The 1,025,897-nt window shown below is 40.8% G+C and overlaps 7 protein-coding genes and 3 pseudogenes across 23 annotated transcripts; 6 read left to right on the forward strand and 4 right to left on the reverse strand.

The window, feature by feature from the left end:
- Window positions 1-23,867: 23,867 nt before the first annotated feature.
- On the forward strand, window positions 23,868-74,463 carry SLC5A12 (solute carrier family 5 member 12). Its single transcript, XM_005890661.2, has 15 exons — window positions 23,868-24,206; window positions 35,857-35,922; window positions 37,308-37,359; window positions 38,973-39,040; window positions 43,949-44,103; window positions 44,224-44,364; window positions 49,694-49,823; window positions 50,696-50,784; window positions 56,699-56,811; window positions 62,497-62,564; window positions 67,924-68,010; window positions 69,905-70,071; window positions 71,389-71,492; window positions 71,689-71,816; window positions 73,977-74,463. The coding sequence occupies exons 1-15, from the start codon at window positions 23,868-23,870 to the stop codon at window positions 74,121-74,123; spliced, it is 1,854 nt and encodes a 617-aa protein (XP_005890723.1). The 3' UTR covers window positions 74,124-74,463.
- Window positions 74,464-85,599: 11,136 nt separating this feature from the next.
- On the reverse strand, window positions 85,600-580,922 carry ANO3 (anoctamin 3). 7 transcript variants are annotated; one of them, XM_070383646.1, is made up of 30 exons: window positions 580,772-580,922; window positions 571,238-571,344; window positions 449,311-449,358; window positions 404,210-404,267; window positions 301,986-302,180; window positions 300,831-300,902; window positions 280,051-280,169; window positions 222,950-223,108; window positions 217,103-217,203; window positions 207,481-207,525; window positions 195,778-195,909; window positions 195,110-195,216; window positions 192,626-192,681; window positions 188,716-188,837; window positions 184,692-184,826; window positions 176,501-176,597; window positions 167,808-167,868; window positions 140,537-140,619; window positions 139,975-140,115; window positions 139,274-139,438; window positions 125,801-125,837; window positions 119,803-119,914; window positions 118,908-118,965; window positions 106,755-106,852; window positions 103,480-103,613; window positions 102,469-102,621; window positions 101,202-101,349; window positions 95,811-95,891; window positions 95,555-95,660; window positions 85,600-88,845 (listed from the first exon to the last, which is right to left on the reverse strand). In XM_070383646.1, the coding sequence occupies exons 5-30, from the start codon at window positions 302,176-302,178 to the stop codon at window positions 88,663-88,665; spliced, it is 2,898 nt and encodes a 965-aa protein (XP_070239747.1). In that variant the 5' UTR covers window positions 302,179-302,180; window positions 404,210-404,267; window positions 449,311-449,358; window positions 571,238-571,344; window positions 580,772-580,922; the 3' UTR covers window positions 85,600-88,662. The 7 variants fall into 7 exon arrangements, with proteins under 7 accessions (XP_070239747.1, XP_070239750.1, XP_070239746.1 ...); XM_070383649.1 differs by lacking the exon at window positions 449,311-449,358; XM_070383645.1 differs by lacking the exon at window positions 404,210-404,267.
- On the forward strand, window positions 154,911-168,538 carry MUC15 (mucin 15, cell surface associated). Of its 3 annotated transcripts, XM_005890657.3 has the most exons (4): window positions 154,924-155,389; window positions 161,088-161,806; window positions 164,001-164,150; window positions 166,407-168,526. In XM_005890657.3, exons 2-4 carry the CDS (start codon window positions 161,125-161,127, stop codon window positions 166,565-166,567), a joined length of 993 nt encoding a protein of 330 aa, XP_005890719.2. In that variant the 5' UTR covers window positions 154,924-155,389; window positions 161,088-161,124; the 3' UTR covers window positions 166,568-168,526. The 3 variants fall into 3 exon arrangements, with proteins under 3 accessions (XP_070239752.1, XP_005890719.2, XP_070239753.1); XM_070383651.1 differs by lacking the exon at window positions 164,001-164,150 and having other exon boundaries at window positions 154,911-155,389; window positions 166,407-168,536; XM_070383652.1 differs by lacking the exons at window positions 154,924-155,389; window positions 164,001-164,150 and having other exon boundaries at window positions 161,091-161,806; window positions 166,407-168,538.
- Window positions 580,923-695,830: 114,908 nt separating the features above from the next.
- On the forward strand, window positions 695,831-790,475 carry LOC102282145 (glycerophosphodiester phosphodiesterase domain-containing protein 4). The gene is made up of 14 exons (XM_070383084.1): window positions 695,831-696,013; window positions 698,515-698,618; window positions 706,826-706,919; window positions 709,758-709,817; window positions 714,252-714,350; window positions 714,421-714,514; window positions 715,276-715,350; window positions 716,176-716,321; window positions 716,719-716,801; window positions 737,157-737,313; window positions 764,722-764,943; window positions 767,355-767,509; window positions 785,585-785,732; window positions 790,389-790,475. The coding sequence occupies exons 1-14, from the start codon at window positions 695,831-695,833 to the stop codon at window positions 790,473-790,475; spliced, it is 1,707 nt and encodes a 568-aa protein (XP_070239185.1).
- Window positions 738,895-745,347, forward strand: LOC102281315 (large ribosomal subunit protein uL15-like; annotated as a pseudogene).
- Window positions 790,476-798,941: 8,466 nt separating the features above from the next.
- Window positions 798,942-911,182, reverse strand: MYO7A (myosin VIIA). 5 transcript variants are annotated; one of them, XM_070383655.1, is made up of 49 exons: window positions 910,749-911,177; window positions 908,790-908,853; window positions 894,556-894,669; window positions 890,261-890,413; window positions 879,932-880,116; window positions 879,131-879,252; window positions 878,903-879,045; window positions 878,535-878,648; window positions 877,002-877,155; window positions 876,207-876,283; window positions 875,534-875,653; window positions 874,662-874,804; window positions 873,487-873,697; window positions 872,958-873,093; window positions 868,900-869,006; window positions 862,862-862,999; window positions 860,381-860,539; window positions 859,851-859,943; window positions 857,720-857,814; window positions 856,064-856,148; window positions 855,297-855,515; window positions 854,741-854,848; window positions 849,141-849,350; window positions 848,547-848,750; window positions 848,107-848,283; window positions 847,566-847,655; window positions 846,080-846,207; window positions 843,338-843,464; window positions 842,022-842,141; window positions 841,303-841,476; window positions 839,937-840,164; window positions 828,806-828,976; window positions 826,290-826,407; window positions 825,427-825,553; window positions 824,105-824,367; window positions 823,099-823,172; window positions 822,171-822,295; window positions 821,328-821,485; window positions 820,219-820,372; window positions 818,692-818,847; window positions 818,077-818,182; window positions 815,884-815,997; window positions 814,721-814,808; window positions 814,434-814,540; window positions 813,578-813,763; window positions 813,103-813,219; window positions 811,990-812,073; window positions 810,985-811,104; window positions 798,942-806,276 (listed from the first exon to the last, which is right to left on the reverse strand). In XM_070383655.1, exons 2-49 carry the CDS (start codon window positions 908,805-908,807, stop codon window positions 806,187-806,189), a joined length of 6,510 nt encoding a protein of 2,169 aa, XP_070239756.1. In that variant the 5' UTR covers window positions 908,808-908,853; window positions 910,749-911,177; the 3' UTR covers window positions 798,942-806,186. The 5 variants fall into 5 exon arrangements, 3 of the variants coding, with proteins under 3 accessions (XP_070239756.1, XP_070239754.1, XP_070239755.1); XM_070383653.1 differs by having other exon boundaries at window positions 822,982-823,172; window positions 910,749-911,176; XM_070383654.1 differs by having other exon boundaries at window positions 822,982-823,172; window positions 824,105-824,274; window positions 910,749-911,175.
- A 1,763-nt stretch (window positions 911,183-912,945) lies between these two features.
- Window positions 912,946-970,170, reverse strand: CAPN5 (calpain 5). Of its 5 annotated transcripts, XM_070383657.1 has the most exons (14): window positions 969,983-970,168; window positions 967,871-967,944; window positions 953,564-953,789; window positions 945,717-945,848; window positions 927,376-927,584; window positions 924,081-924,273; window positions 923,076-923,269; window positions 922,325-922,402; window positions 920,712-920,907; window positions 919,931-920,053; window positions 918,580-918,776; window positions 917,356-917,471; window positions 916,747-916,883; window positions 912,947-915,509 (listed from the first exon to the last, which is right to left on the reverse strand). In XM_070383657.1, the coding sequence occupies exons 3-14, from the start codon at window positions 953,726-953,728 to the stop codon at window positions 915,327-915,329; spliced, it is 1,923 nt and encodes a 640-aa protein (XP_070239758.1). In that variant the 5' UTR covers window positions 953,729-953,789; window positions 967,871-967,944; window positions 969,983-970,168; the 3' UTR covers window positions 912,947-915,326. The 5 variants fall into 5 exon arrangements, with proteins under 5 accessions (XP_070239760.1, XP_070239758.1, XP_005890717.2 ...); XM_005890655.2 differs by lacking the exon at window positions 967,871-967,944; XM_070383658.1 differs by lacking the exons at window positions 967,871-967,944; window positions 969,983-970,168 and adding an exon at window positions 969,824-969,960.
- A 4,405-nt stretch (window positions 970,171-974,575) lies between these two features.
- On the forward strand, window positions 974,576-974,939 carry LOC138990943 (histone H2B type 1-C/E/F/G/I-like; annotated as a pseudogene).
- Window positions 974,940-985,966: 11,027 nt separating this feature from the next.
- B3GNT6 (UDP-GlcNAc:betaGal beta-1,3-N-acetylglucosaminyltransferase 6) lies at window positions 985,967-991,578 on the reverse strand. Its single transcript, XM_070383159.1, has 2 exons — window positions 991,440-991,578; window positions 985,967-990,573 (listed from the first exon to the last, which is right to left on the reverse strand). The coding sequence occupies exon 2, from the start codon at window positions 990,571-990,573 to the stop codon at window positions 989,434-989,436; it is 1,140 nt and encodes a 379-aa protein (XP_070239260.1). The 5' UTR covers window positions 991,440-991,578; the 3' UTR covers window positions 985,967-989,433.
- An 11,910-nt stretch (window positions 991,579-1,003,488) lies between these two features.
- On the forward strand, window positions 1,003,489-1,011,217 carry LOC138990990 (bcl-2-like protein 1; annotated as a pseudogene).
- Window positions 1,011,218-1,025,897: the final 14,680 nt, after the last annotated feature.

Genomic DNA, 1,025,897 nt, shown 5'->3' on the forward strand with positions numbered 1-1,025,897 from the left:
GTCGCACAGAGTTGGACAAGACTGAAGCGACTTAGTAGCAGCAGCAGCAGCAGTAATGAGTGATGTTGAGCATCTTTTCATGTGTTTGTTAGCCATCTGTATGCCTTCTTTGGAGAAATGTCTGTTTAAGTCTTTTTCCCACTTTTTGATTGGGTCGCTTGTTTTGCTGGCATTGAGTTGTATGAGCTGCTTGTATGTTTTGGAAATTAATCCTTTGTCAGTTGTTTCATTTGCTATTATTTTCGCCCATTCTGAGGATTGTCTTTTCACCTTGCTTATAGTTTCCTTTGCTGTGAAAAACTTTTAAGTTTAATCAGGTCCCTGAATCTACTTCTAAATGGTGTGAAAAGGTGAGTTTTTCCACTCATGGATCTGTTGGGGTCTATTGGATCTTCGCATATATATGCCTATATGTTTTATATAGTATATATTATGCAATATATCAAATATATATAGATCTTGTCTTAATATATATAACATAGTATATATTCTTTGATCTTCTTTTAGTGTCTGTATTTAAATATACTTTAAGATGTGCATGATATATTAGTATATATAAATAATCTTTAAGCAGATACAATATACCTATATTAGAAGTGTGATGGAAATCTTTTAATAATGAGCTCTAAAATTAAAAAAAAAAGAATTTAAAAGACAATTTACAACATTCTTGGCACAATAGTATTTAATATGATACACAGTACCAATTTGCCAGGCTCTAGGCAAACTTTTACACTCATCTCATATGCTAGTAAAGTAATGCTTAAAATTCTCCAAGTCAGGTTTCAGCAGTACGTGAACCGTGAACTTCCAGATGTTCAAGTTGGTTTTAGAAAAGGCAGAAGAACCAGAGATCAAATCACCAACATCCACTGGATCATCAAAAAAGCAAGAGAGTTCCATAAAAACATCTATTTCTGCTTTCTTGATTATGCCAAAGCCTCCCTTGCTTTTTTGATGATCCAGTGGATGTTGGTGATTGGAGAAGACTCTTGAGAGTCCCTTGGACTGCAAGGAGATCCAACCAGTCCATCCTAAAGGAGATCAGTCCTGGGTGTTCATTGGTAGGACTGATGTTGAAGCTGAAACTCCAATACTTTGGCCACCTGATGCAAAGAGCTGACTCATTTGAAAAGACCCTGATGCTGGGAAAGTTTGAGGGCAGGAAGAGAAGGAGACGACAGAGGATAAGATGGTTGGAAAGCATCACTGACTCAATGGACATGGGTTTGGGTGGACTCTGGGAGTTGGTGATGGACAGGGAGGCCTGGTGTGCTTTGGTTCATGGGGTCGCAAAGAGTCGGACACGACTGAGCAACTGAATTGAACTGAACTGAACTGAGGCAAACTCTTAGGAACCATAAGCTACTGCTTAAGAATAATAGACATCTAAGATAGAGGATATGTATAATACAATAATATAATAATGGCTTATATAATACAACAACATAATAATAGTTGTATTTATTAAGTGCTAGCAATTACGTTTTATACTTATTCATCAGACATCAGGTTATGCACTTTGCATATCTTTCCTCATTTAAACTGTCTAAACATCTGTGGTTATCAATAAAATGTGTATTTTACAGATGAGGAGACAAAGTCTCAAAGAAGCTAAGTAACTTGCATAAAGTTATAGAACAGGTAAGTAGTAAAGTCTGAGTTTATACTCATGCAGTCTGACCGTGTCATACATCAGAGCACATGACAGTCTGGCTCAAGTAATTTTGTATCACACCTGACTATCCCAGTTTTAAAATCTATTCCTGAGTCCAATCTTATTTGAGCAGCAGAGCAAATCTTTGAGTCATAATTAGTCCTTGAATTTGATATGCAGAGAGCAAGAGTCCATTTCATTACTAGTCTGCAGACTCTTTTTGTCCTTGTTAAACCTTTGCTCTTAGGGAAAAACAGAGTTGAAAGCTATCAGAACTGAGATTTGATATATTTATCTGATGTTTCTTCTTTAATTCCCAATGTCAATGTGAATGTGTCTGTCATACCTTTTGCTTCTGACTTCATCTAATGAAGTCAATAATCAATGAATTGTTGTTGTTTAGTCACTAAGTCATGTCTGATTCTTTCACGACTCCATGGACTATAGCCCACCAGACTCCTCCGTCCATGGGATTTCCCAGGCAAGAATACTGGAGTGGGTTGCCATTTCCTTCTCCAGAGGATCTTCTTGATCCAGGGATGGAACCCGTGTCTCCTGCATTGGCACTCGTATCTATACCACTGAGCCACCAAGGAAAGTCAACCAATGAATTACACAACTTCAAATTACTTGTGAAGTGTAAAGTTTCTTTCTTCTATAATGCCACTGAAGTCCTTTCAAGTTATAACCTATTCAATAAAGAAACAACTAGAACTAACTGCTTTTGGTAAAGCATTAACAGGGGATGAATTTACTATACTTCTTTGCTGACTAATGCCCTCATTCATTTTTGAGCTCTAGCAAAAACACAAGCTTGTTCTTACACCTCCATTAATAGACACATTCACTGCAAAAAGAGGCAGTCATAAATGTGTGATGGTGGGATAGACATACATATTTATCTTGCATGATTTCATAGCAAATATTTGCTGTTAAGTAGAAACCAGAAATGGGAAGAATGATTCCTTGTACTTTCTGTAATTTCTGAGAGATCTGGAGAGAGACTTATAAAAATATTTTAAAGTTACCTATTCCAATGAATTATGAGCAACAGAAGTAAATCGGAGAGATGAGCAATTGTCTGGCACATTCAGGACTTGAAACTCTTTCATCCAAAATGATGACATGATGAAAAGAACTTGTTTTTGGCTTGAGCGATTGGGAAGATGGCCTGAGTACTCCACTTCACAGTGCAGATTAGATCACAGCATGTATTTTTTTTTTTCTAGTACCTAGAGCAGGGGTGGGCAAATTTTTTCTGTGAATGAGCAAGCAGTAAATATTTTAGATTTGTGGCCCGTAAAGTCTCTGTTGCACAAATGAACTCTGTCATTGTAGCAGGAAAGCAATCACAGACAACAGTACATGAGTGGGCAGGACTGCATTTGAGTAACGTTTTACTTACAAGGACAAGCAAGTGAAACAAGAGTTGAATTTGGGCTGAGGGACATAGTTCGCCAATCTGTTGTCTACAACTTCTGGCTCCAAAACACCATTACTATCGACAATTAAAACAATTTTTTCCATTTCTTATTTTAATTTTTGACTGTACCATGCAAATAATGCATAAAATTCCCCAAGCCAGGCTTCAATAGTACATGAACCGTGAACTTCCAGATGTTCAAGTCAGATTTAGAAAAGGCAGAGGAACCAGAGATCAAATTGCCAACATCTGTTGGATCATCAAAAAAGCAAGAGAGATTCAGAAAAACATCTACTTCTGCTTTATTGACTATACCAAAGCCTTTGACTATGCGGATCACAACAAACTGGAAAATTCTTCAAGAGATGGGAATACAAGACCACCTGACCTGCCTCCTGAGAAATATGAATGCATGTCAAGAAGCAGCAATTAGAACTGGACATGGAACAACATACTGGTTCCAAATCGGGAAAGGAGTATGACAAGGATGTATATTGTCACACTGCTTCTATAACTTATATGCAGAAAATATCATGAGAAATGTTGGATGAAGCACAAGCTGGAATCAAGATTGCCGGGAGAAATATCAATAACCTCAGATATGCAGATGACATCACGCTTATGGCAGAAAGCAAAGAACTAAAGAGCCTCTTGATGAAAGTGAAAGGGGAGAGTGAAAAATTTGGCTTAAAACCCAACATTCAGGAAACTAAGATCATGGCATCCAGTCCCATCACTTCATGGCACATAGATGGTGAAACAATGAGAGACTTTATTTTTCTGGACTCCAAAATCATTGCAGATGGTAACTGCAGCCATGAAATTAAATTTCCTTGGAAGGAAAGCTATGACCAACCCAGAGAGCATATTAAAAATACTAAATACATATTAAAAATTACTTTACCAACAAAGGTCTGTCTAGTCAAAGCAATGGTTTTTCCAGTAGTCAGGTATGGGTGTGAGAGTTGGGCTATAAAGAAAGCTGAGCACTGAAGAATTGATGCTTTTGAACTGTGGTGTTGGAGAAGACTTTTGGGAGTCTCTTGAACTGCAAGATATAACCAGTCCATCCTAAAGGAAATCAACCATAGCTATTCATTGGAAGGAATTATCCTAAAGCTAAAACTCCAATATTTGGTCACCTGATGTGAAGAACTGATTAATTGGAAAAGAACCTGATGCTGGGAAAGACTGAAGGCAGGAGGAGAAGGGGAAAACAGAGGATGAGATGGTTGGATGGCATCACTGACTCGATAGACATGAGTCTGAATAAGCTCCAAGAGTTGGTGATGGACAGGGTGGCCTCGCGTGCAGCAGTCCATAGGGTCGCAAAGAGTTGGACACAACTGAGTGACTGAACTGACAGATTGACTGACGCAAGTAGGATCCTAGTCCTGTCTGGGGATCAAACCTGTGCCCTCTGCAGTGGAAGCATGAAGTCTCAACTATTGAACTGCCAGTGAAGTCCCCAATAATTTTGAATATATTGTTGTTCAGTTGCTAAATCATGCCTGATTTTTTGTGACCCTATGAATTGCAGCACACCAGGCATTCCTGTCCTTCACTATCCCATGGAGTTTGTTCAGACTCATGTCCTTTGAGTTGATGATGCCATCCAGCCGTCTCATCCTCTATCGTCCCCTTCACCTCCTGCCTTCAATCTCTCCCAGCATCAGGGTCTCTACCAATGAGTCAGCTCTTCACATTAAGTGGGCAAAGTATTGGATAGAGTCTACACATATACACTAGATATTCATATGCATGTGTGTATGTATAAATAATGTCTCTAATGATGAAAGTCTTTTCAAATCTAATTTTAAATTCAAATCATCCTATACTGTTTCTCATTTTCAAATTACTTTTCTCACCTAGGTGTCAGACCTTTGTCTTGAGGCAGAAAAGGCAGGCACTATTACATGTGCTTTCATTTTATAGAACATGAAACTATGAGCTAAATGGTGGAACTTGAACCAAGTCTTCCAAAACCCAACCATAGGTTATCTTCTCTGAATGATTTAAAACATGTCAATTTTAGCAGCTTTTGTCTTCTCTAAAATTCATTCATGCCCAAATTTTACAATGTTATCTTTTAGGAAAATAGATACCACCTGTACCTAAATCTGGACTGAGAGTGGCATATAACTAAATTTTATATTAGCTTATATTTCCTAAGATAGAGTTCAAAGGTTTTGTTTACAGTATCATCAATATGAACTTTATTGTAGCTCTGTCTGGAAGATCAAACATTCTGTTCCACACCAGACAAGGATTGGGCTCTGATAGTATTGATTCAAAGATTTCTTTACATTTTTTATTGGTCAAAGGGAGGCTCAGAACTGACTTAGCAAATGGGAACTATACAGAGTTGAATGACTCTGAAGATGAAAATGGCAGAATTTTTATTTGATTAGTTTTGATTAATTTTGTTCCTCAAGGAAAAAAGAGAGAGGAGGAAAGAAAAGATGAGAGAGAGGGTGACTAGCAAAATGTAAAGTGGCAAAAAGCAAAAACAAAAATGCTTTTATATATATATATATATATTTAAATATATATATATATTATTGAAGGACAATTGCTTTACAGAATTTTGCTGTTTTCTGAGAATGGATCACTGGGCTTTTCAAGTTGGAAGGGGCCCCAAATAATCAACTTGCCACCAAATGGCTAAAAGATCTACTTGAGCAACAGTGGTATCTCCGAGGCCAACCTTTTTGTCTCTACTAGGGTCCAGAACCCAGGAGTCTACTCAGTGATTGTCCCACTGGGATCTGACACAAATTCTTTAGTACAGCTTTTTCCACCAAAGACATCTCCAGAATCATAGATTTTGCTAGATCATGTGACCCAATTGGCAGGCCCACATGCACTGCAGTTTAAGTCTGCTGCAGAACCCTTTCTTTCTGGTTCCCAATCAATGTTGACATTCTTTCATGGTATGCGATGTATGATCCAGAGCAATTTTTATAGTTGTGAAATTGGTTGTGTGTGTGTGCATGTGTGTGTTATCATTCAGTCGTGTCCAAATCTTTGTGACCCCATGGATGTAGCTTGACAGGCTCCTCTGTCCATGGGATTTCCCAGGCAAGAATATTGGAATGGGTTGTCATTCCCTTCTCTGGGGGATCTTCCCAACCCAGGGATCAGATCCAGATCTCCTGCATTGCAGGCAGATTCTTTACCGTTGAGCCACCAGGGAAGCCCATGAAATGGGTTACCTCCAGATAAAAGGAGACTCTCAGGAATTAGATTTCTTTGTGGAAGAGGATACAAGAGTCACAATCTTTAAGGGAATGTCCTGACACATCTCTGATCTATGGTTCCCTGAAATATTTCATTACAGTAGCACATCTCTAAATAGTCATAAGGTTGATCTGAGTGCCTCTGTAGCACTTATATCTCAAAGGCTTTTGTATATAAGTCACTTCCTGCTTATTCTAACCTATCAATATGATACCAGTGATACATTAGATCAATGTCATGGTCTGCAGGATGTCACAACAGCTCAGATCTCTTTACTATATTATGACAAAGGAAAGGAGAGTTGATATTACTCTGGGGTAAAATTGCAAATATATTACCGTCTATGTATTGTACATGTCAACTGTTTCTAATCCTCAATTGTGATGGGACTGAAAGGAATACACCCACCAAATTAATGGTCACATGCCATGCATACAGAGTCATGTTACATCAATCTCCTGCTGCAAAAATATCTTGTTTTCCATGATAACTCTGGCTGTAGCTACTCCTTGGTTAAGCTTGCAATAGTCTATGACATTCTCCAGGATCCATTTGGTTTTTATATGAGCTCAGACTTGCAAATGAAATAGAACTATGAGAATGACCCTCACCTTTGCTTTCCTTAAACTTGTACTGTTTTAATCTGTCATCTCCTCTGAGATGTGATATTGCTGTAAATTTACTATTCTGGCTGGTCTTGGGATGCAGTTTCAGGGGGGTTCCATTTGGTTTCCTTACTCTGCTGGTACTTACCCCAGATGCCAAGGTCTTAGTATGGCAGATCCTGTCAAGGATGTCATTCACAAGTACACTTTCATGGACCAAGTAAGTGACCAACCAGTTGGGTTAATGAATGAGGGGACCTACAGTCATTCAGACTTTGGGGAACATATCGATTCCTTGTACCTCCAGGTATCATTACCCATAGAGACACTATGCTCTATTTACATGTCTATAAAGCGAAGTTGCTCAGTCGTGTCCAACTCTTTGTGACCCCATGGATTGTACCAGGCTCCTCAGTCCATGGAATTTTCCAGGCAAGAGTACTGGAGTGGCTTGCCATTTCCTTCTCCAGGGGATCTTCCTGATCCAGGGATCGAACCTGGGTCTCCCACATTGCAGCCAGAGCCACCATAATTCTCACTGGTTTAAGTTCCCTGGACTGCCACTCTGGCCTTGCCATTTGTTGTAACAATTGCAACATCTTAGTTTCTAGCCATCAAGGCTGCCATCTAGCTTTTTGCTTCAGGGCTCCATCATTCCCATGGCTATCAGTAAGCCACATTCTCTGACAGCCTCTCCAACCACCTGATCTCAGAGATGTTGGCATTTCTGTCCCATCCCATTCCCACCAGCTTTTATGAATAGTATGTCTGCTAGGCCTTTGGGGGAAGCCTAATCCTCTGCTGGTTCTTCTGGCCTCCTACACCTGTCCAGCTTGCTCACTCACTTAAGTCTATTTTTATTCTTAATAATCTTTTAATTTTAGAATAGTTTTAGGTATACAGAAAAGGTACACAGGTAGTACAGAGTTCTCATATATCCCTCAGTTTCCCTCATTATTAACTTTTCACATTACCATGCTATAATTTTAGAACTAATAAACCAACATCAATACACTATTATTAGCTAAAGTCCATACTTATTTGGATTTCCTTGATTTTTACCTAATGCCCTTTTTCTGTTGTAGGATTTCATCCAGAATATCACATGACGTTATGCCATCTTTGTATTTAGCCTCCTCTGGAGGGCTTCCCTGGTGGCTCAGATGGTAAAGAGTTGGTCTGCACTGTGGGTGAGCTGAGTTCAATCCCTGGGTGGGGAAGATCACCTGGAGGAGAGCATGACAACCCACTCCAGTATTCTTGCCTGGAGAACCCCCATGGACAGAGGAGCATAGTGGGTTACAGCCCATGGGGTCACAAAGAATTGGACACAACTGAGCGACTAAGCACACACACTTAGATGGCAGCAGTTTCTCAGACTTTCCTTGTTTCTGATAGCCTTGACATATTTGAGTAGTACTTGTTTTTTAGAGTATTTCTCAATTTACGTGTGACTGATATATTTTTTTAAATTTTATCTTATCTTTGAACTTTACAATATTGTATTGGTTTTGCCAAATATCGAAATGAATCCGCCACAGGTATACATGTGTTCCCCATCCTGAAACCTCCTCCCTCCTCCCTCCCCATACCATCCCTCTGGGTCGTCCCAGTGCACCAGCCCCAAGCATCCAGTATCGTGCATCAAACCTGGACTGGTGACTCATTCCATGTATGATATTTTACGTATTTCAATGCCATTCTCCCAAATCATCCCACTCTCTCCCTCTCCCACAGAGTCCAAAAGACTGTTCTATACATCAATGTCTCTTTTGCTGTCTCATATACAGGGTTATTGTTACCATCTTTCTAAATTCCATATATATGTGTTAGTATACTGTATTGGTGTTTTTCTTTCTGGCTTACTTCACTCTGTATAATAGGCTCCAGTTTCATCCACCTCATTAGAACCGATTCAAATGTATTCTTTTTAATGGCTGAGTAATACTCCATTGTGTATATGTACCACAGCTTTCTTATCCATTCATCTGTTGATGGACATCTAGATTGCTTCCATGTCCTGGCTATTATAAACAGTGCTGCGATGAACATTGGGGTACATGTGTCTCTTTCAATTCTGGTTTCCTCCATGTGTATGCCCAAGAGTGGGATTGCTGGATCATAAGGCAGTTCTATTTCCAGTTTTTTAAGGAATCTCCACACTGTTCTCCATAGTGGCTGTACTAGTTTGCATTCCCACCAACAGTGTAAGAGGGTTCCCTTTTCTCCACACCATCTCCAGCATTTATTGCTTGTAGACTTTTGGATTGCATGAAATGGTACCTCATAGTGGTTTTGATTTGCCTTTCTCTGATAATGAGTGATGTTGAGCATCTTTTCATGTGTTTGTTAGCCTTCTGTATGATATTTTTATTACAATTATATTGGTGTCCTACATCATGCTATCCTTTCTCTATCATCTGCCATGGTGATGCAGGCTTAAATTTCATTCATCATGGACCATTACCTTTTCACTCTTCTAGGAGCCACCTGAGTGGTAAGTTTATACCATTTCTGGGGGTCCTTGCCAAGGTGTTAAAAATAGTATCCTATGAGAGCTTCCCTAGGTGAGGAAGCTCTTCTTTATCTAGGCTTATGTTTTTCACTGGAGGTACAGATGGCCATAGAAAAGATAGTTTCCTAAAACTTAACAAAATTGTAGAGATGTCTCCTGATATATGGTTAGATAGGATCTCCGATTGAATGGACATGAATTTAAGCAAGCAAAGCACAGGGAAGCCTAGTGTGCTGCAGTCCACGGGGTCGCAAAGAGTTGGACATGACTTAGCAACCAAAAACAACTCCTGATACTTAGAGGTAGTTTAATTAGTGGGGCTCTGAGAAAATTAAGATTCCATTTCAAGAAACAAGGGAAACTCAGATGATTTTTGGGTCTGTCATGCAGTGTGAAGCTTTCCGATCCACACACATTAAAGAAGTGGTCTTACAAAGGCATTTTATTTTTTTTCTTTTTTTCTCTCCTGTAGGCTCTTTCCCATAGGCTGGACTTGGGAACAAAATTGTATTGTATGCCCACTCAATGGGCCTTGGATTCCCTGGAAAGATGGGATGTGAAATCAACTCATGAAAAAATTTCATCTGAGATGATTCAGATTCTAAACATTGTCGAGAATGTCTTTTCTATTCTAACAAGTAATACAATCTTTTCCTTCATACTCAGTGACTATTCCCTGCAATGAAACTTTAGCGTTAATGAAGTCCTAGAACTTCAGCTAAATTTATGTGACCTGTGACCTTTGGTACAGTTAAACAGCAACATCTTATTACCAGGTAAAACAATTATTAACAAAAGCCAAAGTTCAAAAACAAATCTCTAACTGAAGGAAAATATCCTTGGGAGAGTGCAAAGTGCTTAGTAAGTTTCAAAACTTTTAATGCAGTAAGATTTTCTTATAAGTTGTATATTTATAAACTTTATATCCTCAGCAGCAAGACCATTTATTGAGTTATCCCATCTATAGTGTATCGGACTAATCATCTGAATTACTTGGTAATAGTTAAGACCTGATACTGTATTAATCATCTTAACCACTTTATAAGTATTATTTTATTTAATCCAAATGATCATCTTTCATATAATAATTCCCATTTCACAGCCAAGGACACTAAATCTCACAGTTTTCAGAACTTTCCTCCAACCTGTAGTGTGGAGCAGAGCTTGGGAAAGAATCTAGATCATGGTCATGATCTGTCCACCATGATACCCTGTCTTCTCAAAAATATTTACTTCTGCCTGACAAGGTCACTCACTGGTGGTTTTTAAAAACCTCCCCCCTCCCTTTTCTGTATTTAATTTTAGATTTGGAAGAGCAGGTGGTTACTCAAAACCAGAACCCTTTAATCAAGTATAAGGGCTCTCTTAGGGAAAGAGCATGTTAGAGCCACCCTCCTTAAAATTACCATTGTTCCTCTTGAGTAGGAACAGTGTCAGTGGCTTCTTTTTTTCTTTGGTGTTTTTTTTGTTTGTTTTCAGTTGATTCTTATAAGTAAACTATATAGAAGCTCCTTGATTCGACACAAAGACAAAATCAAACACAAAAGTACTGCTTTTTATTAGCAGTTCTATGAGTTCTACTCGCTTTCTGCTTTTCCCCTTTGACAGCAAGGTTAACTTTAATCCCAAAGTCATAAGGGGTATTTTCATTCTTTGGTGCCTAAAAATAGACACATTAAGAAGTGGCTTAGTGACAGAAACCAGGGCATCAAAGATCTCAGCTGCAGTGTGTAGGTTTTCCTCCACTGGGATGGGCATCCTGTTTCGGAGGGTGTTTTTTTTTTCATAAGATACTGGGGGATGGAGCTGTTTTTGATCTCAAGCATTTACCCAGTGGAGATGTTGCCAGAGTGTGGGTGCTGGAAACCAGAATGTTCTGGATCCTCCTGTGATCAGAAACAAAGTACCAACCACGGACTTAAAAGTTGGCCTGAGGCAATTGGAGAAAGTCAGCAGATATATGCCCTGCAGAAGGGGTGACCATATGCTCTAGTTTGCTTGAAACCACAATCTCTTTCTCATTATCATAACACCCTTTTCACTGTCAGCACTCCCAATTCAGTTGATGTATCATAAATTACGTCATGTCTTTAGTTATAGATCTTATCTTTCCATCTTCACACTCATACTAGATGATAGCTAACTTGAGAGTACGAACCAGACCTCATTTGCCCTTGCATAGTTCCTCAGCATTAAGCTTGGACCCTTTTACACAGTTTGCACATAATACATGCTTATATTACTAAATTGATTCCTGTATTCATACTCTCCCCACCCATTGTTAAAAAAAAAAAAATGAAAGCAACTAATGTGTACAGAAAAACTACTGTGTGGTAGGCACTGATTTGGGCTTCCCTGGTGGCTCAGCGGTAAGGAATCTGCCTGCAATGCAGGAGACCCAGGTTCAATACCTGGGTCAGGAAGATCCCCTGGAGGAGGGCATGGCAACCCACTCTAGTACTCTTGCCTAGAGAATCCCATGGACAGAGGAGCCTGGAGAGCTGCAGTCCATAGGGTTGCACAGAGTCTGACAAGACTGAAGCGACTAAGCAGCAGCAGCAGGCACTGATTTAGATGATATCTTCTATTGCTCATAAACACCTTGCAAGGTATTCTTATTTTACCAAAGAAGAAAGTCAGAGAGGTTCAGTAATCAGAGTAAGTTACATAGTTAGTAAACAATATAGCAAAAATGCCCTTCAGTTTTGTGTCTAAGCTCAAGACTGTTATTTTCCCTGTCTCCCCCAACCGCCTATGCCAGCATCCTCATATAATGCTTTTACAGTTTATAATGCACAAAAGCATGGAAATCTCAAAGCAGTTATTTGAGGTAAGTAGTATCATTTTCTGGAAAAGGCAATGGCACTCCACTCCAGTACTCTTGCCTGGAAAATCCCATGGACGGAGGAGCCTGGTAGGCTGCAGTCCATGGGGTCGCTAAGAGTCGGACACGACTGAGCGACTTCACTTTCACTTTTCCCTTTCATGCATTGGAGAAGGAAATGGCAACCCACTCCAGTGTTCTTGCCTGGAGAATCCCAGGGACGGGGGAGCCTGGTGGGCTGCCGTCTATGGGGTCGCACAGAGTCGGACACGACTGAAGCAACTTAGCAGTAGCAGCAGTAGCATTTTCATTTTAATAAAGATGTCTTTTAAAATTTGTTTGTTTTGCTCAAGATCACACTGCTGATTAGCAGAAAACTGGGCTCAAACTCAGTTCCTTTCACTTCAAATCACAAATTGCTTTGGTTTATACTTTTAAATATGCTGTCTCAGTGGTAAAGAAACTGCCTGCCAATGCAAGAGACATGGGTTCGATCCCTGGGTCAGGAAGTTCCCCAGGAAGAGGAAATGGCAACCCATTTCAGTATTTTTGCTGGGATAATCCCAGGGACAGAGGAACCTGGAGGGCTGTAGCCCATGGGGTCACAGAGTTGGACACAACGGAGTGACTGAGCTCACATGCACGATATTTTTAAAAATACTGAAAATGGTGAAATAGCTCACCTACTGATATCTTCAGTGTTCTAGGATGAATTAATTGTGCCCTCCCCACTCCACCCCAGCCTTCCTTCCTCAGGGATACGATACACAGCCTTTTAATTTATGCTGGTGATGAATTCTTAAAAATTTTGTAGTTATTTGGCTTGCAATATGTTTTCCTAAAATTGTTACCAAATGTACTTATGATTTAAAATGTAGCAGTATGTCTTTCCCAGTTGATAATTTTTGTTACTAACCCATGCTTTCCCATCAGAAAAACCTCAGCAATTTCAGACAGACCTCAAAGACCTCAAACAGAGTTTAATAATTTTCCTTGGCAGGGATAAAAAGTGAGATTTTGAACTTGAAATGTATCAGGTAAATACATATTAAAACCTCATCCATATAGGCATTCCCATACATAGATATGCTTTAAAAGAAATGGAAATTAGCTTCTTCAACCCTGTTTGTCCCACGAAGGCACTGATATTGTAAGTGTTTCCCTAAGTTTTTCTTTCTAATCCTATACAATTTTAAACTATAACACACAGACAGATCATGTGCAAATGTGCTTTCTTACATAGTCTTCCCTAAGTTCTAGTTCAATAGTCAAGTTTTCACTCTTCAGTTCAGTTCAGTCAGTTCAGTCGCTCAGTCGTGTCCAACTCTTTGCGACCCCATGAATTGCAGCACACCAGGCCTCGTTGGTATGATATTCCATAACATGTTTGCTTCATAGGGGGACTGAAATAATATTGATTTGGAAAAGCTTGAAATATTTGCAAAAGGGGCCATACAATTGCTTTTCTAGAGTATAGAACTGACAAGAAATTACACAGAAGCATCAGATCAGATCAGTCGCTCAGTCGTGTCTGACTCTTTGCAACCCCATGAATCGCAGCACGCCAGGCCTTCCTGTCCATCACCAACTCCCAGAGTTCACTGAGACTCACGTCCATCAAGTCAGTGATGCCATCCAGCCATCTCATCCTCTGTCGTCCCCTTCTCCTCTTGCCCCCAATCCCTCCCAGAATCAGAGTCTTTTCCAATGAGTCAACTCTTCGAATGAGGTGGACAAAGTACTGGAGTTTCAGCTTTAGCATCATTCCTTCCAAAGAAATCCCAGGGCTGATCTCCTTCAGAATGGACTGGTTGGATCTCCTTGCAGTCCAAGGGACTCTCAAGAGTCTTCTCCAACACCACAGTTCAAAAGCATCAATTCTTCTGCAAATACCTATAACATCACAAAGTCAGCTTCAGGCTTGCTGAAGAGATATTAGCTAAACCAGAACTTTTAGCACATTCATAAGAAGATTCTCATCCAAAGATGCAAAGAGCTAATTTGAAAAAAAAAAAAAAATTATAACAGTCACAAAATGATGAATATCATCAGTTCAATGAAATTGAGAAGGTTTCCATAATCTATACATTAAAAGCAAAGAGTAGAGCAAAAACCAAGGGAAACCCAATCAGAAATATAAATTCTATCCCTCTGGTTTGTGAAATAAATATTTATGAATGATAGTATGGTAGCTCCTGTGTTATTTTCCTAGGCTTTGATCTTCCCAGCATAGTACTAAAAGTTCCTAGTGCAAATGCTGAAATACGACAGCTGCCAATCATATTGATAATTTGTTGTTCAGTAGCTCAGTCATGTCTGACTTTGGAACCCCACGGTTTGCAGCATGCCAGGCTTCCCTGTCCTTCACTATCTCTTTGAAAATTTGGTCAATGGAAAATTTGGTCAAATTCATGTTTGTTGAGGCATTGAAATGGATAAGCATTATTACTGAAGTTCCTATGATGTGCCCAACTCTGCATAAGGTAGCTGACAGACACCTTCAAAATTAACAACAATCCAGTGAAAAGGGTCTCATTTCTATGTTAAAGATGAGCAATTGAGTGTCAAAGAAATGAAATAACTTTTTAAGATGATCAATTAAATACCTGAGCAAAAATCTGAGCCTAGTTATGACTCAAATTCTCCAGTCTTCATTATTAATAAGAGCTTTCACTTAAAAACTTACACTTGATACACTTACTGCTGCTAAGTCGCTTCAGTTGTGTTTGACTCTATGCGACCCCATAGACGGCAGCCCACCAGGCTCCCCCATCCCTGGGACTCTCCAGGCAAGAACACTGGAGTGGGCTGCCATTTCCTTCTCCAACGCAAAAAAGTGAAAAGTGAAAGTGAAGTTGCTCAGTCGTGTCCGACTCTTAGCGACCCCATGGACTGCAACCCACCAGGCTCCTCCATCCATGGGATTCTCCAGGCAAGAGAACTGGAGTGGGGTGCCACTGCCTTCTCCACTTAAGTATGAGTCAATTACCTGAGTGTTAAACTAATCCCCAAATCATAAGTAGCGCCACGAAGAGCAAGCTTCTAGAAAACAAAAAGAGAGAGAGAGATACAAATAAAATAACTTCAAGGTCTCCAGCAAAGGAGGAGAGATACAAATCTTTACCTGGTCTTTGTATGGATATGTTCATTGACTTCCTACAGAAAACTCTGCTCACAAATTACTCCAAATTTTTCCCCTCTGTGTGCTTTAGCATTCACCTGAGTTTCATGATGAAGAATAAAAGACATACAGCAGCTTTCTGAAGGTCGTAAGGTTGGTTGACTGAGATGAGATTTGAATTCAGTTCTTTCTGCTTTAATGTAAGAAGAAGCTTTTCTAATTAAACAATTTCTAAAAATGGAACATTTCAGAAAGCTGAAAACTAAATTTTAAGGGGAATTTTTTAATGACATATTTTCCGTTTATCATGAACCCAAAATAAAATATCATCAAGACCTGGCAACCTACCAAGCAAGGAAATCAAGTCTTAGAATAAATTGGAAGGTATAGAATTAGAATAAAATTTCTGAAAATTCTTTCTTAGAAATAAAATTCCAAAAGACACACATGATCACTGAGAAATTCAACACTTAAAGAAGCTTGAATGACTGTGACCAGTGTGGATGAACCTCTGCTATTACCATTTTTTATTAAAGAGGACAACAGCATCTTATATGTGTCTCCAAACACTTGCGAACACAATCCCCTCAATCAGGGTTTTAAACAAGTCCTCTTGGAATAACTATATGTTGTGGTTACATTGCACCATACAGTTTGTGAAATCTTTCTTTGACATCACCTTTGAGGCTGGGAGATATTCATTTGTATATTCTTAGTGATGAAAAATATCCAGTTAATTTCGGTTTAGGAAATATATAAAAGTCATTTACTCATAGCGGTGCCTGGTGATGTCAGAGATAGCATGAGGAATGCTGGAATTGACAGGAAATGAGAAACTAAAAAGAGTTTCCGTGGTAACTGATAAACACTGCATCTGAGCTTGCCAGATATACTGTATGTTCGAATACATTTCTACAGGATCTGAAAAATAAAAATCACTCAACATTAAATTTTGCCTGAATTTAATGGAAATGTCATTTGCTTATTTATAAGATATTTGCTGCTGCTAAGTCACTTCAGTCGTGTCTGACTGTGTGCGACCCCATAGACGGCAGCCCACCAGGCTCCCCCGTCCCTGGGATTCTCCAGGGAAGAACACTGGAGTGGGTTGCCATTTCCTTCTCCAATGCATGAAAATGAAAAGTGAAAGTGAAGTTGCTCAGTCGTGTCCGACTCTTAGTGACCCCATGGACTGCAGCCCACCAGGCTCCTCCATCCATGAAATTTTTAGATATTTGAAGATGTGACAATATCACAAGATCAACACAAGGAGCCTTGAGTATCACTGTTCTGTTTTACTTCACATGTGTTGATTATCATTGTTGAGGTTGACAGGAAAGACAAACCCAGATTTTTCTCTCTTACTTTTAAGAAGTGCCCCCATCAAAGCTTGAAAAGTAAGTCAGAACTGTGTTTGTAAGAAATATTCAGTACAAAGAACATGGATTTTCGAGTCACCCAGGATTAGACTTGTGTTAAAAAACACCACTTAGTGACTGTGTGCACTGGATCTTCATGTTGCACAAAGCATTTCCTTGTTTATATTTTTCACTTGGAAGATGGGATTATTGACACTAATTTAACAGATTTTTTATAACTATGAATGACATGACATATGAAAGTGTCACACACATGGTAGATTCTGTCCCCTTTGAAACTTATTCAAAAGTTCTATTTTAATGCCTAGAAACCTGAAACAAACAAGATCCCTTCTGTTTTTGCTTATTTAACAAAAGGAAGCTCATAATAGATCTTGCTGGTGGTTCTCCCATTTGTCATTCTACGATGAGAAGTTATTTGGTATCTAAGGATATTCAGCTAAGGAACTTGATCCTCACGCTCAATTTCCCTTCTAACTACATATTCACTTTAAAAGTTCTACTTGTTTACTGCAAGTGTGTGATGCCATTAGTCTGTTTTAATATTAAATGATGATCTCTGCTGGACTCTGAAATTTGCCTCTTAAAGTTGCAAGTCACCATTTTTCAAAATTGTTAAGTGTAAATAGGATGAATGAATACAATTTTAACTACTGTCAAATTTAGCTGTAAAGAATTTTGAGGATCTGATAGAATGAAATATAAATTTCAGTTTTTATTTAGATGGGAAAATGCATTTTGGAGGTAGATAAATATTTCAACTTTTTAAAAAATAGTCTTGGAAATTTTTCTTTTAGTTTCCCTTTTTAATCAGTAAAACAAGATTTAAACATAGATTATAACAATGAAAGAAACCCCTAGAATTCACATAATTTAATTTGTTGAGTGTATACTATGGGACAGAAACTTATAGGTATTAAGAGTAACGTAGAGAACAAAATAGATAAAGTTCTTTATGGAGCTTATATTCTAGTAGGGGGATATTGACACTTAAAATACTATATGATATATTAGTAGGAGATACATTTTATGGAGAATAAAGAAAGTAGAGATTGAACATGTATCTGTTTACAGTGTAAGAAGGTTGTCTGGTCCAGGAAGGTAACATTTGAGCAGGCTTGAAAAGGTAATTTAGTTGCTTAAATTAGTCTGATTATCTAATTATTATTAAATATGATATAGCATTTTCAAATAGGTAGCCAAGAACAGAGACAATAGTAATGTGTCCAATATTACAAGATGGCTGAGTGAGAGGGTGGAGAAAGAGACTTGGTCCTTGTTGCAGATTAAGGATGGAATGCAAAAGTAGGAAGTCAAGAAACACCTGGAGTAACAGGCAAATTTGGCCTTGGAATACACAATGAAGCAGGGCAAAGACTAATAGAGTTTTGCCAAGAAAATGCACTGGTCATAACAAACACCCTCTTCCAACAACACAAGACAAGACTCTATACATGGATATCACAAGATGGTCAACACCGAAATCAGATTGATTATATTCTTTGCAGCCAAAGATAGAGAAGCTCTATACAGTCAGCAAAAACAAGACCAGGAGCTGACTGTGGCTCAGACCATGAACTCCTTATTGCCAAATGCAGACTTAAATTGAAGAAAGTAGGGAAAACCACTAGGCCATTCAGGTATGACCTAAATCAAATCCCTTATGATTATACAGTGAAAGTGAGAAATAGATTTAAGGGCCTAGATCTAATAGATAGAGTGCCTGATGAACCATGGACTGAGGTTTGTGACATTGTACAGGAGACAGGGATCAAGACTATTCCCATGGAAAAGAAATGCAAAAAAGCAAGATGGCTGTCTGGGGAGGCCTTACAAATAGCTGTGAAAAGAAGAGAAGCGAAAAGCAAAGGAGAAAAGGAAAGATATAAACATCTGAATGCAGAGTTTCAAAGAATAGCAAGAAGAGATAAAAAAAGCCTTCTTCAGCACTCAATGCAAAGAAATAGAGGAAAACAACAGAATGGGAAAGACTAGAGATCTCTTCAAGAAAATCAGAGATACCAAAGGAACATTTCATGCAAAGATGGGCTCGATAAAGGACAGAAATGGTATGGACCTAACAGAAGCAGAAGATATTAAGAAGAGGTGGCAAGAATACACAGAAGAACTATACAAAAAAGATCTTCACAACCCAGATAATCATGATGGTGTGATCACTGACCTAGAGCCAGACATCCTGAAATGTGAAGTCAAGTGGGCCTTAGAAAGCATCACTACAAACAAAGCTAGTGGAGGTGATGGAATTCCAATTGAGCTATTCCAAATCCTGAAAGATGATGCTGTGAAAGTGCTGTACTCAATATGCCAGCAAATTTGGAAAACTCGGCAGTGGCCACAGGATGGGAAAAGGTCAGTTTTCATTCCAATCCCAAAGAAAGGCAATGCCAAAGAATGCTCAAACTACCACACAATTGCACTCATCTCACACGCTAGTAAAGTAATGCTCAAAATTCTCCAAGCCAGGCTTTAGCAATATGTGAACCGTGAACTTCCTGATGTTCAAGCTGGTTTTAGAAAAGGCAGAGGAACCAGAGATCAAACTGCCAACATCTGCTAGATCATGGAAAAAGCAAGAGAGTTCCAGAAAAACATCTATTTCTGCTTTATTGACTATGCCAAAGCCTTTGACTGTGTGGATCACAAGAAACTGTGGGAAATTATGAAAGAGATGGGAATACCAGAACACCTGACTTGCCTCTTGAGAAATTTGTATGCAGGTCAGGAAGCAACAGTTAGAACTGGCCATGGAACAACAGACTGGTTCCAAATAGGAAAAGGAGTACGTCAAGGCTGTATATTGTCACCCTGTTTATTTAACTTATATGCAGAGTACATCATGAGAAATGCTGGACTGGAAGAAACACAAGCTGGAATCAAGATTGCTGGGAGAAATATCAATAACCTCAGATATGCAGATGACACCACCCTTATGGCAGAAAGTGAAGAGGAACTGAAAAGCCTCTTGATGAAAGTGAAAGTGAAAGTGGAGAGTGAAAAAGTTGGCATAAAGCTCAACATTCAGAAAACGAAGATCATGGCATCCGGTCCCATCACTTCATGGGAAATAGATGGGGAAACAGTGGAAACAGTGTCAGACTATTTTTCTGGGCTCCAAAATCACTGCAGATGGTGACTGCAGCCATGAAATTAAAAGATGCTTACTCTTTGGAAGGAAAGTTATGACCAACCTAGATAGCATATTCAAAAGCAGAGACATTACTTTGCCAACAAAGGTCCGTCTAGTCAAGACTATGGTTTTTCCTGTGGTCATGTATGGATGTGAGAGTTGGACTGTGAAGAAGGCTGAGCACTGAAGAATTGATGCTTTTGAACTGTGGTGTTGGAGAAGACTCTTGAGAGTCCCTTGGACTGCAAGGAGATCCAACCAGTCCATTCTGAAGGAGATCAGCCCTGGGATTTCTTTGGAAGGAATGATGCTAAAGCTGAAACTCCAGTACTTCGGCCACCTCATGCAAAGAGTTGACTCATTGGAAAGACTCTGATGCTGGGAGGGATTGGGGGCAGGAGGAGAAGGGACAACAGAGGATGAGATGGCTGGATGGCATCACTGACTCGATGGACGTGAGTCTGAGTGAACTCTGGGAGTTGGTGATGGACAGGGAGGCCTGGCGTGCTGCCATTCATGGGGTTGCAAAGAGTCGGACACGACTGAGCAACTATCTGATCTGATCTGATCCACTATAGTACAATATCAAAATGGCCAAGTCTTGTTCATGTCTGTTTTCCTCCTTTCTCTCCTAGGCTAACATAAACCTAGTGTGCATAGCCTGCTATTAAGAATATTGCAACAGTGGTGTCTTTTCCTTGGATGTCCTGTCCTTCCAGTTCTTTACTCTTTTCCCCATTCCCCACCTTTGTTAACATTCAACGTCCTCCAACTCTTTTCCATTATAAGTGCTCTATGCCAGGTGCAGAACAATTTCATAGCACAGAACTATTAATGATCACAACTTCAAATATAACCTACTAGGCAAGGGGATAATTGAATAACTGGGCCTTGTTAAGGGAGTGTGTGTGTGTGTGTGTCTGTGTGTGTGCATGTGGGTGAAGGGTGGCAGTGTTTAGTATTTACATTCTAATAAAGGTCTCAGTTTTACACTAAAGAAATAAAATAGAGATGGTGCCCCTGGAGGCCTCTGTAAGAGGATACAGGAAATACCGTGGTTTCTTTCGGTCAAAGCAGCACATTTTCCTTTGTTCTCCCCCCATGTTAATATTTTTGACATAGGGATGTACTTTCTAACTGATATAATCACTGAATGTGTTGGCTTTTTGTTTTCCCCCCAAAGTTATGAATAAACAAGTGTTCTATATTATAATCAATATGAGCTTTGCATAAAGTGAGTTTTAATGGGATAGAGGGAGAGGGTTTAAAGACACTGAAGGCTATCAAAGGAAGAAAGTGTAAAGAAATAGAAAATAACTAAGAATTAAATCAATATATTAATGTTGTGCCTTATAATCAGCGAAAGTTGAAAGTGAGGACTGCCAATACCGTTTCTTGACAAAGGTTAACTGAAATCACTCATCAATTCTTTATCTACAAGCTTCTGGTATTTAACCTTGGGAATGTATTGATATAATAGTGCTTTGAATTAATATTCACAAGACTTGTACAAATTGTCCTCATGTCTTATGGATTGAACATTAACACTTAGATGTTAATATTAAAGCATAGAATAGCCAAAACTCTGAAAGCTGGAGCTCTGATTTTCTGCTGAGATAGATACCAACCAAAACCTGTTATATAATTAGAATATCTCATGATAAAAATTAGTAAAACTCAATGTTAAAGCAAAAAAATTAGAGAACTATTTTTTTCATTAATCCTGATATCAACTCTGTAAATTTAGAGGAGGGAATAAAGAAACAGGACATGGACAAACCTGGCAGAGCTTTTTCAGATTTATTCTCAACTAAAAGCATATTTCAGTCATCAAACCTTTGTGTGATTGACTTCAAATCCATGGATCAAGGTAGGGAGTAAAAACAGTATCCAAACTAAGCAACTAATCAAGGAGTCAGTCAGCTACTCAGATGTCAAAAGCAAAATTAGAGTTTCCTCTGTTTAATAGGAAGTATTTCTGGCCTTGGACATAATTTTTGTTTTTTTTTCTTTTGCTTTTTGGATGAGTTCTTTACTTTCTACAATTGTTGTTATTCGGTCACTAAGCTGTGTCTAGCACTTTGAGACCCCATGGACTGCAATACACCAAGCTTCCCTGTCTTTCACTTTTTCATGAGTTTGCTCAAATTCATGTCCACTGAGTAGTTATGCTATCCAACCAACTCATCCTCTGTCACCACCTTTTTCTCCTGCCCTCAATCTTTCCCAGCATGAGGGTATTCTCCAATGAGTCGGCTCTTCACATCAGGTAGCCAGAGTATTGGAGCTTCAGCTTCAGCATCAGTTCTTTCTACATATGGATTGGGCACCCTGGACCAGATCTTGTGCCTCTGCCTTCAAGGAGTTGGTCATCTACAACCACTGAGTGGCTCCTACAGATACATACATAGAGTCTTTAAAACAGGTGAGGATATTTGCAGAGTAAAGAGTACCAAGGGACCCTGCTTCCTACAGGAGTTGGGGGAGAGGGCAGTAGGAAGTATGAGTCAGAGAAGGCTCCACAGAGCAAGGTAAATATGAACTAGATCTTGTGGAACCGACTGGTTTTGTAGGGGTGGAGTGGGGGAAAACCATTGAGAAGGCAGGAGAAGCATGAATAATGTGGAGAAATTGCCCCACAGAGGCTTGCTGGGGGCACTTTGGATCAATCAACAGAGTCTAAGAGCAGAATCAAGAATCTCTAACTGTTTCATAGATAAGTTCATTTGTAATATTTTTCCACATGAAAGTGTTATCATATGATATTTGTCTTTCTCTGTCTGATTTACTTCATTTAGTATGATAATATCCAGATCTATCCCAGTTGCTGCAAATGGCATTATTTCACTCTTTTTAATGAGTCAGTAATATTCCATTGTATATATTAATATATACCACATCTTTATCCATTCATCCATGGATGGATATTTAGATTGCTTCCATGTCCTGGCTATTACAAATAGTGCTGCAATGAACACTGGGGTGCATCTATCTTTTGGAATTATGGTTTTCTCCAGATATATGCCCAGAATAAGTATTACAGGGTCACATGGTAACTCTACTTTAATCTTTTAAGGAAAGTCTATACTGTTCTCCATAGTGGTTATACCAATTTACATTTCCACTAAAGTGAAGGAGGGTTCCCTTTTCTCCACACCCTTTCCAGCATTTATTGTTTGTAGACTTTTTGATGATGGCCATTCTGACTGGCGTGAGGTAACATCTCATTATAGTTTTGATTTGCATTTCTCTAATAGTTAGCACTGTTGAGCACCTTTTCATGTGCTTTTTGGTTGTATGTCTCCTTTGGAGAAATGTCTAGTTAATATCACAGCTCACTTAAGTTTGCACCAACTTGAGCAAAGGTCTCCTGACTCCTTGTTCTTTGCTCCTTTTCCTCCACACCCACTGCCTCAGGAAGTCACAGATACACACCTTCACTCTCCCTTACTCGGAAGAAAGACACCAGTGATGATTATGTTGGCATTTTACAGATTCTGTTTAACTCATTAAAAATGCTGAGGTGGTGAACTTGAATCACTCCTATGTTTCCCAGTAATATTTAACCTTAAGTTAAAAGAAAACCTAGAAGATTAAAGAACATGTTATCTGGCAAGTGCATTTCACCCTCGGTGGTTATTAATTTCAGAATACATCTGAGTTCCTTCTCTGCAGCATACGCTTTAGCAAAGGAACAGAGAGCTCCAGGCCAGGGTCAGATTTCAAGTTCTTATCTGTTGATACCCATACCACTACCAGAATCCTCTTTGCTGTCAACTTCTGAGATCCTTCCCAGGTGCAACTTGGTATCTGAAGTGCTACCCCAGTGCCTCTGGTCATCATTCTCTTCACACAACCTCAGCCTCCTCTCACAGAAAAGCATATACTGTACTGAGCTTCGCTTTTGGAAAGACATCAGGTTGAGAGCAACTCTCTGGTGCCTATACTTCTCAGCATGGAGGTGAAGAACTTTGCAGTTTGGGATTATGTTGTCTTTGCAGCCCTCTTCATCATTTCCTCTGGAATTGGGGTGTTCTATGCCATTAAGGAGAGAAAAAAAGCAACTTCGAGGGAGTTTCTGGTCGGTGGCCGGCAAATGAGCTTTGGCCCAGTGGCATTATCCCTGACAGCCAGCTTCATGTCCGCCGTCACTGTCCTGGGGACCCCTGCCGACGTCTACCGCTTTGGAGCATCCTTCGTCCTCTTCTTCATCACGTACGGGTTAGTCATTATCCTCACGTCAGAGCTCTTTCTTCCTGTGTTCTACAGATCTGGCATCACCAGCACGTACGAGGTAAAACAACTACTTGCTTCTATTTCACTTTGGGAAGAGTTGCTGTTTCCTCTCCACTTGAACAGGTCTTTTTATGATTGCTTTTTCCCTCTAATACACATCTTATGTGTATTATGTCTTAATGATAACACATGGTGGTTGAAAACACTTATTTGCAGGATAATTATGAATCATGGTGAGAATTTATTACAGTGTTATTGGGGAAAGCTTAAGCTTTGGACACGGACATACCTGTATGCAGAGACAGCCACAGACATCTACACCTTCCATCTGTAGAGTGAAAGTAACAAAGTTAAGCTTTGAGGCTATTTCAATGATTAAATGAGAATTTGTTGGTAAACATCTAAAGCACTGCCTAACTCATAGGAGATTCTCAATGAAAGAGAACTGAGCTTGTCACTTGTTTTATTTTATTCTGAAAAGCACAAAGAACATTGTGTACTGTCACTTTTTGGCTGAGAAAACTGAGATACAGATAGATGACTTAAGATTGTACAGTAGATTGTGCCCTTTTAGTAAAGTGGTTCAGTTACTTAAACCAGTTGCAAATATGTAACTGAGGAGATTTGAGACCATACAGATAGAGGACACACAGGGATTTAGTTGAATTTAATTAACCCTTCACATTTGCCCATTACAAATTTTTTAAATTGTTGTACGCTGATACAAAGAAACTCAGATTGTGTAAAGTATATATTTTGGAACAGCCTCTTTCTTTGTAAGAATTGGCAGTGTCAGGGGTGGGGAACAGGGCAGAAAGGATAATTAGAGTGTTTGGGATCAACATGTACACACTGCTATATTTAAAATGGTTAACCATCTGTACAGCAGAGGGAACCCTGCTCTATGTTATGTGGCAGCCTGGAGGGGAGGGGAGTTTGGGGGAGAATGGATACATGTATATGTATGGCTGAAGCCCTTTGCTGTCCACCTGAAACTGTCACAACATTGCTAGTTGGCTATACTCCAATATAAAATAAAAAATTTAAAAGAGAGAGAGGAAAGCATTGGCAGTGTGGCATATGAGTTAAAGGCATGAGCTCTAGACTCAAAAGAGTCTAGAGTTACTTGGTTTTGATTACTAGCTCTGCCACTTAACTAGCTGCATAGCTTTGGGGAAATGCCTCACTTCTGTATCTGATTTTAACACACGTAAAATAAGAATAATAAAAGGGTCTATCTTAAAGAATATCTGTGAGGAGTAAATGAGGCAATTTATTGTAGGCAAATACTCTTAACAGAGCCTGGCAAATGGTAAATACAGAGGAAGAGTTTGTATTATTATAATTATTATTCTTGTTGTTGCTACTGTCTCCAAATTTATAGTCTCGCTATAGAGACTTTAATTTATGTTTATTTTTCATCCTCCATTTCTTGCTACCTATCTATGGATCTTCTTACCAGGTTTTTTAAAGTAGAAAGGACTGAAAAGGGAGAGTTTATTTCCCCATCTCAAATCCGGGATGGCCTTGTGACTTGCTTTGGCCAATAGAATGTGGCAGAAGTGATGTGTAAATTTGGAGCCGAAGTCTCTTGGACTTTTAACTGCTGCCTTTGCTTTCTTGGAATGCTGTCCTGATACAGCTATCTTAGGAAGTGGATCTAGCTGGTCTCACTTCTGGAAGATGAATGGACACATAGAGGAGAACAGAGGCAGCCTGGCTAGCAGCCAACACCAATCACCAGACTTGTGAGTGAGGCCATCTTGGACTTTCTCCCCCAGCTTATCTTCCCATTGATTGCAGCCCCGTGAGAACCTTGGACAAACAAGTACAGCAATCGCCCACCCAGTCCTAAAAACTGAGAAATATTAAGTCCTTAGTTTTTAAGCCAATGACTTTTGGGGCTGGCAATAACCAACTGATTTAAATGCTTTAATATGCAGAGAGATTTCAAGACTAATCTATGAATCTGGGCTACTTTGTCACTATTCTCTCCCATGTCAAAGCATAAGGAATTGTTCTCACCCTCAAGCTGTAACTCAGGCTCAGCTCATTTGCAATAGCGTGCATTTTCATTATCTCCACTCAGACAGTTTATAATTAGTCTCACCATGTTGTCTCCACTCCAGTTAGAGTTATTTTCTTCTTTCTGTTATCACATTAATAGATCCAGTTTGTTATAATTTACCCTTAACACTAGCTTATGGGCTACCTACTTTCTCATTTTTCTTAGTCTTCTTCTTCTTCTTTTAATTTAAAGTATAAATTTGTTATACTTATTTTATTTTATTTTTTTGCTCCATTAGGTCTTCGTTGTGATACACGGGCTGGCAAATAGGTTTAGTTGCCCCACAGCATGTGGGATTAAACTCGTGTTCCCTGCATTAGAAAGTGGATTCCCAACCATTGGACCACCTGGGAAGTCCTTTCTTGTACTTCTTAACTAAACAGTTTCTGAACTACTTACTTCTCTCTAATCCAGATTTTTCATTATAATGCCAAGGCCACTACTTCTCTATGTCTTCTTCCATAGTGTTGTCTAAGCATTATAGATTATATATACTCTTTATTTATAAATTGCTTTCCTTTTACTTCTCCTTTAAATTACATTTGTGGCATTTTAGTAATTATAGTTAAAAGTTGAGAAATTAGATGTGTATGATATCATTCAGTTCAGTTCAGTCACTCAGTTGTGTCCAACTCTTTGCGACCCCATGAATGGCAGCATGCCAGGCCTCTCTGTCCATCACCAACTCCCGGAGTTCACTCAAACTCCTGTCCATCGAGTCAGTGATGCCATCCAGCCATCTCATCCTCTGTCATCCCCTTCTTCTCCCACTTTCAATCTTTCCCAATATCAGGTTCTTTTCAAATGAGTCAGCTCTTCGCATCAGGTGGCCAAAGTATTGGAGTTTCAGCTTCAGTATCAGTCCTTCCAATGAACACCAGGACTGATCTCCTTCAGAATGGACTGGTTGGATCTCCTTGCAGTCCAAGGGACTCTCAAGAGTCTTCTCCAACATCACAGTTCAAAAGCACCAATTCTTCGGTGCTCAGCCTTCTTCACAGTCCAACTCTCACATCCATACATGACCACAGGAAGAACCACAGCTTTGACTAGACGGACCTTTGTTTATTGATATCATTATTGAGTATTATTTCAGTAAAGTAAATATTGTGACCAAATATTTGTTGTAAAATGGATGTTTAGTGTGTGATAGTGTCTGAACCACTGTTATGAGACCTTTTAGACCATTTTAAGGATTGGTTTTTACTCTCAGTGAGATAGATCATTACAATGTTTGAGCAGAACAGTGACTTGTATTTCAAGAATATTCCTCTAGCAGGATATTATTGCTGAAGCAGGGGGTCTAGTTAGGAGGCTACTGCCATAATCTAGGCAAGAGATGACAGTATTAGTGTGGAGACAGAGGGGATGACACAAGTGGAATTCTGAAAGTAGGGGGAGAAGGTGCCAGGACTCTTTTATGAATTGCGTGTGGGGAGTGAGACAAAAAAGAGGAGTCAAGGATGGCTTCCTGTTACCTGGGCTTGAACCCGCATGAAAAGTGGATTTGTTATTTCCTGAGATGAAAAGGAGTGTGGCTAGATCAGATTTGGGGTTTGAAAATAATCCATCATGATGGTAAATGTTACCTGTGCTATTTTTAGAAGCAAGCATGATGTGTGCAACTTTTCTGCTGAACTTCCATCTTTACTTTTGACCATACCCAGTATTCTTGCCTGGAAAATTCCATGGACAAAGGAGCCTGGTGAGCCTCAGTCCATGGGGTTGCAAAGAGTCAGACAAAACTGAGCAACTGAACATGTCGGGAGCCGCGTTAAGCATTACTGACAAAATGGAGGCGTGGTCCCCAGATCCCTCTCCTCATTCCGCAGGCACGGATCCTGGGATGAAGGAGTTAGGCCTTGTAATTCTGACTTCTCTTTTCCTCTCCTCGGCTGAGTTGACTGCAAAGGAATATTAAGGTGCTTATTGTTCTTAAGAGGAGCATGAGAAGGCACAAAGCCTTCTGCAGTTGTGTTCAGAAAATAATTCATAAAGTTAATCATTGACATTTGTTCAAGGACTTTCACAAAGGAGTGTTCCAGGATGAGCACATAGGCCGTAGCTTGAGGCCATGGGAGGGATTGATATCTGAAGCCTATTTGTGAGGAGAATGTTTATGGCAAAGGAGTTTACTGAATTTAGGGCTTAGAAATAATTAAAATAGTTAGAAGTTAAAGATTTAAGGAATGTTGTAAAGTTAGCATATTTTACTATAGCTTATAGAAGTTATGAATTTTTAGAGACACTATAGCTAGAAGCCTTGTTAAGAGATAGTGAGCTCAGTATGTTAGGGGCAAACAGGACTTAGGAAGATAAGTAGTAAACTGAGGAATGTAGCATGAGCTACAATGTAATCACAAGTTAACTATAAGACACATTAGAAGAGGTAGATAATAGATGATAAGTCTGATACCAAGAGAATCACTGAAGCAGGAACTCTGTTTGAAGAGCAACAATGATTTATGGAGATAATAAACCTGGGCGAGGGGGCACTGAAAATGTCAAACCTCTGGCCTAATGTTTTTGTAAAAGTATAAAAGAGAATCTTAAACTTGAAATAAACAGGCAGTCCTTAGGAAAATGAGAGGCTGTCTCGTCGCCAACACTGTTCACCTCTTCAGTTTGAATCCCTGGTTGCTGGAGTTGGACTCCGGCAGAACATGCTTGCTTGCAAAGCTATACATCTGCAAAGATGACCACTGGATGAGTAAGTGAGTGAATACAATCTTTCAGATGGAAAATTATGCAGTTTGAATAGTCTCTTATTATGGAGTGAGATAGTGGTAAAGCTCAAATTAGAATTCAAGGAGTCTTACTTCATATATATATATATTTTTTTTCTTTTTTCTTAATACTTTCTAGTTTGACCAAATTGACTGAATTTAGAGGAACTAAACTGAGTTGCATGTTAAAACCAGTGACTTTTTCTAGATTCCTATAGCAGTTTCCTTACCCTGTCTCCATTTTTCAGTAACAATTTTCTGTTTGCTTTCCTAGACTTCATATGCTATCCAGCCAATACCATATATTTTGGGTTTTGTTACATTTCTCAACATCTGACATCACTTTTTATGTCAATTATCTATTGATGTGTGATCTATCACCCCAAAATAAATTTCTTAAAACAACAATTATATCTGTTCACAATTCAGTGGATCAGTAATCTGATCTGAGCTCAAGAAGTTCTAATAAGACAGTCAAGTTCTTCTTCTGGTTTTCCTTGGGGCCATCTATCCAGATGTTCAAGTTGGTTTTAGAAAAGGCAGAAGAACCAGAGATCAAAGTGCCAACATCCTCTGGATCATCGAAAAAGCAAGAAAGTTCCAGAAATACATCTATTTCTGCTTTATTGACTATGCCAAAGCCTTTGACTGTGTGGATCACAATAAACTGTGGAAAATTATGAAAGAGATGGGAATACCAGAACACCTGACCTGTCTCTTAAGAAATAAGTATGCAGGTCAGGAAGCAACAGTTAGAACTGGACATGGAACAACAGACTGGTTCCAAATAGGAAAAGGAGTACGTCAAGGCTGTATATTGTCACCCTGCTTATTTAACTTATATGCAGAGCACATCATTAGAAACGCTGGGCGGGAAGAAACACAAGCTGGAATCAAGATTGCTGGGAGAAATATCAATAACCTCAGATATGCAGATGACACCACCCTTATGGCAGAAAGTGAAGAGGAACTAAATAGCCTCTTGATGAAAGTGAAAGAGGAGAGTGAAAAAATTGGCTTAAAACTCAACATTCAGAAAACTAAGATCATGGCATCCGGTCCCATCACTTCATGGCTAATAGATGGGGAAACAGTGGAAACAGTGTCAGACTTTATTTTTCTGGGCTCCAAAATCACTGCAGATGGTGACTGCAGGCATGAAATTAAAAGATGCTTACAACAAAGGTCCATCTAGTCAAGGCTATGGTTTTTCCTGTGGTCATATATGGATGTGAGAGTTGGACTGTGAAGAAGGCTAAGCGCCAAAGAATTGATGCTTTTGAACTGTGGTGTTGGAGAAGGCTCTTGAGAGTCCCATGAAGTGCAAGGAGATCCAACCAGTCCATTCTAAAGGAGATTAGTCCTGGGTGTTATTTGGAAGGAATGATGCTAAAGCTGAAACTCCAGTACTTTGGCCACCTCATGTGAAGAGTTGACTCATTGGAAAAGACTCTGATGCTGGGAGGGATTTGGGGCAGGAGGAGAAGGGGATGACAAAGGATGAGATGGCTGGATGGCATCCCCCACTCAATAGATGTGAGTTTGAGTGAACTCCGGGAGATGGTGTTGGACAGGGAGGCCTGGCGTGCTGCAATTCATGGGATCTCAAAGAGTCGGACACGACTGAGCAACTGAACTGAACTGAACTGAAGTCCTTGGAAGGAAAGTTATGACCAACCTAGATGGCATATTAAAAAGCAGAGACATTACTTTGCCAACAAAGGTCCATCTAGTCAAGGCTATGGTTTTTCCAGTGGTCATGTATGGATGTGAGAGTTGGACTGTGAAGAAAGCTGAGCACCAAAGAACTGATGCTTTTGAACTGTGGTGTTGGAGAAGACTCTTGAGAGTCCCTTGGACTGCAAGGAGGTCCAACCAGTCCATCCTAAAGGAGATCAGTCCTGGGTGTTCATTGGAAGGACTGATGCTGAAGCTGAAACTCCAATACTTTGGCCACCTCATGTGAAAAGTTGACTCATTGGAAAATACCCTGATACTGGAAAGATTGAGAGCAGGAGGTGAAGGGGATGACAGAAGATGAGATGGTTGGATGGCATCACCGACTCAATGCACATGGGTTTGGGTGAATTCCGGGAGTTGGTGATGGACAGGGAGGCCTGGCGTGCTGCGATTTATGGGGTCGCAAAGAGTCGGACACAACTGAATGACTGAACTGCACTGACTGATGTGACTGTCATCAGCTAGTGCTTTGGCTCATTGGTCTAGGCAAACTCAGATGGGACAACTTGTATAATAGCATATCAGACTTAGTCTCATCTTACAGTAGGCTATCCTTGACTCTTAATGTTATGGGAGAAGAATCTCTTCTCAACAAGAAGGTACAGCTTATCACACAAGCAATTCTGCAGTCTTCACTTGAATCATATTTGTTATTAATAAAAATATCACTGTCCTAAGTTGCATTCTCCCAGAAGGAAATCCTGAGACAAGGAGTTGTATGCAAGTCATTTTTTGGGGAAATGATTTAATTAAACTCTCAGTAGGCCAGTGGCAAGTAAGACATGGGAAAAAAAGCCAATGTTTTTGGGCAGGTCGTTAACCATGAGCAACTGAGGTTCCATCTCAGTGGGAATCTCAGGGAGACAGTATAAGTCACATATCAGGGCTGGCCTCACTGAAATGGAAATTACCAGGATTTTGGGGGTCCAACTTCCTTTTATCATTGGTTTTCAGCAGTTCCAGTCTGTCCTGGGGAAGGGCTGAGATAAAGCCCTCAAGCAGATAATCACAGAACACTTAGATGCCATCAGGGTGTACTGGCACAGAGAATGGCAATAAACTACAGGGGTCACACCCATGACAGCTACTACGGTCACTGAGATCCCATATATTCCTGTCCCTGCACTTGCTATTATTGTCCAGTGTGTCGATAGGTCATACAAGTGTCAATTTTAGAAAGAGGGAGCCATGGTTTAGTGCAATAATCTGATCTTTCCAAGGACATGTAATCTAAACCCAAGTTGTCCTCAACATAAAAGTTTTGTTCTGTTTTTTTATCCTGTGATAGCTGAGACTTTCGGATCCTTCCTCAGTGACTTCTTCACTTCTTTAAAAATATTTTCCTTGGTGCCCTCATTCACACATCCACCTGACTCATAGTGTACTGAATGCATCTTCTGTAGAAAGATGGGCTTAAAATAAGGCAGTTCTTTCTTAGGGGGAAGGGTTGAGCAGGTAAGTTGGGAGATGTGGATTAGTGTGAAATCGAGTGACAGTTCTGACAAGAGGAGTCTTTTCTAGGGTTTTAAAGAAGGTCCCATCTTAAGGCATCAAACAACTCTTTCAGTTCAGTTCAGTTCAGTTCAGTCGCTCAGTCCTGTCCGACTCTTTGTGACCCCATGAATTGTAGCACACCAGGCCTCCCTATCCATCACCAACTCCCAGAATTCACTCAGACTCACGTCCATTGAGTCAGTGATGCCATCCAGCCATCTCATCCTCTGTCGTCCCCTTCTCCTCCTGCCCCCAATCCCTCCCAGCATCAGAATCTTTTCCAATGAGTCAACTCTTCACATGAGGTGGCCAACGTACTGGAGTTTCAGCTTTAGCGTCATTTCTTCCAAAGAAATCCCAGGGCTGATCTCCTTCAGAATGGACTGATTGGATCTCACTGCAGTCCAAGGAACTCTCAAGTCTTCAACACCGCAGTTCAAAAGCATCAATTCTTTGGCGCTTAGCCTTCTTCACAGTCCAACTCTCACATCCATACATGACCACAGGAAAAACCATAGCCTTGGCTAGATGGACCTTTGTTGGCAAAGTAATGTCTCTGCTTTAATATGCTATCTAGGTTGGACATAACTTTTCTTCCAAGGAGTAAGTGTCTTTTAATTTCATGGCTGCAGTCACAATCTGCAGTGATTTTTGAGCCCCCCAAAAATAAAGTCTGACAGTGTTTCCACTGTTTCCCCATCTATTTCCCATGAAGTGATGGGACCGGATGCCATGATCTTCATTTTCTGAATGTTGAGCTTTAAACAACTCTTACTTATGTATTATTTCTAGGAAAAAGAAGTGGTTAATTCCTGGCTTAATCAAAATTATTTTTCTTAAATTAGATAACAACTATTACCAATTAAAAATTACTACCAAGAATTACTACTAAGATATTAAATCCTTAAGTATTTGCTACTTTTAACATTTATTTTTTTCATTCAATGCATGTTTATTATGCACTGGAATTCAAATACTAGTGCCTTCTAGAGTAGGAATTCTAGGGATTCAGGGGTACTTTTGTTGACCCCCAACAGTAAATCAGATACATCTATTTAGTATGTTCACAGCTCCCTGTAGCTTTTCTTCTAGTACACACCATCACTGTAACCTTACTGTTATAAATTTAGTAGTCTCCTCCTCTCATTGGTAAAGTCCTTTGGATCATGAACTATATAATATTTGCTATCATTGTAGGTCAGAATGCAATATGGAAGACAAAGGATAAATATTTGTTAAATGAATAAATGAAAGATGAAGATAAAATGATAAAATTGGACACTGTTTACATGCCCCAGGGAAAATAAGTGGTAGACTGGAAGATGCATACACCTCCCTCCAAAAATGGTCTTCCCAGTGCTCAGTGGTAAAGAAGCCACCTGCCAAGCAGAAGGTACCAATTCTATCGTTGGGTCTGGAATATTCCCGGGAGGAGCAAATAGCAACCCACTCCAGTATTCTTGCCTGGGAAATCCCATGAACCAAGGAACCTGGCAGGCTACAGTCTATGCTGTCACAAAGAATCAGACACAATTTAGTGACTAAACTACCACTACCACTCTTCAAAAGGGATAATAAATGTCCTAATGCCAGGAATCTGAAACTATTACCTTATATGGTTTTAAAAAAGAGATCCTTGCAAAATTGATTAAATTAAGAATCTTGAGATAGAGGGATTATCCTGATTTAACCAGGCAGGCCTTAAGTACAATCATATTTATAAGAGGGAGGCAGAGGAACACTTGTCAGACAAAGAGAAAGCAATGTGACCACAGAGACAGAAACTGGAGTGATGACGTTAGAAATTAAGGAATGCCTGCAGCCACCAAAAACTCCTAAGATGCAAGTAGATTCTTCCCTAAGACCTCCAGAGGGAGCAGAGCCCAGCCAACACCTTGATTTTGGTCCAGTGAAATTGATTTTGAATTTCTGACTTCCAGAACTGTAAGAAAACACATTTCTGTTGTTTAAAGTCACCAAATTTGTGATAGTTTGTTACAGTGGCTATAGGAAATGAATACTGTAAAATATGTGATGTGTGCACACATGTGTGCTCAGTCAAGTCCAACTCTTTGCAACCCATGGACTGTAGTCACTCAGGCTCCTCTATCCATGGGATTTTCCAGGCAAGGATACTGAAGTGGGTTGCCATTTCCTATTCTAGAGGTCTTCCCAACCCAGGGATCGAACCCACATCTCTTGCATCTCCTGTATTGGCAGGTGGATTCTTTCCCACTGTGCCACCTGGGAAGCCTATAAAATATGTGAATCCAACACTAAAATATAAGGTAGCTGGTTATCACGTGCTAAAGAAGTTTAGTATACTTGCCTTAAGAGTTTGGAGGGGAAAGTATGAGTAGGAACAGGAATGGCAATCAGGCTCTCATTTTTGAAAGATGACTAATAATTGGTGAATTTTGAGGGCTGGGGGTGAGGGGATGCTCTCTTGCCCTGAAAAATCTTGCTACACAGAAGAGAAATCTACAGAGTACATACATTCTGGCTGAACAATACATAGTGATTTTATGTACACAGTAAACCAGGTGAGGGCTAGTGATATTGAGAGGGGAAGGGTGTGGATCAGATAGTAGAGGGTTTAGAATGGAAAGCCTGGATGTGCGTTTTGTTTTGTCCGTGATAGAGAATCACTGAAACCTTTGAGGAAAAGTATGATGTGACCAGTGTTCTGCTTTAGGAGAATCAATGTGGCAGGTGTGTGGTTGGTGGAATGGGTGGACACAGTTTGGAGAGAGTTTAGAGAGCTCAGATAGAGGGTTACTGCGTTGATCTGGGCAAGAGGTAAGGAAGGCCTGAGCTGAATCTGGGGGTAGTGTGGCTAGAAAAGGAAATAATGGCTTTAGTATATCTAGTAGGAAGAGCCCTGGGGAGAGAGCCAGAAGACCTTCTAATTGAAGCAATAATAATTTAAAAATTTTAAAAAGTATTTATCTTCTCTGACCATCATGTGAAGTTTGAGCAAAAACTGAGCTTTAATACATCTTTGACTTTAAACAATCCAAATTTCTTTCCCTTTCTTTCAAGATCAAATAGGGTAAAATCATGTTATAAAGCTAAGCATTAAACTCAGAGAAATACCAAGAAAAAGGAAACCCTCTTCAGTACAGTTCAGTTCAGTCGCTCAGTCGTGTCCGACTCTTTGTGACCCTATGAATCGCAGCACGCCAGGCCTCCCTGTCCATCACCAACTCCCAGAGTTCACTCAGACTCACGTCCATCGAGTCAGTGATGCCATTCAGCCATCTCATCCTCTGCCGTCCCCTTCTCCTCCTGCTCCCAATCCCTCCCAGCATCAGGGTCTTTTCCAATGAGTCAGCTGTTCGCATGAGGTGGCCAAAGTACTGGAGTTTCAGCCTTAGCATCATTCCTTCCAAAGAAATCCCAAATCCCAGGGCTGATCTCCTTCAGAATGGACTGGTTGGATCTCCTTGCAGTCCAAGGAGACTCTCAAGAGTCTTCACAGTTCAAAAGCATCAATTCCTCGGCGCTCAGCTTTCTTCACAGTCCAACTCTCACATCCATACATGACCACTGGAAAAACCATAACCTTGACTAGACGGACCTTTGTGGCAAAGTAATGTCTCTACTTTTCAATATGCTATTAGCAGCCTTTAAATAAAACTTGCTTATTTTTTGCATGTCCTTCTCTCTGTTCTTTCTAGTACTTACAACTACGATTCAACAAACCAGTTCGCTATGCAGCCACAGTCATCTACATCGTGCAAACGGTAAGGAGAAAGGGCTGCTGCAGAGGTGGGTTGTGGGGTGGCAAGGAACGAGTTTGTTTATTTCAAGAAGCAATTAACACAGTTAAAGGAAAGATTCAACACTAAGAAGAAACTACTGTCTTCCAAGGATAACACTTTCAAATATGTGATTTTATAGAAGGATTTCCACATTTCATAGACTTCATATATCTGTATGCTGCTGCTGCTGCTAAGTCGCTTCAGTCGTATCCGACTCTGACCCCATAGACGGCAGCCCACCAGGCTCCCCTGTCCCTTGGATTCTCCAGGCAAGAACACTGGAGTGGGTTGCCATTTCCTTCTCCAATCATATATCTGTATAAATAATACCAAATACATATCATAAACCACCAAGGGGGCAAAAAAGCATTTTCTTAAATTTATTGTGAACTCTTATTTAACTGGTACAAGTTGCTTTTGATATGAAATGGTCTGGTAACTGTTTTTTTTGTTTTTTTTTTTTTGTTTTTTGCTAGTTTAGCTGTGTTGAACCAGAAATGCTCATTTCCAATTCAACAGAGAAATGAGTTAGTTTCTGAAAAATAGTTTAAAATTATAGTCTCAAACCAATACTCCCACATCCCCTTTTGGACTCTTCTGCTCCCTCCTTGGTTCAAGGGTATCCTCTTGCTGCCCACAGCTGCCTGTGGGATAGCTTCGATGCATTTCAATGACTCACCAAGAACTTTCTACTATAAGATAACCTTCTTCCATTTCTAAATTAAAACTTCCATCAGTGACTGAAGGATTTAAGAGCAAGAAAATGGGGAAAACAATGCTCCTTAACCTGTCCATGGTTACTTGCCTTTTAAAACTCTCACATGGATCTCTAAATGGTGAAATTTCATTTAAAACTATATGGGACCGGACCCACTTCTGTCCGTGTAGTGGCCTCCAGTTCTGGGAGTTTGAAGATATGCCCATAAAGGGGGTCGCCTGTGTAGCTAGTTTTCCCTGCAAGGTGCTCTCTTCATAGATTATTCCATCTCCACTTTAAAGTCTATGTTTCAGCAAACTGCTAAAATGTGTTTGTGTCATGGTGATATGTGTATGACGGGGTAGTGGAAGGGTGAGTCAAAAACTGAACCCTATTTTCATATCCTTCAGAAATACACCAGCTGTAGCCATAAAATCTCAAAATGTATAGCCATTTTAAAAGTCCAACAGCCTTCATCTATCTCATGCTTATTATCCTTTTTGTGAATTAGTTACAGTGGCCAAGGACTTCAAAATGAGAGTGTGAAGGAATGAAATGTTTGGAACAAGTTGAAGGAAATGTAGTGCTAAGGCTGTAAGGAAATTTTTAGGAAGGTTTCCTTTCCATGTCGCTCTTCTCACTGTTCACCTGATTCCTGTCTCTCCCCCAGATTCTCTACACGGGAGTGGTGGTGTACGCTCCTGCTCTGGCCCTCAATCAAGGTGAGTTAACCACATTCCCTTGTGCTTTCCACCATTTTTATACCTGCGTTGTCACCTTGAGAAATGTATGCACGAAATCTTGTTGGGAAGACATTCCTGTGGTTAGAATACTATGAATTACTGTAGTTGTCACAACATAAAGCTCTAAAAATTGATCATTGAAAATAATGCAAATAACTAGTTACTTGACTGTATCCACGTGGTTTCAAACATCCAATTTGATTGTCATTCATTTTCTAATCACTGAAGTAATGACAAATTTTTTTGAGGTTTGGTTGATTTACAATATTGTATTAGATTCAGGTGTACATCAAAGTGATTCAGTTTTATGTATATTTTTCAAGTTATTTTCCATTATAGGTTATTATAGGATATAGAATATGGTTCCCTGTGCTAAATCTTTGTTGTTTATCTTTTTCATGTATAACAGTTCAGAAATAGTATTAGAAATCCTGTGTGTGTGTGTGTTATTCGCTCAGTCATGCCCCACTCTTTGTGACCCCATGGACTGTAGCTCACCATGCTCCTCTATCCATGGGATTCTCCAGTCAAGAATACTGGAATGGATTGCCATTCCCTTCTCCAGGGAATCTTCCCAACCCAAGCATCAAACCTGGGTCTCCTGCATTGCAGGCAGATTCTTTCCCATCTGAGCTACCATTTATCCCTACTTCTTCTCTTTCCCCTTTGGTAACCATAAGTTGATAGTTTTGTGTTGTATACACACAACCTAAATAAGGTCATCCATAACATATGGTCCTTTCTGAGTAATCTCATGAAGAGGATATTCTGAATACATGAGTAAAAGGTGTTTGTAGTAATTATTTTAAGATTTACACTTGACCTTGTTGAAAGAATAGAATCCCAGGGGGAAAAAAGGAAAGAAAAACCAAAAGCAAAAGAAATTTCATAATGATATGTATAATATTAGAAGTCCTCAATATTCAATTTAATTGTGCTATGTGCTTATACTGAAAAATATTTATTCACAGTCATTGTTGAGGTGGTTTCAAAGTATGCAGACTTTGTTAAGAAAAGCAAACAAATAATGAAATGTTTGGTGCAGAAATTGGACTAATTGACTTTTTTAAGGAAAACAAACAAATAAGCAAACAATTGGTACAGAGATTGGGAACTCCAGAATCTTAAAAGAAAACATTTGGCTTATACCATTACATGAAAACTATGGACTGGGTTGCTGCTGCTCAGTCATTTCAGTTGTGTCTGACTCGGCAACCCTATGGACTGTAGCCCACCAGGCTCCTCTGTCCTTGGGATTCTCCAGGCAAGAAAACTAGAGTGGGTTGCCATGCCCGCCTCCAGGGAGTCTCCCCAACCCAGGAATGGAACCCGTGTCTCCTGTGTCTCCTACACTGCAGGTGGATTCTTTACTGCTGGGGAAGTCCCATGGACTGGGTTGAGTTATAATAATATAATAAAATAATCTCTATCAGATGTGATAAAATTTAATTTAATTTAATTTTGACCTCTAATTTGATTTTCATTTGCCCACAAAGAATACAGACAAGAATATTGTGACTTTTTCCTCATGAAGTTTGTTCTTTTACTGTTCTTAAAGGAACTTCTTTCAATATTTTTGTCTCCTTTCATAGTGACTGGGTTTGATCTCTGGGGCTCTGTGTTTGCAACGGGAATCGTTTGCACATTCTACTGTACCCTGGTATGTATCTAGCTGTGAAAAAGTATTTAGCACTACCTCCTAATATGGGATAAGGGCAAATTTTCAACAACAAAGCATCTAAGTATAGCAGAAATTGCTATTTCTCAATTAAATAAAAATATGCTGCCTTATCTGTAACAGTTTTCTGAGGAAGGTGCTGTTGTTTTATTTAAAATCCTTTTTCATATCAACCATTAGTACAAGTTGAGCTCTGGGTTCATTTGAGAGAGCCATGAGTAAAAGAAGATTTAATGACAGAAATATCTCCCCGCTTGAAGGTGAGGTGGCCATATGCAACTACTGAGAAAAAAAAAAAATGTGCTCATTAACAGTGATTATAAGCCTTAGGTAACATTTATATTGGGTTGGCCAAAAAGGTCATTTGGGTTTTTCTGTAACATCTTATGGAAAAGCTAAACAAACTTTTTGACCAACCAGTACTTCATTGACTACTGGTTGCTGCTGCTAAGTCACTTCAATCGTGTCCAACTCTGTGCGACCCCATAGACGGTAGCCCACCAGGCTCCCTGTCCCTGGGATTCTCCAGACAAGAACACTGGAGTGGGTTGCCATTTCCTTTTCAAATGCATGAAAGTGAAAAGTGAAAGTGAAGTCGCTCAGTCGTGTCTGACCCTCAGCGACTCCATGGACTGCAGACTTCCAGGCTCCTCCATCCATGGGATTTTCCAGGCAAGAGTACTGGAGTGGGGTGCCATTGCCTTCTCCATGACTACTGGCTAAAGAATACAAAATGTACCAATGAACAACCAGTGATGGCTGATATTTTGGAAACTTGAGGATTCCACACCTTGATTTTGTCTCTTATTGATGGATAAGCTTGGATTACTTTTAACATTTGGCTTTACATATGCTTAGTTTTAACCAAGGAACTTGGGTTGTATTGGAAATTATATTTATGAAATTATTACAATTAGTTTAGTTCAACAAATATTCATTGAGCACCTATCATTTGTCATGCCCTATAATAGGAGTCTTTATTCTTCTGAGCCATTGATATCATGCTTGCTAAGTCACTACAGTTGTGTCCGACTCTTTGTGACCCCATGAACTGTAGCCTGCCAGGCTCCACTGTCCATGGGATTCTCTAGGCAAGAATACTAGAATGGGTTGCCATACCCTCCTCCAGGGGATCGTCCCAACCCAGGGATGGAACCCGAGTCTGCATTGCAGGCAGATTCTTTATCATCTGAGCCACCAGGGAAGCCCTATTGGTACTATCAGTTCAGTTCAGTTCAGTTGCTCAGTTGTGACCAACTCTTGGCGACCCCAACTGCAGCACACCAGGCCTCCCTATCCATCACCGACTCCCGGAGTTTACTCAAACTCATGTTCATTGAGTCAATGATGCCATCCAACCATCTCATCCTCTGTCGTCCCCTTCTCCTCCTGCCCTCAATCTTTCCCAGCATCAGGGTCTTTTCCGATGAGTCAGTTCTTCACATCAGGTGGCCAAAGTATTGGAGTTTCAGCTTCAACATCAGTCCTTCCAATGAATATTCAGGACTGATTTCCTTTAGTATGGAAATCATACTAAATATGGACTGGTTGGATCTCCTTGTATTGGTCCTATATATGGAGCCTATAAGTAACTAGTTAAGAATATGGTAATGGTTCCCAGATAGTCAGATTGTCTTTCCCCTTTTATAGAGAAAAATAAAGTAATTGCTAAATTATCACATAGTATTTTGATATAGCATACTGTCCATGCATTTTGGCCTTGTGTGCATATCACCTACTTTTTTTAACATATGTTATGATAATATACAATTTTAAAATGTTCTTATCTCTTTTTTCATACTTATAAATCCCATCTTTTCTTTACACGGCAAAGCTTCATCTTATTTTTTTTTTCTATTCCATTCTCACTACCATGCTTCTGTTCCAGACACACACCTCCTTTTGTTGTTGTTCAGTCCCTAAGTCATGGCTCCCTCTGTGAATCCGTAGAGTACAGCACAGCAGGCTCCCTTTTCATGTCCATTGAGACGGTGATGCTATCTAACTATCTCAGCCTGGACTTCCCAGGTGGTACAGTGGTGAAGTGTCCACCTACCAAGCAGGAGACAGGTTCCATCCCTGGGTTGAGAAGATCCCCTGGAGAAGGAAATGGCAACCCATTCCAATCTTCTTGCCCAGAAAATCCCAGGACAGAGGAGCCTGGAGGGCTACACTCCATGAGGCTGCAAAAAGTTAGACACGACTGAGCATACATACATCTCCTACCTAAATTAAAAATGGGCTTCTACTTCATACATGTCTGGCCATACGTAACAGATTAGTGGCTTCAAAGTATTTGCCTGTAGGAAGATAACTAGATGCATTGCCAGGGACATGAAAGGCAGACTTCTTAGCAACAGTAATGGAAGCCAGAGCAGTGAAACAATATCTTCAAAGCATTGAAAGAAACAATTGTCAATTATAATTGTGTACTCAGCAAAACTATCTTTCAGCAAAACTATCAACTGTCAAAAACTAAGAGAAATTACCATTAACATATCTTCCCCAGAGGATAACCTGAAGGAAATATTGTGGGAAGAAATAAAATTCTCTAGATTTTGATGGAAAAAATGACAAAAATATAATTATAAACAGTAGGTCTAGTCAAACAATTTTTGGTGCTTAATCACAATAATTTTATAGTGTGGTATAATTTATATAATATTAAATAATATAATTTATAATATTAAAATGTAATAACAATAATTATATGTGATTTAGGGATTAAAAAGAATAATTTCATTTAGACCTCAATAGCATGTAAATCAAGGAGAGAGTACTTAGATTTAAAGATGTTTTAATCCTTGAATTGTTGGAGATTAAGACATTTTAAAAATTTAGACTTTAAATGAAAAATTCATGGCACAATTTCAAGGGGACCCATTTAAATAAAACAGTCAAAGTAGAAAAAGGGAATTAAAACAAAGTGAAAAAAAAATCACCCTCAACTTATTTAAGCAAAAGGAAAAAAATATATATATAGAAAAAGTAGAACAAATAGCAAAAAGATGTCAGAAACAAGTCTGGATATTTTAAAAATCACAATAAACAAAAATGAGCTAAATGTACTACCTCTTAATTGATTTCAGTGCTTCCCTCCAGCCTGCGTACCTCTGTCAGCCTAATCTTCAAACATGCATCTCTTCATGCACTTGACTGATCTAATTCTCTCTCTGCTTGCATTGTTCACAGGATAAACTGTAAGCTTCTTAGACTAGCGTTGAAAATCTTTCTGTCTGTGAGTCAGTCCGCCCAATTTGATCTCTCCTCACCACACCTCTATTCCATCCTCTCTGGCCAGGCTGCAGGCTTCAATGTCTCACCAGAACAATGGCTCATCTAGCTAACACTTGCTCATCTTGCAGTCTCTTACTCTGATAATCCCATGGATGTATAGCATAGCTAAGATAATCAGTGGACAGTGGAAGAGATTTTAAAAATAAGAAGAAATAATTCCTGCCATGCAGGAGTTTGCAACCTAGTGAGATAAACAGTCAGCAACACAAAACAACACAGACTGATTAAATACCTAAGTGACACTCAAGATACAATCAGGATTATATATGAGTGGAGTGTGGGTAGGTGTGGTTCTTGCTATATGAAGGAGTCATAAAAATCAGAGAAGTTTTCATGCCTTTTGATGCACGTTTGATAAAGTGGTTTGTTCTCTTGCCCCAGGTCTAGCTTAAGTTCAGGTTTATACATACTTTTGTATAACCCATGCCAAATAGCCTCTGAAAGGACGTCTTTGGCATTGGTCTTTGTATCACCAAAATCTGATATTTTGATTTGGATTTGGAAGGGTTTTATCGCCTTTAAAGAAAATCAAAATACCACTACTTAGGAGGGGTAAGTAAGAGATTGAATATCCTTCCAATCAGAAATTGAACAGAATATGCAAATACAATGCATCTGGAAGGGACCTTTATGCCTATTTTTTAAACTCATTTTAATTTTAATTACACAAGAAATGATGAGACAAATCCAATGTCTTCTTTCTTCTCAAGATAAAGATGAAGCCTGTCATCTTTTCATAGAAGTTCTTGACACTCTGGAGGAGTAACTGAGGATAATAATTCTATTTTTCAGCGTTAAAAATATCACATCCTTTCATTCCCATAGTGCTTATTCATTTTCAAAATACTTTTAAAATATATCACTTCATTTAATCTTTCCTAGTTTGCGCATTCCATCTTCGCCATGGTCCTAAGATTCTCCAGCAGCCTCTTTCTTTCCTTTCTTCTTGCCCACATCGTTCCAACTAGAATTGTACATTGGAGTCACCTGGAGGGCTTTCAGAAACACTTAGAACTGCCCCAACCCAGACCTCAGTTTATTCTGAATTCCTGGGAATGGGGCTCAAACATTGTTTTTTGTTTGTGCGCTTTTAAATTCCCCAAGTGACTGTAAAGAGGATCCAGATTTGATAACAACTTCTCTAACCACTTGTTTAATCACCCTCTCCTGAAATCTACTGTTAGATTCACTCTCCTGACACTCTGGTTTGCTCATCTCACTATTCGATCTTCCTCCAGCTCTTAAAACGCTTTTCTCCATGAACGTATGGAATCTATCATTCCTTCCCAGTTCTTTTCTTTTTTTTTCAGTAGCCTACCATTTCCGTTTCCCCACATTTATTCACTAAATTTACAAAAATAAATCTCAAGTTGTACAAGCCAGACCCAGGTGATTATCCCCAATAAACTTGGCAGATAAAAGGTGTTCAGTGACTGTGAAAGGAAGGGAGAAGGAAAGAATGAAAGGAAGGAAGGGAGAAAGGGAAGAAAAAGACAGAAAGGGTGGTATCTAGCAGATAGCAAAGAGGCTGTGCTGAAGTGGAAGGGTTTGAGTCTTCACTTTAAGAACTCACATCCATTCTCTTCATTTCAGGGAGGATTAAAAGCAGTAGTGTGGACAGATGCATTTCAGATGGTTGTCATGATCGTGGGCTTCTTAACGGTTCTCATTCAAGGATCAACCTATGCTGGTGGATTACACAATGTATTAGAACAAGCAGAAAATGGATCTCGATTAAATATATTTGAGTATGTCCAACGCTACTTTTTCTTGTTTTATAAACATTTAGCTGTATGACCTCATCACCTAAAATAATATTTAGGTATCAAAGGAATGTGTTTGCTCACTCATTTCTCTCTGCTTCATAGCTTTGATGTAGATCCTCTCAGGAGGCACACTTTTTGGACAATCTCAGTGGGAGGAACCTTTACATGGCTTGGAATCTATGGAGTTAATCAGTCAACCATCCAGCGATGCATCTCTTGCAAAACAGAAAAGCATGCGAAGCTGTAAGTTATTAATAAACATTTTTATGTTTTCTTCTCTGCCGTTCTTGGGTATTTATATGCTTTGAGTGTGTATATGTATGTGTAAAAGAGAGAAAGAAGTGAAGATTCTTTTAACCCTTTCAATAATTTTTTGAGGCAGGCATGGCTATTACTCCCTTCTCCATGAGGAAGTGGCAGGGCTGGGATTTGAACTTGTTTTTGTCTGCCTTTTCTCACTATCACTTGCTGCTTTCATTTTTTGAGAAATTACTAGGTTGAATTAGGTGCTGTGGGAGACAATGCAAAGATAAGGAGCACCTGTCTCTTACCTACAGTTTCGGTGACGAGTTGGTTCTCATCACTATTTCCATTCACCATGTGGTCTCTTCAACTAGCATCTTTATTTTGATGGATTTACCATAAAAGTTTCCAAGGAGGTTAAGAGAATAAAACACAAGGTAATGAGGCAGTTATAACACAGGTAATGAGTCAGTCATAACAGGACTTTAGTGTCTCTAACTCCTGCCAGGATAATCAGTAACCAGTCTTACCAGGCCGCTTACTCTGAAGAACACCACAGAGTCACAACTTGTTAAGCCTTTTTTAAACCATGCAAGTCATCCCACTCTCGAGAGTGGAGACCAAATAAAGTTATACACTGTTTTTTTTTTTTTTTTTGCAAAGCTGGAATAAATAAGCTAGAATTGCATTGAAAATAGGCATTTCATCCTCATTGCTGCTATCCAAAGTTCCAGCCTCTGCAGACCTGTCAGGATGCCCTTAACTTCTTTTGGAATGAGAAACAGTCTCTATAAATATTTCCACAGCTGATCATAAAGACTTTAATTGCATAGTTTCTTATTTAGATGGAATAAAAGATACAAGTAAATGGACATAGTTCAACATTTTGTGACTTGAATTACAAAAGGGAATATATTACTTATATAGTTCACATACCCTCAGAAGGAAGAAGTGAATATGTTGTTTACTATTCTATCATTTCATATCTTATTACAATAAATAATATTAAACTCTCTACGCATGTGATCATCACTTTATCAAATAGTTGAATTGCTTAAAATGTGTTCAAGATCAAATGTAATTTTGATCTTAAAATAATATGAAATTAGAATTTATTTAAAGTTCTGCATTAAAATAAACTAGAGGATATCTGATAGGGGAAGAATCCTTAGGTGAAATAAATAATAATTCTCTGTTAGAGCAAGGGTTTTTTTGGTCTTATGTGATTGTGTTATACCATTTATTCTTGTGAACATGACCAATTTCTTCCTATTACTATAATAGTACCTAAAAGTTAGGAAATGTACTTTTTTCATCATATTCCCTACATGTCCAAGAATGATACTTTGTGCTCATTAAATATTTATTACTTATTTTACAAAGCAATGCTTCAAGGTGGTGCTTATATATGTGAGTGTATAAGCATATAAATTGATACATATATACATAGGAATTTGTATGTGTGTGTGTGTGTAGGAGTGTGTGTGTGTAGGAGTGTTTGTGTATACTCCTGCAAGTGTACTTGTGTTTGTGTATCTTTCAGTCTCATTTAGTGGACTGGTTTAAATTAAGCAACCCATTCATAATAGTTTCTTGGAATTTGTTATATTAGTATTTGATGCATATGAAAACTGTCAGAAAAGGAGAGATACTCATTAAGGAAGAAATATGTATAATTTCCTAAGCATTTAAGATCGCCATTCTTTTTTTTTTATTTTTATTTTATTTTTAAACTTTACATAATTGTATTAGTTTTGCCAAATATCAAAATGAATCCGCCACAGGTATACATGTGTTCCCCATCCTGAACCCTCCTCACTCCTCCCTCCCCATACCATCCCTCTGGGTCGTCCCAGTGCACTAGCCCCAAGCATCCAGTATCGTGCATCGAACCTGGACTGGCAACTCGTTTCATACATGATATTTTACATGTTTCAATGCCATTCTCCCAAATCTTCCCACCCTCTCCCTCTCCCACAGAGTCCATAAGACTGTTCTATACATCAGTGTCTCTTTTGCTGTCTCGTACACAGGGTTATTGTTACCATCTTTCTAAATTCCATATATATGCGTTAGTATACTGTATTGGTGTTTTTCCTTCTGGCTTACTTCACTCGCCATTCTTGATTTGACCCATCCCCACTCCCATGGAGAGACCAGAACTATGGTAGGAATTTTGTTAGAATAAGGAAAGATGAAAAAATAAAAACTGTCTTTAGAAAATATTTACCTGTAAGAATCTAAGTTGATTTCATTGATACCATCCAGGAGTGAGAAATTAGCCCAAGTGGTCAGTACAGTTAAAGTGCCCATAGCTGGAGGGGAGATTGCTAGAGTAGAGATCTACTGGGACCATCATTTGTCACAGAACTTGAGCATCAAGGCCAGCACTGGGGCACCTGAATGCCACTCAGAGCCAGCTGCCAGCAGACTCTGACCTAGAAGGCTCTATAGAATGTTGATCACAAGTACCACTTCCATTCAGTTATCTGATGTGATTAAAACAGTCCATCAGGGCTAAACCTATGAATCATTGGTAGGCGAAAATACATCCAGAAAGTTCATACTGAATGTGGCCATAAGTGAAAACCAAAAGTGACGCATTATAAATGAATTGAATTGCATGGTTAGAATTCTGATTACTTACAAAAGACACCTTCATCTCAAGCTAGATCTTCTTCACACCCAGGAACAGTACCACTTACCGTCATCTTAGATGTGCTCCCTGGAAACTTCCTTGGACTCTTGTTTCTAGAATTCCATTTACATTTCAGGAGTGCTGGTGGGAGATAGTGCTGTGAGGGCAGGAGAAGCTGGTGCAGGTTATCAGGTCCCTTCCCACCACCACTCATCTCCCAGCTAAGATGAGCACGTCCACATGCAGTCCCTTTTGTTCCATTCTCATTGCCTTTATTTATTTTCTTTGTATCTCTTATCATATATAAAAACACCTTGTTTATTTTGCTTTGGTGATTATTACCTGCCTCCAGTGGGTTCGGGGTTGCCCACTGCTATGTCCTCAGTACCTAAAAGAACCTGGTACATAATGATGCCTAATAAGTATTTTCTGAATGAATCACCAAAATGGCTTAGGTTTCAAATAGGAGAATCAGCCTTGCAGGGAGTTAAAGTATATCTCTAATGAAAAAATGGGTTTCCCAGGTGGTGCAGAGGTAAGGAATCCACCTGCCCATTGCTGAAGACGCAAGAGACACAGGTTCAGTGCCTGGGTTCAGGATCAGGCAAGATCCCCTGGAGAAGGGCATGACAATCCACTCCAGTATTCTTGCCTGGAGAATCCCATGGACAGAAGAGCCTGGCTACAGTCCATGGGATCACAAAGAGTCGGACATGACTGAGCACGCACACACATCTAGATCCAGTGTGAGGCCAACCAAATTTCAAATCTTCCCTGATGTCATGGTCTTGTGCAAGTTGGAAAAGAATTTCCAGACATGAAGCAGAATGAGAGGAGAATAGTTTATTAGAGCAGAAAACACTGTTAGAGCAGTGGGCCGGCTCAAGGGAGAGTTGAGGCTTTTGTGGCTTTTTTAGAGCTTCAAGACAAAGAAAACTCCTGCTGGAAGGGTGGCATTAGATTATTTGTTAGGGTGCTATAGGTTGGGTAATAGAGTGGGTATTTTTACCTAATATGGGATCAGGGGGTTGGCAGATTTAGATTAGGACTGCTCATGGCAATGGCTGCTCTGGCACCTAGTCAGTTCCAGAGTTGACCTTAGCGCAGGTCCCACGTCTGTGGCCTTGGTACAAGGCCTTACACCTATGTCCTGGGCATATGGCTCCACACCTGAGATTTAGAAAATGTGTGATATTTTGACTTTCAAAGGACAGTATGAATACAAAATAGCCATAAGATACTACAAATGCACTCAAATTGAAGTTAAGAAGAATTTTGTAGAATTTAAAAGAATAAAAAAGAATTGCTTCAAAGAAATAGGGAAAATGACTTTAGGTTTGTCATACTTTATATTGCCTTTTAAAAAACTGAACTTTAAATTTCATCTGACTTAATCCCTAAAGTGAATATTGCCAAAATATGTCTACTTCTACATTTATCTCATCATCCCTCTGGGGGGGAAAAAGATGTTAAAACATAAGTTGGCTTTTTGACAGTTTCATGAATTGGGAGAGGGGAAATTATTTGAAGTTATATAATATGAGTGATTGATACATGAAATTTCACCCAAGGAATTAGACCTGACCCCATATTTAAGGCTTTGCAGAAAATCTCTCAATTTCAAAAGCTTTACAGAAAAACTCTTGAATTAAAAAACTCATAAAAAAATCTATCTTGTTTAAATTTCATAATCAGTCTAAAAATGTAACATTCCCAAATAAAAATGAAAAAATACAAAATGTAATGATTTTTTTAAATTGCAATATAATCGACATAATACTATGGGGCTTCCCCGGTGGATCAGTGGTAATAAATCTGCCTTCAATGCAAGAGCCACAGGAGATGCAGGTTCAATCCCTGGGTTGGGAAGATCATCTGGAAGAGGACATGGCAACCCACTCCAGTGTTCTTGCCTGGAGAACCCGTGGACAGAAGAGCCTGGTGGGCTACAGTCCATAGCATTTCAAAGAGTCAGACATGACTGAAGTGACTTAGGACGCACATAATATTTTTTTTTTTCGCACATAATATTATATTCGTTTCAGGTGTATGACATAGTGACTTGATATCAGAAAATAAAGATTTCTGAAGGCTAGAGAATTTTATTTTATAGCAAAAAGGCCATCCAAATTTTGTCTGGATTCTTTGGTAATGACCTTGTTGACTTAGAAAAATGCACTATGTAACAGATGCAAGTTAAATTTTATTTGGGGCAAAAAATGAGAACTGAAGCCCAGAAGATAGCACCTCAGATAGCTCTGAGAAACTGCTCCAAAGAGGCAGGGGGGAAAGGTCAGTACATTTGTGATTTTGGTGAAGAAAGAATACATGCAGTCAAGCACATGTTTTTCCAGAAGGTTTCTAACTAGTCTTGTGAAGCTTTTGCTAGTCACTAGGAACAGCCATCACCATGAAGAATTTTAATGCTTTTCTAGATATAAGGAGATATAAAAATTGAGTTCATAAAATTAGCTGCTTAAAATATCTAACTATCTGAAGACCTGTCCTGCCAGTTTTTCCTGAACACAGAGTGCCTCATTTCTGCTCTCCAACCTAAACTCCTTTCAGGATGTGTTGAAAATCAGCAGCTGCAGCAGCTCATGATTTAATGCCATGGCAAGTGCCAAATTGTAGTTGACAACCTCATCACATTATAGTTTGACATAGAGTCTACCGTGTGTTCTTTTCTAGAGCCTTGTACTTCAACTTGCTAGGTCTCTGGATCATTCTGCTATGTGCAGTCTTTTCTGGTTTAACCATGTACGCGCACTTCAAAGACTGTGATCCTTGGACTTCGGGCATCATCTCAGCCCCAGACCAGGTATGTGCTCCCTTGGGGCCAGCTGAAATGAGTGTGTTTCGGGCCATCACTAGATAATGTTGAGCCTTTCTCTTTTTCCACCTGGACTTCTAGCTATTTCCCAAACCCCACGATTTGATTTTTTCCTCTCCTCTTGGATGATATTGTCACAGACCAGGATCTATAGTCTTCACTCTCTCCTCCTACTTGTTAAACTGCCACTGTGTCTTGTGGGAGCTCCTCTCCCACGAATCTAGCTCCAGAGTAGAACCATAATACCTAGATTCCCTGAAGACCTGTTTTAAGTACTTGTTTTTATGGCTTGGTTTCTATCATTAAAGTAAACAGGCAAGAAAATGGCACACATTGAAAACATTAAAAAAAATTAAAGGTTTCTGAACATTCTAAAGTTCATACAGTGGGTTTTCCTAATATGACTGTCTGCTTCCTACCGCTTCTCCTACCCTACAGCTGGACCTCAGGTCCATGGAAATTGGATGGATCATAACTTCATTTGCTGGCATTTAAAAACCATAGTCAATGAAAACTTCTTTATAATTACTTTCTTTTTTTCCCCACCTTCTTTTGCTAAAAAGCTACAATACGTGCTCAGATGCTTAGTCTTGCCCAACTATTTATGACCCCATGGACTGTCAGCCAGCAGTCTCCCCTGTCCATGGGATTCTCGCAGCAAGAATACTGGAGTGATGTACTATTTCCCCCTCCAGAGGATCTTCCCACCCCAGGGATGGCATTCGTGTCTCTTACATCTCCTGCATTGGCAGGCAGATTCTTTACCACTAGTGCCGCACAGGAAGCCCCCAAAATCCCACATTTCAGACATTGCTGATGAGACCTCTCACCTGTCCCATCTTATCTTGCCTCCTCTTCAGCTGATGCCATACTTCGTCATGGAGTTATTTTCCACGATGCCTGGACTTCCAGGACTTTTCGTGGCTTGTGCCTTCAGTGGAACTTTGAGGTTAGTGTATTGATAACACTTGTCAATAGTGTTCTGACAATGAGGATGGTAATAACAAAGCAACAAGGATGAAAAGAGTATTAGTGGTACTCACCACCAGTATTACTGAGTTCTCACTGTGTATTAGCTGCCTTCTGAATGCTTTATATGTATCTGTTCATCAGTTGTCATACAGTATATGAGACCGAAACTACTCATTATCTTCTGCTGACAGATAAGGAAACTGAGATTTAGCAAGGTAGATAACTTACCCACGGTAAGAGAGTAAACTGCAGAAGTCGTATGTAAACCTAGGCCTGCTCTTGCACTAGATCTCTCTGTTTATTTTCTCAACCTCTTCTGGAGCTCACTGCCCCCATGGTTTCACATCACTTGCCCACAAGGCAGCTCTGTTTGCTGGCATTTCTCATTCAGCTGCAGTAGATTCTTCCAGATCTCTTCTTTGCAATCCATTCTCTACATCTTTAATAACACACTCAGGCAGCTAAGAACATCCATTTCCAAAATGTAGGCATTATTATAAATTCAAAATTATTCACATGTTTACTCTGACATATGTTAAAAGGCTTATACTATGCCAGGCACAGCTGGTGACGTGGGGATGCTGCAGACAAGATTGGCATAAATGTTGCCCTTAAATAGAGTTTGCATTCTAGTGAACATGGGAGATGGATAATATATAACTAAACAGTAACAAAAAAACAAGATATTATTTGATGATGACAAATAGCATAAAGGAAATGACAGAGTGATAGCATAGAGAGAGGCTGGGTTGGGAGCTCTGTTTTTGAAAGGGTCTTTAGTGCACTTCTATTTAAGTGTATGACATTTGCGTTGAGATCTAAAGAGTGTGAAGATCACAAACAGGAATTTTTGCAGGCAGTGAGGAGGGCAAATACCAAACCCCCCAAGGACATAATCTGTATGAAACAGTTCAGGATCAATGAAAGCGGTTGAAGCTTAAGAAATCAAGAGGAGAGCAAATGAGGAGAAATTAGAAGAGGCAAGCAAGCATCAGATCAGGAAAGTTTTTATGAAAGACTGAAGAGCTTTCATTGCATATTAATTAGGAAGTCATTGGAAAATTTGAAGCAGGGAAGTTTGAGTGAGTGATGTCATACAGCTGAAGACTTGGTCTTGTTTGTGAAGGGAAGGGGCTATCGCAAAAGAAGGAGTGGTGAGAGCAAATGACTATAAAGGAGACTTTTGCCTTAACCCAGGTGAGACATGACAGTCATGGGGAGAATGGTGGGGGCAAGAGTATTGAGAAAAATGGACTAAAACAGTAAGACAGTATCACTTTTTTAGATTCCACATATAAGTGATACCATATGGTATTTGTCTTTGTCTGACTTAATTCATTTAGTATAATACAAATTGCCTTGAGCAGAAGTGGGGTTGGCTATCTTTCCATACCTTCACTGGCCATTTGAATTTCTTTCTCTGTGAAATGCCAGTTCATGTTCCCTGTTACTTTTTTGTTTGCTTTTGAGTTTTCTTCCATATATATATATATGGGAAAGGATTATTGATATATATCTCATTTTTTCTCATTTGTCCTATGTATATTTGCTTTATTAATATTTTTGAATATATGGAACAGCTATATCATATTAATTAATTTTTTACATAATGATTTCTAGGTTTATATCATTCTTCTCTGCTCCATGCTTACAAATAATCATCCAGATATCATTCTAGTATATTTATTGTCTTATTAAATGTTAAAATTATTAAATCATCTAGACTATACATGGGGTATAGTATATACATGGGGTATAGTATAGAAAAGAAGTGGAGTTCCTGACTTATTTTTCTGCTAAGATAGTAGCAAGTTACCTCATTATTTTTAATGAAAATCACCTTTTCATCACTGACTTGAAATGCTACTTTTATTACATCCTACCTTCTTTAATATTTTTGGAACTTTTCCTGGATTTTCTGTTATATTCCTTTGATCTATTTGTGTACAGCTATAATGATACTAATAATTTTAATGACTAAGCTTTAAAGTACATCATGAGAAACGCTGGTCTGGAAGAAGCACAAACTGGAATCAAGATTGCTGGGAGAAATATCAATAACATCAGATATGCAGATGACACCACCCTTATGGCAGAAAGTGAAGAGGAACTGAAAAGCCTCTTGATGAAAGTGAAAGAGGAGAGTGAAAAAGTTGGCTTAAAGCTCAACATTCAGAAAATGAAGATCATGGCATCTGGTCCCATCATTTCATGGGAAATTGATGGGGAAACAGTGGAAACAGTGACTGACTTTATTTTGGGGGGCTCCAAAATCATTGCAGATGGTGACTGCAGCCATGAAATTAAAAGACGCTTACTCCTTGGAAGGAAAGTTATGATCAACCTAGATAGCATATTCAAAAGCAGAGACATTCCTTTGCCAACAAAGGTCCTTCTAGTCAAGGCTATGGTTTTTCCAGTGTCATGTATGGATGTGAGAGTTGGACTGTGAAGAAAGCTGAGCGCCGAAGAATTGATGCTTTTGAATTGTGGTGTTGGAGAAGACTCATGAGAGTCCCTTGGACTGCAAGGAGATCCAACCAGTCCATCCTAAAGGAGATCATTCCTGGGTGTTCATTGGAAGGACTGATGTTGAAGCTGAAACTCCAGTACTTTGGCCACCTCATGGGAAGAGTTGACTCATTGGAAAAGACTCTGATGCTGGGAGGGATTGAGGGCAGGAGGAGAAGGGGATGACAGAGGATGAGATGGCTGGATGGTATCACTGACTTGATGGACATGAGTTTGAATGAACTCCAGGAGTTGGTGATAGACAGAGAGGCCTAGTGTGCTGCAATTCATGGGGTCACAAAGAGTCAGACACAACTGAGCGACTGAACTGAACTGAACTGAAGCTTTAAAGAATGATTTTAAATATGTTAACTTAGTATATGGTATTTATTCATTACTTTTACAGAATTTCCCTTGATATCATTTTTTTCTAATTGTTTTCAGTCCATTCTATAAAACTTGAATGTACTCAAGTCATAATATTTGCAAATACTTTTGAGTTCTTCTTTCCTAATAGCTACACTTCTATGTTCACTCTCATATAATTATGCTTTGAGAACAATGATAAGAAAATTGAGGGATTACAGAAATCTTTGTTTTGTTATATGCTTTAAAGGGAATGGTTCCTGGATATTACCAGTAAATATGATACCAGGTTTTGGTTTGAATGATATTATTTATTTACATTTAATATACTTATATATAAAACTAACAAAATCATAAATAAGAACAATAATGCCTATATTTATTCTACTTTTAGGAAATATTTTTATCAGGGAGATATATGGAATTGTGATTACTATTGGCATTTTTGAAATGACTATTGTTTTCTTTTCTAGCTTTTGACATATCAATATTAGTATGCTTATGTATTTCCAAAATAGCAATATCTATGAATTCACATAATGATTTTAGCTTGCTTATGGTATAATTTTAATTTAGTGTTCTGCTGAATTATTTTTGCTACTTTACTTCATAGGATTTTGCATCAGTAGTACAAATGATGTTGTTCTGTGGTGTTAGTATCGGCATCTCAGGGAAACTAAGGAAGAAATAAAGAACAGTAGAGGATCAAATGCAAATAGGGATGACACATTAGCTTTCATTTGGTCCCTCCCTACAGAGCTTGTTTTATTTATTCAATTTTCCTAAAGCTGACTCCTCCATAATGGATAAATATAGCTGTCAACAGATTGATTCTCTCGTAAAAGAATAGTTGATTCTTTTGATCTCAAATCCAAAAATTCCAAGAAAGAGATATACTGGACAGTACATACTATAGAGAGATTTCTTTTGCTGTAAGGTTAAGCAGGATGTTGGGTTAGAGAATGGGGAAGACAAGGAAAGGGGTAGAATAAAGAGATAGTGGTTTAAAGCTAGGAAAGAAAAAAAGATTTTCACCATCTTGTACCAGTTTTAGAATCTGAGAAATTGACATATGGATAATATATCTGACTGCAAAAGCAGTCCAGCAGAGGTTCTGCAAATCTGATCCTTCTGGGGAAAAACGGCTTTCTGTCGCCTCCCTCCCAGTGGATTCAAAGGTAGAAAATAAACCCTAAAACTTAAAGCTTTCAAATGATGGATTTTGAGCCATATATGTAGGGAGCATAGAAGCTTATTTTATTTGATCCTCTCCTTTCTTTATTTGACTTGCATGGAGCTGCAGATAGAAGAGAAGTCTTCTAGGGGACATACACTGTGCCTTGATTCTCAGGAAAAGGAGAAAGCTAAGCTGAAGTATTTGGAATTTCAATTTCTAGAAATGGGTCACAGAAAGTTTCTACTAACTGTATCTGTCATTAGGGAAAGAACTTTTAAATTTTGCACTAGATGGACCTGGAACCATCCCAACTGAAGTAAACTACAGCTAATGAATTAATAATAATACTATTATCTTGCGTTACAGAAAAAAAGGCAAAGTTTGCATTTTCTTCCATGCTGTTGCCATAGCTACAGCTTGTCTTCAAATGAGCATTGGAGGATAACAAAACAATTAGCTAATGGATAGCAGTGGAAAAGGAAAGCATTGGAGAAGGAAATGGCAACCCACTCCAGTGTTCTTGCCTGGAGAATCCCAGGGACAGGGGAGCTTGGTGGGCTGCCGTCTATGGGGTCGCACAGAGTCGGACACGACTGAAGCGACTTAGTAGCAGCAGCAGCAATGGAGAATTTACCAACAGCTGACCAGGCTTTGTTCATTTGTTTCTTTCTTTTCCAGAACTTTTGTTTGTGCTTGTGATTTTGCATAACATGAATTTAATAAATACATCTATCCTACTAACTAAAATATTCCTGGTCTGTATGAGAAATTTAATAAGTTTTCATGTTGTTCTACAAAGGAAACTCCAATTTTTTGATTTTTCTGTCCATTAAGCAAATTTTGGGCTGTAAGACTGAACTCTGTTTGGAAAGTTAGAGAGAGAATACCAGAGCTTTTATGTGCTTTTGATCTTTGCCTACTTCCTAGTATTTTCTTTGTCTCTTTCTCCCTTATTAATTACATGCTAGTCACACTGGTGCTTCCTGTTGTTGGATGAAACAAGTTTTCCATCTGCAGGCATTTACTTAAAATTTTCTCTTTGTTCTAAAACATCTTATTCTGAATTTGCAAGGATCCTTTCAGTACCTATCTTAACTACCACTGTCCATGGAATTCTCCAGGCAAGAGTTCTAGGGTGGGTTGCCATTCCCTTCTTCAGAGGATCTTCTCAAACTAGGGATCAAACCTGGGTCTCCCACATTGCAGGCAGGCACTTCACTATCTGAGCCACCAGGGAAGCCCTTCCTTAGAGAAGAATCCTAACTTCATTTCAGTTTAGGTCTCTGCAAGATATGCTTTCTTAACTCTTTGTTATTTTTCTTCATAACAGTGTAGTCAGTTGAATAATTAGTTGTTAAATATCTATGTCACAACTAAAGTATAAGCTCTATGTCTTTCTGGTTCACTATTGTATGCCTAGTATTCAGAATGAACAGATGTATAAATGGTATGAATGAAAGAATGAATGAATGACATATTGTAGTGATTCCTGAAGTAGAATATCACTACTTCCTGCATCAAGTTTAACCTACACACACACACACACACACAAAACCTCTCTGCTACTGCATGTTAGCTTATTTAAGGTCTAGGGAAATCAGTGGGAGTTAGAGAATGAAAGGTTAGCTTCTTCACTGGAATTAGAGGAAGAAAGTGAAAAGCTTTAAACACAGAAACAGCTTTGGAGAGTGAGGCCCTGTAGTTCCCCAGAGATCCAGAATAAGGACATACGTCTATTTTGTCTAGAGCCTTGCCTTGTCTATTTACCCTGGATGCCAGGGCAGGCCGGTCAGCTTTATTTAGTTTGGGCTGTGTTCTCGCTTTTGTCTCCATATAGCACCGTGGCTGCCAGCATCAATGCCTTAGCAACAGTGACCTTTGAGGATTTTGTCAAGAGCTGTTTTCCTCGTCTCTCTGACAAGCTGAGCACCTGGATCAGTAAAGGCTTATGTAGGTACAGCCGGTGGATCTTCTATTCCGTATCATGAAATGTATATGTGGTACATGTCAAAATCCTGCACACTCTATTCAGTGCATACTGACAGGCACAAGTGCACATGGAGATACATGAGTAATCTCACATATAAATTCTTTTTTAAATTGGGGTATAGTTGCTTCACAATATTGTGTTAGTTCCTGTTGCACAACAAAGTGAATCACTATATGTATACATATATCCCGTCCCTGTTGGACTTCCCATCCACCCCCTGCCCATCATCCCACCCATTTAGGTCACCGTAGAGCACTGAGCTGAGCTTCCTGTGCTATACAGGAGGTTCCCATTAGCTAGCTATTTTGCACATGGTACTGTATATACGGGCTTCCCAGGTGGCACAGTGGTGAAGTATCTGCCTGCCAATGCATGGAAAAAAGAGACGCAGTTTGATCCCTGGGGCAAGAAGATCCCCTAGAATAGGAAATGACAACCCATTCCAGTGTTCTTGCCTGGAACATTCCATGGACAGAGGATCCTGATGGGCTACACAGTCCATGGAGTTGCAAAGAGTCAGACAAGACTAAGTGACCAAACAACATATATATGTCAATCCCAATCTCCCAATTCATCCCACCCTTCCATTTCCACTCTCCCCGCTATGCAACCTTCTAAGACTGAAGCAGGAAGAAATAGAAAATATAAACAGATCAATCACAAGCAATAAAATTGAAACTGTGATTAAAAATATTACAATGTGCAAAAGTCCAGGACCGGATGACTTCACAGGTGAGTTCTATCATTCATTTAGAGAAAAGATACCACCCATCCTTCTCAAACTGTTCCAAACAATCGTAGAGAAAGGAGCACTCCCAAGTTCTTTTTATGAGGCCAAGATCACCCTAATACCAAAATCAGACAATGATATCACAACAAAAGAAAGTTGCAGACCAATAGAACTGATGAACATAGATGCAAAAATTCTCAAGAAATGCTAGCAAACAGAATCACATATAAATTCTTACACTTCCAAAGGTCCCAGGAAACCAGGAGGGTATCAAGAAAGAATGATTGGCTAGCTTAGCTTTCGCCAGTCTTATATTTGACATTCTCCTGTGTTCATCCTACACTCTAGATTCATCACATCAACACCTCTTGATTATGCCATATATTGATCCTATTTGTTCCTCCAAAGACAAAGACATTTAGCTCACTGTGGCCAGTCCGCTTGTCTAATAAAGTCAAATTGTTTTCTAAAGAATCCTTTATTACCAAACTCCCAGTAACCTTAACTCAAAAGGTAATTGCTCTTTGCTTAATCATATAATCACATTTTATATTTATAATCACTGTAGCACTTATATTGAATTATAGTTTTACAAAATTTACTTCTTTTTAAATATAAACAAATTATACACCTACTTACTATAGGAAATGTAGGTAATTTGGGAAAGTATATGTGCTTTTAAAATAAAATTATGTATAATTTTGTTCCTGGTTATTTTTTTTTTTTCTAGTATGCTATACTGAGCACCTTCCTGTGCCATTTAATGTATTCTTTGAGAGCATGATTTTGAGTGATTGCTTAGTGTTTTACAAAATGATTCATTTTTATGCTGTTAGTTTGAAGTTTTTTTTTTTTTTTTTTTGGTAACACTGTGATGAAATCCATATGCATAATTTTTTATCGTATCTTTATTTTTTTTCCTTAGTCAGAAACTCCAAAAGAAAATTACCAGGTTGAATAAAATGCTATAGTTTTTGTTTTCATTTGTTTTGTAAAGCACATATATGGCCATTGGCACAACTCTTGTTTATCCCCAAAATTTTAATTGATTTTCTAGTAAGTATGGTTATTACCTTCAAATATTGATGATTTTATGGTATCCTCATTCTTAAATGTTTCTCTAATCTGTGGTTTGTGTTGTCCATATTCTTCACGTTCTCTTACTTTCATAATTTTTTCCTCTCCCTCTGTGTACTTGAAAGGCTTAGATTTTTTCTGTGTTATTGTAATAAGTATTCCACAAAATAAATTTCTTAATAATAGTGATTTGAATTCTGCTATAGTATTTTGTTCCTCACATTTTACTATTAAAACTACAATCACACAGCAAAGTTTAAAGACATTTATCATGATCTCCTGTATATATACCACCAAGATTCTCCATTAATGTTTTATTGAACTTGATTTTTCACACATCCATCTAACTCTCTATCCATCTATTAATCCATCATATATTTGATATATTTAAAAGTAAATCCAGACATCAGTACACTTCCCTCTAATTATTTTAGCATATTATTAACTAGAATTCAATAATTGTTTAAAGTTTCTTAAGTGTAAAATTTATCCACAATGACGTGGAGAAATGTTAAGTAAGCATTTGCTGAGTTTTGAAAAATGCATACACCTGTGTGACTCAGCCACTAAAGATATAAATTATTACCATCACCCTCGAAAGTTCTCTTTTGGTTATTCTGGTCAATTCCTACTCCCACTTCGTTCCAGAGGCAGTAATTAATGATTTTTTCATCACAGATTAGTTTTAACTCTTCTAGAATTTTAGGTTGGAGAAGGCAATGGCACCCCACTCCAGTACTCTTGCCTGGAAAATCCCATGGATTGAGGAGCCTGGTAGGCTACAGTCCATGGGGTCGCGAAGAGTCGGACACGACTGAGCAACTTCACTTTCACTTTTCACTTTCATGCATTGAAGAAGGAAATGGCAACCCACTCCAGTGTTCTTGCCTGGAGAATCCCAGGGATGGCTAAGCCTGGTGGGCTGCCGTCTATGGGGTCGCACAGAGTCGGACACGACTGAAGCGATTTAGCAGCAGCAGCAGCAGCAGAATTTTAGGTAAATAGAATCACACAGTACACATTTGTTTTTGTAAGACTCCTTTCACTCAGCACAATATGTTTGAGTACATTCATAGTGTTTTGTGTATCAGTATTTCATCCCTTTTTATGGCTGAGTAGTATGACATTGTATAGATACACTGTTTTTTTTTTTTTTTTTTTTAACTTCTATTGATGTACCTGGATTATTTAAGTCTGAAGTTCTTTTGATACAGCTGCTATGGATATTCTTGTACCAGTCTTTTGTGAACATGTTTTCATTTCTCTTTAGTAAATACCAAGGAGTAGAAGTGCTTGGTCAACACCATAGTTTTCAATTTCCTTGTAGTCCTTTCTGCTCACACCTGGATTCACCCTCACCTAAACTATAGGTGTTTACCCTATCCTGCTGGTTTTTTCTTGCCATTTGTTTTCTGTTGACCTGCACTTTTCACTTCATTGAGTCCACATGTTTTTGCATAGTATTGAAATTACCAGATAGTTTCTAAATACTTTTTATGGTACTTAAGGTAAATTATTTCCAGAAAACATACTCTGTATTTGAGCTTTTAAGTTAATATATTCATTTCCTTCTTTGGAAACATTTTGGCATGGATCCTATCTTTCTTTTTTCTTTTCACTTATGCTCAAACAAGAGATTGGTGCTGACAAATGTTTGTTAACTGGGTAATTGAATTGCCTTGAATTTTTTTTTTTTACTATCTTGCATAATGAGTTACATACAGCTAATAGCAGGTGGATGAGCATCATTTCTTATGCAATTCCCAATTTCTAGCAGATATTCAAGAACATGCTGGGTAGACGTTTCTGCTATGCTCACAGTTTATTGTCTGATCCTCCAAGCTGTTATAACACTGGGAAAATCCATAGGATTTTCTGAAACTGTGGTGCTTTCTCTCTCTCGCACATTTACTGCTTTGTCTGTGGATCCATACACTCTAGGTCTCCATGGAACACCACCAATTTTCCCTAAGCCCCTTGCCTTGAAAGTTGCTATTGATTGTTATTTGGTGGGTGTATAAAGATTTGGGGGAGAGAGGGACTGAATCAATTCTCTAGTCAGCACAGAAAAGTAGAACCCTTGGATTGAGGGGTGGTTTCCTAGAATCCCATTTGAAACAGATAACTGTTGGCTCAGCAAGAAGATAATTAACAGTTGAGAAAATATGTCTTTTAAATTTTCTTCAAGCAGGTGAAATTCTCCTTAATCATGAAGTGACACAGAATTAGGGCAAACATTTATTTCTGATGTCTAATCTATCATCTTTAAAAATAAAGGGAGCAATTTTATAATTCTGAAAGTTTATTGGTCAAGTTTATTGGTTTACTGGTCAAACTTGGTTTTATTGTTATTGTGTAGGTTTCCTTGTTTTTCTATGTTTTATTGAGAGATTGGAAAATACAGCTTCAAAGTTGCTACTCTGATTTCATCTTAAAAGTGAATTCCTGATAATAAATATTATGGATATCACATACCAAATCTGATATAATAATAATAATAATAATAATAACAAGCATATAGTACTTGCTATATAACAGGTACTCTTGGATAAATTAATTTAGATGTCATCCCTTCCTAGAATATGAGATCTTTGGGGAAAGTGGTATTTATAGCATTGGCATTTAGAAAGTGTTTGACATACTCAGTGAAATTAATGGTGACATTGGGAACTGAGCCAAATATTTACCTGAGAGAGAATTTCAAACAAAATGAGAAAAATAATTTTCTCTATTTTTGTCACTGTGTCTCTATCTATCTCCAACTCCTTGTCTCTCGCCCTTTCTCATTTAGTCTATGGGTTTTAATGGGAATTGAATAGTTTTAAGGTAGTTTTTAAACAAAGATGTATGAAAACAATTGTTTTTTAAAATATGGCTTAGAAAAAGATATCACCTTTAAAAGATAACCAAGATATGCTGATTCATCCAGCAAGATCCTATGATGCTAGAGGCACACTGCGTAAGATGCTTCAGAGCGTGGTACCCTGATGACCCTCATGGTGCTCCAACATAGCCATGTAAACAAAGAAATCCTTATGCAATATACTGAGGCCCATGAGGAGGTTATGAATAAAGCATGAAAAGACCAGAAAAAATTTCCAGATTTTCAAAATCTATGAGGTAAAGTGAATAGATATTTAGCTATTTTAAAGACGAAAAACTACATATATCCCAGAGAAGTTAGTAATTTCTTCAGCTGATTATAGGTAAGTGGTTGAAATGGACTTGCTGCTGCTAAGTCACTTCAGTTGTGTCCGACTCTGTGCGACCCCATAGACGGCAGCCCACCAGGCTCCCCCGTCCCTGGGATTCTCCAGGCAAGAACACTGGAGTGGGTTGCCATTTCCTTCTCCAATGCAGGAAAGTGAAAAGTGAAAGTGAAGTCGCTCAGTCGTGTCCAACTCTTTGTGACCCCATGGACTGCAGCCCACCAGGCTCCTCCGTCCATGGGATTTTCCAGGCAAGAGTACTGGACTGGGATGCTATTGCCTTCTCTGTGAAATGGACTTAATTCTCACTAATTTAGTCTGGATTAGTCTGTAGACCAGTGATCTTTCTGCATCTTCATGTTGCTTCAACATGACAGTTTTCTTCTTAAATCCTGGAGAGAAGCCTCCTCAAGGCTGGATTCCAGCTCATTCTGCCTGACTGAGGAAAGCATGTATTGTGGGAGAAATTCTCATCAGTGCCCTTCTTGGGGTTTGTGATAGCTACATGGGGTAGACAATCCTTCCCGAGACCCCTTCCAATATGGCTTGCATGAGAGAAGACCCTGAGTAGGAGCTCAAGAAATCCCTCAAAGCAGGTCGGATGACAGTCATGCATTTTCTTTCTTCAGGTCTTTTATTTGGCGTGATATGTACCTCCACAGCTGTGGCTGCATCCCTCATGGGTGGTGTCATACAGGTAATGACAGATCTGAGAATTTATTATCCTTAAATAAAACTAGGATAATCATACTAGTAAAATCAATAATTAAAATGAACATTTATAGAATGCTTATTATGGTCTAGCTGCAGTCTCGAATGTATTACCTCATTTGATCCTCATCACTTCCCTAAGATGTAGTTTGAGTAATGTACTAATGTCACAGGTGATGAAACTAAGAAGTAGAGAGGTGAAGAACTGTCCCAAATTCATTAACCAAAGCATGATAGACCTTGAAAATGAGCCCACCTCTACCTATTAACAATGCTGAAAGTGAAGGAAAGTGAAGTCACTCAGTCATTTCCGAGTCTTTGCGACCCCATGGACTGCAGCCTACCAGGCTTCTCCATCCATGGGATTCTCCAGGCAAGAATACTGGAGTGGGTTGCCATTTCCTTCTCCAGGAGATCTTCTCAACCCAGGGATTGAACCCAGGTCTCCTGCATTGTAGGCAGATGCTTTACTGTCTGAGCCATCAGGGAAGTCAGTGCTGAAGTACCTTCCAGTGCTTATGTCAGCACTAGAAAGTGCTGATAATCTGTTTCAACATTTATTTTGTAAATGATACAGAAAAAATGAAAACATCCTGCTCAAGTTCTCCCAGCTAGTTAGTAGTTAAACCATGTTTATGACCCAAGTCTTCTGAGCTCCCCCTTTTCCTTCCTCAAATTGCCCAACTCACAAAACATCATCAGATAAGCAATCTTCATAGTCTACATCAACCATCTTAATCCTATCACATCTTTGTATAATTTGAACATCCTTTATATTTTCTTGGCATGGTTTAGGTTTTTAATACATGCTGTTTAAATGTATAAATGAGTGAGAATGAGGGAATAGTCATCACTGACTTTTATAGGATGTGTTTTAGTTTCCAGAGCAGTGGATCTTGCTTGATCCTTCCAATGACTCTCTACATAGGTTCCATTATTTCCTTTTTGAAGTACAGGAAACTGAGTTGGGTAGTTTAGTACTGTAACAACCATTTCATCCTCTGTCTTTATAAGAGAAGTTGTGGGACTGGAAACGTCCTGTCCTCTGTGCTAAGTATGAGCTTTATTTAATGACAGTTACTTGCTGATCTCTTTACAACTTTTGAGGACTTTGCTATCTCCCCCTCCACACAGCAGAACTGACTGTCTGTAGTGACCTCAACAGCATTTTTTAAGGTTTGCATGCTTATCACTAAGTCATGTCTGACTCATTGCGACCCTATGGACTATAGCCCTGCAGGCTCCCCTGTCCATGGGGATTCTTCAGGCAAGAATACTGGAGTGGGCTGCCATTTCCTTCTCCAGAGGATCTTCTTGACCCAGGGATCAAACCCAATGTTTCCTTTGTCTCCTGCGATGCAGGTAGATTCTTTACCCAGTGAACCATTGGGGAAGCCCCCTTTTACGGTTTATTTTCCAAGTTACCTCTGATGCTTTGTGCCCCTTTTTTTTCTCCCCTTTATACAATCATTATTTACTCTTTTTTCTGTCTATTTTTTTATTGGCGTATAGTTGATTAACAATGTTGTTTTAAGGATGCATCACCATGTCCAATTTGGTGAAAATTTGAAACAATAAATTGTTTTCTTCCAGAGATAGTTCCATGTTAAGCTTATTTGCCATTGAGGCATGAAAGGCTCCAGAATAGATAAGGTCTCCTGCAACACTGGTGTAACACATCAAGCTTACCATGAAGAGGGAGCTGTGAGGGATGCTTGTCCTTATTCAAATAAGTATGCTAGGCTTGCTTCCTTTCCTGATTGGTTAAAATGTGTGTCACAAAGTTCACACAGTTTAGGGGATGCCAGTGGGCAAGAAATGAACACATTGATGTGTTGTTTCCTAGGAGAGAGATTTGTGTCTAAAATGCTCTCCTTGCTTCTCTGAAGACATCTGATTTGACAGGTGCAGAAAGACAACTATAATATACCATTTAATTTTCCAATGCATTACCCTTTCAGAAAGCTACAGCACACAGTACCATAGCAAAGGCTCTGGGAAAACCTAGTAAGCTGTTTCATTTTAAATATGTGACCATAGAATCATCTACAGGGAGAGAAGATGATAGGAGGGGCAGGTAGCATCAGTCAGTTCAGTTGCTCAGTCATGTCCAACTCTTTGCAATCCCATGGACTGCAGCACACCAGGCCTCCCTGTCCATCACCAACTCCTGGAGCTTACTCAAGCTCATGTCCTTTGAGTCAGTGATGCCATCCAATCATTTCATCCTCTGTCATCCCCTTCTACTCCTGCTTTAAATCTTTCCCAGCATCAGGGTCTTTTCAAATGAGTCAGTTCTTCACAATAGGTGGCCAAAGAATTGGAGTTTCAGCTTCAGTGTCAGTCCTTCCAATGAATATTCAGGACTGATTTCCTTTAGGATGGACTGGGTTGGATCTCCTTGCAGTCCAAGGGACTCTCAAGAGTCTTCTCCAACACCACAGTTCAAAAGCATCAGTCCTTCAGCTCTCAGCTTTCTTTATAGTCCAACTCTCACATCCATACATGACTACTGGAAAAACCATAGCTTTGACTAGACAGACCTTCGTCAGCCACATCAGTAGAGTAACCAATGGAGATCTGGTAACTAATGATTTGTGGAGTTCTCTCTGGGAAAAGTAATTCTATCTATTATGCTGCTTTCTTAATGGCCATCAGCTACTGGGTTGGTCAAAAAGTTCATTCAGGATCTTCCAGAAAACTGGAATGTACTTTTTGGCCAACTCAATAGTTCTGCTGAGGGCTGCAATGGCCTCTGTTATTGTTGTTCAGTTGCTAAGTCACGTCTGACTGTTTGCAACCCCATGGACTGCAGCACTCCAGGCTTCCCATGCATACCACGATCTCTACACTTATATTTTTCCCCGATTTAAGAAAGTGCCTGTTTGTTTTCTGTGAGAGTGGGTGGTGATCTTTCTTTCTTTCGAAGTATTATAAAAAGAAGTACATTCTAGATTTCAAAACAGTCCAACTATCAAATGACACACCTCAGGGATCAGAGAGCTCACCAACAGGGGAGGTAAGAAGATAATAGTAAGATGATAATAATGGTGGATAATATTTCAGGGGTGATTATCATGTGCTCCAGAGTGCAGGTTCTATTTAGATTCTATTGGATTCCACATTGAATACTCTCAAACAGGCACACACACAAAAATCCTAGGAAGCAGGTATTAGAAGCAGTTATTTTGATCTCCATTTGTCATCTGAGAAGGCTAGGACACCTCGTACTGAAACACATTTCTTTAGCTGCAATCCTCTCCTTGCAGCAGGGGCTTAAATGAGATTTGGCCATTGGGGTAGGGGCTATTAAATGAGCTCTGTCTTCCTTCAATAAAACATACTTAATGACAAAAAGAAAGACAAGAAATTGAAGTTGGTTTTGTATATTACAGAAATATGTATTTTTAAAATCCAGAAACTCTTTGATTTATTTCTCTTTTATCACATGAAGACTTCCCCCTTACCCAGAGCATATTGGCCAAGGACTTTGTAAAAGATTGATCATTATTTTTCTCCTACAAGGGAAATAAACATTTATCCTAATTTATTGATTCTCCCATATAATAGCTAGTAAGTTAGCTTCCAAATTCAGCAACCATAGCAACTAGAAATTAATACTATCAATCAGCAGAGAAAATGTGAAGACTATTAAGTATTGACTTTGGGGAAGAGTATCTACTGTAATTTTATCTATCTCCATCTTGTCAAAGATCTATCTGTGGCATTGATTTCTCTAAAAATTATCCTGGAAAAGCAATCATCACAGTGCATTGTAGCTCATTTTTCTGGACAAAAGAATTTATATTATAGCTGGATTGGACTTGAAGTCCCTTTGGGCCTACTTCTATTTTATTTTATTAGAGAAAGAAGACTCTCTGAAGTAAAATAAATCTGAATTAATAACTGAAGTTTCACCAGATCATATTTACATGTGGCAGAGTCAAAATGAGAATCTAAATATTCTCTTAGTGATGAGCTCTTTCAAAGAACTTTTTTCCCTTAAACAGAAAAAAGGAGACCATGATGGTTGTCCATGCTTTTGTCTTTTTTTAGGTGGGACTTGCTTTTAGAAGAGAAAATATGGGTTTTAGAGCCAAACAAAACTGACTTCAGACTTTTAAATCTCACCTCTGCAACATTCTGAGAGTATACCTTGAATATGCTTTCTTTCAGTCCAAATTTCTCATCTGTAAAATCCAGTTAGTGCTATCAACTAAGCAGGGTAATTGTGGGAATGAAATGAGATCATTTGTTTAGAGTGCCAAGTTAGTTCATCTCTATTATCTGACACATAAGACATGGAGCTGGTGCCTGACAAACAGAAAAGATGTATAAAATGTTTAGAGCATTCTTATCACAGCCCCTTGATCTAACAGCCCTGTAGTTGTATGGATAGAACTAGGGTTGCATTGCAGAGTAGCTTTGTGTGTGTGTTTGTGTGTGCGTTTGTGTGTGCACGCATGCATATACTTAAGTAACATGTTCCCTTCCAGGCTTATCAGTGACTGTGTATGTTAAAGACTTTCGAAAAGCTATGGTACAAAACTATATAAGTTGATAGAAAACTAGTTTAATTAAAACCCATTGCCAATTCACTGGGTTCAACAACTTAATGGCTAAGAGAGATGGAAATGCATTTGCCAAACTCCCTCTATATACAAAGGAGACGGAGCCATAACAATGGGATATAGGATATGGAGTATCCAATGGCCTCCCCACCATGTTCCAAATTAATGCTGCAACATCCTTGAGGTATTCTGGTGAAATAGCAAGAGTGGGTTAATAATTATTGTCAAAATAATAGAGTTGTTCAAACTAAATGAAAACAACTGGATCAACTGCATAAGATAGGCAACCAAGTTATAGATATATTTATTAAATAAATTATTAAAAAAGCTTTCTTTTTAAAAACTGTGTTACAATCCCCTTAGTTAGTTTCTGCTGTACAATGAAGCAAGTCAGTCATATGTATACATATATCCCCTCCCACTTGGACCTCTCTCCCACCCCCCTACAAAAGCTTTTTGACAAGATAGAAAATATAAACAAATCAGTAATTTCCAGCTTGCGGGAAAACTTATTCTACTCAATCCAAATTGTCTGTGTTCACACACACACACACACACGTATGTTTATAGATATTTTTGTTTTTTTATGTAATGCTTATCAATGAGCCCAGAAGCGAGAAATGATTTTGAGAAAGCACATAATTAATTTTGAGAAAGCACACAGTCAGGACTAGGACCGTATTTCACCACATGTCCAAGAAAGGGAGCTGGTCCTGGGTGGGCCACAGATTCAGGGGAATATAGTTTGTTGATCTGATCTGCTTTGCTCCACAGGCTGCCCTCAGCATCCACGGCATGTGTGGGGGGCCGATGCTGGGCTTGTTCTCTCTGGGAATTCTGTTCCCTTTTGTGAACTGGAAGGTAAGTCTCCCACACCCTTCTGCACACTTCCAGCTGAGATCGGGCCCAGCCACTCTTGTCTCAGTCCTCCTTGGAAAGGCCATTTGTCTTTGCCAGAAAAAAATGAGGTCTTCTTTCCATAGTAGATCTAAATAGAGCACTAGCCCTCCAATCTCTTAATCTGTGAGTCTGTATTAAGAGCAGAAAACAAAGTAAAAGCCAGTCATGAAATATCATATTTTATGGCATCAATGCTAACTCTTTAGGGTTTAAGTTGTCTTCTCTAAATTAAGAGCCCACAAAATGAAATATAAAACAGATACTAAGATCAGAAATAGTTTATTTAAAACCCAACTTTGAAAACTTTAAAAGTATAAATTTTCTTTTCTATATTTAGTTACCCCAAATTATAAGTAACTTAATTAAGCTAATTAACTAATTGAAGAAGGAGAGAGGAGACCAGCCTACATATTTTAATAGCTGGGTATTCTTGGTTTTGACAAAGGTACAGATACTAGATACCATACAAGCTAATGTGTGTGCATGAGTGCTAAGTCACTTCAGTCGTGTCCAACTCTTTGTGACATTATGGACTATAGCCCGCCAGGCTCCTATGTCCATGGGATTCTCCAGGAAAGAATACTGGAGTGGGTTTCCATGCCCTCCTCCAGGGAATCTTCCCAACCCAGGGATCAAACGCACATCTCTTATGTCTCCTGCATTGGCAGGCAGTTTCTTCTTTACCACGTAGCATCACTGGGGAAGCCCCAGTACAAGCTAATGGTATGTCCTTAAGTAAATATTGGTTGGATGACTGTGTAGTAAAAATAACTAAAAAGGAACACTTATTTGGAAATATAATACAATGCTCAGTTATTGCAAATACTTTTCTGATCATTAATTTATAGCATCTGGTGGCACTAGTGATAAAGAATCCACCTGCCAACGCAGGAGATGCAAGAGATGTGGGTTCGATCTATGGGTCTAGAAGATCACTGGAGGAGGAAATGGCAACCCACTCCAGTATTCTTGGCAGGAAGATACTATGGACAGAGGAGCCTGTTAGGCTACAGTCCACAGCGCTGCAGAGTCAGACGTGACAGCAAACGTGCGGTGCAGTCCAAGGGCTCTAGTAGTCAAGTCTCATTCATTGCTTTAGCTTCCCTAAACAATAACAAACAGAACATTCTGGTACTGTAACTGAAGAGACGTTTTTATGAGTAAATAGAGAAACCAACAAGTTGTTTTCTATCACAGAGAAAGCTCAGCTATCTGGCAGAGACCAGCAAGATTCAGTTTTAGTTTTCGGTGGTCCTCATCCCTGCTGGGTTATTCTGTTTCCTTGGAAGGAGAAGTGAGTGACTCACTGACTTTTAACTTTTTATCAAGAAGTATGACCCTTAACTGACATGACTAACATTTAGACTCAAACCAAAAACTCTAAACTTGGGAGTCCAAGGACATGACCAGCATCACCTGAGAAGAGATACAGGAATAAAAATTTCTATATCACAAGCTACAATGGATGTCAAGGGAAAATGACCCCAGTGTCTCCATTATCTGAGGTTTTCCTGAATTTCTGAAACTCTTCTTCTGGGAACTGAGATTCAACAAGTATTTTTTAGTGATAGGATGGAGAAGCCAAAAAGAGGAAAATAAATCCTGCTAAAATTTACATAAAATGACCACAATAAAATCCTCCAATGTCTTCATTTAAGGAACAATGTATTCCTAAATAAAGCTCACTGTGGGAGTTTGAAGGCAGGCAGTGTGCTGTTTTGAGCACAAGTGGCCAGGATTGGGGGTAGAAAGCCAGAATGTCTGAGACAGAAGGCTTTTCATCTCATTATTCTTTCAATGGCTTTGATCTTTCAATGGTCAGATCTCTCATTAACTTTTGCTTTTCTTTTTCAAGGGTGCCCTAGCAGGCCTTCTGACCGGAATCCTCTTGTCATTTTGGGTGGCCATCGGGGCCTTCATTTACCCTGCACCAGCCTCTAAGACATGGCCTTTGCCTTTGTCGACTGACCAGTGTGGCCTATCAAACGTGACGGAATCGGTGCCTCCGGTGCTGTCCAGCAGGTATTCTCACCTTAAAGATGGCGTCAGGTCCCAGAGAGACGGTCACCAAGTTAGAGAAAGGTGCATACTTCATGCTAAGTCTGAGGAGACCATCTTGCTCTCCTAAGAGAGAGTTGTTCTGGACGGTACCCAACAATAAAGAGTGCCCCAGCGTTCCAGCTTTACATAAATATGCATTCCTCTGCATCCTGGTGCCCAAGGATGAACTTGGCAAGAGCGTTAATTGGAAGTCTCAGTTCTCAGGTCCACTACGCTATTTCTTCCTTCCTCCTGTGCTTATTCTATATTTTTTCTTGGAAAGCTGAATCCTGGCTCTAACAAACCTTTTTTTTTTTTTTTTTTTTTTGCTTGAATAACAGCTAAGTATTTTTTAAAATGGAGAAGGCAATGGCAACCCACTCCAGTACTCTTGCCTGGAAACTCCCATGGACGGAGGAGCCTGGTAGGCTGCAGTCCATGGGGTCGCTAAGAGTCAGACATGACTGAGCTACTTCACTTTCACTTTTCACTTTCATGCATTGGAGAAGGAAACGGCAACCCACTCCAGCGTTCTTGCCTGGAGAATCCCAAGTATGGAGGAGCCTGGTAGGCTACCGTCTATGGGGTCGCACAGAGTCAGACACGACTGAAGAGACTTAGCAGCAGCAGCAGCATTTTTTTAAAACAAGCTGAGGCATCATCTCACATATCAGCCTGGGTTTAACACTCTTTCTGAATATTTTCCAAATCCTTTGTTGTTCTTCTACGAAGGGGTGCTGGTCTATTTTATGATTGTTAACTCTTATATGTAGACTTTGTGGCTTACTTATCTTTAATCTCCAGTGTCTGTCACAATTTCTGACACTAAATCTGGGCTTAGTAAATGTCTGAAATGGAAAGCATGGTCTTTATTGCAATTGTGGTGTAGTAGTAGGACTTGTAATGCAGGAATGGATTGAGTTGAGTGAAATATAAAACACTCTACAGTCAGTTATTTAAAAAAAAACTATCAAATGGCAAAAAGATAAGCTTTGGGGTTTTGAGAGATTGTTGTTTAGTTGCTCAGTCATGTCCGACTGTTTGTGACCCCATAGACTGTAGCCTGCCAGATTCCTCTGTCCTCGGGATTCCCTAGGCAAGAATACTGGAGTGGGTTGCCATTTTCTCCTCCAGGGGATCTTCCCAATCAGGGATCATACCTGGTTGATCATTGGCTCATCACCACTGAGCCGCCAGGGAAGACCATTTTAAGAAATGCCGAGCCCTCAGCCATCCTCTTAGTCACTGTGAATCATGACTTCACACTCAGAACTGAGTATATGCTGCTGTTCTTCACAGACCCGCCATCGCTGAGACCTGGTATGCCCTCTCCTACCTGCACTACAGCACCGTGGGCTGCCTGGGATGCATAGCTGCTGGAGTAATCATCAGCTTCCTAACAGGTCAGTTACATACTTTCCTCTTCTTGGGGCCAAGGAAGACATAGGCTAGTCTTATGCATTGCCAAACGAGGTACCCATCTTACAGGCATGATTTGGGGTTCACCACAAAAAGACTGACCTAGTTCTCAAATGGACAATCCTTAAAGGAACTCTTGGAAGCGTGCAACACCTAATCCATTTTTCCTTTTATTATTAGGTCTCCAAAAGGGCAAGGATATTCCACCACTGCTAATTAGACCAGTCTGCAATTTATTTTGCTTTTGGTCTAAGAAATACAAAACACTGTGCTGGTGTGGAGTTCAGCATGACAGTGGAACAGAGCAGGTAAGCTGATGTTTGAGCTTCTGAACAATGTGAATTGGCTCAAAAGGATTCCGTTTCTGCCCATTTAAACCATGTGCAAGGCTGGGAGTTGGGAAGGTAGCTGGTGGATAGGACAATCTGAAAGAATCTGCTTTTCCACTTCAGTTACCTCAGCTAAATTCTCTGGTAGCTCAGCTGGTAAAGAATCCACCTGCAATGCAGGAGAGGAGACCCAGGACTGATTCCTGGGTTGTGAAGACCCTGGGGGAATCCTTGGAGAAGGGATAGGCTACCCACTCCAGTATTCTTAGGTTTCCCTGAATCTGCCTGCAAGGTGAGAGACGTGGGTTCAATTCCTGGATTGGGGAGATCCCCTGGAGAAGGGAACAGCTACCCACTCCAGTATTCTGGCCTGGAGAATTCCATGGACTGTATAGTCCATGGGGTTGCAAAGAGTAGGACATGATTGAGCAACTTTAACACTTTTGGAACTTCAGCTTTTATCTGAGAACAAAGGGGAGACCATGCAGTGTGACCTGGACATGAACATGTCTGGTATGTCACGCAGTGTAAATATAAAGTAAGATTTATTGGTGGAACTTCTCAGACAGAGAAGCAGCAGGTTACATACTATCTCCCAGCTCTCCTCTTATCCTTCCAAGAATCATGGTTAGACCACACAGGGTGAGGGAAATTGTCCCATTGCTATTAAGGTCTAGAGATGCTGTCCAAGTATGATTAAGGTCACATCAGCCCATGACCATAACAGCCTGAAGTCAAACCAGATTGGACTTACTGACTTGATATAGGAAGCAGGGCCGGGACATCCCAGGGGAGCCAGGGATTGCCACCCTCAACAAAAGGGTAAGGTTGGTGTTTCTGCTGGAGGATTCTAAGAGCGGTCTAAGTTAGGGAAGAGGGACTGGAGACAAAACCATCTGCGGCAGCTTTGGTGGAAGAGCAGTAATCACTCAGAGTTACTATGGCATCTGATAATGCCAGGACCTTGACAGAAGCAATGATTCCTGTTGGGTTTGCAGCTGCTTTTATCCATGTCTGTCCTCTCAGTCAGATTACAGGCAGGAATTTTTTTCCCTTAAAGTGAGGGCTTATTATCTTTCTTTCAAGCCCAGATATTTCACTCTTTCAGTACTCTAGGAGAGGGACTCTTTGCCCTTATCACACCTCTTAAGTTGTCATCTGCTTCCCCCCTACCCAAAGCCCATAATAACATGTATGTGAAGTAAAGCTGAGTTTCATAGTTTTTGCTAAGGAGAGCACCTTCTTGACAGGGGCTTGGAATGGGAAGGCAGCCTATTTGCTGACAAGGCAGCTGGCTAAGCAGTGTATTGTTTGGATAAATGGAGCTTGAGGAAGTTCTAGAAAAAAAAGAATAATGTTATTTACTGCTTTACAGACATCATCCTGGGCACAAATTTCCTGAGATAAACGGGAAATCTTGCTGATGCAGGCAGCTTCTGTTTTCAAGGCTGAGTCTAGAGTGGGAGGGGACACTTACTTGTCACTACTGGGCTCCTTTGCCAAGAAATAACACTGAGCAGCCTTCTGCAGAGTTCGCATACAGGGCCCCTGTTGTGACCAGAAGACTTGCTGTTCATGGAAAGGAAGAGGGTGACCACCTTCTGAGACTCAAATTTGTCTCTCCTAAGCAAGTAATACTACTGCCTCACAGGACTATTGTACTAGAGACATAAATGTCTTCACTCCATGCATTGATACATTGTGCGATGCAATTACTGGCTCAGTTGTGTCTGACTCTTTGTGACCCCATGGACTGTAGCATGTCAGGATCCTCTGTCCATGGGATTTTCTATGCAAGAATACTGGAGTGGGTAGCCATTCCCTTCTCCAAGGGATCTTCCCAACCTAGGGATCGAACCTGGGTCTCCTGCATTGCAGGCAGATTCTTTACTGTCTGGGCCACCAGCTCACCAAACTGCTCTGTTATTATTATTATTATCATCATTAGAAATGGCACCTACATGGATTGAGGCACCAAAGCTACCAATTGGGAAGTGCCCTGGGTCAGAGTTATTTGTGCTGCTTTCATATTTATCTTTTTTTCTTTTTCAAAAGGGAAGGTGTGAGCAAGATTCCCTCAGTTTGATTTGGGATACATTAAGACTGTTCCACTAATATGTGTCTCTCTATTTTCCTCAGGAAAACCTTGAGAATGGCAGTACCTGGAAACAAGGAGCTGAATCTGTCTTACAAAATGGCCTCAAGCAAGAAAGCCTGGTTCCAGGCTACGATCCCAAGGACAAAAGCTATGACAACATGGCTTTAGAGAAGATTACCCATTTCTAAGGCAACACACACACATGATACACAGATACACACAGTCCACATACTCCTTTCCTAATGTTTAGTGGGCTTCCCTGGTGGCTCAGACAGTAAAGAATCCGCCTGCAATGCGGGAGACCTGGGTTCAATCCTGGGTTGGGAAGATTCCCTGGAGGAGGGCATGGAAACCCACTCCAGTATTCTTGCCTAGAGAATCCTCATGGACAGAGGAGCCTGGTGGGCTATAGTCCATGGGGTCAGACACGACTGAGCGACTAAGCACATTGGTTAGTAGACTTTGTAGTTGCCAGTACTAGAAGAGGGGTTGTCTGAAGGAGATCAGCCCTGGGATTTCTTTGGAAGGAATGATGGTAAAGCTGAAACTCCAGTACTTTGGCCACCTCATGCGAAGAGTTGACTCATTGGAAAAGATCCTGATGCTGGGAGGGATTGGGGGCATGAGGAGAAGGGGACGACAAAGTATGAAATGGCTGGATGGCATCACTGACTCAATGGGCGTGAGTCTGAGTGAACTCTGGGAGTTGGTCATGGACAGGGAGGCCTGGCGTGCTGCGATTCATGGGGTCGCAAAGAGTCGGACACAACTCAGCGACTGAAATGAACTGAACTGATGACCACAAATAAAATGAATGTTCCCCAGAATATTCTGAAGATTATTCTTTGGAAGATCCCACTTTCAGGTGAGAAAAAATAAACAAGACTTAAGTGCCCCAGCAACTTTCTTTTGTAATAAATTTGGGCTTGACTTCATCAGAGTGCAAGAATCAGTCTCTTTGCTTTGTGTTATATAAAGTTCCAGGGACTGTGTGTGTTTGTTTGTTGGCTGGGTATTTTTTTTTTTGTAGTTTTTTTTTTTTTTTTAGCCATCAAATATCTTGAAGTTTGAGCCTGCCTGGTAGCTCAGCTGGTAAAGAACCTGCCTGCAATGCAGGAGACCCCAGTTCGATTCCTGGGTCAGGAAGATGCCCTGGAGAAGGGATAGGCTACCCACTCCAGTACTCTTGGGCTTCCCTGGTGGCTCAGCTGGTAAAGAATCTGCCTGCAATGTGGGAGACCTGGATTCAATCCCTGGGTTGGGAAGATCTCCTGGAGAAGGAAACAGCTACCCACTCCAGTCTTCTTGCCTGAGAATCCCCATGGACAGAGGAGCCTGGGGGTGCTGCAGTCCATGGGGTCTCAAAGAGTTGGACAGGACTGAGCGACTAAGCACACACAGCACATACATGTTGGAGTTTGCAGGAGGAGAGATGCATATTAAATGCTTCCCTGACGCTGCACATAAAACAAGGGAATGACGTCCACCCCAACCCCCATACCTTACACATATGCAGACATGTTGCATCCCTTCATCCTTCAGGTGCAGTGGGAACACAATTGCTCTTAGTCCCTCCCCCCAACCCACCCACACACCTTTAAGTCCTCTTCCAGTCATTCTTGCTATTACAGCTGTCCTGATCAAGCCTTCAAATTAATTTTGCTCAACACAAGAGGACAGACTGGTATGTCTGGTAAATGGGAACAATTATAACTAAATACTCTGCTCCCTTTATGTTCTTAGTGTAGTATTTCTTCTTCTCATCTGTCACCTTACAGTGAAAAATTCACACTGTGCTAAATAAGAAGTCTGGAGTCTTTTTCTGTGCATGCATGAGTGCTCAGTTGCTCAGTCATGTCTGACTCTTTGTGACACTATGGACCGTAGCCTTTCAGGCTTCTCTTTCCATGGAAGTTTTCAGGCAAGAATACTGGAATGGGTTGCCATTTCCTACTGCAGGGGATCTTTCTGACCCAGGGATCGAACCTATGTCTCTGTTGTCTCCTGCACTCCAGCATCTCCTGCACTGGCAGGAGGATTCTTTACTACTGAGCTGGGTAAAGAGCAAAGGCCCCCAATAGGAAGTGAATTAGGACAGTACTGTGCAAAAGAAACTTACAGATAGCTTACCAACCCACAGGGGATTTCAGTAGCCCTAGAGTCTTCTTTGGTGCTAAGTGCCTCATCCATAGGATTCCTACTTTGTTCCTTCAGTTCATATCTGCAAACTCACTGTGATCCATCAGGTTAAGGAGATGGAAGTAAAGACCCTAGTTGTTGAATTCTAGAAAATAATCGTTAAAGTTCTGGAGTGAGAGGAGACTATAGATCAAAAAGTGAATTAACAAATGGAGAGTCAGTCAAAGCTTTTTGGAAGAAGAAAAGAAATCAAATCCTTAAAGGGTTAAAAAGAGCCAGTGCCAAAGATGCTAGATCAGAGGAAAGATAGCAGAAAACAAACTGATGTCTGTTAAGTACATTAGGTCAGGGGCCAGGTATTTATTTTGGTGGCCAGGTAAGATGAAGAGGCCTAGAACAAGTATGTCAGCCAAGTAAGGAGAAATGGTCCAAATAAATAGGGATAAGGAGTCCCAAAGCTGTGTTTTGTCAATGTTACCCAAGAGGAGAAAACTTTAAAAGAAGCAGGAGATGGGGGGAAGTTATGTAAATAGTGTTTATTAACAGGGAGATAAACTAGAAAGAAGGGAAAACAATCAATAGAGGAATTTAAAATATAGCCGGAGTTTATAAGTCATAGTCCATTGCTTGCCTTCTCTTCTCCAATTTCAAACAAGAGGGGAAATAATGGGAGAAGAAGAGAAAATTTGGCTATGGTATACAATAGAGATGAGAAAAATACATTTTGAAAAGAGGAGGAAAGAAGGGAAAGGGAGTACATTGGAGAAAATAATATGAAAATGAGAATGAAAAGAATTACTAAAAATATTTTTGAGGTACAGCATGTTAATGAAGGTATTGTTCTAAGGATTTGTAAATTGAGAATTGCAACTATTTCCAAATGATTTAGTGGTTAAGGCATTCTTATCAATTAGAACTTGAAAAATACATTGGGTGGATGTTGAAATCTGGGCCAAACCTCATTGGCTCAGTTAATGGGATAGAGAAGGAAAAAAAAATCTGAGGATAAGAATTAGATTAACAGTAGCTCTATCTATAAAGAGATATCCCTGTTGCTCAGTGGTAAAGAATCCACCTGCCAATGCAGGAGCCATAGGAGATGTGAGTTCTATTCCTGGGTGGGGAAGATCCTCTGGAGGAGGAAATGGCAACTCATTCCAGTATTCTTGCCTGGAAAATTCCATGGACAAAGGAGTTTGGCAGGCTACAGTCATGGGGTCCCAAAAAGTTAGACACAACTGAGCATCACACTATAAATATATAGATGTATGTGTATATATACATACATATATATATAGTAGCTATATATATGAAATTCAGAACTTCACTTGGAATTCTGCAAAACTAAAAGGTACCCTATATTTTTCCATTTTACTCACAAATTCTCTTACAAAGTTTACTCCAAATTCTCCTACAGATATTTCACTAGCTTACTACTTTCCCAGAAAGTTTTTGGATTCTTTTTCTTTTTCAGTCACTAATTCTTTCACCTGGAGTGTTACCAAAATATAAAATGACTTATTTGCACATTGAAATAATATTTATTATAAAAATATCTCTGTCTTCTCTCATGTGATTGAACCTATGGCATTCTGAAGTCACATTTCAAGAAATTTTAGAGGTCAATATAGGGATCACACCTAATTCTCCCCAAAAGAACAGGTGAAAAATCCAAGAGCAGATGGGGATCCACAGGAAAGCCACCTTCCACAGTGCGCAGAAGCCACACGTGCTGTGCAGTGAAGCAGACGGGCCCTACAAGGGCAAGGTCAACAGATTTGCCTAGTTAGTCATAGCACACCTCTGCTGCCTCACTCCTCCCTAAGGAATGCCAGCTCAGAGTTGTGTCAAGGCCGCTGCGGAGGTATAAAGTCTGCCCAGGGCTAAGTTCAAAGCCATAAAAATGGGTTACACTTGTGGTTGGTTTTGCCACAGAATGAACAGGGTTATTTTCAATAAGGGGGCAATGAATGATGAGCTCTTAGGATGGCCTAAAATGTGCTAAATTTGACTCCAGTCTCTTAATCTGTTAAACATACCCACAGATATTGGTAGAAATGGAATAGAATGTCCTCAATGCCTCTTTCACTCATATGGAATGAATTCGTTTTGATGACTGACATTTTCTTTGTCACCATTTGGAGCAAGGAGTATAGCTCCTTGATTGAGGTGAGGGATTGGAGTCAAAGGGCTTCAGGTATAAATGTAAGTTCCAGCAAAAATTATCTTGGTAATCTTGGGCAAGACTTTCTAAACTTTATTCACAAATTAAAAGGAGCAAAACTGTCCCTACTTAATAGAATTGCTGCAAGGATTTACAGAGGTAAATAATCTAAGGTAGTTGGCACAGGGACTGACCTGTGTATAACATTCAGTGGCTGTTAGTCTGCAGTGCCTGAAGAAAATGGTATCCATTCCAGGATTCCTTTTAAATTAAACTGGTTTACTGTTTCCCTTTAGGATTTTCAAGACACATAATGCTGAGTGCAATTAAAATATGATCTTCCAGAGAGTAACTTTCCTAAAGGTCCTAAATTCTTAAAAACAGGAAAAAAAAATACTGTTCTAAAGACAGACAAGTTTTGTTATTGAAATGTATAATATTCATATCTATAATTTAAGTAATACATTTATAAGTATAAACTTTGATAAGTAAACAGCATTTCAACCCAAGTTTGCCATTCAATGCACAGTTAATAGCATATGTAGTTCTCTAATCAAAGGAACAGTTAAAACTGGACATGAAACAACAGAGTGGTTCCAAATAGGAAAAGGAGTATGTCAAGGCTGTATATTGTCACCCTGTTTATTTAACTTATATGCAGAGTACCTCATGAGAAATGCTGGCCTGGAGGAAACACAAGCTGGAATCAAGATTGCCGGGAGAAATATCAATAACCTCAGATATGCAGATGACACCAGCCTTATGGCAGAAAGTGAAGAGGAACTAAAGAGCCTCTTGATGAAAGTGAAAGAGGAAAGTGAAAAAGTTGGCTTAAAGCTCAACATTCAGAAAACTAAGATCATGGCATCCAGTCCCATCACTTCATGGCAAATAGATGGGGAAACAGTGGCTGACTTTATTTTCTGGGCTCCAAAATCACTGCAGATGGTGATTGCAGCCATGAAATTAAAAGACGCTTACTCCTTGGAAGGAAAGTTATGACCAACCTAGACAGCATATTAAAAAGCAGAGACATCACTTTGCCAACAAATGTCCGTCTAGTCAAGGCTATGATTTTTCCAGTGGTCATGTATGGATGTGAGAGTTGGACTATAAAGAAAGCTGAGCACTAAAGAATTGATGCTTTTGAATTGTGGTGTTGGAGAAGACTCTTGCGAGTCCCTTGGACTGCAAGGAGATCCAACCAGTCCATCCTAAAGGAAATTAGTCCTGGGTGTTCATTGGAAGGACTGATGTTGAAGCTGAAACTCCAATACTTTGGCCACCTGATGTGAAGAACTGACTCATTTGAAAAGACCCTGATGCTGGGAAAGATTGCAGGCAGGAGGAGAAGGGAACAACAGAGGATGAGATGGTTGGATGGCATCACCGACTCAATGGACATGGGTTTGGATGGACTCCAGGAGTTGGTGATGGATAGGGAGGCCTGGCGTGCTGTGGTTCATAGGGTTGCAAAGAGTCGGACACGACTAAGCGACTGAACTGAGGTGAAGTGAAACAACAGTGGAAAGCGGGAGGACTTTTCCTTTTGTTTAATTCAAATAAATTTTTGTTTAGTATAAATTTCATTATCTTGTGATTTTATGGTGTTATACCATTTCTTTCTAAAATAAAAAGAAATAAACCACAGACCAGGGAGCTTGCAACCAGTATTTCAAAGATAGTATTATTGAAATCTATTTATGGTAATTTCAATCTTAATCAAGCATTATTACAAAGATCAGATCAACAAATAAAAAACATAGGGGAGTCTCCCTTTAGTTGTTCTTTTAGAAATAAATTGCTTTAAAATTAGTAATAGACATTTTAGCTCTTTCTATGTACATTTGAATATTAAAAAATCTAATGTGCTCAGTCTCAGTTTTGTAGCAACTAGGTTTCCTATAGAGTTAACCTCTTTTATCCAGTATTTATAACCTTGAAGTAAAATCTATTTTCAAACAAAATTTAATTGATATTACAAATGATGTATATTAAAATGATGTAAAACTTTTAATTAAGCAAGAGTAACTAGTAATCAATTGTAATCACCTAATGGTTATTTTTATTTGCAATTCTTGGAAAGAGTTAATGCCATTATTTTCTCCTCCATTCCAATCTTTTGACCCACATAATCTAGATTTGCAAACACTTATATGAGTAACAAACACTCATAAGCCCACTTTTCTTTTACTGTACCTTTGGTATTTGAAATATAAAGTTATCTTCACAAGACAGACATAAGGTTATAAATATTTGGCTACTTAATACAAAATGGCCCTCACATGGGATTTCAGGATAACAGTGGCCTTTCTTATTGGACTCTAATGACAAATTAGAAAAATAATCCTACTCTATAATGGAAACTGTTGGTTAATAATAATGCTTCTGTACATCAACAGGAAATTTAAGATGATATTTTTATATTTCCAAAAGTGTATGTAGCTTTTTGATAGAGCCTTGGAATACCACTCAATTTAATGCCATTTGTATAACTAATTTTAGGGGGAAAATGCCTATAGAATAAGAATAGATATACATAATGAAAATATATAATTATTTTAATTATATCTTCTAAATATAAGTGCAGACTGAAGTTCATTCAAACTTCCAGATGTTCAGGCTGGTTTTAGAAAAGGCAGAGGAACCCGAGATCGAATTGCCAACATCCACTGGATCATCGAAAAGCAAGAGTTCCAGAAAAACATCTATTTCTGCTTTATTGACGATGCCAAAGTCTTTCACTGTGTTGATCATAATAAACTGTGGAAAATTCTGAAAGAGATAGGCATACCAGACCACCTGACCTGCCTCTTGAGAAATCTGTATACAGGTTAGGAAGCAACAATTAGAACTGGACATGGAACAACAGACTGGTTCCAAATAGGAAAAGGAGTACGTCAAAGCCGTATATTGTCACCCTGCTTATTTAACTTCTATGCAGAGTACATCATGAGAAACGCTGGGCTGGAAGAAGCACAAGCTGGAATCAAGATTGCCAGGAGAAATATCAATAACCTCAGATATGCAGATGACACCACCCTTATGGCAGAAAGTGAAGAGGAACTAAAGGGCCTCTTGATGAAAGTGAAAGAGGAAAGTGAAAAAGTTGGCTTAAAGCTCAACATTCAGAAAACTAAGATCATGCCATCCAGTCCCATCACTTCTTGGCAAATAGATGGGGAAACAGTGGAAACAGTGGCTGACTTTATTTTTCTGGGCTCCAAAATCACTGCAGATGGTGATTGCAGCCATGAAATTAAAAGATGCTTGCTTCCTGGAAGGAAAGTTATGACCAACCTAGACAGCATATTAAAAAGAAGAGACATCACTTTGCCAACAAAGGTCCATCTAGTGAAGGCTATGGTTTTTCCAGTGGTCATGTATGGATGTGAAAGTTGGAGTATAAAGAAAGCTGAGTGTTGAAGAGTTGATGCTTTTGAACCGTGGTGTTGGAGAAGACTCTTGAGAGTCCCTTGGACCGCAGGGAGATCCAACCAGTCCATCCTAAAGGAAATCAGTCCTGAATATTCATTGGAAGGACTGATGCTGAAGCTGAAACCCCAGTACTTTGGCCACCTGACGCGAAGAACTGACTCATTTGAAAAGACCCTGATGCTGGGAAAGATTGAGTGCAGGAGGAGAAGGGGAAGACAGAGGATGAAATTGTTTGGCATCACCAACTTAATGGACATGGGTCTGGGTGGACTCCGGGAGTTGGTGATGGACAGGGAGGCCTGGCTTGCTGCAGTTCATGGGGTCACAAAGAGTCGGACATGACTGAGCAACTGATCTGACTGACTGACTGACTGACTAGGGTCAGGAGTGGGATGAAAATAGTTATCTTCTCTAAAATCTTCTATTTAAACAACATGGTATGGGAGGTCAACCAAGTGAGCAAGCAAACATATGTCAAAATAAGATCTGACATATCGTTATAAAACATGACTTCTTTTTCAGTGTTTTGGATAGTGCTTGTAACAGCTGGGCTACCCAGGGCTACATATACACATACACACACACATACAGACAGAGAAATAAACATTAAGGGGATTTTATGACAATAAAATTGGTTACTGTAAATAAAAGAAAAGCAAATATAATGATGGTAGCATTTCTGGACATGGCTTATTTGTCCTCAGGAATTTCTATAAGCAACAATTCATCTCTTTTTAAAAATCTTAAAGCAAGTGTATACTCAGGTATTCACAACACACGGTTCCCAATTATAGAGTCTGCTTCAACACATTTGAAAAGCTAAGAATAAATTTCATGTAGTGTATTGCTTTCATGCCAATGTAACTGCCGTGTAAGAAAATAAACAAGCAATCCCCAAATTGCTTATTTGTAGCAGTATAATATAGTCAGGCAGAATTTGTAGAGAACTGAGCAATCAGACAATGTTGTTGACCGATTCAGAATCTACATTATAAAAACTTATGAATCTTTATTGTTCACTTTCTTCAATAATGTCGACCTTCTTTCAGTAACGGTATCTTTGGGAAGATACCATCTAAAAAACTTATTCTATCTCAACAGAACAAAGAATTCCTTAATTGGCTTTAAAATTTCTTATGAAAGTTTGGAATGTTTAAAGATTAATAATCACCATTGTTAAGATTCATACTTTAAGATTTTTTCGCATTTTCAGAGCAAAAGTTGAAAGTAAAAAGAAAAAAATTGATATTTATAATCATCAGGTTAAATATATGGCTGCAGTGCAACTCTCATATTGAGAACAAAAATGTGTGGAGAAATCCAGTCTTTCTCTTCTGGCCATCCCCAAATCCCCCCAATTACAGGACACTAATAATTCTTTCCTACTTGAAAATTACACTATAGAGGCCAACCACCATTCCAGGAAGATAAGATTTTGCACTTAAGTGCATTTTCATCTTCAACATTGAAAACTGAGACGATTATTCTTTAACTAGAGTTGTCACTGAAATCTAAGCTTACTAGATTTAGCTTCATGTCTTAAAATAGAAAAGAAAAAAAAAGGAAAACAAGACCATAAACCTTCCATTTCTTCTTCATATTAAAAGATGAACTAAACTGAAATTGTTTTTCAGTCAGAAAGAAGGCAGGGTGTACTGACAGCAGATACTGAATCAGGATCTGCAAAATAGCCATTTTTGCTTTTGTAGGAAAGTCCCATTGTGCCCGTGCTCACCATTCTCAGAACACTGCTTCCATAATTATCTTTGCTATCAAAGTTTACTGATCATTCAATTCTCCCTTCTCTCACTTACAGAACAGCATCCAAAAAAAGTATAATATGTCAAAATCAGTGAGGCAATCTGCTCATATTTTTGTTAGAAAAGATATTAAATTTGGTCTGAAGTGTTTACCTGGCAGCATTGAGGGGTATTGACAAAATAATTATAAAAATTTGCAGGCAGCTTAAATACCACAGGGGGGTTAGCTATCCACATGACAATCATTTTCGTGGGGAATCATCGAAATGGATCTCATTAAGTTTTGTTTTCAGCTAATAACTTTAGGAAATGTTTGTTTTCTGAAAAACAGAGCAAAGATAATGCTTTTACCACAGAGAGAGAACTGAGAGCGAACAAATACCCTGAATAAGTCAATGATAGCATATGTATGAAAGTATCATCACCTTCCTTCTCAGGGAAAGATGTGAAGCTGAACCCACCTAGCTGACTGTCCTGTCTACTGTACAAGGCTCCCACTCTGGGGATAGTTATACATGGAACTGATGCTAAAGCTGAAACTTCAATACTTTGGCCACCTCATGCGAAGAGTTGACTCATTGGAAAAGACCCTGATGCTGGGAGGGATTAGGGGCAGGAGGAGAAGGGGACGACAGAGGATGAGATGGCTGGATGGCATCACCGACTCGATGGACATAAGTCTGAGTGAACTCCAGGAATTGGTGATGGACAGGGAGGCCTGGTGTGCTGCTATTCATGGGGTCTCAAAGAGTTGGACACGACTCAGCGACTGAACTGAACTGATAAATGGAACAGTTGCTTTTTTTTCCCTCAAGAAGAATGTGCTCCTCAAGGAGCACACGTTGATACCATCATAAAGTATAAGGCAGGAGGTATAGATGTCTTTTCCTTAATGTGATGGTCTAAGAAATTGGATCTGGTCTCAGATATGAGTCTCTTCTCCCAATCTGCCTGCTGTCATCTTACTTTCCTGAAAACATGTCTTGTGGATGTGGCTAGGATGCAGTGACTCTAATATCTGTGTTCTCTAGAAAGAAAGCCATTTAATGTGGTCATGGGTGTCGTTTCCGAGATGAACACAGCTTACAAGCACTTTGAAGGTACCTTAACACCACTACAAGTATGTGAATCCTAGCTAGCGAGAACCTACACTGATTAGTGATTCAAGCGCAAGTCAAATCAGTCTTCAGACTATGTTTTGTTGACACATTTCATTTTGAATAGAAATGTCTATATGGGAATGCCCTCCTTTCCACTAGAAGCTGGGTTTTCTAAGTCACTCCTAAAATGTTTTTTTTTCAGCTACTGAGGATAACAGGAAGGATATGAGAGGTTCACTGATGCTCTGGATAAAACTTACAATTGTTTTCAGAGCTTGTTATAATACTGAGATTTGGGGGAAAATAAAAATATCGGATGAATGTAACAGGATTGAGTTAGGCATATCTCACAGAGAGTAAGTGCTCACTGTTTTTTACAGAATAAAATGAATTCCTAGTCCTGTGTGTGGATGCACCCACTCTCTCTCTCACACACACACACACACACACATATACACAAACACATCATACTCTCGGCTTATGTCTCCCTGTTACCAACTGATAGACTAATCAATTCAGCCTTATCAGTTACGCAACTCTTTGCACAACCTGGATTTTCAATTTGCCCCATCAAATTGAGAAAAAAATGGGCCATTTGGTGGCTTCTTGTTGACAGCAGGTTCAATTTGTCCTCCTTCATTGGCATGAATTATAATCTCTGCTAAACTTCCTGTTCTAAGGAGATTTTAATGGCAACTGATAGAGCCAGTGCAAGTGTCAAAAAAAGAAAGAAAATGCTTCTACGTGACAAGATCAAGCTCCTCTCCCATCTTTGCTAACACAAAGCACTATTAGGATCAATGTGGTACTCCATCTGCACTACCATATGAGGAAATGCCTTGATGATGATAGTTTATTGGAAGACAAAGAGTCAAAACTTTTCAAGCGTGGGGAAGGGCCCAAAGAAAAGGAAACTCTTGCCTTGGAGAACTAAAGAACGTGTAATCCCCTCTTCCCATACACACTCAACAAATCCCAGCGTCAAACTTAGAAAACAAACAGGATTAAATTAACATGCATATTATAGAAAAAATACCATCTCACATGAAAATTTATTGAGTGAAAAAGATTCCTTTTCATCGCATTCTACAACAGATTGTGCTAAGAGTCATTTTGGAAGAATATGCAGCATTCAGAAGTTGTATCTCCTCATGCAGTCACTCAGGCACATTTTATCTCAAAGTGCGTGCACGGACTCAGACAACTGCAAACAATTTCAGCTATAACCTAGAGCGATTTTCCACACACTGTACAATGAAAATGCTACAGCCTGGCGCACCTTGTCAAGGCTGAGAGCATGCACATACATGTATATACTAGTTATCTGCTTGAAAAGACAACAATTTAGAATAAGAAAATATATAAGCAGCATTCATGTAATACAGAATTCCTGAGAATAGTGTGTTATATAAATCTTTGAGAAATAATTCGTATTCATACGAAAACCATGGTATAAAATATTTCTCTCAACTAAAGCTGAGTTGTCTAAAACTGATATACTGTGAGGGGCTGTCAATATTTTGCTGTCAACGATGATGAAGATATAACTAGATTCTACTGCATTGCTTCACAAAAGGAGAATTTCAGATAATGTTTTTCATTGTTTCTCTGTTTTTCCATCGATTTCAAAAATATCAGAGAAGGCATTTCCTAAATCAATGTATCATAATTTTTATTAAAAATACCTTTTTCTTTTCATTTATTCCTGCTAGGTAATCAATATGATTTTATATGGTTATATAAAAATAACTCAGAAAGAGACAAATTCTCAAGGGCTATCTGTATTCTTTACTATAAGGCAAATGGTTTTGCCTTGTGTCCCTAATTGTAAAAGGACATAAATGTCAGGTTCTTTTATGTCTTCAATAGGCATAGAGAGTATTTATCCTCAGGCATGAGTATATATTTAACAAACAAAGAAAAGGAAATGCAGATGCTACAAAATGGAAGTATTTAAAGTTTCTTTGTGAAATTAGTACAATTAGTTACTGTGAATAGGCAGGTGGCAGAAACAAAACCTCTCTGGAATCTGAGGAAGATTCTGGAATCTGAATGGAAGAATTCCTTGAGACAAGGGAATGGGAGGGACATTTAGAGTCTGAAGTTCTTCCTCTTGCTCAGAATAAGAGGGCAGGTAGGGAAGTAAGTATTTTTGACAAAAATCAACCAACCACTGTGATTTATTTGTCTCTGGAGAGAAAGAAGGAAAACTAAAATAAAACAAAACAAAAAACACTTCATTGTTAAAATTTTTTAAATAGTGAAGAGAAACTTTATGATTTTTCTTGCTAGAGAAACCCTTGCATATATACAAAGTAGTTTTATTTCCACAGGTCTTTATAAATTTTGGAAATAACTGTACCTTTAAACGGCACACAAAACAACCACATATGTGTATGAATGCATGATTACATATGGGCTTCTCTAGTGGCTCAGTGGTAAAGAGTCTGCTTGTCAATGTACGAGATTTGGGTTCGATCCCTGGGTCAGGAAGATCCCATGGAGAAGGAAATGGCAAACCCTCCAATATTCTTGTCTGGAGAATCCCATGGACAGAGGAGCCTGGCAGGCTACAGTCCATGGGGTCTCAAAAAAATGGGCATGACTTAGCAACTGAACCACCACCACCACGACTATGCATGCCTAACCCCACTCCCAGAAGAAAATTGAGATTAGTTTTGTTTTGCAAGAAAAAGTGTCTTGATTTCTACTATATATTTTCTTAATTCAACTCTTCTCTTTCTTCCCATCCTGCCCCCATAGTTTATGCCTCCACCAGACTTTGTTTGAATGCCTCCTCAACATCAGTCTGTGAACATTCATGCTCACAGAGTTCAGAGAAACAGCAACTCCACAACAAGCAAAAACGATGTCTTTCACAATTAATTTGACTTTGTTTCTAGTGAGTTTTCAAAAATAAACCAAATCAATCTACCAAAGAAATAACAGAAAACTCCCTTCAGTGATGAAGAGAAAGTAAAACTCAAAAAAATGTGTTCTTTTACAAATAATATAAATTTATATTCATGCATTGTTTTCATCAGCTCACGAGCAAGAGTGCACATTGTTGGAAAAGCTTACATGTTGCAAAGCATCTGGCTTCTGTTTTCCTGAATAAACAAGCTACAGTGGAATATTGTGTAACTGGTCTCAGAGCTGCATGAATTGTATTAATAACTTGTGTTCCATATTGCAAGGTGCAAAGGTACAAGGAAAATCAATATATTTACAGCATTTCAAGTTATTCTGTGAGAACTGTAATAAATCAGGGAGGTGGAAATTAAGTATACTAGAAAACAGCCTTCCACAGTAAAATATGGATTCATTATCTTCTAAATGATATGAGAATGAGCATCCATATTTTATAACAATATGACTCCATTGGCCTTTAGTAAAGGAGAAAAAAAGGCAGTGAAAGTGAATCTGCTAGTGATAAAACAGATTGGAATGCAGCCAATGCAATAGAGTATTATTTCAATGAATGGTATTCTTTTTGGAGTCTTAGATTTTTGGTTTGACTACTGAAGTTGTGCAACTCTTCAACTGCATAGTCAGTGAAAAACAACATGAATTTCCTGTGACAGAGATCCAAAAATCCCAGCAGGAAACAAAGGAAATTCTTATAAAACAGTAACTTGAAGGGACGCAGAGTTCTGGCAGCAAAGGCAATAACTAATTTGTCATTTCTTGGTAAGTAGCTCAACTCAACCTAAGGTTCCAAAGTCAGATTAGTGTGCACATGAGGACCACATGATACTTTAAGTCATGCCTGACTTGTGTACATTTACATGGAAATCTGTCATTAGAAACCTCATCATCACCCTCCCTCGTATACTGTGTTGATGGAAGGTGGAGGTTTCCAAACACACAACTCCCTGAGGCTGGTTCTGAGAATTAGACCCTGGCTTCCTGCACTCTCAATCTAACCATTTTTTAAGGTCATGAGCCATTTTTCTTCTTCCCTAGACGACTGGATATTTCAAATCCAGAGATGGCTATGATGTATTTCCAAGTATCATATTATACATGTGGTTTGCCAGGTATGCCTTCCTCTTAGATCCCACCTAGAATTATAATTTGCCATCATGTCCACTAATGGTATTGCCCTCACTGGGCAACAGATCCACTAAGGCCATTCATGGTGAACAGGGTGACCACTTTTTCTCCGCTGCTGTTGCAAGTGTTCTAGTTCAGCCTCGTACATCATTTCTTGGACTAAGTACTTCTCCCGCCTTATTCGGTCATATAGGTTCTTTGGTACATCCGGAATCAGGTATGCGATGAAAGACTTGATCCCAAAAACAAGGTGCTGAAAGTTGAAGAGGAGAAAGTACATTTTCAACGATTCTGAAATGCTAATTATAAAACAAAATAGTCATGAACAATGCTGTGTTTGCCTTACATTCAAGCATCAGAACTCGGTATGTACCATCTAGAATATTTTGGGAATATTTTGGAGATATCCCAAAACTATATTGGGGATACATTTATTGCCTTCCATCTAATAAGTATTACAACAAAAACGTGTTGATGTCACCTTACAAACACTGAATGAATCTGACATGCACACCCATAAAACCCTTATATACTATGCAATACTGCTATGATATGCATTGTCATACATGGATAAGAAAGACCATACGCAGGGAAAATTCCTGCTTCATAAGATGTTATAAGACACAGTGTATGAACCACACAGAATACAGTGAAGCTGTGAAGCTGAATTTGGACTCAACCCCCAGCATACACATTTTTCAGAATTTCTACTCTATTAAAATCATATATTATTATAACTGCTCTAAAATATCTTATCTTTATCAACATTTATTCTATGATAAAATATATTATACTAAAATAAACTGATAAAAGTATTGCATTAAAAAAAGCAGGAACAAAAATTATAGGGTAATATGCCTGTGATTAAAAGTACAGATGCTGAATGAAATTGCGTGTGTTTGAATCTCACTCCAACACTCTTAGCTGTGTAACCTTATACAAATCACTTATGTTCTCTATGTCTCAGCTCTAAAATGATGCTAATATTGGTATCTTTTAAAGGTTGGTATAAGAATTAAAAGAGCAAATATATGCGAAAAGTTCAAAGGGGTGCCTGGTACAGTATAAGCACTGCTTAAATAGTAACTTCAACTATTATAAATGGATCTTTTTTCTTTTCCCATGAATAATAGGTCTTTTAATTTCTCATTTAAAAAAATCTGATTGATGGAGTTAGGATGATCTGTAGAAAAGAACCCATTCACTAATTTAAATTGTAACAAATGTTTCTAATTTTTACTTCTGTGCTCTTGAGTCACATTGATTAAAAAAAAAAATCTGATTGATAGAGTTAGGATGATCTGTAGAAAAGAACCCATTCACTTGAAGGACTTAGGACTTAATCTCTATGTGGAAAGGAAAAAGGTACTTTTACCTGGGCTTGCTGTACATGTCCAGGGAAACAGCACTGCATAGTAAATCATAGAAATGCAAGTCATACTTTCCCATAGATAAGCAGATCAAGAGTTTCTTTCCCGACCAAATACTTGATATTCACAGAACAGCCAGCAATGTGACTCAAGAGCACAGAAGTAAAAATTAGAAACATTTGTTACAATTTAAATTAGTAAGTAGGAATATGCTCCAAGTCCTATGTGGTTCAGTCACTCTGTCATGTCTGACTCTTTGTGACTCAGGACTGCAGCATGCTAGGCTTTCCTGTCCTTCACCATTTCCTGGAGCTTGCTCAAACTCATGTCCATTGAGTTGGTGATGCCATCCAACCATCTCATCCTCTGTCGCCCCCTTCTTCTGTTGCCCTCAGTCTTTCCCATCATCAGGATCTTTTCCAGTGAGTCAGCTCTTCACTTCTCAAAAAGCCAAAATATTGGAGCTTCAGCTTCAGCATCAGTCCTTCCAATGAATATTCAGGGTTAATTCCCTTTAGGATTGACTGGTTTGATCTCCTTGCAGTCCAAGGGACTCTCAAGAGTCTTATCCAGCACCACAGTTCTAAAGCATCAATTCTTTGGCACTCAGGCTACTTTATGGTCCAAATCTCGTATCTGTAAATGACTACTGGCAAAACCATAGTTTTGACTATATGGACCTTTGCCTGCAAAGTGATGTCTCTGCTTTTTAATATGCTGTCTAGGTTTGTCATAGCTTTTCTTCCAAAGAGGAAGTGTCTTTTAATTTCATGGCTGCAGTCATGATCTCCAGTGATTCTGGAGCCCCCCAAAATACAATCTGTCACTGTTTCCACATGAAGTGATGGGATCGGATGCCATGATCTCCAAGTCGTATACAATGGTAATAAATGAACCTACAAACTGATTCTCAGAAATTGATATGCAAGGATGGCTTAATACTAAAAAGGAAATCTTTTTTAAGTTAGATTTTAATATCCATTTATCAAGGCACTCTCACAACCAGTAACAGATGACAATTCTTAAAGTGATAGAGTTTATCTTAAAAAACCTACAGCAGATAATATACTTTAAAAAACCAGAAGTGTTTCCACTGAAGATGGAAACAAGACATGGTTGTTCACACTGCTGCTATTCAACATCCTATTGGTTTCCAGCTATACAGTAAGGCAAACAAAAGCAATGAAACTTTGGAATTCAAGACAAAAACTGTTGTTATTTGCAACCGGTATTATCACTTGAAAAGACAATTCACCAGATTTACCAGACAGAATACTAGAACTTAAACAAGGAGGTATGATCATCTTAAAAACATTATTAGTATTCCAGCAAAAATCAAGCAAATCATGTAAGGGAGGTTTAGATAGTATTCATAACAGCAATAAAAATATCTATAAATTTTCTAGAAATTAAAAGGGAAAAATAAGCAAAAGAATATTTAAAAATCTATTAAAGGAATAGAACGATTTGAATAAATTCCACATTCATTAATGAAACAACAGAGATTTTGTAAATAAGTCAGAATTTGATTTCTACAAATGTAATTCTAACTAAAGTCTTTGCTCAATATTTGAAGGAACCTGAAAAACAGTTTATATGAACGACTAATAATTCCAAATAGCTATGATAATTTTTTAAATTAAGAGAAAATGTGGCAGGAATGGAAGGTCACTTGCTTTGTTGGATATGAAATATTTAAATATTGCATTTATATAATGCAATAGTGATCCAGTTACAGACAGAGTGATAACTCAAAATACTAAGGTCAGAGATATACCTGTGACAATATAGGAACTTGAAATATAACAGAGATGGTTTTACAAGTCAGTGGATAGATAATAGATTATTCAGTAAATAGCAGTGCAAAAATTATTTTACTATATGGAGAATAAAAAATAACTTTTTCTTTCAGACTCTATAAGAACTCCAGGTATCTTAAAGACATGTGATAGGTAAAACTATAGAGTTAATAGTAAAAATGTAGTAGAATACCTCTTTGAATTGGAGATAAGGAAAATGTCCTAACTAAGCTATGCAGAATAAGCACACACCATGAAAGGTAAACAATTATGGGCTTTACTACATCAAAATTGAACATTATCTGTTTACAGGTAAGACTAATAGGTTGTGGACAAAAAATGACATCTGCTATGTATATAACTGGTGAAGATTAATACATAAAATAGATAAGGAAATCATAAAATTTGGTTAACAAATACACTGGAAACACAATCCAAAATGGATCAAAGTTATAAGACACACACAAAAAAAGGAAGCCTAAATGGCTTTCTAGTACTAAAAGTGATGGTCAGTGCCATTATAACAGGTTAAATACAAAAAAGTTAAAGCAAAATATTACCTTACTCTTTTACAACTGCAAAATATTAGAAATCAGATACTATGAAAATCTGGTGGAAATCCAGGAGAATTTTGAAGAGCAGTCTGTCAGTATTATTATACATGAAACCAAGTACCCATATAAACTAACAATTCCACACCTGAGTAAAATACTCCTTAAAAACCCTAAATGTGTTTACAAGATAACATGTCCTATAGTCTTAATAACAGACACAATGAGGTAGAGAATTATTGTAGGTCTAGAAGGCAATGGCACCCCACTCCAGTACTTTTGCCTAGAAAATCCCATGGATGGAGGAGCCTGGTAGGCTGCAGTCCATGGGGTTGCTAGAGTCTGACACGACTGAGCGACTTCACTTTCACTTTTCACTTTCATGCATTGGAGAAGGAAATGGCAACCCACTCCAGTGTTCTTGCCTGGAGAATCCTGGGTATGGGGGAGCCTGGTGGGCTGCCACCTCTGGGATCGCACAGAGTCAGACACAACTGAAGTGACTTAGCAGCAGCAGCAGCAAGTACCTATCTTATGGTACGTATGGTATTTAATTTTGATGAAATATCATAAGTACACAAAATAAATTACAGATCTCATGGATAGATGTCTCTCTAGATCTGAAAAAGTACAATGGCAAGGGATAAAATGAATTATTACATAATACCATTGAAGTAATTCTGAAAAATAGTACTTAAAGTAATACTATACACACACACACACACACATATATATATTTATAAACAAACATATATTCAAATCAAGATGTGGAGCATCTTCCACAGAAGAAGACAGAGTGGGTGCTTATGGAGGGAGCGGGTAGCAGGGAATGAAAAGAGAAAAAAAAAAAGGAGGGAATCACTGGTGTCATGGATCCATGATGGAAGGTTGCTGATAACTGAGGCATTTAATTAAGTTCTTCACTGTATCAGGCTGGCTATATTTTAAGCAAGGCAATGATATTGTAGCTTCTCTAAATTTCTTAACAGGACTACAATCTAGTATTACTGTATCACTCTGATCATCAAAATCTGTGCAATTTTTATAAAAGTGTTCTCAGGCATAAATTACTGAATTATTTGTATGCTTATACAAATACACATGGAGAAGGAAATGGCAACCCACTCCAGTATTCTTGCCTGGAGAATCCCATGGATGGAGGAGCCTGATGGGCCACAGGCCACGGGGTTGCAAAGAGTCAGACACGACGGAGAGACTTCACTTTCACTTTCACAAATACATATGATTAACTATAATTAGAGTTGATTGTTCAGAAGATAATCTCTCCATCTGATGAACAAATATGGGTTCTTTTGTTAGATTATGAAAATCATTCTTTCCTTTTCAAATTTGGTTACTATGGTGCTCATAACTAAGTTGAAGTACAGTTGATTTATAATGCTGTGTTAGCTTCAGGTATAAAGCAAAGTGACTGACTTATATATATATATATATATATATATATACACATATACTCTATTTTTTCAGATTCTTTTACCTTATAGGTTATTATAAAATATTGAATATAGTTTTCTAAGCTATATAGTAGGTCATTTTTTGTCATCTATTTGATATATAGTAATCAGTTCAGTCGCTCAGTCGTGTCTGATTCTTTGCAACCCCATGATATGCAGCATGCCAGGCCTCCCTCCATCACCATCTCCCGGAGTTCACTCAAACTCATGTCCATCAAGTTGGTGATGCCATTCAGCCATCTCATCCTCTGTCATCCCCTTCTCCTCCTGCCCCCAATCCCTCCCAGCATCAGGGTCTTTTCCAATGAGTCAGCTCTTCACATGAGGTGGCCAAAGTACTGGAGTTTCAGCTTTAGCATCATTCCTTCCAAAGAACACCCAGGACTGATCTCCTTTAGAATGGACTGGTTGGATCTCCTTGCAGTCCAAGGGATTCTCAAAAGTCTTCTCCAACACCACAGTTCAAAAGCGTCAATTCTTTGGCACTCAGCTTTCTTCACAGTCCAACTCTCACATCCATACATGACCACAGGAAAAACCAGAGCCTTGACTAGACGGACCTTTGTTGGCAAAGTAATGTCTCTGCTTTTCAATATGCTAAGTTGGTCATAACTTCTTCCAAGGAGTAAGCATCTTTTAATTTCATGGCTGCAATCACCATCTGCAGTGATTTTGGAGCCCAAAAAGATAAAGTCTGACATGGTTTCCACTGTTTCCCCATCTATTTGCCATGAAGTGATGGGACCAGATGCCATGATCTTCATTTTCTGAATGTTGAGCTTTAAGCCAACTTTTCACTCTCCTCTTTCACTTTCATCAAGAGGCTCTTTAGTTCCTTTTCACTTTCTGCCATAAGGGTGGTATCATCTGCCTATCTAAGGTTATTGATATTTCTCCTGGCAATCTTGATTCCAGCTTGTGCTTCTTCCAGCCCAGCATTTTTCATGATGTACTCTGCATATAAGTTAAATAAGCAGGGTGACAATATACAGCCTTGACGTACTCCTTTTCCTATTTGGAACCAGTCTGTTTTTCCATGTCCAGTTCTAACTGTTGCTTCCTGACCTGCATATAGGTTTCTCAAAAGGCAGGTCAGAAAAAAAAAAAAAAGGCAGGTCAGGTAGTCTGGTATTCCCTATTCTTTCAGAATTTTCCAGTTTATTGTGATCCACACAGTCAAAGGCTTTGGCATAGTCAATAAAGCAGAACTAGATGTTTTTCTGGAACTCTCTTGCTTTTTCAATGATCCAGTGGATGTTGGCAATTTGATCTCTGGTTCCTCTGCCTTTTCTAAAACAAGCTTGAACATCTGGAAGTTCACAGTTCACGTATATACGTATATGTTAATCCCAAACTCCTAATTTATCCCCCTCTTTCGCCTTTAGTAACCATACATTTGTCTTCTGTCTGTGAGTTTGTTTCTGTTTTATAAATAAATTTATTTGTGTCACTTTTTTACATTCCACAAATAAGTGGAATATATTTGTCATTCTCTGTCTGGCTTACTTCACTAAGTGTGATAATATGTAGGTCCACCGTGGACCTAGAGATTATCCTAGTTTTCTGATATAAATACTCTTTAACTTACATTATTCAGCCCTTGCCTTTTTTGTACTTGTCACCATGGTTTCATTGTATTTAAATCTTTTACAGGTACATAGTCAGCTCCAGTTTTGGAAGTCAGTGAGAAACTGAGTTCAAAAAGACAATTAATGTATCAGTTGGAAAAGTGTTTATCTACAGTAATTTTATCAGCCTGTGACTAACCTCAAACACAATAATGAAGGCCAATCTAGCAGCGAGGATATGCCAGTACTGGAGGGTGAATTCATAGGGTTTGGAACTCCAAGGAGGACCTCTGTAGTCTCGGTACCTAAAATCCACAAAAACAGAGTGAAGATCCCAAATATTCTTTATTTGCCAAAACTTCAAAATGACAATTTCAGTGTTCCCATTAACATGTTGAATGGAGGAGATGGAATGGTGAAAGCAAAAAGAAAAGACAGCTATAATTTTTAAGTACCTGCAATACCCAGATTTTCCTATGCCAAGTTCACTCAGGTCAAAGAAGGATAGGCTATTGTTGACATATCCTGTTAAACAACTGAAAAGAAAAGAAAGCATCATGTGACTCAGATTCATAAATTTCTAATCCAACTCCTTCATTACAAATGATGGGATTTAGTAAGTGCTGTTATGCCATTCATTCTATTTATAAACTCTGAGCAACTCAGCTCTCTGATTCTATTCCCTGACTCACTATACCTGTGATTATACCTTAATGAGACTGACTCTTGCCTGCAATTCCCTGCAATAGTTTCTGTCTTGCCCTATCACTTGACTTATATTTTGTTAAATGTTCACTATGCAGTGGGTGGATTTCCCTGGTGGCTCAGACAGTAAAGCGTCTGTCTGCAAAGCAGGAGACCCGGGTTCGATCCCTGGGTTGGGAAGATCTCCTGGAGAAGGAAATGGCAGCCCACTCCAGTATTCTTGCCTGGAAAATCCCATGGACGGCAGAGCCTGGTAGGCTACCGTTCATGGAGTTGCAAAGAGTCGGACACGACTGAGCGACTTCACTTTCACTTTCTTTCATGCAGTGAGCATTGTGGTTATTTCATATGCATTGAAATTGCATAAATATACTTTTATAAATATACATATATATACATGTTACAGTATTTGGATAATTATAATCAAGCAGCCAGTTGATAAAAATGCTTATTTGTGATTTATTAACTTATTCAATTTATATATTGAGGACCTAAAGTTTGTTAGAAAATTCTAGATACTTGGTATTCAACAGTAAACAATATAGGCAAAATTCCCTACCCTGATGGTTCAGTATTAAATTGTAATCAGGGTCAAATTTTACAATAACTTTAGAAGCTTATTATTTCCATCATGTGGATTAAAAAAACTAATATTTACAGAAACTAAATGACTTTCTTTAGTACTATAATTCTCAAAATTTCTGGTTTCAGATACCCTCTACATTTAAAATAAGCATTGAGGATCTCAAGGAGCTATTTGCATAAGGGCAACCAGGTAGAATTAGTGGTAAAGAACCCATCTGCCAATGCAGAAAATGATAAGAGACACTGTTTCCCTGGGATGGGAAGATCCCCTAGAGGAGGGCATAGCAACCAACTCCAGTATTCTTCCCTGGAGAATCCCACAGACAGCAGAGCCCGGCAGGCTACAGTCCATGGGGTTGCAGAGCTGGACACGACTGAAGTGACTTAGCATGCAAGCATGCGTATCAATTGATATTTACCACATTAGAAATTGAAAGAGAAATTTAGAAAATATTATGTTAACTCGTTATAAATAACTATCAAATCCATTCAAATAATATAAAAACACATTTGAAAAATATATATTCCAAAAGAAAAAATGGAGTGAGAGATGACACAGATTTACATGTTTGCAAAATACCTTAATATCTGCCTTAATAGAAGACAGCTAAGATTGAAAGCAAGAAGAGAAGGGGACAACAGAAGATAAGATGGTTGGATGCCATCACTGATTCAATGGACATGAGTTTGAGCAAGCTCCAGGAGATGGTAAAGGACAGGGAACCTTGGCGTGCTGCAGTCCACAGGGTTGCAAAGAGTCAGACACGACTGAGCGACTGAGCAACAACAACAAGATACTCATGTGTGCTCCATCGTATCCAACTCTTTCGACCCCATGGACTGTAGTCCACCAGGCTCCTCTGTCCGCGGGATTTCCCAGGCAAGAATTCTGGAGTGGGTTGCCATTTTCTCCTCCAGTGGATCTTCCTGACTCAGGGACTGAACCCAAGTGTCTTGGGTCTCCTGCATTGGCAGGTGGATTCTTTACCACTTGAGTCATCTTGGGATACCTGCATTAAATCTGTTGCAATGTGTTATTTTTGTTGAAGGTTAAGTAGAAAATCTGGCCTCATACAGATTAACTAGTTGGAAAAAGGAAGACTATTTTAATATTTCAGATAAATGTTAGTATTTTTCTTTGGTATTCCACCAAAGCCCCACCTATGGTAATGTCTCAAGTTTTTGTTGCAACGTGGAATCTTAAAGTTTCAATGAACTTTCACATAAATTGTTTCATAGCAGGTCTATCTTGTACTCTGAATTCATCATTTATCCAAGCATGATTCCGTGATATCAAATAGGGGCCATTTGGAGAATATCTTTTCCAAATGAAAAGATAAATCAGGGGTCCCCAACCTCTGGGCCACAGACTGGTACCTGTCAGATCGGCAGCAGCACTAGATTGGAAATAAAGTGCACAATAAATGTGATGCACTTGAATCACCCCAAACCATCCCTCCTCTCCCAGGTCTTGAAAAACTGTCTTCCACAAAACTGGCCCCTGGTGCCAAAAAGTTTGGGGACCGCTGCTTATGCAGATATCCCATATATTGATTTATTTTTTACTAAAGACCATGAAAAAGCACAATTGTTAATATCACCACTGATTTTTATCAGAAAAAATAAATACTGGGAAACTCTCAAGCCCCACACTCTTGATTATTTTCCTTAAAATGACAAGCTAGTTTTGTGCATTTTATAAAAGAGTGTTTGCTAAATACCCAAGTCTGAATACTCATAGTTTGTTTCGTAATTGTTCTTTGTCTGGCAATTGTTGGAAAAAATGTTGGTTTGGTATGCAGCTCCAACAATCACACAGGTGCTCTTCTGTGACACTCCCATCACACTTCAGGATATAGCACACGTGCTTCATGCACACTTCGTGTTTTGTCAGATAGAATATTGAGAAGACATTTATTCAAGGGTAGAGACTTGATACAATTAATAATTATTACGCTTCATCCAAGATATTTTGAAATGTCTTTGTTGTTCAGTTGCTAAGTCGCGTCCAGCTCTTTGCGACCCCATGGACTGCAGCACGCCAGGCATCCCTGTCGTTCACTGCCTCCTGGAGTTTGCTCAAACTCACGTCCATTGCGTCGGTAATGGTATTCAACCATCTGAAATTTCGTACTGGCATCTTAAAAATGGTGACTGTAGTGAGAAATACAGTCATTACTAGTTTGTTTTTGGTGCCACTGATTTGAGTGATGCAAAGCCACGCAAAAATTTTATCCACCAGTGCTTTTGTACCATCTGTGCAGACTTCAATGTGGTAAAAAAAGCAAATAGTATCTTAGTATTATTATGAAAATAGTATTGACACAGATTGAGAAACTGTCAGGAACATAGCGTTGTTAGAGCTTGGATTTGAGTGCCCATTTATCTTATTCTAAACCTCCAAATATTAATTATAGGGTCCCACTGACTTCTCTCCCCTCCCTGTCCATCCTAGACCTCATAATCTATCATTTCAGCTGCTCTCTTGCCAATATTCTCCTCTCCACTGCCACCTTGTCCTTTTGCCCTCTTGCTCTGGAAATTTCCAATCTGAATGACGGTACTCCAATTTAGCTGCTAAGCATAGCCAGAGAAAATTAAATACAGGTAGCCCTTGAGAATGTGTGGTTTCAACCTCACATAAGTCCACCACATGTCTCCTCGAAATGATTCTGCATCCCTAGTCACTGCTTATGGAGAAGGGCTCATATGCTGACTAAGTGAAAAGTCAGGACTGGAATGTAAAGCAGCTGGTGCCCAGCCAGTCTCATTCTCGCCTGCCACTAGGTGGCGGTAAAGACACTAACGAATAATGCCTGTGAGGAAGAGGGCTGCGAATTGTGCTCCGTATTTCAAATCTTTAAAGTCTGCTTCTAGACCATTTTGAATTAAGAAAAAGGGGACTTTGTGATTTTTCACTACTAATATTAAAACCTTTTTTTTTTTTAGTGTTTTGTGTTTTACAGTTCATAAAATGTTACCTCAGACATCATTTCTGAAACAAAGGTCCAGACTGATGAGGTGCCTTTTAGTAAGAAGCAAAGTTAATACTTAAGTCTAGGGAGTTTGACTTCAAGTCAAAAATCTCTTGGGAAAAAAAAAAAAAAATCTCTTGACAAGACTCTAAAATATAAAATAAAATCTCATGTCTTTATTACCTCTCTTTGAAAAATTGAGATGTTTGTTTGTGTTCAGAAAGGCACTGCAATGTTCTGAGACAAATTAGTTAGCTCATCAGCAGAACTAAGAGCTGATGTCTTCCTAACCAGGACTCGGCCTGTTGGGGCACAAGTCCTGTATCCAGATAAGATGCAAGCCCAGAGCTGCTCCTGAAGGGAGGAGAGGCAGCTTCTCCTAGCACTACTAGCCACTTATCACTACTTTCAGGCCTAAAGCTACCCTCTAGCTAAAAACTCCAGTTTCTCTCTGTCGCCAAGTGCAGCACTGCCTTTCATTCTTCCCTAACACACATTTTCAAGAAGGAAAGATCTGGAAAGTCCATGTCCCCTAAGGCAATGGTCCCATTAATAAAAGGAGAAATTTTGTTCCCCAGTGACCATTTTGTGATGACTGGAGACATCTGTGGTTGTCACAACTCGGGGAGCAGCGAGGTTGCTTTTGGTATCCACTGGGTAGAGGTCATGGGTGCTGCTAAACATCGTAAGATGCACAGGATGTCCCCTCCTCCTCAAAAACAGAATTATCTGCTCTGCAGTGTCAGTAGTGCAGAGGTCGAGAAACCCTGGAAGTGTTGATTTAAATTTTAACGAAAAAGAAAAAGGAGGCAGATCTAGGGTATCCTTTTCTGCATCCTTAAAACCTCTAGCAGTAAATTCCTTTAGAAAAGTCTTTTATATAGCTGACAGTTTCTTCATATTCTGCATCTCCTCACAAACTAGTTTAATTCCCTTCAGTAATCCGATTAACTATTATGGGCCTCAATTTCCTGATAGGTCAGTTGGTAAAGAATCCACCTGCAATGCAGGAGACCCCTATTCAATTCCTCGGTTGGGCAGATCCGCTGGAGAAGGGATAGGCTACCCACACCAGTATTCTTGGGCTTCCCTTGTGGTTCAGAGGGTAAAGAATCTGCCTGCAATGTGGGATACCTGGGTTTGATCCCTGGGTTGGGAAGATCCCTTGGAGAAGGAAACAGCTACCCACTCCAGTATTCTGGCCTGGAGAATTCCATGGACTGTATAGTCCATGGGGTTGCAAAGAGTTGGACAGACTGAACAACTTTCATATCACTTCACTTCATAGACAGAAAATTACTGGATGATTTTTAAGGTCTCTCCTGGTTTTAAATCTGACTTCTAAATACATTATAACGTTTTTACCATTTTAATGCCAGTGATGAATTTACACAGAAAGTCATAGAGAGACTCTAAAATTATTTTCTGTAAAACCCTGTTGTGCTTTTTATCCCAGTTGATTTCATCTAATAAACATAGAAACACAATGATCAGAAACATTACCCTTAATGGTCACAGAACAAAACTGCCCAGTAAGTTCTGTTTAATGACAAACACAAAATGTGTAAAGTTCAACCTTACCTTTCACTATATTCAAAATGAGTTGCACAGGGGCCATATTTGTATTCATAGACAAAACGTGGGATGTAATCAGATGTTATAGCAATTACAAATGCATTAGTGATCACAGCCAATATACCAATTCCTTCAAGAATTCCATACCAGATACCTAGTAGGAGAAACATAAAAGACAGTGAATAAAAATAAAAAAAAATAAATAAAAAGAAAATCCTTTAGTTTTCCAACCTTTAACTTGGAACAGATGTTTTAGTTATGCTGGAACCAAGTATTGTGAAAGGTTAGTTGCTCAGTTGTCTCTGACTCTTTGGGACCCCGTAGACTATAACCCACCAGGTTTCTCTGTCCATGGAATTCTCCAGGCAAGAATACTGGAGTGGGTAGCCATCTCTTCTCCAGAGGATCTTCCTGACCCAGGGATCGAACCCAGGTCTCCCACACTGCAGACAGATCTTTACTGTCTGAGTCACCAGAGAAGCCAATGTTGGAACCAAGCTCTGTCCATTATTTACTTTCTAACGATGGTATATATCTCACTACAGATATTACAGCTACTGAATACTTTCTATAGAGAGGAGGAAGATCCCATCTACAGAGATTTGAAAATTAGAAAATTGTTGGAATTGGTTTTTATTTTTAACAATGAGATATGGCATAGCTGCTTAAGATTCTTCAAAGCCTATATATAGAACTTGATTAGTACTAAAACCAATAAAAATATAGTAGTACTTCATTGTGTGAACCCCAAAATATCTGCATTCACTATGAGTTTTGCCTTTATCTTTGTCAAAAACATTTTTGATGTAAAAATATTAAAAAGTAAAGCTAGTTTAGTGTCAAGATCTGGAAATCACTGGTTTCTTAAGAAGTAGAAAATGTCAACCAATCTGGCATTACATAGATACACCAAACAGGCTTTGAAATTGTATATCGTATCAACAGACTATTGATTTTGGTCAAAATTGATGTTTCAAATAGGATTAAAATTAACTTTAAAAAATGATGATATGAAAAAATAAGTCCTAGAAAGGTATATATGACATCCTTTACAGTTACAAACAAGTTTATGAAATAGCAATGCTCAGTAAGAACTTACACGCAGCCAAGAGTTATAAATAAAATCACTCTCATTTCATTCTTTTGTTAATGAAAACAGTTTTGTTATGGTTGGAAGGGAGCCCCAGCAATAGAAACACATATGGTGCTAAGTAAGATCAAGCCACCACTTGGCCTTAGCAATGCAAAAACCCATGTAGTTCCTGAATCTTACCTATGTCGGTTGCTCGGGCTGGCAAAGGCCTCCGCCACTGGGTGACAAATTTGTATGCATCCAGCCTGATTTCGATGATATTGTTTAACAAAGCCAAAAGAGGGGCCAGAGGAAAAGCTGCAACGAAGATGGTAGTAAAACCAAACTGCAAAACTGTAAAGGCAGAGAGTTAGAAAATTAGTAATATAAACAGTCTCATTTATTGAGTGTCTTCTTTGTGTCATATTAGGCATCTTTACATAGATTGCCTTTAATCCATTCAACACCCTATAAAGTAAGTATGCTTATCCTATTTTACAGTTGAGAAAACTTGAAGCTCATAGGTGTTAGTTAATCTGGCTAAAGGGTAGATAGCTAAAAAAAGGTTAAAATCTGAATTCAAACTCAGGTCTCAATAGACTGTAAAAGGCTCTATGAGCCTTTCATCTCTATGTGATACATCATGAAGGAAGAAAAATGTCAGAGGACTTGAAGAAAAATGCTCAGTCCTAGAAGAGAAGCAAGAGACCTAATCTTGTCCTCTGTTTTTCTGGATGAGAAAACTGAGGGCCAGAGAACAAAAACAAACATTAAAACAACACACCAACATGCAGCAATCTTAACAGTCAATCCTTATTTTCATAATATAAATAAGTTTATTGAAGAAGCCCAGACTCAGACTGATCTGTGCAAAGATTTACTGTGAGAAAGAATTACTGCTTTATTTGGATGGGATGATACATTTCTTAACATAGGAATGAGTTTTGCTTTATTTTGTTCCTTTAAAATATTTGTTCAAAAGGTAGATACTTTCATTTTGCTCAAATGTTATGGTTGACAGGGCAATACGCATAAGCTTTCCAAGGACACTGCCTTAATATCTTCTCCAGCTCTGCTGAGATAAAGGTGTAGATGTATTTTAGAAAGCTTGGAGTTGGAAAGGAGAAAGATGGTTTTCTCTCTGGAATCAGAGTCTGCATGAAGTACAAAAAGTATCAAGAAGGTCAAATAGCTTTGCAGAAGGTTACATACCCATTTCTAAGTACTCATCCATCAGTCCGTGAATATTCATGGGCTGCAGATTCCAATCATTTTCCCACTGAGGGATGGAAGCATCTTGAATTCCCCGCTTGATTTTATGTCGTGACCACCAGTTCTGGATCAACCTACATTATGAGCAGACAAAGGGCTTTTGAGCTCTTATTTAAGCAACTAGTAAACAATTTACAATGTATTAAGAAAAGTGAAATATTCACTACCTTGAAACTGTACTGGGAATTGGGGGTCTTTGTATGGTCTCAACTTTGTTTTTACAAAGTTATTTATTCATTTATTTTTGGTTGTGCTGCATCTTCGTTGCTGCGTGTGGGCTTTCTCTAGTTGTGGCAGGCGGGGCTATTCTCTTGTTGCAGTGGGTGGGCTTTTCATTGCTGTAACTTCTCTTTCAGCAGAGCACAGGCTCTAGAGCATGCGAGCTTCAGTAGTTGTGACACACAGGCTCAGTAGCTGTGGTGCTTGGGCTTAGTTGCCTCACAGCATGAGGAATCTCCCCGGAGCAGGGATCAAACCCATGTCCCCTGCTTGGCAGCAGGATTCTTAACCACTGGACCAAGGGGGCCCTAGACTTCCTAGCCCCTATAAACATCTACATATTTGTCAGAGTTGAACCTCCCATGCACTGGTGCTTCCTGACGTTGTTTAGACAGAGTCTCATTTCTATGATTCTATGATCCCATCTATATAAATATTTAAACTCCTATGCTGCATGCTGTAATTGTATCTGAGCCCTTCCTGCCATATCGTATGGACTGTGTTCTCTGAACACGAGTAAAATCATTTAATTGAGCCCTACCTAGAGTTTCAAGAGATGTAATTTCTAGTCTCCACCCTACAATGCATTAGCTGTGTGGCTTTTATTAAGTCACTTCACTTCTCTGAGTCTATAAACATGAAGCATTCAAGCGATTACACTCTGCTCCTATAGACAACAATAACTTACAGGCAATGAGTCCAAGTTTCAGTCCATTTATCAGACTTGGGAAGGAAGTAACAATACTTTACCCAGTCCAGGGGCAGTCTTGAAATTACATGACTCAGAAATATCCTGGTATGCAAATATTATAGACTTCTGGGTAATTATTTTAAGAGTTAGATGAAAATTATCTCTAGGACAAAGTGAATTTCACAGGACTCAGTGAACACTACCCAACTCTCAGTTGTAATTAATCATAGACTTGGAGCTTTAGTGGGGCTTGGAAGAGCCACCATAGCCAGATAAAAACGTCGGGCAGAGTGCTTCAGTGTGTGCTCCATGTAGGTTGCCTCTGGAGCCTCATGAAGATGAAAAAGAGGGTTGGAGTTGGAAAGCCAGCTTGTTTATATGCTATTTACTTCAATCTGCTTAAGATTCTACTTGAAGAAAGAGAATTGTGGTTTAAAGTTTAAAAATTATTGCTTTAGGGACTGGGTCACTCCTGTTAGATTTTCTGCAGCGAGGTCTTAATCCAATTGTTGGAAAAACCCCACCAGGATATCCTTTGCCATGGTACCCTTGGGATTTGAAATACAAAATCCAGGCTGACCTCTTGGGCAAGGACATGGTGGAAGATGCTGTCCAAAGTGCACAGTATGTATAGAAGTACATGGATAATGATAACAGTAAGATTCAATGTTAATACCACAATGGCTACCACACCATTGTGACTGTGCTTGTGAAGTACCCACACTATGTCAGAGGCTGCGGTAGGCACTTGATACCTAATTTATTCTGATATTTTCAAATTATATTCTTCAAAATCTATGTTCAAAGAGATGAGCCAAGGATAGAAAGGGATATGAAAAATGGACTGGGCTTCCCAAACCTCTGTTGCTATTCTCTCTTCATTCAGAGGAAATTCGCTTTAATCCGTTTCGACTATTGAGGATTTGTATAAATATCTCTTCACAAAAACCTTCTGTCATTTATTGATGAAGATTTAAAGACCATTGTGTCATATAATCTAATCTTCATAAATCCTTTATTTTACAAATTAAAAAATAAAGTCTCAGAGAGGTTAAGTAAATTATAGGTATCTTTAGCAAGAGGCAGAGAACGAATCTGAACCAGGCCTCAGTAATTTCACAGTCCAGTGCTCTTAGACTGCCTGTAGTTTAACACAATACTTTATTACCAATTTCAGGGTTAATATCACCTCTCCAAGCCCTCTGCTCAGGCATGTCCTGATATAGTTATGGGTCAATGAGGAGAAAAAAATATGGTATAATTTGATGACTGAGCCTAAACTATTTTTTTTATAGCATCAATTAACTAACCAGTTCTTCCCCCATAGCAAGGAAATTTCTCAATACTATATTATTTTTAGCTTGGTTAGACCTCAAAGCTTCCATATCACATTGTTTTAAATACACCCTATTTCACTATATTCTAAAGGTTAATATATTTTAATAGATGTAAAAGTGAGCATTCAAGGCCCTTTTATGCCAGCATTTCATAGAATTTATCTTTATGGACAAAAATAGAATGCTGTTGGTTTGATATTGTCACAACCAATACTGGTGTAATGATTTTCGTTATTATTGTTGTTGTAACAAAGAGCCCAAAATAGTCCCATCTACAATTTTAACTTTATTTTATTTTGCTTTTTTTGGGCAGGTGGGTAGAATGGAGGTTCTCTGTATTAAACAAAAACAACAACAACCTTAGTCTTCTGGTAACCAAAAGAGACCAGAAAGTTATTTTAGTCCTCAAGAACCCACACTATCAATAATGCTTTAAGAATACCAACAAGTGTGTTAGGATACTGAACAGAATACAAGTATTCTACATCCATTATCTCCATTAATCCTTTAAACTGTTCTTGAGAAGATACAGCTTTTGAGCCCTTCCAGGAGATGTGAAAACTAAGGCACAGAACGACTGACTTAACACACGGTCACACATTTTAGAGAGGAGCAGAATGGAAACTGAACTGTTATGACTCTGATTACCAAGCCCACTTCTTAACAGCCAGCCATACTGCCTGTATCTTTCTTCTTTGTCACTCTATATGTATATGTGTGCACACTTGGTTGTGTCTGACTTTTTGAGGTCCCACAACTATAAGCCACCAGGCTCCTCTGTCCATTGAATTCTCCAGGAAAGAACACTGGAGTGGGTTGCCATTTCCTACTCCAGGGGATCTTCCCAACCCAGTGACTGAATGTGAGTCTCTTCTGTCTCCTGCATTGGCAGGAAGGTTCTTACCACTAGTGCCACCTGGGAAGACCTGTCAGGCTATACATGGCCAGTTTAAAAATTAAGTACTCACGGGTATCCCAGTTCCATGAAGTTGTTCCATATTTGCTTCAAAAACATGATGACTCCCATCTGGAGGCAAAGGTCTATCAAACAGCCACTGGGATGACACTGAAACAAACAACAGGGCAATAAGGATCTTGCTCCTCTCAGAGAGCTTAAACACCCCTATCTTCCAACTGCACAGCAAATTCTAAAGCCATGTCTCCTCATGTCAATGCATAGAGAGAATAAAAACAAGGAAGGAATAGCAGGTATGAGGATACTTGATAGGGAAGTTTTCAGTAAATATACTGGAATATTGACCAAAATTATAATAGCAATAACAACAAATCTTCTTTTTTTTTTTTTTCATGGCCACCCCATGAGGTGTGTTCTCTGCATTGGAAGCACAAAATCTTAACCACTGGACCACCAGGGAAGTCTAACAAATCTACCTTTTAATGAAAACTTACTACTGCCAGGCTCCATGTTAGGCATGATCACATTTAATGAATGTTCTGGAATACTTTATGAAAACAGTGTAAGTATTAGTCAGTCATGTCTGATTCTGCGATCCCATGGACTGTAGTCCACCAAGCTCCTCTATCCATGGGATTCCCAGGGCAAGAACATTGGAATGGGTAGCCACTTCCTTCTTCAAGGGATCTTCCTGACACACGGATCAAACCTGGGTCTCCTGCATTGCAGGCAGATTCTTTACCATCTGAACCATCAAGGAATCAATTTAATAACCAAGTGATATTAAAATGTTTAACAAAATGTTTATATTTTTAAAAATAAGCTTCCCATCTCAGGCTAATTTTAAATTTGTAGAAAATTTGCAAAGCTAAAATAGTACAGAGAGTACCAATACACTCCTCTCCCAATTTCCTTCACTGCCCCTTACAGAACCAAGGTATATTGTCAAAGCTAAGAAATTCACAGTAATACATTTCTATTAGGTAGTGTGTTAAAAAACAGAGGCATTGCTTTGCTGACAAAAGTCTGTAGAGTCAAAGCTATAGTTTTTCTAGTAGTTATGTACGGATGTGAGATTTGGACCATAAAGAAGGCTGAATGCCAAAGAATTGATACTTTTGAACTGTGGTGTTGAAGAAGAACTCTTGAGAATCCCTTGGATAGCAAGGAGATCAAACCAGTCAATCCTAAAGAATCATCCCTGAATATTCATTGGAAGGACTGATGCTGAAGCTGAAGCTCTAATACTTTGGCCACCTGATGAGAAGAGCCTACTCATTGGAAAAGACCCTGATATTGGGAAAGACTGAGGGCAGGAGAAGAAGGGGATGACAGAGAATGAGATAGTGGATGGCATCACCAATTCAACAGACATGAGTTTGAGCAAGCTCTGGGAGATAGTGAAGGACAGGGAGGCCTGGAGAGCTACAGTCCTTGGGGTCACAAAGAGTCAGACATGACTTAAGAGACTGAACAGCAATGAACTAAACTCCAGACTTTACTAGATTTCACCTGCTCAAGAATCTAATCTGGGATACCTCAGAATTTGTCATGTCTCTCCCAGTCTCCTCTGGTCTAGGCAGTTTCTCAGATTTTCATATTCTTAGCAATTTTGAGCACCACTGACAAGCATCCTGTGGACAATCCCCCAAGCTGGGTTAATCTCATGTTTTCACCTTTAGACTGGGGTTATATGTTTTGGAATGGAGGTTGGGTACAGTGGTGAAGTGCCATTTTCACCATCAGGGTTACATGATATCCACATGTCATTACTAGTGATATTAACCTTCAACATTTGGTTAGTATAGTATCTACCAGGTGTTTCCATGGAAAAGTTACTCATTTTTCCTTTCTCTCAGAAGTGAGTCACTAAGTCTAGCCCACTCTCAAGATGGGGGAAAGGTCTATTGCCCAGGGAGGAATTATCTATGCATATTATAATGCATTTAAGTGATAAAAGTGAGCCACAAAACTGTTTGCCAGTATGATCCCAGTGATGCCCTGTCTGTGTTCCACTGCTTTTTTTTAGATCTTCAGTAATAGCATTAGAGGGCTTCTCAGGTGACCCAGTGGTAAAGAGTCCACTTGCCAATGCAGGAGAAGTGGGTTCGATCTCTGGGTCTGGAAGATCCTTTGAAGGAGGAAATGGCAACCTGCTCCAGTATTCTTGCCTGGGAAATCCCATGGACAGAGGAGCCTGGTGGGCTACAGTCCACAGGGCTGCAAAGTCAGACATGGCTGAGTGACTGAGCATGCACGAATGCAACAACATTAGAAACCCATACACACAAAAATGTGATTACAATGAAAATTGTAATCAATGTGTTTTGCTTGAAAACTGCACACTATTTGAGTAGGAAAGCATAGGTCTTTTTCTTTGGAAATGGGTTCATGTCCTGCTCATAAGGCTGATGGTCTCTGTAGCTTTGATCTACAGTTTCTATTTCTATCAAGTCAGTACCAGTGGGACTTCAAAGGGAACAAATACTTAGGACACAAAGAGCCTGCTTTTCTGTTTCCAGCCCAGTAACTTAAAACTCTCCAATCTGAGCCAGAGAGGGTTTGCCAGTGGTAGTTTTTATTGTGTGGGAAAGTTTCAGTTCTCCTATACAAGCATATTCCTTTTCAGGATGAATTTAGGACCCCCTGAACTCTGCCACATATATACCATAAACAGGTTCAGTAGAATGTCTGAGACAGAATAATTACTAAGCTACAGAGGCAGATCAAAGATCACAGTAGCAAGCTGAAACTGTTCATTTTTTGCAGAGAGATTCAAAGAGGCAAATTAACTTGTCCAAGATTATGCAATGCTAACTGGAGATGTAGAAATGAAAGCTGTGGTCTCCTCTACCCTAATGCACTGCTCCCTCACATAATGCTAAGGATGACTTCTATTTATCAAATGTATTTGCTGCCTTGTAGGGCTGCTTTCGGAGAAGGCGATGGCACCCCACTCCAGTACTCTTGCCTGGAAAATCCCATGGATGGAGGAGCCTGGTAGGCTGCAGTCCATGGGGTCATAAAGAGTCTGACACGACTGAGTGACTTCACTTTTCACTTTCATGCATTGGAAAAGGAAATGGCAACCCACTCCAGTGTTCTTGCCTGGAGAATGCCAGGGACAGGGGAGCCTGGTGGGCTGCAGTCTATGGGGTTGCACAGAGTCGGACACAACTGAAGTGACTTAGCAGCAGCAGCAGCAGCAGGGCTGCTTTAGCAAACCCTATTATTTTGTGGAAAGGGAAAAGGAAGACCATCATAGAACCATGTGACTGGATCACTCTCCAGAATGGTAGGGCAAAGTGGGGAGGCCAGAAGACATGCCATTTATAATTTTGTTGGAATTGAGCATAAGGACTTTTTGGTTCACAGGATAGAGTATGTTAGTTGCTCAGTCACGTCCAACTCTTTGCGACCCCATGAGCAATAGCCCGCAAGGGTCCTCTGCCCATGGAATTCTCCAGGCAAGAATACTGGAGTGGATTGCAATTTCCTTCTCTAATATGGTAGAGAAAGCGGTTTAACAGTTTCAGTGAAGCTACCTCCTCACATAATGATTCCTTTGAGCTAAATCCAGTCCTTCAATACTCTAAAATTCATTTAGTAAAAAGTCTATACGTAGAAAGAGTAAAGTGAAAGTCACTCGTTTGTGACTCCATGGACTATACAGTCCATGGAATTCTCCAGGCCAGAATACTGGAGTCAGTAGCTGTTCCCTTCTCCAGGGGATCTTCCCAACCCAGGGATCAAAACCAGGACTCCCACATTGCAGGCAGATTCTTTACCAGATGAGCCACCAGGGAAGCTCAGAATGAGTAAAGGGCATGGACAAATGTGCAGGAGACCCAGACTTTCATTCCCATTGCACCACTCACAATCATATGACCATCAGCAGTCCAGTCGCTCAGTCATGTCCGACTCTTTTTGACCCCATGGACTGCAGCATGCCAGGCTTCCCTGTCCATCACCAACCCCCGGAGTTTACTCAAACTCATGCCCATCATGTCAGTGATGCCATCCAACCATCTCATCCTCTGTTGTCCCCATCCCCTCCCACCTTCAATCTTTTCCAGCATCAGGTTTTTTTCCAATGTGTCCGTTCTTTGCATCAGATTGCCAAAGTATTGGAGTTTCAGCGATAGCATCAGTCCTTCCAATGAATATTTAGGACTGATTGTCTTTAGGATGGACTGGTTGAATCTCCCTACAGTCCAAGGGACTCAAGAGTCTTCTCCAACACCACAGTTCAAAAGCATCAATTCTTCAGCTTTCTTTACAGTCCAATTCTCACATCCATACATGACTACTGGAAAAACAATAGCTTTGACTAGACAGACCCTTGTTGGCAAAGTAATCTTTCTGCTTTTTAATATGCCGTCTGGGTTGCTCAATAGCTTTTCTTCCAAGGAGCAAGAATATTTTAATTTCATGGCTGCAGTCACCATCTGCAGTGATTTTGGAGCCCCAAAATAAAGTCTTTTACTGTTTCCATTGTTTCCCCATCTATTTGCCATGAAGTGATAGGACCAGATGCCATGATCTTTGTTTTCTGAATGTTGAGCTTTAAGCCAACTTTTTCACTTTCCTCTTTCACTTTCATCAAGAGGCTCTTTAGTTCTTCTTCACTTTCTGCCATAAGGCTGGTGTCATATGCATATCTGAGGTTATTGATATTTCTCCCGGCAATCTTGATTCCAGCTTGTGCTTCCTCCAGCCCAGCGTTTCTCATGATGTACTTTGCATATAAGTTAAATAAGCAGGGTGACAATACACAGACTTGACGAACTCCTTTTCCTATTTAGATCCAGTCTGTTGTTCCATGTGCAGTTCTAACTGTTGCTTCCTGACCTGCATACAGGTTTCTCAAGAGGCAGGTCAGGTGGTCTGGTATTCCCATCTCTTTCAGAATTTTCCACAGTTTATTGTGATCCACACAGTCAAAGGCTTTGGTGTAGTCAATAAAGCAGAAATAGATGTTTTTCTGGAACTCTCTTGAATGTGCTGGTATATCGTAAACACTCATTCCATATTAACTACTATTAACATTTTATATAGATACACAAATAAGGTGCTCAGTTGCTCATTTGTGTCTGACTTTTTGTGACCCCATGGACTGTAGCCCACCAGGCTCCTCTGTCCACGGGATTTCCCAGGCAAGGATACTGGAGTGGGTTGCCATTCCCTTCTCCAGGGCTTCTTCCCGACCCAGGGAGACTGAACCCAGTGTCTCTTGTGTTTCCTGTATTGGTAGGTGGATTCCTTACCACTAGCACAATCTGAGAAGCCATGAGATATTGTATAGCATAGTATGAGAGAAGTCCATAATAGCCAGTTTATAAATTTTCTAAATAATTTGCAGTACTATTTTTCTTTCTTTATAAATAGCTGTCATTATTCATGCCAGGCATTTTACATGCAAGACCCAACTTAATCCACCTATGGCCAGTATTATTGAGAATGACTATTCTTATCACAATTTGCAAAAAAAAAAAATTGAGACATAGAAATATTAAGATCATCTATCCAGCGGGGCAAAATTAGAATGTAGATTGTCAGATTCCAAAGACAAAATACTTGTTACATATCATGGTTATGTTATTTTCTTCAAGATTGTTAACATTATTAAAGGAAGGAAAGAGATATCTTCACTTGTACACCACATATTACCCAGCAGAGGTCTAAGATACAGTATGTATTGGGAGAATGACATTGAAATACGTATAATATCATATATGAAATGAGTCACCAGTCCAGGTTCGATGCACGATACTGGACGCTTGGGGCTGGTGCACTGGGACGACCCAGAGGGATGGTATGGGGAGGGAGGAGGGAGGAGGGTTCAGGATGGGGAACACATGTATATCTGTGGTGGATTCATTTTGATATTTGGCAAAACCATTACAATATTGTAAAGTTTAAAAATAAAATAAAATTTAAAAAAATAAATGCTTGTTGTATGACTAAATTCAGAGATCTAATTCTTATTTTCCATCATATATACCTTTTCTATCTACACTTCCAGGATTTCCAGGCTCTATTCCAAACCCATATTTTTAATTCACTGATTTATTTTCAAAATAAATCTTTTATTGGAAAATATGGCTACTATCTATGTCATAGGCATTGTGGAAAATAGGATGGCTATGAAATATTTTTCCTGACACTAGTATTACAGTTATTTCCCTGGGACTTTCAAAGAGGAATCACAAATTCTAATAATTTCACGATTAACAGTGAAAGTGTGAAAGTAGCTCAGTTGTGTCTGACTCTGCGACCCCGTGGACTTTACAGTCTGTGGAATTCTCCAGGCCAGAATACTGGAGTGGGTAGCCGATCCCTTCTCCAGGGGATCTTCCCAACCCAGGGATTGAACCCAGGTCTCCAGCATTGCAGGCGGATTCTTTACCAGCTGAGTCACCAGGGAAGCCCAAGAATACTGGAGTGGGTAGTTTCCCCCTTCTCCAGAGGATCTTTCTGACCCAGGAATCAAACTGGGGTCTCCTGAATTGCAGGAAGATTCTTTACCAACTGAGCTATCAAGGAAGCCCCAGTTAACAGTAACAGTACCCAATTAAACAAAATTATTGGAGAAGGAAATGGCAACCCAGTCCAGTACTCTTGTCTGGAGAATCCCATGGATGGAGGAGCCTGGTAGACTACAGTCCACGGGGTCGCAAAGAGTCGGACACGACTTAGTGACTTCACTTTCACTTTATTGGTGCTAGCAGGCACGAAAATGGCATCATATGCAGACTACCTGCCTGTGACCACTTTGTTCCCCGAACTACCCTTGCTAACTCCACTGAACACTCTTGGAAAAAAGTAAGCCTTTTTTTCTCCCCACCCCTTCACCACAACACACACACACACACACACACACACACACACACAACAAAGGGGAGCTGAAAGGCTCTTAGTGGATATGGTCATACTTTTGGGCTATGAAAGAAAACTGCAAGTTTGATTTGGGGACTTCCAGGAAGCCTGGGATTATGAAAGGCCCTAGTTTATCTCTTTCCAATAGAATAATACCCAGGTAGCTATAGAGACATAGCATTGATAAATATCAGCTACAATTTACAGAGTTCCTACCATAGTACAGGGATTGGGCTACTTGTGTGATGCAAATTATCTTTTATCTAGTACAGCTTTGCAACCTAAGTATTACTATTGCCAGTGTACAGATGAGAAGACAAATATTCAGAGAGGTTAAATGAAGGACAAAGAATAATCAGAAAGATTAACATTTGAGCCCAGTTTTCTTTGATAAAAAGCATACATTCTTTGGGCTTTCTCAAAGTATTCCAATCAACTTTTAGAGCACCCAAAGGAGACAACATTAATGAGAGAGCCCCTGTGTTTGGGGGGACTGTTTAGATAGAGATCAGAATTGCCTCTACCCTCCAAGTTCTCAGGTGATCTTTTTCTTAACCTTTCACTAAATTATGACCTCCTAATAATGCTGTCTCCCCTTCATGGATCACAGCCTTGTCTTGGCAAAGGGGTTTGTATAACTCAATGAAGGTATGATCCATGCCATGCAGGGCCACCCAAGGCAGGTTGATCATAGCAGAGATTCCTGACAAAAATGTAGTACATTGGAGAAGGGAATGGCAAACCACTCCAGTATTCTTGCCACAAAAACCCCATGAACAGTATGAAAAGGCAAAAATATATGAAACCAGAAGATGAGCCCACCAGGTCGGAAGGTGTCCAACATGCTGCTGGGGAAGATCAGAGAGCTAATAGCTCCAGAAAGAATGAAGAGCCTAGGACAAAGCGGAAATGTTACTCAGTTGTGGATGTGTCTGGTGGTGAAAGTAATGTCTGAAGCTATAAAGAACAATATTGCATAAGAACCTGGAATATTAGATCCATGAAACAAGGTAAATTGGATGTGGTCTAGCAGGAGATGGCAAGAATGAACAACGACATTTTAGGAATTCAGATGACCATTACACTGACTACTGTGGGCAAGAATCCTTTAGAAGAAATGGAGTACCCTCACAGCCAACAAAAGAGTTTGAAATGCAGTTGTTGTAGGTCAGTCGCTAAGTCGTGTCTGACTCTTTGTAATCCCATGGGCTGCAGCATTCCAGGCTTCCCTGTCCTTCACTATCACCTGGAGTTTGCTCAAACTCATGTCCAAAATACAGCACTTGGGTGCAATCTTAAAAATGACAGAATGACTTCATTTTTTTCCAATGCAAACTAATCAACATCACAGTAACCCAAGTCTATGCCCCAACCACTAATGCCAAAGAAGTTGAAGATGAATAGCTCTATGAAGGCCTACCTATAACACCTTCTAGAACACCAAGAAAAATATGTACTTTTCATTAGAGGGGATTGAAATGCAAAAGTAGGAAGTCAAGAGATACTTGGAGTAACAGGCAAGTTTGGCCTTGGAGTACAAAATGAAGCAGGGCAAAGGCTAACAGAGTTTTGTCCAGAACACACTGGTCATAGCAAACACCCTTTTCCAACATAAGTGATGATTCTGGACATGGACATCAGGAGATGGTCAATACTGAAATTTGATTTATTATTCTCTTTGCAACTGAAGATAGAAAAGCTTTATACAGTCAGCAAAAACAAGACTTGGAGCTGACTGTGGCTCAGATCATGAACTCCTTATTGTAAACTTCAGGCTTAAATTGAAGACAGTAGGGAAAATATTCATACAATTTAGATAGGACCTAAATCAAACCCTTATGATTATACAGTGGAGGTGATGAATAGATTCAAGGGATTAGATCTAGTAGACAGAGTACCTGAAGAACTATGGATGGAGGTTCATAACAGTGTACAGGAGGTGTGAACCAAAACCATCCCAAAGAAAAGGAAATACAAGAAGGCAAACTGGTCATCTGAAGAGGCTTTAAAAATGGCTGAGAAAAGGAGAAGAAAAAGGCAAGGGAGAAAGGGAAAGATATACCTTACTGAATGCAGAGTTCCAGAGAATAGCAAGGAGAGATAAGAAAACCTTAAGTGAACAATGCAAAGAAATAGAGGAAAACAATAGAATGGGAAAGACTAGAAATCTCTTCAAGAAAATTGGAGGTATTAAGGGAATGTTTCATGCAAGAATGGGCATGATAAAGAACAGAAATGGTAAGGACCTAACAAAAAGCAGATGAGATTAAGAAAAGGTGGCAAGAATACATAGAAGAACTATATTTTAAAACATCTTAATGAACTGGATAACCATGATGGTGTGGTCACTCACCTAGAACCAGACATCCTGGAGTGTGAAGTCAAGTGGGCCTTAGGAAGAATTACTAACAGCAAAGCTAATGGAGGTGACAGAATTCTAGACAAGCTATTCAAAATTCTAAAAGATGATGTTAAAGTGCTGCACTCAATATGTCAGCAAATTTGGAAAACTCAGCAGTGGCCATAGGACTGGAAAATGTCAGTTTTCATTCCAATCCCAAAGATGTGCAAGGACAAAGAATGCTCAAACTACTGTACAATTGCATTCATTTCTCATGCTAGCAAGGTAATGCTCAAAATCCTTCAAGCTAGGCTTCAGTAGTACATGAACTGAGAACTTCCAGATGTACAAGCTGGATCTAGAAAATGCATAGGAAGATTACCTGGAGAAGGAAATGGGAACCCACTCTGGTACTCTTGCCTGGAGAATTCCATGGACAGAGGAGCCTGGCAGGCTATACAGTCCATGGGATTGCAAAGAGTCAGACACAACTGTGCAATTAACTTTCACTTTTCACTTTTTTCATAGGAACCAGAGTTTAAATTGCCAAGATTTCATTGCATCACAGAGAAAGGAACTGAATTCCATAAAAGCATCTACTTCTGCTTCATTGACTACACTAATGCCTATTATCCACCTATTATCACAAAAAACTGGAAAATTCTGCAAGAGCTGGGAATACCAGACCACCTTATCTGTCTCCTGAGAAATCTGTGTGCAGGTCAAGAAGAACAGTTAGAACCAGACATGGAACAATGGACTGGTTCAAAATTGGGAAAAGAATATGACAAAGCTGTATACTGTCAGCCTGTTTATTTCACTTCTATGAAAAGCCATCATTAGAAATTCTGGGCCGCATGACTCAAAAGCTGGAATCAAGATTCTCGAGAGAAATACCAACAATCTCAGATATGCAGATGGTAACATTCTTATGGCAGAAATTGAAGAGGAACTAAATAGCCTTTTGATAAAGCTCAAAGAGGAGAGTGAAAAAAGTTGGCTGAAAGCTCAGATTCAAAAACAAAGATCATGGCATCTGGTCCCATCACTTCATGGCAAACATTATAGAAGGGGGAAAAGTGGAAACAGTGACAGATTTTATTTTCTTGGGCTCCAAAATCACCATGGATGATGATTACAGCCATGAAATGAAAAGACACTTGCTCCTTGGAAGGAATGACAAACCTAGACCGTGTACTAAAAAGCAGAGACTCACTTTGCTGACAGATGTCCAGAGAGTCAAAGCTATGGTTTTCCCAGTAGTACTGGACCATAAAGAAGGCTGAGGACTGAAGAACTGATGCTTTTGAACTGTGATGCTAGAGAAGACTCTTGAGAGTCCTTGGACTGTGAGGAGATCCAACCAGTTAATCCTAAAGGAAATCAACCATGACTATTCATTGGAAGGATTCATCCTAAAGCTAAAATTCCAATACTCTGGCCACCTGATGCAAAGAGCTGACTCACTGAAAAAGACCCAGATGCTGGGAAGACCCTGATGCAAAGAGCTGACTCACTGAAAAAGACCCAGATGCTGGGAAGATTGAAGGCAAAAGGAGAAGGGGAAAACAGAAGATGAGAATGTTAGATGGCATCACCAACTTAATGGACATGAACTTGAGCAAACTGTGGGAGATAGTGGAGGAAAGGGAAGCCTGGTATGTTGCAGTTCATATCATTGCAAAGAGTCAGACACCACTTAGTGACTGAACAAAAACAACTAATGCTGCCATATGTTAAATTGAATTTTATATTAGAATAATTTTTAAAATTTTGAACTAGATAAGTAAAAAATTTGACAATTACTCTAAATAGATCCAGAAATTTTAAGATGTAGAATACTGATATAATAAACCTTACAATCTCATTTCTCTGAGTGAAAAGTAATTTTATTAAATTTGTGGCTGCTAATTTTGGGGGATCTTAATTATACTTTACATGAAAATAAACTTCCAATGGGTCAAAGATAATATTTTTAAAAATAACAGTAGTTAAAAATATGCATGAATTTTTAAAATTTCCCAAATTGACAACACATTTTGTGATGAAACAAATTCCCCAAAACATTAATGACAATAATATTTTGATTAGAAAATGCTATATAGTTTTATAAAAAATATATCAAAATAAAATTAAAAGATATACAAGAAAATGGGAAACATATCCCTAACAAATTTGGAAGAACCTAATTGTATTTGTTTAGAAATTATTAAAACAGAAAAAACAGTTTAATGAAAATGAACAGGAATAACATACCTGCAGAAATACAAAATATCAATAAACATGAAAAACATTCTCTGTGTCACTTGTAATGAAAGGAACTGAAATCAAGAGATATTCTAATATCTTTTGGATTATTGGTAAAAACGAAACTGTTTCACTTGGCAAATTGTGAAGAAGTAAATTCATATACCATAGGTAGGAGCTGGCATTTGGGAGGACAGTTTGTCAGTCTTAGTGAAAATACACAACACTCTCTCCCTGGAATATAGAAATATTATTCCTAGACATTTTGTTTCCATATATACATATTATAAATCAATAAAGAAATATAAGACTTTGAAGATATACCTATACATATATAAATTGGTATTTCATGTAAGATTTCTTTTAGACTAAATTTTCCTTGCTTAGAAGGAAACACAATACATTTAAAAGTTTGGAGATCAGTGCATAGATAATAATAATCCTCCAAAAGAAAAAAATCTACTGGAGCTAAATTTCTGGGCTTTGTGAATGGAAGAAATGGTTCTGATAGTATATTAAAGAGCTCTGAGGTCAGGATCTTGGGTTTTAATGTACACCTTCTTTTTGGAAGACTTGGTTTCTTAGGAACCCATAGATTTCCTGCTTTATCAAAAACATGTCTTCAGTACAGATGAAATTGCCTGTTTCACCTCCCCTTTCTCTCTCTTCCCACCCCCTTTTCCCCCACAGTCATTGGCCCATATCCATGCCCACCCCCACCCTTACAAGGTTACTTACTTCCTCTAGTCTCCACCGGTTGAAAAGTTTATTGTACTTTCCTGGATGGCCAACAAATCTGTAAAAAGCCATTTTAATTCATTAGTGTTTAGGCGGGGTTGACTGAAGAACACTTACTAATGCATTACAACCAGTGCAAGTGTGGGTAGACGTAAGTGTTCTCTGGAGCAATTTGTACCCAAACAGTGACTTAGGCCATGCTTACACATCAAAGGACCTGACTTAAAAAGGAAGAGTGGTGTGTGAAGTCATTATCAACGGGTTGAGAAAGTACAGACAAACCAACCAAATGACATTTTCCATACTGACTTGTAGAGTTTTAATGTCTTTTTGACCTAGTTAGTGACTATTAATAAAATGTGCTGAATTGTTTAGTTTAAAATTTTCTAGCTTCAGTATGTTTCCATGGCACTGGCTGGAGTGTTGAGCATATGGCAAACCAGAACAGGTAGCTTAATATGCTTCTTTTTTATATTTTGCAGCAAATTCAGAAAAAAATGTTACCATGATAGGTATGTTTCCACACTAAGGAAGTGTACTCTGGGCATTTAACAAAATCATCACTAATGATTGGAGAATCATAATTCAACCCCAGCATGGCATATAGGTCTTATTTATTTTATTGAAGTATAGCTGATTTACAATGGTGTGTTAGTTTCAGTTGTACAGAAAAGTGATTCAAGTATATGGCTTTACCTTTTTATTTCAACTTTAATTGGGAGTGGCAGCCAGAAGCACTATACTAAGTCTTGATTTGAAAAAGCATGTGAAGATTCATTGGGACAGTTTTTCAAGGCAGAGGACAAGAATTTGCTACCTCTGTTAACAAACTGTCAATAAAACTGTTGACAGTCTCCGTCACTGAGCAAAGACAATGTGTATGAAGTTGACTTACCTCCCCAAAAAGAAAGCAATATAGAAGATAGAACTGTTCAAATTGACAAATTGGAAGAGGAACATCTTCAAAGCAAAGCTGTTTTCCCATTCAGATTCTGTTCGAGGATATTCTAAAAGGAACATAGAGTGTGCTTACACAGATGAAGTAAATGACAAAAAATATGAATACAGAATCAGAAGTCCTATGTTCAAAGTCTGGTCCAGTCATTTACTGAGTCTATAAGCCATTCAATGCCTCTGAGTTCTAGTGTCTGCATTTGTAAAAATAGGAATGATAATATCTATTCCACAGAATTGCTGAAAAGATCCAATGAGATAATCTTTAGACATTTTCCACAACTATAAAAGTATGATATCTGTTGTTAAGACATAAGGATTTTCATGATTCTCTCTGCTCCTGTCATTTAGAGGTAACCATAAATATTAGATCAGTCTTTCATTCCAAATGTCTATACTTAATTCAGAGAACTTAACTGTCTACAGAGTTCTTTAAAAAAGGAATATTTTATATGCAGACTAAAGTGGATTAGTAAAGAAAAAAGAGGGCTACATTAGTCAGAAAAGCTCAGTTCTTATCTCAACCTTATACCTAATTTGCTGGTAACCTCAGGCAGGTGTCTGCATGTATTTTGCAATCAGTTTTATAATCTGTGAAATTAGGAATTTAGATAAAATGATTTTAAGAACTCTGTCAACTTACACCTTAGGGTTCTGACTTCTCAAAATATAGCAAACAATAGATAACAACATAAAGCAACATCTTCATAAAACTGGATGAAGATGGCAGAATGTACCTCAGCCTCAGCTCCCACTGGATATCCAAATAAGGGACAGAAAATATATATGCACATCTAATGTATATATTGTAACGTAACTGAAAATTCAAGAAAGATAGAAAGTAGATGTGCTCTGACTTAAAGGAAAAGATAGGCCAAACTGTATGCATGAGCAAAGCACAGAATAAAGAGGAAACTTTATCCTGGGGAACTCCAGAATAGGTCTTGGGGAGCACCAAGCCCAAAGCAGACAACTGTCAGAAACAGGAAGGATCTGTGGGGCATCCACAAGAGTGACTGTTTGATGGGCAGAAGGGAGAGCTGTCAGGAGAACCGACATTTCTGCATGGTTATGTTTTCACTGTTGTTTCCTTCTAAATAGTTTGTAAATTAAACAGAAAACTTATTTAGAAATAAGACTGTGGGTTTTTAAAAAATCCGCTGTGTAAGATTGTTTTGGGTCTCCATTTCTAATTTTGGAGAAAACTTTGGAGAAGGAAATGGCAACCCACTCCAGTATTCTTGCCTGGAAAATCCCATAGGAGCCCTGTAGGCTACAGTCCATGGGGTCACAAAGAGTCGGACACGACTGAGCGACTTCACTTCACTTCACTTCACTTCCAATTTCATTACCTCATGATCCACACATGTGTCCTGTGTGATTTCTGCCTTGGGACAAAAAAAGTTGCAATTTCACTGTAGCCAAATTACATGGATAAGTTATGTCAGTTATCAAGTGTCTCAAAAGAATATTCACTTCTCTCTTGAGCATACAGCTTATATATGTTTAAAGGAAGCCTGCTAGTTACGATATTTAAATACTCTATCAGTTCAGTTCAGTCACTCAGTCATGTCCAACTCCTTGTGACGCCATGAACCACAGCATGCCAGGCCTCCATGTCCATCACCAACTCCCGGAGTCCTCCCAAACCCATGTCCATCAAGTCGGTGATGCCATCCAACCATCTCATCCTCTGTTGTCCCCTTTTTCTCCTGCCCTCAATCTTTTCCAGCATCAGAGTCTTTTCCAATGAGTCATCTCTTCGCATCGGGTGGCCAAAGTATTGGAGTTTCAGCTTCAACATCAGTCCTTCCAATGAATACCCAGGACTGATCTCCTTTAGGATGGACTGGCTGGATCTCCTTGCTGTCCAAGGGACTCTCAAGAGTCTTCTCCAACACCACAGTTCAAAAGCAACAATTCTTTGGCGCTCAGCTTTCTTTATATATAGTCCAACTCTCACATCCCTACATGACCACTGGAAAAACCATAGCCTTGACCAGACGGACCTTTGTTGGCAAAGTAATGTGTCTGCTTTTTAATATGCTGTCTAGGTTGGTCATAACTTTCCTTCCAAGGAGTAAGCGTCTTTTAATTTCATGGCTGCAATCACCATCTGCAGTGATTTTGGAGCCCAGAAAAATAAAGTCAGCCACTGTTTCCACTGTTTCCCCATCTATTTGCCATGAAGTGATGGGACCAGATACCATGATCTTAGTTTTCTGAATGTTGAGCTTTAAGCCAACTTTTTCACTCTCCTCTTTCACTTTCATCAAGAGGCTCTTTAGCTCTTCTTCACTTTCTGCCATAAGGGTGATGTCATCTGCATATCTGAGGTTATTGATATTACTCCCGGCAATCTTGATTCCAGCTTGTGCTTCATTCAGGCCAGCATTTCTCATGATGTATTCTGCATATAAGTTAAATAGGCAGGGTGACAATATACAGTCTTGACATATTCCTTTTCCTATTTGGAACCAGTCTGTTGTTCCATGTCCAGCTCTAACTATTGCTTCCTGACCTGCATACAAATTTCTCAAGAGGCAGGTCAGGTGGTCTGGTATTCCCATCTCTTTCAGAATTTTCCACAGTTTATTGTGATCCACACAGTCAAAGGCTTTGGCATAGTCAGTAAAGCAGAAATAGATGTTTTTCTGGAACTCTCTTGCTTTTTCGATGATCCAGCAGATGTTGGCAATTTGATCTCTGGTTCCTCTGCCTTTTCTAAAACCAGCTTGAACATCTGGAAGTTCATGGTTCACGTATTGCTAAAGCCTGGCTTGGAGAATTTTGAGCATTACTTTACTAGCGTGTGAGATGAGTGCAATTTTGCGGTAGTTTGAGCATTCTTTGGCATTGCCTTTCTTTGGGATTGGAATGACAACTGACCTTTTCCAGTCCTGTATATCTTGGCTTGTATTTTGAGTGTTTATTTGTCAATTTATTTGTGTATTTCTATTACATTTTGCTTTCTATGCTTTGAAAGTTGGTGGAAAGGTATATAGAAATTGACTATTATACTGACCTGGTAGGTTGTTTATCAGTATAAAGTCTCTCTCTTTCCCTCTCAACTATATATTAAATTCTAGTTTGCCTAATATGAGTATGATGACATCTGATTTTATTGTTACTCTTCCCTTGACATAGATAGTTTTATTCCTGAATTGAGCTCTGACAAAATAAAAATTCAACAGTTGACCTAATTTGCTTCTTGGAATCTAAGTTTATCTTTATAGATAATCAATACTACAGATAAATCATTGTTCATTATTACAGATACTTCATTATTTGAAACAACTGACAACCATTCTGATCTAATTCTTAACAACCGAAAAGCTAGGCTGAAAAAAGTATCACTTTGGATCAAATATTATATATTCTCTTTAAAAAACCTTAATGTGACAGAATTGAAGGTTTGATTTTTGTGTATGTATGATATTTGAAAATAAAATATTTGGGCAAAAAATAAATCAAGAAACAAAGTCTTAAAAGTATTTTGTATAATTAGAAAGTAAAATCTAATTTCTAATTTGAAGCACAAATTTGCAAGCCTAAATTTATATAGAATTTAATATCATATATATTGCATACATATTATTTTTATAGATACATGCAATAACATTACATTTCTTTAAACAAAATATCAATATTTTATTAATTTAAATTTATAAAGCTCATTATTAATTGACAGCTATGAGTCCACAGGCATTATGGTATGAGTTATAGAAGGAAAAATCAAATATCAAGTGAAAACTGACATTCCTGGCAATTAGCATATTCTGCTTCTATAATTAATACTATGGTTCCCCCAAATTACTTGCTTAGGTTTGCTTTCATCTTGGGCATAAAATACTTTACAAGCAAATAAATGTAAGGAATCAGAGCTAGAAGAAAGCCTTGAGATATCTAGTTCAAGTGTTTTATTACCCAACTGAAGAAACTATAGCTCAGAGGGTTTAAAGAACAATGAAAAAGATCATTCCCATTTATGGGGCACTTGTCATGTGTCAGGCAGCTAATCTACAGTGACAGTGAAACAGCAACTATTCTCATTCTCATTTTACCAATGAAGACACTGAGACTCAAAAAAAGAAAAGGAGATGGAGCAGAGAGAAGAGGAGATGAAAGAATGGAAAGAATAAAAAACTTGCTCACAGTCATGTAATTTCCAAGTGACCCTACCAGCCAGACTATGAACTAGGGGCTAGTTCTTCCCCCTATACATTGTCTCTTCTCATGTTACTCGCATCTGTAAACACACTGTAAGGCAAGCAACACATCCTAATGGAGTGATACAGTTACTCCACCAGTCAGTGGAGTCTGTCACATCTGAGTTTAAATTCTACCCATTAACTTAATTGGGCTTCCCTGGAGGCTCAGCAGTAAAGAATCCACCTGTAAGGCAGGAGACACAGGAGACGCGGGTTTGATCCCTGGGTTGGGAAGATCGACGAGGGATTTAACCAAGATCCTAGGGCAGGGAATGGCAACCCACTCCAGAATTCTTGTCTGGAGAATCCCATGGACAGAGGAGCCTGGCCGGCTACAGTCCATAGGGTTGCAGCGTGGGACACGAACGACTGAAGCAACTTTGCACGCATGCAACTTAATTACCTTGATTGTCTTATCGATAAACTTGGGATACTACTGTCACAGAATTGTGATGTAAAACAAAATAGTAAAGGAGGAGAGTCTAGCCGAGCTCAATGCCTTGGCTCTGTTGAGTTCTCAAATAATAAAAGATCGCTGCTCAAACAACTCTGTAATAAAAATTTTGTACCCAAATTAGGGGACCAAAATTTAAGTTTGAGGATAGAAATAAAGGTATTTTCTGACATTCAAGGTTTTGAGATGTTTACTTTCCAGGTAGCAAAATAAGAAAATAAGACAGAAGAAACAAAGGATCCAAAAAGTATTGTCCAACTGAAAAAATAAAAAGTGAAGGAATTGCCACAGTGCTGGTCAAAGCAGTGTATGCAATTGAGCACAAGCCCAGAGGGTAACCTATTGAGACTGGAGTAGACAGTGGTTCAGGGAGGATACCTCTCAGAAGAAAGTGAGTACAATATTTGATGTTTTTAATGCATTTAGAGAGAATTTAGAGTTACGGCAGGAAGTTGGGGATAAATCAAGGCAAGTATATGTAGACAATTAAGCAAAAAAAAAAAAAAAGTTATTATTAGCTTCACGAAAATATAAAGGTTGTATAAGAAAGAAAGCCACCACAGTATACATCATGCCTTAGATATGAGCATAGTTCTGTAGATAAACGATGTGAACACCAATTATTCATAGGCTAATGCTGCCAGTACAAGTGCTTTGGAAGGAGGAGAAATAACAGTCTGCTTTTACCTCGAGATGGTTGGGGAAGTGTGAGGGTGCAGGACACTGCAGGAATAAAGTACGGAGTTCCTGTCTTTTAGTATGGGAAGGCAATCACTTCCCAAAGCTGGAAAACTCAAGAATGGCAGCAATAGCATGCAATTTAGAAATAGGGTAGAACAGAAAACAATGATTAAACTGCTAAAAAGCACTACCTCAGGGATATGGAAAGCAAGAATGGGCAATGTGCAAAGAGCTGGTATTTATCATAAATCTCTTGATTCTCTTGTGCCTTTTAAGTTGTGTACATGTAATATGACACTGTGATAAAATAAATGTTGCAGGGAAAATCCCAAAGAACTGAAAAGGTAGGGGGGAAAGCAATCCCAAGTAGGCAGAACTAGGTTTGTTAATTTCTACTAGGATTTTGTAACTATATACTTTGCTTCTCTATAGTTATACAATGAATTCCAACTTCCTAGGTCCCTTCTTTCATTTTATTGACAATTATCCAACCAAAGTTGATATAAAAAATGCTAAAGTATGTAAAGAAACTGCAGACTGATATGCCCGTGTTATTTTCTTACTAAGGAGTGAAGTAAGAAAAGTGGACTTACCTAAATTAGTGAGAAGGTAAGCAATTTTTTCATAAGCCTGTAATAAGAGAAAGCAGTTAATGTTATTTTCTTTTAGAAAAAACTGTTATTTAGACTATTCAATGAAACATCTAAAGTTATTCTACAAAGTGGAATGACTTCTTTCAATTAAGAAGAAGCACGTTTTAAATCTTACTATGTGGTGCATTATATACATGAACACACAAAATGTAATAAAACACATTGTAAATGTGGCTATATACAGACATGATTTCTGCAATAACCTTTCTGCTAGCTGTCTTTATTTTCACTTTATAAGTCAAACAAAAGAGACTTGTATATACCCCAAAGAGTTTCAGCTAGTTAATGTCTGACCTGGGATTTGATAACCAAATTATATTTGCTTTTTTCCTACACTGGAAGGTTTAGTGGAACTATGTCTTCTTTACTATTGATAAACAATTTTCCTAATTATGACAAAGACAGCGAACAAAGTTGCATTCCCAAAAACAAAGCTGTTTGGTGGTTATTTAAAACAAGATTCACTTTGTTTCCCAAAACAAAGTTGGTTTGGTGCTTATTTAAAATAAGATTCACTAATCAAATCTGTTGAATCTGTAGTTACGTGAATATTTTTATAACATTTTTTTATAATCTGTCAGAATATTTTTTTATATTTTTTATATTCTCCTTGTCCCACCTTACTCTGTTCACAACTCATACAGACTCAAGGAAAAAAAAACATGTTTCACAATATTACAAGTAAATACAGCTGGAAGCATATATTTACTACAGATAGAAGGGTGATATATATGTGCATGTAAATATAATTACATAACTTCAAAATTAAACAAATTATTTTTTAGACTATAAATTCAAGTAACCCTGCCTATCAGCATGCAAAATAAAAAAGGTATATGGACACATTAAAACTTGTTCACCTTCCCTGACTGTTCATTCAATAGAACTAATGTGATTATTCATCTTAACCATGATTCAAACTATCTCTTCCTAAGATCTGAAGCAGTGTCTTCAAACAGAAAGATTATATTGAGTACAAAAGTTTCATTCTATTCCTGGTGCAGTTTTTTTAAAAACTATACACACAAGTTATCATTTTCAAATTTTAGAATTAGATAAGTTTGAATCTGTGAGCACCAAAATTTTCCTGACTTTACTCTTTTCCATGCCCCGTTTATCAACTAAGATGATTAGAGAAGGGTCTCCAAAGAGTATGATAAGAAAGCCTTATCAATCAGCAAATAGTCCATGAGTAGCTACTGGGCTTCAAGCACTGAATGAGTGCCCTCATGGAGACTGAGAAAATTTTACTTAAGTAACTGCCATTTAGAGTATCTGGCTGGTGCCAAACAGTGTTTTCCATTGGGCTGTACAGAAAGTTCGTTCATGTTTTTCTGTAAGATGTTACAGATACTGGAACGAACTTTTTGGCCAACCCAGTGTATATTATTTATGTTTGTCCTTACAAAAATATTATCAAATAGATGTTATGATTTTATGGAACAGGAAACTGAGGTTTAGAATGTTAAGTACCTAGCCTGAGATAATACTTCTAAGCAAGAAGCAAAGTCAGTATTTGGTTTAAAGACTCTCTTGTAGCATCTACACTATGCCTTGTCTCATAAACAATTTCAGATTTTATCTTAGGACTTAGCACATAGACCTGCCCATAAGCCCAGGATGGCAATATCTAGAGCTGATGCCCCAAGGGACTATAATAATCTAATAATCTTTGAAGGAATTTTACCAGTCAGAAAAGCCACTGTGCCACCCCTGGAAATACCACTTTTGGAAGGGTATCTAGAGTAGTGGAGAGCCTATACCATCCGAGGCCCAAATGCTACTGCCTACTGGCACTGTCATGATGATAAACTACAAAACAGTCCTTGCAGTGTGACTCATTAACTCACCCACAAAGTGTACGAGGAAACCATAATTTAAATATAACCAACTAGATGGTATATGACAGCAACCTTGACAGGGGAAGTGTGTGTGTGTGTGTGTGTGTGTGTGTGTGTGTGTGTTGGAATGGAGATATAATTGAGGGAGGAGAAAATAAAGGGATTCAGGGTCAGTTGTTCTGCTTACTACATTATATACAGGTAGTGACTGTATGGGGGCTTCCCAGGTATTGTGGTGGTAAAGAATCCACCTGCTAATACAGGAGAAGCAAAAGACACCTCCAAGGTTCAATCTCTAGGTCGGGAAGATACCCTAGAGTAGGAAATAGCAACCCACTCCAGTATTCTTGCCAGGGAAATCCCATGGACAGAGGAGCCTGGTGAGATGCAATCCATGGGGTCACAGAGTTGGATAGGAAGAAGAATTTATGAAAGAGTGTATGTATACATTATATGAATCTGCATCATTATACATATATATATATGCAATATATGTGTGTCTTTAAAATACATATATAAATAAAATAAATTTTAAAAATACATAAAATACCACATAGTGAACCCAAGCTTTAAAAATCATTCATGAGTCCATTTCAATAAGCCAATATTCTCTTAGTCATGTACATTGGGTTAAAAGTATTTATTAGAAATTTCTAATGAGTCAGGTACTATCCAGGGAAACAAATGACAGTGAATCAAATATAGTCTCTATCATTATGGAATTTAAATTCTGGTTCTCAGAGACATATGACAAAGAAATATGTACTTGGCAGGAGATGCCAAGTACTAAGAGGAGAGATGAAGCAGGCTGATGGGTAGAGAGCAGTAGAGTGCTATGTAGAAGCTGGTCAGGGAAACCTCTAAGAGAGGGAGACATCTGAGCAGAGAGCTACTTGGAGTAAGGGAGCCAAACAGAGATGGGGCTAAGTATCTGGGAGACATGGAAACAATGAGTGCAAATGCCTGAGCCGGCCATGCACTTGGTGTGTCTCCTGAAGGTGGAGGAATAAGAGCGATGGGGTGGAGGTGCAAAGGAAGTAACAGGCGAATCAGAGAGATCTCAGAGGGAAATACTTTTTTGGTGTCTCATAGGCTGTGGTGAGGACTTCAGAATGCATTCTGAGCTGAAAAAGTCATCATCTCCCCAAATAATGCTTTGAGTTGTCATGGGAAATCCATTGGGAAAAAGTGGCAAAGGCATTTGCTGTCAAGGGGCAAAATCCAGGAGTCCTACATTTGCTTTAATGCTCTTCATCTCCAAGTCAGATGCTCACAATCTAACTTTCATTGTAAAAAGGAGCTCCAAATGGCAAATGCAGAAACAAAAAGAGTCTTCACTTTTCCAGGAATTCTCCTTTTTGAATTTCTAGAAATCGTTGCCATACACATGAACAAACTAAACAAATATATTTTAAAAAGCCAATCTTCTTATTAAGAGTCTTTTGTTATTGTTTCCTTTTGAGGTCAAGGCCTTTTTGCATTGTAATTATCAGTTAAGGAAACTTGGGTACATTTTGAGGTCTTTGGGGATCAGGCCCATGGAAGAAACATAGAAATGCATGCTCTGGACTCTAGAGACAGAAGGGGATTAATATGTGGAAGAGTCCAATACTACAAAGCTACAGTCATCAAGACAATATGGTACTGTCACAAAAACAGAAATATAGACCAATGGAACAAGATAGAGAGCCCAGAGATAAAACCCACACCCTATGGGTACCTGATTTTTGACAAAGGAGGCAAAAATATACAATGGGGCAAAGATAAGCCTCTTCAATAAGTGGTGCTGGGAAAAACAGAGAGCTATGTGCAAAAGAATGAAATTAGAACACTTGCTAATGCCATACACAAGGATAAAGTCAAAATGAATTAAAAACCTACTTTCAAGACCAGAAACTATAAAACTCTTAGAAGAAAACATAGGCAGAATACTCAATGACATAAATCAAAGCAAGATCTATGACCCACCTCCTAGAGTAATGGAAATAAAAACAAAAATAGATAAGTGGAACCTAATTAAACTTAAAGCTTTTGCACAGCAAAGGAAACTACAAACAAGGTGAAAAGATAACCCTCAGAATAAGAGAAAATAATAGCAAAGGAAACAGCTGACAGATAATTAATTTCCAAAATATACAAGCAGCTCATACAAATTAATATCAGAAAAAACAACCCAATCAAAAAGTGGGAAAAAGACCTACACAGACATTTCTCCAAAGACATACAGATGGCTAACAAACACATGAAAAGATGCTCAACATCTCTCATTATCAGAGAACTGCAAATCAAAACCACAATAAGATATTACCTCACACCAGTCAGAATGGCCCTCATCAAAAAATCTACAAACAACAAATGATGCAGAGGGTGTGGAGAAAAAAGAACCCTCTTGCACTGCTGGTGGGAAAGTAAATTGATACAGCCACTATGGAAGACAGTATGGAGAATCCTTAAAAAACTAAAAATAAAACCACCATATGACCCAGCAATCCGACTCCTGGGCATATACCCTGAGGAAACCAAAATTGAAAAAGATACATGTACCCCAATGTTCAATGCAGCACTATTTACAATAGCTAGAACATGGAAGCAACCTAGATGTCCACTGCAGATGACTGGATAAAGAAGCAGTGGTACATACACACAATGGAATGTTACTCAGCCATAAAAACGAATGGATTTTAGTCAGTTCTAATGAGATGGATGAACTTAGAGCCTATTAGATAGAGTGAAGTCAGAAAGAGAAATATCATATACTGACGTATATATATGGAATCTAGAAAGATGCTACTGATGAATTTATTTTCAGGGCAGCAATGGAGAAACAGACAGAGAACAGACCTAAAGACATGGGGGGAGATGGAAGGGATGTTTGGGAGGGAGTGGACATGGGTGTACTTGTGGCTGATTCTTGATGTATGACAGAAAACCACAAAATTCTGTAAAGCAAATATCCTTCAATCAAAAAAAATAAAGTGGCAAAATATAAATAAATAATGTGGATGAGTTCAGAACCAGCATGGAGTACTTAGAACAGCCCAGTATATTCAAGGGTTTTCTTTCTTTTTTTTTTTGGTTAAAGCATGCTCTATGCATGGCACATGGATTTTAAAACGAGAGGAGGAAAATCAAAAGGAATTCATCCTTTTATTGGCAATGCTGAAATAGTTTAATTGGCTTAATTCCAGCTATTTCAAACTGTAAGAGTACTTCTGCTGTGATGTTTCTATTTTTTTCTTCAAAATTATGCATTAATCATGAGACCAGACAGCTGTCATGCTATTGCAATCTATTCTTAAACTAATTAAGAATTAATTAATTAAGAATTAAGATAAATTAAAATTAAGAATCTTGTTGTCAAGCAACAAGAACATACATTTAAAAAATAATGGCATTTTAAATTTTTATTAAAAACTTTTTGGAAATATTTCCTGATGATGGCTAAGCATGCTATTTACGGTATCTTCAATAGCATATTTTCAGGGTCAGTAAAATAAAAAAGAAAAAGGATGATGGGATTTATAAAAATAAAGTCCTGGTTTTAAATTCTGGCTTTGAAGTTTTTTTAGCTGTCCTCCTGGTAAAAGATGTTAAAGATAATAACTTGAAATTTTAGCTACTGTTAAATTATTTGTATTCTGTATTTGGAATATGTGATTTATGATTTTGGCTGTGTATCAAAATTAGCTTATATCCCTTAAATCACTGATTTTGTAATGCTATTTTGGGGAATGACTGGATCAGAATCACTTGGAGAGCATTACGGGTTATTTTTTGTTTTAAATACAGACTTCATAGTCCTACAAAGAAGATTCTGAATGAGACTCAGGGATCTATAGTTTTTCAAAAGTGTTTCAGGTGATTTGATGAATAAAAAACAGGAAACAATCCTTTAAGTTACTTTTATGATCTGTAAAACTGGCCTGTCATCAAATTTTTATTATCTTGACCCATATCTCTCTCCCAAATTGAACATTTCTTTAGGAATGGCTTGATCCACCTATTTTAAAAGCTTAGAGAATGTGTATACTTTGATCATTAATTTGAATTAAAATAACAAGGGCAGAAAACCTGAAAGGCACTGAAAATATAATTCTAATAACAAAAATAATTTTGAGCAAATGTAATATTCAAAATGCTAGGATATTTGAAGAATAAAATATTTTAAACCTCTTCGAAAATATATTCTAAATGTCTTTTAGTCATTCGGCAAGACCTGGAGATACAAACACGAGGAAGCTACAGTCCCAGTTCTTGAGGAGTTGATACCCTGATAGGGGGAGAAAAGGCATGTCCCAAAAAGTAACAGAAGAATAGTCACAAAAGACTGTTCGATTCTACCAGGAGAATCTGATAAAAATGGAGAACAGACCTGCCAAAGTACCTATGAGAAGAGACACAAAAGATTATTTCATTTCATATGTGGAACTGAGAAAAATTTTAAGAAGGAAGTGATCCTTAACTGGAATTGTCAAAGATGAAGAGATATTCTCCAAGGAGATAAAAGGAAATAAAGGCCAACAGAGGAAGCACTGCGAACCCGGAAATGGGTGCGAAACAGCAGAATGCCAGGGAGCAAGCACAAGTGAGTCTGTAGGCTGCAATGCAGGGTGTGATAGACAGGGAGGGGACGGGACACACCACTAATGAGGAGAGAAGGGAAAACCGATTTTAATAATGGAAACCCTCCTTGCCATTGATATCAGAGGCAGTGGGAACCTGTTAGACAGATTCGAGTACAAAATTACAATGATCAAATTTGCAATTTAGAAAGGCGATTGCAACAGTGGAGTGAAAGGGAGATGGGAAGAGGTGAAAACACAGACAGGAAGACTAATCAGGCTGAAGCAACAGTCCAAGTTAAAAATGCTAAGTAGCTGGCTGAACTAAGGAAGCAGAAGCGAGCCTGAGGAGCAGGGAATGAATAGGAGATATGTTATCGAAGCACAATTCTCGTTAGTCACCGACATGATGAAAGAGACAAAAGTAATGCATGAATAATGACTTAAGGTTTCAGTCTGTGTCCATTAAATATGAAAAGTTCCAATTAAACATATTTGGCTGATTTAAACTATTTTCCATGCACTTATTTTGTAATTTCATGTATATGACATATAGCCAAAAAACATATTAGATTAATAGAGTATTTTGACCGAGTCCAAATCCCTAATTTGGGGAATATAGTTTCACGAAGTCAAGTTATTAAGGAACAAAAAGTACATTTCCATGAGCTGTATATTTAGTGTTGGTCTGAAAATAGCAAAAGGTAGCATTTGGTATTCCAGGTGAATCCTTTTGGCAGTATGTTTTTTAAAGGGTCTGATATTTTGATATCAATTGATATTCATCTATCCTTATTTGATTAAGCTTTTAAATTAATCCCGTGTGTTCATGTGTTTGGTAGGACTGTTTGATAATCTGTGAAGTGTCTTAACATCCTGAGAAGGAAGGAAATGCATAAATTCGGAAGGAATTTTTTATATGGATTGAATCTGAGAAATGTAACATTCCCTTCACATTTGTTGAGTAGACTGCATAGTTCTTCAGTTCGGTCACTCAGTTGTCTCTGACTCTTTGCAACCCCTGGACTGCAGCATGCCAGGCTTCCCTGTCCATCACCAACTCCTGGAGCTTGCTCAGACTCATGTCCATTGAGTCGGTAATGCCATCCAATTATCTCATCCTCTGTCACATAGTTCTTGCTTGATGCTAAATCCAATTTAAAATTTTCTCCTGAGTTAGTTGCAACGGCAAAGTACAAGTTCTATGGCCTATTTCACTTCCAAGAATCCCTGTCTTTATGCCAAATGTTCAACAAGTAGCAATAAACATTTAAAAAAGAAAAGTCAGCTGTTTTCTCCTGGGAACTATGGACGCTTGTACTTAGCTCTAGGTATTTACACAGGCTTTTGTATTTAAAGAAGTAGAGCTAGTGGGAGCCTGATGGGTTACTGTCCATTGAACACAACTGAGCACAGGCATGCACGCACACACACACACACACAGTGGGATTTTAAGAATCTCAAAGGATAGTTTCTATAATAAGAATAGTACTGTCTTCACCTGTCTCTAGAGGTCTTCTTATCTGTAAAATGCAAGTACTTTGGAAGGGAGAATACGTTAAACCTCATCAAAAATATAAACTTAGTGAGAAGAAGCTGTGTCTGAACCTGTGAGAGGAGTGTATGTTGGAGAGTTAATTGTGATTCTCAGGAAGGAGTGGTCACTGAGGAGAGAGACTAGAGGGGGTATAGAATCAGAGGTCAAGGGACTGGGGATTGAGAAGCACCTGGAATAATACAAAACTAGGGTATGGTACATCAGTGGAAACTTTCGTCAAATTTCAATTTTTTGCAACATCACTGATAATAGGAAGAATGCCAAAGAATGCTCAATCTATCGCACAATTGCACTCATCTCTCACGCTAGTAATGCTTAAAATTCTCCAAGCCAGGCTTCAGCAATATGTGAACCATGAACTTCCAAATGTTCAAGCTTGTTTTAGAAAAGGCAGAGGAACCAGAGATCAAATTGCCAACATCCGCTGGATCATCAAAAAAGCAAGAGAGTTCCAGAAAAACATCTATTTCCGCTTTATTGACTATGCCAAAGCCTTGACTGTGTGGATCACAATAAGCTGTGGAAAATTCTGAAAGAGATGGGAATACCAGACCACCTGACCTGCCTCTTGATAAACCTGTATGCAGGTCAGGAAGCAACAGTTAGAACTAGACATGGAACAACAGACTGGTTCCAAATAGGAAAAGAGTACTTCAAGGGTATATATTGTCATCGTGCTTATTTAACTTCTATCCAGAGTACATCATGAGAAATGCTGGGCTGAATGAAGCACAAGCTGGAATCAAGATTGGCAGGAGAAATATCAATAACCTCAGATATGCAGATGACACCACCCTTAAAGCAGAAAGTGAAGAAGAGCTAAAGAGCCTCTTGATGAAAGTGAAAGAGGAGAGTGAAAAAGTTGGCTTAAAGCTCAACATTCAGAAAACTAAGATCATGCCATCCAGTCCCATCACTTCATGGGAAATAGATGGGGAAACAGTGGAAACAGTGGCTGACTTTATTTTTCTGGGCTCCAAAATCACTGCAGATGGTGATTGCAGCCATGAAATTAAAGGTCACTTACGCCTTGGAAGGAAAGTTATGACCAACCTAGACAGCATATTAAAAAGCAGAGACATTACTTTGCCAACAAAGATCCGTCTAGTTAAGGCTATGGTTTTTCCAGTGGTCATGTATGGATGTGAGAGTTGGACTATAAAGAAAGCTGAGCACCGAAGAATTGATGCTTTTGAACTGTGGTGTTGGAGAAGACTCTTGAGAGTCCCTTGGCCTGCAAGGAGATCCAGCCAGTCCATCCTAAAAATCAGTCCCGGATGTCTGTTGGAAGGACTGATGTTGAAGCTGAAGCTCCAATACTTTGGCCACCTGATGTGGAGAGCTGACTCATTTGAAAAAACCCTGATGCTGGGAAAGATTGAGGGTAGGAGGAGAAGGGGACAACAGAGGGTGAGATGGTTGGATGGCTTCATTGACTCTATGGACATGTGTTTGGGTGGACCCTGGGAGTTGGTGATGGACAGGGAGGCCTGGTGTGCTGTGGTTCATAGGGTCACAAAGAGTCAGACATGACTGAGTGACTGAACTGAACTGAACTTGTAGGGAAAATGTTTGAGGATAAAAGTTCCTAATTAATTCAAATGCAGTTCTGATTGTAACATGTCTTTTAGTTTAACTGAAATGATCAGTAATTTTCTGGGTAGGGATTACGGAATGAACACTGAATGTGGAAGCTCTGTTACCAGAGCTGTCATGCTTGCCTTCCCAAGCAAAAATTAATTAATCATATTTGTCTTCTTCATTGTCTTTGTCTGTGAAATATTGTCCATCTTCAAAAATATGAGTCCATTTCAGTACTTAAGATGTATTTGAAGATCGGTAGGTCTCTGGAACAAATTGCCAAATAAACCCAGGAACACAGGGTACGTTTTTGAAGGCAATAATAATTGATGGGGGGAGTGGAGATTTACAGACATGAAACCATTAACATTGATTATCTCCAATGGGTACAATTAGTTTATGGTAGGAAGGGAGGAGACTGGCATTTTGGATTGAGAAAAGTAACTTTCATCTAATATTTTAAATATCCTTATACTGTCTTTAGTTTTATAAGAACAATGTAGCTATTTTATAGTTCAATGCTAATAAACAATGGATTTAAAAAAGGATAAAATAAAATTAAGACATAAGAAGAACAAGACTACTGAAATTACCATAGTGTAATGGTATGATTTCTGTATGAAATAAGTAAACATTTCAATTTTCTTATATTTAGATGTATATTTGATGAAAACATATAATACAACAACCTATATGTGATTTATTTTCTCTCTACCAGCACTATGAGTATTTACATATTTATAGGTAGCAGATAATAAAGAACAGAGAGTAAAAAATTATTAACAAATGCAGATGCGGCCTGAAGAATTTAGAAGGATCAAAGAAAAGATCATCAGCATTCCTGTATCTTGAACTAAAGGGCAATAATCAAACTCTATTATTTAAAGATGAGGAAAACGGAAAAAAAAAATAAAGAAAATTTTGTATTTTGCAGGAAAAGAAATGAGAGTATAAATAGACTTATAAAGAGAAATAAAAATTCAAAGCACTGAACAAATAGGAAGAAAATGAGCATTTATTGAACACTTCTATTCACTAGAAGCAGATTTCATTCCATCTTTCAATCCCCCTAGGCATTTGTCTTATTACCCTCATTTGAAAGATCAAGAAATTAAAGTTCAAAGATGTTATGCAGGGTAGTCAGGATCACACAGGTCAAGGAGCAAATCTCTGTTTTGCCTGTTTTTAAAGTCCATTACTTTTTATCTGGACAGTATGTTGAGGAACTGACAATACAAACTGATGAAAGCCTGGACAGTGTTCAGAGGGGCAGGAGGGAGGGGGAGAGCATAAATGAGAACAGAAGGAACAGAGAGAGAGAGAAAGAGACAGAGACAGAGAGAGCGTGTGCGTGTGTGCACGTCTGCGTGTGAGTGTCCTGGGATGCTATGCAGCCATCAGTAAACCTTTGCTCTACTTGGTGAAAGACAAAATTTTAAAAATGACTTGAAATTGCTACCTAAAGCTACCCAAGTGGCTGTGGTTTTATGAGTGACTCATATACAAAGTAAAAGTACATTCCGATTCTGATTTGTTCCAGATTTTTTATCATGGTATTATGTATTAAAAGTAAAGACTATTTTTTTCTGATTATAAATCAAAACCTACATATAGAGATAAACATTTGAATGAACAGAAAAAAATATGAAATCAAATATTATCCCACTCCTGAAATATAACCACTATTAACATTTTATTGTCATTCTTCAAAATGCAGATGTATTCCCATCGAAATCAAGTGAAATTATATATCCTTCTTATGTAACTGTATGTCATGTACTTAAATACTATTAAAATTTAATATTCAACCAACCTACCAAGAATAGGAAAATGAATCAATTTAAAATCATACTAGCTTATCGCTAGTGTTACCTAGAAATAAATATATTAACCACTAAAGCCTGCTTTTCCTTAAACAATTTCTTTCCCTATCTGCTTGAACAGTTAACATAAGAATTAAAGATATAAAAATCTGTTGTATAAAACCCATGTTGTGAATGGCTCCTCCTTCACTGTGGTGATTTTGTGCAACATACAACCTATACTGCCTTTCATAGATTATCACACAGCCCTCTTCATCCTAGCTCTGTAGTTTTTCAATGTTTATTGTTCATTTCAATCCATGAGTCAAAAGCATAAATTAAAATACTGTATGGCTTACTTGGAGATACAGTAAAAAAATATTCTCCTTCTGCAAATAAACTGAACCTGAAGAAAGCAAACTCCAGTAGAAAATACTAACTATTGTCCTTGCATTGAAATTTACCCATTTCTTCAAGTGACTATTCACTTTTCACTTAAGAACTTCCCTGATTATTTTAAAGTTAAATAGAAAATGGTTCCAGTCCCTTCCCAACTAATCATATAACACCAGTGTCAATCTAGTTTGGACCCAGATACATATTACCTGTTTATGGTATCAACATCATTATGTGTGTATTGGTCAGCTCTCTACATGAATTATCATGTAAATAAATATGCAAGCACTAATACTTATTAAATGCACAATCTGGGACAAGTTATTTAAGCTCTCTGAATTGTAGTTTCCTTATTTACATAATGGAGAGAATATTGATCGTGTGGTGGTGTTGGAAGAATTAAAGGAAATAAATTGTTCTAAATGAGCCAGTCAATGCCTCCTGTCTTCAGAGAAAATAGGACCCCAACCACAGACCTTGCTAAAGGGGCAGACCTAAGCATAATGTCCTCTCAGCCACAGACATTTGGTTCACAAGTTAATTGGTATATGTGATGTTGAACCAATCACATGCACTCTCTGAGAAATTAGCACATTAAAACACTGGATGATCTAAGTTAAATAAACTACAGAAACTGACCAACAGGATCATGAAGTTAGAGTCAATGAAGATAAGAAAAGCATATCAATGCACCAGCACACCAGACACTGAAACAGCGGCCATTGTTAGGCAATATAGTCTTTTGCTGATAAAAACAGTCTCTTCCCCATGAAAACAAATGCAAATAGAATCATTGTTTAAAAAAAAAAAAAGATGAGAATGGAAGAAAGGAAGAGAGAGAGAGAAAGGAGAAACAGGGAGAGAAAGACAGAAAGATGAAGAGAAAGGAAGGAAGGAAAAAATACTTAGTCTCAGAGAAATGCAAATGGAGAAACTGTTTTCCATTTCACGTGAGGTCTTGGAGGTAACGAGGCTACACTTTCAAACAGAATTTTCTATATCTTTCCAATAAATTCTCGGAGTTTGAATTTGTTGGACTGGTTTTCTAAACCTAACAATTCCTTATCTGAATGAAAAGAGCATAGCATCTTAAATAAAGAGCATAGCACCATTTCCAGCACACACTAGATACTTGATGAGTGGAAGCTATCACTAAATCAAGTTATAAACCCAAGACTTCGCTGCTGGAGCAGTGGATAGGAATCCACTGCCAATGCAGACGACACTGGTTCGATCCCCAGTTTGGGAAGATTCCACACGCACCTGTGTGTCAAAGCTACTGAAGTCCACGTGCCTAGAGCCTGTGCTCCGCAAGAGAAGCCACTGCAATGAGAAGCCAGGGCACTACAAAGAAGATTAGCCCTCGCTTGTTGCAACTAGATAAAGCCTGTGCAAAGCAACAAAGACCCAGCACAACCAAAAATAAAAATAAATAAATAAACTATAAATTCAAAGACCAAGGAAGACAATACAACTGTCATGGATTTTAATTTTTTTAAAAAATCATGTAAACCACACAAATGAAATACTTCCTGTTAAGCCAAACTGTCTTTGCCAGAAATGATACTTGGCCTTATTTTGGCTTCTTATAAATCCAATCCAAATATAAAGGAAACACAGACCTCTCCTCTACTCACCCACTTTACACCTACTGAAAAATTGTAAACACTTACAACATTCAGTGCCATAATGATTACAAAATTGATACAGACTGCAGCAGCGGAAGTTGCAAACTGCCAGTGTTGTTTGATGAAATTCCACTTGAATGATGCAAACTGTTCCATGACAACCAGGCGATACACCACAACAGCGAACACTGCAGTGATCACCAGGGAAATCTACAAAATGGGAGACCGGAAGAGACATCCACATTTTGCATTATTAAAAAAATAAAAGCAGCAACATAGATCCAAAACATTGACCCCAAAAGCTAAAGAAATTTACTTTTCCAAGAAAGCATACATAAATTTAACATTTCCTTTAAAGAACTGAGTTACATTAGAGTCAAAATAAACAGTGTAAGCCTCAGTTGTTTTAGCATGATATGTTGTTCAAATCTCAACTGTCACATGAATGCTTGGTTTTAAAACAGAGGATCTAATTTTAGGATGACTTACATAATTTCCATTTTTTCTTAGATGATCTTTGTTTCTCCCAGACAGTATTTTATTTAAAAACATATGCAAACTCCCTCTGCAATTACTGCATGACCTGCTGTGATTTTTATTTTGCTTAATAGTATGTATGTACCACCAACATACTGAACAGGATACAGTTGCTTACCCCCTCAGGGTCACAATATGAGTTGGTATTTTAGAACTTCTTTCTAACCCTGGAATCCCACAATATTCTGAGACTGATGGTTCTACTTTACCATGAAGAATATTCCTGAGATAGAAACAAGAAGACGAGTGACTTTGTCTGAGGAAGGCTGATGTGGTTCAGGTTTTCCACTGATAGGATTCACTCGCTCCATCTTGTAATACTTTGCTTCGAACTGGGGACGAAGGGTTTCCTATGAGAAAAACTAAAGTTAATTAAATATCTAAGGCATAAAAAAAAAAAAAAAATCATCCAATATTGACTAAATTCTTGGAATTTGGCCTACTTCTATGTTGAGTCTTGGCAAAGAAGCAACTTGCAAAAAATTAGATGCAAGATAATTTCCAGGTTAAACCCTAAGCTATATTTTAATTGGCATGATTTCCCACTAATGGAATTTAAGGAAACATTAAAGAAGTGCTCTTAAAAAGTACATATTTTATCACTGGTGTCTATTATATTCATAAAATAACAATGTTGTTAGTAAAACAAAAAAAAATCAAGGGAAGACTGAGCTGGGTTTAGCTGCTTTCTGCTTAGACGTTAAGGCAGTGAGTGTTTTCCTACATCATATGTTATTCCAGTTTTTATCTCCTGGTCTCTTAACATCTTACCTCCTCTTCTTCCCATTCAATAAGGTCCCAAGTATAGGTTAGTGTACTTCTTCTCCTTTTCCAAAACTCCAGGAAGACTGTGGCTTATATAAATAAGAATAATAATATTACTATTATAATTCTTACCTGATGACATCACATTCTGTCATCATTGCCTTTCTTCTTTGAATTGATGCATTTATATCATATTATTAAATAATTAAAATTAACTACATTTAATTTGTATTAAATTCATACAGCTGCAATTTTTCTTCCCTTACCTTCTTCTATATAAATTATCAACATGCACTCTCAATGGAGAGTGATTCTTTTTATTGGAATAAATAAGCAGAGACTTTTGGTAGCATGACCCTGATCTTGTGAAACTGGATTGGAGATGAAGCTGGAGGATAAGAGGCCTTCAGTGGAAAAGGGAGCTTAGTTATCAGGGAAAAGCTGGGTTTCCTGTGCATCGTGGAGGTAGAAGAGCATTTCAAAATAGCTGAAGATGATGCCCAGTAATTCTGCTCCTTAGCAACTATGCATTTATTTTTTCACTCTTATCTCACTGACTATCATGTATACTTTTCTCAACATTACAAAAATTTCACAGATGCACGTGCTGCATCCAGTCCTTGTACCTTCATGTCTCACGTCCATTTCCAGCGGCTTTCCTCTGTGATCCAAATTCAATGGCACAGAGTAACGGAATCACAGGGTCAAGCATGTGAGAGTAGTAAGGTCCTATGTGTTTTCACTTCAGTCACTCAGTCGTGTCCGACTCTTTGCGACTCCATGAACCACAGTACGCAAGGCCTCCCTGTCCATCACCAGCTCCCGGAGTCCACCCAGACCCATGTCCATTGTGTCCGTGATGCCATCCAACCATCTCATCCTCTGTTGTCCCCTTCTCCTCTTGCCTTCAATCTTTTCAAGCATCAGGGTCTTTTCAAATAAGTCAGCTCTCCGCATCAGGTGGCCAAAGTATTGGAGTTTCAGCTTCAACATCAGTCCCTCCAATGAACACCCAGGACTGATCTCCTTTAGGATGGACTGGTTGGATCTCCTTGCAGTCCAAGGGACTCTCAAGAGTCTTCTCCAACACCACAGTTCAAAAGCACAGTTCTATGTGTAGTCTGAAGTTATTTATTTTAATATACCAAAACACAAGGTCCAGAGTGATTAATATATATCACTGACCTTGCAAAGCATCTAGAACTTTTTCCTGTACCTGTTTTTTTCCCACACTTGAAGGTTAAGTCTCTTGAGGGCCTTTTTCCCCTTAGCATTTTAGTGCTTTGCATACTGAAAATGTTTAATAAATGAACTGAATTACTGAACAACTCAGGGATTGCAACTCTAATTCCTGTGCAAGTATTCTTTGCATTATTCCAGAGGTTTTCATGGAATGCTCCATGGAATTTCACTGACGACATTGGAAGAAAGAGTCCCTTGACAGAGAATCCCTTTCTTTATATAAATATATATTGAGCAGTCATGTTCAAATTTTATTTGGAAAAATAATTATTGTTGAAAAAGTTTTAAAAACTACTTCACTATACTTTGAAGAAGGGGAGTAGCTAATGAGAGGGGGATCAGGGGTAAGAGGTCAGTTCCAAACACAAATGAATTTAAGTATGTCTGAATATATTGAGCCCCCAAAAGAATTCCAAGTATTATTTTCACCAGAAGAGATAAGGATTTGAAGCCTTATTAAAAGGAGACCCAGCTGAAATAAGATTGTGTCAGAGCAAATGCTTGGCCTCATCAATGGAGACAACACCCGAGAACAACTGGAGTCCTCCATTCCCCAGATATTTTTTCCGCAACATTTGCAAGCATAATGTGCTTTCCCCACACAGCACTGCAACATCACTATACATGAGGTAGAAACAGAAACCTCACTAAACAGGTTCTACAATCAACAGAAGGGCCATGAATATGAGACATTTTAAATTTCTCTGCTTAGGACAAGTTATTGATTTTCTGGTTAATGCTTTACAGAAATGCAATTAGTAGAGCTTTTTATGCATGAATATCTAGTAGGTTAATCAATGGAAAGAGCCTATGTGTGAAATAGTAGATTTTGAATATTTGGGCTGGATTGTACTTGAGTCAGTCACCACGGATTAGTTGTAGAACTGGCTAGTCAAGACCTTCTTGTCTGGTTAAATTTTCTCTTTGTCCAAAGACACAGAATCTTTTTCTAACTTTACTTCCAATTTTCCTCTCCTTTTGTCTCTCTAAAAATACTAAGAAATAAAACAATACATATCTATGTTCTAAAAACATGAGAAGGCCAGTATTTGATATAAGCACTGAAAATCCTTACCAATTTCTAAAATCAGACATTCTTCCCCATAGGAAACTTCATTAAGAAATAGAAATATACACATAAATAGCATTGTGCTATATTAAAATACGAGAACTCTCCCCACAGTCTTGACCATCTTAAATTTGATGGAATGTGTCTAAGTTAACTCTTCCTGTCACTCAATATGGTATTGACATTTGTACATTAAATAGGCATTCAGTAGCACCTGTTCACATTAAAATGGATACTAAATGAATTGCCAAAAAATTAGGTGTCTATACAAATAACTTGTTAACTTTTTTTGCCATGCATTTTTAATAAATACAATTTAATCTTTTTAAAGTTCTGGATTTATTCTTCTCAGGACATTTCTTCTTACCATTCATATATTTGATATAACTTCTTTAATTAACTCTATGGAATAGTCTCTGATTATAAATATAACACCAATGAAAGTAACAGAAACAGCCCGTCTTACTTCTGAAATCTAGGAATGCCTGCTATTTACAAGGCTTTCAGTAAATGTATGCTGAATGAATAAATTAAACTGTAAAGAATAGAAGTCACCTACAATTCCACATTCATAAACAGTCACTACTTCAATTTTGGCAATCCCATCCAAAGTATTTTACTAAAGAAGTGTATTTAGGGCTGATATGTTGTTGACACTCAGAGACACAACCATTTGTTTTTGTTAAGTTGCTAAGTCATGTTCACCTCTTTGCAACCCCATGGACAGCAGCATGTCAGGCTCCCCTGTCCTTCACTATCTTCCAGAGTTTGCTCAGATTTATGTTCATTGAGTTGGTGATGTTATCTAACCATCTCATCCTCTGCAGCCCCCTTTTCATTTTGCCTTCAATCTTTCCCATCATCAGGGTCTTTTCAACTGAGTTGGCTCTTTGCATTAGGTGGCCAAAGAACTGGAATTTCAGCTTCAGCATCAGTCCTTCCAATGAATATTTAGGATTGATTTCCTTTAGGATTGACTGGTTTGATCTTGCTGTTCAAGGGAATCTCAAGAGTCTTCTCCAGAGTCTTCTCCACAACTCAAAAGCATCCATTCTTTGTTTTTGTTTTTCTTTTCTCTTTTTCTGTCATAAATGAGCCTGGTTGTTCATTTATGACAGGGAAAAAGAAAAAAAAAATTCATAATTGAACCCTCTAAAGGCATCATGTCCTTCACAGGTTGGCCCTTCCTCTCCAGGGAACCTTCACCAGGATGAGGTACATGTAGCATTAACCCCTGGAACAGCTCTGGCCTCCAGGAAAGTGCTCCAGAACTAAAGTCAATATCCATTCTGATTGTCCAGTAAGGAGTCCTAGTTCCAAGCATGGTTAAATACTTGCCTTTTCACCTTATAAACATCCCCCTGGAATTGAATCCTTAGAAATGTACTTGGCATCATAGGCGAATGCCAACAACTATCAAAGAAATTACTAACTTCATTTTTACAATAAATACAATTTATCTTCTTGATCAAGTTATAAAGACCCCCAACAGACCATCTAGGAATGACAATGTGGTGCTGGAGAAAGAGCATGGCTTGGGATACAGATGTTCTGGTTTTGAGAGCTTCCTATATTCTTTTCTAATTATGTGACCTTAGACTGATGAAAAATGATAAGCCTTTGTTTTCACAATTTAAAAACAAGAATAGCAACATCATCTTCTTAGAGGTGTTGTACAAATTAACCTTAAATTAAGGTATAATTTATAAGTGATCTAACATCTAACTATTATTCATTCATTTGAAGAATATAATAGACCATATTGTTGTTGCTTAGTCGTTAAGTCATGTTCAACTCTTTACGACCCCGTGGACTGTAGCCCACCAGACTCCTCTAGCCATGGGATTCTCCAGGGAAGAATACTGTGTGCCATTTCCTTCTCCAGGGACTCTCCTAACCCTGGGATCAAACCCACATCTCCTACACTAGCAGGCAAATTCTTTTCCATTGAGCCAGCAGGGAAATCCCATAATAAATTATAATAATCTTTTTTTCAACATTCTGTTAGTTATTATACATAGGGAACTTGGTAGAGAAAGTTCTTGGTTTCATTGAATAAAGCTACTATATATTTTTCTGTAGGAAACATGCTTTTTCAATTATTTATATTTTGACTGTTTTATAAAAATTCAGTCATATGCGTCATAACACTGCCCATCTTTTTCTGGTGACCCAGCAAACCTTTTATATTGTTCTTTTTCTTCTTTTGTATTTAAGACAGTAAAGCTGCCTCTAGAGCAGAGGTCCCCAACCTTTGGGCCACGGACCAGTACCTCCTGTCAGATCAGTGGTGGCATCAGACTAGAAATCAAATGCATGATAAATGCAATGTGCTTGAATCATCCTGACTCCATTCCCCTGCCTCTGGTCCAATGAAAAACTGTCTTCCATAAAACTGGTGAAGTACAGTGAAGTCAAAGCTGCTCAGTCATGTCCGACTCTTTGCAACCCCCTGGACTATACAGTCTGTGGAATTCTCCAGGCCAGAATACTGAAGTGGGTAGCTGTTTCCTTCTCCAGGGGATCTTCCCAACCCAAGAATCAAACCTACGTCTCCCACATTTCAGGCACATTCTTTACCAGCTGAGCCACCAGGGAAGCCAAGAATACTGGAGTGGGTAGCCTATCCCTTCTCCAGTGGATCCTCCTGATCCAGGAATCAAACCAGGGTCTCCTGGATTGCAGGCAGATTCTTTACCAACTTAGACATCAGGGAAGCCCATGAAACTGGTCCCTGTGCCAAAAAGGTTGGGGACCACTGCTAGAATAAATAATTCAATTCAAAATTATTTTTGAGAGCACAATGTCTATTATTAGAGTGCACAAAAAAAAGGAAATGAGCTGCATCATAGTCTCAAAGAGGAAGAAGAAAACTACCATTATAGAGCACTTTCAAATTTCAAGACTTTGTGTTAGACATATTTTTAATTAGCTCCTATCATTTCCACAACAACCCAGGTGAAGTAAAGATTATTATCTCCTTCAGTAGAGAAGCAAATCGAAGCTCTTGGAGATTAAGTTACCTGAGGAAGTCACTTGGCTGAAATTCAAATCTAATCCAAACACTGACCTTTTTCTATGCTAAAGGAAAAACTATTGCTAAACATGGTCTGATACAGAACTTTTTGAGCTACATAATCTGCAACATTCTTCTGGGAGGAAATTAGCATCACAGACAAACTGTTTGAGCAGATTTCTAAGAGACCTAAATGAGGTTGAGAGTGACCTATTAATCAGAAGTCACCCTTTTTTGTTTGCTTTGGAGTCTAAAAATGATTACTAACAATTTTCTTTTCTTATAAATGTCTCTACCAAGATAGAAATCTTTGCATTGGTCTTTTAGAAGACTTTTCCTTTGCAATCAAACTCAAATAAAAATTTGACACGTTATAACTTAATTGTCTGAAAAGACTATTATTTTTCCTTTATTAGACGACTGTATCTGAATTTGTGAAGGTGGACATGCAGAAGTAAGCATAATGCTTCTGGGTTTACAATTCAAGCAAACACTCAGTTAGTCCCAGAATAATTAAACTGCTTCTATTTACAATTTTGATGTGTCTAAAGTTCCCTGTAGACATAGCCAGAATCTCTGATTTTTCCAAATATGGCTGAGGTAGTGGCCAAGTGTTTTTGATAGCTAAGTATTGCAAGGTTTCCATAATTAGGGATACATGCATTTAGTAAGATATGTTTATGTGATTTGCAGGCACTTCCAAGTGTTGTTCCATTATTGCCAGTTATCCTAATGTAGCACTGGCTTCTGAGGTGACTCCTCCAGTTCACATGCTGACTCTTTCAGGTGCCAGGCTAGGGGATGTATGAAGAGATGCACATGTTCTGTGGTATCCAGTACTGATTATGGAAGAGAAATAAGATCTAAGATATATGGGGCCAGAAACTACTCCATGGGAATTATTTCACAAACTTTAAGTCATATATGAAACACACCAGAGATTTTCTCAGAGTTCCAACAATATTAAAATGTGCATGGCATTATCAATTATGAAGTTGAAATAAGCCTTTCAAAACTGCCAATAATGGGGACTTGCCTGGTAGCCCAGCAGTTGAGAATCTGCCTGGCAATGTAGGGAACAAAGGTTTAACCCCTGATCAGAGAACTAAGATCCCAAATGCTGTGGAGCAACAAAGCCTCTGCACCTTAACTGGAGAGTCTGGGAGCCATCCTCAACTGGAGAATCTGTGCACCATCCTCAAAGATCCCACATGACGCAATGAAGATCCCATGTGCCGGAGCCAAGACTTGAGGCAGCAAAACAAATTAATAAATCTTTTTTTAAAAACTGTCCAAAATAATAAAATAACTTTCAATTAATTGTGCTAGAGGAAGAGGAAAAACTGAATGACTTCTCCATTCCTTCCATGAAATATCTTTTTAAACATCATACAGAGATTGGGATTCCCTAGTGGCTCAGACGGTAAAGAATCTGCCTGCAATGCAGGAGACACAGGTTCGATCCCTGGGTCGGGAAGATGCCCTGGAGAAGGAGATCACAACACACTCCAGTATTCTTGGCCTGGAGAACTCCATGGACAGAGGGGCCTGGCAGGCTACAGTACATGGTGTCGCAAAGGGTTGGACACGACTGAGTGACTAAAACATGCATAGATAATAAAAAAAATGCAGATAAAAAAGTAAGACAAAAAGCATTTATGGAGATGTGTTAGGCAACTAATTAATTAAAATATTATTACTTCTATGGATTTTGATTTTATGTAGCATTTGAAGTTTTTAAAATTTGTAAACTTTTGATATTTTTATTTTGCATTCTTTTCCTAAAGAGAGCGTCCAAAATTGTGTATCTCCTTCCAATGAATAGCTATTGTGCATTAGACACAAATGTTCCAGATAGCCTGTTCAAATGTTTTACACACACTTACTCACAAAATCCTCAACAGCTCCATGTTCAAGAAATTAAGTTACTGTTATTGTACTGGTAATGCTGCAAAAGTTCAGAAAGCATAGTAGACTTGTCCTCAAATGAACTGGACCCTAGAAGACCAGCTCACTGTGACACCTATGGCAGAGTTATTGGTTTAAAGCATTCATTCAGAGAAGAGGATTTATGACAACGCTACATGTTTTTAATAAGGATTCTCTCCTGATGCAACACAAAACTACCTTCCTTTTACTGTAGCTAAGAGCTTATAGAACTGTCAGCTTAGTTAAACCTAACATGTTTTCATTGTTCTCTGCAAAATGTTTATATTGCTCCTAGTCCTCCAAAGAGATGAGAAAAACACTTGTCATTGTTATTTTTTGCCCATGAACTTAATATCAAAATCCCCTTTAGGTCATGAATAACTTCTTTTTCTTCTGTCCCTGCTTTTGAGCCAAGGAACAAATCTGGATTCTTAAAGTACATAGACCTAGCCTAGGTATCTCACTCTCTCCTCACTCTGCTCCTCTCCAGGTCATGGCTCAGTGCTGAGAACACTCAGCAAATAAAATCTTAAAAACTCTTTTGTTATGAGGTTCAGTTCAGTTCAGTTGCTCAGTTGTGTCTGACTCTTTATGACCCCATGGACCACAGCTCGCCAGGCCTCCCCTGTCCATCACCAATTCCTGGAGTTTACCCAAACCCATGTCCTTTGAGTCGGTGATGCCATCCAACCATCTCATCCTCTGCCATCCCCTTCTCTTCCTGCCTTCAATCTTTCCCAGCATTGGGGTCTTTTCAAATGAGTCAGCTCTTCACATCAGGTGGCCAAAGTGTTGGAGTTTCAGCTTCAACATCAGTCCTTCCAATGAACACTCAGGACTGATCTCCTTTAAGATGGACTGGTTGGATGTCCTTGCAGTCCAAGGGACTCTCAAGTCTTCTCCAACACCACAGTTCAAAAATATCAATTCTTCAGTGCTCAGCTTTCTTTATTGTCCAACTCTCACATCTATACATGACTACTGGAAAAACCATAGCCTTAACTAGATGGACCTTTGTTGGCAAAGTTGTGAGGTTATTACTTGTTACTCTAACTTTTCAAACCAGAAAGAAACAAATTAGAAATGACAGGATTTTTTAATTATCCATCCTAATTTTTTTAAAGGCAGGATTAATAAATCACTTGGATCTCTTCTTAAAGGTAGAAAAATAAACTACAAGATTACTAATCTGCCAGTTTTGCCACTGTATTGTATTTAAAACCGGTTGTAACTTGATTTAATTATATTCATATCAAAATACATCATATAGTTGATAAATTAGGCAATGGCTATCTAAAGATTCTATAACAAAATTAGGATTCTAAAAGATGTGAACTTGTATAATAGAATACTCCCTCATACGGGAATGAATCAGTTGTGCAGTACTTCCACACAGTGGAATATCATGCAGTTGTTAAAGAGAGCAATATCATTTCCCAGCAGGCTGCTACTGCCCGCTTGGAAAGAAAAGTTGCTTTAGGTGCTAGCAGTAAGAGGCTTCCCTTCAGAACTCTTTCATCAGCAGGAGTCCAGAGGGAGCTCAGAATTCTCCATCCTGGCAAGATGTTCCTTCACCTCCTTGCTCAACTGAGACAAGTAAGGGACACTTAGGGGACACTCCTGAAACTTCACTTTCTATGTGACATTTTCAGGTGATGGCTACGTGTCTCCCACACCAACAGGTGCCAAAGATGAGGCATTGAATTTCTTGCTCCTCGTTGCTGCTTCAAGACTAGTTTTTCTCTCCCTCCTCCTTAAAGATTCACAGACTTGAGTCTCATATTATCAGTTCATACTTTCTACCCTCTTTCTCTGTGGAAGTCATTTACTACTCCCTTGGGATACTTCCCCAAGTTTTCTAAAAAAAACTTTTTAAGTCAGCTGAGTGTAACTCTTATCAACGTGACTCCCAAAATAAATTTTTGAAAGTACAACATCCACCGATAATATTTCTAGTATCTTGGCTTCTCAGTTCTTTGCTTTCTCCTACTCTATCTTATGCCTGCCCTCCCAAGGTGTACTTTTGATTAGTCACTCCAAACGCTCCATCATCTCCCAATTATCACCTCCATCCTTGTAGCTTACTTCCTATAAACTTCACTTCCAACAACAACTTCACCCAGACTTTTTTGATCCGTTAACTTTTCACCCAGATTTTCATCCATTCTCCCCATCACATTTTCTCTGTCCTTTCCTCCCCTGCGCCCTCAATTTCTTCTCTCTGCATCCTCTTGATCAATCACTATATTCACTCGCAAATGCCATCAACTTTTTAGCTCCTCTTTCAGTCTGTCACATAAACCCATAGTTAAAACATAACCCTAATTAAAAACAACATTCCCTCTGCTGTCTACCTGTTCCCAAGCACATTACCATTGCTTGAGGAAAAATACAGTTTTACTGGATGACTTGTTTTATTTTAAATCAATGATTTGAGTAGACCCTCAGGGCTGCCATACTATCATACTTTCTCTTCTCTATTTTAACATCCAACAGCTATACCTCTAACGTCACTCAACAGTTTACTGTCTCTCATCTTTCAAAATTAAATATTCAGAATAAGTTATTCATCAAAACCATATATATCTATGGTTCTACACTTGTGCCATAACCTCCATATTCTCACCTGTTACAATACAAATTTTATGCATCCCTAGCTAAAATCAACTCTTCTTGTGAACTACCTCCCGTCTCTTATCATCTGCTAAAGGGAACTGCTCAAGGATCTATGTGTATAAATATACAAAGATGTCTAAAGAATATCTTTAAGTGAAGAAAAGATTATTTCAGATCTGTTGAGCTTATAATTGGAAGACTATTCTAGGTAGAAGAAAAATGAACTTGCAGTTATTTTATGCTTAGTGTACTTTTTTATTTATTGTTAAATATATTTATTTATTTGTTCACTCTCAATCATTTGCTCATTCCTTTATACATTAATTGAGCATTTAGCCTTTGCCAGGAATTATTCTAGCTATGTAGATAAAACCATGAAGAAAATATAAAAATGCTTGCTTTCATGAGATTTCTAGTATGGGAACAGACAAAAAACAACAACTAAAATAAGATATAGGGTATGTTAGATGGCAGTTAAGTGCTGAGGGAGAAAATAGTGCAGGGAATGGAGATGAAACAGATCAAGAAAGAAGAGTTATAGTTTTTAAAAGGGTGACCAGGGAAAGATTTTATTTAAAAAAAATCAATTAAAATTGGGTCATTTCATGATCATGAAAAATCATTTTTCATTCAATTAATATTTATCAAACAACTACTATGAACTAAAGTATAGACCTAAGCTCAAAATAATCCAATATAAGTTTTTCTACATTTTGTTGGATTCATCTCAACTTTTATTCAGAATGTTGAAGCTTCAATTTTTACCATCTTTAAAATTATTATAGTTATCATTGATAAGCCCTTATTTAGTGTCAAGAAACACATAATACGTTACCTACTTTATCTTTTGGTTCCCCATTGTCTAGGATATCTACCTAGGAGGTAGATATCCCATTCTGTATTTTATACATGAGAAAGTAGTCTTCGGATATGATAGTTCAGGTTACAGAACCAGTAAGTAGCAGGACCAGGATTCAACAGAGAACACAGCCAGAGAAGGAGCCCCAGAGTTCTCACACTGAATAAAGATTCAGTAGGGCCACCTCATGCTAACAAATCTATTGTAGTAACATACAGAGTAGATTATGAGCACACTGGCAATGGTAACATACTGAAGAAAGTAATATCTACTTTTGAAATGTTTCCATCACATTTTGGCAAAAGCTCTGAAACCCTCTCCGGCATTTTTTTTTTTTTTTTTCCTTTAATGGAACTAGAAGAGAGTAAAATGGTTACTGGGTCAGGCCCTAATTATTATAGAAAAATGCCCAGTAAAATATTCTGAATCCTTAGAAATTAGTGAAAAAGTAACGCATTAAATCAGTGGTCTTCAAAATTTTTGTAACCTCAAATAAGTTTATAGAACTATGTATCGTATTATATATACTTATGACACCCAAAATTTATTTTCATCATATATGTTAATTGTGGCAAACAATGCAATTTCCAGTGCATTATAAAAACTGACATTTTAAAATATAACTTTTATGTTGGTCTTTTATACCTAATTCATATCCCTTTAAGATATATACTTTCAGAAAGCTCTTCTTATCTACTGAAACATTTTAATGGTTCCATTTCATCTTTAAATCCAATTCTATTCTATTTCTACCTCAGAATATTATCCTTTATATTTATGCCTGAAAACATTTATTGATAACCTTATCATACTTCTTTGAAACAAAAAAATACAGACAGAAATTAAAATGATTAAAACAATTTTGAACATCAGAATGGATATGTCTCTTTAAAACACCTGGATTATCACTTCAATTAATAAAAAAATAGAATTCATTCCAAAATTTAATAAATATTAAGCTTAAAATATAAGATTTTATTATAAATGTTTCTCTTAAGTTGTTACGTCAATGGTCTTTTTGTTTTTTGATCGGTCCAGATATCCATGGACACCCACTACTTCTTATTACAATCAGATAGGTTTCATCATCAACTGCATTTTAATTTCCTGTTTCTATAAGGATGTTTACTGAGAAAACATGTTCCTTTAAATGTGTAGATAGGAATGCAACAGGTTTTGCTATGGTTATGTAATTCACTTCTTTGAACTATGCCTGAATTAAAGTTTGTATCTGACATGCCCAATTTATAACTTTCATAGGATCCCCATTTATGCGTGTATGTATGCCATGTATATGCTATTTCAAAAGTTCTGCTTAACAACAGGCATTGTCCTTAGCACCAAAATAGAGTGTTTAACCTTTCCAAGAAGTTACAGTTAAATGAAGATCATACTATAATACCATATGACTTAGGAAAAAAAAAAAACACCTTGTATGCTAAACAAGTGTTAGCACTTATGAGAATGATCCCTCTACTTATCTTCTAAGAGAATACTAAAACAGCTGTTAACATCCCAAAGAAATTTTCCAGTCGCCAATTTCCATTGTGCTTGTAAAGAATATCATTGACATATCCTCAGATAATATAACCATGATATTACCTTATTTTTACTCAAAAATTTTTTTATTGCTTAAAAAATCTATGTTCCTCTGGAGAGACAAAACATAAATTAAACATAGAATCTGTTTTAAGCTCATCACCTGCTAATAATGAATTTAACCTATGAAAACAAATTCCATATGTGTCATGTCAGTATCACACATGTGACGCAATAGGGTTTGTAAAATAAGATACCACTTTGGACCTAGAACAATATTTTGGTTTTATCTGAGACATGGTCCCAAGCTACAATCTGGTTCTGTTTTCAGATCCATCAGTGACAATAATGTGACTTCATGTTCTGGAAACTCCACTGGTGAGTGGAGACATTTAAGACAAAGAGGCAGTAGTTCTTCTTCCATCATGTATTGTGAGCTCTAATTAATGGTGTCAAGCAATCGGAGAGTGCTAGATGAAAGCCTCCATAGGAGGTAAGGAAGCACAACACAAATTATGTAAGCATCGCACAGTATGTCATCTCAGCTGGTTTGCCGGATGAAATTGTTCGGTAATTGTCCCTTATTGTTGAGTTCTTCAGGTCCAAAATGGGATAGGTCTTACCTAGACTGTGGTATCATGCACAGGTACACCTGGAAATGCATCTCAGCAAGACTTGTTTGTTTGGCAAGAAATTACTTTTTAACTCCAACTCAGGTGCTTCCATAAAGGTGTCTGATCACAACTACGTGAGCTAAGTAATAACTGAGGCATTAAATTTATGCATAGTTTTCATTTTATAACTTTGCTTCCAGATGTGCTCATGACAGGGAAGGTAAACAAGGTTTATCTCTAGGGTCAGGTCTACTCAATTGGTTAAGGCTGTCAGGACGGCAGTAGTGAGAAGGATTCTGAGGCCACAGCTAGGGTCTTCAGAAAAAAAGGGTCACTGGAGATTAACTTTGACTCTTGTGGCAGTGAAAGCAGAGTTGTAGCAGAAGTACCTTGTAATTTCCTTGCCTGGTATAGGCCATGATTACTATGCTAAGTAGAATGTGATAATGTATTCATGCACATATCTAGGAAAATCCCTAAGGGTATGTACGGTACACCCGGTCCTGCCAAGTCATGTTCAGTTCTCTAAGCACAGATATAAAAATATTTATTCAGTTGAATTTTTTTTTCCCAGTAACTAGCTAATCTGAAAATAACCAATTGAATTTTATTAAGCCATTTCTCAGTAACTAGTTATTTGATTAAACTGAACTTGCTTTTCTTCCTACTAGTACAGATATAGCTTAAATATCTTTTTAGTGAATATGTTTTAGGCTTAATTGGCTTAATTTCTAATCAAACTCTGAAGGACTTTGGGCTTCAGAAAATTTGAAACTATAGAATTACCTTGTTCTTTCTTAAAGCCAATTAACTGGGCAGATTCTTTGCATTCAATTTAAAGCCCCTGAACCTTAGCTAAAGTTTCATTTTCTCTCTCAGCAGTTGGAAACCTATCTCCTTGCACAACAGAATCTAAGCATGAACCTCAGGCTTACTGAACTGAACAGACCCTGGCGACGGTCCCCAAATATTGATGGGCGGAATCTCCCAGAAAGTGCAGTTTCATTCTTCTCCCTTTTATAAGCCGTGAAAGGAAGTATGCCAGGTTGTTATTCAACTCTAGTATTTAACCAAGCATTACTTAGGCTCTTCTGAAACTCTCTGGCTTCTAAGTTGAGAGGAAAAGCAAAGAGAACACAGGATGGAAACTAATTGAGCAGGCTGCCAGATTACTCGGGATCACATGGCATTCTCAGTCAGGCCCCAGTTACCACCTCCCCCAAACTTCTGAGAGTCAGCAAGAAACCCCACCTCAGTCCTGGTGCTGATTTCTAACTTAATATTTTACAGCTTTCTCAAGGATCTGATGCACAGTAATCCACTGTCTGAAGTGTGACTTTCTATAAATCTAGTTTCAGCGCACAGCAGACAACACTTTCTGCATTCAGGTTGTGAGTACACAAATCGGGCATCCTCACAATGGGAAAAAAAGATTTGTTTATGTGTTTGGAGAACAGCATGCGGCCGGCACAGGTCACTCGAGCAACAGGTGCAGGCCTGACTCACTGTGGTTTCCTCATCTGCAAAGGGGGAACCCAGCATGTGTCAGAAATCCTTGATACAGCAGTGACCAGGACCAAACTCTCTGTCCCGCTTTTTTTCACCGAGGGCAAGAAATGTATGCCCTTTGTTTTCCAACACCCGAAAGAGAACTAGCCTGTCCCGAAGTCAAAGCAACCAACCTATGAAAGCCGGAGGGTTGGGCTTTCTTTTTCTCTTTTTTTTTTAAAGGCCTGAATGAGGTGATAGCTTCATGCTGACAGCTGAGAAGCAGGTCAGTCGGGTTCTTGGGTGCTCTATTACACAAGCAAGATACAGCTAGCCTCACCTAACTTCATTTCTCTGGCACCCTCCTGCTTAGTGGGACATCTGTACACTTAACCCATTTGCTTTCTTTAATGCATGGCAGACTCATTGTGGCCAGGACGGCTGTGATACTTGAGTTCCTGTTTGTAAACATCTCCTAGACCTGAAGGTAAGTGCATGCTGGATTATATCAGATCCTTGGTCTCATTCTCTCTCTCTTTCTCTTATTTACCAAAGAGAATCAAAGTCAGTTGAACTTTTGGCAGAACAGTCTGGCAAGTACCTACAGAGACCCTTTGTGAAGACAGGTAGCTGTTTCATCAAGTAATTACCTTCCAAATCAGCACTCGTGCTAAGTGAGTTAACTTTAAGAATTATTGCCAAATTCTGTAGATGATGAAACCAGCTGAAGAGTTAAAGAAAAAACTTGCTTCAAATGTGCATGATTGCAAGGGCGAATTTCCTTAAGTCAGATCTTAGTAAAAAGCTTCAAAATGTTTAAAGCAGAAGTGGCTGTGAGAATATAAACTGAGTATTTAGATTTAAATTATGCATTTGGCTCAATGGTTCTTGCTGAAGTGTTAGAACACAGCAGCTTTTCGAAAACAATCTACTAATGCAAGGAATTATTAACTTTATATCTTCACCAAAGATCTTCTTAATCAAAAATTGACAAAATGATGTGTATATATGTTACTTAACATGGTATGTGTACCTGTAGAGCACTCAATGGAAATCTAAAAGGCTAAGCCGGTTGCTGCAAAAGACCTCCCATGGATCAAAGACAGACATTAAGTTTCTTATAATTATTTTCAGTTTGTGGCTGTGTAAGGATTCTTTTAGTAAAGAGAGGTCGATATACTGCTTACCACTGTCTTCTAACCAACCCATAGAGACTGTTTCTACAAACAGTGAAACAATAGAAGGCTGAAAACCCGGGAATTTGGGTCCAGAATATTTCTTTTGGAGACACAATCTTTCTAAACTTAACACTCTTCAACCTAATTATTTCACTATTGAAGTTTATGACTGAAAATGCTCAAGTTAGCAGGGAGTATGACATTCTATCTATTCTTCTGGGCTTATACATTCCTCTGTCTTATATTAGAATGATGTTCTCAAACTCTTGAAATGTATTAGTTCCTGAAGGAAAGTCATGTTTTCCTTTTTGTTTGTTTCTTCCTTTTAAAATCAAATAAAGTGAATGATATGGGTTCTCAATAGAATCCTACCTTCTGGCTAGTTAAGTCTTCTCTCCCTTAAAACCCTCTCATAAAAGAGGCATCTCTAGAAGCATAATTCCTTATGTCTTCATTTACTGTGGCTTTTTCAGTGAGGGAAAAGCAAAATACAATGCAAGACTGGAAAGTCCACTCTGAGTAAAATGTGAGTTCTGCCTGGGATACCAGCTATATGTCAGGCTGTTTCTTATGACTAAGACAAGCACAACTCATCTGTCTTAATTGGTAGCCTGAGATCTACAATAAGAATGATCACAAACAACTGAGAGAGAAGCAGCACAGAATATATTCTTTAGTTGTTTCACTACATGTAGAAACATGCTTTTATACATCTTCTCAGTGCAGCTTAAAGCAATGGTTTTCTTTAACATTTCTGATTTTGGTTTAGGTTAGAATAACTAGCATGGTTATTCCTCTTCCCTTGCATGGCTTGATTACTTGACACAAACCAGGGTACGTCCTTATTTTTAAAGCTCAGTGCAAAATAGGTATGACTCAGTTACAACAGGAGGGCTGGGCAGAATAATAACTTTACAAAATTAAGGGGCAACAATTTTATGAACAGTGAATGTGGATTTGCTTCCCTTAACAGCCACAAGTTTTCTTTTTTTCTTCCTTTATCACCATCTCCTGAAACCCTCTATAGAAAAGCAGTAATGTGAAACCACTTTTTAGTGCTAACACCAAAGACAAGAGAAAATAGCGTTCATTTTCTTTGGATAGAGGAATTATTAAAAAAAAAAAGAAACTCACACTATCTGAAAGTATATTTTAAAAGTTATTAAGCCTTAGAAGCAATACAAACATTTCAATATATTCAGAAGGACTTAGAATCTTTGTTTAACGTATCACAAATTGGATGGATCCTTCTCTCTCTCTGTCTCTATTCCCTTTATAATAATTCTAATCTTGGAAGGTTTTCAGGTTCATAATGAGCTTATCTCTGTTCCTAGGCTACAATCCCAGGGGTGGGGGAGCCTGGTGGGCTGCCATCTATGGGGTTGCACAGTGTCGGACACGACTGAAGTGACTTAGCAGCAGCAGCAGGCTACATCCTGAAAATTCCTCTTAGGAATTTCTACCTCAGGGCAAGATGGGGCAAAGAACAGAAGAAATGATGCTATCTGGTTTTCCTGGTTTTTTTTCTCTCTCTCTCCAAATTCACTTTCTTTCATCCCCACATTCTCTCTGCCTTCACTATGCAACTGGTTGACTGATGAACTTGGAAGACAGGAGCACGCAATCCATTATCCAGTGTAACTTTACACAGCAAATAGACAACAGAGTTTAAATATATTAACTAGAGAAGGAAGGAGGCTGAAAGAAAATTACAAAGAATATAGATTTCTTTTATTGTCCTCTGGAGTTTCTGTACCACTAACATTAATCTCCCCTGTTTGTAATATGCCTTGTTCCATTCAGAATGGGGTCTGTGCTCAGTCATGTCAGACTCTTTGCGACCTTGTGGATTGTAGACCACCAGGCTTCTCTTTCCATGGAATTTTTCAGGAAAGAATATTGGAGTAGTTGCCGTCTCCTACTCCAGGGGAAAATGGGGTCACAACTTAACCAAAATTGCTTAGTCCATGCCCCAGCAAAAATCCAGTGCCAGTGTTCTGAAAAGCTGATGGCTTCAGTTCCTGGCTGCTTCTGTCCCTTTAAGATGAGCGGACCTGAGTAGGAGGTGCAACCTGGTTCTCTCAGAAGCCAGAGGGCAGAAGCAAAGTTGTCCCCAGTTACCATTCTGGGACAACAGAACAAATCAATGCTCACAAAAGCCTTACCCATGAGTATATTAATTTTTGAATAAATTACAAATAGCATTCACAATGTACTGTCTTATCCCACTCTTTACTTTCTCCTGTTTCCCTGGAAATAAATTATAGGCATAACAGACTGCTTGGCCCATTAGGGGTGTTGATACCTGAGGTTTTCAAGTTATAATCAAAAGCTGGGTAAAAGGTAGAGTGATCCCCTCGGTGGTTCCATGTTACAGGCAAAGTGAAACAGGAACAACAAAAGTCACTTTGTTGACTCTTGAGTGGATTCTCATAACGGGAAGGGAGTAAAAGCACTTTGCAACAATCCTTATGTGACATTATGAGAAAATTAGATGAACGGCCAAGGTTTGTTTTTTGGTCCCCTCTGGTGACTGCTTCTTTGGGAAGACAAAATAATCAGAAAGCCTAGGTTTAGGGAAGGCAAATCAAACTGCCTAACCAGACAGGTGACCAAATACAATGCAAAATGAATCAGATCCATGGCAGGAGACAGTGAAAGAGGCTATAAAGTTTACTATGAACTTGACAGTTAACAGGAAAGAGATGTTTCTGAAAAGGTTCATTTGAGTATTTTTAAACTAAATTGATTGCATTTTAAATGTGCTAGGTGAAGCAATATTTTAATTAAATGTTGGTGAACTTCAGGTCCTAGGGATAATCATTCCTATTTTGTTCATGTTAATCTGTAAATTACAAGGTAAAAGTGTTTATTTAGAAACCATGGCGACAACTGCTGGGAATTTCTAAATTAGGATAAAGGTGTACTTTAGTATGTTTAAGAGGTACTAAACAAAGAAGGTGGCTCAGACGGTAAAGAATCTACCTGCAATGCGGAGACCTGGGTTCAACCCCTGGGTTGGGAAGACCCTTGGAGGAGGGCAGGGCAGCCCACTCCAGTATTCTTGCCTGGAGAATTCCATGGACAGAGGAGCCTGGCGGGCTACAGTCCATGGGGTTTTAAAGTGTTGGACATGACTGAGTGACTAAGCACAGCACAGTTAGGTAGAAGTCACTACTTTACCAGTGATTAAAAAGATGAGGTTATCAACAGCTCTGGTTAAAATAAAATTTGGATTATTTTATTATTATTTTAATCTGTGCTAAGTAAACACTTGTGGGAAAAGTTCTAAAAACCAGTTGATACCAAATCTATATTCCTTTGTAGCTTCTATTATATAGATGAGTGATTATGAGATTTTGATGCCAAGGTCTGAATCTTAACCCTATCTTTCAACTACTAGCTATGTGTTTTGAATACATTATTTACATTTTTTTATTCCCATTTAACTATCTGTAAAGTAGGATTAATACCCTCTTCCTTATTGTTTGATTGTTTTTGTTAAGAATTAAATGAGAAAACATGCAAACCATCTCATGTAATACGTGCATACTAATAATATGTTTTCCAATTATGTTAAAAATTTTTAGGATCTAAATGAATTTTCATGATTATCACAGAAAGTGACTGAAATATAAATAAACAAAATAATCACAAATACAAATATAGTCTAACTTTTTTAAAGAATTATTTTTAAATAAAAAATACTTAAAATTTTAACACCTAATTAGGTTGGAGTCAGCAAACTTGGCTTTCACTGCTGCTTTTTTCATTTACTAGCTTTCATTACCGGACACTCTGACCCTCAGTTTCTTCATCTGCAAAATGAGGATAATGTGAGCTACTCTTTTTGTCTCAAGGGATCATTGTGAGGATCTAATGAGTTGATATTACAAACTGTAAGACACTTATGGAAATAATGTTATATTTTAATAATAAGAAATGGAAATTAACTAACCACTTACTTTGGACCAAATATGGTTTAAAGTACTTCTACTTAAATTATTTCATTTAGTCTGCAGAACACTATGAATTTAGTATGATTATTATGATTTGATAAAACAACTGCTTCACATGATGATTCTTTTTCATATGTTTTTCATATAGAAGCCAGATTTGCAATATAAATGTAAATTCAAAACCTCTCCCCATATCCTCCTACCTATGAATTGTGGAGCTTCCACATTTAAGAGGCAATGTGATGTGCCCGGATTGGAGGTCAGAGCCATGGTTTCCAACTCCAACTCTGCCATGATCTGGTTAGGTACCTTTTTCCACACATACTCCCAGATTCTTCACTTATACAATAGGAGGATACAATGAAACAATCTCCAATTCTAAGAGTTTTTCTGACTTTCTGTAACTTGGGATTAATAGGAAAAGGGGCTACATGAAGTAAAGATAATGTTTAAAAAAAGGGATGTTAACCTCAAATTCAAGTAACTCAAATTAAGAACTAATAAAATGCTTTCAAGTGGAGTTCCTGACTGACTCACTTTAAAGTGGTATGTTTAGTGTATAATTGATAACATAATTTTTATAATAAACACTCCAAATTACATCTTTATAAGAAACATGTTTCCTTAAATAGGTTAAAGAAATCAGCAAGCTCTACATGCCCTATATTTATAGTATTAAAAAAAAATTACTTAGCCATCCATATACACTGTGTGTGTGTGTGTGTGTATACTTCAACTTGTCCCAAGCTAAATGATCTTGGAAATAATAAAATGGCAATGCCTAGCTTGAAAAAGTTTCTATATGGCATTTCCCTAGAGGAAGAAAGAAAGAAATATTATATAGAAAATAGAACTCAGTCAAACAGAACTTAGTGACTCTTGTTTTAATAAAATCCAAAGAAAACAAACTTTTGGAATAAAGGTTATGATACTATCATCTGAGTACTATGTCTCTATATTTTTTAAAGTCACTTTAGAAATGTAGATCCATTAAAGAAAAACCTCAATACTTCATTTAATAAATCAAATGGTTATTATTTTCTTTCAGATTCTCCATATTAACACTAATACCAAAGAAGATTACAATGTTGACTTCAGCCAAAATTCTGTTGATTTCAATTTTGTCTAGTTTACTACTGTTTGGAAGCCATGGGGAAGAAGGTCAAAAAACAAACACAACAGAAAGCACTGCAGAAGACTTAAAAACAAGGGAAAATCAATCTGTCCCTTTAGAAAGTAAAGCAAATTTAACCTCAGATAAAGAAAATAGAGAAACCTCCAACCCCAAGGCAAGTAATTTCTCTTTTGAGGATCCATCAAATAAAACACATGAAACAGGTTTCTACAGTAATCTGTCAACAGACAACTCTTCCAGGAGTCCCAGCCTCATGCCTACACTTTCCCCAAGATCTCCCTCAACCCACAGCTTTGTTTCTAAACTGCCTTGGAACTCATCCATAGCAGATAACAGTCTTCTGCCAGCTTCAGCCCCTCCCAATACCACAGTTCCTGTATCTTCAGAAAACTTTACCCTGTCTTCCATCAATGATACCATGAAAGCTCCTGACAACAGTTCCATTACAGTTAGCAACCTCCCTTCAGGACCAAACACCACGTCTGTGACCCCCATGGTAACAGAGGGATGGCCTACCACAACCAGAGAGAGCGTGGAGGGGTTTACCGTCTATCAAGAAACAACTTTACATCCCACCCTGAAATTCACCAATAATTCAAAAATCTTTCCAAATACGTCAGACCCCCAAGAAGGTAAATATAAATGGATTTAATTTTCCTTTTGTGTGAAATTGAATATCCAAATAAGTTATTACACCTGAGGAATGCACCAGTCTAGAAGAAAAAGGAGGGTGCAATAGTGCACGTGGTTCTCATTTTGCAACAGCAGCCATGATATTCATAGTGAACAGTGAAGGGATTTGGGGCTTATAGACACTAGTCATTACTGAATGGGAATGTGATGAAACAGTGGGCCAAAATAAGAAATAGGTTAAGCTGAAAAGAAACTGAAACTGATGTAATGATACAGTTTTAAGACACTGTAACAATTTTACTGCATCTCAGAAAGACTATATGAAATTTCCCAGGCTTTTAGGAATACAACGCAACGGAAGTTTAAAAATATATGTATGTGGGTTTTGAAAAGAGAATGAAATGAATAAATTTGGAAATTATCTGAAACCATACAGCAGTCACAGGAGACTAGAACACTGATATTTTAAAAAAGTAAATTCAACAGGATACCCTTCTTGATTTTTGGTTTGGTACCTACTGAACACCATAAAAATAAAATTTAGCTGTGAGTATCACAAGAAAATTGTGTTATGGGGACATTTCTGTTTTCATTTGGGGATTAGTCAAGTTTTAAAACATAAAACAGAAAATATTTCCAATATATAATGAAAATTGTTTATATAACCATGGTTTTGTTTCCTGAATTTAAAAAAAAATACTCTTTTTTCCCTCCATGAACTAATTGATTTCCATACAACCTATCTACAGATGTTAGTGATATAAACAACAAATTATATATACAAATTCCTATTTGAAAGCTGTTGTTAGTGTACAAGAAAAGTTTTAAAATTTGAAATTCAAGATTACTACAGCATTGCAACCAATATATTACATGTACACATATTTTCATAATTTTAAGACATCCTTCCATTCATACATAAAAAAATATGCTCTGTTTTGCCTTTCTAACACTATATAGATGGAGAAGGCAATGGCAACCCACTCTAGTACTCTTGCCTGGAAAATCCCATGGACGGAGGGGCCTGGTAGGCTGCAGTCCATGGGGTCGCTAAGAGTCGGACACGACTGAGCGACTTCACTTTCACTTTTCACTTTCATGCATTGGAGAAGGAAATGGCAACCCACTCCAGTGTTCTTGCCTGGAGAATCCCAGGGATGGAGAGCCTGGTGGGCTGCCATCTATGGGGTCGCACAGAGTCAGATACGACTGAAGCAACTTAGCAGCATATATATATATATATAGAGAGAGAGAATATTGAGTACTTAATCCTACCATTGTTTTTTAATCAAAAGAAAATTTAGTTAACTTTGTCTCACTTTCAGCTTAGTAAAAAAATGTGCTGCTGTTGTCAATAAATTTCAACATGTTTCTTGGTGTATAAATGGAGTCTGATATAGAATTAGGGACCCTATAAGAACCCTTGCCTACCTAATTAATAAGCTTCTTGAGAAATTATTTTTTAAAGCTGAAAATAAATTGTACTAAGCATGAATTCAGGGAATATTATGTGATTTATTGATGACAGCCTTCAAATAAGGTGCTTGTTGAAGGGGATGATAGAATGAAATTCTGGATTCCTTGAAACAGACCTACACATTTGTTTGAAATGTACAAAGTACAGCAAACATCCTGTTTTGTTTGGTATATTTCCTGTATTTGAAAATATTCTATATCAGGATGTATTTATTTTTCTCATAATGCCTTTTCATTGGGGTGAATTCATTTCTATCACCTACTTACTCCCATTTGCTTTTTACTTTTGAATAGAAACAAACTCAAAGCCTATCTCATCATTAAAGTTCATCAGTGATTCAGAGATGATTAAAAACAATATAGAATTCAACAGAGAAGTTAGATCTTAATGGAGAATGCACATGGCATTTCAGTACTATTGGTGTTAATACGTAATGAGACAGTTACAAAACTAAGGCTTAGGAATGTTTCAGCATAATTCAAATTCTGAAGTACAGTTTTATCAGGAAGTATATATTTTGGATACATCCCCAAAACTCAGTACTTTATAACACACACACACACACACACACACACACACACACACTGTATATACATACCCATTATCTTAAAAGAAATGTGTTAAACTTTGCTTACATAAAATCCACATGTATTTCTATTCTTTGAATAACTGTTTTCTACTTCCTATGTGTAAATTATTTTTCCTTTGTCCTCTAGAGAACAGAAATACAGGAGTGGTATTTGGGGCCATTTTAGGTGCTATTCTGGGTGCTTCATTGCTTAGTCTTGTTGGCTACCTTTTATGTGGAAAAAGGAAAACAGATTCATTTTCCCATCGGCGACTTTATGACGACAGAAATGAACCAGGTAAAAACAACTTTCAGAACTTCACCTGTACACACTGGTTTTAAGTAAGTGAAGATGCTAATGTTCACTGCACTATCTAGATGGGATTTAGAGAGTCACATGACAGAAACGAACTAAAGATTTATTCTGATCTACTCTCTTTCTCAAAGAACATAGCCAAAATAACTATGGGCCTGTTGGTGAAGTTTTAAAACCATTTGGAACTGTTACTTATTACATCACAATTGGTTTTAAGTAATCTCAGAACCTAAAACATAGCATTATAAATAGTGTTAGTCACTCAGTCGTGTCTGACTCTTTGCAGTCTTATAGACTGTATGTAGCCCACCACTCACTCCTCTGTCGAGGAAGAGTGTGGCAAGAATACTGGAATAGGCTGCCATTTCCTCCTCCATGGTATCTTCCCAACCCCCTGGAAAGATTGAACCCAGGTCTCCTGCATGGCAGACAGTTTCTTTACCATCTGAACCATCAGAGAAGCCAATGAAAAGACTATGGTATGATATTAAGAACAAAATTGCCAGTTTGTAAGCAAAAAATTGGAGCCATTCTCCATCGTTGTTGGATCTCTTAGTAGCAGGATTTTGAACAATGATTTATTCTAATTGGATGCTCTTCCAAAGTTTACACATATACAACAAAGTTTACACATATACAATAGCTCTCTATTAATTATCTTGATGAGGTTCTAAAAAAGAATTTCTGAAGAGTTGTATATTTGGGTACATAAAGTCACATATACCTTAATTCAGAAATTTCCCAATCACGTGATGGAAAAAAAAAAGCACCCACATCTATGGATGAGAAATGTGTCTGCTAAGAATAAACTACTGAGTGTGATCAGTATTAACTAGAACAGAAATGAAATCACTTCAAAAGCTTGACTCATCTTTTTAAAAAAAATATTTCAGGACAAAAAAAAATTGGGTTTTTGGCTTACACAATAGACTCTTGCTACCATCAAAATATAGTTAAATGCCCCTGTTGAGTCCTATTGATAAAATCTTGTTGATTTTTTATAAGTTTGGATCATTACTGATATATTGTTGATTTTCAAAAGCAAACCCATTAGTTGTAAATTTAACTGAACTCTGTTCATCTACATCCTAGCCTTTTCAAATCTGTTTATGGATTTCTAGCAATCCATAGAAAATAAAAAGTAGCACTTTTCCAAATTGAAGGATAGGATTTCAAACTTTTGGGGCTTCCAAACTTTTTTTTTAACTTCATAATATTTTCTTTAAATGTTATCACATGTAAAAGGTCAGTCTGTCAACTTTACACAATCTAAGATGTTGTGATTGAGGCAAAATGTAATAATTCAATCACAACAGTTTTACTTTTTCAAGGTAACTTTGTGTCACCCCTTTCAAATCCATAAGGCTCCTGGGAGCCCAGTTTGTAAACAGAAGCCTTAAGGACTAGGTAGGATCTGAGACTACCTAGCTGAATAATTAGATGACTAATATAGCTAGTAAAGAGTCACTGTTTTAATATTCAGAAGCCTAGAACATTCCAAGTTTTCTATAAAAATAAATTCAAGATCATTTAGGAAATAATAATTACTTGTTTGTGGAAAGAAAAAAAAAACTAACCATGTTATTAGTTAGAAAACCTTAAGTGTACAATAACCTGGATCTATCAGAAGCAAACAGAAGATTTTATAATTTTTTTCCTCTCCATTGCTCACCCATAAAGATATTAAGACACTTAATAAAATAATGACACTGATTTTAAAAGTAAAGCTCTCACTTTTTAAAATCTTAACACCAGAAGTAAAAATTCTGAACATGTTGGGAATTCCCTGGTGGTTAGGACTGTATGCTTTCATCACTGTGGGCCCAAGTTCTAGCCCTGGTCAGGAACTAGGATCCCACAAATGCACAACATGACCAAATTAAAAAAAAAATTCTGAACTTGTTGACATGGTTCTGAATTCACAAGATTCAAAAGTCAATGAGACATGTCAATACTTCCTTATACCAAATATTGCTAGACTTCTGTGTGATCTCTCCCGTAGTTCCTTTATGTTTGGACCACCAGCAGGGAAATTTTGGAAGTTAAACTGTTCTTAGTTTTAGAAACAACAATGTGGCTTGATAAATAACTACTTATTTAAATTCAAACCCAGTATCTGAAAATATCACATAAAAATGTAACTATTTGCTCATCCAGAACAATTCCTATGGTCTAGCAGATGCGGGAGTATGCATTCCAGACTGTCACTATAAAACAATTTTTTTGTTGCTTTTTTAGTTCTGCGATTAGATAATGCACCGGAACCTTATGACATGAGTTTTGGGAACTCTAGTTATTACAACCCAACTGCAAATGATTCATCTACTTCAGCAGGTGGAGAAAATGCACACGACGGCATTCCTATGGATGACATACCTCCGCTTCGTACCTCAGTGTAAAACTTAGGGGGGAAAGGCTGCAGATGGCAAGTGTTCATCTACATCCTGGCTTTTTCAAATCCATCTTCCAAACACTGAAGCAAGACCACTGTCACGTGGCCTGTGTCAAGGAGAACTGTAAAAGCGTAAGGCTACTAGCAAAAACATAAACAGAGGATAAATCATCCAAGAGGTTTCCTTTCTTACCAGTTTTGGCTATGCTGATTCATCCATTGAGAAACCTTCATTAGTATTTTGGCCTATTTTTTTCTTAGTAGGAAATATCTATGGAATCAGGTAAAACTAAAAGACTTCACCATGATTGCCCTGCCTGATTAATTAAAAAATCCTTCAATGAAAATAGGAACCCCAAATTACGTTTTTACCTTTTGGGTGAGGGGGTAGACAAAAGTCAGTGGATTAACTCTTCATTGTTCCCTTTGTAGTCTTAATGCATTTTCCTGAAGGAAAATTGGAAGGGTGATTTTTTTTTTTTTTTTTTTTTTTGACTTAAAACTAGAAAGAGTATGGCACAGAGTTTGTGTTCCTGGGAAATTAAGGCAATGGGAGTGAAAGATTTGTATTCTAGTACATTTTATTTTTCTGTATCAGCAGGTCCATAGTAAAGTTCTCAAGTTGCCAAATTGATGATAATTTTGCATTCAACAGACCATCATTGGAAAGTTGACCCTACCCAGGAAAGTAATCACTTCTTTTCAAATCATGGGAAATTCCAATCTGTTGGGTTCTTTAAAAATTCAATGAGAAACTTCATGAAAAAGTCAGCCAATACATATACCTAAACATAATTTTTACAGTTTTAAGATGCTAGATAGGAACAGGATTTATTTAGTATTAGACATTATTGCTCAATCATATACAGAATAGATTCTGTATCTCTAAGTGCATAAAATGTAAGGTTAAAAAAAATAGATTACTGGAAGCCTTAAGCAAACAAAACATTTTCTGATCATCACTTTCACAAGTATGCTTCAGTTTGTTTTTAATTACTGGCTGCTTTTGGTGGGAAAAATATGCTCTACAGTATAGGAAGGTTGAGGCTTTAGGGATTAGAAGATTAGATCAAGAGTTAAATTCCCGAAGAAGCTGTGAATGTATCAAGAAGGCATAGGAAAAAAAGAGATTTTATTGTTGAATTGACACGTGGTATGTGTGTTTGTGGGTGTGTGGGTGTGCAGAAACATACAACAGCTTCAGAAAACAAGGGTTAGGAAGTTAAGTAATGGAGGAACATACTTACCCCATATTGCCATAAAAATAGCAAAGAAGACTGTCCCTCCATTATCAAACAGGTATGTCACCTTAATGCAAAACAAACGAAAATATTAGCCACATTTTTGGCTATAATAATCCAGTGATTACTTTTTTTACATTGAGGCACTATTGATTTTTTTTTTCTCACTGGAATCACATTATCATTTGTAAATATAAGATAGACAATCCTTTCATGGGTCCCGCAACTGTTTCACGTGATTTACTCATGGGGAAAGTTGGGGAATCAGCATTTCCCCCCTTACTTTCTCTTTTCCTTTTGGGCTCTACCTTTATTTCTGCTTTGAAGTGGTTCTAGCACTCTGAGGAAGTATTTGTGGGTCACAAATGGGAGCTATGCAGTGAGCTTTAAGAAGTTAGCTTTCCAGGGAAAGCACACACAGCTGCATTTCCTGTTAGCCAAACTGCCAGGGCTGGGGCAGTTGCAGAATGCAGAATTCCATTAGTGATCCAGCATTTCCAAGGGAGAGGTATCAGAGTGCTGGCCCTGCTCTCTGATGTCTTTCAGAACGTGCCATGGGTCATTAAGAAATTTCATCAACCACTGGATATATTTAGGATACAGTCCAAGTGTTTTTTAATCAGACATGACCTGAAGTTTTATAAAGAACAATGTACAGTTACACAATGTTATTGAATATACATTTCAGAGTTGTAAGAATTATTTGATTTTAATAAAGTATAAATTCAATTTGCCTTTTTCTCTTTTCATTTGCATAATATCTTTTTAGTCATAATTTAGTGAGGGAGATTAAACCAATACAGTCAAGGCATCATATTTTTCTCAGTCACTTAAATACCATAGAAATCATACAGAAAATAGGTGCATTATTCTCACAGGAGTAGAGGGCAATTAGGTATTTTCCTATAATATTGCATTATTGAAAATTTCATTATACAAATGATAATGAAAACTACTACTTTTGAAAGTTGGTAGATAGGTGCAAGATATTCTAGATGGTTCTAAACTTCTAAGACTGTTGATGTTAAGACTTGGGCTTTTGAAAAATGCAATAAGAATAGTTTTTCACAACAATCATCAGCATATATTATGTACAGTAGAGAAAAGGACCACAAAGAAATTCTCCCACAGAGCTCATAAAATTCCACCCAGTAGGGGAATTTAGCTTTTTTTTAATATCCAAAGATATCCCACAGAGACACTAGTGGCTGCCAAGCAGCTGAACAGCTGTCTGCTGTCCTTTATAAACAAGTTTAGTGCAGGAAACAGCCTCTTAAAAGTGTTAGAACAGAGGCTTCACACATGGAAACATAAAGGTGACCAAGAAATAATGGCTCCCCCTGCTCCAGAAATGGCCCTGTTTTTAGAAAAGTGACATGTAAAAAGCCATATTTAATAACAATTGATTTTGATATTTGGCAAAACTAATACAATTATGTAAGGTTTAAAAATAAAATAAAATTAATTAAAAAACAAAAAACAAACAAAAAAATAATAATAACAATTGTGTTGCATAGAAATTATTTTTTGAGCAATATTTTTCCTTAAAAAAGCTTTTCATTTTTTTCTTGTTACTTTTGTTTATAAATCTTTCAGGCATTTTTTAACTAAGTAAATTTAAATATCAACTTTTAGAAACACATCCGCTCGACATAGTAAGGTATACATGTCATACTGATGTAATGTGAGATTATAAACTTGTAGTGAGAAATAAAGCTAGAATGGAAGTTAGGGAAGTCTTCAGAACTTGCCCTGAGGAGGCGGGTAAAAGTGTAAGGTCGTCATGTTACCTCCACTAAACTGTTACCTGTGGTGTGTATTATGAGAGGGGAGACTTCGGAGATAAGAAGAACACTCAGAAGCCTGTGCTTATATAATAGCTTCCCATGACAAGGCTTTTTTAGGGTGCTAATATGGGCTTCCTTTGTGGTTTAGTAGTAAAGAACCCACCTGACAATGCAGGAGACTCGAGTTTGATCCCTGAGTTGGGATGATCCTCTGGAGAAGGAAATGGCAACCCACCCCAGTATTCTTGCCTGGAAAATCCATGGACAGAGGAGCCTGGAGGGCTAGAGTCCATGGGGTCCCAAAGAGTCAGACATGACTTACCAACTGAACAACACCACCAACAAGGGGCCTAATATAGAGCTGCTAAATGAAAATGGAGGGGACAAAAAATGAAGAGTCAAGCACAGTGTGAATGGCTCGAGCTTAGAAAGTGAGCAACTGGCAGGAGAATAAAGGTGGGAGAGACCTTCTGCCTAATAGGAAAAGAACAGTTGCTCTATAAAAGAAAACTCCAGTTGAAATCTCAAGAAAAATCCCAAAGCAGCATAACAGAGCCAAAAAAAAAAAAACCCACCAAAAACGCGAAAAGTAAAAAATCTTGTCCAATCTACAAATGTATATTTGCAGTGAATTACTTTATTTTAATAGCATGCCTTTATGCATAGAGAACCTCTGGACAAGCATTTTATTTAACATTATGCATGTGAGTAGGGATAATTTAAGAAGACAGAAGCAAACTTCTTTAAGAAAACAAAGCTGTGTTTTAGCACAAATTCTCCATTTTCTTTGACATGTGATTTCTCTTGGAGAGCTGAGTGTGGCTGAAAATCAATAAATGTGAGGACTGCTTATGGAAATAAATTTCTTATTAGGTTGGAAGCTTAAAGTCTGTTTCTTCTCCTCTACTGTAGTTGATAGATAGCTCTCTCTAAAATTGTTTCTTGGTGAGAAATGGTCTATTTTCTGCCATATCAGTACATAAGGATGTCACAGTCATCAAGGATTCCAGCCCTCCAGGGCACGCAGAAAGAATACCTGCACCATCTGGCAGCCATTAGACTGCAGCCACTCCCTACAATGAGAACTGAAAATGTCAGGATGTGAAATATTGCAGAATACTGGCTCCAGACAGCTGAGATGCATAGGAAAGGAATGATTTCAGTGAGCCCAGACTCTAGCATCTTTCCGTATATAGAAAAGTGCTAAATTTCTTAACTTGAGATATCTGGTTTTCTTTAATTCACAAAAATACTTTTGATGTTCAGACCACCTGCCCTTTGTTGAAAACTTCTATATAACCTGACTCCTCTCTACCTACTTGGAGCAGTTCTCTTAGGGTTACTTGAGATGTCTCCTGGGCTTAAAGTCCTAAAAGCTCCCACCAAAAAAACATAACTCTCAACTTTTAGGTTGTGACTTTTTTAAGTCAACAATAGGTTCAGAATAACTTAAGGCTTTGGAAACTGCTATATATATTTCATTCAAGATTCTGTGGGCTAAGGAGAATAAGACTCTTCTTGAACAGATCCAACCCTGCAGGCCAGGTGATTACAAGGAAGAGAGGCAGAGAGTTGGAATTTAGACCAAAGTTTAGCCTTCTCTCAGTTCCTCAGTTCCTAATTCTTCAATAGCGCAAAATCTGTACACCTATCCATGCCCACTGGACCTGGGCACAGGCTACAACAAACATGGAAGCTTCATGTATTCACCCTCAGTTTAGTTCAGTTCAATTGCTCAGTCGTGTCCGACTCTGCAAACCCATGAAATGCAACACGCCAGGCCTCCCTGTCCATCACCAACTCCCGGAGTTCACTCAAACTCATGTCCATCGAGTCGGTAACGCCATCCAGCCATCTCATCCTCTGTCATCCCCTTCTCCTGCCCCCAATCCCTCCTAGCATCAGAGTCTTTTCCAATGAGTTAACTCTTTGCATGAGGTGGCCAAAGTACTGGAGTTTCAGCTTTAGCATCATTCCTTCCAAACAACACCCAGGACTGATCTTTCGAATGGACTGGTTGGATCTCCTTGCAGTCCAAGGGACTCTCAAGAGTCTTCTCCAACACCACACCTCAAAAGCATCAATTCTTCAGCACTCAGCTTTCTTCACAGTCCAACTCTCACATTCATACATGACTACTGGAAAAACTATAGCCTTGGCTAGACGGACCTTTGTTGGCAAAGTAATATCTCTGCTTTTGAATATGCTATCTAGGTTGGTCACAACTTTCCTTCCAAGGAGTAAGCGTCTTTTAATTTCATGGCTATAGTCACCATCTGCAGTGATTTTGGAGCCCCAAAAAATAAAGTCTGACACTGTTTCCACTGCTGCTGCTGCTGCTGATAAGTCACTTCAGTTGTGTCCGACTCTGTGAGACCCCATAGATGGCAGCCCACCAGGCTCCCCCGTCCCTGGGATTCTCCAGGCAAGAACACTGGAGTGGGTTGCCATTTCCTTCTCCAATGCAGGAAAGTGAAAAGTGAAAGTGAAGTCGCTCAGTCGTGTCCAACTCTTCGCGACCCCATGGACTGCAGCCTACCAGCCTCCTCCACCCATGGTATTTTCCAGGCAAGACTACTGGAGTGGGGTGCCATTGCCTTCTCCACTGTTTCCACTGTTTCCCCATCTATTTCCCAGGAAGTAATGGGACCAGATGCCATGATCTTAGTTTTCTGAATGTTGAGCTTTAAGCCAACTTTTTCACTCTCCTCTTTCACTTTCATCAAGAGGCTTTTGAGTTCCTCTTCACTTTCTGCCATAAGGATGGTGTCATCTGCATATCTGAGGTTATTGATATTTCTCCCGGCAATCTTGATTCCAGCTTGTGCTTCTTCCAGCCCAGCGTTTCTCATGATATACTCTGCATATAAGTTAAATAAACAGGGTGACAATATACAGCCTTGATGTACTCCTTTTCCTATTTGGAACCAGTCTGTTGTTCCATGTCCAGTTCTAACTGTTGCTTCCTGACTTGCATATAGGTCTCTCAAGAGGCAGGTATTCACCCTCACCCCAACTCAATACTTGTTTAGTGCAATAACTTTATAAATGTGGGCCTACAAATAAGAATCACCTGAGGAATCTGTTAACATGTAGGTTTCTAAGCCTTGCCCTTGACCAGCTGATTCTGAATCTAACATGGGCCCAGGAATCTGTTTTTAATGACAGTTCTAGATGATTCTGATGTAGTCTTCTGAGGATTCTTCCATGAAATTTCTTAAAGAAGAAAACATGTTCATGCATGTGTGTTAAGTCACTTTAGTCATGCCTGACTCCTTGCAATCCTATGGACTATAGCCTGCCAGGCCCCTCTGTCCATGGGATTCTTCAGGCAAGAATACTGGAGTGGGTTGCCATTTCCTCCTTCAGAAGAAACATGATCTGTCCTGATTCTGTTGTAATCTCAATATTAGTATACAATCTGAGGCTCAGTACCTTAGGGATTGAATAAATGTTTGCTGAACCAGTAAAAAAAAATCACCGAATATTAATAACTATTATAAATAAGCATAACTTCAAATAAGAATTGAGTCATTTTTAGAACTATATGAAAAAACAATGCAGGACTCTTGTACCTAATGATTTTACCTTTAATGAAAAATCCTAACATAATGGAAATTGACACCTGTGGTCACCTGTGCTTTGAAGAATATGCAGATATCACTGCAATGACTTAATTGCAAATATTTCTCAACCCCATACTTTTAAGTATCGAAACTTAAAATAATCACCAAAGAAAATGTTAATGTACTTAGATATAATTTTTATTATATAACGGGACCACATTTTTCCTGAAACACACCCTTGACACTATTAAGGGAATGATTAAATGTGCACATTATTTATTTATTTATGCACAATAATTACATGTAAAATATGGCAGATTTAATGTCCTGCTACTTTTCACAAGTAGCAGTGATTCCATAAGGAATTTACCAGTTTCTAAATGAGGTGGCTGGGTCGCACAGAGTCGGACACGACTGAAGCAACTTAGCAGCAGCAGCAGTAGATGAGGTGGCTAGGTGATCAGGTGACTAGATGATTTTAGATTGGTGGGCTTGTTTCTTTGCTAAAAATTTCTTCTCTTATTTATGACACTGCCCATCTAGTAACCTCTAGGTGTTTAAATATAACAGATTTTAAAAGAAAATGTTTATTTCCATTCAATGAAGGAAGAGTAGTTCTGATTTTTAAAATGTAAATCAAGTAACTACATTTTACCTTAACCAGAGGATCAAATACAAGACATAATGAAGATTTCACCCTGGTGGGTTTTATTTCTTGCATTGTTCCTTAAGGCAATATTCTCCTCTGCAAGCTAACATTTCTACCTACCTGATAATAGTTACTAAGTGAGATCTTCCTGAGTCATACCTACCCCTACATATACTCTTTTCTCCAGGGTAACAGAGGAATGTAGATACCACATAATTACAATAGCTCCCTAGATTTAGCATTTCCTTGGACAGCTTCTTCACTTTATCACTCTGCCACATATGATTCTTATCTTTAGTGTTTGGATTTGTTGGTGTCCCTAAGGCTGTCATGTATCTTTGAAATGCATGGGCAAAGGGAGGGACATGTGTCTATACATCAAATGACTCTAATATACTTGGCTTTTATAAAAAGTGTCGAGAAAATGCTTCCCAAAACAAGATATCTTTGGGGAACATTTGAGAGAATTCAATACTAAGCACACTTCAGAAATTAAATTATAAACAAAACAGATTTTCCCCATAACGTGCATTTAAGAAAAATAATTCCGAAGCTAATTTTAGTAAGTTTTGGTCTCCTAGGAGGATCCTAAGTGGCTTTTGTTTTTATGTTCACCCTTGTCAAAAGTGATTATACACAAGCTTCTACTTCTGAACTGGGCTTCCTAGGTGGCCCTAGCGGTAAAGAACATGCCTGCCAATGCAGGAGACATAAGAGACGTGGTTTTGATCCCTGGGTCAGAAAGATCCCCTGGGGGATGGTGTGGCAATCCACTGCAGTATTCTTGCCTATTAAATTCCATGGACAGAGGAGCCTGGTAGGCTACAGTCCACAAAGTTGGACACAAATGAAGTGACCTAGCACAGCATTTCTGAACAAGATGAAGTAACAGAGACTGACTTTACCCACATTCTGGAAATAACCGAATAATTCCCAAAATACATAATGCAACAGATTTCAAGACTGGATGTGAGACAATGAAGGGCAGTGATTCCTAAGAGGTGGGAAACAATGGAGATGAGCATTATGGTTGCCTGAAAGAGTCACAAGAGTGCACAGAAGGACAAGCCAGACAGAGAGCACTCGTGAGGAAACTGGCTGCAGACATAGTCCCTGAAAGCATTAGAGGAAACGGGTTCAGGAGCTCAGATTCAGGCAGGGGTAGGGCCTGTTAGCCTGACTGCAAATCCTCAGTATTCACACTTCACTGGGGAGAGTGCACAGAAAGATTTGTGGGGAGAATTAGTGCTAGAAAGAGCACTGATGTGAGGCTAACTCACAAATCCTAAAAGCAAGACCCGAAAGAATCAAATAATTTTCAAGTAACTAAATCACAATGCGCTCTCTCTAAAGATCTATTAGAACAGTTACAATGAAAAAGACTATCATGAGAACTAGTGGGTATATGGAAAACTAGAACTCTCATACATCACTGGTAGAAATGTAAAATGTGTAGAAATTCTGGAAAAAAGTTCTGCAATGTCTTAGAAGGATAAAAATCTACCTATCATCAAATCTAGTAATTTTTATTCTAGGCATTTACCCAAGAGAAATAACAATACTTGTCCAAACAAACATTTGTAGATGAATGTTTATAGCACCTTTATTTAAAATTATAACAACTTAACCTCCCCCCAGATTATTAATATGAATGAATAATTATTAAGATTCATCTTACTTATGAAGATCATGGGATAACTGAATTCTGCTATAGCCATATCATGCAATACTATTAATACTCAGCAATAAAGAGAGAGGATTTGCTGATAAATGTTATGACATTTATTTTGAGGATTAACCTCAAAATAATTATGTTGGGTGAAAGAAACTAGAAAAAAATCACACACTGTATGACTCTATTTACATAACAGTCTGGAATATACAAATTTATCTATAACGGCAGAAAATGTTTGCCTGAGCCCAGGGGTGGGGTTTGGGAGGCAGGGATTACAAGAAATCACGAGGAAACCTTTGGATATGTTACTTTATCTTGACTGTGGCTGTGGTTTCACAAAAGCATATATATGTATTTAAACACATTCATTTATATACTTCAAATATGTACATTTTATTACATATTAACTATACTTTAATAAAACCATTTTACAAATGAGTACTCATAATTATATAATTGAAGTACACTTTTCTCAAACTTGTATGCACTCTGAAATCACCTGGGAGTTTTTAAATTATGCTGATGCCTAGGTTCCAAAAACTAGATTCTAATTTAATTGTTCTTGGATGTGGCTTGGGTTTCAGGAATTTAAAAAACTCTTCAGGTGATTCTAATAGGAAAAAATTTGAGAACTTCAGGTATGTTAAGAAAACTTCATTTTCTCTGTCAAATTAGAAGTATTTAGACTTCATGAGTCTTCATGGGAAGATACAAACTTTACCACTGAAGAAGAAATAATCTTCTCCAAAAAAATAATCTAGATATCATTCCAAGTGGATGTTTTATGTCTGTGATGGCAATAACCACTTATATAAACAGAGGAAGACAGATATTCTAATAAAATACATCCTTTTTATAACTGCCACAGAGTGATGTTTTATTCAGTTGTCAATGACACTGTTTGTTGAAACTCTTGGGAACATTTAACTTTGGTAGAAAGCAGTTTGCTAGAGGACTTTTTACTGCCTACGTTCCTAGGAAAAGTAGAGGGCAGGGAGGGGAATGTGAGGGTCCACACTGACCTTGGCGTAGATACAGCTTTCGTTGAGTCTCTGCAGTGAGCAGTTCTTATCACAGAGAGGGCACATGAAGACTTCAGTGGCCTTGCAAATTTCTTGGCTTAAGAAATCAAAGAAAAAGAAAGCATGAACCTCCACACTCAGGAAGCTGCTTAGCCCCTACGGACAATCCTATGGGAAGTAGTAGGGTGGGAAGGAAAAGAAGAAATGGAAATACTGGTGGACAGGGGAGGAAGAACTTGAATGACTCCCACCCAAATTTGTAGAATTTTTGTGATACTGAGTTTGCTTCTTTGTTTTAATAAATCTCTGATCCAAGATATTTTCATGATAATAGGCCAATTTTATACTCAGGAGGCACTTGTGGGGCCTTGTTACAAGGATACTTTTCCACCTGATTTCATGGCATGTAGGACAATCTTGGGAGGAACACCTAAGAATATTTTAACCCAGCTCACAGGCTTGGATGTGGCTGAGCTGGAATCACATCTAACTATGCTGATTTTTCAGAGAAGGCAATGGCAACCCTCTCCAGTACTCTTGCCTGGAAAATCCCATGGATGGAGGAGCCTGGTAGGCTGCAGTCCATGGGGTCTCGAAGAGTCGGACACGGCTGAGCGACTTCACTTTCACTTTTCTCTTTCATGCACTGGAGAAGGAAATGGCACCCCACTCCAGAGTTCTTGCCTGGAGAATCCCAGGGACGGGGGAGCCTGGTGGGCTGCCGTCTATGGGGTGGCACAGAGTCGACACGGCTGAAGCGACTTAGCAGCAGCAGCAGCATGCTGATTTTTCAAGTCTGTAGACCTTTCCCCTGGTTCTCACTGCTTTACAGTCACCAAAATGAGTAGCACCCATAATTCACATAATTCCACAACCCCTACTGCAGTCAGTCAGTGCATTACGGATTACTGAAATATACGATATCCTCCAATAGAATGTAACCTTGTAACATTTGCTTCTTGAGTTTATTGCTATCTTTCAAAAATCTCAGCATACTTTATAGATGACATCATGACAGGAGCAGGGCATCAATAACAATTTCTCAAAAGACTCACAATCTGAAAGTTCACAGAAAATGTTATTAGATGTTTTGTGCCTTTATCTGTCGTACCTGGCCCTTTCCCATTTGGTATCCCCTTAATAAATTGTCTTTAAGTAAATCTGCTCTAGAAATGTTGAAGGTAATATAAAGGCTTTTAAAACTATGCCTGGAAATACAACTGTTAATAAAACTTTTGCTGTTTTCAAAATATATAAACTCAAAGTGAAAAAAAATAATGCATATCTATTTCAAATGCTGGATGTGTACAAACTCAAGACAAAGTGGAAATGACTAGTAAATAATAGTACTATACTGTAATGCAACGCCTTACAGTAACCAAAAATGGATTCACGTCCGTTAAGTTTAGTCCTCAATGCAATCTCCTGCAGTGGTAATGTTCTCCACAGCTGAGAGGAAGCTGATGTTTAAGAGCTTTGTTCAAGGTCATAAGCTTACAAGAGATACTTGAAGGAACTGAGTTTAGGTTTTCCTGATTCTAGGTCCAGTTCTCCATCAACTACAACTCATCTGAAAGAGGGATACGTTTATTTCATATTACAGGGGACTTTCCTACCAAAAACTAATTTACTAATGATGATGATGGTATGACGAGTCTTATATAAACTATAATTCTCCCACTTTCACATACATCTTATTGCTAGTAATCATGATATCTATGTAAAGTAGGGGGAAGCAGGTAAAATATACATTTTTAAAGCTCAGAAAAAAAGAGAGATGATTATACTTCCTCTTACTAATACTACTAATTTGTAGTAATAAAAAAAAGAATTAACCCACCTCTTGGAGAAAATTCCTATGAAAATAGGCTTGCTATCATAATTCGTTGTTTAAAAAATGTATAATGTGCCCCGTATTGAACTCTCACACTAGAATGGTATTAAATTTGGTTTATATTACATCATCTTTCCCACCTTCCAAATAATCAGACAAAAGCACAGATGTATCAAAGCATCCAGTCTAGGATCCTAGTCATCAGACTGAGCCTTATTTTTATGTCTAGAATTATCAAACTCATTTTCCATAAGCTGCTCAAAGTTCCACTGGACAGATAACACACACACACAAAAAACCCCACTAAACAAGTTTTGCAACATTTTTTAGCCTAAAATATGGAATTTGAGATGATTACAGCGTTCTTTGACTTAACCACTAGATGGAGAGAGAGTGCCCAAAGTGTTTCTTAATTTCTTCCTAATATACACCTGGCTTCTCTGGTAGCTCAGCAGGTAAAGAATCCACCTGCAATGCAGGAGACCCCAGGTAGATTCCTGGGTTGGAAGATCCCCTGGAGAAGAGATAGGCTACCCACTCCAGTATTCTTGGGCTTCCCTGGGGACTCAGATGTTAAAGAATCCACCTGCAATGCGGGAGACATGGGTTTGATTCTTGGATTGGGAAGATCCCCTGGAGGAGGGCATGGCAACCCACTCCAGTATTCTCGTTTGGAGAATCCCATAGACAGTCAGACACAACTGAGCAACTAGCAACTATGCACAACATGATACAAAGCATTGCTTAAAATGTGGCTTTCTTTTGTCTTCTATCTGTTAGAAATACACATCAAAAGCTAATTCAAAGGAAATAATAATTATCACCAATTTATCATAATTACCACCTCTATCCATAAGGGAGGCGGGAGCAATTTGTCCATTTGGGGGTGAATGCCTGGACCTGCTCCAGGCTCTTGATGCTTCCTGTGATTCTGTTAACATGCAAAGTACAGAATAAGATGTGTGGTGATGCCCATTTTGGGGAAATCTGATAATATGAAAGTAGGTTTAAAGGAAGGAAGTTTGGAAACATGACTAAAACATGGATTTTAGAATAATATATAATTGTCAAGGAATAAGTAAATGATAAGATGCTAAGCCACACCTGTTAGGATTGTTATTATCGAACAAAACAAACAAAATAAAGTAAAAACAACACATGTTGGCAAGGATGTAGAAAATTTAGAACACTTGAATATTGTTGGTGGGACTGTAAATTGGTGCTGCCACTATGAAAAACAATACGAAGGTTCCTCAAAAAATTAAAAATAGAACTTCCATTTAATCCATTAATCCCACTCCTGGGTATATATCTAAAAGAACTGAAACCAAGGTCTCAAAGAGATACCTGCACCTCATGGTTCACTTCAATATTATTCACATTAGCCAAGGTATGGAAATAACCCAAATATCCATTCATGGATGAATGGATAAAAAGGTGGAATAGACATACAACAGAATATTAGCCTTAAAAAAAAGAAGGATAGTTTACCATATGCAACAACATGAATGAACTTGAAGAACATTATGTTAAGTGAAATAAACTAGTCACAGAATAATGAATACTGTGTAATTTCACTTATATTAGGTATCTTAAAAAACACACTCATAGATACAGAGTAGAACTGTGGTTGCCAGGGAGTAATGGAGCGGAAATGGAAAGCTGCTGTTCAATAGTATAAAGTACCAGTTATGTGGGATGGGTAAACTCTAGAGATATGCTGTCCAACATTGTGCCTACAGTTAACAATACTGCAGTGTGCACTTGTGTGTGTGTTAGTCGCTCAGTTGTGTCCAACTCTTTGCGACCCCATGGATTGGAGCCCACCAGGATCCTCTGTCCACGGGATTCTCCAGGCAAGAATACTGGAATGGGTTGCCATTTCCTTCTCCAGGGGATCTTCCCAATCCAGAAATCAAACCCACATCTCCTGCATTGCAAGCAGACTCTTCACTGTCTGAGCCACCAGGGAAACCTGTGCACTTAAGCGTTCTTTTAAAAAATATATTTATTTATTTATTTATTTTTGGATGTGCTGGGTCTTCTTTGCTGCATGGGCTTTTCTCTAGTTGTAATGAGCAGGGGCTGCTCTTTAGTTACAGCGCACAGGCTTCTCATTGCAGAGCGTGGGCTCTAGGACGTGTGGGCTTCAGTGGTTGTGGCACATGGGATCAGCAGTTGTGGCTTCTGGGATCTGAGCACAGGTTCAATAGTTGCGATGCATGGGCTGAGTTGTTCCACTGCATGTGACATCCTCCTGGACCAGAGATTGAACCCCTGTCTCCTGCACTGGCAGGCAGATTCTTCACCAGAGCCACCAGGGAAGCCCCACTTAAGTGTTCTTATTGCAATTTTAAAAAATTAGATATAGGTTTAACTTGCTAGATATTTCCCCCAAGTCATCTACCACTCTGAGGATCAATTCTTCATCTCTAGTTGGAGATAATAGCCAAGTGGGATACTACTTCAGGAATACTGATAATGTGCCTGGCACATCATAGGCACTTGATAAGCCGATGAAGCCCTTATTGCTAAGGAGGTTGTCAGGAGAGGGTTTGAAAGGTCCTTTAAGACAGGGGTTCAATCCTGGTCCAACAGCTTTTGAAAACCTGGCCAGTACTGATATTTCTTGGTGAGTTCTAATGCCAAAGAGGCAAGAAAGCTGTTTCTGCTCTTTGCCTTGGACCTGAAACCCAAAGCCTGAGAAGAAGGGACCATGTGTTCCTGCTTGTTCATTTTCATACTCCTATAATATGTGCTCTACCTGACACAAATCTGACCACCTTTGATTGTGTAAGACCAATATACATGTAAATATATGCTTGTACATGCACATACAAGAAATAATCTGAACATGATTTTCACATAAACAATTAACTGCAGAGCAGTTAAGAAATATGACCTTAATTTACATAAACACAACTGGTAGAAACATAATACAACCTAATCTTTAGCTTTTTAACATTTTGTTACCTTGCAATAAACAAGAAAGAGATTACTAAAATAAAACTGAAACAAAGCAACTCAAAAGTCCTATGTCCTCCACCCACATGCCATGATAACACCTACAACTTAACCACGTCTGACACCTTGAATGGAAAAATTCAGTCCCGTGAAATTTTGAAAGTCAAGATATTCAGTGATGCTTACCTTGATTTAGAACAGTAAGTCTGACAGGGTCTTAATTATAGTGTGACAGAAGTAGCAGTAATATAATACCATAAAGCACAGAAGAAAAGAGTTTGCGAGTCTTTTAAAACACTCCTTGTGCTAAAGGTTAAAGAATACTTATCTCATACAAAAGGAGTCTAATTTTCTTCATTGGTACATAAATCAATAGGAACAGAAAATCTATTTCTTTCATTGCCTTTTGTTCATTTTCAGCTTCAAAAGTGTGGAGGAGGAAGTCTACATCACTTGGGAAAACTTTGTGAATATGTTCTCCATGGGATCAATTTGAACAGTAGCGAACTGCCTAAAAATCATTTTCTGCTCTTGTCAATTCATTTTAAAAGACCATGTCTCCAAAACCCTAAGTGAAGGAAAGTGATAGTCCCTCAGTCATGTCTGACTCTTTGCAACTCCATAGACTTTACAGTCCATGGAATTCTCCAGGCCAGAATACTGGAATAGGTTGCCATTTCCTTCTCCAGGGGATCTTCCCAACCCAGGGATCAAACGCAGGTCTCCCACATTGCAGGCGGATTCTTTACCAGCTGAGCCATCAGAGAAGCCCATTCTATCAAAAAACTATAACTAAAACATGAATTCAATAAATTTGCAGGATATAAAATCAGTACACAAATATCAGTTGTGTTTATATATACTAACAAAAAACTATCAATAAGAGAAATTTTTTTTTAAATCCCACTTAAAATTACATAGAAAATAAGAAAACATTTAGGAATAAACTTAACCAAGGAGGCGAAAGCTCTATACACTGAAAATTATGAGACATTGCAAAGGAAATTAAAGAAGATACAAATAAATGGAAAGATATTCTGTACTCTTGAATTAGAAAATTTCACACTGTTTAATGTCCATACTACCTGAAGAGATCTACAGATTAAATGCAATCTCTATCAGAAATTCAATGGTAATTTTGCAGAAACAGAAAAACCTACCCTAACATTTTTATGAAACCACAAAAATCCCGAACAGTCAAAGCAATCTTGAGAAAGAACAAAGCTGGAGGCATCACACCTTTGATAACAATATTATAAAGGTATGATAATCATAACAGTACATTACTGGCATAAAGACAGATACATAGATCAATGGAACACAATAGAGAAACCATAAATAAACCCATGTATATGTGGCCAATTTTTGACAAAAAGCCAAGCATACTCAATGAGGAAAGGACAGTATCTTCAACAAATGGTGTTAGAAGAGAAGGATCCACATGCAAAAGAATGAAACTACAGCTCTATCTTCCACCATATACAGAAATTAACCCAAAATAGATTAAAGATTTAACTTAAGAGCTGAAGCTGTGAAACTACTAATAGAAAACTGAGGGGGTAAATTCCTTGAAATCAGTTTTGGCAGTGATTTATAGGGTTTGACACTGAAAGTAAAGGCAATAAATGCAAAAACAGCATATAAAGAAATACCCAAAGCGGGGACGAATGTCTTCAGTGGGCGCATGTTTATCCAGGAGGATGCTGCCCTCTAGACTGGTGCTGAGTTTGCAAAACTCTGAAGAAAGACTGTTACTAGAAGAAATGCTTTTGAACATTAGGTGTTTGTTTTCATGCTAATTACCATTTGGCCTTCCTGAAGAACAAGGGGATTCTGAGATACCAAATCAAGGAATTTGGTTATGGAATAGGCTTCAACTCTGGAACAATGAAAATATTTTGTTTTTAGGCAAAATTGTTATGCAAATATATCTGCATTATTTATAATGCAGTGTGTACGTGTGTGTATGTGTGCATGTACACAAATATACAAAGAAAATTCAAGGAAATGCATTTAATGGTCCCATTAACTGTCATGATTACCACCCAGTAGCATGGCCATGGTTAAAAGATGAACCAAAAGAGAAAAAAGTACTGAGCTTTTAAGGGGAGCAAAAATGCTTTATCATATTTTGAATTGTATCATACAAGGTTGAACTTGATGAAGTCCCTTTGGCACAGTAAATAGAACACGCTATTAAGAGATTTTTTAATGCCAAGGTGACTCTTACTTCTGCTGAATAGTATCATTGTATGTGTTGAGTACTCAGTTGTGTCTGACTCTTTGTGACCCTCTGGACTGTAGCCTGCCAGTCTCCTCTGTCCATGGAATTTTCCAGGCAAGAATACTGGAATGGGTTGCCATTTCCTATTCCTTGGGATCTTCCTGATCCAAGAATTGAACCCACATCTCTTGCATCTCCTGCATTGGCAGGGAGACTCTTCACCACTGCACCACCTGGGAAGCTTGAATAATTTTATATTGTTTCTATATCCAAAAGTTGAGTCATTTAAACTTTAACAGAAAAACCATCCTTCTGATAAACATTTGTTATTTCTCAAAATCTTATTTACTACCATTTTGATACTTTAAGTTGATGCGAAAATCTTTTATAAATTCTATTCCCTTAGAGAATAAAAAGAAAGTAGAAAGTAACTTTATGTTGTCATGACAGGAGACCACTTAGGATAGGATTTACATGGTACAAATTCACCTGCAATACAGGAGACTGGGAGACTCAGGTTCGATCCCTGGGTAAGGAAGAGCCCCTGAAGGAGGAAATGGCAACCCACTCCAATATTCTTGCCTGAGAAGTCCCATGGAGAAAGGAGCCTGGTGGGCTACAGTCCATGGGATCACAAAAGAGTCGGACATGACTAAGCAATAAACAACAACATTTTGTTCAGATACCTTGAGCTATGTAAGATTCGCTCAGGTGCTGAAAGGAAAACTCATCTCCAAGGCTGGTAGTGAAAGTTGTATAAAATGAAACAGTGTGCTTGGAAGGTCTTTGTATATCTTAAGTGTTTAAAGAATTGTATCTGTTATAATTATTTGAATTACTATATTGAGAGAGTATTTCAGACTACCAAAGACTATATGCAAATTTAAATTACATAGAATGGTCTATTGCATTGTTGAATTATTATTAGTTATGTACTAGAAAGAGAAATTTGGCATAAAGAGAAACAGTCTTAGAACTTATCCAAGATAATCTGCATATAAAAAATAGGAATGGCCTTTATATGGTGCCTCCTCCCTGCAAAAATAAAAACAAATTGTAGTACAAATTTTATTGTAAATAAAAAATCATTTATTTTTCAATCAGCATTATTATAAAGTTTTGATCCAATCAGAAGGCCAAGCTGTTTAGTAAGTCTGTTAATAGCTTACCTTACTTGACTTGCATTCATTGTTAATATTCCATAGAAGAACACACACAAGCCAACAATGGCTGCAGGAATCAGCATTCCAGTATACCACCCCAGCCAAGCAAAGTATAATCCAATCTTCTCACCAAAGTACAGCCTGTGCGAGAAAGCAAACTCTTAGCTTATGGCAACCTAAGGAATACTACAGATATTAATGCCACACCTAATATGACTTTCAGATAAACATTTGAGGTTCCAGCTCAGTTCCTCCTCAGCTCCATCTGGGATATCATAATAGTCTTGCTTAATAAATCCAGTGATGGTAATAGTTTGTTTTGAATGTTGCCTTTATAGGAGCAATTTTGCAAAATCTATTTATTTCTGTGTCAAACTTCTTAACATGGCTCATAAAGCTTTTCATAAGCCAGTTCTTGCTTTTCTTCATCCTCTTAGTAGAATCCTTTTTGTTTCCCCCACACAGAGCTGTGCTAAACCATACTGCTTTGGCATAAATTAGAAAAGTGTCTCCCTCTGGGTAGTTACTGAAAGCAGACTTGAATTCAGTCTCCATCTGCACTCTTGGCCAGATTCCCTCATGCCAGACACAATCTGCACAATTTTGTCACACATCTTCCTCAACAAAATTCAACTCTGCCGTTCCTGGAGCACATGACTCTTTTCTTGGTTAAGGCTGTTTCCTCACTTTGGAAGATTACATTTCACCCTCTTCTCCTATCTGGCTTATACTTATCCTGTCCTTTATATCACTTCTTCCAGGAAGCCTGCCCTGACTTCACTTCAAACCTGGGTTAGATGTCCCTGGTCTTGCTCCCACACTCCCTTGACCCACGTTTCAGTATCCTAAACTCATAAAACTTCATGACCATTACCTGTCACTCCCCCATTCCTTACCCTCCCCCTATGACTACAAGCTACTTGAAAATGGACCTGTATCTTGTTTCACTGGCACCCACCCCAGGAAGTATTTTGTTGAATGAAACAAAGGGAATGAATGTATTTTATTTCCCTTCACTTGGTTAACATTTCATATGGACACAGCAGATGAACAAGATGGTTCCAACAACTTCTCAGTTGCTCTTCACCATGTCACTGCCAATATTAACCCTCACAATTTACAAGGCACCAGTAAGAAATGACAATTTCTTGAATTCTGCACTGGTGTTTGGTCTCCATCTTCTAAAAATGATTACTTAACACAGTTCTGTCCCAGTACTAGTTTTAGAGATTAGTTCATTCGGGAATACCTCTCTGGGCAAAAATTCTTACTGGAAAGAAAATTCTCTTGTTATTTTTTTTTCTTCTTCAGTAAGACTTCCCTCTCAAAAATCATCCTCTTTCTACTCCATTCTCTGTACTGTGCCAACTAAAATGTGTGTATTCTATCTAGTGTAGACATGAAATCATCCTCTACTGAGCATCATTTATCTAATTTTTTGCTTTTTTCATTGATTTCTCGTAGGAGACATAGATCAAAAGCCTATTTATTTCTTTTATAATGGAAGTGTTCTACTCTGAAATGAAGCTTATAATATTAGCAGGTATTCTAACAAAGCTACTTGTTCCTTCAAACAAGTGTTCTGTGGGGTGGAGTACAGTTCTGGCACATATTACTAACATTTTTATGATGATGATTATAGAGGACTGCACAGACAGAAACCCTTACATACACAGAGTATTATACCAAGATTTTTAATTATACATTATCGAAGGTTAAGAGGAGCAACGACGTTATTTGACAAGAGTGCAATTACCTAAGTTATAGCAAATTTCAGATCTGTTTCAAGAGAAGAAACTAGTTCCAAGCAAAGAAGGCTAATGAAAATATCCTTAATCTAGAACATGGGTAGTCACAATCTCTTAGGAGCTCTATTCAATTTCTTTAAAACCACAACAGGGCAAGGAGGAACAGGGGGTTGCTATTGGTGTCATGCCATCACACTTCAACTGGAGTCACTCTCTTTTTATGTTGTATATACTGGTATCCTGTGTTATGGGGCTTCCCCTGTGGCGTTAGCCCACTGCCCATGCAGGAGACCTAAGAGATGCAGGTTTGATCCCTGGGTTGGGAAGATCCCCTGGAGAAGGGAATAGAAACCCCTTCCAGTGTTTTTGCCTGGGGAATCCCATGGACAGAGGAACCTGGCAGGCTACAGTCCATAGCGTCACAAAGAGTCGGACAGGACTGAAGCAATTTAGCACAGCACAGTCTGTGCTACGTTTCATTTGACGATAGGATTCCGCTGCTGAAATAACTTTTATCATAAAAATGAATGTTAAGTTGAACTCTTTTTAGAGTGAATTGTTCCATTTAGTTTTTACACTTAAATCCTTCCAGTGTCTATTGAAAGATATTAGGAAAAAAAGTCACACAGCTATCTTAAGCAGGTTTTGTAGCAGACCATTTTTTTAAATGTATTTTTTTCCAGATTTCAATATTTTCTTTGGAAAAATAGGCTGAAAAGGCTTTAGCTACTAAAATGATAGAGTTCATTCTTAAAATGAAAACAAACACAAACACGTGCTTAGAAATGGTTGTTTATAAAAAAAGAAAATGAACTGATACTCCCTCACTTTCCACCTGGGCTTCTCTGGCGGCTCAGTGGTAAAGAATATGCCTGTCAATGCAAGAAGACACAGGAAACACAGGTTCAGTCCCCGGGTCAGGAAGATCCCCTTGGAGAAGGAAATCACAACCCACTCCAGTATTCTTGCCAGGATAATTCCATAGACAGAGGAACCTGGTGGACTGCATTCCATGGAGTCAAAAAGAGTCGGGCACGACTGAGCCCCTGAGCACACATGCACACCAGTACGCAGACGCTTCATCATCACCTCGTGGCTCTCTTGACCCTATTACACGTCTGTATGTTAAATGCTTTTATTAAATTATCTTCAAACTCTCCCTTTATTCTGTCCATTCTATCCATTTCCTATTAGGACAATGATATGGTTTTGAGTTATTCTTGATATTTATAATTCATGAACATCTCATCAACACATATAATCTTATAATATGAATGCTATTTAAAAATTTTATCCTATAAATATTTCTAGTTAGCTGGGGATGTAAGTCTCTTTAATATATATTTCCTGATTTTTAAAAATAAGAACAAATCATCTTCCATCAAAATAAAATAAATTGTGAATATAATACTATTTCAAGACCAATTCAAGTTGTGAGCAGTTACTCACTAGGCTATACCTCCTGGAATAAAATAGACACTCATTAAATCTTCGTTGAAAGATAAATATATGCAGAGATGCTATGCTGGCCACCTTTCTATTTGTTCTCAGATCTATTTTCTGCCTGTCCTTCTTTCACTGGGAAGTAGATCATACAGATTCCCTTGTAAATTGCTGCTAAGTCACACTAGGAGGTACTGAAAGTCTCAGAGGTGGAAGGATGGGAGGAGCTTGTATCTTATCTCCTCTCCTGGCCGTTCTCAGGGCTCTCCCCAGAGCAGCCATAATTTGTTGTGAATTGTGTGTATGCTCAGTCATGTCTGACTGTTTATGAGTTGGTGGACTACAGCCCATCGGGTTCCTCTGCTCATAGGATTTTCCTGCAAGAATACTGGAGTGGGTTGTCATGCCCTCCTCCCTGGGATCTTCCCAATCTAGGGATCGTATTGTGTCTCCAGTGTCTCCTGCATTGGCAGGCAGATTCTTTACCACTGAGCCACCTATAATTCTCTGTGGCTTGACTCTCAACACTTCACATCTCTGCAGACAGTCCTCATCATCAATAGCAACGCTCCTACCAAAGAGTTCAGGTATTAAGCTCTGAAACACACTTCATCCCATTTTTCCTCCAGCATTAAGTGTCGTTAGCATTTGTCTGCTGTTTTTAATTTCCCTAAATTGTTTCTTTTATTGAAAAGATGCATAGTGGCCTTTTTTTTCCCTTGTTCAACCCTGACTGATACAGATGATTTGGTGGGTAAAGAAAATAATTCTAAATCTAAGACAATGCTGAGAAAACAGCATTATATGTATTCCATTATTGATCTATCCCCAAGACCTACCTGATTAAATCCAGGGGCTGATGCTTGTACCACATTCCCCAGCGTGCCCAGCGTTCATATAATAGATGTCTGTTATTCTGAGGTCCGTGGGTTTTGATGGGTTGGTTACTTTTATAGGCTCCCTGAAACAAATAAGATAAAATGAGTTGATACACATTCTTTTAGTGAAATGTGAATTACTAGGAATTGCTTTTGCTTTTTTTTTTTCTTACAGAATAATTTAAAAACTTATTGGAAGCTTCAGGATTATAAACATAAACCCATCACTGGAGTGATGCAGTAAATGCATTTATATATCTATCTTTTATTGAAAATATTCTGATAGTTCTTTAAAACTTTTCTTAAATTCCTTTTTTAACCCAATGAAATACCTTTTACTTAAATTAGACTTTAGGTTTGTTTGAAACCTAAGGTCTTTTAATAAACATAATGTCTTCATCATCGAGAGAAATTGCTTTAATCTTTAGTTCAGAAATTGAGTCTTATTCTGCTTTGATAAGCTATCCACTCCCAGAAAATATTTACTTCATTAATAGAAGCTAATGAAAAGAGTAAATGTTCATTAAATAAGTGCTCCCCATCTAAAAGAATCACTACACTGTACACATGAAATTAATATAATATTATAAATCAGCTGTATTTTAATTAAAAGTGTTTAAAGTAAAAGAGATATAAGTCACCAGTTTTAGCCATGTTTTTGAATTCTAGAATTTGTAAAACTTACTTTATATAAGATATTCCAAAAATGGGATTGTGTTTTAAAATTCTTTATATCGCCTCTCAAAAATCTGTCATATGCAGTTTCAGAAACATAGAATATATCTGTCTTTTAGAAGAAAGTGTTCCCTGAAGCCTGAACTGCTCTGCTTCTATAATAAAAAAGGACAATAGATATCATAATTTTATTTTCTGAATCAAAACTTAAACACAGAACTTAATGAAGTTCCTCTGTTCACTTCGATGTGTGATTCTACTTTTATGACATGTTTGATGAAAATTTAAAGCAAGTCATGTTTCAGTTACCTCACTTAGATTATGAGGATAATAAATATTGATGATATATCAATATAGAAGAGGTTTTGTGAGGACCCACTTCGCGTATAGCTATAAAATGTCAGGCACATAAGAAGTACAAAATCACTGTTAATTAATTTTATAGAAGTTTGCTATACTCTGGCAGTTGAACAGTGCCAAACTAACATCTCCTTCTAGACAATCAGGGCTGTGAGATCCTATGAAGAAAAAATGGCACCTGATTCATGGTCTGCAGGTGCCTCAAGGCTGAAATGAGAAGTTCATATGGATTTTGCTTCTGTTTTTCTCACTTCCGGGTTTTCCTGATAGCTCAATTAGTAAAGAATCTGCCTGCAATGCTGGAGACCTGGGTTCAATCCCTGGGATAGGAAGATCCCCTGGAGAAGGAAACAGCTACTCACTCCAGTGTTCAGGCCTGGAGAATTCCCTGGACTGTATAGTCCATGGGGTCGCAAAGAGTCAGACACGACTGAGCTACTTTCACTTTTCACTATCACTTCTAACAAAATAAATTAATCAGGTAAAAGCAGACGTACAGTTAGTGTGCAGTCTCAAAAGTTTCTTCCCTAAGGGAACCCAAGGTGCTTAAAGATTGGAAGCTAAGTAGATGGGAGGAAAGATCAAGATGCTTAAGACATCCACTTCCATTAAGATAGCTTGCCCTGAGATGGGAAGGTAACTCAAAATCTCAGGTTTCTTTAAATCATTCCTGATAATCCTTCTAAAATACATGACTTTCCTTGCCAGCCTCAATGGTCAGATGTAGGCATTTCCTGGATTTAAGATGCTAACCTTCAGAATCTTTAGTACATCATTGTCTGACTTCTACTCATTAATCTCAATGAACCACAAGTTCTGGGATGACAGTGACATGAGAAGCACTGCAAGAGAAAACGGATCAAAGTGCAGACTCCTGCTCAACCATGTATTTTCATCCCTTTTCACAGGACTATGTACACTCCTTGATCCATACCTTTTCCATGATCAGCCCCCTCATTCAGCCAACACACTTTTCTTGTCTCCACTACTCGTAATTGGTGGGATTATCAATTCTACCTATATTTTAGGCAGTCTTTCTCATATATATACTCCTCTCCTTCCCTTTCTTCATTATTGTGCCAAATTTCCCTGGAAATGTCTCTTTCTCCCCTCTTGCTATTGTCTTTTTTGTAAGCAAAAAATAAATCTCAACTGCGGAGGTCTAAAACTGTGAGTGCCCTTATTCAAATTAAAGAGTCCATTGACTCCATTTTCCTCTAAACAAGCTTTGCTTTTCTTTCTTCAAGTAATAGCCTTCAAAATCAATAGGAAATTCCTGAGTCCATTTTATTGACTTGCCGCTTTATTTTCATTGCCTGTATTTCAACAATATTGTTTTCTGTCATTTTGTATATGTGTACCCATAATTTTGTATATGTGTACCATATATTAGTTTTTCTACAAAATTACAAGAATAAATGGGAAAATGACCATTATTTACAACCTATTCCTGCTGCTGCTGCTGCTGCTGATAAGTCACTTCAGTCATGTCCGACTCTGTGTGACCCCATAGACAGCAGCCCACCAGGCTCCTCTGTCCACGGGATTCTCTAGGCAAGAATACTGGAGTGGGTTGCCATTTCCTTCTCCAACCTATTCCTAATAGGTTCCAAATTTCACATAAGAAACTGTCAAAAAATAAAAACTGTCAGAACACAGACTACTTAGGTAGACAAAGTATTTAAAATAAGAAAACAAACGATGTGCTATAGAAGCTCCTGTGGGGACTCACACTCCAAACACTTTACCACTTACTGACTAGGTCATATTGGACATGGTGTTTAATTTCTGAGCCATGTTTCTGTCTCTCTGCAAGGGCAAAATAATATCTCCTCTCCAGGGTTACTGTCAGATGAATGGGAATATTCACGCACAGGACCTGTTGTATGAAACACTCTAACACATTATCTGCTATCATTATTTCTATTCCTAATATCAGTAGGTATACTATAATGAATAGAAGCATTGAAGTCTGGATGCCTAGGTTCAAAACTGCCATTAATACTTAACTTTTCTCAGGCTCAATGGTCTATCTATAAAATAGGGTCAATATTATTGCCCATCTCAAAGGGTTGTTTGCAAGGATTAGATGAGATAGTCCATATAAATAACAGCTCAGTACCAAATAGGAAGTGCTCAATACATTTTACCTTTTATGAGTTATACTAGACTGTAAATTCAGCCTTTAAAACTAGAAGACTGCTGGGCTTTGAAAACACACACATTAAACTCCTAAATACTTTGTTCTTATTTTAAAATGCAAAACTGCCTTAAAAAAGAATATTATGTGTGTGTGTGTGTGTGCACGCATGTGTGTGTGTTGGGGGAGGGAGTTTAAAACTGATTCAGGTGTTGTTTATGTCTCAACAGGCAGAGTCTACCACAACATGACCTACTGAAAACTGGAAGAGGCAATAATCTGGCAGAAAATCAAGTAAATAATGGGGTGTAGGGTTGCGGTTGGAGTTTTCCTTGGGCTTTCAGGTATCCCAAGGCAGTAGGCACAGACCAGAATCTGCCCCGTTTCACAGCTGTGTGAATTCCAAGCTGTGTCAAGCCTGGAGCTCTATGCTGGAACAGTCTGGTCAGAGTGGCTGAGCCACGTCCATGCGTTCCCTCAGAGGCTGGGATTCCTGGTACAGGGCAAACTGCAGAAGGAATATAGAACCAGTGCACAGGCACAGATTATAATGGGGGTCTCAGAAAGGTCCAGGGCCACTCATTTAATTGAACCCTCCTGGAATAAGGCAGGTAGACTTAACTGAAAGAAAATGAGACCAAGCATTGAACAGGAGGAAAAAAAATTTTTTTAATGGAAATTGTTCTTTAAAATTACCTCATGTGGGGGAAAAGCTGCTATATATGAGCCATTGTTTATAAGTTTACAGATACCTGGAAAGAGAAGAATAGAACATTAACTGAGTTAGTTTAATTGAAGAATTCCCTCTGAAGCAACATATATAATACTTGGATCAATAAATTAATTTTAAAACAAAATATCCCAAATGACTTCCACAGCTGTACCACCTACAAGCACAGTGACACTGTGAAAGAGACTGAATCTAAGAGTCTAATTGTGTCCTTATAACAATAATAAATGGAGCTTTGCAAGGTGCTAACAGATGGCACTTTGCCATATCATGAAATGTGGGCATTTTTTTACCAACTTATTTGGAGGCAGATGAACCTGGAACAACTTGTTTTTCCTCAAGAAAAAATGTCTCAAAAGGAGACTGCGTATCAAGAAATGTTTAATTCTTTAATGCTGATCCAAAGAGAATAAATAGCAATATGTGACTCTTTTTAAAATTTCTTCTGACCCAATGAGAGTGTAGTGAAATGGACTCTCTCATATCGTTTTGGGAAGACTAGATATTGATAAAACTTTTCTGAGGAGAAATTTTTATTGCAATATCATTTATATTAGTAAAGAATCTGAAGGAGATCAGCCCTGGGATTTCTTTGGAAGGAATGATGCTAAAGCTGAAACTCCAGTACTTTGGCCTCCTCATGCAAAGAGTTGACTCATTGGAAAAGACTCTGATGCTGGGAGGGATTGGGGGCAGGAGGAGAAGGGGATGAGAGAGGATGAGATGGCTGGATGGCATCACTGACCCAATGGACGTGAGTCTGAGTGAACTCCGGGAGTTGGTGATGGACAGGGAGGCCTGGCGTGCTGCGATTCATGGGGTCGCAAAGAGTCAGACACGACTGAGCGACTGATCTGATCTGATCTGATACATCAAAATTAGGGAATTGCTTCATTATTAGCGTTCAAACAATTATATTAGGGCTTGGTAAATGACTGCAGTTTGATGAATGCTTATAACAGAGTATTTATAGCTATTTACAATAATGTTTTCAGGCATACTAAGGGCTTGAGAAAATATACATAATGGTAATTTTGAAAAGGACAGAAAATTGTAAACATTGGATGATTCTAATTATGAGGTATATATGTATGTACGTAAATTTAGCACTATTTTGTAACAATGCCAATTTTTAAATTTTATTTTTATACCCTTCTCTGTTTATTGCATGTTTGACAAAGTGCATGAATCATTTAAATGTCAATTTTATCTTTAAAGACTACATAAGCACATAGTGCTATCATTTAGACACATTTGTAGTTTACAGTCTGGATTTCTCTATATTTCTTATTTAGAAAACATCTGATTAACTGTAAAATTTTTAATAAAGATTTAGTGCTTAAATTAATTATTTTGACTGCTAGATAATAAATTAATTATTAATCAGAAGAGAACCAAAATCTGAACATTCCTCTTTGGATGACTTGAAACATAGTTCATTTTACTAATGTGGCATTCTATTTGAATGCAAATTAGTAGATATTAATACAAGTTTCCATTGGCTATCAACTCTTTATTTTTAAAAGTTTTTAGAATGTGACTAACACTATTTCTTCAGCCATCTTTTTCACCCTAACCAATGGCCAGCTCATCTGATACCTGCTGTTTTCTGCTTTGCTCTGTGTAAACTTTGCAATTTTACTTAATTTTCCCTGGTGATACTTTCTCAGTTTTCTGTTGCATCAGACATACTATAGCACAGTGCTAAACATTCAAACAACACAGATGTTTAGAAAGCTAAAGTTAGGTATAATCTCACCTTTCAGAGATAATCTCTAAAATATTTCATATAGAGTCTAGATTTTTTTCATCTGTGTTTAGGAAATGGAATTATATTAGACTTATAGTTTTGTAATAATTTTTTCAACTTAATAATTGCTTTCAGCTATCTTTCAAAGTCAACAAATAGAGAACTGATACTAATTCTCAATCTCCATCAGTAAAGGGTCTATGTAATATACTTTTTATAATATGTAGAGTATAATAGATGCTGAATACATTTGAGTTGAGTGAATCAAATCACATCATTTTTAATGGATACATTATGTGGATATAACCTAGTGGACAAAGTATCTCCAGTATTACTCTACTGGAGTAGAGTACTCTATTCTATTTTCTGTTTATAAAGCCACAGTGGACAAATATCTACATATATCATTATTCAAGAGTCAGATTTTTTTCTTTGGAAAAAATTTTAAGAAATAAAGTCTATGTTCCAAAGTTTTTGAACATTTCACATTTTAATACATGTTGCCATATGCCCTTAAAAAAGCTTTGTTTCATTTTGTTTTCTTTCATTAAAGGCTGAAAAAAAGAGGGTTGAGAATTTGTTCACTGCATTATATCCTCATATCTAATGCAAGAAGGCAAAGCTTCAGTAGTCAAAAAATACTTCTGAGTGTAATTAGTAAAAGTAAATACCATATTGCATTTTGAATTAGTGTTCTTACCCACTTTTGATATTCCATTTTCATATTTGGTGTGCTGCAGCATGTGATAGACTATTCTGCTTCGAGTAGCATTGCTGAAGAAGGTGTCCTTATTGTTAATTATGAAGCTGGGAAGATTAAGGGGGTTGGTTTTAATATTCAGAGCAGACCACAGAATCTAGCAACAGTTATAAGGTCCTGGGTAGTCATCCATGCATTTTTCCCCTTAAAATGAATGCATGTAAAGTATAGTAAATCAGAAGAGAAACCCTCTTCTTAAAAGAAAATCATTTGGCTACAGTTATAAATAATACAGGGCATTATCAAATATTCATTTTAATATCTTTCAGTTTATAAGGAAGCATAGATATCCTCATATTTCTTGTTGAGCACGAAACAAAAACAGATTGTCTTTTGCCTCCCATAAATTTTGTACTACCTTAAGCAATGTGGTTCCAAATAGAACACATTAACAATTGATGTCATTCCCCCATACCTGCACTTTCCAAGCGAGGAGCTAGCTTATTTTGTTTTCAGTACTTTAGCGATAAGCAATGTTTCTCCCTTTCCCTTCATGTCCTACTCTCCCAATGCACAAAGAGTTGCATGAAATAAATGTGAGAGCCAATTATGTAAACAGCAAAAGGGTGATTTCAAGAGATGTTGGGAGAAAAGATATGGGAACTCACTGGTGAATCCGTGCACGGCTGAAGGGGCCAGTATAGCAGTCTGACTCCTCCAGGTCTGGGAAAGCTGACTTGTCGAGAACCATTGGGTTTTGGGACATCCATTTTTTGATTCTCCTAAAATATTTTTGCACCCTGGAACAAGGTCACATTTTTTAACTGAATTAAGTTGCATTCCAGAGTCATGAATGTCTACCTTTCACTACCATTCTGAAAAAGAGTTTCCCAAAGACATATATACATCCACACTCATACCCACACACCTGTATTATTTCTGTGCTCACACAAAGGAAATACATTCCAAAACAGACCAAATCTTGCATTTATTTAAATTCCTTCAGGACAACTAGGTTATCCTCATAAGAAAAGTCTTGTGGAAAAATATTAGAAACTCGTTATGTATAAAGATGGCATAGGAAAAAGCATAAAGAATAAAACCAGTGAGATTATTTATTAAAGGTGTTTGTATACATGTATATGTGTGTGTGTGTGCGTGTGTGTGTGTGTGGTTACAGATCACTTTAGAAAATCTACAGCAATGTGGCTCCACAAACATGGAAACTGAAAAGAAAGAAATGGCTCCAACATACTCAACACACTCAGTTTTAGGAGCCATAGGTCCTATGAGACCAGCAAGGATTTTGGAATCAAGAAAAATTGTGTTCAAAGGCAGCTCTGCATTATGGGTGCTGTAGGGACAAGTTATTTAACTTCTTGCCTTGGTTTCTTCACCCATGAAAGTAATCATACTGACATTGCTAGACAGTTGTGAGTTGGTGTTTTACTTTAAACTTGATTATTAACAACAAGTAAAGTTGAGTCAAGGAGCCTTTGTTGTACTTTCAGGACTTTAATGGACAGTTAAATCACCTGAATATCTTGTTAAAATGCAGATGCTAATTCAACAGGCTTGAGTTCTGAGACCCTGCATTTCTAACTAGCTTCTGTGGTGCTCATCCTGCTATCCATGAACTCAGCTATGTCATACTTATAAAAATGTGCTATATTTATACACTATGAGGTCTATCTTTGGCAATTTTTGGCTTCTTCTGTAATAGTAAGTCAAAGTGGCAGGAAAGAATATTTTCCTAGAGAAGTACAATGTCTCATAATATTTGGTCAACTCTGCTGCTGCTGCTGCTAAGTCGCTTCAATCGTGTCCGACTCTGTGTGATCCCATAGACGGCCTCCTACCAGGCTCCTCTATCCCTGGGATTCTCCAAGCAAGAACACTGGAGTGGGTTGCCATATCCTTCTTCAATGCATGAAAGTGAAAAGTGAAAGTGAAGTCGCTCACTCGTGTCCGACTCTCAGTGACCCCATGGACTGCAGCCTACCAGGCTCCTCCATCCATGGGATTTTCCAGGCAAGAGTACTGGAGTGGGGTGCCATTGCCTTCTCCATTAAAAAATTTAGTACAACAATCTGCAGGCAATGATCGTATCTTAGAAATTATTTCACTAAAGTCTATTATGGTAAAAATACCATGCATAATTTGAAACAAACGTCAAGTCTTGATGTTAAACTTTAGCACGTAAAGAGTTTGGACCTTTTCTTTACCAAATAAGGTTATCATTTAGATGTCAAATCTTTTTTTTTTGGTTTTTCAGGGACCAGAGTGTTTCTTTCTAGCCTAAAATAACACATTAAAATTATCTGAAGAGTCTTTTTTGTTTCTTCTTACTACAAAGAAAGTCTCTGAAATCACAAAACATCACCACATTCTAGCCACTTGTGCACAGACATGTGAAAACACTGAGTGTGTTTTAAAGCAACTATTCTAACTTCTCAAATTCAGCCTAGTGAAGAAAACAATGGTATAGAAGCGAGAGGATGAAATTGCCAGTATGGAAACTGAGCCAAACATTTCCAGTCTTTGAGCTTTAGGTCCCTCATCTGTAAAAACAGGAAGTAATTCCATCTGTCCTACTTCATTAGGTGGCTAGGAGGATCAAATAAAAGAGGCATCTGATGACAATTAGAAAACACTGATAAGCTACAGGACTCAAGGGCCTATTATCTCTGACAAAATTAGACAAACGAAATAAAGTGACTTTTAGATCATCATTGACCTTTTAAAGAAAAATAAATCATATTATCAGCTTAGGCTTTTCACACACTTACTGTGAAGGAAAAAATGATGCCTGCTAATGAAATGCAGTCAGTTCAGTTCAGATCAGTTGCTCAGTTGTGTCCGCCTCTTTGCAACCCCATGAATCGCAGTATGCCAGGCCTCCCTGTCTGTCACCAACTCTCAGAGTCTACCCAAACCCATGTCCATTGAGTTGGTGATGCTAACCAACCATCTCATCTCTGTTGTCCCCTTCTCCTGCCCTCAATCTCACCCAGCATCAGGGTCTTTTCCAATGAGGCAGCTCTTCACATCAGGTGGCCAAAGTATTGGAGTTTCAGCTTCAGCATCAGTCCTTCCAATGAACACACAGGACTGATCTCCTTTAGGATGGGCTGGTTGGATCTCCTTGAAGGCCAAGGGACTCTCAAGAGTCTTCTCCAACACCACAGTTCAAAAGCATCAATTCTTTGGTGCTCAGATTTATTTATAGTTCAACTCTCAGATCCATACAAGACTACTGGAAAAACCATAGCCTTAACTAGATGGAGTTTTGTTGCCAAAGTAATGTCTCTGCTTTTTAATATGCTATCTAGGTTGATCATAACTTTCCTTCCAAGGAGTAAGCATCTTTAATTTCATGGCTGCAATCATGATCTCCAACGATTTTGGAGCCCCCAAAAATAAAGTCAGCCACTATTTCCACTGTTTCCCCATCTATTTGCCATGAAGTGATGGGACTGGATGGCATGATCTTAGTTTTCTGAATGTTGAGCTTTAAGCCAACTTTTCACTCTCCTCTTTCACTTTCAAGAGGCTCTTTAGTTCTTCTTCACTTTCTGCCTTAAGGGTGGTGTCATCTGCATATCTGAGGTTATTGATATTTCTCCTGGCAATCTTGATTCGAGCTTGTGCTTCCTCCAGCCCAGCGTTTCTCATGATGTACTCTGCATAGAAGTTAAATAAGCAGGGTGATAATATACAGCCTTGACGTACTCCTTTTCCTATTTGGAACCAGTCTGTTGTTCCATGTGCAGTTCTAACTGTTGCTTCCTGACCTGCATACAGGTTTTTCAAGAAGTAGGTCAGGTGGTCTGGTATTCCCATCTCTTGAAGAATTTTCCACAGTTTATTGTGATCCACACAGTCAAAGGCTTTGGCATAGTCAATAAAGCAGAAATAGATGTTTTTCTGGAACTCTCTTGCTTTTTCCATAGTCTCTGGTTCCTCTGCCTTTTCTAAAACCAGCTTGAACATCAGGAATTCACAGTTCACGTATTGCTGAAGCCTGGCTTGGAGAATTTTGAGCATTACTTTACTAGTGTGTGAGATGAGTGTAATTGTGTGGTAGTTTGAGCATTCCTTGGCATTGCCTTTCTTTGGGATTGGAATGAAAACTGACCTTTTCCAGTCCTGTGGTCACTGCTGAGTTTTCCAAATTTGCTGACTTATTGACTGCAGCACTTTCACAGCATCATCCTTCAGGATTTGAAAGAGCTCAACCGGAATTCCATCACCTCCACTAGCTTTGTTCATAGTGATACTTCCTAAGGCCCACTTGACTTCACATTCCAGGATGTCTGGCTCTAGATGAGTGATCACACCATTGTGATTATCTGGGTAGTGAAGATCTTTTTTGTATAGTTCTTCTGTGTATTCTTGCCACCTCTTCTTAATATCTTCTGCTTTTGTTAGGTTAATACCACTTCTGTCCTTTATTGAGCCCATCTTTGCATCAAATGTTCCCTTGGCATCTCTAATTTTCTTGAAGAGATCTCTAGTGTTTCCGGTTCTATTGTTTTCCTCTATTTCTTTGCACTGATTGTCAAGGAAGGCTTTCTTATCTCTCTTTGCTGTCTTTGGAATTCTGCATTCAGATGCTTGTATCTTTCCTTTTGTATCTTTCCTTTTCTCCTTTGCTTTTTGCTTCTCTTCTTTTCACAGCTATTTGTAAGACCTCCCCAGACCACCATTTTGCATTTTTTTTCTTGGGGACGGTCTTGATTCCTGTCTCCTGTACAATGTCAAAAAATTCCGTCCATAGTTCTTCAGGCACTCTATCAGATCTAGTCCCTTAAATCTATTTCTCACTTCCACTGTATAATCATATTTGACTTTATTTACGTCATACCTGAATAGTCTAGTGGTTTGCCCAACTTTCTTCAATTTAAGTCTGAATTTGGCAATAAGGAGTTCATGATCTGAGCCACAGTCAGCTTCCGGTCTTGTTTTTGCTGACTCTATAGAGCTTCTCCATCTTTGGCTGCAAAGAATATAACCAATCCAATTTCAGTGTTGACCATCTGGCGATGTCTATGTGTCAGGACATGTCCAATGCAGTCATGGTTGGATCTGAATCACATGATGTGAAGATCTAGCTTATTACTTAATTTCTTTGATTCTCATTCAGTTTTCTCATCTCTTAATTGAAGGGATATCCTGATAACTAGATAGATAAAGCCTGACCCTACAGTGCAAAGTGAAGACTCAATAAAATTTATGACATTAATAAGGAAAAGGAATATCACTACTACTTCTACAACCAACACAACCACCCCCAGGCCATCATTGCAATCTAATGTATTATCGACACTCTACCAAACCAGATAATCACAATGGTGTGATCACTCACCTAGAGCCAGTCATCCTGGAATGTGAAGTCAAGTGGGCTTTTGGAAGTATCACTACAAACTAATCTAGGAAAGGTGAGGGACTTCCAGTTGAGCTATTTAAAATCCTAAAAGATGATGCTGTGAAACTGTTGCACTCAATATGCCAGCAAATTTGGAAAACTCAGCAGTGGCTACAGGACTGGAAAAGGTCAGTTTTCATTCCAATCCCAAAGAAAGGCAATGACAAGGAATGCTCAAACTACTGCACAATTGCACTCATCTCACACACACACTAGCAAATAATGCTCAAAATTATCCAAGCCAGGCTTCAATGATGCATGAACCATGAACTTCCAGATGTTCAAGCTGGATTTAGAAAAAGCAGAGGAACCAGAGGTCAAATAGCCAGAGTCTGTTGGATTATGGAAAAAGCAAGAGAGTTCCAAAAAAACTTCTACTTCTGCTTTATTGACTACACCAAAGCCTTTGACTGTGTGGATCACAACAAACTGTGGAAAGTTCTTAAAGAGATGGAAATACCAGACCACCTGACCTGCCTCCTGAGAAATCTGTATGCAGGTCAACAAGCAACAGTTAGGACTGGACAAGGAAAAACAGACTAGTTCCAAATCGGAAAAGGAGTACATCAAGGCTATATATTGTCACTTTGCTTATTTAACTTATATGTAGAGTACATCATGCAAAATGCCAGGCTCGATGAAGCACAAGCTGGTATCAAGACTACCACAAGAAATATCAGTAACTTCACATATGCTGATGAAACCACCATTATGGCAGAAAGTGAAGAATTAAAGAGCCTCTTGATGAAAGAGGAGTGGAAAAATTTGGCTTAAAACTCAACAGTCAGAAAACTAAGATCATGGCATCTCATCCCATCACTTCATGGCAAATAGATGGGGAAACAGTGGAAACAGTGAGAGACTTTATTTTCAGTTCAGTATAGTCGCTCAGTCATGTCCAACTCTGTGTGACCCCATGAATTGCAACACGCCAGGCCTCCCTGTCCATCACCAACTCTGAAGTTCACTCAGACTCATGTCCCTTGAGTCAGTGATGGCATCCAGCCATCTCATCCTCTGTTGTCCCCTTCTCCTCCAGCCCCCAATCCCTCCCAGAATCAGAGTCTTTTCCAATGAGTCAACTTTTCGCATGAGGTGGCCAAAGTACTGGAGTTTCAGCTTTAGCATCATTCCTCCAGAGAAATCCCAGAGCTGATCTCCTTCAGAATGGACCGGTTGGATCTCCTTGCAGTCCGAGGGACTCTGAAGAGTCTTCTCCAACACCACAGTTCAAAAGCATCAGTTCTTTGGCACTCAGCTTTCTTTATATATAGTCCAACTCTCACATCCATACATGACCACAGGAAAAACCATAGCCTTGACTAGACGGACCTTTGTTGGCAAAGTAATGTCTCTGCTTTTGAATATGCTATCTAGGTTGGTCATAACTTTCCTTCCAAGGAATAAGCATCTTTTCATTTCATGGCTGCAGTCACCATCTGCAGTGATTTTGGAGCCCCAAAAAATAAAGTCTGACACTGCTTCCCCATCTACTTCCCATGAAGTGATGGGACCGGATGCCATGATCTTTGTTTTCTGAATGTTGAGCTTTAAGCCAACTTTTTCACTCTCTACTTTCACTTTCATCAAGAGGCTTTTTGGTTCCTCTTCACTTTCTGCCTTAAGGGTGGTGTCATCTGCATATCTGAGGTTATTGATATTTCTCCCGACAATCTTGATTCCAGCTTGTGTTTCTTCCAGTCTAGCGTTTCTCATGATGTACTCTGCATATAAGTTAAATAAGCAGGGTGATAAAATACAGCCTTGACGTACTCCTTTTCCTATTTGGAACCAGTCTGTTGTTCCATGTCCAGTTCTAACTGTTGCTTCCTGACCTGCATACAAGTTTTTCAAGAAGCAGGTCAGGTGGTCTGGTATTCCCATCTCTTGAAGAATTTTCCACAGTTTATTGTGATCCACACAGTCAAAGGCTTTGGCATAGTCAATAAAGCAGAAATAGATGTTTTTCTGGAACTCTCTTGCTTTTTCCATGATCCAGCAGATGTTGGCAATTTGATCTCTGCTTCCTCTGCCTTTTCTGAAACAAGCTTGAACATCAGGAAGTTCATGGTTCACGTATTGCTGAAGCCTGGCTTGGAGAATTTTGAGCATTACTTTACTAGTGTGTGAGATGAGTGCAATTGTGTGGTAGTTTGAGCATTCCTTGGCATTGCTTTTCTTTGGGATTGGAATGAAAACACCTTTTCCAGTCCTGTGGCCACTGCCGAGTTTTCCAAATTTGCTGGCATATTGAGTGCAGCACTTTCACAGCATCATCTGCCAGGATTTGAAATAGCTCAACTGGAATGCTGTCACCTCCACTAGCTTTGTTTGTAGTGATGCTTTCTAAGGCCCACTTGACTTCACATTCCAGGATGTCTGGCCTAGATAAGTGATCACACCTATGTGATTATCTGGGTCATGAAGATCATTTTTGTATAGTTCTTCTGTGTATTCTTGCCACCTCTTCTTAATATCTTCTGCTTCTGTTAGGTCCATACCATTTCTGTCCTTTATCAAGCCCATCTTTGCATGAAATGTTCCCTTGGTATCTAATTTTCTTGACGAGATCTCTAGTCTTTCCCATTCTGTTCTTTTCCTCGATTTCTTTGCATTGATCACTGAGGAAGGCTTTCTTATCTCTTCTTGCTATTCTTTGGAACTCTGCATTCAGATGTTTATATCTTTCTTTTTCTCCTGTGCTTTTCACTTCTCTTCTTTTCACAGCTATTTGTAAGGCCTCCCTAGACAGCCATTTGCTTTTTTGCATTTCTTTTCCATGGGGATGTTCTTGATCCCTGTCTCCTGTACAATGTCACAAACCTCATTCCATAGTTCATCAGGCACTCTATCTATCAGATCTAGGCCCTTAAATCTGTTTCTCACTTCCACTGTATAATCATAAGGGATTTGATTTAGGTCATACCTGAATGGTCTAGTGGTTTTCCCTACATTCTTCAATTTAAGTCTGAATTTGGTAATAAGGAGTTCATGATCTGAGCCACAGTCAGCTCCTGGTCTTGTTTTTGTTGACTGTATAGAGCTTCTCCATCTTTGGCTGCAAAGAATATAATCAATCTGATTTCGGTGTTGACCATCTGGTGATGTCCACGTGTAGAGTCTTCTCTTGTGTTGCTGGAAGAGGGTGTTTGCTATGACCAGTGCATTTTCTTGGCAAAACTCTATTAGTCTTTGCCCTGCTTCATTCTGCATTCCAAGGCCAAATTTGCCTGTTACTCCAGGCGTTTCTTGACTTCCTACTTTTGCATCCCAGTCCCCTATAGTGAAAAGGACATCTTTTTTGGGTGTTAGTTCTAAAAGGTTTTGTAGGTCTTCAAAGAACCATTCAACTTCAGCTTTTTAGCATTACTGGTAGGGGCATAGACTTGGATTACTGTGATATTGAATGGTTTGCCTTGGAAACGAACAGAGATCATTCTGTCGTTTTTGAGATTCCATCCAAGTACTGCATTTCGGAATCTTTTGTTGCCCATGATGGATACTTCATTTCTTCTGAGGGATTCCTGCCCGCAATAGTAGATATAATGGTCATCTGAGTTAAATTCACCCATTCCAGTCCATTTTAGTTCGCTGATTCCTAGAATGTTGACATTCACTCTTGCCATCTCTTGTTTGACCACTTCCAATTTGCCTTGATTCATGGACCTGACATTCCAGGTTCCTATGCAATATTGCTCTTTACAACATCAGACCTTGCTTCTATCGGACTTTATTTTAGGGGGCTCCAAAATCACTGCAGATGGTGACTGCAGCCACCAAATTAAAAGATGCTTGATCCTTGGAAGAAAAGTTATGACCGACCTAGACAGCATATTACAAAGCAGAGATATTACTTTGCCAACAAAGGTCCATCTAGTCAAAGCTTTGCTTTTTCCAGTAGTCATGTATGGATATTTGAGTTGGAGTATAAAGAAAGCTGAGTGCTAAAGAATTGATGCTTTTGAACTGTGGCGTTGGAGAAGACTCTTGAGAGTCCCTTGGACTGCAAGGAAATCCAACCAGTCCATCCTAAAGAAGTTCAGTCCTGAGTGTTCATTGGAAGGACTGCTGCTGAAGCTGAAACTCTAATATTTTGGCCACCTGGTGTGAAGAACTGACTCATTTGAAAAGACCCTGATGGGTGGGAAAGATTGAAGGTGGGAGGTTAAGGGGACGAAGGAGGATGAGATGGTTGAATGGTATCAGTGACTCAGTGGAGATGAGTTTGAGTAAGCTCTGGGAGTTGGTGATGGACAAGGAAGCCTGGCATGCTGCAGTCCATGGGGTCGCAAAGAGTCACACACAACTGAGCAACTGAACTGAACTGAACTGAACTGAACCAAACCTTTATCACATTAGCCATTTTGCAAACTCAAGATTTTATGGCAAAATGTGAAGATGACTTCTAACAGAGCTTTAAGTTTATTTGCTAAAATCAGTGCAGAGCAGAGAATTCAAGGGAACTTGAAAATAAATCTGGATTAAAGGGTCAAAAGAACTTGTCAGAGCATACCAGCTATAAAAGTTAGGGCATGAGATGCAGGGTTGGTGAAAAGGAGTGATAATGAAATCATTCCTTTTCCCTGATCTGTAAAACTGGTTATGCTTTGTTATGCCTCCCTAAAGGGTTGTTTTGAAACTGCTTTGAAAATTGAATATTAAATTGCTTTGTAAACTAATTATAGATAGCAGCAATGCTTGAACTGTATTTTTATATACATATTCTGTCAATATGCCTGTAGAAACAATGATCTTCAAAGCCTGGATAATTGCCTGTACCTATTTATCCCCTAATGTTTATTGGCCAAATTACCCATGCACAAAACATTTCTCCCACATCAGAAAAGGGAAAGCACAGTGCCATCTAACTGCACACTCTGACTTTTGCTTCCCTCTTTCCAACTGTCTACAAATTGGGTTTTATAATTCTATAACAATGATGACGCCCACACACACATGCAAACATTTAAGTTTACTTTTCCAAAGGCCAAGTTTTAAGAAAAATCAAAATCAGTCATTTCCTTAATTGAAAATGTAAACGCAAGCAAATACCAAGACAATCATTTTTTTCAGTTTAATATCATGTATTTTATAAATTTGCCTTTCCTATTTATTTGTTACCCTCCTCATATGCATCCACTAACACAAGAACAAAGAAAACTATTTGTAATATGTAAATTGTAAGTCAGTAAGCTAGAGTACCACTTAAAATAAATTAACAATCATTTGGAATAACTGGTAATCTTATTTTAATTTCATAAAATGAAAGAAAAAATAATAAACACAAAAGAAAATAAAACATATTATGACACATAATATAGTGTTCATTTTTCTAGTTTACTTCTGTTTGACCAAAATAGAAAAGAAAAGCATTTTCTACTATTAAAAATGTTAAAGAAACAGAATTTAGAATACATATTTATCAGGAATTCTAAACACAAGTTTACTCTAAAACTAAATTACGACGGCATGACATAGACATTTGTCGCCAATTTAATATACAGGATTTTATCCTTCTGTAAGTCTCTGAAAGGAATACACCTGTATAGCAGAAAATCCACCACTTACATAGTGGCAAAAATCCCACTAATTCTATACAGCACCCAGAAGTAAACCCAAATATGTTTTCTCAACACAATCCAGTATTAAACAGGCATGTGTAGAGAAAAACCCACAGTTGTATAATTATGTAAAATCCCAATGAATTTGCCCTTGTTATGCGAAACTAACTTTGGAAATTTGCTATATAGACCAGGAACAAATGAACACAAGTGAAATGATGAATGCTCACAGTAACTCTGAGTGTGTCAACCTGACAAACAGAAAAATCTGACTGGCTAAGGAACATCATTAATTTTATTAAAAGCCATTTAAGTTCTAATTCCTTTTAACATCCATCCAAATTTCAAGTTTTCCCCCCATGATTTGCTTTTGTTGTCACCTATTCCAACCACACTCAAATTTAGTGTTTAAAGGAGTATACTCTTCTACTCTTGAATTCAAAATGTTCCTGTTTTAAAGTTCTAAATTATATTTAGATATTTCTTTGGTAAAAGAACTAGATTTATTAAATTCTTTCCTGAAACGGTCAGATATTTACACTGTATTTTTCTAGTTTCTGTGTCATTCTGATTTGCAACGTCCTGCAGTATCATTCACTAGAGCCTACTACATGACATTCACATTCTGCTTTGGTTAATTGATTTTTTTGCAAGGAGCAGAGCAGTCAAATATTATAAGCCTTTTGTTTGTAGAGTTCATTAAATGAAAGCTCATTTCCTCCAGTGAAAAGGGGCCAAGGCAATTCAGGTGGGAGGGTTTCTTGTGTCTCAGGGTTATGTTTTAATTATTTCCTTTGCCATAGCTACTGTTACCACAATACGTAAGGAGATGTTGTTTTGAGATAAAGCTTTTAAAAAGAAGTTTGCTTTCAATGCCAGAACTGAAAGAGAGTCAGCTTCAGCTCGTGGAATAAAAGTAGGTACGTGATACAAAAGATGCTGTACGGCCTTGGGAAACCACTTCATCATTCCGGATGCTAATCTTTCTTTTACCATCTCATCAATAAGAGGCTTGGATTAGATGATCCAAAAGGCCTCTACTGTGTCTATTACTTTAGTGGGTCATCATTTACCTATAATCCTGGCTTTATAACTATTTTTAAAATTAAAATCTCCTAAAACACTAACTAGCAATTAAAATCCTTGTTCTATAATATTATATAAAAGGAGGATTATAGGAATGGCAATGGCAAATAGAAAAAAATAGATCATGATTTTAAGCATTATTAAATTTGGCATAATCACTTTGGAAATCTCTTGCATAAATAATAAAGTTCCCCTTTGTAAAATTTACAACTGCTGTTACAGATAATCAAATGCATTTTTATTGTTTTTCCCAAATGACAAATTGGTTATAAACAAATTACATATCACCCACCAACCTGCCCATTGATTTGCTCCTCCGGTCAGTGTAATAAGATTTTTTCCTAAAAAAGAAAGAAAGAAAGAAATCAGCTGAGGAAAGTCACATGAAAATCGTGAAATCAGAGAGTGACAACATTCAATTATACTGAGCATTTCAATACTCTCATTTTCACATGCTAAAGAAAGACATGAAATAAACCAGTATAACAGGAAGAACATTTCCCAGGTGTCTCAGTGGGTAAAGAATCAGCCTGCAATGCAGGAGATGCAGAAGACATGTTGTTCGATCCCTTGGATTGGAAAGATCCCCTGGAGGAGGACATGGCAACTCACTCCATAATTCTTGCCTGGATAATCCCATGGACAGAGGAGCCTGGTGGGCTACAGACCATGGGGGTTGCAAAGAATCAGACACGACTAAAGCGACTGAGAACACACACAAATAGGAAGAACGGTGAATTTGCATTGTTTTAATTTCAGACCCTAAGTTACTAATAACAGAGACACTTCATAAATCAATAGATCATTTTTGAACATTTGATTTTTTTTTAAGTTTAAAAAAATATTTATTTATTTGGCTGTTCTAGGTCTTAGTTGCAGCATGTGGGATCTAGTTCCCCAACCAGGGATCAAATTCAGGTGCTCTGCAATGGGAGTTCAGAGTCTTAGCCCCTAGGCCACCAGGGAAGTCCCTTAATTATCTTTTGAAAGTCTGTCTTTTGCTGCTGCTGCTGCTGCTAAGTCGCTTCAGTCGTGTCCGACTCTGCGCGACCCCATAGAAGGCAGCCCACCAGGCTCCCCTGTCCCTGGGATTCTCCAGGCAAGAACACTGGAGTGGGTTGCCATTTCCTTCTCCAATGCAGGAAAGTGAAAAGTGAAAGTGAAGTCGCTCAGTCGGGTCCGACTTTTATCAATCCCACGGACTGCAGCCCACCAGGCTCCTCCGTCCATGGGATTTTCCAGGCAAAAGTACTGGAGTGGGGTGCCATTGCCTTCTCCGTCTTCATTGTGTAGTCTTCTACACAATGCATATTAATCAGAGCATAGGCTTGTATGTTCTACAAAGTCATCTATCCATCTAAACACATATGTACTGAATATTTCTGATATTGCAAAGAATTCTATTATAACCTTAATATTATAATTAGAATTATATTATAATTAAATTATAACCATTAAAAATTTAGAGAAAAAAGAGGGTCTTTACCCTCAAAAAGCTACTTTACAGTTGAGGAGAGAAGTGATAGTTATAATAAAGTGTGATAACACAGTAAAACAGAGAGGGCTATAGAAGTACCTAGGAAGGGATCTCATTTAGCCTTTGTAGATGTAGGAGAAAGGAGATAGGGAAGCCTTCATCACTATGTGTTATCTGTGCTGAGTCTTAAATTCAACCTTGTTGAATGACAGGAGTCTTCTAAACGGAGTACTTAGGACACAGCATTTTAGCCTGAGGTAGCTCGGAGAAGGCGATGGCACCCCACTCCAGTACTCTTGCCTGGAAAATCCCATGGACGGAGGATCCTGGTGGGCTGCAATCCGTGGGGTCGAGAAGAGTCGGACACGACTGAGCAACTTCACTTTCACTTTTCACTTTCATGCATTGGAGAAGGAAATGGCAACCCACTCCAGTGTTCTTGCCTGGAGAATCCCAGGGACGGGGGAGCCTGGTGGGCTGCCATCTATGGGGTTGCACAGAGTCGGACACGACTGAAGCGACTTAGCAGCAGCAGCAGCAGCAGCACATGAATGGTTATGGGAGCAAGTGAACCATTGTAAAATTCAGGGAATTTTTACTAATTTGATAATTGCCAGCATATAAATTGCAAGTTGAGGATCATAAAAAGGTGAGGGGATAATGAACAAGGCATATATAATGAAGGATCTTAACCACTGATGCTAAGGTTTTGGACTGAAAGATATTGAATGTATTAAGTAAATGTGTACCATTCTGATTAATTCACACTCTAGAAGATTCTCACTAAATCTACATCTTGGAGCTCAAGAATCTCATTTGGGACCTTCTAAAATGCCTCTTTACCCCCACCCACCAAAACCCATTCCAGAGAATCAGAAGACTCCTCTGCAGTGCATGTGGTTTCTAGAAAGCAGGGCTGAGAGTCAGTACAATTGACATTTAGTCCTGTATTATTAACTGCTTAGAAAACCTGAAAACATTCTGAGCTACTGTATTTCATAGCAATCACCAGTCACAATCCTAGAAAAGAATTTTAACTTGTCCCTGACACACTCTAACACTAATTATAAGTATGGAGTTTGAATGCTTGCTCTGCTTATCCTAAACTCACATTTAAATACCACTTCCTTTATTTTTTTCAAATATACACAGGTTTGTGTGCATATGTCATTTACTCCCTATTGGGCTATAAACCCATCTTCACTCTAAAACTCTCACATCATTTACCCCATTATTATATAACTGTTCACTGACTATCTTATATAGGAGATCGGGCTTCTTAAAGATGCCAGTTTCAGTTCATCTGACTTTGTGTATATGGTATATTCTTTGGTAAATAGTAATGAGGATTCCCATGACTGATGAATAAATGAATGAGCTTTTAACTCACAGCTGCATTTATTTCCTTCAGTGCCTGAGGGTACTTTCAATTTAATAACATTTACTAAATAAGGTATATCTTTAAAAAACTACAAATGTAGAAATTAGTTTAAAATAATTGTCAGTGTCAAAAAAATCTAGGAATGTGATTAACAGATGATAAGGATTATGATTACTATAATTATCAGTTGTGGATATGGTAAGGAATAACATAAAAAGACAAGGGAACATTGAGACTAAATGTTATCCTCTTTTTATTGTTACTATTTTGAAATATTTCTTTCAAGCATTTTTAAAAATTTTGAAATGCTTTCGGAGAAATAAAAAACAAGTGAAGGAAGAATATCATACAAGATGAATACATGTGGTTTTTAGACCATAAAAACAAATAAAATTAAGAGACTCACTTTTCCCAATTAACTAACATTCTAATTACCAGTCAAATCTAGGATGAACTATGTATGACAATTAATGCTGTAATGTCCTCTTACTTGAGGATTGGTTACTGTTTATCTTGAGGACATGCCCATAATGGCTTGTATCTGCGGCTGTATAAAAGGGGGAGCTTTCTTTCTGTCTTTGCAATCTCAGTGAATTTCCTGTGACGCAAGCCGCATTTGGTTTAATGCTTATTTATGATAAAAAGGGTGATCTTTCTCTCGTATCTTTGTGGAGAAGTTTCTTTACTTGGGGAAGATTTAGTTCTTAATTACATTCCCCTAACATATACGAGTGAACCTTTAACCCACTCAGTCAATAATAACTTGCAATTCTCCTTAGTCTTTCTGCATAAATGAACCTGCAGGACCAAATTATTTCCACACACAATCTTCATTACATAATTTATTAACTGCATATTGTTCATTGACAGAGCTTTCTTTATTTTCCCTTATTTTTTCATTTGAAAGATCCTTCTATTTTACACCTTATGTCAAGACAGCATTTTTTTTTGTTCCATCATAAGTTTATTTTTTTTCTTATATGATATTGTACATGTTTTAATGACATTCTCCCAAATCACCACCACCGCCCCCCGCACAGAGTCCAGGACTGTTCTGTACATCTGTGTCTCTTTTGCTGTCTCGCATACAGGGTTGTCATTACCATCTTTCTAAATTCCATATATATGCATTAGTATACTGTATTGGTGTTTTTCTTTCTGGCTTACTTCACTCTGTATAATAGGCTCCAGTTTCACCCACCTCATTAGAACTGATTACAGTCACTCAAAATGATTTATAAGTAAATCATTATCTCAATCACTGTTTCCAACCAGTGTTTCACATAGCCAGTGGCCACATGTGAAGATGTTTGCAGGTCCAAATGAGAAGGACTGTCATATGAGAGGGACCCTGGCCCCTGCTCCTTGTTAAGCGAAGCTCCTGTACTTTTATCTATTTTACACACTGGGGTCTCTGTATGTTATTACATCACTTTATTTTTGAGTGAGTTATCCTTTGCATACAAAGGCAACAATAATAAAAGGTTATTCTTAGTTGTTTTAAAAAATTCTCCCAAATTTGCTCTGATTAAAACATTTGTGGGAATAAAAGCTTGAGGAAAGACAGAAGGTTGACCCATATTGAACTCAGTCTGAGAAGCTACAGGATGACTGAATCATCTTAAATAGGCTTGCCCACTTTAATATAAGATGGGTAAGAATGAATATGAATCACCTTGAATAAAAAGAAAAGTGAGGAAAGTGGGAATTGATATTTATGTAATATAGAAGACACACAAAGTCATTCCTAATAGAATAAAAGATAGAAAATGTGGGATATTTTAATTCTCAGATTTTTTTGGTTAGTTATGAAACATCAAGTCCAGTATGCAGGCCATTTTAATCAAGAAAAGAAATAGCTAGACAATTTAGATATACAAAATTCTATATATGCAGAATATTCAAGCATAGGCTCTAGATAAAATGTTGAAGTTTTGTGTTCAAACAGTAAGTTAGCAGAAAACTTTTGTAGGAAGGGTTATAACTCTAATAATTTTTTCTGAATAAATTTGCAGGTTTTCTTTATGGAATGCAATATAGGTTTCACTACTGAATATGGAATAGTCAAGCATGCATATGTCCCTCTTACATAAATTTTTTTAAAAATCTTGTCTTGAAAAGAGATATGCATTTTTCCTATTTAAGTTCTTTGATGTCTATCCATTTCTTAATTTTAAGACAATATGTATGTCTATATATGTCCTTAAATATGATAACAATTGACATTTGGAAATTGAGCTGACAATCATGAAAATACTTTGCCACTTATTTTATACTTAAATAATATTCCCTCTTTATGAGCTGACTGCTATCCCAAATTTTAGGCATACCTTATAAATAAATCAGAAGTTGGTTACTAAGGAGTTGGTTAATGCTACATCTATTATTAAAGTAATAGGGAAAGATGTTGCAAAAGAACTCCTCATTCTAGAATTCCTCAGAATGTTTTCTCAAGAACATCATCATATTATGATTTAAAAAATCCATCATTAGATGAAAATTAAGGCAAGGTTGCTCTGTGTAACTGTCTGTTGAAATTTATAAACAATATAAGAATTATAAAAATACTAAAATCCTCAAGACAATATTTCTCTACCAACTATAATAAAATCACTTGGGATGCTTGTTAAAAACGTATATACCCAATCTTATCCTCTGGGTGTAGGTTCTAGGAAACTTTACTTTTGCTGAGTTTCCCAGGTAATTTTGATGTATTCTGAAGATTGAGAATCACTTCTCTAAAAATTCCTACAGTAAATAAACTTATTGTTTAACTTTGAATTTCAAGAACATATTTGGTCACAGGATATTTTTCTTTTACTTTCTCTTGAACCAGTGTTCTTTTGGCATACTTTGGAAAAGCTATATATTTTCTAATATTTATATTATTAAATCAGAAGAATCACAATTGCATTTTTCAAAGTTTCAGTAATGTGGAATTTGTAAACATTATCTTGAAAAACATAAAGAAGAAACTTCAGCCACAGCATCAATTAAAAGAGACAGTAACTATATATATTTCATATTTCTTTCTTTTGATGTATCATAACTCTTCTTTCAAATGCAATCTTATCAGAAAATAAAAATGAATATCATTTATAACAGCAGAACGGTTTTAAAGAACTTCTAAGGAAAAGACACGAAGAAATAATTTTGATACAGATTTTTTAAAAATTATGAGAATATTGATTATTATTTAAATTAGAGTTCCTCAATAGTTATCTGAAAAGTCAAGAGTAAGGGAAATGAGAGGAAAAAGGCCAATATGCTGTAACAGATTTTCAATTTTTAAAAATAATACAATCCAACCAAGATGGTGGAATGAGTTATATGAAACTTGTGACACTAGATTCTTTTGCCATTGTCTTTATAAGACTTTTTCCTGATACACTACAGCAGAGTGGACATACTTGAATAGTACTGTTAGGGGAAGCACCCTGATTGAAACCGCCTATCCTGGCCAGGCACCATCGTAACCATCTGCATGAGTTGTTTTATGACAGGAGGTCCTGGTAAGGAACATGGAACTAATAAGCCTCCACCAACCAGAAGAGTTCGGGAAAGGTCAAAAGGAGACACCACATGTCCGACCACCTCCCAGAATCCTTCTCTCTGGCATCCATCTTGGAAGGACTCTGAGTCAGTTGATTGGCTAAAGACAATCCGAAAACTAATCCCATCACCATAAAACCTGAGACTGCAGCCAGAGCTGTTCTCCTGGGTTCCCTTACCCTACTGCTCTCTACCCAGGCGCCCTTTCCCAATAAAATCTCTTGCTTTGTCAGCACATGTGTCTCCTCAGACAATTCATTTCCGAGTGTTAGACAAGAGCCCAGTTTCAGGCCCTGTAAGGGGTCCCCCTTCCTGCAACAGTACTGATAGAGAAAGAAAAAATATTTCTGAAATTATGAGTGTCAAATATTTGGTGCAAAGTGAACATGCTAACCAACATTTATTTTTCATTGAAGGAAAGTATAATTTCAAATTAATAATAAGTGTCTTGGCCAGGAACTAAGAATCAGATGATGCCAAATTCCCCCTTGGATAGCAAAAAAGGATTCAGTCTTTTGGACCTCTAGCAGACATGTGTTTTGTATAAAGTTCAGAGGAGGTAATGGAAGCTATGAACCTTTTTGGATGAGATATTTAAACATAATATTCAGTTAACCTGAACATAATCCGAATAATAAAATCTACTGAAATGGCATGCTTTGTGACAGTCTCTAAGAGTTTCTTCCTTTTGCATCTATGAGGCAATTAGTTTGTGCATAAACTCAACTATAACTCCTCTTAGAAACAATGGTGAAATCACAGGAATAGGGGCAGGATGAAGGCATATGGAAATTCATTTGGAATTTTTTTTAGCAATTTCACCCTGATATCAGAAAGTAGGTTATTGTCTTGGGTGTTACACTTCTTTTGCATCTTTGTTTATATCCTGCAAGCAAATTAGAACTTGCTAAAAATAATTTTGTAAGAAAGTAAAATAAATAAGGACCCACAAAATAATAAAGACTTCACTCCCACCCATCAGAAGCAATCACGTTTTAGCATATTATATTCTCCTCCAATTTTTTTCTATTCATTTTACATTGTTAAAATCTCATTGTATAAATAAATGCATATCCTATACATATTTTATTAAATTTTACTACTTATTATTTAACTACAGTCATTAAGAAGTCCTTGTACCCATTCACTTTATAAATGAACTATTTTGCATCACAAGGATATATCTAATTTATTTGAATCCTCTACCGTTGAACATATTTACTTTTTTCACAATTATAAAAAATATTGCAGGGAATGTTTTTACATATTTTTCAATTTTCTTCTTAAGATAAAATATGAAGCTTATGAAAAGTTTTAAGTCTCACAGAAAATAATTTTAAATTGTTTCAGAATATTTTATGAAGATTGAGTCTCACCACATATCAACAGATGTGATTATTCACCATATCTGTGGTAGGTTTGAAGAGTACTACCTGTGAAAGTGTTTGATAATTTTGTAAGTTAAAATGAATCTCATTGTTTTAATTCTGCATGATTCTGTGTAGCATGTACAGACCAAACAAGAAGAAACCAGATAGAGCAAAAGGCAAATATGCTCCATTGTCAGCCTGAAATAAGTCACAGGCATGTATATCAAAAGGCTTTTTTAAGAAGGAGACATAGTGTCAGGAGGAAAAAAATTCCTCAGAAGTCAAAAGACGTAGAGTAGCACGGTGTTTATTTACCTACTTGTGCTCTCAAGACTGGTTCAGTAGAATGACCTGAATTGAAAGAAGTCTTCTGGAGACTTCAAACTATCTAATCACAACACAAATAATATTTCATATGTCCTTACTTGCTTCTTTCAGGGATCAAGTTTCATAAAAATGTACAAACTTCAGGTTCTTATAGATATCATATTAATAATTTATATAAGGTGCTAAAGAATTCTAAGGAATGTTCTTTCCTGTGTTCATCTTCTTTTGTTCTTTTTTTTTATTTAAATTTATTTATTTTAATTGGAGGCTAATTACTTTACAATATTGTATTGGTTTTGCCATACATCAACATGAATCCGCCACGGGTGTACACGTGTTCCCCATCCTGAACCCCCCTCCCACCTCTCTCCCCATATTGTTACTATTATTATTTTTGCCAAGCTCTTCAAGATATTATTTATCTATCTTATAATTATCTGTATAGAGGATTTTGAAACTATTTCTCAAACAGGTTGTTCAGTTGCCCAGTCATGTCCGACTGTTAGCAACTCCATGGACTGCAGCGCCCCAGGCCTCTCTGTCCCTCACCATCTCCCAAAGTTTGCCCAAGTTCATGTCCATTGCATCAGTGATGCCATCTAGCCACCTCATCCTCTGACAGCCTCTTCTCCTTCTACCCTCAATCTTTCCCAGCACCAGTGACTTTTCCAATGAGTCGATTTTCCCATCAGATGACCAAAATACTGGAGCTTCAGCTTCAGCATCAGCCCTTTCAGTGAGTATTCAGGGTCGATTTCCCTTAAGACTGACTGGATTGATTTCCCTTGAGATTGATCCAAACAGGAATGGGAGTCAATTTAGGTATCTAATTCTAATATTGTCACTGTAAAATTCCTCAGTAGTTGCCAGTGCTTAATCAATTTCTGCTTTGTGGGCAATGACTTGTGGGTGCAACTTCCAAAGCCTGAGGAATTTCAGATGATTAAAAAGACAAGACTCTCGAGGCTTGTCATGCGACCCGAGGCTGGCAGCCCTCTCACAGATCTGGTCTCTTCCATGTTACCAGGTCTGATAAATTTCTTCACAGTTTTGAATTGCCCTCTTACTGTTCATGAAAATTCATTATCTAGAGGCTCTTTTCCTTGGCATCTTCTTACCCTGAACCTTTTAAAACCTTTTTTAGCAGTTGATGAAGCATACTGAGCTTCAATGCCAGTTCACGCATGGTATAAACACTTGAATTTCATTGTGAGACATCAGGAAGGAAAGTGATACATTCTGCATATAACACGAAACACACAATATGGGGAAATAGGTTTATTCAATTTTTGACTTTCCTGTAGTCTTGCCTATAGGAAAGGCTGAAACATCTTTGAACTGAGAAGGTCTTTCATTACCATTTATCCTTTGGCACTGAGGACAGAGCCAAGAAACTATCTGGTTGATCTGCACCTGAGGAAAGTTTCCTGATAACTGCTACATACAGAATGCCGAATCTGTATACGTAAGAATGCTACACACTTACTTCTGTCACAAAAACAAGAGTTCCATCTACCTATATTAAATAAGTGAGACTGATCTTGGGAATAGTAAGTAAAATTGGAAAACAACTATCTTTCCCTCCTTCCAGTCTAGTCCAGCTAGAAATGATATAAAGCATCCAGGGAACCTGGAAGCTTACACTAGGCAAGGAAATTAGAAGGTAAGATAAATGGCCAAAATTGACTAAACTTGGGGGAAAAAAGCATTTCTTCTGCAGAAAGAATTACATTTATTACTCTCTGGCTTTGCAAAAAAACAGGCTCACCTTAACATATTCTGAGATAGAACGAAACAAAACCTGAAAGTACCTGAAGGGCATCCTAATATTCAGTCTCTCTGCATACTTGCACAGTGTGTCCCACGGAATGTGAATTTTAATAAACATGATATCCGAGTTTGCAACAGCTGGCTGTAAAGGGCAACAGAACAGGTGCCAATTAGAATCAGAGCTGATTATCATGTCACAATTTGACCTTACAGGGAAGAACACTGTCCCCTTAATATACACAGGAATCATTATCGCTGATTTAAAAGGAATTTATATGAATAAAATTTCTTAACACAGAATTATCTTAATAAAAATGTAATAATGCCATTGTATGCAAGAAATAATCATCCATGTGAGTTAGCGTGCTTTCTTCCTTGACCATTATTAAGATCCAGAGCCACCAACCAGAATAATCATGAGCCAATTAGGACTCCGAAGTTATTCTGGTTGCAAACTTTCTCATGATCCTTTTTTTCCTGCTCAAGGTAGATAGACAATACTGACAGTTATACCAGTTATTCATTCATTTATTCTTCTAGCATATTTTATTGAGCAATTACTATTATACTTGTGAGAGCCTATGACAATTCTGGGGATAAACAGAGTATAAGACTTACAAGTCCATGACCTTGTGGAGCTGTCAAATTTGCATACTTACTTGAATCTTAAAAGGTTAGTATAATGTTTCCTGCAAGAGATCATAATAATTTGTGTCTTTGATCTAGACAAGAGGTTTTTAAGCAAAATAAAGTGGGCATTGGGATTATCTAAGGAGCTTTTAACAAACTTGAGTACTCTGGTCAATTTCTTTAATCCTAAATGCCTACTTGGAAGAAATGACACAGTATGGAAGAAAAAACACAGTGTTTAGAATCACAAAGAGGTAAGTACAAATTCCATTTCTATCATTTATTAACTCTAGGACCTTGGGGAAATTACCTAATTTCTCTGATCCTCAGTTTTCTCGCTTGGGAAATGGAGAGAATGGTCTTACCTCATAGAGTTGTCCTGAGTCTTATGAGAGACTAGACTATAAAGAGCTCAAGTACAAGGGGTTTACCAGAATGTTCATTCCCAGTGAGAGCATGCTTCTAGAATCAGACCATGGCCAAAGTAATGGCTATTTTCAAAGCTTCACTAGAATAGTTCTTTTTTTTTTTTTCTTTTTTTCAGTAAATAGCTACTTGATTCATCTTTGGTGGAGCACTGCCTTGGTTTTCAGGCCTTCTATAATAGGCTTTGAATTATACAAGTAAAAAGCCAGTAACAGCGTATGATTGGGGAAAACTCTGAAGTTGGGGACTTGAATCAAGTGATTGAAAAGTTAAATTTTCTTTAAAATAAAACTCAGTATAAATTGTAATAAAACTGTATTTCTACAGACTATAGTTTCTTTGGGAAATTTCTCTTTCCTCTTTATGTATTCAAAGTGCCTTATGCTTTTATGTCATTGCTCAGTTCCTGGGGAGGTGTGGGTTCCTTTCCAGCAGTTACTCAAAAACAGAGAAAATGGGACCCTCAGAATTAAAGAAAACATATTTAGTGCTCATTTCATCCCAGAATCTGGAAGTGAGACTTCTATGAAAATGAATCTAGACTCAGACAAAATCAGTCTCTCCCAGAATGACACATTGTACGGGTGGGATGATTTAAGATAACAACCAATCCCTTGAGAAGTGCACTGATGTTAGATCTTTACATTCTCTCCAATGGTTTCTCAGAAGTTTGAGAGTGGGGATCTCTTTTGAGGAATAAGCAGATGTTGGGACAAAAAAAAATCATTTCTCAGGAGCTAAGCCTTATTTTGGTATGAATGGAGATCACACTCTCCCACAGAGCATCATGGTTCTTAAAACCTAGGAATGTTGGCTGCCAGAATATATTAGCAGCATGAAGAAGGAATGACTATTACATGCATGGGTGTTGGGATAGATCTGGGAAGGCTTACCCTCCACCATAGGAGAGCTTGGGTTTCATACCATTAGTTGGTTCCTAGCTTGTTTTTCTTCACAGCATGTACAGCTAGAACAGGTCGCTCCCCACTTCTTCCACAGCTACTGCTCTGGTCTATCACCACCATCTCTGATCTAGAGTCTTACAGTGTTTTCTAATAGAGCCTTTGCTCATATTCTTGCCCCCAGTGGTCTATTCATAGCACAATGGCCAGAGTTATTCTTTCAAATATAACTCAGATCATATAATTTCTCAGAACCTCATTTGAATCAAAGTGAAAACCAAAGTTTTTCCAATGACCTACACAACCTTTTACAACCTCACCCTCCATATCTTGTTAAACCTTTCTCCTACTAATCTCCCTCTCATTCACTCTACTTCCATCATTTGGTCACTTGCTATTACTTGCCTGCTTCACCCCATCATCCTTACCTCACTCCATTTTTTTTTTCTATAGTGTTTATTATCTTCTAATGAATGAGTCTGTTTATGTAAGTGCTGTGAGAGGAGGGATATTTGCTTTGTTCATTTATGTCTACTGAGCACCTAGTTCTACACCAGGCACACAGTAGTCACTCACTAAGCATTCACTGAATGGATGAATGAATGAATGAGTTCACTTACTTTGAGTACACATTCTTTGTAACTTGTACCTAAGCGAGAGACAATGAAGATAAGAAAGCAAATAAGCCAGAATTATTTTGGAAGAGGTACTATGTCAGGTTCAAATTAGCATCATGAATAGCTGGCTTAGCACTGATAATTAATTCAGTCTGGTCAACTCTTAAGATGTGAAAAAAATCTAATACACCCAAATAAAGCAGATGCTTCAGAAGGACATTACTACATTAATTCTACCACCAGTGAAACATCAAGCTAAGGGCACATACAGCTAGAACATTTCTAATTTTGTATGTCTAAAATATATTAATATATACATACATACAGATGTATATATTTTTTCCAAGCAGCATGAATTGTCTTATAACTTCTTCAACTTAATTTCTCTTTTGTTATACCTCTACTTAAAAAAAAAACAAAAATAGTTTTATTTCCTTGCAGCAGGGGGTTGATGAAGGGATGGGGTTGGCAGAAAGCAAGATTACTTTCTCCCTTGGAATCAGAAGCTCCCAATCTGGCACTATTCTGTTTAGCTCTGATGCAGGCAGGCTTTTCCAGGGGAACAAAACACCCACAGCCTTCACACTTCACATTATTATTTAATTATTCCATCCAAGATTTTCAAGAGGTAGAAGATTCATTCTTGAGAAAAAAAGGAAATTTTAAAAATATGTTTTTATAATGTCACTCTGCAAGTTGGTGGCAGAGAGCTGAAAAAAAATATAGAATATGGTAGCTTGCTATACTAAGTATAAGATAAAGGTAAAATGCAGATATAGTCTGGAAATACACTTGGATAACAAAGAACATATCTTGACAGAGATCATCTACCTATTTATCTGCACAATCTTCAAACATGAATCATTATCTGTTGCTGATGTGATTATCTAGAAACTATCCACATCAACATGCAATTTAATGAGGATTTGAGATATACTCTGTGCCAGGCTCAGTGCTTAACTCTGTTGAATATAAATTTTAAAAATTGGAACTTGTTTCCTAGGGAATACTCCCATTTTTTCTGCTAAAAATCTGGTACTTGCTGATATTTTCACAATTTCATTTTCCTTTTCCACCTGTGACAAGACCTAAATATTTTCAATTTAATACTTATTAAAATTAAGTTGCAAATAAAGCACACATACTATAATACTAAAAATTTTAAGAAGAAATAAAAGTTCATGATAATGCAAAACACTGGATTTGATAGTTCAGATAGGTATAACTATTTAGATGCCATTTAGTCATCAGTTAACATAAGGTTTAAACCAAAAACATATCTATGTTCTATATTATAATCATAGCGTTGTTTATTTCTACGCCTACTTGCTTAAAAGGGCAATACATAGGATATTGAATTTTTTAATGTGGTTGGCAGAATTCTAAGAAATCCTCTTAGATCTTCATGCCTTGTCTTCATCTTGAACAATCTACAGGACCTGTGAATACGATGGCATATTCAGTCTCATGATTAAGTTCTTTATATGGCACATTCGCTTTTAAAACAGAGATTATTCTCCATGGCAGATGATTCCCTGAAAGGGACTCTTCTTGGCAAAAGAGATTCAAAACAGCAGAGGTACACAAAGGGGAGTCTCTGTTGCTGGTTTTGAACGTGGGTGGGGAGCATGCAGCAAGGAATCAGAATGGCCTCTAGGAACTGAGAGAGGTAGCTGGCTTACAGCTAGCAAGGAGATGTGGATTTCAGTCCTACAACCACAAGGAACTGAATTCTATCAAAACCACATAAGCTTGAAAGAATACCCTAAGTTCCGGGTGTGAATGCAAGCCTATTCAACACACTGATTTAAGTCTTGCAAGAAACAGAGCCAAGTGCTCACCATACCCAAACTTCTGATTTGCAAAACTGTGGGCTAACAAATGGGTTTTATTTTAAGCTGCTGAATATGTGGTGATGTGTTCAGCAGCAATAGAAAATTAATAAAAATAGTACTGAACAATTTCTTGATTAGAAAATTTAAGACTATTTTTTCATATATAAAAATAACATGCTTATTTCATATATAAAGTTAGCATGCTTATTACATGAATATGTTTTGTTCACTTAAACTGTTTTTTGTTGATTTTACACATTAACATTATGATAATTAATCTAGTCCTAATTAACTCAACCATTTAAAAAACCAATGTTAATACTCTTAGAATTAAGAATATAAGTAAACATAACATTGACAACCAAAATAAATGATTGCAGAAAATTAACTTTAGAATACCATTAAGGAATCTTAATTTTCCCTGATATTACACATGATATTCTAACTGTATACTGGATCTCACCCTTAATTTTCACCTAAAGGCCTTTCAATTTTTTTTACTCATCTGTCTTCTGTTTCCTCAATCTTTCTCTTCTATTTCTTTCTTTCCCTGCCTCTCTCCATTCACCCTTCCTTCCTTCTCATTATTTAAACATCACATACAAGAAAAAAAGAAAACAGAAAGAAAGAAGTAAAACCTCATGAGACCTTGTTTCCATCTTGGGCTATCATTCATCCTTCCCTTCACAGATGAGCAAAAAGATGATGTTTGCCACAGCCTCCATTTTTCCATTATCCAGTCACTCTTCAACTTGCCCTAGTCTCTCTCCTCAGAGAAAAGATTCTCACTGATTTTACCAAGATCTCCATATTCTCCAGTTAACTGGGCCTCTTTCTGGTCTCACTTGACTTCTGAGCAGCACTTAACCCTGGTAACCACTCTTCTCTGTGACTCCTCATCTCTTCTACTTCCACCTACATCCAACATCTTCAACCATTTATTTCCCCCTCCTACTTTTTATAGGCTCACTTTTAGGCTCTTTTTTTTTTTTTTTTTTTTATCATTCTCTCCAGTGATCTCATTACTAAAACACAGCTTATATTACCATCTATGTTCTAAAGATTAAAGCATTTACCTTCAGTTTAGAGTCCTCATTTGAGCTCTAGACACAAATTTCAAACATGCTTACTAAAATATTAAAATCTAGATATTAACGGTTTGGCAGACTCATTTCTTTCAACATTTTGTTTTTCTTTTCATAGAGTTTTGTACTTTATACAGGATCATTCCTTCTTTAATTTTAAAAAATGTAAAAACAGCTATGCCCTTTGCAAAATATTTAAATTTACAGAAATGTATAGAGTAAAAAAGGAAAATATTTTAAAATATGACTATACATATGCATTTCTTTTACATGTGGGAGAAAATTGCTATATGTTTTTAAAAGCCATATGTTACACCTTTTATACTGAAATGTAAAATATCATATTTCTTCCAGCACATTGTATCATATAGGTAATATTATTAAAGCACCTACCTCCTTTTCTAACATTAAGCCTTCCGCTCTGAGGTTCTTTTCAAATGTGTTTCTTTTGTCATATTGTATATTTGACTTTCTATAAACCAAGATGTAATCAATCCGCTTTTTGCCATCTTTGAATAGAAGTCCACTGGATGCTATGTAATTCATGTCATTCTGCAAATAAAGCAATGGTTGTTAATAGTGTGGGTTGGATAAGCACACACATTCAGCTTTCAGACACTTCTGTTCAAATATTGGCAATCCAATGTAAAAATGTATTTTTTACATTCCAATTATGAGACATGAAAAGATAAATTTTAAAGTTTTCACCTTACAGTAGGAAGAAAGCTACCAAGTGATGTTCTAGGATTTGAAATTAGTCTGACACCAGAACATGGATTCTCTGATGTTAGCATCTGAAGGTCTATGTTTTATTCAATAAAACCCTATAAAAATAATAACAGCCAATATACATTGAACATTTGCTCAAAATCAGGCCCAGATATAGATGTTTTACATGTTTTATCTTACTCAAAACTCAAACTTGCCTTTCAAAAATAAAGACAACAAAGCTTAAACAACATAAGTACTAAGAACTGAAATTAACATAATTTCTTCCATGAAATGATACTCAGATGAGGCATTATTTCCCTAAACCTATGGTCAACAACACCAAAAAAATAATTTCTGAACTGCTTGTTCCAAGAAATACTTCCCCCCAGAGTATAAGACTATGATCTGATGACAACCACCTACTTACTAAGACTAACCATGTGCTTATTAAGATCTTTAAGGTACTCATCTTGCTCTGTCAACCTATCCCAGCTGTTTTTCAAGGATGCTGCCCAATTTTCAACCAACTGCCTGCCTTGCAAGATTTACCTTAATACCTACCAGCCCAGGTCCTAGAACCCTCTGAAAACTCTTTCCCAACTTCATCTCTGTAAAACACTACTAAGACTACCCAGATGATATCTTTACTTGCTGTAACTTTAATAAAATTAATTTCAGCAATCACCTGATTTTTGTAATGGCCTTTTTTTGGGAGCTGGCACTTTGTCAGTAAACAGCTCAATATTACTTTAATTCAGTTTTTATTCCTGGTCCATGTTTTTAGCTATTAGATACATGATCCTTCTTTTCCCATGTTTCCTATCAAGCTATTTGATTATCTGTACCAAATCTCTGTCCCATTTTTCCCATACAGGCATTCTTGAGCTTAAGCAATGTCCTAACATTTTGAGAGTTAACTGATAATTTCAAAAAAAAGGCATCTCAGACTTTGGAGGAGCCTGCTTAGGACATATATGCAGCTTAAGGTTTAAAAAAGTGAGGACCAGAGTAACCTAGTGGCCAACAAGTCATCCAAGTGAAGCAACAAAAACTGATATCTGAGTGATTGTAATCCTACAGGAACAGGTCAGGTGGCTCAGGAGCTATCTTCTTGGAGAAAATAGGTTCAAGTGTGTGAATTCAGGGGTACTAGAGACTCTAGTATTCTTGCCTGGAAAATCCCAGGGACAGAGGAGCCTGGTGGGCTGCCATCTAGTGGGTCACACAGAGTCAGACACAACTGGAGTGACTTAGCAGCAGCAGAAACTTTCAGGCTCAAGGACAAGAAGACTTTAGACATTCTTTTCTCCAGTGAATACAAAGGTCTTGAGAGTCCCAGGATTACTTTATTGGATACTATAAAGTGACTAAGTAACAACTCAAGTAGAGTCACACACTGCCCTGTAGTTGCATAACATGTGCTGCGTTTAGTTGCTCAGTCGTGTCCGACTCATTGCAACCCCATGGATTGTAGCCCGCCAGGCTCCTCTGTCCTTGGAGATTCTCTATACAAGAATACTGGAGTGGGTTGCCATGTTCTCCTCCAGGGGATCTTCCCAACACAGGGATCAAATCCAGGTCTCCTGCATCGCAGGTGGATTCTTTACCATCTGAGCCACCAGGGAAGCCCATAATAATGATGATAATAACAGCTATCACTAACTGACAATTTACTATAGTACCATGCAATGTGCCAAGTGATTTATTCTCATAATTCTTTAAGGTAGATATTGACATGAGTACATAGAAGCCAAAAAGGTTAAGTTACATCCCAGATGTCATGGAAAAGGAAATAGTGAAACTAGAACTCTCACCTCTTTGATGGTGGTCTTGACAACTATATTGAAAAAGACAAGCATATGTAGGTGCACATTACTAGGTCTGGGGTTTGGCAGTAATAGAAGGCTAACCCCTCAAAAGGCCTATGATTTATAGTTCCTATAGGGTAGAGATACTGAGGATTAATAGCTGGAGAAGACATAATTAACTTCAGACTTTAGAATGCTTTTGCCTCCACCACTCCAGAGATTTCACTTGGATGTCTAATGGACATATCAAAGCTGACTGTCTAAAATGGAATTCCTTATCTTATCTAAGCAAATGTTCCCCCAAACCCTTGTTATTTTGATTGGCTGCAAACCTATTCTTTAAATTGCTCAGATCAAAAATCTAGAGTCATCTTTGTTCCCTCTATTTTCACCCATCTAACATGCAAATCATTAGAACATTCTTCAAAATATATTTAGAATCTGATCACTTTCTAACATCTTCATCACTACTCTGTTCTAAGATATGTCATCTATTGACGACATTATCACAATAGTCTGACTCATCTCTTAGCTTCTAACTTTCCTTCTCTAAAATCTATTCTCAGCATGACAGTTAAGACACTTGAGTGATCCTCCACATTATAAATTACATTATGTAACTCCTCTCTTCGAGACCCTTCAGCTGTTTTCCATTATACTCCACTCTTGATCCTACTTTCCTTAACCTATTTTTCTTAACGATTGTTAAATTTCAGCATGTTCAGTTCAGTTCAGTTGCTCAGTCATGTCCGACTCTTTGCAACCCCATGGACTGCAGCACGTCAGGCTTCCCTGTCCATCACCAACACACAGAGCTTGCTCAAACTCATGTCCATCGAGTCGGTGATACCATCCAACCATCTCAACCTCTGTCATCCCCTTTTCCTCCTGCCTTCAATCTTTCCCAGCATCAGGGTCTGAACTCCAATGAGTTAGTTCGCCGTATCAGGTGGCTAAAGTATGGGAGCTTCAGCTTCATCATCAGTCCTTTCAATGAACACCCAGGACTGATCTCCTTTAGGACTGACTGGTTTATCTCCTTGCATTCCAAGGGAATCTCAAGAGTCTTCTCCAACACCACAGTTGAAAAGCATCAATTCTTCAGCACCCAGCTTTCTTTATAGTCCAACTCTCACATCCAAATATAACTACTGGAAAAATTATAGCTTTGACTAGATGGACCTTTGTTGGCAAAGTATTATCTCTCAATGCTTTCTAATATGCTCTCTAGGTTGGTCATAGCTTTGCTTCCAACATGTTATATAACACTAAATTATTTATTTGTTATCTTTTTATTGTCTACCTTATTCTATTAGAATATAAATTTTACAAAGGTAAATAATTTCTTACTCTTTTGTTCACAGAATATTTCACACATCTAACTCAGAGCCAGACACATAGTAGGCATCAAAATATTTATGGGAAGAAGGAAGGAAGGATAGAAGAAAATAAGGGAATGGAAAGAATGGAATAATGCATAGTAATGTGTATCCACACAGGAATTACCTCAAAAATATAATGCCATTAAAAGATCATGTAATAATTTCTCAACCTCTTTCCTCCAACATTAACACAAATCAAATTAGAATAAGATGATTGATCACAAAATTATAGCAGAATTGCAAAAGCCCTGGCTTGCACTTTGTTTTATACATATGACCCACTGCTTCCAGGTATCCCCATGATAATATAAATAAGGAGTTAAAATAAGGTTATATAAAATTTTTCCTCTGCATTTTGTTTTGCCTAAAGTATACAATCCTCTTAATACTAGTCTAGTATAAAGTATCATTTCAGTTCACTTCAGTCGCTCAGTCGTGTCCGACACTTTGCGACCCCATGAATTGCAGCACACCAGGCCTCCTTGTCCATCACCAACTCCTGGAGTTCACTCAGACTCACGTGCATTGAGTCAGTGATGCCATCCAACCATCTCATCCTCTGTCATTCCCTTCTCCTCCTCCCCCCAATCCCTCCCAGCATCAGTCTCTTCCAATGAGTCAACTCTTCGCACGAGGTGGCCGAAGTACTGGAGTTTCAGCTTCAGCATCATTCCCTCCAAAGAAATCGCAGGGCTGATCTCCTTCAGAATGGACCGGTTGGATTTCCGTGCAGTCCAAGGGACTCTCAAGAGTCTTCTCCAACACCACAGTTCAAAAGCATCAATTCTTCGGTGCTCAGGCTTCTTCACAGTCCAACTCTCACATCCATATGCGACCACAGGAAAAACCATAGCCTTGACTAGACGGACCTTTGTTGGCAAAGTAATATCTCTGCTTTTCAATATGCTATCTAGGTTGGTCATAACTTTCCTTCCAAGGAGTAAGCGTCTTTTAATTTCATGGCTGCAGTCACCATCTGCAGTGATTTTGGAGCCAAAAATAAAGTCTGACACTGTTTCCACTGTTTCTCCATCTATTTCCCATGAAGTGATGGGACCGGATGGCTTGATCTTCGTTTTCTGAATGTTGAGCTTTAAGCCAACTTTTTCACTCTCCATTTTCACTTTCATCAAGAGGCTCTTTAGTTCTTCTTCACTTTCTGCCATAAGGGTGGTGTCATCTGCATATCTCAGGTTATTGATATTTCTCCCGGCAATCTTGATTCCAGCTTGTGTTTCTTCAAGTCCAACGTTTCTCATGATGTACTCTGCATATAAGTTAAATAAGCAGGGTGACAATATACAGCCTGACGTACTCCTTTTCCTATTCGGAACCAGTCTGTTGTTCCATGTCCAGTTCTAACTGTTGCTTCCTGACCTGCATACAGGTTTCTCAAGAGGCAGGTCAGGTGGTCTGGTATTCCCATCTCTTGAAGAATTTTCCACAGTTTATTGTGATCCACACAGTCAAAGGCTTTGGCATAGTCAATAAAGCAGAAATAGATGTTTTTCTGGAACTCTCCTGCTTTTTCCATGATCCAGGAGATGTTGGCAATTTGATCTCTGGTTCCTCTGCCTTTTCTAAAACCAGCTTGAACATCAGGAAGTTCATAGTTCACATATTGCTGAAGCCTGGCTTGGAGAATTTTGAGCATTACTTTACTAGCGTGTGAGATGAGTGCAATTGTGTGGTAGTTTGAGCATTCTTTGGCATTGCCTTTCTTTGGGATTGGAATGAAAACTGACCTTTTCCAGTCCTGTGGCCACTGCTGAATTTTCCAAATTTGCTGGCATATTGAATGCAACACTTTCACAGCATCATCTTTCAGGATTTGAAATAGCTCAACTGGAATTCCATCACCTCCACTAGCTTTGTTCGTAGTCATGCTTTCTAAGGCCCACTTGACTTCACATTCCAGGATGTCTGGCTCTAGGTCAGTGATCACACCATCATGATTATCTGGGTCGTGAAGATCTTTTTGTACAGTTCTTCTGTGTATTGCCACCTCTTCTTAATATCTTCTGCTTCTGTTAGGTCCATACCATTTCTGTCCTTTATCGAGCCCATCTTTGCATGAAATGTTCCCTTGGTATCTCTAATTTTCTTGAGATCTCTAGTCTTTCCCATTCTGTTGTTTCCTCTATTTCTTTACATTGATCACTGAGGAAGGCTTTCTTATCTCTTCTTGCTATTCTTTGGAACTCTGCATTCAGATGCTTATATCTTTCGTTTTCTCCTTTGCTTTTCGCTTCACTTCTTTTCACAGCTATTTGTAAGGCCTCCCCAGACAGCCATTTTGCTTTTTTTGCATTTCTTTTACATGGGGATGGTCTTGATCCCTGTCTCCTGTACAATGTCACAAACCTCATTCCATAGTTCATCAGGCACTCTATCTACCAGATATAGGCCCTTAAATCTATTTCTCACTTCCACTGTATAATCATAAGGGATTTGATTTAGGTCATACCTAAATGGTCTAGTGGTTTTCCCTACTTTCTTCAATTTCAGTCTGAATTTGGTAATAAGGAGTTCATGATCTGAGCCACAGTCAGCTCCTGGTCTTGTTTTTGTTGACTGTATAGAGCTTCTTCATCTTTGGCTGCAAAGAATATAATCAATCTGATTTCGGTGTTGACCATCTGGTGATGTCCATGTGTAGAGTCTTCTCTTGTGTTGTTGGAAGAGAGTGTTTGCTATTAAGTATCACCTGACCTTAAATTAATAATAACATATTTAGTCCAGGTGAAGGTAAAATCTTTCAATGAGATGATCTAGAAATCAAATGATTGTTTTGTAGGAAAATTATGAGACAGTAAGATAGCTTTTAAAATATTTTATGTGCTTTTCTAATTTTAAGAAAGTGGAACTCTGATAGTTATTATTCATTACTCTAAGATTAAGCAAAATAAATGTTAAACTCTTCCATAGAATCAACTTACAATTTGAAAATTTTAAAAAAACTACATATTTTATGTTTTTATAATTAGTGACCTTAGGTAATATTAACAGTTCTTGTATCTTTGTAAACATGTTCACAATCAAACTCTATTAACTAGAGTTACTAGGATTCTAGTTTAGTATCTAATTATTCTATGATTCTAAATCATGAATAAAGAGTTTGACCAATTGATCAGGCAAAAAAGAAAAGTAGTTTTCAAAGTGATGATAAAGAAATATGGCAAGCAAACTCATTCTATGAGGCCACCATCACCCTAATACCAAAACCATACAAAGATGCCACAAAAAAAAGAAAACTACAGGCCAATATTACTGATGAACATAGATGTAAAAATCCTTAACAAAATTCTAGCAAACAGAATCCAACAACATATTAAAAAGATCATACATCATGAACAGGTGGGCTTTATCCCAGGGATGCAAGAATTCTTCAGTATTTGCAAATCAGTCAATGTAATACACCACATTAACAAATTGAAAAATAAAAACCTTATGATCATCTCAATAGATGCAGAGAAAGCCTTTGACAAAAGTCAACATCCATTTATGATTAAACCCTCAAGAAATCAGGCATAGAAGATACATACCTGAACACAATAAAGGCCAATTATGATAAACCCACAGCAAACATTATCCTCAATGGTGAAAAATTGAAAGCATTTCCCCTAAAGTCAGGAATGAGACAAGGGTGTTCACTCTCACCACTACTATTCAACATAGTTTTGGAAGTTTTAGCCACAGCAATCAGAGAAGAAAAAGTAATAAAAGGAATCCAAATTGGAAAATAAGAATCAAAACTCTCACTGTTTGCAAATGACATGATCCTATATATAGAAAACCCTAAAAATACCACCAGATAATTACTAGAGCTAATCAATGAATATAATAAAGTTGCAGGATATAAAGTTAACACACAGAAATTCCTTGCATTTGTATACACTAACAATGAGAAAACAGAAAGAAATTAAGGAAACAATTCCATTCACCATTGCAATGAAAAGAATAAAATACTTAGGAATAAATCTACCTAAATAAACAAAAGACCTATATATAGAAAACTATAAAACACTGATGAAAGAAATCAAAGATGACACAAATAGATGGAGAAATATACCATGTTCATGGATCTGAAGAATCAATATAGTGAAAATGAGTATACTACCCAAATCAATCTATAAATTCATTGCAATCCCTATTAAGCCACCAACGGTATTTTTCACAGAGCTGGAACAAATAATTTCACAATTTGTATGGAAATACAAAAAACCTCAAATAGCCAAAGCAATCTTGAGAAAGAAGAATGGAACTGGAGGAATCAACCTGCCTGACTTCAGGCTATACTACAAAGCTACAGTCATCAAGACAGTATGGTATCGGCACAAAGACAGAAATATAGATCAATAGAACAAAATAGAAAGCCCAGAGATTAATCCACGCACATATGGACACCTTATCTTTGACAAAGGAGGCAAGAATATACAATGGAGAAAAGACAATCTCTTTAACAAGTGGTGCTGGGAAAACTGGTCAACCACTTGTAAAAGAATGAAACTACAACACTTTCTAACACCATACACAAAAATAAACTCAAAATGGATTAAAGATCTAAATGTAAGACCAGAAACTATAAAACTCCTAGAGGAAAACATAGGCAAAACACTCTCTGACATAAATCATAGCAGGATGCTCTATGACCCACTTCCCAGAGTAATGGAAATAAAAGCAAAATAAACAAATGGGGCCTAATTAAACTTAAAAGCTTTTGCACAATGAAGGAAACTCTAAGCAAGGTGAAAAGACAGCCTTCAGAATGGGAGAAAATAATAGCAAACAAAACAACTGACAAAGAATTAATCTCAAAAATATACAAGTAACTCCTGCAGCTCAATTCCAGAAAAATAAACGACCCAATCAAAAAACAAGCCAAAGAACTAAACAGACATTTCTCCAAAGAAGACATACAGATGGCTAACAAACACATGAAAAGATGCTCAACATCACTCATTATCAGAGAAATGCAAATCAAAACCACAATGAGGTACCATCTCACACTGGTCAGAATGGCTGCTATCAAAAAGTCTACAAACAATAAATGCTGGAGGGTGCGGAGAAAAGGGAACCCTCTTACATTGTTGGTGGGAATGCAAACAAGTACAGCCACTACGGAAAACAGTGTGGAGATTCCTTTAAAAACCGGAAATAGAACTGTCATATGACCCAGCAATCCCACTGCTGGGCATACATACAGAGGGAACCAGAACTGAGAGACACGTGTACCCCAGTGTTCATCTCAGTACTGTTTACAATAGCCGGGACATGGAAGCAACCTAGATGTCCATTGGCAGATGAATGTAAAAGAAAGTCTGGTACATATACACAATGGAATATTATGCAGCTATTAAAAAGAATGCATTTGAATCAATTCTAATGAGGTGGACAAAACTGGAGCCTATTATACAGAGTGAAGAAAGTCAGAAAGAAAAAACCAATATAGTATATTAATGCATTTATATGGAATTTAGAAAGATGGTAATGATGACCCTATATGTGAGACAGCAAAAGAGACACAGAGGTAAAAGCAGACTTTTGGACTCTGTGGGAGAAGGTGAGGGTGGGATGATTTGAGAGAATAGCATTAAAATATGTATATTATCATATATGAAATAGATCACCAGTCCAGGTTCAATGCATGAGACAAAGTGCTCAGGGCTGGTGCACTGGATTGACCCTGAGGGATGGGATGGGGAGGAAAGTGGGAGGGGGTTCAGGATGGGGAACACATGTACACCCACGGCTGATTCATGTCAATGTATGGCAAAAACCACTACAATATTGTAAAGTAATTAGCCTCCAATTATAATAAATAAATTAATTTTAAAAAAGAAAGAAAAAAAAGAAATATGGTAAGATTTGGAAACCTCTTCTGAATTATGTATAGAGAACACAACATAGGTTCTACATAATTTAAGCTTAGAGTATTATATTTTACACTTCCTGGTGGATCAGTGGTAAAGAATCCACTTGCCAGTGCAGAGATGGAAAAGACGCAAGTTTGATCCCTGGGTTGGGAAGATCTCCTGGAGAAGGAAATGGCAATCCACTCTAATATTTTTGCCTGAAAAATTCCATGAATAGAAGTGCATGGTAGACTACAGTCCACAGGGTCACAAAGAGTCAGACACAACTGAGTATGCACACATGTATTATATTTTAATACATACATGTCAACCATTAACCAAGATGTTTATTAACCCATGTTCAAATATGTTGCCTAAATGCAGAATTGACAGGAACTTTTTTAGATATATCATTGTATCTAGACGCCAAAAGAACTTCTTTGTTTGATATAATAACGGTTGTTCATACATAAAATCAAGACTCATTTAGAACAGTGAAATGCTTTCCAATTACAACGTGGAATGCATCCAATTTAACACCAAATTTTTCATGTTTATTTTGCCCAGAAGACAGAATAAAATCAGCTTCTCTCAGAGAAGCTGGATGCAGATCATCCATCAGGTACCTAATCTTTCAACAATTTTGAAAACCACTTAATTATTTAAGGCATTGCAAACTATGAAGCACAGGGACTTTCAAAAAAGCTCAACTTCCTAAAGAAGATCTTAAGAATGTGCAAGTTATGACTCAGGTTTGCAAACATTTTAGCCCATTTGCCAAATAGCAATAAAGCCTGCTTATTTGCATAAGAACGCATTTTAGGGTATTCTTCAAATAAAATTATGACAGCAACTGCTTGTGAAATGTATATTTTTCCTAACATTAATTCTTGTTGATCTAACAAGCATTTATTGAACACCTAATGTGTGCTGGTGCTGTGCTAAACTCCAGGGATGAAAATAAGGAGACACTGAATATTTTCTGATTTTAGCATACATATAATATCTGCCTGCAATGTAGAAGACGCAAGAGACGTGGGTTCGATCCCTGGGTTGGGAAGATACACTGGAGAAGGAAATGGCAATCCACTCCAGTATTCTTGACTAGGAAATCCCATGGACAGAAAAGCCTGGCAGGCTACAGTCCATGGGGTCACAAAGAGTCAGACACAACTGAGAGACTAAAACTTTCACATTTTCACATGGAGTGATAGGCAAGGAAATGTTTAGTTACAATGCTATCTAACATGTGCAGTAGGAGAGATGTGAGCTACAGAGTTAAAAAATGTCAAGGTGTAGCCAGAGGAAACCAGATTAATGGGTATCAGAAGCCATTAAGGGTCATATTATCTCAGTCAATTTACTGCAGTCCTTTCTCAGGCCATTGCAAAATTAGATCTTGTCACTAATCTGTAAGTGATAGCTGATTATCTGTTAACCATGCCTTTGAGTTAGTACAATGCAATATGACACATTGCTTAATGTATTGAGATCCAGATCAGACACAGATGGGTTTTGATTTACTGTGTTCTTAGACATGTAATTTAATTTCATTGCTTAGCCTCAATTCCTATAGGTTTGAAGTTAAGATAAAAATATCAACCTTGTAAGATCGTTGTTATGACTAAATTGAACATTGCATACAGAGTACTCTCAACATAATCTGACTCACTTTACAAAGTTTTTAAAAATGTTAGCAATTATCACAAGAAAACAAGATAAAAATGCAGGCAATATATTAATTTCTGTTAGAATTTTTCTTGTTTTCTAATGAGTCAAATGAACCCTTCCACATTTTGGAATGTTATCTTTCTCAGGACAAAGATAGACAGAAACAGATAAATATGCCAAAGGATATTATTGTGAATATGGAACTAGAGTAAAGGAAAGCAGATATCCTTCACAAGTACTTATGAAACATGATTTACTATGAAATAAAGAGTGCAATAAAAAAGCATAATAATTATTATAAGACAAACCTTTTTATAACTATTCCAAGAAACAATAATACACCGTTAACCTTCTCTCTCAATCATTATGCCCTCCACATCCTCCTCCTCTAAAATAATCATAATCCTGTTATTTATGGTATTATTATCTCACTTTCCCTTAGCTTTATCTTCAAAGGATACTTTCTTTAAGTTTTTTAAACTTTATGTAAATGTATAATGAGCAATCTATTGTGTCTGGCTTCTTTCATGTAATATTACGGGTGTGAAATTTATCCCTGATTTTCATATACATTAGTAGTTATTTTTTCACTGTCATATTACCATATGAACACAATAAAAATTATTTATGCTCTCTTCTAATGATGGATATTTGGGCTGTTTCCAGTATTGCCTATTACAAATAAAGCTATAATAGACATTCTCATGTATACGTTAAAATACACCTGGGCATGCATTTCTAGTATGTACCTAGGAGAAAAACTGGTGAGTCACAAAGAATGCTCATTTTCAACTTTAGCAGATAATGCCAAACTACCTTCTAAATCAGTTTAAATCTCTACCAATAGTAAAGTTACCCCTACTTTATAAGTGTTTTTTCCAATCTTTTAGAAATAATAATTACTACTATTGTTCTTTAAAGACATCCTGGTCTATGAAAAAATAAACTCTCCCCAGTATCCCAGAATCTCAGGTGCTACTAGTTTCTGTCCTCCCTGCCCCAACACTTCTTTTTATCAAAATTTTGGTATTTGGAATTCAACCAATTACTGCCATGCCCATTTCCTGGGTATTTGTTTTCTTTGAAGTTAGCGAGTGGGGCACAGACGGGGAAGAGCAAAGGAGGCAGAGCATGACTCTGGCCCACTCAGAAGACTGTGCCTGTTGAGATGGGGAGCCAGTGTTTAGTTTCTTAGACTCTGTGACCCCTGAAGCCCAAAACTAAGGCTACATCATGGACCAAGTTAGCTCAACTCCTTTCTGCAATTTTGGGGCCATTAGGCAGGTTAGTTAATAAGGCCAAGTGTCTGTTCCAGGCTTAATCATATCCTACAAATCTTCAAATAATGAAAACCTTTCCTATTAGGTTCCAGTGGTGGTGCTTGTTTTTGTGTTTCTGTATTTTTTTGGCTATCTTTAATACAAAACTAGAAGACAGCAGTCCAGATGCTATCTGATCCCATGTTTTCCTCAGAAGTTCTAGCTTTACACTCCTTAATTAGAGAAACAGCCAAGGAGCCTTGGTATGTAACTATAATTTATTTCAGAGTAAAACCATTTTTCATAAAAGCTCTTGTTATTGGCCATACTTGTTATAGAGGGAAAATGATTTTTAATATTTTTTTCCATTTCAGACAAATAAGTAGTCTTGTCAAAAAAACCACAAAATTTGAAATAATAGAAACAATCCCTATTAAGAAAAACAAATCAACAGAACACACATCATACACTATGATTCACAAGAAATTCCACACATAGATGGAATTTTAGTAAATGGTACTAGACTAAAATTCAGATTTTTCTATCACAGAAACTTTACTTTTTAAAATTGTACTTATAGAATAAAAATGTTTTAATTTTCTCTACATACGTATTTCAATCATTTCAGTCACTCAGTTGTATCTAACTCTTTGTGACCCCAAGGACTGCAGCACGTCAGGCTTCCCTGTCCATCACCAACTCCTGGAGCTTGCTCAAACTCATGTCCATCATTTCAGTGATACCATCCAACCATCTCATTCTCTGTCATTCCCTTCTCTTCTTGCCTTCAATCTTTCCCAGCATCAGGGCCTTTTCCAGTGAGTCAGTTCTTTGTACCAGGTGGCCAAAATATTGGATCTTTAGCTACAGCATCAGTCCTTCCAATGAATATTCAGGGTTGATTTCCTTTAGGATTGACTGAATTGATATCCTTGCTGTCCAAGAGACTCTCAAGGATCTTCTCCAACACCACAGTTCAACAGCATCAATTCTTCAGTGCTCAGCCTTCTTTATGGTTCAACTCTCACATCCATACACGACCACTGGAAAAACCATAGCTTTGACTCAATGGACTTTTGTCGGCAAAGTAATGTCTCTGTTTTTCAATACACTGTCTAGGTTGGCCATAGCTTTTCTTCCAAGGAGCAAGCGTCTTTTAATTTCATGGCTGCAGTCATCATCTTCAGTGGTTTTGGAGCCCAAGAAAAGAAAATCTCTCACTGTTTCCATTGTTTCCCCATTTACTTGCCATGAAATGATGGGACCGGATGCCATGATCTTAGCTTTCTGAATGTTGAGTTTTAAGCCAGCTTTTTCACTGTCCTCTTTCACTTTCCTCAAGAGGCTCTTTAGTTCCTCTTTGCTTTCTGCCATAAGGGTGGTATCATCTGCATATGAGATTATTGATATTTTTCCCAGCAATCTTGATTCTAGTTTGTGCTTCATCCAGCCCAGCATTTCACATGATGGACTCTGCGTATAAGTTAAATAAGCAAGATGACAATATACAGCCTTCATATATTCCTTTCCCAACTTGGAACCAGTCTGTTGTTCCATGTCCAGTTCTAACTGTTGCTTCTTGACCTGCATACAGATTTCTCAGGAGGCAAGTAAGGTGGTCTGGTATTCCCATCTCTTGAAGAATTTTCCACAGTTGGTTGTGATCCATACAAAGGCTTTAGCATAGTCAGTGGAACAGAAGTAGATGTTTTTTTCTGGAATTCTCTTGCTTTTTCTATAATCCAATGGATGTTGGCAATTTGATCTCTGGTTCCTCTGCCTTTTCTAAATCCAGCTTGAACAACTGGAAGTTCACAGTTCACATGCTGTTGAAGCCTGGCTTGGAAAATTTTGAGCATTACTTTGCTAGAGTGTGAGATGAGTGCAATTGTGTGGTAGTTTGAGCATTCTTTGGCATTGGCTTTCTTTGGGATTGGAATGAAAACTGACCTTTTCCAGTCCTGTGGCCACTGCTGGGTTTTCCAAATTTGCTGACATATTGAGTTCAGCACTTTCACAGCATCATCCTTCAGGATTTGAAATAGCTCCACTGGAATTCCATCACCTCCACTAGCTTTGTTCGTAGTGATGCTTCCTAAGGCCCACTTGACATCATATTCCAGGATGTCTGGCTCTAAGTGAGTGATCACACCATCGTGGTTATCTGGGTCATTAAGATCTTTTTAGTATAGTTCTGTGTATTCTTGTCACCTCTTCTTAATATCTTCTGCTTCTGTTAGGTCCATACCATTTCTGTCCTTTATTGTGCCCATCTTTGCATGAAATGTTCCCTTCGTATCTCTAATTTTCTTGAAGATATCTCTAGTCTTTTGTTTTCCTTTATTTCTTTGCATTGATCACTTAGGAAGGCTTTCTTATCTCTCCTTGCTATTCTTTGGAACTCTCCATTCAGATGGCTGTACCTTTTGTTTTCTCCTTTGCCTTTTGCTTTTCTTCTTTTTCAGTTATTTGTAAGACCTCCTAAGATAACCATTTTGCCTTTTTGCATTTCTTCTTCCTGGTGATGGTTTTGATCACTGTCTCCCATACAATGTTCTGAACCTCCCCCATAGCTCTTCAGGTACTCATCTATCAGATCTAATCCTTTGAATCTATTTGTCACTTCCACTGTATTAATGTAAGGGATTTGACTTAGGTCATAAATGAATGGTCTGACAGATTTTAATGCACCTACCTTAAAACATACAGGAGATGTTATTACTATTCAAATTTTTCTATGCAAATCATCTCTAAATATACTTCTGAGGAATCTCAAAAAAATCTGACACAGCCTGACTTCACTGCTGATCAAGGCTTGTCTTATCACTTCCTTACAGAAAGTCAACACCTCTAGCGTGTAGTCATCAGAAATAAAAATCTTCCCTAAGCTAGTAACTCTGAAGTACTGTTTATTAGATGGCAGAATCTCTAACTGATTGTATTCCAGCTCCTATTACAATCTAGCAGGAATAACTGCTATAATAAAATAATAACCAATATTTAAAAAATACTAACACTAATACAAGCTAGGCAGAAAACAAGTACTCCGCTACACAGTCTGCATATATTGACACATTTCATGGTCACAAAACTGAGAGGTAAGTGCTATTTTTCCCATATCACAGATGCTGATATTGAGGCAGACTTTAAAAAACAAACGGAAAGGTCTTTGTATTCTCTATATTCTCAACTATTGCTAAGCTAGGAAACCAAGGTCCCTGGAGAGCACAATATATTTTAATCACCGTTTTAATTACCCCTGATGGCAATGCATATGGAAATAGAGAATTTTTAATAATTTTAATTAGAGAAGTATAAGAATAAATCATGATCTGAACTAGCTTCTAACCTTGTACTACTGGGCATTGATATCTATATCTGATGATAGATTGATTCAATAGTCATAACTATAGCTAACATTTATTAAAGCTTTTCTATATGCCAAGCATTTAGTCAAGCACTTATATATATATATACACACACAGATATAGATAGAGATATAAATACAGATATACACTACTAATTTAACCTGTATAGGAACCCAATATAGCAGTTTTGTCATTAGCTCAGTTACATGTATCAGGCAACAGTATCAAAGGTCAGCCAGTCTGTCAGCCATAGAGTGAATTAGAATTCAGGCAGGCTGAGAGGAAGCACCAGCTCTTAAGCACTGCATTTTATAAACCCTCTCAGCTCAGTGAGGTGTTATTCCTATTTTCCTTTTGCTCTCTTCACCCAGACTTGTGCATGTGTATATCACATAATTATGGCTTCCTACGTATTAAAAATCACTACTAACTATGGGATTCAATCAATTTACAACTAATAAATACTGATTTCATTAATGCCCAGAGATAGCTTATGACATCTTGGCAGCAGGTGATGCCACATGGACTTTGAAAAAAATAAATGTTTTAAGATAAACAAAAAGTACATCAGTCACAGAATCCAGAGGTTGCCTTGTTACCCAACCACAGAATGCTACCTCTGAGGCCTGACAGATAATGATATACAGAGTTTAGGACATAGAAGAGAGGGACTTCACTGATTCACTCTGCTTTCAGCTAGGGCAACTAGGGAAGCTGAAAGCGGAATCCAGAAATCAGCCATAAGCTTCTTCCCCAGTGGCAGTCTAAGAGCTCCATGTCCCATCTGGGATTTCCAAGAAGAGATTCTCTTCACCTCCCTTTCACCCAAGGCTTAGTGGGTGCACACATGGTGTGGCTCTGGGTAAACCCCAGATTAAGGAACAAGGTTTGGGGGAAGGAGTTACTGCCTCTTCTTTCTCACTGCTTATGCTTCTTGGGAATGTACTGAAGCAAGCAAGCCACTGCATCTCCTATCCTGACCTAGAGGCAGGTACAGATGGATTCATCAGCCCTATCTGCCTACAGGCTATGCAATTGGTTGGACAATGAGGTTTGCTCCAAATGGTAGCTCTAACATATTATATGATACAACAAAAGCACCCTAGACATTCTGGATCTTACTCTAATCTTGACTGAGATCTAATTCTTGAGTTTCTTTCTCTCTGGGAGAGGACCTTTAGAGGAAGACAGTCACTTGAGAAAAGGGTAGGACTAAAAGATGCCTTTTCTTCCTGTTGCTTGGTATCTTCAGAAGGTTTGGAATTTCAGGATTTGTTTTTAAATCATACCAATTTTTTCAGCTTTAGAAATGACTGAGTTGTCAAGTGAAAGTAGCCAGTTAAAAAGGCTACATATTATTCCAATTATATGATATCCTGGAAAAGGGAAAACTATGGGGAAAATAAAAAGATTAGGGGTTTCCAGGAGCTAGGAGAATTTTAGGGCAGTGAAACTACCCTGAATGATACTATAATGATGGATATATTCCATCATAAACTTGTCTTAACCTAGAGATTGTACAACATCAAGAGTGAACACTAACATCAACCATAGACTTTGGGTGATATATCAATTGTAACAAAACACACACTCTGATGGGGGGGTGTTGATCTTGGGAGAGGCGTTGCATGTGTTGGGGCAGAGTGTACAGGAAATCTCTGACTTTTTGCTCAATTTTTCTGTGAACCCAAAAATGCTTTGAAAAAGAAAGTCCTTTTTTAAAGTTTCTTTAAAAGACTAAATGAAATGTCATACACCTTACAAGCTACTTTGTGTCTGTTATTGCCACTTTTCTAGCAATACTAAATTTACCTCTTGGGGGAGAAAAGGAGACATCTTCAAGTAAGAGTGAAAAACAAAGGACTTTTCATCTTGCTGTACAACCCCTTATCTCTAACAAGGCGATGTATATGTTCAAGAAATATTTATTTTATATAAAATTTTGTATATATATATATATATATTTATTTAACTACTATGTTTTTGGAATGTTTGTAGACTCTGAGAAATCAGCAATGAACAAAGCAAAACAAGGTATATCCTCCTGTAAGGCAGATATAGCAAAGAAATAATTACATAGTATAATCCAGATGGTGACAAGCACTGCACAAAAATAAGTCTGGTGCTTTGGACAATTGTCAGTAAAGACCATTTTAATGGATAATATCATATATGAAACGAGTCGCCAGTCCAGGTTCAATGCACAATACTGGATGCTTGGGGCTGGTGCACTGGGACAACCCAGAGGGATGCTATGGGGAGGGAGGAGGGAGGAGGGTTCAGGATGGGGAACACGTGTATGCCTGTGGCGGATTCATTTCGATATATGGCAGAACCAATACAATATTGTAAAGTTTAAAAATAAAATAAAATTAATTTAAAAAAAGACCCTTTTAATGGATAGAAATAAAGATGTGGGGTTTGCAGCTGGGACAATAAGATTCAAGTTACAGATAGCAATCACATTTCTTTTTTTTTTTTTTTTCTGTAAGAGGAATAGTTCAATAGTTCATATAATTATTGTGAAAGGAGAATTAAGGCAACACGTATAAGTAAGATGGTCTCTTATTTTAATATCTTATCCTTGCACATGTGTGTGCAAGCTCAGTCATGTCCAACTCTTTACAACCCCAAGGACTATAGCCCGTCAGGCTCTTCTGTCCATGGGATTTTCCGGCAAGAATACTGGAATGGGTTGCCGTTTCCTCCTCCAGGAGATCCTCCTGACCCTGGGATCAAACCCAAGTCCCTTGTGTCTCCCAAATTGGCAGGTGGATTCTTTACCACTGAGTCACCTGGGAAGCATCCTTATACATATATGCTAAATGAGATAACGCTTGAATGACAGGAGTAAAAACTAGATAAAATATTATAAATGTGCTTCTTATTATTACCATTACTATTACAACTGTGTGATGCTATTAAATAGAAATCTAGGGAATAGGGAGAACGTTCTGAAAATGGGGCATTTTGTGTAGCCAGGAAATAAATAAGTACAAAAGAAAAGTGTTTTTTTTTTTTTTAAATATTGCTTCTTAAAGTAAAGAAATTCACGAAATTAGGCCATTATATTTTTCTCAGATTGAATACTCAGATTGTGCTGATGGAGCATCTTGTTGACATAATTTTACTGAATGAATTCAATGAATGTTTGGAAGTTATACAAAATTAATTTACTCAAAATTTCAAATCTGTGTCAGTGAGTCAGACAAAGCATATTGTTGATTGTATTCCCTGGCCTGCTGACAAGCTGGTATATTTCAGTTGGATTAAGAATTTTCAGTTTGGTTCATTAATGGTATACCAAAAATCCATTGGTAAGATTCCATTTAATGTATCAGGATAGCATATTTTATGGTAAGTGTGTGAATTATCTATTCTTGGATTAAAAACTTAATACAAACTTAAGAACTAAAAATCATGTAGATATATTATCTTACATTTCTGTAGGTCAGGAGTTCAGGCATAGCTTAGTGGGTTGGGGTCACATAAGCTGCAATCAATTTGTCTGCAGGACTGTATTCTCATTTACAGACCTGACTAGGGAGAATCCACTTCTAAGATAATTCAGGTTCTTGGTAGAATTCATTTCCTTGTAGCTAAGGAATAAGTATTTGACTTCTTTTTGGCTGTTAGCTGGAGGTCATTCTCAGCTTCTAGAAGCATTTTACTGCTTCTTGACATGTGGACATTTCCAATATGGCAGTTTACTTCATCAAACCAACAAGAAGAGTCTCCAGAGTGAAACAGATAGCAAAGCAGACTCATGTAATGGAACAAAGTCACAGAAGGGACATCACATCTCTTTGGCCTTATTCTGGTGTTTAGAAGCAAATCTACAGGGGAAAGGATTATACAAGAATGTGAACACCCAGAGGCAAAGATGATTCAGGTCCTAGAGTCTGTCTGTCACTGTAAAGTTTATGAATTAGATAAAAGCTAAAGATCTGGTTTGAAAGATGAAAAAGTTGATTTTTAAGAGTGATCTTAGGAAATACTACACAAAGGAAGGAAATCTTGCCATCTCATCCACCAAATTCCTCCATGGATCAACTGGGGGATAATATATCATTTTAGGAAATGTCAGGGGAAAATTTTTAAAGGTAAAAATAAAGAAACAAAAGAATTCATATTTTACTCATGGTTCTATGACTGCTAATGCATTCAGACAACTCTGTTTTCCTATCTGTTGCTGAATTCCCCTTTGTTTCTTTTTAGTCACTAAATCATGTCTGACTCTTTGCAATCCCATGGACTGCAGCACGCCAGGCTTCCTGGTCCTTCACTGTCTCCTAGAGTTTGCTCAGATTCATGTCCATTGAATCAGTGATGCTATCTAACCATCTCACCCTCTACCACCCTTTCTCTTTTTGCCTTCAATCTTTCCTAGCATCAGTGTCTTATCCAATGAGTTAGCTCTGAGCATCAGGTAGGCAAGTACTGGAGCTTCAGCTTCAGCATCAGTCCTTCCAAGGAATATTTGGGGTTGATTTCGTTTAGGATTGACTGGTTTGACCTCCTTGCAATCCAGCTCCCCTACCATGAATCATAGAGTTGGTGCAAAACAAGGAAGGGCATGTACAGCTCTGACATTCACGATGCTCTTCTTTTTCCCAAACATTTCTCCAAGTGACTGTTTTTCAAAGGTCTTTCAGGTTTCTCAACTGACTTTGGCTATGGCTTTTATTTCTCTTCCAAATGATGCTCACATAAACAGCTGGCAGTTGAGTTCACTCCCTAGGTGAGCCAAAGGTCTTTTCAGGGAAAATCGTAAATGAAAATTGAGATCTGTTGTACTTCTGCCTCAGTGAGCACTTTAACATCATGAAGGAGAAAATAGGACAAAAAGGCAGTGCTCTTATTCCAAAATAAAACGTGTTACCTTATCAATGTTATCAAATTTCACAAATCAGCTGGAATACAAAGCACATACGTTGGAATGCAGCACCCTTCTCTGACCACTGAAATAAAGTCTGAAGGGGAAAATGCAGTGATGTAAAATTCTCCCAGGAAAAACCAGCACCAGTTTTCAGAAACAGGGATAAAAATAGAAAAGCATGGCTGGGATCCCAGCCACATGGCACAGAATATAATTTCAAAACCTCTCATGCAATAAAATCCTGGAAATGATAGATAAAATAAAACATACATCTTCTGAAATTCATAGAGGAATTATCAGGAAAGTATGAAAGTATCAGGAAAGTACTCTGGCTCTCAAGTAGAAAAAAAGTGGTAGGTTTTCTAAACACATGCTGGCAAATCTATAGTGTGGCTACTCTGGGTAGGATCTAAAGTTAATAACCATAGTGGAAACAAACATTTATAAATTAAAAATAAATCATCCAAATAATTAATAAGCAAAAGAAATAAAATACGATGAAAGCTAGAAGATACTGAAAATGTAAACATAGTCTATTTAATAAATGATGCTGATTCAGATGAATTGGATATTCACAAAAAAGATTAATTAGACCTCTACTTTATACTTAATAGGCTTTTAGAATTTTGAAACATCAATTCTAGTCCAGGGATAACCCATAAATTCGTGGTCAGTTGACTTTAAACAACAGAGCCAAGACAATTCAATGAGGAACAAAAGGTCTTTTCTAACAGTGGTGCTAGGGCAACTGTATATCCATGGGCAAAGAAGTTGCACACCTATCTTAAAACAAACACAAAAAATAACTCAAAATGGAGGGAGCTCGGACCTAAATGTAATAGAGAAAACTATGAAATTATGACACTAAAAACGTGTGAGTTTTTTTGGGACCTTGAGTTTATAGGTTATATACAATACCAATAGCGCAAGTGACAAAAGATAAATAGAAATATATCAAAATTAAATACTTTTGTGCTGCAAAAATTCCATCAAGAAAGTAGAAGGCAAACCACAGAATTAAAAAAAAAATTTGAAAAAAACTGTATATGTGATAAGTGGACTTGTTTTCACAAAATATAAATAACAATAATTCAAACCACAGATAATCTAATTAAAATGGGTAAAGGATTTGAATAGAGATTTCTTCAAGTATATATACAAATGACTGTATAAACACTGAGGGATTTTCAACATGAAAATTATGAAAGTTATTGAGAAATGCAAGTCAAAACCACAGTGAGATACCATTTTTCACCCATTATGATGGCTGTAATCAGAAAGACAAAATTAAACCAGCATTGGCAAGGATAAGGAGAAACCGAAACCCTTTTATGCTGCTGGTGGGGATGTAAAATAGTAGAGAAGCTTTGGAAAACAGTTTGACGATTACTCCTTGTGTGAAACATAGAGTTACCAAATCATCGATTTCATTCCTAGGTATGTGAAAGTCGTTCAGTTATGTCCAACTCTTTGCAACCATTGATCATATAGTCCATGGAATTTTCTAGGCCAGAATACTGGAGTGGGTAACCTTTCCCTTTTCCGGGGGATCTACCCAACCCAGGGATCCAACCTGGGTATCCCACATTGCAGGCGGATTCTTACCAGCTGAGCCACCAGAGAAGCCCAAGAATACTGGAGGGGATAGCCTATCCCTTCTCCAGCGGATCTTCCTGACCCAGGAATTGAACCTGGGTCTTCTGCATTGCAGGCAGATTCTTACCAACTAAGCTATGTTCCTAGGTATATACCCTGAGAAATGAAGCACACATCCACACAAGAACTTCTATAAAACATTCATAGCAGCATTATTTGTGATAGAAAAAAAAAGAAGAAATAATGCAGTGTCTACTGGATGAATACACAAATCAAAAGTGGTATTATCCATATAATTAAACATTGCGTGTGCATGCTGGGTTGCTTCAGTTGTATCTGACTCTTTGTGACCCCACAGTCTGTAGCCCACCAGGCTCCTCTGTCCATGGGATTCTCCAGGCAAGAATACTGGAGTGGGTTGCCATTTCCTTCTCCAGGGGATCTTCCCAACCCAGGGATCGAACATGCATCTCTTATGTCTCCTGCATTGGTAGGCAGATTCTTTACTATTAGCACCACCAACATTATTCAGCACTAAAATGGAATTGAAAATTGACACATGCTACAACATAGATGAACCTGGAAAATATTATACAAAGTGAAAGAAGTTAGTACAGAAGTCCATATATTATATGTTCCTATTTATGAAATTCAATAGTAGGCAATATACATAGTTAATCATTTTCTAGGATTGGAAGAGTGGGGGAATGGAGAATTACCACCAATGGATACAGGGTGTTTTGGGGGGGAGATAAAATATTTTAAAATTATATTGTGATGATTACACAATCCTATGAATATACTAAAAACATTAAAATGTACACTTTAAGTGGGCCGTGAATTATATAGTATATGAATTTTATCTCAATAAACTTCTAAAAATCAATTCCAGATGGATTACTGACTGTGAACAACATTAGAATATATAGTTTCTAGATGCTAACATAGGAACTTAGAGTAGGCGAATATTTCTAAAACAGGACAAAAATAGAAAAAGATGGATAAATTTGCCAACATTACATGTAAAAAGCATCTGTTCATCACAGGAAGATTCATTATTGTAAAAATACCCATTATCTCACACTCATCTATAAAGCTGATATCATTTAAATCAAGAGCTCAACAGAGTTTTGTGTGTATGTATATAACTTAGTGGGCTTCCTTGGTGGTTCTGCAGTAAAGAATCTGCCTGCAATGTTGGAGACCAGGTTTTGCTCCCTGGGTCAGGAAGATCCCCTAGAGGAGGGTATAGCAACCCACTCCAGTATTCTTGCCTAGAGAATCCCATCGACAGAGGAGCCTGGTGGGCTGCAGTCCATAGGGTCCCACAGAAACAGACACAACTGAAGTGACTAATCCAGCAGCAGCAGCATATAACTTAACAAGCTTATCCCCCTATTTACTTGAAAGATCAAAGTGTCTTTGATAGGAAAAGATAGGTTGCTAAGTTCAGGACACAGGAGAAATTAGAATTGGAGAGGTAAACTGCATACCTGAACATATACACTGCTTTTTTCCTCAAGGACTTTTGCAGATCTGACAAATATGGGCTTTCATATTAGCACTGTTCTGTGTGCTGGGTGCCAGGGTTACAATGGTGAATGAGCCAGACAGCCCAATCTGCCAAGATATTTTTAGAATACCTCAATATTTAAAATATTAAGATACTCCCTTGGCTCTGAATTCATAGCAGATGAAGGACAGGCAGATGCCTAAAAAGAATGGGAAGCTCAACACAAAGAGGTCAGATTACACAGGGGCAGACTGAATTCATTTGCAGTTTTGCAAGTGCAAAATAAAAATGTCAGGTCAAAATACATGAAAAGATTATCTCTGAAACAGAGGCATAATCCAGAACATTACCCTGGTCAAAGGCTACTGTTTCACTTGAATATTTAACTTGAAGTGGCAGACCTTCAGATCAGGGTATCATAGTTTCTGGCACTGAATAACTGCTCAGTATCATCGCCATTGTCCTTGACCATATGTGGAAATCAGGGCAATTCACATAATACTCCAGGCAAACTGTTTGAAACTACTAGGCGTTTGTTTATCATCAATCATATACTCTAAGAAGGCAGAGAATAAAATCCTCCATAACCTTCATGGCAAGATGGATTTGACCTGATGAGAAATATATTGACTCTTGCAGAAAAGAGGAGCCATAGGTTGTGTTCTTTATATTTGCAGAAAATTACTTTTCATGATCCAGCATTCCTAGGTTTCTCTTTATTTCTCCCTAAAAGCTCTACCTCAATAAGACAAGAGTCTCTGGAGACACAGCAAGAGGAAGAATTATCAAGCAAATATTTTTGCTAATGTCATAAAGCAGATGACCTTTCACAATATCTACAAATAATCTACTCAGAGCAAGTGAATCAGGTCATGTTGGAAACTTTAGAAAGTGAGCAATGAAAATACATGATAGAACATAAATGTTTATTTTGCCACGAGCTTAGTTCTTTCCAGTACCAGAGTTACTCTTGCTGTTAAAATGTACATATTTATAAAGCGATAAACCCCTTTATAGATCATAGCTTTGTTGTGGTAAAGGGGCTTGCACAACTTACTGAAGCTATGAGCCATTCCATGCAGAGCCACCCAAGACAGACAGATCATGGTAGAGAGTTTTGACAAAACACGGTCAGCTGGAGGAAGGAACGGCAAACCATTTCAGTCTTCTTGCCATGAGAACTCCATGAACAGTAGGAAAAGGAAAACAAAACGATATGACACCAGAAGATGAGTTCCCCAGGTCAGAAGGTGTCCAATATGCTACTGGGGAAGAGCAGAGGGCAATCACTAACAGCTCCAGAAAGAATGAAGAGACTTAGCCAAAGCAGAAACAACATCCAGTTGTAGATGTGTCTGGTAGTGAAAGTAAAGTCTAATGCTGTAAAGAACAATATTGCACAGGAATCTGGAATGTTAGGTCCATGAATCAAGGCAAATTGGACTGACCAGGCAAGAGATGGCAAGAGTGAACATCAACATTACAGGAATCAGTGAGCTAAAATGGATGGGAATGGGTTGGATGAATTTAATTCAGATGACCATTATATCTACTACTGTGGGCAAGAATCACACAGAAGAAATGGAGTGGCCCTTATAGTCAACAAAAGAGTCTGAAATGCAGGACTTGGGTGCAATCTCAAAAATGACAGAATGATCTCGGTTCATTTCCAAGGCAAACAATTCAACATCACAGTAATCCAAGTCTATGCCTCAACCACTGAGGCTGAAGACACTGAATTTGACCAGTTCTGTGAAGACCTATAAAACCTTCCAGAGCTAACACCAAAAAAAGATGTCCTTTTCATCATCAGGGGATTGGAATGCAAAGGTAGGAAGTCAAGATATCTAGAGTAACAGGCAAGTTTGGCCTTGGGAGTATAAAATGAAGCAGGGCAAAGGCTAACAGAGTTTCTTCAAGAGAACACATTGGTCATAGCAAACACCCTCTTCCAACAACACAAGGGACAACTCTACACATGGACATCACCAAATGGCCAATAATGAAATCTGATTGATTATATTCTTTGCAGCAGAAGATGGAAAAGCTCTATATAGTCAGCTAAAGCAAGATCTATAAAAACAAGAGATGTATACAAGTCAGCAAAACTATGGCTCAGATCATCAGCTCTTTATTGCATAATTCAGGATTAAATTGAAGAAAGTAGCAAAAAACCACTAGGCCACTCAGGTATGACCAAATCAAATCCCTTACCATTATACAGTGGAGGTGACAAATAGATTCAAAGGATTAGATCTGGTAGACAAAGTGCCTGAATAACTATTGACAGAGGTTCGTAACATTGTAGAGGAGGCAGTGACCAAAACAATCCAAAGAAAAAGAAATTCAAGAAGGTAAAGGGGTTGTCTGAGAGTACTTTACAAATAGCTGAGAAAAGAAGAGAAGCAAAAGCAAGAGAGAAACAGAAAGATATACCCAGCTGAATGCAGAGTTTCAGAAAATAGTAAGGAGAGACAGGAGGCCTTCTTCAACAAACAAAGCAAAGAAGTAGAGGAAAGTAATAGAATGGGAAAGACTAGATGTCTCTTCAAGAAAACTGGAGATATCAAAGGAACATTTTATGCAAGGATGGGCACCATAAAGGACAGAAAAGATAAGGACATAACAGAGGCAGAAGAGTTGAAGAAGAGGTGGCAAGAATACACAAAACTATATAAAAAAAGGTCTTAATGACTGGGATGACCATGATGGTGTGGTCACTCTCCTAGAGCCAGAAATCCTGGAGTGTGAAGTCAAGTGGGCTTTAGTCCAAGCATTGCTACAAAAAAGCTAGTTGAGATGATGGAATTCCAGCTGAGCTATTTCAAATCCTAAAAGATGATGCTATGAAAGCACTGCACTCAATGAGCCAGCAAATTTGGAAAACTTAGCAGTGGCCATGGGACTGGAAAAGGTTAGTTTTCATGCTAATCCCAAAGAATAGCAGTGCCAAAGAATGTTCACTACTATAAAATTGCACTCATTTTGCCTGCTAGTAAGGTTATGCTCAAAATACCTCACGCCAGGCCTCAATAGCATGTAAACCAAGAAATTCCAGATGTACAAGCTGGCTATAGGAAAGGCAGAGAAACCAGAGATCAAATTGTGAACATTTGCTGGATCACAGAGAAAGCAAGGGAATTCCAGAAAAACATCTACTTCTGTTTCATTGACTGTGAGAATCAAAAAAAAAAAAAAAAAATGTGGAAAATTCTTAAAGAGATGGGCATACCATATCAACTTACTTGTCTCCTGAGAAACCTGTATGTCAGTCAAGTAGCAACAGTTAGAACCTTACATGGAACAACAGACTGGTTCAAAATTGGGAAAGGAGTGTGACAAGACTGTATATTGTCACTCTGCTTATTTAATTTCTATGCAGAGTATATCATGCGAAATGCCAAGCTGGATGAATCACAAATTGGAATCAAGATTGACAGGAGAAATATCAACAATCTCAGATGTGCAGATGATACCACTCTTAATGGCAGAAAGTGAAGAGGAACTAAAGAGCCTCTAGATGAGGGTGAATGAGGAGAGTGAAAAAACTGGCTTAAAACTCAACATTCAAGAAACTAAGATCATGGCATCCGGTCCCATCCCTCATGGGAAATAGAAGGCAAAAAGTAGAAGCTGTGACAGATTTTATTTTCTTGGCCTCCAAAATCACTGAAGATGGTGACTGCAGCCATGAAACTGAAAGACACTTGCTCCTTGGAAGGAAAGCTATGACAAACCTAGATAGCATATTCAAAAGCTAAAACATCACTTTGCTGACAAAGGTCCATATAGTCAAAACTATGTTTTTTTCCAGTAGTCGTGTACGGTTGTGAGAGTTGGACCATAAAGAAGGCTGAGTGCTGAAGAATTGATGATTTGGGATTGTGATGCTGGAGAAGACTCTTGAGAGTCCCACGGACTGCAAGGAGATCCAACCAGTGAATCCTAAAAGAAATCAACCCTAAATGTTCATTGGAAGGACTGATGCTGAAACTGAAGCTCCAATACTTTGGCCAGCTGATGGGAAGAGCTGACTCACTGGGAAAGACCCTGATGCTGGGAAATATTGACAGCAAAAGAAGGGGGTGGCAGAGGATGAGATGGTTAGATAGCATCACCGACTCAATGGACATGAATTTGAGCAAATTCCAGGAGATGGTGAAGGACAGCGAAGCCTGGTGTGCTGCAATCCATGGGGTCACAAAGAGCTGGACACGACTTAGCAGCTGAACAACAGCAACAAAGAAATAAAAACATTAGCTCTTTGAGGCACCCATGGATGTCATTTAAGCTTAGAGGTTTGACTTTTTTTACTTGTATAGATTCCTCCATCATTGGTAGCTTAGTTCCCTAACCAGTAGAATGATAGGTCAAGATAAGACTAGTGGTTTTTAACTCTTCTTTGGTAATAGGCAATATCGAGAGGGGAAAAAATACACATACTTACATATTCATATAATTATACATGCAATGTCAGAGAGTTCGTGGGTCTCCTGGAACTCATGCAGAAGCCCCTGTAGAGCTCCTTGGACAGGCTGAAAATTTTTGGATCAGGCAGTCTCAGAATCCTCCCAGTTCTAGGAACACCTGCTTCTGTAAACTAAACTCCCCTTGGCAAGCCTTGACAGAAAGATGTTGCATCTTTTACAGCAAATCCTCCAAGCTCTTTGGAAGCCTCACAGCTAAACTAATAGTATAGTCATTTGAGTTTTTAAAAGAAATGTGGATTAGTGATGGTACCCAACATTTCTTTTCCTCCTCCTAATCTTTCCTTTTTGGAGACTATGAAAACCAACACACCACAATGCCTTCTGTTTGAAACCAAGATAAGTGGAAGAATTCATATTCCTTTAATTTTGTGACAACATAACTTGCAGTTGGGATAACAGAGATGAAGACCCATTTCCTACTTCTTATCTTGAGTTACTGTGCACAAGCCTTAATTAAATTTTCCACAGTCTTATTTATAAAATGGTAATAATAGGCCTGTTTATTTCTCTGAAAAATTGTGAAGATGGTGGCTGATGAGTATAAAACAACTATTGTGAGTGCCAGACTTCTTAGGTGCTAGATAAATGACAACTGTCATCTGGGAAGTAATTAGACAAGATACAATATGCCATTGCTTCTCAAAATTTACTCATATATCCATATATTTTTTGCTACAGCTAAAACCACCTATTTAATATATTTTTCTTTAGATTGCACTCTTTCTTAAAAAAATAGACTTTGCAAAAATAACAACATCTAAAAAAAACAAGTTTGGCCAGTTATGTTTTTTTCTTCTAACAAATATTAAAATAAAGTCATATTTATTAAATTTTTAAAAGTTGTTTCTGTGCAGCTTACAAGTTATTTTGAAAACTATGATTTGGAAAGTGTGCAGGTATAGCAAGCCACTAAACCTTAGCTTAGGTTAAACTTAATCTGGGTTTATTATTTCCCTTGGCAAAAACCAAGTCAGGAAACAAGGTGGTTGGAGTTTTGAGGGTGGGAAGGGAAGAAGGAAATGCCCCGAGGAGGCAGGTGGCAGTGCCATGGGCATCTGATGTTCAGCCAGTGAGTGACAGTCCCTGCGGGCTGCAAACAAGAAGAAGGAAAGGAGGTCAGAACAGAAAATATCTGAATTTTAAAGACTGGTGTTACTGATCTCAGGTCCAGAGATGGATAAGCTCCTATCATTTTTAATAGGGAAAAACTACATCTCTTTTTAATGGCAGCAGTATGCTAAAGTTAGCAAAAACTTACCGATAATTTATCACTTAAAAAAGTAAAAATTAAAACACAAGGCAGGAGTGGTCAGGACATTAATTAGCTCGGTAGGCAGGAAAAAATGGCTCTCAATTGCTGATTTACTGATGTGAATCTTTCCTAATGCACTCCCACTCCTTTTTAGAAGCTAGATACAAAGTTGTAATTCTGTAAAGCATTTGGAAAGCCATTAAAGCACTGCTTATCTTTTTTAAATTTAATTTAATTTTTAATTGGGGGATAATTACTTTACAGTATTGTGTCGGTTTCTGCCATAGATCAACATGAATCAGTCATATGTATACATATGTCCCCTCCCTCTCGAACTTGCCTCACACCTCCCTCCCCATCCCACTCCTGTACGTTGTCACAGAGTACTCTCTTTGGGTCCCCTGCACACAGCAAATTCCCACTGGGTATCTGTTTTACATATGGTAATGTACATGTTTCAAAGCTACTCTCTCAAATCATCCCACCCTCTCCTTTCCCCACTGTGTTCAAAACAGCACTGCTTATCTTTTAGCCAGTATTTTCTGGAACTGCCCATGGCAGTCCTTTTCAGCATGCTCCTATATGGACAATAAGAAATATGTCCTAAAAAAAAAAAAAAAAAGATGGAAACAAATCATATCTCATGAAAGTTGCATTATTAAAACTCAGAGGTACAGCTTTCACTAACCTAAAACACACACATGCACACACACACATATCTAACATACTCAGCAACTACTTTGAACTACATGCTGAAGAAACAAAAGAGCATGTATTATTCAACAAATCTTTTTTTAGTGTCTACTCAGATCCAAATGGGAGAAGGCAATGGCACCCCACTCCAGTACTCTTGCCTAGAAAATCCCATGGATGGAGGAGCCTGGTGCGCTGCAGTCCATGGAGTCGCTAGAGGTCGGACACGACTGAGCAACTTCACTTTCACTTTTCACTTTCATGCATTGGAGAAGGAAATGGCAACCCACTCCAGTGTTCTTGCCTGGAGAATCCCAGGGACAGGGGAGCCTGGTGGGCTGCCGTCTCTGGGGTCGCACAGAGTCGGACACGACTGACGTGACCTAGCAGCAGCAGCAGCAGATCCAAATACTTGCTTCAGTCATTGAGGATAGAGTAGTGAACAGCAGAAGGAGAATAAAATGAGTACAAAAGTGGTCTTTTATATTCCAGTTTGCATAAGAAAATGTTTAATAAGCACCCATTACATGCTGACAAGCGTGTCTTTTTCTTAACCTTAGCATTTTTCACCCTATAGGAGTTAGTGCAGCCTAGAATTAAAGGCTCATTCTTGGGCAGTAGACAGATCTGGATTTGAATTCTGGTTCTGCCTCTCAGCTAGCTATGCGGACTTGCACATGCCAATCTCTGCATTCACTGGTTTCCCCATTCACAAAGTAGGAGACAAACATCCCCTCCAATATAGAGTTAAGTTCTCACCAACGAGTATTGATTCAGTGTTCTTCTGTCGTGGTTACTATTATAGGCGTAAGTGGAAAACAGTGAACAAAACAGACATGGCCTTATAGTCCAGCCATCAGGATAAGCGGATAGCTTTATCTTAAAGTGATTAGTGGAAAGTTGATGCAGTAGACTTACTGGTATAATTATTAAATACTGGCATTTTGAATGGAGGACAGGATGACAAATACATGCCCATAAAAGAAAAGTATTTTAATAAAATAAGTGGCAGGTATTAAATGACAAATGACTATCTGGAAAATAATAAGCGTTTTAAATTATATGCTGCCCTAGAAGTTAAATATGGGAAGCTACCATGGCAGATGGTGCTGAGCAAAGGCAGCTTTACCAATAAGAAAGGTTTTCCTAACCAGACAATAAGTAAAAAAGATCAGATAATCACATAACCATTTAGGCAAAGGCACCTATGAATATTCTTGAAGTGTAACAGCAGCATTGAGATAGAGCAAAAGATATACACATCTCAGCTCCCTAATTCATTAATAAGACACTAATGGTTAATCTCACCCTAATGCCTTGAGAGAACCCCAATTTTATTAAACACAATTTTAATTCTAGATAACTAAGTTTTTCCTATGATATGGTGCAAGGTCCAGGGTACAGGGCCCACATTCAATACATTTCTCCTTATCTATGTCGGCACAGGAAACTCTAAACAACAGAGGAACTCTTGTCTTTGTAAAGAAAAGAAAGAAAGAACGTGTACTTGCCCCCCATGGACTGTAGCCCACCAGGCTCCTCTGTCCATGGAATTCTCTAGGCAAGAATACTGGAGTGAATTGCCAATTCCTTCTCCAGGGGATCTTTCCCACCCAGGGATCGAACCTGGGTCTCCAGCATTGCGGGCAGATTCCTTACCATTTGAGCCACAGGGAAGCAGACAATGTCTTTATAATGACTGATTCAAACATGACATTCTTTGATTTTGGCTTTAAACAATATTTAGAGGAGATATTAAATTGTACTTATGAACACATTAAATATCCTTAGTCCAAATTGTTGTTCTGTTGTTCAGTCACCCAGTTGTGTATGACTCTTTGTGACCCTGTGGATTGCAGCACACCAGGCTTCCCTGTCCTTCACCATCTCCTGAAATTTGCCCAAATTCATGTTCGTTACATCAGTGATGCCATCCAGCCACCTCCTCTTCTGATGCCCTCTTCTCCTTCTGCCCTCAATCTCGCCTAGCATCAGGGACTTTCCCAATGAGTCAGCTGTTTGTATCAGATGACAAAATACTGGAGTTCCAATTTCAGGATCAGTCCTTCCAACGAGTATTCAGGGTTGATTCCCCTTAACATTGACTGCTTTGATATCTTTGATGTCCAAGGGACTCTCCGTCTTCTCCAGCACCATAGTTCAAAGGCATCAATTGTTTGGGGTTCTGCCTTCTTTATGGTCCAGCTCTCACAACCAAACGTGACCACTGGGAAGACCACAGCCTTGACTACACAGACCTTTGTCAGCAAAGTAACGTCTCTACTTTTCAGCACTCTGTCTAAGTTTGTCATAGCTTTCCTGCCAAGAAGCAAACATCTGATTTCATGGAGGCAGTCACCATCTGCAGTGATTTTAGAGCCCAAGAAGAGGAAATCTGTCACTACTTTCACCTTTTCCCCTTCTATTTGCCATTAAGTAATGGGTCAGATGTCATGATCTTAGCTTTTTAGTATTTAGTTTTCAGTCGGCTCTTTCACTCTCCTTCTTCACAAGTGGTACAACTTACCACTTGATAAATAATGTACAGGTAATTAAATGTTTTGGTTTTGAGTTTTTTATAATTTGGGTTTTTTTTTAAACTTCAGAAAATTGTAAAATAATAGGGTTTCTCTAAAGCTAACGATGTTTGGTAGAAGACAGAAGTGACAGTGGAGGTGGGGGCTATGTGGGAAGAGTTGGTTAAAATTCATCTGTTTCCTCTCTGAGTGTGGAGAAGGTATAGATGAATTGTGTCAATGTTTTCTTATGGTTATCTTTTCATAGTCAAAAGGAAAAACAAACTGGGGAAGGAGAATAAAGAACAGTTGCTTCTGTTCTGGGGCATCTTATGGTCTCCTGGTAATGAAGTCCTTTGACACACTGCCTCCATTTTTTGTGTCTCTTTCCCTACACTGAGATCTTTCCCTCGCTTCTCACCCACTAGTATCGACTGAAGTGACTTAGCATGCATGCGTGCATTGGAGAAGGAAATGGCAACCTACTCCAGTATTCTTGCCTGGAGAATCCCAGGGACGGCAGAGCCTGGTGGGTGGCCATCTATGGGGTCGCACAGAGTCGGACGTGACTGAAGCGACTTAGCAGCAGCAACAGCAGCAGTACCTACTCACAAGAGCCAGCTTTTAAATTTGGGGAAATTTTATGAACTAGTTGACCTCACTGACGGTCTGAAATAGGCCGCTGGGAGCTTGCTTCTTTTTCACCATGGAAATCAGGAAAAATAATAATTTTGAGCCCTTTACCACCAATGCTTGTACATGTCGACTGCAGGAAGACAGAGACCACATCTTTGTTCTTTACGACATCTCTGTGGTGCTTAGTCTAGTGTCTGCTATATTGTGGGTATAAATGAACTAGACAGATCAGACAGGAGACTTAGCAAGTCCATTCATTAATTCATTCTCAAAACTTATATATGACCTTTAAAATCATAACAGTGTCACAAAAATCCCCAGCTGTGTATGAACTCTGTTCAACCATTTCCATAATTCCCTTACAATAGAGAGGAGATGCTCAGGAACAAGTTATATGTATGGAGGAAGACAACCATTGAGAGCCCCCTGGACAGCAAGGAGGTCAAACCAGTCAATCCTAAAGTAAATCAACTCAGAATATTCATTGGAAGGACTGATGCTGAAGCTGAAGCTCCAATACTCTGGCCACCTGATGCAAAGAGCCAACTTATTGGAAAAGACCCTGATGCTGGGAAAGATTAGGGCAGGAGGAAAAGGGAAGACAGAGGATGATATGGTTAGATGGTATCACCAACTCAGTGAACACGAGTTTGAGCAAATTCCAGGAGATGGTGAAAGACAGGGAAACCAGGCGTGCTGCAGTCCATAGGGTCACAAAGAGTACGACAGTACTTACCGACTGAACAACAGCAACAACAGGAAGGCAGGATAAATCATAAATTTTATAAAGTTTCTGTTACTTCAAGGCAGAATATCTCCTGACTGGGGGGAATGGAGCTACTCACAACAAATAAGTTTAAATAGCCTAAATAATCTGAGTTTCACACAGGCAGGGTTTTGAAGAGCTATAGTTTTGATGTTTTTTTAACCTTCTGCTCTTAAGAATCACCATGATTTAGGAATAAAGAATGCAATGGTGTGTGGGAAAACGGATTGTTGTGACTGACTTTTTGGAGACTTTAAAAGCCAAACAATTATGAGTCATGAAAGAGTCCCTGCAAATCAGGTCGGCGTCTGCAGGGCAGTGGCAACTGCATTAAGTAATGATAACAAAAAGCACACAGCATCAGAGATGATTCTTAATAACAGTATTTAACAAATGGCTAGATGATGCTATTTTTTCCACTAAAAGCCTCCCCTCTTGTCTGCCTGTTTTGACCCAGTACCACTTTAAGATCCTGTCAAACAAAGATGACAGGTCCCAAGTTCCAGGTTATATAAGAGTAGTAGTTTCTTTCCTCTTTGTCCCTGCCCCAGGCTCCCTTTCTTTTTACAGATGGCTGTTTTTTATTCACTAATGAAAAAACATTTTATTTCAGTGTCAAAAATGCCAGTAGCCTCTGCTAAACTCTATGATCTCATGTCAGGAAGAGAAATCCTTTGAAGGCAGGATCTTGAATGTCTCCTTGTTACCAAAGGAAGAATAGCTTATCTAAGAAGGACTAAAGAAAATCTGTATCTATAAACACATAAACATTTTGAGCACCCTGGAAAGTTTGTACAGGTTTTTAAACCACTGCTTTCCAAAGCAGTGATATCACTAAGAAAAGCAGGTATAGATAATGTCAGTCCAGAAACCTCTACCTAAGAACTCTAAAAACATTCTCTTTTAACCATTTAATCCTGCTCATGATTTTGTAACAAAATATGTTTCCTTAACTACATTTGCTTTATTGATGTACATGTTTTTTTTTTTTTAAGGCAGTTAAATGTTTGAGACAATAAATGAAATAAACACAAAATGGAATTCAATTATATGCATATGTGAATTTTACTTAAATATATATACAGTCCTGACTATTCATTGGAAGGACTGATGCTGAAGCTGAAACCTCAATAGTCTGGCCACCTGATGTAAAGAACTGACTCATTTGAAAAGACCCTGATACTGGGAAAGGTTGAAGGTGGGAGGAGAAGGGGATAACAGAGGATGAGCTAGTTGGATGGCATCACTGACTCAATGGACATGAATTTGAGAAAGCTCCAGGAGTTGGTAATGGACAGGGAAGCCTGGCATTTTGCAGTCCATGGGATTGCAAAGAGTCGGACATGACTGAGCGACTGAACTGAACATATATGAATATATCTGAAGTCAGATTATTTCTAAGTAGGAAAGTTTACATATATGTGTGTGTGTGTATGTATGTATATGTGTGTGTGTGTGTGTGTGTGTGTATATATATATATAGGCTACCCTGGTAGCTCAGTCAGTAAAAAATCTGCCTGGAGTGCAGGAGACCTGGGTTTGATCCCTGGGTTGGGAAGATCTCCTGGAGAAGGAAATGACAACCCACTCTAGTATTCTTGCCTGGAGAATTCTATGGACAGAGGAGCCTGGTGAGCTATAGTCCATGGGATAGCAAAGAGTTGGACACGACTGAGTGACTAATACGCACATAACCTCTCTCTTGTTAAGTGGGAAAATATAAGGTAAAAAACAGACTGGTAAGTATTCTATAAAATTGATCCCAAGTCACAAGCATAATCCCCATGAAGTTCCCATGATTCATTACCACTTGTTCAGTGGTGTAGGGAGAGACTAGTTTTCCAGATTCAACATTCAAGGTCTACTTTTTTCCTTAGGTTGTAAACATGTAACACAACATTTAAGAACTTCTCATCTTGTTCTTTACTTATCTCCCTCCCCCACAAAATCCCATTTGTGGAGACAATTAATAAACAAGGTAGAAATTTGTCACTTACTGTAGAAGAAAATGAAAGATTGCATATCACACTGTGCATTAGACAAAGCTCTTCTTCTGGAGCATTTTTTCTTAGTTTCTTTTATTTCTCCTACAGTCCTAAAACCTCTAAGTACCTGCTCCTCCTCTTGGATTTTTTTTCCCTTAATCTCAATCTACCTCCCTTTCTCAGCACAGAATTAGACCACAAAAGGGATAAAGTCAACCTTGCCACTTACTATGACTGTGAATCCTTGAAACAGTGATTTGATCTTGCAAATCTTCAATTTTCCCATCAATAATAATAGGAATAGTCCATATTATTGATAAATCACTATGCACCAGCATAATTGTAAATTTCATATGAATATCCATTCATTGATTCCTTATAAATATCCTATGAAGTAGGTATCATTAACTGTTACTGCTCTCCCACCTTATGTTACAGACAGGAAATCTGAGGCAAAGAAAATGTAAACAGCTTTTCCAACACAGCATGTAAAAGGCAGCACCAAATCCAAATTCACGTGTCTTAAATTCAGGAGCTATGTTCTTAACTATTATATTGTTAAGATGCATATCTATAAAGTGATAAGAATCATACCTATTTCACATATGCTTATTATGTAGAGTCCCATGTACTCTTTAGCACATATTATTTGTTACTTTTAAGGGCATTGATTCCTTATAAATACCTTCCCAGATATTTATAAGGAATCAATGAATGGATATTCATATGAAATTTAGAATTGTGCTGGTACATAGTGAATTACTGTTACTATTTTCAATTTTTATTTTTAGTACTACTATCAAGTATATAAAAGACCAACATCCCTACACAAGAGATCCTCCAATGCCATACCTGCCCTTCAGAATCAAACTGAGGAGCTTATTACATAAATTGAAATGTCTATACTGTCATTTATGTAAGGAGTTACATGTGTTGTCCAGTTAAGTGACAATATAGAGTCCATTTGTCTGAATGCTCAGTTGGTCAATTAATCCACTCCGTGCGTGGATGTGTTTTGTAAATGTGTGTATGACATCACAAACATTTGCATTTATGGGTATGAGGCAACAAAGGCTCATGAATAAGACTTGTTGTATAATCCATATTGCCTCCTTACCTGTAGTCTTTCCACAGGCCCTTTCTCCCACACTCTGTGCTCTAGCTATGTGTGTCTCTTATCTTGATCACTGCACATACATGACTAGTCTAGACCCTACTTTTGTTCATGCCCCAGCCTTCGTCTGCTCCAATGGCACTTTCCATTTTTTCCAAGTCTACTTTCACTTTCACAATAATCTGCATGCTTGCTACAAAACGAAGACAAAGTTAAGGGTTGCTCAGAGGTGACTGCTGTTTCAAATTCAGAGCTCTCTTTCACTCTCTCCTCTCTCAATCCACAGATATAGATGCAACTGTATGTGTGATGCGTATACACTTCTCTGATATATAATATGCAAGGTGGCTATGTCCTATTGCACTGTTTAATACCCAAACAGTATTCGGTTTTACAGTTCTTTCATTTATTTACCTTCCAGTGAAGAATAGGCCTATTCTTCTAGCCTATTCTAGTGAAGAATAGGCTTTCCTGATGACTCAGATGATAAAGAATCTGCCTGCAGTGCAGGAGACCTGAGTACAATCCCTGGGTTGGGAAGATCACCGGGAGAAGGGAATAGCAACCCACTACAATATTCTTGCCTGGAGAATTCCATAGACAGAGGAGCCAGTATACAACTGAGCAACTAACACTTATTGTAAATGGTAATGATTCATTGAAGAATATTTTGGCTATATTTGCTAAATTATTCTTTGGCATGATTCATCATGATTCAGTGAATATCCCTGAATATCATACATCCCTATTAACCTCTCTAATTGTTTTATTCATATAAATCCTAGAAGTAAAATTACTCAAAACTTTTATCCATTTTCAAAGATAAGCTTGATTTCCTACTTTTTCATAAACTTTATCTTAACTCTTAAGGCCACAATCATAACTCTATTCGACTGAAAGTTGTAATGTTTTCCTAATATTCTTCTTTATGTTCACTTATTTAACAAGTTTATTGTGTGTTCTTGTTATGAGGCAGGCTCTGTGCAAGGTGCTGATGTAATTACAAAGAAAAATAGACCATAATCCCCATCCTTGAGAGAGTAATTTAGTCAAGTAGACAGATAGCAAGACAAGTTAATTACAATTTGATGTGATTTGGACTATATGAGGGGTGAGCACAAGAGCTGAGAAGAAAGATAAAGTGACTGTCTGGAGAAGGAAGGAAAAGTCTTCTCTTTAACAAATAGTGCTAAAACAAGTAGACAGTCAAATGCAAAACAGGACAAAACAACTAATCTAGATGGACTACACTCTTCACGAAAATAATTCAAAATGGATCAAAGCCTTAAATGTAAAGTATGAAACTATAAAATTGCTGGAAGGAAACCTAGATGACCTCTGAAATAGTGATGATGTTTTAGATACAACACCAAAGTCATGATCCCTGAAAGAAATAATGTATAGCTAGACCTGATTAAAATTCTGCTTTGGAAAGAGACAATATCAAGAGAATTAGAAGACAAAGCATAAGAGAAAATATTTTCAAAAGACATATCTGATAAAGAACTGTTATCCTAAGTAAACAAAGAAATCCTAAAACTCAATATTAAAAAATCAGTTAAAAATGGCATGTGATCACTGAAAATACACCTCTTCAAAGAAGATGGTAAATAAGTATATGTGAAGATGCTCCACACTGCATGCTACCAGGGAAATGCAAATGAAAACAATAGTGAGGTACCATTACGAATATATTAGAATAGCCAAAACCCAGTACACTAATAACAATAAATGCTGGTGAGGATGTGGAGCATCATGAATTCTCACTCATTGCTGCTGAAAATGCAAAATGGTATAGCTACTTTAGAAGACAATTTGGGGGTTTGTTATAAAACTAAACATACTCTTACTATATGATTCAGAAATTGTGTTCCTGGGTATTTTCCCAAAAGAGTTGAAAATCTATGTCCACATAAAAACCTACATGTGCGTGTTCACAGCAGCTTTATGAATAATTGCTCAAACTGGGAAGCAATCAAGACGTCCTCCAGCAGGTCAGTGGATAAACTGTGGCGCAGCCAGACAATGGAACAATATTCAGCACCAAAAGTAAGTGGGTTATACAGCTATGAAAAGACATCAGTTCAGTTCAGTTGCTCAGTTGTGTCTGACTCTTTGTGACCCCATGGACTGCTAGAGGAATCTTTAATGGATATTGCTCAGTAAAACAAAACAATCTGGAAAGGCTATATGCTGCATGATTCCCAACTATATGACATTCTGGAGAAGACAAAACTATGGGAACAACAGAAGTACTAATAAAAAGAAAAGTGGTTGCTGGCAAGGGGCCAGAGTAAGGTAGAGAGAAACAGTCAGAGCACAGAGGATTTTTAGATCAGTGAAAATGATCTGTATGTTATTATATTGATGTATATACATCATCATACATTTATTCAACCCATAGAATGTACAATACTAAGAGTGAACCCTAAGGTAGACTGTGGACTTTGGATGATTATGAAGTATCAATGTAGGTTTATCGTTAGTGAAAAATGTACCATTCTGGTGAGTGATGCTGGTGATGCAGAAGACTATATGCATGTGTGAGGGTAGGGACATACGGAAAATCTCTGTCCCTCCCTTTTAATCCTGTTGTAAATCCAAAATTGCTCTAAATATAGTCTTTAAAAAGTGGTATGTGAAGAAGGGGAAGCAAACTCTGCAGGTAAAGGCACAGGTCATGCAAGTGGGGGAGTTACTCAAGACCCATTAGGGTGTTGGTTGTGATTGTGTTGGAAGAAACTGGTATCTAAACAGGCTGTCAAAGAACAGAAAGGACGATACTTATGCACTCTAACATTTTCATCAGAGTTGCCCTTATGTCCCTATTCTTATCTTTCCCAACTAACTACAAGCCTTTTGATGATTGGAACTATACCTTATTCATTTTGTAGCCACTATATTTTGTATAATGCTTGGAGTGTCTATGTATGTGCACCCATGACTCAGTCATTCAACCTATGGCTGTCTTCTCAAAGTCACAGTGTTTTCTTTTCACTGATACATGTGAATTTAGAAATTCTATAATAATATGCATTTCTAGTGTATACAAAATAAAGGGAATAAAAAATCACCTCTAATCCCAGTATGATACTTGAAGACTCTTTTTACACACATGCAAGTATAATTTTGCTTTCAAACAAAATTGTTTTGCTTTTTTCCCTCTTTGACATGTTCCCATGTCACTATAAGCAACATCACTGTGATTTTTTAGTAACTATCATCTCTATGGTTATACATATACATGTATTCTGATGTTGGAAACTGCCAGCACTCCTGGCTACACCACCATCATTTTCAACTGAACTGCTCTAACATCACCTTACTCTCATCACTGTTTGCCCATTCTCATGTAAAGTGATCTCAGGAAAACAGAAATCTGTTGAAAACTCTTTGAACTTAGAATGAAATCCAGACTCCCGGTGGAAGGGCCCCTGAATGGAGTGTTGCTTACCTCTCTCTCTCCTCTCATTTCAGCCGTCCTGGTGTTCAGTCTCTGTGTTCCTGCCACACAGGCTATGTATCAGTTTCTCAAACACACCAAGCTCTTTCCCATTCCAGGGCCCTCATAAGAGGCACCTCTCTGCCTGGAATACCTCTTTCTCCCACTCTTCCTTCGGCTGACTTCTCATCTTGCAGTTCTTGGCGTTGATACCTTCTGAGAGGTTAATACCTCCCTGATTGCCCTGTGTAGCCTCCCTCACTATTTAATGACCCACTTAATGACAACTTGTAAATAGTTATTTAACTTGTTAGTTTATTATCTATTTTCTGACTCCTCCATTAGACATCTACAAGCTTTGCAAGGGTAGGAATTCTGCCTGTTTTATTCATCAAGAAATATCCAGACTTAGTATAAGGTCTGGCATATGGCAGGCTCTCAAAAAAGAGAGTACACTGGAGATATTAAGGGAAGATGTCAGGGAATGGTTCTCAAATGTGGTACCAGTATCAGCAACATCAACATCATCTGAGAATTTCTTAGGAAAACAAATTCTCCAGCCTCAACTAGAATTATTGTTATCAGAAGCTCTGGTGTAGAGCTTTGTCACCTGTTTTTTTAACAAGCCCTACAGGTGATTTTGATGTTTCCAGCTTGACAACTACGGTTGCAAGGTATCTGTTTAGAAAAAGAAACATATTTTGTTTGAAAGTTGCCACAGCTAAAATTCCTTAGAATGTGAAATCTGAACCTCTGTGTGTGTCTATGTGCTCAATCATTTCTGACTCTTTTGCAACCTTGTGAACTATAGCATGCCAGGCTTCTCTGTCCATGGGATTTCCCAGGCAAGAATAGTGGAGTGGGTTGCCATTTCCTTCTGCAATTTGAAACTTTAGTATTACCAAATGTCGTCTTTCATTTATTGAAAAAAAAAATGCTGAAAGATAATTTTAAAAAAATATTTAACCTGACAATTAGTGAAGTTTTGCTTATAATTTTGCTTTTAAGGTTATAAAATACACATAATTCTTATAAAATCAAGTAAAATTATGCAGCACATACTCTTCTCTGCAAAAAGTCCTCAAATGTAAAGCTACTTTCCTACTGATGGCTGAGTACTAATTCAGTTAAAATCAGGTATAATTATGGAAGAACATATTTCCTACTTTTCTCAAGATGGTTCATACAATGAATTATTCTGAATAATGTATCAAGCACTTGGTCTTTGAGGTGAATTTTTTTTTTCTAATTTTATTTTATTTTTAAACTTTACATAATTGTATTAGTTTTGCCAAATATCAAAATGAATCCGCCACAGGTATACATGTGTTCCCCATCCCGAACCCTCCTCCCTCCTCCCTCCCCATACCATCCCTCTGGGCCGTCCCAGTGCACCAGCCCCAAGCATCCAGCATCGTGCATCGAACCTGGACTGGAGGTGAATTTTTGCATTAGTGACTTTAGTTATTTTATTTAAGGGGAATCAGTGTTTTAACATTCGGAGTATCCTATGAAATGGAGCTGGTTCACTGAGCAACACAGTATAAGTGGAATTGCAAAGAAGACAGAAAATTAATCACTGAAGGTGGAACCTCAGATTGGATTCAAAACACTTGAATTACCTGACCTGCTATCACTGGACTAAGTGTGACTCTAAATACCACAGAATAAGACAGATATCCATAGAAAGAATAAAAATTATGAAGCAATTATAAGTTTTCTTTGTAATAGTTAAAAAGGAACCAAAAGGAAGAGAGAAACAAAATACTGGTTGAATCTCTATGATGTAACAGGCACTATATTATACTAAGTGCTGGTTTTTAAGACTATCATATTATTCTCTTTCCACCCATTTTTATTTGCCAAAATCAAAGGTGTTCTGGGTGTTCTAATGAAAACCAAAAGCCAACCTTTCTAAGCAGATTATGATGGGGTAGACTATGGTTTTTCTACTGGGTTCTCAATGAAATAAACATTTATTTTTTTAACATATGAGCTTTAAATATAATCTTAGTGGGAATAATTGACAGAGAATACATTTGAGCATACTTTTCCTCCCCATTGATTTTTATATTTCATATACTATAAAATGAATCTTTTAAGTATTTATTTTTTTTAAAGAACACGTATTTACATATCAGTGATTATCTATTTTAGATGATCTAACCTTGAATGGAGATTTAGAAGTTGAATCTCTTATCTCCAAAGGGAAGGAGCTGACATTTTTAAACAAAGAAATGAAAGCCTTCAGAATGGGACAAAAATAATTTTATCACCTTTAAATGCATGAAAAAATACAGTAGGTTGAAAAACATTTTGTTCCCTAGTTTAAAACAAAATTAATTTGATAGTTGTGTCAGTTTTTTAACATTTAATGTTACAAGACATGCTTCTTTAAATTCAGATTTTTTTTCTCAGACATTCTACTTTGATATTATTTACTAAAATACCTTGTATAAAAAATAATTTAAGAACATCTTAAAAAGACATCCTTTTGTAAGTGATTATACTTTATAAATATTTTGAATGAAGAACAAATTTTAGAGTAGAACTTGTGAGTACCTATTTCATTGAAACCAAAATTCAAATGCATTTAAAAATAGCCAAAACTTCAGAGAGGCAGCATCTGTTATGTGAGATAAACACTGATGCTTAAAATATATCCATTTAGATGATATAGTTCTTATTTTTAAAAATACATTTCTAGTATTTGAAAGAACAGAGACACTCATCTACTTTCTAGTATTTGAAAGAACAGAGACACTCATCTACTATTCTGCAATCAATGCCTATAATTCTTTGTTGGCTTCTTACATATTTTTAAGGAAACAAAAAAGTAAAATAGAATTCCTAATGTTTAAATATACTTATTTAAACATACCACAGTCAGAGTTCTGGGTTCAGCGGCATTTGGAATCCTTCATTGCTGACAACAGAGTTTCAAATGACAATCTTCTTTGAAGCACTCTTCAGCTTGACAACAGAAAGTTCTCCCTTCCACCGCCTGCTTTTTCCATTAGCTAGAGTGTTACATATTGAACGCTGCACAAAGCATTTGACTGGAGGGTTTTTAGACAACTCTTTAAATGCCTGAATCTGAATAATGATTAAAAGGGGGAAAAAGATAACACATCATCTTTTTATAAGAACTTCTGTATTTTTTTAATTACTTTATTTTAAGGGGGAGTGGTTTATTTTAAGGGGGCTGCCTTCATGTGTCATTGTTTAATAGTGTCTGCGTATGATTCATCTAAATGGCATTTAGTTATATAATGTCAGTGACATTTTGATGATTTTACTGTCAATTTTTAATGATCTATTGCATATTCTTAGGTTATTTGAATTAGTTGGGCAGATTAACATAAAAGGTGGGAGGTATATTTCAGCCTGAATAATAGTGGTCTGACAAACAAAAACTTTTTTTATTGGTGAACTTTATTTTTATACGTAATGTTTTTTGATAGCTGAGTGGGGCTATATATTTTTTTCCAGTTCATGTAAATGGCCACATTTTCTTTTTCACTGGAGAAAGTTAAAACAGAACCATTAGTAGCTTTTGAAAAATCCTATATCTATTACTTGACATTGTATTATATTGGCTCTGGGATGAAAATGATGAAGTGATTGTAACCTGAAAGCAACAGAAGTAATTGTTACCTTAAAAAAAAATAAATAAATGAATAAATCGAATTGGAAAATTTAGCCCATCTGTGATGAACACTGACAGGATGAAATGCAACAGAAGGTTACATTTATTTCTGTCAAGGAAACCTCCACAGGATAGCTTGTAATTGAGACTGACAAGACAGTGAACTAAGAATCAGCCACTTAATGCATACTGCCCTGAATTAATCAGCATACTAAGAATGGATTTTCCAGTTAATCCCACATAACAGAACATTTTAACATCACACAAGAGTTTGAAACCTTTAAACAACAAATGGAAGGTTACTGTAATCCCGATGTCTACACTGTCTGTGTCATCAAGGGGTTAATAAAATCATGCAGGTCTCCATGGCTGGGATCCTCACCTGGAATCTTGAATTGCACCTTGCAAAGAAGTCAACGGTCACAAGACAATTTTTTTTTAATTCTACAAGTTTCAGAAGTTATTTAATAAATACAAGAGTACTTAATCTTGTTGATATTTTCTTCCCTTTTCAAATAGTGATAGTGGCTCAGAATGGTCATATTCTGACGGATGCATTTGGTGGCAAGAAGGAGTCTATAGGCCAATGTGAATGGAGGCAAAGGGCATGGAGCGGTGAAGGGCTCTGAGCAGCAGAAAAGGGGTGAGTATTTCACAGTTTATTAGGATTTGAGCATAGGAACCTCAATTTTATACTTTCCTCTTAAGCAGAAAACATTGACAAAAGCACAATATCCATGGTCCCTAGGGAACATGAGAATTCCTGAGTGAGGTGAACATGTTCTCTAACCACTTGATGGACTTGTCTCACACCTCCAGAACGCTGTTCAGTACAGCACAGCGCTTAGCAGTGAGGTGGCCTCTATAGACTTCCTGCCGACTGTTTACCTAGCTTTATGATAAAAGGATACTTAGCCATTCCCAACTTCCATTTCCTCACCTCTGAAAAGCAGGTAAAAATATACCCAACTTTTTAAGAGTTGCAAGTATAAATGGATGTAGGTCATCAACAAAATCTCTGAAGGATCCTTAATAGATGTTAGCTGTTGTAATTATTTAATGTTATTTTTATTAATGTTCCAACAACCTGGAGAGCCTCAAGTTAGGAGATTAATGAAGTAGACTTGACTTCAACTGTGTTCAAATAGCATTACTTTTGATGTGATTTCACTGGCTGCCCTCGCATCTCAGCAGGTAGAGAGAAAGTTTGATGTGAGCCTATCATTGACTGACTGTATAAATATCAAGCAGAAGAATTATCTGCACCATTTAACTGGTGTGCCCACACATTAATTTATTAAATTTGCTTTCATGTCCCATAAACGTATATACAATTCTGCAGACAAGTTATCGCAGCTTTCATTTTAGAGCTAAAGTCCTCCAGGGAGGCTTAGGAGATCTCCCAAGATAAGCTAAATACTCTTGGGGACAACCAGTAAGCTGGTGATTGAGGAAGCCTGTTCTGTGTCTAATTACCAAGACATTAGTTCCAGGAGAGAGCAAACATCTATGGCATTTTGTTTGTTTTCTTGTATCGCTTATGAAATAAGACGACTTCCTAAATAGGCACATTTTCCCCACATAGTCTTTAAGGAAACAAAAAGACAACAATCCCAACAAAGCCATCCTTCACCTAAATCTACTCTCATAATTAAATGTCTCTTGATCTCCTAGCCTCCAGCTCTAGACATAGCCGTAGGGGCTTTTGTGGAGGAGTGTGGCAACCCACTCCAGTGTTCTTGCCTGGAGAATCCCAGGGATAGGGGAGCCTGGTGGGCTGCCGTCTATGGGGTCGCACAGAGTCGGACACGACTGAAGTTACTTAGCAGCAGCAGCAGCAGAGTTTTGTGGAGTTTATTTTTTCCCTGGTTTACAAGGGTAGTTCCCATACTGTGTAGCAGATGCATTTGAAAACATTTAGATCACTGATTATTATGTAACACCAAGGAGTATACACATCCTCCTCTTTGGCTACTTTTGCTAGAAATAGTAAGTCTGTAACAAACTCCCTACAAATTTTTATTTTGTTGATACAAGAGTAAATTACAAACAGATTAGTCCACTCCTGGGATGTAGAGGGTTCAGTTCAGTTCAGTTCAGTCGCTCAGTCTTGTCCGACTCTTTGCGACCCCATGAATCGCAGCACACCAGGCCTCCCTGTCCATAACTACCTACTTCAGAGCAACATTTTAGGATTTTTGAAAGATATGATTAATATATGAGTATGTTATTATAGTTAACTATTAAGCTGAAGTCAGAAAAGCATAGAGTACTGAAGATAAAGAGACATGCTACAGTCCAACTCTGTTCCTGCCTAGTTCAGAGACTGGGCAAAAAACTTACCTCTTTAAATCTTATTTTCTGCATTAGTAAAATTAGACTACTACTACTACTTACTTTCATTATTATGAGAATTAGATTATATATATATGTGTATATATAGAGAGAGTGCACTTCTGTTTAATGACAGTTAACATATTGAAAAGCTGAAGTCCTGAATTGCTCTTATCTCACCAATATAGCAAAGTAGAAAAGCAGTTGTCAGAAACAGAACCATCTTATTTTAAATTCTGCATCTGCCCATTTACTAGCTGTGTGAGATTTTTTAAAATAGGAATTATAATAGTGTAATACTTAATAGCTTACATATAAGAATATGTGAAATAAACTTTAAGTCATGTGAATTTGACCAGTTTAATTTTTTGTACACAATGCTAATAATTTTATTTATGAAAAAGAGCTATATTACTTGTATATAGATGGTATCAAACTGCATATACTGTTTTTTAGAACCATTTTCTTATTATGTAATTATACACTGTGATTATTTCACATCATCCTTAAATAACTGGGGACTCATTTTTTATCACCTTATTTAAAGGCATTACTGCTTTTAATTTCATTTTTTACTCTTGAACATTTAAGCACTTTATATTCCCTCCCCCACAATTCCCTTACAAATTACAGTGTGAGAAACATCTTTAAACAATTATTTGGGCTAACATCTAATTACATTCTCTGAATAAGTTCCTAGAAGTGGGTCAAAGGAAAGATTATTTTAAGGTTTTTAATTGTTATTGTCAAATTACTTTCCAGAAAATTTGGATCAACATACATATCTACCAATAAAAAATTAAAGTGACAGTCTGTAGTATCAATTCTGAGTTTTATTTTTAAAATTATAATTTGGTTTAAAAAATTGCTTACTTTTGTATTTTTGCAATTACTAGTTCTGCTAATCACTGCTAATCACTTTACATGTTAAAACTGTATTGTTTTTTAATGATTTTTTTACTTGTGCATTTATCAATTATATTACTATGATGTCTTTGTAGACTAAGAATATGAACCAAACTTTGGTATATTCTAGTATATTCTATATGTAGAATCTTAAGTTTATCTCTTTCTTCTTTTTTTTTTTTTTTTTTTTTTTTTTTTTTTTTTAATTTTATTTTATTTTTAAACTTTACATAATTGCATTAGTTTTGCCAAATATCAAAATGAATCCGCCACAGGTATACATGTGTTCCTCTTTCTTCTTAATGCTATTGTAATTTTGATACTAGTAAGTATCTAGTCAACTCCATCAAGATTTCCATGATTAATTTTGTTGCTTGTGTAGAAAATCCCTTTACAGAAGACATTTTTCCAGTCTGTGATTAGGAAAAAAAAAAAAGCTTGTTTTATTTTTACACATACAGTTTTGAATTGGTTAACTATTTAGTTCTTCAACTCATTTTGGTGTAAGATGTGAGGTAGGCATCTGAAAACATTTTGCATGCGTACTAAGTCGTGTCTGATTCTATGCTACCCTACTGACTGTAGCCCACCAGGCTCCTCTATCTGTGGGATTCTCCAGGCAAGAATACTGGATTGGTTGCCATGCCCTTCTCCAGGGGATCTTCCCAACCCAGGGATCAAACCCACATCTCTTATGTCTCCTGTGATGGCAGAAGGGGTCTTTACCACTAGCACCACCTAGGAAGCCTGAAAACATTTTAACCTCTTCCAAATTACTGATCAGTTACTGTGAGAACATTTGCACATTTTTCAAAAGATTGATGTCTTTACAATTTGAAATGATATTTTTATCACAATACATACACGAAAACATGAACACATTAGGGTTTAAACAACTCATAGATAATGTGGAGGGGTTCTAGAAAATCTTATGCTAAATCTTAGGGAAAATAAACACTAGCAATTAGCAAGTATAGAACACACCCTCATCATTTTCTGATGAGGGCTTTAAGGGTCAAGGTAAGTGATTAAACAGCACAATAGAGGGACATGCCTTCTATGGCCACAGGGAAGATAATGCTCTCCTCAGTATCAAAGAGTCTGCAGACAAGATCAGTTATTTGTTAGACTGATTAAAAAGGAGTCTTTTTAAAACTAGGGAAGAATATAAATTTAAAATACCGGCAAAAACATTAAGAAACCAAAATGATTTCCTGCATGTCCCATGGTTTACATAAAAATTAAATATTTAGGGTACAGTTTCCCACGATGAAATTATTAAATATAAACAAGTATTATCTCAAGTCCTAAGTTAGGGAAATATTAGCATTTTCTTTAGAAACTATCTCAATAAATGCAAATAATTAGTATTTAATTTCATGTATACTCATTAGCTGAAACAGCCATACTAGGTCAAGTTTAGTCATTTACCTTGTATTTTAAAATAACATTATCTTACAATTACTGGGGCAAAGTGTGCAAATTCAGAATATTAACACCTATACATTATTTGGAGACAAAGAACCATTGAATTGAGTTAACAACTGCCAATGTCCATGGGAAAGGTACACTGTAGAAGACTATAGAGACCATCGGGCTCACCATCACCATTATATGATCTGTGCTTCTCCAGCGTTAACAGAAAACTATTTCTGTTACCAATTTAGTTAAAGATGAACATCATCTGCCAATGCCAGTAGACAGTCAAATTGAATGGCCTTGTGATTCAAATTTAATGAACTGCTAAAATATTCATATCAAGATTTTCCTGGTCTATAACCCCTTTTCTGTCTAATATGATACCCAAAGTCTCTTAAGAGGGGGAGTCACTATAATTTGAAATATAGATATATATTCTCAGATATTATTAGCAACTTCTATAGTTATTTTTGGCATCCTGAGGGACAGTAGCAGCAGTAAACTCTTCATTAATGCCTAGTACACAAGCCACTGATTCTGCTTCACAGCTTCGTTCCTTTTAACCTAGATTAATCACAGACATTTTCTGTAAACTGTCCACATCAAGAAGTCTCCACTGGTATGAAGTATATGATTCCTTGATGCAGAAAGGGATTTTGTTTCTCAGAACCATCCAGTTGGTTATAGGACCTTATCATCATGTGTTATTCATAATTCTCTCTATACTAATGAGACAGAGAGAGGAAATATTTACTGAAATAATCTTAAAAAGAATCCCTCTCTCCTCTAAAACTTTGCTTGCAGTCTGCCCAGGTGCTCCAGTCTATAAATCCATAGAATTGCTTCTTTTCTCGCATCACATTATTAATTTTCTCCCTCATTTTTCTTGTCTACATATATGTGACACAGTCTTTTTGTCAAAATGTTAGAAAGGAAATAAACTTGCCTTTAAAAAAGCTAGTTCCTCACCAATTTTAATGGGTGTTTGGAACATTACTAACAATATACATATGGTTTAATGGAAGGTAATCTTGGAATTCTTCACTGATTCAAAGGTACAAAAAAACTACTTTTGTAAATAGAGTTTTATTAAAAAAAGATAATTTAAGAAAATGTTAGAGCCCTAGATTTCTCATGATTTAGGTTATGACATTAAGATATTCTTGGCTCTATATTAAATGGATAACATGGGTATGTGTGGAAAACTCAGGGACAATTTTGCACATGTTCCCTTTCCAGTGAGAAAGAATTCACTTTACATTTACAATCATTGGTGCCAGCAAATACGCTACCCTCTAACATTTATGGCTCCAATATCTATTGTGGATAAATAAACCAGCCCCAAATACTTTTTATTTAGCTCAGGAATCTGTGAGCAGCCTGGGCCCAGTTGTGTAGTTCTCCCAGTCTCAGCTAGACCTTCTGTGGGTTCTAGCTGGATTCTTTCACGTCTCTGTGTCAGCGGGGACAACTGGACTCCCTAGGTTTCAGTCCACACGGCCTTATTATCCTCTTGCAGGATGGCTCTGACATTCCTATGATGGAGGCAGAGTCCCAAGAGGGAATAATGGGAATGCAAGATCTTTCAAGTTCAAGGTTCAGCACTGGGACATGGTCACTTCTGCAGGCAATCTATTGATCAAAGCAAAGCCCGAGGCCAGTCCAGTAAGAGTGTACCTCTTGGATGAGAGAACCTGCAAAGTTCCATTGAAAATATTGTAGGTATAGGGAAAAGGGAAGGGCTGTGGCCAATTTTGTAGCTACTGCAAAGCCCCAGAGATATTTAAATACAGCTTTTATTATACAGCTTGAGGCTAGATAAATCTAGACTTATCCCATATCTAGTATCATCTCTAATTTCTAAAGCCTCTTAGCTTTCTTCGTTTATATGCATGCCCATCTCCTGAACTGCATCCCACTACATGGATAGCAAGACCTGTCCATATTTGCCATCTTTCTTTGTCCTCTGTCCTGCGGGACAGAGTGGGTTAAAAATAAATTAAAAATATGTCCTATTAACTTATCAATATCATTTTATCATATTAGATATCAGTATCACATGAGTTTAATCTCTGAAATATTAAAGACTTTTAGTGTAAATGATACATGCCTAAAGTTAATAACTTAAAGAAAACATTCTAAAGAAATAATTCATCTTACTGAAGATAATTCTAGTGCAAACTATAGTATCTTACAGATATATTTGACTTACAAAATTATCAGAAGCAGTGGATATATCGTCAAAGCAAAATTCACCACACTGACTCAAGATCATTCAGGGAATGTTTGCGCAATGGCTCTCAAAACAAATTCTCAAGCAGATGTATAGTTTACCTATACAATAACCAGTAAACTAGTCAGATGGATTTCTATATTTATTTATTTGTTTTTACTATTGATAAACTCAACAGGGAGTCCTCATAAATTCAATGTTAGACACCACTTTGACACATTTGGAGTTATTTCCTAGAACCTAGTTTTATAGCTGATGGCAAATCTTGTTAGAAATTTTTATTTGTTTTCTGTAATCTAACACTTGTCATGATTTACAATGTAGTTTACATTAGGAATCATTTTCCTCTGTGAATCTTTGTTCCTTTTCTGCTGACTTTTTATAAACTTGTTTTTTCATCTCTAAAATGTAATTGAATAACTTTTGTGAAGAAATAAAATATCAGTTACACTGTATAATATCCATGCGACAGGTTGCAACCAGTACAGTTATCCCAAGCAAATAACATAATGCACAGATCTTCAGCCATACAACTAGATACACAGAGATCAATACATGCTAATTTGAACCATATGAAAGTTGCTATTTTGTAGGTCACAAGTGAATGAATGTTGTCAATTTCCTAAGAGCCAACTTAAAATATATGTACATACACATACACACATATATATGCATATTATTTAATGATGGGATGAAATATCAATAACCTCAGATATGCAGATGACACCACCCTTGTGGCAGAAAGTGAAGAGGAATTAAAGAGCCTCTTGCTGAAGGTTAAAGAGGAGGTTAAAAGACATTTGCTCCTTGGAATAAAAGCAATGACAAACCTAGACAGCATATTAAAAAGCAGAGACATTACTTTGCCTACAAAGGTCTGTATAGTCAAAGCTATTGTTTTTCCAGTAGTCATGTATGGATGTGAGAGCTGAAAAATAAAAAAGCTGAGCACTGAAGAATTGATGCCTTCAAACTGCAGTGTTGGAGTCTTGAGAGTCCAGACTGCAAAGAGATCCAACCAGTCAGTCCTAAAGGACATCAGTCCTGAATATTCATTGGAAGGACTGATGCTGAAGCTGAAGCTCCAATACTTTGGCCACGTGGTGCAAAGTGCTGACTCATTGGAAAAGACCCTGATGCTGGGAAAGATTGAGGGCAGGAGGAGAAGGGGACGACAGAGGATGAGATGGTTGGATGGCATCACCGATGGAATGGACATGGGTTGGACCAAACTCCTGGTAAACACTGAAGGTAAATACTGAAGGGAAGCCTGGCATGCTGCAGTCCTTGGGGCACAAGGAGTTGGACATAACTGAGAGACTGAACAGCAACAGCATTTATAAACTAAGGTTATTCAGATGCTTGTTCAAACAATAGATATATAGGTCATTGCTTTTTTGAGGTTCTCTCTGATAAATGTACACAAAGAATACACCTAAGAAGATTATTTTGCCTTTCATTTATAGATAAGCTTTGCAAGCAAGTAGCCTAGCTAAATGTATTTTAAACATCTTTTTTCTTCTTTTGGAATAAAACTATTTATTCAAGTTGGATTTGTGCTACACCTTAACCTATAAAATGGATGAAAGTGGGCATATTTTCATAGAAGCCAGAAGAGTGAATCCAAAAGCCTCCAGGTGATGCACTACATTTTCAAATTTGACTAGAAGTGTAATAGAACTAACAGGACTTTAGGTTAGGATGACTGGACTGGACGACTGTGGTATACTACCATCATCACACATCATTCTCTTATTTTGCTGTCAAAAAAACAAAATATGTATGCAGGTTTAATTATTTCTTCTTAACTTGAATATTCTAAAGTTCAAGTCTAGTTTAGAGATTTGGGAATTGGTGACTGTTGAGCAGAAATGGAGTGGAAGGTATCATTGGTGGCGGTGGTTTAGTTGCTAAGTCGAGTCCAACTCTTGTGATCCCATGGACTATAGCCCACCAGGCTCCTCTTTCCATGGGATTTTCCAGGCAAGAATACTGGAGTGATTTGCCTTTTCCTTCTCCAGTGGATCTTCCCGATCCAGGGATCGAACCTAGATCTCCTGCACTGTAGGCAGATTCTTTACTGATTGAGCTACCAGGGAAGCCCAAAGAGGAGGGAAGGAAAGCATTAGAATGAAGAGACTGAAATCATAAAGGGAAGAAAACATGGTGGCATGTGCTAATTTTTAAAGAAGCAGATAACACAAATTTTATTTAATCTTAATTCATTTTTTAATTATTTTAAGCATATCATGTTTGTGTCCCTACTCATTGGTGCTCAAAGTATCTTAAGGTAGAATATCTGCTTTTCCTCAGTTTTTCTTATGGCTTCTCTCAGGCTCAAGTCTCTTGGAACAATGCTTTAGAGATAGTTGTTGTTTGTTATTGTTCAGTTGTTGAATCATGTCCAACTCTTCGTGACCCCATGGGCTGTAGCCCACCAAGCTCCCCTGTCCAGGGGATTTCCCAGGCAAGAATACTAGAGTGGGTTGCCATTTCATTCTCCAGGGAATCCTCCCAACCCAGAGGTTGAACCTGTGTCTCCTGCATTGGCAAGTGGATTCTTGACCATTGAGCCACTCGACTCTCCAAACATCCACAGGACCAATCAGATAGTACATAGAGAGGCAGATGAAGTAAACATTGGGAGATAAACTACCGATTAGTGAAGACAAGAAATATCAGCACAAAATAGTATCCTTACTTAACAAAACCAAACCAAAGATGAATGAATAAACCAGGCACAAATATTTATTTCTGTGTCTACTTATTACAGCTCAGAATCAATATAACAGTAAGATTTAAATTGTGCCATATTTTGTCACTAACACACTGATGGTGACAAATGAAGGGATTTGTAAAATTAATCCAGGCCAAACCAAATCAAATATCACAGAAAAAGATATTTTCAAGGAAATGATTATCAGTTATTGTCCATGCAGTGACAACTAAAAGTTAAGTCATTCCTTATATTAACATCCAAATTTCTTTTACTAAGGTATTCCCACTTTAATCAATAAGCAATTTAAGAAAAAATGAAGTGAAGTTGGACTGAGTCAATATTTGTCTTGGAAAGCATCAAAAGGGGATGATGGTATTTGGTGCTGGATGACTTTATTCACATACTTTGAAGAACCCACAAAAGAATTTTGAGGGATGGTGGGATTTCTGGAACCAGAGATTTTTAAAACTGAACCCCAACCCAGTGATTTGTTGATGAATTATAGTTTCAACACAATATTCTCAACATCCAAGTTGTTATGGAAACCTTTCATAATGTTTCAAAATCTGCAAATCAGTGTGATACATCACATTAACAAACTGAAAAATAAGGATTATATAATCAGCTCCATAAATGCAGAAAAAGTTATTTGACAAAATTCAACATCCATTTATGATAAAAACTCCCATCAAAACAAGTATACAGGGAACATATTTCAACATATACGACAAACCCACAGTTAACATCATACTCAACAGTGGAAAGCTGAAAGCTTTTGTTCAGGGACAAGAGAAGGCTGATAATTCTCAGCACTTTTATTTAACACGGTATTGGAAGTTCTAGCCACAACAATCAGAGAATAAAAATAGGCACAAAGAATCCAAAATGGAAAGGAAGAAATAAAACTGTCACTATTTGCAGATGATATGAAATTTTGTAAAGCTGTAGGCTACAAATTAATGTACAGAAATATGTTGTATTTCTATATACTAACAACAAACAAACTACCAGAAACAGAAATTTTTAAGAAAAATCAAATTTGCAGTTGCATCAAAAAAAATTAAACATCTAGGAATAAGACTATCTAAGGAGGTAAAAGACATACTTGCAAAACTGACACTGATGAAAGCAACTAAAGACCAGATAAACAGATGGAAAGATACATTAGTACCATACTTATGGACTGAAAGAATTAATAATGGTAAAATGATCATACTACCCAAGGCCTTCCACAGATTCAACACAATCACTATCAAAATACCAATGGCATTTTTCAGACAACTAGAACAAATAACGGAGAAGGCAATGGCAACCCACTCCAGTACTCTTGCCTGGAGAATCCCATGGATGGAGGAGCCTGGTAGGCTGCAGTCCATGGGGTCGTGAAGAATCAGATATGACTGAGCGACTTCACTTTCACTTTTCACTTTCATGCATCAGAGAAGGAAATGGCAACCCACTCCAGTGTTCTTGCCTGGAGAATCCCAGGGACGGGGGAGCCTGGTGGGCTGCCGTCTATGGGGTCGCACAGAGTCGGACATGACTGAAGTGACTTAGCAGCAGTAGCAGAACAAATAATTCTAAAATTTGTATGGAAATACAAAAGACCCCCACATACCCAGAAACAATCTTGAGAAAGAAGAACAAACCTAGAGGAATCGTGCTTTATGATCTCAAACTATACTACAAGTTAAAGTAACCAAAACCACATGTTACTGGCACAAAAACAAACGCATGCATCAGTGGAACAGAACAATGAATCTGTGACAGAGGAGGCAACAACAGACAACGGGAAAAGACAGTCTCTGCAGTGAAGGACGTCGGTAAAACCAAACAGCTATATACAAAAAGGTCAAACTGGACTACTTTCTCACACCATTCACAAAAGTAAATTAGAAATGGATTAAAGATGTAAATGCAAACCCAAAACCATGAAACTTCTAGGAGATAATATGGGCAGCATGCTCTTTGACATTAATCTCAATGATATTTTCTACATATGTCTCCTTAGACAAGAGAAACAAAAGCAAAAAATAAACAAATGGGACTACATTACATTAAAAATCCTTTGCACAGTGAAAGAAACTATCAACAAACTAAAAAGGTTCTCCAGGGGATCTTCCCAGCTGAGGGCCTGAACCCACATCTCTTGCATTGGCAGGCAGATTCTTTACTTCTGAGCCACCAGGGAAGCCCATATGGAATATTACTCAGCCATAAAAACAATAAAATCTTGCCATTTGTGACAACACGGAAGGACCTAGAGACCCAGAGGGCATTATGCTTACTGAAGTAAGTCAGGCAGAGAAAGAAAGAAAAACACTGTATGATTTCACTTACATGTCGAATCTAAAAAAGGGAATAAGAGGATAAATATAAAACAGAATTATAGACAGAGAGGACAGACAAGTGAACAGGTGATGGCCAGAGAGGAGGGTGAGGAGGGGAGGAAAGAAGTAAGGGAGATGAAAAGCTACAGACTTCCAGTTGCAAAATAACTGAGTCGTGGGTATGAAATACACAGTGTGGGCAATGGAGTCAATAACTACATTATATCTTTATATGGTGAAAAATGAAAGTGAAAGTCACTCAATCGTATCCGACTCTTTGTGACCCCATGGATGATACACATAGTAAATATAATGAACATTGCTGTATGCTGTTTATGGAAGTTGTTAAGAGTAAATTCTAAGAGTTCTTATTATAAGAACTATATATATATATGTATTTCTGTTTCTTTGATTTTGTATCTATATGAGACGATGAATGTTCACTCAACTTATTCTGGTAATCATTTCATGATGTATGTAAGTCAAATAATTATACTGTATACCTTAAACTTATAAAGCACTGTGTCAATTATATCTCAACAAAACTTGAAGAAAAACAAAAAATTTGTCAAGCTGACAACATGATTATAATTTTACAAATGATGAAAACAAGGCTAAGTGAGTTTGATTGACTTGCTCAAGTTACCACAACTATAAGTATTGGAACTGCAATTCAAATATTGGCCCACTTGATAATAAAATTCATGTTCTCATTAAACCATGGTGTCCTTCAAAAAACAAGAAGATGGAATAAACCTCTAAAAAATTACTGAATAATTTTATGCTTCAGAATGTTTATAAAATTCTGTTTGACAATATAAATGGATATGATGTCTACACATAACTTTTCAGTTTTAGTCCTGTGCAGCCTTATTCTCTCCAGGAAATATCAACTGAAATTCAAAAGAACTGTATGGATTTAGATGTTAGAGTCCCCAGTGACTTATAGATCGTTTAGTTTGCATTACCTTAGGTAATCTGGGCTTCGGTTCAGAATTATTTTTAGGAACAAAGTCTTTAATGAGGCGAGATCGATCATAATTAGCATGCTCTGATTCATCCGTGTAATCCTTATCTTTTCCTAGGTCTAGAAAAGAAAAAGAGAAAATTACATCCATTTTTATCCTTCTTTCTTTTCTTTCTCCTTAAATATAATAACCTCTTTTTTTCCATGTTTTCTCAGGGTTTAACCAAGTATCATTTTCATATGACCCATATATCCAATAAATAAGCAAAAAAAGGTAATAATACAGAATCTTGCCAGTAACTTTCAGAAAAAATAAAATGCATCTCTGTCATTTAGTGTACTTAAACATTTTGAAAACAAAGTTAAAGTCATGCAAATGCAACTGGCTGTTATCTCTTTTGAACTTGAAAATAGAGATATTTGTAAGAATTCAGTACAATTTTGCTTTTTAAGGCAAATTTTACACATTTATTTGCTTAATTAAAAAGACTACAGATTTTTGGTCATTTTTTTAAATTTCTGTTTTATAAATATGAACTTGACTTAAAAGAATAAGAAGTCTAAGAAATCATATAAGAAATGCTAACAAATTTTACAAGAAAGATTAAAAAGTATTAGGAGATTGAAATGAAACCACAACAGCAAAAAAGGAGCAAAACATTGAAATATGGTAATTACCACTGGAAAAATCAAAAAGGGTAACACATATAAGAAACTATATGTGCATATTATATGAATAATGAGCAAGCTAGAATCAATGTAAACGAGTATAAAATAGAAAATACCCATGATGGTTGCAAGCATCACCAAGAACTGGTGACAATTCCACAGACTTTGTGTTCTAGGTGATACAAAGAGCTCTCCAAATTAAAAAACAGATTCCTAAATATTTAGTCTTTTCAAACAAATCCAATGAAATTATTGTAATTATTTTATTCAATCTGTCGCTAACCTATTAACAAATTTTAACACAGAAAACTATACATAGTTCTTTCAAGACTTCAGTCATGTGACTCAGTATTGTAACAAAAAATTTTATTTATACTAATGCATTAGTTTCTTTTATTAGTAATGCTTAAAATCTACTATAACATATGGCATGTGAGGCATAGCTAGCAGTATCAAGTTATTAGTCACAGTATAAACTAAGAACGAACAGATCATTATACACCTTAGGATATACTTAACTACCAATTACATTAACATGCTCTAGGCATTTGACCCGGAGAAGGCAATGGCAAGCCACTCCAGTACTCTTGCCTAGAAAATCCCATAGATGGAGGATCCTGGTAGGCTGCAGTCCATGGGGTCGATACGAGTCGGACACGACTGAGCTACTTCACTTTCACTTTTCACTTTCACACAATGGAGAAGGCAATGGCAACCCACTCCAGTGTTCTTGCCTGGAGAACTCCAGGGACGGCAGAGCCTGGTGAGCTGCCGTCTATGGGGTCGCACAGAGTCGGACACAACTGAAGCGACTTAGCAGCAGCAGCAGCAGCAGACATTTGACCTATACCTGTGTACCTATTAATAATAGCTATCACTCATGGATGGCTAATATTTGCTGAGCGTATACTAAGAGCCAGAAACTTTACACATATAATTTCCTTTAATCCTTGTAACAACTCTAGTAGTGTGTATGGTTTTTATCTACACAATGATAAATAAACTAAGGCATATGCAAATTAAGTAGCATGGCAAAGTTGCTGAACCATTAACACACACACACACACACAGAAGTTGCTCAGTCACGTCCGACTCTTTGCAACCCCATGGATTGTAGCCCACCAGGCTCCTCGGTCCATGGGATTTTCCAGGCATGAATACTGGAGTGGGTTGCCGTTTCCTTCTCCAAAGGGGTACATCAAACACATCCCGATTGATGCCAAAACTGATGTTTGTGAACATGCTATAATGTTTCCCAAGACTTAGGTAAGGGCTTCTCAGGTGATGCAGTGGTAAAGAATTTATGTGCCAGTGCAGGAGATGCAGGAGACATGGGTTCGATCTCAAGTACCAACATAATAAGTAAACTTTAGGAACAAAACGTGTCAATATGTTTTAACAGAAAGACTGGAGGGTATTCCTAAAGTCATAATCTGAAAGAAAGAAAATCTATTTTCACAAGCATGTTCAACAAGCCTATGGGCACTAAAGTATAGAAACCATTGCCACCTTAATAAACAGCAACTCAATTCTTCCATCAACACAGGCCAGAATTCTGACTCCTCATTTTCTCTTATCACCATGTCTGCTCCTTAAGCAAATTGTGTTGATTTAGCACAAAGCATAATTTTATAAACGTGGTATATGTTTATCCTATATATATGTATATATATATATATCATCTGCATATGCATATGTGTGTGTATATATATATATATATATATAATGAATATGTACATGCTCTGCTGCTGCTAAGTCACTTCAGTCGTGTCCGACTCTGCAACCCCATAGACGGCAGCCCACCAGGCTCCCCCATCCCTGGGATTCTCCAGGCAAGAACACTGGAGTGGGTTGCCATTGCCTTCTCTACATGCATATATTTGTGTTGGTGCTTATATAAAGGACAAAGAAAAAAGTATATATGTAGAGAGAGAGTACTGATAGATGATCATCTGTCTCTTCCCACTTTAAGTGCTATTGGTGAGCTGATTGTTTTGTTCACTGCTTCATACACATTATTTAGCTTACTGTTTAGCATCTCGTATGAAATTAAAAGACGCTTACTCCTTGGAAGGAAAGTTATGACCAACCTAGACAGCATATTGAAAAGCAGAGACATTACTTTGCCAACAAAAGGTTCGTCTAGTCAAGGCTATGGTTTTTCCTGTGGTCATGTATGGATGTGAGAGGTGGACTGTGAAGAAGGCTGAGCGCTGAAGAATTGATGCTTTTGAACTGTGGTGTTGGAGAAGACTCTTGAGAGTCCCTTGGACTGCAAGGAGATCCAACCAGTCCATTCTGAAGGAGATCAGCCCTGGGATTTCTTTGGAAGGAATGATGCTAAAGCTGAAACTCCAGTACTTTGGCCACCTCATGCAAAGAGTTGACTCATTGGAAAAGACTCTAATGCTGGGAGGGATTGGGGGCAAGAGGAGAAGGGGACGACAGAGGATGAGATGGCTGGATGGCATCACTGACTCGATGGACGTGAGTCTGAGTGAACTCTGGGAGTTGGTGTTGGACAGGGAGGCCTGGCGTGCTGCGATTCATGGGGTTGCAAAGAGTCAGACACGACTGAGCGACTGATCTGATCTGAAGCACTTAGTATCTGTTGAATAAATTGATGAGTAGATGGTACACTTATATGTGGCAATATTTTCCAACTGTTAAATGGCTAATTTTACAGGCTGAAAACTTATAGAAATGTTTAAAATATAATATTAAGTTAAAATTTGTTTTTCTTAATTTTGATATATTTCATTTCAAATATACTTTCCCTTATGATGAAACTTCTGTGATACTATGCAAACTTAAGGACAAAAAGTGACAACTACAATATGTTAAGAATGTGAAACATTTTCTTATTTTGACAGAACAATGGTAGTTTTCCCCTCACCCTAGACCTTTTTCTACTATTCTTGCCAGAAGTTTATGCGTATCATAAATAGCAGAATTAAAAAAAAAAAAACTGCCGTTGGTATTAATGCCAATAAACATCTGTGACAATGAAGAGGACCACATTGCATATGATTAATAAAGTGAATCCCTCTTCCATTAGAAGAATTATCTGAAATATAAACAAAACCTACTAATGTGTTTTGGTTCTTATCGAGGACACAGATCCTTGTGTTTGTGTGAAATATGCCCCACGTGGTAAAGATCATTTAAATTTCAAACAAACTGAATAATTTCAACAGCACCAAATTACAATACCATATATATTTCATTGTCTTAAGATGCTTTTCCCCCACATTTTAGCATTTCTGAAATCAGGATGGGGTCAACAGTCCATGTTGGACCGTAAAGAAGACTGAGCACCAAGGAATTGATGCTTTTGAATTGTGGTGCTGAAGAAGACCCTTGAGAGTCCCTTGGACAGCAAGGAGATCACACTAGTCAAGCCTAAAAAAAATCAACTCTGAATATTCATTGGGAGGACTGATGACGAAGCTGAAGCTCCAATACTCTGGCCACCTGATGCAAAGAGCCAAGTCACTGGAAAAGACCCTGATGCAGGGAAAAATTGAGTTCTGGAAGAGAAGGGGAAAACAGAGGATGAGATAGTTGGATGGCATCATCGGCTCAATGGACATGAGTTTGAGAAAACTCCAGAAGACAGTGAAGGACCGGGAACCATGGCATGCTGCAGTCTATGGGTCACAGAGTCAGACATAACTGAGCAACTGAACAAGAGCAACAGTCCATATTTCCTAAAATTGATTATTAATTTGATGATGCTTTTCACAATTGCTAGTGTCTTAAAATCCAGTAAATTTGATAACTAAGAAAAACAGACTTTCAAAAAACAAAAACATTTAACATCTGTCTGGTATAGTAGAAAACAGGTAATTTTGATTATGACAAATGAAACTACTGTTGCTTTCCAGTAGCTAACTGGTAGAAAGACATACACTCTTAAAAAGTAGACAATTGGATTTTATCAAAGTTAAAAAAATGTACTTTAAAGAATACCATCAAAAAAGAGAGACAACCTTCAGAATATGAGAAAATGTTTGCAATTTATATATCGAATAAGGGACTTGTATATATGTATGTACAACTCTTAGAACTGAATAATAGACAAACAACCCAGTTTGAAAATGGGCAAAAAATCTGAACAGACATTTCTTTGAAAAAACATACAAGAGGTTCAAAGGAAAAAAATAACATGAAAGGTGTTCAACATGATTAGTGCTCAGGGAAATGTAAATCTAACCCACAATGAGACCACTTCATATTCACTAGGATGTATATAATAAAAAAGAGTGCTGATGAGAATGTTGAGAAACTGAATCTTTATATACTGCTGATGAGAATGAAAAATGGTGAAGATGTTGTGGAAAACAGTCTGGCAGGTCTTAAAAATTTTTAACAGAGTCACCACATGATCTTGCATTCTACTTCTAGGTATAATACTCAAGAGAAATGAAAGCATAATTTCACCAAAAAAAATTGTACATGAATGTTCCTAGAAGCACTGTTCATAATAGCGAAAAAGTCAAAACAATACAAATGTCCATAATCTCATGAATGGATAAATAAAATATGGTTTAATCAATATTGTAGAATTTTGTTCAGCAATAAAAAGGGCTGAATTACTGAATTACGGTAAAACCTGACTGCTGATAGGTATGGAATTTCTTTTTGAGGTGACAGGAATGATCTAAAATTGAATGTGGTGATGGGTACATATCTTTGAGAATATGCTAAAAACCACTGAGTTTTCACCCACTACTTAAAGTAGGTGAATTGTATGGTCAAGGTGAATTGTAACTCAATAAATCCATTATATAAAATACAAACAAACAAAAACCAAGATTCTCCAAGCTTAAGAAAATCAATTAGTATGTTAATGCAGAGAGCTTGATGTAATGGAAGGATAACTAATATTAGCTCCATAAAAGCCAAGTTTAAATTCTGGTTATGCCATTTATTAGCTGAGTGGCAGTGAGTCAGTTCCTTAATATGAAAATTTGGGGTAATAAAATCTTTTCATTCCAAGGATTAAACAGAATAATCTAAAGTGAAGAGGTACAAAAGAGCCTCTTGATGAAGGTAAAAGAGGAGAGTGAAAAAGCTGGCTTAAAACTCAACATTAAAAAACTAAGATCATGGCATCCAGTCCTATCATTTCATGGCAAATAGATGGGGAAACAATGGAAACAGTGACAGACTTTATTTTCTTAGGCTCCAAAATCAATGCAGATGGTAACTGCCACTATAAAATGAAAAGATGCTTGCTCCTTGGAAGAAAATCTATGACAAAACTAGACAGTGTACTAAAAAGCAGAGACATCACTTTGCCAACAAAGGTCCATCTAGTCAAAGCTATGGTTTTTCCAGTAGTCATGTATGGATGTGAGAGTTGGACCATAAAAAGGGCAGAGCGCCGAAGAATTGATGCTTTCAAACCGTGGTGCTGGAAAAGACTCTTGAGAGTCTCTTGGACTGCAAGGAGATCAAACCAGTCAATCCTAAAGGAAATGAATCCTGAATATTCATTGTAAGGACTGATGCTGAAGCTGAAACTCCATCCTTTGGCTACCTGATGTGAATTGCTAAATCACTGGAAAAGACCCTGATGCTCGTAAAGATTAAGAGCAGGAAGAGAAGGGGGCAACAGAGGTTGAGATGGTTGGAAGGCATCATCCACTCAATGGACATGAGTTTGAGCAAACTCTGGGAGATAGTGAAGGACAGGGAAGCCTGGCGTGCTGCAGTCCATGGGGTTGCAAAGAAATGTACATGACTGAGCGACTGAAGGACAATAACAAAATGTGACTTGTACACATAAATATTGAAGAATTATATATTTCCTTCCTTTGGTTTTTCTTAAATTCACAACTCAAATATTTAGAATCAGCAAAACAAATTATGTAATTTGGAACAAACAAAAAAACCTTATCTTCCCTTTTAAAGCCTAAGTGGGGAAGAAACAATGTAATTACCTTAAGTATGCCAATGTACAATTTAAAATTTAATCTAAATATCTCTTTTCCAATCACCAATAATATGATTTATGATAAAAACTTTTGTTGAGTCAAGTGGGAATCCAGTAAGTCTTCTAAATGTTGCTAGTAAACCAGCACCAGCTCAAAACAAAAGAGACTGATCAATATAGGAGGCTACTAAGATTGCAACATAAACTTTAGAGCCATCTCTGGAAGTGTAATTTTAATAACCAAGTTATTCCATCTCAGCCATTTTTCTTTATTATAATACTATTTTATTTCATTATGTTGTTACATTGTATTATAACTGCCTAAGCATCTGGAAACGGATGGTGAAACTTTTGAACAATTTTCAGTATGTGTGAGTGATCATATTAGTGATCACTTACTTTCAACTATGTAACCTTCCCATTCATTACTAATGTCAGCATGTTTTAGGACTGCCAGAGTAGCTGAGGCTGAAGATTAAAACAACAGTTATTAGGTTCAAGATGGTGGCATAGGAAGATGCTGGACCCACCTCTTTCTGGGGTAGTTACATATGCATCAGTTTCTTCTGAGAAAGAGCTGTAAACCAGATGAACTGCTCCTCCATGACAAAAGATAAAAGGACCACATCAAGAAAGGTAGGAGAGACCATATTTGACAGTCCTTCCAAAACCCCACTCTCAGCGTAATGACACACAACAGGGAGGGATCTCCTCAGTTCAGTATTTTTCTCAGAGGAGCAAGGGATTTGTGCCTTACATGAGGCACCCCAGCCTTGGATCTGCACCAGAAGACAAGGCCCCAAAATACCTGGCAAGGAAATAAATGGGAAGACATTCAAAGGACCCAAGGGACATATGGAACTGAGATTCACCTTTTAAAGGGCTTGCATGTGGTCTCATTCATGCCAGCAGCAGTTTAAAAAGTGCCTAGACTATATGTGAAGGAGATTCACTTGCTAATTTTAAAGCATCTGCAGAAAGGGCAGGAGACAGTTGAAACTCTCTCCAGAGACAGAGGTGTTAGTGGACACCATTTTTGCACTCTCTACCCATCCTGATAGCACAAGTGCAAGTGTCAGTCACTCAGTTCTGTCTGACTCTGTGACCCCATGGACTGTCTATGGAATTCTCCAGGCAAGAATACTGGAGTGGCTTCCCAACCCAGAGATCGAACTCATGTCTCTTGTGTCTCCTGCATTGCAGGCAGATTCCTTACCATCTGAGCTACCAGAGAAGCTAGCACAAGCAGGCAAGCTAAACCCTCTTGCTGCCCTGCTAGGACAGGTGGGGAAAGCAGCCTCTGCACTGTCTCACTGCCTTGCTGAAAGTAAAAAGCTCATGCAGTGTGACACTCCCTCGCCTGCTGTCTGGGAGCAGGAAACAAGAGCATTCTCCCCTTGTAGTTCAATGATGGTCTTTAGTGTTATGCATTTTTGCTTTGTGGTTATCAAGAGGCTCAAATATAACATCCCAGGATAGCAACTTAAATGTGAACATGTTTCAAAGCTCTTCAAGGAACTCTCGTATGGCATCACTGAGACCTACAGGCAAACACAGTCAAGGCATTTTCCTGCAATACTGCCCAGCTTACAGCTGACTCAGGAAAGCCAACAGGAACACTGGTGGTATTTATTGATCAGGTAACCCTGGCAGCCAAAGAGGCTGGTTTCTGGTCTCCACCAGACTGTGACAATCAGAGACAATTCTTGGCAGGCTACTACCCTCAGAGCAATGCACAGATCACAGACTGAAACACATCCCCACTTTCCTGTGAAAAGCCTATTTATTTATGTTGGAGCTTCAGCCTGAGGGATAGGCTTAAGTTTTCCCACACATCTAGAGTCTATGGAGGTACTTCCAACCTAGTAGAGAGATAGCATCCTATGCAACCCCTTTGCCTCACTTCACCTTGATAATAGCTTACACACTGATCTGGAGCTCTGATTTTTGTTAACAGTCTCCCAAGGCCACCCTCACATTTCCTGTCTGAAGACTGTAGGGTTTGGGATTGCAGCCCCACAGAAACTGTACTTATTTGCATACTTTAACAGAGCTGTCTGAGGCCATGGTCTCCAGTCAACCTGAAACTAGGTGCTAAGTGAGATTTCTTCCCTTGGAGACAACAGGTAAGTAAGAATCTCACTGGCAAAAACAAATACAGAGAAAAGGTAGTGAATTAATCACTTATAAATCTAGTAAGGAAGTTAAAAGACAAAAGTAGTAAAATCAACTAAAATGACAAAAATCAGTTTAGAAATACATAAAATGAAAAGATACAAAATTTGACATAAAAAACACAAACTGGAGTAAAAATGTAGAGGTTTGGTGCTGGTAAAGATCCAGACCCAGTCTTTTTACAATTTTTTATTTTGTATTGGGGTATAGCTGATTAACTTCCCATGTGGCTCAGATGGTAAAGAATCTGCCTGCAATGCAGGAGACCCTGGTTCTATCCCTGGGTTGGGAAGTTCCCCTAGAGAAGGGCATGGCAATCCACTCCAGTATACTTGTTTGGAAAATTCCATGGACAGATGAGCCTGGCAGGCTACAGTCCATAGTGTCGCAAAGAATCAGACACGACTGAGTTACTAAAACAATACACATAGCCATTTTACAATGCTGTGATAGTTTCAGGGGAACAGTGAAGGGACATACATACACACGTAGAAGACCCAGATTTACTGGTTCTTTGCTGTTCTTTTGTTGTCTGCTTCTCCCTAACAGTATCAGTGTTCTAAAGTCCTGACACTAACCAGTCACAGCACAGGTACTGCTGGAGCTATACTGAGTCAACCCCCCAACTGAGGAAATTCTGTGGATAAACTACTTTCCATTGTGTCAATGTGTTGGCGTTTATTCTACCCACATCTATCTTTCCATATATTCACCCAGTCAATCATCATTTATCTATCTATCTGTCACTGAAAACACGGTGCATGCTGGGCAACACGAATGGGACAGATATAAATAGCAATTGTTATCTAGCAAAATGAGTATGCATGGAAAGTAGAAAGAAAGTGAAGTCGCTTGGTCGTGTCCAACTCTTTGCAACACCATGGACTGTAGCCTGCCAGGCTCCTCCATTCCTGGGATTTTCCAGGCAAGAATACTGGAGCAGGTTGCCATTTCCTTTTCCAGGGGATCTTCTCGACCCAGGGATCAAACCAAGGTCTCCCGCATTGTAGGCAGACTCTACCGTTTGAGCCACCGGAGAATCCAAAACTGAAAGTCGCTTAGTTGTGTCCAGCTCTTTGTGACCCCGTGGACTGTAGCCTGCCAGGCTCCTCTGTCCATGGACTTCTCCAGGCCAGAATACTGGAGTGGGTAGCCATTCCCTTCTCTAGGGGCTCTTCCCAGTGCAGGGACTGAACCCAGGTCTTCCACATTGCAGGCAGATTCTTTACCTTCTGAGCCACCAGGGAAGACCAAGTATACATAAAGCCATATTCAAAGTGCTATAAGAATAGAAAGAAAGCCTCATCTCAACTTCTGAATGTTAGGGAGGACTTCACAGAAGGGTAATGTTAGAAAGTCATACTCTTCCTACTTAAGGAGAATGATGACTATCAGTTCTTTAAATGCTCTCCCAGAAGGTTTGTCAACCCAAATGAAAAAGAGGAACATAATCAGATTAGGTCGTCAGTGAGAAAACTAACACAGTAATGATTTCTAACAAATGAGGAAAATCACACTGAGGGATCACATAACGGTGAGAAAAGTAATGGGCGAATCCTACAGCAAACTCTCCAAAGATATGCATGTCAATAGCCTCTGTGTCGTTTATCCGTTTTTTCGGATTCTAAATATATTATTGGAGCCCCTACTATGTGCCAAATAACGTTCTTGATTCTGGGCTACAGGAATCAAGAAAGTTAACAAAGCCTCTATGTTCTGGAAACAGAAAGAGAAAAAAAAACCCACAGAATTTCAGGTAATGCTGCTGCTAAGTCGCTTCAGTCGTGTCCGACTCTGTGTGACCTCATGGACGGCAGCCCACCAGGCTCCCCCGTCCCTGGGATTCTCCAGGCAAGAACACTGGAGTGGGTTGCCATTTCCTTCTCCAATGCATGAAAATGAAAAGTGAAAGTGAAGTCGCTCAGTTGTGTCCAACTCTTAGCGACCCCATGGACTGCAGCCCACCAGGCTCCTCCGTCCATGGGATTTTCCAGGCAAGAGTACTGGAGTGGGGTGCCATTGCCTTCTCCGATTTCAGGTAATACTTTCTATGTATTAAAAAGAAGAATAAATCAAGATTAGAGCACATAAAGTGAAGTTTGTGTGAATCTGGTTTCTTTCGATGGAAGGCCCTGGGATCAGAACAATAGGGAACAGAAGGTTGAATTGGCTACAGCATTGGCTTCCCAGGTGGCTCAGTGGTAAAGAATCTGCCTGTTACCATGCAAGAGATATAGGAGACATGGGTTCAATCCCTGGGTCCAGAAGATCCCCTGGAAAAAGAAATGGCAACTCACTGCAGTATTTTTGCTTGGGAAATCCCATGGACAGAGGAGCCTGGTGGCTACTCCATGGGGTCACAAAAGAGCCAGACATGACTGAGCAACTGAAAAACAAGGGGGAAGAGGCAATAGGAAATGGCCATGCCCAGATACCTCATACAGCCTCTGAAAGCCAAGTAGGAGGTTTACATTTTAAGTGTAATGAGAAAGCTGGAGGAATATGAGGAGAAAAACGATGAGATTTAATTTCTTTTATTAAAGCTTCCTATAATTGCTGTGTAGAAAATAGATTATAAGGAAGCATGAGGTGGAGCAGAGAGACCAATTAGGAGGTTATTACACTATCTCCCAAGAAATGGTGGCAGAGTGGATTACGTTGTAGAGCACTTGTAGCAGCAAATGGTGAGCAGTGTTACATTCTGAATGTAACTTGAAAAGTGAGACAAGATGACTTATGTAATGTGCTTAATAAAAAGCTGGAAAGATTTGCAGTGACTGTGAGGCTTTCAAAACTAGAGAACAATGTCTTTCCCTGTAATTCCATTTTTTTTTTCTGTAATTGTAAGTAAATTGATAACATCAGTGGAAAAGTTATTTTTATACCATTTTAACATGAAACTGTTGGAAAAAATGATGAAAATTAGTGGAGATTAATATTGCAGAAAGACAGCAAAATCATTACATACATACATCATTACATTTGAACATAACTGTTTGGAGAAATAAGATCAACAAACAAGCCATTAAGCTGAACTATGAAACTTGTAGAAAGCCAATGCCTTGATTATCTAACACAAACCCCTTCCTGAGGGAGTCATTTCATAACACTGGCAAAATGTTGATTGCACAAGATTAGGAAGATGAATATTTTGGTGGGTTGGACCCAAAGTATATTGGTCTTAATTAGCCCTGCTTATCTCACTTCAAAGTTACCTGATTTTACTGCAGCGTGGGCAAGGGTAGAATGAGGCATTAGTTACTTGTTGATTGGATTGCTCTGTCTTTGCCATTTTCTCGTACACTAACAAGAAAAGAAGGGTGAGCAATAGTAGCAGGACTTCCAGGATTGATGAGCAAGATTGCCGGCACACTATGATTTCACGTTCACTGTTACATGGATCAGTACTTCCCAGAACAATTGTGTGTGTGTCTATGTAGCTATGTGGCTGGGGGAGAATGGTTTATGCAATGAAATGGTGCCCTGGCTGCTCTATGAAAAGAAGAATTAAAAGTCCAGAGACAACAATTAGAAGAATAAATGAAGAAAACACAGCAACAAAATCCCAACCTCCCAACCTGATTAGTTTCCTTTAATCAATCATCTCCCAAATATATTTCACCATGCAATGTTACTCCTCCATCTTTTGCTGCTCCCAGCCTGATACTTATTAATATCTTGCAGAGCTGGTGTTCCCTGGGTTTCACTAACCACTTGTCATCTTAAATGCCTGTGTCGCTATTGTGTTGATTAAGAGAGGAGATAAGAGATGAAGGTTTCCTGGGTTGAAACCTCTGTTCTCTTTGGCTACTGCTGCTAAGTCACTTCAGTCGTGTCCGACTCTGTGTGATCCCATAGAGCCCACCAGGCTCCCCCGTCCCTGGGATTCTCCAGGCAAGAACACGAGTGGGTTGCCATTTCCTTCTCCAATGCATGAAAGCAAAAAGTGAAAGTGAAGTCGCTCAGTCATGTCCCACTCTTAGCAACCCCATGGACTGCAGCCTACCAGGCTCCTCCGTCCATGGGATTTTCCAGGCAAGAGTACTGGAGTGGGCTGCCATTGCCTTCTCCATTGGCTAGTTAGATGATTTTTGTAAGTTAACTTGCCTCTTGGTGAATCAGGTTCCTCATTTGTAAAAATAAGATGATAATAACACCAACCCAAAGGACTGTTAAGAAAAATAAGATAACAGAGGCAGGGAGGTGTGCATGTGAGTTCAGTAAATTATTGTTATTCCAGTATGCCATCAGGGTCACATTTTGGTGATAACATAAAGAGATGGTTCAGTTCAGTTCAGTCGCTCAGTCATGTCCAACTCTTTGTGACCCCATGAATCATAGCACACCAGGCCTCCCTGTCCATCACCAATTCCTGGAGTCCACCCAAACCCATGTCCATCAAGTTGGTGATGCCATCCAACCATCTCATCCTCAGTCGTCCCCTTCTCCTCTTGCCCTCAATCTTTCCCAGCATCAGGGTCTTTTCAAATGAGTCAGCTCTTCACATCAGGTAGCCAAAGCACTGGAGTTTCAGCTTCAACATCAGTCCTTCCAATGAACACCCAGGACTGATCTCCTTTAGGATGGACTGGTTGGATCTCCTTGCAGTCCAAGGGACTCTCAAGAGTCTTATCCAACACCACAATTCAAAAGCATCAATTCTTCAGTGCTCAGCCTTCTTTATAGTCCAACTCTCACATCCATACATGACCACTAGAAAAACCATAGCCTTGTCTAGATGGACCTTTGTTGGCAAAGTAATGTCTCTGCTTTTCAATATGCTGTCTAGGTTGGTCATAACTTTCCTTCCAAGGAGTAAGTGTCTTTTAATTTCACAGCTGCAATCACCATCTGCAGTGATTTTGGAGCCTAGAAAAATAAAATCAGCCACTGAAAGTGAAAGAGGAGAGTGAAAAAGTTGACTTAAAACTCGACATTCAGAAAACTAAGATCATGGTATCTGGTCCCATTACTTTATGGAAAATAGATGGGGAAATAATGGAAACAGTGATAGACTTTTTGGTGGGGGGACTCCAAAAGCACTGCAGATGGTGATTGCAGCCATGAAATTAAGATGCTTGCTCCTTGGAAGAAAAGCTATGACCAACCTAGACAGCATATTAAAAAGCAGAGGCAGTACTTTGCCAACAAAGGTCTGTCTAGTCAAAGCTTTGGTTTTTCCAGTAGTCATGTATGGATATGAGAGTTGGACTGTATAGAAAGCTGAGCTCCAAAGAATTGATGCTTTTGAACTGTGGTTTTGGAGAAGACTCTTGAGAGTCCCTTGGACTGCAAGGAGATCAAACCAGTCCATCCTAATAAAATTAGTCCTGAATATTCATTGGAAGGACTGATACTGAAGCTGAAACTCCAATACTTTGGCCACCTGATGGAAAGAATTGACTCATTGGAAAATACCCTGATGCTGGGAAAGATTGAAGGCAGAAAGAGAAGGGGATGACAGAGGATGAGATGATTGGATGGCATCACTGACTCAGTGGACATAAGTTTGAGTAAACTCCTGGAGTTGGTGATAGACAAGGAGGCCTGGCATGCCGCAGCCCATGGGATCGCAAGGAGTCAAACACGACTGAGTGACTGAACTGAACTGAACTGAATAGCTTTTTTGAACAGGGAGAAATATGTCTTCAGTGAAACACTGACCACATCCACGTAACTCTGCCATAGCCTCAACATTTTTATGGGGCAGTTCAAAGTAGTTTACTCTAAAAAAATGAAAAGCCATTAATTAGAAACATCAGTAGGGTTCCAAAAATTGTACTAGAGCCTATTAGTATGGAGTATGGAAACTCCAATGCATTAACCAACTCAACATTAGAAGCTAGTAATCTGCATGCTAGATGCAAAATTAGAGAATATAACTTAACTGAATTTAAAAGACAGCATGTATTATTAAATACTCATGATTCATGAAGTTACAGTTTTTCCATATTTGACATTGTTTTACTTGACCTCCTCTCAAACATGATAAAGACATACCAGCTACAGATATTCAGCCAACTTTGAAAGAGCATTTCACAGCCAAGTTTTATATCTAGCTAGGCCCCTGGAATGCCAGGTGATACTACAGTCAGCTGGAGCTTCATTCCTGGCTTCATGATAGAGGTGAACATGTACCTCCGGTGTGATGTCTTAACCCCTTCAGAAGCTCTGATGTTTCTCTAAACTGAATGAATGATAGGCTGATGCTGGGAGATGCAAAAATAATGGGTATGAGTTACAAATTCCTGGAGAGATATAAACACAAGTCAAATGTGTCAAATGACTGAGATACTTGAATGGTGAGAAGGGGAAAAAAAGGAGTCTGGGCATCTAATTACATTATGCAGTAGAGGAAATGTTAATATTTGGATTGGCAAACTGTCAAAAATAAGATTCCTGGAATTGAATAGAAAGGTTTACATGACTGGAGTCATTGTTAGGCTCCTAGTAGTACCTTGGGAGAATTATTAATGAAGGGTTCTATGCAAACTGTAACACCTGCATGGATATTTTGAACAAGATTTTTGTTCTGTTTTTGTTTTCTTATCAGAAAACAACTAACACAAGTAACCTCTTTCAGGACTAATTACTTTTTATGGGAAAGACCTTTGCACTCTGAGCATATCTGTTCTGATGAAATGCTCTTCTCGATATTGTATGTGAAATGAACCTGCTGGTGGCTGTCTTCCTTTAATTAGGAAACTTAATAAGCCAACCTTGTGTCTAAGCCACACACACACAAAGAGGTATTATTTAAAAAAACACGACTAATTCACATTCAGAGTGCTATTATAAATAACACAGCTCATCCTTTAAACAAATTATGAAAAAGTGTCTCAGCGAAGTCTTCAGAGAGAGATCAATATACATGTTGTAGGCTAGACATGCTTAATTCTGGCTATATTTAATATTTATCTGGGGAACAGTTAAACGTATGGATCCTGATTTCTATCCTTAGATCAATTAAAACTGACTCTCTGGAGGTGGGTCCCGGAAGTTTTGAAAGCTCTAGGTGACTTGAGAATGCCTGATGCAGGCAATGCAGCCAGGCCACCAGTGTGTGCACTACTGAAAATTCATGGCTCGGGTTCCACGGATTACAAATAAATTCAGTCTGAGGTTATAAAATACTTGTTGGGGCAGACCCACGTGTTGGGGTATCACTCTTTGATAAAACTCTGACTTCATTTTATTTCTATTCAGTTTATGAAGGAAAGGCCCTTGTTTTAAGGCATTGCTCGTAGGCAAGTCCAACGAGTATGAATCCGAATATGAATCTCATTCAAATGAAGCAAACTTGCATTGTAACTGCAAAAGGCAAAACAGTATATTGAGTATAATTGTCTCTGTTATAAAAAAAATAAATAAAAATTATACTGTCTACTAATGGAGGATCAGGACAGAATCTTTCAGTACCACCGTTATTCCAAATGTTATCAACCAGTTCCAAATATCAGTTTTGAAAACTATGCATAGAGTTGTGTGCTATTTTGACTGAAATATGAGCTTTTTTCTCAACTTATAAAAAGTTTTGATGTCAGTATTTTTCTGTACATATTCTTACTATATAATATTTGTATTTATCTTCCTTAGAGAAAAAAGAAAATATGGACAGCAAGAAGATACATAACAACCCCAAATAACCACATGTGGAGATGATATTCATTATCAGCTGGCATAATGGTATATTTCTTTCTAGTTTTTTTCCAATATATTTTTAACTAAAATAAGAGCATTCTGCATTTACATTTGAGGAAGGAAATGGCACCCCACTCCAGTACTCTTGCCTGGAAAATCCCATGGACGGAGGAGCCTGGTGGGCTGCAGTCCATGGGGTTGCGAAGAGTTGGACACAACTGAGCGACTTCACTTTCACTTTTCACTTTCATGCATTGGAGAAGGAAATAGCAGCCCACTCCAGTGTTCTTGCCTGGAAAATCCCAGGCACAGAGGAGCCTGGCGGGCTGCCGTCTATGGGATCGCACAGAGTCGGACACGACTGAAGTGACTTAGCAGCAGCAGTAGCATTTACATTAAGCTGTTTTCCCTTCTGAGCAACATATTTCTAAACGTTCCATAATATAGTGTATTAATGAGCCTGTGATATTCTAACATGTATATATTTCACAATTTATCTACTCTCCCATTACTAAAATATTCAATTTGCTTCCATTTTTATGAATTTTTTTGTTTTATTGCTTAATTTTTTAAATAAATTTTTAAGTTTGGGGGGCTTTTTTACTGAAGTATAGTTGATTTAAAATGTTGTATTAATTTCTGCTTTACAGCGAAGGACTCAGTTATACACACACATTCTTTTTATATGCTTTCCCATTATGGTTTATCCCGAGGTCTTGAATATGGTTCCCTGTGCTATACAGTGGGACCTTGTTGCTCATCTATCCTGTATGTCATAGTTTGCATCTACTAACCACAAACTCCCAGCCCGTTCCTACCCATTCCCCTCCCTTTTGGTAAACACAAGTCTGTTCTGTAGGTCTGTGAGTCTATTTCTGTTTCACAGATAGGTTCATCTGGGCCTTATGTTAGATTCCACAGATAAGTGATACCATATGGTATATCTTCTCTTTCTGACTTGACTTCACTTAATATCATAATTCTAATAGCATCTATGTTATTAGATATCATCTGCAAATGACACTAATTTGTTCTTTTTTATGGCTGAGTTGTGTTTCATTGTATCTATGTACCATATCTTTTCTTTTTTTTTAATTTATTTTTTTTAAATTTTATTTTATTTTTAAACTTTACAATATTGTATTGGTTTTGCCAAATATCGAAATGAATCTGCCACAGGTATACATGTGTTCCCCATCCTGAACCCTCCTCCCTCCTCCCTCCCCCCATACCTCCCTCTGGGTCGTCCCAGTGCACCAGCCCCAAGCACCCAGTATCATGCATTGAACCTGGACTGGCGACTCATTCCATATATGATATTATACGTACTTCAGTGCCATTCTCCCAAATCATCCCACCCTCTCCCTCTCCCACAGAGTCCAAAAGACTGTTCTATACCGTATCTTTTCTATCTGTTCATCTGTCAATGGGCATTTAGGTTGTCTCCATGTCTTGGCTATTGTGAATAGTGCTGCTGTGAACACAGAGAGGCATGTATCTTTTTGAATTATAGTTAATGGCTACCCACTCCAGTATTCTTGCCTGGAGAATTCCATGCACAGAGGAGCCTGGTGGGTTACAGTCCATGGGATCACAGAGTCAGACGTGACTGAGAGACTAACACCACTTTCTCTTTGTCCTGATACATGCCCAGGAGTGGGATTGCTGCATCAGATGGTAATTCTATTTTTAGTTTTCTGAGGAACCTCCATACTGTTTTCCATAGTGACTGTACCAACTTACATTCCTGCCAACAGTGTAGGAGGCTTCCCTTTTTTCCATACCGTCTCCAATATTTGTAGAGTTTTGCATTATGGCCATTCTGACTGGTGTGAGGTAGTATAATTTGCTTCTGTTCTTAAATTTGATAATGACTATAAATAAAGGCTGTAAGAAAAAATGTTTTTAATTTCTAATATTATTTTTCTTGGGATAACTTTTTAGATGTAAAATTGGGCACTGAGTCTCTAAAGTAAGTATTCCACAGATTTCCCCCTCTGTCCTATATGATAAAATATCTCATTAAATAAGTCATTTATCATTAACTTGTTGATAGTGTGAAGAAGCAGAGTTCAATGTGGCTGAATGAGTTTTCAGGCATGTTTGTTGCCCCTTCCTCTGGAGACTTCAGATAACTATTAAAAAGTAAAAATCTACCAGAGTGTTCTAGAAGGCAAAATTCTGATGGAAGTGTTAACTAATGGAGCAGCTTAGCCTAGAATACGTTCAGAGGTAAGAAGAGAGAGTGACTCTCCTTAGACAAATCCTGGAGATGTCTGGACTCAAAGATGGCAGATAAACAGAAGGAAAGAACGAAAATTGAGGGTGAAAACATGATGAGAACTGAAACAGGCAATAGAAAACAGAACAATAGAACAGGCAAACAGAAACCATTTCTCTACAGAAATTCACAGCATAAGAGAGTAATGTGGGCATTGGCACTTTAGAGTGCAGTCCTCAGCCTGACATGGGTGGCTCATCTAAGTAACAGTTCCTTAACCACTCACTGTAGCATAGATGCTTTCTGTTTCTAAGACTTGTCCTTGTATCCAGCTTTGAGTCAGTCTTTCCTAAATGTAAACAGAGGACCAAAAAATCACTAGAAATTTGAGAAAATTCTACAGCTAAAAATGATCCCTGGGAAAACAGACTAAAATTTACAACGCAAAGGAAAACTTAGGACAATAGCCAAGTGTTGTTAGAGAGATGCTGTATTTATGAACGGAGAAGGCAATGGCAACCCACTCCAGTGTTCTTGCCTGGAGAATCCCAGGGACGGGGGAGCCTGGTGGGCTGCTGTCTATGGGGTCGCACAGAGTCGGACACAACTGAAGAGACTTAGCAGCAGTAGCAGTATTTATGAAATATAATAGGATACTCTGAAAAAGTTATATTCTGAAAACAAAAAAACTAAGTATACATATACTGTTGCATCCCCTGCCCTGCTCCCCTCCCCAACAGAAGTGAAAAGAGATTTTGAGGAAAAATTCCAGGAATCTTCCTGAACTGAGGCAGAAATCAAAACTATGAGATGAGAGAAAATGTCAGGCTTTTAACTAGATTTCCCAAAAGAGAAAAAGAAGGAAAACCAAAGTGCATAAATTGTAGATAAAGTATCACAGAAGTGGAAAGGAGGCATAAGACAAATATATAAAGGACAAATGATCTCTAGAGTGGGATGAACTAAAACACATACACAAATATATAAATATAATGTTGTATAATTTTATAACATAACAAAAAAAGTAAATATAATAGAAATGTACACAGAGAAGAAAAATCAACTACAAAGGAATTTCTAACAGTAATAACAGATGTTAGATGACATTGAATTAATCACCGAATTTCATAGGAAATTATTTTTAATGCAGAATTTTATAAACAAAGAAATATCAATCAAATGTAAGAACCAACAGAAGTCATCTCAGATATAGAATAACTTAAAAAGATTGCATCTCACATCGATATTCACAGGTAGTTGTTTAAGGATATATTCTGAAAAAAAATGAGAATGAAAACTAAGAAAGAAGAATATGGGGGGAAATTAGAAAATGGAATTAATGCAGTAATTCAATGAGAGTCAATGGACACCACTTAAGAATTTCTTAAGGAAGAATGAGATAAAGGATATAAAAACAAGAAGCTGAAGTATAATGGAAGTATTTAGAAAAAGGAATATTTTTCTTTTCCTGAGAAAAAATTTAGATGATCTCGGAAAATAAAACTAACAAAAGTTTGTGACATTATATAAGCAACAAAATAAATGCAATATGATATGACTTTAAGTATGTGATAGAGGGTGGGAAAGGAGAGTTTATTTGACCTTGACTCTAAGAGGATTCAAGAGTAGCATAGAGGGCATAACTTGGAATTGTATAAAAAGAAGTGATACTGCATTTTTTTATTAAAAAATATACTATTTAAAGTTATAAGTTTAATCTGAAGTGATTAAAAATTTTAAATGGCAATGTAACTGAAAAGAATGAAAGGCTATACAAATGGACTAATAAGCCCTCATCTAGCACAAGAGATCAACAGATAATACTGAAATTTGATAAATCTATACATAGTATAAAATTTTTTATTCATAGAGAAATGAAGGAAATTTCCAAAAGACTAACAGCAGAATTTTTTCTTTTTTCTGTTATAGGATTGTTGTTCATTTAAAACTTTCTGTGTTTGATTTACCAACTGTACATGACATACCTTAACAATACTTTAATCTTTTATTCTCATCCATCAAATGTTAAAGACTAAACATGAAATTTTTTCTTAAAAAATAATGTTTTAAATTTGAAGACAGTTTGCTTTTGGAATGGGAGAAAGGAGGAAGAAAATATCAAAAATCAACTCACCCAAGCAAAAATCACTGAGGTCGGTGAAAGAACATTTGAGCACAGAATCTTTTCTCTCTTCCTCAGTGTTAACTAGAACAACAGCAAAAAGACTTTGTAGTTTGGGGGACTAAACACATAACAATGATTAGAAAAATAACCATGGTGACTAATATCCAAATGACTGCCAAACATGAAGAAATGTTTTTCAGTTAATGAGTTGAAATGAGAAAGACACCCATCTTACATTTTAGCACTTTGATTCTCTTGAACAATTAGCCACTTTTCTTACTGGCCATGGATGTAAGCTGACTATTTAAAATAGGCAGTACTTTCCCAATACTATTGAAAAGAGAAAATCAGAATTTTCAATTTATCTAGAGGAGGAAGCAAGCTTCAGGAATCATAAGGAAATGAGTTTTCATAACATAAAAGCTTTTAGAGATGGATGGGGAAAAAAAAAAAAACACCCATCCACTGAATGACAAAGGGCCTGGTTGTATTTTGACTCCTAACTCTTTTGAAAAGGAGTTATCCAAAGGTATAAGGAAGGAAGGAAATATGGAGAAGGAAATGGCAACCCACTCCAGGGTTCTTGCCTGGAGGATCCCAGGGACGGGGGAGCCTGGTGGGCTGCCGTCTATGGGGTCACACAGAGTCGGACACGACTGAAGTGACTTAGCAAAGGTATAACGGCATCTCAAACGGGCAGCTGTGTGTAGTTTTGGTTGCCAGCACTTGTCCAATCACATCTTCATGCAACCAAATCTTTATTGCTTTACAGTAAGTATTATTTAAAGTTTTTGGGTCTTTTGTTTTAAGGAAACCAAGTTTATTATTGCTGGCATATTTAATTACTGGTAATAAATTCTCACTAGGAATGCTAATAAGCCAGTGATTTGGGTGGCTGGTCTTTCTCCTCCCAACAGAAAGTAGGTCCATATCTGCATGGTATTGGCTACTTTTAGGGACATAAAGGGATGAACATCATCTAGCCAAGGAATGGCCTTTTGTCTGACTGGCAGGGGCAACTGTTCTCCTTCCTATGCCAGTCTCCTTTCTGAAGACTCCATAAACACTAAGTGGAAGAAAGGAAGAGAGGGCAAGAGGGAGGGAGAGAGAGACAGAGGGTTGGAACACTACTCTTTATAAGTTAAGCAAGAAAGTAGAGCTCACCTTGCTCTGCTTTGTCAGCGGAGATTGAGGTTACAGAAGTGGGATCCTGAGATTCACTCTCAATTGACTGGAAGAGTGAGGTAGACTGGCTCAGGCTCTTTGAGTAAGCATAGCTCTGGGCCAGGCAAGGCAAGGATCTCCGAGATGGTTTTAATGAAGTTTCTTTTGCTATCTCACTCTTGCTTATATTCATACCTGCAAATTCAAAATGGCATGTTTTAACAATAAGAAATTATCAGAAGAAATCAACAAATAATTTTAATTCTCATGATGGCTATTTCAGGAAAATACTATTGAAAAGTACCACCTGGGGATTAGAACTAAGTAAATTCTGTTTCTATATTTTCAAGGGAAGTGTTTTGAGATTTTTATCAAACAATTATGAGAAATAAACAGCTCCTCTTCCAGTTTTGAGCCTTCACTATTTGTTAAAGGGCCTGCAAAAAAGAAACTGAGGTTTAAGTTCATTTGGGGAGTTATAAGGACAACAATTTGGATTGTCTTTGGATAAATCTGTTTCAGTTTTAAAGTAGAGAAATAAATAAAACCTAATGAACTGACATTCAAATTACTCTTATTAACTGGAACCCTTCTTTTTATACCTTATCCTCCTTTCAACACATGCATAACACACTAATGGGTGAGCAAGAGGCGGAAAGAGGTAGCACATGTAGTTAGCACAAAAATCGGTCAATAGGCAGGGGTCAAGGGACAATATTCCTGTGCTCCATGTAACAGTCCCTCCCTTCACAGAGGACTGATCTGCCAGAAGAAAGAATGCCCCTAGATAGGACTCTGCCTCCATAACTGGATGTCCCTGTAACTGTATGCTCCCAGCAATGAATGACCCCATGCCCCTGCACATCCCTGTCCCCATTATTCCTCACTTCCTCACATTAATCCCAGGGCATTCCTCAGCCCTGGAATACTGCTGTGAGTATTCTGGCATATGCCTTCTTTTGCACATACTGAGTATTTCTCTAAGAGGAAACACTTAGATGTACAGTTGCTGGTTTGAAGAACATGAATATTTACGATTTGGATAAATAATGCCAAACTGGTCTCCCTGAAAGCTTTATCTTTTCACACTTCCACAAATAGTACAAGATGGAATCCATTTCCTTATGAAATTTCCTGGCCAACTCTAGACAGTATCCATTGTTTTAACTCTGAATAAAATAAAAAGCCAACAAATAGAAAACTAAAAAATTGTTTTATTCTTTGTGTAACAGATTGAACATGTTTTCATATATTTCATAGCCGATTATAACTCTTCAATGACTAAGCGATTTTATGGTTTTTCTAGTGTATTGTTAGGCTTTTTCTTGTTATTTTATACGTACTTGGTATATGTGTGTATACATATACAGATAGATGGATATATTGTTCAGTCACTAAGTTGTGTCTGACTCTTTGCGACCCCATGAAATGCAGCATGCCATCCTTCTCCGGCCTTCACTATCTCCCTGAGTTTGCTCAAACTCATGTCCATTGAGTCAGTGATGCCTTTCAACCATCTTATCCTCTGTTGCCCCCTTCGCCTCTTGCCCTCAATTTCCCCCAGCATCAGGGTCTTTTCCAATGAGTCAGCTCTTCACATCAGGTAGCCAAAATATTGGAGCTTCAGCCTCAGCATCAATCCTTCCAATGAATATTCAGGGTTGATTTCCTTTGGGATTGACTGGTTTGATCTTGCTGTCCAAGGGACTCTCAAGAGTCTTCTCCAGCATGACAGTAATTATCATATTTATTATAAGACAAACAAGTTAACTAAACTCCACCAACATTGTTCTGGTCAATACTTTTAAGCTATTTTATAATCAGCTCATGAATTAACTCCAGATTTCTAAGAATGTATCAAATGCATGAATTCAAATAAAGACAAGCAGAGGTACCAATGTGCACTGTCCTTTGAGAAAAATGAGAATCTTGGGGAAAAAATGACAATTTTTGAAAGTGGTTCTACAGAAATAAGACATGATTGAATAGATGAAATGCAAATAAACCTAGCAGTATGGATTTTATCTTCCTGTTTTATTAAAAAATGTATTTAATTAGTTTCAAATAATTATCAGGGTGCAAATAAAATGTGAACTAGAAAGGGATGCAAGAAAAAATTATAAATTGATGCAGTCTTTGGCAACTAACACTTTCACTTTCTTTCACTTAGCTTTCTGGGACTCCATAATAGTAAGAAAGGAAAATACTCTTTTGAAGAGGGATTCCCTAAGGCCTACAAAACTCATATTGAAATCCTACTCAAATATCATACAATCTCCCTTAGTTAAGGACTGACTAGAGTTTTCTATACTACATCCAAGGAACTGCACAGGAAAAATCTGTCCTAGTAAGGTTTTATACTTGTGAATCTTTTGTAATATGGTCTAATATTTTATTTCATTTAGAAGACACTGATGTTTAATATTAAATGATCTGTTTTTGTTACAGGGCTCTGGCTGAAAACTATCTTTTACCATAGAAGAACATATAAGTAAATGAATAAATATTCTTTGGAGGGGGTTAGTACACAGATGGAAGATGGTAATAGTTGCTGGTAAAGATACTAGAAACAGAGAGAAATGCCTTGGTCCTCTGAGAATGGCCTTAATAGGGACTCTACAATGATACTAGTTACCTTAATCTACTGAACCCAGAATGCATGTTCAAAAACTGCTGAGCTAAAGATGACAATCACACTGGTGCCTGAGTGCATGTGCATGCTAAGTCACTTCAGTCGTGTCCGACTCTTTGTAACCCAACGGACTGTAGCCTGCCAGGTGCCTCTGTCGATGGGGATTCTCCAGGCAAGAATACTGGAGTGAGTTGCCACTTCCTCCTCCAGGGAAATCGTCCAGAACCAGGGATCGAACCAGCATCTCTTAGGTCTCCTGCATTGGCAGCCAGGTTCTTTATCACTAGTGCCGACTGGGAAGGCCAGCACACATGTAGATATTGTTATTTTATAAACCAGTATAGGGTGAGACTAAGCTTTATGCTCATCAATGCTATCAGTATTTTCCATCATTTGATTCATCTCTGTATTCACCTAGTCACAGAAAAGACATTACTTGGGTTTTTGCTCTCTGCAGGCTCCATGTTGATATTAGATATACAGTGGTGAATACGGTTGACATATAATTTCTGCCCTCATGGGACTTTCACTCAAGCAGAGTGTCAGACATTGGTCAAACAATATGTATACGCATATATAAATTGTCTGAAATGCTATGAAAATACAGGCATAGTTATATAATGAAGAATTATAAAAAGGTCTTTTTTATGAAGTGATCAGGGACATTTTCTCTGAAGAACTGACAATGTTAGGCAAAAAAAAAAAAACAAACATGAAAAGGAACCTAACATATAGAAAGGTGTCTATGTATGTTTGTGTTGTTGTTTATATGTGTGTGTCTGTGGGGAGTGCTTTTAGGTAAAGATAATAACGTGTAAAAGCCGTGGGGAGAAAGATTGCAACATATTTATAGAACTGAAGAAAACAACAGCAGCAACTGCAGTACAGTAAGTGAAAGAGGCACAAATGGGCTACAGCTGCAGCCAGGTAGGGGGTAAAAATTCCCTATGGTTCTTTGGGGAGTTTTGCATACGCTTATGTTCCCATTATTTTTCACAGATTTATCTGCCTTATGTCCTTTTTTTTTGAATAACTGCATTTGCCAAAATTTATAAAATAGTTTTAAACATACTTCAAATGGGAAATGAAAATGTGAGAAGCAATGAAATTTACCTACTCTAGGTCATAAATCAAGCAATTGGCAGAAAACTGAATGTGAAAGTGATAAGTCATTGGATTCCAGAACCCATGATCTATACAGAATGCTCCCCACACGGCTCTTCACAAACCCCAGTCCTAGATGAGTCGTTACCATGGTTTCACTTAGTAAAAATATCACACAAATTTTCAGCAGAGGGCTCTGAATGTAGAAACCACAGAGCCAGAGCAAACTTCAGAACCTGTAATTCTATATCCACAATCTTAGCCAACTCTGAAATATGCTGATGAAAAACGAATGTGTGCTGTTTGGTACACAGTAACTGGGATGTCTACCCATCATCTGACAAGTTGCTGTTCTTGTGCTGATCTATAAAATAATTGTTTAGTCATGAAGTCGTGTCTGGTCTTTTGTGACCCTATGGCCTGTAGCCCACCAGGCTTCTCTGTCCACGGGATTTCCCAGGCAAGAATACTGGAGTGGGTTGCCATTTCTTTTTCCAGGGAATGTTCCTGACCCAGGGATCAAACCCACATCTCCTGCACTTCAGGTAGATTCTTTACCACTGGGCCCCCTGGGAAACCCTAAAATAATGGATAGGAATAATACACAATCTGCTATGAGTAGACACTGTGACTGGCACAAAATAAGTATCAGCTATTATTTGTAAACCTAATTGTTATTTTTCCATTTCCATCATTAAGTTAACAACGTGTGTAACTGAGTTATATAACATAAATATTATTATGCTTAAACCTAATTTTTATTCATTCAGTTTTCTAATGTTTAATAATTCCAACAATTATTGAGTTCTTTTTCTGGACCAGGACTTAACTCAGCGTTTGGTAAAAATGCTGCTCACCATCAAGAGATGTTCATATACATAAAAGTAGTTCTTTATATTAAAAACATATAAAAATATGGATAAGTCATCATAAAACCACCAAAGAGGAACTCCTAATCCAAGACGTAGTAACAGTGAAGTCCTGACTGTGTAGGTAATCTGAGCTGATGCTTTCTGAACCATTCCTTCTCCTACAATTTTATTTATAATTCTTGGATTTAGTAAGTTTTCTACAAAGGATAATGCATATAAGGTAAGAAATTCTGTGTAAGACCTTCCATAAACACATAACTGTGGAAAACATTTGTTAAAAGCAACATAAAAAGAAAATTGAGAAAACAATGTTGATGATACACATATCCTTCCTAAAGCTCTGCATTTTTCTTCCCCATTGACCTTAAAGCAGAACTTTCTCATTTCCTAAACAATTGAGTGTTTCCAAAACTATCATACAGGTTGGCTTTGCTAGAAACCAATAAAATTTAAGCTGAAAGTGTGATAACCTAATGTTCTAAAAAGTACAGTTTCTTTTCAAATTTCCACATCAAACACCATCACATTCTGCTTGGCATAACCAGCAATATCTGTTCTTTCCTTGGCATGATTAACACTAACTACTCCCACAGCACATTCAGGCCTATTTTCTTCTATTCTGAAGTTCCATTTCTTTTCTTGTATGACTTTACCTGGTACCCTTGAATATTTGACAGTTACCTATTTAAAGCTAATAACTAGAAAAGAGACCCCAGTAACATGTCAGTTTTGGTAAACATATGCAGCTCTTAAGTTCAAGGTTAAACCTGTAGAAGCATAGAAATATGTCATTTCCTATATTTATAACAGCTTTTTCTAAAGCAACAATTAGTACTACTTCCAACTGTTCTAAGAGGACTTAATAAATGCTCACATATTTAAAAGGATCTCATGAAAAGACTATTTCACTTGGGTATACACAAAGGTCCAATTACAAATAAGGTATTTTCTAGAAATACATTCACATAAGACATCTGACATCAAAGGAGGTAAAGTTCTGATTGAGATACTACTTAACTCAATGAGCTTCCAGATGATAAAAAGTTTTAATTGGAAAAATAGGTCCTTTGAAAACTTCAAAGAGAAAATTGAAGAGTAAAAAATTCTTTGTTGTTTTCGGTGCAAAATACACATTTTTCAAAAGACCCACCACTCTTTTATAAAATTTCAAAAAAACTAACTCATCCTAAAGGACTCATGTGAAAAAATGTATATATATATTTAATATATATATAAAATAAATGCATATTTATAAGTATATAAAATATATGCATATTTTATAGATCAAACTTTGACATTTCTGCCAAGTAAATTGTTAGAAGAATTTGGGGAAATTTGTAGCAAAAGAACACAATATTGTTATCTAATGAATTTCATATTATGTCCATAAGAGGAAATTTTTTTTTATTCACTTCTTCCATACATATCACCCTCTCCTCCCCTCTCACCATGTCTGTAATTCTATTCTCTGTCTGTTTCTCCATTGCTGCCCTGTAAATCAATTCTTCAAAACCATTTTTCTAGATTCCGTATATGTGCATTAGAATACAATATTTATCTTTCTCTTTCTGACTCACTTCACTCTGTATAATAGGTTCTAGGTTCATTTAGAGGTTCATTTTTCTAGAGAAAATTCTTAAAATAAATTTAAAAATAAATATATTTGTCTATTTTTATAGTCTCAAGAAGAATTACGCTATTTAGTAAGATTTTATACCTTTATCAGAAGTACTTTCGAACTGATGGCCAGAGGAGAGGTGGTGTCTTAGATGTTATTTAATTTTATAAACTCCAAACACATTTTGCTATATTAGTGGATACAATCAAAGCATATTTACCTAAATAATAAGCTTTATGGGAAAAAAAAGCAAAAATGGGCAGATAATTTTCTTATTTGTCTGCCTTGTGAAATCGTAATAGTTTTCTCTCCCTCAAAAGAACATGTGGCTTGAGTGTGTCCTTTTCGGCAGAAGTTATTTCTACGTGATAAAAGCTCTATATATTGAGTGCCTACAAAATGCTAGGTGCACCCTGTGTGTTATCAATACTTCTCACAGCAATCCTGTTAAGACTTGTCATCCCCACTTTACATGTGAGAATCCTGAGACACAAAAGACAGTAACTTGTCTCAGGTCCCACAGGCAGCAAGTGTTGGAGCCTGAAACAAACCAGGTCCACCTGATTTCAAGGTCTCTGTTCTTTGGAATATAACAAGCAACTTCTCTGTTTACTTAAAAATTCATTTTACAATAATTTGCTCTTCACTCACTTTTCAGTTTTCCTCTCACTTGAATAAGAATAGTCCATTCTAAAGGAGATCAGCCCTGGGATTTCTTTGGAAGGACTGATGCTAAAGCTGAAACTCCAGTACTTTGACCACCTCATGCGAAGAGTTGACTCACTGGAAAAGACTCTGATGCTGGGAGGGATTGGGGGCAGGAGGAAAAGGGGACAACAGAGGATGAGATGGCTGGATGGCATCACTGACTCGATGGACATGAGTCTGGGTGAACTCTGGGAGTTGGTGATGGATAGGGAGGCCTGGCGTGCTGCGATTCATGGGGTCGCAAAGAGTTGGACACGACTGAACGACTGAACTGAACTGAACTGAACAAGAAAAAGTATGTCTACTCATACTGTCCTAGTAGAGTAGAGATAGTTGTTGTTTAGCCACTAAGTCTTGTCCAACTCTTTTATGACCCTAAGGACTGTAGCCCACCAGGCTCCTCTGTCCATGGGATTTCCGAGGCAAGAATACTGGAATGGGTTGCCATGTCCTTTTCCAGGATATCTTCCCGACCCAGGGATCAAACCTGCATCTCCTGCACTAGCAGGGGGATTCTTTACCACTGAGCCACTAGGGAAACCAGAGATGGTTAACTCAGAGTAACTGATGAGTTTATTAAAAGTGAAGTGACAGTCGCTCAGTCATGTCTGACTCTTTGTAACCCCATGAACTATATAGTCCATGGAATTTTCCAGGCCAGAATACTGGAGTGGGTAGCCTTTCCCTTCTCCAGGGTATCTTCCCAACCCAGGGATTGAACCTGAGCCTCCAGCATTGCAAGCAGATTCTTTACCAGCTCAGCCACAAGAGAAGCCTACTTAAAGGCTGTGGGCAGGATTAAGATAAAAAGATAACAGTCAGGGAAGCTTGCTACAACTAAGTAGCAAGTACCCGGAAACCTTTATCACCCCTGGGCCGACAGAGCAAGGAGAGGAAGTAGATAAACGAACCTGGAGACAATTAAAGGTGGGGAAGAGGAAATCTGTCAGATTCCGTGTGCTTAGACACAGGAACATAGCCACTGCCAACCACAGACAGGCATGAAGGGAGCCAAGGAAATAATATACCCCAGCCTCTCTTTTGTCAGCTTCTAATCTGCTGCTGAAGCCTCCCACTGGTCAAATCTAAACGGTAGTTAGGGAGCATGAGAACCAGCAGTTGCTGTCAGTCATAGATATCTGCTTGCTGGGGCATGGTGCAGGGTAGAAAAAGGTACAGGATGAATGTGGGGATCTACAGACACAATCCACTACACATGTACAGATGTGTAACTTCAGAGGAGCACCGAGCATAAGCCTTTGGGAGGAGAAAACAACATATGTCTTTTTAACACTAGAGAATAAAATTTAAAGTTTTTTTCTTTTTTAAATAAGGGTAAGTACATTACTAAAATTACGTCCGGCATGAATACTCGAGTGAGTTGCCATTTCCTTCTGCAGGCAACCTTCCCGACAGAGGGATCGAATCTGCATCTTCTGCCTTAGCAGGTAGGTTCTCTACCACTGAGCTACCAGGAAAGCCCTTATCTTTCTGTACTGCTCTGATTTCCAAGTCAAACAGTCCACCAAAAATAGGTTCTTTTCCTTGCTATTCATTTCATTTTAGTCGCTCAGTCGTGTCCAACTATTTGAGACCCCATGAACTGCAGCACGCCAGGCCTCCCTGTCCATCACCAACTCCCGGAGTTTACCGAAACTCATGTCCATTGAGTTGGTGATGCCATCCAACCATCTTATCCTCTGTTGTCCCCTTCTCCTCTTGCCGTCAATCTTTCCCAGCATCAGGGGCTTTTCAAATGAGTCAGCTCTTTGCATCAGGTGGCCAAAATATTGGAGTTTCAGCTTCAACATCAGTCCTTCCAAGGAACACCCAGGACTGATTTCCTTTAAGATGGACTGGTTGGATCTCCTTGCAGTCTAAGGGACCCTCAAGAGTTTTCTCCAACACCTGAGTTCAAAAGCATCAATTCTTCGGCGCTTAGCTTGCTTTATAGTCCAATTCTCACAACCATACATGACTACTGGAAAAACCATAGCCTTGACTAGATGGACTTTTGTAGACAAAGTAATGACTCTGCTTTTTAATATACTGTCTAAGTTAGTCATAACTTTCCTTCCAAGGAGTAAGCATCTTTTAATTTCTTGGCTGCAATCACCATCTGCAGTGATTTTGGAGCCCCAAAAAATAAAGTCAGCCACTATTTCCACTGTTTCCCCATCTATTTGCCATGAAGTGATGGGACCGGATGCCATGGGGATATGGCAGTGAATAAATAAGTAAAATACCCTCCACGCATAAAGACTGAAATCACGAGGGAGGGGAATACATCAGTGGCAGATTGACGTTGATGTATGGCAGAAACCAACACAATATTGTAAAGCAATTTTCCCCCAATTAAAAATAAATAAATAAATAAATCTCAAGGGGACTTCAAAAGGGATTTACTCTTAGTTCATGATACAGTGTTCTGAAACTTGAAGGCTCAGGCAACCTATCAACTTAGTGTTGCTGTTGTTGTTGCTATTTTGAAGTACAAATGAGATTTTTCTTTAAATATTCATTTGGTAATGCCACAAATAAGATATGAATATTTATCATTACAAAACCAGTGACCCACACAGTGATTTGCAAATCCCCTCTCCCTCAAATACCATTCATGTCCTTGCTTCCTTTTTAAGACTCAAATTGATCTTGGCAGAAATGAAACCTAAGAGTCATAGAGATGCCTGCTATTTATGAAAGGTGCTATTTGCAAAGTGCTTTCTTTAGAATACACTGGAAAAAAAAAACAGAAATTAGTAAAAGATAAATCTGTAACAGCTCTTCCTATAATTTCCCACTGTAGTTAAGTTCATAATCTCACAGTCAACGTCTCCTTATTCCTTCAATAACCTGGTCATTCAGCCACATTTTCTTCATGTTATCTCTTTTGTCCTGAAAACTTCTACCTTTCAGAGTGAGGCTCAGATGCCATCACCATTGGAAAAGCTTTCGTAATGCCTTTATGCGGTATTTGCTACCATGTTCCCTAAGCATCTGTAGCACTCCCAAGGCACTTCTAGTATAGGTGCGTATTTTTCTGTGACATCATGAGCTACCTCAAGGTAGAAACCAAGTCTCATTCAGTTTTGAGATCTTAGCATTTTGCACACATTTGGTTTCTAAAGAAAGAAAAAGTAAGAGTGTGTGGATAAGAGGGATAGTTTTGCTCATGCACAAGAATGAGCATATATGAATTACTGGCAAAATATGAATTATTGATCTTCGATAAACTTTTCAATCTCTCTGCTTCTGTTTACTCAACTTCAAAATTAGAAAGTGTGTGTGGGTGTTAGTTGCTCAGTCGTGTCCAACTCTTTGCAAATCCACGTAATGTAGCCCACCAGGCTCCTCTGTCCATGGAAATTCTCCAGGCAAGAATACTAGAGTGGGTTACCACTTTCTTCTCCAGGGGATCTTCCCAACCCAGGGATCGATCCCGGGTCGCCTGCATAGCAGGAAGAATCTTTACCATCTGAGCCACCAATGGTAATTAATTTACAGATGAGTGTGAATATTAAATGATTAAAGTGTGAGAATAATGCCTGGTACTTACTTTATCCTATATGTATTTGCTATTATTATAAATGAGTAAATGATGCCGTGTATATATAAGATGTAATAAGATATAAAATCAGAACCATAAATATGTAGTATGCAGAATTTTTTTAAAAAAGAAACTTCTGGAGTTTTTATACCAATAAAATAATAAGTAGCTCATTTTCCAAAAAAATTAATATTTCATGCAGCATAGAGACACAGAGCACTAAAAAGGAACTAATCTTCTGCTTTAGCTTTTGGTAATTAGGGTCAAGGACTGCATCTGGGTGAAAGAAATTGCAGTATACTTGAGGGAACTCCTGCCTAAATCCTTGAAGGAAAGAGATCACTATGTTCAAAAGGCAACAGCTGTTAGAACAAGGATTCATGAATTAATGCCAAGAAAGAAACTGAAAGTTAGTAGATTCCCTACACACTCTCAAAGATTAAAATCCAATAGCAGAAGCAAACCTTCTACCAACATATTAAGAAATTAGGGAATTTCATGCAAACTAACAATGGTTCTAATGAAGATCCCCAAATGAGTCCAAAGCTTCCTCCTGAACTGCCTAATTACAATGTCTAACAAGGCTCATAAATGTTGTTTTTTTCCATTTTCTATCTAATCCTTTTGTGTTTGAAAATCTTGGAAGCACTATCAGGAGATAATTTGGGACAGGACATGTATCCAAAACCTTGAACGGTTGCAGATATCCTTTTGAAATAACCTCCAGGTAACCTTTGAAACCTTGAATTTTATTGTTCAATTAATGTACCACAAGTGTGTTTCATGCAGGTGAAGGCAGTGGACTTCTTAGGGAAAAGACTGGTAATGATCTTGGTGGAACCGCCAGGTAGGAATCATTGCAGGAACTGGAACAGTTGACAGGTCATCTCACCATGTGTGCCCAAAATCCATGCCCCTGCACACATCTATAACCATCTGTGACCCAAAACACCTGTTCAAACTCTTCACTGGAACGGGAAAAGGTATTTTCAGGATTTTGTCTTCTGAGCTGTCTCTTGACTGATTAGCTAAAAACAAGGAGATTTCAGTATCATTCATTCATCATCAAGTTCATATTCTAATGGACATGCAGCCCAGAGCTATCTGGTTTAACAAAAATGTTTATTCTTTTTTTTTTTTTTCAGTACTACCATGATGACTGATAGACTTCAAATGTCTAATCAAACTCACTGGATTCTCAATGCTGTGAGAAAGGGATGAAAATGAAACCTTTAAATACCTTGGAGTTATTATTATGAAAACCACAGGGGTGCTCCTTGCATTATACTTAATGTCGTTGTGTGTGTGCATATGTGTCTGTGCATATGTATGTAGAAGGGTAAAATGAAATTCCTGATCAACTCTTACCTGTCCCATGGAAGGTAACACCAAATGAAACTAAATCTTGGGTTTGGATAAGGGTAAAACACTTAAACACTTAGAGTACCTCTGACGAGCTGCAAAGTTATACTATTTATATGGCTGCCAAGACCAGCACAGGCTGTTTTACTCCAAAGAGCTCAAAAAAGTCATTTGGCCAAAGTATTTGGACATTCAAGGACACTTGGGTTACACTCTGTCCTGAAGTAGGGGGATTCTGAAGACTCCCACTGTATCACACAGGTCTATGACAACATTTTGAAAATCTAAAAATCTAACCTCTTCCAACCACACATTGTTACTGGTAAAGCCAAAAACTACAAGAAATTTGTTGATGTGTAGAATATGAACCCAAACACAGGCATGATTAGTCTAACTAGTACTGCACTGGGACACAAGCTGTTCTATATTTTTATCCTACCATGAACATTTGTAGCCACAGATCTTCCCACTTCTTGCCACCTGCTGCTGTTGTTCTTACTTATGGTTCTGTTCATACTGTGCCAAAGGCTGGCAATTTATACATCTGCTTTTGAATATAGTTTGATATTTTGTCATTGAAAGCTTATTTCAAAAGCTTAAATAAGAATGGGAAAAATAAGTTTACTAATGCTAGGAAAACAAAACAAAAAGTAGTATTTATTTCAATATTTTTTCAACCAGTTCAGGATGAGAAATTTTAGCTATTCCTATGGTATTTAAAAATAAAGTTTATTTTTAAAAACAAGTGACAAATAATAAGGATTTCACATATTATTGTTATTATTAATATTGCTGTTTAATTATGTTTATATTACTACTAATAATTACCACCTGTTATTTATCAACTACTCTTCTAAGGGATATTTATTTTATAGAAGGTCAGAATTTGAGTTTTAGTTTAGTTTAATAGCTTTTTAGCTTTGATTTTTGAAATTATATTTTTAAAATCATAGTTTACCTGCATGAAGAAGGTTATATTATTTTTTCAAAGATTTGAGTTCAATAAAACCTAAGATTATTTTTGCCAAGCACTGTTATTCTCATTATAAAAACCATATGTGTTTTGAGAGATAACACATATGCTTGGATTTTTCCCCTTTTTTAATTTTCATAGAAGAAAATTAACTTTTTCGTTGTACAGTTATTTGATTTTGACACAAACATATATTCTTATAACCACTCCAAAAGCACAGTTGGAAAAATTACAACACCTCAAAAAATTTCCAAGTCTTCCCATATGTGTTCAGGCTCTTCCTTCACCATTAATTCCTGACAATTAGTGATTTGTTTTTTTTACCTACTTTTTTGCCTTTTCCAGAGTGCCACATAAACAGAACTGTACATTGTACACTGTATAAATTTTAAGATTAGGTTTTTTCATTTGGCAAAATGCATTTGAGAACCATCTGTGTTTTTGTTAAGTATCAATAACATATTCATTTGAATTCATTTCTATTACCAAGTCATAACTCCATCGTATGGAGGTAACACATTTCTTTTGGCCATGTTCCATAACATGTAGGATCTTAGTTCCCTGAACAAGTATCAAATCCACACTCCCTGTATTGGAAGCCTGGACTCTTAACCACTGGACCACCAGGGGATTCCTTAATGTAACAGAATTAGATTATCCACTCACTCATTTAAGTACATTTGGGTTGTGTCTAATTTTTGTGCTTATGAATAATGCTACTATAAACATTCACATAGATGCTTTAAATTCTCATAAATGCATGGGAGTAGGTTTGCTGAGGAGAAGGCAATGGCAACCAACTCCAGTACTCTTGCCTGGAAAATCCCATGGACAGAGGAGCCTGGTAGGCTGCAGTCCATGGGGTCGCGAAGAGTCGGACACGACTGAGTGACTTCACTTTTACTTTTCACTTTCATGCATTGGAGAAGGAAATGGCAGCCCACTCCAGTGTTCTTGCCTGGAGAATCCCAGGGACGGGGGAGCCTGGTGGGCTGCCATCTATGGGGTCGCACAGAGTCAAACATGACTGAAATGACTTAGCAGCAGCAGCAGCAGGCTTGCTGAGTCATATGGTAAGTGCACATTTAACTTTTAGAGGAACTGTCAACTTTTTTCAAAAGTGGCTGTTCTACCACCAGTGTATGAGTTTCTGACGTACCATACACTTATCAACAGGATTGTTGCTGCTGCTGTTATATCTTCTAACAATAATGAGAGGCTACATTTCCTTAATGACTAGAGAGACTGAGCTTCCTTACATGTTTCTAGAGTTTCTAGAACTTCCAATCAAACACTGAGAAGCAGAAGTAAAAGGGGAAAATCTTGCCTAGTTCCTGATCTTAGGGGAAAAGTTATCTTAGGGGGAAATTTCATGATTAAGTATGGTGTTAGACGTGAATTTTTATAAATGAATTTATCGCATGGGGACACTTCTTTCTAATCCTAGGTCACTGATATTTTTATCATGATAGATATTGAATGTCTTTTCTGCATTTATTGATATATCATGTAGTTTTCCTCTCAAGTCTGTTAGTGTGGCAAATTATAATTGGTTTTTAGTGCTGGACCAACCTTGCATTCCTAGGTGATATTTGATATATTTAATTCTCATAATAATCCTAAAGTTTTGATTTGCATATTTGAGACTGAGAAAATTAAAGTTAACTAACTAAAGGACATTCATCTCTGTGCTGTGCTATGCTTAGTCACTCAGTTGTGTCCAACTCTTTGTGACCCCATAGACTGTAGCCTCCAGGCTCCTCTGTCCATGGGGATTCTCTAGGCAAGAATTCTGGAGTGTGTTGCCATGTCCTCCTCCAGGGGATCTTCCCTACCCAGGGATCAAACCCAGGTCTTTGGCATTGCAGGCGGATTCTTTACTGTCTGAGCCACCAGGAAAGCCCAGTAACTGCCAAACCTATGAACTGAACTCAAGTCCATAAGATCCCTGAGCTATGTTCCTCTTACCATAGCACCCTGCCTTTCAGATATGCAAGAAGAAATTACTGATGGCCTCTAGGGCAACAACAAAAACTCTCCCTCCCTATACTCCACTTCCAAGGTAAAGAGTCCCTGATAATGTTCTAGCAAATACACACATTTGTTCCAGGGTTCTTAAGAGTGAAGCCAACGGGTACATTGATAAGAGAGATCATAAACTCTGGCATGTACAGTGTCTGTTGGTCTTGCCTTTCCACTCAATTTGTCTTCCATGTGTCAGGATTTGTGAAGGGGAAGCAAAAACAGTACAGGGTTTATGCAGGTAACCTTTTGGAAGATAGTTTAAGACTTACACCTTAGGGACATATTTTCATTTCTTTCTGATTTCCTGGTGTTTATTAAGGTTTCGAGAGGATGTGATTTTAAGGTTCAAAATTAGATATAGGCCTAGAAGAAAGAAGCCTAAAAGGCCATTCGGTTTACTGTTATTTTATGTCTTAAAGCATAGATGAGCTCAGCAAAGCCAATAATTGCACCTAGAATTTTGAGGCCAAGGCCCTAGTTAGAAAAAATAAAATTAACAAAAAGCACTGCCTTGTGTCTTCTCTGCATAATTAGGTTCTCATGAACCTACTTTAAGATTTGAAAATACATTTCCTGGGTTTCAGCTAAATCTTTATCTTAATTCAAGAAATGCTTACAAAACCTTAGGATTCTATGCTCACATTCTCTAATTCCACAGCATTATCATAATTTACTTACTGAATAGAAATACCAACATTCAAATAATGTCTAAGAGACAACAAAAAAGTGCTTTAAAATAAATATACATATATTTTTTATTTATGGTGGAGAAAGAGTAGAATTTGGATGATCTTAGGAAGAATATGACGAACATTTATAGCAAGATCACTTGTTCTATAAAATGGAAGTTATTAACAACTGCCAACCTTTACAACATCAATGCTGAGCACTTTAATTATTATACCAAAGCTGAAAATAGTAAGAAATTTAGGAATAATTCATTTAATTCAGTATAAGTCTAATGTTAAAAACCTCAGAGGAGTTTCATTGCCTTCTAATTTTCTTTTAAAAGCTGTCTGAATATAAATGTTCTAATCTTGTCATTATAGAATGAAGAATGTATTTTAAATTGACAGACCGACATTATTAAAAAGAATGATTTCAAATCACTCATGATATGTACAAATGTCATGCCCACTTCAAAGAGAAAAAGGGAATATGTCCCTTGCTTTATTTCCCTGATTTTCAAACAATCACTGGTCCTCGATAGGTTTCTTCCAGAATGGCACACACAAAAACAAAGATGTGTTCTGGACTTTTCTTTTCTACTCCTTAAAAAGGAAAATGGACTGAGGGATGAATAGGTGCTGCTTTTTGCAAGGGGAGAAATGAACAGCAAAGAAATGCAAACAAATTCAAAATACAAGAGCCGACTGACTGCTTTGTCTCTTCCAGTGGAAACCATAGCCACATATATTTTTTAAAATTCAGACACACATTGTCAGTGAAGGTTACTTTATATAACTGACTAGATTGCAGGCCTTTTGCAGTTAGAGGTGGCAGTGGTCAAACAGGGGTCCCTGGAATTGCTATAGGTCACAAACACAGTTCAGGGTATGCCACTGAACCTCTGAATATACTATCTTTATGCTTGACAGGTCTTTCTGGGGACATACTGTTATGTGAATGGGCAGGTTCAGATGGGACTGTCATTACAAAAGGGAATGTCATCTTCTGAAAATCCTAGCAGGTCTAGTGTATGGTGTTTTCATACGCTAGTTAGTACAGGGGTCTTAGGGCAATTCTAAGAATATTCAGGAGCTCCTAAAGAGATTCTAGATAGACCTGGGTATTTAACGGCCTTAAAGTAGCTTGTGTGTACTTCTAAACAGACTTTCACATCCTCACACCTATCCCAAATAATATTTGGTCAGTCTGGCTCTACCTTATACCCATGGCTACTTCACAGCCACAAGTGTGCATTCCGGGGTTAAGAGTGTGGTTTCACTTCTCAAAACTATAAGAAATCTCCCCAAAATTAAAACAGAGAAATTGGACTGATCATAACGGTCACGGATAATTCTAAGAGTATGGTATACTATTTGTAAAAGATCCCAAAGCAGATGATAACTCCACCACTGGATTTGGATTAACTTCCAGACTCTGGACAATTTCAATTCCAAGATTGTAATATACTATGATTTTCACAGTTAAATTTGGTCATTCTGTTTCTAAGAGAAGTCTCAAAGGCCTTTAAGTTTTTCTAGTTTTTCTCAGCCTTACTTTATTTAACCTCCTTTAAGTTTCTGCCATTGTGAAGCTGCCAATAAATTCAAGGAGGCTGTAAACTCGGGCAGCATTATTTCCATAGACATGGGCAGGAGACATTGTGTATAAATTCTCTTCAGTAACCCAACCCCTTTGTTCTGTTTTTAAAAGAAATAACAAGGAAACTTAAATATTAAACTGATGAAAGGAGTACATAAGCATGATTTATGGTGTAAGTTCTTTGGGGGTAAGGTCTAAACTAACTCCTAAGGTAAGGAGTTAGTTTCCTATTAAATTCATTTTCAGCAAAACTTAAACTAGTTCTCCAGCATATTAAAATAGACTGAAATTTATGATAGTTCTATACACAGGTCAAAATAATAATATTTCTGTACAAAATAGAAAGAGTAATTATACTAAGATTTAAAAATCAGACAATTCCAAGGAAATGAATTTAAGTCACTTTCAGGTAACAGCTTTCCCCCAAATGCATGATATCTCAGCCTTCATATATTTTTATTTAAGGATTAGAAATACATTATGAAGACAGCCTACTATCTCCAGTTAAACAATATATAAAGTAATTTTTTCAGCGAAGTACCTATGGGAAAGGCATTCAGGGATGATAGAATGACAACTTGCAAATACATGTGCCTGAACCAGGCTTAATTCCCTTCACTTCCTCCTCCTGCTTTTAAGAACGCTATGGGCAACAGACTGTTAAGGCAGAACTCGGCACTGTTGAGTAAATACAGTTCGTGGCTGCCATGGAATTGTGTTTAAGCCATTCCCCAACTGTAAGGCACATATGTAAAACACTCTATGTCTTGTGAATCACTTTTAAAAAGGACTCTTGATTTCTGGAACAATGGTGACCCCATTTAACATTCATTTCCAGAAATACATAGAGATTTGTCTGACTCCATTTATGACTTTAGAGGTTAATGAGGAGCTTAACCTACCTAATAAGCCATTCAAAAGCATCCATACGCTCACACAATCTCCCTTTATTCTTCCCTTAAAAGTGTTATCTCTTTATTTCAAATTTTAATAGCACCTAGGCTCCTTAACTAAAAATGATAATTTTTATTTCAGTATAATTTTTGCAAGCAAGCTATATCTCTACCATTAAACTCAGCCCCTTGAGGTCAGGGACAAATAAGATGCCTCCTTATTTCTGCCATAGAAACTTGGTCAGTGCTTTACATTCACTGAATAACTTGAAGCACTGTGTTGATTTCAGTACACCAAAGGCCAGTCATGCTTCTTAAAATATACCAATATACAGTTACAGAGTAAAAATCCTAAAACAACTATCAGATTATTATATCATAGCAATATTGTTTCACTACCCACTACAGCTATTAGATTGTTTAAAGTATATTACCTATTAAAATGTATGCACCCAGAGATTATTGCTGCAGTGCTAGTGCTAAGTTTTTTGAGTTGTGTCCAACTCTTTGCAACCTTATGGACCATAGCACACCAAGCTCCTTGGTCATGGGACTTTCCAGGCAAGAATACTGGAGTGAGTTGCCATTTCCCTATCCAGGGAAATCTTCCTGACGCAGGGATTGACCCCAGGTTGCCTGCATTGCAAGCAGATTCTTTACCAACTGAGCTTTGAGGGAAGCCCTTCTACTCTAGGTAATTATTATAATTCAAGCCAAGAGATTTCTCCTAAAGCCAGACAAACCTGCCAGAGATTTAAGAATCTGAGGTCCCGGAACAGAAAGACAAAATTGCTTCTGACAGTCAGTGGCATGGTTAGTGCACAGGATGCCCATCCTACAAACAATGGAAATATCTACTAATATTGCTCTAACATTATACTCTGAAGCTCTGCTTACATTATGTCATTCCCTGCTTTAAAACTGTCGATGACTCCCCCAGGGCAGCCTGTTTCACATTCAGGCAGTTTCAGCTGTTAAGAACTTTTTGCAGAGCAAAAATGTGCCTTCCTATGGTTCCCAAGGTTGGTCTGGTTCTGCCTTTCAGAAAGTACAAAACTAAATGCAGTCTACCTTTCATATGACAGCTTTTCAATTATTTGAAGATAACTACCATTTCCCCTTCAAATCCTGTATTCTCTAAAGATTTTGTTTCTACAACTGTTTTGGGGGATGTTGCCAAACCACACCATTTCCCATCAATTCCTATAAAGGTGATGATTTGGGATTCAGTTCAGAATCAGCTCTTAACCAGTGCCCAAATTCATTGTGCTATATTTTGACAATTTCAGCAGCTCTTGATATTACAAATAAAGAAGACTATCTCCAGTTCAGTTCAGTTCAGTTCAGTCACTCAGTCGTGTCCAACTCTTTGCAACCCCATGAATTGCAGCAGGCCAGCCTCCCTGTCCATCACAAACTCCCGGAGTTCACCCAAACTCATGTCCATCGAGTCAGTGATGCCATCCAGCCATCTCATCCTCTGTTGTCCCCTTCTCCTCCTGCCCCCAATCCCTCCCAGCATCAGAGTCTTTTCCAATGAGTCAACTCTTCGCATGAGGTGGCCAAAGTACTGGAGTTTCAGCTTTAGCATTATTCCTTCCAAAGAAATCCCAGGGCTGATCTCCTTCAGAATGGACTGGTTGGATCTCCTTGCAGTCCAAGGGACTCTCAAGAGTCTTCTCCAACACCACAGTTCAAAAGCATCAATTCTTCCGCACTCAGCCTTCTTCACAGTCCAACTCTCACATCCATACATGACCACAGGAAAAACCATAGCCTTGACTAGATGAATCTTTGTTGGCAAAGTATTGTCTCTGCTTTTGAATATGCTATCTAGGTTGGTCATAACTTTCCTTCCAAGGAGTAAGCGTCTTTTAATTTCATAGCTGCAGTCACCATCTGTAGTGATTTGGAGCCCAGAAAAATAAAGTCTGACACTGTTTCCCCATCTATTTCCCATGAAGTGATGGGACCAGATGCCATGATCTTCATTTTCTGAATGTTGAGCTTTAAGCCAACTTTTTCACTCTCCTCTTTCACTTTCATCAAGAGGCTTTTTAGTTCCTCTTCACTTTCTGCCATAAGGGTGGTGTCATCTGCATATATGAGGTTATTGATATTTCTCCCAGAAATCTTGATTCCAGCTTGTGCTTCTTCCAGCCTAGCGTTTCTCATGATGTACTCTGCATATAAGTTAAATAAGCAGGGTGACAATATACAGCCTTGACGTACTCCTTTTCCTATTTGGAACCCGTCTGTTGTTCCATGTCTAGTTCTAACTGTTGCTTCCTGACCTGCATACAAATTTCTCAAGAGGCAGATCAGGTGGTCTGGTATTCCCATCTCTTTCAGAATTTCCCACAGTTTATTATGATCCACACAGTCAAAGGCTTTGGCATAGTCAATAAGAAATCCCTTGCATTCCTATACACTAATAATGAGAAAACAGAAAGAGAAATTAAGGAAACAATTCCATTCACCATTGCAACAAAAAGAATAAAATACTTAGGAATATATCTACCTAAAGAAACTAAAGACCTATATATAGAAACCTATATATAGAAAACTATAAAACACTGGTGAAAGAAATCAAAGAGGACACTAATAGATGGAGAAATATACCATGTTCATGGATTGGAAGAATCAATATAGTGAAAATGAGTATACTACCCAAAGCAATTTATAGATTCAATGCAATCCCTATCAAGCTACCAACAGTATTCTTCACAGAGCTAGAACAAATAATTTCACAATTTGTATGGAAATACAAAAAACCTCGAATAGCCAAAGCGATCTTGAGAAAGAAAAATGGAACTGGAGGAATCAACCTACCTGACTTCAGGCTCTACTACAAAGCCACAGTTATCAAGACAGTATGGTACTGGCACAAAGACAGAAATATAGATCAATGGAACAAAATAGAAAGCCCAGAGATAAATCCACGCACATATGGACACCTTATCTTTGACAAAGGAGGCAAGAATATACAATGGATTAAAGACAATCTCTTTAACAAGTGGTGCTGGGAAATCTGGTCAACCACTTGTAAAAAGAATGAAACTAGAACACTTTCTAACACCATATACAAAAATAAACTCAAAATGGATTAAAGATCTCAACGTAAGACCAGAAACTATAAAACTCCTAGAGGAGAACATAGGCAAAACACTCTCTGACATACATCACAGCAGGATCCTCTATGACCCACCTCCCAGAATATTGGAAATAAAAGCAAAAATAAACAAATGGGACCTAATTAAACTTAAAAGCTTCTGCACATCAAAGGAAACTATTAGCAAGGTGAAAAGACAGCCTTCAGAATGGGAGAAAATAATAGCAAATGAAGCAACCGACAAACAACTAATCTCAAAAATATACAAGCAACTCCTACAGCTCAACTCCAGAAAAATAAATGACCCAATCAAAAAATGGGCCAAAGATCTAAATAGACATTTCTCCGAAGAAGACATACAGATGGCTAACAAACACATGAAAAGATGCTCAACATCACTCATTATCAGAGAAATGCAAATCAAAACTACTATGAGATACCATTTCACACCAGTCAGAATGGCTGCAATCCAAAAGTCTACAAATAATAAATGCTGGAGAGGGTGTGGAAAGGGAACCCTCTTACACTGTTGGTGGGAATGCAAACTAGTACAGCCACTATGGAGAACAGTGTGGAGATTCCTTAAAAAACTGGAAATAGAACTGCCTTATGATCCAGCAATCCCACTGCTGGGCATACACACTGAGGAAACCAGAAGGGAAAGAGACACGTGTACCCCAATGTTCATCGAGCACTGTTTATAATAGCCAGGACATGGAAGCAACCTAGATGTCCATTAGCAGATGAATGGATAAGAAAGCTGTGGTACATATACACAATGGAGTATTACTCAGCCATTAAAAAGAATACATTTGAATCAGTTCTAATGAGGTGGATGAAACTGGAGCCTATTATACAGAGTGAAGTAAGCCAGAAGGACAAACACCAATACAGTATACTAACGCATATATATGGAATTTAGAAAGATGGTAATGATAACCCTGTATACGAGACAGCAAAAGAGACACTGATGTATAGAACAGGCTTATGGACTCTGTGGGAGAGGGAGAGGGTGGGAAGATTTGGGAGAATGGCATTGAAACATGTGAAATGTCATGTATGAAACGAGATGCCAGTCCAGGTTCAATGCACAATGCTGGATGCTTGGGGCTGGTGCACTGGGACGACCCAGAGGGATGGTATGGGGAGGGAGGAGGGAAGAGGGTCCAGGATGGGAAAAAAAAAAAAAAATCACCATCCTGAAGCCATCATAGATTGATCTGAGCAAGAAAGAATCAACAGTGGGTGCTAAATCAAAGGGAGTGGGAAGCTTAGTGAAGAACTGAGAAAGAAAAAAAAAAAATAAAGCAGAAATAGATGTTTTTCTGGAACTCTCTTGCTTTTTCCATGATCCAGCGGATGTTGGCAATTTGATCTCTGCTTCCTCTGCCTTTTCTAAAACCAGCTTGAACATCAGGAAGTTCATCAGGAAGTTCTCCTGGCTTGGAGAATTTTGAGCATTACTTTACTAGCATGTGAGATGAGTGCAATTGTGTGGTAGTTTGAGCATTCTTTGGCATTGCCTTTCTTTGGGACTGGAATGAAAACTGACCTTTTTCAGTCCTGTGGCCACTGCTGAGTTTTCCAAATTATGCTGGCATATTGAGTACAGCACTTTCACAGCACCACGTTTCAGGATTTGAAATAACTCAACTGGAATTCCATCACCTCCACTAGCTTTGTTTGTAGTGATGTTTCCTAAGGCCCACTTGACTTCACATTCCAGGATGTCTGGCTCTAGGTCAGTGATCACACCATCGTGATTATCTGGGTCATGAAGATCTGTTTTGTACAGTTCTTCTGTGTATTCTTGCCATCTCTTCTTAATATCTTCTGCTTCTGTTAGGTCCATACCATTTCTGTCCTTTATCGAGCCCATCTTTGCATGAAATTTTCCCTTGGTATCTCTAATTTTCTTGAAGAGGTCTCTAGTCTTTCCCATTCTGTTGTTTTCCTCTATTTCTTTGCATTGATCGCTGAAGAAGGCTTTCTTATCTCTTCTTGCTATTCTTTGGAACTCTGCATTCAGATGTTTATATCTTTCCTTTTCTCCTTTGCTTTTCACTTCTCTTCTTTTCACAGCTATTTGTAAGGCCTCCCCAGACAGCCATTTTGCTTTTTTGCATTTCTTTTCCATGGGGATGGTCTTGATCCCTGTCTCCAGTATAATGTCACGAACCTCATACCATAGTTCATTAGGCACTCTATCTATCAGATCTAGTCCCTTAAATCTATTTCTCACTTCCACTGTATAATCATAAGGGATTTGATTTAAGTCATACCTGAATGGTCTAGTGGTTTTCCCTACATTCTTCAATTTAAGTCTGAATTTGGCAATAAGGAGTTCATGGTCTGAGCCACAGTCAGCTCCTGGTCTTGTTTTTGCTGACTATATAGAGCTTCTCTATCTTTGGCTGCAAAGAATATAATCAGCCTGATTTCAGTGTTGACCATCTGGTGATGTCCATGTATAGAGTCTTCTCTTGTGTTGTTGGAAGAGGGTGTTTGTATGACCAGTGCATTTTCTTGGCAAAACTCTATTAGTCTTTGCCCTGCTTCATTCTGCATTCCAAGGCCAAATTTGCCTGTTACTCCAGGTGTTCCTCGACTTCCTACTTTTGCATTCCAGTCCCCTATAATGAAAAGGACATCTTTTTTGGGTGTTAGTTCTAAAAGATCTTGTAGGTCTTCATAGAACCGTTCAACTTCAGCTTCTTCAGCATTACTGGTTGGGGCATAGACTTGGATTACTGTGATATTGAATGGTTTGCCTTGGAAACAAACAGATCATTCTATCTCCAGTTACTTAGGACATATCTGATCCCACCTCAGTTAAAGGAGGTTTCCCTGTTTACACTTTCATCACATATAGGCATGTATCTCCATTGTCATTAAAGAATCCTCCCTGAAATCATCTGATTCTTGTCTGCATAACTGCTGTGCATGGTAAGGTCCTGGAAGGCAGGAAATACGGTGTGTTCACAGCTACAGTGTGAGACTGACACTGAGGCCACCACGGTGCATGGCACATAATAGGCACTCAATAAAGGTACTCAGCAACTACTAAATGCCAGTGTATTCAGTGAATATTGAGGGATACCTGGATCCTGAAGACCATCCCTTTACTTTTCATTTACATTTATGTGTCAAAAGACATATTTTCCTTATAATCTACCCTCAGAGTAAATATTGAATGTGGTGGAGTCTAGAAAAAGAACTCTGATCAAGAGGAAATCATGTAGAAAATGGCTGACACTGATCCCTACCTCTGAGATACAGTCATTTAATTACTCAACATTAACACTCAACCTTGTTTGTGCCTTGTCTGTAAGGGTATCATATCATCATTCCCATTACTACATCATTTTGCTAGAAGCAAAAGGAGGAAAACACAGCATTTAAACTGCCATCCTGCTCACTCACACTTTAAAATTCTGTCAAGGCACAAACAGAGATGATTAGATGAAAATAATCTGCTCTGGGAAAAAAAAAAAAAAATGACGTTCATTTTTTTTCATGGTAGTTTTTACCTTGATGAAAATAAGAGAGATTATGTTGTTTCATTACATATATTCCAGTACTCAATTCACAAAATATATACACAGCACATTTAATTGGCTGGCATGATTCATATAACTGTTGTTCCTCCAGTGTCAGGTTACTACAATTTATAGAGTAGATATGGAGGGAAAGTCCAGTGTTATACACTGGAGGTGGGTAAAAAATTTCATGTGCATTCTTCAAGGCTTCGTCAACTGACTCCTGCCCCAAAGTATCTCTTTTCTCTTGTTTCCCAAGAAAAACAAGTACCTGGTACATTCCCTTTCACTAATTCCATGTTTGTTGAACTATGTTCCATATATAATGTCAGCTCCAGGGATAAATGACAAGTTAGGGGAAAGTTAGCCCTTAAGTATGTAGCACTAACTAGAGTGTGAGAAGTGTTATGGGAGGAAAGTGCCCAACAGCCCCGAGGGCATATCGGAGGGGTTTCTTACCCATACTTGGAGAGGAAGTGGAGAGTAGGGAAGACCTTGCAGAGGAAGCGATTTCTAAGCTATATTTGCATAAGTAGGATTACCCAGAAATAATGTGAGAGTGAAGCTTTCCAGGGAGAAGCAACATCATGTATAAATATCTGGAGGGTAGAGAAAGTTTGTTATTACTGGAAAATAGAGCAGAGACTGATGGAGAGTGAGGGAGTAATTTTCCAAAGTGATTAGGAAAAACAGCACTACAGGGGCCTCATGAAGTATGTAAACCCAGAATTCCTGCTATAGAGTCCAAAACAGAAGCTCAGATTCATCACACAGTGTCACCTGGACAAGTTCTGATGAAGACTAGGAGTTATTCAATGTAGTTTCTTGTTCCAATTCATTCATTCATCCTGTTATTAAAATATTTACATGACTAGGCAGACGCTACCAGACAGACACTATTTTAGCCCTATCATATTAACAGGATGAACAACATGAAGCCCTCCCTTCATGTAATCCACATGCAAGTGGGGAAGACAGTCCATCAGAGCATGCAACATCAGGTATTCATAAGTCAGCTCAGAAATAAAACAAAAAGAAGGGTATGAGAACAAAGAAGAATGGACACTTCAATTTTAGGTGGGAAGGTCACATAATCTCATTCTGTGAAGGTGAAGGATGAGTAAAAATCTCAGTGAATTGGAAAATGAAGCATGCAAACATCTGAGATGAGAGCATTTGGTATAAATGCAAAATGAGCGCAGGCCCTGAGTTAGAAAGTGTTTGCAACGTTCAAAGAAGACCAAAGGGGCATCTGGCTACAGAACAGTGAGGAGAAGAGAGCAGAAAATAAATGCCAAAGCCAGGAGCCATTAATGCAGGAACCTGTAAATCTCAAGGAATTTGCCTTTTATTCTGTGTGAAATGGGATGTCACTAGAAGGTTAAAAGCAGTGACTTGGTCTGTTGTTTTGAAAGCTTGGCTCAGCTACTATGTGGAACACAGACTGGAGGAAGTAAGAATTGAAACTGGGTAATTAAGATGCTACAGAAGTAGTCTGGATAACAGAAAACATTGAACTGATGTGGTAAGGTAAGTGAGGGAACAGGTGTAAAAAGTCCTATTCAAGCTATATTTTGAAGCTAGAGCCAAAAGGAATTGCTAATGAGTTTTGCCATAGTTCCTCTGTGACTATGTAAAAGTAACTGAACCTAACTGAACCTCAGTTTCAACATCTTTAGGCTAAAACGATGTCCTAGTGAAATAATAAATCTCAATAATGATCACCAGTGACTGCTATTACTGCAGAGAGAAAACCACTCTTAGGTGTCTCCTGATGGAAATATGTAATACCAATTATGAGATATTCTTTGATGAGAATTGAATCTGAATCTGATCATGCTTTTAAATCTTTCAAGTTACAGGAAACATGGGATCGAGAGACACATTAAACAACACAAAGGGAACATAACCAGCAAAATCTAGATTCAGTTCAGTTCAGTCACTCAGTCGTGTCTGACTCTTTGCGACTCCATGAACTGCAGCATGTCAGGCCTCCCTGTCCACACCAATTACCAGAGTCCACCCAAACCCATGTCCATTCTGTTGGTGATGCCATCCAACCATCTCATCCTCTGTCGTCCCCTTCTCCTCCTGCCTTCAATCTTTCCCAGCATCAGGGTCTTTTCAAATGAGTCAGCTCTTCGCATCAGGTGGCCAAAGCATTGGAGTTTCAGCTTCAACATCAATCCTTCCAATGAACACCCAAGCCTGATCTCCTTTAGTATGGACTGGTTGGATCTCCTTGCAGTCCAAGGGACTCTCAAGGGTATTCTCAAACATCACATTTCAAAAGCATCAATTCTTTGGTGCTCAGCTTTCTTTATAGTCCAGTTCTCACATCCATACATGACCACTAGAAAAATCATAGCCTTGACTAGATGGACATTTGTTGGCAAAGTAATGTCTCTGCTTTTTAATATGCTCTCTAGGTTGGTCATAACTTTCCTTCCAAGTAGTAAGTGTCTTTTAATTTCATGGCTTCAATCACCATCTGCAGTGATCTTGGAGCCCAGAAAAATAAAGTCTGACACTGTTTCCCCATCTATTTCCCATGAAGTGATGGGACTGGATGCCATGATCTTAGTTTTCTAAATGTTGAGCTTTAAGCCAACTTTTTCACTCTCCTCTTTCACTTTCATCAAGAGGCTCTTTAGTTCTTCACTTTCTACCATAAGGGTGATGTCATCTGCCTATCTGAGGTTATTGATATTTCTCCTGGCAATCTTGATGTTGTAGAGAGCAATATTGCATAGGAACCTGGAATGTTAGGTCCATGAATCAAGGCAAATTGGAAGTGATCAAACAGGAGATGCCAAGAGTGAACATCGACATTCTAGGAATCAGTGAACTTAGATGGACTGGAATGGGTGAATTTAACTCAGATGACCATTATATCTACTACTGTGGGCAGGAATTCCTTAGAAGAAATGGAGTAGCCATCACAGTCAACAAAAGAGTCCAAAATGCAGTACTTGGATACAATCTCAAAAACGACAGAATGATCTCTGTTCGTTTCCAAGACAAACCATTCAATATCACAGTAATTCAAGTCTATGCCCCGACCAGTAACACCAAAGAAGCTGAAGTGGAACAGTTCTATGAAGACCTATAAGACCTTCTAGAACTAACACCCAAAAAAGATGTCCTTTTCATTATAGGGCACTGTAATGCAAAAGTAGGAAATCTAGATTGTGGGTAAATTTACAAGATTAAAATTAAAGTTTTCCATCAAACAAATTGCAAGAGACAAAATGATAGTAAGAGGACCCTGTGCACTAAATGAGAGCTGAGAAATATCAACCAGTTGCAGTGTATAGATCCTTTTAGGTTCTGATTTGAACAACTTCCAAACTCAATTTAAGAAACAACTTGTGAAACATAGGCAAGGACTGGCTTTTAGTATCATGATATCAAGGATAATACTTTTTTAAGTATGGAAATTATATTTTGGTTTTAATTTTTAAACATTATTTAAATTGTAGAGATATGCACCATAATATTTAATAAATAAAACATGACATAAGTAGTGTCTGATGAAATCTAATCCAGTGGATTACAGAAGTGAATAGGGGTATAAATAAAACATGTTGGGCCAGTAGTTGATAATGTTTAAGCTGATTGCATGTACATAGGCATTTATTATATGATTCCCTCTACTTTTTATCCATTTGGGATTTCCAATACTGAGTATAAAATAAGATTAATCTTCCCATATAAGATTTAAAAAAAGATTACTGAGTAGAACTATTAGAAGGATTGCTGTATAACTAATCTAGTCTTACTCTCCAAGTGCATTCTTTTAACCTTTTGGGAAAAAAAATGGAAGCATGAATGGTAAGAATATGCCTACTGTTTGATGAATTAATTACTCTTTCAAGATATTGCCCAAAGGAAATATCAACAGTTCACAAGAAACCTTAAGTATGTTTTTTACACTTACTGGGTTTCTAACCCAAACTCCATCCCCCACATTACTGTCATCGAGACCCAGATTTTATTCAGGCATTCACAATATAGGTTGACTCTATCCTCAATTCTGAGGCATAAATTCTGAGAAGTCCAAGCCAATGATGGTAATAGTATTTCTTGTAACTGTAATCTTCATACAGTTGAGCATGTGGCCTAGTTTATGTTGATGGAAAAGTGAAGGGAAATATGTTAATGGGGGCACATGGGCAAGTTTTCTGACTCTTTCTTTTTTACAGTGTGATATTGTGTTTCTACATAACTAGAGAATAAGACTCTAAAGATGGTAGGACACACAGATGTATAGCCTGGTCCTTGCAGACAGCCTTGAGCTAGTAAATTGGTGCATTAAACAATCCTGAAGGAGCCCTAATTTTGGAATTGCTGGTTATGTGAGAAAATGTGTTCCTTGTTGTTTAAACTGTTCTGAATTAGATTTTCTGTTATTGCCAAATCAGAATTTATTTAAGGACAGCACTTAAAGTTTGGAAGTAACAGACTTTAACACGTGAAACTGGATGAATGATCAAATTAGAGTACCATTCAGTAAACTAGGCTCTGCAGGTCAAAACTGACTTGCCAATTATTTTTGAAAGCAAACTTCATTGATACACAGCCTGTCTAGTTGTTTACATATTGACTACAGCTTGTTCATGCTATTATGTCAAAATTTAGAGGTTTCATCCGAGACCATGTGGCCTGCAAACCCTGAAGTATCTACTACCTGCTCTGTTACAGAAAAAATGTGTGCCAAATGCCATGGTGCAGCACAGGGAACCAATGACTCAATTATTTCAGGCCTATGTGATGACAGTTCCTATAATCAGCTTGTAAAACAGTAGATACTTTTCAACTGTTACTCAGTTACTCATCTTAGGGCATGCTTCCATAGAAGCATGCTTCCATAGAAAGGCTTATTCTCACTTCTTTTAAGTAAAGTTCCATAGGAAAAGATAAAACTTATATAAAGCTGGCTTATAAGAAAAAGCAGGGAAAGAGTAAAATACAGCTTTTCTAAGAACACATTTGGCAGTATACAGTAAAAAATAAATTATTTGCAATGCAAGCCATAATGGGAAAATGATTAACCTAACAACATAAGATAACTACATACAATTTTGGGGGTAAAGCAGAATGATGTGGTATACGTGCACATGTTATGGATGACAAGGAATTCATTTTTTCTGTATTTCAAGAAAATATATATATTAAGAAAAAAATGAATTCTTTGAAGTCTCATAAGGCTGGAAAACTTTGTTTTGCGTTTCACACCGGAGTTGGTAACAGAAAAGCTACAGAAGCAAAAATTTAGCAAGGAAGTTGGAAAAATATAGAAAAATGTGATTAAAAGCATGAAGTCTTGTTGCTCTTCAGTTCAGTTCAGTCACTCAGTCGTGTCTGACTCTGCGACCCCATGGCCTGCAGCACGCTAGGCCTCCCTGTCCATAACCAATTCCCAGAGTTTACTCAAACTCACGTCCATTGAGTCAGTGATGCCATCCAACCATCTCATCTCCTGTGGTCCCCTTCTCCCGCCTTCAGTCTTTCCCAGCATCAGGGTCTTTTCCAATGAGTCAGTTCTTCACATCAGGTGTCCAAAGTATTGGCATTTCAGCTTCAGCATCAGTCTTTCCAATGAATATTCAGGACTGATTTCATTTAGGATGGACTGGTTGGATCTCCTTGCAGTCCAAGGGACTCTCAAGAGTCTTCTTCAACACCACAGTTCAAAAGCATCAGTTATTTGGCTCTTCTCAAAAGTTACATGAAACATGCTGGCATTCTTTCCAGAATGTTTTCTTTTTGTATAAGAGAACTTCAGCTCTGTTTGTTTGTTTTTTTTAAGTTATTACAAATTTTTTTTTTTTAATTTTATTTTATTTTTAAACTTTACATAATTGTATTGGTTTTGCCAAATATCAAAATGAATCTGCCACAGGTATACATGTGTTCCCCAAGCTCTGTTTTTATGAAGTAAATACATTTTTAGAGTGACATTGAAATCCTTTGCTATTTTTGTATTTTGATTTTTTCTTTAATTCATGTCTTTTTTTTTTTTTTTTTTTGTACAAAAAGGCAAACAGGCTAAAAAATGGTCCATGGGGTCGCTAAGAGTCAGACACGACTGAGCGACTTCCCTTTCACTTTCACTTTCATGCATTGGAGAAGGAAATGGCAACCACTCCAGTGTTCTTGCCTGGAGAATCCCAGGAACAGGGGAGTCTGGTGGGCTGCCGTCTATGGGGACACACAGAGTCCGACACGACCGAAGTGACTTAGCAACATAGCAACAGCAATGCCAGGTACAAACTTCTAAAGCCTATGCTGTGATACTAAACTTTATTCATCATAACTCTTAGAAAAATAAATTATGACATCATTTTTATGAGGAAATTGTGGTTCAGAGTAAGTACACTGACTTTTCTAGTGTGCCATATATTCAAGATTGAGGCTGAGGTCTGTCTGACAAATGCCCATATCTCTCGAGCTTTGGTCTTCAATATTTTTATCTGGGCTAACTAACTGAACAAACTGAATGTTTTCTTATTGGAAACTTTCTTTGTCCTTGTGATGATCTTGAGGCTAATGTACATTTCTTCACTGTAACATGATGAAAATAGCTATATCTAAATACCCTACAAACTGAGGAGAACAGGTCAAACTATATACTACTTCTGGCCTCAAAACTGGTCCAGTCACTCTCCAAAATAATTAAACAAGGGTATGGTGATGTTTATTCTTGTGAATGATTTTAGTCCTAGGAATTAATCTAAGGAAATAACTGAATGGATAAAGTACTCAGTTGGCCAAAAAGTTTGTTTGGGTTCTTCTGTATGATGTTATAGAAAAATCCAAAGAAACACTTTAGTAAACCCAACAGTAAAGAAAACAAATTTTACATATTTTCTGTGTAGTTCTCAGGCAAATTTTCATGATTCATAAAAGATAGAAATGAATAACAGATTCCTTCATTTTACCTATTTAGTTTTAGAATTTACAAAGTATTTTTGCATACTTTTAAATTGCAAAGAGATTCATTTGACTGAGTTTCATTATTTCTATTTAAGAATGAAGAAGAGTCATTATCCAGGGTTATTTAGCTAATAGGTAATAGAGCTCAGGCTTGAGCCCAAGACAAAATGATCAAATCATTTTAAAGTTTAAATAATGATTCAGTTCAGTTCAGTCACTCAGTCATGTCTGACTCTTTGTGACCCCATGGACTGCAGCATTCCAGGCTTTCCTGTCCTTCACCAACTCCCAGAGCTTGCTCAAACTCATGTCCATCAAGCCAGTGATGCCATCCAATCATCTCATCCTCTACAAACCACATAACTTTTTTTCGATTAATTCAATTTCTCTCTCTCTCAACATGTCAGTTTCTACAAAATTCAAGATAAAGGTAGTTTTTCAGAAGAACTTGGGATGTCTCTTTTCTTATCAGCACCTTTATTACCTCACTGTAATAACTTCCTAGATGTGTCTCTCACCACTGTCTTTCTCTTCCACTTATAATTCACATTATAGAAGGGAAAAGGTGGAAGCAGTGACAGATTTTACCTTCCTGGATTCAAAATCACTGAAGACAGTAACTGCAGTCATGAAATTAAAAGATGCTTGTTCCTTGGAAGGACAGCTATGACATATCTAGACAGGGTATTAAAAAGCAGAGACAACAATGGATAAAGAAGTTGTGTTACATATATACAACGTAATATTAGTCATTACAAAGAATTAAATAATGTCATTTGCAGCAACATGGAGAACATCATATTGAGTGAAGTACGTGAGACAGAGAAAGAGAAATAGCATATGACATCCCTTATACGTGGAATCTGTAAATAAATGAACTCGCTTACAAAACAGAAAGAAACTCACAAACTTAGACGAGGAACTTATGGTTGCCAGGTAGAAGGGATAGGTAGGGACTTTGAAAAGGTCATGTACACACTGCTATCTTTAAAATGGATAACCAACAAGGACCTATTGTATAGCACATGGAACTCTGCTCAATGTTACGTGCCAGCCTGGATGGGAGTAAGGTTTCGGGGAGAATGGATACATGTATACGTATGGCTGAGTCCCTTCCCCGTTCACCTGAAATTATCACAACATTGTTAATAGGCTATATTCCCATACAAAATAAAAAGCTGAAAGTTAAAAAAAAAAGCAGAGACATCACTTTGATGACAAACATCCATATAGTCAAAGCTATGATTTTTCCAGTAGTTGTGAATGGATATGAAAGTTGGACCATAAAGAAAACTAAGCACCAAATAATCTATGCTTACAAATTTGCTGGAAAAGACTACTGAGAGTCCCTTGGATGGCAAGGAGATCAAATCAGTCAATCCTAAAGGAAATCAACCCTGAATATTCACTGGAAGTACTGATGCTAAAGCTGAAGCTCCAATACTTTGGCTACCTGATGCAAAGAGCTGGAAAAAGACCTTGATGTTGGGAAAGAATGAAGGCAAAAGGAGATGGAAACATCAAAGGATGAGAAGGTTAGCATCACCGACTCAGTGAACATGAATCTGAGCAAACTCTAGGAGATAGTGGAGGACAGGGGAGTCTGGTGTGCTACAGTCCATGGGGTTGCAAAGAGTAGGACACGACTTAGAGACTGAACAACAAATAATTTACACTGGATATAAATATGAAAAAATTCCCTTTGTAAGTACCAAGAGAGACTTTAACATCCATATTATACAAAAGAAATACTTGAGATCTAATTTGAGTGCGTATTTCTATAAAGCTTCTCTAACAGGAGCTTGAAAGACCCTCTTCTGGTGATATTCTGAATCTGGCATACTATTCTCTTTCCAATGACGAAATTACATCCTACAAATTCTTTCAGTTTCAAGAAACTTAATAAAAGACAAAACCATGTGAAGGCAAGACACTGAGTGGTTTACTGATTACTGATTACCTTCTTATTTATATCAGTTCAGTTCAGTTCAGTTCAGTCGCTCAGTCATGTCCGACTCTTTGCGACCCCATGAATCGCAGCAGGCCAGGCCTCCCTGTCCATCACCAACTCCCGGAGTTCACTCAGGCTCACATCCATCGAGTCAGTGATGCCATCCAGCCATCTCATCCTCTGTTGTCCCCTTTTCCTCCTGCCCCCAATCCCTCCCAGCATCAGAGTCTTTTCCAATGAGTCAACTCTTTGCATGAGGTGGCCAAAGTACTGGAGTTTCAGCTTTAGCATCATTCCCTCCAAAGAAATCCCAGGGCTGATCTCCTTCAGAATGGACTGGTTGGATCTCCTTGCAGTCCAAGGGACTCTCAAGAGTCTTCTCCAACACCATAGTTCAAAAGCATCAATTCTTCGTCACTCAGCTTTCTTCACAGTCCAACTCTCACATCCATACATGACCATAGGAAAAACCACAGCCTTGACCAGATGGACCTTTTGGCAAAGTAACGTCTCTGCTTTTCAATATGCTATCTAGGTCGGTCATAACTTTTCTTCCAAGGAGTAAGCGTCTTTTAATTATTTATATACATGCTCTTAATTCAGACCATTAGGCACACACTGAACTTCCTAAGACAGCGCAGTACATCATTCTTGAGTTAGGCAGCAGAGGTGAACTGAGACTTTTAATTATAATATTTCAAAAATACATCAAGTTTACCATAAACTTTTAAATTCTAAAATTTTGCAAAGTACATACAGAATTAGAATTTCAATATTCCTTAGTCTTTTATTCAAGATGAAAAATAATACCTTTTCAGTGTGCATAATGAAAAGATAAAGCACTATAAAATGTAACGAGATATTCAACTTTTAGACAAAATTAGCAAACATGTGGTACTTAATACATATTCATGATTATAAAGCAAGACTTGTCATAGGAATTAAAAATCTTTTCAAATGTTAATCAAAGTTCCTAAGATTATAAAGAATGCTATTATACCTATCCATTTGTAGAGTGCCTGTCTGCACATGGCTGGCCAGCTTGACTAAGATTGGAGAAATATAATTAAAAACACACACATTGTGCATTCTGTGACAGATCCTGGAATCATTCATTAATGGATTCAGTTAGCTTTATTCACTCATCAGTATCACAAAGTCTTTTTGAGATAGAAACTTTTAGTATCCACGTTATATTCAGGAGTTAATTGAGGCACTGAGTTATTAGCCCAAAATCACAGGATGAGTGGTAGAGGTGGGATCTGAACCCAGGCAGTCTCAGCACGTGTTATTCCTCACTGTACTATTTTGTTTCACAAAATAAAAAAGTACTATACTTTTTTTCCTAATAAAGAAGGAAAAAAATATTTGGAGTAGTTGTAGATACACTGGCTTGGTCTTATTACAGTGGAGTAGAAAAAATCAAAATATGTGTATTTATAAATTAATTTAATATATCAAGCAAAGTTGGCCTAAGGATTCATGGCTAGAAAGAAATTCTGCAGGTCTCACTTACAAGCACTGAATTTGTGTTCTGTACACATGAACACCTCTAGGCTTGCCTTGAACTTTAGTTTTTCTCAAGTACAAAATGCTCCCCAATATTTCTTTCAAGTACTAATATGGTACAGAATACCCAACATTACTCTATTTGGGTAAAGTTTGTTGACTCATTGATAGGATGATTGATATATGCTTAACTGCTCCCCCAACCTGGTAGATGCTGGCATTCTCTCAATGTGGGTCATTAGCAGTGACTTTAAGTGGTCCAATGACTAGTATTTATCAAAAATTGGTCTTAATGGGATGGTTTGTAAGGTGTAATTTTAAACAATTCATTTAGCTCTGTCTGCTTTCTAATCTGTAAAATGTGTGTTAGTCGCTTAGTTGTGTCAATTCTTTGAGACCCCATGAATTGTAGCCCTCCAGGTTCCTCTGTCCATGGAATTCTCCAGGCAAGAATATTGGAGTGGGTAGCCATTCTCTTCTCCTGGGGAACTTCTTGACACACAGATCGAATCTTTCTCCTCCATTGCAGGCAAATTCTTTATAGTCTGAACCACCAGGGAAGTCATTTGTACCTAGTCAGGTATGTATTACGGATGCTTAAGTGAGATATTATATGCAATGTACTTAGAACATAATTTGTCATATTTAAAATGCTTAGTAAATTTAGTTATTACATGTTAAAGACTATTGTCTTTAACCTAGATAGCATATTCAACCTAGATAGCATATTCAAAAGCAGAGACATTACTTTGCCAACAAAGGTTCGTCTAGTCAAGGCTATGGTTTTTCATATGGTCATGTATGGATGTGAGAGTTGGACTGTGAAGAAAGCTGAGTGCCGAAGAATTGATGCTTTTGAACTGTGGTGTTGGAGAAGACTCTTGAGAGTCCCTCGGATTGCAAGGAGATCCAACCAGTCCATTCTGAAGGAGATCAGCCCTGGGATTTCTTTGGAGAGAATGATGCTGAAGCTGACACTCCAGTACTTTGGCCACCTCATGCAAAGAGTTGACTCATTGGAAAAGACTCTGATGCTGGGAGGGATTGGGGGCAGGAGGAGAAGGGGACGACAGAGGATGAGATGGCTGGATGGCATCACTGACTCAATGGACGTGAGTCTGAGTGAACTCCGGGAGTTGGTGATGGACAGGGAGGCCTGGCGTGCTGCAATTCATGGGGTTGCAAAGAGTCGGACACGACTGAGCGACTGATCTGAACTGAAAGACTATCATTAAGAAAAGAGATTTCAAATAGACTTTTATTAATTCATTTGTTGTTCACTTTACAATCAACTTTTTTGCATGAAATTCTGTGCTAAAGCCAAGACAATAAGGATATGCAACACTAGGGTAATCCGTAAGAGATTTATAGTTACTTTGGGAAAAACAGTAAAATATTATATATAAAATATTCCTCTTTTCTCATAATGAAAGACTTGACATTTTAAGGATTCTTTTGTTAAAGTACTACCTGATTCTGGTTAAAATATATTTTGATGTATTTCCTGGACTGTAGGAAGTAACGAAACTCTCAAAAATGACAGCATAACAAAACAAACAAAAATTAAACAAAAAAAGAATCATGATCTGAAACCAGAACAGAGGCAGTTGGTGGCAAGCTTGTAAAAGCCTATGTTACCCAGGAGACTAGAGCTTTGGCCTCTCCAAAGTGAGGAGCTGAATTTGCAATTTTCACATTAAGATCAAGCAGTTAAATCAGAAAAAAATGATTCCAGACACACTGTCCCCTGGCTCCCAGCAAAAAAAAAAAAAAAAAAAAAAACACAAATTCTCTGTGAAGAAAAGCATCCTTGGTTTAAGCCCTAGTACTCCCACCAACTAAAATGATTTAAGAGTTGGCAAATGTAACATATTAAGATCACTCAAACAAACAAGAAAATGAACCTCTACTAATGAAAACCAGGAAAAATAAAGACATAGGTTTAGGTCCTTCAGGATTTCAGATATTTAAATATCAACATACAGAACATAAAGTAACTAAAGATAAAATGTTTAAAAATAAAATACAGAATTGAAAAGATGAACAAAGGGTTATTCATAAAACCTCTGATTTGAGAAATGCAAAAACCTTATGAAAATATATTTAATAAAATATAAAACAATGAAAGTATACAGTAGATTAAATACAGCCATAAGGAGAACTGGGGCACTGGATTTAACCAAATTACAGAGAGTGCAAAGGAAAAGAGAAAGAAAGATCTGGCATGTGTTAGGGATAGAGTTGAGGAATTAAGTGATAAAACTGGTTTCAGAAGAAAGGGAAAAGAAGGAAAACTGGAAGCTGTTCTTTGAGCACTTGGATGCATTTTAGGGTTCTCTCTACTTTTTAAAGGATTTTCAGTTAATTCTATCTAAGCTCTACTTCAGGTAGCCCCTTTGGAGGTTCTTGATACTTACAATATCTGAGCTGTTCTGGGGTCTGATAGGAATGGGTCTTGCTGTCTTCTCCATGTACCCTCAGCTTTTCACCTATCATGTCTAAAGTTAGCTACTCATTTGCTTATCTGCTTTTTTCCAAATTCCAAAACTGAGGGGAACTATTATCAATTGCTATTATGTATAAAGCACCGAGAACAATGCCTGACACCAAATATATGCTGTAAGAGGATTAGCTATTGTTGTTCTTATTACTTCTTCCACATTCTTGCCAGTTTTGATAGTATTAGACATAAGCAAATATTAGCTAATGTACATATTTAATAAGTAATTTGAATATTGTACTTTATCTCTCCTAGTTCAGGCTGAATCTCGGTACTTGTTTTCGGATGCTTCTGTTTCCAGTGTAGTTATTCTCTAAAGGCAGCCTGAAAATAATTGTGAAAACATATTGTTTGACATGCTAGATGTCACAATTTAATAGTCTAAACTCATTTAGGATGGGGCAACCCTTTACATAAATTGCTATCATTTCCTAAAACAGCAAATCCATTATCCTAACTTGAGTTTAATTATCAGGAGCACTCTAGGACGTGATTGTGAAATGTCCATAAGGCAACTATATCACCAAAGGTAGGAATAAGTCAAAATTCTCACAACTATTAATAAATTCTAAATTAAATATGACTAGAATATGTAGTTTTAATGACCTACTCTTTGGTTAGAAGTTCTCACAGTATGTCTTGTAGAATTTTTTATAGTGTGTTAGCATATACTGGTTGAAAACAAGTTTGTTTAAAACATATTTGGCCAAAGCTCGGTAAAACTAACTTGCATGTGTCTTCATCATAGTAATTTTCACTATTAATACCTGTCCTGGAGGTAACCAGGGGATAAGATAATAAATATTATTAAGAAACAAATTCCTATCTCATTTGATTTCTAATTCCTTTTTCTTTGGATATTTGATAGAATTTCTAGGACCACATTTTGGAAAATGTGGATATAGACTAAACCTCATGTAAAAGTGCTGCAATCTATCTGTTAGGGAATATTTCTTTTCTATTTAGTACTGAATATCACAGTAACGTGATATTTACAAATACCTCACATCAGGCATATGCTTACTCAGAGTCCAAGATTATCACATTAGGATAGATCTAACTTCTTTATGAGGATTCACCATTGTAGGCAAACTCCTGTGACTCAATAATAGGCTCAGGTGCTGCTGCAATTCTCTGACTTCTTTTCAAATAACGCCAATGTTTTCACACCTAAAGAGGGCAATCTCTCAGCTTGAGTAACACGTACTTTTAATTATATAAGCAGTGCAATTATTGCATTACCTTGGAGAATCATCAAGGAGGCAGAAACTGGGGTTTACAAGGCTAGGTTCATAAATGCTAGAACCTTGCTACCAGAGAGAAGTGGGCTTTGGGAGAATATTTATGTAATTTCTGAGACGTGATGACTAACTCCACAGCAGAGGAGCATTTGGGGAAAACCAGCTTGCTTCTATAACTGTTTCTTCTTTAAAAAATAACATCCATTTTTATTGAATTTTATGAGGTGGGAGTTCATACTTCTTTTTATCTGAGAGACTAGCAGAGTAGGTGGTTGAGGGAGGAGAAAAGAAGAGTAGAGGAGCCAAGTCTAGCGTGTTAGCTTGTTCTTGCCAATTACATTCTAATTTCAGGAAATCCCAGCAAACTGGATTTTGAGGATGTCAGTTTGGCTATGAATTATGAAGAGACCACTGCTTTGAAAACTATAAGGCCCTATATTCACTATATGGATACTATTATTATTATATCAGTAGTTTCCAAATTACTTTCTTGGAACTTCTAATTTTGAAAATATTTTATGACATATTTTGTGATTTTAACCTTCTTTGAGCAACTTACTTATGGACTTCTAATAAAACTGCTAAGCTCAGAACTCTCCAGTACAAATTGAATACACTATACAGATTGACTACCAGACCACCTGACCTGCCTCTTGAGAAATTTGTATGCAGGTCAGGAAGCAACAGTTAGAACTGGACATGGAACAACAGACTGGTTCCAAATAGGAAAAAGAGTACATCAAGGTTGTATATTGTCACCCTGCATATTTAAATTATATGCAGAGTACATCATGAGAAATGCTAGGCTGGAAGAAGCACAAGCTGGAATCAAGATTGCTGGGAAAAATATCAATAACCTCAGATATGCAGATGACACCACCCTTACAGCAGAAAGTGAAGAAGAACTGAAGAGCCTCTTGATGAAAGTGAAAGAGTAGAGTGAAAAAGTTGGCTTAAAGCTCAATATTCAGAAAACTAAGTTCATGGCATCCGGTCCCATCACTTCATGGCAAATAGATGGGGAAACAGTGGAAACAGTGGCTGACTTTATTTTGGGGGGCTCCAAAATCACTGCAGATGGTGACTGCAGCCATGAAATTAAAAGACGCTTACTCCTTGGAAGGAAAGTTATGACCAACCTAGACAGCATATTAAAAAGCAGAGACGTTACTTTGCCAAAGGTCCATCTAGTCAAAGCTATGGTTTTTCCAGTAGTCATGTATAGATGTGAGAATTGGACTATAAAGAAAGCTGAATGCCGAAGAATTGATGCTTTTGAACTGTGGTGCTGGAGAAGACTCTTGAGAGTCCCTTGGACTGCAAGAAGATCCAACCAGTCCATCCTAAAGGAAATCAGTCCTGGGTGTTCATTGGAAGGACTGATTCTGAAGCTGAAACTCCCATACTTGGGCCAGCTGATGCGAAGGGCTGACTCATTTGAAAAGACCCTGATGCCGGGAAAGATTGAAAAGAAAGATTGAAAGATTGAAGGCAGGAGGAGAAGGGGACGACAGAAAATGAGATGGTTGGATGGCATCACTGGCTCAATACATGAGTTTGGGTGCACTCTGGGAGTTGGTGATGAACAGGGACGCCTGGCATGCTGCAGCCCATGGGGTCACAAAGAGTCAGACACGACTGAGCGACTGAACTGAATTAAATACAGACTGAATATGTATGTATGTATATATGTGTATGTGGGCTAAATTATTACCCAAATTGTCTAGAATGTGAACATTATAATAATATAGAATGAATCTATCATTAGTAAAAAACCCAGTTTGAGAAACAAAGAATACAACATGATTTCTCCTGCTACCAAGAAGTTTTTAAAAAGTATTTTATACATAGATCCATTTTATGTTTATTTATAAAAATAAAATACCCATTCTCCATTCTACTGGAGATTAACATTAACTTCTAAATCATAGCTGACAATCACCTTCTTTGGGAAATAGACCTGCCTTATAAGTAAATAGACCTCCCTTATAAGTAAAGCTTCTGACAAGTTATTCTTTGGACACTGCTGGCAATATTCTGTATCAGACACAAGAATGGAGGGTTGAAGTGGAGGTGATTTAGAAATGAGGCTTTATCAGCTTTATATAGCAGCCAAATTATTCTTTTGGTCAAAAAGCATTCATTATGACCCTACTAAGTGTCAGGTCCTATTCTGTCTGCCAATGAATAAGACAGACATGGCTGCTTAGAATTGTAAAGGGGGATGAGACAGTTAATATAAAGTTAATACCGCATGAATAATTCCAAATGGTTAAGGATAACAAAACAGGGTGATGGGATGGATTGTATCATTAGTCCATTTACATTTTTTACATTTTACTAAATAGTCCATAATAAGCATGCACTGCTCTTATTTCCATAAAATGATACATATAAAAAACAGTATTTATTACATGAATATAAACATTCACAGTCAACTAGACAATCTATCTAAAATCTATCTAAAATCTCAACTATTACTCTGCCAATGTATGGCCCTTTTCCTGCTCTAATTTTATGTCTTTGGTACCAGTCACCATTTGTCTGATGCATGTATGCATGCTAAGTCGCTTCAGTCGTGTCTGACCCTTTGTGACCCCATGGACTGTAGTTCACCAGGCTCCTCTGTCCATGGGATTCTCCAGGCAAGAGTACTGGAATGGGTTGCCATGTCCTCCTCCAGGGGATCTTCCCAACCCAGCGATTGAACCTGCATCTCTTATGTCTCCTGCATTGGGTTCTTTACCACTTCATGCCAAGTGGGAAGCCCCGTTTGTCTGACACATTATGCAGATATATTACTTCTTATATTGTCTCTCTCTACCAACAGAATATTACCTCGCTAAAAATCAAAAATTTTATCTGTTTTGTTTATTGTAGGATTTAGATCAATGTCCAGCTCATTATATAAGGTCAATCAGTGTGTTTGTTTATAAAAAAGTAATTGAAATAGTATAAAAAGTACTGTTATTTAAAGATTTACCCTTGAATTAAAAGCAAAATACATCCACTGATGTTTTATAAATGTGCAGCAACTTCTTTTTTAAAAAGAATATTTATTTAATTTCATTTATCCAGGTCTGACTTTTCATCATAAGAGCATAAAAAGGCTAACAATCCATTTTTAAGGGGGTTAATCATTTCTAGTGCATATGCTGTTCTAAATAGGTCAATTTAATTTTCATCCAAGAACAGACTGAATCTTCACATCAAAGAGTAGTCTGAGTATACAGAGGGAGAGAAAAGATGAGAAGGCATTAACCTGCTCAATTTCATCCTCTCTTTAGGCAATCAGCAGGGTACAGGAAGTGGCACTGATGGTGTTCAAAACCTGAAATTGATTTGAATATCCAAGGATAAGTCCCACATGATGGTTCAATAATACACCAAACAGAGGGTTTTAATTTAGAAAATAACAGTAAACCAGAAAGTAGTCAATACTCTTTGAAGAAAAAACGGAAAAAGAACCTTTCCTTATACAGGGATAGATTAGAGAACATGAGGATGAAGATTAGAGAGACTGTGTTAGACACATCATTTGGAATCATTAAAATCAGGCCATGTTGAAAATAAGTGCTAAAATTGAAGGAGTATACTAAAAGTTTCCAAGAGTACTATAACAAAAGTAAAAAGAAAAGAGTTGGTCATTGGCAATGTGCTGTTGCTTCCCATTTTGAAAATCATAAAGTATTCAAAAATCAGCTTTAGGTTTACCTGATAGCCTCAGAGCTCTCCGATTGGAAAATAAAAAAGGAGGAGAGGGAAGTGGAAGAAGTGAAGGAAATTAAGAATTAAAAAATATCAAACATAAATGTTATAGTTTATGCAACATTCAAATGTTTCCAGATAGGACAGATTTGAAAGATTTCCTAGATTCCCTTCTAAAATCTAAGTATGTCAGAATTCAGCTTCTTCAGAATTCTTATTCAGAATTCAGCCACTCCTTTATTCTCACTCCATGTGCTGTGCTTAGTCGCTGAGTTGTGTCTGACTCTTTGCGACTTCATGGACTGTAGCCTTCCAGGCTCCTCTGTCCAAGGGGATTGTCCAGGCAAGAATACTAGAGTGGATTGTCATGCCCTCCTCCAGGGGATCTTCACAACCCAGGGATTGAACCCAGGTCTTCCACATTACAAAGAGATTCTTTACTGTCTGAGCCACCAGAAAAGCCCTCCACACTTGCAACACACATACACACATTCATGTCATTTGAAAAGATATATATTACTTACCCAATTTAGAATATAAAAATAAATGAGGCCTTATTTTATTCATAATGATAAGGCAGAGAGAGTACTCTCAGCACTTCTGTGAATGTGGACCCTGTAAATTGGTTGAGCTTTAAATTAGCTATGCCATAATTATAGACTTTGTGCTTTTTTGAACCCTAAGTTATCATATTAAAAAGTATGCTCCACTATTTCAAAACCAGGTAAGAATAAATAAAACGTAACTTTGCCAGTTGCATTTCCAGAATGTGTATAGTTTTAAATTAGATTCATTTATATTGAGATTCTTGATATAAACTGATGCAGAGATAATTCAGAACTGATATTAGATTTAACCTTTAATTATTTTAGAAAGGTCGAAGCACATAGATTCTCAAGGCTCACTCTTTAAAACACACAGAGCTATCTGTCACTAGTATTTGCATTCACAGCGATAAGGCAGAGGGAGTACTCTCAGCACTTCTGGGCAACAGTTCTTTGTCACCAACATTTGTTGTCCACTCAGGTGGACTTTAATATTTACAGAATTCAGGATCTCAACCAGAAAGATCATCAATATAATGACTATGCTCTCTCTAAATGATGGCCTTGCAGGCATGAACAAGAAATATTAAGAGAGACAGGCCTTTTTGAACCAAAGGCAATGATGTTTTAAAGTCACTTAGGAAACTGCTGGAAATATTAGCAATATTTTGTGTTGCTGAACCAGTAGGGTTATCAAACCTGAAGGGTAGATCCAACCTCTGTGCTTCTGGATGAACAGAGGTTGGATCTACAGAGGCCAGACATGCAGAGATAGGATTAATTTCTTAATAGGATTCATTTCTTCTTTGGGGAAGAAGAAATGAAATTAAAATTTCTTCTTTTAAGCTTGTAGGATCTGGAATAGTAGCCAGAACCCTGGAGCTATGTGAGTCTACATGAGACAGCAGCATCTACGATCAGTTGAAACAACACAAATGGATGTGATTAAAATGCACGCACTGCAAAGATTGACTTCCCAGGTGGCCCACTGGTAAAGAATCGGCTTGCCGATGCAGGAGACGCGGGTTTGATCTCTGGGTTGGGAAGATCCCCTGGAGTAGGAAATAGCAACTCAGTCCAGTATTCTCACCTGGAATATTCCATGGACAGAAGAGGCTGGTGGACTATAGCCCATGGGGTCACAAAGAGTTGGACACAACTGAGTACGTTCACACACGCTGCAGAGATTAATTACTGCAGTTTCCACGAGCATACTTCTTCTAAGTAACATTACAAACTAATATCATTTGTAAATTATATTAAATATAAATTTGTAATTGTAAATGCATATATTTAAAATTAAAGAAAAGAAATTAAAATTTCTTTTCAGCTTGTTGGATCTAGAATAGCACCCAGGACCTTGGAGCTATGTGAGCCACTCCTTTAAAAAGGACTGTCCTGATCAGGACAAACGTACCAAAAGTAGGCACTTGAATCTTGAAAAGACAATCTCCTTTCTTCTCAGATCTATGGTATCATCTTCTTTTGAGAGCTGGGTTAGGCCAATTGCCTTACTCTCCTTCTTTCTGTAATGTATATTAGAGAATGTGAAGCAAACATAGAAAATATAACTGTCAGTAAGAACTGAAGCCAACAGGAGAATTGAAGGAAATAAATGCGTAGTGTGTCTCAAGAATATGAAAACAACACAAAGACATAAATTCAGCAAGCACAGACTTGACTCTCACATGCACTGCACTGTATTGCCTAAGAGTCACCTAGGAAGCCCTAAACCTCAATATGACTATCTTTGGAAATAGGGCCTTTAAAGGGGCAATTAAAGTTAAATTAGATCATATGCATCAGAATCTAATTCAATAAATGTCCTTATAAGAGGAATCTTTGGAAATACGGCCTTTAAAGCGGCAGTCAAGTTAAATTAGATCATATGCATCAGAATCTAATTCAATAAATGTCCTTATAAGAGGAAGAGACCCTAAGGATGCCTAGACATGGAGAAAGAGACCATGTGACAATACAGCAAGAAGATGGCCACTCACAAGACAAAGAGGAGGGCTTCAGGAGGAACTGAACCAGGGACACGTTGATCTTGGACTTACAGCCTCCAAAAAATAATAATAATAATGATACATCAATTTTTGTTGTTAAAGGCACCCAGTCTGTGCTGTTATGGCAGCACTAAACAGAATGCTAACTAATATATATTCTAAAATGCCCTCAATTAATTAAGATTTGTACATGGATTACCCGATAAGTTTGTGTTTTCCTATAAACTAAGAGGATGATTTATGGGAAGGTTTTTAATCTCTATGCATCATGGCTTCCTCACCCAGATGATGGGAGAACACTAAGATATTGACAAATTTAAATTTAATGGGAATGATGACATTCCTAACTATGCCAGTCCATCAAGAAACTGCACTACTGACTGTTGAACAAATTCCAGTTATCACTTGTTCTTCAATGATACAAGCATATTTTAGTCCACCAACTGAGCTGTAAGAACTTAGAGGAAAGATTCTACACCATGTATTTTCTTTTTTTTATGTTTTTTTTAAAATTAATTTCTTTTCTTAAACATATCCTACATGTGAAACACCATTAATGCTAAGAATAAAATTATAAAGCTGATGTATATGACACTTTCTTTTATGGAAGAGACTGACAAACAAAATTATGCAAGTAATTCAGAAATGTAACCACTAACAATATATAAAATAATCTGTTAATATTTCCTTAATGAATACTTGGAAAAAAGTATAACATTATTCTGGAATTCAAAGGAAGGTAACTCCTTCCTCTAAAAATCAAATTAATTTAGGAGATGGACTGATAATCCACACACCAAAAGCACAATTTGCTCATGCATTTTAGGGTCAGCCTGAGCCAGCACAATTTCATAACTGCCACAAAGCCATCTGCTCAAAAATCTGTAGGCTCTGCTTGCCATCAGTCATTCCTTTAAGATAAACTGGTTTGCTTACTGGAGTGAGAGGGATTTCAGGGTCAGGTAGAGCTGCTCTATTAGACTTCATAAAAAATAATCTGAACTTGCTGCTTAAACATTCAGAACTTTAATTTCTTTTTTTTTTTAGAATTTTAATTTCTATAACCGAGTGATGGAAAATCATAATCCACCCTGTACAGTTGTGAGAATTAGAGATAATAAATAGACAACTCCAGAGAGGCTATTTAACATACATTAGAAACACAACATATTTATCATTATTTTGTTTCAAAACAAATATGGCAAGATGATTTTTAATGATTGATTGTGGCTACTTGATACACCATCATGAAAATAGTAAGACAGTGATTTGACTCAAGTTCCATGGCCCACAGTCAATGAAGAATTTCTGTCATAGGCTCAGTGAGAGAAGCTGCACATTTAAGTGTGATTCTCATATTAAAAACTCCTATTTGGTGGTGAAATGGTAATTGGAGACAGTAATGGATGGTTCCAATAATTTTCCTCAATCTGTGAATCAGTCACTAAAATAATTGACAATTGTTCAGCTAAATCCTAATGGAGATGTATGGAAGGAGGGGATAAAAGGGTATTTTTCAAAAACCTGGAACAGGGTTCACTACCCAGAAGCAGAGTCAGCAGGCAACTGCCTACCATGAAGAGATGAAAATCTTAAATAAGAAGCTATTGCAAAAAGAACCAGAGTGCCAAAGGACTAAACATGAATGCTTACTAGTGGTTTTGCAAGTACTGTGCATGTGCTATTTGGGACACGCACAAGGTAGAAAAGTAATTTCAGAAATATTACCTTCTAAATCAACAGGGTAGCAAGCGCCAAAATTGGCAGCTGACACCAGAAGTCTAATTACCATCCCTTTGGTTTTCTTTCAAAATAAATATGTTTATTGCAAATGTTCCGTATTATTTTTCCATGGCACTCATAAGGAAGTAGCATAAACAAGAGTTCAACTAAGTCATTACAATTACATTATCAGTTATATTACAAAAGGCAGTTAAGTCACATTTCCATGTTAAATGCAATTATGTTTTATTACAAATATTACAACAAAGAATAGATCTCTTTAAAGTGCAGTTTCTTTTTGTTCCGCTGTGATGTAGAGCAAAGCCTCAAACAATAAAATGTCATCAGATATTTGAAATGAAAAATAAATCTAATATTCCCCAAACTGCTGCAAATATAAAACACTTATAAAAGCACCCAGGGGCCTTTTTCCCAAGACGATGGAACTCTTAACAAAATACTTGTAAGAATCTGGATACCTCTCATTTCGAACAACAGCTTTTCATTACCTAGGCCATAAGCACTGACCTCTGATATGATTTAACAGCTCTTACATTATATTAAACTGGCCTATCCTGGCTTCTGGAAAACAAATATAAAAAGTAATCACATATTGTGTTTGAAGTTTAATAGGATAGTTTAATAGTTTAAAAGGGTCAAGTTGCATTTGCACACTTAAAGCAGAACTTTTTTTTTTCTAAACTGAGGAGTAATTGACATATCAGTTTAGATGTGCAACGTAATGATTAAGTATTTGTGTGTACTGTTAAATGATCACAAACTAATATACATCTGTAACTAGACATAGCTACAAAATATTTCTTGTGATGAGAACTTTTAAGAAGCACTCTCTTAGCAACTTTCAAATATATAATACATTATTGTTAACTAGTTACTGTGTCATGCATTCCATCCTCACGGCTTATTTATTAAGGTAGGTAAGTAGTGGGAGTTTCTACCTCTTAACCCCCTTCACCCATTCTGCTCACCCTCCCCACCCCTCTGCCTCTGGCAACGACCCATCTGTTCTCTGCATCTATGAACTTGGGTCATTTTTTTTAAGATCCCACATATAAGTGAGATCATTTGGTGTTTGTCTTTCTTTGTCTGACATTTCAATTAGCATAGTGTCCCTGAGGGATATCCATGTTGTCACAAATAGCAAGATTTCTTTTTTTTTTTTTTTTTTTTTACAGCTGAATTATTTTCTGTCTATCCACTGATGGACATTCAACTTGTTTCTGTATCTTGGCTACTGTAAGTAACGTTCCAATGAACACGGGAGTGTATATATGTTTCCCATTTCGTGTTTTTATTTTCTTCAGATAAATACCCAGAAGTGAAATGGCTGGATCATGTGATAGTTCTATTTTTAATGTGCTGAGGATCCTCCGTAGTGTTTTCCACAGTGTCTGCACCAATCTACATTCCTCCAGCAGTGCACAGGGTCCTTTTTCTCCGTATCCTTGCGAACACTTGTTATTTCTTATCTTTTCGATAGCCACTCTGACAAGTATGAGGTGATAAATTATTGTGGTTTTGATTAACAGTTCCCTGATGATTACTGATGTTGAATACCTATTAAGGACCTGTTAGCCATCTGTATTGCCTGGAAACTCCCATGGACAGAGGAGCCTGGTGGGCTGCAGTCCAGGGGGTCGCTAAGAGTCAGACACGACTGAGCGACTTCACTTTCACTTTTCACTTTCATGCATTGGAGAAGGAAATGGCAACCCACTCCTGTGTTCTTGCCTGGAGAATCCCAGGGACAGGGGAGCCTGGTGGGCTGCCGTCTGTGGGGTCGCACAGAGTTGGACATGACTTAAGTGACTTAGCAGCAGCAGCAGCAGTCATCTGTATGGTCTTCTTGGGAAAATGTCTGTTTAGATCTTCTGCTTATTTTTTGATTGGGTTTTTTTCCTGCTATTGAATTGTATGAGTTCTTTATGTACTTTGAATATTAACTCCTTATCAGATAAATGATTTGAAACATTTTCTTCCATGTGGTAGGTTGCCTTTTTGTTTTGATGGTTTCCTTTGCTGAACAGAACTCTTTAGTTTCATTAGTTTATTTTCATTTTTGTTGCCTTTGTTTTTGGTGTTATATCCAAAAAAAAAAAAATCACCACCAAAACCAATGTCAATGCAGGACCTTCTCTAGATATGCAACTGGTTCCATTCCAAAGAATTCGAGTTTACAATACGCAGTACTCATACGTTCCAGGGACAGTGCCTGTGCCCACGAGCTAGACTGTGTGCGCGCTAAGTTGCTTCAGTCATGTCTGACTCTTTCCATCCCATGGACTATAACCCACCAGGCTCCTCTGTCCATGGGATTCTCCAGGCAACAGGGCAGGTTGGGATCTTCCTGACCCAAGGATCAAACCCACATCTCTTGTCTCCTGCATTGGCAGGTGGGTTCATTACCGCTAGTGCCAACTACTAACTAGACCAGAAAATCTCAACATTCAAAAAGCCTTGCACTATAGTGAGAAATTCCTTGATTGAGCTCTGATCCCACTTCACAAAACTTAAAAGCAAGATATAAAAGAGTCAAAGTAGTTTCAAGTAACTTAACTGCCGTCTAGAAAAAAGCTCAATGATATTTATAGAAATATAAAAATGTCCAGCATTCAGCAAGGTAAAACTGACAGTGTTTGGTTTCTAATTAAAAATATATATACTAGGCATTCAAAAAAAAGTTAAAATTGAAACATAGTAACAAGAAAATTTATCAAAATTAACCCAGAACTGACACACATGACAGAGTTAGTAAATAAAGACATTAAATGGTTATTATAATTTTATTTCACATGATCAGAGTAGAAGCATGAAATTGAAAAAAAAAAAAAAACTCAACTTCTAGAAATAAAACCAAAATTGTATAAAACAAAAAAATATGCATTGAATAAGATTAATAATAATTACTGAAGAAATAAAGCAGTGAATTTGAACATGGCATAATGGAAAAAATTTGAAGAAACAATTAAATGAAGAGAGCAGAACTGAGTTTTGGGACAACTTCATGTAACCTAATTTATGTGTAAATGGAGACTACAAAAGAGAATGGGGTAAAACTACTGGCCAATTTTTTTTTTCCTAAATTTGTTGAAACTAAATGTGTGTGTGTATATATATATAAAACAAACCCCAAACACAATATTGAATAAAAAATATAAGATATACCATCTTGTAAGTCAAAAGAATATTATGATGCCATTTCTCTGCCAATTGGCCTATAGATTTAATCAAGATCCCAACAGTCTTATAAAGTGTAAATGAATAAACTTACTCTAAGTTTCATATGAAAATGCAAGTAACAGAGTATAGATAAAAGAACATTAAAAAACAACAAATGAGTAATGTTAACTGAATTTCAACATTTATCATAAAGCTACAGTAATCAAGGCAGTGTGAAACTGCTGTAAAGGCTGACTAGCAGAACAATGGAATGAAAATAGCTCAGTAATAGATCCACACACATATATGAACAACTGATTTTTGACAAATTGCAAAAGCAATTCAGAGAAAAAAGGACACTATTTTCAACAAATGATGTTGGAACAATTGGATATGCATATGAAAAAGACACTTTGATCCATATAGAACACCATATAAAATATTTATGCAAAACAGATCATTGAAACAAATGTTATGACTACTTAAAACTATAAAAACTTCTAAAAAGAAACATAAAAGGAAACATTTATGACACCCAGTTAGGCAAGCATATTTTAGATATGATACCTAAAGTGTGACCCATAAAAGAAAGAAACTGAAAAATTCTACTTCATAAAATTAAAAACATTTCCTCAACAAAAGATTCTATTAAGAGGATGAAAAGACAAGCCATAGTCTGGGAGTAAATTTTATATCTAATAAAGTGCTGTTGCTGCTGCTGCTGCTGCTAAGTCATGTCAGTCGTGTCCGACTCTGTGCGACCCCATAGACAGCAGCCTAACAGGCTCCTCTGTCCCTGGATTCTCCAGGCAAGAACACTGTAGTGGGTTGCCATTTCCTTCTCCAATCATGAAAGTGAAAAGTGAAAGTGAAGTCGCTCTGCTGCTGCTGTTAAGTCGCTTCAGTCATGTCCAACTCTGTGCGACCCCATAGACGGCAGCCTAACAGGCTCCTCTGTCCCTGGGATTCTCCAGGCAAGAATATTGGAGTGGGTTGCCATTTCCTCCTCTGATGCATGAAAGTGAAAAGTGAAAGTGAAGTCTCTCAGTCGTGTCCTACTCTTCGCAACCCCATGGACTGCAGCCCACCAGGCTCCTCCGTCCATGGGATTTTCCAAGCGAGAGTACTGGAGTGGGGTGCCATTGACTTCTTCGAACAAAGTATTAGTATGTATGTAATACATAATGAATATCCCAAGTGAAAAAACCCAAATAATCAAATTTTTTAAATGGGGAAAAGATATGGAAAGATGCATTACTAAAGAAGATACGTGGAGAAAAAATAAGCACGTGAAAAAATGCTCAACATAATAAATTACTGCTCCTGTTCGTGCTTGTGCTCAGTCGTATCCAAATCTTTGTGGCCCCATGGGATGGTAGCCTGCCAGGCTCATTTATCCATGGGATTTTTTTCAGGCATGAATACTGAAGTGGGTTACCATTTCCTCCTGCAGGGGATCTTCCTGACCCAGGGACTGAATCTGTGTCTCCTACATTGGCAAGCAAACACTTAACCACTGTGTCACCTGGAAAGCCCCTATAATGAATCACTGTTGTTCTTCAGTCGCTAAGTCATGTCCTACTCTTTGTGACTCCATGGACTGCAGCATGTCAGTCTTCCCTTCCCTGTCCTTCACCATGTCCTGGAGTTTGCTCAAACTCATGTCCATTGTGTTGATGACGCCGTTCAACGATCTCATCCTCTTTCACTCCCTTCTCCTGCCCTCAATCTTTCCCAGCATCAAGGTCTTTTAAAAATGACCATGGCATACCGCTACTAAGCACCTGTTAGAATGGCTAAAATTAAGAAGTGCTGGGGAATTAATAAAGGAATTAGAACTCTTACATAGTGCTAAAGTAGAAATATAAAATGACAGAACCATGTTGAGAAACAGTCTGTTTCTTAAAAAGTTAAAACTATATCTACAGGACGATCTAGCCATTTGACTCCTGGATACTTGAGAGAAGTGAAAAAATGTATCTACACACAAAAACATTCACTCAATGTTCATAGTCCCTTTATTGTAATAACCATCAAATCGAACTGGAAACAACTCAAATGACCATCACCAGGTGAGTGGATAAATTACTTTCAGTATATCTATATGTGATTGAATAATCCAAGTCCTCTTCCCATTAACCTGTGAATGTGACCTTATAGGGCAGAAAGGACTCTGCAGTTGTGATAAAGATTTTCAGGTAAGGAAATTCTCCTGGATTACTTGCGTGAGTTGTAAATATAATCCCAAATGTCCTTATAAACTGGGGGAGGACCAAAATTTGACTAAGAAGATAAGACCATGTGGTGACAGAAGCCAGGACTGTAACTTCATACCTTGAAAATGGGGGAAGGGGCAACAGGGGGGAGAAACAGGCAGTCTCTAGAAGCTCAAAAGGCAAGGAAAGGCATTCTCCCCTTAGAGTCTCCAAAACAAACTAGTTCTGCCAACAATTTGACTTTATCTTGGTGAAATTCATTTTGGACTGTGACCTCCAAAAATGAAAGTTGTAAGTTTAAGTCAATCAATTTGCAGTAATTCATTATAGCAGCAATAGGAAATAACACATTATAATCAATATAATCAAATGCTAATCAGCAATAAAAGAAATGAGCTACGGATATACATAATACAAATGAATATAAAATAATTAAAAAGCGGAGACATTATTTTGCCAACAAAGGTCCATCTAGTCAAAGCTATGGTTTTTCCAGTAGTCATGTATGGATGTGAGAGTTGGACTATAAAGAAAGCTGGGCGCTGAAGAAAATCGATGCTTTTGAACTGTGGTGTTGGAGAAGACTCTTGAGAGTCCTTTGGACTGCAACTAGTCCATCCTGAAGGAAATCAGTCCTAAATATTCATTGGAAGGACTGATGCTGAAGCTGAAACTCCAATACTTTGGCCACCTGATGCAAAGAATTGACTCATTGGAAAAGACCTTGATGCTAGGAAAGATTGAAGGCAAGAGGAGAAGGTGACAGCAGATGAGATGGTTGGATGGCATCACCGACTTGATGGACATGAATTTGAGCAACCTCTGGGAGCTGGTGATGGACAGGGAAGACTGCTGTGCTGCAATCCATGGGGTCGCAAAGAGTCGGACATGACTGAGCAACTGAACTGAACTGATAAAATAATTACATTGAGTAAACAAAAAGATAAAATATATACCATTTATATAAAATTATGGCACTTACATAAAATTCCAGAAAATGCAAAAGCAATCTAGTGTCAGAGAGTATGCTGGTTATAGTCTGGGGGCAAGGGGGACAGGTAGGTGAGGAAAGGAGTGCTACGTGGAAAATTTCAGAAATAAACAATATTATATTGAATATAGTTTGGTTTCATTGGTGTGTACATAGTCAAAAACTATAAAACTGTATACTTAATTACATGCAGTTTATAATATGCCAAATATACTTCAAGGCTTTTAAAATAAAAAAATAAATGCATGTAGCAGGTACTGCACTGTGCTCCTCACTTAGTCATGTCCAACACTTTGCGACTCCATGGACTGTAGCCCACCAGTCTCCTCCTCCACGGAATTTGCCAGGCAAGAATACTGGAGTGAGTTGCCATTTCCTACTTCATAGGCTCTTCCTGACCCAGGGATCAAACCTGTGCCTCCTGCATTGGCAGGCAGATTCCTTACCACTAAGCCACCTAGGAAGCTGTAGCTGTAGCATACATATATAAATGTACACACACACACACACATATATATATATATATATACACACACACATAATGTATTAATATAGACATGTGCATATGTGTGTATAAACATATAGAGTATATATAGAAGAATGGAACAAAAATAAAAAATACAAATAGATGAAAATAGGAGAAAATAAAAGATAATTTGAGAAGTCACAATTTTCAAAATCTATCTTATAGTAGCTTAAGAAAAAAATGGATAAAATTTAGAGAAGTGTTATAGAGATAATATAGGAAAGCCTCCCAGAATTAACAGGCATCAGTTTTATATATTAAAATAAGGACTTATAAGTACCAGCATAAAGAATAATTAGAACCAATGCTTGCCATTATGAGATTTCAGAATACCAAGTTAAAGAGAAGATCCTAACCCTTTAGAAGAGTTGGTATTGTGAGGAACAAGAGACTGGGAGAGAAAAAAATAAACAAGTAAATTTAAAAGTTGTAAAACATATTTGGATCCAGAATGATGTGAGGCTTTTTGAAAGCAAATGTCTGTTAAAATGAGCAGCAATATAATTCTGTAAAAGTTTTGTGAGGAAGTAATTTCTATCTTAGAATTCATTATCTAGCTAAACAGTTCATCAACTTTGTAGGTAGGGGGATAAAAAGACATTTTATGACATGCAAAGGCTCAAACAATTAACTCCTCAAACATCCTTTCTTAGGAAGTTACTAGAGAATATCTTAGTAAAATAAGACAGCAAATCAAAAAAGTGAAAGACATGGAATCAAAAAGAGATATAAAAACAAGAACACTGAAAAGAGAAGTTCCAGGACAACAGCTCTGCAACAATCTTGAAGTCTGGAGTAGAAGGAGACAGGTAAGATGGAGTAGCATCTTCAAGAGGGAAGAAAAAAAAAATTACAATCATCTATGTTTGAGTACAAGGAAAAATAATTGCTAAGCCTTTAATAAATTATTTTTGAACACTTAAGAAATTATGGAAGAGTTAATAAAAATAAAGCAAATGAAAAATGAGTTATTCAAGAAAAAAAAGAACTCATAAAAAGGGAATTAATCAGTATACTATTTGACTATCACTTGACAAAGCACTAAAATATTATAATATGATAATAATATATTTATTAACTAGTGATTTAATCAAAATTGATAAACTTTACTGGGAAAGTAAAGGAAGAGGGATTGTGGTGGTGATGCAGTGGTAGTATGAAAAGTTAAATTACAAGCAATTTGAGAGGAAATCAATAGACTGTATCTAAATTTAACAAATAATAAAGTGCATCATAAGTATATAATTTAGAAATACAGAGGAAAATGCCAGAATAAAGAATATTAAGAACTAAAAGAAAGGTTGTTCCTGGGAAAGGTCCTGGGGAGTACAAAGGGGTAAAATAAACCATTGCTCTCTTTTTAAGTCTTTTTTCACTATCCCTTCATTTTCACATTGTCCTTTTCATTTTACTTTAATCTAAAAACGTTTAACAAGGAATCAGCAACTGTTGTCTTAGCAATACCTCCCAATTAGTGCAGCTTTGAATAAATCTCTATTTGCATTCTGAATCAATTTTTTCAGCAAAATATGTTTTACAGTTAAAAGGAAAAATAAATAAAATATTTTAAATGAGGTTTACATTTCCTCATTTTTGCATGCCAATTTTTCAAAAACAAAATAAAAATGAATATCTACTGTTGTTAGGTGAGGATTTCAACTTTGGTGATAAAAATTAGTAAGAACATGTTCTTAACAGATTACAGTTTATTAGTGGGTGCTAGTGGCAGCAAATAAACAGAAAATTAGAATTCATTGTGATTATGCTCAAAACAGTGAGGAGGGTGGCTGTGTTTAATTATGAAGAAATTTCAACACTGGGATAGTTTCCAAATTTATAGAAAAACTTCTTGGATGGGCAAGTGTAATCAAGACAATGAAGGGGGGAAGGGTGTAAATGATGTAATACTTATTATATACCAGGCAGAGGCCACCAGACAATCAGAATTTAAAACAGAGTATGTGCTTTCTAAATCACTGAGAAAGTTGAAAACCAACAAATTAAGTTTAATATAACAAAGACAGAAAGCAAAAAATAAATAAATAAAGGTAAATAAACACAATATCCAGGGAACACTAAGATAAAATGAAAAAAGGCCAAGGCACATCCATTTTAATAATTATAATTCCTATTTTTGCAACGTTCTTCAATTATATTTCTGAGAGAATTCTGGGGAGGGTGCTTCTTAAAATCACTCATATAACTCCCTCTGTCTGAAATTCCAAATTAAATGACCTAGGAGGAAAAAGGAAGAGGATGAGGGGAGGAGAGGGGCAGGAGAGGAAGAAATAATATAAATGAATGAATCTTCATTACTACCACAATGCTGCTGCTGCTGCTAAGTCACTTCAGTGGTATCCGACTCTGTGCGACCCCATAGACGGCAGCCCACCAGGCTCCCCGTCCCTGGGATTCTCCAGGCAAGAACACACACACACAAAAAAGTAATGGGATAGACAAAGCCAGATTAAGTCAAGATGTCTAGTCAGATTTGGTGCTAAATTATTGGAAGAAAGTTTATGGAATTCTGATATGAGTTCATTAATATCTGTTGATTGTAAAAGCAAGGATAAGTGGACAGGGCAGAAAAATAGATGGGTCAGCATCCCTTCATCTTTATGTAATAACAGGGGAGAAGCAATAGCATAGGGCAAGTTGGTCCACATCAAACAGAAAAACACTTCAAAGTGGAGTTTTTCATTGATCCTACCGGGTTTACTTTGAAACAGAAGGAAATAGAAACAAGAAAGAATTACACAAAAACACACAATTTGCCTAAAGTAGAAACCAGGCCAAAAATAAAATTTCATTAGTAAATGTAGCAAGAGGCACAGCTGATTAAATAAACACTTTAACAAATGGCACAATGGAAACTGCCCAATGATCTTCTTACCCAAATCACGTCAAGATTCTAGGTCACTAAGCGGGCAAATGAAAGAGCAAACAGCCATCCCCTTTAAGATATGACTGGAGGATGGTAACAAGAGCAATGACTAGGAGAATCCTCTCTATTGCTTTGGGTCAAATATCTGGCTTTTATAGCCCTTTCTTTCATTGAAGATGAAAATTAGAAATTAATGTATAGAACTAATGAAAATGCTTATTCTTTTTTTCAGTATAAGAGGGAATAACATGTCTCAAAGTTTGCAAAATAGTAAAACTGAACAAGACAAGCTACAATAAACAAATATAGATAGCATCTGTGACTTCCCCTAAATTTAAAAAAAAAGAATTCTTAAACATTGTTATACCACATTAAAATGAAAACAGAGCTGGATAAATTGAAGAAATAATTTATAGAGTTGTTAATAATTTGTTGCTAGACACTTAAAATATGTTTTGAAAAATAAAGAACAAAATCTACCCATGAGAAAACTGAATCATTGATAAAGAAGACAATCTTAAGCAGTACTATCAGAACATAGGGGGGAAAAAAGTGGAAAATTTATGACAAAACAACAGAGAAGATAAAATTAATTTGAAAGCTGTATATCCCAGAGTTATGGTTGAACAATGAAGCAAGAATGAAAGAATGAGAAATTATAAAGTGAGTTTTAGATAATTATTGAAGTTATTAGGAGAAGGCAATGGCACCCTACTCCAGTACTCCTGCCTGGAAAATCCCATGGACGGAAGAGGCTGGTAGGCTGCAGTCCATGCGGTTGCTGAGGGTTGGACACGACTGAGCGACTTCACTTTCACTTTTCACTTTCATGCATTGGAGAAGGAAATGGCAACCCACTCCAGTGTTTTTGCCTGGAGAATCCCAGGGACGGGGGAGCCTGGTGGGCTGCCATCTATGGGGTCACACAGAGTCGAAGATGACTGAAGCGACTTAGTAGCAGGATGACATAGCCAGTAAGTGATAAAACAAGAATGTGAAGTTTTATATACAACTCTCATCTTATACTACCTCCTCATAAGAATTAGATACTATAATATTTTATTAAAAATACTTCCAAATATTAATATGGGCAGTACATTTTGAATTGCAATGCTGGATCAGCTCCCAGGAGTTTATTCCAATGACAAGGCTGACTATAGCTGTTCTTAAAGAAATTTTGCTTGCTTTCAAATTTTTAAGTGATACCATGACCACAAAGCACTTTTATGACTGAAGCTGGTGTCCAAATTGATGACAGCCAGTTATTTCTTCAAGAAAAATGATTGGTTAAGAGACAGCTCTATGTTGAAAAACCATAAGTATCGATGGAAAGGAACATAAATTTTGAAGAGCTTCTTCAGCAGATGTCAAATTTAATTAACTGTTGTGTTTCCAATATTTATCACAGTGCCTGGAACATAGTAGATATTCAATACATATTTGAAGAAACACATAATTACGGAGTTAGGGTAAGCCACATTATGATTCCTGTCCCCTTGTTATTTTCCATCCCAGTAAACAAAAGCTTAACGTTCAATATTCAAATTTAGGGGAAATAAAGTAACAAACAGCAAGTCCAGATTTAAAATGGCAGCATGAAGGATATGTGACTAAAGGGAATTGGGTGTTTGGGGAGAGGGTGGTTTAGAATAGCATGAGATTGGAACAGAGTCATTCTGAGATGGTAAAACAGTCTTCATAGATATTGACTATACTATAAAAAGAGATACCCTCTGTAACAGAAATTTTCAAATATTCTTTGTTGTTATCCCTCTTGTACCTTCTAACTGGCTGAATAACACAAGCACTCAATAATCCTTCCACTTTGCATGGCATACAAAGTTCATATCTTGGAGTATTCATCGTGATTATTGATTAATAAACTATTTTTTCTAATCCAGGTTTTTCAGGATGACATAGTAGAAACAACTCTTCTTAAATATAATGCATTTCATGATAGTAGAAGTGAGATTTTACTCCAGGCCTACCACATATTGGGCTTCCCTGGTGGCTCAGAGGTTACATATTAGCTATGTGAAATGAAGAAGTGAAAGTGTTACTTGCTCAGTCATGTCCGACTCTTTGTGACCCCATGGCCTACAGCCCACCAGGCTCCTCTGTCCATGGAGTTCTCCAGGCAAGAATACTGGAGTGGGTTGCCATTCCCTTCTCCAGAGGATCTTCTCCACCCAGGGATCGAACCCATGTCTCCTGCATGGCATTGCAGGGAGATTCTTCAACATCTGATGACAAGGAAAGTCTGTTAGGCTATGCGGCCACGTGCAACTTTAAATTCATCTGTTTCCCTATCTGTAAAATATATTTGTGCCTGAAATATACAAATTGTGTGATACTGCATGTATACAATGGCCAGCACACTGACAAACATTAGGCCCTGAATATTATCAGCTCCTCTTACCCACCTTACTAAAATGCAAATACTATTTTAGGGAACAAGTTATACAGCCAAATTGCTGGTTTAAAGTTCATATCCTAAATACTCACCTTATGTTACTGGGTAAGCTATTTCTCACACTGTGCCTCAATTTTCTAATCTATGAAATGAAGCTGAGGGTACCTTTTGTGATGGGTTTTCAAGAGAATTATTTGAATTCAATGCACATCAAGCACAGTAAGTTCAATTACAATCCCCCACATCTTTAAAACAGGAATTTTTAAAAAATGTTCAATGAACACTTGATAACATCTCTTCATCTGCTGAATAGCTGAAGAAGACATTTATATCTGGCCCAAAATTATTTTGGCATAAATAAAATTCAAATATGTTAAGTTTTATATCTGCTGGGTACTATACACATCAAGGATTATTATCTTGGTTAAATGAAGAATTATCAGATAATTTCAAAGAAAGTCTTGCTTGTGACATTTCCAATTGGCTATGGGAGGTTTTTTCAAGACTGGGTCTGAAGCAAGGAAAAGTTCAGAATTTCCCCATCCCTTTTTTACTTCTTACTCTCAAAACAAGCCATTCTTTTAAAAAAAATGATAATAATGTATTTTTAATTGGAAGATAATTGCTTTACAATATTGTGTTGGTTAGCGACATACATCAAAGTGAATTAGCCATAGGTATACACATGTCCCCTCCCTCCTAACCTCCCTCCCACCTCCCACCCTATCCCACCCCTGTAGGTTATCACAGAGCCTGGGTTTGAGGTCCCTGCATCATACAGCAAATTCCCACTGGCTATCTAGTTTACAAAGCATGCCATTCTTAAAGACAATGTGGTACTCAAGTATTATGCAGGTCTCAGATTATATAGGCAAATTACATTATGTCTTAAACATTATATTTAGACAGAATATTCTTATGTACACATTCATTGTTCAGTTATATCATTACATGGTGTTTTAAAATATATAAAATAAGTTCTGCAAAACGTGAATTTATATGAATTATATACTAGAGTGACTGTTATCCATGATTTATTTTTTCTTTTTTAAAAAATTTATTTATCTTAATTGAAGGCTATTACTTTACAATATTGTGATGGTTTTTGCCTTACATTCATGTGAATCAGCCATGGGTATACATGTGTTCCCCATGCTGAACCTCCCGCCCACCTTCCTCCATATCCGATCCCTCAGGATCATCCCAGTGTACCAGCCCTGAGCACCCTGTCTCATGCATTGAACCTGGACTGGCGATCTATTCCACATATGATAATATACATGTTTCAATACTATTCTCTCAAATCACCCCACCCTTGCCTTCTCCCACAGAGTCCAAAAGTCTGTTCTTTACATCTGTGTCCCTTTCGCTGTCTTGCATAGTCATCATTACCATCTTTCTAAATTCCGTATATATCCATATATTGGTGTTTTTCTTTCTGACTTACTTCACACTGTATAATAAGCTCCAGTTTCATCCACTTCATTAGAACTGATTCAAATGCATTCCTTTTAATAGTTGAGTAATATTCCATTGTGTATATGTACCACAGCGTTTTATCCATTCATCTGCCGATGGGACATCTAGGTTGCCTCCATGTTCTGGTTACTGTAAACAGTGCTGTGATGAACATTGGGGTACATGTGTCTCTTTAAATTCTGGTTTCCTCGGTGTGTATGCCCAGCAGTGGGATTGCTGGGTCATATGGCAGTTCTATTTCCAGTTTTTTAAGGCATTTCCACACTGTTCTCCATAGTGGCTGTCCTAGTTTGCATTCCCACCAACAGTGTAAGAGGGTTCCTTTTTCTCCGCACCCTCTCCAGCATTTACTGTTTGTAGACTTTTGGATCGCACCATTCTGACTGGCGTGAGATGGTACCTCATTGTGGTTTTGATTTGCATTTCTCTGATAATGCGTGATCTTAAGCATCTTTTCATGTGTTTGTTATTTAGTTCTCTGGCCCATTATTTGATTGCGTCACTTATTTTTCTGGAATTGAGAAATATCAAATTGCTTGTATATTTTTGAGATTAATTCTTTGTCAGTTGCTTCATTTGCTAATATTTTCTCCCATTCTGAAGGCTGTCTTTTCACCTTGCTTATAGTTTTCTTCACTGTGCAAAAGCTTTTAAGTTTAATTAGGTCCCATTTGTTTATTTTTGCTTTTATTTCCATTACTCTGGGAGGTGGGTCATAGAGTATCCTGCTATGATTTACGTCAGAGAGTGTTTTACCTATGTTTTCCTCTAGGAGTCGTATAGTTTCTGGTCTTACATGTAGATCTTTAACCCATTTTGAGTTTATTTTTGTGTATGGTGTTAGAACGTGTTCTAGTTTCATTATTTTACCAGTTGACCAGTTTTCCCAGCACCACTTGTTAAAGAGATTGTCTTTTCTCCATTGTATATACTTGCCTCCTTTGTCAAAGATAAGGTGTCCATAGGTGCGTGGATTTATCTCTGAGTTTTCTTATTTTGTTCCATTGATCTATGTTTCTGTCTTTGTGCCAGTACCATACTGTCTTGATGACGGTAGCTTTGTAGTATAGTCTGAAGTCAGGCACGTTGATTCCTCCAGTTCCATTCTTCTTTCTCAATATTGCTTTGGCTATTCGAGGTTTTTTGTATTTCCATACAAATTGTGAAATTATTTGTTCTAGTTCTCTGAAAAACACTGTTGATAGCTTGATAGGGATTGCATTGAATCTATACATTGCTTTGGGTAGTATACTCATTTTCACTATACTGATTCTTCGGATCCATGAACATGGTATATTTCTCCATCTATTTGTGTCATCTTTGATTTCTTTCATCAGTGTTTTATAGTTTTCTATATATAGGTCTTTATTTTTTCTTTAGGTAGATTTATTCCTAAGTATTTTATTCTTTTCGTTGCAATGGTGAATGGAGTTTTTCCCTTAATTTCTCTTTCTGTTTTCTCGTTGTTAGTGTATAGAAATGCACGGGATTTCTGTGTGCTAATTTTATATCCTGCAACTTTACTATATTCTTTGATTAGCTCTAGTAATTTTCTGGTGGAGTCTTTAGGGCTTTCTATGTAGAGGATCACGTCATCTGCAAACAGTGAGAGTTTTACTTCTTATTTTCCAATCTGGACTCCTTTTATTTCTTTTTCTTCTCTGATTGCTGTGGCTAAAACTTCCAAAACTATGTTGAATAGTAGTGGTGAGAGTCGACACCCTTGTCTTGTTCCTGACGTTAGGGGAAAGGGAAATGCTTTCAGTTTTTCACCATTGAGGAAAATGTTTGCCGTGGGTTTATCATATATGGCTTTTATTACATTGAGGTATGCAGATGGTGATTGCAGCCATGAAATTAAAAGACGCTTACTCCTTGGAAGGAAAGTTATGACCAACCTAGATAGCATATTCAAAAGCAGAGACATTACTTTGCCAACAATGGTCCATCTAGTCAAGGCTATGATTTTTCCAGTAGCCATGTATGGATGTGAGAGTTGGACTGTGAAGAAAGCTGAGAGCCAAAGAATTGATGCTTTGAACTGTGGTGTTAGAGAAGACTCTTGAGAGTCCCTTGGACTGCATGGAGATCCAGCCAGTCCATTCTAAAGGAGATCAGTCCTGGGTGTTCTTTGGAAGGAACAATGCTAAAGCTGAAACTCCAGTATTTTGGCCACCTCATGCGAAGAGTTGACTCATTGGGAAAGACTCTGATGCTGGGAGGGATTAGGGGCAGGAAGAGAAGGGGACGACAGAGGATGAGATGGCTGGATGGCATCACCGACTAGATGGACGTGAGTCTGAGTGAACTCCAGGAGTTGGTGATGGACAGGGAGGCCTGGCATGCTGCAATTCATGGGGTTGCAAAGAGTCGGACATGACTGAGCAACTGAACTGAACTGAACTGAATGTTCCTTCTATGCCTGCTTCCTGGAGGGTTTTTATCATAAATGGATGTTGAATTTTGTCAAAGGCTTTCTCATCTATTGAGATAATCATATGGTTTTATCTTTTAATTTGTTAGTGTGGTGTATCACATTGATTGATTTGTGAATATTGAAGAATTCTTGCATCCCTGGGATAAAGCCCACTTGGTCATGATGTATGATCTTTTCAATATGTTGCTGGATTCTGTTTGATAGAATTTTGTTAAGGATTTTTGCATCTATGTTCATCAGTGATATTGGCCTGTAGTTTTCTTTTTTTGTGGCATCTTTGTCTGGTTTTGGTATTAGGGTGATGGTGGCCTCATAGAATGAGTTTGGAAGTATCCATGATTTAAACTCTAGAGTAATGTTGTCTAAATTGGCATAAGTGCCTCTGAGTAGGTGGTTTGCTCACATCTGGTAAGAGTTATGACTAATTACAAGCTGTGCAAACACCAACTCATTCATCTGGGAGCAACATGTGAGAACTAGAGAAGCATCATTCAAAATATTAGTGCCCCAAAGTAGGCATTACACCAAAGACTATTTTCCTTAGTAAGAAACTTAGAATTTACTGTATACCCCCAACTTTTTTTGGCTACTCTCAATGATGGACATTTAAATATTATCATTGCATATGATAACAGGCACAAAATATGAAAATGAGAAACATAATTTGAACTCTAACTGAATAAAATTTGTTTCGGTTTCCATTTTCTATACACTCATCCCATGAATAATATTGCTTTCTAATTCTTATAAGCATAAAACATATCATAAATAATTATAAATTAAAAATGTTATATCAGAAATAAATGAAAATTCAGAGATGAACAATATATGGATTGTTTTTAGATAATTTTATTTCTAAACTGAAACCCTGGTATGTTGACATTCATATACAGGCTCATTTCTTTTGAATCATGGCATAAGTGTTGAGCTGTAAGGAAAGTGCATTAAATTTGATTTTTTCTGATCTATGTTATAGGGACATCTGTAGTACAAGCTTCCCTGGTGACTCAGATGGTAAAGGATCCACCTGCATTGCAGGAGACCCAAGTTCGATCCCTGGATCAGGAATATCTTCTGGAAAGGGGAACAGCTACCCACTCGAGTATTCTTGCCTGGAAAATTCTATGGCCAGAGGAGCCTGGCAGGCTACAGTCCATGGGGTCACAAAGAGGCAGACATGACTGGCTAACACTATCTCAGTATACACACTGTACTACAAGTGTAACTTGTACTGGGATATCTTAGAACTTTTTAAGATTAGGAAAAGTTAAAACAATAGCAAAAACAGGGAGAGCCAAATTGGTAAATGTATTAATTTTTAGAATCCACCTCAAAAAGCTACCCTCAAAACAATCCTATCAGTCCCAATTTATAAGAGAAATTTCTCTTATAATTTATAAGATAAAGTGGGAAATTTAGAGAAGTAAAATTATGGCTAAGATCATGCAATCACACATATCAAATTATACAGAAGTATCATTTGACCCAAGCTGCTTGACTCTTGCACTCAAGTTCTTGACCATTCACCTCTCTCTTATTGTAAGTCTGAGACTACGTTGTGTTGATATGTTCAATCTACATTCAAAGTAACTTTAGACAAATAGACTATAAGTGTACCACTAACTGCAAATATATAACACTGTGCCTGTGAGATTCACCAGTTCACAGATAAGAACAATTTTATGTCTTTTGAATATGTCTAAATTGAGCTAATGTTGGTAAATTAAGCTCACTTACAAGAAAAAAAGAAGCTGAGTATTTTCAATCAGCTCAACTTTGGGAGAATCATTTGAAAAAAAGAATTAGGAAATGCTGGTGAAATCAAGTGGGTAGAGGAAATAGCTAGGTAAAGAAGGAAATCCCTGTACTGAGTTATGAACAATTTTTAATCTTACTGATTTGGAGTCAGAGTAGAGAGTTAATGATGCTTTATGTAAACATTATTTACAAAGTACTGAGCCTACTATAGAGCGATTTCTGTAGAAGTAACTAATGGTACACTAATGCTAATCTTTGTAACATTTATACCTGCCAGGTAGGTAGCTTAGCTCCACTTCTACTAGTTTTGTGACCTTGAACACTTGCTTACCTTCTCTGCCCTTGTTTCCTCACTTATGAAATTCAGTTCGGTTCAGTTCAGTCACTCAGTGGTGTCCAACTCTTTGAGACTCCATGAACCACAACATGCCAGGCCTCCCTGTCCATCACCAACTCCCGGAGTTCACCCAAACTCATGTCCATCGAGTCGGTGATGCCATCCAACCATCTCATCCTCTGTTGTCCCCTTCTCTTCCTGCCCCCAATCCCTCCCCATCAGGGTCTTTTCTAATGAGTCAACTCTTCACATGAGGTGGCCAAAGTATTGGAGTTTCAGCTTCAGTATCAGTCCTTCCAATGAACACCCAGGATTGTCCCCTTTAGGATGGACTGGTTGGACCTCCTTGCAGTCCAGGGGACTCTCAAGAGTCTTCTCCAACACCACAGTTCAAAAGCATCAATTCTTCAGCGCTCAGCTTTCTTCACAGTCCAACTCTCACATCCATACACGACCACTGGAAAAACCATAGCCTTGACTAGACGAACCTTTGTTGGCAAAGTAATGTCTCTGCTTTTGAATATGCTATCTAGGTTGGTCATAACTTTCTTTCCAAGGAGTAAGCGTCTTTTAATTTCATGGCTGCAGTCACCACCTGCAGTGAGTTTGGAGCCCAAAACAATAAAGTCTGACACTGTTTCCACTGTTTCCCCATCTATTTCCCATGAAGTGATGGGACCAGATGCCATGAGCTTAGTTTTCTGAATGTTGAGCTTTAAGCCAACTTTTTCACTCTCCTCTTTCACTTTCATCAAGAGGCCTTTTAGTTCCTCTCCACTTTCTGCCATAAGGGTGGTGTCATCTGCATATCTGAGGTTATTGATATTTCTCCTGGCAATCTTGATTCCAGCTTATGCTTCCTCCAGCCAAGTGTTTCTCATGATGTACTCTGCATAGAAGTTAAATAAACAGGGTGACAATATACAGCCTTGACATACTCCTTTTCCTATTTGGAACCAGTCTGTTGTTCCATGTCCAGTTCTAACTGTTGCTTTCTGACCTGCATATAGGTTTTTCAAGAGGCAGGTCAAGTGGTCTGGTATTCCCATTTCTTTCAGAATTTTCCTCAGTTGATTGTGATCCACACAGTCAAAGGCTTTGGCTTTTGGCTTTTATAGTCAATAAAGCAGAAATAGATGTTTTTCTGGAACTCTCTTGTTTTTTCCATGATCCAGCAGATGTTGGCAATTTGATCTCTGGTTCCTCTGCCTTTTCTAAAACAAGCTTAAACATCTGGAACTTCACAGTTCACAAACTGCCGAAGCCTGGCTTGGAGAATTTTGAGCATTACTTTACTAGCGTGTGAGATGAGTGCAATTGTGGGGTAGTTTGAGCATTCTTTGGAATTGCCTTTCTTTGGGATTGGAATGAAAACTGACCTTTTCCTGTCCTGTGGCCACTGCTGAGTTTTCCAAATTTGCTGGCATATTGAGTGCAGCACTTTCACAGCATCATCTTTCAGGACTTGAAATAGCTCAAGTGGAATTCCATCACCTCCACTAGCTTTGTTCATAGTGATGCTTTCTAAGGCCCACTTGACTTCACATTCCAGGATGTCTGGCTCTAGGTCAGTGATCACACCATCGTGATTTTCTGGGTCATGAAGATCTTTTTTGTACAGTTCTTCTGTGTATTCTTGCCACCTCATTTTAATATCTTCTGCTTTTGTTAGGTCCATACCATTTAATAGAAATGTCTGCTTAGGAATATTAAGTGGCAATTACAAGCAAAATGCTTTAAACAGTGTCTGGCAAAGAAAAAATATTTAATAATAGCACTTATTATTATTCTGATTTTAGAAATGAGGAAACTAAAACTGACTGAAAGCAGTTTGCCCATGATTCCCCACTATGTAACAGCCTTTAAAATTAAACACAGTCTGTAGGTTTCCATACCCCCATTTTTGATTGCACACATTACCTTTCTCACAGTGACTTTAAATTATGACAGTAAATTATTTATAAAACTCAAACCTAACACATATCTTTCATATACATTAATCAAGGAGAACCTTAAACTTTTAGTGTGCATTTTATTTTTTAAAAAGCCATGTTGAGACATGTCATAATAGCAGAATACTCATGACAGTGTTTTCTTTTGCAAAAACTTGTACAGTAAAAAATAGGAATTAAAATACCTGGGGCATAAATGAATTGACAGCATTTGCTAAGGTCATGACAGGACAACTGGAGACAAAGTCTGAGAGCTCTTCCTTACAAGTATAAAAACTCCTTTACTGAAGTGTCCAATAAAGGATACCAGACAGTAACTCTCATTTAGGAAGTTCATCAAACCTTACAGAGGAGGAATTGGGGAATTATAATTATATTAGAAACACACTAAGCTACATTTTCATAGTACTAAATGCATGTATGAAGCTTAAGTGCTGGAATCTATACAGTTTTGCCTCTATTAATAAGAAAGATCATCTATTTACAATTTAATTTAGCCCACTCTCTTAAATCCATTATCTCTCTCAGTGTTTACGCAGTTACTATTTTTTTTTACAAAATTGTTTCTCAAATGCACCTTGTAAGAATTCCATAGTGCATAATTGCGCATAATTGTAAAGAACACAAATTCCCAGTGTCCCTGGAGATGAGATTCTCTAAGTCTGGAGGCACTAAGAACTTTAATTTTAACAAGAACTCCAGGTGATTTGTTAAATCTTGCAAATGTGGGAAATGAGCTATGGCAGATAAAATGAATTGCTTAGTATATCAGTGAGTGATGGAAACTGTTTAAGACAGAACTTGTGCCTGTATTTGCAATGTAGCCACAACTCCACCTCCAAATTGCTTCTAAAAGAGCTCCAAAGCCAAACATAAAATATGTACAGTTTAAGAGTTATTTTGGGGAGATGCCTTTTGGTCAACCTGTTAGGTTCTTAGAAACATAATGATGAGAGGTGTTCCATGACTAATACAGTGCAATTGAAAAATACTTTAAGCAATGTACTTTCACATCCACCCAATTTACCCACAAGAAAGTCCTCTCCTCTGTGGCCAACTGTTTCTCATCTTTATTTAGTGAGGATGTGAGTCTGGGCCTGATGTTTTGATAAACCTGAGTCCTGCAGCTAGAACAGGCTTCCTACATGCCTGCTGAGTTGCCAGGTAGGAAGTAACTGCTGCTTTCCTGTGCAATTTAGGAGGAAAGGCAATAAATGAAGGGAAGGTTGGGTTGGTTATACTAATGATCTGTCAGGTTTAGAATATGATTTTATACTTCTGTAACTTCTGATGAAGTCAGAAGGTGTAATGAACATTATTCTGTTTAAAGTTTTCACTTCACCAAGGCCGCAGAAGGGAGTGAGCTGACCACGATCAAGTTCAGAGATCTTTGAACTCTGCCTTGAACTCATTAAGAGTTAATTTGGCAATGCATATATCTAAACCTTAATTCCCTCACCTTGAAAAAAATAAAAAAAAAAAATATATATATATATATATATGTATCTAGCTGCTAAAGTTTTAGTCATTATAAAATAATGCAGTGTACTTTTGAGTTTTGGGGACAGTGGATAGTGATAGTATTCACACAACGTTAGCAGCTTTTTTTGGTTTTGTTTTTTTGCTATCCTTCACCACATTCCTGAGAGATGAAGATTATTATCCCAAAATTTTGGATAAGGAACCTAACAACCCAGTATTTGTTAGGTAAATACCCAGAGTTACAGAGGGAAAGAGGATTCAATCACAGAAAAAACTGAGTCAACACTTTTCATCAAGGTATGATTACATTAATTTGTAAATACTAATATTTTTAAACATCTGAGCAATGGTAAAATGCCAAAGTAATAAATAGAAGAAAGTCAAGCTTTGCTATGCTTAAAGATTTGGGTTTCCTTTAATAGGTTGATTTATATCCAGTTGACCCTTGAACAATGTGAGGGTTAGGGGTGCTGACTCCCCATGCAGTCAAAAACCCACATATAATTTACAGTTCGCCACTAAATATCTGGTTCCTCTGTATCTGTGGCTCTGCATCTGTGAATTCAACCAACTGTAGATCGTGTAGTACTGTAGTGTTTCCTGTTGAAAGAAAACCACATGTAACTGGACCCATACAATCCAAACTCATGTTGTTCAAGGGTCAGCTGTGATCACCAGTCCCAATATTTTTTTCCAGTAACATCATGTTCACAGTATAATGTTAAACTCTACATTGAGATGAAAATTTCAGCTCTCTAGAACTCTCAGGAAATATGATGCTTTGGATACTTGAATTTCTAAATAGCTTTCATAAACACTCACATATTTACATTATAATTAATTTGGAGGAATTTCTTTTAAACTTTACCACTTGTCTTCATTCCTACTATAAGATATATATTTATTGCATAATATATACTACTGTTGCTAATTCAAAATTATCATTTTAAACATCAGTGTTCTTACTTTGAAGTAACATGGCAGTTTCTCTAAGCCATTTGTGGTACACAGGATTTTCACAGAGATGATCCTAGATACATATGCTTGCTTTTTGGACTGAAATATCTCTTAATTGTATTCACAGTTTGATTCATCGTTACTAGGAGATGAATTATCTATAACTAGAGTCATAAATATGTAAGAAATAGCCTGTGGAAAGGGAAAGAAAGGGAAGGGTAAAAATGAGGAGAGCAGAAGACCTTAGGGGCTCTCAATTAGATTAGACACTCAATCCTTTCTGATGATCCAGGGTGATATTCAGCACCAGCCTGAGTACCAGTCTGTGCTTAAGGACCAGTCAGAATAATTTTCTGACTTTAAAATATCTTCCCCAACGTTTTGCCTATATAGCTGGGAAGTATTTTAACAAGAGACAATGCCTTCCCTTCTTCAGTCATAAATAAAAGAACAGACTGTCAAAATACCAGGGAGAGTTACTACGAATGTGTGAATGCATTTCAGTCATTGCACAAACGGCTTTAGATTTTTTTCTGGATTCACCAGGGTGAGAGTATAGGAAGATTCTAGATCCTAAAAATATCAGTGAAGGGAAAAGGAGGCTTAAACGGTGTATACCAGAAATTCTGAAACTAGATATTCTCTCCAACACCCTCCCTTACTAAGCACAAAGCAAGCTAGTTGCTGAGAGGCTCGACAGGTGGGCCCCCGCAGTAGTGAATAATTTATTTTAAGAAAAAGAGAATGAAAGTGCCTGTGGCCTGCCAATTCCCATGTAAGTGTAACGATTACTATTACCACATAACTTATTTGAGTAGGAAGTATTTGATTCTGTGGAAATATTATAAACACTCTTCATGTTTAACCAAATGTCCTTTGTGATAATGATGAATCACTTAACCACTTCTGATGATCCCATTAAATCCAAGCTTTTGGGGACAGGCTGTGTTTGATGTGACCTATGGCTTCTCTGAAACTCTTACTGGCTCTATTGGTAAATAAGAGCCACCAGAAGCCACAACTATCATTGTCTTTTTCCCGCCCACTCTTGGGTGACACACGAGTCCATTTTAAATCAAGTGAAACAAAGCAAACCAGGCTGAGGAGCAGTTGGATCTGCATCAGAAATCAGTGATGATTTCCCAGCTAGTAAGTTCCTCCAACATGTGCTAAGTCAAAGCAAACAGTTGTCTATAAGCATAATATACTCATTTACCTTTGGGACTTCAGAAATAAAGTTGCAAAAATCCCATCCCAATACTCCCCCCACTCTAGCTGAAGATTCTCACTTCTTTTGCTTCCTTATTATGCCTCTTAATAAAACAATCTATTAATAAAATTTAAATAAAAATCAAAAACATATGTGGGTCTTTTCTTCAGAAAACAAAACTTAACTGACATGGCCAAGAAACAGAATGTCAGTATCTTCCTAGAAAAATACAAAGTTCTCTATAATTCACATAAAGGTGGTGTTCAGCAAACCTCTCAGACTTCCTACTATACAAAGTTCTCTGAAGGAGATTTCTGCAATAACAGGTTTAGGAATGAAAGTGTCCTTAATATTGCTACCATTAAGTATAGTCCCTGGCACATAGCAAGAACCTGCTAAATATGGGGTGAATCGGTAGTGAATAAATGCAATTTATTTGCAAAGGAATTTTAAAATTAAGAAAAGAATTGAATTTCTAAATTTACTTTATGGGAATTTAGGTGAAGTTTTCCTGAGGCATGGTCATATGAGTTGAATAGTTCAGGACTGTAACTCAAGACCACTGGAAGGAATCCTTAGATGGTCTGGAATCCAGTTTTCCCTAAGAAATCCTAAAGTAATAACAATGAGTGAGACTAAGGGAAATAAAGGGCAATGAATTATAAGGAAATCACTAAAGGTCTGTGTTTTTTTTAACTCCTACAAAGTAAAAAAAAAAAAAATGAATGAGGCTGGGAAGAAAAACTATTACTATTATTGCTGCTGTTTTTGTTATTGTTTATTACATTTTGAACCCCAATCATGTGCCAGACAAACTCAGGTACTTTGCAACATATATATTATTATCTTTATTTCACAGTGGTGGTGATTGAGGTTTAGAGAGAGATTAACAAATGTAATTTGTTAGTAGGATATGTAGGATAAAAATCCAAGGCTGAAAATGAAGAACATAGATTAACCTAAGGATAACTATTTCAACATCCATATTGATTTATTGAAAACACTGAGTGATATCGGTGTTTGGATCAATGATTTATTACTACATATTTCTCACATATATTGGAACATCTCCAAGCTTGCTGAGAGTTTCATTACTGTGTGCTTGTTTATCAAGTTAGTGAACATTTTTAAAGTTTTATAATAACAGTTTTTTCTGAATATCTCAGGCTATTTCTAGGATTATAAAGTTGAAATCAAAACCACAAAGACACTGATACCACTTAAGATAAAAATAATCCTCATAAATTGCTTTATTTATCCAAATTATTTCCTAACAGTGAACTAAAAGCACTACTTTCCACTTTATCTGGCCCAGGGGAAAAAAACCCATCTCTTTTCATTGCACCTGCCCTTCCCATAGACCAGAGGAAGACCATGTTGATCAGGTGCTCACTTTTTTCATATTTATATATGAAGAAAAGTCCAAAGAAGTTAAAACATCACTCAAGGTTTCTAAGCTAATTATAATGGCAGGCTTAGGATTTAGGACACTAGAGTTACAGTAGACACTTTTCTCCTCTTTAATGGGCAGTTTTCAAATTAATGTTACAATGAAAAGTATCCCTAAAAGCTTTCTGTCTCACACTTCCTGGGTAAGAAAGCATCTAGAATAGTGTTTTACTCCTCCCTCTTTGTAGAATTAAAGTAGTTAATCCTATGTTTGGTATGTCTTTTTGAAAAGTCCACTCAGGGTTAAGAAACAATTAACTAAAACCACTTTAATGATACTTCTTTCCTATCCCTCCTGCTCCCTGCATTTATCCTTCTGCTAAAGTTGCTTTTTGTGCCAAAAAGTAAAGGAAGCTTGAAAATAGATGGCTCATAATGCATCATAATGGGAACAATGCTCATAATGCATCATAATGGGAACAATGACAGTTGGTCCTAGAGTTGGCAATTATTTGCTTTTAAAAACACAACATGTGTTCATACATAAGTTGTGTGAGGGCTATTCCAATAGTTCAGGTCCCAGAAATAAGTTACCCCTAGCACCCATGCATGAGGGGAGGATTATTAGCCATATGAAGCTGGTGCCAAGTTCCTATACTTTCTTCATTCTGAATGTTTGTATGTGTTTAAAATAATGATTAAAGGGAACACAACTTTTGGAACAACTAAATTTTCTTTGGAACATTTAGATTTGAAGTGGTATTGCATACAAGTTGAATTTTTTGTCTACCCAATCTCTCATCTCACTTCCAACTTCAACATATTTGCGAAATAACCCAGAGAACTTGGACTTAAAGAGAGTATAAAACTATGCCATTCAAAGCTCACTAAGTCCATAATTTCCCTAATACAGGGATTGCTCTTAAATTATCCGGTGGATTCAACAGTTTTTGCTTAGAAAAATGCAAATATCTACAAAGAAACAACTGTTGGCCAAAAAAACAAAAACAAACATGAATAACATCTAGGCATGGGGAAGTAGGAATATTTAATTAAATGTATATGTCACTTTTTTTTTTTTTTTTTTTGACCATGCTGCACAGCTTGTGAGACCTCAGTTTCCAGACCAGGGACTGAACCTTGGGCATGGCAGTGAAAGCCCAGGATCCTCACCACTGAGCCACCAGGGAACTCCCTATTTCCTTCACGTTGCATTAACAAACCTACTATTCTAGAATTCACATATCTTAGGTACCATATGATCAACTATGACATAATTATCATCATTAATTTTAAAAATGGTAATTATGCTATTTAATAATTTTAGGACAAATTCCAGAAAACTGGAAACATATCCAAAAATATGTGATCTATTAAAAAGCTTTTAAATAAAATAATGAACAAGGACCAAAGGGTGAGGATAACTTGAAAAAAAAATCTTGATTTGACTATGAACATATATAGACTCATCACTGTATCTAGGGAGAAATTTGAAGGAAAGGCAAAGAGAGATAAGACAGAGAACCTGCCAGAGGAACCTACTAACAATAATAAAATCCTGAAACCCAGAATCAAGCATAACAACAAGGGGAAAATTGAATTTTCTGAGAAAGTTTCAGAGCCCCTTCAATAGGCCAACTTCTGGAATTGTCCAAAAATTAATTTATCCTAGGATTGTGTAAAATCATCTTAAATAGGATATCTACTTATGTGGAGCTTATTAACCATCTGAATCACAGGCTGGGGCAAACCGGGGCCAATATCTCTGTTTTCAAATCTCAGAGCGCAACTGGGCCGGTATAACAACCCCTGCTAATCTGGTTTACTGCAATGCATTGACAGAATCTTAGAAAAGATAGACATTACAGTCTCTGAAATGACGAATTCTGCTTTTCCCAGGGACCGTGCGGAGGCTCAGAGATCAGACTCATTTCGGATGCAAAGTGAAGTGGCATTTAAAAAAAAAAAGAAGAAGAAGAACATTTTTTAAAACTTCACAGAGTTCTCCACCTCTGCGACGCATTAGTCTGGAAAGGATGCTCCTACACAACTGCAAGGGCATGCAGACGGGACGTGACGCCCACAGAGAGGGGGGGACCAAGATTCCGACTGACCTTTCTGCTGTTTAAAGGACTGAATCGAGCCTGAATGATGGACCATTTTCACTCAGTGCGTCCCCGCCGGTTTAGGAAGCTGTCCGAGGGAAAGGTGGAGTACCAGTATGCAGACTCCGTGAGAGCCTCCGAGGCTCAATGCAATCCCGGAACAACCGCGAACGCACTGCAATCAGACACCTGCTTTTGCCGGCACTTAGCTCCCTAGACAGCGCGCCCACTGTTGTCATGGAAACGGCGAGGCGGTCCAGCGTCCGGCTCCCCTTAGCGGCTACTCGAGGAATAGCCTCGCATACCCAGAGTGTCCAGTGCCACAATATGAGTGGGCGTCATGCGGGGTAGGCTGGGTGTGAGAAGGGAGAACTTCTAGAGTCTGTAAATGAATTGCAGCAAATCTCTAGAACCGCAAGTTCAGTTCGGTTCAGTTAAGTCACTCAGTCGTGTCCGACTCTGCGACCCCATGGACTGCAGCACACCAGGCTTCCCTGTCCATCACCAACTCCACCAGCTTGCTCAAACTCATGTCCATCGAGTTGGTGATGCCATCCAACCAGCTCATCCTCTGTCGTCCCCTTCACCTCCTGCCTTCAGTCTTGCCCAGCATCAGGGTATTTTCCAATGAGTCAGCTGTTCACATCAGGTAGCCAAAATATTGGAGCTTCAGCTTCAGCATCAGTCCTTCAAATGAATATTCAGGACTGACTTCCTTCAGGATTGACTGGTTGGATCTCCTTGCAGTCCAAGGGAGTCTCAAGAGGCTTCTCCAACAGCACAGTTCAAAAGAATCAGTTCTTTAGGGCTCAGCCTTCTTTATGGTCCAACTCACATCCATACGTGACTACTGGAAAAACCATAGCTTTGACTAGACGGACCTTTGTTGGCAAAGTAATGTCTCTGTTTTTTAATATGCTGTCTAGGTTTGCCATAGCTTTTCTTCCAAGGAGCAAGCGTCTTTTAATTTCATGGCTGCAGTCACCATCTGCAGTAATTTGGAGCCCAAGAATATAAAGTTTTCTTTATTGCTGTTTAACACTGTCTCCATTATTTCCCCAGTTATTTGCCATGAAGTGAAGGGACTGGATGCCTTGATCTTCATTTTTTGAATGATGAGTTTTAAGCCAGCTTTTTCACTCTTCTCTTTCACTTTCATCAAGAGGCTCTTTAATGCTTCTTCTCTTTCTGCAATGAGTGGTTTCATCTGCATATCTGAGGTTATTGATATTTCTCCCTGAAATCTTGATTACAGCTTGTGCTTCATCCAGCCCAGCACTTCACATGCTGTACTCTGCATATAAGTTAAATAATAGGGTGACAATATACAGCCTTGACGTACTCCTTTCCCAATTTGGTACTAGTCCATTGTTCGATATCCAGTTCTATTGCTTCTTAACCTGCATACAGATTTCTCAGGAGGCAGGTAAGGTGGTCTGGGATTCCCATCTCTTTAAAAATTTTCCACAGTTTGTTGTGATCCAAACAGCCAAAGTCTTTGGTATAATCAATAAAGCAGAAATAGATGTTTTCTGGAACTCCCTTGCTTTTTCTATTATACAACAGATATTGGCAATTTCATCTCGGGTTCCTCTACCTTTTCTAAATCCAGTTTGAACATCTGGAAGTTCTCGGTTCATGCACTATTGAAACCTCGCTTGGAGAATTTTGAGCATTACTTTGCTAGCATGTGAGATGAGTGCAGTTGTGCAGTAGTTTGAACATTCCTTGTTCACTGAACATTCTTTGAACATTGCCTTTCTTAGGGATTGGAATGAAAACTGACTTTTTCCAGTCCTGTGGCCACTGCTGAGTTTTCCAAATTTGCTGGCATACTGAGAGCAGCACTTTAATAGCATCATCTTTTAGGATTTGAAATAGCTCTTCTGGAACTCTTCTGGAATAGCTTTACTGGAATTCCGTCACCTCCACTAGATTTGTTCTTAGTGATGCTTCCTAAGACCCACTTGATTTTACACTCAGGATGTCTGGCTCTAGGTGAGTGATCACACCATCATGGTTATCTGGGGCATTAAGAACTGGGTCATCAACAGAAAATTGTATTAAAGACTTACTGAGTATGAACCCACCCATCAGAACAAGACCCAGTTTCCCCCACAGTCAGTCTCTCCCATCACGAAGCTTCCATAAGCCTCTTATCCTTATCCATCAAAGGGCAGACAGAATGAAAACCACAATCACAGAAAAGTAACCAAACTGATCACATGGACCACAGCCTCGTCTAACTCAATGAAACTATGAGCCATGCCTTATAGGACCACCCAAGACAGACGGGTCATAGTGGAGAGTTCTGACAAAATGTGGTCCACTGGAGAAGGGAATGGCAAACCACTTCAGTATTCTTGACTTGAGAACCCCATGAACAGTATGAAAAGACAGAAAGATATTACACTGAAAGATGAATTTCCCAGGTCAGTAGGTGCCCAAGATGCTACTGCAGAAGAGTGGGGAAGTAACTCCAGAAAGAATGGAGAGACAGAGCCAAAGCAAAAACAACACCCAGCTGTGGATGTGACTGGTAATGGAAGTAAAGTCTGAGGCTGTAAAAAGCAATATTGCATAGGAGCCTGGAATGTTAGGTCCAGCAATCAAGGTAAATTGGTCAAATAGGAGATGGCAAGAGCGAACATTGACATTTTAGGAATCAGTGAACTCAAATGGACTGGAATGGGTGAATTTAACTCAGATGACCATTTTATCTACTACTGTGGGCAAGAATCCCTTAGAAGAAATCGAGTAGCCATCATAGTCAACAAAAGAGTCCAAAATGCAGTACTTGGATGCAATCTCAAAAACAACAGAATGACCTTGGTTTGTTTCCAAGGCAAACCATTCAACATCACAGTAATCCAAGTCTATGCCCCAATCACTAATGCTGAAGAAGATGAAATTGAATGGTTCTATGAAGTTTACAAGACCTTATAGAACTAATAACAAAAAAAAAAAAAAAATCTCCTTTTCATCATAGGGGACTGAAATGCAAAAATAGGAAGTTAAGAGATACCTGGAGTGACAGGCAAGTTTGGCCTTGGAGTACAGAATGAAGCAGGGCAAAGACTAACAGAGTTTTGCCAAGAGAATACACTAGTCATAGCAAACACCCTCTTCCAACAACACAAGAGAAGAATCTACAAATGTATGTCACCAGATTGTCAATACTGAAATCAGATTGATTACATTCTTTGCAGCTGAAGATGGAGAACTCTATACAGTCAGCAAAAACAAGACCAGGAGCTGACTGTGGCTCAGGCCATGAACTCCTTATTGCCAAATTCAGAGCTAAATTGGAGAAAGTAGGGAAAACCACTGGACCATTCAGGTATGACCTAAATCAAATCCCTTACGATTATACAGTGGAGGTGACAAATAGACTCAACGGATTAGATTTGATAGACTGCCTGAAGAACTATGAATGGAGGTTCATGACATTGTACAGTAGGTAGTGATCAAGACCATCCTCAAGAAAAAGAAATGCAAAAATGCAAAATTGAGGCCTTACAAATAGCTGAGAAAAGAAGAGAAGCTAAAGGCAAAGGAGTAAACAAAGATATACCCATCTGAATGTAGAGTTCCAAAGAAAAGCAAGGGGAGATAAGAAAGCCTTCCTAAGTGATCAGTGCAAAGAAATAGAGGAAAACAATAGAATGGGAAAGACTAGAAAGCTCTTCAAGAAAATAAGAGATACCAAGGGAACATTTCATGCAAAGATGGGGATAATAAAGGACAGAAATGGTATGAACCTAACAGAAGCAGAAGATATTAAGAAGAGGTAGCAAAAATAAACAAAAAAACTATACAAAAATGATCTTAATGACTCATAACTACAAGCAATTCACTCTTTTTCAAGTTTTGAGGCTGCTTATGTCTAGGCACAGACTGATTTCCTAAAAGTTTGTCTGAAACACCAGCACTTATAGAAGGGCAAAGTTGGTTTCTGCTCTAAGAGGAATACAATGGCAGATGCAGGAACAGTTTTATTTTTCCTGCTAAACTTGAATATGGAAAATATGAATAACCTCCACTTATCCAGTAGAATGGGTTTTTAGATAAACAATGTTAAAGTCTAGCACATTACACTTGAGTTCTTCTCTTGTATTTCAGTTACTGAGACTGGATCATATATGATATGGGCTCTGGACCTTTTCAGTAGTCAGGTATGGATGTGGGAGTTGGACCATAAAGAAGGCTGAGCAGCAAAGAATTGATGCTTTCAAACTGTGGTGCTGGAGAAGACTCAAGAGTCCCTTGGATGCCAGGAGATCAAACCAGTCAATCCTAAAGGAAATCAACCCTGAATATTCATTGGAATGACTGATTCTGAAACTGAAGCTCCAATACTTGGGCCACCTGATGCCAAGAGCCAATTCATTAGAAAAGACCCTGATGCTGGGAAAGATTGAAGGCAGGAGGAGAAAGGGATGACAGAGGGTAAGCTGGTTGGATGGCATCATTGACACAATGGACGTGACTTTGAGCAAACTCCTGGAGGTAGTTTAGGACAGGGAAGCCTGGTCAGCTGCAGTCCATGGGTTCACAAAGAGTCAGGCACAACTAAACAACAACAACAGGTAACAGGTGCTGAAAAAATGCTATCCAAGATACTTAATTTAATCCTCATAAAAGAACTATAAAGTGGGTAAACTATCACTATCTGAATATTATAAAAGAAACTGAAGCCCAGCACAACAAATAATTATCACGTAAAGAAACACATAAAGCAACACTTTGAGAGAGAAAGGAAGGCATGTGATACCTAAAGACATGAAGTCACTTTCAGAAGGCCACGGTGGCCAGAACAGGAATCAGGGGCCTGCTCAACACACTTTTGGGTATAGTCTCTTTTCCTCTTACCAATGCTTCCTGAACTTCTCAAGTTCCTCCTGGAAGATGTAACATATTACAGAATAGGCACTCAAAAAAAGTCTAATATTTCCTGAGTTGTAAAGTTTTGTGAGATCAACTCAGAATCAGGTGAAAGATCCAAATAAAGGTAGATAAAAGAGAGAAGGATACATAGATATCAAAAATTTCAAAACCTCAGACAGGTCGAGCTACTAGCATATGCTCTTTGATTTCACCTATGGCTCATAAAATAAGGACAGTAAAGTGAATGCAGTTTTGCACAAGCAGATGTTCCAGTGATATATGCCAGCATAACAAACCACTCTGAAAGTAAAGGCTTAAAACTGAAATTTATTATTATCTCTCATAGTATTTTATAGGTTGCCTCGGGTAAGCCTGGTGATTCTGACTCAGAGTCTCTCCTGAGTTTTCAATGAGCGGGCCTGAAGCAAGGCATCTGAAGCAAGAAGAGTGAAATTGGATTTCACTCTCAGTGGGAGCCATAGCAAAGGATATGCAGCCTTCTTTAATGAAGGAGGGTCCTACAGAAGGAAAATGTTGAGTATTCAGTAAGAGCTCAGGAGGCAGACACCAAGAAAATATTAATTATTATTATTAATATTTGGTTAGAAGAATGAACTCAATGTGAGTTTATCCTCAACTTAAGGTTTGGAACAAATCTCAGAGTCAGTCTCCACAAAGGGTCCTTTTAGAGATGTTTCTATTGAAGAGGACACTGAAAACCAAAGCAATAAATCACTTACCTGAGAATGTTTTTGTTATGCTTTGCTCATTTCATTAAAATTCTAATACAACTGGTAGGTCATTTTGATACAACACAACTCACTAGAATTTAATACAACCCTATTCTCATAGGTGAATATTAGATAATGTATTTAAGGTCTAGTTTATGGCAGGAAACTAACATACCTCAAACATTAGATACTATTATTATAATTATGATCTCAATGGATTTGATCTTCCTTTTCAAATCCTTTTATATCACTGGGTTTGAATCATAAATATTTTTGAAATGTGAGCAGTAATCTAATTCATGATCAGGAGGAACAGTTGCAAGAATTAAAAGCCTCTGATTCTACTCGACCTATACTCCAGATATAGGTAACATTTTCAATTTTTTAGAACAACTTCGTTCTGCTGATGTCTGATTTTCTCCAACCACACATCAGCAGGAGGCAAGAATGCGTGCATGGGATCTAGCGATGACTAAGAATTTGAACCTCATTAGAAAGAATTTAGCTTCATTATTTTTTTCCCAAAAAAAGTAGTTTGGCATTATTCCTTGCACCCTTATACCCAAACCTCTGCAGTGCAACTAAGATTAAATTATCTTTTCATAAAATTGACTGCTTTTAATTAGAAACATTTTAGCCTGGACTGACAGATTGACTAGCAAGGGATTCAAAGAACATCTATGCTTGTTTTAAAATCAGTGTTTTAAGGAAGGTTGCTAGAGGAACAGCTTTGTGAGGGGCCTTGGAAATTTCTAGCACCATCTGCTTTACAGGAAAAGCAATGCAAAGAGAAGGAAAGGCTGTGTGTCTGTGTGTGTGTGTCTCTGTGTGTGTCTGTGTGTTTCTGTGGTATATAAAGAAAGAGAGGTTGTGTGTTTGGGGAGTGGGGAGTGCAGAAAGAGGTGTTTAAACAAAGACTTTTCTGAAAAACAAGTCTATGATTTGTTCAAAAGAAATAGTTTATACTGACATCTCTACTGCAGACAGTTTAGGAATGCATATTAAACAGCCTCATTAGGGAAAGGGAAACTAAATGGCTTGTTTTTTCATATTGTTTTTCATTTTGGACTTCTTCACATTTTTTAAAATTTCTTGCAATTTAATACAAGGTAGAAAAATGCTGAGTAAAATGATTCCAAAATTTTCTGAGAGAAAAATACATGTGTATGTTGAAATTATTTGTTTATATGTCTGCCTTCCCTTTAGATACAGCTGCTCTCTGTGAATGGCTAATGTGTCTTTAAGTTTGTATCCCCAGAACCAATCACAGTGCTTAACACAGAGCTTCACATGAGTGAATGAATGAACAAAAGAAGAAAGCAATAAAAAGAGGAAGGAAGAGAGATAATCCACTTCTAGGAATAATCATGAAAATGAGATTATTGGAATGATTGATACAAGTTCACTATATTCAAGCAGAATATAGAACACAGAGGTTCAGAGTCAGAGGTGACCTGCTTGGGTTTAAACCTTGACTTCCTTACTTGCTAGATGTCTGCTCTTGAGCAAGTTACTTTCCTCAAATTTTAATAATGAAAAAATATTTATTTTATGTAATTTTCAATAAAGGGTCATGATTAATATGTTCTTGACTATAATAATATATGTTCTTGACTATAATTTGTAAAACAGGGGGAAAAAAAGACTGGAAAGAAACATACCAAAAATGTCCAGAATAATTAATTTTGCAAGTTGGGATTAGACTAGATTTTTTAAATTCCTCCATATATGTTTGTCATGTTCATATTTTGTATAAATTATGCAACATTGATTTTAAATTGATTAAATACATGTATCTTTAAAAATCCTTCCATATCTATCTTTCTACAACTCTGAGTTTCTTTCTTTTTCCATCTTGGAACATGGCTTTTTTTTTTCCTTGTTGAGGTTTCTGTTGCATTTGCCCTCCCACAGGTCACCACCTGTCTCCTGTCCTCCTTAAGTAATTAATTTATAAGGCCCCATGCTAACTGTTGCCTCCCAGAGAGATAAAGGACTCTGATCTTTATGTAACTGAGAGGCTTTGTATTCCTTTGAATCCTGAAATATGACCGCTCAGCCAGTTGTGAGTTCCCCCATATTGCACTCTGTCACAGAAAAATAGAGTTTCCTTGTTACCTCTTTGGCTCTTGAATCACTGACTTAATTGAAATTGCCAATTCTGCTTCTCTGCCCAAGTGCAAACAGAAATAGAGACAGAAATTCTCTTTGAGGTTACTCCCTTTCTAGAACCCAGTTATTTGAAGTATCAGTGGGCAAAATAAAATAAACAAGTCACATCAGTATGGATTTATCTACAAAGAGTAACAGGCAGTGAAGTAACGCGATCTCCCTGGAAGACATTATGAGTGGGAGTGTACGGTCTCTTTGAGAGCCGACTGAGTATAGAATATTTGTTTCTTCTGAGACCGGTGTAGTTCCTGATACACATGCTTAATAAATGCTTACTAATGAATAAGTAAAGAACGCAATGAATTTTAAAATGTAAAATGACCTCAAGGAAAAAAATGTTGTTTGGTTCCCTCATTTTCATATATATAATATGTATGTATGTGTGTGTGTATGTATATATACACATATATATATAAATGCATTAATTACTTTTTTTGTTCTCGTGGCTCTCCCTACTCAAAGGCACCAAAAAAACTCTTTAAAAAAGTGATATGCTGTGATAAATGGAAGGGTGGAGTACAATTTAACAACTGCTTTCCCCAAAGTCAGTGGTTCCTGGTCACATGTTACTATCTAACAACAGAACTAGGCAGGTTAGACCTGCTAAAATCCAGACTATATGTTCAGAGAAGCATTTAGGAATAACATTCCTGATGGATTCATGTGACTAAAAGAAAGCAATGGAGGAAAATCAGCACCTCCATCTTCTCTGAATTCCACCTAAGTTTTTTATCACAAGTATTTTCAAGAGACAACACAAAATGATTTGCTGAAGAAGACAACATCAAGAGAAGGTAGATGTATGGGACAAAGTAGCTGGTGATGGGTTAAACCACAGTTTGTATGACCTTGCTGAAAAACAAGTTACTTCTTCAAGCTGCTTATAGAATACAGTCCAGGTTCACTGCTCTACCACTCACGCAGCTCCACCATCTGCTCTTGCCAATTCTCTGTCTTGTTTCCAAGGCTTTCCTTTATAAACTGCTTTGATCCTACAGTGGATTTCTTCCTCAAGCCTGGAAGATAGGCTTTGCTGCTGCTGTTTCCTCTGCATGGAATGCTCATTCTAAAATCCTATCTGACTCATAAGTATTTTCACTCCCTACCCATTCTTCAAGGCCCCAGAACAATACCATCTTCAGGATGATGGCTTCCTTTATCCATACCCATCCACTATAAAGCCAGTTAGATGTGAATTTAACCTTCTATAATTCCTAGAGGATATGACTAACATCTTTTCAAAGCATATGTTTCTACCATGCATTATATGTATAAGCTTTTTTTATTATATTTTTTGTGTGCGTATTTGCTCTTAGTCATGTCTGACTCTTTGCAACCCTTTGGACTGTGGTCCACCAGCCTCCTCTGTCCGTGAGCTTTTTCAGGCAAGAATACTGGAATGGGTTGCCATTTTTAATTAGAGGATAATTACTTTACAATATTGTGATGGGTTTTGCCATGCATCAACATGAATCAGCATTAAGCTGTTTAAAGTAGGCATATACTTTTCTTCTAGTTCAGAAGAAATAGTTTAGGGAAGACTTTGTACTTACCCATCTTTTTTTTAATTTCTTACATTGCCTAAAAGGTAGCCTGGCACGTAAAAGCAGATCAAATATACATCTGCTGAGTCAAATGCTCCTCTGATACCCAACTGTTTTCTAGTATTTGTCAGAAGAGTCTAGCAACAAGATATTCAAATCTAAGTCTTTAATTGCCTTTTAAGATTTGAACGCAAGACTATGGATTTGCCTTCCTTTGTAATTTTATTTATTCCAGGCAAATAATTTCAGACAGACTGTTTTTGTGATGAAAACCCAAGAATGCAATAATTATTGATTTATTTTCCATGCCTGCTCATCTTTGTAAGTTCTTAAACTGACGCTCTGGTTGTATCAACTACTCAACTACATTTTACTGAGTTCCTATGCTCTTGAGCATAGCTGATGCTCAGCTGGTGTCCTGGATGTGGTGGAACTGATTCTGGGTGTGACTAGAATCTCTTCTGACAGTTTGATGCCCCTACCTGACTTGGGTAGGCCTGTGCTGTTGTTGGTTGTTAGGTGCTTGCCAATAGGAAGGTAGAAATGGAGGAAGATTTTGTAGTTACCAAATTACTTTTCAAAGGTAATATATGCTTAACCTCTGAGAAGCTGGAGTGGCTAGGTGTGAACAAACTGTGGTCTCTATTTGAACATAACCAACTCTGTTGGGCAAGGAATATGTCTGCTGGCTTTTCATTTGTCCAAAGATATTAACAACATAATACTAAAAAATCCATTAAAAATATAGTGTGCATAAATGCTTATTTACTGGAAAAATGTTTCATATATGTTTTATTAATAAGAACAAACTGCAAAATTATATTGCAATATGAGATCTGCCTTTGCAAAATATCACATATACATATCTATGACAGAACTAAAATTAGAGCTAAGTCTGCATGGAGGAAATACCAGTGAACTAAATATTTTTATTTTACTTTCTAATATTTTAAACTTGAAAGTGAAAAGTGAAAGTGAAGTCGCTCAGTCGTATCTGACTCTTTGCGACCCGGCGGACTGTAGCCCACCAGGTTCCTCCGATTTTAAACTTACTCTCCATCTATTCCTAGAGCAATTTTACATTCTGGGTTGCTTTTTGTTGCAGTGTAATTATTATTTTTTTTTCTTTTTTCTTCTTTTTTTTGTGTTTTTTTTTCAATTTTAATTAAAAAAATTATACATGTGTTCCCCATCCTGAACCCCCTCCTCCTCCTCCCTCCCCATACCATCCCTCTGGGTCATCCCAGTGCACCAGCCCCAAGCATCCAGCATCGTGCATTGAACCTGGACTGGCATCTCGTTTCATACATGACATTTCACATGTTTCAATGCCATTCTCCCAAATCTTCCCACCCTCTCCCTCTCCCACAGAGTCCATAAGCCTGTTCTATACATCAGTGTCTCTTTTGCTGTCTCGTATACAGGGTTATTGTTACCATCTTTCTAAATTCCATATATATGCATTAGTATACTGTATTGGTGTTTGTCCTTCTGGCTTACTTCACTCTGTATAATAGGCTCCAGTTTCATCCACCTCATTAGAACTGATTCAAATGTATTCTTTTTAATGGCTGAGTAATACTCCATTGTGTATATGTACCACTGCTTTCTTATCCATTCATCTGCTAATGGACATCTAGGTTGTTTCCATGTCCTGGCTATTATAAACAGTGCTGTGATGAACATTGGGGTACACGTGTCTCTTTCCCTTCTGGTTTCCTCAGTGTGTATGCCCAGCAGTGGGATTGCTGGGTCATAAGGCAGTTCTATTTCCAGTTTTTTAAGGAATCACCACACTGTTCTCCATAGTGGCTGTACTAGTTTGCATTCCCACCAACAGTGTAAGAGGGTTCCCTTTTTTCCACACCCTCTCCAGCATTTATTATTTGTAGACTTTTGGATCGCAGCCATTCTGACTGGTGTGAAATGGTATCTCACAGTGGTTTTGATTTGCATTTCTCTGATAATGAGTGATGTTGAGCATCTTTTCATGTGTTTGTTAGCCATCTGTATGTCTTTTTTGGAGAAATGTCTATTTAGATCTTTGGCCCATTTTTTGATTGGGTCATTTATTTTTCTAGAGTTGAGCTGTAGGAGTTGCTTGTATATTTTTGAGATTAGTTGTTTGTCGGTTGCTTCATTTGCTATTATTTTTCTCCCATTCTGAAGGCTGTCTTTTCACCTTGCTAATAGTTTCCTTTGATGTGCAGAAGCTTTTAAGTTTAATTAGGTCCCATTTGTTTATTTTGCTTTTATTTCCAATATTCTGGGAGGTGGGTCATAGAGGATCCTGCTGTGATGTATGTCAGAGAGTGTTTTGCCTATGTTCTCCTCTAGGAGTTTTATAGTTTCTGGTCTTACGTTGAGATCTTTAATCCATTTTGAGTTTATTTTTGTATATGGTGTTAGAAAGTGTTCTAGTTTCATTCTTTTACAAGTGGTTGACCAGATTTCCTAGCACCACTTGTTAAAGAGATTGTCTTTAATCCATTGTATATTCTTGCCTCCTTTGTCAAAGATAAGGTGTCCATATGTGCGTGGATTTATCTCTGGGCTTTCTATTTTGTTCCATTGATCTATATTTCTGTCTTTGTGCCAGTACCATACTGTCTTGATAACTGTGGCTTTGTAGTAGAGCCTGAAGTCAGGTAGGTTGATTCCTCCAGTTCCATTTTTCTTTCTCAAGATCGCTTTGGCTATTCGAGGTTTTTGTATTTCCATACAAATTTATAAATTATTTGTTCTAGCTCTGTGAAGAATACTGTTGGTAGCTTGATAGGGATTGCATTGAATCTATAAATTGCTTTGGGTAGTATACTCATTTTTCACTATATTGATTCTTCCAATCCATGAACATGGTATATTTCTCCATCTATTAGTGTCCTCTTTGATTTCTTTCACCAGTGTTTTATAGTTTTCTATATATAGGTGTTTAGTTTCTTTAGGTAGATATATTCCTAAGTATTTTATTCTTTTCGTTTGCAATGGTGAATGGAATTGTTTCCTTAATTTCTCTTTCTGTTTTCTCATTATTAGTGTATAGGAGTGCAAGGGATTTCTGTGTGTTGATTTTATATCCTGCAACTTTACTATAATCATTGATTAGTTCTAGTAATTTTCTGGTGGAGTCTTTAGGGTTTTCTATGTAGAGGATCATGTCATCTGCAAATAGTGAGAGTTTTACTTCTTCTTTCCAATTTGGATTCCTTTTATTTCTTTTTCTGCTCTGATTGCTGTGGCCAAAACTTCCAAAACTATGTTGAATAGTAATGGTGAAAGTGGGCACCCTTGTCTTGTTCCTGACTTTAGAGGAAATGCTTTCAATTTTTCACCATTGAGGATAATGTTTGCTGTGGGTTTGTCATATATAGCTTTTATTATGTTGAGGTATGTTCCTTCTATTCCTGCTTTCTGGAGAGTTTTTAATCATAAATGGGTGTTGAATTTTGTCAAAGGCTTTCTCTGCATCTATTGAGATAATCATATGGTTTTTTGTTTTCAATTTGTTAATGTGGTGTATTACATTGATTGATTTGCAGATATTGAAGAATCCTTGCATCCCTGGGATAAAGCCCACTTGGTCATGGTGTATGATCTTTTTAATGTGTTGTTGGATTCTGATTGCTAGAATTTTGTTTAGGATTTTTGCATCTATGTTCATCAGTGATATTGGCCTGTAGTTTTCTTTTTGTGGGATCTTTGTCAGGTTTTGGTATTAGGGTGATGGTGGCCTCATAGAATGAGTTTGGAAGTTTACCTTCCTCTGCAATTTTCTGGAAGAGTTTGAGCAGGATAGGTGTTAGCTCTTCTCTAAATTTTTGGTAGAATTCAGCTGTGAAGCCGTCTGGACCTGGGCTTTTGTTTGCTGGAAGATTTTTGATTACAGTTTCAATTTCCGTGCTTGTGATGGGTCTGTTAAGGTTTTCTATTTCTTCCTGGTCGAGTTTTGGAAAGTTGTACTTTTCTAAGAATTTGTCCATTTCTTCCTCGTTGTCCATTTTATTGGCATATAATTGTTGATAATAGTCTCTTATGATCCTTTGTATTTCTGTGTTGTCTGTTGTGATCTCTCCATTTTCGTTTCTAATTTTATTGATTTGATTTTTCTCCCTTTGTTTCTTGATGAGTCTGGCTAATGGTTTATCAATTTTATTTATCCTTTCAAAGAACCAGCTTTTGGCTTTGTTGATTTTTGCTATGGTCTCTTTTGTTTCTTTTGCATTTATTTCTGCTCTAATTTTTAAGATTTCTTTCCTTCTACTAACCCTGGGGTTCTTCATTTCTTCCTTTTCTAGTTGCTTTAGGTGTAGAGTTAGGTTATTTATTTGACTTTTTCTTGTTTCTTGAGGTGTGCCTGTATTGCTATGAACTTTCCCCTTAGGACTGCTTTTACTGTGTCCCACAGGTTTTGGGTTGTTGTGTTTTCATTTTCATTCGTTTCACATAAATTTTGATTTCTTTTTGATTTCTTCTGTGATTTGTTGGTTATTCAGCAGGGTGTTGTTCATCCTCCATATGTTGGAATTTTTAATAGTTTTTCTCCTGTAATTGAGATCTAATCTTACTGCATTGTGGTCAGAAAAAGATGCTTGGAATGATTTCTATTTTTTGAATTTACCAAGGCTAGCTTTATGGCCCAGGATGTGATCTATCCTGGAGAAGGTTCCATGTGTGCTTGAGAAAAAGGTGAAGTTCATTGTTTTGGGATGAAATGTCCTATAGATATCAATTAGGTCTAACTGGTCTATTGTATCGTTTAAAGTTTGTGTTTCCTTGTTAATTTTCTGTTTAGTTGATCTATCCATAGGTGTGAGTGGGGTATTAAAGTCTCCCACTTTTATTGTGTTATTGTTAATTTCTCCTTTCATACTTGTTAGCATTTGTCTTACATACTGCGGTGCTCCTGTGTTGGGTGCATATATATTTATAATTGTTATATCTTCTTCTTGGATTGATCCTTTGATCATTATGTAGTGACCTTCTTTGTCTCACAGCCTTTGTTTTAAAGTCTATTTTATCTGATATGAGTATTGCTACTCCTGCTTTCTTTTGGTCCCTATTTGCATGGAAAATCTTTTTCCAGCCCTTCACTTTCAGTCTGTATGTGTCCCCTGTTTTGAGGTGGGTCTCCTGTAGACAACATATGTAGGGGTCTTGTTTTTGTATCCATTCAGCCAGTCTTTGTCTTTTGGTTGGGGCATTCAACCCATTTACGTTTAAGGTAATTACTGATAAGTATGATCCCGTTGCCATTTACTTTATTGTTTGGGGTTTGAATTTATACACCATTTTTGTGTTTCCTGTCTAGAGAATATCCTTTAGTATTTGTTGGAGAGCTGGTTTGGTGGTGCAGAATTCTCTCAGCTTTTGCTTGTCTGAGAAGCTTTTGATTTCTCCTTCATACTTGAATGAAATCCTTGCTGGGTACAATAATCTGGGCTGTAGGTTATTTTCTTTCATCATTTTAAGTATGTCTTGCCATTCCCTCCTGGCTTGAAGAGTTTCTATTGAAAGATCAGCTGTTATCCTTATGGGAATTCCCTTGTGTGTTATTTGTTGTTTTTCCCTTGCTGCTTTTAATATTTGTTCTTTGTGTTTGATCTTTGTTAATTTGAGTAATATGTGTCTTGGGGTGTTTTAGCCTTGGGTTTATCCTGTTTGGGATTCTCTGGGTTTCTTGGACTTGGGTGATTATTTCCTTCCCCATTTTAGGAAGTTTTCAACTATTATCTCCTCAAGTATTTTCTCATGGTCTTTCTTTTTGTCTTCTTCTTCTGGAACCCCTATGATTCAATGTTGTAGCGTTTAATATTGTCCTGGAGGTCTCTGAGATTGTCCTCATTTCTTTTAATTCGTTTTTCTTTTATTCTCTCTGATTCATTTATTTCTACCATTCTATCTTCTAATTCACTAATCCTATCTTCTGCCTCTGTTATTCTACTATTTGTTGCCTCCAGAGTGTTTTTAATTTAATTTATTGCATTATTCATTATATATTGACTCTCTTTTATTTCTTCTAGGTCCTTGTTAAACCTTTCTTGCATCTTCTCAATCCTTGTCTCCAAGCTATTTATCTGTGATTCCATTTTAATTTCAAGATTTTGGATCAATTTCACTATCATTATTTGAATTCTTTATCAGATAGATTCCCTATCTCTTCCTCTTTTGTTTGGTTTGGTGGGCATTTATCCTGTTCCTTTATCTGCTGGCTATTCCTCTGTCTCTTCATCTTGTTTAAATTGCTGAGTTTGGGGTGTCCTTTCTGTATTCTGGCAGTTTGTGGAGTTCTCTTTATTGTGCTTTTTTCCTCGCTGTGTGTGGGTTTGTACAGGTGGCTTGTCAAGGTTTCCTGGTTAGGGAAGCTTGTGTCGGTGTTCTGATGGGTGGAGCTGTATTTCTTCTCTTTGTTCAGTCGCGCTGTGGGGAGGGAGGGAGGGATGCTGCAAACAAATAACACTGGCGTGCTCTCGCAGTGCCTCAGCCACACTGGGTCTGCCCCCGCTCACGGCGCGTGTAGCCTCCCTGCCCACACTGCTCGGGCTCTAGGTTGTTCGGCCGGGAACAATCCGAGGCTGGCCCTGGGTTGCATGTACCTCCCAGGTCCAAGCCGCTCAGGTTCAGGCACTCGGGTAGTCCTCAGAGGCGCAGACTCAGTTGGGCCTGAGTTTTGTGCTCTTCCCAGGTCTGAGCAGCTCAAGTGATGAGGTGTTTGGCGAGCGCCAATGCTGCGACTTATGGCCTCCCTGCCACTCGGTTATCTGGGTGTAAAACCGGCGCACCTTCTCAGGCAGACGTTAACCGTCCAGACCCCCAAAAAGTTTTAGTTAGCAAAGAAGCCTGCTTACAGTTTTATAGATAATGTCTCTCTGGGGCTGCGATTGCCCCCTTCCGGCTCTGGCTGCCTGTCACCGGAGGGGGAAGGTCTGCAGCCGGCTATCTCTGTTCAATTCTTTGTTCTGTGCGCGGGCCTGGCGGTGTCTTAGGTTGGGGCTGGCTTTTCGCGTGGTAGATATCCCACAGTCTGGTTTGCTAGCCCAAATTATTTCGCTCAGATAGTGCTCAGGGTATTCAGGCCAGATTCTTACTCTAAGCGATGCAGCCCACGCTGCGCCTCCCTGCCCAGCCCCCACTTGCTAATGGCGGGTGCAGGCGTCTACGCTGCTTCTCCGCTGGGGGAGTTACCGTAGGACTCATAATCTTGAGTTTTAATTGTTTATTTATTTTTTCTTCCTGTTATGTTGCCCTCTGTGCTTCCAAAGCTCGGCACAGATTCGGCAGTGAGAAGGTTTCCTGGTGTTTGAAACCTCTCTCTTTTAAGACTCCCTTCCGGGACGGAACTCCGTCCCTCCCTCTTTGTCTCTTTTTTTGTCTTTTATATTTTTTCCTACCTCCTTTGAAGAGTTGGATTGCTTTTCTGGGTGCCTGATGTCCTCTGCCGGCATTCAGAAGTTGTTTTGTGGAATTTACTTGACGTTTAAATGCTCTTTTGATGAATTTGTGGGGAAAAAGTGTTCTCCCTGTCCTACTCCTCCGCCATCTTGGCTCCTCCCTCTGCAGTGTAATTATTAATAGCCTCAAACTTTAAAAAGTGCTCTGTCTTTGACAGCAAATTATATAGTCACTTTAGCCATCAAAAATGTATTGCTTATGTTAGAAAAATAAATGTAAATAAAATAAAATACAAAAAAAAAGAAAAATAAATGTAAAAAATAAATGCATAATGATAACAAATATTTTAAAATAATCTTGATATAAAATACCATTATGCCATTTTAATCCAGTAATAGTACAGATTTGAAACTGAAAAACAAACTCAGCAATTAGGCATGGAGACCCCTTTTTTAACCTAGCAGAAAAATGTGGAAGGCGGGCATTGCTTTGGGAATCTAGAGCCTACCTATTTACCCTGGCCTATAAATTGGCATGCTAACCTTGTGAAAATCATCTTGCCTTCTTGGCCCAAAATGTCTCATCTATAATAAGACTGACGGATTAGGTACTCCCTAAGGTCTGTTCTGTTCCTCATATTCCAGGCTTCTTATGTGCTGGAAGAGAATTTCACGTGCTCTGACTTCAGATATATAATGCATATGGCTGGTTTCACTAGGGTCCTTCCTCTTTTCCCTCTGAAGGAAAATAGTAGAAATAGCACAGAAAATCCTCACGGATATAAATCTACAAATAGAAGATTTGTGCAACCTGAACTTGAGTGGGATCTGAAATTAAACATTGTAATGTGATGAAGAGACATAGATTTTGCCAAAATAAAAGTTATAGGATGAAAAATTATTGAAATATTTAATGAGATACCATTAAATATGCTCTAAAAATGAATATTGCTACTTGAAACCGTTTACATTATCAGTAATAAATCTGCCAATTATAGCCTTTGTATTCATTAAATCTAAAGAATCTATTTAGCATCACAGAATAATTGATCACATTATATTACCTTGAAAATAATCAATAAATCACATTTTATATGAAAGAAAGGTCTTCTTCCCTTCCTATAATTTCTATAAGTAAGAGGAGAAAGCTACATATTACTTTTCCTTACATTAAACAAGTATATACTGGAATCTATGTGCCAAATTCTGTAGGGATGTATAATTTTAATTTTTGCAAGCTTTATAGGAGAAGAAACAGTACATCTTTGTAATTACTTTAAGAATTGTTAGCAAATGGTTATATAAGCCTTATACATTTGAAGTTTCAAGTCTTCCAAGTTTGTGGTGTTTTATCATAAAACGATGGTCGAACATTTGGAAAAAAAAAATATGTCGCATTTTACACAATAAAAAAAGAATGTGCGTGTTTCCTTTCAGGAAAGTTTGTTTGCCAATGCTAGTAACTATATTTTCCAGCCCCCAAATTAGGTTTTGTCACCTTGGAATCATTAAAATATTGAGAAACGAAAACAGGAAATAGACTGACATCAGACTTTCTAATCTGCAATGATGCAAGCTGGAGTAGTTTCTTCAGATTGATGAATAAATGACTTCAAACCAGAATCACATACCTAGACAGGATATAATGTATTCTCAAGTATAGGGAGACATTTAAGGATTTGCAGTAAATTGAGTGATATATTTAACTTACATACTTTGATTAAACCCTTAAGGAAAGAGAGAAAAAAAGAGAGATAAATCAGAAAAGAAACCTCTAGATAAAAGAAGAGTAGTAGTAGTATCATGCTTATATATTTATTGAATTACATTCAAGTTAATAATAATGCATTTTCTAGGGATACTTAATATAAGAGCTATTAAATGATATTTTAAAGAAGAGAAACACTATAAAACAAATTCCACTTAGTTATCAATTCTTTCAACAAACCCAGGTAGTTGAGAGTGGGAAAGTAAAAATGTTACAGAAGTCTAATGAGGGAAGGGAGAATGAATCAGGAAAAGTGAAAACAATCTTAATACCTTGTTTTATTGAGAAGAGGATAAAACAAAAAGCAAACAGAGGGGCTTTCCTGATGGTCCAGTGGTTAAGAATCTGTCTAGCAATGCAAGGGACACAAGTTCAATCCCTCGTCCGGGGAGATTCCCACATGGTACAGAGCAACTAAGTCCATGAGCCACAACTACAAAGTAAACACAGAATGATCTAAGTGACTTTTCACAATCAATGAACATTTAACAGAAGTTTATAAGAGCATATATTATCTTTGTATTTTGTGAACAAACTGTAACATCACCTTTTGTGTCAACCTCACTAAGCTGCAACTAAGTTTTCCAGACTTTTCTTCCTTCTGTGGTTCCAGGTTAAAGCTAATCAAGAGAGAAATTAGTGCATGACTAGGAAGCTGGGAGAGAAGGCAATGGCAACCCACTCCAGTACTGTTGCCCAGAAAATCCCAAGGATGGAGAAGCCTGGTAGGCTGCAGTCCATGGGGTCACTAAGAGTCGGACAAGACATCACTTTCACTTTCACTTTCCACTTTCATGCATTGGAGATCAGATCAGATCAGATCAGTCGCTCAGTCGTGTCCGACTCTTTGCAACCCCATGAATCGCAGCAAGCCAGACCTACCTGTCCATCACCAACTCCCGGAGTTCACTCAGACTCACGTCCATCGAGTCAGTGATGCCATCCAGCCATCTCATCCTCTGTCGTCCCCTTCCCCTTTTGCCCCCAATCCCTCCCAGCATCAGAGTCTTTTCCAATAAAGTCAACTCTTCACATGAGGTGGCCAAAGTACTGGAGTTTCAGCTTTAGCATCATTCCTTCCAAAGAAATCCCAGAGCTGATCTCCTTCAGAATGGACTGGTTGGATCTCCTTGCAGTCCAAGGGACTCTCAAGAGTATTCTCCAACACCACAGTTTAAAACCATCAATTCTTCGGCGCTCAGCCTTCTTCACAATCCAACTCTCACATCCATACATGACCACAGGAAAAACCATAGCCTTGACTAGACGAACCTTTGTTGGCAAAGTAATGTCTCTGCTTTTGAATATGCTATCTTGGTTGGTCATAACTTTTCTTCCAAGGAGTAAGCGTCTTTTAATTTCATGGCTGCAGTCACCATCTGCAGTGATTTTGGAGCCCAGAAAAATAAAGTCTTCCACTGTTTCCACTGTTTCCCCGTCTATTTCCCATGAAGTGATAGGACCAGATGCCATGATCTTCGTTTTCTGAATGTTGAGCTTTAAGCCAACTTTTTCACTCTCCACTTTCACTTTCTTCAAGAGGCTTTTTAGTTCCTCTTCACTTTCTGCCGTAAGGGTGGTGTCATCTGCATATCTGAGGTTATTGATATTTCTCCCAGCAATCTTGATTCCAGCTTGTATTTCTTCAAGTCCAGTGTTTCTCATGATGTACTCTGCATATAAGTTAAATAAATAGGGTGACAGTATACAGTCTTGACGAACTCCTTTTCCTATTTGGAACCAGTCTGCTGTTCCATGTCCAGTTCTAACTGTTGCTTCCTGACCTGCATACAAATTTCTCAAGAGGCAGGTCAGGTGGTCTGGTATTTCCATCTCTTTCAGAATTTTCCGCAGTTTACTGTGATCCACACAGTCAAAGGCTTTGGCATAGTCAATAGAGCAGAAATAGATGTTTTTCTGGAATTCTCTTGCTTTTTCCATGATCCAGCGGATGTTGGCAATTTGATCTCTGGTTCCTCTGCCTTTTCTAAAACCAGCTTGCACATCAGGAAGTTCACAGTTCACGTATTGCTGAAGCCTGGTTTGGAGAATTTTGAGCACTACTTTACTAGTCTGTGAGACGAGTGCAATTGTGCAGTAGTTTGAGCATTCTTTGGCATTGCCTTTCTTTGGAATTGGAATGAAAACTGACCTTTTCCAGTCCTGTGGCCACTGCTGAGTCTTCCAAATTTGTTGGCATATTGAGTGCAGCACTTTCACAGCATCATCTTTCAGGATTTGGAATAGCTCAACTGGAATTCCATCACCTCCACTAGCTTTGTTTGTAGTTCTTGTATTTCTTTACAAGATGCTTTCTAAGGCCCACTTGACTTCACATTCCAGGATGTCTGGCTCTAGGTCAGTGATCACACCATCGTGATTATCTGGGTCGTGAAGATCTTTTTTGTACAGTTCTGTGTATTCTTGCCATCTCTTCTTAATATCTTCTGCTTCTGTTAGGTCCATATCATTTCTGTCCTTTATCGAGCCCATCTTTGCATGAAATTTTCCCTTGGTATCTCTGATTTTCTTGAAGAGATCTCTAGTCTTTCCCATTCTGTCGTTTTCCTCTATTTCTTTGCATTGATCACTGAAGAAGGCTTTCTTATCTCTACTTGCTATTCTTTGGAACTCTGCATTCAGATGCTTATATCTTTCCTTTTCTCCTCTGCTTTTCACTTCTCTTCTTTTCACAGCTATTTGTAAGGCGTCCCCAGACAGCCATTTTGCTTTTTTGCATTTCTTTTCCATGGGGATGGTCTTGATCCCTGTCTCCTGTACAATGTCACGAACCTCATTCCATAGCTCATCAGGCACTCTATCAGATCTAGGCCCTTAAATCTATTTCTCGCTTCCACTGTATAATCATAAGGGATTTGATTTAGGTCATACCTGAATGGTCTAGTGGTTTCCCCTACTTTCTTCAATTTCAGTCTGAATTTGGCAATAAGGAGTTCATGATCTGAGCCACAGTCAGCTCCTGGTCTTGTTTTTGCTGACTGTATAGAGCTTCTCCATCTTTGGCTGCAAAGAATATAATCAATCTGATTTCGGTGTTGACCATCTGGTGATGTCCATGTATAGAGTCTTCTCTTGTGTTGTTGGAAGAGGGTGTTTGTTATGACCAGTGCATTTTCTTGGCAAAACTCTATTAGTCTTTGCCCTGCTTCATTCCATATTCCAAGACCAAATTTGCCTGTTACTCCAGTTGTTTCTTGACTTCCTACTTTTGCATTCCAGTCCCCTATAATGAAAAGGACATCTTTTTTGGGTGTTAGTTCTAAAAGGTCTTGTAGGTCTTCATAGAACCGTTCAACTTCAGCTTCTTCAGCATTACTGGCTGGGGCATAGACTTGGATTACTGTGGTATTGAATGGTTTGCCTTGGAAACGAACAGAGATCATTCTGTCATTTTTGAGATTGCATCCAAGTACTGCATTTCGGACTCTTTTGTTGACCATGATGGCCACACCATTTCTTCTGAGGGATTCCTGCCCGCAGTAGTAGATATAATGGTCATCTGAGTTAAATTCACCCATTCCAGTCCATTTCAGTTCGCTGATCCCTAGAATGTCGACATTCACTCTTGCCATCTCTTGTTTGACCACTTCCAATTTGCCTTGATTCATGGACCTGACATTCCATGTTCCTATGCAATATTGCTCTTTACAGCATCGGACCTTGCTTCTATCACCAGTCGCATCCACAGCTGGGTATTCTTTTTACTTTGGCTCCATCCCTTCATTCTTTCTGGAGTTATTTCTCCACTGATCTCCAGTAGCATATTGGGCACCTACTGACCTGGGGAGTTTCTCTTTCAGAATCCTATCATTTTGCCTTTTCATACTGTTCATGGGGTTAGCATTGGAGAAGGAAATGGCAACCCACTCCAGTGTTCTTGTCTGGAGAATCCCATGGACGGAGAAGCCTGGTAGGCTGCAGTCCATGGGGTCACACAGAGTCGGACACGACTGAAGCGACTTAGTAGTAGGAAAGCTGGAGGAAAGCAGCAGCCACTGCACTTGGAATGTCGTTATGTATACAAGCAATGAAAGAATGACACAGAAGTGCACTCAGCCCTTGTTGTTGTTGGCAGCGTGTCCAGCTCTTTTTTTACCTTCCTACAGAAAAGCAATGCCACAAGCAGGTACTGAAGCAACAGCTGTTCCATGGGCTGCTCCAGCAGTGCGCCACATCATCCCACTCCATGTTCCCTGATTGTCGGCCATACCAGTGCCACAGAAGAGCTGGTTAGTGGCTTTTATAGGGTCACCCAACATCCCCTTTTGGACCACTTTTTTCCTTAAAGTCTCCTATTGTTGGTTAAATTCAATTTTCTAAAATAAATCCCTATTCCATGATATTTAAAGTATTTCTCATTCTGCTTCCCTGATTAAACCTAGACTGACAAATTTAAAAGAGAGAGAGAGAGGAAAAGAGAGAAACAAAAAAGAAAAGAAAAGAAAAATGTAGAGTATTTACAGACTGAATTCTCATATCATAATCTAAAAAGTCATAAAAAATTTAAAATGGGAAATACATTTTCTACAGCAGTCAAGGAAATATAAGTTAAAATAACTAGGTATATTTTTAAGCTCTGCACATTAACAAAAATGGAAAGGAGCCATGATACCTATTTTTACAGGGGATGTTGAGAAAAGCTTTCTTTCATATATTGCTTTGGAATTGTGATGTATGAGAGCCTATTTTAACCAATAATCCACCTCCTCAAAGTATATCCCATACAAACACAGAAGCCATAAAGAATGACCTAAATGTCAGAATCTTTATTGCATCACTGATCTTGGTAAAAAAACAGTGGAAACAAAACTCAGACTTAGGAACATGTTAAATTATAATTTATCGTACCATGAAATCTGATCGTTAGAATATGTGTGTGTTATTAAAATACACACAAAACTACATACCAGGCTATTAATAAGGGTGTGGGCAGGTTAACATGGCTGTATAAGAGAAAGGAAGAGAAGGAATCCCAAAAGGGGGAAAAGAAAAAATGACCATACATCCAAAGGCAAGTATATAACCATATTTATGCATTTATGTAAAGTTATATATATGTACGGCTAAAACAAAATTAAGCATTAAAAAAATTCTCAAAAGCTGGCCCAACTTAGTTTTTCCACCAGATTTCTCTTGATTCCCCAGCACAGGCTCTCAGTTTGGGTCAGAATATATTCCTTGATCTGCCTCACAAAAACAACCAAAAATACTTCTGTTTCTCTCATGGAAATGTTCTCCACCTGCTATTCATCACTCAAGTTCTCCATGGCACAATTGATTTGCCACCTCTTCCTTGAATATACCAGCCCACATGGAGTCTCTTCTGAACTTCTTTATCCTTACAAAATAATCTGGCACTTAATTATATAGAATCATGAGTTGTTCTGATTCTTTTATGCCAGTTAGTCTTGTCTCCCCAGCTATTAGTCCTATTCTATGAGTCTATTTCCCTTAACATATGCATCATCAAATTGTACCGTTAAGTGTAGTAATTGTCATGTATAGTGTAATGCTTGATCTTGGGTTTCCAAATAGGGAGACAGCTAGGAAAGTACGTAGCCTTGACCTCAAAAGATCTTAGTTAAAATCTGTGCTCTGTTACTTCCAAAGGGATGTACCTGAGTACATTTTTCTCTTAGCCTTATTTCCATTATCTGTAAAATAGTTTCCTCAAGCTCAATATAAAATTTTAAACAGCCTGGGTTATGGAAAGAACTCTGATTTCAGAGTCAGCTAACCTGGTTTTGAGTCTAGACACTACAACTGTTTTATTTCATATAGTGCTAAGTAGCTTCAGTCGTGTCCAGCTCTTTGCAACCCCATGGACTGTAGCCCGCTAGGCTCCTCTGTGTATGGGATTCTCCAGTTAAGAATACAGAAGCAGGTTGCCATTCCCTCTTCCAGGGGATCTTTCTGACCCAGGGATCAAACCTGGATCTCCTACATTGCAGGTGGATTCTTTATCACTGAGCCACCTGAGAAGCCCCATCTCCTATAGTACCCAACAATTATTATTAACTTGTGTCTCTACATTCAAGTGATTTTGGTTTGTCAATAGCTATGATATGCATTAAATAGCACTTACGTCACCACATAATTTTACTAACTTGCATAATTTTAAGTATGAAAAAGGAACTATTAATTTGTTACACTGGGTGGGAAAGCAAGTATAAACAGGGACTGTCCCTGGGAAACTATTAGAATCTATGGTGACCCCCATCTAGAGCAAATAATCTAGTAATAGATACCTTATTCATAAGCAGCAGGAGATAATTTTATTCTCAATTCACCCTTCCTATTCTCAATCCTGGGCTTCCCTGGTGGCTTGGTACTGGTGGTGGTTTAGTTGCTAAGTCGTGTCTGACACTTGTGACCCCATGGACTGTAGCCTGCCAGGCCCCTTTGTCCATGGGATTCTCCAGGCAAAAATACTGAAGTAGGTTGCCATTTCCTTCTCCAGGGGACCTTCCCCAACCAGGAATCAACCCTGGGTCTCCTGCTTTGCAGGCAGATTCTTTACTAACTGAGTTATGAGGGAAGCCCCTCCTTGGTGGCTTAGTGGTAAAGAATCTGCCTACAGTGTAGGACACAAGATTTCGATCCCCAGTTTGGGAAGATGCCCTAGAGAAAGAAATGGCAACCCATTCCAGTATTCTTCCCTGGGGAAAATCCATGGACAGAGGAGCCTGTGGGGTGGGGGGGGAGGGGGGCTACAGTTCACAAGAGTTGGACACATCTTAGTGACTAAAACACCACCACCACTGCTGTCAATCCTGCCCCTAGTGGAAAGGAGAGGTCTTTAGTCAAACAGAATAAAGAGACAGACTATGCTGTCATAACTCATTAGCCACTTGATAAAAGGCAGTCAATATTAACAAGCCTTCATTTTCTTTATATTGTCCCTCAAAAACTTCTGAAGTATATAAAGCAGAAGTTTCGGGTTGATAGACAAAGGATAAATCTGAACTTGAAAGTGAAAGTGAAGTCCCTCAGTCGTGTCCGATTCTCTGCGACCCCATGGACTGTAGCCTATCAGGCTCCTCCGTCCATGGGATTTTCCAGGCAAGAGTGCTGGAGTGGAAATCTGAACTTAGGGTCATTTTATTAGGCTTACACAGTATTTTTTTTCAAGGATTAGAAAGTATTGCCAATATTCTAAATTGAAATATTTAGACAAATACCCTCATTAGCAACTTCTCTTGAAAAATTGGGGACATGCATTAAAACTGAAACTTCATGTCACTTGTCAGGGGTCAAGTGGAACTGAACTGTCGGTGCCTCCTCTCCCATCTCTCTTCAATTCATCACACTTCTCCTAAAGAGGTTTCGTTTCATTCATCATTCCCTTTGTCATATTATGACCTGCCTGCCTAACTCACTCACAGGTCCTGCAAAGACCCTGAAAGATTGTAGATGCTTTTTTGAGCTTCATGTAAACCTCCTTCAAGTAGCTTGCAGCAAAGGTTTTCAGACTGATGCTGAAAACAAGGAGAGCACAGTCTTACGAAAGCTAAGGAGATTTAAAAAGGGAAGAAGGGTACAGACTAGACAAAACAGTGGACTCTGCCCAACTAAAGTGGGTCTTTGTGACTGAGCTATGAAATAATATATAAAAATGTAGGAAATAATATACAGTTACTAAATATTTATGGACTGACAGATGACTAGATGGATTACTCACCATCTGAAGATCATCAGTAAGTGTGATTATCTACAGTTGTTTTTTTTTTAAATAACATACTTACAGACCTGCCTAGAATTTCTAAAAAAGGACAGAAAAATTACATGCAAAATAAAAACAACAATATTTATTTAACTTATTAAACTGTTGGGATCCAACTCAGTAATAAGTATATGTGACTTTAAAATATAATAACTATAAAATGTTATAAGGCTTGATGATGAGGAGGAGGAGTCATTTGTATTTATAGAGCATGCTTTTTGGTTTGGGAGGTTATCTGAATATCTAAATAAAGTTTATATTTCTTGCTTCTGTATTCATTTTATTCATTGATCACCTCTTGTTGAAAATGGACAAAAGTCATTACTAATATGACTTGGGTCAGTTTGTTACTTATTTTATTTATCCCCTGTACTCCCTGTTCCATGCATATTGCCATTCAAAAAAGGAAAGAACCAAGATTTCTGAGCACCAGATGGGTCTGACGCAAGGGCCCTGGACAATCCAAGCTTTGAAGAGTGGAACCATCAATATACAGAAGACAAAGAAAGAAAAAAAGGAAAAAGAAAGATGGCCAACTTTCCATTCTCCTTTATCATACCAAGAGACCACTCACATTTCTGCATGGCATTCCTGAAAATCCACTTGTGGCAAAAGGAATTTTGTGTGCTGCCCCACTTACAATATTAGCAACATTAGTAAGAAATGTAACAACTAATATTTAATGAGACCTTAGTATGCAAAATGGGAGAAGGCAATGGCAACCCACTCCAGTACTGTTGCCTGGCAAATCCCATGGATGGGGAGCCTGGTAGGCTGCAGTCCATGGGGTCGCTAGGAGTCGGACTTGACTGAGCGACTTCACTTTCACTTTTCACTTTCATGCATTGGAGAAGGAAATGGCAACCCACTCCAGTGTTCTTGCCTGGAGAATCCCAGGGACAGGAGAGCCTGGCGGGCTTCCTTCTATGGGGTCGCACAGAGTCGGACACGACTGAAGTGACTTAGCAGTAGCAGTAGTATGCAAAACACTTATCTCAATGTTCATACTAGCCATATAAGACCAAAATATTATCTCAAACTTATACATGAGGAAATTGAGGAGCAAAAGGATTAAGCAAACACTAAACATCATGCAGCTAGGAAAATGCATAATCAAAATCTGAACACAGATAATCTGATTCCACAGGCCATGCAGTCAGCTTCCATGCCATGTAGTTGCTTTTCGTGCTTAGTCACTCAGTTGTGTCCCACTCTTTGCAACCCTACGGATTGTAGCCTGTCAGGCTCCTCTGTCTATGGGATTTCACAGGCAAGAATACTGGAAAGAAAGAAAGTGAAGTCGCTCAGTCGTGTCCAATTCTTTGCAACCCCATAGACTGTAGCCTACCAGGCTCCTACATCCATGGGATTCTCCAGGCAAGAATACTGGAGTAGGTTGCCATTTCCTTCTCTAGGGGATCTTCCCCACCCAGGGATCAAATTGGTGTTTCTGCTGTCTTCTGCATTGCAGGTCATTCTTTACCCTCTGACCTATTAGGGAAGCCCAGCTGCTTTTTACTACAAACATTTATATATTTTTCTCCTGCTGACTTTTTTTGTGTTTAGAAAAGAACCTTGGCAGTCATTCTCCCTGTTTCTTTCTTATATATCCCCTTCTTATTATATAATGAAGTTTTTATAATAATATTTAATTTCATATGAAAATATAAAATGTTTTATTTTAATGTGGTAATAAAAGAACTTACCTTTATACAGCATTTTACAAATTATTTTATAATTCAGTAATTCTTCCAGTGCTCAGAAAATTCAAATTAGTAAAGTATATATTAACACCATCATTTTCTTAATAAAAAATAGGAAACTCAAAGAAAATTTGAGTTGCCAAAGTCACCTGTTTTTATACACCCCATTCTGACTCAATCTTGGTTTTTCTTACCTTGTATATAATGTTCTTTTCAGTCTCTCTTCCTGTACTTTCTCACCTAGCTCAATACCTGTTGCAAAAAGAACCATTACAATGCTATGATAAATGAATGAGTGAACACAAGTCCTAATAAAAGATCACTCCAATACATATATTCTTGTACAGACCTGCTAGCTTTCTTATTCACAGGATAGAAATTCTGGGTGCTAAGACTGGGTTTTTCTAGGCTGTTATTTAAGGAAAAATGGTAAGTAGGAACTACAATTTCTGGTTTGTTACAATGAAGATTAAATTACATTCTCCCTCAAAGAATTTGCAATTAATTTAAAACAGACTTTTTTTTTAAGAAAATGGAATAAGCTGTATTCCTTTGATATTTAAGCATCTACCACGTCCAGGAGAATAAGAATGGCATTAAAAGAAAAAGGAAATTTTGAACATACTAAGGGGAAAGCAGAGACATTACTTTGCCAACAAAGGTCCATCTAGTCAAGGCTATGGTTTTTCCTGTGGTCATGTATGGATGTGAGAGTTGGACTGTGAAGAAGGCTGAGCGCTGAAGAACTGATGCTTTTGAACTGTGGTGTTGGAGAAGACTCTTGAGAGTCCCTTGGACTGCAAGGAGATCCAACCAGTCCATTCTGAAGGAGATCAGCCCTGGGATTTCTTTGGAAGGAATGATGCTAAAGCTGAAACTCCAGTACTTTGGCCACCTCATGGGAAGAGTTGACTCATTGGAAAAGACTCTGATGCTGGGAGGAATTGGGGGCAGGAGGAGAAGGGGACGACAGGATGAGATGCCTGGATGGCATCACAGACTCGATGGATGTGAGTCTGACTGAACTCCGGGAGTTGGTGATGGACAGGGAGGCCTGGCGTGCTGCGATTCATGGAGTCACAAAGAGTCGAACACGACTGAGCGACTTAACTGAACTGAACTGAAGGGGAAAATCTAGACCAACATCCCGTAAGAATCATAAGAATCTCCACACAGTTAGTAATCTGGCTTTAATTAAGACAGGAAGACCTACAAGTCCTTAGTGTGGCAGGCAATTAGTGCCCTACCTCACATTAGGGATGTGTATACAGTATGCATGGGCTTGGCTAATTACTATTTTCAGAAAGACACATATAACAAAAGGAGAGACTGCTGTCTAAGGAGCTCAAATTGATGCTGCAGTTCACTCCAGGGAAATATAGTACTGCATAAACTTCCAGTTTTACATTTTAAAGATGGATTACTGTGTAGTTCATTTCATTTCATCAGCAAACTTTTTGATAAAAGTGCCTACCATTTATCAGGCACTGTTCTAGGCACTAAAGATAGTGATCAAAATAGAAAAACTAAACAAAGCAAAACTTCCTTCTCCCATGCCAGGTACAATATAATGGAAGAAAATAACTCATAATGTATATATAAAAAAAAACTATAGCATGTCAGATACACGCTGTGGAGAAAAATAAGTGCAATGGAGTCGGGGCAAGGCATGCACATGATGGCCAGGGAAGGATTACTCAGGGTCCCACTGAAAAAGTGATGTTTGATCAAAGCTCTGAAGGAGGTGAGGCAGGAAGCCATACACATATTTGGAGAAATGTAGTGTTCCAGACAGAAGCCACCACAAATACAACAATCCAGAGGTAAGGAGACCTACAAGGAGGCCCTGTGCTCTATGGGGTGAGAAATGGAATATTTCCTGCCATATCAGAGAACAAAGGATATCATAGTCATCACAATTGCAGCCATCAGCCAAGGGTAAGCTGGTAAGCCCTGAGAGAAGTTATCTTCCCATACATGGAAAAGTGCTATATTCCTTGACCTGAAATACCTGGTTTCTTTAACTGACAATCTTTTGACATTAGGATTATCTACCCTTTGTTGCAAAACTTCTATATATCCTAGCTCCTCCCATCGCCTCCTCAGAGCAGTTTCTCAGAGCCATCTGAAACTCTGTCTCCTGGGCTGCAGTCCTCATCTTGCCCCAAGTAAAACCTAATTTGCAACGCTCACATGGTGTAAATTTTTTTCAACCGGGGAATTAGTAGGAGATAAAATCATAGGGCTGGTAACTGGTGTTGCAGGTCATTTTAAGTAAGGTCTGTATGACATAGGAAGCCTTTAGGGGGTTTTCTGGAAGAGGAGTGACCTTATCTGACTAAAGTTGTAAAATCTGTTGTAGCTGTTCTGTCAAGAAGAGAGTGTGTGAGGGGTAGCAGAATAGAGTAAAGGCTATAGAGGCCACTGGTTGGGAAGGACAGTTATCCAGTGGGAAAGGTGGTGGTACTTTTGACCAGAGTGGAAACAGTGAAGATGATAAGCAGCAGTTGAATTAGGCATGCATTCTGAAGATAGAGTCACAGAGAAATTAACTAATCCTATGTGGAGGACTGTGAGAAAAGTATCATGGAGACTATAAGGAGTTTGGTCTGAGTAACCGGAAGGATGGAATTGTAACAATCTACTGATTAAACCAAACGAGAGCAACATAAAATCTATCTACCTTGCCAGAAAAATTTTAGTTATATAACACAATATTATTAACTATACCATTGATTGTCAGAACTTAATCATCTTGCATAACAGGTGACTAGCACCTTTGACCAGCACCTTTGCATGCTCCCTTTCCCCTAGCCCCTAGTAATCAACATTCCACTTATCATGAAAGAATTAATTAATTAATAGGTGAAGTGATAGTCACTCAGTCATGTCTGTCGCTTTACAATCCCATGGACTGTAGCCCACCAGACTTCTCTGTCCATGGAATTCTCTACTCAAGAATACTGGAGTGGGTAGCCATTCCCTGCTCCAGGGGATCATCCCGACCCAGGGATTGAACCTGGGTTCCCACATTGCAGGCAGATTTTTTACCATCTGAGCCACTGGGGACCCCTTAATTAATAGGGCCAGGGAATAATTTTGGAGGTGGTGGATATGTTAATGGCACTGACTGCAGTGATGATTTCAAAAGTGTATACTTATCTCCAAATTCATCATGTTGTTAACATTAAGCAGAACATTTTGTATGTCAATCATATGTCAATAAAGTGACTTAACACAAAACAAAACAGGGATTTCCTTGGTGGTCCACTGGCTAAAACTCCACTCTCCCAATGCAGGTGGCTGGGGTTCGATCCCTGGTGAGGGGAATAGATCCCACATGACACAGCCAAGAGTTCCCATGCCACAACTAAAGATTCCACGTGCCACAACTAAGAGCCGGTGCAGTCAAATAAATAACTTAAAAACAAAGCGTAAAATGTCAAATATGACAATACTTGCTTCTTATCCCCAAGAAAAAACAAGCTAGTAAATGCCCTGAATTTACACTAAGAAATATACAAAAATAGGTATAATGTACAGAGGATTGTTTCCGTTAGGCATCAGGGAGGAAGAAAGAGGTCTTCTTTCTCTGATAAGTCAGACTTGTGGCCGTGTGGTCCTAGAGCAGGAAAATGTTGAAAGCCTAAACCTTGCCAACAAGGAGACAGGTTTAGCATCTGGATGTCAATTTCTTCATTATAAATGGAAATTCTTTGATACAAAAACCCTACCTGAAATGTTCATAGAATAGGATAGAAAGAACATGCCATTTAATACCACAGGTGGATCTAAATGAGAAAAGTGTAATTATTCACTTTTTATAAAAATAAGAACATCTATAGAATTGTAGAATTAAAACAAAATAAACTTAGAGTTTCCTAGTAAGTTAATCTTATCCTCTCCCATAATTTATTTGTCTATACACAGGATTTTGATGATTTATCATGTAAGATATGTCTGAAGACTAACACTTCTTCCCAAAATGCATCTAATTTTGATTTCCACAGTTGATGGAAATTTTATTACTTATTTTTAGGATCACACCACTATCCGTGAATGTTCAAGAGCTCTGTCTCTTCAAAAGACAGACCTGGTTTCGTGTCCAAGTTCATGACTCTGCGAGGGCAAAAGGAGCTAGATCACAAAATGTGACTTCACATGTCTAATCCTCATTTACCTAATCTGTAATTGATAGTAGTACTCTTGGTCTCACAGAGTTGCTGGGAGCAATCAACAATCCCACACAAAGGATTTATACACAGTACTTGGCATACAGAATAACTCAAATACCAGTTCCTTCTTACATTCTTACTGCCATTAATGTTATATAAGAGCTTGTTTTTATTCATATGAGTTTTCATTGATTCACAATTTTTTCTTGTTAATTACTTCACCATTCACCCATCAGAGAATTATACATGGGCTGATCATGTACCCTGTGACTCTCTATGTTACTATGCCTTTAAAAATCCTTCGCTGAAATCCTTCAGGGAGTTGGAGTCTTTTGAACTTTAGCTGCCCATAGTCCTTGCCAAGCACCTGCAATAAATACTGCACTCTCCTTCAACAAACCCTGTTATCAGTAGATTGGCTTTACTGGATAAAACTCAATAAGATGCACAATAATTAGTCATATGAATGTGATCCTACAAATTCGTGTTAAATTTTCACACCCCACAGACTCTGGAGTTTCTCCTCCATATACCGAAGAAAAAAGGTGGGAGCACCTGCAACCAACTTCAAAACTTACCTTCATTGTATTTGCCTTTTGGCAACCCACACACTCTTTTCAAGCCCACGATGAGAAGAGCACAACTTTTGCAAGGAGGAACAAAGAACCAAAAATTGCTTAGAAACTCAATAGACCAGAAAAAGAGTAGAAAATTATCATGAAAAAAAGAGCTTTTCGTGTTGACTACAGTTGCTGTAAAACTACTATCTGGTATAGGTCAAATTAGTTATGAAAAAGTGCGTAGGAAGACACAACTTTCAGTAAATTGCATTAAAAACTAAGCAAGTAGGTAGCTTCTATTCGCTGTTATACAAGCTGATTGAGCTGTCATCTTTGAAGAACTTAGAATGGCTAGATTTCCCAATTACATTTGCCCCAGGTAAGTAACACATTCTTCTAATACCCTGTCCACCCAACCTCAAAAGCTGCATCTTTTCCTTTGCTCAGTCCCTACTCCTCTTGTTACCATGCCTAATCACCAGAATTCCCTGACACAACCTCTACTTCTTTGCTTCTGGGATTCTGCTCAATCTGTTCTCTGTGCTTAAAATGACTTGTCTACCCACCAAGTTAAAGAAAAGTCTATTCTTTTTACAAGACTCAATATTAAAGCTACTTTCAAAGGCAATTTTCTGACACCTCCATTTAGAAATAATTATTTCTTTTAAATAAGCACTTCTACAGAAATGTTTCCAAGCCTCAAAAGATACCTAATAAGATGTAACAAATAGTACATTCTCATCACACTAGCTATGTGACTTTGGAGAGATTAAGATTTCTGATCTCATTTTTTTTTTCTTCTGCTAAATAGAATAATAACCTTGGAATCTTGTAAAAAAAACAGTTTTGTTCATGTTAATTAGCATTCATATGTTAGTTCCTGGCATAAGTCCTAGTTCATATAAGTATTCAGTAAGTGGTAGCAATTAACAGTTTCTTATGCTTGTAAGTGGAGAAGCCAATGGCAACCCACTCCAGTACTGTTGCCTGGCAAATCCCATGGACGGAGGAGCCTGGTAGGCTGCAGTCCATGGGGTCGCTAGGAGTCGGACTTGACTGAGCGACTTCACTTTCACTTTTCACTTTCATGCATTGGAGAAGGAAATTGCAACCCACTCCACTGTTCTTGCCTGGAGAATCCCAGGGACAGTGGAGCCTGGTGGGCTGCCGTCTATGGGGTCGCACAGAGTCGGACACGACTGAAACAACTTAGCAGCAGCAGCATGCTTATAATTACAGTAATACCTTTATCTGTGTGCTCCCTCATTGGAAAATTTTCTCCTGGAAGGTAGATACCAAACCTTTTACTTCATTTCTCTATCCATATCCCCATCCCAATCTAACAATATTTGTCACAGTGCCTTGTACTAGCAAGCTTTTTTCCCCCAATAAAAGCTTCCTAGCTTATTCAATTAATATATTATATAGGTGTGATGTTGTGATTTATAATAAGAAATATATAGATGGTCTTCATCCCCATTTTTGGCATAGAGCTCCTAAAACCCTTTGGGTTTCCCAAGTGGGGTTGGGGGGCGGTGCTTAAAGGTGTCCTTTATTATGTTAATTAGGTGCTTTATGGAAAGCGCCTATGGACAGTCAAACACGTGATTAGAAGGCTGAAACTGCAGGCCTGATATCCTGACATCTGCTAGAGATGGAATTCAGTCACCAATGGCCCAGAGCTGTGTAATGAAGCCTCCACTGAAAACCCAAAAGGACAGGTTTCTGAGCGCTTCTGGGTTGGTGAACACATGGAAATTTGGTGAGAGTGGCACACCTGGAGAGGCACAGACGCTCTGTGTCCCTTCCCACACACCTTGCTCTATGCGTGTCTTCTATCTGGCTATTCCTGAGTTATAATCTTTTCTAATAAACCAGTGATCTAGTAAGGAAAATGTTTTCCAGACTTCTGTAAGCCTATCTAAAAAAACTGATCAAACCCTAGGAAGGAGAAGCTCATGGGAAACTCTGATTTATAGCCAGTTTGTCAAAAGTGTAGGTAACAACTTTGGCTTTTTTTTTAATTAATTTATTTATTTTAATTGGAGGCTAATTACAATATTATAGTGGTTCTTGCCATACATTGACATAAATCAGCCATGGGTTGTGTCCCCCATCTTGAACCTCCCTCCCACCTCCCTCCCCATCCCATCCCATCCCTCAGGGTCATCCCAGTGTACCCTGAGCGCCCTGTCTCATGCATCGAACCTGGACCACTTTGGCTTTTGACAAGCATGTGAACTGAGAGGGAGAGGGGAAGCAGTCTTGCAGGACTGAGTTTGTAACCATGAAATTTGATTATATTTCTGGATAAACTGTCAAAATTCAGTTAATTTTTGTAGGATATCTAGCTGGTGTCCCAGGAATTGCTTGCTGGAATGGGAAACCTCCCCCATCACTCACATTGGAATTAGTATCAGAACCTAGTGTGTGTGTGTGTGTGTGTGTGTGTGTTAGTAGCTCAGTCGTGTCCAACTCTTTGTGACCCAATGGACTGTAGCCTGCCAGACTTCTCTGTCCATAGAATTCTCCAGGCAAGAATACTGGAGTGGATTGCCATTCCCTTCTCCAGAAGAACTTCACAACCCAGGGGTCAAACCTTGGTCTCCTACATTACAGGCATATTCTTTACCATTTGAGCTACAGGGAAGTTCTACCTATTTAGTAGGTGACCCCATATTTTAATGGCTCATCTGAATAAAATTGGTCTTATACAGTTACCAAAATAGAATAACTATCCTGTAATTTATCTATTATTTTGATTCTGAAGTGTGAGTACTTTTATAAGCATCTGAGGTTGAGAAATTTAATGATCACCAGACAAACATGTAATAAAATAGAGTCTATTTTATAATAGTGGAGATTGATTTATAATAGTAAAGTATAGCTTACATATATTGTATTAAACATCTTTAAATATCAGTTTATCAATTATAAACTGAAAGAGACTTAGGGTCTATCTAATCCAACCCTACTTATTTCATAAATGAGCAAGTCAAGACACAGTGCATGTTTTGTAAAGGGTTTTTAGGAGACATGCAGATTGAAAGTCACAGAAGAGACTTAAACCTAGGTTTATTCATTATTCTTTCTTACCCAGCCCTTAATAGAAGAGTATTTAGATTTCCCGATTGTTTTATCAATATGATAAAACATTAAACATTATTTTAGGGAGACAAAGAGTTTTTTTGTTTAGGATGGTCATAATAAGTTTGAACTGAATATCTTCAGGTACTAATAGGATTTAAGCTGACCTTCACCCCACTCCAGTACTCTTGCTTGGAAAGTCCCATGAACGGAGGAGCCTGTTAGGCTGCAGTCCATGGGGTCGCTAAGAGTCGGACACAACTGAGCGACTTCACTTTCACTTTTCACTTTTATGCATTGGAGAAGGAAATAGCAGCCCACTCCAGTGTTCTTGCCTGGAGAATCCCAGGGACGGGGGAGCCTGGTGGGCTGCCGTCTATGGGGTCGCACAGAGTCGGACACGACTGAAGTGACTTAGCATAGCATCAAAAAAAAGACTTGGATAGACTAAGGAGATCATAAAGTTACTTCAAGCATGACAAATAACGAGAGAAGTGTGGAAGCAGGACAAAGGCTTACTGAGAGATAAGAAGAAGAATATGGGGTTGGAGAAGCACATTTACAGAACCCCAGCCCCCAAAATGCAGGAAATGACATAATTATAAGGGATCTGAGAAACATGTAGTCCAATTCAATCACGTGATAGTCAAAAAAACTGAAACGTCTTTTCCACATTGGTAACTACATCTGAAGGAACTGAGTCTGGCTCAATTTCAGGCACATTATCTTCGGGTTGAGCGTGAGACAGTTTAGTACCTGTGTTCACAAACTGAGAGGCGGGTAGGAGTAGGAGACACAGATTGAGATGCTACACACATAAAAGTGAGAGCTGAACTTATACAAGGAAAAAGTTCTTAGAAGAGAAGGGGAAAAAAAAAAACAGGAAGAAAAAACATAGAAGGCCAAGACAGAGTCCTAGCCAATACTAACATCTGGTTGGCAGAAAGAAAGGGAATCAGTGAGAAAGTGGAGGGCCTCAAGTGGAGTATTTAGAAAAAAAAATATCACAGTATTTTTAGTTCCATCTTGGGAGAACTCCATATCCTAAAAGTCACTGGGGAGGTCGTCCACTGTGTATATGCCCATCAATTTCAAAATGCTAGGTTCTGTTTTAGTATGTACGTCTGGCCAAATGTTTCAAATCTTGCATGAAAAACAATTCTAGGAAGTTCAGCAAAGGATTGAGAACAAAGAGAATTATATCAGACTAGTTCATCCTCAGAAATGCATTAGTGAATTGAAATATTTTATTAAAATTTTTATTTCTAAGTAAAAGTCTCTCCAGACTACTTGTTAAATATTAGTTATCAAACTTGCTTTAGCTCTGAAACCCCTCTTTTATCAGCATTTATAAGACACAAATGAGGCCTACTGTCTGACTCAGTGGAAAGGCTACACTAGTCTGGTAGAATTGCCTAAAATTAATTGACAGATCTGGACCGCAATATCATTGGAGGAGCTACATATAATCTTGAAAGAGATGGTAGAAGGAAGGACAATTGGTTAAAAAGTTTAAATTAAAAAGCTTGCAACCATTCACTTATTCATTGACTGATGCTGTCTACATCAGAATGAATCATATATTGATACCATCAATGCTGAAACACAACTTATGACTGTTTTTCATGATTACAAAGGTGTTTGTGTGAATTTTTATTCAATTTTCAAAGAACTAATGAATCAGTTCAGAATGAAAGTAAGTCATGACCAACTAAACAGATAACCTTAGGAAGTTCATTTTTCCTTAATTTCTGTCTCTGTAAAATGAGGGGATAAACTGGATAAACTGAAATCCCTTCTCTCTTTAAAAATAATTATGTAGTTTTTAATCAAAGCCCCTGAAACTTAACTTTTCATAAAGTTGTAATATAGATATGGATGTAGATATGATGCTTTTGAACTGTGATATTGGATAAGACTCCTGAGAGTCCCTTGGACTGCAAGGAGATCCAACCAGTCCATTCTGAAGGAGATCAGCCCTGGGTGTTCTTTGGAGGGAATGATGCTAAAGCTGAAGCTCCAGTACTTTGGCCACCTCATGCGAAGAGTTGACTCATTGGAAAAGATTCCGATGCTGGGAGGGATTGGGGCAGGAGGAAAAGGGATGAGATGGCTGGATGGCATCACCGACTAGATGGACATGAGTTTGAGTGAACTCCGGGAGTTGGTGATGGACAGGGAGGCCTGACGTGCTGCGATTCATGGAGTTGCAAAGAGTCGGACACGACTGAGCGGCTGAACTGAACTGATGGGGTACATAGTATGTTATAGGTAAAGCATTAAATTTCAACATTAGGTTGAAATGAAAAAGATTTTCTTTAAAAAAAAAAAAAGTACATTTGTGGGAGACAAATATAGATATGTGCCATGTGGAAAGTTAGTACAAAACTTTATGAAACATAGGGAGGTAAAAGTTCTACTCCTTAACCTCTTCTGTATGAAGGAGCCTTTATCCTCACTCCTCCAAGTATCAGGGTAAGATCCAGTTCACAGATAAAGAATCATGTGAGACAGATACCATATGATAACTGGCAGACTGGCTGGATCTTGGCAGGTGCCTTCACGGCCTCTGCCCAGTACCTAAGCTTAGCAGGGTTGAATCACCAGTTTCTCCCCCTCCTTGCAATTAGTGGCATTAATCACTCTCTACCACTTTTAACCATGAATATTCTTTTAACAAATATAGGTTTATCTATATTATGAAACTTAAAAATGAGATGAGAAGCCAAAGGTCTCCATCAATCTCACTCAGAGCTGATTTCTTTGCCTTTGAGACTACATCAATGAGGGGAAAAATAAAGCAGTCTCTGGTCTAAGGCATGGGTCTCCAACCTCCAGGATCTAACGGCCTGATAATCTGAAGTAGAGCTGATGTAATAATAGTAGAAATAAATTGCACAATAAATGTAATGTGCTTAAATCATCCCCAAACTATCCCCCTCCACATGGACCATGGATAAACTGCCTTCCATGAAACCGGTCCCTGGTGCCAAAAAGGTTGGGGACCGCTGGTCTAGGGTATATATAAGGGTCTTGGCAAACTAAAGGGCATCTCTTGCCTGAACCTTTCATCACACACACAAACACACATAGCCTAACATCGTATGTTTATAAAATTAGGGAACCATAAGAGACACTAGATCCTCTAACGGTTTTAAATCATGATTCTTGGAGAACTTGAGTTCTGTGCAGCTGTCTGAAAGAAACCTGAGAAGGGTTTCTTTCTGGGCCATCATATCTCTGATTCAAAATTTTTTTTTAAAGTCATTTTCATTTCTCACACAACCAGAATGCTGCTACTTTAAAAATACTTTAACCACTGATCAAGCTCACCTTATTCAATTAATATGTTAAAAAAATGAGTGACCCAAAGTTTGGTACTTAACCAATGTTACAAATCTATGGCAGAAATAGGACAAGAATTCAGGTACCTAGACTTTAACTCCAAATGGAAATGAGAAAGTTAATGAAAGTGGTAATCACCTGTGATTCTGGATTTCCCATGAGGTTGCTATAGCTTATGATACTTGCATTATGAAGAGACAATTAAGAACTTAAAGAGGTAACTAGGCAACAGTAATGCCATTTTCCTAAAAATAATATGAGGGATATTATGCAGGGATAGTTTACTTTTGCTTCAGCTGAGCTGTTGCATATGTAGGAGAAGAGAGGTTGAGCATCTGCTGGGAATTAGCATAGACCTTTTTTCTACACACCTGTTCTGTAGAAGAATATTGATAATGAAAGTGCCTACTAGCTTGTCCTATGTAACTAACAAAATCCAAGCCTGTAATATTCCCTGCCCATATCATTACAAAAGGCAGATTCTGGTCTGTGAGATGGCACTAAAGAAAACAAATAAGGTAAAGTTTGATGAAATTCTGTGGGTAGAGTTGTATGGAATCGTAAGCCCTCTGGGCCAATCCCTCTCACTGGGCTTTAGTTTCCCCATCTGTAATGAGGGGAATGGAACTGATCTCTAAATAAATTTCAATTCTTACGTGTCAGTTATGTTGACTGGGGTATAGTGTTCTTTGTATTTTATTTTTTGTTTTAAAATCATATTCAATGCCTAGAGGGAAAAAGACAAAAGAAAGAAAAATATTAGCAACTGTTTTAGAAACATGGTATCAAAGCCTTTGTATTGCTATGTTTAAAAATACTATCTCAGATAGAGCTGAGATGAATGTTATTAAAAATATTCTTTTGACTAGAATAGAGGAGACACAATTTATTTTTAAATACGATTTGTGTGTGTATGTGTGCATGTTCATATCACACCAACTCCAGGCATAGACTGGACAGTTTAAAACACAACTGGAGTTAAAAATGTGTCAACCTGTAGGCTGATCGCCCTAAAGTTTGTAACAGTAGCCTCAAACGGGTCCTTAGTGCTGACCAGCAGTCAAAATATATTTTCACTCTTCTAGAAGACTATTTCGTATTTTATTCCTTCACTTTAAATTCTGTCTTCCAACACCTTCTCCCCAGTGCTCACTCTCAGCTGATGGTTTTGCTTCCTGTTCCCTGAGAAGTCTGAAGAAAACTTCCACAGCTCCCATCCACCCCCTGGCAACTGTACCCATGTATTCTGAAGTGCTGCCTGATACTCAAGACAAACTAACTGCATTCCCACCAAAGCCTATCTCCTTTACTTATGCAATAGTTTCCATTACTGTCACCTACTTCAGACCAATAACTTTCCCATGCTCTCCTTACTGAGTCAAAGCCAGCCTCTCTCCACACCCCACCTCACCCCTAGTTGATAACTCCCATCGCCATACAAGCATACTCTTTTAATCCCTAAAAATTGGGGGGAGGGGAAGCAACCTCTTGATGCCTGTTTTCTTGGTGGTTTTTTCCATATTTAATTGTTTCCTTTCATTGCAAAATTCCACAAAAGTAGGGTTGGTAGTTATTGTTTCTAACTCTTCTTGAATCTTCCACAATAGGTTTTGTTGTTGTTGCTTGCTGTTCCATACCTCCACTAAGACTATCAGAGTCACCAATGGCTCTTCAGTGCCAAAGTCAGTAGTCAATTCCTAGTCTTCATCTTATTTGGTCTATCAAGGACTTTTGACACAATTGCTTGTAACTTCCTCCTCAATACACTTTCTTCACTCGGCCTCCAGTGCACAACACTTCCGTGGCTCTTCTCCAACTTCACTAGACGCTCCTTCTCAGTCCTCCCATCTCTTGACCTGTCTACTTTGGAAAGCCCCATGACTCAATCTTTGGATTCTTCTCTTTTTTATCTTTATCACCTTCCCTTGGTGACCTCATGGTTTTAAACCTTATCCACATCTGATACCACTAGATCAGATCTCCAGGCCAGATATTTCTCCCTAACTCCAGGCATTTATATTACATATCTGTCTTCTTTATATTTCCACTTGGTCTAAAAGAATCATGTTCAAACTGAACCAATATTCTCAAATGAACCTTCTGACATTTGCTAACAGATCAAATTCCCTCACCATTTTCCCATATCAGTTGATGGGGAAATCTTGGAGACCAAAATCTTGACCCCTTTTTCTCGTTACCCACATTCAGTCCACTTTCAAAATATATCCAGAATCTAACTATGACTTCTCAGATCTCCACAGCTGGGAAGGCTTCTAATTGGTCTCTTTACTATTGCAGTGACTGAGCATGGGGGTAGGTTTGGAATTGAGAGTGAGCAGATATGAGGAAGATGAGTTCTTTTCCTAAAACCCTTCATTCAATGAAATCCCATTTCACTCAGTAAAATATCAAATTTTTATAATTAAAAATGACAACAAGTCCTGAAATAATCTTGCTTGGTATTGCAGATACAAAAACACATCTGTTTTAGAAAACGCTCTTTCCATATTCCTCTGTAAATGCATCTTTAAGAATTCAAAGCACATCACTGCACACATGCTTACAGAGCTTACTCATGACTAATACAGCACTCAGTTATCTTTATAATGATAAGGACATTTATAATTTAATTATGCTGTTTATTATGTCTCTCTGCTTTCAGTACCCTACATTCTTTTAAAAATGCTGCTGTCATTTCAGCTTTTTTCAATCCTAATAATTCTTTTGATTTCCCGTTCTATTACTAGTTTCTCAATTCACTTTCCTTTCTAATTTCAATTTTTGCACATCAAATTATGTAAGTGTTTTATAAACCTATTACCTTACTCTTGGTAATAAAATACTAATAGTCTTTATTTTTATTGCTGTCAATTATAAATATGAACTTTTTAAAGAAAAATATTTTGAATTCATGACAAGAAGGAGCTAAGTACTCCTTTTCATTGTTTCCTGTGTTTGTTAATACTATATGAATTATAAAATTACATATACAGAAGTCCAATGTGGAGGGACTTCAACAAAATACGCTCCTAGTTTATCTGGGCTATACGATTTGCAAGTTTGGAAGAAAAGGAGCAAGGAATGCTTAGTTCAACAAATTTTTTATCTATTTTGGTTTGTTCCCCTATCTTCTGCCATGTAATATGGGGTCAGACACCACGGAAGTTGTCTGAGGTTTATACTTACGTCAGTTGCTTGATGGGAAGGTCTAAAATTCAGAAGAAGAGGAAACTGACCTAGCTCATTTGGCCACACATCAAAGTTCCATTCTCCCAGCTTTCATCAATTATACAGCTGACCTTTTGATAGCCATCTGTCAGTCTCTAGTGCTCTATTTATCAACTGGTTTAAAAACCCAGGTAGGGAGGAGAGAAGGGAATTTATGGAGTCCATCACAATTCCAACATATTCAAGGATCACGATACTAGTTTCTAAACTCCTCATTTTTGCATGTATAATCTGAGGGCAGGAGGCTATAGTGGAAAGGATGGGCTCTGAGGTCAGTCTTTGCTTCAAATGTCAGATATGTTACTTATTGACTATATCACCCTGAGTCGACTTATTTAAAGCCACTTGGCTTCTTTTCCCTGATCTATAAAAGGTATGAAAAATGACTCCCTCACTGCATCGTTGTGGAGTAATATATGGAATGACTAGCAGGAAACTTAGTATAAAAGTATGCTCAGAATTATTACTGTTCCCTTTATATTAATAATCCATGGAATAAATGACTGAAATCAAGTCAGAAATAAGATTCATAAGTACTTACTTATTTCATTCAGAAATAAGTAGTCATGAGAAAGTTGCTTACAGATCAAAAACAACTGAGTTGTATAGACCACATATTTTGCAAAATAACCGATCTTTTATATTGAAGGGAAAGTAAATAAATTATCTTCTTGAAAAACTGAAAGAGACTAATGAAGAAGAAAAAGATACCAGTAAATGTCCAAAATTTCCACAGTAGCTGATGTGGGTGGAATAAAAGGACCCTTGATTCATCCAGCCCACGGCTTGTGTTCTATATAATTACAAGTTTTTAATGGCTTCTGCAAGGGTGCTGTTGATCATTACATGACAACAAATCCATAAATATGTGTCTGTGTTAGAACACTAACACTCACTGGTTACTTCTGATACTGACAACAATACTCACTACTATTAATAAAATACATCCCCTTATAAAGCAAACTTAAATAATCCTTATAGATGTCAGCAAGGTAAAAAAGAGGATACCCAACTCCTAAAGTATACCTATAAATATCTTGACAAACATAACTGTAAAATTTACCCAAAATGGAATTAGATGCTTTGGTTTGTGGCTCCCTACACCTCAAGAGATGCCCAAATATATGTTAAAACAGTCATTAATTGGAGTAGGAGTAGCTCTAGCAAAGATTCATGAATAATAATTAGGAATTCTAGATGATCTTTGAAAGTGTTCCAACTTCCAGTACCTAGTACTCAAGAACTCAGAGCAAAGCCACACTTACCTGACTTGGAAGATTGTAACATTTTTTATAGTAAAATATGGTTCCTTTGCTCATATGTAAATTATATAAACCTTTTTTTTAATTATTAAATCTCTACTGGTTTTGGAAACAGGAGTGCTTGTCAAATCAGTGCCCTTGCTGGCCTTTTGTCAATGATAATTACTCACTGCAGTGAAAAATAATAAAAAGTATCTATAGCTTCTTATCTATGGGATGATTTTCTGTCACTTAACACAAAAGCAGCAAGAATGACTGACCTCTTCTCTTCTAATCCCCAACCTTAGTAAAAATCTTAAAGTCTCATAGTAAAACTAATATCAAGTTTCAGGAGAAATTTAACATGTGTCAGAGACTGCAAGGACTCTACCCTAACAGCTCATTATTTTTTTTTTTTCTCCTTTTTAGACTGGTAAAAGAGAAATGTTTTAAATTTCTGGCTTAAACATGTTGCTTATTAGTCATCCCTCAAAGCATTAAAGGGAGGGTCAATTAATCTAGGGCCAGAAGAAGCCTTAGCATCCCGTGCAGACATTTTCTCATTTCTTATTTTAGAAATGTTGACATTCAGGAACTTACGAAGAAACTGTTAACTCGCCCAAGGCAGTTCTGTTTTAACAAACCCATTCATATAATTACAGCTTGTTTCCCTTAGGTACCAAGAACATTCTTAAATATAAATCAGTGCAGGGCTTCCCTGGTGGCTCAGTGGTAAAGAATCCACCTGCCAAGGTAGGCACATGGGTTTGACCCCTGATAAAGGATGATCCCACATGCCGAGGAGCAAGTAAGCCTATGTGCCACAGCTATTGAGCCTGTGCTCTAGAGCCCAGGAGCTGCAACTACGGAAGGCTGCGTGTAAATCCACTGCAATGAGAAGCCAGCACACTGCAACTAGAGAGCAGTCCCCACTCACGCACTAGAGAAAGCCCACATACAGCAATGAAGACTCAGTGCAGCCAAAAATAAATAAAATCATTAAAAAATTAATCAGTGTACATACGATCATTTACCAGTACAAGAGAAAAGATAATCTTGTTACCTACCACCACTCTATTGGGCTTCCCTGGTTACTTAGATGGTAAGGAATCCACCTGCAATGAGGGAGACCAGGGTTCGATCCCTGGGTTAGGAAGATCCCTTGGAGGAGGGCATGGCAACCCATTCACAGTATTCTTGCCTGGAGAAGCCCCATGGACAGAGGAGTGCAGCTCTCAGTCCATGGGGTTAAAAAGAGTTGGACATGACTGAGCGACCGAGCATAAGCACTCTATTACAGAGAATAGTAGTCAAATTCATTTTATTTTCCTTATTAAAAATATATTTAGGTAATGAAGAACAGTGGGATCACTGGGTTTAAGCGTTTTTCTACCATCCCTCTTTCCAGTTATCATTGGAGTGTGCTGATCACAAGACAATATCCAGGCTAAATAAAACACATGAATATAGACATAATCAGCTCTCTAGTTTGAGAGCAGGAGGAGAAACAATTTCATGAAGAACATAGAAGAATAAAGCATGGGTGAGGGTAGAAAAAGAGGAATTTGACTCAAAGTGTCCATGTGGTTCTGCTTTCTCAGACTGAATTATTTCTAAACAATAGCATCTGTAAGAACAAAACCCAGAGATGTATTCAAAGGCATTTTCAACGAGGCGGGCTCAAGATGGCAGAGTAGGAAGACCTGAGCTCACCTCCTCCCACAGACACACCCAAACTACAGCTACATATAGATCAACTCTCCCTGAGAATGTCCTGAAGACTAGCAGAACAGCTCTTCTACGGTAAAGGATACAGAGAAAATCACACTGAGATCGTAGGAGGGGAAAAAAAGAACCCAACCTTCAGTGGGTAACCCAAAAGAGAAAGGATATTTCAAAACCTAGAAAACCTCCCTAAAAAGTGAGGAATTTGAATCCCACTTTGAGCACCCCAGCGCTGGAGATTGGCACTTGGAAAATGAACCATTTAACTGGTTTTGAAAACGCGTGAAGCCTATGACCAGGAAAATCAGAAGGCTGTAGTAAAACAAGACTCCTTTCTTAAATGATGCATGTATACTTGCGCTTCCCAGGTGGCGCTAGTGGTAAAGAAACGCGGGTTGGATCCCTGGGTCGGGAAGATCCTTGGAGGAGGGCATGGCAACCCACTCCAGTATTCTTGCCTGGAGAATCCCATGGACAAAGGAGCCTGGAAAGCTACACCATGGGGCTCCACAGTGTCAGACACGACCGGAAGGACTTAGCACTCATGCACCTACGAACTGACTTGCTTGAATGACAGCACAGAAGCAGCAGATAGAAAAGTGTCTGGAAAGTTGTCAGCCTGCCTGCCAAGGCTGACCCAGAACACCCACCAGCCCGCACCCAGCTCCAGCTCCAAGCCCTCTGCCAAGGCAGCAGCCTTAAGTATGCCCCAGGAGGGGTTCCAACATACACTAGATTCCAGCTCTAGCCCCTCTGGTTCCAGAATTCCCACCAAAATAAAGGTCTCAGCATGTCCCAGGAGAAACCCTGGCCCATGCTGTAGCTACAATTCTGGCTATAGCCAGTAGCTAAGGGATACACAAAAATATCTTAATGTGTCAAAAACATAAAACACGGGGGAGGAGTAAGGGTGTAGAGCATGATGACACTGTGATAATTATTTTTTTCAAACAGCTACAGGAAATATGTAACAACTCTTAACACACTGGCAAAAGAAAACATATCAAAGGCCATGATGTTACCAAGGTCCGAGAGAACACAGCACAGCCCAGGGCAGCAGGACAGCATCGTGCTACCTGGTTCCTATTATTGTGTTTGACACATACATACATATTATTCACTTCTGCAGATGTTTCCAAGTTGCATTAAACAAAACTTGTTCTCACAAAGCTCATCACCATCATAATCACTGTTATTTAGATTTACTGTATCAAGATACACTCACATGAATCTCACAAATGTTTACTATTTTAAAGAGGTAACTGAGGCATGCTGAACTGAACTGAGGCATGAGGTTGAAAACTCCTTTCATAGACATGCAATAAATTAGTAACAGAATGGAATAAAGCCATACCTCTCGTACTCTAAAACTCATGATTTAAAACAATCTATAGCTTGTCATTCTGTGTATTTATATGATTATAATGGAAGGAAAGAAGAAATAATAGCCACAAGGGAGGTGCAGATAAAGCATTGTGTTGGCATTTCAGAAAAATTACATTAGTTTTTAATAGAGGCAAGGTGAGCAAATATCTTATGAAGATGTTTTGATTTGAAACCCTTAGGTAGGAAGTTTTCAATTATGAAAACAGGTACAGTACCCTGCAAAGCAGAGAGAACTGCATGAGCAAATTCTGTGGGGAGGGAGGTTGGAAAAAGCACAGAAGCCATACAGTTTCACTTTGGCTGAAGTGCACGTCATATCAAAGAAAAGAGAAGGAAAATAATATTCCTGAGTGTGTTCTTTAGTGCTAGTCACCTTGCTGCGTATTTCACATGAAATACCTAATTGTTATTGAACTATTACAAGAACTCAGTGAAGTATTATTAGAGTTTTGACAAAAATAAGTAATTGACAAGATGCAGAGCAAATGTATTCTGGTGAGATGTTGAAATCAGAGAATAAAGCCCATATTCTCTCAAACATCATATTTTATAACATAATGAAAAATCCTAAAGACAGATATAGAAATGGAAACAGGGACCACATTGAGTAGAACCTTAAAGATCAAGATAAAAAAGATTAAACTTAGCTTTGACTATAATCATAATTCATTGCTGGCATATTTATGTCTATACTCTAAAAAGATTTCTCTATATGTCAAAAGTACCTTTTAGTCATTAACTGACTGATTTGTCCATCATGAAAAACCAAGGTCAGTAAATTCTAATGTGTTAATTTAAATTCGTTCTTTCAGCCAAACTTTAAGCCCCTGAGTCATAACTCCCATGCAACAATCAGACAAATAAGAAAATCAAAATACTTCAGTGAACATAAAATTCATGATAAAAATTATTAAATTACTCATATAATGAGTAAAATAAAAGGGATAGTAGGATGTGTTCATGAAATGGAGACTTTCTGTATTACTCATATAAGTAGGACTGGAACGTTTGCTTTGGTGAAGGAGGCTGCCACGTATTTGCCAAAAGACAAAATCTACCACTAAAATGTCACTCCGTATACATACCCTTTCCATGGATAATCATTTTTCTGAGAATTTATCCTGTGGAAGTAATTCAATACATGCAATATTTAGGCACACAAAGATATATTTCTAATCACAAAATTGTGCAGGAAAAGTACAATATGAAGGTATAGCCTAAAATATTAACACTGATTGTGGGGATGTCTAGCTTGTGGTTAATTTTGATTGTGTTTTCATGATATATTTTTGTATTTTAAAAAGTTTATATAATGAACACAAATTATGTTTATATTGGGGAAAACATACAATAATACAAAATAGAGGGAGTGAGAGAGGCACAGAACTGGGAATTAAGGGAGGACAGACTTCTTCATTTCTTACTTTCTGCTTCTGGCCGGCTCTGGGCACAGGAATTTGTGCATGCTGCACCTTAAGTATAGACTGGGACAGGAGATGTTTTCCAATCTTTTGGTGCAAAATGTCAAACCACAGGACCTAAGACTACTTTGAGTATTTAGAACACAATATAACCTACCAGGAGAAGGAAATGGCAACCCACTCCAGTATTCTCACCTGGAGAATCCCAGGGATAGAGGAGCCTGGTGGGCTGCCATCTATGGGGTCAGACAGAGTGAGACATGACTGAAGTGACTTAGCAGCAGCAGCATAACCTACCATGTCATAACTTATTCTCAAACTGCAATTAGCATGGTTCACTATGTAAGAAGTATTTGTTTCTGCCCAGAGAAATGCAAAATTCATTAGAGCTGTCGAGTGGTGACTGGAATGTGACCCTACGTACGTGATTTTTAGAGCTCATTTCTCATTCTCAAGGTCCAGGATCCATTACTTGGACTCATGTTTTATGTCAGTAAAATGATTTTGGTTTTCAGAGTGTCGATGATCATACTTCTTGAACTTTGAGACATTCTGTCTGATAATTTTTTATTTGTGTAGATGTGTGTGTAAATGTATACCTGTGGCGGATTCATTTTGATATTTGGCAAAACTAATACAATTATGTAAAGTTTAAAAATAAAATAAAATTTTAAAAAAAATCAGTTTTTGAGTTTCATATTAAAATTTAACTATATGTTTAATGTTCACTTTGATATTAAAAGTAAAATATATTGTTCTTGAGAAAATTAGGTTTCTTGTTATAGATATCTAAATGCTTATCACTTAAACACACCTGCCGACATTAATGCACAGATTGAATATTTCCATAAGTAGTACTTTGATGGTTAATATTTTCTCATCATGTGTTCTTAGCTATCTTATTCAGTTTCCCATTCTTGAAGCCATTTCTTCTGAAATTTTCAATTACATTATTACTAGAGTTTGTTATTCAAGTTGGCCAAGCACAAATATCTTTATCTTATTTCAATTTATATTTCTTTCGATGCTCTGCTTCATGGAACAAGCAAAAAGACCTAGGAATATCATTTAAATGATAAAATTAATTTGAGAGAATTGTTTATCATCAGTAAATAAACCAGTTGATTTGTACTAATGGTTATTCATATATTGGACAGAAGATGAAATCTCATTTAATAAGGATATGGAAAAGTTTTAACAAGTTGCATATAGGCCAGCTGAATGTCTGAGAAAAACATCTTTCAGAGAGTTTGCCAGTGAAGAAAGAGAGGAAATTTCTGATATAGGTGGAAATTGTCAGGTACAACTACTTTGGAAGGTAACATCATAAATATATATCATTCATACACATAAACTCATCCAAAATGCACACACAAAGTCAGTGCTTTCCACACTGACTATTTTTCTAGCCATATATAATTGTTCCTCTGGTATCTATGCTGCTTCATGGCATGTTGTTTTTCTTACTCTATTTCCAGTGACTAATAGCATGCCTTCATGCTAGCAACAGAGCTGATGTTAGTCTTGTTAGTAAGAAAATGTGTCTTTATCATGTCTTGAAAGACAGGTAATTTCACTTAAGTATTAAGCATGTTTGAAAAATAATGTTCTAATATTTGAATCTGACATTCTTAGAATACATAACCTCTAAAGACTGCTGTAGCAGAGCCCTGACTCAGCCATTTCAGTACATGCCTTTCTGAATGTTCCTGTAAGCATCTGTTTGTCTCTGTCTAAAGGGTTTTTCCTCACAATCTGTATCTATTCTGCTGATGTGAAAGGCAGGCTAGGAGTTCTAGGAAATTAACATCCCTGGCAACATCCCTCAAACAGTGATTAATGGGTCTTATAGAAAGGTCCTTCACCTCTTAGGTGGGATAAATCTGAAGCATGTGTGCCAGGCCATTTTCAAATAACCTGGAATTCCAGACAGGACTAAGCTACAGATACTCACATTGAGGACTTTATTACTTTATTAACTTCTCGCACACAATATGCCAGCAAATTTGGAAAACTCAGAAGTGGCCACAGGACTGGAAAAGGTCAGTTTTCATTCCAATCCCAAAGAAAGGCAATGCTAAAGAATGCTCAAACTACCGCACAATTGCACTCATCTCACATGCTACTAAAATAATGCTCAAAATTCTCCAAGCCAGGCTTCAGCAATACATGAACCATGAACTTCCAGATGTTCAAGCTGGTTTTAGAAAAGGCAGAAGAACCAGAGATCAAATTGGCAACATCCGCTGGATCATCGAAAAAGCAAGAGAGTTCCAGAAAAACATCTATTTCTGCTTTATTGACTATGCCAAAGCCTTTGACTGTGGATCACAATAAATTGTGGAAAATTCTGAAAGAGATGGGAATACCAGACCACCTGACCTGCCTCTTGAGAAACCTATATGCAGGTCAGGAAGCAACAGTTAGAACTGGACATGGAACAACAGACTGGTTCCAAATAGGAAAAGGAGTACGTCAAGGCTATATATTGTCACCCTGCTTATTTAACTTATATGCAGAGTCCATCATGAGAAACACTGGGATGGAAGAAGCACAAGCTGGAATCAAGATTGCCGGGAGAAATATCAATAACCTCAGATATACAGATGACACCACTCTTATAGCAGAAAGTGAAGAGGAACTAAAGAGCCTCTTGATGAAAGTGAAGGAGGAGAGTGAAAAAGTTGGCTTAAAGCTCAACATTCAGAAAATGAAGATCATGGCATCTGGTCCCATCACTTCATGGCAAATAAATGGGGAAACAGTGGAAACGGTGTCAGACTTTATTTTTCTGGGCTCCAAAATCACTGCAGATGGTGACTGCAGCCATGAAATTAAAAGACACTTACTCCTTGGAAGGAAAGTCATGATCAACCTAGATAGCATATTAAAAAGCAGAGACATTACTTTGCCAACTCATTTGTGACAACAAATCTCACGGTGATAAGTACAAGGAAATTACTGTGTACTAGCAAAGTCAGCAATAGTTAAGAGAACTAGCAAAACTTTGTGATGACTTTATGTTGCATCAACATCTTATAAATACCAGAGGTGGTTAATACTGTTGGAGGTATGGGCTCTTTTGAAAATAGGATGAAAGCTGTTGATACTCTCCTAAAAAAGAGCAGAGTCATGTGTGCACACTAAAAGCTCCACGCAATTTTAGGTAATTCATAAACTGATCAATTCAAATAAATGAATGACCATGCTGCCTTTTCCTGGAGTGTACAGACTGTAAAAGATCTTCCTCCAAATAATCTTAGATTAACAACAACGAGTTTAGTTTCCTCTTTGTTCATACCCTGGCCTCTGTTTTTTTTATATTTTGGCATCAAAATCTAGATTCAAAATATAGATTTGTTTTCAAGGCCAAACACAAATTAGTATCTATTTTATTATCACAGGATAAATTATATGGTATCTTATATCTGATGTTATTCTACTTTTCTTCATCATGGGTTGGTTTCTTTTACAGGTCTGTATTTGTCCTAAAGTCTTGGCAGGATTTATTTCTAAATGGGCAGGATAGAAATCAAATGTGTTTCCTTTAAAACCTAACCCAGTTTAATAGAATGGTTTAATAGAATAGTAAAGCAGATGAGCTACATACAATCAGAAATTTCCTTATATTATACTTCTAAAAAAACACAGTAGAAACCAGACACCTAAAATACAACCTATCTGATAATAAATCTGAGTTTAAAGACTTTTAATAGTGAGAATTGTTCAGACAGAGTCCATATTTCCTTCAACTAAATGAATACGGGGCAGAAGCTACACAGCATTCAGCTATTTGAAAAACTGAAAAGTATAAAATCTATTGAGAGGCTATTGTCTCCCCAGAAAATGAGTACAGACACATACATAAATGTGGTAAAATGCTCATTTCAGGTGCTATTGGGACATTAAGCAAAATAATAGCACATGGGTTACTTATTTAGTTATTCTCCTGCCAACAGCATAGAAGCATTGCTATTTTTACACTGTGAGAGATTGAGAAGGAGGAAAAGAGGTTCTGTCTACCTTCTCTGATTTCTAAAAATAACGTTGGAGCTTTGCCTCAGTCTGACAAGGTCAACAGACATACCATGTAACCTCTTTGAAGTTTTCAAGCACTTTTAAGAATACAGTTAGCCTCCATCTAGAAGCATATCGAATGTTCTGATATCAAGTGTGGACACATTTTTTAAAGTATTACAAATGATATTTTAAAAGATTAATTTTTCAAGCTATATATAAGTATTTAAGTAACTTGAAATACTTAAAGTGACAAATAATTTAGCTATAAGGCACATCCATGTGTGCTCAGTCACTTAGTCATGCCCACCTTCTTGCGACCCCGTGGACTGTAGCCTGCCAGACTCCTCTGTCCATGGGATTTTCCAGGCAAAAATACTGGAGTGAACTGCCATTTCCTCCTCCAAATGATATTCCCAACCCAGGGATCAAACCCATGTCTTCTGCATCTCCTTCTGCATGGAGGGGCTACCTGGGAAGCCCCATAATAAGGCACATACTCATATAATATCATCACATTATACAAACTGCATGAATAAAACCATGGGGCTTATAAAAAATACAGTTGGTGACAACATTCAAAAACTTCTTACATGACATAAAAATTGAAACTGAATAAAAGAGGAAGCATAGTTTTACAAATATTAAATGGTTAAGATGCACATAAATTCTACAATAAACATGCTATTTCCCTTGACAGAGGCCTACAGCTTGCTTGCAGAAGTGTTATAGATTATGAAGTAGTGGAAGGGGTGTTGTCTGAATCTAAGGGAACTCTGTCATGCATATGAGGACAGGAGGATTCATAACACACCACGTGGCTGAGGGGGTCGGTAATGTTTGAGGGGTATCCATGTGTGTGAGTTTTGTGTCTTCTATTGTGGATGAGTTCAGTTTGGTGCAGTTTCTGTGTTCACCTAGCAGTTTCTGTGCAGGGACTCATGCCCAAGTAAAGGCAAACTTTACATTTGTCCTCTAATATAGCAACTGAATTGAAACCAATCCTTGTTTTCAAAACAAGTTCTATAGTAGAACAGAATTCTGGTGAATATTAGAAATCCCATCCATTTCACTTCAACCAAAACAATATTCCTTATGCAGAGAAGAGAAATCTGACAGGACTATAAGTTGAGGAACATTCAAAAGCAAAAGTAATGCCAGTATGACATCTGACACTATAATGTTATTCTAATTATGTTTCTATTCCAATAAATCACAATATCTAGCCCATTAATTCATGGTCCTTGGCACATGATTAAGGATTTAGTGCACTTCAGGATTCAGTTCAGTTTAGTTTAGTCGTTCAGTCGTGTCCGACTCTTTGTGACCCCATGAATCGCAGCACACCAGGCCCCCCTGTCCATCACCAACTCCCGGAATTCACTCAGACTCATGTCCATCGAGTCAGTGATGCCATCCAGCCATCTCATCCTCTGTCGTCCCCTTCTCCTCCTGCCCCCAATCCCTCCCAGCATCAGAGTCTTTTCCAATGAGTCAACTCTTCACATCAGGTGGCAAAAGTATTGGAGTTTCAGCTTCAGCATCAGTCCTTCCAATGAACACCCAGGACTGATCTCCTTTAGGATGGACTGGCTGGATCTCCTTGCAGTCCAAGGGACTCTCAAGAGTCTCCTCCAACACCACAGTTCAAAAGCATCAATTCTTCGGCGCTCAGCTTTCTTCACAGTCCAACTCTCACATCCATACATGACCACTGGAAAAACCATAGCCTTGACTAGACGGACCTTTGTTAGCAAAGTAATATCTCTGCTTTTCAATATACTATCTATGTTGGTCATAACTTTCCTTCCAATGAGTAAGTGCCTTTTAATTTCATGGCTGCAGTCACCAACTGCAGTGATTTTGGAGCCCCCCAAAATAAAGTCTGACACTGTTTCCATTGTTTCCCCATCTATTTCCCATGAAGTGATGGGACCAGATGCCATGATCTTAGTTTTCTGAATGGTGAGCTTTAAGCCAACTAGTGCACTAATTGTTTAAGTGAGCCCGTGGTGAAGAAAGAAACCTGGTCCTAAGAGGGCCAAACTCTATAACAACAGTGATAAACAAATGGCATTCTGTTTGCCTTCATCTTACTCGTGTGTGTCTGTCTGTCTGTCTGTCTGTCCGTCTCGCTCTCTCTCTGTAGGAGTCTTGCCTTTAGACTGTACATTCATGAAGAGCAAGAACCATATTTCATTCATCCTGTATTTTCAAGAACTATCTGGAGCTTGAAAGGCGCACAGCAGCTGTTTGTGAAATGAATAAAGTACTGTTAATTGGTGGTTGCTCTATGCTGACTGTTTGTCGTGCTACTTCTGCTCCCTGCAGCAAATGTGTGAAAGAAGGATTTGTTCTCTGTCTTTCTAACTAAAGAAACTAAGGCTCAGGGAAGTTATGTAACATGGCTAAAAACACATGGGTACAGTGGAGGAACTAGGATTTTAACATATTCTCATGTTGAACCACTTACACTGGCAGTTCATTATTCTGTCTCTCAAAAATTTAAGACCTTTTTTGAAAGCACTTCAAATCAAGGTTACATTGTAGTGGTAATATACTTGTACACTACACTGCAACCTTGGTTTGAAGTGTATATAACACACATCTTTGGTAAGTTAACTGGTAATCACATCTTCAAATACTTGTTACTCACCCCTGCATCCAGGCATTGTCCTGGATGCAGAGATTTGGCCCTAATATCAGAGAATCTATGAACCAGTTTAGATGGCTTAAGAAAGCATATATTTAGAATATTCATCATAAAAGCTGACATTTTTTCATACACACCAAAAAAAAGAAAGAATATACCACTGACGTCTCATCCTGCACTACTTGTAGATACATTAATTTAACTATTTCTTTTCACACATAGCTTAGTTTCCACTGTGCTAGCCTAGTTCTCTACTACATTTTCTGGATTATTAAAATAGTCACCTGTCACCCTTACATCCAATATAAAATCTCTTCAATCCCTGCTACATGCAGCAAGTACCCGTGATGTTGTAATTTACATTTATATGTGACCATTTCACATCCCTGTTGTTTATAGATTGGAACCCAGACTTTTTGGCCTCCCACATCTGGTATAGAGCCTCTGATCTTTGAGTGGGGGCTGGATGGAATTCTAAATACCTCGCTTCTCTTGCCTAGAATAGTTTTTTCCAACACAAAGCTTAGGAGGAGGAAAAGTGTTGGCTCCTCTCCCTTCTGGGGAGATATAGCAGTTCTAGCCTGGAAGCCCTTTGGAGAGGCAGCCCTGTGTTCTTGGCCGCACCAGCCTAGAAAAAAGATTCCATCATGCTGGGATGTTTTGTTCTGAGAGAGAGGGGCAAAGAGACAATGGATCTTGGCTCAAAAGCCACATGTACTCTCATTTCCTAAATACCACTGCAATTTAATTTATTGATGATCTGGCTCCTAGAAATCTCATTAGCAGCTGCCTACTTTATGTATTATGTTACAAAAATCCAAGGCTGTTTGTAGTCCCCTGATTTCATTTCACTTTTACATACTGACAGTGTTTTCTAATGGAACAGATATGCAATATGAGAGAAGAGAGCTCCTGAGTATAATTGAAAGAGTTTTACTCTAATCACATAGGTAAATGGATTAACAGCTATAGGAAAGGGGAAAAGAAGAACAAGATACAAGGTGGGGGATAGGAGGTGAATTTGATGTATGTTATGTTTCAGATGCCAAGACACATATGAAAATCTAAATGTTAGTGTGAGGCATTCCACAGACCCACCCTCCCCTTTTTTCCCAGCAAAACACCCTTAAGTGATGATGTATGTATCTATCATCATTCACTTTAAATCTCCAGAAATTTCTGTAAGGATATACAGCAAACTAAGACAAGCAGAAGAAAAGAAATAACAAAGATTAGATAAAATGTGGTATATCTATACATAATGGAAAGTTATTTGGCAATGAAAATGATTGAATGACTAATACATGAAACAAAATGGAAAAATCTTGAAATTTTTGTTACATGAAAAAGCCAGTCACAAAATACTACATGCTATAGAATTCCCTGTACATGAAATGTCTAGAGTAGAAAAATCTTTAGAAGCTGAAAATAGATTAGAAGTTTTCTAGAGTTGGGGTCCAGCAGAGGCTGGGAGGGGGGTTGGGAACTATGGGTATGAGGTAATTTTAGGGGGCAGAAAATCTCCTAAAATCTATTGTTTTGATGGTTGCACATCTCTGTGAATACTAAATCCCATTGCGCATACTTTAAATTGGTGTATTATATGGCTATGAAATAGGATAAAGTAATGTCCCAGTGTGTGTGTTGCTCAGTCGTGTCTGACTCTTTGTGATCCCATGGACTGTAGCCCACCATAGACAGGTTCCTCTGTCCATGGAATTTTCCAGGCAAGAATACCAGAGTGGGTTGTCATTTCCTTCTCCAGGAGATCTTCCCAGCCCAGGAATCAAACCCAGGTCTCCTGCATTGCAGGCAGATTCTTCACTGTCTGAGCCTCTGGGGGAGTTAAAGTAATGCCCCAAGTTAGAATCTATTACCTAGAACTTCTTAATATTAAATTTTGACTAGATTGTACTCTACCAGAAAAGCAAAAATGGCACCAAGTTATAATACACTTGATGGTTGGGTATTGGGCTTAACTCCTCCACTGCAACTTCCCAGGAGGTCATTTGCATGCAAATAGATATTGCATATTATATCCATGGTACCAATTAATTTCTTCAATTTAGAAACACCCAAGATGACTAAGGGCTTCCCTCATAGCTCAGTTGGTAAAGAATCCGCCTGCAATGCAGGAGACCCGGGTTTGATTCCTGGGCTGGGAAGATACCCTAGAGAAGGAAATGGCAACCCACTCCAGTATTCCTGCCTGGAGAATCCCATGGACAAAGGAGCCTACCAGTCTATAGTGCATGGGTTCCCAAGAGTCAGACTAGACTTAGTGACTCATCCTCCACCATGATGACTAATTTAGTGTATCCAGTTGGCAAAGCAACATTCCTCTCTTCTCCTACCTTGCTAGTTTCTAAACATGGTACAGAAAATAGTCTGCTTTAAATGTTTTCTTCCTTTATTGCTCCAGGCACACAACAGTCAAAGAAATTGGCCTGAAATTGGAAGAAGGGGAGAGGCCAGGAGAGTCTACACATTTATCCACTGTAGTTTGGGTTTATTATTACTGAAGCTAGAATGACCAGCTTTATGGAATCTATTAGGAAATAATAATAATAAAGCTGAGAATCCCTTTATCCCTTTTCTACCAACTCATACGATGATAGTTTGAGCCAAGATTTATGTATTCTCTTGTAGGCACTTTCTTAGAACATTTTTTTTTTTAAGTAATAGAAAATTCCACATTTATTGTCTACTTAGACATGGGGTCTATTTGTTTCTTTCTGAACAACCATTTTCTCAAACATGGGCAATAATACATACCTTTGAAGTAAACTTCCACTTCTTGATCTTAAAAGTAAGCTAGGAAAAAGGCAGCTTGCAGTTTCCCCTTGAAATTACTCACCCTGTTGTGGGTACAGTGTTGCCAGTCTGTCTTCCTCAGGGATCTTCTGAGCCCATCCCTTTTCTTCTTGGTACTTAGCCTCCTGCTCAGCTATGTTCAGATTTTCATCATAAAGGTTTGGGGGGCAGTCTCTGCCTTCCATAATCATTTGGTTAACTTTATGATAGCATTAATCCATGCTGTCACGTGGATAGCCCATAACATACACGGAGAAGAAAATGGATGGCAAATTGAATCCATGTGTCAGTTTTCTATTCTTTGACAAGATCCTCTCTTAGTTTCAGTAGCCACATAGAGACCAACTTGGACTTTATCATTGAAAGGAAACAATCTGAGTTTTGACCTATATGTGGCCAATGACCACTTCTTTATAATTGAGTAAGTCATTTACTTTCCAGGGCTCTAATTTTCTCACCTATTAATTGGTTCCTATAACAGTTTTATTGCAAAGCTGTAAAAAGTGTCGGTTAGGAGCAAAGGCTTACATGCACCTACTGCCTGGGTTTAAAATCGCGATTTCACCATCATTTACTGTGTGACTTTACATAAGTTTCTTAACTGCTCTGTGTTTCTATTTCTGATGATGGAAAAGTATCTCAAATATTCACAGACCTAATTTTACCTACAATTAATATATTAGTGATACAGAAAATCAGGTGGGTACTGTAAAATCAAACTCATTGTGTTTCCACTAATTTATATATAATCTGTTGTTTAAAACTCCTTGCTGCTAAAAAATCTGAGTATCTGTTGGCCCAGGTTTCCTGAAAGAAAAAATAATCTAAGCAGAGAATCTTAGTGGGTTCTAGACTCAACCAAAAGATTCACAGAAGATGGGCTGAAGCTTGTGTCAACAATTCAGAGCTTCCAAACCATGGAGCAACAACGATTGAGTGAGTGAGTGACAGTCACTCAGTCGTGTCCAACTCTTTGCAACCAAGTGGAATGTAGCCTGCCAGGCTCCTCTGTCCATGCAATTCTCCAGGAAAGAATACTGGAGTGGGTTGCCATTTCCTTCTCCGGGAAATCTTCCCAACCCAGGGATTGAACACGGTCTCCTGCATTGCAGGCAAAGTCTTTACTATCTGAGCCACCACAGAAGCCTACTATTAAGAAACATTTCTGAGTATAAAGACAGGTCAACTTAAAAAGTATCAGCAGATACATGCTTGACTTTTATTTTATAATCTATAGATAATACACTTCCATATCATTGAGCAACAATAAAATCACCAAATAAGCTGAAGGAGTCCTGGCATTTTAGTAGCTCTGTGTTTATCCTCCAATGGCACCCCACTCCAGTACTCTTGCCTGGAAAATCCCATGGACGGAGGAGCCTGGTAGGCTGCAGTCCATGGGGTTGCTAAGAGTCGGACACGACTGAGCGACTTCACTTTCACTTTTCACTTTCATGCATTGGAGAAGGAAACGGCAGCCCACTCCAGTGTTCTTGCCTGGAGAATCCCAGGGACGGGGGAGCCTGGTGGGCTGCCATCTATGGGGTCGCACGGAGTCGGACACAACTGAAGCGACTTAGCAGCAGCAGCAGTTTATCCTGGAGAAGAAAGCAAACCCACATTGCCTGGTACAGTGGCTAAGCAGTGGTATGTTAACAGCAACATCGCCATCTTCTGGGAATTTCAGGCTTCACTCCAAACCTGCTGCTGCTGCTGCTGCTAAGTCACTTCAGTCATGTCTGACTCTGTGCGACCCCATAGACGGCAGCCCACCAGGCTCCCCCATCCCTGGGATTCTCCAGGCAAGAACACTGGAGTGGGTTGCCATTTCCTTCTCCAGTGCATGAAAGTAAAAAGTGAAAGTGAAGTCGCTCAGTCGTGTCTGACTCTTTGCGACCCCATGGACTGCAGCCTACCAGGCTCCTCCGTCCACAGGATTTTCCAGGCAAGAGTACAGGAGTGGGTCGCCATTGCCTTCTCTGTCACTCCAAACCTACTGAATCACAATTGGTATTTTAACAAGATCCCAAGGTGAGTCCTGTAACAGAAAGGTTTGGGAAACATTACACTGTACCAGTGATTCCTAGAACTGGATACACATTGGAATCACCTGGGAAAACTTAAATGACTAATGCCTGGATTTTAATCCCAGCAATTTTTATTTAATTGGTATGAAGTATGGCCTGAGCAGCTGAGATTTTATTAATATTTTCCCCAATGATCTCAGTGTGCAGTCAGAATTCAGAACCACTGAACTAAATATTAGCACATCCAGGTCTTTATATCATCAAAGTATAATGATTTCTTTCATGTACTCTGAATACAAATATATTAAGATATATCAAATCCATATCGTTTTTGGTTGAGAAAGTTTTCTTCCCCATTACTGTTACATGCTGCTTTCAAAGCCTCCTGGGCTATTACTCTCATTGTAAGTTCAGTTTGTAGAGATGTGACTGTCTTATTTTCAGAAAGACAATTAAAGGTTGATTCCCCAACAAGCTGTTCCATCTGTTAGGATGGAACAGTGCCAATTCAAAATGTGGTATTGACCACTTCGTCTGCTATCATGCTAAATCACTTCAGTCTTGTAAAATTCCATGCAACCCTATGGACTGTAGCCTGCCAGGCTCCTCTGTCCATGTGATTCTCCAGGCAAGAATACTAGAGTGGTCTGTCATTTCCTCTTCCAAGGGATCTTCCCTACCCAGGGATCAAACCCTCGTCTTTAAAGTTTCCTGCATTGGCAGGCGGGTTCTTTACCACTAGCGCCACCTGGTAGCAACAGATAACATGAAATTTGAGGCCCTTTCAGAACTCACACGGAGAAGGCAATGAATGGCAACCCACTCCAGTACTCTTGCCTGGAAAATCCCATGGACGGAGGAGCCTGGCAGGCTGCAGTCCGTGGGGTCGCCAACAGTTGGACACGACTGAGTGACTTCACTTTCACTTTTCACTTTCATGCATTGGAGAAGGAAATGGCAACCCACTCCAGTGTTCTTGCCTGGAGAATCCCAGGGACGGGGGAGCCGGGTGGGCTGTCATCTATGGGGTCACACAGCGTCGGACACGACTGAAGCGACTTAGTAGCAGCAGCAGCAGAACTCACAACATATTATATGTTAGATCACTGGCAGAAAGGTGATCCCAAATTAGAAACACATGCTTCACTGGAAGGGCACTTATCTACTAGCACCTAAGAAGCTCCATTCTGAGTGAGGCTTTTATCGCTCATACCCTTGCGTGGACTCCTACCACCTTGCTGCTACTGTCCTCAAGAAGCATTTCCTGACAGCACACGGCAAAGGGAAGGGACAGCCCAGGCTGGCCTGTCTTATTCTGCATCGGACACCAACATGCCTGACCTAAAGGAAATAATTAAAGAAGAATCTATGTATCCCAAATGGTTGCTATTATTATTATTGCTGTTGTTGTTCTTATGTTTGTACTTATTCTGTGTAATTTAACTGGAGGTATTTACATGATATGACTCATGTGCTCTAAAAACTTCCTTTGGTAGAAAAATTCTGTATTCAGTAATATATGACCTTAGAGGAAGAATGGATTTGTGGACTATGCAAAAGGTAGCTTTTAATTGTTCTTAAATATTCACTAGTCACTTATAACAAGTAGAGACAGCACAGTGAATATAATTTTATACATCTTAAAGTAAAAATGCTGATTTCTCTTAAATTTTATATAAGACTCTATGCCTTACAGACTAAAATATTTTCAGATTCTTCCTCAATCACAGTTTAAATTAGATGCTTCACTGCCAGTTATTTAAACTTTTCTCCCCCTTTATTTCCTACATTTTCTCCTTCAGAAAGGTTTATGCTTAAGACTCCAGGATCTCCTATGTGGAATATGCATACAATTTTATAAAAATAACAAAGTAACCTTTATTAAGATTAAATCTATGGGTAACCAAAAGACACTAACTTTGCCTTAGTTATCAAAAGCCAAGAATACAATGAACAAAAAAATAGAAAGCATTGTAGTAGCTCCCTCTAGTGGACATTCTGAAGGTAAGGCAGCTAAAACAGATCAGCCATTTTACATTGTCAGGCTTGAGTAGTGCCCTTACAGATCAACTAGCCAGTCAAAAAAGTGGGGAAAAGGAATATCAGTATTCAAAATGAGCATTTATGAGGGCAATAAATCCAGGGAAAATCTAATTTGTATTATTCCACTTTTTCACTGAATGATGGGGGCAGAGTTAAAGCTATCTCATTATCCATAAGTACAAAATACTTCACAGACTTGTTTCAAAAGGGTTAAACAAAATCTGTTTCTCCCTCAGTCTTTCTCTACATTAAAAACTCAGCATTCAAAAAACGAATATCATGGCATCCGGTCCCATCACTTCATGGCAAATAGATGGGGAAACAATGGAAACAGTGACAGACTTTCTTTTCTTGGGCTCCAAAATCACTGCAGATGGTGAATGCAGCCATGAAATTAAAAGACACTTGCTCCTTGGAAGAAAAGCGATGACCAACCTAGACAGCATATTAAAAAGCAGAGACATTACTTTGCTGACAAAGGTCCATCTAGTCAAAGCTATGGTTTTTCCAGTAGTCATGTGTGGATGTGAGAATTGGACTATAAAGAAAGCCAAGCACAGAAGAACTGATGCTTTTGAACTGTGGTGTTGGAGAAGAATCTTATGAACATCTTGGACAGCAAGGAGATAAAACCAGCCAATCCCACAAGAAATCAATTCTGAATATTCACTGGAGGGACTGATGCTGAAGTTCCATTACTTTGGCCACCTAATGCTAAGAACTGACTCATTGGAAAAGACGCTGATGCTGGGGAAGACTGAAGGCAGGAGGAGAAGGGGACGACAGAGGATGAGATGGTTGGATGGCCTCACCGACTCAATGGACATGAGTTTGGGTAAGCTTCAGGAGTTGGTGATGGACAAGGAAGCCTGGCGTGCTGCAGTCCATGGGGTCACAAAGAGTTGGACACGACTGAACCGAACTGAACTGAAAGATGTGCAGCACCAGTAATCAAGTTTGAATCCTCTTTCTTCATTTTACTTCACATTCTACATGCATGCTATTGCTTTACTCATGTCTGACTCTTTGCAACCCCATGGACTATAAACTGCCACACTCCTCTGTCCATGGGATTATCCTGGCAAGAATACTGGAGGAGGTTGCCATTCCCTTCTCTGGAGGATATTCCAGACCCAGGAATTGAATCCACATCTCCTGCATTGCAGGCATATTCTTTACCATCTGAGTTGTTTATATATGATGGGAAATTAAAAGAGGATCTCTCATAGTTGATACAAATTTGCATGACAATAAGTTGTGAAACAAAAAAATTACAAACTATATTAATAATTTAAAATGTTGGATCAACTATTTTGGAGGAAGGAATGAGTTATCCTTCAATTTTTTTTTACTGTAGAAAGTGTTATTAAAATGCACTAAAAAAAAAATGCACTAAAATATTCCAATAGCATGTAGCCAAAATGTAGAAAAGTAATTATAGAGTTGTGACAGGTAATTACTGAAAACATACTTTATGTTATTTTTCTGAGTTTTGTGATGTTTTGGTGCATGTGACCTTTCAGAATTTTATAATCATTTTGTCTTCTCATCTACTTTCTAGTTCTATGTATTTTTCTATTTTTTCAAAAGTCTTGGGTATTCTTGAAATCTGAATTTTCCGTTAATGCTTGGCTGAAATGACACATGATAATTATTGTTTCCACCTGAATAGATCAGATATGTATTCTTGTATTTTCACTTTTATTTAGTTCTCTTAATCAATTTCTATTTTAAAGCACAGTGACCTACATAGTGTTAGGAATAATAAATTCGTTTAATTGTTAAAAACTTGTCTTTTCAGAAAGGAGAAAATACATGAAAACACATTAAAGGTAAAGAAGAAATAGAACAAAAGGAAGCTACTATTGGGAAAAGTTGAATCCAAATGTGAAATTAATATACAGAATGCAGGCTATGGGGGTAATCTTAATATTATTAGAAGTTAGCAACAAATTTGTCCCTGAGTTTCCTAACAACCAACAAAAAGAGATAAACAGAGACACAGTAATCAGATAATCTACTAAAGGAAAAGAGGATAAAACCCCCAAACCGTCCCAACATTATAAAATGGTCCTATTATACAAATCCAAGAATACAGTACACATATCTCACAAAAGCACACAAATACACATGCACACACATACAGACTCTGAGTCTAAGTTTGGGTTCCCCCAGAAGAAGACCCTTGGCCAAAATTTTAAACGCAAGTAGCTTGCTTGGAGAGGTACAGAAAACACTAATTGGGAAGTGGGAAAGTGAATCAGGAAAGACAGATAATAGAGAGTATATTAACCAGAAAGTCATGACTGTGGGTAATGCGTTTCAGGCACCTGGGGAATCTGAGACACAGGTGCAAAACTCATTATCTCAGAATTGGCACACCTGAGGTACAAACCAACCACAGCATTTTTTATGACAGCTATTGAGACCATCCACAGTGTTTCTGGAATCTAAGAAAATAAAATCTGTCACTGCTGCTGCTGCTGCTAAGTCACTTCAGTCGTGTCCGACTCTGTGTGACCCCATAGACGGCAGCCCACCAGGCTCCCCCATCCCTGGGATTCTCCAGGAAAGAACACTGGAGTGAGTTGCCATTTCCTTCTCCAATGCATGAAAGTGAAAAGTGAAAGGGAAGTCGCTCAGTCATGTCCGACTCTTAGCGACCCCATGGACTTCAGCCTACCAGGCTCCTCCGTCCATGGGATTTTCCAGGAAAGAATACTGGAGTGGGGTGCCATTGCCTTCTGTCACTGCTTCCACTTTTTCCCTTCTGTTTTTCAGAAGGATTAGCAGTGTCTTAATGTTGGTCATCCTCGAGTCAGTCACCAAGGCCTGAAGAATGTGGTACTCTCAGTAGTCAGATCTAAACCACATGCTTACTAATGGAGGAATTAAATGGTGTCAGCATCACTGGATGCCCATGAGAATTCATGGAAGTACAGAAAGAGAATCTGGGAGTCATTACTACAACACATGATTGGAAGTCATTGCTAAAATGACTTCCAGTGGAAGCTGGGAATGGATTCTGGACTGCGGTAATGACAGATTCCACCAGCAATGGCTTAGAGGGAAAATCATAGGTAGATGTTCACAGTATATCTACTAGTTTATACTTGGAAACTCAATGAGGCTTATTTACATATTAAAGTGAAAAAAGTGAAAGAGTTAGTCACTCAGTGAAGTCCAACTCTTTGCGACTCCATGGACTGTAGCCTGCCAGGCTTCTTTGTCCATGGAATTCTCCAAGCAAGAATACTGGAGTGGGTTGCCATTCCCTTCTCCAGGGTATCTTCCTGACCCAGGGATGAAACCCAGGTCTCCTGCACTGCAGGCAGATTCTTTACCATCTGAGCCAATAGGGAATCAATCTTTTATTCATAGAAATGCATTACCTGAGTATGTTTTGATCACAGGCACACTACCAGGCTTTAAAAACATTCTTAAAACCTCAGTCTACTATATTAAGTGATGATCTAGTAGAATTTTCAAGGCAGGATTGGGAAAAGGAAAAATCAGAAGAGTTTTACAGAGAAGATAATATTTAAGTCAAGAAGAAGGAATTCTGTGTTTGGACAAGCCTCTGAAGAAGGATGAGGAAGAAAGGAAGAAAGACCTTTCGAGTAGAAGAACAGCATGTGGGAAAGCATAGAAATATGAATGGACATAGCTTGTCTGTGTGCTATGTCACTTCAATCATTTCCGACTCTTTGCGACCCTATAGACTATGGCCTGCCAGGCTCCTCTGTCCATAGGATTTTTCAGTCAAGAATACTGGAGTGGGTTGCCAGTTCCTCCTCCAGGGGATCTTCCTGACCCAGTGATTGAAATCAAGTCTCTTACGTCTCCTGCACTGGCAGGCAAGTTCTTTACCTCTAGCCCCACCTGAGCTTGTCTAGATACATGTAATTTGACTTGGCTAGAATCTTAGGATGCAAAATGAATGAGTAGCAAAAGATTTTTAAAAGTTGTTTTAGCCGAAATTATGAAAGCCTTATTTATGTTGTTCTAAGGATTCAGCAATACGAGAACCATGAACTTCCAGAGGTTCAAGCTGGTTTTAGAAAAGGCAGAGAAACCAGAGATCAAATTGCCAACATCCACTGGATCATTGAAAAAGCGAGAGAGTTCCAGAAAAACATCTATTTCTGCTTTATTGACTATGCCAAAGCCTTTGACTGTGTGGATCACAATAAACTGTGGAAAATTCTGAAAAAGATGGGAATACCAGACCACCTGACCTGCCTCATGAGAAACCTGTATGCAGGTCAGGAAGCAACAGTTAGAACTGGACATGGAACAACAGACTGGTTCCAAATAGGGAAAGGAGTATGTCAAGGCTGTATATTGTCACCCTGCTAATTTAACTTATATGCAGAGTACATCATGAGAAATGCTGGCCTGAAGGAAGGACAAGCTGGAATCAAGATTGCCAGGAGAAATATCAATAACCTCAGATATGCAGATGACACCACCCTTATGGCATAAAGTGAAGAGGAACTAAAAAGCCTCTTGATGAAAGTGAAAGAGGAGAGTGAAAAAGTTGGCTTAAAGCTCAACATTCAGAAAACGAAGATCATGGCATCTGGTCCCATCACTTCATGGCAAATAGATGGAGAAACAGTGGAAACAGTGTCAGACTTTATTTTTCTGGGCTCCAAAATCACTGCAGATGGTGACTGCAGCCATGAAATTAAAAGACACCTACTCCTTGGAAGGAAAGTTATGACCAACCTAGATAGCATATTCAAAAGCAGAGACATTACTTTGCCAACAAAGGTTCGTCTAGTCAAGGCTATGGTTTTTCCTGTGGTCATATATGGATATGAGAGTTGGACTGTGAAGAAGGCCGAGCGCTGAAGAATTAATGCTTTTGAACTGTGGTGTTGGAGAAGACTCTTGAGAGTCCCTTGGACTGCAAGGAGATCCAACCAATCCATTCTAAAGATCAGCCCTGGGATTTCTTTGGAAGGAATGATGCTAAAGCTGAACCTCCAGTACTTTGGCCACCTCATTCGAAGAGTTGACTCATTGGAAAAGACTCTGATGCTGGGAGGGATTGGGGGCAGGAGGAGAAGGGGACGACAGAGGATGAGATGGCTGGATGGCATCACTGACTCGATGGACGTGAGTCTGGGTGAACTCCGGGAGTTGGTGATGGACAGGGAGGCCTGGCGTGCTGCGATTGATGGGGTCGCAAAGAGTCGGACACGACTGAGCAACTGAACTGAACTGAACTCCTTGGAAAGAAAGTTATGACCAACCTAGACAGCATATTAAAAAGCAGAGACATTACTTTGCCAACAAAGGTCCATCTAGTCAAGGCTATGGTTTTTCCAGTGGTTATGTATGGATGTGAGAGTTGGACTATAAAGAAAGCTGAGTGCCAAAGAATTGATGCTTTTGAACTGTGGTGTTGGAGAAGACTCTTGAGAGTCCCTTGGACTACAAAGAGATCCAACCAGTCCATTCTAAAGGAGATCAGTCCTGGGTGTTCATTGGAAGGAAGGACTGATGTTGAAGCTGAAACTCCAATACTTTGGCCACCTGATGCGAAGAGCTGACCCATTTGAAAAGACCCTGATGCTGGGAAAGATTGAGGGCAGGAGGAGAAGGGGACGACAGAGGAAGAGATGGTTGGATGGTATCACCGACTCGATGGACATGGGTTTGGGTGGACTCTGGGAGTTGGTGATGGACAGGGAGGCCTGGCATGCTGCAATTCATGGGGTTGCAAAGAGTCGGACACGACTGAGAGACTGAACTGAACTGAACTTGCATGCAAGGAGATCCAACCAGGCCATCCTAGAGGAGATCAGTCCTGAATATTCATTGAAAGCACTGATGCTGAAGCTCAAACTCCAATACTTTGGCCACCTGATGTGAAGAACTGACTCTTTGGAAAAGACCCTGATGCTGAGAAAGATTGAAGGGGGGAGGAGAAGGGGATGACAGAGGATGAGATTGTTGAATGGCATCACCGACTCAATGGACATGAGTTTGATTAAATTGCAGGAGTTGGTGATGGACAGGGAGGCCTGATGTGCTGCAGTCCATTGGGTTGCAAAGAGTTGGACACGACTGAGCAACTGAACTGAGCTGAACATTTCTCATGAGTGAAGGCAGAACCAAAGCTCTTCAGGCGCGATTTGAGCAGCTGCCACTAGAGGGCAAGCTTACATCGTGATGTCATCAGTTAGCAGCAGCTGCTGCTGCTGCTGCTAGTTGCTTCAGTGGTGTCCGACCCTGTCCAACCCCATAGATGGCAGCCCACCAGGCTCCCCCGTCCCTGAGATTCTCCAGGCAAGAACACTGGAGTTGGTTGCCATTTCCTTCTCCAATGCATGAAAGTGAAAAGTGAAAGTGAAGTTGCTCAGTCGTGTCTGACTTTTAGCGACCCCATGGACTGCAGCCTACCAGGCTCCTCCGTCCATGGGATTTTCCAGGCAAGAGTACTGGAGTGGGGTGCCATGCTAGCTAGGTTAATTCAGAGCATGAAAGAACAGCAAAGGTGATCTCAGTAGAGGTTACGAAGAGTCAATTAGTGTAAAAGGAGAGGTCAGTCCAAGTAACAGGGACAAAGTATCACGTGAGTCACTGTGAAGCAAAGCTGACCGATTATACCCATCAAAGCCCAAAGGTAATGATACCAGAGAAGTGAACAGTATCATTTTGATGCAGAGATGACCTGTAAAGGGAGGAAGGAGGTTGCTGTCAGATTAACCAATTCTACCTTATCAGGAGTGAGGTGGAGGCATTTTTCAAACACATTAAAACAGGCTAATGAAAATGTGTTGTAACCAGGTGTAATTCCATAGAAACAGATCAGAGTGAGAAGTGCTTTTTTAAACCTAAAAACAATGGCTAAATAGAATCCCTGAGGGGATATCCTTCCTATAGGAATTTATTCTTTGAGAAACTGACCCCGATTTGAATATAAGCACAAGGATCCTAGACTAGCCTGTATGTAGACAACCTTATCTCAGATTAAAGTCTTGGTGTCGTTTTGAAAGAGTTAAAAGTTATAAAACCAAATTCACCTGTAAAAATGAAGTCAGAATTCTTTGAAGGGGGACTACCTGCCTCAAAGGAAATCAGTCCTGAATATTCATTGGAAGGACTGATGCTTAAGCTAAAACTCCAATACTGTGGCCACTTGATGCAAAGAACTGACTCCTTGGAAAAGACCCTGATGCTGGGAAAGATTGAAGGCGGGAGGAGAAGGGGATGACAGAGGATGAGATGGTTGCATGGTATCACCGACTCTATGGACATGAGTTTGAGCAAACTCCGGGAGTTGGTGATGGACAGGGAAGCCTAGCGTGCTGCAGTCCATGAGGTCTCAGAGAGTTGGACACAACTGAGCGACTAACCTGACCTGCCTCAGGATACCTTCCTCAGACAAGAGGATAGTTGCTAAAACTTTGATGACTAGATTCCATCCTCCTTTTTAATGACAGACGCTCCCTATCAGAATTGCTGAGGTGGGGTCTAGGCATCTGCATTGCTGGCAAGAGCCTTGGGTAAGTCTTTTTTTTGCAATATTTGGAGACACAAGTGTAGCACAACTCAAGTTACCCCCATGTTAGCTCTATTGGGTGCTTTTGATGGATCAAGCTCTTAAGCACAGCTAAGTGTCATCTGTTTGCCTACATACAAATACACATTTTTATAAAGCAGGCAAAGCATCCCCTGTGTGAGACACCAGTATTTAATCTTACTGTGCTAAGCACTGGATGTGCATTATTGTATTTTAATGTTTCCCGAGCCAGTGAAAATATATATTGTCATTCCCTTTTATAAATCAGAGAGAACACAGCTTCAGATAAAATTAACTGATTCATCCAAGGTCCTGCATCTAGAAAGCAACCAAACCAGAAGTAAACGCAAGATCTACTAAAATCTAAAGTTCTTTAGCTAAGAAGCAGAAGAAGAGGTAAATACTTAAAAGTTTATTAGACATTAATTTCCTGTTTGTTTCCTAATCCTAAATTTTTGAACTGGATATTGGAAAGCTCCCCCCATTTAAAATTAAAATCTGTTGTTCTGCAATTCATCTAATCTGAGATGTCCAGAGTTATACAGGGGAAAAGTTAATCTGTGTCCTACAATATAACTTTAGAAAAAAACATTAGCTCCTGACTCTGTTTCAAAAGAAGAGGTAAAAAAGATTTCTAATGTTATCTCCTTGAAGGAAATCCATTTAAAACCCATCTTAATGGATTTCTTTGATTTAGAGATGTGTTTGTAGCATTTTATAAACTATGATTATTAACATTTAAAGTCAAAAGAAGGTTAGGCATTTCATCTCTACCAAAAATAAAGTGAATAAAAATCCTAGAAAAATTACTGCAGATTTTTAGATGTCTCTAAATAAGCATATTTTACTTGTCAGAATGTAGTTATGAAATACTATAGCATAAAAATGAAATGTGGCTTATGGCTTATTTTCTTTTCCTTTTAGTATATTTGGCCATTCCCATTAAATAAAACTTTTTTTTTTTTTTTTTGGTAAACTCTACTTCATTTCAGTAGCATGCATTTAAATGTCAAGCAAGAGATAAAATCCAGATTTTCATGTATATTTTTATTATTTCTTTCATATATATATATATACACACACACACACACATATATATATATATAATTGGTTACCTTTACAAATTGTAAAAAACAACAAACATAGAAAATTAACCCTTAAAAAATCAAAAACTAAAAAAAATACTTTGAAATCCATGATGATATTTACAAGAGTAAAGATAAATTACAGCATTTTCAGTTAGCTTATTTTTATTTTTAATTATATATTATGTATGTATTATATATACATATTTGATATTTTACTTCCTTAGCTTTGTTATTATTTTAGACATATAAAAAGCTATAATAATGTATACTATTTGATGAGCTTGGAGATAAGCATCCATTTGTGAAATCATCACCATAATTTGTGGTACTATTTTTATAAAGAATAAGTTAATTTATATTTGTATGAAGTAAGAATTATTTTCCCTCCTTCTTCTGCCCCCTCACTTCTAACCATCACTCATGATTTTCTGTCTGTTGTTTCATATCTATCCATATAGGTAGATAAGTAGGTGAAGAAGGGCAGACAATTAGGAGAGTAGATAGATAAAATGTATTTTTTTTTTAATGAGAAATAGCACATCACTGGAGTGCCTCTATATACTGTATCTGAATTTAACACATTTTCAAACAGCAAAACGGTTCCCTGACTTAAACTGCAAGGATGTATGACAAAGTCACAAGCAGATGGATTTACATTGAGGATATAGAGTGTTAATAATATAAACTATATCAAGATGATGGATTTACTCTCCCAGTGTCACCTCAAAGTTATGCTGTTGACAATAACAAATGACTCAAAAACCTTAGTGACTTCCAACAGCAAGGTTTAATCTCATTATGCAACCAAGAGGAGTGAATAGCTATGTGGTTGCATGACTCCATCACTCCCCAGTGTGAGACCACAATGATGGGACATACTACCTGGGGCACCGCATGTATCATAGCTCAGGGAAGGAAAACCATGGAAAACAAATATTTGTGTAAAAACGTGACAGTCATCTCTTCTGCTGACATTTCATTGCCCTATATAAATCCTTCAGTCAAGCCTGATATCAGAGGGTCTAGGGTGTGGAAGGAGGGTGAGCAAATATTTTTAACAATATGTAAATTACAATAGGTATTTTAAATAGTAACTGCCATATCTAACCTTGCAGTATTTTATATTATTTCATCATATGAATGCATCACAGTTTATTTGTGGACATTTATGTTCTAATTTTTCAAAATACAAACAATGCCTGACTGAACATATTTAAATATAAACCCACGTACACACACTTCTTTTGGACTATGCTTAATAAATACAAATTAAAACTCTAGAATTATCTTTTATACCTGTATTTTTCCTCAATTTTTCCTTCTTTTACAAAATAATACAAATCATTCTTGCCTGATTAAACAGCTTATCCATTCACCAAAATACTGATAGAAGCTGGCTTAAAATATCTATTACTGTGACAACAAACTGAAATTTGTAAAAAAAAAAAAAAAAAAAAGAAAGAAATTACTTTTTTATCACTTATTAAAAAAGAAAAGGTAGTTCAAATTTGCTGTTCTCTGAGACTATTTTAATCAGATTTTTTCACCTTGCAGATCCAAGTTACATAAAGAATTACTTCTTTGTAAGTTTTCTGGCTACTTGGATATCATTAACTGAGTTTGGGTCAACTTTGGGGTAGCTTCCTTTCAGTTCAGTTCAGTTCAGTTCAGTCGGTCAGTCGTGTCCGACTCTTTGCGACCCCATGAATCGCAGCACACCAAGCCTCCCTGTCCATCACCAACTCCCGGAGTTCACTCAAACTCACGTCCATCGAGGCAGTGATGCCATCCAGCCATCTCATTCTCCCCTTCTCCTCCTGCCCCCAATCCCTCCCAGCATCAGAGTCTTTTCCAATGAGTCAACTCTTCGCATTGTATATTTCAAATTCTAACACACATCTGACATTCAGCCATCTGAAGAAATAACACCATTCTTTTCCTATGTCACTGAACAAACATAATCAAATAGCGGGTAATACTTTTTGAAATTAATGGACAGTTATACCTCACTTTAAATATCATTTAAACACATAGCCTTGCTTGTAATTTTGATAGATATTATGGTATTTTCTATTGTATAAATTTATTAATTATAATATTTCTAAAAAATTGAAAGATGACTACATCCATAATTTTGTAAGTTTATTCATCCAACAAACACTCTGAAAATTGAGGACCTACTCTGTGAAAGACACCATGATCAGGTGCTGGAGTCATGAAGAAACAACATGATCTTGCTACCACACTCTCCCAGTTAGTACACAGCAACACTGTGACCAAAACCAGGTCCATCACTAGACAAAGCCTACAATTTTAACTAGCATGTATTATGGCCTAGAGAAATATGTGCAGACTGCACTATCAGTGACTGTTTTACTAAATGGAAAACAGTCTTGCTTATTCTGCTTGGTTGACGAACTAAACACATAAAATGAATGAAAATGAGATTCCTTTCACTAACCACTAACATGAATAGGGGAGGACAAAGAAACAAGAAAGTTTTTGTTTTTTCCTTTATTCTTAATATATTCAACAAATGCTTATAGAAACTCCTTATGCAGGAGGCATTGTACCATGTGCTATAAATTCAGTTGTGACCCAAAAAATTCAGGAAAATACAATTAAACAACAGAAAAAGAGACATTAAAAGGAGAAAACTGAATGGAAGATCCAGGCAATGAACAAAATAAAATGGAAACAACAAAAAAAAATAATTCAGGGGAAATTATTCAACTAAAAGATAAAACCATTTCAACTTCCTCAAGTGGTATTCTTGATAGAAACTAGGAAAAATATATACAACAAAACTACTGGGAAAAAAAAAAAACTTCTGGGGAAAGGAAAATTTTTGAGGAGGGGAAGAGATAGAACAAAAACCTAAAATATGTATTTTGAAAGGACAATAATACAAACTTACAAGAAATGAAAATCATGAGATATATACATACCAATTAAATGGCTCCATTTTAAGGCTGATGAAAGACTCCTGTGAGTGACTGAAAAAAAAAAAAAACTGATAGTGTTGGGAGGCAGAGATATTGAATAATATCCTCTGAGCTGAGAAGGAACTTTAAGACTTGAAAAATGGAGTGCACTTACAAAGTTTATTGTGGGTAACTTATGGGGAATCAGGCAACAATGATTCAGAGGCATTCACAGCTGTACTCCGCAGAGCCAAAAGGGGTATCAGTTCAGATCAGTTCAGTCGCTCAGTCGTGTCCGACTCTGCAACCCCATGAACCGCAGCACACCAGGCCTCCCTGTCCATCACCAACTCCCGGAGTCCACCCAAACTCATGTCCATTGAGTCAGTGATGCCATCCAACATCTCATCCCCTGTCATCCCCTTCTCCTCTTGCCCCCAATCCCTCCCAGCATCAGGGTCTTTTCCAATTTTCCAGTAGCATATTGGGCACCTACCGACCTGAGGAGTTCATCTCTCAGTGTCCTATCTTTTTGCCCTTTCATACTGTTCATGGGGTTCTCAAGGCAAGAATACTGAAATGGTTTGCCATTCCCTTCTCCAGTAAGGGGATTTAAATGAGCAAAAGATAAAAATAGAATCTGACCACTAGGGGAAAGTAAATCCACACTTCTGGGAACCTGGGGTTTTTCTCCTCCCAGGGGTCTCGTGACTATTAACCATTTGCATCAACAAAAGGCACTCTTCCAATTTTCATATCAGACGAAGGCAAGAGGAAGAGTTGATGAGAACTTATCTGGCTTGGGCACAGTCCTGGGAGTAGGCTAAAATTCAATCACATAGAAAGGGGAGAGGATAGGACTGCTGGCCTGAGATAGAGCTGACAAGATGGAATCAGTGTGGTTCAGCCAAATAGATAACAAGACTTACAAACTTTGAAACAAACTGACCTTGGGCCTTTTCATAAAATATGAGTATAAAAGTACAGAGAAATTTTGTCACTAAAATTTTTATACTTAGATAGTATGTCATCATGGAGAAGGGACCATCAACCCACTCCAGTATTCTTGCCTAGAGAATCCGTGGACAGAGGAGCCTGGCGGGCTGCTGTCCATAGGGCGTTGCACAGAGTCAGACACGACTGAAGTGACTTAGCATGCATGCATGCATTGGACAAGGAAATGGCAACCCACTTTAGTATTCTTGCCTGGAGAATCCCAGGGACAGAGGAGCCTGGTGGGCTGCCATCTATGGGGTTGCACAGAGTCAGATACAGCTGAAGCAACTTAGCAGCAGCAGCAGCAGTATGTCATCAAGAATGAAAGAAAGATAAATATTCTCAAGATATATTTTACTAAAGGCTATTATGGGGAATGGAGAAGGCAATAGCAAACCACTTCAGTATTCTTGCCTTGAGAATGCCATAAACAGTATGAAAAGACAAAAAGATAGGACACTGAAAGATGCACTTCCCAGGTCCATAGGTGCCCAATATGCTACTGGAGAAGAATGGAGAAATAACACTAGAAAGAATGAAGAGGTGTCTGGAGCCAAAGCAAAATCAACACCCAACTGTGGATGTGACTGGTGACGAAAGTAAAGTCGGATGCTGTAAAGAGCAATATTTTACAGGAACCTGGAATGTTAGGTCCATGAATCAAGGTAAACTGGAAGTGGTCAAACACGAGATGGAAAGAGTGAACATTGACATTTTAGAAATCAATGAACTAAGATAGACTGGAATGGGACTGGAAGATCAAATTGCCAATATCTGTTGGATCATCAAAAAAGCAAGGGAGTTCTAGAAAAACATCTATTTCTGCTTTATTGACTATGCCAAAGCCTTTGACTGTGTGGATCACAACAAACTGTGGAAAATTCTTCAAGAGAAGGGAATATCAGACCACCTGACCTGCCTTCTGAGAAATCTGTATGCAGGTCAAGAAGCAACAGTTAGAATTGGACATGGAACAACAGACTGGTTCCAAATCAGGAAAGGAGTATGTCAAGGCTGTATATTGTCACCCTGCTTATTTAACTTATATGCAGAGTACATAATGCAAAATGCTGGGCTGGATGAATGACAAACTGGAATCAAGATTGCTGGGAGAAATATCAGTAACCTCAGATAATGCAGATGACACCACTCTTGTGGCAAAAAATGAAGAAGAATTAAAGAGCCTCTTGATGAAAGTGAAAGTGGAGAGTGAAAAAGTTGGCTTAAAGCTCAACATTCAGAAAACTAAGATCATGGCATCTGGTCCCATCACTTAATGGCAAATAGATGGGGAAACAATGGAAACAGTGACAGACTATTTTCTTGAGCTCCAAAATCACTGCAGATAGTGACTGCAGTCATGAAATTAAAAGACACTTGCTCCTTGAAAGAAAAGCTATGACCAATCTAGAGAGCATATTAAAAATCAGAGACATTACTTTGCCAACAATTACTAGTCCATCTAGTCGAAGCTATGGTTTTTCCAGTAGTCAAATATGGATGTGAGAATTGGACTATAAAGAAAGCTGAGCACCAAAGAATTGATGCTTTTGGACTGTGCTGTTGGTGAAGACTCTTCTGAGTCCCTTGAACTGCAAGGATATCTAACCAGGCCATCCTAAAGGAAATCAGTCCTGAATATTCATTGGAAGGACTGATGCTGAAGCTGAAACTCCAATACTTTGGCCACCTGATGCAAAGAATTGACTCACTGGAAAAGACCCTGATGCTGGGAAAGGTTGAAGGCAGGAGGAGAAGAGGACAACAGAGGATGAGATGGCTGGCTGACATCACCGACTCGATGGACCTGAGTTTGAGTAAGCTCCAGGAGTTGCTGATGGACAGGGAAGCCCAATGTGCTGCATTCCATGGGGTCACAAAGAGTCAGACATGACTGAGTGACTGAAGTGAACTGAACTGACTATGGGGGAAGCCTGACTGATACTTTTCTAGGACAATATCAGTTTCATCTTAGGTATATTTTCTGAAAATATTTTATCAAATATAAATTCTTCTTCATGTAAAGCAGATCCTTACTTAAAATTCAGGTGCCTACTTTCAGATATACTGGTCTGTGGAGCTCACTGTAAGCCTTTTATATTGTGGGTTATCTATTTTTAGAATTTGTTCAGAAGAATCAGAGCCAAACTGGGAAAACACATTAAAGCTTCTCCTGGTGGAACATGAGCCACAGATACTCGGTCAAAATCACATAAATGAGATTCTTTTTGTGATACTATAGCTGGCAAAGCATAGAGTTTTGGACAAAGAAGGAAGTTTGATATTATAAAACTGGATTTGGTTCCCACCAATACATTTAATAATTATCAGCCACCTGTGTTCACTAATTAACCTCTTGTGACTATGTTTTATCATCTGTAATATGAAGAATCTTAAAAATAGTACTATCACTATTATGAAGCTTATCATTATAAATTAGTAGATCCCACATAATGTATGACTTTTCTTTCCATAATGAATAATTTACACCCTTCTCACCTTAGTCCAGCAGCGTATCAAAAACAAGAAGAAACCAAACCCACAGAAAACCATACGCCATTATAAGGTTTATCATCCTTTGCTTCTCCTATACCACGTTTTAATTAGCCTTGCTGCTGCTGCTGCTAAGTTGCTTCAGTCGTGTCCGACTCTGTGAGACCCCATACACAGCAGCCCACCAGGCTCCACCATCCTTGGGGTTCTCCAGGCAAGAACACTGGAGTGGGTTGCCATTTCCTTCACCAGTGCATGAAAGTGAAAAGTGAAAGTGAAGTCGCTCAGTCGTGTCCCACTCTTAGCGACCCCATGGACTGCAGCCTACCAGGCTCCTCCGTCCATGGGATTTTCCAGACAAGAGTACTGGAGTGGGTCGCCATTGCCTTCTCCATTAATTAGCCTTAGTTTAATGGAAATAACATGGAATTTGTCAGCAGAAATGCCTGAGGTAACACTGAAATTTTATAATACAACAGTATGAAGCAAAGTCAATTACTTAATATTTCTAATGGTTAGTATCTTCACCCATAAAATGTACTTAATAATCCCTACTTTTCAGTTTTATGAGGCTTAAATGAGGTAAAATTATGAATATTCAGAACAGAGTAAATGCTTAGTATTTAATATTCTCATTTGACCTTTCTTGTATTTTCAGTTTTCAAAGAATATAAATATTTTCCAGAAATTTTCAGAATTATAAATTACTAGATAAGTAATATTTACCTTAAATAATTTTAGAAGGAAAACAACATAAAATTGTATAGCAAAGTCTTTAAATAGTATTTTAAAGTAGTCTTTTAAAGCAATCTCCTCTTCATTTAGATGATATTTTGAAGGGGAGGCTCGCGGGTTGCAAAGGGGAGTCGATGGGGTCTCAAGAGTCAGACACTATTTAGCAACTAAACAAAAACAACAAGAAGCTAATATTACATAAATATATCAAGGCTGACATCTTTGGCTCAGTACTCCAGTGGACACAATTTTGTAGGTGAAAGAGGGCTTTGGCATCCTCATATGCATCCTCTCTGCTTAAGAAGAACCTACTACAAAGAGGTCTCTGGGGGAGAAAATACGTGGTGATCATCTGAGTTACACACTTAGCACCATCCCTGGGGGGCTGGGCACCTTACTTCATGCAGTGTTCACAACAATTACATAAGTAGGTAATATTACTTCCAGGTTGCAGATTTTGAAACTGCCAGAGACTGGACATTGATGCTATCAATCCCATTAGAACAGAAACTAAAAAACAACCAACTCTCTATATTTTAGGTGGTGCTTATGGCAGTATCTGGCTCACAGTAAATATTCTGTAAATGATCATTTTATCATATTCCTTTCAAGACCATACATTTACCATACAATGTAGGACTGTTCTCTGCTCCACAATGATTTGTCTTTGGGCTATTCGTACTGTGTTTAATTTTGTTTAATTTTGCTCTCAGTTTTTTTTAGAGTTGTAAAATAGTTTCTTAACTAAATTTTCATTTTAGTATATTATCCAAGGTTTTATATGCCAAGAAATTAAAAGGAAAGGACTGCTGCTGCTGCTACTAAGTCACTTCAGTCATGTCCGACTCTGTGTGACCCCAGAGCAGCCCACCAGGCTCCCCCGTCCCTGGGATTCTCCAGGCAAGAACACTGGAGTGGGTTGCCATTTCCTCCTCCAATGCATGAGAGTGAAAAGTGAAAGTGAAGTTGTTCAGTCGTAGCGACCCCATGGACTGCAGCCCACCAGGCTCCTCTGTCCATGGGATTTTCCAGCCAAGAGTACTGGAGTGGGTTGCCATTGCCTTCTCCAAAAGGAAAGGACAAAGTGAGACAAAAGGAGTTATATAATTCTGTAGAGAGAGAGTAACCATAAGTTTTTTGTTTTTTGTATGTCTGATCATTTTCGCCAGTAGACCAAGCAGATGGAAACATGAGTAAGATGTGCAATAAGATTAATTGGAGACCCATAAAAAAGGGCAATAAAAGGGGAAAATTTAGCTGGCAATACCTGCGCAATAAATATAACTAATCTGCTACTGAATTTAAAAAGAGATTCCTGATCTTCACATTATTTGCTTATTTTTTAAACTTTTTTTTTTTTTAAACTGATACTCACTTTTAAAAGAAGAGGGAAACATTATGGAAATGATTATGACTTTATTCTCTCTTAGCTGATGATGTTTTTCAAGACATTTAAATTACCTGCTAAACCAAGGATGAAATAAACTGATAAAGCTGAAAAATAATATTTTGAGTTGTATTTCCTCAGTGTTCATGCAAAAATACAAAGATCTCTGAATATAAATTCTCTATGGAATGGAACAGTTGCCACATAATATAAATTATTAGTGACAAATTTCTGGCACAATATTTTATGTAACATCAAGCACTTGGGATTCAAGGCGGTGACCTCAGCTATTCTGATACATGGTCCTCAAAAGGAAAGCTTCTGGTGGCACTGAAGAGTGTTGGAAAATTCCAGGTAAATTTAGTTTGCACCACTGCAGATTTTTACATGTTTGTGGGAAGGTGGTTTTTATGCATGTTCAACTTGCACTTTATGCATGGAAACGTTTTGAAAATACTAAATACTGAAAACACTAAATACTGAAAACACTGAATACTCTGTACTTAGAAATATTTACATTTGTTGTTTGAATCATAATTAACTGCTTGGATTTAAGGTCCATAAGAACAGGAATTATATGAACTGTCTGCCATATATCAAGTGCCCCATAGTAGTGTTAAAATCAATCAGTGAATAATTCTAATTAATAAACCTTTAAAATCTGAACCATAGGGAAAGGGGAAATGATGTGTGAGAGCAGAGAAAGATTTCAGAGTAATTGGGGGATAGGTTTGAGGAGGTTGGAAGTATTTCTAACACTGAGCAACTTTGCAGAGATAGACTAAAATTTCCCCTAGGTGACTCATGGAGGGATTTGATGAATCCCAGTGTAAACATCTACTTATAAAATTCTATTGAATCCTGAATTTCATCCCAGAGATAAGAGACAGAGAATGCCTTTAAAATGCTTTCCTTATTCCCCAGAAGTGTTCCAGTCAAAATGGGTTGACACTGACAGGCTTTCTCCCTCCACTGTAGAGCTTATGAGGCAGGCTACTCGGCTGGAATTTCAGGTTTATTTGACATATATTCCATTTATCATTGCCATCCTTTGAATTGTAACCACTTTACCTCCAGGTTTTCATATGTATAATTTGCCATGCATCTTACTCAGGATAAAGGTTGTCATATGTGAATTTCTGCTTCCCACCTGAGCTTTGAGAAATGGTCCTACGTTTCACAATATTTGACTCACTACAAAATGAAACGAGTCGCCAGTCCAGGTTCGATGCATGATACTGGATGCTTGGGACTGGTGCACTGGGACAACCCAGAGGGATGGTACGGGGAGGGAGGAGGGAGGAGGGTTCAGGATGGGGAACACGTGTATACCTGTGGCAGATTCATGTTGATATATGGCAAAACCAATACAATATTGTAAAGTTAAAAAATAAAATAAAATAAAAAATAAAAAAAACATTCAAGTCCTGGACTGCTAATATTTGTCCTAGACAGGCTAACTAAGAATGGAAAGAAATCTCTGCTCAAAGAATGTAATATTCCTCATAAAAACCTACTTAACTAGAGAAGAAAGAATGAAGGATGCCTTTCCGTGATTATAGGTAGTGGTGGTGGTAGTGGTGGGGGTTCGTCCAAGATGCATTGCTTCTGAGATGCTTTCATTAAATTGTTCTAGTAGAGCAGAGACTGATTGTTTTTCTTTTTGTTGTATCTTCTCTGTCTGCCACAGAGAGAATGCTGAACAATATGTATCAGATCAAGAAATTAAGTTTATGTAAAACCAAGCCAGGCATTGATGATGTGGGAATAAAACAGCTAGTCCTAATCCTCAAGGAGCTCTCAGCTTAATGGAGGGAATAAATGTATATGATTACTGTACAAGATGATAAGCCTACCAATGCTGATAAGCATTCAGGTGCAGAAGTAGCATAGAGGAAAACTGCTGAATTCAGGTCAGTAAAAGTGGGAAAGAGTAAAGGCTTTCTATAGGAGATGGTGCTAAAATTAATTCTTCAAGCATCCCTAGGAATTAGCCATATAACTAATGGGGAAATAATTATTGATGACAAAAAATATGTACAAATGCAGGAAAGAAGGTCACATTGGTACATGTCTAGGTGTAGCATAGTGAGAAGCAATTCTTTTTTTTTAATCTTCTTGTTCTTGATGGTATATCTTTCCCCTTTATTTCATCCATAGTACTAACAGCACCAAGTCCAATAAATATTGTCTTCAAAAGAGAAATTTAATTACTGTATTGTTATAGACCGAACCATGTCCTCCAAAATTTATATGTTGAAGTATTTATCCCTTAGTAGTTCAGAATGTGACTGTATTTGGAGATAGGTCTTTAAAGAGGTAACTGTTAAAAGGGATAATTCGAGTGAGCTATAATCCAATATGACAGTTTTCCTTATGAGAAGGAAATTAGAGAGACACATAAAGAAGGAAGACCATGTGGAAACAGAGAAGACAACTATCAACAATGCAACAAGAGAAATGATCAAAAGAAAGCAAGACTGCCAACACATTAATCTCAGATGTGTAGCCTCCAGAACTGTGAGCAAATACATTCTGTTGTTCTAGCTACTTAGTCTGTGGTACTTTTTCATGGTAGCCCTAGCAGATGCAGTTCAGTTCAGTTCAGTCGCTCAGTCATGTCCAACTCTTTGTGACCCCATGAATCACAGCACGCCAGTCCATCACCAACTCCCGGAGTTCACTGAGACTCAAGTCCATCGAGTTGGTGATGCCATCCAGCCATCTCATCCTCTGTCGTCCCCTTCTCCTCCTGCCCCCAATCCCTGCCAGCATCAGAGTCTTTTCCAACGAGTCAACTCTTCGCATGAGGTGGCCAAAGTACTGGAGTTTCAGCTTTAGCATCATTCCTTTCAAAGAAATGCCAGGGCTGATCTTCAGAATGGACTAGTTGGATCTCCTTGCAGTCCAAGGGACTCTCAAGAGTCTTCTCCAACACCACAGTTCAAAAGCATCAATTCTTTGGTGCTCAGCTTTCTTCACAGTCCAACTCTCACATCCATACATGACCACTGGAAAAACCATAGCCTTGACTAGATGGACCTTTGTTGGCAAAGTAATGTCTCTGCTTTTGAATATGCTATCTAGGTTGGTCATAACTTTCCTTCCAAGGAGTAAGCGTCTTTTAATTTCATGGCTGCAGTCACCATCTGCAGTGATTTTGGAGCCCAGAAAAATAAAGTCTGACACTGTTTCCACTGTTTCCCCATCTATTTGCCATGAAGTGATGGGACCAGATGCCATGATCTTAGTTTTCTTAATGTTGACCTTTAAGCCAACTTTTTCACTCTCCACTTTCACTTTCATCAAGAGGCTTTTCAGTTCCTCTTCACTTTCTGCCATAAGGGTGGTGTCATCTGCGTATCTGAGGTTATTGATATTTCTCCTGGCAATCTTGATTCCAGCTTGTGCTTCTTCCAGCCCAGCGTTTCTCATGATCTGCATAGAAGTTAAATAAGCAGGGTGACAATATACAGCCTTGATGTACTCCTTTTCCTATTTGGAACCAGTCTGTTGTTCCCTGTCCAGTTCTAACTGTTGCTTCCTGACCTGCATACAGGTTTCTCAAGAGGCAGGTCAGGTGGTCTGGTATTCCCATCTCTTGAAGAATTTTCCACAGTTTATTAACACAATGATACCACGAGTGCTCTTCCAACACTGATAAAAGGGTAAAGACCCTTACACAAAAAAACATATCAAAATAAAGATCCTTCCTTCATTTTGTATTCAGTTCAGTCATCAGTCATTTCTGACTCTTTGTGACCCCATAGACTGCAGCATGCCAGGCTCCCTGTCCATCACCAACTCCCAGAGTTTACTCAAACTCAGGTCCATTGAGTCGGTGATGCCATCCAGCTATCTTTGTTGGACCTTTGTTGGCAAAGTAATGTCTCTGCTTTTCAACAGGCTGTCTAGGTTGGTCATAACTTTGTTTCCAAGGAGAAAGTGTCTTTTAATTTCATGGCTTCAGTCACCATCTGCAGTGATTTTGGAGCCCAAAAAGATAAAGTCTCTCACTGTTTCCATTGTTTCCCCATCTATTTGCCATGAAGTAATGGGACCGGATACATGATCTTAAGTTTTCTGAATGTTGAGTTTTTAGCTAACTTTTTCACTCTCCTCTTTCACTTTCATCAAGAGGCTCTTTAGTTCTTCTTCTCTTTCTGCCATAAGAGTGGTGTCATCTGAATATCTGAGGTTATTGATATTTCTCCCAGCGATCTTGATTCCAGTTTATGCTTCATCCAGTCCAGCATTTCACATAATGTACACTGCATATGAGTTAAATAAGCAGGGTGACAATATACAGCCTTGACACACTCCTTTCCCAATTTGGAACCAGTCTGTTGTTCCATGTCCAGTTCTGACTGTTGTTTCCTGACCTGCCCACAGATTTCTCAGAAGGCAGGTCAGGTGATCTAGTATTCTCATCTCTTTAATTTGTAGAATTAAAACCCAACAAATGGAAGATATCAGCTCCTTTATATTAGAGAAGACCACCTAAGGCCAGACTGAAGACTCCAGAGCAGCTCATCAAGATTATCTGAAACAAGTTCAGAGGAATGCAGGCCCAGTACCCACTCTAATCTTATCGACAACCCCACACTTGAACTGTTGCTATAAAGTGAAAGTGAAGTCACTCGGTCATGTCCAACTCTTTGCGACCCCATGGACTGTAGCCTACCAGGCTCCTCTGTCCTTGGGATTTTCCAGGCAAGAGTACTGTAGTGGGTTGCCATTTCCTTCTCCAGGAGATCTTCCCAACCCAGGGATTGAACCCAGGTCTTCCACACTGTAGGCAGATGCTTTACCATCTAAGCTACCAGGGCTATAAAACTCCTCATCAAATGTCCCAGGTTAGGACACACAATTTTGAGTGGCACAGGCGTGCTATGGCCCCTTTGCCTAGTGCAACAATAAAACTATCCTTTCCTACTTCACCCCAAACTCTGTCTCTGAGATTCTGTTCTTGGCACTGGTGCATAGAGGCCAAGATTTCAGCATCAAATCCACAGCATAGAACACAATCCAGGTGTTGGCAGTTCCTTCTAGAATAAGACTGCAGTATGCAGAGGAGCACTGCATCTTACTGTTGAGTATGCCTTCTTATTATTCCAAACTACCATTCCAGACACTAAATAATCTACTCAGTATCCAGTAGAGCAGACAGAACAAGCAAATGAACTATTTGTTTCAGAGGCCTTGTCTGTGAAACCCAGGTAACTCAGAGTGTGATGCAGACTCAAAGCTGGCAACACAAGGCAGACTGGCATAGTGCATTAAGCAGTTACATCACTCTTCCTCATAGCTCTCTTTACCATTGGCCAGCCATTAGGCCTTGCATAAGAGTGCCATTATCTCTTAATTTCAATTTCTTCATCAAAAGTGAAAACACATTTGACTCATTGGTTTCTTAAGATTATTTCAAAATAAAGCATTCTCTCATTGCAGATTTCAAAGATATGCCCAAATTTAAGTGTTCTCTTGTTTTTATATATTTTAGTATATTCTGTTGTATTTTTTAAAGCACTGGTGCAGATGTATGACCACAGTCAGTGTGCAGAGAGATGTCATGGGCTACAGCAGTGGCTTCCAGCAAAGACAGTGCAGTGAGAAAAAGGGTTTGTCTCCTCTGGACACGATCATCCATCGTTGTTGTAAAGTATTAAAGAATGTCTGCTTCCTGAATCTTCATGTCAGACGGATGACTGAGACCCCAGTATTGTTGTCCTTTGTGAATTCTGACTTTCAATTAACTAAAATCTAACAAAGGAAGTTCTCACTTTCATACTGTCCAAGTGTTTCTTTCAAAATCAATGATATAGAAGAATCTTGCAGGTGGATTACTTAAAAAAGGTTTACTTGGGACACTAGTACACTAATATTCTACCTTAAATATGAATTTTGTTCAGATTTTAGAAATAATATGAAAAGATTAAAAGAAGTTTTATCTTTAATGAAATGCAGTTCACTGGTGAGTGGTGAAGAAAGGAAAACAGGCATGAAGAAGTGTAAATGCATCTGTGTATCTGTCTAATATGTACAAGTGGGGGTTTGTGTAGGGAGGCATGTTCAAATTACTGCAGAGTTGGTATGTGAAAAGCCTGGAATAATATTAATGAGAATAAAGATTAAATAAGTAGGAACACCAAGTGCTCAAAACTATTCACTAAAGTGACTCACTTTTCTTAAGAAGGTGATAAAAGTAGTACTCCATGGAAGAGTTTAAAAACTACTCTATTTAAATACTAGAAAATTAATGAACAATTCACGTATTTGTCTTCAGGGTCCTCACTGGCCTCACTCTATAAGATTCTTTGAAATTTTAGTTCAGAAACCAGAGAAAAACTATCTGGAGAGCAAGACATCTCCTATTGAGATTCTAGTAATTCATGGTTTTGCTAAGATATCACTATCTTCAGAATATCACTTCTCATGATGCTTTTTAACTGTATTTTACACTCCAAAATAAGACTGACTCACCAACTATATCATTTTAAAATTTTGAAAATTAAGAAAATTTGAGTATCTCAATTTTTAAAAATTGAATTAAACAATGTGATTTTCTGAGTTTCTTTTGAAGCCAAGGCTAAAGTTGAATTTAGCTTTATGGAAACAGCACACCTAGAATGGAATAGCTGTGCCTCAGACTTTGACCCAAGATAGGAGGATAAGCCTCCTATTCCCTCCCCACACTTGCTCTCTATATCCCCCTTTTAGTTAGACCTTTTTTTTCATTTTCTTGTTTATATTTAGGAAAACTAAAACAAATTTCATTTAAAAAACAGGCTGTGTGTGTGTTTATGTGTGTAAAATCAGAAGGATATAATAGCACCTTCATTAAACAGATTAAGGATCTTATGACTAGAGAAGTTGCGTGAAATGCCCAAAGAAGAAAATAACTAGCCAGTGACAGAACTAACAAGATGATTTAGTCGTCTTGCTTATCAATTCATTGTCTCAACCCTATCGTTGAGGTGATAAACTGCTTCGACACTGAAGGATGGCAGTGAGGAATTCAATGGAAATTTTTGCATAAAATCAGCTCAGTGATAGTATGTAAGGTAGCAAAAAATTTGTAAAATAGTATCCTTTGAAAACTTATTTCACTGTAGTCTGTATCATGGAAATGAAAAGATTAAACAGGAATACAGAAGTGCTTTGACCTAGGGCTGATTAAACATGTTAGCTCCTCAGGGAGTGTTCTGGCATCTAGAGCTATGTGCATCATGGGACTCTTCAGTTACAATGTAATCAAACAGTGACCTGGTCCTCCAGAGAGAACAGAGTCTACTATTCTTTATTTTTGTATACATTCACCAACATGTGCATGCATGCTAAGTCACTTCAGTTCTGTCCAACTCTTTGAGACCCTATGAACCATAGTCCACCAGACTATTCTGTTCATGGGATCCTCCAGGCAAGAATACTGGACTTGGTTGCCACGCCCTCCTCCAGGGGATCTTCCCGACCCAGGAATCGAACCCTCCTCTCTTAAGTCTCCTGCATTGACAGGCAGGTTACCACTAGTGCCACCTGGAAAGCCCTCACCGATACCGATGAGTAGAACAAAGATGGCAGCCAACCAGAAAACATAAAGTGCTCAGAGCTGCAGGAGGAAGAAGATGTCAAGCACACACAAACACAAAAGGAATTTTTCCCAGTTTATGAGCAATGCTTTTGCAACACAAGTGGCAGAGAGTTATTGCTCACCAAATAGTCACCACAGGCCACCAAAAGAGGCAAAGAATTACACAGTTCAAGAAGTAATAGAAACCACAACACCATAAAATTCATTCCTTAACTAAAGCTGGCTAAGGCTTCTCATTTGTTCCTTTGTATAGTGATTGATAATATCAGAATAGTACTATTTATTACTTCTTATGTTAACTACATAGTGGAATGTGTTCACTTATCACTCCATTGAATAAATTCAGCTTTTGTCTTATAAGTAACCTTTTGTTGTCTTCACAAAGTACTATATAAACAAAGTCATACAAGTATACAGTGGGGCTAAAGGACGTCTGGATTAAGAGGGTCCTTTTCAAATATGGCCATCAGTATTCACATGCCAGAGTGGCAAAGCTAGATAATCAGGTTCCATTCAAGAATATTTCAAAGATCTAGGCAAATATACATTTTATCTTTGCTTAAGTTCTGATATAAAAGAAATACAGAAATGTAAAGGCAAATGAAAAATGGTGCATCCCACAGAATTAAAGAATATCACAAAAAAATTAAAACCTCAGAACTTCAACAAGTCATTTCAATAGAATGATTGTGTCTGGGTAAACAGTATCTGCATATAGAATCCAGTTACGCTCCATTAATTGATTTCAAGAGGATAGAATTGAAAAGATTCCTTGGAAGAAAGTCTCTGTCTCTTGTCGTACCATTTGCCATAGTTTTTCTTCAGATTCTCTATATTTCCTGTCATTCATTCAGGAATGACAAAAATCAAAGTCAAGATCACAGTCACATACAATAACCGTCTCATTTGGGAAAGAAGCCTAATTTGAAAAAGAACTTGGAAGATGTAAATATTAAACCTTCTTCTCAAAAGTGACTGGAGTTCCCAACTAAATAAACCTTCTGGATCTTTCAATAATATTCCCCTCTCTTCAAAACAGTCAGATGATGCAGACAGAAATGGAAACTGAAAAAGGCTCCATCACTAATTCAACTGAGCTGAAACAATGGTTTCTGTGAATACCGATTCTTTCAACTCCCAATGGCCTGTCTCTTGATTTTTAACTAACAAAACACATTTGTTTTTTGACTAACAAAAGACTAACAAAGAAAATAGACTAACAAAAGACTAACAAAAATAAAAGTGCTTATGAGTCTAATAATCACTGAGTACCTGATGATGGGAGAACACAGTGACTTTTTGTAGTTTTTTTTTCTGGGTCTTCCAATTTTCATTGCAGTTCTGAATATGATCTTTGCATTTAAGTCCTGACTTAATGGTCATGTTTGAAGTCTGAGGAATTTTACAGAGAATATTCAGTGTACTCAGATATCTTTTTTCACAAGGTGGTAGTTTAAGTTTGGGTTAGTGTCTGGGTCAAGGAAATTCTTAAGCTCCTATCACATACTAAGTTCAGATTAAATTTGAGTCAGTAATACTATTTACCTAGGCAGCCAAAATATTTCTCTTATGAAACTAGAAGTAAAGAAAAGAAAGTATTTTTAAAGAATGCATTTTAGCAAGGCTTGATTCTGATATTTCATGTCTCTGGAGACCAGTTTCAATGAAAAAGTTCCCACAAGACTAAAGAACATGGGAACGAAGTACAATGCTGGTGCTTTACATAATTTCCAGTGAATACAGCTTTCAGCACTCACATACAGAGTATCTTTGAAAGAGCCCATTGTTCTGTTTTTCTGTAACAGCATTGACTACAATGGGCCTTTGAAGACAGCTATACTATCAAGGGAAGCTCTGGTATGAATAAACATGGGAATAAATTTTTATGTACAGCTTTACTGGATATGAAGGGATTCCCTTGGTGCTCTTTTTGTCATATGCTGAGGGGCCACCACAAGAAAGATAATTATGGTCACAGAATAATGACGATGGTGACAGCAAATACTGTCAAATGTTTGTTACGTACTATGCACTATCATAAACATGCAAAGAAATAAGCTCATTCAGTCTTCACAGTGTCTGTATGAGTAACTATTATTATCTTGATTTATCAGATAAAGAAGCATAGAAGGGTTAAAGTAATTTGCATAAGTAAGCAGCTGAGTCAGAATTTCAACCCTAACCATCATGGACTTATCCACAGTCCATGACTTTAACCATTTAACCAACCATGCTAAATTTACTGGGAGAAGGCAATGGCAACCTGCTAAGTCGCTTCAGTCATGTCTGACTCTGTGCGACCCCATAGATGGAAGCCCACCAGTCTCCCCTGTCCCTGGGATTCTCCAGGCAAGAACACTGGAGTGGGTTGCCATTTCCTTCTCCAATGCATGAAAGTGAAAAGTGAAAGTGGAGTTGCTCAGTCGTGTCCAAATTTTAGCATCCCCATGGACTGCAGCCTACCAGGCTCCTGCGTCCATGCGGTTTTCCAGGCAAGAGTACTGGAGTGGGTTGCCATTGCCTTCTCCTTAGCAGCAGCAGCAGTAGCTAAATTTACTATGGTATACATACTATACTATACTATATACATTACACTATACTATATATCTTATTTTACTGTACTATATCATACCATACCAGACTATTCTACTCTATGGCAAATGCTTTTTTGCCCACCAAATGTATCAATTTAATTCCCACCTAATCTGGTATTAAAAAGTTAACTAGAGTGAAAACACTAAATTATGAAGAGAAAGTAATTTTCTAGAATAATTTAATCATGGAAAGTCTAGGACTTTTATCATTTTTCATTCTTCACTCAACAAATATTTCTTGAGCATTTGTCATGTCAGATACTTAGCTTAGACCAGAGTTACAGCAGAGACCAAGGCAAATAGGAGCTGTGCATTTAAGACATTAAGGTAAGACAATAAGATGATAATAAACAGGGAAACAAATCAACCTTAGTGCTACAAGGGAAATAAAATGGATAATATGAAAGAAAGTGACCTAGGGTTGCTTTAATAGAATCAGAAGAAAGTCTCCTTTATGGGATGACATCTGAATTGAAATCACAATCATGAGAAAGGGTCACCCTGGGCTGATCTGGGGCAACAATAGAAGCAAGTCAGTGAAGAGCTGTGTAGACAAGGAACTATTTGGCATTTACAGTAAAGAATAGAAAACTTTGAACCACAAGTCATGACTCATTTTCAGGAGGCTGAATATAAATGAAGATGTAAATTAGTCCTGCTTCTTGCTCCAAGGCCGTGAAATGGAACTCTAATTAGCATAAATGGGAGGTCTCCAGTTTGTTGTAACCACATGATTATGAAGGATCTATTTTAACAATGTATTTTCATATTATTTTTTTGTGTAAAGAAGCAATACATTACCATGTAAATAGTTTAATAATGTCTTAGTGCATCTATGAATATCACCAATTTTTAGCAGGTCTATTAAGTTACAAATTTTAAAAAAATCTGAACACAAAACCATAAATGTCTTTTAATCCAAATTAGGATTAATATAAGTCTTTTTAAAATGCTGGACAGAAATGGACACAGTTCCATGAAATGCTAAAAGAAGCTATCTCTAGTTAGAAGAAACTTGAATTTAGATTTTCCAAATTTGGGTTAATGATCTGAAATAACTGTCCAAAATAGATGTGCTTGGTCAGTCACTCAGTCATGTCTGACCCTTTGTGACCCCATGGACTGCAGCCCGACAGGCTCGCCTGCCACAGAATTCTCCAGGCAAGAATACTGGAGTGGGTTGCCATTCCCTTCTCCAGTCCAAAATAGATAAATAATTAAATACATTATAAAACTTGACTATAATGAATTACCAGACAACAAATAAAAAGGATGCTTGCGATAACAGGGACTTCAATACTCTTTCTTCTGGTTTTATATAACATGTAACATCCACCACCTACTAAAGCACTATATATAATTTTCACATTCATTATATATACATGGCTGTGAATTTTCTCCTATTCTGGGAGAAATTAATATAAAATATTATTATAAATATATATAATATATAAATGTATATTATTATAAATATAATAAATTATTATAGAAATATAATAATTTTCAATGCAAAATCCCTGCCTATACTGTTCAGCTGCATGAAGCCTAGAACATTTCTGACATTCAATAAATATTGAATGAATAAATAGATAATTAGGTAGATATAATTGTTTTAATGGTTGAAAGTTAAAATATCTTGAGGATCTAAATTTTAAAGAATATTAATGTTAAAACAGATTACTTTCTAATCTCTTTCATTTTTAATCTATGATTGTAAATTAAGACCACTAAAGTCAATAAATTTGGATGACATTGAAAAAAGTGGTATGCACACTAAGTAAATACTAGTTAACCCCATGAGTGAGTAAGTGAGTGAGTGAGTGAGTGAAGTCGCATCCAACTCTTTTGGAATGTAGCCCATCAGGCTCCTCCATCCATGGGATTCTCCAGGCAAGAATACTGGAGTGGGTTGCCATTTCCTTCTCCAGGGAATCTTCCCAACCCAGGGATTGAACCCAGGTCTCCCGCATTGCAGGAAGACTCTTTAACCTCTGAGCCACCAGGGAAGCCCTAGAGACTGTGCTGAAAAATCAATTAATGAGCAAGCTTCCTTTTCTTGATCGTGACAAGCTAAATTCTCAAACTAGTCTAATTGAGTTTACTATGATGTGAATCCTAGAAGTTTAATGCTATGTTCTATGCAAGCACATGTACACATGCACAACCATTCTACGTACAACACTCAAATGATGGTAGCAGGAAGGGCGGTAGACATTTTCATGAAGAGGTTTTCTAAATTGTTGACATTTGGGAAATTTTTGGTTTATAAAATAATTGCACCATTTATCTAACAGTCCATGTAAACAATCCAGTTTTTGTCTTTTATACTCACACACAAGAGAAAGTTGCTTATTTTTGAATCAGTGCAGCCCTTAAATTTCACACTAACTTATGACACTCATAAACACTTTCGTTCAAGTGCAGTAGAATGTTTAAGATTAAAGGCTGACACGCAATATACTAAGTTATAAATTACAGAATACTTGTTAAAATTACGGACTGGCATGTAAACTTTAATACATACATTTGGGCATGTATAACTTTTCCATTACTAATTATTTTCAGTTTGCAAAGAGAATAAATGTCTATTATAGAACCTTTCACCTACATGGAAAAACAAAACAAATAAAGCTCTCTATATAAAAGCAAAAGCAAAAATACATTTTTGTTGTTATCCTATGATTCATACTTTTTTTAGAAAGAAGAAAAATATTCAGATATTTTTAGAATCATTTTTAAAATTACTAACTCCTTAAGATTTATTACGATTTTTGTCAGCTTTGTTTTCTTTGTAAAATCTTGAAGCAAATTATGTAAAATGTGTTGCAACAGGAAACATATTTTGACAAAGGAAAGATACGATAATAATTAAAAGTATGATTTGCTGTTGATATTGCTGTTCAGTCGCTAAATCTTGTCCAACTCTTTGTGATCCCATGGACTTGTAGCACTCCAGGCTCCTCTGTCCTCCACTACCCTGGAGTTTGCTCAGATTCATGTCCATTGAATCGGTGATGCTATCTGACCATCTCATCCTCTGTTGCCTCCGTCTCTTTCCATCTTTCCCAGCATCAGGGTCTTTTCCAATGAGTCAGCTCTTCACATCAGGTGGCCAAAGTATTGGAGCTTTAGCATCAGTCCTTTCAGTGAGTATTCAGGGTTGATTTCCTTTAGGATTGACTAATCTGATCTCCTTGCTGTCCAAGGGACACCTGAGAATCTTCTCCAGCACACAGTACCAAAGCATCAATTCTTTGGCACTCAGTCTTCTTTATGGTCTAACTCTCACATCTGTACATGACTACTAGAAAAACCATGGCTTTGACTATATGGACCTCTGTTGGCAAAGTGATGTCTCTGCTCTTTAATATGCCATTTAGGTTTGTCATAGCTTTTCTTCCAAGGAGCAAGTGTCTTTTAATTTCATGGCTGCAGTCACCATCTACAGTGATTTTGGACCTCAAGAAAATAAAGTCTGTCAGTGTTTCCAATTTTCGCCCTTCTATAAGGGAAATAAATAAGATACTTACTGATAAAAAGTAAAACAGCAAACTTAAAAAAAAAACTTAATCACCTGCAATCAAACTGCAATCACCCAAAATGCTTTAGGGAAAGGGAAAATATAACAAAGCTATTCTATTTTGAATGATCTATGTAAAGTTTCACAAGTTATACTATTTAATCCTAGCAATGTACAGAAGAGGAAATAGAATTACAACCAATTTCATAGAATAAAAAAAACCTGGATTTAGAGATCATAAGCAAACCATTAATATCATATGAATGAAAACTGTAAAGTTCATAACCAGTTTTGGAAGACTTCAAACCCTTTGTGATTCAATCAATACTTTTCTATACAGGGAACTACGAGGGAGGAGGTACCAGTACAAGAGAAAGAATCCTTGATAATTCAAATTTATGAAAAACAGAATTTTGACCCAAAATATATGTTTTCCCTAAATTCAAAATATTTTGGAACTGTATATATCCTCATTTCTGATCCAATAAGAATTACAGACTAAATGAACCTAATATTTATTTGAAAACTGGGGATTCTGAAGACACTTGAATTACTATTTCATACCATCAAATCTCATATGTATGAGAAATGCACATATTTCTTTAAAAAATGTGTTATGCTTCAAATTATTTTGAGGCAAAACAAACAAACAAAAATTTTTAAAAGGCTGCTTGAAGTATAATACATTGCTGATGAGAAAAGAAACATGACTCATGAAAAGAAGCCTCAGAGGCTTAATTCTGATTCTAGCCCTCACTTGCCCTTTCTGTCAGTTCAGTTCAGTTCAGTCGCTCAGTCGTGTCCAACTCTTTGCGACCCCATGAATCGCAGCACGCCAGGCCTCCCTGTCCATCACCAACTCCTGGAGTTCACTCAGACTCACGTCCATCGAGTCAGTGATGCCATCCAGCCATCTCATCCTCTGTCGTCCCCTTCTCCTCCTGCCCCCAATCCCTCCCAGCATCAGAGTCTTTTCCAGTGAGTCAACTCTTCGCATGAGATGGCCAAAGTACTGGAGTTTCAGCTTTAGCATCATTCCTTCCAAAGAAATCCCAGGGCTGATCTCCTTCAGAATGGACTGCTTGGATCTCCTTGCAGTCCAAGGGATTCTCAGGAGTCTTCTCCAACACCACAGTTCAAAAGCGTCAATTCTTCGGTGCTCAGGCTTCTTCATAGTCCAACTCTCACATCTGTGCAGAAGCATTAAGACCACTAATTGAAGATGACTGGTTCACTACTATTGTTCAGTATGTCAGAGATAAAGTTGGACAAGTCACATCCCCAGAGATTACAGGGTATCAATTCTCCTAGTGAATCTCCATCAAAACACATCTGAATAACATGAATGGCTACTGTAATCAATGGTCACTCTTCTGCATTTTCTTCATTTAAGTATGATTCTCACAGATTTTGAACACTCTTGGCAAACCCGAAGTTTTGATCAAAGGCCAGGACTCCAGAGGTTTAACCCCAGATGATCATCTTTATGAAAATCATCTATTCAGAGAAATACAAAAAGGAAACACTGAAGAAGAAACAGAAAAACTCTTATGAAAAGACAAATATTTAATAAGAACCTGCACTGTGGGTGGGGTTGTAAATTGGTGCAGGCACGTGGAAAACAGTATGGAGGTTCCTCAAAAAATTGAAAATAGAAATACCATATGACTCAGAAAATTCCATTTTGGGTGTTTACACAAAGAAAATGAAAATGCCAATTCAAAAAGATATGTATACCTCTATCTCCACTGCAGCCTCATTTACAATAGCCAAGATATCAGTTCAGTTCAGTCCCTCAGTCACATCTGACCCCATGAACCACAGCACACCAGGCCTCCCTGTCCATCACCAACTCCCAGAGTCCACCCAAACCCATGTCCATCGAGTCAGTGATGCCATCCCACCATTTCATCCTCTGTCGTCCCCTTCTCCTCTTGCCCTCAATCTTTCCCAGCATCAGGGTCTTTTCAAATGGGTCAGCTCTTCGCATCAGGTGGCCAAAGTATTGGAGTTTCAGCTTCAACATCAGTCCTTCCTTCCAATGAACACCCAGGACTGATCTCCTTTAGGATAGACTGGTTGGATCTCCTTGCAGTCTAAGGGACTCTCAAGAGTCTTCTCCAACACCACAGTTCAAAGGTATCAATTCTTCTGCACTCAGCTTTCTTCATAGTCCAACTCTCATATCCATACATGACTACTGGAAAAACCATAGCCTTGATTAGATGGACCTTTGTTGGCAAAGTAATGTCTCTGCTTTTGAATATGCTATCTAGGTTGGTCATAACTTTCCTTCCAAGGAGTAAGCGTCTTTTAATTTCATGGCTGCAATCACCATCTGCAGTGATTTTGGAGCCCCCAAAATAAAGTCAGCCACTATTTCCTCATCTATTTGCCATGAAGTGATGGGACCAGATGCCATGATCTTCGTTTTCTGAATGTTGAGTTCTAAGCCAACTTTTTCACTCTCCTCTTTCACTTTCATCAAGAGGCTCTTTAGTTCTTTTTCACTTTCTGCCATAAGGGTGGTGTCACCTGCATATCTGAGGTTATTGATATTTCTCCTGGCAATCTTGATTCCAGCTTGTGCTTCCTCCAGCCCAGCGTTTCTCATGATGTACTCTGCATATAAGTTAAATAAGCAGGGTGACAATATACAGCCTTGATGTACTCCTTTTCCTATTTAGAACTAGTCTGTTGCTCCATGTCCAGTTTTAACTATTGCTTCCTGACCTGCATACAGGTTTCTTAAGAGGCAGATCAGGTGGTCTGGTATGCCCATGGAAGCAACCTAAGTTTCCATCAACAGACAAGTTAATAAAGATGTGGCATACACATACAAATACATACAATGGAATTCAGCCGTTAAAAAACAAAATCATGCAATCTGGGGCAACAGAGATGGATCTACAGGCTATCATGCATGCTAAGTCGCATTAAGTCAGACAAAGACCAATACCATGACAGTCTCCCTTATATGTGGAATCTAAAAAACAAAACAAATGAACAAACAAAACAAAACAAAAACAGACTCAGTCATAGATAAGAAAACAAAGAGGTGGTTGTCAGAGGGGAAGTGAGTGGGGGAGGGGTGAAATAGGTGAAGGAGATTAAGAGGTATAAACTTCCAGTTTAAAGTAAGTAAGTAGGCGGCCAAGAGGAGTTACCCCACGTGCAAGGTCAGGGGCAGCAGTCGACAGTGCCAAGCTGCGACGGTGCAGGAACGGCCGAGAAGAGCTACGCAAGTCCAAGGTCCAGGGCGGCAGCTGAGAGGAGCTACCCCGCGTCCGAGGCCAGGGGCGGCAGCCTGGAGGAGTTTCCCCACACCCCCATGCCTGAGGCCAGGGGCGGCAGCCGGGAAGACCAACCCCATGTCCAAGGAGCGGTGGCTGCACGGGCGCAGGAGGGCCTAGAGGAGCTATCCCACGCTGAAGGTCAGGAAGGGCCACAGTGAGGAGATACCCCTCATCCAAGACAAGGAGCAGCGGCCGCACTTTGCTGGAGCAGCCGTGAAGAGATACCCCATGCCCAAGGTAAGAGAAACCCAATAAAGATGGTAGGTGTTGCAAGAGGGACATCAGAGGGCAGACACACTGAAACCATACTCACAGGAAACTAGTCAATCTAATCACACTAGGACCACAGCCTTGTCTAACTCAATGAAACTAAGCCATGCCCGTGGGGCAACCTAAGACGGGCGGGTCATGGTGGAGAGATCTGATAGAATGTGGTCCACTGGAGAAGGGAATGGCAAACCACTTCAGTATTCTTGCCTTTAGAACTTCATGAACAGTATGAAAAGGCAAAATGATAGGATACTGAAAGAGGAACACCCCAGGTCAGTAGGTGCCCAATATGCTACTGGAGATCAGTGGAGAAATAACTCCAGAAAGAATGAAGGGATAGAGCCAAAGCAAAAACAATACCCAGCTGTGGATATGACTGGTGATAGAAACAAGGTCCGATGCTGTAAAGAGCAACATTGCATAGGAACCTGCAATGTCAGGTCCATGAATCAAGGCAAATTGGAAGTGGTCAAACAAGAGATGGCAAGAGTGAATGTTGACATTCTAGAAGTCAGCGAACTGAAATGGACTGGAATGGGTGAATTTAACTCAGATGACCATTATATCTACTACTGCGGACAGAAATCCCTCAGAAGAAATGGAGTAGCCATCATGGTCAACATAAGAGTCCAAAATGCAGTACTTGGATGCAATCTCAAAAATGACAGAATGATCTCTGTTCGTTTCCAAAGCAAGCCATTCAATATCACAGTAATCCAAGTCTATGCCCCAACCAGTAATGCTGAAGAAGCTGAAGTTGAACGGTTCTATGAAGACCTACAAGACCTTTTAGAACTAACACCCAAAAAAGATGTCCTTTTCATTTTAGGGGACTGGAATGCAAAAGTAGGAAGTCAAGAAACACCTGGAGTAACAGGCAAATTTGGCCTTGGAATATGGAATGAAGCAGGGCAAAGACTAATAGAGTTTTGCCAAGAAAATGCACTGGTCATAGCAAACACCCTCTTCCAACAACACAAGAGAAGACTCTACACATGGACATCACCAGGTGGTCAACACCTAAATCAGATTGATTATGTTCTTTGCAGCCAAAGATGGAGAAGCTCTATACAGTCAACAAAAACAAGACCGGGAGTTGACTGCGGCTCAGATCATGAACTCCTTATTACCAAATTCGGACTTAAATTGAAGAAAGTAGTGAAAACCACTAGACCATTCAGGTATGACCTAAATCAAATCCCTTATGATTATACAGTGGAAGTGAGAAATAGATTTAAGGGCCTAGATCTGATAGATAGAGTGCCTGATGAACTATGGAATGAGGTTCATGACATTGTACAAGACAGGGATCAAGACCATTCCCATGGAAAAGAAATGCAAAAAAGCAAAGTGGCTGTCTGGGGAGGCCTTACAAATAGCTGTGAAAAGAAGAGAAGCGAAAAGCAAAGGAGAAAAGGAAAGATATAAGCACCTGAATGCAGAGTTCCAAAGAATAGCAAGAAGAAAGCCTTCCTCAGTGATCAGTGCAAAGAAATAGAGGAAAACAACAGAGTGGGAAAGACTAGAGATCTCTTCAAGAAGATTAGAGATACCAAGGGAACATTTCATGCAAAGATGGGCTCGATAAAGGACAGATATGGTATGGACCTAACAGAAGCAGAAGATATTAAGAAGAGATGGCAAGAATACACAGAAGAACTGTACAAAAAAGATCTTCATGACCAAGATAATCACGATGATGTGATCACTGACCTAAAGCCAGACATCCTGGAATGTGAAGTCAAGTGGGCCTTAGAAAGCATCACTATGAACAAAGCTAGTGGAGGTGATGTAATTCCAGTTAAGATATTTCAAATCCTGAAAGATGATGCTGTGAAAGTGCTGCACTCAATATGCCAGCAAATTTGGAAAACTCAGCAGTGGCCACAGGAAAAGGTCAGTTTTCATTCCAATCCCAAATAAAGGCAATGCCAAAGAGTGCTCAAACTACCACACAATTGCACTCATCTCACATGCTAGTAGAGTAATGCTCAAAATTCTCCAAGCCAGGCTTCAGCAATATGTGAACCGTGAACTTCCCGATGTTCAAGCTGGTTTTAGAAAAGGCAGAGGAACCAGAGGTCAAATTGCCAACATCCACTGGATCATGGAAAAAGCAAGAGAGTTCCAGAAAAACATCTATTTCTGCTTTATTGACTATGCCAAAGCCTGTGACTGTGTGGATCACAATAAGCTGTGGAAAATTCTGAAAGAGATGGGAATACCAGACCACTTGACCTGCCTCTTGAGAAATCTGTATGCAGGTCAGGAAGCAATAGTTAAAACTGGACATGGAACAACAGACTGGTTCCAAATAGGAAAAGGAATACATCAAGGCTGCATATTGTCACCCTGCTTATTTAACTTATATGCAGAGTACATCATGAGAAACGCTGGGCTGGAAGAAACACTAGCTGGAATAAAGATTGTCAGGAGAAATATCAATAACCTCAGATATGCAGATGACACCACCCTTATGGCAGAAAGTGAAGAGGAACTAAAACACCTCTTGATAAAAGTGAAAGTGGAGAGTGAAAAAGTTGGCTTAAAGCTCAACATTCAGAAAACGAAGATCATGGCATCTAGTCCCATCACTTCATGGGAAATAGATGGGGAAACAGTGTCAGACTTTATTTTATGGCTCCAAAATCACTGCAGATGGTGACTGCAGCCATGAAATTAAAAGACGCTTACTCCTTGGAAGGAAAGTTATGACCAACCTAGATAGCATATTCAAAAGCAGAGACATTACTTTGCCAACAAAGGTCCGTCTAGTCAAGGCTATGGTTTTTCCAGTAATCATGTATGGATGTGAGAGGTGGACTATGAAGAAGGCTGAGCACCGAAGAATTGATGCTTTTGAACTGTGGTGTTGGAGAAGACTGTTGAGAGTCCCTTGGACTGCAAGGAGATCCAACCAGTCCTTTCTGAAGGAGATCAGCCTTGGGATTTCCTTGGAAGGAATGATGCTAAAGCTGAAACTCCAGTCCTTTGGCCACCTCATGTGAAGAGTTTACTCATTGGAAAAGACTTTGATGCTGGGAGGGATTAGGGGCAGGAGGAGAAGTGGACAGAGGATGAGATGGCTGGATGGCATCACTGACTCGATGGACGTGAGTCTGAGTGAACTCCGGGAGTTGGTGATGGACAGGGAGGCCTGGCGTGCTGCGATTCATGGGGTCGCAAAGAGTCGGACACGACTGAGCAACTGAACTGAACTGAAGTCATAGGGATTGTGGTTTTCATTCTGTCTGTCCTCTGATGGATGAGGATAAGAGGCTTGTGGAAGCTTCCTGATGGAAGGGAGTGGCTGTGTGGAAAACTGGGTCTTGCTCTGCTTGACAAGGCCATTCTAGTAAATCTTTAATCCAATTTTTTTCTGATGGGTGGAGCTATGTTCCCTCCCTGTAGTACAGGTAATGGCAGTAATGGCAATGTCCTTCAAAAGGGCTTATGCAAGCATGCCAGGCCTCTCAAGACTGTTTTAGTCAGTACCCCTAACCCCACGGCAGACCACTGTTGACCCATGCCTCCACCAGAGACTTCCACACACTCACAGGGAATTCTGGCTCAGTCTCTTGAGGAGGTCTCACTGTTCCCTTCTCCTGGGTCCTGGTGCACATAAGATTTTGTTTGTGTCCTCCAAGAGTCTCTGTTTCCCCAGTCCTGTGGAATTTCTGTAATCAAATCCCACTGGCCTTCAAAGTCAAATTCCATGTGGGTTCTCAAGCCCTTTGCCAGGTCCCCAGGTTGGGAAATCTGTTGTGGGCCCTAGAACTTTTGCCACAGTGCAAGAACTCCTTTGGTATAATTATACTCCAGTTTGTGGGTCGTCTGCTCCGTGGCTCTGTAGTGGAGCTAATGTCAACCTTCTCTATGAAGACTTATGCCACACGCTGTGCCTCCCAGGATTGCTGCAGCCAGAGCCCCTGCCCCCGTGGCAAGCCACTGCTGACCCATATTTCCACAGGAGACACTCAAATACTCAAAACCAAGTCAACTCAGTCAGTCTCTGGTGGAGGTCACTGCCCTGGGTCAAAAAAATGTGAAAGTGCTGGCACTCAATATGCCAGCAAATTTGGAAGACTCAGCAGTGAACACAGAAGTGGAAAAGGTCAGTTTTTCATTCCAAACCCAAAGAAGGGCAATGCCATAGAATATTCAAACTACCACACAACTGCACTCATCTCACAAGCTAGCAAAGTAATGCACAAAATCCTCCAATTTGAAATCAGTCTGTTGTTCCATGTCCGATTCTAACTGTTGCTTCCTGACCTGCATACAGGTTTCACAGGAGGCAGGCAAGGTGGTCTGATATTCCCATTTCTTGAAGAATTTTCTGCAGTTTGCTGTGATCCACATAGTCAAAGGTTTTAGCATAGTCAATGAAGCAGATGTTTTTCTAGAATTCTCTAGCTTTTTCTATGATCCAACCAATGTTGGCAATTTGACCTCTGGTTCCTCTGCCTTTTCTAAATCCAGCTAGTACATCTGGAAGTCCTCGGCTCACATACTGTTGAAGCCTAGCTTGGAGGATTTTTCTTGGACTCCAAAATCACTGTGACAGTGACTGCAGCCATGAAATTAAAAAACACCTGCTCCCTGGATGAAAATCTATGGCAAACCTAAACAGCGTAATAAAAAAGAGACGTTACTTTAGCAGCAAAGGTCTGTATAAGTCAAAGCTATGGTTTTTCCAGTAGTCCTGTAAAGATGTGAGAGTTGGATTGTAAAGAAGGCTGAGCACCAAAGAATGGATGCTTTCAAACTGTGGTGTTGGAGAAGACTCTTGAGAGTCCCTTGGACCACAAGGAGATCAAATTAGTCAATCCTACGGGAAATCAACTCTGAATATTTGTTAGAAGGACTGATGCTGAAGTTGAAACTCCAATTTCTTTGGCCTCCTGATGCTAAGAGCCAATTCATTGGAAAAGACCCTGATTGTGGGGAAGATTGAAGGCAGGAAGAGAAGGGGACAACAGTGGATGAAAGGGTTGGATGACATAACCAACTCAATGGACATGAGTTTGAGCAAGCTCCAAGAGATGGTGAAGGACAGGGAAGCCTGAATGCTGCAGTACATGGTGTCACAAAGAGTTGGACACAACTGAGCGAATGAACAACAACAACGAAAGTCATGGGTATGTAAAATACAGCACAAGAAATATGGTCAATGTTATAACTTTCTATGGGGACAGATGGTTATTAGATTTATAGTGGTGACCATTTCATAATGTATTTAAATGTTGAATCACTACCTTATACATGTGGAAGTAACATAATGTTGTACCCCAACTATATTTCAATTTTTTACAAAATCAACAAAGAATGACACTAAAGAATCATCTTATTTCAAAATTAAGCTGATGAATTAAGAAATCAAATGAATCTCAGTCTAGATAAGGGACATAAATTGTCTTTAGATTCCTCTACTCCTTTCTTCTTCCTTTTTGTAGTCAAAGTATTTTATGAACCTTTTTGTAGATATATTGACTTTTCCTCACTGGCAAGTGCTCTATATTGAAGACCTTTCTTCCCCCAGTTCTCCATACTGTCCCTTCTTATAACATTGTCACATCTCACTTTTTAAAATGGCAACATTGTTCTTGCCTGATCACTTTTTAAAATCGGACACAACTGAGCGACTCCAGTGTTCAGTTTGCACTTTGAGATTGAGAAGGAACTGGCAACCCACTCCAGTGTTCTTGCCTGGAGAACCCAGGGACGGGGGAGCCTGGTGGGCTGCCGTCTATGGGGTCGCACAGAGTCGGACACGACTGAAGTGACTTAGCAGCAGCAGCAGCAGCAGCACCTGTGTCCATTTCCTCACCTCTGCTCTCTGCTCAAAGACAATGGGTTGCAAAATAAAAAAAAAAAAAGTAACCTCTTTTGTTCAACTATCCAATTCTATGATTTTATTAATTTAAACTATATGTGTCTAGAAAGAATCACAGTTTCAGGAGGCAGAAGTCTTTACCCAACTAGCTCACCTGTGCCAGTCTGTTTTCATCTCTGGGCAGTGTCCCTGTCTTTACATGGCACCAATCTCAGAAGAAAGCAAAGAGGCTCTGATCCTGAAACAGAATGAGGCAAACTAAGAAGAAAGGATCAGAGAGGAGAAATGATTTTAAGACAGCAAAGTAAATAGGCAAAAAAGAACAGGAAATCTCTGCCAACCGTTCTTTTATTCATGTTTTATTTCCAGCTTTATTTGTTTATTAATACTTCATATGCATAACAACTTGAATACGGAGTAGTTCTGTGTATAGGTGATTTTTTAAATTAACATCTTGTAGATGTAGTGGATCCTGAACTTAAATAATAATAAAAACACACACCATGAGCTCAGCAAATGTTCATAAAGAAGCAATGGATCCTAGATTAGCACCTAGTGTAGATGGGTGAAGAAGAAAGGCTCTGTGACAGTTCAGGGTCGCCCATCATTAAGAGGTAGGTTATAGAAACTTTTAGGATTCAGAGAAGTAAGAATAACAACAAAAAAGAGAGGATAGTTTAGCATTTAAAACAAAACAAAAACCGAATGCATTCTTTAAAAAAATAAATAAAAGGAACCTATGGTGTGCACATTGAAATATGAGGGGCATGCATGCCCAGAACTCAGAAGGCACTCATGGCATTTATGTCCCACTTTATCGTCAACAATGTTGACTTACCAATAAAGTGACTATCACTTCACTTGTGTAAGCAATACGTTAAGAAATCAAAATTCTGTTTAAAAAGCTCATTGCTGTATACACCAATAGCAAAATATCTTCATCTCACTGGTCACACACAACTGGCAGTCTGGATTGCTATTCTGAGGAGGAGTATAAAGTATGAGAGGAAGAGAATGGTATGACTGAAGGGAGATGTTTCCCCAAAGCACGTGGGGAGCACAAGTGAAATCACGCAAATGAAGAATCTTCCTTCATCAAAAACTCAGGATGAATAAAGGCAGGTTGAGAGATTCTTATAATAAAAAAGGGAAAGAAACTTCGCAATATTGCCTATGGATGAATCACTGATTGCTTCACCCCTGTTTTCTACAAATGGATTTAATTTCACAGCATTCAACACAATCATTTCCCAAAGACCAGTGAAGATGTAAATATGCGTTCTCAACTACAACCAGTAGATGGCAGGAGGACACAGATGCTCCAGTTCATGACTTTCACGTAAAGCTCAAAGGAATGTTTATTAATGGAGGCAGGTGTCAATGAAATTCATTAAACTCATAAAATGAAATATAGCAAACTCATGAGTCAACAGCAAAAGTTTCACTAACATAAATTTTCATGTTTTTTTTCAGAGTTTACTGTGAACTTTTATATCTCAAGATTTAAGGATAATATATTTAAGTTAGATATTGCAAAATTCATTTAACTAAAATAAGATATGCCATACTATTTGTCTTGTTTTAAATGTAATCTTCCAGCTTTGCCTATGTGATAAAACCAAATTTTAATCTGGCCAAAACATGTTTAATATCAAAACAGGAAAGTGTAGCAAGATAACAATTTTGAATCATTTTATTAATAGACTGAATATGCATGTAAGAGGTTAATAGAGTCTGTGAAGACAGGACTTACTAGGATGATTCAAGCAAAAACTGCTCCTTGGGTACCTAAGCCAAGAGTTGAGAAACAGTTACAGCAGATAAGAAGTTGGATTTGTCGTTCCTCTGCTTAAAACCAGCCAGTGACTTCTATTAACTTATAAGTAACTTGGTATTCAAACTTAAATTGAAGAAAATGGGGAAAACCACTAGACTATTCAGGTATGACCTAAATCAAATGTCTTATGATTATACATTGGAAGTGAGAAATAGATTTAAGGGACTAGATCTGATAGACAGAGTGCCTGATGAACTATGGACAGAGTTTTGTGACATTGTACAGGAGACAGGGATCAAGACCATCTCAAGAAAAAGAAATGCAAAAAGGCAAAATGGCTGTCTGAGGAGGCCTTACAAATAGCTGTGAAAAGAAGAGAAGCAAAGCAAAGGAGAAAAAGAAAGATATATCCATTTGAATGCAGAGTTCCAAAGAATAGCAAGGAGAGATAAAAAAAAGCCTTCCTCAGCAATCAATGCAAAGAAATAGAGGAAATCAATAGAATGGGAGAGACTTGAGATCTCTTCAAGAAAACTAGAGATACCAAGGAAATATTTCATGCAAGGATGGGCTCAATAAAGGACAGAAATGGTATGGACCTAACAGAAGCAGAAGATATTAAGAAGAGGTGGCAAGAATACACGGAAGAACTATACAAAAAAGATCTTCCTGACCCAGATAACTATGATGGTATGATCACTGAGCTAGAGCCAGACATCCTGGAATGTGAAGTCAAGTGGGCCTTAGAAAGCATTGGTAAGAACAAAGCTAGGGGAGGTGATGGAATTTCAGTGGAGCTATTTCAAATCCTGAAAGATGATGCTGTGAAAGTGCTGTACTCGATATGCCAGCAAATTTGGATAACTCAGCAGTGGCCACAGGACTGGAAAAGGTCAGTTTTCATTCCAATCCCAAAGAAAGGCAATGCCAAAGAATGCTCAAACTACCACACAATTGCACTCATCTCACACGCTAGTAAAGTAATGCTCAAAATTCTCCAAGCCAGGCTTTAACAACACGTGAACCGTGAACTTCCAGATGTTCAAGCTGGTTTTAGAAAAGGCAGAGGAACCAGAGATCAAGTTGCCAACATCCACTGGATCATCAAAAAAGCTAGAGAGTTCCAGAAAAACATCTATTTCTGCTTTATTGACTATGCCAAAGCCTTTGACTGTGTGGATCACAATAAACTGTGGAAAATTCTTCAAGAGATGGGAATACCAGACCACCTGACCTGCCTCTTGAGAAACCTGTATGCATGTCAGGAAGCAACAGCTAGAACTGGACATGGAACAACAGACTGGTTCCAAATAGGAAAAGGTATATGTCAAGGCTGCATATTGTCACCCTGTTTATTTAACTTATGTGCAGAGTACATCATGAGAAACCCTGGGCTGGAAGAAGCAGAAGCTGGAATCAAGACTGTCGGGAGAAAATATCAATAACCTCAGATATGCAGATGACACCACCCTTATGGCAGAAAGTGAAGAGGAACTAAAGAGGCTCTTGATGAAAGTGAAAGAGGAGAGTGAAAAAGTTGGCTTAGAACTCAACATTCAGAAAACGAAGATCATGGCATCTGGTCCCATCACTTCATGGCAAACAGATGGGGAAACAGTGGAAACGGTGGCTGACTTTATTTTCTGGGGACTCCAAAATCACTGCAGATGGTGACTGCAGCCATGAAATTAAAAGATGCTTACTCCTTGGAAGGAAAGTTATGACCAATCTAGACAGCATATTCAAAAGCAGAGACATTACTTTGCCAACAAAGGTCCATCTAGTCAAGGCTATGGTTTTTCCAGTGGTCATGTATGGATGTGAGAGCTGGACTATAAAGAAAACTGAGCCCAGAAGAATTGATGCTTTTGAACTGTGGTGTTTGAGAAGACTCTTGAGAGTCCCTTGGACTGCAAGGAGATCCAACCAGTCCATCCTAAAGGAGACCAGTCCTGGGTGTTCATTGGAAGGACTGATGCTGAAGCTGAAACTCCAATAGTTTGGCCATCTGATGTGAAGAGCTGACTCATTTGAAAAGACCCTGATGCTGGAAAAGATTGAGGGCAGAAGGAGAAGGGGACAACAGAGGATGAGATGGTTGGATGGCAACACCAACTCAATGGACATGAGTTTGGGTAGACTCTGGGAGTTGGTGATGGACGGGGAGGCCTGGCATGCTGTGGTTCACGGGGTTGCAAAGAGTCAGACACGACTGAGCAACTGAACTGAACCGAACTGAACTTGGTATTATCAAGGTCCTTTGAGATCTGGTTCCTGCCTACCTCTTCATTCCATTGCCTGCTATCGTCCCCCGTGCATCTCACACTATAGATCTAGAACACTGTTTTCTTTTCTGTATCTCTCTATTCATTTATCATATAGTGTGCCTTCCACTGGGAATGCCTGACTCTTTGTATGCTCATCCCTATTATTGCTTCAGGAGGTGGTGGTTTAGTCACTAAGTCATGTCGGACTCTCACGGCCCCATGGACCGTAGCCCTCCAGGCTCCTCTGTCCATGGGATTCTCCAGGCAAGAATACTGGAGTGGGTTGCCATTTCCTTCTCCAGGGGATCTTCTCCACCCAGGAATCGAACCCAGGTCTTGCATTGCAGGCAGATGATTTACCAACTGAGCTATGAGGGAAGCTGCCATGCTTCAGAGGTTCCCATTAATATCTCCCCCCTTTTGAAAGTTTTTCCTGATTGTTCAACTGACCCTCTACTGTGCTTTGGGCTGTTTTAGATATGTTCCTCTTGAGTTCTTAATCACAACCAGTTCTCAATGGTTATTCACTTCTCTGATCACTTCATTAAACTATAATAGTAGTTATTCATTCACTATCATTCAACAAACATTTGTGCCAACTGCATGCAATCTGTGAGGTATCAGAGGTGCATTTGTGCTCAAACTATAGAGTGTATCCTTAGACAACTTTGTGTAGTGAGAAAGACCAAGTAACCCAGGAGACAGTCCAAGATGAAGGACTAAAACAGAAGGAAATGACATTTCCAATGTCACACAGATGGTAAATGGACAGCCAGGATTTAAAGCCTTTCAAACCCACAACCAGTATCTCTAATCCTCATAATAGTTTTTACCAGGAAGAAAAAAGAAAAAATCCAGGCATAGACACAAGGCCTAGCCTATCTCTTACAATCATGGCAAGCTCGTGCTTGTGCCACATGGTATAGACCATTAAGAAAAAATCAAAATGCAAAATAGTACAGGCAATGTCATCGTTCACAGGTCATGATAGAAACTAACAGTGCTTCTTTTCCATTGAACATACTCCTCATGGAGAAACAGAAAAATGCAGTCAATGGAGCCCATAATTGAAGGTGTCTCTCATTTAATATGTTCCCATGATCACTCACACATTTTTATAAGTTTGCAAAAGTTATAATGCATTGGGACCATGGTCTCTATCTACTCTAATTTTCCTCTGTCACATCTCACCTTTATCAAGTGGGGCTTTGGATTGGTCATGAGTACTTTGTGACTTGACAGGGGAAGCTGAGTGCGAACACATTTATTTAGGTTTTAGTGAGAAAATTATGGGCTTAGCACCTATAGCTATGTAGAATTAACATATTTATGGCAGTACTGGTGTACAGATGGCTTCTAGGAATACTCCTACCATCTTCTTGCTATGTGAACTCACCCATGATATGACACAAACATATAAGGATAGTAATTGTGATTGTGAATGGATGTGTCCTATGTTGCTTTACTCCAGAAATTTGTAATTAGAGCTGAAATAACATTTGGAATGTACCAAACCTGAAACATCTGAAAAATTATACCAAACCCTATAGATGACAAATGAGAAACTAGAGAGAGGTATTTCCAAATTGGACAATAATTCTAAAAATGTGCGTGATATTATCAAACATAATTGTGTAGCTGAAAATAACTTTTTTAATGAAAATAAGCTTCTTCAACCAAGGATGAGAGAGAAAACAATGTATCATTAAAAAGTTCTCACTACAGAAACAATTATTACAAAATCAATGTCATGTGAAGAGGTTATCAATGTTTCCCTGGTGACTCAGTAGTAGTTTGCCTGCCAGTGCAGGAGACATGGGTTCAATCCAGAATAATCCCACATGCCACAGGGCAACTGAGCCCATGCACTGCAGTTACTGAGCTCTAGAGCCTGAGAGCTGCAGCTACTGAGCCCATGTGCCAGAACTACAGAAGCTCAAATGCCCTGGAGTCCATGCTCCAAATGCAACAAGAAAAGACACTGCAATGAGAAACCTGCACACCGCAACTAGAGAGTATCCCCCAATCACCTCAGCTAGAGAAAAGCCCATGCAGCAACGAAGACCCAGCACAGTCAAAAATAAACAAAACTATTTTTTTTAATTTTTATTTTTAAACTTTACAATATTGTATTAGTTTTGCCAAATATTGAAATAAATCCGCCACAGGTATACCCGCGTTCCCCATCCTGAGCCCTCCTCCCTCCTCCCTCCCCTACCCTCCCTCTGGGTCGTCCCAGTGCACCAGCCCCAAGATTAAAAAGAGGCTATCAACAAAAAAATAAAAAATAAAAAGAGGCTATCAAAGACTATGAATCTGAAAATTAACAGGGAAAAAACATGGCAGAGGGTGTCCGACAGTTCATCAATAAAAATAACATGTCTTTTTTTTTCCATGCAGTTTGTGCTTTTGTGCAATTGTCAGCATTGAAACAAAGTCTAACTGTAGTAATTTACTTTTCCAAATTCTAAATGTGCCCTTTTCCACCAGCTACTATATATTAAAAATTCTCATTATTTTTTGAATGTGAGTAAGTGAAAGTCGCTCAGTCATGTCCAACTCTTTGGGACCCCAAGGATTATATAGTCCATGGAATTCTCCAGGCCGGAATACTGGAGTGGGTAGCCTTTCCCTTCTCCAGGGGATCTTCACAGCCCAGGGATCCAACCCAGGTCTCCCGCATTGAGGGCGGATTCTTTACCAGCTGAGCCACAAGGGAAGCCCAAGAATACTGGAGTGGGTAGCCTATCCCTTTTCCAGCTGATCTTCCCAATCCAGGAATCAAACCGGGGTCTCCTGCATTGCAGGTGCATTCTTTACCAACTGAGCTATCAGGGAAGTTCTTTTTCTTTCTTTCTTTCTTTTTTTTTTTTTTTTTATTACATAAGCTTCAAACTTCACAAATTCTGGATCATTTCTTACTCTCAAGCCAGAAATAATTTCTCATTTGAATTTTCTGTAGGAAGTTTATGGTCTCTATCTTTTTCTTCCACTTACTTGATCTTGAATAAAGTTGAATTATTCTAGTTCAGTGCCTATGACATGCAAAATGTTATGCAGAATTAAAAAGACTTTCTAAATTGAGAATCTTTCCTTAATATGACCTCACTGGTGAGAGTTTAATAGATATTTTTAAATTTTGCTATAAAGATAACATGACTTTTTATGTATAGTGAATTCACAACCCCCAAAAGAGCAGTGAGTAGCTTTAAGCTATAAGAAGAGAACGTGGACTCTTGTACTCCATGTTTCCTCTTGGACTGCATAACTGCTTAGGTATCTTAGGTGAGATGATATATTTTCTGTCTTTTACTTTCCTCAGCCACATAAATTGGTATAATATTTAATGTTGTTGTGCTTAGTCGCTAAGTCGCATCTGACTTTTGTGAGTGTGGAGTCTGGACTATAGACCACCATGGACTGTAGCCTGCCAGGTTCCTTTGTTCATGGGATTTCCCAGGCAAGAATACTGGAGTGGGTAGCCATTTGCTTCTCCAGGGGTCTTCCCAAGCCAAGGGTTCCAACCCACGTCTCCTGCATTGGCAGAAGGATTCTTTACCACACAGCCACTTGGAAAGCCAATATTTAACCTTATCTTGTTTCAAAGACAGAGTTCATGAAAAAAACTAAAAGATCCCAAGGAAAAGAGCTTTGTTTATTTTACCATAACAAAAATAAGATATGATTTCTTTTTACACTGCTGGTTATTAAAAATTTCTACTCAAATAAAACAAACATCAAGTACAAAATGATTAAGCAGGCTCAGATAACACAGAAACTTTAATATAGCTCTTTGAAGTTCTGCCTAAGTTTCTAACTTGTACTTACTTTCAAGTTCCCCATTTTACCATATCTCTTTCCCATGGGCTTAAACATCTCCTGGAAAAGCATATTTTAAATGTTTTTTGTTGTAGTTCTCAACTGGGGGAAATTCTGCTCCCCTGGGACTTTTGGCAATGCCTAGAGATATTTTTGTTTGTCACAGCTGGTTGGAGGGGTGTTGCTAGCATCTAGTGTTGTTGAGACAAGGGATGCTGCTAAATATCCTATAATGAGTAGGAAAGCCCCTCAAAACAAAGAACTTTATGGCAAAAAATGTTAGTAGTGCCAAGACTGAGAAACTTCAATCTGAGATGACAAACGCACAAGAGTTGAGATTTAACATGAGAACTTCAAATCAAATGTTCAAATGATGACTGAAACCATCAATCTGCAGGATACCAGCTCTCTGCCACTTCATTGCATTTTATTTTCACATTAAAAACCACATGTGTGCCAAGTTCTGGTGTATTTTTTTAAAACATATCTCTTTTTTTGCCTTTTTGGGGAAAAAAAAACTAACAGTTTGGAGCTCTACTTACTGCCATTTCTGTCAAGAAAAATATAAGCCTTTGCACATTTACTTACCTTATATAAAAATCCTGAGTGTTAATATTGTCCTTTGGAGAAATTCTTATCAGTACAGCCATTGGACAAATGCAAATTTTCAATGAGCTGAACAATGATATGAAGCAGCTGCTCAGGACATAAAGGGTCAGAGGGTGTCACTGAACATAAATAATATCTAGAGAAGTGAGGAGCAGAGAAGGGAGCTGGAAGGATGAGTATAACTAATTAAAATATTATTGCTCAAGCAAAAGTAGAAACTAGTATGAGAAAATATGGAAGAGAAAAATTCAAGAGACTGTACATTTACAACAGAGAGTAGAGAAAAAAACAATAAAGGATTCTAGAAGGTTCTAGGAAAAGGTCATCTGACTGCTAATACCACTAGGCACAGCTACAATGTCTCTCCTCTGATGATTCTTCTATGCAGGGTCAAACTGGCTGCAATAGGCAGTCATGGTCTGATTGTCTGGCATAAAGTGAAACCAGGACCACTTTTCCTCAAGACAAAAATTCTGTATTTCTGCTAATGTGCACTATAAACAGTGCTACCTGACCTTCTGAAAACAAATAAATGCATTTCATACATGTTAAAGTTGTTAAAGAAGGAATTCCTTATACCCTCAGTTCAGTTCAGTTCAGTTCAGTCACTCAGTCATGTCCGACTCTTTGCAACCCCATGAATCGCAGCACACCAGGCATCCCTGTCCATCACCAATTCCCGGAGTTTACCCAGACTCACGTCCATTGAGTCAGTGATGCCATCCAGCCATCTCATACTCTGTCGTCCCCTTCTCCTCCTGCCCCCAATCCCTCCCAGCATCAGAGTCTTTACCAACGAGTCAGCTCTTCGCATGAGGTGGCCAAAGGATTGGAGTTTCAGCTTTAGCATCATTCCAAAGAAATCCCAGGGCTGATCTCCTTCAGAATGGACTGGCTGGATCTCCTTGCAGTCCAAGGGACTCTCAAGAGTCTTCTCCATTGAGGATAATGTTTGCTGTGGGTTTGTCATATATAGCTTTTATTATATTTCCTCTAAAGTCAGGAACAAGACAAGGGTGCCCACTTTCACTATTACTATTCAACATAGTTTTGGAAGTTTTGGCCACAGCAATCAGAGCAGAAAAAGAAATAAAAGGAATCCAAATTGGAAAAGAAGAAGTAAAACTCTCACTATTTGCAGATGACATGATCCTCTACATAGAAAACCCTAAAGACTCCACCAGAAAATTACTAGAACTAATCAATGATTATAGTAAAGTTGCAGGATATAAAATCAACACACAGAAATCCCTTGCATTCCTATACACTAATAATGAGAAAACAGAAAGAGAAATTAAGGAAACAATTCCATTCACCATTGCAACGGAAAGAATAAAATACTTAGGAATATATCTACCTAAAGAAACCAAAGACCTATATATAGAAAACTATAAAACACTGGTGAAAGAAATCAAAGAGGACACTAATAGATGGAGAAATATACCATGTTCATGGATTGGAAGAATCAATATAGTGAAAATGAGTATACTACCCAAAGCAATTTATAGATTCAATGCAATCCCTATCAAGCTACCAACAGTATTCTTCACAGAGCTAGAACAAATAATTTCACAATTTGTATGGAAATACAAAAAACCTCGAATAGCCAAAGCGATCTTGAGAAAGAAAAATGGAACTGGAGGAATCAACCTACCTGACTTCAGGCTCTACTACAAAGCCACAGTTATCAAGACAGTATGGTACTGGCACAAAGACAGAAATATAGATCAATGGAACAAAATAGAAAGCCCAGAGATAAATCCACGCACATATGGACACCTTATCTTTGACAAAGGAGGCAAGAATATACAATGGATTAAAGACAATCTCTTTAACAAGTGGTGCTGGGAAAACTGGTCAACCACTTGTAAAAGAATGAAACTAGAACACTTTCTAACACCATACACAAAAATAAACTCAAAATGGATTAAAGATCTAAATGTAAGACCAGAAACTATAAAACTCCTAGAGGAGAACATAGGCAAAACACTCTCTGACATACATCACAGCAGGATCCTCTATGACCCACCTCCCAGAATATTGGAAATAAAAGCAAAAATAAACAAATGGGACCTAATTAAACTTAAAAGCTTCTGCACATCAAAGAAAACTATTAGCAAGGTGAAAAGACAGCCTTCAGAATGGGAGAAAATAATAGCAAATGAAGCAACCGACAAACAACTAATCTCAAAAATATACAAGCAACTCCTACAGCTCAACTCTAGAAAAATAAATGACCCAATCAAAAAATGGGCCAAAGATCTAAATAGACATTTCTCCAAAGAAGACATACAGATGGCTAACAAACACATGAAAAGATGCTCAACATCACTCATTATCAGAGAAATGCAAATCAAAACCACTATGAGGTACCATTTCATACCAGTCATAATGGCTGCGATCCAAAAGTCTACAAATAATAAATGCTGGAGAGGGTGTGGAGAAAAGGGAACCCTCTTACACTGTTGGTGGGAATGCAAACTAGTACAGCCACTATGGAGAACAGTGTGGAGATTCCTTAAAAACTGGAAATAGAACTGCCTTATGATCCAGCAATCCCACTGCTGGGCATACACACTGAGGAAACCAGAAGGGAAAGAGACACGTGTACCCCAATGTTCATCGCAGCACTGTTTATAATAGCCAGGACATGGAAGCAACCTAGATGCCCATCAGCAGATGAATGGATAAGAAAGCTGTGGTACATATACACAATGGAGTATTACTCAGCCATTAAAAAGAATACATTTGAATCAGTTCTAATGAGGTGGATGAAACTGGAGCCTATTATACAGAGTGAAGTAAGCCAGAAGGACAAACACCAATACAGTATACTAACGCATATATATGGAATTTAGAAAGATGGTAACGATAACCCTGTATACGAGACAGCAAAAGAGACACTGATGTATAGAACAGGCTTATGGACTCTGTGGGAGAGGGAGAGGGTGGGAAGATTTGGGAGAATGGCATTGAAACGTGAAATGTCATGTATGAAACAAGATGCCAGTCCAGGTTCAATGCACGATGCTGGATGCTTGGGGCTGGTGCACTGGGACGACCCAGAGGGATGGTATGGGGAGGGAGGAGGGAGGAGGGTTCAGGATGGGGAACACATGTATAATTTTTTTTTAATTAAAATTGAATAAAAAAAAAAAAAAGAGTCTTCTCCAACACCACAGTTCAAAAGCATCAATTCTTTAGCGCTCAGCCTTCTTCACAGTCCAACTCTCACATCCATACATGACTACTGGAAACATCATAGCCTTGACTAGACGAACCTTTGTTGGCAAAGTAATGTCTCTGCTTTTGAATATGCTATCTAGGTTGGTCATAACTTTCCTTCCAAGGAGTAAGCGTCTTTTAATTTCATGGCTGCAGTCACCATCTGCAGCGATTTTGGAGCCCAAAAAAATAAAGTCTGACACTGTTTCCACTGTTTCCCCATCTATTTCCCATGAAGTGATGGGACCAGATGCCATGATCTTCATTTTCTGAATGTTGAGCTTTAAGCCAACTTTTTCACTCTACATTTTCACTTTCATCAAGAGGCTTTTGAGTTCCTCTTCACTTTCTGCCGTAAGGGTGGTGTCATCTGCATATCTGAGGTTATTGGTATTTCTCCCGGCAATCTTGACTCCAGCTTGTGCTTCTTCCAGTCCAGCGTTTCTCATGATGTACTCTGCATATAAGTTAAATAAGCAGGGTGACAATATACAGCCTTGATGTACTCCTTTTCCTATGTGGAACCAGTCTGTTGTTCCATGTCCAGTTCTAACTGTTGCTTCCTGACCTGCCTAGGATAGCTAAATCATACAAGCCACGAGTATCCTGAATTCTCCTGCCTGCAGTTCAATGTCCTTAGTTATTACATTGGTCCCAATGCAAATTACATCCTCCATTTTCCATGCTGGTCCATGCATGAACACAGACACCAACCTCCCAACCCCCCAACTCCAATCATTCAGAAAGGAACTAACACATTCATATACATATACACACACACACCACATATCCTTAATGACTAAGGGTTTTATTTTTTAAGTTAAATGTTAAAAAAAAATAACAAATATCTAGAGATAATTTGAATTTAAATTTGCATTTATATATCAAATACTTTTCAAATATTGTTATAACATGTACTATGTCCCAGGTTTTCCTCCAAGCACTTAACAAATATTAATTTGACCTTACATCATCTGCATGAATACAGACTAATATCACCATTGTACAGATGGGAGTTGGTGATGGACAGGGAGGCCTGGCGTGCTGCAGTCCATGGGGTAGAAAAGAGTTGGACATGACTGAGTGACTGACTGAACTGAACTGAACTGAACAGATGGAGAAACCAAGATACAAGAGGTTGTACAAAAACTTGTCCAGGGTCAACTAGCTAGTAAAAGATAGACTTGGAATTCTGAACAGATCATCTGAATTCAGAGTCTGTGATCTCTCACTGTGACTCCCCAATCTTTACTTTATCCACCTAACTCCCATCTGAAGGTATATGACATGGGAGAGGCCCTCATTACCTCAGTCTGTTGGCAATACATGAAGACATTCAGACTCCTTGAAATTCAGGCAAAAAGAGACAGAGACAGAGAGAAGTATTTTAAATCCCTTCCCCTACAGTCAAGAAATGCTACAAAGTTTTCATCACCTGTCTGTACACTAGACACAGGTTATATGTTTCACAAAAAGTAACTCAAACTAGATTATAGAACTAAACATAAAGCTATAAACCTTCTGGTAGATAATAAGGGAGAATATCTGTATGATACACCACCAAAAGTGCCATTTGTGGAAGAAAAACTGATAACTTGGACTTTAAACTATTGCTCTGAAATGGCACTTAATGGAAGAGAAAGACACCACGGATTTGGAGAAAATACTTGAAAAGTAAATATCTGATAAAAGACTTGTATGCAAAACACAGGAATAACTCTTAAAACTGTATAATAAAACTAACACCATAAAAAACTTGGCAAAAGATCTGACTAGACAACTAGACTCCTCATCAAAGAAGATGTTTTGGTGGCAAATAAACATATGAAAGATGCTCAAGATCTTGTCATGAGAGAATTATAAATTAAAACAAAAACTAAATATCACTTCAAACATTTAAAAAAATTTTTTAAATGTTTTGTGTGTGGAGGGGTGGCAACATAAATTGCTGACCAGGATGCAGAACAATAGGAACTCTCACTCACTGATGGTGAGAATGCAGAATGGTACAGTCAATTTGGAAAATAGTTTGGCTATTTATTTCAAAGCTAAGTACAATTTTACCATACATTCCAGCAATCATACTCTGAGGTGCTTATTAAACTCACTGAAAATATGTCCACACAAAACTTTCACATGAAAATTATAGTAGCTTTATTCATAACCACCCAAATTAGAAGTATTCACAATAGGCTTCAGTAAGTAAATGGCTAAGAAGACTGTGGCATGTACATACAACAGAACATTATTCAGCCACAAAATGATATAAGCTAATCAAGCCACAAAACAGCACAGATGGACCTTAAATGCATGTTGGTGAAATGCAAGAAGTCAATCCGAAAAGGCTACATATGATATGACTCCAAATTACTCAGCATTCCTTTAAATGTAAAAAAACTATAAAGATGGTAGAAAAAAAAAAAAAAGAGTGGTCATTGCCAAGTGTAGGGTAAGGGAAAGTTTAATGAGTAGAGTACAATGGCATACAGTTAAAGTTTTATCTATGATACTGGGTGGAATACAGGACAGTACACATTTATTTGTGTACTAGCCTAGCCTATACCTATAACAGCGTAGACAGTATATTAAAAAGCAGAAACATTACTTTGCCAACAAAGGTTCATCTAGTTAAGGCTATGGTTTTTCCAGTAGTCATGTATGGATGTGACAGTTGGATTATAAAGAAAGCTGAGCACCAAAGAATTGATGCTTTTGAACTGTGATCTTGGAGAAGACTCTTGAGAGTCCCTTGGACAGCAAGGAGGTCCAACCAGTCCATCCTGAAGGAAATCAGTCCTGAATATTCATTGGAAGGACTGATGTTGAGGCTGAAACTCCAATACACTGGCCACCTGATGTGCAAAAGTGACTCACTAGAAAAGACCCTGATGCTGGGAAAGATTGAAGGCGGGAAGAAAAGGGGATGACAGAGGATGAGATGGTTGGATGGCATCACCAACTCAATGGACATGAGTTTGAGTAGGCTCCAGGAGTTGGTGATGGACAGGGAAGCCTGGGGTGCTGCAGTCCATGAGGTCGCAAAGAGTTGAACACTGAGCAATTGAACTGAACACATTTATTTAAACCTTTAGAACTTTGTGACACAAAGAACAAACCCTAAAACATGCAAATTAAAAAAAAAAATCTGAATAGAGTGTCTTCAGGAAAGAAGGCAGAATGTAACAAAGCCAATTACATTTATTGCAATAAATGAAACATCCTAACTAAAGAGAGTAAAGGAAAACGTTGCTATCGTAAACAAGTTTGAAAATGAAAGAAATCTGTAAGACTAAAGGCAAGAGGCTATACATAGGTACAGTACTCTAGTGGACAAAGTTCTTTCTGTTGGGGGTTTAGGCTAACAATTCCAGTAACACTATATATGTATGCTGGCATTGAAAAATAAATCAGTAAATGGATGGTATCAGTACATGGTACAAGTCAAGTTTCTCATTGTTGAGAGTTGATTGTTACAGATAAACAAAGGAGGAGGCTACAGTGACTCATGGAATGGATCAGTTTAACATAGATGGATACCGCTACACACTGAAATATTTACAGATAGATGCACACATACAGGCTATTATGTATACATATAGTTCACTGTACTTTCAGCTGAGAGAGCCTAACAGCAATGATATTAGAACACTAATAAGCATACTTAACACCCAGATGTTGGTTTCCATTTGTTCTTCAATGAACGGAATAAGAGTTTTCAGAAAAATGGCTTGCTGAAGGACTGGGGAAAGAAATATACAAGAAGAGTCTGTAGTATCTTGTATTCTCTAAAAGTGCAGAATGTTTCATAAGGGGAAAAACAAATACTCAGAACAGTAGTAGTACAGCAAGGTGACACTGGAGACAGTTGCAACAGCTCCAGATGGCCAAAGTGTGAACAACTGAAGCCATACTGTATTAAAACTTAAAATATAAAATAACTATGCATGTTTCCATACTGATAAAAACAGAGGAGTATTTAAACAAATGAGGGAAAATGAACAAATCACCCATAAAGAAGACCTCCAAATAATTTATCTGAATGCTACTCCTTAAAGGAGATGAAAACAACTTGCTACTCCATAAGTGTGGGCTATTTATACTTTTAGTGAGTCTTTTCTATGGTAAAGAAGGAAAGAAATGAAAACATTCTAAACTTGACAAACAGTACTTCATCCAGGTTAATTTCAACATTGGCAAGTAATGTTGATAGTATAACCTTGACACATTGTAATGAAAATTGTATTTTACCTCTGTGGTCTTCCTCCCTCAAACACATAATCCCAGTCTAAACATGAGGTAAGTATACGACAAATACATATTGTGGGACTTTCTACAAAATAGCTGACCAGTTCTCAAAACTGTAAAGACCATCAAAAACAAGGAAAGCCTGTAAAACTGTCGCAGCTAACAGTAGCTTTAATGTGTGAGTCACTCAGTTGTGTCTGACTCTTTGTAACCCCATGGACTGTAGCCTGCCAGGCTCCTCTGTCCTTGAAATTCCCAAGAAATTCTCCAGGCAAGAATACTGGAGTGGGTTGCCATTTCCTTCTCAAGGGGATCTTTGAAACGACAAACACAAGCATTGTGTTTTACTGAATGAGGTTCTGAAACAACAAAATGAATACAAATAAAAGCTAAGAGAATCCGAATGAAGTATGGAATTTAGATAATAATATATCTGTTTATTAATTTTACTAATGCACCAAATTGATGCAAAATTTAATAACAGGGAAAACTAGGGGTGGTGTATATGAGAATTCCTCATACTATTCCCTGGATTTTTCTATAAATTTAAATCTTTTCTGAAAAGTTTATTTTAAAAATATTATGTTGATAGGAGAAGGAAAAAATAATGAGTAGAGGATGGAGTATAAAAAGGAATCAGACTATTCCCAAGTTTGTGTCTCTGGATGTAGCTGGACATGTTCAAATATTGCTAGTTAACAGTGATGATATTTATTTTGATGTGGAATACTTTTGCCAGAATCCATGACTAAGTATTAAATCAACAGTTATCCATTGGAAAGAAAATAATGAAGCATGGCAGTTGTGAATTCATGGAAAACTAGAAGATGACAGCCTATCTTACAAGTACCACCACTGCCCATCCTTAATCTCCCAAACAGAAAAACATAAATCAATGTTGGTACTTATTTACATTCACGAAAGTGAAAGTGAAAGTTGCTCAGTTGTGTCCGACTCTTTGCAACCCCATGAACTATACAGTTAATGGAATTCTCTAGGCCAGAATACCAGAGTGGATAGCCTTCCCCTTCTCCAGGGGATCTTCCCAACACAGGGATCAAACCCAGGTCTCCCACATTGCAGGCAGATTCTTTACCAGCTGAGCCACAAGGGGAGCCTATTTACATTCACAAATATATTTATAAGGTTTAGACAAAGGTAATACTTGTAACTTGTTTTATATTTCTTTTCCAATTTAGTAAAGTGGCATAATATATTGCATTGCAATTTTTAAGGGAGAAACTTTTGTTTGGAAATTGGTATGCTGATATAAATAGCTCAATTGGTAAAGAACCCACCTGCAATGCAGAAGACCCCTGTTCGATACTTGGTCCAGAAGAACCCCTGGAAAAGGGATTGGCTGCTCACCCCACTATTCTGGCCTGGGGAATTTCATGGACTATACAGTCCATGGGATCGCAAAAAGTTAGACATGACTGAGTGACTTTCACTTACATGCTGATATAACATGAAAGGTCATATATGTGAAAATTACCTTTCAAAACTCTCTATTACCAAAAGATTTGCAAAATTAAAACTGACTTTCATTTTTATTTTAGTGTTCAGAACAAATATATAAAGCTATTTTGCCCTTAAAAGTCATATGTGGAGAAACCAAATTACTTCTGGATTCAGAAATCTAATTAAACTTGCACTAGTCCAAACAGAAATCAAATCAAGACATATTTCAGTGCAATGTACTTTGAAGAGAGAGGTGCAAATTTAAATGAATAAAGACTAATTCTTTAAAACAGACCTTTTAAAATCATGTCAGATATACAAACATTTTAATCTCACCCTTATTAACCTGTACATCAATCAAAATATATCATTTAAAATAATTATCATTATTTTATTAAAAAAAGCAGAAAATTTGAACTTTTCCCAAGTTTACATTGAGGTCAGCTTTATCACTGTATGGGAAGAGTAATCTTAAGACTACTTTTCCCATAGAGTGGCAACTGATATTGCCAGACTGATAATATCCTTCAGTTCAGTTCAGTTCAGTCGCTTAGTTTTGTCCAACTCTTTGTGACTCCATGAATTGCAGCACACCAGACCTCCCTGTCCATCACCAACTTCCGGAGTTCACTCAAACTCATGTCCATCGATTCGGTGATGCCATCCAGTTATCTCATTCTCTGTCATCCCCTTCTCCTCCTGCCTCCAATCCCTCCCAGCATCAGAGTCTTTTCCAATGAGTCAACTCTTCGCATGAGGTGGCCCAAGTTGGAGTTTCAGCTTCAAAATAAGTCCTTCCAAAGAACACCCAGGACTGATCTCCTTTAGGATGGACTGGTTGGATCACCTTGCAGTCCAAGGGACTCTCAAGAGTCTTCTCCAACACCACAGTTCAAAAGCATCAATTCTTCAGTGCTCAGCTTTCTTCACAGTCCAACTCTCACATCCATACATGACCACTGGAAAAACCATAGCCTTGACTAGACGGACCTTTGTTGGCAAAGTAATGTCTCTGCTTTTGAATATGCTATCTAGGTTGGTCATAACTTTCCTTTCCATGGAGTAAGAGTCTTTCAATTTCATGGCTGCAGTCACCATCTGCAGTGATTTTGGAGCCCCCAGAAAATAAAGTCAGACACTGTTTCCACATCTGTCTGCCATGAACTGATGGGACCACATGCCATGATCTTCGTTTTCTGAATGTTGAGCTTTAAGCCAACTTTTTCACTCTCCACTTTCACTTTCATCAAGAGGCTTTTGAGTTCCTCTTCACTTTCTGCCATAAGGGTGGTGTCATCTGCATATCTGAGGTTATTGATATTTCTCCTGGCAATCTTGATTCCAGCTTGTGCTTCTTCCAGCCCAGCGTTTCTCATGATGTACTCTGCATAGAAGTTAAATAAGCAGGGTGACAATATACAGCCTTGACGTACTCCTTTCCCTATTTGGAACCAGTCTGTTGTTCCATGTCCAGTTCTAACTGTTGCTTCCTGACCTGCATACAGGTTTCTCAAGAGGCAGGTCAGGTGGTCTGGTATTCCCATCTCTTGAAGAATTTTCCACAGTTTATTATGACCCACACAGTCAAAGGCTTTGGTATAGTCAATAAAGCAGAAATAGATGTTTTCCTGGAACTCTCTAGCTTTTTCCATGATCCAGCGGATGTTGGCAATTTGATCTCTGTTTCCTCTGCCTTTTCTACATCCAGTTTGAACATCTGGAAGTTCACGATTCATGTAGTGCTGAAGCCTGGCTTGAAGAATTTTGAGCATTACTTTACTAGCATATGAGATGAGTGCAATTGTGTGGTAGTTTAAGCATTCTTTGGCATTGCCTTTCTTTGGGATTGGAATGAAAACTGACCTTTTCCAGTCCTGTGGCCACTTCTGAGTTTTCCAAATTTGCTGGCATATTGAGCGCAGCACTTTCACAGCCCTATCTTTCAGGATTTGAAATAGCTCAACTGGAATTCCATCACCTCCGCTAGCTTTGTTAGTAGTGATGCTTTCTTTCTAAGGCCCACTTGACTTCACATTCCAGGATGTCTGCCCCTGGGTGAGTGATCACACCTTAGTGTTTGTAATCTCAGAATTAGCGTCTCTTTCCTTATAGTTCCTACAAAATTGTAAGCAAGGTTCTCCCACTTCTGTCCACATGTTCAAATGATAAAGGACAATTACTACCAAGTGAATGATGTGTTCTAACTGAATAGACCTGAAAGTGATTTATCAGGACAGTACCAGAAAATTACCTTATCAAAATCAGTATTCTCCTTTTGAGTTACTGCAACAATTTATTTTTTTATTTCATAAGAAATCTTCTTATTTCATGGAAAGAATTTTGATTAGGTCAAAACAAGAAAGATATTTGCCCCCACTTTTTCCCACTGTCTAACCTTGCTTTCCTCCACTTTTTAACCACTTTTATAAATTTTTCTCCAAAATCTAACTCTTTTCACATTCTTCCCCAAATTTCTTCAAACCACAGAACAAAAGTGAACCTTTCCTGTAAATTAGGAATGCACGCTATTTATGGCACATGATATACAGATGCTTAGAAGGTATTTTAAATAAAGGGACTTATTACTGAGGAAAGAAGTAACTGTTGCTCTCATCAGATGTTGAATCAAGGTGCAAAAGTTGCTCATGTGACTATGTTTTTATTAAGAATGTTCCTGAGAAATATATAACTGAAAATCCCTGAAAACGTAGGTAAATATTCATAAGCTTAAAAAATCTGCTAACATAAGAGAAGACAGCTGTTGTTCAGTTGCTCAGCCGTGTCCAACTCTTTGCAATTCCGTGGACTGCAGTTTCTGTATATTTCATATACTAACCATTAAATTAATGCTGATTAGTATAAAGGTGCTTGCTATATATTTCTGATATTCTCAATATTTTAGAAAATGGCTTGATGGAGGTGGATGTCAGACTAGAAAGAACAACATGAAATATTGGCTTGGGGAAATTTATGTAGCTACATATATTTGAAGGCTACAATTTGAATTAAGATAGAATTTTTTCCTATTGTGTATGAAATCACAGAAGTAGTATTTTTGTTATGTAGGAACATGTGTTTGGGCCAGTACACAAATATGAAAGATGCATACAAAGACAAAGAAAATCCATGGAGAAATAAAGAAGTGGTAACGTTCAAGTAACTAGTGCTTACAATTCCCGTCAATAATTCTGAGCCAAAACATAACCTCCTAATAACTCAAGTTCTTAGCTACTCTACTCCTAGAATACATTAGCTGCATAAATTTTTATTCTTTATTCCTGAGTTTTATGCTCAAGGAAGCAGCCTTTAGTTCAATTTAAAAAATGTCTTATCCAAGAATTACAAACTTTTAAGTACCTATTGGAGAAGGCAATGGCACCCCACTCCAGTACTCTTGCCTGGAAAATCCCATGGACTGAGGAGCCTGGTAGGCTGCAGTCCATGGGGTCACTAAGAGTCGGGCACGACTGAGCGACTTCACTTTCACTTTTCACTTTCATGCATTGGAGAAGGAAATGCAACCCACTCCAGTGTTCTTGCCTGGAGAATCCCAGGGACGGGGGAGCCTGGTGGGCTGCCGTCCATGGGGTCTCACAGAGTCGGACACGACTGAAGTGACTTAGCAGCAGTAGCAGCTGCAGGTACCTAGTATTTACCAGAGATTTTTCTTTTCAAGAGAAACATTGTCAAGAAAGAGTGACTAGGAGTGCATCTGACCAGCATGTTTGATGACAGGGAGAAGAGGATTGATGCCTAACAAAAATGAGAAATATACAAAACCAGTATGAATAAATTCATTCTTTGTAGTTATGAAGAAGATATCATTGATTGGTTGAGGCAATAGTTTATCACTTTATTTATAAAATGTATCTATTTATTAGCTGTCATCACATTCACATAGAATAAGTTAATATCATTCACACTAAAATGTTTATAGGACTTGATCAACTCATATCAATTTAGAGAGTTTAGTGGGGAGTTGCTTCACAAACAGGGTTATCAATTATCTATTGCAAAATAATTAGTAGAAAATAAATTTTGTTCCCCTAAAAATCACTATTACTCAGGGCAATTTATGAACTATAAAACACAATCTCAAGGAAATTATAATCTTAAATTTTATATGACTTTTCATACAGTGAGCCTTAAGAAAAAGGGCTCAAGTTGTAATTAAGAGATAACAGTCTAACATTCCAAAATTCAATGCAGTTTTCTCAGGGAAGTCAGAACTGATTGCTCCTTATTTCAACTGTCTGCCACACCAGCTCCTTTTAGTCTTTCCTTAACAGGTTCTTCCTCACTACATGGCAGGTGGTGCCATAGTTCTGCCTTCTCTGTCCTCACAGAGAAAGCTATTCATGATAATGGTAATGTTGTCAGTGAGTTAAGATTCTGCTAGAATAGTGTGTTACTATCATTAGAGGGCTCAGTGATTGGGAGGCATGAGACCAACAGATTCACCTATATAATATTTTAATCCCAGGAGATTGATCCTCTTTCTTGATAAATGTGGAAATGTGTGAAAATCACTATTAATACAGATAAGTTGGATTTTAGGTTACCTTGGTATGAGAAACTCATGAACTGGCTAGTGCAGATGATAAATGCTTTTTACCATAAACTACTAAAGAATATTTTTAGCCCAATCCATCCATCCCAAGACTCACTGCAAACCTGACTTATTTATATCATGGACATTTCTACTTGAACTTTAAAGTCAACTCTTGACCTTGTCAAGAATATAACAGCTGCTTTATAAAATGTGAAATGAATCCACTGATGCTACTGAAACTGAATTTTCTCTCCCATTGTGATACAGCAATACCAAAGGTCGTTATACAAAGTAAGGTGATAAATGTCACTAAATTATTATTATCCATATTATCACTACCACTACTACACCATATTAGTTTACTACTTACTTTGTATTTGTATATAGTCAATTTTTTTACAGTTTACCCAGCGCTTTCATATCAGTTAGCTAATCTACTGATATCAGCCTTATGGGATCAAAGCTATTCCCACTTCACAATGAAAGCTACAGTGGCTCCAACAGTTACTTACCTCGTTTGCAGTTATGCAGTTACCAAGTGACAGAGCCCATCCTGGAACCTACTTCTTCCAACTCTAATTTCAGCATTTTTTTTCCCTATAACACGGGTTTCTCCCTAACTTAATCTCTTATGAGACTCTGAACTGTGAGGAAAATTCCAGTTGAGGATAAAAAACAAGCTAGAGAGAGAACAAGATGGCGGAGGAGTAGGTGGACGTGGAGTACTTCTCTCTCCACAGATACATCAGGAATACACCTTCAGACACGAAAGTGCATGCAGAACACCACCTGAGAGCAGGCGGGAGTACCTGACCAGAGGAAAAGAACATATAGAATCACGCAAAACTCAGTAGGATGAAGGAACTAGGGGGAAAAACAGGAGTGTTAGTAGGACTGGACCTGCCCTCAGCAGGTGGGGGAACCGAAGCAGGGATCTGATACTCATATCAGGGCAACTGTCTGAGTCAGAGGAGAAACATTTAAGGCTGACAGTGAAACAGCTAATGTGTGGCAGCCTAAATGGAATGAGAATCAGACAGGCTTTGCCACAGCCATACATACCTTGGACAGGGATGAGGTCCCATGGAAGGCGCAGCAGCTGGGAGCTGGAATTTGGGGATTATGGAGTGATCCCAGGGTGAGGGCTGCTGTTGACTGTGGAGAGACAGATTGAGGGGATGTGAGGGAGGAGATCCTAGCGGGAAATGCCAGTGGAGGAAAGCCAGGCAGACAAGGAAGCAAGGTGATACTGCTGAGTCATGCATAAGGGGTGGAGCCATCACCATAGCCTCTGTCTCCCCACATGCCAGCATCGGCAGCTGAATAAACAATAGAGAGGCTGGCCTATCAAACCGCGTGATGCACTGAACTACAGAGTAGGACCCACCCAGGGTGCCCCTTGAAGTGCCTGATGCCCAGATCTACAGAGAAGGACCTTAGGCAAGGGAGCCCTCCAAGTGCCTGAATGGGCAGAGGTACAGAGAAGGACTGGCCAAAGAGGCCCTCTGATTGGGAGCTACAAGAGGCTTGGAAAAAGACTCTGATGGGGCCATTACTCCTGCAGCAGAGGCAGTCCGTGTCCCTGCACACTTGGCACCGCCAGGGTCCCTGCAAGTCAAGCAGCTGCTCTACCTTCACACTCAACTTCACTGGGGCAGAGCTGAACAGGCAAAAAAAAGTCTTGCGTCTATGTGCACAGGGTCACTTCAGTAGTAGACTCTTTGTGACCCTGTAGACTGTGGCCTGCCAGGCTTCTCTTCCGGGGTTGGGGTGGGGGGGCGGGGGGTTGAGGTTTTCCAGGCAAGAATACTGGAGTGTACTAGCCAATACTGGTTGACATGCCCTTCTAGAGAACTATATTTCCTGCTGGCCTAGCCGCCAACCCCAGTGAGTAACTGGTGTTGCCAGAACCCCTGCGACCCAAGCAGCTGCACCACCTCTACACCTGGCCCTCATAGGGGCAAACTCAAGTCCTCAGGGGCAAACTCCAGTGGACAACCCACATGCAGAGGTGGAAATAAAACCGTAATTGAAACCCAGGGGCAGTGTGGCTGAGGAAAAAGGCCCAAACTTTCCCACAACTTGTACAAGCTGCAGATTAAATCCACAGGATCAACTAGGCAGACTCTGTGTCTATGGAATATACAAAAGGTCATTGAGAGCTCCCACAAAAGAAAATGCACTAGCTCTGATAGCTGTGGACATTGGAAGCAAGAACACAGAGGAGTAGGACCAGATTAGAATCTGAGCTGCCCCCAGAGCTCAGCTGTCCAGAGATCAGCACAGTGTTGGAGGGCATCCTAGGGAGGTGAAGTGGACTGTGACTCCCAGCAAGGGAAAGGATTCTGACAGCAGTGACTCAAGAAATACATTTATTATTCTAATGTTTTGACTTGTTCTCTAGAATTCCTTTGGATTTCTTTTTCCTTTTCCTTTTGTTCCCCCCTCTGTCGTAGTTGTCAATTTTATTGGCACTATGAAATATAATTAAGCTTTTGAGCTCTTTTTTCCCCCTCAATCACATTTTTTATTGCTGTTACAAACCTCTGCCTCTTCATTGAGTTTTTGCCATTCTGTGTAGTTTTCCTTTTTGTTTTTTCTTTTTTTGATTTCAATTTTTAATTTTTTAAACTTATTAGTATTTTTTCTACATTTATTCCTTTGTTTGCTTTTCCTACAGTTTTTTTACCCTTTGCAGTTAATCTTTAATGTTTATAAATCTTCTTTATCTACCTCTATTTAACTTCTTATCTATTTCTTTCAATCCTTTCCTCTCAACATATTTGTAAGTTTTATTTTCATTGCTTTATTATTCCCCTATTGGCACCTTGCTTTAGCTCAGTTTTCCAGTATGTACTTAGTTGGTTTTGTCTTTTGTTCTGGTAGATATAATTTTTGGTTTCCTTTGTTCACTGGGTCAATCTATTGTACTTTATTTTTGTTGAACTGTGTTGATTTTGCTTATGGGTGTATATGTGTATGTGTATATTCAGCATACTTTTTATTGTTGTTATAAACCTCTGCCTCTAGGTTGGGCTTTTGCAGTTTTGTGGAGTTTTCCTTTTTTTTTGTTTTCATTTTTCTTTATTCTTTTCTCTTTTTTATATTTTTAATTTTTAAGCATAGTATTTTTTCTACATTTATTCCTTTTTTGCCTTTCCTACTGTTCTTTTCCCACTGCAGTTAATCTTTAATGTATATAAATCTTCTTAATCTACCTCTATTTAACTTCAGGTATCTATTTTTTTCTTTATTTTCTTTCTTTCCTCTCCTCTCAACATATTTGCTAGCTTTGTTCTCACTGTTTTATTTCCCACTTGGCACCTTGCTTTAGTATTGATTTCCAGTTTGTGCTTTAGTTAGTTTTGTTCTTAACTGGTACATATAATTTTTGATTTCCTTTGTTCACTAGGTAAATCTACTGTACTTTATTTTTGTTGGACTATCTCACTTTGTTCATGGGTGTATATGTATATGTGTATATTCCATTATTTTAGTTATTATTTGCCTGATTTTGTAACTGTCATTTGTCTGGAATTCATCTTTGGTTTCTCATTTTTGGATACTTGTTTTAATCTCAGTTAATTCCATAACAAGCCACTTGTGGAATCTTCATTCCTGACCAGAGATCAAGCCCCGAGACTTTGGAGTGCCTTGGGAGCACTGACTCCAAGACCCTAGACTACCAGAGAACTAACCCTGCTGTGCTGCTGCTGCTAAGTCACTTCAGTCGTGTCCGACTGTGCGACCCCATAGATGGCTGCCCACAAGGCTCCCCCGCCCCTGGGATTCTCCAGGCAGAACACTGGAGTGGGTTGCCATTTCCTTCATGCATGAACGTGAAAAGTGAAAGTGAAGTCACTCAGTCGTGTCTGACTTGACAAGACTCCGTGGACTTCAGCCTACCAGGCTCCTCCATCCACGCGATTTTCCAGGCAAGAGTACTGGAGTGGGTTGCAGTTGCCTTCTCCAGAGCCTAGAGAGTATCAAATAGTGAGAACTCACACAAAGGAAAACCACTTGAATACAAGATCCAGCATCACCCAACTATAAGTGGCACCCTGTGCAGGACACCTCATCTAAAAAACAAACAAAAATACAAACCCAGTCATCAGCAGACAGGAGTACCACCTCATTCAGCCTTGCCCATCAGAGGAAAAGCAAACAAAAATGCAGCACAAATCTCACCCTATAGGAAGCTTACACAAACCACTGGACCAACCTTAGGAGGACAGAAAACAAAGGAAGAAAGAATTCAGCCATGAAGCCTGGGAAAAGGAGACCTCAAACACAATAAATTAAAAAAAATAATGAGAAGGCAGAGAAATACTACACAAGTGAAGGAACAAACTAGAAACACAGAAGTCCAAATAAATGAAGAGGAAATAGGCAAACTACCTGAAAAAGAATTCAGAATAATGATAGTAAAGATGATCAAAAACCTTGAAAACAAAATCGAGAAAATGCAAGTCAATTAACAAAGACCTAGAAGAATTAAAGAATAAACATACAGAGACAAACAACACAATTACTGAAATTAAAAATACTCTGGAAGGAATCAATAGCAGAATATCTGAAGCAGAAGAACGAAGCAGTTCCTCTGATAAAGATAAAATCAGTTCAGTTCAGTTCAGTTCAGTCACTCAGTCGTGTCCGACTCTTTGCAACCCCATGAACCGCAGCACGCCAGGCCTCCCTATCCACCACCAGATCCTGGAGTTTACCCAAATTCAGGTCCATTGAGTCGGTGATGCCATCCAACCATCTCATCCTCTGTCATCCCCTTCTTCTCCCACTTTCAATCTTTCCCAATATCAGGTTCTTTTCAAATGAGTCAGCTCTTCGCATCAGGTGGCCAAAGTATTGGAGTTTCAGCTTCAGTATCAGTCCTTCCAATGAACACCAGGACTGATCTCCTTTAGGATGGACTGGTTGGATCTCCTTGCAGTCCAAGGGACTCTCAAGAGTCTTCTCCAACACCACAGTTCAAAAGCATCAATTCTTCTGTGCTCAGCTTTCCTTATAGTCCAACTCTCACATCCATACATGACTATTGCAAAAACCATAGCCTTAACTAGATGGACTTTTGTTGACAAAGTAATGTCTCTGCAAGGATTCTTCAATATACACAAATCAATCAATGTGATACACTGTATTAACAAATTGAAAGATAAAAACCATATAATGCAGAAAAAGCCTTTGACAAAATTCAGCACCTATGTATGATTAAAATTCTTCAAAATTGGGCACAGAAGGAACCTACCTCAGCATAGTAAAGAGCATATATGGTAAGCCTACAGCAAACATTATTCTCAATGGTGAAAAACTCAATGGTGAAAAAAAAACCCCTAAGATCAAGAATAAGACAAGGGTGTCCACTTTCACCACTATTATTCAACATAGCTCTGGAAGTCCTAGCTATAGCAATCAGTGAAGAAAAAGAAATAAACAGAATCCAGATCAGAAAAGAATAAGTAAAGCTCTTACTGTTTGCAGATGACATGATAATGTACATGGAAAAGCCTAAAGATAGTATCAGAAAAGTACTAGAGCTAATCAGTGAATTTAGCAAAGTTGCAGGATACAAAACCAGTACACAGAAATCACTTGCATTTCTATATACTAACAATGAAAAATCAGAAAGATAAATTAAGGAATCAATCCCATTCACCATTGCAACAAAAAGAATTAAATATCTAGGAATAAACTTACCTAAGGAGACCAAAGAACTGTACACAGAAAATTATGACAGTCGCTTTAGTCCTGTCCGACTCTGCTCGACCCCATAGACGGCAGGCCACCAGGCTTCCGTCCCTGGGATTCTCCAGGCAAGAACACTGGAGTGGGTTGCCATTTCCTTCTCCAATGCAGGAAAGTGAAAAGTGAAAGTGAAGTCGCTCAGTCGTGTCCAACTCTTAGCGACCCCATGGACTGCAGCCTACCAGGCTCCTCCATCCATGGGATTTTCTAGGCAAGAGTACTGGAGTGGGGTGCCATTGCCTTCTCTGAATAGAATAAATCAAAGGTAACATCAACAGATGGAAAGATATCCATATTCCTGGGTAGGAAAGATCAATATTGTGAAAATGACTATACTACCAAATGCAATCTACAGATTCAATACAATCCCTATCAGATTACCAAGGGCGTTTTTCACAGAACTAGGACAAAAAATTTCACAATTAATATGGAAAGACAAAAGACCCTGAATAGCCAAGGAAATCTTCAGAAAGAATAATGGACCTAGAGGAATCAACCTTCCTGACTTCAGATTATACTACAAAGCTACAGTCACCAAGACTGTATGGTACTGGCACAAAAACAGAAACATAGACCAATGGAACAAGATAGAAAGCCCAGAAATAAACCCATGCATCTATGGGTCCCTTATTTTTGACAAAGGAGGCAAGAATATACAATGGGGCAAAGACAGCCTTTTCAATAAATAATGCTAGGAAAACTGGACAGCTACATGTAAAAGAATGAAATTAGAACGCTTCCTAACACCATACAAAAAGAGAAACTCAAAATGGGTTAAAGACCTAAATATAAGACCAGAAACTATAAAACTCATAGAGGAAAACATAGGCAGAACACTCAATGACATAAATCAAAAAGCAAGTTCCTCTATGACCCCCTCCTCCCACCAAGAGTAATGGAAATAAAAACAAAGGTCAACAAATGGGACCTGATTAAACTTAAAAGATTTGCACAGAAAAGGAAATGTAAGCAAGTTTAAAAGAGAACCCTCAGAATGGGAGAAAATAACACCAAATGAAACAACTGATAAAGGATTAATTTCCAAAATACACAAACAAAGGGACTTCCCTGGTGGCTCAGATGGTAAAGCGTCTTCCTACAATGCAGGAGACCTGGGTTCGATCCCTGGGTCGGGAAGATCCTCTGGAGAAGGAAATGGCAACCCACTCCAGTACTCTTGCCTGGAAAATCCCATGGACAGAGGAGCCTGTTGGGCTACAGTCCATGAGCTCGCAAAGAGTCAGACACTACTGAGCAACTTCAATTCAATTCATACAACTCAATACCAGAAAAACAAACAACCCAATCAAAAAGTGGGGAAAAGACCTAAACAGACATTTCTCCAAAGACATACAGATGGCTAACAGACACATGAGAAGATGCTCAACATCACTCATTATTAGAGAAATGCAAACCAAAACTACAATGAGATATCACCCCACACCAGTGAGAATGCTGCTGCTGCTAGGTCGCTTCAGTCATGTCCAACACTGTTCGACCCCATAGACCGCAGCCCACCAGGCTCCCCATCCCTGGGATTCTCCAGGCAAGAACACTGGAGTGGGTTGCCATTTCCTTCTCCAATGCATGAAAGTGAAAAGTGAAAATGAAGTCATGTCCGACTCTTAGTGACCTCATGGACTGCAGCCTACCAGGCTCCTCCTTCCATGGGATTTTCCAGGCAAGAGTACTGGAGTGGGTTGCCATTGCCTTCTCCTCCAGTCAGAATGGCCATCATCAAAAAGTCTACAAAAAATAAATGCTGGAGAGGGTGTGGAGAAAAGGGAATGCTCTTGCACTGTTGGTGGGAATGTAAATTGATACAGCCACTATGGAAGACGGTATGGAGATTCCTTTAAAAACTAGGAACAAAACCAGCATATGACCCAGCAATCTCACATCTAGGCATATACCCTGAGGAAACCAAAATGGAAAGAGACACATAAGCAAGATGAAAAGACAGCCTTCAGAATAGGAGAAAATAATAGCAAATGAAGCAACTGACAAACAACTAATCTCAAAAATATACAAGCAACTCCTACAGCTCAATTCCAGAAAAATAAATGACCCAATCAAAAATGGGCCAAAGAACTAAATAGACATTTCTCCAAAGAAGACATACAGATGGCTAACAAACACATGAAAAGATGCTCAACATCACTCATTATCAGAGAAATGCAAATCAAAACCATTATGAGGTACCATTTCATGCCAGTCAGAATGGCTGCAATCCAAAAGTCTACAAGCAATAAATGCTGGAGAGGATGTGGAGAAAAGGGAACCCTCTCACACTGTTGGTGGGAATGCAAACTAGTACAGCCACTATGGAGAACAGTGTGGAAATTCCTTAAAAAACTGGAAATAGAACTGCCTTATGATCCAGCAATCCCACTGCTGGGCATACACACTGAGGAAACCAGAAGGGAAAGAGACACGTGTACCCCAGTGTTCATCACAGCACTGTTTATAATAGCCAGGACATGGAAGCAACCTAGATGTCTATCAGCAGATGAATGGATAAGAAAGCTATGGTACGTATACACAATGGAGTATTACTCAGCCATTAAAAAGAATACATTTGAATCTGTTCCAATGAGGTGGATGAAACTGGAGCCTATTATACAGAGTGAAGTAAGCCAGAAAGAAAAACACCAATACAGTATACTAACACATATATATGGAATTTAGAAAGATGGTAACGATAACCCTGTATACGAGACAGCAAAAGAGACACTGATGTATAGAACAGTCTTTTGGACTCTGTGGGAGAGGGTGAGATGATTTGGGAGAATGGCATTGAAACACGTATAATATCATATATGAAACGAGTCGCCAGTCCAGGTTCAATGCACGATACTGGATGCTTGGGGCTGGGGCACTGGGATGACCCAGAGGGATGGTATGGGGAGGGAGGAGGGTGGAGGGTTCAGGATGGGGAACACGTGTATACCTGTGGTGGATTCATTTCGATATATGGCAAAACCAATACAATATTGTAATGTTAAAAAATAAAATAAAAAAAATAAAAAAAAAAAGAGACACATATATCCCATTTTTCATTGCAGCACTATTTACAATAGCTAGAACATGGAAGCAACCTAGATATCCACTGACAAATGAATGGATAAAGAAGTAGTGGTACATACACACAATGGAATGTTACTCAGCCATAAGAAGCAATGCATTTAAGTCAGTTCTGATGAGGTGGAACCTATTATACAGAGTGAAGTGAGTCAGAAAGAGAAAGATAAATATTCATATTCTAATACATATATATGAAATCTAGAAAAATGGTACTGAGGAATTTATTTACAGGGCAGCAATGGAGAAAAAGACACAGAGAATAGACTTATGGACATGGGGAGAGGGGAGGAGAGGGTGAGATGTATGGAAAGAGTAACATGAAAACTTAAATTACCATATGTAAAATAGATAGCCAACGGAAATCTGCTGTATGGCTCAGAAAACCCAAACAGGGGCTCTGTATCAATCTAGAGGGGTAGGATGGGGTGGGAGATGGGATGGAGCTTCAAAAGGGAGGGGACATATGTATACCTATGGCTGATTCATGTTGAGGTTTGACAGAAAACAACAAAACTCTGTAAAGCAAGTATCCCTCAATAAAAAAAAAAAAAAGCTAGAGTCACACCAAGTACATCTGTTCCCACCACCGGCACCCATTTCTTCTACTCCACAAGAGCAACAACAGTCCTCGTTGTTCATCAATAGTCAGAAGAAACAGGAAAAGAGAGGAGATCTGCTGAAGCAAAGCCTCAAAATACAAATTAAAGGTCTTGCATATTATACAGTGCTATAAAATGAAACAAACTTAATGAATCAGAAAACTTTAAAAATATTAGAAAAGCAAAATCACCTCAATATCTTTTTCTTCTGACTGTTGTGTCTCATGATGGCTGTACCTGAGGCTGTTGCTTCATTCAGATCTAAGACAAGGACGTGCTAACTGCTTTGATTTTATAAATATGTATGTAAAACAATAAATGTTTGTGTAAAACTAAAAATATTAATCAAAATAATCTTTAAAAAGATGCCTTGGATACCTTAGAACTTTATTTTTCCTTTAGTGAGGGCTAACATCATTTTCATATTATATGGAAATATTTTAGTTTTGACATTTATTTTTATATTTTATAAAACATTCAGTTCCCTGCAATCAAATGATCTGCAGAAGTGTGGCTCTCTGTGGAGAGCCTCCATGATCAATGCTTAGCAAATAAAGTGTGAAAGCTTAGTACTATATCTTTAACCATGTGTATCATCCACACAAAGTTTGATATCATTAGCCCATAGAGATTTCAGTGTAGACCTCTAATGGATTATATTAATCAAAGTGAAATGTCACCTTTACAAGTTCTACCTTTTACTGACGTTGATGTAACCTAGTGTGGGTATTAAGAGCAAATGAACCATCTTTGCAGTACCCCTGCTTTGCAGTACCCCTGCTTCATATCTGCCACTTACAAAGTAGATGTAACCGACCTTGGGCAACCTCTAACATCTCTGTGCGTCAGCTCTTTCTTCTGTAATTATAGCAACTTCTTCATTGACCCATTATGAGGATTAAATAAATCAAATTATGAAAAGCATGTAAAACAATGCCTGGCACCAAGTACTTAATGAATTTATTCTTATTAATGTCATCATCATTATTATTATTATCATTAAAGATGAAGAAACTTTGGAAGAGCAGAGAAGTTGAAGGTTCATGCAAGATGGCTGATGAGAGAGAAAAATGTGAATTTAAACCCACATCAATGTTTAATAAAGCAATTATGCACACATACAAAAGAAAACTACTGCTGAGGTTTTTCTTCCAAACTTCTAAAGGTTACAGAAAAACCCCAAAACTTAGAATATTAACTCTACATTTAAGAATCTGATTTATTATAAGGAATTTATACTTTTTAAAAAACTATTTTTAAACCCTTAATCCTTATAAAATTATTTCTCTGGGCATCAAATTCCCTATTAATTTGACTTTATTTTAGAAATCAACTATAATTAATTGAAACAGTTAAATTAGTTATTAAATTAGCAAAGCTCAAAGTGCACACTAAAATGCTTCTTTCTTATATGTTCATTCATCTGCTCAATGCCTAACTTAATGTTTAAGAGCACATAATGCCCCAGCATGTCAAAACCTCTGCACAACTAATCCCTAAAGGTGAATAAATAATTCACTAACCTTGAGTTAGTTTTGATTGAGAATATTCCAATTATTTTGTCCTTGAATGCATTTTTCTCTTCAGTCTTTAAAACAGCTTTGTACTAAGAAGATAAAATCATTCTCATTTGTCAAATAATAATTATGCTGATGTCCTCTCCACGTCACCTTCTCTTTTCCTTAGGAAATCAGTTTATATTAAAATATAAACTAAATTGTTCTGATACTACCCAGAAAGGAAACAGTGTTGATATTTTTATAAAAAGTAGTGCAAATAGAGATAATAATAATGAGTTTACCTAGAACTGCAAACCAAGTTGATTAACAAATACCAGATTTCTGACTTTTTTAAGAGAAATTCTAAATATGCAGTATTTCTAATAATATAATATATGCATTTGGAGATGGATGGATAGAATCATGTATCCTGTTAGGAACAGGGAGAGGTGACATTTTGACTGCAAGATGAATTGTTCACACATATGCAAGATTCAAGTAATATAAACTGGAAGTACAATAAAAAGACTATCACATCCATATAAACCCATATTTTAAAAGCTCCAAATTACTAATTAAACCAAATTTCCAAATGTATAATCAAATTATGTTTGATAATATCTTTAGCTCAATCAGAAATAGTTTCCTATGATATATTCAATAGAAAACTAAACCATAAAAGTTGAATTGTAATTGAGAAACCACAGCAATATATTGTTATTGTCTATCACTATTTCTTGTTATCTCCTCCCTTTTCATCTATGCATGTACCTCCATTTTTCTTAAAAGTTTTTTAGATTTTCCTTTTAACAGGTGAAGGAACAAAAATTACTAGAAGAGGACACATAAAATTTAAGCTTGAGTTTTAAACAATGCCTTTTGAGGCATGAATTGGTAACTTTGATTCAACTGCCATTTTACTTGGCCACATTTGGTTTGAGATAGAGGTGAAGCACACTGGGAAATGTGCAGAGGATACAGCAGGCTAACACTTTCCTGTGTACACGAGTGAGTCTTCAGTCTTTCTTCCCTGTTAATCTCCTGTATTGTCTTATATTTAGATGCGCTGAAAGATGTGTAAAGGGAAGCAGCCGTGTTTTATAATCTGTAAGTGTTCCCAGCATCATTCTTTGGAACATGGGGGTGAATTTTACCTATTGTTTTCAGCTTTGGTTCCTCTTTCTGGAAAAAAAAATCTCATTTTGCATCCTACTGGACATTCTACAGCTCATTTAATACTCACATCGGCTCTAAGAATAGGTATTATTATCCTCATTTTACAGATGTGGAAATGGATGTGGAACTCATTATCTCTCCAAGTGGCAGAAGTCGGCTGGAAATCTGCTGTGTCTATCTCAAACCAAATGTGGCAGATTCAAGAAAACTAGTCCAAAGAGTCAGGGTGCCTCAGGGAAAGACCTGCTTTGCACCCACACAGGAGCTCGGCAATGAAAGATTCTTAAGAGTTTCGAAAGACTAAGTGACAAATGTCTTCCTGGGGAAAAATAACCTGCGTTTTCTGGGGTTCCCATGGCACAGAAATCAATGTCTTACTATTTTCCTGGAAAAATTCTGAATAACATAGGTGCTGGAGATGTTCCTGATAACACAGCAAAGAGAAAAAACCGGAGAGTAGCTTAGTTGCCTGCCCTTCTGGAATGTGTTGGGTATAATATTACTGTGTTATCCTGTGGGATAGGCCAATGCTTGGAAGGAACAGCTTGAAAGGAACTTGCCTGAGAGGAATGCCTGCCAAGGTGAAGAAATTTTTCTAAGAAAAGGCCTGTGTGAGGTGCAAGTTTTGTGTGTGGGAACTGAGGAAGCGTTCTAAAGTGGCACCCTCCCAGGGAGAGTAGAGCAGAAGCTCCAGAGAAGGTGTGAATGTTGGGATTAGAGTGACTCTCCAGAAAATTCTCAGAAACTTTCCACTGAATGGTTTATAAACACGCATTTCTCACAGTTCTGGAGGCTGAGAAGTCCAAAATCAAAGTAAGGTGCCAGCAGATTTGTGTCTGGTGATGACCTACTTCTAAATGGTCATCTTTGCACTATGTTCCCATACGGAGGAAGAAAACAAGAGGCTCTCTGGGCTTTCTTTTATAAAGGCACTTATTCCATTCATGGAGGCTCCAACCTCAAGACCTAATTACCTCCTAAAGTCTTCACCTTCTAATTATCACCACAATGGGGGATAGGATTTCCATATGAATTTTAGGGAAAACAGACATTAAAATCTATGGCAGAAGGTAAGGTGAGTTAAACTGGACAGCATGAAAGGTTGAAGTGTTAAATCGTATTGTTTTCTGGACTTTTTAATTTCTTAAAACTTGATTCTCGTAAACCTGAATGCAACTGGCAAGAGGAGCAGAATTGGCCTACAAAACTGTTCAAGAGCAGAGAAGACAGACTTAATGACAGATTAATGTATAGTAATTAGAAAAAGTACATACATTCTTAAAGAATATTCTATACTCTAAATTTTACCTTAATATGCCTTTGCAAAGAGGATGTGATGAGTTTGTGTGTGAGTGGATTTGTGCATCTGAGTGGGTGTGTGTATAAGAGAGGTGTGTGTACCTGTCTCTTTGTTCTACTACTCTATACCCCAGGAGAGCGCATGTTGCTAGAGTTAATCTACACTCCAGAAGCAGTTACTACCAGTTTTTCACTATTACTATCTGCAGTCAAAACCAATGGTTTATCAATCAAAACAGTGGATGTTAGTATGATTTTTTTATTGGTGAAAGGAGTGATGTTTCAAACATAGTTTATGTAGAAACAGTACAGAGGCATTTTTGCCATTGCACAATAGGGTATATAAATCTGGGAACCCATATCTTAGATTTCTTAAGAATGGTTCCCTAGATTTAAGTTTTAAATAGTCCTGTTTTACAGCTTAGGTGAACTTGCTCTTAGAATATCATTGCGTTGCCTCAGATAAATCTTTCACTCAAGGCACTATCAGAGCACCTGAAAGGACTGGCCATAGGACTTTGTGAACTTACAGAATTGGAATAACTATTTCACACTAGTCTGTTAATGAGTATTTGAATGTAGCAGTATATGTTGATTTCATTACAACTGGTAATAAGGAAGAGACACCGTCCATACCCACTTCTAATTATTCAGAAGGTACTTTAATTATTAATAAACTTAAAAGTTGTGTATGACCAGCTGTTTTAATTATTCATAAACTTAAGAATCATATGAGGCCATACTAAAACATTTTTTACCAAGATAATTAGCCTTCATTCGGAGACCAAAGAAAATAACTTTTCTTCCTCTGGAACTACCAATAGCATAGCTTGGATTGTGTCACTAACCTCCTTTAATATCCTTGGAGGCTTCTCTTCTTTAAAAAAATAAAAGCTAAACTGCTTGTTTTGACATTCGAATCCCATCATAAATTGGCCCATCTTAACCTCATCTTTCAATCTCTGTCTTATGCAACCCACAGCCCAGTTACATTACTATCCATTTAACAACTGTCTCCTGAACTGCTGCCAAGGAAACATATGCTTTGCCAAGTAAATCAGAAATGGTTCCTGCTTTGAGGAACATAGAATGATGACAAATAGCCTAAGAGACTCATAAAAAAATTATTCTACCAAATATATGAAAAAATGTTCTAGGAATTCAGAGAAATGACTGAATATCTCTGGTGGTTTCAGGGTGGTTTTAAAGATGGATTTTGATTTCTCAACTGCAGGTTTCTTTCCCATGCTCTTCTGTGGTTGACCACATTGCTCTCTTTACCTGGACTCCTTCGCCAGCCTCATACTTTATGGAAAAATTCTGTTTATAAGGAGTCAAATGTCTCCACCATTGTGTACTTTTTTTGCCACTTCCTTTCCAATTCTTTCTGTCGGAACTTATCACTTCTAGTGCTGTGTTTCCACAACACACTATTCATGAATTTACTATAGAACTAACCATGTTACACTTTAATAGAAGGTTTAAGTGTTTCTCTTTCCACTAAAATGTTCCATTGATCAAAATCCACCACATAAGATTCTAAAAAGTACTTTTTATAACTAACAAATTAATGAATGGAATTCTGGAAATAAATATAACTTAGAAGATTATTTGAAGCCAGTTAGAACCTCATGCAAAGAGTTGACTCATTGGAAAAGACTCTGATGCTGGGAGGGATTGGGGGCAGGAGGAGAAGGGGACGACAGAGGATGAGATGGCTGGATGGCATCACTGACTCAGTGGACATGAGTCTGAGTGAACTCCAGGAGTTGGCGATGGACAGGGAGGCCTGGCGTGCTGCGATTCATGGGGTCGCAAAGAGTCGGACATGACTGAGCGACTGAACTGAACTGAACTGAGAAATTCTGGAAATGATATTCTAAGAAATTTTTGTTGCTGACTCTTCTAGACTCAACCAGTTATAGGAGTAGGTTAATTATTAAGACCAAGGAAGCTAATAGCTTGAACCTAGTCTCCAGGGTAGCAGTTTGCTTAATTCTATTCCAACATCAGCTGTATGCCAAACTCAAATGACCTTTTGATAGATGAATGTAAAAATAGCAATAGACTATAAGCATCAATGAGAGTGTCTGCCTAAAATCATTAGCACAGTTTCAACAGGGTTTTACTAGTGGTCAGTCTTTCATTTGATAACCTGTATGTTAAGACCTCAAAGGCTCTGAGGGACATTTTTAAAAATATTGCCTCATGTACTGATTCTATAGAGAGAAATAGACCCAGATATATGCAATAGTTTATTTACATAGTTTGAATACACAAATCATTATCCCTTCATGTAACTTCTCTCTCTGAATTAAACGTATTACTACTCAAACATAACATTCATGAGCTTGACCTTCATGATTTCTGTATGTTTGACCACACTGAAAATCCACAGTATGATTTCACTTATGATTTATTAATTTAAATGAATTTAATTTATTAATAAAATAATAAGTAATTAAAATAAAACAAAATAAAAATATTTAAATAAAAATAATTAAAATAAGTTTAATTTATTAATAAAACTGAACAGTATATTTATGTAGACTTCAAAAATATGTTGCATATGTAATAATCTGTTATTAGACATCTTCCATGGCATCCCTAGTTCTTCCTTTGGCTAAAATACATCATACCTTTAATGATCAATAATCTGTCTTTCTGGTAGTTCACTCAGAGCACAAACTCTGTCCTGATGAATTCCCCAAATTGAACACAATATAGAATAGAAGAGGTGCTAAATACTGTAAAATTAATTACAGTAATTTATAATATGAAAGATATAGATAAGCAAATATGCCATTATATGATAAAGATTATGATGGATTAACCACCTATCAAGTTGTGTCAAAAAAAAGAAAGCCTCACAGACAAAGAAATAACTTGAGAGAAATTTTGAAGAAAAGGAAAGGGTCAGTTACACAAATTCTGACATAGGCTAGTTTTAAAAAATAACAGACTTAATTTAACAGATTTCTGGATTCAGACCAGCTTCAATTAGGGCCTGATTAATACTCAATGATTACAGTACTATCCATCTCTTGGTTCCTCTTCTTCTCAGTATACGCTCCACAGATAGGCCCTGACAGCTCCAGGCTCTCACAGCATAACTGTTTCAGGTCTCAGTTTTAGCCTCATGTCTTTCCTCAAACCCAAACAGTGAGCCCAGAATTCCTAACTGAAGTCCTAATAGCCACTCTAATTGCACAAGCATATCTAAATAAGTAAGACACTCTATGGTCATGGATCAGTCAAACTCCCAGAAAAAAGGCTTTTATCTACTAATATTATGATTAGAATGTGGCAAGGGAATGTTTCTTCAAAGAAATTTGGCTAAGAGTTTCCATTGAGAGGAAAATGTACTCTGTTGCAACTGTTATACAGAACCACATGGTCTTATGTTTTTAGTCTTAAAACCATTCACTGAGAAAAAAATCAATTTCCTCATATAAGGAAGATAAAATCCATTAAGGTACCATGAAAATATAGAAACATAGGATACCATTAATATCAATGAATTCTATAGTCATAGCTTCTTAAGAGTGTAAAAGTGTCTTTGTCCCAGTTCCTAACCAGATGGTTAAATATGTCATTTCTTGGTGGTTATGCAAGTATAAATTTATGCCTAGATCCCATGCCTGCGTGAAACAAAAAAACAGGAACATGAAGTACCCACATGGAGTTCACCCTGAAATAGAACTGAATCAGGCTAGGCAAATCTGAGACCCCTGGAGGAATTCTGTAAACAGTCTAAGATTAGCCACTTCCTCCTCCTCCTACAATTAAATAAAATTTTCTCTTTGGTGGGAGGGACAGAGAACTTCAATGTTGCCTTGGGGACACATTAGGCTTCTACATGAGGCTTAGTTTCCATCTATTTTAGATGCAAAAGGATATAAAGTCAGGAACCTAGAGAGCAGAGGTTAAGGCCAGAGTTTGTTAGACTTCCATGAGTTAAGAACGGTTGTCTGGCTATGGGCCCAGCTTACTGTTATGAGGTCTTGACTAGAAAAAAAGAGTAAAGATAAAATGGGTCTCCCTCAAATAGCAGGGTATCTATCATCCACACTGGCTAATACTATTCATTTATCATTAAAGGCTAACTATTCTATCCATGGGCAGCAAGGAGACCAAACTAGTCAATCCTAAAGGAAATCAACCCTGAATATTCATTGGAAGGATTGATGCTGAAGCTGAAGCTCCAATACTTTGTCACCTGATGTGAAGAGCAGACTCATTAAAAAGCTCTTGATGCTGGGAAAGATTGGGGGGCAGAAGGAGAAGAGGGTAATGAAGAATGAGATGGTTGGATGGCATTACCAAATCAATAGACATGAATTTGAGAAAACTCTGGGAGATAGTGAAGGACAGGGAAGCCTGGCATGTTGCAGTCCATAGAGTCACAAAGAGCCAGACACGAGTTAGTGACTGAACAACAACATTCATCCATTCTATCCATGTTCCACCACCTGACAACAAGGATCTTCTAATTTAGCTAAGCAGGTCATTTCTTATCATTATCCTACCCCAAACTGGAAATGTACATATCTACCTTTGAGAAATCTTCCTGTTGCCCCTGATAGAAAAGTCAAATCAAATGAGTGATAACCAATAAGAAATTCATTGGCCCGATAACTGGAATACTTGGAAGGAAGGCTGACTTCGGGCACAGTTTAGAGGCACAAACCTTATCATCAAAGAGTAGGAAAGGGATTCATTTCCCAAGAGAAATCCAGAGTATTCATACTGAAAGAGGAATGTATGCAGGACTGGCAAAAAATAAACCAGCAAACACAGGCATACACAGACGCACAAGTGAATGCTTTTAAGACATCATATTCTGTGGTCAGTCTTCATCATTGCATCCCCTGAGAACAACCTCTTCCTTTCTTTTAAAAAAGTCTGTCCCACTTTAAAATGTCTTTCATTTTCTACTCTCTTTGGGCCATACTGATCGATTCTTCTGAAAGTCCAGAACACATATCCTCAATCATTGATTTTTCCTTTGACACACACTATAATCAACAGTTACCTCACTTTTCCCTTCAATAATCACTCTCAACTTTAAAGCAGCTGTGTGTGCTGCTGAGGGTTAAATTCTAAGTTACACTGTACAGAAGATAGAAATCTCTTCCGCTTAAAAAGTGGTGTGATACAGTGTGTCCACTTTCCAGGACAGCTTAGCAAAATTTAATTAATTCATCATGAAACTGAGGTACAATATTAAAGTTCTAATTTGACTTTCCAAAACGATCCTAAATTCCTTCCTGTTCTCTAACACCTGACCACTTATATTGGGAGAGGGAAGAACACTGCTACCACTTCTTACCTCACTGGACCTGGGAGGTGAAAGGGTGTGCTCACTCCCATCATTTTGATGGCCCCATATTCTGTGAAGGTCCTCAGCAATACTGAGGCTGGAGTCACGCATGAGATACAGATGTTCCAACAGGTAGGGCTGAGTAAGATGGCATGAGGTGTGGAGAATGCAGGAATTTGACATCTGTGGAGGATGAATATCTAGTGTGGATGAAGATTAAAACAGTGGCCAAGTCCAGATCTGGGAAAGGTACATCTCAGAAACACTAGGGAAGACTAATACAGATAAAGAGATATTATGACATAGAAGCACAGACTGTAAGCCCAGGAAGAGATTCTTCTCTAGCTTAACTTTCAGTAAACTAAAGACTAAAATTAAACTTACTTGGACACATCCACACAGTGACTATACTGCAAAACTCTCATGCAGACTCTCCTTTTTCTTAGTTTTCTTCTCCTTCTTTGTAGCCATCTATCAAGATCCTAATACTGAGCACGTTCAGGGTGAGACAAGAACAAGAGCCCAAGACTGAAAGGACAGCTTGAGCTAATTCATGAATAAGAAAGAATGAGGCAAGGGATGCGGTGATATCTAGAATGTCAGGAAGAATAAAGTTGATACCAGCCCAGGCAGTACACACACATATACACAGATATTACTGCTTGCGTATCAAAGTACACTTACCCATGGTACATTGTATATTGCGTATATTTATATATTGTACAATGTATTGCCATATATTTATATATACACACACACACAGACACATGACTACTCAGTGAGTGTTAATGTAATGAATGTCTTCTCTAATAGTCATCTAAAAGAAGATACCTTGTTTTAATCTCCTTTTAATTCATTCCTATCCTTGTATTATACAATTTTTACATTTTAGTAGGTCACACATTATATTGTTGATCCATAAATAAATAATTCATTCCCTGGAGCTTCCAAAAATTCCACCTATTCTTTCTCTTCATCATTTCTCTGTGATGAAATAAATGGTCACTTTCAATTCAAATGTAAGACAGTTTGCATATGTATTTTATGGAGCTAACAGGATGCTACTTTCTAAAAACTAATTAATTTTATTTTTATTTTTCTAAAAACTTTTTTAAAGAATCCATATAATAAGGACATCAGATAAATTGAGAACAACTTCATTTGACTTTCAAGACAAAGCCAGAGGAAAAAATGACCACGCTGTCTACGATTATTCTATAGTATTTCATTTGAAATTATGAAATACGTAGCATTTTGGATGTAGAAGTTAGGTAACCTCCAAAATCCACACTCTGGTTTCTGCTATAGAACTGACCTCTTCTTTATGTCCTTCTCTTTCAAGACTTGTCTCCACTGTGGCCTTGGAAATGGAACATGCATTCTGAAATTTGACTGGCTGGAGCCAAATATTCAGTGGAAAGGAATAAAAATAAAGCACTGAATTATGCTTATCTACCAAGGAATCAGATAAGAATTTTGGAGCAAACAATGGCAGAATAGATAAAGGGGGAAGATAATTTCTTCAGTGTTAATGGACAATAAACCAACAATGATGAGCTCAAGATTCTGATATTACTAAAAATGGTTAGATGAATATTCCCATATCTTTGTCTTTTTGAAATTATTCATAAATCACTCTCAAGGGAATCTGATCTAAAAGGCATGTAAAAGGCATGTAGTTGTAAGAATTAAATAGGGAACTCACAATGATATAGGTATTTGTAGAATATTTTGTGGTTTTCAGATTCACTATCCTTAGTTATCATAGCAATTAATGAATGGCCCAGCAATTTTTCGTTTGAGAAAGCACAGGGAGTAAATAAGTAGGCAAAACACTGAAAATGGGAAATGGGGAGACATCACATATTTATTAAACACTTATTGTAAGTCCCTTCTCTGCACAAGGTATTTTTTCATACATTTTCTCAATCCCATAGACAAGTCTGTAAAGTGGATATCCCACTGAGAACAGGAAGAAAATTATTAAGTAACTTGTACAAGTTCTGAAATCTACTGTGTCTCTGAATCATAGTCAGAGCTTTCTATGATGAAGCCCATGTCGTGCCTCTTATTCATCATGAACCCTTGGAATTAGAAGACACTTGCAGTTTTGACAATGTAAATTATACAACATTATAGACTGACCTCTGTATCCAATTATTTGTGTGATCTTAGACAAGCTACACATGCTGTCTTGGTCCCACTCTCATATTTTCACACAAGAGAAGATTACAGATCTATCTCTACCCATTGACAAGTACAATTCAGTCAAGCTGATCCAGATGATGCCTGAACATCACTAGTATCTCAGCTTCCTTATGTAACACATTGTTCAACATTGAGAGAAGACATCCCATTTCTAGAAGCTAGATCACCTCAATTTATTTTAAATTTACTGAAGTATGGTTGATTATCAATATTATATGTTTCTGGTGTACAACATAATCATTCACAGTTTATAAATATTATATTCCTTTTATAGTTATTATAAAACACTGGCTAATATTCCCTGTACTGTACAAATACACTTACAGCTTATTTATTTTATACATAGTAGTTTGTATCTCTTAATCCCCTACCGTGTCCCTCCCTTTCTGCTCTCCCCACTGGTAACCACTAGTTTGTTCTCTATCTCCATGAGTCTGTTCCTTTTTTGTTATATTCATTAGTTTATGGGCTTCTCTGGTAGCTCAGGTGCTAAAGAACCCACCTGCAATGTGGGAGAGCTGAGTTCAATCCCTGTATTGGGAAGATCCCCTGGAGGAGGGCAAGGCAACCCACTCCAGTATTGTTGCCTGGAGAATCCCCATGGACAGAGGAGCCTGGCAGGCTACAGTCCATGGGGTCACAAAGAGTCTGACACAACTGAGTGACTAAGCACATTAGTTTATGTTTTATTTTATTTTATTTTTTATTTTTTTTTTTTTTTTTAGTTTATGTTTTAGACTCCATAAACAGTATTTGTCTTTCTCTGTATGACTTATGTCACTAAGCATAATATTACTCTGCTGGTCTAGATCTAGAGTGGGAGCAAAAGACAAGTTTAATAACTAACACAGAAAAAAGCTCAAGTTTCCCTTTCCCAATCTCATTTTAAGTGAAGTATTATAAAATGCCCAGCTTCTCCTGATGATATCCTGAGAAGAAAACACTGTTTAATGTCAATGCAACTATGTAAATGCTAAAATGAACATGGCCTCACTGAACCCAAGACATTTGACTCCACAAAAAGCACTGAGAACCACTGTCATCATGGGGCTGTGTGTGCTTATGTCCAGCTCTTTGCAACCCCATGGACTGTGGCCCACCAGGCTCTTCTGTCCATGGAATTCTCCAAGTAAGAATACTGAAGTGGTGCCATGCCCTCCTCCAGGGGCTCTTCCCAACCCAGGGATCAAACCCAGGTCTCCTGCATTGCAGGCAGATTCTTTGTCATCTGACCCATCAGGGAAGCCATTGTCATGGGCCATCAACACCCAAACAACCAGCAGAAACCAGGATTCTGATGCAGCCAATACATTTTTTTTTTCTTGCTTTGTTTTCTTTCCAGTGCCTCACAAACTTTCCTCTAGAAATGTTTCTCATGTTAGAAAAGCAAATGCCCACAAACATCTCTAGGTTAACAGGAATTTTCTTTGAAATCTAACATTTTATCATACAAATTAATCTAGGTATTTATTCACTTCCTACCAAATTTTCCTTTTTAATATTAAAATTTCATAAGATTACTTTTCAAGTAAAATAAATGCTCCTGAAATGTGTGATGTTAATTCTCTGCACAGTCATGTATCCAAGTGGAAAACTGTACCTAAATTGAGAAGCTCAGTTCTCACTACACAGATGCTATAATTTGTCTCATATGGATTACAATCCCCAGAACATGGTCAGTCATCATATTGTGGAACACCATGATAGTATATATCCTACCTTGTTACCTTGTATAATGTACTTAAAATAACAAAATTTCCTAAATATTTACTGTGTCTGCTTAGTTGCTTGGTCATGTCCGACTCTTTGTGATCTCATGGACTGTAGCCCAACCAGGCTTCTCTGTCCATGGGGGATTCTCCAGGCAAGAATACCGGAGTGGGTTGCCATGCCCTCCTCCAGGGGATATTTCCAACCCAGGGATCAAAGCCTGGTATCCCACATTGTAGGTGGATTCTTTACCATCTGAGCCAGCAGGGAAATTCAGATACTTACTAGTTATAGACTAAGTACTAAGCATTGTGCTAAGTGCTTTTTTGGTCTTATTTCACTTACTATTCTTAACTAAAGCTCAGAGAAGCCCAGATACTTACTAGTTATAGGCTAACTGCTAAGCATTGTGCTAAATGCTTTTTTGGTATTATTTAACTTACTATTCTTAACTACTCTGTGAAATAGAGATTTTTTTTTTTTTACAGGCTTCGGCTTCCCTGTTGGCTCACCTGGTTAAGAATCTGCCTGCAATGCGGGAGACCTGGTTTCAATCCCTGGGTTGGGAAGATCCCCTGGAGAAGGGAACAGCTATTCACTCCGGTATCCTGGCCTGGAGAATTCCATTGATTGTACAGTCCATGGAGACACAAAGAGTTGGATACAACTTACCAACTTTCACTCTCATTCTTAACTATTCTGTGAAATAGAGATTTTTTTTTACACCCTTATATGAGGAAACAGAAACACACAGAGATTCATTGAAAGTTTCTTAAGTCACATAACTAAGAAATATCAGAGCAACCTCTGGACTCTAGCTTGATTCTAGTATCTAAAGCGACTGCCTCTCTATTGCTTTATATGATGAATAACAAGTTTACTTTATATAGGGTACCAGATTATCTGCTAAGTTCCATTTCTAGGTAGACAACTCCCATATCAAGAAGTTGTTGTTCAGTTTAAATGTTCAAAAAATTGCAAAAATAAATGCTAGCAACTTTTGCATTTACTTACAAGAAGTAGAAAATAAAACTATTAAATCTAAAATTATCATTATGGTTTGTATTTTCTACTCATAAACTGAAGCAAAAACTTTCTGCACAGAATTTTCAGATAACATGAACAAGTATATTTGAGCTTTGAGAACTCAAATTACAGACCAAGAAAAAGCAAAAGCAAAGAACAAAGGACAAAGAAAACCAAAGAACAGGCAAAAAGTTCGAATTTCAGAATGTGTAAGATACAAATATGGGAAACGACAGTAGAGTTCATTGGTCATCTGCTGCTGCTGCTAAGTCACTTCAGTCATGTCTGACTCTGTGCAACCCCATAGATGGCAGCCCACCAGGCTCCCCCATCCCTGGGGTTCTCCAGGCAAGAACACTGGAGTGGGTTGCCATTTCCTTCTCCAATGCAGAAAGTGAAAAGTAAAAGTGAAGTCACTCAGTCGTGTCCGACTCTTCGAGACCCCATGGACTGTAGCCTACCAGGCTCCTCTGTCCATGGGATTTTCCAGGCAAGAGTACTGGAGTGGGGTGCCATTGCCTTCTCCCATTGGTCATCTAAGAACAGGCAAAATGCCACTATCAATAATAGCATCCACCACAGCTGACTCAAGGGATAAGCAATGATTTCTCCAATGCCCTTGGTTTAGATGAAAAGTACCCCTGAGTCAGGCAGCACCATAAGTTTTGAAAAGACACAAGAGTAAGGGTGAGAACACAGGAACATGGGAGATCAGAAGCCAATGATGGGTTTCTCCAGCGTGCAAATTTATATTAAGCAACAATTCCAAATTTATGATGACTTGCAGGACTTTGTAGACCTTCAAACAAAGACCCTTATTATTTTTTAACCAAATGCTTATGAAAAAAATCAAAGAATCTTTGAAAAGAGGTCCAAGTCCCTTGTTTTTCAAATGAGGAAACAAGTTCAAAGTGGCCTTCTCCTGATAAATCTATACATTGCCTACTCTCAGGCAATGGGTCCTGTGTGGGGTTCATTCCACCCCAGTGTAAGGGTTTTGGCAGTGATTTAATCAGAAACCAATTAGGGCACAGTTTTGGGTTGGAGATGTAGCACTGTATACTTTTCCTGTTTACCAAGTGATTTTCTGTGTAGCGCCAGAGTTGGAGGAGAGGTGAAAGTTTGGGGATATCAGCATAAGTAGCATGTGTTTGGAGTTGACAGCAGCTATGTCTCACTTTTCATGCTTAAACATCAGTATGTTCTATGATTTTTTTTCCTGAAAACTTACCTTAGAACCTATTTCAACTTGATTCAATGATTCTATGAGATATAAAATATCTTCCTAACAAGTCTCTGTGTTTCAACAGATCCTGATACATAAAAATATTCTCTCTCTATTGTATAATTATCTTTCTGTTGATTTCCATACTTTTGCTATTGTTAGTTTTTAATACATGGCCCTTTCTCTTCTCTCTTATTGTTAGCTTTTTGATGCCCACAGACATTTTGATGCCTACAGCCATCATTATTTATCCTTTCTTTCCTTTCTGCTAACCTTAAATAGATGGGGCACCTGTTTGTTGGCTGCCCCTTTGTCTTCCCTGAAATATCCTCTTTCTTGAAAGGTTGTAAAATGATTTCTTCTTCTGAGAAAGTAAAACATAATGAAGCTCATAAAAGTGCCAGTTGCAGTTTTACCTGGATATGGTAAGTGGCCATTGATGTGTGCATATTGGCTATTTCTGTATATGGAAGAGCTGAGGTGAACAATGACTGCAAAAACAGTGCTAAAGATGACTATCCTCAGCATCCTGAACAAGTGTCTTGAGTATCTAGTGTTTTCATGTGGACTCTATGCTAGGGCCCCAGCATGAAAATGAGATTGGAATAGAGGGTTGTGGAAGTGCTGTGAGAGTCAAATGGAGACTTGAAAATTCTCAAATATTAGGAAACCTATATTTAGCCAAGGACTCTGGCACAATTTAGCTCCCTCTATGTCTATTTTCATGTAAGATTTTTCTCATTTTTTTTAAGTATATGAAAACAATTATACTCCTGATATGCATTCAGATGTAACTCCTTTTTATCATTGTAAAAGTAATACATGATTAATCAAGGCAGTTCGGAAAGCATACAACAAAAAAAAAGGTAAATTTTATTGTCACCCTGCTTATTTAACTTATATGCAGAGTACATCATGAGAAACGCTGGGCTGGAAGAAACACAAGCTGGAATCAAGATTGCCGGGAGAAATATCAATAACCTCAGATATGCAGATGACACCACCCTTATGGCAGAAAGTGATGAGGAACTCAAAAGCCTCTTGATGAAAGTGAAAGAGGAGAGTGTAAAAGTTGGCTTAAAGCTCAACATTCAGAAAATGAAGATCATGGCATCCGGTCCCACCGCTTCATGGGAAATAGATGGGGAAACAGTGGAAACAGTGTCAGACTTTATTTTTCTGGGCTCCAAAATCACTGCAGATGGTGACTGCAGCCATGAAATTAAAAGCCACTTACTCCTTGGAAGGAAAGTTATGTCCAACCTAGATAGCATATTCAAAAGCAGAGACATTACTTTGCCAACAAAGGTCCATCTAGTCAAGGCTATGGTTTTTCCTGTGGTCATGTATGGATGTGAGAGTTGAACTGTGAAGAAGGCTGAGGGCCGAAGAATTGATGCTTTTGAACTGTGGTATTGGAGAAGACTCTTGAGAGTCCCTTGGACTGCAAGGAGATCCAACCAGTCCATTCTGAAGGAGATCAGCCCTGGGATTTCTTTGGAGGGAATGATGCTAAAGCTGAAACTCCAGTACTTTGGCCACCTCATGTGAAGAGTTGACTCATTGGAAAAGACTCTGATGCTGGGGTGGGGATTGGGAGCAGGAGAAGGGCACGACAGAGGATGAGATGGCTGGATGGCATCACCGACTCGATGGACGTGAGTCTGAGTGAACTCCGGGAGTTGGTGATGGACAGGGAGGCCTGGCGTGCTGCGATTCATGGGGTCGCAAAGAGCCGGACACGACTTAGCGACTGAACTGAACTGAACACTCAAGACTAACAGATTTTACTATTTTGGTACGATTTTCTTTTATATTTTGCTCAAATCCCATGTAATTATAAATATCTACACAAACCTTGTATAAAACATCTGCATATAATTTTATCACCTCATTTAATGTTACGTCTTGAGCATTTTCCATTACCAACAGCATTTTCTTCATTACTTGTTTTATGAGTCTCTAACATTCCTTCTTGGGAGATATGTTATAGTTTAATTGTTTAGTGAATTCAGCACTGTTGGACTCTTAGTTCTCATTATCTCTATTAAAAGCAGCACTACAATGAGCGTTTTTGCTTCATTATTTCTGTGTATGTCTTGATTTTATCTGAAACAAATTCTTAGAAGTTGCATTTCTGAATCAAAGCTATATATGATTTGAAATCCACCTGAAAAATAATGCCAAATTTCTTTCCAGAATAGTTTACTCTTGGACTTCTATCTTCCTGCTTATATCTCTAAGAATAGTGATTTTCAATTTTGTTTCTACCTTTACACATGTAAATACACCCACATACGCAGACTTAATTAATTCACAGCGTACATCTGTACCCCACTACTTTATCTCCTGCTTTAAAAAAAAAAAAAAAAATAAGAGCATTGGAGTTAAAGTGAGATTGATTAACTGTAAGAAAATCTTGAATCTATTGTAAAGAGATAATACTCACAAGCTGCAGTGCCTAAGTATATTTTCTGTAATTGGTCATAAATTATTAGGTAGCGTGTATGACTCCATACCTCAGATATGAACACACCCATTACTTTAGAGAGAGCTTCCTGTCAATTGCTTTCCAGAAACAGTTTTATGAATAAAGATTAAGGCTATGTATCATTATGTCAACCTGAGAACATTATCATAAACATTTCACTACAAGTCTTAATTTAAAAAAATAAAATAAAATGCTGGATAAGCCAAGGTACTGAGACTTATTCCAAAAAATTGAAGCAAAAATTTTTTTCATCTGGCATCAGGAAGACAAGACACCAGAAATCATTTGAGGAGAGATATCTCTATATCAGCAACTATCTTTATCTCTATTCATTTTAGTGAATTCCACCAATTATTATGCACTGATGCAATGGCCACATAAGCACTCCTTGTATGTTATCAGAAAAGCTACTTTGAAAAAAAAAAACTTTTATTTTGTACTGGGGTTTAGCCAATTAACAAATGTTGTGTGAGAGTTTCAAGTGAACAGTGAAGGATTCAGCCATACATACGTATGCATGTATCCATTCCCCCTCAAACCCCTCTCCCATCCAGACTGCCACATAACTGAACAGAGTTCCCTGTGCTGTACACTAGGTACTTACTGATTATCTATTTTAAATATAGCAGTGTGTACATGCCCATCCCAGAGTCCCTAAATATCCCTTCCCCCTATCCTCCCCTGCCCCAACCCCTGGCAACCATAAGCTCTTTTTCAGTTTCAAAGTCTGTGAGTCTGCTTCTGTTTTGTAAGTAAGTTCATTTGCATCACTCCTTTTGTGAATTAAGCCAGACAGAGAAGGGGAAATATCATGTCATCCCTTATATGTGGAATCTAGAAAGGCCACTTTTTAAATCATTATTTTGAATTATAACAGAAGTACTCAATTCCTAGTAGAATATTTTCAGCAAGCATTTAACAAAATGATGGTTGTTGGGGTTATTTCATTTTACAACATCACATTAGCATTAACTTTTCATTTTACCAGGGCAGCCAAAGTACACATATTATATGAACCTAGATTGCTCTTCTTGAGACAGAATGAACTGAAGGTCCCTAGGCAGAGCCATTAGGAGATCAGAGTTATATTAAAACATTACACAAAGGAAGTAAAGATTTCCATCAGTTGGGCCATCTTTGTAAAGTCATATTAAGAACAAGTGATGCAGGTCCTTCTGTTCACAGAGCTCTCTGGTGGTCCCTCTTGAGGGAAGAGAAGTACAACATGTCTCTTATCTTGTAGAAGTTTATTCTCTATTTTACAAAATACACCCATTTAAATGCAAGATTAAATGCAAAAAGTAAACACTTTACATTGAAATCAGTGCCATAGAAATGGGTATAATGAACCTCCAATATAGAGAAAATGAAGTATTTTGTATAAAAGATGAGAAGAAGGACTTTTTAGAAGGATGTGAATCTGAATTTATCTGAGGGTGATGTGTAGGCGTAAGAAAAATAGGAAGACACTTTGGCAAGTATATAAATGGATCAACAGCCATTAAACAAAAGTTGATGACAAAAGAGTTCTGCTGCTGCTGCTGCTGCTAAGTCGCTTCAGTTGTGTCCGACTCTGTGTGACCCCAGAGACGGCAGCCCACCAGGCTCCCCAGTCCCTGGGATTCTCCAGGCAAGAACACTGGAGTGGGTTGCCATTTCCTTCTCCAATGCATGAAAGTGAAAAGTGAAAGTGAAGTCGCTCAGTTAGGTCCGACTCTTAGTGACCCCATGGACTGCAGCCTACCAGGCTCCTCTGCCCATGGGATTTTCCAGGCAAGAGTACTGGAGTACTCAGTGTTTTACCTGGATTTAATGTTTTCATGTGGGCCTCTATGCTAGGGCCCCAGCATGAAGATGAGATTGGAATAGAGGGTTGTGGAAATGCTGTGACAGTCAAATGGAGACTTGAAAATCGTTACAATCAGAAATTATCTGGAAAAAAAAAAAAGCCATAATATAGTGATCACCGAAAGGGGCCTTTGCCAATAAACCTCTCCTTGCCATTGACAAAAACATTGGTTCTCAACCTTTGGTATACAGAGTCATATTATGAGAAGTTTCTAAAATCTAGATTTCTGTATTATAACCACAGAGTGTACATGTAATGGGTCTGGGATGGGATCCAAGAATATTCACATATTACAAGATTCTAATGCGAGTGCTCTGTGGGCTACACTTTGGCTTTAAGAACTACCTCTCTAAAAGCACTGTCCTCCCGGTTCATAGGTTCCTGCCCTAAATGACACTGGCAGGATGAGACAGTAACCTGTTTCAATCATACATATGGATTTTTTCATAACCAGATTTAGAGCAGACATTGGGCCTTCCAAGTACATTTCTCACAGACACTGGCAGAGAGTTGGACACAGAGCAGACATTTAATAAAAACGAACAGTTGGTGATGTTTGTACAACTATAATTAGTCATGTGGCAGCTGGTCATAGTTCTAAGCATCTCAAAAAAGTTAGTACCTCTAATTACTTCTAACTGAACAAACCTCTTTTTGTAGAGTGGCCTGTCTTCTACTTTTTGGTCAGAGATAGTCTTCTGGGCTGACATTAGTTGGATGCTCATCCTCATACCCCAAGGTCAGAGAACACAGAACCTATTCTTTGGATTCCCTTTAGTAGTCATGCTCTTAATTTTTTGAGACAAAAAATAATCATTGAAAAGCCCATTTGATAATAGCCCAAACCACCTATGATGATAAAAAGATTGTTTTTATGCTTAGCACAACTAGAATTTCAGCAGAGTGGTCAGTCATTTCTGGGTTCCAGAACACTTTCGAAAAAATAGCAATAAAATTCTCTAAAAAACACAGTGACTGAATGTGTATGTACGTGTGTGCCTTTTGATGGGGATACTGTGTAATATTTATCATGGGTTTATATTTACTCCTCTGATTACTACTGAATGGTGCAATGCTCTTGAAAATACAGCATTTGTTTGCGATCATATGACACCTTAAAATCTGTTTCCTAAGGAAAGCACAATAATTAATTGTTTTATGTCTCAGTTATACTTCAGTGGAGTAGATTTATTTTCACTTGGTATCAGGGAGACATGATACTAAGAAATTTTTGAGGGAAGATAACTACTTTAGTGTGAAATGCAATAGATGAGAAATGAGACCCAGCTTCTCATCTTCATCTTTGGTATTAAGTAGCAGTATGACTAAATAGAATAATTTCAAGTTAATCCTCAGCTACAAACAAAAGAAAGCAGAAAGGATGTTGTTTGCATCAAAATGTTACTGTAAATGCACAGTACACCAGCACCTTGCTAAGACATCTGAATTTTTTTAAATAAAAATTTAGAGAAGAAAGCAAGTCTCTTATGGAAATAACTCAAAGGCAATTTTTTAAAGTACAGCAATTGTGTCAGCCTCTAGTATTTAATGATAGTTGGTCAAAAGTTAGGATTAGTTTACCAGAAATCATTAGAATTGAATAAGCTTCCTAATTTAGACAGGAAAAAATGATTTAAAATGATTAATACTATTAAAAGATTCTGTGCTTCACCAAATATATAGAACACATTTGAAATGATCATACTAATTTTTTAAAACCAGCATGTTAACAGTTAATTTCTGTAGGCCAAGTAGTCATTCCTAGCTTAACAAGTTACTTGTCATATTTTTTCTTGCAAAGATACCAGCTCAACCCTTCTTTATTGAAAAACTATATTTGAAATAGACAGGTGATTACAATACTATTGAATCTCTCCGTTCTTCTGAACAGTATCGGAAAAATAAAATGAGATTAGAATTGTCTGGAAGGCAATTAATATAGTAAATATTGTTGTTTTTCATATTTTTCACTATAATCATTACAGCAATAGTGGTACTTATACTTGTAGTAGCATAGTGGTAATAACATGTGGAATTGGAAAAAACCTGGATTTAAGTCCTTGGTTTGCCACTGACTAAAATTTAACTGTTAGATATGCAGTTTCTTTATTTGTAAAACGGGAATAATAAAATGATTTCATCTACAGAGTGGTTGTAAAATTCAAATGTAAAAGAGTTCTGAAAATTATGAAGTTCATTGCATATGCTGACACTCACTGCTATAACTTACATATAAATATACACATTATCTTTACCTATTTTTATATTACTGGCTTTACCAAGCTTAATGATGTGTATTGGAAATGTTCTGAATCTGTTTTTATTAAGTTTTTTTATAATTATCAGTGGCCTTCAAGATCAACTAATCTATTCTAGATATTGTATAGATTAGGAAAATCATCCAGAAGAGATGTTAAAACCTTGTCTAAGGTGGTATACTTTGAGGTGACTTAGTGGGACCCTATCCTGATTTTTTATTAGAGTTCGCATTATTTCATTAGTTACATAATGTATTCTTTAAATCTTCAAAGCAAATCTTGCAGGATGTTGGAAATGTTCTATGTAAAAGTGTTTTGAGTCTAATAAACATGCCCAGTCCTAGATTAAATAAAATTAACAAACTTCTTCAAAGTTGAATCACATACGTTCTTGAATATATTAGACTGCACTGTATGAAACTCTAGAAAAAAGATTTACTATCTATTATGGCCAAAATCTTTCAACCATTGAAATGTATTTTATGTTATTGGCCTTTAAGTGAATTATAGATCACATTGATCAAAATGTTACTTTATCACACTGGAAGTTACATGACTATCAGTGGGACATACCTGGTTTTGGTAAGGAATAATAGATGAACAAAGTGATCTTCAGAATTAGCACTGTACACTTACCACCACTGTGAAGTATTTGTAGCAGTACTTATGTGAATTATATAAGCATTGTTTCAATATGCAGCCCATTGGCCCAAATGGATGTTTACTGGTTTGCTTTCACATAATTGAGATAACTGACACAACTTTTTTTCAGTAATATACGATTTTATGTTAAGAGGTTATTATCTAATTGTATGAGGTACTTAAATTCTAAAGGAATGTCGTGTCTGCATCATGCAGCAACAGGTTAATTTGAAACTAGAAAAACAGTTCATGAAAAATAGTAAGAGTCCCTGAGGAGCTGGCAAAAAAGCAAACATTCAGAAGCATCAAGGATATAGAAAACAGATGTAAAGACAGAGCAGTAAGTCACTCTAGAGAACTAGACATCCACACAGGCAGACACTATAGACAAGGGGAGAAGACATTCTTTAAAATTGCATCCGGGTTTGCTACAGTCTGCAGTAGTTATGTCTTCTTTCTGCTATATTATAATAACCACAACCTGAACAAATGATCTGCTTCCTAAATTGTAGGTCTCTAACTATCAAGTAGAGCCAATCACCAAAAAGTCACAATAATCAAAGACACTGCTGCTGCTGCTCCTAAGTTGCTTCAGTCGTGTCCGACTCTGTGCGACCCCAGAGATGGCAGCCCACCAGGCTCCGCTGTCCCTGGGATTCTCCAGGCAAGAACACTGGAGTGGGTTGCCATTTCCTTCTCCAATGCATGAAAGTGAAAAGTGAAAGTGAAGTCGCTCAGTCATGTCCGACTCTTCACGACCCCATGGACTGCAGCCTACCAGGCTCCTCCATCCATGGGATTTTCCAGGCAAGAGTGCTGGAGTGGGGTGCCATCGCCTTCTCCGAATCAAAGACACAATTAGGTTTAAATAAGTTTTTATAACCTATAGATGCATAACAGATTGTTACAGAAAATTAAAGATGTGTAGATTTTATAAACATCTAAAATCAGTGGTAACCACTCTTTGCATTTATGTACATATAATTTGTTCCTTATTGTTCATGTTGGCACATATATCAAATGTGAACCACTGTTCTCACAGCGAGAAATGATCCATTACTCCACTACACATTTCTTAAGGTGTAGAAAATATCTGTTGATTGACTAGTAGTGTGATAAGGAAATAATATTACCTAACTCTCCATAGGGCTGAACATGAGAAATTAAATATGTAAATACATACATTTGTGTGTGTATAGTGTAGTAATGTAGTGTTAGTTGCTTAGTCATGTCTGACTCTTTGCGACCCCATGGACTGTGACCCGCCAGGCTCCTCTATCCGTGGGGATTCTCCAGGCAAGAATACTGCAGTGGATTGCCATTCCCTTCTCCAGAGTGTGTGTGTGTGTGTGTGTATACATGTATGTATGTATAAATGTATATATATTACATTAGTATGTTATAAATAAACATTATATGTTTTATATATAAATATAAACATTATAGGTATAAAAGAAAGCACTGCTTGAATACACAGGAAATTATATATCTGTGCTTGTCATTAACACAACAGTAAGGATGATGACCAAGATGACCATAATGATGAAATGCTCACTGGCTCACAAATCATTTAAAGTGCATTCTGGAGTCCAGACAGGAAATTTACTGATTACTAATTAAATTCATTTCTGGAACACAATAAAGCATGTTCCCCCATGTGACTTTCTTTAAACTTAATGTCCCACTTGTGTTAAGAAGGAAAAAACACTAGAGACAGAAAACAGATTAAGAACTCTTAAACTTCCCCAACATACACAAACACACACACACACTCTCTCTCTTACTATATGTATATGACTTTTGTCCAATTAAATTACTTCTCTGAAATTTGGATTCTCTTAGTGAACAGTTTAAGATAAACAAACTCTATCTAATAGATGTCTTGTGAGAACTATTTAAATTCTGTAGGTATGTGTTATCTTCAAGGTATTTTTAAAAAAGTGAAAAATATAAATACTGCTTTTGCAGACAATGGAATGTATTTCTTTTTAGACAGATCCATTAAAATCTTCTTCAGCATTACTGGTCAGGGCATAGACTTGGATTACTATGATGTTGAATGGTTTGGCTTAGAAACAAACAGAGATCATTCTGTCATTTTTGAGACTGCATCCAAGTACTGCATTTCAGACTCCTTTGTTTACTATGATGGCTACTCCATTTCTTCTAAGGGATTCTTGCTCACAATAGTAGATATAATGGTCATCTCAGTTAAGTTCACCCATTCCAGTCCATTTTAGTTTGCTGATTCCTAAAATGTTGACATTCACTCTTGCCATCTCCTGTTTGACCACTTTTAATTTGCCTTGATTCAAGGACCTAACATTCCAAGTTCCTATGCAGTATTGTTCTTTACAGCATTGGACTTTTCTTCTATCACCAGTCACATCCACAACTGGGTGTTGTTTTTGCTTTGGCTCCATCTCTTCATTCTTTCTGGAGTTATTTCTCCACTGATCTCCAGTAGCATATTGGGCACCTACTGACCTGGGGAGTTCATCTCTAAGTGTCATATCTTTTTGCTTTTTCATACTGTTCATGGGATTCTCAAGGCAAGAATACTGAAGTGGTTCGCATTCCCTTCTCCAGTGGACCATATTTTGTCAGACGTTTGCCTTTGACTGTGTGGATCTCAACAAACTGTGGAAAATTCTTAAAGAAATGGGAATACCAGGCCACCTGATCTGCCTCTTGATAAACCTGTATGCAGGTCAGGAAGCAACAGTTAGAACTGGACATGGAACAACAGACTGGTTCCAAATAGGAAAAGGAGTACATCAAGGCTGTATTTTGTCACCCTGCTTATTTAACCTATATGCAGAGTACATCATGAGAAACTCTGGGCTGGATGAAGCACAAACCAGAATCAAGATTGCTGGTAGAAATACCAATAACCTCAGATATGCAAATGACACCACCCTTATGCCAGAAAGTGAAGAAGAACTAAAAAGCCTCTTGATGAAAATGAAAAAGGAGAGTGAAAAAGTTGACTTAAAACTCACCATTCAGAAAACTAAGATCATGGCATCTGGTCCCATCACTTCATGGCAAATAGATGGGGAAACAGTGGAAATAGTGACAGACTTTATTTTTCTGGGCTCCAAAATCACTGCAGATGGTGACTACAGTCATGAAATTAAAAGACGCTTGCCCTTGGAAGAAAAGTTATGATCATCCTACACAACATATTAAAAAACAGAGACATTACTTTGCCAACACAGGTCCATCTAGTCAAAGCTATGGTTTTTCCAGTGGTCATGTATGGATGTGAGAGTTGCACTATAAAGAAAACTGAGCACCGAAGAATTGATGCTTTTGAACTGTGGTGTTGGAGAAGACTCTTGAGAGTCCCTTGGACACGGCAAGGAAATCCATCTAGTCAATCTTAATGGAAATCAGTACTGAGTGTTCATTGGAAGGACTGATGCTGAAGCTGATTACTGATTCATTTGAAAAGACACTGATGCTGGGAAAGATTGAAGGCAGGAGGAGAAGGGGATGACAGAGATAGCTGGATGGCATCACTGACTCAACGGACATGAGTTTGAGAAAACTCTGGGATTTGGTGATGGACAGGGAGGCCTGGTGCACTGCAGTCCATGGGGTCACAAAGAGTCAGACTGACTGAGCGACTGAACTGTCGCAACTGACTGACTGACAAAATGTAGGAACTACCATTCATCTCATACTTCATTTTCCCATGCTAGGAGTATGCACATATGCATACTGAAAACATGCTGCTGGGCTTCCCTGCTGGCTCAGTGGTAAAGTATCCACCTCCCATTGCAATAGAGTCAGGTTCAGTCCCTGGTCTGGGAAGATCCCACACGCTGTGGAGCCACTAAGCCCATGTGCCACAACTATTGAGCCTGTGCTTTGGAGCCTAGGAACTGCGACTACTGAGCCCATGTTCCAGAACTACTGAAGTTCATGTGCCTGGAGCCCATGCTCTGCAAGGAGAGAAGCCACAGTGAGGAACCCGCTACACAACTGGAGAGAGTCCTCCTCTCGCTGCAACCAGATCCAGCACAGCCAAAAATAAATAAAGTTACCAAAAAGAAAAAAAATGCACACTGTCATGCCACTGAGATTAAAAGGATACAGTTCTTCTCTACTTCTGTTATCACCTAATTTTATTTTCATATAGACATCTAAGCATTAACTCTCATGAATATTCAATCAATATATATTGAATGAAAGGATACAACCTGACTCTATTAGAAATAGGACAAAGCAGATTCTAGAATGCTCAATGCTCCATAAAAATTTCAAATAAAAAACAAATTCCAGGTACTTGTTATTATCAGGCAACATATTGTGTAATAATTTCCACATATTTTGGCTGTTAAAATATATGTATAATTTTATTTCAGTAAATACTACCTATAACATAAAATTCATTAAAAGATAAACTATACTGTTCTGTGCTTAGTCACATACCACTCTTTTTGAACCCACGGACCACAGCCTGCCAGGCTTCTCTGTCCATGAGATTCTCCTGGCAAGAACAGTGGAGTAGTTTGCCAGGCCCTCCTCTAGGGGATCTTCCTAACCCAGGGATCGAACCCAGGTCTGAGCCACCAGGTCTAAGCCACCAGGGAAGCCCAGGAATACTGGAGTGGGTAGCCTATCCCTTCTCCAGGGTATCTTCCTGACCCAGGAACTGAACGGGGGTCTCCTGCATTGCAGGCAGATTTTTTACCAGCTGACCTACCAGGGAAGCCCAAACTATATGGTACTAACTGGCAATTCACTGAATCATATTTACTGTATGTGACAGACAATTGTTATATGTGATTCACAGACACAAAAACAATTGTGAAATGGCAATTACCTTTAAGCAGCATAATCTAATAGGAAAGGATCCATGAGCATATGTATTTATAAAAATAATTAGAATGTGAACATTTTAACACAATGAACAAACATTTTGTAGAAGTTTAGCAACAGGAAAAATTCCTTTATATAGAGAGTTAATCATAGGTATTTGGGGATACAACAGTATTTTATCTCAGTGAGATCTTAATAGAGGCAGAGGGAAAGAATTATTGGAAATTATTTTTAAAGAATAATATGCACACTGATTTAAAGTGAAAAACATTCTTGTTGGGTATGTGTAGGTTATATGAGGCTGGAAACGTTTTGGAAGAAAACAGATTTAGATCATAGAGCACTAGGTTTATAACTGAAGTCATAAAGAATTACAGAAATTGTAAACAAGGGTGAAAATAGGTCAGACTTGTACTTATGAAGGACTATGTGACTGTCTTCTTAAATTAAAAAAAGTAGGGAACCACTATGCCATTCAGGAATGACCTAAATCAAATCCCTTCTGACGATACAGTGGAAGTGACAAATAGATTCAAAGGATTAGATCTGATAGAGTGCCTAAAGAACTATGGATGGAGGTTCGTAACATTGTACAGGAGGTGGTGATCAATCCCATCCCCAAGAAAAAGAAATGCAAAAAGGCAAAATGGTTATCTGAGGAGGCCTTACAATTAGCTGAGAAAAGAAGAGAAGCAAAAAGCAAAGGAGAAAAGGAAAGATATACCATCTGACTGCACAGCTCCAGAGAATTCCAAGGAGAGATAAGAAAGCCTTCCTAAGTGATCAATGCAAAGAAACAGAGGAAAACAATAGAATGGGAAAGACTAGAGATCTCTTCAAGAAAATCAGAGACACCAAGCTAATATTTAATGAAAAGATGTATTAAAAAAAAAAGACAGAAATGGTATGGACCTAAAAGAAGCAGAAGATATTAAGAAGAGGTGGAAATAATACAGAGAAGAATTATACAAAAAAGATCTTAATGACTCAGATAACCAGGTGGTGTGATCACTCACCTTGAGCCAGACATCCTGGACTGTGAAGTAAAGTGAGCCTTTAGGAAGCATTATTATGAATAAAGCTAGTGGAGGTGATGGAATTCCAGCTGAGTTATTTAAAATCCTAAAAGATGATGCTGTGAAAGTGCTGCACTCAATATGCCAGCAAATTTGGAAAATGCAGCAGTGGCCACAGGATTGGAAAAGGTCAGTTTTCATTCCAATCCCAAAGAAAGGAAATGCCAAAGAATGTTCAAACTACCCCACAATTGCACTCATTTCACATTCTAGCAGAATAATGCTCACAATTCTCCAAGCTAGGCTTCAACAGTGCGTAAACCGAGAACTTCCAGATGTTCAAGCTGGATTTAGAAAAGGCAGAGGAACCAGAGATCAAATTGCCAACATCCGTTGGATCATATAAAAAAAAAAAAAAAACAAGAGAATTCCAGAAAAGCATCTGCTTCTGCTTCATTGACTATGCTAAAGCCTTTGACTGTGTGGATCACAAAAAAAACTGTGGAAAATTCTTCAAGAGATGGGAATACCAGACCACCTTATCTGCCTCCTGCAGAATCTGTATGCCGGTCAAGATGCAACAGTTAGAACTGGACAGTTGGTTCAAAATTAGGAAAGGAGTATTTCAAGGCTGTATATTGTTACCCTGCTTATTTAACTTATATACAGAGTACATCATATGAAATGCCTGGCTGGATGAAGCACAAGCTGGAATCAAGATTGCCAGGAGAAATATAACCTCAGATATGCAGATGACACCACCCTTATGACAGAAAGGAAAGAGAAACTAAAGAGCTTATTGATGAAGGTGAAAGAGGAGAGTGAAAAAGTTGGCTTAAAACTCAGCATTCAAAAAATTAAGATCATCGCATCTGGTCCCATCACTTCATGACAAATAGATGGGGAAACAATGGAAACACTGACAGTCTTTATTTTCTTGGGCTCCAAAAAAAGCACAGATGATGACTGCAGCCATGAAATTAAAAAACACTTGCTCCTTGGAAGAAAAGCTATGACCAACCCAGAAAACATACTAAAAAACAGAGACATTACTTTGCCAACGAAGGTCCTTTTAGTCAAAGCTATGGTTTTTCCAGTAGTCATGCATGAATGTGAGAGTTGGACCTTAAAGAAGGCTGAGCATCAAAGAATTGATGCTTCTGAAATGTGGTATTGGAGAAGACTCTTGAGAGTCCCTTGGACAGCAATGAGAACAATCCAGTCAATCCTAAAGGAAATCAACCCTGAATATTTTTTGGAAGGACTGAGCCTGAAACTGAAGCTCCAATACTCTGGCCACCTGATGGGAAAAGCCAACCCATTAGAAAAGATCCTGATGCTGGGAAAGATCAAAGGCAAGAGGAGAAGGGGACGACAGAGGATGAGATGGTTGCATGGCATCACCAGCTCAGTGGAGATGAGTTTGAGCAAGCTCCGGGAGATGGGGAAGGGCAGGGAAGCCTGGCGAGCTGCAGTCCATGGAGTGGCAAAGAGTCAGACATGACTGAGCAACCAAACAACAACAAATGTGACTGTCAATATGCAAGAGGCTTGTTAGAGAACCTGGAGGTGAGATCAGTTAGAAATCTACACAGGTGCATGCACTAGGCGGAATGAAGAGGGCCAATCTTTCAGTCCCTTAGGTATGCAGGCAGGGAGTCACATCAAGAACCTTTTATTGCCAGGCACCCTACTGAGTACTAGGGCTACAGTGGTTGTCAAAGAGGTAGAGAAGACAAATATTATTAATAAACTAACATGCATACAACTAAACACAAACTTTATACTGAAATATATGCTAAGCAGTTATTGACTAAAAGGGAAAAAAAGGATATAAAAAGGAGGAGGAGTTTTTAGGAAGTTTTGCTTAGTTGTTTTGAATTTGAGGCACTGCCAGGATATCAATGAGGAAGTGTCTTCCAGGCTCTGGGTTTACACTTAAGCTATAGATGTACAGCTCAACTGCATGAAGACAACTGTTCAATTCAAGATGTGCTATGACAGAGATGAAATAAGATAAAATTCCTTGCAAAGAAAATGATTGAACTGGCAAATGCTTTGTTTATAAATTTTCTTTTCCTGTCTAAGTTTCCTGTATAAAGCTGCATTTACTTGTAAAGAACTGATTTTTCCACTTTATGAAATTGTAGGTTCAATTCTCAAGAAGATTCTCAATTTAAGAAAAAGACAATAACATGGGGACCTCTTTTCTTACAATGGAAAGAAAATTTACAAAAGATTGTTATATCTCCTGACTGTAGAACTGCCTATAGTATAATAAAACAAGTCACAGAAGACAAAGAATCTATCAACAAAAAAATCAGCAATTGGTTTGGAGTCACATAAAGCTTCTTTTTAAACATCTCAAAACAAATAAACATGCCAGATTCTCTTGGAATAATCCTCTGGTTACAAAATGGAATTTATTATTTCTGCAAATATTTTTCACTGGACAAAGATTAGTGTCCAGTAACAACCAGAGTGATGAAGGCTTTGCTTAACTTTTTTTTTAATTTTATTTTATTTAACTTTACAATATTATATTGGTTTTGCCATATATCAAAATGAATCTGCCACAGGTATACATGTGTTCCCCATCCTGAACCCTCCTCCCTCCTCCCTCCCCATACCATCCCTCTGGGTCGTCCCAGTGCACCAGCCCCAAGCATCCAGTATTGTGCATCGAACCTGGACTGGCAACTCATTTCATATATGATATTACACATATTTCAATGCCAGAAGGCTTTGCTTAACTTTTACATTCATATTACACTGTCATTTTTATGAGTAAAGATAAAGAACTAAATCATAATAGTTTTCCTTTAGAATAACATTTAAGTATTATTTATTATACAATTTTTTTCTACAAAGAACAATTTATTATTGACATCTCACAGCTGTTCATCCAAATGAAACCCTCAGAAGTTTTTGATGAATGCAAACTATTAGTGTCTAGCATTAGTTACTCAAAATTGCAGAGCAAGAAGGAAAACTGAGATTCTGGATAAGTAATACCCAAAGGTATCAAAAAAGAAATTCTTCACATTAAATTCTATTAACACTGTCAGCTCACACAGAATCCAAATAAAATAACAAAACCAAAAGGCATACTATCTTGTTCTTAAAGAGAGGCAAAGCATATTTTGTCTTTGATATAATTATGTAAAAGAAAACAGAAATAAAAAAGAGGAATGAAAGATGGCAGGGCTTTTTTTTTTTTTTTTTTTTTGCAGTTTATGGATAAATCCCCTGATTTCATCAGTCGTCCCAAACAAAACTAAGCCATGATAGACTTGAGTGTTCAGACAAACAAAATCTACTTCACCATTAACTTTTTTTAGTTCATTGAATTTGTTTTCTGACATTTTACTCTATTGGCAAACCCTCTATTCTTTTCTATAAAAAGTATTTATATATTTCAGGAAAAAATAGCTCAAGAAACTAAAATTGACACCAGTTACACGACTGCAAAGTAAATGACATTAAGATTTACTTTTTACACATCTGGCATTTAAAAAGTACAGATATAAGTTAAGATACTCAAAAATATCAATCTAAGGTTTAGCTTACCAACAGGGACAGAACTGGAGTGCTGAAGTTCCCATTGACTAGAATCACCAGAAAGTTCAGTCAAGCAGGTTAAAGCAAAATCTGAGCTGGAAGCATGCTCATGTCTGAATCCTTCAGGAGAAAGATTATCCAATTCAAACTTCACAGTTGACATTGCAAAATTCTTATACAGCTATATAAATCAAAGTTTAAACTTTGATTCAGATAGTTCAAACTACTGAATTTTTAAAAATCACAGGAGGGGGAAAATCACTGTTTTATAATCAGCAACAACCCCAGGCTTTCTAGTAATTGTTTTCACTTGGAAATTTAAAAGAGATAAAACATGCAGAGCTGACTTTACGAAGTTTTCTGTATTCACTCCCTTCCTAAGCAATTGACGTCAAGAGGATGGATGGATTTTAGCGCTGTTTTTCTTGAAGATAATCTTGCTGCCTTTAAATGATAGCAGTGCTAACCCCATCTCAGAGAGGCTGCAACAGAAAGTAAAATGAGCTAAGTGAAGATACAGGCAAGGCTGCAGAGAGATGCTTTTAGTAACTTGGTATTAGGTCTCCGCATATCTGTACACAAAAGATCAGCTGGGTGGGGCTAAGTACTGTCAGAGAATGCAACTTTATTCCACTGGGCAGCACATCAGAGGAATGTCTTAATTTGGAAGGAAGTTAATTCTAAATTATATTTCCTCGGTCAGGATTGTGAGACTGTAGTCTTCATGCTTCCTGAAACATGCTTGTGATAGTGGAGATTAAATGATGAGTTAAACTAAAAAGTTCTGCACAACAAAAATACAGTCAACAAAATGAAAAGGCAAACTATGGAATGGGAGAAAACATTTGTAAACCATGTAACTGAAAGTGTGTAACATCTGAAATATACAAAGAATTCATACAATTTGGCAGCAAAAGAATCCAGTTAAAGAACTGGCAAACAACCTGCATGTCTTCCCAGGAAAACATACAAATGGCCAACAAGTAAGCGAAAAGGTGTTCAACGTTGCTAATCATCGGGCAAGGGCAAATAAAACCACAATGAGATACCACTTCACATTCACTAGAATGGCTATTACAAAGAAAACAAAAACAAAACAAAAACACAAGATACAACATGCAGGCAGGTTACAGAAAAAAAAAAAAAAAGAAGAAGAACACTGTGTACTGTTGCTGCTGCTGCTAAGTCGCTTCAGTCATGTCCGACTCTCTGCGACCCCATAGACGGCAGCCCACAAGGCTCCCCCGTCTCTGGTATTCTCCAGGCAAAAACACTGGAGTGGGTTGCCATTTCCTTCTCCAATGCATGAAGTGAAAAGTGAAAGTGAAGTCGCTCAGTCGTGTCCGACTCTTAGCGAGCCCATGGACTGCAGCCTACCAGGCTCCTCAGTCCATGGGATTTTCCAGGCAAGAGTACTGGAGTGGGGTGCCATTGCCTTCTCCAGGACAACACTGTGGAGGTTCCTCAAAAGATTAAAAAGATAGAACTGCTGTATAATTTGGTAATTCCACTTCTGGTTGTATAAAATGAAATGAAATCACTATTTTGAAGAGATATTGCACCTCCTTGTTCACAACAGGCAAACATGAAAGCTATATAAATGTCCACTGATGGATAAATGGATAAAGGCAATATATGTACAATGGAATATTACTTAACCATTTATTTCTTCATTTAAGTGAATATGTATTGACCCTGTACTAGGTATTAGCTTATATACAAAAATGCCAAGTGCAGCTTTAAGCGCTGGTATTTGTTGGACTACTTAAGCTTACTTATTATTCCCCTGCATTCCCCTGCAGGCCAGGTACTGTGGAATGAAAGACAATCCCCAGCCAGGTTACAAATATGTTTGAAGGCTCTGAGAAGGTAAATATATAAAACAGGCTTGCAAATCCACTGCTGTTATAATATAAAAGGATTCTGGAGAAAAAGTGACAAGTCTTACTCATCATTAATTATTGTAACTGAACAAACAAGTAAAGAAAACTGGCTCTCTGCTCTACATGCTTTTATAAACTACTGTTCATAGCCATGGAATCATCATCATTCCAACAGCAAGGACAACAAGAAAATATGCTAGGCAAACCTAGGCTACCACAGTTCTTGAACAGGAATGAACAATCTGACTGAAATGGCTAATATGACCAAGTTTCTCTGGTAATTATATGACACTTTGCTTGGATAAGATGGTGAAAGCATAACCAAATTATCAGTTTAAAAAACAAAATACACAGTTTCCATATGATCTTGATATCCCATTCCTGGGATGTATCTAGAAAAAACTATACCTCAAAAAGTTACATGTACCCCAGTATTCACTGCACTATTTACAATGACCAAGACATGGAAAAAACCTAAATGTCCATTGACAGATAAATGGATAAAAAGATGTGGTACATACATAAAATGCAATATTCAGTTCAGTTCAGTTCAGTTCAGTCTCTCAGTCGTGTCTGACTCTTTGTGACCCCATGAACCACAGCACTCCAGGCCTCCCTGTCCATCACCAACTCCCGGTGTATACCCAAACCCACATCCATTGAGTCAGTGACGCCATCCAACCATTTCGTCCTCTTCATCCCCTTCTCCTCCTGCCCTCAATCTTTCCCAGCATCAGGGTCTTTTCCAATGAGTCAGCTCTTCACATCAGGTGGCCAAGAATTGGAGTTTCATCTTCAACATCAGTCCTTCCAATGAACACCCAGGACTGATCTCATTTAGGGTGGACTGGTTGGATCTCCTTGCAGTCCAAGGGACTCTCAAGAGTCTTCTCCAACACCACAGTTCAAAAGCATCAATTCTTTGGTGCTCAGCCTTCTTTATAGTCCAACTCTCACATCCATACTTGACCACCAGAAAAACCATAGCCTAGACAGACCTTTGTTGGCAAAGTAATGTCTCTGCTTTTGAATATGCTGCCTAGGTTGGTCATAACTTTCTTTCCAAGGACTAAGTGTCTTTTAATTTCATGGCTACAATCACCATCTGCAGTGATTTTGGAGCCAAGAAAAATAAAGTCAGCCACTGTTTCCCATCATTTGCCATGAAGTGATGGAACTGGATGCCATGATCTTCGTTTTCTGAATGTTGAGCTTTAAGCCAACTTTTTCACTCTCCTATTTCACTTTCATCAAGAGGCTCTTTAGTTCTTCTTCACTTTCTACTCAGCCATAAAAAAGAATACAATAATGTCATTTGCAGCAACATGGATGGACCTGGAGAGTAGCACCACCTGGGAAGCCGTAACAGGCACATACCAAGTGAAGTCAGACAAAGACAAGTGTCGTATCACTTACATGTGAGATCCAGAAAGACACAAATTCACTTATTGTAAAACAAAAAGAGACTCACAGACATACAAAAAAAATTTACGGTTACCAAAGGAGAAAAGGGAGGACGGATAAATTAGGAGGTTGTTATTAACATATATGCACTACTATATATAAAATAGGTAACCAACAAGGACTTACTGTATAGCATAGGAAATTATACTCTATATTTTCTAATTACTATACCAGAAAAGAATCTGGAAAAGAATATATATTACATATATATATATATATAGACACACATATAGACACACACACACAATCTAGATAGCATATTCAAAAGCAGAGACATTATTTTGCCAACAAAGGTCCATCTAGTCAAGGCTATGGTTTTTCCAGTGGTCATGTATGGATGTGAGAGTTGGACTGTGAAGAAAGCTGAGCGCCAAAGAATTGATGCTTTTCAACTGTGGTGTTGGAGAAGACTCTTGAGAGTCCCTTGGACTGCAAGGAGATCAAACCAGTCCATTCTGAAGGAGATCAACCCTGGGATTTCTTTGGAGGGAATGATGCTAAAGCTGAAACTCCAGTACTTTGGCCACCTCATGCGAAGAGTTGACTCATTGGAAAAGACTCTGATGCTGGGAGGGATTGGGGGCAAGAGGAGAAGGGGACGACAGAGGATGATGGCTGGATGGCATCACTGACTCAATGGACATGAGTCTCAGTGAACTCTGGGAGTTGGTGATGGACAGGGAGGCCTGGCGTGCTGCGATTCATGGGGTCGCAAAGAGTCGGACACGACTGAGCGACTGAACCGAACTGAACTGAACTGAACACACATACATACGTTGTTGTTGTTGTTGCAGTTTAGTCGCTAAGTCTTGTCTAATTCTTTTGCCACCCCATAAACTACAGACCATCAGGCTCCTCCAGAATACTGGAGTGGGTTGCCATTTCCTTTTCCAGGGGATCTAGAATCACTGCGTTGTACACCTGTAAGTCAATTATCCGTCAATAAAAAATTATAAATGATATTTCAGAAAAATACTATATTTAAAATAAAAATGAAAGTATCAGTAATATTCTGAATGCCTGATGAAGTGCTTTCACAGCAATACAAACAATTACTTGTCTCCTACCACCTATGGATTCTTAAAACTTGAGTTAAGGCTTCTAGGAGAGATATAAATAGGTCAGTAGTGATAAAATGAGTAGCAGAAAAGATAGTTGGCATAAATTTGGGGAGATGATAAAAGCAAAAGGTACATTATACAATTTAGAGAAATAAAGTAGGTTCTAGAATCATGAAGTATGGGCTTATAATAATTGAAATATCTGTTATGGTAGATAGTAAAGGGCAGTTTCTTAAATATAGAGTCTAGATGGTTTGATTTAAAGATCCCCTGGAAGTGGGCATAGCTACCCGCTCCAGTATTATTGCCTGGAGAATTCCATGGACTGAGTAACCTGGCAGGCTACAGTACATATAGTCAAAAAGAGTCGGACACAACTGAGCTACACATACACACACACACACACACACACACGGAGGTTTAACTACATGATAATTTCTACCCTCTATACCTCTGAAAAGTCTGCCCAAATCCTGCAGTGTTCCCTTTTTCAAGCAATCCTTGAAAGAATAGAAATGTGATTTTGCATAAGAACCAGAGTTAGAAATGCCTAAGTGATTTTTCAGCAAAACACTGAGGGTATGATATCTTATATCATAAGACAGTCTCATTTTTTCTAGCATGGGTTTTAGTTTTTGAACATGAGGACACCTTGGGAAAAAAAAGAATATATATATGTATATTTATGCATGTATATAGACACTATATATCTCCAGTCATCATCCCTCTGTACTCATAATACTACTGTATTTTGATTATCAATATATGACATATTCATATAAAACAACTTGAAATTTACTAAAACTTAAATATTACATTTTATTAATCACATACTTCAAAGTGTCTTCATATAAGTGTGGAAAATGTTACTAACCTTCTCTAAGATGGGTGGATCTACAAACCATACAAAATTACTTGAAATGGTCCATATATTCATAAACCAGCAATTACTATTCTCCAGTATATTAAAAATAAGATTTTACTGTTATGAATAATATATATGGGCAAACTTTGTCAACAAACTCACTTCAATGTCCTTTTCCACTAGAGATGTAGGTACAAACATCTCCTGAGGCCTGAAAATGTCAGTAATAAAGAATCTTTCCTTAATGTGGATACTAAAGAACTGGAACCCTCAGCACATATCTATTCTTGGGTCTTTGGTCAGAATGTGACTGCCAGTCTTTTTTTTTTTTAAGTTAAGAAACACTGTATTCTCCTCTTTCCCCCTAACAGTTTTACTGAGGCAAAATTGACATAAAACATTGAGTAAGATGGAGATATTACCTAAGTTAGTTCTAAACTTCAAATTCTCTCATGAAGTATTTTCCACGATAGCTTAGCTAATACTTACATTCAGAATATTTGTCTGTAAATCTTTGGAAATATCAGTGCAAACTTTTGACTCATGTCATCTTTCTGATACCTGAAACACATCCTCCAATATTTTTCTCCTTAGAGTAGGAACGTAAGAGGGCAGGAAACGGCACATAACCTTCCTGCTGACTGGTCTAACTCCGAAAATTTTTCTCTCAATCTGGATCAGTTTGTCTCCGTTATTACAGTAACCACTCACTTGCCAGTGGTTACCATAAATTCAAATCTGGGCCTTTATTCATTCTAAAATATAAACTGCATTCGCAAAACTTTGTCTTCTTCAATAAAGCCTATTTGTTATAATGTGTCTTGGATTCTTAACAGGCCAAAGTAACTTGATTTTATTTTTAAAATAAACTTATTTTGAATCACTGCAATTTTAATAGTCTCATCAATACATTTTCAAACAAGTATAATCTTGCTTTCTACACAGGTTTTAGGATATGTACAAATTCCCAAGTGAACAATTGTTATGAATTGTAATTGTTTATAACAATTTTTACTTTATAACAGTTGAATAATTGTTATGTGATATATCACACAATATCAGTGACATGTCACAATATCAGTGAAAATATCAGACAACGTATTTTCACTGTCTCAGATGCTTTGCTCTTGGATGCAGTGCGTGAAACAATTCCCCAGACATATATTTATCATTTTTCTGGTTTCAGAATGACTCTTTGAGCCCGCAGGTTTATACCCTATCTTTTCCATTGAACCAACCATTGATCTAACTAAATAAATTACCATAGACTACCCTTGAATTAGCAGAGGAAATTTTAAAAATCTAAGAGTAGCAAGACAGCAAAGTATTGGAAATTTTTAGAAAATTCTGGACTATATGGTGGAGGTGAGTGTTAAATAGACTGAATAATGGGCAGTTCCGTAATAACAAAAAGGAAGTTGCCTCAAAATAAATAGTTTGACTCAGGATGTCCATGGACAAATCTTCCCCAGTTGAGAGCCAGAGATACTGAAATTAAGATGAGATATGCTCCTTTTTCTTAATCATCATTTGATTCTAACCTTCCAATAAGAAAATAATTATATACCTAAAAACTTTTTAATAATTATGCTCTTTTTGCACTGGCTAGTAAATCTAGTACATGTTAATTGAAATGACAATCATGAATATTATTTCATTCCTATTATGAACAGAAAATTTTCACTACATATGTAGCTTATCATATGTTTTTTGTAGATATTCCTTTATTAGATTATTGCCATTCCTCTTTATTCATACTTCAATAAGAACATACTGCTTTTATAAACAAAGTATGTGAGTTGACTTGTGCCCAATACTTTTTCAATGTCTATTGAGATGATTTCCCTTTTAATGTGATTGTTAAATTTAAAACTAATTTTTATTCCTGCACTAAGTTCAACACTGACCTTGATGTAATGATTATTTTCATGTATCAATGGATTTAAATGCTAATCTTGCACCTATGTTTATGAGATAGCTCAGCATGTAATTCTCTTTCTTTAGTCCTTATAAGTTGTGGCATTGAAGATGATACTGTCCTTCTGTAAAATAATTAAAACTATTATTTTTCCTGTTCTCTGGAAGAATTTTTTTTTAAGATTACTATTATTCTTCTTTAAATGTTTGGTAAACTAACTTGGGAAACCATCTGGAACTTGAAGTTTTCTTGCTTTGAAAATTCTTAATTATTGATCTAATCTCTTTACTAGATAGAGAACTTCTTTTTTTTCCCACTGAATCCCTGAGTCAGTTGTGAAATGTTGTCTTTCCCAAGGTACTTTCGGTTTCTATATACTTTTAAAAATTCTTTTGCATAATGCTATTCATCACCCAACTCAATGAACATGAGTTTGAGTAAACTCCAGGAAATAAATGAAGGACAGGGAAGCCTGGTTTGCTGCAGATCATGGGGTCGCGAATAATCAGACATAACTTAGAGAATAAACAACAATTCATAATATGGGTTTCCCTGGTGGCTCAATGGTAAAGAATCCTCCTGCCAGTGCTGGAGACACAGGTACAGTCTCGGGGTCAGTAGGATGCCCAGGAGAAGGAAACTGCGAATCACTCCAGAATTCTTGCCTGGGAAATCCCATGGAAAGGGGAGCCTGGACAGAGGCGGGCAATGTCCATGGGGTCACAAAGAGAGTCCCACATGACCTAGTGACTAAACAACCACCACCAAATTCATGATAGCATCTCCATATCCTTTTGATGTATGTAAGGTCTGAAGTTATTTCCAGTTTTTATTCTTACTATTGACAATTTAGGCCTTTTTTCCTTTGATTTGATCAATCTTGTTTAGGGTATTTTTACTTCTATTTATCTTTTTAAACATGACAGCAAACTTTCTTGATTTTCTCCTTTATTTATTTCTTTTATATATCAGTTTCTACTTTTACTTTTAAAATTTCCTCTTCCTTTTTTTTTTTTTTTTTGGAATCAATTTACTGTTTATTCTAGACTCCTAAGAGGCATACACAGATTTTCAATCTTTCTTCTTTTCTAAAGTATAAATTCAATGTTAATTTTCCCCTAAACATGGCTTTAACAATATCTCATGTTTTGTTGATAGTTATTAATACTTTGCTATTAACAGTTAATATTATACTTTATGTTAAAAATTAATATTATCATTTTTACTCAATTCAAATGATTTCCTAATTTGCATTATGATTTCTTCCTTGAATTATAGGCTACTTAGTACTTGCTTAATTTGCAAATTTGGGCCCTTCCTTCTTTCCTTCTTTATTTTTTTCCATTTGTTGGTTTTACTGACAAGTTGGGTTTTAACATGGCAAGAACCATGATTTCCATCTTTGGACTTTCACTGAAAATTATTTAAGACCCAGCATAAGATCTTCAGTGCAATGTTCTTACAGGCCAGCAAGGCCATCTGTTAACCATACTGTCTAAGCTTCGAAACACTTGGTGATTTTTATCTGCATGTTTCACAAATAACTGGGAAATTTTTCTTACAATTTTCTACTACGAATGTGTATGTATCTATTTCCTTTGTGTCATGTTTGCCTTGAGTATTCTGAGAATATGTTATTAGTCCACATGCAAAGTTATAACACTTTGTAGTGGATTTAACCTTTTTCTTAAGAAATTATATACTCCTTCTTATATCTACTAAAATTTATTGACTTATAGACCTCATGCAAAGAGTTGACTCATTGGAAAAGACTCTGATGCTGGGAGGGATTGGGAGTAGGAGGAAAAGCGGACGACAGAGGATGAGATGGCTGGATGGCATCACCGACTCGATGGACCTGAGTCTGAGTGAACTCCGGGAGTTGGTGATGGACAGGGAGGCCTGGTATGCTGCAATTCATGGGGTCGCAAAGAGTTGGACACGACTGAGGGACTGAACTGAACTGAACTGATAGTCTGTTTATCTGATAGTCCTTTAGCAACAATAGATGTTTAGCAACATCAGGCTGGTTTTGCTAATATTTGTAGAGTATAACATTTTTTCATCTCTTTACTTTCAAGCATTTTGTATTCTATATAACAGTTTTGACTCTTCTAAGGAGAATATGACAAGGTTTTTAAAAATCTCAGTGACAGCCTTTGTGCTTTAATTGTTCTTAATGTATTACATTAGATGTAGTTACTGATATACTTCGGAGAAGGCAATGGCACCCCACTCCAGTACTCTTGCCTGGAAAATCCCATGGACGGAGGAGGAGTCTTGTGGGCTGCAGTCCATGGGGTCGCTAAGAGTTGGACACGACTGAGCGACTTCACTTTCACTTCTCACTTTTATGCATTGGAGAAGGAAATAGCAACCCACTCCAGTGTTCTTGCCTGGAGAATCCCAGGGACGGGGGAGCCTGGTGGGCTGCCGTCTATGGGGTTGCACAGAGTCGGACATGACTGAAGCGACTTAGCAGCAGTAGCAGCAACTGATATATTTAAGATTAAATCTACCATTTGTTTTTTTTTAATTGCTTAACCTTCCAGACAAACCAATGGTTTTTTTGTTTTGTTTCTCTGCAATTCTTCTTTTCCCATAATGCTATTATACGTACTTTAATCTTTGCTTAGTGATCACCATAATACAAAATATTTTAATAAATTGACACTTTTGCCACTTCTTTAAAAGAACTTGGAACTTTTAGACTTCCTTAATTTGTTTCCTGCCTTTTGGGGCTGTAACTAATTGTGTATATATGTTTAATCACTACAAGAAAATATTATCATGGTTTCAGTTCTATTTATTCAAATATTTAACCTGTTCTTTGTTCTTGGCTTCTTTTTTGCAATTTCATACTTTTCTAAAACTTCTCTCAGATTTTTTTATCTAAATAACTGCCTTTGTAGTTTTATTATGGGTTTTTGTGAGCCATGACACTTGTTCACTAAAGAGGCTGGCAGAGGCAGCAGCAGCCAAAAGCACTGATGTTTTGCCAAGCACCATTTGTGACTGTTGTGGGAGGGAGTATGCTGCCCTACTTAGCTGATCTGAGAAAATTTGTTATATCATCAAGGACTCTCCCAAAGCAAAGAGAATCAGATTAGGGTCTTGCTCATGTAAGACTGCTGAGTACACATAATCACTCTATTAGATGAAACTATAGAGGGAAATGTAGTGTGAAGGTTTCTCAAACACTTCCATGTTAGACAGACATAATGAGGTAATAGAGGTTGATCTGTCTTTAGTGTTTATTCTATCCGAAGATGGCAAAGGTTTCAGTCTACTCTGTTGCCTTTTTTTGGTTTCCTCAATTGCTTTTGGATTTCCCTAAGAACGCCTGATTAGAGGCTACACATCACAGCTCTTTTGGTTGGAATCCAGTATTACATTACTAAAGCCCTACTGTGGCGGTGCTAGGATGTGGGGAGGAGGGAGTATACTATAACTTTGTGATAAGTTTCAGTCTTAGAGGGTCTGTGTCTCATGCAATTTTAAATAAGAAACATATCCTCTCAAAATATATCTTAAATATTTGTATATTCCTCTATAATGTCAAGGTACAAATGGCAAAAAAAAAAATTTATTCTTTGATAGATATACTTTTTTCCCTAAAATTTAGCCAAAGTTAATTTCTTTTTTTAAATTTTAATTGGTGGTTAATTACTTTACAATATTGTATTGGTTTTGCCATACATCAACATGAATCCACCATGGGTATACACGTGTTCCCCATCCTGAACCCCACTTCCTCCTCCCTCGCCGTACCATCCCTCTGGGTCGTCCCAGTGCACCAGCCCCAAGCATCCAGTATCATGCATCAAACCTGGACTGGCGATTCGTTTCACATATGATATTATACATGTTTCAATGCCATTCTCCCAAATCATCCCACCCTCTCCCTCTCCCACCAAGTCCATAAGACTGTTCTATACATCTCTGTCTCTTTTGATATCTCACTTACAGGGTTATCATTACCATCTTTCTAAATTCCATATATATGCGTTAGTATACTGTATTGGTGTTTTTCTTTCTGGCTTACTTTACTCTGTATAATAGGCTCCAGTTTCATCCATCTCATTAGAACTGATTCAAATGTATTCTTTTTAATGTCTGAGTAATACTCCATTGTGTATATGTATCACAGCTTTCTTATCCATTCATCTGCTGATGGACATCTAGGTTGCTTCCATGTCCTGGCTATTATAAACAGTGCTGGGATGAACATTGGGGTACACGTGTCTCTTTCAATTCTGGTCTCCTCGGTGTGTATGCCCAGCAGTGGGATTGCTGGGTCATAAGGCAGTTCTATTTCCAGCTAAAACTAATTTCTAATTAGTGAGAATATTATTCACTTAACTTCAGTTGTCTCCTAGCCATTGTGTATTGGATGTATCCAGGAAATGTTAATATCTTTTCCATGGCCACACCTCAGTCTTACAGAAGCAGAAATTACTGAACTACAGTTGGAAGCTAGATGTTTCAACAGCCACCTACGAAATATCAGTAATGAGTCATATTTAGGAATAATGGATTAGATATTACTTGAGAATTCTTCAGTTTTTCAATGTTAGAATTTACGATTCTAAAACTTTATATTGGCTAGCTCAAAAAAAAAAAAATCAATTAACATTAAAGAGCACTTTGTTCATTGTTCAGTTGCTCAATTGTACCCAGCTCTTTCTGACCCCATGAACTGCATCACAACAGGCTTCCATGCTTTCACCATCTCCCAGAGTTTGCTCAAACCATTGACTTGGTGATGCCATCCAACTATCTCATCCTCTGTTACTCCTTCTTCTCCTACCCTCAATCTTTCCTGGCATCAGGGTCTTTAAAAATGAGTTGGTTCTTTGCATCAGGTAGCCAAAGTATTGGAGCTTTAGCTTCAGCATCAGTCCTTCCAGTGAATATTCAGGGTTGATTTCCTTTAGGGTGGACTGGTTGGATCTCCTTATCTAGGAGACTCTCAAGAGTCTTCTCCAACACCACAGTTCAAAATCATCAATTCTTTGGTGCTTAGTCTTCTTTATGGTTCAACTCTCACATCCATACGTGACTACTGGAAAAACCATAGCTTTGACTATATGGACCTTTGTAAGCAAAGTGAAGGTTCTGCTTTTAATGCACTGCCTAGGTTTGTCATAGCTTTCCTTCCAAGGAGCAAGCATCTTTTAATTTCATGGCTGAAGTCGCTGTCTGCAGTGATTTTGGAGTCTAAGAAAAGAAAATCTATCACTGTTTCCATTTTTGTCCATCTATTTGCCATGAAGTGATGGGACAGGATGCCAGGATCTAAGAATCTGAATGCTGAGTTTTAAGCCAGTTTTTCTCACTCTCCTATTTCACACTCATCAAGAAGCTCTTTAGTTCCTCTGTGCTTTCTGCCATCAGGAGTAGAAATATGCAAATCTGAGGTTGTTGACATTTCTCCCAGCAATCTTGATTCCAGTTAGTGATTTATCCAGCCAGGCATTTCACATGATGTACTTTGCATAGAAGTTAAATAAGCAAGATGATAACATATAGCCTTGACGAACTCCTTTCTCAATTTTGAACCAGTTCATTGTTCTATGTCTGGTTCTAATTGTGGCTTCTTGGCCTGCATACAGATTTCTTAGGAGACAGGTAAGGAAAGTGGTCTGGTATTACCATCTCTTTAAGAATTTTCCACAGTTTGTTGTGATAAAAACAGTCAAAGGCTTTAGCATAGTCAGTGAAGCAGAAGTGGATGATCTGGAATTCCCGTGTTTTTTCTATGATCCAGTGGACGCTAGCAATTTGATCTCTGGATCCTCTGCCTTTTCTAAATCCAGATTGTACATCTGGAATTCTTAGTTCAGGTACTGTTGAAACCTATCTTGATGGATTTTGAGCATGACCTTGCTATCATGTGAAATGAGCGCAATTGTGTGGTAGTTTGAATATTCTTTAGCATTGCCTTTCTTTGGAATTGGAATGAAAACTATCCTTTTCCAGACTGACAGACACTACTGAGTTTGCCAAATTTGTTGGCATATTTAGTGCAGCACTTTAATAGCATCGCCTTTTAGGATTTTAAATAATTCAGCTGGAATTCCATCATCTTCACTAGGTTTGTTCCTAATAAAGCTTCCTTAACACCCACTTGACTTCATACCAGTTCGTCTGACTCTAGGTGAGTAACCACACCATTGTGGTTATCCTGGTCATTAAGACTCTTGTTGTACAGTTCTGTTTATTCTTGCCACCTCTTCTCAATTTCTTCTGCTTTGGTTAGGTCCCTGCTGTATCTGTCATTTACTGTGCCCATTTTTACATGAAATATTGTTTTATTCCATAAAGGAAGCCCAATATAAATTAGCTGATTGGCCTAAAATTTCAAAATAAGCTATGAATATGAATACCAAGACAAAGTTGAGCTTGAATCCTGAGGCTTTTAGATTTTTCACAGTGAAAAACTGGAAAGGTCAGTTTTCATTTCAGTCCCAAAGAAGGGCAATGCCAAAGAATGTTCAAACTACTGCACAATTGTGCTCATTTTACATGCTAACAAAGTAATGCTCACAATCCATCAAGATAGGTTTTAACAGTACCTGAACTGAGAATTCCAGATGTACAATCTGGATTTAGAAAAGGCAGAGGATCCAGAGATCAAATTGCCAATATCCACTGGATCATAGAAAAAACACAGGAATTCCAGAAGATCATCCACTTCTGTTTCACTGACTATGCTAAAGCCTTTGACTGTGTTTATCACAACAAACTGTGGAAAATTCTTAAAGAGATGGTAATATCAGACACCTTCCTTACCTGTCTTCTGAGAAATCTGTATGCAGGCCAGGAAGCAATAGATATAACTGGACATGGAACAATGGACTGGTTCAAAATTGAGAAAGGAGTTCGTCAAGGCTGTATGTTGCCACCTTGCTTATTAGTGTTCTATGCAAAGTACACCACGTGAAATGCAAGACTGGAAAAATCACAAGTTGGAATCAAGATTGTTGGGAGAAGTATCAGCAACCTCGGATATGCACATGATTCCACTCTTAATGGCAGAAAGCAAAGAGGAACTAAAGAACCTCTTGATGAGTGTGAAACAGGAGAGTGAAAAAGCTGGTTTAAAATTCAACATTCAGATTCTTAGGTCCTGGCATCCTGTGCCATCGCTTCATGCAAATAGATGGGGAAAAAATGGAAACAGTGACAGTTTTTCTTTTCTTGGTTCCAAAATCACTGCAGACAGTGACTGCAGCCGAGAAATCAAAAGACACTTCCTCCTGGTTTTAGAAAAAGCAGAGGAACCAGAGATCAAATTGCCAACACCCATTGGATCATTGAAAAAGCAAGAGAGTGCCAGAAAACATCAACTTCTGCTTTATTGACTATGCCAAAGCCTTTGACTGTGTGGATCATAATAAACTGTGGAAAATTCTGAAAGAAGTGGGAATACCAGACCACCTGATCTGCCTCCTGAGAAATCTGTATGCAGGTCAAGAAGTGACAGTTAGAACTGGACATGGAACAGACTGGTTCCAGATCAGGAAAGGAGTACGTCAAGGTTATATATTGTCATTGTGCTTATTTAACTTATATGCAGAGTACATCATGAGAAACACTGGGCTGGATGAAACACAAACTGGAATCAAGATTGTCAGGAGAAATATCAATAACCTCAGATATGCAGATGACACCACCCTTATGGCAGAAATTGAAGAAGAACTAAAGAACCTCTTGATGAAAGTGTAAGAGGAAAGTGAAAAAGTTAGCTTAAAGTTCAATATTTAAAAAACTAAAATCATGGCATCTGGTCCCATCACTTCATGGCAGATAGATGGGGAAACAGTGGAAACAGTGGCTGACTATTTTGGGGGGGCTCTAAAATCACTGCAGATGGTGATTGCAGCCATGAAATTAAAAGACGTTTGCTCCTTGGAAGGAAAATTATGACCAACCTAGATAGCATATTAAAAAGCTGAGACATTACTTTGCCAACAAAGGTCCATCTAGTCAAAGCTATGGTTTTTCCGTTAGTCATGTATGGATGTGAGAGTTGAACCATAAAGAAGACTGAGCACCAAAGAATTGATGATTTTGAACTGTGGTGTTGGAGAAGACTCTTGAGAGTCCCTTGGGCTGCAAGGAGGTCCAACCAGTCCATCCTAAAGGAGATCAGTCCTGAGTGTTCATTGGAAGGACTGATGATGAAGCTGAAACTCCAATACTTTGGCCACCTGACGTTAAGAGCTGACTCATTTGAAAAGACCCTGATGTTGGGAAAGATTGCAGGCAGGAGGAGAAGGAGACGACAGAGAATGAGATGGTTGGATACTATCACTGACTCGATGGACATGAGTTTGGTGATGGACGGGGAGGCCTGGCATGCTGAGGCCAAAAAGAGTCAGACACGATTGAGCGACTGAACTGAACTGCTCCTTAACCTAGATAGCGTATTAAAAGCTTTGCCGACTAAGATCCATATAGTCAAAGCTATGGTTTTTCCAGTACTCATGTATGGATGTGAGAGTTGGACTATAAAGGAGGCTGAGCACTGAAGAATTGATGCTTTCAAACTGTGGGCTGAAGAAGACTATTGAGAGTCCCTTGGACAGCAAGGAAATCAAACCAATCAATCCTAAAGGAAATCAACCCTGGATACTCATTGGAAGGACTGATGCTGAACCTGAAGCTCCAATACTTTGCCCACCTGATGGGAAGACCCAACTCATTTGAAAGACCCTGATGCTTGGAAAGATTGAGGGCAGGAGAAGAAGGCAGCAACCAAGGATGAGATGGTTGGCTATCATCCTTGACACAATGCACATGAGTCTGAGCAAATTCCAGGAGATAGTGCAGGACAAGAAGCCTGGTATGCTGTAGTCCCTGGGGTCACAGAACCAGATATGACTTAGTGCTTGAATAAAAACAGTCCAAAAAAATCAGTAACAAAATTGAAGTAAACTTCTTTTACTTGTTAGCCAACTTTAATTCTATTGAATGTTATTTTATCTCATTGTGGCTTTTGGTCTTAAATCTACTGATTGATCATTTTAACCGACCTAAGATAGTCTCCAGACATCATTCTACATAACATTTCACAGTCATCAGATTCCCATACCATATTGAAGTCAGTCGAAACACTATGATCAATCAAATTGATTACATATTCAAATATATTTTCCCCAGCACCAACACTACTCTTAGAGGAAAAAGGGTTCTTATCTCATTACATTTACGATTCACATAAGTAATGCATAATCCCAAAGCCCTGGTTATTTGCTTCTCAAATTTCTCACAATAGCTCCTGAAAATTTGACTTCTGAGATGCAATCTCACACACCTACGTACATTTTTAAACTTTACTTAGAGTTGGAAATATGCAACTTGTGAGCACAAGTTTTAATAGAAGCAAAGGAAAGTTATTTATTTGAATGAATTAGCTGAACATTCCGGAGAAGGCGATGGCACCCCACTACAGTACTCTTGCCTGGAAAATCCCATGGACGGATGAGCCTGGTAGGCTGCAGTCCAAGGGGTCGCTAGGAGTTGGACACAACTGAGCGACTTCCCTTTCACTTTTCACTTTCATGCATTAGAGAAGGAAATGGCAACCTACTCCAGTGTTCTTGCCTGGAGAATCCCAGGGACGGGGCAGCCTCGTGGGCTGCCGTCTATGGGGTCACACACAGTCGGACACGACTGAAGTGACTTAGCAGCAGCTGAACATTCCATCTACTACAAACCAGAGCCACAAAAATCTTTTTTGTTAGGCCACTTCTGCACTTATCACATCATATGATTACTATCTTACACCAAAGATCCATTATGAGTGTTCTTAAAAATTTGTTTAGAGCCAAGCAATCAGGCATTTATAAGAAATCCCTAGGGTAATAACATGATTAAATTTTTAAAGGACACAGAGGCTTCATAAAAGAAATTTGCAGGGGAAAAGGAGAAAGGAAACATTTGTTTTTCTAGGAGGAGGGCAGAGATCATTGTGGCCGCTTGTGAAGTGGACTTTCAATTCTGTGTCATAAAAAGACTTACAGTTCTGACTTGTTCTAGGGCACTTAGGGTTAAGGATTGATACACCTCTTAAAGTTCTTAGATTCATAAAGCTGCACATTATTATTTAATGAAGAATTTAAATTGCATATCTCTGTAGAGGAACAAAGATAGATGAAAGTATAATGGAAAAAAACAGTCAGCACTTTCATTATAAAGGTATGAAGAAATGTCCTTTTAAAACTACAGACTTAGTTTAACGGATATATTATACTAAAACATGTTACTGTGATACAAAATAATGATTTACAGCATAGATAAAATATTCATTTTCCTTATTTTTTCTTTCAAAATAATTAGAAAGGCAGCACAGAATAATTGCAAAACTGGGAACTCTAAAATCATATGAACCTGGATTAAATCCTGTCTTGGATATTTAATACTTATTTACATCTGTTAAAGTTATTTGACATATATGAATCTGTTTCACCATGTGTGGAAAGAGAAATAATGATAGCCTAGAAGGACTGTTTTAAGACTGAGATAATATCCTCAAAGCTATTAGCATAACATCTGGCTCATGACCACCTATTCATTCAACACACATTTATAAAAAGAGTCTGCAATATAATATCCATTGGTTTAGGCACTGTTTATCAAAATAATAGAAAAGATAAAGCCATTAAAAGTATAAGGTGACATTAAAGACAGTAATAATTATTAAAAAACAAAGACAAAACAAAACTCATCAAGTAAGTAGATTGCATGTGAAAGGGTGGTCAAGGAAGGGCTCTTGGGAGATGCTGTTTGCAAGGAAACTAAAAGGAAAAGGATGGTGTGCTCTGTAGATATCTGGAACAAGAGGCTTCTGGACAAATGCAAGAGTCCATGAACAGAGTATGTACTGCATCTGTTGGACTCTGCCTGCAATGCAAGAGACCGATGTTCAATCCCTGGGTCAGGAAAATCCCCTGGAAAAGAGAATGGCTATCCACTCCAGTATTCTTGTCTAGAGAATTCCATAGACAGATGAGCCTGGCAAGCTACAGTCCATGAGGTCACAAAGGGTTAGACACAACTAAGCAACTAACACTTTCACTTTTCACAGAATTCATACAGGTTCTAGTATGTTCCCAGAAGGTAAACTAGGAGACAATATTACAAATAGCATACATGCCGTAAATTCAACAGTTAAGAACAAGGACAGCGGGGTAGACTATCTATATCCTATGTCATCTGGATATAACCTTCTGGATTTAGGCTTAACTCATTTGTAAAGTGAGAACAACTATCTCCTAAAATTGTTGCAGGAATTAAATGTGCTAATAAACAATAAGGTGCTGCTGCTGCTGCTAAGTCGCTTCAGTTGTGTCCGACTCTGTGCGACCCCCATAGACAGCAGCCCACCAGGCTCCCCCGTCCCTGGGATTCTCCAGGCAAGAATACTGGAGTGGGTTGCCATTTCCTTCTCCAGTGCATGAAAGTGAAAAGTGAAAGTAAAGTCGCTCAAAAGAATTCCTTTTTTTTAAAGTTAACAACAAACATAGACCAGAGTATCATGCTGCCCATACTGGAAAATCAACTTTGATTTAATGAGAATATAGTCAGTCCAATGAGAATTCTTGGATTACCATTTTGAAATATACTTTATCTGTGTGACTCTTATGAATGTTTTCTATTTTGAAAATATGCCTTTCCTGCTCCTCTCTAGTTTTATTTTTAGGTTTCTTTTAGATAGAGTTGGTATTTCGTTTATTTCCAACTTTAGAAATCGTACTTAAGAGCTCTGCTCTCTCATAAACATCAGTGAACGAAACAAATATTTTGAAAATTGATGACTCATACAATTCAAAGAATTTTAAAATTCAAGAACAAATAGTTTTGATGTTTTCTTTTTGAAAACTTTTGACAGCAGGGTTAAACATTGGATCTAGTTTAAGCATGAACAGAATTTGTCATTCAGATAAAATACAGATCTCATTGCCAATTATAGTGCCTTCTGCATTTAGACTATGAATTTGTGGCTTGCTCTTTCACTCATTTTCCTAGCCAATACTGACAACAATACAGTGAAGTGGGTATTGTTTCCCCTACTTTAAAAAGGTAAAAACTAAGAGTCATAGAGAGTTAACTTAAATAACTATGATGTTAAATGTTAGAGGTAGAATTCAGTCCCAGATGTCTTAAGTCAAACATGTATTCCCAACTATTAATGGTCGGAATATTAGTGTTCCCCAAAAATTCATGGAAAAGTAGGAAATCAAGAGATATGTGGAGTAACAGGCAAATTTGGACTCGGAGTACAAAACAAAGCAGGGCAAAGCCTAACAGACTTTTGCCAAGAAAATGCACTGGTAGAAAATATCTTCTTCCAACAACACAAGAGAAGATGCTACACATGGACATGACCATATGGTCAATACCAAAAACAGATTGATTATATTCTTTGTAGCCAAAGATGGAGAAGCTTTATACAGTCAGCAAAAACAAGACTGGGAGCTGACTGTGGCTCAGATCATGAACTCCTTATTCTAACAATGAGACTTAAATTGAAGAAAGTAGGGAAAATCACTACACCATTCAGGTGTGACATAAATCAAATCCCTAACAATTATACAGTGGAAATGACAAATATATTCAAGGGACTAGATCTGATAGACAGAGTGCCTGAAGAACTATGGACGGAGGTTTGTGACATTGTACAGGAGGCAGTGATCAAGACCATCCCCAAGAAAAAGAAATGCAAAAAGGCAAAATGGTTGCCTGAGGAGGCCTTACAAATAGCTGAGAAAAGAAGAGAAGCTAAAGGCAAGAGAAAAAGAAAGATATACCCATTTGAATGCAGAGTTCCAGAGAACAGCAGGGAAAGATAAGAAAGCCTTCCTGAGTGATCAACGCAAAGAAATAGAGGAAAGCAATAGAATGGAAAAGACTAGAGCTCTCTTGAAGAAAATTAGAGCTACCAAGGAACATCTCATGCAAAGATGAGCACAATAAAGGACAGAAACAGTATAGACCTAACAGAAGCAGAAGATATTAAGAAGAAGGGCAAGAATACACAGACCTATACAAAAAAGATCTTCATGACCCAGATAACCACGATGGTGTGATCACTCACCTAGAGCCAGACATCCTGGAATGTAGTCAAGTGGGCCTTAGGAAGCATCACTACGAACAAAGCTAGTGGAGATGCTAAAATTCCAGTTGAGCTATTTCAAACCCTAAAAGATGATGCTGTGAAAATGCTGCATTCAATATGCCAGCAAATTTGGAAAACGCAGCAGTGGCCACAGGACTGGAAAGGTCAGTTTTCATTCCAATACCAAAGATGGGCAATACCAAAGAATATTCAAACTACCACACAATTGCATTCAACTCACAGGAGAGCAAAGCAATGCTCAAAATTCTCCAAGTCAGGCTTCAACAGTATGTGAACCGCAAACTTCCAAATGTTTAAACTGGATTTAGAAAAGGCAGAGGAACCAGAGATCAAATTGCCAACATCTGTTGGATCATGGAAAAATCAAGAGAGTGCCAGAAAAATAGCAACTTCTGCTTTATTGACTATGCCAAAGCTTTTGATTGTGTGGATCACAGCAAACTGTGGAAAATTCTGAAAGAGATGAGAATACCAAACCACCTGACCTGCCTCCTGAGAAATCTGTATGCAGGTCAAGAAGCAACAATTAGAACTGGACATGGAACAACAGACTGGTTCCAAATCACGAAAGGAGTATGTCAAGGCTATATATTGTAACCCTACTTAAACTTATATGCAAAGTACATCATGCAAAATATTGGACTGAATGAAGCAGAAGCTGGAATCAAGATAGCCAGGAGAAATATCAATAACCTCAGATAGGCAAATGATACCACCCTTACGGAAGGAAGCAAAGAAGAACTAAAGAGCCTCTTGATGAAAGTGAAAGAGAATAAAAAAGTTGGTTTAAAACTCAACATTCAGAAAACTAAAGTCATGGCATCTGGTCCCGTCACTTCATGGCATATAGATGGGGAAACAATGTAAACAGTGAGAGACTTTATTTTCTTGGGCTCTAAAATCACTGCAGCCATGGTGACTGCGGCCATGAAATTAGAAGACGCTTGCTCCTTCAAAGAAAAGCTATGACCAACCTAGACAGCGTATTAAAAAGCAGAGACATTACTTTGCCAACAAATGTCCATCTAGTCCAAGCTATGGTTTTTCCAGTAGTCACATATGGATGTGAGAGTTGGACTGTAAAGAAAACTGAGGGCCAAAGAATTGATGCTTTTGAACTGTGGTGTTGGAGAACACTCTTGAGAATCCTGAACTGAAAGGAGATCCAACCAGTCCATCCGAAAGGAAATCAGCTCTGAGTGTTCGTTGGAAGGATTGATGCTGAAGCTGAAACTCCGGTACTTTAGCCACCCTATGCAAAGAACTGACTCATTTGAAAAGACCCTAATGATGGGAAAGATTGAAGGCAGAAGAAGAAGGGGAAGAGAGAGGATGAGATGGTTGGATGGCATTACCAATTCGATGAACATGAATTTGAGTAAGCTCCAGGAGTTGGTGTTGGACAGGGAAGCCTGGTGTGCTGCAGTCCATGGGGTCACAAAGAGTTAGATATGACTGAGCGACTGAACTGAACAAAATTCATATGTTTAAATCTTAAGCCTCCAAAATTATGATATTAAAAGGTGGGTCATTTTGAGTACGCTTAAGTGATGAGCATAAAGCCCTCTGAATAAGGTCCGTGCTCCAGAGAGATCTCCAGTTGCTGCATCATGTCAGAATACAAGAAGTCTGGACTCAGGAAGAGTCAGGAGGGGCCCTCACCTAACCATGTTGGCTCTATGATCTTGGACTTTCTGTCTCCAGTAGTGTGAAAAATAATTTTTTTATATTTATTAGCTACCCATTCTTGGTATTATGCTATAGCAAGATATCCACCCAAAAAACATCTACTACCTCCTATTAGTTTTGCAAGCACCCAAACCACCATAAAGCTCACACTAACGACTTCAACTCATAGTATTTTGATTTTACTAGTCATATAATATACAATTGGGTTTGGGTTTCATAACTCTGTATTTAATATTATCTCTTGCAAATAATTATAAATTCCTTAAGGGAGGGACTGAACATTATAAACATATATTTTTGTATTTAATCTTCCATAGTCTATAAAATGTGTCTGATATAAAAGAGCTATTTTGAAAATATTTGATAAACAAAGTAAAATACCTGTACTTGGAAAGATTACAGGATTCAGAGCTGCTCTGATTTAGACTGAAAATCTCTTCCTTGTCATTTCCTTGATCTGTGACCTTGAGCCTTATTACCTTCATCTTTAAATAAGACCAATATTTTTTTCTACTGTAGTCATTATATGGATTGAATGTGTAGAAGAAAAAAAAATAATTTTCCCTCTTCCCTTCTGAGTTTTTAGCTGATAACGCTTAGTAGAAGACAGAATAATAAGAGAAAAGCAAACAGAAGTTTATTAAGATGTATACCTCATGTACATGGGAGATACCCAAGGGAAATGAATAACTTCTCCGGGTGGCCTAGAATTCTAGCTTAAATACCACAGGAATAAGGAAAAGAGAGGGAGGATGTAATTCTTTTAAAGGAAGAGGACAAAGCTTCTCTCGGTGTGCTATCAACTTCTAATCTCCTGTAAGAAGTGCCGATCTTCTTCTGCTGAAGAGACTCCTGGGGAGGAGCCTTATGACAACTGAGTTAGTTTAGGGGGATTTGTTTTTAGGCAGATAAGAAGAGTTCAGAGTAAACCTCTCCCCACATTTGCTGTTTTTCCAGGGTCTAACACTCAAAATAATCAATATATTTAAGAAACATATTTAGGGTTGACACACCCTGAACTCCTACAGTTATATTTCAGGCTGGTATATTCTGCTACCTTTCAAATGTAAATCATCTACCATGATCATGGACATATTATGGCCATTTCAAAGGTGTTGGCATTCCTAGTCCCCTCAGCCCTCACATCTATCGGAGTAAACTGAACAAATATCCCATGTTATCTCTTGCAACAAAAATAGTATTAATCTAGTGTCCCAAAGACTCATTAATGCTCTTGGTTTATCTTTCAATATATTTAGTTTTGAAAAAATAAATATGCTTTTCACTCTTCATAGGAGACTGTGTTCAATGTTATTTATAATTCAAATTTAGATTTTCCACTCTTCCTTTTATTTAAATAATCTTTAAAAGGATTTTATCCATGACTCTCATTCAAGAGTATGGAAGATATGAGAGAGTCATAAGGAAGTCTTTACATATAATCCCATATTATTATCAAAACTATACACTAGCAAAGTAATGCTCAAAATCCTTCATGCCAGGCTTAAACAGTTTGTGAACCAAGAACTTCCAGATGTACGAGCAGGATTTAGAAAAGGTAGAGGAACCAAAGATCAAATTGACAACATCTGTTGAATCATAGAAAAAGCAAGAGAATTCCAGAAAAAACATCTACTTCTGCTTTACTGACTATACCAAAGCCTTCGACTGTGAAGATCACAACAAACTGGAAAATTCTTAAAGAGATGAAAATACCAGACCACCTTACCTGCCTCATGTGAAACCTGTATGTAGGCCAAGAAGCAACAGTTAGAACCAAGCATGGAACAGCAGATTGCTTCCAATTTGGGAAAGTTGTAGGTCAAGGCTGTATGTTGTCACCCTGCTTATTTAACTTCTACCCAGAGAATATCATGTGAAATGCCGGGCTGGATGAGGCACAAGCTGGAATCAAGATTGGGGGGAGAAATATCAATAATCTCAGATATGCAGATGACACCACACTTATGGCAGAAAGTGAAGGGGAAATAAAGAGTCTCTTGATGAAGGTAAAAGAGGACAGTGGAAAAGCTGGCTTAAAACTCAACATTCAAAAAAGTAAGATCATGGCATCTGGTCCCATCACTTCATGGCAAATAGATGGGAAACAATGGGAACAGTGACAGTCTTTATTTTCTTGGGCTCCAAAATCACTGTGGACAATGACTACAGCCATTGTCCTTTAGACACTTGCTCCTTGGAAGAAAAGCAATGACAAACTTAGTGTATTAAAAAAAGAGAGACATTACTTTGCCTACAGTCAAAGCTATGGTTTTCCCAGTAGTCATGTACAGATGTGAGAGCTGGAAAATAAAAAAGGCTGAGCACCGAAAAATTGATGCTTTTAAACTGTGGTGCTGGAGAAGACTCTTGAGAGTCCCTTGGACTGCAAGGAGATCCAACCAGTCCATCCTAAAGGAGATCAGTCCTGGGTGTTCATTGGAAGGACTGAAGTTGAAGCTGAAACTCCAATACTTTGGCCACCTGATGCGAAGAGCTGACTCATTTGAAAAGACCCTGATGCTGGGAAAGATTGAAGGCAGGAGGAGAAGGGGACGACAGAGGATGAGATGGTTGGATGACAATCACCGACTCAACGGACGTGAGTTTAAGCAAACTCTGGAAGATGCTGAAGGACAGAGAAGCCTGGCGTGCTACATTCCATGGGGTCACAAAGAGTTGGACATTACTGAGTGACAGAACAACAAATATTCCTTAATTTATAGGGTAGATAATGTCTGATAAGTTTCTAAATTTTCGTAAAGCTTTGGAAGTCATCTTTGGCAACCATGAGAATGCAGCTTGCAGGTCCACAACTATTGAAGGAGGAAACAGACAGAATAGGCTCCATCTTGAAAGCAGGACTCCATCTTGAGTCGGAATGTGGACTTTGAGCTCTATGCCCAGTATCTCAGAGAAGGCAATGGCACCCCACTCCAGTACTTTTGCCTAGAAAATCCCACGGACGGAGGAGCCTGGTAGGCTGCAGTCCATGGGGTCGCTAGAGTCAGACACGACTGAGCAACTTCCCTTTCACTTTTTACTTTCATGCATTGGAGAAGGAAGTGGCAACCCACTCCAGTGTTCTTGCCTGGAGAATCCCAGGGATGGGAAGCCTGGTGGGCTGCCGTCTATGGGGTCGCACAGAGTCGGACATGACTGAAGCGACTTAGCAGCAGCAGCAGCAGCCCAGTATCTATGGAAACAACATACCAACTGGAAAACCAGACCCCCAGGAAGAAGAGCCCCAGGGCTCATACCTAGACTCTCTTTCGCCTAGAAGAATACCCTAATTATCTGTGTGACAAATAGAGTCATACATTCTATTACGCTTATTGGGGTATGACCACAGGCCTATTGATAATTGTCCACTGTTAACTACCTAGGCCTAAGACATATGAATCACAGGTTAACTTTGATTGTATCTTTCTTTTCCTTTGTTCAGACTACTTTCAGGGAATTGGGGGAGGTGGGTTTGGGCACGTACACTTAGGGTATATAAGGTTTTCACAAAAACTGGTCCAGGTCCTTGGCTAAGAGGAGACTCTACCTTGAGCCTGCTGGTGTAATAAACTGCACTCCACTATCTGCATTGTCCTTCTGAGTGAGTTTGTTTCCTGGAACGCGTGGCTACAACACTGTAGATAGATTAACAGCCTATTGCAATCTGAAATTTGCTGCAATGTTTTTGCCAAGATTCTACTTCCCAGGAGCTGCTCCCAACCAATGATAGTGTGGCACGGCTACTAAGGCAGACCCATGCGTGCAAGACTTGGAACTCCTTGAAGAATTCTGACCTTGTCCAGACTTTATTGAATTGTACTGCAGTCTAAGACAAATCTACCCAACCTTCCCTCCCTTTCTGCTTGCCACAGGGCTGAATTTACAACACAGTTTACTTACCCTCCCTGTCTTTTGCAACTGCCCTCCCCCTACTTCCTTTCAAACAGGAGCTTCCCTATTAAAATTCGTCCACATTTTATCTTGTTTTCTTAAAGAAAACAGGTTAATACACCATGCTACTGTCAAACTGAAAGGTAAACAGGAAGAACAACTAGGTACTAGAGGAAGCTAGAATGCATAATACATAAACAATTGAGATTATTTAGGCAGGAGAAAAGGTCTGTAACATACACTTTACCAGTAAACTATGCCAAAAGCATCCTTCCAAAAAGCACACCTGAATATATTTTAAAAGTCCTTAAAAATGTCTTAAGGTCTGTCAACTAAAAAAAATTTAGCCACAATCTGTTAATAGAGAGCTGTTTTATTTGGTGGGTATGTTAAGAACTCTGAGCCCCAGAAGGCAGCATCTCAATGGCCCTAAGAAAAACTGCTCCAAGGAGGTAAGAGAGGGAGTCAGGCTACATATAAGTTTGCAACAAAGGGGGCAGGCAGCTGGAACATCAAAGACTACGGTTAAGTAGTAAGGAAAATCAGATATCAAGCTAAGGAATTTAGTTCTTCTATGTATGGGAAGATCCAAGCCTAGGGGCTCACTGGATTCATCTTATGCACCTCAGCTGTGCATGCGTGCCAAGTGCTCAGTTGTGTCCAACCTTTCGTGAGCTATGGACTATGGCCCGCCAGGCTCCTCTGTCCGTGGGATTTTCCAGGAAAGAATATTTGAGTGGACTGCCATGCCAACCTCCAGGGACTCTTCCTGACCCAGGGATCAAACCCGGTCTCCTGTGTCTCCTGCATTGCAGGTGGATTTTTTACCACTGAGCCACCAAGGCTAAATCCTGTTTCCTGTCAACATAAGGTGTGGCAGATGTGGTGGATGGCTGCTTCTTGCATCCCCCTCAAGCTCCTCTACAATCACCTTGGTGGGGGAGGCAGCATCTGCTGGATTCCAGGCACTGTTCCCTCTTGGGAGCCCTCATTCACATTAAGAGGCCAGAAATCACTGATAGCTGAGACATTTTTAGCCTGTGGATATGGCAGGAAATAGTTCATTTCACAGGTCAGTATGGTATAGGCAAAAAATGTGGACCTCAAAGTCAGCAAGATTTGATTTGAATAATAGCTTTGCCACTTATGGGCATATTCATGTAAAATTAGGTGAGACACTTAACCTTTTGAGTCTCCCTTTCCTTTTACATAAGATAAGAACGACAATCAGTCTTACAGATGCAGCTATCACCCAGTGAAAATGCTTTCACAGTACCTTGGTGTTGTTTATAACCTAAATCTTGAATCCAGTGACTCTATCCTGATTTATTGCTCTGTACCCTCAATATACCCATCTAGAATCTGATCCATCTTGTCCCATCTTTATCTCTGTAATCTTGGACCCAATGCATAATACTGCTTCTCTTATTCTTTAAACTAAGATTTAAGTGTATCCAATATATTCTCTCCCCTTCACAGATCACTGCCTTGTCATTGCAAAGGGGCTGTCTAGTGTCATCCTGTTTATTTAAACTACTTGCTGCGCACATCATGAGAAATGCCAAGATGGATGAGTTACAAGCTGGAATCAAGATGCGGGCAGGGGAAACATCAATAACCTCAGATATGCATATGATATCTGATACCACTTTAATGGCAGAAAGCAAAGAGGAACTAAAGAACCTCTTGATGAGAGTGAAGGAGGAGTGAAAAAGCCAGCTTAAAACTAAATACTAAAAAAACTAAGATCATGGCGTCTGGCCCCATTTGCTGCTGCTGCTGCTGCTGCTGCTGCTAAGTCGCTTCAGTCGTGTCCGACTCTGTGCGACCCCAGAGACGGCAGCCCACCAGGCTCCCCCGTCCCTGGGATTCTCCAGGCAAGAACACTAGAGTGGGTTGTCTGGCCCCGTTACTTCATGACAAAAAGAAAGGAAAAAGCTGGAAGCAGTGATAGGTTTCCTCTTCTTGGGCTCTATAATCACTGCGGATGGTGACTGCAGCCTTGAAATCAGAAGATGATTGCTTCTTGGCAGGAAAGCCATGACAAATCTAGACAGTGTGTTGAAAGGCAGAAATATCACTCTTCCAACAATAGTCTATATAGTCAAGGCTATGTTGTTCCCAGTGGTCAAGTACGGGTATGAGAGCTGGACCATAGAGAAGGCAGAGCGCCAAAGAATTGATGCCTTCAAACTGTAGTGGTAGTGCTGGAGCAAGGAGATCAAACTAGTCAATCTTAAAGGAAATCAACCCTGAATACTCCTTGGAAGGACTGATGCTGAAGCTGAAACTCCAGTATTCTGGTCACCGGATGTGAACAGATGACTCATTGGAAAAGTCCCTGATGCTGGGAAAGATTGAGGGCAGAAGAAGAAGAGGGCATCAGAGGATGAGATGGCTGGATGGCACTACTGATGCAATGGAACTTGGGCAAACTTTGGGAGATGGTGAGGGACAGGGAGGACTGGTGTGCTGCCGTTCATGGGTTCACAAAGAGTTGGACACGACTAGGCGACTGACCACCAGCAACAATATAGTCTATGTGCTTCTAACTGATCTAGGTAGAAAGTTTTTAAATCTATCCTTCCATTCTGGTACCCACTTATGGATTAATGAGTAGTCTTTCTCTGACGTTTGCCTGAGCTCTCAAAAGAGGGAAGAATGAAGAGAGCAGACTGAAGACAAGGAGTAGAGTCATAGCTAGGCTCCATAACTTACAAGAACGTGATGTGGCAAAGATTTAAAGCACTCATCAAAGTCAAGAGAGAAACAAATTCCATTTCTTAAACCTTCACAGGCACCCGCATTTCTTGAATATACTGTATGCCTAGAGAATGATTTTCTAAATCTTTCTACTTTTCCAGGTCCTCACAGTCAATTAATGCCTCTCATTTTATGCTCTAAAAAGGTGACTCGATTCCTCTTAGCTCTTGGCTTTAAACCTTCTACACATTATCTATCTTTTAAACACTTTTATTGGCTTTTCAAGAATCTAGGAGTTAATTTAGAATTGTCATCTATTGCACATATTTTATATTATTGTCTTCACTTAGTCATAATAAAAACTTTAATTACAAATAATATTTTTTAATTACAAAAATCTCTCTCTACCTACATGAAGTAACATCTCCAGCTCTCTGTAATTAAACCATATTTTCAGGATGCTTCTTTCACTTCACGCAGTAGTGAGCCTATAAACTCAGTCTCCTAATGTCATCCTTTCATTCAGAAACATATTACCTTTTACTTGGAGTACTGCTTTCATCTCTTAACTGATATTTCTGCCCTCGTTTTTAATTTAAATATGACTTACAATATTAAGCTAATAAATCAATATTTGGAAATATAGCAAAATGGCCACCACAATGAAGCTAGTTAACATTATCACCCTAGTTACATTTTTTTTCTTTTGATAAGAACTTTCAAGAGCTACTCTCTCAGCAACTTTTAATACACAGTATATTACTGTTAACTATTGCTATTGTGTTACACATTATATCCCTATGACTTATTTTTTAACTTAAAATTTATACTTTTTTACCCCTCTAACTCATTTTGCCTACACCACTCCCCACTGCCTTTATTCCTAAATTAATTAGCAATCATTCAAACTTCTGATTAAACAGATTCTCTTTGGAAGTGGTCTTTTTTTTTTAATTTTAGATGAATTCTTAAATATCAAAATAGTTCAAGGAAAAATAATTTTTACCTTCCAGAATTAACCATCTTGAATATCTTGATAAATTACTTTAAGAGATTGTTTTCAAATTTATAATTTTGAAAAAATCCGTTATTACTTACCAAAATAATTTCCATTGGAAATAACAGATTGTTACAGACAAATCTGATACTGTTCTTTGATCTTCACTGGTTGTATCATTCCTTTACCCCATTTACTGCAGCACTTTCTAGAGTAAAATTCAGAGGAGAAAGTTATTCAAACCCATTAGCCAAAATAAAGTTATTCTCATATCCATTCAAGTTCTACAGTTTTATAAAGTAGTACATTATGATCCCCTAGACTTAAGTCCTAAGTCTAAACACTTACTGCATTTTCCATTATAGATTATACTTACATATGAATAGTCCTACCCACCTTCTTTAATCATAAAAATCTGGCTCAATTCAAGGCACTTTTGTCTTCCTTTATTCATTAGGTAAATATGATAATTTCTCTGTGATATTCATGATTACTCTTCTATCATAAAACTTGTCATATTTCTTTGGTGTTAATAATATTTGCATAGCTTTTGATCCTAATCTGTGAAGGATTTGAGAAGCACAGGCTGTTTCATCCTCATATTTATAGCTCCTGAATGAAGCATACTACTGATCCTTTGTCTGGGTTCAATACATTTTTGTTTTAAATGAAAAGTTGAGGAAAGGTGGTAATGGGAATGTAGGAAGAGGACCAAGAGAGAAGGAAGCTCCAACTTGGCATTAATTTACTCAAATCTGATTTTTTTTAAAAAAAGGTTTTAGATGTAATAGTAGAAATAATATATACAATGTGGAATGAAAAGTTCAAAATATACTCATAGATGGGTAATGGTTTAAAGAATTAAATGACTTCCCTGCTATAGAATATTTGTTTAAGAAATTAAGTTTTTAGCACAAGGGAAATGTTTTGCTTGACAGAGAAGTATTATTGAAGAAAATTTTGGAATATAAAAATATCAAATGAAGATGTATGCACAAGTCTTAAAATTTAAATCTGCCCTCAAGATGAGAAAAAATAATTAGTAAATGATGTCTTTTTGCAAAGAGCTTTCTAGTTGATATCTTTGAAATGATGCCTTAAAATCCCAAGGCAAAGAGTACTTTGTGTTTTAAGTTTCATATGACTCTAGCTGGAACTTCCAACTTTGGACTCTAAAATAAGATATACTGATAGAAAATGTGTTGATAATTGATTTATATTTATCAATTAATCTGGCAGGTATCAAAGTAGTGATATTTGGGGCATTGTTTCTTAATATGAAAACAGAAAAGTAATTTTGCAATTACTAGCCATTATTTCCAATATTGTATTATAAAATCTAATACTGTATTATAAAATCTAGTTGCATGAATAAGATTGTATATTAATGTACCCAAATTATACTTCTGTTAGTTGTTTCAAAATGATAGCTCTGAGTCATTTAATTAGCTGATGCTTTTATTTTTTTTTTTTTTTTTAATTATTATTATTTTTTAAATTTTATTTTATTTTTAAACTTTACATAATTGTATTAGTTTTGCCAAATATCAAAATGAATCCATCACAGGTATACATGTGCTCCCCATCCTGAACCCTCCTCCCTTCTCCCTCCCCATACCATCCCTCTGGGTCGTCCCAGTGCACTAGCCCCAAGCATCCAGTATCGTGCATCGAACCTGGACTGGCATCTCGTTTCATACATGATATTTTACATGTTTCAATGCCATTCTCCCAAATCTTCCCACCCTCTCCCTCTCCCACAGAGTCCATAAGACTGTTCCATACATCAGTGTCTCTTTTGCTGTCTAGTACACAGGGTTATTGTTATCATCTTTCTAAATTCCATATATATGCGTTAGTATACTGTATTGGTGCTTTTCCTTCTGGCTTACTTCACTCTGTATAATAGGCTCCAGTTTCATCCACGTCATTAGAACTGATTCAAATGAATTCTTTTTAATGGCTGAGTAATACTCCATTGTGTATATGTACCACAGCTTTCTTATCCATTCATCTGCTGATGGACATCTAGGTTGCTTCCATGTCCTGGCTATTATAAACAGTGCTGCGATGAACATTGGGGTACACGTGTCTCTTTCCCTTCTGGTTTCCTCAGTGTGTATGCCCAGCAGTGGGATTGCTGGATCATAAGGCAGTTCTATTTCCAGTTTTTAAGGAATCTCCACACTGTTCTCCATAGTGGCTGTACTAGTTTGCATTCCCACCTACAGTGTAAGAGGGTTCCCTTTTCTCCACACCCTCTCCAGCATTTATTATTTGTAGACTTTTGGATCGCAGCCATTCTGACTGGTGTGAAATGGTACCTCATAGTGGTCTTGATTTGCATTTCTCTGATAATGAGTGATGTTGAGCATCTTTTCATGTGTTTGTTAGCCATCTGTATGTCTTCTTTGGAGAAATGTCTATTTAGTTCTTTGGCCCATTTTTTGATTGGGTCATTTATTTTTCTGGAGTTGAGCTGTAGAAGTTGCTTATATATTTTTGAGATTAGTTGTTTGTCAGTTGCTTCATTTGCTATTATTTTCTCCCATTCTGAAGGCTGTCTTTTCACCTTGATGATAGTTTCCTTTGATGTGCAGAAGCTTTTAAGGTTAATTAGGTCCCATTTGTTTATTTTTGCTTTTATTTCTGATATTCTGGGAGGTGGGTCATAGAGGATCCTGCTGTGATGTATGTCAGAGAGTGTTTTGCCTATGTTCTCCTCTAGGAGTTTTATAGTTTCTGGTCTTATGTTTAGATCTTTAATCCATTTTGAGTTTATTTTTGTGTATGGTGTTAGGAAGTGTTCTAGTTTCATTCTTTTACAAGTGGTTGACCAGTTTTCCCAGCACCACTTGTTAAAGAGATTGTCTTTAATCCATTGTATATTCTTGCCTCCTTTGTCAAAGATAAGGTGTCCATATGTGCGTGGATTTATCTCTGGGCTTTCTATTTTGTTCCATTGATCTATATTTCTGTCTTTGTGCCAGTACCATACTGTCTTGATAACTGTGGCTTTGTTGTAGAGCCTGAAGTCAGGTAGGTTGATTCCTCCAGTTCCATTCTTCTTTCTCAAGATCGCTTTGGCTATTTGAGGTTTTTTGTATTTCCATACAAATTGTGAAATTATTTGTTCTAGCTCTGTGAAGAATACTGTTGGTAGCTTGATAGGGATTGCATTGAATCTATAAATTGCTTTGGGTAGTATACTCATTTTCACTATATTGATTCTTCCAATCCATGAACATGGTATATTTCTCCATCTATTAGTGTCCTCTTTGATTTCTTTCACCAGTGTTTTATAGTTTTCTATATATAGGTCTTTAGTTTCTTTAAGTAGATATATTCCTAAGTATTTTATTCTTTCCGTTGCAATGGTGAATGGAATTGTTTCCTTAATTTCTCTTTCTGTTTTCTCATTATTAGTGTATAGGAATGCAAGGGATTTCTGTGTGTTGATTATATATCCTGCAACTTTACTATAGTCATTGATTAGCTCTAGTAATTTTCTGGTGGAGTCTTTAGGGTTTTCTATGTAGAGGATCATGTCATCTGCAAATAGTGAGAGTTTTACTTCTTCTTTTCCAATTTGGATTCCTTTTATTTCTTTTTCTGCTCTGATTGCTGTGGCCAAAACTTCCAAAACTATGTTGAATAGTAATGGTGAAAGTGGGCACCCTTGTCTTGTCCCTGACTTTAGAGGAAATGCTTTCAATTTTTCACCATTGAGGATAATGTTTGCTGTGGGTTTGTCATATATAGCTTTTATTATGTTGAGGTATGTTCCTTCTATTCCTGCTTTCTGGAGAGTTCTTATCATAAATGAGTGTTGAATTTTGTCAAAGGCTTTCTCTGCATCTATTGAGATAATCATATGGTTTTTATTTTTCAATTTGTTAATGTGGTGTATTACATTGATTGATTTGTGGATATTGAAGAATCCTTGCATCCCTGGGATAAAGCCCACTTGGTCATGGTGTATGATCTTTTTAATGTGTTGTTGGATTCTGATTGCTAGAATTTTGTTAAGGATTTTTGCATCTATGTTCATCAGTGATATTGGCCTGTAGTTTTCTTTTTTTGTGGGATCTTTGTCAGGTTTTGGTATTAGGGTGATGGTGGCCTCATAGAATGAGTTTGGAAGTTTACCTTCCTCTGCAATTTTCTGGAAGAGTTTGAGCAGGATAGGTGTTAGCTCTTCTCTAAATTTTTGGTAGAATTCAGCTGTGAAGCCATCTGGACCTGGGCTTTTGTTTGCTGGAAGATTTTTGATTACAGTTTCAATTTCTGTGCTTGTGATGGGTCTGTTAAGATTTTCTATTTCTTCCTGGTCGAGTTTTGGAAAGTTGTACTTTTCTAAGAATTTGTCCATTTCTTCCACGTTGTCCATTTTATTGGCATATAATTGTTGATAGTAGTCTCTTATGATCCTTTGTATTTCTGTGTTGTCTGTTGTGATCTCTCCATTTTCATTTCTAATTTTATTGATTTGATTTTTCTCCCTTTGTTTCTTGATGAGTCTGGCTAATGGTTTGTCAATTTTATTTAACCTTTCAAAGAACCAGCTTTTGGTTTTGTTGATTTTTGCTATGGTCTCTTTTGTTTCTTTTGCATTTATTTCTGCTCTAATTTTTAAGATTTCTTTCCTTCTACTAACCCTGGGGTTCTTCATTTCTTCCTTTTCTAGTTGCTTTAGGTGTAGAGTTAGGTTATTTATTTGACTTTTTCTTGTTTCTTGAGGTGTGCCTGTATTGCTATGAACTTTCCCCTTAGGACTGCTTTTACCGTGTCCCACAGGTTTTGGGTTGTTGTGTTTTCATTTTCATTTGTTTCTATGCAAATTTTGATTTCTTTTTTGATTTCTTCTGTGATTTGTTGGTTATTCAGCAGCGTGTTGTTCAGCCTCCATATGTTGGAATTTTTAATCGTTTTTCTCCTGTAATTGAGATCTAATCTTACTGCATTATGGTCAGAAAAGATGCTTAGAATGATTTCTATTTTTTTGAATTTACCAAGGCTAGCTTTATGGCCCAGGATGTGATCTATCCTGGAGAAGGTTCCATGTGTGCTTGAGAAAAAGGTGAAATTCATTATTTTGGGATGAAATGTCCTATAGATATCAATTAGGTCTAACTGGTCTATTGTATCATTTAAAGTTTGTGTTTCCTTGTTAATTTTCTGTTTAGTTGATCTATCCATAGGTGTGAGTGGGGTATTAAAGTCTCCCACTATTATTGTGTTATTGTTAATTTCTCCTTTCATACTTGTTAGCATTTGTCTTACATACTGCGGTGCTCCCATGTTGGGTGCATATATATTTATAATTGTTATATCTTCTTCTTGGATTGATCCTTTGATCATTATGTAGTGACCTTCTTTGTCTCTTTTCACAGCCTTTGTTTTAAAGTCTATTTTATCTGATATGAGTATTGCTACTCCTGCTTTCTTTTGGTCCCTATTTGCATGGAAAATCTTTTTCCAGCCCTTCACTTTCGGTCTGTATGTGTCCCCTGTTTTGAGATGGGTCTTTTGTAGACAACATATGTAGGGGTCTTGTTTTTGTATCCATTCAGCCAGTCTTTGTCTTTTGGTTGGGGCATTCAACCCATTTACGTTTAAGGTAATTACTGATAAGTATGATCCCGTTGCCATTTACTTTATTGTTTTGGGTTCGAACTTATACACCGTTTTTGTGTTTCCTGTCTAGAGAATATCCTTTAGTATTTGTTGGAGAGCTGGTTTGGTGGTGCAGAATTCTCTCAGCTTTTGCTTGTCTGAGAAGCTTTTGATTTCTCCTTCATACTTGAATGAAATCCTTGCTGGGTACAATAATCTGGGCTGTAGGTTATTTTCTTTCATCATTTAAGTATGTCTTGCCATTCCCTCCTTGCTTGGAGAGTTTCTATTGAAAGATCAGCTGTTATCCTTATGGGAATTCCCTTGTGTGTTATTTGTTGTTTTTCCCTTGCTGCTTTTAATATTTGTTCTTTGTGTTTGATCTTTGTTAATTTGATTAATATGTGTCTTGGGGTGTTTCTCCTTGGGTTTTTCCTGTTTGGGACTCTCTGGGTTTCTTGGACTTGGGTGATTATTTCCTTCCCCATTTTAGGGAAGTTTTCAACTATTATCTCCTCAAGTATTTTCTCATGGTCTTTCTTTTTGTCTTCTTCTTCTGGAACCCCTATGATTCGAATGTTGTAGCATTTAATATTGTCCTGGAGGTCTCTGAGATTGTCCTCATTTCTTTTAATTCGTTTTTCTTTTATCCTCTCTGATTCATTTATTTCTACCATTCTATCTTCTAATTCACTAATCCTATCTTCTGCCTCTGTTATTCTACTATTTGTTGCCTCCAGAGTGTTTTTAATTTCATTTATTGCATTATTCATTATATATTGACTCTTTTTTATTTCTTCTAGGTCCTTGTTAAACCTTTCTTGCATCTTCTCAATCCTTGTCTCCAGGCTGTTTATCTGTGATTCCATTTTAATTTCAAGATTTTGGATCAATTTCACTATCATTATTCGGAATTCTTTATCAGGTAGATTCCTATCTCTTCTCCTTTTTTGTTTGGTTTGGTGGGCATTTATCCTGTTCCTTTATCTGCTGGCTATTCCTCTGTCTCTTCATCTTGTTTAAATTGCTGATTTTGGGGTGTCCTTTCTATATTCTGGCAGTTTGTGGAGTTCTCTTTATTGTGGCTTTTCCTCACTGTGTGTGGGTTTGTACAGGTGGCTTGTCAAGGTTTCCTGGTTAGGAAGCTTGTGTTGGTGTTCTGGTGGGTGGAGCTGTATTTCTTCTCTCTGGAGTGCAATGAAATGTCCAGTAATGAGTTATGAGATGTCTATGGTTTTGGGGTGACTTTGGGCAGCTTGTATCTTGAAGCTCAGGGCTGTGCTCCTTTGTTGCTGGAGAATTTGCTTGGTATGTCTTGCCCTGGAACTTGTTGGCCCTTGTGTGGTGCTTGGTTTCAGTGTTGGTATGGAGGCGTTTGATGAGCTCCTGTCAATTAATGTTCCTTGAGTCAGAAGTTCCTGGAGTCAGGGTTTGGACTTAAGCCTCCTGCTTCCAGTTATCGGTCTTATTTTTACAGTAGTTTCAAAACTTCTCCTTCTATACAGCACCATTGATAAAACATCTACATTAAAGATGAAAAGTTTCTCTACTGTGAGGGTCACTCAGAGAGGTTCACAGCGTTTATATGGAGAAGAGAAGAGGGAGGAGGGAGTTAGAGGTGACCCAAATGAGATGAGGTGGAATCAATAGTGGAGAGAGTGGGGTAGCCAGTAGTCACTTCCTTATGTGCACTCCACAACTGGACCACTCAGAGATGTTCACGGAGTTATACAGAGAAGAGAAGAAGGAGGAAGAAGACAGAGGTGGCCAGAGGGATAAAAGGGGGGAATGAAAAGGAGGGAGACAGATCCAGCCAGTAGTCAGTTCCCTAAGTGTTCTCCACCATCTGGAACACACATAAACTCACAGAGTTGGGTAGAGTAGAGAGGGGTTAGGGAGGAGACACAGGTGACCTGGTGGAGAAAAAGGAGAGTCCAAAGGGAGAGAGAGCAGTCAAGCCAGTAATCTCGCTCCCTAGTGAAAAATGGGTCCTGAAGATTGGGTTCTTAAAGGTACAAAATTGGTAACAAATACATAAAAGCAAAAATTAAAAATCTAGAGTAGAGTTTGGAATTTCAAAAATACGATGTTAAAGAAAAGAAGAAGGAAAAGAAAGAGAGAAAAAACGAACAAAGAAAAACAAACAAGGTTGCGAAAATTATAAAGAAAATACAGGTACAAAATTGATAACTAATACCAAAAAGCAAAAATTAAAAATCTAGAGTAGAGTTTGGAATTTCAAAAATTCAATGTTAAAAAAGGAAGAAGAAACATAAAAGAGAAAAAAACAAACAAACAAAAACAATGTCATAAAAATTATAAAGAAAATACAGGTACAAATTTGATATCAAATACAAAAAAGCATAAATTAAAAATCTAGAGTAGAGTTTGGAATTTCAGATATACAATGTTATATAAAAGAAGAAGAGAATGAAACAGAAAAAAAAAAAGTCACAGAAATTATAAAAAAAAACTGTAGGTACAAAATTGATAACATATACCAAAAAGCTAAAAATAAAAAACTAGAGTAGAGTTTGGAATTTCAAAAATACAATGTTAAAGAAAAAAGAAGAAAAAAAAAAAAAAACAAGGTCAAAAATTATAAAATATATATATATGAAGTTTGCTGAAGAGAAAAAAATAGGGTTTTTTTTTTGCAAAGTAATAGGTTATAAAAGTGAAAATTAAAGGAACAATAGAGGACTTAAAACAAATTTTTTTTAATTAAAAAAAGAAAGAAAGAATGATCGTAAAAATAGTAAAAATATATCTAGGACTTTCTCTGGTTTTGTTGTATTGTGGGTTCAGTTCATTTTTGGCTAGTTCCTTGGTCCGACTTATATTTCTCAAGATCTATAGGCCCCTTCCTATGTAGTCCGTAGTAACCACGGGGTTTTAATCTATTGCCCGTAGCTTCCAAGGCGTTTCCCTCTGTTATAACTTCTTCTGTTTGCTGGTCTCTTCAGTGTCTGGCTTCCACCCTGACACAAAGGGGACGGTGGGGGAAACTTTTTTTTTTTTTTTTTAGGCTCACTTGTTCAGTCGCGCCGTGGGGAGGGAGGGAGGGATGCTGCAAACAAATAACACTGGCGTGCGCTCGCAGTGCCTCAGCCACACTGGGTCTGCCCCCGCTCACAGCGCGTGTAGCCTCCCTGCCCACACTGCTCGGGCTCTAGGTTGTTCCACCGAGAACAATCCGAGGCCGGCCCTGTGCTGCATGTACCTCCCAGGTCCAAGCCGCTCAGGTTCAGGCACTCGGGTAGTCCTCAGAGGCGCAGACTCAGTTGGGCCTGCATTTTGTGCTCTTCCCAGGTCCGAGCAGCTCAGGTGATGAGGTGTTTGGCGAGCGCCAATGCTGCGACTTATGGCCTCCCCGCCGCTGGGTTATCTGGGCGTAAAACCGGCGCACCTTCTCAGGCAGATGTTGACCATCCAGACCCCCAAGAAGTTTTAGTTAGCAAAGAAGCCTGCTTACAGTTTTATAGATAATGTCTCTCTGGGGCTGCGATTGCCCCCTTCCGGCTCTGGCTGCCTGTCACCGGAGGGGGAAGGTCTGCAGCCGGCTATCTCTGTTCAGTCCTTTGTTTCGTGCGCGGGCCTGGCGGTGTCTTAGGTTGGGGCTGGCTTTTCGCGTGGTAGATATCCCACAGTCTGGTTTGCTAGCCCAAATTATTTCGCTCAGATAGTGCTCAGGGTATTCAGGCCAGATTCTTACTCTGAGCGATGCAGCCGGCGCCGCGCCTCCCTGCCCAGCCCCCGCTTGCTAATGGTGTGTGCAGGCGTCTGCGCTGCTTCTCCGCTGGGGGAGTTACCATAGGGCTCGCAATCTGCGAGTTTTACTTGTTTATTTTTTCTCCCTGTTATGTTGCCCTCTGTGCTTCCAAAGCTCGGCACAGATTCGTCAGTGAGAAGGTTTCCTGGTGTTTGGAAACTTCTCTCTTTTTAAGACTCCCTTCCCGGGACGGAACTCCGTCCCTCCCTCTTTTGTCTCTATTTTTGTCTTTTATATTTTTTCCTACCTCCTTTCGAAGAATTGGGTTGCTTTTCTGGGTGCCTGATGTCCTCTGCCAGCATTCAGAAGTTGTTTTGTGGAATTTACTCGATGTTTAAATGCTCTTTTGATGAATTTGTGGGGGAGAAAGTGTTCTCCCCGTCCTACTCCTCCGCCATCTTGGCTCCTCCTCTCTAGCTGATGCTTTTAAATCAGTTAAATCAAATGGTGAACAACAAGGATGAATGGATTTCAAAGCAATAATAATGGAGAATTTGAGCAAGGAATAAATATATAACTGTATGGATATGGTGACTGATTATCTTTGGATTCATGAAGACCACTTCACCAAAAGTAAATTTGCCTTGCAGGATATAAACTGACCAATCATCTATGTCTTAAATCTCAATCAAGCCAGTAGTTGCTTTGCAAAGTTGCTGAGACTACTGTAACTTCCTGGGCCTACAGCAAATAAAATGACAAGAGGACTCCTATTAATTCTTAATTAGCCCTGTGAGCTCTTTCTGATAAAGTTTTTCCACATTTTAAAATTAATTCCAATTTTGCCTATTGTAATAGTAGTGGTTACAGACTGAATATAAGGTACCAGCAGAAAGATCCAATCTAAATAGGAAACTTAGATAAAATGTGCCTCAGAAATGGAATTATTCAGTGGCTTTAAGGTAGGAGAATTATTCAAACAGAGTATCTATTAAAGTGAGAAAGGGAAAGCAACAGATTTTATTAACCAGATTTGTTGTGTATCAAACAACTGCAAAATCCTAATGTTGATTCATTGCTCATGTGCCTGATTATGTAATACAGAAACAGATTAATCTTGAGAAATAAGTGGATTCTTTTGAAGTAGTTGCAATTTAAAAAATCATCTAATGTTCATGAAGATTTCACTAAAGTGACTTATATTAAAGATGTCACAAGGAGAAATCTCCAAAAACAGAAAAGAATACTTTATATCCCAGATGAAATTCTTCATCTTTGTTTCCCATGTAACTAAGAATTAGTACATGACTGAAAACACATTAAGTCAAATGGTAGGGGAAAAAATATATGTTTTCTGTATTACATTGAGCATATTTTCTAATTAATTATTCAAATATCATAACAAAGAAATATACTTCAAAAGTCTTCACATGCTTTAATCATTTTAGATCTTTTTTTCTTTGAAATCAGTCAGAAGTCCCCCAGAACTAGCACTACAGGATTTTGTATGTAGATATTTACACTGTTAGGTGGAGTCTGATAATTCTCCAAATTGCAAGACTTACTGCACTAATTGGTCTTCCTAACAGGATTTTAAAAGCCTGTCCACTAAAATTTAGCAGCATCTATTTCACATATGAACTAATTATTAATCAACTGAGGAATGATGGCAAGTGCTAACATTTGAGTGCTTAAATGTAACGTTTTGTGATAAACAATTCAAATAAATTATCTTTCATAATCTCACAGCTATCACAAAAGGAGTGAGTATTTTTAATGATTATAGAAAGAAAAGAAAGGTTTACAGCTAGGCTAAAAAACATTGCCAATTTACTCAGGTAGTAATGAAGGTGCAGATATTGAACTAGGTCTCTGTGACCTGAACCTTGAACACTTAGCACTACTAATGTTCAGTCTATATTTACTGCTCTAGATATTTTGTTGTTGTTGTTGTTCAGTTGCTAAGTCATGTCTGACTTTGCAACCCCAAGGACTGCAGCATGCCAGGCTTCCCTGTCCTTCACCATCTCCCACAGTTTGCTCAAATTCATATCCATTGAGCTAGTGATGCTATCTAATCATCTCATTCTCTGCCGCCCTCTTCTCCTTTTGCCTTCAATCTTTCCCAGCATCAGGGTTTTCTAATGAGCCGGCTCTTCAGATCAGGTGGCCAAAGTATTGGAGTTTTAGCTTCAGCATCAGTTCCTTCCAATGAATATTCAGGGTTGATTTCCTTTGGAATTGACTGGTTTGATCTCCTTGCAGTCCAAGGGACTCTCAGGAGTCTTTTCCAACATGACAATTTCAAAGCATCAATTCTTCGGCTCTCAGCCTTCTTTCTCACATCCATACATGACTACTGGAAAAACTATAGCTTTGACTATATGGACCTTTGTAGGCAAAGTGATGGCTCTGCTTTTTAATATGTTGTCTAGGTTTGTCATAGCTTTCCTCCCAGGGAGCAAACATCTTTTAATTTCATGGCTGCAGTCACTGTCCTCAGTAATTTTGGAGTCCAAGGAAAGAAAATATGTCACTGCTTCCACCTTTTGTCTCCTTTCATTTGTCACAGAGTGATGGGACTGGATGCTATGATCTTAGTTTCCTAAATGTTGCGAACTTTAAGCCAGTTTTTCACTCTCCTCTTTTACCCTCATGAAGAGGTTCTTTAGTTCCTTTTCACTTTCTGCCATTACAGTGGTATCATCTGCATGTTGGAGGTTGTTGATATTTCTCCTAGCAATCTTGATTTCAGCTTGTGATTCAAGCTAACCTGGCATTTTGCATGATGTATTCTGCATATAAGTTAAATAAATAGGGTGATAATATACAGCCTTGTCATACTCCTTTCCCTATTTTACTTTAGATGTATAAGCCTAAAACCAACATTGTGAAGTTGATGCTTAAATCACCATCTCTCAGGTGAGGAAACTGAAGCTAAATAATTTGCACAAGGTAACGTTTTTATTTAGAACCAGGATTTGTATTAACGTCTTTTATGATTTCTATGCACAATTCAGCAACAATTTGATTTGGTACTTAGTCCTCATAGCTTCAAAAAAGATCTTGTAAAGAACAAGAAAAAGAAATAAAATCAAGTTCTGATCAATGAAATTCCATAGGAATGCTCAGGAACACGCAAGACAAAACATGGCTATTTCTAAGATGTTAAGTGAATCTACTGAACTTGGACTGTTTCTGAACTGGCCCATCAATGACCATATTTCAGAGGTACTCACGAGCAAAAGTGAACAAAATAATTTTCCTTTGTTTTATTTACTCTTTACTTCAGTTCTCAAAATTTCAAAGGTATTGAGTGAAAATGAAACAACATAACAGCACTGTTAACAGAAAACAAGCAAACCAAAAGAAAACCACAACAAACAAACAAAACCCACACAAACATATCAGAGTAATAAAAACCCATACTTCAGTAGAATTGAATATCTGAAGAGTAATGTAGTTGGCAGACAAACTTGAGTTTGAATCCTGGCTCTAGGACCAATTAACTACACAATTTATGGTATAGTCCTTTCACTTCAAATACCTACAGCTGTCTACTAAATGCAGAAAATTTTAACTCAGCATTTTTATAAAAATCAAATGGGTTCAACCTATGCAAATCACTTAAGATACTGTCAGGCATATAGCAATTATTAAATTGCCAGCTTCTTTCTCTTTCATTCTGTGTATACACAGACATATTGCTTTGTTTAAATGAGGATTAACATTATTTTTCCTCCGATACCTCTTTGTGTTCTATTTGGCATGATTAATCCAACTCTGTTTTCAAATATCACATAAAATGAAAAGATACATTGAATATACTAAATATATATTGCACATACAGCAAGGATAAAATACTATTTCTTAAAAGATTTTTTCCATTATATATAAGAAAAAAATGTACATGTGAATATTGGATTGTGATATAAAGTAAATTCTTACTGTGGGTCACCATCAAAATCTTTGAAAAGCATAGCTTAGTACAGTTCTGAGGGCAAAGTGAGCTCCAGGTAAACATGAAGTAAAACGTTTTCATCAGATAAACATTGTGTTTGGTTAGTAAAAAAGGCCTCCTTTAAATATTCAAGACTTTTTTTCTCTTGTGTAAAACAAGTCAAAAGGCAGGCAATTCTGGGTTTAATCTAATGCTTCCTAATATCAACAGGAACCTCATCCATTGGTTGTTTTCATCCTTAAGGTTCCCTGCCTGTCCAAGATGAACATTGTAGCTTTAGCCACAACATCAATACCACACTTAACAGTAAAGAAAAGAGTAACAGAAACATTCTCTCTCCCTTCCAAAGAAAGAACGTTAAGTACCTCTGAGCGATTTGATTCCTATGTCATTCACCAGAACTTAACTGTATGGCTACAGAAGCTGAAAGGCAATGATTAGCTGACATAAATTATTCAGTTGAGTTCAGCTACTAAGGAAGATGGTAAAAGTGTATTTTAGAAGCCTCTTTCCCAGAAGAGGGGTCTGTGTTTCTTTTTCCCATTTTGTTTTGCCTCATAGCAAGAAGTCTTTTAACATTTGCATATGTCAGAATTAAGTATGAGAGGAAATCAATTTTAAGAAGAGAGATTTCAATTTTACTTAAAGATGTTCAACTCCTAGTGGTCAGTGTCAGCAAAAATCTAAGAAGGCCCCACACATTCACAAGGGCAATGTCCTTGTGTGTCCTAGGATGTCCAAGGATGTCCTACGGTGCCATAATAAATACATCAAATGCACAATCACAGAAAATTGTTGTGAAAAATGGATTTCAAATGTAATTTAAGAAACGGAGAGACAGGAAGGAAGTAGGAGGGAGGGAGACAGACAGACAGAGGCAGATAGAAAGTGTCTTCAACCTCCCAGGGTGAACTGGTTTAAAAAATTGATTAAAATGCCCTAGAACGGTTCATCTATTCCCTGATGTTAAAATACATATATAAAGAAATTCCAAACTGTGTTTCTTAGAACACTAACTTCTTTAGATGTTAATACTGTTCTCATATGGTAGCTCTGCTGCTGCTGCTGCTGCTGCTGCTGTCGCTTCAGTTGTGTCGGACTCTGTGCGACCCCATAGACAGCAGCCCACCACGCTTCCCCGTCCCTGGGATTCTCCAGGCAAGAACACTGGAGTGGGTTGCCATTTCCTTCTCCAATGCATGAAAGTGAAAATTGAAAGTGAAGTCGCTCAGTCGTGTCCGACTCTAGTGACCCCATGGACTACAGCCTACCAGGCTTCTCCATCCATGGGATTTTCCAGACAAAAGTACTGGAGTGGGGTGCCATTGCCTTCTCCGATGGTAGCTCTACCTTTAATTTTTTTAAGGAACCACCATATTGTTCTCCATAGTGGCTGTAACAATTTACATTCCCACCAACAGTGAAGGGATTCCCTTTTCTCCAGCATTTAATGCTTGTAGATTTTTTAATGATGGCCATTCTGACCAATCTGAGGTGATACTTCATTGTAGTTTTGATCTGAATTTCTCTAACAATTAGTTATGTTGAGTATCTTTTATGTGACTCTTGGCCATGTCTTCTCTGAAGAAATGTCTATTTAGATCTTCTACCCATTTTTTATATGGAGCTTCAAGAGCTGTTGGTATATTTTGGAGATTAATCCCTTGTTGGCTGGTATAGTCACTATGTGGAACAGTATGGGGGTTCCTTAAAAAAAAAAAACTACCATAAAATCCAGCAATCCCACTCCTGGGCATATATCTGAAGGAAACCATAATTCAAAAAAAGATGTACACCCCAATGTTCACTGCAGCACTGTTTACAATAGCCAGGACCTGGAAGCAACCTACATGTCCATCAACAGAGGAATGGTTAAACAAAATGTGGTATTTATATATACAATGGAATATTAGCCATAAAAAAGAACAAAATAATGCCATTTGTAGCAACACTGTAAAGTAACTATACTCCAATTTAAAAAAATTTTACAAAGTTGTTCTTGCCAATTTGAAAATAAGCACTTCAAGGATATTTGAAAGACTGTTAAAATATTAAAATCTTTGATTTTTTTCAGAAATAATAAGATTAACATTAATTCAGCATTTCTCTAATATATGTATATATGTATTTGAAAAGAGAGTCACTCTTTTTCTTTTTGATTAACAGTTATTCCATACTAGAAAACAGTGTACCATAGAACACTGTGTAAGAAACTTTAAACTGAGCTGTCACCAATATCACCAATACTACAACTAATAGCTAATAGGAGAAAATCACACAACAAAATGTCATTTCACTATAATTGTTTTCAAAGTTCAGACTGGCTAACATTAATACAAATTACCACGGTAGCACCCAACTTTCATGGAAGGATCAAAACAGAATTATTCCCTGGACCAGTCCATGAACTTTTCTTGTGGAAGAATTCAATGGGATAAAAATATCTGCATCTTTCCTATACACTTGTCAAGTACAAATATAACGCCATCACCAATTCTTGTATTACATAGTCTTAAAGGGGATTTTATTCTCTCTCTCCTACCACATATTATTCGCCTTAATATTTTATGCTTCATGTTATTTTAAATTAGGTCATTTTTCCCAGGAGAATAAATCTTCCTTTCCTCTTTTTCCTCTAAAATTACACAAAAACTTGTTTGAACTTCAGAAAGAATTCAAGTCAAGGAGGAAGCTGATTTGGCATTTACTTCCCATGACCATCCCTTGTTATGCTTATGCTTTTTTTTTAATTCATTTATTTTTATTGAAGGATAATTGCTTTACAAAATTTTGCTGTTTTCTGTCAAACCTCTACATGAATCAGCCATAGGTATACATATATTCCCACCCTTTTGGAAAACCCTCCCATCTTCCTCTCCATCCCACCCCTCTAGATTGATACAGAGCCCCTGTTTGAGTTTCCTGAGCCATACAACAAATTCCCATTGGCTATCTATTTTACATATGGTAAGGTAAGTTTTGTTCATAGTGATGCTTCTTAAGGCCCACTTGACTTCACATTCCAGGATGTCTGGCTCTAGGTAAGTGATCACACCATGGTGATTATCTTGGTCATGAAGATATTTTTTGTACAGTTCTTCTGTGTATTCTTGCCATCTCTTCTTAATATCTTCTGCTTCTGTTAGGTCCATACCATTTCTGTCCTTTATCGAGCCCATCTTTGCATGAAATGTTCTCTTGGTATCTCTAATTTTCTTGAAGAGATCTCTAGTTTTACCCATTCTGTTGTTTGCCTCTATTTCTTTGCATTGATCGCTGAGGAAGGCTTTCTTATCTCTTCTTGCTATTCTTTGGAACTCTGCATTCAGATGCTTATAGCTTTCCTTTTCTCCTTTGCTTTTCACTTCTCTTCTTTTCACAGCTATTTGTAAGGCCTCCTCAGACAGCCATTTTGCCTTCTTGCATTTCTTTTCCATGGGGATGGTCTTGATCCCTATCTCCTGTACAAAGCTAGTGGACGTGATGGAATTCCAGTTGAGCTATTTCAAATCCTGAAAGATGATGCTGTGAAAGTGCTGCACTCAATATGCCAGCAAATTTGGAAAACTCAGCAGTGGCCACAGGACTGGAAAAGGTCAGTTTTCATTCCAATCCCAAAGAAAGACAATGCCAAAGAATGCTCAAACTACTGCACAATTGCACTCATCTCACACACTGGTAAAGTAATGCTCAAAATTCTCCAAGCCAGGCTTCAGCAATACGTGAACCATGAACTTCCAGATGTTCAAGCTGCTTTTAGAAAAGGCAAGAGGAACAAGAGATCAAATTGCCAACATCCGCTGGATCATGGAAAAAGCAAGAGAGTTCCAGAAAAACATCTATTTCTGCTTTATTGACTATGCCAAAGCCTTTGACTGTGTGGATCACAATAAACTGTGGAAAATTCTGAAAGAGATGGGAATACCAGAGCACCTGACCAGCCTCTTGAGAAATTTGTATGCAGATCAGGAAGCAACAATTAGAACTGGACATGGAACAACAGACTGGTTCCAAATAGGAAAAGGAGTACGTCAAGGCTGTATCTTGTCACTCTGCTTATTTAACTTATATACAGGGTACATCATGAGAAACGCTGGGCTGGAAGAAACACAAGCTGGAATCAAGATTGCCAGAAATATCAGTAACCTCAGATATGCAGATGACACCACCCTTATGGGAGAAAGTAAAGAGGAACTAAAAAGCTTCTTTTTTAAAAAATTTTATTTTATTTTTAAACTTTACAATATTGTATTGGTTTTGCCAAATATCGAAATGAATCCGCCACAGGTATACATGTGTTCCCCATCCTGAACCTTCCTCCCTTCCCCCTCCCCATACCATCCCTCTGGGTCATCCCAGTGCACCAGCCCCAAGCATCCAGTATCGTGCATCAAACCTGGACTGGCGACTCATTTCATACATGATAGTATATATGTTTCAATGCCATTCTCCCAAATGTTCCCACCCTCTCCCTCTCCCACATAGTCCATAAGACTGTTCTATACATCAGTGTCTCTTTTGCTGTCTCGTACACAGGGTTATTGTTACCATCTTTCTAAATTCCATATATATGTGTTAGTATACTGTATTGGTGTTTTTCTTTCTGGCTTGCTTCACTCTGTATAATAGGCTCCAGTTTCATCCATCTCATTAGAACTGATCCAAATGAATTCTTTTTAATGGCTGAGTAATACTCCATTGTGTATATGTACCACAGCTTTCGTATCCATTCATCTGCAGATGGACATCTAGGTTGCTTCCATGTCCTGGCTATTATAAACAGTGCTGCGATGAGCATTGGGGTACACGTGTCTCTTTGCCTTCTGGTTTCCTCAGTGTGTATGCCCAGCAGTGGGATTGCTGGGTCATAAGGCAGTTCTATTTCCAGTTTTTTAAGGAATCTCCACACTCTTCTCCATAGTGGCTGTACTAGTTTGCATTCCCACCAACAGTGTGAGAGAGTTCCCTTTTCTCCACACCCTCTCCAGCATTTATTATTTGTAGACTTTTGGATCACAGCCATTCTGACTGGCATGAAATGGTACCTCATAGTGGTTTTGATTTGCATTTCTCTGATAATGAGTGATGTTGAGCATCTTTTCATGTGTTTGTTAGCCATCTATATGTCTTCTTTGGAGAAATGTCTATTTAGTTCTTTGGCCTATTTTTTGATTGGGTCATTTATTTTTCTGGAGTTGAGCTGTAGGAGTTGCTTGTATATTTTTGAGATTAGTTGTTTGTCGGTTGCTTCATTTGCTATTATTTTCTCCCATTCTGAAGGCTGTCTTTTCACCTTGCTAATAGTTTTCTTTGTTGTGCAGAAGCTTTTAAGTTTAATTAGGTCCCATTTGTTTATTTTTGCTTTTATTTCCAATATTCTGGGAGGTGGGTCATAGAGGATCCTGCTGTGATGTATGTCAGAGAGTGTTTTGCCTATGTTCTCCTCTAGGAGTTTTATAGTTTCTGGTCTTACATTTAGATCTTTAATCCATTTTGAGTTTATTTTTGTGTATGGTGTTAGGAAGTGTTCTAGTTTCATTCTTTTACAAGTGGTTGACCAGTTTTCCCAGCACCACTTGTTAAAGAGATTGTCTTTAATCCATTGTATATTCTTGCCTCCTTTGTCAAAGATAAGGTGTCCATATGTGCGTGGATTTATCTCTGGGCTTTCTATTTTGTTCCATTGATCTATATTTCTGTCTTTGTGCCAGTACCATACTGTCTTGATAACTGTGGCTTTGTAGTAGAGCCTGAAGTCAGGTAGGTTGATTCCTCCAGTTCCATTCTTCTTTCTCAAGATCGCTTTGGCTATTCGAGGTTTTTTGTATTTCCATACAAATTGTGAAATTATTTGTTCTAGCTCTGTGAAGAATACTGTTGGTAGCTTGATAGGGATTGCATTGAATCTATAAATTGCTTTGGGTAGTATACTCATTTTCACTATATTGATTCTTCCAATCCATGAACATGGTATATTTCTCCATCTATTAGTGTCCTCTTTGATTTCTTTCACCAGTGTTTTATAGTTTTCTATATATAGGTCTTTAGTTTGTTTAAGTAGATATATTCCTAAGTATTTTATTCTTTCCGTTGCAATGGTGAATGGAATTGTTTCCTTAATTTCTCTTTCTGTTTTCTCATTATTAGTGTATAGGAATGCAAGGGATTTCTGTGTGTTGATTTCATATCCTGCAACTTTACTATAATCATTGATTAGTTCTAGTAATTTTCTGGTGGAGTCTTTAGGGTTTTCTATGTAGAGGATCATGTCATCTGCAAATAGTGAGAGTTTTACTTCTTCTTTTCCAATTTGGATTCCTTTTATTTCTTTTTCTGCTCTGATTGCTGTGGCCAAAACTTCCAAAACTATGTTGAATAGTAATGGTGAAAGTGGGCACCCTTTTCTTGTCCCTGACTTTAGAGGAAATGCTTTCAATTTTTCACCATTGAGGATAATGTTTGCTGTGGGTTTGTCATATATAGCTTTTATTATGTTGAGGTATGTTCCTTCTATTCCTGCTTTCTGGAGAGTTTTTATCATAAATGGATGTTGAATTTTGTCAAAGGCTTTCTCTGCATCTATTGAGATAATCATATGGTTTTTATTTTTCAATTTGTTAATGTGGTGTATTACATTGATTGATTTGCGGATATTGAAGAATCCTTGCATCCCTGGGATAAAGCCCACTTGGTCATGGTGTATGATCTTTTTAATGTGTTGTTGGATTCTGATTGCTAGAATTTTGTTAAGGATTTTTGCATCTATGTTCATCAGTGATATTGGCCTGTAGTTTTCAATAAATGCAAAAGAAACAAAAGAGACCAAAGCAAAAATCAACAAAGCCAAAAGCTGGTTCTTTGAAAGGATAAATAAAATTGACAAACCATTAGCCAGACTCATCAAGAAACAAAGGGAGAAAAATCAAATCAATAAAATTAGAAATGAAAATGGAGAGATCACAACAGACAACACAGAAATACAAAGGATCATAAGAGACTACTATCAACAATTATATGCCAATAAAATGGACAACATGGAAGAAATGGACAAATTCTTAGAAAAGTACAACTTTCCAAAACTGGACCAGGAAGAAATAGAAAATCTTAACAGACCCATCACAAGCACGGAAATTGAAACTGTAATCAAAAATCTTCCAGCAAACAAAAGCCCAGGTCCAGACGGCTTCACAGCTGAATTCTACCAAAAATTTAAGGAAGAGCTAACACACCTATCCTACTCAAACTCTTCCAGAAAATTGCAGAGGAAGGTAAACTTCCAAACTCATTCTATGAAGCCACCATCACCCTAATACCAAAACCTGACAAAGATGCCATAAAAAGCTTCTTGATGAAAGTAAAAGAGGAGAGCAAAAAAGTTGGCTTAAAGCTCAACATTCAGAAAACGAAGATCATGGCATCTGGTCCCATCACTTCATGGGAAATAGATTCGGAAACAGTGTCAGACTTTATTTTGGGGGGCTCCAAAATCACTGCAGATGGTGATTACAGCCAGGAAATTAAAAGACGCTTACTCCTTGGAAGGAAAGTTATGACCAACCTAGATAGCATATTCAAAAGCAGAGACATTACTTTGCCAACAAAGGTTCGTCTAGTCAAGGCTATGTTTTTTCCAGTGGTCATGTATGGATGTGAGAGTTGGACTGTGAAGAAGGCTGAGTGCCGAAGAATTGATGCTTTTGAACTGTGGTGTTGGAGAAGACTCTTAAGAGTCCAAGGGAGATCCAACTGCAAGGAGATCCAACCAGTCCATTCTGAAGGAGATCAGCCCTGGGATTTCTTTGGAAGGAATGCTGCTAAAGCTGAAACTCCAGTACTTTGGCCACCTTATGCAAAGAGTTGACTCATTGGAAAAGATTCTGATGCTGGGAGGGATCGGGGGCAGGAGGAGAAGGGGACGACAGAGGATGAGATGGCTGGATGGCATCACTGACTCGATGGACGTGAGTCTGAGTGAACTCTGGGAGTTGGTGATGAACAGGGAGGCCTGGCATGCTGCGATTCATGGGGTCGCAAAGAGTCAGATACGACTGAGTGACTGAACTGAACTGAACTGATGCCATGGAAAAGAAGAAAAAAAAAATCTTCATGTGCTGGGAATTTGACCATTCTCGGCACAGATAATTTTCATTTGGCAAGAGGCCTGAATGTTTACTGGCTTTTGCTTTCTATTCTCTGAAAAAAATAATTTTTCCCAGGAAAATATGAAGTTCCCATAGCTATCTATGAAGAAGAATTTAGAAGACAAACCTTGTTTTAATTTAACTAGGCATTCTGTGTCCTTCAGCTATTATTGAATAAAATCACTATCCCCATGACTGTTTCTAAAGTTGTATATTTTATGCAAATTTATGTATGATGATATATGCTTATTTGAAAAAATAAAATGATTGCTTCTTATTTTTATGATGGCAGACTATTCTAAGCTTAACTCCTGCAATGTGTCTTGATGTCTATTAGTTATGTCCTTGTATCTATGAGCTGCAGTGTAGTGTTTTAACACACAAAAAAAGTCAAAGAGACTCTCAAAATTCTTATCTGGTGGCTAGAAACACAAGCACAGTTTAATTCTGATAGAACATCTATGAAGAAGTGGAAGTTCATAGGAACATGGGTGTTGTCTATTTCACTCTAGTAACTTCAGTGCTTACTTTTTCAATCAAGTACCTACTTCACTGATCCTTTTCTTGTGAAAACCATCCCAAAGCCTACTGTATCCACACTCTTCCCATACTCTCTTTTGCTATTGCTCTTGATTCATCTCGCTCAGACTTGGACTCACTTGCAGATCTGTCTCTTCAGCAGTCCACTTCCTTCTCCCTCTCATCACTATCTCTCACTCTGGACAAAACTCCCTGATTCATAGATCTGATTAATTTCAGATATCTGCTCAGGAACTCTGTGGGGTTGCTTATTTCCCACCAAATACTTGAAGGAGAGCAGAATTTGCTAGCCTAAAATATATCTCTTTGGCATAAAGATTTAGGCTGACTACTTTTAAGAAAGAGTGGACACAAGAGCAGCTCAGAAAATCTAGTAGAAGTTTGTTAACCTTTTGTAATGTAAATAGACATTACTTTGATAAAAGCAATCACCTTACAAGAGTGTCTCCATTGGTATACCAGGAAAAAGACAACTAAATCTCCAGAGCCTGTCATCAATGGAGAAGAATTGGTCTGCATAACAAATGTACCTTTGTTTACTGGGCTTTGCCTGAAAACCTCCCTGCTGGTTCATCACCCACCCAAAACCTTTTGTCTTTACTTGGAAATGTATTTAAGGTAATGGTTTAGGGCATTTGGGGCAGTTACTCCATTTTCCTGAGTCTCTTCCATGCATAGAGGAGGTACACGTTACTAAGCTTCTGCTTGCTTTCCTTCTGTAATCTGTCTTTTCTTATGGGAGTCGGTGGTTCTCAGCCAAGAATTTAGCAGCACAGAGAGAAAAATATATTTTTCTTTCACTACATAGTCATTTTTTATACTTCTGTTTAAAATCTTGAGGATGTAGCTCTAGTATTTCTTTCCACTGTTGTCTTCCACTCACCTACAGGGTCCTGCACTTATAGCCGTAGTTCCGATTCATCAAATTCTGATTCCAGCAAGTAAGTGGATTCTCTCTTCTTTGAACTCCACTACTATTTTCAGTTCCCTTTGGGCACCTATCTTGTTGCATCTTCTATCAATGATAAGTATTTTGCAACTAGTACCTACTTCATTGTTGTCCAGTCGCTCAGTCATATACGACTCTTTGTGACCCCATGGACCGCAGCACGCCAGGCGTCCCTGTCCTTCACCATCTCCCAGAGCTTGCTCAAACACATGACCATTGAGTCGGTGATGCCAACCAACCATCTCGTCCTCTGTCGTCCCCTTCTCCTCCCACCTTCAATCTTTCCCAGTATCAGGGTCTTTTCTAATGAGTTGGCTCTTCATATCAGGTGGCCAAAGAATTGGAGCTTCAGCTTCAGCATCAGTACTTCCAATGAACATTTGGGTTGATTCCCTTTAGGATTGACTTTTTTGATCTTGCAGTCCAAGGAACTGCTACTACTACCTACTACTTCTGACATTTCTAAGGCTCTTAGCTTATCTCCCATCTATCCCTTTCCCATTGGAGAAGGAAATGGCAACCCACTCCAGTGTTCTTGCCTGGAGAATCCCAGGGACAGCAGAGCCTGGTGGGCTGCCATCTGTGGGGTCGCACAGAGTCAGACACAACTGCAGCGACTTAGCAGCAGCAGCAGCATCCCTTCCCCAGAAGAAAGTGGCAGTAGACAGACTGCTTTTTTGTGTGTGTGATGATTAAGGGAAATACTTTTAAAGGTTCTATTTTTTTTTCCTATTCAAAATGAACTACCATCCTGCTTCAGAATGAGGACTCTCTCAACGTGAGAATAAAAACAATTTTATCTAATTAGCTGAATTGTGAACCTGGAGATGGTGAAGATGCAGGAAACAGTCATGATGATGACTGTGAGGCTTAGATACCTCCAGGATATCGGGGCCTACATCCTAAGCCTGGACATGTAGTCTGGAATATTCATAGTGGGGAAAAATTTTCCCTGAAGTTTGTTAAAAGGTTGTAGGGAGCAGGAGGTACCCTGACCTTTAGAGGAATGTGACATGGATTCTGGCAGCAGTCATTCTGATACTTAATATTACATTGCTTTTTTCTGCATTTTAACATGTTAACCCATGTATGATGGCCAATTTTTATAAACTTACTTTACACCATAAGAGTGCTGGGGTTGTAGTCAGAGGCTGATTTACCAGAAAGCTAATGGAATAAAAGGTTTAAGGCCTCTTACTTACATGAGGCCTCTTCTGTGCTATACTGTGCTTAGTCACTCAGTCGTGTCCAACTCTTTGCAACCCCACAAAATGTAGCCCACCAGGTACCTCTTCCCATGGGATTTCCCAAGCAAGAACACTGGAGTGGGTTGCCATGCCCTCTTCCTAGGTATCTTCCCAACCCAGAGACTGAACCCACATCTCCTTTGGCCTCTTCATTGGCAAGCAGAGTCTTTACCACTGAGCCACCTGGGAAGCCCCCCACTTTATAATAATTCCCATCTCATCAGTGGCTTTAGGGTGACAATTAACATTTTTAGAATCTTATTCAAGGAAAGTTGAGTTGAGAAGGTACATTTAGTTTGGGATTAATAGAATATATATTCCAGTTAATCCTTTCCATGTAGATTAAGTTATAGTAGCAATCTGGGAATAGGAGTGGTGTCCAGTAATTCTCTGAATATTGACATTAGCTAATGAGTTCCTACTAAGATGATGCAGTTATTAATAGAGCTAAGTAATCACCAATCAGAGCAGGAGAAGGGCTGGGGTAAAAGTGAGACTGCAGGAGCTGTTTGTAGGCAAAGACACTGTGGCAAAAGGAAGCAGGAATTGGGAAGCAGATTCTCCTGAGAGTGTCTGTAATTTGGAGTGGCTGAAAAAGAGATACATTAATAAGAGGGCACAGAAAACTGGTTGGGCAATAATTTGTTACAGTGACAGGTAATTTCATACACTACAGGTCAAAATGGTCTCATGTTATGACACAAGAGTCATTCATTTTGGCAACACGTACTTTTCTTTGATGTCAGTTTCTGGCAGGTTGTGCATGCATGGCATATAGCTACAATAGATTTTTCAGCCTTTATAAGCTCTTTGGTGTGATAAATATTGCTAACTTTAGTGCCTTACTTTTTACTTTTACATTAATGTTTTCTCTGACTCTTCCATATTCTATAACCATAGATTTGGTTGTCAAATATCCAAAAGCATCTCTTGACTAGACAGAGATCTCATTCATATGTGCCCTCTTTTTCTCCAAGTTAACATTCAGAGCTGAACATAAACCTATACTTATAGACATTTCCTTTTTCAGTTCATATTCAAGTAGGGTAAATTGAAAATGACAAAGAAATGCACTTACAATAAACTATCTTTTATAGAGCTTGCTGTGGGATTAGAAGGCAACCTTCTCAAATATGTGACAAATTTTTAGGAATAACTATGGTATCAGAAACTGAGACTACTTATTCCAAAGTATTCACTCCCTTGTGCTATTTTATTTAAAGGAAAATATTTCTTCTTGACACAGACTGCCAAATCTCAGCCCAGTTCCATCCTGCCCTGTTTAGTTAAAGCAAATTCAATGCTTACTGGGCTAGGAGAGGGACATTAACTTCTATAATCTTTCTGCCCCAATACTCTACAACTTTACTGTAAGTGGCAGTAAAATTCAGCTGATTTTTTTTTTCTATTTTTGGTTTTCTGTGTTCTCTTGTTTGGAAATTTTTAATTCTACCCCTAAACATTTATAGCTGAATTTTCCTTGCTCATAACATCTCTTTCCCATACAATTTAAGAAATTTCCTCTTTGTGGCAATCTTTTAAAAAAAAATCCAGTTGATGTTCAGCACTATCCTCTGTGATGATCATACAAACAATGGTTGATTGTATCAATCTTCAGAAGACTTCTCAAACCTAACTATAGATATATTTTAACTCATAAAACAGGGCATCAACTTCCTTTAATACTGAAGAAACAAACAGAAAAAGAACTCAGTTTTCTCAGATTCATAAAAATTTCAGGGATGAAAGTCACGTGAACATAATTTATGGAGGAGATTAGACTTAAATGTAATCACCTCCTAGGTATTAAATGGGAGCAACAAGTATCATTTTCTGGAACTCACTGATAATTTTTAGATTTTGGTATCAAGTTCATCAAGCTAAGCATTCTCATTATGAGAAATATCAGTCCAAATCATTAAAGTTAGCAAACATCAAGAGCACATCACAAAGGTAAAATTTAAGGAAATGTGTTGCTGATAATGAATTTCATAGCAAAAAAACACACAAAACCTGTCTGTTTATAGATGTTCTTCATCAGGTTACCAGGACCAAATCTGCATTTCTATACTTTGAGGTTTAATATTGGAAATTCTTCTGAAGGCCAATAAAAAATTTCTCTGATCATTCAACTCTCTTTTCTGGACCTTACTTTTATCATTGTATAAGGTTTAATTCCTAGAGTCCATCCCCTATTTGACATGTTCTCATTGGTCCTGCTTTTCTGACTGATAGACTTGCCCATACACTCCCTCTGGATGAGATCATGACCTATCTTTTCAAAACAACTGGTTGAACAAGGAGAAGAAAAAAATTTAAAGAAGGAGCCCATCCACAGATGGACACATTGAGAAAAAGATCATCTGAGCAAACTAGATAACTCTTTTGCATTTTAGATTCAGAGCACAGAGACTGTGTCCATTGATCGAAAGATTTAAAACAAGTGACTTTAGTTATAAAGGAGCCAAGACCAGTCATGGTGAAACATTTTCAAGCTGCAGGATCAGATGAGAGTTCTCTAGAGAGAAAAAAAAAAAAAAAAACTAAGAGAAGAAAAGTTTCTGAGCCTGAAAGATGCATAACTGCTTTGCATTGCTGATGGATTCTCAGTTCTCAAGTCTAACCCTATGTGACTTTCCGTATTTGAGTTCTGGAAAACTTATCTAGGTTCTTGAAATAAACACCTCTCTCTCTTATGAAAGTATTATTTTTCCCATAAGACAAAAGAAAAATTACAGTTAAATAAAACCAAAAGTTTAAATTATATAGATGGAGATTAAAGCAGAAATGTGAAAATTCAGCACCTTCAGCGAAGATACTACTTTTAACATACTATCTCATTCAGAGTTCAAAGACCAGAAAGTAATTATACTTATGCCAGTAATTATTAAGACAATGACACTTTTAAGTCTACAGTGATAATATTTTATTTTCTCACAAGATGGTGATTTTGTTCCAAAAAATAAAATAGCAGGATTTCCTAAAAGACTGATAGTTTACTAAGTATCAGGGTCTGCACAAGACATTTAAAGCAAACAGCCTCTCATCTTTCAGAATCTCTCAGTGCTGTTGGGAAAATAGACACATAAATGATAGACACATTAAGGATAATCATGAACAAATGGTATGGCACTAGTGATTGAGATATATACACAGTAAATATGGGGAGAATATGGTACTCCATGCTTCACAACACATAAAGTTATGTTTTTCTCCAATTAGGAATAGCAGGATTTCAGGAGCACTTGCATTAATATGCTGAGTCGGGGAAAAAGCATGTTCTTCAACAACGTGTATCATGTTTAAAACCTACCGCAGTTCATATTTACACAATGAATAATCATAACTCCTCTGCAAACATGCTCAGCTATCTTTTCTCCCTTTTAATTTTTTCATATTTCCCAGGAAAAACACAATCCAAGCCAAAATCTGCACCTTTGCAGATAAATGTAACTAAAAATTCTGATCTCACTCTAAATTTACGACTTCTGCTTTCAAGTGGGCCCGTAACATTGTCCACGACATACTGTAACTCCCAGCCTTTCCTAAATCCAGTTCCTCCAGATGAGTATTTATATTTTTCCTCTTCTTTTCAAACTTAAAAATATTTTGCCAATCCTCTCTCAGTTTATGACCTTGGTTCTTACTTAGCTAAGAAAACCAAAGCAACTACACAGAACTATAATTGGAAAGACAATATTTGAAAACCATTTGTCTACTAGACTACAGATTTTAAAATAGAGATACTTTTATTCTCACGAGCTTTTTGTTGTTTTTATTTGAAAACTTTCCAAAATGTATAGAAAACTTGCAAGAACAGTAAAAATATATTTTTTATATTTTTATTTCTTATATTTTCATGAACTATTTGCCCATAAGCTGAGAACATGATGCACCAACCAAATAATTTAGTATTTTAAAATTCTTGCATAAAGACAAACCACAGGAATCATGAAATTAACAGTAAGTTATTACCAATCTAATTCTCATACCCTCACATGTAAACTTTGTTCCCCAAATGTCCTTTAAAGCCCAGAAATAGCTTTCAGAATCATGCAATGCACTCAGTTATCATGTCTCGTTAGTGATTTTCAGAATGTAGCTGTTCCAGTCTTTCCTTAACTTTCGTGAACTTGATACTTTTCAAAGTAATGAGGTTCAAGGCAGCACACTTCAAAATATGCTCTTTGGCATATTGATTATTTTGAATTAAAGTTACTTCAGGAGAGATCTCCTGGAGGAGGGCATAGCAACCCACTCCAGTATTCTTGCCTGGAGAATCCTATGGACAGGGGAGCCTGGCAGGCTACAGTCCACGGGGTCGCAAACAGTTGGACACAACTGAAGCAACTCAGCATGTACCCATGCAAGAAAACACTGATGCAAGAATACTCTGACCCTCTTTTGTCCCCCTTGAAGCAGGAAATTAATCTCTCATGTGAAAGGAACCCTCTCTGTACCAGGAGGTAGCAAGACATCCTTACAACCACAGATACAGAATTTAGAGCCTACATAAACTTTGTTACTTCTTTACTAATTTATTACCTTTCAAATTCTATTTCTTGTCAATTCTTCAAAAATCTATTGCTTCTTTGTCTAAAAGGTATATCAGGTTCCTGCTTCAGTCACTTCTTTGATTTCCATATCTATGGGACATCTGTATGTATGATTTTTTTTTCTTCTCTTAATCTGTCTTGTATCAATTTAATTAATAGTCCAGACAAAAGAACACAAAAGGGGTGGGGAAAAATTCCCCTGCCTAACAAATGTTAGAGGCCAGTTGTCTTGTAGAACAGTCTTCAGTGGGGTTTATCTAACGTTTTCTTAAGAGCAGATTCAGGTTATACATCTTTGGATAGATACTGCAGAAGTTATACTATGCTTTTTTTCTTTTCTTTTTTGCAGCCTATCAGGGGCACAAGATTTCAATTTGTCCTATTACCAATAATGTTTGACCTCTTGACAAGGGTGATAACTGTTAGGCATCTCTTCTCCAAAATAATATATTCTGTGTATGTGTGTGTGTATATATATATATATGCAATCTTTATAATAGATTGGTATTTGTGGGGAGTTGCCTTGAAATTTTATAAACATACTGTTCTTTGCAAATCTTTCAATTTATTCTCATGTCTATTTTTATTATTTTAGAGCTTCTGGTTTCCCATTTTATTCAATGCATCATAATCCATTAGTCATGTTTATTTTTGTGCTTAAATTATCTGAGAACAAGCTGGCTACTGTGTTCTTTGAAATATTCTTTGAACATTTCCTTATTTTTTGAAATCAGCAGTGTCAGGCTCATATTCGGGTGGGGTTGCCCTATGCTTGCATTCAGTCACTTCTCCATCAATCCCAGATTTCTTGGAGATGAGAACGGCATATAGAAGTCAAAAGTTGTGAGGTAGATGCATATATATTCTGAGTTTCCATTAATGACTTCAAAATTAATTAACCATCATTCTTCTTTATTCCCTTTATCTCATACCTGTAACTCTATTCTCTGATACTAGCATCTAATACCTTTAATATATTTGTTTAACTAATATCCCCATATCCAACACACACCCTCTTTTCACCCTACTCTAGACTGGACACGCTATGTCTAGCATCAGCTACCACCCACCTGTGGAGAACTCTCCCATCTTCTGCCCATGCTCCAACACCCATTGCCAAATCATTCCATAGCACAGAAGACTCTGTACCCACTCTGGGCTCCAGGCCCCTGCAAGGGCCTAGCTGTTCCACCCCCATTTGGATCCCAGGCTCACCTCACATAGGTTCTATATCATAGATTGCAATGTCCCCCTCTTCTGCTGGGACTTCCCTTCCTCACTTCCCTTCCTCTTCAGTGTGAAGGCCTTCTTCATACCCCCACGGCACTGAACCCTGCTTTGTGGAGCCATGACTCTTTTCCATTTAGTAAAGAATACTTCCCTGCTAGGCCCTACCTAATGGCCTTAAGACTGGATTGCTGAGGAAGGGAAAGGCAGAGATAGAAATGGTTTAAAAAAGAGAGAAGAGAAGGTGTAGAATAGAAGAGAAGGTAATTCTCATGATTTTAACACACTGAAATTGGTTTTCTGGATCATTTGTTTCATTGGCCCTTCTCTTTTTACCTTAGCTCAGATTGTCCTCCTTAAATGACTGTTATATAAAACTTAAGGACAAAAGTGAGGATGATATTTCTTAAGCAGAATTTTCAATTAAAATATTATTATAAAATTTAATGACTGGGCTATTGCCTAGAAAATCATTCTCAACTATGCACTTCCTTGATTCCTTGATTAATATTGCATGGGGTGAAAAGGAGCTACTTAGAAAAATTCTTGAGGAATAGTTAGCAAAACAAATCTGATACTGTGATTTCTGTTTATTTCATTGTTAAAATGTGAAGCAGGTTATCCCATTCCTGTAGTTTTAATGTTCTTGCTTGCAATTCCCATGTTGCCTTTCAGTTCCTCTTTTTGTTATCCCTTATCTTCTAGACGTTTCTGAAACCATGTTTATTTTACTAATGGTTAGGGTGGCCCTGGTCACACTAAATGCTATCTGTTTCTTTATTCTAGAACAGTGTTCTCCAACTGAGATATAAGAATAGTCATATATACAATTTAATTTTTTTCTGGTAGCCACAATAAAAACATAAAAAGAAACAGGTAAAGTTGAATTAAAACTATATTTTACTTAACTCAATATACAAAGGTTATTATTTTAGCATGTTAACAATATTAAACTACTGAGATATTTTGCACTCCTTTTTTCATACTAAATCTTTGAGATCCACTACGTATTTTAACATACACAACATTTCAATTTGGATGCTGGATTTCCATGTGAAACATCTGGCTTATATTTAGAGTTCATAAAATTATCATTTGAAAAACCAGATTCATACTTCCAAATTGGTTAAAACACACTTAAAAGTCTCCCAATATATAAAGTAAGTATCCATTTATAAAATTATAACCAAACTAATTTAAAGAAAATTATAACCACTTTCTTGATTTTATAAGTGATCAACAGATACATGTGGACAGTCTCTACTATCTAAAATAGTGCAGATTTCATCATTTAGAAATAAGGAAGGACCCTGGGGGATGGGATGGGGAGGGACGTGGCAGGGGGGTTCAGGATGGGGAACACATGTACACCCATGGCTGATTCATGTCAATGTATGGCAAACCACTACAATATTGTAAAGTAATTAGCTTCCAACTAAAATAAATAATTTTTTTAATTTTTTAAAGAAATAAGGAATGTCTGAGTTTCAACATGGTGTGGTGTTGATAAGAAAGCAAATATGAGTAACTTTGAAGAGATGCGATCCATCTGATTTGGAGGCAGAATAGATCTGGGGCTATGAGAATTTAAAAGGAAAGTCAAGAATAACTGGCCTTACTCATATAATATAGTTTTGAACAGTGTTTCTCAAGCCATTGAGTATGAAGAAATTTTCTTGGGGAGATACTTAAAAACATATATCAATTTTCCTGTTCTTTACTCCACTCTTTCAGAGATTCTAGCTTAGAAGTTCTACAGTGGGGCTTAGAAAACTGCATTTTATTTGATTCTGTTTCAGATACTTCCACATGAAACTCTGAGAAATACTGCCCTCCAGAGTTTGACTGCATTAAAACCAGTTTTCAAACCAGTATTAAAAATATTTTCTATATACATGTGTTCCAGTGCACCAGCCCCAAGCATCCAGTATCGTGCATCAAACCTGGACTGGCGACTCGTTTCATATATGATATTATACATATTTCAATGCCATTCTCCCAAATCATCCCACCCTGTCCCTCTCCCACAGAGTCCAAAAGACTGTTCTATACATCAGTGTCTCTTTTGCTGTCTCGTATACAGGGTTATTGTTACCATCTTTCTAAATTCCATATATAAGCGTTAGTATACTGTATTGGTGTGTTTCTTTCTGGCTTACTTCACTCTGTATAATAGGCTCCAGTTTCATCCACCTCATTAGAACTGATACAAAACCAATACAATATTGTAAAGTTAAATAAAATAAAATTTTAAAATATATATATTTTTTCCAGCATTGATTTGGTGATGCTGAGCCAGCACCAGCATTGCTTTATCATTTGCCTGTTTTATTAATGACGTATGTCTATGGGGTCACACAGAGTCAGACACGACCGAAGCGACGTAGCAGCAGCGGCAGCGGCATGCCTGCAATCATAATGCATAGTGTTTACAATCTTGCCAACAAGTGTATTTAAACAGAGAGTGTTATTAGATCATTAAAAACACAGCAAATGATGAACTGTCAAAGTGACTAGCTCAAAACAATGAAGTCTACTGCTATCCCTCCCTCAGGTTGTCAATGTTCAAATTGTGGCTATGCCTCTATATAAAAACATTTTTCTGTCCTACCATCATAGAAGATCAAGAAAAGCAGTGCTTTTAACACACTATTGAAAGATATTCATCTGTTAAGAAAAACACTGTTAGTGCTTTGGTCATCTATATGTGACGTTACTTTCTGCTTTATATTGTTTTCTTTTCTTTCCAAAGTTTATAAACATATATCTTGCAAAATTAGACTTAAACGTGTAAGATTTTTAAGTATTTACATTTTGTAATCTTGTATCACAGCTTTAAAATGCAATCCCAATTATTTAGAAAAATAGCAAGGCACTAAAGAAGGAAAAAAATACATAAAACTTTGTTTAGGTATTTCTGCATATAGTATCATTTTATTACAGTTCTGCCAATGTTTCTAGATTATAATTTAAAGGGAAGAAATTGAGTATATGAGAACAAAATAAGTAAAAAGTGTCATCTGTGTCATGACAGTCAATAATAGTAACTGAGAAATTTTCTGAGACCTTGAAGGTGTTAACAGGTAATTTAGTATCAGACAAATATTTGAGAGCATCAACAAAACATCTGATAACTATAATGTTCTGTCATGGGCTTCCTAGATAACCAACCCTTACCTGTCATTAAAATAAAGTGGTAGTATTAAGAATAAAGTGGTCCGCTTTGAAAAAAGTCAAATAAGATGTGACAATGAACTTCTGTAGACTACAGTGTAATTGGACTAAAGATTCCATGATATCCTAATACATGAAAGCACTGCTCTAAGAGATGTGACACAGATTTACCAGGATCAAGAGATACACCTTTGCTCAACAGCTAGGCAGGAGAGACTGGTCCCAAATAGAACAAAATCACAAGCCCAGATGGGATGTTATGGCTAGGAATGTAAGCAAGTTCTTATGAAACACATTTCTAAAGGAAGTAGTAACTTTGTTTTCTGCATGTCAGAAAACTCACTTCTCCAACCTGAAAATACCCATCAAAGACATACTTCAGGCCCCTTTCACCCTTTTTTTGGTCAGTTTTGTCTAGACAACTATTAGAGTTCACCTGTTGTCTGACACCCTGAAACAAAAGCAGAGACTTCTCAGTTTTCATTCCTTTTCATATACCTACAAGTTGATCTTCCCTGGTGGCTCAGCTGATAAAGAATTCACCTGCAATGCAGGAGACCTGGGTTCAATCCCTGGGTTGGAAAAATCCCTGGAGAAGGGAACAGGCTACCCACTCCAGTATTCTGGTCTGGAGAATTCCATGGACTGTATAGTCTATGGGGTTGCAAAGAGTCAGACACGACTGAGTGACTTTCACTTTCACATGTTGATCTAGTCCTAGAAAGTCATTTTATCTAGATAACATCAGACTACTGTTGATTTAAGAATAGAGAATATATTTTCTTCAGAGAGCTATCACAGAGTAAGTAGGAAACGGTGAAATCAACTTATTTTTGATGCCTAGGAATATTGAAGAATACATCCTCTAGGTATGAAAAAGGATTGATTAAATTTTTCTTGAAATTCATATAGCTGAAAATATGTATATAGGTGAATTCAAACTAGGTCCATTTAGAAATTAGTTATTGCACCCCTTTAGGTCACTGGAAAGGAAGAGATGGAACTTGTTTCAGAATCCTTGTGTAAATAATTTTGTTAATTAACTCTATCTTTAACAATGTGTCACCAAACTTATTACATTCTTGTTCCAAAATTAATAATTACAAATTAATACTGTTTGTTTACTATACCCACAAATCCCAGAGTTAAGAATCCATTTGGGTATTTTTATATATAAATACCAGGATAAGTCAACCCAGATTGACTTTTTTCAGTCAAGATACTTTAGCCCAGCCTTGGCCAATCCACGTAAACTGCTTTCTGTAAAAATTTATCATAAACTACTAATGTGTATCACTTGTTACACACAAATAAGTTCAACCTTACTTTGGCCACCTTATGCAAAGAGCTGACTCATTGGAAAAGACCCTGATGCTGAGAAAGATTGAAGGCAGGAGAAGGGGACAACAGAGGATGAAATGATTGGATGGCATTATTGACTCAATGGACATGAGTTTGAGCAAACTCTAGGAGATGGTGAAGAACAGAGAAGTCTGGCATGCTGCAGTCCATGGAGGTCACAAAGAGTTGGACACAACTGAGTGACTGAACAACAACAAAGTTTAGCCTTCAGGATACAAATATAGCACCCAGAGAGTCCATGCCTTTAAGAAATTCATAGTCCAGTGTGTGCGTGTGTGGGGAGGAGGGGGAGAGAGGAGAGGATGGTCAAGCAACAGAAGAAATAGTAACTGTACATTGTGTTCTGACACAAATGTTTATAATGAGGTATCACAGATTTGAGACTGGCTCATAGTGGTGGTTCAAATTGTGTGCAAATTATTTCCCAGAACTGAAAAGAGATTCCAGACAAAAGAAATAACAGTTACAAAACAGAAGTGCCAACTATTGCATGTTTTAGGAAATACACACTGTTCAACCATCAAGAGTACAGAAGGTCATGCAGGATAATAGGGATGATTAAGAACAGGAAGCCGAAAGCAGAGAGTGTACTATTGAGAGCCATGAGCACCATGCTAAGTGAGCTGAATTTTATCCTTTGATGGTAAGACATGATTGAACACTTTAAATATGGGAATACTAGCTTAAATCATATAGTTCAGCCAAATTATTTGTAATAACAGCTTAGAAAGTATGGTAACTGCTACCACAAAGGAACGGGCTTCAGTTCCACAATCTCTACCTCACTTTTTTTCTGTTTTTCATCTCTTAGTTCCATTTCCAGGGATAATAAAAATTCTCACCAAATTAGAAGAAAACTTTCTCCACCTGCAAAAAAGCATCCAAGGAAAACTTGCAGCTAACAGTATGTCTAATTGTGAAAGATCAAGTATTTTTCATCTAAGAGCTAGACTAAGGCAAGAATATCTTACCAATTCTATTCCACATTGTACTAGATGCTACAGGAAAAGCAACAAAGTATGAAAAATAAAAGTTATACATATTAAAAAGGAAGGAATAAAAGTCCTTCTGTTCTCAGATGGCATGGTGTTTTATATAAAAAATCATATGGAATAAAAAATAAACAGCTTTTAGAACTAGCAAGTTTACCATGTTTAGTATATTTATAAAACAGTAAAACAAATAAAATAGATGTAACATACCAGGAATTTAAAGATTCAATATTATCAAGATGAAAAGTTTTCTCAAGTTAATTCTAGATTCCACTCAACCTCAGTCAAAATTCTCATAGTTTTTTTTTAAAAATAGAAACTGATAATCAAATCATAAAATTTATTTGGAAATTCAAATGGTCTAGAATAGATTAAAGTGTTTTGAAAAAGAAAATAGATGGGCATCTTATACTACATAATTTCTGTGCCTAGTACATAGAAGGTGCATCATACATATTTTTAACTAAATAACATGTTCCCCTACATGTAACGAAGTCTTACCATAATCAAATGTCACATTAACCTTTGGCAGGAAAAAATGAATTATGAAGATAGCAAATGATAACATCAGGTGAAGTAAAAAATAAAATAACTAACAGATCTTAAGTTCTATTGAGTTTGATGTGGACATATCATCAGGTGTCAGATGTCTTTGCCATTTGCAGATTAAAAGCAAATTTTCCCATAGTTGAAAATTTCAACTCATCACTATACCTTTTCACAGCTGCTATCATGTTATTTCTCTTGTGAAGTGTTTAAAATGGCAGAATATATAAGCACTTGAGCCATACAGTCATTAAAGATATTAAGACAAAAATAAATCATTCCATACTGAAACCTCTAAGCCTGAAAAATCTGTGACAGATAAAACAGTGAGTAACCTTAGGAGAAATTTATTGCTTTACATACTGAAAACTAAACCTAACTGCCTCATAAATAAGTAAGAAAAATATGTAAGTGATAATCTGAGGCCTAAATTAAAGTTGTTAAACTGATGATGCTGAAATATACAGGTGTCCATATGAGCTTAGTTTTGAGAAACACAATTTCTCCACTTTTATTTTATTTAGCAAGATTTTCACTGTGCCTATCTGCTACAAGTGTGATAATTTCAGCCAGCTGATTATTGCATATAATTTTACTAATGATTTAGAAATTCTCCATGTAGCTAAAAAGATATACTTATTGCTGATCTCAGCCTACCAATGGTTCCCAATGAGGCAAAGTGCTATGACTTCTAGAAGGGGTCAACAATAGGCTAAAAAGTACGTGTTCTTAAATTACCCAAGCATATAACCGCCATTCCAAATACTATATAAAACGTTTTCCTCATTCCATAAAATTCAACTTTACCCTTTAAATCGTTATTCCTACCCTTCCCCAAGCACTCACTATCATCATAGACTGCTTTTGCTAGTTCACATATACCTTATGAAAATTCCATTTCCCACTACTTTATGTGTATATGTGTGTGTGTCTCCATCTTCTTTCACTGTCTGTGATACTGCATATATCTCAAGTGTATTTCCTTTTTTACTGCTGGGTACTATTTCATTGTTTGAATACATCACAACTGTGTTTATCCATTTTTCTACAGTTAGAACTTGGGTTGTTCTCTGTTTTATTTTATTTGATATTATATATAATGCTTTTATGAAATCTTTATACAAGTGTTTTTGTGGACATAACTCTAATTTATTTCCTTGGGAAATATCTAGGAATAGAAATGTTAGACCATGGAGTTGATGCATGCTTAAATTTGTAAGAAATCACTATATAACTTTGAAACTTTAATAAACTAGATGTAGTATTTGCCCTCTCACTACCAAATTGTAAGAATGTGTATTGTTCCACATTCTTATAAACATTTTGCATTTTTTATCTCTTTTATTTTGATTATTCTATTAGATGTAGTGTCTTATTTTGTGTGCATGTGTACATTGTGTTGGGAATGGAAATTTTTCTTTCCCAAGAGAAATTAAATCAACAACTTTTAGTATTTCATGTACTTGCACAATATGGAGAGCAGATGATACCATCACTTCAGGCAATATCCTGTCTTACCTAGAATTCTTATAGATTATGACTCAGAGATTAATCTCAAGTAGTTTTGACTAACTGAAACTTTTTTTTAAAGTATTAAAAAAATACTGCAAATCCCTAATGTTTTGTGTGCTTTATAATTTAGCATACTCAACTAGAACATATTCTAAAAGTGTGAAAATGTCTTTACCTTGTGCTTTTATAAAACTCAGATAGAACAACACATGCATATAAGATGTCAGCTCATACAATTTATTCATCTTCTATAACTGCTAATTAATTCGTATTCACTGATATCTGTCACAATCCTAAACAGTTCAAAGTGTTTGCTAAAAAAAGTGAAGTGCTTCTTCTGAAAAATATTCTCACCACCTGGAAAGGATTTTTCCCCTATTTCAAGAAGCCTAAGAAAAGAGTTCTAACAATTCAATGTGTCCCTTTTAGCACAAAATCGATACCAAATAGATGCAGTTAAATATTATCTATCTTTTCCCTCTCCCTTTGCCTAATATCTGATAGAAATTTAATTTTCTGAAACAAACCAGTTATAAGCAAAATAAGAGAAGCTTGGCAAACAGATAAATGACAATAACAGCACAACAGCATCAACAAAAGCTAATGCAATCACCATATTAAGGAGCAAGTTAAAGCTACTTCCCTTAGAAAATATACAGACTAAAGAAAGAAGAGAGCACCTGAAAATTACATGTTTACAAGAGATCATCTGATGGTTGTGTGTATATTTATACACACAGTTACTATATATTAAAATAATTTTACAGTAGAAGAAGAAAGAAGGTCAAGAATAAGAATGAGGGATAAAGTAACTCAATTTTAGAAACCTTTATAAGAAAAAAAGTTGATTTTAAAAAGGTATAAAGTACAAAACAAATACAATTTTGAGGGGAGGGAACAAAGAAACTGTACCAGACTATACTTAGTTTTACCATGGTTACCTTGGATTCGGCATATTTAATATCATACATTTGATTCTCTAAATTCTCATCCTAATACACAACTGACCATACCACTACATGTCTCAATCCCAGAAACAACACCATCATCAAGATATCATCCAACCTGGAGAACTCACTTATATTCGGACTCTCCTTGTCTAAGTAGCAGAATCACATAACCTTCTGTATGTCTTCTGCCGTGTGATTACCAACGTCATTGCTTTAGGCCCTCTTCATCTTCCTCTTGTAACTATGTTTCTCACCTAGTTTCCCCATATTTCATTTTAACTTTCATATTGCAATCAGAATTTATTTATAAATAAAATCTAATTAAATCAGTCTTCTGTCCAAAATCATTTGATTATACACCATCACATATAAGATAGTTAACAAGATAGTTTAAAATCACAGTTTATAATTCAAGGATCTTTATGAACTAGCTTCTACCAATTTCTTTCTATATAACCATATACATAATTATTTATGTATAATAATTGGCAGTATTATTTCCTGCTGAACCTTCATTCATTCCCTAAGCTCTTGTCACACTGAGCCACTTTCACTTTCCTTTCTTGTACCTCATTTGCTTTCATATATTGTTGAATTTACTGAAACTCTTTTCAAATTACTGATGCACCTTCTTTCCCCATCTACTTCTTTATGTAGCTAGGCAGCTCATAGTCATCCTCAATACCTAGTTCAAGCGTAATCTCTGGGAAGTCTTTACTGGCTTTGGCCTCCTCTGTCTTCCTATATTCTCATACTACCTTTGAGCTATCTTATGCTGCCTACTTTGAAAGTCTAAATAAGACATTATTTACATTCATTTAAAAAAAAACAAACACCTGTTTTAGCTGTATAGTTTAATAAGTTTGAGTTATTCTGCATTCTAGCTCAGTTCAGTTCAGTTCAGTCGCTCAGTCATGTCCAACTCTTTGCAACTCCATGGACTGCAGCACACCAGGCCTCCCTCTCCATCACCAACTCTCGGAGTTTATCCACACTCATGTCCATTGAGTCAGTGATGACAGCCAATCATCTCACCCTGTGTCGTCCCCTTCTCCTCCCGCCTTCAATCTTTCCCAGCATCAGGGTCTTTTCATATTAGTCAGTTCTTTGCATCAGGTGGCTAAAGTATTGGAGTTTCAGCTCCAACATCAGTCCTTTCAGTGAATATTCAGGACTAATTTCCTTTAGCATGGACTGGTTGGATCTCCTTGCAGTCCAAGGGATTCTAAAGAGTCCTCTCTAACACCATAGCTTTCTGCCATAATAGTGGTGAAATCTGCATATCTGAGGTTATTGATGTTTCTCCCGGCAATCTTGATTTTAGCTTGTGCTTCATCCAGGCCAGCGTTTCTCATGATGTACTCTGCATAGAAGTTAAATAAGCAGGGTGACAATATACAGCCTTGACGTACTCCTTTTCCTATTTGGAACCAGTCTATTGTTCCATGTCCAATTCTAAATGTTGCTTCTTGACCTGCATACAGATTCCCCAGGAGGCAGGTAAGGTGGTCTGGCATTCCCATCTCTTGAAGAATTTTACAGTTTGCTGTGATCCACACAGGCAAAGGTTTTGGCGTAATCAATAAAGCAGATAAAGGGTAAAGTAGGGCTTCCCTGATAGCTCAGTTGGTAAAGAATCTACCTGAAATGCAGGAGACCCTAGTTTGATTCCTGGGTCGGGAAGATCTGCTGGAGAAGGGATAGGCTACCCACTCCAGTATTCTTGGGCTTCCTTTGTGGCTCAGCTAGTAAAGAATCCACTTGCAGTGTGGGAGACCTGGGTTTCATCCATGGGTTGGGAAGATCCCCTGGAGAAGGGAAAGGCTACTCATTCCAGTATTCTGGCCTGGAGAATTCCCTGAACTGTATAGTCCATGGGGTCACAAAGAGTTGGACACGACTGAATGACTTTCATTTTCACTAAAGCAGAAGTAGATGTTTTTCTGGAACTCTTTTGCTTTTTCGATGATCCAACAGATGTTGGCAATTTGACCTTTGATTCCTCTACCTTTTTAAAATCTAGCTTGAACATCTGGAAGTTCATGGTTCATGTACTGTTGAAGTCTGGCTTGAAGAATTTTGAGCATTACTCTGCTAGTGTGTGAGATGAGTGCAATTGTGCAGTAGTTTGAACATTCTTTGGCATTGCGCTTCTTTGGGATTGGAATGAAAACTGACCTTTTCCAGTCCTGCGGCCACTGCTGAGTTTTCCAAATTTGTTGGCATATTGAGAGCAGCACTTTCACAGCATCATCTTTTTAGGATTTGAAATAGCTCAACTGGAATTCCATCACCTCCACTAGCTTTGTTCGCAGTAATGCTTCCTAAGGCCCACTTGACTTCGCATTCCAGGAGGTCTGGCTCTGGGTGAGTGATCACGCCATCATGGTTATCTGGGTCATGAAGATCTTTTTTGTACAGTTCTTCTGTGTATTCTTGCCACCTCTTCTTAATATCTTCTGCTTCTGTTAGGTCTATACCGTTTCTGTCCTTTATCGAGCCCATCTTTGCATGAAATGTTCCCGTGGTATCACTAATTTTCTTGAAGAGATCTCTAGTCTTTCCCATTCTATTGTTTTCCTCCATTTCTTTGCAATGATCACTGAGGAAGGCTTTCTTGTCTTTCTGTGCTATTCTTTGGAACTCTGCATTCAAATGGGTATATCTTTCCTTTTCTCCTTTGCCTTTAGCTTCTCTTCTTTTCTCAGCTATTTGTAAGGCCTCCTCAGACAACCCATTTTGCCTTTTTGTTTTTACATTCTGGCTAGTATATCTAAATTTCAGCCCTTCGAGTGAATGTGTGGATATATCACTGTGGTTTTAGTTTACATTTCCCTAATGAACAATGAAGCTGACAACCTTTTATGTTCTTACTTTTCAACTGCCCATCTTCTCTGTTGAAGTATCTGTTTAAAACATTTATTGTTTTGTTAAATTGTTTTGGTTCACTTTGTATTATTGAACTGTAAAATTATACAATATGAATACACACACATATATATAATCTTGCAGCTCCATTATACATATGTGTATATGTATGCATTTTCATACATATATACATGTGTACTATGTATGTGCATGTTTATATATGCATGTACAATATTCTGAATATTAGTATTTTTAATGCAACTTGTACTCCAGACTGTGGGTAGACTTCTCATTTATAAAAAGTGTCTTCTGAAAACAGAAGTTTTAAATTTTGACCAAATTCAATTCTAACAAATGTTTTCATCATTCATACTTTTTGCTTCCTTTCTAAAAAATCTTTATGTAACTCAGGTTTACAAATTTTATTCCCTATGTTTCCATCTAGAAATTTTGTAGTTTTATTTCTATGATACATTTCAAGTTCAACTTTATACATTGTGATATAAACTTCATTTTTGTTTTAAATTATTAATTGTCTCATTTGTTGAAACACTATTCTTTCCCCCATCGAACTACCCTGAATCTTTGCTGAAAGTCATTAGGCCACATATCTGTGAGTGGCATGTGAGTATATTTCTGTTCCAGTTATATATTTGCATGTTCTTCAACAAACAGCTTGCTCTTTTTAGTACTCCAGCATTATAGTAAATCTTGAATGAGGTAGTGTCTTCCTACTTTTTCATTTTTAAAATCGTTTTGATCATTCTGTGTTCCTTGAATTACCATATATATTTAATAGTTTCGGCTTGTCCATTTGCAGAAAATACAAACTTCTGAAATTTTGGCTGGGTTAAATTTCAACCTATAGATCAATTTAGAATGAAAACTGCCGAGGTCCAGCCCCGGCTGATCCAGGGAGTTCGAAAGGGAGACGGCGTCGGCGATTAATTTAAATATTCATCAAAGATATAAAAAGAAATAGAATGAGGATAGCTCAGCAGGAAAATTCAGTGGAGAAAAGAGGCTGAGTAGCTTGGTTTACACAGAAAATCAATATAACCTGTGACATCAGGTTAGCTCTGACCACAGAGGCCTCAGGCGCCCTCTCGAATAGCAGAAGGTGCCCCACCTTAGGCACCTTCTCAAGTGGGTCTTAGAAGCCCAGGCAAATAAATGGTTGCAGAGGACCTCCGCGCTTCAGATGGAGACTCAGCCAGAATGTGAAAGAAAGAATGACACGGGGAGACCAAGCTTCGGTGAGCAAGGCCAATAGCTTTATTTTCAACAGGGGCTTTTATACCATAAGTTGTACATAGAGGATAATAGGGGGTGTAAAATCATGCAAAGTCAGCAGTCTTTGATCCTTATCGAAACCAGGGTTTCTTTTCTGCAAATTTATCGTATACAAATGGTTTAGGTGATTTACATCATCTTCTGGCCAGAAGGCCTATTAACATTTTAGGACTCTGACAAAGGTTTGTCAATCCATAAGACTTATTTTCTCTAAGAGTAATTATTCTAAGGTTTGGCACCATCCTCCAAAGGTGTTAGATAAAGTTGCATTCCTATAGGGCAGAAGTGCAGTGGGTTTATAACAAAGGAAAGAGTTTATTACCTTAAGGGTCTAAAGTTGCTAACACCAAGGCCACTACTTATTTTTTCTACATACCAACTATATTAATTAATACACATTCAAGGATACAATACAGGGGATGTGGAAACTTGGCAGCAAGCATTGGCTCATCAATGAAATCTTTTACTAGTTTTTATTGTGACAGTTTCTAACTCTCTGAGAGGCTCTAAGCTATTTGAATATCTTAAGCTTCCCGTGCCTCTCGAGGCTGGGAGACTGTAAACAATCATATGCATAGCTGTAGGAGTCCGGGTAAACTTGTCACGTGAGTTAGACAGCCATCTGAGGGGTTTGGATTTAAACACTCCTAATGCCCAGGAACTTTATTAACTGGAGCTGTAAGTTAACTCCTTTTCAGAGAGAGCGAGATGGTGGTGGGGGACAGCCCCCGTAAAGTCAGAGGTGAGAGCACAAAGCAGTAAAGTAGGCAGACTCTGGTTTTGGGGGGTAGATGCTCGAGAATATCCAAGGGGACTCCTGAGGCTCGATCCCGCCTTTGCGTATGCCGAGCCTCCTTCCTCATGACCTTTGCCACAGGTGGAGCTCCTCACGCTGGATCCCGGCAGAAAACAATTTCTCTCAGCATATTTTATAGGTTTCAGTGTACAAATATTCCACCTGGATTTTTTCTAAAACAATATGTTTATATGTTATTGTTAATGATATCTAATTTCAAGTGTACATTGTTTAAATATAGGAAAATAATTAAGTTCTGTATATTACTTTGAATCTGAGACTGATAATATTCTTTTATCAGATCTAATTGTTTTTACAAATATTGAGATTTCCCACACATAGAGTAATGCCATCTGAAATGAAAACTATTTCTAATATATACAAATTTTATTTATGTACCTATTTGGAAGTCACATAATATTATCTATTTTAATATAAAGGATTGTATCCAACTCATCAGGCCAGGCTGATTTCTTAGTCACCGTTGGACGACAAAGATCCATCTAGTCAAAGTTATGGTTTTTCCACTAGTCATATATGGATGTGAGAGTTGGACTATAAAGAAAGCTGAGCCCCGAAGAATTGATGCTTTTGAACTGTGGTGCTGGAGATGACTCTTGAGAGTCCCCTGGACTGCAAGGAGATCCAGCCAGTCAATTCTAAAGGAAATCCGTCCTAAATATGTATTGGAAGGCCTGATGCTGAAACTCTAATACTTTGGCCATCTGATGCAAAGACCTAACTCGTTTGAAAAGACCCTGATGCTGGGAAAGATTGAAGGTGGGAGGAGAAGGGGACAACAGAGGATGAGATGGTTGGACGGTATTACCAACTCAGATGACATGCCTTTGAGTAAGCTCTGGGAGTTGGTGATGGGCAGTGAGGCTGGGCGTCCTGCAGTCCATGAGGTTGCAAAAAGTCAGAGGCAACTGAGCGACTAAACTGAACTGATTACACAGAATAACTGAACATTCCTTCCTGAACAGTTGAGGGCAAGAGCAGTACTGAATAATTCTGCCCTTCCCCAAGGTTAGATTTGGCATTTTTAATAATTTGCTATTTCTGGTGAATATATTTCAGTTGAACGAAGCCAGGGATTCTCACCCTTAATAAACCCCTCTACCAGGCAGGTTTCATGCCTAGATGGTCAGCCCGTCAACAGCCGGCATTTCAGAAAGGATAGCGTGGACCACTTCAGTCCCTAGAGGTAAAATTCACCTGACCATGAGGAAGTACATCTGCTGCCGCATGGGATCCAGTTGCCCCTCAGCTCTTCTTGAGCCACTCTCACACTTCATGGTTCAGTTCCGCTCCAACTTCACGCAAATGAAATGGCCATCTCGAAGATATGAATAAATGGTTCTTGAGCCCTCTCGGCCCCGGACCCATGAGCATACGCGGCCGCTCCACCTGGGCAGTCTCCTCCGCTCACTCAGGGCCAGGCTCGCGTGGCCATTCAGTCGCCGCGTCTCGAGGCATGCTGGGAAATGAAGTCCGTGTCGCGTGACCGTAGTCCGAGTGGCACGTGAAATGCAGGGGGTTCCTGGGAATTACACCCTGACTCGTGAGGTCTTCAAACACCCAGAACCAGAGGAATTCAGAGAAAATGGTATTTCCTGGTGTTGGGATTATTTGATGCATGCCAATAGATCTTCTGGATTGTTTAGTCCAACTTTTTAATTTCACATACAGCCCATTTATTGAACATATAATCACTGTGGGCCAGATCCAGTACTTGAGGTTGAGGAATAAAGATAGTCCTTGTCCTCAGGTTTACAGACACTGAAGAACACAGACAGGCATGCAGACAGTTACAATACACTATGGGACTAAGCACTAGATGCTAAGGAAGGAAGTTTCTGGATTTAGGGGATGGGGAAAGTTTCCTGTAGGAGATATAGGGGAACAGATGAGAAGAAACCGGGGGAAATCCCTTTCCAGTCTGGCTTAGCCAGCCTGAAGCAGCAGCACGAGCAAAGTCTGAGAGGAGAGAGAACTTTGAAGGAGTCATTGCTTCCAATGTGTTCGGTAGCATTTTCGTATGATTGAACCCCAAAGAGCAGAGATGATGGTCATGGTGAAGCCAGTCAGTGGACAGAAGTGAGGAAGAAGAGGCAGGCGCCAAGATCACATTGGGCCTCAGACACTGTGTTAAGCGGTTTTGTCTTTATCCTAGGAAGAGTGGGAAGCTGGTGATGATTTTAAGGAGGGATATCATAGGCAGTCCATTCTAAAGGAGATCAGTACTGGGTGTTCTTTGGAAGGACTGATGCTAAAGCTGAAACTCCAATCCTTTGGCCACCTCATGCGAAGAGTTGACTCATTGGAAAAGACTCTGATGCTGGGAGGGATTTGAGGGCAGGAGGAGAAGGGGATGACAGAGGATGAGATGGCTGGATGGCATCACTGACTCGATGGACGTGAGTCTCAGTGAACTCCGGGAGTTGGTGATGGACAGGGAGGCCTGGCGTGCTGCGATTCATGGGGTCACAAAGAGTTGGACACCACTGAGTGACTGAACTGAACTGATCACAGGATTAGATTTTTCCAAGACGATACACACATTTTTAACATATCTAGATTTTATTTTATATATTCTTAAATATTTTGTAGACTTCTTCATATAGCCCTTACTGTTTCTCACAACTCACTTTAAAGTGGAGTAATATGAATACCCTCTACTCTTCACTAGATTCACCATTTTTACATTTATATGTATGTATATACTTATATATTATTTTATTTAACTACATATTCAGTTCAGTTCAGCCGCTCAGTCGTGTCCGACTCTTTGTGACCCCATGAATCGCAGCACACCAGGCCTCTCTGTCCATCACCAACTCCCGGAGTTCACCCAGACACACGTCCATTGAGTCAGTGATGCCATCCAGCCATCTCATCCTCTGTTGTCCCCTTCTCCTCCTGCCCCCAATCCCTCCCAGCATCAGAGTCTTTTCCAATGAGTCAACTCTTCGCATGAGGTGGCCAAAGTACTGGAGTTTCAGCTTTAGCATCATTCCTTCCAAAGAAATCCCAGGGCTGATATCCTTCAGAATGGACTGGTTGGATCTCCTTGCAGTCCAAGGGACTCTCAAGAGTCTTCTCCAACACCACAGTTCAAAAGCATCAATTCTTTGGCACTCAGCCTTCTTCACAGTGCAACTCTCACATCCATACATGACCACAGGAAAAACCGTAGCCTTGACTAGATGGACTGTTGTTGGCAAAGTAATGTCTCTGCTTTTGAATATGCTATCTAGGTTGGTCACAACTTTCCTTCCAAGGAGTAAGCGTCTTTTAATTTCATGGCTGCAGTCACCATCTGCAGTGATTTTGGAGCCCCAAAAGTAAAGTCTGACACTGTTTCCCCATCTATTTCCCATGAAGTGATGGGACCGGATACCATGATCTTCGTTTTCTGAATGTTGAGCTTTAAGCCAACTTTTTCACTCTCCATTTTCACTTTCATCAAGAGGCTTTTGAGTTCCTCTTCACTTTCTGCCATAAGGGTGGTGTCATCTGCATATCTAAGGTTATTGATATTTCTCCTGGAAATCTTGATTCCAGCTTGTGCTTCTTCCAGCCCAGCGTTTCTCATGATGTACTCTGCATATAAGTTAAATAAGCAGGGTGACAATATACAGCCTTGGCATACTCCTTTTCCTATTTGGAACCAGTCTGTTGTTCCATGTCCAGTAGACTTTATTTTTTAAAGTGGTTTTGGGTACACCCAAAAATTGAACAGAAAGTTCCCTGCTGCTGCTGCTGCTAAGTCGCTTCAGTCGTGTCCAACTCTGTGCGACCCCAGAGACGACAGCCCACCAGGCTCACCCGTCCCTGGGATTCTCCAGGCAAGAACACTGGAGTTGGTTGCCATTTCCTTTTCCAATGCATAAAAGTGAAAAGTGAAAGTGAAGTGGCTTAGTCGTGTCCGACTCCTAGCGACCCCATGGACTGCAGCCTACCATGCTCCTCCATCCATGGGATTTTCCAGGCAAGAATACTGGAGTGGGGTGCCATTGCCTTCTCGGAGAAAGTTCCCAGATGGCCTTTAATTTCCCACACCCACATGCTGTTATTCACATCTTGCATTAGTGTGACACATTTGTTACAATTGATGTGCATTGTATTTCCTAGTTTTAATGAATATCATGTTATGTATCCACCATTAGAATACAGAATAGTTCTGCTCTCCTAAAAACTCCTGTGTTCCACCTATTCATCCCTCTTTCCCTCCAAACCCTTGGCACTTAATTTTCCCCACTGGCTGTCACTTTCCATACAGTGTTGAATAGAGCTGATGAGTGGACCTATTGTTTTATTTCTGATCTTAGGGCTAAAGCGTTCACCATTAAGCATGAAATTATATGTGATTTTGATGCTTGCCCTGAACAGATTTAGAAATTTCTCTCTGGTTCTAGTTTTATGAGAATTTTTTTGTTATGAATGGATATTGGAGTTCATTAAATGCTTTCAACATGTATTAAGATGATGTTTATTGATATGATCATATTTTTCTCCTTTATTATTTTAATGTGATCAGTTACACTGATGCATTTTTAAATTGGCAAACTGCTATTTTAGTTCTGCTAAGACTACAGCAGTCCTAATGTATTATTCTTTTTTATATTGCTGTGTTTTATTTTCTAAGTCTTTTGTTAAGCCTGTTTTTGTGTAAGTTAGTGGTGGATATCAGTATTTAGGTTTTTTTTCCCCCCCTTGAAATATCTTAGTCTGGTTTGGGTACCATAATGCTTGCCCCATAAAATGAGTTTGGATACGTTCCTTCCTTGTTGTTTTTCTAAAAGATTTAATGAAGGATTGTTATTTTTTCTTCCTTAAATGTCTGATGGATTTGACTAATGATGCTTTCTAAAACCAGAATGTTCTTTGTGGAAAGGTTTTAAATTGCAAATATATTAAAGTGATATAGGGCTGTTAAGATTTATTATGTCCTCTAGGACGGAGGAGCCTGGTGGGCTGCTGTCTATGGGGTCGCACAGAGTCGGACACGACTGAAGCGACTTAGCAGCAGCAGCAGCAGCAGCAGCATCAAGTTTTAAATGTGTGCTTTCAAGGAATTTTTGTAATTCACATAAGATATCAAATTTATTTGCATATATTTATTTGATGTTATTAAGTTATGTAGCACTTGTGCTGATGACTCTTCTTTAATTCCTTTTATTTGGTAATTTTGTCTTCTCTCTTTTTTATTTACTTTAATCAGTACAACCTGAGTGTTTTCTTTTTAATTTTGTAGATCATTTTAGAAAAAAATGCTTTCAGTTTTAATGATTTTTCTCTGTATTCATTTCTTATTTTAATGATCTCTCTTATTTATTTTTTTCTGTTTACCTTAGTCTTACTGTTTGTTTTCCTAACTTTTTCAGAGGTAGAAGTCTCAATCATTGATTTTAGACTTTTCCTTGTATTTGATATAAACATTTAAACCTATAAATATCTGTGTAAGAACTGTATTTATTATGAATGCAAATTTTGGTTCTTTTTTCATTTTCATTTAGTTTATAATATTTTATAATTTTTCTTATGCTATCCTCCTTGACATGTGGGTTATTGAGAAGTGTACTATTTAATGCTTGTAGGGATTATTTCACACATAGGATCTGTTTTTTGTTTTTCCATACTGGAAAGTCAATATAGCTCAAGGTATTTCATCATGCAGAAGACGTTTTTAAATGACTTTCCAATGTTTGGAGTATTTGCCATAATTCTTTTGTGTACTACCCCTACCCTTTAGAAAGGAGCCCTTTAGACAGGAGTCATCAGTTTCTCAGCCTTTCTTACATCTAGAACAAAAACCTAGGTTTACTAATCAGAGGCACCAGTGTATGACCTTGATTCAGAAGAAAGCTATATGAAGAAGCAGATGCATGAAGAAATTAGTTTTTTCTAGTGATGTTGGTGACATAAAGCATTAACATAAAGTGTTCAAGGTGGAGTGGCTAGGGTTTTGATGTTCATGATTCAGTTCCAGCAGTGTGGTTTTAGTGTTTTTTTAGATGGATGATCTCTGAATCTTTTACTTTGCTCTTCCCTGCTCACTGAGATTTTGTAAGATTGTTTTTAGGTAAATTGCTTTTCCATTTGAACTAATTAAGGTGGCTTCTGTTACTTTGAAAAAGAATTATGACAGACAGAGAAGTGATTATTTTTCTAAATAATTTGCAGGTAAATCAGCTTTTAATCAGAAATATGTAACACTTTCCCTGCACTTCAGGACAGACAAGAACAGTGTTTGAACACAGAGTGATTATTGAGTAAATATAAATGATTGATGTACATTCATGTTATTAAAATATATAGTTGTTCTTGAGCTTGTCTTTGAGTATGATAAATTGTCCTACTAAGAAATCACAATTTGTATTACATAAAATATTTTTGCTACAAGGTATTTTATCCTCCAGACCTCTTATATTTTATCTTTATTATGTTATATTACAAATATTTATGAAAATAGGCTGGAATGATATGAAAGTTTGTAGACTGTCTGTGACAATACATTTCAAATTGCTACCATAAAATTTTCTGTGAATAAATTCAATTTAGTGCCTAATTTGCCTATTACTAGTATTACTATAGGAAAGAAAGAACAAAAAACTTTCCCTGACTAATGATTCCAAAGTGTGTTCACCCTTTAGATCAACTCCATGATGATGCATGTGAACTTGTCGGTGAGTCAAATAGTTTCCAGTTACAGGCTCTTAAACTTTGATTTTCAGAATGGATATATTGAGGATTGGTTGACTTGACTATCTAAATCTGAAATTTCGGCACACTTATTCCATAGAATTGCTTTTTGGGGGGACTGCTAGTTGTGTAGGGCACTGCTGGGTATACAGCAGTAGGCACATGAGTGAAAACTGACCCCCACTGTAACTTCTGTTTGCTCCCTTACTTCTGTTTTACAACCCACTTGATATTGTTCTGTGCCCTAGAACTGTGATCCTCATGAGCTCTGCAGTTTGGAATACTTTGGTTGGTAAATGCGAGGCACCAGGAGGAGATCAGTGCATGAAGGGAAGAGAGGTAGAGACAATTATCCACCAACTTCCTCCTTCCTGGTGTGTGGTTGACGGAGGATGAAGGCTGTTGAAGGCTGCAACTTCTGCCTGGTGGTTCCACAACTAGATTTTTCTCTTTGAAAATGGCTCCCTGTCTTTGTCCCTTCAGACTTAAAAGCAGTACTGTTTTACACCCCGGTTAACTCCAGGGTGCTTACCAAGGTATCCTTGTTATTTTTCTTTAACTCTGCCCCCAAATTTTGTAAATGGTCTTGTCTTTGAATTTATTTAATCACCACTTTTGAGTGGAGGATCTGTTTTTCTGCTGATACAGTAATTAGACCAGGAATGATCCCAGGAATCAGGGCTTCCAAATGAGAATCTGGGAGTGGGTTTCTCATTTGCTTAATAACTACATGGATATCTTACTTCTGAGGAAAAAATAAGAAATGGTAATCCATGCTTTTCAGTGAAAGCATAGTTGCTCAAATTATCATTGGTCATGGTATTGAAAGATGGAATATAGTCAGTATCAACTCCATCAGCATACAACCAATGCAGATCAAATCAGTTGCTCAGTCGTGTCCGACTCTTTGCGACCCCATGAATCGCAGCATGCCAGGCCTCCCTGTCCATCACCAACTCCCGGAGTTCACTCAGACTCACATCCATCGAGTCAGTCATGCCATTCAGCCATCTCATCCTCTGTCGTCCCCTTCTCCTCCTGCCCCCAATCCCTCCCAGCATCAGAGTCTTTTCCAATGAGTCAACTCTTCACATGAAGTGGCCAAAGTACTGGAGTTTCAGCTTTAGCTTCATTCCTTCCAAAGAAATCCCAGGGCTGATCTCCTTCAGAATGGACTGGTTGGATCTCCTTGCAGTCCAAGGGTCTCTCAAGAGTCTTCTCCAACACCACAGTTCAAAAGGATCAATTCTTTGGCACTCAGCCTTCTTCACAGTGCAACTCTCACATCCATACATGACCACTGGAAAAACCATAGCCTTGACTAGACGAAACTTTGTTGGCAAAGTAATGTCTCTGCTTTTGAACATGCTCTCTAGGTTGGTCATAACTTTCCTTCCAAGGAGTAAACGTCTTAATAAATCATATTACTTAATGCTAGGTAGTCACTGTGTTGAAATTCTTTATAAATTTTATCAGTGTTTGTAAATGAAGTTCCATGGATAATATAGCACATGTCAAAAACTTGGAGTTTCAGCTTACACCCAGTCCCGCCTCCTTCTGCCTCTCTCTACCATCATGTGACTGGTCTTACCCTGAGCTCCTCCACCTCTGCCCAGTGACTGCTGCCCCATGAGGGACCCCAGGTGCTGGCACAGGAAGGGCTGAGGTTTGTGTACCACTGTGTCATGAAACAGGACCCTGGAGACTATGAGCGTCTGCAAATGTACCACAAGTTTCCCCATGCCTGAGCAAATGTAATACTTAATAACAAATAAAAATTCTATGACAGTTGAGAGAGAGAGACATGGAAAAATGAAAAACTTTTTTCCAGATTTTTCATCAGAGGCCTGCATTTTTATCTTGTTCTGCTCCCTACCAATTCTTGGGCTTCACAGATGGCGCTAGTGGTAAAGAACCCACCCACCAATGCAGGATATATAAGAGACGTGGGTTTGATCCCTGGGTCAGGAAGATCCCTTGGAGAAGGGATGACAACCCACTCCAGTATTCTTGCCTGGAAAATCTCATGGACAGGGTAGCCTGGCAGCCTACAGTCCATAGGGTTGCAAAGAGTCAGACACAACTGAAGCAATTTAGCATAAACAGCACACAAATACATGGGATAGTGGGGAAGATAGATTTTAAACAGAAGAATAATTAGTTTGCCAATAAATGCAAATATTTCCTTTGTGAGGGAAAAACAAGAGAGGAATGTATGTGCAACATTCCAGCTCTTTGGAAGTCTTCTGGAAGGACTGTTTTCTGTGTCACAGTGTAGAGTATGGGAAAATATGGATGTATAAAATAGATCCGTTGCCTTTAAGGAAGTGCCATTTCTCTTCTAAACTACAACAGCACCTTTTAACTCATACACTTACATCCATATTGTTGTCAAGATATAGTTCCAAATCTTAGACACTGGTCTGCAAAGTCATAGTTGCTTGGCACCTGTCCACCATCCCAACATCATCAAATTGCATAAGACACTGAACGTGTTCATGAAAATAATGAGATTTCTATCTGCATCTTATCTGAGCTGGAATTTTTCTTCTTTATGTCTTTCAGTGTTGTATAAAATTCTCCATCAAAGTCATTTATTTTTAATCAATTGAAAAAAAGTAAGAGAAGGAAAAAATGCATATGCCAAAAGGAATGAGGTGAATTTTAGACATCATTTTCTATTCTTAACTTGTATTCTGAAATTTGGGGACTTAGCACTTTAATGTTTTAGTCTTGTCTTTTTACTTATTTTTAAATGAATATATTTTGACTGTCACATGTTAGTAGAAATTGTTATGATTCTAAAATAAATATTCCCTTTCTGGTGAATGGTTTAGAAGTTAAGAGCAGGAAAGTTTACCCAAACTGTTACTTAAAGTGTATATTAACCACATAAACCAAGCTTTCCACATTTAAACAGTTAAGAGATTCTTGGAAAATGTTTATCTTCCTTTATAGAAGCACCCCTTGTGTATGTATTGTAGAAAAAGTTGTGTGCATGTGGATATACAAAGAGACTTTCAGAGTTTATTCTACCTTTAGTCAAATTAAACATGCTTTTTGAAGACTGAACCACATAAGCATGGTCTCGCCCCAAAGAGAAAACATGGTAATAAAAATATAAAACTTACCCATCTGACTGTTCAATCTTTATAGATTCTAGGAATGTAAAAGCATCTGTTTAATGCAAAAGTTATTAACAACATATTTACTTAGTATGGCATTTTTACAGTGTTCAAAGGCAAATTATAGATGAGTACGGCTGAAAATAACTTGAGAGATGAACTGGTCCAACCTAGACTATGTCCAACAACACAGGAAATGACTCTACAGGTGGACATCACCAGATGGTCAATACCATCATCAGATTAACTGTATTCCTTGCAGCTGAAGATGGAGCAGCTCTATACAGTCAGCAAATATAAGACCAGGAGCTGACTATGGTTCAGATCATGAACTCCTTATTGCAACATTCAGCCTTAAATTGAAGAAAGTAGGGAAAACCACTAGACCATTCAGGTATGACCTAAATCAAATCCCTTACATTATACAGTGGAAGTGAGAAATAGATTCATGGGATTAGATCAGATAGACAGAGTGCCTGAAGAACTATGGACAGAGGTTTGTGACATTGTACAGGAGGCAGTGAACAAAAACATCCCCAAGAAAAAGAACTGCAAAAAGGCAAAATGGGTGTCTGAGGAGGCCTTACAAACAGCTGACAAAAGAGAAGTGAAAGGCAAAAGAGAAAAGGAAGGATAAACGCATTTGAATGCAGAGTTCCAAAGAATAGATGGAGAGATAAGAAAGCCTTCCTGAGTGAGCAATGCAAAAACATAGGGGAAAACAATAGAATGGGAAAGACTGGAGATCTCTTCAAGAAAATTAATGATACCAAGGAAACAGTGTATGCAAAGACAAGCAAAATAAAGGACAGAAACAGTATAGACCTAACAGAAGCAGAAGATATTAAGAAGAGGTGGCAAGAACATGCAGAACTATACAAAAAATCCTCATAACTCAGATAACAATGATGGTGTGCTCTCTCACCTAGAGCCAGACATTCTTGAATGAGAAGTCAAGTGGGCCTTAGGAAGCATTACTGCGAACAAAGCTAGTGGAGGTGATGGAATTCCAGTTGAGCTATTTCAGATCCTAAAAGAGGATGCTGTTAAAGTGCAGTATTCAATATGCCAGCAAATTTGGCAGACTCACCGTGACCACAGGACTGGAAAAGGTCAGTTTTCATTCCAATCCTAAAGAAGGGCAATGCCAAAGACTGTTCAAACTACTGCACAATTGTACTCATCTTACATGCTACCAAAGTAATGCTCAAAGTTATGCAAGCAAGGCTTCAACAGTACATGAACCAAGAACTTCCAGATATTCAATCTGGATTAGAAAAGGCAGAGGAACCAGAGATCAAATTGCCAACATCCACTGGATCATAGAAAAAGCAAGAGAGTTCCAGAAAGACATCTACTTCTGCTTTATTGACTACCCCAAAGCCTTTGACTGTGTGGATCACAACAAACTGTGAAAAATTCTTCAAGAGATGGGAATACCAGACCACCTTATCTGCCTCCCGAGAAATTTGTATGCAGGTCAAGAAGCAATAGTTAGAACCGGACATGGGGAAAATGTACTGGTTCCAAATTGGGAAAGGAGTCCATCACGGCTGTATATTGTCACCCTGCTTATTTAACTTATATGCAGAGTACATCATGCGAAATGCCAGGCTGGATGAAACTCAAGCTGGAATCAAGATTGCCGGGAGAAATATCAGTAACCTCAGAAATGCAGATGACACCACCCTTATGGCAGAAAGCGAAGAAGAACTAAAGAGCCTCTTCATGAAAGTGAAAGAGGAAAAAGTTGGCTTAAAGCTCAACATTCAAAAAATGAAGATCATAGCATCTGGTCCCATCATTTCATGGTAAATAGATGGGAAACATCTATTTTCTTGGGCTCCAAAATCACTGCAGATGGTGACTTCAGCCAGAAGTTAAAAGGCGCTTGCTCCTTGGAAGAAAAGCTATGACCAACCTGAACAGCATATTAAAAGCAGAGACATTACTTTGCCAACAAAGGTCCATCTAGTCAAAGCTATGGTTTTCCAGTAGTTATGTATGGATGTGAGAGATGGACTATAAAGAAAGCTGAGCTTCGAAGAATTGACGCTTTTGAACTGCGGTATTGGAGAAGACTCTTGAGAGTCCCTTGAACTGCAAGGAGATCCAGCCAGTCAATTCTTAAGGAAATCAGTCCTAAATATTCATTGAAAACATGATGCTGAAGCCCCAATACTTTGGCCACCTGATGCAAAGAACTGATTCATTGGAAAGGACCCTGATGCTGGGAAAGATTGAGGAGGAGAAGGGGACAACATGGTTGGATGGCATCACCAACTCAATAGACCTGAGTTTGAGCAAGTTCCGAGAATTGGTGATGGACAGGGAAGCCTGGTGTGCTGCTGTCCTTGGGGTGGCAAAGATTCGGACACAACTGAGCAACTGAACTGAACTGAACCTAGACAATTCTGGAAAAATATCACAACTCTGATGGCCAAACACAATATATTTTCTTTTAATTTCCTGCCATTGGACATAGTTACGTATTCATTCATTTATTTGCTTAATTATTCCCTGCTTTCTATAGGCTAAATATTGTTAAGAGTCTATATCAATAAGGAAAGCAGACACATTCTCTGTACTTGTGAAGTATACATTCTACTATGAGTCAATCCATTAAAGATAAATATAATAATAAGTAAATTCCTTGGTATATTACAAAGTAATAGGAAAAAGAAAAAGGAGAAGAGTAAGGATGATAATGGGTGCCAAGATTAATTTTTAATATTTTCTTATTTTCACATTCAGAAATGTATATAAATATTGTTTAACTGTTTACTTGATAAGGAGTTGCTTTAGTAGATAGAAAAATGTATTGCAACTTTTAAAGATCTTTCATTTATAGTTTAGAGATTATTCTTAACTGGTTTTTCAAGGAGAGGTTGGCTTGGCTAAATGATCTCAGATTTTCTTACAAGTCTTAAATTCTGGTTCATACAAGACCATAAGGCGGTAACCTCTCATTTATGCTGCTTCATGATTTGGGAACAAAAAGCAGGGCTGACTTTGTATCAAAATAAATATGCAATTTATGAAAATGGTTCTGTGATCTGAGTTCAGTACTGAGTTTCCTTGTCTGTGTTGTTACCAAACATTTTCCATTGTTTGTTGCTCTGTACTTGTAGTTCTCTCTGCCTAGAGTGCTTTCCTTAGGTTACCCTAGTCTGGCTCCTTTTTACAAACAAGATTTCAAATCTAATGCATATTTTTCAAAAAAGACCTTTCAACACACTGTTTAAATCATCTACTCCACTCCAGCAGTCTCCATCGTATTAACTATTTTATTTTCTTTATGACACTAAAGTTATATAATAATTTTTAATTATTTATTGCCCTCCTTTTCCACAATTTGATCTCCCTGAGGGCGCATCTCCTGTCTTTCTCTTTCAGGGCTATAACCACAATCCCAGCAATGGGATAGTGGATACTAAGTGAAATATTTGTTGAATGAATTATGACCTTCCATACTTGTCCATAGTTAAATCCAGAATGTGTAAAGAACATTTCTCTTTAGTATTTTACTGTATTTAAATTATTAGTCCTACAGTAAATGTAGTAAACAAGTTTAACTCTTGGTTCATAATATAATACATTTTAGAAAGTCTAGTTTATTCTGGTAGTTAAAACAGTGGACTCTGGGGCTCAAATTTTAAATCTGATCTTGGCAAATTTATCCAATCTTTCTATGATCTTCAGTTCAGTTGCTCAGTCATGTCAGACTCTTTGCAATCCCATGGACTGCAGCACACCAGGCTTCCCTGTCCATCACCAACTCCTGGAGTTTGCTCAAACTCACATCCATCAAGTCGGTGACGCCATCCAACCATCTCATCCTCTGTCTTCCCCTTCTCCTTCCACCTTCAATCTTTCCCAGCATCAGGGTCTTTTCCAATGAATCAGTTCTTCACATCAGGTGGCCAAAGTACTGGAGCTTCAGCATCAGGCTTTCCAATGAATATTCAGGACTGATTTCCTTTAGGAGGGACTACTTGGATCTCCTTGCAGTTCAAGGGACTCTCAAGAGTACTCTCGAACACCACAGTTCAAAAGCATCAATTCTTCGAAGCTCAGCTTTCTTTATAGTCCAACTCTCACATCCATACATGACTACTGGAAAAACCATAGCTTTGACTAGATGGACCTTTGTTGGCAAAGTAATGTCTCTGCTTTTTAATATGCTCTCTATGTTGGTCATAGCTTTCCTTCCAAGAAGCAAGCATCTTTAATTTCATGGCTTCAGTCACCACCTACAGTGATTTTGGAACCCCCCAAAATAAAGTCTGTCACTGATTCCATTTTTTCCCCATCTGTTTGTCATGAAGTGATGGGACAGGATGCCATGATCTTAGGCCCATTAAATTTGTCTTTCTATGCCTCAGTATCCTCATCTATAAAATCAGGATAATAGTCATGAAAGAGTGACTTTGTAAGGACACAGTTCTTAGAATAATATACATAATATAAAATATGCATTTGATAATTATTATTGTTTTTTTTCCAATGTGTTCAGTTCAGTCACTCAGTTTTGTCTGATTCTTTACAACCCCATGAACCGCAGCACACCAGGCCTCCCTGTCCATCACCAACTCCTGCAGTCCACCCAAACCCATGTCCATTGAGTTGGTGATGCCATCCAATCATCTCATCCTCTGTCGTCCCCTTCTCTTCCTGCCCTCAATCTTTCCCAGCGTCAGGGTCTTTTCAAATGAGTCAGCTCTTCGCATTAGGTGGCCAAAGTATTGGAGTTTCAGATTCAACTTCAGTCCTTCCAATGAACATCCAGGACTGATCTCCTTTAGGATGGACTGGTTGGATCTCCTTGCAGTCCAAGGGACTCTCAAGAGTCTTCTCCAACACCGCAGTTCAAAAGCATCAATTCTTCAGCACTCAGCTTTGTTTATAGTCCAACTGGGTGACTATATTGGAGAAGGCAATGGTACCCCACTCCAGTACTCTTGCCTGGAAAATCCCATGGATGGTAGGCTGGTAGGCTACCTGGTAGGCTGCAGTCCATGGGGTCACTAAGAGTCAGACACGACTGAGTGACTTCACTTTCACTTTTCACTTTCATGCATTGGAGAAGGAAATGGCAACCCACTCCAGTGCTCTTGCCTGGAGAATCCCAGGGATGGTGGAGCCTGATGGGCTGCCGTCTATGGGGTCGCACAGAGTCGGACATGACTGAAGTGACATAGCAGCAGCAGGAGCAGCAGGTGACTATATTGTCCAGCATCTGGCTTTGCCTGTGCATATGAATAAAAAAGCACAAGAATATAGCAGATACTATGAGTCTGTTGCCAGAAACATAGGTGATAGCATTTTCAGCCAAGCCAGTTCTTCTCTTGATGAGATATCCATTTTCAGAAATCCATATAGGTTGTTGAATTGCAGAAGGCAACGTGTACAAAGATGGGCCATCTCAAAGTTGATGAGTATGTGACTTCTGAAATCTGTATTTGTTGCAGACTGTCCGTAGCCTATGTCATGCCTTGTCTTCCGATATCCTCAGTCCTGTAATGTGTCTGTGGGAATATTTTCTCATTAAAATGATTCCTCAGAGATTCATTGCCAAGCATGAGACTAAGATACATTCTGTAAGTATACTTTCTCAGCTTTATTCTAGAGTTAACAAAATGTTTTAGCCACTTGAGTAAATAGTTTGAGTCAAATCTGAGCACCCTTAAAGTATGATAATAACATCATAATTCTCCTGGCTTAGGCATTCTCTAAAGCTTATGTTAAACTGGTACTGCTTTGTGAAACAGATATTCTTCATCACTTCTCAATGCCTGTGAAAGATTCTTCTGGCTTCAGATGTCTCCATCAAATCTTCTCATAAAACTGGAGGTCAGACTCAATGGCATCACCCAAAGAGGGAAGCCAGAAATAAACTGCCTCAAAAGACCAATATTTTTCTTTAGAACTGAGAAAACAAAATATTTCATGAGGGAGGAAATGGCCTTGGGAATTGTTATTTAAGATTTTCAAATTGCAACAATATGTGTAGAAACAATCACTTCCTATATCCTGTGTTAAATTTTCTAGTCTCTAAATTTAGGAGAAGACTCTTGAGAGTCCCTTGGACTGCAAGGAGATCCAACCAGTCCATCCTAAAGGAGATCAGTCCTGGGTGTTCATTGGAAGGACTAATGCTGAAGCTGAAACTCATATACTTTGGCCACCTCATGCTAAGAGTTGACTCATTGGAACAGACCCTGATGCTGGGAGGGATTGGGGGCAGGAGGAGAAGGGGACGACAGAGGATGATATGGCTGGATGGCATCACTGACTCGATGGACGTGAGTTTGAGTGAACTCCGGGAGTTGGTGATGGACAGGGAGGCCTGGCGTGCTGCGGTTCATGGGGTTGCAAAGAGTCGGACATGACTGAGCGACTGAACTGAACTGAACTGAAATTTAGTGTGATGATCATCTCATGATGTGTGTAAGTCAAATCATTATGCTGTATACCTTAAACTTAAAAAAACTGGAAAAAAAAAAAAGAGAAAGTGGACTTTGGTTAATATTAAGGTATCGGTATTGGCTTACTAATTGTGAAAATGTGCCACAGTAATATAAGATCGTAACATGAGAGGAAACTGGGTGAGGGAAATACTGGAACTTGTATTATCTTTGCAACTTTTTCATAAATCTAAAGCTATTATAAAAAGTTTGTTTAAATACAAATAAAATTTTAAAAATAAAACATTTCTCTGAAATCTACAAACTGACAAGAGCTCTAGTTTCAACAGTGAGACAGTTTGTGTAGTGTAGGACTCAGAAAGAAAATATCCCCACCCCTTATGCCTGTATTCTGATACTGGTGATTTATTCTGGAATCTTAATCGTTGCTATATGGAGAAGAAAATGGCAACCCACTCCAGTGTTCTTGCCTGGAGAATCCCAGGGACGGGGGAGCCTGGTGGGCCGCCGTCTATGGGGTCGCACAGAGTGGGACACGACTGAAGCGACTTAGCAGTAGCAGCAGCAATCATTGCTATGGACTTTTTTTGTCTAATTCTCTTTCCAAAAATAAACCTAACCAACCTAAACCATGTTTTCATTAACTACAGTTTACTTCTCTAGGTGATTTATCCATTTGTTATTAGACACATTTCTTACCTTGAAATAAAATGCTATTTTTGTAGATTAGATACCTCATAAGGCTCTTGAATCCAGAATGTATAAAGAACTCTTGAAACTTAATACTACAAAGATAATCTAGTTAAAAATGGACAAAGAATCTAAATAGATATTTCTCCAAGAAGATATACAGATAGTTCATAAGCAAATGAAAAAATGCTCAACATCATTGCTCGCTAGGGACATATGCATCAGTACCATGAGATAACACTTATACCACTAGGATGACTGAATTTCAAGTTTTTCAAATCTCAGTATTGCCACCTAAATAACACCTGAATTCATTCAGGTGACCTTTAACATCCTGTGTCATGTGTGCACAATTTAAATTCTCAATCCTGTGTTGTATATCCCCAGTCTTGGGTTTATCACCCTGTACCCCCCTGAAGTACTTGCTGTTTTTCCTACCAGCCCTGCTACTTGTAGTGCTGCAACACCTCCATTTTTAACAAGCCCCCAGGCAGTGGTATTGTAGATCATCTATGAAGAACTGTCACCTAGCTGAATTCTTACCTGTGAAATAGCTGTGAAAATGTTACCAAGTCCAAACTCATACTGCTCGCACAGAACAGGCCAATAAATCGAGAGACAAATATTTGTTGGGACAGAGAATCGTGACATTATTAAGAAAGCCCACAAGCCTAGAAGATGGTGGACTGCTATCCCAGAGAATCATCCTACGTGAGTTAGAATTCCAGCTTATTTTATATTAAAAGAGAATGGTTGGTTGTAAAGTTCTTGGTGTCAGAGTCCTTTGTTCCTGCAGAAGTCCATGTAGGTCAGGTCATGATGTTACTATAACCTCCAAGACAGATGTTATTCTCTGTTCTGCAACTTTTTCTCTCTGTATGAATGGGCAAGTAGTAAACCTTTAGGGTCATAACTTTTAATATGGGCTATTCTGTATATTTCAGACTATAGGAAACATTCTTAACTTGTAACAAAAGCAATAACATACAAAGGTTAAAGTAAAAGAAGGAGATCTAATAGGGAGATTTGTTCTTCCCTGTTATAAAGCTCCAGCTTCCCAGGTGGCCCAGTGGTAAAGAATCTGCCTACCAGTGCAGGAGATGCAAGAGAGGTGGGTTTGATCCCTGGGTCAGGAAGATTCCCTGGAGTAGAATATGGCAACCTCCCCCAGTATTCTTGCCTAGAAAATTCCATGGACAGAGGAGAACTGGTGGGCTACAGTCCATGGGGTCACAGGATCAGACACTACCGAGCAACTAACACTTTCACTTTTTTCACATACATATGTTCTTTTTTTTTTTTCCAACTGAGCATACATACTCACACACATTACAGAAACTCTTACTTGGAAAAACAGAATGCTTGTCTCTCCAGATGCTTCCAACCTGTAAGTTATTCTTTTGTTCCTGTCTCAGTGTTTCATTCTGCTTATAAAGAGAAGAAAAGGCACTTTTTTTCTTCATACAGTATCTACTCAAATTGTATATATCTTGCAAGTGTAGCATCCTTTATGCTTATCTGTTTGATTTATAAAGAACAAGGGAATTGCAATAGTACTACCACTAATAAAAAAAATCTATATGGTAGCAGTGGAGCTGAAGTTGGAGTTAGTGGTTAAAACAACAGCTTACCTGTCTTTTGTTTTTGAAAATACAATATAGGGTGACTTCTTGGGATATATAAGTTTACTCGAATAAACCATACCACACTTTTTTTGAGAGGAAACTACAAAGAAGTTTAATGAGCATATAATGTCACATATTATCGATTCTGCAATCAGACTCTCATTGGGATTAAGAGATTGTTTGCTGTTACTTTGCTTTTTTGGAGTTTTAAAAACAGAAATCCTGGGTATCACTCTGCAGAGTTCTACATGGTACAGTTGATTGCAGTTTACTAATCTAGGCACTTAATAAACAACAAACATAAAACACCTCCTCAGGTTATCTATCAGCCAGTTTTGGGGAACTGTCTACAGTGTGGATCTCAGATCACTAGCTTCAAAATATCCCTGAAGTGTTTTCCTAAAGCTCTGTATCCTGTACTTGCTATATCAGAATCTCAAATGTGAAACCTAGGAATCTGTACAATAAACAGATTCTACTGTAGATGCATATGTATGTATAGGAGAACCAAATGTCTCTTTGACACGTAGATTATTTTGAGCTGAAAACAATTAAAATCCAAAAGACCCATAAAAAAGTGTTGACCTTTCCTGTTAGCTTCCCAAAGAATTTAGATGGAGGGACTCTTACAGGAAAGGAATGATCACCATGCATAGCTATATTTTGAACTAGGTGTGGTTGACTAAGACCTGTGAAAGTGAAAGTCACTAAGTCGTGTCTGACTCTTTGTGACCCCATGGACTATTACAGTCCATGGGATTGTCACTGTTATAAAGCCCGTTTTGTGAACGGTTAGGAAATATGTTTGTTTGTTTTAATTATGAGTTCATAGTGACACTTGGAATTCTGATCCTAAACCACAAAGTCGTCTCCCTTTCCCGTTTCATACTTGCATTTCCCCTTTTTCCCATAAGGAAATCTGGTTCTCGAAAACTTTTAATACATTTGTACCATTTGCTTAATGTTACAGTATACAGTAGTTCAAGAGTCACTTTACCAGTACTATTACTACCAAAAAAAAAAAAAAAAACCCTGCTATTAAAATTCAAAATTTCTTTTAGTTTCCCTTAAAATATGTCTCATTGATCCATATATAGTCAGTACTACATTCAAAAGTTACCTAACTTGTTTTCCTTCTTTCCTCTGTATGCATGCCAACATTTGTTATCTCTTCTTTTTTGATGGTCATTCTAACATGCGTGTGGTGATAATATCTCATTGTGGTTTTAATTTGTATTTCTCTAATGGATTGGGGGCAGAAGGAGAAGGGGACGAGAGAGGATGAGATGGCTGGATGGCATCACCGATTTGATGGACATGAGTTTGAGTGAACTCCGGGAGTTGGTGATGGACAGGGAGGCCTGGCATGCTGCAGTTCACGGGGTCGCAGAGTCGGACACGACTGAGCGACTGAACTGAACTGAACTGAATGACTAGTGATGTTGAACATCTTCTCATGTACCTCTTGGTCATTAGTGTATCTTCTTTGAAAAAATGTTTATTCAGGTCTTTTGCCTATTTTTAAAAAATCATTTAATTTGAGGGTTCGATATTGAGTTGTGAGAGTTCTCCGTGTATTTCCGGCAGTAATCCCTTATCAGACATACAGTGTTGGGGCTCAGGGAGAACTGCTCACAAATATAACCCAATAGCATATTGATTACTTGGAATTAAAGTTATTTTAAAAATGGCCAGTGCAAGAGGAATACTGTAAACCTCCTTTCTGGCTCCATGAAAGCAGGAAATAAATCTCTCAGGTGAAAGATGTACTCCCTGCATCTGGAGGTGAAAGGATGCCCTGATTGCCAGAGACAGGAAATTCAGGTGAGAGGCCTATTTATGCAAATCTTGTCACTTCTTTAACATACTGCCCCAAATCCAAACTCTTCAGATTCTTTACTAAGAGAGCCCTGCAAACCTAAGTTTTTAATGTCCTGTCAATTCCTCACAACTTATTGCTTGTCTAAAATAAAACTATAAAAGCTGCCTGCTTTGGCCATTTTTTTGGTCCTATTTCTATGAGACCTGCATGCACATAAATAAAATTTATTTCTTTTTCTCCTGATAATCTGTCTTGTGTCAGTTTTATTATTAGTGCAGCTGCAAGAACTCAAGAAAGGTAGAAGGGGGAATTTTCTCCTCCCTGGCAATGGTTTGTAAATACTTTTTTCCTCCTGTTCTATGGATTGTCTTTTCACTTTATTGACAGTTTCTTTCTCTGTGCAGAAGCTTTTTTAGTTTGATGTAGCCTCACTTTTAAAAAAATTTGTTGCTTGTGCTTTAGGTGTGATTTCCAAAAAAATTATTACCAAGACTCATGTAAGGAGATTTTTAATATTTTCTTGTAGGAGTTTCATGGTTTCAGGTCTTAGGTCTAAGTCTTTAATCCATTTTGAGTCAGTTTTTGTGAGTGATGTAAATTAGGGGTCAAGTTGTATTCTTTTACATGTGAATATCCAGTTTTCCCAGCACCATTTATTGAAGAGACTATCTTTTCTCCATTGTGTATTCTCGGCTCCTTCAATGATTCTTGTTTCCTTTCTTTCTCACACAAAAGTTAGCATACCATATAAACTATTTTGCAGTTTGCTTTTTCTATTCAATAGTATATATTAGAAATCACCCCAAATCAGTTACAGAGATTATCTTCATTCATTAGGTATCTGCATACAGAAACTGTAATTGTTTATGGATGTATCATAATTTATTTATTCAAATAGCATCCTATGTTTGGCAGGATCTCATTCCCAATATTTTGTTATCAAAAATAATGCTACAGTGAGAAAATTGATGCATGTATTTTTCATATTCCTAACAATGAAACTTCAGAGTAAATTCATAGAAGTAGGATTGCTATGTGTGTATGTGTTCATGTGCTCCATTGCTCAGTCATTGTCTCTTTGCCACCCCGTGGACTGTAGCCCTCCAAGTTCCTCTGTCCATGGAATTTTCCAGGCAAGAACGAGTGAGTTGCCATTTCCGTTCTCCAGGGGATCTTCCTAACCTAGGGACTGTACTTGTGTCTCCTGCATTGGCAGGTAGATTCTTTATCTCTGAGCCACTAGGGAAGTCCATTGGCATTACAATAATTATGTAAGAAACTGGACATCTTTTTATAAGGTTTAGAGCCATTTTGCATATCTGTTTTATGGACTGTCAGTTATACTATACTCATTTTTAAAATCATGTTTCTGATATTTTTTCCTTAAGTGGTATTAATTCATTTTGTACTAGGAAGATAATCTTGTCCTCACTGGTAGTTTTTGGAAATGTTTCCTGTTTTCATTTATCTTTTTACTTTACAATGTCTTTTCACTTTATAAATGTATTTTAATATAGTTGAATTTATTATGCACTTTTTTTTTTACTGATTTTGAATTTTCAAGCCATAATTGGAAAAATTTGTTTTTCTCATCCTCAGATTATGATTAATCTATGTTTTTTTGCTATTATATACATGAATTCTTTTAGGGTTTTGTTTTGTTGTTTTTTGACCTCTAATCCCTTTTGACTTTACTCTTGCATATTGTTTGAACTGTAAGTTCAGTTTTATTTTTTTTCCAAATTTGTATCTAGTTGCCCACAAGTTATTAATATGTCATTTTTCCTCAGTGATTTGAGATATTTTTATACCCTAGATTTTGCTCTGTACTTAAATATATTTCTGAACTTTCTCTTTTGTCCTACTGATTTATCTATTCATGCGTCAGTAGCAAGAGGAGGTAATATTTATCCATTAGTGACTATTGGTCTTGCAAGTAGTTTTGTTTATTTTTATCACTCAATTATTAAGATAGAGGCTGTTGGAAATTCTGGGAAATGACATTTATAGAAACAGTTTTTTCAGCTGAAATTAGTTAGTCTCAATCTTTTAAATTACCATTTCTGTCTGTGCTATGTCAATTTTGAAGTTAGGAAAGACTTTTTGAAAGTCCGTTGTTTAATTTAGTTAACCTGAGTAACATGTAAGAAGGCGCATTTATTGATAAAAGCTTAAACGCCTACAGGCTAGTCTCTTTGAAGTTACTTTTATTTTCTTCTCCAGTAAGAATGCTATTATTTGTGTCTCCAGTGTTATTGACTTTGATTTATTCTTTGATACATGTAGCTCAAATGAATAATGAAAAACTTAGAGAATCTGCGTAAGAATGGTGTCAAATGGTGTTTCAAGAGTGAAAGAAATACAGTTTCATTCAAATGATCTTTTCACATACATCTTTATTAATCATCAGACCCAAACATTCTGTCAGAATAGATTGCTTTTGTTAAGTTTACATTAATTTACATTGCCCTAATAATTTTAAGAAAGTAGAACATCTAACATACTATATTATTATTTCTTATTGTCTTTAAATTTCTGTTATGGTATTCAAAATAGCAGTAATATTACTTTAGGGAAAACGTGATTCTGAAAACAGTTTACATTTGCTGAGTTCTCTGATATATTCTGTAATAGCAACTGTTTATCTGGCTTTTCCATACTGCACAGTGGTATGCTGACTGCAGTGATTGGTCTTGATATTTTTTATGACAATGTCTGTATGGTTTCTTTCAATATAGAATTTTCTGAAGACAACGAAAAGGCTAATTACCAATCATTGAATTCATACTGTTAAAATGAGAATTACATATTCTCCTCAGCTGTTGACTTAAAACAGAGGTTGTCAAAGCATGACCAATAAACCAAATCTGCCCATATGCCTTGTTTTCTAAATAAGGTTTTATTGAAACACAGCCATGCCATTTGTTTACTTACTGTCTGCACTGTGGTGGCAGAGGTGAATAGGTATGACAGAGGTCATATGACCCTCAAAACCTGAAATATTTACTATCAGGCCCTTCAGAAATAGTATTTGCTGATCCCTGATTTAGAAGATACCACATAAAGCAAGTTGTAAAAAATATAAAGCAACATTTTATCATTTATCTATGCCACATATTATAGATTGAATATTTGTGCCCTCCCAAAATCTGTATGTTGAAATCCTACATCCTGAGGGTGATGATATTAGGAGGTGATTGTTGTTGTTTAGTTGCTAAGTCATGTCCAACTTTTGCGACCTCATGGACTATAGCCTGCCAGTCTCCTCTGTTCATAGGATTTCCCTGGCAAGAACACTGGAGTGGGTTTCCATTTCCATCTCCAGGGGATCTTCCTGACTCAGGTATAAAACCCAAATCTCCTGCTTTGGGAAGGGATTCTTTACCACTGAGCCACCAGGGAAGCTTTAGTCCCCTTATAAAAGAGATCTGCAGAGCACTCTGCACTTTCCGCCACGAGAAGATACAAAAAGTGATCAGTTTGCATATCGGGAGAGGGCTCTCTCACCCTTTGCTGGTTTCTCTCGGGCTCACAATGGATTGAATTTTGTTGGACAGTAGCTTGAGCTAATAAGTACAAAGTAGTTTCACATCTGCTAACAGACAGGTCCTGACTTTTATCCGGGAGGCCTCAGTCCTTCCCCATACCTGGCACAGTGTTCCAAGGGAATAAAGGCAGAAACCATATGAAAGAGTGCACTGAGTATCTGTCAGTTCCATTAGGGAGAAGTCAAGCTTCATTCATGATTATATTACTAGTTGGCATGGTTTTGTAGAACAGAACAACAAATAGGTAAATTTATGAACAACAAAGCAGAATTGAGAGAGAATAAGCTTAACCATGACCACTGTGATCTTTGAGGGCAAATCTCTGAGATGAGTTCATAACATTCCCTGCTATGTCCTGAGCTGCATGGAGAAGATCTGTGCTAAGAACTGCTTATTTGCTTGTTCTGTCTTGTTAGATGTTGATTACCATTGACCATGACAGTGGATCAAACCAAATATGAAGAAATGTGAAAATATAAGCCTCGTATAAGTGTGTATGCAATATCTTTATAAACATTCATTTAATTGCCTTTATAAACAATGAAATTTAAGGTTAACACTGGAGGCTGGCAATACTGAGAGTTCTTTTCTTGATGATGCATGTTCATGTTATGTTCATTTAAATGATTCTCCCTATACTTTCCAAATATCCACTTAACACTGGATAGATTTTAGCACAGAAAGATTGTTTACAAGGGACTTTTATGTAATCACTGAGCAAAACTAAGATTTAACAAAAGTCCCTCAATATAAACTTCATATTTCCTATGTCACATTTAAAACTCATGTTTAAAATGTGACCTTTCTCACAAAGGTGAGAAAGTATTATTTAATTTTTAATCATGATACTATTTTTGCTTAATAAGGACATATTTAGTACTAAGCATTCATAGTATAGAAACTCCATAATTCCTTTACTTATTTTGTTCTCACAATAGCAATTATAGGTAAGTCTTAATATTCCATTGTTCAGACAAAGAAGTAAGTTAAACAAAGCGATGCACTTGCCCAGGGTAAGTGATAGAGCCAGAATTCAAATCCAGACCTGCCCTACCACAAAACCCATGCTGTGTACACTCCACTGTGCAGTTCTCTGTAATCATGTGTACTACCATTGTAATCATGTTTACTAAGCATTGTGTGTTATACTAAATGAGGTGTTGATCTGGTAGGTGTTTTCACCTCTTTCTAAATACCATAGAATGACCAAGTGGCTAGTCAGAGGCCTGCAGGGGCCTTTGTGGTACCACTAGAAAAAGCAGACTTCTTCAGGCTGCTGAAACCTTTTGTCATTCTAATTCCACGGGTATTCTTTTGTCTGGCATTGTTCCCTGATCAACTTTATGTTATTGTAGAATGTAGCCCCACTAAAAGAGAAATGAGCTTTAGGTACAGATAAGCTTAGATCCCAGCACCAGCCTTTCTCAGTCGTGTTATTTAGGTAGACTGTTCTCTGAGCTTTGGAGTCTTCATTTGTAAAATAAAGATAATAATTGCACCTAACTTAACTTACTGAGTTCTGGTGAGAAATAAAGGAGCATTATGTGTGGAATTTTGTCACCAAAGGTTATTAATCATAGCCATTTTATTGCTTTACCCTAGACATCTTAGATAGTTATTTTATAATTTCTATTCTTTGCTAAATAACACTACTTTTTGTTCCCCTTGAGTCTTAACAGAATGGTTTGTACATGCCAGGAACTAAGCTGGTATCTGGATAGAGCAGTGGACAAGGGAGGAGGAAAAGAAAGGTGTAACAGGTAACTGGATATAGAAGAGGTTAAAAATATCTGAGGTTTCCCATCTCAGTAACTGGGGGGAAAAATGAAAATCTTTAAAAGGAAAAAGGAAACCAGAAAAAGTAATGAATATACACAATGGAGTATTACTCAGCCATTAAAAAGAATACATTTGAATCAGTTCTAATGAGGTGGATGAAACTGGAGCCTATTATACAGAGTGAAGTAAGTCAGAAAGAAAAACACCAATACAGTATACTAATGCATATATATGGAATTTAGAAAGATGGTAACAATAACCCTGTATACGAGACAGCAAAAGAGACACTGATGTATAGAACAGTCTTTTGGACTCTGTGGGAGAGGGACAGGGTGGGATGATTTGGGAGAATGGCATTGAAACATGTATAATATCATATATGAAACAAGTCACCAATTCAGGTTCGATGCACGATACTGGATGCTTGGGGCTGGTGCACTGGGACGACCCAGAGGGATGGTATGGGGAGGGAGGAGGGAGGAGGGTTCAGGATGGGGAACACATGTATACCTGTGGCAGATTCATTTTGATATATGGCAAAACCAATACAATATTGTAAAGTTAAAAAAGAAAAAAAAAAAAAAAAAAAACTATGTATCAGAAAATTAAAAAAAAAGAAAAAGTAATGAAATCAGAAATGGCATCCTGCTCCAGTATTCTTGCCTGGAAAATTCCATGGACAGGGAAGCCTCACGGTCTACTATCCATGGGATCACAAAGAGTTGGACATGACTGAGAGACTGAGCATGTGTGCACACGCGTGTACACACACACACACACTCTATCTAAGGCAGAGGATGTTAGTCATGTTTAGGCTGAAAGCATGATTCTGGATGGGAATTGTCCTCACTGCATTTGGAGCAATAAGAATATAAATTGTACAAGATATTTTAACTAAAACTTCAATTTTTGAATTTGTTAGATTGAGTGACAATTAAAATGCAGAGGTCACTCTATTAAAAAAAAAATTGAAAGGTCAGGCACAGACCCATGGGGCATGCTCTCATTTACAAGAATAAAAACAAAGACTAGGAGAAGTGGTGAGGTGATGTGTTAATTAACTAGATAGGAAGAGTCTTCTCACAATGTATATGTATTTTATTTATATTTTATTTGTCAATATTACCTCTCTGGATAGGCATAGACCCCTGGGGCATGCTCTCATTTACAGGTAGGAATCACAGGAATCTCTGCATACATTTGAGAGATATAAAACATGAGAGTAAGAAAGAATTTGCAAGAGCAGAATCTAAGAGAAGCCAGTCAGATGCTGCAGTGTGCTTCTTACTTGCTATATAACTTAGATCTCTGAACTCATTTATGCTTCTATAAAATGGGAATAGTATCACATCCTTTGAATGTGTGTGTTATGAGCCAGAAGGATGATATGAGGAGGGAGGTGGGAGGGGGGTTCAGGATTAGGAACACGTGTACACCCGTGGCAGATTCATGTTGATGTATGGCAAAACCAATACAATATTGTAAAGTAATTAGTCTCCAATTAAAATAAATTTTAAAAATAAATTAATTAATTAAAAAAAGAATTAAAACACATAAAGAAATGGGCAGGCAGGTGTGGTAGGGAGAATAAGAGTACTGGCGCTGGAGGGTGCAATCAATGATTCTCAACTCTAAAAGTTGACAACCTCATCAACTCAGTTTCTGCTCTTTTTTTCTTTCAGTTCTATTGACATATAATTCACAAATAAAATGTAAGACATTTAAAGTGTGTTAATACATTGTGGTGCTTTGATATACTGAATACATACTTTGTCATCAAAGTTCCATCTAGTCAAGGCTGTGGTTTTTCCAGTGGTCACATATGGATGTGAGAGTTGGACTATAAAGAAAGCTGAGCACCGAAGAATTGATGCTTTTGAACTGTGGTGTTGGAGAAGACTCTTGAGAGTTCCTTGGGCTGCAAGGAGATCCAACCAGTCCATCCTAAAAGAGATCAGCCCTGGGTGTTCCTTGGAAGGACTGATGTTGAAGCTGAAACTCCAATATTTTGGCCACCTGATGCGAAGAGCTGACTCATTTGAAAAGACCCTGACGCTGGGAAAGATTGAGGGCAGGAGGAGAAGGGGACGACAGAGGATGAGATGGTTGGATGGCATCACCGACTCAATGGACATGAGTTTGAGTAAACTCCAGGAGCTGGTGATGGACAGGAAGGCCTGGCGTGCTGTGGTTCATGGGGTCGTAAAGAGTCGGACATGACTGAGCAACTGAACTGAACTGAACTGAATTGAACATTATGAGAAGACTCCTCCCATCTAGTTAATTAACTCATCTATCACGTCACCACTTCTTCTCATTGTTCTTATTCTTATTCGTCTTATTAATTTGATGATAACATTTAAGTTCTGGTTTATTAGCATATTTCATTCATACAATACAATGCTATCAAATATAATACCATTTTATACATTATAGACTCAATCTTATTTATCTTACGATTTGTACCCTGAGAATTTGTACTGTTTCACCAGCCTCTCTCTATTTCCCATACCACCTGGGCCCTGAAAACCACTTTTCTACCCTCTATTTCTGTGACTTTGACTTTTTTAAAGATTCTACATGTAAGTGATTCAATGAAGCATTTTTCTTTCTCTAACTTATTTCATTTAGCATAATGCCCTCAAAGTCTATCCATGTTGTCACAAATGTCAGGATTTTCTTCCTTCTTTCTCATTGGTTTTATTAGTGTTTCATATATATATATATATATTTTTTTTTAACAACATGGAGGTTAGGAACACTGACCTTCCACATACCAAAAATCTGTGTATAACTTACAGTCAGCCCTGTGTGTCTGTGGTTCCTCTGGATCCGAGGTTCCACATTCATGGTTTAAACCAACCTATGATCCATAGTACTGCAGCATTTATTATTGAAAGCAATCTGTGTATAAGTGGACCCTCTAAGTTGAAATGTTATTCAAGAGTCAGCTGCATATTTATATGTTCATCATCCCCTCCTCTTTAGCCATTCATTCATTAATGGACACTTAGTCTGTTTCCATATTTTGATTATCATGAATAATGGCCACATTGAACATGGGAGTATATCTCTTTTATACACTTTTAAAATTTCTTTTAAATATGCATATACCCAGAAGTAGGACTGCTGGATCATATGGTAGTTCTATTTTGAATATTTTTCACTTTTTGAATAACCTCTATAGTGTTTTGTATCATTGCTCCACCAGTTTATATTCTCATGAAAAGTGCACAGAGTATTCCCTCTTCTCCATATCTTTGCCAACACTTATCTCTCTCTATATATTTTTGGTGACATCATTCTAACCGATGTAAGGTGACATTCCATTGTGGTTTTGATTTGCATATCCTGATAATTAGTAATGGTGTAGACTTTTCCATGTACCTATTAGCCATTTGCATGTCTTCTTGAAAAGATGTCTATTCAGTTCATTTTTTAACCAGATTTTTTTTTCCTTTTTGCCAGTGAGTCCTGTGAGTTCTTTAAATATTTTGGACATTAATCCCTTATATTTATGATTGCAAATATTTTCCTCATTCTTTAGGTTGCCTTTTCATTTTGTTGAAGGTTTTCTTTGCTATGATGAAGCTTTTTAGTTTAATGTAATCTCACTTACTTATTTGTGCTTTTTTGCCTTTGCTTTGGTATCAGATCCGAAACAGCATCACTAAGACTGATGTAAAGAAGCGTATTGTCTTTGTTTTCTTTTAGGAGTTTTATGATCTTAAGTCTAATGTTCAAACCTAATCCATTTTGAATTGATTTTTTTTGTATGGAGTAAGATTGGGATACACTTGCATTCTGTTGCATGTGGCTTTCCACTTTTCCCAACATCATTTATTGAAGGTAATATCCTTTACCAATGTATAGTCTTGACATTTTTTGTCATAAATTAGTCGACTATATGTGCTTGGGTTTATTGCTAGGCTATCTGATTTTAGAATTCTGATCATTTTGAAATTTTCCATGCATTTTTGTGTGATTCTTCTTCCAGATAATTTGTGTCATTATTGCTATTGAAAATTTTAATCACGATTCTCATATGGATATAAAATATACATGTGTTAAAGTTTCATTTAATTCACTAGTTAAATTGTTTAAATTAATTGTTTCATTGATCTATGTGTCTGTTTTTATGTCAGTATTATACTGTTTGGGGCTTCCCTGATAGCTCAGTTTTTAAAGAATTCACCTGCAATGCAGGAGACCCCAGTTTGATTACTGGGTCAGGAAGATCCACTGGAGAAGGGATAGGCTACCCACTCCAGTATTCTTGGGCTTCCCTTATGGCTCAGCTGGTAAAGAATCCGCCTGCAATGCAGGACACCTGGATTCCATCCCTGGGTTTGGAAGATCCCCTGTAGAAGGGAAAGGCTATCCAATCCAGTATTCTGGCCTGGAGAATTCTATGGACTGTATAGTGGGGTCACGAAGAGTCAGACACAACTGAGCGACTTTCACTTTCACTATTATACTGTTTTGATTACTGTAGCTTTGTAATATAGTTTGAAAAAAGTAGTGTGATTCATTCAGTTTTATTTTTTTCAGATTGGTTTGGCCATTTTCTTTTCTGGTTTTGTGCAACTTTTAAGATTGCTTTTACTATTTCTATGGAAAATGTAATTTTAATTTTGATATGTTTTAATTTTGCAATGAACCTATAGATTGCTTTGAGAAGTATGAACATCAGTTCACTCAGTCAGTCATGTTCGACTCTTTATGACCCCATGAATCACAGCAAGCCAGGCCTCCCTGTCCATCACCAACTCCCGGAGTTCACTCAAACTCACATCCATTGAGTCGGTGATGCCATCCAGCCATCTCATCCTCTGTCGTCCCCTTTTCCTCCTGCCCCCAATCCCTCCCAGCATCAGAGTCTTTTCCAATGAGTCAACTCTTCGCATGAGGTGGCCAAAGTACTGGAGTTTCAGCTTTAGCATCATTCCTTCCAAAGAAATCTCAGGGCTGATCACCTTCAGAATGGACTGGTTGGATCTCCTTGCAGTCCAAGGGACTCTCAAGAGTCTTCTCCAACACCACAGTTCAAAAGCATCAATTCTTCAGTGCTCAGCCTTCTTCACAGTCCAACTCTCACATCATACATGACCACAGGAAAAACCATAGCCTTGACTAGACGGACTGTTGTTGGCAAAGTAATGTCTCTGCTTTTGAATATGCTGTCTAGGTTGGTCATAACTTTTTTTCCAAGGAGTAAAGTCTTTTAATTTCATGGCTGCAGTCACCATCTGTAGTGATTTTGAGCCCCCAAAAATAAAGTCTGACACTGTTTCCACTGTTTCCCCATCTATTTCCCATGAAGTGATGGGACTGGATGCCATGATCTTCGTTTTCTGAATGTTGAGCTTTAAGCCAACTTTTTCACTCTCCTCTTTCACTTTCATCAGGAGGCTTTTGAGTTCCTCTTCACTTTCGGCCTTAAGGGTGGTGTCATCTGCATATCTGAGGTTATTGATATTTCTCCTGGAAATCTTGATTCCAGCTTGTGCTTCTTCCAGCCCAGCGTTTCTCATGATGTACTCTGCATATAAATTAAATAATCAGGGTGACAATAGTATGAACGTATTTAATGTTAAATCTCCTAATCCATGAGTATGGAATTTTTTTCATTTCTGTATGCCTTCTACAATTATCTGCAAACAGTTACAGCATTACTTTTCCCTTCCCTATCTGGACATCTTTTAGTTTGTTTTCTTGCCAAATTTGTCACACTAGAACTTTCAATATTATGTTGAATAAAGTGAGTGAGAGTGGAAATACTTGCTTTGCTTGTGATCTTAAAGGTAAAGCTTTTAGATTGTCACCATTGAATATGATGTTAGCTGTAGGATTATCATATATGACATTTATCATGCTAAGATTCATGCCCACTATATCCAGATTGTTGAGAGTTTTTAGTCATAAATTGTTGAATTTTCTCATATGCTTTTTCTACGTCTATTGAGATGATCTTATGATTTATGTCCTCTATTTTGTTAATGTGATATATGTCATATTGATTGATTTGTGAATGTTTGTTAATGTGATATATGTCATATTGATTGATTTGTGAATGATATGTGAACCAGCATAACATCCCAGAGATAAATCCCACTTGGTCATGGTATATGACCCTCTTAATGTACTGTTGATTTGCTATTATTTTGTTGAAGATATTTTCATCTATGTTCATTATTAATATCAGTCTATAATTATCTTTTTTAGTAAGTGCTTGTCCAGTTTTGGCATCAAGATAATGCTGGCTTAATAAAATAAGTTTGGAAATGTTCCCTCCTCTTATATTTTTTAGAAGAGTTTGAGAATGGCTGGTATTAATTCTTTAAATATTTGGTAGAATTCACTGGTGAAGCCATATGGTACTGGATTTTTGTTTTTTGAGAAACTTCTGATTATTTACCGGTCTTTTTACTAATAATTGGTTTGTTCAGATTTTCAATTTCATCATAAGTTTTGATATTTATGTTTCTAAGAATCTATGTGTTTCTTCTAGGTTTTTTAATTAGTTACTGTACAATTGTCCATAGTAGATTTGTGTCTGTAAATGGAAATGCTGGAAAACAACTGGACAGCTTTTCTTAATATAATATTTTTCATTAATTCATTAATATATTTAAAGTTATTACTTGAGCAGTATATGATTGCAATAACTAAATGTTTTGTTTTATTAACACTTTTGAATTGTTTTGCTATCTTAATATTCAATATTATTCAATACTAGTGATAATAGTAGTAATAATAATTATTTTGGAATTCTGATTATTTTGAAATTTTCCATACATTTTTGAATGATTCTTCTTCTGGATAATTTTTGTCATTATTATTATTGAAAATCATAATCATGACTCTCATATAGATATAAAATATACAAGTGTTAAAGATTATTCATCTATAATCAAATATGAAATCTTGAAATAAATTTAAAAGTAGATAAGAAACAGATGAAACTTTATAGTATCTACAGGTTGACAATTAACTGCATTCCACAAGACACAGTTTGATTTCTAGCATTAAGAATTACTTACATTCTAGCTCATTATAAAACATATTTTGCCAATTTATTTTGATACTACAAATAGCATCAAGCACTTGTAAACTTGTCAAACCAGTCGATTCTAAAGGAAATCAACCCTGAATATAAACTGGAAGGACTGATGCTGAAGCTGAAACTCCAATATTTTGGCCACTTGATGCAAAGAACTGACTCATTGGAAAAGACTCTGATTCTGAGAAAGATTGAAGGCAAAAGGGAAAGGGGGTGGCAGAGGATGGGATGGTTAGATAGAATCACTGACTCAATGGACATGAGTCTGAGCAAACTGCAGGAGATAGTGAAGGACAGGGAAGCTAGCATGCTGCAGTCCATGGGGTCACAAAGAGTCAGACATGACTTAGCGACTGAACCACAACAGCACCACCTGTAAACTTATGGTATAAGAGATGTATTGGATCTCCAGTGGGACAAACCACTAATTAAAGTAGAAACTGAGAAATCTGAAAGCTGGAAAACAAATCCATCTATCCTTTCTTTAAGTGAAATGTGATGAACTGCTTAAAGCTTTTCACAAGGCAAGAATAACCTAGAAATATCAGAAAAGAGCTCTATTTTCTCTCTACTCTCTGCTCTTGTTTATTTGTCCCCACTGAACTGGGAAGTGTTTATTACTGAGGTAAATTTAAATTGTTCACTAAGACTAAATGTTGAGGTACTAGGAAATCCAATTCAGTATTCTCCAAATGCCTAAAGCTATACTTATGGTCATCTCCAGAGAGGCATTTTTTAATATTAATTCAAACATGCACCAGAATCATGCTTTCAGAAAAAAAATTCACAGATACATATATATATGTGTGTGTGTGTGTGTGTGTGTTCCTGTATTATGTGTGTGTGTGTGCACGCATGTGTGCACACACTGTGCTAAGTAGCTTCAGTTGTGTCTGACTCTGTGTGACCCCATGGACTGTAGCCCACCAGGCTCCTCTGTCCATGGAATTCTCCAGGCAAGAATACTTAAATGGATTGCCATGCCTTTCTTCAGGGGATCTTGCCCATCCAGGGATTGAACCCATGTCTCTTAAGTCTCCTGCACTGGCAGGCCAGTTCTTTACCACTAGCACCACTAGGGAAGACAAATATATTAATATTAATAAGACACTTTGAAGACTAGCGAATTTTTCAACATACAATGGTAAAATGTGCTCCTGTAGGAGCAAAACACTTAAAGAAACTTACAGAATATTATACTCCATTTTCTTATCATACAAGTACTTAGAATATGCTTGCATATCTTATGCATATCATATCATATGATATATTTTTAAAATATGATTGGCTACTGCTGCTGCTAAGTCATTTCAGTCATGTCCGACTCTGTGTGACCCCATAGACGGCAGCCCACCAGTCTCCCCTGTCCCTGGGATTCTCCAGGCAAGAATACTGGAATGGATTGCCATTTCATTCTCCAGGGGATCTTCCTGACCCAGGGATTGAACATGGGTCTCCTGCATTTGCATTGCAGGATGATTCTTCACTGTCTGAGCCATCAGAGAAGCCCTTTCATTAAGATTTCTTTATTCATCCAGCAATATATATCAAAGGCAGACAGGGTACTATGGACTAAGGTTACACTATTAGACAGAAAAATCAATATCTTTACCCTCATCAGATTTATAATCTAATAGGTTACACATAAGTAAGTAAAATATGGTATATTATTTTAATCAGTATTAAGCACAAAGAACAAAAATATATAACAGGGATGGAAGATATTTCGTGAGGGAGTAGGGATTGTAAATTTAAAGTTGTTGCTCTACAAGGTTTCAAGAAAAATGTCTGGAAGGAAGTGAAGGACAAAATCATGTTATTGTCTGTATCAAAGCATTTCCAGGCAGAGGGAAAAGCAAGCATGAACATGCTGAGGCAGGGGAATGCCTAGTGAGAGAAGAACTTCCATTTGGGTAGATATGATAGGCCAAAGGGGAAAATCATAAATAAGATGGAAGAAAATAATGTTGACAAAGATACAATAGGAATTTTTGTTTTTACTCTGAGATGAGAAGCCCTAGGAGGTTCTAAACATAGAAGTAATATCATCTTATTTGTTCTAACTACCTTACTCTGATGGGTTGGAAATAGACTTAGGAGCAGGAATAGGTGCTGAAAGACAAAGTAAGAGACTTATATAATCATCACAGTGAGACCTGATTTACTTGGGAGAGGATGGGATACCATGTTCAGATTTTTTCCCATTGTATTAATTAGATTGATTGTTTTCTTCTTGCTGAGCTTTAAGAGTTCTTGGTACATTTGGATAATAGTCCTTTATCATATACAGTCCTCCCTCAGTATCCATGGGGAATTGGTTCCAGTGACACCTCAGATACCAAAATCCATGCTGGCCATTCAAGTCTCACATAAAGTGGCATCAGTTCAGTTCAGTTCGGTCACTTAGTCATGTCTGACTCTTTTCGACCCCATGAATCGCAGCACGCCAGGCTTCCCTGTACATCACTAACTCCTAGAGCTTACTCAAACTCATGTCCACTGAGTCAGTGATGCCATCCAGCCATCTCAGCCTCTGTCATCCCCCTCTTCTCCCACTTCAACCCTTCCCAGCATCAGGTCTTTTCAAATAAGTCAGTTCTTCGCAACAGGTAACCAAAGTATTGGAGTTTCAGCTTCAGCATTAGTCCTTCCAATGAATATTCAGGACTGATTTCGTTTAGGATGGACTCGTTGGATCTCCCTGCAGTCCAAGGGACTCTCAAGAGTCTTCTCCAACACCACAGTTCAAAAGCATCAATTCTTTGGCGCTCAGCTTTCTTTACAGTCCAACTCTCACATCCATACATGACCACTGGAAAAACCATAGCCTTGACTAGATGGACCTTTGTTAGCAAATTAATGTCTCTACTTTTTAACATGCCGTCTAGGTTGGTAATAACTTTTTTCCCAAGGAGCAAACGTCTTTTAATTTCATGGCTGCAGTCACCATCTGCAGTGATTTTGGAGCCCAAAAAATAAAGTCTATCACTGTTTCCACTGTTTCCCCATCTATTTGCCATGAAGTGATGGGACTGGATGCCATGATCTTTGTTTTCTGAATGTTGAGCTTTAAGCCAACTTTTTCACTCTCCACTTTCACTTTCATCAAGAGGCTCTTTAGTTCCTCTTCACTTTCTGCCATAAGAGTGGTGTCATCTGCATATATGAGGTTATTGATATTTCTCCCGGCAATCTTGATTTCAGCTTGTGTTTCTTCCAGTCCAGCGTTTCTCAGGATGTACTCTGCATATAAGTTAAATAAGCAGGGTGACAATATATAGCCTTGACATACTCCTTTTCCTATTTGGAACCAGTCTGTTGTTCCATGTCCAGTTCTAACTGTTGCTTCCTGACCTGCATACAGATTTCTCAGAAGGCGGGACAGGTGGTCTGGTATTCCCATCTCTTGAAGAATTTTCCACAGTTTGTTGTGATCCACACAGTCAAAGTCTTTGGCATAGTCAATAAAGCAGAAGTAGATGTTTTTCTGGAACTGTCATGCTTTTTCAATGATCCAGCAGATGTTGGCAATTTGATCTCTGGTTCCTCTGCCTTTTCTAAAACCAGCTTGAACATCTGAAAGTTCACAGTTCACGTACTGTTGAAGCCTGGCTTGGAGAATTTTGAGCATTACTTTGCTAGCATGTGAGATGAGTTCAATTGTGTGGTAGTTTGAGCATTATTTGGCTTTGCCTTTCTTTGGGATTGGAATGAAAACTGACCTTTTCCAGTCCTGTGGCCACTGCTGAGTTTTCCAAATTTTCTGGCATATTGAGTATAGCGCTTTCACAGCGTCATCTTTTAAGACGTGAAGGAGCTCAACTTGAATTCCATCACCTCCACTAGCTTTTTTGGCAGTGATTGTTTCCTAAGGCTCACCTGACTTCACATTCCAGGATGTTGGCTCTAGGTGAGTGATCACACTATCATGATAATCTGGGTTGTGAAGATCTTTTTTGTACAGTTCTTCTGTGTATTCTTGCCACCTCTTCTTAATATCTTCTGCTTCTGCTAGGTCAACAGCATTTCTGTCCTTTATTGTACCCATGAAAGTGAAAGAGGAGAGTGAAAAAGATGGCTTAAAACTCAACATTCAAAAAACAAAGATCATGGCATCTGGTCCCATCACTTCATGGCAAATAGATGGAGAAAAAATGGAAACATGTGACAGACTTTATTTTCTTGGGTTCAAAAAAAAAAGCAGAGATATCACTTTGCCAACAAAGGTCCAACTAGTCAAAGCTATGGTTTTTCCAGTAGTCATTTATGGATATGAGAGTTGGACTATAAAGAAAGCTGAGCGTGAAAGAATTGATGCTTTTGAACTGTGATGGTGGAGAAGACTATTGAGAGGCCCTTGGACAGCAAGGAGATCAAACCAGTCAATCCTAAAGGAAGTCAACTCTGAATATTCATTTGAAGGACTGAAGCTGAAGCTCCAATTGGCCACCTGATACAAAGAAATGACTCATTGGAAAAGACCCTGATGCTTTGAAAGATTGAAGGCAGGAGGAGAAGGGGATGCCCAAGGAGGAGAAGGTTGGATGGTATCACTTACTCAATGAACATGATTTTGAACAAGCTCCAGGAGATGGTGAAGGACAGGAAAGCCTGGCATGCTGCAGTCCATGGCATACAAAAAGTCAGACACAACTGAGCAACTGAACAACAGTTCTTTGATGCTCTGTTACTTTTTTCTTCCATCCTTTTTCCCTCTGTGCTTCTTATATTTGGGAATATCTATGGGTCTTTCTTCAAATTTACTAATTCTTTCTTCTCCCAGGTTGAATCTTTCATTTAGCATCACAAGTGAGATTTTCATTTACCATGTTATGCTTCAACTCCAGTATATTCCTTGTTTTTTTTTTTTAATAATAGAACCTATATTTGTTGATTCACTATTCATTCATGTGAGATGAGTGCAATTGTGTGCACTCACACCATGGTTATGCTTTAATTCTTTGAACATATATATAATACCTGATTTGAAGCCTTTTAAATTAATTTTTATTGCAGTGTAGTTGCTTTACAATGTTGTATTATTTTCTACTGTACGGCATAATGAATCAACCATACATATTCATACGACCCCTTCTTTTGGACTTCCTTCCCATTCAGATCAACACAGTGCCTTAAGTAGAGTTCCCTGTATTGTATAATATATTCTTGATAGTTATCTATTTTATACATAATATCAATAGCGTATATGTGTCAATCCCAATCTCCCAACTTCTCCCACCACCCCCTTCCCCCTTGGTATCCATGTATTTGTTCTCTACATCTGTGTCTCTAGTTCTGCTTTGCAAATAAGTTCATCCATATCATTTTTCTAGATTCCACATATATTCATTAATATACAATATTTGTTTTTCAGTTTCTGACTTTCACTCTGTATGACATTCTAGGTCCATCCACTTCTCTACAAATGACCCATTTCATTACTTTTTGTGGGTGAGTAATATTCCATTATGTATGTGTATGTACCACATCTTCCATATCCATTCCTTTGTTGATGGACATTTAGATTGCTTCCGTGTCCTGGAAGCAGCACTATCTAGAATATTTAGAGTAGTGCTGCTATGAATTTGGGGGCACATATCTTTTTGAATTGTGCTTTTTTGGTGGTTTATGCCCTGTAGTGTGGTTGCTGGGTCACATGGTAGTTGTAGTTTTAGTTTTTTAAGGAACCTCAATACTGTTTTCCATAGTGACTGTATCAGTTTAAACTCGTACCAGCAGTGCATGGGAGTCCCCTTGTCTCCACACCCTCTTCAGCATTTATTGTTTGTAGATTTTTTATGATGATGATTCTGACCAGTATGAGGTGATACCTCATTGTAGTTTTGATTTGCATTTCTCTAATGATTAGTGATGTTGAGCATCTTTTAATATGCTTGTTGGCTATCTGTATGTCTTCTTTGGAGAAATGTCTATTTAGGTCTTTCACCCATTTTTTTATTGGGTTGTTTATTTTCTTGATATTGAGCTGCTTGGGCTATTTTTTATATTTTGGACATTGATCCTTTGTCAGTCCTTTTGTGTGAAATTATTTTCTCCCATTCTGAGGGTTATCTTTCATCTTGTTTATGGTTTCCTTTGATATGCAAATGCATTTAATTAGGTACTTTTTTTTTTTTTATTTATTTCCATAACTCTACAAGGTGGGTCAAAAAATACCTTGCTGTTATTTATGTCAAAGCATTTTCTGCCTGTGTTTTCCTCTAACAATTTAGATGTCTGGAGTTATATTCAGGTCTTTAATTCATTTTGAGTTTATTGCTGTGAATGGGGTTAGAGAATGTTGTCATTTCATTATTCTACATGTGTGTGCATGTGTACCCAGTCATCTCTGACTGTAACGCTTTGGACTATAGCCTGCCTACAGTCCATGGGATTTCCCAGGCAAGAATACTGGAGTGGGTTGCCATTTCCTTCTCTAGGGTATCTTCCCAACCCAGAGATTGAACCTGCGTCTCTTGTGTCTCGCATTGCAGGAGGATTCTTTACTCAGTGAACCATTGGGGAACCCTCCTTTTTTACATGTAACTGTCCAATTTCCCCAGCACAACTTATTGAAGAATCTATCTTTTATCCATAGCATATTCTTGTCTCCTTTTTCATACATTAGTTGACCATAGGTGTGTAAGTTTATCTCTGGACATCCTATCCATTCTAAATGTAATAGTTTGCATCTGCCAACACCAAACATCTTGAGGGATGCCATAGTGTTTTTCAGTCTGCAAAGGATATTAAATAGCTCTCTTTCCTGTACCATTATGCCTGTACCATTATTTTGGCACAGCTGATGCTAATATGGGAGGGAAAACTACCACATTTTACTTTGTATCTGCATCTAGCAACTCTTTCAGAGGCTCTTGACTCAGTGATGTTTCCCATGCTATTTTGTGTGAAATGGTTTTATCTGTGTAGCAGCTTTTGACTCCCTAAGTTCCCTAGGCTGCTGTCCACATCTTGTCCTTGTGTACAACATTGAGAGGTTTTCTAGGATGAGAGCCATATACTAGGTGAGAGCAGTCTGAGAAGTCAGGGAATGAACTGTGACAACTTTTAGAATAAGGCTATTCTTCAAGAAGCTGGCCTCTTTTTCCATCTTGAATAAGGAGCTAAAAAAATTAACATCTTCTGATGGCCTGAATCCTTAGATCAAAGAGAAGGATCTCCAAATCCGAGACTGTGTTCATTTTGGATGGGTTTGTTGGCCTGAGATGATAGTCTGTCAGTTGTAAGAGTACCCTGTTTTTACAGTGTGTGGCCAAACTCTCTGCAAATGGAAATGTTTGCAGAGTGTTGGAAATGTTAGCTCTGTCCTGCTGTCTTTGTGGTTTTTGTCCTCCCACTATGGTCCAGGTCCCTAACCAGCACTCTGTCTTGTCATGTCAGCCCCATTAGCTATCTTGTCATACTCTGAGGTACCACTGCCTCTGCTGGATGAGTTTTATTTCCTTCAAAAAAGGAGATAAAAATATTAGAATTGGAGTATGCCTTTCTTTCTCCCTTTCCTTTCTTTTCTAATTTTAAATTTTGAAATAATTTCAAACTTAAGAAAACCTAATAAAAAATATATTATGACATATGTTTATTCTTCCAGATTCATTTGAGATTAAGTTGAAGATGAGGTGTCCTTTTACCACTATGTACTTCGATGTGTATTTATTCTTCTTTTCACTTTTACTTTAAATATTAAGAGAAATGGATGGGTCTCATGTTTGTATATTTGTTTGTATATTTTAAGGCATTGACTTAAGCAGTTATGGAGGCTGAGAAGTCCCATGATCTGCATCTACAAGTTGGAGACTTGAATGAATCCCAGTGGTGTAGTTTGAAGGCTAGACAGCCAAAGAGCTGGATTCTAGTTGAAGTCTGATGCCTGAGAACCAGGAGCAATGAGACCAGGAGAAGATCAATGTCCCAGGTGAATAGTCAAACAGCGAGCAGTCTTCCTCTACCTTTTTGGTTTTTTTAGGCTCTCCGTTAATTGGATGATGCCCACCCACGCCAAGGAGAACCATCTGCTTTATCCAGTCCATCAATTCAAATGCTGATCTCTTCTCGAAACACCCTCACAGATCTACACAGAAATAACATTTAACCAGATACTGAGCTTCCCAACTTGACTGAGGCCCAGTCAAGTTGACACAGTGTTAACCATCACACTCTCCATCCCCACCTCCAGGTGAGGAGCTAACTGTAGGAGAGCTAAGTGAGCTGCTATCTCCTATAATCTATTTGATTTTGGCTTTTAGATCAAGGGGTCAAGATTGATAAAGAACTGATGACTCTTAATGTTGGTTTATGAGAGGAAAGAAACAATTAAAAATGAACAGTAAAATCACAGAAGATCCTCCATGTTGTTCCTGAGAGGACAAGTACAGATTTCTTATGTGTAAGATAGAAGGAATGTTAGATCATGGTTTGGCCCACTGGTAGGTAGGCTTGATATTGACCCAAAGATTGTGTTTCCTCAGTTTGAGTGTGTGGTGGTAAATGGTTAGTCTGATGAGTGCCTAACTCCTAACTGATATACGATGAAATGGTGGAAGAGGCTATAAGCCACAATTCTGCCATGTCATGCAGGCTTTGGATCACAACCCTTGTCAAGCTAGCCATTCTGTGTTTTTCCAGCCTCTTCCTTTGTGAAGCAATATCCTCCCTTGTTGGCAGTCATATTAATACAAGAATCAGGGCCCCTCTCATTCCTGTATGTTGACTACAAATGGAATAAGCAACAGGGGACTTCCAAACCTGCTACTGATGTCTTCCAATAAATCCTATGCTAAAGGTCTGGTCATCTGGCTTTGTTTGCTCCATGTTATTCAGTTGTCTGAATGTGCTGACATTATTTATTAATTCTTCTCAATGAGCATTTGGGAGTTTTTGGCTGTTTGAGGCTATGACAAGGAATGCTGCTAAGAACAGTGCTTTATATTTAGTGCCCAAAAGCACATGTTTACCTAGGAGACATTCTAGTTGTGAATTATTGGATATTAGGGCAAATATATCTTCAGATTTCTAAAATAATTCCTAAGAGTTTTCCAAAGAAGTTGTACCAATTTAATCTGCCACCAATCTGGAAGTTCATATCCATTACTCAACCTTTCTCAAATTGCTCGGACCTTGCTAACATTCAGTACCATCAGACTATTTCATCATAACCAATCTGGTGTGTGTATTGTATTTTATTGTGCTTTTCCTCTTTTGTGAAGTGAGTTTTCAATCTTTTCTTCATTTTATCTATTGAATATTTTTGTTGGAATTCGTTGTAATCTTGATGGTTTTTTTCTTATTTTGTCCTGTAAAATCTATTTTGTGGCTTGTCTCTTTTAAGTGTTTTGAGAAAATTGTAGCTTTTTATATCATGTAGTGAAGAGTTGACTCATTGGAAAAGACTCTGATGCTGGGAGGGATTGGGGGCAGGAGGAGAAGGGGACGGCAGAGGATGACATGGCTGGATGGCATCACTGACTCGATGGACATGAGTCTGAGTGAACTCCGGGAGTTGGTGATGGACAGGGAGGCCTGGCGTGCTGCAATTCATGGGGTCATGAAGAGTCGGACACGACTGAGCGACTGAACTGAACTGAACTGAACTGAAGAGATATTTAAGAATACAAAGGAATACACCACATACTCTTTACATATGTGGTAAAGAGGAACAACTTACAAAACTAGAGTAACAGTATCATAACCAGAACATTGACATTGATATAGTGAAGATGCAGGACAATTCCATAACTACAAGGATTTCTCATATTGCCCTTTGCTAGTCATAACCACTTCTCTCGTGTCTCATCCCTCTTTATTTTACTTTCCTTCTTCCTGCTGCTCTTGGGTCTATTTTGCTCTTCTTTTCTAGATTCTTGGGAGCTATGTTATTGTTTTGAGACTTCCTCTTTACTAATTTATATATTTACTGCCATAAATTTCCCTCTCATCACAGCCTTAGGTATGTCCCATAAATTGTATGTGTTGTATTTTCACTTTCGTTGAGTTCAGTGTATTTTTATGATTTTCCTTGAGACTTGCTCTTTGACCCATAGATTATTTTGAAGTGTGTGGTTTAGTTTCCAAAATTTTGAAGATTTTCATGTTATCTTTCTGTTATGATTACTATTTTGATTCCAGTGTATCATAGAACACATCATGTGTGATTTAACTCCTTTTATATTGTCAAGGTCTGTTTTAAGACTCAGAATATGGTCATACTTGCTTATGTTCTGTAAGGATTTGAAATGAATGTATATACTGATGTTGTTTGGTGGAATGTTCTATACATATCAATTAGACCTATTGGTTGCTGTTGTTGAATTCCTATAAATATTTGCTGATTTTCAATCTAATTGTCCTATCAATTTTTGAGAGTTTAGTGTTGAATACTTAAACTATTATGGATCCATCTATTTCACCTTTTAGTTCTATCAAGTTTTCATTCACATATTTTGTAATTCTGTTGTCTGTTGCACACAAATTTAGAATAGCTATGTCTTCTTTGTGGGCTGGCCCTTTATCATTATATAATGTCCTTCTGTGTTTCTAGTAATTATCTTTGGTCTGAAGTATAATTTATCTGGTATGAATGTAGCCTCTTCTGCATTCCTTTGATTCATGTATAACCTTTCCATCCACTTACTTTCATCCTGACTATTAATAACTGTTGTTATTTTTGAAGTGTGTTTCTTTTAGACAGCATATAGTTGACTATTCCATACTTTATACCAGGGAGGTCATACAAAATCAGATGAAGTGTCCTGATTTTTATTTATATTTATCTACTGGCCTTTTCCACAAATGATTTAAGAAAACTTCCAACAAGAACTTTTTCAATGAAGCAGTAATAAATAACAGAAAATTAGGCCCAAGGAAAAGATGACACAGGTATGTTGCTCACAAGAGTTAAAATATTGTTATACTTTAGCTTTTAAACTTTGGAACTGAACTTCCTGGAAGTCAAAGTAACAACGTACTTCATGTATTTCTCATTGTAAGAAAAGAGAGAGGGCATTTCAGTTACCAGTGATTCTAGACCAGCACTGTCCAATAAACTTTGAATACTAACTTTCTCTGCCTTCATTGTCAAGTACAATAACTGCTAGAGACACATGGCTGTTAAGCACTTCAAATGTGATTAGTAGCAGAGAAACTTGACTTTTATTTTTGTTAAATTTTTATTAATTAAAATTTAGTTAGCCATGGGTGGCTCACAGCTACTTAACTGAAGAATCCAGGTCTAGGAAAAAAAAGTTTCATAATGTAACTGAAGTCAAATGGACTGGGTTAGATTATATGAGTCGCTTCAGTGGTATCCAACTCTTTGTGACCCCATGGACTGTATCCTTCCAGGCTCCACTGTCTATGGGATTCTCCAGGCAAGAATACTGGAGCAAGTTGCCATGCCCTCCTCCAGGAGATCTTCCTGACCCAGGGATTGAACCCATGTCTCTTATGTCTCCTGCATTGGCAAGCGGGTTCTTTACAACTAGTGCCACCTGGGAAGCTACAGTTAATGAGTCAGAGGTATATGTGACTGTGGAGAAGCTACTTAATCTTTCTCAGTTTCTAGACCTGTGACATAAATACAATGATAATATCTAACTCTAAGACTCTGAAGAAATAAATAACATATGCATTGTATTTAACACAAACCCTGACACACAGCAAATGCAGTCCTGTTTTATAATGCTTGGAATTACTTGGTTTATCAGATTTTATGCCACAAAACCTTTTACTCACACTAATATGGAAATTTTATAGAAGAATCAATAACTAGGAGTCAGAGTTATGCTTGAGCATCTTAGCCAATAACTGGTTTCTGTCCACAGAATCAAAGACCAATCAACACTGAAAACAACCTAAAACCACTTCAGGCTGCTTGCGGATATTCTGTTCAAAAGCATGGGATTCTTTATTTCTTGTCAAGTTGTTAAGAGTTTCAGCCCCAATATTACCAATGAGTAGCTCTTTCAAACTTGCTGTTCAGTATTTCTTCATTATGAGTGTATTAAGAGCAAAAATATTAATTTCAATGAGCTTTCATGAAGAGAATCATTACTTTTAATATAAAAGGACAGTTGTTAAAATAGGAATACCATATGTTTTAGTGAAGATAATGTCCAGACTTTGGGCTTGATACACTGTTGTACAGATGACTAGAGTCTGGCATCAAGCCCCAGCATACTGCCAAGAAAGGAAAATCAGAGGCTGTCACTCAGCTGGTGAGTCACTCACCAGCTATAGGTCTTGAATTTATCCCTTTTTTGTGTCAGTTTTATTATTTTGCAGATTTAGATAACTGGTACTTAAAACAGCTCCTGACTCAGCCTTCAGTCCAAGCAGTAACAAACAGAATTGCTCTAACAGTAATTAGAATGATACAAATAAAGTTTGGGATTGCTATTGCCTAGACTGTAGGCTGCAGGTTAGAAATCTGAGTGTTTGTTTTAATATTACTTGCTTCTTACACTTTTCTGAGAAGCCTCTCCTGTCACACACAGACTTAAGTGACAGTAGGCCAGCCTAGATGTTTAAGTAGCAAATGACTGTTTTTGTGTGTGTGTGTGTGTGTACATATGTTTGCAAAGTATATGAAACAGGCTTTATGGACTATGCTGCTGCTGCTGCTGCTGCTAAGTCGCTTCAGTTGTGTCTGACTCTGTGCGACCCCATAGACGGCAGCCCACCAGGCTCCCCCGTCCCTGGGATTCTCCAGGCAAGAACACTGGAGTGAGTTGCCATTTCCTTCTCCAGTGCATGAAAGTGAAAAGTGAAAGTGAAGTCGCTCAGTCGTGTCTGACTCTTCATGACCCCATGGACTGCAGCCCACCAGGCTCCTCCGTCCATGGGATTTTCCAGGCACTATAACAAACTGCAAACTCTCTTATGTTGTTTTCAGTAGAATTCTCCCCAAGATGATAGTGTAACAATGATCACTAGAAAGAAAAGTTTGTCTTGGGTCAGCTTGTTCCTTATGGAAACTATTTGACTAAGAGTTCCTACTCTACAGGAGGGTAGAGTTGTGAAAAAATGGCTAACATTCTTCGTTTGCAGGTTCGAAAGTGTCCTTAAAAAAATAACTCAGTTCTTCTAGCACAATCTTATATCAGTTCATCATACTTTTTGTCTAAAATCATATGTGGCTTACTAGACTTTGAACAGTATTCATTACAAAACAGCCATTTAATTAGATGAATAACAAGTCTGAAACTGAGTCAGTTCTTTTGGGACAATAAAGCTGGGAGAAAATATTTCCCGGATATCAGTGAGAACTCGTGGTCTCTTATCCTATATCATGTCCCTGAGTCAAATTCTTTAACTATATTTTGTGGTTAGATTTGAAGCCTTACACAGAGATTGAGTACTTATGTTCTTTGAAATAAAAATGTGATAATTAGACTTATTTGATAAACTCTTTGTTACCCTTTTTATATTCTGCTTTGCATGCTTTAATTTTGTCTTGCTTCTGCTTTAAAACTAAGAATGATAGTATCAGACCTATGTCTGCCCTAACATGGGACCAACCTCCAGAACTTGTTTCATTCTCTCTTGATAAGAGAAGAGAAAAGAAAAGTCTAAAGAAGAAGTTTTAGAAAATCTTCATATCAGAAAAGATTTCTTAATCCCTTGATTGCTACCTAATCTCAGTGGATACAATGATTTCACGGGACATATAGGACAAGAGGAGGAAATATTTAACTGAGTATGGTTCTGAGGAATAGGTGGTGATGATCAAAAATGATCAGCTTCCTGTGAGTCTTACACCAACAAGAGGTATTAACCAGGTGAAAGTTAGAGGTGGAAAGTGGGTCAGCCTGGCAGTAGGGACAGCATGAAGAAAGACACATAATGGTCTAGGAGAGCAGTACAAGGGGTTTACTTTTACTGGAGTTACCCAACTTTTGCTGAGTTGGGATGAAGGAGAGAAGAAGGAAGATGAAGCTGGGAAGAAAGGCAGGATCCAACTTAAGGAGCTAAAAATTTAACATTAGGGATGAATTTTCAGAGAAGGCAATGGCAACCCACTCCAGTATTCTTGCCTGGAAAATCCCATGGACGGAGGAGCTTGGTAGGCTGCAGTCCATGGGGTCACGAAGAGTCGGACACTTACTGAGCGACTTCACTTTCACTTTTAACTTTCATGCATTGGAGAAGGAAATGGCAACCCACTCCAGTTGCCTGGAGAATCCCAGGGACGGGGGAGCCTGGTGCGCTGCCATCTATGGGGTCACACAGAGTCAGACACGAATGAAGCGACTTAGCAGCAGCAGCAGCAGCAGCAGGGATGAATTTTAACTATGGTCAGGTATGCATTTTTAAAAAATATCACTAGACAACTCTTGAAAGGCACATTTTGGAAAGGTATACTGGAAGTAGTGAGATCTTAACACTTAGCATAGTAGTACTAAGAAGTTGTTACCAGGGTGATGATTATCAGCCTGTTGTAGTTCAGTTGCTAAGTTGTGTCCAACTCTTTGCAACCCCATAAACTGCAGCATGCCAGGCTTCCATGTTCTTCACTATCTCCTGAAGTTTACTCAAACTCATGTCCACTGAGTCAGAGATGCCATCCAACCACCTCATCCTCTGTTGCCCTCTTCTCCTGTTGTCCTCAATCTTTCCCAGCATCAGGGGTCTTTTCCAATGAGACCACATTTCACATAAGGTGGCCAAAGTTTTGGAGCTTCAGCATCAGTCCTTCCAATGAATATTCAGGACTCATATCCTTTAGGACTGACTGGTTTGATCTCCTTGCTGTCCAAGGGACTCTCAATAATCTTCTCCAACACCACAGTTCAAAAGCATCAATTCTTCAGCACTCAGCCTTCTTTATGGTCCAGCTCTCACATCCATACATGACTACTGGAAAAACCATAGCTTTGACTAGACAGACCTTTGTCAGAAAAAATGATGTCTCTGCTTTTTAATATGCTAAGTTTGTCATACCTTTTCTTCCAAAAAATAAAAATAAAAAATAAAGTTAAGTGTAAGAGCCAAAAAAACCCAAAACAAAACAAAACAAAGAGCAAGTGTCTTTTAATTTCATGGCTGCAATCACTGTCTGCAGTGATTTTTGGAGCCCAAGAAAATAATGGGCATTGCAATCAATAAGAGAATGTCTAGGAAAAATGAGTAGGAAGTATAATAATCAGAATTTGGTAGGTAACCATGGGAATGGAGTTGGAAAGGAAAAAGGAGGAATTACAAATGAAATATTGGTTTCAAATCTTGTCATTTAGGGATTTGAAGACAGAGGCAATGAACTGTATTTGATGGAAAGATCCTTCAGGTTAGGGTTGATGGACTCTGAGGTGTCTACAGCAGGACATTCAGATGAATATGACCAGTAAACAGTTGGATATAAGTCTAAAAGTCAGAAATAAGATGAGAGCTAGAGAAATGCCTGGAGGAATCAGAGATTAAACAAAGGTGTAAATTTTTGAAGCAGGTTAGTTAAGAGAAAAAAAAGTAAAACAGAAAGAGAATTAATAACAAACTGGGGTACAAAGTTAGTTAATGCCTGAACTAAATGACTGACAAGAACTGAGTTTATGTGTAAGTTATTTTAAGGAAGAGCAAGACAAAACAGTCCATACCTTAAAAGACATTTAAAGTGTGGTGCTCTGAGCTAAGGTCAGGTGTTAGCCTTGTATTTCATCTCAGTCCCTGACTTGGTATCCGAGGCCACGCCCCTGGCCACGCCCACCCATACCTGCAGTCTTGGGCTCTTCATTCTGCCTGGCCGCCATCTTGAGAGACGTTGGCCTTCTCCAGCCTGTATTCCTGATTTAGGTTTCAAATTGCAGTCACTGTAAGTACAACTCTGTGCTTACCCCTTAGGCATCTCTAGAAAGATGAAGCTACATTAATACTCTCAATTTGGTAGGCACACCTTAGGCATTCTACCCTGTCAGCTCACTGTGTCTAGTGAAGCTGGCGCTGCCATCATCCTTCCCTGCTCAAGGGACAGCGCTAAGAACAAAGGGCTTCCACTTAAGCCAGTCCCCAGGCGGGGTAGGGCAGGAAGGGCGGGATGGGGACGGGGTGGGTGTGGGGATGGGGGCACCAAGCCCCGCAGCCCCTGGGCAGGGCCACTGTTTCGGCTTATCTGTACGTCATGCAGGTGTGAATGGCATTTTTATTTCTCTTCTCGAGTCACTGTTCATCTTTGCCTTGTCAGATGTCTGAAAGTTGTTTCATGCATTTTGTCCAGTTCTCTTGTTTTTTTTTTATGTCTGTAGGGTAAATTTTGTTTTACTTTCTCAGTCCTAATGGACACAGCCTGGATTTTGCTCAGACAACTGGGTGAACGGGGGTGCCCTTTACTAACATGGAACTGACCTCAAGAGAAATAGATTTTGAAGGAAAAGTCAAGGGTTCAGTTTTGGACATACTAAATTTTGAGATGCCTGTGAAAAATCCAGGTTGAGTTTGCAGTAGAGTTTTGGATGTATGGGTTTGGAAATAGGAGAGATCTAGAAGAGAAATCATATTTATTAGTGTTTCTCTAAATAGTACTGAATTTTCATGTGAATTTGGTTACCCTGGCTGATAGATGCAAGGTAAAGAATTGGTGGATATGTGGGAAATTATGATAGTAATGATTCTGGCTAGAATGTTTCATTCAGTATTCAAGTAGTTTACCTTCCTCTCAGTCACAGAACTTTTGTTCAGAATGTCTTTCTTTGGCCAGTATTTGAAATATTCATATTGCAATTCGTATTGCAGTTTCAATACCAACCAATTAAAACTTTTTCTCATATAATTGTAATTTGCCTTTGACCCATGGTTTTTTTTATGAGTATAGTGTATAGTTCAAATGTCAGATTTTTTAGTTATCTTTTTATGATTGATTTCTGGTTTGATCGAACTGTAGCCAGAGAATATACCCTCCAGATTTTGTTACTGAACCACAACTGTTTTTTCAAGGGGCTTTATGGTTCCATAAAGTCCACTTTAGTTCTTTAACGCTGTGTAGTCATATTTGAGTTTACGTATTTTCCAAATAGGATATTCCACTTAAAGCCATGGTCATATAGTCATTATTACTGTGTCCCATTATAAGGAGAACAGATTCTTAGTGAACTCATGCAAGTAGCTATATTTCCATGAAAATAAAAATACTGAGTTTCCAAATTGTGAAGGGATTGGGTAGAGAAGACATAAATGTTTCAATTTTACTTACAAAGTTATAACTTACCAGGTTACTATATGTTATAATTAGCTTAAGGGGAAAGCTTTCCCCATATATGGAAAACACAGATTAAAAGCCAGTAATATTTCAGATAAAAACTATAAAACGTATAACTATATTCATCAGTTCACTCTATCCAATGTACCTAATCTTTGATCTTATATTTTGTTAACAGTTTGAAGGAACCATCAGGGTTACATCAGTGTTTCCATTAGATTTCTGTAGTTATTCAGCTGAGCAGTGTGATCTGAATGTTTACAGAAACCTGTGGAAATGGCAACCCACTCCAGTGTTCTTGCCTGGAGAATCCCAGGGAGGGTGGAGCCTGGTGGGCTGCCTTCTATGGGGTCGCACAGAGTCGGACACGACTGAAGCACCTTAGCAGCAGCAGCAGCAGTACTAGTCAAAAGTCCTTTCTATGAATCTTAAAATGAAATTCTTTTTGCTTATGCATTAGAATGCAATAATAACTCTCTTTGAATAAATAACTCTCTTTTTCTCTTTGAAAAAGCTTAAAAAGCTTGGTTAAAGATCTGATGGGAATGCAGTTGACAAACTTGACATACAGTGTGTCATACAGTGTTTAAAGATAATAGCTAGAATTATGACTGATAATACTATACTCAGACATATCCAAGTTTTAGAAATTTCACATGATTTCTAGGAAATTTATATTAATGACATTTATCCATACTGTACAACTTAAGATTTATCACCACTCATTTTATAATGCTTCCCATGTAGTCTGAAATATCAAATAATCCTAATTAGTTTAATATTTCTCTCTTCGATGCTTCAGCGGCCCTCTGAAGCATCCCAAAGTTAGCTCGAGATCCAAAAAACTTCAATTAGAATTTGACCCTTGGGATTTTTTCGGAAATCTTTGTCAAAAAGGCTTTAAAATGCCTGGTCAAATAGGGTACAAGATGACTGTAAAGCACCACTTATTCACTTAACCAAAGTACCATTAAAAGATTTCAAAGGCAAATAAAGTTATGACAGATCACTTAAAGGAGGTGAGGAATGTAAAATCTGTAATCAACAGTAGCTCAGTATTCCAAGAAAACTTGGTTCTCTTAACAGAGAGCACCAAAACTTCAGTCTTTCATCATCTTACTTTTAATAACAAAGTCCCTAATTAGATCATTTACCTAATTAAAATCCAATCTAATCCTAACCATTTCTGACCACTTACAAAACTCTCCTCAGGGTTCCTTTCCCATAAACAACCTTCCACAATTTTCTGTGTACATATTGTTTAGTCGCTGAGTCATGTCCAACTCTTTTGTGACCCCATGGACTATATGCTGCCAGACTCCTCTGTCCAGGAGGTTTTCCAGGCAAGAACACTGGAGTGGGTTACCATTCCTGCTCCAGTGTATCCATATTAGGTTAACCTTCATTTTCTCTCCCATTTTAAAATAACCAGGATCAGGAAAAAATCACTTTGTTTTCCCTTAACAAAAAGCATTTCCATTTTTTCATACTTTATTGCACTGAAAACGCATATCTTTCCTGTATGCTAAAATATTTCCCTTATTATTTCTAGTAGCTTGAATTATGTGTATTTTATTATTTTTCCTTAGTTTTTTTTAAAGGCTGAGTAATATTCCATTAGAATCTACCTGACAATACAAAAGATAAGGGTTTGACCCCTGAGTTTGGAAGATCCCCTGGAATAGGAAATGGCAACCCTCTCCAGTATTCTTGCATGGGAAATCCCAGAAAAGAGAAGCCTGGCAGGCTACAGTCCATGGGGTTACAAAAGAGTCAGACACAACCTAGTGACTAAACAACAAATATTCCATTGTGTGTGTGCATCTTATATATCACATCTTCTTTTTCCACTCATTCGGTGATGGACATTTAGCCTGCTTACATGTCCTGGCTATTGTAAATAGTGCTGTAGTGAACACTGGGGGTCATGTATCTTCTCAAATTACAGTTTTCTCCAGATACATGCCCAGAAGTGGGATTGCTGAATCATATAATAATTCTATTTGTAGTTTTTTAAGGAACCTCAATGCTGTTCTCCATTGTGGCTGTACCAATTTACATTTCCACCAACAACAGTGTGGGAGGGTTTCCTTTTCTCCACACCCACCACAACACTGATTGTAGATTTTTTGATTATGGCCATTCTGACCAGTATGAAACAGTATGAAAAGGCAAAAAGATAGGACACTGAAAGATGAACTCCCCAGGTCGGTAGGTGCCCAATATGCTACTGGAGATCAGAGGAGAAATAACTTCAGGAAGAATGAAGAGATGGAGCCAAAGCAAAACAACACCCAGTTGTGGATGTGACCAGTGATGGAAGTAAAGTCTGATGCTGTAAAGAGCAATATTGCATAGGAACCTGGAATCTTAAGTCCTTAAATCAAGGCAAATTGAAAGTGGTCAAACGGGATGGCAAGGGTGAACACCGATATTTTAGGAATCCGCAAACTAAAATGGACTGGAATGGATGAATTTAACTCAGATAACCATTATATCTACTACGGTGGGCAAGAATCCATTAGAAGAAATGGAGTAGCCATAATAGTCAACAGAAGAGTCTGAAATGCAGTACTTAGCTGCAATCAAAATGACAGAAAGATCGCTGTTTGTTTCCAAGGCATACCATTCAGCATCACAGTAATTCAAATCTATGCCCTGACCAGTAATGCTGAAGAAGTTAATGTTGAATGGTTCTATGAAGACCTACAAGACCTTTGACTGGGTGGATCACAACAAACTTTGGAAAATTCTTAAAGAGATAGGAATACCAGACCACCTGACCTGCCTCCTGAGAAATCTGTATGCAGGTCAGGAAGCAACAGTTAGAACGGGACACGGAACAAAGACTGATTCCGTATTGGGAAAGGAGTACGTCAAGGCTTTATGTTGTCACCCTGCTTATTTAACTTATATGCAGAGACATCATGCAAAACGCTGGGCTGGAGAAAGCACAAGCTGGAATCAAGGTTGCCGGGAGAAATATCAATAACCTCAGATATGCAGATGACACCACCTTTAGGGCAAAAAGTGAAGAACTAAAGAGCTTCTTGATGAAAGTTAAAAAGGAGAGTTTAAAAATTGGCTTAAAGCTCAACATTCAGAAAACTAAGATCATGGCATCTGGTTCCATCATTTGATGGCAAATAGATGGGAAAACAGTGGAAACAGTGACAGACTTTATTTTGGGGGGCTCCAAAATCACTGCAGATGGTGACTGCAGCCATGAAATTAAAAGACTCTTGCCCCTTGGAAGAAAAGCTATGACCAACCTAGATGGCATATTAAAAAACAGAGACATTACTTTGCCAACAAAGGTCAAAGCTATGGTTTTTCCAGTGGTCATGTATGGATGTGAGAGTTGGACTATAAAGGAAGCTGAGCACTGAAAGATTGATGCTTTTGAACTGTGGTGTTGGAGAAGACTCTTGAGAGTCCCTTGGACTGCAAGGAGATCCAACCAGTCCATCCTAAAGGAAATCAGTCCTGAATATTCATTGGAAGGACTGATGCTGAAGCTGAAGCTCCAATACTTTGACCACCTAATGCGAAAAACTGACTCATTGGAAAAGACCCTGATGCTGGGAAAGATTGAAGGCGGGAGGAGAAGGGGACGACAGAGGATGAGATGGTTGGATGGGATCACCAACTCAATGGACATGAGCTTGAATAAACTCCAGGAATTGGTGATGGTAAGGGAGGCTTGGCATGCTGCAGTCCAACGGGTTGGACACAATTTAGTGACTAAAACTAACAACCAGCTGAGATTTAGAAACACCATTTCACGTATTCTTTTATTTTCATTTGAATATAAAGTAGTTCCAAATTCTCAGCCTCCAAATAGCCAATGTTTAACAAAGAAGACAATCAGATATTAGACAGACAAGACAACTAAGGCCAAAACATAAAACAATCTAAAACCAAAACCTCAGGACATTAACCCAGGTTTAGAAGAACTCTGCAAGTGTGACATTTTTATTGTCCCTGTTAATGTAGTCCTCTAGCCCATGATCCTACCAAGTTCCCACCATCTGGGCCTCTAACCCACCATCTGGAAAATTTAAGTACAGGTACTTTTTAATCAGGTTGTTGTTGTTCATTTGCTCAGTCATGCCCAACTCTTTGTGACCCCATGGACTGCAGCACACCAGGCTTCCCTGTCCTTCACTATCTCCCAGAATTTGCTCAAACTCATGTCCATTGAGTCAGTGATGCCATCCAACCATCTCATCCTCTGTTTCCCCCTTCTCCTCCTGCCCTCAATCTTTCCCAGGTTCAGGGTCTTTTCAAATGAGTCAGTTCTTTGCATCAGGTGGTCAAAGTACTGGAGCTTCAGCTTTAGCATCAAGTATTTTCCAGACCCAGAAATTGTTTCTTACCTGCCATGAAAAATAATATACCAAAGGTCAGCAGCATCATGCCAGGGGAAATCCAGGGAATGGTCCCTGGAACGAATGGACCAGACAGCTGCTTGGACTCATCCACAGGCTCATAATGCCTGCAAAGAATCAACAAACCATGGATAAAAAGTATGTCTGGCTCCCCAAATTTATTACCAAATCAGTTTCATTTGCTTGACATGCAATAAACCAAGCACAAATACACCAGGGTTTGTAGAGGAGAACAAATCTCAGCGCCAGAAATAAAACTCAGTTCCAGGTCCCTGAAGGTGAGGGATTTGAGATATTTATGGGATAAATAAGCAGGGTGGTCTTTATGCTCCAAATAAAAACAGTTGTATAAATAGGGTGAGAAAAGGTAATTTGAGGTAGAGAAAAGGTGAGGCAATTGGTATTTTGTGCAGGTGTATCTGAATGACATTCTTCTTCATAGATGCATGTTCAAAAAATGGAGATGCTTAGCATGATATGAGGGTGAAGTTTGTGGCCCTCTGTCATCAAAAAAATCATACATCAGATACTTGAGCAGGCTTGGGTTTTGGGTTAGTATCCCAACTAGTGTATGTTGGCTTCAACTGGACAAGAGCTGACCCCAGGTTCCTAAGCTATGTGAAGTTTGGAGGGTATCTATTTTGCAACAAATAAGGCAGACTCGCTCAGTGAAGCAGAGGGTGTTTTGAACAAGCTGTACGCTTATCTACTGATCTGTTTGTTGGTTTGGTCACTAAATTGTGTCCGACTCTTGTGACCCCCATGGACTGTAGCCTGCCAGGATCCTCTGCCCATAGGATTCTCCAGGCAAGAATACTGGAGTGGGTTGCCATTTCCTTCTCCAGGGGATCATCCTGACCCAGGAATTGAACCTGAGTCTCCTTCATGGCAGGCAGATTCTTTACCAACTGAGCTATGAGGGAAGCCCATTCATAGCTTCCCTGGTAGTTCATCTGGTAGAGAATCGACCTGCAATGCAAAAGACCCCAGTTTGATTCCTGTTTTGGGAAGATCTGCTGGAGAAGGCTATCCACTCCAATGTTCTTGGGCTTCCCTGGTGGCTCAGCTGGTAAAGAATCCGCCTACAATACAGGAGACCTGGGTTCGATCCCTGGGTTGGGAAGATCCCTGGAGAAGGGAACAGCTACCCACCCCACTATTCTGGCCCTGAGAATTCCATGGACTGTATAGTCTATGAGGTCGCAAAGAGTCAGACACGACTGAGCGACTGATATGTTAGATGAGCTCAAAATTTTCTTATTCACCTGTTTCTGGTCATCCTATTGTGTATGGTTTCAGGATGGATTTTTTTTAACTTTATGGGGTACAGTTTCAGTTTCAATTCTTAGATATTTACTAAAACCAGTTGTGTGGCTCAATATATGATCAGTTTTGAAAACATGTTCCATTTCCATTAGAAGACAATGTTCATTCTGTGATTATTGAAGACAGTGTTCTATGTATGTTAATTTAGATTAGTTTGTTAATCGAGTTGTTAAAATCTTCTATCTACTTAGAGAACTTTTGTCTGCTTATTATATCCTTTATTGAGATAAATGTGCTAAATCTCCTGTCATGATTGTGAATTTGTCTGCTTCTCTTCTAAAGGCTGTGTGATTGGATGCCTATAAATGAAAATTTCTTTTCTAAAAAACCATTTTTCATGATTATGAGATATCCCTCTTTGTCTCTGCTAATGCTTTTTGCCTCAAGATTCTTTGATCTGCTGATAATATAGTGAAGTAGATTATGTCACATGGGCCCAATTCTCATTTTTCCTTTAATTCCATTCTTTGTGTTTATAGCTGTTGCCATGCAACTTTACAGTGGCCTCCTACTATGAGTTGACACACTCTGCTTTGACTCTGACATGAAGACATCCCTTGGAGCAGAGGGTTGAAATGGGTTTGTACCTTGGTCCTGCTCTCTTAGATAATTTCCATCACCATAAGAACATACTCACGCCAACCTAGTTGAGTGTCACATGGAGCAGAATTATCTGGTCATATTAACTGAGGCTGGTCTAGGTGAGCAGACTGAATAATTGATTAGCTCAGAGGTTTGAGCAATAAATTATAATTGTATATGATTAAAGTTTTTGCCTTTGGTTGGACATGGCATTATCCTAGTAATGAAATACTGATACATATAAAATTTTGTGTTTTCCTATTCTTTTACTTACTATTTCAACAAACCAAGCTCTTCTAAAGCATATGTGGTTGAGTATTGTTCTTTTAATCTAGTTAGACAATTGTTTTATTTGGAGCATTTAGTTCATTTACATTAAAATGAATCAGTGATATATTTATATTTAAATCTGGCATTTACTATTTGCTTTGTTCTCCTGTTCCATGTTTATTTTCCTTCTTTTGATGTTAATATTTTTTTAATTCTATTTAGCTCCTTTGGCTTATTATATACTCCTTATTGAGGTTAATAGTATACACATTTAACTTATCCTAGTCTACCTTCAACTAATATTATACTACTTAACATGTAGTAAAGAACTGTGCAACAAACTGTACACTTTCATTTCTCTACTTCTGGCCTTTGAATTATCATTGTCATACATTTTGTTTTACTTCTATGATTGTGATGAGCTGCAGTATTCATGGTTATAATTTTTCCTTCAAATATTCAATTATCATCTAAAGTGATTTTATGAATAACATTCTTTCATACCTACACAAGGTATACTACAAGGCTGTTTATTGTCACCCTGTTTATTTAACTTATACACAGAGTACATCATGTGAAATGCTAGGCTGGATGAGTTACAAGCTGGAATCCAGATTGCCAGGAGATATAGCAACAACCTCAGATATGCAGATGATACCACTCTAATGGCAGAAAGTGAAGAGGAACTAAAGAACCTCTTGATGAGGGTGAAGAAACAGAGTGGAAAAGCCAGCATAAAACTCCATATTAAAAAAACTAAGACTATAGGATCCTGTCCCATCACTTCATGGCAAATAGAAGGGGAAAAGGTGGAAGTAGTGACAGATTTCCTCTTCTTGGGCTCTGAAATCACTGTGGATGGTGACTGCAGACATGAAATTAGAAGATGATTGTTTCCTGGCAGGAAAGCTATGACAAACCTAGACAGTGTGTTAAAAAGCAAAGACATCGCTTTGCTGACAAAGGTCTTTATAGTCAAGGCTATGATCTTTCCAGTAGTCATGTACAGATGTGAGAGCTGCACAATAAAGAAGGCAGAGCACTGAAGAATTGATGCTTTCAAACAGTGGTGCTGGAGAAGACTCTTAGAGTCCTTTGAAAGCAAGGAGATCAAAACAGTCAATCTTAAAGGAAATCAACCCTGAATACTCTTTGGAAGGACTGATGCTGAATCTCTAATACATTGGCCACTTGATGCGAACTGCTGACTCATTGGGAAAGATCCTGATGCTGGGGAAGATTGAAGGCAGAAGAAGAGGGGCAACAGAGGATGAGATATCTGGATGGCATCACCGATGCAATGGACATGAACCTGGGCAAACTCCAGGAGATGGTGAGGGGCAGGGAAGCCTGTGTCCTGCAGTCCATAGGGTCACAAAGAGTCGGACACGACTTGGTGACTAAACAACAACACATATGTTTAATATTTCCAACGTGCCTCATTCCTTTATTTTGGTGTACATTCCCCTCTGGTACTTTTTTTCCTTCTTATTGACAGACCTTCTTTAGCATTTCTTATAGTAGATGTCACCTGTTGATTAATTCTCCAGTTTTTAATATCTGAAAAGATCTTGTATTTCACTTTTTGTAACTCTTTTGTAATTCTAATACTGAATTCTAGGGTAACACAGTTGTTTCTTTATTTCTTCAGTTCTTTGAAGAGGTTGCTCCACTATTTTTTTGGCTTTTCATTATTTTTTCACCAGAAGTCATTCTTGTTCCATGAAGATCCCAAAATCATTCTTATCTTTATTCCTTTATGTGTAATTTTTCATTCTTCTCTGGCTGATTTTGTGATTTTCTCTTGATTATGATGTGTTTTGTAGTTTTATGTCTGTCTTTTCCTTGGGATTTTGTAATGCGTTTGCCTATGGATTTATAGTTTTCATCAAATTTGGAAATCTTTCAACCACTAACTCTTCGTATATTGTTTTTGTCTCTAAGTTTCTCCCTTCTCACTTTCAGTAACTCCAGTCACATTTATCTTAGAATGCTTCTAGTTGTTCTGCAGCTCATAGTTTCTCTATTCTTTTTTCTCAAATTTTCTAATTTTTTTTCTACAGTGTCTAATCTTTTAATCTTAGCAGTGTATTTGTCATCTCAGACATTATGTTTCATCTCTAGAAGTTCACTTTACATATTTTTAAAATATCTGCCATGTCTTCCCTTAAAATATTTGCTTTCCTCTATTGTCATGAACAAATGGAATATAGTTGTAATGAAGCTTTAATATCCTTGCCTACTAAACCTGTCATCTGAGACTTTTCTGAGTAGTTGTTGACTTATTTATTTCCTATTTATGGATTGCATCTGCCTGGTAATTTTTGATTCGGGCTTCCCTGGTGGCCTAGTGGTAAAGAATCTGCCTGATGATGCAGGAGACACGGGTTCAATCCCTGGGTCAAGAAGATCCCCTGGAGGAGGGAATGGCAACCCACTCCAGTATTCTTGCCTGGGAAATCCTGCGACAGTGAAGCCTGGCAGGCTATAATCCATGGGGTTGCAAAGAGAGAGAGATGATATAGCGACTAAACAGTAACAACAACAGAATTTTTGATTGGATGCTAAGCATTGTGAATTTTGCTTTGTTGCCTACTTTTCTTTTTTTTTTTTTTTCTTTTTTTTAAATTTTATTTTATTTTAAAACTTTACAAATTGTATTAGTTTTGCCAAATATCAAAATGAATCCGCTACAGGTATGCATGTGTTCCCCATCCTGAACCCTCCTCCCTCCTCCCTCCCCATACCATCCCTAATAATATGTATTCTTGGTCTTTGTTCCATACCCCAGTAAAGTAACTTGAAAATATTAGGTTGGGGCAAAAGTAATTGAGGTTTTACATTGTTGAACTTTGCCATTTGATAATGAAATACATTCTTAATAAATGTAGTTATCTAAAACATTTTAGTGCACATTTCTTGCTCTGTTTTTTGCAAATGACTTATTACTTGCTATTTATTTTATGTTTATTTTAGACTATAGAAATAATGTAGACAAAAACCAATTTTGAGCAATTTTTTTATTCGAGTTCAAAATGGGTTGTAAAGCAGTGGAGACAACTCATAATATCAACCACACATTTGGCCCAGGAACTGCTAACGAATGTACTGTGCAGTGGTGGTTCAAGAAGTTTTGCAAAGGAGACAAGAGCCTTAAAGATGAGGAGTGTATTGGCTGGCTATTGAAAGTTGACAGTGACCAATTGAGAGCAATCACCAAAGCTGATCCTCTTAGAACTACACCAGAAATTGCTGAAGAAGTCAATGTTGACCATTCTACAGTCATTTGACATTTGAAACAAATTGGAAACGTGAAAAAGCTCTGTACGTGGGTGCCTCATGTGCTGACTGAAAATTTTTTAAAATCATGTTTTGAAGTGTCATCTTTCTCTTATTCTATACAACAACAGTGAATCACTTCTCAAATTGTGACATGTGATGAAAAGTGGGTTTTATGCAACGACCAGCTCAGTGGTTGGACACAGAAACTCCAAAGCATTTGCCAAAGCCAAACTTGCACCCAAAGAAAGATCATGGTCATTGTTTGATGGTCTGCTGTCTGTCTGATCCACTACAGCTTTCTGAATCCCTGCAAAACCATTACATCTGAGACAAATGCTCAGCAAATCAATGAGATACACCAAAAACTGCAGTGCCTGCAGTCAGCAGTGGTCAACAGAATGGGCGCAATTCTCCACCACAACACCCAGCCACATGTCACACAACCAACACTTCAAAAGTTGAATGAATTAGGCTACAAAGTTTTGCCTCTTCCACCATATTCACCTGACCTTTTGCCAATTGACTACCACTTCTTCAAGCATCTTGACTACTTTTTGCAGGGAAAACACTTCCACAACCACCAGAGTGCAGAAAATGCTTTCCTAGCATTCATCAAATCCTGAAGCATGGATTTTTTACACTAAAGGAATAAACTTATTTCTCATTGGCAAAAATGTGTTGATTGTAATGGTTCCAATTTTGATTAATAAAGGTGTGTTTGAGCCTAGTTATAATGATTTAAAACTCACAGTCTGAAACTGCAATTACTTTTGTACCAACCTAATATTTCTGTTCTTTTGAGGCTCACCTTTAAGTTTGTTTGGCCAGACCATAGCAGCCTTTAATGTAGGCCTAACTTTTTTTTTTTTTTTTTTTGCAGTGCTGAGGAAATACCCTTCTAAGTCTGCTACTTAGTGCCACATGCAACAGTTTTTCTGCTTTGGTGGAAACTATTCCCAGCCTTTTATGAGCCCTGGGGATTGACTCACCACTTTATTTTGTGTGGTTCTCTCCCTACTCTCAGGTAAGTTCTTCTAAAGCAATTATTGATTCAGTTGGAGACATGAGAGACACAGGGGAACACTAATCTCCCTAAACTGCCATTTCATTCTGCTCAGTCTGGGATACTGCCAGGCTCTACTGTGTTTTCACACCCAGTGCTTTATCCTGAAAAAGTATATCCAGGTTTTAAATGAGAGATTCATAACTTCACTTCCTTTCTTTTCCTTCAGTCGAGGATTGCTACACTTCACTGCTTATTGTATGCTGTCTGAAACCTGTTATTTCACATCTTGCAGTTTTTTTAATCATTTAATCTGGGCGAATTACTGTAGGCCTTGTTGCTCATTTTGGCCAGACATGAAAATTTCAGACTTTGTGTTCTTTTTTTTTTTTTTTTTTGGCTGCACTGGGTCTTCGTTGCTGCACATGGGCTTCTCTAGTTGCAGCGAGCAGGGGCTTCTCATTGCTGTGACTTTTCTTGTTGTGGAGCATAGGCTCTCGGGCATGTAGGCTGAATCGTTGTGGTATACAGGCTCAGTTGCTCTGCAGCATGTGGAATTTTCCGGGACCAGGGATTGAGCCTGTGCCCCCTGCATTGGCAGTCAGATTCTTTTTCTTTATATATATATATTAAGAAATACATATAAATAGGAAGTCAGGAAACACCTGGAATAACAGGCAAATTTGGCCTTGGAGTACAGAATGAAGCAGGGCAAAGGCTAATAGAGTTCTGCCAAGAGAACGCACTGGTCATAGCAAACAGCCTCTTCCAACAACACCAGATAAGACTCTATACAGGGACATCACCAGATGGTCGACACGGAAATCAGATTGATTATATTCTTTGCAGCCAAAGATGGAGAAGCTCTATACAGTCAGCAAAAACAAAACTGGGAGCTGACTGTGGCTCAGATCATGAACTCCTTATTGTCAAATTCAGACTGAAATTGAATAAAGTGGAGAAAACCACTAGATTATTCAGTTCAGTTCAGTTCAGTTGCTCAGTCGTCTCCGACTCTGTGACCCCATGAATCGCAGCACACCAGGCCTCCGTATCCATCACCAACTCCCAGAGTCTACACAAACCCATGTCCATTGACTTGGTGATGCCATCCAGAAATCTTAACTTCTTCCAACCCCTTCTCCTCCTGCCCCCAATCCTTCCCAGCATCAGGGTCTTTTCCAATGACTCAGCTCTTCGCATGAGGTAGCCAAAGTATTGGAGTTTCAGCTTTAACATCAGACCTTCCAATGAACACCCAGGACTGATCTCCTTTAGGATGGACTAGTTGGATCTCCTTGCAGTCCAAGGGACTCTCAAGAGTCTTCTCCAACACCACAGTCCAAAAGCTTCAATTCTTTGGTGCTCAGCTTTCTTCACTGTCCAACTCTTACATCCATACATGACTACTGGACAAACCATAGCCTTGACAGGACGGACCTTTGTTGGCAAAGTAATGTCTCTGCTTTTCAATATTCTGTCTAGGTTAGTCATAACTTTCCTTCCAAGGAGTAAATGTCTTTTAATTTCATGGCAGTAATCACCATATACAGTGATTTTGGAGCCCCCAAAAATAAAGTCTGACACTGTTTCCACTGTTTCCCTATCTATTTGCCATGAAGTGATGGGACCAGATGCCATGATCTTAGTTTTCGGAATGTTGAGCTTTAAGCCAACTTTTTCACTCTCCTCTTTCACTTTCATAAAGAAGCTTTTTAGTTCCTCTTCACATTCTGCCATAAGGGTGGTGTCATCTGCATATCTGAGGTTATTGATATTTTTCCTGCATTCCAGCTTGTGCTTCTTCCAGCCCAGCGTTTTGCATGATGTACTCTGCATATAAGTTAAATAAGCAGGGTGACAATATACAGCCTTGATGTACTCCTTTTCCTATTTGGAACCAGTCAGTTGTTCCATGTCCAGTTCGAACTGTTGCTTCCTGACCTGCATACAGGTTTCTCAAGAGACAGGTCAGATGGTCTGGCAATCTCATCTCTTTCAGAATTTTCCACAGTTTATTGTGATCCACACAGTCAAAGGCTTTGGCATAGTCAATAAAGCAGAAATAGATGTTTTTCTGGAACTTTCTTGCTTTTATGATGATCCAGCAGATGTTGGCAATTCAGGTATGACCTAAATCAAATCCCTATGATTATACAGTGGAAGTGAGAAATAGGTTTAAGGGACTAGATCTGATAGACAGAGTCCCTGATGAACTATGGATGGAGGTTCGTGACATTGTACAGCAGACAGGGATCAAGACCATCCGCATGGAAAAGAAATGCAAAAAAGCAAAATGACTGTCTGAGGACTTACAAATAGCTGTGAAAAGAAGGGAAGCGAAAAGCAAAGGAGAAAAGGAAAGATATATCCATTTGAATGCAGAGTTCCAAAGAATAGCAAGGAGAGATAAGAAAACCTTCCTCAGCAATCAATGCAAAGAAATAGAGGAAAACAATAGAATGGGAAAGACTAGAGCTCTCTTCAAGAAAATTAGGTTCAGGATGAGGAACACGTGTACACCCGTGGCAGATGCATGTTGATGTATGGCAAAACCAATACAATATTGTAAAGTAAAAAAAATAATAATAATAATAAATAAATAGGAAAATTAGAGCTACCAAAGGAACATTTCATGCAAAGATGGGCACAATAAAGGACAGAAATAGTATGGACCTAACAGAAGCAGAAGATATTAAGAAGAGGTGGCAAGAATACACAGAAGAACTGAACAAAAAAGATCTTCATGACCCAAATGATCACGATGGTGTGATCACTCACCTAGAGCCAGACATCCTGGAATGTGACGTCTAGTGGGCTTTAGGAAGCATCGGTTCGAACAAAGCTACTGAAGGTGATGGAATTCCACTTGAGCTATTTCAAATCCTGGAAAATGATGCTGTGAAAGTGCTGCACTCAATATGCCAGCAAATTTGGAAAACTCAGAAGTGGCCACAGAACTGGAAAAGGTCAGTTTTCATTCCATTCCCAAAGAAAGGCAATGCCAAAGAATGCTCAAACTACCACACAATTGCACTCACCTCACACGCTAGTAAAGTACTGCTTAAAATTCTCCAAGCCAGGCTTCAGCAACACATGAACTGTGAACTTCCAGGTGTTCGAGCTGGTTTTAGAAAAGGCAGAGGAACTTTGCCAACTTCCGCTGGATCATCAAAAAAAGCGAGAGTTCCAGAAAAACATCTATTTCTGCTTTATTGACTATGCCAAAGCCTTTGACTGTGTGGATCACAATAAACTGTGGAAAATTCTGAAAGAGATGGGAATACCAAACCACCTGACCTGCCTCTTGAGAAATCTGTATGCAAGTCAGGAAGCAACAGTTCGAACTGGACATGGAACAACCGACTGGTTCCAAATAGGAAAAGGAGTACGTCAAGGCTGTATATTGTCACCCTGCTTATTTAACTTATATGCAGAGTACATCATGAGAAACGCTGGGCTGGAGAAAGCACAAGCTGGAATCAAGATTGCCTGGGAAAATATCAATAACCTCAGATATGCAGATGACACCACCCTTATGGCAGAAAGTGAAGACAAACTGAAGAGCCTCTTGATGAAAGTGAAAGTGGAGAGTGAAAAAGTTGGCTTAAAGCTCAACATTCCGAAAACTAAGATCATGGCATCTGGTCCCATCACTTCATGGCAAATAGATGGGGAAACAGGGGAAACAGTGGAAACAGTGGCTGACTTCATTTTTCTGGTCTCCAAAATCACTGCATATGGTGATTGCAGCCATGAAATTAAAAGGTACTTACTCCTTGGAAGGACAGTTATGACCAACCTAGAAAGAATATTTAAAAGCAGAGACGTTACTTTGTCAACAAAGGTCCATCTAGTCAAGGGTATGGTTTTTCCAGTGGTCATGTATGGATGTGAGAGTTGGACTGTGAAGAAAGCTGAGTGCCGAAGAAATGAAGCTTTTGAACTGTGGTGTTGGAGAAGACTCTTTTTTTGTTTGTTTGTTTTACATTTAAATTTATTTATTTTAATTGGAGGCTAATTAGTTTACAATATTGTATTGGTTTTGCCATACATCTACATGAATCCACCACGGGTGTACACGTGCTCCCCATCCTGAACCCCTCTCCCACCTCCCTCCCCATACCATCCCTGTGCCCCAGCCCCAAGCATCCTGTATCCTGCATCGAACCTGGACTGGCGATTTGTTTCTTATATGATATTCTACATGTTTCAATGACATTCTCCCAAATCATCCCCCCCTACTCCCGCCCCCACAGAGTCCAAAAGACTGTTCTACACATCTGTGTCTCTTTTGTTGTCTCGCATACAGGGTTATCGTTACCATCTTTCTAAATTCCATATGTATGCGTTAATATACTGTATTGGTGTTTTTATTTCTAGCTTACTTCACTCTGTATAATAGGCTCCAGTTTCATCCACCTCATTAGAACTGATTCAATTGTATTCTTTTTAATGGCTGAGTAATACTCCATTGTGTATATGTACCACAGCTTTCTTATCCATTCATCTGCTGATGGACATCTAGGTTGCTTCCATGTCCTGGCTATTATAAACAGTGCTGTGATGAACATTGGGGTACACATGTCTCTTTCAATTCTTGTTTCCTCAGTGTGTATGCCCAGCAGTGGGATTGCTGGGTCATAAGGCAGTTCTATTTCCAGTTTTTTAAGGCATCTCCACACTGTTCTCCATAGTGACTGTACTAGTTTGCATTCCCACCAACAGTGTAAGAGGGTTCCCTTTTCTCCACACCCTCTCCAGCATTTATTGCTTGTAGACTTTCGGATCGCAGCCATTCTGACTGGCATGAAATAGTACCTCACTGTGGTTTTGATTTGCATTTGGAGAAGACTCTTGAGAGTCCCTTGGACTGCAAGAAGATCCAACCAGTCCATCCTAAAGGAGATCAGGCCTGGGTGTTCATTGATAGGACTGATGCTGAAGCTGAAACTCCAATACTTTGGCCATCTGATACGAAGAGCTGACTCATTAGAAAAGACCCTGATGCTGGGAAAGATTGAGGACACGAGGAGAAGGAGATGACAGAGAATGAGATGGTTGGATGGCATCATCCACTCAATGGACATGGGTTTGGATGAACTCGTGGAGTTGATGATAGACAGGGAAGCCTGGGTGCTGCAGTTCATGGGTTACAAAGAGTTGGACATGACTGAGCGAGTAAAGTGAACTGACTGAATATGAAATAACAGTTTCTTAATATATATACATATATATATTATAGATGTATAGTTGACTTACAGTGTTTCAGGGTCACAGCAAGGTGATTCAGTTATGCACATATATTATTTTTGAAATTATTTTCCATTAAAAGTTATTAGAAGACATTTATAGTTCCTGTGATATACAGTAAACCTTTGGTATTTGTTGCCTATCTTTTTTTAAAAATTAGAAATCTAGCATTCTATTCATACTATGTCCTACAAGTGGAATCAAAATGTCATAAATGGGGAGAACAGGATGGTGGAGGAGTAGGTTGGCATGGAGTACATCTCTCTCCATGGATACATCAGGAATACACCTTCAGACACAGAAGTGCATGCAGAACACCAGCTGAGAGTGGACAAGAGTACCTGACCAGTGAAAAAGGATATATAGAACCACGCAAAACTCAATAGGATGAAGGAACTAGTGGGGAAAACAGGAGTGTTAGTAGGACTGGACCTGCCCTTAGCAGGTGGGTGAACTGAAGCAGGAGTCTGATCCTCACATCAGGGCAATTGTCTGAGTCAGAGGAGAAACATTTAAGACTGAGAGTGAAACAGTTGATCTGTGGCAGCATAAATAAAATGAGAATCAGACAGTCCTTGCCGCAGCCATACATACCCCAGATGGGACCGCTGGTCCACTGGAAGGCACAGCGGCTGGGAGCTGGAGTTCAGGAATTGTGGAGCAATTGCAGGGCGAAGACTGCTGTTGACTGCTGAGCGACAGATTGAGGGGATGTGAGGGAGGAGATCCTGGTGGGAAATGCCAGTGGAGGAAATCCAGGCAGCCATGGAAGCAAGATGATACTGCTGAGTCATGCGTAAGGGGTTGGAACCATCACTGTAGACTCTGTCTCCCCACATGCTAGCATCTGCAGCTGAAGAATAGAGAGGCTGGCCCATCGAATGCCTGAGGCACTGAACTGCAGAGTAGGACCCCACCCAGGGTGCCCCTTTAAGTGCCTGAGGCACTGAGCTACAGAGTAGGACCCCAGCCAAGGGGGCCCCCTCTATGTGCCTGAATGGGAGGAGCTATGGAGAAAGACTGGCTGAAGACGCCTTCTGATGGCCAGCCACAAGAGGCTCAGAAAAAGACTCTGATAAGGCTATTACTCCTGCGATGGAGGCAACCCGTATCCTGCACACTAGTCACCACCAGAGTACCCGCAAGCCAAGCAGCTGTGCCACCTTCATGCTCAACTTTCACTAGGGCAGAGCTGTCACAGGCAAAAAAAGTCTTACATCTATGCGTGCAGGGTTGCCTTTGTCATGTCCAACTCTGTGACCCTGTAGACCGTGGCCTGCCAGGCTTCTCTGTCAAGGAGGGGTTTCTCTAGACAAGCAAACTGGAGCATAGTGGCTATTGGAAGGAATGGTTACCATTCCTTCTAGAGCACTATATTTCCTGCTGGCCTAGCCGCCACCTCCCCTGAGTACCTGGTGCTGCCAAAACCCCTGCAACCCAAGCAGCTGCTCCACCTCCACACCTGACCCTCATAGGGACAAACTCAAGCCTTCTAGGGCAGCTTCAGGAGCAAACCCCAGTGGATGACCCACATGCAGAGGTGGAAATAAAACCACAGTTGAAACCCAGGGGCAGTGTGGCTAAGGAAGAAGACCCAAACTTTCCCACCAGCTGTACAAGCTGCAGATTAAACCCACACGATCAACTAGGCAGACTTTGTGTCTATGGAATATATAAAAGGTCATTGAGAGCTCCCACAAAAGAAAATGCACTAGTTCTGATAACTGTGGACACTGGAGGCAAGAACACAGAGGAGTAAGACCAGATTAGAATCTGAGTTGCCCCCACAGCAGGTCCAAAGATCAGCACAGTATTAGAGGGCATCCTAGGGAGGTGAGGTGGACTATGACTCCCAACTAGGGAAAGGACTCTGACAGCTGCCGGGGTCCAGCCCCAGCTGATCCAGGGTATTCGAAAGAGAGACAGCGTCGGCGACTATTTACATATTCATCAAAGATATAAAAAGTAATAGAATGAGGATAGCTCAGTAGGAAAATTCAGTGGAGAAAAGAGGCTGAGTAGCTTGGTTTACGCGGAAAATCAATATAACCTGTGACACCAGGGTAGCTCTGACCATGGAGGCCGCAGGCGCCCTCTCAAATAGCGGAAGGTGCCCCACCTTAGACACCTTCTCTAGTGGGTCTTAGAAGCCCAGGTAAATAAATGGTCGCAGAGGACCTCCGCGCTCCAGATGGAGACTCAGCTGGAAATTGAGGAGAAGAATGACATGGGGAGACCAAGCTTTGGTGAGCAAGGCCCGTAGCTTTATTTTCAACAGGGCTTTTATACCCTAAGTTACACATAGAGGATAATAGGGGATGCAAAATCAGCAGTCTTTGATCCTTATCAAAAACCAAGGTTTCTTTCCTGCAAATTTATCGTATACAAATGGTTTAGGTGATTTACATCATCTTCTGGCCAGAAGGCCTATTAACATTTTATGACTCTTGACAAAGACTTATTTTCTCTAAGAGTAATTATTTTAAGGTTTGGCGCCATCTTCCGAAGGTGTTAGATAAAGCTGCATTCCTATAGGGCAGATGTGTTTACAACACAGGAAAGAATTTATTACCTTAAGGGTCTAAAGTTGCTAACACCAAGGCCACTACTTATTTTTTCTACATACCAACTATATTAATACACATTCAAGGATACAATACAGAAGATGTGGAAACTTGGCAGCAAGCATTGGCTCATCAATGAAATCTTTTACTAGTTTTATTCTGACAGTTTCTAACTCTGAGAGGCTCTAAGCTATTTGAATATCTTAAGCTTCCCATGCCTCTCGAGGCTGGGAGACTGTAAACAATCGTATGCATAGCTGTAGGAGTCTGGGTAAACTTGTCAGGCGAGTTAGAGAGCTATCTGAGGGGTTTGGATTTAAACACTCCTAATTGCCCAGGAACTTAATTAATTGGAGCTGTAAGTTAACTCTTTGACTGAAAGAGCGAGATGGTGGTGGGGGACAGCCCCCAGTAAAGTCAGAGGTGAGAGCACAAAGCAATAAAGTAGGCACACTCTGGTTTTTTGGGGGGGTAGATGCTCGAGAATATCCAGAGGGACTCCTGAGGCTCGATCCCACCTTTGCGTGTGCCGAGCCTCCTTCCTCATGACCTTTATCATGAGTGGAATGCCTCACCGGCTCCCGGCAGACAGCAATGACTCAAGAAAAGCATTTATTATTATTATGGTTTGACATGTCCTGTAGATTCTTTTGGATATTTTTCTTTTTTTCCCACCTCTGTTGTAGTTGCAGAGAAGGGAATGGAAACCCACTCCAGTACTCTTGCCTGAAAAATCCCATGGACGGAGGAGTCTGGTGGGCTGCAGTCCATGGGGTCGCGAAGAGTCGGACATGACTGAGCGACTTCACTTTCACTTTTCACTTTCATGCATTGGAGAAGGAAATGGTAACCCACTCCAGTGTTCTTGCCTGGAGAATCCCAGGGACGGCTGAGCCTGGTGGGCTGCCGTCTATGGGGTCGCACAGAGTTGGACACGACTGAAGCAGCAGCAACAGCAGCAGCTGTTGTAGTTGTCGATTTCACTGGCACTATGAAATCCACCTAAGCTTTTGAGCTTTTTTTTTTCCCTTTCTTTCTCAGTCACATTCTTTATTGTTGTTATAAACCTCTGCCTTTATGTTGGGCTTTTGCAGTTCTGTGGAATTTTTCTTTTTTCTTTTTTTTTAGTTTTAATTTTTTAAACCTATCATTATTTTTTTCTACATTTATTCCTTTGTATGCTTTTCCTGCTGTTCTTTTCCCCTTGCAGTTAACCTTTAACATAGATAAATCTTCTTCATCTACCTCTATTTAACTTTTCATATCTATTCTTTCTTTCTTGCCTTTCCTCTCAATATATTTGTTAGTGTTTTTCATTGCCTTATCCCCCAGTTGGCACCTTGCCTTAGTTTTGTTTTGCAGGTTGTGCTTAAGTTAGTTTTGTTCTGGCAGATATAATTTTTGGTTTCCTTTTTTAGCTGAGTCAATCTATTGTACTTTATTTTTGTTGGACTGTTTTGATTTTGCTTATGGGTGTATATGTATATGTGTATATTCAGTCACACTTTTTATTGTTCTTATAAACTTCTGCCTCTCTATTGGGCTTTTGCAGTTCTATGGAGTTTTTTCTTTCTTTTCCCTTTTTTCTTTCTTCTTCCGTGTTTTTGTTTTTGTTGTTTTTTCTTTTTTTATCATTTTAATTTTCAATTTTTGAAAATCTATTATATTTTTTCTACACTTATTCCTTTGTTTGCCTTTCCTACTGTTCTTTTCCCCTTGCAGTTAATATTTAATGTATATAAATCTTCTTCAACTACCTCTGTTTAACTTTACATATCTATTCTTTCTTTCTTTCCTTTCCTCTCAACATATTTGTTAGTTTTCTTTTCATTGCTTTATTCCCAACTTGGCACCTTCCTTTAGTTTTGTTTTCCAGTTTGTGCTTTAGTTAGTTTTGTTAACTGGTAAATATAATTTTTATTTCCTTTGTTTGCTGGGACAATCTACTGTGCTTCATTTTTGTTGGACTGTTTTGACTTTGCTCATGGGTGTATATGTATCTGTGTATATTCCATTATTTTAATTATTATTTTCCTGAATTTGTAACTGCCATTTGTCTGGGGTTTATCCTTGGTCTCATTTGTATATTTCTTTTAATCTCACTTAATGCCATAACAAATCACTTGTCAAATCTTCATTCCTGACCGGAGATCAAGCCCTGAGCCTTTGGAGTGGGAGCACTAACTCCAAGAGCCTAGACTACCAGAGAACTAACGCTAGGAAGAATCAAATAGTGAGAACTCACACAAAGGAAACCACTTGAATACAAGACCCAGCATCACCCAACCACCAGTCGCACCCTGTGCAGGTCGCCACATCTAAACAACAAACAAAACAAAAATACAAACCCAATCATCAGCAGGCAGGAGTGCCACCTCACTCAGCCTTGCCCATCAGAGGAAAGATAAATAAACAAACAAATAAACAAAGCTCAGCACAAATCTCAGCCTATACAAAGCTTGCAGAAACCACTGGACCAAACTTAGGAGGGCAGAAACCAAAAGAAAGAGAGAATTTAACCTTCAAAGAAAGAATTAAACTTTCCTTGAAGCCTGGGAAAAAGAGACCTCAAACACAATAAGTTAATAATAATGAAAAGGCAGAGAAATACTTCACAAATGAAGAAACAAACTAGAAACACAAGTCCAAATAAATGAAGAGGAAATAGGCAAGCTCTCTGAAAAAGAATTCAGATAATGATAGTAAAGAAGATCAAAAACCTTGAAAAAAAATGGAGAAAATGCAAAATCAGTCAAGAAAGACCTAGAAGAATTAAAGAATAAACATACAGAGACAAAAAACACAATTACTGAAATAAATACTCTAGAAGGAATAAATAGCAGAATATCTGAAGCAGAAGAACAAATCAGTGTGCTGGAAGATAAAATGGTGGAAATAACTTCTGCAGAGAATAATAAAGTAAAAAGAATGAAAAGAACTGACGATAGTCTCAGAGACCTCTGGGACAATATCAAACACACCAACATTCGAATTATAGGGGTCCAGAAGAAGAGAAAAAGAAAGGGTGTGATAAAATTTTTAAAGAGATTATAGTTGAAAATTTCTCCAACACAGAAAAGGAAATAGTCAATCAAGTCCAAGAGGCACAAAGAGTCCCATACAGGAGAAACCCAAGGAGAAACACGCCAAGACACATACTGATCAAACTGACAAAAGAAAGTGAAAGTGAAGTCGCTCAGCCATGTCTGACTCTTTGAGACCCCATGGACTGTAGCCTACCAGGCTCCTCCATCCATGGGATTTTCCAGGCAAGAATACTGGAGTAGGTTGCCATTTCCTTCTCCAGGAGATCTTCCCAACCCAGGGATTGAACCCGGGTCTCCTGCATTGTAGGCAGATGCTTTACTGTCTGAGCCACCAGGGAAGCCAGTTAAACTGACAAAGATTAAACACAAAGGAAGAATATTAAAAGCAGCAAGGGAGAAGCAACAGGTAACATACAAGGAAAACTCCATATGCTTAACAGCTGATCTTTCAACAGAAACTCTGCAGGCCAGAACGAAGTGGCAGGATATATTTAAAGTACTGAAAGGGAAAAATCTACAACCAAGATTACAGTACCTGGCAAGGATCTCATTCAAAACTGATGGAGAAATAAAAGCTTTTCAGACAAGCAAAAGTTAAGAGAATTCAATACCACCAAACCACCTTTACAACAAATGTTAAAGAGACTTATATAATCAAGAAATACAAGAACAGGAAACAGATTTACAAAATCAACCCCCAAATAATTAAGAAAATAGCAGTAGGAACATATATATCAATAATTACTTTAAATGTAAATGGATTAAATGCTCCAACCAAAAGACACAGACTGGCTGAATGGATACAAAAACAAGACCCATATATATGTTGTCTAAAAGAAACCCACTTCAGACCTAAAGACACATGTAGACTCAGTGTTGGAGGATGGAAAAATTATTTCCACACAAATGGGAAGCAAAAGAAAGCTGGAGTAGCAATCCTTATATCAGACAAAATAGACCTTTTTTAAAATAAAGAAGATTACAAAAGATAAGGAAGGACACTACATAATGATCACGGGATCAATCCAAGAGGAATACATAATAATTGTAAATACCTATGCACATGGCACCCCAGTCCAGTACTCTTGCCTGGAAAATCCCATGGATGGAGGAGCCTGGTAAGGCTGCAGTCCATGGGGTCGCTGAGGGTCAGACACGACTGAGCGACTTCACTTTCACTTTCCACTTTCATGCACTGGAGAAGGAAATGGCAACCCACTCCAGTGTTCTTGCCTGGAGAATCCCATGGACAGAGAAGCCTGGTAGGCTGCAGTCCATGGGGTCGCACAGAGTCGGACACGACTGAAGCGACTTAGCAGCAGCAGCAGCATGCACACAACGTAGGAGCACCTCAATACATAAGGCAAACACTAACAGATATAAAAGGAGAAATTGACAGTAACACAACAGTAGGAGACTTTAACACCCCACTCACACCAATGGACAGATGATCAAAACAAAAAATTAATAAGGAAACACAAGTCTTAAATGATACATTAGATGAGGTGGATCTTAATGATATCTTCAAGATATTCCATCCAAATGCAGAAGAATACACCTTGTTCTCAAGTGCACATGGAACATTCTCCAGGATAAACCACATTTTGGGTCACAAATCAAACCTCAGTAAATTTAAGAAAATTAAAATCATATCAAACATCTTCTCCAACCACTATGCTATGAAACTATATATCAATCACAAGAAAAAAATTGTAAGAAACACAAAAACATGGAGATTAAACAACACATTTCTAAATAACCAATGGGTTATTGAAGAAATCAAAAGGAAATCAAAAAATTTCTAGAAACAAATGACAATGAAAACACAACAACTCAAAACCTATGGGATGCAGCAAAAGCAGTTCTAATAAGGACATTTATAGCAATACAACCCTACCTCAAAAAAAAAAAAAACAAGAAAAGCATTGACTAGACAACCTAACTTTACACCTAAAACAACTGGAAAAAAAGAAGAAAAAAAAAAAAAACAAAATTAGTAAAAGTAAAGAAATCATAAAGATCCAAGCAGAAATAAGTGAAAAAGAAATGAAAGAAACAATAGTAAATATTAATAAAACTAAAAGCTGTTTCTTTGAGAAGATTAAAAAAAATTGACAAACCCTTAACCAGACTCATTAAGAAAAAAAGAGAGAATAATCAAATCAACAAAATTAGAAATGAAAAAGGAGAGGTTACAACAGACAATGCAGAAATACAAAGGAATATAAGAGACTATTATGAACAACTATATGGCAATAAAATGGATAACCTGGAAGAACTGGACAGATTCTTAGAAAAGTTCAGTCTTCCAAAACTGAACCAGGAAGAAATGGAAATTATGAAGAACCCAATCACAAGAACTGAAATTGAAGCTGCGATCAAAAATCTCCCAAAAAACAAAAGACCAGGACCAGATGCCTTCACAGGAGAATTCTATCAAACGTTTAGAAAAGAGTTAATGCCTATCCTTCTAAAACTCTTTGAAAAAGCTTCAGAGGAAGGAACATTTCTGAACTCATTCTACAAGGCCACCATCACCCTGATACCAAAACCAGACAAAGGCAACACACACACAAAAAAAGAAAACTACAGACCAATATCACTGATGAACACAGATGCAAAAATCCTCAACAAAATTTTAGCAAACAGAATTCAGCAACACATCAAAAAGCAAATACACCATGATCAAGTTGGGTTTATTCCAGGGATGCCAGGATTCTTCAATATATGCAAGTCAATCAATGTGATACACCATATTAACAAATTGAAACATAAAAACCACATGATAATCTCAATAGATGCAGAAAAGGCCTTTGACAAAATTCAGCACCTATTTATGATTAAAACTCTTCAAAAAATGGGCATGGAAAGAACCTACCTCAACATAGTAAAAGCCTCAACATATTATAAGCCTACAGCAAACATTATTCTCAATGGTGAAAAACTGAACGCATTCCCCTGAAGATCAGGAATAAGACAAGTGTTCACCTTGTCTTTCACCACTATTATTCAACATAATTATGGAAGTCCTAGCTACAGCAGAGAAGAAAAAGAAATAAAAGGAATCCAGATGAAAAAGAAAAGAAAAGCTCTCACTGTTTGCAGATGACATGATACTTTACATAGAAAACCCTAAAGATAGTATCAGAAAATTAACTAGAGCTAATCAGTGAATTTGGCAAAGTTGCAGGATACAAAATCAATACACAGAAATCACTTGCATTTCTATATACTAACAGGAAAATTCAGAAAGAGAAATTAAGGAATCAATCCCATTCATCGTTGCAACAAAAAGAATTAAATATCTCGGAATAAACTTACCTAAGGAGACAAAAGTACTATACACAGAAAATTATAAGACACTGGTGAAAGAAATCAAAGACAACATAAACAGATGGAGAGATATTCCATGTTCCTGGGTAGGAATAATCAATATTGTGAAAATTACTATACTACCAGATGCAACCTACAGATTCAGTGCTATCCCTATCAAACTACCAATGGCATTTTTCACAGAACTAGAACAAAAAATTTCACAATTCATATGGAAACACAAAAGACCCCGAATAGCCAAAGTAGTCTTAAGAAAGAAGAGTGGAGCTGGAGGAATCATGCTTCCTGACTTCAGATTATACTACAAAGCTACAGTCACCAAGACAGTATGGTACTGGCACAAAAACAGAAACATAGACCAATGGAACAAGATAGAAAGCCCAGAAATAAACCCATGTACCTATGGGTATCTTATTTTTGACAAAAGAGGCAAGAATATACAATGGGGCAAAGACAGCCTCTTCAATAAATTGTGTGGGGAAACCAGACAACTACATGTAAAAGAATGAAATTAGAAACTTCCTAACACTGTACACAAAGAGAAACTCAAAATGGATTAAAGACCTAAATGTAAAACCAGAAACTATAAAACTCTTAGAGGAAAACATAGGCCGAACACTCGATTACATGAACCAAAGCAATATCCTCAATGACCCACCGCCTAGAGTAGCGGAAATAAAAACAAAAGTAAATAAGTGGGACCTGGTTAAACCAAAAGCTTTTGCACAGCAAAGGAAACTGTAAGCAAGGTGAAAAGACAACCCTCATAATGGGAGAAAATAATAGCAAATGAACCAACTGACAAAGGATTAATTTCCAAAATATACAAGCAGCTCATACACCTCAATACCAGAGAAACAAACAACCCAATCAAAAAGTGGGAAAAATACCTAAACAGAAATTTCTCCAAAGAAGACACAGATGGCTAACAAACACATGAAAAGATGCTCAACATCACTCATTATTAGAGAAATGCAATTCAAAACTACAATGAGATATCACCTCACACCAGTCAGAATGGCCATCATCAAAAAGTCTACAAACAATAAACGCTGGGGAAGGTGTGGAGAGAAGGGAACACTCTTGTACTGTTGGTGGGAATGTATATTGATACAGCCACCATGGAAGATGGTATGGAGATTCCTTTAAAAATCTATGATTAAAACCACCATATTACCCAGCAATCCCACTTCTAGGTGTATACCCTGAGGAAACCAAAACAGAAAAAGACACATGTATCCCATTGTTCGTTGCAACACTATTTGCAAAGCTAGAACATGAAAGTAACCTAGATGTCTATCGACAGATGAATGGATAAAGAAATTGTGGTACATATACACAATGTGTATGAGTAATATACATACTACTCAGCCATAAAAAGGAATGCATTTGAGTCAGTTCTAATGAGGTGGATGAACCTAGAACCTATTATACAGAGTGAATGTGTGGAGTAAGTCAGAAGAGAAAGATAAATATTGTATTCTAACATGTATATATGGAATATATAAAAATGATACTGATGAATTTATTTACAGGGCAGCAATATAGAAACAGACAGAGAATAGACTTATGGACATGGGGAGAGGGGAGGAGAGGGTAAGATGTATGAAAAGAGTAACATGAAAACTTACATTACCATATGTAAAAAGATAGTGAAAAGGAATTTGCTGCATGGCTCAGGAAACTCAAACACAGGTTCTGTGTCAACCTAGAGGGGTAGAATGGGAAGGGAGATGGGAGAGAAGTTGGAAAGGGAGGGGACATATGTATACCTATGGCTGATTCATACTGAGGTTTGACAGAAAACAATGAAATTCTGTAAAGCAATTGTCCTTCAATAAAAAATAAAATTAAAAAAAAACTTTAAAAAGTCATAAATTCTTTAGCTAGACAAAAATTCGTAGGTTTTCTAAAATACATAAGACATATTTAAATGCATATATACAAAAGGTTTTCCACTATGCTTGATAAAGGCTTGAGAAAGAACATTAAAAAAGACGAGATGGAGAAATTGGTAAACATAAACTAAATGAAATGGGAGCACTGGATATGAAATAGAAAAAGGCAAAACAAACTAGATAAAAGTAAAAGGTCATCATGTAATCCAGTTGTTTTTAAACATAACTGCTTATTAGAAAAATATCTGGAGCTCTGAAGGAAACAAAAAAAGCAGTCATGGGTATTTTTGTTTTTCAAAACTTAAGATAATTCTGATATGCATCTGGATTTTAAGAAGTGATTGCAGGTTTTTCTATTAAATCCTGCAATAGAGGATTTAGAGTTCTATTATTTAGAGATATAGAGTTCTATTATTTTTCTGTTGACCAATCATGATACAGTGTTATTGTTACTAAAAGTTACATAATCACAATAGTAAAAGATGTTTATCATTTTCCACAATCAATAGCCAGATGAAAAATAAAAGATAATTACAATTGCAATCCATAATAGGAGCACGACTAACTTAACAGTATAAAATAATTACATACAATTTAGGGGGTCAAGCAGAGTGATGTGGTTAGTGGAAGTGCATATATGCATGTGTTTTCATCCATCCAGCCAGTCTATATCTTTTGGTTGATGACTTTAATCCATTTACATTTCAGGCAATTATTGATACGTGGCAACCCACTCCAGTATTCTTGCCTGGAAAATCCCATGGACAGAGGAGACTGGGGGGCTACAGTCCATGGGATCACAAAGAGTTGGACACGATTGAGAAACTTCACTTTCACTTTCATGATCCTACTACCATTTTATTAATTGTTTTGAGTTTATTTTCCGTACGTCTTTTCCTTCTCTTGTGTTTCCTGCCTTGAGAAGTTCCTTTAGCATTTGTTGTAAAGCCAGTTTGATGGTGCTGAATTCTCTTAGCTTTTGCTTGTCTGGAAAGCTTTTGATTTCTCCATCAAATCTGAATGAGAGTCTTGCTGGGTAGAATATCCTTGGTTGTAGGTTCTTCCCTTTCATCACTTTAAATATATTATGTCATTCCCTTCTGGCTTGTAGAGTTTCTGTTGAGAAATCAACTGATAGTCTGATGGGAGTTCCCTTGTATTTGTTATTTTTCCCTTGTTGCTTTTAATATTTTATCTCTGTCTTTAATTTTTGTCAGATTACTGTGTGTCTTGATGTATTGCTACTTGGGTTTATCCTGCCTAGGACTCTCTGTGCTTCCTGAACTTGGTTGACTATTTCTTTTCCCATGTTAGGGAAGTTTTTAGCTATTACCTCTTCGGATATTTTCTCAGGTCCTTTCTATCTCTCTCTCTCTCTCCTCCTTCTGGGACCCCTAGAATATGAATGTTTATGCATTTAATGTTATCCCAGAGGTCTCTTAGGCTGTCTTCATTTCTTTTCATTATTTTTTCTATATTCTGCTCTATGGCAATGATTTCCACCATTCTGTCATCCAGGTCATTTATCCATTTTTCTGCCTCAGTTATTCTACTATTGATTCCTATTCTAGTCTATTATTTGTCTCTGTTTGTTTGTTCTTTAGTTTTTGTAGGTCTTTGGTAAACACATTTCTTGCATCTTCTCCATTATTTTTCCAAGATCCTGGATTATCTTCACTATCATAATTCTGGATTCTTTTTCTGGAAGCTTGCCTATTTCCACTTAATTTAGGGGTTTTGTCTTGCCCCTTCATCTGGAACATAACTTTCTGCTTTTTCATCATGATTAACTTTCTGTAATATGGTTTTTGTTTTAGCTGCTACAGGACTGCCCTTCTTGTTTCTTCTATCTACTCTCTGATGGATGAGACTAAGTCACTTGTGTAAGACTGATGGGAGGGACTGGCAATGGGAAAAACTGGGTCTTGCTCTGGTGGGCAGAGCCTTGCTCAGAAAAGCCGTAATCCAATTATCTGCTGAGGCTGGGGTTACACTCCCTCCCTGGTAGTTGTTTGTCCTGAGGAGACCTAGCCCTAGGATCTATGGGCTCTATGGTAGGGTTAATAGTGAACTCCAAGAGGGTTTACACTGAGGCGGACCTTCCCATCCTGCTGCTACTAGTGCCCCCATCCCTCTGGTGAGCTCTTGCCAACCCATGCCCCCACAGGAGGCTCTCCAACACTATTAGGTAGTTTTGGTTCAGTCTCCTATGGAAGATTTTGTTGTGCAATCCATGATTGGAGTCTCTGTTTCCCACAGTCCTGTGGTAGTCCTATAATTAAATCCCACTCACTTCAAGGCCAGATTCCCTAGGTATTCCCAGTCCTTTTGTTGGATCCCCAGGCTAGGAAGCCTGACATGGGGTTTGGAACCTTCACAACAATGAAGCTCTTTGGTATTATTGTTCTCCAGTTTATGGGTCACCCACCTGGCAGATATAGGATTTTATTTTATCATGATTGCACCCCTCCTACCACTTCACTGAAGCTTCTTCTTTGTCTTTGGACATGGGGTATCTTTTTTTTTTTTTTTTGGTGGGTTCCAGCATCCTCCTGTCCATGGTTGTTCAACAGCTAGTTGCAATTTTGGAGCTTTCACAAGAGGATATGATTGCACATCTTTCTACTCAGCCATCTTAAATTGGAAGTCCAGACTTCATGTTCTTAACTACAACATTAGATTGTCTTTCACACACACAAAAAAAAAAGCACAACAGAAAATTTCCAGTGGCAAAGACTATTGTCTGGGATCAAGTCTTTAAGAATTTTTGTCGTTTGATTTAATTTTTTCTTTTACTCCCCTAATTCCACACATTCTCTAGAAGTTCCTTTGTCTGAGAACTTTATTCTATCACAGAGGTATGAGGAAATGCAGGAGTGACAGCTAGATATCTTTCAATATCTATTTTCCCTTTTTTACTAGTAAGAAAACCCCTGTTAGTAAAATGTCTCATACAGTTTCTTTAAATGTCCTTAAAATAAGGGGGAGCACCCTTCTTTGTTCCTTCTTCCTTCCTGATAGTTGGAATTTGGAGTGATAGATATAGCTTGACCATCCATTTTGTACCCTGAGAAGGAGCCATGCGCTGTGATGGAAGAACAAACTGGAAGATGTCTGGGTTCTAACGACATTGGGAAGTAGCATGCCACATTATTTATACGTTTTTAGGGGCAAATTTTTGTTGGTAAAAGCGAAAATAAACTTGTCTAATTTTAGCAACTGCTGTTCTGAATATTCCATCATTTTTGATTGAGGCTAACTCTTAAAAATGCCATATGTGAGGTGAGAATGGCAAGGGGAAGCCATTTGTATGTCTAACTCATTAGTCAAGAATTGTATTTTTTCATATACTTAACCCATGCCTCTAAATTCTCAAGCTACTTCACGAGCATACCACAGTTTTAAAAACACATTCATATCTATCATCTAATTTGATATTTTCAGCATCTATTAGTTGGCTAGGGCAGAGAATATGGTACCATTTTAGAGATAAGAAAAGTAAACATTGAATAATGTAACATTTTCAATAAATACTAAGCTAATTCATGAGAAAGAGAGGGTGAAGCTCTACTCTTCTACACCATATCCAGTGCATCTCCCTAGATTATAAACTTTTGAAAGATCTATCCATTGTTGGGGCTTCCCTGATAGCTCAGTTGGTAAAGAATCCTCCTGCAATGCAGGAGATCCTGGTTCTATTCCTGGGTCAGGAAGATCCCCTGGAGAAGGGATAGGCTCAGTTCAGTTCAGTTCAGTTCAGTCGCTCAGTCGTGTCCGACTCTTTGTGACCCCATGAATCGCAGCACGCCAGGCCTCCCTGTCCATCACCAACTCCCGGTGTTCACTCAAAATCACATCCATCAAGTCAGTGATGCCATCCAGCCATCTCATCCTCTGTCGTCCCCTTCTCCTCCTGCCCCCAATCCCTCCCAGCATCAGAGTCTTTTCCAATGAGTCAATTCTTCACATGAAGTGGCCAAAGTACTGGAGTTTCAGCTTTAGCATCATTCCTTCCAAAGAAATCCCAGGGCTGATCTCCTTCAGATTGGACCGGTTGGATCTCCTTGCAGTCCAAGGGACTCTCAAGAGTCTTCTCCAACACCACAGTTCAAAAGCATGAATTCTTTGGTGCTCAGCTTTCTTCACAGTCCAACTCTCACCACTCCAGTATTCTTGGGCTTCCCTTGTGGCTCAGCTGTTAAAGAATCTGCCTGCAATGTAGGAGACTTTTCTGTAGAATTGTGGGGTAGGAGACATTTGAGGGAGCTTCTGGATCCTGACTATTTTATTTACCATTCCAGCAAAAGGGTGAAGCATGGATGACATTAACAGGACTGAGGTTGGGAATGAGGAGACAGGAAGAAGAGAAAATAATTCATGGATTAAACACCACTTCAACTATGAATGCTATATGACTTTCCTTAATGGCTGCTACAGCTGCAAGTGGGAAGCCCAACAGAAGAAAAAACCCAGACGTCCACTCTGCTGCTGTTCTTTGGTACAGAGCGATGGGAAGGAGATGGGCCATATTTTCTTAGATATGGGGGACGTGGGCCTTGAAAGAAGTGCTATAATTGTGTGTGTGTCTGTGTGTGTCTGCCTATGCAGACAGTCATGCATCATGTGTAATGGGTCAAAAATAGCTATTTATAAGGTGAAAGGTGATCAGAATTGGATAGGTAAAGAAAAGAAGGTGGCAAAAGAAGTGATATCAGAGGAGGAGTCAAAGCGCTTAGAATAAAGTGTATTTTTGGTAGAGAAGAGGATATGGATGGAGAAGTGACGGGAAATGAAGTTAGAGACAGAGGCGGGACAGACTGTGGTTTTAAGAATTTTATTTCTGCCACGTAGGGAGCTAAGAGTCCCTAAAGATTTTAAGATACCAAGGAGAACAGTAGTGTGTTCAGTAAAAAATGAACTTCCATTGTTGAATTTACACATATTAGGTGATAAATGGTAAGTGATCTGGTTGGAGAATATTTTAACCAGATTGTGTAGTAACTTTATGTCAAACTAAACTGAACTTTATCCTGGAACAGTGTGGAGGCTTTTAACATTTTCAAATGAATGGCAACAGTGAAAATCAAAATAAGGAAATGGATTTATCCGTCATTTATTGAATGTGTGCCATAGTGAATAAGACCACTAAGCCTCTGGCTCTCCTGCGTGTCACAGGGATGAGTTAGGTAGTAAACAGTAATGAAGAAAGGTGGTTTCAGCTGGAGATAAGAGCTTTGAAGACAATGCATAGGAAAATGTGTTAGGTAGATGGAAACACAGTTAGAGAAGACTACTTTGAAACAATGTCACATGAGCAGTCTCAAGTGAAGACCTTGGGACCAGCCATGTATATGTCTGGGGGCAAAAATATCTCAGCCTGAGGAACCAGGAAATGCAAATCTCTTGAAATGGGAACAGATTTGGTCATGTTTTAGAAACAAACAAAAAAAAACCATCATGAATGGAGTTCAGTAATGACATTAGTTTGTAGAGTGGGACGAGGTCAGGAGTGGGCAAGTCTTAATCATGTAGGACCTTAGGGCCATGGCAGGCAGTTTGAATGATTATTCTGATATAGTAGGAAGTTCTGGGAGAGTTGTAAGCAGGGGAGTCTTTATCTGATACATGTTTTTAAAAGGTCACACAGGTTTTATGTAGAGAGTGCATATAAACCTGAATCAAAACATGCTCTCTTCATCTTCCTACATGCTGGAAGCAGTGGTTAAGTGCCTTAATGCTTGTAGTGTCTCTCACCTTTTTGGGGTATTCTTTCTGTTTCCCATTTTATTTCTTACCCTTAGTCTTCACAATAGCCACATAATTTATATAAGGCAGAGACTCTATACATTTTTAATAGTTTGGATGCAGTATCCCAAGGAGGCAAAATTTCTCTTTCATATGGTACAGTAATGTTCCCAGGGCTTGACAACTCTGGGTTGGCTGAATTTGATACGGTTTCAGTTCATGGGGTAGTCTTCAAGAATCAGTTTGTTCACCTTCTCCATAAAAATACTCTCCATCTTGACTTTGGGCTCACATATCTGGATAGTGCCCCTGCCACCGCTTAGCTATGTGACCTTGAGTCAATTACCTTACCTCTCTGAGCTTTAGTTCTGCAAAATGAGGTTAACAATACCTAACTTATATGACTATATTGAGTAATAAAACAAATGAAAATCATTTGTGAAGTCCCTAACATTGTATTCATATAAAATGGATACTGAAAAAAAAAAAAAAAGGAGCTTGTTTATTCCCTAAATTCCTCCCTTCCCAAAAATGTGGGTAGATAAATGACTAAGTGAATTTGTGAATGAATATGTTACTCAACTAATGAACAAACATTTGATACTTGAAGAGATGGATAAATTCAACAGATGGTTGTTGAGACACTGTGATAAGATCAGATCAGATCAGTCGCTCAGTCGTGTCCGACTCTTTGCGACCCCATGAATCACAGCACGCCAGGCCTCCCTGTCCATCACCAACTCCCAGAGTTCACCAAGACTCACGTCCATCGAGTCAGTGATGCCATCCAGCCATCTCATCCTCTGTCGTCCCCTTCTCCTCCTGCCCCCAATCCCTCCCAGCATCAGAGTCTTTTCCAATGAGTCAACTCTTCGCATGAGGTGGCCAAAGTCCTGGAGTTGCAGCTTTAGCATCATTCCTTCCAAAGAAATCCTAGGGTTGATCTCCTTCAGAATGGACTGGTTGGATCTCCACATTGGCGATATATAGAAGGGTAACAGAAGTTCCTTTTACTCAAAAAAGAAACAGATAACATCAGATACAAATCTATACAAAAATGATTCCAGTTCAGGGTAATGTTATAAATAGGCTTTTACAAAATTCCATAGGGGTAAAAGAATACAGTGTTCTCTCCAGCCTGGGGAGTGTAATGCTGCAGTGTAACTATGTAGACCTCTGGGCAGTATAAGCAGATGTTGCTGAGATACAATGGATAAATGGAGCTAAATGAGACTTCCTTCTTTCTCTTCCCAGAGAGAGCGAATATTTTACCCATGGCTGATTATGTCATTTTTCTTGTCTACAATTTTGCTGTTTACATGGGTGGAGACTTCAAATGAATACAATGGCTTTGACTGGTGAGTTTCACTTTTTTTAATTTTTCATTTGAGTAAGGCAATGGCAACCCACTCCAGTACTCTTGCCTGGAAAAATCCCATGGACGGAAGAACCTGGTAGGCTGTAGTCCGTGGGGTCGCAAAGAGTCTGACACGACTGAGTGACTTCACTTTCACTTTTCACTTTCATGCATTGGAGAAGGAAATGGCAACCCACTCCAGTGTTCTTGCCTGAAAAATCCCAGGGATGGCAGAGCCTGGTGGGCTGCTGTCTATGGGGTCGCGCAGAGTCGGACACGACTGAAGCGGCTTAGCAGCAGCAAGGGTTCTTTGGTCTAATAGCCACATGGATGCTACTTCAGGCTGAAAAGATCTGGTGACATAAGAGGAAAAGTGGGAAAAAATTGGGTGTTCTACAGCTAGTGGATGGGAGGCACAACTCTGGGGAGGGGTATGGTTGCTCAGCACCCTCAGCTACTATACTTCCCTTCCACCTATGCTCCCTCTCACACTTAGACCAAATCTGCTCAGTGAGACGCTTTCTCTGTGCTTCCCGTGCCCCCAGTCCTTCTATTCAGATGATTCCCTGATACCTTGGTCCTCAGCTTCTCTGTCTGGGTTACTGATACCTACACTGGTTGGTCTTCATGATCTCTGTCCATGAACCCTGATGTCTCTGCTTCACCTCCAGCCTCTGTTTCTTCCTTCTTTCTTTACTGGGCTTTCTAAGACTCTGGAGACAGAAACAGTGTCCCATCTCATCATCTTTTCTAGCCAGATTCCTGCTCTGAACTATTCCTAGCTCTTCCAGTTTCTCTGGTCTGACTGATATATTGTACCATTACTTGGTATTTGAGGGCAAAAGTGGTATCTTTTAGTATGAGGCTTTAAAAATGTAATACAGTTTACTTTTTTCTTTATATAAGTAAAATATGTTGTTTTAAATATTAAGAAATGCAGAAAAGTAGAAAATATTATCTTATTCTTCAGTGGCAATCACTTGGTGTACTTCTCAGTCTTTTTTCCTATGCTTATTTTTATATTATGCTTGTACCATATATGTAATTTTTCTTTTTTCCCCCATTTAAAATAGTTGTACACATTTTGACAAATTATTAAAACTCAATGAAAATCACTTTAAATGGTTTTAGAGTCTTTCATGACATGAAGATACTGTAGTGCACTTCCGTGCTCAGTCGCTTCAGTTGTGTCCAACTCTAGGCGACCCCATGGACTATGGCCCACCAGGCTCCTCTGTCCATGGGATTCTCCAGGCAAGAATACTGAAGTCCCCTGGAGGAAGAAATTCTCCAGGGGAATTTCCCAACCCATGTCTCTTGCATCTCCTGCATTGCAGGCAGATTCTTTACCCACTGAGCCAACTGGTAAGGAGGTAGTGCACTTACTTATTTTTTATTGTTAAGCATTATTAGTTTTTCTAGAATATGAGTGTAGAGAAATCTTTGTGTTCTGACTTAGAGTCTTACAGGAGATTCCCACAAGTGGCATTATTCAGTCAAGAAGAATAAAACACTAGTAAAATTCATTATTCCTATTACTAAAGTATTTCTCAAAAGGTAGTAGTTTCCATTCAAAATAAAGGTTTTGGCTTTCTATTTTAAACTTCCATTGACAGCATTGACTATTCTAATTTTGAATCATTTTTATTAATTTATAGAAGAAATTTATTTTTATTTAATTTAATTATTTACCAGGTATTGAAACTGATTTCTTTAGTAATTTATTTTCTTTTTGGTTTTCTTCCTTTATCTTGTGGGATTTAGTTTTCTCATTTATATGCATTCTTTATTTATTCATCAATTCTAAAGTTCTCCACAATATTGGAAATAAGAAATGTTTCACTTCTTTATAAAATTTTACCTAGTTTTAGAGAACTTTATATTGAGATGTAGTTGAAATACAATATTACATTTCTTTTAGGTATATATTATAGCATAATGATTTGCTATTTCTATATATTGTGGAATGATCACTGCAGTAAGTCTGGTTAAAATTCTACATCACACATAGTTTCAATTTTTGTGTGTGATGAGAATTTTTAAGAAATATTCTCTTAACAACTTCCAAATATACAATACTGTATTATTAACTATAATCACCATGCTATATGCATTTCATCCCCAGGACATGTTTATTCTATAACTAGAAGTTTACACCTTTTTATCCATTTTCACCCATTTGTCCACCTCTCACCTCTCTCTGATAATCACCAATCTGTTCTCTGTGTCTATGAGTTTGGTTGGTTGGTTTTCATTTTTCATGTATGAATGAAGTCATATGGTATTTATTTCTTTCTCTGACTGATTTTACTTAGCATAATGCTGTCAGGGTCCATCCTTATTGTCATAAATGGCATTTTTCATTTTTTATATAGTTGAATGATACTCTCCTGTATGTATATACCACATTTTTATTAAGTCATCAGTGGACACTAAGATTGTTTTCTTGTCTTGGCTATTGTAAATAGTAGACTTTTTTATAAGGGCCATTCTGGTTGGCATGAGGTGATACCTCATTGTAATTTTAACTTTCATTTCTCTAATAAATAGCAGTGTTGAACATCTTTTCATGTGCTTCTTGGCCATCTCTGTGTTTTCTTTGGAGAAATGTCTATTTAGGTCTTCTGCCCAATTTTTTATATTCCATTGCTTGTTTGCAGTTGAGATACATGAGTTGTTTGTATATTTTGGAGATTAATCCCTTGTCAGTCACATAATTTACAAATATTTTCTCCCTTTCCGTGTGTTGTCTTTTCATTTTGTTAATAGTTTCCTTTGTTATGCAGATGCTTTTGAGTTTAAGTAGGTCCCATTTATTTATTTTTTCCCGTTACTCTAGGAGATGTATCAAAAAGGTATTGCTGCAATTTACGTGAAAGAGTGCTCTTCCTATGTTTTCCTCTAAGAATTTTATAATATCTATTCTTATGTTTGGGGCTTCCCTGGTGGCTCAGACGGTAAAGCGTCTGCCTGCAGTGCGGGAAACCTGGGTTCGATCCCTGGGTTGGGAAGATCCCCTGGAGAAGGAAATGGCAACCCACTCCAGTACTCTTGCCTGGAAAATTCCATGGACTGAGGAGCCTGGTGGGCTACAGTCCATGGGGTCACAAAGAGTCGGACACAACTGAGTGACTTAACTTTCACTTTCACTATTCTTACATTTAGAGTTTTAACCCATTGTTATTTTATTTTTGTGTATGATGTTAAAGAATGTTCTAATTTAATCCTTTTACAAGTAGCTGTCCAGTTTTCCCAGAACCATTTATCAAGGAGACTGTATTTTCTGCTTTGTGTATTCTTGCCTATTTCTTCATACATCAGTTGGTCATAGGTGTTTTGAGTTTTGGGTTTCCCAGGTGATAATAGTGGTAAAGAACTTGTCCGTCAATGCAGGAGACCTAAGAGACGTAGGTTCAGTCCCTGGATTGGGAAGATCCTGTGGAGGAGGACACAGCAACCCAATCCAGTATTCTTGCCTGGAGGATCCCATGGACAGAGGTACCTGGCTGTCTACAGTCTATAGGGTCACAAAAAGAGTCAGACATGACTTAGCACATGTGAGTTTACTTCTGTTTTTTCCATCCTGTTCTATTGATCTATATTTCTGTCTATGTGACAGTACCATACTTTGTGCCAGTACTATTTTGATTACTGTAACTTTGTGATACAGTATGAAGTCAGGGAGCCTGATTCCTCCAGCTCCATTTTTCTTTCCAATGTTTGGTTTGGTTACTCAGGGTCTTTTGTGTTTCCATACATGTTTTAATTTTTTGTTGTTGTTGTTCTAGTTCTGTGAAAAATGGCATTCGTGTTTTCGTATGGACTGTATTGAATCTATAGATTGCCTTGGATGGTATACTCATTTTGACAATATTGATTCTGCCCATCCAAGAACATGGTACATCTTTCCATCTTCAATTTCTTTCATCAGTGACTTATGGTTTTCAGAGTTCAGGTCTTTTGCCTCCGTAGGTAGATTTATTTATTCTTACATATTTTATTCTTTTTGATGTGATGGTAAATGGATTTGTTTCTTAAATTTCTCTTTCTGATTTTTTGTTGTTAATGCATAGGAATGTAATAGAGTTAATTTTGTATCCTGAAACTGTACCAAATTCATTAATGATCTCTAGTAGCTTTGTGTAGGATATTCTACTTATAGTATCTTGTCATATGCAGTAACAGTTTTACTTCTTCTTTTTCAGGTTGAATTATTTCTTTATCTTCTCTGAATGCCATGGCTAAGACTTTCAAAATTATGTTGACTAAAACTGGTGAGAGTGGACATTCTTGTCTTGTTCCTGATCTTAGAGGAAATGCTTTCACCTTTTCATTGTTGAATATGATGTTAACTGTGGGTTTGTCATACATAGCCTTTATTATATTGAGGTATATTCCACCTATGACCACTTCCTGGAGAGTTTTTATCATATATAGCTACTGAATTTTTTTCAAAAGCTTTTCTGCATCTATTGAGATGATCTTATGGTTTTTTTTTCTTTAACTTGTTGATGTGGTGTATCACACTGATTGATTTGTATATATTGAAGAATCCTTGCATCCCTGGGATAAATGCCACTTGATAATGATGTATGATCCTTTTAATCTGTTGTTGGTTTCAGTTTGATAGAATATTGTTGAGGATTTTTGCATCTATATTCATCACAGTTATTGACCTATAATTTTCTTTTCTGTGGTATCTTTGTCTGGTTTTTTTACCAGGGTTTTGGTGGCCTCATAGAATAAGTTTGGGAGTATTCTTGCTTCTGAAATTTCTTTGGAATAGTTTCATGAGGATAGATGTTAACTCTTCTCTAAACCTTTGATGGAATTTGCCCATGAAGCCATTTGGTCCTAGACTTTTTTTCTTGAAAGACCTTTGATCATACTTTCCATGTCAGTACATATGACTGGTCTGTTCATATTTTCTATCTCTTCCTGTTTCAGTCTTGGAAGGTTGTACCTTTCTAAGAATTTGTCCATTTCTTCCAAGTTGTCCATTTGGGGGACTTATAATTGCTCATAGTAGTCTCTTATGATCCTGTGTATTCCTGTGGTGTCTGTTGTAACCTCTTATTTTTCATTTCTAATGTGAATGATTTGAGTCCTCTCCCATTTTTCTTGATGAGTCTAGCCAAATGTTTATAATTTCGTTTATCTTTTCAAGGAACCAGCTTCTAGTTTCATTGATCTTTGCTATTGTTTTTTTGTTGTTGTTGTTGTTTCTATTTCATTTATTTCTATTCTGTTCTTTATGATTTCTTTACTTTTACTAATTTCAGGTTTTCTTGCTCTTTAGTTATTTTTTGTACAAGGTTAGGTTGTTTATTTGTGATTTTTCTTGTTTCCTGAGGTAAGATTGTATTGATATACACTTTCCTGGTAGAATAGGTTTTGCTGCATCTCATAGGTTCCAGGTCATTATGTTTTCATTGTCATTTGTCTCTAGATTTTCTTTTTTTTTTTACTTCTTTAATTTCTTCAGTGCTCCATTGGTTGTTTAGTAGTATACTGTTTAGCCTCTAAGTGTTTTTGTTTTTTATACTTTTTTCATGTAGTTTACTTTTCATCTCATGGAGTTGTGCTTGGAAAGGATGCTTTATATGATTTCAGTTTTCTTAAGTTTACCAAGTCTTGCTTTGTGGCCCAGCATGTGGTCAGTCATGGAGAATGTTCCATGTGTATTTGAGAAGAATTTGTGTTCTGCTGCTTCTGGATGGAATGCTTTATAAATATCAGCTTCTCAGGTGGCACAGTGGTAAAGAATCTGCCTGCCAAAGCAAGAGACATAGGTTCAATCCCTAGGTAGGAAGATCCCCTGGAGTAGGAAATGGCAACTCACTCCAGTATTCTTGCCTGGAAAATTCCATGGACAGAGGAGCCTGGTGGATTGCAGTCCATGGGCTCACAAAGACTTGAATACAACAGCACACACTTTATAAATATCAACTAAGTGTATCTGGTCTAATATGTTACATAAGGCTTGTGTTTGCTTATTGATCATCTGTCTGGATGATCTGTCCATTGATATAACTGAGGTGTTAACATCCTCCACAATTATTGTGTTACCATCGATTTGCCCGTTTGTGGCCATTAATATTTGTCTTATATATTGGCATGCTCCTATGTTGGGTGCATATATAATTACAATTGTTATAAGAGCTTCATCTTGGATTGATCCCTTGATCACTATGTAGTGTTCTTCTTTGTCCGTTGTAACAGTCTTTATGTTAAAATCTATTTTGCCTAATGTGAGTATTGCTACTCCAATTTTCTTTTGATTTCCATTTTCATGGAATATTTTTTCTATCCCCTCACTTTCAGTCTGAATGTGTTCCTAGATATGAAGCGGGTTTCTCATAGACAGCATGTATATGGGTCTTTTATGTATCCATTCAGCTAGTGTATGTCTTTTGATTGGAGCATTTAATACATTTATATTTAATTATTGATATGTATGCTTCCACTGCCATTTTCTTAATTGTTTTGGATTTGTTCTTCTAGGTCTTTTTTCTTTCCTTCCTCTTTTGTTCTATTTTCTTATGGTTTGATGACTAAGTTTATAGTGTTGTGTTTGGATTCCTTTTGTGTGTGTGTGTGTGTGTGTACACATGCACACATCTAATTAGTTTTTGGTTGTGCTGTTTCCATGAGGTTTTGATACAGTTGTCTGTATATGTATAAGGTTGTCTAGTGGTGCTGAATTCTCTTAGCTTTTGCTTGACTATAAAACTTTTGATTTCTCCATCGATTCTGAATGAGAGCCTTGCTGTGTAGAGTATTCTTGTTTGTAGGTTCTTCCTTTTCATCACTTTGAATTTATTGTGCCATTCCCTTCTGGCCTGCAGAGTTTCTGCTGAGCAGTCAACTAGTAACATTCTGGGGATTCCCTTGTATGTAATTGGTTGCTTTTGCCTTGTTGTTTTTGATATTTTTTCTTTGTCTTTAATTTTTGTGAATTTGATTACTATGTGTCTTGTCATGCTTATCCTTGGGTTTATCCTGCCTGGGTTTCTGCATTTCCTGGACTTTAGTGACTGTTTCCTTTCCCATGTTAGGGAAGTTTTCAACTATGATCTCTTCAAATAATTTTTCAAGTCCTTTCTGTCTCCTCTTTCTGGGACCCCTATCATGTGAATGTTGATGCATTTAATGTTGTCTCAGAGGTCTCTTAGACTGTCTTCATTTCTTTTCATTCTTTTCTCTTCTGTTCCACAACAGTGATTTCCACCACTGTGTCTTCCAGATCACTTATCCATTCTTTTGCCTCACTTATTTTGCTATTGATTCTTTCTACTGTATTTTTCATTTCAGCTATTGTTCATCTATGTGTGTGTGTTCTTTTCTTCTTGGTCTTTATTAAACAGTTCTTACATCTTTTCAATCCTTGCCTCCATTCTTTTTCTGTATCCTGGATCACCTGCACTGTCAGTATTCTTAACTCTTTTAATCCTTGCCTCTCTCCACTTCACTTAGTTGTTTTTCTGGAGTTTTATCTTGTTCTTCATCTGGGACATAATCCTCTGCTGTTTCAATTTTTTCTTGTTGTTTTGTGATTGTGGTTTCTATTCCAAAGGCTGCAGAATTGTAGTTCTTCTTGTTTCTTCTGTCTGCCCCTCTGATGGGTGATGCTATCTAAGAGGCTTGTGCAATTATAACTTTGTTTAAGAAATCAATTTATTAGCAGTTTTGTCTCATAAACTACTTTAGACACAAAAGAGACCAGAGATGTTTTTAAAGGATCCAGAGCTCTTACACAGAATATAGACATTAATATAGTGGCTTGCTGTTATGTAAGAAAACATATATTTATATGGATAAAAAATCTGCCGAAATGGAAAGTATTAGCTATGTGAAAGCAGTGAACTTACAGATGACTTTTCCTCTTTTGACATTCCAGAATTTCCATATTTTTTTTACTGAGTACAAAGTTTTTGAGTATTCTAAATAGTATTCTAATTCTAATAGTATCTTAAATAGCTTTTAAAAGCCATGCAACTCATACAGAACCCTGTTAAAGTACATAATTGTCTGTAGAACAAAGTTAAAACTTCTCAAATAAATATCCCCAAAGGGTATCTATTCCCAAATTGCTTTTCTTTTCAGCCCCTGTTTTTCTTATACCTCATCTAGTCCAGTCCTATCCCTTATCCTTGACACAGATGCTACTAATTTATGTATTTTAGGAATTGAAACATATTTTTGCAGGGTTGTTTTCCTAGGTGCAAGAATTTGGTTCTTTTGGTCCCTTGTCTTGCTGAGTGTCATTGGGATCCTGGCTGCCTACACAACAATGCTGGTGGTGAGTAATGTTTCCTATTTCTCCCACCCACTTCTTGAGTAGCCTCATGAGGTGCTCTTATCTGTGGTATGGTTCCCAGTTGGTGCTGGGAGCCCTCAGATCACTCTTAGCATAGTTTGGGTTTACATCAGCCCCTTGAATATTAGGGAGGAGGGATAGATTGCAGGGGGAAAGGCTTGTGCTGTTAGAAGGTATGTCTTTCTTCTTTGACCCTTTGAAAAGGAGGCAGGACATCCTTTTTCTCTTCCTCTGTTTCATGGCTTACTTTCTGGTTCACTCAGTATTGTCATTTTAGATGCTCACACCTTCACATGGCAGTACTTTTATACATTTAACTATTCATTTCATAGCGCATCTCCTGAGAATCAGTCTTTCTGGGCCTTACAAATTATCTAGTGTGTTACACCTGTTATACTGTGCAAGTGCTAGTCCCCTAGTCCAAGTGCAAAGTACATTTATTTTAGCAAGTATCTTTACACAGTAGAGACCCTGCCTGTTTCCTGACATAGTAATATCTGTAGTGTGAGAAATTCACACCAGACATAGCAGCGTCATGTAGTATGAGAAACTGAGGGCAAGCAGTAGCGGAATCTGTAGAAGTGGAACATTTATGGGAGACTAACGTTTAGGTTACTGGAGTTTTTCGGTACCCACTTACACATTGGACATATATATATCTTTCTCTGATTTCATAATTTCTTGTCCCCACTGATTTCTTATCTGATACTAAAAAACCCAACTCCCAAATCAGTTGACATTTGCATTAACTTTTCTTTCAGCAAAATATATTGATTATTGTATGAGCCATAAGTACTGAGGTTACAGAGATCAAAGACATGCAGTTTCTGTTTTTATTCAGGGCACTTCAAAGACAGAGGTATGAGAAATAGAGTTACAATAGTCCTTAATTCAATGAGTTTAGAATCTAGTAGGGAAGTAAGTCCTAGACAAAAATAACCAACACAGACAGAGCATTATAATTGTCATTAGAAGGCCTAAATAAAGTTCAGCCTGGGTTCTGAGAAGGAAGAGGCAACTTTCAGTCAAGAGGATTAAGTGAAACTCCTTGGAGGAGGTGGCAGAGGAGTGGGATCTTGAAAGGATGTTGGATTTAGACACATGTTTATGGTAGTGCAGAAGAAAGTCCAGACCATGGCAACATCATGACAAAGTCAGTAAGACAGAGATATATGGAGTGTGACTAGATAAGAGAGAAGAATCAGTACTGTTAGCATGTAGGGGATAGTGAATAAAAATGGGGAATATGGTTAAAACAATAGACTTGTGCTAGATTTTGTAAGGCCTGAAAAGTAGACTAAGATACTTGATATAAATCAGATTCTAATTAAGATTATCATTTTGAAAGTCATTGTGTGAAGGGTGTCTGTAGATAGAAATTAGTTAGAAATTTTTCTATTTAATGAGAAAAATGCAGATGAATGATGTATTTTGGGCAAGCATCTGGCCATTGAATTGTACTACTCTCATACATGATCAAAATAAAACCAAGATGGACTTCCACTGTCCAATAAGCCATGTGTTTTTCAATAGGCTTCTCCTCTACCCTACCTGTTTTTGGATACAGTGGCAACAACAGAGGAGACCTAGATTCTATTTCTGCTTTAAGTTATTTTGTAACCTTGACCAAGTCACATAACTCTTCTAAGCCTCAATGTCTTGGTTCTGATGAGAATTATCATAATATTTAATGATATTTTATAGAGCTTGGTAATGTACAAATAAATGGCCTGGTGACTCAGTCAGTAAAGAATCAGCCTGCAATGCAGGAGGCCCAAATTTGATCCCTGGGTTAGAAACATCCCCTGGAGAAGTAAATGGCAACCCACTTCAGTATTCTTGCTTGGAACATCCCATGGATAGAGGATACTGGTGGCTATAGTCCATGGGGTCACAAGAGTTGTGTGCAACTTAACAACTAAACCACCACCAAAGTACAAATAAAATCATATCCATAAAATTATTTTGATAAAAAGGTGAGTGCCTTATGCATTCAAACTCTCCTTAATAACCTAAGAATTGGACGACTCCAGTTTTCAGTCTGTGTCTTCACACTGACTTGGTGATTACATAGATTCAAACCTAATTAAGGCTTGAATTAATTAGATCCAAACCTAATTAAGGTTTACTGACTAATACCAATGTTAACAGCAGTGGGTAACAGTTGTGACAATGGCACTAGTTCCTCAAAGAAGAGCTTAAAAAAAAAAAGAAAACTATTTATTTATTTGGCTGTCTTTGGTTCTTGGTTGCATAGTTCAAGGTCTTTCACTGATGTGTATGGACTCTGTAGTTGTGGCGTATGGGCTAAGTTGCTCCTCTGCATGTGAGATCTTAGTTCCCCAGCCAGAGATCAAACCCTTGCATCACAAGGCAGATTCTTAACCACTGAGCCACAAATAAAGTCCCAAAAAAGAACTTTTAAATGACCCTTGGAAGGGCTGGCCCATGACCTCTGTTCTCTTACTAGTGTCTCTACCTAATACCAGGAATAAGCTCCATCACACAGAAAAGAAAATTGGTAGAAACTCAGGAAGGATATAAATGTACTGATTGTTATAAAATCCCAGAGAAGATAGTAAATTCTCTCTGGATTGCCAGTGAAAGTTACAGCTAGGAAGTAACACGTGAACTGTGTTTGATGGGTCCATGCATGGGAAGGGAGAGCTTTTTAGCCAGAGGAACAGCATGGCAAACTCTTAGATGATGAAAAGGGAAGGTGTAGCAAAGAGTGAATGTAATGCCAGACTGTGAAAGGAATTTTGAGTTCAGTTTTGTGTAGCATCTTGGTTTTTTTCTCTTTCTTTGTTTTTTTTTCAGGTACTTGGATTTTTGCTGTGTTGGGAAAAAAATGAACTATACCTGCACTGGTATCATAAGGTAGGACATCTGAATCTTCATAGGAGACCTGAGACAAGGACTGAATGTGCCTCTTGGCACTAAGTGTTAAATACAGAGCTTCCCTTTCTTTGTCTCCCTTAGAAACAAGAGACCTGCTTACACTGTTTCAACTAAAATCATTCAGTGTCTAACAGGTGGAACTGGCTTACTGACCAAGCTGAACCCAAATTTTATTTTTTCTCACTGCTGCTACTGCTACTACTAATTTGCTTCAGTCGTGTCCAACTCTGTGTGACCCCATAGATGGCAGCCCACCAGGCTCCCCCGTCCCTGGGATTCTCCAGGCAAGAAAACTGGAGTGGGTTGCCATTTCCTTCTCCATTTTTTTTTTCCTCACTACTCCATATTAAACTCATTCTGTGATTCTGTTCTTCCCATTCCCATAAAATCCTGGGCAAACTCCATTATTTTCCCAGTCCTTCATAGTCACAGAACTTTCTTATTTCAGTCATTAAGAATTTTAGTTTATTGTAGTAGACCGAGCTTTCCTGATGGCTCAGTGGAAAAGAATTCTGCAATGCAGGAGACACAGGAGATGCAGGTTCAATTTCTAGGTCAAGAAGAGCCCCTGGAGGAGGGCATGGAAACCCACTCCAATATTCTTGCCTGAAGAATCCCCATGGACAGAAGAGCCTGCCAGACTACAGTCCATGGGGTCACAAAGAGTCAGACCCTGTTGTAACCTAAATGGGAAGGAAATCCAAAAAAGTGGGAATATGTGTATACATACAGCTGATTCCCTTTGCTGTACAATAGAAACTAATACAACATTGTAAAGCAACTATATTCTAATAAATTTTTTTAATAAATAAATTTAAAAATAAAATTTTACTAGCAGTAACAGAGGATCCATATCTGGTCGGAGGAAGCAGGTATCACTGACCCAACATCTGAAGACATGCATCTCATTTCCAACACTGCCTCCCTCATTTTGTTCTGCCATGGGCTTGAGCATCTCTAGCATAGCCCCTTGCTATTTATAGGCTTTCAGGTATGGCTTTGATACCATTCCTTGTATTTCCTCAAATCCAGGAACATGTCAAACTCTGAGTGGTCTCCTTAAATTTCCTTTTACTCAAAAGGAAAGGATGAGCTGAAAATACAAATTTAAGGGTTAGAATGAATGGAAATTGAAATCACAAGGTCATACAGAGAAACAGGAAATTGAAGAGTGAACATAATAGGCCTTACTGAGATCCTGTGGGTTTTGGAGTTGGGACACCATGAGCAGTTAGTCACTACCAAGATAACCTATGGATTAAACCATTCTAATCACTATTCCAGGCTTGTGTCTATTATAGAAACCATGCTTACGTTGCCTCTGGCAGTGAGTGCTGCTACTTGGCCTCTTCCTAGCAGAATCTCATCATTGTCTTTGAACTCAGGGAACCAGTTTCAATGGCAGCACTTCTCACCTTTATCCAGGCATAAAGGATGGCCACTACAGTGCTTTTCAAGGATGCTGACACTTTCCTCACCAATGAGCTTTTCAGTGTCCTCTGAGACCTCCCACAGAGCATGATATAGAGTGGCTTAGCTCCGCATTCCAGTAAACTTTTCTCAATAAATCATTGGATTCTTTCTTCCATATTACACTAAGAAATTGCTGGTGTCCCAATTTTATAAAGCATGGGCTACTATTGAGCTGAAATTCCAATACTCTGGCCACCTGATGTGAAAAGCTGACTCATTTGAAAAGACCCTGATGCTGGGAAAGATTGAGGGCAGGAGGAGAAGGGGACGACAAGGGATGAGACGGTTGAATGGCATCACTGACTCAATGGACATGAGTTTGGGTAAACTCTGGAAGTTGGTGATGGACAGGGAGGCCTGGTGTGCTGCAGTTCATTGGGTAACAAAGAGTTGGACATGACTGAGTGACTGAACTGAACTGAACTATTGAGCCAAGGTTTCAGATACACAAACAGAACCACTCTGAGATGCATAATACCTGGATGCTAATACATTGACTTTAGAATCTCTGGTAAGTGCACATGTATCAATAAATTCAGCCTGGTTTAATATTACTTTATTTTCTCCTTGTCTAGCATCCTTAATATTACATTGTTTTTTCCTTGGCAAGCATCCTCAGAATCAATTCTGACACATATTCTACAGGATATATATATATATTTAACAAAGGATACATATATACAGGATATATACAGGATATATATTTAACAAAGCCATCATCTCTTCAGGTATTCTGTGATCAAATTCCAGTTACAAATGCGTAGCCAATGAGAAGTAGTGGAGCTGGTTGTTAGAGAAGTTGGAATACCTTTGGAAGATGACTAATTTGTGTGGACCTTTAAGCCCTTGGTCTTTAAGTCTTCTTGGCAAGGGAGTTTCTTTAGGGCTTGGAATTTCAGTGGGAAAGAGTAAACCTGGAAGGAAAGGGTTAGCAATCAGGCCTATAGTGTATTCCCTTCTACTTAAATGTGCTCAGAGAATAATGAATGACCTCAATTAAAACTCTTTATTTAAAAAAAATCTATATATAACTAATAACCCAACCTCCTAATAAACATACTAAAGATATTTATTAGCCAAAAGATAATGGAGAGTCCTTATCTATGGAAATTTCTAGGAGGATCTAAATAGGTGTATCTAGGTTGCTTACAATAAATAAACTTACCTGGAATTTATAGATTTGTAAGGTGGGAGGCATGGCTGGCTGAAGTTGTATAGTTAACAAAATATATTTTTTAAAAAATGATGCACCATAACCCAAAAGATTCCTTCTGTGAAGAAATGTTTCCACATACTTTACTCAAAACACACCTCACAGTTTGAGTCCCAGACCAGAATATATCATATTATAGGAAAGACCTTTTTATGAATAGCTACTTTTGACAGATCTCCAAGGGAAACTGTTTTATCTGTACCTTATAATTGCCTTAAATCATTAGTAAAGCTTGATGTTGAATAAAATCACAGAATTACATGTGATTCAGGTGAGTCTCATTTGTCTATTAAAGTTTGTATTGTGATGTATTTGGTTTGCTAATAAGTTATTAAAGATTTTAATATCTGCATAGATCCATGTATAAAAGAGTTTGGACTGTCATTTTTGTTTCCTATAATGTCCTTGTTGAGTGTGAATATCAGTGGGTTTTTTTTTTTTTTTTTTTGGCTTCAAGAAACAAGTTAGAGAAAATTCCCTCTTTATTCTTTGGAAGAGTTTTTTAAAGTTGAAATATTTCTTCCTTAAATATTTGAAAAATTAACCCTGAGGGCAGCAAGGCCTGGAGTTTCTTTTATAAGGTTTAATTACAGATTCAGTTACTTTCATAGATAAAGAATTATGGAGGAGTGGAAGCCAAGCACTGTCTAGAGGGCTACATACATATAGAAAACTATTTGAAGGGAAGCAGTTAAAGTTATGTATTCTTGGTCTCAATGTTCATTTCCTATGACTAAATATAGTTTTCTGGCCAGCAGGTTTTTTTCATCTGTTCACCAAATATTTACAGAAAGTTTATTATGTGTCAGACATTCAAAAGACAATAAATATATAATCATGAACATTATCCCTGATTTTGTGAAGCTTATAGTCTATTTGGGGAAAGCATACATTGAACAAAATATTGTTTACCTGAGATTGTATTGAGTCGTATTTTTAAAAAGCGAATATTTGTAATGGCTACTGTTGAAACTGAATGAGACATGCTAAGCAATGTTGAGGGCCAAGCTGACATGGAGATAATAAATCAGTAAAGGAATCAGACCACATAGCTGTGTAGGTTTGTTTTTTGTGTGTTTTTTTTTTTTCTTTCTAACCATGGTGCACAAAAAAGACTTCACAGCAAAGAAGGTAGATTATTAGATCCATGGACTATTAAAGAATGGTTAGATTAAAAAAGATGAGGAAATTAGGTCCCTGAAACTGTGAGTACATGCATGGCAATCCACTCCAGTATTCTTGGCTGGAGAATCCCATGGACAGAGGAGACTGGCAGGCTACAGTCCATGGGGTTGCAAAGAGTCGGACGTGACTGAAGTGACTTATCACACACTCATGCACATTTCCCAAAGACAGTTCTGATCCGAGCTTAGTGTCTAGAAGTCAAAGTGAAAGTTGCTCAGTTGTGTCCAACTCTTTGTGACCCCATGGACTATACAGTCCATGGAATTCTCCAGGCCAGAATACTGGAATGGGTAGCCTTTTCCCTTCTCCAGAGGATCTTCCAAACCCAGGGATCGAACCAAGGTGTCCTGCGTTATGGGCAGATTCTTTACCAGCTGAGCCACAAGGGAAGACCAAGAAAAATGGATAGCCTGTCCCTTCTCCAGCAGATCTTCCCAACCCAGGAATCGAACCAGGGTCTCCTTCATTGCAGGCAGATTATTTAACAACTGAGCTATCAGGGAAGCCCCAAAGAAGTCAAGATATTCTTTTTATTTCCCTAGATCATGGTTCTGATAGTGATTCTGCTTTGCTCATTTTTGATGTGGATTTTATTAACTTTTTGGAGAGAGAGATGGCTCACCATTGGGCTGTCACTGCAGGTAAGCACCATCCTTAGTTGTAGCCCTGTCTGTCCAGATGTGTTCAGCCTGACTTTTGGCTTTCTCTCAGGTCTTTGCTCCCTACATACACCTGAGCAGCATATCTGCGATGGTTTTGCTTTCCTGGCCTGTGGCCTTCTACTTGATCCATTTGGAAGGAGAAGGTATGTCCTAAGGGTGGAACTTTCCCTGATTCTTCCAGCTCTGACTTTAGCTAGTGTACTTTACTCAGCCAGACAAGGTTGGTAGACAGCCAGCACTGTAGCTTTTTGAAATTCATTTAGCTTGTTACTCAGGCATGCTTCTTCTGGTCGAACTCACAACCCTACATGGCCTGTCACAGCATTTCTCTGATCAGACAGGTCCTCTTCTAAAAAGGGATTCTGCTTCTAGAAAAATAAGAATTTTCTCTCTGTTGTTACACATTGACTGGGAATAGATTGAAGTAGTTGTGGGGAGGGTAGAGGGAATTTTAGTTTTATTTGACCAGTGGTGGTACAAGTCAGAGTTCTTTTAGTTTAAATTCAAATATTACTATTTTCAACTCTAGAACCAAGTGCAGATATCCCCTGAACACATCTTAGTACTTCAAAACAGTCCCCAGTGAAATATCATGGAAACAAACAAGAGTCAAGAGCTGTATATGAAACTATTTTGAGAATGGAATTCTCTCTCAGCACCCTAACTGAGAAACAGGAGGACCTTCTTCTATGTCTTTTTTTTTTTACTGCTGGTTAAACAGGAAGTGCCTGCTTCCTGACTTGTGCAAGGATGCAGGAAAGAAAAAAACTCAATTGGTAGTGTTGTCATTGAGTGTACACGTGTGTATGTGTATGTGACCAGTGGATTTTAGGAAATGTTTCTGGGGGCAAGAACTTACAGGGGACAATAATGACTCTTTTGTTTTTCATTTCCTGAATTTTAGCTAGAATGAGAAGATACCAGAATACTAGTGAAAGAAGAAGAAACAAGTGGTGTACAATGCTCACAAAGTTGAGAGGTTAGAGCTGGCAGATCTAGATTTGAAAGCAACATAGGTGGTAATTTTTAAGTGTACAAATGGGTAAAATCCTCCAAGGTCTAAATAGTATGTGTTGGGGAGTGGCCAGTGATAACAGGTATTATGGTCAGGCTGTGTGTGTGTGTGTGTGTGTGTCTGTGTGTGTGTGTGTGTCTGTGTCTGTGTCTGTGTGTGTATTTAAGAGATGAATGAGGAGAAAGAGAGAAGTGTCTACTATTTACTGAGAACCTGTGATGAGTCAACCCTGGCATATTAATTACATGAGATAGATGTTAGTAGCAAAATAGTTCCATTTTTCAGAATGAGAAAAGTGAAGATCCGAAGAGGTTAAACAACATGTCTAAGGCACAAAATTAGAAAATAGTAGTCTCGCTTTGAACTTGGATTTCTTTAAACTAGTATCCCTTCTACTATCCCTCACTGCCTTCAGTACAGGGGCATTTTAGGCTGATCCTTAAGGGCTTGAGGACTTTCTCAGAACCAACCAAACTACTCCTCCTTCTGAGAAGTTATTCCTTAACATTCCCTCTCCTTCTACCTCCCATACAACTCATTCCCTTGTAAATTTGCATTTGCAATAATTTTGACTTAATAACACTTTTTATTTGAATAGTTCTTTACTTTCAAGTCACTGAAAGAATATGGGGATATGACAGAAACTGAGAGTAAATCAATGAGTCCATAGATTCAATGAACCCATGCACTAGGCGTTTACTGACTGTTGTTTTGGGGATAGTTATTTGCTTGGGATGGTTCTTTATTCCTCTTTTCTTTTTTGTCACTTTCTCCTTCCAACTTTTTCAGTTCTGCAAGTGGTTGTTGGATTGCCCTTCCTCCTTATCCTTTTATGTCTCTATGTGGTGCCATTTGGGACTTATTCTCCCTGTGTTCAGGAGAAAGATAAATTAGCACCCAAGCCAGACTTCTTTGGTCATAGAGGTGCACCCATGGTAGGTCTGAGCATGATGGATGTGGGTGAGTACAGATGTGCATGGGTGTGGGTGAGACAATGGCACATCAGATCCAGGAGCCCCTGGAGAAGTAAAGAGTTTGGCTTGAGATGACAGAAATAAGGAGTTAAATGTAAAGGTTGGACTTGAACCCAGGTCACCTAATTCTCAGTCTTTTTTTTTTTTTATTGTACCCAATGACATTGCCTCAGATGAACCAAGTCCCCAAATCAGGTTCGGTAGAGTAGAATATAGGCAGATTCTTTGAAAAAAGAGCCAAGGGAGCCAAACTCTCCTTCCTAAAGTCTTGTCATTACTGGGTCCCCTCCCTACCGTACAAGGGATGTTGGCAGTAAAGACTGTGAGATTAAAGGCCTGATGTCCTTTTCTTACACAGCTGGGACCTGAGAATACCATAATGTCCTTTGAGAAAGCTGTTGAACAAGGGGCCCATGGACTGGAGAGTGATGTGCAAATAAGGTAGGAAAGAAGGGGCCGGGGTGGGAGGAGAAGAGACCAGTGCCATGGACGACTCCAGCCTGGCCCAGGCTGTAGAGAGGGCAAGCCCCTGGGAGTTTCTCCCATGTTCACATGGGACATCTGCCCATGACACACATACATGAACCACTTCTCCTTTACAAACCACACATCTGCAACCCCTACATGCTCATCACAGGCTCATAGATCACTCTGTGTAGTCTCCACACACAGCTCAAACTTGTACCCCCTACAAGCATGCTTATAACTCATTCCCATTGCCCCACCTTAGCAACCTATTTAATTAACATTCCCTGGGTACCTACTATATTCCTACTATATCCTTCTTTTGAGTGCTGGGGAGAGGCAAATGAGTGAAATATAGTCCTGCCTAAGAGCTGTTCCCAGCCAGTGAAGGAGATAGGGCATGTTTACAAACAAACACAGTACAGGACCATGTGTGGTGAGGGCCGTCCAGAAAAGAGTAAGGCAAATGCAGTGGAGCCTCAGTGGAGGAGGGTGAGTCCCCCTCCTACTCTGTGGAAAATGATCTTTGTGCTCAGAACTGTATTTGTGTTGCACCTTGAAGGAAAAATAGTATTTTCCCAAACAGAGATGGGGAATCTGGGTAGAGGCAATAGCTTAGCCAAAGGCATCCCAATGAGAAATAACTAGTTTGTGGATCAGTACATGATAAAGCCAGGATTAGAACTAGATTTCCTGATCCCAGACTAGGGTTGACATTATCTAACAGTGGTGTTACTCAGCTGTTTCATGCAGGATATTTTAAGCAGAACTGAAACTGGATGTTCTTCTAGAGCTTCTGGGTTCATTGTGCAAGTGCCTAGAGGTCGTGGTCTAATGTGGTCATGATGCTGAGCCAATGAGCTCCTGGCACATTGTCTTTCTCTCTTATCTTACTTGTGACTTCAACTTCGGTGTAGATGACCCTTCCAACCCTTCAGTTTCTCTGTGTCTTGATGTCTTCATTTCCCATTACCACTTCCTCCACATACCTCCACCATCCACATTGATGGTCATAATCTAGACTTCATCACTAATAAATATTGCTTATCAGTCATAGTCTAGCCAGAACAGGAATACCACAGCAGTAACTAGAACAGGAAAATCTAATATCAAGAATTACTAAGTAGTAAAATGGGGAAACAGTGGAAACAGTGAGAGACTTTATTTTGGGGGGCTCCAAAATCACTGCAGATGGTGATTGTAGCCATGAAATTAAAAGATGCTTACTCCTTGGAAGGAAAGTTATGACCAACCTAGACAGCATGTTAAAAAGCAGAGTAAGCCAGAAAGAAAAACACCAATACAGTATACTAACGCATATATATGGAATTTAGAAAGATGGTAACGATAACCCTGTATACAAGACAGCAAAAGAGACACTGATGTATAGAATAGTCTTTTGGACTCTATGGGAGAGGGAGAGGGTGGGATGATTTGGGAGAATGGCATTGAAATATATATAATATCATATATGAAACGAGTCACCAGTCCAGATTCGATGCACGATACTGGATGCTTGGGGCTGGTGCACTGGGACGACCCAGAGGGATGGTATGGGGAGGGAGGAGGGAGGAGGGTTCAGGATGGGGAACACATGTATGCCTGTGGCGGATTCATTTCGATATATGGCAGAACCAATACAATATTGTAAAGTTTAAAAATAAAATAAAAATAAAGAAAGAAAAAATAAATAAAAAGCAGAGACATTACTTTGTCAACAAAGGTCCATCTAGTCCAGGCTATGGTTTTTCCAGTGGTCATGTATGGATGTGAGAGTTGGACTGTGAAGAAAGCTGAGCACCGAAGAATTGATGCTTTTGAACTGTGGTGTTGGAGAAGACTCTTGAGAGTCCCTTGGACTGCAAGGAGATCCAACCAGTCCATCCTAAAAGAGATCAGTCCTGGGTGTTCATTGGAAGGTCTGATATTGAAGCTGAAACTCCAATACTTTGGCCACCTGATGCAAAGAACTGACTCATTTGAAAAGACCCTGATGCTGGGAAAGACTGAGGGCAGGAGGAGAAGGGGTCAACAGAGGATGAGATGGTTGGATGGCATCACCAACTCAATGGACATGAGTTTGGGTGGACTGAGGGAGTTGATAATGGACAGGGAGGCCTGGCATGCTGTGGTTCATGGGGTCGCAAAGAGTTGGACACGACTGAGCAACTGAATTGAACTGAATTGAAAATGTTGTTAACTTCTAAAAGAGGAACACAAGACTGTGGAAATGTACAAACAGCAGCTACTAAAACTTCAGCACATTCCACCCTGTTCTTTCCAAGAATTAGAAATACGTAAAAGAAAAAAAAAAAAGTTTAAAACTGGACAAAATTCACAAACCATCTGACAGAAGACTCTGAAAGGTGGAGATTTGGAGGTGGACTGGCTGGTTCATAATATTGAAGGAACTTCCTAGTAGGGAGCAAGTTTCCTGTTGGTTGTTTTGGTTTTTTCCTCATATACCCTGACATGAGCTCTGAAGAGACCTGCACCGAAACACCTACAGCTGCAGAGGGAAAAAAAAAATCTGCTTTTTCTAGCCAGAGAATTTGCAGTAGGATTGCCCAGAAGGCTATAAATGTTTTGACCATACCAGTCCTACTCAGGGGAACACCACACAAAAGCCCCTCCCCTCCCTCTCACAGCTTGAGGCTGTGGCCCTGCAGGGTATAAGCAAACCCCTGTAACAATTTCTGCCCTGGTATAAGAATTGGTACCCCTCTCCTTTCTCTGCCTACTTAAGAGTGAAGTACTGAGAGAAGTTTTCTAGAGAAAGCGACTTTTTTGTGCTAAATATATTTAACATAAACTTTTCATTTTAACCATTTTTAAAGAAAATTTTGTTAGCGTATTGTTGATTTACAATATTGTGTTAATTTCAGGTGTACAGAAAAGTGAATCTGTTATACATATATCTACTCTTTTTGTTGTTGTTTAGTTACTATGTGGTGTCTGAATCTTTTGTGGCCCCATGGACTATAGACCAAGTACCTCTGTCCGTGGAATTTCCCAGGCAAGTACTGGAGTTGGTTGCCATTTCCTTCTCTAGGGTATCTTCCTGACCCAGGGATCAAACCTGCATCTCTTGCATTGCAGGCAGATTCTATACTGCTGAGCCACTGGGGAAGCCCAGTCTACTCTTCAGTGTACAGTTTAATGGCATTCAGTATATTCACCTTGTTTTACTACTATCACAACTATCCATGTCTAGAACTTCTTCATCTTCTCAAACTGAAGCTCCGTACCTATTAAATAATAACATAATCCATATGGCATACAAAATCTGTTTTGATCAGCTGTTTGTGTTACTTGTAAGGCTTCCAGTCAGTAGAAGACTATTAGTAGTTAAGATACTGGGAGTTAAAAGTTATGTATGAATTTTGACTGTGCCCATAACACCCCATTGTTCAAGGGTCAACTGTAGTAAAAAAAAAAAAATACTATCTATGAAAAATGTTCAAATAACCAAAAGAAAGCCAAAATGAGAAAACAGGGGAACAAAGTTGGAGCAACCAAACATCAAACTAGTATCAAAGTGGCAGACTTAAATTATAACATACCAACAAATATAATAAATATATGTACTCTAAATATACAAATTAAGACATATACTGGTAGACTATATATATTAAAACATAATGCATTAAATACATATAGTACATAAACTATAAGCTGTGTACAATAAATTCACCTCAAATATAATGATATAGACAGGCTTTTCCCAAAACCTGGCTTAAAACTCAACATCTGAAAAACTAAGATCCTGGCATCTGTTCCCATATTTCATGGCAAATAGATGGGGAAAAAGTGGAAACAGTGACAGATTTTATTTTCATGGGTTCCTAAATCACTGCAGATGGTAATTGCAGCCACAAAATTAAAATTGCTTGCTCCTTGGAAGAAAAACTATCATAAAACAAGATAGCATCTTAAAAAGCAGAGACATCACTTTGCTAACAAAGGTCTGTATGGTCAAAGCTATGGTTTTTTCCAGTAGTCATGTATGGATGTGAGAGTTGGACCATAAAGAAGGCTGAGTGCCAAAGAACTGATGCTTTTGAACTGTGGTGCTGGAGAAGACTCTTAAGAGTCCCTTGGATAGCTGGAAGATCAAACCAGTCAATCCTAAAGGAAGTCAGTCCTGAATGTTCATTGGAAGTACTGATGCTGAAGCTGAAGCTCTAATACCACCTGACCACCTGATGCAAAGAGCTGACTCATTGGAAAAGACCTGATGCTGGGAAAGATTGAGGGCATGAGGAGAAGGGGATGACAGAGGACAAGATGGTTGGATGACATCAACAACTCCTATGAGTTTGAGCAAACTCCGGGAGATAGTGAAGGACAGGGAAACTTGGCATGCTGCAGTCCATGGGGTTGCAAAGAGTCAGACACAACTTAGCAACTGAACAACAACAAATAGGTTAAACTCAAAGGATGGAAAAATATACAAATAAAAGATGGAGTAGTTATATTAATATTTGACAAAGTAAACTTCAGAGCAGAGCAAACCACAAGAAGAGGGAACATTACATAATGATTAAAGTAAATTCATCAAGAGGACATAACAATTTTGAACGTGTGTGAACCCAAGAATAGAACTGCAATATACATGAAGCAAAAACTGACAAAACTAAAAGAAGAAATAGACAAACCTATAACTATAGTTGAGAACGATGACACCCTTCTCTTAGTAATTGATGTAAGACTAAACAGAAAACTATTAAATATGCAGAACAACAAGATGATGCTGGACTATGCCGTCAGCCTACAGGATCTAAATAACACTGATAGAACATTCAACGCAAGAACAGCAGAAGATATATTGTTTTCCAGTATCCACAAAACATATAATATAGACCATATCCTGGACCAAAAACAAAACAAAAACAAATTTAAAAGTACTGAAAACATACAGAATGAGTTCTCTGACCACAACAGAATCACACTAGAAATGAATCACAAAGTTAACAAGAAAATCTCCAAACACTTGGAAACTAAACAAATTCACTTCTAGATAATTCATGATTTAAAGAGAACATCTCTTGTATTACACATGTGATTTACAAAAATTTCCTTCCATTGTAAGTTCTCTTTCATTTTCTTGATGCCATCTGATTTTGACAAAAATGCAAGGCAATTCGCTGACCACTGCCTCACACCAAATATATAAAAATTAACTCAAAATGGATCAGTGACATAAATATGAGAGGTAAAAGCATAGAATTCTTAGAAGAAAACACAAGGGTAAATCATGACTCTGGATTTGGTGGTGAGTCTTTCTATATGACACTAAAAGCATGAGCAACAAAAGGAAAAAATAGGTGAATTGGACTTCCTCCAAATTAAAACCTTTTGCTCATCAAAGGGCATTACCAATAAAAACAAAAGACAGATTACACAATTAGAGAAAATACTTGCAAATCGTGCATCTGATAAGGATTTGTATTTTTAAATTTTTTAAAAATGTTTTGGATGGTGATATTCTATTTTATCCTATGACACTATTGCCACAAAATTGGCTTTACTATTTTGGCTTCAATAGGTATAAAAGAAAATGGATTACCATCTTCATTGCTATAATGTGTTAAGCATTAAGAGCAATGCCAAAGAATGTTCAACCTACCACACAGTTGCGCTCATTTCACATGCTAGCAAGGTTTCAGCAGTCCATGAATCAAGAACTTCCAGATCTACAAGCTGGGTTTCAGAGAGGCAGAGGAACCAGAGATCAAATTGTCAACATTGGGGCCCCCAAGATCAGTATCTAGTTTAATTGTTTCAGGTGGAAAGTATTCTTTGAGTTTCCATTTTTAAAGCATTTGGATTAAACAAAGAATAAAATACTGATGCCTACAGCAAAAAAAGAAAAAAAAATTGGCAAAGGACTTGAATGTATTTCTCTAGAAAATTTATGCAGTTGGCCAAAAGGCACATGGAAAGATACTCAACATCAGTAGTCACTGAAATTGAAAGTGAAATCGCTCAGTCGTGTCCTACTCTTTGCGACCCCATGGACTGTAGCCTACCAGGCTCCTCCCTCCATGGGATTCTCCAGGCAAGAATTCTGGAGTGGGTTGCCATTTCCTTCTCCAGGGGATCTTCCCTACCCAGGGATTGAACCCAGGTTTCCCGCATTGCAGGCAGACGCTTTAACCACTGAGCCACCAGAGAAGCCCCAAAGCCATTATCAGAAATCACTTCACACTATTATGACTATAGTTAAAAACATAGAAAATAACAAATGTTAGTATGGAAGTGGAGAAGTTGTAAACCATGTACATTGCTGGTGGAAGTCAAAGTGGTATAGTCACTATGGAAAACAGCTTCTAATTCCTTAAAAACCTTAACATGGAATTACTATATGAACTAGCAGTTATACTCCTAGGTGTGGGTATACATTTTTATATACAATGAAAAAGTAGAAACAGATACTCAGATAGATACTTAGATGCCAATGCTTATGGCAGCATTTTTCATAATAGCAAAAAGTTGGAAACAACCCAAGGATCCATTAGCAAATGAATGAATAAATAAAACATGTGTGTGTGTGTGTGTGTGTGTGTACGTGTGTGTGATGGAATACTATTCAGCCATAAAAATTAATAAGGTTTCCAACAACAGGGATATTATAATACAGATGAACCTTGAAAACAATATGCTAAGGTGAAAGTAGCTAGAAATAAAAAAGTATAATCCTGTGTGTATGAAATATCTAGAATAGGCAAATTCCTAGAGACGGAAAGTAAATTAAAACTACCAGTATTAGGGGAAGGGAGGAATGGTGAGTCACTTAATGGTTACAGAGTTTCTGTTTGTGCTAATAGAAAGTTTTGGAAACAGGTAGTGGTGACGTTCCTATAACATTGTATATGCATGTAGTACCACTGAATTGAACACGAAAAATCGTTTTAATATGGCAACTTTTATGTTTTATATATTTTACCATAATGAATATAAGTGAAAAAAAAACTAAACAACAGAAGAAAAATAAATAGTACTAGAGAAATTGGACATCAGATACAATAAAAGTGACCCTCAACCTAAAGCTGGTGGTTTAGAGGAGAAAAAAGCACAAAAACTCAAAATTTACTAGGATTTAAATGCAAACTGTAGAATTATAAAATATTTAGAAAACCAAAGAGGGGGAGATCTCTGGGATTTAGGACTGGCAAAGTATTCTTAGACTTTATACCAAAAGCACCGTCCATGAAATGAAAAAAACTCATAAATGGGATCTCAAAGTAAAACACTTCTATTCTGTGAAACACTTCTATTCTATTCCTTGTGAGGAGAATAAAAAGAAAAGTATCAGATGAGAAGGCAGTATTTGTAAAATATGTATGTCACAAAAGACATATATCTAGAATATATAGGAAACTGTCCAACTCAACAGCACAAAAAATATTCTGAACAAATCCATTTAGAAAATGGACAAAATTAATAATCAGTCACTTTTCCTAAGAGAATACACAGATAGCTAATAGGCACATGAAAAAATATTCAACTTTAGCAGATATTAAAAAGATGAAAACTAAAACTAAAATCACTACTCACTGATCAGAATGGCTAAGTTTAACAAATAGTGATATCTTCTAATGATAGTAGATAAACCAGATCACTCACACATTATTGGAAGAAATGTAGAATGGTATAGATGCTCTGATAAGTTTAGCACTTTCTTAAAATACCTAATACATACTTGCCATACAACCCAGAAATTACACTACTACTAATTTATTCCAGAGGGAGGGAAAATTTGATGTTAATACAAAAACCTTTACATTAATGTTCATAACAGTGTTGTTTATAATGGGCCACATCTGTACAACTCCATTTTCCTTCAAGAAGTTCAAGAGGTAAATGGTCAAATGTGGTGTATCCATACTATGCAATACTATGCAGTCCCTGAGATTCTCCAGGCCAGAATATTGAAGTGAGTAGCCGTTCCCTTCTTCTAGGGATCTTCCCAACTCAGGGATCAAACCCAGGTCTCCTGCATTGCAGGTGGATTCTTTACCAACTGAGCCACCAAGGAAGCCCAAGAATACTGGAGTGGGTAGCCTATCCCTTCTCCAGCAGATCTTCCTGACCCAGGAATTGAACCGGGGTGTCCTGTCTTATAGGCAGATTCTTCACCAGATGAGCTTCCAGGGAAACCCCAGTGGAATACTTACTGCTCAGCAATAAAAAAGAAAAAAAAAAAATGGGCAAAGGACTTGAATGTATTTCTCTAGAAAATTTATGCAGTTGGCCAAAAGGCCACCTATACCTATTGATACATGCAGCAATTTGGATGGATGAGTCTCGTGGGAATTGTGCTGCATGAAAAAAGCCAGTCTCTAAAGGTTGCATACTGTATGCTTTCTTTCTTATATAACTTTCAAAATCATAAAATTAAATGATTGAAAATACATCAGTGATTGCCTGGGATGAACAGGGGGAAAGAACATGATGTCTGTGGCTATAAATGATAAAAGATTGTTCTCATATCTTTACAGCTTTGCATATTGACTCTGGTGGTTGTCACCTGAATCTGTCTATGTGGTAAAATGAGCACACACACATTTAAGTGCATGTAAAACTAATGAAATCTGAATAAGGTCAGTGATTTTATCAATGTCAGTTTCCTTGTAATATTGTACTATATACAAGATGTTACTGTTGGGGAAAACTCACAGTATTATTTCTTACAAACCCAAGTAAATCTACATATATCTCAAAATAGAAATTTTTAAACAGACAAGAATGCCATCAGTTTAAAAAAACAACAGACAATCTGATTCTAAAATTTATATGCAAAGACAGAGGAACTAGGATACCTACCCCAAAACTGACAAAGAATAAAGTTAGAGGACTCACGTATGTGATTTCAAGACATACTGTCTAGCTACATTAATCTGAACAGTGTAGTAATGGAGGAGAATCAGACACGCAAATTAATTGAGCAGGATAGGGAATCCAGAAATAGATTCCAGTACATAAACCCATATGTTTATTTTTTACAAAGGCTCAAGATAAATGAAGTAAAGACAGTCTTTCTAATAAATGGAATTGGGACACATGAACTTCCATTATGGGGGTGGGAGTAGTAGAGAACCTCCTCCTTTAACTCGTATCTTGCTGGATTTATGTGAAAAAGTGTTCTGCCTATGTTTTCTCTATAAGTCTAACATTTTAAATATCGTTTTTTAGATATTTTGCAAAATAGTTAATGACCTTTTTAGTTAATTAAATACTTTACATGTTTTAAACTGGGGTTATGAATTTTAAATATTTTCTTTTTTTAGGTACTCCAGTAGTCTGATTTCAGTCTTTTCAAAATACTTAAGTAATTCATATAAGTCTAACAATTTAAATGAATTACTAGATAGACTTAAATGTTTTTATATCTTTCAAATCACTTTATAAATATAGTGAGATTTTAATTTATAATCATATTCTAGGTCAGTTGATCTATTTCACATTTTAAACTGGAGTTACAAAGGTAACCTAAGCCAAGATATAAATTTACCTGAAATACTAAATGCCCAACGATTTCTTAAGCACAGTACTAATAACAGGAATGTTTTAAATGTACGTAGATTAAATTCTTCATCTTTCCACTTTGAGACATATTTATTCACCTAGAAAACAAATGTTATCTGTGTTGGTTTCCCAAGTGAATATATTGTGGTGGCATTTTTTATTTAAAATTTTTTTTAATTTACAATATTGTACTGGTTTTGCCATCCAACATGAGTCCACCATGGGTGTACATGTGTTCCCCATCCTGAATCCCCCTCCCACCTCCCTCTCCGTACCATCCCTCTGGGTCATCACAGTGCACCAGCCCCGAGCAACCTGTATCATGCATCAAATCTGGACTGGCGATTCGCCTCACATATGATATTATACAGGTTTCAATGCCTTTCTCCCAAATCACCCCACCCTCGCCCTCTCCCATAGAGTCCAAAAGACTGTTCTATACATCAGTGTCTCTTTTGCTGTCTCATATACAGGGTTATTGTTACCATCTTTCTAAATTCCATATATATGCGTTAGTATACTGTATTGGTGTTTTTCTTTCTGGCTTACTTCACTCTGTATAATAGGCTCCAGTTTCATCCACCTCATTAGAACTGATTCAAATGTATTCTTTTTAATGGCGGAGTAATAACTCCATTGTGTATATGTACCACAGCTTTCTTATCCATTCATCTGCTGATGGGCAACTAGGTTGCTTCCATGTCCTGGCTATTGTAACAGTGCTGCGATGAACATTGGAGTACATGTATCTCTTTCGATTCTGCTTTCCTTAGGGTGTATGAACAGCAGTGGGATTGCTGGGTCATACGGCAGTTCTATTTCCAGTTTTTTAAGGCATCTCCACACTCTTCTCCATAGTGGCTGTACTAGTTTGCATTCCCACCAACAGTGTAAGAGGGTTCCCTTTTCTCCACACCCTCTCCAGCATTTATTGCTTGTAGACTTTTGGATCGCAGCCATTCTGACTGGCATGAAATGGTACCTCATTGTGGTTTTGATTTGCATTTCTCTGATAATGAGTGATGTTGAGCATCTTTTCATGTGTTTGTTAGCCATCTGTATGTCTTCTTTGGAGAAATGTCTGTTTAGTTCTTTGGCCCATTTTTTGATTGGGTCGTTTATTTTTCTGGAATTGAGCTGCAGGAGTTGCTTGTATATTTTTGAGATTAATTCTTTGTCAGTTGCATCATTTGCTATTATTTTCTCCCATTCTGAAGGCTGTCTTTTCACCTTGCTTATAGTTTCTTTTGTTGTGCAGAAGCTTTTAATTTTAATTAGGTCCCATTTGTTTATTTTTGCTTTTATTTCCAATATTCTGGGAGGTGGGTCATAGAGGATCCTGCTGTGATGTATGTCAGAGAGTGTTTTGCCTATGTTCTCCTCTAGGAGTTTTACAGTTTCTGGTCTTACGTTTAGATCTTTAATCCATTTTGAGTTTATTTTTGTGTATGGTGTTAGGAAGTGTTCTAGTTTCATTCTTTTACAAGTGATTGACCAGTTTTCCCAGCATCGCTTGCTAAAGAGATTGTCTTTAATCCATTGTATATTCTTGCCTCCTTTGTCAAAGATAAGGTGTCCATATGTGCGTGGATTAATCTCTGGGCTTTCTATTTTGTTCCATTGATCTATATTTCTGTCTTTGTGCCAGTACCATACTGTCTTGATGACTGTGGCTTTGTAGTAGAGCCTGAAGTCAGGTAGGTTGATTCCTCCAGTTCCATTCTTCTTTCTCAAGATTGCTTTGGCTATTCGAGGTTTTTTGTATTTCCATGCAAATTGTGAAATTATTTGTTCTAACTCTGTGAAAAATACCATTGGTAGCTTGATAGGGATTGCATTTAATCTATAGATTGCTTTGGGTAGTATACTCATTTTCACTATATTGATTCTTCTGATCCATGAACAGTATATTTCTCCATTTATTAGTGTCCTCTTTGATTTCTTTCACCTGTGTTTTATAGTTTTCTATATATAGGCCTTTAGTTTCTTTAGGTAGATATATTCCTAAGTATTTTATTCTTTTCATTGCAATGGTGAATGGAATTGTTTCCTTAATTTCTCTTTCTATTTTCTCATTATTAGTGTGTAGGAATGCAAGGGATTTCTGTGTGTTGGTTTTATATCCTGCAACTTTACTATAGTCATTGATTAGCTCTAGTAATTTTCTGGTGGAGTCTTTAGGGTTTTCTATGTAGAGGATCATGTCATCTGCAAACAGTGAGAGTTTTACTTCTTCTTTTCCAATTTGGATTCCTTTTATTTCTTTTTCTGCTCTGATTGCTGTGGCCAAAACTTCCAAAACTATGTTGAATAGTAGTGGTGGAAGTGAGCACCCTTGTCTTGTTCCTGACTTTAGGGGAAATGCTTTCAGTTTTTCACCATTGAGGATAATGTTTTCTGTGGGTTTGTCATATATAGCTTTTATTATGTTGAGGTATGTTCCTTCTATTCCTGCTTTCTGGAGGGTTTTTATCATAAATGGATGTTGAATTTTGTCAAAGGCTTTCTCTGCATCTATTGAGATGATCATATGGCTTTTATTTTTCAATTTGTTAATGTGGTGTATTACATTGATTGATTTGTGGATATTGAAGAATCCTTGCATCCCTGGGATAAAGCCCACTTGGTCATGGTGTATGATCTTTTTAATGTGTTGTTGGATTCTGATTGCTAGAATTTTGTTAAGGATTTTTGCATTTATGTTCATCAGTGATATTGGCCTGTAGTTTTCTTTTTTTTTTCTTTTTTGTGGCATCTTTGTCAGGTTTTGGTATTAGGGTGATGGTGGCCTCATAGAATGAGTTTGGAAGTTTATCTTCCTCTGCAATTTTCTGGAAGAGTTTGAGTAGGATAGGTGTTAGCTCTTCTCTAAATTTTTGGTATAATTCAGCTGTGAAGCCATCAGGACCTGGGCTTTTGTTTGATGGAAGATTTCTGATTACAGTTTCAATTTCTGTGCTTGTGATGGGTCTGTTAAGATTTTCTATTTCTTCCTGGTTCAGTTTTGGAAAGTTGTACTTTTGTAAGAATTTGTCCATTTCTTCCAAGTTGTCCATTTTATTGGCATATAATTGCTGATAGTAGTCTCTTATGATCCTTTGTATTTCTGTGTTGTCTGTTGTGATCTCTGCATTTTCATTTCTAATTTTATTGATTTGATTTTTCTCCCTTTCTTTCTTGATGAGTCTGGCTAATGGTTTGTCAATTTTATTTATCCTCTCAAAGAACCAGCTTTTGGCTTTGTTGATTTTTGCTATGGTCTCTTTTGTTTCTTTTGCATTTATTTCTGCCCTAATTTTTAAGATTTCTTTCCTTCTACTAACCCTGGGGTTCTTCATTTCTTCCTTTTCTAGTTGCTTTAGGTGTAGGGTTAGGTTATTTATTTGACTTTTTTCTTGTTTCTTTAGATATGCCTGTGTTGCTATGAACTTTCCCCTTAGGACTGCTTTTAAAGTGTCCCACAGGTTTTGAGTTGTTATGTTTTCATTTTCATTAGTTTCTATGCATATTTTTATTTCTTCTGTGATTTGTTGGTTATTCAGCAGCGTGTTGTTCAGCCTCCATATGTTGGAATTTTTAATAGTTTTTCTTCTGTAATTGAGATCTAATCTTACTGCACTGTGGTCAGAAAAGATGCTTGGAATGATTTCAATTTTTTTTTTAATTTATCAAGGCTAGATTTATGGCCCAGGATGTGATCTATCCTGGAGAAGGTTCCATGTGCGCTTGAGAAAAAGGTGAAATTGATTGTTTTGGGGTGAAATGTCCTATAGATAACAATTAAGTCTAACTGGTCTATTGTATCATTTAAAGTTTGTGTTTCCTTGTTATTTTCTGTTTAGTTGATGTATCCATAGGTGTGAGTGGGGTATTAAAGTCTCCCACTATCATCTTAACCATTTTTAAATGTATGGTTTAGTTGTAACATATATTATTTATCTGGAATTGAGCTGCTGGAGCTGCTTATATATTTTTGAGATTAATTCTTTGTCAGTTGTTTCATTTGGAATTTAGAAAGATGGTAACGATGACCTTATATGCAAGACAGCAAAAGAGACACAGATGTAAAGAACAGTCTTTTGGACTCTGTGGGAGAAGGCTAGGGTGGGATGATTTGAGAGAATAACATTGAAACATATATATTATCATATGTGAAACAGATCGCCAGTCCAGGTTTGATGCATAGGACAGGGTGCTCAGGGCTGGTGCACTGGGATGACCCTGAGGGGTAGGATGGAGAGGGAGGTTGGAAGGGGGTTCAGGATGGGGAACACATGTACACCTATGGCTGATTCATGTCAATGTATGGCAAAAACCACTACAACATTGTAGAGTAATTAGCCTCCAATTAAAATAAATTAATTAGTTTTTAAAATTTTTTAACTTAAATAAAAATAAATAAAACATATATTATTTATAATATTGCCCAAACTTCAACTGTTTATCTCCAAAACTCTTTTTATCTAGTAAAACTGAAAGTCTGTACCCATTAAATGTTACTTCCCAATGCCTCCTCCTCCTCAGCCCCAGACCCTGGCAATCCCATTCTGCTTTCTTCCTTTATGATTTTGACTACTTCATGTAAGTGGAATCATACAGTACTTTTTGTATGTTACTGGCTTATATCACTTAGCTTAACGTCTTGAAAGTTCATTCATGTTGTAGCATATTGCAGGATTTTCATCCTAAAAAGGATGAATGATATTCCTCTGTATGTATATACTACATTTGGCTTCTCCATTCATCAGTTGATGGACACTTGTTGCTTCCAATTTTAGCTATAGTGAATAATGTAGTCATAAACATGGGTACATACATACCTCATTGAGATACTGTTTTCAGTCTTTTGAGTGTATACCTAGAAGTGAGATGGCTGGGTCATATGGTAATTCTGTTGTTAATTTTTTGAGGAATTGCCATTACCCTTTTCCAAAGTGGCTGTACCACCTTGAGTTCCCACCAACAGTGTACAAGTGTTCCGGTTTCTCCACATTCTCACCAATAACAAACAAACCTTTTTGCTTTCTGCTTTTTTGATAGGAGCCATCTTAATCTTTATGAGGTGGCATCTCATTATAATTTTGATTTGCATTTCCCCAGTGATTGGTAATGTTGAGCTTCTTTTCATATAATTATTAGCCAGTCAAATCTTCTTTAGACAGATTTGTAGTCAAGTCCTCTGCCCATTTTTGAATCAGGTTGTTTGTTTTTTTTTGTTGCTGAGATTTAGGAGTTCTCTTTATATTCTGGACATTAATCCTTTATCACAAATATTATTTGCAAATATTTTCTTGTAGTTTATTGGTTGCCTTTTTAGGTTGTAAGTAGTATATCTCGATGTATAAATTCTTGATTTTCATGAAGCCAATTTGTCTGATTTTTTTGTTTGTTTTTGCCTCTACCTTTGTCATCATAGAAAAAAAAATCATTGCCAAATCCAATGTCATGATTTTCCCCTATATTTTCATCTAAGTTTTTGTATATGGTATTAAGTAAAGGCCCAGTTTCATTCTTTTCATGTGAATGTCCAGTTTTCCCAGAACAATTTCGGAAAAGATGTCTTTTCCCTGTTGAATGGCCTTAGCACTCTTGTCAAAAATCATTTGACCATATGTGTGAGGCTTTGTTTCCGGCCTCTTTATTAATTTGTCTTTATGCCAGTACCACACTATTTTAATTACTGTTGCTTCATACTACTTTTTAAAATCAGGAAGTGTGAGTCCTCTACTTTTGTTCTTCTTTTTTAAGATTCTTCTGGCTGTTGGGGATTCCTTGTGATTCCTTATGAATTTTAGGTTGAATTTTTCTATTTCTTAAAAGAAATGTTATTGAGATTTTGTCAATAGATTGCACTGAATCTGTAAGATTGCTTTGGATAGTATTGACATCATAACAATGTGAAGTCTTCCAGTCTATAAACATGCAGTTATCTCCATTTATACATGTCTTCTAACCTTAATTTCAATAATTTTTTCTAGACTTCACTATATACATCTTTCACCTCCTTGTTTAATTCTTATGTACTTTATTCTTTTACTAAATGGATGCTAATGCAGTTGCTTTTCTAATTTCCTTTTCTGATTGTTCAAATCCTTGTTCTGATTGTTCAAATTTCCTTTTCTGATTGTTCAAATGTAGAAATGCAACTGACTTTTGTGTGTTGACTTTGTATCCTGCTGCTTCACTGAATTCATTCATTGGTTTTCTTTTGTATATGTGTAATCTTAGAATTTTCTGTACATAAGATCACATCATCTAAAAACAGAAGTAATTTTATTTATTCCTTCTCAATCTGTATGCATTTTATTTCCCTAAGTTGCCTAATTCCTATGGCTAGAATTTCCAGAACTATTATGAACAGGGGTCCTCAAAGCAGACATCCTTGCCTAGTCCTAATCTTAGAGGAAAAGTTTTCAGTCTTTTACCACTGAATACAGTGTTCACTCTGGGTTTTTCATATATGTCTTTATATTGTGGTAGTTTCCTTCTATTTTTTTTTTCTTTTTAAAAATATTTATTTACTTGGCTGTATCTGAAAGAGGGAGTACCAGACCACCTGACATGCCTCTTGAGAAACCTATATGCGGGTCAGGAAGGAACAGTTCAAACTGGACACGGAACAACAGACTGGTTCCAGTAGGGAAAGGAGTATGTCAAGGCTGTATATTGTCACCCTGCTTATTTAACTTATATGCAGAGTACATCATGAGAAACACTGGGCTGGAGGAAGCACAAGCTGGAATCAAGATTGCCAGGAGAAATATCAGTCACCTCAGATATGCAGATGACACCACCCTTATGGCAGAAAGTGAAGAGGAACTAAAGAGCCTCTTGATGAAAGTGAAAGAGGAGAGTGAAAAAGTTGGCTTAAAGTTCAACATTCAGAAAACTAAGGTCATGACATCTGGTCCCATCACTTCATGGCAAATAGATGGGAAACGGTGGAAACAGTGGCTGACTTTATTTTTCTGGCTCCAAAATCACTACAGATGGTGATTGCAGCCATAAAATTAAAAGACGCTTACTCCTTGGAAGGAAAGTTATGACCAAACTAGACAGCATATTAAAAAGCAGAGACATTATTTTGCCAATAAAGGTCCATCTAGTCAAGGCTATGGTTTTTCCAGTAGTCATGTACAGATGTGAAAGTTGGACTATAAAGAAAGCTGAGCACCAAAGAATTGATGCTTTTGAACTGTAGTGTTGGAGAAGACTCTTGAGAGTCCCTTGGACTGCAAGGAAATCCAACCAATCCATCCTAAAGATCAGTCCTGGGTGTTCTTTGGTAGGACTGATGTTGAAGCTGAAACTCCAGTACTTTGGCCACCTGATGCGAAGAGCTGACTCATTTGAAAAGACCCTGATGCTGGGAAAGATTGAGGGCAGGAGGAGAATGGGACGACAGAGGATGAGATAGCTGGATGGCATCACCAACTCGATGGACGTGAGTTTGAGTGAACTCCGGGAGTTGGTGATGGACAGGGAGACCTGGCATGCTGCGGTTCATGGGGTCACAAAGAGTCCAACACGACTGAGCAACTGAACTGAACTGAACTGAACCAGGTCTTAATTGTGGCATGCAATATCTTTGATCTTCATTGCAGCATGCAGTATCCCCAGTTACCATGTCCCAGATACTTTGTTGTAGCATATGAACTCCCAATCACAGCATGCAGGATCTAGCTCCTGAACCCAGGATCAAAATCCAGTCCCCTGCATTGAGAACACAGAGTCCCAGCCACCGGACCACCAGTGAAGTCCCAGGAGTAGTTTCCTTCTATTTCTAGTCTGTTTAGTGTTTTTATCATAAAAGGGTGTAGAATTTTGTCATATGCTTTTTCTGCATCAATTGGGATGTTCATTTTTTCCCCTTTTTTCTATCAATGTGGTATATGATGTTGATGGATTTTGATATGTTGAACTATCCTTGCATGTCAGAATAAATTCCACTTGGTCATGGTCTATATTCCTACTATTATACTACTAAATTCTATTTGCTTGTATTTTGTTGAGGAGTTTTGGATCACTGTTCCTAAGGGATATTGATCTGTAATTTCCTTTTTTGTAGTGCTTGTCTAGCTTTGGTGTCTGGGTTACCTTATTAGACTCTTCACTTTTCTACAATCTTTTTTTATTCTCTTCCTCAGACTCAATAACCTGCATTGTCCTATTTTCAAGGTCACTGATTCTTTCTTCTGCCTGGTTTAATTTGCCTTTAAATCCCTCTAGTCAATTTTTTTATTCACTTCTTCATTTTAGCTCCAAAATTTCTTTCTGCTCTCTTTTTAGGTTTTTTTAATCTCTTTATTAATATGTCCATTTTATTCATATATAGCTTTTTTAACTTTATCTACAACTTCCTTTAGTTCTTTGAGTATCTTTAATATTTAATGTATTTAGTATATCTTATATCAGCTCTTTTTCAGGGACAGTTTCTGTTGATTTATTTTTTGCCTTTGAATGGGCTGTACGTTCCTATTTTTTGTGTCTTACAATTTTGGAAGAATTGAAAACCTGACAGATTGTATTATAATAATTCTTAATGTGGGTATGTGTATGTGTACTCTTATATTTATCTTTCTTTGTATGCATTAATATTCTTGGATATATTGGTGCATAATATTTATAAAGTTTTGGAGATTTTTTTAAAACTTTCATTTCCTCAGAATTTTTTTTCTGTTTTTCCTCTTCTCTTAGGATTCCAATCACACATATATATTTTGGATAAATTCTATTCCTACATCTGAAAATTCAGTGATCTTTACATCATCTATAATACCTAATGTGATAATAATTTCATCCAATGAAATTTTCATTTCAGTTATTATTCAATAGCAAAATTCAGTTATTGAATTTTCATTTCCATGAAACTTTTTCATTTCAGCTCTGGAATTTCCCTTTATTTTTTATTTCTTACAATTATGTCTTCATTATGTTCATATTTTCCTTTACATCTGTTTTATACATCACTTATATTTATATTTTGTATCATTTAACATCCTTATTTATTAATTTTACCATCTCTTTCCTTTCCAAGTTTGCCATTATTGGGTAATTTCTCCTGGTTATAGGTACATTTTTCTCCTTCCTTGCCTGTCATATAAATTTTGTTTACATGTTGGACTTTGTGATTTTACCATGCTGGGTAGTAAATTTTCTTCTCCTTGAAAGAATTTTAGACTTTTTGTAGCATGCAGTTGATTGAAGATTCTTTGGAGGCTTGCTTTTTTTAATATAAATTTATTTATTTTAATCAGAGGCTAATTACTTTACAATATTGTAGTGGTTTTGCCATACATTGACATGCTTTAAAGTCTTTTTGTGGAAGTTCTAAAGTCATTCTAGTTTTAAGTTATCCCTGTTTCAGAAGTATAGCTCTCTGTAGTCTCTAGAGAATGCCTGAGTTATTATTGAGATCTGTGCACTCTCACTGGATGGAACTTGAATCATTCACACACCCAGTAGAAGCTGTCCAAACTGTCTTAGAATTTTCTGGTAATTTTTCTCAAAGTTGCTCTTAGCAGGCTTCAAAGAATTTTACTCCACAAGGGTATCCTTTGATATTTATTCATATATTGAAGGAAAATCTTTACATATTTCCCTAACAGTCTTCTTTTCAGCATAGCTCAATCTCCTGTGGAACTCTTATCCACAAAGTCTAGCTGTCTTGACCTCTCCTTCATCTAGTTTTTTTCTCATTTCAGCACAATTTCTGGGTCACTTTTAGGTTTCTCTTAGTACCACAGTCCAGTATTCACTTGCAAGAAGAAAGCCTGTAGAATGTTTATTTGTTTACCTTTTCTCCAAAACCATCATGCTGTGCTTATTGTTGTCCATTGACTGAAAAAGTTATTTCCATATTTTGTCCAGTTGTAAATTGTTTATGGGAAGGATGCTAAGTTTCAACCCTATTACTCTCTGATAGCCATTACAAAGTTCTCTTCTTAGGTATTTTAATGAGAAAATAACAGAGAGTCTCATAAAGTAGAGATTCTTCAAGGAAAACTTCAGAAAACAAAATTAGGATCTTTTCTAATGATACGACCTGATGTGAAGTGTCTAGGACAAGAAGTACTCACTCATGGCAGGTGCCTGGCTGGAAAATGGGTCAGAGAAACATAGGGAGATTGTCTGGGTGCCTACTTTCCATGACTCTGAAGACCACAGAGCATTGCCCCATCCTCACCCCACTTTACTCTCAAGTCACTACTCTACCTATCTTTCTCTCCATTCTAAAAAGTTCATGGATAGAGAAGTTATTCTTTCATCATAAACATTATTATTACACACCAGAAAATGCTGATCCCTAGGGCATTAAAATATTGACATCAACTATGAATTGCTGGTATCTTGGACTGCAAGGAGACCCAACCAGTCCATTCTAAAGGAGATCAGTCCTGGGTGTTCATTGGAAGGACTAATGCTAAAGCTGAAACTCCAATACTTTGGCCACCTCATGCAAAGAGTTGACTCATTTAAAGAGACCCTGATGCTGGGAGGGATTGGGGGCAGGAGGAGAAGGGGATGACAGAAGATGAGATGGCTGGATGGCATCACCGACTCAGTGGACATGAGTTTGAGTAAACTCCAGGAGTCGGTGATGGACAGGGAGGCCTGGCATGCTGCGATTCATGGTGTCGCAGAGTCCTACACGACTGAGCAACTGAACTGAACTGAACTTGCTGAGATTGGGTAGGAGTAAGACTTGTGACCTTGGTGGACTTTCTGAGAACCCTGCCTACCAAGAGGACTGAATTCAATTTACTGACCCTTTCTCTTATTTTTCCCCTTTGCATGTAGCCTGGATGAGGTGCCTTTCCTCATGCATGATTATGACCTGAGAAGAACAACCAATATCTTGGAAGTCATGCCAAATGCCTCCGATGAACAGAGTAGCTTTTTTTATTGGGATTTCCTGTCAACTCTGAATGCAGGCAAATGGTTTGCAGATTCATGGGTAAGACACATTCCCCAGGTCAAAAAATCTGCATTTACTCCCTCTTGTATGGTCATATGCTGCTCCTGGAGATAAGTACACTGTGTACAGTGTAATTTTGATGCAAGTGTGAATGAGTCTACTTGAGAGAGTTGGAGAACATTTCATGCAAAGGTATCATTTGAACTAAAATAAGATCATTACTAAGAGGAACCATAGGCATTGATGAATTGATGGTGGTTTGTTTCAGAGATTATAGTATACTGGAGCAAGAGGAGATATATTTCTGTCTGTCTGTGTGTGTGTATGAATGTGTAAGAAAGAAGGGAAGGAGAGATAGGGAGGAGATGGGAGAAACAGATAGAATAATCAGGAAAACATGTTGTGAGGAGACTATAGCATTGCTTAAATAACAAGTTCGAGAGTTTAGAATTATCCTAAATATTTTAAATAGGTAAAACAAAAGGTCAAATTTGCATGTGATAAAAGTCAAGCCTGCCTTCTCAAGAAAGTTAAAACCAAACTTACATTTTCTAGGTTATCATATGTCCAGAGGGAATCTACATGAATTCGGTTTTATCAATCAGAGGTACTCATTTTGAGTCTTCGATTTTGACAACAAATATCTGAGCAGGGCATACAAATATCTGAGCAAGCATTCATATTGCTAGCACCTGTGGCAGCAGAGCTAAGATAGTTGGGGGCAGCTGTAGTAATAGCTCTCTTATCAGTTAATTGTGTAATTAGGAAAACAATTTTCAAATACTTTTGATTATGTACTAGGTGGAATGGAATTTTATTTATCTCTAATGTTAATCTAGAGGATCCATTTAATCTTTTTTCATGTTAAAATAGTGAGAAGTAAAGAGCTATGTGAGGGTAAATTTATCCACTTCAAATGTATTCTGTTAACTAGTGTTAATACAAGGAATAGCTAAAGATTGATTTGTAATGACTGTATCACCTCAGAATACTTATTACCATATGAGTACATAACCTATAAGCACTATTTCCATATATGAAGGTAGTGGGATCAATCTGATAGCCCAAGTGTCTATATGTAGGCTCTGTACATGTCTCATCATACATGAATAAATAGATGCATAGAAACTAGAGATGCTTTATTAAAATACATTTATTGGTTTAGTTAGTCATAGGTGATGTTTTGCCTAATGTGTGTTCCAGATGAATAGGCTGTTATTGTATCTGTTGTGTAACATATGGCTGGTAAAAGTCTCCATGGTAAGTGGTGTGATTAGATATGTTATTGTAATAAATTTTGGTGGCTTCTTTTAGGATTAACAGTTTTTTCTTAGCATATTTAGATGATATGTTTGAAATGCTTTGTTTTGCTATTGCTTTAGCTACTGAGGAGTATCCTGAAGCCTCAGGTTCAAATATGGTTATCTAAGCAGCTTTGTTTTTAGGTTTGTTTGTGTTTTCTTTACTTGCATGATGTATGTTTACTGGTGGTCAATGTGGTGATAGCACATAATTTTAAATATTTGAATGTTTGGATAATTTTCCGAAGAAAAATTGGTTTTCTTTGTAAAAAGTACTCTGGGTTTCTCTTCATTTGGATAGGTATAATTATGGATTGATATGGTGGTGAGTTGATGATTATTTGTTAGTACATTTGTTTTTCTTGAGATTAAGTGTGAAAATTAAGTAGTTAATCTGATCAGTAATGAAATAAAAATAGATACAAAAATTCTGGGAGTTGTCTCTGGAAGCTTAAGCTGAGTTCCTGTTTATCCAGTAAAACCCCTTTGTGTGGAACATTTTTATATCCTTTTGTGAAAGTATAAATCTCAAAATTACAGAGATGTAATTCTCATGCATATAGACAGTAAGCAGAGTACAAGTTTTATTTAGCATATTCATGTGGGAACAAGCAGGATGACAAACCCCACTCAAAAGAAAAGTGAGAAACCAACATGCAAATACTCAGTGCAACAAAGAAATACTAAAATTGCATTGCTAAGTTGGATACAAATCTAGTGTATTGTTTTGGTTAATATACTCTGTGACAATAAAGTTTACTTTTAGAGTTCTCTTCAATATCAAAACTCATTTGCATCTCTACCACACAAAAATCTTTTCCTCTTTTATCAGTTTTCTAGAAGTCAACATCTAACTTTACATAGTCTGTCCCTAATTAATAATAAATAATTCAAAGAAAGATACATTCCCTTGAGAGATGACATTTAGGTGTGCCTGGTAAGAAAAAAAATGTGCTACCATAATACTGGAGGGTTCAACAAGCCTTGTTTCTGAGTTTCAAATAATTAATTCCCCTCTTGTAATCATGAATAAACTCTATGGACTATTTAGAGGCTGTTCTCATTGTGATTTGTGTTATTTGTCTTTATTGATTTACATCAGTGCAGTTAAAAGGGTTGATTACTACACATAAGGTTCCTTGTTGTATAATCAGCAAATCTAGAGTCAGATTGTGTTGTACAACTACTAAGGCTTTTAAATGAGGTTCTGTCTAGAGAGTATATAAGGAGTCTAGAATTTCACTTTTAATAGTCCCTGTCATTCCAGAGCTCTTTTTCTCACTACTACTTTAGAAGTAGTAGTAGTAGAAGTTCACTTGAACCAGGTTTCACATCTATAGCTACAAATATGTGCAAATTTCTCTTTCCTTTTCCTGCTAGTCATTGATCTTTCTTACCTGTAATGCTGAAACAATGTACAACATCTTGACTCAATGTACAAGAGTCATGCCTGACTCTTTGCAACCCCATGGACTATACAGTCCATGGAATTCTCCAGGCCAGAATACTGAAGTGAGTAGCCTTTCCCTTCTCCACAGGATCTTCCCAACCCAGGGATCAAATACAGGTCTCCTGCATTGCAGGCAGATTCTTTACCAGCTGAGCCACCAGGGAAGCCCCCGTGTACAACAGGGGACACCAGATAGTTTGCCTAGGAAGGCTCATAGGCATTGGTTCCAAATACTGATCATATATGTGTCCTTAGTGGGGACTGGTGACTTGTCATATTCGATTAAATGACATTTATTCTCAGATATGATCCTTCAGATATGACCTTTACAACACAATCAGTTTTTCCAGTTATATCCCAGTGTAAAGGGGCACATATTTTTATTCAGTTTATGCAAATAACTGCATTGCCCTGAAACACAGTGACTCAGTAAAGAGAATTTGTACCTAAATTCAGAGGAGTGGTGAGAATAAGTTATTAAATATTGGGTTGGCCAAACAGCTCCTTAAGCTGTTAAGTAAAAATGAAAGACGTTTTTTCATTTTCACCAAGGAGTTTATTAAACAACATATTCACCATTTTGTTTCACTACCTTCTGCCATTTTTCTGGCAACTTGATAATTCTCTTTTCAAAACGTTTTATCTTTGTGAGCAAGGAACTGTTCCAGGTGCCTTGTACAATCTTTCGGGAAACTGAAATTTTTTCCACTAAGAGAATTTTGTAAAGACCAAAATCAACAGAAATCCAAAGATGCAGTGTCTGATGAATATGGCAGTTGAATCAGAACTTTCCAACCAAACTGTAACAGTTTTTGCCCGATCATCAAAGAAACATGCAAGCTTGCATTACCCTGATGGAAGATTATTTTCTGCTGACTAATTCTGGATACTTTTCATTGAATGCTGCTTTCAGTTGGTCTGAGAGCAATACTTGTTGGAATTAGTCATTTGGTCTTCCTGAATGAGCTCATAATAGAGGACTCCCTTCCAATCCCACCATATACACATCGTCACCTTCTGTGGATGAGGACCAGGTGTGGTTGGTGGTGGTTCATTTTGCTTGCCCCACAATCATTTCTGTTCCACATTATTGTACAATATCCACTTTTCATCACCAATCACAATTTGTTTTAAAAATGAAATGTTTTCATTATGTTTAACTAGAGAATCGCATGCAGAAATACTTTCAAGGCCTTTTTCACTTAACTTACGTGGAACCCAAACATCAAAGCAATAAACATAACCAAGCTAGTACAAATGATCTTTAACACCTGACGTGGTTATTTTGAGTATGTCGACTATCTCCCTTGTAGTATAACTTTGATTGTTCTCAATTAATGTCTCAATTTGGTCACTATCAATTTCAACTGGTCTCCAGTCTGTTTAGAAATCTCCAGCACTGAACTTCACAAACTACTTTTGACATGTTCCATCAGTCACAGCACCGTCTCCATACACTGCACAAATCTTTTTTTGTATTTCAGTTGTGTTTTGCCTTTCTTGAAATAATAAAGCATAATATGCTGAAAATTTTGCTTTTTTATTCCATCTTCCATATTAAAATGGCTACACAATTGCTGTATGATTCAGGGAGCTCACATTCAGTGCTCTGTAACAACCTAGAGGGATAGAATGGGGTGAGAGTGGAAGGGAAGTTCAAGAGGGAAGGGACCTATGTATACCTATGACTGACTCATGTTGATATACAGCAGAAATTAACATAAAAAATATCATTATGAAGCATTAAAGATGAAATAAAATAGCTACCCAAAAATTCACCAATTTTGATAAGTTTTTTAAAAGTTTTTAAATAGTCTAGCAATTTTTCTCATTTGAAAAGACCCTGATGCTGGAAAAGATTGAAGATTGAAGATGGGAGGAGAAGGAGACGACAGAGGATGAGATGGTTTGATGGTGTCACCAGCTCAATGGGCATGAGTTTGAGTAAGCTCTGGGAGTTGTAATGGACAGGGAAGCCTGGCATGCTGCAGTCCATGGGATCACAAAAAGTCAGACACAACTGAGTGACTGAACTGAACTGAACTGAACAACAGCTGTCACAATAGAATCTAACAAAATTGTTTCAAATGAAGTTAGACAGCCAAGTGCTTCTAGAACCATCTTATGGGAAAAAATGAATGAACCTTTTGGCCAACCCAATATTTATGATGTTATGTATTGTTGATGTTTTAACCCTTTTATCATTACATCGTGACTTTCTTTGTCCCTGGTTACCATTTCACCCTAAAGTTTATTTTGTTGGGCATAAGTATAACTACACTTGCTTCTTTTGATTATTATTTGCATGGAATATCATCTTCGGTCCCTTCATTTTGAGTCTGTGTGTATCTTTAGAACTGAAACAAGTATCCTGAAGACACCATACAGTTCAGTCTTATTTTTTAATCTATCCCACCACTCTGTGCCTTCTGATTGGTGAGTTCAGTCTATTTACATTTCAGATGATTGTTGATATATAAGAACTTACCACTGCAAATTTATCTTTTGTTTTCTAGTTGTTCCATATCGCCACTGTTTCTTTTTTCTTGTGTTTCTGTCTTACTTTGTAATTCAGTGATTTTCCGTGATTGCTTGCTGAGTTTTCCTCTTTATGTTTACTATCTGTGTTCTAGATTTTTGTTTTCTGAGTATCATGGGGTTTGCATAGGACATCTTTCTCATAGATTAAATAGTCTTTTTCCTGTTGATAGCAATTTTTCTTAATTCGCTGTCCTCTCTTTTTATATTTTCTCTGTAGAAATTATCTCTCTTTATTCTGAGTTTGTTGCCACGTTGTAGTAGCTATAGTTTTTTACGAAGCTCCTTCCTTTAACCTTTATATGATCGTTTAATGTTTAACACTTTGTTCTAAACTAGAGTTACAGTTTCCTACATTACTGAGAGCTATGTATACTTTTATCTTTTACTTGGAAGAACTCCTGTCAATATTTCTTGTGAGGCAGATCTAGTGCTGATGAACTCCTTAATCTTTGTTTGTCTGGGAGAGCCTGAATTTCTCCTATCTAAAGAATAACTTTGTTGGATAGAGTATTCTGGACAAGCAGTTTTTATCTTTCAGTACTTTCAATATGTCATTCCACTCCTTTCTGGCCTATAGAGTTTTGCTGGTAATCTAATGGGGATTCCTTTGGGCAATACTGAACTTTTCCCCCTAGTTTCTTTTTTTATCATGGACCCTGACATCTCCCTTATAATGTGTCTTGGAGAAGGTCATTTTGCATTGAGATAAGGTGATCTCTTATCTTTATGGATTTGTATGTCCAGGTTTAGGAAGTTCCCAGCTATTACTTCTTTACATAAGTGCTCTCCCACCTTTTCCCTTCTCTTATTCTGGTATACCCATCATCTGTATTTTGGCTTTCTTAATGAATCTGATACTGTGTGTAGTGTTTCTTAACTATTTTAGAAATCTTAGCTCTCTCTCCTCTTCCACCTGAAGCATTGGTAGATTCCTTTCTTCCAGCTCATTTATTCTCTCTTCCATTTCTGTATTTCAAATGCTGTCTCATGCATTCTTCATCATATCTGTTGAGTTGTTAAGCTCCAAAATTTGGATTTGGTTTTCTTTAGAATTGAAAACTTCCCAAAAGCTAAAACAAAACACAAAACAAACAAACAAACAAAAACCCATACCTCTAAATAACTCATAGAAAAAAGGGGAGAAATCTCAGAGAAAATTGCATTGAATTTTACATTGAATAAAAATTTTTAAAAAATGGGCGGAGCTCCCCTGGTAATCTTGTGGCCAATGCAGGGGACAAAGGTTTGATCCCTTTGTGGGTCCGAAGAGATCCCACATGCCACAGAGCAACTAAGTACATGTACCACAACTACTGAGCCCATGCCCCTAGAGCACATACTCAACAATGAGAAGCCACCGCAGTGAGAAGCTTGCACACTACAAAGAAGGGTAGCCCCCAATTATGTAGCTAGAGAAAGCCCACACACAATAATGAAGACTCAGCACAACGAAAAATGCATGAAGTTTTTTAAAAATTGGTGGAATGCAACTATGGCAGTGACTGGAGAAAAACTCCTGGGATTATCTGCTTATGTTAGGAAAGAAACATTTGATTTTGTTACAAATAAAAAATGTAAGCTTCCTCTTTAATAAGCTAGAAAAAGAGCAAATTTAACTTGAGGTAAACAGAAGAGAAAAAAAAAATAAAAAGCACAAAGCAGTGAAATGGAAACAGAGAAATAGAAAACATCAATGAAACAAAAGTTTATTCTTTAGAGATCAACAAAATTGATAAACATCTAGTCAATTGACCAAGACAAAAAGAAAATCCACAAATTTCAAACATTAGGAATGAAAGAATGTTCATCAATTCAGACCCTCCAGTCATTAACAAAGGTAATAATGAAAGTGAATAGTGGAGCTCGTACTGGCTCATAAGAACTAAATAGATTTCAGAACTTTCAGAACCAGTTGTTAATCCACTTGTAAAATTAGGCATGGTTGTAGTATTTAAGTCCATGTGCATAAATCTGCCAATTTAGATGAAATGGAACAATTCTTTGTATCATGAAAATTCAATTAACAATCAAATTTTTAAAAAGAGAATTTGAGCCAAACTGAAGATTATAACCAGGAGACAGACTCTCAAAAGCTCTGAGAACTGTTCTAGTAGTTGACATTCAAGGCATAGTCATATAGGTTTTCAAGACAAAAGATCATACATCACAGTGACAGGCTGACCTCTCTCGTCTAGGCCAACAACGTGCCATCCAGACTAAGGAAGACCCAGAACTTAGGGGCCACATGAGCCACAACCACAGCCACATGGGCAAACACCGAAAACACCTAGGAGGCCGAGGCAATGCAGGTAGCGTGCATCTCCACAGGGTCAACTTGGACAGCTATCACCCAGGGTACTCTGGGAACATTGGTATGAGGCATTACCACTAAGAGAGGAACCAGAGTTTCTGCCCAACTATGGACCTTGATAAACTGTGGACCTTAGTCAGTGAGCTGCTGCTGCTAAGTCACTTCAGTCGTGTCCAACTCTGTGTGACCCCATAGACGGCAGCCCCCCCAGGCTCCTCCATCCCTGGGATTCTCCAGGCAAGAACATTGGAGTGGGGTGCCATCGCCTTCTCCGAGTCAGTGAGCAGACTCAAGTAAATGCTGCCAAGAATAAGACCGGTGCTGCTCTTATTACTCATGTAGTGTGATCTATTTACTAAGTTCTGGGGAAGGGAAAGCTCCCAGAGCAGCCTGTCATCATGAAAGCCAAATTCTTCAGCAGAAGAGGTGAGATTAAGCATGTAGATGGGGCTTGTTTCCTGGTGGCTTAAAGCCACATGCTGGGAAATTAATTAAATATTAACAAGTGCTTTTCAAAAAAAAAAAATGACATGCTGACATTTTACATAACATTCACCAAAGATAAATAGACCAGATAAGCACATATAAAGTGAGCAGAAAGTCACCATGAACCCTTGCAGAGTTGAGAAAGAATGCTAATCTTTTAAGACATCACATTAGTAGCATCAGAAAAAAGTAAAAATTGATGTTTCCAGTAAAGCAGTCATTCCCATCTTTGAGATCTTGTTGATGTTCAAGGCAGAAGCACATTGCACATTGAAGGGGTGGGGTAGGGGGAAGGAGGGCCAAAGGACAGAGAAAGAGCATTTTATCCTTAAATTTGTTTGTCCTGCCTTGAAATATAAATTTTATCTTTTGAAAAACTCAATAAGAAATACATAAAAAAACTAACATTGTAGTGTAAAAACTTTCAACAGAAAATTCCAGATGCAGGTGTGCTCACTGGTGAATTCTGCGGTTGTACAAGAAAAAAATTATACTGATTCCACAAATAATCTTCTAGAAAATCCAACAAGAGAGCATAATTCCCAGTGTAATTTGATCAGCCCAGTATTTCTCTGATAACAAACAAAGGCATTTTCATAAACCTCAGGACTGATATCCCTCATGAATATAGACTGAAATAACCTCAACAAAATCCAACAACGTGTAAAAAGAGCATGTCTTAATTAAAGGAGTTTTATCATGAGAATACACGTTGGTGCTTACAGTTTAGAAATGAATGATTTTTTATCATGTTAACATACACGAAGAAAGTCATATAATCTCAATACATGCAGATCATTTGATATAATTCAGTTCCATTTTTCATTTAAAAAAACTCTTTGTAAACTAAAAAGTAAAGACTTTCTTAACTTGATAGAAGTAATCTCTGGTATACTTACAGCTGTCATTATACTAATGGTGAAAGACTGAATTAATTCGTTTTCCACAAGACCTGGAAAAAGAAAGGATATCTTACCACTCAAGTCAATATTATATTGAGCCCGCACCAGTACAATAGAGAGGAAACAGGTATAGGTGTTGGAAAGGAAGAAATAAAACGATTTCTATTTGCAGAGGACCTGATGCTGGGAGGGACTGGGGACAGGAGGAAAAGGGGACGTCAGAGGCTGAGATGGCTGGATGGTATCACTGACTTGATGGATGTGATTTTGAGTGAACTCCGGGAGTTGGTGATGGACAGGGAGGCCTGGCGTGCTGCGATTCATGGGGTCGCAAAGAGTCGGACACGACTGAACTGACTGAACTAAACTGATCATATAAAATCCCTGGGAATCTATAGCAACATCCTAGGACTGAGTTTAGTTTGAACACAGAATACAAGGTCAATATTTAAAGAAAAAACAAACCTCAAATACTGTAATCTAATCAGAGGTGACAATATACAGCTTTGACATACTCCTTTCCCAATTTTGAACCAGTGTGTTGTTCCATATCTGTTTCTAACTGTTGCTTCTTGACCTGAATACAGGTTTCTCAGGAGGCGGGTAAGGTGGTTTGCTATTCCCATCTCTTGAAGAATATTCCACAGTTTGTTGTGATTCATACAGTCAAAGGCTTTAGTGTAGTCAGTGAAGCAGAGTTTCAGATGTTTTTCTGGAATTCCCTTGCTTTTTCTGTAACCCAACAGATGTTGATATTGGATCTCTGGTTTTCCTCTACCTTTTCTAAATCCAGTTTGAACATCTGAAATTTTTCAGTTCATGTATTGTTGAAGCCTAGCTTGGAGGATTTTGAGCATGATCTTGCTAGCATGTGAAATGAGTGCAATTGTGCAGTAGTTTGAACATTCTTTGGCATTGCCCTTGTTTGGGATTGGAATGAAGACTGACTTTTTCCAGTCCTGTAGCCACTACTGAGTTTTCAAAATTTGCTGGCATATTGAGTGCAGCACTTTAGCAACATCATCTTTTAGGATTTGAAGTAGCTCATCTGGAATTCCATCATCTCCACTAGCTTTGTTTGTTGTAATGCTTCATGTTCAGAGAACATGAAGCAGGATAATTATTAAAAATTCTATACCTAGGCATATTGCATTCAAATTGCAGAAAATCAAACACAAAAAATTCTCTAAAGAAGTCAGCCAGGAGGAAAAATATCCTTACCTATTGAAGAACAAAGATAAGAATTACATCAGACTTCCCATCAGTCTAGAAACCACGCATACAAGAAAAGAGTGGACTATTTATAATTGCAAAAACCATCAAAAGAAGTTCTTCAGAGAGAAGGAAAACAATATAGGTGAGAAACTCAAATCTCTGTAGAAAAAGAGCATCAGAAAAGGAATATGTAACTCCTAAATTAAATTTTTTATTTATTATAAAACTTCTAATAGAATATATAGTAGAAAATTGTGGTAACCTTGGATTACATAAAGAGCTCTTGGAACATCAAAAGCATCATCTTTAAAAGAAAACTGGATGGATAAATTAGACGTCATGAAAATGAAAAGCTTTTGCTCTGTGAAAGACATTGTTGATATTTTAAGACAAGGGAAAGAGTAAAAGTGATATAGAGCATAATATATCTAATTGTATTATCCTTGCTTGTAAGTGCTACAGTCAGGTTTGCATCATGAAAGAGACAACTTTTGATATTTTGTTGAGGAATAGCACATAATTTAGGATGTAAAAAACTTATTTTTATTTTTCTTAATTTAGTATCCTATGTTTGGAAGATAACATAAAAATGTTATGGTATATAGGTCATTTAATTTTGGAGAGTTAGGTATCTAAGAACAGAGAATAATTCTAGTTTTATTATCAACCATACTGATAAACACTTTTAAAATAAAAATAGCAGAACTTATGTTCCTCAAAAAGTGAAAAACATTTGTTTTTGTTATCTAAAAATAATAAAGGGCATGCCAAAGTTAGGGCATGCAATAACGAAGCATAAGTTATTTGAGGGAAATACGGGACCTTTGCTAAGTGGACAGATGACAACCCACAATGTAAGTAAAGGTTCAGTCCATATTTTAAGAAGAAGACCAAATAGTCAAAGATCCTTTTGGCATTTTAACAAAGATAAAATTGAATTATAGTCATACAATAAGGTAACATTTGTCACAGAAATTCAAAAGCCTTTTAACTATCTTTTTAAATGAGTTAAACTGAACTTTGTCCAAATTTTGATACATTTAATTGCTTCTTACCACACTCATTATTTGCAGATATTACAAACCAAAGCAAATATATCAACAGTTCTCCTCCCTCAAATCTTATATAATTTATTGTACACACTCACTTGTCTTTAATTATATTTTGTTTCACATTCCAAAACAACCAAATACTTTGAGCTCTTTCACTAAACACACTGTTTAGTTCAGTCGAACAGCCTTATTCTAGCATTATATGTATGTATAGTGGGAAATAATACACCCAAGGAAGGAATCCTAGCGTCAGGCCTGAATTTTAATCCTGCAGTTGTTCACTGTTGAGTGATTGGACGTGTCACTTACAGTTTACCTATTAGTTGAAACTCCAGTACTTTGGCCACCTCATGCGAAGAGTTGACTCATTGGAAAAGACTCTGATGCTGGGAGGGATTGGGGGCAGGAGGAGAAGGGGACAACAGAGGATGAGATGGCTGGATGGCATCACTGACTCGATGGATGTGAGTCTCAGTGAACTCTGGGAGTTGGTGATGGACAGGGAGGCCTGGCGTGCTGTGATTCATGGGGTCGCAAAGAGTTGGACACGACTGATCGACTGATCTGATCTGATCTGATTAGTTGAATAATTGTACTTGTCATCTTTTAAGCTTTAGTTTTCTCATTTTTAGTATATGCTGTGGTCAAATTAAATAGTGCATATGGTGTTGGTTTTTTTGTTGTTGTTGTTGTTTTTTTTTTTTGCAAATTGCATCTTACTGATACCATAGTCCAACTCTAAGAAGAGCCTAAAATAATTTTCAGTGACCACTGTCATGAAACATATCATGTTTTATTTGTCTGTGTATCTTACCTCCCTTACTAAACTAACAATTTTGAAAATAGAATTTGTGTTTTAGGAGCACAAAGAGTATGCTTGCTGAATGAATGATTGTCTAGTATCCAGAGCTTAGTAAGCAAATCTTACACTCCTTTCTTCTTATCAATGTCATTGGAAATGTACAGTTAATGACATCGGTAAATTAAATTTCCTGAAACACTGCATTCCTAGTAGCATCCACTGCCGCAAAACCGAGGCGATGCAAGTCCTTTTGATTACATTTAATAAACCCCTCCCTTATCAAGCCACAGTTCAGTTCAGTTCAGTCGCTCAGTCATGGCCGACTCTTTGCAGCCCCATGGACCACAGCATGCCAGGCCTCCCTGTCCATCACCAATTCCCAGATTCAAGCCACAGTTGGTCTTTAATCCAGTACAACTTGAAGTGTTGGCAGTGATGCTGGTTGGACAAAAATAAATCCAGGGCTTCACTATTTTCCATAACTACTCCGGCTAAGGAATTTAAACAGTTATAGTGTACACCTAAGGCTTGGGTTGTGTCTTTTATCACATCAGCCAAAGTGATAAGCACATTTTTTAAATCACTTCAGTTATTCAGTTCCTGGTGGTGGGATCCATATCCTTAGAGGGCTGTTTCCTAGGAAATATGCTATTCCTTCATATGCTTTATAAGCAGATGTTGTTTACTGAGAGTTTGGAGAGTCCTTCAGTTGGAGAGATCTAACTGGCCCAAGAACATCTAACCCTGCCATCGGTTACCATCAAAAAGCCTGATTTCTACATAGTTAAAGAACACAGGAGTTATATGAGTAAAATACTGTCAACTTTGATAAACTTTGATAAAGTATATTTTCTTTGAAAATTGTCATGACAGTCGTTCAACTATTACACCACACGTTCATTTTTATCTTCTTCTAGGTCAGGGTTGTTTCTTTTCATTTAGGTACTACTTACTGGTGGCTCAGAGGTTAAAGCATCTGCCTGCAACGCAGGAGAGCTGGGTTCAATCCCTGGGTCGGGAAGATGCCCTGGAGAAGGAAATGGCAACCCACTCCAGTATTCTTGCCTGGAAAATCCCATGGACAGAGGAGCCCGGTGGGCTATACTCCACAGGGTAGCAAAGATTCGGACATGACTGAGCAACTTCACTTTCACTACAAAAATAATAGTTATTAATAAAATTTCAAGTTGTCTGCACTAGTAACATCTTGGAGGAACTTAGAGTGATGACTGTGTAGCAAAACTTAGAGTTGGGCAAATTATTATTTTTAGTAAGAGAAACATGATCGGCTAAATCAAAAGTGTATAACCTTAGGACTTCCCTGGTATTCCAGTGGTTAAGAATTCACCTGCCAATGAAGAGGAAAGGGCTTGATCCCTGGTTTGGGAAGATTCCTCATGCTGCAGGGCAACTAAACCCATGTGCCACAACTACTGATCCACATGCTGTAACTGCTGAAGCCAGCATGCCCTAAAGCCCATGCTCTACAGATGAGGCCATCACAATGAGAAGCTTGTGCAGTGCAACTGGATAGCTCACACGCAGCCTAAATGAATAAATTCTTTAAAAGTGTATAACCTTAAATCAATACAAAGAAAATATGGCCAGAAATATATGGAATGAAAGCATTCGAAGGAGAGTCTAGCATTTAACAAGAGAATCTTTTCCCATTGCTCTTTGAGGAAAGGTGTTCTACTTCATGCAGCTGTTTGCTCATGCCAGGGATCTAGGGTCAACTGTTGACTTGCTGTGGTTCTCTAGGCAACCTGAGTTTACAATCTCTAATGAGTGTGACTTTCCAATTGTTGTCAGATGGGGGTTGTAATTTTAGTTGGGAAATGTGCATCCAAGGATCAAGTCCTTCTATTTTAATAGCTCTGTTGGAGTTAAGAGTATTCAGTACGGTCCTCTCCAGTGATGTTCAATGGCAGTCTCTCTATGAGCTGTTCTCTGTACACTGGACTTCACTGCTGCGATGGTTGGCAAGCAAAAGCAACCTGTTCTGTTAATGATTCGACTGAGATATATTGCTTTACCCCTTATAATATTTACCTAAAAGAATTTTGGTAAATTTTAGCTGAAAAGTTTTGAAGCTAGAGTAGAGATATTTCCAAAATGTAGGCCTGCAAGTGGCTAATTGACAGAAGATAATCTAGGGTTCCATGAGATGGTGAAATACAGGGGAGACTGGCATGCTGCAGCCCATGGGGTCTCAAAGAGTTGGATACAACTTACCAACTGAACAGCAGTAACACCAAATCTAGGATTACCTGGTGGGAAAGAACACAAAGCCTAAGAGAAAAAAGAGTGGTCCTTTAGGGTATGGATTGTCAAGAGTATCTGACAGTTTGGCTGATTTCAGTTTTTACATATCATGTATTCTTCCCACTTTTCTAGAGTATCTGTGTGTTTAAGGACAGGAAATTTTTTTAGTATGGAGCTAAAGCTGAAACTCCAGTACTTTGGCCACCTCATGCAAAGAGTTGACTCATTGGAAAGGACTCTGATGCTGGGAGGGATTGGGGGCAGGAGGAGAAGGGGACGACAGAGGATGAGATGGCTGGATGGCATCACTGACTCGATGGACATGAGTTTGCGTGAACTCCGGGAGTTGGTGATGGACAGGGAGGCCTAGCGTGCTGCAATTCATGGGGTTGCAAAGAGTCGGACATGACTGAGCAACTGAACTGAAGCTTTACCTAATTCAAAGTAAAACTTCCAATAAAATGTTTCCACCTATCACTGGATAGCTCAGTTGGAATGGCTTAGGTACAGAACACAAACATGTAACAGTTTTTTAAGCCATTTTAAGTTGCAGTGAAATTATTTGGGACACTCCCAAAATAAACACACAATTACTAGTACAAATTCATAACACACAGAGGGAAGAAATTGTACAAAATCTATTTGGACATCCTCAAAGGATCCTTTGGGCAAGGTGCCTTTCATATCTGACTTTTATAGTTTTTTCTAGGATTGTGTTGGTTATAGATGAGGAAAGAACTGCTCATATCTTCTGATGACTTGGAAAGTTACCCCATAAATGTTCATTTAATACTGTAGTCAATTTGGACTTACCTGGTGGCCCAGTGGTAAGAATTCTCCTACCAATTCTGGGGATGTGGGTTCAACCCCTGGTCTGGGAAGATTCTGTGGCAACTAAGCCATGCACCACAACTGCTGAAGCCCAGGTGCTCCAGAACCCATGCTCCACAACAGTGGAAGCCACTGCAATGAGAAGTCTGTGCTCTGCAACCAGAGAGTAGCCCCCACTCGCTCCAGCTAGAGAAAGCTCATCCTCAAAGACCCAGCACAGTCAATATAGATATAGATATATGTATGTATATATACATACATACATACATACTGTAGTCAGTTTATCCCTACTGTGGTGAGTTATATCATGGAAGATTTGAAGAAATACCCATTTGAGTTTAGTTGGTACTACCAGGTTGCCATCATAAATCTCAAAACCTAAGTAGTTCTAGTGTTTTGTTTCAGAATTGGGAGTCAAATGCTATACATCAATGTGATGGAATTTGTGAACTCCATAGACTGATCTGTCTTCTGTGAAAGAGGCCCTTGTCAAGGACTTTAGTCAGAGCATTCTTGTAGTTTGATGATCTGCAGAAACCTTTCCTCTAATGTCTCATCTTACTGGCTATGTGCCCAGTCACTCAGTCATGTCCGACTGTTTGTGACCCCATGGACTGGATGGAGCCTGCCAGGCTCCTCTGTCCATGGAATTCTCCAGGCAAGAATACTGGCGTGGGTGGCCATTTCCTCCTCCAGGGGTTCTTCCCAACCCAGGGACTGAACGTGTGTCTCCTGCACTGTCGGGTGGATTCTTTACCAATTGAGCCACCTGGGAAGCCTCTTACAGGCTATGAGTAGATGATTAGTGTTGCCAAGACTCCATTTTTTCCCCTGAGGCAAAGATAAAAAGCCTTACTCCTAGATCAAGGAATAGGCATTAATAAACAATGAGTCTTTGATGTCTGTTAACTTGTTAATAGATTAGACCAAATTTAGATTTGACCTCCTGTTTTGTATACTTTTAAAGAGAAAGATTTATGGTTATCTGGAAGATCAAGAAGGTGAGCAAGTTCAGCAAAGATGAACGTTGAATAAATATTTTGAGATCACGTAAGGTCTTTTTGGTTTCTTTTTTTTGAGAATGGTTCCAGGATGTCTGATTAAGTCAAATCACATGGACACATTTCATAAATGCTTCCTTCTTTAATCTTAAAGAACCAGTTAATCCCAGAAATCATCTTTAGTGGTTTAGTGGTTGACCCTTGATAATTTTGAAACATTTGCAATCTCCCATTGCATTTTGTCTCTCCTTAGCCAATAGATCATGGCGTAGATCAGGAGCTGGCAAACTACAGTCTGTTGTCCAGTTCAGTTCACTAGCTGTTCTGTACAGCCTGCAAACTAAAAATGGTTTTTGTATTTTTAAATCATTGGAAACAATCAAAAGAGTAATATTTCAAGATGTGTAAAACTCATATAAAAGTCAAGTTTTAGTTTTAGTTCAATCTATAAAGTTTTATTGGAACACAGCTATGCTTATTCACTTATGAACAGTTTACGGCTGTTTTTGCACTGTTATAGTTCAATAGTTGAGACAGAGCTGTGACTCACACAAAGTAAAAATAATATTTGTATCTGCTCCTTCACACATAAGTTTGCTGAACCCTGGATAATGAACTATTATTTTATAGAGTTAAGTTTATCCTTAGATGTTTTATGAATAAAATCATAGATTCAATCTTAAGAATTTCGAGGTGGGTTACTGCATAGCCTTAAGATCTTGGTTTAAGACTTAAGTAGAATGACTCTTCAGAAAAGCTGAAACATAACTTTCCAGACAAATTGTTGATTTTGCCCTGGTCAGGGCAGGCAGTGTTGATGATCTTCACCAGATAAGACACAATGAAAGTAAATATAGAACCAGAAAGAGTACATTTGGGTTACACAAACTAGAAAATGAGATATAACTTTTTGGTTAAGAACTCACAGATAGTGAATGAATTTATATCCTCCACTGTCTCAGTTTTTGGGTTTAAAAAAAATCATAAAATAGATACATTTGCTTGGACTAATACAAGATATAGTTAAACATTGTTTTATTAAATCTGTTGTAGTTGAGTTAGATCTTCCTTAAATTCAGCATTAGGATTTTAGGCAAAATTTCAACCGAGTCAGTGTAAACTCTTATGGATTTTACTTTGATTATTCTAGATCTTTGCTCCTCAGGAATTCTCCTACCATGACCATTTATTTATTTATTTATTTATTTATTTATTGAATCAATATACTGGTGTCTATAGCTACAATTTGATAATGTGCAGTCGAAATTGGAAAAGGAATACGTCAAGACTGTATATTGTCACCCTGCTTATTTAACTTATATGCAGAGTACATCATGAGAAATGCCGGGCTGGAGGAAGCACAAGCTGGAATCAAAATTGCTGAGAGAAATATCAATAACCTCAGACATGCAGATGACACCACACTTATGGTAGAAAGTGAAGAAGAACTAGAGAGCCTCTTGATGAAAGTGAAAGAGGAGAGTGAAAAAGTTGGCTTAAAACTCAACATTCAGAAAACTAAGATCACGGCATCTGGTCCCATCACTTCATGGCAAATAGATGGGGAAACAGTGAAAACAGTGACAGACTTTATTTTGGGGGGCTCCAAAATCACTGCACATGGTGACTGCGGCCATAAAATTAAAAGACACTTGCTCCTTGGAAGAAAAGTTATGACCAACTTAGGCAGCATATTAAAAAGCAGAGACCTTACTTTGCCAACAAAAGTCCGTCTAGTCAAGGCTATGGTTTTTCCAGCGGTCATATATGGATGTGAGAGTTGGACTGTGAAGAAAGCTGAGCACAGAAGAATTGATGCTTTTGAACTGTGGTGTTGGAGAAGACTCTTTAGAGTCCCTTGGACTGCAGGAAGATCCAACCAGTCCATCCTAAAAGAAATCAGTCCTGAATATTCATTGGAAGGACTGATACTGAAGCTGAAACTCCAATACTTTGGCCACCTGATGCAAAAAACTAACTCACTTGAAAAGACCCTGATGCTGGGAAAGATTGAAGGTGGTAGGAGAAGGGGACAACAGAGGATGAGATGGTTAGATGATATCACCAACTCAATGGACATGCGTTTGAGTAAACTCCGGGAGTTGGTGATCGACAGGGAAGCCTGGCATGCTGCAGTTCACGGTGTCGCAAAGAGTCGAACATGACTGAGCGACTGAACTGAACTGACTGAGAGTAAGGAATGATCCAGAATTTGTGAAGTTTGAAGCTTATGTAATTTTTTTTAAAATGAAAATAAATAAATGGGCTTCCCTGATAGTTCAGTTGGTAAGAGTGCGCCTGCAATGCAGGAGACCCCCGGTTCAATTCCTGCGTTGGGAAGATCCCCTGGAAAAGGGATAGGCTACCCACTCCAGTATTCTTGTGCTTCCCTTGTGGCTCAGCTAGTAAAGAATCTGCCTGCAATGCAGGAGACCTGGGTTTGATCCCTGGCTGGAGAAGTGAGAGACTACCTACTCCAGTATTCTGGCCCTGGAGAATTCCATGGGCTGTATAGTCCATAGGATCTCAAAGAGCAACTGAACTAACTAAACTGTAGAATTTTCTTCAGCTCCTGATACTAATTTGTCTGTGGTGCCTTTATTCTAGCTGTTCTTTTTCAAAAAAGATTCCTAACATAAAATTTTTAGGAAAGTGCTATAGAGAAGAAATGAGTGTTATATGACAATAGTCTCAAAATAACAGTTATAGGTTGGTAAATAGAAACGGACTTAATATTGTTAGAAATTCTCTCTGCATGAATAGTGTTAGTACTCTGAGCAACCTGGTTTACTTCCGTAGTGGGATTAATAGTAAAAGTAATGGTACCTGTTATGGACAAGATATGGAAATCATATGGAAAATGATATTATTGTTCATTTATGTTTACAGCTGGTTCTCAGAATTATCTGTTGAGTGGTAATCTTTCCCTCTAAGTGGCATCACTAAGAAGATTTTACATAATTGTCCTTTTTTAAAACTGAAGATTTATTGACATAAAATATTATATTAGTTTCAAGTGGACAACATGGTGATTTGATATTTTTATATGTTACATAATGATCACTACAATAAGTCTGCTTACATCTGTTACCATACAGAGTTATTATGATATTATTGACTATATTTCCTTTGCTGTACATTATATTTCTCTGACCTGTATATTTTATAACTGGAAGTTTGTACCTCGTTGTTGTTTAGTTGCCCAGTCATATCCGATTCTTTGTGACCCCCTGGACGACAGCATGCCAGGACTCCCTGTCCCTCACCATCTCCTAAAGTTTGCCCAAGTTCATATCCACTACATCGGTGATGTCATCCAACCTTCTCATCCTCTGACGCCCTCTTCTCCTGCCCTCAGTCTTTCCCAGCATCAGGGACTTTTGTACCTCTTAATCTTACCTGTTTTAGCCATCACTCCTTCCCTTTAGCAGTCACTACTTCATTCTCTGTATCTATGATGTTCTGTTTTGTTATATTTGTTTTGTTTTACTTTTTAAAAAAAATTTTTTTTATTGAAGGATAATTGCTTTACAAAATTTCGTTGTTTTCTGCCAAACCTCAAAATGAATCAGCCATAGGTATATATATATCCCCTCCCTTTTGAACCTCTCTCCCACCTCCCTCCCCACCCAACACCTCTAGGTTAAAACAGAGCCCCTGTTTTAGTTTCCTGATCCATACAGCAAATTCCCATTCGCTATTTTACATATGGTAATATAAGTTTCCATGTTACTCTTTCCATACATCTCACCCTCTCCTCCCCTCTCCCCATGTCCATAAGTCTATTCTCTGTCTGTTTCTCCATTGCTGCCCTGTAAATAAATTCGTCAGTACCATTTTTCTACATTACATATATATGTGTTAGAATACAATATTTATCTTTCTCTTTCTGACTTACTTCACTCTGTGTAATAGGTTCTAGATTCATCCACCTCATTAGAAGTGACTCAAATGCATTCCTTTTTGTGGCTGAGTAATATTCCATTATGTATATGTACCACAACTTCTTTATCCATTCATCTGTCAATGGACATCTAGGTTGCTTCTATGTTCCAGCTATTGTAAATAGTGCTGCAATGAACAATGGGATACATGTGTCTTTTTCCATTTTGGTTTCCTCAAGGTATATGCCTAGGGGTGGGATTGCTGGGTCATATGGTGTTTTTATTCCTAGTTTTTTAGGGAATCTCCATACCATCCTCCATAGCTGGTCCAGCCTCTGGCTGATCTCCAAAATTCCTTGCCCCAGCCATTTAAGAGATAACTACTCCAAATAACCTTGGAGAAGAACAGGCCCCCTTAAGACAGTAACTTTCCACATACATGCCTATATATACTTATTCTTCCTGGATAAGTGCAGCAACTCACTAATCTGACTGCTGCCCCTTCTCGCTTCATTAAAGGTGATTTGTTCCTGTAAAGTGCCAGTCTCGTTCTTTTTCTGAACCTCGCCTTCTCTAACTCCCTTACCTTACAGGGATCGTTTCCCAGCATGACTGGATATGTGGCTTAGGGGCTTCTCGGGCTGGTTCTGACCTGGCAGTGGGCAGGGCTAGGTCCTGGAGCAGCTGGCTGGATAGCCTGGTCAGGGAGTTTCCTGGGGTTGGTAATGGCTTAGAAGCCTGGTGGGCAGGCTATGCCCTGGAACCAATACATGAGACGGAGGCATCCAAAGTGGTGCTGTCCAGCACCAGAGCTTCTGCGGTAGAAGTAGATCCCAAATGCAGCTGCTGCCAGCGTCAGTGTTCCCAGGGTGAGACCCAACTTCCTACCGCCTCTCCAATGGCTCTGCCAAGATTGGCAAGTAAGTCTGACTAGGCTCCTTTCAAATTATTGCCTTTGTGGTGGGTCTCAGAGCATGTGAGGTTTTTGTGGGTGCCCTGAAAGAGCAGAGTATCTATTTCCTTTAACCTCCCTGCTCTCTAGTATACAAACATTGCAGGCCTTCAAAGCCAGACATTCTGGAGGCTCTTTTCCCAGTACAGGACCCTTGAGCCAGACAGTCTTATGTGGGGCTCAGACTACTTGCTTCTTGGGGAAAATATTCTGCAATTATTATCCTTCCTTTTGTGAATTGCCTCCCTGAAGTATGGATCTTCACCCTACCATGTCTCTAGCTTCCTTTTTTATATCTGGAGTTGTGAAAATATTTTCTATTAGTCTTCAGGTGGTTCTCAAAGATACTTGCTCTTTCAGTGGTTGTAATTTTGGTATGCCCTTGGGAGAAGGAGAGCTCAGGGTTTTTCTACCATGCCATTTTGGTCACAACCCTAATTGTCCTGTTTCTTAACCATTTGATACGTTGGATCGTCTAGCAGCCCTTCTACTTATAATTTCTCTAAGCCTAAGCATAGAGAACTGAAAACCTTTTAATACTGTTTTTTACTTGAGGAACAAGATGTTTTTATGGAGAACTTAAGTTTGTTTTTATTCTATCTTGTCACTTACTGGAGATTTTTTAAAATACTAAGCTACAGGTTACAGATAGTCTAAACTGGCTTTGACTCATTCCAGCTTGGGACTTCCCTGGTGTCTCAGCAGTAAAGAACCCACCTGCAAGAGAAGATATGGCAAAAGCCACAAGTTCGATTGCTGGGTCAGGAAGATCCCCTGGAGAAAGAAATGGCAACCCACTCGAGTATTCTTGCCTGGAAAATTCCATGACAGCCCATGGAGTCTCAAAAGAGTCAGACAAAACTTGTTGGCTAAACAACAACAGCATTCCAGCTTATTTTAAATATTTTAAAAATGAGCCTTCATTAACTTAAGCTATTACTTCTTTTTTTTTTCTTTTTGGTAAGGTGCTGAGTTTTTGGGTTTTTTTTTTTTTTTTTTAAACTTTACAATATTGTATTAGTTTTGCCAAATATCGAAATGAATCCGCCACAGGTATACCTGTGTTCCCCATCCTGAACCCTCCTCCCTCCTCCCTCCCCATACCCTCCCTCTGGGTCGTCCCAGTGCACCAGCCCCAAGCACCCAGTATCGTGCATCGAACCTGGACTGGCGATTCGTTTCATACATGATATTATACATTTTTCAATGCCATTCTCCCAAATCTCCCCACCCTCTCCCTCTCCCACAGAGTCCATAAGACTGACCTACTCAGATCTAGTTTTAAGCTCTCCTGTTAATCTTGATGGTTTTTGCTACTTCAATTTTTTGTCCAAGTTATTATTGAAAGGAAAGGCTTCATGAATGTCCTTGTATAGAGCATTTCCTATTCCTTTTTCCATTTAGGGGCATTTTAGAAATTATGCATAAATGAATTATTTAAATCCTATCTTGATCTTTGCCCATCCAGTTTTTCCACAACAATTAAGTGAATCATTTGGTCTAGAACAGGTAGAGTCTAACAAAAATCTTGAATTCTGAAGCAGATTTCTCTTTTCATGATGATTAAGAAAACCCTTAATTATTAACTTCTGCTCATGTCTAAACTATAGTTTCATTCAACACTGATATTCTGCCTTGTGGATATTATGAAATATGATTCTTTCTTTCTTGAGAAAAAAGTGAGAAAGGGTAGCTTTCTTAGGGTGTAGGGGAATAAGAAGAAATACAAAGGGTGGAATTAGATTGAAGATAAATTTATGTCGAGAAAAAGATTGCTTTAGTCTTGAAAAAATGTGAGGTAGCGACTGCTTCCTTCTCCTGAGAGAGAACCTTCTATCATTGACTTCACCAACAAGTGATCTGAAATTGGAAAATGATGGTAAAAGTAGCCGTCTAGTAAGTTCAATATAGGCAATATATATATGGACTGGGCTTCCCTGATAGCTCAGTTGGTAAAAAATCCACCTGCAATGCAGGAGACCCTGGTTCGATTCCTGGGTCAGGAAGATCCACTGGAGAAGGGATAGGCTACCCACTCCAGTATTCTTGGGCTTCCCTTGTGGCTCAGCTGGTAAAGAATCCACTTGCAATGCAGGAGACCTGGGTTCGATCCCTGGGTTGGGAAGATCCCCTGGAGAAGGGAAAGGCCACCCACTCCAGTATTCCAGCCTGGAGTATTCCACGGACTATGTAGTTCATGGGGTCCCAAAGAGTCAGACACGACTGAGTGACTTTCACTTTCACTTCACATATATGGACTGAGGTATAAGATGTAATGCTGTGTTAAAAAAAAATGGCATTTCCTGCTGTGAAAAAGTTATACTCAGTAGAAGCAGTAGAGTGAGGGAACTATTGTGAATTATGCAATGTTCTGTGTACCAGACATGTTCCTAAACCCAGAAAATATCTTATCATATTTAATAATCAAAGTAATCATGAGAAATACACAGATCATTCCTCCCCTTTCCCATTTTATACTTTGGACAATAAAGGTTTTGAGAATCTAAGTGGTTTTATCAAAGTTACAAACCAACAGCATATGAAGCCAGAATTTTAATATGACTTCAGAAGTGTACAAGTAAGTATAGAGAACAGAATTAAAGAGGCATAAAAATGAAACATCTTGGGTGTTAACCACTTACTGAAATGGGAAACCACTTCGGTTATTCTTGCCTTGAGAACCCCATGAACAGTAGGAAAAGGCAAAAAGATAGGATACTGAAAGATGAACTCCCCAGGTCAGTAGATGCCCAATATGCTCCTGGAGGAGAGTGGTAACTCCAGAAAGAATGTAACTCCAGAAAGAATGAAGAGACGGAGCCAAAGCGAAAACAACACCCAGTTTTTGATGTGACTGGTGATGGAAGTAAAGTCCAATGCTGTAAAGAACAATATTGCATAGGAACCTGGAATGTTAGGTCCATGAATCAAGGCAAATTGGAAGTGGTCAAACAGGAGATGGCAAGAGTGAACATCGACATTTTAGGAATCAGCGAACTAAGATGGACTGGAATGGGTGAATTTAACTCAGATGACCATTATATGTACTACTGTGGGCAAGAATCCCTTGGAAGAAATGGAGTAGCCCTCATAGTCAACAAGTGTCCGAAATACAGTACTTGGGTGCAATCTCAAAAACGACAGAATGATTTCTATTTGTTTCCAAGGCAAACCATTCAATATCACAGTAATCCAAGTCTGTGCCCCAACCAGTAATGCTGAAGAAGGTGAAGTTGAATGGTTCTGTGAAGACCTACAAAACCTTCTAGAACTAACACCCAAATAAGGTGTCCTTTTCATCATAGGGGACTGGAATGCAAAAGTAGGAAGTCAAAAGATACCTGAAGTAACAGGCAAATTTATCCTTTGAGTACAAAATGAAGCAGGACAAAGGCTAACAGAGTTTTGCCAAGAGAACACACTGGTCATAGCAAACACCCTCTTCCGACAACACAAGAGATGACTGTACATATGGACATCACCAGATGGTTAAAACCAAAATCAGATTGATTATATTCTTTGCAGTCAAAGATGGAGAAGCTCTATACAGTCAGCAAAAACAAGACCAGGAGTTGACTGTGGCTCAGATCATGAACTCCTTATTGCCAAATTCAGACTGAAATTGAAGAAAGTAGGGAAAAATCACTAGACCATTGAGGTATGACCTGAATAAAATCACTTATGATTATACAGTGAAACTGACAAATAGATTCAAGGGGTTGGATCTGATAGACAGAGTGCCTCAAGAACTATGGATGGAGGTTTGTGACATTGTACAGGAGGCAGGGATCAAGACCATCCCCAAGAAAAAGAAATGCAAAAAGGCAAAATAGCTGTCTGAAGAAGTCTTATAAATGGCTGAGAAAAGAAGAGAAGCTAAAGGCAAAGCAGAAAAGAAAAGATATACGCATTTGAATGCAGAGTTCCAAAGAATAGCAAGGAGAGATAAGACAGCCTTCCTCAGTGATCAGTGCAAAGAAATAGAGGAAAACAATAGAATGGGAAAGACTAGAGATCTTGTCAAGAAAATTAGAGATACCAAGGGAACATTTCATGCAAAGATGGGCACAATAAAGGACAGAAATGGTAGGGACCTAACAGAAGCAGAAGATATTAAGAAGAGGTGGCAAGAATACACAGAAGAACTGTATAAGAAAGATCTTCATGACCCAGATAATCACAATTGTGTGATCACTCACACTCACCTAGAGCCAGACATCCTGGAATGTGAAGTCAAGTGGGCCTTAGGAAGCATCACTACGAACAAAGCTAGGGGAAGTGATGGAATTCCTGCTGAGCTATTTCAAATCCTAAAAGGTGATGCTGTGAAAGTGCTGCACTCAATATGCCAGCAAACTTGGAAAATTCAGCATTGGCCATAGGACTGGAAAAGGTCAGTTTTCATTCCGATCCCAAAGAAAGGCAATGCCAAAGAATGTTCAAACTACCACACAATTGCACTCATCTCAAAAGGCTAGCAAAATAATGCTCAAGATTCTCCAAGCCAGGCTTCAACAGTACATGAACCTTGAACTTCCAGATGTTCAAGCTGGATTTAGAAAAGGCAGAGGAACCAGAGATCAAATTTCTAACATCCATTGGATCATCAAGAAAGCAAGAGAGTTCCAGAAAAGCATCTACTTCTGCTTTATTGAGTATGCCAAAGCTTTTGACTGTGTGGCTCACAACAAACTGTGGAAAATTCTTCAAGAGATGGGAATACCAGACCACCTTACCTGCCTCCTGAGAAATCTGTATGCAGGTCAGGAAGCAACAGTTAGAACCAGAAGTGGGGAAATGGACTCGTTCCAAATCAGGAAAGGAGTATGTCAAGGCTGTGTATTGTCACCCTGCTTATATAACTTATATGCAGAGTACATCATGGAAAATGCCACACTGGATGAAGCACAAGCTGAAATCAAGCTACCAGGAGAAATATCAATAACCTCAGATACACAGATTATACCACCCCTATGGCAGAAAGCAAAGAGGAACTAAAGAGCCTCTTGTTGAAAGTGAAAGAGGAGAGTGAAAAAGTTGGCTTAAAATTCAACATTCAACAAAAGAAGATCGTGGCATCCAGCCCCATCATTTCATGGCAAATAGATGGGGAACCAATGGAAACAGTGAGAGACCTTATTTTTTTGGGCTCCAAAATCACTCCAGATGGTGACTGCAGCCATAAAATTAAAAGACGCTTGCTCCTTGGAAGAAAAGTTATGACCAACCTAGACAGCATATTAAAAAGCAGAGACATTACTTTGCCAACAAAGGTCCACCTAGTCAAGGCTATGATTTTTCCAGTAGTCATGTATGGATGTGAGTATTGGACTATAAAGAAAGCTGAGCACTGAAGAATTGATGCTTTTGAATTGTGGTGTTGGAGAAGACTCTTGAGTCCCTTGGGCTGCAAGGAGATCCAACCAGTCTATCCTAAAGGAAATAAGTCCTGAATATTCATTGGAAGGACTGATGCTGAAGCTAAAACTCCAATACTTAGGCCACCTGATGAGAAGAACTGACTCATTGAAAAAGACCCTGATGCTGACCAAGATTGAAGGCAGGAGGAGAAGGGGATGACAGAGTATGAGATGGTTGAATGGCATCACTGACTCAATGGGTATGAGTTTGAGCAAGCTCCACGAGTTGGTGATGAACAGGGAAGCCTGGTGTGCTGCAGTCCATGGGGTCTCAAAGAGTTGGACACGACTGAGTGACTGAACTGAACTGAACTGAAAAATGAACCATTGGAGTTTAATGCCACCAAAGTCTCTTTAGTTCAGAATTATTTAAGGAAGTCTTCATGAAGAAGGTAGCATTTGAACTAAGCTTTGCAAATAGAAGAAAGGATTTTAACAGGTTAGTATGGCAAGAAAGATCCCTTGAAGGAGGAAATGGCAACCCACTCCAATATTTTTGCCAGGAAAATCCAAAGGACAGAAGACCCTGGAGGACTGTGTTACAATCCATGGAGTTGCAAAGAGTCAGACACGACTAAACACATACACAGACAGCAAAGAAGGCAAGTAAGTGATAGAGCTAGGATTGAGTCCAATTCAGCTCAAAACCGAAGTCCTTTTTTTTACACTACACATAACTAGAACAGTGAGAGAAAATGTGGGAAACCAGTAAAACTAAAACTGAATTATATTACCTTGAGTTTAAAAAAAGGTTGAAAAGGAAGCTCAGGAGGAAAATAGGAAGGTCCTTCAGTTCAAATACAGCAGATTCTGTTACAGAATAAATCATTGAAAATACCATCACTACCTATGGAGATTACATTTCATTTCTCCTCTTGGCTACTCTTACCTCTGGACGAGTATTTCAGAAGATTTGGTGGGCTGAATAGTAGTGGACCAACACGAAGGTAGGGTTTGGTGTGGGGCTAAAAGCATGAGAATTAGAAAATACTTTTGATAGCAGCTAATGTTTTCTCTGATATACTTATTTTTAGATCAAACCATTTTTTGGTATGAAACCTCTATCAGAGGCTGATAGGGAAAGAGCGAGAAATCAGAAGATTCCAAAACTAAGTGAATTATTGGAAATTGCACGGAAGGCAAAAAAAATGGTGATATTTGATCTTTATACTCCTCCACGATCACATCCTTCCAGGTCATCGTATATCCACCTTGTAGTAAGCGTGATCCTTGACTCTAAGATTGAGCAACATCTGGTACGTCTATCTCAGTATTTATGGTAGAGGTTGGGAAGTGGGTAGCATAGCATTTGAACCTGAACTACCTTGTAATCTTCCCCGGAATGGTTCTACTCCCTGTAGAAAATGGGGTTGGCTGCTTATATAGCTACTGGGTTTGCCAAAAATTCCTTCAGTTTTTAAGTAAAAATAAAAGACACATTTTATTTTTACCAAGAGGTTTATTGAGCAACATATCCACTGTTTTGTTTCACTAAAAAAGAGCTAAAGGTGCATGCTCAGTCGTGTCCGACTCTTGGCCACTCCATGGACTATAACCCGCTGGGTTCTTCTCTCCATGGAATTTTCCAGGCAAGAGTACTAGAGTGGGTTGCCATTTCCTACTCCAAGGGATCTTCCCAACCAAGAGATCAAACCTGTGTCTCTTGCATCTCCTGCATTGGCAGGTGGTTTCTCTACCACTGTGCCACCTGGGAGGCCTTATCTTTTGCCACTTTTCAAGCAACTTCATAATTTAATCTTCCAAAAATTTCTTATCTTTTGGGGCAGAACTGTTCCAGGTACCATTTACAGCATTCCAGGGAATAGAAATTTTTTCCATTAAGAGAATTTTGTAAATACCAAAATAAATGGAAATCCAAAGATGCAATGTCTGGTAATATAGCAGATGAATCAGAACTTCCCAGCTAAGCTGTAACAGTTTTTGCCTGGTCATCAAAGAAACATGAGATTTTGCATTATTCTGATGAAAGATTATTCATTTTCTTCTGACTAATTCTGGTTGCCTGTTGTTGAGTGCTGCTTTCAGTTGGTCTAATTGGGAGCAGTACTTGCAGAATTAATCATTTGGTTTTCTGGAAGGAGCTCGTAATAGAGAACCCCCCTGCCCCCTCCCAATCCCACCAGACATATCATCACCTTCTTTGAATGCAGACTGGCCTTTGGTGTGCTTAGTGATAATTCATTTTGCTTGCCCCATGGTATCTTCAATTCCACATTATTGTACAGTATCCAGTTATCATCACCTGTCACAACATGTTTTAAAAACAGAACATTTTCATTATGTTTCAGTAGAAAATCGCTTGCAAAAATACCTTCAAGAAGGTTTTTTTTTTCCCTTAATTTATGTGGAACCCAAACATCAAAGCAATTAACATAACCATGGTGGTGCAAATGATTTTCAACACTTGATTTGGATATTTTGAGTATGTTGGCTATTCCCATGTGGTATAACATTGATTGTTCTCAATTAATACCTCAATTTGATCACTATCAGCTTCAACTGGTCTTTATGACCGTGGAGCATCATCCAGCGAGAAATCTCCAGCATGAAACTTCACAAACCACTTTTGACATGTTCCATCAGTTACAGCACCTTCTCCATACACTGCACAAATTTTTTTTTTTTTTTTTGCATTTCAGTTGTGTTTTTACTTTTCTTGAAAAAATAAAGCCTAATATGTCAAAAATGTGATTTTTTTCTTTCTTCTTCAACATTAAAATCCTCCAATTTTGATGTTTTTTTAATGCACACTAATATTTCAGCTGTCACAATACAATCTAATAAAATTGTCTCAAATGAAGTTAAAGACAAGTAAGTGCTGCTCAAGCCATCTTACAGGAAAAAAAAAGAAAAGAACAAAATTTTTGGTCAACCCAATATATGTGATAGTCTATGAATGAGCCAGTTAAATTTGTATCAGTAGGGAAAACATTGAGGCTGTTTGCTATTGCAAATCAAATGTCACCACTGTGTTGAAAGGGATTGTGTGTAATAGCTATATGATGTGACTTGAACCATGATCAACATACATCTCTTAGAGAAAGGGCCTTAGAGAAAGGGAACGCTAAGACTTTCATTATCAGCTTTCATTTATGATATAGAAAGTTCTTATTTCAGCAGAAAACTTATTCATCATGTTTTCCAGAAAGCTCTGCCTTTTGGCAGTCAGTCATTCCACATATCTTTAATTCTCAGAATATGGAAGAATGCCATGAATGAAACAAATATCTGTCATTTTGCAAATAGAACTCTTTCCACAGATGAATCATAATAGCATTTCCTGTTGACAGGAAATTACTCTTCTCAAAGATGATTTGTATCATTATCAGCCCAAGGAGATGTTTGTGATTCCAACCCCTCCTCCACACCTACCACCTACTCAACCACTTTAGCTAGTGTAGTGATACAGTGAACCCTTGGCCCCACGATGTTAACTGGGAAAACTCAGCTCCAGAATAACCCTGGTGAAAGCCCATTATGGTTCACTAGACAATATTAGGCCAGGTTGACTCTCATCAAGGACTAGAATCTCTGCTCCCTATAAACTGTTACTCATGTTGGAATGAGACTTCTCCCATTCTACATGAGGCTGTTTGTACCTAGACAGCTGATTATCCACTGAAAGAATTACTGTTTCTCCTTGCAGATTATTTGGTTACCAGGTTCTGAGAGGGATTACGTCAGGAGCAAAGCTCCTGGTTTTCAGCACATTGGCCGGTTATTCACCATCGAAAGACTTACAAAAGAAAAGATCACTAGAATAAATGTTGACTACAAGAACTTGTTCTACAATGGGTTGAAGTAAGTGTTTAACCACACCTCTCTTGGTGTGTGTTGCCTTTCTTGCACAAAATCTGCATCCCAGCCAAGCTACCGGGATTTCTCCTCCCATCTCAAGAATTTCTGTGTGTGGCTATCTTTATGAAATTCTCTATTTTCCTCTTCTTATCTTTCCCTCCCTGTCTGCCAAAAAACATTTATTAAGGGTAGACTCTGTTCCTGGAACACAGTCTTTAGCCCCTACTCCTGTCCCCCAATCTCTGATCATTTAACCCACTTTTGTGTATTCTTGGTGTTTTTCTTTTTAAATAATGTAAGTGTTTGAAAAGTCAGAACTCAAAAAGTTGTTGATATCCCCTGCCATTACCAGAGAGATTCCAGTACCTTATAAATGGCTTTGTGATCCAGATATCAAGATCTCTTATAGTGTAAAAAAAATTATTAAACATCAAATTTATAAATATTAGAGATACATTTTCAGAATTAAAAGTACCTGGGAATAAAATAACTTTTTCAAATTTATTAATCACTGCTTACATTAATCCCTATACCATTCCTGTTAAAAGTGATTTTTTTCAGATAACTCTAAATGCGGCAAAAACAAAGTATCCTTAGAGATAGAGATGTAGCTATAATTATGAGTATAGATGTAGATATAATTATAGATATATATCCAAAATCCCCCTTGGCCAATAAAAATTCCCCTAGTTACTTTTCTGTATTTCAAGCCTTGAACTACGCTGTTGTATTCACCTAGATACCAATAAAAGGTATTGCCGATTTATTACCCTCCACTTGAATTAATATTATTCCACAGTATAAAGTACAGAATATTAAGTCCTTCAGTGCAGTTCAGTCGCTCAGTCGTGTCTGACTCTTTGCGACCCCATGAATCGCAGCACGCCAGGCCTCCCTGTCCATCACCAACGCCTGAGTTCACTCAAACTCATGTCCATCAAGTCAGTGATGCTATCCAGCCATCTCATCCTCTGTCGTCCCCTTCTCCTCCTGCCCTCAATCCCTCCCAGCATCAGGGTCTTTTTCAATGAGTCAACTCTTCACATAAAGTGGCCAAAGTATTGGAGTTTCAGCTTCATCATCAGTCCTTCCAATGAACACCCAGGATTGATCTCCTTCAGAATGGACTGGTTGGATCTCCTTGCAGTCCAAGGGACTTTCAAGAGTCTTCTCCAACACCACACTTCAAAAGCATCAATTCTTCGGCACTCAGCCTTCTTCACAGTCCAACTCTCACATCCATATATGACCACAGGAAAAACCATAGCCTTGACTAGATGGACCTTTGTTGGCAAAGTAATGTCTCTGCTTTTCACTATGCTCTCTAGGTTGGTCATAACTTTCCTTCCAAGGAGTAAGCATCTTTTAATTTCATGGCTGCAGTCACCATCTGCAGTGATTTTGGAGCCCAGAAAAATAAAGTCTGACACTGTTTCCACTGTTTCCCCATCTGTTTCCCATGAAGTGATGGGACCAGATGCCATGATCTTCGTTTTCTGAATGTTGAGCTTTAAGCCAACTTTTTCACTCTCCACTTTCACTTTCATAATTCCATTTACTACCTTCTGCCATTTGTGCTATTGTTCTTGTAAATGATATTTAATAATACTTTATTTTTAACCCCCAGAATATACTTTATTATATTTTTTAAATAGTCTAGAATATTTTTCAGATTGAACTTTTTATTTTGAGGTGGTTGCATGTTAACATGTAAGGAATAATAGGAAATAGTCCTGTACCTTACCCAGTTTACTCCAGTGGTAAAACTTGCAACATTTTGGTATGATATCAAGACCAAGATACTGAAATGAATGCAATCCACCAATCTTATTCAAATTTCCCCAACTTATATTCATTTTTGTGTGTTTTTCTGTATTAATATATATAGATCTATGTGCAGTTTTATCATATGTGTGTTTGTGGATTCAACATCACAACCAAGATATAGGCTTGTTTAGTCACCAGACGTATTCCTTTTGTTGCCCTCTGATAACCACATTCCCCTTCCTTGCATATCCAACTCACCTCAAACCCTAACTTCCTCAATGAATAATCTCTTCTGCACTTTTGTCGTATTAAGAAAAATATATAGAAGAATCATAGAGTGTGCAACCTGTTGTGACTGGCTTTTTTCTACTCAGTGTAATTCCTTTTGAGATTCATAAAGACTGTTTCATGTGTCAGCAGCTGGTTCTTTTTCATTGCTGAATAGTATTCCATTGTATGAATGCACTAAACTTTAATTATTCATCAACTGAAGGATATCTGATTGTTTCATCAATTTATGAGCTATTTTTCATAAATGTGAATATTTGTGTATAGGTTTTCATGTGAACACAATTTTTTAACTAAGAGTTAATAGCTTATTCAGACTTTGCTCTCTTTATTTTTTATTTTTGGCTGTGCTGGGTCTTTCTTGCTGCACAGGCTTTTCTCTAGTTGCAGTGAGTGGGGGCCACTCTGTAGTTGCAGTGTGTGGGCTTCTCACTGAAGTGGCTCCTCTCATTGCAGAGCGTGGACTCGGGACTGTGGGCTTCAGTGGTTGTGGCACATGGGCTCAGTGGTTGCAGCTCCCAGACTCTAGAGCACAAGCCCAAGAGTTGCAGCACACGAGCTTAGTTGCTCCATGGCATGTGGGATCTTCCCAGACCAGGCATCAGAGCCATGTTTTGGGTTTGCCAGGTAGATTCTTTACCTCTGAGCCACCAGGGAAGCCCTTCTCTCTCTTTAAAAACTTTTAATTATGTTAAAATACACTTAAAATTTACTTTTGTGATAATTTTTAAATATACAACTTTGTGACTTTAATATGCATTCATTACATAGTTCAGCAGTCACCACCATCACCTACTTAACATTTTTTATCTTGTAAACTCAAATTCTGTTCTCATTAAGCAATGAGTTCCCATCATACTCTGCCTCCAGACTCTGGAAACCACCATTTTACTTTATATCTTTATGATTTTGATTCATATAAGTGAAATTATATAGTATTCATCTTTTTTGATTGGTTTATTTCTTTTAAGATGAAGTCCTCAAGATTCATCCATGTTGAACTCATCCACTGAAGAATATATTACTTTTTAACTGAATAATAATTCATTGTGTGTAAATGCCACTATTTGCTTAGCCTTTTGTCAATAGATGGGCACTTGGGTTGCTTTCACATTTCAGTTATTGTGAATAAAGCTGCTGTGAAAATGGGGGTACAAGTATCTCTTCAAGACCCTGCTTTCATTTCTTTTGGGTATATACTAGGAAGTGGAATTGCTGAATTATATGGTAATTCTAATGTTAATTTTTTGAGACACCACCGTACTATTTTTCACAACTCTAAAAACAGAAGGACACAAATGCTCCAGTTCCTTCACATTAACACATCCTATTGATTCCTGGTTTTCTAATGTCGCCATAATGGGTTCGTATTAGTTCTTCTTGAAATGTTTGATGGAATTCACCAGCGAAGATATTGGATCCAGGGCTTTTCTTTGTTGGAAGAGTTTTAGTTAATAATTCAATCTCCTTATTGATTGTAGATCTATTCACATTTTCTAATTCCTCATGATAAGTTGTGGTAGGTTTGTTGCTTCTAGGAATTTTTCCATTTCACCTAGGCTACCTAATTTATTGGGATACAATTGCTCATATTGCTCATATCCTTTATAATCCTTTTAATTCTATAAATCCTGTAATAGTATGTTCACTTTCATTTCTGACTTCAGTAATTTGGGTCTTTTCTCTTTATCTTATTAGTTCAGTTCAGTTCAGTCGCTCAGTCGTGTTGGACTCTTTGCAACCCATGAATCACAGCACGCCAGGCCTCCCTGTCCATCACCAACTCCCGGAGTTCACTCAAACTCATGTCCATCGAGTCAGTGATGCCATCCAGCCATCTCATCCTCTGTCGTCCCCTTCTCCTCCTGCCCCCAAGCCCTCCCAGCATCAGGGTCTTTTCCAATGAGTCAACTTTTCGCATGAGGTGGCCAAAGTATTCGAGTTTCAGCTTCATCATCAGTCCTTCCAATGTACACCCAGGACTGATCTCCTTTAGGATGGACTGGTTGGATCTCCTTGCAGTCCAAGGGACTCTCAAGAGTCTTCTCCAACACTACAGTTCAAAAGCATCAATTCTTCAGCACTCAGCTTTCTTCACAGTCCAACTTTCACATCCATACATGACCACTGCAAAAACCATAGCCTTGACTAGACAGACCTTTGTTGGCAAAGTAATATCTCTGCTTTTCAATATGCTATCTAGGTTGATCATAACTTTCCTTCCAAGGAGTAAGCGTCTTTTAATTTCATGGCTGCAATCACCACCTGCAGTGATTTTGAAGCCCAAAAAAATAAAGTCTGACACTGTTTCCACTGTTTCCCCATCTATCTGCCATGAAGTGATGGGACCAGATGCCATGATCTTAGTTTTCTGAATGTTGAGCTTTAAGCCAAGTTTTCACTCTCCTCTTTCACTTTCATCAAGAGGCTTTTGAGTTCCTCTTCACTTTCTGCCATAAGGGTAGTGTCATCTGCATATCTGAGGTTATTGACATTTCTCCGGGCAATCTTGATTCCAGCTTGTGCTTCTTCCAGCCCAGCGTTTCTCCTGATGTACTCTGCATATAAGTTAAATAAGCAGGGTGACAATATACAGCCTTGACATACTCCTTTTTCTATTTGGAACCAGTCTGCTGTTCCATGTCCAGTTCTAACTGTCAAAACTAGTGGAGGTGATGGAATTCCAGTTGAGCTATTTCAAATCCTGGAAAATGATGCTGTGAAAGTGCTGCACGCAATATGCCAGCAAATTTGGAAAACTCAGCAGTGGCCACAGGACTGGAAAAGGTCAGTTTTCATGCCAATCCCAAAGAAAGACAATGCCAAAGAATGCTCAAACTACTGCACAACTGCACTCATCTCACATGCTAGTAAAGTAATGCTCAAAATTCTGCAAGCCAGGCTTCAGCAGTACATGAACCGTGAACTTCCAGATGTTCAAGCTGGTTTTACAAAAGGCAGAGGAACCAGAGATCAAATTGCCAACATCCACTGGATCATCAAAAAAGCAAGAGAGTTCCAGAAAAACATCTATTTCTGCTTTATTGACCATGCCAAAGCCTTTGACTGTGTGGATCACAATAAACTGTGGAAAATTCTGAAAGAGATGGGAATACCAGACCACCTGACCTGCCTCTTGAGAAACCTGTATGCAGGTCAGGAAGCAACAGTTAGAACTGGACATGGAACAACAGACTGGTTAGTACCTCTAGCTAAAAATTTACTAATTTTGTTGATATTTTCAGAGAACTAACTTTTGGTTTCTTTGTTGGTTTTCTGTTCTGTTTTGTGTTTGCACTAATCTTTATTATTTTCTTCCTTTTACTATGTTGGGTCAATTTGTTCTTCTTTTTCTAGTTTCCTAAGTTGTAAAGATATGTTGTTGATATGAAATCTTTCTTGGTTTTGAAATTTTTCTTCCACTTTTATTCAAATATACATATAGCACTATAAGTTTAAGCTGTACAGCATAATGTTTTACTTACAAATATCATTAAATGATTATCACAAGAAGTTCAGTGAACATCCATCATCTCATATAGATGCATAACTGGAGAAATAGAAAGAAGTTTTTTTTACTTAATAACTTTCACATATAACATACAGCAGCATTAATTATATTTATCATATTGCACATTATATCCTTAATACTCTGTTTCTTTTTTTAAATTTTTTTAATTGAAGTATGATTTATTTACAATGTTGTGTTAGTTTCAGGTGTACAACAAATTGATTCATATATATATTTAATTTTTCCTATTCTTTTCCATTATAGTTTGTTCAGTTCAGTTCAGTTCAGTTCAGTCACTCAGTTGTGTCCAACTCTTTGCGACCCCATGAATCGCAGCACGCCAGGCCTCCCTGTCCATCACCAACTCCCGGAGTTCACTCAAACTCATGTCCATTGAGTCGGTAATGCCATCCAGCCATCTCATCCTCTGTCGTCCCCTTCTCCTCCTGCCCCCAATCCCTCCCAGCATCAGAGTCTTTTCCAATGAGTCAACTCTTTGTATGAGGTGGCCAAAGTACTGGAGTTTCAAGTTATTAAATGTAGTTCCCTGTGCTATACAGAAGTTCCTTGTTTATTTTGTATTTGATATTGTTTATATTTTAATTTATGCCTTAATTTATCCCTTGATTTAACTCTTAATTTATCCCTCCCTGTATTTCCCCTTAGGCAACTATAAGTTTGTTTTTTATGTCTGAGAATCTATTTCTGTTTTGTAAAAAAAATTATTTGTATCATTTTCTCAGATTCCATATAAGTGATATGATATTTGTCTTTTGCTATCTGGCTTACTTCACGTAATAGGTTCACCCATGTGCAGCAAATGGCATTATTTCATTCTTTTTATGGCTGAGTAATATTCCATTGTGTGTGTGCACGCATGCACACATGCACACCGTATCTTCTTTATCCTTTTATCTGTCAGTGGACGCATAGGTTGCCTCCATGTGTTGGCTATTGCTAATAGTGCTGTTCTGACCATTGGGGTACATGTATCTTTTGAATTAGACTTTTCTTTGTATGTATACCCAAGTGGGATTGCTGGAGCATATGGTAACTATTTTTGTTTTTTAAGGAACCTCAATACTGTTCTCCCTAGCAGTTATACCAATTTACGTTCCCACTGAGAGGGCAGAAGGGTTCCCTTTTCTCCATATCTTCTCCAGCATTTATTATTTGTATATTTTTTTTAATGATGGCCATTCTGACTGGTATGAAATGATGCCTCATTGTATTTTCCATTTGCATTACTCTAATAATTAGTGATGTTGAGCATCTTTTCATGTGCTTTTTGGCCACCTGTATGTCTTTCTGATACCCATTTTTTCATTGAGTTGTTTGTTTTTTGCTATTGAGCTGCATGGGCTGTTTGTATATTTTGGAGTTTAACCCCTTGTCAGTCACTTCATTTGCAAATATTTTCACCCATTCTGTGGGTTGTCCTTTCATTTTGTTTATGGTTTCCTTTGCCGTGCAAAAGCTTTTAAGTTTTAATTAGGTCCCATTTGTTTTTATTTTCATTACTCCAGGAGATGGATCAAAAAAGATCTTATTATGATTTATATCACAGAGTGTTCTACCTATGTATTCCTTTAAGACTTTTATAATAGGTGGTCTTACATTTAGGTCTTTAATCCATTTTGAGTTTATTTTTGTGTATGGTGTTAGAGACTGTTCTAATTTCATTCTTTTGCATATAGCTGTCTAGTTTTTGCAGCACCACTTTTTGAAGAGACTACCTTTTCTCCCTTGTATAGTCTTGCCTCCTTTGTTGTAGACTAATTGACCGTAAGTGTGTGGGTTTATTTTTGTTCTTTCTATCCCAGTCCCATTTATCTCTATGTCTATTTTTGTGCCAGCACTATACTGTTCTGTTTGCATAGCTTTTAAGTATAGCTTGAAGTCAGGGACTATGATTCCTCGAGCCCCTTTCTTCTTTCTCAAGGTTGTTTTAGTTATTTGGGGTCTTTTGTGTTTTCATACACATTATTGACCAGGGAATTTTTGCCAAAGCCAAAACCTATGGCTGGCAACTTGTTATGTAAGTAAATATTGATACATCTCCCGTCAATAACATTTGGGTAACAAAAAACTTAATACATCTCTAGTCAATAATTTGTTCACAATATTTCTTCTATTCCAAGAACACAGTTTACCTTTCCATCTATTTTGCATCATCTTTCATTTCTTTTATCAACATCTTACAGTTTTCAGAGTACAGGTCTTTTGCCTCCTTAGGTAGGTTAATTCCTAGGTATTTTATTGTTTTTGATGCAATGGCAAGTGGGGTTGTTTCCTTAATTTCTCTTTCTGATATTTTGTTGTTACAGTATAGAAGTGCAATAGGTTTATACACATTAATTTTGCATTTTTCAACTTCACTGAATTCATTGATAGAGAGATAGGTACTTGTTAGTAATAACAACTTGATTCATATGAGTTTTCTCCTCAGTCATCTTAAATCATGCTTAGGAAGAATCTACCTATATGTTATGCAACAGCAAGGCATGCTGAGCAAGAGATGCCATTCTCGCCTTCTTGGATTTTTATCTTCTAAAGCAGATGCTCTAAATGCTTGAGAAGTCATGAACAAATAGGCAGAACTAGATGTTTGAACTTGAGCCTAAATATTATTTCTGAAGCAGAATTTTAAGACAGTCTATGGAGGCCACCCAGGAGAAGGCAATGGCACCCCACTCCAGTACTCTTGCCTGGAAAATCCCGTGGACGGAGAAGCCTGGTAGGCTGCAGACCATGGGGTCGCTAAAAGTCGGACATGACTGAGCGACTTCACTTTCACTCTTTACCTTCATGCATTGGAGAAGGAAACAGCAATCCACTCCAGTGTTCTTGCTTGGAGAATCCCAGGGATGGGGGAGCCTGGTGGGCTACCATCTATGGGGTCGCATAGAGTCGGACACGACTGAAGCGACTCAGCAGCAGCAGTAGTTTTCTGGTAGTGTCTTTAGTATTTTCTATTTTATCATGTCATCTACGGAGTCAGTTTTACTTCTTCTTTTCCAATTTGAATTCATTTTATTTCTTTTCTTCTGTGATTTCTGTGGCTAGGACTTCCAAAACTATGTTGAATAAAAGTGATAAGTGTGGGCCTTCTTGTCTTGTTCCTGATCTGATTTTAGAGGAAGTGCTTTCAGCTTTTTAACTCTGAGTATGATCTTAGCTGTGAGTTTGTCATATATGTGGCCTTTATTATGCTGACTGTTCCCTGTTTGCCCACTTTCTGTAGAGTTTTTATCATAAATGGATATTTAAATTTATCAAAAGCTTTTTCCACATCTATTGAAATGATCGTATGGGTTTTATTCTTCAGTTTGTTAATGTGGTATTTCACATTGATCAATTTGATAATACTGAAAACTTGTAGTCTTGGGATAGATCCCACTTGATCATGGTATATGAGCTTTTAAATATATTGTTGGATTTGGTTTCCTCATATTTTGTTGAGGATTTTTGCATCTATGTTCTTCTGTGACATTGATGATATTATTTGGAAGGAACACTTCTGAATTCATTGTGTGAGGCCACCGTCACTCTGATACCAAAAGCAGAGATATCACAAAAAAGAAAATTACAGGCCCACATTACTGATGAACATAGATGCAATAATCCTCTTATGTTTTAAATGTAAGAATTTATAACTATGCATTTCCCCCTTAGCATCACCTTTGCTGCATCCCTTGAGTTTTTGTGTGTTCATTTTCATTCATCTCCATATATTTTTTTCATTTCCCTTGCGATTTCTTTCTTTATCCTTTAGTTACTTGAAAGTGTAATAATACTATCTTTTATACTTGCCCTTATATTTACTTTTATTGAGGATTTTTTGTCTCCCTTAGACTTAAGTCCCACAAATATGTGAATTTTCCAATTTTCCTTTTGTTAGACTTCTGACTTCATTGTGTTTGATTGGATATAATTTGTGACCTAACATATCTAAAGTGAGAATCGTCACACATGCACTTGAGAAGAATGTGTATGGGCTTATTGGATTGAGTGTTCTGTCTCTTAGATATAGTTTCTTGTGTTAAGTCCTCTGTTTCCTTATCTTCTAACTGTTCTATTTATCATTGAGAATGAGATATTAAAATCTCCAACTGTTATTATACAGCTTCAATTTAGTCAGTGTTTACTTTGTAAATTTTACTGGTCTATCATTAGGCACGTAAATGTTTATGATTAATATATCTTCTTGCTATGTTGAAACTTGTATTAATATATAATATCCTCCTTTGTCACATGTAAACTTTTTTACATAGTCCCTGTTTTATCTGATATTAATATAGCCACCCATGCTCTTTTTAGTTACTATTTGCATAGAATAACTTTTCTGTCCTTTCACTTGCAATCTGTCTGTGCATTTGGATCTTAAATGAGTCTCTTGTGGACAGCATAAACATGGGTCATATGTTTTTATGCATTCTGACAATCTCTGATTGGAGAGTTTAATCTATTTACGTTTTAAAAATTACTGAAAAGGGGGAAGATTATTGTCATGTTGTTAACTGCTGTCATTTTTTTTAATATTGTTTCTGTGATCTGTTACTTTAATTTGTTATTTCTATATACCTTATCAGAGAAGGCAATGGCAACCCACTCCAGTACTCTTGCCTGGAAAATTCCATGGACGGAGGAGCCTGGTGGGCTGCAATCGATGGGCTCGCGAAGAGTCGGACATGACTGAGTGACTTCACTTTCACTTCTTTCATGCATTGGAGAAGGAAATGGCAACCCACCCCAGTGTTCTTGCCTGGAGAATCCCAGGGATGGCGGAGCCTGGTGGGCTGCCATCTATGGGGTCGCACAGTCAGACATGACTGAAGCGACTTAGCAGCAGCAGCAGCATATACTTTATAATTTTTCCCTTATTTTCTTCCTTACTGTTTTCTTTTGTGTTTAGTTGTTTTTTGTAGTGAAATGCTTAAATCCTTTTCTCATTTCTTTTTTTATATTTTTTTATACCTAATTATTTTGTGTTACCATGGGAATTACACTTACCATCCTAAAGTTATGACACTGTGGTTGAATTTATACAAGCTTAAATTCAGTAACATGCAATAACTCTTCTTTATGACTCCAATCTTTCCATTTTCACTTTTTGATGTCAGAAAATTTCATTTTTATATACTGTATGTGTCAAACATAAACTAATAATTCCTCTAAATGGAAGTGTCTCAAATTATGTAGAAGACCACATGTGAAGTTGATAAAGTTATAAAATTATTAGCTTTTAGACTAATAATTCTGGTTTTTTCCTATAGATCTTTTGCTAAATTATGTATAAAATAAAGACTATAATTACACACCATTGTTACAATAATACTATCTTTTATAGTTGCCCTTCTATTTACTTTTATTGAGATCCTTTTGTCTCCCTTAGACTTTGCACTACTGTCTCTTGACTTTATTTCACCTTGGAGGACTCTCTTGAGTTTTTCCTACAGGGCTGATTTAGTGCCCATGAACTCCTTCAGCTTTCGTTTACCTGCTGCTGCTGCTGCTGCTGCTGCTGCTGCTACTGCTAAGTCGCTTCAGTCGTGTCCGACTCTGTGCGACCCCATAGACAGCAGCCCACCAGGCTCCCCCGTCCCTGGGATTCTCCAGCCAAGAACACTGGAGTGGGTTGCCATTTCCTTTTCCAATGCATAAAGTGAAAGTGAAATCGCTTGGTCGTGTCCAACTCTTCTCGACCCCATGGACTGCAGCCCACCAGGCTCCTCTGTCCATGGGATTTTCCAGGCAAGAGTACTGGAGTGGGGTGCTGGGATATCTTAATTTCCTTCTGTGCCTGTGAATCTCCAACAAGACAAATGCTTCAAGATTCTTTCTTTGCCTTTGGCTTTTGGAACTTTGATTATATAGTGTGTCACAGGGAGGATCTCTTTGAGTTCATCTTACTTAGAGTTGATTGGATATTTATATTCATATCTTCCATCACCTTTGGGCAGGCTTCAGCCATTATTTCTTCAGATATTCTCTGTGCTCCTTTCTCTCTCCTTTTGGGACCTAAAAATGCATATATTGACTTGCTGAATGGTGTCCCACAGATATCTTAGGCTCTGTTCCATTTTCATCAATCTTTTTTTGCTTCTTTTCCACAGAATCATTAATATCTATTGATTCATCTTCTAGTTCACTAATTATTTCTTCTGTCTGGTCAAATCTGCCTTTGGATTTTAATATTCAGTTTTTCATTTCATTTATTGTGATTTTCAGCTCTAGAGTTGGGAGTGGTATTTTCTAGGCTTTCTGTCTATTAATGTTTCTGTTTTCTTCATTTTTAAAAAAATTATATATCTTCTTTTAATTCTTTGAGTATCTTCAAGATGGTTTTTTAAAACTCTTCATCTAGTATATCTGAAATCAGCTCTTTTCCAGGGACAGTTCTTGTTGATTTATTTATTTTTCCTTTGAATGAAACCGTACTCTCTTGTTTCTTTGTACACCTTGTGATTTTTTTCTTAAAAACTGGACACTGAATGTAATAATCTGGTAACTCTTGAAATCAGAATCTCCTCCTTCTCCAGGGTTTTCTGGGTTTTGCTTTCTGTTTGTTTGTGTTTTTTTTGTTTGTTTGTTTTGTTGTTGTTGTTGTCTCTGTACCAAAACTTAAGGTCTTCTAGGTCTCTAATATGCCTTTCCCTGGCATATGTGATCACTTCATAATTTCCCCCATATATGTTGCATGTCTTAATCTTTAATGTCTGGCTCCAAAAAGGGGGAAAAGAGATAAATGAATGGTGGGGAAGAAAGAGCACTGAACCTTTAAATCCACTGGAAGTCATTTTAGTGGAAAGGGAAGATGTTTGCTTCAGTGAGGGGGGAGCCATGGTGAGGAAAGCAACAATAATACTGTATTCATTTTCTGTGCATGTCTGTAGCCAGAAGCAGCAATCACTGATCAGAGCACAGCTCCCCAGTAATTGGAAGATGGTGACTGTTTTGCCCCCTGTGACTCTCATAAGCTGTGTGCAAGCTGCTCTAGGAATGTGGGCACAGCTGCCTGTCATGGAGCTGGGAGTCTGGAAATGGTAACTGCTACTGTCATAGTTGCTGAAACTGACCAGTGTTAACTATAGCTTACCATCTAAAATGTCCCTGAAAGTTGTAAGACTACAATAGATGCCATAGTACCAAAATATTAATAGTTGCATTAGATTTTGCCAGTGTTATTGTCCAGGATGGGATCAGGTTCCTGGTGCTTCTTTTTCTGCCATCTTCCCTGAATTGCCTGCTGTGAATATAAGTTGTTACTTCTATGAGGTTAATGGCTAAGAATGCAATTGCTGGAGTATGGTAGTTTTCAAAGTTTTCCAAGAAACTTTGTAAGTTTTATTTAGTTTTATAAGAAACTTCCAAACATTTTCAGAGGGCCTGTGCTGTTTTATATGTAGTGATATCACACTGTGGTTTTAATTTTCATTCTCTGACACATAATGATACTGAAGATCTTATTATGTTCTTAGTTGCCTTGGTAAATAGATGGGAAAACAATGGAAACAGTGACAGACTATTTTCTTAGGTTCCAAAGTCACTGCAGATGGTGACAGCAGTCATGAAATTAAAAGACGCTTCTCTTTCTGCCACAAAGATGGTGTCATCTGCATATCTGAGGTTATTGATATTTCTCCCAGCAATCTTGATTCCAGCCTGTGCTTCACACAGTCCAGCATTTCACATGATGCACTCTGCATATAAGTTAAATAAGCAGGGTGACAATATACAGCCTTGATGTACTCCTTTCCCAACTTGGAACCAGTGCATTGTTCCATGTCCAGTTCTTGCTGTTGCTTCTTGACCTGCATACAGACTTCTCAGGAGGCAGGTAAGGTGGTCTGATATTCCCATCTCTTAAAGAATTTTCCACAGTTTGTTGTGATCCACACAGTCAAAGGCTTTGGTATAGTCAATAAAGCAGAAATAGATGTTTTTCTGGAACTCTGTTGCTTTTTCTGTGATCCAATGGATGTTGGCAATTTGATCTCTGGTTGTTCTGCCTTTTCTAAAACCAGCTTGAACATCTGTAAGTTCTCAGTTCACGTACTGTTGAAGACTTGCTTGGAGAATTTTGAGCCTTACTTTGGTAGCATGTGAGATGAGTGCAATTGTGCAGTAGTTTGAAAGTCTAGATGAATAGATGAATGAGTCCTCTTCCCAATATGCCAGTATTGGCCCAGTGGGGAGTAAGTTTCTAACGCCTTAAGTTTGAGTAGAAGGATATACGCTCATCTTCTGCAAAAACTTCAAAATTGCAACTAACCACTGAACAACCATCAACAGGAGAATTTTGGATCCCGCCAAAAAAAGATACCCCACATCAAAGGGCAAATGAGAAACCCCAACAAGATGGTTGGAGGGGCAAAATCATGTTTAGAATCAAACCCCATAGCCACCAGAGATGCTCAGAGGACTCAAGCAAAACCTTGTGTGTATCAGGACCCAGGGACCCCACAAGAGACAGAGCCAGACCTGCCTTTGAGTGTTTGAGTGTCTCCTGCAAAGGCATGGGTCAGCAGTGGCCTGCCACAGGGACAGGGGCTCTGGCTGCAGCAGACCTGGGAGACGTGGCATGTGGCATAAGTCCTCTTGGAGGAGGTCGCCATTAGCCCCACTGCAGAGCCACCAAGCAGACGACCCGTAAACCGGAGAACAATTATACCAAAGAAGTTCTCATACTGTTGCAAAAGTTCTAGAGCTTACAACAGATTTCCCAACCTGGGGATCCAACAAAGGTACTGAGAATTCCCAGGGAATTTGACTCAAGACCAGTGGGATTTGATTGCAGGACTCCCACAGGACTGGGGAAATGGATTCTTGGAGGGCACAAACAAAACCTTGTGCACACCAGGACCCAGGAGAAAGGACCCCACAAAAGACTGAGCCAGACTTGCCTATGAGTGTCCAGGAGTCTCCAGCAGAGGCGCGGGTTGACTGTGGCCTGCCACGGGCTCAGGGTCACTGAATACAACAGTCCTGGGAGCCATGCATGCTGGCATAAGCCCTTTTGAAGGAGGTTGCCATTACCCCTACCATAGTTTGACCTCGGGCCAAACTACTGAGAGAGAACACAGCCCCACCCATCAATAGAAAATTGGATTAAAGATTTACTGAGCATGGCCCCTCCTGTCAGAACAAGACCCAGATTCCCCCTCAGCCAGTCCCTCCCATGAGGAAGATTCCACAAACCTCTTATCCTTATCCATCAGAGAGCAGACAGAATGAAAACCACCATGAAAACCACCACAGTTACAGAAAACTAACCAAACTGATCACATGGATCACAGCCTTGTCTAACTCAATGAAACTATGAGCCATGCCATCCATGTAGGGCCACCCAAGATGGAGAGGTCATGGTGGAGAGTTCTGACAAAACGTGGATAGATATAATCCTTTGTTGGATGTTCTGTTTGCAAATATTTTGTCCCAGTCTATTTCTGGTCTGTAGCATATCCTTAAGAATCTTCCACAGAACAAAAGTTCTACATTTCTTATTAAGTCTAACATCATTTTCTCATTTATGTGTCATGCTTTTACTGTCAAGTCTAAGAGCTCTCTGTCTAGCCCATAGGTCTCAATTTTTCCTGAAAGCTTTGTAGTTTTACATTATGTATTTGTCTGTGATCCGTTTGAGTCCATTTTTATATGAAGTATGTGGTGTAGGTTGAGGTTTTCTGGGTTTTTTGCCTACGTATGCCTGTCCTATAGCTCTAGAACCATTTGTTGAAAAACTCTTATCCCATTGAATTGCTTTTACACCTTTGTCAAAAGTCATTTTGACGTATTCTTATGGGTCTATTTCTGGGTTTAAAATTGTGTCCCACGGTTCCATATGTCTGTTCCTTCCCTAATACCACACTCTCTTGATTACTGTAGCTATATATAGTAAGGTTTAATATTAAGTAGAGTGATGCTCTCTCACTTTATTCTTTTTCAATAAAGTTTTAGTTAATTTTGAGCTGTGCCTTTTGACATACGTTTTAGAGTCAGTCAAATTAATTGTATAAAAAAAATTAAAAAAAAAAAAAAACCTTGGTGATATTTTGGTAGAAATTGCATTAACCTATAGATCAGTTTGAGGAGAATTTTGTGATGCTAAGTCTTCCAATTCATAAATACATGTCTCTTCACTTCTTAAATATTCTTTGATTACCTTCATCAATAGTTTGTAGTTTATGGCTTACAGATCCTATGTTTGTTTTGTTAATACCTGTGTATTTACATTTCTTTGGGGGTAATTGTTAATGGTACATTATGTTTCAGTTTATATAGGTTCATTATTAATATATAGAAATTGTGAATGGTCTTTGCGTGTTGATTTCAAAAAGTTTTAAAAGGTAGCTTTTTACTACTGTATCCTTATTTCTGTTTTTTGTCTTAATCTTTAAGTGATCTGTAGAATTATCTTAGAGACAATTCTAAGACATTAGAGTTGTCTTAGTTACCCAATACGGCTAAGTAATTGCAAGCACTCCTTTGAAAGTGGTAGTATTATTTTTATCTTACAGTTTTTACACTGAGCCTAAGAACTTGTGAAGCTAGTACAAGGCAAAGATAGATTCAAATGCAGACTTGCACAGAGCTGTTCCAATATGCTATGCCATTTCAAGGTTACAACAAAAAAATTTTCAAGGGATTTACCTGCTGTATTTTGTGAGAGGTTTTCCAAAAAATGACAACTTGACTAGAATTATTAGATGTTCTTCTACTTTCTTTCTGACTCTTCAGTTCAGTTCAGTTCAGTTGCTCAGTCATGTCTGACTCTTTGCGACCTCATGAATTGCAGCATGCCAGGCCTCCCTGTCCATCACCAACTTCCAGAGTTTACCCAAACTCATGTCCATTGAGTTGGTGATGCCATCCAGCCATCTCATCCTCTGTCGTCCCCTTCTCCTCCTGCCCTCAATCTTTCCCAGCATCAGGGGCTTTTCAAATGAGTCAGCTCTTCACATCAGGTGGCCAAAGTATTGGAGTTTCAGCTTCAACATCAGTCCTACCAATGAATATTCAGGACTGATCTCCTTTAGGGTGGACTGGCTGGATCTCCTTGCCTCTTTAGACAGTGCACAAATACTTACTGGCATTTAGTGCACAGGGAAGTTTGGGTTCCATTTCTCCTACTAAGTGCTTTTAAAAAAGTCTTTATTTTTGAAGTGTAAATATTTACCAGATCAACATTCATTTCTTTATTTCTTCAGTTAACTACTTATGAAGCAAGTACTGGATATGCAGAGACAAGTAACACAAAGTGTTTGCTTTTAATTTGCTACAGTCAGGTGAAGAAGACTGATAGGAAAACAGATAAATAGAGTAAAGGGTGGTAAGTGCTCTGATGGAAGTAAGCACATTTGCTACACAATAGTGTACTGCAGCTGGCACATAGCAGCTTATGGGAGAAAAATTGGAGGAATATTTACACCATGAATTGAAATTGACAAATTCTGACAGGGCTTTCCTTTTTCCTCCCTGTCTCCCTTCTTTCCCTCCTTTTTTGTCTTAGGGCATGTAGTTTACTAAAACACTACTATTACTGTTGACATAGAAAACAAGCTTATGGTTACCAAAGGAAAAGGGAGAGGGATAAATTAGAAGTTTGGGATTAAAATAAACACATTACTATAAATAAAATAGATAACCGACAAGGACCTAGAGTGTAGCACAGGAAACTAGTCAACATCTTACAATAATCTACAATGAAGAAGTTTCTAAAAAAGAATAGATATAGATTTAGATAGAGGTATATGGTTTTTCCTGTGGTCATGTATGGATGTGAGAGTTGGACTGTGAAGAAGGCTGAGCACCAAAGAATTGATGCTTTTGAAGTGTGGTGTTGGAGAAGACTCTTGAGAGTCCCTTGGACTGCAAGGAGATCCAACCAGTCCATTCTGAAGGAGATCAGCCCTGGGATTTCTTTGGAAGGAATGATGCTAAAGCTGAAACTCCAGTACTTTGGCCACCTCATGCGAAGAATTGACTCATTGGAAAAGACTCTGATGCTGGGAGGGATTGGGGGCAGGAGGAGAAGGGACGACAGAGGATGAGATGGTTGGATGGCATCACTGACTCAATGGACGTGAGTTTGAGTGAACTCTGGGAGTTGGTGATGGACGGGGAGGACTGGCGTGCTGCGATTCACGGGGTCACAAAGAGTTGGACACAACTGAGCGACTGAACTGAACTGAACTGTATATATGTATAATTGAATCGCTTTGCTATAAACCTGAAACTGACACATTGTAAATCAACTATATTTCAATAAAAATTTTAAAAATCAAAAAAGAATAAAATACTACTGTTGGTACAGGAGTAAAGGTATTAAGCCTAGAGCTTTATCCTCATTGCAACATGAGCTAATTCAGCATGTCATATCATAAGTTGTCACATGACCAGGTGTTTCCAGTGATTTAAGCAACAACCTTTCACGACATGGTGGCTGTTTCCCTTTTAGATGTGAGAGTGAGATTAAGTCTAAATCTCCTGTGGGTTCTTTTTCTTCCCAGAGAATATAAAGCAGCTAACATCACCATCAACGTATACCTCGTCAATGAACCTTGGCTCTTCTCACTGGCCTGGTGTTCCAGTATTCATTCAGTGACAACAGACAACATTCAGGTCCTGAAGGAGATCAATCACCCTTACTACTTCATGGTGAGCTGGTTGTCCAGATTGTTCTTCCAAGTCTGGTACAATAGGAGTCTCTGTCCCCCTCCCCACCCCTACCTAGCACACTGTGTGGTCTCTAGGTGAGCTACTTAAGAGCAGAGACTTATGTGACATTGAAGATGTGGCATTCCCGCTTCTCTCACCCAGCACCTCCTGTGATTTTTCAGGGAGAAATTATTATTAATGGTATAATAATCACTGTTTATTGAGTCCTCACCATGTGCCTTTCATGCATAATGTAATGCAGTGCTCTGGAGTTGAATTCAACCCACTAGGAGTATCACCATGGGGAATCTTAAACTTGAAGTTAAGATCCTTGACATTATCACATGAATGCAATATTCAGAATGAGGTCAGATTCCAGAGTTTTGTTACTGCAGCTCCACCTTCCTGAAGGTACAGTAACGACGACAGTGATACGAGGTGTGGGAAAGAAACCAAGAGAAAACTGTGTATCCTGAGTAAAAATGCTTTTGAAAAGGAGAGTGTGTATCCAGCTACTGCTTATGGTTAGAGGCATGGGGGCCTGAACATCTGGGTTACACTTCCAGATAAATCCCATCACTTATTATCTATGAAGGGAGCCCCAGTTAACCAGTTAAATGATACAGAGCTAATTTTTCTTATCAGTGTAGAGGTAGAATGGGATGACTGAGTCAGACACAATAGCCTACAGCAGAAAACTGCTCTGTGACCTCAGTCTTTTCTTGTCCCTGAATAAGATCTCACTCAGATTCCATAGTTTCTCTATAGTTCACTCTTAGATAATTTTTAAAGTTCTTTTTAATCACCAGAAAGCCTCAATTCAACATCAAATGTCTTGTCCAGAGTAATAACCCAAACTCTAAACTGCCTTGAACATCAAAGTTTTAGTCAGAGAAACCTAAATGAGAAGCTTACATATCTTGGGTTGCTTTCTCCATACCTCCAGCCTCACTGGTCCTTGTTTCTGACTTGATCAGGGTCAGGAGCAGGTATGAGGTGATCAGGGCCATGGGCACAATCTCATAGGGCCAGTACTGCATTGAGGCCCTATGGTGGAATTGTCGAACTGCTTACTCCTTCTTCCTTGGTGCCTTGGGCAGCATTCTTCAGATTACCCTCAAGGAAGCCTTGGATGACAGGTCCCTTGGCATAGGCGAAGCCTCTCTACTTGCCTGTCTCCGTAATATCCTCCGTCATGTATATATTATACATTTTTCTAGCATTTTTGCTTTTAAAATTGGTTAAACTTATTCAGTATATAAAATTCAATCATTCTGAAGTACATAAGTTGGAAATCAATATACCCCTCCATAATCCTATCCCTCTAAACCAGTAATGTCTGAAAGTTGTCCCTTTGGGTATATTAAATAAAACTTTATTAAGTAAAACTTTTCAATTTAATATTTAAATTGATAATAAATTCATGTGATTCAAAATTCAGAGAGTGTAAAGGATGTTAAGTCAAAAGCTTGTTTCTACACCTGGCCTGGGCTTTTTTAAAGGACTCAAGGTCAGTTTGTTCAGGAAGGTAAGGCCTGTATCCATGGGCCTGCCTAAGCAACCCACACTCTGAGTTAGAATAATATACTGACTCAGATCTTGGCCCAACCCCTTACTGTGTGAACTTGGAAATGTTAGTTAACTTGTCCAGGCTTCAGTTTGTTATTTGTAAACTGGGGATTAAAGGTACTACAGTAGAAGCAAATTTTATCCAATATAATCCTGTCTGCTTAGCAGTCTGTTAATTCAAAATTTTTAGATGAGGAATTGTGAAATAAATGATATGTGGTCTGTTAGCATTTTACTATGTTGGAAAAACCTATCTAATACTTAGTGGCTTAAAACTGACAAATATTTCACATTCATTATGATGGTTGAGCACTTTCTCTGGTCCCAGCCACTGTGGCCGGGCTAGGTGACCTAGGATGGCCTCACCCATATGTCTAGGATTCTACCGGGATGACTGAGGCCTCTCTTCACTTAGTCACTCATCCTCGATGACGCCAACTTGCTCACGTTCACCTGGTGGCACTGGGTTCTCAGCAATGAGAGGTCAAGCCCCGTGCATGTGCCTTTTCCAAGATCTCCCAAGTGTGATGTTTGCTAATGTTCCACTGGCCAAAGATGATCACATGGTCAAGTCCAGATCTAAGGTGGGGGCAGAGGAGAGACACGCTTTACTTCTTGATGGGGAGGAACAACAAAGTCATATTCCATACAGGCCTGCATTTGGTGAGAAATATTGTGGTCGTTTTTATAAACAATCCACCACATACATAACTCATACATTTAAAAATACTTATTCACCTTTCGACAAAGACTCAAGGTCTTTCCTTTGAGGGCATTTCAGCTGATTGAATTCTGTATTCCCTTGCTTATATATACTCCAAAATGAACCAAGTATAATTTCTAAGTTTTGTTTCCTTTGGTTGTTATTCAGACACTAAGTCATGTCCAATTCTTAAAGTCATTGGGAGAATGAGATATCCACCCAGATTTTCATAATAATCCCACAACCCCTCGTCTCTTACTGTTTCACTCATACCTAATTCATTTGCAGTTTGTGTGTGTGTGTGTGTGTGTGTTTTAGGGCTGTGCTGGGTCTTCATTGCTTTGCAAGGGCTTTCTCTAGTTGCAGCAAGCAAGGGCCACTCTTCGTTGCAATGAGAAAGAAGGCTTCTCGTTTCAGTGGCTTTTCTTGCCATGGAGCCTAGCACCGAGGGCACACAAGCTCAGCAGCTGCAGCTCTCGGGCCCTAGAGTGTGTGGGCTTCAGTAGTTGCGGCGTGCGGGCTTGGTAATTATGGCTTGTGGGCTCTGAAGCACGCACTCAGTAGTTGTGGTGCATGGTCTTGAGTTGTTCTTCAGTATGTGAAATCTCCCCAGAGCAAGGATTGAATGCTTGTCGCCTGCATTGACGTGTGTGTGTGCTCAGTTCCCCAGTCGTGCGACCCTGTGAACTGTAGCCGGCCAGGCTCCTCTGTCCATGGCATTCTCCAGACAAGATTGCTGGAGTGGGTTGCCATTTCCTCCTCCAGAAGGTCTTCTCAACCCAGGGATTGAACCCACATCTTCTGCATCTCCTGCATTGGCAGGCGAATCCTTACTCACTGCACCACCAAGGAAAACCTGCAGTTTATTTTTTTAATAACCTTTCCTTTTATCATCAAGTATTTCTAAACGTCGACTTAGTGTCCTTTGAAAATGCCATCTTTTTTTACTCAATTTTTACAGATCTGAGTAATATTTAATTATACTGCACAATCATAACAAGTACAGTTGTTATAAAGCCATATGGACAGTAAGAACAACTGATTCTTAGACTGTACAGCACACCCAACGAGCATCCTAGAACAGGCCAAGGCATTGGTCAGGTTCCCATAGGCATTGCTGCTGCTGCTAAGTTGCTTCAGTCGTGTCCAACTCTGTACAACCCCATAGATGGCAGCCCACCAGGCTCCTCTGTCCCTGGGATTCAGGCAAGTATTCAGACAAGAATACTGGAGTGGGTTGCCATTTCCTTCTCCAATGTATGCACGCATGCTAAGTCGCTTCAGTTGTGTCCAACTCTGTGTGACCATACGGACAGCAGCCCACCAGGCTCCTCTGTCCACGGGATTCTCTAGGAAAGAATACTGGAGTGGGTTGCCATTTTCTTCTCCACCATAGGGCATTAGGAGCCTTAGATTAGTGGAACTTGGTTAAAAGCTTCTACTGTACCTGCCTATTAGATCTGTTCGAAGGATTGATGTGCAAATACCCTTAACATGCTTATAACACTTCCTTAGCTCCTATAAATGCTCATTAATGTTAGTTGTGCTCATCATTATCACAGTCATTTGTGTTATTGTTGTTAATATTATCATTACTAATCAGTCCAAGAAAAGACCTTGTGATTGGGTGGAAATGGCATAAGAAAGAAAAAATCATGTCAGACCCAGTACCATCAAGTAGTATTGGAGGTGAAATAATGAAAGTAGAAAGGGAAAACCAAACCAGGGAATGTAAAATCTCATGCAAGTGAAGCTAGAAGATGGAGCTTTGTGAAATGTGTGATTTATGCAAGGAGACTCAAGAAGTAGGCATGTTAGTCTTGGTTAAGAATTGTATTTGAGAATTGTTGAGACATGCTTCTTTGAAGTACCGTGATTTAGGGGAATGATTCCTAAATGCTGGTTCACAGACTGATTACTTGTTTCTGGAGGGCAGAAATTCTAATTCCTGAGTCTCTAATGAGGCCCAGGAACCTGTATTACTAAAATCTGATGCTCAGGTAGATTTAGATGCACAGCCAGGTTTGGAAAGCTGTGTCATGAGCACAGAGAGCACTGGAAGTCAAGAAACTTGGGCTTGTAGTCTTGGGTCCAGAATAGACTTGCTATGTGACATCTCTGGGACTCCCTCAGGCCTCAGTCAAGGGTCCAGGGAGATGAAGTGTGTGGAGTGTTTTAGCCCTTGTAGAGCCCTTGGCACATGTAAGAGGGGATTGTTAGGATAGCAGCAGGTACCCTCTGTGTTTGACACCAACTCGGGCAATTGTGGTTCCTCCCCCTGCTCTGCCCCTGCTCCATCCCTGGTTCAAGCAAGGGACTTGACCCACATGAGCTACAATCCCTTCCAGTTCCAAACTCCTATAACTGTGTTTTCTGTTTTGCAGACACCAGATTTCTATATGTTCATGTGGATTTTCTTGGATATTCTTTCTGCAGTTTTCATTGTTGCCATATTTTATTCTATTTGGTAAGCATTTATTTGTAATTTTAAATGATTTTTTTTCCAAAAATATAAATAGTTTTACAGAAATTTAAGAAAAAAACAGTTACATTCTTCCTGTAACCCCACGTGGCAAATCCTCAGAGAGACAGGGTTTTATCATCCTAACCTCCCATTTCTCCTCATGCTGGCTGCAGGTCCTCACACCCCTTCTTCCTCCTCAACACGAGATCATATTCTAAGAACTAGGACTCTCACTAAAGCTTAATCAAAACCTGTTAATACAGATCCCCTGTGGATCAGTTGGGAGAGGAGAGGGGTTGAAGACTGCTCAGAACAAGTGCCTCCACCTTCCCCTCCTTCCACGAGAAGGGACATAGCAGGGTGCTGTGTAAAGGGCAAGCTCCCACTCCAGGAGCCTGGGTTTTAGTCCTGGCTTTTCCTTTGGTTGCTGGGTGACTGTGGGAAAATCATTGCCCCTTTCAAGACCATAGTCTTTTTATCTGTCAAAAAAAAATGACAGAGGAGGAGCTAAGATGGTGGAGGAGTAGGACGGGGAGAACACTTTCTCCCCCACAAATTCATCAAAAGAACATTTAAACGCCGAGTAAATTCCACAAAACAACTTCTGAATGCCGGCAGAGGACATCAGACATCCAGAAAAGCAACCCAATTCTTCGAAAGGAGAGAGAAGAAATACAGCTCCACTCACCAGAACACCGACACAAGCTTCCCTAACCAAGAAACCTTGACAAGCCACCTGTACAAACCCACACAGAGCGAGGAAACGCCACAATAAATAGAACTCCACAAACTGCCAGAATACAGAAAGGACACCCCAAACTCAGCAATTTAAACAAGATGAAGAGACAGAGGAATACCCAGCAGATAAAGGAACAGGATAAATGCCCACCAAACCAAACAAAAGAGGAAGAGATAGGGAATCTACCTCATAAAGAATTCCCGAATAATGATAGTGAAATTGATCCAAAATCTTGAAATCAAAATGGAATCACAGATAAATAGCCTGGAGACAAGGATTGAGAAGATGCAAGAAAGGTTTAACAAGGACCTAGAAGAAATAAAAGAGAGTCAATATAAAATGAATAATGCAATAAATGAAATTAAAAACACTCTGGAGGCAACAAATAGTAGAATAACAGAGGCAGAAGATAGGATTAGTGAATTAGAAGATAGAATGGTAGAAATAAATGAATCAGAGAGGACAAAAGAAAAACGAATTAAAAGAAATGAGGACAATCTCAGAGACCTCCAGGACAATATTAAACGCTACAACATTCGAATCATAGGGGTCCCAGAAGAAGAAGACAAAAAGAAAGACCATGAGAAAATACTTGAGGAGATAATAGTTGAAAACTTCCCTAAAATGGGAAGGAAATAATCACCCAAGTCCAAGAAACCCAGAGAGTCCCAAACAGGATAAACCCAAGGCGAAACACCCCAAGACACATATTAATCAAATTAACAAAGATCAAACACAAAGAACAAATATTAAAAGCAGCAAGGGAAAAACAACAAATAACACACAAGGGAATTCCCATAAGGATAACAGCTGATCTTTCAATAGAAACTCTTCAAGCCAGGAGGGAATGGCAAGACATACTTAAAGTGATGAAAGAAAATAACCTACAGCCCATATTATTGTACCCAGCAAGGATCTCATTCAAATATGAAGGAGAAATCAAAAGCTTCTCAGACAAGCAAAAGCTGAGAGAATTCAGCACCACCAAACCAGCTCTCCAACAAATACTAAAGGATTTTTTCTAGACAGGAAACACAAAAACAGTGTATAAACTCGAACCCAAAACAATAAAGTAAATGGCAACGTAATCATACTTATCAGTAATTACCTTAAATGTAAATGGGGTGAATGCCCCAACCAAAAGACAAAGACTGGCTGAATGGATACAAAAACAAGACCCCTACATATGTTGTCTACAAGAGACCCACCTCAAAACAGGGGACACATACAGACTGAAAGTGAAGGGCTGGAAAAAGATTTTTCATGCAAATCGGGACCAAAAGAAAGCAGGAGTAGCAATACTTATATCAGATAAAATAGACTTTAAAACAAAGGCTGTGAAAAGAGACAAAGATGGTCACTACATAATGATCAAAGGATCAATCCAAGAAGAAGATATAACAATTATAAATATATATGCACCCAACACGGGAGCACCGCAATATGTAAGACAAATGCTAACAAGTATGAAAGGAGAAATTAACAATAACACAATAATAGTGGGAGACTTTAATACCCCACTCACACCTATGGATAGATCATCTAAACAGAAAATTAACAAGGAAACACAAACGTTAAATGATACAATAGACCAGTTAGACCTAATTGATATCTATAGGGCATTTCGTCCCAAAACAATGAATTTCACCTTTTTCTCAAGCGCACATGGAACCTTCTCCAGGATAGATCACATCCTGGGCCATAAATCTAGCCTTGGTAAATTCAAAAAAATAGAAATCATTCCAAGCATCTTTTCTGACCACAATGCAGTAAGATTAGATCTCAATTACAGGAGAAAAACTATTAAAAATTCCAACATATGGAGGCTGAACAACACCCTGCTGAATAACCAGCAAATCACAGAAGAAATCAAAATTTACATAGAAACTAATGAAAATGAAAACATAACAACTCAAAAGCTGTGGGACACTTTAAAAGCAGTCCTAAGGGGAAAGTTCATAGCAACACAGGCATACCTAAAGAAACAAGAAAAAAGTCAAATAAATAACCTAACCCTACACCTAAAGCAACTAGAAAAGGAAGAAATGAAGAACCCCAGGGTTAGTAGAAGGAAAGAAATCTTAAAAATTAGGGCAGAAATAAATGCAAAAGAAACAAAAGAGACCATAGCAAAAATCAACAAAGCCAAAAGCTGGTTCTTTGAAAGGATAAATAAAATTGACAAACCATTAGCCAGACTCATCAAGAAACAAAGGGAGAAAAATCAAATCAATAAAATTAGAAATGAAAATGGAGAGATCACAACAGACAACACAGAAATACAAAGGATCATAAGAGACTACTATCAACAATTATATGCCAATAAAATGGACAACGTGGAAGAAATGGACAAATTCTTAGAAAAGTACAACTTTCCAAAACTGGGCCAGGAAGAAATAGAAAATCTTAACAGACCCATCACAAGCACAGAAATTGAAACTGTAATCAAAAATCTTCCAGCAAACAAAAGCCCAGGTCCAGACGGCTTCACAGCTGAATTCTACCAAAAATTTAGAGAAGAGCTAACACCTGTCCTGCTCAAACTCTTCCAGAAAATTGCAGAGGAAGGTAAACTTCCAAACTCATTCTATGAGGCCACCATCACCCTAATACCAAAACCTGACAAAGATGCCACAAAAAAAGAAAACTACAGGCCAATATCACTGATGAACATAGATGCAAAAATCCTTAACAAAATTCTAGCAATCAGAATCCAACAACACATTAAAAAGATCATACACCATGACCAAGTGGGCTTTATCCCAGGGATACAAGGATTCTTCAATATCCGCAAATCAATCAATGTAATACACTACATTAACAAATTGAAAAACAAAAACCATATGATTATCTCAATAGATGCAGAGAAAGCCTTTGACAAAATTCAACACCTATTTATGATAAGAACTCTCCAGAAAGCAGGAATAGAAGGAACATACCTCAACATAATAAAAGCTATATATGACAAACCCACAGCAAACATTATCCTCAATGGTGAAAAATTGAAAGCATTTCCTCTAAAGTCAGGAACAAGACAAGGGTGCCCACTTTCACCATTACTATTCAACATAGTTTTGGAAGTTTTGGCAACAGCAATCAGAGCAGAAAAAGAAATAAAAGGAATCCAAATTGGAAAAGAAGAAGTAAAACTCTCACTGTTTGCAGATGACATGATCCTTTACATAGAAAACCCTAAAGATTCTACCAGAAAATTACTAGAACTAATCAATGATTATAGTAAAGTTGTAGGATATAAAATCAACACACAGAAATCCCTTGCATTCCTACACACTAATAATGAGAAAATAGAGAAATTAAGGAAACAATTCCATTCACCATTGCAACGGAAAGAATAAAATACTTAGGAATATATCTACCTAAAGAAACCAAAGACCTATATATAGAAAACTATAAAACACTGGTGAAAGAAATCAAAGAGGACACTAATAGATGGAGAAATATACCATGTTCATGGATTGGAAGAATCAATATAGTGAAAATGAGTATACTACCCAAAGCAATTTATAGATTCAATGCAATCCCTATCAAGCTACCAACGGTATTCTTCACAGAGCTAGAACAAATAATTTCACAATTTGTATGGAAATACAAAAAACCTCGAATAGCCAAAGCTATCTTGAGAAAGAAGAATGGAACTGGAGGAATCAACCTGCCTGACTTCAGGCTCTACTACAAAGCCACAGGTATCAAGACAGTATGGTACTGGCACAAAGACAGAAATATAGATCAATGGAACAAAATAGAAAGCCCAGAGATAAATCCACGCACATATGGACACCTTATCTTTGACAAAGGAGGCAAGAATATACAATGGATTAAAGACAACCTCTTTAACAAGTGGTGCTGGGAAAACTGGTCAACCACTTGTAAAAGAATGAAACTAGAACACTTTCTAACACCATACACAAAAATAAACTCAAAATGGATTAAAGATCTCAACGTAAGACCAGAAACTATAAAACTCCTAGAGGAGAACATAGGCAAAACACTCTCCGACATACATCACAGCAGGATCCTCTATGACCCACCTCCCAGAATATTGGAAATAAAAGCAAAAATAAACAAATGGGACCTAATTAAACTTAAAAGCTTCTGCACAACAAAGGAAACTATTAGCAAGGTGAAAAGGCAGCCTTCAGAATGGGAGAAAATAATAGCAAATGAAGCAACGGACAAACAACTAATCTCAAAAATATACAAGCAACTCCTACAGCTCAACTCCAGAAAAATAAATGACCCAATCAAAAAATGGGCCAAAGAACTAAATAGACATTTCTCCAAAGAAGACATACAGATGGCTAACAAACACATGAAAAGATGCTCAACATCACTCATTATCAGAGAAATGCAAATCAAAACCACCATGAGGTACCATTTCACGCCAGTCAGAATGGCTGCGATCCAAAAGTCTACAAGCAATAAATGCTGGAGAGGGTATGGAGAAAAGGGAACTCTCTTAGACTGTTGGTGGGAATGCAAACTAGTAAAGCCACTATGGAGAACAGTGTGGAGATTCCTTAAAAAACTGGAAATAGAACTGCCTTATGACCCAGCAATCCCACTGCTGGGCATACACACTGAGAAAACCAGAAGGGAAAGAGACACGTGTACCCCAATGCTCATCGCAGCACTGTTTATAATAGCCAGGACATGGAAGCAACCTAGATGCCCATCAGCAGATGAATGGATAAGAAAGCTGTGGTACATATACACAATGGAGTATTACTCAGCCATTAAAAAGAATACATTTGAATCAGTTCTAATGAGGTGGATGAAACTGGAACCTATTATACAGAGTGAAGTAAGCCAGAAAGAAAAACACCAATACAGTATACTAACGCATATATATGGAATTTAGAAAGATGGAAACAATAACCCTGTGTACGAGACAGCAAAAGAGACACTGATGTATAGATCAGTCTTATGGACTCTGTGGGAGAGGGAGAGGGTGGGGAGATTTGGGAAAATAGCATTGAAACATGTATAATATCATGTATGAAACGAGTCGCCAGTCCAGGTTTGATGCACGGTACTGGAGGCTTGGGGCTGGTGCAATGGGACGACCCAGAGGGAGGGGAGGGGAGGGAGGAGGGTGGAGGGTTCAGGATGGGGAACGCAGGTATACCTGTGGCGGATTCATTTTGATATTTGGCAAAACTAATACAACATTGTAAAGTTTAAAAATAAAATAAAATTTTAAAAAAATGACATTTGAGAATTCTTGAGGGAAAATGCTACAAGATTATAAGGTTCAGGGTGGGGGAGGGGACATCTGGTAGAAGAATTTTAGCTAGAAGGGACCATGGTTCCTTAGACCTCATCATGCCCATCATTTCATTTGAGTTATCTTTTAAGGGGGGATGCTACAAACCCTCTGCCTAAGGTAGCATTTGACTGGGTAATGTTCTTTTCTATTCACTGCCTGTTATTATTGTCACTTTGAAAGAGGTCTGTGAGGCTCATGAACACTCTGCTCCCTTCTAGGTTGAGAGAAAGCCAGAGTGAAAAAATCCTCCAAGGTATCACCAGTTACACAGGTAAAGTCAGAGGCCTAGCACCCTCCCATCTCTTTATCCCTACCCATTGCCTCCAGGAGGTAGGGCCTGCCTTTAATGTTCCTGACAAGAATTGAAGGAGTCTAAAAATCAGGGGGTGGGAACCAGTGAGAAGCTGGGAAAAACAGGCTGGGCACAGATACTAAGGGGCCCTTAACATCCAGATTCATTGTGGACTTTCTTCTCTTAAGCAGTGAGACTCCTTGGAAGATTTTTTAATGTGGTTATTTGCTGTCTTGTTCATATATTCATTCGTCACAATTATTATTGAGTACCACTTTGTGTCAGGCACTGTGAGAAAGACTGAAGTACCTGAAAGCTCTCTGTGGAGGGCGGCTCAAGAGAACAGAGCTCTGGCCTACAGAGAACCAGTGAGGAAGCAGGCAAAGGTATAGCAGTTGACAGCTTTGGTTCAGGCATCTAGGACCAGGACAGGGAAGCTGCCATGCTCATCGGGGCTGAATGTGCTTTTTGTGGCTCCAGTTGTGATTATGTTGGAAGTCAGAAGGAGAAAATTGCTGAGATCCTGGAATTCTGGACTAGAGTCTAGGCTCTGCATATAAACAATCAGGAAATGACAAATGAGTTTCAACAAGGGAGCAATATGCTTAAACTTCTGGGTAAAAGGATAGAATAGCAAAATAATGTATTATTCAGCAAAATAACTCAGGACTGAGTGAGATAGGTCCAGTAAGGGAAGGGAAGCTAGAGTTTATTATTTAGGAGGTTGTGGAGATAGTCACATAGTGAGTTACTGGTTTGGAAGCCAATGCAATGTCAGAGAGAAAACCAGTTAGGAGGCAGTTCATAATACACTTTCCTCCCATAGCTCTTGAAGCCTTAAGTAAAGTTGGTACAGTCACAAAATCATGAATTAATTTAACTTCTTGTGGACAGTGTTAAAGATCTTGAGATGCTGTGTACCAGCTGGCAGTGTTCAACACATACATTACTTAGAGTTGCAGGAATGGGTCCATAGAGACCATTGAAAAATAAATTCAGAACTTTGAAGAGCAGTGGTCTTTCCTACTATAAAATTGAATGTTTTAACCAAAATGACTCAAATTTCTTAAGATATAGAGTGATCTCCAGTGACTCTGTTTTATGGATTTTAAAAAGATCACTCTGCTGGCTATTAAGACGACTGAAGGCTGTGTTCCAGCTGCCTTATGATTTTTAGTAGTTTATTAGTAAACTAGGGCTCCCAAAATGAAGTACCAAGGACTGGGTGCCTTAAACAACAGACGTTTATTTTTCTCACAGTTCTGAATTATGGTTTACCTTAGTGTATGTGAGTGTATTTATCTGCTTAAGGTTTGCTAAATTTCTTAGATTAGTAAGTAAATAAATGTTCTGTCTGTATTTTTTAAAATATTTTTCTCCCACTACTCTCTTTCTGGGATTCCTGGTACCATTTATTTTTATTTTTAACCTATTAAATTTTTTTTCTTTTGACTGCATTGGGTCATAGCTGTAGCACATGTGATCTTTAGCTTTGCCCTGCAAACTTAGTTGTGGCGTGTCAGATCTAGTTCCCTGCCCAGGGAGTGAACCTGGACCCCCTGCATTGGCAGTGGGGAGTCTTAGCCACTGGACCACCAGGCAAGTCCTTTATCCTATTTAATTTTTGTGCTTCTTTTTGGATATATTCTATTACTATATGGTTAGTTTTTAACTGCTGTGTAAAAAATTACCAGAAACCTAGCAGCTCAAAACAACACAAATCTATCATCCTACAGTTTATGTGGGCTAGGAGTCCAGGCATTTTTTTGCTGGGTCCTCTGCATAAAGTCTCAACAGGATAACATCAAGATGTTGGCCTGGACTGTAATCTCATCTGAGACACAGAGTCCTCTTCCAAGTTCACTGGTCATTGGCAGAATTTAGTTCTTTAAAGTTACAAATATAAAGCCATCCATGTTGTCTTAATCATTCTTGAAAGAGTTTTGCTCTAAGAGCCTAGAGACTACCTTCAGGTCCTAGTTCTAAGGCTTTCTCACAACATAGCATCTTACTTCTTCAAAGCCAGCAGGAGAATATCTATTGTAACAGGTGGATTGAGAAAACAAAGGAAACAAAACAATACACAAAACAAATAGAAAACAAGTTGAAACATGTCATACATTTGACCATTTTATTAATTACATAAATACAAATGAACCAAATTCTCAAAACCAGGAGTAGCAAATGTCAGACTGGATAGAAGAAAGGAGGACCCAAACATATGCTGTCTAGAAAAGAAATACTTAAAATATAAAAACACAAATGAAGTAAAACAAAAAGGATGGAAAATAATATGCCATGTAAAAATAAGCATAAGAAATAATATCTGAAAACTTCAAAACATGGAGCATTACTAGAAATAAAGATTTCATAATGATAAACAGTTGCTATATCAGGATGACACTGTAAATTATATACTTAAGAGCCAAGCCTCAAAACACATTAAAAAAGAAACTGAAAGAAGTCACACTCAGAGATTTTAAGATTCTTCTCCCATCACCTGAAAGAACGACGCACAAAAAATAAAATAAGAAAGGATATCTGAATACTTTCAGAGAACCTGACAGAAAATATTATAATTTTTCTATTTTCTATCAGTTTTCTAATTGACAGAAAATATTACATTCAACAACTGCAGAATAACAACATTTTCAAACGTACATGGCATATTTGCCAAAATAGACCACACATCAAGTCATAAAACAAACCTAGAAGAGATTGCTGATTTACCTCATACATGGACACAGAGAATTAAGCAAAATGAGGGGACAGAGAAATACGTTCCAAACAAAAGAACAAGACCAAACCTCAGAAAAGGAACTAAATGAAATAGGGTTACGCAATCTACCTGCTAAAGAGTTAAAATTAATGGTCATAAATGTGATCACTGATCTTGGGGGGAAAGATGGAAGAACAATACAAACTTCAACAGAAAGATAGAAAGTATAAGAAAGTACCAAACAGTAGTTATAACTGAACTGAAAAATACATTAGAAGGGTTCAAAAGCAGAATGGATGAGGTAGAAGAATGCATCTGTGAGCTGGAAGACAAAATAAATGTAACTCACCCAAACAGAGCAGAAAAATGAAAAAAGAATTTTAACGTGATGAGACATTTGAGACTGCATCAAGTGTAATAATATTCACATTATGGGGCTTCTAGAAGGAGAATAGACAGAGGAAGAGCCAGAAAAATTAAATGAAGAAAAAGTGGATGAACACTTTCCTAATATGGGGAAGAAAGCAGATATCCAGATCCAAGAAGCCCAGAAAGTTCCAAATAAGATGAACCCAAAAAGACACACACCAAGACATATTACAATTAAAATGGTAATGGGAGGGGTGGGAGGGGAGACATAATTATGACTCCTCATAATTATGAGGGGAGACATAATTGTGTGGTTGTATGGTAGAAACCAATACAACATTGTAAAGCAGTTATTCTCCAATTAAAAATAAATTTTTTAAAAAAGGAAATAATACAAACATTCAACCATAGTACAGTATGAGTATTCTCTTAGTTGATGAAATACAATGTATCCATTAAAAAATATTAAACTTCCACATTCATACTCATTATGAGTCTAAGGGTCAGGGTACAGAAATGTGTTTGTGTATATATTGTATGTGTGTGTATATATGATTTTACTAAATAGTCTTTTTTAAAAAAGGTAAAGATAAAGAGAAATCCTAAAAGGAGCAAGCAAAAACCAGCTTGTTACACACAAGGGAAATCCCAAAAATCTATCAGCAAATATTTTAAGCAGAAAATATACAGGCCAGAAAGACAGGTATGATATATTCAAAGTCTTGAAAAGAAAAAAATGTCCAACCAAGAATTATCTACCCAGCAAGAGTTGAAGAGGAGCGATCAAGAGTTTCCCAGATAAACAAAAGCTAGGCAAGTTTCATCACCACTATGCCAGTTCTGTAAGAAATGTTAAAGGGACTTCTTTAAGCTGAAAAGAAATAGCACTAATTGATAAGAGAACATGCAAAAGTACAAATCTCACTGGAAAATGTACATATATAATAAAGGTAATATATGGATCACTTATATGAAGATTAAAAAACAAAAGTAGTAAAAATTACTGAAATTACAGTAATTAGTTATGGGTGCCAAAAATAAAAATATGTTAACTGTGTCATCAGTAAATTTCAAAAGATCAAAATCCCACACTGTTCTGTGACTACAAAAGAAATTAAATTACAAATATCTAGATAATCCTAAATACTGAAAATTAATGTATTTCTTAATATTTCATTAATCAAGGGGTTAGTCTCAAGGGAAATTAGAAAATATTTTTAAAGGATAATGCATATACAACAGCAAAATTTGTGGGGTACAATTTAAAGTCTAACTTAGAGGGAAATTTGCAACTTTAAATGTTGGAAGGTAGATTGTTCAGGTAGACACTTAATCAATATTTAAACAATCTAAAAAAGTAAATTTTTCTCCAAGTGAAGGACATAATAAAAATAGGAGCAATGAAATAGAAAAGATAAAACAATAGAGAAATTTTTTTAATTTATTTTTAATCAGAGGATAATTGCTTTACAATATTGTGTTGGTTTCTGCCATACATCAACATGAATCAGCCGTAGGTATACATATGTCCTCTCCCTCTTGAACCTCCCTCCCACCCCTCTAGGCTGTCACAGTTTGAGCTCCCTGTATCACACAGAAAATTCCTACCAGGTGTCTGTTTAATACATGGTAATACATATGTTTACATGCTACTCTCCATTTGTCACACCATCCCCTTCCACCACTGTGTCCACAAGTCTGCTTTCTATGTCTGAGTCTCCAAAACAATAGAGAAATTTTTTTAAAGTGAAAAGCTAGTTCTTAAGAAAGATAAATAAAATTGATTGATTCTTAGTAAAATGAATAAGGGAGAAAATTTGATTGCCTGTATGGGTGAATGATTAATGAAAGAGGGACTATCTCCAAATCCTAAAAATATAAAGGAAAATTATAGACATTTTAAGCCATTAAATTTGACAATTTAAATGAAGTAAACAAATTCCTTGAAATGTACAACTTACCAGAACTGAGAGAAGTAAAAATAGAAATTTGTAATAACCCACTGTCTATCAGAATCAAATCTGTGTATCAAAAACATAGCACAAAGAAAAGTCCAGACCCAACAAGTTTCACTGGTCAATCAAATATTTAAAAATAATACCAATTTTATAACAACTCAGAAAAAGAAAGCAAAGGAACATTTCCTAGCTGATTCTTTGAGGCCAGCAATAATCTTACATAAAAGATATCTAACAAAGATAGTATAAGAACTAAATTTATAGATCAGTGTCTTTCATGAACTTAGACATAAAAATCCTGGACAAAACATTAAAAGATTGAATCCATCAATATAAAAGAGGGTAAAACATCTGGAGCAAGTAAGAATTATACCAGCAGTACAAGATGAATATGTCATTTGAAAATTAATCAAATTAATCTACTATATTAACAAAAACATAACTGACAAAATTTAACAACTGTTTATGATCAAAGCTCTGAGTAAGCTAGGACTAGAATGAAACTTCCTCAATCTAATGAGAGATATTTATTCAAAAACCTCCAGCCAATATCATTTTTAACAGTGAAACAGTATTTTCCCTCTAAGATCAGAAATAAGGCAAGGAAATCTGCCATTTCTGTTTGGCATTGTACTAGAGATCCTAGCCAGTTTAGTAAGATAAGCAACAGGCATAAAGGAAGAAGTAAAACTCCTGATATGATTATTTACATTAAAAAATTCTATATTCCTCTAAACCTACTAGAACCAGAAACTTAAGCAATACCTCAGGACACAAGGTCAGTATACAAAAAAATCAACTGTATGTTGATACATTATCAGTTAAAAGTTGTAAACTTTAAAAATTGAAATAGCATCATTTAAAACAGCATAAAAACATAAATAGGAATTTTAGGAAGATACTGTAAGCCCTCGCAAAGAAGATAAATGATTGGTCACTGAAAACTACGAAAGTTTAGTGAGAAAAAGAAGACCCAGATAAATGGAGAAACATAACACATTCATGCATTTGAAAACCTAATATCATAGATATTGGATGTCATGGAACTGAATTATAAATTCAAGTGCAATAAAAGTCCTCTTTGCCTGTGAGGTTGACAAAAAAATGAAACTCATGCGTGCACCTGTTTCTCAAGACTGAAATTACACTCAGGGCAAAAGTAACTGAATTCTGGGCTTGCTTTTTAGGATTTTCACTCTCTCCTAGATTTCAGTTCCACTGTTCCTCATTATATAGTAAATCCTTATATAAATTTAAGATGTGTCCTTGGTTTTGTACATTATCCAGTTTTTAATTTGTCTTTCATAAGAATCTGTTTCCTAGCTGCATTACTATAAAAAGTCTCCATTGTCTATTTTTTTCTATCATTCAGTTAGAAAAAAAGCTGTATTTTGAGCAATTACTGTGTGACAGACACTCCTGAGCACTGTATATGGGGTGACAAGCAAGACAGAGTCTCTGTCCTTAAAAAGCTCCCATTTTAATGGAGAATGTCTTCATTTTTCTATTCAAACTGCTTTGGAAGGAGTGGTTATAAAATGCACAAACTTTAAGCACATATTGATCTCTGCCTTCTGACAGCTCCCATGGAGTTAGAACCTCAGACAATAGACTTAAACTCCAGCACCTTGATGAATAGAGGACCATAGCAAAGTCTTCCCAAAGCCTGGGTAGGGAGAGAAATAGGGGGAAAGAATCTGAAATGGTAAGAGAGGGGCTGACATTTTAAAGATGACTAGGATTTTGCCATGTGACCAGCAAAGGTTGGAGAAGTGACTTTGGAGGAAACTATGTTGTTTTCTATCCCACAGAAACTCCAAGTGTAAGAAGTCTCCATGAAGAAGTTTTGAGAGTTGAAGAAACTCGCTAGATTTAACCAAAAGCAAAAGGGAACATCCAGGCTCTAAATCCATTATACCAGAGGCTCTCAAGGAAACCACTAAACCAACCATGCATCCCAAGGATGATGTTAGACAACCTGTGGCCACATAGCTGGTCTCTGAACCCATCCAAGCACCCATTTCAGGGGCCAACAGAGAGGCCACCCTCCAAACTGCAAACTGCATTGCCTACCATGAAGGCAAATGAACCAACAATTCCCTCCATGGAAGACCCTCCTCCTGAAACATAACCTGAACACCACCACCCCCATTGACTCCTCCCAATAATCCTCTTTTACGATGGTTTCTACCACATCCAGAATGCTCTTCTCCTTTGGGCTGTCTTCAAAGAAGAATTAGCCACAACTTGCCGCCTCCTCCTTCTTCTTTCCTCTCTGGGCCCAGGGTGAACTGATGGTAGAGAGAGGTCAAGAAAGAAGTGCAGAAGAGCCAGGGAGGCTCTCAGGAAAACCATTTCTGGTCTCGCCTTCCATCTCCAAGTGATGAGCAAAGGGAAAACCATGTGATCCTGGAGGTGGAGCTGGTTGCTCTCCAGGTGAGAGAGGATTTGTCTCATCCTGACCCTTCATAATATTCCCCGCTAAAGGAGTGGCTGTGGTGAACATCAGCATGTAAATAAAGACAACTTCTCAGGAACTCAGAAGGTAATTGATACACTCTTTGCACCCCTCTGTGCCACTCAGACTGACAAAGACTAGGGGATGAATGCCAAAATGATGCCATCCAGAGAAGGAGGAGTAGTGTGGGGCATGAGTCAGGGGCAAAGTCTCACCCCACACACATATCCTGTCATACAGTGTGCCTGGGGTGCTTCCTCATAGCTGGTCACTGGCTGATTCCCCACTGGAGTGATGGGCATAACCCAGTGGCCTTTGGCCATCAAGGGAAACTAGATCTGAAATCCCAGTGTTAGAAACAGCAAGTCGCATTCCACCCGTGCGACCATCACCTATTCATGCTCCTTCTCCAGGCCTCATGTTCCCATGTATATGGTGATGGGCAGGGGCAGACACCACAGGATATTCCCTGTGGCTCTGGTTTATCCTGGGCTGACGGTGGAGTCCTGTAAACATCAGTGGGGGAGGGCTGCCTCGGACAGCTGCACTGTCATCCCAGAAAGCAGGGCTGTCTGGTTTGGGGCCTCCATTTCAACAACAGCCCCTCCACCTCCCACACAGGCATCTGGAGAGAAGAGTAATAGCACTTCCTGTGGAGTGGTTTGTCACCTACATGCAGGTGACCCCAGACCCATCAGTGTTTGAGGGCAAACGAGCTGGGCTGGCTAGGCTGAATATCAGGGGTCTAGAGGACAGATTACTAACATGCCAGTGGCAAGAGGATTCTCCCCCGTCACTTCTCCAGGCTCTCATCCCAGCCACAGCCCAGAGGGATGCCCCACCCCTACATCACACCTTCCCGGTCTGAAGCTCTCACCCCTAGACCTGCCCAGGTCATGTCCAAACTTGATTGTTCCATCCTAGTCACAAAGTAATATTTTACAGACACCCACTGGACGTAAGGATTAACCCAAGGCAGCATGGTTTCTGGGGTTCTTGGAGGTTTCTTAATGGACCAAGGAGACATTTCTGGCAGGATACAAGGGCCACTCTGGATCCACTGGCCCAGAAGCTGGTCCCCGCTCTGGATCTCCAGCCAACCACAATTAGGTCTCCACCTCCCAGGCTGACATCCGTCATTTCCCCTCAACCTACCCCAGGCCCAGCCTGTCCCTTGAAGCCCCTTTTAGCACACTATGGGCTCAGGCACCCCAACCCCCAAACCCAGACAGCTTGATCCTGCACACACAGACCACAGAGAGAGTTATATAGACCACTACCCCACAGATCCCTGTTCCTGGCCCCACACACTGCCCCCTCCCACTTCCCCCAGCAAAGACACTACCAGACCAGAAGATAAAACACAGGCTTTATGCCTGAGATCATCAGGGGAGATTTACAGCAGCTCAGCACTCACACTGTAATATTTAGAAGCAGTCTGTCTCCCTCATCCCAGCTGAAGCTCCCAGACTTAGGGGTATTAAGCCAGTTCCTTAGGTTTCAGGATAATCTGGTTGTTCCCAGCATAGAGAACTAGGTCGTCCTGTTGGTTACATTTCCGGGCCATGACCTCAAAAGAGGTCACATGGTAGGGCTAGTATGAGTTAAGAATGACATCCGAGGAGCACAGGCTTTTACAACTGGGATTGTCACAGCAAGCCAGGACTAGAACCAACCAGGTGCTTCAGGCTGGATGGAGGGAGTTCTACATCCCAGCAAGGTCACCTCACTGGAAGAAGGATCAGAGGCCACGTTGGTACAGTCAGTGGTGGCCAGCTGGTTCAGCCTCCCTGCCTGGATAGCCAAGGTCTTCCCCTGGATGCAGAGGTAGCTGATGGTCCTGAGCCAACTGCTTCCTTGAGAGTAGGCACAGGGCCAGAGCAAAAGGGCCACTGTTCACTTGCCACTCCTGGAGCCCCGCTGTTTGCTCATGGCCGTAAGCATCTGGCTAATATAGGAAGTCAGGAGGTCATCCATCTTGTAGCCCTGGAAAGAGCAGCAAGAAGATAAAACAGAGCACCAAGTAGGACACAGCCACCCACTCTTACCCAGAACACAGCACCCAGGAAACTGCAGGGGACAGAAACCTGGACAAAGGCAAATCCTGCCCCACTCTGGGCTCAGCCACACAGCTGCAGGTATGGATTCAGCCAGCCAGATATCTAGGGTTCTAGGTTATTGCGATCCCACATTAAGGTGCTAGTTTGTGGGTTGCTCAAATCCCTACTAAGAATAAACATTGGATAAGAGGTTGGAATGTCATACTTCATTGTTTGGATGTGTGAAGAATGGTATTAGGACTAGGATTGAAAAGATTAGGGCTAGTACTTCTAGTTAACTGGGGATTGATGAGTTAGTTGTTCATAGGATATGCAAGTACAAAACACCACTCTGGTTAAATGTGTGGTGGTGTATTGAGAGGATTTACCAAGGTATAATTGTTGGGATCTCTTAATAAATCAGGTGAAAATAGGACTAATACTATTGGAAAATAGGACTAATACTAATTCTAGAACTAGTAAAAAAGACACCTAGGATGTCTTTAATTATATAGTAGGAACAAAATGGGATTTTACCTATATCAGATGATTTCTGTGGGGTTATTAGCTCCTGTTTCATGAAACATTAGTAGATGGACAGCAGCTACTGCTGCAATGATAAATGGAAGACTGACGTGGAAAGTGAAGGATTGTGTAAGAGTTGCTTTATCTACAGAAAAACCGCCTCAGATCCATTGAGCAAGGTTTATACTGACGTATGAGATTGCTGAGAGAAGGCTGGAAATAACTGTTGCCCCCCAAAACGGTATTTGTCCTCAGGGTAGTATAAAACCTATAAATGTTGTGGCTATAACTGTAAATAACAGGATAACTCCAATGTTTTCATGTTTCTAGAAAACTGTAGGATCCATTATAAAGACTGCATCCTATAGGGATAAATAGACAGATAAAGAATACAGAAGCTCTGTTTGCATGTATGTATTGAACAATTCATCTGTAATTTACATCTCAGCAGATATGTGTAACTAATGAGGAGGCGGTTATCGTCTGATATGTAGTGCATTGCTAGAAACAAAGCTGTTAAGATTTGTAAAACTAAACAAATACCTTTTAGGAACCAAAACTTCATCATGATGAAATGTTGGATGGAGCTGGAAGATCAGTGAAAGCATTGTTAATAATTTTTATTAATGGGCATAATTTTTCAGTGTTGGTCATTAGTGCTCTTGTAGTTGAATAATAATGAGTTTTCATGTCAATGGCCATGGTTAGATTCCATGTAAGAATAATGATAGCATACATTGTATTTTAAGTACTATTTTTGTAATTAGTTTTGTGGGAAGTTTTCTTCAAAACCTTCATGGTCAGTTTGAGTTGATTGTGGGTGGTAATGTTAGGATTGTGTTGAATTTTCATGGATTTTTGGGGGGATTAATAGTGTTTGGATTTACTTGTGGTTGTTGTTCAGTCACCAAGTCACGTCCAGCTATTTGCAACCCTATGGACTGCAGCATGCCAGGCCTCCCTGTACCTCACCATCTCCTGGAGCTTGCCCAAATTCATGTCCATTGAATAACTGATGCCATCCAACCATCTCATCATCTGTTTCCCTCTTCTCCTGCCCTCAGTCTTTCCCAGAATCAGGGTCTTTTCCAGTCTCTCAGCTGCTTGAATATTTTTTATACGGACTTTTGCCAGCAAAGTGATGTCTTTGCTTTTTAATACACTGTCTAAGTTTGTCATAGCTTTGGATTTATTTAGGGGAGATGTTAGTGGTGTTCGGGAGTTCCTGGTGGCTCAGACAGTAAAGAATCCACCTGTAATGCAGGAGACCTGGGTTCGATCCCTAGGTTGGGAAGATCCCCTAGAGGGAGGGGCATGGCAACCAACTCCAGTATTCTTGCCTGGAGAATCCCCATGAACAGAAGAACCTGGCAGGCTACAGTCCATGGGGTTGCAAAGAGTCAGACACGACAGAGCAACTAAGCACAGCATTAGTGGTGTTTGGTTATACAACAGCTATGGCTTCTGAGCAGTATCCTGAAGTTTGGATCTCCAATAAGACTGTATTAGGAGCATTTTTTTTCAGATTTAATAACAGAGTTTTCAGTGGTATTTTGTGTTTTAAAAGATGAGGAAGTGGAGGTTGTGTTTTAACTTTAATGGTTTGGGAGATTGGGTAATTCATGATGCAGGTGATTCTGAGTTTTTTTAGTGAAGAGGCTATGGGGACTGTAGCACTATATAGCTGTGGTACTTGATTAGTGATTATTACTGGTTGATCATTGCGTATTGGTGTTGTGGTTATTACGGAAACTACTCGTGGTAATTAAATAGAATTATGTTTAGGAGGAGGGTGATGAGGAATGAGGAAATATACCTTGATTAGATCTTTTTGGTCTGATACTAATGTAGAGATATTTATCTGAATAAGGGAAGTAATTTTTGGTAAAATATTTTCTAATCAACAGGCTGATTTGTGGTTTGTTGATAGATTTAAGTAGGGTGATAAACAGTGTATAATAATACTTTCCCTCTTAGGGAAAATACCCTAAGGGTTTGGAAAGTCTGAATATATTTGAAGAGTAAACTTTAAATTCTGTGTGTTATTATTAATTTCAAGTGCTAAGGTAAAACCTAGAATGGTTATGGCAAGGGAAGTTGGTTTTAGTTAATAAGGTATAGTTATTTGAGGGATTGTTGTTGGGGGGGTATTGTTGAAAATAAATAATAAAAGCATATGAGATAATGGATACTGTCACTCTTATTGGCTGATATTTGTTATGATTGGTATTAATATAATGTAACTCATGTGAAAGGAAAATTTATTACTTTTATTTGTAGTTGCACCAATTTTTTGGTTCCTAAGACCAATGGATAACTACTATCCTTTAAAAGTTTGAAAAAGTCATGTTACATAGTATTTTTACCATAAATGCATGCTAGTCATGTGAAGACGTTAGATCAAGAATCAGATATTGCTGACAGCAGTTCTTACATACTTTCTTGGTAAATAAGGCTAAATCTTCTGTCTCTAGATTCACAAACTAGTATTTTTTAAAACTATATTTACAGTACAAGGGGTCTAAAATGACTTGGGGATTTAGTGGTAGAAGTAGAGAGGTAAAATATGAAGTGTTAATGAGGGCATTTTCTTGTGTAGAAGATTGTAAGATGTTACTAATGTGATGTGTGTATTTGCCTTGTTATATTATGATTAGTATGTATATGGAGTATAAGGCAGGAATTACTGTATTAATTCCTATTAGAGTAATTGTAATAGTTGATCATGAGAAGGATGCTATTACTACAAATAGCCCTCCAATCAGACTAATGGCTGGGGTAGAGGTAAATTTGTAAGACTAGCAACCTTAGGCCTCAGGCTAAGGTTATTGTTTGGCTGTGAATGTGTTCATAATGTGAATTTGTTAAACGGAATCATATGGATGATGTGAAGCCATGGGCAATTATTAGAGTGGTAGCTCCTGTATAACTTCAAGGTGTTTGGATAAGAATAGCTACAATAACAAGTGCCAGGTGGCTGATGGAAGAATATGCGATGAGTGATTTTGATCTGTTTGATATAAGCAAATTGAACTGGTTATAGTTATAGGGATAATATGAGAAAAGGATATACTGTAAAATCTGTTAGTGGATTTAGTGTTGTTACAATTCATAATACGCCATGCTGCTGCTACTGCTAAGTCACTTCAGTCGTGTCCGACTCTGTGCGACCCCATAGACGGCAGCCCACCAGGCTCCCCTGTCCCTGGGATTCTCCAGGCAAGAACACTGGAGTGGGCTGCCATTTCCTTCTCCAATGCGTGAAAGTGGAAAGTGAAAGTGAAGTCGCTCAGTCGTGTCTGACTCTTAGCGACCTCATGGACTGCAGCCTACCAGGCTCCTGCGTCCATGGGATTTTCCAGGCAAGAGTACTGGAGTGGGGTGCCATCTCCTTCTCCGATAATATGCCATAACCGCCAAGTTTTAGTGATATGGCTGTAAGTACTACAGAACCTGCGATGGGGGCTTCTACATGTGCTTTGGGCAATCAAAGATGAAGGCCTTAGAGTGGTATTTTTACCATAAATGCATGCTAGTCATGTGAAGACTTTAGATCAAGAATCAGATATTGCTTGAGTTCAGTAGTGAAGTGTTAAGAAATTTAGGGAGCCTGTAACATTTTGGATATAGTGAGAGAGCTCCTACTAAGTGTATAGAATAAAACATAAAGGCCTGCGTTAAGGTGTTCTGTTTGATTACCTCATCAGATGATGGTAAGTGTTAGGACTATTATTGCCTCAAATAGAATGTAGTGTACAATTAACTCTAAAGCAATAAATGTTATGATTATGGTCACTCCCACAGGTAGGGATTTCTGAAGGCTGTACCAGCTGAGCTCAGTCCAGGAGGCCTCATTGCTAACAGCTCTGCTGTTGACCTCAGTGGCCAAAGGTTCAATCTCTAAATATTAAAGGCACTGGGACATAGTTACTGAGTGGGCAGTCTGTTTCTCATCTCTAGATTAATAAGCCCATTCCCCAGACCTAATCTGACCTGACCTTAGCCCCAACCTGACCCTTGATCCTGACTGCAGACCAGACGGCACACTCCTCCTGTTTGTTGCAGGGACTGGGAGGATGAGGGAAGGCAGGGCTGGGGAGCACCCCAGGCCTGGAAGGAAGAGTTCTCACCAGTGACGTCTCACAGAGGAGTTTGCTCCCACGCACCAGGTTCCCAATGGTGATGTGGAAGTAGGTGTTGCCGCTGCTCCAGTTGGAGATCTTGGTGAAGGGGTGAGTGGTCAGGATGTCCTAGGGGAGCAGAGAGAATCTGGGGCTGCACATCTGGACCATCTGACCTCACTCCCCTCAGCTCCAGCCCACAGACACCACCCACACAAAGGACCTCGGGCCCTCAGACAAGGCAAGGAGCAAGAGGGTAGAGGCCAGCTGTGCCATGGAGCTGCTGTGGGAGGCAGGCCTTGGTTGGGACCAGCTAGTGGGACAACCAAGGAAGCCCAGGGGGTTGTCACATGTGTGGGGCTGGAATTGGAGATTTTAAGAGGATGAGGAAACTGAAACTGAATTCCCAGATGAGATGATCCAGTGGAGTTGAAGGAGGGAGACAGAAAGACACAGCCTTGCAGAACACAGTGTATGCACTGGGTAGAGAAGCAGCCCAGGGAAGTGCCTGAGAGGGAGACCAAAGGAGAGGCAAGGAAAGCCAGGTGAGTGGGCCCGTGGATCCAAGAGGAAGGTGGTGGTCATTGCCCTCTTCGCCAGCAGCCCCAGTTGTGCTCTCCTGTGTCAGTGGTAGGACCTGCTCAGCCCACACATCTGAGCATCAGTTACCCCAGCACAGCCTGCCACCTGACCAATTGTGGACAGAGAGCATTCTGGAGAGGGGAAGGGGTTGGTAGTGTCTGATGATACTGGAAGACCAAGCACTAAAGAGTTGAATGGATTTCATAGTGAGGACTTCGTTAGTAACTCAGAGAGCACTTTTGATGGAGAGATGAGAGGTAAGGAAGTAGACACAGGAAACATGGACAGCCTCTCAGGACATGTGGCCAGGAGGGTAGATGAAGTGAGGATATTGGTAGCTGACAGAGTGTCTTGAAGTTTGGTTCTGGTGTCCTTTGTTAGAAGTACAGACAGAAAATCCCCCCTTACCTGCTCTTCCCTGTCACTGCTCACCTTGGTTCTGGGATCAATGAGGCTGACCCCATACTTGTTGATGGCAATTAAGAGGATCTCAGGAAAGTTTGGCTCTGTAGTTTGCTAGTTTAAAAAAAAAAATCAGATGGGGAACCCAGAGCAGGAAATGTTTTGTACATTTGGGGAGAAATAAAGCTGCCCCCAGCTGGGCTTAAGTCTGCCTCTCCCACCACAACCTCAAGTTTCTACCTCTTCTGGGTCCTCAGCTCTACCCTGAATCCTTTCATGGGTCCCCAGCAACTGGCAAGAGTTTCATCCCTTCTGTCCTCTTCTCTAGGAGTCCCTGAGGTCTCTCTCTCTCTCAGCTCTAAAGTCTCTCATCTTTAAAAGACCTCCTGGAACCCTATACTTGCCTCCAGATGCACTTGCCTACCTCTTTCTTGCACAGCCAAGCTGTGTCAAAGGGCCCCCGTCCCAGGTGTGTAGTGAGGCCACCACTCCTCTCCATTCTGACCTGTCCCCTCAGGCCTCATGCCCATCCCCTCGCGCCAGTCTCTTCTCCATTCTCCTGCCTCTGGTCCCGTCAACCCTGTTCAAAACCCTCCAGGGCTGGGTACCGCCTTCAGGAGGAAACCTACCTGCCTCTCACCACAGTCTGCTCGCCTCACACCTCATGCCCATCCACACTCATCCACTTGCGTTTCCTGCCCATGCCTGAGCTCTCACACTTCTGGGTCTTTGCTCAGGCCAGACTGTCTGCCAGGAACACTGCCCCCAGGGTCTCCCTGGAAAGCTCAGGTGCTGCCTCTCCCAGGAAGCCTTCTCAGCCTTCACCGTATGGTTGGGCCTCCCAGGCTCTGCCACCTCCATGAGGGCTCCCCACTGTCACACAGATCATCTTCTGTTACTCTGACCTCTGTACACATCTGCCTCCCCTGCCAGGCGAGGTGCTGGCCCTCAGTGTCCTAGGACTGAGCCCAGGGCCCAGTACTTAGCTGAGACACCTAGCTGGGACAAAGCTGAGGGTCGTTTCCTCCTTTCAGTCCCAGGCAGGTGGCAGAGACCATTGTAGTCTCCCCAAGTCATGGGGAGGAGTCCTGGTAACATGTGGTTCCCCTCCCCATCTCTGAGAATCACCCACCCACAGCATACCTTCACCTCAAAGAAGGCTGAGCCGAAGGTGGGCCACTTGAAGATGAGCTTCAGGAAAGCCAGCTTGGCCTCCTCCTTGGACTTCCCCGCGTGCTTGTTGAAATAGGCGACGATGGACTGCAGAGGGAGGGTGGGTCAGAGTCCTCTCCCCTGCCAGTCCTGCCCCCTGCACTGTCAGCAGCTGCCATGGGCCACGGGGGGCCAGCAGTCTCCCACTAATACCAGTTAGTGGACTCTTGACAGCCCTTCCCTCCCCAAAGCAAGCAGGTCGAACAGTATCAAGGAAAATCGGGCCACCTTAGTAACCAAGACCACACAAATTGCTGCAAAGTGACCAGCTGAATTTACAGGGGTCATAAGAGATACTTCCCTGGGCTACTGTCCAGCACCTGCCCCCTTGACCCTGGGGTGTCCAGAGACCCATTCGGAAGTGGGGTGGGGGGGGCCTGTTCCCACTGTCTCCCTCTGTGCTCACCCGCTTCCAGTCGTCAGGCGAGACCTGCCGGATGAGGTCCTGGGGCACCAGCTCCCGGAGCAGCTTGGGGATACTGGGGAAGTAGGATTTGTCCTCCTCGAACTTGACCCTATAGATGAGCGCCCCCAGCTGCAGCACCTCTTCCCGCGTGCACTTGTGGTAGCCTCGGAGGTACTTGGGCAACTCCTGCCAGAGACAGAGAAGGTCACAGGCGTGGAGGCACCTGGGGGAAGCAGGCTTCTCCCCTTAAACACCTCCACCGTGAGGCTGGGTCCACCTGCTCCCCAAGGTGGGATGGCACAGGACAGGGAAACAGCCTTATGCCGCACAGATGCAGCGCTTTACAGTTTTAAATCAGAGCCAGGGGTGAATATCATCTCATTTACCCTCATAACAGTCCAGTGAGGCAAGCAGCTCCATTTCAAAGATGCAGACACTCAGAGGGACCAGCTGGGGCGCCTGAGACTATTCCATAACTCTAGCCCCCCCACCAGGCCTGTCCTTCCTTGGGAAAAAGCGTCTCTGGCTGGCCGCCTCCCACTGTGTTCCCTTGAGACCCACAGGCTTCCTCAGCAGCACCAGCCCCTTCCCCACCTTTCAGACCCAGAACCACAGTCGCTGAAGATGAGCTGACCGAAAGCAAAGATGAAGCCTCTAACGCTGCCCACAGACTTCTGGAAACTTAACAACCGTCTTATCCACTCTCTGAAGAGTAGGGAACCGAGGACGCCCTGAAGACACGCTGCAGAGCAGGAACTACCCACCCACCTTGGGGTCTACTCAGCAGGTCTCTGCTTTCACAGTCAGTACTCAAGGCGGCTGCACAAGCACAGCCCCGAGCTACCGGGCAGCTCACCTGGTAATAGTGGAAGATAGAGTCGGCCATGGGGTCCTTCCCCGGCACTGTGGTGGTCCACAGCTTCTTCATGAAGAACACTTGGTAGGTCAGCGAGGGCACGACTCCTGAGGCAGAGGGCAGGCGGTCACCCAGAAGATGCCAGCACAGAGGGCTGTCCAGCCCAGCACCAGCCCCGGAGGAAGCCCCAGCCTGGGGCCCCACCCACTTGGGCCTCAGGTATGGCACTCAGCCAGCACCTGCCAGCCCCAGACCTCAGACGATCCCAGGACTCAGCCTCACGTTACCATCCCTGACAGGCCGGGCTTTCTTTATCCAGTCCGTCAGATGTCGTACAAAGTCGAAGAAGAAGTCATTCTCAGGGACGCTGATGACCTAGGGACACGGTCATTCTAGTCCACTCATTTTAATTTGAGCAATACTGAGTTCTCTGATTTTCCCACCCAAGGCCTCCCCGACAACCCCTTCTCCAGAAAGATTCCTGCTTGCAGCCAGGGTGGGTGTCTGTGGATCAGCCCCATCTTGCCCCAATTTTGCCTGCTGAGTGTCTGGCCAGTGACAGTGACTCCACTCATTCAGCAAAGAGTCACTGATCACTGCCCTAGGACCTTGGGAAAAAAAGGCTGAGATGGGGGCCCAGTCCCTGCTTTGGACATTCTCTGGCATCCATTTCCTGAGCCACTCACAGACTCTAAGTCCCTCCCGCCCAGGTCCAGGACCTCACCCGATCACTTCGGGTCACAGTGTCTGGTACAGGGTCAGACTAGTAAGGAGACAGACATGAATTCACACAGAACTCTGGGTGAGCAAGGGGAAGCACCTGACCTGTGCAAGGGTCAGGGAAGCCCCAAGGGAAGGGCTTTAGAGCTGGACCTTTGTCCCCCCACATTTATGTCCATGGAAGTCAATGAGGGGCGGAGGCAGGGCCCTGTGCTTCAGAGCCACACCTACCTGGATCTGAGTCCCTGCTGTGTGATCTGGGATAAGTTACTTAACCTTTCTGAGCCCAGGGACTTGTGATCTATTAGTGGGGATAGTCACCCTCTCTCTTCAAGGGCTTTTTCAGAGGTGAACTGAGAGCCTGGCAGCTGAGGGACCAGTCAAATCAAATCTGGAAAGTACATGTGTTGGGGGGCAGGGTGAGGAGCCTAGTGTGTCCAGAACCCAGAGTGCCATGTGCCTCCCAAGAGAGCTGTAGCCAGGCTGTGCAATGGCTCAGAGGAGAGAGATATAGGGACAGCGGCTGCATGGAAGGGGCCACTGCAGGGATGTAAGGAGGAGGCAGAATCAGAGGCCGTGTGCAAGAGTGCCTCTTCCTCTCTTGCCCCATCCTTCCTTCTGTCTCTCTCCCCACCCCCACCGTCCCATAAGCTCCCAGAGGCCCAGCAAATTTCCCAGTAGACAGCCCAACAGCAGGTAGATTAGCAACCAATGACCACCCATGACCCACCTTATCTACAATTTTGACAAAGAGGCTGAATCCCTCGGAGGACTTGAGGAGCAGCCGGGCGGCGATATTCTGGCAGAAGTCCTTGGCCTTGGTGCTGGACTCCACCTCAAAGGCCTGGTGCGGGGAAGCACTTGCTGGGCTCCGGCAGGGCCTCTTGCACCTCTAATGGCTGGGCCTCAGATAGAGCCCCTTCCCATTCAAGACACCCTCCTTCTGAGGGGGCTTCCCCAGAGCTCAGCACAATGCTTAAGTATACAAACTGTTGCTGCTAAGTCACTTCAGTCGTGTCCGACTCTGTGCGACCCCAGAGATGGCAGCCTACCAGGCTCCCCCATCCCTGGGATTCTCCAGGCAAGAATGCTGGAGTGGGTTGCCATTTCCTTCTCCAATGCATGAAAGTGAAATGTGAAAGTGAAGTCACTTCAGTCGTGTCCGACTCTGTGCAACCCCAGAGACGGCAGCCTACCAGGCTTCCCTGTCCCTGGGATTCTCCAGGCAAGAATGCTGGAGTGGGTTGCCATTTCCTTCTCCAATGCATGAAAGTGAAATGTGAAAGTGAAGTCACTTCAGTCGTGTCCGACTCTGTGCGACCCCAGAGACGGCAGCCTACCAGGCTTCTCCATCCATGGAATTTTCCAGGCAAGAGTACTGGAGTGGGGTGCCATTGCCTTCTCCAGTATACAAACTACTATGTATAAAATAAACAAGCTACAAGGATATACTGTACAACACAGGGAATATAGCCAATATTTTATAATAACTATAAATGGAATACAGCCTTGAAAAACTGTGATTCATGGGCTCCCCTGGTGGCTCAATGGTAAAGAATCTGCCTGCCAATGCAGAAGGCATGGGTTCAAACCCTGATCCAAGAAGATCCCACATGCCTCAGAGCAACAAAGCCTGTGAGCCACAACTAGTGAGGCTGTGCTCTAGAGCCCAGGAACCACAACTGCTGAAGGCTGCGTCCCGAGAGCCTGTGCTCCGCAACAAGAGAAGCCACCACAGTGAGAAGCCTCTGCGCCGCAACAAAGAGCAACCCCCGCTCGCCGCAGCTAGAGAAAAGTCTGCGCAGCAACGAAGACCAAGCACAGCCAAAAAAATAAATAAAATCATCTTTAAAATGGTGAATCACTGTGTTGTACAGCTGACACTCATAATATTGTACATGAACTATACTTCCATTAAAAATAAATTTTAAAAAAGTAAAAGCACCTCCTGTCTGGATCTTCCCAGATGGTGCCCTTCCCAACCCCCCAAGAAGTTTCAAGCCTTGGCCTCCAGGGTCCTGGGTGTGGCTGTACAAGCATGAGTGACGGCAGAGGCCAAGGAAGCGCAGAAGAGACAGGGCGGGTGGAATAAAAGAGACTGAAGAAGGGAGAAAACAAACTCCAGAAAGGTGAGGCGTCATGAGGGAGGAAGCCGCCCAGACGGGCTGAGAGGGATAGGTGAGTCCAGGGAAGTTTAGAAGAAGGAGGGCAGTTTGGGGGTCGGGGGGGATGTTCCATGTAACCTTCCACCAGGGACAGGAAAGGATTTTAGCAAGATTTTCTGTCCTTGTGTCTAGAATCCTAAAATAGTTATTTCTGAGTCTCTAGTCTCTAAACAAGTTGTTAAGCTGCTTTTCAAACCAAAAGTTTCAATGTTGGTCTTGTTTATCTGAATGAGATGCTATGCTGGGATGGGGAAGGGAGAATAGATCAGAAGTCAGCCTGACCAAATGGGTGTGACAAGAAGACAAATAAGACCTCTGCCCAGGGGACCAAGGTAGAGGAGACTCAGGTCAAGTGAAAAGGACGAAAGGGGTCTGCAGGAGAGTGGACTTAGGACAACAGGGGAGGTCTGGGGCTGTGGAGCAGGCAGGCCTGTGCCCAGGAACAGAATGGGCATCGGGGAGGTGACATCAACACAGAGCTCAACTCGGAGGGAGAAAGCACGTTCCTGCAAGACAGAGACTCCTCCGAGAAAGGGAGGGATGACCTTGTCAAGGAAGCTGATCCAGTTAGTGGGAGGCTAGACCAGGAACCCAAGGGCTCCTGACCCAAGGAGTCTATGGCCCCAGCTCCACTGAGGGGCAGGACAATGGGGGCAAAGATGGGGGTGGTAGGGGAGAGGCATCAGGGCTGCCCCATGTCCCCAAGGGAGCCACATCCTTCAGGGGCACCCACAGACGAAGAAGCCAGAGTCCCTTACCTCGTCAGTGTCATCAGGAAAGTAGACCTTGTGGAAAATCTGGGTGGTTTTGTGCTGGATGGCTTCCACCTCCACCAAGTGTGGGGGGTACTTCCGGGACCCATTTCTGAAAACCAGGTGAAGAGGGGAGGGGCCAAGTCACGAAGTAGCCATGGGAAGCAGAGAACAGAGGGAACTTCGGAGTCAGGCAAACCCCAGTCCTAATCCCTGTCCACCACTTCCTACTAGGTGACAGTCACAAACTCAAGCCTTTTGTTCCTCATCTGTAAAACAAGATGATAATGGTACCCACCAATAGGGATATGGAGGGGACCAAATGAAGCCAAGGATGCAAGTGAGCTTCACAGAGTATGCAGTGCAACCCCGGCATCTGCCTCCCCAACAGACTTGACAGAAAATAGCTTTCTGAGCAACCAGACTCTCAAGCTGTCCAGAATGGTACTAGGCACTACAACCTTTGTCTACTGGGCAGCTGTGGGACCCCAAAGATGGGTCCCAACCACTGTCATGACCTCAGCATCGCAAGGGACTCATCTCCCTAGCCCATGTGGCCAGAAGCCCATCCCAGGGCCCACACTGTGCCCGCTGCCCCCTGTCCCTTGCAGACGGCCGTACCTCAGGGCTTTCTGGAGTCGCTGCAGGCAGTCGATGGCAAGTGGGCAGTGTTTGCGGGACTGCAGGAAGCGCTGCACGTGGGGCAGGAGGATGTTGCTGGGTGGGAAGAGCCCTGTGCACAACCAGAGCAGCTCCCAGCCCCGCTCCTCACTGTACCTGCGGGAAGAGGCATGGTGTCCAGCAGGGCTCCTCACCAGGGCAGCACATGCCTGGCCTCACCCCCACCCTTCTCTGAGACCAACATGGACCCACCCACCCAACAGTCAGATCCAAATATGCTACTCAAAGTGTGGTCGACCAACCTGCCCCAGGCCACACACTTACTTGTCACTCAGAGGCAAAGTGCTTGTGCCAAAATGAAAATCACTATGTCACCAAGCACTCTGGGTTCAGTTAAGTTTTTGTTTTGTTTTGTTTTTTTTTTAAGCAAGACTTTCCTATGAAGGAAGCAGTATGTGGTTTATTCTGGCAGGAGCTTTTTAACTCGCCTGTTACTTGAAGCAAGAGACACAGGTTCGATCCCTGGGTCAGGAAGATGCCCTGAAGGAGGAAAATGGCAACCCACTCCAGTATCCTTGCCTGGAGAATTCCATGGACAGAGGAGCCTGGTGGGCTATGGTTCAGGGGGTTGCAAAGTCAGACATGACTGAGCAACTGAGCACAATGAACATGATTACTTGAGCAGCCCTGAGTTAGACCAGCCCCAGAGCTCCCTCAGGCACTCCTCTGAGCTCCCTGGGCCTGGAAAGAGGGAAGCTTGGAGGGCTTCCAGAAGGAGGTGGCATCTGATCCAGGCTTGGAAGGATGAGGCAAATTCTAATATGCAGAGGATATGAAAGGTTTTCTTGGCTGTGGGCATGTACAAAAGTTTAGCTGTGTGAAAAGATCTGACATGTGGTCCAGTGGTGGATTTTTGTAAGAGATGGAGAGAGTGACAAGGCTAGGGAGGGAGTTGGAGGCCTGGGAATAAGGGGAGAGAGTGGGGCTTGTCTCTGGCTCTGAGATGAGCATGTGCGTGACTCCCCCTCCTGCCACAGTCTGGACCATCAGGGAGGAGGTGACACCCTCCGGGTCACCCCCAGCCCATGAGAATTTATGGCCAGAGCTTCTGACAGACAGCCTGCTCAGCCTGAGTGAGGGACGGGACAACTGCTCAGGAGATGCACCCACAGGCAGACAGTGGCATCTGGGCTGGAGACAGGTGTCCAGAGGAGGTGTCCAGGCAGGGGGCAGCGGGAAATGAGGAGGAGCTGGGGCTGTTCAACTTGGGGGGAGGACAGACTCCGAGGGCACAGCCACCACCTTTGGTTCTTGACCCTCCTCCATGGACCTTGAGGGAGAGCCCCGAGGACACCTTCCTGCTCCAAATGAAGGAGGATGGCTCCCAGGCAGAGCTGCTGCTGCCTCGGCAGGGAGTGAGCTCCCCGTCTTACCTTCAGCGGTTAGCCCCAGGGGTGGGGGCCTGCCCCTCACCCTCCCACCACCCTCCCCTCACCCTCTCCTCACCCTCCCACCACCCCGGCAAACCTGATGTGGTTGTCAGTCAGCTGCTTCAGGATCTGCACATACACCTCGTCCTTGAGGGGCTCGGCCTTCAGGGCTCCCTCGAAGATCTGGTCGGTGAGCTCATTGACGGAGCGCATCCTCTTGGACGGGTAGTCACCCATGTACTTGAGCACAGGTGGGGAGCCGTCAAGGAAGGCCGTGGCCAATCAGGGAGCACTGGCCGGGAGGCAGGCAGCCACTCTCTCCAACAGGGTCTGCCCTCCCTGACCCTGTGGCCCTGGCCTCAGGCTGCTCACCCAGGAGATGGGCATAGTGTGCCAACACTGCCCTGCATGCCCGCTGCCCACCCTCTCTCCCCAGGTCCTCTGGCCACCCTGCTCCAGGCCCCAACCTCACAACAGGAATCCTTATAGCAACCAGAACCAACTTTCCAAATCCCAAATCCAACTGTACCACTCCCCGTGGCTGCAGGACACAGTCCCAGCTTCTTAACAGGCTTGGGGAACCTTTCATCCATCAGCCCAGGTCTTTGAATTCCCTTCTTGAACTCTACGCTCTAGCTGTGCTGAGTTAATCTGTGCCCTTGAAACAGCCAGGCTTTGTTTTGCCTCAGGGCCTTTATGCATGCTTCTCCCTCTGTCAGGAACATTCTTCACCCATCTCCCCTTGGACGGGCCCAGGCGGGTCTCCAGCCTAGATGTCATTTCATCCAGGAAGCCCTCCCTGTTCTCCAAGGCCAGGTCAGGCCACTGTGCTGTCGGGCCCCATCACAGCACTGACCCTGACCAGCATGCCTCCCCTCTCAAATCAATTACAGGCACCATGAGGCCAGAATCTGCTCACCCCCGTGTCTCCATGCCTGGCCCAGCACACGGCACAGTTTAAATCTGTCAACCAAATGACAGGGTGTGAGGAGACAGCGGACGGGGACAGCCCCCGGCACCCTGGTAAGGGAGTCACCCCGTCAGCATCCCTCCATGTCTGCCCAGGCCCCAGCAGGGCCCCTTGGAAGGAAGTAGGTGACGAACACCCTAGAGGCCCAGCCTGGTCCCACCCTCCCCTGGGGGACCCCTCCCTGTGGCCCCTGCCTGCCCTCCATGTCATCCCCCACCCTCTGTGGGTGCGGATATCAGTGAAGGCCATGCAGGCCTCCTGTGAGAGCTCCTCGCTGCCCAGGATCTTCTTGAGCAGGGCCTGCTTGAGCGGCTCCCGCGTGTGGCTCCACAGCCGGTCCTTGCCGCGGGCCTTGGACACCATGACGCGGCTCAGTGTGTGCTTGGGTGGGGGCCTGCGGAGCACAGACAGTTGGCACCGACGGCCAGGTTATAACTCCAGCCCCATCCCACCCCGTGCAGGAGGCTGAGCATAGGGAACCAGCCCTGCGCTCCCCTGCTGTCCCCTGTGACCTGGGATGACTCACCAGCTCTGCCCAGGCCTTACTTTCTCAGCTGACAAATAGAGACACTAACAAGGCTGGCTGGGCCCCGGCCAGCCCTGCCTACCTCCCCAGCCTGCTCGCCCTGGCTCCTCTCTGCTCCCTCTGCTCAGGCCATGGCATGCATTGCCCATGGCACTCCTCCACCCAGCAGCCCAGACACCACTTGCCCCAGGAAGCCTCCTCTCCATCTCCACCCCTACCCAGCATCTCCATCACAACACCAGGCACACCGGACAACAGCTGCCTGCTTTCACGCCTGCCTCCCCACCAGGACTGTGAGTCCATGAGGCGAGAACAGGCTCACGTCCTGAGTGCCCAGGACTCCACCTAGGGCAGCATAGCCACAGGATCTCAAATGAAGGAAGGATAAGATGACACGACATGAGAAGGGTCACCTCGATAGACTGAAACTGCCCTCTGGCTCCCTCTGACCAGGCCCTTCTCACAGATGGGGGCACCACAATGTGACCCCACTACGCAGACCGGAGAGTAGCAGAAGCCTGTAGTTCCTCGCCTGTCTCCCTTTCCCCATCACCTGAAGTAGTCGTAGGAAAACTCCTCCAGTGTGTAGGGTTTGGCGCGCGCCTCGGGCTCTGCCGTTCGCAGCTGCAGGAGTCGGATAACATCCTGCCTCTGGTCGGGGGTCATGGTGACAAGGGCCTAGAGACCAAGAGACAGGAGCTGAAGTCAGCTCTCCAACTAGGGGCCCTGGATCAACATGGTAAAGCCCAGAGCCTTCTTGACTGGGGCTGGGGAAGACTGCCTTCTTGGGGGTGGGCCCTGGGCCTGTCTGACCCGGGAGCCCCTTTCTTTCTGGGGAATCTCTGACATTACCACTGCCTCCATCATGCTGGGCTTAAGACCCTTCCCTCAGTGCCCTGTCTGAACGAGGTGGGGTCATCAGAAAGCCTGGACAAGGCAGGGGACACAGTGTGAGAAGTGGCTCAGGAAACATCTGGAAAGCTGGGTTCCGAGTCCTCAGTGTTGGCTGGGGGGATGGGAAGGGAGATTCCAGAGGAGCCAGGGCCTGCCTTCCCAGCTCTGACCTCACTGCCTTTTTAGACAGGGCAAGCCCCATCCCCGTCCTCCCATCCCCTAGGCCACTCTCCTCTGATCCCCCAGCCGGGGCAGGTCCTCATCTGAAGCAGTTTCTAGGCTCCTCTCCACCTGGGACCAGTTTAATAGTTGCCCCAACTTTTAAGTTTGTGGTCCCCTGGATCATCTTCATAGAAGCTGCACAGCATGAATCTACAGTAATCCCCCACTCTTATTTTATGATGTGGGAATAAGACAAGGAGGGGCCAAGGAGCCTCCCATCCGTCTACCACCCCCAGCCAGCCACATACCACAATCTCCCTCGGTGGCATAGTGACAGTAGGCATGACATAAACGCAGTCAGTGGGGAAGTCCCCACGCTGCTTGGTCCTCTCGTTGATGCCGCTGGCCCAGCCCGAGTTCATCACCTGTTCGCCCGTGTCGTGGTCCAGGATGAGGAGGTCCCCCTTGGCGAAGCTGAGGAAGCCGGACTCCTCGCCCGCTGGAAGGCAGAGGTGGGCGGGGCCGCACGGGTGTCGGGGGAGGGGCAGAGAGGTCAGAGGTGGGTTGGAGCACCTTTATTTGGGTTGATGATCTATAAGCCGCTCCTCCCCACTGGAACTGAGGCCCTGTCCCTCTCAGGTCTGCTCAGGAGCCACCTTGCCACAACCCCCCACACAGACACAGTCGTTGGTCGAAAGCCTTCCATGGCTCCTCACTGTCCTAAAAGATATTCCTCGACAGGCTCACAAGGCCTATTGCTGGTGACTGTCTTTCTGACTTCCTCTGCCTCCGCCTTCTTGCCCCTTCCACCTTCCCTCACCCATTTCAGCCAAACCGATCTATCTGCAGTTCCCAGCCTCCAACCTGTGCTCTCCAGCCTCGGCTCTGTGATCCTCTCTGCCCCAAACATTCTGCTCACACAAATGTCCTCCCTGAACCCCAGGCTGCATGGGGGCCACTTCCCCCAACCCAGGTTCCCATAGCCTCTGAGCTTCCCAGGTCACTGCTCTGTCACAGGGACTGTCACGATCTGCTCCCACCCCTTCCCCACGACGGCAGGGCTGGGGTTCATCTCTTTCTCGAGCTCTGCCCAGGACCTCAAAGGCCTATGGACCAGGGATGCACGGTTTATAGTTGCTATTGCTGTCATCACTTGAAGATGGTATTTGGGGAACACTGAGGAGGAACCCCTGATCTCATGTGGAGAAGGTGGCAGGTGATAAGTATGTAGGATCAGGGGGAGGGAGGTTTCCCATGGGGCACAGATCAAAGGCACAGAGGTGAGCTGTTTGGTCCATTTGGCACAGCAGGTGTCTGGGGAAGGCAGAGTAACAGGCACTTGAGATTTTGAACATCAGGAGAAGGCCAGGGCATGCGATCTACCTAACACCCTGACCCAGGAACTGGCAGCTGGTGCCAGGAGCCACTCACCAGGGTTGGGGTTGTCCTGCAGGGCCACCACATACTTAGACCTCTTGCGGAGCCCCTCCAGGAAGGTGACCACCAGGTCACGGATGTCCTCAGCATTGCTGGAGGTGAAGGTGTACTCATCCCCCTTGATGGTGGCCAGCGTGAAGCTGGGGGCCGCCAACTTCGCTCCCCTGCATGACCAACACGGAGAACAGGGCCCCGTCGGGGTCAGTCCAGCACAGCCCAGGTCAGAGCAGCCCAGCGAGAGCAAGACACGGCACTCCCTGAAGGAGACCAAGGCCAGCCCAGTCAGGAGTGGCCTGACCAGAGAGAGGCCGGCCCAGCCAGGGTGACAAAGGGCCCCGGGAGCCAGAGCTCAGCCTGAGTCAGCCGTGGCTGGGCCAGAGTCATCCATGGTCTGGGGAGGCCTGCCTGGGGAGCTCATTTCCCTCTTGTTGTCTAATTCCTACTCACCCTTTAGGGCTCAGCCTATCTACCATTTCCTCCAGGAAGCCCTCCCACAGACCTCAGCACACTGGTCCCTACTTGAAAAATGGCTTATTTGATGTCCATCTCCCCTCTCAACTGCAGCTACAAGAGAACAAGGATTATCTTGGCACCACTGCATCCCAGGTGCTCGGTCAGAGCTGGACATGACTCAAGTCTGGCCCACATTGGACACAGCTCAGAGACACTCCTACAAGCCCCGGATGGGGGTGAGGCACTGCTGGGAAGAGTCCCTTGCAGGACCCACTCCCAACGCTGCTCCCATATGCATCGCGCTTCTCTGTTTACAAAGACTCCCATCAACTGTGGCATTTTTTCCTCACCACTCTTACTCTGTTATTGCAGGAAAGTTAGGACCTCCATTTGAGAGATGAGGACATGGAGGCGAGTCCCACTCAGGCCCCTGGGTGTCAGGCCAGCTCTTTTTGCACATGTTTGACTGTCCCTGACTGTTCTAACCACTGTTCTCAGCACAACCAGGAATGTGCCATAAAGACCCACCCCCCACCCTATTGGGAGGAAGGTGCCGGGGTCTGCAGGGCACAGCACATACTCTCAATCGTGTGCGAGCAGGACAGGCCACTGTGTGTCTCTGCATCTTGGTCATGTCCTCTGTGAGGTAGGGGCTTCCCTCCAAGGCCCCCATGACCTGCAGGAAAGACCTCGGAGCCCTCTCCTCCCCGCTCTGTCTGACTGTGTCTCCATCTGCCTGCTTCACTTCAGAAAGTGTTGAATCAGGACCCTGCACTTGAGTCCCACACCTGCCACTGGCCTTTGTGCGGCTCCGGACAAGTCCCCGCCCTGCACTAAAGCGGGGTGTGAGGGGCTAGACTGACCTACTGCTGGACACGGCCATGATCTCGGGGAAGGACAGCTCCAGAAGCACCTGCTCCTGCTCATCCACAAAGTAGACACCTGTCCAGTTGACCGCCACAATCACGTCGTTCTTGGGGAGGTTGGGGCCTGGGGCAGAGACAGGGGCACTGAGAGGGCGCCAGCCCAGGCCCAGGCCCAGCCCTTCCCAATCCTCGTAACCACCATGGAGATGGCCAGCGTGGGGTACACTGATGTCCATTTTACAGATGGGGGAACTGAGACTTAGAGAACACAACTTCCCCACAAGACAAAACCCCAGATGCAGTGGGAAGAGAGTGCTGGATTAAGGAACTGGGTTTGCACACTGTCCCTACCGCTGGTCTGCGCGACTTGGGACAAGGCCCTGAGAGCGGTGTGGTAGGATATGGAGGAGGTGGGTCACACTAACTGAGCCCCAAAGGTTCCCTCCAACCCGATATTTGGTGGTTCTGCAAAGCCAGCACCAGCACAGGGCCTGGTATGGAGCAGGTGCCTGATGCTGACGCCCAAGGATGACTAAGCAAATGGCCCATGTGGGTTTGTGACAGCTGCATCCACTCTCAACTTCATGGGGTCAGCCACCCTATTCTGTACACAGTAGGTGCTTTAATGACCACATTACTCAGTTGTTCCACCCAGTGTGTGGCTGAGCACCTACTAAGTGCCACAGAGCCCTACTGGACTGCAGAGAGGGAGGATCTGCTCAGCACACTGACCTGGGGACCAAGCAGCCATGCGAGCAGAAGGCTGGTTGACCGGGGAGTCTGGCCCAGGCCACTCTCCTCCCCTGGCTGTGAGCTGAAGCCCTCGAGGGAGGGACGGGAGGCAAGAGGGCTGGGGTTACCTGAGAACTTGTAGGCTTCATAAAACCTGGAGAAGAGCAAGGGCCACTTGAAGCGGGCATAGTTGACCACATCCTCTTTGACCTTCTGAGCATCAGTTCTCCTCTGGGCATAAATTCCCTGGAGGAGCACAGACAAGGACAGGGGAGAAAAGACATGGCACAAGCTCTGTCCCTGTCCCCAAAGCCAGAAGCGGGCCCTGGGCCACTATGTCCTTGTATGCACCCGGCCTCACCTCACCCCACCAGCCCACAGCATCCCCATCGCTCCGTCTTCCTCCAATTCCACCAACAGCAGTGAGCCATTGAGACACAAGGGCAGTGGGCAGGAGAGGTGTTTGGGGAACAAGAACATGAGTGGCTAAGTGTGGGGGAGCGGTGCCAGGCATGACCAAGAAGAGGGAGTGGGAAATGGGTGGGCAGGAGCCAGGTCATACAGAACTGTGGGTGAGGCCACCCATCGCTGCAAGGCTGGGCATTTAGGGGAAACTGACAGGTGAACCTGAGAGTTAGGAAGACAGCAGCGTGGAGAATGATTGGAGCCTGATGGGGGCAAGCGGCTGGGGGACAATCCAACACTTCCACAAGAAATGAATGCACCAGTGTTTTATTGTCTGAAAATATCCTGCTGCATTTTAACAAGCACTTGGTGGGACTGAAGTAGGACTGAAGTGATCAGAATGAACCTATAGTTTTTATCACCTACAAATACAAGCATGGATAAAGACACATGTGTGCCAGCACCTAAGCGGTTGCATTTCCATGCACTAAGAGGGCCCGGAAGCAGTGCCATCCCAGGAGCTGTGACAGGACTTCCCTGGTGGTCCAGTGGTTAAGAAGCCACCTTGCAATACAGGGGATTTAGGTTCGATCCCTGGTCAGGAAACTAAGATCCCACATGCCTCTGAGCAGCTAAGCCTCCAAGCCACGACTGCTGAGCCTGTGTGCCTTGGAGCCAGGGCACCACAACCAGAGAGTCCATGCGCTGCAAGGCAAGACCCACGTGACGTAACCAAGATCCCGTGTGCTGCAGCTAAGACCGGATGCGACCAAATAAGGAAAAAAGAAAAGAAAACCCAGGAGTTGTGAGTATTCAGGAATAAGGGGCTCAGTGTCGCAAGTCTAATCTCCAATAGCTCAGAAAAAATAACGGGTATGTGTGCTGAGAAAGTCACAGCAGCAGTGGGACAACGTTAACAAGTGGTGAATCTGGGTGAGGTGTATACTGTACACAGCAGGTCCAGTTTTTTTAACCCACAACTTTCTCATAAGCTTGAAATTATCTCAAAATAAAACATGGGTACCCCTCTGACCCTAATAATCACACTAATTCTCTATCCACCATACAAGGGGTCTGGCCCAGAGCTCTGGGCTGCACAGGCCAGGCACTACAGTCCGGCAGAGACCCAGTGAGCTCGGTCATGGGCTCCGGGAGGGCAGAGAGCACACCTGTTTTGCCCACAGCTGAGTCTCCAGGGTCTGCTGTGGTGCCCAACACACGGCAAGCACCCAAAATGAAAGGAATTCATGAACAGCAGCACCCAACCCAGAACAGGCCACATGTCACATGCACCTTGGTGGTGGCCACCGAGGACCCGGGGAAGGCAGAAGAGCCAAGGTGGGGACGGAGGCTGGAGCTGCTGGGAGACAGAATGGATGGGCTTCAGCAGCTGACCCGGAATGAGAGGTGAGGGAAAGGAGGTTGCAGGAGGGGGTGGGAAGGAGAAATGCATCTCTTCTGGGGGCACTGAGGACAGGGAGGTCCTCGGGGGTGAGCCAGGCCTAGAAGCAGAGAGGGTGCCAGGAGCGTTCGGGTACAGGTGGAGATTTGTGGGCAGCTCACCAGGGAAGGCAGAGCTCAGGGGGAGACACGCGGGGCTCCCGGGTTAGGAAAGAGGCCTCATGGGGAAGGGGATGAGACACACTGATCTTGGAGCCCTTGACACCTTGTGTGCAAAGATGATTCTGCTCTTATACAACCAGGGCCTGGAGATGGGGGTGGGGGGGTGGCCTATGGACCCCTCCAGCAGCCAGGGTCCTCCCACCCTACAAGGCCTCCCCTGCCCTACTTGGGGTGGGTCTGTTAGTTTAGAACAGAGCTACTCAGGGCTGGTTATGGACCTGGGGCCTCAAGTAAGAGGCAGAGGGAGGCCTGTACCTCGAATTCCCCAGGCAGGAAGTTGAGCCAGAGCTCTTCCAGGGAGAAAGGAGGTGCACCTCCTAGAAGCTTCTCTAATGTGCAACCACCCTCCTGACCTGCAGGGCTAGTAAGAGCACAGGACTGGATTTAATCCATCTGTGTCCCTGGCGTCCAGCCCAGAGGGCACAAAACTCCAGTGAACCGATGTCCACAGTGGAGAAAGGCTGCTGGCAGCCAGGAAGTCAAGGTGCCATCCTGTCCCCCCATCCCATGGATAGACAGATGTCAGGTAAGAGCCGTGACCCCTTTGAGTTCTCAGGTCCCTACCCCTCATCCAGGTTACCATAAAGCCCTCCCTTCGAAACCCCAGCCCTCTGACCTTCTTGTGGGCCGCAATGGCCAGCTGGGCCCACTTCTCCAGCGTCCTCAGTGGCGTGATCTCGCGGTCAGGGATGTAGGTGGGAACGAGGTTCAGCAGGCGCTCCAGGATCATTTCGGAGCCATAGTCCACGAAGTACTGCTGGGAGGCCAGTTCAGCCAGGTCATCCTCCTAGGTAGGGGGAGAGCTCATCAAAACAAGCTCTGGGAAGCTGTTCCAGGCCACCAAGCCTCCTGTACTTTCAGACCCAGCCTTGGGGACTCTGTGCTCTGCCTAACTCACCAGGAGCTCCCATCTGCTTGGTGGAACCATGAGCAGCCCAAGGGCAGGGTCCCATGTGCCTGCTCCTGGGCCCCCACCTCAGCACCAGCACAGAGCTGGACTATGCCCAAGGGCACATGAGCTGACCCAGAGGGACCAGCCAGCCCATCAGTACTGGGTCAGCCACTACATTCTCAGCCTGGTGAGAAGGTCCTTCCCTGGAGAATAGGAGGCCTGGGTATGAGACTGTCAGAGGTGGGTGGATGTATCACCATGACTACCTCCATCACCACCGCGACACTACCTGGGGATAGTCAAGGTACTGAGCAACCACTGGGCTATACTACAGAGGCTGCGGAGTGCCAGATGGGCACTAAGCATTTGCCCCTTTTCTGCCTAAGCCCGGTGCATGGCAGCCCCAGAGATGCCTGCCCGGGGCTCCCTTGGGCTCTGGAAGCAGGAGTGATAGAGAAAGACTCTTGGGCACCTTGAAGACAGTAGTTTTCCAACCAGCTTAAAGTATTTCAAAGTTTTAGCCACTGATATGGCTATACTAATATATTCTACTTGAATATCAGTTCACCAACACCAAAACCATTATTACCCCACCACCACCCTCACCACCATCATCATCACTACCCTTACCATCACCTGCACCATCACTACCTCCACCATTGCTGCCTCTGCTGCCAACACATCCCTTCATTTCCATCCTCATTCCTCCATCTAATCACCAGCAGAACCATAAATGTCATAAAACCATCAAAAACAAAGCACCCACGTCAGTCCTGTCCTCAGAGATAAAAGGATACATGTTTGCAAACTCTGCTGTAAATGAGTGGATCTCTTACTCCTTTAGAGAAGTTTCTAGAGTAATTCAGAACAATACAGCAAGATGCACAGAATAAGATGGTAGACTGAAAGGACCTGAGCTCACCTTCTCTCATGAAAACACCAAAACCACAACTAACACTGGAAAATCATCAACAAAAAAGGACTGGAACCTACCAGAAAAGATACTCTACTTCCAAAGACAAAGAAGAAGCCACAATGAGACAGTAGGAAGGGTGCATTCCCCATAAAATCAAATCCCATATATTCTGGGTGGGCAACCACAAACTGGAAAATAATTACATTGCAGAAGCTTTTCCACAGGAGTGAGAGTTCTGAGTCTCATATCAGGCTCCCCAGTGTGGGGGTCTGACGAAGGGAGGAAAAGCCCCCAGAGCATTTGGCTTTGAAGGCCACCTGGGCTTAACTGCAGGAATTTTACAGGACTGGGAGAAACAGAGACTCCAGTCTCAGAGGGTGCAAACAAGGTTTCACATGCACTTGGACCCAGGACAAAGCAGCAGCTCCATAGGAGCCTGCAGGTCTTGGAGGGTCTCCTGGAGAGGTAGGGGGGAAAACTATGGCTCACTGTGAGGACAAGTACACTTGTGGGGGAGGGAATACCCAGAGTATTCTTTGGCATAGAGTTGTCCTGGAGGCCACAATTTTGACATCAACTCAAAATGGATTAAAGATCTCAACATAAGACCAGAAACTATAAAACTCCTAGAGGAGAACATAGGCAAAACACTCTCTGACATACATCACAGCAGGATCCTCTATGACCCACCTCCCAGAATATTGGAAATAAAAGCAAAAATAAACAAATGGGACCTGATTAAACTTAAAAGCTTCTGCACATCAAAGGAAACTATTAGCAAGGTGAAAAGACAGCCTTCAGAATGGGAGAAAATAATAGCAAATGAAGCAACCGACAAACAACTAATCTCAAAAATATACAAGCAACTCCTACAGCTCAACTCCAGAAAAATAAATGACCCAATCAAAAAATGGGCCAAAGATCTAAATAGACATTTCTCCAAAGAAGACATACAGATGGCTAACAAACACATGAAAAGATGCTCAACATCACTCATTATCAGAGAAATGCAAATCAAAACCACTATGAGATACCATTTCACACCAGTCAGAATGGCTGCGATCCAAAAGTCTACAAATAATAAATGCTGGAGAGGGTGTGGAGAAAAGGGAACCCTCTTACACTGTTGGTGGGAATGCAAACTAGTACAGCCACTATGGAGAACAGTGTGGAGATTCCTTGGAAAACTGGAAATAGAACTGCCTTATGATCCAGCAATTCCACTGCTGGGCATACACACTGAGGAAACCAGAAGGGAAAGAGACACGTGTACCCCAATGTTCATCACAGCACTGTTTATAATAGCCAGGACATGGAAGCAACTTAGATGCCCATCAGCAGATGAATGGATAAGAAAGCTGTGGTACATATACACAATGGAGTATTACTCAGCCATTAAAAAGAATACATTTGAATCAGTTCTAATGAGGTGGATGAAACTGGAGCCTATTATACAGAGTGAAGTAAGCCAGAAGGAAAAACACCAATACAGTATACTAACGCATATATATGGAATTTAGAAAGATGGTAACGATAACCCTGTATACGAGATAGCAAAAGAGACACTGATGTATAGAACAGGCTTATGGACTCTGTGGGAGAGGGAGAGGGTGGGAAGATTTGGGAGAATGGCATTGAAACATGTGAAATGTCATGTATGAAACGAGATGCCAGTCCAGGTTCAATGCACGATGCTGGATGCTTGGGGCTGGTGCACTGGGATGACCCAGAGGGATGGTATGGGGAGGGAGGAGGGAGGAGGGTTCAGGATGGGGAACACATGAGAAATAAAGGAATAAAAAATTAAAAAAAAAAAAAAAGATGTGGCCCCACTCAACAGCCAAAGGCGCCAATGCTGTGATGCACCAGGACAAACAACCAAAAGGACAGGAACACAGCCCCATCACACAGCAGACAGCAGCTTAAAGTCTTCCTGAGCCCACAGCCTTCTCTTAAATACACCCTTGACACAGCCTTGCCCACCAGAGGGACAAGATCCAGCTCTAGCCACCAGTGAGCAGGCACCAGTCCGTCACACCAGGAAGCCTGCACAAGCCTCTTAGACTACCCTGTCCACCAAAGGGCAGACACCAAAAGCAAGAGGAACTATAATCCTGCAGCCTGTGGGACTGCAAACATAGAAAGACAAATTGAGACAGCAGAAGAATATGTTCCAGATGAAGGAACAAAGATAAAACACAGAAGAACAACTAAGTGAAGGGAAGACAGACAACCTACCTGAAAAAGAATTCAAAGTAATGATGATAAAGATGATCAAAGATCTCAGAAAAAGAATGAAGGCATAGACTGAGAAGATAAAATAAATGTTTAACAAAGAGCTAGAAAATTTAAAGAAAATTAGAGATGAACAATAACCGAAATGAAAAATACACTAGGAGGAAAAATAGAATGAGGCAGAAGAAAGGATAAGTGAGCCAGGAGACATAAAGGTGAAAATCACTGCCATAGAACAAAAAGAATACAGAAAAAAAAATGAAATGAGGATAGTTTAAGAGACCTCTAAGAAAACATTAAACACACTAACATTCACATTATACAGGTCACAGAAGAAGAAGAGGGAGAGAAAGGGCTGAGAACATATTTGAAGAGATAACAGGTGGAAACTTCCCAAATACAGGAAAGGAAACAGCCACCCAAGTCCAGGAAGCAAAAAGTCCCACACAGGATAACTTCAAGGAAGAACATGCTGATACATATTAATATACTGACAAAAATTGAAGACAAAAAGAAAATATTAAAAGCAACAAGGGAAAAGCAGCATAGGAATATCTGTAATGTTATCAGATGATTTTTCAGCAGAAACTCTGCAGGCCAGAAGGGAGTGACACAATATATTTAAAGTGATGAAATGGAAAAACCTACAAACAAGAATACCCAACAAGGCTCTCATTCAGATTCAATGGAGAAATCAAAAGCTTTACAGACAAGTAGAAGCTAGGAGAATTCAGCACCACCAGACTAACTTTGAAACAAATGCTAAAGAAACTTCTCTAGACAGAAAAGTCTACAACTAGAAACAAGAAAATAACGAATGGGAAAGCTCACTGGTAAAAGCAAACATGCAGTAAAGGCAGGAAATCATTTACACACAAAGATGATATCAAACTCAGCAATTGTGAGAAGAGGGTACAAATGCAGGATATTAGAAATGTATTTGAAATTAAGCGACCAGCAACTTAAAATAGTCTTGGATACATGTAGACTGCTATATTGAAACTTCATGGTAACCACAAGCCAAAAATCTACAATAGATACACACACAAAAAAGAAAAAGGAATCCAAACACAACACTAAATATAGTCATCAAATCACAAGAGGAGAGAACAAAAAAGGAAGAGAAGAAGCAAGAACTACAAAAACAATCCCAAAACAATTAACAAAATGGCAGTAAGAACATGCGTAAGTGAGTGCTAAGTCACTTCAGTTGTGTCTAACTCTTTGCGACACTATGGGCTGTAGCCTGCCAAGCTCCTCTGCCCATGGGATTCTTCAGGCAAGAATACTGAAATGGGTTGCCATGCTCTCCTCCAGGGGATCTTCCCAACCCAGAGACTGAACCAGTGTCTCTTACATCTCCTGCATTGTCAGACAGGTTCCTTACCACTATCGCCACCTGGCAAGCCCCAATAAGAGCATACATATTGGTAATTACCTTAAAGGAAAATGAATTAAATGCGGTAACCAAAAGACATACACTAGCTGAATGGATACAAAACCAAGACCCATGTATATTCTGTCTACAAGAAACCCACTTCAGATGTAGGGACATACACAGACTGAAAGTGAGGGGATGAAAAAACACATTCCATGTAAATAGACATCAAAAGAAAGCTGGAGTAGTAACACTCCTATTAGACAAAATAGGCTTTAAAATAAAGACTGTTATAAAGACAAAGGAGGACACTATATAATGACCAAGGAATCAATCCAAGAAGAAACTACTATAAATATATAATGGACCCAACATAGGGGCACCTCAATATATAAGGCAAATGCTAACAGCCATAAAAGAATGTATTGACAGTAACACAATAATAGTGGAGGACTTTAACACCCTGTTTACATCAATGGACAGATCATCCAGACAGGAAATCAATAAACAAACACAGGTCTTAAACGACACATTAGACCAGGTGGACTTAACTGATATTTATAAAGCATTTCACCCAAAAGCAGCAAATGCACATTCTTTTCAAGTGTAGACAGAACATTCTCCAGAGTAGATCACATGCTGGGCCATAAAGCTAGCCTTAATAAATAAAAAGTGAAATCACATCAAGCATCTTTTCTGACCATAAAGCTATGAAATTAGAAATCAGCAACAAGAAAAAAAATTGTACAGAAAACACAAACACATGGAGGATAAACATGCTACTAAATAATCAATGGAGAAATCAAAGGGGAAATCAGAAAATTCCTAGAGACAAATGAAAACAAAAACATGATAATCCAAAACCTGTGAAATGCAGCAAAGCTGTTCTAAGAGGGAAGTTCATACAATACAATCTTATATCACACAAGAAGAAAAATCTCAAATAAACAATCTAACATTACACCAAAGCAACTAGAGAAAGAAGAACAAACAGAGCCCAAAGTTAGTAGAAGGAAGAAAATCATAAAGATTAGAAATAGATGAAATAGAGACAAAGAAAATAATCCCAAAGATCAATGAAACTAAAAGCTGCTTCTTCAAAAAGATTAGACTGATAAACCTTTAGCCAGACTCATCAAGAAAAAAAGGGAGAGGGGGCAAATCAATAAAATTGGAAATGAAAAAGGAGAAATTACAATACCACAGAAATACAAAGGATTCTGATACTACTACAAGCAACTATATAACAATAAAATGGACAATCTAGAGGAAATGGATAAATTCTTAGAGACGTACAATCTTCCAGAACTGAACCTAGAAGAAATAGAAAATACAAACAGACCAATCACAAGTACTGACATTGAAACTGTGATTTAAAAACTTCAAACAAACAAAACATCTAGGACCAGATGCCTTCACAGACTAATTCTATCAAATATTTAGAGAAGGATTAACATCTATATTTCTGAAACTGTTTCAAAAAATTCCAGAACAACACTCCCAAACTCATTCTATGAGGCCACCATCACCCTGATACCAAAACCAGACAAAGATATCACCAAAAAAAAAAAAAGAAAATCACTGATGAACACAGACAGAAAAACCCTCAACAAAATACAAGCAAACCAAATCCAACACTACAGTCAAAGGATCATACACCATGATCAAGTGAGATTTATCCCAGGGATGCAAAAATTCTTCAATATTGGCAAATCAATATGATCAACCTAATACATGCAGAAAACTGAAGAATAAAAACAATACGATCAACCTCATACAAGCAGAAAAAGCTTTTGACAGAATTCAACAACCATATGTGATAAAAATTCTCCAAAAAGTGGGCATGGAGAGAAACTAACTCAACATAACAAAGGCCATATATGACAAAACCACATCTAACATCCTTCACCATGGTGAAAAACTGAAGGTATTTCCTTTAAGACCAAAAACAAGAGAAGGATGTCCACTCTTGCCCCTTTTATTCAATGTAGTTTCGGAAGTTGTAGCCATGTCAATCAGAGAAGAAATAAAAGGAAATAAAAGGAATAAAAGAAATCCAAATTGAAAAAGAAATAAAATAGTCGCTGTTTTCATATGGTATGATACTATACAGTAAGTCCCCTACATACGAACCTTCAGGTTGTGAACTTTCAAAGGTGTAAACATGTTGCATGTCCAGGCACATAAGTCAGTTCATGTATCTGGCATACATTGTCACATGTGTGCACCCTCTCCAAGTAGCCCGCTGTGCTTTTGTGTACTTTACTGCACAGTACTGTATAGAGTACTGCTGCTGCTGCTAAGTCGCTTCAGTCGTGTCCAACTCTGCTCGACCCCATAGACAGCAGCCCACCAGGCTCCCCCGTCCCTGGGATTCTCCAGGCAAGAACACTGGAGTGGGTTGCCATTTCCTTCTCCAATGCATGAAAGTGAAAAGTGAAAGTGAAGTCGCTCAGTCGTGTCCAACCCTCAGCAACCCCATGGACTGCAGCCTACCAGGCTCCTCCGTCCATGGGATTTTCCAGGCAGGAGTACTGGAGTGGGGTGCCATCGCCTTCTCCAGTATAGAGTACACTAGTACATTGTCTTTATTTCAAGCTAGATCTGCAAGAGGATGACTTCATTGAACTCCTTGCTATGCAACACAAGGAGTTTACTAATGAAGACCTGATGGAACTGGAGGCTCAGACACAGGACAAAGAGAGACGAGAGGAAGAAGTAACCAAACAGATTCACGACACAGGAATGGCAAGATCTTCTGGATTTGAGGAGGCACTACCAGTTTTGAGGCACAGAACCTAAGCACAGAACAGTGCACGAAGCTTGCAGCTGCTGTGTAGAATGCCATCCAGGGCCACTGTGTCATGATGATGAGAAAAAAACAGCTTCTACCCAGACATCGCTGGATCATTTTTTCAAGAGGGTAGATAGAACTGAATCCAGCAAGGAGCCAGAACCTGTGCCGTCAGTGTCAGACATAAGTGAGACTGCAGCTTGCCCTCCATCTCCTAGTGCTGGTGATCCTTCAGCTCTACCATCTCCTGCCTCCTCTCCCTCCTCCAGTCAATAACCTTCTTGCCTATTTACTCAATTCCAGCCTCTCTATGCCAGGGGTTGTACTGTACTTTGAAGGTACTACATGCAAGATTAGAAATGTTTTATTTTGCTGTCTTTTATGGATTATTTGTGTGCAAAGTACTATAAGACTATTATAGTATAGTACTATATAGCTGATTATGTTAGTTGGATACCTAGGATAACTGTCAGACATAAAACAATTAGACTCATGGATGCACTCTCAGAAAAGAACTCGTTCAAATGTAGGGGACCTACTGTACATGGAAAATCCTAAAGATGCTACCAGAAAACTACTAGAGCTCATGAATGAACTTGGTAAATTTTCAGACTACAAAATTAATATGCAGAAATATCTTGCATTTCTATACACTAACAACAAAAATCAGAAAGAGAAATTAAGGAAACAATCCCATTTACCATCACATCAAAAACAATAAAATACCTAGGAATAGACCTCTGTAAGAAGGCAAAAACCCTGTACTCTGAAAACTGTAAGATGTTGATGAAAGAAACTGAAGGTGACATAAACAGATGGAAAGATATACCATGTTCTTACATTAGAAGAGTCAATATTGTCAAAATGTCTGTACTGTCCAAGGCAATCTATGGATTCAGTGCAATCCCTCTCAAATTACCAATGGCATTTTTCACAGAACTAAAATAAAAACCTTTAAAATCTGTAGAGAGACACAAAAGAACCCGAATAGCCAAAGCAATCTTGAGAAAAAAGAAAATGGAACTGGAGGAATCAGGCTGTCTGACTTCAGACTATTTACTACAAAGCTACAGTCAAACAGTAGGGTACTGGCACACAAGTAGAAATATAGATCAATGGAACATAATAGAAAGTCCAGAAATAAGCCCAGGCACCTATGGTCAACTAATGTGTGACAAAGGAGGCAAAACTATACAATGGAGAAAAGACAGTCTCTTCAATAAATGGTGTTGGGAAAGCTGGACAGCTCCATGTAAAAGAATGAAATTAGAACATTCTCTAATACCATACACAAATGTAAGCTCAAAATGGATTAAAGACCTAAATGTAAGACTGGATACTATAAAACTCTTGGAGGAAAAGATAGGCAGAACATTCTGTGACATAAATTGCAGCAATATCTTTTCCAATCCATCTCCTAGAGTAGTGAAAATAAAAACAAAAATAAACATGTAGGAAATTCAAATGCTTTTGCACAGCAAAGGAAATCACCAACAAAACAAACAGATAACAGAGAACGGGAGAAAATATTTGCAAACAATGCAAACAACAAGGAATTAATCTCCAATATGTACAAACAACTCACGGAACTCAGTAGCAAACAAACAACCTAATCAAAAAATGGGCAGACGATCTAAATAGACATTTCTCCAAAGACATACAGATGGTCAAAAAGCACATGAAAGATGGTAAATATCACTAATTATATCAGAGAAATGCAAACCAAAACTATAATGAAGTATCACCTCACACCCAATCAGAAAGGTCATATTCAAAAAGTCTACAAATAATAAATGCTGGCGAGGATATGGAGAAAAAGGAACCCTCCTACACTGCTGATGGGAATGTAAATTTGGCATAGCTATTGAACAACTAAGCAAACACACTATGGAAACAGTATGACAGGTCTTTTAAAAACTAAAAATAGAACTACCATGTGATCTAGCAATCTCACTCCTGGGCATATATCCAGAGAAAACCATACTTTGAAAAGATATATGTGCCCCAGTGTTCACTGCAGTGCTGTTTATAATAGCCAAGACATGGAAGCAACCTAAATGTCCACCGAAAGAGAAATGGATAAAAAATATGTCGTGAAAGTGAAAGTGTTAGTCGCTCAGTCATGTCTCACTCTCTACAACCCCATGGACTGTAGCCCGCCAGGCTCCTCTGTCCATGGAATTCTTCAGGCAAGAATACTGGAGTGGGTAGCCATTCCCTTTTCCAGGGGATCTTCCCAACCCAGGGATCGAACCCAGGTCTCCCACACTGCAGGCAGATTCTTCACCATCTGAGCCACCAGAGAAGCCCAAGAATATGTCACGCATATATATACACAAAAGAATATTGTTGCTGTTTAGTTGCTAAGTTGTGTCCGACTCTTTTGCAACCCCATGGACTGTAGCCCACCAGGATCCTCTGTCCATGGGATTTCCCAGGTAAGAATACTGGAGTGGATTGCCATTTGTTTCTTCAGGGGATCTTCCCAAACCAGGAATTGAACACATGTCTCCTGCTTGTCAGGTGGATTCTTTACCACTGAGCCATCTGGAAAGCCCCACAATAGAATATTACTCAACCATTAAAAAGAATGAAATAATGCCATTTGCAGCAACATGGATGAACCAAGAGATTATCATACTAAGTAAAGTAAATCAATGAAAGACAAATATCATATGATATCTCTTATATGTGGAATCTAAGAAAAATTATACAAATGAACTTATTTACAAAACAGAAAAAGAGACACTGACTTCAAAAACAAATTTCAGGTTACCAAAGAGGAAAAGAGTATGGGATAAATTTGGAGGTTGGGGTTAACATATATACACTACTACATGTATTAATAAAATAGATAATCAATAAGGATCTACTATATAGCACAGGGAATTCTATCAATACTCTGTAATAAGCTATATGGGAAAAGAATCCAAAGAAGAATGAATATATGTTTACATATAACTAAATCACTTTGCTGTAAACCTGAATCTAACACAACATTGTAAATCAAATATACTCCAATATAAATAAATAAGTAAATAAAATGATTTGATAGAGATTTTTTTAAAAAAGAACAATACAGCAAGTTGTGAAGCACGTACTCTGCACCATGCAGTCACTGCAGCAGGGCAGGAACACCTCCCACAGGCAGAATTCAGGCTATTCTTCAAAGCCCTCGCTCTGTTGTGCCATGCTCAGTCACTTCAGTCACGTCTGACCCTGTGGACTGTAGCCTGCCAGGCTTCCCTGTCTGTCACTATCTCCCAGAGCTTGCTCAAACTCATGTCCATTGAATCAGTGATGCCATCCAACCATCTCGTCCTCTGTCGCCCCCTTCTCCTCCTGCCTTCACTCTTTCCCAGCCTACGGGGTTGGTGTTAAATCTAAGAGGAGCCTAGATGACACCCCACCTCCATGTGGCTAACCTTCCCATTCACTGATGGTGAGTCAGGGATAGCAACACTCAGCCAAATTCAGCAAACAGGCAACTAAGAACCAAGCAAGCTCAGCCAGAAGATCAGCTCTCACTCACCTTCTCACACCTGTACTCCCCAAACTTGACCCCTCGCACCACCTGCTGGTAGATGAGGTTAGTGGCCACATTGTCTTCTGAGGGGTTGTGCCAGGGCGTGAAGACCTCCTTGCGGAAGAAGAGCCTCCACGGGGCGTTGCGCTCCTGGGCACCCTGCTCCTTGGCGTACTGTTCACATTGGGAGATAGCGTCCATGACGTGGTCGCTGCCACTGCCCAGGGAGGACACCTGCGGGCACAGGGTTAGAGGTCACCCAGCGGAAGGGTGAGCAGGCGGGGAAGGACTGCAAGGAGCCATCAACTGCGCCAACTGTTCTGGTTCAGATGGAAAACCAAGGCTCAGGGCAAGGAGGGGTCTGCCCAGGTCACCCAGGAGGCAGACCAGCCAAGGGGAACCCTGGATCCCACCACGGGCGCTGAGCTGGCACAGCAACCAAGGGATTCCTATTTCCTAATGGAAGTTTTTTGTGAAACTCTAACGGGCACATGGTCACTGAAGATGCAGAAGGTGTCTGTTGGTGAGAGAAATGGCATCAGAAAACATGCTGCTATCACTGGACCTGCTAGGATGGGGGTGGGGGCATCTCTGTGGCCTGTGGTGATCCTGGGTGTGCAGGCAAAAGTTACCCACATCCAGACCCAGCTCAGCTGCTCTGGTAGCTCAGTGGTAAAGAATCCATCTGCCAGTGCAGGAGACACAAGAGATGCAGGTTCGATCCCTGGGTCAGGAAGATCCCCTGGAGAAGGAAATGGCAGATTCCCCAGAAAAGGAAATGGCAACCCACTCTAGTATTCTTGCCTTGGCAAATCCCATGGACAGAGGAGCCTGGTGGGTCACAGTCCATGGGGTCACACAGAGTCAGTCATGACTTAGCGACAAACCAACAATAACAAGGCCCGGCTCAGCAGCGAAGGCTCCAGGCCCACATGTTCCCCGGGAGGCACACACTCTAGGTCTAGGCAGTCCGAAACAAGTCCAAAGAAACTACCATTCCTGATAAGGAATCATAAGTCCATTTGCAAACAGGAAAACTGGATCTCAGAGCCAGTGGCTCTCTCTCCACCATGTTATTTCTCTGTCATCAGCAGAGGGTTAGATCCACCTGGGCACATATGCGTGCAGCGAGCCCTGGGCTCCAATCTCCATTGTATGGTTGGGTTTCTCTTTAGGTGCTTAGGATCCCTCCATGATCCTAAGGAGCTGGGGCAGGGCCAGGGTTCCCACTGGTTTACGGAGGAGGTAACTGAGGCCCTGGAAGGTCAGTAACCATGCAAGGGTGCCCGAGCCGGTGGGTGGCCGCACTGGGGTGGGAGCTGGTGGGCGGCCCTGGCGGTGCCGGGAGGAGGGGCTTCCGGGCTGGCCTCACCTTATCAAACAGGGCGATGTAGAGGGAGAACCCGAAGCGGTCCTTGAGCGAGACCTTGTCGGCCAGCGCATTGCAGAGCTCCTTGGCCGTGGTCGCCGAGTCCGTCAGCAGCGTCTTGGTGGTCCCGTCCATGAACGTCACAGGCAACATGATGGGCTTCTTGGACTTGGTGGCCTGAAAGTGACCCAAGAGGCTTCCTGGGATCCTTTCACTTCAGAACATCTCACGCCCTCTGGGCTCCCAGCTCCTTCTGGAGATGGAGCCCTCAGACCTAAACGTCCCACAGCACATTGCCTGTCCCTGGTCACAGGTGCCCAGGGAGCCCTGCTGTGCTCCCCACCTGAGAGGACCTGCAAGGTCCCTGAGCTGGGGCACTAGGGCTGGCTGGGTTGTCAGGCTTTGCCAGGTGCCAAGGACACCTGTCTTCCTGTCATGTAACCATCACAAGACCCTGTGAAGTGACATCTGCATTGCCATGCTGCAGATGAAGCCATTGAGACACAGAGGAACACCCCGCCAAGTCACGTTGACTATAAAGCCAGCAGATGGAGTCATTGCCCACTGGGGGCTTTCCTGTTCCAGGGGCTTGAGACTCCAGAACTTGAGGGTGCGTGCTTGAAAGACCACAGAATCCCAAAGCAGGGAATATTTCTAGGGCACTGGAGTGTACCGTGACACAAGCGCACACACACACAAGCACACACGCCCGGGGGTCGCACCTGCAGCTCCAGCCAGCTGGGCGGCTGTGTCCGTGTCCCATTGACAAAGGTCCTCCTGAGTCGCTCCTCACAGTATGGGGCATAGCCAGGGGGTCCCCCATGGATGAAGTTCCGCAGGTACTACGGACAGAGGACCAACTCAGAGGACCCCACTCCAGCCTCCCTCGGCCTCCCCACCTGTGAGACAGGCTGATAGGCTGGGACCTGGGACCCTTTGCCAGAGTGCTTGCACCTAGACAGATATTTCCTTGAGCAACAAAATACAAAGAAACCAAAAGGAACTGAAAATAACTGCACAGGTGCAGTGGGAACAATTATGAACAATAAGGTACAAAAAGGCCACAAACCAACTGCCGTTTCTGAGCTGCTGGGAGCAGAGGCAGGGACTTTTCCACGAGCCCTGCACACAGCACCACCACCAAGGGGGTGGGCAGACAACCTCTGACCTGACCCACCAATCCGTCCCCACCCTCACCTCATTTAAGGAGCCAGGGAGCAAGCAGGGGCACCTGTTTCTTGTTCTTACTCCCTTGTACCACAGCACCAGCCTCAGTAAAGCCTTGCCTGAATTTCATGTCTGGCCTCTTATCAACTTCTATTGATTAAAACGTTCATGGACCCAGGTCAGCAACACCTGGACCATCAGAGCAACTTTCCCAGGTCTCCTGCCTCTGGTTCCTCCACCCACAATCTGCTCCTGGGGACACCTCCACCCACGCCCCTCCTCAGCTTCCCAGGGCTCCCCACTGCCCTCTAGATCAAGCCCACATGCCTCACGCTGGCAAAAAGGCCGCCATGATCCAGGCCTTTCTAGTCTCAGCCATGCCTCCAGCCTCACCCCACACACCACCCCTGCCCTGCACCCAGCTTAACTGCTCCTCTTCCTCCAGGGTCCACCTCCCTGACCCCTCCACTCCTCATACTGCTGACCAGCTGGGCTGATCCAGCTGACAGCTGCTCTGCCTCTGTGTCCCCAGCACCCAGAGCCTGGCACCCAGGGTCACAAAAGAGCCTGAGATGAACTAAAGTTCTTCAGACCAGCATGTGGAAAGTCCAGGAGATACTGCTGTCAAACTCAGCATCTGCATAAATCAAATGGGGCCAGGGGAGACAGAAGTGAAGTGGTGGGTGCCTAGGAGGAGGGCCAGGAAGATGGGCCCCGCAGAGGCTGGGAGGTCTGGGAGGAGATGACCTGGGCAGGACCTCACTGCCAAGCCCCTCTGCCCTCTGAGATGCTTCTCCGTGCTCTGCTCCTTGACACCAGAGACCAAGCCCAGTTCCCCTTCCTGTCCCTGGAGGCCAAAAGCCTCCCCTACCTTAACAAACTTCTCAGAGGGGGCAAAGCAGCCCACGCAGAGAGACACGAGGATCCAGCCCCGGGCATAGCTGCTCTTGGAGGGGTTGTGAGTGAGCTGCTTGCTGATCTGGCAGTAGATCTCATCCCTAAGCAGAATGGGGTACAAGGAAGGGAGACAGACTGTCTCAGAGGGAAAGCCCACCCTCCATCCCAGCAGCAGGTGAGATGCCTACTCCCCCACTTGCCAGGGATGACCCAGGAGGAGAGTGGTCAGAGTGGGACCAGGTGGGCAAGGCTGAGCCCAGGGCTCTGGGGAGGGTCTGGCTTTGGAGGAGACAGGCTCATCAGACGTGAAGCACGTTCATACCTGACTCCAATCCAGAGTCCAGGGCCCCCAATCCACAGGGTGGTGCACACCCTGCTCTGGGCACGGGGCCATGGTCAGTAGTGACCACTCTAATGGGAAGCACAGGCTCCATCCCCCCCTCACCCCTCACCAAGCTGCGTGGCCTGGGCAGGTGAGTTCACCTCCAAGCCCGACCCACAGTCCCAGCAGCAGGTACAACTTCCACAAATGGAAACCGGCAGAGCAGGAAATGGGAAACATCTGGGGAGTTTCTCTGGGGGAGGAAATGAGTAGGGACTTTGATGCTCTCTTGATGTTTCCGTATGTTTGAATATTTAAGTGGCCATGTATTACTTTTGATCCCTGGGTCAGGAAGATCCCCTGAAGGAGGAAATGGCAACCCACTCCAGTACTCTTGCCTGGAAAATTCCATGGGCAGAGGAGCCTGGCGGACTGGCAGTCCATGGGGGTCACAAAGAGTCGGACAAGACTGAGCGAGTGAGCATGCACGTATTACTTTTATTTTGTGTTGTTTTCATTTTAAAGGGAAGTGATAGCATCCTGCTTATAAGATTGTTGTGAAGAAAAATGAGCCAAGGCTTATACAGGCCCTGGCACGATGCCCAGCACAGTAAACCCCCAAAGATGCCAGCCTAGCTGCAGCCTTAAGATGCTACCTGTCCATTCAGGGACAAAGGCTGGACCTACCATGGTGCAGTAACCACCAGGGCACTCACTGCTGTTCTTCTCTCTTAGAAAGGCAGGTTTCTAATTCAGTGGCTCCCCAATTTTGAGAGCTCACAGACCAATACAACTTTAAAATACATTCTGGAAGTTGCTAACTTACTAAGTTGAATAGCTTATAACTTAATTGTCATCAACTTATAATGACAAATAAGGACATTTAAAACACACCAAACACACAGCCCCTGCCCACTATCTATATCACAATCATTTTTAAAAAAGGTAATTTTAATATCCAAAAAGTAGGAAGGGCAAAATCTCAGAACAAAGAACCATGTTTTAAATAAATCAAATTAGAAACATCCTTATTTCCCCCATCTTGTCACAGACCAGTAGCTGGAAGCCCTGACCCTGTTCACTTTCTAAGCAGGGATATAGAGGTCGAGAGAAGGGAGGGATTAGTGGTGGACCCTCAGGGAATCAGCACCCAGGCTTCTGACTCAGTCCAGGGCTCCTGGAACTGTATTATTTAGAAGCACCACTTAAGGTCTGATGATGAGATTAATTATGAGGTAAATTCTTGACCCTTAAACATACCTTGGGCAATTACTTTTTCTTCCCAGGGGCTGACAGCCCCAAGTGCTACATCTCTGGTGAGCAAGGTAGTAACTGGGCCTCAGGAGCAATGAAAGAGAGGCCAGTGACCCCTGGGCAAACCTCTTCCCTTCTCTGGACCTCCTGCCTCCTATTGGTAAAATACTTGACCTCCCCACCCACCCCATCCTGCTGTTCTCCCAGCCAACACACATGAGTTCATGGTCTGCTCTCCTAACCAGACATCTTGTACAGATGGAGTTCTCAGAGAAACCGTGTTTTCCCGCCACTGATGCAGCTGAGTTGATTCCTTAATTGCTCCTGAAAAGTCACGGACCATCCCAGCACCCAAGCAAAGGCCTCTCCTGGGCCTGAGGCATGTGCTGGATGCCTCTGACCACAGTAACCCTGAGCACAGGCCTGGGTGGGGTGCACTGAAGGTGCCTGCAGGGATGGGTTATACATCAGATAATGCTAATAGCCAACAGCTACCGTCTAGTGAGTGGCCACTATGGAGGTCCTAGGTCACACTTTCCATAGTTTTATCTGCCCCAAGCCTACAAGGTAGGTACTATTATTATTCCGTCTTAACAGAGGAGGAAACTGAACCTTGTAAAGATAAAATCACTCTACCAAGACCACACAACCAGCTACCAGCAGAGCTAAACCCAGGCCTGCTTGGCTTAATCAGTTACTAAATTGGACTGCAAGGAGATCCAACCAGTCCATCCTAAAGGAGATTAGTCCTGGCTGTTCATTGGAGGGACTGATGTTGAAGCTGAAACTCCAATACTTTGGTCATCTGATGCAGAGAGCTGACTCATTTGAAAAGACCCTGATGCTGGGAAAGATTGAGGGCAGGAGAAGAAGGGGACGACAGAGGATGAGATGGTTGGATGGCATCACCGACACAATGGACATGGGTTTGGGTGGACTCCAGGAGTTGGTGATGGACAGGGAGGCCTGGCATGCTGTGGTTCATGAGGTCGCAAAGAGTCAGACACAACTGAGAGACTGAACTGAACTGAAAGTGATGGAGCCACGATTCTGCCACCCAAAGCCTTATGGGGCTGGAAGAGCAGGATGGCTCCCCCTGCCAGCTGCCCCCTCCCTGAGCCCCAGCCCTCAGGCGCTGACCGGAGTGCTGGCCGCAGGATGCCGTTGCCAATGATGAAGTGCAGCTTCTCCAGGTTGGAGGTGGGCCGGTCCTCCAGCATGCTGTTGCCCTGCACCGTGGACTCCCCATCATGCAGCCTCTTGGTCACCTGGGACACAGCAGAGGGCAGAGGCTCGAGCAGGGCTCTCCCGCTTGCCTGAGTCTGCCCACTCCCCGGGAAAACAGAACCCTGGGAGTGGCCAGAGCGCTGGCTCCCCAGCACCATCACAGCCCCGCCCTATGCAGGACAGACAGTGGGTCAATGAATGGCCCACACAGCCAGGGGGCGCTGGCCTGGTGCCACTCCCTTCTGAGGACAAGGTTCCTCTGCAGTCTCCCTGACAGCGCTCCCTGCAAGGAGGTCCCCCCAGGCAGGGTAGGGGCTGCTCCTCTGACCCCCGATGGGATCCCTAGCTCTCTAAGATGGGCCGCACACCACTCCGACAGCCAGAGTCAACCCACGTTCCAAGCACCACCATCACCCATCATGAGCACCCTGGCCCCATGCAAACAGCCTCAGGCCTGGGTTCTTTCAAATGGACTTTTCTCCTCAGGTTCCACACAGCCCACAGTGCCAGCCCCACCCTGTGCCCAGAGACACGGAGCAGGTGAGAGGGTGAGTGGTGGGAGCATGCCCCTGCAGACAGGAAGGGCTCCAGAGGGCCTCGTGTCCGCTGAGCACCCACAGTCAGCATCTCAAGCCACCATCCTAGGAACACACTAGCAGGTGTTTTTCTTCTCTGGGTGCCTTGGCTATCGAGCAGAGCTGGGATTCAAATCTGGAGCTATGAAGCTATCAGACCAGACTGGAGCCTCAGATGGGGAACAAGAGGAAGACAAAAGCAAGGCAGGCCCAGGAAGTCCCAGAGCAGCAGCCTGAGCCTGTCTTGGGGAAGGCTTCCTGGAGGAGGTGACCCCAAAGCACAGAAGAGGAAGGCAGAATTTTAGGCAGAGGGACCAGTGCACAAAAGCAGAGGCTTGGAGGAGCCAGTCCCTCTGTACCACGAATGCCTCCGTGTCTGTGGGCCCTCACAGCCTGGACAGTCCTGGAGCAAGGGGCCAGGACGGTGCTCAGAAAACACAAAACATAAATGAATGAATTCAAACAAACTAATAGTGTTAATGCCCCAAGGATACTCTTAACCCACAAAAATGTTTTCATCAGTTAAAAAGTCCCTGGATCAGAGGCAGTGAGTCCATGCCCTGGCAAGAATGGTCTTCCCTCCCACCATCTGGGGAGGGCCTCTCCAGCCCTCCCCAGCTCCTATGGCCCCTCTTCCAGGAAGCCCCCCTGACCGGCCCCAGACTGAGCACAGCGCCCTCTTCCTTGCACCCTGTCTGCCTGATCACACCTAACACCGTCCTGCCAGCCACCCCGGTCCCCTGAGGACGGGCAGCATCCATTCCTGTCCCTGTGGGTCCCAAGCCCAGTCTAGGCCACCAAGGCCGTGCAGGGTCTGCTCCCACCTCCTCCGTCAGTTTGGACTTCTTTTTCAAGGTCAAGTGCACCAGCTTGTGCCTCACACTGCTCTTCTTCTGCCCATCGGGGAGCTGGGCCTGCAGGACAAACAAGGGTCAAGGTCAAGTGGCTGGGCCACAAATAATGACAAGAGCAGTTGACAATGTAGCTAGAATTAGCTCAAGCCCACACTAACATTTACAACGTATACCTTACCTTGCCCCTCCAACCCACCATCAGTCAAGTGGCAGATCAGAAAACAGACTCTGAGAAGTACAGTAACCCACAAACCACCCCCTAACAAGTCCAAATGGAAGCTGTCTCTGACTGCAAAGCCTGTCTCAAAACCTGCCCCTGCCACATGGCCTCAACAGTGGTCAGCACTCTACAGCCTATACAACACTCACGCATTCACTCTCAGGAGTAGACAGAGCAGGGCAAGGGTCAGGGGGGTGAGGCAGAGGCAAATTTTTGTATGTCCTTCTGCTGAAACCTTATGGCTGGGGATGGCCTGGGTGGGACAGTGGCCACCGGGCACCTGGGACTCACCTCACCCTCGCCCTGCAGGGCCTGCAGCTCCCTCTTGTAGGTCTTCTTGCCCAAGGTCTCGTAAATCTTGGTCATCACGGGAATCTTCTCGCTGCCGTCACTCATGGCCGTGTGGTACCTGGGCTCTGGGAGGTCCCCCATGAACCGGAGGATGGTGATCCAGACTGCCAGGGCCGCCTGGGAGGCAGAGCCATGCCACTCAGAAAGCCCGAGCACAGGATGTTACCAAAGCCATCAAAATGACCCACAGAGAGGCTAGAGAACCGCAGCCCACCCTCGACCGGAGGAGGACCACTGAGCTGAGTGCCGCTTGCTCTCTGGGCCTTGCCCTGTGACCCGCCCCAGGCTGGGCGCCAGGTGAAGTCAGCCCTGGTCCCTGCACACCAGGGCCCCTGCCCCTCCGCACCCATGCCGCCCACACAGGTGGTCCCAGCCCTCACCAGCTGATCACCCTCATCATCGTGGTACAGCAGTGGCTGCTTGAGTGGCCGCCGGGTGTAGGTGTGCGTGGTCGTGCCCTGGAAGTAAGTGGCAGCGAACTTGGCGAATTTATACTCAGAGAGATCTTCCTCATCTTCGTCGGGCAGGGGCAGGGCTGCGTCCAGGTCCTCTTCTACCATCTCCCTCCGCCCGCGCTCCAGGTCCTGGAGGGAGGACACGGGTTCCCTGCCATGGGGGCAGACCTGGGGCTGAGCTAGGGGCCCCCAGCCGGTCCCTGAGGGGCCAGCTCTTGCTCCAGGAGCATAGGGATCTGTCCACCCGGTTCACTCCCGAGACAGAGCCCAGCGCATGGTAGGTCCTCAACACACAAATGAAAAAAGGTTTGCGAATGGCCTTGGAGGGGGACAGTGGCTGGCCCAAGGTCACATTGCAGGCTGGTGGCTGGACAGGGCCTGGGACCGGCGGTCCCTGTTCCAGATCATCACTGCCGCCTTCCGCTCAGAGGGGACCAGGTGGACTTTAACACAAAGTGGCACAAGGGGAGGGAAGGCAACCACCTAGGGCCTGTCCCAACTCCTTCCCCAGCCTGGTACCTCGAAGCCACTAGGTGCCTGGCCCTCCTGGCCTGGCAGGCCGCCCGAAGTCCCCAGGAAGCCAAACATCTTGTCCACCATGTCCGAGTGATTGATGGGCTCATGGCGGGCCCTCTCCATCTGCTCCAGGAGTTCCTTCTTCCTCCGAGCCTCCTCCTTCTCCTTCAGCTCCCGCTCTGCATCCTCGCGGGCCAGCTGGGCCAGGCGCTCCTGTGAGGCAGGGGTGATGCAGCGTCAGAGAGCAAGCCCCCTATGGGGAGCCCACGGGAGTCCCTGCAGCAACCAGGCCTGAGTCCCAAACCCAAGAGGCCCTCCTGACGGCTGTGAAGGACTGAGCCTCCGGCCTCGCCACCCGGGGCCACACACACTAAGTTCTCACAGCCCAGTGAAGACAGATGCCACACCAAGTCCAGACAGAAATGCCACCTGCCCTCAGGGCTCAGCTGGGACCACCTCCTCCAGGAAGCCTACTCAGGCTTCCCCAGCCAAAAGGGACCACACCAACCCAGAAATCCCAGAGCCACTGGGCAGAGGCTGCAGACCAGTGGTGTACAATAGAAATATAATGCAATCCACCCTGGGTCACAAAGAGTCAGACACAACTTAGACTAAATGACAACATATACAGTGGCTACATTTAAAATAGTTCTTTTAAAAAATAGATCAATTTTAATAATGTACTTCATTTAACCCAATATTTCCAAAGTATTGAAACAGAGCAGAACTCTCTGATCCCTGCCCCACTTCTACCATACCTTTCGCCTGTGGAAAATTTTAGTCAAAGAATAAGTTTAATCAGAGAAGTGAGAAATGCTGAAACAATGGAAAACAGTCTAAGGAGATTAGTAACAACAGTGTCGTCATTAAGCACAGTCAAGGAACTTTATCTCTTTCTCAAGGGCTATAGATAATATTCTGAGCCATATCCTGTGAGCTGTCTTATAGATACCAGAACACCAGGTGGAGAAGTTAACTACATGATGACCAGACTGTACCCTGGACATGCACTGCCACAATTCTGAGAACTGGCCACAAAGAAATGGGAGCAAATGCACCCCAGAACTGAAGATTAACTGTACCTAAAACAACCCAGATGATGCTAGTCAGACCACTGATGACCAGTTGAAGATGACTGTTAGAGATGACTGTGCTGTTTCTGCATGTAACCTCCCCTCAACTCTGTCTATAAAAGCTCTCACCCCCTGTTTGTTCGGGGAAGGTGGGGTGGGAGTCGGCCTTTGGACAGATGTCTGCCACCCTCCCCTGCAGCTGCCAGCATCTGAAATAAAGCAAACCTTCCTTTCCACTAATCTGGCCTGCTTATTGGCTTTTGAGCGGTGAGCAGCCAGACCCCCCGACACATACCTTTCGGTAACAGTATTATCTCTGCATGTAATTAATATTTAAAATATCTCAGCTATTTTATAGTCCTTTTTTTTTTTTTTAACTAAGTCTTCAAAATCAAGCTTGTATTTGGGAATTCCCTGGCAGTGCAATGGTTAGGACTCATTGTTCTCACTGTTGAGGGTCTAAGTTCAATCCCTGGTCAGGGAACTATGACTCTGCAACTTTTTATCCAGAGTTATCTCCCAGCTGAGGGCCTGGACCCACAGCCTTCAGACCCAGCACAGAACAGGCACTTCACAGATCATAGCCTTGTCGTGGCAAAGGGGTTTGTGTAACTCAATGAAGCCATGAGCCACCCCAGACAGACAGGTCAAAGCAGAGAGTTCTGACAAAACATGATGGAGGACGGAATGGCAAACCACTCCAGTATACTAGCCATGAGAACCTCATGAACCGTATGAAAAAGCAAAAAGATATGACACCGAACGATGAGCCTCCCAGGTCAGAAAGTCCAATATGCTCCTGGGGAAGAACAGAGGACAACTACTAAAAGCTCCAGAAAGAGTGAAGCAGCTGGGCCATTGCAGAGACGATGCTCAGCCCTGGGTGTGTCTGGTGACGAAAGTAAAGTCCAATGCGGTAAAGAGCAATACTGCACAGGAACCTGGAATGTCACGTCCATAAATGCGTAAACTGGACATGGTCAAGCAAGAGATGGCAAGAGTAAACACTGACATCTTAGGAATCAGTGAGCTCAAATGGATGGGGATGGACGAATTTAATTCAGATGACCATTGTATCTATACTGTGAGCAAGAATCCCATAGAAGAAATGGAGTAGCCTTCATAATTAACAAGAGTCCAAAACGCAGTCCTTGGGTGCAACCTTAAAAATGACAGAATTATCTCAGTTTGTTTCCAAGGCAAACCATTTGCCATCACAGTAATCTAAGTCTATACTCCAAACACCAATGCCAAAGAAGCTGAAGTTGATCAGTTCTATGAAGATCTAGAAGATCTCCTAGAACTAACACCAAGAAATGATGTCCTATTCATGATAGGTGATTGGAATGCAAAAGTATTAGTCAAGAGATACTGTGATAACAGGCAAGTTTGGCCTTGGAGTACAAAATGAAGCAGGGCAAAGGCTAACAGAATTCTTCCAGGAGAATGCATTAGTCATAGCAAACACCCTTTTTCAACAATACAGGAGATGACTTTACACATGGATATCACCAAATATCAATGCCGAAATCAGACTGATTATATTCTTTGTAGCTGAAGATGGAGAAACTCTATACAATCAGCAAAACAATATCTGGAGCTGACTGTGGCTCAGATCATCAGCTCCTCATAGCAAAATGAGGACCTTAACTTTCTTTCTTAAACTAAAGAAAGTGGGGAATACCACTAGGCCAGTCAGGTATGACAAATCAAATCCTCTGTGAATATACAGTGGAGGTGATGAATAGATTCAAGGGATTAGATCTAGTAAATACAGTGCTTAAAGAACTATGGACAGAGGTCCATAATACTGTACAGGAGGCAATAAACAAAATCATTCCAAAGAAAAAAGAAATGCAAGAAGGCAAAGTGTTTGTCTAAGGAGGCCTACAAATAGCTGAGGAAAGAAGAGAAACAAAAAGCAAGGGAGAAAGGGAAAGGTTCACCCAACTGAATGCAGAGCTCCAGAGACCAGCAAGGCGAGACAAGAAGGTCTTCTGCAATGAACAATGCAAAGAAACAGAGACGACAACAGAAAGGGGAAGACTAAAGATATCTCCAAGAACATTGGAAATATCAAAGGAAAATTTCATCCAAGATTGGCACAATAAAGGACAAAGATAGAGACCTAATAGAAACAGAAGAGATCAAGAAGAGGTGGAAAGAATACACAGAAGAACTGTACAGAAAAGATCTTAACGACCCAGATAACCACGATGGCATTGTCTCTCACTCAGAGCCAGATATTCTGGAACGTGAAGTCAAGTGGGCCTTAGGAAGCACTGCTGCCAATAAAGCTAGTGGAAGTGATGGATTCCAGCAGAGCTATTTAAAATCCTAAAAGATGATGCTGTTAAAATTGCTGCACTCAATATGCCAGCAAATTTGGAAAACTCAGCAGTGGCCACAGGACTAGAAAAGGTCAATCCTCATCCCAATTCCCAAGAAGGGCAGTACCAAATAATGTTCAAACCCCAGACAATTTCACTCATCTCCCACGCTGGTAAAGTTATGTTCAAAATCCTCCAAGCTAGGCTTCAGCATTACGTGAACTGAGAATGTCCAGATGGTCAAGCTGGATTTAGAAAAGGCAGGGGAACCAGAGATCAAATTGCCAACATTTGCTGGATCATAGAGAAAGCAAGGGAATTCCAGATCATTGACTACACTAAAGCCGCTGACTGTGTGGATCCTAACAAACTGTGGAAAACTCTTGAAGAGATGGGAATACCAGACCGTCTTACCTGTCTCCTGAAAAACCTGTATACAGGTCAAGAAGCAAGAGTTAGAACCCTGCATCCCACCACTTCATGGGAAATAGATGGGGAAACAGTGGAAACAGTGTCAGACTTTATTTTTCTGGGCTCGAAAATCACTGCAGATGGTGACTGCAGCCATGAAATTAAAAGACGCTTACTCCTTGGAAGGAAAGTTATGACCAACCTAGATAGCATATTCAAAAGCAGAGACATTATTTGCCAACAAAGGTTCGTCTAGTCAAGGCTATGGTTTTTCCTGTGGTCATGTATGGATGTGAGAGTTGGACTGTGAAGAAGGCTGAGTGCCAAAGAATTGATGCTTTTGAACTGTGGTGTTGGAGAAGACTCTTGAGAGTCCCTTGGACTGCAAGGAGATCCAACCAGTCCATTCTGAAGGAGATCAGCCCTGGGATTTCTTTGGAAGGAATGATGCTGAAGCTGAAACTCCAGTACTTTGGCCACCTCATGCGAAGAGTTGACTCATTGGAAAAGACTCTGATGCTGGGAGGGATTGGGGGCAGGAGGAGAAGATGACAGAGGATGAGATGGCTGGATGGCATCACTGACTCGATGGACATGAGTCTCAGTGAACTCCGGGAGTTGGTGATGGACAGAGAGGCCTGGCATGCTGCGATTCATGGGGTCGCAAAGAGTCGGACACGACTGAGCGACTGATCTGATCTGATAGGATAAATGACTGGTTCAGGATTGAGAAAGGAGTATGGCAAAGCTGTTTATTGTCACCCTGTTTATTTATACACAGAGTACATCATGCAAAATGCAAAGCTAGATGAGTTACAAGCTGGAATCAAGATTGCCAGGAGAAATATCAACAACCTCAGATATGTGGATGATACCATTCTAATGGCAGAAAGTGAAGAGGAACTAAAGAGCCTCTTGATGAGGGTGAAGGAAGAGAGTTAAAAAAGTTGGCTTAAAACTCAATGTTAAAAAAACTAATTGCATGGCATCCGGTCCGATTACTTCATGGCAAGTAGACGGGGAAAAGGGGGAGACAGTGACAGATTTCCTCTTCTTGGGCTCTAAAATCACTGCAGATGGTGACTGCAGCTATGAAATTAGAAGACAACTGTTTCTTGGCAAGAAAGCTATGACAAACCTAGACAGTGTGTTAAAAAGCAAAGACATCACTTTTCCAACTAAGGTCCGTATAGTCAAGGCTATAGTCTTTTCAGTAGTCATGTACAGATGTGAGAGCTGGACAATAAAGAAGGCAGAGTGCCAACAAGTTGATGTGGTGCTGGAGAAGACTCTTCCTTGGACTGCAAGTTGATCACACCAGTTAATCCTAAAGGAAATCAACCCTGAATATTCATAGGAAGGACTGATGCTAAAGCTGAAGCCCCAGTACTTTGGCCACCTGATAGAAACAGCTGATTCACTGAAAAAGACCCTGATGATGGGAAAGACTGAAGGCAGGAGAAAGAGGGCAACAGAGGATGAGATGGTTGGATGGCCTCATCAATTCAATGGACATGAACTTGGCCAAATTGCGAGAGATGGTGAGGGACAGGGAAGCCTGGAATGCTGCAGTCCATGGGATCATGAAGAGTCAGACACGACTTGGAGACTGAACAACAAAATCTCCCAGCTGAGGGCCCAGACCCACAACCTTCTCACCTGGCACAGAACAGGCACCCAGCGCACAGGTGAAGGAAGGTCACGTGGACAGAGGATGAACAGATGGTTTGGCTGAGAGCCACTGAACCAGTGAATGGAAGTGCAAGGAGCCGACTCGTCCCCAGCTCACCTGATGTTTGCGTTCGGCCTCCTCCTTGGCCTTCTTGGCACTCATCTCCTTCCGGAGCTTCTCCTCCTCTGCCAGCCGCATTTTCTCAGCCTCCAGGCGCCGCAGGTACTGGGGGAGGCGGGTGGCAGGATGGGCACCGTACCATGTGTGTGGCTGTCACAGTGTTCCCTGCCAGCTTGACCCCACCCCACCCCCTTTGAGTTCCAGGACTGGGGATGACTTTGCCAAATAATTTAGCAGAGGGAAACTGAGGCATGCGAGAAACCCTCCAGGTCCCACAGTGGGTTGAGGGCACCTTTGATCCCAAAGCCGAAGCAGGTTCGCCTTGGCCTCCCAAAGACTCACAAGAGGGACTGGGCCCCCGCCCTACCCCTGGCTGGAAGGAGGGAAATGAGGGTCCAGTCTTGTGCATCCTTCAGAGGGAGAGCCCTTCATCCCCCCGCCTCACCCCCTGCGATGGGCTCAGGCCACATGCGGGATGATTTGTCTGCTTGAGGTGGAGTGGCACCCCTTGGAGGACCTAGAGCCAGGGGTTCTTGTGGACTGGGCCCCTCACCTCGGCCCTGAGGCGCCGGTGCAGCCTGCGGGCGATCATGCCCCGGGCGTAGGCCTGCACTGTGATCACGGCCCAGAGGCGGTGGCGGAAGGCCTTGCGTACCAGGTAGGCCCGGCAGCGGGCCTGGAACCCGATGATGCGCCGGCGGGCCAGGCAGTACTGCTGGTGCAGCTTCCGGGAGCGGTGCAGGGCCTGCAGCCGCAGGAAGCCCAGCCGCATCTGCAAGGACAGCCACCAGCTCAGAACCACGGCCCTGATGCCAGACCAGCCGTGCCCATGGAGGTCACTGCCCTGGCTCCACTCGCCAACCCACGAGCCCTGAAGGCACAGCTGGTTCCACTCAGACCAAAGTTCCCCAGGGAGTGCGCTTGGCTTCCCCCAAAGTGGGTCTCCCCACCAGGGACACCATCCTCAGACCAGGAGCCGGCCTCCTTCCTGTTTGCCTCTCCAGCCCCAAGTCCAGGCTGCAGCCCAGTTCCTTCCCTATGGGTGTGTCTATGTGACACACCTATTCCTGGCCCCCTGTAAGGTATTCAATAACCTGAGGCTCACAACCCACCAGGACATTCCAGAAGAAAAGCAGAAACATTGCTGACCAGCAGGGGAGAACCACAAGAAGCAGACTTGGACTTTGGGCTGGAAGAATGGTAGTGGCTGGCGGGGGCGGGAGGCCAGCCGCCCCGCAAACAGGTAAATCCTGTGCTATGACGATGGAACCAGGTTCAAAGGCCTCGTGGATCACCAAGCAGCTCCCTCAGGAGGCTCACCAGCCCATAGTTCCTCCTGCAGTTGTGGCCCCGCCAGTGCCTCTGGATCAGTGTGGCAGCATTCTTCAGCTTCAGGAAGTTGGACCTGAAACAGCAGCGTGATGCAGGAGGATGTCTATAGGGGTCTGGGTGGAGTTTGGAATCAGGAAAGTAGGGCTGAGTCCCAGCTTTGTGTCTCCTTGGCTCCACAACCTTAGGCAAAGGCATATACCCTCTTTGTGCCTCAGTTTCCTCATCTGTAAAATGGACAGAATAATACCTGTCCTGCCTGCCTCACAGACTTGTCACATAAACTCAATAAGGTAGGCATTCAGGTTATTCATGAATAAATGTAGGACTTCCCTGGTGGCTCAGATGGTCAAGAATCTGCCTGCCATGTAGGAGACCCGGATTCAATCCCTGGATCAGGAAGACCCCTAGAAAAGGAAATGGCAACCCACTCCAGTATTCGTACCTGGAAAATCCCAAGGACAGAGGAGGCTGGTGGACTACAGTCCATGGGGTCGCAAAGAGCTGGACATGACTTAGTGACTAAACAACAAGTAGTAAATAAGATAAAGATTAAACACTTGGAACACTGTGAAAGTGAAGTTACTCAGTCGAATCCGACTCTTTGTGACCCCCTGGACTGCAGCCTACCAGGCTCTTCCATCCATGGGATTTTCCAGGCAAGAATACTGGAGTGGGTTGCCATTTCCTTCTCCAGGAGATCTTCCCGACCCAGGGATTGAACCCGGGTCTCCCTCATTGTAGACAGATGCTTTACCATCTAAGCCACCAGGGAAGTCCTGGAACACTGTAAACATCACTTATTACTGATCGTTTAACTCCCTCATATTACATGTGAGGAAACTGAGACTCGATGTGGTTGGGGCTAGAGCCCTGGTCTTCTGATTGAGCACCATGCTGTTCCCCTGCACAAACTAGGCCGCTGCTGCAGGCTGACAGTCATCTTTGACCTCATGGAGGACAAGAGGTCACACATCAAACAGCAGGTGTCTCCTGAACATAGAAATAAGAGGAGTGAAGGATGGCTACCTCAACGTGGGTGAGCCCATGAGCCAGTGCCTGGATGCTCACACAAATGAGGGCACAGCCATGGGAAAGGATGGACAAGTGGGTAGAAAAACAGGTGAATGAGTGGACCAAGGATGGCTGGACAAGTGGGTGGATGGGAAGAGAAGGGGAGCGGCCAGATGAACTCAAAAAGGGGCAGGAAGTGTGGTTTTAGTGGAGCCTGAATCACAGAGTCAGCCCCACCCAACTGGGAGGTGACACAACTGTACACACGCCCCTCACATGGAATACGGGACACACTTTGTAATTTACATGTAATTTACACAGAATACGGGACACACCTTGTAACTTAACAAATGTGATAGCATCCACGTGTGTCTCATGAGCCCACATGGGCAGGCAGGTATTACTGGGCATGTGGAATATAGATGGGTCCGTGTGTCTTAGTGTTCATCCATGTTCATGTGATCCTGTGTGTGCCTTGCACATGTGTGCATGTTTCTGTGTATGCACATGGGTGTTTATTCCCAGTGTCCACATGGGAGGAACCACAGTGAGCCAAGCACATGCACACGCGTGCATGCATGCGCACACACACACACGTTGGCGGAGGCGGGGAAGAGCCATCCAGACACAAACCTGTCTTTGAAGCCCCGGATGACTTTCTGGAGGAGGATGACTCTGTCGGTGATGGCCTTGTCCCGCTCCACCTCCAGCAGCATGTCATGGTGGTCCTGGAGGGCAGAGCCTTCTGAGCAGAGCCCCCACCAACCCCTCCAGTCCCAGGGCAGAGGCTGCCCCAAGTGGGCCCCTCTTTCCTTTACTTAGGGAGCTGGTCCCTAATGGCTTCCATACGTGCTATGGCGCCATGGGGCAGCCTCCCTCAAGTACAGACAAGGTACTGTCACGGCTGGTTCCCAGAGGCCTGGGTGGGACACATGCAGCAGGAGGGGCCCAACACGCACACACACTGACTCCATCCCAATGGCCATCTCTACCCTGAGATGAGACCTGGCTATTCTAGATGTTTCTGTCATATCAGCCACTGACCTGGGACAGGCGACCATCATTTCACTCCTGGATCTTAGAAACAGTCTCCTGACTGATACCCTCTCAAGAAGGGATCTTACAGCAATACCCCATGCTTCCCAGGGTCAAGTCAGGTCTTCCCTGGGCCCTCCACCATCAGGCCCTGCCCTCTTCTCCAACCCTCTCTCCTTCTCATCCCCAAGCCCCCAACCCTCACTCCAGTTGGACAAAACTCCATGGTTCATTCAGTACATGAATCAAATATCTCCAGGTGCCCACCCTGTGCTCGGTGCTGGGTGGGACTGCAGTGAACTAGGCAAACCTGGGCCCTGCCCCAGGGAGGCTGAGTCAGAAGGGGATTCAGACTCAGATAATCAGATAATCCATCAGATAATCACATCTATCAAGATAATCCAGGTCACATCACTTGGGGACAGGGCCCAGCACCGACGGATGCTCAGCCAAGGCTTTCTGAATCAGTGAGTGAATGAATGAGAAGTAGGTTTGGGGTCTGGAAACCACTGCCTATTAAAAGAGCCCAGAGAGGTGAGGATGTGGAGGACGAGGACAGTCCTCAGACGTCTCTGGCACTAGATGTCATCATGCTATAAGCTTTCCCTCCCTTAATCCCTGAGTTGAGCATCAGGACTACAGGCTGGAAGTCCTGATCTCTGCTCCAGGGCAGTGCCTGACCTGGGGCACCTTGCTTCTACATGCTGCACCTCTGAAACGGGCACAATAATTCTACCTCATGGGCTGCTATGATGACTAAATGAGATGATGGACAAGAAGCGCCCACTCCCGCTGGGGTCTGGCACACAGAACAGTGCTTTCCAAACAGCACTTGTGAGACGCAGAGGCAGGAAGCGAGGGTTCCGGGAGATGAAGACACTGGCCCAGGCCCCTCAGCCAGAGAGGCATCAGACTAGACTGCAGGACTCTCTCCAGCTGAGGGCTGGCTCCCCCTTCCCTCTCCCCGGCTGTCCTGGGCTGCCTGGGCCCCACCCTGTGCCAGAGGAAGGAGCTCTGACCCATCACCCGGGACAGCCGGAAATCTAGAACAGCAGAAATGGAAATGGGGAAGCCAGGGTTCACCCTGTCCCTGCTGTAGCTGTCCCACCTCCACCATCTCCATCAAGCTCTCCCAGCACAGCTTCCTGCTCCCAGCCCTGCCCCCTCCCAGCTGCCCAGCCCCCAGAGTCCTGCCCAGGCTGTGCTGGGAGCCAGAGAGCCCTAGATGCCAGTTCAGGGAGCATGGGGACAGGTCCAGGGACACTAGAGGGGGGTGGCACACAGCCAACCACAGCCCAGCATGAACCATGCCTGGCAGGAAAGCACAGGACCAAAGATACACTCAAGAGTACCCACCACAAGCACATCCCATTGTGCAGATGGGAAAATGAGACCCAAGAAAAGGCCAATGACCTGCCCAAATTCTCAGGGCAGACCACCAGAGGGTCGAGACTAAATCCAGGCCTCCCTGGTGAGGCCACCCCTGGCCTTTGCTTCCTCATGACCCCACCCCCAGGCTAGGGGTCAGAGAGGCCCTCAAATACCCACTGCCCCTCCACCACCCAGGAGGCCAGACCCCACACCTGCTCAGGGCTGGAGGAGCACAAAAGCCCAGCAATGACCCCATTCTGTGCTGCAACTCCTCTACAGGGACCCCAAGACCTGTTCCCCCCAACCCCAGGGAGTTCACAGCTCCCCCAAGGCAGACAGAGTCTGAGGCCATGCTCACCTTCAGAAAAATCTTGGTTTTGCCAATCTGCCAGTCGTCATGGGTGCCCAGCACAGCCTCAGCCATGCGCTGACATGTCCCCCGAAGGTCATCCTGGGCGGGGGGCGGGGGGGGGGGGAGGGGTGCACAAGAGCTTGGGTGGTCCCACCAGTGAGACAGGCCACCTGGTATCCCTCCTGAAGGCTGGGGGACAGAGATCTTGCTCCAGCTCTGCCCCTGACTCTGTGTGGCTCCAGCTGGGCCCCGCCTTCTCTGACCCTCACTCGTCTCCTTAGCTCTGTCTGATGATTGTAAAACCCTCGCCTACAGCCAGAGCCCACTCAGCACATGCCTGAAGTCCACACCAGGCGAGCATGGCAATGGAAGCTCTCAGATGCACTCCACTGCCTGATCCCAATTTTCCCAGCCACACCTGAGGTGGCCAAGCTGATGTTGTGCCCAGCACAGTGTTCCAGTAAGAAAACTGGGACTTTTGCCCAGCCCAGGGCTGGAACCCTTCCTCCCACCACCTCTGCCCTCGGCCTGCGTACCTGCTTGTAGGCCGGCTTCACGCCAGGCAGCAACACTCGGTACCGCTCCACAAACTCCACGAAGCTGTAGCGGATGGGGTAGCCAGCTCGGCGGATGCGGATGGTCTCCATCATGCCCGAGTACCGCAGCTGGCGCACACACAGGTGCCGGTCGAACAGCTGTCGGGCAAGGAGCCAAGGGCATCAATGCTGAAGGCTCCCGCTGGGAGACCAGCCCTGCTGTGTTTTCCCGACCCCAGAGGTCCTGAGAGGCCAAGGTCACACAGCACATGAGGAGCAAAGGCGGGACCAAACCCAGATCTGCAGTCCAAACCCACCAGGCAGCACAGAATGAGACCCTCACTCGGGATGAGCTGAGTACATTGAGAGCACAGAGGAGAGACAGCCTAATTGGGACATCTTGAGGGGCTTCATGAAAGAGAAGATTAGCTTTGTTCTAACCCTGCTGACAAAGGTCCACGTAGTTAAAGCTATGGTTTTTCCAATAGTCATGTACAGGTGTGAGAGTTGAACCATAAAGAAGGTTGAGCACCAAAGAATTGATGCTTTTGAACTGTGGTACTGGATAACACTCTTGAGAGTCCCTTGGACAGCAAGGAGATCAAACCAGTCAGTCCAAAAGGAAATCAACCCTGAATATTCACTGGAAGGACTGGTGCTAAAGCTGAAGCTCCAATACTTTGGCCACCTGATGCAAAGAGCCAACTCACTGGAAAAGACCCTGATGTTGGGAAAGACTGAAGGCAGGAGGAGAAGGGGACAACAGAGGACAAGATGGTTGGATGATATCACTGACTCAATGGACATGAATTTGAGCAATCTCCAGGAGATGATGAAAGACAGGGAAGCCTGGCGTGCTGCAGTCCAGGGTCACAAAGAGTCAGACACAGCTGAGCAGCTGTACAACAACCATGACAGGAAAGAGTGCTGGAGCAGCAAGCGCGTGCAAAGGCACAGTCATTTCTGTGATGGCCGCTGGGTTGGTGGAGAGGCTGGGAAAGGCCTCTCCAGTCACATGGGGGGATGTGACCAGGTCAGATTTGAGTTTGAGACCCTGCAGTGGGGAGGGAAATGGGAGTGAGGGATTGGGAGGCAGGAGACTCAGAGAGGAGGTCTTGTAGCCAGGTCCAGGACAGAGATGCTGAGGTCTGGGCCCAAAGAAGTTTCGAGAGGCATCTGAGAGCAGGAGAAATGGTGCCCAACTGTAGGGCCCTGGACCTCCTACCTTAGAGGGCAGCTTGCTGGAGCCCTCTGATTCTCACACCCCTGCAGACCGGATCCAGAGCCCTAGAGGGACTGACCAGCCCACTCTGGGGAATGTTTCTAGGCAGGGGACAGGGGACAGGGCCAGCAGGCGGAAGGCTGACTTCCGCCACCTGTTTCCTCTCTGTACAGGCACTTTCCCTGGCCCAGCACTGGCCTCCCGCCTTCCGTCCCTCTGCAGACCCCAACTTCCCCTAGGCCTCCCCTCCTATCTCTGGGAAGTGTCTAATGGTAAACAACACCTCCCAGAGCTGTGGTAGGAGAGCGCTCCTAGCAAGGGGTAGTCCAGGCTCCTGGCTCTGTGACCTCTAGTCCCCAACCTCCTCAAGCTTCCCGTCCCACATCTCAAATGCACGTTTAGTCACTCAATCGTGTCCAACTCTTTGCAACCCCATGGACTGTAGCCCACCAGGCTCCTCAGTCCATGGGGATTTTCCAGGCAAGCATACTGGAGTGGGTTGCTATGCCCTCCTTCAGGGGATCTTCCCAACCCAGATCAAACCCAGGTCTCCCACATTGCAGGTGGATTCTTTACTGTCTGAGCCACCAGGGAAGCCCACCAAATCTCAAATATGGGGCCATAAAGGTCCCTCCCTCACTGGCTGTTGAGAAAGTTGAATGAGACTATGGAGAGACAATCTAATCGGTTCTGTTTTGGAAACACAGAAAAGGCTCAACAGATGTTATTCAGAAAAGTCAGAAATGAAAATATTCCTAACCAGTCAGAGGAATCCAGGAAGGCTTCCAGGAGGAGGTAATCATTGGCAGAAGCAAAGGAGAGGGGACTTTCAAAGTTGGGACCACAGCAAGAACCATTTACTGAGTTCCTTCCTAGGCGCCAGGCAATTTGCATGCATCATTGAACAGAATACTCCCAGGAGGTGGGGACAAGCAGTCCTATTTCCATCTGAGAGGTAACTGAGGTATGAGAGAAACAATTGATTCCTCTACAGTCACCCTGCGGGAAGGTGGTTGAGTCAGGATTTGAATCTGCGTTTAGCCCACTACTACAGAGTCCAGGCTGTTTTCAGGGAACTGGGCTGTCCCCAGTAAAGAGGAAGTTTGTTCTGTAAGCCCCTCGGGGGCCCTGCCATTCCCCTCAGGGGGCAAAGTCTCCCAGGGCCCAGGCCACCCTGCTCCCTTGGCCGGGCCCCTCCCATCCCTCAGGCTGTTCCCAGCTGTCTACCCCCACCCCCCATCCCTGCCAGGGCTGCTCACCATGGGCTTCTTGAACTCATTGGGCTTGATGCAGCGCACGAAGAAGGGCTGGCAAGCACCCAGTGTCCGCATCAGCAGCTCCAGCGACCGCTTAAACTGGCTGCTGAGTGTGGGAGAGCGCTTCCTGGTCTCGGCGCCCTGGGGGGATGGACCACAGTGATGGGAGGGGCTGACCCTCGCCCCTCCGGCCCTCCAGAAGGGAAGCAGGAGAAGAGGTCAGCAGTCAGGGCCTGAGAGAGAGCCTCCCAAGGAAGCAGGCTGGCTGGACACGTAGGTTTTCCTATGACCACCTGGTCTGGGCTGGAACTTAGACCCCCTAAATACACCCCCGTCTGGGAAGCCTCCCTGATTCTGGGTCCAGGAGCACTGAACAGAGAGTAAGGCGCCCTGGGGTCCCACTTTTGGCACTGAATGACTCCGGGCAAGACACATGCAGCCCCTCTCTAGTCTCTGTCCTCTCTTTGCCGTATAAATGAGTGGCCAGATCTCTGGACAATGGGGTCACCTCTAGAGGCAGGTTAGACAGACCTAAATTCAAACCCTAGCGCACCACCTCTGAGCCCTGTGATTCTAGGCAGGTCACTAAGCAGCACTGGGCCTCAGTTTCCAAGATGGGATAGTGCCATGTACCTAGCTGAGCGGGCTGTGAGTCTGTCTCAGTCAACAGCCACCCAGCAAGGCAGGGGTGCTGCCTGCACCCTCTGCCCTGCCTGCTGGATTAACAGGTCAGCAGCAAGCAGGCGGGGCAGACACACATAAGCCTCCTAAGAAGGCGCACAGCTGGCCTTTGGCCGCCGTCCAGCACCAAGGCCAAAGGGCCCGTGCTCCACTAGCCGCTATCTGCAGGAAGTGGCTAGCAACCCCCTGCACCTCCTGCCCTGTTGGGGTCCCCCTCAGAACACTGTGAAATGACGTGGGGTCCTAGGGGAGAACCTGAGCAACAAACAGGCAGCGGACAAACAGCAGAACATCTCAGACCCAGAAACTGGACATAGAGACCAGATTCGATTCCAGAGCATTTTGACATTACTGTTTTCCTGGCAATTTCTTTTGGATGAGAATTTTTTAATAAGTAAATTTGATTATGATTTTAAGGTTTTCTACTTTAAATTAGTTATTGTATCTGATATCCTGTAGCACCACTGGGGATGCAGATATCAATGTGTGAGGTGTGTTGGGTGAGGGAGAGGAACTTATCCCATGCTAGAGTGAGACCATACACCCTGGGACTGAAATGAAACTTGTCAAGAAGTAGCAAATCCTTGTTATTCTGAAATTTGCTGTGTTTTCCACTATAGTGTTATCTAGAATTAGGATGCTCCCAAGAGAAGCTGGAGACTATTTTGCACGGGGGTTGCGTGAATGTCAAGTCTGCGACCCACATCTGCCCTAGCACCTAACCCAGCAGCAGCAGCAGGTGACCCCCACAAGTGGGGGGAAAGCTGTCCAGGTTGGGCTGTGCCCAGCCGACATTAGAGGCCTTGCCACAGGCACATGTGTGTGCACAGGGAGTGCAAACACAACAGACACATAGCACACACAGTACATATACAGAGACACACAACACAAATGTGCACACATACACAGAGGCACACATACACAAACACCACACACACATATACACAGAGACAGTACATACAGACACACACACACACCACAGATAAACACCACACACAGCACACACACCACACCTACACAACACACAGACACATACACACACAACACACACACACACAGGGCACATCCTTCTCTGGTTGTGATCAGCACACTGGAACCACTCCTTTCTGGCTTTCCCGCTGAGCTATGAGCCCCGAGAGGACAGGCGGGTTTGCCCTGCTTACTACCGTGCCCCAGGGCCTGACACAGCATCAGTCAACAGCCCTTTGCTGAACTGAAGTGGTGCTGAACTGGTTGCTCACACTCAAGGGTGCCTAGAAATTGTCCAGCTGCTCAGGCCACAGGTCTAGGGGCCATCCCCAGCCCCTCCTCTCTCATATCCAATATGCAGCAAATCTCCTTGACTTTACTGCCAAAATGGATCCAGAATCTGACCCTCTTAACCACTTCCTCCACCGTCAGCCTGGTCCAGGCTGCCTGCATGGCTCTCCTGCTGTTGCAATAACCTCCAAACTGGTCTCCCTGTTTCTGTCCCCCACACTGACCTCTACCCCGCTAGCAACACAGCAGCCTGAATGAGGCTGTTCAAACACCAATCCAGTCATGTGTCCCCTCTCCCAACTGACTCAAAACCCTCAATGGCTCCCCAGTTCACTCAGCATGAATACCAAGGTCCTTTGTAAGAACCAGCACTGTCCCACAGGATCCGGTCCCAGTTACCCCCAGCCCCTCCACTACCTCACTCCCTGCCTTCCAGCCACTCCTGCCCCCGTGCTCTTCTTACGATGCACCAGGCAGGTTGGGGGCTTATAAAGCACCTTGGGGCTTTGCATTTGCTGTTCCTTGTTCCCTCTCCCTGCACTGCTTTTCCTCCAGAACGCAGGCGGTCGGCTTCCTCACCTCCTCACCAACCTCTCCGTAAGGCCTTTCCTAATCCCTCTTCACAACTGCAAAACCCCACCACTGGCTCACCTCCCTCCATTTTTCCCATCTCATATATCACCACCTGATTTATGATAATTCACTTATTTGCTTATTAACTACTTCTCCCTTCTGCTAGAGGGTAAGTCCCATGACGACAGAGAATTTTTTCAGTTTTGTTCACTACTGTGTCCCCAGGACACAGGACAATATCTGGTATATGACAGGCACTCAATAGGTGTTTCTGATAGAAGGAAGGCCGTGGCCACCTGGTTTCTGATTTGGTTTTATTTCATTGAGGGGAAAGGTCATCTTTTCCAACATTTGTTGTTTTCTGGGATAATCTGCAGATATTTAGGGATGGGGTAAAAGCAGAAGTGAGAAATCCAGAGGTCTGTGTTAAATGATTCCATGGAGGGGATGTGAGGGGCAGGCACCTGAATATAATACGATTGGGGCTGGGAGGTCAGTGGCAGGAGATGCCTCCTGCATGAAGAGTGAACCAGCCTCCTGTGGACTCAGCTCCGTGGGGACATGTGCCTTGATTGGGGGTTAGGGGCTCCATGCCCTAGAAGAAGCACCATGCTTTTGGCTTACTGCTCCCCTCCAGCAGTAATGATTGGGGTGGGGCTTCCCAGGGCACCCCAAGAGGCAGACACAAGAGTCAAAAGGCAGAATTCAGGCACTGGGGACCTGCACAGGACATGGGTTTTATCACTGAAAGGATGTGGACCCCCACCCTAAGGAGAACACGGCAACCAGTATACTGTCATCCAGTAAAATTTGACTCGGCATCCACACTTCACCAAGCCAGTCTCCTTGTTCTTTTAACAGAGCTATCATTGTCCCAACAGAAACAAAGCATTTTCTTAAGACAACACTCTCACAGACAGCATGGTACAGTGAAAAGCAGCAGGACTCGAAAGCCTTCACTTATCCATGACCTTGGCCAAGTCCCGGCCCTTCCCCGAGATAGAAAAGTGAAAGTGTCAGTCGCTCAGTCGTGTCCGACTCTTTGCAATCCCATAGACAGTAGCCTGCCAGGATCCTCTGTCCATGGGGTTTCCCAGGCAAGAACACTAGAGTGGGTTGCCATTTCCTCCTCCAGGAGATCTTCCTGACCCAGGGATCAAACCCACATCTCCCACGCTGGCAGACGGATTCTTTACCATCTGAGCCACCAAACCTGGATCAAATCCCTGCGTGTCACCAGCTGTGTGACCTCAAACAAGTACCTTGGCCTCTCTGTAAAGCGGGGACAATAGTAATCACTCATGAGGGAGTTACAGGGAATGAATGAGATGAGAAATATGTGTGTGTAGCTCACAGGCTGGCCCAGAAGAGCCAAAGTGATTGTTATCAAATTGATCCCTGCCATGTTCTAATCCTGTGCTCCAAAATCTCCCTTGGCGGTGGGCATTTCTGGACGCTGCACCCCCCACCGCTGCCCCAGTCTCATGCTGGAACCTCTCCATGGTTCCTCTGCAAGTAGGTTCCCAGAGTCCAGGAGAAGGAGACTCAGAACAGGAAACTTCACAGGGAGGTCCCCACAGCCTCCAGGGGCTTGGAAAGAGAGGTAGGAGGACAGGTGTGTTCAGTGGCCTTTGAAGACTGCCCAGGAATGCATGGGTTTGGCAGGGCAGCTGGGTCTACAAGAGGAAAGACTGGGGAGAGAACCCGGAGTCACTCCTGTCTCACTAACTCTGTGACCTGCAGTGTGTGGGCTTCAGGGTGGGGACTACCGATGCTGGAGCTTCAGGCACCTGCACCCTCGCTGGCATTGGCCCTATGCTCCTCCCATCAGCCAGCTGGGCACAGCGTTGGCCTGGAGCCAACCCTTGGCAGAGAACCTGTGTCTAGACATGACGTGCCACAGGCCCTGCTCTGCAGCTGTGGCTTTGTGAATCGTGCCAGCACTCTGCCAGGCACGAGACAGGAGGGGGATGCCAGACATGCAGGAAGGAAGGGGGATTCAGCATTAAGACTGAAAGTGAAAGGATGTCAGGCCTAAGCAGAGAGGAAATCGAAGGTAGAGAAGAGGTCAGAGCTATGCTGCTGCTAAGGTCACCCCACATCTCTGGAGCCCAAAGCACCTCGGGAGTTACGCACACCCTGGAGCTGGTTGTCAGGACACACCAAGAATGCTGTCCAGGACCTACGGAGGACCGGGGTAGGGGGTGCTCAGATGCTGCAACTTGGAGTGACCCACACACCACCTCTGAGCTTCCGTCCCCATCTGCAAAATGCAGAAACCACCACGTGCCCCTCCTGCTTCACAAGGTTAACCAGAGGCTCTGACTGAGTCTCAGACGTAGAAACCCTTCACAGGGCCTGATGGGAAGAGCAGGCCTTGATACCTCCAGAGACCTAAGGGAGCAGAGAACTCGGTAGACAGGGTTTTGGGTCCCACCCCAGGCCCCGGTACACTGGGCAAGTCTCATCTCTTTCTCTAGGACTCAGTTTCCTCCTTTAAAAAACTGACATGCCTGCAGTCCACACAACTCAATAAACAAAGATCAAACCACTCCACAAACCACTCCACAAAAACACACACTCCACAAAAATAAATGAAAACCAAACAACAACAACAGCCCTTTCCCCAAGCCTCCGTGCCGTGGAGGCCAAGGACACAGCCCAGCCCCAAGGGCCGCTGAGGCCTCTCACGCCATCCTCCTGTCCCCGACTGGGGTCTTTTACCTTCGCAGAAGCTGCTGAGTGGCGGAGAGTGCCCGATGAATAACCACAGAGAAACTACAACAGGAACCAGAGCGCACAGCGGCAGCGAGATGGGGTGGGGGGCAAGGAGAACGTGGTGGGTCAGAAAACAAGAGGGCAAAATCCACCAGGGAAAAGGGACAAACCTTGGGGCAGCGGGGCTTCTGGGGTGGGGGGCGGGGGGGCAACACAGGCAGCTGGACAGGCACAGAAAGGGCCATGGTTCTGCCCTCCGGTGAGTCCCTCCTGCACTCTCCAGGAGGCCATGGGACAGGAGGAAAATACAGAACAAAAAGGCATACAATCCAGCAGGTAGTCCACCAGACTACCATTCCAGGGACAAAGAAAACACCAAGGGTGGGAAATTCTCCATCCCCGTGTGGGGTCCAGGGCTGGTGACAATAGGCTTTTGTGCCCGTTTCTCTCAGTACCCCACACCCATCCACATCCTCAAGGCTGGACGTTACCCCCTTCACCCACACTCCATTAGTGGCTAGAGGGTTGGGGGGGACCCCAAAACTGAGTCCAAATCAGGCTCTGCTCTGCAACATCTCATGTGATCCTTCTCTGGGCCTTACACCCCACCTGCACCCCCTAATTAGTACAAGAGGACCAGATAGGAGGATCTTGGAGGCCCCCCAGCCTCTCCTGGAACCCAGCAAAGCACTGCCCCCACTGTGTAGCCAGAGGAGCTCAGCTGAAGCCACTAGACAAGGGGATGCCTAGACACAGGCCTGGCTTCTGGGGGCCCTGCCTGCCCAGTGAAAGCCACACCCCCACGTTACCATGGCAACATCAGCCTGGAAGATCTGCTTGATGAACTTGTTCCTGGAGGAGTGCACCAGCTGGATGATGTCTCCATGCAGGGTGTCCCGGTTCTTCTCCAGGAAGCCTGGGCAGCACCACAGAGTGGTCACACATTGCAACTCCAGCAGCCCCCCCAACAAGACACCCCCTTCCCAAAGCCACCATGCCTCGTCCACAAAGACCCTCAAAATCCCCCTAGTTCAACCACATCCACTTTACAGTGGGGGACTCTGGGGCCGAGAGAGGACAGTGGCTTGCCCAAGGTCATAGAGAAAGCAAGGGGCAGAGCCAGAGCTAGAACTCAGTCTCCCCAGCCACACACTGCCCCTCTCTTCCAGGCCTGGACAAAGGGAAGGGCAGGATGTCTCAGTCCCCGGGAGGGAGTGGGGCTACCTTTCCCACTGAACCACCCCAATGCCTGAAATGCTAGCTTTAGTCTTTTGAACAAACATGAGATAGGCTGGGGCGTTGGACCCTATGCTGGGGCGTGGGATCCTTTACTGGAGTGCTTGCACCTGGACAAACCTCTCCCTGAGCAACAGAAACAAAGAAGCTATGAGACTAAAAATAACTGCAGCGCATGTAGGGCTTGGACAGTTATGAACAGTAAGATACAAAAAGGCTACAAACCAACTACCATTTCTGCTTCTGCTGGGAGCAAAAGCAGGACATTGCCTTGGAGCCCTGCACACAGCACCAAGAGTGTGAGCAGGCCACGCCAGCCACCCCTCCAGCCTGACCCACCTCACCAATCCGCCCCCACCCTCACCTCATTTAAGGAACCAGTCTCCCCCCACTCAGGGAGCCAGCAAGGGGACCTGTTTCTTGTTCGAGCTCCCTCACTCCCTCATGCTGCAGCACAAGACTCAGTAAAGCCTTGCCTGAACTTCTTGCTTGGCTTTTATCAACTTCTATGGATTAAAGAGTCCAAGGACCCAGGTTGGTAACAAAGGTGTCAAAAACCTTCCTTAAGTGGGTCCCCTAGGAGAGAATGCAAGTTCGTCTGGTACCAGCTAATAGTAAAGGAACAAAAGTAAAAGTACCTTGATTTTGGATATTGCCCTCACAGCTGTAATGCTCACAACTTCCCCTGTATATGTGGGACAGGTGGAGATTATCTTCCCCAACCCAGACAAGGAAAGAAATCAGTGTTCAGAGAAGCTAAGCAAACTGTCTAACACCCACAGCAAACTGCGGGCAGAGTTAAGACCTGAGTCTAGAAGCCCAGGCACCAGTCCAGGGAGGCTCCCTGCACCACACAGACTCCAAAGAGGGCTGCCATTCCCAGGCCTGAGGATTTAGGAGCTGGTTGATGGGGTCCTTGATAGGGTGGGGCAGAAGACGGGGTGCCTGAGGAGGAGGAACTCTGCAGAGAAGCAGCACCCTTTCCCCCAGGACCCAGACTGCCCTGGCTGGTGGACAGACAGAGACCCAGTGTGGGGCTGCCCACCTGACATCTGGGGACAGGTGAGCTGCAGGAGGCACCCAGTACCGGAAGTGGGGCTCTGAAGCTAGGATGGAATTGTAGGGCCCTAATTACAGCATAAAGAAGGCTGAGCACCAAAGAATTGATGCTTTTGAATTATGGTGCTGGAGAAGACTCTTTAGAGTCCTCTGGACTGCAAGGAAATCAAACCAGTCAATTCTAGGGAAAATCAACCCTGTATATTCATTGAAAGGACTAATGCTGAAGCTCCAATACTTTGGCCACCTGATGCGAAGAGCAGACTCACTGGAAAAGACCTTGATGCTGGGAAAGATTGAAGGCAGGAGAAGGTGGTGGCAGAGGATGAGATGGTTAGATAGCATCACTGACTCAATAGACATGAATCCGAGCAAGTTCCAGGAGATAGTAGAGGACAGGGGAGGCTGGCGTGCTGTAGTCCATGGGGTCACAAAGAGTTGGACATGACTTAGTGACTGAACAACAACAAATTAAAGCTCTATGACAGACTCACTATGGAGCCCTAGAGAGTCCCCTTCTGGGCCTTATGTTCCTTATCTTTTGAATGAGCATGATGTACCCATGAACTCTTGCTTCTTTTTGGATCACCTAAACCACTCATGTTTTAAATAAAATGCTGAACTAAAACAGTGCTCTATGAACAGAAAATGCCGACAGAATTGTTAAAAGTAGTTCAGAAATGATTAGTGACCTTAGGCAAGTCATTTCCCTCTCGGGGCCTCAGTTTCCAAATCCATAAAAGCAGATGAGTCTTATATTCCCTCCAGATCTAATAATATTTTATAATTTTATAAGTGAGTAGAGTTCACTCAATTCTCATTTTCATATCCCCAGCAACAGTATGAAGTATGAAGCCTGGTCAATGAATGTTAGTTGAACTGAACTGAAAACACCCTCTCTTACTCTAAACAACAACAGATCCATTTGTTTACCCAACAGTCCTTCAAACTTAACGTTGGATTCCTACTTTCTAACAGGAGGGTCAGATCTCACATCTGCTATTTTAAGGAAGGCTGACGGCCCTCTGATCCCATAACTGCTGCATGGCTCACTCTCTGCCTTCTGGACCAAATCAACAAGGAAGTGTGAAACCGGTGGCTCTTTGCTTGTTGAGAATTTCACTGACTTTGGCTGTGGGAGGGACCCTTCAGGACTGAGAGCAGTAGGGCAGATACATCCCACAGCTGATGCCCACTCAAGGTCAGCTCTTTGCACCAAGGTGGGAGGAGTGGAGTTGGCAAGGGCACTCTGCGGGCTTTTGACAGACCGTGTAAGAATTCCAAAGGGAAAAACTTAACTATGTTCTGACCTTCTTCCTCACTTTTAGCTTTAAAAGGAGCCCAATTATATCTCCCAGGAGAAAAGAAGATACAAGTCCTTCAAAGACCAAACTCGGTCTTGTTGCTCAAAGACTTTTGGTGGCTAACTGTGCTGGTTCTAGATCTGGCTTTGCACCCAATAGGCTGTGGGATCTACAAACAGTTAACTGCTCCTTCTGAGCCTCAGTTTCCCCTTATGTGCAAAAGAGTGTTGAGCCCATACAAAGAACTGAAACCAGGGCTAAAGAAGATACTGTACACGCATGTTCACTTGGACTGCAAGGAGATCAACCCAGTCCATCCTAAAGGACATCAACCCTGAATATTCACTGGAAGGACTGATGTTGAAGCTGAATCACCAATACTTTGGCCACCTGATGCGAAGAGTCGACTCACTGGAAAAGACTCTGATGCAGGGGAAGATTGAAGGCAAAAGGAGAAGAGGACAGCAGAGGATGAGATGGTTGGATGGCATCACTGACTCAACGGATATGAATCTGAGCAAACTCTGGGAGATAGTGGAGGACGGTGAAGCCTGGCATGCTGTAGTTCATGGGGTCGCAAAGAGCTGGACACACCTTAGTGACTGAACAACAATGCCCATGTTCACAGCAGCGCTATCCATAGCAGCCAAAAGGTGGAAACAATCCAACTGTCCATCAACAGATGAATGGATAAATCAACTGTGCTGTGTGTGTGTGTGTGTGTATGCAATAGAATATTATTGTCATAAAAAGGACAAAATTCTGACACATGCTACAACATGGATGAACCTTGAGGGTATTATGCTAAGTGAAATAAGCTAGACACAAAAGGATGAATACTGTATGTTTCGCTTATATGAGATACTTGAATAGTTAGATACATAGAGACAGAAAGTAGAGTAGAGGTTATCAGGGACTAGGGGGTGAGGGGAGGATGCAGAGTTACTGTTTTGTGCATACAGAGCCCCTATTTGGGGTGATGGATAGACTCTGGAGAGTGGTGACAGTTGTACAATATCATGAATGTAGTTAATGCTACTGAATTGTAAACCTAAAAGTTGTTAAAATGGTTAATTTTATATTACATATATTTTACCAAAATTTTGTAAACTCTAAAAAAAAAAAAAGCACTGAACCCAATGTTTCCTAACATCCCTTCCCTCTTGTATTTCAGCACTCTGGTGTGTCTGTCCTGGGCTGGAGAAGGGGAAGGAAGGGAGGGAACACAGGCAAAGAGAGACAGCCAGCCCCAGGGGGCCCTCCTATACCTTGACTCTCATAGTAAACGATGCCTGCAAAGTGGTTGATCCCAAACTGGGTCTCGTAATTGTTCTTGGGGGGAATGTAGTTCGAGTTGAGCTTGTGCTGGGAGTTGAGCTTATGCAACATGGTGGTGTCCGTGCCCTGTGGGAACCGAGGAGCACTCATCAAGCTCTCCTTCTCCTCCCCACCCCACTCTCCACCAGGCCCTATTGCCTCTCCTGCCCTCTGTCTTTTCACCCCCTTCTGTCTTTCCCAAGAGCCTCCCTCCCTTTATTTATATCCCAATACAGGAGCTCTCTGGGCCTCCATTTCCCCATCTGTGAAGTGGGTGAATTGGAATTACAAAACCTTGAAAGTACATCCCAGTATAGAAAATCTATTTCCCAAGATTAAAGTCAAGCAAGTATCCCCTCCCTGACTCCAAGACATATTCTGTTCCTGGAGAACCTATTCTATGCCAGTGGCATACTTGAATCTTCATCGTATGGGGTGAAGGAGTCTCATCTGCCCTGCCCTGCCCTGCCCCAGGCCCACCTTGGGGAACTTGCTCTCCTCATCGATGAGGGAGATGATGTTCATGGGTTTGTTGGCGATCATGTCCAGGGCATCCTGGTTGTCTGTGAACTCAATGTGCAGCCAGTCAATGCTCTCCAGGTCATACTCCTCCTGCTCCAGCTTGAACACATGCCGCACGAAGAACTGCTGCAGGTGCTCATTGGCAAAGTTGATGCAGAGCTGCTCAAAGCTGCAGGGAGGGAGCAGGGGACAGGGTGGCAGCAGGCGAGGGGGAGGGGTGTTCAGGCCCTGCCTTGCCACTCAGGGGTGACCCCAGCCTGGTGTTCAGTGTGCCCCTGGGATTTTCAGTCTCCAAGGTGGAAACATATTGTGAGTCCAACCTCCTCCATGACAGAAGAGGGCATGGAGGCCCAGCGAGGACACAGCACTCACCCAAGGTCACTGAGTGAGACAGAGGAGAGTTAAGGATGGATGACCAGGCCCTGGGAGAGGTGTGGGCATCATACCCCTGGTAGAGCACCCAGGAGAGGAAGAGCCAAGGCACTGGGAAGGTGGGCCTCAAAGATTCAAAGCATCAGCAGATATGGGAAGGGGGCTCATAAGATCTGGCAAGCAGGGCCTTGAGGGTGACATCTCTGAGCCACCAACTCAGCATTCTCCCAGGTGACTGACATTTCTTGTGTTCTGGGTAGGGGGAGGGCTTTGAGACACCTGATCATTATAGAATTAAATTGACTTACCAGGGGTAACATAGCTAAAAAGTGGGGCAAAGCCAGCTGCCTCTAGCCCCAGCATTCTCCTGGGCCTGCTCCATCCATCTGCACCTCACATGGCCCCCAAGAGGGGTGGGACATCAAGCATGGCCAAGACCCCCATCTCAAACATTGCTCAGTCTCAGCCTCACTTGCTTTGAGGCATCTTGCAGCTTGGAAATGGAGCAATGGGCAGTGGGGAATAGAGTGTCACAATGGGGTAAGAGCCTCTGCCCCACCACCACACTGGCCTCAGCTGGCCCAGGGACTGGAGGGGATGGGGAGGAAGGGGAAGGGCCCCCAGGATGTCTGGAGTCACATTTTTCAACAGCCTGGAAGAGTGTGCTTGGGACCAGCTAAATGTAGCTTAAAGGCAGAGATGTGATCTGTAAGTCCATACTTTAGAACAAAATTCCCACAAGACACAGCCCCACATGGTACCTGTTCACTGCAAAGTTCTCAAACCCAAAAATGTCCAGGAGACCAATGGACCGGCGAGAGTTCTTCACTTCCTGGGAAGGGGGCTTATAAATGGCTGCATTGATCTTGTCCACGATCCACACGAAGAGCCGCCCATAGATGCCCTGAAGGGAGAGGCAGCTGCTTAAGTCACAGCTTCCCAGGGAGACCAGCCTGGGCCTCGGAGGCCTCACTCCAGCCCCTTCCTGCTGCAGGAAACCCCCCCATCTTTATTCCAGCTGTTCCCTCTGCCTGGAGCACCCTCTCCTGCCTGCTTGTTTTTCAGAGCTCTACAGAGATATCAGCTCCACCAAGAAACCTCCCCTTCCCTCCCCTGGAAGTTTGGGCTCCCACCCCTCCAACCATCTCTGTCTCCCCTGCAACTCTGACTGTCTCCAGGGTCCCAGAGCCCAGCACAGGGCCTGGCACACGGCAAGGGCTCAATGGACGACAAAATGGCAGGACTGGGGGGCCTCCCCACCTGGCCCATCCCCTCTGTGGGGTCTTTTTAGTAGAGACCAGAGAGGGTATCCACAGGGCTGGGAATAGTACAGCAGACTGAATGGCCAGTGAATACGATTCAGCATGAAGCAGGCCAGGGGTGGAAGGCGTCAGGTCACCAGAGCTGTTCAGGCCCTTGAAGAACACGAGTCCCAGCCCCTTGTGGGATGGACAAATCGGGCTCAGGGGGAAGGCAGACTCTTGTCCAGGCCCCAGACAGCCAGTGGCTGGAGCTGGACCCAAGGGCAGAGCGGGGTCAAGGCTGACATCCCTCTAGCTCTGTGGGCTCCTCAGCTCCTGCCCATCAACTACCCAGCCTTTCGTGGGGCGAGGAGAGCAGGCGGCCACTCCACCTTGACAAAGGCATCTCGCACGTCCAGCGCCTGCTCCCTGCTGAGCGGAGTGGACACTGTCTCCCCGCGAGTGATGAGGGTGCGGCTGGTCAGGCAGTTCATCAGGTCTCGGGGGTTCACCTGGTAGGGCAACATCCAGGCGCTCACTCAGCCCCCTGCCAGCCCGCCCCTCCCTCAGCCACATCTAGAACCCCTCCCACTTTCCAGTCAGGCCTGGCCCAGCCTGCTCCCTCCACTGGGAAAACCCTTCCCCACAGCCCACAGCCCAGTCCTCCCCATTTGTCAAAACCACCCAAATGCCTCTCTCCTCCACAGCCCCTTCCCACCCCCAGGATGTCACCTGTCCCTCCAGGACTGGCTCCACTGGCTCAGACTCTGACTTTATTCATCCCAGTTTTCCAACTCAATGCAGAGGCTAGTATATATTTACTAGAAGACTGACTGACCCGCTCAGGGTCCCCAGACCCCCTCCCTCTCCAGGAGCAGCTGTACTAGGTTTCCACTCCTCCTCTGGGACCCAGTGCCAGCACAAATCCTGCACACAGCTGGTTGGTTCTCAGTGTTGAACTCCCAGGATTCTCCAAGCAGAGGGCCCCAGCTCCCTGCGCCAGAAGTCAAAACCGGTCCCTCTGAGAGAAAGAACAGCAGACGGGGACAGCAGACTCTCACTGACCTCCAGCAAGGACGCGGCTGTGGCCAGGGATGGCGAGAAGAGGACCTCGCAGGCATCCAGGTTTTCAAACGTGCGGTCTGTCAGCGGCACCAGGCACAGCGTCAGGCAAGGGAGGTGGGGGTGGGGGACAGCCTAGGGCAACTGGGTGGCTCTGCCCATGCTCAGGGGGACTGGCCTGTCTACGGAGGGCACCAGCACCAGGATTAAATGCTTTTCTGGGCTAATAGCTGTCTGACGAATGTTGTCTCCATGAGCCATGGGCACCATGAGGGCAGGAAGCAGGAATGCCCAGCATCTAGCCCCCTGCCTGACATCCAAGTAAGCAAACCCTAGCAATCATGCCCCCCTACCTCCCGTGACCCCTACTCCAGACGCCCAGAGTAAGCAGGGACTCCTGATACAGGCCTGGTGAATTTGCCTTGCTCTGGGCCTGACACCATCCGCCCTTCCCCAGATGTGCCCTACTCTGTCAGGCCTCAGGACCTTTGCACAGCTCTTGTTTCTGCTCAGTGCACCCGTTCCCCATGTCTCTGTCTTTCAAGACTCATTAGACTGTGAGCGCCTTAGATCTGGGATCATTCATTCATTCACTGAGCAAACTTTCCTAGGGCTCTTGCTCAGTCCAGGAACCACGCTGGACACCAGAGCAAGAGCAGAGTGGACCCGGCACCTGCCATGGCCTGGCACCACCCCCCAGCCCGGCACACTGTCAGTGCCCTGGGAGTGCTGGACGATAGAACGCGTGTCCTTCGCTAGCCTTCCCTCCTCACTAGAGGTGGCCGCTGGGCCCCTCACCCTCATACTGCAGGTTGCCCAGATGCAGGATGGCAGCTAGCAGCTTCGAGATCTCCCAGTTCTCCGTGTCCGTGAACATGAGCACCTTCATGGCTGAGCGGATGTTGGCATATTCCTGGCTGTCCTCGCGGCCCTCACAGGTTACGCAGTTACCCTGGTGGCAGGAAGTTGGAAAGCAGGGAGCAGGGGGTGTCACAGAGACCATAGGTTACCCCCAGAGAGGCAGTGCCTGGGCTGGGCCAGCCTGGGTTTCTGGGCACTGACCTCACCTAGGACTCCTCCAGAAAATCTAGAAAGCTCCTGGCTGGGCTTCTCAAGAACACGTTCCTGCATCAGGGGAGCCTGGATGCCCCTTCTTCCCAAGAGTGAGAGGAGCCAGGTCACTGATGCCAGGCCTGCCACTGCCACCCTGCCCTGCAGTCACAGCACCAAGGCCCTACCGTGCCCCTCTCCCCCTATGGACACACACTCTCAGGGACTTGAACCCCTCACCAGGTGCAGCCTGGGGTGGAAGGTGGGGTGGTGACTGTGGACAGGCAGGGTGTCAAGGGGTCTGCCCCACTGTGTGTGCCTATGAGACGTGTGTGTGTGTGTGTGTCCAAGTGTGCCAGCCAGCTAAAGGAAGTGTCCAGGAAGGCCTGTCACCTACAACACACACACACCTTTGTTGTCCCATACCCCTCAAGTGCTGTAGCCCGTGTTTGTGTCCACGCGGCTGGCCAAGCTTGGGTCTAGACAACCAGGCATGGGCTCCTCCCAGGGCAGAGGAAGCCAGTGCCCCCCCAAGCCAGCCTGCTGTGTGCATGGCCCCTCAGTGGCACTGAGTGGCAGCAAAGGCCTCTGGCCCCCTTATCCTTGGTGGCCAGACCCCAGCAAGAGGCTGGCACCAGGGCCTGGCAACCAGCTAGCACCCAAGGCTGAAGCCACAGCAGCCTGTGCTCCACAATCCTGAGGGAGGCGGGGGGGGGTGCCCGGCAGAGGTCACAGCCTCCATGACCTCAAAAACTAAAGTACCACAGAACATGTGTGCAGGCAGGGCCGAGTGTGTAGACACGCAGGCACGCGCGTGTCTGTGTCCCTGAGTCTGGGACACCTACACATTTAGGAATGTGTGTATCTGTGGTGGGCTTCCCAGCCAACGCTAGTGGTAAAGGACCCGCTGCCAAGGTAAGACATATGAGAGACGCAGGTTCAATCCCTGGGCCAGGAAGATCCCCTAGAAGAGGGCATGCCAACCCACTCCAGTATTCTTACCTGGAGAATCCCATGGACAGAGGAGCCTGGTGGGCTACAGTCCATGGGGTCACAATGAGTCAGACACAACTGAAGCATTATTACTAGTATCTGTGGCAAGAATTCATCTAGATGGATGGGGGAGCAAGTGTGTGCCCACATGGGGAACACGCTTTATGGTAGGCTGGTGCCCATCAGAGGATGAAAAAGAGCCCACAGAGAAGTTCCCACCCACCAGGCCTGGAGCTGGGGAGGGGCTGGACAGGTGTCCCCCTCCCCGGGTGCCCACCTGGGCCTCACCATGGCCAAGTAGTTATAGTCCGTGGCCTGGCCCAGGCCCAGCTTCTTCTTCTGCTCCTCATTCATGCCCTCCAGCATGCAGTAGAACACGTGATAATTCCTTTCATCCGGGGCCTGAAAACATGGGCACAAGGTGTTGGGGGATGGGAGGGCAGGACGGGCCATCAGGCAGCAGACAATCAGACTACAAGCAGTTCACTGTTTTAACAAGTGTCTTTCATGAAAAAGTGCCCATGGGTGGGTTTCCTGATGGGATCCCAGGACCTGAGGCAAGCAAGCAGGAACACAGGGATAAGCAAGGCTCTGCAAAGTGCACCCCACACTCCCCACCCCGAGTCAGGGGCTCCTGTGCAGGGGCTCAGGCCCACCTGGCGACAGACTCGTGACTTCTCCAGCAGGTACTGCTCGATCCTGGCGCCCTCGATGGCGCCCCGCTTGTTGAAGTGGATGTCGATGTACTTCCCGAAGCGGCTTGAGTTGTCATTGCGGATGGTCTTAGCATTCCCAAACGCTGCATGGGTCATGGGTCACGGTCAATGTCAACTTCCCCCCTGCCCCACAGCCACCCAGCTCCTCCCTGAGAGCCCCAGTCCTACCTTCCAAGATGGGAGTTGCTTCCAGCACCTGCTGTTCAATCCACGAGTGCTGCCCGCTGATGGCCGCCAGGAACTGCAGGATCAGCTTCGTGCTCTCTGTCTTCCCTGCCCCAGACTCCCCACTGCAGAGGAGACACAGGCAGAGGTGGGACCCGTTACAGCTGCTGTCCCACTCCAATCAGCTCCTCATCAGTAAAATGGGCTGAAACTAAGGACCTTTCGGGGCTTCCCTGGTAGTTCAGATGGTAAAGAATCTGCCTGCATTGCAGGAGACCTGGGTTCAATCCCTGGGTTGGGAAGATCCCGTGGAGGAGGGCATGGTGACCCACTCCAGTATTCTTGCCTGGAGAATTCCACAGACAGAGGAGCCTGGTGGGCTACAGTCCATGGAGTCACAAAGAGTCAGACATGACTAAGTGACAAACACTTCACTTTCAAGGACTTTTCAAACCTGGGGAAGGTAAAAGGAGCTTGGTTAACTTTCCTTCCCCTCCATCCATACTGCCATACCGCATGGCATTAACTTTGTCAATGCTCTGTCAATTAAGCATGTCAATGCTTTGTTCTTTTATCCTCTGCCCAAGGAAAGAATAGGAGCCTGAGATTGCAACTGACCATAATTTAACAGGAGCCAGCAGTAAGGTTGGCATCAAAAGCTAACATGAGCTCTGGTGACATTAATAAAGATATAAGGCCTGGGAAAGGGGAGGTGATTCTCTATATTATGAGGCATTAGCAGGAGCATAGAGCAGGAGTTCTAGAGGCTGAGCCTGGAGCTCCATGCTGGTGCTGGGTGCCCACCTGATGATGCAGCACTGGTCACGGCTGTTGCGCTTCATATTGAAGTAGCAATTGTCAGCAATGGCAAAGATGTGGGGGGGCATCTCCCCAATCTTCTTGTTGGTATACTGGCGGATGTGTTCTGGCGAGTAGATAGAGAGCAGCTGGTAGGGGTTCACAGCCACCAAGATGGAGCCCGTGTAGGTCTGTGGGCAACAAGGAACAGAGAGCTCATCCCTTCCTATGTGGGGAAGCTCTGATTCTAGAAAGCTCTCAGGCTCTGCCCTACTCCGTCCCTCTGGAAGGCAGAGCACTGGCTTTGGTGTTGGAATCCTACCTCCCTATGAGCTGGGCGGGGGGTCGGGGGAGGTGTAGGCAGAGGGCTTCAGGTTAGCATTGGGGCAGCTCAGAGTAGGTGCTTAGAAACATTTGATGAAAGGAGGAAGCAGGGGGTGGGGGAGGGAAGGAGGGTCTCGAAGCCTCGATTTCCTTATCTTTATCTGTAAAATGGGTATAATATAACTGTCTATAAAGATTAAAGAAGATAGTGGACTTTAAAATTCATAGCACCCTGCAGGTAATCCTCAAAGGCTGACTCCCACCTTTGCCTGCAAACCTTGCACCTCAAACTATGGGAGTGACATTCACAAACTGGACCTTTCCAGAGTGGAGGCGATGTGTGGGTGAGAAGGGAATGGAATGAAGCCATCAAGAGCTAAAGGGGCTGGGTGGGCTCCTGTCTCTGCAGCACTGCCCCTGCACTCTGGGGAACAGAGCACCCCCAGCCACCCTAGGTGGTGTGGGCACAGGGGCCAGACACACCTCAGAGAGCCTTCCGGGGGTTTCCCTCCTCAAGCTCCTTGGTTAGTGCACCTGGGTGCCAAATTTCCTGCTGCGGACCCAGATCCTGCCACACAGGGGACAACGAGGCCTGGTCCTCCTGCCTCCAGGTCACAGTGAGGCCCTTGGGGTTACTTCTCCTCCACTCCCCACTGCTCCCCCCTCCAACTGTAAAAGGTCACGCACAGCCTATCATTGGTGATGGATCTATTGACATCTGAGCCCAGATGGGCTGAAGAAAGTTGTGAGTATGTAGGGAAGGGATCTGCCTCATCCATCCCCTCCCACCTGGGGCCGTGGGCATCACACCAGAGCCACAGCCACACCCTGGCAGCCTCAGCCCCTAGGTGGCCATGCAGGGTAAGCGCTGCTGCCAGCACCGCATACCAAGCCAGTGCCCACCCCATGGCCAGCTGTGCCGTGCAAAGCAGTCCTGGCCTGAGCGCCCCAAACCCAGGCTTCTGTCCTACCAGACACCGCCCTTCTGAGCCCCAGAGGACCCTCCTCTCCCCATCCTGGCTCTTCCTCTGAGTAGCCCATGCCAGAAGCAGCTGAGCCTCACCAGGCTGACCGCCTGACCGTGTGCCAGAGCCTGAGCAGCAGAGATGGGGGGGGATGGGGAAGGAGGCTGGAGGGGAGCTGCCAGGCCAAGTACATATGAAGAGCGGGAACCTGCTCTGTGCTACTCACCCGCCCTCCACAGTTAGTCTGAGGTTGGAAAGTAGGGACAAAAGAGAACTCGTCAGTGGGAATGGGGTGATAAGGATCTGCTCCACCAGCAACACCCAGCACAGCCCAGGTGAGTCTATTGGGCTGACTCCCCAGAGCAGGACCTGTCAACCTCTAGCCCCAGGGGGCCTCGGCCACTGTCCCCCACAGCTCAGTCCTGCCAAGCAGTGGGAATCAGCTAGATTATGGTCCCCAGGTGGGAGAGACAGCCACAAGAAACATCCCTGTGAATTTAAAAAGATGGTAATGATAACCCTGTATGCGAGATAGCAAAAGAGACACAGATGAATAGAGCAGTCTTTTGGACTCTGTGGGAGAGGGCAAGGGTGGGATGATCTGGGAGAATGGTGTTGAAATATGTATATTATCATATATGAAACAAATTGCCAGTCCAGGTTCGGTGCATGAGACGGGGCGCTCGGGGCTGGTGCACTGGGATGACCCAAAGAGATGGGATGGGGAGGGAGGTGGGCGGGGGTTTCAGGATGGGGAACACATGTACACCTGTGGCAGATTCATGTCAATTTATAGCAAAACCACTACAATACTGTAAAGTAATTAGCCTCCAATTAAAATAAATAAATTTATATTTTAAAAAATCTAACTAAAAAAAAAATCCCTGTGGCAAATCTCTACTTCTCTGTCTGTCCATCTGTAAAAGGGGTATGGTTAACACCCACCTCCCAAGGCTGCTGTAAAGACCAAAGGGCACAACCTTTGGACAGGTGCCTGGTGCAGAGCTGGCTGTCCACAAGCGCCTTCCTTTCTTCTGAGTATTTCCTTAACGGCAGGCATGGCTCTCAACCACTCGGCCCTTGATTGCCATGTGGTCTGAGGCCAACTGTGTGCTGTTGTTCAGGAACCCTCCCCTGAGGCACAAGGGAAAGCTGACACCCACACCTGACTGCCAGGGAGGGAGAGCCTGGGGCCAAGGGAACTCACCCCAGGCACACAGGAGGGACAGGGTGCAGGCAGGCAGAGGGCTCTCAGTGGGAATCAAGCACAGAGCCGTGAAAGGACAGGACATTTAGGAAGATGGCTAGGAAAAGGTCACCCTGACAGCCAGGGAGGATAAATAGCAGTTACAGAGGCTGGAGGCAGACACGCTATTTCAAACCCAATGAACCGGTCAACGGGGGAGTCAAAGCCAGACCGAGGTGGCCCTGAGGACAGGCTCGGTGACCAAGCACAGGGAGTGCACTGAGACACCACGAGGAGCCTTCCCGGGGCTGGGCCTGGACCCTTTCTCCCCATCACCCTTCCGTGGCCCTCTCTCCTCTGCCCACAGCCCAGAGGGCCCTCCCGAGCACTAGGCCCCTCAGCCCTCTGCCTCCTGGACATCCCCACTTGATGTCCACCAGCCTGCCCAGACCACAGCCCACTCTCCCCTCCAACCCTGCTCCTCCTCTGCCTCCCAGCTCGGCCAACAGTGCCACCACTGTCCTTCACCACCATCTTCACCAGGGCGGGATGCTGGGGGAGGCTCCCCCTCCTTCCTAACAACCCACTTCTGTCCATGGACATGGCCATGTTCCTGGCCAGGCACCTCCCCTTGGACTCCCAGCTTCCACCATGCCCTCTACAATCTGTCCATCACTGGGAATCTGGGTCAGCTCTTTGAAAATCTGACCGTGTCATCCCCTGCTAAAAACCTTCAAGAGGTTCCCCGTGGCCTCAGGACAAAGTCCATATCCTTTCCCTGCCCACAAGACCCCTGAGCCCTGGCCCCTGATGGCCACAGCCCACAGACAGAGGCTCTCTTCACATTAAACGCTCAGTTAAAAACATCACACTCCATCCCCTTCCCCCTCACCCAGCTCATGCCCGATCATTCCTTTCATCCAAGAGATGACTGCTCCCTCCACAGGAAGCTGGCACCCTCCCATGTGACCCATCACAGCCTGCCTGGCTCCTTTCACTTGACCATCTGACTCCTCCATAATTCTGGTTCAAGGCCTCTGGCCCCAGCCTTGCTCTCCTCTCTACCTGGGGTCAGTACTATGCACAGTGCATAGGACATGCTCAGCAAGTGTTTGGTGAGTGAATGGAAGAGTGACTAAATTAATGGATGGAGAAGAAATTCACTGTTGTCCACAGGAAGCAGCAAGGAAGGGAGCTAAGGGGACAAGGGTTAGTTGCTCAGTCATGTCCGACTCTTTGCAACCCCATAGACAAACCATAGACAATAGCCTGCCAGGCTCCTCTGTCCACAGAATTCTCCAGGCAAGAATGCTGGAGTGGATTGCCATGCCCTTCTCCAGGGGATCTCCTGCATTGCAGGCAGATTCTTTACCACCTGAGCCACCAAGAAAGTCCATAAGGGGACACCCCTGTCAGCAATACTGTGGCAACCCTGCCTGTGCTGATAGGAAGGATGGCCGGGGGCTGTGGCTAGTGGAAAAGCACACAGCAGTCTGGGCAGCAATGCTATCATATGTGTAGAAAAAGTTTTAGCATAATTTAATATCACGGATATCATATATACATAGTCTTTCTCTTAGAGGATAGATAAGAAGTTAGTAGCAGTGGTTGTTGTCTGTGGCAGAAGGAATACTTTCCAATCTGTAGCGCCTGCACCCATTTCAAATTAAATAATGAAAAAGCCTCTTCCTTCAGAGAGAGGACTCACCTCAGCAGAGGAACAAGGACACACCCCCTGTTTGGCACAGGATTTGCAGCTCCCAGGCTATCCCTCCCTGTGCTGTCAGAAGGCCCCTGTGAGGCGTAGTTATGACGCTCCTTCTCAGATGGGAGAACTGAGCCTCCAAGAAGGGGCGGGACTTGCCAAGGTCACACAGCAGATAAGTGGGGAGTGGGATAATGGAGGGACCCTGGCACCAGAGCCCCAGCTCTCACCTCCCCACCTGGACTCCCCCAAATCCCAGGGATTCACCTGCAAGGCTGTGAGGCTGGTGGTAGGGGAGGCAGAAGAAGTGAGGGGCTTGGCCACTGCTGACAATGAGACTAAGGCCTCTCTCTGCACCTCAGCACGTGTCCACCCCCTTAGGCTCTGGGCACTGCTCTCTGAGCCCCTCTGGCCCTGTCTCTCCAAGGGTTCACGGTAAACAGAGGGTTAATGTCCACTCCCCAACACTGGCATTTTGTTAAGTCTCCAGTGATAAAGCCCACCCTGTGGGGCCATGGGCTGGGGTAGGGAAGAGATAAGGATTATTCCTGAGTCAAGGACATAGCACACAGGTCCCTGGGGGGCCCCAAGTTCCAGGTGAAGATCAAGGAGCCTCTCTTGGCTCAGAGACACACCCCAGGAGATATGGTAGGAATCCACCTCCTCCTCTGGGAAACCCCTGGGCCTGCTATCCCTGGGGCCTTCCACTTAGCAGGCCATGGAGACCAAGATACACATACTATACCAACGTCACAGAGCTACCCAACCCATTGTACCAAAGGGGTGACAGAGACCAGAAATGAGTAGGGATTCTCCAAAGGCCACCTGCCAACACCTGGATCCAGGTCTCCCAGCTCCCAGACCAGAGCTCCAGTCCCTACTCAGCTTCAGCCCTGCCACCTGTTCCCTGAAAGACCCGGCAATGACCCCTGGCCTCTGGGACCACCCAATGAGAGGTTGCTGTTTACTCTTTAGTCACTAAGTCATGTCCAACTCATTGCGACCCCATGGACTGTAGCCTACCAGGCTCCTCTGTCCATGGGATTTCCCATGCAAAAACACTGGAGTGGGTTGCCATTTCCTTCTCCAGGGGATCTTTCCAACCCAGGAATCAAACTTATATCTCCTGCATTGGAAGGTGGGTTCTTTACCACTGAGCCACCAGGGTAACCCACATAAGGGGTACTATGAGGATTAAATCAGTTAATTCATGTAAAATACTTATAACAGTGCCTAGCATAAGTTGAAGACTCAATAAACATTATTCATGGTAGTCTTCTAGAGATTAAAAATGCTGCCTTATCTGTGTGCTAAGTTGCTTCAGTCGTGTCTGACTCTTTGCAACCCTGTAGACTGTAGTCTGCCAAGCTCCCCTGTCCATGCGATTTTCCAGGCCAGAACACGGGAATGGGTTGCCATTTCCTCCTCCAGTGGATCTTCCCAACCCAGATATCAAACCCACATCTCTTAGGTCTCCTGCACTGGTGGTGGGTTCTTTATCACTAACACCACCTGGGTGCTAAAATTACACTAAAACAAAAAGATTCATTTCTGCCATATTACTCAGATATATACAGTAGAGATTAAGACAAAATTGTTCTAAACCTCACTCATCATATAGTATCAATGCTATAAGCAACCAACATCTCAATCTCACAAAAAAGTTTACTAACCCAATACTAAGTACTCGTCTGACTCAACAGAAGCACACTGTGTCTTTTGGTATATCTGATATATTCTGAGTATTTGATATAGTGATCAAATGCAGAATCATGAACATGTATATAACCCCTTCTTCAGAAGTTACTGATACTTGGTGGAACCAATGCTACCATAGTCTTAACTCACAATCCTACTGTAAATTACTCTACAAATTATCTCACACTTGAAATTAACAAATACTAACCATTCCCACTAACCATTCCTTTGGAAGGAAAGTTATGACCAACCTAGATAGCATATTCAAAAGCAGAGACATTACTTTGCCGACAAAGGTCCGTCTAGTCAAGGCTATGGTTTTTCCAGTGGTCATGTATGGATGTGAGAGTTGGACTGTGAAGAAGGCTGAGTGCCGAAGAATTGATGCTTTTGAACTGTGGTGTTGGAGAAGACTCTTGAGAGTCCCTTGGACTGCAAGGAGATCCAACCAGTCCATTCTGAAGGAGATCAGCCCTGGGATTTCTTTGGAAGGAATGATGCTAAAGCTGAAACTCCAGTACTTTGGCCACCTCATGTGAAGAGCTGACTCATTGGGAAAGACTCTGATGCTGGGAGGGATTGGGGGCAGGAGGAGAAGGGGACGACAGAGGATGAGATGGCTGGATGGCATCGCTGACTCGATGGACGTGAGTCTGAGTGAACTCCGGGAGTTGGTGATGGACAGGGAGGCCTGGCATGCTGCGATTCATGGGGTCGCAAAGAGTTGGACACGACTGAGCAACTGAACTGAACTGAACTGAACTGAACCATTCCCACTGCATCTTGGTCAAAGGGATTCCAGTTCACATTCTCAGGATATCGTGAAAGGACCTTAGACTTGAATGTTTGTCTCAGTGGTGTCTGCTCAAAATTTTCTCCTTCAGTTGAGAGGTTGCTAAGGGTCCTCTGAGGGCTCTGCCTCTCTTAGGGTGCCTGAGGCTAATTTACGGCCCTGGGGTGCTGTCCCTCAGGCTCCTGGAGGCAGACCAGCTGGAGTAGGCAAGCCCTGGGCAGACAGTCAGGGACAGAGCATCCTCCAGGCCCAAGGCTATGAGTGGCCAGGGTAATCTGAGGAAATTGCAGGTGCGTAGGGCTGTACCCAGGGTAACCTAAGCCATGAAGTAACCAGGGTTGCCATGGTTAGGGACAGGTACAGTTTCTGGGTGGGACAATAGCCCAGCTGCTTCTTCAAAGCCCTGGTCTAATCCTACTTCATCCATTCAGTCACAGAAGCATAGAGTCAGCAAGTCAAGGAAACCTCCTTGAGCCCTGCAGTTCTGGAGTGCAGGACCCTGCACCAACAGACACCCTGAATCTTAGGTCCACAGACTACGCAAGCTGGGGACCTTCCAGGTGCTGTGGCTGGATTTCTGACCGTGAGTCTCTGAATGGGAAAGAGAGCTTAGACATCTCATGCGGGCTCCATCTCCATGCCCTCCCCACCCCCACTTCCTATCCCTCACCCTAAAATCAGTCAGAATGGTTACTAGCAAAACCTCTAATGAGCTAAATGGCACAGACCGCAGGGTTTTCTGGAGAATCCATAAATCTCTGGAATTCTTTTATTTGATCCCATAGTCAACCTAAGTAAGGCCATAACATCCAGGCTGATTTCTCTCCTGACTGCCTGCTAATCACACAGAGAAGAACATTAGTTGCTCAGTCATGTCCAACTCTCTGTGACCCCATGAACTGTAGCCCACCAGGTTCCCCTGTCTATGGAATTCTCCATGCAAGAACACTGGAGTGGGTTGCCATTCCCTTCTCCAGAGGATCTTCCCAACCCAGGGATCCAACCTGGGTCTCCTGCATTGCAGGCATATTTTTTTCCATCTGAGCCACCAGGGAAGCCAGCTAATTAGTCTACTGTGAAAACTTAACAAACCAGATTCACTGATCTGGGCAGTGAACAGAACTTCCTGAACTTTTGGGCAGTCCAGTGGTTAAGACTCTGTGCTTCCAATGCAGGGAGTGAAGCTTCAACCCCCAGTGGAGGAATTAAGATCTCATATACTATATGGCGCATCCAAAAAAAAAAAGATTTACTTATACCAGACTGTCTAAAATTTTTTCCTCTCTTCTCCCTTTTGGATCCTGTTTTTGCCTTTGTTCTTTGAATCAACCAACCAACTCCCTCACATAAGAGAAACCAGTTTGCTGGCAAAATCACTAAACTGTGTGCAAAAGAACCAACTACAAGCCTCAGAGTTATCCTTAGACATGGTATGCAGGGTCCCTGGTGGAGACAGCCCCCACTCAGCTCCTTCCTGTGAAGTTCCCCTCGACGGGAGACTGCATCAGGACGCGAGCTCTGTAGCAGCCTCCCTGGGCAGGCAGGGGGACAGGCTCCTGCTCACCTCCAGACCCAAGCATCACACTCCACCCAGGCCTGGGCGAGTGGCCATGGAGAGCCCCAGGTCTCTCCTGTGTCCACCTGCTATCCAAGGAGAGGAGGGGGCAGGGAACTGCCAAGAACTGGGGTGTTGACACCAGTGGTCCCGTGGGGTATCTCTGGCCTGGGCTCAAATCCTAGCCCCACCCCCCTGACTGGGTGATGCTGCTCATGTCTGGAGGTATCATCATGTCCTGCCTTCTGGATGAGGAAAGGAGTAAAAGGGGCTTTGTCAGTACTAAGGGGCTCCCTGAGAAAGCTGCTGTCTCTGCCTACACAATCAACACATGTCCAGGGCCAGAGCACAGCTTGAGAGCCCAGGGCTGCAGAAGGACCCAGAGTGGGGAGGGGGGCTCCCCAGAAGCTGAGGTGCCACAATGCCAGGGCTTCTGGGGGCCCTGAGAACTCCTTGTTGTACTTCCTCAGGCTCCCTCAGACTCTCCCGGCCCTGTCTCCCATTCACGGTCCTGACAACTCGCTTGCCTGGCACGGTCCTGACAACTCACTTGCCTGGCACGGTCCTGCCTCAGGTCTTCTGATCATGCAATGCCCCTTCCTGAATGCCATCTCTCCTGGCATTCAGGAAGGGAACTGGGAGTGAGGCCTCACTTTCACAGACCCTGTGTGACCAGCTCTGCACTTATCACCCCACCCCCCCGAGCATGACTGGCCTGGGGACCTGCCTCAGGGAGTTCCCTCCAGCTCTTTCTTTGTTGTACATCCATGGCTTCCTTTGCCCCTGAGCTGCTCAGGCCAGAGACATGCAGTGACCCCAGTGCACAGCTCTACAACTCAGCCTTGTGAAGCCTCAGTTTCCCTTTCTGTAAAATGGGACTATGGGGCTAGATCAGCCATTCTCAGAGAAGGCTGAGATCCCTGAGGATCCCCAGGATCCTTTCAGGAAGTCCATAAAGCCTTGTCTTTTCCACCAGCATATCTGTGAGGCCAGATTTTCTTCATACACGTCAGCCAAAACAATATCACATCAGTATGGATGTGTGGCAGAAAATCAGGTTGTCTTCTATTGAGTTGGCCAAAAAATTCAGAAGCAAACAAACTTTTTGGCCCACCATAATATTAAGTCAGATACTAAAGATATTTGAATTTGAAAACCTGTAAAACAGTGCCACTCTTCTCATTAATTTTTTTATACTGACAAATGTATTTTCTTAAAAATATGCTATGTTATTCTGTAATGGATTTTTGTGGTCACTTTTTAATGAATTATAATTTTAAATGTCCTGGTTATCATTTGTAATATGGTAAATATCAATAGATATGACATACATAAACAAAAGCTCTTTGAGGCCCTCAGTAATATTTAAGAGCATAAGGGGTTCCTGAGGCCAAAAAGTGTGAGGATCTCTAGACTAATGGTCTCAATGGGACCATCGTGTCCTGATGGTATCTGAGCTTACCTCTTGGGATCAACTCAGTCCTGGCTGAGTGAGATGTTCTTTGTTTGTCCTCATGAGTTTCAAGGTGAGAAAGTGTGGCATGTGTGTATGACGGGTTCTAGTATCAAGGTTTTGGGGGATCCAGGAGCATGTTTCATCCTCCATCTCCCTTCCTGAGGATACAGACTTCCAGCCCATCCTCCTCTTGACTTTGGAAGATCCATGGCAGGTCCTGATCCCACCGCAAACCCAGGGAAAACCACAGATCCCCCATCCCTGGGCAAAGCACCAAGCCTGTTGCCCTCCCCTGCCTGGTCTAGTCTCCCAGCAGTTTCAGCAGTCTCCCTACAGAGCCACAGGAACCTGTGGGAAAAACTTCCCGTTCTGCTATCACAGACCACACAAGAAAGTGTTAGTCGCTCAGTCGTGTCGGACTCTTTGTGACCCCATGGACTGTAGCCTGCCAGGCTCCTCTGTCCATGGGATTCCCCAGGCGAGAACACTGAAGGGGGTTGCCATCCAGAACAGAAGAGAAAATAAGCCACAGACAGAGCGGCTGTGGGCAAGGGCTGACTCCCTGATCCCAGCAGGCCAGCTGCGGAGGCGGGGCGGGGCGGGGCTACAAGTGGAAGGTGGGCGGGGCGGCTGGCTGGTGGGGCAAGACTCACGTAGATGAGATGGTCTCGGTATCTAATGAGCAGGTTGCGCAGGATGCCGGCTTCATTGAGGTCCCCCAAGCGGATCATGTCCTCCACGCCGTGGACTGAAGTGGGGTGCATGGGCTTGATGTGCGTGGCGTTCTGCGGGGAAATCCAGTGTTCCTGTGGAGATGCCCAGTGGCTAACGTCAGCTTGTCCTCCTGGGACACAGGCTGCACTCTGCCAGGGAAGGGTCCCTGGAGGGACGGGAACCCCGGATATCTGCGACCCCATAAGGGCCTCGTCCTCTCCTGCGGCCAAACACAATCAGTTCTAACAGGTTGACTCCCACGAGTAGAAGTGATACCACCTACCCTTAACCTCCATGGAGCGCTCTTCCTCCTCTTAGGAAATTCTCTTTTCCAGACCTTAGAGGTGGGCACGGCAGGAACTTTGGCCCTACCTTGTGGCCGTCATAAAAGGGATTAGTCTCTCCAGTCAGTTTATAGGATGGAGTGAAAAGTGTAATAATTGGACTTAGACTTGACCTCAAATCCAAACTCCAGTAAACAGTAGTACAAAAAGTTACTCGGATAGTGCAATACTACTGCACGATCGCCTGCTGCCACGGGGTGGCAGATGGTTGCACATCTGGGCAATTGCCTTGGCTTGTTCATAGAGCTTGCAAAGCCCTGGTTTCCTCTGACTGTTGGAATCCTCACCTCCCCACGGAGGTCTCCAGCACCCTCTACTCACAATCCTCACCTCTCAGAGAAATGGGAATCGCTCCGGTGCTCTGTAGTATGGCTATAACCTGAGTCAAACCTCCAAAGACCTCTGGGTCCCTCTCCCTCTTCCCAAATGCCAGAACCATAGGAGCCTGAGGACCAGGCAGGAGTCAGGGTTCCCACGACTGGGTCAGGGCCTCCTCTAGGCGTCCCCACACCCCGGGTCTCCCACTGCAAGGCAGTGGTCACACTGGGTTACCATTGTGTGAACACGGTTCTGGCCCTGACCCCTCAATTTTCCCCAAGTCTGGGCGGTTAGGTTCCATGTTTGCTATAGCCTGGTTCACAGAGCTTCAAACAGGGGCCAGGCACAAAGACAGGGCAGAGAATTCCTGATGAACAGATGGCTGACTTCTGACTACTAGGAACCAAGTCTGAATTAAAAGCCAAGTCCTAGTCATGGAGAGAGCCCACAAGTCCCCTATTTCAGCTCCCTTACTTTACACGAGAAAACAGGATCAGAAGACCAAGGCCCTCAAAGAGCTCAAGGACAGGCTAGCCATTGCCAATGACTCCAGTTTCCCTGGCATTTCAAGGCACTTCCTGGGCCAGGGGCATTGCATTCCAGGTCAGGCCCTCACACAGCCCTGACGTGAATGGACTGGATGGCGAGATCAGAGAACCCTCCTAGACTTTCCAATCCCGGGTGGAACATTCCTCTCTTCCATCCCATTTCTTGATAAAAGTTGATCCAATTGGAAAATTCCCTTTCCCTACTTGGTCCTAGGCCCTAGCATGGGCCAGAGGGGACACCTTGCCAGGCAGGCTGTCTGCCTTCCCCACTCGACCCCAGCCTGTTTCCATAATTCCTCCACAGGACACCTCAGCCCAGAGTTAAGAGGTAGCTCAGCCTCCGCAAGACCCGTAGCCCTGTGCATGTCAGTTTGCTTCCCTGAACCTCTACGACCTCATGTACGAAATGGGGATGAGAATAACAATCCCCTTTTCTTAGGGATGTTGGGAGGGTTAATAGATATGATAATGGTCAACTTTTGTTTCACTCCTGTCAGATCTAAAAAGCCCTAGTACCTGGTAACTGATCAACCAATCCTGGGTATTATCACTCTAACGCCTTCTAGTTTTTGTTGCAAAAGAGGTGTATATTCTCATTTGTTCCTCTTAACATTGCATCATGGAATTACTGGCCCTGTTTTACAGTGAGGCTGTACACTGGAGAGGTAGAGTGCTCTGCTCAGTTAAATGGCAGAGCTGAGCCTCTCCCCACTCCTTTCCTGCATGGAGAGTCACACAGCTGAGGTCAGCACCCCTCAGGTCAATGTCCACAGACAGCTACCACACAGACCAAAGTGTAACCAGGACAGAAACTGAGGCCTGGCCCTGAAGGTATGCCAGGGAGAGACACAGAGGGCCTGGGGACACATTTGGGAAAGAGCTGACCTGGCAATGAATTCAGAGAGACAGGGACCATGTGCTCTGCAGAGGAGGGGAAGAAGGGGATGTCCAGTAATAAGAATGGCTTGGACAAAAGCAGAGTATTAGCACTTCAGTGAAGATGGGAACCGTGGCCTCTCATTGATTCAGCACATCTTCATAGAGAAACTTCTCTAGGGAGAGCTTCATCGTGCTCCAGGGAACCAGATGTGACTCACCTGGCCTCAGGTTGGGGGAGTCTGTGGCAGACAGAGAGGTCAAAGATGATAGCTTATTTATTAGTAAAAAAAAAATAAATAAATAAAATGACAAAAAAAAAAAAAAAAAGATGATAGCTTGGAGGTGGAGCAGGGAGGGAATGGGAGTGGGAAAAGCTGGTGCAAGAAGAGGCCAGAAACTGCCGCCCCTCCACCCGCCCGGGCCCAGCACCACCGAAGCAACGCAGGCCCCATCCTGTTCCCAGCCAGTCAGTCACATTCCTCCCCACTCTGCAGCCCCCATTCTCAGGGCCTCTGTGGGGGCGAGTGGGAGTGGATCTCTGGGATCTGGTGACACAGTTACGGGACACCATCTGACATGCAACATGACCCAGGTGAAATTCAAGCCTGCAGGCAGAGTCCCTGGGCCCCACCCCGGGGGTTCCAGGCTGGTTCCTGGACCTATCTGTGCTGCCAGCCAAACCCCGGCCCCCGTTCTGCACCTGCAACCTCACAGGGGCTTCCTAGAGGGCCCTGGAACTGGAGCCTGTGGGATGACACTGCGGCACTCTGCTTTTAAAGCCCAGGGGACAAAAGTGTGGTTAACAGAACCGGAGCTCCAAAGTCACCACTGAGATGTCAGGAGAGGAATCACACACACGGGGCCGGAGGCCCGGGATCCCGGCCCCTCACGCAGCATCCCTCACTAGCTCACTAGTGTGAGTGGTCCTGGGGTCCCTCCCTGGACTCCAGTTTCCCCTTGAGGTCACAGAGGCTGTCCTCCCTGCCCTTCACACACACTGTGAGGACTTAAAGACAGAACTTGGGTCAAAGGGCTTTGCAAACCCCAAAGCTGGTACCTCTGGAGGCTGCAGGGATAAATAATAGTGATGCCCCCACCTTTCCACAGCCAGTACTGGGCCTCCAGGATCCAGAGCCCATCCCAACCCCCCAACAGAGCCTTCTTCTCCAAGTCACTGCACCCTTTCACTTCCATCAGACTTGGAGGCTAAGACGGGACTCTGTCTATGTCCCCAGCACCACCCAAAGCATTGGGTACAACCCAAATTATAGTGAACTGCATCTCCCCAGTCCCTCACATCTCTACCAAACCACAGCCTTATACTCCACACCACATTTACACATGCCCCCGCCACATACACATGTGCCATGCCCATGAACACACGTCCAGAGTTCCCAGGCTTCCCCTCTTCCGGGCCACCCACCCATCTTCTCTAAGACTGGACCCTGACTTTAGACCTTTCCTTCTGTCCCCAAGGCCCCACTCTCACTGCCTCTGAAATTTACACTTCCAGTGGCCCTTTCCTTCAGAGTCACAAGAGATAAAGGGTTCAACTGTTAGACTGATTCCTGGGCATCACTGGGGTGGACAGTGGATTCATCTGATGCTGTAACCCCACAGAACCAGACTGGCTGTTTTCAGAGCACCTCCCCATTTTCTGAGTCAATAACCCTGTGAGATAGTTGTCGTTATCTCCATTTTATAGAAAGGGAAACGGGTTCAGAAGGGAAAGAGATTTGGCCAAGGTTGCATAGCTTGGGCATCAAGTGGGCAGGATGGGATTTGAATCCAGTCTCTCTGATCCCAAAGCATCCCTGAACCTAAGGAGCGCCCAGGCTAGTGCCACCTCCCTGCGCCCACCATATACACTCGCACGTCCACACAGACACACATCTCTAATACCAGGCAGAATGGACCGAAGTACTTATGGAAATTAGAACAAGTATCGTGGGGCAAAAGCGAGGTTCCTTCTCATGGGGGCTGTCAGGAAAGCTCCATGAGGAAGGGAGCTCTGAGAGGCAGAAGTGGGGCCCAGGAACTGTCTCCACCCCCCTGAGGCCGGTCCCTGCTAGGTACCTGTGTCAGGTCACCGCCAGCCTGTGCCCCTGTCCAGGCACAGGGGTGGGATGGTAACAGGCTACTCACATTGCCTTCATCGTCCACCACCTGGATCTGCCCAGAATCACAGAGCTTCACCACCGCTCCAATGGGCACATCAAACTCCTGTCCGGATCTCAGGTCCATCCAGACGTAGTCACCCTGTGGGTGAGAGAGTCCCAGGTGAGCAGAGAGGGGCATCAGGAACACCTTCCGAGCAGTGCTGTGCCCACCCCGACCACCAGCGGCTCTTGCGTCGACCACAGAAGAGGAAAGAGACCCAGCTCTCGTGGAAGCCTTGGTGCCTGGTCCTCGGTTGGGCACTTACACAGTGTCATGACTGTCCCCAGTTTACAGACGAATAAGCAGAGGCTCAGAGAGGGGAACAGATGAGACCACACAGCTAAGCAGCTTCAAACCCAGGCCTGCCCAAAGCCCGGCTCTCCCCAAGGCTCTACATCACATACAGGTACAGTAGACACATTGCGGTTTAGGCAGAAACACCGAAGCACCCAAACCACTTCCCCTCCGTCCTAAAGGAGTAGTTCCCCCAGACATTCAAACAGCCTCCATCACCTCCAAGGTCAACACTCACAGTCACAGCTATGACCTCCCTGCAGTGACACTGCTGGGCCCCGTGACACACGTGGACATCGCTCTCAGCCACACTGTCTCCTGGCTTGTGGGGACAGCCCAACAGTATCTCTTGGGGGTGGGCAGAGCGTCACATCTGTATCCCTTGCAGCATCCGGCACAGAGCCTGGCTCTCACTACATGCTCAGTGAGCATGCACGGAAGCCACATCTACAGCCCAGAGTCAGAGAATGGATTTAGAAGAACTACCTTTCAGCACTGGCATCAAACATGCATGTACTGAGCACCTACTAGGTACAAGGCACCGATGGATCTAAATGCTGGGGATCAAGCAGTGAGCATGGAGTCCACATTCTAGTTGGGAGGAGCCAGAAAAAATACTGAGGAAATACATTCGGGTTGGAAGGAGGCAGAAAACAAGCACCTGAGCAAGTAATAGTCACTTGGGATAGCTGTAGTGTGGTGATGACAGTGATCCCAATGCTGGAGAATGACCAAGCCAGCCAAGCAGAGATCCAGTAGCTGGGGAAGCCACTCTGTGGAGGAAACCTCTGAACTGAGACCTGAAGGGCGAGAAGCAGACAGGCTAGGAAAGAGCAAGGGTAGAATTCTGGGCAGAGGAAATGACAAGGGCAAAGGCCCTCAGGCAGGAAGGAAGGACTGATGAAAGAGAGGCGGACAAGAACCAGGACTCATAGACTCTTATTCACCTGGAGGTAAAAGCTGAATTTTATTCTAATCTTAAGAAGAGTGTTCTTTTTGGTGGTTCCCAAATTCCCTAGAGGGTAAAAGAACCTGGACATTCTAATGAAAACATCAAGCGGCAGTTAGAAACGTAACAGCGGCTAAAATTGATTCACAATGAAATGAGCCCATGGGAATGGCCCAGTGCAAATAGCTCTGGGCTATGAGACTGGGTTATTGATATTTCTCCCGGATAGTTCTCAAGAGAAGACTCTTGAGAGTCCCTTGGACTGCAAGGAGACCCAGCCAGTCCATTCTGAAGGAGATCAGTCCTGGGGTTTCTTTGGAAGGAATGATGCTAAAGCTGAAACTCCAGTACTTTGGCCACCTCATGCGAAGAGTTGACTCACTGGAAAAGACTCTGATGCTGGGAGGGATTGGGGGCAAGAGGAGAAGGGGACGACAGAGGATGAGATGGCTGGATGGCATCGCTGACTCGATGGACGTGAGTCTGAGTGAACTCCGGGAGTTGGTGATGGACAGGGAGGCCTGGTGTGCTGCGATTCATGGGGTCGCAAAGAGTCGGACACGACTGAGCGACTGATCTGATCTGATCTGATGAGACTGGGTTTGGGGACCTGCTTGGGACCTCAGACAAGTCCCTGACCTCTTTGAACCTCAGTTTCCACATGCCTCAGTGAGGGGTGGGCTTGTTGAGTACCAAAGCCAACTTGCCACTGTTTCAGCTTCGTGTTCCCATCAGAACCAACTACTTTTCAGCCCCAGCTGACACTATGAACTTCCCTTCGTGGGAGGTCAGCACATGTTAGAAACATGCTAGCTGCAAACCCAAGCTTTCTCCCAGAAAAACTAAGAAACTTTGGAGAGCCTTTGGGAGGAGAGGAGAACTCATGTGTTTGCTGAGTATCTACTGTTGCCCAGGCTGTATGGTTACTTCCCATAAACTGCCCTGTTTAATGCTCACGACTGCTTTAATCCCAAATCCAAGCTATGTTTCCTGCCACACTCCTTGCCCTCTCTAAGTGCTGACCCAGGACCACCGGACACACCCCTGCCCAGGCTATTCTGTTCCACATCCCCTCCTCCCCTCCCCATCTTTCCACTGAGTGGACATTTATCCAAGAGCAAACAGCAACTCTTCCCAACCCCTCCTCACTGCCCCACCTCTTTCCTCCTCCTCTCCACCCCCTGAAGAGTTAGTTCAGTCATTTGGAGCACATTTGTGGAGAGCCTGCTGTTTCATTCCAGTTTCATTCCAGACTCTGGGGACAGAGCAGTGAAGGGAAAGCAGAGGGTCTAGTAAGGGGAGCCCCAGGTTGACGCTAAATGAGGGGGCACTCGGAGGATGTGGGCAGCGGGCACATAGGGCCCCGTGAGCCATGGACGAAGTTGGACATTAAGTAGGACAAGAAGCTACTGGAAGATTTTGAAGCAGGAGAGGGTGACACGATGCATTTACATTTTTAAAAACTTCATCCTGAGAAGAGAACCCAGGCATTCCTCCAGACTCCGGGCCCCTGGGCTTGCCCCTTACAGCCTGCACCAGGCTGGGTCATCACTGTGTGTGCCCACTCCTCGCTAGCCTGCAGCCCCCTGAGGGCAGGGCCGATCTGAGTCTTCCGTCTGTGATTCCCCAGAACCAAACATAGAGAAACTCTCTCAATGAGAAAGAGAATCAGAATGTGAGAGTGTGTGTGTGTGAGCATGGGTGTGAGTGTGTAAGAGGGAGCACATGACAGAGTTCATGTGTGTGAGAGAGAAAAAGAGAGACTACCTGATTCCCGGAGGCTGGCAGTGGCACCAGGACATTGCTCTCTGCACACTCAATACCCCTGCAGCAGGCCAAGTAGTGACTGACATGCTTCCCTGGAATTAACCATCTCACTGAACCTCATCACAACACTTCGACAGAGGATTCCACCTCTACTTCATCTCCTCAGAGAGGTCAAGACCCATGCCCAAGGTCACACAGGTGTTTTGTGGTAGAACCAGGAATGAAGCCCAAGACTGGCAAACTCCAAATCCAGTCCGGTCTCCCAACACCCCCACCCTAGGGCCCCGCCCTGAGCCCAGTTCTGCAAGCAGAACAGGAAACACTAATAGGGTTCCTGCCTGGAGACGCTTAGTGGACTCAAAATGCAAACTGGAAGCTCCAGCTGGGGGCACCAAAGCAAACAGAAGTGACTTTAGAACCCTCCTAGCCAAGGACTGTCATCAGGAGGGCAATGACTTGATTTTCTCTTCTCTTGATCTGAACTTGAGGAAAGAAGCAAAAACGGCAGCTAAGAGGCTTCCAAGAGGACTCGGGGAGCTGAGAACCTCTGAGAAGACAGTTACCACTATCCCATGGAAAGTACTTGGGGCATGAGAGTGCAGCTGGATTGTAAGGGTCCCCATTTTACAGATGAGGAAACTGAGCCCAGAGAGAGAAAGTAATTTGGCCACCACCACTCATCAGATCAGTTACTCATGAGACTGCAAACAACTGCAAGGCAGAGCCCGATCCCAAAACAAGGTGGGTCAGGAAATGCTGATGGGTGAAGGAAGGAGGGGAGGAGGGAAGATGTAAAAGAACACAACACTTTTTTGAGGGGCAGGAGGAGAGGATAGGAGCGTTGGGCTCAGGTCTAGCCCCATTGGCTTCTCCCCACAACCGGACTCCAGGCAGCCTGTGACTGCATCTGGCCCCATTCCTACAACCCTACCACCCCATTGTCAGGAGAACCCCACTGGGGAGCTTTCCCCCAATCAAAAGTTCCATTTGTGAGACTCCTGCCCCTGTGTGGCTATGTAAACTGGAGAAAGTAACAGCTTCTCCACCGTCGGATGAGCGGCTCCCAGCCCCCACACAGTGGCTTCCTAGATGGATTTGCCTAAATGTCCTCAAGGGCACTTCACAGCCCTAGCCCACACCCACCACAAACCATGGTAAAGAGTTCTGGATCCAGGTCCCAGTTCTGTCACCAATGCTGTGCGACTTTGGCTAAGTCTTTCTGTCTCTCTGGGCCTTAGTGTTCCCCAGCCTTAAAATGGAAGGAGTCAGTGCTTGGAAAGATAAGAGACCCATGCAAAGAGGAGTTGTCCTTGATGTCCACTTGCCTTCCCCCTAGGCATGAACCCAGAATCAGATCAATACTGACTCCCCCGCAAGGCCTTAGTCTCTTGGGCCTCCCTCCTCCCCTGGGGAAGGGTCTGAGGTTCAATCCCTGTTTGTGAAATGAAAACCAGTATGTTTTAGGACATATCCCCGCCTCTCCCCCCACTTAGGGGCTTCCCTGGTGGCTCAGCAGGTAAAGAATTCCCTAGTGCAATGCAGGAGACCGAGAAGAAGAGGGTTCGATCCCTGGATGGGGAAGATCCCCTGGAGAAGGGCATGGCAACCCACTCCAGTATCTTGCCTGAAGAATACCATGGACAGAGGAGCCTGGCGGGCTACAGTCCATGGAGTCGCACAGAATCAGACACGACTGAAGAGCCTGAGCACGCAGGCTGCTCTTCCCTGGGATTCTCCAGGCAAGAATACTGGAGTGGGTTGCCATTTCCTTCTCCAGTGCATGAAAGTGAAAAGTGAAAGTGAAGTCGCTGGGTCCTATCTGACTCTTCCGGACCCCATGGACTGTAGCCTATCAGGCTCCTCCCTCCAAGGGATTTCCCAGGCAAGAGTACTGGAGTGGGGTGCCATTGCCTTCTCCAGAGCACGCAGGCATCCCCTCCTTTATCCTCATAATCACTCTGGGACACTGGTGGTCTTAGCCCTGTTTTCACAGGTGGGAAAGATGGTCCGACTGACTTGCCAGAGGGGTGGGTGAGTAAGGAAGTGTTCGGTTGCTAACCTTCAGGGAAGGAGGGGCCTCACAGGCCACGCTTTCCTTCTACCAGCTAGTAGGTGGAGGGCACCTGGAAGCGCTCCCTGCTCTGGACCAGGGCAAAGGCAGGGAGTCCCCTCTGGGCACCTCCCGTTTTCCAGCTGCAGAAGCTCCCGGCTCAGAGGGGAAGAGAGGGGGCCAAGTGCACGCTGGGCACGGGAGGGTCGGAGGATCAGAGTCTGTATGCACCCTGGGGTTTTGCGACCCTGCGGCCCGCCCGGCTTCTAAAAGGCGCGTCCTCCCCGCACCGGCCCGGGGCTCACCGGCAGGACCGCGTATGTCTTCAGCGCCTGGTTCAGGCTGCGCACCAGCGCCCACTTGCCCTTGCCCGGCTGCTTGGCCCGCGCCTCTGCGACGTCGCCGGGGTCTGCGGCGTCCGCGGGGGCGCCGGGGTGGGCAGGAGGCTCCATGGCGCCGAGGGCCTGGTGGCGGCCGGCTACAGTGGCAGCACGTCTCGGGCTCCCTAATTCACCTAATCCCAAGCGCGCCGGGGAACCCTAAACCCAGCCATCTGCCGCGGGCCCATGGCAACGGCGGCTTAGGTGACGCCTGCGGGCGGGAACTGGGAGGGGGTGCCCCCAGGCCGCTTTGCCCCCTCCCACCCTGGCTGGACCCCGACCACCTGACATCACTGGGGATTCCGGGCTGGCCTCACAGGGACCGCAGCCTGTGGCACCCAGGAACCGAGCTGCAGGGCTGGGCATAAAAGAGGCCCCTGGAACCTCACCTTGACTGCAGCTTTGAAGAAAATCAGTGTATTTTCTACAGAAAGAAACGTGGGGATGTTTTGGAATAGAACGCAATACACTTAGTGAATTTTTTAAGACTAAAGGCCAACGGCATCAAAGATCTTTCTGGTCCCATGACTGCCTCTGGGGAGTGAGGGTGGAAAGAAGTATTGAGGTTGGAGGGGGAGGGGGCTCTGTGGGGAAAGCCTGGAAGAGTCTGTCTCTGGTCCTCCCCCACCCTCCCAGGCCACCCAATGGGTGACCTCCAGCTCAAAGAGGAGGCACTAGGGCCTACAGGAGGGCGGCCCCTGGTCCCCAGGACAGCCAGACACCTCTAAGGGCTCAGACTAACCCAGCAGTGGGCATCAAGTCGGGCTCCTGTGTCCCGGCCACCACACAGGCTCCACTCCATGCTGGACTGCAAGCCACAGTGGGCACCGTCCACCCAGAAGGCATGGGATGCCCAGGCCCTGCAACTCTCCTCCTACACCTGCCTTCTCCGCTCTCCCTGCTTAGCTTTATCTTCCCCCTCTTTTCTCCTACGCACTCTTCAAGGTCTCATCTTTGGCCCTCAGCATTGTCTGGAATTCTGGAAGACCCAACCTTCTGCTCTAGACAAGCAAACCAGGGTGGGGAACAGGGGAATGGCAAGAAAAGAGATGGCGATGCCTCACACAGAACCCGGAGCTGCCCCTCCGGACCTGACCTTCCTTCTACCCCCATCTCTGTTCTAGCCTTGAAGACCCAGCACTCTGCCACCCAGCACATGGCTGACTGACTGCAGTGATTCCCAGCTACTTCCTGGGCCCCATCAGGGACACTGCTTTCAGGGGTCCTTCCCCGACTTAAGCCCAGAACAAGCACACATATCCCTCCCTGCCCACCCACTCAGGGGAGTTCATGGAAACAGGAACCAGACCCTAAGACACAAAGGGAGGGCTGGGGAATGGGCTTCTATCCTTCCATCTGTCCATTTAACCAACCTTCACAGGCTCAGACTAAGGCTTAGGGGATACCGTCCTCAGAGCTTCCAGCCTGGGGGATGGACAAGGGTGGTACTGCCAGACAAGGAACAGTTTAACCCTGGAGAGACAGGATAGCATGGCTGCCAAGAGGCTGGACTCTAGAACCAACACCAGTTTAATGCTGGCACGGCCATTCAAATGCCGTGGGACCTTGGGCAAGGTCCTCAACCTTTCTGTGCCTTTGTTTTCTCATTAGTTCAATGACAGTTTAACAATACCTCAGGAGGTGCTGCGAGGATTAAACAGGTTGTGTGTAACTCAGGTCAGTGCCTGTTAGAGCAAACGCTGTATGAGTGCTGGTGATTACTAACTGAGCAAGTCATGTTGTTGTGGTGGTGTGATTTTTCAGGCAGACATGAGGGGGAAGAGTGTTCCCGAAGAGGGGACAGCAAAGCACAGAGAAGCAGAGGTAAGAAGGAAGAGATGGTAAAATAGGTCTGGTTGGTGGAGAGAGGCCCCCTGACAGAGAGCCAGTAGAGGACTGAGAGGCTGGCCCTCCCTGACCCAGACCCGCTGCTCGACCCCGGAGTACCCAGGCCGCTCCTGAGCTGGAGCCTGGGAGTGGGCCCTTTCCCTGCAAGTTGCACTCACCCCAGGCCTGGGAGGCAGGTCTCACGCTGCTGGGCCCTCTCTGGAGTCACACCAGGTTCCCTCCCAGAGCCAGGGTTCATGGCTCCCCGAGCCTTGTCTCCGGCTGTCTGGTCACACAGGACAGGGCCCCCCAGGAGGCGGAGTGCTCCACCAGGAGTGCTTCCCCTCCCTCTTCCCACCCTACCCCACGCAGCCACCAAGGCTGCACTTGGCCACGTGCCCCCTGGGCCCCACACTTCACTACCTTTCTTTACTCCCTCTGCACCTCACACACCACAGTGCCACCTTCACCTCCACTATATCACCATATGGTCCAGTTCTGACCCCCCTCCCCCAATTTTAAATATGGGGAGATTTTGGTTCAGAAGGGGTAAAAGGGAACTAACCAAAGATGCATAGCAAGCTGGAACCAAAAAAAAAACCTTCCAGGAAATAATTATGCCAATTGTCATCAGTGAGTGATGTCAGCAAAGAGTAGAGAACTCTGCCAAGAACTCTTCAGAAACACCAAAACCCAGCAAAAATTGTCAGTCAACTTTACTAGAACTCTAGAAAATATGCACAAGTTGACAGTCACCATTGGAACACTTGAGGAAGAGAAAGGGGACTGAAACCCAGCAGGAGAACTGTGTGGTACTTCAACCCACTCATCCTTCTCCAGCCTCCACCTTGAGGATGGCAGCCTGTATCCTGCTAGGGGTTACTGGGGTCAGAGGGAACAGAACAGACCTTGATATCAAAGAATTATGGTGGTTTTAAACTGTCTGGGGACTCCCTGAAGAAATAGTACTAAAAGCTTGTCTTTATTCCCCAAGTAGGAACACCCCCAGGGTGGAGAAGTAGCTGTGGAGGGCAGGGGTGGGGTAGGGGTCAAAAACATCCAAAGGAAAATGAACTATCCACTGCCTTCTGGGGGTGGAAAAAAAAACCAATTGGAGCAAACAGCTCCAAAAAGAAAAGCTCAAAAAGCCCGGAAGAAAGACAGGAGAATGAGGTGCTTCAGAGAAAAGGGGCTTTGAAAAGCATATACCGGGGAGTCTAGAAGACCACGTACACACCCAGGATTGGACAAATGTTCAGAGAAAGCATGAGATGACCATAAGCTCTGACCTCAAGCTCCATGCAGACAGGGAATAAAGGCTAAGGCCGAGTTGTAAATGACCTGAGAGGGTATTAAAGTCACACCCAAACACACACATGCACAGCCCAGCTGTAAAGATCAAGATTTTCTAGTTTTGTTTGTTTTTTTTTTTGGCTGTAGATCGTTTAGAGACTTCAGTGACCACACACAATAGAGAATGTAGTCGCCATAAAAATAGTTCAGAAAAGTCATTAAACAAAACAACAATTTACAAATAAACAGCAACAACAAAGCCTGAGGAGGCGGAGAATCTGACTTCCAGAATTATCACGTTGTAATAATCAAAATGTCCAGTTTTCAACAACAAAAATATGAGAGTTGCAAAGAAATAATAAAATATGGCCCATTCACAGGAAAAAAAAAAAGTTGATAGAAAATTTCCCTGAGGAAGCCCAGACATTGGACTTAATAGACAGAGACTTTAATCAACAGTTTTAAATATGCACAAAGCACTGAAGGAAACCAGAACAACATCTTACCAAGTAGAGAATATCAGTAAAGAAACAGGAATTATAAAAAGGGACCAAGTAGAATTCTGGAGTTCAAAAATAACTAATGAAAAATTCAGTAGAGGTGTCATCAGCAGATTTGAAAAGGCAGAAAGAAAAACCAGCAAACCTGAAGATACTTGGAGATTATCCAGTCTGAGGAGCATAAAGATAAAAAAGGATTAAGAAAAATGAGAAGAGACTAAGAAACCTACAAGATACCATCAAGTGGATCAACATATGCACAGTGGGAATCCCAGAAGGATGGGAGAGAGAGGCAGAAAGAATATTTGAAGATATAATGACCCCAAACTTGATGAAAGATATAAAAATCTACACATCTATAAAGGTCAATAAATTCCAGGTAGTATAAACTCAAAAAAATCCTCACTGAGACACATTATAATCAAACTGTCAAAAGACAAGGGCAAAAAGAGCATCTTAAAAACGAGAGAGAAATGACTCATCATATACAAAGGATCTTCCATATGATTAGTTGCTAATTTCTCATCGGAAACCATGGATACCAGAAGGCAGTAGGATGATATACTTGAAGTACAAAAAGGAAAAAGAACATGTTTCAAACAAGAGTTCTGTGTGTGGCAAAAATATCCTTCGAAAGTGAAAGAGAAACTTGAACTTCCCTGGTGCTACAGTGGATAAGAATACACCTGCCATTGCAGGGGACACAGGTCCAATCCCTGGTTCGGGAAGATTCCACATGCTGTGGGACAAGTAAGCCCACGAGCCACAATTACCGAGCCTGCACTCCAGAGCCTTAGAGACGTAACTACTGAGCCCATGTGCTGCGACTCTGAAGCCCAAGAGCCTAGAACCTGTGCTCTGTAGCAAGAGAAGCCACCGCAGTGAGTTCAGGTACCACAACGAGGCGTAGCCCCCCACTGCCGCAACCAGAGAAAGCCCTCACACTGCAGTGAAGACCCAGCACAATCAAATCAAATAAATAAATAAATAAATCATTTTTTAGAAAGTGAAAGAGAAACTAAGACATTCCCAGATAAAACTTGAGGGAGTTTATAGCTAGTAAACCTACTCTATAAGAAATGCCGAAAGTAATCATTCAGGCCAAAATTAAATGGCACGAGACAGCAACTCAAGCCATACAAAGAAATAAAGGATCCAATAAAGTAACTACAAAGGTAAATATAAAAGCCTGCCTAATTGTTATTTTTGTTTTGTAACTCTGCTTTTTTCCTATGTGATTTAAAAAACAAATGCATAAAATAACAAATCTATGTTAATGGGCTCATAGCATATAAAGATGTAATTTCTGACAGTAACACTATAAAGAGAGAGGGCTGAAACTGTACAGAGTGTTTATATACTACTGAAGCTAAGTTGCTGTTAACCCCCACTAGCTTGTTATTAAATGTAAGGTGTTAATTGTAAACCCCAGTAGAAAAAATCTGTAAACTCCAGAGTAACAGCTAGAGAGAGAGGGAGAAATGAATGAGAAGGGAACCAAAACAGTAGAGCGGGGGAAAAAAATTAAACACAAAATAAGAGCTTGAGATTAGATATAGTAGATATGTACTATTATATATAAAATAGATAACCCAACAAGGACCTACTGTATAGCCCCCAGAATTGTATTCAATATTTTATAATAACTTATAAGGGAAAAGAATCTGAAAAAATATATGTGTATGTCTGTATCTATGTGTAACTGAAGCACTTTTCTGTGAACCTGAAACTAACACAATATTGTAAGTCAACTATACGTCAATAAAAAATAAAGAAATTTTTAAGTCATCATAGAGGAGCTGAGGGGGGGAAGATATGACATATAGAAAAATAGCAAAATGGCAGAAGTAACTCTAAATGGAAATGAATGTAACTCTCTAATTAAAAGGTAGCAGTTGGCATAATAGGCTAAAAGAAATAAAACATAATCCAATGATATGCTATCATATCTATAAGAGACTCACTTTCGATCTAAAGACAGAAATAGGTTGAAAGCAAAAGGATAGAAAAATATATCCAAGCAAAATAGTAACCAAAAAAGAGCTGGGGTGGCTATACTAATATCTGACAAGATGGACTTTAAATCAGAAACTGTTACAACAGACAAAGAAAAACATTATATTTTAATAAAAGACTTAATCCAACTGTTACCAACAGTCCACAAATTTATCTTCAAACTTCACTCTGATCTATGAATCTGGGCAAAGTACATCTAGTCCCTCCACTGGCCTCACCATCGAGCCAGAAATCATATCTTACTTAAGCAGAGCAGCCTTCCCGAGGTCCTCAAAGAAGCAGGTTACATGTACCATGGACCTCTGGGTTCTCACGAGCACTAGCTAGCCTTGCAACCTGGGGCAATTCCCTCTCCCTGAGACCACAGTCTCCCAGCTGTATGTGAGGGGCTACCGCAACGCCTCAAAGCCTTCCCTAGCACCGCCACCCCCCACCCACCCCATATCACAGAAGCCTCCCCATCCCCAATATCCCTTCCACCCCACTCCACCCCCGCTTCCCCCAGGACTCCTGCTATCACAGTTCTGCTTACGGGGTGCCCTTGCTGCGTTTCAGGGCTGTCTCCGCTTTGGTCTGGAAACTCCTCCAGGACAGGGAGTAGTCAGTTTATCTCTGCATCCTTTGTGCCCAGCCTGGTACAGAGAAGGGGCTGAGTGCCACTTTGCTGGGTGGGTGGGTGAGACTGTGGCTGGAGGAAGTATCTTCTGGCACACTAGGAACCTCTAGACACTCCCCACCCCACCCCACCCCCACCACCACTCCCAAAGCCATCAGCATCATGGATCTGCTCAGACTTCCACAGGGTCCCTAGGAAGGAGCTCATGCTCAACAAATGTCCCTTCACCCAGCAGGGGAAGTCTGAGCTCCTCTCCTGAGCCCTGTGCCCGCTCCTTGCGCCACACCCTGTACCCTGCACAGCAGCCCCCTTGCAAGGTCTCCTCTCCTTGCGTGCTGCCCCCCTCACCAGCATGGCTCCCTATCCTATCCGGACCTGCCCCAGCTCGTGTCTAAATTACTTTGTCTGGGCTTCAATTTCTTCACCTGTGATATTGGCACAAAGATCCTTACCTCACTGCCTTATGACAATAAAATGAAATCAAGTATATAGAGTACCCAGCATATAGTAGGACAGATGTGGATGCTACTTAAAGGATTAGAATCCTTAGCAAATGAGTAAAATTTTTTCCTGAGTGAAGAGATTTGGATTCTTAACACATCTTTATGAAGATGTTTTCGGTGCCTGGTACTCATGGGGGCTCCACACAAAGGCTAGGATGGGACCCTCTACATATGGATCAAGAATCATCATATTCTCTGTGGTCTCCTCAAAGAACTTATCCCAAATAAAGTGAAGGAGAGAAAAGAATGGAAAACCCTCATACACAGGAATGCTATTAATATGATTTTAGTAGTAGTAATTGTGGCAGTTAATCTTTTTTGAGCTGAGTCCATCACTGGGCAAGCATTGCCTAGTGTTATCATCTTTTGTCCTTAAATATCCCTTTGAGGCCTACCTGTCATTATGCCCTAGCCCTCCAAACCAAATGAGGGTGTAGCCACAATCACTCATTCATTCAGCACAGAGCCCCATCTTTGAGAGGGCTGGTACCAGGGCTGAGAGGCAGTGGGGGGCAGGATGAAGGCTGTCCCCCATTTCTGGGCTCACCAGGAGGCCCCAGTAAGGTAAGGGAAGAAGGTGGAGTGTGACCAGGCTCTAATGTGGGCAGGACAGGGAAGGGTCCCAAAGGCAGTGGTCACAGTGAGGCCTTAGAAGTCAGCCAGGAGATGGGAGACGAAGTGCTCAGAATGGGCAAGGGGCAGCAGGAGGAGGGAGGGGGACCTGGGAGGCAGATGAAAGAAGAAGCACTTTGATTGAACCCCTCCGGGCATTTCATTTTCTCAGCAGACAGGCTGGCAAAGGAGGTTTTTATCCTTGTTTTGACAGATAAGGAAACTGAGGCTCAGGAAGGCTGAAGGACGCACTCAAAGTCCACAATAGCAAAGCCCAAGACGAGCTCAAGGCTGTGTGGCTGGCTGGCTCCCCAGAGCTGGGACCTCATTCAGGACCAGAGAAGTAACAGGAATGTGCTTTCTGTGTGAGGGGTGGGCAGAGCCAGGTTCAGGTGAGGTGGGCCAGGGTTTGGGGGCAGGTTGGGAGAGGGTGGCCATCAAGGCAGAGATCTCCTGAGGGAAAACGCCCTTGGGGGCTATGGGTGACCCAAGCCTTTCCTCTGGAGTCTGCAAATGTCCCCATTCGCCCATCTCTGCCTGCAGCTCAGTTCCTGGCACCCAGCCAACACTCGGTGACAGTGACCTTCCCTTTTTTGGTGGTCTTGGCCATCTCTGACAGTCCTTTGAACGGACTCTCAGGCCCAGGGGCTCTAGAGGGGGTCTCCTCCAGCCCCAGGACAGAAGTCTGTCTCTCCCGATCCTACCTTCTCACACACAAATCCACATACTCACACTTAAACACACAGCTGCCGGATGAGGCTGCCTATTGGTCCCAGATGGTCCTGGAGGACATGAGGCCACTGGTCAAGCCCCCAAGGGCACACCCCCACCAGCCCAGGGGCCTGGTGCCAGGCCAAGCTGGCGCAGGGCCCACATTCCTGGCTCTGGAGACCAGGAGCTCATTAGAGCCTCGGGCTAATCACGGGGAAGGGCTGAAGGTCAGGGGCCATTGTGACCCTGGGAAAGAAGAGGGGCTGGAGGACTCAGCTAGGGGCAGCACCTCTGCTTCTTCCCCATATTACCCAGGGGCTGCAGCTCCAGCCATGTCACCCCGACTCACTGCTCCCCAGGCAGGCTCAAGGCCCTTCCAGGTCTGGCTTCAGTAGACTTGCCAACTCCCTCTTCTCTTTCCCCAAGAGTTTTCCTACATTTGGGCCTTTACTCATGCTATTCCACTGCCTGGAACACCCAGGGATTTGGAGATATATATAAATAAGTAATTTCTGACCAGCGGGGTGAGTGCAATGAGAAAGGGAGGTCCCAACAGACATCTCAGAGGGAGAAGTTCTAGACTGAGCCTGAGAGAGTCAGGAAAAGTTTCACACCTGGGTTTTGAAGCATAGATAGGAGTTTTCTAGGGTTATTCCTGGCATAGAAAGATGAAGGCCAGTGGGGTGGGGGGAAGCACTCACCTGCTGAAGAATCACCATTGTCCTTGGTCAAATGCTCCTGCTGCCCGCCTGGCCAGACACAATTCTGCAGGGAAAGAGACCATAGCAAGCCTCTGAACAAGCCAGCCCTGGAAGCACTGGGCCTGCCTGGGGTCACCTGGGCTCTTCCCAAAGCCCAGCCCCTCCTCCCTCTGGGGAACCCTCTCTGGCTTCTCTCCCTCTGGCCACAGCCCAGCCTGTGTGACCTGAGCCTCTGCCACTGTCACCAGCTCCACTGCCCAGAGCAGCTGAGCTGTTCTCTCATGCTGTTATTCAAAGGTTCCCAAAGGGCTCCTAAAATAGCAGCAAGTGCAGCCCCGTTCACCCAGACACATGGGCAAAGAGGCCCAGAGAGGGACCAAGACTTGCCAAAGGTCACACAGCAGGGCAGGGCAAATTCAGGACTAAGACTTGGTCTCTAACCACCCAGCTCAGGGCTGCCCCAGGAGTGCAGGGGACAGGGACAGGCTGGCCCAAGAGGAAGGTCAGGCTGAGCATGACCTGCTCATGACAGCCCCTGCCTTCAGGATGGTGACCCTAATCTCTCTTCCATTTTGCGTTTAAAGCCCAGACTGTGCCTCTAAAGCTTGCTTCCCTGCTTTCTCCCTGCCCTACCCTTGCCCTTAGGCCATCCTCAGCACTCACTTTTGAAATATGCCAGCCCTTTTCATACCTCTTGTCCTTTGCATACTCTGGCCCCTCTGCCTGGAACTCAAATTCCTACCTAGGTTTCATGGCACCTCTTCCAGGAAGCCTTCCCTGACCATCCCCAGGCTGCCAAGAGCTCTGATGTTTCCCTCTGTCTAGCCCTGACTATATGCATTTGCTGTCTGGTCAGGGTCTGTCCCACCCCTGCTTCCAAAGTAGGGGAGTTGATCCAGGGCAGGGTGTGGGGCTCAGCTATTACCTCATACAGCCCAGGGCCAGATCCATGGCCAGCTCAGGAAGAACTTGTGGGGCTGAGCGTGGTGATCAATGTCAACCCCAGCCCATAGGCTCTGGCAGGAGGCCCCTCCGGTCCCCTACCTGCCTCCCAGGATGAGAGGATGAGCATCAATTTTTCATAAGGTCCATTCAGAGGCACTGGGGCATTTGATCCTCTGCCCATGACACTGCCTGATACCTGAGCCCTGACCCCTGCCCTGGGGCTCCAGGATACAGCAGGCACACTGTCTTTCTGGAGACTGCACTCGGCCCGGGTACTTGGCTGGGAAGAGAATTCAACAAGGACTGCCCAGCTGTGGTGCTGGGCCTTCATGGCTTTAAGCGGGTGGAAAGGGGTTGTTGAAAGGGAGTAGAATTTAAGGGCCAAATGTAAGGAAAAAGCTACAGAATAGACTTTTTTTCCCTAAAAATAAAAACTAATCCCTGTTCAAGTTAATTACTTTTTAATTGACAACAGGGAACAGAGAACTGATTGTACATGTCCACGGAGGAGCCAGAATACTGGAGTGGGTTGCCATGCCCTCCTCCAGGGATCTTCCTGACCCAGGGATCAAACCCGCATCTCTTATGTCTCCTGTATTGGCAGGCAAGTTCTTTATAATTAGCACCCCCTGGGAAGCCCTTGGGAGAAGGCAATGGCACCCCACTCCAGTACTGTTGCCTGGTGGGGCTTCATCTCCCATTTCACAGATGGGAAATTTAAGGCACAGACTAAGTGACTTACCCAAGGAGAGAGAGAGAAAGAGATAGTGGCTGAGAGAGGCCTAAGGAGACAAAGAGTCAGGGGCAGCGGACTCTATGCCACTCCTTTCCCCCACCCTCTGCATGTCATTCCCAGCCTCCCTTCCCGTCCCAGCTCTTGTCAGAGAGATGGCAGGGGGCCCAGACCGGGAGCAAGTAGGGGCAGTAGCTCCAGGGTGGCCCGAGCCCCTGACTCCCCCGAAATTTAGCAAACCTTTCTCCCAGTGCCCAGGAGAGTGAGCAGCCTGTCCTTACCTGGCTCCCAGCTGCCCGGCACCGCGCTGCAGCTGTCACCTGCAAGGAGGGCTCAGGAAGCTGGGTTGGGGGACCTGGGCCAGCCTGCAGAATGCACCCCCTCCTCTTCAGCCTCACTCTGGGCCTTGCTCTGGGGTTGCTCTGGGTTTTTCACAGCATGACTCTCTCTCTCAGTCTCTCCCGCCCAGGGCAGCTCTCTGGCCAGCACGGCTGCCCTCTCCTTCCCACTCCGGAGCCTTCCCCCGGGAGGCGGAGTCGGAGGGCCCTCAAAGGTCTGGGTGTCGTGACATCAGCCTGGGAGGCGGGCTGTGCCGCCCAGGGCCCTGGCAGGGAGGACCCGCCACCCCGCGGGGAGGCAGGGGCACCGAGGCCTTTCTCGGCTGTGTGGCTGACCTGCGTGGAGCCAGGCCCGGGGCCCCTCTCGCCAACCTCAACTGCCTCCTATCTTTTGCAGTAATACCCACCACCTGCTCTCAGCACCTAGGCTCTCAGGAAACCTCGTTCTGATCCTGACTCTGTCACTGATTTGCTGGGTCTGGGCCCTTGCCTGCTCTCTGCTACACCTGGTTCCTTCTCTGCAAAATGGCCGTGAGAGCAAAGGACCAGCAAGCAGGGAGGGAGGTAGGGAGCCCTGCCTCCTGGCCCTTCCTCCCCGCCCCACACACACAGCCATTGCCTCAGGCCACTTCCCGAGGGCTCCCCTCAGAAGTGTCCCCTGAAGCTCATCACTTCACCACCAACCCACAGCTTGTTCTGCGGGGGTAAGGGACAGGGGTGCCTGTGGTCACTCAACATCCAGGAAACTTTGTCAAACCTGCTGACTGTGTGACTCAGGCAAATTGAAGTGGAAAATGTGATTTTACAGTAGGGGAGGAGAGTAAAAAAGGAAGAATAAATAGTGTTCGCTATTAGCGTCAGGGAAGACAGTGACGCCCAGGACTCCCCGCTGAGACCTGGCCCTTGCACTTAAGGGCCCTTAGCCTGCAGCGACCCTGGCAGCCACCCCAGACAAGCAGGCCTCTCCAGGGAGCTTTGGCCGGGGTGGAGGGAGGCGCTCTTTTGAATTCTCTGTAACTGGGATGTGCCTGAGGGAAGGGGCCACCTAGCTGCCACCCACAGGATGGTGTAGGGCACCTGGTGTGGAGGGGGGAACCAATGGCCCAATGGCGCCCCCTGGAGAGCAGGGATAAGCATCCAGCCTGTGCCTGGAGCACCTGGGTGACAGCACTGGAACTCAGCCTCTGCGGGGGCGGGGGTCCCCTCAACCTGACGATCTTGACCCCTGAAGACCCCTGGCTGCAGGAGTGTGTATGACCAGGAGCCCATGATACGAGTTGCTCCCGGACCCCGTCCCTGCTGCTGGACTCCCACCCGTCGTCTGGGGAGGTTCCTCTTGGCACCTAGCACCCCCCATACCTAGCACCCCCTAATCATCTCTTGCCAAGCATCCAAGAGTGGGCGGGCAATGGTGTCAGCCTCACACCGATGGGAAAATTGAGCCCTGGAGAGGAGACGGTGTTCCAGGCAGAGTGCAGGGATGGAGGGAAGCAGTAAGGAAGGGGATGAGGGGTCGGGCATGTGTTTCTCTCCAGCTGCTGTGTAGCTACACCTACTCAGCACCCACCTGGGGCCAGGCACTAAGCTAAGGTGGGCACCTCATTCATCATGTCCTTCTCTCCGTCTTAGGGGGAAATGTTGGTCTTAATTCAGTTATTTCTCTCTTGTTCCCCTCCCTCAACCCAGTCACAAAGTTCTGTCCATTCTATCTCCATAATGTACCCGGTTTCTCCTTCCAGCCCTGGCTTTCTGGCTTGAGCTGCTGGCATCTTCCCCCCAACAGCCTCCACTCTGGTCCACACCCCATCTGTGCCCCCACAAGCCCATCTCCTTTTTGGCCTCCTTCACGCAACTGCCCCCAGCAGGCTCTCACACCACCTCACCACTCATTCTGTGTCCCTCCCCAGTCTGGAGACTGCCCCACAGAAGGCACTGTGGCTGTCTCCCTGCACCCCCAGTGCCTGGGACAGACGTGAAGGTGAAGGGACAACTGAGTGATCCCTATGACAGCAACCCTGTTCCCGTGGGGAGCGAGGGAGAGCAGGGCCCAGCCTCAGCTGTGACTACCTCATGCGACTCTCAGACCAGAGGACAGTCCCCCAGGCCCAGGAAACGTCCCCTTCACTGTCATTCCAGGGACAAAGACACAGGCAAGCCTCTCTGGAATCGTGGTAACATTTATTCTGAGAACAGAACAGGTCTCCACTCACCTGACCCCTGAGCTCGGCCCTGAGGGGTGAGTCAGGGTGGCACAGAGCAGGAGCCCCACCCATCTTCAAATGGGGACTTGAGGCCCGTGGGAGCTGCAGGGCGCACCAAACAAGCAGAGCAGCTGCTCTCCCCACCCAACCTCCAGCCCCAGCCTAAAAGACCTCCATCTTCACATACCCAGGCCCCAGGACCTTCTGGGACCCAGATCATCACACAGCCAGGAGCCAGCCTGGCCCACCCAGAGGGGTGGGAAGCAAGGGCAGGACTGCTGAGCCAGTTTTGTTTGAGAAGGGGGCAGGGGACAGTGCCCAGCCCCCAGGCAGAAGCCCATGCAGATCACCCAGTTGGCCGTGGGTTCCCCCATAGCCCAGGTGCACGTGGCTGAACAAAGACCCACGTGTGGGCCCGAGGTTCCAGGCTGGTTTATCTGGCCCTCGGCTCTCCACCCAACTCTCGAGTCTTCCTTTCCAATAGACATTGAGAAATGGTGATTACATGACCGTGTATAGTGCATACGCATACAGAGATATACAGAGAAAGGGTACTGTTTTGCCCTTATTCAGCACTTGTTAGGAAGAGTGCTGACAGATGAGAATTATTGGCCCCACTTTGCAGAAGGGGAAATCGAGGCACAGGAGGTTTAAGCAACTTGCTCCTGGTCATACACAAAGTCCTCACCCTAGGCTCAGGTTCAGGAAAAGAAATCCTCTTGTTCTCCTTGTCCTTCAGTTCCTGGCCCCTCCCATGTCCCAGGACCAGGACACAGGGGCAGAGTGGGCTGGAGTAAGGAGGCAAAGTCAAGGATCCAGCAGATCCAGCCAGGACACTGCACCGAAGAGCCAGATCTGGAGCCAAAAAGTCAGGTTTCCCTGAAGGAATTCCCAGCAAGGCCACAGGAATTCCCCATCTTGAATCAACTGGACTTTTTCATTTACATCACCTGGTCTGGAGCCCAAGAAGGACACAGAAGAGACCCAAAACTGGCCACAGCCCTAACACTCTAAGAACACAGCTGACGCCAGTTGGCAAAGAATCCCAGGACAAACCCGTCTTCTTCATCCACCTCCAGACCTCCTCTGAGACGGTATGACCTCGCTCACGTCCCTCCCCAAGCAGATCAAAATAAAATCAGAGGATCACAGGAAGTGGAGTTTAAGAAGAAAAAAGGGTTCAGGCTTTCAGTTTTCCTTTAAAAACCCCTGGTTAAAATTGAGAGTTAAAACAGAAAAATATAAAACATTGAGGACTAAAAGGAGCATTTTGGTCCGGGCAGCAAGAGGGTTATGGCTCCTCAGCCGCGTTTTTGGGGGCAATGTTGGTGGAGGTGCCTCTGGTCAGGTAGTGGATTTACCATCTCCTGCCAAGCGTGATGGGTGACCTGCAGGCTAGAGACCACCACCCCAGAGCCTCTGCTCCGAGGAAAAGCCCAGGTCTTGCAGCAGAGTGTGCCCTGGGAGCGAGTGCCTCCCATGGAGTCCCCACACCCCCCTCCACCTGCTGGCCCACTACACCAGACACACTCCTTCCCACATCAGGGCAGTGGGGGCAGGATGCCCTTCCTCGACACCACTGCCACCGCCTCTCCAGGGACCCCAAGCCAGAGGCTGGGAATGAAACGGAACCTAGGAGCAGGCGACCGCAGCCCCTCTGGGCATCTGCCTCTGAGAGGACCTGAGAGCAGAGGAGAGGCCCAGGACGGCGGCCTGGCTCCATCGGGGGTCTCACGGACATGTTTACTCATTTGGCAAATCTCCTCTGAATAAAAACAACAGGCAGGTGAGTGGGTAGGACTGCAGAACGGACAGATGTCACCTGCACACGTCTCTAATTCCAGCCTCAGCAGGAACCCAAGAGCCAAGCAGCCTTTCACAGTGGCTCGAAAACCAGATGAAGATGACAGAGACAGCAAGTCTGGGACACAGGGCAGGCCCTGGGGACACGTGGGACAAGGGTGGGCCTTGGGGATGTGGCAGTTCGTGTGTAAACAAGTGACATCTTGGCACTCTGTTGGCGGACAGCAGGGCCTTGGGAAAAGGTTTTCAGTGGACAGAGCCCCTTAGCCGTGGTGGCAGTTGGGGTAGGGGGTGCTATTTTAAATCTCAGGCAAGAAGACTCCTCCATGAGAAGGGAATGCTTGGGGGTCCTTGGGACACTGAGGCCCAGAGCGGGGCAGAGACCTCCCAAGGTCACACAGCAGGTCAGTGCAAAGGTGGGAAAAGGACCCCGTGTCCTGCTCCCAGGCTAGTCCCTGGCCAGGGTGGGGACATGCAGAGGTGATGAGAGCTGCAGGTGCAGGTAGGTGGGTGGGCATCAGACGGCCGTGAGGGAGGTACTGCTGAGCACGCGCACAGCGACAGTGCCCGGCAGGTCACTGGGCTGCCGGCTGTTGCGGTCCCGGAGGTGGAGGGTGTGCAGGGCCTGGAGGTCGTCCGCGTTGGCTTTCAGGTCCACCTGGCCCAGGAACTCATCTTTCAGGACTCGGTGGTTCCAGATCTGGAAAGAGACAGAGGATGGTGCAGGGTCTGTGGGGCTGCTGCAACAGTGGCAGAGCCTTGAGTCTCCTTCCTGGGGCGCAAGATGGGCCAAGGAAAAGGAGCCCTGCACCGCCTCTGCCTCACCAGGGACCTTGGGCAAGGCTGTGCCCCTTCCAGAGCCTCTGGCTTCCTCCCATCCGTCAAAGCTCCCTTCCATGCCTAAAGTCTGTCACTATTAGCTCTGCTGTTGACCTTGGGTGACCTTGGACAAATGATACACCCCCTGCTCTGGTTTCCCCATCTTTATTATGAGGGTTGGATCAGTGGCCCTACGGGTCCTTTCAACCCCAACATCTATGGGTCTGCGATCACATCCAGTGGGACCCAGTGCAGTAGCTTCCCCAGGGTCCCCAGGCATTTGTGTACAGATGGTTTCTCACCCAGAGAGATGCTGGCCTGGGTCTTGGGGACAGGGCTTCCTGTCAGTGAGCTCAGAATCATGGCCACCTTGGCCTGAGAGGGTAAGGAAGCACACATCCAGAACCCTGGCTTTCTTTTTTATTTTTTAACTTTATCATTTACTTATTTTTGGTTGTGCTGGCTCTTCACTGATGCACAAGCCCTTCTCTAGCTGCAGCGAGCAGGGACTACTCTCTAGTTATGCTGTGCAGGCTTCTCTTATTGTGGAACATAGGCTCTAGGGTGCTCGGGTTTCAGCAAGTCTCAGCCCCCAGGCTCTAGAGCACAGGCTCAGCAGCTGTGGCACACGGGCTTAGTTGCTCCACGGCATGTGGGATCTTCCTGGACCAGGGATTGACCCTGTCTCCTCCACTGGCAAGGGATTCTTTACCACTGGACCACCAGGAAGCCCCAGGACCCTGGCTTTCTGATCCTCTGCTCTCAGGCAACAGCCACCCCTTCCACCTGCCACCTGGGGAATTTAAGGAACAACTCCCAAGGCTTTGGGGCAAGGTGGGCAGAGATGACCACTGTCTGTGGCTGGGAGACTGACCCTGCTGTGTCCCACAATCACTCCAGCTTATCCACCCCATTCACCCAGCCCACGGAGGGGACTCCGGGGCTCTAGGAGGGACACACGGGAGACTTCTCAAGGCCACACCAGGTCAGGCACAGAGCGGGAACAAGAACCCAGCGTTCCTGGGTCCCTGTGGTCCCTGCCACACTGAGCTCAGTCATTCTGAGCGGGGAAACATGAGGCCAGGAGCCCAGGAGGGATGCCAGACAGGACAGCTCACCTGCACGGTGATGGGCTGGCTCGGCTTCTTGCGGTAGAAGACACCTTTCACATCATACTCGGGTGTCGAAGTGCCCTTCTGCACGGCCGAGCGGACTTTGTCCCCCTCACACTTGATGATCACGTAAGAGTTAGCCCCTGTAAGAGGGAGTGGGCAATGGGGTGAGGGTAGGGAATGGGGCAGGGCCCGGATGAGACAGAACTCTGGATTCAGAAGCCTGGGCTCATGTTTTCAGGAGAAGGGAGACCAGAGCCTGGCCAACTCCCTAACTTCCAGAGATAAGAAGGGGTACACTGTTAATCTCTGGCCTCCTTTACCAAGGCTGTTCCCCTTCCCAGAGCACCAGGTTTCATACCTTAACACCTCCATGACCTGTAGAAAGGCCACTTCCTCTAGGAAGCCTTCCCTGAACCCTCCCTCCCAGCTGCCTGATCCTGCACCTGACTGCCCCGCACACTGGAGACTGCCCGTGGGCAGGTGGCAGAGCCTGCTCCACTCAGTGTGCCCAGCTTCATCCCAAGGATGGGCCCAAAGTGGATTTCAGGAGAGCTATCGAGGCTGTCTGTGGCTGGGGGACGGGGGCTGGGGGCTTTCTGCAGGCAAGCTCACCTGTCGGGGAGTCTTTGAGACCTGCAGCCCCCAAGACGTGTACCTGGGTCACCTGCTGGGGATAGCCGCACAGGGAGCTCCAGCAGGTGCGGGGAGGCTCATCCAGGCGCAGCTCCCTGGTGCGGGGCAGAGGAGAAGAGGTGGGAGGTGATGGAGAGGGGCCAGGAAGGCGGAAAGTCAGGGGATTCGAGGGCAAGGCAGGGGCAGGAGCAGTGCTGCGTCCACGCAATGCTGGACTCGGGCAAACAAACCCCTGTCAGCTTCCTGCGGCTGCATCCTGACCCCAGGGTGCCCCCTCCTCCCCCAGGGAAAAGCAGTGTGCTATGCGTTACGGAGTGTCAAGCACTCTGCTGGGAGGAGCAGGTATTGTTTCTAATCCTCACAAAGCCCTGAGAGCTAGGTAACTATTAGGCCCATTTTACACACTAGGAAGCATCAGACTCACTGGGCTTCCCTGGTGAATCAGATGGTAAAGAATCTGGCTGCAAATACAGGAGATTGGGATTCGATCCCTAGACTGGGAAGATCTCCTGGAGAAAGGAATGGCTACACACTCCAGTATTCTTGCCTGGAAAAATCCCATGGACAGAGAAGCCTGGCAGGCTACAGTCCATAGCGTCTCAAAGAGTCGGACACAACTGAGTGACTAACACTTACTTACTTAGGCTCACTGGGGAAAAGGGCTTGCCCACACAGCACAGACCGGCCGGACCGAGGTCCACTGATTCCACAAGCTGCCTCCCCAGTCTGGGATGTGGGACTCTGGGCTGCCTACCAGGTGGGAGGGCAGGGCGGGGACGCACAGGGATGCACCAAGGCAGGCTTGGGGGTGGCTTCAGGGTCTACCTAGTAGGACTCTACCACTAGCCGCATGACCTCAGAAAACTACCCCCAACCTCAATCCGCAATTCTGATCTGTAAAATGGAAGCATCAGACCTCCCACCCAGCGTTCAGGAAGAGCAAACAGCATGAGTGAAAGCTTTTTTGTAAACTGTGAAGAGCTGTGCACACGTGAGCAGTTGTTCCTTCACGTGGATGAGAGAGGCTGGGACAGGGAGGAGAGAAGGGCAAAAGAGATGGGTGCTGATGTCAGCCCAGGGAGGCTGGAGGCCCAGGCTCCATGCCTTGGGACGACACTGAACATGTCTGGGCTGCATATGGTGGGTCAGCCTGGAGTGGCCCTGGGCCCGGCCAACCCTGGCCCCCGGCCGGCCCCCACGCACCGGCAGTTGGAGGGCACGTCAGTGAAGACTCGGAGCAGGAACTCGCCAGTGTGGCCTGGCTCGAAGGTGGTGGGGATGATGACGTAGCGGCCCTCGGGCTGCTCCGTGCGCAGGAAGACGCTGCGGGAGTTGATGTAGATGGAGCTGGCGGCCCTGTGCTGCAGGCTGTGCATGCGGTACTGGCGGTTCTCCTCCACCTGCCAGGGGCGGAAGCGCTGGGTCTCACAGAGCCCCCCTCTCATCCCACCCTGCATCTCTCAACTCTGCCCCCACTTGATGACCAGACTAGGCAAATCTACAGTCAGAAGTAGACCAGCCTCTGCCTAGGGCTGGGGGAGCGGGGGGGCCAGGTGGATGACATTGGGTAACGTCGACTAAAGGGCATGAGGTTTCTTTTGGAGGTGATGAAAGTGTCTTAAAGTTGAATGTGGTGATGGCCGTACAACTCTATGAGTGAATCACGTGGTCTGTGAATTATATCTCATGAAGCTGTTGGGGTGGGAGGCAGTGGCAATGGGTGACAATGTCCTGGTGACAATTCCTGGTGACAATGTCCGTGGGGTTTCTGACATCATAACAGAACCAAGAAGCACTGTCTGTCCAGGTCACAGCATGTGTCCAGAAATGACATCACCGGCTAACAGGATATGCTAGACCATTTCATTCTTGGAATATGCACCATGCAGTCACATCAGCAAAGGTCATGCCACGTCAAAGTCACAATATTAGCACACAGTGAGTGTCCCAACACACTGACATGAACAAACTGTCATAATACGACCCAGCATACCAAAGGCTAGGGCCTCAGCTCAGGCCATGGCCTTAGCAGGTACACGTGGTTTCACTGGGTTCTTGGTGTCTGGCAGGCCCACACTGTCCCTCTATGCAGAATGTCATCATAACACAGGGCATCACAACATGTGGAACGTCTCGGGGCCCCGGGCCAGGGAGTGGCCGGTGGGAACCCCACCTGGCTCTGCCCAGGAAGCCTCCTCCCAGTGCCCAGCAAGGCCTCCGACTCAGTGGGACCAGAGCCCTGAGGGAGGGAGCAGCGTGGGGCCTCCCAGAGCCCAGCCCCGAACGCCAGCAATCCTCCCCTTTTCTGTCCAGACAGCCTGTGGTTCTGGGGCAGGAAGAAGTCAGGCTGCAAGTTCCCATGGGGCCAATGCAAGGCAGGCTGGGCGTCTGTGGAGACTGAAACAGGACCCATGTCACAGCATGCCCAGGGCATCAGCCAACGTGTCCAGGGTGACACGGTGAGGTCGGAGACCAAAATGTTCCAGAATGTTCTCTCCCAGGCCCAGGCAGCTCAGACTCTCCTCACCCAGAGCAGAGCTGCAGCTGGCCTCACCTTGTAGATGTCAAAGCCAATGGCTAGATTTTCACCCTTGCCGTCCCGGCGGGTGGACTGTTTTGGCCGCTGCTGGATGGAAATCAGCACTTCGTCTTCGGGCTTTTTGACATCAAAGATGTACTGTGGGTGGGGCAGAGAAAGAGGGACATGCAGTGAGACCATACCGAAGAAAATGGGCTAGCTGGCTCCGGAAGCTGTGTGTGCTTGGGCGAGTCACATCACCTCTCTGAGCCTCAGTCCCTCATCTGTGAGATGGGCTGACAATGCCCAACCCTGCACGTGGGGTGGGAGGACTTGGGGAGATGATGGATGCTCAGCTTTAAGACTTCACTGAGCAGTTGGTGCTCAATGAAGGCACACCAGGAGTGAGGACTAGGTGGGTTCCAGGGTCATGACCAAGGAGGCTGCAGAGGAGGAGTCCCTTTGGGGAGTCAGCCTGGCTGAGTTCCCCCGGAAGGAGCAGCACTGTGTGTGGAAACAAGGGATCTGAGCCTGAGCCCAGCCTCTAAATAAAATATCCCTATAGCTCTTGTCAGGACACTCATTAGTCCTCCAGGCCTGTTTCCTCGTCTTGACCAGGTGCAGGTGAGATCATGAGGCTGGGGGTGACAGGACCACGCAAACATGCCCATCCAACCCCACTGTACAAACAGATGTGCTGAGATCCACGGAGGAGCAGGGAGATACCCAGGGTCACACAGGAGGCCATGGCAGGACTTTGGCGGGGGCCCCACAGCTGCTCGAGGGGCGGTGGGCAGGGGAACCCAGGGAGGCCCACCTGCGGGTTCTGGAAGAAGCTGTCCTTGTGGTTGATGCAGCCCCCGCTTCGGTTCTGCAGTGGGTCCTCGTGCCGCGTCCAGGCGCCACGCAGCCGGGCCTCCTCCCACGTCTTGTGGATGCTCAGGTAAGATGTGTTGATCAGACGGCACTTGATGATGTCCGTGAAGTAGCGGCACAAGTCCTCGAAGGTCATCCTGGGTGTCGCAAGGGGCTAAGTTGGCCGGTCCCCCTCCCCGCCAGCTACCCACTCGCCCCACACCCTCTGGACCATGGCCCACACAGCAAGCGCAGACATGGCTTCACAGGGACCCTTCACGTCTCTTGTGGCCTCAGTCTCCTGCTTTGTAAAATGGGCATCAGTCTAACAGCAGCTGCCTACTTCGCAGAGTTTGCACAGGAATTAAGCTACTCAATAAAAACATGTAGTACAACTTCTGGCAGAAAGGAGTTGGCAAAGGCTGGCTGTTACAATCATTACTAGTACGAATAACTGATATGTACAGCCCTCTACAGTTTCTAAAGCATATTTCCATCCATTATAGTCCACGGCTAGTGGTTTGAACCCCTTGCTAGGTGAGCTGCAGTGACCAGGATGCTGCCACCCCTCCAGGAGCCTGGGTGGGAGGAAGGGAAGGGCCCACCCTCCTTCAAGTGTGCACATACATGAGAATATGCACATACATGCATCAAGGGTGAAGATATTTAAGAAAGGCCTTACGAGAAATTCTTCCCATTCCTAATGAGGGTTTTCTACTGCTGTTTTAATTCAACTGGCCCCTGAGCCAGACTGGGCAAAGTGGATCTCGTCCACAGGAGCCCAGACCAGAGGGCCTAGGTGGGTCTCCTGCAGCGACTCCCCTGACACCTTCAGGAGGGGACCTCACTAGGGTGCCAAGATCATTGCCATGTACCTCTGGGTCTGCCTGGAGCCCTCATAGCATCTCCCACACACAGGGTACCCTGTACCCCTCAGTCTCCAAATAAAGTGTCCTGCTGAAGACAGACACTGAGCCTAGCATACAGCCAGGGCTAAATGTAGAATGAATGAATGCAACAGTGAATGAATGCACAAATCATGAATATGCTCTTTAAGCCAGGCTGCTATGATCTTCCCAGCCAACCTGCCTTGCCTCCCTGAACTCACTCTCCACAAACCCAAGCATGCTTTCTTGCCTCTGGGCTGGGTCTCCACAAGGCTCCTTTGCACCCTGAGTCTTAGCTCCTCTGTGAGGCCTCTCCTCTTCCTACCTGCTCTTGGCATCAGGCAGCCATGTGCCCTACGTCCTCTGGTCAATTGCCCACTAGTACCTGGTCTAGTAACCTGGTCTACTTGCCGAGGGCTCTGCCTGGGTACCAGAGTAGCGCAGGGTCCCCTGAGGTGGGAGGTGGGAAACCATGGGGACAAAATGGTCCATTCTGCCTAGTTCACTTCACAGGGGCAGAAACAGGCCCAAAGAGATGCCATGACTTGTCCAAGGTCACACGACAAGTTGACCATGAGGCATTGGCTAGAGCCCTGACTCCTGCCATCCTGCCCAGTGCTCCCTACCTGGCACACAGGAGGGTCCCCTCTCAGCCCTGGACACCTGCCCTGGGCAAGGGCACACTCACCAGAACTCGCCGTCATCCTGCACGGTCACACCCAACTTCTCCCGCTCACTCTTGCTCACCTTCTGCCACTCCTCTGAGCTGGGATGTGAGCACAGGGAGGCAAGAGGGGAGAGGATCAGAGGAGGAACCCCAGCAGAGCCACCCTGGCAAGGGACAGGAGGCATGAGGGATGGCTCAGCAACAGGCCTCCATCAGTGTGGGGATGGTCAGGGGCACAGGGCCATGCCCAGCCCCTCTCCAAGAAGCCTTCTCTGCCCACTCTTGCAGGTAACGGTGGGCTGCCAGGACCTGGGGGGTCTGGGAGCCAAGCTTCAGGCTCGGGGAGAAGGGGGAGCTGACTCTCAATGAAGGGAGCTCCTTCAGTGGGGGTCTGGGCTCCACTCCTCTCCTGGCCTCACCAGGGCCATGAGCCAAGCACAGGGCAGTCGCTCCCATTCCCACTCCTGGTGGCCTCCCTTCCTGTTTTCCTCACTCTTGCACCGGAGGGGTCTCTACATCCCCTAAGGAATCAGCTCCTCCCTACCTCCAGACCTCCACCCACACTGAATCCACCCCACAACCCCCTCCAAAGACAGTCTTCTCCTAATGCCATCCTCCCCGCAAATCCTTCAAGGCCCCAGCCCTGGCGCCACCTCCTCCAGGAAGCCCGCCATGGTCTTGCCCAAGCCCCCGGGGCTCAGCCCTCCCACCTGGTGCCTGTCCTGTGCTTCCCCTTTCACCGCCCCACCCACTCCCTCTCCCTGGGCCTCACGTGTCGCTCCAGGGCCCGTTCCACTCCCGCTCGCCCCAGGGGTTGCGCAGGCGGATCATGTCCAGCTTCTCAGACTTGAAGAAGGCCAGAAGGCCATGGCCCAGGCGCACCTTGCGCACATCCGTGATGGCGTACGCGTGGCCCTTCACCAGGCCACACGCCAGCCGGGCCTCCATGTCTGCCGCTGTCACTGCCTGTGGGACACAGACGCTCAGAGGCGGGGCCTGTCGGGCTCCAGCTGGAGCAGGGGGCACACCGCCCCCTATAGGACGGGGCGGGAATGGCAGCCCCGACGACCTCCTTTCTCTGCGGTTAGGGACTGACCTGGCATTCACAGCCCTTTACAAAGCCTGGGACCTGCAGTGGGGTCAGCCCACAGCTGTGCTGGAGTCCACTAACACTGATGAAATTCTGCAACCTGGCTGCTAAAACAGTAGCTCGACATCAACCATGGTGGGAGTATTTACACCACAGAAGTCAGACAATCAGGGCTTTTTAATTTTCCAGATAATCGTTTTATCAAAACACCACTTGGTCAGCCAAACATGGGTTCAAATTCTGCTTGAATCCCCGCTTTCCCACCCAAAACATGAGCAGTCAGTGAAATAAGACGATCCTCTTGTAGCTCCTGGGCCTGTGCCAGCAGGCAGAAGGGGCTCCCTTCCCTCTTCCAGCCGCCTCATGGCTTGATTTTTCAAAGCTTGGCTGATGACTCTCGAATATACAGACACCCATCTCTCCAACAGGAGAGGGCCAGAATGGGGGTGCTGGTTGAACAGTGTGGGCAAGGCCTTAGGGCAGGGGGCCTAAGGCTTGTGCTGTCCAGCCCTGGGGAAAGGCTGCACCCTCTAACTGCTCCCCTCCTCCCAGGAGGCCGAGGGTCTGATTTATGAGCCAGCCTGGGTAGGGGATCTGCCTGGGAAGCCACAGTCACCCCCCACCCCAGTCAGGTCAATGAAGGGTTGTGGGGGTAGCCTCTGGGGCTTGTTGTCTCTGTGCACTCACCTTGATGGAGGCGCTGATGAGGCCTCCCCGGCTGTGCACTTTCAGCACACGCTCAAAGAGCTGGTTCCTCTTGGCCTCGTCGTTGGCAAAGTCACCCTCGGTCAAGTCGATGGGCTCAGAAACCCCACCTGTGAAGTCCACCAACGCGTCCGCCGTGTTGCCTCCATCCAGGGCCTGGTAACAGCCCGCCAGCCTGGAAGCAACGTGGAAAGAACCCCTAGCTCAGATTCCCCAGCCTTATAGGGGAGATTTCTGAGACTCAGAGAGGTCAAGAGAACCACTCAGGTCACACAGCAGGTCACACAACAGAGCCAATACCAAAACTCAGGTCTCCGGCTCCGAGGCCAACACCCATCCCATGAACCACACCATTTTGTCACTCAAATTCCCCTTTGCCTTCACAGCCTCATCTTCAAAACCTAGCTGTCTAGAAATCCAGCAATTCTTTTCCAAATTGTTAAAAGTTCATATGTCTTTTGACATATCATTTCTGGATGACTAACATTATTAACAATGTACAACTGGAAATCATCTAAATGTCTAACAACAGGGAATTGGTTTTAAAAGCTAATGCTGCATCTCAACTCTGGAACATTAAGCAGCCATTGAGCAAAACGCTAAAGGAATTCTTACTGTGGGGAAAATGCTAGTGCTTTCTTGTAACATTTGAAAAAGCAATACAGTCGGATTCCAATTACAATAATTCATTTCAAAAAGATTAAGTATCTACTCCAGGTGGCAAAGTGGAAAGAATCTGTGTGCAAATGCAGGAGACATACGAGATGCAAGTTCTATCCCTGGAGTCAAGAAGATCTCCTGGAGTAGGAAATGGCAACCCACTCCGGTATCTTTGCCTGGAGAATGGACAGAGGAGCCTGGCGAGCTATTGTCCATGGGGTTGCAAAGAGTTGGGCACGACTGAGCAACTGAGCACAATATCACAGGGGCAACATGTCAGATGCTAGAGACACAGCTGTGGCTCCTTTAGGGTCAAGGTCTTCAAGGCAGAATACTAAATGTGAATGTGAGTAGCAAAATGGGATATATGGCAAAATGTCCTTTCATAAGCCCACAGAACACCAGCACAGGCTTTGCAAAGTAACCAACAAACAAAAGAGGCATCAAAGATGTTAGAAGAGCTGCCAGTGGTGGAGGAGGGTGTGGGGAGAGCAAAGGGAGGAAATGGAGACACACAGAGGGGGCGGGCCTTGAGGGGACACTGTCATGCTGTCCCGAGCAGAGGAGCTGCCGCACTTATTAATCCAGATGGCCCAGAACCAGGAAGGGGAGAGCAGTGGCCTAGGAGACCATGTAGGAATATGGGAGAGTTTTATCTTCTGCATGGCTTTCTGTATTTTCTGGATTTGCTGTAACAGATACGTATTCATTTTATAATTTAAAAAGTAAACAAACTTTAAAAAGAAAAGAAGCAAGCATAAATTGTACAGCCCTCTGTGGAAAACAAGTTGGTGGCCACTCAAAAGTGTAAACACAGGGACTTTCCTGGTGGCCCAGTGGGTAAGACTCCATGCTCCCAATGCGGGTGGCATGGGTTCAACCCCTGGTCAGGGAACTAAGATCCTGCATGCTGCATGGCACAACCAAAATTAATGAACAAATAAATAAAATACTCTACAAAAATTTTTTTTTATATATAAACACAGAACTACAGTATGACTAGATTGGCCGAAAAGATCATTCAGGTTTTTCCATAACATCTTACAGAAAAACCCAAATGAGCTTTTTGGCCAACCCGATATATATTACACAGACCTGAAAGCGGACACTCGAACAGATATTTGCACACCAGTGTTCACAGCAACACTATTCATAAGACTAAGCATGTGGAGACAACGCAAGTGTCTATCAACAGATAAACAGATAAACAAAACGCAGCACACACATACGACAGAATACTGCTCAGCCATAAAGAGAAGCAGAGTTTAGCTATATGCGAAACATATATGCTAAACAGATGGACCCAGAAAAGATTATGCTAATTGAGATAAGGCAGACACAGGAGGACAAGTATTCCACTTACATGAGCTGCCTGGAATAGGAAAATTCATTGAGAAAAAAAGCAGAATGGAGGTTCCCAAGGTTGGGAGAAGGGCTAAAAAGGGAGTTATTGTTTAGTGGGTAACAGAGTTTATGTGGAGGATGATGAAACACCATCACTGTCTATACTGGCTACAGACAGTGATGATGGGTACAAAGCATTGTGACTAACTGATGCCACTGAACTGTACATTTATACATGGTCAAAATGATAAAGATTCTATTCTGGAAAATTTTTTAAAATAATAAAATCTTTTTAAAAAATAATAAAAATTTTATTAAAAAAAAAAAGAGCAAGCCTACCGAGTCACTGAGTGGGTCTCCCAGAATGGGAGGAGAGGAGCCTGCACCTAGGAACCTGGTGACCGAGTGACCACCAGGGGGCGGGTTTGCTTTCTTAAGATTAAAAATGGAAGCTTCCTTAATGGGTTTGTTTTTGATGATGGATTTTTTGTTTTTTCCCTTTACATTTTACACACACACACACACACACACACACACACACACACACACACACACTGTCTCAGGAGAGGGACAAATGCGTCTGGAAAGAGGAACCAGGGAGAGGCTCCTACAGCGCCAGCAACTGGTCTCTGACCCTGCTGCCCATCCTGCCCCAGGCTGTACCTGTCCTGCAGGGCCTGGGCAGGTCACTCCACCCCAAAGCCTTCCACAGCTCAGCAAACCTTTGCTCAAGCCTGTGCTGGCAACACAGGGCCTGGCACAGAGCAGAAGGAGGAGTCAGCAAAGCTAGAATGGCTGGACAGTCTGGTAGACAGACCAATGGGTGGAGAGGGAGGCCCAGGGAGCAGGAAAGGCAGGGGTTTGGCCCACCCTCCTCGACCAGCCTGGCTTGGAGACACCACAGCCCCAACAAGGCCTCCAAGGAGGGCTTGGCAACTTGGGTCTTTGGAAAAGAACCGTCGACCGAAATGGAGCTGCTGGCTCTGCCCCCCGCTACCTGCAGGACACCTGCTTGGGCCTCTGTCTTCCCAAGTAGAAGCAAGTAACTATATGAGGACCTAACACGAGGTACCCAGGGGCCCTTCAGTCCGGCCTCCACCGCACCTGGCGAAGGTTCAGCTGGCTGTGCTCTGGGTACTGGGCTCTGAACTTGCTATGTCTGCACCTGCCCCTCACCTCTGTGTGTGTGTGGCTGCAGCGAGATGAAGACCTCCAGAGCCCAAGAACAGCACCACCCCAGCCTAGCCACCCACCCACCCCCACTGGCACCTACTTGGCGTAGGCCTTCTCCACCAGGGCACACCAGAACTCATTGCGGGAGCTAGAGTGGCAGTAGATGAGCTGGTTGTTGACTGTGGGCAGCCGGTCATCGATGACCACATCCACCCACTCCCCGAAGCGCCAGAAGTGGAAGTGGAAGATGCCGGCGTAGGCATTGGGCTTCTCGGGGTCCCACTCCTGCTCCTTCCAGTCTGGGATGACCTGGATCAGGAGAGAGGCAGGATGGGGACACAATGAGGGTCACAGCCAGCTTCCTGAGGAAGTGGGAATCAAATGGAAAGGAATACTGGGTTCACTCCCCATGGCGGCCATGAACCAATGCGAGTCCTTCTTATCTCCGGGCCTCTGTGTCCCCACCCTTGCAGGGGCTGAAGGCTCCCTGAGGCCCTGTCATACTAGGACTCTATGAGCTTCCCCCTCCCTCCCATCTGCATCCTCCCCTCAGAAATATAGCAACATTCATCTCAGTCCTGCCTGGTCAGTGGTACCACCAGAAACTCCCTCCTTGCATCCTGCCTGAACCAAAAGCCAACAGTCACACTGGCGTCCCCTCTTTCCCTTTCTTCATCCAATCTGAGCACCCACATTCTTTGAAAATCTGTCTCCTCCTCTCGATCCCTTGGCACCACCCTGGCCCAGTCCTCCATATCCTCACCCCAGGACAGGGGAACAGCATCAGTAGCCACACCCACCCCTACACTGCACAGCAGCAGAGAGAGCTGTCCAATCAGGTCACTTCCCTGGAAAATAAGGTCCAAACCTTTAATGTGCTCTGTCGCTACCCCCACCTCCCCAGGCTCATTTCTCGGCCCCCATCCACCCCAGTCCCCACCCGCTGTGCCCTGCTCCAGGCTTTGCTTAGAAACTCTGCACCTGCTCTTCCTCCAGCTGACTCTCGCTGGTCCTTTAGGGCCTACCCTCCTCCTCCAGGAAGCCCTCCTTGACTCTTCAGACTAGGCCAGCACACCTGTCCATCCATCTCATGGCCCCTGGCACTTCTCCTCTGAGACACTTTCCCCGGTTATAATTACACAAGTGTGTGATGTGTTCGGCGCTGATACTGTCACTGGAATGTCACCTTAGTCTGGCAGAGACACGTCAGTCTTGGTCACTGCTATCCACCCAGCACCTGGCCCAGAGAGGGTCCTTAATAAATGTGGTGAAGGGAAAGTCGCTCAGTCGTGTCGACTCTTTGCGACCCCATGGACTATACAGTCCATGGGATTCTCCAGGCCAGAATACTAGAGTGGGTAGCCTTTCCCTTCTCCAGGGGATCTTCCCAACCCAGGGATCCAACCCAGGTCTCCCACATTGCAGGTGGATTCTTTAGCAGCTAAGCCACAAGGAAGCCCAATAAACATGGTAACTGAATGTATAAGTCTAAAGGCATTCACTGGGACTCTTAATAAGGTTGACTATGTAGCATCTTGCTGCTGCTGCTGCTAAGTCGCTACAGTCGTGTCCGACTCTGTGCGACCCCATGGACTGCAGCGTACCAGGCTTCTCCGTCCATGGGATTCTCCAGGCAAAAACACTGGAGTGGGTTGCCATTTCCTTCTCCAATGCATGAAAGCGGAAAGTGAAAGTGAAGTCGCTCAGTCATGTCCTACTCTTAGCGACCCCATGGACTGCAGCCTACCAGGCTCCTCCATCAGTGGGATTTTCCAGGCAACAGTACTGGAGTGGGGTGCCATTGCCTTCTCCCATGTAGCATCTTAGAACTCCATAAATAATCCATGGAGTTTACCAAGTCTCTGACAACCATGGAGTACCTCAGTTTAATTCACACAACCACCCCATGAACAGATTACTATTATAACCATCCTTACTTTATAAACGAGAAAATTAAGGCTCAGAGAAGGCAAGCAACGTGTCCAGGGTCACATAACTAGAAAATATACACATTCTTTGGAGGCAGGCAGACCTGGGTTTGAAGCCAGGATTCAACTCAGGTCTGTCTGTTTCCAAATACTGAGTTCTGTATCAGTATGCACCACTCTGCACCCAGAGGCATGCTGGCACCAAGGACCCAGGTGATTCAGACATGGTCCCTGCCCTTGGCAGGCTCCCAGTCTGGAAGGAAAGGCAGGCATGCGGGCAAGTGCTGAGGCTGACACGGAGTACATGGTGGGCCATGGAGAAAAGACAGAGGTGGGCCCGACCCTGGAGGGCCAGCAGCAGCTTCTGAGCAGCTGTCCTGAGAGCTGACCCTCCTGAGCAGATGCAGATAAACAGAGGCAACCTGGGGCAGCAGGAAGTGGAAGGCAGGGAAAACCCTCACCCTGCTGAGTCAAGGGCATCTGCTGGCCCTTCTGGACACAGGACCCAGAAGAGCCAAACCCCATCAAGACAATAAGAAGTTCCTTCTAGAAGAAAATCACTCCCAGGTATGGGAGCGGGCACGCAGGCATCTGGGCTGAGAAGCCCGAGATGTATCAGGAGGCTGTAAACCCCAAGACACAGACCAGCCTGAACACAGAGATGGAGGCCAAAATCTATTCCCAACACCCACCCTCATTAAGGATGCTTTTGTTTACACGCCTCTTACCATCAACAGGGATGTTGGCAAAGAGAAACACTCCCTAGTGGGACACTAGAGACCAAGAAAATGAAAATGCTAAGCACAGTGAGAGGTGCCCCAGCCACCAATGGAGCCCTGCTAAGGGCCACAGTGCCCAGAACACTCGGGCTGTCTTCTGAGGGGGTGGGGCAGGAAGTTGCAGACAGAGGCCACCCACAGGCACAGGCAGGATTCACACTCAGGGGCTTCGGAGCTTGACACAGCGTCTAGAACCCAGCAGGGACTCGAGATGAGCTGGTCCCTTTGCAGTCACTTCTGCGTCCCTTCTCAATGAAAACTCCCAGGCTGGCCTCTGTCCTGATCCCTGACACGCTTCCCAACACTTGATTTCAGGACAGAAAAGTGTATCATACATAGGGTCCATGCAGGAGCCATAAGCTGGGAACACTGGCCTGGCCACTGCACCCTCCTCCACTCCTCCCCACTCTGAAAGCTCTGGACTGCATGGGATGGGGTTGGAGGAGGTAGGAAGAGGAGCCCTCACAGGAGCTGAGAGGTACCACTGGGGCCACAAGAAAATCATTAGGCAAACCCAGGGTTTGACTCTGAACTCTCTGTGACTCAAGAGGCAGCTAATGAGGCTCCAGGGCCTGTGATGCAGAGTCAGGGATCCCGGTGGGCTTCAATTTCCTTTCCACATCACAGCCCTTGACCCCCAGGCCAGCCTTCTCACCCCTCAGCCCCTCCCTCTGCCAGCCACGGTACCAAGTGAGAGGAAGGTGAGCTGCCACGGGCATACAAACCAAACACCCTCTAGACCAGGGGTCCCTAGCTCCCTGACCATGGACCAGTGCCATGGCCTATTATGAACCGGGCCACACATCAGGAGTGGCAGGCCAGTGAGAGACGTGTCCGTCTGTATTGACAAGCCACTCATGAAGGCCTCCCTGATGGCTCAGAGGTAAAGAATCCACCCGCAGTGCAGGAGATGCGGGTTCGATCCCTGAGTGGAGAAGATCCCTGGAGGATGAAATGGCAACCTACTCCAGTATTCTTGCTTGGAAGAAAATTTCCATGGACAGAGCAGGCTGGTGGGCTGCAGTCCATGGGGTCACAAAGTCAGACACGACTCAGTGATTAAGCACGGGAGCATCCACCGCTTACTTGAGCTCCGTCTCCTGTCAGATCAGGGGCAGCATTAGATTCTCACAGGAGCGAGAACCCTGCTATAATGAACCTGAATCGCCCTGTAACCATCTCCCCTCCACCCCATCCATGGAACAATTGTCTTCCATGAAACAGATCCCTGGTGCCAAAAAGATTGGGGACTGCTGCTCTAGATCACATCTGGTCATGCAAAAAATCAAGGAGATAATCAAAATACTCAGGACCAATCTAAAGAAGCTCCTACTAGCCAGAGACGGGCCAAGCTGAGCAGCCATAAGGACAATGACTGTGATGAGTGAAAACACATCCAATATGTTCAAATTCATGAGATTGTGATGATACCAACACAAACAAATAATTAGTCACTAGTGGAGGGTGGCAAGGAATCAATTGATTTTTTTGAAACTGGAAAGTGAAGGGAGAAAAAAAATCCTGACTTTTCTATACAAACAGTGTTATAAAGTAACCACTATAAGCAACAGTGTTATAAAGATGAAGGGAGGCCTTTATCTGGTAATGAATCCCAGCTGAGAAAAGAGGAAGAAATTAAGAATATCACCCTCCTACTCTCTTGGAACCACTGGCAAATGACGGATTTAGGCAATCATGGCTTCTAACCTCCCTTAGGAATGTGGATGGTTTCCATGTCATAGAAGAGAAAGACAACCAGAGATGATGTCCCTCCTGAGAGAACTTCACTCGTGAAGCAGTTGTGCCAAAAACATTGTGCCTGAACCTTATCATGCCCCCAGAGGTAAGTCCCACCTCACAGGAAATGCAGAGCACAAACATCAGTCAACACCCTGAAAACAGAGCCTGCAAAATCTAGATGGTTGGAAACCCCACAGGATAAGCGAGATTTCTTCAGCAAATAAATTGCAAGGGAAAAAACATGAAAAGATGAAGGAGAACCACCAGACTGAAGTAATGGACCTTTGTTTGGATTTGATTCAAACTGTAAAACATCCATGCAACCATTTATGACACAAATTGGAAATCAGAATATTTGCAGGATATTTGATGGTGGTAAGGAATTACTGTAAAATTATTTCAGCTATGTTACAGTATTATGATTATGGGGTTTTGCTTTGTTTCGAACAAGTCCTTATCTTTTAGAGATGCATCCAGAAATATTTACAGAGGAAATGATATGCTGCCTCAGAAAGAGAGGGTTGTGGTGGCTCAGACGGTAAAGAATCCGCCTGCAATGAGGGAGACCAGGGTTCAATCTCTGGGTCGGGAAGATTTCATGGAGCAGGGAATGGCAACTCATTCCAGTATTCTTGCCTGGAGAATTCCATGGACAGAGGAGCCTGACGGGCTACAGTCCATGGGGTCACAAAGAGTCAGACACAACTGAGCTACTAACACTCTAGGGGAGAGAGGGCTGCAGAGGAAACAAAGATCAACCATGAGTTAGCAATTGCTGAGACGGAGCGATGGACACAAGGGCTCACTAGGCTGTCTCCCCGCTCTAGAGTGTCTACAGCTGAAAAGCTCCATCACCATGGACACCAGCTCCCTGGCCCAGCATTCAAAGCCCTGCAGGCAGCTCTCAGCTTCACCCCTGAACACTGCCTCCCTCAGGCCCCACAGGAATCTACACCCTGTAGATTCAGGACACCTCAGCTTGGAACAGGTGGCTCCCTCTACTGGCCACACCCCAGACCCTGTCCCTCAGGGGCCAGCTGAGCAGCAGCTGGCAGGGGTCTCCCCCCACCTTCCCCTGGGCACCCTCAGGCAGCCCCTCCTCCAAGCTCCTTCCCACATGGCTAGGCCTAACTCCATAGCTGGCTGTCTTCCCAGGAGGAAAATCTGCAAGTGCTGGCCACAGAGAGGCCTTGGCCAGCTGGGGAGTTTGTACTCACAAGTGGTATGAAGGAAAAATGAAAATGGAGTTGGTTTTCCTAAGAACGCGCTCTAAAATGGGGCTGGGAGGCCACTGAGCAAGTGTGACTTCTGCATGCATCTGCCCACATGGAATCTGAACTTTGACCACTTCTTGTTTTAACGCAGCCATCCAGAACGTCTGCCCAGTGTTCCAGAAACTCAAGATATTTATTGGATCCTTTACCCTAAAACAACTCGTGACAGTCTAGCCCTTGAGAACAAATAGTTCCTTTAACAATCTTATGGCTTTTGCCTTTACAAGCCCCTGCCTTTCTCTTCCCTGGAACACTCTTTCAGTTCTGTCTAACTCTGTATCTCCCAAGGAGTCCTCATCTACCTACCCTCCTTCCAAGACTGTGAGCACTAAGATGCATCAACTGTGGAGGGCTGTGCACACATGAGGGGTCATCCCTGCTGATATGTGGGGTACATGATGTGTGCAACCTTGGGGTGACCTGGTCAACCTCCCTCCCAAGAGGAGAAAGGAAAACCTTGGCAACAGCCCACTGGGCGGATGGGAAAAACAAGGCCTGACAGGGCTGAGCTACCTCCTTGGGCTGATGAGGCAGTGAGGCAAGAGCTCAGTGGGATTGCAAACAACCTCACACATAGGTGGCCCTAGTGGTAAATAATCCTCCTGCCAGTCCAAGAGACATAAGAGACATGGGTTCGACCCCTGGATCGGAAAGATCCCCTGGAAGAGGGCACGGCAACCCACTCCAGGATTTTTGTCTGGAGAATCCCATGGATGGAGAAGCCTAACAGGGCTACAATCCATAGGATCGCAGAGAGTCAGAAACTACTGAAGCAACTCAGCATGCACACCCATTCAGCCACCCACTGCAGAATCACCCAGAAACTTCAAAGCCTCACTAATGGGTGTGCCCCAGTGCCCCTTGGTGCCCTGGCACCTGGACTCCTCCCCCTTTCCTTACTGGGGCTTTTCCTGAGGGACTCCCACCCAGACCCAAGTGGCAGGGTTCAAATCCTGCTGGACTCTGGGCCAGTGAGTGAATGCCCATGTGTGTGTACACAGAAGCACGCATGTGTATGTGAAAGTCAGTGTGTGCATTGGTGTGTTTCTGTGCAAGTGTGTGTGCATGCGTGTGCGTGTCTGCTTGTGTGGCAGAGAGGGAACATCCCACAGATTTCTGCCTGAGACCCCAGCCACGGTAGGGCTGCGGGTCACGGGACTGCAGTGGGGTTTCCTGCATTCATTACCCAACTTGTGTGAGGTGAGCCACAGGCTTCTTCGACTCTTCGAAACCAAAGAGTCCCTGGTTCTTCTGAGCATCTGAAGTTTCTCAGTTCTCAGCTTCTGATTTCAAGAGTCTCAAACTCCTGAGTTTCAGACGCCATGGCAAGAAGAGACCAGGAAGATGGGTAACCCCCACCCCTACCCCATAGGTCAGCACCCAGACAGCAGGGCACTGACACACCAGCAGGGGGCGCTGGGGATCCCTGTTCACAAGAGTGGCCCAGCCAGATACTCAGAGACAGCCCGGGGCAGCCCCCTCCCGCAGGGCTCCCAGGCTAGACTGTGAGGGCTGGAGGTCCCCTCCACTGGGCCCTTCTGAGCCCCGTGACGTGAAGAGACTCCACTCCACCAAGACCACTCTCTCCAACCAGAGCAGGCCGGGACCCTGCCCGTGCCACCACCTCACTGTGCTGCCGCCAGAAGCACTGGCTGCTGCGCTGCCTCAGGCAATGCACGTCACCTCTCTGCAGCGTGCGCTCTTCCTCAGTAAATACGTTCCTCTCACTCTTTCAGAATCACTGTGAAAAGTGAGACCCCGTGTCTACAGTGACCGAGAAAGTATTTACAATGAGCAGACCCAGAGAGGAAGCCCATGTGCCACTGAGGAAGCTCAGCACTTTGCTAATTCATTTCTTCTTCACGACGACCCTACACGGAAGGTACCATTATAAGCTCCCACGAAACGGCAGATGAGAAAACAGACTCAAAAAGGTCTCCTGGGGTCGCAGAGGTGGTGGCTGGTGGCAGGGCCAGGCAGAGCCCCTCACACCACCTTACCCTGGCTCAGCGGGAGGCACGAGCTCAGGAAAGGCCAGGTCTGCTGCTGGGGCTTTCTCACAGGTCCCATGGAAAGCGCGTCCTCACTTCACATTCCCTGCCCTCCTCCCAGCCCAGTCTCGGGAGCAAAACCAGGCCTTTACTGCTGCTCTTGGAGAGCGGGAGGGTTGGTTTCTTCTCTCGGTCCCCGCCCCCCCACACACACCCCTCCCAGAAGCATCTTCAGGAGTGGACGGAGGCTGTGGCTGGACGTTGGGCTTGGGGAAGAGAATCAGGGCAGCAGCGGCTGCTCTGGGCAGGGCTCTGGGGTGGAGGAAGACAGGGCTGCGACACCTGACTGGGTGTTGTTCTGAAGCAAAACCTGAAGAGTGGCCTCTGAAGTGAGGCCTGACCTTGTCTCTGGGGAGAAACCAGCCTCGCCCGGGGCCTGAGCCCTCCGGTGAGATGGGGCATCGCCCCTGCCCATTCCAGGGGGCCAGTGTCATGGAGTCAAAGGTCCACAGATCCAGAGCTTGGTTCTCATATACACCCTCCCCGCTCCTGCACGTCCGCTGTGACTTTGGGCAGGCAGCTTCTTCCCCGGGCTTCTGGTGTCATTGTCCAAACACTTAGAGTGAGGCTCGGGCTCAGTTGGGGCACTAAGGCGACACAGTGACATGGGCCTTATCCGGTCAGCAGGGCAGGAATACAAGAGCTTCACGGAAGCAGGCCGTTCCCTTTAGAAAGTCTGAGGCTGGGGGAGAGGCAAGGCCTGAGGACAGGCAGCAAATTAGTGACCGAGACCAGATGAAACCTGGGCACAGGCCTGACCCTACCTACCCCTAAGCCACTCTCCTGTCCCGTCTGCCCCCTGCCCAGCCACCCTTCAAGGGAGGGAGACTCAAGATGGAGCCTGACTTGGTGAGTTCCCCCCATCCCCTCTCAGTGCCCGCTGCCTCCCTGAGGCCTCACATGGAGGCTGGTCTGGGAACCACTGGAGAAAAAACTGTCAGGGGTGCTGGTTCCTAGCTGGGTGTCAGGGCACCTGGTTTCAAACTCCATCCTACATGTGATCTTGGGCCAGTCACCTGCCTGCTCGGGGACTCATCCCTGAAAGCGGCGGCGGGAGGAGAGGGCAGGAGTGTGGAGAGGGCCCAGGGAGGGGGTGGCTCCTGACAAGAGAACACACCACGAGGCGGGGCACACAGGCTTTATTGGGGAAGTGTAGCGGCCACGGCAGAGGCACTCATGCCTGAATGGGGCAGACATGGTAGTGGAGTGGGGGTACAAGCAGGCTGCACCAAGAGGGTCCCCAGAGCTGCAGGGAGAGGTCAAGCAAAGACAGAAGGGCTGGGCCATCTGCCGGGGTCTGGCCTCCAGGCTCTCTCGGAGTCAGCAGAAAGCAAGCAGGAATCCTAGCATGTCCCGGAACAGACCCCTGAGCTTTGAGTTAGGACGGACCATTGCTCACATCACAGTCAAACCTCTCAATGAAGAATCCTACTCCAGCTGCTTCCATTTGCCTGCCTCTGAAGTGGGGGGCCTGCCCTCCCAGCAGCGCCGATCACTGGGGTTGGCTCTCACCCTCCATCTCTCGCTGCCTCTGTTCCCAGGGCTCTCCAACCCCTCGACAGCTCTGCTTCTCGAGCAAACTGTCACAGGCACATCCCTAACCAAAAAAAAAAAAAAGTGGGGGGGGGCGGCCTGGAGGGCCGGGAAGCGTCTGAAGCGCCCTCGGCTGATGCCAGAACTCTGGGCCTGTGTAGTGTGAAGGGGAGTGAGGCTTGCGGTCTGGAACTGAATCTGCTGGCAACTGTGCCTCAGTTTCCCTCTCTGGTGAGTGGGTTGCCCCCAGCAACCTCTGGCCAGTGTTTCACCATCACACCACACTGCCACCCCCAGCCCATTTCTGACCATCAGCTGTCACAACTGCTCTCCCAGGCCATGTCCATCCCCACCCTTTGACTCCACCAAAGATGCCGCACCGAGACGACACACTCACCATCTCCCAACAGTCACCCAGGAAGAGCCTGATGTCCCAGCAGGCCCCAGAGATGCTACTGCCTCCAGCTCTAGGACTCTGGACCCCCTCTCTCCAGCTTCCCACTCTCCCCCAGGCAGAGGGATATCTGCTTATTATACTGCTCCCCACTTCACTGCATGAACCTCCGTCTCCCAGCTCAGAAGCACCCCGTCCCCAGTGTCACCCTGATCAAGCTCCTGCTAAAGGCCACCAGGCAACCAGCTGGGTGATTATATGATAGGTCATCTAAAGTCAGACTTGTTCACAGGGCAGGTACAGAATACATCCAAATGAACACAGCATGATCCCTCTTGATGTACATGTATACGTATGGACAGACAGACTTCCTCCTTCACTTCTCCCCTCCTGAAGTCATTCTCAGAAGAACGAGAGTTGGTCTGCACAGCCCCCAGCATGCCAGTCACTCCCCATGCCCAAATCAGCCCCCACAGCACCCTGGCCGGATGTGTTAAGAGTAAGGTGTCGTGGGACAACACAAGGTACCCAGAGAAGCTCCTTCCTGGGTTCTCGGGCTGGGTGTTCACCTCCGGACACGGGCTCCAGGGAAAGGCTTTGTGGCCATGAGGGCAGCAAATGCCTGTTTGCCAGACTCTCCAAGGAGGCTGCTCTGTAGTCTCTGCCTCCCTGTCTCTGGAGAAGCCGGATGCCTGGTTCTTTAGATATGTCTCTCTCTGCCTGTTGCTGTCTGTATCTTGGTCTCTCTCTCAGTCTCTCCCAGCGACAGAGCAGAGAGAAGGCAATTTCCCATGGCCTCTCATCTTCCCACACTGGCCCCGACCAGGCCACCATGGTCTAGGGCAGAAGCAGCAGCAGCCAGTTCAGCTTCTAGACTACGAAGAGTTTGCATCTTCCTCCCCTGAGCGGGGAGCGTCAGCACCAGGGAAAGGAGACGAGGAAGGACACAGGCTGAGCTCCGGCCAAGCCAAGTACAAGCCAGCAGCCAGAAGATAATGTCCCCAAACACACACCTGGGGTGGGGAGGGGGGCAGGGGACAGGCAAATGGGCAAGGGGAGGGGGTGGCAACCAGCAGCTGCCATCAGAGCTGGTTAAAGACCACGGAAGCCTTGAGGTTGGCGGGCTCGAGGCCCTCGCTGAAGGTGATGAGGAAGTACATGACCTTGCGGATCTTGGCCAGGTCGGACAGGCGCTCCCCGAACTCCAGGGCGTCGGCCTCATTCCAGTCCATGGCCTCCGAGTCCTCCTTGCGCCAGAAGATAGCCGCGGGGTCGAGCAGCTGCCGCGTCATGAGGTTGGTGAGGTCGGGCGTCCAGTTCTGGGAGGTGCCCGTGATGGTGACCTTGCCCGGCTGGTCGAGCACGACGTCCCAGCGCTCAAACTGCAGCCTGTGCTGCTGGATGAAGTCAATGCGGTACACGGACTCGGACGGCCGCAGCAGCTTCTCGCCATCCTGGCGCTTCTGCCCGCGCTGCGTCAGGCTCTCCATGCGCAGCCGCATCTGCTTGGTCAGGTCCCGGTCCAAGACTAAGGGCATGCTGAGCTGAGAAGGCTTCGGCTCGTCCTCCGCCATGGCCCACTTGCTGCTAGCTGCTGCTGCCGCCTCCACCGTCTGCGAGCCGAGTGGACTTGGGGCTCACCGCAGAGGCAAGAGGCCACCAAAGAGGGGCCCCGCCTCCCCCACTGACCCTCCCCTTGCCCCGCCCCCTTTGCCACTGGCTCTTCCCTGCCCCACCCAGTCTTCAAAACGGGGTGCCTAGGAGGGAGGGATCCCCAATGCCATCTCCTCTGCTCGTCGCAGAAGTGGTAACGGAGGCACTGCAGGCTGGCAGGCAGGACAGCGGCAGGCTCCTCGGGGACCAACTGCTGATGTCAATTGCTGTGGCAACCGCCCTGGCTACCGCGGATGGGCAGGGAGCTGACTTGTTGTGAAGAGGCAGCATTGCTTACAGGCAGTAAGAGAGCCAGAGGTGGGGGGCAAGTGCTCACGGTGGGGAGAGGCTGAAGAACCCCTGTCAGGAGTTGAGGGGTGGGGAACAAGTACCAGAGGGGCCCACCAATTTGAGATTTGAGAACCCATTCCAGTATCCTTGCCTGGAGAATTCCATGGACGGAGCCTGATGGGCTACAGTCCGTGGGATCACAAAGAGTAGACACGATTGAGCGACTAACACTTTCACACTTTTCTCTTCACTAAGCCAAATCTCGGAGCCCTCCTTGACACAGCCTCACCTTTACCCCTCCACACCCAATTGCCAAGGCCTGTCGATTACCCTGAAAGCTCTCCTCCCCAGCCCAGGTGCCACCTCTCACCTAGATCCATGATCTCAAACTTTAGGGAGCATCACGGTCACCTGCAGAACTTAAAACACAGTTTGCTGGGCCCCACCCTAGAGTTTCAGATTTAATCTGTCTCTCGTGAGGCCTGAGAATCTGCATTTTGTCCCAGGTGATGCTGATGCTGCTAGTCCAGGAACTGTGTTCTGAGAATCACTGACCCAGTCTACAGCCATACCACCCTGAATGCACCCGATCTCATCTGATCTCGGAAGCTAAGCAGAGTTGGGCCTGGTTAGTACTTGGATGGGAGAATCACTGACCCAGATGATTCCTGCCTGCTGGCCCTGCCTCAGCCCTGTGCTGCATGGCAGCCGCATGCCCAGGAATCTCCTCTACTAAAATCCCACCACTTACTACACCTGTATCAAGCCTCAGTTTCCCCCAGAAGACTTAAGGTTGTGAGAAAGAAAGAAAGAAAGAATCTGAGAAATGTTTATATACTCAGTACTTGAGGGAGAACCAGGAGCTCCACTATTATATATGTGGGCAAAGGGAAGAAATGGAGTATATGAGTGTAGTTGGGGGTGGGGTGATGGAAGAGGGAAGCTGCCATGACATGCCACAAACACACAGAGCGGACAGAAGCACAGGCCAAAGTATAATAACTGAAAACAAGCAAGGGTCTAGTGGACCACGTGTGTTCAGTCGCTTTAGTTGTGTCTGACTCACTGAGACCCCAGAGACTGTAGCCCACCCGTCTCCTCTGTCCATGGGATTCTCCAAGCAAGAACACTGGACTGGGTTGCCGTGCCCTCTTCCAGGGGACCTTCCCGACCCAGGGACCAAGCCTAGGTCTCCTGAACCACAGGCAGATTCTTCACCACTGAGCCACCAGGGAGGCCCCTAGTGGGCCACAAGCATTTGGTTGTTTAGTCACTCAGTCGTGTCCAACTCTTTTCGACACCCCATGGACTGCAGCATGCCAGGCCTGCTTGTCCCTCACCATCTCCTGGAGCTTGCGCAAACTCACGTCCATTGAGTCAGTGATGCCATCCAACCATCTCATCCTGTCATCCCCTTCTCCTCCCGCCTTCAATCTTTCCCAGCATCAGGGTCTTTTCTAAAGAATCAGTTCTTCGCATCGGGTGGCCAAAGTATTGGACCTTCAGCCTCAGCATCGGTCCCTCCAATGAATATTCAGGATTGATTTCCTTTAGGATGGACTGGGTTCATCTCTTTAAGTCCAAGGGACTCTCAACAGTGTTTTTCAACACAACAGTTCAAAAGCATCAATTCTTCGGCACTCAGCCTTTTTTATGGTCCAACTCTCACATGGCTACTGGAGAAACCATAGCTTTGACTAGACGGATCTTTGTTGGCAAAGTAATGTCTCTGCTTTTTAATATGCTGTCTAGGTTGGTCATAGCTTTTTTCCCAAGGAGCAAGCGTCTTTTAATTTTATGGCTGCAGTCATGAAATCTGCAGTCACCATTTGCAGTGATTTTGGAGCCCAAGAAAATAAAATCTCTCACTGTTTCCATTGTTTCCCCATCTGTTTGCCATGAAGTGATGAGACTAGATGCCATGATCTTCGTTTTTTGAATACTGTGTTTTTAAACCAGGTTTTCACTCCTCTTTCACTTTCATCAAGAGGCTCTTTAGTTCTTCTTCGCTTTCTGCCATAAGGGTAGTGTCATCTGCATATCTGAGATTGTTGATATTTCTCTCAGCAATCTTGATTCCAGCTTGTGCTTCATCCAGCCTGGCATTTCTCATGATGTACTCTGCATATAAGTTAAATAAGCAGGGTGACAATATACAGCTTTGTCATATTCCTTTCCCAATTTTGAACCAGTCCATTGTTCCATGTCCAGTTCTAACTGTTGCTTCTTGACCTGCATACAGATTTCTCAGGAGTCAGGTAAGGTGGTCTGGTATTCCCATCTCTTGAAGAAGTTTCCACAGTTTGTTGTGATCCACACAGTCAAAAGCTTTAGCATAGTCTTGAAGCATAAATAGATGTTTTTCTGGAATTCTCTTGCTTTTTCTATGATCCAATGGATGTTAGTAATTTGATCTCTGATTCCTCTCCCTTTTCTAAATCCAGCTTGAACATCTGGAAGTTCTCGGTCCACATACTGTTGAAGCCTAGCTTGGCGAATTTTGAGCATTACTTTGCTAGCATGTGAAATGAAAGTAACTCTGCGGTAATTTGAACATTCTTTGGCATTGCCCTTCTTTGGGACTGGAGTGAAAATTGACTTCTTCCAGTCCTGTGGTCACTGCTGAAGTTTCCAAATTTGCTGGTAAATTGGTACCTGTCCCTGGTACCCACAATGGTATAGGCAGAGTTGGTGCTCAGTTTCCACGTGGTGAATGAACTGCCATGAGGTTGCTCAGATAGCAGTGCAGGTGTGGGAGGGGAAACATTTTTAAATGGAACAAAAAGACTGCTCGGGCTTCCCAGGTGGCACTGGTGGTAAAGAACCTGCCTGCCAAAGCAGGAGCTACAAGAAACGCAGGTTCCATCTCTGGGTCGGGAAGATCCCCTGCAAAAGGGTATGGTAACCCACTCCAGTATGCTGCCTGGAGAATCCCATGGACAGATGAGCCTGCCGGGCTACAGTCCATGGGGTCGCAGAGACGGACACGACTGAAGTGACTTAGCACAGCACAAAAGACTGCTCGGCCCTGCCACAGGGTGCCTCCCCCAGGCCCTGGGCCAGGATGCCTAGCTCCCACCACTCACTCTCAGACACCCAGGCACCCCACTGAGTTTCTCCTCCCGCTCTACTCCAGCCAGGGGAGCAGCTGACTCCTTCTGGGCCCAGGCACCCTATGGCTCACCACAGGGATCCAACCTGCCCCCACACCCAAGCCAGGCTCCTGGGGAGGTGAACTCACCTGGCGTGGGCCAGGCCAGGCTAATGGCAAATGCCCCACGCCACTCTCACATCCTGACTTCTGGTCCACAAAACCTGGTCATCTGAAGTCCATTGCCCTGCCCTCAGGGAACACAGTCATGTTGTGGAGGCAATAATGCCCCCACTAAGGATCCCATGGGGTGGGGGATGCTGCTGTCAAGAAGTGTCCAGCAGAACAGAGAAACAGGTGGGAACCCAGAGGAGGGGCACTGGACGGGGTGGGCATTTAATGCACACCGGTTGCCACTAAATGCCATGGACTTACCCCCACTCCCACCCCATGAGTTCCTTTAACCCCGCCACCACCCTGGGGACTGGAAAGATCAGGTTTACACAGAGGTCATGCACAGGAATGTGACCTGCCCCAGGTCACACAACTAGCAAGAAACCCAACCAAAATCAAACCCAGGTTTGGCTGGTTCAAATCCTGTGCCTGTTGGCCCCAGGCTCTGTCCAATACTCGAGGTAAAGGGGTGGCTTCCTGGAAGAGGGGGCATGTGTGTCAAGGGCATGATGTGCCTGCGTCTGAGGCTCAGCACCCCCAGAGTGTGAGGCAGGAGGGGGAGCAAGAGTGCACCCCACCCCAATTCATGAAGAAAACAGGGCGGGTCAGGGGAGGCCCTGCAGGGCAACAGGCCCAGCAAGTGAGGGGTGACAACAAACAGGGCCCAGTCAGCAGGGACAGGACGGGAGGCAAGAAACAGTAATGAGCTCCCCAGGGCCTCGTGCCTCCTGCCAGGGCCCAGGGGCTCTCACCACAGCAGCACCAGAAGGCAGAGCGCAATTAGTCCGGCGCAGCCCGCCCTACCCCAGCCTCCTGGGGACCCACGCTCCTGGAGATTCCACCCTCGAAGCCTCCAGACCAGTCAGGTGAGTGCCCTGAAACACCCTGCAGGAAGAACCTGCAGCCCAGAGATAAACACAGGCCTGCCCGCGGTCACACAGTATCAATGACAGGCCTCTTGTCTGAGGGTCCAGGGCCCCCTTTTCCACTTACTAGGTGGGGAGCTTCACCAGGGGCCAGACCCAGAGCAAGCCCATAGCAAGCTGGGGCTTCTCTCTACAAATAACCAGACGGCCCATTCCCCGGGAAGGACACAGAGGGCCAGGCTCTGGCCCCACTGAAAGCCCCCAGGAAGCCTGAGACAGCAAGGCCTGCTGTGGGGCTGCTTGCCAGTCATGAGGTCCAACAGTTTGGGGAACGGCTGGGTTCTCAAAACTTTTTGAGCCCTCTCCGTGCCAGGGTCCTGCTGGGCTCAGAGAGAAGATATAAGTGAGACCAGCTCTGCCCCTGGGGAGCTCACCTCAAGAGGGGAGATCAAAGATAAACAGGCAATTACAGGACAGGGGGAAGGTGTGGGGCCAGCCCCACAGGTTCCCAAGCACCACCGCCAGCCCCAGACTGAGCCCTACCTGGCTTGGAAGCTGTGCACCTTGCTCAGGGTTCAGACCAGGGGGCTGGAGCCTGGAAGGGGAGGGGGAGAGCAACTCTCCCCCCGGAGAACAGCACCGGCCCCCACCCTCTCTGGGCCATGAGGCTCTCCAAGGCCCTCCCAGCTCGGATGGCCCTTGACCGCCCACGTCAACGGGTTCTCAGCAGTGGCCTCTGCCGAGGGCCCTAGGCAAAAAGCTCCCCATATCCCACAGGACCACTGGGGCCAGGTCCCAGGCATGCCCACTCAGGGTGGCTGTGAGAGGTCACACCCCTGTTCAGAAGACGTGACAACAGGTCACCTATGACAGTCTCAGCCTGGGGTGAGGGCATGGCGCCCTCTAGAGGCTGAAGGATGATTTGCGACAAGAACAAACACCTGCTCCTTGCACCCTGCTTGCACCCATGATGGGAATCTGAATTATCACAGCACTGGCTCCCGCAGGCACCACTCCCCCAGCAGCGCACTGTGCAAGGCCCTTTAAGGGCAATGCCTCGCTCTACCCTCACAGCTGCCGAGAGGGAGCTGCTCTGATACCCTGGCTTTTTGGATGAGTAACCTGAGGCTAATTATAAAAAAGACGCTTACTCCTTGCAAGAAAAGTTATGACCAACCTAGACAGCATACTGAAAAGCAGAGACATTACTTTGCCAACAAAGGTCCGTCTAGTCAAGGCTGTGGTTTTTCCAGTGGTCATGTATGGATGTGAGAGTTGGACTATAAAGAAAGCTGAGCGCCAAAGAACTGATGCTTTTGAACTGTGGTGTTGGAGAAGACTCTTGAGAGTCCCTTGGACTGGAAGGAGATCCAACCAGTCCATCTGAAAGGAAATCTGTCCTGAATATTCCTCGGAAGGACTGATGCTGAAGCTGAAACTCCAGTACTTTGGCCACCTCATGCGAAGAGTTGACTCATTTGAAAAGACTCTGATGCTGGGAGTGATTGGGGGCAGGAGGAGAAGGGGACGACAGAGGATGAGATGGCTGGATGGCATCATTGACTCGATGGATGTGAGTCTGAGCGAACTCCAGGAGTTGGTGATGGACAGGGAGGCCTGGCGTGCTGCGATTCATGGGGACACAAAGAGTCGGACACAACTGAGCGACTGAACTGAACTGAATTGAAGAAATGACGAGGCTGGGACTCCCACCTGAGCCCAGAAGACTCAGGTGTCCAGTGCTCTTAAGCCCTGCTCTACAGAAAAAGCAGGAAGGATAGGAATGAGAAAGGGCCAATGACTTGTATTTTGCTGGTGTGGGAACCCAGGAGGCAGTCCCTGTCAATGACTGTTTAGCAATCGCAACTCCAGCTTCCCAGCCTCCCCACCTCCCCGGGAGGGAACTGTGTTGGATTTGAGCTGCATCGCCAAATGTATCCACAAGAGGGCGAAGTGTCAGGACCTCGAGCCCATTCTTTGCACCAGAAAACCCGATCATCCTCGTCCAGAACACTGGCTGCTGGGAACCATGAATCACAACACGGGATTGTCTGCATCACTCCCACTGAACAAGTGAGAAGAGTGAGGCCCCGAGAAGGACAAGAACTGGCCAAGGTACACAGCGTATCCTGACAGGGGTCTCCTGAGCCCCAGGTAGTGGTGGCTCCACACGGCATGATTCAGGCAGCTCCCACATTTCATAGGTGCCTATTGTGCCAAGTGGCTCCAGGGACACCGTGGGTCCCCCAAGAGTCACAAGGGAATGTGTCAGAATTGGGAGCTATAAGGGATGGTATGGGGAGGGAGGAGGGAGGAGGGTTCAGGATGGGGAACACATGTATACCTGTGGCGGATTCATTTTGATACTTGGCAAAACTAATACAATTTGTAAAGTTTAAAAATAAAATAAAATTTTAAAAAAAAGAAAATAAAAAAAAAAAAAAAAAGAATTGGGAGCTATAGATTCCCAGCACCCACCCCTGAGTGGCGGGGGAGGGGAAGGCAATTCTGAGGTTCAGCCAATATTGGGGAGCCCTGGCACAACCCACCCCCGCCCAGGCTGTCATTAAGTCTCACCTACTCATTCAGGCCCCACCTCCCCCAGCTGGTGGTGAGGGCGCCAGGCTGATTAAGCCTCCCCAGCACCCCACCCTCCCCAGGCCTCACCTTTTGCCACAGTGACTCGCGGGAAGCGAGGGATGAGCAGGCCGCCACAAACCAGCAGTTGCCCACCTGGCCCTGGTGCAGGTCGTGGGAGCTGATGCCGTCCACAAAGAGGCGGGGGTCCTCGCAGATGTCCTGCGGGGAAGCCGAGAGGAGACCTCACTGTCTGCGTGGGAGATCCACTGCCTGCCCTGGACAACTGGGGCCGTGTCAAGTCTCTACAAACCCAGCTTCCCCTAGGGCCGCTCTGAAAGCCCCTCTCCCTTCCCCTGGCTCTGTTCCTCTGCCAGAGTCTGGATGATGAGCAAATGCTGTGGAAGGACTTCGGGGGGCTGGACCAGGGCCACCACCTCCCTCCTGCCCCCTGTGGTCTTCCCTGGCCAGCAAGGACTCAGTGTCCATCATCCGCCAGCACCAGCGGCCCCGTGGGCCCATCCCTGCCAGCTTTCAGGGGCCCACGATCACCAGGAGGGGCAAGATACAGGGCAGAAAGACACCAAAATGACACATGATGAGTGCAAAGGGCGGGGAGAAGCGGGGAGACAGACGACCACGCCAGAACCCATGTGGGTGCATCCTCGGACTGCCTCATCTGACCTTCACCCCATCCAAGCAGTGTGGCCTTGGTTTTGTTTTCATTTTATTTCTTTTTTAATGCTTTTTTTTAATTGTGGTAAAAGTCACACCATATAAAACATAGCATTTTAACAATATTTAACTGTATGGCTCAGTGGCATTAAGTACATTCACACTGCTGGGCAACTTTCACTATCATCCATCTCTGGATTTTTCACTTTCCTAAACTGAAGCTCTAGCCTCATTAAACATTTAACTCCCCATCCCCCCTCTCCATCCCACCACCTGGCCCCTGGGGCATCTACCAATGTACTTTCTGACTCTATGAATTTGACTCTTTAGATATCTCATATAAATGTGGCATTGCTATTCCATTTTATTAATAAGGAATGGAGGTTCAGAGAAAGGCAGTGACTCTCAAGGGCACACAGCAAGCCGACACCAGGCAGAACTGAGCAGATACCCCCAGAGCTCCCAGAGTGCCTCCCCAGAACCCTCCTCCTCTCCCATCTGCTTCTTCACTCTACAGCTCACTCTCCAAGTCGGGGAAGGGAGGTGAGACAATAGGGGGCTGGGAGGTAAACACTGAGGCATGCCTTCCTTCCTGCTGGCACCGTGATCTATCCTCACCATGCATGGTCCTGAGAGGTGGACACTGTGCTCATTTTACAGATGAGGAAACTGAGGCCCAGAGAGGTTGAACAACATGTTACAGCCACACAGCACAACCCTGCTTCCACTTCAGCGGCTGCTCTTAAACCAGTTCAGTGTCCACAGAGCTATTGAGGTCCTAGTGCAAGCAGCCAGCAGAGGGTAGCAGAGTCAGGAAGACAGACTTCAAATTCCTGCTGTGCAACTTTGGGCCAATGACTCAACCTCTCCATTGAGCCTCCGTTTCCTGCCCTGTGCAAAGGAGGCAGACTATTATACTTGCAGGGCTTTGTAAGGACTCCACAGGTCACAGAGGCAGGGGGAAAGTGAAAGTGAAAATGTTAGTCACTCAGTCATGTCCAACTCTTTGCGACCCCATGGACTGTAGCCCACCACGCTCCTCTGTCCATGAAATTCTCCAGGCAAGAATACTGGAGTGGGTTGAGGCAGGGGAACACGGGCAAAGAGCTATCAGCTCAACTAAGGTGTTCAGGACTCCTGTTGCCACCTCTGCCTGGGAAAATCAAGAGTTTGGCAGGGCCGGACTGAGGGCATGAGCACTCCAGATGGGATTTCAGGGTGACCAGGGCCAAGCTGCAAGGCAGCTCCCCCAGAGTACGGACCGTGGACTGCGGGATGCAACAGATCTGAGTAACACTGCTCCAGGTCATGGAAATCCATTGAGGCTGGAAACACAGAGAGCTCTCCAGAAGCCCTCCTTATCTTATCTCCCAGGCCCGGCCCGCATGCTGAGCCTAGCCAGAGGAAGCCATGACTCAGCATCTGCCTCCCTGGGGTCAGCAGGACAAGTGTGGAGGGAGGCTTCATACCTGGAGGACCCAGTCATATCCTCACCATGGGAGAGACAGCTGCTGCCTGGCATCCCAGGAAGTGATCTCCAAGGCACCCCTCCCCCTTCTGGGCCCTGCCCAGAGACTGGACCACCCACTCCACAGACGAGGATGCCAAGGTCAGGCAGGGGGCGGTGACGTGCAGGGTCACGGGCCAAGTGGACAGATGAGACAGAGCCTAGCCCTTGGGACGGAGCTCTCCTCCTCACTAAGCCCCACCTCCGAGACAGCCTGTGGGCAGGTCCAGCCATCCCTGCCTGGCCCTCCTGCCCCAGAACAGGGCTCTGGCCCCTGGGAGAGACTGAGCATGGGGGGTCAGGAGTCCTGGCTCCAGTCTCAGCCCTGCCCTGTGAGGGAGCACAGACCAGGGGCAAATCCTCCAGTCCGGGAGGGAGCAGAGAGGAGGAGATGGTCTAAGGTGTGTTCCCATTACCAGGAGAGGAGTGGGTCTGCCAGCTTAAGACAGAGAAACCACTAGAGGTTGGAGGCACCCGGGGCCACCCTGGGACACCCTGAACGGAACAATCAGAAACAGCCTGCAATGACCAGGCACCAGCTGTGTGCCTAGCTGTGCAGAACGATCCTGAGAGATAGGTATGGTTAACATTTCCAATTTACAGATGATGAAACCAAGGCACAGAGAGATTAAGTCATTTGTGAAAGGCCATGGAGGAACAGGTGAACTGGGACTCCAGTCCAGACAGTTAGCTCCGGAGCCTCCATCTGGACCAGGGCTTGTGAGTGACAAGGCCACTGTCCCTTCCCCATCCCCCTGCACCTGTCCTCAGCCCAGCGTGGGGGACTTGCCATATGGCAATAAGCCCAAGGGGTCAGGGGCAGCGCAGACCCTCACCCGTGTCACTATAGAGCCTGACTTCTCAAGACCCACGTCTGTCCTCCGACCTGTCCTGGGCCATCAGCTAGGGACAGAGCACAGAGCCAGTCAGAAAAGCCCCAGCCCACAGGCAGAGCCCTGGAGGAGAAGTCTGAGGGTAACCCTCCACACGAGCCCAGCGGTGACAGCAGGAACACGGGGAGAGATCAGAGGAGACTGCCTGGAGGTGGTGACGCCGGCAGAGCAAGCATGGAGCGGACTGAGGGCAGGGAGGCTCCAGAGGGGAAAGGAATGGAAACTCATAATTCCCCCCAAGATGGGATCTGGCCACAGCCTGGAGACAGATGCTGCTTCTGACAACATCAGCCACCTGTGCTCCCTCCCATCGCTGCCCACACTGAGGTTCACCTTGGGAGTCTCCCCACCAGCCTGCGAGCTCCAGGGCAGGGTCCAGGCCTGGCTCTGCCCACCGCCAGTGTCAGGGACTGGGCTTGGCAGGTTCTGGGCCAGGCCACCCCTAGGGCTGGGATGACCGCTCCTCTGTGGTCAATGGACCTCTGTCTGGGGCCCAGCCCCTTGCTTCTGTGGCCACCTCTCACCTCTCAGTCCCTCCCAGCCTATTAAACCACCTCCACAGGACACAGGTCACAGCCCATAACCACCTCCTCCCTGAACCTGAACTTCGGGTTTCCAGGCCTGGTGTAGAAAGAGGAGGGTCAGCAGGTCCAGGGCACCTTCAGCCCCTCTGCCCTCACCCCTTCTCATCGTCCATCCACCTTCACCCCAGTCATCTCCCTCCCGGAATCTAAGATCATAACCAGAATCAATTAGACAACCGGGAAACTGAGGTCCAGGAAGAAAGCGGGACCTCTGTCTGGGATGGAAAGCAAGGCAGGGGTTACAGCTTGTGCCCTGTCGCCTCTGCCACAGACCCGCCTCCCCAGCAATCCCCTCCTCAGAGGCCACCCCACATGCACCCAGGAGGGGCCGTTCCTAGGCAGGGCAGAGGCCCAGGTGGCTGGACTCGGCACAAACTGTTCATCTCACATCATAATGGAGACTACTACTCAGCACAGCCGGGAAGCAGGGTCTTCTCCAGGTGCTGGTGTGAGTCTGAGCCCCAGACACAGGGCTGGAGACCACCAGGCCACCGTGCGAGAACCTGGGAGGTTCCAAAACCGACATCTGTTTGTGGGACCTGGATTTGTCCCTTTCTTGATTCCAAAGGACCTGAGATTGGGGTCCTTATCTCTTATCCCCAGAGATTGGGGAAGGCAGAGCATGGGGGGACATGGCGGGGTCTACCCCACAGGGAGGAGAAGTGGCGGTACTAAGGCCTTGGGCTTGAGAAAAGAGGACGCACCCCTCCATCTACCCATCCCCTTGGGATTCCCTGAGTCACAGGCCTTCTCCTCCAGTCTCTCATCTCCTCTTATCTCCCCGATTAGGTCCCTGAGGGAGGCGCCCAGCAAATGTTTACTGAATGGTAAAGAACCAAGAAACATTGGAGCTGAGAGGAGGAGGAGGTGTGGGCTGGGGCAGGTGCCTTGGGTGGGACTGCAATGGACCAGAGAGCCCACAGGAGGTGGGGCTTCCGAGCAGGACTGACTCTGGGTCCCTAGCATCAGGCTCGCTGGAGCAGGTGGTCGAGGGAAGGAAGTTTGTCATCTGCCTCCGGTGTGTCTAATAGCACAAGCACCTCAAGACTCTCAACCTCCAGACGCTAGGGGAAGGAAGAACTCCTCCCCATTCACGGAGCAGGCAGCCGAGGCCCCAGGAGGAAAGTGACGCATTCAAGGTCACACCTCTGGCTCCACGGCCAGCTTCCTCATTCCATTTTGGGAGAAAGAGGAGGGAGGCTGGCAGACAGGGAGGCTGACTGAGGAGATCCCCCAAGAGCAGAAAGGCCACAATACCAGACTAAGGATACCAGACTCACATCAAGAGAAGGAGCTGGGGGCGGGACAGGAGTGCAAACGGCTTCCCCCGGGCCTTCCAGAAAGTTGGGTTTTTGCTCTATTTGTAAACAGTCAGGTCACAGGACCCAGGAAGTGGAACTCCATAGCAACGTGGCTGCTTTGGGCCAAAGTTCCATCTCACTGGCCCAGGGCCAAACAGCTGGGAGTTAATGGTCACCCCACTGGGCTGGCCCTGCCACACCTACCCGAGGCAAGGGCATGGCTTCCGGCCCTTGGGGGCTACCAACCCCATGTCCTGTGTCCTGTCTGTGGAGCAGGGCTACGTACACACGCCCATCCCTCACACCCGGGTCCACACCATCTCACCCCCTCATTGCACACCACTCAGCGGTGCCTGGCCCTGAGCTGCCTTCCAAACCAGAATTGACCCCCCACAACTGCTCCTGGGCCCCACTCTGTCACCTCCTTCTCAATACCAACCGCCACACGCTGCCTGTCACCCGCCTCCACATCCAGTCCTCGACAGGCAGGGCAGCTCTGTTCCTCCTCTTTGCATGTCTGTGGAGGACTGGGCACCACGCCCGGTGAGGAGGGCAATGCAGGACAGTGTGCAAGGCAGGACTCCCGAACTGGCAGGCAGAAAGCCCAGAGAGGGCAGATGACTCCACCAGGGTCACACAGCAAGAGGTGGCTGAGCCCAGGCAGCCTGGCGTTTCCTCTTCTCACTGTATCAAGCCCAACCATCCCCAGCAGTGCTTTAGCAGCTTCCTTCCAGAGCCACAGGATCTAAAATGCCTGGGTGATGGCCAGAGGGCAGGAGAGGGCCAGGAGGTGGGCCACGAGGGAGTGGGGTGAGAGGAGGGCAGAGGGCTCCAGTGTCTCCCCTCCACCGAAAGCCTCACAAAGGCCTTTTGAGGCCGGCCTCCTTCCCCACCCACCCACCAAAGAGGAGGGAGGAGGCATGGGGGCTGGGGGTGCGCCAAGGACAGGAGTCCCAGGCCAGCCAGGAGGCGGCTGGGAGCTCAGAGAACCAAGGCAGTGCAACTCATGGTGTGGAAGTCCCTGGGGCACTAGGGAGGCTCTCTCTGGAACTGGGCAGGTGGGCCAGGGGAAGCAGGACTGCTGGGTCCCTGCCTGGCTCTGCTCCCAGCTCCCTGAGTGATCGAAGCATGTGCCCACCCTTCTTGGACTCAATTTCCCTACCTCATAAGTATCCTAGTCCAAGAAAACAGGATTTTCTGTCTTGGAAGGGACTTGAGAGCCCAGCCTATGAGAGGAACATTAAAAACTAAATTTCACTTTCCCCAAACGTCCAGGGGGCTGGAGGGAACTTCGTAAAGTGCAAATCTGCCCGTGAAAACGCTGTTGAGAATCTGGCCTGTGATTCCCGCTGCCTCAGAGCACAGCTGGCCTGGCTCAGCTCCACCAAGCCCAGGGCCCCGGACCTCCTCTCCCCTTACTCCCCGCCCCCGATGCTAGTCCCAGATACGCCTGAGGACTTCAAGCGCAGGTCTTTCTCACACCATACCCTCTCACCCTTCAGCTCTGCAATGCCTCCTGTGAGCACCTCTGAGTGCCGGACAGGGGGTCTCCCTGGCTCCAGGCACCCAGGTCCATCACTGTCTCCAGCACTGAATCCCTCTGGTGTGAACAACTCTGTGTCACCACCACGGCTGCGGGCGCTGAAGGGAGGATGCTCGTGGTGCAGCACGGGGTGGGGGGACCTGGGGGTGGCCTTCAGCAGCCTCTCAGTCGTCACCCAGGCCCCTGGGGCACCCACTCTCACACTCAGGAATCATGGTTAAAGAGGATGAGGTCATGCCATGAGGCCAGATACTTCTGTTCAACACATTCCAGCCTCAGCGACCCAGGCCAAGACAGAGGGAGCCGCCAGCCAGATGCTCCATAATTCACCGATTCCAACAGAAATGATGACAGCTGTCTTATGGGTGCCAGGCCCCGTGCCAGACTTTCATGCATCATCTCTTTAAACGCTCACAACAACTCTATGCAGTACTTTTATTTTTTACTACCACTATTATTACTGATTAACCATCATAATAAAATGCTTTCCATGTACAGCAAATAACTATTTCAAAATCACTACAAAAATCACTGACAATAATCAGCAAAGTAAATTTCTTCTACTTGAATGTCACTCTAATCATACTAGAAAAACGTCACATCCACATCACCTCATTTGTATCCCCAAAACAACCCTGGGTGGCAGAACAGAGGGCCCCATCTCCCTCATAAGGAAGCTGAGTGGTGGCTACAGAATTGGGGGCCATTCTCCTGGCTCCCTTAAATTAAAAGACACTTGCTCCTCGGAAGGAAAGCTGTAACAAACCTAGACAGCGTACTAAAAAGCAGAGCCATCACTTTGCTGACAAAGGTCCTTACAGTCAAAGCTATGGTTTTTCCAGTAGTCAGGCCCAGATGTGAGAGTCAGACCATAAAGAAGGCTGAGCGCCAAAGAATCAATGCTTTCGAACTGTAGTGCTAGAGAAGACTCTTGAGAGTCCTTTGGACAGCAAGGCGATCAAACCAATCGATCCTAAAGGAAATCAACTCTGAATATTCATTAGAAGGACTGATGCTGAAGCTGAAGCTCTAATACTTTGGCCACCTGTTGCAAAAAGTCTACTCACTGGAAAAGATCCTGATGCTGGGAAAAACTGAAGGCAGGACGAGAGGAGGGCGACAGAGGATAAGACGGTTGGATGGCATCACTGACTCAATGGACATGAATTTGAGCAAACTAGCAGGTAGTGAAGGACAGGGCAGCCTGGCATGCTGCAGTCCATGGGGTTGCAAAGAGTTGGACACGACTGAGCAACTGAACAACTGGCTCCCTATGCAGATGCAATCTGACAGCAGGAAGGCCCTGCATCAGCCCCTCCACTTTCTCTGTCACCTAGGGCCTCGGAGTGAGCCCTCCCAGCCATCCACTGTCCCTTGCAGGCTAGGTGGGTCTAGGCCTGCCTGTCTCAGCTCCAGTTCAGACCAGACACTGACCTTGGGCCGCTTCCACCTAACGGTGGGCCCTGGGCTGCCCTTATAGTAGAGCGAGTCGTCGGTGGCGGGGAAGTTGGGGTCCTCAAAGAGCACCTTCCTGCGCAGACAGGCCCGTTTCAGGGCTGAGTAGTTCTGGTTCTCGTAGGGCTTCACGCAGGAGAACATGGTGAATGCTGCCCCGGGAGGCAAGGCCGAGACGAGGCAGCAGAGGGAAGCTCCCGGGCACCTGGAAGGGCAGAAGATCAGAAGATCATCACTTCCTGAGAACTTGAGGCCCGCAGGACCCTGAAGGAGGTGGTCCCTCCCCACCACCCTGGAAAGCGGGCATCTTCATCCCCATTGTACGAGCCAGAATTGAGGCTCAGAGAAGGGGAGAGACCTGCCCGAGGTCACACAGCTGTTAGAAGCAAAGCAGGAAGAGGAATGACTGGCCTGACTCCACAGCCTGAATCTCATTTGTGATGCTCAGCGGTGACGCCAGGCCCATGGGCCAACAGGGTGCAAACACAATGGTGATCAGGGCTGCCTGGACGCACCCATGTCCTCCCTTTCTTTGTTCCACCAGCCTTTCTAGACCTCCCAGGCAGAGTCAGACTAGCGGTGATCCAGCAGCCCCCTGGCTGGTGTCACACCCTCAGGAAGAGTTGTTAGTCGCTCAGTTGTGTGTGACTCTTTGCGACCCCATGAACTGTAGCCTGCCAGGATCCTCTGTCCATGCAATTCTCCAGGCAAGAATACTGGAGTAGGTTACCATTTCCTTCTCCAGGAGGTCTTCCTGACCTAGGGATCAAACACGGGTCTCCTGTATTGACAGGCAGATTCTTTATGTCTGTCACATGAGTGTATACTCCTCAGTTCTGTCTCGTCACAACAAAGATCTGGAGTGACAGACATTAAAGCCCTCGGCATGTCACAGCTCTCGGGTCTTGGACAGACCGTGTTATAGCTCTCAGGTCTCGAATGGACCATGTTACAGCTCTTAGACAAATCAGTGTTACAGCTCCGTGTTACAGCTCTATTTTATTTAGATAATAACAGGAAAATCCATCCTCAAGGCGTGAGGGCATGTCGACCCAAAGACCGAAGAGAAGAGCGCCCCAGCGTGCTGGGTGGGGGGCGGCGGGGGGGAGCCCCAGCCCTTTGGCTCCTCTTTTTATTTGTTCCCCACCCCACCCCCCAGCCACCCCGGGCCTGCCCTATGTAAATTGGGTTAGCCAGAGTGTTGTTTGTTCTACCTGAGGTCCGACCTTCCTTTGTTCTCTTTTCACTGGCTTTTCTCTTCCTTATCTTTTAGCCACCGCCATTCTGGACTTCTTTTCCCTATTCTAACTACTTAACACGTCTAAGCCACCAGGGAAGCTCCCAGAGTCATGAGATCATCTCTGTCCTGTGTGGAAAACCCTCGGCCCTGGAGACCCCGCCAGCCGTCAATCAATCATGTAGCCTCCTCCCTCCAGGGCTCTGCCTTCTTAACCGCACTTCTGGAATCAAGGTTTCCAGTCCCGCAGGGAGCACTCTCCTTAATCCTGGTGACCTTACCTCCCCTGAGGACCCTCAACCTCACCTTGTGACCTTCCAATTCCAAAGCCAGCCTCTCCCACACAGCCTCCCAGACCCTGTAGCACCTCACACACCTGAACAGTCAGCCTCCTCTTCCTGGATTTTGAGGGTGTCCAGCCAGCCTCTCCCACACAGCCTCCCAGACCCTGCAGCACCTCACACACCTGAACAGTCAGTCTCCTCTTCCTGGATTTTGAGGGTGATTTCCAGCACTGGTCCTGACCCATCTCCCTCTCTGACCTCCCTTCCCCCTAAATGAAAGTGTTAAGTCACTCAGTCGTGTCTGACTCTTTGCAACCCCGTGGACTGTAGCCTGCCAGTCTCCTCTGTCCATGGAATTCTCCAGGCAAGAATACTGGAGTGGGTTGCCATGCCCTCCTCCAGGGGATCTTCCCGACCCAGGGATTGGACTTGGGTCTCCTGCATTGCAGGCAGATTCTTTACTGTCTGAGCCACTAAGGAAACCCCCTCAGGTGGTCCTTTAAGGGCTACACCAAGCCCAGGGGTTTGCTCACCTCCCCTGGCTGATGACCCTGATATCCCTGTGTTCAGTTTAGGCCCCTCACCTAGGCCCTCCCAGATGAGGACCAGTGGGTCCATTTTTACAAGGGCCAAATCCCACAGCAGAGTCTGGGCTTGAGTCCACGTGCGGCCCCGACACAGAGCCCAACGCAGAGGGTGCTGCACCACAAGCATCCTCCCTTCAGCGCCCGCAGTCCAGCACCCTAACCTTGCAGCTGTATGCTGAGCAAACCCAGGAGACACAGACTGGACTGACGTGGCCAGGAAAGGGCTCCGGGAGGGGAGGGAGCAGCAGCAAGTAAGTGCCCTGACAGATGCTGGGACAGCCAGGCACCTGACGAACAACCCCATCTCCGCCTGTGTAGCTCAGACCCCATCTGGCAGCTCCACGCCCCCCGGAACCTACTTACCATGGGCCTGCTCAGGGCAGCGCCATAAGCCCCACTCCCCAAAGACACAGGCCCCGACTTCCCAGCGTAGCTGAGGGAAACCGAGGCAAGGCAGGCTGGCTTCTAGGGCAGACATGAGTTCGAGAGCACGACTGATGTGGGTGTCACTCCCAGCTGTACCCTTCGCCCTCCGTGAGGCCTTGAACAAGTCACTCAGCCTCTCTGAGTCCCCATTTTCTCACCTCCATATTAGGAACAATATTGCCTCAGTAACTGGAAGATGCCAGTATAACTGACCAAAGGCTGAGGAGACTGTTTAGCGGGCCAGAAAGAAGAGGAAGGAGAAGCAGACAAGCTCCCTCTCATTCTCAAGACAGACCCTCGTGTCTCTGGCACCTGCCATGCGCACACCACCTGGCTAGAGGTCTACATTTAGGATCCACTGGGTATGCCTTTCACTGTTGCCATCTTTCAGAAAAGAGAACTGAGGCTCAGTGCAGGGAGGCGACATGCCCAAGTTCCACGGCAGAGTCTGGACTTGAACCCATATCCTCTGACTTTGGAGCCTCCACCTTGGCCTGGTGACCCCAAAGTGCAGGAGAAAAGGGGGTGAATGCCAGGCCGGGCTGGGCTCACCCCACACACACCCTGCTTAGCCAGGCCCGCAGGAAGGGCAAGATGAGGGGATTCAATGGAGAGGAGAGACAGGAAAGGAAGGAGGTGAGACTGGGCAGTGAGGGCGGAACACAGGTGGACAGGGAGAGCAGGGCCGAGGGTCGAGGGCTGGCTCATCCTCTCCTCTGGACCCGCAGCCACTTCATCTTCTGCCCATACATCGTACTGGGCCCGCTTGTGCCACTGCTGTGTGACCTCAGGCCAACCCCTCACCCTCTCTGGCCATCCCTCTACCTTTCACCCACCCTCCCAGCGTCGGAGGCCTGAGGAAAGAGACATGAGCCTGGAGAGCCAGCCCCTGGGCTCTGGCACACAGCCACCAGGAGCGCCATTAGCATCCCAGTTTCCGGTAGGACCGGCTCAGGAAGCAATTTAAGCTGCAAGAATTAGATCAAAGGAGCTGAAAGCAGGAGGAGCCCAGAAATCAGCTCCAGCAATTCCCGTGTTCAGAGCCCAGAGAACCCAGGGAGGAGGAGCGAGCTGGCCGAGGTCACACAGCCCGGCCGGTGGAGAGTGAGGGTTCTGGCCGCCCTCCAGGCCTCGCAGCGGCCAACACGCTGGGAAGGTTTGCTCCTGAGGATAGAAGGGAGGCACAAGCCGAGAGGGGAAAGCTCAGCCGGGCCCAGGGCCAGGAGATCAGGGCCCAGGCCTGGCTGGGCAGAGGGTCTGACCCAGTTCAGCCATCTCTCCAGCCTCACGCCTGCCGCCAGGCTGACCCTGGCCTCCTTAGCCCAGCCTCTCTGGCCCTGGCCTCTGCACAGGCTGCACTTCCCCCACTGCCCTCCTGCACCCTTCACCTGCCCCAAGGTCACCTCCAGTCCATCCACTGGGTCAACACCCCAAGCCTCTGAGCTTTGTTCCCTCCCTGTAGTTCCAGGCATAACCACTGATGGCACAGATAAACCAGCCACCAAGAAAACGAGCTTCCAAACCCCAGCCTCTGCTTTCCGTGTCTGAGCCGGGGGCACGTCCTGTCTTCTGCAATATTACACTGTGTTGGAGGCACTAACAGGACAGCCCGAGCCTCCTAGCTGCCCCCTAGCCTGCCCTCTTCCCTCTGCCCCTGCCTGTCTCCCCGAGCCCTGCCCCCTCAATTCTCCACCTGGAGCCTAAGTTCCCACAAGCTCCTCGCAGACCACTCAGGGCCGTTAGACACACTGTTCCATCCACAGGGGCACAGCTGGAGAGCTCCTGGTCGCCTGTCAAGACTTGGCCCAAGTGCCTCCCACCTGCCTGACACTGGCCCTCCTTCCACCTCCACAGTCCCCGGACCCCGTGACAGCACCTGCTGTTTACCCCATCTGCACATGACTTATCTGCCTCCCAGCCTGCAGCCCTTCAGGACACAACCCACGTTCAGCTCCTCTCTGTGTCCCTAACGTCCAACCTTAGGGAGCAGGTTCAGTGAATTGGGGCTGAATGCGCCGACACAGGTGATGCAGGAGGAATTCCTTCGCAGACGGGAAAAACAGGTTCAAAGAGGGGCCAGGACTCCCAACGGAGAGCAGCTTGCCATATCAGAGCCGCACCAGCTCTAGGTCTCCTGAAGGCCAGGGTTCACTAGATGGAGCCTCTATCTCTCTCTCCCCTCCTGCTCCTGACTGTCCGGGGAAGATATGGCTAAAGCCCTGGTGCCCTGGTCCCCCTAAGCTGTGAAAGCTGCACAAGCCATGTCGCCTCTCTGGTCTTCATGGCCCTTGTCTGGGAGGAAGAGATAATGCACCAAGGCCTCTGGGAGGATCAAATGAGATAGGGCCATGTGAAACAGGAACGTCACTTTCTGACCGTTGCGTGCTGTGCTCCCAGGGTGTCAGCGCGGCTGTCTGCAGCTCTTCTACAACGTGCCTCCCCAGACAGGAAGGGCACAACAGTTCAAGGTTTCTGTCCCCACGGAACATCATGGTCTAGTGCAGTCCACAGACACAGGCAGCACAGAATATGTGTCATTTCAGAGGTTCCAGCAAGAGGGACACAAAGAGGCCTTCACAAGTCCTGGGCCCAGAAGTCAGCTGTGCTTCGGGAGAGAAAGGCCACTCCAGGCAGAGGGAACCGCTCAAGCGAAGTCTCAGAGGCAGAGAAGCACCAGGCAACTCAGACACAGCCTGGCACAGTGGAGTCCTGTGGACGGAGACCAGGGGCGCTGACCTGGGTCAGAACAAGGGCACGGGACCACCTGCCAGGGAGCTCAGAGAACACAGTCTTCCAGTAGGTCATTTATCCGACAGCCACTCCTGAGTTTGAATCCCAGCTGCATGACTTACCTCTGTGTATCCTTGGGTAAGTTGCTAACCCCTCTGAGCTGCTGCTGTCAGCCCTTCCTGGTTCCAGTCTCTAGGGTGGCATCTGCCCTACAGGAGCTCTGTCTAGCTTCACCTTGGAAACAGTGTGTACTACCTTCCGGGAGGGCTGGCCAGATCTGCTGTCCCTGGACCTGCTGGAGGTGGTGGGGACAGGCCAGCGGTACATGGGCAGAGTAAGGGCTCATCTTGCAGCAGGCCATACAGAGCCAGCTGGGGGTGGGGGACCCGATACCACTGAGCCTTCCCTGGACAGTTCAGCCACTGCAGCCAGGGAGAAAACAGGAGAGAGTTTTAGTCTCATTTTTGAAATGAGGACATCAAGGAGCATGTACAAAACCTGCAGCCCGTCAGCTGGACCCCAGGCCTCCAGTCTTTCCCCAGCGTGCTCTGGCTTAGCACTGGGATCATTTTAGAGGGCGCTCGAAAATGCTTTGTGCTGTGCTTAGTCGCTCAATTGTGTCTGACTCTTTGAGACCCCATGGACTGCAGCCCACCAGGCTCCTCTATCCATGGGGATTCTCCAGGCAAGAATTCCCTGGAGTGGGTTGCCATTCCCTCCTCCAGGGGAATCTTCCCAACCCAGGGATCGAACCCAGTCTCCCACATTGCAGGCACATTCTTTACCATGTGGCGATAACTTTCAGTAAGAAAGTTATTCCCTGCAAGGAGAACTCAGTTTGTCCAGCAAATCTTGATTCCCTCACAGCCCTTGCCCATTTACTTAACAAAAGAGGAGCCAGGCCCAGGCTCAAAGCAACAGCACCTGGCTAGAACTGAATGGATTTTTCTGTTGTTTTATTTTTTAAGATCCTTCCAGTTACCTTGTATTTATGGAGAGTAATACTGACTTTTCATACTGTTCATGCTTTTGAACTGTGGTATTGGAGAAGACTCTTGAGAGTCCCTTGAACTGCAAGGAGATCCAACCAGTCCATTCTAAAGGAGATCAGTCCTGGGTGTTCTTTGGAAGGACTGATGCTAAACCTGAAACTCCCAATACTTTGGCCACCTCATGCAAAGAGCTGACTCATTGGAAAAGACTCTGATGCTGGGAGGGATTGGGGGCAGGAGGAGAAGGGGACGACAGAGGATGAGATGGCTGGATGGCATCACCGACTCAATGGACATGAGTTTGAGTAAACTCCGGGAGTTGGTGATGGACAGGGAGGCCTGGCGTGCTGTGATTCATGGGATCGCAAAGAGTCCGACACGACTGAGTGACTGAACTGAACTGAATACTGACTTTCCATTTACAGTAAACACACGGTTTCCTTTAAAAAGTATCAAGGAAGAAGGAAATTGATTTCAAGAATCTAAGTTCCCGGTGGTGTAGGTGGGAACCTCAGAATTACACCACGCCTGGAGACTGCATTCAAGAGCTGTGTGGCAGGGGAAAGAAAGTCACACTACCTCTCTGAGCCGTGGGGCTTCCTCTGAGAGGTGGGATAACAGAGCCAGCACTCGGGGGGCCCCAGGCCATTTGGAAAAGAGCAAGCTGGAGGACCCACAGTCACGGTTAACAAGACCTTTCAAAAGCTCTAGTAACTGACACAGCGTGGGGCTGGCACAGGGTGGACAGACCAAGGGAACAGACCAGAAAGTTCCTCTGATTTTGACAAAAGGTGACATCACAGTGCCTTAGTGAAAGGATGATCTTTTCAGCTCATGGTGCTCAGTCGACTGGCTATCCTTGTGGGAAAAGCTTCGTTGTGACCCCAGCCTCACACCATACACAAAAGCAATTTCACACAGGCTGCAAATCTGACTGAAAGGTAAAACAACAAAGCTTTTTGAAGAAAACATTAGAAAAGGCATATCCACACGGTAAACAGACAAAAAGGAAAGTGCTCAACTGCACTGATCATCAAGGAAATACAAATTAAAGGCACAGTGAGATGCCATTATACCCTGATCAGAACGGCTGCAGGAAGAGACATACATACACTCTCTCCCCCAAGTCCAGCTCTTCCACATTGCTGGTGGGAGGATCAACTGGTAAAACCACTTTCCAAAACCGTTTGACCATATTAATTAAGGCTGAACAAATGCTTAATCACTCAGTAATTCTACTCATAAGTATACACTGAACAGAAACACATGCACATATTCACCAACAACAAAAAAAAAGAAATACAAGAATGTTTAGCGCAGAAGTATTTCTTATAGCCGAAAATTAGAAACAACTCAAATGCCTATCATCAGAAGGAAGGATGAATGTGGTGCTTAATGGAATATTACACACAGTGAAAATGGGCAAATTATTAAGCAATGCTGTGATTCCACTGATGGAAAATTGGAAAGCAGCCCTAAGTCACCTTTGGTGAGTATAAGGCAGGATGGTGGCTGCCTTTAGGAGCAGTGACTGGAAGGGGCAAGAGGGGGCTTCTGGGACTCCAGTAACACTGCTCCTTGATCTGGGTGGTGGCCACGTGGAAGGGTCACAGAGCTGTATGTCTCTGATTTATGCATCGTTCTGTAGGTCAGTTGTGATTTAATAAAAGTCATAAACAGAAAAAGTTAGCGCAATATCCCAGGAAGAAGGGCTCGCTGAATCTAGTGACCCAGATCTCACCAGTTCTGGGTCCCTCGTAGCCCAGCCTGACAGACTGGACATTACATATGTGTAGGGTCCTGCCTGGCACCCAAGATGACCCAGGGGGTATGGAGCAGGGAAAGAGCCCAGGCTGGGTCAGAGTCCTGGCCTCTGGCCTTTTCACGCACAGGTGTGGGCCTCCTTCTCCATCTCACAGGCCACTTGTGGCTTTGACCCTTGGAGTGCTCAACCCTAAGAGAGGACCCAAAAGGTGGGGGTGGCAGGCCCACACCCCACTGGACACACAACTCCAAAGCTCCCTCTCTGAGAAGGGAGCACCAGCCAGCCAGGCACCATGCTCAGGAGCTGCTCTGGGCCCCGAGGCCAAGAACTGAGCTGAGGCAGGGCGGCAGTGGAGGTGCAGGAGGAGACCACAGGCGAGGCTGCCCAGGATCCCAGCCAGAGGTTCTGGAAGGGGATCAGGCTTCATCCCGAGCTGATGGAGAGCTGGGAAGGGTGCTGAGCAGGGGAGGGACTTGAGATCCACCTGCTGCCACACGGAGAAGGCACTGGGGAAGGACGAGACCAGGGCGGAAAAACCAGAAAGCAGGTCAGAGAGCTTGTGTGCTCATGTGTGAATGAGAGCAGACACGTTTCAGAGCTGGGTGGGAGGCAGACCCACCTGTCCCTGGGGACCAGCCTGCTGCAGAAGTGAAAGGGAGACCGCAAAAGGGCTCGCTGGGGGGGGGTCCCTCCTCTGGGCCCCCATCCCCACACCCCTCCGTGGGTGCCCATGCTGCAGCATGGCTCGGCAGAAGGGGAGTAATCCAGGGCCAGCTGAAGGAGCCAAGGATGCCTGATAGGCTAAGCGCACCCACCCTTCCTCAACCTCCCACCACATCCCACTCCACGACACAGAGCCCCGGTCCCTTTGCCATATGACCAGAGAAGGGCCAAAGAGCTGCATCTTACAATTCCAGGAACAGTCAATGAATGTTCTCATCTTCACTGGCATCCCTCTGGGCTGGTCCTGAGCTCACAGGAGAGGATCAGATCCCCCAGGCAGTCCAGTCCCCAGGAGGAGGGGCACAGGGGACAGAGGCAGAGCAAGACTAAGCAGGAAACACTGCGGTCAGGGCTCCCAGAAATCATGCAATAGGGGAGGGAAGGATGGTGGTGTCTCTGGGCTGGAAGGCTAGGCGGGGATGAGCAGAGGAGAGGGGCAGGATGCACTCCAGGTGGAGGGAGGGCAGAAGAGCCCCAGGTAACAGCCAGAAGGTGGGGGGCGGGGTGAAAGCAGATCCTCGGAGTGGGGAAAGCTAGCAGGACCGGCTCTGCAGGACATGGGCCTTCACTGGGGAAGCCAAGGGGAGATACGGAGGGTCAGATGCTGAAGCAGTAATGCGAGCCAAGGAGGGCCTCTTGGGAGCCAGGGCGGGGAAGCCCAGCGGCCAGGGAGGGGGCCAGGAGCCCCAAACCCTGGTAACTGCCTGGCTCTTTGCATGGATTGGGTTTTATCAACTGTTCACGCCCATTTATCCGACAGCCATTCTTGTTTCCCTTCTGCCCCACAAGCCACCATCAACACATCCCTCCATCCTACTGTGGTTGAACTTGGCCTCCAGGATCGCCTCCCTCCCTTCACCATGGGCCGAGGAACAATGGCAGGGCAGCGGGGAGAGCACAGGAGGAGGGTGAGCTGGCTCCGGCAGCAGAGCCGGGGGGCCAGGTTCCATGAGTCACTCCAGCCAAGGCTAGCTGAGCAGGCAGCATCGGGGCTGGGAAATCCTGTCTTTCTTCTCCACTGCCCTCCCCTTATCGTATCTTTGTCTAATCCAGTCTCCACCCAGCTGCAGTGATCTTTCTAATACATAAACCTGACCAAATGCCCTGTGCTAAGGGATGAGGGGGCCTGGAGGGCAGGGCCAGGCATGCTGGGGGCGCAGAGCCTCTCGCGCTGGTCCTGGGGGGCAGTGGTCCTGGGGGACAGTGGTCCTGGGGCACTGATGGCCTCTGCAGTGTATCTGGGGGGAACGTCAGCCTCGGGGTCGGCTCGCTGGGTGGCTCTGGCTGAGCCCCTGGGCCTCTGACCCTGCGCGGTCCCACTGAGACCCGGGTGTTGTGCAGACGGGGCTGGGAAGCCTCGGCAAACAGGTGAGATCCAGCCGGATCTGCCGGGCGTGGGCAGGGCCCCGAGAAGCTGGAAACCTTCCCGGGCAGCAGGCGGGCCAAGGTTCAGCCTCCAGCAGGGCAACCAGCTGGTTTGGGCACTGAAAGTCACTGGGTCTGAAACCCAGGCCACCACATCCTGGTGAGAAGATGCTGGAGAGTGGGGGGGTGGGGGGTGCGGGGCACGGGGCAGATGAGCACCTACGCTGCTGCCCTTCTCTCTTCTACTGGGGAGAGGGGGTCACAGGTGCTGCTCACTCCACACAAGGGTAGCAGCCTGACTATAACGAGACTTGATCGGATCACTGAAGCTTCCTCAGCTCTCCAGCACTGTGTGACCTCAGGCAGCCCTGCCCTCGCCGGCCGGCCGGCTCTCACTGTTGAATGGTGGAGAGCGGACGCTTCTTGCGTTTCTCCAATGAGCTATGTTGTCTGTCACCAGAGCAGCCTCTTTTCCTGCTTCCTGCACAGGCAGTCTCGGCCCCTAGAACCACCTGCCACCAAAGCTCAAGGCTGGAAACCTGGTGGGGATGGTGCCCATTTCTCAGACTGGGAAACGGCTCAATTCCTGGGTCAAGCTCCTACACACCCTCAGAAATGAGCTCGACTCTTCTCATCACACAGATGAGCTCTGAGACGGAAGAGATGCATTCAGGACAGTCAGGGGCCCATCTCACACCAGAGTTCTGCTTTGCCTGGCCCAGCACACCCTCCCTCAAGCAAAGACAGTGACCCACTGATCAGCCCCAGGGAGTCCCAGTTAGCTGCGTGCTCCCATTCAGCCTTCACACATCCGCTCTGCTCTGGCCAAGGTGGCAGTGAGGAGTCAGACAGGGCCCAGTCCGGGAAGTCAGCCTGGTGGAGGACAGTGACCCCAGCACCGGGTGGAGAGAGCTCTCTAAGAGGACAGTGGTTCATTCAGATGGGGCTGGAAAGCCTCACAGAGGAGGCAGCATCAAAGCAGGAGTTCCAAGGGTGGGCTGCAATTTTTCCAGACAGAAGTGGAAGGTTTGGAGGAAGATGGAACCTTCTGGGAGGAGACAAACATTTAGGCAAGGCTGGAGGACAGGGCACGGGGGAAAGGAAGAAAGAAGGGGCTTGCAGGCCACACTGCCACAGCAGGGTCGTGGGGGCCCTGAAAGACCAGCGAGGGTGCTGGGCTGCTGGACAATTTACAAGACGGCTGGATGGAAAGGAGGCCAGGAGGCAGGCAGGGAGGCCAGGCTGCAGAAACGACCCCAGAGCATGGCCTTGGCTGGAGAGACCAAATGGAGACCCAATACTGGGGCGGGGTCTACAGCACACAGCCAGGCCATCTCCGGGAGGCTGGCTGCAAGTCCTTCCTTGGAGGCACCAGGAGGCTCCCCACCTCCCAGATGACAAACTCATCTCCTTCCGGGGTGAGCAACCTGTTGGCAGCACCTCTGGGCTCCACGTTCTGCTCTGCCCCATGTCACATTCTCACCCAAGGCAGCCTTGAACGCAATGCCAGCTCCTCCTCCTCCCTGTGCCCAAAGGGAAAATCAGAGCCTCAGAAAGTCCCGTCCGCACGCTCATCATCAGATGGGGAGACAGAGGCCCAGGAGGGGCACCACAGTTACCTTCCTTGAGCCTCAGGGCTCTCGCTCATCTGTAAAATGCAGTCTCCTGCTCTCTGGCCCAACCTGTCCCAACTCCGGCTCCCCTCATCCCTCTCTCCTGTAGGCAGGACTTAGCCCCAGTCAGCCTTGATGCACTCATCTGCAAAATGCGGCTCCCAGCCTGGCCCTCCCCAGTGATGGTGGGGATCAAGTGACCCTCACGACACTAGGGTTAGCGAATGAATGTCTGAGATGCACTCCACCCTGGAAGGGGCTTCCCAGGGGGTGCCAGCGGTAAAGAACCTGCCTGCCGATGCAGCAGATGTAAGAGACGAAGGCTTGATCCCTGGGTCAGGAAGATCCCCTGGAGGAAGGCATGGCAACCCACTCCAGTGTTCCTGCCTGGAGAATCCCATGGACCGAGGAGCCTGGGGGGCTACAGTCCACAGGGTCGCACAGAGTCAGGCATGAGTGAAGCGACTTAACACACATGCAAGCATGCTGGAAGGCTTAACCTGACGGCATGTTAAGGATCCCGGGATGGGGTCTGGTCACTGGGGCAACCCCTGGGGACACACCAGCACACTGCCCCAGAGGTGCTGCAGCCCAGGCTCTGCCAGCCAAGCCTCTAGGCTGAGGGTTACAGACGCTGAGGGTGACCCCCTGGGGGGTCTCTGAGAACGGGACCTGCGATAACACTGCAGGTGGCTCCTGTGGTAGGGTGAATGACGGGTCCCCCAAATACAGACTCCATAGTCCCTGGAACCTGCAAATGTTACCTTATATGGCAAAAAAGATTTTGCAGATGTGATTAAAGAACTTGAGATGGAGAGATTATCCTGGATTATCTGGGGACATCCTAAATGTAATCACAGGTGTCCTTAAGAAGAGGGCAGAGGGAGATGTGACTCCAAAAGAGGAAAAGGCAACGGGACTAGGGAAGTAGCGAGATGCGGTGACGGGGTCACGAGGAACACGGACAGCCACAAGGAACAGAGGCGGCCCTGGGGCCCCCAGAAGGAACTAGCCTGACTCCTTGACTTTAGCCCCTAAGACTCTTTTCAGACCTTTGACCTCCAAAACGGTAAGAGAATAAACCTGTGTTGTTTTAAGCCACTGTGTGGATGAGTGTGTCTCAGTCGGGTCTGACTCCTTGCGACCCCACGGACTGTCAGCCACCAGGCTCCTCTGTCCATGGGGTTTTCCAGGCAACCCACTGGAGTGGTTGCCATTTCCTACTCCACTGAAGCCACTAAACTTGTGTTAATTTATCACAGCAGCGACAGGCAATGAATACGATGAATACAGCTCCTGTAGGTATGCAGCCTCATACCTCTCTCCTGCTGGAGGAACTGAGTGAGGATGAAGCTGTTACTCCTTGAACTGCTCCCAAGGAAAATAAAGTCACCCCAAACTTCAGTGTCTTAGTTACTATTGTTAGTAACAAAACAGTTGATTGCCCCCACCTCACCCTGTTGGCAGAAGTACCCAGCAGGGGGCTCTGAGGCTGGGGCTGGCTGATCAGGCCAGCAGACAGTCTGCCTTTTGTCCCCTGGGCTGCAAGGTCCTGAGGTCATCGGGGCACACCCTGACAGTGCTGGCCAGCTGGCTACCAATGTGGGCTTGGTCTGCTCTGGCCACCAGCCCCCTTGTCCCAGAGCTGACCACAGCCACCACTGTGGCAAAAAACCACAGTCCACACCCACAGGCCACCATGCCTCAGCCAGCAGCACCCTCCCTCACACCCGCAGCCTCGGGAAAGCCAGAGCCCCTGGAAACACAGCCCTGAGCAATTAGAACCGGGAGCAGGAACTCAGGCCATTACAGGCAAGCGAATGCTCACATTGCGCAATTTCCTACATCCAAGCCTGAAGGCTGGCTTCCTAAAACATCCTGGATTAGAACCCCAAAGGGACTTGGCCCATTTTGCTGTTAGCGAGCAAGGAAAGGCAAGGCCTGAGGCCAATGCAAGTGAGGCAATCCCAGGGCATCACCATCAACCCAGGGAGGAGATGCTGCAGAGTGGGGGCCCGGAAGATAAGGCCTGGGGGTCGGGGGGAGGCTACTGCCAGTCAAGGAATGTTTTGAGTAGAAAGGGAAGGCATGAAGGGGCAGGTCTCTGGAGGGGCTAGAGGAGTGGAGTGGGGGGGTTTTAAAGGCACTCAGGACACTAGAGTACACAGGAGGGCAGAGGAAGGCCGGGTGAGGCGAGAAGACCAGCAGCAGACAGATCTCCTGCCTGCCTGGCCCCGGAGAGTAAGCCCACCCACGGGAGTGGGTTGAGAGGGCCACAGTTTCCAACCACAGAAGCCAAGAGGGGCTTCCTCTTTCCTTTCACCCTTCTCCCAAAGTCGGCCCCTCCTTCCTCTGGGCTGTTCCTTCCCCAGGGAAGAAAGGACTAAGTGATGCGGTTAGTTATATGTTATTATAGTTATAGTTATTAGTTATAATGATGACTAAACACCATGTACTTTGTAATGCACTTTTAGTGATACAAATTAACTTCATCATCAACCCCCGAATCCCTACGTTTAGGCAGCATTTATCCCCATTTCACATATGAAGAAACTGAGACTCACAGGGGAAGTTTCCTGCCTCAAGGTCACGTGCAGAGCCAGTCTCGGCTGGGAGGAAGCTTGACACATGTCAGGCCCTGCAGGTAGGAGAGGTCATGGAGGCAGGTTTTGCAGTGCCCACTGGGGGCTCCAAGAGGGCCTCCCATTCAGGCACCAGGGCTCGGGGCTGTCCCGGGAGCCTGCAGGGAAGTCAAGGGCAGAAGCAGCCAGAGACAGCACTGGCCTGGGACCAGTGTTCTGGACGTCACTCCCCCACACACACCCCCCAAAACCCACAGGCCTCTCACACCTCATCAACTTCCCCAAACCTGCTCCACCGCCAGTGGTGGCCCCAACTCAGAAAGGGCTCCCCCAGACACCCTTCCCCATGCTCCACCCCTCTCCCATGGGAAGCCCTATCAGATCCCTCCTTGGGTGCCAAGCCAAGTCTGGGTGGGGAGCTGGGAAGGGGAGAGGCAAGGGGAAAGAGAAGGGGGCTTCTCCTTGCTCTGGCCCTCTGCTCACTGGCCTCCAGAGCAACTCACCCACCCCAGAGCCACACATGTGATGATCTAATGCCCTTTTTTGTCGTTGCTCAGTCCCTAACTCTTGTCCGACTCTTTGGGACCCCATCCACTGCGGCACGCTGCGCTTCGCTGTCATTCTCGCCCCTACCCTTGGACCACATGCAGTTGCATGCTTCCAGGCCTTCACTCATCTATCCCCAGGCCTGCAGTGCCCTGCCCTTTCTTTTCTGCTGGGTGAACTTTTCATCCTTCAGCACCCAGTACAGATGTATCCTTCACAGTGAAACCTCGCCCAGCTCCTGGGCAGGGGCGAGGTTTGGGTGCATTGGGTGCATTGGTGTGCAACTCTGGGCAGGGGCTTCCGGGTTTGACCCATCCGCTTCATCAGTCAGAAGAGAGGTTCCTCAGGGTAATGACCCCGCCTAAGCACCTCGATGTCCTGGCTTCCAGCTCTGGCCTGAAGCAGCAACAGCTGGGTCCACCCTGCCCCGCCCTCAGCAGGGAAAGCAGCCAGGCCTCCCCACCCCCACCCGGGGAACTCCAGACCGCAGCAAAGGCCAGGCCCAAAGACCCTGGGTAGGAGGGTCTCAATCCTTGCAGCAGAACAATAGTTCCCTCAGGAGTCCTCACCTAAGTATGGGTAGACTGAGCCCCACTCTCAAACTCCCTCTCTTCCAGGAAGTCTGCCCAGATTTCTCCCTCCCCAGAATCCTAAAAATAATTGACCTCGCACTTCTCTCTAGCTGCTGGTGCAGGGAAAGGATTCTGATTTGAGAGCCAGGCCAACTCAGGTACAAAATTCTGGTTTAGCAGTCCTGAGAGCAAGAGTAGCCTCCACCCTCTGAGCCCCACTCTCCTCAACCCTGTGGGGTCTGGGTTGACTCTCACCACAGGAAATGAAACCTGGAGAGAACTTGGCACCTGTTAATCATCCGTCCTGCTTCACCTCTGGAACCCTGGTGGGTCTCCTCCGACTCCCAACTCTGAAGGAGGGAAGCATGATCCGAGAAGCGCAAGACCCATTCTCCCCCAGTTCTGCCTGCCTCCCCGGCCCCCTCACACATACACCCAAGCCCTGCAGCCCAGGGAAAAGGCCCCTATTCAACCTGACAAGAGGATCAGGAAGGGAACCGGCTTTGGCCTTGCCCCTTTTCCCAAGCGGCCAGGGACGGGGGATGGGGAAGCACCCCGGAGGGGTTGTAGAATTGAAAGGGTGGAGGTCTGGGAAGGGATAGGAAAGGGAATCCTGAGGAAGAGGAGGGGAAGAGCCAGTCAAGCCCCGGGAGCTAACCCCCCAGCTGGTATGAACTAGGAAAACAGCTCCGGAACACCCAGGTGCAGTGGGAAGACGCCCCTCGTCGCGGATGGGGGTGGGGAGAGCCCCGGGGGCCGGGGCGGATCCCAGGCGGTCCTCGCCCCTCCACCCCGGGGCCTCAAAGCCAGCGCTCGCCTCTTTCCTCCCCGGCGGCGGGGTGTGTACCCCCACACCCACCGATTCGTGATCACAGGGCACGCGCTGCCCCGCAATGCACCCGTACACACACACCCCCGAAACACACATGAACACCCGCGCGCTCGCACACGCCTCCCTCTGCGCAGCGTCTTCTACCTGCCGCGCCGCCGCGGGTCCAGCGGATTCGGGGATGCAGCGCTCGGCGCCGGGACCGGAACAGAGGCTGGACCTCCCCCCACTTAGTGGCCTCCGGCTCCGGCCCGCGATCGGCTGGGGCTGGCCTGGGGCGGGGGCTCGAGCTAGGACTCCCTGGGCGGCCCGCCCCGCCCCGCGGCCTCCGCCCAGCTGGGGACGGGGGCGTGGTTTCCAGCGAGGCTGAAGGGACAGGATTGATGCGCATGCGAACTGGTGCCGAGCTCCGAGGGACCCGGGCGTGAGGTGGCTGCGGAGTTCCCGCTGGAAAGTAGGAGAGGATTTGGGGCCCGCGCGCCTCAGCCCAACCCCTGACCGCTTGATCGGGCCCGTGTTCTCCCGTCCCTTCCTCCCTACATCTCCAGGAGTCCCCCAGGGCCCAGCCGAGGCTGGCACTGAGCCAGGGGGCTGGGAAAAGAAGGACACAAAGAGGCGAGCACCCATCTCCATGTCCGTGTTTGTGCGTGTGATAGTCACTCAGTCGTGTCCCACCTCTTTCGACCTCATGGACTGTAGCCGGCCAGGCTCCTCTGTCCATGTGATTCTCCAGGCAAGACTGCTGGATTGAGTTGCCATTTCCTCCTCCAGGGGATCTTCCAGACCCAGGTATCCAACCTGGGTCTCCTGCATTGCAGGCAGATTTTTTCCTGGTGGGAGCCACCAGGAAAGCCCCTTTTCATGTCCATGCTGCTGCTGCTGCTGCTGCGTCACTTCAGTCGTATCCGACTCTGTGCGACCCCATGGATGGAGCCTACCAGGCTCCTCCATCCATGGGATTTTCCAGGCAACAATACTGGAGTGGGGTGCCAATTCGGGATGGAGGAGCCAGACCCAGACCCCTGGAGGTGCAAAGAGGGCCCTTGTCAAATGGGGAAAGCTGGTTCCAGACCCATATCGAATATTTATTTACTTGTGCAATGATGGGAGGACAGAAGGAGGGGCATATTCCCCAAATAAGATAGAGAAGGTTTGTGAGTGACCAGTCCTGGCACACAGTAGGGGCTCTGGGATGGCAGGACAGACATGCTTATTATGCTCATCGGAGGCCTAGGTCAGCCCACTTCGAAGATGAAGAAGTTCAGACCCACCATCTCTCCCTCCTGTGTTCCCCTGCACACTAAGTCACTTCAGTAGTGTAGGACTCTATGCGACTCTATGGACTGTGGCCCGCCAGGCTCCTCTGTCCATGGGAGTCTCCAGGCAAGAATATTGGAATGGGTTGCCATTTCCTTCTCCAGGGGATCTCCCCGACCCAGGGATAAAACCTGCGTCTCTTACATCTACCTGCGTTGGCAAGTGGGCTCTTAACCACTAGCACCACCTGGAAGCCCAGTGTTCCCAGTCTTGGGTGATGTCATGTACTTAAGTCACTCTGACTAACCCAGCCTCTTCATGGCCTGTCCCAGGCCCCCCAGACATCCCCAACCCCCCACTCCCAGGTGTAGGTCCAGTCCTTTACAGAGCCTTGCAAATATGTAGCCATGACCCACCGCCCACAGAACAATGTTCCAAGGCTGTGCCCTTGCCTGACTGTCCCAGGCAAATCGCATTCCACTGCCCCTGCCCTGGGATGCAGCCTCCCCAGGCTCTCAGTGCTCTTCTCAGGGGTTCCCAGTGCTCCTCTCAAGGGCTCCCAGCTTCCCTGCACTCAGACCTTGTCTAATGGGGACCTGCACAGTCTGAAAGGCTCTTCCTTGCCTCTATACATGGCACATCTTGGTATCAGGCTTGGCCCTAATGTCATGTCTCCACCACAAAGCCCTACCCCCATCTTCAGCATCCCCACCTGGCCTCTTGTGTCTCTTCCAGGGCCCTAAACTCATGCTGCCTCTCTGGGGTTAGTGGTGGAGTGTGCAGGCAGGTGAGGCTGAGGCTTGTTCTAGGAAAGACAGTACTGCTTGGTGAAGCCAGGGAGTTCTGGGCTCGGGTCCTCACTCTGCCAGTTACTGGCTGTGTGATCCAAACAAGTCCACTATCCTTTCAGAGCCTCATTTTTCTGTCTGTAAAATGGGCTTCTAGCAGAAGTGAGTGATGATCACATATAGGTAAGCGGTATTGAGCAGCACTGCCTCTGGGCTGGGCAACCCCACATGTTCATAAGTGAAGCTGGGGTCCTGGCTGAGAAAATGTGGCTGCTTCAGCCTTCACAAGGGTAGAGTTCACAGGATGCTTAGCCCTCCCTTATGTATTTCAGAGTGTTAGAGCCACAACACTCTGAAATACAAAGTTTCGTGGTGGTTGCAAGAATGTGTCCTGGACTCACCGCCTGGGTTCATGTCAGCTGTGTGACCTTGGGCAAGTGACCCACACTCTCTGTGACCCCGTCACCTCACCTATAAAATGATGATAGTAGCACCACCCCACGGGGTTGCTGTGGGGATTAAATGGACTGAGTCACATAAAGCACTAGAGTGGGCCCTGGCTGAGAGTTAGTGTTCAGCAGGGCTTAGCTACTATTTCCATCTAGCCCAAACCCCTCGTTTTGTGAAGACACTGGGTCCCCAGGAGCAGAGACATGTACACATGGCTACTCAGAAGCCCAGCCATCCTAGGATCTTAGAACTGGAAGGACCCACCCCAGAGCCCATCTCTGGCAGCTCCCACCTTCTCTAGCAGATGAGGAAAGAGACCTAGAGAGGGACAGTGACCTGTCCAGGGCACCCAGTCTGGTGGAGTGGGAGAGGCATTGGCCTTGCTCTTGTTGGGGGTTGGGAGGGAGGTTTCCAGACAAGCCAGGAAGAGCCTGGTCCCCCAAAAAGAGTGGGGGGAAGGGGCAGGGCTCTGATGATGCTCTGGCTCCAGGTCCCTGCTGGTTGGTTGTTATAAACTGATTCACCAAGCGGTGCCATCACGGGGCCTGCGGTGTAGGCGCTTTTCCCATTTAATTCTCACAACCACCCTTGGCAGGAGCTCTCATTAGCCCCATTTTACAGATGACAGAACTGAGCCTCCGGGAGATGCCCCAGTCACACAATTAGGAAATGGCAGCCCTGGGATCCTATACACCCTGTCTGACTCCACTCTTGTGCCCTTCCCCTCCTCCTCTCTCCCCTCGCCTCCTCTTCACCTCTGATGGCTCTTTGACTGACTGCCCCACCTCTGCTACATCCTCCTGTAAATGGGCACCTCATTCCCTCACAAGGCAGCCCTTTCCACTTCTCTTGAGAGAGTGTCTGTCACCCAGAACTGAGCCCGTTCCCTCCTCCTAGTTCTGCAGGACTTCATAGCCTCCTCCCCACCAGAGCCCTGGAGGGAAACTTTTGTACTGCAGGACAGCAGACCCCTATCTTCACTGCTCCTGTTATGTAACAGAGTTTCCCAAGTGAAATTTTTCTTTTGTGTTAAAATTTATTTAGCTGTGCCGGGTCTTATCTGCAGCATGCTGGATCTTCGACCTTCATTGCAGCATGTGGTTTTTCAGTTGCGGTATGAGGGATCTAGTTCCCTGACCAGGGGTTGAACCCCGGCCACCCGCATTGGGAGGGTGAAATTTTAGCCACTGGACCACCAGGGAAGTCCCCCAAGTGAAATTCTTAAAAACAGTAATTTCTTTTAAAGATCCCATGGGCTTCCCTGGTGGCTCAGACAGTAAAGAATCTGCCTGCAATGTGGGAGATCCAGGTTCGATCCCTGGGTCAGGAAGATCCCTTGGAGAAGGGAATTGCTAGCCACTCCATTATTCTTGACTGGAGAATTCCATGGACAGAGGAGCCTGGCGGGCTACCGCCCATCGGGTTGCAAAGAGTTGGACACGACTGAACTAACGTTTTTACTTTCAAAGAAAACCTGCTGGCAAGGGGAGTGGCTCAATACGGAGCTTAATGTCTTGGGATGGAGTCTCAAGTAACCTCATTAACCAGTTCCCCCACGGCCATCTAGCCAAGGGGATGGGATCTCAGGGAGAGGAGTGGAGCTGGACACACAGAACTTTTCAGGACACAGAAAACTAACAAACAGTATTCTCCTGAGAGCTCAGGAAAGGGGAGAGCCATGTTGAACTCGAGGGACGAGCAGACACCATGGAAAATAGGGATACGAAAGACAAACATGAACTCTGACTTGCTCTCAATTCCATGCTACTCTGAAACACTACTTATATTTTGTTAGTATCCTGGATATTATTAGGAGCCAGCCAAAACCAAGTGGGATTGATTCCAGGAATATGAAGTTGGTTTAACATTAGGAAATCCATTAATAGTATATGTTGGCTAGGACTGCTGTAACAAGCCACCACAAACTGGGCAGCTTAAACACAGAAATTTACTGTCTCACAGATCTGGAGGCTAGATGTCCAAGAGCAGTGTGTCATCAGGGCTGGGTCCTTCTGAGGGTTGTGAGGGAGGATCTGCCCTGCGCCTTTCTCCTTAGCTTCAGGTGGTTTGCTGGCAGTCTTTGACATTCCTTGGCTTATAACACAACACCATGATCTGCACCTTTGTGTTCACATGTGTTCTCCCTGTGTATCTAATCTCGTGTCCAAAGTTCCCATTTATAAGGACACGGTCATGTTGGATTTTTCAAGATCTTTCTGTGTTGTTGGGTGTTGTCATTATAGACATGACTGAACCGGCTAAGTCTGCTCCTGCCCCTAAAAAGGGCTCTAAAAAAGCTGTGACCAAGGCCCAGAAGAAGGACAGCAAGAAGCGCAAGCGCAGCCTCGAGGAGAGCTACTCTGTGTACATGTACAAGGTGCTGAATCAAGTCCATCCGGACACCGGCATCTCGTCCAAGGCCATGGGAATCATGAAATCCTGCGTCAACGACGTTTTCGAGCGCATCGCTGGCGAGGCATTACAAGCACTCGACTATCACATCCAGGGAGATCCAGACTGCCGTGCGCTTGGTGCTACCTGGGGAGCTGGCCAAGCACGCCGTGTCCTAGGGCACTAAGGCTGTCACCAAGTATACCAGCTCCAAGTAAATATAATATGCCTAGCTGCTGTTAATGGAGAAGGCAATGGCACCCCACTCCAGTACTCTTGCCTGGAAAATCCCATGGACGGAGGGCCTGGTGGGCTGTAGTCCATGGGGTCACTAAAAGTCAACTTCACTTTCACTAATGACCTCATTTTAATTTGGTCACCTCTGAAAAGACCTTATTTCCAAATTTCATTATGAGGTGCTAGGAGTTAGACTTCAACTTCTTTTGGGGGTGGACACAATTCAACCCATAACAAGCATGCACCGTACTAATGAACCTAAGGGGAAAATCATGATTCTGGGGGGAGGGGGCATGCTCTGTAGTTGTGGCATGCAGGCTTAGTTGCCCCATGGCACGTGGGATCCTAACTCTCCAACCAGGGATCAAATCCACGCCCCCTGCAGTGGAAGCGTGGAGTCTTAACCACTGGACCACCAGGGAAGTCCGATGATTTTTCCTGTAGATGCCAAGACAGTCTTTAACAAAATTCAACACCAATTCATAATAACATCTTGCAGTGAAATAGGAAGGGAGGGATATGTTCTCAACGTGGTAAAAGGTAGCCCTACAGCCTTAAATAAACATCTTATTTAACTAGGAAACACTGGAAGATCAGGAACAAGGCAAGAATAGACTGTCTACACCACTATTCTACATTGTACCAGAGATATCAGCTAATACAACTAGACAAAATAAATCAATTTAAGGCCTAAGACTGAGTAAAGAAGAAAAATATATATATATCTCTTTGCAGATCATATAATGTTATACCTGAAAAAAAAAAAAAACCAGAGAACCAATGATAAAACTAATTCAAATAGTAAGAGACCTTGCTGAAATAGCAGGATACAAAATTAAAATACAAAATTCAATGGCTTTTATATATACAAACAATAAACAGAGGTCAGAAAGGTGGAGAAAGCCTTTTCACAATTAAAAAAAAATTAAATGCTTAGGAACAAATTTAATGAGAAATGCATAAAAATACACGAGGAAAATTTTAAACCTTCTTGAAAGACACTAAGAACAAACAGAAAGACATCTCCTATTCTTGGACAGGATAAGTCAACATTACAAAGATGTCAGTTCTCCCTAACTTAATTTGTAAATTCAATACAATCCAAATAAAACTACCAGCAAGCTGTTTTATGAAGATATATGAGTTGAAAAGTCCATCTGGAAAGATAAACATGCAAGAACAGGTAGGAAAACACTGGGAAAGAAAAACTGTGAGGAGGAAATAGCTTTAGCAGAGATTAAAAAAGAGAAAGCTTCTGTCATTAGAAATGGGTGGCACTGGTACATGAATAGACAAATTGCAATAGACAGAAATTTAGAAACAGACACAAACCCATCTTTACCCCAGTGACTCGAGAAGCCATCTTTGATACATTCTAAAAATGGACTTTGTTATAAATGGTAAAAAAGATAAAATTAAATCCATATGTCACACCCAGCAAAAGAATAAATGACGTGAATTAGGGCTCTAAGAGTAAAAACTAAAGCAACACAAAGACCAGAAGAAAACATGGGGGACTTCCTCTTTAGCTCTGATATTGGGTAAGGCTTTCTAACCATGATTCAAAACCCAGAGGATGTAAAGAAAAGATCAATAAATTTGACTATGTGAAAATTTATCCCTGGTGGCTCAGACAGTAAAGAATATGCCTGCAATGCAGGAGACCTGAGTTCAAGCGCTGGGTTGGGAAAATTCCCTGGAGAAGGGAATGGCTACCCTCTCCAGTAGTCTTGCCTGGAGAATTCCATGGACAGAAGAGCCTGGTGGGCTACAGCCTATGGGGTCACAAACAGTCAGACATGACTAAGCAACTAATACACACAAGTGAAAATTTAAAAACTTTGCATGACGCATAAAGTCCACAGATAACTGACAAACTGAAAGAAAATAGTCTCAACATAATACCACAAAGGGCAAATATCCCTAATATATAAGTAACTCTTAAAAACTGAAAATAAAACTAAAAAATCCAGTAATAAAATAAGAGTAAAGGCATGAATAGACAGTTTACCAGAAAAGATATAAAAATGGTCCTCAAACATATGGGGAAAAAATGCTCAAGGACACAATTAGAGAAAGGCAACTGAAAATAACACTGAGATAGGTACCATTTGTCACCTATTCAGACTGGCAAAAAAAAAAAAAATCCCATTCTGCTGTCCGGGTTGAAGGGGAAAATCACACACATTCTGCTGTCCGGGTTGAAGGGAAACAGGTGCTGGAATACATTGCTGATGGGAATGCAAATTGGTGCAATTCTGTCCAGGAAAATTTGGCAATACCAAATGAAATTAAATACATGCGCACCCTTGAACCCAGCAACTCCACTTCTAGGAATTTATCCTGAAGCTAGACCTCCAACAATGTGAAAATGCATACGCAAAAGGTTTTTCATTGAAGCATTACTTCTTAATTGCAAAATACTGGGAACAATATGGGCTTCCCAGGTGGCTCAGTGGTAAAGAATCTACCTGCCAATGCAGGAGACAAGGCTTGATCCCTGATCTGAGAAGATCCCACATACCAAGGAGCAACCAAGTCCCTGCACCACAACTAGAGCCCGGGAGCCACAACTACTGAGCCCACAAGCTGAAACTACTTAAGCCCACGCCCTACAGCCCATGCTCTGCAACAGGAGAAGCCACGGCCGTAAGAAGCCTCTGCCTCACAACTAGAGAGTAGCCCCTGCTCACCGCAACTAGAGAAAAGCCCACATGGCAACAAAGACCCAGCACAGCCAAAAATAAATAAATAACATTATTAAAAAATACTGCCAACAATGTACTCCTACGTGGAGAGTGGTTGGATAAACTATAGCATATCTTGGAGAAGGCAATGGCACCCCACTCCAGCACTCTTGCCTGGAAAACCCCATGGGTGGAGGAGCCTGGTAGGCTGCAGTCCATGGGGTCGATAAGAGTTGGACAAGGTTGGGCTACTTCACTTTCACTTTTCATTTTCATGCATTGGAGAAAGAAATGGCAACCCATTCCAGCACTCTTGCCTGGAGAATCCCAGGGATGGGGAGCCTGGTTGGCTTCCATCTGTGGGATCACACAGAGTCGGACACAACTGAGCAACTTAGCAGCAGCAGCGTAGCATATCTAGACAAAGGAGCACTATGCAGTTGTTAAAAAAAAAAGGGAAGAAAAGAAAGAGAATGAGCAAGATCTCTGGATTCGTATGGCATGAATTTCAGCAAGGACTATTAAGTGAAAAAAAGCAAAAGCCAAGATCATCTATACAGTATGCTCCTCTTCATATAAGAGCCTGCTGAAGCTGCTGCTAAGTTGCTTCAGTCGTGTCCGATTCTGTGTAACCCCATAAACCGCACCCCACCAGGCTCCCCTGTCCCTGGGATTCTCCAGGCAAGAACACTGGAGTGGGTTGCCATTTCCTTCTCCAATGCATGAAAGTGAAAAGTGAAAGTGAAGTCGCTCAGTCGTGTCCGACTCTTAGCGACCTCATGGACTGCAGCCTACCAGTCTCCTCCGTCCATGGGATTTTCCAGGCAAGAGTACTGGAGTGGATTGCCATTGCCTTCTCCGAAGGAAGAGCCTATAAGAACATACATAATTACAAAGGAAATGGGACAGGAACAGATGAGATAGTGATGTGATGGAAGCAGGCTAGAAGGTTGAGGGGATGGAAAGATACAGGAACAGGGCAGGAAGGGGAGTAAGGAGTGTCTGTCTTCTAACTGTATCTTTTAAAATGCCACTATTGAGATGATTTATATACCATAAAAAATCACCATCTTAAAGTATCACATTCAGTGGATTTTAGTTTATTCACGAAGTTGTGGTTAAGATTTTGCACTTCCACTGCAGGGGCCGCTGCATTCGACCCATTGTCAGGAAACTAAGATCCTACATGCAAAGTGACCAAAAAAAGAAAAAAAGAAAGAAAAGAAATCCACTCATTTACTTTCTATCCCTATGGATTTGACTATCTAGACATTTCATATAAATAGAATCCAGCTTCTTTCACCTAGCGTACCATTTTCATGGTTTATTGACATGGTAGCATGAATCAGAATCCCATGGACGGAGGAGCCTGGTAGGCTGCAGTCCATGGGGTCGCTAAGAGTCGCACATGACTGAGCGACTTCACTTTCACTTTTCACTTTCATGCATTGGAGAAGGAAATGGCAACCCACTCCAGTGTTCTTGCTTGGAGAATCCCAGGGACGGGGGAGCCTCGTGGGCTGCCGTCTATGGGGTCGCACAGAGTCGGACACGACTGAAGTGACTTAGCAGCAGCAGCATGAATCAGAACTTCATTTCTTTTCATGGCTGGATAATGTTCCTCTGTGTGTATTTACCACATTTTGCTTATCTATTCATCCTTTGATGGACATTTGGAATTTTTCCACCTTGGGCCTATTATGGATAATGCTGTTAGGAACATTCAACTGCAAGCTTTTGTGTGACACACGTTTTTAATTCTCTTGGGTAAACACATAGGAATGGAATCACTGGGTCATGGAGTAAAGCCATGTGAAACCACCAGTTTTCCAAAGAGTTCAGCACACACTCACGAGGCTCTCAATCCTCCCACACCGAGCCCTGCGAATTGCAGATCCTGGAGCTCGTCTTGGTGGGAATACACTGCCCGAGGCCTCAGCAAACGGACGGTGCTGAAGTGGATCTGGTGCCCAAAGCCCCTGCCAAGGAGGGGCAGCTGGATCCAGTGGCTCCTGGACTCTCCAGTGTCCTGCCCAGGCCAGTACCGGTGGGTGAGGTCGGGGAGTAACGACGTGTGGGTGTTTCCTGGACCATCTGGGACCCAGAGGAGGTGGCACCTGCCCCTGGCCCTCCCTGGGGCAGAGTGTGGACTCCCGAAGTGGCTCTAGGCTCCCAGCTCAGCACTGAGGCTGGGAGGGGGAGGTGAGGAATAGGGGGGGCTATTCTGCTGAACTGGGTGCCCAGAGGGTCCTGGTTGGGGCTTAAGAGACACTGAGGTCCACAGGGCAGCCAGGAAAAGGTGGTTTCCCCTGAGGCAGCTGGGGACAGGCGCTCATTTGCTCAGGAAGTTTCCGGATTTCGTTGAAGGTTTTGGGTACTCTGGCACCTGGGAGGGCCCTGAGGGGTGAGAGGGAGCACGTGCCCCACTGTGGCAGGCCTCCTCGACGCCCATGTAAGCCAGGATTGGGTGGGAGGGGGTCTGTGTCAGGAGTCTCAGACCATGCAGGTAGCTGTCTCCCATCTCTGAGAGTTTGGGGGGCTCCCTTCTCCCCACTGTGCAGAGCCTGGCACTGCTCACACAGGGGTGGGGTGGGGTCCTTCAGAAGCTGTCAGCCAGGTCCTGCCCTGTGGCAGAGCCTCCAGCCCTCACGGGGCTGCTGTGGAGGGGGCAGGGGCGGGGTGGTGAAGTGTAGGGGAGCGTAGCTGACACCCAGTGTGGAACATTCTGAAGACACTCGGGGATTCCTGTCCTCTGCTGCATGCTGGGGAGCTGTGGGGTGAATGAGGGAGGGCCCCAGGCGGGTTGGTATGTGGCGTGAGGGGCCCTGCGTGCCCCCTAGACTCCCAGGACAACTCACTCTCCACGGGCAGTGCCCACAGAGCTTTTCCATGCTGGACCCCTCCATGCCCCGTCACCCCAAAGGGCCAGACCTGAGCCAGCCTTCCTGTCAGTCCTGACAAGCACGCCCCTCCCCTCCCACGGCCCCTGCCTGAGTGCACGCCCTGCCCATTCCATCTCCCAGAACCTCTGGACTCTCCCCACTTCTTCCTCTCTCCCAGACCCCTTACACATCACCTCCTCACTCCCCCCAGGACCCCTCCTACCCCTCAGATCCCTTGTCCCACAGCCAAATGAACTTTCTAGAACACACATCCAATCTCTTACCTATAGCTCCAAACACTTGACACCAGGAGTAAAGGAAAAACAAACAAACAAACAAAATGACATTTTAAAAACTGACATCGTTTCTGAGTTCTTGGGAGTATGAGAACGAGCCTGGAAAGACTGCTCTTCTACTGGGAAAACAGGTCAGTGGGCCTGTTTGTTACTCCAAGGCCAGGCTGAGTCTGGCTGGAGGGCAGAAGAGCGTCATCATCACTACCCAACCATCCTGTAAATGACCCGGCCCAGGTTGGAGACAGGCCAGCTTTAAAAATTATCATAACGTTGATTCAAGGCTAAGAGATTGGTAGCCCCAAACCCCCCACCCTCACCCCACCGCGGCCCTCCCCACGGCCCCTCCCCTCCACCCCCGCCACCCCCTCCTCGAGGCGGGGAAGAGGGAACGCCGCCTGGTGAGCAGCAGGCGGCCCCTTCAAAGCTCTGGGTTCTACTCTGCTGGCTCCAGGCTCCGCGCAGAGCCCAGCCTTGAGGGGCGGAGTCCTCCTTCCCCTAAGGCAGCGAGGGGAGGGGCGCCCCTCAGGGCCCAGGGCAGACAAAGGGCACCTACCGTTCAGACCGCTGGGCGTTCCCGCCGCAGGACTGAACTATCTCTGAGCTGAGGCTGGGCCTGGAGCCCTCACTACCTCAGACCTGCGGTGCGATGCTGCAGCCACTGCTCCTTCCCAGTCCGCTTTCCTTTCCACTGGGGGTGGGGGCAGGGAGGGCTCTCGGGCTCGGACTCCTGCCTCCCCCCGAATCATTGTTTGCTCTTTTCTTCCAGGTATGAGGGATGGGGCAGGTGTGGCATTGGGTGGGGAAAACTGAAGTGGGGCCTTTCCTTTGAGTTCAACCTTCATCTCCTGCTCCCAAGTGCAGCTGAGATGGGTAAGACTGAGGAGATTTTACACAAATGATGTTATAGCTGTGGCTGGGTGAGGCGACGGTGGTGCTGTTTGCCTCTTTAGGCAACTGCTTCAGCTCTGGGTTTGGTGGCTGTCCAGCATGGTGCCTGGGGCCGTAGTCAGGGCAGACTTGGTGACTTTGGGCAGGTTATTCATTTACCTGGGCCTCAGTCTCCACATCTGCCCAATAGGAATGATAATAATCCCTGTTCCCTGGACGGGGTGAAGGTACAAGGAATTCAGGGGCTTGGAGGTGCTTTGTAACATGCTATCTCTGTACGTTAATTAAGATGTTTAGGACTTACCTGGTGGATAAGAATCTGCCTGCTAATGCAGGGGACATGGGTTTGATCCCAGGTCTGGTAAGATTCCACATGGCAAATAGCAACTAGGCTCTTGTGCCCCAACTACTGAGCCCACATTCTGCAAGTACTGAAGCCTGGGCCTAGAGTCTGTGCTCGTAACAAAAGAAGCCATCACAACAAGAAACCCATGCAAAACAATGAAGAGTAGCTCTTGCTCGCTGCAACTAGAGAAAGCCCTCTCGCAGCAAAGAAGACCTAGTGCAACCAAAAGTAAATAAATAAACACTCAGTCAGTTCATTTCAGTCACTCAGTCGTATCTGACTCTTTGAGACCCCATGGACTGCAGCACACCAGGCTTCCCTCTCCATCACCAGCTCCCGGAGCTCGCTCAAACTCTTGTCCATCAAGTCGTATCAGGTCAGTGATGCCATCCAACCATTTCATCCTCTTTTGTTCTCTTCTCTTCCTGCCTTCAATCTTTCCCAGCATCAGGGTCTTTTCAGATGAGTCAGTTCTTCCAATCAGGTGGCCAAAGTATTGGAGTTTCAGCTTCAGCATCAGTCCTTCCAATGAATATTCAAGACTGATTTTCTTTAGGATTGACTAATTTGATCTTCTTGCTGTCCAAGGGACTCTCAAGAGTCTTCTCCAACACCACAGTTTGAAAACATCAATTCTTCTACACTCAGCTTTCTTTATAGTCCAACTCTCACATCTTTACATGACTACTGCAAAAATCGTAGCTTGGACTAGATGGACCTTTGTTGGTAAAGTAATGTCTCTGCTTTTTAATATGCTGTCTAGGTTGGTCATAGCTTTTGTTCCCAGGAGCAAGCGTCTTTTAATTTCATGGCTGCAACCACCATCTGCAGTGATTTTTGAAGCTCAAGAAAATAAAGTCTGTCACTGTTTCCATTGTTCCCCTATCTATTTGCCATGAAGTGATGGGACCAGATGCCATGATTTTTTGAATCTTGAGTTTTAAGCCAGCTTTTTCACTTTCCTCTTTCGCCTTAATCAAGAAACTTTAATTCCTCTTGGCTTTCAGCCATAAGTGTGGTGTTATCTGCATATCTGAGGTTATTGATATTTCTCGGGGCAATCTTGATTCCAGCTTGTGTTTCATCCACCCGGGCATTTTGCATGATGTACTCTGCATATAAGTTAAATAAGCAGGGTGACAGTATACAGCCTTGACATATATTTTTTAAAAATATCTTAACTGCATCACTTTTAGATTCAGTCCTAGGTGTATTTTTATTTCTACTATAAATGGTACTTTTACAAAATGACTTTTCCTGATTGCTTATTGGGGCTTCCCTTGTGGCTCAGCTGGTAAAGAATCCGTCTGCAATGTGGGAGATCTGGGTTTGATCCCTGGGTTGGGAAGATCCCTTGGAGAAGGGAAAGGCTACGCACTCAGGTATTCTGGCCTGGAGATTCCATGGACAGTCCATGAGGTCGCAAAGAGCTGAACATGACTGAGTGACTTTCACTTTTGTATTTTTATTTCTACTATAAATGGTACTTTTATAAAATGACTTCCCCTGATTGCTTGTTACTATATAGAAGTTAAATTGATTTTTGTACATTGATTTTGTACTGGAACAATTGCCACATTTTAAAATTAATCAATCAACTAGGATTTGTGTGTTTTGGTGGGTTTTCTAAAGTAGGCTGTTTCTCAATGAGGTGTACTGCCCCCTAGAGGGAGATTTGAAAATTTGTAAGGGATTTGTTGTGCCCAAGAATTTACACATCATAATACATATTATTTATTTTATTGACATTTTATATTACAATGAAAGAATTATATTCATTTTTTGAAAATACTATAAAAGAATTTAATTTCAGGATAGGGTGTACAGCATTAATTTTATGGGGAAATGGGATCTAATAGGGTTACAAACCTCTGAAGTTTTGATAATTTTTTTTCAAGTCATTATCATTAAAAAAAAATTTTTTTTTGCCCACTCCTCTGCAGTGAAAGGACAGAGGCCTAATTAGTGGACCGCCAGGGAATTACCTCATTATCATTTTAAGCCTTTACCTTACCTTGCTGTGCTCTCAAGCCTTGGACAGTTGAACGGTGGTGATGATGGGCACATGCAGTCTTTTCAGACTCAAAGGAAATGCTTCCACCTTTCACTAAGATTTTCTTTAAATCACAAAAGGATGCTGAATTTTATCAAAAAATCCCCCCACCCGCCCAACATCTGATTCATATTTATCTTGATGTGATGTACCACACTGATGGATATTTCTTTTTTATCCATATATTCTGATTCCTTTTCTAATGCTAGGCCCACCTCACATTTCTGGGATAAATCCTTCTAAGTGCTATGTCATCCTTTTTACATATTGCCACGTTGTGTACTAGCATTTCGTGTAGAATTTTGCATCTGTGTTTGTTAGTGAGGCAGGCGTATCATTTTCCTTACTCGTGGGGTTCTTGTCAGCTAGGCTAGCCTAGTGAAGGGAGGTGGGAACGCGGACTCCTGGGGCCCAGAATTACCCGATCCAAGGACCAGCCGCCGCCACCGCGAGGAAATCGTGTGCAGGGCGCGCCCCCTGGCGGCTGCGGATCTCAAAAGAGCCCTATGAGTCAGGCAGGCTTTGTGGGGACGGGGTGATCAGGGCCAGGTGAGGGGAGGGAAATAGGTGACATCAAGAGGAACCAGGGCTGATTGTGCCCTGGGCCTTCGCTGGGCCTGGTGTGTGAGCAGCTCAGCTTCCGAGAGGGGGTGACCAGGACCCGAAGTGACAAAGTAGTCCTATAAATGAGGCGTTCCGATCCTTCTGAGCTGTGAGGTCCCGGACTCTTAATCTCTTTATCCATGAAGTGGGGATAATCTACCTGACTGTCAGGGAGATGGGAGGAAGTTGTCAAAGCACAGAATTCAGACTTTTCCAAAGATGCAGAGATGTCCTCTCCTGGCTTCAGGATTCTTTTTTTTTTTTTTTTTGTCTGTTAAAGAGCCTCTTGATAAAAGTGAAAAAGGAGAGTGAAAAAGTTGGCTTAAAGCTCAACATTCAGAAAACTAAGATCATGGCATCCGGTCCCATCACTTCATGGCAAATAAATGGGGAAAAAGTAGAAACAGTGACAGACTTTATTTTGGGGGGAGGGGTCTCCAAAATCACTGCAGATGGTAGCTGCAGCCATGAAATTAAAAGACGCTTGCTCCTTGGAAGAAAAGTTATGACCAACCTAGACAGCATATTAAAAAGCAGAGACATTACTTTGTCAACAAAGGTCCATCTAATCAAGGCTATGGTTTTTCCAGTAGTCATGTATGGATGTGAGAGTTGGACTATAAAAAAAGCTAAGTGCTGAAGAATTGGTGCTTTTCAACCGTGGTGTTGGAGAAGACTCTTGACAGTCCCTTAGACTGCAAAGAGATCCAACCAGTCCATCCTAAAGGAGATCAGCCCTGGGTGTTCACTGGAAGGACTGATGTTGAAGCTGGAGCTCCAATACTTTGGCCACCTGATGCGAAGCGCTGACTCATTGGAAAAGACCCTGATGCTGGGAAAGACTGAAGGCAGGAGAAGAAGGGGACGACAGAAGATGAGATGGTTGGATGGCATCACCAACTCAATGGACATGGGTCTGGGTGGACTCCGAGAGTTGGTGATGGACAGGGAGGCCTGGCGTGCTGCGGTTCAAGGGGTTGCAAAGGGTTGGACACAACTGAACGACTGAACTGAACTGAACTGAAAGCACTTGATAAGTGGGAAGAGAATTCAGTGTTAATGATACTCAACTGACCAGAATGAGAGTTCATATTAGGGAGGTCTGTATTCCAGTACTCTTGCCTGGAAAATCCCATGGACAGAGGAGCCTGGTAGGCTGCAGTCCATGGGGTCGCTAAAAGTCGGACACGAATGAGCAACTTCACTTTCACTTTTCACTTTCATGCACTGGAGAAGGAAACAGCAACCCACTCCAGTGTTCTTGCCTGGAGAATCCCAGGGACGGGGGAGCCTGGTGGGCTGCCATCTATGGGGTCACACAGAGTTGGACACGACTTAGTAGCAGTGTGAAGGAAGCACATTTATTAACTTATTAATTTTTGTTCATTATTTCATTATTGTTCATTTTTTCAACAAATATTTATTGGACACCATGGTAAGTGACAACCTCAGCTATGCAGATGACACAACCTTTATGGCAGAAAATGAAGAAGAACTAAATAGCCTCTTGATGAAAGTAAAAGAGGAGAGTGAAAAAGTTGCCTTAAAACTCAACATTCAGAAAACTGAGATCATGGCATCTGGTCCCATCACTTCATGACAAATAAATGGGGAAACAGTAGAAACAGTGACAGACTTTATTTGGGGGGGGGTCCTCCAAAATCACTGCAGATGGTGGCTGCAGCCATGAAATTAAAAGACGCTTGCTCCTTGGAAGAAAAGTTATTACCAATCTAGACAGCATATTAAAAAGCAGAGACATTACTTTACCAACAAAGGTCTGTCTAGTCAAAGCTATGGTTTCTCCAGTAGTCATGTATGGATGTGAGAGTTGGACTATAAAGACAGCTAAGTGCTGAAGAATTGATGCTTTTCAACTGTGGTGTTGGAGAAGACTCTTGAGAGTCCCTTGGACTGCAAGGAGATCCAACCAGTCCATCCTAAAGGAAATCAATCCTGAATATTCATTGGAAGGACTGATGCTGAAGCTGAAACTCCAATACTTTGGCCACCTGATTGGAAGAACTGACTCATCTGAAAAGACCCTGATGCTGGGAAAGACTGAAGGCAGGAGAAGAAGGGGACGACAGAGGATGAAATGGTTGGATGGCATCACCGACTCAATGGACATGAGTTTGAGTAAACTCTGGGAGTTGGTGATGGACAGGGAGGCCAGGCGTGCTGCAGTCCTTGGGGTCTCAAAGAGTCAGACACGACTGAGCGACTGAACTGACCGACTGACTGACTGATGGTTAAGTGAAATAATGTCCCCGCCAAAAAAAATGTCTAGGCCCTAATCCCTGAAACCTATGGATATGTTAGGTTACATGGAAAAAAAGGAATTAATGAAGGTTGCTGATTGGTGGACTTTAAGACAGAAAGATAATTTTGGATTATCCAGGCAGACCCTGTGTGATCACAAGAGTCTTTATAAATGAAAGGGGAGGCAGGAGTCAGAGGACATGGGTCCAAGGGAAGCAGAGGTCAGAGTGATGTGACTGCTGCCTCTGGAGATGGAAGGAAGCCCCAAACCAAGGAATGTGGGCAGTCTCTAGAAGTTAGAAGAGGCAGGGGAACAAATTCTGCCCTGGAACCTTCCAGAAGGAATGCAGGCCTGACACCTTGACTTTTAGCCCAACAAGACTCATTTTGGATTTCTGATATGTAGGACTATTAGATAATAACAATGTATGTGTCTTTAAGCCCTCAAATCCGTGGCAATTTACAGCCGCGATAGGAAACTAATACACTGTCCTGATGGATACAGTTCATACCATTGGGACAGATGGGCACCATCCATTCATTTTTTCACCCCTAAAGCATTTAGGAAGTACTTACTATGAGCCAGACTCTGCTCAGAAGCAAGGCCGGCAAGGGACAAGTGGCCATGGCTCCTGGGGATCCACGTCCAGGACTGCAGAAAGGCTGCTTGGACAGTGCCTCTTCCTCCTGCTCCTTCCACCTCCCAAGCCAAGAGTGAGCCGGCAGGATGCCAGGCCTCCCTCCATGGGTTATCACTGGACATGATTCAGACATGGTACCTCCCTCTGGGAGCAACCAGTGTGGTAGAAACAGGAATCAGAGAGGACACACTATGTTACCAAGGTTGCCCTAACAAAGTGTCAACAAAACCCAGGAGGCTCAGAAAACATAAAAGTTTATTTTGTTCTTCTCAGCAGTTTGAGCTGAGTATTCCAGGTTAGTCCACAAGCACCCCTGCTCTCTGCAGTGAACTGGGAAGCCCTCTTGTTTCCCTGCCTTCCTCTAGGTCAGCGGTTCACACTAGAGGTGACTTTGCTCACCACGGTGAAAGTGAAAGTCGCTCAGCCATGTCCAATTCTTTGCAACTCCATGGACTGTAGCCTGCAAGGCTCCTCTGTCCATGGAAATCTCCAGGCCAGAATACTGGAGTGGGTAGCTGTTTCCTTCTCCAGGAGATCTCCCCATCCCAGGGATTGAACACAGACACTGCAGGCAGATTCTTTACCATCTGAGCCACCAGAGAAGCCCCACTCACCAGGGTACATGTGGCAAACTTCAGAGATATTTTTGGTTGTTATAACTTGGGGTGTGATGCTGGCATCTAATAGGCAGGGGACAGGGATATGACTAAATGTTCTCCAATGCACAGGACAGCCCTTTACGGCAAAGAACTCAAAACGGCAATTGTGCCAAGGTTGAGGAACCCAGGCATCTGCAAGGTTATAGGCTCATCCATGTGCCAGTCTGGGGGAAGGAGAAAGTGAGCAGAGGTGAGGCGGGGGTTCACGAGGGGTCTTCTTCACAACTATGCACAGCCATGAAGACAGGCTGGTCACATGCCCACAACTCACTTCAAGGGAGTCTGGGAAGTATAGTCTAGGTGCGTGCCCAGGAGGAAGCGGGTAACAGAGTTTGGGGGACAGCTCCCCCGCCCCTTGCAGCCTCCTCATCCATACAAGAGACCTGGACAGTGATGGCTGGTGGACATTTCCAGTAAAGGGATCAAAGCTTGCAAAGATGCAGGGCCAGGAGAGGGCCCGACCAAGTGACAAAGTACACGGTTATGCCAGAGGGAGTCCGCCGGTGGGGAAGACTGGCCCTCCTCCCGAGGGCAGGGAAGGCATCAGGCCAGGCTCCTGGCTTCTCATCCAGGCTTTCTTCCTTGAAGCTCAGCCCTTCTTGTCCATCTTACATAGTTGGGACCTCGACAGCACACATTTCTGCCTCATTCTCAAGCTGTTTTCTTGGTTTTTGTACTTTGCCAATAACTGGCAGCTCCTGGAAGTCAGGACCACAGCCTGATCCTCAGAGTCTGGTTACTGACCCACGCCCGCCCCCCACCCCTCCAATGGAGGTTCGGTTCACAACAGACTCTGGTTGCCCTTGTGTGCCTGTGAGTGACTTCAGTTGTGTTCGATTCTTTGCGACTGTATGGACCATGGCCCACCAGGCTCCTCTGTCCATGGGATTCTCCATGCAAGAATACTGAAGTAGGTTGCCATGTCCTCCTCCAGGGGATCCTCCCGAGCCAGGAATGGAACGCGGGTCTCTCCCAGGTCACTCCCTACTCACTGTCCTTCAGGCTTACTGATCAGACGCCCCATCCCCCAAACACAGCCCCTTAACATTGACCTTCCAAAGGCTTTCTCAATACTGTCTTCCCAGATTCCCCAGTCACTGCCTTTCCTAGTTTCCTCATGACTGACCCCCACGGCAGCCCCACACTGACCTCCCAGCCTCAAGAGACCCTGTGCCCCTGGTGACAGCTCAGCCCTGGGTTGTGCAGCGCCTTCCACATGAGCAGCATCTCATAGGGCGCGAAGCGGTGCACCAGCAGCAGCTCGCGGTACATGCAGGGGTCGAAGGAGGGCTGCCGGGCGCCGGGCAGCTGCACACCGAAAGGCCGGATGCCCTCGTGGCCGCTGGGCTTCAGGCCGACGCGCTCCAGACACATGCCCATGTAGGCATCATCGATGGGGAAGAGCGGGGTGTGGCGGGCGGCCTGGCGCAGGGCCTGGGCTGTGTGGCGGGACAGGAGGAAGCCGCCGCCGCTGCAGTACACCGGGTAGACCGACCCGGGGAAGAGCTGCGGGGGCACGAAGTACTTGCTCCAGCTCTCGCGGATGGGCACGGAGCCGCTCATGAGCTGCCCGGCGAAGAGGTGGCGGTCGGGCGACTTTGCCTCCAGGAAGCGGAGCACGTTGGCCGTGTGCACGAAGACGTCGTCGTCGCCGCTGAGAAGGAAGCGCGCGTGCGGGCAGCGGGCCTCCAGCCAGTCGAGCAGGTGCACTTGCTTGAGCGTGAGGTTGAGGAAGGTGTCAGTGAAGGCCCACTGCAGCACGTCGCCGTGCTCGCGCGCCTCCAGCGCGGCCAGCTCCGCCAGCTGCTCTGCGCGCTCTGCGTCCTCGGGTGCGGGGGTGCCCAGCAGGAAGAGGCGGCGCACCGGCCGCCCGCCGTAGCTGCGCTCCTGCCCCCACGTGCGGCGGATGAGCTCGCGCCGCTCGAAGTTGGCCGGCGCCGACTTCACTGCCAGCAGCAGGAAGGGCCCGCGGCTGCCCCTACACTTGGCCGGCGCGTCCCAGAGCAGCGGGAAGTGGCGGCAGTGGCGGTACCGCAGGAAGTCTTGGATGCGCGCAGGCAGCTTCTCGAAGTCGGCCGTGGCGTTCGCTGAGGCGTTGGCCACGCACGGAGGCCCTGGGCTGGATGGCGACGTGGCAGCAGGGGCCACGTGGGTCACCTGCAGGGACCCATCCGACCTCTGCTTCGGTTGAAACCTGGGGTCTCCAAGGAACCAGAGATGCAGGATCGAGACACTCAAACCCGCTAGAAGGCAGGTCAGGATCTTGGGTTTCAGGAACTTGCGGCAGGGAAAAGCCATCTGTGGGGGGAACCGAGTCAAAGTGAGCCTGGAGTCATCTTTGAATCAGATGAATGACGCCCTTCCCCTGTCACGTCTCTCCCAGAACCAGCCCCTTCTCAACTTTGTTGTTAAGAAGGTAGAAAAGTGTACTGAAGCTTTTCCCATCTCCCACAGCCTAGAGTTTTCTGACATTCAAATCTGTGTATCTTTTTACCTCCTGACATCTACCTCTGGTTGTCACTCGTGTAGGCCGGGCGGACTCATCAAGTCGTCAAAGCCTTTGTCTTCCCCGGGAATCCACTTCAATCACTGGAGCCTTTCTGCTCACTTGCTCCAAGTAAATACCCTGAGTGCCTACCCCACCCTCAACTTACACCTACTTTCTACACCTTGTTGAAACTGCATCAGTCTCTCCAGGCCTGTTCCCTCCTCTCTACCTTGTTGAGCCCTGACCCCCTGTGATCTATTTCCCTCCTTGCCACCAGAGTCAAGGAGGCATGAGGTGACAGTCCTGGACTCAGACTCAGGTTAGAATTCAGTCATTACCACTTACATGTATCATCTTGAACAAGTCATTTCAGATCTCTAGCGCTGAGTGTTCTCCTCTCTACCAGAGGGTTGGTAGCTCCTCCCTTGCAGGGTAGTCTAGAGCATTAAATGAGCATGAACTAGCCAGTCAGTGAATGGTACCTATTCTTTACCCTCTTCATCCTCTGGCCCCACCTCTTTCTATTTCTACCTGCTGGTGTTATTTTCTTTTCCCCACACGTGCCAGGTCAGGCCCTCTCCTCTGTGTATCCAAATCCTCTGCCTTGCCTGAGTGAACCTCAAGTCCTGCCTTCATGGGACACCTCAGGACAAATCCCAGATCACAACAGCCTTACCTGTATTTGAAGTGAAGTGAAGTGAAGTGAAGTGAATTCGCTCAGTCATGTCCGACTCTTTGCGACCCCATGGACTGTAGCCCACCAGGCTCCTCTCTCCAAGGGATTTTCCAGGCAAGAATACTGGAGTGGGTTGCCATTTCCTTCTCCAGGGGAGCTTCCCGATCCAGGGACCGAACCCGGGTCTCCGGCATTGTAGGCAGACGCTTTACCATCTGAGCTACCAGGGAAGCCCCATCAGGATGGTAATAAAAAAGAATGGAAAGGCAGGACAAATATAAATGACACTGCTGCTGCTGCTAAGTCGCTTCAGTCGTGTCCAACTCTGTGTGACCCCATAGACAGCAGCCCACCAGGCTCCCCCATCCCTGGGATTCTCCAAGCAAGAACACTGGAGTGGGTTGCCATTTCCTTCTCCAATGCATGCATGCATGCTAAGTTGCTTCAGTCATGTCCGACTCTGTGTGACGCTATGGACAGCAGCCCACCAGGCTCCTCTGTCCACAGGATTCAAGGGTTCAGTAAATATTAGCTATTATGATTATCAGAGGTACCAATAAATATTGTTGAATGAATACTTTGCCCAGATAATGTGCTCAGTAAATATTTTCAGATTGAGTTGTTTGCACATAGTAGATATTACTGGATCAAACTGTAGTCTCATGCCCTGTTGTTATAGTCCATACACAACATCCAGCCCAAGATGGGCACAAAGCAGGTGTTCCATGAAATAGTGACAGGAGTTAGGTACAGATAAAAGTGGGAGAACCTTGAAAAAACTGTAATCACTGACTCCCATGAGAAATACAAGATGCAGTTTCCTCTTAATGGATTCCTGCTTCAGTGTTTAATGCACTGAAAGAAGAGAAAATAAGCTATTTTATCATGAAAATACGCTCAGTGCCTAGTCCTGTGCTTGGCATATTTGGGGCATGCAATGCATTTTGCCCCCAGTGAATGAAAGAGTAAAAGAATGAATGAGGACAGAATTTGGAGTCTGAATAACGTGGGCGTGAATCCCAGCTTTCATTAGCTGTGTGACTTTGTATAAATGTGTAAACCTTCTGGGTTTCAGTTTTCTCTTCTGAAAAACTGAAGAGTTAACATTCATCTCTCAGTAAAAGTTAGAGCAAGAAAATAATACTGTCAGTGCTAGAGTACCATACAAATGTGTTTTAGAAAATAATTAAAAAGCATTCTCTATCTCCTCTTCCTGTCCACAACTGTTTCTAGGAGAATAGTCTCACATAGTAGACTATGAACAGTAATTCTTGTCTCACGTAACCTGTATTTGCTTTGGTCAAGTTGATTCAGGAACCTGGATCTCAGCCACTTTTTGATAGGAAACTAGGGGAAAGGTTGAGCCGGTTCCTGTTCCTAAGGGTGGCACTGGATTGCTGAGCTCTGTTCTTGCATGCTGACATTGTGAAGCTCTGGGGATGTTCTCTGTGATTCTTTTTCCTGCATTCCTCCCGACTCCCCATCCACTTTTCTAGGCACCATGAAGTCCCCACACTTTAAGCTGTTATAGCCTCTGCCGGCCTTGATCCCTTGTCCTTCAAATACCACCTCCTGCAGGAAGCCTCCTGGTAAGTCCATCTCAACAGAACCTATATCACAGTTTTTTTGTTGTTGTTTTTTCGTTTTTAAATTTTCTGGCTGTGCCATGAGGCATGTGGGATCTTAGTTTCCCAACCAGGAATTGAACCTGCACCTCCTGCATTGGAAGTGCAGAGTCTTAACTACTGAACCGCCAGGGAAGTCCTATCAATGTTGATAGACACCACAGCTTCTGAGTAGCAGAGATGGTCAAAGAGGACAGACCTGCTACTTAGTTGAAATTTTTGAATCTCAGGTTCCTCATTTGGCGATCTTAGGCAAGTTATTTGTCACAGAAGATATATGAGATATAAATCGTCCCAGGGTATTATGAGTTGATGTAAGGTGCTTAGAACCATGCCTGGCATGCAGTGAGTACCCTAGGAATGTCAGCAGTTGGCTAACACAGGAATGTTGATGGGGCAAAGCAGGTCATCTTTTGTGAATTAGGTCCAGCCTTCTCATGCAGGACTGTATATAGCATTCCTTTGCGAGCCTCTTTCTGTTCTCCTTTCTCACTCCACTTATCACTCCACACGTTTAATTCTCTTCACTCCACCTGAGATTCTCTCCCTTATTTTCCCAGGAACAAGAAAAGTTTCTGTTGGTTTTTCCCTCTTCTGGCATTCTCTGCCTTACTTTCCCGGGAACAGGAAAAGTTCCTTTTGGTTTTTCTCTCTTCTGGTTTGATGCCAAGTGACAGATGGCTGGAACGTAGATTCCTCCAGCCCCCTACCCCAAGATATTCCTGAATATGGACCACAGATACGGCAGGTGAACACACCTTTTATTACTTTTGATCCCAGTGCCCAACATGGAGCCCTAACCCTGGGGCTTTGCCCTGGTTCCTGTTCCTTTGGTCCCCCTCTGGTTAGCACTCTAAGGAGAATGGGGCAGGGAGGGGGAGAAAATGCACCTCCTTGTTAATAGGAAAAAGTCCAAGTCCCCATCTTACCTTGAATGTCTGAGAGAGAAGAAATAGACAGGAGTCATCCCCAGACTTGGACCTACCATAAACCCTGTTTTTTTGTTCACAATCTGAGGCCCCACCCCCCAGACTGTGTTTGTGAACCTGACCAATCCGTGCATCCCTCTTCCCTTGGATAAGGGGGGTAGAGGTTGGGGACATGCCTACAAGCTTCCTTCCAACAGTAATAGCTTGCTTACCCTTTATGATGAGGCTAAACGTCATTTCTTCTAGGGGTTTTCTTGACTCCCCCACACACCAGTTGCCTTGTACACTCCCATCAATACACTTGCCTGCAACACTTGAAAGCTGTATTATAATGAGCAGTTTTCCTGCTAGACTGAGAAGAATTCCAGGGCCTAGGACCTGTTCTGTTAATATAGGATGTGCTTTAAAAATCTTTGTTGAGTAATTTGCATGTAAAATCGGAGAAGGCAATGGCATCGCACTCTAGTACTCCTGCCTGGAAAATCCCATGGACAGCGGAGCCTGGTGGGCTACAGTCCATGGGGTCGCTAAGAGTCAGACAGGACTGAGCGACTTCACTTTCACTTTCATGCATTGGAGAAGAAATGGCAACCCACTCCAGTGTTCTTGCCTGGAGAATCCCAGGGACGGGGGAGCCTGGTGGGCTGCCGTCTATGGGGTCGCACAGAGTTAGACACGACTGAAGCGACAGCAGCAGCAGAAGCATGTAAAATGTTCATCTAGGCATACCTTCTAGACACATTCATGGTATCTGAGGGTACTGAGCTTGGCACCATGAGTGGTTAGGAGGGAGGTTGAATCAGATTTGGACCTCATCCTCAGAGCTCAGTGTATCTGGGGAGAGCCAGATAGTAAAATGACTATAAAGTGATATGATATGTAGAAAACACACTGGGGCATTTGGAGAAGGTTCTTGACTGGGAAACTTGACAGAGGTTACTTCACATTAGAACTGCATTGTATCTGTTTTTGTATCTACTGCTACGTAACAAATTATCCCAAGCATTAAACAAATGCTTAAAACAACCAGTATTTTTATTTCTCAAGATTCTGTGCATTGCCTGGGAGGTTCTTTTGTTGGCCCACCTGGGCTGTCTTTCACATGGCTCAGTTCAGCTAATGTGTAAGCTGGAAACTGGGGCACTGGGCCTTGCTCCCCTGCACTCTTTTGTCCTAGGCTTTGTCATGGCATGTTGGTCTCGGGGTTCCAAGATCATCACAGCGGAAGCTACAGGCCTCCTGAGGCCTGGGCATCAGAACTTGCATCGTGTCATTTTCACCACATTCAGTTGGTCAAAACAAGTCACAACACCAGCCCAGATGTAAGTTCCAAAAATGTGTGACCACATTTAACCTACCACGTGGGTTTTGGGGTGATAAGGAGTTTTTTCAGCAGATAAGGAGCAGTGGAGAGGGGGAGGGCAGTCTGGGCAGAGGTACAGAGGTGGGGATAAACAGGACATGGCTGCGGAACATTCCAAGTTTAATGTGGTTGGCAGAGTAAATATTGGGAGCTGAGGATGCAAAGATAAATTAGAGATTCCTGAGACGGGGCATTGAACCTCAAGTTTTAACTTGATCCTTTGGAAGTTTTAACAAGTCCATACCTGTTTTCAAGAGTCCATTGTAGCAGCCCCTGTGTGGTATGGATGCCGGAGAGGGAAACAGTGGAGGAAGGGAACCCAGAGATGGGGTACAGTGACCCATGAGAGAGAGGTGAGGCCCAGGTCTGAACTGGGCAGGGATGTATCTTCATAGGTCGGTGACTTACTGGCCATCTAGGTTGGCCCAATGACTTAGTTTTAACTCATTTTCTTCAAGTTCCCTAAAAACTCATCTTTTCTCTCTAGCAGAAATGTCCTTTGAGAAGTTTGGAGATGAATTGAAGTGGGGAGAAAGTTAAATGAGGGTAAGTTTATTGGAATAAAGTAGACAGACTTTAGGATAGGCAGTGATGACCTTTCTAGGAAGGTTCTCCAGGGGCCAGGGAGGAACTTAATGACATATATGTACTGGGTGTGGTGGCAGAGTGGTTTCTGAGAGGGGTATTGTTCAGAGGTAGAATTAAAGCAATCTGAACTCCTTTTCAGCTCTCACCTTTACAATGGGTGGTTGTTTTCATCTAGGATAAAAGGTCTTGGTCCATTGCTTATTCTGCCACACCTAGTCTGAAAAACTGAGGTGGCATAAGGCAAAGGAACCTGTCCCTACCTCTAAGACAAACAGGTTCTCTGGGCCAGATGACCAGGAAGGGGAGGAAAGTTGGATAATCACTTGTTCCACGTTGAATTGGCCAGTGGGAGAGGGATCCAGAAGAGAGGTTGAGGTCTGTCCAGAAGCTTTAAGGTACCCCTGGAAGGTACCCCTGGAAGGTACCCCTGTCCTCGGGTCTGTCCAGAAGCTTTAAGGTACCCCTGGCAGGCCTGGGTCAGGCACTCCTACAGGAATGATCCTATGAAGGAAATCCAATATAATTACGATTCATACTACAGCATGGTACTAACCCTGTACCTACATTAAGACAGTCCTACATTTTACAAATGTATAATCCAACATTTAGTTTTAAGTGACTTGGACACAATCAGACATCTTTTCGGTGGAGGACCGGGATCCTAAGCTAGGTTCTTAGACACCAACAAGGACATGAAATATGTAACAGCACTCCGTGGGAACTAATGCCAGTGGGCTCCAATATGGAGCCTGCTGCCTCAGTGCAGTGCTGCATCAGTTACTTCACTCCACTCCCCAGGAAGGACCACATCGCCAGCCCTGCCAACAGCCACAGCTGAACCCAGCCCAGCTGCTGGCAACCATAGGCGCTTACCCTAGGCTTCCTTTTCAGGTGACTGATTATTCTCTTTGGTTGGAGGTGACTTTGTTGTTCAAAATTCCTCTTAACTAGTCCTTAAATAGTTTGGTTTTTAGGACTCAGTCAGAGACTCTTCCATGAGTAATCCACTCACATAGCTTCAAATACCATGTATAGTAGGATTCCCTGGTGGCACAGTGAATAAGAATCCACCTGCCAGTGCAGGGGACATGGGTTTGATCCCTGGTCCAGGAAGATTCCACATGCTGTGGAGCAACTAAAGCCCGTGTGCCACAACTACTGAGCCTGCATACTGCAGCTACTGTAACTTGTATGCCTAGAGCCTGTGCTCTGCAAAAAAGAGTAGCCCTCGCGCACCGCAATTTGAGAAAGCCTACCCACAGCACTGAAGACCCAGAGCAACCAAAAAACAACAACAAAATGCCATGTGTGCTTTTGATTCTCAAATTTGTCTTCATCCCAAATCTCTCAGCTGACCTCCAGATCCACATTTTTCACAATCCTTAAGTTCCTACATGTATGGATGTGAGAGTTGGACTGTGAAGAAAGCTGAGCGCCAAAGAATTGATGCTTTTGAACTGTGGTGTTGGAGAAGACTCTTGAGAGTCCCTTGGACTGCAAGGAGATCCAACCAGTCCATTCTGAAGGAGATCAGCCCTGGGATTTCTTTGGAAGGAATGATGCTAAAGCTGAAACTCCAATACTTTGGCCACCTCATGCAAAGAGTTGACTCATTAGAAAAGACCCTGATGCTGGGAGGGATTGGGGGCAGGAAGAGAAGGGGACAACAGAGGATGAGATGGCTGGATGGCATCACCAACTCGATGGACGTGAGTCTGAGTGAACTCCAGGAGTTGGTGATGGACAGGGAGGCCTGGCGTGCTGCAAATTCATGGGGTCGCAAAGAGTTGGACACGACTGAGTGACTAAACTGACTGACTGACTGAAGCTCTCCAACAGGATATGCATTTCACATGGACTTCAAACTCAACACATCTGACACTTACTTGATGATAACTCCCCCTAAATCTGCTTCTTTTTGTATGACACAGATATATTGGATTTTTTTCTATCTCTAGCACCCCACCCACCATTATCTCTGACTCAGACTGCTACATTCTCTTTCTACCTGGTGTCCCTTCATCCACACTGGCTCCCTTTAGTCCATTCTCCACCCTTTCTTTAAGGAAGTCTTCCCTTCTCCAGTTTCCTAGGGCACACTCCCAGAGCTCCCTATACCCTTCCCCTGTGACACTCATCCCAAATATGACTGGCACGATTATTTATTAGACACTAGATCGTAAGTGTCATAGCACAGGGTGTCTGTTTTATTCACTGTACTCCCAGCACCTAACATGACACAGCTTTCCAAAGTTTGTTGACTCAAGAAACAAATCATCAGGGAATTCCCTGGTGGTCCAATGGTAAAGAATCTGCCTGCCAATGCAGGGGACATGGGTTTGATCCCTGGTCTGGGAAGATTCCACAGGCCACAGGGCACTAAGCGCATGCACCCTAGAGCCTGTGCCCTGCAATAAGAGAAGCCACTGCAGCTAGAAAGTAGCCACGATTCACCCCCACAACTATAGAAAGCCCACTTGCAGCAATGAAGAACCAGTGCAACAACAACAACAAAAAAAATCCACCATCCAGTGCAGGGAACCCTGGTTTGATCCCTGGTCAGGGAACCAAGATCCCACGTGCCTCGGGGGAACTAAGCTTGCACACAACTGGAGAGAAGCCCACATGCTGCAACTAAGACCCAACACAGCGAAAAATAAATATTAAAAAAATAATCTATAAAAAAAGAATCCTTTTTCTCTTTTTATGCTTTCTCCACATCTTCCTTTGAGAATCAAGCCTTATTTGGGGACTAGGTCACCCAACCAGTTAGGCTGGTTCTGACTTCTCTGTCATTCAGATAGATCCATTCTGTATCTTAGTCAAGGGTTGAAGCAAAAAAAAAAAAAAAAAAAAAAAAAGTGGAAAAAATATCTCAAACATCCCAGAACTGAGCCCAGAGTAAGTGTAATAACAATCCAGTAAATAAAATGACGATGCATCTGTGTAGGGGATGTGTGTGGCCAGGTGGCTTTAGAAAAGTGTGTACTCTTCAGAGGTGGAATTGAAGCAATCTTAATTCCTTTTCCGTCATCCTTTTACAAAGTACAGTCCAAACTGTGTTCTGTCAGGTAAGGGTCCTGGTTCACCTCTGGCTAGCATCTGTCTGTTGATCCAGTGAAGGCTGCCCCTTCCTGACACACTAGATGGGGCTACCTGAAGAATACGCTATGGTCAGCAGCAATTGAAACTATCAATTCATGCATCCTTGGCTAGGAAAGCCTATTTTGAAAAGCTGTGATTTGGAAAACTAGGTGAGTTAAAGGAAATTCTAATTTGTGTTATATCTTATAAGGTACTTTGGTCATTGCCAAAGATAGGACCCTAGACATATGTATGTCCCCCTACATTGTGTGAAGCTGGAAGGTTCATGCATTTACTCTGGAGCTCCTAAAGTTAAGAAAGCTGTGTATTTATGGATCATGAATGTTTAATTGAAAAGCAGGGACTTCCCTGGTGGTCCAGTGTTAGGAATCCACCTTGCAATGCAGGGGATATGGGTTTGGTCCCTGGTTGGGGAGCGATGATCCCACATGCCATGGGGCAACTAAGCCCCCATACCACAACTATTGAGCCCATGCTTCTCAACCGGAGAGCCCGTGTGCTGCAACAGAAGATCCCATGTAATGTGACAAAGATCCCATGTGCCACAACTAGAACTTGAAGAAGCCAAGTAAATAAATAAAAATAAATTCTTGAAAAAAAAGAAAAGAAAAACTATTAGCTTTTAAGCTTGTAAACTACCCAGACTTGGAGTAGAAATTTACTGCAGTACCATTTAAGACTAATGACAAAAGAAGTCCCAGCTTTGCTAAACTTCCTTCCATGAACAAGATTCTGCTGACCTATACAGCCCCTTTCACTCAGAAATTGGAAAAAAGTGTGTTGTGAGAGTGCAACCCTTCTAAGGCAATACAGTGACAAGCTGAACCCAGGCTTAGGCTGTACTAACCTCCTCCCCAACGGGGTACCATGTGCAGTGCACAAACCATACAACTAAACGTGTGGGCCTGCTTTTATATAAATGTATAGATACATTAAACATAAACCAGGGATAAATATCACCAGAAGTCTTATTCAAAACTGTATCATTTAATACTTTCACCTATGTGTGCATGCATGCTTAGTCGCTCAGTTGTGTCCAACTCTTTGTGACCCCCATGGACTGTAGCCTGCCAGGTTCCTCTGTTCATGGGATTTCCCAGGCAAGAATACTGGAGTGGGTAGCCATTACCTTTTCCAAAGGATCTTCCCAAGCTGGGGATTGAACCCAGGTTTGCTGCATTGCATGCAGATTCTTTACCATCTGAGCCATCAGGGAAGCCCAACCAAGGTAATTAACAGTGAAATATAGCCTAGATTATAGCAGATTAGATAAAAAATATACATCTTCTCAAAAAATAACTGGCTTTGACAAATCAAATAGAAAAAGTGAGTAAGCAGGTCTGAGATCACTTGAAAATGGTTAGCTCCTCATATAGATTCACAACCTATGTTTATTAAATAATTGCTAGCAGAACAAATATCTGTACCAAGATGAAACTAGGAAAACCTATATTTGCTTGTAAAGTTTATCTAATGGTCACACTGATGAATGACTCTGAAATATCTGAAGTATGGAAATGCTTGATAGTAAACAGTGCCTTCAGTTCAGTTCAGTTCATTCGCTCAGTCATGTCCGACTCTGTGACCCCATGAATTGCAGCATGCCAGGCCTCCCTGTCCATCACCAACTCCTGGAGTTTACCCAAACTCGTGTCCATCGAGTCATTGATGCCATCCAACCATCTCATCCTCTGTCGTCCCCTTCTCCTCCTGCCCCCAATCCCTCCCAGCGTCAGGGTCTTTTCCAGTGAGTCAGCTCTTCTCATCAGGTGGCCAAAGTACTGGAGTTTCAGCTTCAGCATCAGTCCTTCAAATGAACACCCAGGACTGATCTCCTTTAGGATGGACTGGTTGGATCTCCTTGCAGTCCAAGGGACTCTCAAGAGTTTTCTCCAACACCATAGGTTAAAAGCATCAATTCTTCAGTGCTCAGCCTTCTTCACAGTCCAACTCTCACATCCATACATGCCCACTGGAAAAACCATAGCCTTGACTAGACGGACCTTTGTTGGCAAAGTAATGTCTCTGCTTTTTAATTTGCTGTCTAGGTTGGTCATAACTTTCCTTCCAAGGAGTAAGTGCCTTTTAATTTCATGGCTGCAATCACCATCTGCAGTGATTTTGGAGCCCCCAAAAATTAAGTCTTACACGGTTTCCACTGTTTCCCCATCTATTTGCCACGAAGTGATGGGACCAGATGCCATGATCTTCGTTTTCTGAATGTAGAGCTTTAAGCCAACTTTTTCACTCTCTTCTTTCACTTTCATCGAGAGGCTTTTTAGTTCCTCTTAACTTTCTGCCATAAGGGTGGTGTCATCTGCATATCTGAGGTTATTGATATTTCTCCCGGCAATCTTGATTCCAGCTTGTGCTTCTTCCAGCCCAGAGTTTCTTATGATGTACTCTGCATATAAGTTAAATAAGCAGGGTGACAATATACAGCCTTGACATACTCCTTTTCCTATTTGGAACCAGTCTGTTGTTCCATGTCCAGTTCTAACAGTTTCTTCCTGACCTGCATATACGTTTCTCAAGAGGCAGGTCAGGTGGTCTGGTATTCCCATCTCTTTCAGAATTTTCCACAGTTTATTGTGATCTACACAGTCAAAGGCTTTGGCATAATCAATAAAGCAGAAATAGATGTTTTTCTGGAATTCTCTTGTTTTTTCGATGATCCAGAGGATGTTGGCAATTTGATCTCTGGTTCCTCTGCCTTTTCTAAATCCAGCTTGAACATCTGGAAGTTCACGGTTCACAGTTTGCTGAAGCCTGGCTTGGTGAATTTTGAGCATTACCTTACTAACGTGTGAAATGAGTGCAATTGTGTGGTAGTTTGAACATTCTTTGGCATTGCCTTTCTTTGGGGTTGGAATGCAAACGGACCTTTTCCAGTCCTGTGGCCACTGCTGAGTTTTCCAAATTTGATGGCATATTGAGTGCAGCACTTTCACAGCATAATCTTTCAGGATTTGAAATAGCTCAACTGGAATTCCATCACCTCCACTAGCTCTGTTCATAGTGATGCTTTCTAAAGCCCACTTGACTTCACATCCCAGGATGTCTGGCTCTAGGTGAGTGATCACACCATCGTGATTATCTGGGTTGTAAAGATCTTTTTTGTACAGTTCTTCTGTGTATTCTTGCCACCTCTTCTTAATATCTTCTGCTTCTTTTAGGTCCATACCATTTCTGTCCTTTATCGATCCCATCTTTGCATGAAATGTTCCTTTGGTATCTCTAATTTTCTTGAAGAGATCTCTAGTCTTTCCCACTCTGTTGTTTTCCTCTATTTCCTTGCATTGATCACTGAGGAAGGCTTTCTTATCTCTCCTTGCTATTCTTTGGAACTTTTATAATACATTAAATAGAACTTATTGATACTATTGCTTCTGCTGCTGCTAAGTCACTTCAGTCGTGTCCGACTCTGTATGATCCCATAGACGGCCTCCTACCAGGCTCCTCTGTCCCTGGGATTCTCCAGGCAAGAACACTGGAGTGGGTTGCCATTTCCTTCTCCAACGCATGAAAGTGAAAAGTGAAAGTGAAGTCGCTCAGTTGTGTCCGACTCTTAGTGACCTCATGGACTGCAGCCTACCAGGCTCCTCCGTCCATAGGATTTTCCAGGCAAGAGTACTGGAGTGGAGTGAGGTTGGTGCAAAAGTAATTGCGGTTTTGCATTGTTCAACTGTGCCATTTGCTATTGGAATACATTCTTAAATAAACGTTATGTTATATGTCATTTTAATGTTCATTTCTTGCTTTTTTTTTTGCTAATGACTTATTGCTGGGTATTTTATGTTTATTTTAGATTAGGAAAATGATAGACAAAAAGTAAATTCAAACAATTTTCTTATTCAAGTTCAAAATGGGTTGTAAACCAGCAGAGACAACTTGCAACACCAACAAGGCATTTGGCCCAGGAACTGCTCATGAACATACAGTACGGTGGTGGTTCAAGAAGTTTTGCAAAGGAGATGAGAACCTTGAAGATGAGGAATGAAGTGGCCGGCCATCAGAAGTTGACGACCAATTGAGGGCAGTCACTGAAGCTGATCCTTTTACAACTACATGAGAAGTTGCCCAAGAACTCAGTGTTAACCATTCTATGGTTGGTTGGCATTTGAAGCAAATTGGAAAGTTGAAAGAGCTGGGTGCCTCATGAGCCGACCGCACATCAAAGAAATCATTATTTTGAAGTGGCGTCTTCTCTTATTCTACCCAACAAATCGTTTCTCCATTGGATTGTGACATGTCACAAAAAGTGACTTTTACATGACAGCTGGTAATGACCAGCTCAGCGGTTGGACCGAGAAGAAGCTCTGAAGCACTTTCCAAAGCCAAACTTGCACCAAAAAAGGTCATGGTCACTATTTGATGGTCTCCTGCTGGTCTGATCCACTACAGCTTTCTGAATCCCGATGAAACCATTACATCTGAGAAGTATGCTCAGCAAATCAATAAGATGCACTGAAAACCGCAATGCCTGCAGCTGGTACTGGTCAACAGAAAGGGCCCAATTCTCCATGACAATGCCTGACCACATATCGCACAACTAATGCTTCAAAAGTTAAACAAATTGGGCACAAGGTTGTGCCTCATCTGCCATATTCACTTGTGTCAAGGAACATTTAATTTTAAGGAATCCTATATGTTGTTTTCTGTTTCTCAAGGGCCCTCTGTTCCTTATCAGTTCCTGGGAAACAGGAATGAGCAGAGCTGCACGCAGTTCTCAGGACTGAGGTCAAGAGGCAGAACGCATACATGGATTCCTTTCAGTAATCTTTTACTTTTCTGTAAAACTACTTAGTCATGTTCCTATTTCCAATACATGGGTTGTCTTCTGGCCCTGCGAGGATTGTTATCCCCTAGTTACTGTTGTTATGGCCCCATGACTATTGTTATTCCCTTAGTTACTGTTGTTATGCTTCTGTTTTCAGTGTATTATTACTTTATTTTTTGCCTAAAGCTTCCTTGTATTACAATATATAAGCACACACTGCCATGAGTACAGCACCCTTGTTCCACTAGAGACTTGGGTCCCCCGCGCCCTTCTTTTCTTCGGCTTCTTTTCGTCAACTCCTGTCCCCAGGTTCTGGTCTGTCAAGAAGACCATATCAAGTGGCACCCAAACAGGGACCTGGAGTATGCCCTTGGCAACCAGACGGAGTGACTGTGGACCTACTGAGGTCGGTAAGTGCAGGGTTATGGGACAAACGGCAGGAAAGCCCCACCACTTTTCTACTTTGCTTCATCATTTATTTAAGGTTCAAGGACTTTTGGTTTCACTTCAGCGATTAGAGGCTTGTCTCCAAACGGTAATTGAACATAATCCCTGGTTCCTTGATGAAAGCAACTTTGATTTAAAGATTTGGAACCAAGTTAGAAAGAATGTTAAATGAACCACAAGACGGGGAAAAAATATTCCAATAGATTTCTGGCCCTTATGGGCCCTCACTAAAGCCATGATTTTGCCATTTCAAGAAAATTCTAGCCCCCCCACCCCCTGATATTCGACAACAGGCAGAACACTTGTTACATGAATATAAATCAGATGATAAAACTTTACAAAAGGCCCTATTAAAACAACATAAAATATTTCAAAATTATCCCACCAGCCCTGCTCCAGCTGCCCCAAGTGCTCCTCCTCCTCTTACAATGGACGCCAAACCGAAAGTCCTCTCAACTCAAAGACAAAACGACTCTAACGATGACTCTTCTGAGGCTCTTTTTGACACTAAAGCTAATAATACTTCCCATAATGACAATGATAAGCCTTTAACACATACTCATATTTATGAGAAAACACTATCTACTCATTCCCTTCATGACGAAGGCTTTCTAGATTACTAGACTGGGACATAAAAAACGAGTCCTTTCTAGCCTTCACCATGTCACACCTGCCTTTAGCCGAACAAAACCTCGCCAGATATAAACTTCAAATAGTTGAGCCACCCGACCCTAATAAAGATGGTCCAGATTTTGACCCCAACATATGGATATGGGTAAACGCCAACCTTGTGTACCCCCCTGGAAAACTAGAAGTCAATGAAACCTAAAGATAGCTACACAAAAATATTTCAAGGACCTAATGAAGCCTATGCTGGTTTTTTAGCTAGATTCAAAGTTGATATTTCCTATAATGTTATCAGAGAAGAGGCCAAAATGCAGCTAGAAAAACTGCTTGCTTATAAAAATGCAAACCAAAAATGTTAAAGAGCTACTGCTCCAATTCATGAGATTGAGACTATTATTGATTATTTAAAGGCTTATCACAATTTAGGATCAGAAACTCAAAAAATACAAATGTTAACTGAAACAATGGTTGCTACCTTTAAAAAGGGATATGAAAGATGTTTTACATATGGGGATAAAACTCATTGTAAAAGGGATTCTGCTAAAAAGCACACAGAAAAAATTAAAACTATTAAAAAATCTCCCAAAATTTGCCCTCATTGCCATAAGAGGACACACTGGGCCAGAGACTGTCAATCTAAATATGATATTATAGGAAAGCCTATTTTGGGAAACTCCAAGCTGGGGACTCCCCAGGTCCCCATCAACAAAAACCAGGGGCAAACTCCATCTTTTCCCTCAAACCCTCAACATCTGGCAATGCTACCATCGATATACCAGCCCTAAATGATTTTCTCCTTTTTCCTTAAGTACTCCCTTCTAAAACACCTATCGGACTTTTTTGGACCCCTACCCCCATAAACCTTCAGTCTTTTATTTGGCCAGTACTGTTCACCCTAGAGTAATTGATTCAAATTATAAGAGAGAAATTCCAATTATGATGTCATCTCAGATATTATGGCAATTCAAAAAGGGAAACAAAATTGCTCAATTAATTCCTTTATCTTACATTTCTATTAACTCCTCTAATGATGTACAGACAGACGGATTTGACAATTCAGATCAAAAACAATCCTTATGGACATCAATAATATCTGAATATACCCAACCAAGTATAAATATCAAAATTAATGGCAAAAAATTTTGTGGTCTCCTTGATACTAGATCTGATATTACTACTATTTCCAAACATTTATGGCCCAAATCTTGGCCTATACAGAAAATTTCTTGCCAAATTGCAGGAGTTTCTCAAACCAAAATACAAGAGGTTTATCAAAATGTCCAAATATATCCATATGAGGGACCAAAAGGCAGCCTACAACATTACAACCCTACATGATAGATGCACCTCTTAATTTAATAAAAGGAGCTTTACTTATGCAATGACAAACTCAAATATGTATTCCACATCTTTCCTAGGGGCCACTGTACTGCTCACTTAACAAACAATGCAATTATTAAAATAACTTGAAAAGGCGACAAGCCTGTTTGGACAGAACAATGGCCCCTTACAAAAGAAAAACTAGAGGCTACTAAAAAACTTATCAATACATATTTGAAATTAAAACATATTAAAGAATCTTGTTCTTGAAATTCTCCCATTTTTGTAAAAAAAAAAAAAATCTGACAACTGGCATCTTTTAACAAACCTTCGAAAAGTTAATACATCTATAAAACCTATGGGTACATTGCAACTAAAAATTCCATCACCTACCATTATTCATCAAAACTGACATATTATTATTATAGATTTATAAGACTGCTTTTTTACTATACCTTTACACCCTCTAGACCGAGAAAGATTGGCCTTCTCTCTTCCTTTTCCTAATCATATTGGGCCTCATAAATGATATAAATAGGCTGTATTGCCTCAAAAAATGATAAATTCTCTCACCATGTGTCAATATTATGTAGCCAAAGCCTTTGAACCTGTGAGAAAACAATTTCTTGACTTTCTTGTTATTCATTATATAGATCATATATTGTCTTCGGCTCCATCTGTTTTCAGGATGGGGAACACATGTATATCTGTGGTGGATTCATTTTGATATTTGGCAAAACTAATACAATTATTTAAAGTTTAAAAATAAAATAAAATTTTAAAAAAAATAAAAATAAAAATTCAACAAATGTTTGACATAGCTCAACAATGCTTAAAAGACTCTAGATTAATCATTGCCCCTGAAAAGATTCAAACCTCTAGACCTTACCATTACTTAAGATCTATTGTTAATAGACAACATATTACTCCCCAACTAACACAGATTCATGTTGATAAATTATCAACCTTGAATGATTTTCAAAAACTTTTAGACAATATAAACTGGATTAGACCCTCTTTAGGTATTGCTAAGAGAAGGCAATGGCAACCCACTCCAGTACTCTTGCATGGAAAATCCCACAGACAGAGGAACCTGGTAGGCTGCAGTCCATGGGGTCTCTAGGAGTCGGACACGACTGAGCGACTTCACTTTCACTTTTCACTTTCATGCATTGGAGAAGGCAATGACAACCCACTCCAGTGTTCTTGCCTGGAGAATCCCAGGGACGGAGGAGCCTGGTGGGCTGCCGTCTATGGGGTCGCACAGAGTCGGACACGACTGATGCGACTTAGAAGCAGCAGCAGGTATTGCAAATTATCAACTGACTAATCTATTTAATACTTTAAAAGGAGAGCCTGATTTAAATAGTCCTCATTCATTTTCACAAGAGACACACACACACACAAAAACTCTGTTTAATACAAAATGAATTATACAAAAACAATTTCTTACTCATATTAGACTTGATTGCCTTTAGAGTTGTTTATACTCCCCTCTCTCCATTCTCCCATAAGACTTCTTGCCCAACAAGAACACCCAATAAAATGGATATATACCCATTTTAAAGAGACAAAGTCACTTCTGCCCTATCTTGATTTGATCGCTCTAATAATTATCAATAAAAAAACTAAGACTTTAATTGGCTCTGATCCTCACCAAATTATATTGCCTATTAATAAAGCTCAATTTGAAAATGCATTACAAACTTCTACCGATTTCCAAATAGACTTCTCAGACTATTTTAGAGAAATTTCATTTCATTATCCCTCTAATAAACTTTAAAATTTCTTCAAAAATACTGAATTTATTATCTCTCACATTGTTACATCACAACCGATACCTCAAGCTGATGTTTTCTATATAGACGGGACTAAAAACACCAAAGCCTCATTTTGTTCTCTCAAGAATATAAAGTCTTTTATACTAAATTTCATTCTGTTCAACAAAATGAATTATATGCTCTTATTCAGGTTATTCACCTACATCCTTACCCTATCAATATAATTTCTGACTCCTCATAGTCAGTTTTTGTATTAAAAAATATAAAAACTTCTACCATAAATTCTAATCAATCTATTATTCAACAACTTTTTCTTGAATTACAATCTATTATTAGGGACCACACTTCCCCCATTTCACACACTGAAACTACAAATAAAAAAATTTAAAAAGGAGGAATACACAGGAACAATTCTCTTTTCTCTATCCAGAGCAGACTTTACTAGATTCCAAACGCAAGATATTCTTTAATCCTATAACTATGGTTAATACAGCTTTATTTGTTTTAAATTTTTAAAAACTTACCACAAGGAGTTATCTTGACATAAGCAGAAAAACATTTCTAAGAACTGAAAGACACTTCTCTTCCTCTGCCCATTTAGTATCAAGACGGGCTAACTAAACATTGGAAATCTAGGAAATTAATCTTACAGGGAAAGGGGTATGCTTGTATTTCTCCAGATAGATCCAATGAAATCAGTTGGCTTCCTCTTCGAAAGATCCACCTCAGGAGAGCATCGGATGTTCAAAACAGAGAAAAAACAGCCAAATTCCTGGGAAGAAAAAAATCCCAATACAAGCCATGGCAACTCTAAAAATCTCCAAAAAACACTGCCTTCACCGTCATTGACCTTTGATCTCCTTACCTAAGGATAAACGAAAACCCTTACTAATCAAGCTAAAAATCTGGTTTCTCAACAGGGAATGCCTTGGAATCCAGAAAATATTTTTCTTGCTATGCTTGTTTTGCTTGCTTCACCCCCCACCCACCCCACTCAAGCTGAATTAATTATCATACTTATTGGACCTATATACATAACCCCCTTTTTACTACAGGTATTTTAGACAATAAACTGATAGAACCCATCCTTCTTATAAAAATGTCTCAGAGCAACCGAGAGCTGGTGGTTGACTTTCTCTCTTACAAGCTTTCCCAGAAAGGATACAGCTGCAGTCAATTTAATGATGTGGAAGAGAACAGAACTGAGGCCTCCTCAGAAGGGACAAGATCAGATATGGAAACCAACCCCAAATGCCATCAATGACAACCCACCTTGGCACCTGGCAGATAGCCCTGCAGTGAATGGAGCCACTGGCCACAGCAGAAGCTTGGACGCCCAGAAAGTGATCCCCATGACAACAGTAAAGCAAACCCTGAGGGAGACAGACAACCAGTTTGAACTGAGGTACCAACAGACATTCAGCGACCTGACGTCCCAGCTCCACATCACCACAGGGACAGCATATCAGAGCTTTGAACAGGTAATGTATGAACTCTTCTGGGCGGGGTAAACTGGGGTCACATGGCCTTTTTTTCCTTCGGTGGGACACTCTGCATAGAAAGCATAGACAATTAGATGCAAATATTGGTGAGTCAAATCCCAACTTGGATGGCCACTTACCTAAATGACCACCTAGAGCCTTGGATCCAGGAGAATGGCGGCTGGGACTCTTTTGTGAAACTCTATGAAAACAATACAGCAACCAAGAGCTAAAAGGGCCAGGACCGTTCCAACCACTGGTCCCTGACGGGCATGACTTTGGCTGGTATAGCTCTGCTGGGCTCGCTTTTCACTCACAGTAACTATTCCCCTCATTATAATCACTCATATTTTATACAAGCTTGTGTTCCTCTTCCTTTTGTTATAGCTATAGAGAACTTACAGTTTAATAAGACTCTACGTTTTGTGACTTGTATAGATTACAAAATGTGTACTTGTCTTAATTCCTCTGTTTCTTTGAAAAATGAATCCCTGGAAAGAGGGTCCCACGGCAGGACTTGCCTCTTGGCTACTCACTAAATCACTCCGGCAATCTAAATGATTCATTGGATGGTTAATTCTTGGCATTTTGGGATTAATAGCCATTTGCACTACTGCCGCTGTCGCAGGCATTGTTTTACAAACCTAAATTCAAACACAAAACTTTATTCAAAATTGGACCAAAGATGCTCATATTATATGGGCCACTCAGGCTCAGATGAGGAAATTCAAGATAAAATACAGGAACTAAAAACAGCCATCCAATGAGTCAGAGATTATTTAATAGATTTACAAAAACAAGTAATACTAAAATGTGATTGGCATTCTACACAATTTTGTATCACTCCTGTTCGGTTCAACTATAGTGCTTACAATTGAGAACAAATTAAATTTCACTTACAAGACATACATGATAATGCTTCCCTAATTGTACAATTATTGCAAAAGAAAATCTTTGAAAGCTTCTCTAAAAGTCTGCCCTCTTCCAATAATTTGGAAACTTTAGCTGAATAGCTTAGCTGATCAATTATCTAGGCTAGACCCTCAAAGATGGTTCCAAAGTATTGCTCATAGTATTGGGTCTGATGCTGTAACATTGGTAATTGTCCTGGTAATTATATTTGTTATATATCGATGCCTTTCAACATAAATTGTTCACACTAAATAAACTCAATTGGTCAGGGCCTTTTTCACAAAAATAATAAAAAAGGGAGATTTTTCAGGGAACGTTTAATTTTAAGGAATCCTATATGCTGTTTTCTGTTTCTCAAAGGCCCTCTGATCCTTATCAGTTCCTGGAAAACAGGAATGAGCAGAGCTGCACGCAGTTCTCAGGACTGAGGTCATGAGGCAGAACGCATACATGGATTCCTTTCAGTAATCTTTTACTTTTCTGTAAAACTACTTCTCTTCTGGCCCTGTGACGACTGTTATTCCCCTAGTTACTCTTGTTTGGTCCTATGACTACTGTTATTCCCTTGGTTACTATTGTTATGCATCTGGTTTTGGTGTTTTTTACTTAATTTATTTTTTGCCTAAAGCTTCCTTGTATTACAATATATAAGCACACACTGCCATGAATAGAACACCCTTGTTCCACTAGAGACTTGGGTCCCCCGCGTCCTTCTTTTCTTTGCCTTCGTCAACTCCTGTCCCCAGGTTCTGGTCTGTCAAGAAGACCAGAACACTTGATCTCTCACCAACTGACTACCACTTATTCAAGCATCTCAATAACTTTTTGCAGGGAAATGTTCCTACAACCAGCAAGAGGCAGAAAATGCTTCCCGAGAGTTTGTCAAATCCTGAACCATGGATTTTTATGCTACAGGAATAAGCAAACATATTTCTCATCGGCAAAAATGTGTTGATTGTAATGGTTCCCATTTTGAGTAATAAAGATGTGTTTGAAGCTAGTTACAATGATTTAACATTTATCGTGGTCCGAAACTGCAATTACGTTTGCACCAACCTAGTAGCTATTCCTTAAAATGATTCACTTATCAATTGATATTAACCAATTTAGCCCTAAAAGAGCCAAAAGAAACAAGTACTAACTGTGGAAAGGATTTTGATCTCCTTTTAAAAAAAGTGTACATGACCATGATAGTTTATTAGTTCCTTGACAATTACTACATGACACATTTTATATGGCATGAGGAAAAAAATGCTAAAATGATCTCCTCTCTAGAAGTCAACTCAGAAGCTGAATGCAAGTAGAATTTTTGAATTTTATAGTAGGTAATGGAATTTCCTCTATAATGAAAACAAAATCATGTAATTTTCTCCAAAGTCTTTGGCACTTTGCAGCAGGCTGTTGCCAGTCTAGCAAAACTGGTATGAAAAAATGCTTTTTTGTGTAAATATTTAAACACAAATCCTATGATTACATCCAACAAAGAAGAGTAAAGTCTCAAATGTATAAAATATTTCACTCTGACAAATACACCCTGAAACCACCCTGTGGAGAAGTGCAGTGGGAAGGCTACCATCCTTCTGTATTTGCTCAAGGCCTAGATAAGTGGAATTCCAGTTGAGCTATTTCAAATCCTGAAAGATGATGCTGTGAAAGTGCTGCACTACATATGCCAGCAAATTTTGAAAACTCAGCAGTGGCCACAGGACTGGAAAAGGTCAGTTTTCATTCCAATCCCAAAGAAAGGCAATGCCAAAGAATGCTCAAATTACTGCACAATTGCACTCATCTCACACGCTGGTAAAGTAATGCTCAAAATTCTCCAAGCCAGGCTTCAGCAATATGTGAACCATGAACTTCTAGATGTTCAAGTTGGATTTAGAAAAGGCAGAGAAACCAGAGATCAAATTGCCAACATCTGCTGGATCATGGAAAAAGCAAGAGAGTTCAAGAAAAACATCTATTTCTACTTTACTGACTACGTCAAAGCCTTTGTCTGTGTGGATCACAATAAACTGTGGAAAATTCTGAAAGAGATGGGAATACCAGACTACTTGATCTGCCTCTTGAGAAATCTGTATGCAGGTCAGGAAGCAACAGTTAGAACTGGACATGGAACAACAGACTGGTTCCAAATAGGAAAAGGAGTATGTCAAGGCTGTATATTGTCACCCTGTTTATTTAACTTATATGCAGAGTACATCATGAGACACGCTGGGCTGGAGGAAGCACAAGCTGGAATCAAGATTGCTGGGAGAAATATCAATAACCTCAGAGATGCAGATGACACCACCCTTATGGCAGAAAGTGAAGAAGAACTGAAGAGCCTCTTGATGAAAGTGAAAGAGGAGAGTAAAAAAGCTGGCTTAAAGCTCAACATTCAGGAAACAAAGATCATGGCATCTGGTCCCGTCACTTCATGGGAAATAGATGGGGAAACAGTGGAAACAGTGGCTGACTTTATTTTTCTGGGCTCCAAAATCACTGCAGATGGTGGCTGCAGCTATGAAATTAAAAGACGCTTACTCCTTGGAAGGAGAGTTATGACCAACCTAGATAGCATATTCAAAAGCAGAGACATTATTTTGTCAACAAAGGTCTGTCTAGTCAAGGCTATGTTTTTTCCAGTAGTCATGTATGGATGTGAGAGTTGGACTAGAAAGAAAGCTGATTGCAGAAGAATTGATGCTTTTGAACTGTAATTTTGGAGAAGACTGTTGAGAGTCCCTTGGACTGCAAGGAGATCCAACCAGTTCATCCTACAGGAGATCAGTCCTGGGTTTTCATTAGAAGGACTGATGTTGAAGCTGAAGCTCCAATACTTTGGCCACCTGATGCGAAGAGCTGACTCATTAGAAAAGACCCTGATGCTGGGAAAGAGTGAGGGCAGGATGAGAAGGGGATGACAGAGGATGAGATGGCTGGATGGCATCACTGACTCAATGGACATTAGTTTGGGTAAACTCCAGGAGTTGGTGATGGGCAGGGAGGCCTGGCGTGCTGCGGTTCAGGGGATCACAAAGAGTCAGACATGACTGAGCCACTGAACTGAACTGACTCCAGTACTGGTCCTCTGGGAATGGGATATAAACTATACCACCGTCAAAATGGGAAATAAGCTTAGTTTCCCTTTAGACACCCCGCTGGGTTGTCTTTTGACCCACTGGAAGAGATACCAACTGGAAGGACTAAAAAGGAAAAAACTTATCAAATACTGTACTCAATACTGGCCTATTACTCCCTGGGAGGAGAGGAAAAATGGCACCATTCGGGGTCACTTGGATTCAACACCATTTTGCAGCTCAGTCTGTATTGCAAACATGAGAATAAACACAAGGAGGTTCCCCATGTCCCGGCCTTTATGGCCCTCTACCAGAATTCTCAGGAGAAAATGTAAGCTTGAAGACCCTGATAAATGCTCTTACAAAGTCCTTTTGGCAAGGTCCGAAGGAGAAGATCCCCTTGACCTTCTCTTGACCCCCTCAACTTGGGCAGAGAGGACATGGGGAAAGGAAGTTCAGACAAGCCCAGAAGTCACAGAACCTAAAGGAAAGTCACTTAGAATTGCCTCAGCTCCACCTCCATATGTAGCTTCCCCCATGGAATTATGATCAGGAAGTAAGCTTTGTCCTCTACAGAAGGAAAGGTCACCCTCAGACAAAACCTGCCCCCTAAGAGAGGTACGAGATGGGGAGGGGAGAACTATGCATGTTCATGTTCACTTTTCTATGCAAGACATTACCCAATGTAGGAAACAATTGGGTTCATATTGTGACAATCCCCAAAGGTTTAAGGTGAATTTGAGCATCTTAGCCTTAACTTCTCTCTCACCTGGAAGGATATAATGGTCATCCTCACCCGGTGTTGTAATAATGAGAAAAAAGCTAGAATCCTAAATCAGGCTAGAAAAGTGTCTGATGAGACAGGGGGTTGAGGTCAATCTGGCCCCCTGCAGAAGAGGCAGTCCCCTCTGCAGAGCCAAATTTGGATCCCAATACAAGGACAGGAAAGGAATTCTTAAGACACTTCACTACTTGCCTACTACAGGGAAGGACCTGGGGTGTCCAGAAGGTCATTAATTATAGTAAGATAAAAGAAGCTATACAGGGGGAAAATGAAAATCCAGCTTTTTTTGGGAAGACTCACAGAGGTCTTTAAAAACTTTATCCAGTCAGATCTAAAAAGTATGGAAGGAAGAGTTCTGTTGGCCTATTCCTTCATAACCCAGGCACTCCCAGACATAAGGAGAAAATTGCAAAAACTAGGAAAAGGACCAGAGACCTCAAACTCTGATTTGGTGGAGGAGGCAAATAGGGTATTTTTGAATAGAGACCGGGAGGAGGAAATCAAAAGGGAGCAAAAGGAAGCCTGAAAGGCTAGGAGGATAGAGAGGCAGACCCAAGCCTTGGCCTGACAACAGGCTAAAATCTTGGCCTTGATTCATCCTACCACTATGCAACAGTCATGGGGGGAGCAATGAAGAAAAAACAATCTTAGAAATCCACTGCAGCTGAGATATACCCAGTGTGCCTACTGCAGAGAGGACGGGCATTGGAAAGGGGAGTGTCCATACTGCCCCAAGGGAAGGCGTATGAAGACCCCTACACCTGCTCCCTTTGTTAGTCCTGGGTGACTGGGACTGATGATGCCTAGCAGCTCAAGAAACCCCTGTGAATGGTGAGATCCAAATCACTTCTCTTGACCCTAGGGTGACTATAAATAGGAGGTAAGGATGTGAACTTTCTCTTGAACATGGGGGGCTGCCTTCTGTCCCCTTTCTGATTAGGACCTTTAGACTCCATGACTAAAATGGTGACGGGTAGATGGAAAACTCCAAAGCAAAAATTTTACTAAGCCCCTCCATTGTAAGGTGGGCAACTGACAAGGGACCCACCCCATCCTATACATCCCCAGTTGGCCCGCTTCCCTACTGGGGAGAGACCTTCTTTGCCGCCTCCAGATGAGAGTGACTTGGGGAAAGCTAGAAACTGATAGTTTCCTTTGTCTGGTATCTGAATATATGCAGTCAGACATAGAAAAGGAGGAGTCCTTTCCTTTCTTAGATGAGGTCATTCCCCAGGTGTGGGATGTCTCCAGCCCTGGTCTAGCCATAAATGTTCCACCAGTGAAGATTCTCCTGAGGCCAAATGCTCCCTATCCCTGGAAAAGACAATATCCCTTAAAACCAGAAGCTCTTGAGGGTCTTAGACCATTAGTTAACAAATACCTGAATACTGGAATTCTAATCACCTGTGAGTCCCCCTGCACCACTCCAATCTTGCCTGTTAAGAAACCAGATGGATCTCATCAATTCATCCAGGATCTAAGAGTTGTTAACAAAGCTGTGGTCCCCATCCACCTCATAGTCCTGAACCCGTACACCCTCCTATCCCAAGTCCCAGGAAATGCTAAGTATTTCTCAGTCTTGGATCTTAAGAATGCTTTTTTTTTTTTTTTTGCATTCCTCTTCATCCCGAATCCCAAAAGCCCTTTGCCTTTGAGTGGTGGGGCCTAGGAACAAGGGAGGTCATACAACTTTGCTGGACTCGACTACCACAAGGGTTTAGGAACAGCCCTCCTATTTTGGGGACTTCCTTGGGGAGAGAACTAAGAGAATTAACCTTAACAAACAGTAATGTAATACAGTATGTAGATGACTTTCTCATAGCTAGCCCAGATTTTACCAGCTCTCAAATGGATACTATTAAAACTTTAAATTTCCTCTATGAAAAGGGTTATTGAGTATCCCTCAAAAAGCTCAGATTAGTTTAACACAAGTAAGATACCTTGGATGTAAAATTACAGAAGAGGGGAAAAGAATGGTCAACCCCCAGAAGAAATCCCTCATCTTGAATACCCCATAACCCCAAACAAAAAAACAGCTTAGGGGATTTTTAGGAATGACTGGGTTTTGCCAGATCTGGATCTCTGGTCATGGGAATCTGGCCCGACCCCTATATAAAAAATTAAGAGGGAAAGAGGAAGAGCCACTTGACTGGGACGAGACCTGCAAGGTTGCCTTTAATGCCCTGAAAGAGTCTATCACATTGACCTAAACCCAGCTTTAGGCCTCCCGAACCTGGAAAAGCCTTTTGGGCTGTATGTCTCTGAAAGGTAGGAACTACTCTTGGGATGTTAGGGCAAATGATGGGGGCTGTATTTACAACCAGTGGCTCACCTCTCAAAACAACTAGACAAGGTGGCTAGAGGGTGGCCCACTTGCCTCCAGGCAGTAGTAGCCACAGCTGTCATGGTTAAAGAGGCATCTAAGCTGACCCTGGGTCAGCCCACCACAGTGTATATGCCTCACCAGGTGTAAGCAGTCTTAGGAACTAAAGGGGATAGATGGATGACAAGGGAAAGGATCCCTCAATACCAAGTCCTCCTCCTTGACACTACAGAAATAAAATTAAGGTTCTGTCAGACTTTAAATTCAGCCACCTTAATGCCAGATCCCCACGCTTCCCCCTTGATTACCAATGCATGCAAATCATAGACAATTTATACTCTTCTCGCCCTGAGCTGAGACACCTTTATCTGACCCAGAGGAAGAATGGTACACAGATGGCAGCAGTTTTGTGGAAAAAAGAGAGAAGAAGGCAGGATATGTTGTAGTGATCCTAGAAGAAACTAGAGAAAATGGGTTTCTTCCCCCAGGCACCTCAGCTCAGAAAGCTTAACTTTTTGCCCTGACAAGAGCTTTGGAATTAGGGGAAGGAAAGAGGATTAATGTGTATACAGACTCTAAGTATGCTTTCCTCATCTTGCATGCCCATGCAACAATTTGGAAGGAAAGAGGGATGCTCAGTACTCAAAACTCTATTAATAAACACAAAGAGCTCATTCTCAGGCTCCAGGAGGTGGTCAAACTTCCTGCTAAATTATGTCATCCACTGCAAGGGTCCCCAAAAGGGACAAGAAAAGGAGGCCCAGGTAAACAGGAAAGCTGATCAGGAGGCAAAATGAGCCACTAGGGAAGCTACCCGTCACTGCTATCTGCCCCTTTTCCCCGAGGAAACCCTGACTCCAAATTATACCCAAGAGGAACATTCCCAATATCCTGAGCGGGGCTGGGAGCTTTGGTCACATGGGTGGTTCCAGACTGATCAGGCCCAAATAACACTCCTTGACTCTCAGGTTTGGAAAATTACTAACTCCTTACATAAAAGTACCCATTTTGGAAGAGATAATCTGGAAACCTTGCTCAAGCCCATTCTCTACCACCCCCAGTTGGCTAAGGTTGTTTGGTATGTCACACAGAATTGTGATACCTGCCTAAGAAATAATCCAAAAACCAGACCCTTGCCACCCTCTCTAATTAAACTTGTCCAACATCGGGAATCATATCCAGGGGAGGACTGGCAGGTGGATTTTACATCCATGCCAAAGACCCAAGGGTTCTCTTACTTGCTAGCCTTTGTTGACATGTGCACAGGATGGATTGAAGTATTCCCTACTAGGACACAGAGAGCTACCGAAGTCTATAAAGCTCTGCTGAAGGAGATAGTGCCTAGGTTTGGGCTGCCTCAATCACTTCAGAGAAACAATGGGCCCTCATTGATAGCCATGATATCCCAGAACCTGGCTGCAGGCTTCAGTTCAGTTCAGCTCAGTTCAGTCGCTCAGTCATGTCCAACTCTTTGCGACCCCATGAATCACAGCACGCCAGGCCTCCCTGTCCATCACAAACTCCCGGAGTTCACTCAGACTCAAGTCCATCGAGTCAGTGATGCCATCCAGCCATCTCATCCTCTGGTATCCCCTTCTCCTCCTGCCCCCAATCCCTCCCAGCATCAGAGTCTTTTCCAATGAGTCAGCTCTTTGCATCAGGTGGCCAAAGTACTGGAGTTTCAGCTTCAGCATCATTCCCTCCAAAGAAATCCCAGGGCTGATCTCCTTCAGGATGGACTGGTTGGATCTCCTTGCAGTCCAAGGGACTCTCAAGAGTCTTCTCCAACACCACAGTTCAAAAGCATCAATTCTTCAGCACTCAGCCTTCTTCACAGTCCAACTACGGAAAAACCATAGCCTTGACTAGACGGACCTTTGTTGGCAAAGAAATGTCTCTGCTTTTGAATATGCAGTCTAGGTTGGTCATAACTTTCCTTCCAAGGAGTAAACGTCTTTTAATTTCATGGCTGCAGTCACCATCTGCAGTGATTTTGGAGCCCCCAAAAATAAAGTCAGCCACTGTTTCCACTGTTTCCCCATCTATTTCCCATGAAGTTATGGGACCGGATGCCATGATCTTCGTTTTCTGAATGTTGAGCTTTAAGCCAACTTTTTCACTCTCCACTTTCACTTTAAGAGGCTTTTGAGTTCCTCTTCACTTTCTGCCATAAGGGTGGTGTCATCTGTATATCTGAGGTTATTTATATTTCTCCCAGCAATCTTGATTCCAGCTTGTGTTTCTTCCAGTCCAGCGTTTCTCATGATGTACTCTGCATATAAGTTAAATAAGCAGGGTGACAATATACAGCCTCGACGTACTCCTTTTCCTATTTGGAACCAGTTTATTGTTCCATGTCCAGTTTAACTGTTGCTTCCTGACCTGCATACACATTTCTCAAGAGGCAGATCAGGTGGTCTGGTATTCCCATCTCTTTCAGAATTTTCCACAGTTTACTGTGATCCACACAGTCAAAGGCTTTGGACTAGTCAATAAAGCAGAAATAAATGTTTTTCTGGAATTCTCTTGCTTTTTCAATGATCCAGCGGATGTTGGCAATTTGATCTCTGGTTCCTCTGCCTTTTCTAAAACCAGCTTGAACATCAGGAAGTTCACAGTTCACATATTGCTGAAGCCTGGCTTGGAGAATTTTGAGCATTACTTTACTAGCATGTGAGATGAGTGCAATTGTGCAGTAGTTTGAGCATTCTTTGGCATTGCCTTTCTTTGGGATTGGAATGAAAACTGATCTTTTCCAGTCCTGTGGCCACTGCTGAGTTTTCCAAATTTGATGGCATACTGAGTGCAGCATTTTCACAGCATCATCTTTCAGGATTTGAAGTAGCTCAACTGGAATTCCATCACCTCCACTAGCTCTGTTCATAGTGATGCTTTCTAAAGCCCACTTGACTTCACATCCCAAGATGTCTGGCTCTAGGTGAGTGGTCACACCATCGTGATTATCTGGGTTGTGAAGATCTTTTTTGTACAGTTCTTCAGTGTATTCTTGCCACCTCTTCTTAATATCTTCTGCTTCTGTTAGGTCCATACCATTTCTGTCCTTTATCGATCCCATCTTTCCCTTGGTATCTCTAATTTTCTTGAAGAGATCTCTAGTCTTTCCCATTCTGTTCTTTTCCTCGATTTCTTTGCATTGATCACTGAGGAAGGCTTTCTTATTTCTTGCTATTCTTTGGAACTCTGCATTCAGATGTTTATATCTTTTCCTTTTCTCCTTTGCTTTTCGCTTCTCTTCTTTTCACAGATATTTGTAAAGCCCCCCCAGACAGCCATTTTGCTTTTTTGCATTTCTTTTCCATGGGGATGGTCTTCATCCCTGTCTCCTGTACAATGTCATGAACCTCATTCCATAGTTCATCAGGCACTCTATCTATCAGATCTAGGCCCTTAAATCTCTTTCTCACTTCCACTGTATAATCATAAGGGATTTGATTTAGGTCATATCTGAATGGTTTAGTGATTTTTCCCTACTTTCTTCAATTTAAGTCTGAATTTGGTAATAAGGAGTTCATGATCTGAGCCACAGTCAGCTCCCGGTCTTGTTTTTGTTGACTGTATAGAGCTTCTCCATCTTTGGCTGCAAAGAACATAATCAATCTGATTTCGGAATCAAATATCACCTCCACTCTTCCTGGTGGCCTCAAGCCTCAGGGAAGGTGGAGAGGCCAACCAGACTCTTAAAAGGGCTCTGGCCAAACTATGTCAAGAAACACTTAATAAATGGATCCATATGCTATCCATTGCTCTCATGAGGTTACAGGAAGCCCCCAAAAGACCACTATTATTAAGCCCTTATGAAATATGGACGTCCATTCTTCTGATTTTTTGATGAGGACATCAATGCACTCCTAAAACATATAATTGACCTGGGAAGGTTTCAACAAGAACCCTGATGATATGGAGAACAGATCCTCCCTAGACCACAGGAGGACTTGAAAAATCCCCAAGCAGAGCCAGGGGACCAAGTATTAGTAAAGACTTGGCAAGAGAAAGGGAGTCCAAGCTAGCTGTCTGAGAAATGGACAGGACCATATCAGGTTGTTCTAGTAACCTCAACTGCTGTAAAAGTAAAGGGTCCACAATTCCAGAATAAAACCCTATGGCTTACAGGAGGGGGACATGGGGACTGAGACTCTAAAACCAGAGGACAACTATTCCTGTGAACCTGTTGAAGACCTCAGACTCTTGTTCAGGTGGAGCCCCATCAAATCGCCCTCAGATAAGTAAATCACCCTATGATGTTCCTCCTCTTCCTGATCATGCCTTTCTGTACAGCTATTAGCATCCCTTAATGATGCTTATATGCTTGCAAATCACACTGCTTCTTGACTCAACCTAACCACCCCTTGCTGGATCTGCATTAGCGCACAAGTTGGGGATTATGTGCAACCTGTCCCAGGGTATCAGTGGCCCACCCTTCCAGCCCAGCTACATGCTATCACCTAATGCACCACATCAGGTCATGGTTTGGCCTTTTGGGTAAAAGGGGAAGAAAACTTCATGCCTTGGTATCAGCAACAGATGTATATATTTACTCCCATGATAACATCTGCAATCCCAGCCAAGCCCTTATTTTCTCTCTTGACTAACAACCCCCAAGTGACCTTCCTTTATCTGTCTCAAAAGTGACTCCAGAACAGGGGTGTCTATGAGAAATCTAGACAACTCATGATGTGGGGTAACCTTCACTGTTAGAACTGATGAAGAAAATTGGGATCTAGAAATTGATCTAGGGTATTATGATTTAGCCCAGTCTGGGAACTAGAAGTTCTGGCAGAACTGACATGCTATACCTATCCCTGAGCATGAGGCTCTCCTCGAATACTATTAACCAGTTTGGAAAACCCATGTCCTGTTCTGGATGACCAAAAAACCATACCTGATCATCCTAGTTTCTAAATTGGACAAGCAACTCTGACCTCTGTTTTTCCGTTGTAGGGGTCCCCACCCATGAAAACCTAACCCTATGGTGGGAAACTGAACAAAATGCCCTCACTGCTGCTGGTTTTGCAGCAAGTGGGGTGATGATCTCCTCCCAGCTGCAAAGGACTGCCCCTGTTCCATTATACCATGTTCCACTTTTAAGGCAGATGGATATCCTGTTCCACTTTGGCAAACTCATTTTATTTGTTATCCCTGTCACCTTTTTTATCAGGAACTTGCTCCCTAGGGTATGTCATGCCCCACATAGATCTGGTCTAGAGTAACACCTCCTTGCCTTTACCAGTATCATCCCACCAGAGGATACGTCGTGTGGTAGTACTTACCCCCATTTCTCTGGCATTAGGACTGACTGCTAGTTTGACAGGTGCTGCACTGTGGGAACTTCTTTACATAAATTTCAGCAGCTTTTGACAGACATTGCTGTATCCATAGAAAAAACTGCGAGGACCCTCCAAATGTCTACAATCCCGGTTAGACTCCCTAGCTGCAATGGTCTTACAAAATGGTCAGGCCCTAGATTTACTGACTGCAGGGCAGGGGGCAGGGGTGGGACATGCCTTTCCCCATGATGAACGAGGAACTAAGGATGTAATAAAATCAAGAAACAGGATGCTGGCCCCAGATAGGTGAGCTACATATGAAAGAAATGACTTCAGTAATAAGCCCAGAAGCTTGCATCTTCCCATACACAGAAAAGCACTAAATTCCTTGGGATATAGGGTTTTCCTTCAGTTCAGTTCAGTCGCTCAGTCGTCTCTGACTCTTTACAACCCCATGCTGCATACCAGGCTTCCCTGTCCATCACCAACTCCTGGAGCTTGCCCAAACTCATGTCCATCGAGTCGGTGATGCCATCCAACCATTTCACCCTCTCTTGTCCCTTTCTCCTCCTGCCTTCAATCTTTCCCAGCATCAGGGTCTTTTCCAAGGAGTCAGTTCTTCACATCAGGTGGCCAAGGTACTAGAGCTTCAGCTTCAGAATCAGTCCTTCCAATGAATATTTTCAGGACTGATTTCCTTTAGGTTTGACTGGTTTGATCTCTTTTCAGTGCAAGGAACTCTCAAGAGTCTTCTTCAACACCATGGTTCAAAGCATCAATTCTTTGGCACTCAGCTTTCTTTATGGTCCAACTCTCACATCTATACATGACTACTGGAAAAACCATAGCTTTGACTAGATGGACCTTTTGTCAGTAATGTCTTAACTTTTTAATACACTGTCTAGGTTTGTAATAGCTTTTCTCCCAAAGAGCAAGAATCTTTTAATTTTATGGGTGCAGTCACCATCTGCAGTGATTTTGGAGCCCAAGAAAATATAAATATAATAAAATATATAAAATCTCTCATTGTTTCCATTGTTTACCCATTTATTTGCCATGAAGTGATGGGACTAGATGCCATATCTTAGTTTTTTGAAGGTTGTTTTAAGCCAGTTTCTTCAGTCTCTTCTTTCACTTTCAAGAGGCTCTTTAGTTCTTCTTTGCTTTCTGCCATAAGGGTGGTATCATCTGCATTTCTGAGGTTACTGATATTTCTCCTGCAATCTTGACTGCAGCTTGTGCTTCATCCAGTCTGCCATTTCGCATGATGTATTCTGCATAAAAGCTAAATAAGTAGGGTGACAATATATAGCCTTGACGTACTATTTTCCTAATTTGGAACCAGCCCATTGTTCCATGTCCGGTTGCAACTGTTGCTTCTTGACTTGCATACAGATTTCTCAAGAGGCAGGTCAGGTGGTCTCGTATTTCCATCTCTTTAAGAATTTTCCACAGATTGTTGTGATCCATGCAGTCAAAGACTTTGACATAGTCAGTGAAGCAGATGTTCTTCTGGAATTCTCTCGCTTTTTCTATGGTCCAACGGATGTTGGCAATTTGATCTCTGGTTCCTCTGCCTTTTCTAAATCTAGCTTGGACATCAGAAGGTTCTCGGTTAATGTCCTGTTGAAGCCTGGCTTGAGAATTTTGAGCATTACTTTGCTAGCGCGTGAGACGCAGTGCAATTCTGCAGTAGTTTGAACATTCTTTGGCATTGCCCTTCTTTGGGATCGGAATGAAAACTGACCTTTTCCAGTCCTGTGACCACTGCTGAGTTTTCCAAATTTGCTGGCATATTGAGTACAGCACTTTCACAGCATCATCTTTCAGGATTTGGAATAGCTCAACTGGAATTGATCACCTCCACTAGCTTTGTTTGTAGTGATGCTTCCTAAGGCCCACTTGATTTCATACTCCAGGACTTCCAGCCCAGCTACATGCTACCACTCAACGTACCCCTCTGGTCATGGCATAACCTTTTGGGTAAAAGGGGAGGAAAACTTCATGACTTGGTATCAGCAACAGCTGTCTATATTTCCTCCCACGATAACATCTGCAATCCCACCCAACCCCTTCTTTTCTCTCTTGACTAACATTCCCCAAGAAACCTTCCCCATCTGTTTCAAAAGTGACTCCCTTGCAGGGGTGTCTGTGGGGGAGCTGGACAACTCAAGATGTGGAATAGCCTTCAGTCTCAGAACTGATGGAGAAAACCAGGATCTGGAAACTGCTCTGGCAAGTGAGTGATGATCTCCTCCCAGCTGCAAAGGACTGCCCTGTTCCATTATACCATGTTCCACTTTTAAGGCAGATGGATATCCTGTTCCACTTTGGCAAACTCATTTTATTTGTTATCCCTGTCACCTTTTTATCAGGAACTTGCTCCTAGGGTATGTCATGCCCCACATAGATCTGGTCTAGAGTAACACCTCCTTGCCTTTACCAGTATCATCCCACCAGAGGATACGTGCGGTGTAGTGTACTTACCCCCATTTCTCTGGCATTAGGACTGACTGCTAGTTTGACAGGTGCTGCACTGTGGGAACTTCTTTATAAATTTCAGCAGCTTTTTGACAGACATTGCTGTAGTCCATAGAAAAAAGCTAGGACCATCCAGGTATCTCTACAATCCGGTTGAACCTAGCTGCAATGGTCTTACAAAATGGTCCCGAGCCCTAGATTGCGACTGCAGGGCAGGGGGCAGGGTGGTTGTACCTTTCCATGATGAGCGAACTGCTTCAGAATCAGTCCTTTCAGTGAACATTCAGGACTGATTTCCTTTAGGATTGTCTGGTTGCATCTCCTTGCAGTCAAGGGACACTCAGAGTCTTCTCAACACCACTGTTCAAAAGCATCAATTCTTAAGTTCAGCTTTCTTTATAGTACAACTCTCACATCCATACATGACCACTGGAACCATCTATTGCCATGAAGTGATGGGACTGGATGCCATGATCTTAGTTTTCTAAATGTTGAGCTTTAAGCCAACTTTTCACTCTCTCTTTCACCTTCATCAGAGGCTCTTTAGTTCTTCTTCACTTTCTGCCATAAGGGTGGTGTCATCTGCATATCTGAGGTTATTGATATTTCTCCCAGCAATCTTGATTTCAGCCTGTGCTTCCTCCAGTCCAGCGTTTCTCATGATGTACTCTGCATAAGTTAAACTTTACAACCCCATGCTGCATACCAGGCTTCCCTGTCCATCACCAACTCCTGGAGCTTGCCCAAACTCATGTCCATCGAGTCGGTGATGCCATCCAACCATTTCACCCTCTCTTGTCCCTTTCTCCTCCTGCCTTCAATCTTTCCCAGCATCAGGTCTTTTCAAGGAGCAGTTCTTCACATCAGGTGGCCAAGGTACTAGAGCTTCAGCTTCAGAATCAGTCCTTCCAATGAATATTTTCAGGACTGATTTCCTTTAGGTTTGACTGGTTTGATCTCTTTTCAGTGCAAGGAACTCTCAAGAGTCTTCTTCAACACCATGGTTCAAAGCATCAATTCTTTGGCACTCAGCTTTCTTTATGGTCCAACTCTCACATCTATACATGACTACTGGAAAAACCATAGCTTTGACTAGATGGACCTTTTGTCAGTAATGTCTTAACTTTTAATACACTGTCTAGGTTTGTAATAGCTTTTCTCCCAAAGAGCAAGAATCTTTTAATTTTATGGGTGCAGTCACCATCTGCAGTGATTTTGGAGCCCAAGAAAATATAAATATAATAAAATATATAAAATCTCTCATTGTTTCCATTGTTTACCCATTTATTTGCCATGAAGTGATGGGACTAGATGCCATATCTTAGTTTTTTGAAGGTTGTTTTAAGCCAGTTTCTTCAGTCTCTTCTTTCACTTTCAAGAGGCTCTTTAGTTCTTCTTTGCTTTCTGCCATAAGGGTGGTATCATCTGCATTTCTGAGGTTACTGATATTTCTCCCTGCAATCTTGACTGCAGCTTGTGCTTCATCCAGTCTGCCATTTCGCATGATGTATTCTGCATAAAAGCTAAATAAGTAGGGTGACAATATATAGCCTTGACGTACTATT

The sequence above is a fragment of the Bos mutus genome, chromosome 15 (genome assembly GCF_027580195.1).
Source record: "Bos mutus isolate GX-2022 chromosome 15, NWIPB_WYAK_1.1, whole genome shotgun sequence".
In the NCBI taxonomy this organism is placed as follows: domain Eukaryota; kingdom Metazoa; phylum Chordata; class Mammalia; order Artiodactyla; family Bovidae; genus Bos; species Bos mutus.

Coding starts and splice junctions, on each gene's coding strand:
- SLC5A12 (XM_005890661.2), top strand. CDS start 23,868: ATGGAGGTGAAGAACTTTGCAGTTTGGGATTATGTTGTCTTTGCAGCC. Junction 44,365..49,693: donor ACAGAAAAGCATGCGAAGCT/GTAAGTTATTAA, acceptor GTTCTTTTCTAG/AGCCTTGTACTTCAACTTGC. Junction 49,824..50,695: donor TCATCTCAGCCCCAGACCAG/GTATGTGCTCCC, acceptor CCTCCTCTTCAG/CTGATGCCATACTTCGTCAT.
- MUC15 (XM_005890657.3), top strand. CDS start 161,125: ATGTTGACTTCAGCCAAAATTCTGTTGATTTCAATTTTGTCTAGTTTA. Junction 161,807..164,000: donor TACGTCAGACCCCCAAGAAG/GTAAATATAAAT, acceptor TTTGTCCTCTAG/AGAACAGAAATACAGGAGTG. Junction 164,151..166,406: donor TGACGACAGAAATGAACCAG/GTAAAAACAACT, acceptor TTGCTTTTTTAG/TTCTGCGATTAGATAATGCA.
- ANO3 (XM_070383643.1), bottom strand. CDS start 541,678: ATGTCAACTGTGAAGTTTGAATTGGATAATCTTTCTCCTGAAGGATTC. Junction 217,204..222,949: donor GCTTAATGTTAGAAAAGGAG/GTAGGTGCTTTA, acceptor TGCCCTTTACAG/CCAGCTGTTGCAAACTCGGA. Junction 95,661..95,810: donor GGAAAATCTGGGTATTGCAG/GTACTTAAAAAT, acceptor TGTGGATTTTAG/GTACCGAGACTACAGAGGTC.
- LOC102282145 (XM_070383084.1), top strand. CDS start 695,831: ATGGATGACATTAACAGGACTGAGGTTGGGAATGAGGAGACAGGAAGA. Junction 714,351..714,420: donor CCATTGGGCTGTCACTGCAG/GTAAGCACCATC, acceptor GCTTTCTCTCAG/GTCTTTGCTCCCTACATACA. Junction 767,510..785,584: donor TTGTTCTACAATGGGTTGAA/GTAAGTGTTTAA, acceptor TTTTCTTCCCAG/AGAATATAAAGCAGCTAACA.
- MYO7A (XM_070383653.1), bottom strand. Junction 856,149..857,719: donor ATCCGGGGCTTCAAAGACAG/GTTTGTGTCTGG, acceptor CTGCTGTTTCAG/GTCCAACTTCCTGAAGCTGA. Junction 823,173..824,104: donor GCAGGACAACCCCAACCCTG/GTGAGTGGCTCC, acceptor TCTGCCTTCCAG/CGGGCGAGGAGTCCGGCTTC.
- CAPN5 (XM_005890655.2), bottom strand. CDS start 953,728: ATGTTCTCCTGCGTGAAGCCCTACGAGAACCAGAACTACTCAGCCCTG. Junction 922,403..923,075: donor AACGGGCCCTGGAGCGACAC/GTGAGGCCCAGG, acceptor CTCACATCCCAG/CTCAGAGGAGTGGCAGAAGG. Junction 920,908..922,324: donor CAGGATGACGGCGAGTTCTG/GTGAGTGTGCCC, acceptor TGCGACACCCAG/GATGACCTTCGAGGACTTGT.
- B3GNT6 (XM_070383159.1), bottom strand. CDS start 990,573: ATGGCTTTTCCCTGCCGCAAGTTCCTGAAACCCAAGATCCTGACCTGC.